At 33.3% G+C, this 1,153,433-nt stretch overlaps 1 protein-coding gene and 5 pseudogenes across 2 annotated transcripts; 3 read left to right on the top strand and 3 right to left on the bottom strand.

The window, feature by feature from the left end:
* Positions 1-22,171: 22,171 nt before the first annotated feature.
* LOC107521736 lies at positions 22,172-23,801 on the bottom strand (annotated as a pseudogene).
* Positions 23,802-357,089: 333,288 nt separating this feature from the next.
* Positions 357,090-357,208, top strand: LOC118608792 (annotated as a pseudogene).
* A 158,026-nt stretch (positions 357,209-515,234) lies between these two features.
* Positions 515,235-515,353, top strand: LOC118609282 (annotated as a pseudogene).
* Positions 515,354-574,071: 58,718 nt separating this feature from the next.
* Positions 574,072-574,190, bottom strand: LOC118609164 (annotated as a pseudogene).
* Positions 574,191-1,007,274: 433,084 nt separating this feature from the next.
* Positions 1,007,275-1,007,389, top strand: LOC118608740 (annotated as a pseudogene).
* A 126,963-nt stretch (positions 1,007,390-1,134,352) lies between these two features.
* Positions 1,134,353-1,135,528, bottom strand: PDHA2 (pyruvate dehydrogenase E1 subunit alpha 2). Of its 2 annotated transcripts, XM_016144309.2 has the most exons (2): positions 1,135,004-1,135,528; positions 1,134,353-1,134,922 (listed from the first exon to the last, which is right to left on the bottom strand). In XM_016144309.2, exons 1-2 carry the CDS (start codon positions 1,135,526-1,135,528, stop codon positions 1,134,353-1,134,355), a joined length of 1,095 nt encoding a protein of 364 aa, XP_015999795.1. The 2 variants fall into 2 exon arrangements, with proteins under 2 accessions (XP_015999795.1, XP_015999794.1); XM_016144308.2 differs by having other exon boundaries at positions 1,134,353-1,135,528.
* Between the last annotated feature and the right edge of the window lie 17,905 nt (positions 1,135,529-1,153,433).

The following is a 1,153,433-nucleotide window of genomic DNA, read 5'->3' on the forward strand; positions in this document are numbered from 1 at the left end:
TTCCTGTGTGGGGTCCTGGGGATGGGCCAGGTTTATTGTTTTCTCTGGGAACAGTGGCCTGGAGCTTTGGAGGTGGTGAAACTGTGAGTTGCAGGTTTCAATAGGGCCAGTTTAGTACACGCTGGCTTCCCCTTCTCCATGTTTAGAGCAAATTGAAAAGCAGACATCAGAGCTTGATAAGCACAGACTAAAACATCAGCTTTATCGTTAGTGGAAGTGCACCGGGAAAGACAGCTGGGGTTTGTGAGTGCACATGGACTTCCCGAGAGCTGTTGCCTGAATTCCGATCTTGGAGAACTCTTCTTAGGAATACAAAGTATGCAGGTTCTTTACACAGAACAGCTGCCAAGGGATATCAGTCTCCTAGCCAATGCGGCCTCATAGCAGGGACAGAAAGAGTGAGGCCCGAGGGCATGCACCCACTAACCGACTGGGGAACATGGATCTCGGTGTCAGATCCCCTTTATGTCACAAATCAAACCAGTGAATTCTTTTCCTGTCGGGAGGAGGGACTAAAGGAAGGACAAGGAGGCTGGAAGAAGAACCTCGCATAACATGAAGAAAATGGAATAGCATATCCCCTAACACTGTGTAGTGCTCTAAGGCAAAGCTGGGCACTAACTGGTTTCTTACCTTGAAAGGTTGCTCTAAGAAGATATCAAGCAGTGCCACTTTTTACAGGTGAAGAGTCTGAGAAGAGAGTGGGTCAGCCAGTGTGTAGCTCTGCTACTTGCATATAATAAAAATAAAATTTTACTGGTATATTGTGATGCTTACACTCTGTGAAATGGACTGCACCATGGGCTAGAAATTGTTAAAAACTACAATAAATCAAATGGCATCACAATCCAGCAATGGCAGCAACTCCCTGTTAGCACAGATCAATTTTTGTAGCTTCTTTTTGCAAGGTTACGGGCCTTGGTTAGTTGAAAGCTAGTGGTCACAGTTAACTGAAAACCTGAAGATAATATAATAATGTATGATATAGTGCTGTTAATGAGACTAATTTTCTTCTTGTATTATCTAAGTTGTAAATGGCTTAATGTGCCTCCCAAGAAGTTTTGGAAAATCACAAGAGTGCTAAAGAAGAACAAGTACAAAAGAAAAGTGAGATGGTTTGCAAACTATTTTCAGAATACCAGGTCTGATTCGGACAATGGAAACAAAACAATATTAAAGAGAAAATCGATTTTTCTTTACCCCTATTAAATACGTACTGGATGCAAAAATGTGTTAAACCAGTTTGAAAAAGTAACAAATAAAACCAGTCCAGCAAACTCTAATGTCCCACTCTGGTCTGCCTGTGTCCTATCAAGTTCTTAGTAAAGCAGTATTCTAGGTTTTTATTTATGGGACACTCCACTTAGCTACCTATCCACTGAAACAAACTCTTAATAATTAATTCTCTTTGCTCTTGCCCTCCAAAGAATATTGGTTAGTGTCTCTAGGCCCGAGTTATTTCCCAGGGAATGTTGAACCTCTCATCAAATTGGACTTCTCAACATTTCAAGTTTCCAAGTTCTTCCCAAAAGTGCCAGCAGCTTAGATTCAAAACAGCAATTTTCCTGTACTTCATTAATTACTCTTCTCTACTTCTCTTCAATAATAACTTGTAAATAGATGGTAGAAATAAAAGTGAGGGTTCCTAAGATTTTAACTAACTTCAGTTTTAAATCCTGGCTCTAGAAATGTTCTCTCTTGCCCTCTTTCTTTCTTCCTCGCCCTCTCTCCCCCTCAGAGGCCCAGCCTTTCCCCTGAGACAGCAGAGGACAGCAGCCCTGACTAGTAGTCACACTGTCCAGGCTTCTGCACGCTAAACACAACATCTTGACCTATGTTATGTTTCAGTTCCTGAGCCCTGAGGCGGAATGACCCCGTGGCTACTTTCCCGAACAAGACAGAGGAATGCTGCAAAAGACCTCAGAATTATCCTCAACACCTGAAGAAATGGTTCATCACCCTTCTCTCACCTCCAACAAATCAGCTTCCAGCCCAGCATGACCTCGAACCCCTTAGCCCACAGTGTCTTGTGATTTTGCCCTAATAATCTGTAACCTACATGCCACAAAAAGTCAGGTTTTTAAGAGCACAAGCTCTCCGTCTCTATATTGGTGAATTCAATATTTAACTATTTTTTTCTTTCTATTTTACAAATTCCTGCTTGCGCGTTTCTTTGGACCCCTGCACGCAGGCAGGCAGACTCAAGGACAAAATATTGGGGTCCTGATAATAAGAACAAAATTGAATTTAGTAGTTAGGAATAAAATGTGCTCACCCAACACTTTTTCTGTATTTGCTGTTGAAGGAGAAGTAAAGGTCTGTCATTTTGATTAGATCAATTTATCTCTCTCTGTAAACAAGTTGGGATTACCAAATGCTAAGAAATTGTCCTAATTTGCCTTACTTTCTTCTTGTGATGCCCAGCCCCGAGTGTTTTGTGAGGTAGGTACACAATCACAAGGGCTCCCCAAAGCTGAGGGTGGAATCTGAATAAAGATTTTTTTCTTGAGTAGAGGATCTCACACTTGAGATTTAAAATGCATTACATTGCAGGTGTTGACCCAACTCTAGCTAATGCAGAGGAAAGTGCACCCCCACGACAGGAAAGGGAGCTAAAAATGTTTCCTGCTGTGCTTATAGCTCTGTCATCACTGTCCATTATTCATTGTAGATGGTTTTATTGGCTGGTTTGCTCCATAACTCTTCTGCTAAGCAGTTCTTATCTCAAAAACAACTCAATCATCCACCTGTCCATCACCCATCATGAGTTCCATTGTGTCATGACTAGATGGAAAATTGCTGAATAAAATGCCTTACTTTAATATAAAACCAAAGCAAGATGATAAACACTGTGTTTTACTCTTTCTCTAAAACTAGCAGTGCTGATTCTAACCAGCCTCAGCAACATAGTGTGTAGCAGCTAAAGCTATATATACTAATGGCATAACTCTTTGAATTATACTTCCAATGCACACCTCTTCCCCAAATGCTGGGGGAATTATGACAAAAGGTTCATACATAGAGTGAATAGAATGTTTTGGCTTAGGGTTTCAGAGCTTTTGTTTATTTCTTGTCACCTAAACTCATGCCTTCAGAACACTGACAGGAGCCAGGATAGCATATGGAACTGGGTCAAGGGTCATTCTATAGTCACTCATGCTGTATCTTTTTGATTGAATAAATGTAAATTGGACATTTAGAGGAGATGGATGAAAAGTAGATTACCAGTCATACCAAAAAATTTTCCCTGTAAAAAGAACAATAGAAAACTTTTTTCTTATTTTTAATTAGATTACAAGTTAAATAATTATATTTATCTGTTATATACTCTTTTTTCCCGCAAATGTTTATTTTCTGAAAAGGATTCATATGAAGACTGCAATCATCAGAGTTTTAAAATTTGTGACAACAACCAGGCTGTCCATGACTACCCTCTGTAATTCTTATATTAAGTTTTAGTCACTGCTTTCCTATTTCAGTGGTACTACATACATAGAAACTTGCCAATATGCTAAATAATACAATTAGAGCACAACTCTGATTATCAGTCATGGCCCTATGAGATTATTTATTTATTTGCTCAAAAGAGTAATACTTTACTTAAAATATGTTTATAAATCGTTGACCACTGTGAATCTCATAAGTAATCACATTTTCTTTGTTGCCATTAGAAACCTAAGAATCCATATTTAGCATGTGAAGAATTCCTTGTAACGTGTGTTTTTAGCCTCACGTTGACATGGCTTTATTGATGTGTGTGTTCTTGTGTTTGCCCCACTTTGCAGTGTGTATATGTATATGCGCACTCTCACACGTATACACATACATGCACACGTGCACATGTATTTTGTATGTTTTGCATACAGAGTAGGTGTTTTGAGTTTAAACTGGATTACAATTTAAAAAGACTGTGAGGTGTTTGAATGGTTCAACTCATATCACCTGGAGCTTCCATTTGAGTTTCGTCTTTGTGCTGGTGCCATTGTTTGAAATCTCCTGATAGATGGTGCTAGTGCTTTATTTCAGTATGATAAAAATGGGTCAGATATTTCTTTCTTTTTTTTTTTTTTTCCAATCTCAGTGGTTTTGTTTTGTTTAATAGATTCTTTCAAAAAGGTGGGATCTTGCCCTTGGTTTCTAACGAAGCTTTTTGTTAAGTTCAAGCCCAGTAATCACAAACAATGTAGAAGGTAATGGTGCGTGATAGACATAGTTTGCTCTTCTAAGGATTTTAGTTACACTTCAGATTTTATATTCAGCAAATGAGGATGCCTTTAAAACTCTCATCTGTTTATAGAAGTGAGCAAAAAATAAGGGAAAAAAGGAAGTGAATAGAAGCTATGACCACAGAATTTATAATAAAAATATAGAGAGCAAGATGACATTCATTCAAGAAAGAAAAATGCAGCTTTAATATTTTTACAGGAAAAAAATCATTTAGATTACAACTTGCATCACATATGTTTAGTACAGATAATTGAAAAGGATAATAGCAGTGCCAGAGGTACAGGCAGCTCTGTCCAGGTGAGCACCTTGTGTCCCATCCCTCTCTCTGACCTAATACCCCCAGGCTCACTGCAGAGACCTAGATACCAGTGGGTCCCCTTAGTTATTAATCATGCACAGGGTTATAGTGGTGTGTTTGGATTTCAAAATTCATTAAATTTTGAAAATAACTGAGGCAAAAAGGATTTTGTCCAACTTAAATGATTTATAATTCTTTCCTATGAAAACCATAGAGAAATAAAGGAGGAAATGGACAAGGACAAAAGCTGTTAGTCCATTATTTAAAGTTAAAATTGGAGGTGAAACCTATCAACCCTTAAACTGGATGTGGTTACAAAGTGAGAGCACAGAAAGGTTAGCTTATTATTCTTCGCTTTAAGGTGCTCAACAGAGTGTCAATTGTATCTTCCCTGCTTTTTTTTTTTTTTTTTTTTTTTTTGAGGTCCTGGACTCATCTTTCTAGTCTCATGTTGAAGGGATCCAGAATACGTTACTGTGGCATAACAATTATTTTGAGCTGGAGACATTTGAGTTCCTGAAATCCCCTATAGGCCTAAAAGCAGACCTCCCACAAGAACTCATTTGTCAGAAATCCCCTCCCAAGAGCAACCAGGGAAGTTTGATTATCACTTGAGACCAACAATGAGAAGTCAGCAGTACACCTAAAAAACATTGTCACAAAACTATCCTATTTCCCATTTGTTCTCCTAAGAGACCATTTATCTTATTGTTTTCTCTTAAGTGGCTTTCTATACCTTCCGCTCTCTAAAAATATATTTGTTTTCCATAAGTGTTCTCCCCATCTTCTTTACCTATGCTCTAAATTTTAACCACCACTTTAAGTCACATTTCTTGGCGAAGTCCCTTATGTACATAGGTAATTAAGGTCTCTCTGTTTTTACCTTTGCTAATCTGTCTTGTTGGTTTAATTCACAGGCCCCTAAGAACTCAACCTAAGAGTGTAGAGGAAAAGTTTTTCCTCAGAGACAGGGGTTTATGCTTGTGCTAAATGATTTTAGCAAAAGTTCTCTTAGTCATTTTGTTTAAGGTGGCTTCTAGAGGTCACTGTATTATAGAATTTGATGCATATGTATTTATAAAGTTATAATATGTATACTCATATATATATATAAATTTATTCCTTATACTTTTCACATACTCCCATTTACATAGAACTATTATTTCTGAGGCACCCTTAAAACAAAAGGAATCATGAGAAAATGTTTTGTTTAGTAAAAACTATGAACTCTGTAAATGAGGATGTCTCCCAAATCCTTTCTTACGGCAGAATCCAGTGATTCAAAGAAAGTTGCATTATTTTTATAATGTATAGGAAAACTTTAAATTCAAGTTCATATTACCGAAGAATTATTGATTTGATACTTCCTTTCCCTTTTTTTTTAAGCTTACTGCCCAAGAGAAGGGTAGAAACCTGACCCTCTTTTTTATTCCTTTCTTGCCATTTGTTTGTTTTAGATCCTGGGTGGCTAATTTGTGGATGGTGATTAAAATTACAACATCCAAGCAACACCTAGCAAAGGTCATATGGGTATGGACATAAGAAAATCCGGACTTAAAATTTTAAAAAATTGACACTACACTGTCTGAAATATTTTTCACTCTGCAATAAGATGCTCTTTAGGAGTCTTTATTATTATTATTATTTTAGTAAAATGTCTAATCATGTCACTCCCCTATGTGATGATCGTAACGATATTGCCAAGACATTTAACATGGCATTCAAGCCTAATTATTTCTCTTTCTCTGTTCCTTTACAGCTCCATCATAGTACCTATAACATTCTATTAAGATTATCTGTTTATTTTTCTGTCTTCCCCACTAAATTAATATTTCATCAAGACAGAAGCATTAATGTCTCTATACCTCCAAACTAATGCAAATTATATCTGTATGCTACCACTGAACTCTTAAGTTTAGCACACAGCAGGTACCCAATATATGTGTATTGAATGAGCTTGTATCTGGAATGCTGCTTCTGATCTTTCTGCATGGTTAACTCTTATACTTCCATTAATATGAAGTTCAAAAAATCATCTTTGTAATGGCTAGCCTTAATCACATACTAATCTATGACTCCATGGCACTCTGGTTGTACTGCTGATATCACATTAAACATGTTTGTTGTATGTCTCCTTTCAGGCGAGAACTAAGCCTAATTAATTTTTACTGATTAGAATCTAACATTGTATCTAACAAAAAAGAATTGCTGAATAGTCTATGAAATAAATAAAAGAGCAACCACCCTGGCAGGAAATGTATAAGGTTTTGTTTCCCTAGTGCTATAGGTGGAATTATGTCCCCCCACTCCCACATAATATGTTGATGTTTTGGCTCCCAGTCCCTCAAATTGTGACCTTATTATGAAATAAGGTTGTTGCAAATGTAACTAGTTAAAGCGAGATTATGCTGGACTAAAGTGGGCCCTTAATCCAATATAACTAATGTCCTTATAAGAAGAGAAGAGACAGACACAGAAGGAAGGTGACCATGAAGACAGAGGCAAAGACTAGAGTTATGCTGCTGTAAGCCAAGGAAACTTGGGGCTACCATAAGATGTAGGAGAAGGAAAGATCCTTTTCTAGGAGCTGTGGTGAGATCAGAATCATCAACATTTTGATTTGAACTAGTAACCCCCAGAATTTTGAGAGAATAAATTTCTGTTGTTTATAAGCCACCCAGTTTATGATTTGTTAGGGCAGTGCTAGGAAACTAATACACCTAGTATGTTTAAATTGTCATATTTTTGTTACTCAGGGTTATCTCTAAAATGAAATTGGTTTAGGCAAGAGAATAAAAGTAAATGTGATATTTAAGTATTATTTCTGCTCTGTAAGGTGCCATGTGACATTGTTTCCTAACATGGCATCTACCTGAAATGCAAGCTCCTTGAAGTGAACAAACAAATAAATGCACATGTGTTTACGAGATACTCAGTAGTAGTAATTTATAGAATGCAATGCCCTTTGTTTCCAAGTATCTCAAAATTGGGAGCAAACTGCCTTTAGAATCATAAAAATAAGTGGTAATATATTTTTATTTGGAATCTATAGTGATTGGAGGAAATAAAAGAAAATAAATTCATCTACTCATTTATTTCAGGGTATAATGATGAAGAATACAGTGAAGTCCTCTTCTCCTGGAAATTACATTCTATTGAAGTAGAGCAGAAAAACAAAATATAGGACACATTGCTGAAGGGAAAAAATGAAATAGGAGAAGGAAATAGAGAATATTGGAGGTGGGTTGCTCTTTTAGTTGGGGTCCATCAAATGTTGTGTCTTTCATAATATAGCATTTAAATGGAATAAAGGAATGAGCTATATACATGGATCTATATGACTATATATGTGTACGTATATGTATACATTGAATGTATACATATTAACATATATGTGTATATATGTATACATATGTATAATCTGTGAGTAGAGTGATTAGTCAAAAGAAACACCTTGTAAGGTAGAAATGTATTTATTGTTGGAATAACAAAGGAGCCAACATTGCCTATCTGAGAGGGAGGAGAAATATGTGACATGAGATTAGAGCGGTGATTAGAGATTAGATCATGTAGGCTACGAAGGCCATTGTGAAAATTTTTCTTTTCTTCTGAGTAAGCCTGTGGATGGGTTGTAAGCCAAGAAATAATATGATATGATGTAGGATTTCAAGTATCCTTCTGGCTGCTGTGTGGGGAATTTACCATGGGATGAGCAAAGGTAGAAGTCAACACACTAGTTAGTTGGAGATTTGCAGTAATCTATTTAAAAGGTCGTAGTGACTTAAACTAGTGTCAGAAGTATTGGGAATCTGACTATGTTCTGAAAATGAAATACAAGATTAGCAGATGGAATATATAGCTAGACCTGAACTGAATTTTTTCAGACAAGTAAACATTGTGGTGAAGAGGAGAGGTGAAAGTGGGATTGAAAAGGACAGCATTCCATACTTGTAGAAGATGTGGAGGCTTAAGGAAAGAGTACATGCATGAGGAACTGGAAATCCTTTGGAGGAGGAGAAGAAAAGCAAACAGTAAAGATTTCTAAGCTCAGTGGGACCCGGCTTCTGCCAGATCTATTGCTGTGTTGTAAAGTTTGGAGTTTATCCCGAAGGCAGCGAGGAGTCATTGAGGGATTTTTGAGGAGTGAGGCAGTATCATATTCATGTTTTAGGAAGCTAAAGTTGACAGTAGAATTGAGAATGGGCTGGAGAGAAGACAAGGTCTGAGATTAGGGACCAGGTTGGAAATTTTACAATATCTCATCTGAGAGATAATAGTAGTGGTGACACTGGGAACAGAGAAGAATGAATAGATGAGAGATATTTAATAACTAGAAGTGGCAAGAAAGGAGGTGAGAGAGGGGAGAAAGCAAGGATAACTTCAAATTTTCTGATTTGGGTAACTGGTGGGCTGTGATTAGGCTTGTCCATAGTTAGCTCCTACGAGGCCATAAATGAAACACTCCTAGGACCTGATATCAGAGGCATAGATTAAGGAAGATAGGAAGATGGCTCATATTCTGGCCCAGCAGGAATGTCAAGGCCAGCAACCCTAGGTGGTTCAGTAGCCTTATATGTTAATGTTTCAGAGCCCTGAAAGTTCAGAGTTCTCTTTTCTCTAAACTGGCAGATGTCTCTTTCTCTGTGGGTAGTCAAAAAGACCAAATTCGAGCACAGAAGAGAGAAGAAAGAAGGCACTATGTCTATCATGTCTACCAAGTATCCTTTGTACTTCCTATGTGGCTTCATGAATAAACCAGATAAAAATACAAACTGACTCATGTCATCACTGTCTCTAAGCTTTCAATCACTACTAAACCAGCTCATGGGTGATGATGGTGCCATTAATCAGGCTTGTGGATAAAATATATATATATATTTTTAAATATTACTTATTTAAAAATATATAAAATATATAAAATATATAATATATAATGTGTAATATAATAATATATAATATAAAAATATATATATAATTATTTATAATATATAATGATTTTTTTCAGGAGTGAGCAGGAAGAACAGGAAGTCCCAGAAGAGTTTTTAGGTCTGTAATTCACATTTAAAACTTGTGTCTGGAGCTCCAACTGAAGCCTGTCTTCAACCATAGATATTAATGCCATTACAGAACTTAAGAGATACCAGGAAGAGGTCAAAATAAGGAGAGCAAAGAGTCAAGGATTGATTTTAAGAAACATCAGAATGCAAGTTATTAATGCAGAAAGAAGAGAAGACTAAGATGGAAGGGTCACTAATGCAGAAAAAAAGGAGAGAGTGGAACTCGGAACCAAGGGGAGAAGGGATAGTTACAGAGTTGCAGAGAGGCCAACTGAGGTAAAGAATGACAACTTCCCACAGGATTTAGTAACTGGGAGTCACAGATGGTGCTAGTTTTAATCACTGTGATAGTGAAGTACAGAAGTCAGATTTCAATGAGCTAATTAAATGGTAGGTGATGCATTTAAGACAGTGAATGTTTAACGCTCTGTCTTTTATAGGCTTTTAGAGGAAAGGGGGATCAGATGATGGCTAGAAGAAAATGTAAAATCAAAGGAGATTTGTTACACTAAAAGATAAACTGAGGCATATTAAAAATTTTAAGAGTTTATTTGCACAAAAATCGATTTGGGCAGCATTCAATCTAGGAGATAGGAAGAAGCTTCAAGGAGCTGTACAAAATGAAAGACTTTTATAATAAGTAGAAGGAAGTGGGAACAAAAAAGTTCTACTAGCAATAGAGTGGGTTGGTTTTGCAAGTTTACGTTTCTCCATCGGGCAGTTTTCTCCATTCTTCGATTAGTGCTGATCAGGTGATTCCTGATTGATCGCTTTAAGATTCCATTTCTAGGAGGGCCAAAACTGTAACTAAGGCTCGGTTTGGTGATATGGGGCTTAGCATAAGTGACTCCATATTGGGCCTGTTGTCATTATTTTTTAACAGTTTTAAGTGGCGGAGACTGCAGAATGTATGTTGAGAAGAGAAGCAAGTCTTGAGCAAGTTCTAAGAGGCTTAGTTTGAATATATTGCAAATCAAATAAGCTATAGAGCAAGGTAGTAGAGAAAGCAGATGTTTCCATTCTAATGTTTAGATTTCATCTAGTGAGTTTGCTGGAAGAATATTTGCACCCACTGTTAAAGTCATTTTTAGGAGAGTAGCTTTATGTAATGGTTTATGTAAACCACGTCTAAAGTACTAGGAATCGAAGCATGGAGGGGACCAACAAAAATTATCCCTTCTTCCTCACAAAAGTTGAGAAGTAAAAGTGAGAAAATGATAATGTGTCACACAGTGCATGCTCAATTAATCTTGTTCTCTTCTTTTCTGAAAATTCTGAAAAATATGTAAGAATATGAGACCTCCCAAATGTGTCAAAATTAGAGAGCTCTAAGAAAACTGATCTCAAAAAGGACACTGTAGAAACTAGGCAAAGAATTCTTAACAAAGGCCAATCAGTAATTCAAAGGTCTCTTCCTGCCCTTGATAAAGGAAGGGGCTTGAGGAAATCCATGGCACAATGGCACACGATTCAGACACCTTATCAAGAGTCTGTGAAAGTCTGTACTTTTTAGTTCTCTTCGAAGAGGTTCTATAAATGCTAGACTTGTAAAAGAAAAAGAAGTGCTAGAAATATAGTGATCTCTGAGACAAATAGAACAGGTCAACTCTCTAATTCTGTCTTGATTTTTAACAATTATAGGTTGTTCCTATTTCTTATTCCTATTTCAAGGCGAAAGCTACAAATACGGGCCCAATTCAGTCAACTATGAATTCCTATGATCATGTATATTTTTTTAAAATATGCCTTTTTTCGGTTATCTTTAGTTTCTGTGCTTTCATTTTTTCACTTTACACTTTTTCACAGAGCTTTGCAAAATGAGCCTTTGTTGAAAAGAATCTAGATTTCAAATAATATGTCTCTATTCTCCTTCAGTTCAGTATTACTTTCTTTTCTTCAGCTGTCCTCTCCCAGGCCCTTGCTTCATTTTAGTCAGTGAGCCTTGCCCTTTTCACCTTTCAGGCCATCATTAGTTATTTCAAAGATTTTACAGAAGAATGACAAAGGAAACTGTTATTTGTAGGACTTGGGGCTCTGTATTATTTTCTTGGCCTTGGCAAATACCCATTGGTAATGAAGACTTCAAAAGGCCTTCATTAGGGTCTCAGAAAGGAACAGAGGAAAGTTAATTACCTGGAGCCAAAAATCCTATTTCCCCTTTGATAAGCCAGGGCTGCACTTTAAAGGCAATCAAATGGAGTGCTGTTTGGCAAATAGTCAGACTTTCTTGCAGTGCTGTGTGTAATTAGATGCTCTCTTGTTTGTCATTAAAGAAGAATTGTTTGTAAATGGTTAACATTTGAGTACTGCACTGTCTTCAACCTTTATCATAATTATATTCCCGATATCGACTGAAATATTCTAAACTGAGAAATGGGAGCTTATTGCAAGGCTAATTGCTCAATAATGAATTATTGCTGCTCTTAAAAAAACTTGCACTATCTATTTATTTATTTATTTAGCCTTCATTTTCTTTCTGGTTTTGACATTTGCAATTCAAATATACCCAGAAGAAGTCTTCTGTGAAAAGAATCATCCATCCCTGATAGTGGCTAATTTTGTTCCTTATTGGGGCTGTGAACCATTCAAAGAAAAAAAGAAAGAAAAAAAAAAAAAAAAAAGAACCACTAACTAACTCTTAACCCTGTCCAAAATGCACTGCGTTGAAAGAAATCCAGATGTCATTAGTGTTGTCAGTGCTCCCTGGTGAGTAAAGGATTTTTGATGTGTAGAGGATGTTTTGAGACTGTGATGTCATCAGCGTTTCCAGTGCTTGATAGCAATTTACTTCATTATATTATTATCTATTTAATGCACTATTTATATTTAGTCACTAATCACTCTGCATAAGACTAGAAAGTCCAGAAAAATAGGACACAAGAATCAGGCTACTGTCCTAATGATGATGCCGATTTAGACTCTTCTGCATCTTTCAAAAGGTAAGTGTTCAAACTGCCACTTGTGCCTATTTCATGATGAGACATCACTGTGCCTATTATCTTCAGTACTATTTCAGTATTTTCATTTTCAGTGTTGAACACATGAAGAGAAGATTTTTGCTCAGAATTCTGAACAAAATAATATAGATATGTTCCTGGTTATAAAATTTAGAAGATGTTGTTTTTAAGTAGTAATTTTCATAGCTAAAACTAAGTATTTCAAGGGCAGATATCGAATCTATTACAGAGATATTAGCAGACCCCTTATGTTTATTTCTCCATTGTCTGTCTAATAAAACTTTTATTTAATAATTAATAATAAGCCATAAACAATAACTTAGACAGTTATTTAGAGGTTACTACATGCTAGAGACAGGGCTAGCTCTGTTTATGTATTTTCCATTTAATTTTCACAATAACCCCATGAAATAGATATTATTCTTCCCCTTATATACATAAAGAAACTGAGACTTGGAGAAATTATTTCCCTGGACCTATGCTAGTAAATGGCAGAGCCAGAAATCTGAATTATGTTTACTTCCAAAGTTACATTCTTTCAAGTAGACAATTATCTAATTCTCTAAACATTCTATGCTATTATTTTCAACTTTTTACAAAACGACATTATAAACACTATAGAAATACAATATTGGAGGCTCTCGATGAACTAAGAAATTAAGAAAAGTACAAGAAATTAAGTAAAGTACCTTCTTTGTTAACAAAATAAATATTAACTGTGTTATCTATATATAATATGTGGGTCCTGAAATTATAGAGAAAGTCTAGAGTTGGAGCCTGCAAATCATTGCCCGCTAGCTGATGTCCGTGTTTGTATATAAAGATTTGTTGAAACTAGCCATCCTCATCATTTATACATTGTCTATGACTGATTGCATGATAAAACTGCAGTGAGTTCCAGAATGTACCACTGTAGAGTAAGGATTACTTTATCCTGAAGACATTTGAGAGTCGAGAAATACAAGAAAAGCTTTATCTGAACTCCCCTTATCTGCTAAAGCAAAGGCTTCCAAAAGAATTTGACTGTAATAAATGCCATCCCCGGAATTTCTCAGCCAGGAAAGAGTATCAACAGTGATGAGAAGTCAGCACTGGGATAAGGAATCGCCTGAACATAAATTGTCACAAAACTATCATATCTCTCCTAAAGACCCATTTATCTTTCCTAAAAGGAAATAATTTTCCCATAAGTGTCCTTTCCCCTCCACCTAGTTCCCTATTAAGATGGTATATAAAACCTAAATTCTAACTCTCTTGGCCATGTTTTCTGTGAGCTGTCTTGTAAACATACATGAGTACGATTTGTCTTTTCTCTTGCTAATCTGTCTTTTGTCAGCTTAATTTACAGAGCAAAGAACCTAACAGAGTTGGGAGTTTTTCCTCCTCAACAAAAGCAATGTTGAATAGATGCAAAAGAGATCCTGTGGCCTACAAAGCCTAGGATATTGGCTATCTGGCATTTCAGAAAAAGTTTACTGATCACTTGAAAGGCTGAAAGATTATTCAGAAAGGGGATACAGATTTCACTACCTTTTAGCCCACTTCACATGACTATGAAGTTTACATGAAAGTGAACAACCACACTGTTTGTAAATTATCACATAGATGATGAAGAAAATATATCAGCTCGTTTATTGCCATTTTGGCCATGTGTTCCTCAGCAATGAGAACCTAGACAGCTTTTTCTTGTCTTAAAGAAAGTTACTGTAAGCAACACTGTTGTAAAATTTCTTTCTTGTTATATATGCCTAATTTAAGTTCCAATCAGATATATAGAGTGTAGTGTGTATGTGATACAATAAATATTATGGAAATAATCCGGAAAATCATCATTATTTAATTTCTACTTTTCAATGTTTGCAGTTTGATTTTTTAATAATTAGCTATGTATGCTTCCTCTTTTATGAATTGTCTGTTCAAATCTTACTGATCTCATAACTATTTATAAATACTGTCTATATAAGTATTTGCTTTTAAATGCTGTATGCTTCTTTTGTAGAAAGCAAAGATATTTCTGTTAGTAATATTTATCTGTATTTCTGTTTATGACTTTTTCAATCATTTACACTTCTAGAAATTCTTAACCCATCAACACGTAATTTTCTGTTAAAATATTTTCTTCTGATAGGCTATTGTTTAAATTTTTCCTATTAGTTCTTTATTAATATATATGGAATTTGTATAGAAAGTTATTGGTGTGAGTCAACACTAAAACACATACATATTTTGCTTCCTCCTTATGTCAACTACTACTACTACCACCACCACCATAATCAAATAGTTAAACAAATGCCATTAATAAAACATGATCCCACCTTCTACTTCTAGAATAAGGTGAATTGGCTAGAGACCTCAGAATCTGAGGAAGACCGTAGTGGTGACTGTCCTTGTTTTGTGTGTGTGTGTTTTTGTTTTTGTTTGTTTGTTTGTTTGTTTTTTGTCCCTGGTATCCCAGACATGGAGCAGAATATGTTGGCAATTTAGAAATAAACTTCATCAAAGTCTACAGAAAGGAATCATACAGAATGTGTTTTCTCAGCACAATGGAATCAAAACAGATATTAGAGACAGAAATATAATAGAAAAATCTCCAAACTTGGAACCTAAATATACTTGTAAATAATCCTTGATCAAAGAAGAAGACTCAAAAAATGCATAGAACTAAAGCAGTATAGCTCTATAACCAATTAAGAACTATGATTCATTTATTTTAAAATTTCCTAAATAGAATCCGTATGCCAAGATTGTTTCACTGGGGAATTCTATCAGAGTTTAAAGAGGTACTAATACCAATTTTGTGCAATCTTTCCCATAAAACAGAAAAGGAATCTATTCTATAAAATTAGTATTACCCTGACATCAGAGCCAAATAATGACAGTATAAAAAAGAAAAAAGAAAAAAGAAAGAAAACTATAGACCAACATCCCTCATGGAAATCAATGCAAAAATCCTTTAAAATATTTTCAAATAGAATCCAGCTATATGTAAAAAGAAATATACATCATGACTAAGTGAAGTTTCTTGTAGGCATGCAATGATGGTACAATATGCTAAAATGAATCAATATAATTCACCATACCAATAAGCTAAAGAAAACAATCATGCAATCATATTAATTAATGCAAAAAATAATTAGAAAAAAGTCAACACCCATTCATGATTTTCAAAACAAAAACAAAAACAAAAACCTCTCAGAAAAGTAAGCATATAGGGCAACTTCCTCAACTTGGTATTGAGCATCAGCAAAACAATCAAACAAAAAAACTCACTACAGCTAACCTTAATGGTCAAAGACAGTGCTTTTTGTCCTAAGATCAGCGCCAAGAAAAAAAGCAAGGATATTCACTCTCATCACCCTTATTTAACATAATGTTGGATGTTGTAGCCAGTGTAAGAAAGTAAAAAAGAAAATAAAAACAATATAGATTGGAATGTAATATAACTGTACTTGATGCCATGGTTGTCTACATAGAAAACTCCAAGGAATCAACAACATACTCCTAGAACTAATAAGGGTGTCACAGCAAACAAGATAACATCAGTTGTACTTCTGTATACTAGAAATAAGCACATGGATGCCAAAATTAATAGTATAATTCCATTAGCAATCATCTTGAATATTAAATTCTTTGGTATAAATCTACCTGAGGCTTTTGACCAAGGTCCTCTTCGACTTCTTATATCGAGATTTCATTTTGGGATGGAGAGAGCCTTGAAGCCACTTTCCCAACCCTGACTCAGTACCCAGTATTTTCCCACTCCTTTCCTCTTTGCTCTCCCCTGTCTACAGAGTTCAATACAAAAAATGTACAGGATTTGTAGGCTGAAAACTCTACAAAGCTGATGAAAGAAATCAAAGGAAATCTAAATAAGTGGGGAGACATACTGTGTTCATGGATTGGAAAATTCAAGATGGTAAATGTGTCAATTCTCTCCAAAAAAAGAGACAATCTCACTAAGATTTTGAAAGAAAGAAATTGCATACTAAAACAGTATGACCTCTCTGGAAAATAGTTTGAAATTTCTTAATAAACGAAACATACAACTACCATATGACCCAACAATTGTACTCCTGGATATTTATCCCAGAGAAATGAAAACTCATGCTCACATAAAACGTGTATGTGAATATCTATATCAGTTTTATTCATAATACCCAAACATGGAAACAATCCAGATATCTAGTAGACGAATGGCTAAAAACTGTGTGGTATGTCCTTGCTATAGAATTCTACTGAGCAGAAATTAAAAAAAAAAAAAATGCAACAACAATAAAAACCCAAAAAACTATTGACACATACAACAACCTTGATGTCTCACCTAAAAAAAATAAAATCAAATAAGAAGATCAGAAGGATATCCTTAAATAATTATAGAAATATTTTTATGTGATTAACCTGATTGGCTCATAGATGCTTCTGAGAAAATCTAGATTGTGCCGAAATTCTTGTTTGATGTTTTGTATTTGCTAATTTTCATTCATAGCAGTAAGTAACATATGCCTTGATGGCAATGTTACAATTCCCTTTCTAGTTCTTGGAGAAGGAATGTTGGTAGTCTCTTCTCGTTTACAATTTTCAAGGGAGATATAGTGTCCAAAAGCCATTTTAGTAGTTGTCGTGCAATCAGGTGTCGATGTGGTCAGTTAGGACAATGAACTAAAGTGAGAATAACAATAGAGCCTTTATTCACAACAATACAAGCAAAAGTCAGGAAGAGAGGATTCCTTGGTGTTCCATTCTTCCCCCTAGAACAACACGGGGGGAGGGTCAGCTGGATGCAGCTCAGATGTGGGGAATTATCTCACTGTGGAGGAGCCTCAGACAAAGGGTTCCTTGGGAGGAGGGTGGGAGAAGAGCTAGGAATAGAAAAATACTGAGTCAAAGTAGAAAAAATGTCTCAGCTGAGGCTTTCAGTATGGAGACCTCCAAATACAGAGGCTTGAGCTAGGAATGCAGGTATGTATGTGAGTGTATGAGTGTGTTTGGCCGTGGAGATAGTAGGGGGCTGAGTCATCCCTCCACACCCCCATCCTCATGAGGCCTGTCAGGGAAAGCCTTGTAATTAATTGCCTGTGCTTGGGCCTGAAGGATCAAAAGCACCCATAGGATCTGGCCCTGGAGCTAGACTCCTCAGTGTTTAAGTAGCATTTTGACTTTGGCAAAATCATTTTGGGTGTACCTTTGACACTTTAAAATGGAAACTTCTAATGTGGATAACACAATTACGGGTAATGTGCTGTACTTCGGTGTTTTCGTTTTCAAGAAAATGAATTTATAATACGAAGCTTGTATAAAATTTGTTCTAAAATATGTATGCACTTCTGTACCACCCACGGCCTAATAATTATGGCTAGTGCCAGATGTTTATTGGTAGGAACCAAGAAGTTATTTTAGAAATAAGAATCAGATGGCTGTCAAATGTGAGAATATATTTTTTTTTTTCCTGGTGTATACCAAGAAAAAACTAATGTATAATTTTCCAGTAAGTATGTATTGAATAAATGAATAAAACTTTTTTTCCACACAGGTGATCAAATCTTTGATATTGGAAGTGAAAGGCAGGCTTATCTTCTCTTCTACCTCCTACCAATCCTGGCTTACTTCGATTAATGTTTACTTTCTTTTCTAGGACAATGCATAACAAACTTAATCTCTCTTTCACATATAGCTTTTCATATAGTCTCAGACAGTTTTGATTTCCTCTGGAAGATACTTAGTTTCTTTATATGTAAGCTCTGTGTGAATTGTATTGAATTTCCAAGGCATGATGACCAGAATGTCTGGTATATGGTAGACGCTGAACAATTTGAAGGATGAATTTTAGAGACTCACTATATTTCTAGTATAATATGGTTTCAATATTTCAGATACTATATTTTTAAATCTCTATGCAAGTAATTTTTTTTTATGTTCATGTTTCTCTTAATGAGTGGTACACAGAATTCAAGGAATTGTTATTTTAATGAGTGTACTTCAATACATGCAGATCATATTAGCCCTTGGACAAACAGAGTATGTGAGATTAATTATAGCTTCTTATTTACAAGTTAGCTTCTGAATATCCAACATGTGCACAAATGGAGTGTCGAAAGGATATAAAATTATGTGATTTTGCCTTATTTATATTCCTGGGCTCTTTGAGCCAAGTGTACATTTGTGTGCCTTTAAATTTCTCGAATTTTCTGAGAATAAAAAGAAGATAAATAATTTTAATGTGGAAAATATTTTGGCTGCTGATACAAATCAAATCTCAAGTGCCACAAGAAACATTTGCTTTTGTCTGCATCCCATATTTGACCTGTGTACTCTAGTATTTATGATTTGTTTTTTTATTTTCTAAGAGCTGTTGAGTGTTTCAAATATAAAAGTAATTAAGTAATGTCATTTATTTTTTATTATACCTGGGGTCTAATAGAAACTGCATACATATAAATATAATGTATTTTATATATGAAAAAGGTATTAAATATATTTTATATATTCATACATCTTATATTTTTATTTATATTTATATATATATTTATATTATATAGTTATATATTTGATCTATTTATATATTTTTAATGTCTTTTATGTACGTGTGTATCTGTATATATATACATATGTGACAATGATTTAAAAGTACATATACGTCACAATGTTTTGCTCTTAAAAAACATGGTTTAAGAGAGCTTTAAAATTGAAAGAGTGATCCTTTGGCATATTTATGCTGCACAAACATTCTCCTTTTTAACTCTCGGTCTCCATGTCCAGTTCTGGGCATCTGTGGTGTCAACCTTCAAACTGGCTTCAGATCAGGCAGGACTCTGTGTGTCGACTAGCAGGAGATAAACCCATGGATGAGCACACATGAAGGAACATGGTGAAAGTCTAATCAATCACTGTTACTTGCATAGCCCTACCTTCCAAGTACATTACATTACAGAGACTAAGAGGAAATTAATGATAATGAAAGAAACCTAATACTATGAGGCATTTAATTTTTTTTGTATTTAGTTTTGTTTTGTTTTGTTTTGTATTTAGAATACATAGGTAATTAACAGAGGAGAGTATAAGGATCATAAGCAAAGATGATAAATAACATGGATTGTTCTGAATTCAAAGAATTTTTCTAAGGCAATAGATTGTAATGAGTGAAAGCAGTTTTCTGAGTTCCGAGTTTAATGTCTAGTAAAATTAATAATCAAAGTTCCTAATGTTGTCCTATAAATAGCTACAATTATCTCAGATTTATAAGTGGTTTTACCACATCATTTCTTCTTGAAATCAAAACATTTTAAGAGTAATCGGGTGAGCTGAGGGTATTTATGCCTGGGCAATAGGCATAAACACAGATCGTTCCAGGCTACATCCACCTATAGCCATGCCCTCTGCAGTGTTCTGTAACTAAAAGATAATCACTGAATTCAATCAGGTTTTAAGTCTTTGTTTGCTTTTGTGGTTTCCTTATCTTTTGTTCTTACCTTTCTTACTTCTTGGAATGTTTTTTCCTCAGATCTTTACATGAGTGACTTTTTATTTAAATTTTAACTGTAATATCTCCTTTTTAGAGAGCTTTTTCTTAAAGCATTTTATCTCTTGCCACTCACCCTACTGCCCACCCACACCAATATGTCATTTTGTTGTTTTCTTCTCTTTATCATCATAATCATGATCAGAAATTATCTCATTTATTTATTTACTTGCTAAGTGTCTGTCTCTCCCATTCAAATGTAAGCTCCATGAGAAAGGAATCTTCTGTCTCGTACATTGTCAAATCTTTAAAACTTGGAAGAATTTCTGGCTCAATAAAAATGTGTTGAGTTCATGAACAATCAACTAACAAATCAACGTTACTAGCTTATATTGGTGTTTATATCTGGAACTAGACAGAAAAAATAACTTAAATTTACTGTGTAGATTACTTGAAATTTTTATGTTATTATAATTTCATGGTTTTGGAAAATGTAAAGATTTGGTACTATGTTAACTAAATTAAGAAACTTAGGTAATTTGAATAAAAAACACAGATTGTGTTTTAGGGTGGGACAACCAAATGGTTTCCATTTTCAATCTGTTCAGATTATAATTTAGCTTAGATTCTTAGTTCACTTTATGGCAATTGAAAATGATTGCAGAAATAACATATAAGGTATTCCAACGATGAATGCCGTCGCCACGAAGGCTTTTACAATGAATGAAATAGCCAAGTACAATCTATACAAAGGGGGAGATTTAACTCCAAGCTTGTAAACCCCAGGATGTTACTAAGTCAGTTTTATCAGTATGTGATTACAACCCTGAAACTCATCTATCAACTACTGTAGTGGGAGACAGCTTGAAATTCTAACTGGCAGGTCCCTCTCCTTTTATCTTGAACACATAGAAACAAGAAACAACATGATAACAATTGCAAAACTATTAACCTGTGTAGTAAAATCTCTGTAGTGAGAGCTCACTAGAAGTAAACTAATTTAAATTAGCTAAATATATACTTTCTTCTTCTAAAATCACTCAGGGCAAAGAACAATGCTAGGGATCAAAAAAGATATACCAGAAACATATCAATTCGAAGAAAACTGTGATATTGTTTTTGAACTTAAGCAAAATAAAATCTAAAAAAAATATCTATTGGTCAAGGAATAGAATTTTTTTGCTTGAGACAGAGTAACTTTGTGAGGATAGAGTGTGGCAGGAGAGTGAAGACCAGAGATAGGTGAGTAAGGTGAGTGGAGAGAGTGTGGACGATAGGTAGTTGAGATTGTAAGAACAGAGACTTTCTCCTTTGAGGTGGGTCCCACATAGCCACACCCTAATAACTCACCAATTTTGTGCCGTATTTAGTTCTTCCCTTCAGTGACTAATAACCAGCCGATGTAGCTGATACACCTGGAGGAATATAAATCCACAAGAAAATAGTAGCTTATAAATGAAAAATGCATTAATTGAAATAAAAAAATAATTAAATGGTTCATGAGTGAATGAGTTTATCCAATAAATATTTATTTATTTTTATCATGTTAAAGCACAGCATCAAAAAAGTGAATAGTAAATTCACAGGATGGAAGAAAATTGTTGCAAAATGTGTATCTGATAATGAAATCATACATGTAATAGAATATGTAAAGAACTCTTAAAACAACAACCAAAGACAAATAACTCATTAAAAAATGGATAAAGGATCTAAATAGACATTCCTTCGAAGAAGGTATACAGATGAAGAAAGCTTAACATCATTAGACAACAAGAAAATGCAAATTAAAATTATAAGATACTAGTTCAAAATCACTATGATGGCTATAATAAGATAGATAATAATACGTGTTCATAAAGATGTGGAGAAATTGGAATCATTATGCTTAGTTGGTGGGAATGTAAATGGTGCAGTTACTTTGGAAAAAAAGTTTAGTACCTTATTTAAATGTGGAGTTTGCATATAATCCAGCAATTCTACTCCTAGGTATATGTGCAAGAAAAACAGAAACATGTGCCCATGCAAAACTTATACATGGATATTAAAAACATTATACAAAGTAAAAGGGGCCAGTCATGAAAGACCACATATTATATGATTCCATCGACACGAAATGACAGATTAGGCAAACCTATAGAGATAGAAAGTACATCCGTGGTTGCCAAGGGCCGAAAAAGTTGGAAGGAAATTGAGAGTGACTGCTAAGAGGCATGAAATTTTTTGGGGGGTGGGTGGTGATGAAAATATCTTAAAATTCAAAGAGAAATACCCTTGTCATGTTTTGTACCCCTCACCTGAGGTCGCATCAAAGTGACCCTGCTGTCGGCTCTAACTGGAGAACGCTAGTTGAAGGTTCTCCTCAGACCTCCCCACCTGAGCTGGGCCTTGGATAGGGGAGAGGTGCAAGGGAATCTGGCTTCTACATCAAACACCCCTTCAGAGCATCTTCCAGTATGGAACAGGAGGAGAAGTTTTATATCAAGCACCTGCCCTTACCCTGCACGGCCCCCTCTGGGGAAGACTCTGGTCATAGAGTAGGGACAGAGGCTGCTTCAGTCTTTATTGCCTCCCAGAGTAGGGCTTCTTGGGAGGAGCTTCCCTGAGCTGCAGGGGGTCAGCGTGGACACTGTGGGGGATTCCAGCTTCACTCTGACCAGGAGAGTCTTCGTGAGGGTAGCTGGGGAGATCTTTCCTTACTCAGCCATGCACTGACTGTAGCTCTCGTGTTTGGATGCAGGAGGCCTCGACTGCATTGATGAGCAGGGAGCCCCCACGCCCTAGGAAGTGCAGGGCGTGGATGGTGGTCCCTCCGGGGGAGCAGATATGTTCCTTGAGCTGGCCTGGATGCTGCTCTGAGTCCAGCACCAATTTGGCAGCCCCCGGTAAGGCGTGCCCCAAATCAGACAGCCAGGTGCCATGTCAGGCCCATCTTCACCCTGCCATCAGCCCGCGTGTCCAGAGCCATCAACACACAGGCAGGCCCACTGCCACTCATCCCTGTGGCGCATCAGTCAGGTCCTCCTCCACCTTAGTGCAGAGGCCTCATGAGCTGCTCCAGGAGCTACCCATCCTCCACCAGGGTGTGGGTCCTTGTGGCATACACCATGGCACCCTCTTGTACCAGCACAGGTGTGTAGGTCATGCAGTGAATCACCTTGTGCACCGGCCGGAATGCTGTCAGCTACTTTTCTACTGAACTGATGGTGACATCAGCTGTTCAAGGGACTCCAAAGTGCCTGGGCGGGACACCAGCACCTTTCTTGTCCAGGATGAAGGGGATGATGTGTGACTTCACGGCCAGGAACAGGACATGACTGTTCCTCACTATCTCCTTGTTGCTCCGGGTCAGGTTCATCCTTATCTTCCTGAGCACAGACACGGCAGGCAGTTCCAGTTTTGGAGAGCTGGCTGTCATCGTGTGAACTGACAGGACACCTGCGGCTGTGAAGCCCCGTGCCTGGGCCTAAGCCAGCTGCCCTGCACGGATGAAGCCCAGGCTCTAGTCCCAGGTTCGGCATCTATGGTAGGGCTCAATAAAATAATTTTTTTTTAAAGCACTAAGAAGGATGAATAAAGCCAAATAAAAGGTTAGTGACTTGGAAGGTTAAGTTGAGGAATTCTCACAAAGGCATTAGGACCATTTAGGAATAGATAAGGTGAGAATACATGGAGGATAGACTTGAAAGGGTCAAATCCAGGTGTAGGAGTCTAGAATAAGAGTAAAAATTCACAAAGTCGTATGTGGGCTTGGGGTAGGGGTTGGAGGAGGATGTGGATGGAAAAAGAAGGAGGTGAGAGTATGCAAAGATATTTATTTTGTGTGAGGAGGCAGCTCATCAAACTAAGGGGAGCATAAACGCAAATGTGAGTTATCAGTAGTAAGTTATCAATAACCATCACAAGACTGCAAATCAAATGCATAACTCAAACCGTCAGTAAAAAAAAAAAAAAAAGTGTTATCTCTAAAGGGAGGGAGGAAAGGAGAAAAATAAAAAGAAAAACTAAAGGTAATAGAAAAAAAGAAATAAGCTATCAAAAATAAATCCCAATAAAGCAGTAATTACAATAAACAAATGTAGATTAGAGTCAATAATCAAGAAGCAGAGACTCCCATTTTAGATGTTAAGTATGATCCAGCAATATGTTTATCAGGAGAAACAAATTTACAATAATAGGATGAAGAGAGGTTGAAAATGAAAGATGAAGTTAAGCTTTAGCTTCCACATATTTTTTCCAAAATCTGTTATTGACATTGGGTTTTGTGTCAGATTTTAAAAGTGCAAATAACTGACTGCTCACCTCAATATTGTTCTGGCAATATTATTCAGAACTTGTGCAAGATAATGATCATGTGATGGTATAAGTTACTTTTGTGTATATCCAGGAAACCAATTTGAGACATACCACAAAGTGTGTCACCTAAATCTATTATTAAATCTAATTATTTACTTTGAAACTCCGAATGTAACTTGGAGTGAAAATTCTATTATGACATAAAAGTGATTTTGGAACTGCCTTGATTTATATTTATATAAGATTTTCAAACAAGATGAAATATCTGGTTTTACATATCTAAAAGATTGCTTGAGGGAAATGCATTCGAGCTTGACAGAACTTATTAACAATAAATTGTTGCTTACATAAAAAGTAGTTTGTCAACATTTCTTGGCCTTGGTAGTCTCTTATTTCTTCATGATTCCAGCTGCACAGGTATTCTTGTCATATTATACTAGAGAAGATTCAGAAATAATTTTACTTTTTATCTCTTTATTACTTGATTGATCATCTATCTATATACCTACATTTTATATGCAACAATATTAAATATAGATTTTTAAATACTTAGAGATTTTATTCAAAAAAACCACAAAGCCTATGTTGTAGAATTGTATAAATTATATTACACTACTACTTTGTCTAAAGCTGGATTTGAAAATGTGATGAGTTTTTACTTTGGTAAAATAACTTGTTGATAATTTTACTATCAACAGTTGAAAAATTCTGCCATTGGACACTCTTGCTTCTCTACAGCCTCAGAGAAGCATCTATCTCAGTACTTCAAGAATGCAGTATTGTGATCGTAAGGGCAATCTAGCCACTAATAGTGCTGAGAAATTGTTTTGACATCTAACATTTCACTTTTCAAAGCTGACCATTAAATAATTGTAATATAATCATTTGGGGTATAAATATTAAATTATTACATTTATTATTTGGACATTTGACTTTTGCCTCAATCTTGGTCAAATATTAATTTTCACATTTGGCCATTCTCTGTTTAGTGAAATTGTATATTCAGTATATCTCTGTAAATAAATATGTGGAAAAAGATACTCTAGAAAAATATCATGAAAAAAGAAAATCTAGGGGAATAATTATAAATCAAACTAATAAAAACCCTTATACCGAATAAATATGTATTCGTGTCAAGCACATATGGCCTAGTCAAAAAAGTGACCATATTTAAGTTTGTAGGTAAAGTCTCAAACAATGACAAATAGTATATGATATTTTTTATCTATAATGCAATAAAACTGGAAATAAAAAAGTGATAACAGAAAAGATTGTGTATCTGAAAAATGAAAAAAAAAAACACTAACTTTGGGATTAAAGAAAATGGGAAATTTAAAATATTTAAATTAAATAATATTAAAAGCATTATATGCTAAATGTTATGAGACACAGCTAAAACAGTATGTAGAGAGAAATTTTTAGCTTTAGCTTCAGAAAGATCGAAAACAAAAGAACCAAATGCTTAACCCCAGAAATAAGAAAATAGTGACCAAATAGACTAAAAGGCAAGTAGAGGGGTGGGGGGAGGGGCGGGCAGGGAGAGAGGAATGTGGAACAGATAGAGAAAGGAAAGATGTAAATAAACAAAATGCAGAATTTTTTACAGAGAACTAACGAAATGAGGTTATAAGGAACATGCCAGACATAATAAGGTTCAAAGAAACATGAAAAAAGTAATGAGAACAGCAACAAATTTGAAAACTAGGTTAAATGAAAATATTTCTTCCAAAATGTATATCAAAGTTTGTATGAGAAGAAATGAACTTTTGAATATATCAAAACTATTGAAGAAGTTAAAATGGTAAGAATATTAAGGAGCAAACCTTGTAAGAGACACCATATGCAAAGACTCCGGATTCAGACAGTTTTATGCATAACATCTAACATGTATTATCAACCAAACTTTCCAACAAAAACTCATTTCTAACTTCTACAGTTTGTTCCACAAAAGAGAAGTGGGAAAGCTCTGAATTTATTTTATATTCCTAGTAAAACTTTGATTCTTAAGCTGGTTAAGGACAATGGATCAAATGAGAGAGTGTTTTGCTTTAAGTAACAGAAAAACAAACTTAGAACACTTTAAATAAATAGGGATTTGCTTTCCCTCATAACAAGACATCCGGAAGTATGATTTTCTTATAGTCACTCAGCTACTTAATAATGAAATGAGACAGGTCTTTTTTGTCTTTCCACTCTTGTCATCATAGCAGGTTGGTTTTCTTCCTTATCCTGGAGATTGCATGTTTGGAAGTGGGCTGGGCAGCTCCACATAACATGATCACCTTCGAGACCTTGAAAAGGGAGAAAGGAAAAGTTAGGCACGTTCCTCCGCTTGTTTTCATCAGGATAACCAGAGTCCTCCCAGAATCTTCTTTTAGTTGACTTTTGCTTAGGTTCTGTCAGCCAAACTCAGATTACAGGGGCACACCTAGCTCTATGTTATTTAGAAAAAAAGGATCATGACTGTTTTGATTTACTTTGATCAGCAGTTCTCCAAGTATGATCTAGGAACTCCCCTTTTTTTAGGGAATCTGAAAAGGCAACACTATTTTCATAATACTAAGATGTTATTTGCCTCTCTCATTATTTTTTTTATATATATTTTTCCACAAGTATAGTTTCCAGACTACATGATAATTATGTTAATAATCTGGTGGCTATGGAATGTATGCTCATGCATTTTTGTGTTCTAAATATTTCTCAATAGTCTTAATACACATAAATAAATGCTCTTTGAGGTCCTCAGTACTTTATACAAATGTAAAACGTCCTGAGAAAAAAGGCTAAAAAACTGCTGGCTTAGACTATTCGAGACCCTTGAACTGTTAGGAAATTTGCTTCGTTGAATACATTGGAGTTTTCTTAGCAAAGAAGATGTAGGGTTTGGTTTTGAATAGAAAGCTAATGAAGTCTGAGAACATATATAACAAAATTGTAGGATCACGCCACTTAAAAACAGACAATTCCTAGAGTGAATTATTAGAAAAATGACTACAATATTATTAAAAATCAATATATCCTGACCAATTAGAATTTATTTCTCGAATGCATAGATGTTTCATTATCAGAAAATGTATCAATGTAACCTAATGCATAAATGGTCTAAATTATTAAAATAATATAATTACTTCATATATATAATAAAGTTCAAAATCAATTTTATAATAAAACATCAGAAAATTATAAAAGTATTTACTAAAGCATTTAAGCAAACATTATGCTATCTACATTTTTTAAGATGAAGAGCAATATAACATACTATAGCACTGCAACTGGACAGTACAGATTTGGAGATCTTGGCTTAAATACACATGGACTGAAAAGTATTTCTTATTTTCAGATGATGTGATTATTTATATAGGAAGCCCAACAGAATCAGCAAGTTATTAAAGCTAAAAAGAGAGCTTTCTGAATAAAAAAAAATGTTACGAGCTTAATATTTTTCTGATTTAGTAGTAAGCAAATAGAAACTATAATAACAGAAACTGGCGCATGTATACTTAGGAACATTTGGTCTGTTGTTCTTGCTGTGGCTAAAGAGAATTAATATGTCATTTAATGAACATTTATTGATAAACAAATATAACAAAGCACCATCTTTGGTGATCAGCATAAAAATTGACAAAAAGACAAAATAGCCTTTTTTCAAGGGAACTACCTAGTAAATAAGAATGATCTGTACCAAAGGGAAACTTTGTATGTTTATATCTAATACAATAATAAAGCACATTTTTCTTAACATTATTGCTTTTGGAACTAAGTTTTTGACTCAAGATGCACAAAACGATATTATATTTATTTGCCCCTTGAGAATATTAGTTAACTTTTTAAAAATAATGTTATCAATTATCTGATATCGATTAAGCATTTATTGTAATCTTATAGCTAGTAGTAAGGTTACACAGGCCCTTTAGATAAGAATAGAAAATTGAAAATATAATTCCTGATTCTGAGGCCCTTAGAAGCTGTTGAGGAAATAAAACAGGCACATGAAATAACATGACAATTGCGAAACAATTATTAATCTGTGTAGTAAAACCTGTGTAGTGAGAGTTCACTAGAAATAAACTAATCTCAATTAGTTAAATATATGCTTTTTTCTTTCAAGTGTATAAAATAACTCCTATCAGACTAAATAATGCTTCAAAAATTAACATGCACTAAATAATTATGCATAAATACTTTCTAATGTACAAATATCTCCACTGTGAACAATTTCAAGCTACCAAAGTTTAATAGAATTTCTTAATATTTACAGAATTTCCTTAATATTCACAGACCAGTATGAGCTGGCTCCCACAAATCATAGTCTATATTTTAATAGCATACACTCTTCCACTATCTCTGAGTTACAACTTCCATTACCACTCTGATTACAGGAGGAAGATGTAGGGATGTTTTCTTTACAGATAATTCAACTCTAAAATTTCTCATATGCTTTGTTAGAAAAACAAAACTACTGACGTCATCTGAGATATTTGAATCTTTACAACCTATGAAACCATACCCTTTACCACTGTGTGTATTTAAAACACAGTTTGTGACAAGATAGATATATTGGTTTTATAACTGTTCATGATATGTTTTCTGTATTACATTGAGACTATTTTTCTCCATAGAGTAAGCCTTATCTGAGAGAAGATTTAACTTCTCAGTATTCTCCAAATTCGTTTTTTTAAAAAAAATGTTCTTTCCATATTTGCTTTAAATGCTCCTTTGGCTGTTTCATAAAAAACTTAGCACACACTTGTTGTAAAACATGTTGGACTTGGTTTAACTTGAGATAGAGCAATGTGGATTACTTGTAATAGAGAGTCAAGCTGGATACGATTCCTTTTGACAGTTGTTCTGTTGATGTTTATGCATCAGACTTTGGGGAAACTGTTCCTTGGGGCCCTTTAGAGTAACTGTGTTAGTGTTGCAATCAGGTACTAGTGTCTCTGGCTTTGAGCTTAGGTGTCTTGAAAGCAGGGAGAAATATAGACAGTTTGACTGAAATTCTATCTATCTGCTTCCTTTGTGTATGGAGAAATAAAGATTGACACCCAGATTATTTTAGTTTCCAGGAAACACTGTGTGAGATACACTCCTAAATTATAAAGGTGGTTTCACATCAAATTTTTTTTATTAAAGTCATTACCATTTAGTCTTAATACACCTCAATAGGACACTTAGATAAAGAGAATAAGGATATGACATGCAGTAATAGAATGTGGGCAGGGGTAGGGGAGGCCCTAGAGAGATAAAAAGGAGGAAGGAAATGTTTTGAAAATGTATGGAAAATGCATCACATCAAAAAGATTTATTTAAACTGTTAAATTTTAGTAAGGAAAGAAAAAAATAACTAATTTCTATCAAGGGCCATGAACGAGTATATGTAACATGTCTTGAAACCTCAGAGAATCAGTTCCCTGGAGGAAATTTCTTTATTTGATGCATTACAGTTTAAAATAAGGGAAGGTAATGAGGTAAAGGTATGATCTCACATGTATATATTTTAAAGAATATATAAGGATATTTGACATTCTTATACTTTTAAACATAAGAATTGATAGAAATGAAATAAGTAATGGTGAGATCACACTTTCAACTTAAATTGAACAATGATTCATTTATCACATAACATGAACATTATTCTGTAGGTTCTATAGTGACCACAGGTATGAATAAGCTACATGTCCTTAACCATGAAGAGCTGAGAAAATAAAATCACATATAATTAGATTTAAAATGTGGCAAGCCATGATAAGAGCATTATGGTGGTACAAATAGGCTATAAGAATATAAGGGGGGGGGACCCTAAATTCTGGGTGGAGGGGGTACCCAGGAAGATTTTGATAAACCTATAGCTTTGAGGCAGAATATTGAAAGACACCCAGGGGTTATATTAGGAGGTATGGGGGGAATAGGGACATTCAAAATACATTTTATTATTTACTTGTTAATCAAAATGTATAGATTGTCCTATTATATGCCAGAAACTGTGTTGGATGCTAGAAGGAAGAATGAATAAACCATGGTCTTTGCCCTAAAAGAAATAATAGTGACTGCACAGGTTGTGAAAGCAATTTATCTTTTTTTCTTTTCTCCTGTAGTATAAGTATATTGATATAAATTTATTTTAAATTGGGTTTAACTAGTCAGTTATGGTTATAAGTGGAGAAGATAATTTAGAGGCACTAGAGGTTGAAAATTAATAAATCAGGGTAAATAGCACATAACCATGATAGAATGGGGAAGAGCCAACAGAATTCTTCAACTTTAGTGCCAGCACTATGAGGTACCTAGCGTACTTGACATCTTTTAATATTCCTCTCTTCTCTGTGACAAAATAATTATGTAATATTTAATAATCATTATTTTGTTGATTTGTTCTTTATTAATAAAACAATTAACACTTTAAAAAGAACTATTTTACATTTTAAAGATATTAAAATTTATTAAAATATTTTATGTGAACTAAAATTATACTTAACAAATTATATTAGTTTCCAATAACTACTGTAACATATTACTACAGACTTAGTGACTTAAAAAACATAAATTTATCAACTTATAGTTTTGGATGTCAAAAATAGAAAATGTGTCTCATGGGGCTAAAATTAAGATGTTGGCAGGGCTGTATTTGTTTATTGTTTCTAGTAGTTCTTTGGGGATTTCTATACAAAGAATCATGCTGTCTGCAAAAAGTTACAATTTTACTTCTTCATTCCCAGTGAGATGTCGTTTACTTCTTTCTCTTGCCTGATTGCTCTGGCTAGGACTTTCCTTCTATACTTATTTTATTGAGTGTTTTAATCATAATTGGAAGTTGTATTTTGCGAAGTACTTTTTCCCTATCTATAGATATGCTCGTTTAATTTTTATCCTTTATTTTGTTAATGCGGTGTATTACACTGATTGATTTGCATATGTTGAACCATCCTTATACTCCTAGAATAAATCTCACTTGATTATGGTGTATTGTTTTTTTAATGTATTGTTGCATTCAATTTGCTAGTATTTTGTTTAGAATTTTGCATCTGTATTCAACAGAGATATTGGTCTGTAGTTTTATTTTTTGTGTTATTCTTGCAAGGTTTTAATGTCAGGGTCATGTTGGCATATGACCCAACAATCTCTTATCTGAATATGTACCTGAAACATTTGAAAATATTTATTTGTCAAGATATATGTACTGCTATGTTCATTGCAGCATTATTCACAGTGGCCTATACAAAGAAACAAAGGAATTATCCTTCAATAATTGATAGGATAAAGAAAATGTGATATATATATAATAATAGAATACTATAAGGCTATAAAAAAAGATGAAATAATGACATTTGTGAGAACATGTATGAATCTTGAGAATATCATGCTAAGTGAAATAAATTAGATGGGAAGTCAAGAACCATGTGATTTCACTCATATGTGGGATATAATAATTAAAATAAACAAGACAAACAAAGAAAAATTCATAGACACAGACAACGGTATAGTGATTATCAGAGGAAAAGGGGGGAAATAGAAAGGGGTCAAATTATATGGTGACAGAAGGAGATTTGATTTTGGTTCGTGAACACAGAACGCAACACACAGCTGATGTATTATAGAGTTGTACACTTGAAAATTATATAATTTTATTAACCAATGTCACTCCAATTAATTTTTAAAACTTCAAATGCTCACATAAATGGACAGAAATGAAGGAACTCAAGTTGTTTTGTCTTTACAATCATTGTGCTCTATTTATTTACTTCTAGCAAATTAAACACAAGAATATATTTATTTCTAATTAATTTATTAAACACAGGGGTTTTTCTGCAGGTAGTAAATAAATGAACTGAGCCACAAATAAGCTTGAAATATTTTGAACTGCAGTGAATTTATACTTAACATGAATTTGCATATAGTTGAGCCCACCTGTGTGGTGTCAATTTGTATAACTGGAACTTGCCTGGAATAACTTTAATGTAGAAAATAATATTTATTAAAGAATAAGCAACAAAAATGTGCTAGTGTTAAACTTAAATGTACAATAGTTGTATATATTTGTGAAACTCAACAGTAAAGGGAAAAATTGTTCAAAATTTAGACTATCAGAAGATCATTTTCATAGACGATTAACTTGCTCCTAAAGTTTAGGTTGCTGGGGCATGGTTTTAAGAAAAAGCAAACTGATATGCATGGCTTCATTGCCTGACTCAGGGAGACTGTTCCTGCTGCCTCACTTTGGTTTGCCACTGAATCAATTACATTCTTTCCAGATGTATTTTTTTAATGCTTGTTTATCAAAGTCTGATCGGGCTATTTCAAGTACAGTAAGTGGTACCATAATAAGACCTACATGTGTTCCGAAAAATCACTATACAAATTCATGTTGTTGTGACTTTGTTAAATTCCCATTTGTCAAGTAGAGCTCTGGAGTGTTGGATGGGGAGCCTGGTTCAATAAAAGACCACAAGGGAATTGAAATAGAGTTTATTACTCACAGGTCCTGGAAGAGTTTTCGCAGCATACCTTGAGAAGTCAGTGGAGCAGGTCAATGCGCAGGGTGCAGGCAGGGAGCACAGCAGGTCCTCTGAGGCACATGTCTTTATTAGAGTGGACTGTTTGGGTTTTAGGGCTAAGGCCAGCTTGGTCAATTCAAACCCAAAAGACTGAAGTTTAGTATACTTCAAGGGGGTCTTATATAAGGGACACACAAAAGGAAGGCCTTGGGAGATGGGGAGGACAGCACTTATCACAGGGAGGTTGGGAAGTTATATCAGTAAGTTATATTTGCTTATGACTCTATAAGGCTGTTTTCTAGGGCATATGCTTATTTGAAGGTCTAATGTTAGTTCTTGGGCCCCTGTAGGCTGCTTGGATACAGTAAACAAATGGTTCAGCAGGGTACAGTTTTCTAATGTCTCAAAAATTTTCTCACTGATTAATTTGCACATAAGCAAATATGAAATTCACATCATGCTCAGATTGTTTCTTAATATATCAATCTTATTGGAACAAATTTATGTTTTGAAAGCAGGCATTACAGCGGGACCCACCATAATGTCACTTCAGCTCTGAGGGGCAACATGAAGAAATACAAAAGCTTGTTTTCCAACTTGTAGATTAGAGAATGGACCTCATACTGGGAGACCATATGGTTTCATGTCAAATACACTGCACCTGTGGGAAAACTCTCTCCACCACTTTTTCAGATGTCGCTAACAGATCCCGGTCTCTTCCTATTTGGTTCTTAACTTGACCTCAGAATCTTTCTAAAGACAAATTTCCAGAGTGCACTGACAATTGGAATTGGCATCGAGAGATGAAAAATTGCTTTTCCATCTTTGATAGTTGAATCAAACACACAAAGATGGGTCCTGAAGTCATTTAGACTTGGGTTCAAATCTTGACTCTTAGCTCTTACTTGTAAATTATGAGTCTAGAAGAGTTACCTAAACTTCTCCTGGCCTTTGTTTTCTATATCATAAAACTGAGCTAATAATGCCCATTTCGACTGGTTATCATGAGAATAAAATAAGACCATACAGACAGAATACCTAATACAGTGTCTGTATCTGTTTGTCCTGAGTAGTTTCCTAAACCTCTTGGCCAAACAAAGAAGCAGAAAAATAAATCTAGTTTGAGCCTCAGTTGGAGTAGAGAGTAAGTTGGAGATGTATCAGGAAACTCATAAATCACCTTTCTTTAAGGGGTGTATGGTTTTCATGCCCTGTGCCTGAAGAAAGACATATTTGAGTGGAATGTTACAAATCACAAACACATGGCCCACGTTGCCTGGGTTCACATAGCAATCCTAGGCAAGATAGAGAGCCACCAAAATTTTACTTATCTCTTCTTGTCATCTGTCCTAGCCACCAGGCAATGCTCTATAGAACTGAGATTTGAGCAAAATGTTTTGGCTACTCCTTATGGTAGGCTGGTGTATGTGAGATGAATTTTAAAGCTAAACCTGAAGGCAAAGATGCCAAAGGAAAATGCTTCTTTCTTCTCTTGCTAAAAGTACTTAATTATTCTCTCTCTTGGTTCCTCTCTTGATTTATAAGATAAACTCTGGCATGCTGGACTGAAAGGGAAAAAAAAGCTTCAATTCACAATCATTTCTTCATGATATTACATAAAATTAAGCACAGAAAGCAAGGAAACTCTTGCTTATTTTATTCGATAAAATAGTTGGGCATAAAGTAATTTCAAAACATGCTATTGAAAAGCAATCTGCATATTTCTTTCAACTGTTGAAATAGAGACCACTTAAAAAGTGATTACAATCTGGCAAAAATGTGGGTACTATTGCTATAGGATGTAAATTGCCCAGCTACAATTTTTCCTATTAAAGACACCACATTCTAAAGCTTTAGTCCTCATTTCAGAGTCAGAAACCTACTTTTTTTGTATTTTAATCTTCAGACAAGAAGATTCATGCCCATAAACATGAACAACAATATAGCTACCCAGGGCAGATGAAATGGGAACTTGGCAGGGGATGGTGGTGTTTCTGCCATGTTTATGCCAGTTACATGATTCCTACTGGAAGTTGCTTGTTGGCTGAGACATTACTTTAATTCAGAGGAACGGAATACCAGAGAGGTCCATGTTCTGGTATAAAAATGGAAGTGCTGAGCTAAAGTCAAATAAAAGTCAAAGCTCCAGGAAAGTTGACAAGGAAATTATTTCTACTCCAAGCTCTTGCTAAAGATGTACAAATTCATTCCAAATTTAACCCGAGTTTAGACTGAAGAGAGTATCATATATTTTCATTTAGTAAGTTTATAATACAGATGAAGACATTTTATGTTATTAGTATTTTTATTATTTTGTTGCACAATTGCTTATTACAATAATTACAATTATTGTAAGCAACAATGATGCAGGGGATACAAGGAATATAGTATGACTATTTTTTCAGCCAGACAAAAAGTGTAGATTGTATGTCTAATGATATAGAGAAGATACATTCTAATCTAAACCAGTTCTTACAAAGCTGGACTGGAACCACACTCTTCTCTGTTTGAACAGTTGAAGGGCAGAAATTCACTTGAAAGTTGGCATATTTTTATAATAAGTCTCCAGGAGTGCTCTGTTTAAATATCCCAATGACTACCCAAGAGTCCCTATTTTCATGTGTCGACGGCAACAGGTCTGACAGACAGCAGCAGATAGCTAGCCTTGTGTTGTGTCAAGGTGGCACCACTGTCCAAGAAAATTGACTTCCTGCTGGAAGATGTCACTTAATATGGCATTATCTAGACTACCCACCTAAACCCAGTTGACTTGCCATCTGCTCCACAGTGAAACTGGCACAGTCTCTAAGAAGAGACATACTGTCATTCTATATAATGGCCTTTGGGATGGAAAGCCAATTGACCATGGTAAGTTACATTGATTAATTGTTGATGTTAAAATCAAGGTTGCAAGCCAAAAGAAGAAAATATCATAAGACACTAGTTCATCCTGAGTTTTTTTTTCAATCTGAAGTTTTCTGCTAAAAATACTTTCAGGTTTCTGCTAAGGAGCTATGTTTTTAGAACTCACATTTACAGTAAAATATCTATATTTGTAGATCTTTGATACTAAAATCAGTTTATAAAAATTATTAATTACATCCTGCCAACTCTTGAGATAGAATGCTATTTTTGTAGTCTTCAACACCAACACATAGATACACAGACACACACACATATTTGTGCTTGCACTTACCAAACTATGACTTATCTGAACATTCTAAGATACTGTCCTGATAAGCAGTTATTCCTCTGCTAAGAAAAAATGACTTCTGTAGCTATGTCCATTAACTTACATCAGGGTAGTCTTCTCAATACTGTTCCCTTTCAAAGAGATTGAACTATCATAGCACCAGGAACACAGAATGAGCTTAGTGATTTTCATTTCTATATATTATTGCATAAAATTATAATCATAAATGTCTAAGGCTGTAATTTAATGACACCTTGGATTCTGCAGCTGCCAAAGCTATAGCTTTTCTCATTGTGTGTCCCTTAACCATCTCTCCGTGATATGCTGCTACATCTAAGTCAATGCTTGTTTTATCATATGGTTTATAGTTATTCCCATATTATTGTTTACGTCTATTTCCAGATTATAGTTTAGGCCTATGCCAAGTTTAAAGTTCATATACAGAGATCAGATATTTTCGCCTATATTATGTTTAAAATTTGTCATATTTGTTTAAGAATTTCATAATGTATCTAAATCTAAATTATAGGTGACCTATGTTAGGGTGGGAGGCAGCTCTACTCTGTAAGAGCAGAGAAGAGACAGAAAACAAATTTGAATGGCCCTTGGTCAGACATGGGCAGGTGCACCAATCAACCCCACAGTGAGAAAGCTATAATGATGAGATATGTTACGGACTTGTTGGCTTCGACTCCATCAATCGTGGAAAACACTGAAAGCAATTAGATTTGACATTGATAGACCCTCATACTCAAAACTAAGGGGAGGGATCCCCTCTGCCAACCGCTTTCCAAACATGACCCTTAACTATTTATATAAAATGTCTGGCTCCTTAAAAAGTAAAATTATCCAAATTAAACCTAAGCAAGAGGGCCATGTTAATTCTGAATAATTAAAGAATTATTCTAGGCAAGAAAACAAACGAGGTTTGGAAAAGGATTGTAAGATGATTTTGAAAACCTTCCTGCACTTTCTCTCTCTAGAATTTCAGAAAGAAATTTGTAAAATTTAAGGGAGGTAAACTGTTTTGGCAATTTATCAAGTTGCTCTTCTGGTTTTATCAGTGTGTTCCTGCCATCCATGAATTGCAAATCTTTCATGCTTGTTTTATCTTTATAAGTATGCAGTTACTTTTTGTGTATAATTTTATTTTTTACGTGTACAATTACAGAAAATTTTGCAAGTACACATTTGGAAAATTTGCTTATGTATAACATAAATATATTATGGAATGAAGGCAGGAAAATATCTTCGGTAATTGCTGAAGTTAGGCATAGTATTTCAGTTTAGGAATTACTGTGAAGATAATGCAAAATATTTTATATATTGAAAATATGTTTTAATAATTTTGGCTCTTAAACTTTTAAGGGACATCTATTCCAAAGAGAAAATTTAAAAAATAAAATAATACTAAGAATTATTTCATTTTGTTGTTTGCTTATTAAGATTCCTTTTTAACATAAATCATATTATATAAATGGCTAAAAGATGATTTGTTTTTAAAATATGATTTCTCATTATTAATATTTTTAAAAGTTTGAATTGTCATTTTTAATTATCAAATTTTTGAGCATGTGAATTTTTTCCTATCTGCACCTATTTTTATATGTTCCTATTTTATTAAATAAAATTAAATTTGAAGGTATTTGTTGACTTTTTTTGAACATGTTTGAAACAAAGTATATAATGCTGAAAAAATTTTAAGACCACCTGATCTCTACTTCATAGCAAAGCTGATGTATGTGAAATTGGAATCTAGTTTACCACACAAAAACAACCCAAATCAATCCAACTTCTTGCAGCTTCAAGATCATATTAAGAAAAGATATCAAGACAAGAAATAATATTCTTGCTTAGCATAATTCTCTTCTTTGTTGTGAAATCCCTGAAAGCAGATATGGTCTCTTTCATATGCTCTCCAAAACAACAGTAGAAAAAAAAACTTCTCATTTGTGCCCTAGGCAGGAACCCCTCTCTACCTTTCCTATCTCTGCCTATTCTTATTATAATTGTTGGTGTAAACTTGGCTGCATATTTTTTAAAATAGCAGTGATATAAACAAGATAGGAGTTTACTGCTTTCTTATACAAAGGAACACTTCTTTGATTCTATCATTTAGCTCCTAAGATAATGTCAGCATGTTAGTATCATTGTATTTGAATTTTGGGCCCAAAGAGGGACAATTAAAAAGACAAAAAGGAACTCTCTTCTGGAAAAGTTCAGAGAACTACTTAGTTCACTGAGAATAATCCTTTGCCTAAAAATATGTTGCATACTATATTAACCTCTTTCACTAGAATAATTACGCAAATGTTTAATATATACTACGGTGATTTCCTAGAACTCAACAATCTATTTATTCTTTTTCTTATCCAGATTAATTAAAATTATTATTAAAAAATAAAATATGGAGCCCGTGAATGTACATAGTTGTTTTTTTCTGTATATATTTATGTTTTTGTGACATAAGATGAAAATCAGTTCATCTCAAAATAACAGATCAATCCTTCTTAAGTTTTTTTTTTTTTCCATTTTTCATGCAACATTAGGTTGGGGGAATCTCTTTATGTAACTGTAAGAAGAGTCACTGTGGACACAAGTTCACTACTCGGCAATCTGGACAAATTAAGCAAATAAATACCACACCTCAGTGTTATCCAAGGAAGTAAGACTCCTTTGAATTAGGTGCCCTCGCGCATGAAAGTATTCTCTCCATTTTTTCCTGTTTAATGCTGAAGCTTGAAGTAGAAACAGAATATACCTATTTGTAACTTCAAAGACCTAGAGAAAGTAAGATTCTCTGAGAACATATACAAATCTAGGAGTTTTCTGTAACAGAGTTGCCTTGAGAAATCTCTTGAGAATCTGAGTTTACATGGAGAAACTCCTGAAGGTAGGGTCAAAATCAATGTTCATTTCTTTCTTCCTATATCAGTTACAAGAACATCTGAGATGTGTTGATCTAGCTAGAATCTCTATGTTGTCTTTGACGACAGTACCCCTTCATTTTAGCCAAATGCGTCAGTTAAATAATGGCAACTATATCAGCAAATTTCTCTGTGACCGAATTTAGAGTTATTACATTGCACAAATAATTAATCTAGCTACCCACATAAGAACTATGCAAATTTTGTAAAAGAGCTATATTTATGCATATCTTTCAGTACAATTTATATGCTTAGGAATTGATATCTTTAGATATAAAGGAAATCCATAACTGTATAGTACATTAGAACACTGAAGTACACAACCTAGACCTCTGGTGTCCTCAGAATACCTAATTCCTGAGTTTTTACTGTGCAGCTGACTGTGAATACACTGTAAATACTGGCACTTGTCCATTGTATTAATTTTGTAAAGTCAGAAAATCTGTCTTATGTGGATTAGAGACAAGTGGACATAAGTCTATAATCTTTGCAGAAGTATCAATTTTATTGTATGCAACTGTGAAAGAAGGTTGGGTGCATTTAATTAAGTTATTTGCACTATGTTGTTGAACCAAATGGATGCTCATTTAACATTCAACTTTATTATTATTATTTTTAGATCTGCATAGATGTCTGGGCTGAATCAAATGTGTAACATAAAAAGAAGATCTTTATCCTTTGAAATGTAAACTTTTATTGCTTATGAAACATAAATCTGTTAATCTAGGAAGACATAAAGTTGATATTTATCATTTGCACTGAGATAAAATTTATACGTATTCCTTTAATGTATAAATTATGAAAAGTCAAAATGTTCATAAGGCACTACTGTGCTTGATTAGAGATATTTTATTATGTTTCTTTGCTTCTATGTTTCTTTTTTAAAGACATTCTAATGTGTGTGAATGAAGGAGCATATATAGAATTTTAGTTGCCTATCTAGTATCTAACTCTCACTTCTTTTTTTTCTGTTATAGTACTCCAATTTTGTTCATGTATCCAATTATTTCCCATGTGACTAAGGGGAAACTGATTTAGCCACCAGAATTTGATTTATCTGCACCAAAAATGCATGGCATTGCCCTGGTGACAATACTCAGCCAGAGGTGGACATGTGAACTACCTAATTATAGTTCATAATTGAGGAAGAGATTTCTCCATCTCTTTCACAAGATGTGAATAAAGGAGAATGATTCACTTAATGAGCCAACAATCTTAGGGCCATGAGGGCCCAAATCAAGGAAAGCTGACAGATAAAAGATAGCAGAGAAAATTTTAAAACTTGGGCTCTTGATGATATCACTGAGCTATCAAATCTACCAGCCAGGAAACTATACCTATTTCTTGCTATGTAAAATGATAAATGCCATCGTTTTCATTAGTTTGAATCATTTCATTTTATTTAAAAGTAACTCTTTTAAAAAATTATAATGCTAATAGATGCTTTTGATTATGTGAGAAAATAAGGAAAAAAATTTAAAAAAATAAAAGATGTATAACAGAGATACCTAAAGATGCCACTGTTAATTGAAGTTTTGTTGTTGTAGTTTTGCATATACAGGTAATATCTTTTGCAAATGTGATTTGAAAAGCTCTATTTTAATATATTTATCAGTTAATTTTACTGTTTCTTCTGTTTTTCCTTCATTTTTATGATGAGTAGTTTAATGTTTCTTTTTTTGAGTTGCAGGTATTTTAAATATGCTGAAATATATATTCGACTTTTTTTTTTAGCCAACAAAACCTTCCATTTATCGTATGTAAATAGAGATGCAAACATAATCTATTTGGTAATAAATACAGCTCTGTCTTATGTACTCTTTATCCCTCTCAGTGTCATCTGTGTGCTTTTTAACATAGTAGCTGCACAATAAATCCTAAATGAATTTAAGATGGAGGCGTAGTGAGAACTGACAGAAATTGGTGACTGATTGTACATTCATCATCTCTTTTGCTGTTTAGAAAAGCCATCACATTTTAAGGTAGATTTTCTAATGGTGTGAGAAATTATTCTTAAAAAACAGTAGTGAAAGAAAATTCCTTTAATGTCCATTTAGCTCAAATCTAAAGCAAACTTTCCCAGGCTGAACTTTTTTTTTTTAACACAAGCCACAAAAACCCATGTGTTTAAACAGTGAACTTGAGTGCTTTGACTTCTTATGCCAGACCTCTGGATAACCTTGGACAGCTGTTCTTCTGTTGTTATTTACTTATTCCTAAGTAAGTGTGTGAAGACGTGGTCAGTTAAATTAAGAAATGCTTTTGCTTTTTTGGTAATTGTTTTATAGGTTATTTCATGCTGGTTTTGAATAGCATGCAAGGCTATCTCAGACCCACGGAATAAATAAATCTTCAATGAAGATTTAAATATATATATATTTTAGTATCTTTAACGGTATTTTTTTTTCTGCTTTTGAACTAGGGACATTTTTTAAAAAACATTAATAATAATTTTTTATTTTTTTCAGTTATAGTTGGCATACAATACTATATTAGTTTCATGTGTACAACGTAGTGATTAGACATTTATATAACTCACAAACTAATCACCCCAATTAAATCTAGTGTACCTCTGGCACTGTACATAGTTATTACAATATTATTGGCTATATTGCTTATGCTGTGCTTTCTATCTCCATGACTATTTTGTAACTACCAATTTGTACTTAATCTCATCTCCCTTTCTCATGTGGTAACCAAAAATTGTTCTCTGTATCTATGAGTTTGTTTTTGTTTTTTCATTTATTTGTACATTTTGTTATTTAGATTCCACATATATGTGCAATCATATGACATTTGTCTTCTCTATTTAACTTACTCCACTCAGCAAACACTCTCTAGGTCCATCATGAAGTAACTTTTTTCATTCCATTACTTTTAGTCTGTGTGCATCTTTTAACCTAAAGTGAGGTTCTTGTAGGTAGCATACGTAGGGGTCTTGTTTTCTTATCTATCTAGCTCTATCTTTTGATCAGAACATTTAATTCTTTTTCATTTGATGTACTCGTTAACAGACATGTAGTTATTGCCATTCTTTATTTAGACTTTCGATACATATTTTTTCTTCTTAAAGAAGTCCTTTTCCTAAAATAGTGGCTTGGCGGTGACGAACTCCTTTAACTTATTCTTGTCTGGGAAGCTTTTTACCTGTCCTTTGATTCTAAATGATATCCTTCCTGGGTAAAGTAATCTTGGTTGTAGGTCCTGAGTTTTCATCACTTTGGATATTTTGTGCTAAGCCCTTCTGGTCTGTAAAGTTTCTGCTGAGAAATCAGCTAACAATCTTATGAGAGCCCCTTGTATGTAATGAATTGCTCTTCTTTTGCCACTTTTAATATTCTCTCTTTGATATTAACCTTTGGCATTTTAATTTTGATGTGTCTTGATGTGGAACTCTTTGGGTTCATCTTGTTTGGGACTCTGAATTTCCTGGGATCATATGTCTATTTCCTTCACCAGATTAGGGAAGTTTTCAGTCATTATTTCTTCACATTGGTTTTCAATTCCTTGCTCTCTCTCTTCTCCTGGTACCCCTATAATGCAAATATTATTATGGTTGATGTTGTCCCAGAGGCTTCTTAAACTATCTTCGTTTTTTTGGATTTTTTTTTCTTGTTGCTGCTCTTATTGGGTGTCCTCTGCCACCCCATCCTCTATGTTGCTAATTCGATCCTCTGTTTCAGCCTCTTTGTTAATTCCCTCTAACGTACATCTCATCTCAGATATTGTATTCTTCACTTCTGACTGGCTCCCTATTATGTTTTCCATCTCCATTTTTATGTTTTCTATCTTTTTGTTAAAGTTCTCACTGAGTTCTACTCTTTGCCTAAGTTCCTTAAGCATCCTTATAACCAGTGTTTTGAACTCTCCATCTGATATATTGCTTGTTTCCATTTAAGTGAACTCTTTTCTGGAGCTTTATTCTCTTTTTACATGTGTGACATGCTTCTTTATCTCCCCATTTTGGCTGCCTTCCTCGGTCTGTTTCTATATATTAGGTAGAGTTCCTATGTCTCATGGCCTTAGTAGAGTGGCCTTCTATAGTAGGTGTACTGTGGGCTCAGGGGCACAATCCTGAGATGCTCGACAAATATTTATTAATCATATATTATATGCTAGACATTTTTCTTGACCTGAGGGTACAAGAGTAAGTGAAAACAGGTAATATTCTTGAGTTCATAAAGCTTCATTGAGCTTAGAGTTCAGAGAAGATGCATATTCATAAAATAATCACAAAAATAAACATATTGTTACAAGCCAGTTATCATGAAGGAAAGACAGATGATGTTAAAAGTGATTCTAAGAAAATATGACCTACTGATAAGCAATGGAAAGTTTTGGCGAAGTAAACAGAGAGGTGTGATTTGAAAGGTGTGGATAGGCAAGAATTTCTTCAAATCTTAGTGGTTAGAAGGTGCGTGGTACTTCCGAGCAATTGAAACAAGGCCACTATAATTGTAGAAGGGAGAAAAAATTGTAGAAGGGCTTGGAAGAAAGCTTGTTTTCAGTTTTATAGTAAGAAGTAAGGCTGTCTTTCAAAAATATAATATTTATAGTTATTTGGTTTGCTTATATTAATAATAGATTTTTATATTATAAAGAGTATAAAAAGTAAATAATTATCAAAATTATTAACATGATCCTTCATCTAAAATATTACTGTTATGCTATTTCTTTCTAATCTATTTCTACTATATATAATATTTTTTAGATAATTAAATCCTGTAATATATTTGATGTTATTTTTACTTTATTTTTTGTTGTGAGTGATTTTCCATATGATTATTCTTTAAAATGTGATATGTATTAGTATTATATTCTAAGTAAGATTACAGTCTAAATTACTACTTTATGTAGCAAATGACATTATAAATGATATCTTATTGACATTTTGAGTAACAATATTTCTACTCTTTTTTTGAGTAGATTATCGGTTACTTGGCCTTAAAGAGTTTTATGTGCCCAGCATAAAATACTGATTTGTGTGTCTTAAAATATAGATTTTTTACTTTACTCATAAGAGATCTCGTAGTTATAAAGACATTCACTTAATATATAGTAGTTGGGCTAATGTAAAATTACCTATATTTTCTGAATTTAAATACTATAGAAAGTCAAAGTGTTATGTGGCTCTTGTCCTTAAGTTCAATATGTAATTTGACAGTGAATGTATTGATTATGACTTGTCACCATCTCTTTGTATGCTTACATGATCTCTCCTTGATGCATGTGCTTGGAGAGAAAGTGAGCTTTCTGAAATCTCTTCTTACAAAACTATAATCTTATCAGATCAGGGGCTGACCCTAATGACCTCATTACTTCTTTAGAGGGCCCATCTCCAAATGTAGCTCCATTGGGGGTTAGGGCTTCAAGATATTTGAGGGAGCGAGCACACATAATCAGTCCATAACATCAATCAAATGGTTTCTCTGTTGTATCTATACAGATATGCTGTATTACCACAAGGACACAGAAAACTAACAAGACTTCATTATCAATAAGATAGAAAACGACAAAAAAATGAATAAAAATAAAATAAACCAACAAAAGAAGCAAACTGTAATTGTCCTACTTCTTAAAAATTCCACTACTAACATATAGGTGTAATTTCTACAAGTCTTATCTTCTATGTATATGTATTTTAATTTTATTCCTTTCTTAAGTTAAAATTATATACTCTATATAGTGTTTTATATACAAATAAAATTTTACTTTAAATATGATGCTGGTTGTTGAGTTGCTTCAATTGTTTTTGATGATGTTAAGAACATATCCTTATATTTATAAAGGTGCATATTAAATTCATCCCTTCATTCAGCTAATATTTCTTGGACATCTAACATGTGCCAGACAGATTTTAGTGGGGCCTACAGATAAATAATACATAAACATAAAATATGATTTCCATTGATACATATGTTATAAAGAAAATAAAGCAGGGTTGGGAAGTATATTTAAATGAGAACTAAGAGAGAAAACCATTTCTCGTAGGGAAGTCAGGAAAGTTTCTCTAAGGGGTGTTACTTGAATAAAATTTGAATGAAGTGAGGGGGCAAAATTATATGAAAATATAATGGAGTTTTTAGATAGAACTTCAAGTACAAAGACCCTGATGTGGCTACAGGTTGGTTGGGTCTTAGAAGCAGTTAGAGAAGAATGGGATGGAAAGTGGTTGAGAGATGAAACCAGGGTGATAATTTGAAGCAAGATAATGCAAACATTTTTTGGACATGGCAAAGATTTTGAAATTTACTCTAAGTATGTCAAAAGCCAATTGGAGGATTTTGAGCAAAGGAATAATATGATAAGCTTTGTGTTTAAAGAGGATATATGGGGCTGCAGTGTAGATCAGAAATAAATGGTAAATATTTGAAAATTTCCTTTCTACTGCCTAAGACTGTTACTTTCTAAAAAATATAATGATGTGATTAATTGCACTGATATGTTTCCTGATATTAAACCATTTGTATTCTTGGAGTAGACTGCACTTAATTATATAGTGTATCACATAGATTTTGTTTCTTAAATTGTTTTTTACTTTGAGATATTTGAGTTTCCAATAATGAATCATATTTCTTTTCCAAGTTTTATCAGGCAATTGAGAGAAACTGAGGCAGGTAATGTTAAACTGAAATACAATTTGAGGATCTTATTGATATGTATTTTAGTGTCTTAATTTTTCAATTATTTGTGTCTGAAGCATAACTAATAAAATGATCAGAAAAGAGCTGGTGAACGTAAAAGTACATTTAGATTAGCAACATATATTTTTTAAAATGAATAGGTTGTAATCTGTATTATCCACCTTTAGCTGCTAGTTGGGAAGTGAGAAAACAATCTAGCATCTGAAATAATACAGAGGCTTGGCAAAAGAGTATTGTACTGATTTAGATGCTTCTCATTCTTTAAAAGAACAAAGAAATAATAAATACACGAATGGATGAATGGATAGATGAATAGATGAACAAATCACCATTTTCACAGTACTTTTTAGAATACAAAGCTCCTTTCACCAACATTATTTTATTATAAACTCAAAAAAATTTTGCAATACATGTTCTAAGAAGTGAGCTGTTCAAAGGTTTTAATAGAGGCAGTGAATTAAAGTGGTTAAGAACACCCAGAATACCAGAATACAAGCACTATTTGTGCCTCTTATTACATGTGTAACATCTGGTAAATAACCTTTTTGCTCTCCAGTTTTCTCATCTGTAAGATGAAGAGAATACTATTTCATGGTTTCATTGTGAACATTAAGTGAGTAAGCCATTTAGAACAATGCCTACAGAATAGTAGGTGTTCAATAAATATTTGCTTACAAAGATGGTGGGGATAGTGATAATTGTATGGAGTTGAACTAGCCTCAGACAGTTGTTTCAAAGCAGTGTTCTTTCCATCAAATAAAGCTCATAAAGATACAACAAAAAAGGCATGCTAAGGAATTTGCTCTATCAGCTCAATTTTCTCCTATAAAAGAGAGATAATGAATGCTTGGCATTTGGTACAGTAACTGGAACAAAAGTGTCATGATTGTTGTATGCACATTTAGCTAAGAGACCCAATTATTTTAAGGCTAAGTTATTTATATAAATACAGTATGTTGTTAGAGAGACAGTAGCAAGGTATACTACATGAGATTTGCTACATGTTTCTACTGGTTATAGACAGTTCTTTTCAAGGCATAGCTTCCTGTATCACCTTAAAAGCCATTCAATCCAGTTTTCCTTTATGTGTCCATATGGAAGATGGTATTTTGCAATGTTACTCATTTAATCAGGAAACAATGTCATTTTCAGAGATTGGAGATGACTATGTTATTTGGCCAGGGTTGTTTGTCACTCCCCTACATTCATCACTAAGCATGGCAACAGGGAATTCTGTGTTGAGTGGCACCTGTGTATTCAAAAGCTTTTACTCCCCTTCATTCTGAATTTGCTCAATTTGGAAGCACAGCCAAGCTCTAAATGTCATATACCAGCTGGGTGGGAGGAGCAGATAAAATTGGGCCAGAAAAACTCATCCCAGACTACCTGAAGATGTATTTCTAAATGTATCAACTTACTTGAAAAATCTTCTACATGAAATGAATGCACATATTACTTGACATAAATAAATGTATAATACCACAAAATTTTTTTCATAGTTTTTCATACTGTAATAAAATTAAATACAAGCATGTGAGTAGTTAGTCCTGTTTATGTTATCCTTTCAAATATTTGGTAGTGACAATTGTAGAACCTGACATTGGCAAGTTTTTGCCACAGTGGTCACAGTATTTTGTGTGTGAGAGTGTAGTCAAATAATAGAGCGTCATTTCAGCTGAACATGTAGTTTCTAGAAATTTGCCTTTTTATTTTTTTTGGTAAGTATTTCATGTTGAATTGTGTGTATGGGCATGTGTGTGTGCATGTGCATGTGTGTGCACGTCTACACACACTCGAATTATCTGCCTTTAACGGTCAGTGTTTTAAAAAGTGCTCTTGGAGAAAACATTAGTCTTATTACTATGCACCCTGTTAATAGTGAATGCATTTGTTTTATTTAAAATAATAAATTAGAAAAGATTGAAGGTTTGGAATTGCTTTCAGAAATATACAAGCTAACATTTCTTAGAAATCATATCTTTATAAAATGCCTTTGTAGTATCTTCCTATTACTCGCTTTTCTCTGTGGAGTAATAATTTATTCAATAAAACCTTATGCAAATATAAAGTCTGCCTCAACTACTTAGTAAGTTGTTTTTAAATTTAGTTATTCCTCATGCTCTTTTTAAAATGTCTTTTGTTAAAACAGTTTTAATCATGAGAAAATTGGGTGAACTCATGACTAAAACTCTTCAGAGAATAGTCTTGAAATTCTGGCATCATATTTCCCAAGCAGTCTTTCTGTCTCAGAAAATGATTTATTAACTAGAGTTCAGCTGCCTTTTGCTTTTGTTGTCGATGACAAAAGGCATGTTTAAGCATGTTAAATTGGCTTAACAGAATGGACAGAAATGATGGTTTACTGTAGCAGAATTTGCTGCCAATGCATATTTCTTCTTTGTGTTACATATAAGGAATAGTTAATCTGACCTCAAAGAAAAGAAACATATGCTCCTCTAGATAAGGTTCTAGAGATGAATGAGTCTGTCTGCTATATAGCATTTGTTGGTCACAGAGAAGGAGGAAAAAAAGGAGGATGGGAAATAAGCAGAAAATGAGACTCACTGAAAGCCTGATTCCAAAGGGAAAAAGTGAGGAAAAATAGAGAAATGATATCTAAAATAGAAGGAAAGTGGGGTGAATGGACGGGGAACAGGAAATAAGCCCAGGTATATTGGCAGTTGGCAGACTCTTTGAGGTCATATTTGTTATTTGCCCCTTAGCAAATGATTTTGGAATGTTAAACAGTCAGTGTGCCTGCTCTAATGAATTAGGCAGTCAAAAACAAATAAATAAGCTCAATTTGGGGACTAAGGTCTATCAATTATATAATTTTAACAGGCACAAGCATCATCCAAATTCTATTTTGGGCTATATCTTTACGTAATAAATGAATTAAGACTGCACAGTTCTTGGTCCAGTTTGGTGTGCTTCTGGTAGCTGGAAACTAAAAATGGTGGTTTCACCTCATTCCTATCATTAGGACAATTCAGGACGTCTGTATGCATGTTCCACAACCATCTCATTTTGTGTCTGCATCTCTTACTTGCTATCGTTTCTCTGTTCTCTTCTACTCTACCCCATTTCCTAAAATGATTATATTTTATTTTGTTAAAAACACTCATTATCCCAGGTAAATACTCCTTAACCTTCCAACATTACTTGAATTATTGAGCGCCACTTTATTCTTATAAATAATCCTCTTATTTTCAAGATACTTTACTTACTTGGTTCTCTACCTTTCTGCTCATTTCTTGTTTCTTTTCTCTCAAAATGTTTTTAAACCAATCATAGACAGAAAATTGCTTTTTTGTTAAATAAATTTGGAAAATACTAAAAATTAGAACATTTTCTTGATGATTCACCATGGCATATTAGATTCTTTTTCAAGTCCTAGAACAAAGAAACCTATTTGTGTTTAATCAACATCTAGCACAATTTTAAAATCTTTTTGGTTTCTTGTTTTTTGCTATGCTTTACAGCATCATGTGTCTGTAGATAACTCTGTATAATTGGCCCTAGTTTCCATCTCAAGCATTAATCCAATAGTTACAGCTACCTATTCAATATTTTTGTCTGAATATTATGCCATAATTCTGAATTCAATATTAAAAGACACACTATTTTTCCCCTTAATGAAAATATTTATCAGTTGGCTTCAATGAGTCAGGTACTCCATCTGTTAAGAATAGAATGATAAGCTAGACATTGTTTTACTGGTCAAGCCAAGTAAACAGAAAGTTGGATGGGGTTTGGATGCACGAGGACAATCAGAGAGACTGGAAAGCTAAACCAAGCTCAAATCATCAAAAGCATTGAATATCATATTATGGAGTTTTGAGTTTTTCTTGACAAAAAAGGCAGCCATTGGTGAATAAATAAATATGAACTTATTACTGTTTTAAAACATTTTGTAAAGCACATTTCTTCAAAGAACTGATAAGCAAAAAGAAATTTAAAAAGCAGTTAATGGGAATCAGGAGAAATGGATAATAAGTGATAAGTGAATCCGCTCATAAAGAAAAAAATAAAATTTGATGATAGCGATTGCTTATTTAGGAGACATATTAGTTCAAAGGCCTGGTCACTTAATACAAAGACTCTCATGTCTAAGTCACAAAACTCCAGTTTTTCTAGGACCATTTTGTTTTAAATATACTGTCGGTTAAGCAGCCATTGCTCAACCAGCCTTCTCTAGGATTGCTCCCCCCCCCCCCACAAGAGGGATGCTGCAGTCTACAGACCTGTGTTGGCCAGTGGAAGAGACATACCAGCCATGGGAACCTGCATACATTGCACGTGCTCATCTTGGTACATGTCTTTTCCTTCTGTGAATAAAGCTTATTTCAACAAGTGTCTTGTGTTTTGAGTCCTCTGGCTTCTCTGAACCCAGAGAAGGTGCAGTAGGCAGGTCTGCAGACCTGTCCTTCTGGGGGTTGGTGTGATGATCTCTCCTGTTCTCCTTACCGTGGGAATCTTCACTTGGGATTAGTAGCTGAATCTTCTTGCTTGACACAAACACTGCAAATTGTAAGAACTTGAACAGGGGGTAAAATCACTGAGTAGAACAGTGTGATTTGGTGACTGTTCAGTAACCATACATGAAGCGAAATTCAGTCCCGGGTGAAGGAAGGAGGTAAAAGGGAACCTTAAAAAGCTGATGGTTCCCTCTCACACCTGTAGACAGTGTGAGTTTGAAGGGATGCTTTGAACATCAACTGGCTATTTTGTTATTGAATGATAAGATTTAGGCTAAGAGTCTAGAACCATTACCCAGTTTCAGTAAAATTGGAGGAAATTTTTCAATGCTGTTAGCAAATATTAGGAAAATACAATGTAGTATCAATAGTTCATTGAGTATTCAGTATGTGCCAGGTCACATGTTATATGTATCATCTCCATCTACCTATTATTATCCCACTTCAGAGATAGGAAAATTGAGGCTCAAAGTTAAAAAAGTCAGTACTGGCAAAGTCCGGCTAACTTTAAAGTTTGTGCTTTTAAACCCTGTATGAGCTCAATTTTATTTCAAACAAGAGAAAATGATTCTTTTTCTCATGAGTTCAGGGGTGCCCGGAAACTCTTTTGGCCTTAGTTTAGATTAAAACGGCTAAAAATCATTTCCTTCAACTGTATTTCTTTAAAATTCTGCTATGCTAGTCAATATATTAATAAAACTGGGAACTATAAGCTACCATCAGAAAATACTTTTTCTGTTGGTTATATGTTCACCTGAATCAAAGACATTATCTTCTTAATACCAGGAGGAATGGCTCAGGTTTTCTTCCAAAAAGACTGGGTGCTCTGAAAATTCACATTCTATAGAAATGATTCACAAATTTCAGTGTTATCATTCAAAAAACAAAGGGTATTGTTATGAGACATATCACCAAAATAAATTAAAATTAGGGTACAAAAAGCTCCAAAGATGATAACAGCAAATAGCTAATATTCTTCCCCATGTCTAATAGATCTCTTTAAAATTCTTCTATTTTTAGCTTTTGAAATATTGTCTTGGCTTCTGGGTGCACTATTACAGAACTTGGTTTTGCATACTATGCTTAAAAGGAAACAACCATACCATTTTAAAGTGTCAGCAGAGATATATGTACAGACAGGAAGTAAATTACTCTGACAAAGAGCCTCACATTGAGTCATTAAGACCGACTTCATCAGTGCCCAGGAAAATGTTATATCATATCTACATGGGCAAGAAATAGCTATGTCATATTTTAAAGCCAAATCATTGATCTTGTATTTTTCTCAACCTTGAAACACATAATAAAATGCAGGGGGGAAAAAAGGAAACTGTTCTAATTATTTTTCCCAAGACAGAGGTTAGAAAGGCCCAGACCTAATAGGCAGGTTGTTTTGGAAAAGCTATGACTGTATCAATTTCAAGGTAGTAAGAATAGATGCTCAGCCTTGAATAGCTTGAACAAAACTCTGCAGAACTTCTAGATACTCAGAGAGCAGGTACAGAAGACAATGAACAAGGCCTTTCAATACAAGTAGCTCATACATTTTCTCTTAAGTTTTCTGCTGAAGTTGAAGGCCGAAATAAAATAGAAGTGAACAATTCTCATTTTAGTGACATTTACTGACAGCAAAAACGATATTATAAATAGAGTTCATTCTGCAAATTATCAGAAACCAAGCCTTTCACCCTTAACTGGGAAACATTTGTAGAGACAAAGGTTATGTTGAATTAATACATAAAGTAAGGACTAAATCCTCTTCTAATACAATCCAGGTCAGAACTGTCTTTTGTAGAGGTGTTCGCGGGGACTTTGTTCCTATGGGCCATAGAATTTTCCACCTTCACTCTATTCAGTAAAGCTTCATGTTCTTTATGATGGGGTACCCTAATTTTTGTTTCCACGGTTAGGGAAATGGGCTAAATATCTATGGAAACATAACATATAGGCTAAAACTCATTGATATTAGCCTAAAGGTGATCCCTTTTACTTTATCGATTGAGGGAGAGAAGTAAGAAAAGAAATACTCTCTTGGGGTTCAGATGTACATGGAAGAAGATGATAAGCAGGAGGAAAAACCATATGGAGAAAAAGTTCGACTATTTAATATGGGAGCAATATGTCCTACTCTAATGCTTGCAGAGGCATTTCACATGAGGAGGCATGCTTTGGTGCTGCATTAAGTGCTATTGGAACAGATGAGCCAAGGAAACAGCCAAAGTACAAACACATTTCTCCTGATGTTCACAGAGTCAGGCTTTCTTCTCAGAATGGAGAGATATTTTAATAATGCCTAGGTGGTAGGAATAAAGTCATGTCAGCATAATCTGTAGGCAGAGTTTTTTCCATGTTATCAGCAGCAAGTACTCCCTAAAAAAAGAGGGCCAATCCTGATAGTCAAGTGAGAACACTCGGCCCCCACCCTCATACACAGAATACAAGTTACTTCAAAGGCCACTGAGAAAAACTACTATTTCCCTTGTAACTCTCAAATAGAATTCACTGGAAAAACAATATTAGTGCTCTGTTTTAAGAAATTTACTAAGATCAGATTATTCAAATACATTGTGAGCTTTATTAACAATATGTAAGTCTAACAGTTTCTTTACTGTTTTAATATTAAAACAAAGTAACTTAAAATTTTTATTTTAAAAAAAGTCAGAAGAAAGTATATGTAGAGAGTTTTCCCAGAATCTTGTTATATTTAAAAGTGGATGCTGATTCTATTCTAATCATTTGCTTGGCTTAGATTAGGAAAAATGTTCTCTGTAATTCAAGTAAAGTGGTCTTAAAAAAAAAAAAAGTAAGGTTTTAACCTCTAAGTAGTCGTTTGATGAAGCTTGTTGCTCAGTAGGCTTCCCAGCTGGTACATCTGGCTCCATGACAGTGGGTGTCAGGTTCTATCCGTCATGATGCTCCACGTGATATCATGGATCAGAGAAGATTGCAGGCGATGAAAGGAGATGGTGTCACCTCGCAATATGAGGTCTCAGCTGGTGAAAGTCTCAGAAACCCTCTAACCCGTTATCGAAAAGAACACAAATTGGAGATGAAAAGTTTAGCTTGCTGGAAAACTTGAATTTTATTCGGTTCAAAATATTATCTCAGAAAAAGTGAAGAGCACGTGGGTATAAAAAAAGGTTCCAAAGTTAAGTTCAGAGATCTTATCTGGTTTGGAGATAGATATTAGAATACTACTACTAACTCAGCTCAGGTTTCACCTCATGGTACACTTACTAAATTATATCATTTATTTGAATATTATTTAAAAAACACTTTTAAGTTAGCTGGGAAATACTGTTGGTTTTCTAAGTGATGATACAATGTATTCTGATATTACTTAAATCTATGCAGGTACTTATTACCTTTCAGAAATGCTTTTTTTTTTATATTGTTTTTTTTGTTGTTGTTGTTGTTGGCACCCAATGACACCTATGACCTTTAGACAACAACTTTGCGTTTATATGATATCGTATCATATGGGAGAAACTGAGGCTGGTCTTGGTTAAGAAACAAATCTATATAGAAAAAGCACAGAGACCTACTTAGTAAAGTTAGGAATAAAACTACAGAATGTTAGACTTGGAAAGATTCTTAGAAATCATCTAACTAATCCCTAAAATATAAAGACATGGTTCAGAATCCTAACTATACTCTTTATTAATTGTGCATACCTGGTAAATCAGTTAATCTTAAATCTCAATTTCCTCATCTAGTAAATGATGGATAATATTACATACCTCCTAAGGTGGGAGCAAGGATGAAATGAGAAAATGACAAGTAAAGCTCCTAGCTCTGCAGGGCCTCACACATTGTTTATTTTCTTCAAATGGTACCTTAATTATCTACAAGATACACCTATGATGAAAACGTCAGGAGACCACAGTTGTGGGTTATGGATTATGAGATTACATAAAGTAATGATAAGAGATACACAATTTAGTACTCTACTATTTAAATTCAGAGTCTAACTTGCCAGTTCCTAATGGTATAAACTTAAGCAATTCACTCGACTTTTTAAAAAATCAATCAATTAATTAATTATTTTGGTGACATTGCTTAATGACATCCAGTTAGTTTCAGTGTACAATTATATAGTGCATTGTGTGCTCCCCACATGTACATGGACAATAGACTAGTGGTTACCAAAGGGTAGGGGGAGAGGGGAAGGAGGGAAGGTAGATGGGATAAAGGTGTCAAATACGTGGTGACAGAAGGGAATCTAATTATGGGAGAGAATTCACTTGACTTTTTGAGCCAGTTTTCCTATTTGTGAGCCATGGATTAAAATATTCCTCTTTATAAGGGTTGTTGAAGACAAGCAAACTATGGCAAATTTACCATTTATTGAGGACTTAATCATATCGAAGGCACAGTTCCTACGTAATAATTGTTTTACATATATTAAGTGAAAAACTGTTCATGAAAGCTGTACAAACTATAATGCTTTATGCAAATATTAGTTAATATTAACAGTTAATGCTGAGTAGCACCCCACAGTTTCTGAGTCATTAACTAAATAGCTGCATGGATTCACCGCCTAATAATTACACAGAGGAAGAAAAGAGGGTGTACTTAGTCCCCAAGTAATTTTGAACTCTTAAAGAGCATGCAGGGTTTTAAAATCAGTGCTAATATCAAATTTCAAATAATGCAAAAGTCCGGGTTCAATTTGCCCTGTGCTATGGGCAATCTCTCTTTTCTTAGCTCGAATTTTTGAGGTATCTGCCATTAAGCAAGTGTGGATATGAATTTAATAGGGCTATATAATCTTTTATGGATGGACTCAGTAGAAATTAAAGTACATATTATTATTCTGATTTATCATAAGAGGAAACTGAGGCTTACAGGCCCATTGACAGAAAGTTAGAGAGTCAGCACTCGAAGCTAACTTTTAAATTTCAAAGTCTAAACCACCTTCTACTGTGTCTGAGGTATAAAGAAGAAAAGCTAATTTGACCCATGATTTCTAGAGTTCAAGTTCTATCAGATCAATTTTATTAAAGGATTAATCTAATTTTCTTTGAAAAATGATTCCTGGGCATCTTATGCATTAAAAAATAAATTTCTTCCAAAAGTTTTATATCAGTTAATTATTTTTGTATTCCTAAGTGATTATGAAAAACTCTTGTGAAATGTGCAGAACACATATTTTTTGAGGACAAAAATTATAATTTTCATAGCCCCTCTATGGAAATAGAAAGCAAGCTAGATAATCTGTGTTCAACTCTGGTGCTATATTCATTTTTTATTTTTGTTTTTCCTCTAAATTTTACATATATGCTCATTTTTTTTCTCTAAATTGTGTGTGTGTGTGTGTGTGTGTGTGTGTGTGTGTATGACACAAGAAAAGTATTGGTTAGTTAGATATATAATTTCCTAATCAGTATCTGTTATTAGGGATAAAAACAAAAACAAATCTTTTTGGTATGAAAAATCTTTTGGGAAATGGCTTATCATCATATATTCTGTATTAAATATACATTTAATGAGAATTTTTCAAACATCTTTTTAGGCAAGGTGTTATGCAAGGCAGTAGGTGGCTTCCTGCCTTGAAAGAGGTTAATAATTTAGTGAGAGATATGGACAGAGACAGAATATTTAACTCATAGGGAACCTATTGGGCCAGAAAATGTAATGGGTCCTTTGCCTTGCCTAGATGTGCAAGTTAAGCTTCTCCTAGTGCTGTATCCATTCATTCAAGGCATATCATTATGAGTCTATCGGATACCAAGAATTTTACTATTCTCTAGTGATACCACCATAAAATTAACAGAAACCTATAAACCTTGTCCTCAAGGAGTTTTAATCTAATAGACAGTGACTATGCTATTACAATATAGGTTAATATCATGAGGTAGACAGTAGAAGAAGCTATTGGAATATATAAGTTGAATGCTGCCCATACTTGGGCACTCAGGAAAGGTTCTCTGAAAAAGTGACATCTGCAGAGATAATTGAAAGAAGAGAAAGAACTTACCCGGCAAAGTGGAGGGAGTGGAAATACCATTCTAGCCCAGACAAGAATACACAGGATGAGCAGTCTCAGCCTCATCCTGTAGAACAAATAGAATTGAGCCAGTTGAACAATATTTTTGAGAGAGGGCAAAGCACATGTGCAGTTATAGAGGATTTAAACCACATCATATATATGAGAATGCACTATTATTTTGGTAAAATCCTGGAAAACTCTGCAGTCAAGTTGACAGGTCATGAGTCCTGAGGAGGAAAGGAGGATCAAGATTAAAATGAACCTGGATGTTGTTAAGTAGTAAGGAATCATTGATAGGCATTGCACAGAGTAATTGCTTAGACTGACTTTCTGAGATTTGTAGATAATGAAATGGAGGTCTAGAGAGGTTCTATGACTTGCTCAAAGGCATGCAGTTAGTTAAAAAAAGAGCTAGAAATATAACATTGGTCTATGGAGACCTGCTTTACACGTCTCACCTTTGGGCTTCTGAATTATTTGGGAAGTTTGAAATAATGACAAATTGACTGTCTGTCAAGTAACTTTTAGAAGAGGCTCCTTCTCTCAGGAATACTCCTCAAGTATGTTCTTTCCGGAGTAAATCCTGAGATGATATCCAGATAAACGTGAATATAAGGCAATCCTTGTCTGAGCCGCAATATATTTTTTTGATTTTTTTCTTTTGTGTACACTCCCTTTACACCTCACTTATTTTTGATTATTCATTGTCTCTCACCCTGAATATGAGTTTCAGAAGGGTCACTGCCATCTTGTCACAGGCTGAGAGCTATTTCCTGGTGCTCCCCAGCACCTGCGGCAGAGTTAACACTGATTCCAATTAGCTCTGGGTCAGCTGTGCTGCGAGAGAGGGTTTCAACCACCCTGTAGTCCTGATTTCTTTCTTACAGTGAGTCTGAGGAAAACACATTCACAAGTCTCCTCTTCCCCTGGTTTTTCCTGCTCACTCCCTGCCCTCTCTACAGAGCAGGCCGCATTTTCTCCCTCAGCCTGCAAGCTTCTGTTTTCTGCCTGGCTGCGCTCACCGCCTTCCTATGGCCCCTCAGGGGATTGCCCTCTTATTACCACAATTACAATCTGTACACATTTCATTAAACTAATATCGCTTCGCACAGGCTTTCTCCACAGAACTGCACAGCTGGAGGCCCATTTCTTTTCCTCAGCTTAAACACTTTGACAGGTTAAGAAAGCTATTATGGCTGAATAACAGGTGTTGCAAAACAATGTGCATTTGATGTTTAAATGAGAGAGCTTCTTTATTGACTGCCTTTATTGCAGCTAAGTCTCTCCTTTTTCACAATGACTGGATTTTTATTGTTTTTACTGCTTTTTAAAGTGTATTCTGTTGTTTCGGAATAGGTCTGAAGTGACTGTGTGTGATTATTTGTTATTCTGCTGTCCTTTCTTTTTTATTATTATTTGTGCTTCTTGCTTTACTTTCCAGGTGAAGAATAGTTGCAGAAATAGAAGAGTTTTATTCATTTCTCTCTCTCTCTCTCTCTCTCTCTCTCTCTCTCTCTCTCTCTCTGTCTTTCTCTCTCTCTCTCCGTCCCCTTAGAAGCACACCCACATCATGAACAACTCTCTAAGGGCCTCTACTGGGATCCTTCTCCATTTTCTTACTTCTATTTATACTGCCTACCTACCTCAGTATGCTCACCTACCTTCTACTGACCCAATGAAGAAACAATAAAATACTAATGGAGGAGTGGTTTAGTGTTGTACTTCCTACCTGAACATAACTGTCACATTCTTTGTTCAGGACTTTGCTGCATAGAACATATGCACTGATATATAAGTTTTGGCATTTATCCTATATCTCTTGACATTATGCTTATTTTTCCTTATATTCATCAATGTTGAGGAAATCTTTATTCATTTTTTCTATTTCCTCACCCAATATCATGCTCAGCAGGATATAGTCTGTTTTATTATTTCAGTATAAGATGACTTATACTGAAATAATAATAATACCATTTTTCAAAGGCAAGTGGTCAGTGAAAGAGAACATATGTTTATAAAAGCATAGAAATGGATGGAAATAAAAGATAGCTTTTAAATATTTAGATTTGTATCTTTAAGTATCTAGTGTGGTGCTTTTAATATTGTAGGCATTCAAAAAATGCTTACTAACTCAATGATAAACTATAACATACTTTTAAAACCCAAATCTAGATTTTATGTTCACTTACATTTTATGGTAGCAAAAATCAGGAAGAAAAAAGAAAAGGAAGGAAAAAGTTCAGTGTTTCTGTTAGCAGAATGTTTTCAGTTTTTAGTGTATTCAAAATCATATTCATTATAATTATCTCCTTTGTGTTTTTGTGAGACCAAATGAAGTCATTTCTGTGATTAAGTGAGACACATGGTTTACCCGACATATGTATATTACCCACTACGGTTGGGGCAGCGGCTTCCTACATGTCCTCAGTACCTAGGGCATTTCTGAGGACAAATTAAGTGTTTAGTAAATTATTGCTGACTGAATTAACCTTAGTTCCTTTGGAGATGAGGAATTTTTCACCTGGATTTCACACTTCTTGAAATTCTAAGTATAATTTGTGTATATGCACAGGAACGAGGCAGTAAGAATTCTTGGTTTTCATTTGATTCAGGTCTGTGATTCCAAAAAGTTTATGAATCCTTCCTTTAGAGCAAAGTGCTTTGAATGGTAATTTAATAAAAATTTAGTAAGTAATTGTTTATTGAGCCAATAGCTTAAGTATGTTTTTTTCTATTATATACTTTTGCCTAGTTGAACATGGAATTTAGCAGACTGGGTAAGATTTACTTGATCTTATGAAAATATACTCTTAAATTGTTTGTCTCTCCTCAGAGCCAGAGACTATGATCCTCAACCTAAAATTGTGATGCTAATTAATATTCGTAATATCAACGCCCAAACTTGCAAGCTCTTTGCAGTTTAAAAAGTGCTTTTTTTATTTACAAGACAACAGAATTCCATCCTACTAGAGTACTGATTCACCAGTATCCCTGGGAACAGGTGAGACCTGTTCTATCTTCAGAGATTTCCAAGTACAGTATGTGTCTAAATCTCTGTGATGTCTAACTCAATTATTAAAAAAAAAAAATTAGTAACCCTATGTTTATGAGGTACATTTCTCCTGAGAACTTTAATGAATTTTGTAGAGCAGTACTATTATCTTCCTTACTTAACAGATAAGGCAACTAAAATGCAGATATTTGATTGTTGATTTTTCTCATGGCTATTTGGCCCATGCATGGAAATGCAAATCAAAATATTAACCCTGGATTTTTTATTGGTTACTTGTTTCTAAACTAATAAATACAGAAAAAAATTTAATAGTTATTTATAACTTTAGAAATATCTTTACAAAAATATTTTAGTATATATCTCTCTTTCTGGTTAGAACCGAGAAATAATTTTACCTTAGGAAACCGGTTTTAAAATTAAAGAAAAAACATTCTATATGTTTGAGCCAACAAATTTAAATAAAATGTTACAAACACAATATGTTAAGATGTAGTAAAATAGTACATGATATAATGGTGAATGGAAATCCATTCTGATTGTTTTTTAGAATCATCTGCTCTCTTCAGATAATTCCATAGCTGTGGGTAATGCATGAATTTTCAGGGAGAGATTTGGCTTGAAAGATGAATGAATGAAAGATGGCTATCAAATTGAGAGAATTTCGCTTTTCATTTTTCCTTTAAGTCTCAACTATATTAACTAAATTATTTACCATTACATGTATTCCATTTATTGTGTTTATACTTTGGGCCATTTTGAAACTTTGCATCTCTAGGTATTTATGTAAAAGAGTATGAAAAAAATGGAATTCAGTTTTGCCTTTATACATTTCTTCCTTTTGAAAATCATTACAAGATGTAACTATGTTTGAACAGGTTCTCTGATTTAGCCTATTGAAAATAATAGAATCAGTTGCCCAGAACAGTTCTGTCAATTAGATTGTATCTGTGCTGTCTTTCTCTTGTCCTAGAAATTCATCTTCTTAAAAGCATTTGTGTTACTGAAAGCAACAGAGCCTGGAAGGCTGGCCATTACCTTTACTTCATTTACATTTTTGTCCAATATTTTTCCTCAAGTTCCCTTGTCACCCGTGAAGTCCCCATCACTCCACTGAGTCGCATCAAGCACCCTCTCAGCCACACAGAGGTAGACTGCTGTGTGAAAATGAACTGTGTACAAACGGCAGGTGCCTATGGGTCTGGGGCTTCCTGAACTTTCCCTAAGGCCGTCAGCAACTGGGATGAACCCCACACAAAAAACTGTTTTTCTGTCTCTGGGTTTTCCAATTTCCAGGAATGACCATTGTTGCATTACCTCTAGGATTTGAAAACACAGCATGATGTCTGCGGGTGGTACAATTTCCTCTGCTGGAAGAATGAAGGCACAATGGGAAATTAAAGCCGCAAAGAGCAAGAGGGTGAGTGCAGCAAAGCAGAAGACATTAGAATGGTGTTCCATTGTGACAGCAAATATTCCTTCTTGAGCGTGTGGAAACAGTAAGAGGATTACACACTCATCTGCCTGGTTATGGACAACAGGCACCATGTATAAATGTAGTTTTTACATACAATAGGAAAACTGGAGAACTTATTCAGTTGTGGGATTAATTCTAAGCAGAAAAGGAAATGTCAGGAAGAAAAGAAGTCTGTAATTCATTTAATAAGATTAATTTTCTACCCAGTGAATGCTAAATAACATACAAAAAATTCCTGGGTCATAAAATAAAAATAAATTTTGAATTATTTTTTGGCTTCTGATGAAAAAAGTCTTTAGCATTTGTCAAGATCACTAAAATACTTTCTTTATCTAAACCAGCATTTCTTAAATTAGAGCATGTATTATAATTATCTGGGACTTGGTAAAAATACACAGGCTCTGGTCTTATTCTGCATCAATATGTTGGCCTTGAGATTCTCTGGCAGCTAGCTAGCTTGCTTGCTTGTTTGCTTTCTCTCTCTCTCTCTCTCTCTCTCTCTCTCTCTCTCTCTCTCTTTTTCTTCCTTTCCTTCTATAAGCAATCATCTGTTTTATTTTAAAACATGTCTATACTGCATTGAACATCAACACAGATGTGACCAAGAAACCCACAGTTCTGTCACCAGCAGGCAATGGGTCTAATATATGACTTGGGGTGGACCGTTATTTTTTACATTGAGAGAAAAAAAGGAAGACTAGGAAAGACAAAATAAACATTATTCTCAACTAGTGTTCAGGAATCTGAGTGATGAAATGGAAAGATAAGCTCACAAAACTCTTCTAAACCCCCTTCTCTCAATTGGCTGATGTTCAAATATGGAACCTGGGCTGGTAGACGAGCTGGTTTTGGGCAGCAGAAGGGCACTGTTTAAAATAACACCCACATATTACTGATATACACCCAAGTTTGAAAACTACTGATCTAAACCACAGGGGGAAGAACCAAAACACTGTACAAGGCTGTACATTTATTTATTTTGAAAATGTTTGTACCATTTTAAGTTATAAATATTAATGATTTCTTTGGAGCCATCTTTGACCCATATCCTACATCCAAGCCATCAGCAAACCCTATTGGCTCTATCTCTGAAACAGAGCCCAAAGCTGTCCATGTTTCACCACCTGCAGCACCACCATCCCATCCAAAGCCACTATAATGGCTTACTTAGGCTATCACAGTAGTAGAGTTTCCTCAGTTCCACCCTTGCCACCTCAACTTCAAGTCCTTCCTCCAAACGCCAGCCTGAGTGATCCTGCTAACACTTAAATAAGACCTTGTTCCTCTCCTTCTAAGAGTCCCTCACAGTGTGTAGTGTAATTTAGAGTAAAACCCTATTAGTTCTGCTCCCCATTACTTCTTCCTCTTCCTCTCACTGCCTTCTCTTAACCAAACTGCCCTCATTGCTGTTCTTTGCACCTACCACTCTTGCTTCTGTCTTGGATCACATATCCTGGTTTGTTGTTTTTGTCTGGATCTTAAAAAACGAGAAGAGGAAAAACAAATGAAGGCTAAAGTCAGCAGAAGGAAAGAAATAATCACAATTAGAGCAGAACTAAATGAAATTGAAAATAAACAAACAAAAAAAAATGCAAGAGCTAGTTTTTTGAAAAATTAATAAAATTGAAAAACCTCATATTAGACTCACTAAAGAAAAAAGAGAAAGGACAAAAATATAGACAATCAGGGATGAAAGAAATTATGACAGACACTGCAGAAATACAAAGGATCATAAAAGAATACTATGAAAAAAGTATATAACACCAAATTTAATAATCTGGAAGAAATGGATCAGTACTTAGAAAAATATAATCTTCCTAGACTGAATCAAGAACTGGAAAATCTAAATAGACCAATCAGCAGAATGGAAATTGAAACAATCATCATAAACCTACCAAAAAATAAAAGTCCAGGACCAGATGGTTTTACCAGTGAATTCTACCAAACATTTAAAGATTTAATACCTACTCTCCTCAATCTCTTCTAAAAAATCAAAGACAAGGCAATACTTCTCAACTCATTTTACAAGGCCAGTATTACTCTGATACCAAAGCCTGGTAAAGATAACACAAAAAAAGAAAACTACATACCAATATCTCTCATGAACACAGATGCAAAAATCCTAAATAAGATATTAGCGAACTGAATACAGCAACATATTAACACGATCAAGTAGGCTTCATTCCAGGGGCATAGGGATAGGTCGATATACGCAAATTGATTAATGTGATACAACATATTAAAACAAATTTAAAAATAAGAATCATATGATCATATCAATAGATGCAGAAAAAGCCCTCAACAAGATACAGCACCTATGATCAAAACACTTAACAAAATCGGTATCGAAGAAAAGTACCTAAATATAATAAAGGCCACATATGACAAGCCCTGAGCCAACATTATACTTAATGGTGAAAAACTAAAAACCTTTCCTCTAAGATCAGGAACAAGGCGAGCCTACCCACTATCACCACTTTTATTCAATATAACATTGGAGGTCTTAGCGAGTACAATCAGGCAAGAGAAAGATATAAAAGACATGCAAATAAAAAACAAAGAATTTACTGTCACTATTTGCTGATAACATGATTCTGTAAGTAGAAAACCCTAAAGACTCCACAAGAACACTACTAGAAACAATAAGTAAATACAGTAAAGTCTCTGGATACAAATCAACCTTCAAAAATCCATAGTGTTCCTATACTCTAATAATGAAGTGTCAGAAAAAGAAGTAGACAAAATAATTCCTTTTGTAATTGCAAAAAGAAAAAAAAGAAGAAAAACCTAGGAATAAATCTAATGAAACATGTGAAAGACCTGTATAATGAAAACTATGAGACCCTGTCAGTAGAAATTAAAGAAGATACAAAGAAATGGGAAGACATTTCATATTCTTGGTTTGGAAGAATCAACATAGTTAAAATGACCTTACCACCTAAAGCATTATACTGATTTAATGCAGTCTCCATCAAAATCCAATCAGCATTTTTAAAGAAATGGAGCAAAAGGATCATCAGATTTATATGGAAGCATGAAAGACCCCGAATTGCCAAAGGTGCCCTGAGAAAAAGAATGAGGCTGAAGACATCACTCTGACTGACTTCAAATTATACTACAAAGTGACAGTAATCAAAACAACATGGTATTGGCAGCAAAACAAACACATGGACCAGTGGAACAGAATCAAGAGTCTGGAAGTAAACCCATATTCATATGGGCAACTAATTTTTGACAAAAAAGCTAAAAACATGCAGTGGAGAAAGAAAAGTCTCTACAATAAATGGTGCTTGGAAAACTGGAAAGCCACCTGCAAAAGAATGAAACTAGACTGCTGTCTATCACCACATACCAAAATTAACTCAAAATGGATTAAGGACCTGAATTTAAGACCTGAAACTATCAAATGCATAGAAGAAAACATAGGAATGAAACTCAAGAACCGTGGACTTAAAGGGGAATTAAAAGGTAAAATAAATGAATGAGACTACATCAAACTAAAAAGCTTCTGCTCATCAAAAGAAACCATCAACAAGGTAAAGAGACAACCATCAGAAAGGGAAAATATATTTGCAAGCAATGCCTCTGATAAGGGTCTAATATCCAAAATATACCCAAAACTCACATGACTCAATAACAACAAAAACCAAATGATTCAATCAAAAAATGGGCAGAAGACCTGAACAGACACTTCTCCCTAGAGGACATACAAATGGCCAACAAATATATGAAAAGATGCTCAACATTGCTAGCTATTAGGGAAATGCAAATCAAAACCATAATGAGATACCATCTCATAACTGTTAGAATAGCTATAATCAACAAGAGAGGTAATAACAAATGCTGGAGAGGATGAGGGGAAAAAAGGAACCCTCATACACTGCTGGTGGGACTGCAAATTGGTACAGCCACTATGGAAAACAGTATGGAGGTTCCTCAAAAAACTAAGAATTGATCTACCTTATGATCCAGCATTCTCTCTACTGGATATTTACCCCAAGAACTTGAAAACCCATATCCAAAAAGATATTTGCACACCAATGTTCATAGCAACATTATTCACAGTGACCAGGACATGGAAGCAACCAAAATGTCCTGTGATAGATGATTGTCTAAAGAAGCAGTGGTACATATATACAATGAATATTACTCAGCCAGAAGATGAAATACTGCTATTTGCAATAACATGGATGGACTTTAAATAATCATATTAAGTGAAATAAGTCAGACAGAAAAAGTTGAAAACCACATGATATCACTTATATGTGGGATATGAACCTAAAAGCAACAAATGAACAATGATTCATGGGCATGGCCAATGGACTAGTGGTTACCAAAAGGTAGGTGGGAGGTAGATGGGGGAAAAAATTAAATAATTTCTTCAATTTAAAATAAATAAATAAATAGATAGATAGATAGATAGATTTAAAAAAAAAAAAAAAGGATTTTACCAGTGCCAGGGAGTACCACTTTTTCAGAGACAAATCATTTGGAAAAGAAAAGAACACATAGGTAGTTAATATGTGAAGTTTGTATTCTCAACAAGTGTAAGTGTCTTGTAGAGCAAATGACATCATCACAGGATGTATGAAGAAAGGTTCTGTGTCAGCACCATTGATTCAGGAATCTGAATTTTGATGGGGAGCACCATATTTAGGTAGAGGGATGGAGTTGCCATCTGCACATGTCCTATTAAATAAAAATAGTTAATCAGAAAAAATACATATAATCAGAAAAAATTTTTTCATGTGTATTGCTAATAAAGCTTCAGTGTAATTATATGTTGATATTTTCCTCACTTGCTAAGCAAAACGTGGCTTTGAAAATAAGTAAAAACTTATTTCCTCATTGAACTTGAAAAGTGTGTCTTGTAGAGTATCTCACAATCTGACCCAAGTTGTCTACTGTCTGATGTTTTTAACAGTCACTGTTTTATGCAGTAAATATTTCCATATTTTAGCAAAAACTTTTGTCATTATTCCTTGCTGTATGTTAGTCTAGCATTGGAGGCTCAATTTCCATGAACTTTTAGAACATCCTTCAGTGAATCTGATGATAGCAAACACTGTTAATTGAAAAATATCTTCTTCGCCTTCGTTCTTGAGTAATAGTTGTGGCAGAGTTGTTAATACCCTCCAAATAACCAAGTGCTCATTTCCACATCCAATTCACCAGTTAAATCTACCATTCCATTTGAAATATTTATCTCAAATTTGTCCCTTCTGCTTTACCAAATTCCACCCCCTAGTCTGAGTCCTTTTTCTTTATTGCCTGGACTACTACAGTACTCTTCCAACTATTTATCCATGCTAGCCTCTAATCCTTGAGAGTGATCTCTTTGTAAAAAAATGTGTATAAGACTTTGTTTAAAATTATTCAATAACTTAGAGGAAAATGCACTTAGGATGAAATCTAAATTCTTGACTGATTTATAAGGGTGTGAGTGGTTTGTTCACTGTTCACCACTTCCAACATACTGTTCTGAGCCTCAAAATGAAAACCGGTGTTTTAAATACCTTAAGAAAATACAGCTAGAAAAGTGAATATAAATTACTATTTAATACTTTTCAATCTGATATATGAATCTATATCTGATCTTTTCTTACATTTCTTTTTCGTTCAATCTTGGTTTTCAATATAGATAATTAAGAGTAGCGCTGTAAAAATTTAGGTCTTTGACTGAATATAGTTACATTTGAGCAGCAAAAATATTTCCCTTGTTGATGAGCCACTTATTAAGGTTTAAAGAATGTGGCTACTAAACTCATGATGAATATTAAAAAAGGATATAGTCCACATCTGGAAGATCTAACTTAATTACTTCAAACTTCATTTTAATTATTTTTGTCTTAAAGTATCATTCTATTCGAAGTGTACTGCAAAATTACCAGGAAACTAAATGCCTAATAATAGATAGTAAAGTTTGTATCAATTCTAATATATCTTTTTAAACTCATATAAACAAATAGGAAAAAGCATCCTTTAAATAGGCAGGCTTCCCAAAATTCCAGTTATACTAAGATTACCTGGAAATTTATCATTAAAGTGCTATTTGATTAGGTGACTATTGAATTTCTTTGGTTGGTTTGTTGTGTTCACTTTTCTTATATTACTTGGCCAATACAACCCTTAAAACTTTCACTGGTGGTGAACTAGGATGAGGACATCAGGGGTCCTCTTTTCTTTTTGAACTTGAAGACAGAAAAATTTGCAGACCAGAACTTAATCATAAGTATGGCAGCATTCCTAAGAAAGTTACATGCCAAAATTAGTCAAGTTGGCTGTCCAAAGGTCAGGGCCCAGAGTTATGCAAAAGGATATTTGCAATGAGGCACTCAAATATTGAATCCCTAAATATTCCTGAACTCTCAGCCTGGCAAAATGGCCCACCTCTCCTTATTAAAGGTAATATTTCTCCTGGCTTGGAGAAGGTGCAAAAGCTTCTACCTGCAAGAAAATATGATAGATATATTCCTAATCCCTCTGAATTAACCCTACCTCCACTTCTGGGCACTAAGACAATAATCAGGGCTAAGTTCCAACACACTCTGGCTAAAGAAGTATCGTGCCTGATAACAAAGAAAAAGAATTATACTTCCAAGGAGCTACAGAACCTAGGCAGCATACACAGTAGTAAATAGGAGATATTTGTGGGATTGAATTCTGAGGGTGGTATATCAATGGAGAATAAGAGCATAAATTTGGGTAAGTTATCAATAGGAGTCTACTGCCATGAGATATAGGATTTAGCACCCTAACAAAGTTCTCAGCAACACACTTCTAGAATGGCTCCCAGAAACTGAGAAAAATCAAGGACCAGTACAAAGTGAGGTAGAAATAACAAAATTGTCATAGTTGACAGAGAAGGGATTTAAAGTCTCAGCAAACAGGTCATGCTAGAATGATTATACTATGTAAGATCTGAAATACCACCAATATCTATGCTCCTTGGGGGCACTCATACTGTTTATTATTTACTAAAGCAATAAGAAATGTGTTGGTGACAAAAGAATCAGAATCACTGAGAAGTTTGGTTATGCCCCTTCTCCATTAAGTCAAGGTTGATGGTAGAACATGCCATTACAAAACTGCATTGTCTGAGAGCAGTGGGGCTTATAGGATGCCCAAATAGTAAGGGACAGATAGAGAGGCCTAACCAACAGAATCTAGGTGGATGCAATGATTGTAATTAATGGCAAGATCTTAGTGTGGAGGGAAGAAGACTGGGTGGCTTGACATATAAGAGAGTTATGGAGACATTACCAGAACCTGGTTTCCTTAGGAGCAAGACAGTTGTCAATAAGGGAATGGCTCAGTCTAAATAACCAAAAGCTACCAAAGATGATGATCAGTAGTTTAGGGCAGTTGTGGCAATAAAACTTCATGATGCTTTACCCAGTTTTGAGAACAAGAACCCATCAACTGGTCACATCATATACCACATCATCCAGGAGCTTCCAGTCTGATAGAATGATGGACTAGTTCGTTGAAGGCACAACTAAAACACAAGTTTATAGACAGTGCCTTGTGAATACGGGGTGTCATCATCCCAGATTCAGTGTATACTGAAAGGTGCCATGTCTCCAATAGGCAGAATATGTGGCTCCAAGAACCAAAGGCTGGAGTCAGGAGTGATGATGCTCCCATCACTTCCAGTAACTCAGGAAATTTATGTTTCTCATTCAAGCAACTCTGGGTTTTGTTCTAGTTTCCAGGTTGGGATGCCTCCACCTGGGCACATAATAGCAAGAGTTCCATTGAACTATAAATTATGACTTTGAGGACTTTGGGATCATTGTGCCAAGAGACTAAAGGACAGGAAGAGTAGTTACCATACTGGAAGGGTAATTGATCCAGATATAATCAGCCTCATGTTACACAGAGGGACAGAAAGAAAAATGTTGGCATCTGGTGATTCACTTTGGTACCTGTTGCTACCTCCTGGCTCAACTTTGACAGTAAAACCACTGCCTAGAAAGGATAAGCTCAGATCCCATCAGAGTCACAGCACCTAGACAAGCTGAAGTGCTAGTTGAGGATAGAAAATCTAGAATGTGTATAGTAGGCAGTCCATGAGTATCAGTTGTGGTCCTGAAACCAGCTCTACTAGTGGAGCTGTAATTTGTCCACTAACCATCCTCTTATAAGTTTTCTTAAGGGCAATAGGTACAGCAGATTCCTGGAGGATCTGCTCCAAGAACTTATACAAAGAACTGGATCCGAGAGGTACATGTTGTGGAATGGACTCACTGGAAATTGCCCTCAGCTGCAGAGATCCAGTTTGTCCAAGGTTTCACTCCTTCCTGGGGGAAGTCTGCATTGAATTACCAGGTCAGGATAAGATTATAAGATTCAGTCCCCTGGGGCAACTCACTTAGGTCGGTTGAGGCCTTTGTTGAGACAGCCATGACTCCCAATCTCTCCCTTTGCTTTCAAGCCTTCTTTCTCCTTCCTGTCACTGCTTGATCCTGAGAACACTTCCTAATGTACTCTAAATCTCTGTCTCCTTCCTGGGCGACCCAACTTTCAAATTCCCTTTGCTCTTCAACTAATCATTTTCCTCAAATAAAATCAATTTATTTTCTGTTTTTTTTTTTTTTTTTTTTTTTTTTTTTTTAAATGTGTCCTACTAACTTCCTAATTCAAAATCTTTGCTCAGGTAGTTTGGCTTCAAAGCTTTGTTTTTGGTGCTGATTCAAACTATACTCCATTTACAAAGCACAGTTAGGTTCTCAATACACATTGGTATTTCCATGCTCTATTCATCTATTGATGCTCCTCATTTCCACTATGCCATAGTTTATATTTTCATGTAAATGTGGCCTTTCTTTTTTGCTAGTAAGAGAATCATTCCTTAAAATTTGAGATTATGTTTTAAAGTCTTTGTGAATTCTCTATGGAATCCTGCGTAAAATTAGACATTATGGAAGAGCAACAGTATTTGTTAATTTATAGAGTACATAAATAAATGTAATCCACATGTTTACTTCTCTGCTGCTTCCTCTGTAAGCCACTACATTTGAGTCCTATCTTTAAGTATAGGTTTTCTTTTCAAAATACCCTCCCCACCACTCCGCCTTCAGCATTAGTTACTGGAAAGAAAACAAAAGCCTCAGCTATTGTTTCTCCATAAATGTTGGTATTTAAATGAGAGTCTGAATGAATAAATGATTAATCTGATTAAGTAAAATTCCTCCAGTTCTAAGATATTCTGACTGAGCATTAATTAATGGATCTTTACATAAATCTCTAAACCCACATGAACCCACCTCACCTCTCTACCAATGTTCCAATGTCCCAGTATCTTCTCTGTAGCCATCTGGGTATAAGATCTGGTGTATGGATGGGTAAGGATGCTGGTAAGGAGAATGGTAAGGTGAAAGCAGCCAATGCTCGTTCAGCCTCTGAGTTATAGCATTTCTTATCTTTATGTAACACTGGGGTCAGCTGTTCTCCATTCTAGTCTATCTGGTAATCAAGGGTAGTGGCTCTGTTCTAAACCTCATCCAGTACCCAAAGGACCGGGTACTTCACTAATTCCTGTCAACCCTCTCTCCGTAGATCTAAATGCTGCTTGGTTTACCTCTGGGTCAGATCAGAAGGTCCTTCTCTGTATGGACAAATTGCTTGACAACACCTTGCCTCATTTTATAATTGATTTATTACCTAATGCTCCTTTATTGCTATATCCCAGAATGCAGATTGAGATGCTTATCTAACATCAACCAAGCTTGTGCTCTTTGGGCACAAGGCTTCAAATGCAAACTTGCTCACTTGTGCTCTTACTTCTTGGGTAAATGTATGAGGTAGGAAAAACTTCTACAACTAACGTTACTTCCTCAGTTCCATTCTGGATGCATTAATTTCTAATGGATCTTGGCCTTACCTAGTATATTATTTTGCTAGGGATGTCACAGCAAAATATCACAGAATGAGTGGCTTAAACAACATAAATTTATTTTTTCATATCTCTGAAGTTTAGATGTCCAAGATCAAGGTGTTGGCAGGTTTGGTTTTTCTGAAGCCTGCCTTCTTGGCTTGCAGATGGCTGCCTTCTTGCTGTGTCCTCATATAGCCTTTCCTCTGCGTACTTTATCCTTGGAGTCTCTTTTTATGTCATAATCTCCTCTTCTCATAAGGGCACTGTCAGATTGTTTTAGGGTCCATGCTAAGAGCATCATTTTAACTTAATTACCTCTTTAAAGGCCCCATCTCCAAAAACAGTCACATTCTGTATTCTGAGGTGCCAGATGTTAGGACTTCAACATTTGAATTTTGGGAAGACAGAATTCTGCCCATAACATGTACATGCTCATTGCTCTGTGTCGCTGAGATCTGAGTAGTTCTCACATTCAAGCCATCCATTTATCAATTAATCTCTTCCACAGCAGCTCATCACTGTTGAAAAGCAAACAAAATAACTGTCCCAAATATTTTGAGGTCAGTGCTGCTATTAATCCAGTTTAGCTTTTCTAAATAAAATAGATTAATTTTCTGGCCTCCACTTTGCTTTGTCAAGTAACAAGTCATTAAGAATTAAAAAAAATAAAATAAAAAAATAAAAATAAAAACCTCTTGATCCCCTTGGAACCTACATTCAAAGGGAAAATGTATTTTGTTTAATTGGATAAAAATACATTTCAAAGACAGTAAATTCTAACTGTTTAAATTTGTAGCTTTGATCTCTATTAGCAATTTTCCACTTCAAAATATCTCCACTTATTTTCAATGTATTCTCTAGGAAATTATGTTTTTCTGTGTGAGTGAATAAAATCCTTATTTTTTTACATAGTCGAAATATGTATAAGAGATTTATAACAACATAATGAGAATTTGAGAGACCAGAGAGATCCAAAAGATTTGGAAATATTGGCCTAAGATGTTATATATTCATACATTTCTTCATAAGTTTATCAAATTCACGGCTGAATTTCATTTTTACAGTACTCTGATACACAGATATAGAAAAGGTTATAAGAATCCAGAGCCACAGTAATATCTATAAAGATTGTCTCTTAGTTGCAATGCTAAGGGAAGTACCAGAATTTATGCTGCTTTATCATTGCTCAGAGGCTGACTACTCCTGATGGCAAATTTCAGATGATAAATTTGTCAGGAAATTAAAATGCCCGGAAGTGGATTGCAAAAGGCTAACTGAAAGATCTCCGTTATTGACATCAGAGAAAAGAAAACTTGCAATGATATATAATTTTAATTGGACTCTCTCATGACAGGCTGAACACTTGCCAATATTTATCCTAAGAAAAAATAACATGAAGGGGAGTAAAATTTGCTCTCTGTCTTCTCTGGCAGCTTGGAACAGCTGTGACAGTTTTTAATTCATTTACAATGCCCTTTGTCCTGGACTTTCATTTTTAAATTTTGTTTGACAAAGAAGTAATGGAGGGACCCAGTGTGAAATTGTCTAATGAGAAACCTGTATACTAGATATTACATAGGCAATGGAAACTGTCTTTAGACTCTATACAATAAAAATTGTATGTTCTCTTATTTCACTTTTTAATATGTCGAATGGAAGAAATACTTTTAACTTCACCCCTCCCCCCCAAAAAAGAAATTGTCGTTTCAGGAGTGGAAACCAAGGATTAAACGCAATTAAATAATATACTAGATTTACTAACATTAATTTTATTGGGTCTTTGAAAGCTTTTGCCCTTGGTGAATCTAATTATTTGTTCCTCTGTTAGTTCTTAGGGAGCAGAGGTACAGTCTGGGACTATAAGATCAGTTTGATTTGGCTCTCAAGATGTTGGCCCTTGAAGCACTTAAAAAAATAAATTTTTAGTGAATTATTTTCAGATAAGGCCCATTTTCCTTGAAAGAGAAAACTGGAAGTTCTGATATCACTGTTTCCTCATTCCTGCATGGTAAAACATGATCTATAAGTTTATTTTTCTTATAAAACTAAAAAGAAAATGAGTTCTGCTTTTCTTTTCTAACTGTAATCTTTTTTAATTCTAAAAAGAGACTACTGATGATCAAATTTTGTTTTAATTTAGTTCATTCTTCTAGATAAAATTGTAGGTGAAAGGAAATAAAGTGTCTATTACCTTTGCCTTGAGATCCTCAAAAAGACATTCTATCTGAAATCATGCAAGAGTCCATTAATGTAGGTTTGAAGTGATTATAATTATGGGTTTGATCCTCACATTTTACACATTTTTCTTTTTGCTTCAACATCTATTATTGAACACCTGTACTGAGGTCAAAAACTGTTCCATGGGCATTGAGAGATGCTAAAAGGATATGTGACAGTATTTTTCAATGAGGATATTAAAAACATTTCGGAGAAATAAGTGCACAAAAATGGAATAGTGATAAAATAACATGAGGCCATGCATATTTAGAAACCAATGGACATTGCACAGATAATGTTATAATCTCAGAGAATGGAGGTATCATTCCAAACCAGAATGAATGATAAAGACTTCAAGAAGATATGTCTCATAAATTGGATGTATTAGACTCACAGGAAAGAATATTCCAAATAAAGGAAATGTAAATTCTCCAAGGTAGAAATGATCTTGACATATCTGCAAAGAGGCTAGTGTGATATGAATAGTTGAGGTTAATGAGAGGAAAGGATGAATACACAAAGTAATAAAAAAGCATGATAGAGTGCAGTAGTTACTTAAGGCAAAGAAAAAAGTATTATTTCCGTAGTCAATTTTATTTTTTATATTAGTTTTCATATTTAACATAACTCACTCATGTTAATAGCCATTATGTCATTGGAAAAGTCATTATAAAATAAAGCATCCTATTAAAACCCTAAAATTCATCTTATACAACTATAATTTCAGGTAACAGAGTGCAGGTGCATTAATACTCTACACTTTTTCTCTGTCACCTAGACCCCAGGAGTGATGAAGAGAAATCCTCTTCTCACAAACCATTCAGGCTAGATTATAATAATAAATTAGGACATATATGTGCCATTAACTGTGCACATATGTTCATTCAAACATAAAGGAGACATATCTTTCACAATTCTGTAGGAGAGACACATATACATATAACATATTAACATTTTCTGCATATGTAAAAGAAATATTCTATTTACAGGAATTGAACTATTTAAGAGACATGGTATGGTGTGAAGATACCACCCCTTCTGGGAGAGTTTACAAAATGCATTAATGTCAAATGTGATTCTTAATTAAGATTTAAACAGAAGAATAAAATTTAACGAGATACATTGAGATGCAAAGGATATTCCAGGGAATTTAAATGACATGGACAAAGACAGGGAGGCATGTAACACCTGTAATGTTAGGGAACCAACAGGTAGTTTGACATTATGGAAGCCCGCAGAAACCTGGAGGGTAGAGCTGAGAAGTTGTCAGAGACCAGATCATTGAGGAATTACAGCTTGATTCTATTGGATATGGAGAGCCACTGAAGTGTTTAAGCTGGGAAGAAACGTGATGAGATTTACACATTAGAAAGATCATTCTGCCTACAGTAAAGAAAATAGATTAAATGTCATCTAGTCTAGAGGCAGAAAATTCCATTTAGTGGCCTTTACAAGAATACAAGCACAAGATAATGAGGACTTGATCTAAGGCACAGCAGTGAGTATAGAGAGGAAAGTATGCATATTAGAGCTATTTAGGAAACATGATTTAGAGGACGTGATTAATTAGTAATAATAATTATAATGGTAATTATCATAATAATATCTAATGTTTTTTGAGGGCTTATTATAAACCAGGGTTTGTACTGAAAGCTTTAATTTTTATGTCACATTAAACCTATGAAGGAGGTACTTATAACTCCCTTAAAACTTGTTTACCCCTAATGTGTTCCAGCTCAGTAACTGAGTCTACCTTTCACCCAATAACTAGGCCTAACGCCTTTGATTAATCTTTTCCTTCCATTCTACATTACATCCAATTCATTAGTAAAGCTTAAAATCACTCCGCCACCTCCATGCCAACAGCCCTCGTCTAAGCCGTGATCATTGCTCTCCAGGATTACTTAAAACTGCTTCCTAATTGGTTTCCCTCTTCTTACATTCTTTTCCTACAGCCTATTCTTCCTACAGTAGTGAGAGTGACAATCTCCTTGCCTCAAAGGTTCCAGTTGATTCCCAATACACTTAGACCTAAACCTTTATGAAAAGCATCAAGGCCCTACCTGAGTGACCACCAGTTACCTCTCTGACCTGCTGCCTACCAATTTCCTCCACTGCTCGCATCCTGCTCCGGGCACACCCTTTCGCTCTTCCTCGAACACACACAGGAATGTTCCTGCTTCAGGGTTTTTGTAATTGTTCTTCCATTTGCCCAGAATTCTGCTCACAGAATTCCCTCCCACAAACAGATTTCTGTTTACATGTCATCTCCTTAAAGATGTCTTCCCTGACCATTTAACCTAAAATAGCACTTCTTCCCTGTTCTCCCATTGCTCTCTATTCTCCAATCAATTTTCTCTTTCTTCATTACAGGTTTTGCTACTAAAGAATATATCTTTTATTCATTAACCGACTATCTTCTAAATAAGTAGGGATTTTATTTGGCTTGTTCCATGTTATATCTGAGGGACTGGAGACAGTATCCTGCATATAGTAGGTATGTAATACTTCTTGAATAAATGTATAAATGAATGAATGAATGTTCTTTTTATAGATGAAGAAAGTGAGGCATAGAGAAACAAGTAAATTTCCCAAGTTCATACAGCTATAGATGGCAGAGAGCTGGGTTTCAAGCCTATGCAATATGACTAAGAACATGTATATTTAACTACCATAGTGTCTTTATGTGCCTGGCAACTCGTAGTGGAATCTCTAGTTCACAAAAAAAAAAAAAAAAGAAAAAAAAATGTTTTAGAAGAAGGATAATAAATTTCTCTTTTCTCTATTTACATATTTTAGTTGAAACCTTAGACCAGGTATGATTTCATAGGAAGAGTGTATTCAATTAAGCAAACATAGAAGAGGATTGAAGACAGTCATTATGATTATTAGGAAAATTGCTTTGAGTCAAAAATATTGCTTTCATTTTGATCTCTACCACATAGCCATTGTAGGTGAGCTTCCTTCCTCCAATATATAAAATGGCTAAAAATAATTCCTACTTCAAATACTGTGAGGATCAAATGAGATATTATATGTGAAATATTTTGAAAAATATTATAGCAACGCTGGTTTTCTTTATCGTTATAATGGGGAATGATCTTTTGTATGCAATGACTATGAGATAGAGCATATCATTTCTTCTGTTTTTAATGTGCTACATATTGTATTGTTGCACAGGTGTGTTATATGGCTAAACACCACTTGCTTAGATGCTTTTGGCTCTCACAGACTCAGCCAGTCTCCTGAGGAACCACATACATGCTGGGGAAATTTGGCTCAATTCTTGCTAACTAGCTGATGTAATTGACCTTCTGTCTTACATTACATAATTGCAATCCTTGTGTAGGGAATTGCTAACAGTGAGATCTGCAAAGAAGTCCAGAGACAAACCAACCCTTTGCACTTTTTTTTCCTATTAAATCCATTGCAAGTTGTTGTGTCTGAAAAATTTAAACAAGCTGAGGAGGAGAATGAGAATGTGTGTAAAAACATGGATAGCAAAATGGTGTCCCAAGAATTTTTCAATATTTATTCAAATCGGACATCTTGAAAGAATTTGTTTCAAGAGAAAAGTTTAAAAGCTCAGTCGTGGCAATTACAGGGAGCATGTTTTCTGTCTCTTCTTGTAGAAACGCATACATCTTATCCTTAGTGGCTGCCAGCCTTCTTGTCAGACCAATTACTTTAAAACAATTGTTTCATTTGGAATAGATGCTACAGCCCAAGTGACTGTCTCTTGTCAGTGACACATTCAATTAAAACAGCTCCGAATAGGAGTTCGGAGGGCCTACTGTGCCTTGTCCAATCTTATCAGTCAACAAAGAACAACCTTAGAGACTTTGATGCCGACTGGTTCCACTGTCAGGTGGTTTGAACATGTTGCACCTTTCCAGGGTTCCTCAGCGTCTATCATCCCAGTGCCTTTTACAGCCAATGACAAGCGTCATCTCAGCAGTGTCTGGGTCCACAATGCCAAGAAAGCTTATGGCAGTAAATAAGATGGCAGCTGTGACAGTCCTGACAGCTGGCTGGAGCTCAGGGTGGCAGGCTGAACCGGACTGTGAGCAGTTGGAGCAGCAGTGAGGTATGACCACCATTACTGGTTGGCAGATGTCAGTTTCCACACTACTAGTTACTACGTGATGTGATGGACACACTCGCATCATTATACAGCCAGGCAGAACTTTAAACAAACTCTGGGCGCCTAGCATGTCCTATACCTTCAAGTTCAAGAAAATTTAAATATTCTTATTAAAACAGATTCCTTGCATTTGCAGTACTTGTACAACTGGGAAGAATTTTACAAAGTAGGAATAGTAGAGAATTGGCTTTTCCATGTAAGAGCTAGAATAAATGAAAGTAAAACTGATTTAAAAAAAAGGTTTAGTGTGTTGACTGCCTTTAAAAGGGGCACTATGAGTTCTCCTATATCTCATGATTCCTTTGCGTAGAAATTCTATATATCCCCCAGACCTTTTGAATGTTCTCCCACACTTTTTCTTAGGCAACCCCCACCCCCATCCCTCTGTCTCTTCCCTATTTTCTGAAGGAGAGCTAATGATAAAAAATACCTATTATCAGAGAAGATGTGTGCTAAAAACATATATTGTCAAAACAGATAAAATGAAAGGAAACACATAAAATCATGTATACTATTGCGTGTTCATAGACAGGGCAAATGGATTTCTGTGGCCACATCAACTCTGCGTAGAATATAGACTTGTTACTTTGTCATAGGCTCAACCCAGGTGGGTAAGCAGCTCCAGATCTAGAAATTTGTCACAGATCTAAAGTTGAAAGCTGTCATATTAGATCTGTCAGCAGGTAGAAACAGAGCTGAAACTAGTCACAGAGAGAAGTCAGCAAAATGACACGGGCACAAACTGATGCCGCTGTTCTCACATCTCGACCCTTTACGAAGCGTGAGATCAGTTCATCTAAAACCAATTCTCAAAATGTCCACCCACCCCCAAACACCCATTAGTTTAATAATCATATTCCTAATAAAACTCTGTCATAGATGCAGCATTGCATATATAATAAGATGTCACTCCAAGCATTTTTTGAGATACCATGTTTTTTAAGCCTATTTTGTAACTCTTTCAACATTTAGTCTTAATTGGGTAAAATGCTTTGGAAACCCTCAAAAGTAGGCAAAATAGTCGCTATGAAAGTTTACAAAATGCCTCTGAGCTAAAACTATCTAGTATAGATGAAAAGTTGTATATTTGTAAATGAACATTATAGATGAATGCGTCATTAGACAAAGTGATTATTATGCCAACTGATTTAAAGTAAATTAGATTTAGGCAATTTGATATTCTCCCCCTAAAGGTGCCTTCCCATGCTCCGAAATTCTAGAATTTTTGTTGTGCACGACAAAGCCAATGCCCAAGATGTTTGTTAAGAAGAGCAGCAGCTCTTGCTTGGCTCTCTCTCTAAATAAGGTCAAGATTTCTAATATAAAGTGATAAACACAATACAAAAATAAATGGGTATTTGCTACTGTCCAGGTGCACCTATGCACTTTACTTTTTCTTATGCAGTAAACACTTATTGAGCATCTACTATATGCTGGGCCCAGTTCTCAACTAATTTATGTAATCTTCACACTGACCTTGTGGATTATCCCCAAATGTGGCTGGAGGTGTGGAGATAGGCATGGGAGCCACAGCAAAGAAAAGTAACTCCCTAATTAAGCAGTGAAAGTGGATTTTGAACCCAGGCAATCCGGGTCAGTGCTTTACTGCCTCAGCAGATAGGCTCTACTGATAAGTTATTAATTATGCAGCTCGAGGGGATTTTTCAAGCTGGGCAAAACACAGGAGCAGGTTGCGAGAATGTAGATGACATCCTCTCTATACTTAAAAAAGAAAGTATAAGGGCTATGACTTCTCAGTGATAGTACTACTGGAAGAAATGACACCTTGAAAGTGGTTCACTTTTTCTGAGTGTATCTAATAATCTCCAGGTCCTATACTGAGAAAAAAGTGAGCACCTATCAAAAGAAGTGAGCGATGAACATGAAATTCCAGACAAATCCTATTAAACACACACACACACACACACACACACACACACACACGGAATGACACGCTGATAATGTTCATATTCCTTCTCTCTGCTGTCTAGTTGTTTTTGGAGACCCAACCTCTGTTTCCTCACCTCCCTACCTGAACGCTTCTGTAATGGATGGAAGCTGAATGTTTGGAGGGTTACTTCAAGAAGGACTTTTTTGCTGACACTGTGAGCAAGTGCCACAAGCAAATTCTTGTGGTGGGGATCATGTTTGTGTTTTTTATCGGGTTGAACAAGTGAGGGACCAGAAATATCAGAAATCTACTACATGAATGCAGCATCCAGCATTTGGTGCTAAACATCAGACACCTTTCTAGACAATAGGAACTGTTACGTTCTACTACTACTATTGACAGTTCTACTACTACTACTACTACTACTACTACTACTACTACTACTACTACTACATATATATACTTGGAAATTTAGGAAACAACAATAAAAATAAAAGTAGAAAGCCTTAGATTGGATTTATTTAAAATAAGTTTTGCTTGGTGATTTGAGTTTTAATTTGAAAGGTGAAGAAAGAAACAAAAAGTACATCTTGGTACAGAAATATTTGCAAAAGGCAAAATGTACCTGCAGTGAAAACTGACCCACTGGGGACAATTTTTCCAGAAAAGTGAAATGCCTTTTTGAGCTCAGCTGGTGATCTGTTTATGCCCTGAAGCATGATTATAATGTTAACCTTGAAAGGTCCTAATGAAATGAGTTTGGTGGTCTCAGCCTATATATTTTTATATGCACTGGTGCATGCCTTGGAACATATCTTGATGGACTGTCTGCGGAATAGCACAGCATGTATCTGAGATTACAGTGTGACTCATAGTCTCCACATTATAATTCCTATTTTTTTCCCACATGATGCATCTCTCAAAATTCAGCCCAGAAGGAAGAAATGACTTCTTAATAACAATCTGTACATTATTGATGGAGCAATAGAGTGGTAAAGAGATAACCCTAGGTGTCTTGTTTGCCAGTTGATTAACCAGAGTGAGTACATTCCCTAGGCAAAACACGCTTTGCAGAAAACCAGTTATCCATTCAGTCTCTCACTTGTGACAATATTGCAAAATTTGAGACCCTTCCCTCAAAGCTTTGGTAGAGTCAGACTTTTTAAATTAGACTTTAAATTAAGATATGAGGTTAAAATTGAAATGCATATAAACCATTTGAGTCAATGGAGTACTATTAAGAACTTAGGTTGAAGTAAATTACTGAATTCTATTGTTTATATTCATAGTAATGATGACAGTTCTGGTTTATCTCTCTAAGGTTTAAGGCAAGAAATCTTTATATATCTGCAAAAGATATGAGATTTCTATGACTATAACACTTGATTCAAATAAAATACATAGAAGCGAAGTGATCACATGATAGATTAAAGCCTTAGTATTCGAGCTACTGTCTAGTGATGTTCTAATGTGACAGTGCCACTCTTTCATGAGAACAGGGGACATCAAGTGGTAGCTGTTCCATCTTCTATATAACTTTTGAACCAATTTGGCAATGTCAGCAGTTTATTCTCAGTGTCCTGGAGAAAAAGACATTTAACTTCTCTTGCATCCTCTGCTTCATGACATAAATGACTCAGAATGCTCTTCTCTTCTATTACATGGGACTTGAATGTTGGATACAATTCAGTAGCAAAACTTTTTCACAACTGAAAACTTTGCATGCCTCATTCCTTTCGATGTGAATGTCAGGTTGATAAATAGCTTGCATTCTTTATATTCAACTTCTCTGAATAGAATTCAAGACTTTTTTCTCTGAGGCCATTAGAAATTTATGAACCATTTTTCTTTTCTCTAGCCTTCAGAGAAGAATCTACTTGTACAAGGAAGACTCTAAGGTATTTGCCATTTTATGGAGTGAACCCATTAGCAGGTATTAAACAGGAAACTCAAATTTTAGTAGTTCTGAGGAACTGTAGAACTGGGCACATGTATTTAAAGAATATAGACCAAGCACAAACCTTTTATTCCTCCTCATTGAACATCGTTTCTTCTGTATCTTACATAAAACTCAAACTACAAAATTATTCACATGTTAGCCGTTTCTTTGAAAATTTCCATTAGTTATCATGTACTAGTAGTGGCATCTCCATGCACCACTGCCATTTTCTCATTACTCTTAACATACTTAAGGAATGTTAGGTTCAAAATCCCTTGTGACTTTTCCTGTCTAATGCAAGAAATTCAAGCAAGACTACAAAAATATATAGAGAGAGAGAGAAAGAGAGAGAGAGATGAATTATTTTGTCAGAAGAGAAGGCTAAGTGGGTTTGAGGATCATTAAGGAAATTTAATAATAGTCTTGTTCTAGTACAGAACAGAAAACATACGAAGACTGAAAGCTAACTATTCTTTATATTTACTGAGATTATAAAAGGAAATAAAGTAGGAGAGACTTAAGGTCACAATGAGAAAATTTTCCTGAAATTGAAGTTTGTTGGTTATGAATGTGTTCCGTTCATCATTCAATATTTATTAAGTTTCTTATATGAGGTCACAGTTTCCCAGGATGGGAATGTTTACTGAGGGGTCTTTTTAGAATATATTTACTTTTTGTCCAAAATAATTTATCTGGTCTTGTTTAGAGATAGAGAAATAGATCATTGGCTTTATGATTTTTGTGATTCCTTCTAAGACTTAGTAGAAAAAGTGAAATGCTGATACAAATGTTCATACTAATATAATATGGATTTCCCCAACACTCATCTTCAGAAGCATAGGAAAGAATTAAGTTTGAACACCCACCAATGGAATCTTTTGGGCTCCAATGTATTTAAAACAGGTCCAATGATGGCCAATTAATCTCTTTGAATTCCATGAACATTCTCCTTCAGGGCTGACCATGTGAAGCATCACTGCTTTGGTGATCTTGCTACCATTCTAGTGGCTCCCCCTGATGGATGAAATAATGACCACTGACTTGGACCAAGATATTTATCTTTGGTTTGCTACCAATCCACACTAACCCACTTGTTACTCAACTCCAATTTCTGCTTGATGGATATCACCCTTCTCTCCAAGACATTTATTCCTCTAACCCCAAATTTATATTCACTAAAGTTAAGAAAGGTCTTTTCCTCATTAGAAAAATCATGATTTATTAAGTTGCTTAGTAGTGAGGACTTGTTCTCTCAGTCAGGACAGCTTCTACATTTTGCTAAGTTTGAGGAGAATATGTGAGTTGTAATATTTTATATATACAGAGAACTAAAAATCCTAACTGATATTCAGCAATATGTAATAATTGACTTCCAACATTGAAAACATTTATTTGAATGAGTTCTCAACTTCCAAGTCACCCCTCCTTATGTGGGCTATCTTCTTTGGTTGCCTCCAATGTTAAGAATCTCAAGTCATGGATCCTGGGGTTGTCAATTACAAAGCCATCTTACTATTTTCCAGTGTAAACTAGGTAATCTTGTAAATATAGTCCTTGGTTACCAGTTTTTCAAATGAGCTTTTCCATAGTCTTATCTCTCTTATTTCATTTGTATAGGTAGATGCACTGAATTTTAAAATTCTTATTATAATTATAAAGACATGTATCTCATCACTCCTAGAACATTTGCTTTTGCACATGACCCTAGTAAATAATTTACAGCCAAAATATAAATAGCATACCCATGGGCTAGGCCAGAGATAAAAAAGGGATCAAAAATATCTTTTTAAAGATGACTCCAATTTATAAATACAATTGTAACATTAGTGAATGAAATCATACAGATTTATTTAGTCGGTGCTAAAATTAAACATCTTCAAAATCTAAATAGTTATTGAACAACATTTTCATGAATTGTAAGCATAATGTGGAAATGGAATTAGGTAGCCCTTAGAAACTAAGGAAGAATTGGTATAGACCATGTTGACAGAGAGATAAAGACAGAGAGACAGAGAGAGGTGGTAGAGAGCACCTTGATGTGGCACAGCCATCCTGAAAGAATTTTAAAATGGAATTAAAATTAAAAAAAACTAAGAAAGTGTGCTTTTTGATTTTGCATTAATATGTAAATTTAAATATGCTTGTTTTAGAATTTCTGGGGTGCTGTAAATGTGTTAAAGAGTTGCTCTCCTTATTGATTCTAGTCTGAGCAGCATGGATAATAAATCATATGGTTATATATTCACATTCATTCATCTGTTGTAGCAGTCAATTATTGCAGCTTGGAGGAAGCCCTAATCCCTCTTCAACCCTCCCCATCCTGTGACTTACTTGATGTCATCCAGGAAGCAGTAGTAGGACTGGAAGGTAGAAAAGCCTATCATAGTATGTGCACTAATCCTAAGTGGGTGGGATGGAGGATGAGGGTGTATATGATCTGGAGACTTTTCCAATTCTACTGGCCAGTTCAGGGGTGGGAGTGAGGGAAAGTTTAACTCACAGACAAGTCCCATACATAGGATCATCTCCTTATTTGGTTAATTTTTGAATGAGGTAAGTGACTTTTCTTTCACTCTCAGTAACTGCCTTACTGAGAGTGAAAAATGACAATTGCTGACCTTAAGTTTTGTGGTTTTGACTTCAGCATTGGGCAATTTCATTTTTAGATACATTGTCACCACTGACCTCCAGACTTCATCATTCACAACAGGTTATTTTAAATTTAAGAAGAACATTTTAACTTTAATTCTATCCGGGTAGATCTTTGTTGTTGTTTTTACAATAGCAGTCTGCTTTCACTGGTACATGTATTAAGTAATCACTTCTCTTTACAAAGCCATCTTACCATTTTCCAGTTGTAAACTATATTTCCTCTTTCTTTTTCACTTTTAAATACATGTCGGGTTGATGTACTCAAAAGAGGGTGAACCAACAGGATAGATTAACTGCAGCCAGGCAGAATGGATAGCGTTTTAACAAGCCCTAGAGGTGTTCTATTATACAGAAGTCCTGTGTTTTCCTTGACCAATATATCCATCCTCAATCTAACAACATTCCTTAAATGTTACCAATCCAAGGAATTCAGTACCTCCTCAGGCCTAATCCCTCCCACAAGACTTGTATCTGAAGGGTCTAAAAGACATCACTGGAAGACTTATAGGAACAATGCAGTTACATTATTTTTAGAGTTAATGAGGGAATTTAGGAGCTAAACTAACAAATGATCTGTTACTCCCGATAACTAGAGTTCATAAGATCTACTTGTTAGAATATCCATAATTTCTTCAGTGTGGGATGCGCCTCCTGGAGAGCCTTTCCCACTCCCACAGGTCTTCTTCTAGTTAGATTAAATACTTCCAGAACTATGGTTGGCTCACCTTTAAATGAAAGGGGTTCTAGATTTTATCCAAGCTATTTGTATTTCTATGACAACTTTGGAATTTATTGATGTATATACCTTAGTAAATGAAATGGTGTTCCTCAGGATGAACACCCTACATCATTTACCTGATATTCAGGCTAAAACAATAAAATTAGTACTTCTCTTTATTTGTATCATTTTTACTTTCTCTGAAATGTCACCACCACCCTATACATATGGAATCGACTTAACTGCCTGTTTTAACTTTTTTGTATCCAATAATTTCCCTTTGAAGTAATATTTCTTTTATTTAGCCCACTTACTGTCTCTTCTTCATTGTAAGCCATCATTCTGCTTCAGAATTCCATCATTTATTTTTGTCATCTTCTGTTATTCTCTCATTAAATTAGTAATATTGCAGACTAATGTACTCCCACTGCCCAGCAAAGTTTCTGGCATGTAATGTATATGAAACAAATATTTATTGTGTTGATAAATATGAAATATATAGCAAATAACCATTTTCAGATATCGTGTGAGAATTGTATATTATTCCAATCAAATTCTTCTAAGGTTTGTTGAAAAATTGATAATTCCTTGGCATCAAAGGTATAAACACTGATTTATTCTCTTTGATTTTTCTCACTACAGTTTACGACAATGTGTTATGCATGATGATTGCCACTGTTTTCTTATTCTTGTATCTGACTGATTTCTTAAAATAAGAAAATATTAACAAAGACTGTATATATATATATATTTTTCTTTTACTTTCTCTTTTAAATATGTCTACTATTTTCTCTTCATTTATTTTTATAGATAGTTTGTTTTTATTAATTTTTGTGTTAAAATAAACTTTGAAGCTACCTATACCAGAATTTGAGGGGTCAGCCAATAGTTTAGAAACCAGTAGTTAGTAAAAAGCTATAGGATCTGATAGTGTTCTGGGCCCAGTTTTGAGATGTCTTATTTGAAATTCTCTTACTGGATTAGGATTTAAAAGCAACATCTTTAAATTACAATGCCCATGATTTATTTTGAAACCTTGAGATTAATCACACCCATTTTTCGGATATATTCTTAGACCATATTCAGCTGCCTCTCTTTCTTCTATTCTTCATTGATAACTATATATTATTTGTGCACATTTATGCTTTTCCTTAAAAGTAAATTAAATAAATTACAGACCATTTTTGAAATGAATAAAATTAACATTGTATTATTTCTACTAAAATTTATTATGCTTCAGCATGCTGCCAAATGGCCAGTCTATTCTTCATTGATTTCCTGTCAATCATTAAATACATATTTTATTGTTCTATTTCACTTTATTGTTCAGAAATACCCATTCGGCCATAATTTATTACATCTCAAATGCTATTTAGGTCTGCTGCTGGTTCTAAATGACCACAATATCATTTTACAGATATAATTTACACTAGATGAAAGCTTAACACAATTTCTCAACATTTGATCACTTCATAATGTCATGTTTTTGGATTAATAGTATATTGTATCCTATTTCACTAAGTTAAAATGACAGTCTAATAAAAATTATAGTGTCTAGAAAGTATAATTTTAGTATTTAAAATAACTAAGAGAATATATAACTAGAAGTCACACTTTCCCTTTGTTGATCACTGTAAGAGCATTCTGATGGAGCTGTTGTTGAATGAATGTCACTGTCAAAGAGCCTAATTTCATAGGGTATCACATGGCTTATGGGGAGATATAAGGTGAAATTGGCTTTTCCAGAACCTTCCTGTCTTACCTTTCTCTTGCAAAGAGATGTAAAGTATCTAATTGTCCTTTATGATTTCATATAAACTTTATTCACTTGTGGTCAGATCAAATGAATCACACTTTTTTCCTATTTTGGGAGTTCAGAGTTTAACCAAGCTACCCCATGGTATTGATACCCTGGCATCCATTTTGTTTGGCCAAATACCTTACAGAGATCTTAAATCTATACTAGTCCCCTGATGCAAATGCATGCTCTAAGGGCCTACAGAGTCACGAGCAAATGTAAGTTTCCTGATATGACTTGCCCAACATCCCTGTGATCAACAGACTCCTCCACCTTCCAGGGCTTCCTCTTATGACTAGATATGACTCCCTTGAAACTTACCAAAACTTTGCTCTTTTAGTTTGAATTGATTAATCTGTCTTTAACCTAGAAAGCCCAAAGCACTCCACCCATGGACCCTAACAAAGGCACGTGCCCCAGATTCTATGGTTCTCTGTCTGCACTCTGCCTTAACCTCCTCATGTATCCCCTCAAACATGCCACGTACTTCCTCCAAGACTTGTAAGTAACAAACTTCTGTATTTCAGATTCTATTGGGTCTGTTGTTGAATGAGATTCACCATCTGGTACCCTGTGCTCCACTTAACAAATGTTAGCTTAACAAAGTCAGAACACAAGAAAATTCATTTGTTAAAGTACAATATAAATATCAAATTGAGCAAAATTCAACCAGATTCATTCTTCTTATGGAGAGAAGCACAACAGACATTAAACTCCTAAAAAGGAGAACTGTAACTCTAGTTAAAAAAAAAAAAATACACACACACACACACACACACATACATATATATGTATATATACTGGATTAAATGATTATGGAAAACAATATTGGAATACTTAAGCAAGAATAAAATGGTATGGAAAAAATTTAGCATGGATTGATAAAAAGAAATGATTGTTGGGCTTAACAAACCAATTAACTTTCATCAGGCAAGAGAGTCAATGAGTTCTTGACAGTGGTAAAGCAATAGACATATATTTGTTTACAGATTAAAGAGCCTCTTTGACATGCTACCACATCATAGACAAGAACACGAAATTAACAAGTTATTTATGGAGAAATGATGCGCTGAACGAAAAAAAGTATACAATGGTGAAGAACATTGACAGGCATTCTAGATTACATAGAAGGGAGAACTAAATGGAGAAGGGGGGCTGCAGCTGTGCCTGCCTACATGCTATTTCTGCTCAAGGCGACATCTGCTTAGGAAAACAGAATTGAAAGTTGGGAGGAAACTAGCACAGCCAGTCAATAGTATTGATTCAAACATATTAGAATCCCATTGGATCTATTATTAGAAATTTATTTTCTTGATTTTCCACTTTGAATTCTTTAGAAAATATGGAAAAGATTTTCACCAACAACAGCTATATCTTTCATGCCAAAATGGATTTCACACACTAATAGGTGATTAGAAAATTCTGTTCAGAGGACATATGCAATGGCAGGTCAGATCTTTACAGTATTCTTTCAGTCATATATTCAGATAAATTTTCTCCTCTTCATTTCACATTCCCCCACACCTATAAGCATAGCACAGCACAGCATATATCTTACATATTTTGGATACTTCGATGAAGTCATATTTTTCATATTTTTGTATCAGTACTGGATCAGATCTAAAAGTTTTATACTTCAAATATTTTAATAATTTCCCAAGGTAAGCCAAATTCTTAAGTAGCTAACTCTCACATTAGCTCTTTTTCATATTATTTCAGATTGGATTAATGACCTAATCTTCCAGGTTAATTCTGACATCTAATTTTCCTTCTCCTATCCAAAGGCTTCATTAATCTGTCTTCACTTCCTTATTCAATTCTCCAACACTTCTAACCTATATATTATTATAATCAGTAATAACAGCTTAAAATTATATGTTTATTCTTTAAGACGTGTACTAAATAGCATTAAAACATTAAAAAAATTTTTAAATAATTTTTTAAAAATAATTTTTATAATGCTATACCAAGCAAAAGATTACTATGTCATTTTTACAAAAGAGGTCAAGGAGACAGAAAGGCTAACAAACTTGCTGTAGGTCATACAATTAGTAAGAGGAGAATTCAGGATTCAACTGATTTCTAACATAACTTTTCTGCAATGTTTCTTAAAATTGTTTCCTACCTGTTGTCCTTGCTTTACCTAATAGATCCTTTATATTACTACCAAAACATTTTTAAAAGCGATTGTTTGACTGTAAATTTAAATCCCTCCAATGAAGCCATAATGCCTCTGGATAAAGTCTAAACTCTTTATCATGTCATATCAAGCTCTCCACAACCTGGCCTCTTAGGTTTCTCCTCACTCCCCACCTAAGAGCACCAGACATATTAAACTACTAACTTCCCTTATGGCAAGTTCTTCTCCAGACCTTCATGCTGTTATGGCTCTCTCTTAGAATCTTCTTCCTCATCATCCAATGGAGGATATATCATAATTTCATCTTCTCTGTCATATTCCATTGTTTCTCTGTAAGCTCCTTTCAAGGGAAGGCTATCATTTATTTCTGTTAAACCGATCCCTACCACAGTGACTTTCACATTAGAAATGCTCAATAAGAGACTGCTAAATTGATGTATGAATATATCCCAGTGATTTCCCTTTGTCTTATATGTATGAATTTTAAATAATTTAGCTTTTATTTATACTCTGAATTTTAAAAATTTTTATGTGTTCATGTTTAATTTCTGTCCTTATGTATACAAATTTTTATAGCCTGAATTTTTTTGACTTAGTCTCATTTATTTAAAATTTAAATATTTAGATAACATCATACATTTTTCAAATTTATGTTTGGGTAGATTCATAAGGTTACCTCTATTTGATATGTTTAACTATTTCTTTGTCGTTAAGTATTAAAGCAATTATAATTTTACCCGTTATGGATAAAATCACTAACCACTAGGGTGGAAATATATATTTTAAAATTATTCTTGTAAAAATATTCCTTAGGGTTCACGCCTAGCAATAGGGTTAGTTAATCAAGGCATGAACTTTTACATGGCTTTAGAGAAGGGGTCAATTAACTATAGCCTATGGGCTGTCTGTTTTTGTAAATAAAGTTTTATTGTAACACAGTCACATTCATTGATTTAGGTATTATCTATGGCTGCTTTCACATTTCAAGAGCAGAGTTGATTAGTTCAGCCCATAAAGCTGAAAATATCTACTATCTTGGCCTTTACGGAAAAATTGGCTAACCTCTGCCTAGATACATGTTACTCAACTTATTTCTGAAACGCAGTTTCCATTACCAGTAAAGTAAGAGTTGACCGATTTTGTCATACCTTCATCTGTAATGAGAATTATGATTATAGTAAAACATTTATGAATTGCCTTTTCTCCATGATAGTCTCACATTTTGTACTGAGAGAGAGATTGAAAGAGCTAGATTCTGTACCAAGGAGCCTGGCAGCTAAAAAAATTGCCCTGAAGCTTGGTTATATACGCTTCCAAAGATAGTCTACTACTTTTGGAGTCACCATTAACACGTCAGTGACTGCCAGGTGCTTCTTCCCTCTAGCTAATGAGTTCTATGGAGAGTAAGCGCTCAGCTAGTTTGTAATTCCAACAAACAAGTCCAAGAGGAATATAAGAGCTCCAACCTATCAGACTTTGTGATATTACCCACTTTAGCATACGAAACTGTTGCAGATGTTTTGCCTTCCAAGAGCACAGTTTAATATACACAAATGTGCCTTAAAGCAAAATTTAGTTTATTGCATAAAAGTTCGCTGACTTGCTTCACCATGTCATCATGCTGAGATTGCATGCCAGGTGCAAAGGAGTTATCATGTTTTATCATTTCTGTGTAGCAAAATCAGGTAACATTGGTATATTATAGGTCAAATTATCATCTTGTAATACTATGTGACCCAATTTGCCAAATAAAAATAGAATGTAAACAGAAGCTTGTAGAGACTCTTAAAATATCTTCTGAGTTATTATCTCTTTAATGAAAAGCAACACTGGACAACTTCAACCCAAATTGGAGTTTAACATCTCATTAACTGAATAATGGCTTACACACACCATGCATTTCTAAGCACCTAAAGTGTTATAAAAATGTTACAACCAAATGAGTCAAGAGTTCATTCTTCTATCCATTGTGATGGATATTTCTGTCCTTCATTATTTCACAATAATAATTTGATTCTTCTTTTGTCTTCTTTAGTTATTAAGCAGGCTAAAATAAGAATTCCAAGTAGCCTATTTGTTATATTTCCAGGTATATAAATAATTTTTCCCACTGTGGATTATGTGTAAGTTTGATTTTGATTTGCCATTTGACTGGCATGTTTCTTCCTTTAGGAGACTTAGAGGGTCTAAAAATAAAAGAGGAGTTGACTTTGTGTATGAAAGACCTCTGAGAACATAAATTACTACTGGGCATCTCCTAGTGCCAGTAAAACAAACCTTGCAACTTTTTAATTGATGCCTGCTGAGACCAGAATGCCCTATTTTTTAGTTCATTTAAAACATATTCCTCCAGAAGTAGTATTTTCCTTTTAGTAATCAAACAATTACTGGGCTGATTTCACTTCTTTTGCACAAACTTTGCCTTGCTGTTCATCAGTTTGGTTCTTTCGCCGTCATAAGCCCTGGGTACTGGGGCTGAAATAGCTGTTCCACACCAGGCTTGAATATCTGCGGGCATTTTCCTCCTGTTTCACACTGAGTTAGCAATCGATCCCATCTGTTCTTTATCATTAAGAATTCACAATGTGCTTAAAGCCATTCTTCAAGTAAGGTCTTAAACTTTTAAGGTAGCTTTCTAGATAGATACATACATACTATATATTATACACACACACACATATATGAATATATATTTATACACATACTCAGTTTTTTATATCCTATAATGCTCACATAAATTTTGGATAATAAGAATACATAAGCATCTGGAAATACTTGTGGTAAAACCTCATTTGTATATGCTGACTGAGTTATGATTATTTGTTTAACAGTATCAGATAAATAGTTGTTTGACATATCATATTTATATTATTACTAAAAGGCACGTTTTCCAAAAACACTCATATATCTAGGCCAGATAATCAACCCAGTGTTAACATTCCTTGATTTTTCTTTTAAGCAACTCTTCATTGACTTAGTTTCTCACATTTGATGTATTGTCAAAGTCAACTATCAGTACCAAATTCCTCATGGCTCATTTGTGTTAGGGTACTAATATTAAAATGCAGCAGTATATAAGGTAGGTAGTGTAACGTGTTTTTAAAAATACAAGAAAACACTACACAAAAATTCCTACAAAATAGTTCATAATATAATCAAAAATAAATAAACTCCACTTAATGTTTACTTTAAAATAAGGAAAAAGCTGAGCAATTATAAATCCAAAACCTTGCTTCACACAATGAAATATGACTATTTCTACAGGCTAACATAAATTTCAAGTAAGTACAATCATTTAATCTCTTTACTATATATCAAAGAATACTAAGTATTTGATTACCTTAAATCCATCTCAAAAGCCTCTAAAACTAAATGTCTTGATCAAAATACTAGCTATCTTTTCTTAAAAGATCTGATAATACTTTTGCAGACAATATCATTACTTATTTTTATTTTTTATTATTTTAGTAAAACTATAAAAGTTATCATACCATTTATTAGAGCATAGGAAGATGCCCAAAGATTTTTTTAAAACTATTTCAAAGAGTTCCACAAGCTGCTTGAAAACAGGAACACTGAAGTATGGAAAAATCCAAAAAGTACATATTTATACACATTATATTTTCTATTATAGTTGACCCTTGAACAACATGGGTTTGAACTGTGTGGGTCCACTATATAAGTATTTTTTCAATAAATTGCTGGACGAGACATACTGTGAATGTACTTTCTCTTTCTTATAACTATCTTAATAACATTTTCTTTAGCTTACTTAATTGTAAGAATTCAGAATATAATACATATAACATACAAAATATGGGTTAATTAACCATTAATGTTATGGGTAAGGCTTCTAGTCAACAGTAGACTATTACTAGTTAAGTTCTGGGGGATTCAAAGTTATATGCTATTTCTGACCTGGGGGTGGGGTGGGGTGAATGGATCAGTACCCTTAATCTCCTGTGTTGTTTAAGGGGCAACTATACTTATTAAGATACTCCTATAATAAGCACCCACTTTATATCAGGCTTTAATTGTAATTTTTGTGTAAAATAGAGAAATTTATTAACCAAACTTTTCCTAGAGCTGGCTAACATGGGACTCTCAACCCATTTGTAAAATTTTATTAAAGCATAATCATTGGAACCATTTAAAATCAATTAAACTAAATTTTAAAAGTTATAAAAGCATGAACAAATTAATTAAAATTTATAAAGTCTGCATTGGTAATTAAGCTCCAAGGGGGCAAAGAAGATTTTATAATATTTTCTTTGATATATCATCTCTGTCCATTGCATAATTCCTTGGCATTTTTTCTTCATTGATTGTTTAGATAATTTAAAATATTGAACTTGGGGAAAATGTGATTTGAACGTACTGTGTGATCTGTGACACAAATGTCTATTAGAGGCAGTTAGCACTTCACACTAACCCCAAAGTTCCATTAGGGAGGATAAAATAGACCAGAGAAAAATTGAAGGGAGTAATAGAAGGAGCATTATAGAAGGCTATAGGCTTGGTTTAGGCAACTGAAGATAGACTAAAATAAGACTGAATTGACATTCTTCTGGTTTTTTTTTTTTTTTTTGTCAAATTCTAATGAAGAGGAAGTCAACATATTGTAAATTATTTTTCTTCCTAGCTTGTGACATTTCGGTTAACTGTATTTACTGAAAATCCCTTCTTAATCCTGATTTGAGCTAGTCATCTAGTCTCCGAATTTTGAATGGTATGTGAATCATTCCAAATTTTCTTTTTAAGATCCAGTTAGTCATCGAATTTCATCAATTTTTATTTTAAGATATTTCTTATACAAGTTCTTTTCATTTTATGGTCATTATCAACATCCTAATCTACAGTTTCATCACCTCACACAGAGATGAGTCAAAGAGCTTTGAAGGTGTTCTAATTTCATTCTCTTCCATCTGCTCTATCCAATATACAACTGACATGTGAACCTTGTTTAAATTCCTTTTTTTAAAAAAAAAAAAAAAGTCACTATCCACTTACTCTTCATAATAAATTTCAACAGTAAATTTTGTAATATTTCTGTCTCTCCATTCAAATAAACATTTATTCTATGCTTTCTCAAATATACCTTTAGCCTAAGTTATATTAGCCCCTGCAAATCAAGGTTTTTGTATCTACTGGGACTTATTTGGATTTGGCCTTTGAATTGATTTTTAAAGACTGAGATATAATACCATCACTAAAAATTTTTTTCTAATTGTTCTAGGATTTTTTTCAAGTTGATATTCTATTTGAAATATGGAATATCCCTAAAACCATGATCTAGCTTTTGATTTAGAACTAATAATTTATCATTCGTCTATTTTTCACTAAATGTTTTTCTTGATATATGTATGTTTTAGTTTATATCGAAAGATACCAAATTAGAGATGGTTAAGTGGTTACAAATAGATCTACATAGATAATTGTTTCCCAATCATCCAAATGTTAGTTTTTTTTTTTAACTTTATAAGACAAGATTAAGTAGCTATTCCCTAGATCCTTGAATAGAGCAAATCTGGATGTTTAATTGAATTCATTTGAGTTTAAATTTTTCTAGTTAAATCCTAAGAATATTCTTCCTTAGGAATTTTAGAGGAGAAAAACTCAATTAATGAAATCAAAATATCGCTATGAATAATTAGTATTAATTTTTGTTGAAAATAAACCTTAGCATTTCAAATTATATTTCTGTTATAGGTCTAATTGTGTCCAGCAAAAAGATATATTAAAGTCCTAACTACCGTACTCGTGAATGCGACCTTATTTGAAAATAGGGTATTTGAAGATGCAGTCAAATTAATATGCGTTCATATTGGATTGACTGGTAATGTTATATGAAGAGGAGAATCTGGGCATAGAGTATACAGAAACACTTGGAAAAACTTCGTGTGACAACAGAGGTAGAAATTTGAGTGGTGCATCTAGAAGCCAAGGAATGCCAAAGATTGCTGGAAACCAGAAGAAGCTAGGAGATAGGCATAAAAGAACATTTCCCTCAGAGCCTTCCAGAAGAGACCAACCTTGTAAAAACCTTTATTTTGGACTTCTAGACTCCAGAACTGTGAGAGAATAATTTTCTGTTATTTTAAGCCACCCTGTTTGTGGTACTTTGTTACAGTGGCCCTAGGAAATGAAAAAAAAAAAATTGAATGTACAGTTAGCTATTAATACACTTATCTATCTATACCATCCACCTATCTTCTATAATCATCAACCAATCTATTCAAATTCCATTCACCCTTCCATCCTAATAAAAAGCACAAATATTCAACTCAGTCAAAGACAAATTGCAAGATCCTCAGCAACTTCTTAGTTTCTCAAAGCTTCATTTTTCTCATCTGAATCATGGATAGATTTTAGTATTAAATAAAATGAAATTTAGAACAGTGCCAGGAACATCAGTAAAGAATCAATAATTACATATATACAACATATATATATATATACTCACATATATATATACTTATATACATACATATATCACATACAACTTCATACAGCAATTTTTAGTTGTTTTCCTATCTCCATGTTGCCTTTACTCCTTAGCAATATCTATCTAGCTATGCATTTTTCTATATTACCATATATACGTATACGCAGTTCTGTACCAGAAACTGCTGGTTGTCCCCCAGTATTCACAATCTCCTCCTTGCTTCAGAGCTTTACCTAAGTACATATAAATCTGGAATAAAAACTAAATTTTCTAACTTCTCAAACTCACGAACTGTGACCATCAAACTATCTTCTAACTAGAATATATCTGGAATTGTGCATTAAAAGAAGAGTGCACCTTTCTTTTTCAGACCAGATCCTACTTGCTCACATTCTATCAATGTGATTAGAGGGAGTTCAAGTAGGCATTTTGACTATCAGGTGGAAAATGCATATTGAGAATGGTAGACCAAAAGATAGAATGAAGGTTAGTTGATTATAGTTTCTGTAGTAGTCAACTAGTTCTAAAAGATGTCTGTACAAATAACTTTATAATATTTAAATCTCAATACAAAAATTTTTATGTAAACAATGAAACATATAAATAGGTTGAACAGAGGAACATTCTATAAGTGCACTTTTACTTAACTTTCAGTTCTTTACACTTATAATTAAGTCCCTGATAAATGTGGAACCTTCAAAACAGCCCCGAACTGCGAGAATCTCAGACATTTTATAAGGAGAGAGAAATAAAGTTTTACTTATTTAAGTGACAGTTGTACCAATCTCCATAATTTCTAACTTAAATGTTCCCAAGTAATGCATATAAAAATGGACAATAGGCAGTTACTTCAAGAACCATCTATAAGTTTATTTGGTTAATCAGACAACAAACCCTCCACACCAGTAACTAGTACTGGCCCTTCAGTTGGCTGACTAGGGCAAGCTCTCAAGAATCCTGAAACTAGATTTATTTTTGCTTTGATTTGCCATGTGTTTTCCTGAAATTTATATATATTTTAGTCCCATTCTGCTTGTGAATCATTGGCATAAGCTTGTGACTTTGACTTCCTCTGTTTTGTCTGATTTTCTCTTTAGGAAATTGGGGATTGTCTATCATAAGTGCATAGAAATAGTTTTGACCTTTTCCTGGGTTTCTTTCCTATTTCTCTGTGCTCATCCTTCTCTCTTTCCTTCTCCTCTTCTCTCTTCTCCCTTTCCCTCCTCTCCTCTCTCTCTCTCTCTCTGCAAAAATATAATTTTTCATAAGTTATTTGGTAAAGCTGTAGTTTCTCCCTGGGAGACCCTTTCGTTGACCTCAGAAGTTTGATATAAGAGAAGAATAACCTGTGGAAAGAGGTCTTCTGGAACTATGTCTCAAAAATGCTTTCTGTATTGCGTTTCCTTATTTTTCTTATGACATACCCTTGTAGCAAATATAAAGTAAGATCAAAGGCTTTCTTTGCCCTTGGTGCCAAAGCATGGCCAGAATTCTCATCTACTGGTGTGTTTTCCTTTGTTCTTTTCATTCATACATGGCTTATGTTTAGTCACACACTAGGCTCTGTGTTAGGCGATGATATGACTAGTGTACATTGTTAAATGTAAATTCCAGCATTTTACCTTTGAACATCGACAACTATAAGAAGCAAATGAGCAAAAATTTTATCCCTGTGGCTGGATGATAATAAGCTGAATAAATAAATTTTACTTAAATAGAAAGAGAATGCATTAATTGACCATCAAATGCCTAATCAATAAATTGTGACTATCCATTGTTACTTTCCTGTGTTTTCTTCAAAGAAAAGAGAATCCACAGAACATTTCTTTGAATTGCCTTGATTTTAAAAAACAACCACCACCAAATAAACTCCATTTTGCTGAGATTATTTTCAACTCTAATTTCTACATATTAACGTTAGTCTAAAATGAATAATTTCTTTTATTCTGAAGCCTTAAGAATGTTAAGTGCTTTTATAGAAACATTTAACTAGGTATCACATATAAGATCACTTTAAAACTAGACAGTATTTTACAAATCTATTACTATATTAAACATCTTGATATGCATGTATTTAAGCAGCTACATGATTAACTTAATGATTAACATAAAATTGAAATAAATATTTTCTGATATTAAAAATATATCAAACATTGGTAATAATGGTGAGAAAACATGTGTTATAGTGAGAAATTTGACTTTGCTCCCAAGGCCAAATCTTCCACTGGTTCCTAAACTCTTCATAACACTTGTCTTTTCAGGGACTTTATTCTAGCAATTATGTTTCCCTTTTTTCTATATCATTATGTTTTTTCCTTTCTATTGATCATTTTGTGTTTGAAATTTTTCATTAAAAATAAACAAAAACTTCCTTGATCCTATGTTTCAGCCAAATTACTTTATATCTGTCCTCTCTCCTTTATGGTAAAACTTCATGAAAGTAATAGGGCCTGAAAAAAGATATGTATTACCAATGATACATCACCTTCTGTTCTCTCTGCTACTCACTGATATCTGACATTTCCCCTATTACTTCATAGAAAAGTCTCTTCTTATGAACACCAGTGATCTTCATTTTATCAAATCCTGTCTTCGATACTTTGTTCTTGTTTTATTTGACTTGTCAGATTTTTCAGCAAGGTTGAAATTCTTCTTTATATACTCTCTTCCTTTAGCTTTCATAACACAGTCATGGTTCCCCCTGTCTCGTTGCTGCTTGGCCTGTCTTCTTGGCTCACTCTCTTCCTGAGATGACTTCTGCACCTTGGAGGCCCCAGGATTTGACCATGGTTTCATTTACTTTTTGTCTATACATTGCACTCTTGGTCTAAATCCATCTCATGACTTCATGAGCACCTGATGGGCTTCAGATTCCCAATTGCACATTTCATTCTCATGGCAACTCTCATTATCCACCTGCCTACTAGATATCTCCACTTAGATATCTAATACATTTTTCAAACTTAGCATGTTCCACAGAGAATGTTTGATTTCTCTTTCTCTCACACCCCATTCCTGAACATTCTTTTTCTCTGCATCTCAGTAATTGCCATAGTCATTCCTCCAATCCCCATAATCTGTCCAGGTCCAAATTCTATAAGTCATTTTCATTCTTCTTCTTGTCTCTCCTCTCATTTGCAATTCATCAGCGAGTGTTGTTAACTCTACTGGCAAATATATTTTGAATTTAGCTATTTCTCATCATCTCCACTATTACTACCCAAATCCAAGTTTCTATTATCTATTTCCTAACATACCACAATTACTCCAAAGTCATCTTTATGCTTTCACTTTTGTAATCCAGCATGGTCTGTTATCTTCATAACTTGAATTTTCTTTTTCAAATAATGAATCAAATTACATATTTCTCCTGCTGGAAACTTTCCAATCACTTCCACTACACATACATCAAACTCCTTAAAATATATGATAAACTCTTGCTTAGTCTGACGTGGTTTTATTTTTTAATCATTTCATACAATATTCTCCCCCATGCCCTACATATACTTGCCTTATTTTTATTTCCATTTATCGAATATTTAAAGCTCATATCATGTTACTTTTCTAAAGAGGATTCCTTATCCAAAATTATATGCCCCTTCATATACACACTTAATCTCATTGTACCAGTAATCTCTATGTCAATATTATATTTTATATTTTGTATAAAATATACTTTTGTACCATTCAAAATTACCTTGGGTATGTATGTGTGTACATATATGTGTATATGCTTATTTTCTATCATACTTAACTAGAATATAAGCTTTATGAGAACAGAATCTTATCAATCTTATTTATCTCTATATCAAAGTTCTTGGAATGGTACCTGTTATAAAACAGACGCTCAATATTTTACAATTGAATGAATGAACTCAAAGCTAAGACTTACAAAAATACTTTAAATGGCTGCACATGGTTATACTGAACAAAAAAATTCAAGGACAACATCTGAGTAGCTGTCATTAAAATGATCTAAAGACATTTCAAATGGAATAAAAATTGTATTTTTTTGTATTGCCTTGAGATTTGGGATATATATTTTGATATAAAAGGCAAAACTCTGGAAAAATAAAATGGGCTGTTTTGGCAGTTTTTAGTAAATTCTGAATGACAATAGGGAGGGTCATTATAGAGAGAACTTTAGCTTATGATAAATAACTTAGCTGCAATATGTATGACATTCTGTTATACCCAGAAGTTCCCTTCTCTTTTGTTATCATAACCCAGTGTGACATTAAGGTATTTTAAAAGATGATTCAAGTAATCTAATTCAATAGATATTATTTTCTTCATCAAGCTAATGAGTTGCTCAAGATACTGGAAATACCATGTTTTAGGCATCTCAACAGTGTACCAAGATTTATATAGAGAACTAGAAATCTAAATCCTCAAAAAAAAAATTTTTTTTTTTTACACTCCGCTCCCACTTTTCTGTCCCCTTTCGACATATCATCACAATCACTCAATCATTTTTTGAGGAATGTAGAAGGCATGTTATTAGGAGAAACAGTGTAAATCATTTTGATTCTGGAACTGTTACCTTTCTCCCATGAAAATTCTTTCCAACTTTTTTCAGCATATGACCATACACAGCAGGGAAGAGAGGGTCTGATGGGTCTTGCGGTCCTTTGGTCTTACTCATAATCAGTATTAATTGTCCAGTACTCAGATAGCACACATAGCATAGACTCTGCATAATACATGAACTGAAGGAAAGGTGAAAAGCACTGGTAACCATGAGTATGGAGATTGTTCCTAAATAGCAGGTCTAAAGATAGAGTATAGGAAAATTCAAATGGGAGTATTCTAAAATGCTGTGTACAAAATAAAAATAAACATAAATTTTAGCTAGTTTCTCAATTATAAGAAACCATCTAATCTAGCTAGAGCAGTAAGTCAAGAGTTCAGGACCTGAGATTAACCTGACAGTCTGAATCTCTGTTTTACCATTTATCTAGCTGCAAGGCTTTGAGCAAGACACTTAACTTTTCTCATTTATTTCATTGTGCAAAATAGGCATAACAATGGCATGTATAATATGGTTTGGGGGAAGAACAAACAAGTTAATTCATGTAAAGTACTTATTGAAATAATCAATGAATCATAAATGGTCCTCAAATGTTAACACTCTAATAACTATTGTATGTCTTATATGCTTTACAGAGTATTTTCTAACCCTGCTACTTTTACTCTTCTTTGAGTCACTGTTTATTTTTTATTAGTTGGGAATAAAGATGAAAAGATAGAACTTAATGTCAAAAAATCAGGGTAGAAGAAGAGAGAAGAAGAAGAAAGAATAGAGGTTAGAGATTAAGGAAGTATGTCTTGTATCTATAAAGTAATGAGGTTGATGATTTTCTTCCACAGTAAATTCTGAAAGTAAATTTTTAAAAGGAGTTTATTTTAAGAATGCTCTGAGCAAAGGCAGTGAGTTTGAACAAATGTTGTCCCCCCAAGGGACTCCTTTGAAGTAGCACACTCTAGTTATGTATCCTGTGAAAAAAACAAAAAACAAAAAGCAAAAACCACTTGGTATAATAAAGTTCGTAAAGAAAGATTTGAGGTTTCCTTCAGGAAGTGTAATATGAGCTATGCCTTGAAAAACGGACAAAACTCTGGTAGCTGAAAAAAAGTGAGGGAAAGTACTCTGAAGCAGAGGATTTAAAAGATATGTTGCCATTGAAACCTTTGTAGTTTGATAATCTTAACTCTTTATCTCTAATGCCTTCAGGTGCTAATCCCAGTTTCTTGCCACTCTATTACAGAAAACCTACCCAATAAACAACTTCACTATTACTATAGGTTTGCTAGTGATTAGTGTTTTTTTTCAAATGGTTGAACAGACCATTGAATAGGTAGTCAGAGGCCATTATAAGAAGCAGACTTTCAGTTATAAAGAATCTCTGAACCTGATATGAACAGAAATATAAATAAAAGATACTGGCGAGAGTTCCTTTTAATACTCACTTCAGAGCCTGTATGCTGCGTCATCAATGACTGTACAGTGAAGCCAAAGAAAGGGATGCCAAGCAATTTCCTGATACTCTGCCAGCACAGTCCTAAACTTAGAACCAGTTCTGCTCCATGCATATGCTATTTCTGTTACGCAATAATTCATTCTAATTAAAAACAATAAAGGTCTTGTTATAAATGGCACATTTTTTCATTTTGTATTTTTTGCTTTAGATACACTATACAAATGAAAGCTCATAAGTCTGGGGCCATAAACTTGGAGCACGGGAATGATCAGAAGACGTAAAAGATCAATTGAAACTTTTGATAAGAAGGGAACAATTTGTCATTTGGATGAGCCTAATGAGAAAAATAGTGCAGTGGATGATGTGGCAATATTAAGCAACATAATAATGAATGGCTAAGAAATGACAAACTCAGGGAAAAAATGTCAGAAAAGAGAATTCGATAAACTCCTATAAGAAAGTAACCAATTCTTTTCACTCTGCCTTAGGTGAGTAATTTAAAATAAGGAGTTATCCTATTTTCAAAGAATTCTTTGTGAATTAAGTTAAAGTTTTACATAATTTCAATAATTAAAGATATTTAAAGAATTTTGGACTTTTAATGACCTAAACTTTATGAAAATTGGGTTATATTTGTGAGCACATTAAAAGTAGAAGAAAAGCTGGTGAGTATACTAATAAGTATAAATATTATAAAATACTTATTAAAATGACAACTTAATGAAACATATTTTTACATTAAATATAGTTAGAAATTTTTAGATCCTATGTTCTACAGAATTGATATGTTTTGTGTGATCTCAAATTCAGAGTGTTTTATAACCCTCTTTCCTCTTACTCCTTTTAAACAGAAAATTATGTATAATACTTCTTATTGCCATAGATCATAACAGTAGAGTATCATGGAAAGGATTTTGGCCTTAGGATAGTTGGTCATTAGGATTCGAATACTAAGCACTATTATTTTCTAATAGAATTAATGAAATGTCTAGGAAAGAAAGAAACAAATAGTAATTGTCACAGAACAAACATCTACAATATTAATTTCCTCTCACCCAACCACATAGTCCCAACAAAAATTAAAAATCCGACCTCATCCAAGATCCAATCAATAAGAATGAGAAAAGTCAGAGAAATTCGTTCCTTATGACTTCAAATGCAAAGTTAATTGCATACTCCTGGGCTTTACATGCTGAAGAAGACCAGATTTAGATGAAATTTGCCTAACACAAATAAGATAATATCTTTTCCTTGAGGATGTTAACATTTGGTAAATGTTAATGATAAAACAAGTGATAATGTGCTTAGTCATATGCTACAAATGCTTAATCTGGTATAATCTTTAAATAGACAACAGTTTAAATAGCAAATTCATATTTTGGGTTTCTATTTCTAACATGTAACAATGATTCATTTACTTCAGTAAAATTTCATGTCTTTTGAAATATATATGTATAAAGCTGTTGACTAAAAATAGATCGTTGAGAAAGATTTGAAGTTTAATGACTGTCTTAACTTATGCAAATATATGTAATGATAATAGAAATGTCATATTAATTAGTTAATTTTATTTTAAAAAATACAAACATTATCTAACTCTAGAGGCAATATTCATATGGCATGATAGGGGAAATATTTTTTCTGACTATGCCTGTGGAACTTCCTCAAAATGTAGGCTCCAAACTCATTTATTTTCTTATGGATATCTAATTTAATGACACCCTTTTAGAAAAAATAAAAATATTTTAACACATAAATAGTCATTTTGAATTAAAGCATAAACCTAACTATGAATATATTCAGCATTTTTAAAATAACAACAATAAAGTAACAAAGTTAGGAATGAAAAATGAAATAAACAAGGGATGAAGGTAAGTAAGGCTTCCAGGGTGGAATCAACCGAATAATCTGAGGTACCAGTTACCTGACTCCTGACCTAATCATTTTCCATATAATCAAAATTTAATTGTAGGCAGATAAAGTTTGCATGTATGTATGTATTTTGTATGGGAAAATCCTTCTAAACTCTATTACATACTTGGGTAAATTATTATCTGTATTAGTTATTCCTCTCTGGGTTGTAATAGGGTGAAGCATTTCAACCATGTTGGATAATTTTTTTTTTAAAGCATAAATGATCCCAATCTGTTCTTTTGTTCTCAGTGTTTAATCCTGCAGTATGATTTCTTTGTTTAATTCTTCAGTTTTTGGTTTTCTTTTGGTGTCAAGCTTTTAGAAGTCATGCTATGGTCAGTACACTGCCACAGTAGTCACTTATCCACTACTCACTCCCAAGAGAAACAGAGTGATATACTTAAAGTGAAAACAGAATGAGCCTCTGAGGCTGACAGACCTGAGCCGAATACCCTGGATCTCTCACAGTGAGCAAATTAACTAAAGGAGACTCACCATCCTCACCTGTGAAACGAGGCTAATAAGACCTACGTGTTGTTTGAACTAAATGAACAACATTTTTAAAAAAGTAACAGGATTCCTGGTGCATATAATGCACTCAGTAGATGTTTTTCCCCTTCTACATTCTCTCATGCTGTTGAAAGTATGCACTTTGTTGTGGCTGTTTTGGAGAGCACCAATCTAGCTAGATAAAATGTTGCTTAAAATAATGGTAAATTGTTTCTGATTGAATTCATGAGAGATTCTCCTATAAGTTTACATTTGTCTATTTCCGCTGCCTACATCTGGGTTTTTGGTTGTATTCCAAAAAAATGAGATTTTTTTTTCTTTTTGAATAAATAAACTGGTACCACAGTATTGCAAAATCCTAACATTATGCTCCTGTGTTAAAACAGCCCATATGCTAAATTGGGAACCTGACTTTTCCTACTCATATATGACATAAAGAAACCAAAGGAAATGTAAAATATATGTTAAGTGATTCATCATGTAGACTATAAAATTTCCAAGATTGGTTATTGTATTGAATATTTTACTTAAACAAATTTTAATTGAGCCAAACCGAGTTCATGTATCTTTTACTACATGCTTCAGATGGTACCAGTTTAACATTTCTAATTTATTTTTTATAGATTATGAAATTAAATTCTAAGTGATACCATTGTTGCTGAGTTCTATGTTTAAGAAATTCTCAAAAATAGAATCCCTACAGAACTGAATTCTAAATTTGTTTTACAGAATGAGAGCTCATGTTGGGGGCTTAACTATAATCTGGCAATTTTAATTATAATCTGTCACTTTATAACTATAATCAGGTACCTGATTATAGAAATATATAAACAACAATAATAAAAAAGTTTTATTTTGTCTTGTCAGATATAGATGCTTACACAGACTCCCTTTTTATTTGTTTGTTTTAGGGCAATAAATTCTTAGGATTCTCCTCTTGATAAAGAAAAAATTATTTTCTATTAACATAAATTTTACTTACTATTAATCTTTTTTCCATTATGATTTTGGTTATTCTGTTCAATAATAGAAAAATTCTATGCATGCTTAATCAATATTAAACTCTTTCAAATATTGCAAATTGTAAGCACAGAGAAATCAGTACATAAGTATAAAATGTAAAAAATAAAAAATAAAACTAAAGCTATCAAAGCAAAGCAGAAAAATGTTTTACTTGATGTTTTATGTACTTAGATTTTATGTTTTCTCATAATGATTGATCCAAGTGAGTGATTCTAAGGAAATCTGATTGACTAATTTTTTCACATACACAGTGTTTATTGAGATTTCATAAAGAAGATTATTTTAGTCAAGTCATTTCTCATTTCATAGCAATAGATGACAAGAGAGAAAATTGGAGAAATAAATATCAATGGATGCATTTTTAAACTGAAATTTCTACTGAGTTTTATAGATCTGAGACCAAGGCTTTTAATGAGGTTATTTTAATAACAGGGATGATGGGATTTTCCAAAAATAGCCATAACAATACCTTCAATGCCACATTCCCTTCAATGATTTAACATTTCTTCCATTAAGAAGTAAGGTCTACCTACATTCCCTCTCCTTGAATCTGGATGTGATTGTGTCTACAGCAGAAGTGAGACTACATGACCTCTGAGTGAGTCTATGTCATAAACACAGATAGAACTCCTGACTGATTTTCTTGAATACTTGCTCTTGGAATCCAGTCACCATGCTGTGAGGAAGCGCAAACAGCTAATGGAGAGGTTTACATGGAGAGGAACCAAAATCTCCTGGACTATAGCCCTGGTGAGTCCCCTGCTCACAGGCAGCACTAACTTACCAGTCATGTGAGTGAGCCATCTTGAAATTTGATGGATTCTCCAACTTATAATTAAGCCACCATTGTTGATGTTGCAGAGACCAATGATGAATCATTGCTTTGAAACTTGACATAATTGCAGATTCATGAGCAAATGAAATAATTGCTCTTATTTCAAGCTACTGAGTATTGGGTGGTTTGTTACATAGAAATAGATAACCAACGCACATAATTTCCTGAAAATGATGCCCAATTATTTTATTAATGTCGTATGAATTAAGAGTGATCATTTTCCACTCAAATAATTAGGCTTTGTCACATTTAATATCATATATTATTATGCCATTAAATGTGATATATATATCTTATCATTCAATTATGTCAATGCAGAAAGATTAGCTTTCATTCATACAAATATCTAAATAAAGTCCCATTTATACCTTCTTAAATAATTGTTTTACTTTAAGCCCTTAAGCTGATTATGGAGAAAGTTTTATAATAAAGATAATGTTTGCTTAAAATTAGAATAAATACGTGATAGCTATTTAATATTATATATACTAAATTGTTAATAGTGGTTGTCTCTAGGTAATAATTTGTTAACACTAGTTTACTAGTGTGTCCTGGTAGTGTCCACAATGGTATCTAGAGGAAAGTAGAGTTCGCAGAGACCATCTACAATAGAAATGGAATATAAAATGCTGAGAATACCCAGTGGCTCCCTGAGAATATTAAAGACTACATTAATTAATAGAATTGCACTTTTTAATTTAATTAATAAAGTTTGCAGCCATAAAATGTTTCTCTCTTTGTTATTACTCTGACATTTACCTGATTTATGTAGGTCAAAGAATATTTCAAATCACCTTAGGCTCAAGGTTATCCTCCTTATTTCATTGTTTCTTTCTTGTTCCTCCTCCTTCTTCAACTCTCTTTGAAAAACCCAACTGAGCTACAGTAAACAAAAAGAATAGAAAGTAATAGAGGTATAAATTACCTTCCTTGCCTTGGCAATGGCAAACTGGTGAACTTTTAAGAATCATGGCTGTGACGATGAGCAGAGGTAGACCATGCTGTTTTGGATCAGTTCTTTGCCTTTTTGCTTTCCAGTCACCTTTCCAAACCCCAGAAAGATTTAGAGGTTATAATTTAGAAAGCAGTACTTTGACCCTTACGGAAGCAGTTCAGAGGAATGACATGCCATGTGAATTCTGAGGTTCTTTCATTTGAGCTTTAGCCTGATGATGACTTCGGTTTAATTCATTAAGAATGTTAGGACCATTTGGCTGAACTAGCAACAATAAAACAAATGTTTACTGAGTTCTTGTATTAGGAATACAGCAATGAATATTATATCTTTATAGCTAGGACCATTTTCTTCAAGGACTATAAAACAAATAGAAGTCATAAGAGTATATTAATAATTATAAAGAAAATAAAATTTATAAACACATTATTAATATAAAGAAGGTATTATGGAGGTCTAGAGAAAGGGGAGATCATACATATCATTAGAAATCCAGAAATATCTCATTTAGTAGGTGACATTTGAGGTAACCTATTAGAGATAGTAGGATTTTTAAGAAGTAGAAATAAAGCAGAAGAAATAGGAGAAAACAATCCTAGAACTTAGGAACTAGCTTATTTTGTAAAGCTTTTCTGAGGAAAATGAAACATAAGATTGGAAAGATAAGGCTGAAGTAAAATTAATTTATTCAAATTACCTTGTCACTAAAAATAAAACATAATATTATTGATCTCTGTTGTAGAAATTGGCTTGCTACTTACCAAACTTGTTTCCTCTTCCTCCCCTGTATAGAGTAAACCTGAATTTACCAGTATCTCTTGAAATTAAGTGTGGCCACATGACTGAATTTTGACAATGAAGTAAGGTGGGTTAACTTTAAATCTGGCCCATAAAACACTGAATGCAACCTCCATGTTTTTTCCATTCAGAATCAGTTTTGAATGCTCATATTACCTGATTTTAAGTGTTGGGACAAAGCTACAATACTCAAAGCAATGTTGTTATTGGTTAAAGTATTGAATTATAAATCAACAGAACAAAGCAAATTGTCCAGAAAAAAAAAAATAAATTACAGATTTTTGACAAAGGTGAAAAGGCAATTGAATGGAAAAACGATAGTGTTTTCAATTAATGGTGCTGGAATAATTGGACATTCATATGCAAAAACAAGACTCAACACATCCCTCCCATCTGTCACAAAAGTTAAGTCAAAATGGATGTCAATACTAAATGTAAAATGTAAAACGATAAAATTTCTAGAAGAAATCATAGATGATTTGGTCATAGGTTAACCCAAGACCATAAATATTTTTTTATCTCTATAAAAAAAAGAGATAAATTAGACTTCATCAATAGTAAGACCTCTGTACTGCAAAAGAACTGCTGAGAGAATGAAGAGATCAACTACAGAGCTGGTGAAAATATTTGCAAATCGTATTTCTGACAAAGGACTTGTACCTAGAATACATAAAGATTTATAAAAATCAAACAATAAAAAAATCTGAGAGGCACCCTTCTAGATACTAGATGGAATGCTGCCTGATTCATGAGATTTATGAATCAGTTAATGAAGCCACTTAGATCTTTGAATAAAAAAAAAATCTTAAACTTAAGCAAAATTTCTAAATAGACACTTGTGCCAAGGAAGATATTTTGATGACACATAAACATGTAAAAAGATCCTCAACACATTTGGTAATTAGGAAAATGCAACTTAAAACACAAGTATGTATTATTAGCATAGCTTAAGAAAAACTTATAGTATCAAGTGCAATAAAAGGAATAAGATATTGTTACCTACACAAATACATTTTGCTAAATAAAAGAAATTAAACATGCAAAAATTACATGTTTCCATTTATATAACATTATAGATAATGCAAAACTAAAGAGATAAAAACATATCAGTGTTTTCTAGAGATTTGGGGTTGGGGAATAGGTTGACTATAAATGGGTCATGGAAGAGAAATTTGAGAGTAATGGAACTGATATATATATCATGACTATGGTGGTGGACATGTCTCTGTGTATTCATTAAATCCTATAGGATGTTATACTATAAACAATGACTTTTATTATATATAAATTTAAATTTAATAATTTATAAAAATTAAAATTAGAGCACAAAATCCTGCATCTTCAATTTTACTGGAACTATAAAACCTGGTATAGTTTTATAATACAGGTTCACAGATGCTGTTAATTAATTCCAAATAAAAATTTCAGCAACAAAATGAATTCTTAGGAATACACACTCTTATTTCCAAGCTAATGATGTCATTAGAGAAGAGGATATAGGAAATAGATACACCAAACATATCATCTTTAAGTAGAGAAAATCAGAGATAAGGAAAACTCCTGAAAAAAAGCAGAGGAAAAAATTTACATTATCTATACAGAAACAAATAAAAGCATTATATCTGACTTCTCAGAAACCATGTAAGTATGAAGAAAGTAGAATCAAATATTTAAGGTGTTGAGAGAAAAAAAAATCTCCATCGGTGTAGAATTTTGTATCCTGTGAAATTATCCTTCAAAAGTGAAGGCAAACTACTTTCTCAAACAAACAAAAAGTGAAGGAATTTTTTGCTAGTAGACTTGCCTTAAAAGAAATGTTAAAAGAAGTTCTTTATAGGAAAGGAAAATAATGAGTCAGAATCTTTGATCTATATAAAGAAAGGAAGATCACTGAAGAAGCGATATCTGAAAAACTTATCTTTCTATTCTTAATTGATCTAACATAAGTTTGTTTAAAATAGTAATAGCAACGATATATTAGATCATGTGTGCCTATGTATATATCTAATGTGTATATATATACACATTAGATATACTTATGTATGCTTGTATATGTATAATAAAGCAATGATACAAATAATTGGAGGAAGAAATTAGTATTATTTTATCATAAGGTGCTTACAGTATTCATGAAGTGGTGTGTTTCAAATACAGTGGTATATTTGAAAATGGACTTGGATTAGTTATAGTAAATGTAATTGCAAATTGTAGGGAAACTGCTAAAAAAGTTAAAAAATAAATAAGTATAATTGATATGCAAAGAAAAGAGAAAAAATGTATTCAAATAGAATGCTCATTTAAAACCACAAAAGACAGAAAAAGGGTGGAAGACAAAAACAGAAAAAAAGAACAGGGGCAACAAGTAGAAAACAGTAATTAATACGGTAGATATTAATCCAACTATATAAATAATTGCCTTAAATGTCAATTGTCTAAGTAAAAAGATAGATTTTATCTGACTGGGTCCAAAAACAAGACCCAACTACATGTTTCCCATAAGAAACACTTCTTATAAAAACATAGATTAAAAGTAAATGAATAGAGGAAAATACACCATGCTAATGCTAATCAAAAGAAAGCAGAAGAACCTATATTAATTTTGGACAGATCAGGCTTTAAAGTGAATAAAGTTAACAAGGATAAGGAAAGAAATTACATAAAGGAGTCGATTTTCCAGGAAGGCATAAAAATTCTTACAAAAGCATCAAACTACATAAGGCAGACACTGATAGAATGGCAAGAAGAAATAGATAAATTCCCTATTACAGTTGGAGACTTCAATACCTCTTTCATAAAAATGGACAGATCCAGGAGGCAGAAAATCAGTACAAACATAACCAAACTCAGCTACAACATCACTCAAATGGATACAATTAACATCTATAAACTATGTCATGCGACAATATCTGAGTATACCTTTTATCAGACTTTCGTGGAACATTTACCAAAATTCCATATTCTGGGCCATAAAACACACCTTCACAAATTAAAAAAAATAGAAATCATACTACATCTGCTCTCAGATCATAATGGAATGAAACTAAAAATCAATAATGGAAAGGTAACTGGAAAATCCCAAAATATGTGGAAATTAAACAACACACTTCTAAACATATGGATCAAGGAAGAAATCTCAAAAGGAATAGAAAAATATTCTGAACTAAATAAAAATGAAAACAAAGGTTATCAAAATTTGTGGGATGCCATGAAAGCAGTGCTTACAGGGGAATTTATAGCATTGAATGCATATATTTAAAAAGAAGAAAGATCTAAAATCAGTAATCTAAAATTTCACCTGAGAAAACTAGAAAAAGAAAAGTGAATTAAAACTAAGTAAGCAGAATAAAAGAATTAGAGCAGAAATCAATAAAATTGAAAGTAGAAAATCAATAGGAAAAAATCAATGAGACCAAAAGCTGGTTCTTTAAAAAGATCTTTAAAAAGATACAACTGATAAGCTTCTAGCTAAGCTAAGAGAAAATGAGAAAAGACACAAATTACTAATATCAGAAATGAGAGGGGACTATCACTATGGATCTCATAGAAATTAAAGGGCAATAAAACAATGTGAATATCTGTCTACAAATTTGAGAACCTAGATAAAATGGACCAATTCCTTGAACTATACAGCCTGCCAAAACTCACACAAGAAATAAGATGATCTGAACAAGCTTATATATATTAAAAATCAAATCAATCATTGGTAACCTTCCAAAACAGAAAGCACCAGACCCAAATGGATTCACTGATGAATTCTACCAAACTTTTAAGGAAGAAATTATACCAATTCTCTGCCATCTCTTCTAGAGGAAAGAAGCACAGGTAATACTTCCTAACTCATTGATTATATGAGGCAGGCATTACCCTAATGCCAAAGGCAGATAAAAACATTACAAGAAAACTATAGACCAATATCTCTCATGAACATGTCACAATCCTGATATATATATAACTATATATATATATATATATATATATATATATGTCAAACTACAGAAAGTATAGAAAAATTATACCCTTTCATCACATGGGTTTTATCCCAAATATGCAAAGGTGGTTCAACTTTTGAAAATTAATTGATGTGATCTATCATATTGACAGACTAAAAGAAAAAATATTAGATGATCATATCAGTAGATTTAGAAAAAGCATTTGACAAAAATCCAACAATGATTCATGATAAAACCTCTCAGTAAACTAGAAATAGAAGGGAACATACTCAATTCGATGAAGAGCATCCATCAACAACCTATAGCTAACATCAAACTTCGAAGCTTTCCTACTAAGATCAGATACACAGCAAGATGTCCACTCTTATCACTTTTTCAACAATGTACTGGACTTTCTAGTTAACTCGATAACACAGGAAAAATAAATAAAAGTTATACAAATTGGAAAGAAAGACGTAAACCTGACTATTCTTAGGAAACAAAGTTCTTGACTGGGAGTAGGAAGGTGTGGATTCAAAGCCTTAACCTGAAACTTAATCTCTACACGACCTTTAGCAAGATTCTCAAGCCTGTTTCTCTGCCTGTAAAATAGGGTAATACAATCCCTAGAGTTTTATTGAGGAGTAAATAAGTTAATATACACGCAGACATTTAGGAGAACGTAGGCATGTGAAGCTTATAAATCAATGTTAAGTGAACCTGAATCTGAGAGTGCTTGTGAATGATATTGTTCCATTCAGAGTGATATTGCCTGTAAGGGACCATTTTTTAAAAAATTAAAATAATAAAATTTATCTTTTCCAATAAAATATTTTTGCCTTTTCCCCTTATGACTTTCTCTGGCCTTTGACCACAAATGCCACCAGAAACAGTTCCAATTTGTGTCATAAAAAGAAAAAAACAAAACAGGAAATTTGGTATTAGCCAGTTCTGGATTCTAATTCTATACCCAGCAGCTGCCAACTCTGTTACTATTGATTCGAAGCTTCTTATCTGTTAGATGAACATAATATCTACATTAAAAATTTGCTATGAAAATTAAATGAGAAAATGATGAATAAAACAGTGTGGTTTAAATTAATTGAACAATAGGAGGAATTCTACTATTATAATAACTTTTTTATTAATAGTATTTTCATGTTCCCGAGATTATTTATGTGTCATTTTATTTTTTTCTATACCATACACGATAACGTTGGGAATGATTGTTTAAAAAATTGTTTATGTTTTTTTCCCTTTTATCCCTACTGAAAAGTGAATTTGTAAGTAGATAATAATTGGATGGGAAGGTAGTTTGTATGCATTTGGTGAGGGAATTAACTTTTTATTTGTGGACCAACCATAAAATTGCAAGTTTGAAATGTTGTATTCTTGGTAACAGCAGTACTCTTATTTGGCTTCATATATTTTTGCAGCTGGATATTAATACTAATACATTTGATTAAGCATTATGGCTGATTACATTTTTGGAACACTTTGGAGGTAATGAATCTTATATCAAACTTTAATATTCAAATGATACTCTGGTGACTTTCTAAATACTAACCTAAACAAAGAACTAACAAGAGCTAAAAGAATAGCCAAGCTTTGTTAGTAAAAATGCACTGTAGCATATATTTTTCTTACTTTTCCCAAAATGAATATCTATGCATTTTAAATCTATTTCCTGGAAAATATTTGTGTTATAATTTCATGCATAATTCAACAAGGTCCATTCTAACATTTAAAAGTTCTTACAGTAGCTGCTAAAGTAAGTTTTTAGGAAATAGTATTACCAGATTTAGGAAAAACACAGTCATCACTATTAGAAATTTTACATGTTCCACATTTTAACTGAGCACAAGATCCGCACAAATGAGCTGACAATCATCTATTTTGCAGTTTCTAGACCTACTATTCTTTTATATAGACTAATATTCATAGATTTTTTTCAATCTAGAAATACTGAAATAGAAAATATTAAAAAGTCCTCTTTTTAAACTTATAGTCCTGTACTACTCATCTGATTTAATAGAAAGAAAGAAGAGAGAGAGAGGAAAAGAGACAAGAGAAATAAAAGTTGAAAGGAGTTAGGGAGGTAGGAAGAAAAAAGAAACTAAAACTTTAACATTCAACTCTAAATTGAGTTTTGATTTAACCTAGTAATGTCTTGATTGAAACTAAAATGTCTATCACAAATATGAATGTCTTTTGTTCCCAACAATTTACAGCATTTTATGGTCTATCTCATTGCATCATAAATGCCACGATGACCAAATGTTCCATGAAATGTCATAAAATGACATGAATTACAGCTATCATCTAGATCTATGTCTGGAAACTGAGTTTCTGGCTCTTGCTCAGGTAATATTGTGCTTTTTGTATTTGAAATAACTATGACGCTGAGTTAATTAATTTTACTTTATCATCCAAATGTACTACAGTTCTCTTTCAAAAAGTAATTCATTAGTCTGGAGAGTACATACATAACTGAATTAAATAGCTCTCAGTTATAATGCTGTTATTTCTTTAAATATCAACTATTTAAAGATTCTTAAAATCTTATCTTAACAAAGCTCTCTGACATGACAATGCTTTACAACTGTTCCATTTTCAATATTAGGACATGCACTCCTCTGGGACTTACTAAGGCGTATGAGATTTTATCATACTGTTCAAGTTATTAATAAATGCCATGTTCTTTGGCCACCCTATTCTCCCACTATCCAGTGCAATGCCTGCCAGAATACAATTTGATAGTTTACTAAAAAGCAGTAAAGAAAAAGGGAAAAGATCATCATGATGTTATTCACAAAATCGTGCTGCCTATATTTATATTACTAAACTTATTTTCACAAATTAGTTTTACTGCTTAGTTTTGATACACCTGGACATCTAACTTGCTAGCAGTTTTTGAAATATTAATTTTCAACTTATATTAACATTTTTTTTAGCATGTTGCTTCTCTTTTTTTTTTTTAATCCAAACAAAGAAATGCTGCGACTCATAGATTGGATTTTGATACACCTATTCATTTATTTATATTTGTTTAGACCCTTCTGAATCTGGGCACTGTGGCTTGGAGGAAGAAATAAACATGGTAACTGTTGTTTCTGACTCCATGACACTTATCCAGTAGCCGAGAAAACAAATATGTCATCATTAAGTCCAGTTATAAGTATCTAGTTCTGGTAAGCTAGGACATTTTCTAAAAAAATACCTTTACTCCATATCCACAGAGGAATAAAAATTCAAATCCTTGAACAATTATTTTCAAGCCTGCAAGCTATTCCTTTTCCTTTCTACTTCTTAGTGAATTTTCTCTATACTTTACCACTGAATAAATTATAGGCAAACTAATTCAACCTGTCCTTCTCTGTAGTAGTGGACAGCCGATATAATTGTACAGTGAACACTTTGCTAATCTTGATTTTCCAGTTTCACTCAGTATAGTCCTGCTGAGAGGGGAGAATAACTGAATATCTTGAGTAATATACATCCTGGGTCTCTGCATCTATCCAATTCTCTCTCCTATTCCTACATTCCTCAACAAAACATTTGCCTCTTATTTCTTTCAACACCCAGTTAATATTCACCACTTTGTTTTCACCAATCTCTAGACTGACATGTAATAGTCATTCAATAAATTAACTGATACAACTTCCAAAAGAAGCTATAGAGAATTAAAAAAAAAAATTTACAGAAATATGTTTCATTTTATTTGGCGTGGAAATTTTGACTACGAGAATCGTGTTTTTCTGAAATAATTATTTATTTCTATGTAGAAAGAAGCTAACATGATTTTTTAAATTTTTTGTTAGGGTTAGACGAAGGAGCCATAAAATAATGGGGTCTGTCATACTGAAAGATTATGCAGTTGGACAATGAATTTTAAGACAAATATAGGTGCTTAGCTTATTATAATGCCCCAAGAGAAAATCCTAAAGCCCGACTCAGCAACAATAGTCAGAGTTTATATAAAGCAATTTATATATTCCAAGGGGAGAAATTACTACGATGCTTGGGGCACTTTATAATGTGGAAAAATACAGTGAGCAAGCTTGTCAGCCTAATGTTTAAATAATATTAAGTATATATGTGAATAATTCCCTTGACTTCAGTCTTTATGAAGTGGATCTTAACCACTAAAGAAAAGACTGAGGGGAAAAAGTCTCTACTTAAGGGTTTTGTAAAGTTCTGAATCTTTGCAACTGTGTTCATTTGCCTAAAATCTGCCTATCATATCAATGCAGTTATTTTTTTATCAAGAATTTTTTTTTTTTTTTAGGTTTAGCATATCATAAAATAATTCCTACACTTAGGAAAACCATGTAAACCTTCCTCTGATTTCTAATTAGTAGTTCCAACTGCAATAATTTCTCATACAAGAAAAAAAAAATCTGTGGAAACATTTAAGTGCTTGGAAGAAAGGTGTTGGATAATGACAAATGAGATGACCAAGCCAATGAGGAACATTTACATTATAGAGTAATTTATTACTTAAAGTGTATATAGTAAATCATGTTTCCTATGTGGTTTGTTAGGTTCCAGTATAACATTTAAACTTTCCATTTAATTTGATCTCTTAATGTCATTGTTTTACACTGATAACTTTTTGATAATTTTTACAAAGAAATTTTAAATATATTATAGAATGTACTTTGTGAATGACATTATGCTAGGCAAATTAAAGGATGTAAGGATAAAGGAAACATTGTTCTGTGAAAAGAGTAAGCAGCCTATTAAGGAAGAAGAGTTCAGTACTTTTCATGGAAGAAAAAAACATAGTAGATAGGGAGATGTTTTTTAATATTAAGTACATTTCTCATGTTTTTATTTTCGGGTGTATGCTAAAAATTGAATTGTTAATAATATAGAAAAAAAACAACATTAAGGGTTCATCTCCAAAACATAAGTAACAAAAATATGTGCATTTATTATAGTTTTCAGTTCCTTTGCTTTGGAAAGAGCAGGTAGAGATTTTCGGGTCTTTGAAAATATTTTACACCTTTTCATATTTGTAAATTTGGTTGCCTTCTCTAGATAATGTTTCCACTTGAAGTCCATCATTTCTTAAGAGACAAAATTAACATTTTAATGTTTACTATATGGTTTTACCCTTTTATATTCAAAATTTGTAAAAACTAAATGAAAGTCAAACTAAAGAGATGTTCAGGAAGCCACGGAACTTGAACTTTGAACAAAACGTTGCTGTTTAAATGGTATATGATTTCTTGTTAAAGCATTCGCATGAAATGCTAGTATGTGCTATGAAATCCAAAGGACTGTTTTTTTTTTTTTAAATAAGCAAATGACTGAATTTATATAACTAAGTGAAAGTTGGAGAATGGAAAACAAAAAGAATATACCCAAATCATTTTATATAATATTGAAGTGAGGAAGATGTCGATAGGGCATATTTGAACCACATCTTTAAGGGAAAAAAAGGGACAATGAGTTAGTTGATTCTCTGACCAGCCACAGGGCTTTTCAATACAGTGGTCTCCCCTTATCCACGGGAGGTACTTTCCAAGATCCCCAGTAGATGCCTGAAACTGTAGATAGTACCAAACCCTATATATGTCAGCCATATATACATGCCTATGTAAAGTTTAAATTATAAATTAGACACAGTATGAGAATAACAATAACAATAAAACAGAGCAACGGTTTGGGATGCAATAGCAAAACTAGCACAAATTTCTCTTTCCTTCTTCACAATTTCATTCTGTATGTTTGGGAGAGGTAAAAAAAATTAATACCTTTTCTCCCACTTTCTAAGTTCTTCTGGCTGGGCTAATAATCAAGTTAACAGAGACAGATTAACAGAGGAAAAAAATCAAAATTTTAATACAGGTACATGGGGAATTCACATGAACATAAACATTCCCAAGACACTGAGATAACATTGGGTATATAAGACTTTTTTAGACAAAGGAGAAGAGGGGCAGTATTAGATTTCAGAAGTGATAGTAGCAATTAACAAGTAGTTGAGGGAGAGCAGAACACACATGGCAGGAAAATTCTTGCTGTGTAGCTCAGAAACAATGGGATATGGTGTCTAGCTAATAGGCTTGGAGTCTTCCTGACTAATGCCACAGTGAAGGTTCTTAAGGTAATAGAGCCAGGGCTCCCTTCCTAAGACAGGTTTTTCTGTATGAATCTCTTGGTCAGGAAAGGTGGGATGGGGGAGGCTCAAAGGTTCTTTCTGAGTCTTATTTCTTAATAAATAGCTTAAAGTCAATATCCCAAAAGGCAGCTTCAGGGTGGCAAAATTTTGGTTCCTTTCAATTCTTACCATAGATTTTAACAACCTCAGCGTACGATGTATTTCTTTCCTTACTAGGTTGAAAACATCTACCTTTTCACTTAAAGGAAGCACTCTATAGCTTCTCTTTGGCATATTCAAATTGCCAGCCTCACCACTCTTGTGCTTGGGGGCCATTAATTAAAATGAGGGTTACTTGAACACAAGCACTGTGATACCCCAACAATTAATCTGATAACCAAGAAAGCTACTAAGTGACTAATGGGCAGAGAGCATCTACAGCCTGGATATGCTGGACAAAGAGATAATTCATGTCCTAGGTGGGATGGAGTGGGATAGCGCAATATTTCATCATGCCACTCAGAGTGCAAAATTTAAAACTTATGAATTGTTTATTTCTGGAATTTACCATTTAATATTTTTGGACCATGGCTGACTGTGGGAAACTGAAATTGCAGAAAGAAAACCCCAGAGGATGGAGGGACTACTGTATAAATTATCTTGGTATTATCCAAAGTAAATGTGAATAGGCTTGTGGAGAACATGTTGATATCCAAGCAGTCATTGAAAACTCCATAACAGTAACCTTATGTATGTATACTTGTAGCAAAGATTTGAGAACCTCATAACTAAATGGACTAATACCATCTCTCACAATGTTGCTAGAGTTAAAATGTATAGAGTAGCATGCTACAGCTAAATTTTGGTGGTATATTAACCATTCTTAGCTAAATTGCCAGGAAACAGTAAAACTCAATAGTAATTTGTTATTTTGAAGTAAATGTTAACTTAAATATAATGTGTTTCATCTTTCCTTTTAATTGAGTTGTGCAGGATTATCCTTATCAAACAAACAAACAAACAAAACAGAATAACGTTAAACAAGCAAAGATAAAGTCATAGTTGAAATCTGTGAAAAATTCAATGAAGGGAAAGAACAGGATGCATTGATAAAGATAACAACTTTTAGGGGAGGTGTTATAGAAGGTCTTGCTCAAAATAGCACTTAAGCTTCGGTCTGAAGGGTGAGTTATCTATTTGGAGAAAGAGTGTGCATTTCAAGCAGAATAAATAGTGCATTAATATCATCATCATCATCATCATCATCATCATCATCATAATCATAGGTGAAAAATTCCAGATTTCCTAGAGTATTTGAGCAATGGGGGCCGTGATATCAATTGCAGTTGGACCCAGATTATGAAGTGTTTATATTATTCTGAATATAATGAGAAGATTAAGGCTGTGATAACATTACAGCCATGGTAGACATTATTATTTTTTTCTTCTGGGGAATCAAGTAACTGGATAATAAATTGGGTATAAGGTTATCAAATTTTACCTCAAGCTAACAAATCCAAGAAATAGGGGAGGAATACATAGAGCTTAAGTGTGTGGCAGCCCACATGCCAGGACTGGAACCATAAAGTCTGTTATTATAATTAACAGAAACGCAACTAAAGTGATTTATAGATACATGTAACAGAAAAAAGCAGTGGTGGTTTAGCTTTAGACACAGCTGGATCCAGGTATCCAAACAATGAATGACTGCAAAAAGCTGTTTTACGTGTGTGATTTTATTTTTCATAGAGAGTAACAAAGATGGCTAACAGCATTTCTAAGGTCATATTCTACCAGCTAAGTGACTCCAATGAGAAAATGCTTCTTTCTCAATAATTCCCATAATAGAAGCCTCCTTTAAGTCCATGTCACCTACCCAGCCTTGAACCAATCACTATGGTCTGGAAAATGAAATACTTGCCTGACATGCCCAACCCTCAAGCAGGCATGGGGTCAGGCTTTTCTGAATCACATTGGCTTATTGTGACAGAGGTTGGAGAAGTTGTTCACTAAAAAAAAAAAAAAAAATCAGAATGATGTTACAGGAAGACGAAATGTATGCTAGGTGGGAGACAGATAAGTAAGTAGGAAATTACATTCAGGATACCGAGAATCAATGAAGAATCAGAAGAAATTGAGAAATAGGAAATGGATTCCAGTGGGATTTCCAAACACAAGGCCAAGGATAAAAGTACATATTCCCGAACTCTACCTAAGATCTAATACATCTGAACCATATACTCCAGGGGTGTGTCCTGTTGATGGCTCATTTTAAAATTAGAATACCATGATTCTTCAGCACTCTAAAGTTTGAGAATAACTGGATTAAAATTACAGTCATGGGAAGGCCTGTTTCTCCCAAGAATCTACTGTACATAGTTTTTCTGAGCTTTAAATTTATTTATTTTTGTTGTTGTTGCTTGTTATCTGGAGAAAAAAAAATACCTTGGGCACAAAATAGACTTCTACCACATAAAAATAAAAAAAAAAAAAACACACCAAAAAACAAACAAACAAACAAAAACTTAGTGCTTCTATGAATGCATTTGTATATAGAGAAATATCGGCCAAAACCTGTTTAAGATCAGTAAGTTGGTGATTTTGCTTCGACCTCCAAACTCCCCTATTTTCTTTCATAGTAACTTACAGCAGATATAGTGAGTTCTTGAAAACAGGTGTGAAAACTTAAAAATGAATATCCATGTATTTTTGAACATGAATAAATTATTAGGTTTTGCTTTGACTCTGAATTTCTTACTCTTCTTATATTGGAGTTAAGTATTTATCATTCTCTCAGTGTCAAGTGCATTTCAAAAACTGCTCATCTTTGGTTATTGCCAAGACTGTTGAGATTTAGCCACCAGGTGTCAGTAGGACTTGCAAAACTATAGGGTTTTGCAGACTCCAGTGATTTTGCTTATCAGTTTCTAGGAGCAAATTAATATAGTTTTTGGTTATATCTTTTTGTTATTGTTGTTCTAGAAAAGAGATGCAATCTACTAACAGATCCATTGAGCACGGGAAGAATTTAATTTTTTTCCCGCTGTCCATAACAAGGCCCTGCTTTACACTTTCAGCATACAAGCTGGTTTTTTAATTTTCAAGAATTGAATACCTCAAGATTCATAGTGAATGAGGTATTTTAGCTTACCCAGAAGAAAGAAGATACATCTGAGCCTGGTGATGAGGAGGCCGGGTACCTTGCCAATTATAGGTAAACTACTATGAAATGTCAATTAATAAGGAAGAAGTAGGAAAGGTGAATGCTCTTAGACTATTTATAACATTGCATAAAAAACAACATGCTGGAATAATTTTTAAAACTGATGATTCATATATTTATATTAGCATTTTCACTTATTGTTATTATTGTTATCTTCATCGTTATTTTTTCCCTCTGCTGTTGTTGCTTATAAGCCTTAAACAGAAACCCATTTAACCTTGTACCAAGCCACATGAATACCTTATTTATTTTTCCTATTTCATGTAAACCTTGAATTAAAACTTGAAATTAAAATGTTCACAGCATATCAATGATGCCATTACCAAGAGTTATTCTATTACTTCTTGTTCTATGTAGAGAAGAGAGTTTGTTAAATGTTCTCTTACCTTCTCGAGGATTATTCTAACGGTTACTGTGGTCTGGTAAATTGTTTGGTTTAATTCCTATTTCACTCTATGTTTCCTCAGAGAAAGATATTTCAAGAACTTGGGGTAGCCAGCCTATCTACTTAAAGTCTGAGCAAGGTCACAAAGTCTGTTGACTCATATGGCAATTCCTGTGTAGAACACAAAATTCTACATCATCTTTGAATCAAATCCAATAAAGCAAGATCCCAGCTGTCCTAGTAGCTGTTGAAAAAATAAGACTGACCTAGTTTAAATTGGTTCTCGGCATTAATTTGGAGAGCATTTAGTTTTTCAAGACTACCAGAATGATATAATTTTATTTTAGAAAATTTAAAAAATAAAGACAATATCAAGTTGAAAAAGAGACAGTAGCCATTAATATTTTGACCTGCAACTCTCAAGAATTTTTTTATATATTAATTGTTTTGTAGTTTACAATATTTAAAAAAGAAACAGCAATAGGAACTGCTAATACAGAATTTCTCTTCCCCAGATAATAAATGGTAAATTACAATGGCCAGGTCGTATTGTTCCTATACCTCAGCAAGGTGAAACCCCTGACAGCTATTATTAGGCATATAGCACTAATATATATCTTTTTCTTCTTTCAAATATAAAACATTCCTAGAAAATTAAGTAGGAAATAATTATTGTGTAAAGAGGGGTGTGGGGTAGGGAGAAGTGTTAATACAGTTTTGAATGTTCCATAAACTAGGTCCAACTTTACAAGAAAGTTAACTTATTTCCCTCTGGCCACAAAAAAAGGCTGGTCTGCAGTGCGTAGGGGGCTGAGCTGAGCAATTACAATACTGGTGAGTGAAAGGAAAAGTACTATGTTTTTTCTTTGTGTGTACCTGCTATTTGCTTCAGAGTTTCACTGGAAACTAACCCTGGTTAGTGGACATTTTATTGATATTTGCCAGATTAAAAAAAAAAAAATGGTCCAGTGATGTTAAATCTTTCCATGTTACCTTTTATTTTCTGTTGTGTCTCAGTGGGAATGTGAGAAGGGGTCAATCAGGCATCCCTAATGTTCTGCCATCTAACTCAGAAGCCCCTCATCATCATCACTATAGATGTCCTCATTCTGAGTCATTAGTGGGCACTTTTCCATTTAGGGCTTTTAGTGCAAGACAGCCAAATGTATTTTTAGTAGCTATCACAGTACCCGTTACAAAGTAGATACTGAAAAAATATGAAAAGAGTCAACAAATTAATTATTAGGAGCTAGCGATCTGTTACCAGGTATTAATGACACAAAATGAATCATATTTTTCATTTGTCATGTTTCATCAATTTAGTTGAGGCATCTGGTAGAAATAATCCAAGGCAGACGCTGTTAATATATATGAGTGGCAGGAGGCACAAACACATCTGAATAATAAACATTGGGAAGAATTGGAAGAAGATAATATTGAATACTTAGATGACACACAGCATATATACAGTTTATTTTGGGCAATGAATAATAAAAGAAGTAATGGAGTTCGATGTTCAGTATGAGTGGGTAAGTGGAACACCATTTAACAAAGAGCAATATTGTCAAGGAGGAAACTATACTTTGATAGTGTGTAGGAGAGAAATTGGATCACAAATTGAACTTTGGTTATACTCAAACTGTGAAGTTGGAACATGACCTGGGAATATCACTAGATTTATCACTTTTGATGGTTTTCAGATTGCTTAGGCAGCCAGGATGCCCTTTTAAACTCTCCATCTGACTGACTGTCTGCATCTTTTCCTACAGAGCACAGGCCTCTGCTATAGTGATCCCTACATTTATCATGTTCCAATGTGTCTATTTCAATGTGTTTTTCTCAAACAAGAGTGGAAAACCATGTGGAGATTGCAGCTGGTACTGAATGTAGTACCTTATCTCATGGTATAAGACAATCTTTAAGAGAACATCACTCAGACTCCCATATTCACAAAGAAAAACATCCTCTATGGAAGATTATCTAGCTCACTGCATGAATATCTAGTTAAAGAATTTTCCAAGTTGATATGTACTTCCTAAAAGCTTCACAAACATCCTAAATTTTACACATAGCACACAGGACACTTTCAAGAGAACTTGTAACTTCTTACAACATTTTGTTATTAAAGATACTTATATCTGAAATACTATTTAAAAAGAAATCAGTTTTTATATTAACCTCTTCCTCAACTGCAGACATAAGTCCTTTTAATTCTAACGTGTTTTGGTTCTAATATGCATCTATGACTTTGGCTTCATAGAATATAATTGCAACTTATTCTTTTTTACTTATTTAGAAAATATTTACTGAGCACCTCCACCTTTAAACAACTCTACTGTACTCCATGGAAGATGCAAAATGTTTAACACAAAAAAATAAATAGACCCTTCAGGAGCTTACAGGTCAAGGCAGAAAACAAGAAAATTACACAAATCTTTATAAGTTATAAATCAGTGGTTTCCTTGAGAAGGGTGTAAATTAGCCATTCTGATGAAGTTAGGCCAGAGAGGGTGGTGGAACTTTCTAAAGATTTTTTTTTTTTTTTTGTAAAATCACACAATGAGTTTTTTAAAATATGACGAACTTGAAATCAATTCAGGAATTAATCGAAGTTGAGTACCAGTAACATAGCTGTCCCAGGTAGTGAGGCATATGCATTTACATTAATTGGCAAAAGTTACCTGATTGCAAATCTGTCAAACATGATGTTGTGAATGGCTAACTCAATTACCTGAGTGACTAATGTGGCATTCAATGAAGAGTATTATTATTATAATAACTGGTAAAAAATCAACTGTAAATAAATCAATTAAGTGGCTGGGAATAGATTCTCAAATTTTATATAACAGGTAGGAATCTCTGTTTTATAAATTTATTTTCAATAATTCAATTAAATTTCTGCCAATATGGCAGAAACATAATTTCATTTAAGATATAACCAACCCATCACCTTTATCTAAGATAGCGCTAAGTTTTGGAAAATCTTACATAGAACAAGTCATCAGAGGGACTCACTGGGATCTCGGTGTCCTCTTTCTGTATGGGTGAGAGCCGCAGTTTTATCTGGACCCATTTACTATCCACATACATTGTCATGTAGGCGTCTCTTATTCCTCTGTTTCTTTACCCTCTATTTCTTGGACTTCCATAGGCACAGGAATCATACTACGATTTACATGCAAAGCTAAGGCATAGAAATCCCTGAAAGGCTGTCTAAGGGCTTTCCTTTTCTCATCACTTCCATGATGCTATCTAGGAAGTAAAATTCAGACTCTCTTTGGGGAGATATCATTCATTTCAGTATCTTGTCTCCATTATATTCCATCTCTCCCTCTTTTCCAATGGACATTTTTTCTATTTGGGTAAGAGCAGAGATTCCCCTCTTAAACTTACCCTTGTTTATTATTTATTGTATACATAGTATTTTTCCATTTTTTGAGGGAACTAGTCTCTTGGAAGACAATAGTCGAGACAAGTCTCTGTTTTGCCGTGATCCATCTCTCCCATGAGGTACTGAGTAGCAAAAGTTTTAGCTGTTTGATGTGGAGGATAAAGCAAAGCAAAAGGGAGACTATCTGAGAAAAAAATCATAGTGGATAACATTGCAAACATGTTTATCCCTACAATTAAGTATATTACATTCACCTCATGATTTCTTGGGAAGTCAAATAAAAATCAAATATATAATAAGACCATGTAAATGCAATAACGTAGAGCATGTATTTATTATTTTGTATTCGATTCTTGAATGGACATTTAAGTCACTGTTTCTAGTGGATCAAGATGAAAAACTAATAAACTTTTTTTCAGATGCTTATGATCTAGTTGGGGATGACAATGCAAAAATAAGTGCACAAAAATACTACAGATTATAAAAATATGTACAAAGTAGACTGTTGATAAAAGTATAGGAGTGGTCAAGTGGGGAAGGATTAGGCAAGTCTTCCTAGAAGTAACAAACCTTGAGTTGAATGTTGAAAAATAACCAGATGTCCTCTAGCTGGTCAGAGCAGCGAAGGTCTTCCAGGAAGAGCAAGCAAATAGAAAAGATAGAAGGCACAGCATAACCAAACAGGGTACATACTAGGATGAGGAAGCCTGACATAAAAGGAAAATGTATGCAGTTTGACAAAGCAATTGCTCAGTGTGGCCTAGGTTAGAAGAAAAATGGCTGAAGATGTAGAATTCTGAAGGCCCCTGTGGGTCATTCCTCTAGGCACCGTATGTCATTTTGAAAGATTGGGACTTTAATAGTAAGGTACTCAGTAACGTTGAATGGTTTTAGAGGAGGGGATTAACAAGAGGAGGGGAGTTATGGGATTGAACTTGGTTTTAGGGATATGTTGGTTTCAATCGTAGAGGACAGATATGAAGGAAGCAAAGAAGCATAGACACAATTTTGAAGGATATTTTAGAAGTGTAGGCAAGCCATATTTAAAAGCAATCTACATTTAGTTTGTTGCAAAGGGCAAGATTTCATTATTTTTTGTGATTGAATAATCCATTCTATACATATACCAAACTTTCTTTATCCAATTATGTGTCAACACTTAGGTTGGTTCCACATCTTGGCTATTGAATAATGCTGCAACGAACATGGGAGTGCATATATCTTTTTGAGATAGTGTTTCCATTTACTTCAGATAAATACCCACAAGTGGATTGCTGGAACATATGGTAGTTCTAATTTTAATATTTTAAGGAACCTCTGTACTTACATGTGGAATCTAAAAACAAACAAACAAACCAACAAAACAAAACAATGAAACAAAACAAAGCTCACAGATAAAGAGAAGAGATTGGTGGTTCTTAGAGGCAGGGCTGGGGGTGGACAAAATGGGTGAAGAATGTCACAAGGTACAAACTTCCAGTTATAAAATAAACCCCAGGATGTAATCTACAGCATGGCAACTGTAGTTAATGATACTGTATTTCATATTTGAAAGTTGCTAAGAGATTAAATCTTAAAAGTACTCACCACAAGAAAAACAATTCTATAACTACATATGGTGACAGGTGTTAATGAAATTTTTTTGTGATTATTTCACAATATATACAAATATAAAATCATTATGCTGTACACCTGAAACTAATATAATGTTGTATATTAATTATACCTCAATAAAAAAAAAAAGCAATCTATAGAAATGAGGGGAAGCAATAGCTTCAGTGTTATAAGTATGCTGAATCAATAAAACTTCAAGTGCATATAGTGGCTATATATGAAGTAAAGCCCTACAGTGACTCTAGATTTTGAGCATGGGTTTCTTATATACATATAGTAGTGCATTTCACAAAGATAAAAAAAAAAACTTTTTTAAAGAAGAAACAGATCTATTTTGGGGAGGAAGTTAATAGAGTGTATAAATGAAATCTAGATCAATAAAGTGAATTTGACCTTTTAATGTTGAGAATATTGACTTTTTTATATCCTTATATAAATGAAGGTTTTGAAATGCTAAGTTTAGCACACATAATACCAAACTGACCATATATACTTTTCTTAATGATCTGCTGTGGATAATTTCAGTTTTTTTTTATGTTAAAATTCTAGCTACTACTTAAAGATTATGTATCTAATCAGATCTCAACATTTAGAAGCATTATTCTCCCCTTAACATGTAGCATAGAACACTAATGAATATTTTGTATCAGTTGGAGGACAAGATTTCAGATTTAACACACTTTTTACTTTAAATATGTATTAGCTTTATAAAAGGCTTTATTTTAGCTGGGGAATTGGCCTGTGTCATGTTCTGAACTGTATTCTTCATCTAATCTCCCATTAATATTAAACTAAAGCCAACCACAATAGCAACAACAAAACCTTGCAAGAGAAGGCAGTCAAATCTATGGAGAATGCAATTATGTTTATGTATATGATAGTAGGCTACCCTCTATAATAATTTTAAATTAGTAGAATTTCATATTAGCCCACCAACTGAAAAGATGGTATTGACCAATGGGAATCTTTTAAGTGAATGGAATGATTTTTTAAATTGTGCATATACAAACTTGGCCATCACGTTTATGAAAAATATTCTGACTCTAGACATGTTAAAGGAAGGAGCAGAGGAGAGTAACATGTGGCATTAGAGTCAGTTCGCTTTAGCCATTACTTTAATGTTAGAGCCAATTTTATTTTCACATAAAAGAAAAAAACGTACTTTTTTTTTTTTTTTAATCTATTTGTCTCTAACCTTACCATTCTCTTCTGAGGTTTTCCTTTCTAATTCTTATCACTTTCTAGACATACCTACCATAAATGAAATCTGTCGAGTCTTTCAATTATTTTGCTCATTCAATAAGCATTCATTGAGACAGTGAGTAAAGGTGGGAAAGCAAACACAAATTAGTTTATAAAGTACAGACTCCGATGGGAGTAATAACCTCATATTGGCCGTTGCTACTTGACTACTAGATTGATTTGTTTTCTTATGCTATTTTTTTTTTTTTGTCTCACTAAGCAGAAAAATACAATTAAACCAGTAGGAATGTACTTCCATTTTTGATGAGTGACTGCTATTTTCCTGTTTATAAAATGGGAAAAAATAATGATGCTCCCCTCTTGGGGTTATTTTGAGGATTAAATGCCTTCAGACATTTAAGCAGTAGGGCAGACCACTAAATGTTTGTTATTTTATTTTTGTGGACAATACGTCAAGAACAGATTATTCATCACTCATTTAGACTTGAGATGACTCAAGGGTATGTCTGAGTTTGCAGAGAAACACAAATATCCAGATTCACTGCTTTACAGAGCAAAGCCACTTACAGGTCTGCCTCTGGCAGGTGTGGGCCTTGGCTTCCCTCATGGAGAAAAGGGTAAGGAGAGAATTACACCCATTCTGAGAGCTCTTAAGTCAAAATGAAGATGTAAAAAGGATTGAGTCACACATACTCTATTTCTTCTCTCAGGAAAAAAGATGAGTCCTCATATTTTGTTTCCCTCCTGAGAAACAGAAATTCTTGCCTTTCTGTGGAACCAAGAGAAACAAGAATAATGTGGTGTTCTCAACCCCCAACTCACTACTGATGATGATCTACATAAATGTGGCGCTATCCAATCTTCATCATCATATTGATACCTCCTTACCTCTCTCACTGTCCCCAGCAACTAACCTTCTTTCTGTTCCCCAAAGAAACCGGGAGCTTTCTTGCCTCACAGACCTTGCCATGCTCTTTCTTCTTACTGAACACTTTCCTCACATTTTTTCATACTCTCACTGCTTGTTCTTAACTTCCATGTTACCTCCTCAGGGAGGACTCTGTAGAGAGGTCTCAACCTGCCCACAAAGCTATCTAGCACTTAACTCTTTCTTCTCTAATTTCTTTATTTCACTTTCTCCCCTTATTAAAAGGTAAGTTACATGAGTGCCAAATTCTTTCCACCTAGTTTTCTGCAGTATTGGCTGCACCTAGTCTCTGGTAATAAATATCTATTAAATACATGAATAAAACTGATACAAAGTTATGATTGCTGAATTCAACTGCATTTTTATAAAGAAGTAGAAAAACTATTTTAGCCATTTTAAACTATAAAAATTTTTGAATAAAATACACTGAAAAATGGTCACATAAAGATAGAGTTGTTTTTTTCCCCTAACAATGATCTAATGTTATATCTTATTGTTTATATGAAAGATATTTGAATAAGTGATAAGTTAATTAATAATTTTATTCAGGAGTTTAGAAATGATGATTTATCAATTCATACCAGTTCATATATTAACTAGAAGAATTTAACGATTAGCTATTAATCATGTGCTGATTGGTTTTGAAATAACTAGTTGTTTGATTTAATCATTTTCATCTGGATATCTACTGGATTACTACATTCTGCATGCCCAGCATGGGAACATTCTCACAATATACCATTAAATACAAAGAATAATATATGAATTCTATATACTCTGTGAATTCAATCATTTTTAGAATAAAGATTCTTTAGAAATAGAGCCAACTATTAAAAATGGTTATTTCCAGGAGAGTGTTTGCATTGTGGGTGATTTCAATTTCATTAAATCTGTTTTTATGCTTTTTCACAATCTTTTTACATTAAATATGTTTTAATATGGGAATTTAATATGCAACTACAAAGTTTCTCTGTACTGTGGACATCTTAATAGTTGAAGATCAGTGAACAGTTGAGACAGTTGAGACCATTGTGGATTTAAGTATTAAAGTCTTTTTAAAATAAAAAAATATACGAACCAAGCTGCATTCATTAAACATTCAGATAGAGATAAATGGACTAACCATGGTTAAACAAAGTTTGGACAACAATCTCAAGGAAGTGTTCCAAGCAATGGGAGATACCTCTGTCAAAAAGACCCTGCCTCGAGGAGCAGGAGAACCATCTCCCACTGCCACTTCGGGGAAACAGAAAGCACACTTAAGGAGAAAGAACCGTGAGGACTATTATTATTTTCAGTACTGAAGTCAGGTGGGAAGCTGGCCAGGTCTCTGCTACATTTTAGGAGCTTGTAGTAGCTGCCTTTAGACGATGACACATTTTCTGGAGTGTGTACAGACCAAGTTCACAGAATTTGGTGGATTACATATATATATCTTTTTAAAGATGTGTCCATTCCAGAGATTTAGTCTCACAGAATTCCAAATTATTTATGAAACTTCATATTTGATAATTAATTTTGTAACACAAAGGAAGGAAAAAGCTCTTTTTTTAAAGCTCATTCATTTTTATATTCCTGTTTCTGCTCCACCCTTTCTCTGTTAACACAAAGACTCCTTCTATTTTATATAGCTGTAAAAACCAGTAGGCTCCTCTCTTAATCAGTGTTGTCTAGGTTCATTGCCTGAGGGCCTAGGTCATTAGTAATAAGGTCATTAGTATGTTTTCAACTTACAGAGACTGTCAAATGATCCCCTCATTTAATCTCCCCATGATTAGAAACAGGCCCAAGCTTGAAGTATTTAGTAATTTTATTTTCTTGTTGTGGGAGAGGTAAAAGGCTACCTCTTGGAAACAAAAGCTTTTAAAAACTAATAGGTGCTTCGCAGTAGACTTGAAGGAAAAACAGACTGTATAAAAGCACTCAAACCAAAACAAGGGAGAAAATGCAAGGAATTGGTAACTGTGCACCCCAGGTTTCTTCAAGGAGTAGAATTAAACGTGAAAGAAACAATCCTATCGAGCTGTAGGCAGCCCTAACTTGCCCGCCCATGTTACCTTACATCTTAGCACACTGTCTGATTTCCAGCATTCTAATTGAAAAGACACTTTGTAGTAAAAAGCTCTGTTTGAGTCACTTTGAAACCATGATCCTCGGGTTTTCTTTCTGGCAAATGTTTCTTAGAGATCACTGAGCTCTATTAAACAGTTCTGTGTTTCGAAGCTTCTAATGTTGGAACAGGCATAATCCAGATTCTTTGGTATAGGAAAAACAGCAGTCAATTCTTCATGAACTCTTTTGGATGGAGCGGTACCCTTGATCTGATCTTTGGAACCTCAATGCTGTGTATACAAAAAGTACCTGGTAAATATCTATGGTGGCCCATCAAAATTACATAATTATCACTAGTCATAGAATAGACTAATTTCTGTTCTTCATCTTATTTCCTCCATGAACCCAAAGGAAAAAAATGAATGTACAAAGTATTAGAAATATTGGAAAGGAGGAAAAAATAATTCTATTTGAGTGAAATTTAAATAATCTTTAGGGAGAGGAAGAATTTTATGAAGTCTGGACACTTAACAAAATTTTCACAATTCATTTTCAAATGTTGAAAATAAGATTAATGAATGTACTTATAAGTTTGTTTCTCTATTCTTCCAATACTTCCCTCAGCATTATATTATGCAATATAATAATTATACTAAGAATGTGATTTTTAATAAGAAGTCTTGGTTTTCATAGATATTTTTCAGTATAGAAAAATTGCCAGTTTTATTTTTTAAAGTTCCTTGAGACAGACAATACATGAGCCAGTTACAATGACAAACTTACAGGCTATAAAGTTCAACTTAAGAAAAAGCATACTTGGTTTCATCATAGGTGGCCACCTTTGAACAAATCTGATTATTTATCTCAGCCGAATTAGTTGCTCCTGGAAAACTGCTTCTACTTTGTATAGTCAGCATATCTGCCATCATTCAGGGCCTTATTAACTCAAAATGGAGGCAGAGAGTTCCAAAGTCACCTGTTTATTGATACACACCACTTTTTAATAAAGAAGATTAGTGAAAAAGGAAGCGAAGGGAAAATACTGTATTGAGCATCTGTGTGCCAGGTACGTTTCTAGCTTTATCTCTTTTAATCCTAAAAAGAATCTTACCTTGTGGGGTATCCATTATTATTTCCATTTTACAAGTAAAGACAGTGAGATTGGAGAAGCTGTGACTTCCCCAGGGTCATAAATCTGAATGGGATGGAAGACAGATCTCAAACCCACATTTGACTGACGCTAAAGATCAGGCTTTCTTCTGTTCCATACTGGTGAAAAGTACTTTTGAAAAGATATGTCTATTACACTTATTCTCTCCTCCTCCTGCCACATTCAGCAATTTATGCTGCCTATTTACCTTTTCAATTATTTATACATTATGTTCTTAATTTTAGTAATTAACTATATATTGATAAGTAAAAAGTTTTTCTTTGTTTTACTTTATTTTTTCCAATATTTTTCTTTTCTCTTTTTTCTTCTTTGTACTGCTTCTCCCTTTCCTCTCATATTTTTCTTTTACAAAAGCAGTTGGCAGAAAGGAGAAAAGAAAAAATGAAAACACTACCACCACAGTGGCCCAGGTGAAGAAGGTCACTTCGAAATCATGATCTTCTTTTGTTGTAGCCGCTAGCCCCACAAAGATACATGGACCACCAGAACTTAGTGAGTTATAGGAAACACTCTTTATTCAGCCAGCTAGGTTTGCCAGGGTTACGCAGACCCCAAATTAAGCAGCCCCAAAATGTAGAGGTACAGGGTTTTTAAGCCCAAAATCTCATTCTTCATTCTGTCTAAACATGAAGGGCTTTCTTCTATCCACTACCTGTGAACTCACAGGTCAGGTGCGTAAGCGGGGGCATAGAAGCAGAAAGCTTGTTTAGAATGTTATGTTCCAATGGGTGACAGCCTATGTTCTCATGGACATAGCCAAGCAATAATTTTCCAGCCAGCACACTATATGGGACTTGGGAGATAGTTCTGGGAGATTAACTAACAGTATGGTGCATGTATCCAGACCAATGACCATTCATAAATGTGATCATTCATTTAAATCAAGTATTGGGTTCCTAGTGTGTGCCTTCTATTGTGCTCGTCATAGGCCTTAACATCAAGAAACAAAGTTCCGTGTGTCACAATTTAAACACGAAGGTAATGAGAAAGACTGCTGAGGAGAGACAGTGGCAGAGCCCCTAAAAAAACTGGGTGCCGAAGGTGCTGGAAAAACGCTATCTCCATAAAGAACTGAAGATTCAAATGAGTCCCAGAGTTTTGAAAAATATATTTGAGTAAGGAGGATTTATCTTGCTCTGGCCTAAAATGTTGGCAGCAGCTAAAGATTGTGATTCGTGAAAATCAGGGTCCAGAGAAGAAAATATGCTTTGACCATAATATAACTGTGTAAATCTTCACTTCTTTAAAATAACCTTTTCTCTTCTCTTTCTCCTTGATTCAAACTGGCTTAGGTTCACTTGCTTCTTTAATTTCCTTATCCTTCTGCATACTGTATGACCACTCCCTTAATCATTAAGCCCTTAGGTCAGCATCAAACAATCTTAGGAAAGAGCCTCAGGTCTGTTGACCACAGCAACAGAGTTTCAGTCAAACTAAAGATAACATCTTGCAGCTCCAGACCCCTGAAGGTGAAAGATTCTACCAGTATCCCCTTGAAACCAGGCAGAATGAAGCCAGGACTGACATCAGGACCTGATGCAATGATCAACTGCCTCCTACCCTAGCCCTGACAAATCAGTGGAGCATACGACCCCAACTCTCTTAGCTACTAATGAGTTTTCCCCTATATAACCTATCCCCTAGAGGCCATCTTGGAGTCTAGCTCATCAGTGTCTTCAGACTTGGTACCTTTTCCTTAAATAAACCTCTATTTTCTTTGCTGTAAACTCCCGTCCATGTCTCTTTTGGCTTTGATGTGTGCAGGCAAAACAAATCCCCTGAGTCTGGTAACAATAACACTTTTTGGTTTTTGTATTCTTCACCAGAAGGGCAGGCTTGGAGTATTAAGGCTGAAATACATATAACTCTGCTAACTGCTTTAGTAGTCAAAGACAGAACAGAATAGCTCTATTCTTCTGCATTTACATAGTTTTTTATATTGACTCTTCACTTTTCTGGATAGCTTGCTAAGTGACTGAACAATGTAACAATTAATCATAGGGCAGTCAAATACGACTCTTCTATCTGACTGAAGGCTAGAAAACTATGAAAATATATAGCTTTATAAAAAAATCCTAATAAAAAATTATCTAATACACATTTAAAATTAGAAATTTTACTCTAAGAATTTATAACTGTAGAAGTTCTATTATGTATAGCATCATATTTAAAATTTGATAAATAAAAAATTTTAAAATGAAGTAAATCAAACGTAATTTTATCGTATGTCCGAGAATCACTGAAGTTTGGAAAGCGCCCATTAATTTAAAAATATATATTATGTCACTGTCACTATTCTTGAACTATGGTTTATGGGTCTACTGAAAATAATGAAGATGGAAGTGACCTTGGTGTAGGTTTTGTTCTTGAAGGTGATTTTGAAAATAAAGCATTACGACATGGCCTAACTTAAGACCTAGAATCAATAAAAACTGGCTACTGTGTTTATAAGAAAAAAATCACTGTTAATGCCAAATTCTCCTCTCTAATTCTGGTGGATACAAAAAATGTACATTCTATAAGCAGAACAGAAAATAATTCCTAGCATTCTGTATCATTTTTCTTCCTTTTTCTTTTTCCTTTTCTTTTCCTTCTTGTTGTCTCCTCCTCCTACTTCAATTTCAAACTAGATATCTGTCTGCTAGACATATTCTGATAGGTGTTCAAGGAAGTTTTGGTTAATCTATTCAGCCTCTCATCCTTCCACCTCAATTTAAATTTTTATTAGTCCATAAATCCTGCATACAGAATTTCTTATTTGAAATAAATTTACAACTTTATGGCAAAGTTGGCATTTTTACGTTACGAATCAGAGAAGTTCAAATTTACCTAAAAAAATAACCTTGTATAGATGAGACAGGCTGAGTGAAGTACCCAATGACTGTCACATTTGGTTCAGTCCCATCTTAGGACCACAGATGTCTCATCCTAAAGTCTTGTTTGGCTGAGTCAAGTACTGGTCTGAGGGGGTCAAGTCCTCAACAGAAGGAGGCCAATATGAGAGAATCCCAAAATTCTGTTTGAAGCAGCAACAGCAAGCTGGAGTGCCAGGGCAAGAGAGAATGAAGTAAAGAAACCCATCCGAAAATGTTTAATTCACATCAGGTGCTAAATGGCACTAATGTTGGGTGAGGAACAGGCCTCAAGAATTGCTGTCGGAAGTTACAGAATGTCTCTGCTTCGAACTTTATGCCTAATAGGGAAAGGGTAGTTCAGTCAGGCATACACTAATCAAAAGATTACTTTTTAATTATGAGGTCATTGTTTATCAGTATTTACATCTGATCTGCTTTTTAACTCTCATAATTTTAAATAGAAAAACAGACAAATGTTAAATCAAGACCTCTGAGTCTTTACGAGAACTATTTTTACAGAATAGTAGGCACCGTTTACAGAATAGAATTGGCGTGATGCTTCCGGAATTGTACAACATGGTAGCCTTCTTGAACATTTACAGATTTATAGATTTTCTTGAATATTTATAATAGCTTTTTGGTTTATACATATCAATCTCCAGTATGGAAATTCTAGATAAAAAGCTAACTTAAAAAATTCTATTTAATTACTAGACAATCAAGATGCTGATTATATGAAACTGATAACCAAATTACTGGTTATATTGAACTGTTTAAAATAACCAAGAATTCATATTAGCCTTTCCATAGATTTAGAAACAATGTTTGATATAACTTGACATCCATTATGGATGAAAACTCATTAATGTAGAAGTAGATGTAGTTTCTTAAATATACATATCTATATTTATGATGTCTAATATACATCTCAAAGGTAACATGTTAAACCTAAGCTCTTGATCATCTCCCTCAAATCTTGGTCTATTTTCAGTATTTTCCATCTGTGTTAAGGCAACTCCATCCTTTCAGTTTTTCAGACCAAAAAATTTGGAGTCATCTTTGACACACAGAACATCCTCTTAGTCTTTTTTTTTCAAACTACTTCAGAATCTGACCACTTCTTGCCATCTCTACTACTATAAGTTTGTTACCAGTCATCAAAAAGAATAAAGCAGCTCTATTGGTAATGTTATGAAAATATCAATATATTAAGTGATAAAGTGAAACCGCAAATTAATTTTTATTTTGTGCTATTTGTGTTTCATAACTCCTCAATAAATGTAGTAATTTATTATATTTATAATATGCATTTGTTTTGCTTATGTATATAATAGGTAAGAAAGAATATCTTCAGAAGACTGATGGAGAAACTGGTTGGGGTAAAGAATTGCTTGGGGAAAAAGTGAAAGGAAGAGTTTTCTTTTAATTGCATGACTTCTGGTACCTTCTAAATTTTATACAAAATGAATGTATCACCAACGTTTAAAAAAGAAATTTTAGAAAACTATAATTATCCAAGAAAACGTTCATTTTTCTCTTAAGGGTTACTTAACTATATGGTACTTTAGAAAAATAATTTTTCTCTTAAGGGTTACTTAACTATATGGTACTTTAGAAAAATAATTATCTTAAGATATAATTCCATTTTTCACAATAAACTAGATAAAAAATCAATTTAATGTTATGTGGTATAGATAAAATCATATTATGATCATTTTGTATCACTATCTTATGTAGAAAATGTATTTAGAAATTGGAGAAAAATTACAGACTATTATGAGGCCTCTTATCTAGTAAAAATTAGACAAAATTAAGAAAATAGAATATATGTTTTGTGTATAAAAGAAAAAAAACCATAAAATCCATTAAATTAATAATGAGTCAAATGATCTATCAGAGAGAATGACAGAAATCATGTATTTGGAGACAACTGTAACCAAAATGGACAAAGTACTCAAAATATCCTTAAGGGAATAATTGGCTATCAGCAGGGAAAATATGTGATTTCAGAGAATGGTTTCTTCTTCTTCAAGTTCCAGGGCTATGATTAGGAACAGTGATTCTAAAACAACAGAGAAGTTGGATGGAAAAACCAACCTGAAATATTGGATAATTAAAATGAATGAAACAGGAAGTGTGCAGTAGGAACACAAAATGGGCTACTTTAGCAGAGCTATTAACAATTGCATTAGAGCCCCTAAATCATACGTATTTCTTACCTTCACTGACTTAGGTCAAACTGGATCTTTCCACTAAAGGAGCCAAATGAGCTTAATGTCTCAGCTGGTTGATGCCAATGGCAAGGAGACCTTAGGATGCACTTTGAGAAAAGATGTATGCTCAAGGAGTAATATGCTTTCCTCCATTAGTGTGACAAGTCAAAATATCATTTATTTCTGAAAGTGTTTTTTATTATAACGGATACAGCTCATCATTTAACTCAGTTCACTAAACATCATACACTAGCATTTTATTATCATTTTAGTAAGAAAAAAAGGGAGGCCTTTCAGGGGTGATCTACTGACATTTCTGAAAGTAGTATCATTGCTTCATAATTCTTAAAATATTAAGCATAGGTTTGAATGTAGAACATATGTACTAAAATTAGGATTTTCTGTTGCTGTTTAACTGCATATTGTACATTAAATGCTTACAGAATCCACATAAAACATTTAAAAATTTCAAGGAGATAAAAGTATTATTGATGCTAACATTGAACACTAAAGGGAGGTATTAAAAATGAAGTAAAATGCCAGTTAAATACTGAAATAATACTACTAAGTACTCTATTACTATTTGAGCTATATATAAATTAGGACTATTTTATAATGCCACAGATTATCTGCATGAGAAAAATCAAGTATATAAATGTTATAATATCTAATCTCCTGTCTTTGTTTTATATAGAGGGAAAAAGTTATTATGAGTTTGAAAGTTGTCTTTATAATATTTTAATAACATACAGACACATATCGTTCTGGTAAGAAACAAGAAGTTTTGGGACAGAGATGAGGTAACTAACATAATTTAGAGTGAAATAAGGAAGATTGAATACTTATACTGTGAATCAAGAAGACAAAATAGACATTTATATAAAATAATATATAAAATGTTATAGTAACACATGAACGTGGTAATTATCAGATAACAACGAAGTATTTTGGGGATGCAGTTTACTGTAGAATAAGAGCATCTGGAATTAGATTCAGAAAATCATACTTAGGTGATTTTTTTCCTTTGGAAATTGAGCAATCATTAAACAACTCTGAACCACTATTTACTTATCAGGAAATTAGAAATAATATTAGAAATAATAATTCCTAAATCATAGGGATATTATGGATATTAAATTAAGTAACAGGCAGCACTTGGCATTAAATAAATGCTCAATAAATTATAGCCATTATTCTGTGCAAATTTTGCTATGTTAAGCATTTCTTGTAAATGTAATTGTTAATGCATTTTGTTTCTTTTGACAGTTAGTGACCTAACTATAACAATTAATCAGATGTTAGCTCATAATGCATATGTATGGGGTAGACTTGCTTTCAAGAGAGTGAATGGTCTTTAAGCTACATAAAGAAACAGATCTGGCTCTCACTTGACAGTGAGGGAGGTTGGCCTGCTTTTTCCTATTAAGATTTTCACAGGGTTTTGCAGTTCCTTCTCGCAGATGTACATCACCAGCCACCTGGAGCTTGTTAGGTGTTCTCTCTGGGCAGTGCTACACAATGGTTGGAGAAGGGAATCTGGTCAGAGTTCTGGTCTTATCTACTATGTTCTGTCTTTGAGCAAATGACTTTTTTGTAGCTTAGTTTCATTACTCTAAAATGAGGATAATAATAGCACCAAACTCAAAGTTTTATTTAAGGATTAAATTAATTGATAATGTAAAAATAACTTAGGGCCCATTACATAAAATGTTGTTTGTAATTGTTAGGTATCATTCTTAATGACTGATAGGCATTTGATTTTTCTCATTTATTTAAAAGAGAATTTAGGAATCTAGAAGAATCATGTTCTTTCCTGAAACCTATATTCAAGTTCTTATGAAGTCACATTTGTATGATTCAAGAATGAATTTGATTCTTAATAAAATTAAGCATGCCTCATTTCAAAATTTGTTAATAGCAGTATTACCTAAACTTGACTATAGTTAAACTTCACATCAGTTTAGCTTAGAGTTTTATAAAGCTTCTTTTCTACCAATTTATTTACCTTATTTTGCCCTCATTACTCTCTGTTTGCAAAATAGATGGTGAACTGAATTGAAATTTCTTCTTTTAAAATAAATTAAATATATAGATATACCCTTGCACTTTATTTATAGCAAAAGTTGACTGTTAATTTATAACAATCAAGAAATAACAATTAAGATATAACAGATACAATACCTTATATCTTAAGATACAAGATATTTAGTTCACATAGTTTTTTTGAATTGTAACTAAATCATTTTTAGCTATTTATAATTGCATTACATAATGAGTAAGTACTTTCTTAATTGGAGAAATGGATAATTATCCATTTATTCACACGTTAATCTATAGTACATTTTAAACTAATTTTCATTGCTTAATCGTTTTTTCTCTACACCTTTTTATATAATTGTATAATTATTATCTTCACTTTGTTCGTACATAAATAGTCCCAAAATTCTAGAGAAATTAAAATAAGTTTTCCCTTTCATTTTATATAAAATGTTAAGTACATACATTTAAAATCAAAGTAAAGTAAAGTGAATCAGTTTAAGAAAGGCAAAATGTTTAAATGCAAAAACTTTCGAGGGGAGGAAGGTCATTTCTAGGTTGAGTAGAAGAGTATACGTTTAGTAATCAGAAGTTTGCCATGCACTACAGATAGGTTATAAAAAGTATTCCTGGTGATAACTCTTATAATGGGTAAGGCCTCTATTTTTAATTCTTTAAGGGAGAGATAAAAGTTTCTAATGAGCCTACACAGCCTCAATTGCTTTCAGCTCAAAATAATTCACAAGCCAAAGTGGTACATCTTGGAGAGGTCTGTTTTGAGTCCCACAAGAGGAAGGAGCTTCAATCCTGGGAAACTGGCTGCGATAAGTAGCTCCTAGATTTGTCTAACATTCAGTTAAATGTATATTTTTTCTTACATTCAGTTAAATGTATATCCAACTTGTTACTTTTTAAGAATCTCACCCTGAGTCCGGTGGGTGCAAGACCCAGGAGGAAGAGTTGGATAAAGAGGATCCTAAAGTCAAAGACTTGAGTCTCCTAAGATCACAAAGGAATCAACCAAGTAAGAAATAAAAGAATTATATCTTGCTTTAATAGTTTTTGGTATTCATATCTGCAAGGACTCCCTCCCTCACCAGTGTGTCTGAGTATGGGGCATTCAAGCTGCTTCAAATTAAAAAATACTGTAATTTGTTGCAAACCTCCTTTGGAGAAGAGCCATTAGGAGCTAACATTTATGTAGTCTCAGAACCTATATTTTGTTTTGTTAAAGAACAAAATGTACCCAAATAAATTTGAAGATCTCATTGGCTTTTTAAAGCAACGCACGAATCAGGAAATATCCCATCTAGCAATAATGGGCCACTCCAAAAGGGTCTTACAAAATGGAAGATTTTTAAAAGAAGAAGGGTGGGTCAAGGGAGCTATTAAAAGAAAAGAAAGGATTACTTTAAGACCTGGATATCTTCATTGTGGTGGGTAAAGGAAAGGCAAAAGTTTTTATCATGCAGATTCCTCTTCTTTCTATAGGAAGTGGAGAGGCATCACATGACAGATTACCTCATTGGTATTGACTAGAAAACTCCAGACTGGCTGATTATGTTTCTGAGAGAGACTGAAATAGCAATTAAGTCGGGTATTAAATCTAGGGTTGGTATCATGGGCTTTAGCACAAGTGATACCATTTTAAGCCTGTGGTCTCTTAAATAGTTTCTACCTCAATTGCTAGTACACCTCTACCACCAAGCCATAATGCATCTTGTCCCTAAATTATATCTCATGTTCTAGCTGTAACTTAGCTTTTCAAGTTAGAAAATTTTATGATCTGTCCATATAAGCAATGTTCTAAGCCAACGACTTTCCCTGGTTCATTCTCTGTCTCCGGGTGTGTAACCACTACATTTGAAAAGCCTCCTTCTCCCAATAAATTCCAGGTACTAGACTTAAATCCCAGCTCCCAGTGTTAGGCAGATAGACATGAGTGACAGGGGAATGAAGGCCTACCTAACCTAGAGAACTCCTTTAGGACCTCCCTGAAACATCTATTTTACAGTTAAAAATTACCATTACATTAAGTAAAAACCACAAAAGTAACCGCTGGTTTAGCTGGGTCACAAGAGCCTGCTCAGTTAGTACATATACTTACCTTCCTTAACCTTAGCCTCATTACACTTTCATTATAATATAATACATATAGCCGGAAGCCCAGGAATTTAATTATAACAGGCTGAATTCTGGGTAACCGCATGCGCAATAGACAAAGGGTTATATAACAACCAAATGTCAATCAATTGACTTCACATGCCAATCATATAGCACTTCCCCTGTTAACTACTCATCAAGGGCCAATATAAGGCATGCTTCCCTAATTCTGCGGGGCTACAGCCATCTCTGGCGTAGCCTGTTTTGCTCTTGAAATGTACTTGCATAAATCTTACTTTTTCTAAATTTTGCTGGAGGAAAGAAGCAAACTTCTCAGCGCTCTCTAGTGATGACGCCCTTACAGCTGTGGTTACATTTGGATAATAAAAGCAGATATTTTCATACAGATAGAGTTATATATAAAATATATAATTAAATATAATATACTATGATATGATATATATAATTAATATATAGAAGAAAACAAAAGAAAACCCAGTTTTATAAAGGTTTATTAAAAGTTATATGTGGTCATCTCATTTTCTCACCCTATCATATTAAACTGTTACACTATTTCCTCAAATGTTTGTATACTACATTGTAAATGTAAGGCCAGTGCTCTCGGAAAAGGCCCCAAGTCCCCTCCCCTAGCTCCTGCCTGCTGGACACCTGATGCCCATGGACCAATCGGCGGGTGCCAGGACTACGCTGTGGCACCACACCGCTGCACCAATGAAAGAGCCCCGCGCTGTGCTTTTGCCTTTTTTGAATCTTCCCCTTCCTGGACACGACCCTTAAAACCCTGCCCTGGCCCTGCCCAGGTGGGATTTCTCTGGCCTCTTTCCTTGGGACCAGGGAACCTCGCCTGGGACCGCTTGCCTTTCGATAAAGGATGCCTGTTAATCATGAGTCAGACTGTCTGTTGAATGGCCAAGCCTTACAGTAAATACAGGCTTGATCACCCTTCATAAAGTAAACAAGGTACTACCTTCAGGCCAGTAGAAACCTGTGTAGGTTGCATGTAAGTAGCCATGTGTTTTTCCTCTTAACATTCTAAGTGGGAATTAATTTCTCTCCCTTCCTCTCTCTCTTTTAAAATAGAAAATGATGGTATTTAAATATATATATATATATATATATATATATATATATATATATATACTATTTATCTTAAAGATTCTCAAGTCACCTTAGCTATTTTTACACAGGTCAACATAGAGCTTACATTCTAGTTTAGGAAAAAAGGAAATACTTTTCTTTTTTTTTTTTCAGCCTCATATAATTTACTTTGAGTGAGAGTTGTCTTCAGCACATCTGGTTGTAAAACAGACAATGAGATGCTTATAACAAAATAATGTTACACAATGAAGAGTTTCAGGTATATGAAAAGTGAATCTCCAAAGAGATTAGAGCTATAATTTGTATTTGGTTCTGAAAATGAACACCTGTAACAGTCTTTTTTTCCCCCTATGGTAGCTATCTTTGTAAAATTAACCATGATTTCGATTTATAGTTGAGGTTAATCCGTATGAAATTTAAATGCTAAGACAATTTCAAATAAGTAGAAATGTTTTTCTCTGGGTAAAAACAAGTATTGTGATGGTATAAAATTTTACAAATGAAAGGCAAGGTTTAGAAAAGTAAAGATCTTCTTTTGCTGAAAGTTTCCCTTTAAGCATTCAAATGCTTATAAAGAAAGGAAACAAATGATGACTAATTATTTGTCATTAACATCTTATTGTGTCTGTTCCATCAAATGCTTTCTTATGAACACTTAACTAGGATCACTTGGAAGAACACTTGTGAAATATTTTTGTTGCATTTTTTTACAAAAATATTTCTCTCTTGAGTTGACACTCAATGTACATATAAGTCTCTCCCGATATTGAAGCATACATGACCTTTAATTGCTGTAAGAGATGACTGTCTATGCTATTCCTTAAATAGTAATTAGGTAACTAAAAATCAAAGTGGTATCTGCTATATTTGATAAATTAAAATAACTTAATAGAAGTAATTTATAATGCAGCCTGCATTTGACTGTACAACCCCATATTTGATCACCATCAAACAATATAGTATGGTGGTTAGAAACAGTGGCTCAATAGCCCATCTGCCTATGTTTAAATCCAGTCTCTTCCCATTACTGGGTTTGTTACCTGGGGCAGTTGCTTAACTTCTCTGAGTCTTGGTTTCTTCATTTTTGAAAGAGAGATGATGGTTCCCACTAAATAGGGCTGTGATTGGAATTCGATGCATTAGTACACTCTTCAGAACAATGAGCAACTCAAAATGTAGTGTGAGGGGTTATATAGCAGACCTGCCAAGCTCAGGGGGCTACATGGCAGTCCTAACCAGCTCAGTGACTGAAATTAACCACACAGGATGATCTGACCATCAGTTCCTACCCAGGCAGGTCATGATGGTAGTAGTATCTAAGGCCTATAGCTTCCTTAGCAAAAGGTTAATCTTTACATTCAGCAGCTCTGTCATTGTTTTTATGCATCTAAGATAACATACCTTTGAAATGCTGGAGTAATCTTTTCCAGACCCCTCAGACGCATAACTGCACAATGACCCTAACACTCCTCATTGTTATCTTCTTGCCTGCATACCATCTCTACTTATTGTAAAAGTTAAATGTTAATTATCTTGTACCTACCAATGTAAAAGGAGTATGTTTCTTTCTATTTTACTTTTATCCAATTCTAAAGGTTTCCCTGATTTGCTTTCTCCTATTCCTTAATCTACTACCAATGAGTGGATTTCATGTAATCTTAACATTTCCTCTTTGATTCTAAATGTATTTTAAAAAACTGTAAAACTGCCATTCTCTGGAGTATTTTCTCAATCAATTATTTTTGTTCAAATAAAATTATTCTATAGGTTTGGACTTTCTTTTGTCAATAGTAGTAGTTATCATGATTACCATCCCAGAGACAGTATTTAGAAAAAATATAGTGAGAAGTTATATTTTTATCATAACTAAATTAAGTTGCAGTTGAGGGCAATTAGGACTTAACTTTTATGGTTCTACAAGGTATTTAAAGTACTCATGTGTTATTGACTAAATGTGTGTGTCTCTCCAAATTCATATATTGAAATCCTAACTCCCAGTGCGATAATATTGAGATGTGCGGCTTTGAGGAGGCAAGGGTCATTACATTAGATAGTTAGGTAGACATGAGTGACAGGAGAGAAGGCCCAGCTCTGTAACCATAGCAATGACAACACTGATGACCCAATCCAAAAGGCTGCCCCTTGACCCTCTCAGAAAAAACTCACTTTTTAGATAATAATACCCCTATATCCTGGAGTGCAAGAAAATAAATTACCATAGTATAGCAACTAGTTTAGGCCAGCCACAAGCTCTTGTGCAGTAAAAAGTACCCTTTTTTTTCACCTCAGCATCATTATATCATCATTATAATGTCATGCATATGCCCAGAAGTTCATGAGTCTAATTATAGCAGACTGAATTCAAGGAAGGTACATGCACAGTTGACAGGTTATATAACAGCCAGCTGTCAATCAAAATGACCTCACATGTTAATCATCTAGGACCACCCTTGAAACCCTCATGGCCTAGGTATAAGACAGACCTCCCCACCTCTGTGGTGCTACAGTCCTCTCTGATCCAGCCTGTTTCTTGAAATGTAGTTCAATAAATCTTACTTTTCCTAATCTTCGATGATCTGTAATTCTTTACAGAGTCAGCAGAAATACCACTGGGGCAACAATAGACTTAGATCTCCCCCAACAGTGACAATTAGGTCATAAGAATGACACTCATAAAAAAGACCCGAGAGATATCTCTGGTTCCTTCCACCATGTGAGAACACAACAAGATCTCCAACTGAGAATGACAACGTATGCTCTCAGCAGACATGGAATTTGCTCAAGGCTTGATCTTGGACTTCCCAACACCCAAATTTGTGTTTCTGTTGTTAATAAACTGCCAAGTTCATAGTATTCTGTTATAGGAACTTGAGTAGTCTAAGATAACAGCTCTAGACTATGATCTAAGATTAAGAGCAAATATCTGCTTTGTAGTTTACAAACATTTTATAAGCATTATCTGTTCTAATTTTGTTAGCTGCTGAGTTATTTTTATAATGATCCACACAAAATGCTAGTGTACCCAAAAACCTGAATACCTGAAGTCAAGTCTGACATCTCAGACCTTGATCAAACTAAGGAAGTATTGCTGTGTCCAGCCTTCCACTAGCTTTCTTTAGGGTCCACCGACAAACAGATACCCAAAATCCTGAATATCTGTAGTGCAGTCTGACTCACTAGTGAAGCTATTCCAGATGGCTTGTGCCCAATTATTACAGAATTGAACCTTTTGTCCACCTGCCCTCCTGGGCGAGTCCACCTGGCATCCGGGGCTGAGGAACGTCTTTTGGTGGCCGTCTCCTGAATGGGGCAGGTCCTCGTCCAAGGTGGCCGGGGTCATGGGTCTTAGGAGATCTCCCCCTCTGGAGAAATTTCACTGGGGCCTCCAAATGTTGTGGTACAACCAAATCTAAGACCCATGAAACCAATTGAAATGAATTGTGAGCCTTTATTAGCCGGCCGGTGACCGACTCTCTGACTGACTCTCTACCATGTAGAGTTAGAGGATATCAGCCCTGAGCTCCCAAAAAAGGCAGTTTATAAAGCCTAGAACCACACCCTGGTTTACAGAAGCAGAAGTTGTCCATTAGCATATCTATGAGCAGATTACCACACCCTGGTTAATATCAAACAAGCAAGCAGAAGTTGGCTCACTTGAAAATTTTCCACCCTTAACAAAAAGAACTAAGAGGGTAAAGAAATTACCCCTCCTCCACAGGTGCAAGTTGACATATTTTCTTAACAGTTTTTTAGGTGATATTTATGCATATTAAACTTCGAAAAAAGGAAAATGTGGAGTACTTTGACTAAGTAATATAGATTTAACTGGTAAAGGGCAAAAAAAAGAATCACTTAATTTCTCCTAACCTTCTCAAAAAAATGATCTTCAAAGTAAAAGGATAAATAAAACCTGGTTAAGAAAAATATTGAAGGTGAGTTATTAGATATTAACTGTGTTGATGTAAGAAAATGTACAAATCTGTAGAGAATTTTTAAATAATTTATCTGAGCCAAACTGACATTGCCAGGAAGCAAGATCTCAAATGCTCCAGAGAATGACAGCTTTGCTGTTTCTTTCATTCATTTGGAATTAAGGAGGATCTGTAAACACGATTACATGACAGTAGTTGAAAGCAAGGTACAGGGAAATTAACAAGATTATGTGCTTCCTTTTGAGGATGGTTATACCTTCAAGGAATCTGGAAAAGAGGATTACTTCTTGTATTTCAAAAGTGTGTTAACTTAGATGCCCAAGAATATGGACAGGGCTGGCTTAAAGAACCTTTACTAAAGAAGTTATAGTCCTGGGGTGTGACTACCCACCATGACCTGCCCAGTTAAAATTTTATGATTAGATCATCTGTGTAGTTACTTTTCATCCCTGAACTTGTACATACCCCCCTTTTTGTTCACAACTAATTAATTAAAAAAATTCAGATTTCTTGCCCAGATAAATTACATTCCAAAATGTAGAAAAAAGTAAAATTTTTTATTCTAAATCCACTGTAGGTGATAACTGAAGAATTATGGATAATTTGAAAGTAGAAGAGTTTACTATATTTTTTCTCTCTCTTCGTTTCATTCTTTCTTTTCTTTCTCTTTTTCTCTTCCCTCCCCTCCCCTCCCTCTCATCTGCCCGCCCTTCCTTCCTTCCTTCCTTCCTTCCTTCCTTCCTTCCTTCCTTCCTTCCTTCCTTTCTTCCTTCCTTCCATGTAGAACTTGATCTCTAAAAATACAGACAATCTTGGCAACAACCTGAACAAAATTAAAAACAATTGCATTAGGACTTAGAAAAGAAACTATTTGCAGTTATAACCCTATTCCTGTAGAATAATTTTAAAAAATCTTTTATTTCTCATGACTTTTCTTCTATATTGATATAATTATTTACCTGGAAGAGTCAGTGATGGCCACAGACATCTGGATTTCAATAAGACTGCTGAAAATATTTCTCATATTTTTGTAAGAACTTGCTTAATTGATTTTTAAATAAGAATTAATGATTTTAATTGACTCTACTCTCATACTGAGACAATGATGAGATATGGTTGCAAACAGAGATAATATGACTTTTGGCCATATTAGTACAAATGCAATATCACAAGCAAGAAAGGTGAACGTTCATGGTGTGAGGAAATTTGGCTCTATCTTGATTTGTTTGTTACAGGGACACATTTTAATATGAATGTGAAAAAAAAGTAGTGTAATGCCAGTGAATTGGAAAGAGCTGGTGAGAGCTCTGTCATGAGGGGGAAAACAACAACAACAACAACAACAACAAAACAACAGGATTAGCTGGAGATACCGAGCTTAGAGGAAAAGAAATTGAAAATGTAGGTTTACTGGTTTTCAATGTGTAAATTCTAGTGTTATAGAAGAAAAATTTGACTGATTTTGTGTCATTCTAAAGGCTAAAGTGAAGGCAGTGGGTGGAAGCACATGGGGAGTATTCAGCTCAAACTAAGGAAACACTTTTTTAAGTAATGGCATATTTTAAAGAAATATAAAGAAAGAAATATTCTTAGGTTCTAAAGCTTACACTAAATTGGATGATGATCTGTTGAAAGTGATATAGAGGTGATTTCTTCATTGGGTGGTAAAACGGGCTAACTGATATCCTAATTTTGAATTTTCATGATGGTCTCTTTCTAGTTTATCTTGAAGATAAGTGGGCTTGAATCCCAAGTGATATTATCCTTTATGTAATCCTTGTGATTTGGGACTCATATAATTTCAGACACTGTGATGGATCCAAATTAACAGAGGAATAAGTCTTAAAAAGGGTTAAGGTGTGAAATTGACTTTTCTTGATTTGGGGATCATGGAATATTAGAAAGGGAATAAGTTTTCTCTCACTAATATTGGATAGCAACACACTTTTCTCTCACGGGACTGATAAGGGTTGGAAATATCAGCTTGGAAAGAAAACATTGTGCTTTGTGTTTCATTTGAGTTTTCCCTCCCTAAATTTAAAAGTATAATTTATTTTATAAAATATAAGCATTGATATAGTTTTGGTATTGTGTGTCATTTCCAGCTGTGTTGTAGAAATTGTATTGAGGTGAAATTTTAAATAATTGCTTGAAATATACTAGCTTTTTGAGGTGTAAAATGCTTTGAGACCATAATCTATATGAAAATGGTTATAAATAAATAAATAGCTGATATAACACAAACAACTGAGTAGCCTAGTGTTTATCCTATTAAACAAGTATTTCAGTTACACTATATGAATAAAGGGAGTAATTGCCAAACACAAAAACAAAACAAAACAAAACAAAACAACAACAACAAAACATTTCCTAGTACTGAGATCTTATAATAGTGGTTAGTTCACTGATAGCGTATTCTAATAACTACATAAAATTGAGCAATTTCCTAAATGGTTGTGGTTCCAGAGTATTTTAGATTAATCTACAGCTATCCTTTGGTTTTTTGATGACCTTGGATTTCACAAAAGAACTTACTATTTTGTCGTTTTCATCTGAGAACTCAACGTTTATATACCATGTTACATTTATCGAGTTGAAATAAATATAATCACTTTTCCTTACTTAATGAAAGATAACATAAGGATAAAATACCTTAACAGATGTCATATTGATTTCTAAAAGTCATTGAACTGGAACTTAATTATTTTCTCCATGATGCATAATTTTATTTTCAGATTTTTTAATGTCATTCTATCAGTCTCTTCAGAATCTGAATCATTATAATTTCCTCAAGAAGGTTTTAGCCTTCTACCTATGTCAACTTGGCTAAAAAGTTTTCAAAGTTTACCGAATTCCTCCTTTAAATTATTTCAATATGATATTGTCAAATAGATTAAACTTGCTTCAATTCACCGTTTTTAAAAAAACACATCCAGTAATACTTTTCTACCTATTATTAAGCCTATATTTGGCATTCTGTGAACCATACTATTCATAAGCATGCATAGGTAGGAATCAGTGCATTTCAGGGACTGTACTCAATCCAAACATGAAGCCATAAAGAAAATAATAATTAAATAGAACACCTGGTCACTTGTAAGCCATGATGCCAGAAGCCGGTAGTGACTACACAGTATCCTTGCTATCCATCCTCCCCTTCCTTCTTAGAATGGAACCCCCACCACTCCAACTGCCCCATTTTGTACAAGCGGCCTTATGGCACAACTAAGAAACTACATTTACAGCCTCCTGTAGTAATTGTGGCAATGTGCATAAGTTGTGGCTGATGAGATATAGATATAAGCTATTGATGGGGTTTCTGGGAGGGTTCCTTAAATGGAGCTAACTGAGCAGGGAGGAGCCCTTGCCCTTTGCCTTTTCCTTTTCCTTCCCCTTGCCCTTCTTTTTGCTGCAACATGTACATGGAATTCTCACTTTGTGGATAGACATAGAAGGATGTGCAGCAAAAATATCAAAGGAGCCTAAGTTGCTTAATGACATTACAAAGTCATCTTACTAATATGGCAGTACCTACTACTGTACTTTATTTTTGTGAGAAGAAAGACACTAATTGATTTCTAGTACTAGAAATTTTCAAAAGACACTAATTGATTTCTAGGAGTCTAGTACTAACTATGAGTACCAAACACAATTCCTAATCAATAGAGACATTCAGTGACATAACGAGTGGTTGGATGCAACTTTCATGTCTGTAGTGGTAGCAAAATAATTTATTTTGCAGAAGACTGATGCAGAAAATATTTTGGAGGAAGGTGTGTGTGTAATAAAATCACTTTTTATGTGATCTAATAGATTGATGAACATAGAAATATATTCAAATTTGTGATTTATTAACTATTTTCCTCAATAAAATATCCACCATACATCAAATTAAAAGCAACTTGGTCTAGAGTATTCATGAATAGGTTCTTAAATATTTCTGCCAAGAAAATCGTAGCAAGGAGAGACCACCTGTATAACACAGATGATATTGAATTACTACATAGAAACAAAGACCTATCATTGGAAAGTCGCCAATGATGCTTCTCAAAACTGTGTCCAACAGACACTAATGTCCCCAATGGATTCTCTGTTGCTTTTTGCCATGAGAATTGATTAAACTTGAACAGTAATAGAAAACATTAAAAAAAAGTGAGGTCATTGGAGAACAACTGTTTAATTCAATATTTGACATAGCAAAAACACCTTGTTGATGCTCAATTAAAGACTAAATGCTAGTAACTTACTGATTTTCATTACTATATGCAGTCTCATCTCCCAACCACCTTTTCCCCAAACAAGAGAAAGAAAATTGATTATAAACAAAACAGATTTATAAAAATCAACTATGTCGCATTTGTCCCTTTAAGCTGTAATTCTCAGATTTTAAATTTTGACCTTTGATATATATTTGAGCCTTTCCCCTTTATTATTTCTCCAGCTTCTGGGTGTTTAGATCATAAAGGAAATGAAGTCAGAGAAGGTCAAATCTGATGCCAATTACATCTGACAGAGATACCAGGAAGCTGAGTGGTGAACCACCGGGTTCCTCTTTCATCTCCACGGGTGAATGAAAATGGGGCCTTTTCTATGTTACCTGAACTGGCTCTACGATGTGGGCCTTCTCTTGGCTGCCATGTATGCTGTAGGACTTTGTGCAAAAGCTGGAAAAATTGAAAGGTGAAGAGAAGCAGACCATTCATTTAACTTTGGAAAGACTACAAAAAAACTCTCTCAGCAATATCATACAACTTAAGAGTTTAAAAAAAAACCATTTAGTTCTGTGGTTTAAAAAAAAACGGCAGCATAACTTCAAAAAAAAAAAAAAAGCATATTACAGAATTCCAGTATCTAAAACTGACAAAAGGCCAACAAAAATGGAGTTCCTCTGATTACAGATCTAAGGGAATAATAAAGCTCCACCATACTCAGTCTCCCCCACGTCCCCTCAAATAGCTCATCTGGCTCTCCCAGAAAGCTCTGGGTTCCACATGGCCCTCAGAATGAACAAAACACAGTTTGGCAGTTTCTTGCTTATTTCACATCCTTCCATATCCTTCTACCATTTTACAACTCAGGTACTGGATGAGAAATTGAGACTAGAAAGTTTCAGTAATTTCTCCATGGTTATACTATTAGAGGGAGTAGTGAATCTAAACTATCAGTCTATGGGTTTTTATTTTTATTTTTGTTTTTTATTTTTTTTTCACAATACAACACTGTCTGAAGACAAAGGGAGTAATTCTTAACACTATATCAAATTCTTTTTCAATAATTTCCCATCTGAATATACTAAACTGAAAAGAGAGTGGGATTTGTCTCATAATTTTGGATTGCTTCAGAAACTGAAGATAATCATGGCTAATCATTGAGGGAGTAATTCAGGGACATGGTCTTAGATTGCATGAAAATTCAAGGCAACTATGGAGAGTTCAATCAATCAGAATATTTTTATTTATCATCAGTTGTGGGCCTAGGATTATGTTAGATCTAAAAGAAGCATAAAACATGGTACCTGACCTTAAGGAAATATTTTGTTAGACATACTGTGTGTGTGTGCATGTATGTATGTTTAGAAGATAGGTATCAATTATAGTTAATAAAAGGTTGGAAAACAATCAGAGTATCTTATTTATCAATTAAAAAATGAAAGAGAAAGAGACAGATAGACACATTTAGGAATGTGATTTTTGGTCTCTGAAACTATCAGTGGGTTAAAGGATGTATATGGCTGTTCAAAGTCTTGGCCTATCAATTTCCTTGATGGCAGAAGCTAAACATTTTTCAGAGAAAGATGGATATCATTGGGTAAAAAGGATTTTATATGGAAAGAAAATGCAGAAGTATAACCAGGACTTTAGAATGTTCTAACTACTCTATTTCCTGAAGTTAGAGTCTGTACAGTTTTCTTCAAAACTTCAGACTTATGAGTCTTTCTCTAAGTTACGTGAAGGGTTTAAATTGTGTTCAAACTTTTCTAGAATAAATCAGAATAAACTGATATAAATCACCTACTAGAGTGTATAATACATAGAAAGCAAAACATGATATATGTCATTATGATGTTGATCATTATAATTTCTGGTACCCAGGATTCCACATGGTTAAAATTATAAAAACAAAAATGAAAGCTGCGACATTTTCCAATATGTTGTATAAAGGGAAAATCACTAAGTGAAATTTGGAAGCTAGGTCCCATTTCTTTCAAGCGTCCACTTGCCTTTGGGTAAAAATGATGTAAAGAAGCCTGAATTTTATTTTCTGTTGACAAGGAAGATGGTAAGTGATTTCAAAGGTGTCTTCTATCTTTAGGCTTATGTAAATCTGGGGTTGAATCAAAAGCCTGGTATAATCCATAGATATTTTCAATATTTGTCCTGTGAAATCTATGCATAAATAGATATGACTTCAAAATAAGGAAAAATAATTTTTCTATATTAGCTTTCCAGAGACTTCCAAATAATTATCACTGGTTAAGAGACAAGGGAATTTTAGTTTCTAAATCATATAATATATGGGAAGTGTATATTTGTGTTCTTTGACATTAATAAGATCTTAATTTCATCAGAAAAGCTGAGTTAACACAGGTTTAATATTGTATACGTGTTATTATTGAGAACGGATCTGCTTTCATATTTGATAGAAAATATTACTGTGTTCTGATGAAAGTGACATATAAAATTGGTTTCCCAGATCCAGTGTGCCTACTGAAACTTCACAGATGGAAGAGGAGAAACATGTCAGAATCCAAGTGTCAGAAAACACTTGGATTCGTTTCTGGTTTCTACACTTCTCTCCTGATACCTGCTTCTTGGTACTGCCTCTAGTGCTGCAAAAGGAAAACACGCTGCGAAACAATATATTAGAGCCTTGTGCAATATTTTAATGCATTTTAAAAAGGGAACAACTTTCTCTGCTCTCTTATTGTAGACCTCTCCAGCTCTGTATTCACCTCCTGCTTCCCTGGATTCCTCAGGACAGTGTAGTGTTTTCTTGGGGAACAAAAGCAAAAAACAAAACAACAAACAAAAACTCTTGGTGCTTTAACAGGCTTGGACTTTTCAACATGTCCCTTTCAATAGCAGTTCAAGAATTCACATCGCAAAGACTGACATTATGTACTTTTAGTGAAAACAACAAGAAAAAACAGGAACCTGAGGGCTCATTTAGATGTAACACTGTTTTTAAAAATTGCCCATCACTTGGTATCCACGTCTTTCTCTCTAAGGCAAAACTTTAGAGGTTTTTCTTCTGGTATAATCCTATGACAAGTGACTTCTATGTTGGAATTGTTATAACCTGTAAATCACATAACATAAAAGGAGAAAAATCTGAATTGGAAATTAAAGAATATTTAATCAGATAACTTTTGTTTGGAAGAAACAAACCCCAAATTAAATAAATGATTTAATCTGGCAAAATTATTGTTCATCTTAGATTCCTGTATAGCTCAGTAATGATTTCATGATTCTCTTCTTATTCCCCACTATGATGGTTTAATTTTATGTGTCATCTCTATTGGGCTAAGGGATCGCAAATCGGTGGTAAAATTTTGGGTGTGTACTATGATGGTGTTTTCGCAGGAGATGAACATTTGATTCGGTATACTGAGTAAAACAGATAGCCCTCCCCAATGTGGATGGGCCTCATCCCATCCCTGGAGGGCTAGTATAAAACAAAAAGGCACAGGAAGGGTGAATTCTCTGTCTCTTCTTGAGCTGAGAGCTCTGTATTTTCCTGCCTTATTTCTTAGGCCTTCAAACTCCAGAATTTGTATGAGCTACACCCCACCCACCACCCTAGAAACACACAAATGCGCACACACACACACACACACACACACACACCCCTCCACTTGCATTTCTCAGACTTTCGGATTGAGGCTGAATTACACCTCTGACTTTCTTGCTTCTCCAGCTTGCAGAGAGCAGATCATGAGACTTCTAGCCCTCCTTAGCCAGGTGAGTCAATTCCTATAACCTCTTCTTATATATACCCATATATGTGCTATTGATTCAGTTTCTCTAGAGAACCTGGCTAATAATACACTCGCCATTCTTCTCTTTTCTGGGTCTTGAATATAAAATCCACATGTATTTATCCATTTTCAACATTGTTTTTTAAAAAATTTAGGCTAGATTTCTGTGGGATATTAATCTCATTTAAATTTTATTAGAAAACACATGGGTCAAGACCAAAATTTCTTAGGCTATGTTATCTTTCTCTGCAGCAGAAAAATTATTAGTAATGTTCTAAGTCCAGTTTAGTAAAAATGCAAATACGCTCTTTCGGATGAGTTTTACAGCATCTTTATAATTGTGACAAGCAGCCTAAAACTACGTTGATATTAACCGTGGTTTCTAAATTAAATGCCTCAGGTGACAGAAATTAGAACGATATCATAGTGACACAATCCCTTAAAAGTAGTAACAGTCAACATGAGAAGACTCCGTTATGGCCACTGAGACTGAAGAAAAGTCACCACTATTATGACTGAAACAGGAGAAGATAAGAAGTTGAAAATTCAGTGAGTTTTTTTTTTTTCCTTATAGAACTAAACAACAAGTCAATCCAAATGACAAATTGAGTGGACTTTCTTTACAAATTGTGGGCTCCTCATTACTGAGAGTATTCAGACAATCCCTGGGCACTAATCTAGGGGAATCCTGCACTGGGCGGGAGATGCACCAGGTGAGCTGTAAGCCCCTTGTAATGCTGAGATTCTGTGGTTCTAGAAGCCATATGGTGAGGGCATTACAAACAGGACTGAGAAAGAAGAGACAACATTAATCCTTCAGTTTTATTCCTATTTTCCTCTACTTGCTGGCTCCCTGGAAAGGTGGCTTCTCTTAACAACAGAAATGCTAAATTTAACTTTAACTGGTATGCCAAACCTCATTTATAATCTCAGCCTATTTTCCAAGTTTGTTTCTATAATATTGTAGGCATCCTTAAAAACCATTTTTAATTGTGACCATTCACTATGTTTTCAAATGTTTTAAGATAGTCTTAGGGAGGAGGCCTGTGAGGTGGCTGCAGCCTCAAACAGAGAAGAATATGAATTGCACTGTTTGTGGCAGAAGGGAAGAGCATAGGAGATTATTCCCCAGTTCAGATTTTTACCTGGTGATTTACAAGGTATGTAAATTAGGAGACAACCACAGAAGGTACTTTTAATGACATCTTAATGCATCATGGAATTTATGACAAGGCATGAATAGCTTGTGCATTCAACCATTGGAAGCAGATGCTGCAATAATTTTACTTAATATTTAGAAGCAAAGTAAAGCATATTGTTTTTTGTACAAATGTTTATGAAACATTAATAAGAATAATATGCACCATTCAATGCTGAGCATATAATCTGAAATCCTTTCCTATAAATATTTATAAAGGAGACATTTTGGTTCTCAATGTAAATTGATTTTAAGCCCAGAGTCAGAGATGTTTCATGGTTTTCTTTTTCTGGGTGCATATTTAACTAGAGTAAGACTAACTGACTCATAGTGCAGCACCACTTTTTACTGTACCTACTTAGTGAGAGTCTAAATAGATTGTTTTGAATCAATTCATAAACTATAGTCTCCACTACAATAGCTCAGCTAGTGGCTTGGAAATGGTAACAGCTAGTAACTACTTACTGTATTGGGAAGAATTAATGAGCTTCATTAAGTTCAAGGAAGTACACGGTTTCTAAATTATGTGGTAATACTTGGTATTTATAATATAAATAATTAAAAAATGCCTTTTCCATCAATGCCTCAAATGTTTGCTTGGTTATTCATAATGACCAATTATGGGTATTAAATGAGCTAGATAGAATATATTTGAGAAAAAATCTCTACATTCCAATATTACAGTAAATTCGATTTACTGTTTAAAATGCTATAGTTCTTCGCTACTAAGTAGAGTTGTAAGTCTCTTAGTCACATCATTTTCTACCGGCAGTATCTTTTCCATTTGCAGTTGTATTATATTTCTTTTAATGACTTTTACTAGCCAATGTTAGGTATTTTTTTTTTCCTCCCTCTCCTTAATGGGGGAACCATTTTGGAGAAACAGGATACTCTAACAGTGATTTTCTTCCAGTTAAAACGATCCTAATTGCTAATTGCTCTTCAGCATTTCAGTACTGTCTATCCTTAGCTTCCTGAGTTTGGTGGAAAATGTCAAGATTATGAAATGAATCATTTTTATAACTTTATTTGTGTAAGTATTTAAATATGCAGTAAGTCTACACATATGGTAAATTTAGCTTTCTCAAATAATACAGTGAATTTATTGAAGAGCATCAGACAAAATGTGAGCCTTGGGAAAAGTGAAAAGGACTTTATGGTGTAAAAAATATCCCACAGCAACTAAGTGGAAAATAAACAGATTGAAGGTGGTTAGTTGCTATAATATACATTGGAGTTATTTATTTTTTTAAAAAAATGCTGAATTTGCTGCAATAAAACCATTTAAATATACCTAACTCATTTGAACACAATATGATTGGCCATTTACATCAGCACTGATACATTTGATCATAGCATAATGACATCTGTGCTCTCTAATCCACTGGTTCACATCATGTCATTTAAAAGTGCTGGGCTTTGTAAAATCTTCTCTGACCTTGCAGTTTATCTTGGATTTCCAAATACTGCTATATACACTAGATGTCCAAATCTAAAGAGATCTATATCAAGTATTAGAAAACGATGATATGTCTTAGGATATTTAAAAAGCTATTTTTAACCACTCTTATCCTACTAACTAGCAGAGATTGAGACATTGTAAAACAGAATTGGTGAAAAATTTCTTCTTTTTCTATTGTCATTTAGCTACTTTACATTATGAATTTATCTAACATATTAAAGCCTTTAACAAATTTTATCTTAGTTGTGTCTAGAATACTTCTGTAAAATAAATTTTAGCACCAAAGGAAATGTTTACAAGACTATAATAGTAAAGAGAATTGCTACTTAAGCAGACATTTGTTCTAATTGGAACAAATTAAAATCGATGAAATTTGTATTATAAAATACCAATGGTTATTTTAAAGTATCAATTGATATTATAAAATAAAGGCTTCAAAAATGTTTGAATATCTGTATCACAAACCTTGTCTTGCACTTGGAAAGAGAAAAAATGGTAAATAATGAATATATTCTACAATCCATTTAATAAAAATAGCTAGAGGCAGAGATGATGGTTTAAATAAGCTTTAGAGTGAGCCTAGGTTAACAGTGTTACTGAGCTTAATTGTGGTCTAGGTTTACCTAATGAAGTTCTAAATGTCTTTCTTTTAAGGCCTTTTCTTATAGTTCCCTCATCAGACTCTACATTAACAATATTACCAGGTCTGTTTTATTACCCAGTCTCGAATCTCATGCCAGCCCCTGCTATTTACACATACTGGCCCATGTGACTCCAGCAGTCACTAAAATACTATCCTCCTCTTCTCTACTACCTTCATCATCATTTGTGATCTGAGGTGAGAGAGCCTCCTGTCTGTCCTCTAGCTATTATCCCCAACCCTTCCTGAGATTGTCGTCTCTCTGCTGTTCTCATTTGGAAGCTAGAAGAGACCAGGATGGCAACAGTAGCGGTAGGAGGAAAACAAGCAATTGTATATATTCTAGTGCATTTAGAATTCACCACAACCCCATTTGGAGATATCAGAGGAAGAGCTTAGGAAGGTTAAGTACTCTGTCTAATGTCACATGACTATGAAGTGACACAGCTGGTGTTGGGGCCAGTTTCTGATTTCAAAGCCCCTTTTCACCTACTGGATCACAGTGGTGGCAGCATGAATGCCCAGTAAGCATTTGCTCTTACATGCAAAACTAATATTTCCCCAAGGATGTTTCTCTATCTGCCATGATTTCTGGTTCCATCTAGGATAGGTCAAAGATTATCAAGTCATTGTATTGCTTAATTTGTTAAGATATGATGAACTAAGCCTAACATCTTCAATTAGTTTGGGAAATTGACCATTTAAGGAAAAACGTAAATCTTTTTCAAAGATAGTTTTATTTTGAATGGATATTTTTGAAGTATGAAATCCAACAGTCAGAATTCTTTGGGCAAAATTTCTTAATCAGTTACTTCTCTAGAAGTCTATTTTCTCTGAAAACTTATCTTTATACTTGACATTGGCATGTGAACCAGAGTTTGAGAGAGAGAGAATAGCTCGGAGTAATAACGGAATAAATGATTCTAGGAAAAGGCTTGAGGAAATGTCAAACTGAAATTATAGATTGCTGGGACTGCTATTCTTGTAACTTATTTTCCTGGATATACTCTTTGACATGTTTTCATAATTTTTTTTTTTTTTTGTCTCAACAAATGAAGTTCAAACTCCAATAGCTTGGAGGGCAGATAAAATGCTTTATTACCATTATATCCCCAGTGTTCCATATTTCGCTGTTGTTTAAAGTGTTTATTGAATAAATGAATATGAATGAAACAGTAAACTTTAACTCTTGTATATTGTATGTTACACCACATTTGCTTGACTATGAACTGTCAATTATCTTTGAATCATGAGTATAAGGAAAAATAATAATATCTATAGAGCAAAGATACATTAATCACAACAAAGTCCTAAAAAATATGTTTGTAAGTTTACATGTATGTGTGCAAGAGTATGTTACAATATATGTGTATTTTAGTGTTTGTAATTATATCTCCTACATAATGAGTTTCCAAACATACTTTTTTTTTTTTTTTTTTTGTAACTCATTTGATTGAACACCATTCACATTATGCTTTTAGTATCAGCTGTAATGTACAGGTGATCTAAAACTAACTTTGATCCTTAGGAACTTGGGAAGAAACCCTTTGGATTCTATTTCATCATACCAATAGCTGATAAAGGTGACTAAGGTGCTATGGAGGTGTTAGAAACACTGGGCCCTGATATTGCTTATGAGGAACAGAGAAGAAAGGCCATTGTGCTTGGGCAGGGGTTAGAAGCCTCAAGTGCTGGATTTGTGCAGGATGCTTACATTTTATTTTTTACTTGTATTATAATTAAACAACTTTTGTTACTGAAATTCTAACCACTAATTACTGTGTTATATTGAAATAATGCCTTTACATTTTTTTTTGTTTTACAAATAATATTTGTTAGAAATGCATTATATCTAGATCAAAATGGAATAAATTTACCTCTTCTTATTACTCCTGATAAGAACTGCTGAAAACACTGGAGACTATATATAAAATACATAAGAAAACTCTGAAAGGTGTAGAGAAGAGGGCAAACCAACTGGGAACCTTGGGGCCCAAGGAATGACTCTATGAAAGTTCTCAGGGCTTTCCTTTTGGATCATAGATCCAGGACTGGGAACTAGAGAAGCCAGAAACTTGGAAATGACAAAAGGATCATACCCCAACCCCCCACAAAAAAAAATTAAAAAATATATGTGTATATATATATTTATAGCAAGATGATTTCTACTGGTTTATTGTTATATATATATATATAGTCAAATGACCAGGAAAGTTTCAAATTAACAGGAGAGAAAACTTTTTAACACTAACCTTCTTATCCAGGTCAAACACCACAGATAAAAGCCATGCCCTAACTCACCCCTGCTGGCAAAAGCTGAGTGGAAAGTGTAGACATACACCACTACTGTCTATAATGAGCACCGACTCTCACACCTCTCTCCCCCCTCCCATCCCCACCAGAGTGGGGTCAGAGAAGACTAAGTGGGAAGCTGGAACTTTCATCCCTACCTGGTGGTAATAAGCCTCCCAAAATCCCTGGTGTCAGTGTAGGTCTCATGGAAAAAGCTAGACTTCCACTCGCACGCCAGGCTGTTCCTCTCTTTCCCTGTTGGTATAGTTGGGATTCAGAGGAAGCTCACTAAAGCAAAAGATTTAAATAATATGTAGAGTTTAACAGTATAATACTCGGAACATATAGGAATAACTCACGAATTAGAAATTTTGAGAAGCAGCTACTACCTGAAAAGCTAGGGGGAACAGAATGAAAGAAGTATTAGAACCAGAACCCTGGAGCACAAAAGAAAAGCTCCCGTTTTTGGTGGCTGATGATCCAGAAGCAATGTGAGAATAAGAAAGAAAGCTAGAGAGAGTGTGAGAGAGTAAGGCGAGAGCAAGAGAGAGGAAGTTGACTATGTTTGTTCCTTTCCTGATTTGTCTGTCATCTCCCAATACTGTCTATTATTAATCGTACTCACAGAGTAGCCAATTGGAAAGGTGCCTTGGGATACAGAGTAGGCGGATCCCCAGTGTAGAGACTAGTAAGGAGATAAAAAGAAGGATTTAGACACAATAACAAAACATTGGTATAGACTGATTTTTTTGGAGTCATAATATTTATATTGGAATATGCTACCTTCCAACCAGAAACTATGCACTCTTACTTAAAACTTGAAACCTAAAGGCTGAATTTCTTCATTATACTTTGTAATTTCTAAGATTTTTAAAACTATGTAATATGTAATTTAGTCATTTTTGTTACTTTTCCCATCAGCCTACCAGAAATGCAAAGGTATGCAATTTTACTTTTATATTTAAGCAGTTGTATAAAAATCTTTAACATTAAGAAATAATTATAACCTTTGACATGACCCAAAGACAAAAACTGCTGACTTGCTTCATTTTCTTTTCATAGATCACTTGTTGGTATTAGAGGAGCTAATAAGGCCAAGATCTCAGGTATAGTTCTTTAATGGGCCAGTTAGCATCACTGCCCTCATGTCCACAGATGATTTTCCTAAACTTAGGCACATTAACAGTTGCTGTTATTTACCTAAAACATCCTGGGGCTTGATGGGTAATTGCAAAACTTGCTGATAGCACTGGTAGAAGCGGTTGGACTGGCAGATTAGTCAACATCTAAACACAAGGAAATAATTTCTTCTGTAATGTATTGACATTTAATAAGAAAGAAATAGCTAGTTGTCTTCTGGGGGAAAATGTTCTTTTTAAAAAGCTGTCTCAGAGATGTCACTGAGGTTGAGCTATGGGACTCTTATCCCATTTTTCCTATGTTTTGTTATCTTTTGGACCAACATTGACTGAATAAAAGTAAAATAGTTTTGTATTGTTAAGTTTCTTCTGTAAAAAACTAAATGTTGTCAGGATATACTTTGGATTCTGTAGATAATTCTATAGGAAAACGAATAAAGTATTATGGAGAAGGATGTGCTAGATTTTATACTTGGGAAATTTACCTTTAATATTCATATGAATCATTAAGAAGCAGAAATTAAATGGACAAAAGTAAAGTTGCATCTTCAGTGGCAGAAAGGAGAGAAAGAAGAATGAGAAATCCGTTTTAGCATCATAAGACTATCAGGTTTATCATTAATAGTGGTAAATGTATGATATGCAATAAGTGAAGATAATTTGATAGAAGAAAAATCTTTTCTCTGACTTTTGCTTTTTATTTTTTTACCTGCCAATATTTGTTATTGAGGTATAATTGACATATAATATTGCATTAGTTTTAGATGTACAACATAATTCGATATTTGAATATACTGTGAAATGATCACAAATCTAGTTAATATCTGTCACCATACATAGCTACACATTTTTTCTTGTGATGAGCACTTTTAAGATCAACTGTCTTAGCAACTTTCAAACATGCAATATAGTATTAACGATAGTCACCATGCTGTACATTATGTCTCCAGAGCTTATTTATCCTATAACTGGAAGTTTGTATCTTTTGACCCCTTTACCCCATTCCTCTCCCCTCCCACGCTCCCACCCCACCCCTGTCTCTGGCAACCAGCAGTCTTTTCTTTGTATCTATGAGCCCTTTTATTATTATTATTATTATTTTTATTTTTTAAGATTCCACATATAAATGAGATCATATGGCATTTGTCTTTCTCTTTCTGGCTTATTTTACTTAGCATAATGTCCTCTAGGTCCATCCATGTTGTTGCAAGTGGCAATATTTTCTTCTTTTTTCAATGGATGAATAATATTTAATTATATATTATATATATTTTATATATATATATCACATTTTCTTTATCCATTCATCCATAAATTGATACTTAGGCAGTTTTCATTCTGACTTTTGATTTTAAAACTATATTTTTCATGGTAGCTAGATTGACTGATCTTGTGAGAATTTGAGCAACATCTGGACAGCAACTTGTATGGTTTTCAAAATACAGTATCAATTAGTAGGTCATAAAATAAATGCAAATGATTTACTAGAGCTGGACCACCACTTTTTAAAATGAAATTGAATTAAACATGATAGAATAGAATAGAACAGAATATGATAGGGTAAGAAAATACAATAAGATAGGATGGAATTAAATAGAATGGAGTGGAATATAATAAAATATGATAGAATGGGGTAGAATAGGATAGAATGGAATGAAATGGAATGAAATAAAATCAGAATAGATCAGGAGGTAAAAAATATTTGGTAAAATGTTTACTTTGGTTATATATATTTGTTTGTGTGCATTGTTGTGTGTGTATGTGTGTGGTCTTAATACAAAATGTCCTTCTCATTTTGAACTGTGGTCAGAAGTGTTTGAATCTAAAAAATACAATAAAAGAGACCTAACTGAAATAACACTATACTTCCTTATTGCCTCTATACGTCAAACAACTCTGGGTAATTTTCTTCCTCTGTTAGATAAGGGGAAAATAACAGACTTGATGTTTTAAATGCTAATTCTTCATAAAATATCCATTTTGGCTCTGCCAATTCCTTTCATTCTCATTTTACTATAGAGAAAAGTAAGAATTTGAACCTGTTTCAAAACAAGTATTTTTTTTAATCACCCTGTTGTATTACTGCCACTCCAAATCATATAGATTCATCTCACATATTCAAAATTTCTTTTATGTTAATTTTCAGATTGTTTTTATATACTAATTGAATAGCCTATATGTTATTAGTTATTTAGGATGGGGTAGGGATGGAGGAGGGTAGGAGGCAGTTGTGATTGTTCCAATGCAGAAGACTGAGTAATACTGATATAGTCTGCAAGCTGTCAGGTTTTGTCTACTTGATTGTAGTAAGCAGGCTCCAAGATGACCCCCAAATATTTCCCACTTTCTAGCAGTCATAACCTTATGTAATCCCATCCCCTTTAGTAACTTGATTGTAATAGAATGTAACAACAAACAGTGAGGAATGTTACTTCTGTGATTATATTATAAAAGACTTTAACTTTTGCCTTGCTAGCAGATTCTTAATATTGCTGTCCCAGCTTTCACAATTTGATGAAGAAAGCTGCTGTGTGGATGTGGTCCACATGGAATGACCTCCAGCCAACACCAGCAGGGAAGCAAGGCCCTCCATTTTTCCAGGAAAAGCTCTACGGGAACTGAATGCTGCCATATCAAGTGGGCTCGGAAGCAGATAATTCTCTGGTTGAACTCTCAGATGACACCCTAATTCTTGCCAACAACTTGACTGCAGTCTTCTGAGAGGTTCTTAAAAAGAGGACCCACTTATGCCATATCTAAATTCTTGACTACAGAAATTCTGAGTTAACATATGTGTGTTGTCTTAAGCAGTTAATTTGGGTTTAGTTTGTTACACACAGCCACCAACTACTGCTTTGATATATACTCTTGTTCATAAACATGAAGCATTTGGTACTGTCTGAAAATGTTTTTGCTTTTCACAATTTGATCAGTACTACTAGAATCTAGTGGGTAGAGGTTGAAGATGCTACTAAACATTCTACAATGCACAGGACAACCTCCTAACCACAATGCTTTTCTGACTCCAAATGTCAATAGTGCTGAAGTTGGAAAACCCTGGTCTAGTGCAGATTGCAATACATCGAGGCTCTCATATTCCACATATTGTTTCTAATATCTATGAGCTAAAGGGAAATTACTCTTAAATATATTTCTGAAAATCCTTTTGTAAAATCAATGTCATTTTATTCATTTTTCTAAGGATCAAAATATCTTTTTCTTTAGAAATGTCCCAGAAAGAAAAGTAGGAAACATATCTCCATTAAAATACTTTAGATTTATTATTCCTAGAGGTTTGTTCATTCTTAAATATATAAATAGGCTAGACGTTGATAGTAAAATATCCAAATGAGCTAGAGAAACTTTACATATTAATCTCACTATGGTAATACCTGAACAGCCAAATTTATCTTTCTCTATTTTGGTAAGTTATGCTCCCCCTGAGGCTAAGACTCATTATGCCAACTTATATCTTACGCTGAAATGGTTGACATACAAATAAAGGAAATACTAAAATCCTAGTCGGTGTGTCTGTAATTTCCCACACTCAGACTAAAGTGCTTCATGAATAAATCAATAGAGTTGTCACAAAGAGAAGGCTTACATTTTTCCACAAATGGAACTGCAAGCAACCAGTGCACGTTGTGAATAACCAATATGTTTCATTTATGACCTGACGTGTCAGAGAAATAGCATAATTTGTATTGTACGGAATTGATATACTCCTGGTACATTAAAACAACTTGAATGGTAAAGAAATAAATACTGAAATGACTGTGCTTCTACCTTATTTAGATCAATAATTACCTTTTTTTTTTTTTTAAGGAAACGAGGGTGACAGCTGATATTACGTTACAGAAATAGCTTCTCACACTAAATTCACACTCAGAGTCACCATAGGCACACAGTCTCACATAGCCACATTCTAACCATCGTCATCAAATAAGCTCTGTAACTTCTTCATCTTGACTGCATGTGTAACACTTCATTTTTGCCCACACAGACCAGGGAACACTGGTTAAAAATATAGCTGCCAGGGTCTGTTACTTTTTAAGTATAATTCTGTCCTAAATTTATTATCTAGACTAAAGACAGCTAGCTGAAAGGCTGAGTCAAGTCTATACTGTGGTTTTATTTTGACCATGATCATAAGAAATTGTGATTGATCCTCATACATTTGAAAAGAGGTTAAGGTACGCAATATACAAAGTGAAAGGTTTGGCTCAACATCATCCCTTCTGTTCACTACTCAAACTCCAATGGCTCCAATTCTCTACAAAAATTTTTGTGTCTGTTCAGGTACTCTACCTATTTTTATTTTTAAAGAAATAACATTTATTTGACATTCAATATTGTTTTATATTAATTTTAGGTGTACAGCATAGTGGTTAGACGTTTACAATTTACAAAGTAATCCCCCACATAAATCTAGTACCCATCTGGCATCATACATAGTTATTACAATATTACTGACTATCTCCTCTATGCCATACTTTACATTCCCATGATTACTTTGTAACTACCAATTATAGTTCTTACTCCCTTTACCTTTTTCACTCAACCCCCATCCCATCTCCAATCTAACAACCATCAGTTTGTTCTCTGTATCCATGTGTCTGTTTCTGTTTTGTTTCTTCATTTATATTGTTCTTTAGATTCCACATGTAAGTGAAATCATATGGTATATGTCGTTCTCTGCCTGATTTATTTCTCTTGGCATAATACCCTCTAGGTCCATCTATGTTGTCACAAATGATACTCTGCCTATTTTTTTAATTGGAGTTTTTGGTTGTTGTTTAGTTTATGAGTTCTTTACATATTTTGAATATTAACCCCTTATCAGAGGTGATGTTTGTAAATATTTTCTCCCATTTGGTTGATTGCCTTTTTGTTTTGTTGATGGTTCCTTTACTTTGCAGAAGCTTTTTTAGTTTGATAGTACCATTCGATTTTTTTTTTTTTTTTTGCTTTTACTTCCCTTGCCTTTGAGGTTAAATTCATAAAATCCTCTCTAAGACCAAGGTCCATAAGTTCAGTTCCTATGTTTTCTTCTGTGTATTTTACTTTTTCAGGTTTTATATTTAGATTTTTGAGCCATTCTGAGTTAACTTTTATGTATGGTAATAAATGCCAGTCTAGTTTCATTTGTTTACATGCAGCTTTCCAACTTTCCCAGCACTGTTTATTGAAGAGGTTTTTCTTTCTCTGTTACACGTTTTTGGCTATTTTGTCAAAATTATTTGCCCATATATATGTGGGTTTATTTTTGGACTCTTAATTCCGTTCCATTGGTCTGTGTGTCTGTTCTTCTGCTAATACCATGTTGTTTTGATTATTGTGGGATACCTCCAGCTTTGTTCCTTTTTTCTCAGGATTGCTTTGGCTATCCAGGGTCTTTTGTGGTTCCACATAAATCTGATTTTTTTGTTCTATTCCTTTAAAAACTACCATTAGGATTTTGAAGAGGATTGTATTAAATTTGTATATTGCTTTGAGTAATATGAACATTTTAACTATGCTGATTTTTCTAATCCATGAACATGAATATCTTCCCACTTCTCTATGTCTAGTTTTTAATGTATAGGTCCTTTACGTCCTTTATTAAATTTATTCCTAGACATTTCATCCTTTCTATTGGAACCACAGAATTTTATTTTTCCACTTTTTTTTTCTGAAATTTTATTGTTAGTATATAGAAAAGCAATAAATGTTTGTAAATTGATTTTGTATCCTGCAACTTTACTGTATTTGTTTATTGTTTCAAATAGTTTTTTGGTGGAGTCTTCTCCCTAGAAGACATACAAATGGTCAACAGAAATATAAAAAAAGGATGCTGAACTTCTCTAGCTATTAAGGAAATGCAAATCAAAACTACAATGAGATACGACCTCACATCTGTTAAAATAACAGATGTTGGAGAGGTTGTGGAGAACAAGGAACCTTCATACACTACTGATGGGGATGTAAATTGATACAGCCATGCAACAAAAACAGTAAGAATAATTAAGAATAAAGAATATTTAAGAATAAATAATTTAAGGATAAAGTTCCCGTATTACCCAGCAATACCCCTTCTGGGTATCTCTGAAAAATTTAAAAACATTTATATGTAAGGATATATGTACCCTTATGTTCACTGTAATATTATTCATGGTGGCCAAGACATGGAAACAACTGGAGTGTCCTGTCATAGATGACTGGATAAAGAAGATACGGTACATATATACAATGAAACACTACTCAGCTATAAGAAAAGGTGAAATACTGCCATTTGCAACAACGTGGGTGGATCTTGAGAATATCATCCTAAGCAAAATAAATCAGATAGAAAAAGTCAAAAAACATGATTTCACGCAAATGTGAGATATAAAACTGAAAGCAACAAATAAACAAACAATACAACAAAAAAACAAATACAGACACAGACATCAGTTTGGTGGTTACCAGAGGGAAAGGTGGGGGGGGGGGAGGTAGGTGGGAAGTGATAGAAGGAAATTTGACCTCGGGTGGTGAACACACAATGCGGTATACAGATGATGTGTTATAGAACTTACACTTGAAACCTATATCATTTTATTAACCAATGTTACCCCAACAAATTTAATAAATTAAGAAAAAGAGGAAGATAAGAGATTACCATGAGTTAAATTAGTGGTTAGGTTTGATGACAAGGGGGTGAGTATTGATTGGGAGACAGCACAAGGGGGAGCTTCTGGGGTTTTGGCAATGTTCTATTTATTGACCAGGATAGTGGTTTCATAAATATTTGTGATAACTCAGAATAATTAATGTCTGCCTCGCACTTAATGGTTTTCCTCCAACTGCTTTAAAAAATATTTCTTAGTACTTCCTATTGTGAATTATTTACTTCAGTCAAATTCAATCAGATTCTTTTCTTTCCTTTATGTCTTTATCATAGCTCATGGGGTTCCCTCCATCTAAACTAACTTTTTCTCTTCCTGTACAAATTATAACCATCCTCCAAAGTCCAGTTAATATTTAACACCTTCAATGATGCCTTCAGAATTTTCTAAAATCACAAAATGTGGTTTATTTTATGTTTCAGTACCCATTTTTTATTGAATTACATGTCTAAATTACCTTTGCATTTTTCCAATGCACAATGTCAACTAGATTAAATGCACATGTGATTCACTGATCTAGACTCTAATGAAATGCAAAAACCTTACCTAAATTTTCAAATTCAGATCTTTGCTGTCCATTCATTGAATTTATATTTCCTGTTTTAGTGGTTTGACTTGACTCTTTCTAAGTGTATCACGTTTAATTTATAGAAAAATAATATAAAACGAACAGATAACAGCACTTACATAATAATTAACTAATTAATAGCGGTCTATAAACAGCTTCTTAATATCTTGTATCAACCGTTAGTCTAGCATTATCAAATAAACATACTAATCTTCCTCATTTCTCTCCTCAGGAATGAGAGATTATCTAACTCATGCCAAAGATGTCTGAAAGTCTAAACTGTTGTCTTGCCCCGAAATAAAGCTTTATTTCCTAGGACAGGAAAGGCAATGTGGTTAGTGTGCAATTGCTAAAATGTGGGGGGGAAAATAATTAAATTTAATTAAGCAGGCTTAATGACCAAATGTTAACACAGTTCTAGTTTACAATATCCGGCCTTAATGTGCATTTTCTCTGATAACTTCGTAGTGCCTCCAAACATTCATTTTGCTTGACTATGCCACCTGCCACAGAAGGAAGCTGAATGGTTCAGAAAGAGGAGTAAACAACTCTCCTTCTTGTATAACATGTATACTTATGGCATATTTGGGTTATAATAAAATAGAACAGTTAGGTAGACAAGTGTCTATCATGAAGAATAAGACACAAAGAAGTTAAAAATGAAAATGAAAGGAAGCGAATATAAACACAGATCAGCAAATTATATTTCCTCATTAACTCTCATTGCAATCTTGTAAATGAAACTAAACATCCTGGCATGTTTAAAAGACTAAATGCATTCCATTACCAGAATTTACCTGCTAATAAAATAAAATTGAAAAAAAAGTTCTGCTTTTTAGATTGAAATTTGGGTTAATTTTATTGTCTTAATATCAATTCCTAATAGCACCAGGAAATTAATACTTACTAAAGATATAAAAAGAATGAGTACTAAGTCATGAAACTTTATAAAGTGCAGTGCCAAGGATATTGTGTATATTTGTTTTGTTTTGTTAAATTCCCTTTTACAATGAGGACTTTAAATATATAATTATTTAAGGAGAATTTTATAATAAGTTTCCTTTTGTCTTCAGAAGAAATATCTAATAAAGATGTTAAAAATAATATATTTTAGTTTTTTCTTTTTGGAGAACAACAGTTTTTAAATGAGAAACTCTAATTTAAATAAAATATATTCCAGAACTCTTTCTCTTTTGAGAATTTAAGTATATGGTTGATATATGACTAGATAGAGGAGAAGCAGAGAGATAATTTTGTGCTTGCTTCACATAATATTATATGCAGTAAATGTACGTAATATTTAAAAAGAAGATTTGGTTCTTGGCGAACAGTTAGTTGATGATGTTGGGAAAGAAGCCTGGAAGAAAGGAGTCAGAGAAGTACTAACAAGGGAACATGACACAACACAGCACTTTCAAACAGTGGTCTCATACCACCTGCACTACAATTAACTGGAATATTGATAAATATGTAACTTCCTGGGCCTACTCAAACCACACTGGGTCAAAATCCTTCAGTGTTGGACAAAAGACATCTAAATTTTTAACAAATACCTTTGAGGATTCTGAGACACATTAAAATTTGAGTACCATTTGCTAATGGAAACAACGCATTTTAAATTTTTTATAAGTATAATAAAAATTGTTTTAAAAAGCGTCATGACACTCATCTTTCGTAATTTCTTTATCTCTTTCTTTATCACCTTTTAAATTTAGTATTTCTACTTCATGGTTCTCTGCAGACTGTCTTTGTCTGCTATATAGTCTACGAGGTAGAAGGTGATTACATCGAAAAGCCCATACATATCTTCACATGTCTGTTCAAGAAACCAGCCAAATTTGAGACTACATTCATTTGGCTTCAATTTGAAATTTCTAGGGAAGGGATTCTCACTGGCTCAGCTAGGACTAAGTTTCTACTCTCCGTCCAATAAGCTCTGGCCAGCAAGATAAGGCCGCGAAATAAAACATGGTTATATATTATGCTAAAAAACATACACAGATTATAAAATATTTGTAATATGACCCTACTGAAAAATACAAACACAAAAACAGGAAGGAATGGGGAGACATAGGAAAGTTGTACAGTGAATACCACTGGATTTGGGGTATTTATTCTTTTCTTCTTTAAACATTTCTAATTTTTACAAGAAATACATGTTTCTACTTTTAAATTGGCAGAAAATAAAAGAAAGAATAATATTATTGTGCAGTTTGCTGCTTATCAGTAAGTTTGAACATTAGATGTACTACTTTTAGGTCTGATAATAATCTAAAAGGCAGTACCATCTCAGCATTTACAGAGCTACAGTCATTCGGTTGCTAAATACATCTCTTATTGAAACCAAACATGGGCAGAGAACATAACCAACATTGCCTTCAAGGCACAGAATAACCATTAAGGCTGTCATAGAATAAACACTCCATATGATTCCATCTTTGAGATGGTGAATCCACATATGCCTTTTTCCTAAATCTACTTAGTATTTAGGTTGACATCAATATAAAAATTGCCTATTTCTAGGTGACTGCAAAAAATGTCAACTAGAGTATAATGATCATTTATGTCATTTGGCCATTTGTCATCTGCATATTTTCTTTATTTAAAAGAAATTTCAATATAGGTAGGAGGTATTATCCCACCTCCTACTACAAAAGTAAAACGGAATGAATATTTTCTCTCCTACAAGATAGCTATAAAGCAGATTTGAGGCCTTAGTATAAACACTTAGGTATTCCTACCTAGGATTTGACCTCTGTGATGAAACAAATATACGAAGACAATCAGGAATTTCCAGTTGCTGAATTGAATGGCTATAGATTTAAGTGGTGTTTGGAGTGTCTGATGGGGACAGCATAAACTGTTATAGTGGCCAGACCTTAGCTCTGCCTCTTTTCTTGATATGGTTTTTCTGAGGATTCTGTAAAATAGTTATAATGGTCAATTTTGTGTCACCTTCACAGGTCAGATTAATCATTATTTCTGAGTGTATCTGTGAATGTGTTTCTAGATGAGATCAGCATTTGAATAGGTGGACTCAGCAAAAGAGATCTAGATAGCCCTCCCCAATGCATGTAAGCATCATCCAACTCATTGAGGGCCTAAATAGAACAAAAGGTGGAGGAAAGAGGAATTTTTCCTGCCTCATTGAAATGTTTTAGGTTTTTATTTTAAAAAATCTTAAAATAAATATATGTGAACAACAAAGATAGAAAAGAAATAGGAGGAAAGGAGAGAGGGAATAAGGGAGGAAGGAAGGTAGGGAATAATATTTGGAGACTAAAAGCCTTGAGATTGAACTGAAACATACTGTGTGCTATGTCATTGCTTTTTTCTGAGCCTTAGTTTTCCTCACTAGAATAAAAAAAAATGATGTAATAATGTTTTTTTCAATTTGTTGGAAGAATTAGAAGAGATAATTTATGTAAAGCAGATAATATAAAGCCTTATACACTGTAAGAAATTGAGTAGATTTTACTTATTTCTCCTTTCCCTAACATGATCTCTGAGTAGATCTAATTCCTCTAGATGTGTCTATCAGGTGGAGAAGAAAGAATGAACTCTAAAACTAGTTCAAGGACTCGTTAACCTGGCTCACAGAGACATCTGGATAACTGAATTTCATTTTAGCTCTATAATAATAAATTCAGGGAGGAACTGGTCCAAGTTGTGCAAGCTTACGGACATTGAGAGTGAAGAATGAGAAGTCTGTTCAGCTTTATCTGTTCTCTGTATTATCCCTTAACAATCATACTGTGCATTGCATTATAGATGAGATGCACCTGGCCCAGGTACTGGACTCTCCAGCATGGATCTAGGCAAAATCACATCCTGCTTTTTTAGCTGTATTGAACCTGAAGGACAGGTAAGCTTCCAAGTTCTGACCTTATCCTTTTAACTTGATTATCCAAAAATGTTGGTTTAGAGTTCAGGCTTTTTCGAGGAGACTAAAATGCTTAAACCTTCATATGTCATTGTAGAATGTTGATAAACTATACTGTATACCCTATCTGGTGATGAAGGAAAATTGTTTTTCATTATTATTTTGTCTCTCTTGTCCTTCTCAGTGATGCTTAAGAATATAGGAGGCAATAGTGATGGTAATTAAATGAGGCCAGTGGCTCTAGCCTTTTTTCTATTGGATATCCCAACATCTCTGAACATACTATTTTTCCCTTGGTTACAATAATTAATTTAGAGATGGGGATATAACCTATAGACATTTTGAGATGTTAGTCAGACCTTAACTTTTACTCTGGACTTGACCCTGGAAGAATAAAGCTATGGCACTTATGGCAGCCATCTACTTACAAGAGGAGTTTGTAATTAAGCAAATACGGAGATGAGAAGAGCAACTGGCAACCGACCTAGTCTAAACACCCATTAGCCCTTCGTATCAAGCTACGGCTGACCAGACCTTTCTCTGGACTTTTTAGTTATTTAAGAAAATAAATTATTCTTTTCTAAAAAGTTAGGTTTAATAGAGTTTTCCACAATTTTGAAATGAAAATGGTGTCCGTGTCCTTCCTTATGGACTATAACAGCCAAAAGAGTTAGCCTGGTAGCTGCAGGTAAAAAAAGAGTGCCTGATGGGGTTTATAAATCCCTCCAGTAATACGAGATGATGTCCTCATTAATACCGATGTTCTCATTTAGGATTTAAATATGCATCCTGTCTTGGCTCATTCTATCCCTTGATCCTTCTCTAAGGCTATGCATTGTTTTCCATATCCTCAATCCCTGTAGAGTTAGAAGTGGAGGTTTGTTGAATACAGACAGATATTTTGTTTCTAAATCAACAGTCTATGTAGGATTCCTTAGTGCTGTGCTCTGCTTGACATATTGAACTTTTTATCTTTAATTGCCTGAAGCTTTCCTGAACTTCCATCATTCTGAGACCTTTGTTCTTTGGAGCATATGCTAATTATTTCCCAACAACTACTAGACTGGCCTGAGGAAATCTCTGGGCATGGCTGAGTTGTAAGATTGAAGGGTATGAATGCAGGAACAAGCAGATACTCCAGTGAAAAAGGTAGAGACTGAGAGCCAGCTATGCAGGAGGGCAAAACTGCATACCCTGAAATTTGCCTGAAAAAAAAAAAACAAAAAAAAAAACAAGAGTTAAGTAGTCATGGAAACAGTTGACTCTAGAAAGAGGAACCACAGAACAGAAACCGGTCAAAGGTAATAGGATATCTATAGAGATGAAAGGACCTAAGCAAATTTAGACAAATATTTGGCAAAATTATAATAAATAAAACAAGCAAACTCACTCATTGCTACTTCTGATAACTCTTTTCTAGCCTCTTCCTTGTGTGGAAATTTGATCTGCTTCACACGGATGTCCCAGCTTCTGAAGAAGGATGCTTTTCTATTTTGCAATCAGTATATGATTTTTTTTATCAAATACATTTCCTCAAAGCTGCTTTGTCCGCATTTAGAGTTCCTACTCCAGGTACTGCCTAGTGTACTTTGGTTTTAGGGAAGAATGAGACTAAACTTTTCTTGTCATTTTCTGGGTCTAGCACTGTCTTTTTCTAACAAGTTTTCCAACACTTGACTGGTTATCCAACAATTTAATTAACCTCTAACACTAACTACCCTGATCTTGCACAAATCCCATAAGTTAAGGACTCAGCCTTGCAAGACAATCAAAATGGAAGGAACTGCATAAATGGGGTCTTCGGATTATCCACACTTCTGCTCAGCCAGCTACAAATTAAGGATTCTCTTAACCTTCCCCTCAGGTTTGACAATTCATCTCAACAATTCACAGAACTCAGGAAATCACTATACTTAAAATTATAGTATTGTTATAAATGATATGACTCAGGAACAGCCAAAAAGAAGAGATGTGTAGGGCAAGGTATGCAGGGGTGTGGATGGAAGGTGAGGTAACCTGAAGTTTCCATGCTCTCTCTAGGAGCATCATCTTCTTAAGACATAATGTTTTCCCAACTCAGAAGCCCCTAGAAACCTCATCATTTAGAGTTTTAAATTAAGGTTTCATTACATAGTCATGATTGATTAAATTACCATTGGTGATTGAACTCAATCTCCAGCCCCTTTCCCAGGAGGTTAGGGTATGGGTTGAAAGTTCCAAATCAGTTCCAAATCTCTAAGCATGTGAGTGATTCTGTTGGTTCATCCTGAAGCTATCTAGAAGCCTAAAAAGAGTCAACTCATTAGCATAAACGCAGTCACCTTCCAAAGGGCCTCCTTATGAATGATATTCTCATCACTCGAGAAATTCCAAGGGTTTTAGGAGGTTTATGTCAGGAACCTGGAAAAAACAATGGGATATTTTTTTACTATACAATAGAATTTCTCCCTGAAATTCCAGAGGTGACATGAAGACCAATTAGAACTTCTATATCAGCCTCATAAACCCTTATTCTCTATGCTTGAATCTTCATTATCTTCTAGATAGATCAAAACAGTGCCTCCGAAAAAATAAATGTTTAAAATTCTATGGCTGATTAGTAATATTTGATGAAAATAGTTTATTAATACGTATATATCTATACATATACACACATACGCGTATATTGTACAAAATTGAAATGTAAAATTCTTCATGATCTTTATAGCATTTCTTTTTTGTTCTAACCATCATAGTCTGAAAGGCTGTAAATGATCCTAAATTTTGCACCAGTTATTTTGTCTCGGCTGTAGTTATTCATTCTTTACTATTCATATATTATATGCTTGTTAGAATTTAATTTTTTTTAAAATTTGTATTGCCATGATTGCTACTATATTGCATAATATCTTCAATTCTAAAAGTTGATTATTGACTTGAATTTTTCAAACTATGTCAGATAACAATAGGTAACCATAAAACTCAGTGGCTTAATAGAACCAAATGTTGTCTCTGACTCTTATTTCATGCCTAAATGACCAGCAGGGGGCTCTCCTCACTACGGTCATGTGGGTCCAAGACCTTCAGAGGCTTCATCTTGATTCCTGCCTCCTAGACTGCCATGGCAGAGGAAGGAGAACCTGGCAATACTTGTACTGTCTCTAAAAGCTCTGCCCAAAATGGATACGTCTCATCTGCTTGCATTTTACTGACTAATGCTCCATTAATCTCTCTCTTAACTTGCTAGCAGGTACCATGATACTATCAGGTTTTGATAGGAAATCCAAACATTTAATCTGTTTTCCTAGAGAGAGATTTTGAATAATTGAAAAAAAATTCCCACGTGTTGCCATAAACCATTTCGAGGTTTTAATAATGAGTTTAATGGCCATGACCTTGATTCGATGCTTGCCAAGAGTCTGAGTTTTAATCAGCGGTTTTAAAGCAAAGCATTTCTCCATTTTATTTTTTACTGTTTGGAGTTGAGAAGTAGTTCTGGTTCCAAACCAACGAGTCCCTCAAACTGTAGACTTTTACTATTTCTTTTAAAATCTGTTTTCTTGAGCTCATCTTTTTCTTCTGATACCTTGCCAAATATAAATAAAAACCACTATGTATCATTAACATTTTATTTTTCCATGACTTCTCCTAAGACTACGAATTCATGAGGTATATGAGCTATCTTCCTAGTAAAGGTGGAAATGTTACCAAATGTTTTGAACCTCCATCACATGGACCATCTTTTCAGTCTCCTTTATCAGTTTTCTCTTTACTTGTTAACTAGACCTTATATCAATCCTAAGTGTTTTGGCTTTGTTATTATAGCAGCTTCCAGTATTAACTTCTGTATCTATCAGGATAGGATATTTCCGTTTATCCCTCTAAATCTATACTTTCCACTTTTCTTCACTACTTTGTTCCCTGGGGTAGGAGTGGGATACTTGGATGTTATTATCTGCACTAATGGATTCTTTTGTCTTCCAGCTTCTAAGAGTGTTCATCAATGGAAGTCATTGGAGTTGACTGGAGGGTAAAAGGAAAGGAAAGCAGGTTCAGGGTAATTACTGCCCTTGATTCTCTCCCTTCAGTTCACTGCTAGTTGGCTGGATTATTCCACTGAATGCTATAGTTATTGTCAGGCCTTTCCACACAACTATTCAGATTCTCATAATTAACTGTCCTTCTTGCCCTTCTAGGTCGAGCAATCTTAGCTCTCCAATGTTATATGCCCTAGACTACTACATCATGCCTGCTTAGTTTCTCTAACCTCTGAAGACCACAACTTTGTAAATACACCCTTCAATTAAATCTTAAATATCTAGTTTGAGGGGCTTTTGTTTTATGGCTCCAATTGATTTGGTTATGATTTGGTTACACAGTTACTGAATCTTTGCAGTTTAACATAACAAAAGTGTATTTCTTACCTAGACTACCTCTCCTACACGTGTGAGCAGGGAACTCTGTTCACCATAGTCACTCAGCATCACAGGCTTCAGCTTGGCACAAGTGTCGGTGACCAATGGAGCCACAGGAAGAGTATACAGCTGCTCATCAGAGAGCCCTTGCACTTCTGTCCGGATATGACTTCTGACACTTTTATTTATATTTCTAACCTCAAAGGAGAAAAGTACTACCCAGCATGCAACCAAAAGAGTGAAAACAATCATTACTTTACAAATGGTTCAAAAGTGGTTTTCGAACCATAAAGTTATGATGAAATTAAAGCAGACATTAAAACTCACGTTAACTTCATACATTTACATAGTAAGAATGTGACAGTCCATATATAGAATATGATTGTTTGTCCTCAAGAAAATAAACCTGTTAGTGTAATGATGTTGTGCAATTACCAAAAAGAAAAGTGGAACTTACAGTTGAAACAAATAAACAAACAAAAAACTTAAAATTTAATTGTACCCATCCCAGTTTATGAGCCTTCCAGCTCTGCTTAGCTCTACTCCAACTCTGGGCCAAGGAATTGGCCATTTTCCCCACTTGCCACGTAGAGCACCCCAGTAATGGCTTTCATTCTTCCCATGGGCTCATAGCCAAGCTCTATTCACTACTGCATTTGCCTCATCTTCTAACATTGCAAATTATCTTACCATCCCAAGGGTGAGACCAGGGCTTCAGCAAGAACTCTGTTGCATCCTCATGGTATGAAATGAGCGGCTCCAGCTCTTTAGTCTGACCTAACTGGACTCACAGAAGTGCCAGGCTCTCTAGCAACTACCCAACAGGATCAATTAGAAAAATGCAGAAGATTGGGAGAGAAAATAACACATGAAACTGTCTTGGACCAGAAAAACAAAAGACTGGAACAAGCACATTGAAAGGTTGCTTTCCATTTTTCTCCTGACAATTTTGAGATAGTGGTATCATAAAGCCTCTCTGCCGATATTCCATAAGAGTAAGCAGCCGACTGTATTTCCTATGAAGCTGAGATAGTTCAGCAATTTATAACTTTGAACTTCTTCTTTACTGCATCACTTTCCCACTGCCTCTCTCAATACAGTGTTTACACATAAGCTTTGCCTCAGGAAATATTTGCTAAGAAACCTAGGCTTAGAAAACTAGTAACAATATGGTTATAAAGAGAAGACCTTAGAGGGAAAATCTGGAATTGGGTTTCCCACATACTTGAAAGCAATAAAGACCCAATTGTTTGGGGGCGGGGGCGGGGTGGGGATAAATAGGTAATAAAAATCCCTGGAATGCAATAGCAGTGTCATTATTAAAAATTTAGCAGTAATTAATAAGATTTAGGTATATTTGAGATTTTTGCTCATCATTGTCATTTCAACTTCCTCTTGGCCTTTATTATACTTTTGCCCTATTAGAGTTTCTTTTTTTCTCTGCCACTTACATTTTCATGTACAGATTGTTTTTTTTTTAATGACATAAATAGAATCTTTACTAAAGCTATAAGAAATGTTGGAACAACTACAGATAAAGCTCCATTTCATAATATTCTGTGAGAGTCAGTTAATAAACTCACTTCAAAAGAAAAAAAGAAAGAGAAAAAAAATCTATTGAATTTTATTTTAAATTAGTCATTATCCTTATACTGGTTTTTCAGCTGCCATTTGAAACTTCTGAGTCAAATCTAGCTGATGTACTTCATCTACAGACAGGTAACATAAGTCTACCATAGGCAGTTCTGGGTGTTGGTTTACCTATCCAGGCCCTTTATATCTCCCTGTTGTGTCATCCTTACCTATTGGCTTGAACCTATGTGTTTATTAGTATGCTAGCATGTCATAACAAAGGTCCAGACTGGGTGGTATAAACAACAAAAGTTTATTTTCTTACAGTTCTGGAGGCTAGAAGTCTGAGGTCAAGGTGTTAGCAGAGTTGGTTCATTTCGAGGCCTCTCTCTTTAGCTTGTAAATTATCTTCTTCTCCTTGTGTCTTTACATGATCTTCCTTCCGTGCATCTATATGTGTCTTATATCCTCTTCTTATAAGGATGCCAGTCATATTGGATGGGAGCCTACACCAATGAATTTATTTTAACTTCCTCCGTAAAGATTCTGACTCCAAATACAGTCACATTGGGAGGTACTGGAGGTTAGGACCCAAACATATGAATTTTAGAGAGGTGTGATTCAGTCCATAGCATCGTGGTTATCACATGTGGTCTTAAGATGCTTGCCACAGTTCTACAGTTCATTTTTTACTGTCAAAACCAAACTAAACCAAACCAAAACAAAACAAAACAAAAGAAGGGAATCAAACCTGTCTTATCCCCTGTAATTGAAATAAAAACAAAAGCTTCCGGTACCAACATCCCTTCTCACATAAATTTACTTATAGTTTATTGCCCAGAATTGTGTCACATGGTCACTCCTAGCTATAAGAGAGGCTGGACAAGTGACAGAGTTTTTAAGTATCTATATAAAAGGGGGAAAAGAAAAGGATGATTAAAAATGGGTCTTGGGTCACTACATTTACAGTTTGTTCCAGAGAATTTCATAGAATATTTAACAAATGTATTTTCATGGACCCATTACTGATGACAGCATTATGCCCAGCACTCAAGATGTATGAGTGAACATGACGCAGACCCTGTCTTCACAGACTTTACAGTATGGTGTGGAATATATACAATTAAATAGTCAATTACAGTGCTCCACGGCAACTAAAAGATAGAGAGCAGCACAGTGTACTATAGAAACACAGGAAAGGTGACAAACCTACAGAAAATCATGACGGTCTCTGCAAAAAATGCGGTATCTATGCTTTTTCCATCATTAATATGAAAGTAATTTAATATGTACATTGTAAAGGTATTTGATGCAGTAATAACAAGCATAGGGGCTTGGAGCAAAATAATAAAACAGGTGCACCTATTTATTGATATACATATATATATCAATAAACAGGTGCACCTATTTATTGATATACATATATATATATCAATAAATATATAAATATATATAAATAAACATGTACATATTTGTTTGTTTACTATGTCACAATGGCAACTCCTTTTGTACTTCTTAAAATACCTTAGACATTCTTTAAAGGGTTTCCTTTTATTTGGTTATTCCTCACAGTAATTAAAGGAGGTAGTTCCTATCATTGTCCTCATTCTACAGATGAAGAGATTGAGACACTGAAAAATTAAGTAATTTTCTCTAGGTCATATAACTATTGAAAAGCAAGGCTGAGATTTGAGTCTAGCCAGTTCAGCTCAAAAGATCATGCTCTTAACTACCCTGTCATCAGGACTCTCTTGATTACACTCTGCCTCCGATATTTATTTCATGTGTTAGGAATGTACTTGTACGAAGTACGGCAATAATTTTGCCTCAAGCCTGAGTTTCTATCTCGGGTCATCCATTTACCTGGTAGATAAGTAGTTTCTATCTACCTACTACTGCACTACTTACAAAAAAATGTAGATGCTCCCAAGTAAGACCATGAAGTAATTGTTTTCTACTGAATTGGCAAAAATGGGAAAGCTCTCTATAAATTTCATTAGTACACTGAATGTCTTAGTTTTCCTAAAGTTGGTCATTTTCTCCAACTCATGTTTCTCTTACTCTAAGATATGTTATAAACTAAATATTGTTAATTTGGCATGCAGGCCACATGGATACAAGATTTTAGAAATTATTTTTTATTATTTCTGGGCAATAAATTATAGAGGTTTTGTTTTTATATAGCAACTATCTCTTTCTTTGTTTTATTTTATATATAATTTATCCAAGCCGACATGGTTTCTATTTAGTCCTTTGTAATTGAAGAAAATATATTCACTGACTATAATATGGCTTTTACTTTAATTTTTCAATGACACACATTTCAGAGTTAGCGAAGCCACAATTTCACTTTACTTTCTTCTGGCTGAGAAAAGAGCTTGCCAAGGTGTCATGTGTAACAATGGGATTTGAAGAGTACACTGGAGAAAAATTTTAAAAAAAAATTTTGTTTGTACTTTTCATTGCTAGCATCAACTACTAAATGTCTACATACCACTGGCAGTTATTCATAATCAAATTCTATGCTGTAAGAAGTCAGCAAATCCACGATCCTGAAAATGCTGGTTATTTTTATGCAAATATGTATTGTGTATAAATACTTGTGACTCAAAAAAACCAGACTTTTCTTTGGAGCCAAAGATAATGTTAACAAGTTTTTAACTATAGATTTTAGAATTGGCTGCCTTCTACAGAGCTCTAACATGGGCATTTTGCAAAACTAAATTTATTTTTATTTCCAATTGATATAGAAAATTTTAATGACTCATTATTTATAATATTTGTAGTTATATGGAATCAATAAAACAAAAATTTTGTGTCAACAATTATCAAGGTTCTAAGGATGTGCTTTTATTTTGTTATGTGACTATTTCCATTTTACCTTGATACAGTAGCATGCAATTCTTACGTTGCCAGTGATGATTTCTATTATCATAAAGTATGATTTCTACTGAAATTGCAATTGATTCTGTATAATAACTAAATTTTAAAATAAACCTCCTCAGCTTTCTCTTGGCAGTGCTTATTATATTTAAGAGTCTGTATGGGCTTACCACTTGAAGCCAACTGAGTTTTATTACATTTTAATTTTCCCAATACTGTGATGACATAAATTAACTAACCTGTGATGTGTTTCAGCCTTGTCATTAAGATCGGATAAACAAAAAACTTCATTATGCTTATGATGGTTACATGATTCTGGCTCTGCTTATCTGCAGCAATCAACTCTGGGGGTCTCGTGCTCACTGTAAGCCGCAGCCTTCTCATCTTTAAAACAGTAATAGTTCTCGCTGCATGGCTCCTTCACTGGATGGCTGTGAGGGCTGAATGTCATAAGGTAAGACATGGTTTCTTTAAATGGAAAACAAGGATCCTTAAAAAGAAAAAGTGGTAATCGGGAGGCACAAAATTCTTAGACTAAAGATGGTGTGTCTTCAACAGCAAGGACTTCACTGAAAGATTCTGGGGAGAAAAATAATTTTATATTAAACAAAATACAAACATATTATGGCATAGAATTCGAAATCTAAATGAGTGTTTAAGAGAAAAATATTCAAAAGTAATTGTGAGAATGGGTGTCTCCTGGCACCAAAATTCCCTTTTGTCACTCTTCTCTTTGTCTCTACCGCCTATCTTCTTACCACGTTAGTATGTTTATTTTTCTCTGTTAAGGGGACTTGACATGAGAAATAAGCATATAAATGTGCTTAAACATACATAAAATGACATTAAAATATGACATATTAATATCCCCTTTGGTCTTTCTAAAATTGAATGCAGTATCATGAAAATCCATAATTCTGCAGTTTACCACTTAATTCAAGTTGCCATGATTACTCTTGTGGATCACTGAAACTGCCTTACAACTGACCTACTATATCCATTCTGGTCTCTCCCAATTTATTCTCCGTTTCTCACATGTTTTTGAAACTTGAATCCAATCATGATACCTTTCCTCTTAAAACCCAGCTGTGACTTCCCATTTTCCTTGGGAAAAAGTCTTTCACATGTCTTTGGGCCTTCCACAGGCAATCCCACACTCTTCCTTGCTCTCTCTGTTCCTATTATTCTCATCTCAGCCTCTACTCAGGTTCAAGCTCTGGATTGCCACAGGGCCTTTACACACACTTTCTTCTTGCTGAAATGGACTCCCTTCCTTTCTCCACCTAATGACTCTTCCTCTTGTTTGAGATCTTCTGTGAGGAAGCAAATTTCCCAGATAAAATTTTTCCTATTCACTCCATTGTAAGGCCCATAGCACTGATGTGTCTTGTTTGTAGCACTTCTTACAATTGCAACCAAACATTATTTGTGCAAGTATTTAAATAAAATTTTCTTTATTATTTTTTTTGCTTAAGCTTCATCAGTCTACTTTGTTCCTAAGTAGCACATAATAAATCCTAAATATGTTTGACTGAATGAATAAATGAATGAATGGAACTGTACTTGCGTAACAATTTTTACCACTGTAATTTTTCTAAATATTTTATAAAGTCCTGCAAAGTAGAGTTATAACATTTTCCTCCAATGGTAATATTACCATATTGCATGTCTCATTTATATAACATTTTATTGCTGGTATAGTGTTGGATATATAGAAGGATCAAAATGAATTTTTATTAAAATGGATTGAATGATACAATTTATAGGAAAATAAAGAGCAGCTACATTTTAGATTTTAAATTATTTATTGAGGAATTTTCTGATTGAGATAAAATTATATGCATCCCACTTAGAATATATTACACTATCATCTATCTTCTATACACTATCATGGAGAAAACAAGAAGGAGCCAAGATTGAATATACTAATAATAGGTGAAAATGTAGAAAAATTATTAACATTTAATATCAGGTATGTAAATTGCATTTTTTAAAGAAACCGAGATATAGACATTCAAAAGCTGAATTGTCAGTGATAACTTAATTAATTACGTATAATGCATAGGCAAGAAATAGTGATAGGTATTGTGAGGATATCGATTTGAGTAAGATGGTATCTCTGTCCTCAAGAAGGTTAAGATTCAACGAGAGAGAAAGTAAACCCAAAATGAGTTACAACATGTAATAAATGCCATGGTACATTGTTATGGGCTGAATTGCATCCTTTCTCATCCTACTGCCCCAATTTATATGCTGAGGTCCAAACCCATGGTACCTCAGAATGTGACTGTATTTGAACATAGGCCCTTAAAAAGAGGCAAATAAGGTATAATTAGGTTATTTGGTTGGATGCTGCTTCAATATGACAGGTGTCCTTGTAACAAGAGGATATTAGGGCACACATACATGCAAAGCAATAGCATGTAAAGGCACAGGGGGAGGATGGCCATTCACAAGCCAATCAGCAAGGTCCTCAGAAGACCACCCTGCCCATACCTAGATTTTGGACTTCAATTTCTGTTGTCTAAGTCACCAGTATGTGACACTTTGTTGTGGCATCTCTACCTAACTAATAAATAGAATGATAATCAAAATCTTATAGGAGCACAGAGAAGGAAAAAAAAAAAAACAAACAGTTTGTTATAAGTTATAGTAGAGGTAGCATCTCTGCTTCTTTACTGACATTTGTGTAAGGCTTTCACAGTAAGACCACATTCTTTTCTGTTTCCACAGATCACTCAGTAAACCTGTCAACTTCAAGTCTTATATTTCAACCCCAACTTTGGTCACCCAAATCTTAAATCTTGTCACCCAGAGTCCTCTGTATTAGTTTCCTATGGCTGCTCTCACAAGTTACCACAAACTCAGTGGCTTAAAACAACACAAACATATTTTCTTTCAGTTTTTAGAGTTAGAAATTCAAAATGAGTCTTACAGGACTAAAACTCCCTCTGACAGCTCCTGAGGAAATTTATTTTTTTCTCTCTCTTCCAGTTTCTAGAGGCTGCCTGCATTCCTTGGCTCATGGCCTTTTCCTCATATCACTCCGATCACTTGCTTCCTTTGGTACATCTACTACTACTGATCTACACCTTCATATTCCTCTTACAAAGGACTCTTGTGATGACATCAGTCCACCTGGATAATATTAGATTCTTAACATAATCATACTATTATCATGTAACATATACACGGATTCTGAGAATCATGATGTGGACATCTTTGGGGGCCTTTATTCTGCCTACCATATCCTACCTAAGAGACCTCTTATATATAGTCCAGTATGTATGCTGCTCTCTAAGCTCAGCCTTTTATCTTCCATTTGCTCATTCCTATTAAACCTGCTCATTAAATTCTATCCAATATCCATTAGTAGACCTTCTCGTTTTTTTCCATGGGCTTGCTCCTGTCATTATTCCATGTTTACTGTAATTTTAACATATGAACTACTCACTTCCCTTATCCCTCCTCAATCCCTTACTTATTGTCATACTGCTGCCCAGGCCTAGGCACACCAAGCTGCATCAGTCATCCTCCGTCCCTTCTGCTATACACCATTCCTATAGAGAAGACAACCACAAAAACGGTCTCAGTCTGTGATAGGAGGAAAATTTAATCATACTTGTCCCTTTCCAGTTTCAGTGTCTATTGAAACAAAACAACATAAAAACAAAAGAAAACTTTTTACCTTTAACTTCAAACACTCTTAATCCTTATCATTTCTCATTAGATGATCTAACTTCTTATTTCTATAAAATAATCAAGTCCATCAGTACTAAATATTTCAGTTTCTTGCTCTCCTATCCACAAAACCCTACAATTCTACAAAGGTGTCCAGCACCTATCTCCTTTCTTCCCCTTCCTTTAGTCTTTTTCTTTCCTTTCCTTTTTCCTTCCTTTCCTTTCTACCTTCCTTTCCCTTCCGGGCCGGCTCCTTCATGGAAGGACCGGGAAGGCCCGGGCCTTTCCTTCCTTCTTTCCTTTCTTTCCTTCCAGGGAAGGTAAGGGAAGGGAAGGGAAGGGGAAGGGAAGGGAGGGGAGAATTGAAAGGAAGGAAAGGAAAGGAAAAGGAAAGGGGAAAGGGGAAGGGAAAGGAAAAGAAAAGGAAAAAAAGCCCCTCCGGAAAGTCGCCCTCCCCTTCCTCCTTCCTTCCTTCCTTCCTTCCTTCCTTCCTTCCTTCCCACCCTCCTTCTCCCTTCTCCTCTCCCTCCCTCCCTCCCTCTCTCTTTCTTCTTTTTGGCTAGATATATAATTGTTGAACTACACTAACCTAAACTTTAGCAATGGGAGTTACAGATAAAGTTGTGGAAATAGTGACCGATCTCGAGTTTCTGGAGAAAATGCTGGATGGCATATAGATTTTATTGTGTCATAGTGCTGCTTAAAAATCTTTATCAGTCCCCAGTTATCTGCAGTGTCAATTCTAGCTTCTTAGCAAAGAAAAGTGTTCCAAATCTTCCACATAATGTACCATTTTGCACCTGCATCTCATATTCTACCCACACTACACCTCTCACTATTATCTAGATGTGCAACTCTATCATATTATACACACACGCCCAACTTTTTTTCCTCTGCTTGTAATGTTCTTACAGTATGTTCTAAGCTAGCTAATTTCTACTTCTTTTCAACAATCTAAATCATATTTTTCCTGGGAAGATTTCCTTAACTAGTCTAGGAAAAGTTAGTATATTTTCCTTTTAACTACTAACTTAAGTATTACTTAGTATACTGCTACCACTGTTAATATTACTAATACTATTATAAATAACGCAATGACTAGCTATCATTTATTGACTAAATTACTAAATCCCAGTTCATATATTATTTTTTTTGACACCCCCAGTCATCCTTGAGTTTAAGTACAATTATTATCCCTTTTATTGTTGTACATACTGAGTCTCGGAATAGTTAAGTGTTTGCCCTAAAGTCACAGAGATCCAGGATTTATGTTCAGGTCTGTGTGAGTCAAAGCTTTTACTAAACGTTACACCCTATTGGCTTCTTTACAAATTGATCACATTTAACCGCAAAGCTACATATGGTGTACTATAGACTATACACTCTGTGGAGGACAAGCAATTCCGTGGAACAATTTGTGTAATACTGATAATTCTTTTTATCCCTGCCTCACTGCCAAATTAATTATTACTGAGAAGGAATGTGGGGAAAGCAGTTGCTGTTACTTAAAATATATGCTTTCCTATGTAAATTGTTTAAAAACTCACAAAAGAGTGTATAATTTACTATCTCACTTATATATTTCAAATTCCTAGTGAGCCAAAAAATTCTTTCCATAAATGTTTACATCATATGCTTCCTTAGTGTAAATTATATACATTTGATTAGAAATAGCTAAGATTAGAAATTCTTTTCTAAAAATTATATTTTTCAATTAGAGTTGACATTCGACGTTATTTTATATTAGTTTCGGGTGTATAGCACCATGGCCAGACACCTATATAATTTACGAAGCAATCCCCCAATGAGTCTGGCACTCACCTGGCACCACACACGATCACCGAAATACCACTGACTACAGCCCCCCTTGCCGTACATCACATTCCATGACCACTCTGCAGCTATCAATTTGTACTTCCCAATCCCTTCACCTCTCTCATCCAGCCCCTTAACCCGCTTTCCAGCCGCAACCACCAGTTTGTTCTCTGCATGTATGAGTCCGTTTTCATTTTGTTTGTTCATTTATTTTGTTCTTTACATTCCACATATAAGTGAAATTGTATGGTATTTGTCTTCGTCTGACTTATTTCACTTAGCACATTACTCTCTATGTTCATCTATGATTTCTCTCTCTCTCTCTCTCTCTCTCTCTCTCTCTCTCTCTTTTATGACTGAGCAATATTCCCTTGTATATATGTGCCACAACTTCTTTATCCAATTGCCTATTGGTGGAAATTTAGGTAGCTTCCACATCTGGGCTATTGTAAATAGTACTGCAGTGAACATAGAGGAGCATATATCTTTTTGAATTACTGTTTTGGTTTTCTTTGTATAAATATCCAGAAGTGCAATTCCTGGTTCATAAGGTAATTCTCTTTTAAATATTTGGAAGAACCTCCATACTGTTTTCCCTACTGGCTGTTTCAATTTGCATTCCTACCAACAGTGCATAAAGTTTCCCTTTTCTCCACATCTTTGCCTACACTTGTTGTTTTTTGATTTATTAATGATAGCTCTTCTGAAAGGTGAGAGGTGATATCTCATTGTGGTTTTAATTTGCATTTCTCTGATGATTAACGATGCTGAGCATCTTTTCATGTATCTATTGGTCATCTGTATGTCCTCTTTGGAGAAATGCCTACTCAGTTTCCTCTGCCTATTTTTCAATTGGATTGTTTGTTTTTCTGGTGTCGAGTTATATGAGTTCTTTAGAAATTTTGAATATTAACCTCTTTGGATCTTAACCTTTTTGGATGTATCATAGGCAAATATAAGATTAGAAATTCTTAATTGGCTTCATTCTGATAAAAGGAACTTGGGATAATCACAGTACTTAAAGTCATAATTTTTTTCATCTTTTTTTTTTTTTTGTTATTTTTAACTTTTTTTAAATATCTACTATGTAATGTACAATGCACACCATTATTTCAGGAGGCTTTTGTGTATAGAAGATATTTCTAACCAGAATATCAGATTAAAGAATGATAAATTTCTTCTCTATGACAGCTTAGTTTGACTGATACTAATCTTGTAGGCTGCGTTACTGTACACTTAAGTTTTTTTTTTTTTTTAAAGCCATCACCTTGCAAATTATCTTTTCATTTACAGCCCAAAGATGGGGCAACAAGAGATGGACTGCCAGGTTTTGAAGGCTCCACAGAGGATGCAGTCTACCAATTACGTTCTAGCCCACAGCACTGCAAAACAGCAAATACAGAGCACTTCATCTTCTCAATAGATACCACCGCTCAGTGAATCCTGGTGCAACTGACTTTTTATGGATAACATTTCATTAGAGACCCAGAGTTAAAAATTTCCTAAAGCTAAGCCCATTGTGTATCTGTTTCAATAAATGACAGACTCAACTGAGGGTCTAACCAATAAAATCTAAAACAACTGGCATTATATTATGTCATATATCAGATCCATAGCTAACTATGCACATCTCATTCTGAAAATGAATGAATGAAAATACATTACTATAGGCTTGGCTAGCTAAATAAATACTAAGGGGTTTGAAACTATTACTGCTTTATTCATGCTTGTAATTAAATTTTGAGAGTCGATGTACCAGAAACCTCGAACAGCCTCCTCATGACCCTTAGAAACCAGGTCTTTTAAACTGAATGCGCTGATGTACCATGACTGGCCCCGAATCTGACCCATAGGTCTTCTTGGTTTACTCTGAAGGTGAAACTGATCAATTACTTATCCTGATTCCTGAAAGATTCTTCTTTGAAGTTCTGCACCGAATATAACATAGTTTATTTTCATTAGAGAAAAACATAGCGCTTCAGGAAGAACTTTCTACTGAGCTGCTGTAGGAAATGCATGTAGCACACACATTAGGGCATACATTGAGAGAACACACTTAGTACAAATATTCTTTGTTATAAATCAAGAGATTAGAGACTCTGAAGAGCTATATTAACTTTTTTACTTTTAGAAAACTAACTACTGTTTTGAATCCATTTATATGCATAACTAAAAGAAATGCGAAGTTAGGCAACAGTAATAATGTTACTTCTTTCATAAATTTAAACAAATTATCACCGTTAATTCCCAAAGGGCTTTGCATTTACTTTTAAATTATTTCCATTGTTATTCCCTAGATCATGAGGCATGACTGCATAAATGTTTCTAGCCATCTAATCCACTCTGGGCAGCTGGTTGGACTATTCTGAGGACTTTATAAGAACATTTAGAAAAGCATGAAAAATCCTGATTGCTAAGCATAAAAAGGAGAGTATGCATAAAATGGGAAAAGGTTATGAATTTTTATTACCCACTTTTCTGAGCTCCATTTTTTTCAGACATATATGGAGTCAGCATGGCTCAGCAGAAGAAATACTAGACCAGAAGCTGCAGATATTCTCCTACTGGCTTTTCCGAAAACCAGCTGTAGGCTCTTATACCAGCACTTAATACCTTAGAGTTTGAGCTAATGACCTTTCATACTCAGTTAAGATTTAACATTTATTATTTCATTTTGCATTTCTTTCACAGCATACCATCTATCTACCTGCCTATTTACCTATCTATGTATCTCATATTCAGTCTTTCAGAAAATATTTATTAAATAGTATTTTCTTTTTTTTTTAACTTAACAATACCAATTTCTAAAATCTACTGATGTGCTAGGTAATTTGGAAATATGTGGTTAAAAACGACTCTTGGCTGTGAGCAAAAATATTGCCAGAAATGTAATACACTATATGATGAGAAAAATATACCAAACTAAAACAATTATTTAAATGTCACAAATTGATACTTACCAAGTAGGACAACTGTTTATAAATTTACTGAAATTGTGATAGAGCAAAGAGAAAAAATTTACATCATATATACAGAGAGGTCAGAGACTGAACAGATAAGATATTATGTCACATTGACAAAAAAAAAAAATTAGCACTTAAGACTTATTGTGCTGTGACTTGTATACATTGATAGAATGAGAAGAATATTTTTTTATCTATAGTCTTTACTGCTAAATTAAATATTCTAATTCTCATAACTCTACCTACCAAGTTTTCAAAAAAAAAAGACACTAACAGAAAAAAAAATTTGTAGAATAATTAAGGAAACGACACATAGGCAACAGAAGGCAATTATTTGCCGTAACTTTTCTTCAGTTTCCCCATTTAATGGTTTTTTTTTTTTTTTGATCAGCATTCAAATAATTACCTTCAGATATCATGCTTTAAAAACAATATGTTAAAAATGTGGAGTAAAAGTGCTGAGGGAAACAGCCATTGGGGAAAATGCTAAGTCCCTGAATACAAGCAGAAAGGGAAATGATCATAACACTACTAATTGCTTGCCCTCTGCAGTGGGAGGCTGTCGAGACAATCATGTTATGAGCCCTGAGCTGAAGCAGCTGTTGCTCTTGTGCACAGAATGTTCTGTGTGCTCTTTTCCCTACAGATACACTTCTTATGTGGTCTTTTTAGGCGTGTCTGCTTTTACTTTCCCTGAATGCAATCATAGTTTTCACCTCCGAATTAAAATTCTTCTTCAGTAAACCACAGCCAAGAGAGATCATCCTCTCATCTGTCTTTGGAAAGGACATCCTAAAATAAAGTCATATTTAAATAAATAAATGGAAAGGACATTTACTACATTATTAGTATCAAACAAACACTTATTGAATGTTTACCATGAGGCAGACCCTATGTTAAGCTCTGGAGATATGTCATATTCACTAAAAGAATGATCATAATTTCTGGACATTCAACCACAGAAGTGAAACAGTATTTGTAGATATGCCATTAAACTCTGTGATTCTTTTCCTTTTGGAGTTCTTCATTGTTAATAGTAGTAATAAAATAGTAGTAATAGCTACAATAATGCCAAGATCTTCACATATGTTACTTCTTCAAAGTATATGTCAACAACTTCATTTTTAGGTAAGAAAATTAAGAATTCGTAGTCCTAAACCACTTAAGTTTACACTGTGGCTGACAGATTCTCAGGTGACTTCATATGATCAGGACCTCCTGGTGGGTGTTCACACCCTTGTGTAATCCCTTAACCTTGAATACAGCCAATGACTTTTCCTAACAGAATATGGCAAAAGGGTGAAATGTCACTTAAGTGCTTATATTTCATTATGTAAGACTATCTTGCTAGTGGATTTCTGCTAAAGATTCACCTAATGGGTGACCTGTAGGAACCATGTACAGTCTCTAGGAGCAGCCCCTGGGTAACTGTTAGCAAACAACTGAAGTGCTCAGCCCTACAGCCACAAGAAAATGATTTCTACCAACAAACTAAAGGAGTTTAAAAATGGATTGTTCCAGAGTTGAGCCTCTAGATGAGAACTCTGCTCTGGTTAACACCTTGATTCTAGCCTTGTAAACTGTAGTAGAGGACCCAGATGAGAAGGTCCCAGCTCCGGATGCACAGAATCTATGAATTAATAAGTGTGTATTTTTTTTAAATATGGTGAGTTGTAGTCATTTGTTACACTGTAAGATATAACTAATATAGTATATGAGATAGAGGTGGAAATGAAATACAGGTGTTCCTGACACCAGAAACAATTTTCTTTCTAAAACACCAGTGTTCTGAAAATTCGGGTTCCATGATCCCTTCCATAATAATTATCTGTAGGTCTTATAAAAAATATTGTTTTTTGGTGGTCTCACAGCTGTTCTATGGAAGTAGAATCTCTGACAAAAAGGCTGGAGATTTTCATTTTTCACAAAATCCTGAACTGATGCTCATAGTTGTTAATGTGGACAATGTTTCATTATACCTTGCTGCTTTTACAAGCTGGCATTATTCATTTCAATTACTTAGAACACATGTAAGTAAATGGTTTTATTCTCTATGAAAAGTTATTTTTGGAAGGCCGATCATTCCAAGGTTTTTACTCTAATACAACAAAATTGTCAACTGATAGTAGGGAGAGAATCATGTCTTTTCAACTTAGTTTGTATATTTTCAGTTGTATTACCATGCAAAAATAAATATGAAATGCATTTATTTCATGGCTAAAAATAAAATGGAAAAAGAATGGATGTGTGATACTCTTCATCGATTAAAAATTTGTGAGCAAATCTTGACAGCTTAAGAACTTTTCTTGCTTTAAACATTAGTAATTCTCTCTTTTAAACAGTTGTGAAGTACCTATTTAAAATTGTATTGTATCTATGGAGAGATCATAATAACAGCTAAGAATTATGGTAGCCATATAGCCAAGTTCTCAAGAAGTTACCTTGCTTTTCAGACATGATTATATAAATCTCAAGTACAGATGCAAAGCTGCAATGTCATTTTCTCCTGAAATTCAATTTAAAGTGTCTGATAGACAAGAAAATATCTGTAAGGTTAATCTTTGCTGTATGTAGCCAGTGATTGGTTAGTGCTTGATACACAGGGGTGCTCAATAACTATTTTTCAACAACTGACTAAAGTATAAAACAGGGAAACCTATTAGTCTTTAGCATTTTTCAAGACTTGGTCCTTTCAGACAAAATTTAAAAATACGAGTTACAGATATATGAATATAGAGACCCGCTCCATGCTCCTTAGCGTGGTCTAGGCTGGCTGCTGCACTCATTAGCACAGTCCATTTACTGTGCCTACTACTATTCACTATGTGTGCCACGACTTTAAATAGAGTTGGAGAGTTCTGCATTAGGGTTTAATGGCATAAAGGGTATATAACCCAACAAACGTTTACTAAAATTGTATTTTAATTTATAAGAAATATAGAATCTCACTGTTTTAACTTTGATTGTCTGTCTGATGCCTGCATGTAACAGGCAGGTTTCCCAGAAACACCTTTGCACAACTAAATAAAATCACCCCACTTCCTGTTACCTGCTGTGGACCAAATGTGAGTTTAAGTATTAAGGAATTCATATATAATATCACAATGTGATAGTCTATAAAAGAGCTCTTACTTCTTACCTTGTAAAAGACTAAACTTAGCTCAAGAGAGTGAAGAATCTTATCCAGGCCAAGATCCTGTTTTAAAAAATCCTCTTCCAATGTTCATTCTTTAACATTGATTTCAAGTTTTAAGCAGTACGAGCCTCATTGACTTTTGGAATTTAAAGAGAGATGTGGCAAAACTGTGTTAGGCACTGAGGAAACAAAGAAAAACAAGTTCCTCAGTACTAATAAATTTCCAAGATAGCTTTGAGAGACATACACATATATAAATGGACAACTATAAGCAAAGAGGCCTTAGACACATCAAATAGATCCTCTTTAAAATTTCTTGGGTGAATGCCAAATATAACTCTAATCTTTCTGTTTGTTTATCATGTATGTTGGGGCTCTGTCTTTCACTCTCTCTTTTTGTCATTTTACACACACAAACATACCACCTCTCTTGTAGTGGGACAATTACTATTCTTTTATTTTTAGGTACACAGGAAAACTGCACTTCTTGGTTCCTCTTGAACTTAGACATGAACAAGTGACTTTGTTTGGGGCAATAACATGAGAGCAGATATAATGTGTCCTTCCCAGGTGGAAGCATTTAATTGTCATAACTCAGATCACCAGCAGTCTCTTTCCAGCATCAATAATAATGGCACTAATTGATGTGAAAATGTTCTTACGTCGAAACCACCTGGAAAGCTGAGCCAGCACATGGAGAAAAGCTAACCTGAAGGTGCGCTCAGATGCAGAGAGTACTGAATAAGATCATGAAATATTTCCTTGTGTAGCTAAGGCACTGATCATTTGGGGGCTATTTGTTACTAGGACACAACCTAGTCTAGCCTGATTGTAACATCTCCTAAGAATAGGTATTAATCCTCAGACAGAACTAAATCTTAACTTAGAAGTACACAGAGAGATTGTCTTAAAATTTTTAATATTGATTTCATCTCCAAATGAGAAAGAATTGAATTTTATTTAGGGTAGTCCTGATACACACACACACACACACACACACACACACACATATACATATATACACATATATATGTGTGTGTGTATACATATATACATATATATATGTGTGTGTATATGTGTGTGTGTGTGTGTGTGTGTGTGTGTGTACACAAATTCCATTGATTCCATCCCCATTTGGCCACACACTCTCAATTATGTCTCCTTAGGTATATTTAGAATAAGATAATTGAATATTTTATTTTTTTTCCAGCTTTACCTAGGTATAATTGGCACATAACATTGCACTAATTTAAAGTGTATGTGATATATTAATTTGATACATTTATAAATTGCAAAATGATCACCACCATAGTAGTGGCTATCTCCATCCCATCACATGGTTACCATTTCTTTTTTGTGATGAGAACGTTGAGATTTACTATGTTAGTAATGTTAAAGTATATAATACAGTATTATTAGCTATAATCACCATACTGTATATTAGATCCTCAAACTTGTTAATCACATAACTGAAAGTCTGTACCCTTGGAGCAATATCTCTTTATTTCCCCCACTACCTCAACTTGATAATTAAACATTTTAATTTTAAATGGTTTTTTTAGCTATAAAAAATCAGCTTATATTTTGAAATTACTCTTTGCTTATAAGAGACAGTCGCTAACAGAATGCTGAATTTGTATTTTATGATGATATGAGGGAATGACAGTTTATTTTTTTTCCAATTAATTTGACAGAATTAGACAAATAATTACTGTAAGTTAAAATGTTCAAAGCTTTAATATAACTTAATGCAAAGTCATTAATTTTAACTCAATGGGGTAAGAAAAAATTTAAAGAGGTACCATTTAAATATGGCATTTAAAGCAAAGGTAGAAAAGGAGATTAATAGGTAAAAAATTATATATAGTGTTTGTGTACATATGTATGTGCGTGTAATATCAAATGTATATCATATATATACCCACACTCATATACACCTATTGATCTCTCTCTCTCTCTCTCTCTCTCTCTCTCTCTCTCTCTCTCTCTATATATATATATATATATATATATATATATATATATATATATTCTATCTACATACCATGAACCATGGAGAACACATAACAACAAACACAAGCACTGGACCACTTGTTTACTGAACAACCAGGATAGGTTTTTAAAGGTAATATTGAATGAAAAAAATAAGAAACAATATAATTTATACTGAAAACCATTATGAAAACCAAACAGACACATGTATACAAAACCATATGGAATTTACAAGAACACATATACTCAAAAAGGTACACAGCAAATGCATTGGAATTGTTATCTGCATTAGAGAAAGGAAGTAGCAAATGGACATTAAAAAGTAAAAATAAATTGGACAGGAATGAAGACTTCTAAAGACAAGAAGTAATGTGATAACATGAACGAAGATTTTGATTTACTCAACCTTCAACTTCTGGGTGCCCCACGCCTTCCAATGATGTGCAGGACACACAGTTTCAGTAAGGCTGTTCAGTCACATTTAGGAAAAAAAATTCAAAATTAGTTACAGAATGGGGTGGTTGAGATAGAATCTAGACGGGACTTGAAGAGTTAGGGAAGATCAAGAAACGCTTCCATTTCAGAACAAGAATAAAAAGAAACTAAGTCTACTGATAGGTTTTGTTGGCATGGTTTCCAACAAAGGGATGGAATGAAAAAAGCTAAATCAAGAAGTATACTATGGCTATGAGACTCATCTGTGTTAATCAATGTGTATACTTATGAAATTCTTGCTACACCCAAAGGCAATATTCGCCACCTCATTGTTAACAGTATGAAAACTTAAGGAAGAGACTTGATTGTGTGTGTGTGTGTGTATGTGTGTGTGTGTGTAAAGAAAATTAGATTCTTGGACAGATCAAGAAAAATTGTGAATCGTAAGGGGTAAGGAAAGATTTTCTCAGAGATAAAAATCTTTGAAACATGAGAAAAATTTAAAGGATAAATAAAAATGAAATAAGAAAATTAAATTGAATGCTGATATTTCTTTTGACTATTTAAATCTTGTAAAATAATAACGACATTTAATTAAATTATAATTTCATGTTTTAAACTTTAAAATGGAAACAGATGATATCATTACCTCACTGGAAATATGCATCAAATGCTTACATGCTTCAAGTTACCAATCCAATTTCTAATTATCTATTGAAATATTAACCCACAGTATTTGTTAATAGAGAATAACTTCAATATAGTATATTATATTAGCACTAGAACATAAATACTAAGTTTTGTTCTTTTTCTGATAAAAGTGATATAATTTTTATTATATTTAATTTTTTTATGGGCTTCTGGAAAAAATTAATCTTAAATTTATATTTTGCGAATGTCTCAAATTTTACCTTCAAGAAAAGAGAAAGCAAAATAAAAACAAAAATTTGACTTATTTTGCACCAAATCTAGGGAAATCTCCTTACTATTTTGAAGATTTGCATTTGAAAATAATACATTTCATGGGATTTTATTTGTTTATATTCATATTTTTTAACATAAATTATGTCTAAATTTTTACATAAGCTATAAGTGCACCTGAATTTGTTTATGTTGTATAGGATTAGAAATAAAAGAAAATTATCTATGTTAAGAGAAATATTCTACCTATTCTTTGAAATTTCACTTTGACAAAAAATGTATGATTTGCTTGCTCATAAATTTCAAGGTCTATATTGCTTGCATAATCATAATAAAGAAGTAATAGATAATATTTACTGAGCTCAAGCAGTTTGTACATTCTGAGACTTGTGGTCATGTGTACATATTTTTATATTCCTAAATAATCTTACAGTGTTTGATGACAGAACTTGTTTTTTTTTTTTAATTTTTAATCAGACTATCTAGTCTTATCTTTGAAAGCATATCTCTTGAATGAATATATTCATAACTGAACAGAGAAGTGATTTAAATGGAAAAAGAGATCAAAAGCAATGAAATGAATTAATCTTGGAGAACTAATTAAAGTGTTCACTGTTGGGTAGTACATTACAGCTTTTTCAGACTACTGGGACTATTTTAGAAAAAATTCTAAGTGATAGTTAAGAACTCATTTACTCATAGTGTGAATAATGTACTTTTTACATGATAATATTCTGAATCAAAGACATGTAAAAATAAGATACAACATCCTAATCCTTCATAAAAATTTATGAAAAATGTAAAATGTATAACTAACAAAGTATGATTTTTAGGTTTAGATAGCACATCTTGGTAGTACCTATGTTCCTCTTAAGTATATTCTGAATTACTTGACCATATAGAAGCTATATGGTTCCCTGCACACATAACACATTTCATAGTGCACAGCCACAGAAGGTAATTAATTAATATATTACTGCCAAGTGGAAAAAATACACAAGTGAGTGAGAAAATTAATAATTGATGAGGAAACTTTGAGAAATGACCAGAGCATATGTTTGTTTAAACTTTGACATTAGAAAAAAATTTTTTTTATGGTTAGAGTACAGAGAAAGTTTATAGTTACTTAAAGAATTTAAGTAACAGTTCATACAAACTATTATAGTTAATGGAAATCGAGACAAAATCTATGCCAAGAACAACACACTAAACAGGCAGGTTAATATATCAACTGGAACTTAGATTCAGGTTACCAGATTGTGGTTAAAAACCTAGCACTATGAACTTTGAAAAATAGATGAAACAGGTAGGAACCTCAAGAAATAGCTTCTGAGGTTTTATTTATGCATGTGTTTGTTCATTCAACTTTTTCTTCATTTATTCACCAAGTAGTATTTTTCTTAAAACCATGGAAAACTGTAAGCATTTAAAAACAGAGAACCAGACTAATTGTGTTCTAAATCTAGGTCAGGAACAGAGGAGTTAGAGGATATATCAGGGTTTAAATTCAGAATTTATGGTTTAAGAGCCAGATTAGTGGCCAGGAAACTGGAGCTAACAACCTGTAAAACCTTAATTTGTGCTCTGCTTTAAAATGGCTGACAAAGTCATTCATACTATAATAAAGGAAAGAGAAAGTGAATGAACTCTTAACTGTAAGAAAATGTGATGAGGACTACATGTGGACAAGAAATTTAAACAAACTTTTAGATGGTAGTAGATGAAAAGACTTCTGTTTGTGCTAATGTTGAAAAATAGAGTTATATTTTAATTTTTCCACTACAAACAACTAGTAACATATAAAAATATATACTAAAAATCTGAACTAGTAAGACAGAAAAGTATATTGAGATTTTTTTAAAAAATTAAAGGTGAATGTAAAAATCAAAAGAGATGATGAAGCACTTTAAAAGCTGAAGCTTAAAGGCATTTAGAAAATGCCTTTTAAGTTCCTGTTTGAAGTGAGAAGTTTATCAGAAAATTCTCCACAAACTTGGTATCCTTAATGAAAGCATTAGCTACAGCACTCTCCATAACCCTGAACTTAAAAAAAAAAAAAAATGTTTTCTTGAATATTACCTATGAATGGAAGGCTAAAATGTTCTTTCCTGAGGAAACATAACCAAAAGTTGATTCTTGTACAGATATATTCATGCTACCTGAGTGATTCAAAAAAATATCTCAAGCTAGAAATTCAGATTAAAATTTTTCCAGAATATGAATGCCTACAAGTATCAGAAGCTTAGACTTTAAAAAGTGGTATGTATTTTTGCATTCCTTCTTATGACTCTGCCATTGCTTGAGAAGAACATGCCCGAGGTAGTCTTTTGGTCCCAGAGTATGAGAGATACATAATTATGATCTGAATGGAATCTTCAGCTTAGAGCCAAGCCAATTCCAGCTAGCTGACCTGCTCAATAGAAATCCCAGCAGATATATTAATTAGAAATAAATGCTTAATGTTGGCACTGGTTTTTTATGTGTTTTTTCACACTGCATTGTTTAAGCAAAAGCTAACTGATCTCTTTGCAAGATGACTAAAATATAAATATTCAGATAAGCTGACATTCAAATTATGGGAAAAAATTACCACTATAATACTATAAAAGGAATGATGGTGCATTATTAGACAAATCGGAAGCATGATTAGTGTAAGAATGTCACTACATAATTTAAAATAAAAAGTTCAGGTTCAACTTAACTAAAGTGTCAAAATGTATAAAGCAAACATTTATATAAATACAATAACAAAAAGAACCTCCTACTTAAATTAGGCAATCTTAATTTATTTTAGGTGGTGCTTGAATGATTGCTAGGTCAGAACATGGAAAAATCAACTCAGCTAACAAGTTTAATCTAATGGACTCACATGGAGTACTTGAAATACTACTGCAGAGTTCACATACTCATCAGCTGTTCTCAGAACTTTTGTAAAGATAGACTGTTTAGCACATCCATAAAACAAGTCTCTGCATCAATAAAATTAAGTAGAAATTAGCAGAAAAGATGACTCCAAAAAATTCAATTGGTTTGGAATTACAGAATGTACTTCTATTCTTTCTACATATTGCAACACTTGATATATTTTGTGCTTTTCATTTTAGCCATTTTAACATGTAGTGGTATATTGTAGTTTTAATTAGCATTTCCTTATAATTAAACATGTTGAACAGTTTCTCATGTTTATTTCCATTCTATCCTTCCCCCCTTTTTTTTTGGTGAAATATTTCTTTAAGTTGTTAATAGAGACAATTGGCTTGTCTCCTTTTTTTTTATTAAATTGTAGGATGTCTTCTGATATTTTTGCTATACACCTTTATTTTCCTGACATATGAAAGGCAACTAACTTTATTTCTGTAGTGTATTCTTCACACTTAAACGTATCCTTGACGAACAAGTCTTAGTACTGTATCACTGATCATTTTTAAGAGGTAGGGCTTTTGTGTCCTGTGTGAGAAAGCTTTGCTTACAGTAATGTCATTAGTATTTTTTCCCATGCATTTTTTGCCATTGACATTTAGATGTGCAATTCACATGGAATTAATTTTTGTAAAGATGTGAGATTTTTGAGGGTAATGTTTTTTTTCCCTTATATAATTGATTCAGCATAATTTATTGGAAAGAGCATCCTTTCTATACCATACTTTTGATTTACATCTATCAAAAATCAGGACACTATATGTGTATGGATCTATCTCTGGACCATGTACATAATTCTATTGCACAACTGGTTAGATTTTAAATTGGTACAATCACTTTGGAAAGCTGTTTGGAAATGCCTGCTAAGTTTGAACATATGCATATACCTTATGATTCAGTAATTCTATTCCTCGGTGTACATTCAGAATAAATGTGTACATATGTTCACAAAGAGGCATGTCCCTGAATGCTCAGAGATAGATTATTTGTAATAACTAGACAATGAAAACTACTGTATTATTTATGAATATTGTAATGGATAATTATGATATACACTGACATATATAGAATAAAAATCAATCAACTATGATTATACATAATAACATGGATGAATTGCACAAAGTTGAGGAAAAGACACCAGAGAAAAAGGGGGCTAAATCTTATATAATAAAGTTTCAATATAGCTGAAGCTAGTCTATAGTGCTAGAAGTAAGAATATTGATAATCATTGGGTATAGTACTGTCTGAAGAGAGGGGGATCTTCTCAGCTGTTAGTAACACTCTATTTCTTGAACTAGATGTTAGTTACAATGGCATATTCAATTTGTAATTGTTCATTGAGTTGTATGCTTACACACACTTTTAAATGAGTGTTATGTTTTAATAAATAAATTAGAAAATTAAAAAAATTTTTAAATAATTTAAAGGTTTAAGAATAAATTATTATAAAACTTAGGTGCTATTTAGAAGAGAACCCAAACTTGTGGAATGAAGCTAAAGTTCTACTTATAGGGAATTTTGTAACAGTTTTAAATGCCTGTGTTAGGAAAAACCCTGAAATTTATTTAAATAAGCAGATAACTTAATATTGAGACTAAAGCAGCAGAATGAATGTAAAGAAAATTGAAGGAAGGAAATAGAGCTGAAACCACTAAAATAGAACACATAAACATAATACAATTAATTAAAAATCCAATAGTTGTGGGCTTTTTTCATGAATAGATAAATTTGTAAAGATAATTAATAGAGAAAAAGCAGCAACAAATAGAAATATTAGAGTGAAAAATAGTACATAAACACAGTAGGTATTAAAAAGATACTGAAAGAATATAAGACTCGATGATAAATTTGAAAAGTCAGGTTAAATAATCAAAGGTATAGAACAACGATTTTGCAAAACAGGATTCAATTCAAACAGGAACCAATCAATTATTCAGGAACAAAGGTATGTTCTGGCTTGAGATCAGAAGGTACAGAAAAAAGTAATGAGAAGTGAGCCTAAAAAGAACTAATTGAAAGTTTGTCAGATAAATATCTATACAAATTGGCTCCTTGTAATCCACTCTCTAATAACTTTTCCCCATTCTCATGCACTTGGCTTTTAATTGTGAGTAAAAACCAATCCACCAACTATACGGATAAAAAATAAAAACAGCAAAATCAACAATAAGTAAGAAACAGAATAAACTACTTGAAGAATATTTACATTATGGTTTCTCAGACCAGACCACTCACTTCTTAATCAGTCTACTAATAGTCAAGCCAGGTCAATTGACACAGAATTACCTGTCAACATTCCTATTTCTGGCTGAAAACAGATTATAAGTAGGAGTGACGTAAATTTACGTATGTAGGAGTTAAGAAAAACCACAACAACTACCTGAAAAAAAAAAAAAACATGAGAATCAGTAGCTTATAATACAGAGAAGTCAGATGAACATTAGAACTGACTCTGGAGAAAAAAAAACATGTATTAAAAAAACACAAGATATTAAACTACATGTGATGATATGTAAGATCCTGTATATTTTGACAGTGACTATTTTGTTTCAACTTTACCCCAAATGTTCTTCCACTCCTTTACTCATCTCTCATTAGACTGATGTCTCTGCTTGTTTTTGAAAATGAAAAGCATGATTTACACATTTAAAATCAATCTAAAGAAATAAAAACAAAACAAAACAAAAAACTGTGCAAGATTTAAGTAAGCTATGAAAAAACATGTAAAAGCTACTAACCCTGACCATGTAAAATTAAAGATTTAGTTGATAAAGATCAATGAGTATACACGAAAATATCTATTCTATTTGAACAAATGTTTTCATCCCTAACAGTATCATTTATAGGAGTAAACTACTATATTAAAAGAGGAAAATCTTTTTTTACACAAAATTATAAAGTCTGTTTATTTGCTGTTTTCCATATATACTTTGTTGGTATTTTTTTATTTTTAATGAAAATTAAATGTAATTTTAAAAAAAACTTAAAAACATGTACAATGCTACTTATGGTCACTTCTGAAGGAGGACATAAACATAGGTGATTTTATAAGGTTTTTGCTTATCCATATATCTTAAATCTCTTGGTCTAATGTTAAATTACTGACAATAATACAGTATACTTTATGATGAGTTATTGCTATAAAAAATTAAATCATACAACTCCTCCACCACTACCCACACACACACATACAAATCCATTCACAAAAACTCACATACAGAAAAACTCCAAACTTAGAGGTCATGATGACATTTACCCAGCAGGATTTGAGAGTATCCATGGACCACTGACTACTATGTACATTTTATTCTTTCTCTATGTGAGTGCCACTGGCTTTTACATTGAATCTCTCTCTGTAACTCTTTAAATTGCATGCATGGGTCAAATAATTTGTCTTTATAGTTCTCGGACCTTCCTCTCAAGAGCTAAATATCATACGAGTTGTATAGTAAGAGCTACATCAAAACCTGATATACATCACAAAATCCTGTAGTTTAATTTTACTGCCATAACTGGATGAGGATTTTGAGGCTTTTAAAATGGGATGGATGTAAACAATTTTGGTTAGGAAGTGAACTTTGGAATATCATTTACAAAAGTGCTACAATTAATATTTTTATATAACCACATCCTATTTGCTATATGACACTTCAGATTATAACAATGACATTGCTCTACTCCTTGTATTTGGGCTGTCTTTGTAATTTGAATTGACCAGTAGAGTGCAACAGAAATTATACAGTGAATTCTGAGATTTCTTTGCTTCTGTTCTCCCTCCTGTGGAACACTGACATGGCCAGGTGAACAAAAGCAGCTGATATACTGGATGATGAAAATCACGAGACTCAATTTTCCTAGTTCCACCACTGATAGGTAACCATTAGACTTGTGAGTGAGGCAATCAACCTCCCAAGTAACTTGAGAGCAATCCTCAGAAGTATGAGCAAGCCAAATAATTCGGAATAGTAGGACAGCCCAGCTGACTTGTAGACTTAGGAGTAATAACAAAATGTTGTTTTTATCCACTAAATCTAGGGGATGTGTGTTATATAATCATAGTTAACTAATATAATGATTTAAGAATAACTGCATCTGAAAAATTAACAGTGGAGAGTCTGAAAAAAATGGAATAAAGAAAAGAGTTGTATAGATGAATATGACTACTGAAAACAGAAGCAAAATTTTATCAGAAGAAGTAATAAACTAGAGTTGGATTCACTGGTCAAGTGGTGAATGATGCCCAGAAAACATGATTCAGAATTGTATAGTTTCTCACTTCTATTATTTTCCCTATGAAAAATAATTTCAATATATATAGCAGAATAATGAATTATTTGCACATATTATAAACACTGGATAAATGAAGCTATGAAAATTAATTAAGCAATGCTTTTTTGCTTTGCCTTTCGCACTTCTTATGCCCCTCCCTCTTACTGACCAACTTGGCTTTGGGGTAATAGTAAACCAAATGATGGCCACACTGACAAGTGTCATTATTATATAACTAGATATAAACTGGCTGACTACATGTACTAGTTTTACTGACTGGATAGAAATGTACTATGAGTGAAGGAAAAGGAAAGACATGTTTTGCAGAAATCTAAATAAACCATACAGAAATGAAGAAAAAAATAGAGCAAAATAGCCAAGAGATGTTTTGTACTCAGAATTGTATAATGCATAAATAGATCTCTTGGCATCATCATGGTCAAATTCTCTATAGTGAGTTAAAGGTTATGCAAACAAAAAATTATAGTGTTTCAAAAAGTATCAACAAAAGAGGAAAATGCTAGATTTGCATCACAAAGGACACACACACCTTGCCAGGTTTGAGTAGGACAGAAGAAATGCATTTACATGAAAAATTGAGACACTTTGTCAATATAGGTAAAGTGATGTGGAAAACTGGAAAAATTATTTGGATAATTGAGGCCAAAAATGCTAATGAGGTAAAAGAGTTCTTTACAATCTGATTTATCTAGGTTAGCTGTCTACATTTATTAAATTAACTGGACAATTATTCAAGTCTCCATTTTTCTTAGCTTGAATAGATTTTGGTATTGATTCCTTGTTTGCTAGCTAGAGCAGAAGAACCTCAGTACATTATTGGCATGTCCATACTGGTTACAGATGGTACTCATTTTTAATCTTACTATGCACTTAATTACAGTTTAAGAAATTGCTATATTACATTCATATGCTTATATCATTTTTAAAATAAGTCTGTTAAATATCAATTTTCAATTTAGTTATATTAAAACAATGTTCTAATATAGCAAACTGAGCTGCACTTAGATGACTACAAACCACAAGATAACTTAGTCTTATAAATGCTTGACAAATCATATAAGATATAGTTCTATTTCAAGTTACAATTTGACTCTCGTATTTTGATTCAATTAGTTAAAATAGCATCTATTCAATATGGATTTTATCTTTCTACACAATCCAAATATTATTTTTTTTTCTTTTGATAGTGGTTATTTAGGAGCAAATGGAATTTAATCATATACGGGTATGTGTAGGATAAGAATGAAGCAGAAAACAACAAGAGTATTAGGAAAGAATAAAAATGTTTCTATTTTAAGTACTTGTATCACAAGTAACCATGAGGAATATATTTTATCTAAAACATTTGTGCACTGAAATTGGAAGATGAAAGATATGTCTTAAACACAAGTTAACAAAGATGCTTAGAGTTGGAAAGTCCAATTAGACTACAGAAGGTTCCTTCTAAGCCTGTTCGGACAATTAAGAAAGAAACATCAATACTTTAAAAGATGTCATGGTTTGACAGATATTGCAAAACAAATGTATTCTTGAAGATTTCATCTTTAAAGATCTTTCATCTTAGATATGGTCCACATAACATTCCTAGAAGATGCACGAATCGGAAAAATTTATCCAATACTTGTGAAGGTGAATGAGCCCACAGTCTAGAGTTTTACAACCTTGGCGATATTGGTATTTTTGGCCAGGTAATTTTTTGGCACATCCTATGCATTGTAGGATATTTAGCAGTAGCATGTCTGGTCCCTCCTCACTAAATGCTAGTATCACTTTTATTCTCAATTGTGACAACTAAAAGTGTCTCCAAATATTGACAAATGTCCCTTAGGGAGCAAAACAGACCCTGGCTGGGGATCACTGACATACAGGGTACAGCTGGTATTCTCAGCACCACCATACCTGCACAAGTAGCTCAGTCTTTTTCAGATCAAGTAAAAGCATGTTGCCCTCAGATGCTGCAGCTTTTCAGCTTTGTCCCAGCTGGGGGATAGATCTAGAGACCAAAAAGAAAAATGCGGTTAACAGTGACTATGCTATAAAGAAACTAACATGAACACCCTACAGGCAAAACATACTGATTAGCCTTTAAATTGTTTTAAGCCCCCAAGAGACCTTCCAAGGAAAACAGATGAAACCAACCCCAGGCATGTGGATTTACAGCTATTGTGTGAAAGAACACCTCCTGCTGGCAGACCTCTGGCCAAATTGGGATGTTACATGTGCTAGCTGGGCTGTGCAAATAGAACGGTTTCTTACCTACTCTTGGATTTTCCCCTCAAGATCAAAAGCCTGGGTTCTGGAGTCCTTGAAAAGAAATCACCATAAACCTGTGCTAAATTGGAATAAAGTCATTAGGGATGTCTGATTTCCTTGAGTTTTTGTCAACCCTTCCTAGGGCTGTTGCTTTTTTCAATAATAAAAGTTTATGAAAAACATAAATGGTTTAAGCGTTGCTGTGATAACTGGATTGAAAGCCATCATTCATTTCCCTTTAACTAGTGAAATAAATGCTTTTTATTTGAAAGTACCTAGCAGTGAAGCAAGACTTTTATTTTTTAATTTTTGTAATCTATGCTTTTGCTATACTATGTTGGTTGAAAATGCCTAACATTTTAAAAACTATCTTTGTTTTTAAGTTTTCTATATCAAACAATAATAAAGAGATTTCTTCCCCCTTCTGGTAGATAAATGGAAAATATCTGACATTTAAAGGGAAAAAAATTCTAGCTCGAGGTTTCTCAACCTCAGCATTATTAACATTTTGGAGTGGATGACAGTTGTGGGGAAGGCTGTCCTGTGCACTGGAGAGTGTTTAGTGGTCTCCCTGACTCTATCCAAATGACATCAGTACCATTGCCCCCTATCCCCTACCCCCAACTCCAATTTGTCTTGTGACAGAAAAAAACGACTTAAGACATAGTCAAATGTCTCCTATGGGGACAAATTTCCCCAAGGTGAAAATCACTGATCTAGTAAAGTCATGCTTTGAAATGGCATAAGTATCACTCAGCAGATCTACAAAGCATTAAACATATACTTTGTCATAAAAAACTTTGGGCCACAAAGATTTTCTCACATATTTTTTAAATGTTTTATAATTTTGCATTTGTAGCTATGATCCATTTTAAATTAGTTTTTACATAGGGTGTGAGGTTGGAGTTCTTTTTTTTTTTTTTTTTTTTTTTGCATTTAGATATCCAACTATTCCATTTATTGAAAGACTACCTTGTCTTCACTTAACTACATTTATATGAGTGTTGTATCAATTGACCATATTTGTGTGGCATTATTACTGGATTCTCTGTTCTCTTCCACAGATCTATATGTTTATCTCTTTGCCAAGAGCACATTGCCAACGCTGAATATACAGTGAGTTTTAAAATTGGACAGTGAGATTCCTTCAGTTATATACTTTATTGAAATTGTTTTAACTACTTTTTCTTGTCTTTCATTCAGTTTTAGAGTTAGCTTGCATATATCCAAAAAAGTTAAATATGTAATATAACATGTACATTTTAATTATAAGTGACATATGTATCATATAAGTACTATGTAAATATTAAATAAATATATATGTGGGTATGCATACTTACATATGTAAGTGTGTGTGTGTGCATTTACTTGCAATAGCTCTAAGAAGTTAAATACTTAAATATAAATTTAAGAAAACACATAAAGAATCTTTACAGAGAAAACTACAAAAGAGCGATAAAAAAAATCAAAGAAGACATAAATAAACAGAAAGACATGCCATGCACATTGATTGGAGGATGATTCCATATAGTAGAGATGTCAATTATCCCCAAATTGAGCTATAATGCAATTCAATAAAAATCCAAGCATGTTATTTTTTTTTCTTTTTTGGATATATACAAGTTAATTCTAAAATCAAATCAAAAGGCAAAAGCAAAATGTTCAGAACACTTTTGAAAATGAAGAATAAACCCGAAGGAACAGCACTAACCAATTTTAAGACTTACTATAATAATATCACAGTGGCTCCAAATACATTTTCGTTACTAGCATTTAGAAATATTTACTATAAACAGCACTTTGCTTGAATACTATAAATTTTTATATGTTGCATTTTCAATTTTGTTTATTTAAAAATAATTTTTAATATACTCTAAGACTTCTGCTTTGATTCATAGATTGTTGAGTCATTTTTTAAAAAATCTAAAACTTTTTTTTTGTAGCAGTTATAGGTTGACAGAAAAAAAATGAATGAAAAGAGAATTCTCATATACTCTTCTCCCTTTTCCCTAATGTCCACTATTATTAATATCTTGTATTAGTAAGTATATATGTTATAATTAATTAGTCAATACTTATAATTACTAATATATAATAATAATAATAATCCATAAATCCAAAGTTTAGTTTTAACTGAAGTCCATAGTTTACATTAGGGTTCACTTTTGTGATATACAGTCTATGAGTTTTGACAAATGTATAATGACATGTACCCACCATTACAAAATATACAGAATAGTTTCACAGGTCTAAAAATCCCCTTTGCTCTATATATTCATTCTTCCCCCTCCCACAAACCCTGACAACCACTGATCTTTTAAGAGTCTCTATAGTTTTGCATTTTCCAAAATGTCACATACTTAGAATTAATAACGGTATGTAGACTTTTATGATTGGTTTCTTCCATTTATTAATATATATTTAAGGTTCTTCTATCCCTTTATGTAGTTTGATAACTCATTTATTTTTAACACAGAATACTCCTTTGTACAAATGCAACACAGTTTATTCACCTATTAAAGAACATCTTGGTTGCTTTCAAGTTTTAGCAATTATGAATAAAGCTGCTATACACATTCATATGTAGATTTTTTGTATGGATGAAATTTTTGAACTTATCTGTGTCAAAACCAAGGAGTGTGATTGTTGAATTGTTCCATAAAAGTATACTTAGTTTTGTAAGAGCCAATTGTCTTCCAAAGTGGCTGTATCAGTTTGCATTCTTACCAGTAATAAATAAAAGTGGCTGTTGCTTCACAACCCTGCCAGCACTCAGTGTTATCAGTGTTTTGGATTTTTACCATTCTAATCGTGGTTGTCTTATTGTCTTGATTTGCAATTCCTAATAACGTGTAATGTTGAACATCTTTTCATATACTTATTTGACATCTTGTGTATCGTTTGTGTGTGTATGTGAAGTCTGTTTAACTCTTTAACCCACGCTTCATGTTCTTTGTTTTCTTATTGTTGAGTTTTAAGAGCTTTAAAAGTATATTTGGATGCCAGTTATTTATCAAATATATTTTTTGCAAACATTTTCTTCTAGTCTATGGCTTATCATTCTATTCTTAACATTACTTTTTGCAGAGCAAGAATTTTTGTTTTATTGAAGTCAAAGTCTTTGTCCAATAATTTCAATATCCATGCCATCTCACTATTGGTAACTGTCTTTTCTCAGTTGAATTAAAATGTTCCCAGGTCTTCATATGTTGAATAATTTTGGATTGTGTTCTACATATTTTGATGTTAAGTTATAAGACTATGAATCCTGTTAAATGTCTATTAAATAGTATTTTTGTTTTGTTAAAATGAATAAAAAAGATAAACAAGAAAAGAGGTTTTTATTTTACAAACAATTGACCCAGTCGATTCAGGCTACAAGTTTCAACCAGCATTCTGAGTTGCGATTCTAATTCAGTTTAGTTTCCAAACTATTGCGGTGCTATTCTGATCTGTCCCACATATTCACCACCAAGTCTGGGACTTGAGTGATGTATCTTGTAGTCAGTTTTCAAATACTATGTGCACTGTTTAGAGGCAGATCCACTGATATTCAGCTCATAGATGAGTTCATAGACAACTGTAAGGAGTGAGTCTCCTGAATTCATCCCTCTCTATTACTGCTCCAGGTATATTTCGGTTCTCTGTACCTCTCCTTTCTTGTTCTTAAAACAAAAGTTGGAGCTCGATTTAATCCAATCTGCTGCATATTTACTGCAATGTTAACCACAGTTGAGACTAAGAAGTGGGAAGATAGAAAGAGAAAAAAGTAATCCCCATTCTCTAAGTACCCCACCTTCATGGACAGTGAAGAAGCCTCCTTTTCCAGAGATTTATGCTCTTACTTACCATTGTAACCCATGTTGTCACTGCTTCCATGGGATCACTTGACTCCTAGAGCACAAAAGAATAGACAAGAAAAGAGAAAAAAAATGACTTTTCCTACTCTCTTTGATTGAGCATTAGGACATCTCATTCTTACTCTTCAAGTTGCACTAGTACATATTTCCTGGAACACTCTCTTTGTACAGAGATTCCCTCTTCCAGATTTCAGGATGTATTGAATTCGGGGTGGGAGACACCAGTGGGAAAAATAATGGTAAACTCATTGATGGTTAACAGTACTTTGAATACTGCCCTTCTTCCTCAATCCTCCTATCATTATTTACTTTTCAAAGTCTTCAAATAGCTGTTCCATACATTCTTTCTAGGTTGTATAGGTACATTCAATGGGTTATAGACTGTAGATTGTGTTCACTCAATCCTAGAAACAGAATCCTTAGAGTCTTATTTTAAAGTATAGGTTGTTGCCTTCATGAATATTTTTTAAAATCATAGATTTTGATTTGAAAAAAGTTGAATGAACTGTCTATATCCCTTATCTTTATATTGGCAAATTGTTTATATTGGCAAGTGGTATTTTAGAAGAGGAAAACAGAGAAATGTACAACCTCTTTTAGTAGAAGCTAAATGATTTTACAAATTTCTGTACATTTTATGAACTAAAGTTTAGATATTTAAGAGGACTCCTCAATATATAATGAGGTGGGGGTTCAGTGTGACTCACATCTTTTGTCAAAATAATAGCTATATTGGCTATTTTCCTGAAAAACTGATGATTTTTTTAGAGTGCTAAAATGCTTGAGTGCTGGGGTAGACATTTTCATATATTATCACTCTCAATTAAATGTAATTGTGCAATGGGTTTTGAGCGCACTATTTTCATTTATACAAAAAAAAATTGAGAATTATGAAGATTAAGAATTCTGAAGTTACAGAGTTTGAAAATGGCAAAATTTGGGCTTTGTTTCAGATCTTTCTGACTCAAAGACTATAAACATGTGATAACGGTAAATATTATTTAATTATTTGAAAATTCCATTCAACATAGAAGGAGTTATGAAAACATGAATTAGAGAAAATACTATGATAAAAATAATCAGAAATAGTGAATTGGATTTTAATATTAAAGAAAAGACAAAAATAATAGGTAATAACTGCCTTAGTTATACTTTAGTGTCTGTCAAGAGTTATTTTGTATTTTCTAAATATTTCTTTGGAAAGCAGTTATAGTTTTACAACATTAGGATTTTAATCCTATACAAGGTTTGCAAATAATAATTACAGAAACAACTCATGTTTAGAAGTTTTTAACTTTAAAAATATATTTTAAAAATACACTTTAAAAATGTTGAAATTATAAACACTTATCACTTAGCATAGGTACATAAAAAGACAGATCATGGACTGATAGACAGATGGGTATACAAAGAGATAAACTGTTAGATAACCTAAACCTACTTGATGAAAATATATTTATTCAATACTTAGACGAATGTGATTGAAGGAAAGGAAAAATAATTATCTTGGGGTCTCTGATCGAGGCCTTGTAAATTAGACTAATAATGAAGGGTAATAATAGAACAAACTAGTTTGTTAATATGTACACCACACATACACATGAGAGCTCTTATGAGCAGTAATTCAAAGGAGTTACAGCTTGAGTTTATATAGCATTTTAACAGAAGAACAAGAGAACAAGACAAAAATAAATAAATAAATGTTGAGCTTCTAGGGGAAGCAAATTGTGGGAAGGCAAATATATGAGGAAACTAATGGTAGATAATGACTAGTTTTAGCAAGGCTTGTTACATGGTGCTTTCTCTGGGTTAATGGTTGAAAGTTGTCTCCAGTGGTTAACTTCTGTTTTTCTTGAAGGAGAGGAAGGAGGACACTTTCACAAATCTGTGTTCACCTTTTAAGCAATTAGGGCAAGGACAGAAAGTTTTTCTTCTATCTCTTTCTCAAACCCAGAGTAATCAGTGCCCCATGAGAAAAATAAAAAAATAGCCTGTGAGCTATTTAGAGGAGTAGCTTTGATTCCAAGAAGATTAAAGAGAATGCTACTCAGTATTTCATTCATTTATTTTTTATCGAATAATACTAAATGCCTACTATTCATTTAGGTATTGAGATACAGTAGTGGACAAGACAGAGAAGGCTCTTGTTTCACGGAGTGTACATTCTACTAGGCAAGGGAAGATAATAAGCATTAAAACCAAGACAGGATAATTTCAGGTAATGATGAATGCTACGAAAAGCTAACATGGGAATATCATAGCTAGCGAGATGGGTAGGAGCAGTGTTTTATGAGAGGGAGAGATCTTTAAATTGAGTAACACCAAATAAAAGGTATCTCTGAAGAGGTCATATTTAAATGATAAGAAAGAAACAACTTTGATTTGGTAGAAAAGAGAGGAAAGAGTATTATGGGCCAAAGGTGGGAAGATGCTTAGCTTTTTAAAAGGAAAAACAGGACCATCACAGATGAGGGAAAGGACAGTAGAAACTGGAGTCAGAGAAATAGGCTCGGGTCAGATCATCAAGTGCATAGGAACCATGGTGAGGTGTTTGGACTTCATTCTCAGTGCTGTTGTCCTTGCATGTTTTCATTTATGTATCTACACAGATATACATGTGTAAACGTGTCTCAATCACCAGTGCCACAGCCCCACCCACTTCTTTTTTTTGGTATTTGCTACATCTATCTACCTGATTACTTTGGCTCTCATTATGTCTCCTTAGAAAGGGTAAAAAATAGTGGAGCAATTTAGAACTCAGGCTTTAGAATTGGATATACCTTGTTGGAAGCAAGATAACTTGGGTTTTGGTCATAGGCCTTAACTCTTTTAAGTTAAGACTTCTTATCTGTCATTTGAAACAAGTAATATTTGTAGAATTTTTGCCAGAAACAAATGTGATATTTACAGAGTACTTAAAATATGTATATAATAAATGATATCTATTATTATTATAATTTCCTTCTTTCCATTGCATAATTCAAGGTTGTTCTCTATGATATAGTCTGCAGTTAAAATTAATCTCATCTATAATCTGTTTCCAATTTTTATTTTTATTCTTAATGACTAAGTTATATTATAAAATTATATGATATGAAGTTATTCATCCCATTAAGCTACTTGATTGTAACCACATATCATTTCATCATTAGAATCTCCATAACATATGCACTAAATACAGTGTGTACATTAAAGAAAGAGAGAGAGAGAAATATGAGAGGAGGAAGGAAAAGTTTATTAAACTTTAGTGAACAAAGAATATTTAGATATATAGTTATTATTTTTCTTCCATCAAAAGTTGCTTCCTATCACAGAAAAATCATAGGTGAATATGGCCTGTGTTTATTTACAAAGTTAACACTCATTTTTTTTAATAAATGCCTTTTTCTTAATAAATGCATTTACTATGTGATCTTGTGGGGCAGCAGTTCATCATGACATATAAACTTTTGTTATGATCACAAAAATCTCATTTATATATTATCTTTGCTTTAGCCAGAAATATCTACTTGTATATCAGCTTTCAGGTATACAGATAAAATAAGGTGTGTTGATGCAAGTGTCAGAATACAATGATACATTTATGAAACTATTTTTGTCTAGAAATGCCTGTGCATGTGGAAACCTTTGGAAACAGAATGCAAATGTCAACCTCCCTCTGAGGAGATAAAATAAATAATGAACGGTTTAGGTACTTAAGAAAGAAGCCAGCTTGGCAAGTATTAATGAGATGATGATAAAATCTATGTGATTAATTTATTTGTTTTTATTTAAGCTATTTTAAATGTCAAAAATTTATTCTAGGACATTATTTCAAAAGGCTACCAAACCAATCCTCTCTTTAAAAATAAAGATCCCTTCCAATGAGAGAAGATCAATAATAAGTCTTTATACAACTAAAAGCTTAGAATAATGAATAAGTTCTAGAAAACCTGGTAATTTTATTAAACCTCAGTTTACAAAATAAAAAGGTATATGTTATGTACTTCATAATTCAAAGAAACACTTTCAATTGCATGTCTTTATATCTCATATAGGTAAATGTCCACCAGAGATAGGATGGAATACAGCCTTAATGTAGAGATACAAATGATGAAAGAGGTGATAAGTTTATAGCTTCTTAATACGAAGGAAAAAGTTCTAGTTAATGTCAATCCTAATTACTAAAATAAAACTGTAAACCTAAAATGAACTAAGTAGACTACTGAGTGTATTTTCACTTACACTTAGTTTTTGCCTACTTTTACAAGTAAATACAAGAATTTCAACAGCAGATTGCTGAAGGTTAAATTTACTTGCACACAGAATGCAGAAGTCCTCTGTCTTTCTGGAATCTTTATATTCATGTCTTCTCTGTCAATTCATTCTCTCTGCAGACATTAGCATACTTATTATTAGTTTGTGTTGATGGAGGGGTACAATTTGAACTGGCTTTCTACTTGGAAATCTTGCTTAAAATAGTCATCTAGTTTGCCTCAACATGGCATTTCTGGACGTGCAGGAATATGAAATATGACCTCATGAGTGGTGGTACTTTTGGCCAAACCATATCCAATATATTTCAGGCTACAAAAGCAATTTGTCTCAACAAAACCAGATGAAACTTAGATAACTATGATTGAATAAGGCAGTCAGAAGGTATCTAAGATCTGGAATTAGGTGATCATTGTAGAGAAAAAGATTAAACTTTAGGTTGTAAAAGAAAAGCTATACCTAGAGGTATAGGTATGTTACCAAAAGGCTCTGTTTCAGACAAGCAGTGAGAGCCAGTGAACCTGACTTAGTCTAAAAGAGCAGTAGGTGGCTGTAGCATCCAAAGATGAAGATCTGGAAGAAGAGCATAGGAATCAGAAGAAACAATGCCCCAAGCCAATGTCTGTGTTCATTAATTCACTAGTTATACATTACTGAATATCTTGTATGTGCCAGACACTATGTTAATGACTCAGATAAGCATTGTGAATAGAGTTAACATGATATTTACCTTCACAGAGCCAATAGTTTAGTGACGGAGATAAAACAAATATTAATTATACTCATATAATTACATAAATATAATTGGTGTAAGAGTATTTTGAATAAGTGCCGTACTGTACTATGAGACCATATGGCAAGAAAATATTACCTAGTCAACAGAATTATGGAAGGCTTCCCTGAGGAAGTGCTATTTAAGCAGCCTCCAATCTGTAGGGAAATGGTTGCCAAGAATAAGACAGGAACAGTTCCATAGAGATCGTGACACTAGGTCATTGCTAAGACACAGATTCAGTAATGGGATAAGCAGAAGCTAAGTGTTTTTTAAAAATTGAAGCAGTCAGGCAAAGTTAGTATAGCTGTAAGAATAACTTGAAGCCAAACCAGAGAGCAATGTTAGTACAATTTAAATTCTTTTGTTTTTGCACTCTTGTGTTTCTACAATCACCCTACGGGTCCATCACCACAGTTTTAGCTGAGGATTGATCTTAGATACTGGAGGAATAAATTAATTAAATGTCTTTAGTTATAGGAAGAGGAGGAATTCAAGAATTTTGGATTTCTGAGATCTAAAGAGAATGAAAAAAAATGTTAAACGATATTATTCTCTACAACCCATAGGATGAAGAAAAAAAGATACTGAGAGTGTCTCGCTCTTCTAATTAATTTTTTTTAAAAAATCAATAAATGTTTATTGAATAGCTATTACATGTCTGACACTGTGCTATTCTTTGGAAATGCAACAGTGAACAAAATTAGTTTTTATACTGAGATGCTCATAGTCCAGTATGGGAAACAACAATTACAGTAGACTCTGACACATGATATTTTAAGCTTGAATTCTAAAAGATGACATAGAAGGGAAATCAATCTAGATTTAGAGACTTAAAAACAACTTTCTGGAGAAAGTAACTTTTAAACAGAGATGATTAGTGAATAAAAAATAGATGCGTATTGAAACTGTAGGATCATAGTTTCCTACTAAGGAGAACATACTAAAGAGAGTTAGCCTAATTGGAATGATGATGGCTTTTATGAAAAGGGTAGAGGCTGGAAAACCTAAAAAGGATTATCTGTAAATAAGAGAAAATTCACATACCCTATTACAGAATGCAAAAGAATAGAGTATTTCAAGAAGAAACTACAGACCATGTCAAAAGTAGCAATTCAAATGACTGTTTTAATGATATGTGTATTTTGTTTTAGCAACAAAGAGCTTGTTGGCCATCTTAGCTAAAGCAGTGGTAATGAAAGATGGAAGTCAGAAGCCAAACTACAGTATACTGAGGATTGTTTAGGAGGGAAGAATATAAAGGTAAAAACTGTAGACAAATAGACAAAGTTCCCTAGGTTCCTTTGGGTTGCAGAATATTTGTGGAAGACTCCTCTGGCTTTCATTCATCACTGGTCATAGTTGATGTGCTCAGTATCTAAAACAGCTTAGTCTTAATAATGCAAATACCAAGGTTAAGTGCTATTGACTTGCAAGGGTGGTGATGTTTGGTTTTGAGTGTCCAGCCTTCCTAAGGGCATCTTACAGCTGTTGTCCACTGAGATCCTGTCACTTCCAGGATGCATTACAATTCATAAAACTTCTTCACAGTTTTGGAAGAGAGTTTCCTCATTTAGTGATTTTCACTTTCTCCATTTTTTTCTCTTCTGAGATGATTTTATAGTATTCTGTAATTCTTAAAAACAAAACCCAGAACATTTACTTTCTTGTGCCTAGGAATAGCTCCCTTGGACCTGACTACTCTGTAGTCAAGTGAGGAAAACATAACATTGACCATATTCTTGGAATTAGAAAAGGAAAAAGTTTATAGTAATCCATGAGAAATCCAAGTCAATGTTTCGGTAAAACATTCTGCCACATTAAGCATCCTTTGTGCAAATTTCATCCGTTTTCTATAGTTTACACTGTTGATCTTTGTTTTGCTGTGGAATTTAGAGACAAATTATTATTTTTATTAAATTATATTAAAGATATATTAAAGATCGTTTGACCATTCAACCATAAATTTTCAAAGTCCAACCCCTTTAAGGTTTATATTTGTTTAGCAGTTTATGTTTTGTTACATAAAATATCTCTACATTTTTTTCTTTTAAAAATAGATATGCATCCTTCTTTTGCATTAAAAGCACTAACAAGTTTAAAGAATTAATGCATGAATTCAGCACAGTTTTATCTTCACCTAAATTAGTTAGCTATATAGACATTTTGAACAAAAGGAACTTAGAGACTTGATATTTTTAACTATAACGGAAGGAGCAGCTGCCACCACCATAGGAAATCCATTTAAATGCAATCTCTGAGGGAGTTAGATACACTCATTACCATACGGGAAGATTTTTCTTGTATGTACTGAAGTCTTTAAAGATCAGTCATCTTTCATGAATGTTCTAATCCTTTAGTTTATTTGCTTATGCTGCAGTTCTCACCAGTTGCTAAGCTTGTAGAAGAAGATGGTATTTCTGAGGTTAACAATTTGCCTTTTTCTCTTTGGGTTCCTGAATATGACTAGAGGTTATATAAGTTTATTGGGACTGTTCACCTGTAATATTCCTTCAATTTCTTCTGGTTTATAATAAAATAATAATAATGTAAATCTATTCTATGTAACTAATTTGCTACACAAGGTTCTGAACACTCCAGTAATCTGAAAAATAATTAATGTACAACAACTGGAAGGTGGTGGTCATATACTACTCACAGACATGTTTAGTTTGTTCTACATGATTACATATACATATGTTTATAATAAATGTATAATTTAAATAATTTTTTAGCATTAAATACTAAGAATATTTCAAATGAATAAAATCTAAAATTTAAAGTATAATTTAAAATGGTGTAATACAGCATTTCGGTAAATGCGGGCTTTGAGTAGGGCAAGAGTGAGCTGCAGCAACGTAGCTCCATGGAGACAGGGTACTTCTATTGTCTGGTTCAGAAAGTGATTGGCCTGGCTAATGTGGGCATTTGAAATTGCCACACTGATGTCTGGTAAAGAGATTTTTATTTACAAACTACTTTTAACAGCAGAATATGCCCTTAAAAAACTAAAACAACAAAAAGTTGTCACTTGGTCTAAAGTGGAGTTTGGGTACCTACAGTCTACCTTTTCATCTCTTCATAACCATCTTCACTAAACCTGTGTTTATTCCCTGTGGTATCCTTGTGTGTCAAAGGAGTACAATCTGAAGCCTCTTTATTGATGGATACGCAGAGAAAAATAAAATCACCAGTTTGTATTTCAAAAGTCATTTGGAAAAATATCTGAGAATCCTTAAGGCAAATTTTCATGCTGGGTTATATGCAAAGTACTATTCTCATAACATCCTATAGTCTTAGCAGAGTATTAGTGACTTTCTTTTATGACCTAGTAGGAAGTCAGAACCATTTTTACTCTTTCTTTATATGGTTTTGTAGTTCCACACTCTCAATTTTGACTTTTGTGTAAAATATTTAGCTAAGATATGTCTAACAAGAAATAAGATACCTTCTCGTTAACTCACTTTTTGTGTCATTGATTTCCTACTGTCCAAAAAACTGATTTGCTCTTTCAATGAGAACATAGTTTCATAATTCAAGATATCAGCTTGGTCTGGTGTGTTCAAGACAAACATATTCTCTCTAAACTCACTACAATGAATTCATATTGAAAATATGGATATATGAAAAATGGAAAGCAGCTTAATGAGTCTTTTAATGACTTCTATTTTTCTTCATTCTTTTCATAGTAATTTAAATTATATATCAGCATGGCAGTATCAGAACCAACAGATATATAACTTTCATATTTTTCTCCATTTTTGTCTTTTAAAATTCTTACTTATTTTTAATTGATATAATCTAGGAGAGACTTTTTTTTTTTCTATGTTTGTATTCTGAAACTTATGGTGAGAAGGAGTTATAAAGAATCTAATAATCACATAAGTATAACACATAAAAATGTTCAGTTATCAGGTTTTGGCCTTTTTGTAACCTTGCAATATCTAAAATCTCCTTTTCTCTCTGCCTTTGGCCAAGAGAGCAGATGGATAATTACACTTCTCAAAAGATAAATTAAAGAAAGAATTTGGACCAACTGGGCTATTGAAATATAGTGCTAATGGAGGGTTGTGCAGAAATAGCCAAATAAGAGTCTCGAATGACCTTATTTTCTTGCTGGTGACAGTGTTTTCCAGATTAAAAGCTGTTTTCTTTTATTGAAATAGAATAGTGCCAAACATTGAACCTGCTTTGTAAGACATACATCAAGAGAGAAAATATTTCACCACAATGACATGACCTGACATTTTAAAGCAGATAACAAATGACATCTTGTCAATGGCACCAATTTATTATTCCCTCTCTTGCACCTTGGTGCCACAGCAGGATACAAATTTCTTTTAATCATGGCATTGTGTTAAACAAATTTTTACCAGCAGAGACTATAAAATGCTCCTCATCGTTTCTGAGTATCCTGACCTCTTGGCTGTCCCCACTGTAGGATATAAAGACAAAGGCTGCTATGCTAAATTTTTCATCATTTTATTCTATTTCAGATCCAATTATGTGAGGGTCTTCCATCACTTACATGTGTGGATATGCTATAACAGGAAGTGCCACACATTAATCAGACTCTTTTTATCCAGCAGATACCAGGGCTAAATCACATTACTCCCAAAAAAAGAACATGAAATAGATGCAAATGTATAAGGAGAGTGTTACAATAGGAGGTGACTTGCATGGGTGGCCCCAGCAAGTCTCAGAGAGTCTCAGAGTATATTTTGTTTTTCATGCTTTCTACCACATTGCTCCCCAAAAGCACCCTCTTCTTCCGCTTGCTTTAAAGTCCCTCTGCCAGTTTATATCATAGAATCCACCACTTTGAACACTGCCCTGGGCAATGACTTTCTAGTTGAACTGTTGTAACTAATCAGACTGTAAGCTGAAAAATGACCAGCTTGACACTCCTTCAGCCCTCTCAGCAATGAAAAGTCTCTATTTCAACAATTTCTTACAAGCATCCAGGACAAAGACCTCAGATACTGAAAACTTCTGACTAATGACTTTAAAATTGTGGATCTCAGAGAAGCAGAAAGATTTATATTACTCAGTAATCTTAATGCTATTTGGATTTAGCATTTCCTTAATAATATTTTAAATTATATCTAGGTTGTAATTTCAGACACCATCATGAAAATTAGTTGCTTACGATTATGATTTCAGAACTCATATATGAAATTACATTATAAAAGTTCAATAAATTTTATTTGAAAAACTGATGAAGAAGATTGGAAAATTTCCTTTACACAATAGGGAGTAAGGTTTATAATATAACACAGACATAGTTTTAAATACCACTTTGACAGCTTTCTAATTAGGTGCATTTAGAAGAGTTGCATAACCTTTTAAAGTCTCGATTTGTTCCTTTATGAAATAGGGATATTATTATTACTTATTTCATAGAGCCGGGGCAGATTAAATGAGCTAATATCTGAAAAATATCAGGCACTGTGGCCGACAATGCTAATAACCACTCAATAAATACAAGTTTTCATTATCATCATCATGAAAATCTAAGACATGCCCAGAATAAAACAACAAAACAAAACGAAATGTAATTGTTCCTTTGACTTCTTCCAAGAACTGATTGAAAGGAATAACCTCAATTGCTTTAGATTCAAACTGTGTATTAGAAGATTTGTTGCAGAAAATAATCATAATTTTCCTTAAGAAAATCTTCCATAAGAAAGTCTTAATAGACAGCCCAAAACACATGTTAAAATCAAAGTTCTTAAAAATTTAACTACAACTTAGTGATTATATTAAGATAATTCCACGATGTCAATGAAGGACACAATCACACCACTTAAGAGGAAATATTGAAAATATTTGAGAATTCTAGGCATTTTTGCAAGTATTGGATCAATCTTCTAGCTTCCACTTTAAAAGCAAATAAAAATGAACAGATCACACTTCCCATTGATGTAGGTTTTAGGAGCTAGCAGACTAGATGGCTTCTTTCATTACAGATTAATGTAATGATTTGAAATCATTCTAATTTCTTGATTTTCAGTTAAAATATTTTGTTGACAATAAACAGATTTGGGGGGGGATATACATAAAAACAAAATAAGCCAGTATTTCAGGGACTGATGTGAAATCATCAGCTTCTAAATTAGCTTGATATATCCATTAATAGTCAAGGAAATGAAAGAGATGTTTCACATTATCCTTTTGTGAATGTAACATGTACTCTTAAACTTTTACCTCTAGTTTTCATAACAAAAGGGGGGAAAACCCCTTAAACCAAAAAACTGGGTGGCTGTGAACTAAACTGATTTTTTTTTTTTTGCTTTAAACTATTTAATTCAGAGTCAATTGGTCATATGTTGATTAAGTTTTTAAAAACGTTTATTCTCACTTTTTCTTAGGCTTCTATTAATACACTGGAAAATATTCTAAGTTAGCCATGGGCATTCTTCACATATTTTAGATGCAACTGATTCTTTCACTAGAAATCTTTACATGGCTAAAATATATACGAGAAATATTTTAGGGTATTGTTATTTGTTTGTATCAACTGTTGGCTTAAAATGGTGAGTATCAGTTATCATGGTTAATAACAGTTCATAAATAATTAGACAAGACAGACAAGGACTTAAGGAATAAAGGATATCATTAAATTTAAATTGAGCATAGGAAATGTAGTCAATAATATCATAATGACTATGTATGCTGCCAGGTAAGGTCACTCTGTCAGTTACATAAATGTCTAAACCTTATGCTATACAACTAAAACCAATATAATATTGCATGTCAACTGTAACTTAAAAAGTTTTAAATAACTACTTGTACTATATCTTGACTATAGAAAAAAATAATGTTTTCATTTTTTTTTCTATAATAAATTTTAATGTCCTTTATCTATTTCAGTGGTGTGGTCATTTTTTCTTGTTAATCGGACTAAGATTCATTCTTTTACTTATCCTTGTTTTTTATTTATTTAATGTAGCTGTTTTCCTTCTTTCCCTTTTATTCTTTCTCTTCTTTCCCATTCCCACTGAAACAGAAAGTTCAGTTATACAAAACCTCACATGTAGATTATTGCGATAACCCCTCTTAGCATGTTTCACCGACTTGCCTGGTTTTCTTTTCAGCCCAATGACTTATTCTGGCTTTCTCAGTTTTACTTTTTTTTTTTTTTTTTAAGCTAATCATCAATAGCTTTCTATTAAAGCTTCTATTTTGGACTTTGGTTCTAAGAAATATAAGTTTCAGGCCTACTTCATACTGTTAGATCATATTTAATAAAAAGACCCACATTAGTAATTGAGAGTAACTGGTTAATGCATTATATATTATTCTAATAGCTGCTTCCACAAGAAGAGATTGGGATGAGGAGGTACAAAGCAAACCTAGGAACTTTGAGAGTTCAAGTGAATTGATAGTACATTTGGGGAAGATAGTGAGCAAAGGGCATGAGAAAAGTAAGGGAGCAAATAAATAACATGGTGCAGCAGAAGCACAATGAGCTGACTTGACTGGCTTTGGCAACTGGAATGACTGGCAGCAAAGCAGGTACAACTTTGAATACTAAATTAAAGAGACCTGGACTTTACTGTACGGGCGATGGAAATGTTTTTGTTGGAAAAGTTACATATGCAGAGGCTTGATTGAATTTAAAGGAAGATAGACTGTGAAGAGGGAAAGACAAATGAGGAAAAAGAAGTAGCATTTGTGTAACATCTTCGGTAGTTTCATTCTGTCCATTATTGAGTTAGGCAATGATGGTACAAATATTAATGCCTGATGGTCCTTCCTCTCTAGGTAACCATAGCTTAAGAGAGCAGATGCATCATTTTAATGTACAGGCATTTCTGTTATAATGTTATATATACATTCCTGAAGAAATATTTGTATGATGTAGAGTATACACTAAAAGTAGCAGGGATTGTGTAAACCACTGAAACCCTATGTGACTTTGAAACCAGTGCATTAACAAAAGCAAAGGCAATCCTAATAAAAAGAGAAGCACAACTACATTCCCATTGACATTTGCATTCAGTAACAAAGTCAGTTGATCTTTTGCAAACTTTTTAACATTGCACTCATGTTTCTTTCTAAAGCCTTTGAGAACATTCACTTATAACAGACCAGATACAAAAAAATTAAAAAAAAAATCTTATCCAGTGTATGTAACACATGATAAATGTCTTCAGAATTATTTCATTGCACTTTCAAATTCCCTAAATTTAGTAATGTTGTGGAAAGTGTAACAATTTTTTGAAGCAACTAATTCCATGTCTAAAGTAAGGTAGTTTTTAGATTTTCAGGTTTTTTCCATAAAATTTTCATGTATTGCTAATATATTCTCTGTATTTGTGAGGAAGTCTGCTCTTGGTTTCTTCAAAATATTAACAAGCTTAGAAGAGTTATGAAGGAACCAACATTATTATATTAACTTCTACATTATTCTGACATCATTCCCCTGCTTAGCAATAACTAAGTTATTGGAGCTAATTTTCATTAAAGAAACACACATGGTAGCAGAACAGATTGAAATATGTTTTAAGATAGATACTACAAAGAATATCAAGAGATCAAGGGGTTTGGTTTAACTCAATGTCCCTGGGAAGAGATCCTCGAACAGGTGATATCTTAACTGAACCTTGAGGGATAAGTAATATTTGATCAGGTAAAGGTGCCACATTCTTCTTGATGGAGAGGTAACCGAAGTACAGGGAAGTAGTATAAATTGCCTAAGATCGTAAAGCTAGTAAGTTATTGGAGCTAGCACAGTCGTCCCCCATTATCCGCAGTTTAGCAAACCATTTGCTGTGGTTTATTACCATGACCCAAAAAATATTAAATAAAAAAATTCCAGAAATAAACAATTCATAAGTTTTAAATTATGCACCTTTATGAGAAGCATAATAAAATCTTGTGCTGTCCTACTCTATCCCAGCCAGGACATGAATCATCCCTTTGTCCAGCATATTCGTGCCATATATGTTTCCAGCCCATTAGTCACTTAGTAGTTAGCTCTGTTATCAGAGCAATTATCAGAGAGAGAGAGAGTGAGGCCACATCACATAACAGTATATTGTTATAACTGTTCTATTTTATTATTAGTTATTGCTCTTATTGTGATAAATTTATAAATTAAACTTTGTCATAAGTATATATGTATAGGAAAAATAGTACATTAAAAGGTTTGGTACTATCTATGGTTTCAGGCACCTACTGGGGTCTTGGAATGTAACCAAATAGGGGTCTATTGTATTAGAACACAAGCGATATAGTTCCAAGTGTACACTTTTTTGCCACTCTGCAGTAATATCTTTTGGCATGGTATCTTTTAGTAAGTTAGTTATACAAGTTCAGTCATTGATTTGATGTAGCAGTGTGAGAGTGCAAAACTAGTTTCTGACAAGGGCAACTCACTATTTTAATGATGATATCACTGACAAATTTGGAATAAAAGAGAAGAAAAGGGTTTTGAGGAAGATGCCAAATTCTCTTTTACACATGTTGAAATCGATAGATCTGTGGAAGGGTTAAATGAACTAGTGTAGCTGCATAATTGAGTCAAGAATTGTATATGTAGGGCTGGAGCTCAGAGGAGAGCTCAAGACTGAAAACATATACAATTGGTAATTATCTGCATACAAACAATTGTTCTAAGTATGAAAATACATTAGCACAGGTCAACAACTAAGCATCGACTAGAGGAGGCTGAGCTCCACAAGAAAGGCTACAAAAAGGATAGTTCTGGAAGTAAGAAAGACTAGCTTGTGGAAACCAAAGGAAAAGAGAATTCAAGAAAGAATGAGTGGTAAATGTAAGTTCAGTGTAGAGACCTTTTTTAAAGTTGACAGATGATTGACAACCTAAATTTCACCTAATTTAGAAGATGCGTAGAGAAGCAAGTCTGATACCAGCAGGCTACATAATACAGAATTGAGGAAGTGCGTACAGTCAATAAAGTATACCTTTTTAAGAAATTTGTCTGGAAGGGCAAAGGAGGATTAAGATGGTAGCTCAAATTTAGGTCTTAGGGACCAGGGAAGGACATTTTAGAATGAGAAGCTTCAAATGTGTTTAAAGAGTAAGTGGACATGACTATTGTCCATGGGCATTACTAATATAACAAAATGCTGAATAAAATAGTATGGGAAGTGATCAGAAAAAGAGGTAGAGGATTGAGGTTGAACAAAGGGAGTGATAACTCTGTTTCTAAAACTGGGAGCAAAGGCATAAGAGAATTAGTAATTAAAATTACTAATTCCTTACTAATTCTCAGCAGTTTGAGCTGAAAGTAAGGAGCAATTAGACGTTATTAGCGTGAAGATGGGAAGATGAGATAAAGTATTCGTGACAGCCTCAATTGTGTATGCAAGGTTGTAAGCAAAAATCAACTTGAGATTAAATGGAATGAAATGGTAAGATGGTTTAGGGAGAATGGCAAAGGTTTGGAACAATTCTGAAAGGAAAATGAGAAGAAGATACTTGTTAAAATAATAATCAGTTGTTAGTAGCCTAACCACTTTTTGTGATTCTGAATTTACAGAATTGTATGATTTTCCTTAGTAATTCTCAGCAGCCTGAGCTGAAAGTAAGGAACAATTGTGGGAATAAGTGAAATGATAGATTTTCCTAGGTGGGCTGGACTTGTGCTAGATCTTCAAATAAACAATTCTGGCTATCCTCACATCAAATCTGTAAGGATATATCTGTAATATAATAAAGTTGGTTCATTCATAACTTTTCTGAGCCTGTTAATATCCTGAAGAGATCAAAAACAGACTTTCTCACAATACAGATAATATTCTAGAAAATATGAAAACCTTATGGAAAAAACCTGAAAATCTAAGAAAGACCTTACTGTAGACGTGGAGTTAGTTGCTTCAAAAATTACTATACTTTCCACAACATTACTAAATTTAGCTATTTTTAATCTTCATTTTACAGACCATAAAACCACAAGTTTTAAATAACTTGCTGGAGGTCACACCAGGTACATTTGTACACCAAAATCTATGTTCTTAAGATAAACAGAGACTCATGGGCATGAACAACAGTTTAATGTTTACCAGTGTGAAGAGGTGGGGAAGGAGGAGGTAGATTAGGTAAAGGGAATTAAATATGTGGTGACAGAAGGAAATTTAACTTTGGGCGGGGAACACACAAAACAGTATACAGATGATGTATTATTAAATTGCACACTTGAAACCTATATAAATTTATTAACAAATGTCATCCTAATCAATTTAATAAAAAATAAATCTATGTTCTTTGCACCACAGCTAGTCATTGAAATGGAAGAACCAGAAGTCCCCTGGGGAAATGACAGTGGGACTGGAGTGGAAATATTTGGACATAAGGCTGACTTGACAGAAAGAAAATATATGGCTCATTTTATATGGTATTTGAGAGAGAAAAATAGATAATGTTTACATTTTTGTTCAACAGCTTGAGAGAATGGTGGTGACTTGACATTGATAAGAGGCATGGCGATGAAATCTGGCTGTAGGGAAAGTTGATAATTTTAGTTTTAATATGTTGTGTTTGAGCTGTAATAAGATATATAACTAGAAATATCCAGGTGGTATTTGGGTTTTGAACATGGGGATGAAGATTTGTATCTCATTTTGTCTGAGAGATAATTGAGAGAATAAGTGAAATTTCCATTGTGGGAAATGTAAAAGGAGAAAGAGAAAGGCCAGAATAGAATATACATTCAAAATTGAATGACATACATTCCAATTTATGACAGTAAATGTATAGGAAAAGAATATTCAAATTAGTAGTGGGAGAACTATGAAAGGACTGTGCCATATAAACCAAAACAATAAGTTTAGTGTTCAGGAACTGATCCTCAGAGCCTTAGAACAGAAAATGGGAATGAGAATTTAGATATGTCCACATTTCATTATGTGATTATTGATTTCAGAAGGAACAATTCCTTAAAAAAAAAAAAAAGGTAGGAAAAGAATTTAGATTATAGGGTTATGTGTACACTCATATGAATATTATTTATTTAACAGAAGTATTTTGATACATATTAGATATTACAAAAATGTAATTTTCAAATATCACCCTTTACTATTTCCTTACATCGAGGTACCACCCTTCTTGATGACAAATTAACCTAGGTTTTTTAAGGGTTTTCCTTTGTCAGCACCAGTATTTCTCATTCATTTTTCAGTTTAACCCAGTCTCACTTTAGTTCCCTGTTCTCAGGACCTTCTTGTCGCTTCTAACCCTGCTTCCATTTTTAAACTCCAGGGAACCTCACTGCTACCAGTAGAGTAGTTGGAGAGGAAGGATCCAGCCTCACTTTCACCTGAGGTCCGTAATAGTCACTTTCTCTGGATGTAGCTTGCCCCAGTATTGTTCTTAATGTTGATGCCTCTATGACCTTTGTTTTGATAGTTCTGTTGCAATAACCCCAGCCACACCATTGTTCCATGATCCTGAGTCTCTGTAGTTCTATCATGTCTTCCTGGGTCTGGTTGCCAAAGAACTGGCCTCTCACCCACACCTTTCTGAGGATTACAGGTACTCAGCTATCCATGGTTACTCTTACTGCTCTGTATGGGCCTCTTCACTCCTTCTGTGAGTGAGGCTACTGATTACCAGAGCTCCAGCCAGGACATGAAAGGTGCTAGAGCTGAGGCTGTAAGCAGAGACCTGGCCCCTACACTGCCTGTATATCTAGTTTCTTATTTTTTTCTCTTCAGCCTCACTTAACTCTGATAATTATGGGGTATTTTAACTGGAAGAAAAACTTTTCTATGTTTATTTTGCATACACACACACACACACACACATACATTCTTTTATATGCATATATTTTTATATGTGTATATATATGCTTTATATCCAATGAATCATTTTACAATTACAAGCTAAGAATAAAATCTTGTTTCTTTTTTTCTTCTTCTTTTTATTTTTTTTTGTTTGTTTGTTTCCCGGCTCATCTCAGTCAAAAAGGGGGATTGCGTGGTAAAACGGAAACAGTATGCTATTTATTATCTAACATTGTTAATCTTCTTTTTTTATCACTTCTAATTCCAGAAAAAAATTATGGCAGCTTTCATATATTTAGATAAATTCAAGTAAAAAAAAAATAAACGAATAATGGAGAATTTGAAGAAAACCGAAAGAAGGAAACATGAGATGAATTCAAGAGTGTCATACAGGTGCCTAAATTTGCTTCCCTCGGGCCACATGTCTGACTTGAGTTTTGAAGTAGAGAAGAAAATGTTAGAAGAAATATGTTGCCCAGTGCCCGCAGGAAGGAAGCTCACTTGTTGCTTAGAAGTAGCATGATTATTCTTGGCACCGAGTCCAAAAAAAAATTTCTCCATTGAGTCCTCATGAAAAGGATTCTGTGACATAGTGAACAGTGTCCTCAAGAAATTGTTGCAGTAATCACATCAGAAAGTTTTATGGTACTATTTGTTACAGAGTCCTTCAGTGCAGGCCCAGGGCACAATGCCAGGGTGAAAGCACAATTCACTAGAGGTATTTCCTGTTTACTTCGCTGTTCACCAGGCTTAATTCATGAGTTTGTTTTAATGGTTCCTCTTTGTGAACTGAATTATATTTTGGGAAATCTTCCATGGATATTATTCTCATAACTAAAGTTTTGATGGCTACTGCGTGACAGTGATTTGTAGTTGGACTCTCTAACAAGTGCTTAAAGTGCAACTACTTTGTGTTATTGATGAAAAGCAGAGTCACACACTTTATTGTTACGTGGCCTGGGAGTAAACCAGCATTTCTAAGGAAGAAGGGGTGGTGGTGCTTAGAAGGAATTGAGATAATAGCTACCCCATTTCTACTCAGAAAATGCCGATTGCGAAAAGTTGATCGAAAATTTCCTCATGAGGCCCTTTGGAATCTACTTTAACTCACAGATAAAAAGGCCTCTTGAACATGGCCATAGTCATTTCAGCCTGAAAAAGTATATTGCAAGTATTTAAATATTCCAAGCAATTGCAAAAGTCAGTATGGCCCTATAGACCATTTAACCTTGAGCATTGTAATTGCCAGGTACGGCCTGCAAAACAAACTGGTTGTAAATCATATAAAGTAAAAAATTGAATCAAAATGTGTCTAAAATTAAGTTGTCAGTTGAATAGTATTTCTTTGTATCTAATAAATTGGGGTTGATTAGTACTTCTTTTTTTTTTTTTTTTTTGGCAGTAACTAAGTATTAGACCTACTTGGAATTTTAGAATCATAAAAGCAAAACATAGTTTTAAATAATTGTTTCCTATTTCTAAATAAAATTCTTAAAAATGGAATTTAATATGTTGAAACATTTTTTGTTTAGCACGACAAAGAGCCAACATTGTAGAATCAGCTGTAGTAAAGAATGATGGCTCGCCAACATTGCGTACAGATTTTCTTAAATTAATAGCTAGACTATAAATTTTACCAAAGCAGAGGACACTTTCTTCTTGACTGTTTTATCCTTGGCTCCCAGTATATCGCCTGGCACATAGTAGGTATTAATAGCAGAAATAGCTTCTACGATTACATTGAACATTGATCTCTGGTATGACAAAAAAGATAAAAATCATGAAGATGTTATAATTTTTGTCTAAATATTATGCATTGAAAAGTACAAGATATACATTGTTTTTTTTTAAAGCATCTTTTTTTTAATTGGTGACTTTTAAATCTTTGTTTAATCAAAAAAAGTTATCACATTTTAATCAATGGTGTATTATAATATATGGAGGCATGATATAACCAATATCACATTTTTACAAGATATTTTTGATTGCTTCTTTGAAATCAGATGTCTCTAAATATATATTCTGAAAAAAATATATAGCCCAATTACAACCTAACTTAGATATTAAAAAAAAACAGAAAATTTTATTGTTGACATATTAGAAAGCTTAATATGATGAGATGAAAGCAGCTCTCAAAGTTTTAGGGATAATGGGTCTGCATTTTCAGGTCACTATGATAATTAAAATATGGTAAATGCCAGCTATTTTTTATGCTCTTAGGTTATCCGTTCATGTTGCTGTGATGCTTTCATGAAGTTGATTAAGTGCTAAGTATTAGACTAAGTGTCCTAGTGGGCTCAAAAGCCAAAATTAGAGCATTGACTTTAGGCCTGAATTAATCTAAGTTGTCATTTGCTTGCTGTTTGATAATAGCCTACCTGAAATGGTATGAAAAATAGAGAGTTTTATTTCTGAATGATATTCTTGCCAGACCACCAATTGCTGAATGTTAAAATGAGAATTGGTAGGTATGGAGATATTTAGTCACCTTCAAAAAGCAGTATATAGACACTCAAGCCAAACAGTTTATACACTAACAAAAGCAACATCCAAATCATCTGTCAATGGAGCAAACATGTCAGTCATCTTTCCATTTGATTGGCAGTGTGTCTAGAAATTAATGATTTAAAATATTATTTCTATCCTTAAAAAAAAAAGAGCTTTATTTATCTGGTAATTGAGCCGATTTGGGGCAAAATTATGAGGTTAAAAAATGTCTTCAGCTTCTTCCTATTTATCTTTCATTGTCTGCTCCCACATTACCATTTTATACTCTGCACAGTCTTTTTAGCACCTCTTATTAAATTTTGGCTGATGCTGTACAAAGCAGGGACCAGGATGAGTTACTGCTTGCATCTGATTTATCTCCTCTTAGCCTACACATGTTTTTTAGGACTCTGTTTATAGGTAATTATATGTAGTAATTAAATCAGGTGAATCAATTCTCGATAAGTAACTACCCAGCAAATTATAATTTCTAGGTTAAAAATGACTTATCTATATAAAATATGATTTTTCTCCCTCTAAAAGTCTTTAAAGAGTAAGCATAATTTTAAAATTGTTTATTTCTCTCTAGTCTGCTTGGGAAATGTTTGGAAAATTGTTTATTCAAGTGCCCCTGAAATTTCAAGTTTTAAGCAGCAGTGTAATATCTACTCACCTATTTGCTAACCTTTTTTGAAAAACTCTTTTGAGAAATAACTCTGCTAGAATTCGGCAGTGGTAGCAGAAATTTAGAGTCTCTGATGTTTGGTAAACTCTTCTAAGTTTCGACAAGACCTAATTCCTCACTCAGCAGACTGAAATTCTTATTTGTTCAATGATAAGCTAGACTGAATTTAAGTATAACAAAAACAAAAAATCAGTTGCTAGTCTGTATGTTTAAATTAGGGGCTAGTTGAATCAGACAGAAACAAAATAGGTGTTGATTGTACCATTTTACTTTTTAAAATTTTCTACTTTCATATAAGCTGATACAATTTATTTTTACTTTTTAAAGAAAAGAAATTAGGTATAAAGAATTCTGTAACATTTATCTTTTCTTTCAGGATAGAGTATCCAATTATATCTTTTGCAAAATCTTTAGTATTACAGGGAACACATTTTAAATTTATAGCTCAGAGGGATTTCAATCATCTTTGGCATTTAGCACTCAAAGCGTTTCAGATATTTATTCAGAGCAGTATAACAGAAAGCACACAACAGATTGTAATTTAAATACTGTACTTTTTGCAACATATATCTGCAGTAAAAGCTTGGAGAATATGTAGAAATAAGAATATATTATGAGTACTGCGCATTTTGACTACACACTTTGGTAAGGGAATTCTCACATATTTCCATTTAACAGACATTTTCTCAGCACAGCTTTATGCTGAGTGCATAGTAGGACACACACCAAATGTTTTTTCTTATGGCCATATGTGCTGTTTGTGTCCACTATAGGGTATGTGCACCTCTATGTGGAGAACATTTCTCTATGCAGTAGAGGGCAAACAGAAATATTTTAATATTGGATTTATTTTTTGGTATATAAACAAACAATAGTGAAGAGGATAGATTGGAGGGTCTGGTTCCAGGAAGTCACGTTAAGAAGTCATTGCAATAATCCATGAAGCCCGCAGGAGAATTCAACCAAGAAGAGAGTCAGAGATAGAGACAGAGACAGAGAAATAAGGAGTTAGTGTTTTCTAGGAAGATAAGGAAAATAATGGCAATGCAGGCTAAGAAATGAGGCACATTAGCAAATAAATGAGATTAAGGGAAGACATGCAGCATTAGATGAGAAGTTTTGCAAAATTTGTATTTAAAGAATTAACAAAAGCAGCAGGTATTCGGAGAAAGTTGTATCAAAGACAATTAATCCAGAAATGTTAGCCAAAGAATTTCAGGATGTTGAGGGTTGAGTACATCTTTGGATAGCACAAATGTTCAAAGTAAGTCAGCCTTGCTACTCAAGGTCATGGTGAAATAGAAGCCCTATGATGTCTGTGCGTGCAAAATAAGAGAAAAGACAAATTTATTTAACACAAATAAAAGCAAGATAATAAAAGAACATTAAAGAAAATAATTTGATGGTTGACAATAGAAACAAATTCTTTAGACATTATCAAAACATTTGGTAATAGTTCAATTGGATTTGGAAATTAGAATCTTTTGTGATAGTTGTGAGTGTAATTTTATTAGAATGGTAGAGATAGATATCGAATTGTCATTGACTTCTGTGATAGGAAATTGGGGAAATTGGGAAAGCAAGTGTGGATAACTTCTTTTAAATAATTTGGTGACTAAGAGAAGGAGGAAGACAGTCTCAACTTGAAGGATATGAGTTCATTTGTACATTTTTAAATATAAGTATGGAAGGAGTAGAACTGAGCATATTTCTATGGTGAAGGGTAAGACAGAGATAGAGCTAGAACATTTGGAAAAGACTTGAAAAAAAATGAATGGGGCAATTCAAGAGGGGGAAAAGTGTACGAGTAAAAGTGTGAAGTTTAGGAGGAGGGAACATGGGTGTTATTAGGCATAGACAAGAACTAGAGAAGGAGGTGGCTAAGCACTTTCCCCACTGATGACTTCTATCTGATTTATGAAGTAATAAGAGATATGTTGATAGTGAGATAAGTAGAAATCCTTTAAGGGACTTGAGGAGACAGAACACCAGAATCGTAATACCGGAAACTATGAATGCAGTAAGCACCGGCCTAAAGATAAACACTCCAGTCACTAAGGAATCTTTGAGAATGGTGGCAATTTTTAATATTGCTCTCACTTATGCTGATCACTATGCTCTTTATGAGTCTTGCAAATATTTATTAAGCTCAGCCTATGTGCCTGGAACTATATTAAGGTCTAGGAGATTTTACAGGACAAAGAAAAGAGATAGCTCTTCAAGGAGTTTGTGCTTCTATTCCATCAGGTAGCATTAAGCAAAGAAAAATAGATTATATCAGCTCATTGTCTTATATGGAATGGTATTTCACTGTTATATCCTTCCATCTGCTGTTCATATGTGACTGCTTCTTGATTTCCTTGCACTTCCCTGAGCATGCTATCCATATTTTGTGAATGAAGAAAAGATCCAAAACCACAGCATTTTGTTTCTCTGTATGCTTTCAAATAACGTTAGGCTGCTCGTTTATCAGTGCTATGTGCTGTAAACACCTCTGTCCAAATTTGGCATCACCAGTAATGACTATACTAAGGCGATCATCTCTGTGCAAGATCAGTAACTAGGGGACTAACCACAAAACTCATTCCAGTAACACATGGAGACAATATTCATTTTCTTTTAACGTTTCAAATAATCTTTGAACTGCTTTTCAGTCATACATCACCAAAACATTTTCTATATTTGTAATGTTTTCAACCTTCACTATTTTTTCACTCCGCTAATTTAAAATGTCTGCCTCCCTCAAATTTTATGAAATTAAACTGCAATCATTTAACTTTTGCCATTATGCTGATTTATTTATTTATTCACTTATTTATTTATGGCACATGAATACTTAATAAATAGTGGGAATATAGTTAGCAAGTTAAAAATAAAAAAAAAGTACTTAGCTAGAATAAAAACAGTTACCTGACAGAAAGTTTAAAAAATTTTTTTTTATTTATTCAGTCCATATTTACTAAAAATTGTAGCGGAAATTATTGGTTCCCTTTACTTTCCTGCAAAACATGTATTCCCTTCTTTTGCTACTAGGAAGGAGTTATTTAATTCCAGTGGACTGATTCTCCTTCTAACAGCAGGAAAGTAATTCTAGATGGCTTTAGCCATTCAGCATAACTCATGCTTTCCTACCTCAGTTACTGTCCAGGGTACTTGACAAAGTTGGTCCAACCGGAATGAAATGCAGGGATTTTTATTCTCTTGTCTGAGGATTTTTTTCATCCTTGATGGTATGATGCCCAGCCTGGCCGAGAGAAGAGGCGTGAGGGGGCTGCCAAGCAGAACAGCAGAGTCAACCCTCCCGCAGAATGAGCTGTGCCTGCCCCATTTCTAATCATTCTGAGCATGTGAGACAATAAAACTCCTTTACAGTTCGCATGACATCTTCCTAATTATTACAAAACTCTTGTTATAAAAAGTAGGGTAATAGAAACCCATTGAAGCTAGACACACTGATGAGTAGTTCCAGCTCAATGCAATACTGACACCTAAATATCTCTGAATCTGTTTTCTTCCGTAAAGGAGACTAATCATATCACATTGCAGAGTTATAAGAATTAAAATTATATATGTAGAGTAACTCCCACACAGTAAGTTTGTTGTCACGAGATTCTATTAGGAGTACAATGTCGAAGAAGAGAGTTTTGGACACAATCGCCTCATTAAAATACTCTTTAGGTTGATTTTGAGAGTCTCAGCTCAGTCAACTATGAAGCAAATCTGTGCAGACAAGCAGGAGACATACTGGCTGCACATCCATCAGCATTGGAACTCATTTTATAATATTTATATTCTAGGAATTTCTGTGCCTACTGAGTGAAAACCTTCCTGACTCCCATCACAATGCATTTTACTAGTTTCTCTGGACATTTGTATCAATATCCTCAGTGTATTTCAGATTTTCTGCTAAAAAAGTGAAGACTTCTCCGATCTAAAGTTTTGCTTGACATACTAATTCAACTCTCCCTAGTTACCAGGTGCTGGATCTGATACACTAATCTCTTAGCTAGAGCTGTGATTCTTCTACAGAGTGGACAGATAGCCTGTGACCAGTCTGCCACCTCTCCTGTATGAGTCCTGGAACTGTCTGGAGACCCTCGCAGAGCCTGGACCATTTTCCTCATCAGAGTCTGGGCAATGGCCTGGGCTAAACTTGAATTTGACATTCTCCTTTGTACACTGTAGTAGAACCTAAAGACCCCTTCCCCTTCTTATATATGCATGTTCTCATTGCAAAGAACGCATACCTTAAAGAATTGTGTTCTCATTTCATCTAGAGGTTAGACAACCTCGATACAGAATCTGACTAAATTAACAAATAAACAGTATTAATAAGAAAAAGTGCAGAAGTTTCTTATACTTCTCCTTATTGTTTAGGTGGTCAAAATCAGAAGAGGAATAAAAAGTAGTGACCTAAATATAAGATATATATCATTTCGACATTGTGAAAAATTTAGTAAGAGAAAGAAAGAAAAACTGAAGGAAAAACCTCACAGTTTTAAATATAACAGTTCATAAATTTCTCATACTGATTCTATTCCACTTTAACTTAGGAAATTAAACAAAATTACCTCATATTCTATAAACTAACTTGATAAAATTAAGCAGAATTTTTTTCCCTCTCGGATTGTAAGTCATAGAGTATTCTTCTTTTATCCAGTAATCAGCAAATTCCAGTTATAAGTATAAAATTAATGGTTGCCTTCTGATTTTCATATCATTTTTATATCTTCATTTTCCCTGAATGGCTCAAAGATTCTGTTTCTATAGTAAGTCACTTAGAATGATTCTGGTGATGCAATTAGATTTATGAGTTAGGGTTTTTCTTTCCAGTTATTTCAGGAATTCAACTGCAACAGTCTTCTCTGTGTATAATTCTTTCTTTTTCAGCCCTTGAATCTAGGTGATATTTAGGAATTTAGTGGAAAAAAAATTCCAATAAGAGTTACCTATGTACTAATGTAAACTTCATAAGATTTTGAGCTGAGAAAACCAAGAAAATTCCATTTCCTGACCTACGTACTCATGGGATATTCTGAAGATTAATGTATCTCTTTCTGGGTACTAAGGTACATTTAGAGCACTAAAGAAGTCATTTAGTAAATGGTGCCCTTGGGACTTGAAAGAGTTAATGTACCTCTCATAGGTGAGCAATGTACTCTCTCAAATGTATGCAAGGATCAGTACCAAAGGTTATAAAGAACTGTGAGAATGTTGGTTAAAAGCAGCTGCTAGTCCATAGCTTTATTATTTATCGCTATAATTTTTAGTTAATATATTTGCTGGTATTCAGTCAGGGCCTTATAAACAATGCAGACAAATGAGAATTTTAAAAGTGAAAACATAAGGTGCTATAAACATTGATCAAAATAAAAATATTTTAATGCATAAATGTTATCTAAGTGGCTTAGATTTTAAGAGTGAAGACAAATTATTGAAAACTAGATTTTAACTTCAAAAGTGTTTTTCTCCCCCTCAAATTAAAATAAGAATGATATTGAATCCTTTGCAGATTTTATTCTAAAAAAAAAAAAGGTATTATTTAAAGACAGACCTCCAGTTAAAGATGCTGGATTGAACTCATATGCTGGCTTTTATAACTTTCTCGAACCCCACACAAATGATAGAATATAGTATGATTTTTATCTTGTTGGCATAAACTCAAAAGGCCAAATAAAATTTTCAATACACACCTGGAGCTGGAAAATGATAACTGATAAGTAGAACTGAGAAAAGTAAATCCCATGTCAGTGAGATTTTGAGAAGTAAAATACACATAGAATCCCCCAAGGAGTGAGAATGAACAGCACCAGGTACTTCTGGAAGTCAGGGTCAAGATGAGGCTATAATCTAGTGAATTCGAAGAAAGTCTATTTAAGAAACAGTTAAGTGATTTTTTTTTTTTTTTTTTTTTTTTTTTATTGATCTCTTCCCCTCCTTGCAGCAATCGGTCCTCAAGGAACACTGGATGTTTGTATTAATTTGCTCCAAAACAGAAGGATGCACACAAAGTAATGTACTGGGCCTTTAAATAGATAACACATTTAAAAGTGGAAAAATAAATTGGTTCCCCTCACTCAATACAATGTTTAAAACTAAAGAGTTGGAAGCAACTAACCATTACATTATATGACAAATTTTGTTGTACAGCTATGAATTAAATGCAACTAATCTCTATAGTGTGGGGCACAGAAAGAGGATTTTTGAGTTTTAGCTTTAGAGGGTATCTATCTTTGCAGAATTTTTAAATAGGTATGCATAAATAATGTTTGCACTTATAATAAAGATACTGACAGATAGGAGAAACAAATAAATCCCTCTCCAAAAACACTTGTGCCTTACACATCAGGCACAGAAAACTCTGGAGCAGACATATTGTAATGATTTACTCATTCGGATATTCACTGACTTCACTCAATTCCTATAATAATAGTTTAGCCCAAACAACAAAGTTATTCTAGCCAAAGAAGAGTAAGGAGCCCCAGAAAGTGTTCTAATGGCTCAGGACAAATTCATGTTGATAATTAAAAATGGTACACATATACAGATTCCTGCCACATCTGAATCCTCAATATATCTGGAATTATTTTACTTATTATCAATCATTTCTACTTCATATCCCCATGGTAGATTTTTTCTGACATCTTTATGACCTCCTCTCAAATAGACTGTTAGCTTTCGAACATGAAAACCAGGAGTTGTTTATTTCTGTGCCCTCCTCACCCAGTAAAATACTTGAACATATGATGGATACCCCATAAATGACGCATGACTCATTTGACCCTAATTCCAATACCCCAATTTTTTTGCTCTTCCTGTGACCAAGGATCTCTTTTTGTTAATGAAAAGGACAACTGAATTCTTGTATGATGAATGCTGTGCTAGAGTTCCTGCTAAATATCACAGTTCTCTTAGTCTCAGATTCCTGTTTTGCTTTCGTCTGTCCTCTGGAAAACCAAAATAGAGATTTGGAATTCTAAATTCTCAAAATTGCTATGAAACATTTCCTCCAACACTTATACTATTGCATCCCTTTATTTACACAAGACTATAGTACTACATCCTTTTATTTATTTCTTGTGTTCTTGAGAATGCCAGTGAGGCACTGGCATTAGTTGAACACCCACTATGTGCTAGTCACTCAGGTACTATATTTGTTCATTGAGGCGGCCATAAAAAATACCACACATTGAGTGGCTTAAACAACAGAAATGTATTGTCTTGCAGTTCTGAAGGCTAGAAGTTCAAGATAAAGGTGTTGCAAGGTTGGTTCCTTCTGAGGGCTTTGTGCAATGGATCTCTTCTAGCTTCTGGTATTTTGCTAGTAATCTTTGGTTGTTCTTTGGCTTGTAGATATATCACCCCAATCTATGGCTTCATCTTCAAATGGCATTTTACTTGTGTCTCACATTGTCTTTCTTTGTGTATGTCCCTGTGCCTAAATTTCCTCTTTTTATAAGATCAGTCACATTGGATTAGAACCCAAACTAGTGGCCTCATTTCTTAACTTGATTACCTGTGTAAAGATCTTTTCTCCAAATAAGGTCATTTCCTGAGGTCCTGGGTGTTAGGATTTCAACATATTAATTTTTAGGGGACACAATTCAATCCATAACAATATTCATTATCTGAAGAGAATTATACTGGAAATCTTTGGTCTGTCGCATACCAACCAGGTACAGTTAAGAGTGGGATTATCATTCTGAAAATGTGGGAATAAAAGAAGTGTTATAAACTGTGTCTGTAACCCCTTACGCATTCATTCTCATCAGACTCCAGGAAATGCATGGTTACAGATAGGATTAGGCCTTCCTGGAATGAATTTAGAAATGCTTTCTTTAGAAAATAAGACTAGCTTGAGAGAAAATATCCTAATATCAGGGGTTCTCTCAAGGAAATGGCCCAAAGAATCACTGTGAATGCCCAGAGTTCACTAGCATGACCCAGTACCACATAGACAGAACTTCCAATCAGCACCTAGTTGTCAACTCTTAAATCTGAAGAAGGGCAAAGGTCACCACACTTTGCGGAATCCTTTACTATCAAAGGCAGAAGCTTAAACAAATAAACAGTAATACCAAACAAAAAATAAAACTTTGGAGGATAGAGTAAATATATGGAAAAAATGAAACTTTAGAAAATTGTTAGTGCAGGAGAACTACAAAAGTGCAACAAAAGGTAATTTGGGAGATAATGGCATCATTTTGTATTATGACTGTGGTGGTGAATACGTGACTTCATGCATTTGTTAAAACTCACACACTGTACACCATAAAGAGTAAAGCTTATTGTGTGTGAGTTTAAAAAAATCACCGGAATGTAAGTGGAACTTAAAATTGCGTATGAACTGTAATTAATGAATTTAACTGTATTACACATGAGTAATATCACCATACTATAAGAGTTGAATTGTGTCCTCTAAAAAAAATATGTTGAAATCTTAACCTCTAGTAACTGTGAATGTGACCTTATTTGAAATGGGGTCTTTACAGAGATAATCAAATTAAAGTGAGGTCATTAGGGTAGGGCATAATCCATGACTGGTGTTCTTATGAAAAGGGGAAATTTGGGCACAGTCATATAAATATGGAGGGAAGAAAATTTGAAGATATGCAGGGAGAAGATGGTTATACGACCAGAGTGATTCATCTACCAGCAAAGAAATGCCAAGAATTGCTGGCAAACATCATAGGCTAGAAGAGGCAAGGACAGATTCTCCCTGTGGAGCAATCAGAGAGAGCATGACCCCTTTCTTACACTGATTTCAGACTTCTATCCTCCAGAACTGTGAGACAATAAATTTCTGTTTTAAGCTATTTAGTTTTTGGATCATTGTTATGGATCCCTAGAACATTAATACGGTAAATTACTTTGGAAAATAACATTTTGACTGGATTCTATAAGGCTAAGAACAAAAAGAATAGTTCACAAATACTGCACTCTAGTTAATAAATTTGTTTCTCACAGGATTACTATTAGTTAGAATTTAGGAAGTATTTTACATGTATAGTAAAGTTGAAGAAATAAATCAATATATTGTAGATAATGTAGAGTGAGATTTCTCTATTTTGAATAAAGATATTACAGGTATGGAAACAAGAAAAGTTAGATGAACTCTGTGGTGTTGGATTAGAATTGGAACCATGAGCTATAAATATAAATTAATTTTTAAATACAAAACATATATGTATGTAGTTAAACAGATATGAGAATATAGATGAGTGTGTGTGTGCACACATGTACATGGCTTAGATTATATACAGCTGACTCTTGAACAACACAGGGAAGGGGTGCTGACCCTTCCTCCCTTCCTCTTCCACTGTTTAAAATCCGTATATAACTTTTAAGTCCTCGAAAATTGAACTACGGTCATCACTCAGTATCTATAGGAAATTGGTTCCACGAAACCCCATGGATACTGAATTTCATGAGGGCCTAAGCGCCTTATTAAAGATGGCATAGAACAGTGCAAACAGTCAGCCTTCCACATCTGTTGTTTTCAACCTACAGCTGGTTGATCCATGGATGTGAAATCAAGATCACAGAGGGCCAACTGTATATTCATTGAAAACAATCTACATGTAAGTGGACCTATACAGGTCAAGCCTATGTTGTTCAAGGGTCAACTATACATATATTTTCAAAGTCTGTCCATTGAGAGACCTTAGAAGCAATAGTAAACTGAGGGCCAAGATTTAGTTTCAAAATACCATTATTCAATTAATGCAACCAGGGCTCCTTGAATAAGTGGTTTGAGTCCAGGTTTGAGGTAATGTAAACATAAGATGATCCTGGAAGTTCTTATTGTGCTTTCTGTATACTCTGTGTACTTTTAGATATAAGGGAATACTCAAAAATCAGTGGATGTCTGTTGAAAGGTCACCCAAACCTATCTGAAACAACTGCCAAGGAAAAAAGCTAGAACACTTAGAAAGAAAATAATGATAGCACTGAATTAAATTAAAAGAAAATAAATATCCATGAGCCTATACTTACATAAATGAATAACTAGATAAATAAGAAGTAGAAGTGAAGATATAACTTTTCTATATAAAATAATTTCAATTGATAGATATAGAAGTTATGGAAAAAATAGAAATCACAATTAGACATCACAATAATAAATACTGTAAGCAATATCCACCAATGGCAATGGAAGATAAAATTAAGGTGCAAATGTTTGAGATGAAACATATTATAATCTCAAGATATCTATCCTAAAATATTTACTAACTACAAGGTAAAACAACAACAACAACAACAAAACTGAAACAGTACTTTTACAGTGGATTAAAAAGGCAGATACCTCCTTATCTAAGTGATCAAGGTAAACATCATCAGTAACAAGACATATCAACATCAGGTACCTCTGATATAACACTGAAAAAGGCATCTGACTTCGATAATTTTCTCCAAAATCCATAACTTAGTATAATCATGGGAAACCATTACACAAATTCATATTGAATGATATGTTATAACAATTGATCAATGATCTTTAAAAGTAAAGTAATGAAATGGGAAAGACTGAGAAGTTTTCATATACTACAAGAATTTCTTAGTTTGATCATTGTGTAATGGTTATGTAAAATGATAGCATTAGGGGAAAATGAATGTAGTTATGTGAGAATATTCTGCGCTATTTTTGTAATTGTAACTCTACAAAATAAAAACAGAAAAAAATGTTAATGATACCCTCAGGTGGACAGAAAAACATATTGATTCATAAAAAAGAGCATAATATTATAAGTATATCATTTATAGAAAAAATAATCCCTTGAAAATTAAAATGATGACTAGATAGACTCAATAAAAATGTTTATAAAGTTAGGGAACTCTCCTCGAATGTAGAAAACTAAACAAAGAGAAAATTGTGGTGAGAGGATAAGAAGAGGACTTCAAAAAATCTAGCATCTAGGAGAGAAGACAGTAAGAAATTATCAAATTATTAACGAAATAATTTAATAAAAATTCCTAATTAAAAATCTCATAGAATACCTATATTTGTTCATGTCAGTATAATTTCATAGATACTTATTTTATTTATTAAAATAATGCAATGCTATTGCATTGGATGAAAATAAATTTAAAAAGACACTTTCATGTGAAACTTCAGAACACTAGAGGCAAAGAAAGGTTTTGAGAGGGAAAGAGTAAAACATTATAAAGGTCAAACATATAAGAGCTTTTTATTCTTATTGGGTTTTTTAGTAGCAGCATTGGGAACTAAAAACAAAAACTTTTTAGTATAAAATAACTTCCAGTTTGGAATCTAAACAAGCTAAATTATCAGAGTCTTAACCCAGTCAGTCTCCAGAGCATAGATTAATAACACCAATGTCCCCAAATCTCTCACGTAAAATCTATCAGCAGGATATTGCAGTCATGTGGACAGATGCCTGGAGGTGGTGCAAGAACACCTGGGTCTATATTTTGACTTTATCATTTACCAACTATGAAACTTTGGACATGTCAATTAATTTCTATGGACTTCTGCTTTCTCATCTGTACTGAGAAAAACTTCTTCCAAGTGCTGATGTTAGAAAGAAATAAGGTGATGCAAAGTCAAGCATGGGGAGCAAACTGACATAAAGTCCACATAGGGAGTGGTGCATAGTAGGTACTCAATAAATATTAACTATATAAATTAAGTAGATTACTGAAATGGTTATGAAGTTTGATGTTATGTTAGTGCACCCGTAAGTCTAAATTCTACCTATAGCTCCTTCGGGGTGTCTAAGGAAAAGCCATTGTACTTTAAGGAAAGTCAAACCATGCACATCTTTTGATGACTGAGAGTAGATGGTCTAATTTCCTTACATTTATATTACTTTCCCCAGAACCAATTGAAGATAATTGTTAGTTAAGATGCCATGATATCTTTGACATTTTTTTTTCAAAATGCTCCTTCTCTAAAAATAGTTTGTTGTTTGAAATTAATTCATGCATCTGACTTAATTGCACTTGTTAAAATTATTCTCTCGGGCTGTTCTGCATAAATAATAAGTTCAGTCAATACTTTTACACTCTAGGGATGAAATTTTGACAACTTTAAAATGAATTTGACTCTAAATAATCAGAATCTACAAAACTTTATTGCACAAGAGCAGAATTTAAGTACTTGGGCTGTTAAGACATTCTCATTGTCTTTGAGCATTTCCCAAGTGTTCAGAAAAAGAATTATGCCTCAGGCTATTAATAATGGTTATAAAAAAAAGGTGTTCCATGATGATAAAATATTTGGAAAATGTTGAGTTAAAGTAAAATTGGTTTCTTTTCTGTGAGACTTTTAAGACTCTAATGTGGTAGCTAATGCTTGGATTTCTAATGGGGAATAAAATAAACACTGTTTCTCAAAATTAATTTGACTATAACATTTTTGTTTTGTTTCATTTTGGTTTCTGTCTGTTATTTTATTTGTTTCTAAAGCTTCCTTGAGAAACTATTTTTTTTCCCCCTCAGAAAACACATAAGAACAAAAGACCTAACTAATAGAAAGAGAGAGGGTTGATGCTGGTAGCTCAACTTTTAAAATTTTCTATTTTATTTTTAGTCCTTTCTTTCCTACTTCCTATTCCATAAAGTTGACATTTCTCTCTAGAAGTTAAATGAGCAAGTGGCTTTTCTCCTAATTACTTTTTACAACTTATCTTTCTTTCATAAGTATTTTATACCAGTAGAAAGAAAAAAATCAATGAATCCAGAAACCTAATGTGTAAATGAGTTGGCATATCATTATATCTAAAACTCAATTAATATGAAAGAGCAACTTTCACCAAGAAAATTATTCCTACTTTTTAAATTACAAATATAAACCAAGTTAGTGCTGAAAACTAATTCAAACACTAGGTACTAAAGTTTGGTTGGGTATCAGTTTTGCGCGCATAGTTTTCCAAGAGTTGGTTTTGCAAGTATCATAAGACAGAAATGGAAGTCATATTTTCTTATTTTGGTGGAGGAAGTTTTTATCTTTTTCTCTTAATAATATTTCATTTTCAGAGAATGAAATGAACACTAGTCATATAATTTGTTTCTAAAAAAGCAAATTTATTCGCAATTATTTATTTTGCATATTAAATAAAAAAGTTAAATATGAGAAACTTGATTAAGGAATTTGATACTGAGTTCCTAACTTCACATAATTTTGACTACTCACTTTCTAACTTCTGAAATATGAAAAACAAGAAAAATAATCAAGTTTCTGTTTTCTATTTAAACTCTAATAACAAATTATTATATTTAGAAATATGTATATGATTCTAAACCTACATACAAGTGGATAATCAAGTCAGTTATCTGGATCATTTGTGGTAAGAAAACTATTCTAAATGGCCTATCCAGATGATAGATTTTATATTATTTATAAAATTAACCTCAAACCTGCCCAAAACATCTGTCAATGTCAAGGACACCCTGAGAATAGCAAGATAAAGAACCACCGTGAGTGTCTAGACCATTCTACCCGTTCTCAGACTCCTCCTCAGCGCTGAAGGCTCATACTTGTCCTGGGTCGCAGTGCTTCCTTCGTTAGTGGCACTGTAACCTAATACCAAGGATGCTGTTACCTGCTGGGTGATGTGGAAATGCACCTGACCAGCAAAGTTTGCAAATAAGCTCATCCTTCTTATACTAGGAGTAGCCACAGATGTCTCCTCTTCTATGGTAAAGCTAGAACAGAAATCCCTACGGAAGGTGCTAGGTTTCAAGGATGGAGAACTCCTGCTGGTTGCCAAGCCTCTGTGATAAATGTAGCAATAACAAAATAACAACAATATGTCACCTTCACATTTTCTTCATATAGGTTTTCTCTGCAGCAAAAAAAAAAAAAAAAAAAAAAAAAAAAAAGAATGTTTTATGACCATTTGCTTGAATTCTTCCCAATGTCTGATATTTGTGGAAATAAACATTTCAATGGTTCTCTGATTTTGTTTAACCTCATATGTGTTAATGTCCTGACAATTTTTCCTCTGTACCCTTCAACAAGAGTAGTACACACATCTCACTTCTTCACAATAAAAGTTAAAACTAACAGCAAAAAGACACTAATGAATAGTTAATTTTATGTTAGCCTCTGGCTCCATGGGGATGCAGAACATAACTAGTTGGAAGTCATTAAATTATAAGTGCCTATACATGTGACACATAATCTATCTTTTAAATGTATTTTAACTACAGATCACCTTTTATAAACATCATTTCTCATCATTAAATAACTAATACAATTTAGCCTGCCTTTGTAGTTCTATTTAATGTAGTTTATCTATTTAATTAAATTAATTTAAAGTCTTTGGTTGGACTTCTTTCCATTTAGCTGGAAAATATAAAGATTAGTGTGTAGGTTCATAAATGTGAAATAATGAGCAACAGCCTTGGGATCTGTTTTAGCCTTGCATAAGCGGGAACAGGTGAGACTTGAATATGTCCGCCTTCTTTGAGGACACATACATAGAAAACATGAAAATTCAGTCCTACAACTGGGTATTATTCTGGATTGATACTTTATTGAATTAAACATTCTGTTCAATTGTGCAAAATGATGATAATATCTGATCATATATATCTGTGGTTGATTGCAAAAGATGACCACAGATAATCCCTACTATCTGGACACACGTTTCTTTGCTCTGTGACTAGTACTTTTTCCATCAAGAGGTAGAGTCTATTTCCATTCCTCTTTAAATCTCAGCTGGCTCTGAGATTCTTTTTCAACCACTAGTATGTAGTAGAATTGATGCTATGTTACTTCTGGGACCAGGTCTCAAGAATACTTGCAGATTCTGCTCTAATCCTCTAACCTGTAACCCTGTAAAGAAGTCTGAAATAGACTCTTGAAGGTGAGAAATCCCTGGAAAGAGAGAGAGACCCAATCGACAATGCGCCAAATGCCTAATATGTGGGTGAGGCTACTCTGGACCACTTAACCTTATGGAGCCACCAGACGACTGTTGCTGAATGCATGATTCAAGGGAGGCTAACAGAAGAACCATCAGATGAACCCAACCCAACTGCTAATTCAAAGAATTATGAACAAATAATTATATAAATCACTAAGTTTTAGAATGGTTCATTTTGTATCAATAGATTACTGAGACAATAGCATTTGAATAAGGATTTAATATATAGAATTTCTTATAATCACTTGAAGAAAAATATTACCTTCACTGTTCTTTAAATAATTTATAAACTACATATTTATAATGTTTTAATTTAGAATACATTAAAGATATTGAATCAGCTAATGTCATATGTCGAATATGATTTTAAAATAATTTTATGAATGACTCTCATCACTCTTTTTCTAATTTCCTTATTCACAGCAAAATTTCCTTCATATCGGATACGTTTAGTTTGATTTCCTTCTAGTTAAGTATCTTGTCCTAAATTCTGCTTTGTGAATTTCATTACACTGTTGTAGAATGCATTCCTAGGGTCATTTGGGTCACCCTTGTCTTCTTTGGATGTGCTACTCACACTCCTTAGTTCAGTGACACTGGCATTCCATCATCAAGCTCATTGATTAAAATGTGAAATCACATTGGGTACAGGAACAACCAGAGGAATACTTCTTGGTTCTCTCCATTTAGCAGACACAGTAGCACTCCTGACAAGAGTCCTTACCTGCCTCCTGCCTTGTCTGCATCAAGAATAACTTGTTCCTGTGGAGCACACTACCCAGACATTATTCAAAAGTATTGTCCTGTGCTCGTTATGCATAGGGCAAACAGAGCTCCCCATCAATATGCATATTTAGTGCAGACATTTTACCCAATCTTTTTTTGTACTCTTCAAATTATCTTGGATGGACCTCTTGATCTACAACATGCATACCTTTTTCTCTAATAAAAAAATCCAATGTCCTGGAAAACTCACCACTAAGCCAGGTCTAAGACCCTAGGTCTAAGACACTTCTTGGTTAGGGATATAGACCAGAATCAGATTTGATTATATATGACTCTAAAATTGGTGATTTATATTGTTCGATCTTTCTCAGAACTCTTTTGCACTATCCAGACAAAATTTGTATTTGTCCTTTCTTTGCAGGATGGCTATGCCAGCTAAAATAAATAATCACTCCCTGGAAAGAAGCTCTCTGATTTACTCTCAAAAATTGTGTATTAATTAGGATCCCAGAAAGAAAGAGTTTACATACTCAAAGAGATAATTGAAGGGAGTTTAATAAATGTAAGCTTTTCAGAGCTGGAAAGAAAATAAAGCCATTACTGTCTCTAGGTCTGAAGTGGCAAGTGGAGGCTGTTACCTTATGTAACTGGACGAGAGCTGCAGTCATAGAAACTGCCAAAATAGTAGTCCTGCATGAAGAAAGAATGGATTTGAATAAATATCTAAGGTACTCTTTCCTTAAGATTTGAATCTTCAACTTATTCCTCCCTTTTATTAAATCTGACCAGAAGCCAGAGGGCAAAGCAACCTTGGACTCTTGGGGCATAGAGGAGGGCAGGGAAGGATAGAATTCATATGGAGGAACAGAAAGTAACCATCACAAATGAGGTAGAATGGCAACAACGTTCTAGATTGAATTCAGGCTCTTTTCTCCTACTGTTAGCAGATCGGGTGCAGTCATGTACTTCTGGACACTAAGTATGGAGTGTTAGCAGGGAATTTAACGTTATTATATACATACAATAAGTACATTCAAATAAAACCCTGCTAGACTTTCCTTTTTTAACTGGAGAAAAATGTGGGGATTAAGCACAGGCTGAGAGTCAGACAAATTTGCTTTAAATCCTACATTTGCCACTTCTTAGCTGTATAGCCTTCAGTAAAAAATAAATTTTTGTTCTTTTGTTCCTTTACCTGTAAATTAGAGATATCTATACCAACTATATAGAATTACCATAAAAATTAAACCAAGATATAATTATAAACAATTTAATATGCTCAAAATTTAGTAAGCTCAAAATAAATCTGAGCTGTTGTTTTTGGTTAAAATTTATTAACTTAATAATAACTAGTAACCTGTATTATTGCTACTTTTCTCTTAAATAATGACCGGGGTTTTTCTGAATGCGTGGGTCTCTGGACTTCTGAATCTATTAATAACTTTCTTTCAAAAACTATGAATTTATCTTTTAAAAATCAATACATTATTTATAATACATTTCATAGCAATTAAGTAAAATGTTTTGACTTATTAATTTAATAATGTTAATATCAATAAGATTTTAATTATCTATTAATAATAAGAGACTATTAGGCACATTGATCTTCCATCTAAAATAAAACTTTTTGACTTAGGTCTAAGCCAATGTGGATTAAATTCTTCACCCATGAGAGTTATTCAGTATGTTTTAGTTAAAATCTTCTTGCCAAGTCCATTAGCTGAGGGAGTTGCAGCAATGAATATCTTAGTGAAAAGATATTTATGGTAGCTATAGATGTGTTAGAAACACTACCAAGAAACTGATTATGATATTTATTGTTTTGAAAGTTTTTACATTTGAAATTTTAATAAAATGAATTCACATCTGTTTGAACAGCATTTTTACAATCATAACTTCAATCAGATAGTGACTTCCCCCACTATTTTGAAGACTTTGGAATGAAATACAGTTTTGAAAATCTTTCCTATCACCATCACATGCTCTGCTTTATGTAAATTCTCCTCATGGGTGTTGCTTTATGAGAAATAAATGGTACAAAATACAAACCATTAGATGAGTCTGGGATTAGACAAAAGAAGTTTGGTCCAAAATGTTACACTTCAAAAAAAAAAAAAAAACACTAGAGTGTTAAGTAATGATTTTTAAATACAGCCAAACTTTCAACATATAAAAAATCTGGGTAACACTGATCAAAACCAATAAATAGGAATTTTTTCAGGGTGCTTTTCAAATGGTATTTCATCACTAGTTTTATTTCGATCTATTTTTTAAAACTTCAATTCTTCATGAAAACAAGTTGTATAGCTTATGGTATTACTCTAGCAAAATGATTTCCATAAATAAGGCAAGATGCAATGGAAAGGAACATATATAAAGATTAATGCATCAGACTTTTAGGCTTATGGTGACTAACTATAATTCCTGAGCCTGAAGTTATTAGAAAGAAAATCTTTCTTATGGAAACAGGCAACAAATCCCACACTATCTGGGCAACATAGCAATTTACTTTCCCTTGACTTAAAGAATTGTGGTTATATAGCCATTTTCCTCACATTTATTGATTTCATATGCAGTTTTGTACAATGACATAATGCATCTGGGCTTCACATACAGAGACAGAAAAAATAACTAACGTTTGTGTCATTTGTCAACCCAAAGTAATCAATGGAAACTAGTTTCTACTTAGATGTGCAAAGCAACAAGAAGCAAATTCTCTTCAATCAAAGTGCCTCAGGGACAAGAAAGGTAAGGATACTGCAAAAGGGAAGAAGCAAAAATAAGAGGGAAAAAAATCCTGATGTTAAGTGCTTGTTAGAAAAGAATACATATAGGATTTTCAGCATCTTTCATCAAATGTCACTTTAGTGGCATTGTAAAACCTTAGTCATTTGTGTGTGAATGTTCGTTTGCTCTATCCATTAAAAAAAAAAGTGTGGGTTCCTTAACCCTGCTATAGGTTATTAATGTGTGTGCTCAAATAACATGGATGCACTTTAACAGAACATAATCGGCAATGGAAATTTGCTACCACATCAAAGTCCTTTAGTACTTTATAAATTAAAAAAAAATACGAAGGTTTTAATATGATTTTATGTTTCATTTACCTATATCGCTGTACCCATTCATTATTGTCCAAAAAAATGAAATATTTAGTAGAAATTATTGTACTTAAAGGCAGACATGGTTAAAATTCTAAAGCTGGTGAAACTGTTCCTTCCTCTTAACCTTTCTTTCCCTCTCCTTTTCCTACACCATGTCCCGCATCCAGTGCTCTTAGATCACTCCACTGTTATCTATAACAACCCTCTCGTTATGGACTGAATGTGTGTGTCATCCCAAAATTCATGTGCAGAAATCCTAACCCCACTATGATGATATTAGCATGTGGGGCCTTTAGGAGTTGATTAGGTCATGAAAGTGGAGCCATCAGTGCCCTTATAAAAGAAACTCCAGAGAATTCCCTCACTGTTCCTACCATGTGAAGATAATGAAAAGACAAGCAGGAAGTTGGCTATTGCCAGACTCTAAATCTATAGTTACCTTGATCTTAGACTTCTCAGCCTCTAGAGCTATGAGAAATAAATGTTTGTTGCTTAAGCCAACCAGTCTATGGTATTTTTGTTATAGCAGCTCGAAGAGACTCCTCGCACAAGCTCATTTAGCAAAGTCTTTGTTCATTGTTAAAAACTGCCTATTCTACCTTAACCTCTTCTCAAAGAACCCAGCTCTCCCTGTAGCCACCAAGAATAGGAAGGGAACACCTTGATTCTAGTCACAGATAATTAAGTCACTGAGGAACCCTAATTTCAGCAGAACTAATGGATAGACTGACTGATAACTCATGATTTGTGTGGACTTCTTGATGATGAAGAGCACATTCAATCAGATTCATGTCTCAGAAATTTGAAGCAATAAGTGGAGAGGAGAAAGTTACTGTGCAAAGTGTATACTTGAGTTAAAACAAAAATAAAAGAGGAAAAGTTAGAGTTAAAACTGTAATGGCAAATATGAAGCATTGTGCATGAGAGGTTACAAGGGAGAAAAGCCTCAGAGGAAGACAGTTAAGATAAAGATAAGTGGGACCGACTCACAGAAAGCAGAGCACTAAGAAATCCTATGACCCCAGGAAAGTGAAAGAAGAACTTCAGTCCTTAAAGTTTACATTCCTAGTTCCTATTAAAATCAGTCCTGGCTCTGATTATCTCTTGACCTTTGAGATTCACGAACTTGTATTCAGAAAATGCCATTCCAGTTTTCTGAAGCTAATTTGATTGAGTCTTTGTTCCCTGTTACCAAACCATTCAATAAATCATTTACCAAATTAATTTGGAAAACAATATTCTTGCATTTGTAAAGCATTTTATAATTCATTAAGCACTTTTATAAGCACAACTCTGCTTTAGCCTTACAGTAAGAATATGAAGAAAGCAAAACAGTTATTGATATCTTAATTAAATTGGAGAAACGAGATCTTTTAAAACTGCAGTAATAACACAGTCTTCCAAGACGTAGTGGAATAAAAATGGGACCACAGCCTTGAATTTGCTGTCTTGGTTATGTCACTGACTTGTACCTGAAAACACACACACACACACACACACACACACACACACACACATATACACACACACGAACAGGATTTCTAGGTCATGTAATCTTTTATTCTTAAAAAACTCAGATTCCTCTCTGAAACCTCTGATAATCTCTATAAACCAGTCTTCTAGTCTTTGACATACCTCTGCTTCCTCTCTTCCTCTTCAAAGCCGCCTTGTGGACATACTCTGTTACCACTACTACTAGTGAAGGCAGCAACTGTGCTGACAATGGTCCCTGAAGGTGCCGCTGTGCTGCGGACACTCGCTACCTATGGTTGTACCAGCAATGCTTGTGCCCTGAGAGATGCCAAAGTCCACTATTCTTCTGTAGAAATCTTCATGGTAGCTGTTCATGCCTGAGTTGAAAGAAGCAAATATCTGCATATTAGGCATCAACTACCAATGGCAAAAGCGCTGAAGGTGTCACCACCAGTAGCCAATACCTTGAAGACTTTTTCACAGCAAGGCTGCTGGTTCCTCTTCAATGTCTTAAAGGAAATTTTACTGAAAGAACCTGTGAAGAACACATCACAGGTGAACTCCACCTCTGGAGAAAGAAAGCTCTGTCATTTAGGTGCAGTTCTAGCAAATCATACGTTATTGTCATTCATTCATTTACTCATTCATGTGGCAAGTACCTATTACATGATGCTCTTAACATGGTAAATTAAAAAACCAGACAGACCCACTCCTTGAATCTGCTGAGTTTAAATTCTAGAATAACAAATAAATTCTGATAGCTTACTACTCCTTTTGTCAGTACAGATATGTTTGTATTCAACATTATAAACCTATAACCTGGGGAAGCCAGCAACGCATAGAAACATCTAAACAGATTTGTAAGATCCTGAGGGCAGAGTGGCTTTTTCCTTTCCTTTTACATACTCTGGAAGGAAAATATGTCATAGATATTTCTCACACAAATTATATAAACAGTAAATTCAATGGTACAGCTTACTGGTCAGTTAGAGGGGCCTGAATTTCTCAAGCTCTCTTTGGAATAGACACAGCTCAGATGTCTCAGAGTCTAATAAGGTAGTTAGTGAATAGTCTGACTGGATGTCTTGACTAAATACTTTGCTACAGAAGAGGCATAATAAATTAAAGCTGGGGGCTATACGGTAGACGGCCTGGGTCAGATACACATGAGGATCAAAGATAGAGCTCAGATGGTCCACAGTGAGGGGATCATGGTCTAGGACCTGGTTAGCCTGTCCTACTGACAGGAACTAAAATCAGTCTCCGAGATATATATATCCTGGAGAGTCTACCAGCAAATCCTTGCAGAATGCCAAAGGGCAGAGCAGTGGTGCTTCAGCTGTCACCAGTTTGGTTTTCAGCACAGACCAGTGGTGGACACCAGTGAAGACCCTGAGAACATGTCTAGACTAAAGGGCTTCCAGAGACCTACCCTGCTCATTCCCATCACATATGGTACCACACATCCTACTTATTCAAAAATCATCTAGAAAGAAATGATAATAACATGAAGGCAGGAGAGTGGGAAAATTCTTAAAGTTTTATAGCTCATTCAAAAGAGGATGAGGTAAATTAAGATACTGTTTAAATTATGGGATAAGCGGTGTATATTATACTGTTTTGGTTTTGTTTTGCTCACATGTACTACCATAGTGTGTATGTGGGGTGGGGTGTTGTGAGAAAGACCAGATAACAGAAAAAAATAAGAAACCATTTATTTTGTACATAGTTTAATGCAGTGAAAACAAATTTGCAAACCTGTATGTTATCTTCAACTCATAAGAAAGGAAATATATTTGTGAAATATGGATCACCACTTTTCATCAAAGTTACAATGCGGACTTTTATTTCAAGTATGTTTTTTAAGTACCATTATTAGTTCATTAAAACAAAATTGAAGTCTAAAATATATTGGCAGATAAACTGCATAGTAATTAAAACTTCCAACAGAAACCATTTCAATATATTCTTGTTTATACACTGTTATTATTATACACTGTCTATAGTGTGTATTGGATTGCTTATGGTTCCAGGATATAGGAGATATAGATGGGATAATAAAATTTTGAAATGTTACTTCTAATTTTCCTTTTTGATTTCCAGCAGCCCCACCTGCAGCTCAGCTAGCAAGCTACTCTAATGGCTTGTCTCTGTTAACAGATGTCACAGCAGAATCTGAGATCAAGGAGAATAGGTCTTGGTGCTTTTATTTTCCAAATATAGGCTCTGAAGTTAAGGTTTTAAATTTGCAAAAGCTGTACTAGGTGAGGTTCAAATGTCTAAGGCCCAAGATCTCTACAGATGGATGAAGTTAATGCCACAAAAAGAGCAACAGTGCCAGAGTTCCTCTTCCCTCATGCTTGAAAGAAATAAAAATTCCAAGAACTAAGGGAATAAACAGAGTGGGGACTGTAATAAGGGATGGAGCTATGTGGGCTTCTGAAGGAGAAAGAAGAGGAATGGCCATGTGGACATGACTCAAGTCTGCAGTGAGGGACTGTCTGTTCTTTCATCCAGGTCACTACTATCCATTGCAGGCTTCCAGGGAGCCATGTGGGAAATAAGGAATGCCTGAGGCCACCACTGGAGCATCTATATCATGTCACCAGTGCTGAGGAAGGACATTAGTAGTTTTTTCAGCATTATTCAAAAAAGACTTCCCTTCCAAGTAATCAGACTATCCCTCATTGCTCACATAGTAGCACATTTGCCCGAGCCCTGAAACTTTGCTCAACCCTATCTGGACTGCCCCTCCAGAAACAGCCCTACCTCTTCAATGGCCAGGATCCTTTTCAACTCCAAAGATAGAATATGGACACCCACACTAGTGTGTGCTAGTTTAAATCACTTCAAACCTCCTCTGAGCCTGAAGTCACATATCATTACAAAATGAACAGCCTTTAAAAATAGAGCCTGACAGCTTGACAATGGTATTTAGTGAGCAACAAACATCATGCCTCTAATATACATAGTAAAGAAAGAAGTGTTAAAGAGAATTATCTCTTTAGGGAGAAGTTGTTACCCATTGAAATCGTAAGTAGATAATGGCATTGGGAATGAGAGCTTGTAACATTCTTTTATAGCTATTGCAGAGTACTCTCTCAATTTTTAAAAATATAATCTATCTAGACAGTTGTCTCCTTTGTACTGCTCTCCCGTGCTCTAGGGGTTTCCATATGCAATATAACTGACACTGCGGGTGTCCCTCTTGTACCCGTCAGCTCACCTCTAAAGTAGGATGCTGTTCTGGCAGACAGATTTTATTCATACCTAGAGCTTTCTGCTCCTCTTTTCATGGGACCAATTTTTGGCCCTGAGATGGTGCTTGGCAAGGAGTTAATGTCACCAGGAGTACCTCTCAACCACTGAATGGCAGCGGGTAGACAGCTCATGTTTCCCTTGCTTGGTGAAATGATTCTACGAAATCTCGGAGTCCAGAGCAGGACTGCGCTCCAGGCTCACAGCAGTAACACGCTCATTAACAAACTTTATTGGCTTCCCTCCCTCTTATTTCTCACATATTCACTTTTTCACTGTGTTCCTTAAGATCACCTCCCAAATATATTGTGTCCAAATAATTGCTTTAATATCTGTTTTTAAGGGCCTCCAACTAAGAAGTGTACATTGTAGAGTCAATATATCTATGCATCACAGCCCTAAACAATATAAATTATAATAAATGTAATGCGTTGATAAAAATTATCTTGAAAATAAAACTGTTTTTCTATCTTCATATTTACAGACTTGATTTTTGAAGGAAACTGCAGTGAATGTAAACTATAGGAGCTCTGGAAAATTCGAAACCTCAAAGACTGAGATTAAGTGCAAACTATTTGCCTGAGTATAACATTCTTTAATGTTTATATTGTCCATACTATTTCCCCTAAACACATCATTTTAGGTTCAAGTTTATCTCTAAGCTGGATGTCTGTCACTTTCTATAAATAACTATCTGAAATGTCCTTTAAATCCTTTCAGAGCACTCCAAAGTTATAAAGTTCTCATCAGGTTAAAGCACAAGGGAATAAGGGTTTGATTTTTTTGAGTTAGAGAGACCTGTCCTTGGGAAATGTTTGTTATGTTTAATTATGTATCCGTGTGTCTTCATGAAGCACTATCTCTGTTAAAGCAATATTGATCTACTTTCCTTTCTATCTAGACATTCTATTTCACAGAATCACTGTAGACATGTCAAGCATTCCAAGAACTGTTAAGTCTAGAGAAAAATATATAGGGCCAAAAGAAAAAAAGAGCACCAGTTCCTGTTCTTATGTTTTTGCATTAGTTTGTTGATAAAATAGGAAGGAGCAAGGGTGATATTTTACATTGTATACTCTATAGCTCTTAGAGCCTGTGAGGTGAAGTGAAAAAAAATAATCAAATGAAACTGGTGAGTGCATTTTTGGACCAATTTACCTAGCTCTGCACCTGGGGCCAGCTTGTCCTAGTTATGATGGACAGGTATCTGTTAGCTCCTTCTTGAATTCACCTTCACTTATGGAACTGAGAAGGCACTTGTCATTCCAACCACATCTAATGTCATTCAGAGACTATAACAGAGGAAAAAAAAAAAAAAAAACAAATACTGAAATAGGAAGGCAGCTGACATAATTCAAGGTGAATCTCACACTTGGGGATAGTCTGTCTTTATAAGAAGGTAGTGTAAACAGTAGCTGTAATTTGTGTCAGGGCACATTCTTGAGAGTTTTCAAATTGTCTGATGGTAAAATGAGAACACCGTTAATAAAAATGATTAAGGGGGAAAAAACTGAGGATAACTGGTTGGCTAAGACATTTAGTAATGGAATATGACACTGTTTGCTTCTAGGTCACTGGTTCCAATTCAGCCTAAATCAGAAGGGACCCGAAAGCTGTGATCACACAATGTGCATTTGGTGTTCTATTTGCAATAGTGTGATGGTCCCAGTTCAGGGCATACATATCTGTTGCAGCTATACATATATCACAATATCAATTATAACTGCTATAAAAAGGCCAGCTTTTTATTAGGACTAGATTCTATTCTTTCCTACCCAAACTTCAGCATTGTTGAAAAGGCCCCCTCCAAATCTGAATAACAATCTTTTCCTCCAGACACTTTGAAGACTGGTTACTTTGGTTTTGTTCTACATGGCAACTACTAGCTTCACAGAGTTTTTATGTTAAAGTAAAACAAAATAAAACAACAAAATGACACTCTGTCATTTTGAAGTCGATATATGAGAGGAACTTGCGTTAAGGGTCATCATTTCTTTTCTCCTTACAACTCTTTTTAAAGCTTTTTTAATTTTAGAAATGTGACCAACAATAACTTTCTAAAAGGTCATCTAGATTATTTTTATGCTTAGCTCAACATTCAATTTCTCCAGGGAAGTATCAGACTTGAATGTTACTAACTGGAAGCCGCATAAATGGGCAGTAAATACCATGGGAAGCATGGACCTTCGATGTAACCCAAGTGTGATGTGGTGTTTATCAAACCCTGGGGCAGCACCCATATTTTGGTAAAGAAAATAGTTATTTAATCCAGAACAACAAGAGAAGGTTAAACTTGAGACAGTAAAAAACTATGAAGATAATTATTTTTCAGCTATGAATGAAAGTCTTCGATAGTTAAATCCTAAATATACTCTCTATATATGACATCCCAGGTGAGACTTGCATTTTGAAGGTTTTGGCAGATCAGGTCATTGTGCAGAAATAAATCGAATAATAGATAAATCGAAGCCTGTGTTACTTTGGCTTCTACATAGCCTAGAATCTTGGCCCCATCATTTACCACTAGCAGCAGCTCTGTGGCAAAAGATTAAGCTCTCTAGCCTCCATCTCTAATTATTAATTTTTAATCTATAATCTACAAAATTTGCCATACAGTATCAAACTTATTTGGCTCTTGTGGTTATGTAGAGAAAATAGACATGATTAATATTAGCTTGCTTCCATTTAAAGTTTGAATTTAAATATATATGCATTTCAAATAGATTAGATAAAAAAACAAAATACTATATATATTTGCAAATTTTCTTTATTGTGTAAAATTTGATCTCAAGATACTAATCTCATTTGACCATTCTGAATGTTATACAGAAATTTATAGCTTAGCATAAATTGGATAAACAAATACTGCTTAAACAAATAAAAAAAAAGATAAACCAATAAAGAAAAATAAGACCTGGAAAGGATGGGACCATACCTGCTACCATGAGAATTAACAGTCATTTGTATTCAATGCACAAAGGTACATTTGTAATTTTCTCTGTGTGTTATGGTGTGAGTATGTGTTTAAGGTAAGTCTAGATAAACTGTTTCTATCTCATGAGTTCAATCTTCTCATTTAGTTTTGGTAGTAGCTGGAGGGCCTTATTTAACGCTCCTCTCCAGGATGAGACACAAGGTGCCAAAAGGTGCAAAGGGAGAGATACAAGGTGCCAAATAATTTCAATATCGGTTTTATGCTTGGTGGGCTGACAGCTGGCAGTAATGCTACATTGTAGAAGGTGGCTACAGCCTAAAAGCTAAAATGAAAGATGTTTCTTTCCTCTTCCTCAAATCTCCTTTTGGTATAGCTGGGGCTGCGATGTAATTTACAAGTGCCTGTACCAGCAGGATTCCCGGAGGATCAGGATGTTTCACAAAACAGGTCACTTGAATGGAGAAACCATCAAGCTCTAGAGAGAAAGGAGTCCCTGACACAGCTGTAGTTTCTGCTTTCACCCTCTCCTTGCTATGACAGTGTGTGAGAATCTCTTAACAGCTCTGTGCCTCAATTTTCTCCTCTATAAAATGGAAATGATTAAAGATGTACTTCATAGGGGCATTGAGAAAATTAAATGAATTAACATATGTAAAAGCTTTACGAGTCATTGCTTTACTTACTTGTGAGAAGTGTGAGGCTGGGGCATGTTGCTCTATTCTGTGGCTTCAGACACTACTGTAGCACTTGGACCTATACATATTAACAACCTTAGCTAAAATTTTAGTGTGTAAGAGAGTGAAGAGAGAAGCTACAAGTGTTCACTCCCTTACTGCCTTTTTCCTGGAGGTGTGGAACAAAAAAGGGGCCACGTACTAAACCTAACAAGCTCAGGGGTGGCTTGCATGGTGGGCCTTACAAACAGAGATCGAAAGAAACCCCATAGGATGGTCTGAGCATAAAAATTCCTAACTAAAAGTGGGTTATGGAGGGTAGTCATATCCTTGGCCTGTAGCTTTCTTGACAAAGGTCAATCTTTATCTTAAGTGAGCTTGTCTATTATCTTTTTGCATCTAAGACACATAACCTTGGCATGCCAGAGCTATCTTTTCCAGACCGCTCAGGGTACAACCTCCCACCAGAGGAAGAGACCACAGAAACCCTTACTGTTTTCTTGTTCCCCAAATACCATTTCTATGTGTTGTAAATGTTAATTGTCCCATACCCACCAAGGCAAAAAAAAAAAAGTATGTCCCTCTGTTTTACTTTTTATCTCAGAGATTTCCCCGCTTTGCTTTCTCTTGCTTCCCTAATCTACCACCAATGAATTTCATATAATCTTCCTTACGTTTCTTCCTTTGATTCTAATGTATAAAATAATCTGTGAAACTACCATTCTTCAGAGCATTTTCTCAGTCTGTTGAGATTTCTTAATCTGTCATCAGTTTGGCTCAAATAAACTCTTCCATGACTTTGTCTTAGTCTAGATGTTCTTTCATGGACAGAGTAAAGCAGAACCCCTGGCCTCTGCTGAAAGAGAAATGAGAGATGATGCTTCCCTCCTCCCTGCCTTAATAATCTCATTAGCTTTCCGAAGTTCCAAGGTGAAAGCATCTCTCTTCAGGTATTGTGAAACACAGACCCTTGAAATGTACATGTCATATCCATCTCCCTGTCTGGGAAGAACGGTTCAGTGTGTACTTCAGAGACAGGAGGACGGATGCTAAAAAGGAATGGATCTTGTTTGGCTGTTCACTCTTTGCTGAAAAATTCCCCCCAAAAGTACCTCATACCTATATGACCTCCTAGGTTGACAATGTCACTTACATCTCAGAATAATAAAAGTTTTTTTTTTAAACATTAAAATCCATGGGTTCAGTAAGTGACTCTGATAAGTGCTACATAGCTACATATTATTTTAACATGCATTCCTTTAGAATTCACATAAGATTAAATAGATTGATTAACAAGCATTAGAATCATTTCTTCTAGGGACAATGGAGAAAAATAAGAATCCTTTTGGTAGTGACATTTTAACAGCAAGGGCCAAGTTTTCATCCTTTTATAGGCATTGTCTTATCTGATCATTCCAACAGCATTGAGAGTTAGGACACTGTTAATGTTTTTGCTGTGTGCAAGAGAAAATATAGCTTCAGACACTTTGTTGTGATTGCTCCTTGTCACACAGCTAGAAGGTGGAAGAGGCAGGAATCAAACTACAGGCTCCACATCTCTTTCTGCCTCACCACATTGCCACTATGCAATTATAATTTTATTTTTTATTTTCTTGGGCATTGGGTTAGATATTTTCTTCTGTAAATATCTCTCAGAAATTATAAGGAAAACTAATAGAGGGTCATTCAATTCAACACATACTTATGCTATATACTTATTACACTATTTGACAATACACTTTCTTTTTATAGTTCTCAGGTACACGAAATGAGATCAGCTTACACTATATAGCACTTGTCTCTGTAAAGAGCTGTTTTAACATTTCGACCACTGCAGTTTTTATAGCAGACATCTAAGGCTAAATGTCTTCCAAATGGAAAACTGAACCTATAAGATTGTATACTAAAACAAACAACCTAGTGAGCCAAATAATAGATATCCTTAACACAGCTGCAGGTTATTCCAATAATATTCAATCCCTTTTGAGTTTAGAAAGAGATGTCATCATTTTAAAGGTATTTCTCTTTTGTACACAGATTTGCGAAATTAAATAGAGGACTCAAACCTTGAGGCCCTTAGTGCACATCTTATATAACTAGCATGATGTTGAAAGATGCCATACTGGAAAATCTATGGCTTATTGCATCCTACACTCCCCACAGTTATAAAATAGAAATAGTCCATCTTCTTAAACTTTATAATGAAGTTAGATAATAAATGAGCAAGATAACTATTTCTAAGACTATTAATAATGAAAATACAGAAGTGGGTATATCCATGTCTTCCTTTCTAAAAATCGTATTACTCATTAATCTTTCATCATCGTCTCTTACACACACTATTGCAGTAGCCTTCTAACAGACCAACCTCTTCCACATTTGTCTTTCTCCAGTCTGTTCTCATCACTGTCTGTCATCTTAATACACACACGCGCGCGCACACACACACACACACACACGCACACACACATACACGTATGTATGTGGGTATGTATGTATGCATGTTTATGTAGCAGCTCTTTTCTATTGTATAAATATTTTGTTGATTGCCCATCGTTGTAAGCATAAAACCCAAACTCCTTACACGGCTGCGAGGCTTTCCATTGTTCTAGCTTGGCATGCCAGTCTCACTGGCACACCACTCTCCATTTCTCACATTAAGCATCGGCCATGGTTTTTAGTCTGGCAAATCTATCAAGACTTCTCCCACCTCAGGGCCTTTGTATAGGCTGATTCTTCAGCCACCTTCATGTGGCTGGTTCATTAATTCCCTTTAGGTTTCATGTACAGTGGGGTAGCCTCTCCTTAGCTAGAGTGCATTGACAACCACTACCCACTCCCACAAAACTCCTCCCCTAATTACAACGAGAACGAAATAATTTTTTCTTTCAACTTTGCTTTGTTGTTGGTCCTAGCTTCTACAATCCCCACACATTACTTAAACAAAAGTTTTTATTTTTAAGAGATTGTAAAAAAATATTTAAATTTATTAGAGAAATATAGAGAAAAAACATTGTATTCAAATATTTGAAAAAAAAAAGTAAGGTTTTTATTAAAGTGTAAGATACATATTGACCCAAATCAGAAGCATACAAATTGAGGAAGTTTTACAAAATGAACATACCCTCATAACCAGTACTCAGAACAAGAAACAATGTGACACTCCCAGAAAGCCTACTAAATCCCTTCCCAAACACAATTTACTGCCAAATATAAAACTATTCCCATAAAACACTATTGATTAATTTTGCCTGATTTTGCAATTTTTTTATAAATAGAAATATGTATTCTTTTTTGCCTATCTTCTTTTCCTTAACATTATATCTATGTCATCCATATCTTTGCTTGTGGTTATTTGTTCATTTCTATTCTATACGGTATTGCATTGTGTAAATATTCTATTATATATTCATTATGGAGCATGGTTTTCAGCATTTGTCTATTACAAATGTTGCTATACTTTTTTACATATCTTTTAGTAATACACACACATACACACATACACACACTCTGTAAGAGCAGAATGTTAGATTATGAGGTATACATATGCTATGTTTAGTTGACACTATGTAAGATATATCTGGGCAGGTTCCATACATGATACCCCATGAGTAGGTGTTCTCAAACAGCAAGGTATAAGGGCCGCTCAGCCACCTGATGGAGATCAAGACAAAGAAAAGCTACTTTCCTTCTCTGTTATGCTGTGTTAATACAGTATAGTCATATGTAGGATTTTTGTTTACTGTAAATAAAGCAAATATAAGCATTCACTTACATATCTATATGAAAATATACTTGTATTCTTTTGGGCAAATTACTAGGAGTGCAATAGCTGTGGCATATGGCAGATGTATATCTAATATTTTAAGAAACTGCCAAAGTTTTACAAAGTGGTTATTCTACTTTTATGTTTCGAAAAGTAGTATATGAAATTTCTAGTTGCTTCATTTCCGTTCTAACACCCGGCATTGTCAATCTTATTTAGTCTAGTTACTCTAATGTGTATAGAGTGTTAATTCATTATGATTTATATTTTCCCTTTATTATTTATTTTTTCATTTTTTTAAAAAAATTATTTTATTAGTTTCAAGTATACAGTACATCGATTAGACATTTATATAGTTTATAAAACGATCTCCCTAATTGCTCCTTCTCTCCTCTGGCTCTCCACCTAGCCATTACATTAATGCTAACTGCATCCCCTGTGCTCCCCATCCCCGTGACCATGTATCAACTTTAATCCTTCACTCCATCCTTCCAGTCCCCCAATTCCCCCTCCCCTCTGGCCATCACCAGATTGTCCTCTATATTTGTAAATCTGTTTTTGATTAGTTTGTTGTTTTTGTTTCTTAGATTCTGCATTTAAGTGAAATCATATCGTATTTATCTTTCTCTGACTTATTTCACTTAGCATAATAATCTTTTTATGAATTTGTTATTTCATGAGTTTATAGGTCATCTAAATAGTTTTGTGAATTTTCTGTTCAAATTTTAATGCCCATTTTAATTGGCTTGTTTTTATTACTGAATTATAATTATCTTTATTATTCCTCATACCATATATTTATTCTAATTATATCATGTTTGGGGCACTATTGTAAATCATTTTCCACTTATTTGCTGCCATGTATAGCTATCCTCACATTATAAGGCTTGCCTTTTGGTGTCTTTTGAAGAGCTAAATGCCTTAATTTTCATGAAGTCAATGTTTCTTTTTTCTTTTGTGGTTTGCCTTTTGTATGCTAAGAAAATATTGCCTGAGCCAAATTTTCAAAGATTTTTCCTGCTATAAGTTTTATTTTTTTTACCACTTAAAATTTGGCATATGATGCATTTTGGATTAATTTTTGTGTATTTTGTATGTTAAGATTTAATGTTTGATTTTTCTACATGGATATCCAGTTCTCCAACATTATTTGGTAAAGACTTTCTTTCACCCACTGAATTGCTTTTGGATCCTTGAAAAACAGCAATTGACCATGTATGCATGGATTTTCTTCTAGATTCACTATTCTGTTCTATTGAACATGTGATTTGGCTACTCTTTCACCAGTGCCATGCTGTCTTGATTACTTTGGTTATTCTGAGTCGTTTACATATTCACATTAATTTTAGAATCAGTTTATTAATTTCTATGAAAAAGGCTGCTAGGATTTTGACTGAGATTGTATAGATCGATTTAAGGAAAATTAACATGTTAACAATGTTGGCTCTTCCAGTATATGAACATAGCAAATATCTCTATTTACTTAGGTCTTCTTTAATTTTTCTCAGTAATGTGCTACAGTTTTCAGTGTACAGCCTTGCTTACCTTTAATTGAGTACTACTTATTTTATATTATGACCCTGTTATAAATGGGATATTCTTTATTTTGTTTTCCATTTTTTTCTGTTATATAAACATGCAAAAGTTTTGTATATTAACCTTGCATCTTGCAACTTTATTAAATTAACTTGTGCTGGCTGGAAAATTCCTGCTTGGCTATCACCCATGGGAACATAGACTATTGCCTATGGGAACATAGGTTATCGCCCATGGAGACATAACATTCTAACAATAAGCTTTCTGCTTCTGTATCCCAGCTTGCACAACCAACCTGTGGGTTGACAGTTAGTAAATAGAAGAAAAATAGACTTTTGTGTTCAGACAGAATGAAGAATTTGGGGGCTGCTTAATTTGGGGTCTGCCTACCCCTGGCAGACCCAGCTGGCTGAATAAAGAGTATGTTTCCTATAACTCACTGATTTCTGGTGGTCTGTGTGTCTATTGGGGTCTGGCGGCTATAACAAATCTAATACTTTCAGCAGTTGTTTAGTGGAGTCTTTGGAGATTTTCTGTGTAAATAGTCATGTCTTATACAAATATAAATATTTTTACCTTTTTATTTCAATCATGCCTTTATTTATTTTATTATTTTTTAAAATTTCACCTCCCATAGATTGATTTCTTTCTGTCACCACATATTTGACCCCTTTAATCATGCCTTTTATTTTATTTATTTCCTTGGTACAATAGTTAAGGAGTCCAGTACAAGGCCGGATGGTAACAGTAAGGACATACATCCTTGTTTTATTCATAATCCCAGGGAGAAAGTATCAAATATATGAGGATAGCTCTAGATTACTCATAAAGTGATCCATATCAGATTGTGAAAGTTCTATTTGTATGCCACTAAAAGTTTTAAAAATAATTTGATGCTTAACTGTTAAATGTACTTCTGCATTTATTGAAAATGTCGTGCTTTTTCTTCTTTATGTCGCGAATATGGTGAATTGCATTGATTGCATTTTGAATCTTAAACCAAGCTTGCATTACTGAAGTAATTCAACCTGGTCATGATGTATTGACCTTTTTTTACATATTACTGGATTTGATTTGTTAATATTTCATTGAGGATTTTTGTGCACATATTCATGAAACATATTGGTCTAAGTGTTTAGTTTTTCGAATGTGCTTGTCTAGTTTGTGTAGTATTGTGACCTCTTCAAATGAGTTGGGAATTATTTCCTCCTTTTTCATTTCCAATAAGAATTTGTATAGAATTGCTATTTCTTTCCTTAAATGTTAGGGAGAATTCACCGGGGAAGCCATCTGGGACTGGACTTTTTTTTGATGGAATACTTTAAACTACTTTAATGTGTTCATAAAATTGATGAACTTACACTGTTCTTTCATGTTTATATATATATGTGTGTGTACATACGCACACACGCACATATATAAAATTAAAGAATAGTTTTATTTTAATTATGAACAATTTTCTCTTTTTTATGATTTAAATTCATTACAATATTTCCCACAGAGACATTTTCTACTTGAATATGCTTTTTTTTTTTTCTTTTAAGAACATAAAATACTCCCGAAGGCAGGGACAATGACATATTTATATTTGTACTCTAGTGTTTAACAGTGTCCTATAAAATAGCATTCAGTAAATGTTTATTTAAATGAGCAAATAAATGAATTAATGAAAAGGTCAGTGCTAAGACTCATACTTTAATCCATTTGTCCTCCCTAAGTCACATTTTTCTCATCCATAACATGAATAAATGCAAATAAATACCATTTAAGATCGAGTCAGTTTTGAAATCCCTTGAAATAGATTTGTTTTACTAGTCTGGATGTAAGGAAAAAAGAACTCAATTGCAAAGACTTTTTCATTCATACTCCAAAATCTCTCATCCACACAGATTTTAGTCTTTCTCTCTCTTTTTATTATCTTCAGGTAAGTTTTACGGTTAATATCTGTAAGCGTGTGCCTCTAAGACATTCTGCATCTGTAATATTTTCTGTATGTTTTAATCACAAAGTTTAGAGATAGAAGGGACTATGAAAGTAATCAAAACCTATCATTGTGCAAAACAATTGAGTTCAGAGAAAATAAGTGTTTTTCTACTTCTGTAAGTGACTTCTTGCTAAATGCATACAAAGATTACTTAGGTGACAACAAAACTAAAGTATTTGAAGTTTTTCTCTTCCTCCCTGATGCATTCTTATCTTCAAGAGCAAAAATATTAAGATTAGAAGAGATTTACAAAATAATCGTGTATGGGAGTGATGTAAAACCAATGTGAAACAGTTATGTCAAGCAAGGTAAAACCTTTAAAATCATGTATAGTTATACCACACCACTACCTAAGGGTGGTTTTTCTACAGTGTAAGATCAAAAAGTATTTTCTAATGGTTTCTTCTTTAAAATGTTATGTATTTCAGTGCCAATCTCAGGGCTTCAAAGAGCCCATATTTCTTACGACTAAGTCCTACAGTGAAGCTGAAATTATTTAATGTTGTAATTTGATATGTGTGCACGTATCTATATACTCACAAAAATGTGTAATACTTTTTCAATACAAAATTGTTTTATTTCCCTAGAAGAAACAATAACTTTTCTTCCTTAAGCCATAGATTTTATAGTTAATATATCTATCTTTGTTTCTCTCATTTCTATAAGAAAAGGCAAATAGATGAGTACACTTAACTAATGTGAGTATCCCTATACTTTTTAACATAAAGTGATTTTCTAAAATAAACAAATTTTACTTAAATCCCTCTGTTATTAACTGAACAATTTTGTTTAGGGTTTAACCTTATAAAGTAAACTAGAAAAAGGATCTGCCCCAGTTGCCCCATAACTATATGTTGCTATGAAAGGAGGTCTTGAGCTTCCACAAATAGGGAGGGAGAATGGTTAGGCAGCTGTCTCTGGTGAAGTAAAGAAGCACAACAAAGGTACACTGATGATATTGGTGTCAGATAATTAAATTGCCCAATTTGTGTCCATTTAGAATCTTGCCTATCTTTAATATTGTCTGACAGTACTTTTAGTTGTGTCACACGCTAATTGACAGTGCTTGATGAAAAATAAAACCTGACAAAACATCCTTTTAGTTTAATAGAGGTATTATATGTATGAGAGATGAAAACAGACAGAGAAAGTAAAGGAAAATGAGAGAGGATCCACTTGAGTTTTCATTTTGCATATGTATTTTTATATAATCCTAATATTTCTGATTTTTAACCTAGAAAGAAATAAAAACAATAAAATGAGCTTTTGGTTTTTGCAGTTGAGATATTTTTATTAATCTTTTAATTTAAAAGCTTATTGTATATCTTCATAGGACTTGAACTATTTTTAAGAAGTGTTCTAGGAGTATCAATTTTCCTTTTGTCCTAACTCTGTGCTCTGTGTCGAATTAAACATATGAGAGAGAAGAAAGAGGTGGAAGACAGGTAAATCATGAAGAACAAAAATAAGAGATTTAAATACATAAATTACTATGGACTCATATTAATAACCTAAAAATGGAAACTGTTTGAACATATTTTGAATTATTTAATTATCTTTATTATCTCAATTTCCCTTGGGCTTAAATTGGGCTCTTATTAATAAAATAGGTCCCTTTGGAAGTTACTTCAATGCTTTAAGTCAGTAATATATTAAGAGTAAGTATATTATAATAATGTTCCATATTGACAGAGGTGCCAACTTGAGCATAGGCAGGAAGATGGTGAGTGCAGCCCAGCTTTGTCTCAGGCAGTCTTTTTCTGAGTCTGCGCTCCTTGTCGGAACATTATGCTGCCTCTCGTATTGCAGAAATATTTAAAATTACAACTTTTTGCTTGCACTGCCATCAGTTCCTTTCACGAGGACTTATCTTGGGTTTACGTGCACTTCTGGTTCTAAAGTTGTCATCCCTGTATCTTAAGATATCTCTTTGGAAACTTAGAAGAAAGAAAAAAGATATAATTCAGATGCTCAGCCATCTTGTTGCTTCCTAATCATCTATAGTAGGAGAGAGGGGTGTTGCTGAACATTAATTATAATCAATTGATTCCATATTAATAATTACAAAATTTATAATCGTACCTTGAAAATAACATTCAAAATATATTTTCCATATTGAGTCGATTTATCCTCAATTTAGAAAATTACCCCTGAGTGAAATATGTATATGAAATTAATACTGAGTCAAAATTAATATATTTCTAAGACCATGGAAGCTTAGTGATAGTAGTTAATTAGGAAAATAATGCAATTGTTTTTAATGGCATTAAGGAGAACTTTAAAAATTATATTTCTATTCTTGTGAAAAAATACCTCCTGGAACTTTAATGATAAAGAGTAGATAAATTATATTTTAATATAATTTAGAAAAATTACCCCTTGAAAAATATATTCACTGATATTCTATGGCAAGAAAATTAACACATAAATTAATAGTAAAACAAGAGACAGAACACTAATCTCTAAAGAAATAATGCCAAGAGAATATATGTTTGCAATCTTTTTGGACGTGACAGAATTACCTCTTTGGAATTTCTGCAGAAATAATAATAATAAAAAAAATAATTAAAGAATGTTTTAGAAGGGTAAACAACATTGTATGGGAAGTTATTAATAAACAGCTTGATTTTTATGATTATTCATAGCTTCCCTATCTTTTTATACATGAGATGTGTAAAAAATGTGTTATATCTAATTGAGACTCAACTAAATTAGCTTTTTCAGTTGATTATAGCATCATTTTCAGAGCGCTCTACTATTTTTGTTTAAAATGACGTTTTTTCAAACATAGCTTATTTTGTCTCCTGCAAGTCAATTCATTCAAAGGTGCTCATTGGTTGGTTTATTCTTGCTAAAAAGGCAGAGACATATTATAATTTCATTATGAAAATAATATACTTTGCCAAATACACCAAAATATTAATTTTCTAAAAATTTTTGAAAGGAAATCATAAACAATTATTTGAATTATTTTGAAAAGTTATATAGTACTGTTAAAACGATTTTTATTATGATAAATTTAATACTAAATTATGACTTATATTGTTCTACTGTTCTATATAATCTCTAAATTTTCTTTAAAAAAATGTCAAGATCTAGGTCAAATTTATCGACTCCAGAAATAAATTCGCAGGAAAGTGAGTCTGAAGAGTAGCTTAATTTCAATCAGACAAGCTACAGAGGAAAAGATTCCTCCTCCTTCCTATCCACGTCAGCAATTGTGAAAGCGAAGCTCTTCTTTTTAGTTATGATTTATCCACTTGATGATTCGTATTATTGTAATTCGCTAGATCATTACTCATCTTCATTTGGTTTATTAGCACAAAGTCTGAGACCGTGCTGGGGGAGGGTGTGGTATTGTTTGCTGCTTACAAGCGGGAGGATTCCTGAGGTTGGTAGGGTTACTTTCTTACCTACTTTCTCTTTCTTTTTAAACAATGTATGTTAAATTATGAGCCTGCAGCATGAATTATTCGGTTTTAGGTCTTAGGATAATATTAGGTTGAAAAGAGATGATAGAAGTTCTGTTGGTTTGGCTTTGATTCAAATTACTGTCCCTGTATCCTTCAGTTTATGTCACATTTGTGAGCTGTCTGCCTACGTTTTCCCAGGATAGAGAAGAAAACTTATTTTGACTCAAAAGGAAAAATAAAAATAAAAATACTAAGCTTAGTAAATGCTATTTTTTCCAATAGGAATATATTCTTAGTAGAATTGCACTCTACATATATTGCAAGAAAATATCCTTTGCTGCTGCTCCCGTGAATTCTTTAAAGGGTAAGACTGTTAATTCTGGGTGCCATGACAATGAGGAAATGTCAAAAAAGCATAAGAAAAAGCCAAGATTTCGTTTTCAGGATGGGAACTGAAAATACTAGTACTGATTTTGCATCTCTTTCTGGAATTTAACAGATAGTACCTACCAGTAACTGGTAAACATTTTAGGTGATTAGTAAAGTGAATGACAAAGACCTTCATGGAACCCTCACACTCATTCCCAACCAGCTTTACCTTTTATTTCTTCACTGTACAGACTGGAGACACCAACTACTCACCTTCCCAATCTCTAGTTAGATCTAGTCACCATGATAACTTTCTGGTAAGTAAGGAATTAGCAAAGTCTGCTCAATGGTTTCTAGAAAAGCCTTTCTGATAAAAAAAAAAAAAAAGGAATAGATATCATTGCTTCTTGCCACCATTAATGCTTTGAATGTCATGTACTGTATAAAACGGTAGGAGCTATTTTCTGAACAGGAGAGAAAGGCTAAAAGGGTCACAGAAGACTTATGTTGATATACGTGGTGGATATGAGATATGCTGCCCACAGTCCTTTTTAGGGAAGGACTGGCTACTAGCTGTAGAGAATGGGATCAACAAACAGCCTCCAACCATCAGCTTTTCAGGGTTTAACACAGCTGCTGAGAGCTGCCGGACTTGAGGTCACACTCTTCCAGTGACAGAGTGAGATGATATTTATAACTTGAGACAGACCTAGCTGTTTCAGGCCAACATAGAACTTTCTGATAGTTGATATTCACTCTAAAGCTCCCTACCAGATTGGCTGAGTTTCTGTTGCATGTGCATCAGTTTTTATCTGCCCAATCTTGCTTCCTCCCACTTCTCCTCATAGTGTTGATCCCTACTAAACATCTTATGTCCAACATTCCATTTCAGCTTCTCTTCCAGAGAGCTAACCTTCAATAATGGAAAAAAATATATAGTTATCTTTCAGACATTTTGGTATGTGATAAAACAATTTATTAAAATCACAGTTACTTGTAAAGCTGACGAATCATTCTTAGCTTTACAGGGAGACAGTTTCAGAATTTTAACTACTTTTTTAAAATTCTTAAATGAAAGTAGTAGTTATATAATATTTTATAAATTATTATAAAGAAGAGGAACTTCAAATATCATTTGCTCCAAAGTCCTTTATCCATAAGAAACCTGTGGCCCAGAAATGTGGACTAGAATTGCAATAGATCTCAGACAAGAAGTCAAAAGAGAAGCCATACCAAACATTGTATTTAATGAATTATTTCTTTCTATTATAATACAACTCCTTCACTGCTTCTCCACATGTTACACCATGATCTAAAGCAGCTGTTCTCAAGTGTGGTCTATAAACTAGTAGTGTCAGCATCATCTGAAAACGCATTAGAAATTAAATGAAACTTCTGGGGTCCTATCATGGACATACTGAATCAGAAATTCTAGGAGGGAACAAATGAAGCCTAGTAATCTATGCTTTAACAAGAGTTCCAGACGATTCTGATACAGGCTAAGGTTTGGAGACCTATAACAGAGAAAGATCTACTACTGATTGGAAAAGTCAAAGGAATTTGCTTCTAGTCCCAGATGACCAGCAAAATAGTGGTGCGATCTCGACACTGCCACTTCCTGCACCTTAGTTTACTTACTGGAAAAAGGTGAAACTGTTCAAGATTTTTAACAATGGACTTTAGTAAGGGTACTCTAGAGAAACAGAATCTACATACACAAGAGATGTTTATTAATATTCCATTGTATTTACAGTTTAACACAGCAAACCAAAGTGAATTACCACTTGGCAGAAAGCATATCATTCTAAATTTATAATGTATCACTTTGTGCTAACACATTGTAAAAGCAAGAAGTACAGTATGTTAGAGATTACCTCAAAAATTCCAAGCTAGTTCTTTCTTTGCTCCCAGTACCTAATCCCCTCCTTATTCCCAGCCCCTGGCCTAATCATAAGAGAAAAGAAAAATAAAAAAAGGTGGGAATTCTAAACATACAGAATGTATGAAGAATTGCATTTTAGTAATTAAGCTGAAATTGTCCTTGTCTTTTTATACAGCGACAATAACTTTAGAATCCCTTAGGGATATAACATAGAATAAGACACTGCAAAATTTAGAATGTTAACTATAAAAATAATTAATGCTCATTATATACCAATTGTGTGTGTGTGTGTGTGTGTGTGTGTGTGTGTGTGTGTGTGTAGAGAAAGAGAGAGAAGTTCAAAGGGAGAGAAATTTATTTAAGGAACTAGCTCATATGATCATGGAGGCCAACAAGTCCAATTCGAAGAGCAGGCCTGCATACTGGAGACCCAGAGAAGAGTCTGAGGCAATCTGGAGACAACTCTTCCTCAGAAGCTTATTTTATTTTAAAGTTTTCAACTAAATGGATAAGACCCACCCACATTATTGAGAGTAATCTGCTGATTCAAATATTAATCTCACCTAAGAAAATACATTAACAGCAATATCCAGATTGGTGTTTGAACAAATATTTGGGTACCGAGACCTAGTCAAATTGACATACAAAGTTAACTGGTATAGGACTCTTTGTTCGAATAAATGAAACATTGCACAGAAGCCCATATGTCAAACCAAGAAAAGCTCAGTTGTTGAAGCAGGATGAGTCTCTGGAATTTTTTACAGTCAACACATTCTCATTTTCATACCACCACTTTCCATCACTAAGGGGCCTTGCAGAACCTACAAGGATTTATTGATGCATCACTTAAAAACCACATAAATACCGAAATAACGGGACTGCTTCCAGCTCTTAGATATCAATTGATGTAAAAAGATATTGTCAGGGAAGCTCCTGAAGGCATTCCTTCACTTTAAGTTTTAGAACTCTGTATTTTGTCACTTGCCTAAATATATGACAAATGCTTACCAAATGCTTTTCTCATCTAGGAATATATATATTTTTTAAATACAGCAATTATTCATCGACTACCTATTTTATGTACGGTTCTCTTCTGGGTTTTGCTCTACTGAATTATTAGAAAATTTACTTAAAAAATAGCAAAAGCAAATTTTCTCTCAATCCATGTATGGATTTTTATAGATTTCAAACAAATGGGGTAAGAATTAATGAAATTTTAATATAATAATATGATATGTCTTAACAATATGGAAAATTCCAAGGTTAGAAACCCTTAAATTAAATCAAGTGCCCCAAATTCAGGAATCGGTCACTATGAGATTAAATGATAATGGATCCTGAAAGAAAGCCCTCAGTTACTAGCATTTTTAAATTACTCTGCCTGTTTTATCTAAACGTATACAAAAGTAACAACAAAATATCTGACAGTGTTCATATATAAAAAGAAAATTCTTCTTTCCAGTCATGAGCTCTTACATGCTTCTTACATGAGAAATCAAGGCACTGTGGAGATTAATTAATCAGGAACCAAAATATAGGTCTGCATTAATTGTGTTCTTTCTGAAACATTTTAATGTAGTAATAATTTTTTTGTGCTTAGATGATTTTTTAAATTTAAGGGAAGTTTGAAGCTCATTAGATCATGAAGCTAATAATATTTTGCCACAAACTTTCTTGTTTTCCCCATTTTTGAGATAACCTGGATTCTCTGAGTGTTTAGATCCATATTTTATATCAACTATAATGACACATGGTGAGTATTCTTTCCCTTGTTACAGGTGGAGGAAAAGAAATTCAAAGAGTTCATATGATGTTAAGGTCAAATAACTAGTAAGTACAAAAGCTTGGATTTGAAAAAAACTGTTTATTTACAGAGTTTTTTGATCTGATTCTAACAAATGTCTGTGATATGACTGTACAAATCAATTACTTATACCTGGGGGACAGAGGAGGCCTAGAAAGAAAAGATGTACTCTTAAAAAGAGATGAAAGTGATTGAATCAAGATGAGAAATTGAGCATATTTGTCTACCTCACATCCCACCTCATATTTCCTGGAAATAACAGAAAATAAATTTAAAGAGTAAGTTTATAGGGGCTCCATTTCCAGGATAAAAGCCTAAAGAGCTCTGCAGACCCACTCCTCAATGAAATAAGCAAAGCTAATGAAAACTATGAAGCTAAAAAATAAATTAGTCTCTAGAAAAATGAATTTTTCTCAGGGCATATAGCAAATAAAAAAAACATTTATTCAAGGATAAAGTAAGACGTTCTTACTTTCTTCAGTAAGAACAATGAGAGTGCCATTCAAAGCATGACCTGCTGCTTCTCTCCATCCATCAAGTGCATCTATATTATAGGTAGATGTGTCTAAGAGGATGGTGTTCTCTCTTCCTTTAGCTTCTAATCAAGTTTTACCATATCTCACAAGGCAGCATATGTGATGAGTATTTTTCATCCACTCCAAATACAAATCAAAGAGGCTAAATTCATGGTAAGTACTAGCTAATAGTTGGGGGCTTCTTTTTCCACCCAGTCTCAACTCTTAGGACAGAGGCTCTATTCCATGTCCAACAAGCTGAGACTACTGCTCTTGCCCTAGCTCATTCTTAAATCAGATATTCCATTCTGGGAGAGTAAAACCAGAAAAAAAGGGAACTACTGCCCCACGCAGAGACCAGAGTATTGGTTTAGAGAGTTTTCCCAGAGGGAGAGGTAGTCCATAAGAAAAGAGCATTGAAGTGCTACCTAAAGTAACTGTCTTTATTTGAAATAGAGTTCAAGCTGTAGGATTCTCTCAAAAACAATAGTTCCCCTTAATTAAGACCAACATGGGCCACCTAATTTTTTACAAAGAATCAAAGAAAGAGACAGCTGAATAAAGCCCTTTTGGGGGACAGGAAAAACCTTAAAGACTGGCCTCGAAAACTATCAGTGTCCAAATTTAATTGGACTGGACTGCTGAGCAACTGATGCTTCAAGGTGTTTTGAAAACAATAGAGAAATCAGCCAATAATTGAGAAAGCCTAATGGGCAGGGTGTAATACCAAAGGAAACAGATAGCTTAACAGAGATCAGAGAAAGAGATAGTCAAAGGGATCCCTGGAAAAAACTCATCCAGAGGTGAATGTACACACTACAAGGCTACATCTTCTGAGGAGTGATGACAAAGGTTTCATACTGAAGGGGAAACAGACTTAAATAAGTAGCTTAGTGAAGTCACAAAACAAATAAGTACACAAAGAACAATGAAACAGTGCCAGGAAAAAGGAAACCCTTGCAGCACCTAAAGATGTTACAATATATTATGCAAAATGGATAATATTTAGCAAAATAAATTATGCAACATGCAACATATACAGGAAAAACTCAAAAACAGAAATTGCCTGTGAGAAAGACTAGATGTCAGATTTCACAAAGACTTGGAAGTACTCATTATAAATATGTTCAAAGAACTAAAGGAAAGCATACTTAAGGAGGTAAGGGGAGATATAAAGTATGAAGATACTGTCTCATCAAAAACAAATCAATAAAGATATAGAAGTTATTTAAAAAACTAGATAAAAATTCCGTATTTGTAAACAACTGAAGTAAAAAATTTTTATACAGCACTAGTAGAATAAAGAATTATGATCTTGAAGACAGACTGATAGAGATTATGCAATGCAAAGAACAGAGATAAAATAAAATGAAGAAAATGAACGGTGGGACACTTTCAAATGTACCAACACACATTTATTTGAAGTACCCAGAGGAGAAGAAGATAAAAGGAGAAGGAAAAAAAATATAAGATACAAGGCTTAATGCCTCACAAGTTTGCTGAAATACATTAACCTATATATCTAAGAAGCTCAATAAATTCTAACTAGAATAAAGAGCACACCAGACACATCTTAGTAAAACTGATGAAAACTAAAGACAAAAAATGACTGTTTTATACAAAGAGACCCTAAAAAGATTTAGTCAACCTCTCAACAGACATAATGGAGGCCACAGGCACTGTATGACATATTCAAAGTACTCCAAAAAAGATTTAAAAATACTTGTTAACCAAGACTCTTGTATCCAACAAAACTCTCTCTCAAAACTGAATGCAAAATAAAGATATCACCAGATAAACAAAAGCTGAAAGAATTTGTTGATAGAAGACTTTATAAGAAACTTTAAAATTAGAGTTCTTTAGGCTAAAACCATATAGAATTGGACTCCACAGAGAAAAACAAAGGGTACCAATAACGGTAACTATATAATTATAAAAGACAATACAAATATTTATTTTTCTTTTTCTTCTCTCAACCCAAAATTTAAAAGTATATGTATAAAACAATATGTGTTATTATTGGGCCAATAACATATAAAAACATAATGTATTAGACAATAAGAGTATAAAGGAGGTGAGTGGGAGTATAGTTGTATTGAAGTAAGGAAATGACACCAGATGATTACTCAAACCCACGGGAACAAATGACTACAACCAGAAATGACAAATAAGAAGGTAAATATAACACGCTCTAAAGTATATGCTTGCTTACTTTGTTTTCTCAGTTTTTTTAATAGACATAAAGTTATATAAAATAATAATTATAACTATGTATCATTGGGTCCATTACATACATGTTTTGTTTGCATGTATAATACCACAAAAATGGGGAGGAAAAAACAGAGTTATATAGAAATAAAGTGTCTATATAACACTGAACTTCAATTAGTAATATAAAAATTATAATAGATATGTAACAAAGGTCTCCAACCCCCGGGCCACAGACTGGTATTGGTTGGTGACTTGTTAGGAACTGGGCCACTGTATTTGCTGCCACTCCCCAGCACTAGCATCATTGCCTCAGCTCCACCTCAGGTCATCAGGCATTAGATTCTCATAGAAGCACTGATTCCTGGTACCAAAAAGGTTGGGGACTGCTGAATAAGCCCTAGGGCACCTACAGAGAAAATAGCTCAAATAGGGCAAAATTACTAAAGGAATTAAAATACTATATAGAATATAATTGTTTCATGAAAAAGAAAACAGCAAATGAGGAATACAGGAACAAAAAATACATGAAACAGAAACAAAATGTAAAATGGTAGATGTATATCCAACTTTATCAATAACAATATTAAATGTAAATGGATTAGCCAATTCGATCAAAGAGCAGAGATTGTTGGATTGGATTAAAAAATAACTATACACTTTCTACAAGAGGCAAACTTTAGATTCAATGATACAACTAGGTAAAAGGGAAAGAATGGAAGAAGATATATCATGCAAACAACAACCATAGAAAAAGCTGGAATGACCATTCTAATATCAGACAAATAGACTTTAAAATAAATTCAATTACTTTTTCTAAGGCTCAGGACTTTATTAAGGTAGGGTGAAGTTGAGGCAGGGTAACTGATAAGAATTCTTATCCTGCATATGTTACAAAGGAGTTACGAGAATCACAGTGCTAACGTTAAAAATAAACTATAAAGTAATGAAGCAATATATAAATAGTGTCGATAACGTATATTAATTAAAACCCTGAAATAAATAGAGACATGTGTGAATATAGCTCATTTCTATTCTCTAGCCTAATATGGAAAGCCTTAATTCCATTTCTTTTGTCTGAAGAAGTGCTTCAGATACATGCCACTATATATCATTTAAAAGTGATTTCAGAACATGTGGGGTTATGAATATGGTATTTATAAGTAAATTCTAGCCAAGTATTATTAGTTTAAAACTCAATAATACCAAAATCCCCTCAAGGTTTTGTGTTAGCATTGATATAGTTTTGTAGCTAAGCAGTTAACTTACAAACAAAGCAACATAATAGTTTTAAGTCTAAAGCAACAAAGAATATGGGAAGATAGTGCTAAATTAGTTTGAAACCTTGCTTTTGCATAACAAATCGTTTTTACTGTGAGGAAAAGCTTCTGGAAGACTCTCTCATACTTAATATTTATAGAAACTGCAGAATCCACCCCAATCTGTTTTTTCGGCACTGAGCTCCTCCCTCTTTCAAACTTCTCAGTGAATAAAAGTAGGGACAGAGTCAGTGATCTTGATTGATATTGTGCATTTCCACTCCTTCAAATCTGATCTATTTGGACCCTTCTGCTGCTTTCACTTATATTCAACACTTGGACTCACTCCTTCCATCAGGAAACAGAGTATTTTTGGGTTCCTTAGAGATTAAGGAATCTCTGGCCATTTATTTTTGCTTGTCCTTTCCATTGACCATCAACTGGAATCTCATTACCCTATCCACACTCCTATTTATAGCTTCTCTGTTCATTCTCTTTTTTGACAAGTTTTATATCAAAATTTTATGCTTTCATTCACATGTGCAATTTACAAGTTGGTCAGCTTATTTAAAAATGTTTATAAGCAAACAGCAGTGTAACCACCATTCATGTCAAAATTAGAACATTTCTAACACTCCTGAAGCCTCTGTGTACCCCTATAAACTACTCCCCTCCTCAACTCCAGAGGTAACCACTACCATAACAATTGTGGCAGTTAATTTATTATTTTTCTGTACTTATATACACTGAAATATACATATCTGAACAATATAATATATAGTTTAGTTTTTCCTGTCTTTAAAATTTATACGATTAAATTGTATTTTGTTTTGCTTCTCGCACTTAAAATTAAATTTGAAAAATTCATCCACAATGTTGCATATAGCTCTAGTTTATTGCTATTATTTTTTACTGGATTATATGCCAATTGTGTGAAAATATCAAATAACTCTAACATAAAATATAGTATATTCCATTGAATGAACAGAACATATCGAACTTAATTTTAACTTGCTGGGCAATGTTTTTCCAACTTTGGACTATTATAAGCAACGCTTCTAGGAATAGTCTTTGAATGATAATCTGGTACTCTTATGCACCAGGGTCTCTAGGCTAAATAACCACAACTCTTCAAGTTTAGTTAACTATTACAAACTGTTTTCCAAAGTGGATGTGACAATTTAAACTCCCACCAGCTGGCTATGGACGCTTCAGAAACCTACAGAGGAGTATGAAAGGGCACGAGACAGCAAGAAACCACACTTGTATCGTTAAATAAATAAAAAAAAATATATGTAATATATGTAAGTATATATATGAATATATATATTAATGTAATGTAAGCTATACACTCTGGCCACGGCGCAACAGAGGGCACGTACATATTATATGATATATCTAACACATATTATACAAATGTAAATACAAAAACATATAAATATATGTCCTTGCAGATTCTCTCCCCTGCTTGGCAGGCTCTCCGCCCAGCGCTTCCTGCGCGGCCATGGAGTGGCGGTGCGCACTTTGTCCGCCGATGCCTGGAGGCGAGGCAGGGCCTAAGGACTTCGGGCGCCATCGCAGCCTCTCTAGGACGATGTGCAGGATCGCAGGACCGGCAGTGTGGTGTGAAGGCTGGACGCAACTGTTGGCACCCACAGTGCTCTAGCTGCAATGTGACGGCTATCGGCTGCAGAAGTAGTTTGAGCGCTTGAGGCACCAGGCTCTGGGCTTGTTGAATTGGCTGCCTCCGCACCCTACACGCAGCACGCCGGGAACACCGAGACCCTGGCCAGCATCCGAGGTCCCAGACCACACGCTCTGTCCAGTTCGCCAACTACATCACCTTCTCGCCATTGGGTGTGGATCATGATGAAGCTTGGAGTTCATGACAAAGCCAGTAAGGAAATGAGAAAGACCTCAAATTCATATATCATCAAGAAAGGGGCCACTAGCCAGGGGCAGGTCCAAGTGGTGGCTACTTTGAGGCTGTCCAAATCTTCCAGTCATCAGAGCCCCTAAAGCCTCCTCTGGTAAGCTTCACTACCCAGTCCTGTCACTCAAGTTTCCAAGTTCTCTGGGGACGGGCTGCAGCTCTGTGTCCCACATGGAACAGCTGTCCTGGGGATAGGAGGACAAGAGAGGCCACCCAACCTGGATTCCCAGTCCAAAAGAGAACAATACTTCTCTCACATGATTTTTGTCCAGCTCTGCTATGTGGCAGTGACAACAGGTGGGAGCAATGATAACCCACTTTTGGTGACTGCCCAATGGCTCCTATTCGCGCAGCTGCAAGCCATGACTCAGGCCTGTTGCAGCCTTCGCCATCATATACGTAAACTTTAAGGCAGGCTTTGTGACTTTAACTATCTATCTATCTAGCATTTTATTTTTAGTTTCAAGTATATGGTACATGAACTGTAACTTCTTTATCCAATTGTCTGTTGATGGGCATTCAGGTTGCTTCCATATCTTGGCTGTTGTGAATAGTACTGCCATGAACTTAGAGATCTTTTTAATAGTATCTCTTCCTGGGGGTTACTATCTCATGCTTGCTTCCTTTCTCTCTGTCCCCCTTTATGCAAATGGTACTGCACAGTTACCAGTACAGTATGACAGTGGCCTTCTGCAGAGCTTCTCCTAGGAGCTTACAGTCCCCCACCCAAACGTGCATGTGTGCACACACAGACACACACACACACACAGACACACTCACTCCTCCAGAGAAGCATGCCTCTATGTCCTAGGTTCTATCAGAACTCTCGGAAATGTTTCTATTCTAAAGGTCTTTTTCCCTATTCCTGCAGGTTTGGGATGACAGGGTAAGGTGGGTAAGCCAGCACAAGTATTTAGACACTTATTTTCCCTTGCTCTCCCTACTTTTTGGACTGGAAGGGCATCTGTAGGCATTAGGCTTCCCCTTCCTGAGGTTCCTGCTCTCCAATCCCTCTGGCAGTAACATCACTTCCTAAGTGGAAGTGCATTTTTCCTATACTTAGGAAAATAAAATTATGATCTAAATCCTCCAGGCTAAAGGAATTTAAAATCCCCTGGCCTCCATCCCTGAACAAAGCCTGCTTTTCAAGTCTAACGTGCTACAAAATCAAATCTGACAGTGAAAGCTGAGATGTAACTATTTATTCTAGCATATATGTCTTTTCTCTGAAACATCAGAAGCCATTGCTTTTAATGGGTGAGTAATTCACATGGCTTCAAGATTTATAGAATATGTGGAATCAAGTGAAAATGCTTCAAAAATATTTTTCTCTTCCAGTTTTTTGATACTAGGGAGGAAGAAGGTAGAAATAGGAGAGACTGCTATACTTTATCTTCCCACTGGTGTACCTGTTTCTTTGTTGAGATCTCTATTTTTTTTTTTAATTGAGAGGTCCTGTCTAGATTAATTAATTGCTTTAGATGAACATTTCTTGTGAAAGCTATACAAATTACATATGATTTTTCAAAAACCTAATAAATTAGAATCAGAAATGAAAACTGAATTTACAACTATTTTACAATTTACATATAACCAATATATTTTGATGTAGAAGGGACAGCATTAGAATTAGGCATGTAGAATGAGGGTATCCTGTAGCGCCCAACATGAGACTTTGGGAATTGCTTTCAAAATGTCTCAGAAATATAGAGAATGTTAAATAAAACATTCTTTCAGAGATTTTTCTCTCTTGCAAATTGTGACAGAGCAACATTGATCAAATTTGTAAATTCCTGAAATGTTTACTGTATCTCAAACCAAATTTCACCATAAGCCACTGCTCTGGAGTTTGGACTAAATAGAGATGCAGATTGGTAGGAAAAAAAGTCCAGATGGATCTGAGATGCAAGTACCAACTTGAAGTGAAGGAGTTCAAGGTGAACAAAATGTCCTTGCTCATCAACCAAGCGGAGAGGAACACTTATCTAGTTTACATAAAAAAAAAAATAAAAAAAAAACAAAACCTGGGTTTTCTACTTTTCAGAATAGCAAGAATAAAATAGAATGTGTATATATGAGTGTGTGTATATATATAATATATATACATACACATATGTGCATAAATATACACATATACAAACAATAGCATGGGAAAAGAAAATTCAAGCTAATTAAAAAGATAATTAAATTGGAACATGCAATAACATTTGAGATCACAGGTTAGGAAATATTTATTGAAGACACGATAATTTAATAATTGATAAAATGGAGGAATTATAAAATGTGTGCAGCTTTGAAAAATAATCACTATTTGGCAATATTCTGCTCATATTTAACAATGTTGCTTTAATAAAATAACAAGAGTTGCCAACATGGAGCAATTAGGTCAGACAAACTAGGAATTAATTACTGTAGACAGGCCCATATGTCACAGAAACATTGCACATGTTCACCAAATCTTGCTTGGAAAGGGAAAGATTTATTCTGGGAAAGCTCTTGAGATAGTAAAAGGGACATTGCTGCTAAAATTTGAATTGAAAGTGACTTTGCAGAATTTAAATCATGAAGGTGCAAAGTTGGATTAAGTACAAACTAAGTGAATTTTCTTAAATTCAGTTGTTCAATTACTTAACATAAACTAAGTGATGCTTAAATGATGTGGCTTAAACTTCTTGAGGTGTGCCAGGAACCAAATTCCAGCAAGGCATTAATCACTGATTCTACCCATCCATACACACATATCAGTTTAAGCTAGTATAGAGAAAAGATTAGCAAGTCACGTTCTTTGGAGTACATATACATGGCCTAGATTCAATCTCTGACCCAAAATTTAGTTTTAGAATGAAAGATTGGAAATCAGTCTCTTTGTTTTGTTTCCTAAATATTCCCCAATGTTTTTAGTCCACAAAAATCACTGTTTTAGTCTTTAAAAATCACCGTTGATCTTTGCAATGATATTCTTTTCATCACTAAAACATATCATCAAGTGTGGAATATGCACTTTCACCAAGATAATCAATAACAATATTTTGCAATTTAAATGAAAACAAAACAAAACAAAACAAAACAAACCCGATAATTTTTTTTTTCTCTAAACTGACCTTTTTATAAATCAAGCTTGGTTATTCTTAGCTGGACTCTATCACAACCCTTATTTCTAACTTATTTTCTAGGAGTTATAGCCAAAGCCATTAATACTCATTTCTCATGTAAGGTCTTTTGAGATGTTTCATATTCCAAAAAGCCCACACGCGGAGGGCAACCTTTAAAGATGGACTTGCAAACTTACATATCTAAGAGGACACAGGCAAACAATGCAACCCCAACTGGGATTATGAAAAAAGTGCAACCACAGATATAAATGACAGACAACATGTAGGTTCATGGTAGAGATACAATAAGGATCAGTGGGGACTGTGGAACTCTGGATCCTACTTGCTAATAGTCCCAGAAAACCTGATATGTGATCCAGATCAGGATTTTATGTAAAATTTTACAACATTTTAAATATTGCAATTAATGCAAACATCAAAACACAAAGAATTATTATTAAAAACAAATACATTGAGCTAGACGAAAATATTTTAGAACCAAATTTAACATGCCACCAGACAGATGCCTGCACTAGACATTAATGCTTCCACATTATCTGCTCTATGGGCATAGAAGATACTATTTTTTTAAATACTACTATTATTTGTGCCCTAAAATTCTCAAATTTTAATTTGTATCAGAGTCACCTGGATAGGGTTGTTAGTTAAAATACAAGATAACTGGTTAAATTTGAATTTCAGATAAACAGTGTATTCTTTTTGGTATAAGTGTGTTCCAAATATTGCATAGCACTTACTGAAAAGTTATTCATTGTTTATCTACACTTCAATTTAACTGCGTAGACTACTTTTATTTGCTAAACTTGGCAAGTCTATATCTAGAGATCTTGTTAAAACACAATGCTGGCCCTACTCCACAAATTTTTGATTCAATAGATCTTGGGTAGGCCCTAAGAATTTATGTTTCTAACAGATTTCCTAGGGATATTATTACTGCTAGTTCCATGAACATACTTTGAGACTATTGCCCTAAAATAAATTAACATTGGGTTAAAAATTTTTTTTTATCACTTTAGATTATATCTTCTTTTTGAATTAAATGTTTACTTATTCTTTCAAATATATAGAGATTCTCTGGTTTTCCTAATGACTCAAGAGCAGTTCTAAATCTGTATTAAAGATTATATTTTACTTTAGACTCAAAAGGATCACCTACCCCCTCATGCTTACAGTGTTAACTGCCCAGTTATATACATTTGATTCTTCAGGCACTTTAATGCTTAACTATGAAGTTATAGTAGTTGAGTTTAACTAGAAAAGAGAATGAGTTTCTTGAGATAGTTGGGCATGACATCTGCTTTACCTGAACCATCATCTTTTTTTTCTTCTAAAATGAAATGAGAAATGTTAGCTGTGTTTAAAGGTGTGGCAATACCCTTACAATGAACCATGATTATATTAATTTGACTAAACAAGAATCAAAAACTTGTCAGAAACTTATCAAAATGCCATTATTAAAATTTAATTTGCAAACTATTGTATTACTCCTATCTTTCTAAGTATGTACATGTTTTGTCATAAACTGCCTTGATTCTGGCAACCTCACACCTCTTCTAACCAGATGTTTTTGCTGGCGTTCACTTTGCTGAGGCCATTTTTAGTCCTTGGAAGATGGGAAGGAACAATTTTAGATGATCGCGCCTGTATTGTCATCAGCATTGCAGTCATGTTGCTTGTTGCTCATTGTCTCCAACTTGTTGCCCCCACTCTTGCCTACCTAGATCCTGGCCTCTAGGGTGGATCTGTACTATATTCTGTACTCTTTTTGTCCCCACCTTTTGGGGGCTGAATCTTTGGCCCTGTTTCCTGATCCATATGATCGTCTCCCTGTTTTTTCATCTCTGCCAGTCCCTGTAGCTGGAGTGCTATTGTCGCCATCTGGATCTCAGGCTTTCATTACATGGCACAGAGCCAGAATACTGTCCCTGAACCTGCATCCTCACTACCTGTTGCCAAACCCCCTGCTCCATCTTAACTCGTGTGCAGAATCTCTGGACAGTGCAAGCTGCTCAATTGCTTTGTTATGCTATGTCAAAGTGCATGCTCCACTCCTACCAAGTATAGGCCCTGTGCAGCAAGAACCATCCTTCTTTCTGGGTAGCTGTTTAGTAACTACCACTCGATGCTCCTGATACTACCCTCTGCTGCCTTGCTTTTGTCTTATTCCCCAATAGCAGAAGGATGCGCTACATGATGTGGATTCTCCACATAAAGCATATTACTGAGCCTTTAAAGAGATAACATGTTTAGAAGTATGAGAGTAAATTGTTTCTTCTCACCATACACAGTGTTTAAAATAAAGAATTAGATAACCATAACATAATCTAAAAATTCTGTTACAAGTCTATTAATTGAATTTGATTAATCTGTGTGGTGGGGCTACAGGAAGATGATTTTTAAAAATAGTTTAGCCTTAAAGAGTATCTATCTTTGTATAATTTTTAAGAAAGGTAACTCGGAAGCAAAAATATTCAAAATTTTACTAAGCCTGCATAAATAATGTTTGCACTTACAATAAAGATGCTGGCAGATAGCAGGAACAAATAAGTCAGCCTCTGAAAATACTTGTGCCTTACATGTCAGGCACATAGAAAACTCTAGAGGAGACATATTGTAATGACTCACTCATTCAGACATTCATTGACCTCACTCAATTCCAATGATCATTTTAGCTCAAACAACAAAGCTATTCTATCTAAAGAAGACTAAAGAGCCCCAGAAAGTGTTCTAATGGCTCAAGATAACTTCATGTTATCCTGAGCCATTAGAAACGGTACATACATAGTTTCCTGCCACATCTGAACCTCAGTGTATCTTGAATTACCTTATTTATTGTCAATCATTTCTACATATCTGCATGGTAGATTTTTTATGACATTTTTATGACTTCCTCCCAAATAGACTGTTAGCTCTTGAACATGAAAGTCAGGCAATTTTTTTTTTCTTGAGCCCTCCTCATCTAGCAAAATACATGAACATTTGATGGATACTCTATAAACGATGCATGACTGATTTAACCTTAATTCTAATACCCCAATTTTTTGTTCTTCCTTGTGACTAAGGGTCTTGTCAGTCGGATGGACAACTGTACTCCTGTGTTATGTGTGCTGTGCTAGAGTCCCTGTTAAATATACTCGTTCTCCTGGTCTCAGATTCCTGACTTGCTTTCTTCTATCTTCTAGAAAATTAGAATAGAGATTTGGAATTCTAAGCCCTTAAATTACTGTGAAACATTTACCACAATACTTGATATACTACTGCATCCCTTTATTCACATGATAATATACTACTACATCTCTTTATTTACATGAATGTATTCACACAAGAATGTCATTGAGACACTGGCATCAGTTGAATCCCCACTATGTGCCAGTCACTCTTAGGTACTGTATTAATTTCCTAAGACTGCCATAACAAAACATTACAGAGTGGAAGGCTTAAACAACTCAAATATATTGTCTAGAGCCTAGAATTCCAAGATCAAGGTATTACATGGTTAATTCCTTCTGAGAAGTGTAAAGAAAAATCTTTACCATGCTTATCTCCTAGCTTCTGATAATTTTCTGGTAATCTTTAGTGTTTCTTGGCTTGTAGAAGTTGAAGGTACTTTCTGTCTTCATCTGCCCTTTTATAATGAAATCAGTCAGATTAGTAGTCTACCCTACTCTGGTATAGCCTCATCTTAATTTTAACTAATTACATCTACAACAATCTTATTACCAAATAAGATCACATTCTGAGATACTGGGGGTTAGGGCTCCAAAACAATTTTTTTTGGAGGGGACACAATTCAACCTTTAACATATACTGTATATACTTTTATCTTATTTAATTGTCACAATAACCCTATGAGGTAAGTATATTTAACTTCATTAGATAAGTATTATCTCAGTTCTATCTAGCTAATATTTTTGGATGACATTGTCATGTTTATATTTGGAAAGTGTATCTTCTCTAATTCACAGAACATCTTAAATCAGTTTCCTCAATAGAATTCTTCTCTACCTAGAAACCCCAACTGTGAACTCTTGTGGTTATATTTTTATTTGTTATTATTATTATTACTATTTATTATTAATAATAATAATATTATTTGGCTACACAATTGCTTTGTGAGTTTTTTCTGTGGGCAACTGGGTGACAAGATATCTGAAATACAATAATTCCTTCCTGGGAAATCATGCCAGCTGGCTTCTGCTTTTACTTTGAGTTTACTTTCTCTTGTTTTAAGGCCTATTTTATTTTTCGTAAAGCCACTTTCAAACTGTTCAGGTATTTTACAAGTAATAGAATTGTTTATCTTATAATTGAATAAAAAAGAGTATCACTAGGTTTATATTTTAATGCACATGTGTTATTGATTTTGAATATCTCTTTTCACAAAGTCAGATTTAATAGTGAATTTGTTCAAGTAGTGTTTGCTGGAAAGCATAGAAAACACTATATCATAGCTATGTTGTTGTTTTTTTTACTTAACTCTGTAATCTTTTGTAAACAGATCCTGCTTCAATTTTACTTTGCTTCTTTATTTAATATTAAAATATATGGAACCAATATACTGTAAGCAAAGACCTAGCGAGGCAGTTTTATTACAGAGCAAGAGATTTTATCTCTAGCTCAGGTTAATAACTGTAGTATGGAGACAAGAAACCTTTGGAAAAGGGCATTATATATTAAGAATGTTCTTCGTGAACTAGTCTAGAAGATGTTCTACTCACATATAGGAATAATTGAAATTCCCTCTAATGCATGAGAAGATTACTAGCATAGCATATTCACATATTATTAAGTCAGTCACGCTTGGAACCCTGAAGAGTTTCATCATTATAAATTGTATAACAGAAATTAAGTATAGAAACATAACATGGAAAAACAAATTTATGTGGCTAGGAAAGAAATTATCTATGGACAAAAAAAATAGAAAAAAAACTGCAAACAAATAGACTTTTATAATAATAAAAGGTGATCATTCCAACAGAGAGTGATAATAGGACTTCATAGGAGAGTTGTTTCAGCTTCCAGTAGCAGAACAGCATGTGGAAATAAGAGGGATAGAGATGAGGCCTGAGACACCACCTGACTTCTGTGGCTGAGGAAATAATAGTTATAGCCAAAACCATACTATCTCCCATTTTAGAGTATATGTTGTATTTAAAATAACTAATAGTTAATCATGTATTTTCCCCCCCAGAATGTGGTATTAGCTTTCTTTAGCTACACTTTTTGTTGTTTTCTCACAAATAGTCTAAGTCCAAACGAGAAGTGCTCCTTTATTGTTAAAAGAGAGGAATGTCAACCAGGCTGTAATCAATTCTCCTAATATTTCCCAGGTAAGCATAGCCTTCTCTGATTACTCCTTAAAGAATTATTTCCAAATTAAATTATTCTCGTTTAAATAATATCATCATTATTCTTCTTTTCTCATACTTGTTTCTTCTATAAACTCATACCTGTATTTCTACAATAGCCTTTTAGCTGGGCTCCTGGTTTCTTGCCTCTTTCTCCTTCATCTGTTTCATACAGTATAATGTGTGTTGTCTAAGTGGAGGAACAAGGAAATTACTGTAAGGGTAGATGTGAAATTACTGTAAGGGTAGCCCTAAAGCCCAAGTAGCAACACACATTTGGACATCATGAAAAATTTGAACAATGCCCTTTGTCTTTCATAATCCAAGAAAGATGAGGTTCTAACTACAATTTGCGTTGTCACCAGAAGCTGTGACCTGCATAGCTCCCTGTTTGCCACTGACACCCCCTGACCGACATGCCTTTATTTATTGACCCACCCACTCAGTTAATTGATACTTGTTGAGTATCTCCTGTATACCATGGCGACTAGTAGATATGGAACCCCTTCCCTGTAATTGTTTATTATAATCACCTTCTTCTTTTAAATTAACTTGTGTAGATTTTGTTTTCCTGAGTAGAACCCAACTGATTAAAAGGCCTTACATGCCACATTATGTTAAATAAGAGCTATTCTAGAAGCAGCAGTGAAAAAATATTTTAAGCGGGATGTGTGACTTAGTTATATGTTTACTCTTGCTGACTAAGATAAATGGTCATTAGCAAATTGAGGACAATATAACCACAAAGTGGAAAAGTCCTGCTCTCAGAATCACTGTGTGGAGAGCTTCCCACTGTCTAGAAATGCTCACTTTGGATCATTGCAGGGATGTGTTGTACATTTTTATTTTTTGAGATACATAGATTTAGTTCTATTTTTTTATATAAAACTGCAAGCCACATCAACTAATACACCACATTATTCATAAATTTCTTTTAAATTCTGTTTCATTCTGACCAGTTTTACCCTGTGTATCTTGCATCTAACATGTCTCAAGGGAGAGGATCCAATTGGCTTTGTAGATTACCATCTGATCAAGTATTCCACTTTGGTCTAGATTTTCCTGCCAATCACCTGGTCCCTCTTATGGTCACCTATAGGTGACTGCTTTAAGGTTAGCCACAGATTTTTGGAATTGATTCTGGCAATGATAATGGGGTCAAGTGGCACTACACATGAATTGTGTGTGTAAGGTACGCTTTCTACTTTTCTAAGAAAAATAATGACCATTTGCCCCAGTTTTTTGGGACATAAAGTCCCAACTTATGACCCTTATTCCAGTATAATCATTAAAATTGCTGTTTTTACTCTCAAAGTGTTCCAATTTAGTATATAAATTATATGATCTCCCTACTCAAAGGGGGCTTAGATTTTTACAAATATTTTCCAGTGCTAAATACATTACTGTATGTCAGCTTTGGTATGTACAGCACTGATGTTCAAATACCAGTATTTTTTTTAACTTGGCCTCCACATTTATCCACCCTCATTTTTCAAGCTGTCTAATAGATTCCCTCCTTGTCCTCTAGCCAGTCAGTTTACTCTCTTCTTTGGACATTGGGTGTTTACCTGTCTATCATCTATTTTTTTTTTTTTTTTTAATTCTAGTAATGGTTCTCCCACCTTCCTTGAGCAACCACTTATCAGTGTGCTTAGTCAGAAAGTAATGCCTCTACTTTCAGTTCCAGAGTTGAGAATGTGATCCAGGTGGTACAGATTGGAGCCTCATATTTCTCTGGCCAATCAGCTCTGGTGAAAGTTGGACCCATGTCCTAAACAATGTCAGTCATAAATATGTATAAGACGTGCAGTAGAATACAAGAGAGTTGTTTCCTATGAGAGAGAGAGAGAGAGAGAGAGAGAGAGAGAGAGAGAGCGAGAGAGAGAGAGAGCGAGAGAGAGCGAGAGAGAGAGAGAGAGAGAGAGAGAAAGAGAGAAAGAGAGAGAGATTAATTCCTGACAATCATATATAAATGTGAATCAAGGTCATCCTGATTCTAGACTACCCATCAAGCTTTTCAGCATTGAGCTAATAAATTTATTTATTTGGAATCTAAAAGAGTCTTAATATGTGTCTTTAACTTGCTCCTTGGTGCCTCCACTCATGCTATTTCCACAAACTGAAATTTTGTATTTCATTCTTTCACCAGTCCAGCTTCATTACTTTGGAATTCGCCAAAAGCATTCATCTATCTTTGGAGATTCTTTCCTTACTAACTTCATCCAACTATAATCACTCATTGACTCTGAAACCATCAACTTTTATATACACGTTCAAACTGCAAAGCAACAAATGCTTGTTATTCCAAAGTAACCAGTAGCACTGCTATTGGAGAGAGATTAGTAACATTCCATACACATATCATCCTTTCTAGTGAATTGCAGCAACTGAACTAATCAGTATACTACTGGTATATATCAGAACTCATTCATTTGAACTTGACAGAAACTCAACTTGCACCCTGTTGATTGTGGAAGCATCCATTGATTCATGTAACTGGGAAATGCTGGTAGAGATTTCAGTGAGGGCTGAAATCAGGGTTTCAGACCAGAGCTTGTTCTTTTTCCATCTCTCAACCATTTCCCCATCTTTATGATTGCTTAATGCTGCAAATAGATTCTTCATGTAGTAAGAATATGGCTGTAACCATCCTTTCAGTTTAGCAACTCCAGCCATTAAATGCAATATTTGAAGCTGTCATATAAAGTCCAGGGGAGAATTATAATTGACCAACTTTGAGCTTGAGTCCCTTCATGAAATAGTCACTGAGGCAGAGGGTATGGAGTTTTCTCATTGGCAGAGTCTCTGCTAGCCCATATGGCTCCATAGCCTTTGTACAAATGAGCAAATGATTTCCACACTAGGTAGAGGCAGCCCTGCAGGTGAACAGCTTGGCAAGCAGATGGAGCCTTTATGAGAATTAGCAAAAGGTGACCTTTCTCCGGGCATGTACACCCCATGCCAAAGTACACAGCTTGGGGAGAGAAGCATGGCTAGATTTCAGGCTTCACTCATTCCCCTGGCCAGACATCCTTAGGCACTACAGGCTGTATAAGATGGCCTCACTCACTGGCCACTGTGGATCATATGATCACCTTTTGTTGGAGCCCAGTGATGAGGGTGAGGGTGAGACGAGGATAGGGAAAGTCACTATGATGGTAGCACCCAGGTCCAGACATACATAGAGATAGAATGGTTCCTCAAAGGGGAAATATTACTAAGAAGAATATGCTCACTTCTTGATTTTTAAAATAAACATAAATACCACAGAAAATTATCATTCTAAAATAGCTACATGTTAGTTTCTTCAGAATACAGGTATATTACACTTTCTTTTTCAATTGGAATTGCAACTTTCTACCATACTTTGATCATTTAAAATATATATGTTTTTATCTTATTTCAGATCATGTTCTTCTTTCATGATTACACACCTCTGAAATGAGGGTAGATATATAACACAAGCTTGATAAATATTAAATAAATTATATATTAAAATCTTTTCAAGATTTGTTGCATGATCATAAAAAACATGTGAACTTCATTGCAAAACAATAGATCTGAGAGAGGCAACAATTCTTTTGCTGTTTAGAAAAAAACAACTAAAATAAAGATAGAAATAAAAAGTGTGGCAAAATAAACACAATTTTATATTCTCAATATGTTGCCTGTAAAAAAAGATGCTTTAGTTGCATTTCTATAAAGGTGATTTATCCAGTTCACACCTAATTATGTCCTATTGTGCAATTTGTTGTTGAGTGATAATGAAGTATGAGGACTTTAAATTTAAAGTTAGGTGGAATTTGAGAAGTCAACAGAACACCCAATTTTCTCAACCCAAAAAGGCCTTCTCCAAGACACATTGTATTAAAATGATCAAAAATCAATGACAATGATAGAATTATCAAGGCAACCAGGGAAATGAAGACAGTAACCTATAAAGGAAAACCCATTATATTATCGTTGGACTTCTCAGTGCAAACCTTACCAGCCAGAAAGGAATGAAATCAAATATTCAAACTATTAAATGAAAGGAACTGCCAGCCAAGAATAATGTATCTGGGTAAGCTCTCCTTTAGACATAAGGAAAACTAAAGACCTTTCTAGATATACAAAAATTGAGGGAATACACTATGAGGCCTGGACTAGAGGAAATACTGAAAGGTCAACTCACCTAAAACAAAATGACAAAAAAAGTAAGAAGTAAGGAGACTAGCAGGCTGATAAAAGCAGAAGAGTGCAACCTTTACTAAGAACAGGGCATTATAAACTTAAAATAAGAAGAGATTTGCTATAGCAAGATAGTAATGAACATTCAGCATACATAGGGACAAATTCAGATAACAATGACTGAAAAAGGGAAGACTCGAAGATCCAAATTCACAAAGGAGAATGGATATATGGCATGCGCAGAAGAAAATGGATAACTGTATATATAAAACAATCCTTTCCATATTCGTAATGGTAACCACACACCAAAGATTCAGAACCGAAGTATATAACATAAAAAAAGAAGAACCAGAGGGAAAACCCACAAAAGCCAACCAAAATAAAGAAACAGAAACACAAGGATAAGGAAGCAATGGAAACACCGAGCTACCAGAAGGCAAAGGATAAAATGGTTATAAGAAGACCTCAGATTTCAATAATCACCCTAAATATTAATGGACTCAACTCACCAATAAAAAGGCACAGAATTTCAGAATGCATCAAAAAACAAAACCCAACCATATGCTTCCTCCAGGAGACACAGCTCGATTCCAAAGACAAATATAGACTCGAAATGAAAGGGTGGAAAATAATATTTCAAGCAAATGACATTCAGAGAAAAGCAGGAGTAGTGGTAATATTGGACAAGATGGACTTCAAAATGAAAAAGATAAACTACTGATCAACAAGGTAAAGAGACAACCATCTGAATGGGAAAATATATTTGCAATCAATGCCTCCAATAAGGGCCTAATATCAAAAATATACAAAGAACTCATACAACTCAATAACAACAAAAAAACAAATTATCCAATCAAAATATGGGCAGAGGACTGGAACAGACACTTACTTCTCCCCAGAGGACATACAAATGGCCAACAAAAATATGAAAAGGTGTTCAACATCACTAGCAATTAGGGAAATGCAAATTGAAACCACAATGAGATACCATCTCACACCTGTCAGAATGGCTATAATCATAGGGACAAGTAATAACAAATGTTCGAGAGGATGTGGAGAAAAAGGAACCCTCATACACTGCTGGTGGGACTGCAAATTGGCACAGCCACTATAAAAAACAGTATGAAGTTTCCTCAATAAGCTAAGAATTGATCTACCATATGATCCAGCAATCCCTCTACTGGGCATTTACCCCAAAGACTTGAAAACTCATATCCATAAAGATATTTGCGCATTGATGTTCGTAGCAGCATTATTCACAGTGGCCAGGACATAGAAACAACTAAAGTGTCCTACTATAGATAATTGGCTAAAGAAGCAGTGGTACATATACACAGTGGAATATTACTCAGTCAGAAGAGATGACATTTGCAACAACATGGATAGACCTTGAAATAATCATACTAAGTAAAATAAGCCAGACAGAAAGATTGAGAGTCAGGCAATAGCAGTTATATGTGGGATATAAACCTAAAAGCAACAAATGAACAGGACAAACAAACAGAGACTCATGGACATGGACAATGGACTAGTGGTTACCAGAGGGGATCTGAGGGGGAAAAATAAGAAAAATAAAAAAAATAAATAAAATGTTAAAAATATAATAAAAAAGTATTAAATAGGGTTTTGACTTTTTTTTTGTAAGTCATTATATCAAAATAATCATCTTATGTAAGAAAATGATCATTTTCCTCACCTTATTTTTATAACAACTCTAATCTGTCATTTTTAGCTTGGATGAATTTTGATAAAGAATAATAAACACTGGTCTGTTGGGAATTATGCGTAGAACATTTTTTTTTTCCATTAGGTGTCTAGAGAATATGTTTCAATTAGACTAGAAATCGATGATACCATAATCAGAGGGACACAATATATTAAAAAATTCACATTGATAGTTCTGCCATTATTTCTTAAGGAATCTGTTTTCCAATGGCTGACTCTCTTTGGAAGACAGTTTTGGTAAACTACTGACATGAGTGTGTTCCTATTCACCATCTTCTTCCTTTGCTTCTCTGTGCTTTGATACAGTTTCATAATAGTCAGCTTGAGATACAGCTCAAAAATACACTGTTAAGAAAAATGGATTATTTTAAGGCTGCAGAAGGGACACAATATTACATAGGACTATTTTATTATTTCAGTGGGAAATCCGGGCTCAGAAAGCACCGATTCAATAGAATTTGAATGCAACTTAATGTTTCGTATCATTTTATTTTTTTAGATAAATCTATATAATTTTGGAAGCAGGTCCTATATCTAAATTGAGAAAACATCTGTTAACCAAACAAGAAGGCAGTAGAAAAGCAGTATTCTTAGAGTTAATATTTATTATATATTGAAAATATTTAAGATAATTATTTCATTTTATGATATGGTGGTAGGCCTTTTGAGATTATTATACTAAAAACTTAATTATACATATATTTAAATGTATATTCAATATATTAATAGCAGTTTGAGAAAATAAGGCTTTAAGTTCATAAAGTTCCCTGAAATTGTCTTTTAAATATACTAAAATTATTAGTTCAGAGGTCTAAATTAATCATCCTTAAAAATTTGCTTAAAAATGTGAGTCTTGCATTCTCAGTGACTCCTTTGTTCCTCTGGTTCTCATTTCTGAATGAGGATGGATTCGAACCACCATTATTCACACATGAAACAGGAAACATTTAGATTAGATTTTACTTTTTTTAAAGGAGAGAAATATGTTCTTTTAATTGTCCACACACAGTGGAAACAACTGCTGCTGTGTTTGCCATGTCCAACCATGGTGCCTCTGTCAATATGACATCTAAAATTTGCTGTAGCATTTATATCAAATATAGTCCCCCCGTCTCAGCCTTCCTCCTTTAAAATCATGCATTGTAAGCTCTTATCTATCCATTGGCATAATGTTAAGTCAAGTCTTTCCAGGCAATAGTCTTCCTACTGGGGACTGTTTCAATTCCAAGATTAAGAATTTCAGAAATGTGATTAAACAGACATTTTGTGCTTGTTAAGACTCCTCTGTGATGTGTTCTAGGCCTGAATTCCAGTCTATTATAACAATTATACAATATTATATTTGAGAATACAATTTATATAAAGTAGAGAAATACAATTTTTTCATTTAAAGAAATATGGTAGATAATTTTGTTGTTGTTGTTAAGAAATTAAATTTCATCTATGATATGGTATATATTCTAAGAATCTTACAAGAACTGAGGAGCGAAGACTTTAATGGCCCCAGAGGCCGACATGATATTAAGCTTATAGTGTAGTTTCTCCAATTGTCCTTCTCAGAAAATAACAGTAAATCCTTTGGATCTAAGAAAGAATGAGAAATTCTCTACTCGTTTTTTTGAGGGGAATCCAAAATTCCTTTTCCATGTAAAGTCCCAGAAAGCAACCCTTCTGTGAGAGGCAACTTCTGGTTTACAGCACAGTAAGCACAGCATGTATTTGAGGATAGGAACTCATGGTTAGCTTAAGAAAAACAGGGTAAATTAGTTGACTTATAATTTCCCACTTTCTAACTGCCTGGCATACACTATTCATGTTAAAGACTGAAATGTTTCATTAATTTATCAAATATTGACATTAGCAGTAACTACGTTTTTTTTTTTTTCTTAGATATGTGAATCAGTAGCTCTACTTAATTCAGTTAATATTTCACTATCCTGAAAAAATGCTATAAGTCTCAGGTCAGTCTCCCATCAAATTCAAAATAGTGCTTTATTTTCCTAGAATGTTTTTTCCTTTTATAATCACGGGATAACAAAATGACTAAACTGGTAAAGACTTATGAATCCAAGTCTCTTGTATATAAGTTAAGTTAGGCTTAGAGGGAGTACATCACTAGATACTAGAAATACATTGATTTTTCTTGAGTTTATTTTTTCAATTATGATGGCATAAGAATATAATTTTTCAGCATTGATTTAGCACCAGTACAGTGAATATTTTTGTAGAACATATATCTGCCATCTATCCATGGATTTTAATTCTCTATAATACAAAAAACACTCTACTTAAATTTTTCCAGAAATAAGGACACTTAGCTACTGACCTTATTTTAAATGAGTAATAAACAGTGCAATGACACATGTATTCTTTTACCAGCTCTGGCAGTGGCTCATTTTGTGACACTGGAAAAGCTTTCTGACTTCTGTGTACCTCAGATTTACTGAAACATGCTATCAACTAACTGTCATAATATTTAATATTTATTGGATGTTAAATGTGTGTCATGCACTTTTTTAGATGCATTACATACTCTATTATAGTCAAAACAGCATTGCAAATACGAATCCTAATCCTCATTTTACAGATGAAGAAGCTGAAGGTCAGGGAAGGTAAATAGCTTGCCAAGGTCACACAATAAATAAGGGTCAGGTTCAATTTGAACTCATGCCTCTCTGCTCCTAAATCCCAAGTTTTTCCACGTATTAAACTGCCTCCCAATTTAGACTAAATCTAGGCAACCATGATGATGAGTCATCATTGTAGAGTAGTAAAATCATGTTTTGTGCTTTATTATTTCTATTCATTGCTATGTAAGAATAATAATAGCAAATATAATTTACTTACTGTATGTCCAAGTGCTTTAAGTGTCATTTAGAACTTGGGTTAATGACAGAAGAAAAAGAAAAATAGGATTATAAAATAGCGTCTCCTTCAGGGAGCTTTATTTACTGGATTAAAAACAAGGAATTAGGATCTGTGTCCTATAAAGATTACATTAAGGCATTGTGGCTCATGAAACATGTACTGGGTGTGGATTCACAGTCCAAGTCCTCATCTTGGCTCCTCTCAGTCACCAGCAGAGTCATCTTCAGGGAGTTACTCAAGTCTTGGTGTCCCTATAGGATGATGCTTACCCAGCCCACTGCACAGGGTAATAATGAGGACCCAGGATTAGTGATATATGTGGAAGTATAACCTAAACAAAAAGTGAATGTGGATAATAAACAATTTAGAGTTTAAACTCTTAGTGACTCAGGAATATTGCTGATGGACATTAGTGTTATACTGTAAGGATTATGTAAACTGATGAATCCTTTACATTTACATATTATGAATGAGGATGATTTTTTTTTTTCACATAGCACATTAACTACCTAGATGTTTTTTCAAAGCTGAAAACAGCTTTGTTCTTAGCAGAAAACACTGTTAATAAAAATCCTTCTCATTCTCATGATGACACTGTGTCAAGATTATAGAATCTTGAATTCTTATCTAAGAGATATTGTACAGAACTGCAATACCTTGCAAATAAAGGGACTAGTCATTTCCTGGGTTGTATCCTGTGTAATAACGGATAAGCATTTGTAGCCAGCATTTTTTAAAGAACATGCTGAAGAAGAGAAAAATCTTCTTGAATTCTAGCACCGCACAGATCAGTTATTGAAGCTGGAGAGACTAAAGAATCCCAGAGGTTGATATTAAAAGTTCTGATGCTGCACTGAATACACGAAAGAGTTACTTTGGACAACATACTATTTAACAGTGAAAGATGGGGATATAAATGTAACCAGAAGAGAGATATATTCAGAGATTTCAGGCTAAAATGTCCTGCTAATTCAAGAAAGGAGAAACAGAAAATCAATATAAGTGCCAAATTAAATACTATTTAGTTTGTTGAATACATGTTTATGTTTGAGCTAGTGATTGTCTAGTAACAGTGTGTAATTTATTCCATAGTGTGGCTTCAGTTATAACTGACTATGAGGTTCTGGATTGAAATAAAATCAAAAATCATTAAAATAGTGGTGTATGTTGTGCGTGACCCAATAAATTTTAGTCGAGTCTGGTGCCCATATCAATAAGTAGTAAGTCTTCCATTATGAAATGGTAATTTAATTACTTATTCTATGTCTCATGTTAAGAAAGTTCTTTGAAAATTGTTAATATTGATCACATACAATTATAAAGCACTCAAGTTATCCTCATTTAATCCTTACAACATCTTATGTAGAGAGGGGGTTTCAATTATTCAAGCCATTTGCTGATAAGGAAGCTGAGACTTCGTATAATTTTGTCACTCACCCAAGTACATCTGACTAACAATAAGCACACAGGGAATTTGAAACAGGCATTTTGACTTCTGAATATGTGCTATTAATGCTACATGGTTGGATTTCTTTCTATTCCTCATCTTGCACATGGAAAAGAATAAGAGCAGATTTTCAGATGCACATAATGTTCTGGGCAGAATGCCAGGGCTTTATTTAGTTTGAAGCTTCATTTCTCCTATCTAGACAGCTTCTTTCTCTTCCTGCAAAGCTATTGATGAGAGAGACCATTGTCTTTGGTTTTATAGCTGGTGAACACTGAAGAAGATATTCTGATATAGACTTGTGCTTTATCAGTGAAAATGATTGCAGCCTCAGCAGTCAAGTACATGAACACTGTTTATGAGTTCTGCCAAATATCAAGCCAAATAGTACTTTTTCATTTTTTTAAAGGATTTCTATAAGACTAGCCCAGTAAATGCACAGTTTGACTGGTATCAGACAGAAACATTGAGAGAGAGAGAGAGAGTATTCATGTGCTTGCCTATGCCTGCATCTGTATGTTCATATATTACTTCCATAATTATGTACCTTTCCTGAAATTTAAAATATATTGAGATTTGTGTCAGGTCACACTTTTCATTAACTCTGCATCTTCCAGCACTGTTCAAGTCCTAAAGCAAAGACTGCCAAGAGAAAATGTAAAGTTATGTAATTTAGACATACTAATTATTTTCCTTAGAAGCATGTTGGTTTGTCCAGGGAACAGAAAACCTAGGTGCCTAACTTTTAAAATATTGATTCTCTTTTAGGAAGGAAGTGAATTCCATAAGGCCATTTATTCATCAAAAAATATAGTTAAAAGCCAAGGCCTCATTCTCATACCTTATCTGTTTTCCCTGCTCACCGTCTGTAAGGCACCTGCCATTTATTCTCAGTACAGTGGTCCTCCGCTATCCTTGGGGGATTATGTTCCAGGACCCCTAGTGGATGCCCGAAAGGGCAGATAGTACCATACCCTACAGATAGTATCTTTTTTGTCTATACATATATACCTGTGATAAAGTTTAATTTATAAATTAGTCACAGTAAAGATTAAGAACAATAACTACGAATAAAATAGAACAATTATAACAATATACTATAATAAAAGTTATGTGAATGTGCTCTCTCTATTTCCCTCTCTGATAATCAATCTGGTATCTGAGATGATTACCAAGTAAATAAGGAGCAGGTGGAGTCTGCAGCGTAGATACAGTGGACAAAAGGACAATGCACAACCAGGACAGGATGGAACAGGACAGTGTGAGATTTCGTCATGCTACATGGAATGATGTATGATCTAAAACTTATGAATTATTTATTTCCGTGGTTTTCTATTTAATATTTTTGGATTTGGTTAACTGTAAGTAACTGAAACTGTGGAAAGCAGAACTGGATAAGGGAGGACTATGGTTATTTTCTGATGTTATCTTTTCAGAAATTCTGCACTATGCCTGGCTGTAGATTGGGATACGTTCTCTTTTATCAATCCCTTTACTTCTCTCACGAGATACGCACCCTAACCTTTTGTGCTGCTCCCAAAATCCAGGAAAGAGACTTTTATTTTTGAGAGATTTTTCATTAACAGACACAGGTATAAGACATGAAATTAATAGAATGGACTAAGGTGTTGGTCACAGCAGGTGGAGAAAAGTCAACACATTAAAAGAATGACTTTTAGTTGGAGCTAAGAGCTCAAATACTAAGATTGTTATGCTAAGAGTTTTACAAAAATGCTGTCTTTAATCCTCACAAAGACCCTTCTCTCAAATATACTCATGCTTATTTTCTTGTCAACCTATTCTTAACTCAAAATTTGCTAAATTATTACCACTTTGACCACCTATCTCCTGATTATCCTGCCATATTTTCATTGTAGCTCATGTCACAATTTGAATATGCCTTGCCCATTTGTTTATTTTTTCATTATTTCTCTCTCTTCTGCAAAGTCACTAGACTAAGAGATCTTAATAAAAAAATCTTATACTACATAGCAACTGTGTGAATTTAGCAAGTTATCTAGCATGACTAAGCTTCTGTTTGCGCATCTGCAACACTGGACTACTGATAAGTTTTGGGGAAGATTAAAATTAATAAAGCTATGCACAAAGCTATGAGCACTGGCCAGCATCCATTAAGGATCATTTTTCACTTCTCTCCATTTTCATTATAGTCAGTGAATACAAACCACTGTAATCACTTTTCTAAACCTCTGAAACAGCCTCTTGTCCCTTTTCCCTGCACCCCTCTCCCATTTTCATAGAAGGTATATTTATAAACATAAAACATATTATGTCCCAGCTTATATATTTGTCTATCTTAGAATGAAATCCAAACTCCTTAAAATGGCCTAGATAACCCTGCATGTTCTGACTATTTGTTGCCTACCTTTTGGACTTCATTTTATACCATCCTCTCCCTCACACGCTATCTCATTTCTTTTTCTTAAATATAACAAGATATTCTCCCATATTGTTACATTATTTTATTACTGTATAATGAAATATAGAAATTGAATAGACAAAATGATAAAAATTGAAGCGTATACTCTAAAAATGAAATTAATTTCTATAAATAAATATTTAACAGACGAATTTAACAGAGTAGATGCCAAGAGGTAGGACAAGTGAATTTAAATAAAAAGCCGAGAAATACATCATGAAAAGGAAAAGAAATGAGAAATATTATAGAGTAGTTGAAGTATAGTACATAAAATGAGAAGCCTCCAAGTAGTTCTCAGAATGTTTGAAAAATAAGAGACTGGAGGTGCATCAATATATCAAGAGGCAGTGACACAGAGTTTTCCAAATTCGAGGAGCATGCAAAGCCCTGAACAGAATAAATTTTTACATGTTACAATAAAACTACAGAACTTGGAAGACAAAAATAATGAAGTCACCAGAGGAAATAAATGGGTTATTTTGAGAACCAATAGTTAGGCAGAAAACGGATATTTCACTTCCAACAGCAGATGCCAGAAGACAATGGAATGATCATCCCTGAGTGATACATACATACACAGGATTTTATTGAAAAAAAAAATAGTAAAGTATTTATTTCAGTTTGTTGAGAGCAAAGACCTGTTCCACTTCGATCACAGCCCTACTACGAGTATCTAGATTAGATAATAAGAACTCCTGTGCTATTTTCTGAATTAATGACTAAATGAACAAATGAATGAAAGGGCTCAAAATTGTTATTAGTATGAATAAAAATAGTGAGCAAATAGAAATCACAAAATTTACAATATTCTTATGGTACTTGCCCCATTTCCTTTCTGAGATGGTACATGACATAACTTTGCAGTTTCTTCTGAGAGAGGGGCTTACAGAAATTTTTTCTCTTTCTGGCCTAGCTTGAGTAAAGAACAGAGATTGCTTCTTCCCAGTGTGAGGATGTAGCAAGGCAGACAAACTTAGCCTCTGTAGAGAATAACTTGAATTTCTGAAAACCTTTCACTCAGCTTACTCCAGTTCGTCAGTTATGATATTGATTTTTTTATTAAGTCTATATATTGTATCTTCTAGTCATTCCATCAGTAATGAATAGAGTTCCTATTGCTGCACATTCTCACCAGCATTTGGAATTGTCAGTATTTTGGATTTAAGCCATTCTAATAGATATGTAGTGATATCTCATTATTGTTTTAATTTGCAGTTCCCTAATGACATATAATGTTGAACATCTTTTGTAATGTGTATTTTCCATCTGTGTATTTTCTTTGATGAGGTGTCTCTTCAGACCTTTTACTCACACTTTAATTGGGTTGTTTGTTATTGTTGATTTCTAAGATTTTTTTTTTTTTGTATATTCAGATACAGTTCCTCATCAGATATAAATTTTGCAGATTTTTCTTGAAGTCCATGGCTTGTTTTATTCTTTGAAGAATTAATTTTGCAAAGCAGAAGGTTTTAATTGTGGTGAAGTCCAACTTACCATTTTGTTCTTTCATGGATCATGCTTTTGGGGTTGTTTCTAGAATGTCATTACCAAATCAGAGGTTACCTAGGTTTTTCTCTGATATCATCTCCTAGAAGTTTTTAGTTTTATATTTGGGTCTTTGATTCATTTCGACTCAATTCTAAAAAGTTTAAGGTCAGTATCTATATTTATTTATTTGCATATAGATTTATTATTATTATTTTAACAAAACCTACTGTGTTATTGATTGGAGATTTCTTTATTCTTATTGGAGAGAGTTACATGGACTGAAATAGTTGTAAATTGTATAGGTTTCCATTGAAGCCTTTTTATAAATTAAATTTTGTATTAGTTTGCTCGGCTACTATAACAATGTATTATAGATCAGGTGATTTCAACAACAGAAATATACTTTTTCACAGTTTGGGGGATGGGAAGATCAAGATCAAGGTTCTAGCAGGGTTTGGTTTCTGGTTAGAATGCTCTTTACTAGCTTGCAGATGCCTGTTTTCTTGCTGTGTCCTCACATAGCAGAGAGAGAGATGGGGGCAGAGAGAGAGAGATAGAGAGAGAGAGAGGGAGAGAAACATCTTCTTATAAATCTACCATTCTATGGGACTATGGCCTCACTCTCATGACTTTATTTAACCTTATTTCCCTCCTAAAGACCCTCTCTCCACATAAAATCACATTGGGGGGTGATTAGGGGGTACGAATGAATGGGGGGGGTGGTACAATTCAATCAATAGCAAGCGTAAATACTATTTTCGTCAATATATTAAAGAATTCTAAATTTAGACCATGTTTATATGAAGACTTTATCAATTTTTAATTGAACTGAATGAGGGGGCTCTATATCCTCAAATAAAATGTTATCATCTTAAGAATCTCTATTTTTCAGGTCACTTAGAAAATCTATTTCTTTCACCGTGGACAATTGGAAGCTGTGTGTGTGTGCTGGGCAGCAGGGGTGGGGGTGGAGGTGACGGTGGGGGAGTTACTTGCTTTTATACCAGCTGTAAATTCTTAAAATAATCACTGATTAACCTAAACGGTATATATTTAAATATTCACCCAGAAAATTCTTACTACCAGTCAGATTTCAGTGACTGAGCTGTACAGAGACCAAAGTATCCTCAGTGGCGCTGATATTTAGCAAGTTTTCTTTTTATACTGGGTAGCATTATAACATGGGCAGGGAATATAGAAGCCTCCAGAAAAACTTCACTGCTGCAAACTATTTTGAATTGACCCCATGTTAAAAACTATCAATGTGCGACAATAAGAACTTAAAGTAAACAAAACCATAATAGCGAATCATAACGTCCCTTGGTATTTAGAATATTTTCTATATTCTTTTGTTAAAATTATTTTTTCAGAATGGTATATGAAACTGGTTATGAAAATGGTATATTTTCATACTGCTAAATCATAGGAAATACATATCCACATACAATGTCCCTGCCTGTTATTGAAAGATTATAAGCATTTAACTTGAGGTGATAAAGTATTGATTGATTTTTGGGATCTATAAGCTCTTAATGCTCTGTCTTATTCAGTGTCACCTTAGATATTCACTTGATCATTCTGGTGCTCAATTTGGGTTTAAAAAAAGGTAATCTAACTTAAAGTGTCTTCAGAACTAAAAATTGCTGTTTTTTTTTAAAGAAACATCTAAAAATATGCTAATTGCTATGTACTCTGTACTGTGAACATGATAGGTGAAGGGTAAGACACAGGACATATAAAACAAAAAGTTTTCTTTCAGGAAGTTTAAAATTACCAAACCACATTTAAAACATTCAAATTAGAAAAAGGCAGTAATCAGTGTATTGCAGAATAATTGAGAACACACACTACAATAGTTCAAGGCATAGTTTATAAAATGAAGGCTGGAATAGTTATGGGAAGTTTCATAGAGTAGATGACAGGCAGGGTCATACTCCTTACCCCCGAAGATGTCTTTCTAAATCCCAGGAACCTATGAATATGTTACCTTACATGGCTGTAATAGTTAATTTTATGGGTCAATTTAGCTAGGCCACGGTGCCCAAATATTTGATTAAGCATTAGTCTAGATGTTGTCGTGAAGGCATTTCTAAAAAATGTGATTAACATTTAAATCACTAGACTATGAGTAAAGTAGATTAACCTCCATGAGTGAGTGGGCCACATCCAATCAGTTGAAAATCTTAAGAGAAGAAAGATGGAGGTTCCCCAGGAAAGAAGAAATTCTGCCTTCAGGTTACCTTTGGATTCAAAGGACAACACCAACTCTTTCCTGGGTCTCCAGCCTGCTGACCTATCCTGCAGATTTCAGAATTGCCAGCTTCCACGACCCTGAGACACAATCCTTAAAATAAATCAATCTCAATCTCTCTCCTCGCCTCTTTCTCAAACATACCCTATTGCTTCCGTTTTTCTGAAGAACCCTGACTAACACAATGGCAAAAGGGATCTTGAAGATCTGACTAAGAACAGAGACCTTGAGACCTTGAGATGGGGAGATAATTTTTAATTCTCCAGGTGGACCCAATCTAATTGCATGGATCCTTAAAATAAAGAAACTTTCCTGGCTGTGGCTAGAGGGTAGTGTGACTATGGGAGAGGAGTCAGATTGCTATGGTGGGGCTGGCTTTGATGATGGAGGAGAGGACGTGAGCCAAGGAACGTGGATGGCCTCTAGGCAATGAAACAGATGGATCTCTTCTAGAGCTTTCATAGAGGAACATAGCCCTGTTGATGTCTTGATTTTAGTGCAGAGGTCAATGCAGGACTTCTTACCTGAGGAATTGTAGATAATATATAGCATTGTTTTAAACTACTAAGTTTGTGGTAATTTGTTATAGCAGCGACAGGGAACTAATACTGAAGAGGTGGGATTTATAGACTGGATAGATCTTGAATTAGTCTTATGAAGGGATTGAAATGCAGGCCTGATTGTAGAGTGTTTCTGTACTGAAGGATACTGGCCTGACTGGAGTGGAGGATTGGCTTCATTTAGGCATAATCTTTCATATTACTGCAGTGGACATCCACTGCCACTCTGAGAGGAAGTAGCACCATTGCTGAAGCTGCATGGGTATAGAAGGGCAGGTAAACGAAAACAGCAGTTTTGTCACTTAACTACGTTGGACCTCTGTTGTGTAAAATTGCATGTAAGTTTTTACACATATTCATAGATCATGGTATTTAAGGCTACAAAACATATGGAGATCACTTGACCCAGGCCTCTCTGTCTTCAAGCAGCCAGTACTGTCATCCTTATGAACAGAATACTGTAATGGAGACCCAAAGGAGAGCCATCGTTTGTCTGTGGTAGTCCTAATACTTATCAATAGAGTAGACTCTAAAATTCATGTCCAATAGCACATTTGTGCGAAAATCTTGAAAAATGGTGAGATTCACATTTACCGAATTATGCATTTAAAAGGTGATTTGGTATCTATTCCTCTACTATAAAACAGTTTGAAATTTTACTTTAATATTTAAATAGCTCATCATACATACTGATGATATTTTTCTTTGTAAGCTGAACCCCTAAATCCCAGAAAACGTGAAGAGCAGAAAAACTGCTTGAACTCCATGACTGACTTTTTATCTGAATTTTTTGACCAATGGATTGCCTGTGATTTTTTAATGATTTTACTGTTTGTTTATCCATCCATGGACATAATGGAGAATCATCTCTTGAATAAATGAGTTAAAGGGATTAATTCCATATATCAATGTTTGTCAATGTTATAAGAATGATCTTTAAAAGCAAAAGAATGAAAACAACCCTAGCCTTGTATATTGTGTTGAAAGAGGATTCCTAAAATAGTCTAAGGAAAGCTTGTAGTTGAACTATTATTTATAGCATAATGTTTTGATTTTAAATATGATTTTAAACATCATTATGTATTAGATGAAATTCATTTTGTTTTTCCCATCTGGTTTGAGGACCCATGAGATTATATATCAACTTAGCATGCAGCCAGTACAATATCTGAGCTAGTTGGAAAACTGAATACATTGCCCTAAGAGAGACTTACTGTTCTTAAGAATAAGAATATGATCATTCCAGAGTACCTCCTTCCTAGCTGTACAATGAGATTTTAGGAGTCCTCAAGTTCAGTTATAACACTTACATGTAGATAATGTAGAATGATGAGAGGATCCATTCACAGACATGGGTTTGAATTTATCTTAGTTCTTTCCTTCCTTCATTCTTTCTTCCTTTCTTCCTCCTTTCCTTCCACAAATATTTACAATGTTCCAAGATGTTATTAAGCTATAATTATTAAATAGTTATTATGATGTAATCTCTTAGTTCATAGAGCACGTAGTCTAGTCATGTAGCTAGCTGTGTGAGCTTATTTAAGTTGCTCTACTTCTCTGAGCACCTAGTACTGAGTCAGGCATTAATTAGAGGTAAATAAAGGGAAATGTCCTTCTCCTTGATCCCAAATTGTTTTGTAGGGTGTGCACATATAACTCTTACCTCTCTTTTTCCTACACTGATAATTTTGAATGATGGTGAGATAGACTGGGATGGATGAGCTTTCCTTCCTTGGTGAGGGAGCTCTTTTAGCATAACATTCTGAGATCTTCTCTGCTTCACCATCCATTTATCCAGTGAGGCTTACTTAATTGGTGAATTTAGAAGGAGAAGCCGGGGGTGAGGGGCTGACCTCTGGTCTCTCTCTCGTTCTCTCGGGAAGTATGTATTCTGTCTAGATCCCCCTTGCTATAAGTTATCAAAGGCTTCATTCTAGGATAGAAGTGTGTGGTGATCCCCTTTTGCCTTCATCATGGTAGGTAAGTCAGTTTTATGATGGTGTTCATTATAAGAAAGCCTACTCACCCTCCAATAAAAGCCACATTCTCCACGGTCAGTAACAAAGATACGCATCTGCCTTTCTCAATTGGTTCAGAACTCAGGTGAGGAAGAGCAGTGATATTTATTATGCCACTGTGAATCCCATTAAATGATAATTATTGTTTCCTTGGGACTCTTTTGCAGAAAATAATTTTTTAAAAATGCCACTTGAACCTAATGATTGCAGATGCTAGCATAATAGAAACAGTCTGGGGGTCACATGCCTCTCTATTTTTCTCTATGAGAGAGTAACTGTTGCATGATTCCTTTCTCCCCAAAGAGAGGTTATACCAGATCATGATGAGGCTGCTCCTTTGTGTTTCTCCTTTTCTTATTTAAAAATTAATGGCTTGGTTCCAAAGGAGTCATCTTAGTTTCCTACTATTTTTCTTAATTACCATTTTTAATGGTGCAATTGCATTTTGGATTTGTAATATTTTTTAATTTGTTATACTTTACTACACCCTTGTGAGGTAGGACATTCACATTCTGCAGATTAAGAAATTGCCAAGGAAAAGGAAGTGACTTGCCTAGTCTCACCCAACAAAACTGTGAATTTGTTGGTGAATATGGAATTGGGCATAATTAGAACTCATCAGTAAGCTTTCTCTTATAAAATTCACCTGGAGACCCATCATTAGGCACAACTGAAACTTTTTACAATGTAGAGCAGGAAAGTTGGTTCTCGTTCTGCTTATTATATTGAGACCTTTAACATAAAACTTGATATTTTCTTTGGAGTCAGCCCTGACTGGGAGTTACATCAATACTCCCAGAAAAGCCTGAAGATTTTTAAATGCATTTGCTCTGATTAAAAGTGCTAACCTATTATTAATTTTAAGTGTAACTTATATAAAGATTTGAAAATGTTTCTTTTGAGTCTCAATCATCATGTTACAACGCAGGCATACCTTAGAGATATTGTGAGTTTTGTTCCAGACCACTGCCATAAAAATGAATATCGCAATAAAAGTGAGTTATGATTTTTTTTTTTGCTGGCGGAGGGTCGTGATTTTGTTTTGCAAGATAATGCAAGATTGATGAAGTGCAGTAAGATGAGATATGCCTATAGTATGTTGGAATCAACTAATAATAGCTTGCAAGAGCCAACTAAAATTTTCAGGAGTATTCCAGCCATTTGTTAAACATAGCTATTATTGAAAATTACATTATATAAATATAAAATTTAAAAACCGTGTTGAAAACAAAACAAATATCGAAGTTTATCATTTTTTAGTTATTTTAGTATATTTTACTATTATGTATGCTCTTGATGTTATATACTCTATGGCATCCAAATGGAGGAAATACTGTGTAATTACGTGCTACTGAGTATCTCTTCCCAAGTCTACATTTAGTGATTTCATATTAGTAGTTTGAATTTGGTCAGGATGGGGATGTTTACAGCACAGGAATAAAAAATGCTACAAATCAGGACTTGATTTATTATTTTGCTGAATGTCTGGATGTAGAGAAACGATGGAAAAAATGTTAATGCAAGATTACCCTTCAAGGTATGTGCTATTTGTAGCTGTTACATTGTGACTAGCATAAAAATATTTGAGGAAGTATCCTTTCAGTATTAAAAAACTATTAATCAATTCAGAAAAAAATTTACTCACTGCATTGGTGAATGTGTATCATTCGACATTTGCCTTCATTATTTCGCTCTCATTTTACTTATTAATACAAACTGTCAATCAATATTCTTTTGCCAATTGAAACCATAGTTTGGCTATGGATACAAGAGTGCAGCAAAAATCAATGAAAGTATTCTGTGAGAATCAGTTAATATAGAGTTTATAAAAATATTGCACATTTTATTTTTATTTGTTAATTGTGACTATGCTTTATATTATATGGACAGTTAACCCAGGAACAATGCAGGGGTTAGGGGAACTCCCTTATGGCCAAAAATTTGACTATAACTCTTGACTCCTGAAAAACTGAACTACAGTCATTTCTCAGTTTCCCTAAGGGACTGGTTCCAGGGACCCCTGGTGGATACCAAAATCCGAGGATACTCATGTCCTTTATATAAAATGGTGTAGAACTGTGTATACAGTTGGCCCTTGAATGCATACATTCTAAACCTCAGATAAAAAATATTGTTTTCAATCTGTGGTTGGTTGAATCTACAGATTCAAAACCCAGGGATAAGGAGGGCCAACTGCATATTTATTGAAAAAAGTTTGCATGTAAGTGGTCTCACGTGATTAAAATCTGCTGTTCAAGAGTCAACTTTATAGTTGTTTCCTAAGAGAACTGGTATTATGTATTAGTTTGATATGATTTCAAATCTACTTGTTTATTACAAGTGAAGGCATTTTAATCCACTTGTTTATGAGAAAGAGAAAGAAAAGTTGTTTTAGAAGTAAGGTAGTTTTGATATATGTATGAAGTAAGTTGTGTCAGGAGGTCATAATCCTACACCTCTTTGTTGCCGGTTGATAAGCATTCCGTGGCTCAGGTGATGATGTACGTTACTGGGGGTTATCTATAAAAACATGTGGAGAAGCAGCTATGGCAGGGGACCTTTAGACTATAAATACACAGAGTTTATGAAGAGAATCTGAGAGTTTTCATTATGGGCAAGGTGGCACTTCTCTGACCTAAATAGCTCTCCGAAAACCCTTGGGGAACTAGCTCCTGTCTTGGTGGGGTGACTGCTCCTAGACAGTGGTGAAAGCCTCCTAGTGGCACTGTGAAGATCCTTGTGCCCACCAACACTGGCACTTTCATTCACTAGCAGTGTGCTCTAAGCTACAAGGGATTTCTGTTTTGCACTGGCAGCTGGAAGCCAACTTGAGGTTTGTTAAAGCCCCCTCTCCCGAGTGCCTACTCTTATAAAAGGTATACTTTATCTAAATTTAGACTTCATTTCTTTCACCTTTCCTTGCCTGAAACAGTAGTGTAATTAATATATAATTGGAGTACGTTATCCTGTATACTATTGGCTTGTGAAATTCCTGCAGTGAACCTGTGCTAAATAAATTGCTGGCAGACAAAATCAGTCTCTGGGTATAATTTTGTCACCCCAAACAAAACAAAAAAACGGCTGGTAGGTACTGGGTTGAATAGTAGTCTTCCCAAAAGATATGTCTTAATTCCCAGAATTTATGAGTATCACAAAATATGGCAAAAGAATGAATATTAGTTTTGCAAAGTCGTGATTAAGGACTTTGAGAAGAGGAGCTTATCCTAGGTAATCTGAGTGGGCCCTAAATGCATTCATATGTATCCTTAAAATAGACACACAGAAGAGAAAACACACAGGAGGCAAAGTGTTCAGGGATTGGGGTGATGTGGCCACAAGCAAAGGAATGCCTGCAGTCACCAAAAGCTGGATGAGACAAGAAACAGATTCGCCCATAAAGTTCCTGGAGGGAGTGTGGCCCTGCCATCATCTTAATGCTGTACTTCTGGACTCCAGAACTGTGAGAAAGAAATTTCTCTTGTTTGAAGTCACCAGTTCATAATACAGGCATACCTCAGAGATATTGCAGGTTCAGTTCCAGACCACAGCAATAATGCAAATATCTCAGTAAAGCGAGTCGTCATCTTTTTGGTGGTAGAGGGTCTTGCCCTCAGTTTGTAAAAAACACATCTACGATGCATAATAAAGCTAAGTGCAATAAAACAAGGTATGCCTGTAATGTATTATGACAGCCCTAGGAAACTAATACAAAAGTGATGAAATACCATTTTATGGGTATATTTGGCATTGGGTAGGAAGGTGGTGTTGAAATGTTCAGAATTCTGGTCGCCCAACTTCTGGCTACTTATATATTTCCTTTGTTTTTGCTTCTAGGCAATTCATTTTTAAATATGGCCCAAGGGTAAAAATAAAATTTATTTTAGAATCCTAATCTACTCTAACCCTCTGCTAATGTGCGTGTGTGCCCATCCTCAATATTTCTGAGAAATGAATGCCAGATTGAGTTATCCTTCACTGCCTTTACCTAATTTCTCAAACTCTTCAAGTGACAACTCTTTCAGTCCCCTTGTCGTCTTGGCAGCCTTTCGTCAGACCTCTACCTACACACTTTACTTTGATAGTTCTTGTCCTTTAACAATTTTGTTGCTATTTAGCAAGATTCCACAGCTCCTCGGCTTATTAGTTTTGACTATTACATTATTTTCTTGCTCTATATTATTATTCTGTACAGTGCAACACCTTGGAATTATGAAAGGAGACCAAATCTTTACATCATATTGATTTACTAATCTGGAGATTATTTACCTTCTCTATATTCTGTTGCTTTCTGTTTTGCTTCAACTCTGTATCTTGTTAGCCTCTGCCCTAATAAACCCCTCTATTATGTTTTGGTGATGCCTCTGTTATATTTGGTTTCTTTTATGTTATCCTATACTCACTTTTTAAATATCACTTAATGGGAGACCAAAAATATATTGCCAGGGAAAAGGGGTATTTATTTTTATTAAACAAATATTGCTCAATATAAGATCTCAATGCACTAAAAACTAGGCTCTGTTATGATTTCCAAACAAAACGAAACAAAAATTTTAAAAAAACATAGTTTAGTCAAGATTTGTTGAGTACCACCAGTATGCCTATACTTAGCATTGGTTAGAAACAAAACAAGGAGAAAACAAAAAAACCAACAACAAAAAACAAAACAATGAATAAGACCCCAGTCCCCTAGCTTCTGGCTTTAAGCACTTGCAAATACTTTATAAATTCATCTAGATATTTTATTTTTAGCAATTCCAGGGTATCTTCAATTTATTTCCTTAAGAATAATCCCTATTTTGTTGCACACAAATTAACTAATGGTCTAAGAAATTTCCCTCAATACTCAATATTTATAAGGCAGCTCACATTATGTTTGGAACTCTCTTTAGGACCTGTGAGTGCTTGCTAGTTATAGGTAGTTTTCTTAATAGGTTCAAGCATTTACTCTCTTTCCAACCACTTCCTCAGTTACTTCTAAATGACTGTGTTTTAAGTTTTCCCTGCAGTAGAAAATATGGTCTTTTCATAGTTTGGCAATCTTCACTCCAAAGACAGAGAAAAGCAACATTTAAGGAAACTTGCCATTTCCTGATTCTGCTTTTTAATTCATGGATCAATTTGTGGCCAGATTTAATATTTTACTCTTATATTCTGTGATGTTTTAACTCAGTAACATTCTAGGAACTACTATCCTGTTATTTAGTGTTTGTGGTTCTCTTCAAGAACATAAAATTGTCGCTTTTTAACTATCCTTTGACTTTCTGCAACATAATTTATTCTTCATCCTTTTCTATGATAAGTTTAAAGGGAACATGAGTTATACAACAGGATGCTTTCATAGAAAATTCTACAGGTTTATGTAAGCATTTCACAGAAGCTGGAAATATTTTTTTACAACAGTTGTGTTGAGGTATAATTGATTGGTAATAAGCTTCATATATTTAAACTGTAAAATATGTGTTATATGTGTGTGGGTATACAACCACAATCAAAATAACGAATAGATTCATCACTCCCAGAAATTTCCTCATGCTGCTCTTTGATTTCCTCTCCCAGCCCTTCTCACCCATCCATCATCTCCAAACAATCCTGGATCTCCTTTTTCTATATATAAATTAGCCTGTATTTTCTAGAATTAAAAAAAAAAAAAAACAACATAAAGTACTTTATGTGAAAATATGTTTTATTCTCTGGAAAACACCTAGGGATGGAGTGGCTGAGTCATATGGTAGATGTCTGTTTATCATTTTAATAAACTGTCAATATGTTTTCCAAAGCGGTTGTACTGTTTCCACCAGCAATGAGTTCCAGTTTCTCTATATTCTTTGTCATTACTTTGCATGTCGGTCTTTTGTAGTACATGCATTATGATAGGTATATAATGCTATCTCCTTTTGGCTTAGATTTTCATTTCCCCAATTATTACTAATGTTAAACATATATTCATGTACTAATTTGCAGTTCGTATATCTTCTGTCATGAAGTGTATTCAGATCTTTTGTACAATTTAATTGAGTTTTTTTATTATTGAGTTTTAAGAGTTCTTTGTATATTCTAGATATAAACTTTTTATCAGATATATGTTTTGCAAATATATATTTTTTAATTACTTATTTTTTAATAATGACATTGGTTAACAAAATCCAATAAGTTTCAGCTGTTCACTTTAACAGTAAGGCATATACATATTTACACTGTGTGTTCACCTCCCATAGATACATGTATTTCTGTCACCACATATTAGACCCTCTTTACCCCCATCATCCTCCCCGCTTTGGTAACCACTAGTCTATAGTCCATGTCCATGAGTCTCTGTTTGTTTGTCCTGTTCATTTGTTGCTTTTAGGTTTATATCCCACACATAAGTGATATCATGTGATTTTCAACTTTTTCTGTCTGGCTTATTTCTCTTAGCATGATTACCTCAAGGTATTTCCATGTTGTCACAAATGGCAGTATTTCATCTCTTCTTATGGCTGAGTAACATTCCATTGTATATATGTACCACAACTGCTTTAGACAATTAGCTATCATAGGACACTTCAGTTGCTTCCATGTCCTGGCCACTGTGAATAATACTGCTATGAACATCCGTGTGCAAATATCTTTTTGGATATGAGTTTTCATGTCTTTGGGGTAAATACCAGTAGAGGGATTGCTGGATCATATGGTAGATCAATTCTTACTTTATTGAGAAACCTCTATGCTGTTTTCCATAGTGGCTGTACCAATTTGCAGTCCCACCACCAGTATATGAGGGTTCCTTTTCTCTGCATCCTCTGTAGCATTTGTTATTACTTCTCCTGTTGATTATAGCTATTCTAACAGTTGTGAGATAGTATCTCATTGTGGTTTTCATTTGCATTTCCCTAATAGCTAGTGATGTTGAGCATCTTTTCATATATTTGTTGGCCATTTGTATGTTCTCTAGGGAGAAGTGTCTGTTCATGTCCTTTGCCCATTTTTTGATTAGATCGTTTGATCTTTGTTGTTATTGAGTTGTATGAGTTCTTTGTATATTTCGGATATTAGGCCCTTATCGGAGGCGTTGCTTGCAAATATATTTTCCCATTCAGATGGTTGTCTCTTTATCTTGTTGATGATTTTTTTTGGTGAGCAGAAGCTTTATAGTTTGATGTAATCCCATTCATTTATTTTAGCTTTTACTTCCCTGGCTTTTGAGGTCAAATTCATAAAACCTTCTTTAAGTCCAAGGTCCTTGAGTTTAATTCTTATTTTCTTCTATGAATTTAGTTCCTATTTTCTTCTATGCATATTCAGGTCCTTAACCCTTTTTGAGTTAATTTTGGTGTGTGGTGATAGACAGCAATCTAATTTCATTCTTTCACAGGTGGCTTTCCAGTTTTTCCCAGCACCATTTATTGACAAGACTTTCCTTTCTTCACTGTATGTTTTGGCTTTTTTGTTGAAAATTATTTTCTCATATAAATATGGGTTTACTTCTGGACTCTCGATTCTGTTCCACTGGTCCATGTGTCTGTTTTTCTGCCAGTACCATGCCATTTTGATTACTGTTGCTTTGTAGTATAATTTGAAGTCAGGCCGAATGATGCCTCCAGCCTCATTCTTTTTTCTCAGGATGACTTTGGCAGTTTGGGGTCTCTTGTGCTTCCATGAAAATCTGATGATTTTTTCTTCTCTTTCTTTTAAAAAATGGTGATGGGATTGCATTAAATCTGTATAATGCTTCAGGTAATATGGTCATTTTAACTATGTTGATTCTTCCAATCCAAGAACACAGAGTTTTGCAAATATTTTTTTTTCCTGGCTTGTGTCTTATCTTTTTGTTCTTCTAACAGTGTCTTTCACAGGCAGAAATTCTTACATTTATGAAGTCCAAGATATTAGTATTTTATTTTATAGATCTTGTTTTTGTTGCTATATTTAAGAAATCTTTTTCCTATCAATGAACATCAAGATTTTTATTTCATATTTATTTCTATAAGTTTTAGATTTTACACTAAGTTTATGAACTATTTCTAGTTCAAGGTGTGGATTGAAGTTCTTGTTTTATTGCTATCCAATTTTCAACACCATATGTTGTTGAAAAAGCATTTATCAAAAATCATTTGTTCAGATATTTTGGAATCTATTTCTGAACTATATTTTGTTGCATTGATCTCCTTATGTATCTTGATGCCAGTACTAACTACACTATCTGAATTACTGTAGCTTTATAATAATTTTAGAAGTCAGATAATCCTCTTTGTTCTTTTTTTTTCGATGTTTATTTTTTATTTTGGCTATTTTAGGTACTTTTTACTTCTGCATGCATTTTAGAAGGAACTTGTCAATTTATACAAAACCTATGTTGGGATTTTGTCGAGAGTACATTAAACCTGTAGATTAAATTAGGGAGAATAGGCATCTTAATAATAGTTTTCTACTACATTAATATCTATATCTCCAAATTTATGCAAGTCTTCTTAATTTCTCAGTAATGTTCCACAGTTTTCAGTGCACAGGTCTTGCACACCTTTTGTCAGTAAGCATTCATATTTTCTGATGCTATTGTAAATACTATTGTTTCATTTACCTTTAATTTCTAATTGTGTCTAGTATATAGAAAAATAGTTGTTTTTATATTGCGCTTATATCCTATAATCTTTTGAAACTCATTACTGTCCTATTTTGGTCTATTTTGTCAATTTACATTGATTATCATGATGTCTGTAAATAAAGACAGTTTTACTCTTTCCTCTCAAATCTGGATGGCAACCATTTATTTTCTTACTTTATTGTACTGGTTAGGATCTCCAGTAAAATACTAAATAAATATGGAAAGAGTGGTAATATTAGTTTGTGTTTGATAGTAGGGGTAAATAATTCAATGTTTAATCAGTAAGTATGACAGTAGCAATAGACTTTTACCAGGTCAATAAAATTCTATTTCACTCTTGGTTTTTTCGATTTCTTTTTTTAACAGGAATGGATGTTTGATTATTTTTTTACCTTTTTCTCCCTTATTAGATGTCATAGGTATATATGTAAATGTGATAACTTACACTGACTGATTGACTGATTTCAAAATATTTAACCAGTGTTCCATTCCTAGTTTAAATTACACTTATTCATTGTGTATTATCTTTTTATGTTGTTGCTTTTGGGGGAGGGGTGGGGCGGATAATTGCCTTGTTTGTTTAATCTCTTTTGTTGCCTTTACGAAACTTTTTGTTTTATTTAAACTTTTTAGTTTAAAATAAAGTATTTATTTTTAATTTATCTATGAATGCCCTCGAATGATGCTCTGCAACTTCACTTGTAATATTGTTGAATAAGAGATTTAAAATATTATCCCAGATTTTGTACTATTGTTACTATATACTGTTACTTCTATGTATGTTGTAAATCCCGCCATACATTGATATTATTTTTTTGCTTTAAACAATTGATTAAGGAAATTTAAATAATTTTTTAAAAATATAATTATTCATTTAGTTTGTATTATAAGTATTCTTCTTTACTTAACGGATTTTCATCTTGTAACCTTGTTCTTCTGCTGATAGGACTTTTAAAAAATCTTACCAGTAATTCATTCAGAAAGTGATAAATTTTTTAAGCTTTTGTGTGTCTGAAATAGTTTTTATTTTACTCTTCATTTTTAAAGTTATGTTCTCTGGGTAAAATTCTATGTTGACAGTATTTTTCTTTCAGTACTTTACATATGTTTTCCACTGTCTTCTATCTTACATTATTTATGATAGGAAAATTCTATCATCCTTATCTTGGTTCTTTTGTTAAAAGGGTCTTTTTTTTTTCCTCACTGCTTTTAAGATTTTTCTTTTTATTGTTAGTTTTAAGCAATTCAATGATGATATGCCTTGATGTAATTTTGTTTCCTGTGCTTGAGGTTTATATTATTCATCAAATTTGGAAACATTTTGACCATTATTTTTTCAAATATTTTTCTGTTCCCACAGTCTGTCCTCCTGTTTGTAAATGACGATTAAACATATATTTGGCTTCATAAAATTTTCCCAAGTCAACTCATGTTCTCTTAATTTTTTTAGATCAATTTTCTCTGTGTGTTTTGTTTCAGATAGTTTCTATTGCTATGTCTTCAAGTTCACCAATTGTCGCCCCCCCCCCACACACACACACACAAATTCCATCTGTCGATTCCTTTCAGTGTAATTTCCACCAAATTGTAATTTTAGTTTCCAGAAGTTCAATTTGGGGCTTTTTATTTAACATCATTCATGCCTACTTAATATTTTCAGTCTTTCCTCTAGTTTCTTGAGCATATAGACTACAGTTATATAATTAGTTTTATAACTTGACTGCTAATTCTATGATTTATGTCATTTCTGGGCCAATTTTGATTAATGGTTTTTCTTTTCTTCATATGTCATATATTTTTGTTTCTTTGAATGCCTGATATTTTTTTAAAATTCAGATATTATACATTTATCGTATTGTGTGCTGGATGTTTTATAGACCTAAAAATATCCTTGAGATTTGTGTTGCAGTATGGTTAAGGTACTTGGAAACAGGTTATAATTATTTTTGGGAGAGTACTTTATGTTTTGTTAGGTGAACACTGTATCCAGCATTTGATCTTAGGTACATTTCTCCCATTACTTACTGTTCTACTAGATGCCTTATGAATCATGAGAGTTTTTCCACTCAAGATGTTTGGGATAGACCCTATTCCAGCCCTTTGTGAGCCCCATAAACAAATTTCTTTATTACAGGGTTTTGTCACCCTTGGTGCTATTGGTATTTTACACTGGACAATTCATTATTGTGGTGAGCTCTCCTGTGCATTGTAGGATGTTTAGCAGCATCTCTGGCCTCCATCTACCTGATAATAGTAGCACCTTCCTCACAAGTTGTGACAACAAAAATATCTCAAGATATTACCAAATATATCATCAAGGGCAAAATTGTCCCCAGTTGAGAACTACTACTCTAATGTTTTGGGGTTGTCTTTCCCTAGGTTTTGCATAGCTTCCTTGCCTTCCTGTGCTGATCAGTATTTTTAATAATTGAGGGGGCTCTCTGAAAATGTCTAGAGTTCTCTCTCTGTGCAACTCTCTCTGTTTTGCTTTTTTGCTTTTTGAATTTTAGTCACATTTCTTTTTCTCAACTTAGTCTGTAAGGTTCTTTTCTGGGTTCCTTCTGTCTATGCTGCAGCCTGGAAACTTTCCCTGGCAGTAAGATGGACAATTGTAGGACTCAACTAGTTTGTTTTTCATTTTTTAGATCATTGTCCTTATAGAAGTCTCATTTTTTTACTATTTAAAACTTATATTAAAATTATATTTGTATGCATATATACACATACATACATTATATATATGTATGTTTATTTTTTGCTTACATGCTGTTCTAGCATGTTTGAAGGCCCTTAGTTTTGAAATATATTTTCTATTGGCTCTATTGTTAGAAGAGAAAGAGATGCTATCTCTATAAAAGTTGTTCTTATCAAATGCATGTCTGTCTATCATGTCAAAATTTTTATCCAAGAACTATAGACAAAAGTTTTCCCTTACTCTGAAATAAAATCCAGGAAGTGACTTGCCAGATCCTACTTGGGAAAATTAGCTATAACTTCTGACTTGAATTACTATATTCTTATCACTTAAAAGCTAAAATTAAATAAGAATTAAAGGCTAAGAGTGAATTTGTATTAACCTTCACTAACTAGAGTTAGAATATTTTAAAAATAATTAGGAGGACGTAAGTTACTATTAATTTGTTTTATTTCTTTCTATAATTAAGGGATAAGAAATGAATATAGGTAAGCACTTTTTTTTTTTCCTGAAGTGTTTTCCAATTGCAATAATTCAAACTTGATACAATTAAATATTCATCTTTGGGTCCTGCCCATTTCCTTTCCTTTTTGGCAGTTCCCAGACTTTCACCCTGCCCAGCTTGGCCATCTCTAGATAATTGTCCAAAGTTTACACATACTCCAGCTTTGTCTTCTTTAAACTTTGGATTTAGTTCTTCTAAGAAGAAACTATTGCTAACACAATAAAATAACATGTTGATTTGTAAATAGGAATTGTCTTTTACTTCTTACTCCAGGATGTGCATTTAAATTCAATATGATGCATTGATACCTAGTATGTTCCAGGCAAAATTTTGTATGCTGAACTGTAACTTTAGCTAATTTCTTTATGTCAAATGTAATAATAATGTTAAGTGCTTTAGAAAATCCTTTGGACACAAGAGGGGATTTTACACTCCTTTGGAGTCATCTCAGATAAGTTGTTTTCATTCTGCTTGCATAGAGCCAGTTAAAATTTAGGGAAACCCTCATTAAATGAGGCACATGCACATTATATTTATCTTCTTTTGTTCTGAATATGAAATTGTCTCTTTTAAAAAAAAAAAAAAGAAAATATTTCAGTCCGAAATTCTCTTGCTGTTCCTTGGGGATGATAGAGAGTAATTTTTGGAATGGACCAAACTATGCTAGAAATGGCAAAAATATAAACTTGTCCTTTATAAGAACAAATGGAGTACACATTGCACCTATGTACAATCTGTCACCCTGGCATAGCATCTCCTATAGAACAGGATGCACAGCTGTGTTTTCTTAATACAATGCAGTTTCATCATCTGACAAATGCTTGATGCTCTTCCAGAGGGTCCGTAATATCCCTGTAGATAAACAACTGGCAGTCTTTGACATTATTTCCTTTTTTTTCCCTGATATAATTATTTTTCTGTCTCATTACTTCCTTTATTACTAATTATTAGCATTTTAATCAAAATTACTAAATAAAATTTGTTTAAATTTTATGATAATGTTCTTAATATTCTTGAATTAAATTGATTTTTTAATTGGAAAGTTTAATTAGATCTGAGGTTAAATTTCTTTCATTTAAAATTTACAAAGAAAATTTGAGTTTGGCTTTTTCCAAATATTTCTGTTTCCATATGTAACCTAGTACAGACCATCATTCTCTCATGTAGGTACTATGATTGATTTCAATAATGGTCTTACATCCTCTGTCTGTTGCATTCTGGGTCAAACCAGTTTGGCCATTCACAATTATTATTATTATTATTATTGTTATTATTATTATTAATAGATAGCAGTAGCCTCCAATAGTTAGTTTGCTTTTTTACAGTGCTCCTTCTTGGTATTAAATATGATAAAATTAAGTTTCAGAGTACTGCTACACTTATTAGGAAACAGTGACAGTTTTATAACCTCTTCATAATAGTTCAGTGGAGTTCAAATGATCATTTTAGGCATTCTGATGAGAATTTTACATTAAAGGTTAATTCAAGCCATATATGACAGTTCTTTAAAAGTAGAATTCAACTGTCCTGGTTGGAATACAGTGACAGAATCCTTTGTTAAATGTCTAAACTAACTGTTGAATCAAAAAGTGTTGAGCCCAGGGTACTACTCTGAAAGGCATAATTGGCTGGGCAAATCAGGATACATTTTATAACACATATTATCAAAAAAATTATTTCTAATGTCTTTAATGTTAGTTAACAAACCCACAATGGAACTAAAGATAATTAAAGACATTATAGTCGATTCTGGCATTCGAGCTATAGCTAACTGACCAACAATCTTTGAAGTGGATATTCCTGATTAGGAACATTCAAATTAACCATCTTGTCTTAAATTGTAGATCAAAAATAATTTACACACACACACACACACATACACACACATACACACACACTCAACTGAAGCATTTTAGGATAAGTTTTAGCCATGTAACAGAGTCTACACGTATAAAATCCATGCTACAAAGATCTTCCAAATTAACCTCTTTAAAACAAAGCTTCGTATTTTTCACACTCACTTCTTGCTCAGAAGGTTCAGTTGTAATCCATTATCTATAGTTATCCAAAACCCTTAGCCTAGCAGTGATGAGCATCCAAGATCTGCTGCCATCTATCTTATCAATTTTAACTGGCACCACTTCTCTAAAGACCTCTTTCACATTTAATCTACATGGCTCTTCCCAGTTTTATTTTTCTTTAAGTCTCATCATTATTACTTTTCCATCTCCATAAGTAAGCTCTTTTATTCTTAATACATGCTAATGACTCCAATTTTTTTTCTCTTCTCTTCTATACATTTTCTTGTTGCTAACTATATGCTCATTGGACTTCAACAACCACCACGTGGTGCACTGAAAAGAAGAGATGAAGTAAGGAGACGAAACAGGGGAAATAGCAGGTGCTTTCAGAAGGAGGAAAGGTAAGATCAAGACGGGTTGGAATAGAGAGCTTCAAACTAAATTACAGTGATAGAATTCATAAGATTCTCAAGAATTAGAGGTTTAAATTATTGTACAGATAGCAATTTGGGGAAATACCACAGGCTAACCAAAAAGATAAAATCTAGGAAAAGAAAAGTTTTGGAGAGGTCTTCAAGTATTGATACAAAGTATTCATTTTGAATGACCATATAGATCACTGCTGGAAAACTTGAGAGCCCTCTCCAAATGTGTCTTGAAATTCCATGATCCTAATCACATAATGATTTTTCCTTTTCATGAGAATAGAGGATGCTAACATTAAACATTGCTCTTACGTAAGATATTTCAAAGTTAACTGCAACCTTTTCCTTAAGACATTTACATGTTTTCAGTGAGGGAGAATAAATAACATATGCAGATTCCATATTTAAAATTCATTTGTACAGAAACTCAAATGGCTTGCCCTTTTTACATATGTATTTCTCCCCACTAGATTAAAGAGAAAATAGTCACAAATGATGCAAAATGAAAATATGTATGGACATAACCCAGTGGATTGGGATGTAGGTAAAGGCCCAAACCCTCCTCCCTAGCAAATTATAACATTTAGATTACCACTTTCCCACTTTATGTACCTTTATTCAGTACCTTTTTGTTTTTTTCCTGATCATCATCACCAAGCAAGTATTTCTGAGAGCATGGGATATACTGACAAAACTGAAATCTCCAGTCTTCAGGCAGAGAACTGAAATCCATGCAGGTAATAGTAGGATGTTGTTTGAATTCGGACAGGGAATAAATAGTTATTTGTTACTCTATGATCAGTTTTGCCTGTTCATTGTGAATAGATGAATCAAAATACTATTTGTCCCAGAAAGTGTAATGACAAGATTTTGGAAGATTTAAAAAAAAAAAAAAAGGCTTTAAAAAGAAGTAGAAACCATAATAATTTAGAAGCAAACTTTGTTTTTCCAGTCTCCCCAAGTAGGAGAGAGTCCTACCAAGTGAAAACTTGGAGCAAACAACCAATCATCACTATCGACACATGTATACTTTGAATTCCCAAGGGAAGATTTCATACTTCAACTTATTTTCTAAAGAGGAGGACGATAATTCCCAGACTATTTTTTTTTAATTCTGTGTTTAGGGCTTTATTTCAGCCAGCCAGAAAATATTAAAATGCATATGATTCCATTTATATGCAATTCTTCAACAGTCAAAGATAATGTACAGTGACAAAAAAAATATAACAGTGGTTGCCTGGGGCCAGCAGTGGTGTGGTGATGGGAGGTTGATTGCTTAAGGGTTTAGGGAACTTTTTTATGGTGATGGAAATGTGCTATATCTTGATGGTGGTAGTAGTTATTGGAATATATTTGTCAAAACTTGTCAAGCTGTGCATTAAAAATAGGTATATTTTATTGAATATAAATTATACCTCAATAAGGTTGATTTAAATTTGTAAAAGTATATAAATAATAGCTATATAGATATTTCTGTTATATTGGAAATCTCCTAAATGATCTCATTAATAGCACTGTAGTTTCTGTGAGAAGCTTTTGTACTTTAGGTGAAGGTTCATGAAATCAATCTCATTTCAAGTATTTTGATTAAAAATTTTGTAGTGTTTTAAAATACTACCTCTATTTAAAAGTTTTCCTCTGATATTAAAATTGCTTAGCCTAATTTATTTCAGGTTAAATTATCCTTGGAGGTATGCCTAAACAATTTTATGGTTCTTATCACATGATCTTGAGTATTACCATCTGAAGTCAGTGGGCACATAATTCAGTAAGTAACGGAGACTTGAGTGACTGGTATAGTTAATATCACATTAGAAAATGTTTAACTACTAGTAAATGGTTTATCCAATTGAAATCTCTAATTGTTTATTGATTTGCTTTTGTTCCGACTTTGCAAATTCTAAAACTATTTTGGAAGTATTTACGTTTAAGACATTTTTTCTTTTAAGGCTGCAAAACAATAGTTCTTACAATTCACATATCTTTTGAAACTATACAAACTCGATTTTTGTACAAATTTCAAATTTAGCATTACACAATGTATTTTATCTTTACTACGTAACACCTTAAAAATGTAAGAAGTCCTTGAGACATATTTATGTTTTTCTTTGTCTACCACCCAAAAGAAGTTGCCTTTCTGATACGTGTTAAAGATAACTTAGTTTATGAGATATTACACATTTGTTGTGATATCTGTTAAAGCTTCTAATTAAAAACAAAGATGAAAAATATTTATATGCATATATAATAATTTGATTGTTTTCTTCCTCATTTTCATTCTTTGCCTATAAATAATTCTATTTATCACTCAAGCCAGAAATTGAATCTTTTGGGAACTGCAAATTGTTTTGGAAAGATGTGTGCCGAACTTGAATTGATAATGAGAAAAACTTTGTTATCTATTTTCTGGGAACACTGATATAGACTTTTCATTAGGCGTTCTCTCTGTAGTTACCAAGTCCATATCAAATTTCAGACTAATAATAACACGTTGATTTTAATGCCAGTGTGTTTTGGGAATGACTGTAGCACACACTGTTGGTTCCCTGTACTGGGCCCCTGTATCCCACCTCTCACTCATGTTGCCGCTGTGAGGAGCTCTTAACTGGCTTGCTGACCTTCCCCCAACTTTACCTCAGGTCTTTCTCTAAGCAGCAGAGACCAACACTCCTGGTCCACATGCAGGGATGGCATAAAGTAGCTGGTGGGAATGCTCACACAGCAAAAGGGAGTGCGGACTCTTAATAGTAAGAATCCAGAGCTAGTGCTTAAAAGCTCCAGCTTCCAATTCTTCAGGCAAAAGTTTTGAATACATGTAGTAAGATTTATCAGATGACTCCAAGTGGGGTTGAGTACCACTTGCCCTCACTGAGGACCAGCTCAGTAATTTCTCCTTTATTGTCTTTTTTGCCTTCCTTGTCTCATTCTCTCTCCCTCTTCCCTCTAGCTCCTTGGGAAACCTTCTGAATAAAATACTTGCACCCACATTCTTATCTCAGGCTCTACTTTCAAGTGAACTCAGACTAAAACGACTAAGATGACTTTTCCTCTGTAATTATTTTCTGAGGTGAAAGTAACCTTTCTTGACCACACGGAATTACATTTACATTAGTATTATAGTTCTTAGCTCTAAGACAGACATTTAATAATCACACATTGGGAATGAGGGCAGTGGTTTGAGTTCTTGCTCAGGTTCTTATTATGTGACTGAGCAAATCATTTTCTTTCTGTGAGTCACAAGTTTGCTTCTTGTGATATGTGATGATAAATCTTATATGATTATGTTATGGTTAAATTAGCTAATTTATAGTAAAATATTGTAAGCACAAATAACTGTATAAATACAAGGCATTTTAAATACTGTCTGACTCAGAAAACTTCTTAAAATATTGCTTTTTAAAATTTAATAGTTATTGATGTTAATCCTGTTTGTACTTAAGTACATATTTATTGCTCCCTCCCTCCCTCCTTCTCTCTTTCTCTCCTCAGTGAAGCAGGAAAATATATTTACATGTTTATTTATGACCTCTCTTCTTTTAGAGGGACCTGGCAATTTCACCAGGCATTGTCGCTGTTGTCGTTGCTGCTGCTGGGAAAAGTGATGACCTTGAATGTTTAAATTTATTAATGAATTGCCTCAAAGGGCAAATTTTTTTTGTCTAATGAAGGTATGAGGAATTCAGGAGAGGCAAATACAAGAAGTAAGCTTCAGTCAGCAAAACTGAGTGGAGACCGGAGACAAATTTTGAAGAATCTTAAAGAGGATATCAAGTTATTTATTGTGGTATTTATTGTGGTTTCTTTATGAAAATATTAAGTAATTCTACATTAGATGACCTCTTGGCAAATCTCAGGAGAGGTAATATTGTGCATCTAGAATGGTACAGGGACACAGAGACTAAAGAATTTGTAGACTCTGTATAGATTGAGAGAGAGAGAGAAAGACACTACATACATATTCCTACCGATAGTCGACACCTGATAAGCCAAGCTCTTTGTATCACTATTTAGCATTCTCTCCTAAAGACTGGATCATAATCCACTGTTCAGACACTCTATTCTGCTTAGGGGTCATTTAGGTTCATAGCGAAGACACTGGTGATTAATTGTTCCAGTTTATCCCATTGCTTTCTTTTTTCTACCAGTCACGAGAAGTGGAAAGTGGGGTGTGCTCTAAGCATTTATTGATTGTTATATATTCTAATAATATATATGGGCAGAAACAATGCTCTTTGTTACTTTACTATACTCTCTTCCTGGGCACACAGAAAGATTATATTTCCTTGTTGTTTGGTTGTATTATCGAAATTGAGTTTAGGCCTGTGGAATGTGGATAGCTATAATGTGTGCTACTTCTTGGCCTAGACTTTAGAAAAATCTGCATATATCACCAGGTCACACTTTCCCTGTCATGGTGACTCTGGAGGCCAGTATTATAGATGGTATAACTTCAAGATAGAGGAGCGTCGACTAAACTATGTTAGACTTTGCACATGTGAAATAGAAATTTTTAAGTTTCTGAAATTCCAGGATTTACCTGTTGCAACAGTGAGAATTGCTTACTCAAACAAATACATTATGCCTTTAGCCTAATCGCTGCATATTTGTGATAGAAAATAAATAAAATTATATTTGGTAATAATAAATAAAATTATATTTGGTAATAAGCTTCAGGATTTAATTATTGCTTTTATCAATTTGTCAATAAATGCCATTATGGAATCAAAAAGCATCCACTCCTCTCGGGAAAGTTGCTTAATTCCTTTACAATTTCTGTTCTCGTGTATGCTATTGTGACTTTATTCTTTTGTGTATACCCCTAGGCCTTAAAAGATATTGATCCATTTCTTTACTTATTGATAAATATTTTGCTACATCTTATTTCCATCATTCCCTTTCTGAGTTAATTTCTTTTACAGAATGAAACCGAGAGTCCTGATTTCTCTTTTAATCTTTCAAATGCATAGTAGCTACTCAAGCATTCCACTAACATAGACACTAGTTAAGAAATTGATCTTATAACCTTTTAGTTTCAGCAGTTTTATTTTGATTCAAATAAATGTTGAATCAGTCAAATAATCATCAAAGGTAATCTAATGTTAAAATATATTTTTATTAGTATTACTGTATTCTTTTTCACTGAATATAACCCATACTTCTTTATCTACTCGAGAGCTGTCATTGCTGTTAGCCCAGTTGCCTCAATCTCCTGAAAGAAATACTGGCACCTCTCAAATTTCTAATTTAAATTTCTCTCTTATATCTTGAGTTTTGTATTATTCTTACAGCTCTGCTTTCTTTTATTATACACTTCTCTTTTTCAATTATTCAGGATTCTGTATAATGCTTTCTTCATTTCTTATACAGTTTAGATTTTTTGCTTTTTTCCCCAGTATCAACTTTCCTTAGAATATCTTTTATCATCACAGTTTATTTTATTTACCTTTATAGAACTCTGTAAGTACATACAAATCAAGGTGATGTTTTATTTCTCATTTAGTTGGCTGCCATCTAATTATTTTGCCCTATATTCTTTCTATAAGAATCTTTATGGATTGCACATAGATTTAATATTGTCTCATATAAACTTTCCTAGAGGAAGTACTTTCTGGTATATTATCTTGTTCCAATATCCAAATGTTCTAAATATGTTAAGTGTTACCCCTCAACTTATATTGTAATAGTGTCTGGTGCAGATATCATGTTCATACTACTTTTCTGTTCTTCATTGGTTTAAGTAGAATGTGTAATTTCTGGTAAATTCTTAATTTTTTATTCAGTCAAACTGGATTAGAGTAAATTCACATTCATACAAGTGACTATAATAATCATAGCAATTGACAAAGATTTCAAAATGCACATTGCATTCTAGTAAAAGGAGCAACTGAATTGGAATGTCCTTAGTCAGTAGCACTTCCAAGTGCCGTGAATGTCATGGTTTCATGAAGAACAGTGTATGGTTGGTCTCTTAGCTCCTGGAGCCAGACCTTTTGGATGTTAAGCCTTTCTCCAGGCATATTGCTGTGAGATATTAAGCAAGGTAATTAAACTTTCTGTGACTCAGGCTTTCATTTGTTTGTTTTCATTTTTTTTTTTATCTGAAAATGGCAGCAGTTACTTCATAGGTTTTTATGAGAATTAAGTATGTTAATACATGTGGGACATAGTGAGCAGTGTATAACTGTTAACTATAATTTCAAATCTGTATTGGTTAGTTATCATGCAACTATCCATTCATGAGCATAAATATAAAACTAAATTTGCTCAGTTACCTATTTAGACTACTTAGGCTACTGTCTGTAAGAGCCCAGGGCAGTGAGTTCCAGGAGATTCAGGTTGATTTTGATTTAACAAAACCTAAAAGGAGTTTTTTGAAATTTGGGCTATAGAATGCCACTAAGAGAATTGTTTGGGGGTGAGTGGGTGGAGACAAAATTTGGTTAAATTATGTGAAATTTTGTACAACATTTAATTAGTCAAGTGTGGTGGGTGGTATTTAAAGGCAAAGTTTCCTATCTAGAGGTGGGTATCAGTCATGGGTGGTTAGAGAGCATTTTTGAACAACTTCTAGCCATTTTTTTCTTGCATTATTTTCTGTATTATCACACTATTTATTGTTTTTCTGAAAGCTCCTATGACGATAGTCTCAATAATAACAGAGACATTCATGGTAATCCTTACAGTCAAGCGTCTTAAGTACATAAGGTCCATATGACTGTCGCTATTATTCTAGTGGCCTCCCCTTTTAGCTGGGATGTTGGTCAACTGAGAGGGGTTGATGTATAGAATTTATCAACTTCTGTAGTGTAAATACTCCTCCCAAGCCAATTTAAAGCTACCAGTGGTTTAACAACTATCACATAAGATGACAGAATATTTAACAGTCAGCTTATGGGAACCTGTTAGAGCTGCCCTCCTCTCCCCAGTGCTGATATTTGTCTTTCTGTATACAGGCTCTTCAATTTCAGAAGTCCATAAATGTGAACAAGAGTAAAGTTCCCCCTAATATCAGATTCAACTTCTGTAATTCTTGAAGGACCAAGAAGGACTCGTGTAGTTTCTGATGTGATCAAAACAACTTATTGACAAAGTGATGTTAGAAGATTATTCTTTGGACTTTTTCATGGGTCCTTCCATAAAAATCCCACACCGTAACTACAAAACAAGCTCAAAGGGACAGCATATTCTTGAGGTTTTTGCAACCAAGAACTGGGGCATAAGGATGGGGGTGGTATCTACTCTTTCCTTCCCGTTTGAGCTACAGAAGCCACATGGGAAAATAATGAAGGTAGAGAAGCTTAGAATACTTTCATTCAAAATGCCTAGCAAAGCTTGGTTTTTCTTTCCAATATATCTACAATTCTCCCTTAAACTTTCTGATGAAAACTTTGAAATAATTAATGCATTGAACTACAATTTAGTGCATTGCAGCTGTCTTACTGGATTTGTTTATAACCCTCTTTTAATAACTCCTTTTATTTTTCTATCCCCTTTATCCATTTATATTTTAGCAGTCATTGCCTATAAACAGAATTCGAGTTGGTGATAACAATAACAAAGCACTAGTATTAGTTTCTATTCATAACAATACAAAACATTAGAGTCAAAGATTGTTCCATTATACTTATGTGATTACCCCACTTACAATTGGGGTTTGCAGTCTTTTCCAGGAAGACAAATGCCAAATTGGTTTAGCAAAATCTAGATGGATCTTGGGGCTATCATGCTAGGTGATATAAGGCAGATGGAAAAAGATAAGAACCATAAGATTTTACTCATATGTGGGGTATAAAACAGAAAGCAACAAATAAACAAATAAAGTTGGAAGGGGGATGGGGAAAGTAGAAGAAGGTAAAGGAGGTCAAATATATGGTGACAGAAAGAGAGGTGACTTTGGTTAAATGAACATACAATGCGATATACAGATGATGTATTATGGAATTGTACACTTGAAACATGTAATCTTATTATCCAATGTCACCCCAATAAATTTAATAAGATTTTAAAAAATCATGAACAAATTACATTTTATATGACATCTAGCAGTTGAAGAGGGGAGAAAGTAGTTCTAAACTTTGTAAGAAAAAAATACTATTATGAGATTTTCAGTAGCAGACTGATTCCTCATGTTATAAGTATCAGATATTACATAGTGATTACTGACTGTCAATTCACTTGTTCTTTTATCTGACTTCTACATTGACATTATGCTTACTTGATTCTGGGCACTGAAGTTGTAAAAGAAAAGAGCCACTTGAAGGACTGAGGGAATAATGCCAGGTAAATCAGGATGTTTCTTCTAAACACACAATATCTTTTTTTAAATAACATAGGAGACTTGAAACATATAACCTTGCTAATCTTTGTGATGTCTGATTGAATTAATTAGATAGATAGTACTTCATGAAAGGAGCTAGTGAGGTCTCAAGAGAGGTGATCATTTCTCAATTGCTTCCCAATGTTCTAGCAGAAACATGAATGATCTGTTTAGAATTCTCTTGTGAGGCTAAGACAGCCCTGACCAAAAAAAATAGGACAGGATTGGCAAGAAGTAAATGAGAAGCAAGTCATTGATAATGCTGCTGCTTTGAAACATATATTGAATGAGAAAATTAATATGTTAAAATACAAATTGTTTCATTCAGAGACCTAATTTTGGTGAAAATTATCTATTGATAATTTGTTGAGTAAGGCCAGAAAAGTCAGCATAAAAAAGTAAAATTATGTGGTGGGAAAAAAATAAATAAATAAAGCTCCACAACTTTCAGCATTTTGTATGTTATATAACTCACCAAGGAAGGTACTTCAGAAATTAAAAGTAGATTTTATGTTTTCATGTTTTTTCAACAGTGATCTCAGGCATTAAATGTTCAAACTAGGATGCCCATGATTACAAAGCAATGTATCAGCAAACATGTTGTTACAGTGGTTATCTAACTATGTACAGTTGGGCAATATCACTGAAGGACAACTCTCTGTTTTATTTCATATAGATAATCTCATATTTTTCCAATTACAGCATTAGTACTCTATCCTGTAGGATATAGCTAGCATTATCCTATAAATCAGTGATACATATTCCTTAGAAACATGAAAGTTCTTTTCCATTCTTAGCAATGCACAGATCAATTTTCTGGAGTCATTCTGACTGAGCAATTTGATTGCATCTTAAGAGGTTAAAACTCCTCTGGCAAGATATGCTGATTTATTGGTTTCAAAATGGAAATGAAAATTCTAAGTGCTGGATCAGCAAAAGGAAAGCACAGAAAGCTAGTGACCTTTAGGACTCTCTTGAGATTCAGTGTTCAGGTTGCCTGATCCCAAACTCAAAGAAGGAATTGGTTCCTTAGGCCTATATAGGCTTTGATGCTCTAAACTGCAAATCCTGTGGTTAAGCTTTAAGAGAATGTTTAAGGTACTGAACATTATGTGGTACTGCTGCTGAGTTGAACATATCCAGGAGGTAAAATATGAATGACATATTCACATTTGAGATTATGGAAATGGTTCTCCCTAGAACAAAATTTCAGTTTGACTTTTGTGCTGTATAACTGCAACATGGTAGCCCTCGTGGAACATACCTCACCGACATACTATCACACAATCACTGCCTAAACCCCACCCATTCTCAAAGCTATTTTCTAGCCATTATTTATCTCTCGCTTGCTTTTTCTCTCCCTCTTTCTCTCTCTCTCTCCTTTAAACATCTTGCACTATGTAATTTCAAATGCTATATTATGTCACTTTTTAAAATATGTTTTCTGTCTACACCACTAGATTGATTATTCTCTGTGAATGGAATCATTGCTTTATAATTTCAGATATTCAGACTTTGGCCCAGTGTTTTCTAAGGATTTTTAAAATAACTTTAAAGTAACACCTGCTTGCTTGACTGTTTATTAAGGAGTTAGAACTAACCCACATCCTCAAGAATTGCATGCTATTTTGGTGCCTTGGAGCGATCATGTATTCTTTTTCCTCTTATGGTAATAGGTTTCTTTGCTTCTTTGGAAAATTCCTACTTAGCTCAAAACACAGCTCAAATGTTACCTCCATTCCCTGAGGCAGTGCTCATCACTTCATTATACTCTTTGATTTAAATACTACCCTATAGCAATCCCTATTGCTTCATGCATTTACATGTTTCTCTTCCCCATCAAACTTTACAATTACTATGGAAAAGGGCTATATTTTATTAACTATTGCATTTAATACAATTAGCACAAAATCTGATGCTTAATAGGATCTTAAGAATAAATGTTGAATAAATGAGTGAATGGCATAGATGGAAATAATAAAAATGAAATATGAGAGAAAAATATGACATTGGTCCTAGCAATGCTGGATTTTATGATCTCTCTATTCTTGAGATTTTAGAATAACCACACAGAAATGGTTACTCCCAAATCTGAGAGATGATTAGGCATGAGCTGTATTTCTGTGCTCTGCAAGCTAACTTCCTCACGTAGGAAAATATTTTAAGTTAATATTTGCATACATACACATCATTTTGAAATCCCTTGATATTCATAACATTCTATTAATGTTAGGCAGAAACAAATTCAATGTTAGAATCCCACTTTTGAGGAGTTTTCTATCTAAATGGTTTTACAAATACATTTTTTAAAAGCTTAAGTAAATAGTATTAAGTCCTGGTTCACAGCTTCTTAACCTTTGATTTGTAGGCTAATTAAATGATCCAAAGCAATTTTCAAAAATGAGAAAACAATAATTCAATATGTTGACTAATAAATAGATTTCAGTCATTTTTCAGCTAAGACAGGCCTTGTTGATTTGCAAGCAGAGGGAGGATATTGGCAGTGGTTCACGTCAACTTCTGTTTGATGAATCTACAAACTTTGGAACTTTGGAACAGATTGCAAGGCTTTTAAAGGGCCTAGTCTGGTTTCAAATTGAGAATTCATAGGGACTCAGCCACATCTTTATTATGATTATCGTAAACTAGTAAACCTTGCTACTTCTCCCTCAATGTGGAAAAAACAAATCTGTGAGACTGTTAATTCATGCTAGAAAGCAACACAGCATATGTATAGCTTATATATATATACATATATATGTTACATATAAAATTATATGTTTTTACATATAACCTATATGTATAATTTCAATTTTATGTTATCAGCCACTGCATAGGGTGAAGGGCAGGTTGCTATTATGGTCACAGATCACCTAGTGATGAAGATTTGAATTTGATGCCAACAGGGCCAGTTTGCACCAATTTCTTTAATTCAGTTTTGCCATTAACAGGTGATGATAGAAAGTTATTTTTCTGCTTTTGTAATTTTTTTGTGTGTTTTCAATGAAATAATAAATCCTACATTTTAGTGATCATCTTTAATTTTGTATATAACTTTTTTGTTTATTTTTAAACATTTATCTGCTAAGCATCTATCTTTTGTGAGAGAATCTAAATAAAACCACAAATAAGTCATTTTTACATGGATGTCTCTGTTTTTCCTAAGAAGAATAAGACTTTGTTATTTTATGTCCAGGCCTGTGTTTTTATTCCTCTTTACTTTTAAGGAATGTGGTAAGTTGAACACAGTACTAAAGCATCTGCTCCATACAAAGCATCAAGGAACGAACCACGAACCACGTGTAGGTCACACAGAGCTCCCCACCTCTTTCACAGCCCAGCCTTGCAGTCACAAATGAAGAGAGAGCAACTTGAACTCAGAGATGACAGAGAATTTCTGTTATTGGGAATGTCTTCTTCTCAAATCTTTTTCACTCTCAGGAGCTCCTAGAATGCCTTCTTCTTTCTCTTGCCCACACAGTCTCTTTACTGCACCCTAATCCGCTCTCTGTTCCTAAGAGCTGCTCAGGTATACTATACCCTTCACATAAAACACTTTGTCCTATGTGTAGGCCCCAGGATATATATGCTTTTTTTCCATGAGACTTGAACACTCAGCTTTTAAGACTGTACATATGTAGAAGATAGTTCCTTCTGTTAACATTAAGATGTTTGCAGTCTAATATGAAACAAAGGATGCTCTAAGAGATTTAAAAAATTATGAAAGTGAAAGTTTAGGGAATTAGTAACAATAACAAAGATGTCACTGACTAGCTTAAATGGATCATAAAGTTTTTCTGTTGATATCTCTAAGGTTTTCCCTTTTATCTTGTCTTCCTAGTTTTTAGTTTCTTCTGCTTTCATCGATGTTTTGCTCTTTTTAAACATCACCACCAATTTTCCTGGATAGCTTTGATGAGTTTTCTAATTGCCAGAAATTGCATTTTACAGACATGCCCCATCTACCGGGAGTTACAGACAAGAGGGGAAGATAGTTATGAAATCAATACAAGAATAAATAGACGTATACTTCTAAATTATGATGAATGTTATGAAGAATGAGAAGAGGATTCTGTGAATAAAATGAGGACAACTAAGTGAGTTTATAGAAACAATATTATGTAGTAATTAAGAGCCTACCTTCTGAAGTTTACTTGGGTTCTGGTTTCTCCATTTTCAAACTTTGTGATAATGGGCTAATTTTCTAATTTTCTTATATATTACTTTCTCATCTATAAAATGGTAATAACATAGTATTGGCTTCAGAGTCATTTAAGGTTGAAAAAATTTAATATAAATGTATGTCAATTTTTTAAAGTAGTGAGTGAGAGGAAGGTTAATAAGTTCTCAGCAAATATCAGCTATTATAATTCAGATGATCGGGGTAGACCTCGATAACAAATCGATGTATATTTTATGTTCATGTTTCTAGAAATATTTTATATATTGACTTATGTTTATCCTTGTATAAGTCACATAAAGTGAAAAAAGGCTTAAAATGGTTGGTGCTCCTTTCTTAATGTTAGAGAAATATGCCACTTTCATACATGGGCTAGCCAATGAGTCACAGGAAGTTTCAATGGTAATTTTATTTTTGTTACAAGTTGATATAAATCTCACTGAGATACCCAGGGTTTAATTCTATCTTTGTGTGTGTGTGTGTGTGTGTGTGTGTGTGTGTGTGTGTGTGTATGCACGCACGCATGTGTGCGTGTATGTAAGAATCTTTTTTTGCATGTTTTTTTTGCATAAGAATCTTCTTATAAACCCTAGAACAGAACAAGTTTTATGATCCCATTCTCTATGATAGATACTAATAATTATTCTCCAAAGTTAATTGATCAAATCCTACTACATTTTCATTATGAAAAGTTGACTCATTAGGGCAATGTCTGTATTTGAAAGTGTGCAATAAATGCAAAAGGTTGAGAACCTCCCATCCAGAAAGTAATAATTAGGAGGCTTCGGATAGTCACTCATACAAGCTTTGAAATTCTCTTTTAGTAAGAATTTAATGTTAAAATGTTAGGCCACTAAGGAACATTTATTCTGGAACCCTGACTTTCACTCTGCTAAGAATCTTTGTATGCTGATGATCTCAAAGGAGTTTTTCTTAACATCTCCAGTTTCCTTCACTGGGTATAATTCAAGTAACCGTTTGTTGCCTAATATGCTTTCTTCTAGAACAATTCTCAATCTGCCAGATCCTCTCAGTGAGTGAGACAGAGAAGCACTGATTTCTAGACTGTCTGGCACATTTTATATCCAGCAGCTTCATTTTCTAAATGGGCTTTGGGTGGCCTGAGAGACTATCTCATATCAATGGCTCAACTTACTACTCCCTGGGAATAATTCATACATTCATCCACCTAGAGAACTGGTTTATGAAGTATTGATTTTCACTACACCCACAGCTTTTTCCTTCCAAGGAACTCAGACTTTGTTTAATTGGTTGCTTGTTTGGCTTTGGATTTTTGATTTTTATAAGCCCTAATCACCCATATCAACAATAATTTCTATAGGTCCCTGTGTAAAGGTAAATGTTGTAAATGTATTTGTGATATTTATTTAGCCAAAATTAATTGCAAAACAAATATAAATATAGTGAAGGGAATTTATACTTAGTAAATTCAGAGAAAAATGAAAGGAAGATTAAACATAAGAAATATAAGATCCATAAAAGCACCTACTTAGTGCCTATCACATTAAAGAATCTCAGTATGTACTACAAATCAGTTGAATTAACACTGTGGTCCCCAACTCACTCTTTTCAGACCACACAGGCCATTCCCTTTAATGGGTAACTAAACAAAGTGAAATTTATTTGTTTGTATTTTTAAAGACACAAGAAATAAAAACACAAAGGTTATAAATAGTAATTTGGTTTACTGTATTCTGTCCATTGAAACAAAAGAGAAAAATAAACAAACAACAAAAAAATGAAATTAACCATGGATCATTTTAGGCCCCTTCTTCCCTCCCTTCTTTCCTTTCATCCTTGCTGTTTTTGGTCTTTTTTTTCTTTCTATCTGAAAACTACATAATTAATTTCTTTACCTATGAAAGGAGTTCTTTTATGATAAGAAGAATAAGATTTGAGTTGTAGAGAAAAATGTTATCAGACATCAGAAGTCTTGATCAAGTTGAAATAATCATGCATTAGAAATCAACTCAAAACATTTTAAACCAAAATAAGGTAGAACATGGCTAGTCCTTGCATTCTCACTTTGGGTCGTATATGGCCACACCCTCAAGCACTCTTCTTTCCAAGTCTTTAATTAAAGGTCTAACCATACTCATTGCCAACCAATGAGAAGAGAGCTCTGAGTAAGGACTTACATCAGACGCTGAAGATCCACCCTCTTTCTGAGTACATTTATAGTGATCCTTTCATTAGTTAATCTACTCATTAAAAATATCTTAACTGACTACAGAATAGTGAATAAAACAAAGTCCTTGTGATTTTGAAGCTACTGGAAGAATAATAAAATATGCAAATAAATAAAAATGTTAGCTTGTGATATATGCTATGAAAAAATAAAGCAGGTTTGGGACATAGGCAATAAGGAGTTGACAGGGTCCCAGTATGGCCACTGTAATTATGCAAGGCTTCTGATTGTGATGGCTTTTTTGATGTATCACCTTTGATAAACTGCAGTGCTCAGTTATTCAGTCAAACAGTAATCTGGATACTCCTGTGAAGAAATTGTGCAGATATAATTAAAGTTTCTTCTCAGGTGACTTTAAGTAAAAGTAACTATGTTGGATGGGCTTGGCTTAATTATTTGGAAGTCCTTAAAATCAGAGTTGAGGCTTTCCTGAGAGACAGGAAATTTGCCTGTGGACAAATTTCATGCCTGTGGAGTTACAGTCTTCACTTCTTGGTGTCCTGACCTACAAACTTTGGACTTGCTAAGCTAGCACAAACCATGCATAAGCCATTTCATCTAATAAATTTCTCACTATATGTAGATACATAGATATAGAGTCTCTCTCTTCACACACACACACACACACACAGACACAGACACACATACACATTTCTCCTGCTTCATTGAACTCTAAATGATGATATGTATCTCTCTAACAAATTTCTCTATAGATATAGATTTTCTCTCTATATATATATCTTTGTATATATGTACACATACGTATACCTTATCGCTCTACATGTATATTTTCTGCTGCTTCTCTGATTGAACTCTAAATGATATGTTAACATTTAAGTAAAGTTCTTAATGAAGTGGGGAAATGATTCATTTTGGGATCTTCAGAGACATTATTTTATGCAGAGGAGTAAGACAGACCTTGAGCAGTAATGAGGGTTTGAGGAAGAGGAAAAAGCTTGTGTTTCTAATGTGAATCCATGGATGGGAAGGTTGTATATTGTTGTTGCAAAGAAAGGCAGGAACCAGATTTCCTAGGGCTTTCTAGGCAATGGAAAGAGATTAGGATTTAATGAGTATAAGAGGAAGATTTTGAGCAGTGAACGAATGTGCTCAGATATGCATTTTAAAAGATGACTTCTGCTGCTGTGTGAGAAATAAGCCGGGAGGGTCATGATCAGCATGAAGAAAACCTGGGAGGAGGCTGTCACAGTGAGGTCTTCACAGTGGGTGAAGGTGGCTACGCTAGAGCCATGGCAGAACTGGCAAAAATGGATGGTTTGGGGATATATTTTGGTAATAGAGCTCGCAGGGCTTATTGTTGGATTGGGTCTTAGGATAAGAAAATGTAAGGAATAAAGGACTAAAATGCATTTTGCCTGAGAAACTGGATAAACGGAGAACACAAAGACAGAGGAGGAGCAGAAGGTGAGACATACTGGATACAGCAAAGAAACAGAGTTGCTCATCTTCTGTGACAAGGAGAAACACTGAGTCTGTGATTCCAGATGCAAGTAGATTGGGAAGTGTGGCTTTGGGGGAAGTAAACCAGTTCTCTTCCCAATGCTTCTATGTTTCTATGAAATAATTTTTAAAAAAGGAGGGGCAAATCGTCTCTAATTGGAGTAGTGCCCATGATGTGGAAAAGAACTTCAGAAAGCAGCCACTAAAAAGAACATCAGGTAAGGGGGCTTGTTTTCTTAAGAAGATCATAGAAACAAGTTGATGCCACAAAGGTAGATGGGGGTATTGTATAAAAAGCTCCTGATGATCTGTCTGTTAAATCTTCAGATGGACAGTGTTACGGTTGGTACTGTACCTGAGAGAACTGTGAAAGGAAGAGCTTCCCACTCAATATCATAAAGGTTTCTGTCAGCATCTTCCTTGAGCACATATCATGCAGCAGATTGGCACTGCACATATATCAGCCATGGGCCAACCTCATTTAGGCCCTGTAGAGTCTCCCTCTGCAGTCAGAAAACTTTTATTTGCCCAGGTGCCTAAGCAAGAATCCTCCCTCTGCCTTATCCTCTGAAATCAATCAAAAAAATTGTAACAGTTCTTAAGACATTTGAGTTTGTCATATCCTCTGTCGTTGTATTCAAACCTCTCTCATCTGCCATTGGTATTATTACAACTTTGCAGCGGCATCCAAACGTTTTTTCTCTGCATTCACCCTTCAACCCTCTATCTTTTTTCACTATCTACATCCAGGGTCATTGTTCTGAAATGCATTGTTCTGATGCCATCACTCCCAACAAAACCCTTCACAGTTCTCAGATGCTCCCAGGGTAAAGTCTAGCCTATTACCACAGCTTCTAATACCCTAGCAATCTTCTCATACCTTATCTCACAGTCCTCACCTACACTTTTGCCTGACCTTGCACTCTCAGTTCGCTATACTGAACAATTGGTATATCTCCAATACACTAGGCTGTGCAAACCATTGTAAAGGCTTCACCCTCTGTCTGGACTTGTGACCTCATGCTGCTCATTCTGTAGATCTCAGCCTAGATGCCACCTCCTCTGAGAAGCCCATCCTGATAATGCATTGGGTGACCTTTCTCTACTCCTGTAGTCGTCTATGCTTAATCTTGATCATCATATTTATCAGGTATGCTTGCAATGGTCTGTTTTCATGTCAGTCTCCTCTACTAGACAAAATTCCTTGGAAGAAATCGCATTTCATTTTGATTTTGTTTTGTTTCCATCACCACTGGCTTCTGAGGGCCTGGAATAGTGTCTGGCATAGATTACGAGGCAGGGCAAAACAGCACCAGTGACTGGAAGATCTTTAGCCAAAGAAGATTATTTATGTATGAGAATGCTTTGCTCCTATCCACCCATATAGATATTTCTAGAAATATTTACAAATAGATAAGATTGTGGTTTTTTCTCTTTGCATGAAAAAGGGGCTCTATTCAATAGATCTGGGGGAAGTAGGGCAATTTAAGTGACATTATGTAAGGCCCACATACCTAAGGGCCCAGGAAACATTAATCTCACGGGCCATCTGACCATCTGGCTTACTCTAGTTTCACCACTGTTCTGTCTTAGTACCACTGTTCACATATGTATATCAGACCACAAGACAAATGTGTATGTATGTGAGCCCTGACTGAGGGCATAGTTTAACTTCTTTCCCAAGGGCTTCCTATGCCCCTGTGCTAATTGGGAGATAGAACTCAGCCTCTATTTATGTACAGTAGAACATTCTATTATATTCAAGAGGCTTTGTTTGCTCATTGAATATGGAAGACTTCTAGGAACACTGGGATTGGTCCAGCCAGGATATCCCTTTTATTAATTCAACAAATAGTTTTGGAGTTCCTATATATATGCCAGCCTCTGGGGATACAGTAGTGAATAATACAAGCCAGATAAATGTTCTGTCAGTTGCAAATGGGGAGAGAAGCAGGCACTAAACAAGTAAAAGGGTGATGTGTTCACTAAAGAAATATAATGAAACATCACACAAACATATGTAAGGGGTTGGGAAAGGCTTCTCTGAGGAAGTGGTGTGTAGGATGTGGCGAATGAAAGGATGTGCACTAATTAAGGGTTGAAGCATATTCAGAAGGCTCTGTTTAACCCTAAGTCTCATGAAGAAATCGTCATTCTTGCCCCTGGGGCTGGCTGCTGAGTTGCCTTCTCTTGCTAATCCTATAGTCATGGGCACCCATGACTATACCCTTGTGGTATTGTCAGAATGGTGAGAGCCGATGCTATGCAGCAGCCTGAAAGCTCCAGACTGTGCTGTGCTTCCATGAAACCTCAATGAAAGGCAACTGCTATCACAAAGATAGGGGCACCGAAACCCTAAATGCTACCACCTACACTTAAGCCAAGTCATCAGATCCTGTTGCCACTACTGTTGTCACTAGTGCCACTTAATTGTGTAGAGACACATAAGGCATGGCCCGTGCTAACCACTGCATTGAAGAGGAACAGTTTTTCATCTGACTGTGCCTATTTGTTTCATTGCCCTTGCCACAGAAATGTTATGTGGAATACTCTCCAAGTCATTCCATTTTTAATTAAAGACTTACTTCCTTGAGATGACTGAGTTGAGAGTACATAAGGATGCAAGGGGTGCTTAGAACAAGTCTGCATAAAGGATGCCATATTGTATTCAACATTACTCTTCATTCAAATGTAGAGTACTGTCACTGGACTGAGGTTTTGAGATTGACTTCTTTCACTTAGGATTTATAATGATATTTACATTAGAATCAAATGATACTGTACTCCTGTGAGTTGCACAAGAAGTGCTTGATGCCATAGTTGTCTTAGTATAAAAAACAAATAAACGAACAAAAACAATAACAAGTAAAGCCAATCAACAGAAGACAAGTTGTTATTCGGTAGAATTGTGCTACATAGACATCTTCATTTAAATGTAGATGAAAGACACCCTAGAAATACAGGGACTTTTAAAATAGGCAAGCAGCCAAGGCCATGCATTTCAAAAACATCTTTAGAAAATACTTTTCAAGTAAATATCTGCATTTATGCATCAAAGATTCAGCCTATGAAATGGTGAGGCATTTATGAATTATTTTAAAGAGATTTTGATATGCTTAATCAGCTAAATATATCTGATGTCAGTGTAATTATTATTGAGAAACATTCGCATCTGATTGGCTCATTGAAAATTTTGTCACACAAATCTGAAATGACAAATACACTACCTGAAACTATTCATTTCTAAATTTTAGCATATATTAATACCATTAATAGCACTTCCTCTCTGGAACAGTAAAGTGGCTAGTTAGTATTTTTGCTCTTCTTAAAAATTATCTCTCATTGGTATGCTTTGCAATCACTTTTTTACAGCCACTCCTGAGAAAGAACATTTTTTTCTGGGGAAGTCGAGATTTGCTTTTTCTCCACTTTTGTAATTAGACCATATTTCAGGGACAGAAGAGATTCTTTCTTATTCAAACCTCTGTTTTTGAGGAAGCCCTGGTCATTGTCAGGTGGACTAAATATACAGTTTCCTGATTAAACTGAAACAAATGGAAAAGCATAATTGCTCAGAGTATTGACTTTCTATCTCACAAGCCTATGCATCTCCAAAGCTGCCTCATAGTAACCCTGTACTTATTTGATCTGCTGCTGCTGAGGTCTTGCATTGCCCATAGTAAAGGTCCTTTCTGGATTGGTTGACATTGGATAAGATTGGATGAGATCCAGAAAATTCGATAAGAAATGTTTACCAATTTACCCCACATCTAACGCCTACTTCAAATGCTATCAAATTTAAATTCTAATCACTATATTTCTTTCCTTAATAAATATTCTATACTAATTATTTTGAACCATTTTCTGAGTCAGTGTGTTTCAGGCTACTTGCAGCTGTTCCACAATTTAATCAATTCTAGATTTTTCAGTTTGATTCGCGACCCTTTGTTCTTAAGATCTTAATTAAATCAACCAATAGAAACTAAAATCAACATTTTGGCATCATCTGAGATGTGTGTGTGTATGCGTGTGTGTTAGGTAATACATTCAATACTGTTAAGAAAAATAAAGTGATTCATGAAGTGACAGTAAATTAAAAGTAAAAGCATTGATTTTATCTTTTCAAAATGCTTAAGAATAGAAATATAAGGCAGCGAAGGATAAAAAAAGAATAGTCAATTTTATCAAAAGGAAAATGGTTGTCTATCTTAATCACAGCCACTCAAATTAGTTTGAAGGAGCAGAAAACAAATAAGTGGGAAGAGCATAAAAAGGAGGAAGAAATTTAGTATAAGATTATTGAGATATTTCATGGACTCTGAAGACATATTCAGACCTCCTCAGCAACTGATTCTGGTTATTATTGAGCCTATTTTTACTAAATGTAACTATTAATTGCAATTAAAGTTACTAATTTTTAGGATGGGGTTGAGCAGATATCACTAGACGTCTCTCCTATTAGAATAACATCAATTTTCAAGGTAAAATTACTAAAATGGTGTTAATGACCCTATGCTAATGATGGTTCTAATTGAGATCTCTGTTCAGAAAATGATTTGATCACAAGATAAGGATAGGAAACTTCCTCTTGTAGCTTTATCATGATTAATTATGGCCTGGATAACTCCCGTTTGTTTTATGATAAAATTTGGAGTATTCGGTAGTGGCTGTTGTATTAGTCAGAGGTCAGAAGAGAACTGATAAGAAATAGGATGGAGGGAGAGAGAGAGAGTTATTTTAGGAATTGTCTCATGCTACCGTCAGAGCTGGCAGGTGGCAAGTACAAAATCTGTAGGGCAAGCTGGCTGGTTGGAGATTCAGGCAAGAGTGTTGATGTTGCAATCCTGAGTGCAAAGCGTGTAATCTTTAGAAAGATTTCTATGTTGCAATCTGGAGGCAAGATTCCTTCTTCCGGAAACTGTCTTTTTTTCGTAAGGACTTCAATTTATTTACTGGGTCAGGCCCACACACATCATGGAGGGTAATCTCCTTTACTTAAAGTTAACTATTGTAAATGTTAATCACATTATCAGAGACAACTTTTACAGGAAAACCTAGGCTAGTATTTGACCAAACAGCTAAATATCACAGTCTAGCCATGTCGACACATAAAATTAACCTTTGCAGCTATCAAGACTCCTTATTTTTCTGTATTAATGCTGAGCTGCTAACTGCTCAAAGTTCTAGAGGAGCCTGTTTGTGTTATTTCTTTATCTTCTTGTGATTGTATATTCTCATTTTTGTATTATTCCATCTGTTTGTTTTCATATTGTTATTTAGTAATGACAAACCTGACGGAAATGCACTTGTGTATATATATTTTATAATTCAGGATTGCAATAAATTGAATAATTCCTTATTTCGCTGCTACAATTAGCTGAGTCAAAAATGGGGGAAAACATCTCAAACTGCATGGAGTATTGAGAATAAGTTCTCATACAAGTCCAATATTAATTAAAATGAGATTGTATGAGTAAACCGAGAGGTCATGAGAGATCTGGAATTATTAGAAAAAAAAATAAAACTACTGTAGAGAAACTAACTACGTCGACAAGCCAGCAAAGCAATATAATTTGAGAAATATAGGGAATTTAGAACAACTAGCATGAATTGAGGATTACAGATCCGTGTTGTTGAAGTCCATTAGGAAATTCAAAGGAAGAGCAGGAACTAGGTTTTACAAACTGGAATGTCAAATATAATCTTCATTGCATTGTTAACTTAACATGTAACAAATTATTTACTCTCAATTTAAGTCACCATTTTAAGATGATTTCTATTTGACAATGTTTGATGTGGTTCCAATAAAAAAAAAAAAAAAAGGTTGGCTTTTGGATCCTGAATTTAAATTTATTATCACAATTAATTAGATGAAATCAACCTTTCATCAAGTACATGAAATGTTTTTATCTGTAGAATAGAGTTCTATCTTTTAGATTTGTTAAAGGGGATAAGCAAAGTATTATAAAGTTCTCCAGCCCGGGTTACTTTATGTTGTTCAGAAGGACATGCTTCTTTTTGTTGTCAGCATTCTGAATGTATGCAGCCAATGAACGTAACTTCAAATTAGTTGAACTGTGTAACCCAGAATGAAGGCATTTGCACTCATGCTACATGTCAATAAGTTCTGAAACTGAGATTCCAAATGGCTCAAACTATTTATCACAGTATCCAAATTATTCATTTTCTCAAAATGCATATTTGTCAGTTTTTATTGGATTATATTCACATGAAAATTCTGGTAACTCTGATGATTCTCTCTATTCTCCAACATAAGGCTAAAAAAAGGAATTGAAAAAATGCATATTTATAAATTCTCTTATGTCTAGACCCCTGGGGATCAAGCTCTGTGGGCAAAAACACGTTGTACATAAACTATGAACACCGAGCACACATGAGTAGAGCTTGCTGTACTAATCAAATAAAAGACATAAAATGTTAATGAAACATTTAATGCTCTACATAATCATTATTGTACAGCATAGTAATTAGGTATAAAATTGTAAGCAACTCTCACAAAAGCCAATAATCATAATGCCTCGTTGTGATGGTCTGAGTTCATGCAGTGTCCCGACACCCTCCCTTTACTTTACATAGTGACATGACAAGAGACTACTCAAGTAAAGTGACATGACAAGAGACTACTCAAGCAGTGATGGACATTCCGGTCATTTATCTGATAAGACGATTAATGGTCCATACCATTTGAAGAAAAAGGAAGAACATTCAATTTTATCTCTCATGTAAAATAATCCCCTATACTCTGGAGTCTCCTCTATGTTTATTTCCCCATTAATGCTCCTCATAAAAGCATGGCGACAACATTTTCACAACTATCTAACTGTTTGCAGCTTTAAGGGAGGATCGATGGGCAGACTTGTACCACAGAAGCAGATTGAGAGCATGAGACATTAACATTTGAATAGAATCGGTTCGTTAAGAATGGAGGTATCATGTTGGGGGTTGAGGCAGAAGATGAAATTTTAGACAAGTGCCAAGGGTGAGACCTGAAAGGTAGAGCCCCCAAAATGCTCTAGGGTTAGATTTGAGCAGGACAAGAGCTGGAGGAAGAATCTGTGGTGGGTTTTCAAGCCACCACTCAAATAGCAAACAGATATTGAAACAATAAGATTAAAGATGCTCATGATGCCAGTATCTGGGTTCATCTGACTTTAAAGAAAATGATCTTGGGAAATAGCTCAGAGATTGGATGAGAATTGGGGAACACTGATTGCCCCTCACTGTGCCATTTCCTCAGCTTCCTGAAAACATGAAGGCAAGTTCCACTTGGGAACCATACACCTGCTCAGCTCAGGATCAGCGCATTGTTCTTGACCAGGAGAAATCAGATGACCCTTTTCTCAGCAGCCAAGTATTCTCACTGTTAACTTTTATTGTGAATGTGTAAAGAGCTAGAATGGCACAGATTCGCCTGTTCCAGTTTTTATTTCCACTGTTGTCAATCTGGTTTCACCTACATTCCCTTTGAGAAGTTGGGCAATTTCTCTTTCCCTCAGCTTTGGCTTGTTACTATCAGCATCTTTTACCCCAGAGCCATTGCTGTCTAAGTAGTGCATGCTCTGAACCCAGTTCATTTTTTCTTCCTTTTCTCAGATCTATATTTAAGAAAAGAAAGACACAAAGGTTCTAGACTCCCAACTAGGCTTATAATTCTGCTGATTTAGGCCATATCTTACAAAGTACTTGTTAATAAATATGATCTCAAACCAAATGTGATTCCTTTTGCACAGAGTTATAACTATATGCCAAGCAAGCATAGATGCTGGCTATTTGGTTATTTGGTTTTCTTTATGGGGGAGCCGTGGTCTTGAAAGTTGAGTGCTCCTTGATTTAAGGTCTCTTTCATCTTCGGTCTCTGCAAATGCCAATCTTAGTTTTATTTTTCTTTCATCTCAAAATCCTATCTCAATTTATCCTCTCCCCACCTACAGGTATCTACTTGTGTTTGCTGTATACTTCTGAGTATATATGTATCTCTGTAAATTGTATTATAGTACTGTTTAATATATGTAAGTAGTTTAAATTAACATAAATTAGATTGCACTAGAAATCTGATGTTTTTTTCTCCTCTTTTGTTTAAACTTAACGACATGTATATAAGATTTATCAAAATAGCTGTATCACATTTAGATGGTTCAGGGATTTTTCCATTACATTTTACTTTATTCAGTCCTACATTAAGTTTCTTATTTAGACACTTACTTTCAACCCCCTGCTGTCAGAAAATAACTACCCAGAAAATAACCACTGGCACTAAAACAAAACCCTTACATTGTATTTGTGTACTAGTTTCTCGGAGGTATGAAACTAAGAATGAATTCCTTGGTTATAGGGTCTCGCTAGTGCTATTTCATTAATTCCTCAAATGGCTGCACCGTTTACATCCTCATCAGTAATGCCTTAGCATATCTGGCTCCCAACACCCTCACCAATATTCGGTATTATCCAATTTTATAATTTTTGCTAAAATAATGTTTGCAAAAGGAATATTCACTATTTTTTAAATTTCATTTCTTACTTCATAATGAGATTGAATGCTTTTAGATTCCTCTTTGATTCTTCATTATTACTTCTTGTCTTTTTCATTCACCTAGGTTCTTTGCATATTCTATCTTTAAAGTTTTGTCTTTTATTTTTTTTAACTACAGAAATCTCCCAGTCTGTCAACTGTCTGTGGACTTTGCGCATAGTATCCCCCAAAACCATTCTTTTCTCCCCTTTACCTATTCAGATTCTTATTCTTGATTTAGGCCTAATTCAAATACATCTTGTCATTAAACATGCCTTTACTACTCAAATATCATGAACTTCTCTAAAGTTTATTATCTCTACTATCATGTGCCACTTAAATTCTTTCAGGTATTAGGGATATTTCTATAACACGAACTCAATATTACAGACTGTGTTGAATGTATTTACATCTTTTGTGATACCAATTATGCCTAACACAGTGTTTAGGAAATAGCTGTCTATTTATTGATCAGATATATTTTCTGAGGTCTTTAAAAAGGGGTTGCCATTACCTATTATGTGTTACATTTATCAGTACATTTTATTTAGTTATAAAGTCTCAACAAGGTTTTATTATAGTTTCACAATCAATGTAGCAATAGAATCTAATAGAAAGTACTAAGCAAATGTTCTTGTTAGTAAAGCTTACACAGGAGGTTAAACATATTGGAACGCTCTTACTCCTATTACATTAAAAATATTGATTTACCTTGAACTTTTTATTTTGCTTGCTTACTAGCTATTTAGCTCAAATTGTCTATAAACATCACTGTTAATTTTACAGAAAAATGTCTTGTAATATACATATACATTCAGTGGCATACAGTGGCATTCTGACTGGTTCCTATGGAGCTCATTCCCATGGTTACTATTGTGCTGATCTCCATTCTAGTAAAAGTCTCAATCAAATGATTATTGTTTTTAATATTTTAACATTGTCCTAATTGAACTACTAATTATTGAATAAAAACCTGTGCATGAAGAATGCAAACATAGAAATGGAACTGATTTACACACTCCCTGCCAACCTTTTGTTCTCCAACTCCAGACTCTGGACAGAGAAAGGATTGATTCCAAGATACTGACAATGAAGGTAGATGTGATATTAATAACCTTGTTTGAATCAAAGCATGACTATGGGTTGGGTTTCTTGATCTAAGGAGGCAGTCGTTGATAATAAACTGGACTCAAAAGATTGTCAACATAAGTAAATCCCCTTAGAAAATGCCCTTCTAGGCTCTTTGTTCAGATGAATAAGGCCAGCTTCAGACAATCTTCTTAAGACTGTTTAGAGCAGAAGTTGTTTAATCATTATTCATCTTGCTGAAGCTTTGCATTATTTGCCTTGTTGTTTATGACTAAGTTTAGTGATAGTTGGAAAATAAGACATCTTAAAGGTTATATCACAAGGCCTAGGATAACATTTCTTTAAATTTAATGGAAATTTTTGCACCAAATAATATTCAGTGTTTACATATAAATATATACAATACTATTCCCTTTTCAAAGCACCTACATACACATATTTTGCAGTGATTTTTCATTCACAAGTCAGTACATGCTTTCATTCATTACTTTCCAGAGTAGACAATGGCAATGAATACTTTCTCAATTTTCTATACAGCATTGATTAGGCATGATTTTTTATAAAGGAACATACATGCAGTGCTTTTATAAACATCAAAACCAAAGAGATGTTTTTCTGGAAAAATATTGAATGACAAAATTTATAGTCTTTATGCAAAGATAATACATTTAAAATTTCTTAACTTCTTTATTTCAATTTATAACTATAATCTTGCTCATTTTTTTAAGAAATACTTTTTTTTTTGCAAAGAACTAGCAATTTTAAATATGTATATTTATTTATATAGCTTCAACTTGAGGAGTTACAGAAAGACTATCTGAACTTCAGAGTGATTAGTTTAAAACTGAGCTGTGGAGCACAAATAAACTTCAAATTTTATCAGTGAAGAATTACCAGAGACATTTATTTATCTCAGTATCATGGATTCATCTCTCTACAGGGCACCAGCAAATTCTCCAGACATCCCTCAAAATGCACAGGTGTACTAGATGTCAAACCATCGAATTTTACTCAAAAAATGTTTTTGTTAAATCACTTTATCAGAGTCTACATTTGTTACAGATCTTATCAAAACTCTTTAACAATTTTTCTACTCGGTTGTTTCCTTTTTCTCCATTCTGCGTAAGTAAGAAATGATTAACTGATAAATAAGTCTTTAAACCAATCCAATTATAATAATAAAAGACTACCATTTAATTTACATGGCCTTTATAAAATCTGGAACTATAAATTGCTTGTCTAGTGGCTCTAAGACATGAATAAGTCTTGGGCTCACCAGTTTAAAATCAATTTTATTTATTGTACAATTTTTTAATAATAATGAAAACTCATTGAAAATTACAATCTCATAATTCAATTAATCTACTTCATTTTCATTTACTTCCAATTCCAAGCAATATGCCCATGGTGTACTCAAAGATATTTACATAACATATAATTTTGTCCTTTCTTCTTTTTTAGTTTAATATTTCTACATAAGACTGTTTTACCTTATGGCACACAACCTTCCAAAATATTTTTAATTTCCACAAAACATTCTATAGAGTTACTATAACTCAGTGAATGAATTCATCTTATTTTGGAACATTAGTTGTTTCAAGCTTTTGCTTATTTATGCCAATAAAGTTATTATTTCTTTCTTCCTTTCTTCTTTCTTTTCTTTCTTTCTTTCTTTCTTTCTTTCTTTCTTTCTTTCTTTCTTTCTTTCTTTCTTTCTTTCCTTCTTTCCTTCTTTCCTTCTTTCCTTCTTTCTTTCTTTCTTTTTTCTTTTTCTTATTTTATTTCTGTCTTATTTATTTATTTGGGTGACTGGTTGATAAAATTATATAGATTTCTAACATACAATTCAATAACACATTATCTGTATATTGCATCATTTGTTAAATACCCAAAATCAAATCTTCTGTCACTATATATTTCACCCCCTTTATCCTATCTACTTCCCCTTCTTCCCCTCTGGTAACCACTGAACTGTTGTCTGTGTCTATGAGTAATTTTCTTATGTCTACATGCTAAGATCAAGGTTATAAACTCTACTTTTTGTGTGTGTGAAAATTACTGTCATTTTGCTTTCTAAAATGAACATAACAAGCTATACTGCTTCCCCCAAAATATGCCTGTGCTCATGTGATAATATTTTTGCAACACTGGATATTATCAGAATATTTATTATTTTAGTATAAGATAAATAACCCAATATCTCATTTTTGGCTTGCTTGTGTTTTATTGATTTAATTATAGTACATAGTAAATAAGCCAATATCCACTGACTCATGTGGAAAGTATATGTTTATTTCTGATCATTAAATTAAGGAAAGAACTTTCTAAAATAATTTATGCTTAGAGGAAATATTCCAAGATACACTTGTTCTTGCAAATACCTCTAGAAAAATAGGCACAAATTTTATTTCATAACTAAGCCTGTCTGATAACTGACTATATTTTTTCTTTTCTTTGTATATATAAAAATGAAAAAAATATAATGCATGTGCTGTTGAAAGCAATGCATCAAATCTCAATACAGAGAGATAGGCTATGGAGATAAAGAAAACATTGTTTTGTGGCCAAAGCATCAGTCTCTATCCAAAGACTTTAATTACCAAAGAGTACCCATGGAAAAGATATTCCTCCAGCTTCACAAGCACAGTAATTGTGGTCAGAACTCAGTATCATTATTTTAACTTACTGTATTTTGATGTCTTACTAAGCATGGTGTCCTACTAAATCACATGCAGAGGCCTCCTTGAGAGGGAAAATATGGGTGTGAGTACTTTAGGCTAATGGTGAAAGGGATTCAGAAGAGACAAGAGAACCAGGGTGTAGTGAGAGTAGCATTCATGGGAAAACTCTACTCTCAAGTATCTATGCATATTTTTTCTGACTCATCAAAAAGAAACAACACCTACCTCACAATACTATAATAATGACAAATGAGCTAACCATGGAGAATGTGCTCTAAACAGTCTTTGCTACTCAGTACCTATTGGTTGGCTATTTAATTTTTAACATCTCTAAATCTTAAAAAATAAGGCATTTCCTTATACCCCAGCACATTTCTTATCTCCTTCACCTATCATGGTTACATGCCCTTGTTACTTGGGACAGTTCTAGCTTATACCTCCTAGTGTTAATATATTTCTTCCTTTTATGTTCAAAAGTATCCCATTTTGCACAGTCATTTATATGGTCACCATAGCCTGTTTATTTTCTTCCATAATACATATCATCATCTAATTTATTGTATATTTATTGCATATATATTTGCTGTCTGTTGGTACTAGATATAAACTACATAGTAAAGATTTTTTTTATTATTATTAATAGTCTAGTGTCTAGAAAAATATGTATGACAAGGCTAAAAAAATAGTTAAATGAATAAACCGTCTAGATCATGATGGAACTATAGTTGGGAGAGTTCCATGTTATTCTGGAATACCCTTGCTGCAGCAAGACTAATGCAAGATTTACCCAAGTCATTAGGAGGCCACAGTTGGAAAGGTGATGGGGAGGGTGTGATCACCTCTCACCTAGGAGAGAATTGCCACGATCTCTAAGCAATGAGAATGCAACTTCTGAAAATAGCTTTGGCATTATCTCTGTCTTTTTAAACTACTGCTGTTACTAATATTTACCTATTTTTTTTATTGTTAAATAGAGTTGCCCTGATTATTTTTACTTCAAAAAAAAAAAAAAAAAAAACTGGGCTTATTCCAGGAGGTTGGGGTGGAATCACATACGTAGTGTGGTTTGTACCAAGCTGCACTTACTCCCCCCAAGTTATCTCATAGACTATATGCCACCAGTCACAAAGACTATACTATAGAATATAACATAATGACTTAATGAGTCTTGAAAATAATGGCAAAGCAACTCACAAACTATATTTCACATTATTATCATAATCACAAAACAGTTATTGGAGTGTTGTTAGTGATGAATGTTGCTGAATTCCAGAAAGAGTTTGGGAAATAACTCCTCTTAATATTTGAAGTGCTTGAAAGAATTTAGCTAAAATAAAACAAACATAATATAACAACCTTTATTAAATGGCTACTATGTTCCAGATACTGAGGTAAGCTCAGAAGATATACTATCTGTTATTAAAGAGTATTCCTTCAATCAAGTGTGTGAGAGAGACAGGTAACTTTTGTTCAGTGTGGTTGGTGCTATGATAGAATTATGCAAAGAGTTATTAAAGGGGCAAATACAAATGTACAAGATATAGTGATTATTGTTTTAGGTTCCCATTGAGGAAGCTTTTAGTCAGTGTACTAAATGGAAGGAGTTAAGGTTAGGGCTGGTCTTCAAAACATCCTACTGTTAAATGTTGTAACTACTTTAATCACTACCACAGAGATTAAAGAATCATCTTCCCTAGGAACTTGTAAGGGGGGAGGGGGGACCCATAACCTACTTGTTCTTGTAGATAAGAATAAAAATTTAGTGGCATTTCATATTTTCTTTCAGTCTTTAAGTTCTGTGAAATGCATCACTTGTCTCTAGGGTACATACTTGTGAGACTGTTTATCTAATGTTCAGGAGTAAGAGAGAAGTGTCTGCATATTTCTGTGTGAAAAGCTTTACTGTTTTCATAGATTTTCCACTGCCTCAAAAGCAATGGCCTTTCCAAGAGAATTTAGAAATCATCTTACTTCTTTAGGTTTCCTATTAAACAGGATTACCTTTGCACTATATTAATACTAACATTTAGGCAGTAAAATGGCCTATGCATATTTCTGATGTGTCAGGGACAAGTCTAAGTTTTACTTTCTATGCAGTCTTTCTAAGAGAAAACATAGGATTTCAATTTATATTTCTAAACACCAAAATAAACCCATCTTACATAAATGAAAGTGTCATTGGCTGCAATTTACATCTCAATGTAAATGTCATTTCCCTGCTTACTGTTGAAGCTTTAAGTTCAGGCTTTGAAAAAAGCTCTATCCTTGTTATATTACAAGCTGCATTCCTGACAGCTCTCACATTAATGACACCAGATTGCTTGCTTTAGTGCCTTCCTCTTTGGAGCTTATTTTGTCCTCTTCCACCACTTCTTTGCCTGTTCTCAAACAGAATACATTCTAATGAGATTTAGAAAAGTTATGTTTCCACACCCAGAAGAGCACTGCCTTTTTTCTGATTTAGGTGACAACATCCCTAGAATTTACGTGGGAAAGTGAAGCCTAGACACCTTGGCTAGATTCCATCAAGGCAAGAAGGTGGATATGAAAATTACTCTTTTGCAGATATCGCATGTATTTTTAATATGTTTAAGAGTTAGGATAAGCTGTCACAAGGGTACTGGACTAAGGTAAGGGGACAGTTGATTTTATATTCCCTCTGGGGTATTAAAAAAAAAACTTAAATTATGCTTTTAAATTTAAGAAGCATATAGAAAAATATTTTATTATTCAATTTAATATAATCAGCTATCACAAGTAACTTATTTTATGTCATTTAGTGAATTTTACTGGATTATTTGGCTCAAAATAGATAATGGCAAAATAGAGAATGAAGAGAGCTGAAAGCTGATTCTCCAAAAGAGATTAGATTCTATGTAAGGATGTTAACAATATGGCGATGGTGATACAGGTCTGGGGACTGTTATAAAAGGCAAAAGATTATATTGGGAAACAACATGTATGAGAAGAAAAAAGAGATGAAAGCAAAATACTATGTCATTTTTGGTTATGACAGATAAGACAATTACCTAGTTTAGAAACAATGACAATAGGAATGCTATAGAAATGTTTTAAGGGGAAAAAATGGTGATCATAAAAACCTATACCACCATATCTTCGAGATGAGATAATATTCATGAAAGCTCTTTTAGTTATTTGGAAGAAAGTAGTAGATGGAGCCAGATCACTATACTTACTATTATTATTTGAACAAAATTCTACAATTTTATCTAAAATTAAATTGTTGTGATATATGAAACATGATGATGGTTGAGAATTCTAGAGATTTGGGGCTTTTTTTTTCTTTATTAAATATGACTTAAAAGGCTCTCCCCTATTGAAGGGACTTTACATGGCATAAGCAGAACCTCAGGGTATAAAGGGCTTCCGCCATGACTTGTGTAGAAGCTTGAGCTGCAAATGTTATGGGGAGAAAAAAGGAGAAAATTATATTACTCAAGGTTAAAATGGATAAAAAAGAGTTGACACAAAGCTTACATTACCATAGATTGTATCAGAGACATGATCAATCATGAGCAAAGCTTGAAGACATAGATTAAAAATCAGACAGTGTTTTTCACTTTTTATATTTTATTTTCACATTTGGTAAAGTAGCATGTTCTTATTAGCAATTTGTGTTCAGTTTATCACTGCCATCATTTTCTCCTAGTCCGATCTGTTCATTTGTTTTATGCCAGAGTACCACCTGTCTGAGGGTGACCCTGACAATTAACATAGGAAAACATTAGAGAAAAAAATGGAGCAATTAGAAGGGAGGTAGAAGGTTTTCTCTTTTTTTTCCCTGATATTTTTGTCAAAAAAACAAACATGAGGTTCATGAATCAGAATGTGTCATGGGACTTCTAAAAGTTGAAAATGCTATCACTAATGTAATTCTAATTCTGCAATAAAATTGATTCTGATGAGTAAGAGAAAGGTTACTTTCCCCAACAGAGCTGCCTGACTGTGCAAGTAGCTCTAAGATAAACTTGGATTTTAAAAGCTCAAGAAAACATGGCAATTACTGAAGACTGACATGATACAGTGAGAATGATGTTAGGAAGGACAGAGCCTCAAGTAAGCATTCCAGAACTCATCTCCTTTTGGAGACCTACAGATTGTTTGATATGGCATTCTTCTGTACTCTGTAGAGATGCATCATTGCCACTCATATGTCCACTAGCATCTCTGCCATTAGATTATGGTTTCCTCGAGGGAAGGAAATGTGTCTTTGTCTTCTGCACCTAACAGAGTGCTTATTATAAAGTAGAAAATTTAATAAATGTTTGATGAATATTGTGTGCATTTAGTGTGAAGGGCAGCCAAAAGAAAAGACTTTTAAAAGTCATATATGGTAAAACTAAGTCAAAGAAAGGATCACCTTATTTCTGGCAGTCAATGACAAAGAATACAGATCTTTGACATTTTGCATTTATGTTTTCTGTCAATAAAAACAGTCTTGAAACAAAAAGGATATACTAAACCTAAATAAGAGAGGGTTGCTACTCAATGGAAATGAAAATGGGAAGAGAACATCTACTTGCTCTGAATGAATTTATGTTTGGGTTGCCCCACCTAGTGAAATTGTATTTCATTTCAGAAAATAATTTATTCCCTATATAATTTTTATTATAAAAATTAAAAATATTATGATAGGCTATCTGAGAGATAGTGAGTTTAAAATTGAGAATTTTAAGCAAAAGCTGAATATCTACTTGATGAAGATAGGGTAGAGGAGACTCAACATTGGAGAATATCGAGCTAGAATGTATTAAGATTCTTTCTCTTAAACTCTAAAATTCTAAGCATATTAGAATCTCTTGAACTCATCTCAAGAATTTGGCTTAATTCTTACAGGTTTTCCAAAAAATATTCATTCTCTCCTCCTGTTCATCCCCTTTAAGATATAAAATTATTTATATAAGATATAAAATATAACTGAATTATCATTTTACTTTCTTAGGAGTAGTACTTTTATAAAAATAGTATGGATATTTTGAGTCATATCTGATATAAAGTAGTAATTATGAGCATAGAATTTGTTTCATATGTTTGATTTTATCTTTGTTTTGCTATTCTATAATTGTATAATTTTGAGTAAGTTAAATTCCTAAATTTCTAAATTTCAGTTACTCATCTATTAAATAAAGGTAACACTTTCCTCATAGGGCTGCTGTGAGGATTAAATGAAATAATACATGAAATAGTGGCTAGCACAGATAATTACATTAATAAATGTCGAAGTATAATAGTTAAGTATTTAATTTTTTCTGACCCTCAAAATTTTAACTGTGAAGAATGAAGTAAAGGAAAATCATCTCACCGAATTGTAGCCAAGATTTAATGAGATATGAAAAGCAAGTGACAGTGCCTGACTCATGGTAGTTCAACAAATACTAGTATTTTCTGTCCTCTCGAAGATCTTTAGGGCTGATCTAATCACACATTTAAATGTCAAACTAAATATCTCTTGGTTTAAGACAGTGTTTCTTAAAATTTTCTTGGGGCTTTTAACCCCTTTGAGAAGCTCTTGAAAGCAACAACTTTTCTATTAAGAAATATACACATAACGTCTAAACACAAACTTTGCACCTAATTCCAGCCATTTTATTGAACCCTGAAATCAATTCAAGGGCCCGTGGACTCCAAGTTAAACACCATGGGCTACAGCACATCTTGGTGGTACATAAAGACCCACAAATAATCAAAATGGAATAATCTGTTGCACATTGCTATCTGACTGTATGCACATCAGCTCTGTATTTATTTGAGTTAGTTATCTAGGTTAATTTAAATGCTTCCAGAAGGCTCATACAGGATTTTCACTTTAGAACATGACTAGTGGGCACCTTTCATAAATACTAAATGATGTTAAAATGAGATGAGGGAAATCTCACTTTGAGAAATGCTGTCTAGGGATTAAAGAAATGAAACCAAATATCAGGTTGTTTAAATAAGGAGCTATAGAAAGGGTCAAAGAGAAGTCAAGAACTTCAAATTAATACACATAGAAAATAGATATGTGCATACATATGTGTGTAATAGCTTACCTAATTCAAAGCAACAACATGCAATTTTCCACTTGCCTGGTTTAGTGGTTTTATTGAGCCACTCTTTAAACTTCTCCCTTCCTTAGTTGTCACTGATCTAATTGCACAAGCTAAGTTTTCAGAAGCTATTCTAAGGTTCGAAGAAAAGCATAACTGTGTGAGATGATTTTTCTGACTTCCTAAGTATTTTACCCATAGTAAAAAATAGTAACATTTTTAGATATTCAATACTTTTATCGCAAAAGCACAAATACTAAAGGTACTATGAAAAAAGATAAACCATCTATTGCCCAGACCAGGAAAATTCAACACATGTAGTAGAAACTATTCAAAGTAGCAGAGTTCTTCTATAATACCTCAATAAATAATTTCAGTGTGAATTCAAAGCTTCACTTTTCTCATAATATAATTATTCTGAATTTTGTATTAGGTTAACACCAACTCAGGGTTTCTGAGACTGGATGTTATCCATTATTTTTGATAGATGTCATGGAATTCTGCTGCTTTATTTTAGAACATACCCCAAAAATGTATTGAATTCAACATATTATCAATACTTTAGGTAGTTACAAAGAAATATGCTATCAACATAAGTTCAATAAAATAATATTTAATATACTGCAATTACTTTTGCCATTTTTAATGCCTTTGCAATATAGATGCTAAAGTTTATAGCAAAGGAAAATAAACATTATCCTGTAAGAGTTCTGGAGTCATTATTTTCTATTATTCCGGTCCCATTATTTACTGTTACTGAGACTTGACAAACCTGGGATTCTGATTCTGATCCTTAGACTCCTGCTAGGTAGGGCCCAGGTGGCAGAACTTGCTTCACTGGAAAAACATGATGTGTTACTCAGGAAGGGCATAAATGAACCTGTTCAATTCACTGTAACATTAAAGACACCAGTTAGCTTTTTAGAAATTGAAATTAAATAAGTAGCTAAAATTTAAAGTGAAAAATTTTTGTTTTGTTTACATTTCAGAAATCACTACTCCTATGCATTACCTATATATTTCTTCAGAATTTTATACTTCTATAACTAGTCTTCATGAGACTCATCTGGAATTTTTTTTAATTGCTCCTTAAAATTTGCTTCTCAGAATATGGTCTGGGAACCAACAGTATCCTCACACAAGAGCCTTCAGAAATACAGAATCATAGGCTTTCCTCAAGACTACTGTGTCTGAATCTATATCTTAAAGAAGTTACTAGAAGATTTATATAGATATTAAAATTTGAGAAGACTGTCTTGAAGTATGATGAACATTACATCTTCCTAGTACATATTACTTATAATTTTATTATTTTTATTTTTAAATTTGATTTTTTTTAAAAAATTCACATATATTAAGAAATCCAATGTGAAGTTCATGTGAATTTAAGAAATGAAACAGAAAACTTCAAAGAAATGCCATGCTTCTAAATGCCATGCCCAGAGAATCCAAAGAACACCTTTTTCTACTTTCAGGAGTACACCACAAGAAAATAATTAGAAGAATTATGTAATCAAATGCAATTTCAAAACACCATCCAGTCTCCACTGAAGAGTTTCAGATAAATTCTGAATTACTGTCAGAAAAAATTTTATCCATCATATCTGATAAAGAATTTTTAGTAGTAATTTACTAACTGCTTTTTAAAAATTAGAACACCACTATATGGTTTCCAGAATTCCTGAGAAAAAAAAATAAGTTTAGTTAATGATATAATTCGCTTTACATAGTCATTTAAATTTTTCTATCTCAAGTAAAGAAAATTTCTACTTGGATTGGTAAAAGCCCACCTAATCACTGAAAAATCCTCTGTCCAGTGTGGGAAACACCACATAAGTGATTCTCCATGGTGAATGATGTTTTAGCCTGAAACATTCTACCCGGTGTCATAACCGTTAAATAGAAGAAAAACACGACATTTTATCAACACAATGTAAGAATGAAACCGCAAGTATATGTATCAATCATAAAATTTGCTGCCAAAGAAAAAGAATGGCTGAGTTTGAGGCTTTTAATTAATGTACATTTGATACTCAACAATTTATTTTATCATTTTCAGGTTCTCTAGCAGGAAGGAAAGACTTAAGAAAAAAATGTACAAGAGAAAAGCTCAGGGTTGAGAAAAGGCTATAATTTCTTTCTCCTCCTGTGCATTGGGAAATGTATATCATTATTTGATTTTTGCACAGGGAAGAACTTGTTCCAAATTATATATTGCTCTTCAAGAGAGCAGCTGCTTTAAATATTTCTTGCTAGGTGCCATGTACCTTCAAACACATGCAGGAACCATTGTGATCTGGGTTTGTAGTTTTGAAACCCTTCATTCACTGAGGTTGAGGGTGAGAGAGATGTTCTGAAAAGGCAAGATAATCAATACTCATTTTTCTATGTTTATATAAGGAGATACTTATATTTTCATATATGCTTTATACTATATGAGGAATTTTTTATTATTCCATTTGACAATAATAATGGGCCCATTAGTCAGATGTTGCTATTCATACTTACGAATGGGTAAATTAAAGCTCAGTAAAGTCATATGACTCAACCAAGGTCACAACAGATATGAGAATTTGGATCTGGAATTGAAATTCAGGTCTTCTCATTGAAAATTATTCTACTAGACCTACTATAGTGGTTCTGAAAATGAAACAAAAGTCCTCAAATTAAATTATGTAATAATGATAATAATAATAATAATAATAATAATAATAGCCTTTGCTTCCTATGTGTCAGACACTGATTCAAAAGCTCTGATTAACTAGATTAATCTTTATAATAACCCTTTACATAGGATCCATATTACAGCTGTGCAAAATGAGACCCAAAAAGGTCGTAATTTCCCCTTAGTCACTCAGGTAAGAAGTAGCAGAGTCAAGATTTGAACTTAGGCTACCAACTCCCAAGTTTCTGCTTTTATACTTTCATAAATGCAGTGTTGTGTGTGCTACACTTAGCCCAGTGACTGACACACAGTCAGATTCCCAAGTAATTGCTGACAAGTGTTGTTATTAATATCTAAAATAGAATCCACTTTGTTAACAGAATATTTTTAAATAATAGCAGTTACACTGTGGAAAAAAAAGCATATTTAGATATTGAGGATTAAATATATAATTTATTAATACTTCATTTATAGTATATAACATACATCCATATGGCAGTGACTCTTTTTAGAATTAAACAAAGTCAAGAGAATAATATATTTCTTGAATACTATCAAAACCCACATACGACTATTTCTTTTTTTTTTTCTCAAAATAACAAAGTCGTGGACAATACGGAGTAGAATCTCCTTTTCTATTTGAAAGACAGATATGATCTCTGAGAGCACGAAATCTAAAAATATTCCTTGTTAATAAATTGGAGTCCATATTTATCACCTAAGAGGTATGTAGTTTTAACGACGAACATTTATATATCAAGAAACTGAGAATAAGAAAGTTAAACAGCTTATTACATCCCACAGTTAATGACAGAGCTCAGAATCTAGTCAGTCTGGTTCTAGAGACTGAACAGAAAGTTTTGTAACAAGTAGAGGTTAAAACCATGTCAGATGCTACTTTCTTGGAATGGTTGAAAGTGTAGGAAGTTCATCATGAGAAACCCTCGGTGCTATGAGGGACTATGGATGGTCTCAGTGCCATTCATCCAAGTTTATCTCCACAAAATAAGCCCTTATTTCTTTTATTATGTAAAGAAATGCAGTGATGTATACACATTTGCTTAATTTTCTCCATTAGTCTTCTGGAACTTCTATGCATTTGGAAAGTGATGTCAATTTTATAGAGTTATTAATTTTATCTTATAACAAATTTTCTAGTTTGTTGAGCAAAATATTATTCTCTTATTATTTCTATTTTGATTTGTGTGACAATGGTTATTGTTGAAATGCATGTTTCTACAAACTATATGCATTCATTTATCAGCTCTGATTTAAAGGCTTAGTTGAGGTATACAAATTTTATCTATTTTATTATACTTGTTTTGAGTACAGAACAATATTTTAAATATTACTACAACTAATAATATTATTTATTCCTATTTGTTTTGTAAGCATGAAGGCACAAACCCATAGAAGCTAACTCAGCCCTGTATTTGAAGCCTCTGTATACTCTTTTACTCATCTGAGATAAAATATTGGGATATTTTATGAACTTGTGGGGCAAAGTTTCAGGATTACTATAATTTTTTTCATAAAATAAAATAAAATACAAATGTAATAATTTCTTACCTGTGCAAAGCATAAAGCATTTTAAAAAATACCACCCCTTCCTTATGTATTTTCTCACTTGATCCTAATAACAAGCCAATCAAATCAATGAGAGATAAATTATTGCAGGATTGTTTATATTGTTTCTTCTTCTTTAAGAATTTTTACAGAAAGTGTAACTCGGATATTTTGTTTGACCCACAAATTTTGGCATGTATGGTGCTTTATTTGTTTTTTAATGCAGTTTTTTTTAAAACTTAAAAGTTGGGAAATATCACAAAATATTTACATAATATAAATGTTTTGTATTTCAGAACAGCTGTAATAAAATAGCCACATTTTATCCCATCTTTTAATCTTCAAATGAGAGTTGACGAGGAAATAAATGTTGTAATGTATCTAGAAATATATATTTTGAAAACATCATTTCTGTCAGAGTAGAAATAGAAATAAGAAACTAAATTTTTGATTGATAAATTTTATTTATAAAATTTTATTTCAGTCCACGGCCATGCCACCCTGAACAAGCCCGATCCTGTCTGATCTTGGAAGCTAAGCAGGGTTGGGCCTGGTTAGTACTTGGATGGGAGACCATCTAGGAAGACGAGGTGCTGTAGGCATAAAAAATTTTTAAAAAAACAAGGGATTGTAAGCTGTAAAGGTTCTTGCAATCTGTGAGGTCAACCAAGGGTTGCCTCGCCTAAAACAACAACAACACAATTAAAAATAAGATACAATTTTGTTTATCTCTTGAAAACTTTGAAGATATAATCACATTAGGCCTACAGTCCTCCTTGACAACCAGCTAAGAGCTGAACGTCAGTTTCCTCCCCTACAGAAGCATAGGCTATATATGCAGTTTACTATGCCCTTGGAACACCTCTGCATTCAAACCAAAAGGAAGTAGTTGCCATATGCAGATAATGCAATTAATAACCTTGTGAAACTTTATTTTTTTTCATACTGAAAAGTAGATATATCGATATCTTATAATGAACAGTACTCTGCTAAGCAATTTTAATGTGCTGTTTATTAACAATGAAAACTTTTCTAAGAATATATACTCATTGGTACTTTTTATTTACATAAATGTTGAAATTTTGGTAGGTGTTTCAAATCCTCCAACTGAAAAATACTGGGTCACAGTGACAAGTATACAGTTTTGCTTATAAGAAGAGCACAGTAAATGGGAGCGGGGGAGAAGGGATGGGAGGGGAAGCGCTCACAGAATGGCCACAGTTGGCTTGCTGCTTTCTCGGGTTTGCTCTCTTTGCTCTGTTGCTGAGAATGTTGAAGAAAACTGAGTAACCATTTTCCCTGCTCTCTGCTCTTCAAACCTGACTCTTTATCCTGTTCTTTTTCCAGAACTTGTTAGATGACTCATTTAGGTGGTTCTGCTAAAAAGTGAAGCTTGATTATCATGGAAATACATTTTCCATATGTTTGTCTAGTTATTTCTCTCTTTAGAGTCTCATTTCCCCTCAAATTCAGGCTTCGACCAAAACTTTTAGAATGTGATCTTGGTTTATACATAGGCTTTCTTTCTTTCTTTTTTTTTTTTTTTATTTTTCAATTTATCTTTAATTTTGAACTGATGTTAGAAATACAGAAAAAGTTGCAAAAAAATTGAATAATTTCCTTATATTCCTCACCCTCACATTCCCTAATATTAACATTTTACATAACCACAGTAGAATGTCAAGATCAGAAAAAATTAAGCATGGATATAATATTATTTACTATTACTGTATTGACCTTATTTGACTTTTATCATTTTTCCCACTGATGTCATTTTTTTTTTTCTACTCCCAGGATAATATCCAGGAATATAGTTGTGATTTATCCTTGGTCTGTTTTAGTCTGTAACAGTTCCTTAGTCTTGCCTTGCCTTTCATGACTTGACACTTACGAAGAAAACTGATCACGTATTATGTTTTCTTTGAAATGGTCTTTTTATCATTGTCTCAAAAACCTGTGTCTTTGTGATGATTTACATTAGATTCCTTCCTTCTCAATTTGTTGGAATAAGTGCATTTTGGAGGATATATCTGGATGTGAAGCTCCACAAAAAGAATTCAAGGTAGAATTAGCAATAGTTTAAGAAGGGAAGAAAGAACCAGATTCTATAGTAATTATGATAATTGGGTACAAGGCAAGAATGTTTAAAAATATCAGGTAGTCAGTCGGTGGATTAAGTTAAAATTTATTGGCACCCTACAATGTATTCTTTGAATGATGATGGAGATGAAGTCTCTTAAGAGTACATGTGGCCATTGCTCGTGAGAAATTGAGTATCTATTAAAGTGTGGGAGGCATCTGATAAAGAGGTTGGGATAAATTGCCCTTGCAGTCCTTTTGCTGCTCTGCCTGAAAGAATGGAATTTGTTAAAATAACAGCGTGCACTTTATTTCTGGCTTTTAAAGCCTCTGTCAAATAGCTCTTGTGCGTTCAATGTGATTAAAATGAGAAATGTTCTTCCACCTTATAGGGATCAGTGAGAAGGAGAAAAAGTGCACAATAATATATTGGTACATATACTTTCCATTCATTGAAAGGTGTGTTGCGTATGCCTCCCAAGTAGGAACAGACTTATCTGTTTGGTCATAGTGAGGAAGAAGTAAAATGTGGTATTATTAATACTTGGTCATAGAAAAGGGAGGGATATACAATGTAACATTTCCTTTTTAAAAATGTGCTCATACAGATGACTAATAGACATGACAGGATGCTCAACATCACTAATCATTAGATAAATGCAAATTAAAAACCCAATGAGATATCACCTCATACTTGTCATAATGGCTGTCATCAATAAATCAATAAACGAGTATTGTTGAGAATGTGGAGAAAAGGGAACCCTTGTATCTGGTGATGGGATTGTAGATTGGTGCAGCCACTATGGAAAACAGTACAGTGGTTTCTCAAAATATTATGACCTTATGAACTACCTTATGACCCAGCAATTCCACTTCTGATTATTTATCTGAAATTAAAAAAAAAAACTAATTTAAAAAGATGTATATATATATCCTTATTATGTTAATTGAAGCACTTTTTACAATGGCTAAGATCTAAAAGCAACCTAAGTGCTCATCAGTGAACAATTGGATAAGAAGATGTGATATTATATACATATAATGGAATATTACTCAGCCATAAAAAAGATTGAAATCTTGCCATTTGTGACAACATGGATAGATCTAGAGGGTGTTCAGCTAAGTGAAATAAGTAAGACAGAGAAAGACAAATTCCATATGAATTCACTTATATGTGCAATCTAAAGGAATAAAAAACAAACGAACGAACAAAACAGAAACAGACTCATAGATACAGAGAACGAACTGATGATTGTCAAATAGAAAGTGGGTTGGGAGTTTGGGTGAAAAAGGTGAGGGGAGTACAAAGTACAAATTGATAATTATGAGATAGTCACAAGGATGTAAAATACAGCATAGGGATTATAGTCAATAATATTGTAATAACTATGCAAGGTGCCATGGGTGTGTACAAGACTTGTTGGGGGCAGGGGAGGTCACTTCGTAAATTGTATGAATATTTAACTACTGTGCTGTATACTTGAAGCTAATATGAAATGATACTGAATGTCAATTCTAATTGAAAAATAAAAAATTATAACATCAAGCTTTATGCTCTATAAGTCGACCTCCATGTACATTTAATAAATATGTTTTGTTTTTAAAAATGGGTTCGTCTTAAAAAGGATTTTCTGTAACTCATCATGATTAAATACTGTTCTATGAGGCACCCTTATAGAACCTTACAAGTTCACGCTTCTGAACCTGTAGGAGAAAAGTGGAATTCCCCACAAACCCACTTTATTCTGTGACTTGAAAATGCCCTATACATAGTAGATACTCAGTATATGATGGTAATAGTGATGTTGAAGTAACAAAATAGCTAGGAATGAAGAAACTAAGAGTTCCGTGCTGACTTAAATTAAGTGAGAGGTTAACACAGTGCTCTAAAAGGCAAAGGAACAAAAGACTGGGGAGATGAAAAGAATGTGGAATGGCAATAACTTACCCCTTATTCAGAGATTCTGTGTGAAGGGAAATGCTCTAAAATCATACCACTACCCAAGTTTATAGAGACGTAAGTGTGTTTTATTGATTCAATGTATTGCGAGTAAGTGACAGAATGCATTTGCCTTCCCTTGTAGACAGAGACTCTAAGATACAAGATGTGTAGCTCTACCTCAGACAAAATTACATAACACACAGAAGGAAAGGCTGTCATTAGAACTAAGCCACCATAATTTGGTCTTGGAGACTTCAAAGAGCGTGACTTATAGTTGCAGTATTTTCTGGATGAGAAAACTCAGACTATGATGATGTAAAAATGTTCTTGTTAAACAAATAAAATACCACCAAATGAAAAATGATTTAGAAAATAAGGCTCCAATGTACCTAACTTAAGTCTGCTATGATCGTCAGTAGCTCCCAGTTTCCTACTTACTTTCCTTGTGCCATCTCTGTTTTCATGCTCTGCATTCATATATGTTCTTTCCCTCTATCCATAATAAGAGACAAAGAACAAACTATGATTGAACATTGAGTGAAATTAACCAATATTTCAAATGTACCTTGGGTACATAGCTTAACAATAAAACTAATAATTAAAACTATTGTAGTTGTGGCCAAATTCAAAGCAAGGCTTATAGTATTTTCTTACCTTTGAATTAACCAAAACTTTAAGTCCAATTTCACAATCATTAGCATAGTTACTTTCATTTAAATGCTTTCTTCATGAAATCCTATACAGAAAATATTTAAAACTCTCTCCACACCTTCATCAAGAGTCTAGAAACTTGCTTTTCTTTCTTAGAATGTAATCCAAAGCTCTAGGATCCAAGACTACATTGTTTGGAAGATGAGACAGATTCTAATTTAACCAAATTTCATTATTCCTTACTTTGTTAATTTTCCAGAAGAAGAAAAATCCATGCTAGTTAGGGACTGGCCAACTGTTAGAACTCTATGTTGATTATTAAGTAAATTTTTTCGAATAATGTATTTATAATTGATTTTCAAGCCAGACCTGGTTCTCTCATATTTTTAAAATATGCTTCATTAATATTGCTCAATATACTTCTGCTTTTAACTTTTACTGGTCTTTTCTCAATGTCTTGTGTTTTTACTTTTTAAATTAGAGATATTACAATAAACATAGAGTACAGTTATCAAATTTTATAACTTGATCTTATGTTTGTTCATTACATGTAAGTTTTAAGGATACTACTGATAATATTTAAGATCCATATGAAGATACTGAATAAAATTAGACATAAGCTCAAGAACTATCTTTCAAAAAAAAGGTAGAAAAAGGTGACTTTTCTATGAACTTTAGAGTGACACAAAATAGGTAGGGCATGTTTCTGTTGTTACAGAATGATGGTTTGTATTAAAATTTGAGCTGAAGTTATCTGGGTTTGAAATTAAGCAACTCAGAGCAATGATTAAAGAATTAGTATCATGTGTTCAGAGAAAGTACCTAATGGTATTCCACAAGTGCCCAATAAAAATAAATGATATTAATTGAACACATATGAAGAGGCAGAGACTGTACTAAGCTCTTTAGAAATTTACAGAAAACTCAGTATAGTCCTTCCCCAAGAAAACCTATATTTTTTTCTTATAGCCAGACATGACTAGGACTTATTCATGGGATTCTAGGCTTTTATATGTATTTATTGTACTTCTCTGATCTTTTCTGAGATCTAGTAGCTATTCCACATAATAGAAAATGAAATAATTCTCAAAGGTTAAACTGTATAGAGGTCACAACTTTATTTGGGTTTCTTTTTTTTTTTTTTAATGATATTGCTTCTGCTTCAACTTATGACCAATGTAAATCCCAGGAATACAGCAAAAGCTTCAGTTCAGTTCCAGGTCCAATCTAGGTGTTATGCTATAAACTAAGGTTAGGAATAAGAGAGATGAGAGTTTTCGTGGAGGGAAAGAGAGTATTCTGGGAGAGTTTAAAGATACAAGGGAAAGTTAAGGTCCTCCATTTCAAGGAAGTCATGGGCCAGTGGTAGTCCTAATGTACCAAAGACTTTTTAAATTTTTTTCTGGTTTTATTAATATGTAATAGACATATAACATTGTATTAGTCCAAAGTATATGAAATAGTCCTTTGATATATGTATATATTATGGATGATAAGTTTAGTTAACATCTTTTACTTCACACAGTTTCAATTTTTTTTTCTTGTGATGAGAACTTATAAGATACACTCTCCCAGCAACTTTCAAATATACAGTACAGTATTATTTACTGTAGTCATCTTGTTGTATATTATAACCTCGGGACTTATTTTTCTTATAACTGGAAGTTTGTACCTTTTGACCACCTTCATCCATTTTTCCCACCCCCTCACCCAGCCTCTGACAATAATCTGTTCTCTGTATCTATGAGGTTTTTTTTTTTTTTTTAGATTTTACATGTAAGTGAACTGCAAGTTTGCATGTCAGTGAATCAATTTATTTCACATAGCATGGTACCCTTTAGGTTCATGCATGTTGTCTCAAATGGCAAGATTTCCTTTGTTTTGATGGCCGAATGTTAGAAATATAGATAATAATGAACCTCACTGCCAAGAAAATTTAAGTAGGATCTAGGATAGAAATAAAAGACAGGCATTAGAAAATGGGTTTCATGTACCAAGTGTAGGAAGAATTAACAAGGTATATTTTTGAGAGGTTTAGTAGTAGCATTGTATTCATGGATGCAATTTATTTGTTTTTCTGGGAAAAATTAAGTTTAATTTCGCTTTCAAGAATTTTCTGTGTTGTGTCGATATAGTTAGACTGAGTATGCTAGGCAACTCAGCTATCGAATACACATTTTTATTATTTAATTTTAAAGTTATACTTAAAAAATTGATAGCAAATTAACATTAAAATACATTTTTGTGTCCTTCATAATATACAACTATTTAGACATCTGTTGCCTAGATGCATGCATAATACTTACGAAGTTATTCTAACACCACATATAGTATTTTTATTATTTTGTTTAATTATCTCATAACCATTTTTATATCTTAAATTTCTTTTTCAGGTATTATTGAGGAATTTCAATAAAAGCATGTCAGTTATATTTTATTTTAAAACCATAGGTTCTGTCTTCGTAATGGAATAAGTAGACATGGAAACAGAGAGACTAAGTATGTGGTTGTTGTTATTCAGGTAGGAAATATTGAGGGATGTTAGGAAAGCAGGCCAATAATGGGCAGTCTTGAGAAATCTTTAGAAGTAAATTATTGGCCAAGAAATATGAGTAAGGAGTGGGCAGAAAGGAGGTGAGTACTGAAGATACAGATCTAGGAGTGGTTATCCAAGATGACAGTTGAGATCACAGAGGGAGAACTCATGGTAGGAGAAATCCATGCTAATTGAAAGGTTACCTGTGAACATCAGATTCTGTAGGCATCAATCAGTTAGTGGTATTGTTTCTGGAATGGAAGCAGAGACACTGAGGAAAATGGGAACTGTGATTCAACATATTTGCTAATAAAAGGATAGGGAAAGAGAGAGTGATAATTTGAGGGATAAAGCAGTGAAAAGAAGGATATTTTGTTTAAATTTCTCCTTTGTTAATTTCATATTTTTAACATTGTACATTTTTGCAGACCTAGGGGAAGTTTTAGTGTAAAGAGAAGACGGTTATAAAGCAATGTCCAAAAATAAATCAGAGAAGAGGAAAAATAAAAAACCATGAGAGAGGTCACTGTGGATGTTAACTTATATTTACTAAAATTCTCTTCTAAAACATTGGAATTTAAAATGTGAGTTAAGTTGATTATTTGAAATAAATATATTTTTTATGCAAAGAGGAAATATTTCGTAAAGGAGAAACTTTTGTGTATAGTGAGTGACCCTTTAAGAAAACAGAATATGCAATAATAGCCTTTTTAATACTATTTTAAGGAAAAACAACAATTAATAGACATCTCAAGATTGTAGTTCGATAATTTAAAAATTACCGATAGAGTCAAAAAAATTGAGAAGCTTGTAAGGAAACCAAACCACGCTTATCAGTGAGTTTCACCTTCACTGCTCTACATGCTCCGATTGTCCCAAAGACTGGATTTTGTATGTCACAAATTGTGTGTACCTTGTGTGTGTGTCACCACCATAAATACAACCTGAGCTCAGTAGCCACTTTGCTCACAACATATATTTTGGCACGCTAAAAACAAATTAGCCAATTCCAGTTGTTGATTCCAGGAAACTGTTCTCCATTCTATAACTCTTCTCTGGCTTCTCAGTGCTCCTGCCAAATAAAAAAAAAGAGCTCCCCACAAAAATATGAAACTCATAAGTTGGTTTTTGAAATATCCAGTCACTTTTATGTTAGATCACTAGGAAATTTTTAGGAAGCATTTATAGTCATATCAGATAATTTTTAAGTTTCATGTAAGTATAAAGACATGCAATAAGTTAAATGAACACTGAATTTAGAAATATAAAACTTGTATTTGAGCATCCACTTTATCATTTACTTGTTGTATGATCCTGAGCAAACCTTTTAACCTCTTTGAGTTTCAGTTTCCTCATTTGAAAAATAGAGTTAATAATTCTTCTTTAACACATTTTTCAGAGGATTATGGCAAATGATCATGTGTAATAAGCCCTATGTAAACTATATGTCGCTTTTCACACGTGAGCCATTTTCCTCTTATTACCTATATTCCTGCCTAGAACAGAGATTAGGTAGATAAAAGCTCCATAGCACTCTCATTTGTCTCTGATCAAAAGGGATTAGGGTTAAACAATACAGAATTGTAGAATGGAAAATTCATGTTCAAGGGCTCTGAGTGCTAACGCGAGGGAAGTCAGCTCACGGCCCTCTGCACAAGTCTTCCCTTCCTGAAAACATCTGAGCACCAGAACTTGCTTGGGGCAGCCTGCCACTGAACCACAGCACATCTGTCTTCTCTACTTCCATGTCTTAGCAGGGTCATTTACACAGTCAGTTTCTAAAAGCTATGCTTAAATTACTGAGACAGTCTCGAAGTGAGCACGATTTTTCTAATAGAAACTGTCATCTATGTTGGCATATAGCACAAATTGAAATTATTTGTTAAAAGGATAAGTAATTGACATATATTTTCTGTCACCTTATTTAATAGTCCATATATACTTTTTTTAAAAATCATGAGATTCTACCTAGATGCTCCTTCTGAATTATGCCCATTCCATGCAGAATTCTATGGGTGATATCTGGATCAGTGCTTCACACATTCAAGGCCCGATTAACCAATGTTATCAACAAATGAATTATGTAGGAAAACTCCACAGTATGAAATCAGGAAATGAGGATCGTCTGTCTTGGAGAAGGTAGCTGTGGTAGGCTGTGATTGTAAATATCGCCCTGCTTGTGTAGGGAGAATAGGGCAGGAAAAAACAAAAAAAGAAAAGCTGCCAGCAATGGGGAGCTGCACGGGGCAGATGCCGAACTTTGCTTTACCACCTGCTGCCATTTGGCCCCTGCGATAGTTTTGCCTTCCCAGGTTCCTAGTCCTTCCATGTTTTGTTTTTTTGCTAGTTTACTTTGTTTTGTTTTTAGCCAGTTTTGTTGTTGTTGTTGTTGCTTGTTTGTTTGTTTTTGGTAACCATTGCTTGTGCAATGTAAAGAGAACACCACTAAAATATTTCCAAACAGAGACTTTTAGGCTTTCGAATTGGGGACCGAAATCATATTTAGGAGGAAACAATTTCAGGGAGAAAGGTCCAGCCTTTCCAATTAGGCTCTTGAACTGTGAGCATTTGCAGTGCACTATGGCTTTAGAAAGATAACTCCAAAGTCAGATTGTATATCTCTGTGGCGAGAATAAAATTGTGGACGCAATGTAATTATGTATAGGAAAGGGAATGGTACTCGTGGGCAGCTGGGAAAGCAGAACGTTTCTTCTCTGTCTCAACCTTAATGCTACTCTCATGCTACTTCACTCTTCTTTTCCTGTTTGCGTGACTAAAATACCCTGAATTCAGTTAAGGGTAATTGAGTTAAATCAGTTTCCTATCCAAATAATATTAAAGTAATGATGTATGGTTCAAAAAAAAAAAAATAGAACTGCTTTGTAAACCTTTATTTTAAGCCTGAGAAGCAGCCCGATGCAATTTATTTCTTTCTGCCCTTCCTCTGTGTTTGAGAAATGATGCAGTGTTTTTGCAGAGCAATGCATTCTTTTTCTTATGCTCATATCTATCTTCTTCATGTTGGCAAAAGACCATTGAATTCTGTATCCAAACATCTGAACTCTTACTCTTGCTGTGATGACTGCCAAGTCCTGCCACAGAGTCCAGGGAACTAGAAGAGGAAGCCCTGAGAAGCAGCCTGTTGAGCAAATGGCTAATTAATGTAATGCACTTTTTAAAGTATCCATAATTAAAACCTTTACTGGAGAGCAAGATGAAATCATTCACAGAAGTTTGGCTCCATGTCCCCCAGCAGGCATGGTTACTTAGTGCTTTAAACTAATCATTAATGGTCTGTAAAGTAAATGTTGAATTTCATAATGATATATTTTTTCTCTATTATCTTGAAAATCAGCAGCTTCTGAAGCTGAGAAGAATAGCCTTTGTTTGTTTGATGCTTTCATGTTTCCAAAATGAACTCATTGGAACTGTATTGAAGCATAAAGTGAAGTCCTAGTCAGGGCTGCCAGGCGTGGGTAAGCATGCTGGGAACTGCACAATGCCAGGAAGCAAGCATTATTTACATAGGCAACAACGTGACTGTGCCTCCTGGAGCTGTGCAATGCAGCAGCCCAGCTTAGAGTATTATTTAAATGGTCCATATATGGCTCATTCTTAACATCAGCCTTTGTGCATTAAGGCCTTTTCTCTATGGTGCATTTGGGAAGACATTGAGGTTCAGACTTAGGCTGTACTGATTTTTCATCTGAAAAGGACCAAAACAAAATCAATCAAGAAATCTCTTTCTCCACTAGTTTTTGGATTCTGGATTCCCTACTGGTAGAATTACTTTTGTCTTGTCATTTTTTAATACAAAAACAATGAATAGATAATGATAATCACCTCTTGAAGTAATTTATTCCTTGAGTTCAAAGAATGCTAGAGAGGTCGTATGTGAAATTGTGGGTCTTTTCACAGATGAGAAGTATGCCAAATTCTTTGAAGCACTGTAGGAGCTTTCAAACTTGAAAAATTAAGTTCAGTGGTTACATACCCAGAGTGTTACTTTTGCAAGGCATTTATAAAAGTTTTGAAATTTCACTGCTAAAAGATTAATATTGTTTGCATAAGTTTTGGATTTTTTTCTGATACTCCAGATAGGCTCGTTAATTAAAAAGAAAAACATTTGAGTTCATGCAATATATTTTTATATGACTTTTTAAATGAAAAGTGATCTCTATTTTAGAAGAAATTTTTACAATTTTAGAACAATATGTTTTACATTGTAAAATAATTTAAAACCATTATTTTCCCCAAGAATTCAGTTGGAAAATGTAGTTGATAAGATTTTCCTGGTGATAAGGCAATGATTATTTTTTTTTTGTAAATTCATTTTAAAGTGGCTTAAATGCAGAACTACTATTATGCAAAAGCTAGAAACAAATTGAATACCAAAACCAGTTAATATTGTGTGTGTATGTGTGTAATGTATGAATTTAATACAATTTATATATATATATACACACACACATATCTATCTATGCGTGTGTGTGTGTATATATATATACACATCCACAATTTCTCTCTCTTTCTACACACACAGATTCTCTCTCTCTCTCTCTTTCTCTCTCTCTCTCTCTCTCTCTCTCACTCGCTCACACACACACACACACACACCACACACACACACACACACAGAGTTTATATACAATTTATATATGCAGAATATACAGACCTTGGGATCAGAGGTCTACATTAAATGTTTTACTCTGTTCTCTTCTAGTTTAGTCTGTACTCTCTTAAAGTATTTATGTTGCCTTCCAATTGCTTATTCAATTTTGTGTTCTTCACAGGTTTGTAGGTGCTATGAGTGAATTTGTAAATTATGTGCATCTTGAGTGAGACTCCCTGAAATCAGATCTTGGCCTTGTTCTTTACAAGCTCTATGACCTAGTGAGCAGATTGTGTTTAATGTGACTGTGCCTCAGTTTCTGCATCAGTAAATCGACAGGAGGAGTGATGATAATGTCTATATTATGACTTACAGTGAGAATTAGATGAGCTTTTAAATGTAAAACCCAAAGAACACTACTTGACATATATTAAATGCTTACTATCTATTAACACTATATATTCACAGTGTGCTATGGTACATTATGTTCTTGTGGCAGAACTCAATAATCATTTGCTGAATGAACTATATTCATCATAAACAAATGTTTAAGACAGGTAGCATTAAAAATATATTAAATAAACAAAAAGCACATTATTACTATCCTTAATGAATTTGGAATGCCACTAAAGAAGAAAATCTACTCGTAAATTATTTTGCATAAAGATAAGGCAAGAGCTGATTAGTGGCCATGCTGATAGAAGACAGCACAGTTCAAAAGTTCATAAACAGGCTTGAATGGTCTATAAGAACGTTATTAGAAAAGTAGAACTTTTAAACTACGTCATGAAAGATAGTCGAAATGTGACTAAACACATGCAAAAAGGGGGTCATTCCACACAGCAGCCCGGTTGGAGCAACACTGTAGATGTGAGTCACTCTGTGGGCAAAGAATTTACCAGTGCAGCTAGTAGGCAGTCACCTTCGATAGCTACAACTTAAACATAGCTCTTTTTTTGCCCCCCTGGGATTTCAGTGAATGTTTTAAATTACTGACTAATATATTTTGTCCCCAATTTAAGAGATGTTTTGTTAGAGGGGAGGTAAGGATAAGGGAGAAAGCAAATGAATATGAGAGTTTATTAAAGTCTGTTTTGTTTGCTTTTCTTTTTGCTCTCCTAAGAAAATAGATTAATAGTGTTTTGTTTGTTTTGTTTTGTTTTGTTTTACCCTACTAGACAGCAACCTTTTCAAAAAGTTAACCATGACTTTTGTGCGTGTTTCTTTTTGGACATTTATCTTTATACTGAATAGAAACATGGGAATCACTGATGCCATTTTGTTTATTATATTCATCTCTTTCTTTAAAGGTTATGGTGTTCATAATAATTCTCACCCCAGAGTCTAGAGAAATATGTTGCTTGTCTTGAGGTTTCTATTCAACATCACATAAAATTAATGGGTTGGACTCCTCAGCTGAGAGAAAACAATGTGTTTTAAAAACTTAGAAAAACAATGGGATTAAAGCGTAGAGAGGAAAAGGTAGTGAGGTATGAAGAATTGAAAGCTGGCGGCATCATACCAGAAAGGATTATACAGGGCATGCCAATATATTTTTATTTTATTCTAACTGCAATAATAAGCCATCAGAGTTTTTATGCAAGGTCTAATTCAAGGGTTTTGTTTGTTTGTTTGTTTTTTAAATAATGCTGGCCACTATGTTCATGATTTGTTTAAGGGAAGTAAAAATAGAAATGCTAAGATCAGTTAGAGGAAGTTTTGTTAAGTGAGAGCTGAGAATAACTTGGATTATCATGATCTCAGTCAAGTTGGAGATATGTTGATGGGTTTGAGGTCTATTTAGGAGTATAGTCAGCATTGTTTGGTTAAGTATGGGGAGTAAAGAATAGAGGAATCAGAATGAGGTTCAGGTTTATGGCTTGAGAAGTCTGGTTAATTATAATGCCATTTAATAATTTGGAAAAGTCTTGGGGGAAGGACGAAAGTTTCAGAGAAAAAACTAGAGTCAAGAACAGAGTAAAGAGTTCCTTGAAGGGCATGTTATTTTTGAGATATCTAAATGGATTTTCAATAGGCTATGACAAGAAAATATTTGAATATATGAGCTTGCTGCTGAGGTAAGTTTGATTTTAAAATGCAAATTTGAGAAATATAAACATCTAGATTACATTTAATGCCATAAAATATTTGAGAAGGCTATAGAGACAGAGCAGAAAGAGCTACAGAATAAAACCCCTGATCAAGCTCGAAGTAACTTAAATATGTAGCACAGGCAGAGGTAGGAGGAAACTAGGATAGTACTCATCATGAAGGCAAGATAAGACTGTGTGTAAAGATGGAGAAAATGCTCAATAAGATTAAAAATAAATATGTTTTCTTTAGATTTTGTAACATTGTCAGTGGGAACTTGGGCAGGAGTTGTTTCAGTCAAGTAATCAAGGCAGAAAAAAAATAGAAGTTGAGCAAAAGCATATGGAGAAGAAATGTTCACTTCAATTTCAGTGTAAAATCCTACAATTTTTGAGATTGAGGCCCGATTTTATCTGCAGAGACCCTTGATTTCAATTTAATTCCTTTTTTTTTTTCTACCCGACACTCTGTCTACTAGATGCATTTTGAAACATTGCATCCCTTCCTCTTGGATACTTGATGGTACTGGATGAATATGTCTAGGTGACCCTAGAGTGCCAGGGAAAGGAAATGTAACCTCATGCATAATTCCTCAGTCACCTATTCAAAGTCTTATGTGCCTCTAAAAAGGATCTTAATTAAATTCTTCTCTCAAACTTCCTGTAATATTCACATTATAAAAACTACTTAAAATCTATTCTGGTCAGTCTCCATCATTTACTTTATACATAGACACACAAGAGTGGCTCCCTTTAAATAACCTTTAAAAAATTTTAAACTGTTAACACATTTGAATTTACTATTACTTAGAGCCACAATTCACTGTTTAATCACTGAAGGGGAAAAGCTATAATCCTTCCATAATAAAATACAGCATTCTTAGGTAGTCTGTTAAATTGCCTACTAACACAGAAAATTCTAACCATACCAGGACTAACTACCCATGTACAAGGAAAACTGGGGGGCTTAGAATTTATTTGTATTACATTTTAACTCTTTAAGCTGCTACTGTATTTTCAAGAGGTGCTTTTTATTTACATATTTTTTAAAAAATCTGTCTAAAGATGTCAAGCCGATAATCTCATTATTCAGAGATGGTGGGACTCTTCTTTACTATGGTCAGTAAAATGCTCAGTGGATGGAACTAAGCTAAGGGGTTGTATAGTGAGGCCAGGATCTCTTAGCACAAAATAGATTCACATACAGGGGAGGAATCATTGAAGTCAACTCGGATTTCAGTAGAGATTCAACAGCATGCCAAACACTTTAGCTGATTATCAGTTATTCACATCTTTTTTTATCATCTATAATTTTTACTTTTATCTTCATCATTTCTCCTTGTCTCTATGTTCCCTACTTTAATTTTCAAATGAGAAACCATTAAGTATTAACTTCAATTCAGCAAACGATTGTGTAAACTAGTTTTTAAATTACTTTAACCTTGAAAATATACTAAAAAAAATCACTTTCTAGGTCAGTTCCATCTGGAAGGTAAATTTTGCCTGTATTTTACCCAGTATTTCTTTGCTTACAGCTTTTAGTCTAGGAGACTCTCCATGTATGCGTAAACAACTAAGTGATGAAAATGGAGTTATATTTTTTTGCTTGGTCATGGCCCAAATCTTAATAGTTTTGCCCTCATGTTTTTCAGATCTTTGATATATTGACTAGAGTTTATCTTTATAATTTCATTACTTATTTTATAATTTATAAAATATCAAGTAGATCAGGAATTCCCTGTGTAAGTTGTGAAATGTACATCTATTATAAAGTAGAATAATCATTCCTTCTGAGGGGCTGATGCCTTCCCAAGAACTGCTAGTACAGGAACAGAGGTTCACACTTTATGCCAAAGGGAACTCTGACTTAATGTTCCCCATTAAAAATTGTTGTTCCAATGTGTAGGGTAGTTGGATGCATTAGAGATTATAGGAAATGGCATCTTTCACCCCAAAGTCACCAGTTGAAAATCTGAAACAAATTGAGAGTGACTAGAAGTAACTACCATGAGATAATGGTACATAAAATTTAGTGGAATATCATGAAGACTTCACTTTTCAGTAGTTCGGTTTGCTTACTAATTGCTTATTTTCTCCAGCTAATGTGTTCATATCATTTATATCATCAAAATTGGGACACTTTTGAGAGTGAAAATCAGTGCTTAAAAGAACTAACATTAGCTTGCCTTTGAATTACATACAAGTATATTTGTATATTGTTGCAACTCTAGCTTCTGTTAAGACATGGAAAATAATGCAGTTTGTTAAAATACAGTTAAATAATGAGCACCACAGCCAATATCAATGATATGTCAAAGTTTTTTTTTTGTCTAGTAAGAATATTGTTTTGTTTTAAGATGCTGTTTTATACCAAAATATACATTAATGTCATATAAGTTATTACTGCAAGAGCCAAATAACTATATCTTTATTGTTGATCATATTTCATAGTATAGGATTTACAGTAGCATTCTTACCATTGTCAGATGTTCAGTGTTTCTTAGGTTGGCTGTGACCCAATTCTTAATAGTCTTACCATAATTATTTTCAGGTTCGGCTATGGTTTATTTTCATAATGGCATTCTGAAATTTAAAAAGTTCAGTCAGTAAATAGGAAAATTACTGTCACACTCTCCCTGTGTCAAGTACTATTGAAGCAGCTGCAGATGTACTTGGTATCTGAGTAAATAAAGTTATGTTTGGGATGCATGTACTTTAGATTCAGTTGAATATATTTTTGATTTATATCATATTTCCTATAGAAAATATTATAAATTGAGGTGAACAAAGGCTATACAGTCAAAAAATGTAACAATATATAGTTGTTATTGCTATCCTTTCCAATGTAGGAATGGCTCCAGGAATATCCTATATCTGCCTTGTATCGTGACATGAAAATGCTAGCCCAAGAATTTTACCACATTGTGAATGTCTCTTATAGCAACAGGCACTAAAACTATGAGACTATGTAGAAGAAACAAAAGTTTAAAGTCATGAGCCAGAAGCAGGTATATAAAAATTGTTCCAATCATTAAATGTATAAAATAGGGAATTTTATTAGCATCGACACTTTATCAAAAGAGAGTTTTCTCCTACAATAATATACTTTATATTGCAGCTTTTACTATCATAAACATATCAGGCATATTTTTCATTTTTGATAAGAGTTACATGAAATAGAATTAATCTGAATTTCAGAAAAAAAACTATACCAGTATTAAAAGATTTTATACATTTTTTGCTTTAAGCTAAGTTGATCTTTTCATTATCTACAGAAAAAGTGTTTCCAAATTATTTTCATAGGTAGAAGATGAAATTAAAGAGCAATATGCTTTTTTAAAAAAAAAACTAGCAAGAGTATTTTATGAGATGTTAGGTGGGCAAATAATAAAAGTATTTTTCTGGATGTCACGATACTCATAATTGTCAGCTATTCTCAGATTAGAATTTCTTGTCATTTCTTGCTTTAAATACATATTTAGTTTTTCATTTTGATACTTTATTTGTATTTGTCCTTCCCTTTTTTCAAAGAAGATCCCTTGGATTTACCACTTCTTTAATACTCCTGCAAGGGCTATAGACTGTTTAAGAGTTTCCGGTGAACAGCATGGCAATATATAGCCATATTAAGTATAGGCCTATCCCATTATTCAGCATCTCTGATCCTGAGTGTATTTATCCTACACAAATTCACTCAGCCTCTGAGTCCTTTGAGGTAGTAAGTGGTCAAAAGGTGTCCATAATTGGGGAAATAGAAAGGAAAATATGATGAGGTGCATCTCAGTGTACTATTTGGCAGTTAGAAGTAATGAACTAGATATCCAAATGATGACATGGGTTTTTAAAACAGCATTGATAGATAAATCATTTCATTTCATTTAATTCAATCACTGTGCATTTTGCAAACTCTCCAAAGCTTCCCCCTCCCCCCAGCACAAACATAAACATTAAACCTGCTTGAATGGTTATCTATAGTAGGAATAATGAATGGAAATAAAGGTATAAAACAAAAGAGATGCCTTTTTTAGTAACGGATAACCAATATTTTTCCAGGAGCTAATAAGAATGATTGGCTTACACCTCTTCTCCTATTGTCAGAAAGAAAGAAATGATTGAGAATAAATATTTATAGTTTGCATATGTGTACTCTGTAGTGTGGTGCTAAGTATAATATAGAGATAATTATTGTCTATGGCTTCTGTTATACAAAATTACATAATCCATAATAGATAAAGATGAAATAAAATCAAAACAGACTAAAAAAGTGCGCAATTAAAGGAATACATATGATTCTTCTTCCTCTCTCTTTGCTTTAAATCTTCACATTTCCCAGGACCAATCTTTAATTTTTTCTCACCATTTTTTCTCACTTTTTGTTTGATTCTGTTCCTGCCAGATTACATTAACATGGGTAATTTAAATTCCTGATCTATGAACAAATAACTGCTTACTAGAAAATTCTATCAGCTCAGGCTCAACTAGTACAAATCTGAACTTCATGCATTATTGGAAAAAATTTCTCCTCAGCCTGGATATTGAGATTGACATAATTCGCTAAGAAATTCAAGAGCTACCTTAGAGTCCTACATCAGTCAAAAACCAAACCTTGTTTTCCCTATGCCTTCAGACATCTCATCTACTTCCACTTTCATCTTTTGATGAGTCTCTTGTCTTAGTTTTCTTTGTTTTACCCTTGTCTCCATCATTTCTATCCTATATAGTGACAAGTATCCTTTCAAAATAAAAAAATCTGGTTAGAAAAAGTATATAACTTCATTATATGGTCCTGGCCTTCATTTTCAACATAATCACTTACTCCTATAAATATACTTTAAAAAACAATATGCATTTAGAATTATTGTTTCCAACTCTGCCATATTTTTTCTCTCCTAAATTTATTTATGCATGCAGTTTCCTCTACCCTCTATCTGTTCAGGCTTCTAGATCAAAGACCTCTTGCTCCTTAGTTATTCTTTAATCTCATATCTTGAGCAGAATTAATTGTATTCTTTGCCTCAGTATACACTGCCTTGCGTATCACTTCCACTGGTTACATTTGTTCATCTTTATTACTGCTGTTGGAATGTAAGTCTCCTGAGGATATAAATTATGTCTTATTCATATTTTTTATCTTTGCACAGTGTCTGATGCTAAATTTGTACTCAACAAATATCAGTCATACACATTGATGAATAAGTAGAACAACCCCAAATTGTTTCAGTAGCAGAATGGATAAATTATTGTAATATCATACAAAGAAATGATATTCAGCAATGAAAATAATTATATAAATACAATTTTGAGCAAAAATCTCAGATACATAAAAGAACATGATATATAATTTCATTTATATTATTGGGGAGGAGAAACTTTATTCTCTTAGGTTCAGTTCCTGGGGGACTAGGAAATAAACTGACAAAATATGAATCAATAAAAGGAAGGTTTATTAATGTGCATATGGCAACTAATGAAAGAAGCAGCTAGTTTGCTGAAAGGTTGAAATTAGAGGTTTATATATCTAACTTAGTAAGAGAAAGGAAATAGGCAGAAAAGTCTTCAATGGGAAGAAAAAATCGGTTTCTTTTGGAAAGACAAATGGATTTTTAGGAGAACTAATGAGAGATAAAAAGTTTGTGATAATGTTTGCTTATGCAGGTGTGTGTGTTTTTTTAATCTTTTTTCATGACTGTGAAACTTCCCAGAAAATAAGATTTATAATAGTTTCATTTCTCAAAAGTTACTGCTTTTAGTCAGATAAGGGAAGCCCCAAGAAGAGTACTTTTTGCATGTTGAATCTTAAATTTCTTCAGCTTAAAATTACATTCACACCAATTCTGAGATTCCAAGTGAGTTTTCACAATATCGAGTTAAAAACAATAACAACTACAGGAAGAAAACAGGGAAATTTATATTTAGGAATTAGGATACTGGTTAATTTTATTGAAAAAAGAAAGTGATCATAATATACACACACACACATATACACACATAAATATGCGTGTATATATATGCGTGTCTATATATATGTATTACTAAAAAATTAATTAAAGAATTAAAGACTGAATGAGTTTTTCTTGATACATGAGACATTTTTGATATGTGGAATAGTAGGTAAAAGACGGTTCATAGAAAGTATGTATTTAGAACTAATATCACTATCTTTATAGTTAATTGAGGAAAGATTATGAATAGGAGATTTCTGAAACTGCTTGATTGAAAGGCTGGAAATATTTACCTCTCTCTTCTGAAATACATTTGAGGTTCAGATGTGTATGAGGGTCTACTTAGAACACTTGGATGTCACAGAGGACCTCAAAATTGTTTCCCAAAATGAACTTGTTATCTTTCCTTCCTGCCTGCCAGGCCAGTTGCACCACTTGTTACCTGATTTGGTAAATGGCACATCAACCATTCAGTTTCAAAAACAAGGACCCTGGGATCTAAATTTGACTCATTCAGTCAATCAATACATTCTGTTGATCATTTTTTGTATAAATCTCTCAAGTATGACCATTTCTGTCCATCCTACTGCCCTATTCAAGTCCAGAGCATCACATCTTTCACCTACGTCATTGCTGCAGCAACCATCTGACAATTTTTCTAGCTCTGGTCTTATCTTCACTGTCATAGTTTTCTACAATGGAGGCAGAATGTTCTTTCTAACTAGCTCTAGGAGCCACACGAGAGTGCTTTAAGAATACATCGCCACTGAGGTGAGTTCTGTGACAGCAAAGCAAATAGGGCTTCTAAAAAATTGGAAAGAGTAAGAACCAAATATCAAATATTCTATAAATTTAGGACAACACACTACACACACACACACACACACATATATGTATACATATATACATACACACATACATACATACATATAAACACACACACACACACATATATGCTTTGTATATCAAAGACTGAAAATTGCCATATATTTTTCTTAAACTGAATGTGCTAAATTTGTACCTCCAAGACTTTGATAGAAATATATTTAAAGAATAAATATAATACATAATAACATCCAGATATTTTTATTCTACAAATATTTAAATGTAAAACTTTATATAACATGAAAATCTATGAGAGAGGATATAATTTTTGAAACTCTTTTAGGTGGTTCATGAGCAAAAATGTTTGAAAACTTCTGTTTTAGTGATTAAATGAGACAAAGACAACTACCTAATGAAAGAAGATTTTATTATAAAGATTATCAGAGTAACATGATTTTGTCATAAATGCTAAAGGAAGGAAGACATACTGTTCTGATTGTTTTCCTCTAGGTAGTAAGCATTTTACATCCCAAGTACATATGGGGTTTTATCTTTTTGGCATTTCAGTGTGTTATACAACAGTCAGAAAATAATTTCAGATGATTATGACTATGAAATAGTGAGTCTGAAAATGTAATAGTTTTAATTTGCTCTATAAGGAAATCCATGTCAATAGCTATGACTATTGAAACTTTCCCTCAGTTTACACAAGCCAAATTCTTTCTGATAGTATGGGATTCCATCTGAGCAAAGGATAGAAAATTTAGTTCTAAAAATATAACATTCATACTGGTATAATGGATATTTGCAGGTAATATTGAAATGTTCTGCTGTTCTAAAAACTAAAGAATGCAAAATACAACTAAAAAAGTTAGTGGAATGTGATAGTATTTTAATGTCTTAAACTAGGCTTATTTTTCAACACGCATAATTTCTCAAATAAATTTTAATAGCATAGTGGTGGCAATCACTTCTATTCTACAAAGAACATGTGTTTAACTTAATTATTACACATTTAAAAATTTTTAGAAATAATTAACATCTTAATTACATATTTTCTTAAATTCACAAATTTATTCATATGTATAATATAAATATTTATGTACCAATTAAGACGTTAAAAATCTACCTAAATTATCATTAAAGAAAATACTATTTAAGTTTTGGTTTCTGATCAACTTACAAAATTATTTATTACCAATAATTCTTGACCATCTAATTTCTATTTTCAGCACTACATTTTTTGCAGTTCAAATCTAAATATAAAATCTCAAAACAGCAAATTATTTATTTCCATGGCAACATGTTGAACACCTCTACAATTATAAAACAAGGATTCTTTGTTATTTACTAAATAATAAGAAGCAATAACAGAAAGCAATTCCAAAATTTGCACAAATGTAACTCATGTTTTATTGTTTCCTCAAAAGGATTAGCAAATGGGCTTATTAAACCAAGAAACTTTACCATTCTTGTAGGTGACCAACAGAAAATGTACTCTTAAGTTCTGGCACAAAAATGTCATCTCATTAAGAATCATCAAGAACAAGCTGTACTAGGAAGAGAATCTACATCACTAAAATAGCAACAACAAATAAACACTTCAAGTAGAAGCTATCATAGTTGTGGATTCTTATAGGATATACCAGAATGAAAAGACTCAGTGGGATCAGTTACGCAGAATAGCCACTAGTAGAGATTGGAAATGATATAGCAATTGGTAGATAGAGCAGATATATCCAGGAATAAAGACAGGAAAAGAATACTACAGTCAATAAAAACAAAGTCATTTATTTCATTACATAGAAGATTAACAAGGTAAATCACAGATTAAGAGTAGATGATGCCCACCCACAAGCAACCAAGGCAGTCAGCTGAAGAATTTATTGCTGGCCCTCTGAAGCTGAGTGTTTTCATGAGTTCAATAAAAAACCATAAATGATAGGAAAGACAATAGAAAGACACAAGGTCGAGGACACCTAAGTTTATTTAAGATATCTCCATATCTTAAAATATTGTTTGTTTGGATTAGAAATTCTTGTAGATGATAGTCAACTTGCTATGCTAACAACCTAATTGCTACTATTTTATTCTTATGTTATATTCATTAACATAAGAATTTCTTCTCTGTAGCCCATATTTTCCAAAAGAATTGTTAAGGGAGGATGTACCATCTTTGCTGTATCCTGTCAGGTTAATTATCTGAGGACATTCAAGAAAATATACTTAGACTCCTAGGTGGGTGAGTTTCGGTTCCTCTTGTCAATATGATTAGCACAACTCATACCACTTCAGTATGGAATTAATGATTTGATCATTTTTTTGTCCCCAAGCACCTTAGGTACAAGCATCTAGCATAAATGAGAGCCAGTTTAAGAGGGAGGAATTTACCAGCAGTAATGAGGAAAGTTTTCCAGTTAATTCAATTCAGAACAACATTTGTTTCCTGTTATTCTGACAGCAATAATGCCTGGGGCTGTTATATGATAAATAAATCCAGTGACTAAATATTGATGAGATAGGACCAATAGAGCCATTATTTCTCTCCAGACATCTCAGATCCTCTGGATGATTTTTATGTACTCATAGGACTCCTGGAACTTTCACTACAAGGTGTTGACACCAAGATGCCCCTAAAGTTAGTCACCCCAGGAGGAAGGAGATAGCCCTCAAGGAGGACTCCACATGCTTTTCTGGGAGAATAGGGAGAGGAGCAAATCTGTATGTGCACTGAGTTGAGAAATGAAATTGAGACACAGAGTAATGCTGATTGCGGATTTGAATTTAGAGACCTAAACTACTTTCTAAATTAAATTCTGATAAAAGAGGAAATGAAAGAAGTTGCTAGAGGTGAAGTAAAAAAGACAAACGAGCCCCAATCTCATAAGGAGAAATCTGCAGAGACTTAAGTTATTTATTTAGAAAACGAAATTAAAAGAAAAAAATGACACTTGTTACAACTTTGTAAAACCTTAACTCATTTTTAAGTTTCCTATGTTTGTTTTTACTTTCATTTGTTTGTTTTATGGCAGTAATTTTCATCAGTACACTCGAAATTTTACTTAAACATTTAGGAAAGATGTATAGTATACTAAGCACTAGGGTAAAAGAGGAGATATAAATGTATTTTCCTTCATTAATATATCAAACAAAAATTCACTGAGTACTTACTGTGTGCCAGGCTCTGGTGATTCAGAGGTAAACAAAACAGATAAAGTTCTCCATCTCACCAAGCTGATATTTTTGTGAGGAAAACAGAAAATAAACAAGGAAACACATGTAATAAAAAATATGGTTAAATATTATAGTAAGCTATGAGAGAAACAAAGATATATGACAGGGTCTGTGTGCTTGTTTTCAGGACCAACCTAGATGGAGTGGGAATGATGGATTTGGAAAGATATAATGTATTCCACAGTGTGAATTGGGAGACTAACATCCCCAAAGCCAGAGTCAGTAGTTGTAGAGAAGGAGGGAAAGGGCAAATCTCTTAGACTTGATGATAATGAAGAAACTTGAAATGCAGCTTGGAAAGTTCCTGGATCAAGCATTAAAGAACCTAAGTATTTTCATGTTGTAACTGTGTTGGATGGTCATTACCAGGAGACTTATTTCTGGAGGGTTCAGGGGGTTTGGACACTGTGATGTAGGTGCCATCAGAAAGATGTCTAGGAACCTAGAGTACCAAGGTGAATTATTTGATACCATTTCAATTGAGCAAAATCGCTGTCTGATTTATTCACACATCACCTCCACCCCATACTAAGCTCAAATGCCATTTGTGAGTATGGAGTTGATGAGATGAGAGAAAAATGTAGTGATAAAAAACTGGAAAATGAAAAAAAAATGAATTTTCCTGGGTAAAAACCACCTTCATAATCTATAATTTTTAATTGGACTGTACTTTACATTTGAAAAAAAATAACTTGTTGATGAAGAGAAAATAAAGGTAGGTGACAGAAGTTTCATGGAACAGTATAAAAGCACAAAAATCTATAAGACCAGTAGCTCTTACTTAATCTTTTGCCCGAACAACATGAATAGAAATAGAAATGAGTATGATCCGTATATTTTGTGACACACATGTAAGGTCAGGCTTTCTCCTCCAACATTAGCACGGAATGTCATCCCTGTCTTTGACTTCCCCTTTTCTTGCTAAGTCTGGTCTTAGCTTTCCTACAGGACTAAGGTAAGACATATTTTTTTTACCTACCCTATGCTTTGTATTTCCATACCATTTTATACTCTAGAATCATTTTATGTTTTATAAATTCTGTCTGCCTTAAATGAAGCTGTGAGATATATGAAGGTCAGACCAGTATCTGTCTAACCAACACTGTGTTTTAAGTGCTAGCAAAGGGCCTTTCACACCCAATAGATAGTTATTCAGTGTCTGACCACAAGATCACTTAGACAAATGGTGTTTTTCTCTTATCTTTCTTTCTTTAAATAATTGACCAAAATTTACTGATCGATCAAAGTTATAAAATTTCATATCATTATTTTTTTTTGAAAGAATACTACCACTAAAAGGAAACAAACACACTCCTGAATTCAAATTACAAAGCATAGGGTACTTAACACTTTAGACAATGAGTTGTCCAACATTTCAATACGTCACTAAATTTTAATCCAAAGAATGCACAGATGACTTCCTTTTGCTCCATACTGTCAAGTTTCTTCTGCGATCTTTGTTTTTTGAGTTTCATTTTCCTTGTAATATAGGAAAAAGAAATGTTTCTATTTCCTCTTTTGTTTAATTCCAAGTAAATCCAATGATCCAGAATAAAGAACTTGCCTGCACTCAATGTTATCATCCTTTAGATGAACCATGGAAGAATCACTAAATATTGCATCTCCTGTAAACTGTTATTTTGTTCTTACTGGAAAGACATAGAGCCCTCTTCTGAAAGAGCAGAGGTTAGAGGAATATACATTATTACCTCTGAAGGAACTTGAAAAGGAGTGAACAATAATTTTCTTTGTAACATTTTCAACTCCTTTTGAAATTAAAACAATATATAGAAATAAGCCTTGTGAGACATCACATAACAAGCTATCCTCTCTTACGCTCTCTTTGAGATGAGGCAGTGGGAAGCTGTGAAATATAGGAAACCCAAATATTGAGAATCTCTAAGGTCTAGACCCTGAGAACAATTTCCAAGAGAAACATTTTCCAAACTGGTTCTGAAAGATGTTCTTCAGAGAAGAAAAAAAAAAAGTTTTATGGATAAAAATGTTTGGAAAAAATACTACATAATATCTCCTTTATTTAGATTAATGATGCACAAACATAAGTTAAATACTCTGAGAAGTACTACAGGAAAGAAATGTGTTTAATTTTGGTGACAGAATGATTTATTGAGGTTTTATTTCATTTTTAATTTTCTGTAGTGTCCTCTTCTCATTTAGGTAAATAACCAAAGTCCTTCTGATTTCTGGTTTCCTGGCCCAAAGCAGAAGATTCTTCAAATGATTAATTTCTCTTCTTGCTCCCTCTATGTGAAAGTCTAAGGTTATTAAAGAAAGGATGATAGTGTCCTAAAGAGGAAAGAGAGTTTTGAACAGAGACATAAGTGAGAAATTTCCCCACACTGGGAACAGGTCCTGAAAGTATCAGCTCTTGGGCATAACAGGGATGCAGCCTCACTCTATGACCTCATCAGTGACAGATGATAAAAACCAGGGAGTAATGGCTATATGGTAGGACCTAGATCCCAGGATTAAACTTTAAACATTAGAAAAATAAAAAGTTCTGTGGCCCAAGCTTGAGACGAAAACCATGGAGTAGCTTGCCACGGGGGAGTCACATGATCTGGAACATTGAGGATGTCCACATCCTCAATGGGGATGGGGATCATTGCTCATGATGGACTGAGCATGAGCAATGATCCCCATACCTTTCGCAAAACATCTTGTGTTCTTGTGCAGCCTGGGATTACAGGCAAGCAATAGAGAGACCCTGATAATGGCTAATGTCCATTTCCTACCAAGCTAACAAAACAGGTACTTCACAAATTGATTTTTAAAATAGGTAAATAAAATATTTCTTGTGCACTTTTGTTTATGAAATGACATTCAAACCACTACTTTTATTTTTATCTGAACCCTCGTCAGATAACAATGTAGTACTGGACATATTTTAAGGGATCCAAGTACATTGCATGGAAAGAATGTGAAACTGCTGTCCCTTGAAATATATTTGGGAATTACAGCTCAGTGTACCCCTTTGAAAGAATTTCCTATGTTAGAATTTCACGATACCATAGTGAAATAGTCCTCTCTACCACCACTAAGAGGACGGATACACATATTCTAATCAGATAGCCAAAGGGTGAGACAGAACACAGTGTCACTTCCATGGCACCACTTAATTTTCAAATACACCGTTGTCTGGGAAAGCTCAGTAAAGGAGGCTCAGTAAAGGAGGCCCTTTGCTTTGATGTGCCCTTAAAGCAGGGGAATTTTAGCAAGGAGAATTTGGCTAAGGTTTAACTATTCTGAGCTAAAAGATGTCCATTAAAATACTATTGGAATTTACAGTTAGCAACACTAACTCCAGAGCTCGAGACTTCTGGTTTAAAGGCTTAGCTTAGCTACTTAATTGGCGTAAGCAAGCTATTTCAATTTCTTCATCTGTTAAATGGGGATAATAATAATACCTACCTCATAGGATTGTTGTGAGGATTAATGAAGTTAAGATATTTAAAATGCTTGGACAACTACAAAGCACATATTAAACATTTTAGTTATGTGTTTAATCACCATGTGCAAATAAATTGCATCATTTCATAGCCTTATGTCTTCTTTCTATGTCTATATTTTTATGTCCGACTGCTCTAGGGTAAAAATGAAAACGCCTGAAGGTCTCTTCTGTTACAATTGTATAAACCAAATCTAAATCTAAATGTTTTTATTATCAATATATTGTGTACTCCAGATAAAAGCAGAAAGTCAAAAGAAATATCAATTTATAAATGCATATTCATAGATGGGTCTTTCTATGAGTAATATTTAAAATTAAATCAGTTGATATTAAATCAAAGTCTGGAAAGCTTCCTAAATACAGTGCAATATAGCATCAGTGGAAATCACTTTTCGAGTAAGGAACTAGAGATTCTGAAAGCTCTTTAACACTTTACAGTGCAATTGCACTGCATTATCACGAAAGAATTTGGTCCAGGTGTTGTAGTAATTGTGATACATGGGGAAAGTTCACAGCTCACTGGCCGTCAAATGTGAATTTCCATATGTGAAGTGATTTAAGTCTATTACACTATGCTCTAGACTGAACTTACATTTATTATTTACTGTCTGTATCCTTTTATAGCTTTTCAATTTTCCTTTAAAACTGCTTTTTTAGATAACAAAGTATTTAATGTTATAAAATCAGGACAGTTAGCTATGATATAATTAAAGAAAACAACTACGAAAATGAGTATTTAAGCATTTTGAAGATGGTTAGATTATTGTCCCAAATATTTCATATTAAATAAAGTAGATGATTGATACTTGGCAAATATCTCAATTTAATTGAAAAGTATTTTTGTTTTTAATAAAGTTTCCTTTTTGACATCTATATGTTTCCTGAGATTTAAATAGGAAAGAATAAATGGAAAAATTAAAGTAAAAATTTACTTTTTAAATTTTCTTTCTAGTGAGAGTTACCTCTATAAACAATTTCACAAGTTTTTTAAGAAATATCTCTAAAGTAGAAAATTGATTTTTCTAAAAAACTGAATTGTAAAACAGTTGAAATCTTACCCACTAAGATTTGCATTTTCACACTAATTCTATTTTCTTGCATTCATAAACAAAAACAAAAGCAAAAATATGTTAAAGGTCAATAGAGATTTTTCAAATTTTCAGTTATAAAGACTAGGGGAAAACAAAGCATAATGAACATGTTAGTGTAGTTTATCCTGTTTTTCTGACATCTGTTACATGTTCAAATTAAAAAAAAAATACTACATAGGTTTTATTTGCTTTATGGTGTATACCACCCTAAATTTGTTAACAAAAAAGATAATGAAATTAAAATTTGGATAATATCCTACATGGTGATTACATTATTACATTACACAGGGTTTAGTAATACCTAATGTAAGATAGTGTGGAGATGACCGAAAGATAGCAAGTCCCTCATATTAAGGATGTCTATGTAAGAAGGGCTCCTCTTGTATTTTATAGTAATTGCACAGTAATTCAAAAGGTTTTACACATATTTATTCTACTTATTTTTGCCAGATTTTCTCATTAAGTATTTGTTATTTTTTCATAACTTAGTATTAGACTAAAAATGAAATTGCAAATGACATATATATTGTTTCCATAAATACATATAATCCTCATTTTATTCTTGTTGGTCCTACTGTTTTTGTCTGTTTTCATTAGTCCATATTATTTGTCTTTTAGCCTTTAAATTTTCACAGCACTCAATTCAATTCAAAGAAAGGCAATATTCTTTTTTTAAAATTGTGACTAAATGTGTATAATGTAAAATTTACCATTTTAGCCATTTTAGCCATTCTGGCATTCACAACATCCACATTGTTGTGGAAAAATTCACCACCATCGATCTCTAGAATTTTCTCATCTTTTTTAACTGAAACTTTGTACTCTAAACACTAATTCAATATTTTCTCTTCCCATCAGCCCCTATCAGTCATGTCTCTACTTTCTGTCTCTATGGATTTGACTATGTTAGTTAATGTATAAATGGAATCATACAATATTTGTCCTTTTACAACTGGCTCATTTCACTTACTATAATGTCTTCAAGTTTTATTCATTTTGTAGTATGTGTCAGAATTTCCTTCCTTTCATTGGTCAATGGATACCTGGATGTTGAGAATAATTTTAGTATGAACATAGATGTGCAATACCTATTTGAGTTCTTGCTTTTAATTAAATTTTTTTTTTTTTTGGATATGGACGCAGAAATGGAATTGCTAGATCATATGGTCATTGTGTGTTTAATTTTTTGAAGGACCACCATATTGTTTTCCTCAATGGCTGAACCATTTTACATTCCTGTCAACAATACATAAAGGTCTCAAATTTCCACATCCTCTCTAACATTTATTTTCTGTTGTTGTTATTATTATGTATTTTATGAGCATTCCAATGAGTGTGAAGTGGCATCTCATTGTGGTTAGAAACAGTATTCTTCATGGTTAAGAATGTAGATTCTGGAGCTAGATTTCCTGGTTTGGAATATTAGCCCTTATTTGCACCTTTTCTGTTCCTCAATTTTTCCATGTATTAAATGAGGAAAGTGTCCTCTTTCTAGCGTTACTGAATATGTTAACATGCATAAACTACTCAGAACACTGGCACAGAATAAATATTGTATAAATATTAGCTTTCATTATTATCAGTATACTTTTTTCCTTTAAACTTTTTCCCTTTGTAATACTGACAGGTTTTTCACTGGTCTCACCTTTTGCTCTACGTTCATTCTTGTCATATTTCTCTATTTTAGAATTTCTCAAATTTAGGCCCTGCTGTTTTCTAGCTGTCTCAAACCATTATTATTTGTCATATACTATTCTTCCCCCTTATATCTCTCCCCAAAATTTTCAAACAAAAGTGTTTATCTCTAGAGCAGACCTCCCTTCATCAGGCATTTGTTTCTTATTTTCTAATATTTTTTTCCACTGCTACTTTTTTTCCCCTTATTTTCTGTACTATTACATAAAATAATCTTTTTTCTCCTCCATTTTTTATAGTTTTCTTACTAGCTTCTACCTCCCTTAATGCACACAGCTGCCAGCTGTACTACTTCTGCATTTGTGAGACCAGCTCTGGGACTTTTTGCATAGACTGAGCCAACACAAAGATGCCATGCATCTGTGCTGCCCCTCATCATACTTACCTGAAAACTCTTTCGTAACTTTTTATATTAAGCTTCCCAAGGTGTATCTATGGCATAGCCTGGAAAACGCTCACTCGGTGATGTGACCCAGAGGTAATTACCCTTTTGCCTTGTGGCCATGGTGTCTTTCGCGCAAAGCCCCTCTGCCAGCTTTCCTGGAGCTGATAACGAATCATAGTTCAATTTGAGCAGGGTCACAGTATCTCCTGTAGTCACACTTTTATTTCTGAAAAAAAGAAAATATCCCTCCTAGATCCAAATACCACTTTCTCTTCCACTTTTGAACACGTTAATTAAAAAAAAAAAAAAAAAAAAAAAAAACAGTTTCTAAAGCCATCCCAAATGATCACTTATTAAGTAGCACACAAGATTCACAGGAATTTCTCGAGAAGTAATCCTCCAGATGTCTTCTTTTCCCTTCAGAATAGCTGCCTAGGCATTTTTCCCACCTCTAACCTTAAATTTTCCTATTTATCTTTCAAACAGCTTCATCTAAACCTTGTTAAAGGGCTCTTGTGATTGTTTCTGCTAGGACTGCTCCTTCTGCACGTCTGCAAGGCTTGGAGTTGCCTGTCAGTGATGGGCTCACCTGCTCCCAAGCCTCTACTGCTTCTCCCCAAAGAAAGAACCACCCTCAGGGCACTACGTTCTGTCATATGTTGTACCTATTTAGGTGTATGTCGTAGTCTATGAGAGCTTCTATTTTGTGGTATAAGTGTTCCTTTTATTGTTGAAGCTCTTCTTATGCCTATATGAATTGATAACAAAAAAACACTAAAGAAACAGAAAATTATATGATAGATAGCAAGACATATCTAACATTCTTCCTGCTATACATATTGCCTTTCTTTTGACTTCAAGATGATAAAAAATTCAATTCTGTAGATAATTTATATATTTTAAATTTTAAGTGTACAGGGATAACTATGTTATAATAATAATTTTCTAATTACAGTGTACATAAGAACATTTTAATATTTGCATATCATATTAGAATCTATTACAAACAAAATAGATTTGTTCATAATGCACAACAGATGTGTGGCGTTCCTAATTTTAAATAAGCTCTAAAGCCTTTGGACTGTCTTGTGTTTGTTGGTTTAGTTATTTATTAGTAAGTAATGGTAGAATCCTAAACAATGTGTATATAGTTTATTTCTAGATCATATAAATGCAGGAAACCCAAGTTGGAATGGCTGCTCTGTGATCATCATGGACCTAAGCTCACTCTATTTTAGAAATCCATCATCTGGAACATGTGGCTTTCACCTCCTTGTCCAACATGGTTTTTCCCACCTGTCATGATGTCTGCATTCTAGTCAGCAGAAAAGAGGATAGGGTAATGGAAGGTTACAACTATCTCCTAAAGGACATTTAACATGCACACACTATTTCCATTTTCATCTCATTACTCAGAATCTATTTATATGACATACCTATCTGTGCAGGAGTTCTTCTGTCCAATCTCAAACTAGTCCTCTTATTACTAAAGAGAAAGAGAAAGAGGAGAAAGAAGGAGGAAGACTGTCCTTTTTCCCGGAGCATAATTCCTTAGAGATTCATTCAAGTTGTTGGGTATTTCAATAGTTCATTATTTTTTATTGCTGAGTAGTATTCCTTGTATGGCTATGACATCTTATGTTTAAATATTTGCCTATGGAAGAACATTTGGTCAATTCTGGCTTTTGGCTCTTAATAATACAGCTATTATGAACATTTGTGCATAGGTTTTGTGTAAACTTAATTTTCTATATTTCTGGATAAATGCTCAAGACTCAAACTGCTGCTCATAGAATACTTAGATGTTAGTTTTGTAAGAAAGAGCCAAACTATGTTACAGGGTAGCTGTACCATTTTACGCTCCCACCAATAATGTATAAGTGATCCAATTTCTTTGCAATTATGCTGGAATTTGTTGTTAGCCATTCTAATGAGTAGGCAGGGAAAAACTTCTTTTGAGCCAATCATTAAATATCTGGGAAAATGGAGAAAGGGAAATAAGTTCTGAGAAATTTTTCATCTTCCAGTCCTTTCTTATCCCTTTCCTTCCCTTCCCTTTCTTTCCCTTCCCTTCCCTTCCCTTTCTTTTTCTCTCCCTCTCCCACTCTTTCTTCTCCCCTCCTCCTCCCCTCCAAATCTTTCATTTGATCTTTAGCTCACTTATTCTCAAATATTTACTGAGAGGCTTCTGTGTAACAGGTATTGTGCCATTGTAGAGAATAATAGATATGGCACCTACCTTTGTATAGTTCTTAGATAGAACGCTGAATACATCAATAGAACTAGTAGTGTATTTTAAAGGGTAAATTGTACTATAGATGAGAATACTCTTTAACCCTTATTCCCAAAAGTTTTTTCTGTTATCGTGATTATTGTGAAGAGCATAACTTGAGTAGAAAGATGTTAATTGAGTTTTATATCTTTTTTACTTTTTAATATGAATTTTAAGAACATGTCTATTTCATGAAGTGATTTTATCTCATCTGTGGGTCTCATTCTACTTAAATATTATGCACAATATCCACAGATTTAATGAGAATTATCACCATAAGAAGGAATAGGTTTTTAAGTTGGGACATATCCTAGCCCAATAAACAAGCAAGCTTCACATTCAAGTAAAATCTAAGATAGGAGAATCTCAGATCTTTTAAATAATTAGTCTTGACGATTGTGAAACATGACAGAAAATCCAAATAGTCAAACAGGATTATATTTGTGGTTAAGAGATAATAAATATGCCAAATTTCAATAAATATTACAAGCTTTAGATTTGTAAAAGGGTGCCAGAATTGATTAGGTAGAAACATTGTTTTAAGACAGAATAATTTTTTTTAACATGACTCTACTACAATTGGTTATTATTTCTTTTTAAATGAAAACAATGTAGGAAACATCTCAACGAAAGAATATGTTATATTCAAATTTTAGGAACTCTCCCTAATTAAATGGCTGTGCTTGATAATCACTTATTTAACTCACTCACTCCCTCTGCTCCAGAAGATATTCTCTGAGATCTGGACACGATCAGGATTATTTACTGATTTTTTTTTTTTTAATTAAGTACTGGTTCAAAGAGTATCAGCGTAATGAGATTTTCATAATTGGAATTTAACAGCGTCATCATTTTACTTCACCATTTAGTAGAATTTGATGCTGCGGATCTCATCCCTCCATGTCCGGCTTCAGAGATGCTTGGATTTTCTTCTAGATCTCTGAGATCTAGACTAGATCTCAGTCTTCTTTAGTAGTTTTTCCTCTACCTCGAATGTTTGAATTAGTCAGAAGTCTGTTCCAGGTCCTCTTTCCTTTTCTTTGTACACTCCTAGATTGTTATTTATTCCAATGGAATATGTTGGATTTGTCAAATGCCTATCTGTAGCTACAAGCTCATATATGAAATTGTTAACTTGCATTTTTACCTGGTTGTTTCACACACATCTCAAACTGAATTTGTTCAAATTAGTACTATTGATTTTGCTACCCAGGTCCATTCTAATCCCCTTAGTTTTTCTATTTAATTAAATAGCATCATTACTCACTCACCTGATTACTCAAGTAAGAAATCCTGATACTTTTCACTCTCTTTTTACCTTACCCTACCTGAGCTTTATAAATTTTTATCACGCACACACGCGTGCGCACACGCACACGCACACACACGTGCACACACACACGCACGGCACTCCACTTATCTCCATTTTCAGTGTCACCACCCAAGCCCAAGCCACCCATTTCCATTGCTGACAAAACCAGAACAGCTTTCTAATTATCTCTTCATGTTTGTACTTGCCATTTCCAATCTATTTTTTAATCTTGCTTTTTATTTTATTTATGTATTTTAAAAATGTATTTATTTTTTTAATGGTGATGTTGGTTGATGAAATCCAATGTTTCAGCTGTACATTTTAACAGTAAGGCATATATACATTTACAATATGTATTCATCTCCCACAGTTAGATTTCTTTTTTTTTAATTTACTTATTAATATTTTATTTAAACGTTTTTTTGCAATTTAATAAACTATAAAAAACAACAGATTTTAGAATAAGGAAATAATCTGAATTTTCAGGTGGGTCAGGATAATCAAAGTCTTTTAAAAAATCTTTCAAGTTTATTGGGGTAACATTGGTTAATACAATTATATAATTTTCAGGTGTACATTATCATTTGACATCTGTATATTCTATTGTGTGTTTACTACCCAAAGTCCAGTTTCCTTCAGCTACCATATACTTGATCCCTGTTACCCACTTCACCCTCCCCCTAAACCCTATATTTGACCCCCTTTTACCCCTTCTTCCCCTTCCTTCCCCACCCCGCTACTAAACACTAGTCTATAGCCCTCTGGTAACCACTAGTCTATAGTCCATGTAGGTGAGTCCATGTAGGTGTGTCAGTATAGGCATCTGTATTGCTGAAAATGAACATAAAAGGTCTTATATAAAATATATAAAAATAAACAATTGACTTTAGAAGGAATAAGTAAAATTTGTGCTGGAAAATTTAGTCAGTATGACAGAGTGAAAGGTCTAGTAGGTCAGATGGGAGACCATAATGACCTCGGTTTGAATTTTAGAGGGGTCATTTATCCTCTCTGAGACTCAGTTACTCCATAAATGGGATTAATAATACCTCTCTTGCAAAATTATAAGGATTACAAATAATATGTATAAGACACCTATTAGGAAAATACCTTATTTGCTGCTCTCTGCATTATAGATTTTCCTGACGTTCCTGATCTCTGTCCACAAAAATGCCATAAAAATTTCTGCTAACTATTGTGACAAATAAAAATACTTACCCCAAAGAACATTCAAAAACATTTTCTAAGAAAAGACATTTATTAAAAATCACATCTCAGTTTCTTCTTTATCCTTCAACCTCTTCTATTTAAAGTCAAGTAATAGTCAAGAACATATGGATTCTGAGATATATCTCTAAAAGTAATGGAATAAGCCCAAAGAGAAAGGTAAACCAATAAGAAGTCTATGATATGCATTTGTTCAGCCACAAGCATCTTAACTGTCAATCACAAGGATTCTGGTTAGTTGAGGAATCTTATAGACTCACATATGTCCTTTTGACTCAAATAATTATCATTTTCAGCAGCCTGGGAGTGATCTAAGAAACCACATTGTGAGGCCCACAAAATACTTGTAGATTAAAAGAGTTCTGAGGGTGCTATTGACAAATCAGGTTCCTGTCCTGGGTACAAAGAGACTGGACTGGGACTTATTTACCCTTTATCACACAGTCAAAGCCCCCCATTCCAGTATTGACCTATGTTCCAACATTTTAGTAATTTCAATACAAGCGAACCCAAAATATTTTGATTTACTTAAAAATATTCAGCCAGAATGAGTATTAATTTCAAGTGAACACAAAAAGAGATGTCATGTAGACAAGACAAGGCAGATTATGGGTGTGAAGTATAAAGAATAATTCTTAACAACAAATTTTGTATGGAAAATAATTTTATTATCTAAACACCCACAAAATAAATAATTCTTCTTTGCCTATTTAAACCTTTCCAATGTTAACCTTAAAATAAAATAATAAGTTATTTTACCAGCAGAAATGGGTTCATTTGGGAACAGTGAAGGATTGTAATTCAGGACATGAAAACTATGGTGAAACTATAGGCAAGTCTGAAGAACGGAGGAGAGGAATTTTTTTATATATATAAAAGAAATGGAATATTGGGAGAAGCTGTTATAAACAAAGTTCTTTGGAGAAAACTGAGAGTTTAAAGCGTAGTGGCTTTTGATTGGCTTGGTTGTGATGGTCTTTCATTTCCTGAGCTGTTCCCTGGGCAAGGTGAAGATCTTTCTTCCTCCCATGTGGTAGTAGAGTAGAAAATACCTTCTAGTTGGAGATGCAAGATAGGTTTTCTCCTGCCTGGGGTAACTGACAATGAGTGGTAGGACATCAGAGTTTCCCCAATGGGTCTTTCCTACTCCAATTTTAGTTGAGGTTTCCTTTATTAATTTTTATACCAATATATGGAATATATCCTTAATGATTCACTTAACAAATATTTTTTTTTGTATTTTTTTTTGTGTGTGTGTTTTCCTGGAGGAAAACTAAATGTGGGCTATCTTAAAAGAACAGAAGAATGTTAAACAAATTTACTGAATATCTACATTCTTTATTATAACCTATGTCTTAAAGAAAGGTATATTGAAAAAAGGTGTGTATGTGTATCTGTGTGTGTGTATAAATAACCTGAGGAGAAAACCTGGTGAAAAGTGCCCCACAGCCTCACAGCAAAGAAATAAATAAAACATACTTAAATGTTCCAGGAAAAAGAAGTAATTCTAGATCCCAATTATCATTATCTTTTTTTTTCTTTTTTACAATTGAGAAGTTAAGAAGGTGGTTAACAGTATCTATTTCTTTTTGATTCTGTAACCGATGATGGAATAGAGCAGATGTATCAGCACACAAAAAACCTGACCCTAAATCTTTTAAGCTCAGTGGTTCATTGTTTCAAGGCACTCCACAGCAAGAGTCACTTTTAAGGCTTAAAAGTTAGCAACCCTAAATAATTTAATCTCAGTTGTTCAGTGTTTTGAACAATTTACTGCAAGAATCATTTTAAAGTTTTAGAAATAAGAGAGAGCTATTTTAATCCTGGAAAGTCTTCGAAAGAAAAAAAATTATTGAAAAAGATAACAGAAATGAAATTAGTAATTGTGATATTTTCTATTTATTAATGAGAACATGTTATTCCCTGACTGCCCCCACTCTCTCTGGCAATAAATCAACAGACTGTCTCTTGAAGTTCAGACCTCATTCAGACCTAGAGCCACCATGTGAAACAATCATTAAAAGTCACATCTACAACAACATGATTGGGTGTAGAATTAATCTTACTCTCTTAAGCTACCAGATTTCTTAAATAACTGGGGTTAGTCATCTATATGCCGTACAAATGACAGCTGCTCTTAAGAATCTGAAATGCTATCTCAGTGCTCATTTATGGCTTTCTATGGTAAGCAGAATATTGGTCCTTCAAGATGTCAATTTCCTAGACCCTGGGATTTGTGAATATGTTATGTTACATGATAAAGAGGAATTAAGGTTTAGATGAAATTAAGATTGCTAATCATCTGACCTTAAAATAAAGTACTTATTCTGGATTATCCAAATGGCCTAAAGTAACCAGAAAAATCCTTACATTGAAAAGAGGAAAGCAGAATAGTCAGAATAAAAGAGATTCTATCTTGATAAAGACTTGGCCTGCCATTGCTGGCTTTAAAGACCTAATACTTGGATGTTGTCCTAGTAGTATGGGCAATGTGGTCAAATCAGATATAAGACTGGGATGCAAAGCAAGCGAGATAACCAGAAATGGAGCTCAGTCATTGGAGATATGACCTGAGCTTAAATGGCCCACCTTACCTATGTGCATCCAGCCTTCATACTACACAAGAGAGTTTAATTAATTGAGACAAATTTTCATTGCCCAGTTGATGGCAGTCCTCACATTCATCTGGAACTATAGTTGCTGTTTGGTTAGACAAGTTATCTTGATGTAATTAATTGTGGTCATGGTAGTACAAGTGGATTCCACATTATACATATGGCTCAAACAACAATTTTATGCAGAAACAAGTAATTGGAAAGGGGATCTACGCTTTGGTCTTAAAGATACCTTGGGATATGTTGCTGGAAAGTATCTTAACAGATAATAGAAGCAGGGAAATGGGAATCTGATAATGTGGATCTGGTATCTCTCCTACCACTATTAGTATGAGAGCAGTCGGCTGGTGGCAATATAAAGTACTATACTCCAGAGCACTGCCACTGATTTGGAATGTTTCTGAGGCACTGAAACAAAACCTCCTGGGCAGCTACCCTGTGCTAGATCTGCTCCCTTAGTTCAATGAGTTGTTCCTGATCTTTTGGATCTCCTCTTTTTTCCTGGCTCACTCTCAAATTAGTCCTTTATTTAAAAAGAAAAAGGAAAGAAAAGAGAACAAATAGATTAAATCACACTAAAAATAGTTTCTGTTCTCTGTCTCTCTCATTCTCTGGTTAGAGAGGTCTTTTTATTAGAAACAAACTGTCTTATTTTCTAATTCCCAGACAAGAGGCGGGAATTCTGCACTCAATCCTGAGGAAAGGGTAGCAAGGGGTCATATTATGTTAATCGACTTCCTCTAATAAAGTAGACAAAAGACAGAAAAAACAAAGATGAAGTGTTTATGTCAAAAATAGATTATATATTCATATATCCCTACACCCTGCTGACATCAATCAACTTTAGATTCAGTCAACAGCATTTTACCTATTAGGAACAAAACGACGATATGCATTAAATAGTTATCTTTCTTGGAAATGGGGCTGGTAACAGTATGACTCAAGGACATAATGTAATCCAAATGCAACATTCTTCTCAGTCAATGCTTACCTTTCTGGATAATGAAATGCAATAAGTTGCTCAAGAATAGTCAATATATTATTATATGTTATTTAGGCCTTTGGCAAATAATTCAGTCATGAGTGGCAGACTTTGAAAAAAATTTTTAATAACATATTTTAATTTTTGTGTGTTTGTTTTATATTAGGTTCTTAGTATTACAGTATTCTAATAAAATAGTCTACTTATGTGATAACTACCTGATAAATAACAGTTTGTGCATTGGGCTAGGTTGTGGTAAAAAAAGAATGTGAGTAAAACTAAATTATGCCAATATTTGGATGTTTGTGAAAGCAATGCTTTATGTTTCACATAGAGTAATAACTATTTTGTCATCACCCTAAAAAAGCAAACAGTTTTTAAGAAATCTTCAAATTGGCATGACGCAGCAATAATATGTTTGCTAGCAGAAAAATCATGCTGAATGTTTATATCTTGCCGAGATTCACTTTTATGATATGGTACAATAAAATTGTCTTTTTAAAAACATAGCTGGAGACATTTGAATTAGCATATAATATTTTTTCTTATCTATCCCAGATGAAAATGGAACACTATTCTATTTCTGAGTAAACAAATAATGCTATCAGAATCATCGTCTTTTTAAGTCTGCTAAATTTTATCTAGAACTAAAGTTTCCATCTTAATATGTAAAGATTAGATCAATATCAATCAGAGTTAACCTAATAAAATTAGTTAAAAACCAAAATTAAATAAGCAGAAAAATGTAAAAAAAAAATGTAAAAACATTTTAAAAATTATATTTGGAAAGATTTATATTCTTTTTATATTTAAGTGGTTAAATAAATGTCTTTGCTATTTAAGTAAACATATCCCCCTACAGAGTAAAGTTTCAATGTTATTCTAAAGGAAAAAAGAGAAGAAAATTATTTCCCTGGCTTCATCCATGGCTACTGGGAGATTCTACTTATAATTAAATTAAACTAAACAAATATTGGATGAGTACTTATTTACAAAACACTGTATGCACTAAGGGCAACATGAAGTTAAATACGACAAAACCTTTCAAGTAGTAATAGAACACTCGTCTTTGTTGACTCAGTAATTAAAAAAAATACAATTAAGGCCCATAAGGTCCGGGATCATAAGACAGTTCGGTTCTTGAATGGTTTATTGAAACAGTCTTCACACCAGTTTGTCATAAACCAAACCTTTGCATGCTTTATGTCCCTATTCACTTTCTTCAATCTCTTCTCCCTATTTAATCTCCTTAAATTTCAGCAAGCTTTCTTCATGCAGGCTCGAAAGATGCAGGCTTTACATCTCTGCAGACCTGGTGGCAGGTCCACTCCCTGGCACTACCTAGAACTTTCTGCAGCTGCTCTTGGCAGTCCCGTGACCCAGTAGCACAGCCAGGTTTCTGAACCCATCTTTCAGATGTGGCTTGCAGGACACCTACTTTTCTACTTTATAAAAAAAAAAAAAAAAAAAAAAAAAAAAAAAAAAAAAGATAAAAAAAATTCCCTATTATTTTATTTTTAAAATAAAATATGATTTTTATTACAATCACATATGATTGTAATAAAATTCTTTAATTATAAAATAATTGATTGATTTTGTAGGCAAATAGCTGAGAGAGAGAACATAAAAGAAGCAATCCAAAAATTTAATTTTAGCCAAGAGTTTAATAAATCATTTTTCTTCCTCAATCCCAATATCTCTCCCTCTTTCTCTCACTCTCATTAGAACTGAAAGATTAGTAAGTAGTGGAAAGACAAAAAGTTAATGAAAGAAATAGATGAAACAAAAAAAGCTAAATTAATTTGCCCGTGAATTTTCTTTTCCCCTGATGGCAGAGATGACCATTTGGGTTTTGATTTTCAGATACAATCTACTGTTCTGAGATTCTGAGATTTGAAAATGGATGCCCTCCATTTTATTGAGGTCACTTAATTAACTAAAAAGGACAAAAAGAATGTGTAAATCATCTGAAGCTCTTTATTGTATTCTTTATTTCTCTTGTGTTGAAATGCTTTTCTTAAAGGAGGAGGAAGCTATTTCTCACTGTTTATACATCTACCTTAAAGTAGTTGGAAGATATTTAAATTCTGCATCTATTTTTTAACTGAGGTATCAGCCTGGATCAGTTTTCCTAAAAAAACATAGGAAGAGTTTTATTTGACAAATCACTGAAGGTTTTGTCCTTGCAAGCATCTTTTCATTATATTATTAATTATATTAATGAAGGAAAGATATTTCCTTTTTAGTGCCATAGGTTTTATCTTTGCAAGTGATTTTTTTTTATATTTTAATGTAAGCAAAATAATTTTCATACAGTTTTTAAATTCAGTTTTCCTCTCATAATTTTCTCCAATGTCATTATTAATTCTTTGAGAATTATTTTTTCTCTGGTATAAGAGGTTGAACTGAAGGAGAGAGAATGGTGTGTTTTCTCTTATTTTATTGGGAATTATATTTTAAGAGAAAAAATTAAGAGTTTAATGGGAAATAAAAAAAGTGTAGAATCTCATTATTTAACGTTCCACATTATGATCAGAAGAGCATTCAAAGAATACATTTAAATTGTAATTATTTTAGTCAGAGATTTAAATAATCAACAGAGGCAGATGGATAGCTAAGGATAATTCAAGTATGGATGTGCTGTGTGAGTGCCAAATAAAAGCAAGCAAACGGAATCCATAAACACTTATTGATCACTATCTACATGATAGGCACTGATGTAATCACTGAGATATTATCGGGACCAAGACAGAGACAATCATGTTCATATAAAGATTACAGTCTGGGAGAGACATATGCTACTAGCTGCTTAATCTCAGACTCTTGGTCTTCTGATCTCTCAATGCATTGTGATTCACAAAATCACATAGTGATTGACATAGAAGCATGAAATATCCAACATTTCTAGAGTATTTCCATTTATACTCTGAAAGACCAGATACAATAACAAAATTTAAAGAACAATATAAGCAAAAAAGATTTAGTCACAGAAGTAAGAGAAGTTGGTAGAATGATCAAAACATAGAGAAAAATGAAGTAAGAGGCCTATGAGCTAAAGATTTAAGTGCAAAAGAAATAAAACAGATGAAAATTACAAAGTTTAGTGAGGTAAGGCCAGATAAGAGTGTCTTACTGAGCTAAATCTGGATCATGATTTAACAAGATAGCCTATGAGCACTCTTCCATGGTAATAATTTCAAATCCTAATAAAAATTATAAATCAGTGGAAGGTGACTTGCTGTGTTTATCTCTAGGTCTATGAAAATGCTTTTCAGTAGGTCATTGACCAATTCTGAAGTGGAAAAAAAGGACAGTCTGAGCACTTATGGTGGACCATTCATAATGAAGAACAAATTAGCCAGCTATGAATGAGTAATACCTATGGGCAGTAACTCGGGAAGCAAGCAGTTAGATTAGAACATTTTAATAAGACTCCTTGGGAAAGGGAAATTCTAATTTCGAACTTAGAATTTGTGTCTGTGTTAATAAAACAATACATAATAACTTTAAAAAACAAATGACATATGATATAGTTGAAGAAGGAACAAGATTTCTTTTGGACAAAATATGTAGAATTGGAAAAAATGAATTTCCATTGAACAATCCAATTGTCTAGATTGTAGAGGAAATAGTAGAGAGGAATTAGGAAATAGTAAATTATATTGAATAATTCTACAATTCACATATGTGGGGAAACAAAACATTTGCACAGGACAGAAGCTAGGTCAACACTAAACATTATTTTGTTACACCATTTTATATATCCCATTGTTATATTTAATTTTAATTTAAGTAATTGACCTCATATTACATTGCTTCAAAAATTTTAGTTTTTGAGTAAGTCATTTAGTTATGCATTCTATACTTTAATAATGGGAGATGCTTTGAGAAGAAATAAACGGTGACTTTTTTCCCCCTCTGATATGGTGGTTTTCCACCTAACTGTGTTGCAGAGATTTCTGTGATCTATTAAACTAAAAAGTGTTAATCAAACCATTTGATAAGTATTAGTAAATGCTTGCGATCTTGGATTCTTTCTCTCATCTTTATTCATAATTTAAGGTAACCCACAAGTTATTCTCATTTGACAATTTAGTAAATGTTATAGGTGATAGGGTAATATTGAACCTAATATTTAAAATTAAGATGAAAAGACAATCTCATTCATTCCCTTCAAGCAAATATTTACTGAATGCCTACTACATATCAGGCAACATTTTGGATGAAGAGAATACAAAAGAAAACAAGAGCAGATAAAATCTATGCCTTTGAAGGACTCATATACGTTAGTCGCATTAGGGACATGTAATACATATCTAATAAATATGATGATAAGTAATGACTGAGAATGAAGCAGGACAAGGAGAATAAGAATGTGTGGAGGAATGTTATCATGTTAGGGATGTCAGGAAAGAAAGTAATATCTGTTCAGAGATCTGTTGTAAGTGAGGAAGCAAACCAGGAGGTTATGCAAAGACCCTGAAATGAAACATTCTGTGTTTCATTTGGAGTGGTGGAGGAATGGCCAGGAAGCCAGTGTGAGCAAAGGTAAAGCAGTATGAGGTCAAGTCAAAGAGGAAATGGAGGCCTGGATGGTGATAAGCCAAGGAAGGACATCAGCTTTTTCTCTGAATAAGTGGCTGAGTCTTTGGGGTCTTTTGATTGAAGAGTAAGGTATTTGCCCCACGTTTTTTTTTAAGCTACAAAAAGCCCTTAAAATTACCTCAATTTGTTTTGGAAATATTTCACTCTGGATTTTAAGTGAACTATATAGTGAAGAGTAATACGCATGCAGAAAATTTTTTGAATCAAAAATTCCAGCTTAAGTCGTTTCCCAAAGTCCACGTAGTCCTATCACCATCATTCAGATCAGGAGAGAAAACATTTAGGGAATGCAGAGCAACTCCCCCAATGCACCTTGGAGTTATTACCTCTTTCCTCCCCAAAGGTAGCCAGTATCTTGATTCATTCAGTGAAGATTAATGATGCCTCTTTTTGAATTTTATAGAAATAAAACCATATAGTATATACTTTTTCATATCTGGCATTTTACTCTGCATTATGATTATAAAATTTATCCATGCTTTTGTCTGTAATAATTATATGTTCTAATTGCTCTAAAACAATACATAGTAAGTAAAAAATACTGCAATTCATTTATCCTACTTACTGTCAATGGCCGTTTGGGTCATTACCATTTGGGAATATTAATACTGGTATTAATATTATTGTATATGTTCTTTGATGAGCATATTTGTACTCCCAGAGTGAAACAGTTCACAGAATGTTTCAGGTTTAGTAGATACCTCCAAAAGTTTTCAGAGTGGTTGTACCAACTTGTATTTTCTTCAGCTGAGTATAAGGCTATAGATTTTGCCACAACCTTGCCAACAGTTGGCATTGTCAATGTATTAGGGGCTACCATAACAAAATGCCACAAACTTGGTGGCTTACATAACAGAAATTTATTTTGTCACAGGTCTGCTGTTGGAAGTCTGAAATTAAGGCGTCCACAGGGTTGGTTTCTTCTCCTTGGCTTGTAGATGGCCATCTTCTCTCTGCATCCTCAGTTGGTCTCTCCTCTGTGAGTCTGTGTCCAAATACCTTCTTATAAAGACACCAGAGATGTTAGATTAGGGCTCACTCTAATCACCTCATTTTAACTTAATTACTTCTTTAAAGATCCTTTCTTCAGATAGTCATATTCTGAGATTCTGAGGGTTAGTACATATGAATTTTTGAAATTTTAGCAATCCTGCTGGAAATTTTCCACTGTGGTTCTAATTTACCTTTTCCTGATGACCAATGAGATAAAGTACATTTTTAAAGTTTAGCAGTTTAAGCAATCTGTTTTGTGAAGTGGAGAATTAATTATTTTGCCTGTTTTTCTATTTTTTTTAATTGATTTAAGGAGTTCTTTATAGTTTCTGGATGTGAATTGTCAGATATGACTTGCAAACATTTTTTTGAATTCTGTGGCTTACTTTTCATTTTCTGTATAGAATCATTCAACAAATGGAAGTTCTTAATTTTAATGTAGTACAGTACTATTTATTAAAAAGACATTTTTTCCTCACCACAGTAAAGTAATTATTTTGAAATTTTCAATCACTGTATATGTGTGGGTCTTTTTTTAATCTTTGCTGTTCCATCGGTCGATTTTTTTTTTTTTATGTATAGGCTAATGTCATTCTGTCTTAATTTCTATAACTTTAAAATTCTTTGAAAAAATTTGATTTTGCCTCAGAATTTCTTACTAGAAAAGTGAAGACATCTTTCAGATGGTTACATGCCATTTATGTTACTAGCTCAACAATGTTGCATAAAACTAGCACCATATTTTGCACATGACTGATGAATTTGAAAATATTATTATTTATGTTATGTAGAACTTTTTATTTTTGAAGTCATTTATCAGTAAGCACCTTGAGCTTCTTATTATAATATTTCCACAAGGTAATTGAGTATCATTTGTTCCATTTTATACCCAAGAAATCCAAAGTTAATTGCTTCACCTAATGTGAGATGAATCAACATTCAAAATTCAAATTCGCAGTCCCTGTCTTCTCATTCTGTTGTTTAATCAGTGAAGCAGGATGCCATTTTAAGCCCTTAGTCTTCCTTAAGAAAAAACAAAGCCATGTTCCTGGGATCAAATATTGTTTACAGATTCCTAGTAACTCTTAATTTACAGTTAAAACTTTGAATTTCCTTGATAACTGGCACGTGTTTGGATGAGTCATACCTCATGATACAACTTATTCAATTCTATCTCAGTAATTTAAGGTAATTGAGTCAAATAACAACATTGTCACAGGACCTGAATGTAGACTTCAGATTCTGCCTTTGCTGTCTCTTTTCAATTACTAGATCACACTAATCGCCATTATTGTCCAAATTGAGATCTGTATCTTTTAGAGTATTTATCTTACTCTAAGATTTAGTCCAGTGGCTCCATTTGCATTTTTATACATACCCCTGAAGTAGTCACATTTTCTGTTCATATCCCTCTGGATGTGAGATGTAGCCTTGCCCTATTCTAGCATCTGCATCGTTCCAAGTTGTTTTTCCTCAATACTAATCATATGCTTCCTGCATTTATTTGGTCTTTGGGTGTTTATCAAAGTTAATTAAATTACTACTTAGATATTCTAACCAGTGTATGTATGTATTAGATTTTATTAGGAGAGACAGATAATTAGGTCCAAGATATTATTTCCACTGGTGACTTTCTGCAAATTTAAAGCCTACAATCAAATATACTTGAGAAAGTTATGTATAAATCACATAAATTGTGGATCTTGAGTATATATGTACACACACACGTGCACATATATAACAATTCCCATGTTTAATGATTTGAGGCTCTTATTAATTGCTTCATTTATTATTCAATTATTTTCTTTCATTTATTCAATATATTTTTATTTAGCACTTACTTTTCTTCTAGCCTTAGCATTATTTTCCTTTTCTTGGATTTTTTTTTTTCTGATCAGAAAAATAAATCTTAGAATGCTGCTTTATATGGCTACCGGCTTTTATTTATTAATTGATTTTATGCTTCTTCATTGTCTGCATCTCCAATGTAGGACTGCTATAAAAATAGAAACACATCCAACATTTTAAAGAAAGACCAAAAGACTTTGAGATACTCTGTTAAAAAGAATTCAAAGTTCTATCAGAGTAAAATTGTAGCATTTCTTTTTTAATTTGGTCTTTAAAATTTTGAGCTTTCAAAATCCATTTTAATTGTGTTTAATGGTGTTGGACAGTTCATAACTTCTGATTCCAGTATATTCCTGGGGGAAAAGAAGATATCGATTAACTTATAATGAATTTTAAAAATCATATGTGTATAATCTCTGGCATGTTCTAATGGTCAATATAGTAACTAAAAATGGTATTATGAAGCTCATTGAGGTAAACAACTAGATATATTTTGACTGTAGGGTATACATTATCATTATTTAGAATATGATATTTCTATAGAGGAGAACATAAGATTGATTTCATGATGTTTTTCTAGCAGTTGGAGTCATACCAAACATACATACACATTCTTACACATCACTGGCTTAGAGATCTTCAATTCGGTTGTTTATAAGTAAATAAAAAGTGGCTTTAAAAATGTTGTAGTATTGTCTGTCCACCATGGTCTCAATCTCCTCTTTCCTACATGGAATCAAGCTTTTTATGATATTTCAATCTGAAACCATGACTTTTCAATAATTATTCTTTATTAGAAAAAAACCTTATTGCTACCTCCAAGACTTAGTAAAGTTATTCTAAATTTTCTACTTCATATTATATATAAACTTCCTAACTTACCCCGTGAGAATGATCTGCTATATTTTCTTTCTGCCTTTTCCCAGCAAATGCCACTAGTGTATAAACTTAGAAAAAATACAGAGGCACATTTCCTACTTACAAAACTGCCCAAGGAACAGTTGCTGTCCTTTCCCCAGTTTGTTATAACCACTTGTCAATCAAATTTGGTTTCTGGAAAGTAGAATTAGATGAATTTAGCTTACAGGATGTTTATCCATAAATGTTCTTGGGAAGGAAGCATAACTAGGCAGAAAGGGCAGTTGAGCTGTGATATAGGTCAAGGAACAGTTACTACACAACCTGTGGAGAGTTCTGGACCTAAAATGGACCAGAATTACAATTGTCTTGAACTGGGCCTTTACTGAATGGTCTTTGGATGCCAGTCCTGATCCTTGGTGAGGAAGCACGCTGCACCTGAAACAGTCCCTCAAAAGGCTGACAGCTGCAGGCTTTTTGCAAACAGCAATGCCCTGCAGCTATGGCAACGAGTTCTTCCTTGAAGTGAGAACTGAGTGATTACTCTCCATGCCCTCCGCGCTGCTATTGGAAATTATATGAAAAAGTGGCGATGACAGTGGCCTCATGATGGAGGGCTTCCTCCCAAACAGGCTCTCTAGATACTAGAGATCTTTTGAAAGATTTGACCACATTTTTCCAGATAACCTATGATCTACTTATAGCTAAAGGCCTCAGGTGACATTTCTTCAATGCTCATACTCTTGAATTCAAACCCTGGAGTTCCTTTAGAGCTTACCTGATAGGCACCTTTGGATTCCATTCTTCATGTTTCTTCGTATTAGAAATTTAAGTGGAGTGTGGGAATAATACTGACCTGCACCTCTACATCGTTTCATCTCAAGCTTTATGAGCAATTCCTGTGGGTTGTTGTTTTTTTCCTTTCATGAATGCTGCACTGTCTTTATTCTTTCTCCCTCTTGGTTCTCCTCTAATATTTATGAGGGTGTAGGATGGGAGAGGAATATTGGTTCTGATGAACTGGCAACCCTCAGTAAGCCTGAGAAAGGACATGTCTGGACCTCTCTGAACTTAAAATGTAGTGTATTAAAAAATAGTTTCTCTCAACATGGGTCTTAATAACAATTCTCACATCTTATAACCTACAATTTTGTTACAAATATTTATTTCCATGGCTGCCTCAACATGTAGGAGATTAATAGTCTGGAGATTAACAGTTCAAATTTAACAAAGCCACCTCTCTGTAGAGATGTTTTTAATTTGTTATTGAATTTAGCTATATCATATGAGGGTCTACAAACTTTTTTTACTCTTAGCAGTTCTGAGAATTCAAATGTATGAATTTTTTCTACACCAACAAAAATCAATTCTGCGACTCCCCAGACACCAACTGGGTGTCCTACAATTAAATTTAATTCAGACACTAACTATCTGGTATTAGCACAGACCCCACAGGTGAAGGGCTCTGTCCCACAAGACTGAGCCCTTACTTCAGATGCCAGTCGCAAGTCCCAGGTTGTCATCTGTACTTATTATTAACTGGCTGTAGACTGGGGGTTCCCACAGCCCCTTCCTTAAGGTCAATAATTTGCTATAATAATTTACAGAACTCAGAGAAATACTTTGCTTATGTTTACTAGTTTATTATAAAGAATATTATAAAAGATACAAATGAACAGCCAGATGAAGAGCTATATAGTGCAAGGTCCAGAGGAGTCCCAAGTACAGGAGTTCCTGATGCTGTGGAGTTTGAGGTCCACCACCCTCCTGGCATGTGAATGTGCTCACTAACCTGGAAGCTCCCCAAGCCCCTGAGGTGAAGTTTTTATTGAGGTTTCTTTAGGTAGGCATGATTGATTAAAGCATTGACTAGGGATGTTGAACTCAGTCTCCAGCTCTTTACCCCTCTCTAAGGGATGGGAGGGGTTGGCTCAAAAGCTCTGACCCTCTAATCCTGTTTTGACCTTTCTGGAGACCAGCCTAGAGGCATCGCTATCTCATTAGCATACAAAAAGACTGTTATCACTCCCTGTCTAGAGATTTTAGGGCTTTAGAAACTCTCATAGCAGGAAACTGGGACTAACACCAATTGTAATAAAGGAGGCTCCTATTACCTCTATCACTCAGGAAATTACAAGGATTTTGTAGCTTTGTGTTCAGATTCTCAAAAGTTTTTTACAGAGTTTTGTTTAGGTGTGATTTTCATTTTTTTTCCCCTTCCGGTAGGCATTAGTGAGGATTCCTCAGAGAAACACGACCTATGGGAGATATAACTATGTATATGTATATGAAGAGATTATTATAAGGGCCCGGCACACACAGCTATGGAGGCTGGGAAGTCCTGAGGTCTGTCCTCTGAATGCTGGAGGCTTAAGAAAGCTGGCGGTGCAGTTTGAAGGCCTTCACAATGGCATTCAGGAGTCATGCAACTCTATCTCAAACATTTGCTTAGTTTCTGCCTATGGGGAGTAGATTTAGATTTTCTTATCCTTTTTTTTTTTTTTTTTTTTTTTTTTTTGGTATCTTGATATTTTTGACAATTTTAACTTTTATGATTTTTTTTTTTTGCAAAACTTAGATTCTGAAACCAATTCCTCATGTCAAAAATAGCTATTCTAAAAAGATGCACAATTCCAAAGGCTGTACTGTTGTGTCATAAGAAGCACAGCACCTGCACAGAATAACTTTCTGAGTTATTAATTATTGTTTAACTACCAGATAGATGAATTGGATACTGGAAGTATCTCTTTATAATATGAGGTGATGCTATGAGATGATATTCAAGGTCCCTTCCAGCTCTAAGACTTTTTTACTTCTATAAAAATAGTACTATTATTTTTATCACGTGGAGTAAGTACTATGCTGGGAAGAAAGAAAGGTTATAAAAAGAGCAACGCTATTGAAAAATATAGAGGCAGTAAAAATGTTCTCTCTTAACACTACTAACAGGATTAAGTTATAGTAAGTACAAAGAATTTATAGCCAATATATCTTAGTTAATGTTCTGATTATACCTTTTGTTTTAACCACTTATAAATTGACATTCTTTGGTAATTTTCCCAATTTCTACTGCAAGACTTCCGATACTCTCAAAAGTCTCTCCATCTCAATTAATTCAAGGTGTTTCCTGGACATGTTTAGGATGTGAACAGAAATTATCTATCATTCAACTTTATCTTTAGTGCTCTGGCAACCTCTAGTAACAGCTGTTCCTCCCTTAAGTGCTATTTGAGGCCATTCTAGTGGGTTCTGTCCCTCCCGCTAAGCTATTTACTGTCAGGCATCACTGTCATTGCCTCCCCCTGGGTATCACCATTGCTACTGTCAGTTTGTGCTTTTTAAAGACTTTACTTGGATAGAGTCAATTTATGAACCTTACAGAAGCTTGCAGTTTCCCTCTCTCTCAGCTTGAGTGTTGTTTTTATCCTCAGGGCTAGTAAAAGCCTTAGTGCTTATACTGTAATATCATACAAAAACTTTTGTGAAGTAAGACTTTTGGCTTTTATTTGTAGCTACTGTCACCTTCACCCACCACAAATACACATACCATTTCCTCTTGTCTCTGAATCGTAGAAATGGTGAATAAAGAGCAAGCAACAATTATCATGCACATGATCAAGTGTTCATGAGTGTGTAATGTGTATATATTGCTGTGCTTAAAAAGTATATTGTTGTGCTATAATGTGCTGTACTTAAGGGACATGTCATGTCATACAAGAACTAAATCAAGAGGGAGTTATCTTAATGTGGTATGTATTCATCAGATGATTGGAGAATGTATAGGTATTTAATGTATTCATTATTCAATAACCATTTTTGACAATCTATTATATAGGAGCTAAAAACATCATATCAAAGTTATGTGTGATATAAAACTATATAGAGCTATAAAGTCAGTGGCTACTACTTTTACATCAAGAGAAGATGAAACATATTGGAGTTGTCAACGTCTGGGTTTTTAAACATACCAGCTCTAACAGATTGTGCTTGTACCCGTCAGTGTAATCTTGGACCAGTGCCTGAGTGTTTTGAAGGAATTATCTCATCCCCTATGAAGGAGTGGGTCTAAGTTTCAAACTCTATGCTAAATCCCCATTGGCCCTTGCCTCTGAGGACTAAAGTTTTATTACTCAATCAATGTGTCTAGTGTCTGCTTCAGTCTCTTCTCTTGGTTTAAGTGTATTCTTAAGAGACTTCTAAGTTCCTTACGCAAACAGACTTTGAGTCAACCTGACCCAATTTGGCAGATTTTTTGGTATGCCCAAATACCGGTATTGAATTTAGGTGAGCTACAAGTTTGGCTACACTCATCAATTGACACGCATCTAGATCATTCAGTCCAAGTCTCTGTGCCTCTCATCTCTCATTTGTAAAGTGAAAAGTAATGACCTATATTTTAAAACTTTAACCTACTTCATATCAAAAAACTGTTAAGTAAATTAAAGTAAATTACATGATAATTTAATGACAGTAGAAATAGAAAAGTTGAGAATAGGCAATGTAAATAGAAGTAAAATATTAAAACCAGATTTTTAAAAAACATAATCATCAAGATCTTAAATAGAGAGACAGTCAATTACAGAATTTACAATATCAAAAATATCCAGCTTTCTCATCACCATTTATCGAATAGACTGTCTTTATTCTACTGTATATTCTTACCTTCTGTGTCATAGATTAACTGACCACATAGGCGTGGGTTTATTTCTGGCTTCCTTATTCTGTTTCATTGATCTATGTGTCTGTTTTTATGCTAGTATCATGCTAAGTTGGTTACTATAGATTTGTAATATAGTTTGATATCAGGTTGTGTGATACCTCCAACTTTTTTCTTCTTTTGTAAGATTGCTGTAACTATTCAGGGTCTTTTGTGGTTCCATATAAATTTTAGGATTATTTATCCTAGTTCTGTGAAAAATGCCATTAGTATTTTAAAAGGGATTGCTTTGAATCTATACACCACTTTGAGTACTATGGGCATTTTAATGATGTTAATTTTTCCTGTTCATGAGCATGGTATGTGCTTCCATTTATTTGCATCTTCTTTAATTTCTTTCTTCAGTGTCTTATAATTTTTTGAGTATAGGTCTTTTATTACCTAGAAAGCCACAAGAGGAGGATGTTGCTCCCACAGCAAAAACAAAAACCATATAAATTACAAAATCATAACTTTTTTAACCCATTAGAGATTTTCTAAGGCTAAGGCTGTAAGGGAAGCCAGTGAATTGAATTCCAAAGAAGAATAAGCACCTTGAGGAGAAGAACATATTGAATGTTATGCTTGTGGCAGATCATGAAAAGAAGTGGTAGGCATGAACAGAGGTACATGAAGGCATGCAAGTGGTAGTTGGATGACGGTGGGGATTAATAATGTTCATGTGCTGGAATTTTCTCTCATTCAAAGCAAAAGCCATCTTCTCGAGGAAAAGTCTTTCACTTTATGGTTCTAGGCCAACATCTGCTACTACAAGGAGAAGGACAAAAGCAGAAGCCCTCTGACACTAATGGAAGAGCTAGACCTCCTCTCTCCTCATACCTCTGACCTAAGCAAAGCTAGGAAGCCACTGGTGAAGGGAACATCTTTCTTCCCCCATCAATCTTGTGCTGATATTAGAAAAGGATGAGAAAACTCACTAATGGTGAGGATCCTTTATTGATTCAAAGCAAAGATTATCTGCTGCTATGGTAGGAACAGGATACAGGCTCAAACTCAGGATTCTTCACCAATACAAGCAAGAGTTGTACTTCCATAGGGAAGAAAAGCAGAAGTTTGAGTTTCAGGTAAAGAAGATCTGGTTAAGAATGACCAGAGTAAAAGAAACAAGAACTCTTCTATCTCCTTAAGGGCTCTTGGTGGAAGAAGAGAATTACCAAACAGTGGTGCCATTTTACAGATACTCCTGAAATCTGAGAGAAGAGCAGGAATACTGAGAAAAGATCGAGCTCTACGCTCTTCATTAAACAGCATACTGAGCACATACCCTACCAATAATGTTCTTCAAAGTCTCTGGTGCACTAAGGTTACTATAGCAACACAGAACACAAACCCAACTGCTAATTAGATTGACAAACTCTTGTTGACAGACAGAAGAACAGATGTGTCCTCTTCTAGGCATAAATTATATTTCTCTAAGTGCCTACTATGTTTTTTAATACAAGTTTTGTCATTCAATCAAAAATCATAAGATAGAAAAATCAAGTAAAAAAAATTCATTATTAAGCAATAATGAATTTCTGTAGAATGAGACCAAAGATTGATGGTCTATATATTGGAACCATCAGACAAAGACTTTGAAATAATTATAGTTAGTGTTGAAGGATATAGTGGAAAAAGTTAAAACATAAATGAAAAGAATGAGGATTTAATGAGAGAAATGGAAAAGGTTTGAAAAATGAATCACATAAAAGTGCCTGAAATTAAGAGCAGCTAATCTTCAAAAGAATAAAGAAAGCAATGTGCCAGAGTTTGTGTAATCCATATCCTCTGAGGAGAAACACCAAGAAAGCAGTAGCCATGGATGAAATATATCAATAGGAATCCCTGTGAAAGACAATATAGTGTGAGTCAAAGGATGTTGGCCAAACCATCAGACCTCAAAGGAAGTGTGCTCCTAAATGAAGGAGGGAAGAAAGGAAAGAAGGAAGTGGATGAGAGCTTCTTCCTTCTACATATGGGTTATAAGGAAACTCTCCAAAGGTGCATAGTATAACTTATATAAGAATATTTACTATATTTTTGGTTGTTGCTGCAAAGAACTACAAGCAACTTAGATGCCCCTTGCAGTGGGGAAAAAAAAAAAAAGAGATAAATTAAATGTATAAACATGTAATGGAAGACTTAGCACAATAAGTAACACATATATTTTACAAAACACTATATATTTCCAAAGATGCATTTAGATTTAAATAAGGAAATCGGCAATGGAATAAATTGAATAGCCATGCACTTAATATACTAGAAATAAGAATGAAAGATGAGAGGAATGGTATTGGAGAAGGACAAAGAGAAATAAAATATAGTTAAAATAAATTAAAAGGGAGCTTTGGGTAAAACAGTGCTGATATTATGTCATAAACAATTCTGTATATGTCAGATTCTAAGAAAAATAAAAACCAAAAAATGGAAAAGAGATCTGTCTTCTTTCGTCAAATTAAACAGTATTTCCTGACCTCTCACTATGGTAGATGAGGATATTGGCACGTCTACCCTTCTGTCTACTTTCATCTTCAATAATCTGTACCTTTAATTTTATATTGTCAAGATTGATGACATTATGTTCTCTTCTAGCATATATATTTTAGTCTTGTATATTTTGTCTACAAGTTGATTCTAAAAATTCACAATTGATAGGGAGCTTTTGAATCATTGTGATTATGTAAGTAGTATTCATTGTTGAGCAAGTAGTATCCTGGTATTGCATCTTCTCTGATTACTAAATGTTAACAATAACCAAGCCACTAAAATGAGAATGTTCCTTAGATCCATGTCAAACAGATTGATATTTCCTACTTAGTATCAACTAGAAAATACCTGAAGCCATTTTTATTTGTGTATGTGGATGATTATTTCTTTTGGAGTAAGAGATTTCGAATTTTCTGTTTATAATTTTTTGAGAATAGAAACACGTTCTTTATTAATTGATTGATATCACTAACTTCTCAGTTACATTGTCTATTATATGGAATCTAGTCCAACATTTTTGACATTATTCTTCATACAGATATTTTTACAGCTTCACATAAAAAACTTTGATAGCAAAATACTCAAAAAAAAATAAACACTAAAAATAGAAATTAATCTATATTAATTTATTTATGAATTTGAATTTAGTAATTAAATCTGATTAGGGAATAACTTATTTTGATCCTATGAAATACCTTATTTTATAATTAATGATTAAGAAAAATGAACACACATATTGTGCATCTACTACACAATATGCTATGTGCTAAAAGTTTCACATATCTTATCTCGTTTATTTTTTACAACATTTTGATGTGAGATTTAATTATTATTCCCATCGAATAGATCGAATGAGACTTATAGAGTTTGTAATCTTTCTAAGGACACACAGTTTGAGAGGCAAACTGATTCTGGTTATCAGGGTCTGAGGCACTAAAAATGGAGAGGATATTGTTAATGTAAAGTTTTTCATCAGCTAGGATTTTAGGCAACTGTATATAATACTTTGCCAGGGCTACCATAACACAGTACTACAGAATGGGTGATTTAAATAACAGAAATTTATTTTCTCACAGTTCCGAAGGCTAGAACTCTAAGGTCAAGGTGTGAATAGGTTTGGTTTCTTCTGATGTCTCTATCCCTGTCTTACAGATGACGACCTTTTTTGCTATGTCTTGACATGGGCGTCCTTCAGTCTTTGTTGTCTGTGTCTTAATCTCTTTTTATAAGGACTCTAGTCATATTGGATTAGGGCCCACCCATAAAAACTAATTTTTCTTAATCTCCTAAAAGGTCTGCTCTAATCTCCAAATATAGTCCCATTCTGAGGTACTAGAGGGTTAAGACTTTAGAATTTGGGTAGGACACAGTTCAACCCATAACACTAAATATTCTTAATATATTGAGAGGTAGCTAGAGTATAGCAATTATGAAAACAGACTCTAAAACCATTCCACTTGGGCTCAAACTATTCTATGGGATTTCCCTGATCTATGCTGAATTTCTCTATTTATAAAATGGGAATAAAATATCTTATATCAAAGGTCTTTTAAAAAGATTTTCTTTAATGAGTGAATTTAGAACATAGCCTTGTGCATGGTAAGTAGTGAATAAAATTTAGCTTAAAAGAAACTTCAAAAAAGTAAATAATTTCCAAATAGGTAATACAGACATGGCAGAAAGCTAAGTTTGCCAACTTGTATTGAATGGACAATCACAGTGGAAAATTTATACCAAAAATCATCTACAATTAGGTCCCAGATGTTGCCAGAATTCAACTTCTTATGTTTTAAGAAGTTTATAAGATTCATGAGGTTAAAATTAAAATTCATGATAAGTTATATAATAATATATAACATAGTATTGTTGTAGCTGCCAGCCCCTGATAGACACATGGACCACCAGAAATCAGCAAGTTATAGGAAATACACTCTTTATTTAGCCAGCTGGGTCTGCCAGGGGTATGCAGACCCCAAATTAAGCAGCTCTGAAATGTAGAGGTACAGAATTTTTAAGCCCTAGACTCCTATTCTTTATCCTGTTTGAACACATAAGTCTATTTTTCTTCTTTTTACTAACTGTCAACCCATAGGTCGGTTGTACAAGCGGGGGGTATAGAAGCAGAAACCTTATTGTTAGAGCGTTATGTTCCCATGGGCAATAGCCAAGAAGTAATTTTTCAGCCAGCACATACCTCACTGACCTTAGCAGAAAATCAAATCCTTGATTCTTCATGTGGAATTTGCTCATAGCCTCTATTTTGTATTACTAAAAGTTTAATAGAATTAATTCTTTTCCTTATATATCTAAACAAGAAATTGAGGAAACATGGGCCAAAAGTTAACAAGAGGAAGAGAAAGATTAAAAGTCCAGCTACAGCAGATAGGAGAGTTGTTAGCCATGGCGACCAATTGAACATACTATGAAACCAGTTATCTGATTCTAGTCTTTGTTTTTCCCTGGCATCTAAATTTCTCTGTACTAGTAGAAAACTTTCTCTAATTATTCCAGAGTTATTGGCATAGAAGCAATAGGTTTTACCTAGAGCCATACATAATCCATCTCGTTCTAAGAATAATAAATCTAAACCTCTTCTATTTTGGAGGACAACTTCTGCTAGTGAATCGTCTTGAAGTTCTAGCCTGCTGATGGTGTCTTTTAAGGTCTTGATATCCTTATCTATCTGTATTACAATTTCACATAATTCATTTTCTCCCTTGATGAGAGCAGTAGTACCTACAGCTGCAGAGCCTGCTATTCTGAGTCCTACAAGAAGGGAGATCAAGACTGGTATGGCCTGTTTCTGTAGTCTGTCCTGGTGGAAGAAGTGGAGTCTGTCTTCCGGCCCATTGTAAAGGGACACTTGGGGGAGTACAAAGACTAGGATACAAATATTAGTCTCACTTGAGTTGAAAAGATCAGATGCAGCACAGTGAGTGAGCCCGCTATCACATGCTAACCAGGTATTATTTGGAGCCTTATAGTATTTACCCCCTGAGACAGGTACTTCAATAGTACGGTTACAGTTATCAAAATAGGGTAACTGAGTCAACGGCTTGGAATAGTTCTTTGAAATTAGGCAGGTTCCTTCTTGTATGTCTCCTAAGGTGAGTCGGGGAGTTTCTTATTCACAGCCTTGTGTGTTGCTGAGTTCAGTTAAATTTAGGGGAGTTCCTATCCTGACCTAGTAAGAGGGTTTTGGGTTTAGGCACAACCAGCAATCTTGTTCTATGTCTGAGGTGGTCTTAAATTTAAGACCTTGTATATTGTTATTAGCATAGTTACTAATGCTCCTTCTGGTTCTGTTTGTGGTTGGTTGAATGCCTGGGGCTTAATAGGTGTTAGGCTATTACTTGGAGGGGCTAGAGGTAGAGTTGGAGTTGCTCTGGAAACAGAAGTTTTCTTAGGTGTAAGACTTTGGGGTAGTCCCAGAACTAGAAGTGGTTTGTTGGGTCCTGTAGGGTTAGCCTTCCTGGAAGGGTCTGTAACCTGTATAGTAAAATATAATCCTGAATCATAGCCAGTTTTATATAATCTGATACCCCATGTCTGCCCTGTGAGCCAATAGTGTTGTCCCCCAGCGCTACCAGTTTTGATGGCAATTATGATAGGATTGCAAGACCCAAGAGAGTATGTGGAGGGGCTTGGTCCTCTTATTAATCTAATATGATCATCATTTTGTTTTTTATAATTAGCTATAGTGGAGATAGTCTCACACCCCAGTAAGCACAAGAAAATTGGCCTTGGCCCTCATATCCAAGTCTCATATGACCCATGCAACTAGATATCCCTGGGTAATGTCCTTGAGGACAAATATAGAATCCTATCTCTGAGGCTTTTCTCAGTTGATAATATGCCACAGCTGGGTCCCTCCTTGTAGCCTAAGTATGCTCTTCCACCTAGGAAGGATCCCAATCCAAGGTGGTGTCCGGCCATTGCAACGACGAGGGGATCTGGCAAGCTGGCACGAGTTTACTCAGATCTCTGGAGTATCGTGGCTGGTAATGTTCTGGGCAATGATTTCACCGGTCTCAGTTACTGTGAGCTCCTATACTTTAGCCTGGGCTGAAGAGGAAAAAAGGAAGAAACAGACGGTTACACTTGAGTCTTAATCTTAAGGGCCCATCTTCCTGAGCTGTCCACTCCTATGCTGCCTTCACATGGGAGTGATGAATCCATGATGGGATGCCGTCTACTTTAACTGCAGTGGGAGTCATCAGGTAGACAGTGAAGGGGTCTTTCCATTTGGGTTCTAGTCTTTTGGAAGTGAACTTCCTGATCCACACAGAGTCCCCAGGCTGAAACTGATGGGGAAGTTTGTCCCCCAGGGCTGAGTGGGCAGCACGAACCCAGGACCACATCTCTTTCTATACACTTTGAAGGGCCTATAAAGACTTAAGTAAGACAAGGTTACATAGTTCTGCCTTTTTCTCATCTTCTACTCTAGGTACTAAAGGTGGGAGTTTTCCAAAGAGAATTTCAAATGGGGTGAATCTATTAATATATGGAGTACACTTGGCTCAGAGAAGAGCAAAGGGGAGAAGTTCTACCCAGGTCCCATCAGTCTCTAATCTTAACTTGACTAATGTTTCTTTTAGGGTCCGATTTATTTGCTCTACTTGGTCCAAACTTTGGGGACGGTAGGCACAGTGAAGTTTCCATTGCAAATTTAGGTAGCTAGCCAATTGTTATGATACCTTTGCTATGAAGGCTGGCCTGTCATCGGACCCTAAAGTTCCGAGGAGACCAAATCGAGGGAGAATTTCTTGTAGTAGTTTCTTAGTAACTACTAAGGCAGTCTCTTTCCCTGTGGAGAAGGCCTCTATCCATCCTGAAAAGGTGTCTATAAAAACAAGTAAATATTTGTAGCCCCGTCCCCACACACACAGTCAGAGTTACCTCAGTGAAATCAACATCCCAGTGGTCCCCCAAATAAGTTTCTCTTTCCCTATGCCTAGGTTCTTCTATCTTCCCCTTTTTTGGATTAACTTGGGTACAAGCCAGGCATCATGAGGTAATCTCCTCTGCAGCTCTTCTCCCTTCTACAAGTGAAAGTAGGAGTCTAAAACTTGGAGCATCTTAGTTTGCCCTAGGTGTGTGGTCTGGTGTAGTTGGTGGAGGAGAGTCCTTCAAAGGGCCCATGAGAGCCCAATATTTCCATCCGGGGTCATCCATCACCCTGTTGGTTCCTAGTGGCTCCCTTATCTTGAAAATAAATGTTCTCTTTCACCGTATAGGTCAGAGACTGAGGCAGTTCTGGGTAAGGGGCAACAATCAGTAGATGTGGTGGGGGCCCCACTGGCCTTGTGGCTGCTGTTCTTGCCTCTGCTTCAGGACATCTGTTTCCCTCAGCCTCAGGACTATTCCTTTTTTGATGCCCTTTGCAATGAACAATAGCAAGAGCCTTAGGCATCCATATGGGTTCAAGTAAGACTAAGATCTCCCCCTTTTCTTGATGTCCTTCCTAGCCGAAGTCAGAAGCCCTCTTTCCTTGTAGATGGCTCTATGTACATGTGCAGTGGCAAAGACATATCGGCTGTCAGTGTATATTGTGACTGCCTAATCCTTTCCCCATCTTAGTACCCCAGTGAGGGCGATGAGTTCAGCCTTTTGAGCAGAAGGTCCATGGAGAAGATCTTGTGACCAGATGGTGCCAGTTAGAGTTACGACTGCTGCCCCAGCATACCTTCTTCCTTCCTGCATGAAGCTGCTCCTGATCGTGAACAGAACTTCATCAGCCTCAGAGAGAGGGTCTGGCCGCGAGGAACACACAACATCAGTGAAATCTATGTAGTCATGAATGAGGGTCTCAGTGTCTACGTCTGGCAACAGATTGGCTGGGTTGATGACAGTAGCTTTGGATTTTAGCCATATGTTTGTGGTTATCCAGTGCCTCCCTGTTGTTGAACACCTTCTGGGCTATCTCAACAAGTTGGGACAGGTTCATTCCTGCAAAACTTTCTAATTTTTGTAATTTACACCAGATATCAGGGGCCGGCTGAGTAGCAAAGGCTATATTAATTGCTTGCTGGTTCTCAGGGGCCTCAGGATCAATGGAGGTGTATACCCAGTATGCCTCCTGTAGTCATTCAAGAAATGCTCCAGGGGATTCCTGAGGTCCCTGTAAAACTTCAGTAACCTTAGAAAGGTTAGTTGGCTGACGAGCAGCCATCCTAATTCCCCTAATTAGAATATGGTGGTTCCGAGCTAATGCTGTTCTCCCTGCCTGAGAATTATGTCCCCAGTCTGGGTGGGTGGAGGGAAATTCCTCCTCAATCTGTTCCCCTGCTTCCTCAACTTTCCTCCCTTCCACAGCTATCTTTTGTGCTTCAGCCCAAATGTGTCTGCATTTTTCCATGGTGAAGAGGGTAACTGAAAGCTGTTAGCAATCATCCCAGGTGGGGCGGTGAGTCTGAAAGGCACTTTCTAAGAGTCCCATTGATACCTGGGATTTCTCAGAGAAAGTTGGATTCTGTGCCTTCTAGTTGTACAGGTCACTAGTCGAGAAAAGCACGTAAACTATAAAGGGCCTGTCTGTATGATGTCCCTGGGGTGGTGCTTTTCACAAGGGGAGGATGGCCGGGGTGGTGGTATCAGCTGGCGCCCCACCCGGAGTGGGAGCAGGAGGCACATAGGGGTTACCTGCCCATGTCTGAGAAGGTAAAGTGGTGCTATTTGGCCTCTGTTGTCCTGGATAATAGGATAGGGGAAGGTCACTGTCCTACGGTGGAGATTGGAGGACTTAGGGACTGGGCTGTCTTGAAGATTTAGTTGCTGCATGTTTCGGGGTGTCCACAACTAAGACTCACACTCCTAGAGAAAGGGCACACCGTCAGAGCCAAGGAGGGGAGTTCTAAGCAAGGTTTAACCATTGATCAATGTGGGGAAACTAATCAGGATATCCCAGGTTTCCCTTGACAATCTTCCAAACAACCCTCTGAAGGACAGTTTACACCACAAGACAGCCACTCAATTTCACACAATGTTCTTAGTCTGCCTGGAGAAAACTTTATGCCATAGTCAGCTCCCTTTACAAACCCTTCTTTGAAATGTTGGAGGAGACACCCAAGGGTGTCTTCTGTAAACTCAGGCCTCCGCCCATCGCTTGTGCAGAAAACACAAGACAGACACTCAGACAAGAACAATTACTGGGGTGTAGGTGGATCCGAAGAGGTCCGCCACCTACAACCCAGACGAGACCAAAGACAATAGACAGAACTCTATTACAAGGCGCAGGAGGTGGTGTCCCACGGCCTGGCCACAGTCAGGAAGATATGAATGCATCCAGTCTCTCCATGGACCCCCAACAACCTGTCAACAGAAAGGTTATCTTTTTATCCAGACACTGAGGCCTTAGAGATTCCTAGCGGGATTAGGAACAAAGAGTGTGTCCTAGAGGTTGCGTTCTTGATGATTGCATTGACCCCGTCATGGTGTTCAAGGGCCCTGGAAGGTCTCAGGGTGGCCACACCTTTGAATCTGTAAAAGGGACAGTGACCGGTTTGGAGGCTGGTCCAGTCTTAGATCTCAGGGCCACTCCCTGAGATCTCGCTGGGGCCTCCAAATGTTGTAGCTGCCAGCCCCCAATAGACACACAGACCACCAGAATTGAGTGAGTTATAGGAAACACAGTCTTTATTCGGCCTACTGGGTCTGCCAGGGGTATGCAGACCCCAAATTAAGTAGCCCCAGAATGTAGAGGTACAAGGTTTTTAAGCCCTAAACTCCTATTCTTTATCATGTTTTAATGCACAAGTCTATTTTTCTTCTTTTTACTGTCAACTCACAGGTTGGTTGTACAAGCAGGGGGTACAGAAGCAGAAAGCTTATTGTTAGAGTGCTATGTTCCCATGGGTGATAGCCAAGCAGTAATTTTTCAGCCAGCACAGTATATAACAGAATAATAAAATTATGACAAACAATAATAAATTATAATAGCAAGATCTAGTTTGAGGAGTTAATTTCTAACAGGTGTTCACAATAAGTATGACTATGCACATAACTATTTTGAGGATAGAGGGTAAAATTCTATTAAATTATTTTTAAGCACCAAACAGCCAATCACTGTTTAAACTTTTGTAAGTCAAAGATACTATTCAAAAGAAATTATTTATTTACATATACATTTTATTCTATTTTTTTCGCGCTAACAAATGAAAAAAATAAATTTACTAAATTCAGATATTTCATCTTTCTAAAAACTATTTTTATTTCATACTGACTGAAAAGGGGCCATATTTTAATTTAGGTAAATATAATTCACTATTAAAAAAGATACAGATAACAAAAGTACATAGAGTATTTTATATTCCAGGTAAGAGTCTTGGATCTCTAGCTTTATATCTAGACTATTTTTTTAATCTACTAAAAGTGTCTTAATCCACTTGAATAGCTGTCAACCAAGAATCTTTAGTGTTTACTTTATGTGTGTTTGTGTGTGTGTGTGTGTGTGTGTGTGTGTATATATATAATTTGTATTTCTTGACTTATTCTAATGAATTCCTATTTTTATATATCTATATATACATTTTGTTTTTTAGACTTCTATTTATTTCTAATTAGACTATGTTAAAGACAAAAATAACTGTACTTTATATAGTAATTCTCAGCAGTGAATAGATATTACTTATCTTAAAAAACCCACAGATCCACAGATTATAAAAGAGAAAAGTAGAAAATTAACATTTTTCAAGACTTCTATGTACCAAGTATTTAACAAGTATATTTCATTAATAGAGAAGTTAACTGGCTCATCCATGGTTAAATAACTAATAATGGTCAGAATTAGAATGACCACTACAAGTCCCATAAAGGTTTGGTGAATAGATTCATGTCTATTCATATCTTCTGCACATTTTTAAAATTGGATTATTATTTTGCTCCAGAGTTATATAAATTCTTAATATATTTTGGATATTAGCTCTTTGTCAGACATATTGCAAATGTTTTCTCTCATTCAGTATGTTGCTTTTTTATTTTGTTAATAGTTTGCTGTGCAGAAGCTTTTAAGTTTGATATAGTCCCACTTTATTTTTGCCTTTGGAATTAGATTTTTAAAAAATATCATCACTAAGACCTATGTCAAGAAAATTACCTCCTATGTCTTCTTACAGCATTGTTATGGTTTTAGGTCTAACATTCAAATCTTTAATCTATTTTGTGTTAATTTTTGATTATGGTATAGGACAGTGGTCCAGTTTCAGTCATTTGAATATGGCTGTTCAGTTTTACCAGTACTATTATTGAAGAGATCTTTCTTTCTCCATTGTATATTCATGGCTTCTTTGTTGTAAACGAATTGACCATATATATGTGGGTTTGTTTCTGGGCTCTCTATTCTGTTTTATTGATCTATGTGTCTGTTTTTAGACCAATGCCGTATTGTTTTAGTTACTATAGCTTTGGAACACAGTTTGAAAATAGGTAGTGTGATGCCTTCAGCTTTGTTCTTCTCAAGATTGCCTTAACTATTTTGTGTATTTTATGGTTTCATACAAATTTTAGGAATGTTTGTTCTATTTCTGTGAAAAATGCCACTGGAATTTAATAAGGATTTTATTGAATCTGTATATTCTTTTGGGGAGTATGGACATTTTAACAATATTAATTATTTCAATCCATAAGCATGGACTACCTTTCAATTTATTTGTGTCTTCTTCAATTTATTTTATTAATGTCTTGTAGTTTTCAGTATATAGGTCTTTTACCTCTGGGGTTAATTTTCCACCTAGGTATTTTATTCTTTCAATGCAGTTGTAAATGGGATTGTTTCCTCAATTTCTCTTTCTGACAGTTCATTATAGTGTATAAAAACAAGAAATTTTTGTGTATTGGTTTTGTGCCCTGTCACTTTATTGAATTAATTAATTCTAGCAGTTTTTCAAGGGAATCTTTTGGGTTTTCTACATATAGTATCATGTTATCTACAAATAGTGACATTTTTACTTCTCCCTTTCCAATTTGGATGCAATTTATTTTGTTTTCTTGCCTAATTGCTCTGATTTGGACTTCTAATCCTAAATAATACTGACTAAAAAATGACAAAGTAAGCTTCCTTGCTTTTTTTGTTTTGGTGTTAAAAGAAAAACTTTTTTCACCATTGAATATTATGTTAGCCATATTATGTTGATGTACATTCCCTCTATACCTGTTTTGTTGAGAGTTTTTATCATAAATTGATGGTGAATTGTGTCAAATGTTTTTTCTTCATCTACTGAGATGCTTAGATTATTTTTATCCTTCATTTTGTTAATGTGGTGTATCACGTGACTGATTTGCAGATGTTGAACAATCTTTGCATCTCTGGAATAAATTTCACTTGATCATGATGCATGAATCTTTTAATGTACAGTTGAATTAAATTTGCTAATATTTAATTGAGGAATTTTGCATCTTGTTCATCAGGGCCTATGGTTTTCATTTTTTGTGTCATCCTTTCTGGCTTTGTCATAAGGTTGATGCTGGACTTGTAAAATGAACTTGAAAGAGTTCCTCCTCTTGTAATTTTTTGGAAGAGTTTGAGAAATACTGATATTTTTTTCTTTGAATGTTTGGTGGAATTCATCAGTGAAGCCATCTGGTCTTTGAGTTTTGTTTTTTTGGAGAGGTTTTTGATTACCAGTTCAATTTTTTTACTAGTAGATGGTTTGCCCAGATTTTCTATTTTATTGTGAATCTTGATAGGTTGTATGTTTCTAGAAATTTATCCATTTCTTCTAGTTTGTTCAATTTGTTGATGCATACTATTCATAGTAGTCTCTTATAATTCTTTTTCTGTAATATCAGTTTTAACAGCACCTCTTTCATTTCTTATTTTATTTATTTATTAGAGCCTGTCTCTTTTTTTTTCTCGGTGAGTCTAGCTAAATGTTTGTTTAATTCTTAATAATTTTTTAAAAGAACTAGCTTTTAGTTTCATCGACTTTTTTTAATCGTCTTTTTAGTGTCTATTTCATTTATTTCTGCTCTAATTTTTATTTTATTCTTTTTACTACCTTTGTGCTTTGTTTGTTCTTTTTAGAGCTCCTTGAGGTATAAAGTCAGGTGTTTATTTGAGACATTTCTGGTTTCTTGAGGAGGCGTTTATTGCTATAAACTGCTCTTTAAACCCCTTTTTGCCTCCTCTTCCCATAAATTTGGTATATTCCATTTATGTTTCATTCACCTCAAGGAATTTTTTTATTTCTCTTTTGACTTTTTATTTGCTCCCTTGGTTGTTGAATACCCATTTGTTTAATCTCAACATATTTGTGAATTTTTCAGTTTTTTTTTTTCATGTAAATTTCTGGTTTCATACTACTGTGTTCTAAAAAGCTGCTTGGTATAATTTTAATCCTTTTAAATTTATTGACTTATTTCGTAACCCAATATGTGATCTGTTTTGGAATATATTTCATGTACCCTTGATAAGAATGTATATTATGTTGCTTTTGTGTGGAAAAATCTGTAAATACCTAAGTAATACTGCCTAATGTGTCATTTAAGGCCATTGTTTTCTTTTTGATTTTCTGTCTGGATGATCTATCTATTGATGTAAGCAGGATATTAAAGTTCTCTACTATTATTGTATACCTGTATATTTTTTCCTTTAGGTCTGCTAACATTTGCTTTATATTTTGAGGTGCTCTTATGCTGGATGCCTACATACTTGCAAATGTTATATCTTCTTGTTTGATTGACCTCTTTATCATTATGTAATTCTTTTCTTTGTGTCTTATTACAGTCTTTGATTTAAAGCTGATTTTGTCTGATGTGAGTATATGGTGTCACATTTTAAATCTTTTTATCTTGTGTAGTCTTAACTTAATATTCTGATCATACCTTTATTCCTACTTTTGTCTCTTAACCTTCATATTAGCTTTATAAGTGATTACCCCACTACCTTTACTATATATTTACCTTTCAGTGAGATTTATTCTTTCATATGTGATTGCTATTAATTAGAATCCTTTCTTTTCAGCTTAAATAAATCTCTTTAACATTTCTTATAAAGCTGATTTAGTGGTGATGAACTTCTTTAGCTTTTGCTTATTGGAAAATGATTTCTCCTTCACTTCTGAATGATAACTTTACAGGTCAGAGTATTCTCTGCTGGAAATATTTTTTCTTTCAGCACTTTAAATATGTCATGCCACACCTTTCTGTCCTGTGAAGTTTCTGCTGAAAAATCTGACAGTCTTTGGGGAGTTCCCTTGTATGTAACACATTGTTTTTCTCTTGCTACTTTTAATTCTCTCCTTGTCTTTAACTTTGACATTTGAATTATAAAGTGTTTTGTGAGGGTTTCTTTAGGTTTCTCTTTGTTACTATCTGGGCTTTCTTCACCTGCATGTCTATATACTTTCCCACATTAGGGAAATTTGGGGCTGTTATTTTTTCAAATAAGATGTCTGCCCCTTTTTTCATCTCCTTATTTTGGGAGCCCTATGATGTGAATGATTGTTTTATATTGTCCCATAAATCCCTTTAGCTATCTTCACTTTTTTTTTTTCAAATTTTTTAAAATCTTTTTTAGTGTTCTGTTTGGGTGAGTTCCACTACCTTGACTTTGAGTTGATTGATGATTTCTTCTGCTTTATCTAGTTTATTATTAAACCCTTCATATGTATATTTAGTTTAGTCATTATATTGTTCAATTCTGTAACTTGTATTTGGTACTTTCTTATATTTTCCATCTCTTGTCCAAGTTCTCACTTGTTTCATCTCTCCTTCTCCCCAGTCTGGTGAACATTTTTATCACCATTAACTTCAACCCATTATCAAGTAAATTACATATCTTAATTTCATTAAGATCCCCCTCCCCCCTCGAGGTTCTATGCTATTTTTTCATTTGGAACATATTTCCCTGTTTCTTCATTTTGCTTGACCCTCCATTTGTTTCCATATAGTACATGAAATAACCACCTCTCTCAGTCTTGAAGGTGTGGCCTCATATAAGAGATGAACTCTGTCATTTGACCCTGCCTCAGTTTTTGGTTGTCTCTCAAACCTTTGTACTTGTCCAAGCAGCCTATTATATTTTTAATAGCTCTCAGTAGTTGAGTATGTGCTAAGACCTGTTAGTGTCTGAAAGGGGAAGATCACGACACTTAGATTCAGGTTGGCTGGAAGCCAGACCCTCAGTCATAAGCTTTTAAATGTGTGCAAATATATAGAGTACTGTGGGACTGCGAGATTAAACCTTGCTGGCCACCAGAGCCAGGCAATCTGTAGGCGTCCCCTGGGCAGCAGTTGCCAAAACTGGGGCTTCAGGCAAATTTATAAGCTTTTTTTCTGGATGACATGGACAGGCTGGAGCAAGGCAGAGGGAGTACACCAAGATGGCATCCACAGCCTATGATGTTTCTTAAGAGCAGCTCTATAAGGCACTAAATGTGTGCTGAACCTGAAGCCTGCCCCTAATGCCAAAACTCCAGAATAAGCAAAGATGCCTCCTTCACAGAAGGACTTGGAGTGTGCCTCATTCTGCTTTCTGTGCAGTGCCATGGAGATGGTAGCCTGAGAAGAACTGTTTCTCTGATTTCTATACTCCTTTGGAACCCAGGAAGATAAACCCCTCTTGTTACAAGAGCCAGCCAATCAAGGGGTATCACTGGGCAGCAGCTGCAAAAACTGGGATACCACACATAAAAAACAGGACATCAAACACATGTTAAGCTCCTCTGCAGAAGATATGTATTTTGAGTGTGAATATAGCATCCACCTTTGTCGGGAGGCGTTAAGAGACACTGAAGAAGTCACATAGCTGATAGCCAGCCATGAAGCAGCTGCTGCTGGTGAGACTGCTTAAACAATGGTTCTAGGAAGCAGGGTGTGCAGTTAAATGTTACTGACCCTGGAGGGGAGGTTTGCCTCCTAAAGAAATCTTCTTAAGATAATGGAATGTTTTACAGCCCAGAAAAGAATAGGAACTTATGTAAATGTTAGCATTACTATGGAAATGTACATTGTGCTTTGCCATTGTACTCTGTACCTTACTATTGTTCCCTGTGCTTTACTATATTGTACCCTGTGCTTTGCTATTTGTATCCAAAAACTTATATAAAGGCTGTGCTAAATAAACTTGGGGCTGCAGCAGTGACTGAATGCCCTCCCGAAGCGCTTTCCTATCTTCTTCTTTTTTCTTAGGCTTCACCCCCCTCTTTCAGGTACTGATTGACTTTAGCCGGCTGGCTCCTGCACACCTTCCATGATCTCTGAAAGGGATTACAGTCAGCCCCTCCAAGCCTCTTTAATTAGAAACCTGACCTCAAGGTGCAATCATGATGATTAGCTAAAAGGCCTCCTGAATTCCTGGGTCTGTTGCCTCTTGCTGTGTCCAAGGGTCCCTAGGGTGATAGCTATTTAAGAATTCCATCCATTGGTTATAGTCCCATGGATTACAGGAGCCTAAACCCTATGGGCACAAGAGCCCGTTGACTTGAAGTATCCCCTGGAAGCTGTTGCAAAAATCATGGCCCCAGAAAGGGGCATGAGCTCCTTTCTGGGTGACATCAATTATTACAGTCTTATGGGACCAGGGGTGCAGGTTCTGCTGGCTTCCAGAGCTGGTTGATCAAGAGGCATTCCCTGGCCTACAGCAGCAAAAATTGAGACACTGGTGCTCTGGAGCACGAAAAAGGGGAGTAGTGCCCTTTAGTCTCTGCCCAGTAAAGTGTACCGGCTGGCTCCTAGATGTTTGTGTTAAATTAGATGCCTGCCCCTTAGGCAGATTCTTTAATATAATTAGTTGAGTCTCCTTCATTTCAAATCTGACCCAATTGACTGTCTCTGAGCTGGATCCTGGGGCAGTGAGTCCAAGCCTGTGAGACTGATAGGAAAGATTTCTCAGATCTCATGTCTTATGAGTCTTGGGATGAAAGCCTTGTTGATTTTCAATGTTAGGTGTTTTGGGGGCCTGTCTCTTAAGCGGGTATTTTAAAAGATGGTATGCTCAATGTAAGTTTTGAATACTTTGCTCCTAAGGGAGAAGCTCCAGGTTTTGAATCTCTTCCTACTTGTCTCTGCACTAGAGGTGGGGTTTATGGGAAGATTGTTTCCTGGCCTCTTCTACATACTTCAATATGCTTTTCTTCTCATTCTCTCAATATGTAGTGTCACTTTGCCAGCCTTTAGGTTTTTTTAAGCGTTGTTTTGTTTCATATGTAGCTATAGACTCAGTGTGTCCATGGGAGGAGGTGAGTTCAGGATTTTCCTATATTGCCATCTTGAATCAGGATCATCTAATTTATTACTTCTTAATATTACATGCATAGGGCATCACAGGAAAACAAAAATACATTCTTCAAAAGCAATGAGATTTTTAAGGTTATATACCATCTTAAGAGGGAAAAGGTAGGGAGAACATAAACAACTTAGGGGAAAGTGAATGATTTTGAGAAAGATGAATAGGCCCTTATGAGAACAGATCAGTATTCTATTGTGACAAAGTTTGTCTGAGTGTGATATGAACTTCTATTGTACTCTCTCGTGAGGAGAGTCAATCTTCCCTGGTTGATGAAATTCCCAGGTTGATAAAACACATTGAGTTATTTTGGGAGGATCTGTCTTCTGGCAGTTCAGAGGAGTTCGGAGAAAGCGTCTTCCTGTACTTGCTGTTTTTCAAACTGTTTTCGAGCTTAAAATAATCAATATACCAAAGTGGCATGTTTGGGGTGGCATGTCCTGAACTTCAGAACAGAGAGAATTGCCTTTTTCTTATCTAGCATGTTTATAGAATGAAATATTCTGATAATTCAAATTCATTTTTGAAGAGGTTTAACTTTTATGTGTATATGCACAAATATACTCAATAGTGTTTCTACAGAATTGATATATGCTGCTGATATAAATAAAATTCAACATGAAATTTTTAAAATTAAAGATTATTAAATATTTACCTGTTCATTAAAAAAAAATTTTGAAACTAACATAAAAAATTTCAAGTATTGTACAAAGAAACACCATGTATCCCTAACCCAGGTCCAGCAATTAGTAAAATTTGTTTAATTTTATTTTTCATTCTCTTTATATACATATTATTACTATTTTTCTGAACCATTTTTCTGAGAATAAGTTGTACATATTATGTACTTTTTCTATCACTTGATTCTTATATATTTATTATATTTGAACATGATAAAACTCTAATATATATGAATGATTTGGTGCTTTGTCATTTAATTTACTGATCTATTCATTACTTATTAAAAAATTTTGTTGAATACCCAATATGTGGCTACAGTGGTGAAAAAATTACGTAAAATCCTTGTTCTTGTAGGTTTTATAAAGTAAAAGAGTAAATACAATAAAAGTATGATGAGGGTTGTGGTAATGAAAATAAAATTGATGCAAATGCACAAAAAGCAAGAATATCTAATGTACTTTTATGTGTCTGAAAAATCTGGAGAAAGGTACATTTAAATAAGGGCTGAAGAATTGATAAGGGAAGAAGGAGAGGAGTCTTCATACAGATTGGACTGACTGTGTGCAAAGCTTCAGAGGTGAGACAATGTGCCCAGCCTCATGAATACTCATTTCCTCAGGCTCTGGTATAATTCTATGAGCTAGATAACATAAAATATACTGATTGATTAGGGCTATTTCTTTATGTACATAAATAAATCAAGGATAAGCTCTTTCACCAGTCATCTCAAGCAACAAAAGCAAGAATGCCTATATGTTCTTTTGTTTAGTAATGGCAAAATTGAGAAAGATGGAAGGTAATATAGCTTCCCTCATGTTGCTATTTAATCAAATAGAGGAACTTTAGATAGTATTTCCAGGAGAGCTTGAAAGAATGCCTTGCAGCAAGGCAGTTTGAGTCTTTTTCCAGAGGAGGAGAGATCCTCTTGACAAAGATAAGTTAATGTTCCAAATTAGCACTCTGGCCTGGAGAAGAGAATGCATGTCTACCAGCCAAGCAGGTAGCAATGCCCTGATCCACTGAGCCATCATTATGGAAGGTAGACAAGGAGAGAAGACATCAGTCAAGTGAATTGACCAAAGGCACTGCCTTTACACAACCAAGCACAACTAGAGACCCCTCAGGATAACTTCAGGCCAATCTTTTTATAGTATGACTTGAAACTGTAGAATAGTGTAAAATCACTCATTGCTAGGACATGTCTACTGCAACTGTGTGTCTTAGCATTCTGTGAGAGGGCTGGAGACAGGCATGTTATAGTCTCAATTCAAGTCTTCCCTGGACAAAAGTAAGTCTGGTGTTGTGTGCTGCAGGTACCTCTTTGTGAGATGGACTATCAAAACACATTTGAAGGAGTTGGAATGCATGCACTGAAATATAACATGTGTGAAATTCAGGCATATGTGTGAAAACTCAACCACTCTTAAAATTACATATGAATACTAATGTCTTTGGTGAAAAATATCATCAAGCAAATTTCCGATGAGTCTTAGAGCTATAAGTGCTCTACAATTATAAATGTATAAATATGTGCTTATTATTTCTGTTAACAGTCTTTAATACAGTGTTACAATTATTGGCTATTTTTCTGTCTCTTCAGTTTAAAGGTGAACCCCATATATTGTGTTCTTCTATACTTAGACTACTCAATAGAGCAAGGGGCACTAACTAGGGTGTGGATGAGTAAATTCATTCAGTTGCCCCAGAGTCATGTATTAATTGATATTGATTGAGCTGAATCATAGAAATTACTATACACAGTAATTATAACATGATTAATATTTAGACAAGAAATACTAGATTTTTTAATATTCCCAAGTATTTAAAGTAAGAGATTTATATTTTAACCACAACTGTTTCAATAAACTAAATTTATATCTAAAAAAACATTAATAGATTATGAATCTAATCCCTCTTACCTCTACTTGTCTTTTAGTTAGAGGAACATTTGGAGAAATCTTTCAGGAAGGGGATACAGTGAATTTAGATTTAGTTTCTGTAGACAGCATTTACTAAGGGTTAAATGAGCTTTTAACTGAAGAGCAATTGGCTCTTTCCTGAATCTCCCGGTCTGCTTCACAACTTTAAAGTGATAACAAAGGCAAAGTTTCATAGCGATGGGTCATATTTCAATTAACTATACAGAGTTCTCCAGTCAGATAGCTAATGAGATTTTACTTCCCAACTGTAATGAGAATAAAAAAGGAATAGTATGTTTTACCAATCTGGGTCATTCAATACCCTGACCATGCTGGAGTTGAAGCAGAGATGAAATGTTTAGCAAACCTTGACTCATTATTACTGCAAACCCAGGTCTAAAGGGTAAAGTTATTAGCGGCGACTTCTAAAAGCAGCTTAATGTATGCTTCATAGAAATGGTCAAAAAGATCTTTTTAGTGAAGGAAATGCCACATCATTTACTTTTAAAGTCTCGGTCACAAGAAGGCTAGAATAATAATATAGGGCAAATAATTGTTTTAGCCTGATGATTTTCAAGAAGTTGATTAGCATTGCTAGGAATTCTTTGTATTAAATCATTCTTTTATTATGTATAGATGAAAGTTTTTAAAGTCAGGTTTTTTTGTAGGAATATTTTAAGCTTGAATCTTTCCTTATTTTATTCTTTTCAAGAAAGGGTCATAAAGCTAACTTAGGGGAAGACTACTCATGTTTGTCCAGACAATATAAATTACCAGGAAGCTGTACGGAAGCAAGAACATTTACTGTTTTCATTGAGAAGTTTCTTATCTCTCAAGAAAGCACCACAGATTTATGAATACTACATCAGAGTGGCAAGCTGAGTCATATGTAAAGGTTTCAGGTCTTTATCCAAAGAAATCTGCTCTCCAAGCTGTCTATATGTTTGTGTGAGCAAAAGCAAAGGTGATATCAGTCAAAATATTTGATTTTTCTGGTGTGACTTTTTAGTAAGTATGATTAACCTACTTGGATATAAGGGAATGACAGACTATAGAAAGTGACTTGTGAAGGCATCATGGAATATATCATTTTAATTAGTGTTCTTTAACAGGCATTAGTTGCATGTAAAAATTTTGGAAAACATACATCTGTCTGATTTTAACCCTCCCCAAGCTTGTCTGTATTTCTTCCCAAGCTTGTCTTTATTTAAAAGTCATCAATAATGAAACTTATTTCTTTCATCTCTATGGGTACTTACAATGAAAAATGAGCAAACATGTTGAAGTGAATATAAATACTAGATGCCCAAATATACTGTTCACCATCACACGAAGGCTGGGCATTGTGTAGATATGGATACCTTCTGCAACATCTAACAGTGCCATTTCAGTTTCTCTCAAAATTATAAATAAGTCAAAAGGCTCAATCACAAACTAGTAACTGGATATAGCTCTCCATACAAAAATGTATTTGTCTATTCCCACATTAATGTTTCTTAAGAAAAAAAGAAAGAGAGAGAGAGAGAGAGAGAGAGAGAGAGAGAGAGAGAGAGAGAGAGAGAGAGAGAGAAGAAGAAAGAAAGAAGAAAGAAAGAAGAAAGAAAGAAGGAAAGAAAGAAAGAAAGAAAGAAAGAAAAGAAAGAAAGAAAGAAAGAAAGAAAGAAAAGAGAGGGAAAGAAAGAAAAGAGAGGGAAAGAAGGAGGGAGGGAGGGAGGAAAGAGGGAAGAAAGGAAGGATGGAAGGAAGGGAGGATGGAAGGAAGGAAGGGAAAAGGAATCATTTTTTTTTCTTTTTTTCCCCCTAGTAGCTTGTGATGAAAATTTTCTATTTTCTATAGGAGATGAAAATAAAATGTAAGCAAATTAATGTTTTTAAATGATTATCAACATACAATAGCACACGTTGATTGTTTCATTCTGACCTCTAAGAGCTATTTGCCTATTCACAAACCTACACTGGCTCTTCATGACTAGTGAATTGGGTACACAGTTCTCAGACTTGGCATTTGAAGTCCTCACAACATGAACCCCACCAGCCTCTCTGTAGGCATCTTCCCCTGCTCACCTACATTCTACCCAACACAAATATCTGAGCCATTCTAAGGAACTATCCTATTTGCTCTACTTCTGTTCCTCTGCAACATTATGTTTTACTATAAATGTGTCCTTACAGTACTCTACCTTTAATTTTTCATCTTTATTAAATCTTTCCTAATTCCCCCAAGCTCCATTAAGAGAGGGTTTTTTTTTGGTTTGTTTTACCTTGAGCAATATCTCAGACACAGTAGGAACTCAACCAATTAATGTTGAATGAATGAATTGCTCATTTATTTTGTAGCCCTTTCTATGCCTCCTAATTTGCGTATAGTAGACATCTGATAAATACTGAATTGTGATTTTCTTTTCTTTTTTCTTTTCTTTTCTTTTGAATGATAAAAGTACTAATGTTAGTTGAAGAGGTTTAGTTTTCAAGCCTAATTGGTATGTACCTCTTTGGAGCTATGAATGGTTTGGAAGCAGTTAGGAGCAGGCATTAGGATTTGAGCTCTCCTCAAGCAGAGGAGATTTCTTGAGGACCTTTTGCTTTATGATAGCCCATTCTGTAGGACTGACCCTTGTTTAAGAGTTTTATAATGGAAAAGAGCCTTTGCCACAATAGCCTGCTTTCTTCCTTTTCTGTCTGGTTGAATGAAAGTCATTTCTTTTGGGACCCAGATTCCTCTACTTTAGGGGTTTTCCATTTGTGCTCTGTGAGGCTATACGGTACTATAAAAATACATCAGTGGATATCATAGATGCTTGAATCCAATATCATAGATACATACAATCTCTAAAAATTTCCAGGAAGCTATAAAGTACTTAAATATTGTAGCAAATTTTGACATGTTGCAGAGTTCACATGAGTCAATGTATAGTTTCAGTTTAGCTAATTTTTTATACTACTCTTCTATCACAGCTATTTATTTATTTGGAATGTTTTGAAAAAGTATTATGGATAAAGATTTGAGTAACCCTAAACTGTTTGTTTTGCTTTGTATTGAAATTCAGTTTATATAGGTTTGTATGAATAAAAGCATATCAATACACAATACTTCAAGACATATGTGCATGAGCTATTAATAGCAATGCAAGTTTATATGCATCAATTCAGAGTGTGTTCTCATTATTTCATCTAATAAATATACAAAATAATAGTTCTTAAATGCTTACTACCTGATAATAGAGCTCTAGGCTCTGGAAATATAAAAGTTAACAAAATAGACTGTGTCTGCTTTCATAGAACTTGAATGTTAATGGCACATAGAACAGAAAGTAAACACATAGAAATTAATATATAATATATAATAAGAGTGTATGAAGCCTTCCCAACAGGATGATATTTGAACAGAATTAAATGTGAGAGGAGGACAAATGTCCTTATGATTTTTTAGAGTAGAGCGTTCTGGAAAGCACAAGTGTGAAAGCACTAAAATAGAGGACTGCTAATCAAGGAATAGCAGTGATCTATATGGCCAGTGCCAAGTAAGCAAGTAAAAAATTGAAAGGATATATGCTCACAGAGTTTGGCAGGGACACTAATATGAAATTTAAGGATATCTTGAGACTGTAGGAAGAGCTGTTAAAATGAAGTACCAGCCATTTCTCTGTGGCAATTGGAATATTAGTAGTATGATGTAACCAAAACAAAACTTGGTTCTAAGGTTAATAGGAGAGCATAATATACAGTAATAACTTTTAAAACCAAACTGTTGCTTTCCTTAACAGAATCAAGATTTTCACTGATTTACTTTCTATTTAAAACTGAAAGTGAATACATTGTGTCATATATCACTTTTATCACATTTTTTTTTGTGTGTTTCAGTGCCCAAAAATATTTTGCTAAAGTATTCAAATCCTTAAAAGGGTTTAAAATATATGTACTTTCCAGTCATTAATGTAGTCATTGGAACTTGGATAACTTAACAGGAAATATAGTGACTGTTCTGATGACAAACATTAAAACGGGGATTATATATATGTACCAGAGAGTAAATCATTAACACCACTTATTTTACTTCCCCGAATAATGTTTTCTTTTTGATTTTTCTTTAGTGTGATATAGGTAACCATAATAATGAAAGATAATAAAGTTAGTAAGATGTGGGAGCATGTAGTGAATGTTCCCTGCCCTGATTTACAAGTGAGATCAGTTGTTGCTTGTTTCATAATGCAGTAAAATATAATAAAGTCAATTTAATTAAACATCTCATGATTCTGTGAACTCTAGTATTTATATACTAGGCTGATAACAGATAAAATTTGGTTTAGATATTTTCTATGTACCAAATTAAGATACAATAGACTTTAGTTTTTCAAAAAATATTGACAAGTTTTTCAACAAAGTAGACCCAGCTCACAAAGAACATCTGGTGTTATAACTAACTATTCTTGAAAATATATTCGTGTCTGAATCTAGGTATTTTAATATAAATGAGGGAAACAAACAAAAGTGATTTGATATATAAATGATATGCTTAATTTATTTCGCTTATTTAGAGTAATAAAATAATGCAATAATAATACAATAATCTACTTATTTCATCAAGTAACAGTTTTAGAGAGTGTGTAATAGAGTGTGTGGATAATAATTTAAGATGAGTTTTTTGGAGTAGTTTAATATCTAAAACTGTACTTTAACTAAAGAAACATAATCATTGCCCTATATCGAATAATAAGCAATATTTAATAAAAAATATTGAAGAGTTAAGCACTCCTCTTTCATTAAAGCGTAGAAAATATAGTAAGAAAATCAATAATGATATAGAGGACCTGAATAACATAATCAATCAAATTGATCTAATTGACTCTCCACTCAACAATAATAGAATACACATTTTCTCAAGTGCATTTGGAACTTTCAACTATAAAGACTATTTTCTAGGCCATTAAACAAACCATGACAAACATCCACCAAAATATAATTATACAAAGTATTTTCTTGGCTCATGGTAGAATACAATTTAAAATTAATAACAGAAATATATCTATAAAAACTAAACATGAAAATTAAATAAAAGTTTTAAATTCCCCAAGGGTTAAATAGGAAGTCTTAAGGGAAATTACCAAACATTTTGAACTGAATGAAAATAAAAATACAACATATCAAAATTTATGAGATATAGCTAGTGAAGTTATTAGAAAAACATTTAAAGTATTGGTAGTTATATCAAAAGACAAGAATAGTCTCAAATAAGTAACCTAAACATCATCCTTAAACAACAAGTAAAATAAGAGCAATTAAACCCAGAGCAAAAGGTATTACATATAAAAAATGCATGTTATGTTCTCCTCATCACTCTCATTCAGCTATTTCTAGAAATCACAGCCAGTGCAATACGGTAAGAAAAAAAAGGAATAAATATTTTGGAAAAAAAGAAAGAAAACTATCTTTGTTTGCATATAATAGATTAAAAGCTTAATGAAGAAACAACTTAAATGTCTTCCAACTTCTGAATAGAAACAAACCGTGATACATTTTCAATGAGTGCTACTCATTGAAAAAAGAATTATCTATTTTTGATATGAGTAATAATATCCCAGATGCCTAATTCTGAGTGAAAGAAGCTGGTCTTAAAATATTATATAATGTATGATTCCAGATCAGTGGCAGGTGACTAGGGACTAGATGTGGAGAGGGGGTGATGTGTGGGAAATATTATAAATCCTGATTTTGGTGTTGATTACAGAGTTAAAACATATACACATACATACACACACAATGATAGCATGGAACTTATTAGAATAGTTAAAATCATATATATATATATATATATATATATATATATATATATATAGTCAATACCAAGTCCTTATGAGGACATGAGGCAATTCTCATACATTACTAATAAAAATGCGAAATGGTATAGCCATCGTGGAAAACAAACACTCATCATATGTTCCAGCAATCCCTCTACCAGGTGTAAAAACAAAAGAAATGAAAATTAATATTCAGATACAAAAATATTTAAAAGTTATTACAATAACTTCATGTAGAAGCATGCTGTCAGGACTGCACACTAGAGAAAATGCCTTCCAATGGATGCTAAAAATACCGAGTAAATGATCGAGGAGGAACAAGATACTTACACATTCTCAAAGTATCTCCTCCAAGATATTGGTTAATTACAAAGATAAAAACAATAACCTAACATTAGAGAAACTCTGAAAATATTACTTTAAATGATCAAGTTTTGTATTACTAGGACAAGACAAAATAGTATCATGTAACACCTGATTAATACACTGAGAAGGACAAAGTACTTCTGTAATACTCTAGCCTAAAATGCATAACTATAATCTAATCATGAGAATGCATTAGACAAACTCAAATGAAGGAGTATTCCACAAGATAACTGATCAGTGTGTTTCAAAAGTATTATAGTCATGCAAGACAAGGAAAGACTGGAAAAGACCATAGAAATATGACAACAAAATGCAATATGGCATCCTGGACTGGGTCCCATAACAGAAAAAATGTTTTAGTGGAAAAAAGTGCTGCAATCCCAATACAGTCTCTACTTTAGTTAATAGTATTGTACTAATGTTAATTTCTTAGTTTTGATCATTGTGCTATGGTTAGGGAAGATGCTAACATTAGGGAAATATGCGAAGGCAAACAGGAATGCTATTATTTTTTCAACTTTTCTATTAGCCCAAAATTATTTCAAAGCAAACAGTTAAAAAAGAATAATAATCACAGTAATGGATTATGTTATTTTGGATAAAAAATAATCCATGAGCCCATACAGATACTAAAATATCGATATTGAGGATAAAGAAAAATTCTTCTTAACAAAATGTGATAGCTATAAATGTAGATGATAAAAACAGAAAAATTTCATTTTACAACTTCCAGTGTAAATTTAAATCAGGCAAGTATTATTAATGGCTACTAAACCTAAATGGATGATATCACAACTGAAATTACTTATTAATTATAAAAAAAAAAAAAAAAAACAAAATTTTCCTGTATGTTGGAAGGATTTGATAGACACCAACATCACTTAATTCTGCATTTTTAGTAATGGGATAAACTGACATTACACAACCTTGCATCTGTATTCCTACCAAAAATACTTAAATTGTTTTTATGTGGAGACAATCAAAGAGATATTCTGTAAAATAACTGCTTTGGACTGTTCACAATATCAATGATATGAAAGATAAAAAGGTGGCTAGGGAACTATTCGTTAGGAAACTAACAAAGCAAAATAACAAAATGCCATGCATGATTTGTGATGGGATTATAGGTATAAGCAAATAAAAAACAACAGAAGGGTTATAAGAAACTTTATAAGGATAATTAGAAAATTTTAAATATTAACTTTATATTATATTGTCATTACAGTTGGTCATACAGTTGGTATTTCATTTATTGGGTGTGATTATGGTATTGGCTTTATATAGGAGCATGTTTTAGTTTATTAGGAGAATATGTCACAATATTTAGGAGTAAGTGTAATGATGTCTATAAACTAATTTTAAATGATTTAGAAACAAACAAACAAACACATATATGAAGAGCAGAGGGACAAAGAGAAAGTGAGAAAGAATACTGCACATGCTAATACTTTGTGATGCTAAAGTATTTACAGGTATTCATTTCACTACTTACTATTTCAACTTTTTAGCTTTGAAATTAAAAGTTTAGGGTAGAATTTAGAATAGGCTATTGGAGCATCCACAACTCTTGAATACTTAACTGATTAATCAAAAGCTATATCAACCAAAAATTTTAAAAAATAATAATAAAAACAATTTAAAAATAAGAATGCCTGTGCATGTCTTGTATTTGTAGAAATTAAATTGAGTCTACAAAAATGGTTTGCATTCTTACACATTTATATATCAAGAATTATTTCCACATAAGATCATTATTAACAGATTCTTCTGAAAAGCAACATTAGCATATGGATGAGTAGGTCCTAAAAAGACATTAGTCCAGGATCATTTGTGATAAATCTGGGAATATACTGGGTAATGTTTTATTATCTGTGAGATAAAACTTTTTAGTGGTTAAAATATAGAAGCCCTGTTTTTAGGTTTTTATAATACAACAGAATGTTTAAAAATGTTTATATATTATCTTTAAAACATGAGGAATGATCAGGGCTTTTGAAAACTAGACATAATATGTTATATACATATATTATATTACATAATTACATATATTTGATAATAAATATACAGTATATTTTATATATATGGATATATTTTAGCTAATTGCTATGTTAGATTTTTTATTTCCAGGGTTAACTAGAAACATTTTCCTTGAGATATTTCTACCAGAATGGAGTTGGGGTATAACATCAATGCAAAGCAAATTAGATTAAAACTATTCCACATTGTTTAGAGTGATAAATTTAAATAACTTTTTTTATTTGAAAAGTAAATATGTTTAATTCAAGTGAACAAAGTTAGTAAAATTGCAGTTACCATGAATATATTTTATTTCTACTTTAACAAGAAAGGAAACCTTTTAATTTTATTAAATATTTTCCTATCTTGTTATCTTTGATAGATGTCATTTTCCATTTTTATAGTTACCTATGTATATTTCTTAGCCATATTTTGCTAAATATTTCTGTGAAAGGAAAGAAAATTATTGGATATTTATATTCAATTAACAATATGGTTTCTATTTTACAACTTTAAAACAATGTATAGGTCCTAATTCTAATATAATTCCTTAATAAATAACTTTATTAGTGGTAAGTAGATACTATATTTTGGATTTTATACCATCCTTTATTTAGAAAATCAAAATATAATTTTAAGAGGAAACTTTGGCTAAAAGGGAAATACTTTATGAAAGTAAAATACTAATTTTGAAAGTAAAACACCTAGAGAAGAAAAAAGGTCATACAAAAAGGGTAATTAAACTTTTTAATTTGGGCTATTTTAGTACCAGGAAGCTAGATATGCAATTATTACTGATAACATTTATTAATAAAGATGTTTTATAGCTCTCTTTTTCCAACTGCAACACTTTGAAAAGTTCTGTGTCTAAAAGATTTTTGAAAATAATTTTTTTTAGTATATCAACTTGATTTTTAAAGTCCAATGAATATTTTTAAATTTCTTTAGATCTATGCCTATGTGGGGAGGAAGAAAATTTCCTTTACCCTGAAGGTTCTTTTGGCTGGTCTAACAATCAAATAAACATGAGATAGAATAACAAGAGAAAATGGCCGATTTTAATTACATACATATATGGAAATTTCACATACATGAGAGAGTCAGAGATCTCACATAAATGAGGTTCAAAGATGGAAAAGGAAAATGACATTGTGTGTGAAGGATCTCCTTAAGGCTTCAGAAGGAAGGAAGGTCATCGTGGGGCAATAAGAACAGATATTCAGTAATTAGAAGTTTGTCCTGCTATATAGATAGGTCAAAAAACGTATCTCTAATAATCTCTTATTATGAGGAAGACCCCTAATTCAAATTCTTTTAGATAGTTAAAGAAGAACAGGGGTTTCTCTTGGTTGTCTTTAGTGCAAAACAATCAGCTTACCGTAGAGGGCGCATCTTGAGGTGACTCATTCTGAATTCCTACACTTACATCTAAGTTTACATATCTATTATTATGAGTAGCAGGTTTTTATATTAGAGCATCATTTATTATTGCATTTTCCACTGGACAGGCACACTATTTTGCATAGGGCAGTCAGACAACATGCATTTATTTAAAGTAATAAACATCGACTCAAGTAATAGACTTTATTATATGAAAACATTTTAAAGGACTCAAATTGAGTAAAATAAACTTGTCAAATTGTGTATTTAATCAAAATCCTTATAGCTTCTTCTAAACATTCTTAGATAAAGTCACAATATTGATTTATAAATGGAGTGTGAAAATTAGGAAAGAAAGCTATTATATACATGTATATTTATGGACATGTTTGTACACTTAAGATAGGAACAGGAGAGGAAAGCATAGCAAAACTAGAAATCAGCAAATGGTGTAAGTATTTAGTTCAAGTATCAATGTGATTGTAAATGATACTGTCTTTTCTCAGATTTCAAATATGTTTTTCTCTTATTGAAAGACTATTGCCTATAGTCAGGCACTCATTCACTAGAGGAATTGAAAAGGACAGATATCTTATACTTCCGTGGTAATATCTTACCCAGTATAATGAAATAGTAAAGTTATTGTTTTATCTTATGTTTTGCAAGATGAATTACATAATTTAAAAAGAAATGATGAGAAATTAGGGATGTATACTGTTTTATGAGGTTGTTTAATTTATGTCATATAAATTTCACTAAAAATTTTGATAGAGATTTGAGTTTCTTGATAGAAAAAAAGGAACAGCAAAAATATTATTGTTTATTATGAAGGTAAATAAAAAAGTCAATTTTATTTCAAGAAAATATTAAGTAAATAGTAATTTAGGTGGTTTGCAAATAAGACAAAAACCATGTAAATGGTAAGCATATGATGAAATTTGTAAAATTTTAATTACAGAGTAATTTTTTTGTTTTCTACCAGTATATTTTTTTAGTTTTTAGTATTGAATATTGCTATTGTTTTGGTTTTATTTTCTGAATTTTACACTTATTTTCAGTGGAAGTTAGAATTATGCACAGAATCAGTTACCAAACATTTATTTTAAAACATAAATCACCACCCTATTAGGAAAAGGAACAGCTATTTTTAAAATTATAATAATTTTCTAAATTTGAACATGATAAACATGACAGACCCACTTTGATTTAAATTTTCTCTCTCAACACACAGGCAACCATAATATGAAACTGCACATAAGATTCTCTTCTGGCTCAAAAAATAAATCAGAAAAGTAGCAACTCACTTTCATCTGTATAGAAACAATGATGTATTCAAAGACAAAAAAAAAAAAACACAAATTTTTCAACTGCCCTTTACATTTTATGGATAGAACTGTTGAGTGCTTATGTCTATGTGGATGCAAAGTCAAATAAAAAAGGTGTGTTGAAATGTTTGGATCTAGTAAGAAGCTGTCAGTAAATACCTTCATTTACTTCCCACCGCTGTTTCAAACTTTTACTTCCCTGTCTCAGTTTTTGTGTGAGCAGATAGATCTCTGCACTTTGTCATTCATCTTGTATGTATATTAATTTATCACTTTATTTAAGTATCTTCTGACCTAAATATATATGTATGTATGTATGTATGTATGTGTGTGTATATATTCATACATGTGTATATATATTTTTTCTCACATCCAAATTAAAACTTGTCTATCTTCAGATAAGGCCTAACTCAAACTGTTTTATGTCATGGGAGAGGGAATTATCATTGGGTTATTTACCTCCTTATTTTACTTCTACCTGTGATTTTTAAAGAGCTCTTTTCAACTTCAATGTTAGATGGAACGAGAATGGGAAAAAAGGCAAAGTCTTTATTGACAAATGCTACTGTAAGTGATCATTAGGGCTCTTTGCTTGCATGTATTAAGAGTTCTTTCTTCTTTGTTCATTTGAGACCATCTTCTCTCTCCCACCTCTTACCACAACCCATACCGAGGCATGCATACATATCTTTAATTCTAAAGGTGGCAGTGCATTTGACATCTTCTGACTTCCCTATAGCTCCCATTTTGATGGTACTTTCATATAGTGTCTATTTGTTTTGGGGTTTCCTGGGACCCTCAGACAGCATCTTCTTTTCAACAGGGCTCATCTCTGCTGACACTGAAGTCTAATCTGGCACACAGAAAAAAACACTGCATCTTTAAAAGCCATAGACTAGCACAAAAGCTACTTCATGTGTTGCCCTCTCTTTAATCTGACACTACAATTTCCTCAATAGTCTAGACTCTCACTTCCAGAGCCAGGCACCAAATCCTGTGTCTGCCAGATCCCAGAAGCAAAGGTCAGTTCTCCCCACCAGCAGTTAGATAAAAATTGTACGATTAGAGGTAAATAGAGAAGTAGATGAACTATAGATGTTAGCCAAATATTAATAATCATTGAGTATTGAAATTGTAATTCTTTTTTCTTCTGTTTGCATAACTAAATATTTTTTAAAGTAAAAAATTTAATTGAACATTTATTTTAATTTTTAAATGAGTGATATCTAACTACTTTTTAAACAAATATTAAATTTACAGCAGAGGTGAGAAAAATTTTAATATTAAATTTAATATTAAAATTTAATATTAAACAATTATAATACTTGCCAATCATTTTCTCTTTATTTTTAATTAAAATCATTCTCATTTTGTTTTCCTCCCAATTATTATTATCCCCATGAAAAATTTTTAAAATCTAAAACTCGGTCCTATATAAAGTATAACTTCATTGATTTTTCTTGAGTTCTTTACATAAAACCCTTTTCATCTTAAAGCCATTTAGTCAAAGCGTAAGAGATTGCAGAAGAGTGACATCATCATGATGGCAACATAGATCATTCTGAACTTCGGTCCCCTCACAAGATGACCAACTATCAACTATCCATAGACACTCACAAAAATTTACTCAAAATGGATGAAAAACTTAAATGTAATATTCAAAACCATAAAACTCTTCAAAGAAAACATCTTGACATTGACTTTAGCAATGACTTTTTGGATATGACACAGAAAGTACAAACTTCAAAAGCAAAAATTAAACAAGTGTTATTGTATAAAACTAAAAAACCTCTGTATATAGATGGAAGAATCAATAAAATGAAAAAAGCAACCTAAGGACTGAGAGAAAATATTTTCAAATCATTTATCTGATCAGAGATTAATACCCAAAACATGTAAGAAACTGCTATAAAAACAAAACAAAACAAAACAAAAAAACAAATATTCTATTTAAAAAAAATGGGCAAAGAATCTGAATAGACTTTTTTTTTTCTAGTGAAAAAAATAGAGATACCCAACAGGTACAAGAAAAGATGCCCAATATCACCAATCTGGGAAATGCAAATCATACCACAATAAGATATCACCTTACACCTCTTAGAATGGCTATTATAAAAAAGACACTAATATCAAATGCTGTTGAGAATGTGAAGAAAAGAGAACCTTTATGTATTGTTGGTGAAAATATAAATTGGTACAGCCTCTATGAAAAACAGTATAGAGCTTCCTCAAAAATATTAAAAATAGAGCTATCATATTGTTCAAAAATCCCTCTTCTGGGTACATATCTGAATGGAATGAAATCACTGTCTTGAAGAGATATCGGCACCCCCATGTTCGTTATTTACAATATTTATTTATAATAGCCAAGACATGGAAATAAGTCAATTAAAGAAAATATGGTATGTATGTATATGCAGTGGAATATTATTCAGCCATAAAAAGAAGGGAATTCTCCATTTGCAACAATATGGATGAACTTGGAAGGCATTATGCTAACAAAAATAAATAAAGACAAATACCTTATGATCTCATTATGTATGAAATCTGAAAAAGCCGAGTTCATAGAAATAGAGTATATTAGTGGTTGTCAGGAGTAAGAATGTGAAAGAAATGAGTGAAGGTGATCAAACAATATAAAATTCAGTTATAAAATAACTAAGCTCTGGGATTTAATGTACGACATGATAATATTAACAATATGGTATTATACATTTACAAGTTGCTGAGAGAGTAGATTATAAAAGTTCTCACCACACACCAAAAATGGGTTAACTATGTAAAGTGATAGATAGATAGATAGATAGATAGATAGATAGATAGATAGAGGTGTTAACTAACCTTATTGTGGTAATCATTTCACAATATACATATGCATCAAATCATCACATTTGACATGTTAAACTCACACAGTTATATGTCAATTACATTGCAATAAAGCTAAAAAAATAAATACTATAAGATGGAACTTAGAAAAATTAGTAATTTAAATTCTTTTTAAAAAATAGATTGTTACTGAATGGTAGAAGACTGTAATATCCTGAATATGCCACTTGGCATAAATATTATTTTGAGCCGAAGGCACTTGAGAAACAGCAGATGCAGGAAAGGTTCTCTGACCCCCCTTTTCTCCCTAAAACAAGGTTATAAAGTTTCCCATGGGAATGATTCCCTCTCCGTACTAGGAAGAGAATGTTGTTGCTTGAGACTGAGTTGATGTCAAACAAATCTATACAAACAAACTTAATAAAACAATCCTCATCTTCTGTTAATTTTTCCCATATTTCCCAGTTACTGTCCTACAATTTACTGCCCTTAGCCCTTTATCTTGTCACATTCCCACAATTTATTTTTCTTTGACTAAAAGGTTATATAGGCTTTAGGCCTAACAGTTTTGAGGGGCCTTCATTTTTTTTTGGAAGACTCGTGTACACATGAAAATGTTAAATACAATTTGTAGTCTTTCTTCTGTTAAAATTCTTAGGCCCAGGCATGGAAACTAATAGGGTAGAAGAATGTTTTTATCTCCTACACTACTAGATGAGTATCAAAAAAAAAAAAAAAAAAAGGAATAAATACTATGTGTGGCATGTGCATAATCAGTGAATTGTCTGAGAAGGCATTTAATCATTTTGCATCTTGATATATCACAGGCAAGAATAAGCTAGTGCAAAGTTCCAAAATGTTTGCTACTTTTTCTTAAAGCCTTGAATTACACTTTTATCCTTTTATATACAAGTTAGTTTTAAGACAGTGACATTTTCCTAGGTACCAATATTATTATATCTAACACATGGTTTTCTAGATAATAAGAATTAAGTAATAATTTTCTAGAAAATAATAATAGAATGCCTGATGATTATATTATGCCCAAAGGTGTAAATCAGAATAATGCAGAAATCCTAAATACTCATTAGTCATGATTTATAATATTTTGCTTTTAGAAAGATAAAAGGTATTCTAATACAAAAACTAAGCAGAAATTTAAAATACATTTAATACATTACTTATTTTTAAAGATAAAGCTCACTTTTCCACTCACAAAGGACAGTTTTAACTTTTAGCTCTCTGAATTACTCTATTCAAAAAGAAAGAACTTCAATTTATGCCATTATTTAAATAGCATTCATATGCTCAAAGTCATTTTATCCATAAGAAGTATTTACTTCAGGACATAAGCTTTAAAATGACAATGGCAAAGTCAGTTATAAAAAAAATTTTTAGCATAAGTAATACTAATATCCTGTAATGTTTATATACTATGATTTTTTTTTTTTGCCTCCAGACCTAAAATTTACTATAGTACTGAATTCCAATCTAATAAGTTTCATTTATGTTTGACTTAGTCATTTAATAACATTATAAAATCCAAAGAAATCTTAGTGACTCTTCCAAACTTGAACTGTTTCATGAATGATTTTCTCCCATTGTCGAAAGGCTGTCCTTTTCCCATTGAATTACTGTCCTAAGTCAATTGCCCTTGTATATGTAAATTCATTTACTAACTCTCTAGTCTATTCCATTGATTGATATATCTGTCCTTATCTCCAAAACACTATCTTGACCATTGAATCTTTATACTATGTCTTAAAAACAGGAAGTGTGAGTCCTTTACCTTTGTTCTTTTTTTATTCAGTCAGTTTGGCTATTCTGGGTCATTCATTTTTTCATATAAATTTAAGAATCGGTTTGTCAATTTCTATTAAAAACTCATTGAAATTTTGGTTGGGAATCTGTAAAATCTATAAACCATTTTAGAGAAAATTGATATCTTAACAATATTGAATCTTCCTGATTATAAACAATATAATATATTGCTCAATTTTGAGGGTGTTCTTTAATTTCTTTCAGCAATTTTTGTTTTGTATATATATGTTGTTAATTTATCCCTAGTGTCTACTATTTTGATGATATTGTAAACATTTTGATTTGCCTTTAATTTCAAGTTCCAATTGTTTATTATATATAAAATTTGATTTTTTTATATTGTCCTTGAATACTATGACCTTGCTTAACTCATGAATTAATTATTGTATCTTCTTATAGATTTCATAGAATGCTTATGATATTTGAATATAAAGAGAACTGTATTTCTTTTCAAAATGTACACATTTTATTTTACTTTTTATCTTCAATGCACTGGCTACAACCTCAAATTCACTCATGATAGATGTGATGCAAGTTGGTATCTTGACTTGTTCTCAGTCTTTGGGGGAAAGAGTTCAGTCTTTCACTATTATATATAATCATTGTTTTAGGTTTTTTGTGTGTTTTACTGAATACTGTTCCTTATTTTTAAATGCATCCACTTATGCATTATTTATCATGGCTTTCACACTACAGTGGCAGAGCTGAAAGTAGCAACAGTAGATTACAAAGCTTAAATTATTTTCTATCTGGTTCTTAACAGAAAAATTTGCAAATTTTTGCTTTAAATCATTGATTAAAAAATTTGATTAATTTGCTTTTGATATAAAGAGCTTAATCTGTAAATTTCTCTTCAAATACTATTTAATCTACTCACAAGTTTTTAGATGCTGTGTTTTCACTTTTGTTTAATTCAAAATACTTTTCCATTTCTTTTTGATTTCTGCTTTGACCCATGAGATACTTAGAAATTCTTTGTTTAATTTACAAGTGTTTGGAAATTTTCTAGATATATTTCTGTTATTGGTTTCCAATTTATTTCATTGTGGTGAGAACATATTCTGTATGATTTCAGTTCTTTTAAATTTAATGAGATTTATTTTATGGCACATCATGTGGCCTGTTTTGTTAAATTATCCAATTGTGTATTCTAAAAATTATGTGTCTGCTACTGTAGGTTGCCGTATACTATAAATGTCAGGCTCATTTGGTTGATATTGTTAAATTATTTTTTTATTCATTATAGATTATGTTTTTTGTCTGTTTGTTTAACCAGTTACTGAAATAAGGGATGTGGGAAACTCCAACAGCAGTTCTGGTTTTGTCTGTTTCTCCCTTCATTGCTGTTACTATTTTTATTTTTTTATTTTTTATTTTTTTGCTATTTTGCATCACTTATTGGGTACATACACATAAAAGACTGTTATGCTTTTTTGATTAATTTACTTATTTGCCATTGTCTCTTGTAATATCATTTATTCTGTAGTAATTTTTTCTCTTTTTAATATAGACTTTCCAGCTTCCTTCTATTCAGTGATTGCTGGGTTTATATTTTCCTATTCTATCTCTTTATGTATATTTACAGTGTTTTTCTTCTATTCAATCTTACTCTGCCTTTTTATTGGGCACGTTTAGACCATTTATATGTAATATAAATATCAATGTGTTTGGGTTTGCAGCAATCACTTTATAATTTGTTTTATATTTTTTGCATCTGTTTCTTATCCCTTTTTTTTTCTTTCCTGTCTTTTTTTTATATTGAGTGTTTCTTTTAAAGGTCTCAATTATTTACTAAACTTTACAATGCATAGTTTTATTTTAGGTTTAAAAACTCAATTGTCTTTAAAAATAAATAGAAATATTTTATATTTAGCCACATATTTTAATTTCTTGTGGGTGCTTTTTATTCTTTTGGGAAGATCCAAAATTTCATGTGGCATATTTTTTCTCACTAAATAATTTCTTTTAACATTTCTTTTAGTTTTGGTCAGCTGATGATGAATTATCTTCTTTCTCTTTTCTGGAAAAGTTTCATTTTTATTTTTGCAAAAAAGTTTTGCTAGATATACAGTTTTATATTGCCAGGTTTTCTTTTTTCATTACTTTAAAGTGTTTTCTATTAACTTCTGAATTTCATTATTCATCATGAGAATCTCAGACATTCTTATCTCTCTTTCTTTGTACGTAATTTGTCTTTTTTTTCCATGCAGCTAGTTTTCAGAAATATAGTTACAATATGCCTTGATGTGGTTAATATGTGTTTCCTGTTTGTAGGTCACTGAGTTTTAGAATTGGTAGATTTATAGTTTTTATTTTTAATCAAATTTAAATAATCTTCATCCATTATTTCTTACAATACATTTCTCTATAGCCCTTTATTTTTGGACTATAATTGTATAACTGTACACTGCTTTGAATTACTTCATAGGTCCAGAGGCTCAATTTTTTTTCTTTTTTAGTTCTTCATTTTTCATAGATTGCATTAATATGCTTTCAAGTTTATCGAGTTCATTCATTCCTTTTTTCATTCTACAATGTCTAGTCTATTCTTAGTCCCATCTAATAAAAATTTTGTTTTTAGATAGTTTAGTTTCTATAGTTAGAAATTTCATTGGGTCTTTTTTAATGTTCCATTTCTATGTGTTATGTTTCTATTTTATTTTAAATATTTCTATATAACTATAATAGCTCTTTTAGCATTTTTATTACACAAATTCAACATCTCTATCATTTCAGGGTCCATTTTTGTTAAGTGAACTTTATCCTGATTATGTGTCAGTTTCTGGCTGTTTGGCTTGTGTAGTAATTTTAATTTAATATTGAGCACTGTGATTTTGTTGTTTTCCTTGGGTTTTTACATTTTTTTTGCTCTAAAATTGATTTTTTAAAATTAATTTAATCCCTGTTTGTTTTTAGGCTTTGCTAGGACAGGATTAGAAAGTGATTACTCCAGAGAAAGCTTGGCACATACTAAGACCTGGTTTCTCTTAGATCTCTACAGAACGCTGGACATTATTACTGAAGAGTCTCTTCTGTGGTGGGTTGGAGCTTGAGCATCTCCCTGCTTTGGGTGAGCCCCTGGAATTGTTACACTTGCAAATCTCTGATCTTATTTGCCCTGCCTTTTAGAGTTTTACTTTATGAACACATAACCTAGTACTCAGCAAAGACTCAAGAAACTCTGCAGTTTTCCAGAGTACTTTAACATAGCTCTCCCTCTCCAAGACTTTGGCATGCATTTCTAGTGATCTTCTGATGCAGATTCCCAAAAATATTTTCTCTATCTCCTTAATTTTGTCATGTCAAGATGCCAAGGCCATTTGGATTTTCCTTCTTACCTGAATGATTAGGAAATATTCTACAGATAATGAAATGGGGGAGTGTGTGTCTCACCTGACTTTTGTTCCATCTTTCAAGCATCGCAAATCTGCATGGTCTGTTACCAGTGTCTAGAAATACTTTTATGTATTTTGTGTGTTCTAGTCATTTATGGTGGAAGTCCTGTCCTTGTTCCCCCTTCAGGAATAGAAGCAGAAATTTATTATATAGAGTTGATATAGGAATCAATCTTAAAACTTAAATTAAAGACCTATATTAGTGTTAAAATCTATATGATCTTAGTCTATCAATGAAGATAAGCCTGGAGGTAATGGAGAAACATGGGCTGTATAGTCTCATATATCTGGATTTGAATGTTGGCTGAGTTACAAAGGGCAAGTTACTTAATCTTTTCACTTTGAATTTCCTAAGCTGTAAAATGTTATTATAAAACTTATTTCATACTGGTATTGTGAGGATTTTACAAGGTATTAGGTTTATATTTTAGCTTGTTCTTACCTCTAAATTTGATGTATGAAATCAAAGAAAATAAAAATTTAATCTAAAATGTTTATGCTTACATGTGTTTTAGTCACAATTTGAGCAATTAAATTTATTTAAATTATAAAAAAACTCAATCTCAAGTACAAATAAGAAAATGAATTGATGTTTGTCATAAGTCTAATTTTACTTATTATATCCTCTACAAGATTCAATAATAAATCAAGCACAAATCCCCAAGCAGATGGCTTGTCAGCTGCAAAGCAGAATGCTTTCATTTTATATTAAATACATGTGTATCTAAGCTCAATTTTCACATTACACATTGTCTAAGTAGAAAGCTATTTTTAATCTAATATGCTGTAATTTGCTTTCAAAGAGATTGACTTGTTTTTATAATCACAGTGATTTTTTGTTTCCTTTATCTGTTATAGGCTCTGTCCTTTCAGCCATATTTTGATAAAAATGATAAAGATAGTTAGTAAAAATACATAATTGGAAAAATAAGGTACAATTTAAAAATATCTCCCTTTAAATTAGTTGTAAAAGTTCCTGCTTTAACTCTGTTCTCCTTCCTCCCCATTTTGGGGAGAATAGTTGGAGGACATGACTGTTTCCAAGAGGCCGTAGTAAAATGTTTGTGATAAAAGAAAATCAGAGAACTTTGGTAGCTAAGGATAAACATTATTTAATCAATCCCTTTACTGCCTACCATGTGCCTGGTATGTTATAGTTTTGGGGGATACAGTAATGAAAAAAAAAAAAACCTTTGCCTTTATGAAGATTAATTATTAAACTAATGCCTAGGTAGTGTTTACTGTATTCTGAGTACTTTTTAAAAATTCACTCATTTAAACTTGAGAACAACCCTATGGGATGGATGGCCTTGCTCTTCCCATGGAAACTGAAGCATGGGGGTGATACTAGTTTGCCCCAACTCCCATAGTTAATGACAGGAAGAGCTGTAGGTAAAACTTAGCCCACCAGCCCCAAAAGCTCATGTCTTACGTGTCCTAATAGAGTGAGACATCATATTAAATATTAAGGATTAAAATATATAGTACACTAAATATTTATTCATATTAAGGAGCAAAATAGAACATGAAAGGAAAATAAGGAAATGTGTGTGTGGAGGACTGTTATTTTAAAGAGCATTAATTAACACAAAATACTTCACAAAGAAAGTGTCATTTGAGTAAACTTGTAGAAACTATATCTATCTATCTATCTATCTCTTTAAATATTTATATGTTTAAGGTGAATCTGTATATATTGTGTGCATTTACATATGTGTATATATGATATGTATATCAATTCTTTTTTGGTTGAATAGGTGAAAAAAGCTTAAATTTCTAAGAAAATACACAAATTATTATAGGACATTTGTTCACTTTGCAAATACCATGTTTAAATATAATCACACTGTCAATCAATATTAAAAGTATCCAAAATATTCAAATAAGTGCTAGTATTAGAAAATATTAGTGACTTAAAATGGGAGCTAACCACCCATTTTCTTAAGTTTCTGGACAATTACTAATTCATTCTTTTGTGATCAGTCTGTTCATAAAATTGACTGTGATTGATCACTATGAAGTGTGCCCTAATGATGATTAATTGTACTGATTAAACACAACTGCTAAACCTTGCAACTATTCAGCATGTCATTGCTGAGGAAAATTTCACTTTAAATGCAATAGGAAGCTAATGCAACTTACTTTACTTAAACATAACATTTTCTGGGTTTTAATTACTCTAAATATGCTTGCATAGATTCTTAAATAACTTACTAATATTAACTAATATTTAATATGACTTTTTATAAATATGTCTTAATAAAGGCCAAAAACATCATAATTTGGTTTGTAGTGAATAATGTATTTTGTAAGAAAAGAGTTAGCCATTATATTATAAGAAGCTTTATTCAGGCTTGTTTTCTATACCTACCATTTTATACAATAGAGTCATTTATGTTATTTTAGGTCAATTAGCTTAAAGAAATCTAAGCATGACTTTAAAGCACATGAAGAAAAATTAAAATGCTTTTGATAACATGCTCTTTCAAATGAAAACATCATCAATGCTGGAGAAGAAGGTCAGTGAGCAAATAGAATCATGGCAGTTTTTCAACCTCAGCACTTTTGACATTTTGAGATGGATGACTTTTCATCGTGTAGGACTATCCCAAGTATTATAAGATATTTAAAATCATTTCTGTCCTCTACCCACTAGATACCAGTGCAAATTCCTCACTCATGAACCTGGTTGCGACAATCAGATATCTTTCCAGAACTTGCCAAATGTTCTGTGAGGGACAAAAAAATTACCCCTGGTTAGGAACTGCTAGTATTAAAAATACCTTCTTATATTAATAGCTATATCAATAATAAATAGGTGAGCATAAATTTATTTATTGAGACACAAATTATATACAAGTGTTTTGATAAGTGCTGAAATATATCATCTCATTAATTTGTTTCATGTATCATAAAAGAAAGCACTCTAGTTATGCTCATTTTAGAGATAAAGAGAAATGAGCTCCAAGAGATTGAATTGCATATCTAAAGCCATGTAGCCAGTCAGTAAGTAGCAGACAAGTCATCTGAATTCGCAAGTCATAAATATCTGATTTCAGGAATTATACACTTGACTACTTTTCTGCGTTGCCTTCATTTCCTTAAAGTTTAAATGTGAAATGTCTTCAATGAATTTAAAAATCAAAATATAAAAAGATAAATTTATAAAAATATCAATGGTTTAGACTTTTTATAGAACCAGATAAATACTATGGGTGCATTCAAAATCTACAAAACACGCATTGTATAACATCACATCATTCATCAACTGGTACTGGGAAAATGGTTTCACTGCTGATTGAGTTGGGTGGGCAGATCCAGGGAGGAGGAGGGCATGGGCAGGAGTACCTCTCAAGAGGTTGTAAAGCTCTAAGGACTGGGACAAGTGCCAGAAGGAAAAGAAAAACTGAGCTGAGTGAAAAAAAGAAAGCCTCTCTACAGAGAGTGTGTTAAACCTGTCAAATCAACAGAATAAATAGAGACATCTGCCAGTTTCTCTGTTAACCAGGATATTCCATTGATGCATTGAAACAAAAATGAAATAAAAAGCCAATTATGATTATAATTTTTATAATAATGGACTTATAAAATATGATTATTAGACAAATGCAGATCTCATTAGTCAGTTGGAAGAACACTTGTACAGGTATATCTTATATTTGATGCTACCATCGAACATTTAACATGATAGCATTTTCTCATGGCAACCACTCCTTTGATTATAGGCAGTTGCCAATTAAAATTTCTTTTTATTAAAAAATTAACTTGTAACACAATTGCAAAATAACTTTTCTCACTGATATAATGCATACATATGCTAATGACTTTGTTATGTAAATCATCAAATAGCAGTTAATCAAGAATGAATACGAATTATACTAAAACCAAATCAAATTTAAACAAACAAAATATCTTATCACCATGATGATAACTGATCACTAATAATATTGAAAATGTTGATTACTGTATTAGTTTTTCACTGCAGCATAACAAATTACCACAAATTTAGCAGCTTAAAACATGTTTACTATCTCAGTCTCCATAGGTCAAGGTTAAATTTGCAATTTAGGGGTTAGCCAGGACTGTGTTCTCATTGGAGGCTTTAGTGGAGAAAGATTCACTTCCACATTCTCTCAGGTTGTTGGAAGCATTAGTCTCCTTACAGTTGTGGAACTCAGGTTCTCATTTTCTCTATGGCCTTTGACCAGGCACTGCTTTCAGCTCCCACAGGTTGCCTTCATTTCTTTGACAGGGCCCTCTCCATATGCCTTCTCACAAGATGACAGCTTATATCTTTAAAACCAGGAAGAGAGAAAGAAGGCTTTCCAACATACTTGCATATGAACACCTGCTTGCAAATTTCTACTGAGTCGTACATGCTTACATACATATATATGTGTGTGTATGTATATATCTATATAGGATAGATACAGATAACATACATATGTGTGTATACACACACAGATATAATTATGGGAGTGACATCTCAGCACCTTTGCCATATTGGGGATTACATAGTGTATAAACATATACTGTGTCATTCTACATTCTGCTCATCACAACTACTCTGAAAAGCATCAGTACAGAATAACCTGTGCCAGATATACAACTTTTATCTTCATGGGTTTAAAACTTTAAATGAAAAAGCAAACAAACGAAACACCAAAAACTATAAAGTTAGAAGAAAATATTTATTTTAAGTAAAAATATTTTACCTCTGCATAGGATAGAATTTCCTTAGTACTGTGCAATGTTAGCAACTCTTTGAGAACAAATCTTTTCTTCTCTGGGAATCAGACATTTCTGACAGCTCTGGAAAGTGATAATGCAATATTTCGTCTCTGCATGAGAGAGAAGAATCCTTGGAAAGATGTTTTGTAAAAACTTATCTCCAAGTCTTCAACCGATATAGCCTATATGGCAGTCACAAGTATGCCATCAAATCTAAGAATCAGTGATAAAATACATTGTTACTATTATTCTCTCTAAAAGGTAAAAAATGATAAACTTAACATACATTATTCCTAGATTTGTTAAATTTTTTACTTAATAGTAGAACTCTTTCAGACTTAGCTTAACTAAATTTTTATTACTCTTTGACTATTAAAAAAGAAACCATAAATAAAATATTGGTTAAATTGGCCATAATATTTATTCACTTTCAGAGTCACTTTTAAGCCACCTATTGACCCAAAGTTAATGATAACTGCTTTGACCAAACACTATAGTACTCTACAGTGTATCAGGAAAAATGGAATTGCAGCATTTATTGACAGATGTTTTATTCTTATCTCTAAACCAGTGATACTCATATCAAGTCAATTAATTATTTTTCATTTTAGGAAAATAAGAATCTGTGTTTTACATGTTAAATAAGGCTGTGTTGTTTTCCTCATGGTGCCATAACAAATTACCACTAATTTAGTGGATTACAGTGAAAATTTATCTCACCATTCTAGAAGATAAATATATGAAATCAAAATATAGGCAGGGGAGGCACCTTCTGAAGGATCTGATGAATAATCTGACTCATGACCCCCTCCTGGCTCTGATGGCTGCAGACAATCCTTGGTGTTTCTTGGTAATAGATGTATCCTCTTATCTCTGCCTCTGTCTTCAGATGGTTCTCTTCTATGCATCTCAAATATCCTTCTCCTTTTTCTCATAATGACATTAGTCATTGGATTTAAGGCCACCCTAAGTCCAAGAAGATTTCATCTCAAGATCCTTCATTATATCTGCAAATACCATATTTCTACACAAGGTCACACTCACAAGTACCAAGACTTAGGACTTGCTCATATCTCTTTGAGTGACACCATCCAACTCATAAGGACCCATTAATGTTGCTGTATGTAAATAAAAGCATAGTCTAAATATAAAGAGCAATAAGATATTCTTTTTTACATTTTAAAATCAGATATCTTTAAGATATTTACATTAACTACTGTTATTTGGTCATTCAGTCTCAATTCTCATACTGAATTTATATTTTGTTTAATCTACAAAATTTTATGTATGCAAATTAGAAATCAGAAGACCTGGAAATACATGCTATATTTTAAATGCAACTAACAGGAATAGCATTTGATTATGCATATTAGGAATATAAACATCAGCATTCTTAGAGATGTGAATGACAGATAACATTATGTTTTGAATTTGGCCACTCTTCCATCTCAATGAAAATATGTAAAAATTTGATGAATTGTATTGGTTACTGACAAACAAGAGCATTTAAAATGAAACTCCTTCATTTTACATTTGCATTTATTCCCTTGAACTTAGCCATATTTTTACTAAATACTTTATAATAAATATATATACATATTAAATTTCTGATGAGTTCAAAAAGTAATTTTAATGAAGACTCTCAGTTTTCAAAGGTATTCTAGTTTGACATGCAAAGATTTAGTCTACTAGTTTCTCTTCTTCAAAGACAACTGATTTTATATACTTAATTTTTAAGTCTTATAGTCAGAAAAAATCACACAATGGAAGTGGTAGCCACATTTTTAATATTGCTGAGGAAAACAGTCATCAATTAATTACTTTCTATAAATAAGATATTTCAGATACACACTTAATACTCATACAAATGTCTGTATTTGAAAGTTAACATAAACATGTTCAAGTATGTATATTTACACCTGCACAATTTTTGATCTTGAGGATATACATTTCCATTCATCTCAAGGTGTTGGACTTAGCAAGCCACGAGTTCAGGAAGCACTGTATTAAAGTGACCACCATCAATATTTTCATATAAAAATGTAATGTTTATATTAAACCAGGAAATTTATGGTTACCAACAGAAGGTGGATTTCTTCGTAAATAGTTTACTGTCTTGACAAGGCACCAGGCTATGTCAGGTTGTGATAGCAATAATTATATACATTGTATTGAATTCTTCACTAGACTGGGTGATCAAAGCAAAGATATGCTATTTAGAACTAATCCAGTTGGTTTTAAAAGTATAAAGGTATTTCTCAGTATAAAAATATCTCATTTCAATATCATTTGAAATCCTTTGTTTATTAAGATATTTTTAAAATAAGAAAAGTTTATTTAGTTATTTGGGAAATATTTATTAAGTGCTGACTACATTCTATGCGCTGAGTAGGAGGCAGCCTCTAACATGTCTTGAGACTTCATCTCCTATCTCTTGTGCCTGTGGGTACTCCTATACACTTGAGAGTGGGCTGGGTGTAGTGACTCACTTCAGATGAATAGAATAGGGCAAAAGCAATGTGATGTCACTCCTGAGATTAAGTTACAAAAACCTGTGACTTCTGTCTTGTTCACCTTCTCTTGCCCTCTCTCTTGCCTGCTAGATGGAAGCTACCTGCCATGTATGTATGAGACTCATATGACAAAAACTAATGAAGACCTCTAGTGAACAACTGATAAGGAACTGATGTCCTCAGTCCACCAACCTGTGAGGAACCAACTCCTGCCAGTAACAGGTAAGTGAGCTTGGGACTAGATCCTTCCCCAGATACCTTGATTGCCTCATTGTAAGAGGTCCTGAGTGGGAGTGCTCAGCTAAGCTGATGGATGGGAATTGCAAGATAATAAATGTGTGTTGTTTTGGGGAAAATTTTAATGCAATAGATACTGAACACACTACTTGTATATACTAGTAAGAAAATCAGAAATACAGGAAGCAGATAAAGTTCAATATCTCAATTTAATCCTTTAAAATTGGGGTGGTTGAGAATATTTTGATGTAAGCATGTGTGTTTATGTGTTTGCACACAACTATGCTTTTTACACTTGATGGAAAATATATGACTATTTTTCTGAAACATATGACATTTGTTTCATAACTTTATAGGCATAGAGAAGGGTAACGTTCTGAGTTCTTGTTCAATAAGAGATTCTAGCACATAATAAAATTCGTACAGCCTCTCTGACATAAAACGCTTAGTTCTTAATTTCAAATATACTCCAATATTTTGTCTTCTCTCCCTGCAATGTATTCTTTCAATTTTAAAATGAGATGACAATTACAAACTACAAATGAGGCAGAAGAATGATGATAGCTAGGTAAAAAATTTCAGAAACAACCTGCTGTGTAACTTATTTGGACTCTGACATTGATTTGAACAAAATCAATTATTTGGGAAAAATTATTTGATGTAAATTATTTCTCATGCCTTGTCTTATTTTTGCAAATAGAGATATAGCATTCATTTTGTCTATTCATCAAGCATATACCTATTTTAAAAATGTGAATCACTATTAATAAAGTACTACATTTGTTACATAAACTGACAGTTTAAAACATGTAGTTGGAATAAATTTAAAAGATGGGAAAGTAAAAATCAGGGTGATTTCCTTGCTCTAAAATCTTTTTAGAATCGCTCCAGCCAGAAAAACTAGCTTAGCCTTGTCTATTATTGAGAAGTGAATCTTGGGGGAAACCATCTCATTAGACTTTTTATCTGAGGCTGATAATATTTTCTTCTTTTAAAATCATATAAATGTTTGAATACATACACATCCATACATCTTTTATTTTTGTTTGGTGTGAAAAAACATACGTCTTACAACTAAGATACTTTTTTTTTTTCTAGATCAAATATGACTTCTTCTGAGAAACTGCTTCCAGCAGGTAGAGTTAGACATTTGTTTATATTTAGAACATGTATTGTAATATTTTTATTTTCTTCCTTCTCAAAAAATAGAGAATTGGAAATATTTGATTTTATGTCCAAAATACAAGACCCAGTCTCAGCAAAATGATAGTTAACTGCATTTTTCTGCAGCAAAAATTTTATCACAATGTTACTTTGTGCTTTGTAGTATATTAGTAGACAAACATTAAAGATTTGTTCCAATAATAGACCTTTAAAGAATAAATACCACAAGAATATGAAAAAATGTTCCATTTATTTTGTATTTTTGAGGTAAGGGATGCAAGAATGTATATACACTATCGAACGAATCTTCATTGTTCTGATCTAGAATCTGTGGCTAAGTTCAGAAAAGACAAATGAATAATAATTCTCTGACCACTTAACTTCATGTTTTATTGACTATTATATTGGAGAATTGCCCTCTCTCTCAAATAAAAGCCAACAAACTTATAACAACAGAAAAACAAGTTGATTTACCAGAAAGGTTCACATACTCTTACATTTTTTTAACAACTCAATGTAGCTCTTTAATTAAATTAAAGAAAATCTGTAGAGATGTTTAAAATGAATTTCTCTATGTTTTAAGGGTGACTGAATTTATTTTCTTTCTCTATATAGTTATGTCTTTCTCATGAGCACTGGCTAGATACTAAGTGCAAGAACAGGAAAATAAAAGAAAAAAAATATTTTATGCCCATTACCCATATATTTTGGGATCAATCTATATGTATGTCTTAATGCATGATGCTTCTTTTACTAAATTAATACAGAGATTATAAGACTTCCTAGTCTTTAAGTTGTTGCTCAGTGTATATATTCAGCTACAAGTACGCTCCATAAAAAACTGAATTCTAAATTGCTATCTCAATTAATATATATAGGTTTATCTTCAAAAATAAAATTAATTTAAAAATGGTAAACAGAACATTATTTGTGGTTTTCTTAATGATAATATATAATAAGCTATAAAAATAATTCTAAAAGAATTATATAGATATCCAAGTTGACTCTTTAAAAATAAATATTTGATCTATAAATTTGTGTATTTCTTAAAAATTGTTTACATTACTATGTATATGTCGTACCACTTTTAGTTTTTTGAGCTCATACTTAAATCCATTTAAAAAAGATATGATCTTAATTTTTGGCATAATTTCTAGTAGCCCTTTAGACGATGCTCTTTTAAATTGTATTTGAATACCACCATGATTGATTTAATTCTCACTGCCTTTAACTAAATTTAAGCTTCCAGATGGAAAAGTTTTTGTTGTTGAATAAACAAATTATTAGACAAGTTTTCTAATAATTAGTTTTTATCTTAAAAATTGTCATATAAAATTGTTATCTTAAAAATTACAAGAAAAACAGTGAGTGAAATTACATTAAGAAATGATACTTTGCCAATTGAGTAGATTAATGGCATTAGAATGTACATACTGAATATAGTGGGAAACTAGGCAGGTTAAAAACATTTAAATAACAAGCATTTATATAATTTTAACAATTGATATTCACTAATAATACTGATAAGAAAGACGACCCTTGCTACGCAGACTTTATTCTGTATATAAAGAAAAGATATAATTGATATTGATTAACACTGCTCATATGGATCGACTATAACTACACTGTGCATTCCAAACTAATCTCCTTGATTGATACTAATTTAAACAGTTAACGATAATGTGACATATAATTTAAAAAAAAAACAGCAATATAGTGACTGCTGATGGAATATAACATTCCTGGTAAATTCTCATTTATTCTTACTGAACTCTATTCTTTCATATAATAAATTATTATTATTATTATTTTTTGCTATTGCTATCAATTACTTTTATTTTTTTGGGAAGAGGAAACTTTGGTTTCCTTATAAACTAAATCCAATAAAAGAGGTGTTAGGTGGACTATTTGGGATTTACATGTTTTCAAGCACTGCTTCTCAGATGTTAATATGTATAAAAATCACACGAGGAACCTGTTAAAATGAAATTCTGATTCAACAACTTTGGGACAGGGTCTGTGATTCTGCATTTTTAAGAAGCTCTCAGTTATCGTGGTTGCTGCTTGTTGATAAGCAAAATTGTAAAGAATGAGCGTGAAAAAAAGTGAAAGGGATTAAGAAATAAAAAGGTAGTTATTAAAAAAGCCATGAAGGTGCAAAGTACAGCATAGAGAATATAGTCAATAATATTGTAATACTATGTATGGTGCCTCATGGATTCTAGACTTATTGGGGTGACCACTTTGTAAGGCATATAAATGTCTAATAATCATTTTGTCATACACTTGAAACTAATATAATATTCTATATTGATTGTAATTGAAAAATAAATTTCATAGAAAGAACACATATTCAGGTGAAGGCAGTGGGGAAAAGCAGTTGGTTCTGGAGGCGACACCTGCACAGTCCCTGTAACAGCCCTTTGAAGGAAACTTCAGGGCTGCCCCTTAGCGCAGAGCTCATAGTTGCCATGGAAGTCTTAAGGTGGATATGGACAGGCAACTTGGGAGAGAAAAGAGAAATCTTATTATGTTTTTCTTGGATAACAAACACATGCCTCTGTTCTCCAAATGTAAAATACAATATCCAGTATGATAGAGAACTCAGAAACCCATATATTCACATACTAGTTTGAAAATACTAGTGCAGAACAGAGCTTGGCAAACTTTAAAATAATGTAAAAACAAAACGAAAACATTTTCAGTTTGTAGGCAGTACAAAAATAGATAGAAGGGTAGAATTGGCCCATGGATGTCATTCGCTGGCCCTTGATGTAGACAATGTATTTCAAGGTTCAATATTTGAAAGACTGATGATCAATGTATATTGACAATAGTACTGGATTCCACAGGGTAGGTGAGTTTGGAAATGGAGAGGTTATGATGGAGGTATTATGTATAATACGAATAACTATACTTGGAAATACAGTGGAAAGGAGTTAGCCAAAAAATAAATTCGTGTTTGGTCAGGGAGGACATCAAGTTGTGGTTTTGAATATTATCTAGAAACCTTTCAGATTTGTTTTGGTCAAAGATAAGCCCCTGATGAGAACACCGGAGGAGGAGATCAATCTGACGGTGCTTTGTAGGATGAGATGGCTTTACTGAAGCTTGAAACCCTTATAGAAGACCAGTGCAATTATCCAAGCATGAGAAATTGATTTAAAAGAGTGGTAATAAAAATATAGAGGAGGAGATAATAAAGATGTTACCAGTATGAAAAAAATCGGTTCAGAGTATAACCTTGATGTTTTAAAGACAGGGAGAAGAAATTCAAACATATTTCTGAGAGTTTGAATTTGTGTACCCAGAAAAATGATGGTGCCATCGATGCTTATGGTGAAATCTGGAAGGATGAGCAATTTGAAAGGAAAGATTGTGATTTTAGTTAGACGTACTTTGGTTAATGAGCCTAGGACTTTTAAATGAAAATTCCCAACTGTCAGTTAAATATAACAAAGCCAATATTTATCAAGCATAAAGAAAATAAAAACTTCTTGGAGAAACTGAAGGAGTAATTAGACTTGTAGAAGTACTAACATATGTCAGTATCTTCAAGATTGGGGAGGGGTTTGATGGAGGCAGAGGTTGTCTATTGTGTCAAATTTATATCTTATAAAGCAATGTTTTTGGCCTCAGGCTTACAATTCCATTTTGAAGGTGCAAATAGCCGTATTCTCACCCTTTGGGAATGTTCAATTTCTATTCAAACAGAAGCAGTTGCTGTATGAGTGACTGCATCTCACTGTTTGCTAGTGTGAAGCTAAGTCACAACAGAAGGTTAACAAAAGATTTTTCTGGTAGGTGTATTTTTCTGCTAGATGAAATATAAGCTTCATAAACTGAACATTATAATCTCAAAAAGGATTTTGCTTCAGGCTCATCTCTTCTCCCATGGGCTGTGGAGATATGTGCATGAGCCAATTTGCACTCCTTCACAACACTTTCATTCATCTAAAATTACAATACCATTCTTATGTGATTTTTATGCACCCAGAGGAATTAAGCTCATCATTACTATTATGACAGTAAAGCTCTCTTAAGAAGTTGCTATGTCGGAAATTTTCCCAAATGATTCATTTGGATTTTCATGCCTTACCTCCAAGTATGTAATTTCCCATTTCCATTTTTAAGGTACTTAATGTATATTGTACTGATGTATTAAAAATATTTATATAAAAGAATTTCATAAGACATAGTTTATAGTAAACAGACTCTACTGTATTTCGGTTCCCATATTCTGTGTTCACAAATTATATATGTGAAGGCAGGAGTTTAGAATTACATAGTTAACCCCAAAGAGAATATTTTCAGGTTTTATTTCTTAATTAATGCAAGCTAGATGCCTACTGAATAGACTTAATCAGAACACATCTATCTCTGACATATTTCATCTTGAACACAGGTCATTGAAGTATCTACATTTAATTATTTAAAACAATTCAGAAAACAGAATTTTTAATGGATTTAGGAGTTATTTGTATACCACTTAGACATCTCTTTCTGGTTATTTAAATTGCCTTGTTTTTTGAGATATAATCATTAAAATTTCAGAGATCTTTTATTAATATGTTACTCAACCTCTTATAAGATAGAAATGCTGAGTAAAACAGATAATAAACTGTTTTTATTTGATAGTTGATTATCTCAATTACATTTGTCAGCTGGGAATGAATTATTCCTGTAACCATGTTTAGAAATAGTGGTGAAACTCTCTGTTTCCCAACCTAGAGGAAGGAGTAAACATAAAAATATAATAGACCAGAAAACATGACATGTACATGAAATGAATTTTATGTACATATAAAAGGTTTTCTCAAATGATTCATTCATTTTTTGGCACACACACACACACAACATACAAATGCTGAAAAATAAACAAGTACTTAATTGTTTTTCCTGAAACACTGAAGCAGTAACATTTTTATTCTACAAATTAAAATGAACAAAAAACTATGAGTTCCTTTTTATGAAAATACTCACCCTTACCTTGTAAACTTAGACCTCATTTTCGCTGTACCCAATTGATATCTGTGAGAAATACTATCATTAGAAAAAGACACAGTTTCTGAAAAGATGGGTAATCATAAAAGATCATATTATTAGTAATATACTTATCTATAAATACCATTTCCTTATACATTATATCATTTGCTCAATAAACAGACAAAATAGAAATTATTCCAATTTTACCACTTAGGCCAGAACAGAAACCTATGCATTTGTAAATAGTATGTCACTAGAGAGAAGGTGATAAAATAGTGATGTGTCCTGGCTCTTGTAAATGAGAAAGTCAAGGTTAATTCGAAGTCTAAGTAGAAAGGGTCTTTCCTAGCTACCCGACACCTCTGTATCTGAGCAGAAATATTCAGAGCAGGAAAATACTGATCACCATGGAAAGTTCAGACACATCAATCTAGCTCAGAGAAACAATGCAAAACATTGTCTAGCCTTACCCGGAGTGAAAAGAGAAGACCGAGAATTCTGTGATATGTCCAGAATTTAGCCAAGCTACCTCACGTATTCCTGCTTTGGCATCTATTTCATTTGACCAAGCAGGCTGTCTGCGGGGTAGAGGGGTAGGTGTCTTGATACAAGTGCATACCCTAAATAATAGCCCACAGAGTTACATGTTTGTAAGTTTCTGATGTGACTTCTCTAAAGCTATTGTGATAAACATGTCTCCCCTGATTTCCGGGTTCTTTAGGCTTGTATCCTCCTTAAATAAGATCCCTAAGGAGCTTACCAAACTGCTCCTTATTTGGGTTTGAACTGACCAATCTGGCCTTAGCCTGGGAAACCCAAAGCATTCAACTCGCAGGTCTTAATAAAGTCCAGGTGTCCAGGTCCTACCTTTTTCTCTACCTGTGCTCTGCCTTGAACTCTCTGTATGGCTTCTCAAGGTGTGTCCTGTAACTTCTCTGGAACCTATTAGTAATAAACTTCTCTATTTCATTTCCCTTGTGTTTTTTTTTTTTTCATGAATTTGGATCACTATTTTACACCCTCACCCTAGGGCTTTAATTAGCAAGTGTTAATTTAAAGCAAAGTTACAAAATAAAGACTGTGAGCAAGGAGGCACCCTATAGCAAATTTGGCTGGTTAAGGGTCATGTCAGTAGCCTTGGTAATAAAAAACCTGATAAAGAATATCCTCTCTATTTTATATTCTTTATTGTTCATTGTTTGTAAGTATAAACACAAGTAACAATATGGTTCTTATTCTCAAATATAGGTTCTGTTATTTAAAAACAAAAAACAAAAAACAAAAAACAAAAAAACAAGTCTGTTTTCTTTACAGTCTTTGATTAAATAAGCCTGATATATAATATATTTTGATCACTGGTCTGAATGGAACAATATTTGTTATCACATCCAAGAATGTCATTCATTTTTGATGGGAGTACAAACTATTATAAAGAGTATTATGCTACAGATACCATGTGATTCAGCAATTCTGCTTCTGGGTATTTATCTGAAGAAAATGAGAAAACAAATTCAAATAAATATACGTACCCCTAAGTTCATTGCAACCCTATATAAATAGGCAAGTTCTGGAAGCGACTTCAATGACCATTGAGAGATGTAGTATGTATACATATATACAAACACAAACACAATATGGAATATCATTCAGCCATAACAAAGAATGAAATCTTGCTATTTGTTACACCATGAATAGACCTAGAGAATATCATGCTAAATGAAATGTCAGTCAGAGAAAGACAAATACATATAATTTCATTTATATATGGAATCTAAAAAAATAAAGAAATGAACAAACAATACAAAACAGAAAAGACCCATAAATACAGGAAAAAAATCTGGTGGTTACCAGAGCAGGAAGAGTTTGGAAGGTGGGTGAAATAGGTGGAGGGGATTAAGAGGTACAAACTTCCAATTGTAAAATAAATAAGTCATGGGGATGTAATGTACAGCATAGGAAATATAGTCAATAATATGTTAATAACTTTTTATGATGGCAGATGGTAAATAGACTTATTGTGGTGATCCTTTCATAATGTATATAAACATCAAATCACTATTATGTACACCTGAAACTAATAGGATATTATCTGCCAATTATACTTCAGTTAAAAAATAACATTTTACCATTGATGTGTAAATAAAAAAGAGTCTGGAGAGAATGGACACAGAAATCACAGTGATTATCTTTGCTGAGTGAGGTTAAAATAATTTACTATTTTTCTTGTATACTTTAGTATAGTTTTCAACTTTTCTATTATGAGTGAAAGTAAGGTAGCTAAAAACTCATCTTTAGCTTGGACTGCCAAAACTCGTTTCCCAACTTTGCCATTTATTACCTGTGTGCTGAAGTTAATCTTTTTATGTTAAGAATCCTCACTTGAAATGGATTTATTGAGAGGCTAAGATTTAAACACACTCAAGCATGGAATGTTCAATAATATCACTATTAATTTATTATTAATTAATTATTTTAAAACTTATTTTGCAATGAAGGGGGAAAAAGAATTGTTTTTTAAGTTTTGAACACCCTGAGAACTAAGCAATATATTTCATAATTCTTTTTTTTAAGTGTAAAGTGTACAACATATTGATTTATTTTAATACACTTATATATTGCAAAATGTTTATCAGTATAGCATTAGTCAATATCTATATCACATCACATAATTACCATTTCTTTTTTTGTGGCCCGAATGTTTAAGATCTACTGTCTTTGTAACTTTCAAGTGTATAATGCAGTATTATTAAATATAACACCACACTGTACTTTAGATCCCCAGTACGTACTCTCTGACCAATATCTCTTGATTTTCCCACCCCCTCAGCTCCTAGTAACCACCATTCTACTCTCTATTTCTATGAGTTTGGCTTCAGTGTTTTATTAATTTGACTTATTTCACCAACTATTCCTAGATTTATTATAAAGCTGCAGTAATCAAAACAATGTAATAATGGCTCAAAGACAAACAAATAAATAAATGGAGTAGAATAAAGAATTCAGCAGTAGACTCACACATATTTGGATACTTGGCTTTGTCAAAGCCAAAAATACTTTGACAAAAGAGTTAATATTCTCGGATTGGTTTTAAAATTAAGATATATACCATTTAACTTATAAATAGGAATGGAAGGCTGCCTTTCCTAAACTTTAACCAAATACATGCATATGAGTGCTACTATCTGACAATGAACACCTGTGCTTGAGTATTACAGATCATCTATAATATTTACATATAGCAAGCCACAAATCATATGCTTTTAACTGCAAATGATTGATTAAAAAATAGCCTTACATAGAAAAAAATAATGTTAAGAAACAAAAGTATAGTGAAAGGCAAAGAGGATTACTTTATCTTCCATGTGACCATCAAGAGGTTATTAATCTTGCTGAATCTATAATTGTTTGTAAAATTGGCATATAAAAGGCTAACTATAGAGATCTGGTTCAGGTGATTTCAGAGTAGGTGATATCAAACTAACGTGCCCACAGATAATAATTATAAACTCTGGAAAAAATACACACACACACACACACACACATGTATGTGTGTGTACATATATGTGTGTATGTGTATGTATACATATATGTATATGTATAAATGCATATGGACACACTATTTCAAAGCACAGGAGAGGGACTAAAGCATTAAAAAATTAATAGAGATTTGACACAAAAACAGGCAAAAGCCAGCTGAGAGTATCTCGTTGTGAGGTCTACATTGATATAACTCTGTATTTATGATGGCTAGAACTCAGGCAGAAATCTATGATCTTTATCCACTTGAGGGGTCAGAGGATGTAGTTTAGGGCATACAGACCAGCTGAAAAATTAATCATGGAAAAATACCATAAAGGATAGAAAAACTCAAAATGTTCAGAAAAATTCTCTTTAAACCTTTGACTTAACCATAGAATTGTATAAGTGTTGGGGAGATGCCAGAGAAACAGATGAAATACTAAAAAACCTGATCAGAAATCTTAGCTTCTACTCATCTCATGAAAGACATAGTATTGAGTCCTGCCAAGGTGGAGCTACTTGTAAATACCTTGGTCAGTCCATTGAAAGCCCCAAAGAGACTTACATTAAGCATAAAGAATGCATTCCTTGACTAGGGGATTCACTCCAGGAATAAAGGAAAATCTAAAACAGGCCCACCTTAATAAAGCACAAAACCAAGTTCCCATTTGTACAGGGTAATAAACCAGTAGTAGTTTGAGTGACAAACAAAAATAAATACTCCTCAGATGAAGATAACAAAAGCCAAAGTCTCTACAATGTATTATGCATAATTATAGTATATCTTTGTATATGTGAAGAGACAGGAGAATCTACTCCATGATATTAGAATTAGCATTAAGTGGAATTGAAATCTGCTATCAAAGAATTAGAGCAGTAGTTCTGAGCTGGAGTGATTCTTGTCCCCCAAAATGAGCATTTGGAAATGTATGGTGGTATTTTTGATTATCTAAGCTAATGGGATTGTTGCTGGTGTCCAATGAGTAAAGGCTAAGTATACTGCTACACATCTTTTGATGCACAGGGCAGCTTCCCCAGACAAACAACTATCTGGTTCAAAATGGTAATTCTGCTTAGAAACTCCGACTTAGAGAGATATGATGTTATAATGAATAAACATCTAGGGATTCTCAATAAGGAGATAAAAAGTATAAAAGTAAAAAAGGTAGTCAATATTTATGTTATTCGGAAATGAATTTAAAACCACAATAAGATATCTTTTTACACTCACTGGAATGAGTATAATTCTAAAAAGGCAGAAAACTATGAGTCTGGTAAGGATTTGGAAGAATAATGACTCTCATATTTTGGGACTGGAATGTAAAATGGTATAGTCACATTTGAATATGATTTGTCAGTTTCTTAAACAGTAAACCTAAACCTACCACATGACACAGAAATATGATTCTTTTAACTCTATACAAGATAAGTGAAATATGTGTATGTACAAGTACTTTTACATTTAGTTCTGTAGTAATATCATTCATAAGAAGCAAAAACTTAGAGTATGCAAATGTTCATCAACTGGTGAATGGGAAAAATATGAAAAATGAAGAAAATGCTATATGTTGTAATATAGATAATCTTCATAAATATTATCTTCTAAGAATGAAACCAGGTGCAAAGTACTACATATTGGATGATGCCATTTACAAGAATGTATGTGAAAGGGAAATCTTTAAAGACAGGAAGCAGATTTGTTGATGTCTTGGTTTGGAAGTTGGAATGGGAATAAACTGGAAACTTTGAAATGATGGAAATATTCTAAAACTAGTTTTGTAATTCTATAAATTTATTTAAGAGTATTGAATTATATACCTACAACTGGTGATTTTATGCTATATGAATTATACTCAAATACAGTTGTTAAAAAAATAACAAAGAAAAGTAAAAAAATAGAAAATTACAGCACCTGAAATAAAAAAGAAAATAACAGGTGTGTTTAATAGCAAATTGGAGATGGCAGAAAAGAAGAGTCAGGTAAATCGAAGTCAGATCAATAGAAATAATCTAATCTGAAGAATAAAGAGAAAATTCAACAAAGCCTCAGGGCAGTTATGAAACTATATCAAACAATCTGATGTATGTGTAAATGGAATCCTAGACAGAAGGAGACTGAGGCTATATATATTTGAAGACATAATAGCTGGAAATCCTCTAATTTTGTAAAAGAAATGCACTTACAGATTGAAGAAGCTCTGGCAACTCCAAACAGAATAATTGCAAACAGGACCACATCTAGACATATCACATTCAAACTGATGAAAATTAAAGTTACAGAGAAAACTTGAAAGTAGCAGGGAAAAAAAAATACATAATGCAAATATCAATATGTTAGACTACTAATATCTCACTTGACTCGAAGGACAAAAGAATGGAAAACATCTCTAAAATGTTAAAAGAAAATATCAACACAAAATTGTAGAGCGAAAATGAAGATAAAGACATTTTCAACAATATGAGATGTGAGAATATTCATCACCACCAAATCTGCCTTACAGAAATGCTAAAGGAAGGTTTTTCAGGTTGAAGGGAATGAAGACAGATAGAAACTTGGATATAAACAAAGGAGGGGCACTGGAAATGGTATATATGGGGTTAAACATTATTTTTTAAAATTCTAGTAAAAAGAGCCATTTAAAGCAAAATTAAAAACTAGTAATGTATTTGTAAATATTTGTAAAATTTTCTGGCAAAGGACTTATATCCACTTTATATAAAGAACTCATTTAATTTACAGTTGGAAATATCAACTACCCAATTAAAAGACTTGAACAAACATTTTACAAAAGAAGATAAGCATGTGGAAGGAGCTCAACATTGTCCTTTACCAAGGAAGTACAATTAAAACAACAATAAACTATTACTACACTTTCTGTAGAATGACTGAATTTTAAAAATAAATTAAAAAATAAATGTTTTGAGAGTGTGGAGTAACTTGGAATTAATTTTAAAAATAAATTAAAAAATAAATGTTTTGAGAGTGTGGAGTAACTTGGAACTTTCTGGTGAAAGTATAAAATGAAAAATTGATTTTTTTAAATAAAAATAAGCATGCACCTGCCCTACAACCTGTCACTTCCACTTTCTGATGTATAATGAAAATAAATGAATGTATGCATATTCCTCCACTAACGACATATGAAGAAATTTTTGACATCTTTATATATAATAGCTCCGAACTGGGGTGGAGGTGAGGAAAATAAGTTACCTTTTCACAGAAAAATGGATAACCAAATTTGGTATATTTCTACAGTGGTATAAACTAAGCAAGAAAGGTGATTACTAATACACACAACAATGTAGATTAATATTACAATTATTATATTGTATCAAAATATCATATCAATACCCTATGATTCCATTTACATAAACTTCTAGAAGAGGCAAAAATAATCTATGGTTATAGAGATCAAAAGAATGGCTGTCTCTGTGGAAGACTGACTCAAAAAGACAAGAACACTTTCTGGGGTATAGAAATTCTGTTTTTAGTGTTGTACACTAAACACTGTACATAGGTGTATAGATTTGTCAAAAAGTATCAAATGAACACTTCAGGTCTTTGTATTTTGCTGAGTACATTAAATTTGAATAAAAAGTATTTAAAAATTCTATGTGTTAGATATGTTTACTTCTCATTGTTTCTGGAACAGAATCATAATTTTTGTCCATATGCTCAAGTAGTTTAGTCTCTTAAACTAATCTATAATAATCATATTTTAAAAAGATTCAGCTATAACCAGAATCACAAAATATTGACTTATAATGAGCAATAAAACTGTGATGTCCATGGTGACTAGCAAGGATATCCATTCTCTGTAGGAAGGTCTCTCTGGAGATGCCAGTTTCCAACCAGGATTTAGTTTGGTGAGTATAGAAGTAGTTCAAGGATAATTAGTTTTATAATTGCAATGGCTGTGTCATCAAGCTGGGATAGCCTTCGGCAGCCCTCTCCCTTTTGGGTCATGTGGACCTTTTCCCAGATTAAAAAGATGTGAAGCCACATGGTCAGAGTCCAGTCTTTTGGATGCACTTTCTCTGAGCTCCACTGAAACACTGTCTTTCTGTTAACACAGTCTTTCTCTAAAGAAGAGTGAAATCAATGACAATTCAGCTTTATTCAAAATCTCCTTCTCATCCTGCTCTCCTGAGACTTCCACTAGGTCATGTTGTTTAAATTTAGATATTTCTATATTTAGTTACTGATTTAGTTACAGTTACTGGTGCAGAAATCTCTATATGCATCTTTTAACCCACTTCCTGTTTAGAAAAAAGAAAAGTGCAGCTCGCTGCCTGCATTAATTTAATTTTATATAAATACACTCTTTGAGGCTATAGCAAATCTGACTGGTTTTCAATATGAAAATAAAATGTAAAAACTTTTCTTGGAGTTATTTTTAAACAGAACTTATCTCTAATCCTAATATAACAGAAATGTATACATAAATTGAACTCTCAAATAGATCTTCAGCTAACAACTTTAAGAACGATGTTAACATCATGTATAAGTAATGCTGTTTTCTAGGATTTGACATTTTAAATTATCGAGAATTACTTCATTTTGGAATGAAAACACCACTATTAAAAACAGAATGCTGTACATAGAATGATGCCATTTGTTTCCAAAGACTATCAATACTAGAGTGATGTGAAAATAATAAAAGTGAGATATCTCATGTCAAACTTTGGGGATAAGGTTAAGATTGTAATCCATGAGTTACATTGGTGTAAACGCTGCAGCCACATATGCTACTGGCAAGTATTCTAGGGGCAAACAGAAAATGGGTTACTATTTTAACACTTAGAGGATAAGTTCTTAGAGGAGGTCCCTCATAAATCTGGTTGTTTGTAATAAAACAAGATATGGGATATGGTTGATGGTACGAAATAATTATATTACAATGGCTTAAAGATAGTAACATTATAATATTTAAAGGGTCTTTTTATACAAAAATAAAAGTGTTCTACAGGCTTTCAGAGGTTTATCTCTGGACTTAACCCATCTGTAAATCTGAACTATAATATTTTGTTAGACTAATTCCTGAGCCTCAGCTTGTCCTGAACACATCTGATATAGCGATAAGGTAATATTCAGACACAGGGTGAAAATATATGCTTTTTTGGGGGGGCAATAAAAATAGCTAAAAGCTTAGTTTTCTTAATTTATCTCATTAAAGTTATCCCTAGTCAGAATAATCACATAAAACAATTAAGTGAAATGAATTATGATATCAAAATAGCTGGTGAAAATAGTGTTAGAAGAGTTCTTTCTAAATGCGATATATCCATTTATTATAAATTTCTTCTTTGGGGGGAGGGTGCATTGATGAATTAGCTAACTGAATAATTTATCAAGTCTCATGTTTTATAGGTGAAGGTGAGCTAATTGAAAAATCTTTTTGCTCTTTGATTACCAAAGTAGACTTACTAGTGTGTATACATCTCTTTCTTTACTCTTCCATTCATACCCTACCTGACACTGTGATTTGAGTCAACTGGAATGATTACCTAAAGTCATATATTTTTAATATGAGATTGGTATTACAGGCCTAATTTTCACGTTTGTTAGCAATTTATTTCCTTTCATTGGTAATAGCAAAATTCAGAAATACACAAAGGTCTTATTGCTATCATGTAATAGGTCCTCAGCAAATACTTTTGGGAAAGAATAAATGAGTGTTCATTTCCTCAAGGTTTCTATTTTCTTTGTTTGTTAGATATTATATTATGTTTGATTATTTTTAATACTGACAAAATAATTTTAACTGTCATTTTAAAGTATAAACTTATCCTTATAATTAGAATAATTATATCCTTTATGGGGAGACAAAAGAGAGGTCTATTCTGTGACACAACAAAGGATTGCTTATATGAAATCTAATGCACCTCTGAATTCCAGCGAGAGCATGGCAGCTACTTTTTAATAAAACATAGAAGAGTCAAGAAAGATGTGATCTGACACACCATGGAATAAGACCCCAGATGCTGGTGACTGAGAAAATCAGATCTGTAAGACATTCTTAAGTGAAAGCAGCAATTTCTGGTCATGATCCAGGAAAATGGCAAAAAATTATCCCCAAAAAGAATAAAATGAGGTAGTAATAATTTGCCTCAATGCATAGGCAGAGAACTATCCTATTTTAACAGAAAGATCTGGCCATGAATTTGTGTGACTATATGGAGGTGGTGTCAGAGCAAGGATAGTTTGTGGATCCAAAAAGTAGACAAGATCTAGATTCTAAGCGCAGACCCGGAGCAGAGAGAGGACCTTTTCATTACCTAAAGATTAAGAAAACTAGTTAGGCTGCTAGAACAGATTCTTGAGCAGGACTGTTGGGATGTGAATGAGAGGACCAAAGTGGAGGGAAGATCAGTAAATGTACTTTGAAAAAAAGTAATCGAACTATTAAAAGGCCATCTGATGCAAGTCTCTAGAAGCATCAGATTTTCTAGGTAATCATGGGATATAACAGCATAAACAGTGCAGAAACGACTGAAGTGTTAATCAATATAGCATATTTCACTTCATTTTATTCAACACTGAATTAATGTAAGTATTATAAGATATCCATTTTCACCAATGCAAGTAGAAAATGAAGTGAGGAGGTATGTACTTAAATAAACATCAGTGTGTATGCATACAATTAAATTCTAATTGATAAGCTTATTTTCTTTATTCCATGATTATTTGGAAGGATATTCTCACAACCTCTAATTATTTTATATTTTCACCAAAAATATTCACTTGTTCTCAAAACATGAAGAAAAGAGTTGTTTTCAGGTTTTGAGCCAGAACTGAAATAAATTAAAAACATTAAGACACTTCCAAAATTGAGACATACCATGTGATTAAAAATAGATAATATTCTCCATATCTGTGGTTGAATATGATCACAAAAATTCTCTTAAGTGAATTTTGAAATCAAAGGAAAAATAAATTATTTGATTATATAATTATTCAATAGATTTATTTTCAATTAAGGGAAAAATATGGTCATAAAACAAATGACTTGAAATTACATAGAATATTTGCGTTGTATTTGCTTCTAAAAATCAATAGCCTCATATGGCTACATTTATATACCTAATAAAGACCACTTTATGAAAATATTGTTTTAACTTTTATATTTCAGTTTAGACTGCAGTCAAATAATTCTATTACAATTTGCCTAAGTAAGTCTTTAGAAACAAAGCCCAAACATGATATCAGGAACATATGAATAATAAATTTGTGTTTTTAGTGTCATGTCTTATGTTTAAAATGTTTTATTGAGCTGATAAAAGACATATTTATAAATTAACCTAAAAGTTATACATTATACCTCCCAGAACATTGCTGTTCTTATTGAATAATACTTGTGTGAGTATAGCATAGTTTGTGTAAAGAATAAGTACACAAGATTTCTGCTGTTGGCTAAGGCAGATCAGGTCTTACCAGACCAACTCTCCCGCTGAGAAAAGCTAGAAAAATGGAAAAAATATTTTAAAAAATCAATTTAAAAACATCAGAAAACTATCAAGTCAGCCAAACTTTTAGAGGTCAATATCTTAGAGATAAGAGACAAAAAAGATGTGAGTTTGTTATTAGAAGTTGTTCACTTTGGAGTTATTTGCCTATTTATAAGTAGCAACCAGATCTTAAACTTCAATCAGCTCTACCCTTTATTATATCATGATGATCTGCCCCTAGGCTGAGAAGCAAAAGTCATGCTGAGAAGCTGAAAAAAGCATTTAGCAGTATCCTGGGATCTTGGGAAAGGTGGTAAACTTTGGAACAGACTAAAATTTCAGTTGGACTCCCTGAAGAAATGTGCCCAAAGAGAATGGGCCAGAAAGAACATAGAATTACTCTCATGAAGACTAAAACCTAGCCTCAAAACAATTAAGTCTCCAATAGGATTAAAATATTTTCCCCTTAATCTAACCGCTTTTTGCGAGCAAAGGAAGAAAAAAAAAATTTCCAGACCCACAAGTAACCAGTAAAAAATTTCATAAACAATATCTGGCATTAAAAATAATTAAATATTAATTAAAAAGCCAGACTATAGAAACATACATACAGAAAAAAATAGTAGAGAGAACAGTCATGGATTTTAAGTAACTAATTTATATATATGAGAACATACGGAAAAATGAGAATTTCATCAGGAAATTAGAATTGATAAAAATAGTTCAAAAATAACTCTAACATTAGAGAAACATGGTATCTAGAAGTAAGAATTTGATGAACTGGTGCAAGAGCATACTACACATAGTCTAATTAAGAATTATGACCGGAAATATAAATCAATAAAAATAAGCAAAATGAAGAACAGAGAGATTAGAAAGTGTGGAAAATACAGTAAAAAGGGGTAAGACACATATGAAGTATGGTAAAAAAAAAAAAAATTCTGAAATGTTTGTAATTAGAGTTATAAAGGGAGAAGAGAAAGATAGTGTAGCAGAAACAATATATGAAGAACAAAAAGTACAGAAATTTCCAAAAACTATTTAAGATATTAAGCAACAGATTTAAGATAGCACTGCAGACCTCAAGCTGGTATTATAACTACTTTGTTGAACTTTCTGGCATTGTCTACTAAGTATAAACATATGAGTATCCCCATACCTAAGCAATTTCATTCCTAAGTCTACAAACAAGAGAAATGTTTACATACCAGTAGACATGTTTAAAAATGTTCTTAGCTATGGTGTTTGAAATGACCCCAAATAGAAAACAACAAATTATTCAAAAGAAAATAGTGGATAAATAAACTGTAGTATTCCCACAACAACAAGGCTTGACATCATAATCATAATTTCAAAGTTAGACATAAAAGGATACTTGCTGGAAAAGTCCATTTGAGTAATGTTCAGAAACTATGTGATCCTCAGGAAAGTTACTTCTAAAGAGAAGGAGGGTTGTGACTGGGAGAGAAAGGTGGGTGGTGTCTTGTTCTTTGTTTTGGAATTTGTTCCTGGATGTGCAAACTTCATAAAAATTAATAGACATGTAAACTCATTGTTAGTTGTCACTTTTAAATGTAAATGATACTTTAATAAAAAGTTTTGTAAAGGAACTAATATAGTCTTTGGAGAAAGTTTATGAAATATGATGAATTTACCAAAAAACAAAAAGCTGAAGTGCAATCCTGTCACATTTTCAAATTTATGGGCTAGTTATAGAAAGTTTTTGTTGAAAAGAGGCAGAAAATTCTCACTTTTACTTCAAGGAAATCACTTCATTTTAGCCAAGAGAACTCTTAAAGAAGTCTCTTCCAGTTGGGATCTGTTTATATATATAGATGTGTGTGTATGCATGTGTGCTTGTGTCTGTGTGTGTTATGTGTGTGTGTATGTGTATCCTTCAATTAGAAAACCAGCACCAGCAGTTTCAAAGCATTTGTAGAAGTTAGGTTACAGACCGATCAACCAGAAAAATTTCCCTTTTCCTAACTATCTAGGTAAATGATTTATATCAAAAAATCCTTGTCACATCTTGCCAATTCATGAGATTTGCATTCCTGCCCTGTCGCGCAGTTTGACTGGGTGCCATTCACCTTACATTCTACATGAAAGGTGACCTCACAAGGTACACAAATGTGGTGGTGGTGTTAAAATCAAAATTATTTATCTGACTATAACATTGTATGTTGCCACATCGATAGCAGAACCTAATGCAGGTTTTATTTCAAGTGATTGACTCTGTTCAGTAATACTGCAGCAATAAAATCTAATTGTCAATGTGAAACAGTCACTTCATGTCCCATATATATTACCTAAATAAAAATAACTTCAACTTCTCTCTAAGTTATTCACTGAAAAGAAATGTACGATATATAAAGATAATTATCACAGGATTATTTACAAATATATGACAAGTATCTTAAATTTCACATGCACACATACTTACATCTTTATGTATTTTTCTCTGCTTATTATAGCATCAGCATGTGGGCAGTCCTAAATCAAGATTTCAAATATGTACTCCAAATCATGAAGTAGGGAAGACAGTATCTTCAAGTAACAGTCATTTATTTGAGATGGTACTTGTTTAACATATGAGTGTTTTTATTTGGCCATCTCTAGGGTGAATAGTAAAGAGATATATGATGATCAATGATTATTCAGAGCTATGCCATGCTAGAATGGTCATCTAAAGTAAGTAATTTATCTAATCTGTTAATTCTTCTCTTCTTCACCTTCCAACATCAGCTGTCTTTGCTGTTTAGGGTAAGCTGAGAAATTTTGGCCTGAAGTCTTTTGATTTGTGAACTTTGAAGTTTCCCAGCACTGTGAGCTTTTTTTACCGTGCTTAGTTTTGCCATGGGCCATTGCCCTTGTACAGCTGGCATGCCGTTCCCGCAAGTAAACTTTTCTGAGAGTCTGCAAAAAGAGAATCTAAGGAATTAGAGCCCTTCATCAAAAAATTTCCACCTGAGCACACATTCAATTTCTCAACTGTTCTGATAAGGTACAGCCTTTCTTTTCTCAAGTCCAAACTGCATAACGTTGTAATAATTGCAACCACATTTATAGAAATGCAAATCATATTCCGCTCCTTCAGCAGTACATTTTTCCAAATTTGAGGCACTTGGGATTTAGCCAATCCCTGGCCTTTCAGGAGGATGATCAATGATACCTCCATCCCCAAGTCTTGTGTCTAGGTGCTCATGTCTCTTGACCCATATTGGGCTTCTGTGGCCTCTCTTTTACATGATTCCTGCTTAATGTCTCAGAGTAAACCATTCACAATTCAGAAACTAGTGTAGGCAGTGAATCATACAGCAGCTCTGTACCCACATTGTCTCCTGTGCTGTTTTCATTGGCATTGTATATAATAGAAATATTCCGACCCCATCCCCTGTTTTTTAAAAGAGGGGGGGAAATGATTCCTTGGAAAAAAAAAGAGTTTTTCAAAACATTCTTTGGAAAGTCAAGACTCATATTTAAAAGTTAACAAAGCTTAAAGTTTAGTCCAGCATGTCCACACTAGGAAGTAGGAAAGAAACTTTATTCTGACTGTAATATGGCTTTCTAAATGTAAGTAAGTCAAAGAACTATTTTCTTTCTCAAAATGGGTTTAAATACCACTTTCAGTGTCCTATTAGCAATGTCCAATGTCCAACAGAGATAAAGTGTGTGTGTTCATGTGCACACATGTGTGTTGCAATAATTGAACAGATAGACCTGCAGCTCAGACTTTGACAGAAATAGAGAGAGATTTGTAGCAGCTTATTCAACAGCATCTGGCCAGCTTGAAGGGGTAGAGAATCAGCAGCAAGTATTTTGTCATCCTGGTAAGATTTCTTGAAGTGAAGTATAAAGTCTTCCAAGAGCTTTCCATCCTTCAATGTGCATAAGAGACCATCCTACATAAAATCAGACTCTGAATAATGTTTATGGAATAAATAATGATTGGGAATATCTTTGTTTCATGTATAGTATTTTCTGTTTTCAAAAGAAGCAATAGCCAACATTTAAGAAAGAAAGTTCTCCCACTGAAACATTTCTTCAGACTGTATCAAAATCATGAAAATAAAAATCCAAATCTGTAAAAACAGTAATAGGACACAAGGTGATAGTTTAGAACGTTGTGAGATTAATGTATATAATTACCATTTAAACTAAAAGTCATACAAGGTAAATTGCAAGTTGGATTGGAGGGTAGAAAATGGCATCCCTGTAAGAAAACATTGTGTGCTCGCTAATCTAACATTCAGAAACATATGATGTTTTATTTTCTCTGTAAACTAAGTTTACAGGGCCTTGTTTCATTCAACAAATTTTTGGGACATGAATTTAACCTAATTCTTTCCTTTATTTCATTCACTATCAGCAGTCAGTTTCTAACTTCTAAAGAAATAGGAGGATTCTGTAGCCTGTCCAATTATATGCATTAATGGAAAGGATAGGAAACCATTTTCTGAGATCCTTATTTGCTAAAAACAGAAATAGCTTTTAAGTTACCTAACACAGTAATATTGAATCAATATTTTATAATAGTTTATGAATATGAAAATTAGCATGACATTTTGAACTCTTTGGTGTTCTTTGTGCAAAATTAACTGAAATAAAGGAAACATAACAGACATTATGTCCCTCAGATTCACCATTATAAAGTTTTCTTGAATTTTTTCCAGTATATGAAGTTGCCTAAATGATATATTCATTTGACCAGTAAACATACTTACTTTTAACTCATCAGTGTAACTTGTAAATCCATTAGAGATTTATACCTAGACCTAGAATATTAAACCTAGAATATTTATACCTAGAGTATTTTACTTTAGTATTTAAATTTATTTCTCTTTTATGCTAAGAAATTATAAAGGAGCAATTTTCATAAAGGACAAAAACAAATTACTGAGTATGAGCCATAACTAAATGTACAATTTATTCAGAATGAAAATGGCATGTGGTTTATATGAAAACAAAAAATGGTGATGATGCATTATGTTTCTATAATTATGTTACATACACATTCATACATATACTCAGTGCTATGACTTTGAGCTGGAAGAAATGAAAACTATATAAAAGAAAATATTAATACTCTAAAATGTCAGCATGATAAGAAATAGAAGTAAAATAATTTGTATTTCAGATAACACTAGGTATAAAATATGATCTTAAACTAATAGAAATACGTATTTGTTCCAAGCACATGATGGTGAAGAGAGACTAGGTCTGCATTAGACTAGTTTAAAAAAGAAAAAAAAAAATCCTCTTATACCCACAGATGTCAGATACTCTCTTTCTTCCTTCTATCAAATTTCAGGTGAGAGGGAGAAACACTCGCTTCAGTATTTAGCTGATTTATACATTGTCCCCACAGTTTGGTCAAGACTAAAATAAGTAATTTTGATTGCTTTCTAGAAAAGCAGGCACAGAAAATAAACTATCCTTGAGAACTCATTAGGACAGAACTTTGGGACAGACAGATTTAAGTGCCTCACCAGCAAGCTGTAATACTCAAAAGTGCTCTAAATTCTCCAAGGGTCTAAAGAGTAATTTTAAGTTTCAAGACACTCCATAACAAATGCAGGTTCTTTGACCTTTCTCGATATCCCCAAAATGGGATTTGGTTCAGATCTGCATCTAGGAATAGATCACACAGTGCAAAGATCTCAACTTACTTTTGACTCCAGGTAATTCCTTGTTCGTCCTTGAGAAGTGGAGATTCTGGGGAGACTGAAAGGAGATAGCTGGCATGCAGCGTAACAGCATCTCTTCTTTCTTTTCAGCTGTGATTTTGATACCTTGGAATCACTGGAGGCATACAAAACACTTGTAACTGGATACGTTTATTTCTGGGAAATGTCATCTATTTATATCATTAGCTGCTATGTATGCAGTGTCCTTAGAGCTGTTTGATTTCCCATGCAGCACTCTGCAAACGATGTGAGTCTGGATTAATGTTACTAATAAATAATATGCACTGACCACTTACTCTGAGCCAGGCATGGCTCTAAGGTTCATATCACTGATTAATTATCACAAAAATACTATTTAGTCCCACTCTTCCAACTTTTCAAATATGAATGTTAAGCAAAGAGAAGTTACGTAACTAGAGAGATTGAATATCTACTCCACCTTGATCCATGCTACACTAATCTTCTAATAAAAAGACTTGATTTGGGCCCATTTAAATAATCAAACACCAAAGTCCTCATCATCGACGCTGCTACTACTTCTCAAATGTGACTACAGGTATACATGATGACTCCAGAGAAAACTGGTTCTGAAACATTCTAAGACATTTAATTTGAACTAATACAGTACTATATAGCACCGGACTCTTCAGAGACATCTCACTTTGAAGAATGTCCTTTTGAGGCTTGCTTTTTACATATAACATGAATTATTCTAGCCAGATACTTTGACTACTTGTTTGGATTGTTACTAAATATTCCTTTACTGATTAATTTCTAAAAAGACTAGGTACATCTGTCATCTCATTTTAAGAAGTGTAAAGGTGCTGGTCTAAACTTTATTTTAGCATAATTCGAACTTTTATATAACTCTAATAGCATGTTTTCTTGTGGACTGAGATGTATATCATTGAGAAAGATTTTATTAATGCTGTCGTGCTATCTCAGTTAAATCTTACAATGACTCTATAAAATAAGTTTAATCACTATTGTACAGATGAAAAATATATACACATACCAGAGAGTTGATAGTTTACCCAAGATCCCACGCAATCACCAACAAGAGCGTAATTAATACAGAACAAAGACCTGAAGGAAATGATGAAGTAACCTAAGGAGAAGTTTGAAAGATGAGCTTTCAAGACAGAAAGACCAGAAAAGCAAAGATGAGACCAACATTGGGCCTGATCTCGGAACAGCAGGAATCTAAAGTGGTAGTTATTTTATGAGCAAAGGAAAAAGTAAGGGATGATAAATTTAGAGAATTAGTAGTAAACTTTATCCTGTAGCCAACTGGAAGAAAACATAGTTTTTACATTTGAACAACATGGGATGCCATTGACAGTTTGGAGTAGAAGAGTAACATGATCTGCTTTGAATTAAAAAAGAATAATCCTGGCTATTCTGTTAACACATTGGTAATACAGCAAGTGTGGAGAGTTAAAGAGAAGTCAGATGAATCCAAGGTTCTTTTGCTTCAGCAATGATAAAATGAGTTTTCCATTTATCAAGTTTAGGAAACCTCATGAGGAACATATTTAGAGGAAGATCAGGAGTTTTTATTAAGTGTATTAAGTTTGGGATGTTTATCGTTTATTAAAATAGATGAGTAAAAAGTTGGTTATAATAATCTAGATTACAAGATAGATAGGCATGATGAAAATTTCAATTTCTGGATAATTAAGCATACAGATAATACTCAAAACTAAGAGATGGAATGAAATATCTGAGGATGGGTAGATGTAGACAGGAAAGATTTGAGGACTGAACAGTAAGACATTTAAATGAGTAGAAATCAGGGAACTGCAGATAAACCAACAAAGTCAGAATAAACCAGAAGAAGTGGTAGGATATATGGGCTAAAAAATCAGAAAAGAATGGTGTCTTGCAGTCCAGGAAGCAAGTATTCAAGGAGAAGAGACTGAGAAATCACGGCAAATGTCTTTCAGATCAACCAGCATGAGAACTGAGAATTGACCATTGTCTTTTAGAAACATAGGGACATTTTGGTGAAGCAGGGGAGGCAACTCCTGATCAATATGGATTCTCAAAAAAGAACAAGAAGGAAAAAAATTAGAGATTAATACAGACCTTTGAATCTTAACCAAGGTTTGCTCTTGGTTTTCAGTCTCCATTCTATTATTACAAATGGCTCTTTCATTTTATGGGTAAAATTTTTGAACTGTGATGTATAGATATTTCATTAAAATAAAATGGGTCAAGATTTTCTGAGCACTTTTCTAAATATTTTAAACATGGAGGTTTTCCAAATATTTTACTTTATTTGGATGATAGCACGTAGAACCATTGTACTTGTGATAGGACAAGTTTATGTCCTAGAAGACACTGGCCTTATAAATGAGAAGCTGTCTCAAACTTTTTTTAATATTGGGACTCAGACAGTTCAGAGATAAATTAATTGAACTGAGATTTTTATAACCTAAGATTAAAAGGAATGACTTATTTTCTTTTAACATTTTATTTAATTTTCTTTTGTTCAAATAATTGTCCATAAAAAAAATCTCATTGCTCATATTCTTTAGATTATATCTTTTAGCTTTCTGAATTAGATTACACACATTCACTTGTTACAAACCAAATAATGTAGTGGAGCTTGTCTTCAGATAGCTAACATTTTCACTGAACTTCTGAACCAACTTATTTAGAAAATATTTATACATGTTGTAGTCTCAAAAAGTATGAAAATCATCTTTATTTTAAAAAATTAAAGAATAAATATTTCCAAAATGAGGACGAATTGTAGATCACGTTTTAAAACGTATTAATTACTTAAAGGTATAAGAAAAATCAGTGTGACATTTGGACACACTTTGAAGTTCTCTCATAAACCAATACTTCATAACTTTTATCTTTTTTTTTTTGCATCAACTGCTTTTTAATTTGTATTTCTCTCTAAATAGCATTTTTGTTTAAAACCATTTTTTGTTTCCTACTTTATTTCCTCCCTCTTGTATTTTTCTTGGTTAGTTTTGCTTTTCACAAAGACCAAATATTCTGACAAAGGTAACAGACATAACACCATTCTAATAAATCCTTGCCCTTTGAAAAGAGTGATAGTAACTTTGATCACTGTATTAGTATAATTAAAGTGCAGGCCTTTGCTTTAAAAGAGTTCATCTCTTGCTTTGAATCTGGAAGAGCACGATGCATTTACGGAGATGAGCACTCTGTTGGAAAGTCCCTGGTCTCCTTTGGTGTGACATCTATCTATGTCCCCAGACTGCTCATCCAATGTTCCAATGACAATGATTAGCGGGACCCCCCACAAGTTGCAGATGGAATGAAGCAGAGCGATAAGGCAAGCTGCCTTTCAGATCAGCAGAGAAAAAGGACTTCTTCACAGGAAGCCCAAGAGGAGGCCGTTTAAACAAGCGTGCAGAAAATATTGGGGTAATTACCAAGCACCAGGAGGGGGTCTCAGCATTGAGAATGGATTCAAAAATTCATTCAGCAGATTAATTGATGTTTCCCCTGCAGCTTGTCTTTGGAAATAATTCCCATGGAAATTCACAACTGAGACTGGGGAAGTGTATTATAAAAAGATATTTTCATTACAGCATACATATTTACTAATGTTTGAACTACATGTATTTCTGCCAGAGAAGCTCTTATGCTTTTGATCACTCGGCTTTGCTGTTTTACTCTCTAAAGTAAGATTCTTACATTCGCAAAGGCCAGAAAACATTTATGTGCAGCTATATTATAAGAAGCTTCTTAAAGTACTCTCATTATTGGAAATACCTAAGCACGCTTTTTGTGACTTTAGTTATTTTTTTGACATAACAACCTCAATTGCCATTCTGATATCTAATTCATCTAGAAGAAATCTGTTGTGTGTTTATTTGAGCAGGAAATGCCCTAAAGGAGGAGGACTGGCATCCCTCAGTCCCACAAGGCTACTGTTTTGGAACATCAGTGATATGACAGATTTGTTTCTGGGGAAAAGCAAATCGACCTTTGCTTCCTTCTTTCCTAACCAGCTGGCAAATAAAGGACCTTGACAGCAAAAATACAGAGAATGCCACTTATCAAGTATACCAGCTTGAAAAAGATGTCAAAAAGCAAAAATATACGTGTGTGTTAGACACATACGTGTATGGCAAAGTGTTTATGGAATACAGAGCTAGCTTAAAAAGGAACACCTTTCTTTTGGAAATATTGATCTATCATTTTGAAAAGTGGGAAAGAAAAACTGTTAAAATTGTGCTTCTGCATTATTTTCATTGGCACTCCTGGGGAAATGTGTATTATGTCCAGTTTAATTGGAAATTGACTTGGAATAAATTAATCTGAGTTTCCTCACTGCAGATGTCCACTCATGCACATAATTATTTTAGAAGCACTTGGGAATTTCAGAGTGTGTATATCCACTTCTCTGAAACGGGATAGTTCACCTTTCCAATGAGAAACGCAGATTCTGTTCCCTTCAACTTGAACGCACTTCCTCTCTTCATGCACCTGGCATGTTACATAATGCAGCTAGGACTATATTATGACTTCCATAGGCCCTTCCATTTATAAAAAATTATTAAAATGTATGGTTCACAATAACACTGGTATAAAGATGTGTATATCATTACATATTCAAAAACATTTCCTTCTACCTAAATTTTTTTTCTTCTAATCTAAAGGAAATTATAATTTTTTTGTTGTTGTTCCCAAATATGTTGTGGGTCCTAGACAGTATACCTATAGTGCCTAATGGATTAATAAGTCCTGCATACATCAAATGCAAGGTAAAATGTTGACAATTCTTTGTAGGTTTCCTATGACAGACCTGCTGATGGCCTCACAACAACCATTTCTTTCCATTCCTGGTTAACAAATCCCAGATTTTGTTTAGAGTCCAGTCAGTAAAAGATCCAAAGAGCTGACTACTCCTCAGTACAAAGGAATAGACCATGCCTGGCCAGTGCCATCATGGACGTTCTGCTCTCTGAGTCAATGAGCAGTTTTAGATGTGAGCCATCTTTTTTCTTTCTTTCTTTCTTTTTTTTTTTTTTTATGGTAAAAGAGACACGATTGAGCAAGCCAATGGAAGGAATGGTCATGAGCCATATAAGAAGATTTCGGTCAGTGAAAGACTGCATTAAAATTATGGTGGTCTAATAAGAATAATATGGAGCTGAAAAATTCCAATTACCTAGTGACTTTGTAACTGCGATATCGTAGAGCATTATAAGCATGTTTGTTGTGATACTGGTGTAAACCAACCTTTTGCACTGCAGGTTATATAAAAGCATAGTGCACATGATCATGTACAGTATACATAATGCTTGATAATGATGATAAATGTCTATGTTACTGGTTTATGTATTCACAATACTATACTTGTTAATTATTTCAGAGTTACTCTTTCTACTTATACAAAGAGCTTGCTTTAAAACAGTGTGCTGTGTTACACAGGCAGCAGCCTCATACATCTGTTTACCGTGTCTCTTGATTATATCATCTGCTATTTTGTTTGATTTACTCTCATATCGCTTTGTACAATAATAACATGCTGTACGGGCTTGTGGCCGCGGTGTGTAGTAGGCTATATCAACTAGGTTTGTGTAAGTCACTTTATGATGTTTACACAATGACAAAATGCATCTAATGATACATTTCATAAAATACATCCCTACCATTAAGAGGTGCATGGCTGTACTTGATAACATTGTCAAACCAAATGGGATTCTTTTTAAGTTATGTGATAAATGTCCTTAGTGTTCATGCCACACTTATTTCAGTATTCTGTTACTGGCAGCTCAACCTCACTGTCTGCCTAATCAACGTTTGACATGGCAATGCCAAACTAGATAGCAAGCTCTATCTAGTTCCTCAGATAATCTCGCTCAATAAACGTACAAAGATTTCTTCAGTTAGTAAAGTTGAGGTTATTAATTTACACTTCTCTAAATGTGCTTTTTTCCCTTTTTAATTAAAGTCATGAAGCTTGTGTTTTGGTACTTTCTCATTCTCAAATTTTTAGCAAATCCCAGATTGTAATTTGCCTGCACCCAAAAACATTACAGTAGTTACTTCCTTCTTCATCTGCTCCTCAAATATTTAGGATTTGTTGTTGTCGTTGTTATTTTCTTCCCTGACTGATGACCACTATCATGGTTATAAAAATGTAAAGCATTGTATTTGGTAGTTATGTATTCTCTATGCCATTGGTTTTGTCATTTACTATATACTCAGTACCTAGCTAAATTCCTGGCAGATACTAGACAATTTGAAAATAAATTTTGGTTGAAAGAATTATAAACCTCTTATTATCATCTATCCTAAAAAATAGTTTTATCGAATTCTTGTTACCCCGGTTTCCAAATGACCAAGCTCTACACCTTTTCATTTTACTTGGCCTCAAGCTTTAACCTTTTGACAAACTCTTAGGAGAACAACACCATTCTGAAATTTAAAAGCTTTGTCTATATTTTCTTCTTATGCATTTTTAATAGGTTTTGCTCTAGTAATCTCAGGCAGGATTGGCTTGCCTCTGCTTGTGCTACTTAGAAGTATCAAGTGCTTTGGAAAAGGGGCTATATTTCTTACCCCTTTATAGAAAGGGCTAAATGCAGTTAAGTGCTATAGGTCTCACATTACTCTCCATTTTGTACACTTTTCTAAGGAAAATATGGTGTGGTCCACAGAAGGTTAGGGTCCACTGGGCTACACCAATCTATAGGGTATGTGCTAAAACATCCTAGATTTATGCAACTTTCTAACCCTAACATACTATTGGATTTGTACCAGACTGGCTCAGATTTTCCTGCTTTATTCATATTCATATTGCCCATCCATCGTCCAGAAATGCCATGCTTCCCAGTTCTTGCTGTTTGGGTGTTGAAACCTCAAATCTCCCCTCTCCATTCTCTTCTATTGCCTAGCATGACTCTTGCTGGTGACGGTCTCTGAGAAGCCTTCTTGTACAATTGACCCAACCAAAAGTACAACTCAAAGTTAGGTTGTCTGTCCTAGAAAATCCTCTTTATCTTATTTACTATTAATATGCCACAGTATCAAATACATAAATTTGATTTGCCATCTTTAGAGAGATTAGCTGCATTAATAGTTGTGGTTGCTATAGGAACAAATCTGGTAACAAAGTGAATAACTAGTTAAATCTAAGTATTAAGGTCAATAGTTGCATGTCTTATATAGGATAGACTCCTTGGAGAGTCTGGGGACAAATGGTGGTGGGGGCTTAGAGTGATTATTATTTCCTTGTAATGTTGCTAGATTGGGGTTTTAAGTCTCTAGCACAAAGTCTATTTGCACAACTAATCACTGAAAAAAATATTATTACAGCCAACATTTGTGGTCTATTGAGTAAGGAATCCCTGCTAATTTACAGTTCTTAAACAGTGTGCTATGTGTGACTTTACTCAATAATCAACTAACTGTTGACTAAAGTAAACAATTATTGCTTGCTTTGAAATAACAGTAAATTTTAGTTGTGATGGTGATATCAATGTTCAATATATTCTCTTGTTTCACATTTACATCTTTAAAAATTACCTTGAAAACAAGATTTAATAGAATTCAATATTATTCTGACTCATCAAGTTCTCTGTTTTTTTTTCCTCTCAGAATATCAATACCTAACACAACACTAATAGAAATGGATATTGGCAGATACTAATCTGTATAAAGCATGGAGTAAACACACAATGGACTAAAACAGCAGAAGTAAATGCAGTGAAAAACTTTTAAAATACTACCACAAATATACCTTAATTATTAATTCTAAGAAATAAAACATTTTTGGAATGTCTTTAAAGACATAAAAATGTCTCAAAATATTTAAAAGAGATTGACGAGATAAAAGAAAAAAACGAACCTATAAGAAAAAAATCAGAAAATACTGTAAATTTGATACATGTATATTAGAAATGCAAATATAAGTAAGTTCTAGATTTATTGATTAAATAATACTTAAAATTCTCAGCAATATGCTTCTAGGAAATGTGAATTTGGATCATTATCTTTTGAAAATTGGTTAGTTACTGAGGCAAATATTGGATGGAGCTTCTGAATATTTTAATTGTAAATGCCTGTAGGCTACTTGTATTTAATAATCTATACCTCCCTATCTGTAAGCAAGAGTTGGCTGCCCATTTTTGCCACTGTAACCTTCAGGGGTTATCTTTCCTCTTCCCATGATTTAATTTTTTAGCAATTTGGTTTAAACCCTAAATTACCCCAATTAAGGCTCATATAAATCTCTTTTTAAAGTGTCCCAAATATGTGAATCATAAGCCAGTTTGGTTTTTACTGATTTCTCTTTTTATTTTTCTTCTTTTGCAACATTTCAAATTATAGAAATTTAATTATGTAGTGCTTCTGTTGTAACCCTTTATTCATTTTCTCTTTGAGACACTTTGGCCGGAGTCTATTTCTTTGAAGTCTTTCACGTGATTTAATCCAAATTAGAGTACCAGGTACTTTTATAGAAGTAACAGTTACAAGTCCCAATTCATGTATCAATATTTCATGTTCAGATTTAGAGTTAGAAGAACCATTTTCTTTGTCATTCTCTTAACTTAGAGAATTAATTATTAATAAGTCTACCCAAAGATTTACGTGTTTTGAATAATTTGTGTAAATTTCCACATACCAATCTCAAATTTAAAAAAAGAAAATAAAATAATCAGTGTTGACATTTAAAAGCAACAGGTGATGGGTGAGAGCATACTTGTTTAAAATATAGAGAGATATTACAGAGACAATGGTGGGCAATGTTCTGGTTCAAGATCTGAACTTCTTAGAATTTTGTTGCATTCCCTGTCTCCATCCTGAGTAGAGGTTCATGTCAGCTAATATCAGTCTGATGCTATTAACTATAGAGTTCTCTAATTCTTTTTTTCTCACCAAGCAACAATCCTATTGTTATAATTTGTTTTTCCATAATTATGGGAAAAATAAATTGACTGGAGGATATATTCATTTGATTGTATTCTTCATAGTTCTCATCTAAACTAGCTAATTAGATTATATTCCTTAATCAATCTTGTAAATCTTTCCTTTTTTTGTTAACTTAAGTAGCCCTGGTGAGATGGATATAATCTTGGTGAGCTGACAATGGCAGTTTCTAAGTCTACAAAACTGAAGCACAAAGTCTGGACCAAAAGAAATGAAAGCAATGACATACTATTGGATTTCCTGGGATAGAGCCATCTGGTCTTAGGTGATAATTCCTTTCCATCAATGTGCGTCATGAGCTTTCTCTATTTGCAGCTTATACAAGTGGTTGCTATTTATTTATTTAGCATTAAATATCTGGGTCAAAATTACTTTTGGACACTGTGTAAATTGGCGATTTTAGGAAAGCATACCTGTTACTATATTAATGATCCACAGTACAGTCTTCCTGTTTTTCTCTCTGTCATTTAAATACTTCCTGCTTTTCATGGCTCTCTGGACCTTCCAGCCATATGATGCTATCTACTATCTCTTCTAACAAATATATTTGGTTAAGTCTTTGTGATATTGCTAATTAAGATCAGTTTGTTTATTGCCTGTTTCAGTTTATTCATTCCTTCATCTCCAGTATTCTTTAGTCTATTTATTCTCAGCATATGATCTCCACTCTGACTTATAGTACATCTGATCCAAGCTATGTTAGTTTCTTACAAAAATGATGTATTATTTAAATCCTAACTTCATTTATATATCTCTTTCTCAATTGGTTCAAAACATGAAAAAGTACCAGTAAGTAATCCCTTTCAAAACCTCTAACATTAAAAAAAAAAATCTTTCTAATTTTATTATATCATTATTGCAAACTTTGTATTAAAATGTATACTTATAAAAAATGTAATAAGAAATGTGTAAGTGATGAAGAATTAACTTTATTAACAGAAAACAACTCGCTAACTCACTGGTCAATTTGCAATTTCATTGATTAGACCATTTTGCAGAAAAAATAAGTAGATGATGTATATCTCATAAAATTTCCTGCTTCATTTATGTTGACAAGTTCCCCAAAGCTGAAAACATAAATATGTCCCTTTTGTTTCTGGCAAGGATCCACTCTAGTAGTAAATAATACTTAGAGATGTGGATTTTCTTGCAATTTGTAAGCACACTTACTTGTAGCCTCGACTTTGGTTTAAGGTACTGGCACCTAGGAGTTGCCCCCATACCCTTAAGAAAGAGGTGGCTGAGTCCTAGTCTGGAATGTTGGGGATAGTGGAAAGAACTTAACTTTTGGTCTTTTGGAGTCATATTGACTTGAAATGCAGTTCTTCTTATAATTCATACCAGGTTTGATATCTTCTCATTTGGAAAGTGGAAATAATAATAATAATATTAAAATTATCATAAGGATTATATTAGACTGACTCTCTCTCTCTCTCTCTCTCTCTCTCTCTCTCTCTCCTAACACAATGCATGGGTGCATAGTAGACAGACTCAATAAATAATAGACTTTAATTTTTTTCATTTTTGTATCAGTTTGAGTTAATGCCCTAGTTACCAAATAAGTCAAAATCCATTCTTCTAGCTAGATAAAAACTCAACGAAAACCATTAATTGAGCTGGAAATAGACCTTTTGACATTAAGTGATAAGTTTGCATATTGATTCCTTGTAGAAATGAGATAGGAATTTTCCTATATCTTAGAGCAAATCACAGGATTGTCTATTATTTATTACACAGAAAACACATCTTTACCTTTGCAAGGTAAAAAGGATTTGCCCTTTAAAAACTACATTAATTTTATCTATTGATTGCCAAGAATCAGTGGATTTAAATAAAAGAGATCACACCCTTCATTGGGAGTTAAAATGTGTTCAGTTTTAGCATATTACCAGTAAAACATGTTCAAAAAATGTTAAAGAAACCAATAAGAGTGAGGAAAAAAATCAAGAAGATACAACAGACCAGACAAAGGCTAGTAGAAAAAGGAGTAAAAAAAACTAAGCAGGTTCTTTAGGTGAAGAGTTTATGTAAATGAAATTTGGAAAGTAATTTCAAATATGTAGATTATCCCTACAATAGATAAGTACAACAATATTAAACATAATAACATTTAATTTCACATAACAAATTATTAGAGTATCTCTTTTTATTCTTATGATACTTATAAGATGTTATTTCTTTATATTCATGATACTTTTAAATACTTATTAGCCTGGTATTTGTCACCAACAGGCAGGACCACCCACAGTATATTGGGGGTTGAGAAAATAAAAGATATCACCAGAGAAATAAAATTCAGAGGAAATCAATATAGACAGGATTGATAGTGCATGCAAGTGACCTTCTGGCTGCCAACAATAAAGACTGTACATTTCTCTTGTAGCAGATCTGAGCCTATATGTGATAATCAACTTGCTTATTTCTCAGAGTCTGAGACCTGCAGAGACATAATATTCAAAAGGCTATAATAAAAATACTGTTAGAATTGCAGTGTCTTTAGAGACTTTATCAGTATTCTGGATGCTAGGCCAGGCCCTTACTTGGCCTCAGTATTCAAGAGCCTACATGGTTCTCTCCTCCAGACACATGCGCCTCTAAGTATGAATTCAAAATGAGAATTTCCACCTGGATTGTCTCCATTTTCATTCCCAATTATAAACTGATTCCTTATGCCATAACATATGGAAAGTGTGTTTTGCTGTAGGTAGCACTCCCACAAATACTTCCCCTGATGCATTTGAGAAAGGTAAAGTAGGAATAAACACTAACATCACTTACCGTGTTAGTAATTTAAATAGTCATATAAATTTTATTTTATTTTTAATGTGTGTGAATCAAGAAATAGGATATGAGAAAGTGCAAGGGTACCAAAATTTATAAATTACAAGATAACTTTTATTTAATTATACAGAAAAAAACGTAAAAGCATTTAGTTCACTTTTTTTGTATGTTATTAGAACAATCTTGTGACATCACTATGTGATAACCCTACAGTCACTTCAAATTAAAAAACCTGTCATCATTGGAATAAAAAATGTAAACAACTTGTTGAACTAGATGGTTCTCTAAAGTCCATTTCTGTCAGAATACCAAAAGTTTTGACCACACAAAATATACTCTGTGTCTCTTATTCAAGCATCTTAGTATTTTTTTGTTACTACCGTTTCTTCTTCTTTTTTTTTTTTTTTTTAATTTGATATCAGCAAGGCAGGGGGGACATCTCTGCATAATAAGTGTGATGTATTCAATTGTTCCGTATCAGAGACAACTTGTAAGGATTCAGAAGTGACCTTCACAGAGCTGATATCTTCCCTTACTAAAAGCCACCTTTCTGTCTTTAGATGCAAACACACATCCATTTGTTTCTTTGCTCTCTAAATTAACTATGGGCAGGGTCAGCAAAATAATGCTTTAGTTTTCTATGTTATATATCTATATCTATTGCAATTTTGATAGCAATTGATATGAATATTTCCACTTACAAAGGTCCACTGACAATAAAGTCCAGGAAAAGTTACTGCTATAACATACATCTAAGATAGAATTTGGCTAAAATTTCATTATCGTCTTTTTTCTTTTTCCTTAATGCTTGCTTTTAGATGCAATTTGGATTAAAACATCTAGGTACTACTCTTTGATCTAATTTAATAAATTACTAAAATATACCGGGTAGGATTCTCTCAGAAAGGGTTGAACCAGATTCCTAAATTTTCACAGAAATTTGATTAAAAGGTTTAAGTACATATTTGAGGAAAACCTTAAAAAATAATATATATCAATCACTTTAGCTATATCTTTCTTATTCTTCTATAGCAAATAATAAACAAACACTATTTATTGCCTAAAACATAAAAGTATCTCTGATTAACAACTAATGATTTTGCTGAATTCTCTCAAATTTAACCATACAAATCATTGAGAATAGTCTGGAATTTAAAATAATCTCTAATCCTTTACTATTTCTTCAAACTGAGAAGTGTTGCAAGGTTCTATAATATTTCAGTAAATGTCTGACTACCTATTTATAACTTATAAATGTGCCGGCCAGAACTAAAAAAATATGTGCAGAAAAATAGAGTGCATCATAAACTCTAATTCTGATCTGAAGCAGGTGTCACTTTTCCATTTCTTGTTAGTTCATTTTCTAGGATTCTTTTCAAGAATCCATCACAGAATTCTAAGTGTTGTGTCCACTGGGATTTACACCACTTGTTCACTCTGTTTATACTAAGTTAATTAAGTGATAATCCCAAAGTATCAGAGGACATATGAAGTAATAAATGCCTGCTTTTCTCTCAGATGTGCCGAGACCACATGGTGAGGAGTCACAGGATAAGAGACTGTTTTATTACCTAATATCATATTCTTCTGTATAGGGAATATTGCTATTAAACAATCTGTTCTCTTATTTTCAGAGATTTTATGCCTTTCATTGGATAAATATTCTTTTGACAACTGATACGATGCTTCCAAAGGAGACAAAGGCCAAAGCCATGTATACATGAAATGTTACAGTTTAAGTAAGAGATTGGCCTCTACTTAGCAAATTTGGTCAAATCCACTGGCAAAATAAATAAAAATTTATTTAGCTTAGTTTATCAGCTTAATTTTTTAGTTGTTAAATGATATCCTTTAATAGATAAAGAAAAATCTCCAAGGTGCCTTTACTTTGAACCCCACATTGATCCTACACGTGCATGCAAACACGTGCACACACACACACACACACACACACACACACACACAGAAATTATCCATTTTCTAGTTTAGTATACTTTGTTGTCTATTTAAATGTTTGTTAATCTTGTCTATTTTGTTCACTAAGCAAGAAGTTGGTAAAATTTATTGTTGAATTAGCACTAAAAACATTTGCGAAAGATAAGGAATATCTTCAGATATTTATGTCTTAGAAATCTTATGAATGATTTAAGCTATAAACTAGATATAAAATTATTTACAATACTTAAAAAGTTTTAAATATTGGCTTATCTAGAAAGCTAACTATTACCTTGGTAGACATATAGTCTTTTGATAAAAGAAATAATTAGGAAAAAGTCCATTCAAAGGTAACTATACAGTAATTCGTTTGAAGATGAAAGACTTCCTTTACACCAATTCAGAATGTTGATAATTCAGAATGTTGATAATAAAAAATGAAGGCACTTAAGTAATACTGACAAGCTGATAAATGTGTGAACTTGGGAAATTTGGGGATGATTCAAGTCCTATTTCAGCTGTGATGAATTAGATTCAAAATATTAAACATTTACCACATTGACCATAAGTTTTTCCCTCCGTTAAATGTGGGAGGGTTGAATTAGATTAGCTTTTAGATCTTTTTGTTCTAACATTATATTAGTTGAAGTTTGGAATTCTGAAAATAACATCAATATCTTGCCTATGATTATTTAAGTAAAACTTTAAAGAAGAGATAGTTATTAAAATGAAACTATGCAAAATAACTAAAAATACTCATTTAGGGTTTCCTTCAACGTAATTATTGATACTGGATTATTTGGTTTTAGATATTTAGTTGTGTCCTTTTTGATTTTATAAGCTGGCCAGAAGCCTCTGGAGCAACATTACATAATAAGAATTTTAGGAATAGTTTGTAAGTACAGTCATTGTGTTAACATGTGTCCCTGTTGTTATTATGAGTCTTAGATTGTAATCTTCAGTAAAACAAAGGCATTATTTTACCATAGATAATATAATGCTACCCTAAAATATTAACAAATAGATACATTTATTATTTGTAACATAATTATTATATGTTTCCTTGCATTAGGCAATATTGGGGATTTTCTGCATTATAGATTTTAATGTTACATCAATAAATTTATTTTATTTGTTACATGAAATGAAATCTGAGGAATGAAATAATATTTACAAGGTGAGCAATTAATATAAAATACATTGAGTATAGATGTACACTTTCTTTATTTCTAATGTGTGTTTGGGAATTTCCCCATCAGAATATAAGCTCTATGAAAGTAAATTTTTTGTTTTTATTGTTTCTGTTTTTTTCTACTCTGCTTTTGCTATGTTTCATGTATACCAAGTATGCTTAACAGAGTGTGTTGCATAGTAGATACCTATTTAATATTTAATAAATAAATGAATCTTTTAAAAAATATTGCTGTTAGTTTTCCCATGATTAAACATGTTAGAATATACAGTTAGGAAAAATGAAAAAAAGAAAGACCATTAAAAATGAAATTGATTCCCTGATTCAAAGAATATCATAGCCTTAAATAGTGTATGAAATGTATGAGTCCAAAGATTATGAAAATAATTTGTGTTGGTATTTTAATTAATGTAACTTATTTGATTCATTAGTTAATTATAGAATGTAATTCATTGTCTTACTATTATATAATGCTTTCACACACCATAACTAGTTTGACTTCATTCTCACCACATCACTGAACCAAGCTGTATATTTGCCTACATTTAACATGAAGCAACAGGATCAGCAATACCATGTAAATGGCTAGTAATTAAAGAACCAATTAGGATTAGAGTCTTGTGAATTACATTTTGTTATTATTAAATAAATGATATGAACATAGAATTGCAATCAATATTTTGATGCATTAATGAAATCACTCTTTCCTGTTTTTAACTCAAACTAATAGCTCCGGCATTGGGTTGTTAGACATTTTCTAAATAATAACATAATGGCAGTGTTGAGCCAAAAGAATGATGAATGAATTTCTGACTTCTAAATTTCAAAATAGATTTTTGAAATTTGTGGCCAGAACTGTTCCATGATAAAAAAAAAAAAAAAAAAAATTTGTTGTGTTCCAAGAACTCTGTCCAAAATAGATAACTGATCTAGAAACAGAAAAGATCAGAAGAATAGTTACTGGTGTCTATATTTGAAGATGTCACATATAAGTGTCTTTATAAGTAAATAAAAATAACATTATAAAACAACTTTTAGAGAATGACCGTATTTGCATTTTTAAAAATAAATGAATAGGGCTTCTATTATTTACTTTGGATGTAGAGAGAAGGGCTCTCCTCCCGGTCCCTCAATAAAAAAAAAAAAAAAACCCTGCATGTTGAAATTTGTATCATTATTCCAAGCTAATGCATAAGGAATATGAAAGTTTAGAGAGCCTGAGACTTGTTCAAGGTAGTCCACATGTCACATGGCAAATCATTTAACAAATTTTTTCCCCTCTTAATATAAATATCTTGGAAGCAAGAGACCAACATATGACTATAAGAAGGCAGAGCTTATAGCTTAGTGATTTTTGAAGAAAAAAAAAGAAACTCATTTTGTTTATGCCTCTCATTTTAGTAAAAAAGAAAACAGGACAAAAAAAACCATGAAAAAAGAAAATATGATTATTAAAGCTTTTAATAATCACCTGTTTAATCAGAACAAAAGACAGAAGGAACAAGGTGATAATACTTTTTTTTTGTTTATATTAAAGGGAAAAAATGTCCTGACAATAAATGGATTATTTCAGTATTGCAAGAATGATGCAGCATTAGAAAATCTGTCAGTAAAACTCATTACATAGGCAGTACAAAGGAGGAAATCTATGTGGTTATTCTAATTAATGTCAAGAACAAATTAGGAATAGTAGAAAACTTTCTTAACTTAGGAACGTTATTAGTTAATACAACACGTAATAGTGAAACCAAAAAAGGAGCTTCATTAAAATGAAAACTTAAGGAATGCCTACTGCCATCACTTTTCTCTTACATGATGGTGGAGGTTTTAGCCAACACAATAAAATGAGACAAAGTTTTGAGATATGAAAAAAATTGTGAATAATACGCAGAATTCATTATTGCAGAAAAACTAATCTATTTATAAATTCTAAAATCATGAATGAGACAGAACTAAAAAAAAAAAAGTCCAATAATTGTATCACACACATACACACTCACAAATATGCACACATTTTGTTAGTTGGTTACTAAGACCTAGAAGCAGAGACACTAGAGGGGAACGGGCACATGGTACTCATATGTTGGTGTATGGATACCACCCTCAACAGAGAAACTATGGCTCCTTGGAAAAATGGCTGCTGTTGCATTTGAGGTAGGAAAAATACAAGATGAGCCCGGAACATTTTATTGGGCCAGAATGTTAAAAAGTACTCAAAGAATAATGAGGACATGACGTAAAGACAGGAGCCAGCCTTAAGAGAAGTTCTCACAGGCCAAAACTGGGACAATTTTAGATTTAAATAAATATTGAAAATAACAAGTTAACATTCAATAAATAAAATAAAAATCTAAAAGTCCAGACTGACATAAATTAAAAAATATATAAACAAATATGGGAGAAAAGAAAGCTCTTCTTTAGAGTAAAATATGAAATAATGCATGTAGAAAGAATGACTGTAATAGAAATTAACCATTTGGCAACTCTCATGGTTTCTTAGTCAGGCAGAAGTCATAAATAGACACTAGAGCTGGTAGGTAGAGATTTTATGAGAAACAGGTATTTCCTTTGAAAAGGATAATAAAATTTTCTTAAGAATGTCTCCCCATATAGCATTTTTCAAAAGGCTGTGATACATAATATATGAAAGGAGTATTCTCTACAGTTTTCAAATTCACAAAGGATAAAGAAAGATTGAGGAACTGTAGCAGTATGAAGAAGACTAAAGAAATAGGACAACCTATCTTATCCAGGATCCTGGATCAGAAAAAAAAATAAAATAAATACATTCATTGGAACAGTTGGCACAATTTAGTGGTAATATATAAACTACATGGTAGTTTGAATGGTTGCATTGTGGTTGTGCTGTGGTTAAGTGGTAGAGTGTCCTCGTTTTATTTAAAAGCAAAGAGGAATGCTGGAGATTGTGTCCATGTCATGCTCCCAAGTAAAAAAGATAGGATGACGGAGCGAACATGGTAAAATGTTAACAACTGGAAAATCTGAGTGAATGAAAATATGGGGATATGTGAGTTTTTTTACACGATTCTTGCAACTTTTCTATATTGTGTGTGTGAAATAATTTTTTAAATATAAATAAATCGCATTTAAAAGAAAGTAAAACTGATTAAAAAGATAAGTTAGAATGAAATATGCAATGATTATTAAAGAGAGATGAGTGCCTTGATCAATATAATAAGCTGAATAATATTTACTGTGTGTTTATGATTATGGTAAGGCCTAAAGAGTAGTGCATGGTCTTCTGCACAAAAATCATCCATTCTAGTAAAGAAATAAAACTAGATTTGAGGTTAATTGCTGTATTTCTAAATACTATGATTTTCATTTATGCAGCTACTTTCTTATTCCTTGTCTTCTACTACAAATGTTGAAAGCAATTTAAACAATATATGTGATAAGATAAATGTAAATTAAATTATAAATTAAAATTAAAATAACAATATATAATTATATAACATATACATTATAAATTAAAAATAATAATCAGGAAATTAAAAACCAAGTAGTTTAAAACCATATGTAAATGAGATACAATTTTGGAGTTTCTCTTGAACATGACATTGAAGTTTATAAAAGCCTGAGATAAAGTCCTTGATTAAATATTAAAGGATTTAATTTTGACTTTTGAATTTCAATGTTTTACTATTTGAAATAATATCAGTTGAAGGAAATATCTGAGAAAAATTTGAGAGCTAATAGGAAATAAGTTTAGTAATGACCAGGTTGCAAGCACCTTGGCAATCAGGTTTTATCTAAAAGAAATACGATATCACAGTGATCCTGAGATATGAAAATACAAGTCAGATTCCTAAAGTGACTGCTATGGAAGCAAAGGATAGCGTTCATCCTTTCAGTCTTTTTAAGGTAGAAATGCCTTATGTTTTTCACCCGTGAGCTTCTAATTTTTTTTTTTTTTATTATGTCAGCGGAATTAGTTAATGACTATGTAGCAGGTGTGTTGTTCTGAAAATTGGACTGTTAACAAATAAATCTTTCCTCCATTTTTCTATCATTACAATGAATATAAAAGCATAAGTCTTACACTCGTTTCTTTGTTGTATGGGAATTTACTTCTGTGTCTATTCTTTTTGTTTCATTTGCACAAGGCAAAAGTAAAGAATACAGTGGACAGATTTTCCACATGTAAATGCTGGTTCAATTACGACTTGTGTTTAAATTTACTATGTGTAGAAACGGCATATCTGTTTGCTTCACTCAGTGCTCCTTTTAGATTCCTAAAAGATTAGAATTGCAGTTTACCTACTTCCCTGTCATTTACATCCCACTTTTATGTGTTGCTGCTTTTATGGAATGCTAAAGTGCTTAATTAAATTTTACTGGTTTATTCTGCTTGCTCATTCATCTCCTATATAATCTTGCCTACAACATTTTCTTCCTTAAAATGAACATATGAAACCTTATGATGTATTTTTGGAAGTGCATTTGGATTATGAAAGTGAATAAGTGATTTAACATGTGAGGTAATATTTGTGAAAATATAACTGAATACTTCTCAGGAGAATAAAAATCATAAACAATATTAGCATGTTGGGTTTAACAAAGCTTTTGGAGGAGCAAATATCAGATTAAATATTTGCTATTACAGGGGCTATTATGGTTTATTTCTAAGCTTTTGTTCTATCTTATACATTTGGAAAATTATTTCTGAAGCTAAGAATTATGCATAAAATAGTCCCTGTAACAAATTCTCTGTTTAGAATCCGAAAGAAGTAAAGCACTACTATTTTTCTTTATCAGAATCTCTCAGTAATTGAAGGTGGCTGATACATGATTAAAGATTTGAAATATTCCCACACCATTCATTTCAACATTACTTCCAAAAGTTTCCAATTCCTCTTGGCAATGTTTCTTCACTTTTTAGATCACCACATATCTTTGCATTAAAGGATGATGGCTATTTAAAATGAGTCCTTTCATTATTTCTCTTTCACATATTAAGGATTAACCCTAGCTTTATCCAAACTTATCTCCTTTACACTATCCCGTCGTCAATGATAATTTTTCATGGTACTGAAGCCTGCCTCAGCTTCTGGTGAATTAGCAATATAAATTCGCTTTTTTTCTCTATTTCTTATAAGTATGCCTAATATTTAATATTTTCATTATTTTTATTATTGATTATGCAAAAATCTCATTTATTTGAAGGAATATATAAATAAATAGGTTGGCCCCTTTCTTCTAGATGAGAATAGAGGCATTAAAATTACATGTAATGGTCATGACTCTTCCTATTATAAGAAATTGAAACTCAACTAATAGTAGTTGAAGCAGTAAAGTTATTATATTGACATAAATTACTAGACCCACAAAAAGAATGATGCTAGCCCTGATTATGGATGGATTTGGAGGTATGGTCAGGATTTTTAAAAAATCTATTTCTGCTTATATCCACTAGGCTTTATTTTCAGTAAAGATCATTTTATTTAGTTTTAAAAGACTGACCAGAAGTCGTACACTTACAGTTTATAAATTTAACAACTTTAATAATTTTTTTTTTTTCCAACAGTGCTAAAGTCTCTGAAATTCTGGCTTGGGTTTCTTGTTTTTGCCTGAAATATTGAAGCTGGAGAATGGGATTATGTCATTAGCTATAAGTGGCCCGGATATCCATTCCTTTTGTTGAAGGTGGAGAAAAGGAGGAGATATTGTCAGTCCAAGACAAAGTACATGACTAATTTCCCCTGGAAAGAAAGGGTTTCCTTTTCTTTGGGAAAAGAAAAGACTAGTATGTGTGTGGGGGGGGGGGCGGGGAGAGGAGTAGGGGGAGAGAGGAAACTTGGCTGACGGTATAAATATCTAGCTAATGTTACATAATGTTTCTATCTCACATATACAACATATACGTATACATATATATATATATAGTATATATACTATATGTTTCTCAAAGGGTTGTTGAGGATTTATGAGTTTATATATGATATATAGTTCATATAATGAGTTAATATACATATTAACTCAATAAATCTTCTTAACAACTGTATGAGAAACATATAATTCTATTTATTTTGGGATAATTTTACAGTTTTACATTTATATATCACATTTATAGAAAAATCACAAAGATAGCACACATAGTTTCAGTGCATCTCTCATCCTGTTTAACATCATATATTAAAATGGTACATTTGTCAAAACTAAGAAACTGCTATAGGTACACTACTATGAACTAAACTCTAGCATACATTAAAATTCACTCTGTAATGTGTGATTTGTGATTAATATGATCTGTGTTCTTTGACCCATACATAGAGTCACGTATCTGATACCCCAGTAATATACAGAACAGTTCCTTAATCCTAAAATGTTCCCTGCATGTTCTCTTGTAGTCAACTGTTCTTCCTTCCCCCAGACGCTGACAGCCCCTAACCTGTTTTCTGTCCTTACAATTTTGCCTTTTCCGGAATATCATATGAATGGAATTTTGCAATATGTAGATTTTGGGGTTTGTCTTCTTTTGGTTAGTCAAATGCATTTAATATTCACTGATATTGTTGCATGAATCCCTAGCTCATTTCTTTTATCCCAAAATAACATTTCATTGTATGTTTCTTTCACAGTTTACCAACTCTTCTATTCAGGTTTTGGGCTATTATGGATAAAGCTGCCCTCAACATTCTGACACAGGTTTTCTATTAATATAAGTTTCCAAATCTCTAGGATAAATTACTAATAGTATGATTGCCAGGTTGTATGGTAAATTTTTGTTTAATTTTATAAAAATCTGCCAAACTCTCTTATAAAGTAGCTCTGCCATTTCATAATCCAATCATTAATGAATGAGAGTTCCTATTGTTTCTCATTTTTACTAGCATTTATAATAGTCAGTTTTTAATTTTCATTTTAACCTTTCAAGTAAATAAGTCATTTTTCATATCTCATTGTGGTTTTATTGTATACTTCCCAATGATAAATGATTCTGAACATTTTTTCATGCTTTTATTTGCCATCTCTATTTCTTCTTGCTATCTGTACGTGTATCCTGTAAAATAGTTAGTAATTTTATTATTACTAACTTCATTTTATAAATGAGAAAATTGAGAATCGGAGCAATTAATTCCTTAATCTAAGGTCACATAGCTGGTAATAATAAATTTCTACTACTCCTTTTAAGTGACATTTCTACAAAAATTAATAACCCAATTACAGAAATAGCATCGGACTCTATATTACATATTATTATCCTCTCCTGACCTTCACCTCTTACTTCAAGAAACAACACCCAAAATCATAAATGAGAAAATCACTCCACAAAATGAGAAATAAATAAGATATAAAAACCCTATGAGATTAAATCTAAATAGTGAAGAACTCTTAGCAACAACATCAAAGCATTGTTAACATAGACAGTCACTGCTTTGCAAAAAGGTTATGCACTAGGCATTTTTAATTAAGTCTGTTATTCTCAGTGACTTTTGAGAAAACTATTAAAATAATGGTCTACATTATCCTAAGTGTCGTGCTTAAGGAGCACGATATTTACTCCCAGGCATTTTCTGACTTGATATTTGCAATCCCAAAACACTGCTTTCTCCTCTTTCTTGTTTCTTTTGTCCGGCCTTTTATTAAGTGTGAGATTTAGCTGAGGTACTTTGTCAAATTATGTCAGTAGTTGCTCCAGAATGAGATGTGATGATACTCCCACCTTTTTTTGTTTGAAATGAAGTGCACCTATACAACTATATATATACACAGGCTATTTTTTATTTTATGTAATTTAAACAAAGGCTTAGATTGAATTGATTATCTTCTCATTTATTTTAGTTTCTTTATATATTGAAATCATGGTCATCTATGTCTTTTATGTTGATTAGCATAAATAAAACAACAACAACAACAACAACAGCAGTCCTGATTGTAGTTTTATGCTATCTTTTGCATTGTAAATCTTAAAGTGAAATATAGGATATTTCCCTAATGTGCTATAAACTAGAATCATTATATTTACTTACAAAGCTAGAATTGTACAAACTCTGTTGCTTTGGATTATATACTCTTTTGCAAGAAAACAATATTTGATGACACTATTTACTCATGTTCTTAAAATAAAGCTTTAATGATTAACCATAAATGTTAAAACTTTTCATCATTTTTTGTTTAAACCTGAAATTTACTGGTCTAAAAAACTGTACTAAATTAGTTTTTTATACATGTACTTCACTGGTAATAAAGAACCACTTAAATATTTTATAATATATTCAAAATATATCTGAACATATTTTTACCAGTCCTATAAATTACAAACTGATTTTTCTTAAATGAAATGTATATTTTTTGGTCTATTTACTGAGGCAGATATATAATTATTAATAAATATTTAATAAGAAAGATTCTGAATATGAGTTGATCATAGAATCAGCCTCATTTTTTGGAAAAAAAGGTCAACTAACCATCTTATAAGATAAATAAGCCATGCAAATTTTAACTGGGACAGAATAATTATATTATTTTTTAGTGTTTTCCTTCTTCACATTATACTCTATTATTAGTTTTTGTTTGTTTGTTTTGATCAATGGGCTATTAGAATGAATAAATGCCAATGAGGAACTCTGACGTGTAATACCTTAAAAATTATATTAGATATTGCACTAATCCTATATGGACTTTCTATAAAATTTCTAATTTTTTTAACTAACACATAGCAACCTATGTTTTAGAATAGCAGCTTCCAAGTACTTTAAAATATATACATATATTATATATATTATATATATATCCACACACTTTTATTTATTTCCATGGAATATCACAATCTGTTATACCAAATGCTTAAACGACATAAAAAATTGATCTCTAAAAATATTTATTTGCAAATCCTTTCATTTTTATGATATATAAAGTACAATAAAATATGGTCAATGATTTGTTATTTTGGTCAATTATATTTACTCTCATGAGTTCAGAAAAGAATTAACTATCTTATTGCTGTATTAAATTAGTTTTTCTTTTTGTCTATGATTTCCCCTTAAAATATGTGTCTTGTTCTTATATAATAACTAATGACAAAACCCAGTAGATAGTGATAAATTTTAATTTTTTAAAAATCTAAATTAGTCTGCTAAGGTATACCAGAATATAATAAATGTTCAATAAAATATAGTTTAAAAGATTAGAGTAAATGGTATTTACTTTTATGTAACTCAAGTGGAAGATACAAAATACACAGGATTTGGGAAAAAGGTAATGTTGAACATCTGGTAATGAGCTCTAATCAAACCATTGTCAAATACCATTAAGTCAATTTTCAATGCCAATAAAAGTAAACAAATATCTTGATCTTGATATATTTTTTCCCCTTACCAAAAAAATTGGTATAATTGTTTCTTCTCTTCACTGAGCAAGAAGAACAACTTTAAAAATGTGAAAGACTAAGCAAATTTATTTTTAAATAACAGAGTCAGAAAATTTGAGTGAGAGGTATAAATATGGGGAAAGAATAAAAGACCTCTTAAAGAACAAGGTGACACAATGTCTGAAATCCTTGGAGCATAAAAAATTAATAGTATATGATTAACACAGACTTTCTGAAAATAAAATTGTTTTATTCATAAAGATTTTGAGTGAGTGCAGCTGTGTATGTAGGGGGGACAGAGATGGTAGGAAGTGGCAAGGTAGGACATGTTTTTATATTGTTCACATTTAGTAGTATTACTTCGAGAACAAATTTAAGAGTCACACAAGGTGTATGCTAGCCATATTATCTGGTCAAGAAATGAAGTCCTCAACCTTGTAATTCAGATAAAATTTACTACGAGAAATAATTATGAGATTAGTGATATCGAAGAGAGAAATCTAGAAATAAATCAGAAGGAAGAAGAGAGAAACTAAAGAATGAAAAATAATGAAAGAGAAATACAAAAACTAGCTCTTACTATCAGCAGAAGAAACATAAGAATAATGGGCATTATTGAAGGCAAGGGAAAAGGAGCAGGGACTAGAAAGCATTTTCAGAGAAAAAATACTGGACGAGAATTTCCTAACTCTAAGGAATGAACTGGAGCTTGGAATTCAAGAAGTCAACAGAACACCCAATTATCTCAACCCAAAAAAGCCTTCACTAAGACACATTGTATTAAAGTTATCAAAAATCAATGACAGAGAAAATTCTCAGGGCAGCCAGGTAGAAGAAAATGGTAACTTACAAAGGAAAACCCATTAGATTATCATTGGACTTTTAGCGCAGACCTTACAAGTCAGAAAGGAATGGAATCAAATATTTAAACTACTAAGTGAAAGGAACTACCAGCCTAGAATAATGTATATAGCTAAGCTCTCCTTTAGATATGGAGAAATTAAGATCTTTGCACATATACAAAATTTGAGGGAATTCTCCACTACAAGGCTTGCACTAACAGGGAATACTGAAAGCAGTCAGCTCACCTAAAACAAAACAACAACAACAACAAAATACATAATTAGGAGTAAAATGACTATCAAGCAAATAGAAGAAAAGTACAATCCTTACTAAGAATAGGGCATTATAAGCTTAAATAATAAGAAGAGAATTGCTATAGCAAGATAATAATGAATGTTCAGCACACATAGGGATAAATTGAGATAACGACGACTGAAAGGAGGAGGATGCAAAGATCCAAATTTACAAAGGGAAATGGAGGTAAGGCACAGCAGAAGAAAATGGAGGACTGCATATATATAACTATCCTTTTCATATCATAATGGTTATCACACACCAAGTATATAACATAAAACAGGGAACCAGAGGCAAAACTCACAAAAGCCAACCAAAACAAAGAAAACAGAAACACAAAGACAAGGAAGCAATGGATATACTGAGCTACCAGAAAGCAAAAGATCAAATTGCTATAAGAAGATCTCATGTTTCAATAATCGCCCTAAATGTTAATGGACTGAACTCACCAGCAAAAAGGCACAGAGTTGCGGAATGGATCAAAAAACAAAACCCAACCATCTCAGCTCCAAAGACAAATATAGACTCAAAATGAAAAAGTGGATAATGATATTTCAAGTAAATGACATTCAAAGAAAAGTGGGAGTAGAGGTACTAATATCAGATGAAATAGATTTCAAAATAAAATAAGATAAAGAAAGATACTGAGGGACACTTTATAATGATAAAGGGAATCGTGCACCAAGAAACATAACACTTATTAATATCTATGCTCCCAATCAGGAAGGCCTGAAATATGTAAAGAAATTACTAACAGAACTAAAGGGAGAAACAGATCCAAACACTATCGTAGTAGGGGACCTAAATACCCCACTGTCAGATATGGACAGATGATCCAAAGAGAAAATCAATAAGGAAATGATATCCTTAAATGACACATTAGATCGACTGGACATAATTGACAAATACAGAGCCTTCAATCCCCAAATAGCTGATTACACATTCTTCTCTAGTGCACACAGAACATTCTCAAGAATCGACCATATACTAGGACACAGAGATAGCCTCAACAAACATAAGAGGGTTGAAATCATATCAGGCATATTCCATGATCATAATGCTTTGAAACTAGAGATCAACTGCAAAAAGAAATCAGGAAGAATCAGAAATACATGGAGATTAAACAACATACTACTGAAGAATAACTGCGTCAAAGAAGAAATAAAAAGAGAGATCAAGAGATACATAGAAATGAATGATAATGATAGTACAACATATCAAAAATTTGAGACATGGCACAAGTGGTCATAAGAGGAAAGTTCATATCGTTACAGGCCTATCTCCAAAAACAAGAACAAGCCCAAATGAACAACCGAACACTTCATCTTAAAATACTGGAAAAGGAAAAGCAAATGAGGCCTAAAGTTAGCAGAAGGAAAGAAATAATCAAATTAGAGCAGAAATAAATAAAATTTTCAAAAAATAAAACAAAAAGCAATAGAAAAAATAAATACAACAAAGAGCTGTTTCTTTGATGAGGTTAATAAAATTGACCCTGGCCAGACTCACTAAAGAAAAAAGACAAAGGGCACAAATAAACAAAATTAGAAATGAAAGAGGAGAAATTACAACTGACATTGCAGAAATACAAAGGATCATGCAAGAATACTATGATAAAGTATATAATAACAAATTTAATAACCTAGAAGAAATGGACCAGTACTTAGAAAAATATAATCTTCTTAGACTGAATCAAGAAGATCTGGAAAATCTAAACAGGCTGAGCAGCATTATAGAAATTGAAAATATCATCAAAATCCTACCAAAAAGTAAAAATCCAGGACCAGATGACTTCATCAGTGAATTCTACCAAATATTCAAAGATTTAATACCTATTCTCCTCAAACTCTTCCAAAAAACTGAAGAGGAGACAATACTTCCCAACTCATTTTATGAGGCAAATATTACTCTGACACCAAAATCTGGTAAAAATAACACACAAAAAAGAAAACTACAGACTATTATCTCTTGTGAACACGAATGCAAAAATCCTAAATAAGATACTACTGAACTGAATACAGCAACATATTAAAAAGATTATACACTACGACCAAGTGGGGTCACAGGGATGGTTCAACATGTACAAATCGATGAATGTGATACACCACGTAAACAAATTAAAAAATAAGAATCATATGATCATATTAAAAGATGTAGAAAAAGCCTTCAACAAGATACAGGGGATCCATTTATGATTAAAAAACTTAAGAAAATCGGTATCGAAGGAAAGTACCTTCACATGATAAAGGCTATATATAACAAACCCTCAGCCAATGATATCCTGAATGGTGAAAAACTAAAAACCTTTTCTCTAAGATCGGGAACAAGGCAAGGCTGTCTACTATCACCACTGTTATTTAATACAACATTGGAGGTCTTAGCAAGTGCAATCAGGCAAGAGAAAAATATAAAAGGCATCCGAATAGGAATTAAGAAGTCAAATTGTCACTATTTGCAGATGACATGTTTCTTTATACAGAAACCCCTAAAGACTCCACCAGAATACTACTAGAAACAATAAGCAAATACAGTAAAGTCTCTGGATACAAAATCACTTTTAAAAATCCATAACATTCCTATACTCTAACAATGAAATGTCAGAAAAAGAAGTGAAAAAATATTTCCTTTTGCAATGGCAACAAAAAAGAATAAAATACCTAGGAATAAATTTAACGAAACATGTGAAGGACGTATATAATGAAAACTTTAAGACCTTATTAAAAAAAAAATAGAAGAAGATACAAAGAAGTGGAAAGATATTCTGTGTTCATGGAGTGGAAGAATTACCATAGCTAAAATGACCATATTACCTAAAACATTTTACGGATTTAATGCAATCCTCATTAAAATCCCTTTGGCATTTTTTAAAAAATAGAACAAAGAATCATCAGATTTCTATGGAAGCACAAAAAACCCCAAATTGCCAAAGCTATCCTGAGAAAAAAGAATGAGGCTGGAAACATCACTTGGCCTGACTTCAAATTATACTACAAAGCGACAGTAATCAAAACAGCATGGTACTGGCAGAAAAACAGACACAGTGAAACAGAATTGAGAGTCCAGAAGAAAACTCATATCTACACAGGCAAATTATAATCAACAAAAAAGCCAAAAGCATGCAGTAGAGAAAGGAAAGCCTCTTCAATAAATGGTGCTGGGAAAAATGGAAGGCCACCTGCAAAAGAAACTAGACTGTTGTCTATCATCACACACCAAAATTAACTCAAAATGGATTAAGGACCTGAATATAAGATCTGAACCAATAAAATGCATAGAAGAAAACATAGGAACTAAACTCAAGGACCTTGGATTTAAAGAGGATTTTATGAATTTGATCTCAAAGGCAAAAGAAGTAAAAGCAACAATAAATGAATGGGACTACATCAAACCAAAAAGCTTCTGCTCAACAAAAGAAATCATCAACAGGGTAGAGACAATCATTTGAATGGGAAAATATACTTGCAAGCAATACTTCCGATAAGGGCCTAATATCCAACATATACAAAGGACTCATATGACTCAATAACAACAAGAAAACAAACAATCCAATCAAAAAATGGGCAGAGGACCTAAACAGACACTTCTTAAAGGACATACAAATGGCCAACAAATATATGAAAAGATGCTCAACATCGCTAGCTATTAGGGAAATGCAAATCAAAACCACAATGAGATAACATCTCACATTTGTTAGAATAGCTATAATCAACAGGACAAGTAATAACAAATGTTGGAGAGGACATGGAGAAATAGGAACCCTCATACCTAATTGGTACAGCCACTATGGAAAACAATATGGAGGTTCCTCAGAAAGGAATTAATCTACCATACGATCCAGCAATCCCTCTGCTGGGTATTTACCCCAAAGACTTGAAAACTCATATCCGAAAACGTATTTGCACACCGATGTTCATAGCAGCATTATTCGCAGTGGCCAGGACATGGAAGCAACCGGTATCCTACAATAGATGTTTGGCTAAAGAAGCTGTGGTACATATATAAAATGGAATATTACTCTGCCATAAGAGAGATAAAATATTGCCATTTGCAACGACATGGATGGACCTGAGATAATCATGCTAAGCGAAATAAGCCAGACAGAAAAAGTTGAACATCACATGATATCACTTATATGTGGGATATAAACCTAAAAGCAACAAATGAACAGGACAAACAGAGACTCATAGACATGGACAGTGGACAAGTGGTTAACAGATGGTAGGGGGCAGGGGAGGAGGGGGGAGGTAGGCGGGGTATAGGGAGTCAAAATAGGGATATAGGGGGAGGGTGAAGTGGGTAAAGGGGATCATATATATGGTATCTGAAGAATCTCAATGTGCACACCTTTGACTACAGCTGCAGAAATGTCCCTTTAGTTGTGATCCAATTTACTTTGGATAAGGGCAGAAACGGTTCACATTCCATTATTTGTAAAGTTACCTGCTGTCTGCTTTCATTATTTTTCCTACACTCACTTTATTTGTATTTAAATGTTTTGGGAAACCTAAGCACAAATGTACAAGATACGGTAAAATGAATTGCTTAATATTCATTACTTCATGTATATCAAGCATAGCAGTAAAACAAAAAAACCATGCATTTAACTTTTTTTTAGGTTTTTTAGCTTTCATGATTTTTTTTTTTGATACTTGCTTAACATGCATGTGCTGTAAAAATCATTAACAGGGAAATAACTTGAGATGATGGCTAGCTTTGTTTAATGTCTTATGAAATTTTCATGAACAATCTAAGCATAATTGTTAAGAATACTTGTATTAAATTCATGTAAGTAGAATGAAAGTTTTATGAATGGACTTTTCAAAAAAGTCCATGGTAATCATATAATAGAATATATAGATATCAAATTATAAGGTACATCTGAAAATTACATAATTGTATTAACCAATGTTACCCCAATTAACTTAATTAAAAAGAAGTAATTTTGAGAATTAAATGGAATACAAATTATAAAATACCTAGAACACTGGGAAATACATTGTAGGTATTCAATAATTTTTTATTTCTCTTTTCTTCTTTTTCTTCCTTGCCTTTATTTTTCTTTGCAAGGAGATAGTGGTCAAATAAGTCAAAATATTAGGTTAAGATTTTTAATGGAATTATTTATACTCTAATTTATTTAAATAATAATTACTTCAGAGTACTGTTTGCCATGAGAAACATTATTTTACAAAGTTGAACAGAGGTCAAACAACATTTCAGAGATTACAGCTACATTATGTCAGAACTAAATTAAAACCCAATTTTCATCATTTTTTTATTCTTCACGTTTTGTCCTCAGATTTGTTGGATTAAGGTATTCATATGCTACCTAATGGCTTAAGCATTAATCTGCAAATATTTTCAATGTTAATATGTTTAATTAACTGTTTCTTTTAAAGTAGAATTACATCTTTATCTTTGTGGAAACCATGAAGAGAAATGACACTACCATGTTTCAAAGTCATTTTTCAACTTTATTTGAAATATTTTAGTTATAATAAACTATTAAGATTCATTAAAATTAAATCTGAAAGTTAAGTAATCTGATAGGCAGGTAAGGCTTCATATTAATATTGTACTATTATAGTAATGATCAGGATGTATAAAATTACCCTTTCCTCTACTTTTACTGTGGAATTCTTATTTCTTATTTTTGTACAAAATCTGTCAAAAATAACCATGAAAGTGAGTGATTATTTTTTGTGTTTTCTAACATGGCCTTTCGTCAGCAAGATATTTTTGAAGCAAAACATATTCAAAGGAGAAAAAGAATGGTAAGAAGGAAAAGGGGGGAAAAAAAGGAAAAGAGTAAACTGCATTCTGAAAGATAATGAGTTAAAGCAGCTGAAGTACCTTAAAATGTAGTTCCAAAATATTTCAGAACAAATAGGATGACAAGCCATTTATTATAAGTACCCAAATGTGCAAAAATAAAGCTAATTAAAAGATTATCTTCTATAGATAGGACAAAACAACAATGAAGGCAATGCAGTGTGGTCAAAATTTGGGGTCAGAATTGAATATATGAATAAGTGAAAGCTGATTTGTATATTAGGGGAAAAAGTGAAGAAGAATGATTCATGTTCCAAGAAAAAGGGAAAGCTTGAGAAGAGTTACAGACCTACTAGTAGTGGTATGGTTGGGTTGGATATTGTGATTTAATTCTTTGAGTCATTAGTCAACACAATGTATAGAATGTCCTGTGGCTCATGAAGGCTCGGAGAGTTGGCTTTCCTACATACAATTCATCAGAGTCCCTCTTAGCCACTCACGTAATGGAGCGATAATGCTTTGCAGATACTATGCGATAAATGAAGATATAATGCATGAATGAATTAATGGATAAACAAATAACAAAAATGCATATAAACTTAAGAGAAGTAATTTATTTCTCATATGTGAACAAATAATTCCTATCTTAGATAATAATTAATTAATAGTCCCCATTACATACAACATTATCAAGATTATTTATAGCAATATAGAGAATATTTCTCAATATAAATTAAAACCCAACAAAATAGTATATGTTAGAAATATAGTAGATACTTGTTAACATAAACTTCCTAGAAACATTCCCCAGATGCATACACTTGTCAATTTGTCTAAAGCATTTTTGTTTTTCTTTTAGCTCTTTTAATTCCAAAATGTCAGAAAGGAAGAAACTATGTTTTTATTTGGGAAGTATATAGCTAGAAACAGAACAAAATATGCAAGTAGTAATTATGTTAAAAATTTTAATCAATGTTAGAAAACTTGTTTTTGTTTGTTTATTTTTTTGTTTTGTTTTGTTTTTAGAATGAAATATGTAGTACTATCTGTAAGAAGATAATCTTTCCAGAATCTTCAAAATGAGGAAAATAATTTTCGGAGCATGCACTCTGGTCTCGTCAATAGTGATTTTGTTTTAAAATAAAGGATATCATTTTATAAATATTGGAAGATTCAATTCTAGAATTCTATTCTAAACTGTCTTTCAAAAAAAAAAAAAGGCTTTCTGTCTCTATAGTCAGGTAAATTTATATCAGAAAGGTCTTAAATAAGTGGAAAATCACATTTTGTCATTAGTACTTTTTCTTTCGTTTAGTTAAAGAAATATCCGATTAATATTTTTAGGGTAATAGTGAAGAAAATAGAGGCAAAAGAAATTGCTATACAGATACTTGATTTGTCTCAATAACGGGGATGATGTTATAAGCCTACAAAGTTCTTAATTATCTTTTAAAGATTTCGTGCTATATGACCAAAGAAGGAATCAGTGAATACATGTAGATCAGCCTTCTAATGAAGAGGTTATAAGTTCAGTACCATTCACTCTGCCAGGGGTGAAATGAAAATCAGAGGAAACTGAGGAAAATATTAAAGTTCTTTGTATAGCAAAAGAAAATGGGTGGTTTCAGAATTTTTGGACTGGGCCTCTAGAAGCCAAATTTAGCTTAAACTACAATTCTTTATACCTTTGGTATTCAGCCAACAAAACCACCTGACAATCACCGGATCCCTCCTGCTGTTTAAAATGTCCAAAGAAAAGAAACATGACATTGTATCTTCTTGCTTCATTTCAGTGAGTTTACTTTAAGGTCCTAAAAATAGGAGATAACATGATAAGAATTCCTAATAGCTTTAGATAGTATTTGTCTTTTTACTGCCTGCTTTTATTTTTTCTCACAAAATGTCTTTTTGTCATCTTTTAAACTGATTGCTTATTTTTAGTTGAAAAACTCATTTAAAACATGAAATTTCCTATCATATATATTATGAGAGGAATAAAACAAAATAACCCATTAGTGAGTGTTTTTTAATGAACCTATGAACATTTTGGATAGCCAGTATTAGATAATACACAGCAAGTTTTCAGTGTTCCTTGGATGGCATTCCCTTATGATAAATTATAATTTTCCAATTGTTGTTATTATATATATATGAAAAAATAAGGATTGTTTTGAATTGATAATAGAAAAAACAGTCTAGAAGCACATTGAATAATAAAGCAAAATTATTTGATTTTAAAAAGTAGAAATCACTGTTAAACTAGATGATCTATATGTATAGGACTTGGCCATGAGTAATAGCATGGGCCAATACCTTAACAAATGAGAATAAAACCAAACACTGAATCTAAAAGAGAAAACTTTAAACCTATAGACTATTCATTTAAATTCATAGTGTAATAAATAAATGTAAGTGGTTAACAAAAGGCAAACTTCTAGAATGTGTGTGTGTCTTTTAGTAACCATCTTTAGAACATGCACAAATAACAACAGTACAAGTAAATTCATGCTTTAGAAAATATGAATCAATAGCATTCTTATTAGATGAAGGACAATATATGAATGACTATTCCAAATACTTTCACTGCAAAAAGAGAAGGCATTTGGTCTACCCTGCTAGTTGTATGGTTCATGAGTCCTTTTGAAGAATGCCCAAAGGTTCAAAGTAATATTTTAAAGTCAGTATAGTGGAAAACACAGAAATGCCAGAAAATATACTTAACCTATAACTGTCTTAAATAGAAAATTGGTAAAATAAATTAGTCTTTATGTGAAATATATAGATGAAGAAATAAGTATTCTCAAATTCATTATTTTTTATCTAACAAAAAAAACCTGGCTTAAATAATTTTCTTTTTCCTTCCAATTATACTTTAAATCAATTTACTAAAACTAGATATATTTAATAATTTGAGTATTATTCTGGAACTTACAATAACTTCTTTTCCAGTAAGATGATGAGACCTTTTATAGCAATCTGAATTTCAGGAAGTATCATGAATTCATTGGATTTTACTAGTATTCGTTAATGTGGTTTATTATATATAAGCATGTCGGACATTATGATGTAGTACAGTGATTTTTAATGTATGTTTGGCAGAAGATTAAAATTTGTTACATATTACTACTGTGTTACCATAAAACATAGTCCATAGTCAATAACCTAGGAAAATACAGGATTAATCACTTCAAATGATTTCCTTCATTGCTGGATGTCAAAGAGCATTTAAAAATAAGCAACTTCATTGAAAATATTCAAAATTGGTATATCCTCTAAAGAGGTTACCAAACTTACTTGTTCAATAATCCTTTTTTAGGAGGCATCTTAATAGAATCAGCATTCAACAGAAGTCTCTTTAGGAAAACATATTCCTTTGAAAAAAATCCTAGCCTAGTAGCACATACTGTTGGATTTCACTATCTGGAATTAACTACTTTTGGGACCTAATGTAATCAATTAACTTGTTTCTGTTTTTGTAAAACCTTAAACCACCTTCATATATTACATTTTGAAAATAAAATAAAATTGTATGTGAATAAGCTTTAAGAAAAATGTGCCAAAATAAATGACATTGCCTTTTAAACTGAGGTAACGTATTCCTTGTCATGTGGCTGTTTTGGCACCTCAACATCCCAGACTTTAGCTGCACATTAGAATCACTCTGGGAACTTAAAAACAGTCAATGTCCAGACCCTTTCCTATATCAGTTAAATGAAGATCTTTGGTTTGAGGCCAGATATTGATGTTTTTAAAAGCTCTCAAGATGATTCTAATGTACACTGAGGGTTGTGAAATATCGTTGTAGACTATATCTGAAAGGAAAGAATTCATCCCTTTCAGCCCAATCAGAATTGTTGTAAGGGAATGTATTGTATCAGATAGTGAAACATGTCCCTTCTCTTATAATGTTATTTGATTCAACTTTATAGCCTATGCTAGTTACTGGGGTTCATGTGGCACAGATTCATGGTGATCTGGAACAGAATCTGGGAATAGGAGGTGAAAAGCGGATACAGTGGGCAGCAAGCAGAAGGTGATGTTTTAGGGATGGTTGAAAGAGGAAGAAACTTAGATGAGTGTTTCTCAGCCATAAAGGGGAATATGGAAAAACATTTTACAATCACCCAAGGAGAGCTTCAAAATATTCATGCCTGGCCAATCCTTTCTCCTCTTCACCCATACACATCTTGTCTGATCTAATTGTCTTGGAAATTTTAACTCTCATTTCTGCATTGAGAAGCACTAGTCCAGAAATTTCAGTGCAAATTCATGATCTTGGTGCTGGTGTGCATCATATATATTGGTTAAAATATAGTTAATTGTGGAAATACAAATACTATGAGAAAAAATAATACTGCAGTCTATTTTTTACCTTGGGATAAAAAATAAGACAATAAAGATTTTAGACATTTTGAAGGCCAGAGAAGGAATGAAAATGAATACCAAATGAACTTGGTGGTGAAGGAAAAACGAATATCTTTGGATATGTTTGAGGTATTGAAGGCATTTTTACTTATTTAATAACTTACCATCTACTTGAGTAGTATAAGAAATGTCAATGGTGGGCAGATATGTCCACATATAGAGCTATAGAGAGAATAAGAGGTGCAGAAAAGAGTTTAGGGCCTGAAAAGATATATCCTCTACTAATTTTATATGTCTATTGTCATTAAAACTCAAGGTCTAGTTATGTATGAGATCATATATTCTTGTTCAAAAGAATATTGCCAATGAAATTGTTACAACAATAGCTGAATTATTTTAGAAGCAGTAGTAAAGAGATCATTTTAACAGCATAGTTTCCCCCCTTTTCAAAACTAAACAAAGAGCCAAACTCGATTAAGTTTATACTTTTCCAAGTTCCTAGTATTCTGGTTTGGTGTGAGTTAAATGAATTTTTTCTCTTAACAGCTTTTTTCTTCAAACAATTTTATTGTTCAGAATTACATTATCTGGAAACCCTTGCTCTTTCAGCAAGCCCTCGTATTGTAGCAGCCATAAATCAATAGTTCATATTGAATTTAGAGAAATACTGACTAACCCTATTGCTACAAGGCAGGGTTTGCTTCTAACTAGCAATTAAATTGCCATGTAGGATAAAATCCATCTTTTAAAATCATCGCCACAATTTTAGCTTATTTGATTCCAGACCTTGAAAATGTACTTACTGTTCAAATATACAGTTACTAAAAAATAAAATTTACAAAACTAAATCCAGGCTTCCTCGTCTAGCTTCTATGAAGTCATGGCAGCCTGGGAAGACTTTCTTATTGCAATGAGAGAGCAGAGGTGAGTTCTGAGTAACAAATAAAACAGAGATTTACTGACTCTAGTCAGTGCTGTGATTCATAACCTCAGTCTGCCTTAAACCAAAGCTGTGCTGGTTGAGATATGGACGAAAGAGTATGGAAGGAAGTGTCTGAAAGCTCTGGACTAAGATGACTTAAAGAGTATCTAAGAATCATAGAAATAACAGCTAGCTAGCAGTCCTGATCAAACCTTGATGCGTGATACCCACTTTCTAAAAGTAGTGAATGATTTTTCAACATTTTTCCAGATTGTCCCAAAGTATTCTTGAGTTGCCAAAAAGAAAAAAAATTGCATCAGTAATCTCTTTATAAATGTTCATATATATGTTACTTAGACTAAAACTAATGCTAAAGTGTTCAAGAAGTAAAACATTTCAAGGGCACTTTGGTATTTGAGACAGTGTAAGGGATTGTGCGAAGGGAGGTAACAATTGGGTAGGTGGGCTTGAATCTTTCATGAAGTTTTCTCCATATGGAACAAGATAGTCTCAATAAAACTCATAAAACTGTAGAAATATTGGTCATTCAAAATTTACTTAAATATGTGTTATGCTTTAGAACCAATGTTCTAAAAATTTACTTTCCCTTTGAAGAGATTAGCACATAATGCAATTATTATTTGTGCTAAAAAAGAGTCTAGGAAATATTTAACTATTTTGTTTTCCTCTAACATTGAAGGATATCTAAAATTCATTGACTTTTTAAAGAGAGGTGAATGAAAATTATTGAAACTCTAAACACATAAGGATAAAAACATCTTCTACGGCCATACCACCCTGAACAAGCTGGATCCCATCTGATATCGGAAACTAAGCAGAGTCAGGCCTAGTTAGTACTTGGATGGGAGACCACCTAGGGAGACCAGATGCTGTAGGCATAAAAAAATAAAAAATAAGAGATTGTAAGTTGACATGGTCCTTGCAATCTGTGAAGTGAACCAAGGGTTGCCTCGCCTAAAAAAAAAAAAAAAAAAAAATCAGTAATCAGCATGATGAATACAATATTTGTTCAATAGATAGACATAAATAGATAAATATCATAAACAAATAAGTGAAAACATCCATAGGTGTAATAAACTTGTGGAAACAATGAAATTTCTAGCCCTGGCATCTATTAAATATACTCCAGGAAACATGTGAATCCCACTGCTTTCTGCTCTTCATTGTGTCTAATGCAAAATCATTTGCTAATTGTATTGTTATTTCTCTGCACATGTTGTTTTTCTCTCACTGTTTTGGGGATTTTCTTTGACTTTGTCTTTCAGCATTTTGACTTAGATATATCTAGGTTCCTATATATTTGTGTTTATCCAATGTGGGGTTTGTTGAGTTTCTTGGTCTATAAATTGACATTTTTTACAACAAATGTGAAAAATTTTTTATCCTTATTTCTTCAAATTTTTTTCTACCCCTTTATCTTTTTGTTATCTATCTGGCAGTCACATTGCATCCATATTTGTATGCTTGATATTTTCTTATATGTCTCTGAGCTTGTTTATTTTTTTTACATCTTTTTTCTCCCTGTTCTTGAGATTGAATAATTTCCATTGATCAGTCTTCAAGAATATTGATTTGTTTTTCTGTTTTCTCAGATATGCTATTGAGCTCATCTAGTAAATTTTCCATTTAATTTATTATATTTTCAGTTCTGAAATTTCTATTTTTTTAAAATATATTTCTATGTATTTACTCATATTCCCTATTTGTTGAATTACCATCATCATATTTTAATTCCTTAAACAATATTCTCTTTAATTCTTTATGCATAGTTATAATAGCTGGTTTGAAGTCTTTTTCTGTTCAATCCAAATTCTTACAGACAGTGTCTTTTTTCTGAGTATGAGTTACACTTTTCTATTCATGTATACATCTTGTGAGTTTTTGTTGAAATCAGTCATTTTAGGTAAAATATTACAGCAACTCTATATTCTGACTTTTCCCCTTGTCACATTTTTTATTGCTGTTACTTATTTTGTTTACTTATTTGTTTAGAAACTTGTCAGTACTAAATATGTCAAAGCAAAGGAATAAACTTAAATAGGCTCTTAGCAGCCAAATGAGGGATAATTTGAACATTAAAATATATAATATAATGAGAATAGTATATTATAACATGTTAATACAAAGGAATTGATGAGTATATGGAAGATGCAAAAGAGGGAAGGTTACTCATCTTCAGTAGAAGGCATTGACAGAATACCAAATAATTACAGAATTAAAATATTGTTGTTTTCCAACTACCAATTTAATAAATGATTTAGGTTAGAAAAAGATAGTCAAAGAATGACAAAAGCATTGCTCAATTAAAATAATCATATATCGGTACATCCTTGTTAGAATGACTAAAATGAAAAGAAATAACACTATGAATTGTTGGAAAAGATGTGGAAGAACAGGAAATCTCATCTATTGCTTGTGGGAATGCAAAATGGTATAGCTACCTTGGGGGATAATTTGGCAGTTTCTTATAAAACTAAACATACTCTTATGATATGATCCAGCAATTACACTTCTATTTATCCAATTGATTTGCAAACTTATACTTACCAAAATTTTACATGCAAATATTTTTAGCAATAATCATCAAAAAAATAGAAAAGTCAAAATGCCCTTCAAAAGATAAATGTATAAAAATAAAAAAACCTTGTCACACCTCTACACAATGTAACGACATTCAGTGATAAAGAAGAATGAATACAACATGAATGAACCTTAAATGCACATTGCTAAGTGAAAGAAGCCTGTATGAAAAGAATACATTTTATTTCATTTCATTTATATGATATTTTGGAAAAGAAAAAAACAGAAAAATAGAAAACATATCAGTGGTCACCTGGGGTTTTGGAAGGATTAAATAGGTGAGTCAAAGGGGATTTCATTTTAGGGATATGAAATTATTCTCTGTGACAATGTACTACTAGATACATGACACTATGACTTTGTCAAACCTGTTGAACTTTACAGCCAAAGAGTGAGACTTAATTACACAAATTAAAAGTAAGAGGTCATGGGATCCTATGATCAAATGCAAATTATGATTTTAAAAAAGTCTTGTATTAAAAATGTATGACATCACTGAAGGAATTAGGGAGAAAACATGTCGACCTAAGTGACTTTGGAAACAAGTGGAGATTTTAAGACTGAAGATTAAAGGAACTATATATAAGCACTGTATGCTAATTAGTGAAGTCGTTTCTCACAGGTCTATGAATTAGCAAACCTGAAAACACAAAACTTGTGTACTGGGACCGAATGAATACATAAATAAATTATGGATATTGGGAGCATGGATGGAGTGAGAGGTTATGACAAAGCAAGAGAGCAAGGCAAAATGAACCCTTTAATACTGGATTAGGTTGGAATTATGAGTATAAACTCGTGTTTGGCTTAACACTGATACAAATGGATAGGAATAGAAATAATTATAAATACGGGTTTATACACAGAATCTATATGTTATCTATATAATTATTAACATATTAAGAGATTATTACAATAATCTGTGTACACATAGATATAACATTTCTAAGCTTTGTATTCCAAGAAGCCTAGAAGAGGTGACACCACAGTAGCAATGAACGTATCCAGAACCCAGATTTTGGCTTCTAGGAGCAGGAATGAGGGCTCGTTGGGGACATGGATGAGTACAAATCTGAAATGAGAAATAATATAAGATGAACCTGGAACATCTTATAGTATCAGAAAGTAAGGAAATGTTGAAATAACAAACCACTGGAATATATCTAACACACCTAAACTAGCTCTTAGTCAATGAAAGCTGGAACAATTTGAGCAACAAAATAAATAATGTAGAACTGGACTATAACCCAAAGTAAAAACGAATATGTACGAGTCTATATTAATACAAATAAACAATTGAACAAACACGTAAAGCGGGGAGAATGAATAGAAAAATCTCCATACAGAAGAAATCAGAATAATTTATTAAATTATTCCTTGCTTCAGGAGGTGGAACATAACACTCCACCCCTTAAGTGTGGGCTGCACATAGTAATTTCTGACCAAAGAGTAGAATATGGAAAGAAAGAAAAGGAGTAATTTTACAGTGGTGAAACTTGACAAACACTACTCTAACACTACCCATCAAGGTTAATATCCACAGTGGTATTAAGTCATTCCTGATGCAATGTGGCACAGGTGGTACTTTACTTCTGTGGCTTTTCCTTCCCATAACTGATAACTCCAGTCTCATCATGAAATAACATCAGCTAAACCCAAAATGAAAGACAGTCTATAAGATACCTGATTAGTCCTCCTCAAAAACTGTCAAGGTCAACAAAATTAAAAGTCTGAGAAAATGCCACTGTCTAGAGAAGGTTAAGGAGATATGACTAAATGTAATGTGATATTCTGGATAGGACTCTGGCTCAGAAAAATAACATTAGATAAAAGTTAAATAACCCAACCAAATTATGGACTTTATTTAGTAATAGTACATTAATATTCATTCATTAGTTGTTAACAAGAGGGTAATATGGCTATGATAAATATAAAAACTCTGTACTATCTTTAATTTTTTTTTTTTATAAATCTAAAACAATTCTAGAATAAACATTTAATTAAAAAGAAAACATTGGAGATACTTTAGTTTGGAAAAAAGATGTTCATACAGTTCAAGGAATTGCCCCACAAATTGTTTTTCATTTCCTTTACATTGGAGAAATCAAGAATAACACTGTAACTAAAAGACTGAATTTTTCATTGCCTCAAATTTAACAATCATACATTGCATGCCTCCTGATAGTTGTACAGAAAAGAATAAAAACATCACTCTTTCTGACAAATATGCTTAACCTGAATCTTATCATGAGGGTGTCTTAGACAGATCCCCATTAAGTAATATTCTGCAAAATAACCAAAATTTCTTGGATAGCTAAAAGCTTTCTTAATTAGAAGTTTTCAGGTTAAAGTTTTCAGTTTTGTTGTTGTTGTTTGTTTTTTACTTTGTTTTACTTAACACTGTGTATTACTATGGCATGATTGGAAAGAGCCTTTTAGAGTGAGTGGAATTAGGGATGTAAATCTAAGAATGTCATAGATAGGATCACTGGAACTGAGTGATGGAACAGAATACATGTTATGATTAATGAATGTAAATTAAATTTAAAAAAAGACAAACTCTAAGAATTTAGATAAAACAAGTCAGAGTCGAACAGAGGAGTGCATAGTGTCAGTGACATAAAGATTTAGTGATGGAAGTTTACCTATTGTTGAAGTTTTGTGTTAACTCTATGACCAGAAGTTTTCTTCTACTTCATGATTTCAGATGTAAGCAATACTTAACTATTTTTCTGTAATCTTATCATAGGCAATATAACCACAAAGAAAGTAATCAAGTAATCTTGTAAACAATTTATAGAGCACAAGATTTATTTTAAAACAGATTATTCATCTTTTTAAAATGTACATTTGACATAATCACTTTTTAAATATAGGAAGTAGTTTTGAAACCATTTAACAGAAAGGTTAGTTATAAAAATTCTGGTTGACAAAAAATGAAAGCTATTCTAATATTATTTTGTCTGGCTATACAGAAGAGTTGACAGTTTTGTACTATGACCACTTTCACTATTTAATCATTCATTTCAGTATCATTGATTACATTATTACAAAGTTCTGCAAATGTACAAAGGTGTAATTAACTTCCGTAATGGGAAGACAAGGGTGTAAAGACACTTACATATCACTGGATTTATTTTTTGGCTTTTAGTATTGTAAGATTGTGGTAAGTCTCTTAGAAAAAAACCATATATGTTTCACACATGCTATAAATAATGCAGTCTGGAAAGTAACAGTTTACATCAAGCATTGCACTTGTATTGCTGTGCTTAAAGCCACTTTTTTTTTCTTTCCTTCAATTCTGTAGTCTCCTTCCTAACACTTTAGCAATGGAAATTTCTGGCAGAGCCTCTCTAGAATGGGTTGACAGTGTCATTTTACTTTACCCTAAGCTTTTCAGAGCCCATATGGCTGGTTATAAGAGGCAGTGGAAAAGGATAAAAATGCAGTTTGCCAGCTAGTATACTAAGGAGAGAATTAACACAGATGCTATGAGACTCATAGTAAATTAACCTTCCTTGCCTCTCAGCATTTTCATGACAAAACCACTAACTTCCACAAAGCTAATAATCAATTCAACAGATATTTACAGTGCTCCTACTGTGTGTGGAGCACTCTGCCAGAGCAAGGAGAAGAGGAGAAAAGGGAATTAAGTGACTGATGAAGAGAAGGGGGAAAAGTCTTAAAGTCTGAGCTTTATAATGAACTGGGTTTAATTTTTTAAAAACGTTTTCTTTTGTTAACCTGTGGACTTTGGCCAGTTGACTTCTGTAATTCCTTTTTTCTTATTTGGTGGATATCATTTTTTTGGACAGAAAACCCAGAAAGTATATAGTAATTGGTGTCAACTGGAGTGGATACCTGGTTCAGAATGATCCAACTACCCCTGAGTTTAGTCTCATTTCATCCATGTGAGCTTAAATGGGCAGTCAGGAATTCCCCTAGTGAAAGGATTCCCCACAATTTTGCGAACTGGAACTAGGGAGATGCAGTCAAGGCTTCAGAATTGGAAGTTTCAAGTATGAAAATCAGGAGCTGTTGACAGTCATCTTCCCTATCCAGCACTGGGAGTATGTTTTTATTGTACTTAACAAAACCAGCACCTATAAAGAAGCAGAGACGACAAGTATACAAATTCTTGACTATGGTTAGTTCAGTCTCACCCCAGTTTAATGCTAATAAATTCTTTTTTAGCTCGAATTAATTAAAATGGAATTTCCGTATTATCTAAAGAGTGTTGGCTGGTTGAATAGTAAAATATAATCAGCTAAACTTTACAAATATTAAGTGTGAGATATCAAAAACATCAGAGGATTTTGGAAATTCAGACCTGGAATTCACAAATGAATTCAGTACTGAAGTTTCATACTTTGGAATATAGAGGACATAGTGAAAGTATAAGGCCAGAAGATTGCTCAATCCATGTGTATGTATGGTAGAAATATTTTAAAATATGTATTTAAAATAATACTATAGAATATATACGCATGAAGAACAGCTGACTAAAGCCCGTAGAAGATAATTTCAAATAAAGAAGTCAGAGACATAAAGGTAAACAAGATTGTAGTGTCATAAAAAGTAAGGGAGTGCATAAGAATTTTGGGAACATGCATAGAGGCAAATGTGTCAGAGACGGACTATTGTGATCACTGTGACAAAACCACTGGGTTTGATATTTGAGAAGATAGTTGAGGAAACTTGAGAAAGCAATTTTATTTAATCATTAGAGGAAAGAGAGGGGATCAGATTATCAGGTTAAATTAGTATGTGCATTGATAAAGAAGAGACGGTAAAGTAGTAGTACTTGTAAAGTGGAAGGAAGAAGAAAAATGATAACTAAAGGTTCAGAATGGATGAGAAGGACCTTAAATAATAGTGTCTTCTTAGCACTACTAAGGGGAAGGGAGAAATTGAAAAGCAAAAGATGGAGCACAGATAGGAATGCCAACACAATAGAAGGAGTTAGCATTGGAAAAAGGTAGATGAAAGGCAAAAACATTCTCAGGTGAAAAAGTGGGAAATCTCTCTGTTTCAAAGATCACAACTGAGAGAAAATGGACCAGATCAAGAAACATGAAAATAATAACAAGGAGATAGGTCAGCCGAAGTAGCAAATAAGGCACAGAATTATCCAGAAATGAATAAGGATTACCATTTTTTTTCCTTTCCTAGAAGTCTAGCTTTTATTCTCAACTGGTTTTAAACATATAAAACACCTAAGGACTGTGGTATAAAAGGATAAGATTAAGGCTAGCAAATACTGTCATTTGCTTTGGGGTCCATATCTTGAAGAGTTAGATTGTGTATCCTACGCCACAAGGAAAGGCTTGATTTCCCATATGAGAACGAGTCTTTCTACTAGCAAGAGCAAAGGACTATTAATTTGCTGATGAAAGTCTTTCCATAAGAGACAATTGGTTTTAGAGGAAATTCATAGCTTCTACGGGCAGTCAACTTTGTGCTGCCCTATCCTTGTGATAATGAGTTCCCAGAAAGAACCATCATCCTCCATTAAAATGGAGACCTGTGATACCAGAAATACTCTTTGGAGGATTATAAATGAATATGCACATAGATGAATATCATCTATTTACTAGTTATGGATCACCTTCAAGTTTACTGCTGTTCTTTATTTGAACCCTGAATCAACAGGAAAGCACATTTGCTTTCCAGCCTATGGCTCCGATATATGGAGACGTTGTAATTGCTCCACGTTCCTGAGTAATCATTTTCTGATGGCTTTATTGCCACCTCTGCCTTATCAGGGCATGGCACTGTTATGGACCCTGGTGATAAATTACCCTTTAGAGAGGGATAAGACAGTGCCACTTTAACAAGTGCAATAAAGCACTTTTTATATTGGGAGAGTTCAGTGCATTTTCCATTCATCATACACCCTCAGTGATTTTACACAGATTTTACACTGTTGATTAGCTCATTAGTGGGGTTAATTGGATACATTAACTGGCAGAATTACAGCTTGACTATGAACCAGAGGCTGCAGCTTTATAAATGACAGACAAACCACAGACATGCATGGCCAGCCCGAAAGAAGTTCTTCTCTTTGATTAACTTTCATTAGATTTTAATTCTTTCCCTCTCCCTACTCCTGTGATTGACTCCACATGAATATTTACTATGGATTGGATAAGCGAATAGATTAAATTAATACATATTTTCAATACTCTCTTCTACTAATATGTTTTTTTGAAAAAAAATTAAAAAGAACAGTTTAAGAAAGTAATGTAAATAGTCTATAGGAAAACAAGAAATGACTGTCATAGAAACTCAATAAATTATTCTCTTTCAAAAGCCATATTCTTACTGACTGCTTGGTAAAACATAGTGTTAATTAATGGTACCATCATGGGCTGCACATCAGCATCACATGGAAAGCATTTAAAAATACAGATTTCTAGACTGTGCCCAAGATCTATTAAATACAAACTTCCAGGGGTAGATTCAGGAATTGTTATAATTAATAAATTCCCTCGCTGATTCTTACATGGTGAGTTTGCCCTGTGGTTAAAATAGCATGTTAGTTTGCATTGAATATCAGGAAATGTGAAATCACTTTTTAAAAAGGATTTATTTATTTATTTATTTATTTATTCATTTATTTATTTATTTTGAGTGTCTAGGTCAGTTTTTTTTTTTTAATTTTACTTTATTAGTTTCAAATGTAGAGTACATTGGTTAGACATTTATATAGTTTACAAAACGATCCTCCTAATTGCTCTTTCTCTCCTCTGGCACTCTACCTAGCCATTACATTAATGCTAACTGCATTCCTTAAAGGGTTGTGTTATCATGAAGAAAGGCCAAGGTCCTTTAAGAAATAAGACAAAACTGTTTCTCTAAATCAAATTCTCCACCAGATGCAGTTTCTAAAGAATTTGTTGAACTCTCTTTGAGTCTCTACACTCATATTTCTTTTAACTTTTATTTCTGCTTAGTTGCAATTATCTTTATGAAAATAATCTTTTGTATTATTTTTCCTAAGAAATCATATTTTCCTTAGTGGAAACTATAAGTGTAAAGGAGATGTAGAATTTATTTACGTTTTTGATTTGTTATAGGTTCAGATGAGATAGTGGTTGGCAGTGGAAAGAGTGCTAGACTATGAATTTGAATCTGGGCTTCGATGTTAGCCCTTTTATTCACTTTTTAGAAACCTTTTGGAAGTTCCAACTTCTATGGACTCTAAGTTATTCTTAAATTGGAAATCAAGAATATCTTATGTACAATACTAGTTGTAAAGATGAAATGACATCTTACCTGATTCTATGTGCATTTGTGAGAATGGTACAAGTTGGAAAGGATCATCTCCAAAATATGGGGAGAGTAGGAGTCTGACAATTAGCCAGTTAATTTACAAAGCAGAAAGTGTAGAAGGAGAAGAATATTTAATCTGGACAATATGTGCAAACCATGTGGCTAGAACAAGAAAGCTGAGATAAAAGAAAACCTGTTGATAACTTTAGCTAATTCACCTCTACCTGCTATTTTCAGACAGAAAGGGACAGGTGTGCATTTAAACTGTCAGCTGGGAAAGCAACCACTGAATGAGAAGACAAAAGATGAAGGATTGAATTGTAGTGGTAGGAAAAAAGCACAGGAAAAGAATGGCAAGAAAGAAGAAAGAAAAACAAAAAGCTTTTTCTGTGAGTTCTGGGAGAAAATAAAGCCGGGAAAGCCAGGAAGTAAGATAGAGAAAAAAAAAGAAAGAAAATTATATTGGCAGAGAGGAAGAGGAATAACTATGATTGGGAAGATCTACCTAAAAATGCATGGGAGCAATTATGAACAAGTTACTGTGTAGTAGGGACTTTGATAAATGATTTAACTGAACATCCCAGAGGATGAATTTAGAGTGATTCTAAGTTCTGGAATTTAGTGTTTGATTTGCATTACAGATTATGATAAAACTTTTATTTACTTGGAAAAATGTCTCAAGATGTTAGATAGTTAGGTAGACATGAGAGACCGGGAAATGAAGGCCCCTCCTAAAGACCTCCCTTAGAACCTTACTGGAACATGCATTTAATGGTTATAAATTACCCCTACATTCTGAAGCATAAAGGAGTGAGAAGCCATAAAGTAGTAGCTGGTTTTGTCTGGTCTCAAGCGCTTGCACAGTCGGTCCTACACTAACCTCCCCGTGAACTTAGCCTCATCATATCATCATTATAATATCATGCCTATGCCTGGAAGTTTATAAGTCTAATTATAATAAACTGAATTCTGGGTAACCACATATACAGTAGGCAAAGGATTGTATAACAGCCAATGTCAATCAAAATGATCTCACATGCCAATCATCTAGCACCACTCTTATAACCTCCCATCACAACCCTAATGTAACATAGACATTCCTATTTCCATTAAACCACAGCCTTTTTTGGCATGACTCATTTTTTTCTTGAAATGTATTTTCAATAAAGATCACTTTTCTTAAATCTCACTGATCTGTAATTCTTTACTGCATCAGCAGAAAGAACCTAGGACCCCCTCAGTGCTACCTGGGCAATGACAGATTTTAGATCACCCAACAGTAATGAAGAGATTAAAGACTGAAATTCTGCTCTGAAAGGTAAAGGCAAATGCTCTTAGTGGTTCTCAGTAGGAGTGAAGTAAGGCTTTTAAAATACATCTTGACTTTTTTAAAACAAGACACTGTGTTGTGTTTAGGTGGCCTAGAGTCCAAGAAACAGTAGATTAAAACTCCACATGTGTCAGTGAGTCATATGTTTTAGAATCTTTAGGTGTTTGGCATGTCATGACTTTTCAGAAAAATTATTACTTATTTTATTTTAGAGAGGGTGCCCCTGGGAACTTATTGTTTCTTCTTGGGTTATATAATTTATTGTTTTTAAATACATAATGAGCTTTCTGTTAATAGTGGCTGAAAATATGATAATGCTGTTTCTTAAAACTCAGGAACTAAAAATTTCCAAAACATATGCATTTAAAAAATATTCTTTGTGTTGTGAGAGCTGAAGAAAATGTAACCTATTAAATAAAGCTCTTCTATTTCAAGCAGGTCTCTTTCTTTTCTGAACTTGTGTAACATGCTGTGTGCGCACCTTATGAGGTACTTATCTTATTTTACCTTCTGTCATATTTATTTGCACATGAACTTTATCTTTCTTTGTAGATGATCTATTTCTGGAGGACAGAGATAATATTTAATAAAATATAAAATAGCCACACAGTTAATCATTGTAATTCTTATAATACACATAAAGATCCGTTGAGAACAGAGAGAACGAAGCAGAACACAGAATGAAACATTTCATTGATTTCAGCTTCCTTCAAAGTTCATACACTGAATCAACAGATCTCACAGCTTGGAGCAAAAGTTATGAATATACATAAATATTGGATTAACTAATTTTATATCTTAGTGGAGTCTAATTTGAAATAAGGGTCAATAAAATACATAGTTTAAGGGTATTAAAATGGGAAATAAAATATTTTGTTGAGTATATTGAAGGTTATTCTTAGTCATGCTGAGATATGAAAATAACTTGAAGAAAAATAGACTAGACACAAATTGAACAATGTATTGAAATGAAATCACAAAGTGAAAAATATATTATGTCTAAATATGCATAGTGTAGGTAGGAATATTGCTTTAATATTGTTCCAGAAAGCAATTGAGAACCAATGAAGAGTGCTTAAAAGCAGAAAAAGTTGAAAAAGTATTTAAAATATAGGTAAAGTATCTCACCTTTTTATTTCTCTAGTCACAAATTCTGAAAAGCCTTCCAATTCTGTTTTCTGTAATGGAGCACAGATTTTAAACCTCCTGACTTAGATGAAAGTAGTACCTGAACCATCACCTAGGGCAGAGAGAGCATTGGAAAAGGAATCCCACAAATAGATGGGAGCTGGAAATCATCCTGTTGCTCTGTGCCTGCCATAGAGCCTGGGTGGGCACTTTGGACACATAAAAGTCACAATTTTATTTATCTACTACATAGGTGTGACTTCCTTTAGTTTTTATGGTGGGTATTTATTACTCATCGATTCTAGGGCCAACACTTGAATCTCATGGTTGGAGCACCATCATTGTTAAAAGACATCATTAGTTCTCTCTTTCGAAGCCCAGAATCTATCTTGTACTTGGCTATGATGTATCTCCAAACAGGATAAGTCAGTAAGTATCACAATGACTTACTTACCCGCCTGACCTAATCTAGTCAAATCTTGAGATCCTCACTTCAATTGGACTCCATTGAAATCAGTTCCAAGATGGAGTTTAAGTTATCACACCTGTTTAAAGACTATAATTTGGAGGAAAGTCAATGACCAATTAGCTAAAATGATAAACATATCATCTTGAAATTCAACATGTTCATTAATGAATCTTCCATTCTATTTATTCATCTCAATGAACAAATTTCCTGTAAATTAATATAAAATAGCAATAAATAGAAATGTAACAGAGTTGTCATTGCCTGTTAATATTTATAACACTATAAGCATGGATACATACTTACAAAGACAGTAACAGATATCAAGCTGACTAGCTGCAATTTGAAATCTGCTTCTTGGTTCTCTTGACCTAACTTGCCTTTTGGACAACTCTGTTGCTTACCATAAGGTTTAATCCATGCTAGGCACTCTGGAAGCATTTGTTGCAAGGATAAGTGTGTCTCCACAGGCCAGAAAGTTTTAGCAAACAGAAATTAGAAATGGAAATAAAGCACACAACAGGTCCATATAATAAATGGTTACAGGTAAATCTGAATCCAAAATGTAGTGTTAGTTTCCAAAGGCACAATATACTAACAATGGAATACATATGGATTCTTTTGCCTGGTGTATTAATCAGGATTCTCCAGGGAAACAGAACCAATAGGACATAAAAGGAGATTAGTATGAGGAATTGGCTCATGCGATGTCAGAGGCTGAGGAGTCCCATGATGTGCTGTCTGCAAGCAGGACACCCAGGAAAGCCAGTGGCGTAATTCACTTCAAATCCTGAGACCTGAGAACCAGAGCAACCAATGGTGTAAACCTCGGTCCAAGAATAGGAAATGAGCAACAATGTCTCTGATCAACCAATTAGGCAGAAAAAGGGACAATTTTTTTTCCTCAGCTTTTTTGTTCTACTTAGGCCCTCAACAAACTTAAAGATGCCTGCCCACAATGGGGAGAGCAATCTACCTTTACTGATTTCACTGATTCAAATGCATATCTCATCTGGAAACGCCCTCACAACCACACTCAGAAATATTGATTAATTAATGAGATATTTAGAAATCCCTTGATTCAGTTAAGTTGATAGATAAAATTAGCTCTCACTCCTGGTTTAAATAATTTAGTTTGAGTATACTAACTTAATAGTTTAGTTAGAGTATAATTTAATTATAGTACATAGTCACAGTATCATATAAAATTTAGAGTATAGCTAGTTAAGAGTATAGAGTATATAAATGGATGTTGTGTGTGTTTGTGCATTTGTGTGTGTTTTCACTACATAATACATGCCTTTGAACCCAGGACAACAAATAGATTCTATGTTGCATACCAACCTGATTCATTGAGAGTGAATACGTTGGAGGATTTCACTGTAAAATTCTGGTCTGGAGTGTGGACTCAGTAGAAAAGTTTCAAGCTCAAGTTTTATTATCTGCTATGGTCTGAAGCTTTAGGGATTGTGGTGGTATGTGTACAGTGTGTTCTGATTGCTATACTTCACCAAAACTACATGTCGACTTTCTTTGGTAAAATGATAGATAATGGGTATAGTTTTATAATAAATCTCTACCTTTAAGCTGCTTGGAATTGTAAAACCAGCTTGGATATAAAAGGATCTTTAATATCAAAAGCACTTGTGATATTGCATATGCACAAAACTCAGGATAGGAATACAAAGTGGTCTCAAGGATTTATGATGTAGTTGATGCTCTTGGCCACAGATAGTGCCAACTTAAAAAGTATGGAGAGCTTAATGCAAACACTGTTAGTAAAAGCTGGCTTTTGACAGTATTATCTACATATATGTGAGTTAGCATGTATACCTGCTTGCAGTCCTCTGAGACACAGGATTTGCACATCTAGAATGGCTGGATAATATTTCAAACAATGTTGAGATCAAACAGCCATTTTATGTATTTTCCACACCAGTGTTTTCTTCCAAAGATCCAAATGCCTCTTTCTTTTATTGCTGGTTCTTTGCTGCCCCAGATCACAGTGCTTCTTAAAGGCTGCTAGTGAATGCACAATTTTGTTTCTATTCCCAGGATAACATCTGTAGGAAAACAACTCAGGCAGATATGTTCAGTTATGCAAGCAAAAAACTATTTGCTTTTTATCTGTAGAAAGTCATTTGAGGCATAATTATACAGCACCTGCTAAGATGTTATCAGGTGTTTTTTTCCCTGTTAGAAAGATGTGGTTCTGATGACCCTAATTGTATTGGAAAGAGAAAGGGTAGTGATTAGGTGGTTATTGTCTCCCATTGCAGGGCAGATTTCTGGTTGAGACATTTTAGTCTCAGTACACCTTGTTTATATAAATGAGGAGGATACCACACTCACAAAAATCCTTGAAATAAAATGGCACAGACAGCATTTCAATCTGAATTTTATCTTTCCCACAATAGATCATCTCTGCAAAATGTCAAGTCTTTCTAACCCTTCTACTATTGTTCTATTTTAATTAAATATCTTTTTAATAAAATTATCATATTTTGTTCTGCTAGATTTATATTTTATTCCATTGCCTCATTGTGAAAAATATTTTGTTTATTAAAAATATAACTGAATACTGAATATATTAAGCTTTGCCATATCATCTCTTTTACTACGATATGTGTGTTAACCATTTAATATCCTGTGAATTATTTAATTTCATCATCTGCATTAGTTGAGACTGCTGATCCCAGCTTTACATCTCTCTATGATTTCTTTTAATATCCAATTGCTGTCTTCTTTGAATTCTTCTCTAGACAGGTCATCCTCCTCACTTTGTTTCTATGCATTTAACTTGGTCTCCTCTTTCCTATATGAATCCTTTCTGGGTTGAATAATTTGCACTTGGCCCTAGAGAGTTTCGCCTTCTACAGTTTCCTTCTTTATCTTACTAGTTCACCACTATTTGACTAGGCTAGACTCCCTACCCTTATGTTTTATGGTTTCATCTGTCCAGTAGAAAATTCCAATGGTTGATTGTGAATATGCAACTAGAACTGCCATTGCATTTAAATTTCTGGCTCCTTATATTAGTCCGCAGGTGCCAATGGTTGTTTTTTGTTTGTTTGTTTGTTTGTTTATTTTTTACTGTGGGCCACAGCTCCCCTTGGTCAGTGCTTTCTCTAGCTGCAAGTCTTGCCATGTTCAATCCAAAGAGAAACAGAAGTCATCAGTGGTTGCCATTCCATAATATGCTTCACCTTCTTGGTCTCCCATAAATGTGTCCACACAACTGGAAACATTCTTTTAAAACTCTTTTCTCTGTGTGTGTGTGTGTGTGTGCGTGCGCGCGCGTGCGCGTGTGTTTGTTAGTTTCAAGTATATAGTACATTAGTTAGACATTTATATAATTTATAAACAATCCCCCTAATTGCTCCTTCTCTCCTCTGGTTTTCCACCTAGACAATATATTAATGCTAACTGCATTCTCTATGCCACGCTCCCCATCCTTGTGATCATCTATCAACTACCTTCACCCCATTCTCCCAACCTCCCAAACCCCCCCCTCTGTCCGTCACCAAATTGTCCTCTATATTTATGAGTTAGTTTTTTATTAGTTTGTTCTATTTGTTCCTTGGATTTCACATATAAGTGAAATATGATATTTATCTTTCTCTGTCAGACTTATTTCACTCAGCATAACAACCTCTAGGTAGATCCATGTCTCTGCGAATGGTAGGATTTCATTTTTTAATGGCTGAGTAATAGTCCATTGTATATATGAACCATAACTTCTTTATCGAATCATCTCTTGATGGGCATTTAGGTTGCTTCCATATCTTGGCTATTATAAATTGTGCTGCCATGAATATTGGGGTGCATAGATCTTTATGAATTATTGTTTTGATTTTCTTTGGATAAATACCCAGAGGTGCAATTTCTGGGTCAAAAGCTATGTCCATTTTTAATTTTTTGAGAAACCTCCAGACTGTTCTCCATAGAGGCTGTACCAAATTGCAATCCCACCAACAATATATGAGAGTTCCTTTTTCTCCACATCCTCACAAACACTTGTTCTTTGATTTATTGATAATAGTCATTCTGACAGGTGTCAGGTGATATCTCATTATGATTTTAATTTGCATTTCTCTGATTAGTGACCTTGAGCATCTTTTCATGTGTCTGTTGGCCAACTGTCTTTCCTCTTTGGAGAAGTATCTGTTCAGGTCTTCTGCCCATTTTTTTAATTGGATTGTTTGTTTTATTGTTGTTGAGTTGTATGAGTTCTTTATATATTTTGGATATTAACCCCTTATCAGATGAATCATTAGCAAATATCTTCTCCTAATCGGTAAGTTATCTTTTTGTTTTGTTCATGATTTCCTTTGCTATTCAAAAAATTTTGGTTTTATGTAGTCTCTTTTGTTTATTTTTTCTTTCGTTTCCCTTGCCCGAGGAGATATATCTGAAAAGAAATTACTGTTAGTAATATCAGTGAGTTTATTGACCATGTTTTCTTCCAGAAATTTTATGATTTTGATCTTACATTTACATCTTTAATCCACTTTGAATCTATTCTTGTATATGATGTAAGGAGGTGGTCTAGTTTCTTTTCTTGCATGTATCTGTCCTATTTTCCCAACACTATTTATTGAAGAGACTGTCTTTACCCCATTGTACATTCTTACCTCCTTTGTCATGTATTAAGTGAGAATATAGGTGTGTATTTATTTCTGGGCTCTCTATTCTGTTCCACTGATCAATACACCTGTTTTTATGCCAGTATCATGCTGTTTTGATTACTGTAGACTTGTAATATAGTTTGATATCAGGTAGTGTGATATCTCCAACTTCTTCTTCCTCAAGATTGCTATGGCTATTCAGGGTCTTTAGTGGTTCCATATACATTTTAAGATTATTTGTTCTATCTCTATGAAAAATGCCATTGATATTTTGACAGGAATTGCATTGAATCTATAGATTACTTTGGGTAGTATGGCCATTTTAATGTTGTTGATTCTTCCTATCCATGAGCATGGTATATGTTTCCATTAATTTGTATCTTCTTCAGTTTCTTTTTCAATGACATAATTTTCTGAGAACAGGTCTTTTACCGCCTTAGTTAATTTGATTACAAGGTATTTTATAGTTTTCAATGAAATTGTAAATGGGCTTGTTTTCTTAGTTTCCCTTTCCAAAAGTTCATCATTGGTGTATAAAAATGCCACTGACTTCTGAATATTTATTTTGTAACCTTCTACTTTACTGAATTCATCGATAAGTTCTAACATTTTTTTGGTGGAATTTTTAGGGTTCTCTATGTATAGTATCATGTCTTCAGCAAATAGTGAGAGTTTTACTTCTTCCTTTCCAATTTGGATGCCTTTTATTTCTCTTTCTTGTCTAATTGCTGTGGCTAATACTTCCAACACTGTTAAAGAGGAGAGGTGAAAGTGGAAATCCTTGTCTTGTTCTTGATCTTAAGGAAAACACTTTATCCTTTCCCATTGAGTATGATATTAGCTATAGGTTTGTCATATATGGCCTTTATTATGTTGAGGCATGTTCCTTCTATTCCTACTTTGCTGAGAGTTTTTATCATAAATGGATGCTGGATTTTGTCGAATGCTTTTTCTACATCTATTAATATGATCATATGATTTTTTAACTTTTGATTTGTTAATGTGGTATATCATATTAACTGATTTGTGGATATTGAACCAATCTTGCATCCCAGGAATAAATCCAACTTGATCATGGTGTATGATATTTTTAATGTATTGCTGAATTTGGTTTGCTAATATTTTATTGAGGATTTTTGCATCAATGTTCGTAGGAGATGTCAGACTACAAGTTCTTTTTCTTTCTTTTCTTTTTTTTTTAATGTCTTTGTCTGGTTTTGGAATCAATGTAATGGTGGCCTCATAAAAGGAGTTAGGGAGCCTTCCTTCTTTTTGAATTTTTTGGAATAGTTTGAGAAGAATAAGTGTTAATTCTTCTTTGAATGTTTGGTAAAATTTGCCTATGAAGTCATCTGGTCCAGGATTTTTGTTTTTTGAAGATTTTTGATTACTGATTTGGTTTCATTGGTGGTAATTGGTCAGTTCAAATTTTCTATTTCTTTTTGACTCAGTCTCGAGAGATTGCATGTTTCCTGGAATGTGTCCATTTTTTCCAGATCATCCAATATATTTGTTGGCATAGAATTACTTGTAGTATTTTCTTATGATCCTTTGTATTTCTGTGGAGTCCATTGTTATTTTTCCTCTTTCATTTCTGATTTTATTTGTATGAGTCTTCTCTTTTTTTAACTTGATGAATATAGCTAAGGGTCTGTCAGGTTTGTTTATCCTTCCAAAGACCAGCTCTTGGTTTTATTTATCTTTTTCTCTTGTTTTTCTAGACTATATTTTGTTTATTTCCACTCTGATCTTTATTATTTCCTTCCTTCTATTCATTTTGGGCTTTGTTTGCTGTTCTTTTTCTAGTTCTTTTAAGTGTAAGTTTAGATCATTTATTCGAGCTTTTTCTTGTTTCTTGAGGTAAGCCTGTATTGCTATTAATTTCCCTCTTAGGACTGCTTTCACTGTGTCCCAAGATTTTGAGTAGTCGTGTTTTCATTTTCATTTGTCTCTCGGTATCTTTTGATTTCTTCCTTGATCTCATTGATAACCCATTCATTGTTTATTGGCATGTTATTCAGTCTCCATGTGATTGTGTATTTTCCAATTTTTTTCTTGTAGTTGATTTCTAATTTCACACCATTGTAATCAAAGAAGATGGTTGTTATGATTTCAATTTTAAATTTATTGAGACTTGTTTTTGTGTCCTAACATGTGGTCTATTCTGGAAAAATGTTCCACGTGTACTTGAGAAGAATATATATTTTGCTTTGCTTTGGGGTAAGATGCTCTGAAAATATCTATTAAATCCATCTAGTCTATTATGTCTTTTAGGTCCATTGTTTTCTTGTTGATTCTTTGCCTGGAACATCTGCCAATTGGTGTCAATAGGATGTTCAAGTCTCCTACTATGAGTGTATTGCTGTTGATCTCTCCTTTTATGTCAGTCAAGAATTGCTTTATGTATGTAGGTGCTTCTATGTTGGGTTGCATATATATTCACTATGTTTATGACCTCTTGATTTATTGATCCTTCTATCATTATATAGTGCCCTTTTTTGTCTCTTCTTATAGCCTTTGTTTTAAGGTGAAATATTTTTTTCATCCCTTAACTTTCAGTCTGTGAGGGTTGTTTGATCTGAAGTGGGTCTCTTGTAGACAGTATATGCATGAGTCTTGTTTTCTTACCCATTTGGATACCCTATATCTTTTGATTAGAGTATTTAATCCATTTATATTTAAAATAATTGCTGATAGGTACATAGTTACCACCATTTTATTATTCGTATTTGTTCTTTCTATTTTCTTTTTTAGTTCTTTTTTACAGAAGTTCCTTTAATATTTCTTGTAATACTGGGTTGTTGGTCATGAATTCTTTAAGCTTTTTCCTGTCTGGGAAGCTCTTTATCTCACTTGCATTTTAATTGAAAGACTTGCTGGGTAGAGTATTCATGGTTGTAGATTTTTGTTTTCATAACTGAATATTTCTTGCCAGTCCCTTCTAGACTGCAAAGTTTTCGTTGAAAAATCAGCTGACATTCCTGTGGGGATACTCTTGTAAGTAATTAGCTGCCTTTCTTTTGCTGCTTTTAAGATTCTCTCTTCATTTTTGACCTTTGGCATTTAAATTATGTTATGTCTTGGTATGGGTTTGTTTGAATTCCTCTTGTTTGGGAGTCTTTGCGCTTCCTGAACCTATATGTCTAATTCCTTTGCCAGGTTAGGAAAGTTTTCTGTCATTAATTCTTCATATAGATTCTCAAGCCCTTGCTCTCTCTCTTCTCCTTCAGGTACTCCTATATTCTGGATATTTGTTTGCTTCATGTTGTCCCAGAGGTCTCTTAAACTATCCTCATTTGTAAAAGATGTTTTTCTTTTTGTTGTTCTGATTGGGTGTATTCTGCTACCTTGTCTTCCAGTTTGCTGATTCAATCTTTTGCTTCATCTAATCTACTGTTGAATCCTTCTACTGTATTCTTCCTTTCAGTTATTGTATTCTTCATTTCCGTCTGGTTCTTCTTTATGGTTTCTGTTTCCTTTTTTATGCTTACTATCTCTCTATTGATGTTCTTATTCTGTTCATCCATTCTCCCATAAGTTCATTGAGCATACTTATAATCATTATTTTGAACTCTGTCTCTGGTAGGTTGATTGCCTCTATTTCATTTAGCTTATTTTTTGGCGTTTTCTCCTGTTATTTCATTTGTGGCATCTTTCTTTGTTTTCTCATTTTATTAGCCTCTCTGTGTTCATTTCTATGTTTCAAGATTAGTTTTTTTATCTCTCAGCCTTGACCAGATGGTCTGAAGTGGAAGGTGTCCTGTGTGGCCCACTGGCACACTCTCCCTGATACCCTGTGCTGGAGTCTCTGCACGTGATCTTTGTGTGGGTCGTGTGTGATCATCTGTTGTTGCCAAGCCTTTATTATTAGTACATTAGTGGATGAGATTAATGCACAGGGTAACTAATTGTGGGAATTGGCTGCACCCTCAGAATAAGAGTTGTTGTGTGGGGACTGACCCCATTGAGTGGGATTTGCCTTAGCAGGCCTGTGTACTTGTTGCAACCACTCTGTGTATTTCACTGCTGAAACTAGTCAGAAGTTGCTCCATTGTGCTCTGGTGCCAGCCTCTAGATACATTGGTTTTGTGGCCCTTTGGGAGGGGCCAAGGTAAGCCACTGCTTTTGATTGCTCCAGGCTACCCGGTGAGCACTACAATGTGATCCACTGATGGTTGTTGCCTATGCTGGATTTATATGTAAGTGGAAAAGACAATGCTTTAGGCAGCTCTCAGTTATCCTCCGTCCCTGACCTATGGCAGTTTAGCAGAGGGACTAGTGCTCCTCAAGGCCTGATATTGCCTACCAGTTGCCTGTAAGTCTCTGAAATTGGAAGAGCCTCTGGGTGATATGCATGTTTGGTGGCGCAAGGACCCCAAGTGTCTCCTGTGTTTACTGAGTAAATTTGCCCCTGCCACTGTAGTGCCAGTTTACAGTCCAGTGCTGTCTTTGTGGCTCCCTATACAAGTTTCCAATCATAGCAAGGTCAGCTGTTGCTCACCCTGGGCCTAAACACGATACCCCAGGGCAAGGGTAGCTGCCTATCAACGTGTGGTGGGTACTTTGTGTATTGGATGGGGCAATACACAAATCAAGAGATATTGCAGCTCGTATAGGCAGCAGTGATCTGCCCACAACTGTTTTCCCTGAAATGTGTGCATTGTGCTAGCCAAGGTCTGTTGCCTGTGCAGACTGTGCAAACCCAGAGCCAAGTAGGGCAGGAGAGGCTGCCTCTCAATGGGTTGCATGGTCTCTGGGAGACAGAGGCCATCAGGCCAATACAGCCTCAGTTTTTCTGTAGCTTCTGTGCCTGGGCATTCCTGCTGTAGTCACAGATTACAGTGAGACTAGCTGCCACAGACCCCTGTGCTCCCCAGACACAATATTGCAACTCTTGCAGGCAGCAGAGGTCTGCCTGCAGTTGATTTCCATGCAATGCCCATCCCATGCTCACCAAAGTTTGTTGCCTGTGTGGATTGAGAGACCCAGGGGGAGGAGCAGATTGGTGGTGGTTCACTGACATTGGACCACCTGGGAAAATTAGTGGGTAGTGTGGGGTGGGGTCTAAGGGAGACAATAGCAATCAGATCAATACGGCCTCATTCTTGCTGCAACTTCAGTAACCATTTGCGTGTTCCCGCAGTAGTTCCAGATCCCAGTAATATCAGCTGCCGTCTGGGACTGGCCCACACATCCCGGAGATCCACCCAAATTTGTGTTGGCAGCAGTGATCTACCTGAAACAATCTTGGAAATACATGCTCATAGCTCTACCCACCAGCTGCAAATGTTTGGCCCTGAATCAGTGCAGGGCATTGCAGCTATCCAGCAATAAAAGCCCTGGGCGATGTGCAGGTTGTGTGAGGCAGCCTGATCTCCTCAGGCTAGCATTTCCTAATGCCACTGTGGGAGGGATCTGTACAGTCAAGCAGGTGTGGTCTGTAGATTGCCAGATAGGGGAGCCAGACTAAGGCACAGTGGTGGCTGTGCTTCTAGCCCTTGTTCTAGTGCCAGGTAATACAAAGTTTCTAGGTATGAATCCCGTGCAACCCTCTGACCCCGCTGGTGTTCCAGGTGAGTGACCTCAGGTCAGAGAGTCTATGCGTAGGCCCTTCAAAGGGATGTCTAGGGTTTCAGTCTCCTTCCGTCTCATCCAGGTAGCCAAAATCCCCTCTGGTTTTTATGGTCAGAGTTATTGGAATCTCCTCTTCCCTGGGCTGGGATGCTGGGCTGAGGAACCCCCAAATGAGGCCAGGACCCCATTGCCTTCAGGAGATCCTCTGCAGTCTTGCTCTCCCTCCTGGTGAACCTCCACCACCCTCGGGTGTGGGTCTAGTTGAATTTGCAACTTTTCCCCTCCTACTGGCTTCAGTGTGGCTCCTTTATATTATCAGACGTCTGTGTTATGATCAACTGGACTTTAGGTGATTCTCCACAACGATCATTTTATAATTTGATTGCAACTTCCATGTGGACCTGGGAGGAGAGGAACCCTACTTTAACTTAGTCCACCATCTTGTGCTGATTTATCATTAAACTCTTTTCAATCACCTTTTGTGAGTATGCCTTGCATCTTTCTTCTGGAACTCTGCTAAAAACACCATCTACCTAACCCTAATCAAAATTAGCAAAGATTGAGTGAAGAACAACCTGGAAAATAGAAGTCCCAGTAAAGAAATAGAAGCTATAGAGAAAACACAAATATAAATTTTGGAAATGAAAAACATAATAACCATTAGGAACACTGGATAAAGAATACATGCGATCTCTGTATTATTTCTTATAACTGCATGTGAACCTGCAATTATTTCAAAATGAAAGTGTAATTTAAAAAATATATATTTTAGAAGTAGAAAAAATGATTTTATTTAGAAAGTATCAGTATCCAGGATTTTTTAAAAGTTCCAAAATAATAGCGTCTTTCCTTCTCCCACTCCCCCACCGCTTCTTCCTCCTTTTAAACAACTTGGTTGGGGTATAGTTAATACACGAAAACCTGCACAAATTGACGATATACAATTTGATGAATTTGGACGTATGCATATATCCATGAAACTATCATGGCAATCGAGGTAATAAACATATCTGTCACTTCCCAAAGTTCCCTCACATTCCTTTATTGTCGTGTGTATATTTTATGTCATGCTCTTAATCACTAAATCACAGTATTGGCACTCTATTTCAAAAAATCCTTAAGAGTTCTCTTTCTTATACCTATAATCTAACTCTCTATATCTTTAGAGTTTATTCTTTTGATAAATTAACTTTCTCAAAAAGAAATAACTGCTTTTATCTCTTAATTATTAACCAATTAACAGGTATATTTGATGTATTAGAAATACTGATAGATAATCATGGACCAGACTAGGCAGGGCTTTATAGGACCTGGAGTGGATTTTCAATTTTGTTTATAAATGTGAGTCAGAATAAGATTGAGTATAGAGTAAAGTATGAGTGAGAATTAGCTTGTTATCTTTGTTTATGTCATCTTTTATCAAATAATATTTTTTTCATACTATGTAATTTATCCTATGAAAATTTTCACTCATGATTTGAACTTATCTAAATGATTTACATAGGTTTTATCTACCTCCAGATAATCTAAGCATTCTTATTCATTCTTCTAATGTACTAGTAGTTGTTTTAAACTTGCATTTATACCTTTAATCCTTCTCAAATTTATTTTGTTATAAGTTATAGAGTAAAAATTGGTATTTGTTTTCTTCTGTACAGAATATTAGGTATATTTGCACCATTTTTGAAAAACTCTGGTGCCCCTGTTGGGGCATATTATTATTATTATTATTATTATTATTATTATTAATTATTATTATTATTATATCATTTCTATATAACTACTTTGATCAATTTCTTGACTTTCTATTATTTTCACTAATGTCTTAGATGTCTATGGTAGAAATATCATGCTATTCTGATTAAAGAATAGCTTCCTAGCCAAAGGACAGGTGTCTTTTCACTACTCCTTTTGAATATTTGTTTAGCAATTTCATACTCATTCTTTCACATGCACTTCAGAAACATTTGCTATATAAAAAGTTATTTTGTAATTCTGGTTGAAATCAAATTAAGTACATTTAATATAACTAGATAACATTTATATAGTTAACTTTTAAAATGTTATGCTTTTGCTTTATTTTGCCTATTCATTTTTTCAGGCATCTATATTTAAAAGTGCATTTCATCTATTATTTGTGTGTGTGTATGCGCCCTCGTGCCTATGAGGTTTTTTAAATAAGGCACTAGGTGATAGGATCATGCCAACCTTATTAAATAAGCTAGGAAGTTTTTCATGTAATTCTTTTATGACATTTTTTAAAGTATGAAGAGTTCGTCTCTTGAATGTATGTTAAAATTCACAAGTGAAACTACCTGGGACGGGTGTCTTTTAAAATCACATACCTTTGAAAATCTTTTCTTCTAAAGTTTTGGGATATTGACTCTTTTATCTCTTCTTAAAACTGTCACATAATAATTTAAGTCCTTTTTGTGTCTGCAGTCTATCTACTTTCTCAGTCCTGAGGTTGTATGTATTAGTGCTTTTCTTTTTCTTTATGAGCTTGGTCTTTTTAAGGAAAGAGAAGTTGGTTCTGTATAGAATTTTATGTTAATTTATTTTCTACTTTAACTTAATCTAAGCTTTTATCATTATCTATTTTAACTCAATTTTTAGTTTATTTTGTTCTTTTTTTTATTTCATAAAATAAGTAGAACACATGTTTTCTTTCATTTATAAAAAAAGTATTTAAACAAAAGTAATTCATTTTTATAAGAAGCTTTGGTAAGATATGTTGTCTTTTAAAAATCTTTTTTTTTTTTTAATCTGGAAATACCTTTAATCCATCTAAATTTAGATTCATCCATTTTAAATTTCTGTTTATTTAATGTTAAGCTACTTTTGTTGTTGACTTCTAGATTTGTTACATTAAAGTCTGAGAACATGGCCTCTACAATCACTGTTTTTAACATTTGCTGAAGCTATCTTGTTATCCAAATATAAGATTTATTTTTGTAAGTGTTCCATAGACAAAGAGAAGAATGTGTTTTTCTGTTTCTTGATCCCTTTACCTTTGGGTTTACATTCAAGTTTTCAAATTACTTTTCCCTACATTTGAAGTGACAGTGATTGTAAGGATGAGGAAATACCTATATGGGCTGAGACAATAGAATTTACATCAGATGCTTCATGAAGTAATGTACTCTCCTTGCTGCTTTTTGTAGTCCTGCAACTGTTCTGCAATTTAGACTATCTAACATGATCTTAGCTGCCTTCTCTTTAGTTTGAATCGATGTTTCTTTCTATTTCAATTAGGTAACATTTTATTCACATTTAAAATATTATATTTCTCTTTTCTATTTCAGATCAAACCTTATTAAAATCCTGATTCCTACTCATTTTGTTTTCAGTTCCCTTAAGGTATACCCAACAGCCTCAGGGTTTTAGAGGGAGGAGGGGAACACAATTAGTTTACCAAGAGCTGACACCTTAAAGGCACACTGTTAAAAATATCTATAAATCAAAACTCATAAAACACATTAACATTTTTAAGCAGAACTGTCCCAAAGGCCACTTAGAGGAGGATGAATATAGGCTTTCTTTCTAAATGCCTCATATCATTTCTTTTAAAGTATTCTTCTCTTTGATATTTTGGCAAGGGACAACCATTATATGTATGCATTATAAAAGCCACTTAAAACAACTAATGTGAGAAAAATCAATCTGAACTTGCTATCTATTTTAAGTACTATTATATTAAAACATCCGTCTTCATATAACATAGGTGCCCATGTTTAAGATGCTTGAAGAAATGTACTACATCCATAAAAGATATAGTTGATGTAAAAATATTGATTTTTTAAAATATAAGAAGTAGGAAGTGAGTTATTGAGTGGATATAATTTTTAAAAATTACCTGAGTGAAAATTCAAGAATAAGAGTGCATTTGAGGGATACCATTTTTGTAATTCAATTCATACAAATAAGAAATGATTACCAAGTTACAATCTTCTCCAATATACCCAGGAGGAAGAAAACTAAGTCCACTTCAGACTTCTGAGCTTGAGGTGTCTACGATAGCTCCAGTTGATTAAAAATCCCAAACACAGTTGCCCACTGCTATTTTTATAATCCAGATGTTCTTTAAATTTCTATCATAAGACCTATAATATTTTACTTCACTTAGATTGATTTAAACTATTAAATTTTGAGCCCTTAAAAGCAAGGACTACTTTATCTGTTTTATCCTCAGAATCGTGTACATTGTTGGATACATGGAAAGTGTAAGGTTGTCTGTACGCTGTTTATGTTTCAGAATTTTTGTGAAAGCGAAAGGACCAAGGATAATGCATTAGTTTCCATGTACCTCACATTCTAAAGCAAGGTTTAGACACTTTTGTAAGACATTTTAAAAACTGTAATAAGATTTTGCTAAGAGAAACTTGTCTCTCTCTTTTGTTGTCGTTGTTGTAGATGGGTTGAGGTATTATATGAGGCGGGAAGCAAGAATTTTTTGAAATGAATCATTGTTGAAATGCTACAGCATTTGCTCTCCTCACTTGATGGAGGAGGAGAATAAAATGCTTCTCTATCATCTCAAATCAGGAGAGTGGGGCTTCAAGAAATAATTCAGAGAGCCTGATATGCATCTTCTTGGGGGATATCTGGGTATTAGATCTGACTCTTCCATGATAAGTTAAAAGATAAAACTTTGATTACATATGTCTAAAACATCAAAACAAAGCATGAGAGAGCTGTGATGGAGGAAGCTGCATTTCTCAGGAAGGCAGGGCAAATATACAAGTATTAAGATGCTGAGGAGACTTCCTGAGGTAGTTGGCCTAGAGTCATCTGAAAAGCCATAGCCCTAAAAGGGATAAGATGAGTACCTGCAGGCCAAGGGCTGAGGGGGATGATATAAAGGAAAGTAGATTCATGTCAAGGGAATTATAAGTGCAAGTTCCATCAGGAGGATCTCTGAGGAACTCGGAAAGCCAAAGATTATTCCTTTGTCACCCTGAGAGCACTGAAACCAAATTGTAAGTTTACAAAGCTAGTGAGGTCTTCGATTTCTTTTATCTCTCTGGTTCCCACTGTAACCCAATAAAAGCCAGCAAGTTGGGAAGGAATAAGTCTACGGCTGCTCCACCCTGAATGTGCCCATCTCGTCTGATCTTGGAAGCTAAGCAGTGTTGGGCCTGGTTAGTCCTTGGATGAGGGACTACCTTGGTATACCAGGTGCTGTAGGTGTTAAATACATACATACATACATACATACATACATACATAAATAAATAAATATAAAGAAAATTAAATAAAGTATGAAGAAAAGAAGAAAATGGGGGAAAAAAGGAATAAAGAAGTTGGGGAGCAGTGGCGATCTGATTTCCTAAATGTGGTCCAAGACTAACAGCAGCAACACCAAAAAACTTAGACATTAAATTCTCAAACCTCACTGGACCTACTGAACGGGAAACTCTCAGAGTGAGGCACAGTGACTTATCTAACAAGTTCTCCAGTTGATTCTGATTCATGCCAAAGTCTGATAACCACTGCCTTAGAGAAAGGAAGAGGAAAATGCCCTTCTTATTTGTTGCAGGCTTGAGCTGTAGAAGGGAAAAAAAAGCTCCCAAACACTTCAATAAGACTTTTCGATAGAATATGCCTTTTAAATAACTGAAATTGAGGCTTGCTCTTTCAATACAAAGGAACCAAAGAATTGATGAACCGTGCTTGAAAGGACAGAAAAGAATGAGATTGGAGAGTGTGTTTGATAAGGAAAGGGGGGAAATAGCATTACTTTCTTATCGTTTCTTACAGAGCTCAGCTCGTTCAATAAACTTGTCAGGGATATATCAAATAAATGTGTCTGTAAATTTGAGTAATTGTACAAGTCTGATGTTCAAATGAAAAGACAAGAAAAGGTAATGACTTTGCTGTGTATTGCATATGGATGCTAGTTAAAGCCATGAGAAATATGGAGAATTGTAGAAAGGTTAGGGTACCAAAGACAGGACTCCGAAATTCCCAATATTTGAATAAGAGCTGTTAGAAGAAGATCTCAAGATAAGTAGAAAAAGAATTGTTAGAGATGTCAAAGAAAAGCTGAGAACTTGGTAAAATATCCCGCAAAGTAGAAAAGTCAGTTGAAACTAGAAAGGGAATAGATTCAATGGTCTTAATTTTTCACAGAGATCCAATAGAATATGTGAAGTTTTTTTGTTTGTTTGTTTTTGTTTTTGTTTTTACTAAGAAACTCAACAAGCCACAGAAAAGAAATAGGCCACTAGCTGGGAGCTGGAAGTGAAAGGTGAAGGAAAGCCTTTAACATGCGACAGAATGCGTAAATATTTAAAAGTTGTAGGTTAAGAGCCATTAGATGCTGGGAACTGAGGAGTAAGTTGTAATGACAGAACATAATCTAGAAAGAGGAGAGGAAGGGAGGCATAATGGGCACAGGAAAACAATATTCATTATTGATTTATAGTTGCAATCAAAAGAATTTGCAACCAAAATAATTATTTAAAAACCCTGGTGAGTGCAAGGGTGTCTTTAAAGCCATACAGTTGAGCCAAGAATGCTGATTGATCTTATCCAAGAAAGACAATAACTTACCCCTCACAACATCCTCCCCCGATTGGAGGGCTCAAGATGCTATAGTACTACTAGGCATTGCCTGCCCCAGATCAAGAAAAACAAAGATAAAACAGGTCTCAAACAACTGGGTCGGGGTAATAGGGCACTTCACTGTTATGATCAATGTAACTGACTGCTTAGTGCAAAATATAGAGGGACTATTAGGAGTGGGTATAGATATTTTGGAAGATGGAGATGACCCTCAGATCATAACTGCCTCCTTTTGAGATTAGAAGGAAAAGTATAGGGTCCAATGGGGTGGCATGCTGGGGTCACTAGTAAGCCAACACATTGCCTTCCTATTTACACAATGAGTTTGCCTGCACAGAGGCATTGATTGTTGAATGTGGATGCAGTCTCACAAATTTCAGGTACTGATGGGACATTTCTGTTCATAACACAAGTCTTCCTTCCTTACCCAGCTAACATAACACTGGTCTGACCCACATAGGGCAGGAGAAAAATAGAAAAATGAGTTTTGGGTTTTTTAATTAAACATATTATATATATATATATATATATATATATATATATATATATATAATATGTTTATATATAATTAACATGTTTACATATATATATAAACCCACACATTATATATATACATATACGTGTGTGTGTGTGTGTGTGTGTGTGTGTGTGTGTGTGTGTGTGTAATTTATTTAGCAGTTAAAGCAATGTGAGTAATGACCAAGTTTAGGATATGGGCAAGGGTATGGGTGTCTCATGTCTCAGGTGATGATCTTTAAGAATGCCAGTCCAGGTACTGGAGATGTAGTGTGTTTTGTGAGATTTTTATATGGACACTTAATCACCCAGGATGATAGTAAGAACTTGAATCGAGAATATGATAGAAAGAGCTAGATAACAAAATTATCAGTGAAAGAGAGGATACGACAGGAATCATCAGCGAAAGCATGAGGAAGGGTAGCTGGTAGCATTACCAGCTATCATAAGCCTCAAAATGCACTGGACAGTTTTTTATATAAGTTACCAATAATAACTTGGGAAAGGCACTGGAGAACCAACAATATACTACTCTCAGGTGACATCTATATGGTAGTGCAGTGTCAGAGAATGATAATTTCTTCTAGGATGTTCTGCAGGGAAATACATATCTACAAGATCACAAGTTTAGAGGGAGAGGGTGAGACTATAGTGGAGTTTAACCATTGGATGAGAGTTTCAGAATTCACAGTGGAAATAAATATTTGGGAGCACGAATTGGAGAAAAGGAAGCATTCGAAGGGTATATTGGTAGAACATGAAGAATAACTTATGGAGTAAGCTTACATCTTGGATACTGGTCAGGTTTTCAAGGACATGAAGAATGATTGATAGTAACCTTTGTATAATAGGGTGCATTTGTTAAGATGTGTGCAAGGAGAATATTGTATAAAATTGGTTGTAAAGAAAGCTGTAAATATTGTTACATTGAAGTTGTGAAATCTCTGTTGTATCATCAGTTAAGCAACAGGTTCAAAAAATGTTGAGTTTTACATGCCTTTAATAAACTTATGACTCCACTAAATTTATGGAGAAACATAATTATAATACTATGAGACTTTCTACTTATGTGGAAATCATTGTAGTATTTTAGAGTTATTAATCACTACTGTCCTTTCACAGATAAAGGTTATTTTCCACTAGTTTAAGAAGTTATACTTTTGAGTAAGTGAATAGAATTCTAATTCTATAACCATTAAAATTTTACCTATATAATGCTTTTTCTCTAAGGCAACTATAAAAATGTGAATATTTAATTAATGTTAGGAATTTGCTATATGATTATCAATTTTGTACTGTCAAATCTTTTTATACATTATGATGTGTTCACTTTCTGACTTCCCAGAAATAATTTCAATAAAGAATATTTTAAAGTGTGGCAGTTCCATGCATATTTGCTGTTAAAATGTGGCTTGAAAACTTTTTAAATTCTTTATATACTTAGCTTTAATATATTTAAATTTTTCCAATTAAAATAAGAAAATTGTCAAGGTAAATAGAAAGGGCCGAATGCTCACCACATAGAAACAATTCACATTTTTTCCCAATACTTTTTCCCACATTACCATGGTAACAACCAGTGGGTTGGCTGTCCAAGTAACATCATTAATGGGTGATTATTTCCTATGTAGTCCAGTAAATAATTGTCAGGAATTCATTTTATGCATTGATTTATATGTCAGGTTAAGCCAGGGGCTCTGATTTTTGCAGAACTAGGGTCCATTTATAGTTTTGGGGGATAAGATGATTCACTCTGTCACCTTAGTATATTCTAAACCTCAGGAACTTCAAACTTCCAGGTAAATTAGTTCTGTGTATTTAAAGACAATTGGACTGTGCTCTATGCTGATTGAACTGATAATGGAGATTTTGAATGAATTTCTTCAAATTTCATTCCCAAAACTTCTGACTATCATATCACTTCAATTATATTGAATGAAGGTAGATATTTTAACTGGTTCTTAGGTATACATAGGGGGTTAAATTAATTATTAACCTTAATTTATGCTATGGTTAACATTAGATCCAGAAGATATGGCTATTTTTTCAATGCCCTTAATGCCTCATCATTATGAAGGAACAAATGAAACTATGGGTGTGACTTCTCTGACTCGTGTTATTGAACTTAGTATTTGTTCGATATTTAAGTACAGTTGAATATTCTATTATTTAAAACTCAAATTAATTAACACTGTCCTTACTCATAGCCAATTGTAATAAAATATTTATTCTATATATTTTAAATATGCAGAGTTTTATTTATATTCATGACAAAATATCTAAGTTGCTTTAACAAGAACCCTAATAAATTCTCTTTAGACTTAATTATTCCTACTAAGAACAAGAAAAGGATAATTATTGCAACTAATGAAATGGAGTTTAAAAAAGGCAACAACAAGCTTTAAAAAGATAGGAATCATATAATTCCAGCAACAGAAAAAAAAAATTCACATTCTCTTTAGAGAACTGCATTGTTTTAGTCATGACCAAAGACCATCCGTTCCTGAGCATGTCTGCTCTAGTTAAAGTTCTGAGAAAGGAATTGGCTTAGTCTGAGTCACATGTGTGCGGTTTACACAGGAGCCAGAATTCTGTGGTTGGTAGTTTTACCACAATCACATTGAATAGGAAAAGGTATCTCTGGAAAACAGAGCTTCAACTAATAACTCAAACAGAAGTTATTTTTATTATTTTTTGTGTTATTTTATGATACAACACACACATGTACCTTTTTCCCCCACATATATTTACTTCCAAAAATGTCCTCGTCTACAAAATTAACCTAACTCATAAGTAATTGCAAATAAATTCACTGACTTGTTTAAGAGAGACAATTTAAAAATATAGCTAGTTAAAGCTTATCAAGGCCAGTGTCATGAGTCTTCTTTTCTCCAAATCCAATGTCTTCAGGAAGTGTTATGGACTCCTGTTAAAACAAAAAATATTGGCCAAAATCATATATAGTAGAAATTCAAAGGACTGAAATTTTCATCCAATCCTCCAGTCTTAAGCCTTCTAAGAACCTAATTTTCTAGTCCATTAAGTCACAACTGATGAATTAGTGTAGATCCTGACACCAGGCCATCACGTCTTATAAGTAAAGTAGAAAAGAAAATGCAATGATTGAAGATTTTGCCTAATCAAAAGATTTTCCTTTTGTCCTTCAGGACTTCTTATTAATGAGGCTGTAATATTCCAGTTGCCCCTTCTTTGCTGTTGTCTGCGTATCTTCAGAGCCATCTGTAATTTGGACAAGAGGCTTTCCATTCTTTAGTTAGCTGATCTGAGGCACTCCCCAGATTTCAGTGGTTGATGGTGAGAAAGTGGTATATATGATAGGCACTCAAGAAATAGTAACTTGCCAATGTAGCTGATGTGTTCCTTCTGAGGCTACCCAGCCCTTCTTTACATGTGCTAAGTTTGCCTGATGCCACAGAGTGGCTACACATTCCCAACTTTACAGTCAGATGAGTGAGAGAAAACTAGGCCCATGAGATTGTAGATTCACCTGCTGGACCAAGGGTAAGTGTACTGTCTCCCAAAAAGCTGAGCGATAAAGCAGAATCTGTTCCTCAAACCAACTGCACATCTTTCTGGATGAAATGCTTTCTTTAACTTTTGTGATTCACTTTACCAGTTCCTTGTTTTCTTAATTTAAATTTATATTACCTTATACTTAATTATAATTATATTTAATTGTAATTATTTTTAAATGGTTATTTTCCTGAGCAATATCTGAGTTTTTTTAAGCGCAAGGGACATATCTAAATCACCTTGGGTATGCCCCATGCTTACTGCTGGGCATGGCTTATATTTGGCATTTAATAAATTTTTAATCTAGTAGATTAATAATTGGATTTCCAGAAACCAAAACGTGGCACCTATCAACCACAAAAGATTCTGAGACAGTTATAATGATTCTATATTACTTCTACACATTTTAAAATGTATAATAATAGTTTTTTCCTTCAAAAGACCTTAGAAAAATGGCCAAACTGCCCTTGCAGTTGCCTAATCATTCTCTAGATTTATTTTACTTGCATTAAGGAAATCTAAAGTTTTCCAGCCCAATGTAAAACTGACTTTGGTTCACAATCAGAAAATTAACAGTGGAGAGAACTGTTTTAAAACAGCTTGCTTGTTTTGAAATCTTGAAATTTTGTCTTACTTGTTAAGATAAAGGTGTTACATTAACTATTTTTGTAAAGAATATCTTCAGCTGATCAAGTATACTTTGATGTATCCTTAAACATTCATCTTACCAGAATGAAATGGAACTTCTAATCAAAAAGGCTCTCACTAAAGCTTGCCCTAGTGGGAGGTGGCATGTGTCCTGGTTTCTCAGGCAATTTGCACTCTGAGACCTATCCAGATATGCCAGAAATGAAAATCTTCAGATGTGATTTCAAAATGCTTCATTTCTTTTTCAAAAAATGTTTTACATGTTACGAATTTAAGAAATATTAACTTGATAACTCAGAAACCTAATAGAGATAAATAGCTAGTAAGTTTTTGATCTCTTTAATTTTCCTTGAAGGCAAGGATTGTAAGGCACAAAAGAAAGCGAAGCAAAACCCATGGTTGGGTCCTTGAGAAGGTTATGTTTCTGTTCTTTGTGTGAACTCAGCATTGTGCATGTTCAGGTGGGACATATTTTGGTACTAAATATTAGTAATTGTTTCAAGGACACCACCAGTATTATGTGAGGCATCTCTGTGGTATGCAGCATTGACTCCAGACATTGATTCTTTCAGCAAATATTGACAGACATTATTCTAGATTCTGAGGGTACCATGGTACAAACAAATCCTTTGCCCTCAAAAAAGCTTACCTTCTACTGAGGGAGAAATACAGGAAAAGTAAACAAATGAATTACAATATGCCAGGTAGTAAATGAATAGTACATATTTTCAGTTGATTAGGGCAAGGCTCTCTAAGCAGGTATTATTGTGATGCGATCAAATTCAAGACCCACAGAGCCAATTGAGATGAATTGTGAGCCTTTATTAGACAGTTGATGACTAACTCTCTACCATGCAGGGATAGAAGAGATCAGCCCCGAGCTCCCAGAAGAGGCAGTTTATCTAGCCACCAGCACATCCCTGAGCAGATCGCCACATCCTGGTTAACAGCTGGCCGTTAGCATCTCCTTGATCAGATGATCACACCCCAGTTAACAGAATCCTTGATCAGATTACCACAACCTGGTTAACAGAATCAGAAGTAAATATTTAATACTGGCTTACTGGAAAATTGTCCACCCATAACAGTATTATTACTTCCAAACAGGAATGTAGTAAGAGGGAAGGCCTTGTGAAAATCATGAGAAAGAGAGAGACACCATTTGAAAATGACCTGGAGTTAGGAAAAGCTTAGTGTATTCCAGTAACAGCAAGAAGGCAAGTGAGAGCAAAGTCTGTTAGTGGGAGATGAAATCAAGAAGTAGGGCAGAGTCAAGATCCTTTAAGATGTAGTAGGTTGTAGTAGGGTGTTTGCATTTATTTTACTTCAATAAGAAGCCAGTGGATAGCTTGAGCAGGAAAGTACTACACGATTTGGATTCATAAAATATTATTTTAGTCATTAAATTGTGGGGCCAAGAGTGGACATAAAGAGATGCGTTAGCAAATTCTCTCTGCCTTCAGGGGAGGGGTGGTTCAAGGGATTAGTTTGGTGCTGAGTGTGCTTAGAGTTGGGATATATTTTGAGGGTAGAGATGATAGGTTACGTTTGATGGGATAGGTGTTGTATTATCGTGCTAAAGATGCCATGACAAAGTACAAAAGACTAAGTGGCTTAAATAACAGAAATTTATTTCCTCACATTTCTGGAGTCTGAAAGTCTGAGATCAAGGTGTTGGCAAGGTTGATTCCTTCTGAAAGATATGAAAGAAGATTCTATTCCAGGCTCTCTTTGGCTTATACGTGGCAGTTCTCCCCCTGTCTGCTCATTCCTGTCCTTATATACCTGTCTATTCAGATTTTCTGTTTTTATATAGACATCAATCATATTGGATTGAGACTCGCTCTAATGACCTCATTTTATCTTAATTGCCTCCGTAAAGACCCTATCATCCAATATGGTCATATTCTGAGTTACTGGAGGTTATGACTTCAACATATGAAATCTTTAGAGGAATGCAGTTCAGCCTATAACAGATGCAGAGTTGTTTTGAAAGAGAGGAGTCTGGGATAATTTTTATGTATTTGCCTGAGAAACTGGATAAATGAAATTGACATTACTAAATGGTAAAAACATGTTTGGTGAAGATTGAGGGCAATCATAGAAAAACACAATTTCTGTTTTGAACAGCTATCCTGGAAATATTCATTAGATAGTTGGATATATGAGCCTAATACTCAGAACAGACAATTAGGGTTTGTGAAACACATTTGATAGACATCAGAAGAGGGGTGGTACTAAAAGCCAGGGGATGGGATGAGAACACCTAGAAAGTGAGTGTGGAGACAGAAGAGTTCTGAGGACTTAAGTCAACTGACACCATAAGAAATATAAGGGTCAGTAAACAAGGGAGCAATCAGAAAAGTATATTAAAAAGGAATAATTGTTAGTTCAGAAAAAAAAACTAGTAGGGTGTGGTTCCTTAAGATTTAAGGGAAAAGAGTGATTCAAGAGGAGGATGGTCAATGGTATCTAATGCTACCATGAGAGAAAGATATGAACTAACTGAAAATTTATATTGGGTATAGCAAGATAACTGTCCTTGGTGACCATGAAATAATTCTTTCAGAGTGATTGTGAGGAACAAAGATGGCAAGAATGGGCTGAAGACAGAGGGAAGATGAGGACAAAGAGACAGCAAGTGTAATGCATTTTGCTAAATTTGCTATAAAGATGAGCAGAAGAATGAAGCTGCAGTTAGGCAAGGTGGGATCAAGAGAAGGTTGTGGATTTTTTCTTTGGTTTGATTTTTAGTTGAGGAATATTGTAAGATGTGTCTGTAAAGTAAAGAAAAAACAATTCTGTAGCATAAGAAAATTTACAGATGAGAAAGAATAATTCCAAATAGCAAAATCCTTGCAAGGCAAATGAAATGCAATTCATTGGACAATATATTTTGATAGGAGAAAAGGCAGATTTTATGAAAACACATATGAGCGGGTTATTAGATTTGTTGGAGGGAAGATAAGGTAATTCTAATCTGATGACTTCTACTATTTTGGTTGTTCTTTTATAATGAGACTGCGAAATCTTTTCACGGTATACTTCTTAAAATATTTGTTTTAAAGCTTTGTAATGGCAGAAAGCATTCCCATTGCCGATTTTATATTGTGCCTATCATGATACTGGTGGGTTTTGTTCCTTGTATTTAAACATATGAGATTTTTTGCAAAGGAGAATAAAGGCTGAATATTTCAATAAGAGTTTGTAAAATAAAATTGAAAAAATATTTTTAGCAGAGTGTGTTTTTAAACATTTTTACTGTTTAAAGCAATTTGGTATGCATTAAATGAAAAAATAAAAACTAAGAAATTTAAAAATATGAGGCCAAAATCATTTATCTTTCATCCTTTATATCACTCTTTCCTTTTCTCAGTATATTTATCCATGATACTATTTACATGCCTTCTTTTGTTCTGTCAATCACCTTTGATCTGTAGATTACTCACATGGAGGTAATTCCAAAGATACATTACTAAGGATTTCTCATAATTACTTAGTGTGACTTGCCATCATCTGTCCATATTATTTTTCCAGACTTTAGTTTTGAAAAGTGAAAATCGAATTACCTATTCTAAATGGGGAAATAGAAAGGCACAACAGGAGATATTTCTTAGCTCCTCTTTTGAGAAATGACTTGTCTTTCTTAAACCATTATGAATATGGCATTATAAACCTAAACTATAGATGGGTCATAAAGATGAAGAGCCAAAAATTAAAAGTTAGAATACTAGTTACCATTGTGGGATAGAGGTGGATAGATTGGATGGGGCATGAGGAGGTTCTGGGGTGCTGGGAATGTTATGTTTCTTGGCTCCTGGTCCAATAGACTCCTCAAGTACAAATCAGCCTGCACCCTGTCTATACCCACTGTGCTACCCTCCATTACATGTACTCAAAGCAGTTCTGTCGGGTGCACACTCTGTCTCATGTTTGACTTGATATTTATTGTAGCCCCTTCTCTGAATTTAGAGATGATCTTGGAAGGAAGAGCAGAAGGGTTAAGATAATTAAAATCTCTGATACTGACACATTTCCTGTAACAAAGAAAAAAAAAAGAATCTTGAACTGTTTCCCCTTAAAGCAAGATTTTTCCCAGATTTTTCATCCGTCCTTTAGGCAACCATCTCCATGATAGGTACCTCGGGTATAGAGAGTTGAGACTTACAAAGGATTCTCTTTAACCCCATAGCACTTTCAAGTGCGTTGCTTTTATTATTTAATATAGGGTCACAAGATTACCTTTTGCCCTTCAAGCCAAGATGATATTCCTCAATGTCTTGTGATTTCCATCAATTAAAAATTACACATATGAATTCTGGGAAACTCCAGATAATTTGAACATTTCTTATAACTGCCCCTCTTCATTATCTTTTTTTTCTTCCCCTTCAGTAGCAAGTTATAGAATGCCAAACTCTAGAAATAAAGTTTGTGACACATGCCTTTATCTAAGGCGATATAAAGGTTAGAGGTATATAATAGGAATCACTTCATATACCTTGGTGGCAGATACATAAGACATGAAAAGAATATCATCTTATTTGAGGATAATCATATTTTTATCAATTTAATTAAATTAGCTTGAAACATATCTCTTAGTGGGAAAGGAATCGAGCCATTATTTTCTAATGTTTAAGAAGGCACTGCCTTTCAGAAACTATGGTGACATTGCAAAGTACACATGACAAATTTCAAACTGAAAATGTTATAAAAAATTTATCTTGTGGAATAATGCTAAGTTTTACCTGAAGGCTTATCTTCCATCGTGGCAATGATGATGACATTGCACCATTTTAAATGCATCTATATTGAGATGATAAAACATGGCAAAATATTGGTTCCACAGAGAATTTCAGTAATTGTTCTGACCCTAAAGGGTAAAACATTAGGAACACCAGGAGAGACATAAAGCGGTGGTAGTGCCTCCAAGCAGAAGCTACCCTTTTCAATAAAATGCTATAATTTCCTTCTATGCCCTTTGCTGTAATCATTGATGGCAGTGGTCTAATCTCGCTTTTATAGTTCTAAATAATGTAAATCATCACAAACCACACTTAACATGGAGAATGTAAAGTATAATTAGTCACCGATTTATTACTTTAGTGAATGTTTAAGTGAGGAGAATAACCTTGCAATTTTTATACTAAATAGGAATAATGCCATAGTTACTTGGATTGGGAATTTAAAAAGTGAAATGAAAGCCTAGACTTTATGTGGAGGATTCTTATTTTATTCCCATGATCTTTTTTTTTTTTTTTTGTCTGTTTGAGGATTATCTAGAGACTGGATTTGTGTTACTTCTTGACAGAAAATTACCAAATATTTTCAAATTTCGGTATCCAAAGGAACACACACAATTAGCAGATTGATTGTTTTATTTATCGGTGTACATTTTCCTCACAAGACTGTTTTTGCCTGCATAGCAGGAGTGCTTCACACTTTTAAAGAAATCAATTTATCAGCTTGATTTATCAGGATATTATTTTTATGCAATGTAACTATCCTGTATTACTTTAATCCAGAATACGGATTTAGAAATCGAGGGGATATTTTCTTCAATCCTAGCCAGTTTTGATGTTCTCTATTCTTCTCAGTGCTGGATTTATTCGTACCCCTTGTACACATCTGCACATGCACTTGTGTACTCATCATCTTCCCAGAATACCAAACACCCCTAATTCTAGTTAGAAGAGATTTAAGCAACTCTAACCTAACACTCTGGAGCTCAACATTTAGATTCCCTTGCTGTTTGTCTACTCAGACCTGTTTATCTCTGTTCAAAAACTCAACTTTGTTTCTTTCTTTAGTGACTACGTTTTTGGATCATTAACTAGGAGGCCAATTATTCCAGAAATTTCATTCTCTTTGCCAGGTTCTGCCCCAGATAGACAAACCTCCCTCCACCAATCTCCCCCTTACTCCCTACACTCCCAAAAGAGAATTGCTGACCCAAATATACCCCTGAAAAAACTGATTTCTCAGGCTGATGGAGCACGATCATATAGTTCTATGTTGAGATTAATTTGGTAAATTCTACATACTGTATGTGTGGTTTTCCACATATGTGGGACATTGCAATATGGTAGGAGTTTTAGCCATACCAAAAAACTTACTTTTTCCAAGTAACATGAATCAACAACTTTAGCTGGGGCCTTAATTGCATCGGGACAGAGTTTTCCTGAATATCAAAAAGCGCTGAGTGGGCTTCAGACGCTGCTGAGACACCTTGTAACATCTCGTTTCCCTCAATGACCTTATGGTAAATGTTTAATGTCACCTCTGTAGTTACAAAAATATAAATTGATAAGGCCAGAATAGCAGTGAGACCCCTGAATAACCATGTTATTTGAAACGATTCATGTTTATTCATCCCAAACTGCCCAGCCCAAGAAGCGATATATTGATTCATATGCTAATTAAATCTAACATGGCTTTTATTTTCTGTGGGTTAAGGAATTGGAGTCAGACCAGGTTTGAATACCAGGTGCCAACTATAATTAACCTGTCTGCTCCACAGTTTCCTTTCTTCATAAATTAAAAATTGTTTCAAATTCTTGAGCATTAAATAGATCGATATATATAATTCCCAATCTGGTGCCTGACACACCCTATATGGATTAGTTCCCTTTCTTCCTACCACTGAAAACTTTCTGATTACTGATCTGATCTTCAAAAAATCATTTATCTCTGGATTTCTTTTCACTATTCTCTACCTGCCTATTAGAACAATGCTATGTCCCATGTTGCAACTCTCCAATGCCAAATGGAATTATATTACTGTCTATGACCTATCCCTTCTGTACCATGTTTTGCTCACATGATTAGGCCTTCTACTGGCATCTGCTGCCATGCCTGTGTCCAGTGGGTGACCAACCCCGGGGCAGAATCCGCAGTCTGGCCCACCATCCTGTCATGGTTAATGTGCAATCCCTTTTCCTGTTCCAAGATCAGGCAGAAAATATTTACACAAGTGTATATGTATATTTAAGTATTCAGTAGTTTTGGATTTGCTCCCTGCCACATGGGAAACAAAGAAAGAAATGCAAACCTGTTTACCATTTTATATTTTCTTTAAAGAATGTGCATATACAGAAAGACTAATACTTCCCAGTGCTGCTGATGAATTTTGAAAAACTTCTTTATAAGTGGTAGAGATGGTAAAACCATTTGTGTAAATGTATCTCCTAATAACAGAAGACTTGTTTTCCAAAGGAATTTAATTAGCAGATTACATTAGTCTAAATTAAAAAAAAAAAAAAAGCATAGCCATACTAACAATAAATATTTCAATTTGAAAATTCCTGCTCCAGGTAGTTGGGTTTACTGGAGGAAAAAGAAAAACTGTAAACTAAAAAATTTAAGCAGATAAGAACACTGGTTTGCCAATTATTAAATATAACTCAGTGTTGTAAATTTTCTTGAGATTTTTTTTCTCTAGGAAATTTCCATTTGAAGCTTTTTGGTGCCTAGAATAAAACCTGTAGTACTCACAGTTTACTCATATGGGGTCTGCAGAGAAAAATTACCAGTATTTTAATGGTGCTAAAATATTTCGCTATCGTAGATAGAAGATATTTTCCTGTCTTTCATCCCTCATGTCCCGAGGAGTCCCTAAGGGGACAAAGCTCAATGGGAATCAGAGTATAGTCTGTGACTATTCGAGTCCACCCAGATCAACAGCAACACAAGGTTCGTTGACATAAGCTAACCTGGATTGTGTGAAATTGACTTGAACTCTAGTGCAGTCTTATACTTCCTCCTTGACTTTAAATCTTGGCACCAGCAAGTTAAGCCTGGCAGTGAGAAAAGAGAGAATACTTCCTGCCCTTCCAGCAGGTGCTGATTAACCTAACATTGGCAAAAGATAAGTGAAAACACCATGCCTAGCTGTGCCCCATAAGAGACGATACGACTCCATAGAGGGAGAGGGAAACTGAACTGCTTTTAGTGCATGGTCAATGTACCTCCTGGTGAAATGCACGGCACCATGAGACAGCACTGGATTCTGACCACATAAAAGAAAAGCAGAGTCCAAATACAGCTTCAGAGAGTGGAAGTGTTTATTCCTAATAGCTATGCTGTTAGAGAAGAGGGGGACTTGAGTCGCTATTTGATTATTAATAATAATATTTGATAATGGTAATAAGCAGATGATAATTTACTTGTTTATATATTTACTATACTATATTTTTTATTGTTATTTTAGAGTATACTCTTTCTATTTATAAAAACAAGTTTACTGTAAAACAGTATGCCATGTTACTCCAGCAGCAGCTTCATACATCTTGTGTTTATGGTGTCTCTTGAATGCATTACTTTCTTTTGTGCTTGATTTAATCTCATGTTGTTTTGTACACTAACATCTGTTCAGGCTTGTAGCAGAGGAGCAATAGGCTATATCACACAGCCTAGGTGTGTAGTAGGCTATACCATCTAGGTTTGTGTAAACACACTGTATGATGTTTGCACAAGGACAAAATTGCCTAAGGATGCATTCCTCAGAATGTATCTCCGTCATTAAGTGGTGTGCAACTGTGCTAAAGTATGTTATGTTTGTGTGCATGTTTCTCTCTATACAAAGTAGAAATTGTCATGTATCATCTCAATAGCATTTAGCTATTTAAAGAGTCCAGTAATCCTATAATATCCTATGTAGTCTTAAATTGAAACATTATTGATCCTTGTCCAGGAAAATTACTAATATAATGTTAATATATGTCTTATGAGTTTATACTGTGTTACAGTCACAATTGGAAACTATTCTTGAATCAAAAAAAAAATCATAGAAAGAAAGTTATTTTGTTTAAACTACTGAAGAATATCATATATAGAAATGAACAATAAGAAAATAGGCACATATGTACCCTATATCAAGGTTAAATAAATACCATATTTTTTTCTAAAATCTAATTAAAAATAAAACTAAAATGATGCAGATATAAGTAAAACTCCCTTGCTATTTCTCACACCTTTTCCTATCTCACAGGTAAGAAGACCCCAAGTTGACATATTCCATTTACAATAATACATTAGAACATATATTTATGTCATTATAATGTTAATATCATAAATGCATATTTTGAAACATTACATAGTTTCTTACATTATGCATTTTTACTCATTTGATCTTATAATTATAAAAATCTTCGTAATGGTGTATGTATCATTCATTTATTTGCACTACTTCATAGTTTTACATTATATGAATAAATCATTTTATCCATTTTTTGTACCAAGAAACAATTGAGTAATTTTCATAGTTTTCTATTTAAAATTGACTCTAATAATTCGAATTCTTTTTGCCTTCTTATTCACAGGAATATACACAAAAGTTTATTTTTACTGGGTCAAATGATATATGTATAATCGACTTTTCTTGATATTGCCACGTTAATTTCAAAATTGTTTGTAGCAATTTAATATTAATCAGAAAAGTTATAAAAGGTCTCATTTTCTCATACTTTTACCAAAACACTGAGTGTTATCAGACATTAATTTAGGTCAATATGACTATGAAATGGTATAAAAATGTTCTAAATTTTATTTCCCCCCATTTCTGGTAAGAATAAGTCTATTCATATCCTTTGCCTTTTTTCCATTGCTTCATCTTTTCTTTCTTATTAATTTGTTTTATTTGTACTCTGTCTAAAAAATATTTTTCTACACTGATGTAATAAAGATATTTTCTTTCTATGATTTTTTTTGTTTGTGTTGGGTAAAAAAATAATAATTTAATTATGAGTACTTAAGCACAAATATATTTTGCTATTTTGCTTAAATCTAGGGAAGCAACATAAGTTGATTTTAAAATTTTCTAGGATTATATTTTTCTTTTTGATCCATAATGGATTTCTGTATTTTAGATAATGAGTAAAAGCTTATGAAGTCCATTATTCTCTTATGCTTTCTTTTAAAACATTTTTTCACATTTATGTCTTTATTTCATATGAAATTTATTTTGGCATACCACGTAACATAGGGATCTTAATTATTTTTCTTTTTATTTATATTTAGTCTAGCCAGTCTTTCTTCACTGATTTGTACTGTTTTCTCTATCATATATAATCACATGTCTACACTAGTATCTTTTCGAGGCATTTTTGTTCAGTTTTGTATTTTTCCAACTTTATGCCAGTGCCACGCTTTCTTAATTATTATACATTTATATAGATTTTGCTAGCTGCTTCCATCACCAGTGATTAATGAGGAGTTCTGGTTGGCATCTGATAGTGATAAGAACATCGTTTGCTGGCCTCCATCCTGCCATCATCCCTTCATCATAGAACTCAGAAAGGTGGGTGCAGCCAACCTCCATCCAGCTGTCCTGCTTCCATCAGAGGGAGTGCAGCAGGAGCCCTGGAAGTATTCATACACAAGGCAGTTTCCTGTATTTATACTTCCACCATTACCTTCCTTAGAACCATCGTGAGTAGTTTCTTATGTCTTTTACTACTATTTTTTATACTGGCATACAAAACCAAAGAATTTTAGGTCGTCTTTCTTCACTATATGACTATAAGTGTATATCTTTTCTGAATATGTCTCTCCCCATTCCAAACTCCTAAACTATAGAAAGACACAAAGATTCATGCCACTCAATAATTCTAAAAATTGTTCAGCCAATATTTCTTCAAATATTACCAATTTCCAATGGCATTTCTTTTTGGAATGCCTGTAGGGGTTCTTATTTTTAAAGCTTCTCATTTTATTCACCATGTTTCTTAATTTATCTGTCATACTTTTAAACTCTAAAACTACATTTCAGATAATTTCTTTCAGTTTCATCTTGCCATTTATTTTCTTCATAATTTAACTAGTGTATTTTTGTGTATATTTTATTTCAATGATTGTAGTCTTTGCTTCTAAGAGTTTGGTAAAAGTTTTTTTAAAACATCTGATGTGTTTTTCATATTTTCTTATTTTATCTGATAGTGATATTCATTTTTATGTCTTTAATTAAAAAACAATTTCGTGCTCTTTAACGGATTTTTTTTTATTATGCAAATGTTTGAGGATTACTAATCCCTCTGATTCTCACTCCTGGTGTTGGTTTTCTTCATTAACTTCCACTATAAAGCTCTTCTTCAATGAGCTTTACTGACCACATCAAACAAAAAGTTCCTAAGGTACCCAGCATGGTTATGAATTCTATCTTTTTTTTCCCCCACCTGGATGCTATGAGACACAGATAAGTTTCCTTTTTCTGTTATTTGTACCATTGAACAGATAATCTTTTCTCAGTTTATTCATTTAGTAGTTTAATTAGATTTTTAATTTTCTCTATATTGTATTTCAAATAACTAAATTCCCTAGGTTAAGACCTTACTTCCTGAACTCACAGGACCAAGCTAATGGGTTAATGTGGTAGCCACCTTCGCCCATTCACCCTGATTGATTGATTGTTACCAAAGTTGAATAAAGAGTCCTTGCTTTTGTTTTCAATTCCTTCCCCATTTCCTGCACTTGGTGATGTTATTTTTCTCACTCCAATCTCAGGTTTAAATGTGTGAAATTGTGGTATATAGTTTCCTCAAATGTTAATGTTTGGAAAGTCTGTAATTTACCTAGTTAGCCGCATTTATTGGAACATGAAGTCAAATGACTTGTTACTTAACTAGCTTTATTGGACTATATTAACATATCAAAAGAGCTCTTATTCTGATAAACAAAAAGTGAAGGTTAAAAACACAAACTATTGCTTTGACAATTTATACAATGTAACAGTGATGTACTATCATCTCCTTAAAGGAGACAAAAGCCTTTAAGCAAACTCGATTATGACTTGCTTATGAGTGCAAAGAAAATATTACATCTAGAGTTCTCTCAACCAATAGTGTCAAACTTACTTAAAAAATAAGATTGTGAAATGTTCACTGTGTCTGTTTTGAACAACGAAGACCGAAAAGCAAAAAATTTCAGTGTATTATTTTATTAACCTTGGCAAAATTACTTAATTTCCCTGTGCCTTTAGTATTTTCATTTTTAAATTGAGCATGAGAATTGTATGTACCTCATAGGTATATTGTGAGGATTAAATAAAATACTTTAACCAACACAATTAGAACAATCTCTAATACATAGTAAGCACAAGAGAAATGTTTGCTATTATTGTTTCTATTATTATTTGTTTTGGTTATATGTTACTGCATGAGAAACAATCCTTAATTTATGTGATGGTTAATTTTGTGTCAACTTGATTGGATTATGGGGTGCCCAAATATTTGGTTACACATTATTTCTGTTGAGTCTGTGAAGATGTTTCTGAGTAAAATTAGCATTTGAATTGGCGAACTTAGTAAAGCAATTTGTCCTCCCATTTTGAGTGAGCACCATCCAATCTGTTGAGGGCCTGAAAATAACAAAATGTAGAAGGAAGAAAGAATTCAACCCTTCTTGCCAGATTGCTTGAGCTGGGACATTGATCTACCTGCTCTCTAGCTGTGGTTCTCCGGCCACGCTTAGACTGGAATCTACACTAATGGCTTCCCTGATTCTCTTCAAACTCTGAGTTACAGAACTGGCTCGCAGCCTCCATAATTACATGACCCAATTCATTCTAATAAATCTTATCCTATATATCTACATCTTATTGGTTCTGTTTCTCTGGAGAACCCTAATACAACTTAATGTTGAAAACAACTATTTATTATGCTCATGGGTTTTTGAAATTAAAAAAAATCATACAGGACATTGTAAATATGACTTCTTTCTACTCCCCTGCATCTGAGACCTCAGTTAGGAAGACTCAACATCTGGGATTGATTAGAAAGCTAGAGTCTAGAATTATCCAAGGATTTCTTCAATCACATGGCTGGCATCAGGGATAGGGAGATTTAAATCTGGGATAGATGGATCTGTTAATGAGAGCACGTGCACATGATCTTTTTTGTAGCTTGCAGCATGGTGGCTCAGTTCTGTAAGTAAGTGTCTTTAAAGAGAGCCTGTAGAGAGCAAGCGCTTCAAGATATCAAGGTGGAAGCTTCAAGGCTTTCTCTGACCTTGCCTTGGAAATTACTTAGTGTAATTTCTGTTTCACTCTATTGATCACTGCGTCATTCAGCTTCATAGGAAAAGAGCATGGATCCCACTTCTCAATGAGAGAAACATTGAGCATATTAAAAGAATATGCACCTATGTTTTAAAATTGCTATATCATTTATTTTTATTTTTATTATGGTAACATTGGTTAATGAAATCCATAAGTTTTAGGTGTACAATTCAACAGTAAGCCATATATATATTGCATTGCGTGTTCACTACTCATAGTTAGATTTCTTTCTAGCACCATATATTTGGCCCCTTTTACCCCATCTACCTTTCCCTTTCACCCCTACCCTCTGGTAACCACTAGTATCCCACATATAAGTGATATCATGTGGTTTTCCACTTTTTCTGTCTAGCTTGTTTTGCTTAGCATGATTATCTCAAGGTCCATCTGTGATGTCACAAATGACAGTATTTCATCTCTTCTTATGGCTGAGTAATATTTCATTGTATATATGTACCACAGCTTCTTTAGCCAATCTTCTATCGTAGGGCACTTCGGTTGCTTCTAGGTCCTGTACACCGTGAATAATGCTGCTATGAACATTGGTGTGCATATAGCTTTTTGGATATGAGTTTTCAAGTCTTTGGGGTAAATACCTAGTAAAGGGATGGTTGGATCATATAATAGACCAATTCCTAGTTTTTTGAGGAATCTCCATCATATTTTCCATAGTGGCTGTATCATTATCAATTGGAAGTCTCACCAAAAGTGTATGAGGTTATCTTTTTTAACTGATTTTCATTTAATCATATGCATAGAGGCAGACATTTGAAAATAAATTGTTTTACTTATAAAAGCTTATTTAATATACCTTTTTATATAATGTAAAACATTTACCCAAGAACAAATATGTTTTTTTCATGTATCATTTATTAAGGAATTACAAGTATACCCTTTATGTGTATCAGAAACTTAAATTTATGTGTCATTAGGATCCTATAAGTTTGTATAGATTTCCTTAGAACTTCTCACACATTGTTGTTGTTACCTTTATAAATTCAGTACAATCCAGGGTCTTGCCTTTGTTCTTTTATACCAAGAAATTATTGTTTTCGTGTTTTAGAATTTAGCTTACTTCTGGAGGAATACTCATTACAAAAAAAAAAAAAAAGAAAGAAAAAGAAAAAGATAAAAAGATTAAAAGTAATGATAATAAGTGAAAATTAATGTGCAAATCATATTCACAACATATTAACTTACAAAGAAATTCTGCAAAAAGAACGAAGAAAATATATTAGCATCCCAGTGCATTATCTCTTTGAAGAAGAATTTATAAGAAGTGTAATGATTTTCAGACAATGGCTTTGTGAGCATAGAATTTGAAATATGGATATTTTTTATATAATACTAATATCTAGTGACATCAAGCTGTAGTATCTGGGTACATCTATTCTACCGCAACTTTTGCCTGTCTCCAGGATAGATAGAGTGTATCAGAACCCCTCTTTCAAGGAAAATGCCAGAGAATCACTTTCAAGGATGATTTTCCTGACTTAGTGGTTGGCCATTCCCATTTCTCATGGCAAACATTCTGCTTTAAATAGTTTATTGAAACCAATTGAACTATGGTCAGTTGTCACCCTTTCCTTAGGCAGGCAAAGTCTTTCATCTCTCCTGTCTCTATTATTATGTGTTGATTTAGCAGTTTAACTCTTCGACTTATATAAAAGTTATAGTGTGGGCAGCAAGATCTTGCTACATACTCTTATGTTACCTATGTGTGTTGAAGTATACTAGACTTGTATAATAAAAATAAATATTTATAGTTTTATTTATTATTCATAACTCATATTTAGCATACAAAGTATTTACAATCTTTAAAAAGTTCATCTCAGGTTATATTAAGAAAATATTTTTGAAAGATTTCTTTTATATTTTGAAAAATAAAATTTTCACTTCTTCCAGAGTGTGATATCTAAAACAACTTGCTTCAATTGCTTGATAGAACTCATCAATACATTTTAACCAGAGCAAACAATAACCATAAAATATATTTTCTTCAGAAGAGAATTTTTGGCTATACGCCATCTTAAATCTCTCTTTTATTAGGCAAAATTGAATAGCTCATGATAACTTCCTAGAGCACATTGTTGAAACTCATTTTGTCTATAGGTTTTTATTTAACCTGTTAATGCAATCTTTGTAGAAGTTACATGTATTTGACATTTATTGAGCTCTTAATATGGGCCAAGCACAATACAACTGCAAATATAGAAAGGAAGGTGGTAAGACACTTACTAACAAAAGTAATTATATAATAAACTTTCTATTTTAAAATATCATTTAATGTATATAACAAACATCGCTCGAGTACTTGTAATTTGCTGATCATTGGGCTAGATCCTTACACTTTGCAAGAAGTTTTGCAGCTCATATAAGTAGTATAAATTTTTTTTCAGCTTAATTTTGATGCATTTTATTTACACTGTGATATGCTGAAAAATGCCTCCATCCCCAGTGATATGAGGTCCAAATCCCTGGAACCTGTAAATGTTAACTTATTTGGAAAAAAGTTCTTTGCAGATGTGATTCAGGATCTTGAGCTGGAAAAAAAAAGTGTCCAGTGTCCAGGCGGGCCTTAAATGTATCACATGTATCCTTATAACAGTGAGGAAGAGAGATGTTTGACTCACAGAGGAGAAGGTGACATAAAGATAAATCAGAGGGGGCCTGGTTGCGCTCAGAAGGGGCTGTGTGTGTGTGTGTGTGTGTGTGTGTGTGTGTGTGTGTGTATCTAGAGAAAGAGAGAGAAAGGGTACATGGTAAGAGAACAAATCTTAAAAGTCTTCATCACAAGAAACATGTAAAGTGATAAATATTAACTAGACTTATCATTGTGATCATTTCACAATGTATACAAATATCAAATCATTATGTTGTTCACCTAAAACTAATATAATATTATATGTCAATGAGAGAGAGGGAGAGAGAGAATGAGAGAGAGAGAGAGAGAGAGAGAGAGAGAGAGAGAGAGAGAGACACAGAGACAGAGACAGAGACAGAGACAGAGACAGAGACAGAGACAGACAGAGAGAGAAATCCTAACCAATTCTAAAAGTTCAAGGAAGGTTTCTCAGAGTAGTGACTACTCAGCTGACACTGGAAAGATCAAACAGTGCAGTAGGGCAGTGAAAAGAGCAGCATTTATGGAACTCATCTTTAAGCAGCAAGAGTGTGAATTGAATAGCAGTCTATCAATATTAAAGCAGAACTAAGCTACTTGTGTATACAGAAAGGAAGACAGCAGGGGTTTCTTTTTGGTGAGCCAGTTAAGTTAGCCACAGGTTTTTCAAAAGATATTTTTTGCAGGTTTGGGTTGCAGGCCAGAAGGAACTTGAGCAAAGGAATAAAAAATGGCCAGATCCTTTTAGATAAAAGCAGCAGAGAAGCTATGATGTGAGGAAAAACAAGCACAATTGAGATCTTCCATTAAACAGTAATTGCAATAGAAAGAATATTCTTTATAAGTGAGAAATTACTGTGACTCTTTTTTGAGAAACATGAAAAAGAATCCTAATACAAATGGTCCTATACACAAATGGAAATTATAATTACTCATGTAATTTTTAAAGATCACGTTTTCTTTTCGCACACAAAAAAATGCTGAATTCATAGAATACACTATGTCTGTGTACTGTAGAATATACTATGTGGTAAAAAAAGGTAATCCAACTTTTACTTGTCTGCCTGAAACCTGATCTTCAATAACATTGAGATATATCGTCCTGCTAACACTCATTTCATTTCAGCCAAATCATATTCAGTAAATATCCATCACTTTTTTTCTGTATTCTTGGTGATTCCTTTTTGTATTTTCGTGAAAATAAAGTGGAAAGAGAATGGTAAATTGTTTAAGAAGTTAAGTGAAATGCCTAAGATAGTGCATGTATCATCTTTTTAGATTGCAATAAATGGCATCCAAATTTATAATTTTTTAATCTATTTTAGAATAAAAACTCTTCCATGAGTCCTCTGCTTTTTGTGCTCATTTTCAAAAAGATATATCTCCTTATTCATTCCTTATCAGTATATCATTTTGGAGAGTGCTGCCATTGCAACACAGTCTATTTATATTAAAAGCAGCATCCTGTTTTCAAGCCTTTAAAATTTTATCATAAGATATTATAAAATAGCTCTCTTTTTAATTTTTAAATTTTGAAATTGTTGCAGAAATGTATGATCTTCCCCTCAGGTAAATCCGAGACCATCTGGATAGTCATAATTGAAGTCATAATTGAAGGCCCAGTTATGGATGAGGTGGCCTCAAGAGAGAACATATTGTGAGTAAAGAATGGGTTATCCTTGAACAACCTTCAGGGATTCCTATAATGAATGGCCCAATAGAAGAGGAGAAGCATAAAGGTATTTGGGAAGGACTAATTACAGGGATGGAAGGAAAGCGGGACAGTATTACATCATCTGTGCAAAGCGAAGACTATTCCACAAAGAAAGGAATATTCAACAGTGTGAACTGATAATGGGGGATCAAGTATGAGGAGTGGAAAATGTTACCAGTTTTTGAACAAAGCCATGAATATGGGACCAATAGCAAGAAAATCATACAATATTCTAAAAATTTTAGAACGTCTTTAATTCAAAAAATGATTAATATAATTATGAGCCACTGTCAAAGAATGCACATAGGCAATATAGAAGAGAATGTACATAAAATCTCAAGCATTTTGGCTATGTGTGAAAGGAGAGATAGAAGACTATAATTGAAGGAGGTAGTGAGGTCCAAGAAAGAAACACGACATGTTTAAGTGCTGATGGAAACACTCCAGAGAGAGGAAGGATTTACAAAATCAGAGTAAAGGAATAATTGGTGGTATAAGGGCCCTAAACAGGAATGAAGGGTGGTCCTATTGCACCCACAGAAATTGTCTTGAGGTACCATGAGCTTCTCCTTTCTTATTGCAGCAGGAAAGAGAAAAAGGATACTGGTAATTTTAGTAGTATTGAAGGGATCCTCTGTGTGTGTGTGTGTGTGTGTGTGTGTGTGTATGTGTGTATCTATATATCTCTATATCGCTATCATCTCTATATCTCTATATCTATCTATCTATCTATCTATCTATCTATCTATCTATCTATCTATCATCTATCTATCTATATATATGTCATTTGTAGGGCCTGTGAAAATTAGTGATTAATTAGTTAATGGTTGAACCAGTCTGCTCATTTTCCACCTATACCCAACAATCCTCAGCTGCTTGAGAGCAGGCCTGGCTAGAGTAGGTATTTGGTTCTATTTGGCGTTTGCCCAGGCAAGTGTTAAGAGAAAGAGAGAGTTAAGGTAATTTGAGGCATGGACAGGAGTGCTCTTGAAATGGTGCTCCTAGGAATCCACTCTAGCTGGGGTTAGAATTAAAGAAAAGGTCTGTCTCCTGGGAATTGGACTAAAATAATGGGATAAACAACCAAAAGTCTGCATAAAGGCGAATGAAGCCACAGGGTCAGCTTTGAGGTAGTAAGTGGAAGGAAGGAAGTTCTAGTCAGAGATCGTGATTCTTGAGTTGGTGACATTTATAAGTTCAACAATTTGGGGTGATGACAAGGTTTAAGATGAAGATATGAGTGTGTATTGTGTTAGAGATATTAATGATGAGAAAGGAATTAATAATAATAGTAATTATATCTTATATTTCTTGAGGGCTTATTATAACCCAGGTAGATTGGATCTACTGTATTTTTCTCTCAATAATCTTAAAATGAGTTACTGTATTATCTCATTTCACGGATAAGAAAGTTAAGGCATTAACAGTTTAGTAACTTGCTTTGGAATTGGAGCTATCTGCTTCAGAAAACATTTGGGTGGCCAGTCTGCACAGTCCACATTTTTGTCCCTAACCTATGTTGCATCTTTGAAATGCCTAGTATAAGGTGAGTTTTCTATGTGGATGCTAAAGTCACCTCAGATACCGGAGTTTGCACTAGAAGATAAGACTATAGTCAAAGTGCTAAATTTTTCAGTGAATGAAGGAAAGTGGTCCAAAGTTGGATGGGGATCTTCATGGTGGGGGATGGGAGGCCACTGAGTTGCATGGAATGAGCTGTATTTAGTTCAATCTAATGAAAAAGATGATTTGATGGGTCTGGAAGAGACTCTGTGTTCTAAGAGAAAACATCTTCAACACTTGGCCTTATGATAATGAGGGCGAGAATACACACATAACAAACATTTGTAATACTTCCAGTGGAGAAAATATTTTCAAAGAAGATCCACAACTCAGTTAAAGCAAAAAGGTAGAACGAACAAAAAGGAGGCTGAAGATTCAGGGGATATGTTTGTTAAAAAGACAGAGATACAAATAGGTCTGTGGAACAGTTTGAAAGGTAAGTGAAATAGTTTGGGTAAAATCCAGAAAGTATAATGCATTATAAAAGGATAGTGTGCAGGAAGATGAAAGTCTAAGGTTGCTTATACTTTGTATAGTAACCAATGAAGACGGACCCCAACATTCTCTTTGAAGACAGTGAGTATTGGACCTGACTTATATTATGGAGTGAATGCAGTTTTAGAAATAGCAGACTTCAGACTATCTCTTGGTAGAGATTGACTGAAGCACTTTGCTAATAAAGATTGTAGGGTCACATCTTAATTCAGCAGGAAGGAACAGTGTGACTGGGTAGATGGCTCCACCAGGGACACAGAAGAAATGTGGAGAACATGTAGTTGAGGTTGCTAACCCATATTCATAATTTAGCTGGCAATCACACCTTCTGTAGAAATAGCATTGTTGTGATAAAATATTTAATAAAGAAGCTACTTCTCATGTGCTTTTCTAAAGAAATGTCTCTTTATAAATTATTTCTCCAAGATATTGGGTTTAAAATAATGTTTAACAACCTAGGTCAGATCAGGGAATCTATAGGACACGCAAAATGTTAGATGAAGAATATTGAAAGAAAGGACCATTGACAGGAGTGATAAGAGACTTAATGGAATCAACACGAGACTTTGGTGCACCCAAAGACTTCAAACAGCGTAAAGTATTAATGCTCCTAGATTTGAAGGATCTAAGGAAAGAAATGTCAATGAAATCTAGAAAATTAGACTGCATGATTCTAGCTAGGGCAACAGAGAGAACAACAGAATGGCTAATAAAATAGGGACAGAAAGAAAGCTGGAAAAATTAGCACCTTGACGTTTCTTGACCATGATCCTTCAATCTCCTGCTAGAGACCTTCTCTGGAAGATAGGAAATATGGGACCCTGGAAGTGGCATTCATCAGCATCAGCCTTTTGGAGCAAAATCATAAGGCAGAGAATGACTGGAAGGGTTGCTATAAAATTCTCTCCAAGAAAGATGATGTCATCATTCTCAGGGTTGTCACAGGGGTTGTGCCTATTGTGAGCTGTATGACCCCATTAGAGACCATTCCCATAGACAACAGTATCGAGTACAGTTTACATAGCCATTCATTCCTTGCAGCCATAGCTGTGCTTTATCAATTCATAATCAGATTATGGGTTGTCTTTTTTTCATTATAGTTAAATTCATATGAGGACATATAGGGGAGAAAAAATCATTTTCCTTTTACCCTTCTGATTTTTAAGCTGAGACCCTTGTAATAAATGATAAATTAATAAGAAACACACAAACAAACAAACGAACCTCTAGTTTATTAACATGTATACCTCATGTGTACCTGGGAGATACCCAGGAAAAAATGAATAACTCCCCTAGGTGGATTTGAATTTAGACTTAAACACCATCTTAACAGGAAAAGGGGAGGGTATGTAGGCCTCTTAGGAGAGAGTACATGAATTTTAGGAAAGATAAAATGACTCTTAGAAGAATAGATGAGAGTTATGATAGTTTGTGACAAAGTTTGGGTATGGTATCAACTTCTAATTTTATCTTCTGTAATAAGAGTCAATCTTCTCTGATTAGTGAAACTCCCAAGGAGGAGATCTATGACAATTGAGTTCCTTTTGAAGGGTCTGTCTTTACACAGATAAGGGGAATCCAGAGAAAGCCTCTCCCTCCACCTGTTATATTTCAAGTACCTACAGTTCAAAATAGTCAATATAACTAAGGCAGAATATTTTGGAATGGCATGTCCTGAAGTCCTGTAGTGATATTTTGGAATGTCATATTCTGCTACACTCCAGAGGATCCCAGGCTATCATAACATAGAGTAACAATATCTGTCACAGATTGAGAATAAACAGATGATTCATGTCCATTAATTGGGACACAGCTGTTGTACAGTGCAGCCTTATACAGGTGCCTATCTACAGGTTACTAATATTTGTTTATATATTAGTAACACGTGATTTCATGTAACCCCCAACTGGAACTCTCATCACATCAACAAGTATTTTATTTTCTAGTAACGGTGTGAGAAATAGACCAAAAAATTCTCAAAGCAGTTCTAGCCCAGAGATGTTTAATTAAAGAAAGACTTCAGAGTGGAAAGGCTTTAGAGTATACTGAGTGGAAAACATAGGTGGTTTATAAAGAGCGTGTTGATATCTTTATCATTGTTATTATACTAGTCTTTTGCAAATGAATTTCAAGCATTTCTAATAAAATCATGATTACAAATAATGTGACACCTTTTTCTTTAGTAACGCAATCAGAAGTTTGGGGGAAATGAGAAACTAATTAAAAAATAAAGTGATATCCTTAGCTACTGATTCAAATTTAGAAATATAATTTGAATGTAAACTGAAGAAATTTTTAAAATTAACTTTAATGTTTATAAGCATTAGATTTTATGAATATCCAAATTCAGATAATACCTTTTGGCTTGTTTCAATTCCAGTATATAAACCTTATATTTACAAAGTATTGTAAAGTATGAGCTGGGTAGGAAGAAGTCAGAAATACTGTAAAATTGACTAAGGATGTATTTATCTATCTAGTCTTTTATATCTTATTCGATCATATCATGTTTCTGAAAGACATAGGACTGCTAGAAGATTATATTTTATTATATATTCACCTAAATATCTAGAGAAAGAAACCTTGTTAGAAGATAGAGTCAGTTTCATTATTAAAATTTATGGCAAAAAAAAAAAAAAAAAAAAAAAAGCAAAGCTAAACAGAACAAAATACTGCCTGGGGTTTACAGAGAAGCATTAGGGTTGGAAAGGAAAACCTAGTGTGCAGTGTTGGGCATCTTTACCAAAGCTTTTTGTTCATTCGATTCCATTGCACATTGTGTAAATATATGCTAAGGCACTTAAATACTGTTTGAACTACATAATACAATATTTTAAAAATTTACTTAATAAGAAAATTGTAGAAAGTCATTTTTATTACTTTTCATATTACAGAACATGATTTGACATAGTGTCTTCAAATAAAGAATATCTGTGACATGAATGCATAGAAATGATAAAGACAGAAAAGTGAGGGAAATTTTTAATGTATTCATATTTCCTCTCTATTTCCTTAGCAAGATTTTCAGTTCAAAGACTCAGATTTTTGTTCAAACTTCTAAAATAATGCATTCATGTTATACTGTCATTCCAAATTCCACCACGTCAGTTATGACTCAAAGTTCTATTAAAATGACAAGTATGACACACATGAATAGTTTTGGAGTAAAATGAATAATGAGGGAACTTATAAATGACATTTAATTATGATCTTATGGTAGAAACTATTCTAGAAAGGAAGGAATTGCAATAGAAAGCAAGATTTTATATTTTGGAATTTTCATCCCTACAGTCAGTTAACCACAAAAGCTGTAGCAGAGTTTGATTAAGTCTGCATGTTGTTCTTGACCTCATTAATGGAGTCAGCTGATGGATTTCCAGATCAATTTGTATGCAAATGGAGAGAAACAGGAATGAAGTTTCACAACTAATCTGCCCACTCTGACCACTTCTTTCTTTCTTTCTTTCTTTCTTTCTTTCTTTCTTTCTTTCTTTCTTTCTTTCTTTCTTTCTTTCTTTCTTTCTTTCTTTCTTTCTTTCTTTCTTTCTTTCTTTCTTTCTTTCTTTCTTTCTTTCTTTCTTTCTTTCTTTCTTCATTTATGCACTAAGTGATGTTTATTAGTGTCCTCATAAGTGTTTTGATAACTGATTTTATATATTAAATGAGAAAAGCCAGATGTAATTCTAGAAGTTTGTTTCATATAAGTGTGTTATTTAAATATAGCCTAATGATTTCTGAAAACTTTTACAGCTGTAATTTTCTTTACTCCTAAATTTGAACATACTGGCAAATGACTAGTTAATAAGTACGGATTCCAGCACATTTAGAACCCATCCACTTTTTGAGGTGAAGGGGTCATCTAGACAGCAAACAAAACGAGCAAAATAGAGACATTTATTGCTGGTATTGGAAAGTCTACAATTATATATTGCAAGTTTGTACACATTTTTAGAATAATGGATGCAGTATCAATCTAATATCTCAATAAATATATGGTTTACACTTGTTTGATAATTATATTTATTCAACTTCAAGTCAATGAATGTATAAATGGGTGAAGTATTTCTTTACAATATTATATTTTTACCAGGCATTATTAGAAATTGTTGGCAAAAGTTACCTTCAATATTTTTAATATTTAATTAAGATTATTCAAACCTGAACTAGATTAATAAGGTAAATAAAGCTAAAAAGAGGTAACTTAAGAGGCTTAAAGAAGGAAAAAAATCTGTAAGACTTATGCCTGGATATGTGGAAGCATGTGAAAAACAAGATGACTAGAGTCAACCCTAAGTGAAGTAGGTACTCCTCTGTGACACACAAGAGTGATGAATCACTAATACAGTGGACACATTAAGTAAATGGCTTAATGAAATGAACAAGCCTCTCTATAAAGACACTTGTATTTCTGATTCTATTTTAGTTAGATGGACTGAGATTATGTGATTTTTCCTCTTTCTCTCAAGACTTTATTAAAATGATAGTCAACAACAGTGAAAACGATAAAGGTGATTATGAACAAAGATGCTGTTATACATAGTCTTAAAATGCTAAATTCTCCCTTATGGCAGAAGTCCATAGATAATATCCACAGTTAATGAATTAATTTATAGTGCCATCAGTATACAATCTAGGATTGCGAAAGTAAGCAACTGAATAATAGGTACAGATAACTGTTTTAAAAAAATGTTGTGTGGATGAGGTAGGAGCAGTGGGGCAATAGAACTGTTGCTTTCCTTTATAAATCTTTGCATATCACCAGATTTATAAGGGGTGTGTGTGTGTGTGTGTGTGTGTGTGTGTGTGTGTGTTACTTTAAGGAAACATTACTAAGGGGAAAAATAACACTTTTATTACGCATTGAGAATTCTACACATTTCTAAATATTCTATTTAAGATGGAGATTACTAATTTACCATTCAAACGTCCTACTGTTGCTTATAATTTAATAATCAATACTGTTCTATCTTGTAGATATCAGTTGTTTAAAAAAATTTATAAAACTTCTGAAAAGTTAAATTATGTTAGAATATTTTACTTAAATTACATATACGGGTTGATATATAATGCTCATAAATCCTGAAAATCAGATATGCTCTTAATTGTTTTCAAATGTGGTATACTTTTATATACCACAGAATATAATATATAATATACCACAGAATATTATGTATGCAACATATATAAAATATAGAATATAGTACAGGATATAGTATATAGTATACTTTGATATACCACAAAATATATAAAATTGATGCTTTTCAGATCTGGCTGTAGTTTCAATTAACATGAAGATTTATAAAATCTCCATATTTTGGCATCATTATTCAGTAGCAGCAGATGATCAAAAATCTTTTCAATATTTTTTGAAAAATAATGTATTTGAAAAAATATTACTCACTGTTCTTCAAGTGTACTGAAGAATAATGGTTCTCATTGAAATCGGCTTTATATTAACCTACGAATCCCTGTAGAGTCAGAGAAAACCTCCACCAGGTATGAAATTGAAAAGCTGTTAGGAGAGCTCAACATCCACTAACCTTTTTATAAGACAAGATGCCTTTGTTAAAATGCTCTAATTTTTTAATAGCTTCATTGAAATATAATTTATTTGTTTTAATTATACAATTCAGTGATTTTTTGTTCTTGAATGGAGTTGTGCAAACATCACCAAAATCTGATTTTAAGCATTTTCAACATTCCAGAAAAGAAGTCTTGTGCCCATTTATAGTCATTCCTTATTCTCACCTCCAGAACTACATCATCACAGGTTTATTTTTTGTCTCCATAGGCTTTATGTTCAATTATTTTTATATTTTTTATTTTTTTTAGGCGAGGCAACCCGTAGTTGACCTCACAGATTGCAAGGACCTTGTCAGCCTACAATCCCTTATTTTTTATTTTTTATGCCTACAACACTTCATCTTCCTAGGTGGTCTCCCATCCGAATACTAACCAGGCCCAACCCTGCTTAGCTTCCTAGATCAGACAAGATTGGGCTTGTTCAGGGTGGCATGGCTGTAGACTTATGTTCAATTCTGTATGAATGATTTGTGATTAGATACTACATTTTTTAAATAACTAAAAGTTTGAATTCTGTTGTTCAATCAAAGTGTTAAAATTAAATAATTCTTAATGTCTTAATTTGCTTAGTACCTTTTCAAAAGACAGAGTGTGAAACATATGAGTGAGTACTTTTAAAAATTACAATTATATTGTTTGACTCTGAGGGTTTTTTTTTTTTTTTTTTTACCTATTGACATTTAATACATCGTTAATCAAAACTGGTGAACAACTGGCTAATTGTTATTACAGTTGTATAAATTAATAAGATAAGATGCATAAATAATAGCAGGGTCTGGAAAACACTGGCTACTTGTCAAATTTTCCTTACTTCATAAACTCAAATTCAGGATTAGATCTTTAACTATTTGCAGTAGTTAACCAAGGTGTATTCTGATTACAAATCCAATGATTTGCATATGTACTTTGAGCTACAATTATATTGATGTTTTCCCTGAGCTGAACTTATCCTAAATGTGACTAAGCATTTATAAACAGTAATGTGATTTTCTAGTATAGTATTAGTAATTTCTGCAAACTTTTAGCTAAAACTGTATTAATTTATTCAAATCCCATGAGAATAGTTTGGATCAAGACTAAAACACTATCATTTTGTAGATGAACATAAAACAATGTAGAAATATTTCTTTCAAAAATTATTTATTGGTTAAATGATGGCTTTGGCAGAATGAATCCAGTAGCATAGTATCTTTCTCCCCACAGCATGAGTAAGAGGAAAAGTTTGTCATTCTCAAAGTTGAAATCTTGTCAGCATTGCTGCAGATTTATGAGGCAGTGTTCTAATCCCTCATGGTTATCTGTCCTGTTCTCCATTACTCCTTCCTCAAGGAGGTTGTTTTTTGTGTACTCCTCATGTCATGCTCAGCTGAAGTATAATTGACTGGAAGACCACATACCCTTATGGTGTATTCACACACAAATGAATGGATGCTAGAAAAGTTGTACATCCATTAAGCAGGGCATTAGTTTTGATGTTATTCATTTATCTATCAAATATGCTTAGACATATGAGTTCTCTGAAGGCTTTTTTACTGAGAAATGATATTTTGCTTTTAGATAAGGGAAATGAAAGATATTGCTGCTGTCAATGATTCTAAAGGCTTTTATGCAAAAGTCTGAAAAATGAGAATTCATTTCATTCTTCCACTGTCTGTTCCATGGTGCTTTAAAGTGAAATATTTTAGCAGGGTATTTTCATGTTATGATCAGAGAGTAAACACACACATATGTGCACAGACACACACACACAGACTTACTTTGAGTTGTCTTATTCAATCTTTAAAGAGAAATGTACAGAAATTTAAGTCATTAGCTACTTAGATTTTTCTAGTTGCATGTAGTTTTTTAAAAAATAAAACAACTTAATGTGTAGATGATTAAAATTTTAAGTTTTCATTTTTAGTAAAAATGGGCTACTTTTTTTGTTATGTGGCATAATAAGGAAGTGAGGAAGGGGAAACCAATTGAAGTGATGATCAGGAGTATGATCAATTTTGTGAAGTTTAGGATATTATGTAAAAATATAGTAGGTACATTGATACTGGTCTGAAGAGTCTTGAAAGTTCTCTGAGGAAGTAGAAAATAAGCCTAACTTTAAAAGTTGAGCAACAATTAGAAGCAAAAAAAATATTCAGACCTTAGGAATAACAGGTGTGCATACTTTGAGATAGAAAAAAATAAAACACCTTTGAAGAAAGAGTTCAGTTATCACTGGAGCATAAAGAACTAGAAAATATGGTATGGGCTAGATCATGCAAGACCTTCCAGGCTTTGTTAATAGCTTTAGGCTTTATCTTAAGGACAATATTAAGGAAATTAAGCAGAATAGTGATAAAATAGGATGTGAATTCTTTTAAAGTACCATTTTTGAGAAGAAACTGAAGTAAAGAAAATGAGATTATGGTTATTGCAATGGTCTAGGCTAAGGAGAACTGGTTGGCATTATGGGGTTGCAAGGGAAATATAGAGAAATGGGGAAATAAATACATCTGAGAGATATTCAGGGGAGAAATACAAATACCACAAGTATTATGTTAGATGTTTTTCCACATATTATCTCATCGAAATCTAGAATTGTAAGACAGTCATCATCATATCATTTTTAAATGTGTAAAAATTGAAGCTTAGAGAAAACTGAAAAACCCAAGCTCAAGTATCAAAGATATGACAGACTCTGGACTACACCTGATCTTTATGAATTAAAAATCATCCATCTGCCAAATAATCGTCAACTTTTTTTGACTATTATTTAAATTTAACTCATAACATTTTAATAAACTATCTTTTAAGTTCTTTGTCAGTAGAAGTTTGCTTATTAGTTATATCATTTTGCAATACTCATTTTTTCCTAATTTCTTTTCAAAACTGACATTTTGCAATTTTGTATAACACAAATATTTTCTAGGTCATCTATATCTAGTCTATGATCATACTTTGCTCATACTATTTCTACTTTTCCTTTCAATTATATTTTTAACTTTTTAAATCTAGAATAAGATCTAGAATATAAGATGTCTGCATTCTCTAAAAATTTTGAGGTACATTATTTTAAAAGGTGGTCCTCTCTGACCTCTCACACAAGTGAAACTAGAGTTTTATCTCCAGTTAGTTTTTTTTCTGCTTCACTGAAATGAATTCAAGTGACTTTTAAACTTAGAAACACATGCACATTAAAGATCTTTCTTAAAAAAAAATGAGATAAATTATATTCCCACAGACAATTTTCAATACATTTACAACACTCCTTTTTTTCTTTTTCTTTTTTCTTTTTTTTTGTCTCTTATTCAGTAAGTTATGCATCTGCCCAGAGGCAGCTGTTGGGTTGTAATACAGTAATTTCTCAATTGACTAACCATCTGGTAACAAAACTTTAAGAAAATTACTCTGAGTTTCCAAGAAGTCGTCCAAAGGTTAAAAGTCTTTTGTGTGAGAGAATGACTATACAAACACACAGCAGTCACACCATCTATGACAATAAAACCCTCATCCCCCAACCTCTGTAGCATCAGCTCAGGACTTACTCAACGACCACCGGCTTCCCTATTTTTTTGCACCCATTTCCAATTCAGAACCAGCCAAGTGTTTTCCCAAACCAATCACATAAGATGACCTGCTTCCCCATGCCATAAAACCTCAGTTAGAGCATATCTAAAACCTTCCTTTTTTACTACAAGGCTTTCCCACTTCACTATTTGTTGTTTAAGTTTCTGCCAAGTTCGTGATGGTGGCTGACTCCTTCTTCATAGCAAGTTCTGAATAAGCAGTCTCTATTTGTTCTCATTTGATTTGTCTTTATTAATTTCCACAAGTGTTACAGTTTGGGAGCTGTGAGGAAGAGGCAGGATTGGAGGACAGGACTAATCAGGGGCTATGTTCTCAAAACCCATCACATGGAAATGAGACAGGACCAACTGAGCAGTGGCATTTTGCAGTACCAACAAGACTAGCCTATTGAGGATGAAACCAGGAGCAGGATCTCTCCTAAAGAGAGAGGGAAAGAATCTCACTAAAGTGTAGAAATAGAAGAATCGCTTAGTCTAGAACATGGTTCTGTCAAAAATCCACCTGTCTAATGTTAGCCAACCACCTTGCCTGATTAGTTCCAAAGCTTTCTAAACCTAATGACTGCCACTTCAACCTTTGTACTTTTATATATTTTGAATACAAGTTCTTTATCTTATGTAAATTTTTCAAATCTTTTTTCAGTCTATTCCTTGTTTTTTTTCATTTCTATAAGTATCTTTCACAGAGAAAATTTAAAAATTTGTCTTAAAGTCATATTTAACATTTTTCCCTTTCTATTTCCTGCTTTTTGTGTATCACTTTTTTTTTTAAATCTTTTTTTTTTTTTTTTTTTCTGGTACTCCAACAGCATTTATATTATTCCATCTGAAATGATCTCAAAGCTCACTGATGCTGTATTTCCTTCATTTGGTCATTTTTCCTTCTGTTTTATTTGGAATAATTTCTATTACTAGTTCTTCAAATTCACAAATTATCCTCAGTTAGATCATATCTGAAACCTTTCTTTAGCTAAATCTTTAGGCAATCTCTCACAGAACAGAATAATCTCCAGGATTCTGTCTCGCAAATCCTAGCCACTTTGTATTCTCTGGAAACTCTGGTTTGTCTTCTCAGAATACCTGGACTACTTGACTCTGGATCATTCCTCTCTGCACTGTGGCTTCACTCTGTAATGTGAAGTCATTTTAGTGTTCATCTAGTTTCTTTTTCTTTTCCCACACATTACCTTTGTGGGTTAGCACTAGCCTAATGGCTGACAACTCATTTCATGTATTTTGTCCAGTTTTCTAATTACTTAAGGCAGGAGGATAAATCAGATTCATATTACTACATCATGGTTGGAAGTGCCATTCCTCTTAATATGTCCAGATATTCTGCTAATTCTCTCCCTTTTCTCAGAAACTGATTTTTCTTTGACTTTTAAAATTATTTGAAGGTTTTCAGCTAGACATAAGCAAAACTCCACTAATCATATTTTATATGTTAATTCTTGTGTCAACAATGCACTAGTCATTTATTTTTCTTTTATTTTAATAAGTTAAAACCATTATTTGTTTAATAGTTTTATATTTTAACTATGTGTATTCTTTTTCTATCAGTTAATTTCAAAAATTCTTTTTTAGTAATACTTGAAAGTATTTTATTTGTATAATCATACTGTCATAAATATAATCAATTGTTATTCATGTTTTGTTATGTAACTGAGTATCTACTTAACAAAATTGAAAAATTTGGAAAATGTAAAACTATTATTTTTTGAAATTAATTTTTAATCTTTTTTTCTGATTGCAAATATATGTGTGATAATATAATTATTGCTCAAATCTCTACATATATGAAAGTGCTACAATGGCAGCAAATTTCCAGTGCTTACAGAATCATCAGAATCACAATAACATTTATTCCTTTGTACTTACAGGAACCTCAAGATTGCTTCCTGGTGACAAGTTATACATCCCATACATAACCTAGAAGCTATTCAAATCAAGAGTGGAAACTAAGTTAACTAGAAATCACTGACTAGGTTTATGCCAAGTGTTCCTTTAACTTACTATTCCTGGTATAGTGAGAAAAACATACAGATAATTTCAAAGTAAATATGAGAAGTTTTTAGTTTTTTCATATTTTATTTAGTTTCCTTTAGAAGTTCTTCCATCTATTCAGACTTTGCTTTGCAGTATATGGTAACATTCTCTACACTGTATTAAAATGTATCTATCTAAGGGCAATAAGGTAGATTTTACTATACTCATGAAACACAAAAGTTTTGTATTTTTTTTAAGAAAAATAAGCACTGTTATTGACATATTTATGAGTTGAGACTGTTGATTTAAAAACTCATATTTTTTGCATGAATTCACTCAATCGTTCAATATTTATTATGGACTTACTAAGTTAGATATTGTTGTAAGAGCTGCAGATACAGTAGCAAGCAAAAGAGAAGGAAGAAATATCTTTTCTTATGAAGCTTAAATTCTAGTACAAATAGTCAATAAACAAAACAAATAAGTAATATATTAAAATATAAGTTCTATTTATCACCTTCAATGTAAAAGACATTCTTCTGTTAGTTGATGATAAGTGTCAAATTAAACGGATATGGCTACAGCCCTAAGAGAGCTGAAATTCCTTTTACTCCAACTAGACAATTTTGCCCAGGCATGAGGACAGCCAGGGCTTTTTCTGTTTTGGCTATTTCTGTTTTGTCTGTAGAAGATTGTGTGCAGTTCTCTATTTATTGAATTGGGCTCGTTACGCTGTAAATTTGGCCTGTTCTCATCAGCAATGGGAGGTTTCATCCACCTATTCACCAGGATAGAACATAATATTTAATCACATTAAAATAGATTATTGTATATAATAGGATCTGCAGTCATTCTCTGGATATGGTCTACCATTCTGTGGTTACTTAATCCTGCAGCAGAAATCATGATGTCTATTATGATTTTAAACTTAATTTTTTTCCTCTTTTGATGTTTCCACACTTCAACATTCTCGTTTCTATTTATATCTCCTTATTTATGTTCAAGCCTTGCTTGTTACTTTCTATTTATACTCACTAGAGTTAGAATAACACAATATTATTTGTACATAATTTTGAAAAGAAGATAAAAAAAGAAAAATACCTATATAGTCATAATTACGCCATAGATTTTTTTCATTGGTTTGTTATATTTTATTTTTGTTGGCATATCTTACATTTAACTGTTCTTTATTTTTTTTATTAACAATTTCTTATATATACCTACTCAGTCTTTAAGAACAAAGATAAAATGATAAAAATAAATATTTGATTAGATACATAAATAATGTACTCACATTCAATGTCTAACAAATTCTGGCTGATCGTTACCTTAAACCACTTCAGAATTCTCTCTATGCAGTTATGCAAAATTGCCTCTATGAATGTTATCTACTATATGTCCTAAATTTCTGAGGACAAATTTAATTTCAAAGAGTTGGTCCTATTTTCAGAAGTATCAGACTCTTCTGTCCTGGTATTTATTCTGGAACAGAAGATTATCATTCCTATAAAATGAGATTAGTAAAAATGTATATTAGATTAAATCTGAGGTATAGACTCAATATGAGATGTAATAATTATCACATGTAAACTGGAGCATAGAAACAATAAACTGAACAGAATAGTTTAAGTATATTTGTCTGGGTTTTTTGAAATCCCACAATGTAGAAAATCGAACAGTTGAGGAAATTTATCTCAATTATTAAAACTCTTTCTAAATGAGACATAATTTTCTATATTCTTATATATCAAATATCTACTCTTTGTATTGTTTCAAAATAGCACAGGTAAGGATCAAATAATTATATTAAATCGAAAGAATAAATTATGACTTACTTCATAATTATTTTGATTTTATCATTTTGTATGTGAATATTAATGCTTTTAGTGTCATAGAAAAAATATATTTTTTATTTCAAAAACTTTTAAGCAAGCACAGAATATAATATTATCTAGTATATTGGTATTTAGAATTTATAAAGGGTGAAATAGGCACTTGAAATTGCATACTTTTATTATATTCCATAGCTAAAGTTTTGTTGTGTGCATGTGTGTCAACTTGGTTAGGCCATAATATCAGTAATTTAACCAAACTAATCTAGGTGTTGATGTGAACTACAGCTATTTTTGTAGATGTGACTAATATCTACAATCTGTTTACTTTAAGGAAAGATTTACCTTCTGTAATATGGTTAGGCCTCATTAAATCAGTTGAACGATTTAAAAGCAAAAAACTAACATTTCCTGAGAGAAGAGAAAAATTCTAACTTGGGCAAGCATCAGTTCTTGACTGAGTTTTCCAGTTGCTGGTCTTCATATGGCTTGGTGAATTGCCAACTCCCTCAATCGTATAAGCCAATTCCTTAAGATAAATCCATCTCCCTTCTGCCTCTCACTTTGTCTCCTTCCTTGTCCCCTGCTCCCTCTCTCTTTCATTCTATTCTTGTTCCTCTCCTTCTATTGGTTTCATTTTTCTACTGAATCCTAACTAACATGGCAGCTATTAGAATAGATATCATAAAGAACTAATAGAATAAAATTCTGTCTGTTGACACAAAGAGTATAGATTATTTGGCAGACATCTGCATTAAGTTAATAGGCTTAGAATTTTGTTTTTAATGACAATATATGAAAGTCTTAGGTAATTAGTCATACAGATAAGTTCATATTTTCAAATTATTTAGGGATTTTTTATAGCTGCATATAAGGTGAAAATACTTATTATTAACACTGTAAAAATAAATATAATTCACCTATACTATCCTAATGCAGAAATAAAAACTGGGGACAAGACGTCAGAGAAACAAATAATCATGTTTAGATGTCCTGACTTCCAACACTGGGAGAAATCTTAGTATTAATGCAAAATAGGCCATTAGAGGAAGGGAAAAACCCAAATACCTGTTTGTAATCATCCAAGAAGATTTTCAGGCATGGTGATCCATGTGAAAACAAGGCTGAGGAGTGATGGTTGTTAAACTAGCAAGTGTGAAATCTACAAGTTAATCAGCAGTGCTGCCTTTCTATGGCCAAGCTGTGGTCCCCAAGTTGTTAATGTCTGGGCAATAAGAAAACCGCGTCTTGCACTTATGACCTCTTTTGGCTGCATAAGTTCTTACTCTTCCTTGGAAAATGCAGAAGGTAGCTTAATAAAGTCAGCAGGTTTGCTATTATGGCCTAGGTGTCAAAGTAACCCCACTGTAAAGTTACAAAATGGTCAGACTGGGCTAGAGGTATGATAGTAGAAGCATCATTTAGAAGCTCTGTAATATCAGCAAAAGAAATAAATAAAATAAATAAAATAAAATAAAATAATAAAATAAAATGATAAAATAAAATAATAAAATAAAATAAAAAAGACAATTCTCCATAAAGACCAGTGGAAAAAGAGAGTAACACAAAAACTTTTACATACACCTAAGAAGTCAGCTACCCATAACCAACAAGGCACGCACGCCTCCCTTTCCCCATGTGTACAGATTATATCTCCATGAATAGCAACTGGATATTAGCATTTACTTGAAAAAACTGAGCTACCTGGAAGACATTTTAAACCAAAAGAGAAGGAAATATGTTAAAATAATAAGTCAAAATCTATACTCCACTTCTATTTCCAATGGCTTTAATTAGACAGATGAGGCCTGTTTTGAAAACAAAGAAGCTTTGTTTTCTTTGCGTATCAGACAACTAGAGTATTAAATTTAAACTCCATTAAAAAGTGTGCAATAAAAAGATTCACTGGATCACCATTAAAAAAAAAATCCCCTGCCATTTGACATATTTTAATTATTTAACAAGGAAAAAGGATTATAGTTAAGTTGCACATTCAGAATCCTTTAGAAATTCAAGTATGTCAACACACTTAACATTCTTATTCTAACTTTTAGAATGTAAAATGTAAGGGATCTTGATAAATTCACTCTTGTGATGACATCTAGAAAAAAGAAATATCTTTTCTATTTAGCAAAGGCATCCCCCTATTTTAAAATGACAAGGATTTTCATGAACTCTTGAGAAATTCAAGTTCTGTAAACTAGCTTAATAAGGAAAATTCTGAGATAGTTATACTTAATCCTTCAATTGCAAGGATAGTCTGCTGTTTATTCAGAAGTTGATTTTAACTGATTGTTTTAGAAGGCAGTGTGAATTTCTCATCACATGGGCTATACAAAAGTTGATGATAAACATTAAAATTTGGCCCTCAAAGTTCTACTCATGATTTTTTCCTATAGTGACTGCAATACTAAAAGGGTTTATTATTTTATTTTCTTATGAAGAACTAATGCTTAAAAACAACTAATTTCTTGAGCAGCTAACAGAATATCATTCAAAGAATCAAAATAAACGTCAAGTTGATTTACTATCAAGAAAGTGAGAATGAGAGGAACCAAGTATTATTACCAGCTTTTAAGTTTTAAAAAGAAATTTTAAATAGATTATTACATAAAACATATAAAACTGTAGTCTCAGTGAAAATACACATATGCACACATTATGGGCATTTAGTTATATAATAGTTAATTAAGGATGATGAGTATCTATTGAGAAATAAATTAATTGGAACTTTGTGGTGTGGGTGAGAGTTACCACTTTACAGCAACTTAAAATTCAGTATCTTTCTGGTTTTGAATTTGTTTAATAGTAGCAAACAAATCTTGATTAAAGAAAAATACTTGGAAACTCATATTTTTTAATTTAATAGTTTAATATTTTTAGACTAAAGAATTCCAGAAGCTTTAACAAATAGAAAATTATTAATACTAACAACCTATCCTTTTATTAAATTGAAGCTCAATTTGATAAGTAATCAATTTCATAAAACTAGGAAAAGAAAAAGAGTTATTCAAATATTTTATAGTTTGAGTATCTGGAAAATTGTATTTTCTAATTTATTGTAATGTTATGATAGTTTTAAGTTATATCGAAAAATACTTTTCTTAATACTAATATTTATGGATATTCCCTTAAATTACTTAGGAAATTTCATTCTTATGAAATTTCCTTACTGACATTTCATAGCTCATATAGATCTTTGCAACCTATAATTGTTAAGTGGACTATTTCAGTTTTTTTTTTTTAAATCAGCCCTGAGCACTGAAAATTATAAGCAAACAAGCCATTAGAATCCTGATTCAAGATTTTGGATTCAACACATGTAGAAAAAGGCTGAAAAAAAGAAAGAAAGAAAAAAGAAATAATAAAAATGGTAAACACAAGGTGCTGTGTTTAAACTTGTTATTAGGGGATAAAATTTGGAGAACATTCTTGAAAATTGGATTCAAAAGTTCAAGAATTTTGAGATGGAAAATAAATCAGAGAAAACTCGATTCTAACCACCAAAGCTGTCTAAGTTCCTTCTAAAGAAAGTTGAAACTAGCTTCAAATTCAAACTTTAAAAATGTACAGTATTAGAAAATGGCTTTAAGATAGTTATCTGGATATTGAAAGAACTGCAGTTTAAATACCTTGGCTAATCTCCTTTCACCTCCCCTGTATGTAGAATTGCTTTGCTGACAATGGCCTCCCTAAGACACTTTCGTGGGTTTAAGTTCCAAAGCACTACATTAAAGAAATATTTAAGCTTGAAGTATTTCCATGTTAAAATGCAAGAGTCAAAAAATGTAATAATAAAGGCAGACAGCTCAGCACAGATGTAACTTTTACAACATTAAACAATTTCAGAATAATGCTGTCTTAAAGCAACTGTGAGCCCCTAGTTTGCCTACCTGTTCGCTGTCTAGGCACCCTTTAGAGATGCCTACCTGTTGACGAATTCCTCTTATAGTGAGTTGGGAATTGTTTCATTAAAGGGAGTGATCATTTTGTGAGATATACTTTTACAATCATAGAGGCAATTCATACCACATACCTAATCAACCTAGTCTTTTATTCATTGATATGAGCTAATTATTATCAGAAACTTAAGAATAACTGTGAGCATGAAAGAGATAGATCAAAATCAGTACACAGAACAAATGACCCTGAAAGAAACATATAATTCAGGCATTAAAGGAGGACATTAAAAATTCAAATTAGGATCCCTTGAGAAATGCAAGAAGACATTGTATCTCTAAGAAAATAACCTTCTCATATTAAAGAGCAATCAGAGAATAAAGAATTCCTAATATATTTAGGACTGGAAAAATGTCTACTGGGTAGGTCGGTGGACCTCAGGGACACACTATCAAGTAGACTTGGGTTATAAATTCATTATTTTTAACTGCTGTATGCCCATATTCTAATGGGGAGCCAGGATGGTATTTTGTATCAGAATAATATCAGGTATTCTACCAAGATACTTTAAAAGGTCTGGATACTCCCTTTCCATTATAGGGTCACCTAAGTCCTTCTAGAAAAGAGTGGATAAATTAGTAATAGTGTGAGTATACATATATTATATATAGATAGATAGATACTAAGATGTTTAGTAATGTATATGTTTGTGTGTGTGTGTGTGTGTGTGTGTGTGTGTGTGTGTGTGTATTTTAGCTCTAGCCTTTAGAGAAGCTGATACTGAGCCTTCAATGTACTATTTCCCCTTACTAACATGCTTCTTATTGCTTTGGTAAATGGACTATCCTCTGGGCCTTCTCAAGGAATAAATACAGTTAGCTTTTTACTTTTCTTTTTTTTTTTTTTCAGCTTTATTGAAATATAATTGATGTATATCATTGTGCATATTTAAGGTGTACAATGTGATGACTTGATATGTGGATCAAGTCATCACATTGTACACCTAGGTATACACAATGTGAAATGATTACCACAATAAAGTTAGTTAATACATCTTTCACCTCACATAATTACCATTTTGTTGTTGTTACAGTGAGAATATTAAAACTTTATTCTTATAGCAACATTCAAGTATACAATACAGTATTGTTAACTATAGTCACCAGCCATACATTAGATCCCCGAAACTTACTCATCTTATAACTGAAAATTTGTACCGTTTGACCAGCATCTTTCATTTCTCCCACCCCTCAGCCCCTGGCAATCACTGTTCTACTCTCGGTTTCTGAGTTCAATGTTTTCAGATTCCACATACAGTCCAGCACCATTTAATTAGGGAGATAAGATCTGAGAAATGCATCCTTAAGCGATTTCATCATTGTACAAACATCATGTGCATTTACACAAACTTAAGTGGTATAGCTTACCTAAGCAATTGTATGTGCTATATTTTTACAGGATGGAAGCCCAGTAGATTTGTTCACACTAGCATCACCACAACCATGTGAGAAATTGTAGTGTAAACCCTGATAGTTGGCTTTTCTTTTTGTAATGCAAGTGCCTGACTTAAGCTTTGATTGCCCGATTTTGACTGACTGAAGCTTTGAGGAATCAGTTTCAAAGAGGCATCTATTTCAAAGATAGCTCTGCTTCAAGGAAAGCAATCTGCAATAAACCCATTGCTAGACATTGGACTAGACAAAGGGCCAGGCTGCTTCCCCCTTCTGAGGATCTTTTATTTTAGCAATCTGGTTGATTTTAATAACTGACTGTTTAAGCTTCTTTTTTTTTTTTTTCTTTCTTCGCTTTAAATTTTCATTCTTGTGTTTTAAATTTACCAATAAAGAGTAAGCCTGCAAAACCACAACCCTAGGCCTCTACCTTTGTCCCCAGTGAAAGCAGAACCCAGGGCCCCAACACTCCTGCTCTCTCTCTCTCCTCCTCCTCTCTTTACCCTCCATCTGACTTTGTGCCCTCTGGCATGTCTTGTACCTCCAAGGTCTGTTAACAATACACTTTTTTTTTTTTTTCTTCAAAGTTTCTTGATGGTTATCACTGAAGAACATTTCAAATTCTTAAGAAACACAAGGGTAAATTCGGTGGTAACATTGGTTTAGAAAGGAGAGATGTCTTTGGGAAACTCACCAGACCCAGCAGAGTTCCCCCTGGTGAAGCATTACCTTTGATAGACTGAGACCTATACATTATGGGCTACATTAGGATGGCTAAGAACTCACTAGGCAATAGGAATTTTTCGGCTCCATTGTAACCTTATGGGACTGCCATTGCATATATGGCTCATCATAGACTGAAACATTGTTATGTGGAGCATGATTGTATATCACACAGTATTATTTTCTTTTTCTTAGTTCACTTTATGTAATGCCCACAAGATCCATTCATGTTGTTGCAAAGGCAGGATTTTCTTTTTTATTATGGATGAATTTCATATTCATATTGATATATACATATATACAAGTATAAATATCACATTTTCTATATCTATCTATTGATGGACACTTAGGTTGTTTTATGTCCTGGCTAATGTGAATAATGCTACAGTGAGCATGGCATTGCAGATATATCTTTGATGCTCTGTTTTTATTTCCTTTGGATAACTATCCAGAAGTAGGATTGTTGGATGTATGGTGGTTCTATTTTTAATTTTCTGTATATTAGTTTCAGATGTACAGCATAGTAGTTAGACATTTGTATAATTTACAAAATGACCTCTCAATTACTCTAGTACCCACCTGACACTATACATAGCCATTACAATATTACTGACTGTATTTCTTATGCTGTACTTACACTTAGCATAATACTCTCTAGCTCCATCCATGTCATTGCACATGGAAAGATTGCATTTTTTATGGTTGGGTAATATTTCATTGTATATATGTACCATAAATTCTTTATTCAGTCATCTACTGATTGGCACTTAAATTGTTTCTGTATCTTGGCTAATGTAAATAGTGCTTCAGCGAACATAGGGGTGCATATATCTTTTCGAATTAATGTTTTGGTTTTCTTTATAATACCCATAAGTGCAATTGCTGAATCTTATGGTAGTTCTAGTTTTAATTTTTTGAGAAACCTCCAGACTGCTTGCCATAGTGGCTGCATCAATTTGCAACTTCACCAACAGTGCAAATTTTCACTGACACTTGTTTGTTGATTTATTGATGATGGACATTCTGACAGGTGTGAGGTGACACCTTATAGTGGTTTTAATTTGGATTTCTCTGATCATTAGTGACCTTGAGCATCTTTTCATAAGTCTATTGGCCATCTGTAAGTCCTTTTTGGAAAAATAACTATTAAGGTCTTCTGCCCATTTTTTAATTGGATTGTTTGTGTTTTGGGTATTGAGTTGTGTGTGTGTGTGTGTGTGTGTGTGTGTGTGTGTGTGTGTGTGAGTGTGTTTTAATTTTAGGTATGAACCCCTTGTCAGATGTATCATAGGCAAATATCTTCTCACATTCTGTAGGCTGTCTTTTCATTTTGTTGATGGTTTCCTTTGCTGTGCAAAAACTTTTGTTTGGTGTAGTTTCATTTGTTTATTTTTTCTTTTGTTCCCCTTGCCTGAGGAGATGTGTCAGAAAAAAATATTACCAAAGAACAATGTAAGAGAGTTTACTGCCTGTGTATTCTTATAGGAGTTTTATGATTTCAAGTCTTACATTTAAGTCTTTAATCTGTTTTGAGTTTATTCTTGCATTTGGTATAAGAAGATGATCCAGTTTCATTTTTTGACATGTATCTGTCCAGTTTTCCCAACACTATTTATTGAAGAGATTGTCTTAGCCCATTGTATATTCTTGCCTCTTTTGTTATAGATTAAATGAACTTGTAGGCATGGATTTATTCTTGGGCTCTTTATTCTGTTCCATTGATCTATGTGTTTGTTTTTTGATATCAGCTAGTGTGATATCTCTAACTTTGTTAATTTTTCTCAAGCTTGTCATGGTTATTTGGGATCTTTTATGGTTCCATATAAATTTTTGGAAAAAAGCATATTATGCTGCTTTAAAATGTTCTAAAAATATCAGTATCATCCATCTGGTCTAGTGTGTCATTTAAGGCTGCTGTTTCTTTATTGATATTCTATCTGGAAGATCTGTCCACTGGTGTCAATGGGGATTTTAAAGTCCCCTACTAAGACTATATTACTGTCAATCTCTCTCTTTATGTCAGTCAATATTTACTGTATATATGTAGGTGTTCCTATATTGGGTGCATAAATGTTTGTTATGGTTATATCCTCTTGTTGGATTGATCCCTTTATCATCATGTAATGTTTTTCTTTGTCATTTATTATAGCTTTTGCTTTAAAGCTATTTTTTTTCTAATATAAGTATTGCCACCCAAGCTTTCTTTTATTATTATTTCCATTTGCATGATATATCTTTCCATCCCTTTACTTTTAGTCTCTATGTGTCTTTCAGTCTGAAGTGCATCTCTTATAGACAGCATATGTGTATGGTCTTATTTTCTTATCCATTTAGCTACTCTGTGTCTTTTGATTGGAACATTTAATCCATTTACATTCAAAGTGATGATTGATAGGTACATACTATTGCCACTTTATTATTCATGTTTATGTTCTTTCCCCATTCTTCTTCTTTAAAAAGTCCCTTTAACATTTCTTGTAATACCGGCTTGTTGGGATAAATTCCTTTAACTTTTTCTGTTGGGAAAGTTCTTTATCTCATCTTCAATTTTAATCGCTCTCCTTGCTGGTTAAAGTAGTCTTGGTTGTAGGTTCTTGTTTTTCATTGAGTATTTCATGCCAATCCCTCTGGCCTACAAAGTTTTTTTTTTTTTTTTTATGGGAGTTCCCTTGTAAGTAATTAGCTGCCTTTCTTTTGCTGCTTTTAGGATTCTCTCTTTGTCTTTGACCTTTGGCATTTTAACTATGTTGTGTCTTGTTGCGGGCCTGTTTGGTTTCCTCTTATTTGGGACTCTTTGCACTTCCTGGACTTATATGTCTATTTTCTTTACCTGGTTATGAAAGTTTTCCATCATTATTTCTTTAATTAGGGTATCAATCCCTTTCTCTCTCTTTTTCTTCTGTTTCTCCATAGTGCAAATGTTAGTATGCTTGATGTTGTCCCAGAGGTTCCTTAAACTTTCCTTATATTTTTTTATTCTTTTTCCTTTTTGTTGTCCTGATTGGGTGTTTTCTGCTACTTTGTCTTTCAACTTGCCGATTTGATCCTCTGCTTCATTTAATCTACTGTTGATTCTTTCTGGTGTATTCCTCATTCCAGTTTTTGTATTCTTCATTTCTGATTGGTTCTTTTTTATGATTTCAATGTCCTCTTTTATGTTTACTATATCTGTACTTAAGTTCTCGCTGAGATAATCTATCTTTCTTTTAAATTTATTGAGCCTTCTTGTAACCAGTGTTTTGAACTCTTTATCTTTTAGGTTGCTTGTCTCCATTTCGTTTAGTTCTTTTTATGTTTCATTTGGGACATGTTTCTTTGTTTTCTCATTTTTGTTGTCTCTCTGTGTTCATTTCCTTGTATTAGATAGATTTGTTATGTCTCCCAATCTCGGCCAGGTGGCCTTATATATCAGATGTCCTGTGTGGCCCAGTGGAGTAGTCTACCTGATCACTTATACCAGGAGCTCCAGGAGTTTCCCTTGTATAATTTGGTGCCAATACAGATTTAAATTTGGTGCTAATGCTGAGCCTGTGGTCTCTTACAAAAGCCTCACATCCATCACACAAGGCTAGACACTGCATGCCTCTGACCTTCAGACACCCCAAATTTATTGATTGTTGCTAACAGAGCCTCTTGCCAAGAGGGCTGGGTGGGGATGGTTACCCAGCCACAAATATGCCTCAAGTAGTTTTAGAGTTGAGCAGGGTGGGGTCCCAAGGGATCACAGGGTGGAGCGAGCAGATCTCACCAGACCAATGTAGATTCAGAATTAGCCATATGGGGGAAGGGCTCAAGACAGGCAAGACGATGCCCACCTGCGGGCTGCACAGGAGGAGGGCCCAACAAAGGACTGCCATCCCTTCAGCCTTTACCCAAAGCCACACAGCTCAGTCCTGTCTCTGACACCTCCAGGGGTGCTGTTCCTCTGCCAGAGTCTGTTAGTCTGTTAGTGAGTCTGTGCAAAGGTCCTTTAAAGGAATGTCTGGATTTCTGAGTTCCTTTTGTTTCACCTGATGGTCAGAATCCCCACTGATTTTTATAGCCAGATTTTGTAAGTTCGATTTTTCCAGATCTGCATTCAACTAGTCCCAACCCTATTATCCTCATTCAGACCAGCTCAAATAAGATGGTACAAATATCCTATAAATATCGAACTTTTCCTAGCACTGGAAACTTAGACTGGGTCCCCATTGTGGGCTTGGTGCCCCTCGCTCCTTCAGGGGAAATTCAGCAGCCAATACAGGTCCCTCAATGCTCCACCACCACTCCTGGATGTGGGACCAGCTTGTTTCGTGTCTCCGCCCCTCCTACCAGCTTTGATGTGGCCTCTCTTAAATCTTTAGTTATAGGTGATACTTTCAGCTAGACTTTAGGTGCTTCTCCAAGTTTATTGTTCTAAATTTAGTTGTAATTTTAATGTGATCATGAGAGGAGGTGAAAATAGCATTTGCCTACTATGCTTGACCAGAATTCCCCACTTTTGTTTTTTGAGGAAACTTCATATCATTTTCCATAGTAGTTGCACCAATTTATATCCCCATCAACAGAGCACAAAGATTACATTCTCACTACAGCCTCACCGGAATTTATCTCTTGTCTTTTTGATAATAACCATTCTAAAAGGTATGAGATATATCCCCTTGTGGTTTTGAATTGCATGTCCCTGATGATTAGTACCATCTCTGGTCCTATATAGTAAACCCATTCTAGCATGCCATTATTTCTGCTCATTTTCATTTATTTATTAATATATTATCAAGGCATCTCTGGCATCTCTACCCTATTTAATGAAAACTAATGCTTTTTCTAAGCATTCAGATCATCCCCTGTGAAAGTGTTAAATTCTTTGCTACTGAGATTGAGATTGCCCTAATATAGACAAACTGTCTATTACCCAACTTTCTATTCTGTCCACCTGAGGCACCCTTATGATACCATCTAGGCCTGCTTCTCATTTCCTGATGGCACATATTAGCCAGAGCTTGAAGATAAAACCTCAAAAACCTCTTCATCCTGATTAGGTCTACCACCTTCTGGTTGACTTATACTGAGTTTTTAACCTAATTAAGAATCTGTTGCAAATAGTGTTTGATCTCACTGATTTGTAGAATCTAAAAAAGTTGAACTCAGAGAAACCAAGAATAGAATGGTTGTTGTCAGGTACTGGGGGAGTAGGGAGATATTAGTTAAAAGGTATAGCCTTCCACTTATAAGATGAATAAGTTATGAGGATCTAATATTTAGTATCATGAATACAGTATTAACAATATATTTCAAATATTCTGCTGGCACGTATTAGCTAGAGTTAATATACAAATATACTGTTGGCACATATAATACTAGAGTTAATACTGTATATTTGAAAGTTGCTAACATCAATTTTAGACATTTTCACAACACAAAATATAATTATGTGAATGATGTGTTAACTAACCTAATTCAGTAATCATTTTGCAATATTTATGCATATCAAATCATCACATCGTACGTTTTAAATTTACACAATGTTATATGTCAATTATATCTCAATAAAACTGAAAAATATAGTCTCTTGGCCAGGAGGGCAGTTTGAGGCACAGCTTAAAAAGGGTAATCATTGTCTTGTACATTCTTGCCTCATTTGAGGCTCTTATGTGGTTTTAAGCAAGCATCTAAGAAAGGGGGTCTATCTACCAAGAATTGGGAGTTGGCCTTGAGAGTTTAGCAGAATCTCAAGATTTAAGATTCTTAAAAGCACCAACACAGATACCCCTTTCAAAATATCTGTGTTTCATTACTTCCACACCAGGCCCAAGTCTGGCATAGAAGACTTGCTGAGGTTGAGAATTCATACTCTTCTAAGTTCTGCCATTCTTACCAGTTATATACTGATCTTGAACTTTAATGGCTCTGGCCTAGGACTTCAGGGGATGAGAGTCTCTTTAAATGATATCAAGAAAGGCTTCTAACTTTACTTTAGCTTTAATGTATTAATAGATGTGAGTCTGTATTTTTTTTTTTTTTTTTTTTTTTTTACATTTAGTATTTCAATAGTGTCTAGTGACAGGCATTTAGTTCTACAGTTCTCATATTTTATTTTCCCATAGCTCCTTTCAAATGCTGGAGACTTTGCACCAGCTAGTGCATCCTCATTCACCTATATCTCATCCCGGTTTATGACAGTTATAGCATGACAGGGTCCATCAATCCTTCACCTGCCATAGTGATGGGGCAATCAAGTTCATAAATCAGTAAATGATCCAAATCCAGATGTCATTCTTAGAGCCTGCTTCCTAGGACCAAGCCCATTTTTAGATAGGATATCCTGGATTAAGTGTTTTTTGTCCTGTTACTTATTAGGGGAGTGTATGTAAGATAAGGCGAGTGACAGCGCTGGGATAGGTCAGGGGAAAAGCTAACAAATGATGAAAACTTAGCTGGAACCAGCTTTATTTTGAAGCACAAATTACACTACAGTGTTATCCACACCTCTGATAATGGGTCTGGAGTTCAATCTTTGTCCAAGGTCTGCAGAGCAAGAAGGAAGAGCCAAAGACTCTCCTTTGAGTGGACGAAGAGAAATTCTCTAGAAAAGTAGGAAGCTCTAAATTTTTATTCATTCATGTTTCAAGAAGTCGGGGATTGAAGACAGCAGCCTGAAAAGGAAATTTTGACAGGACACCAAAGGTATCTCCTTCATGCCTTCTTAATGCTTGTTTCCTAAATTATCAGGCTGTGGTAAGAGCTTGAAACTAGTGGATGAGCCTGTGTCCTGCCTAGCATTTATTTAATACAAGTTAGCAGACACATGCTATACTGACTACCTAATCATGCCTTCAGTAGAAACCGTAACTTACTTAAATCAGATGTAAATAAAGAGGAATTCAGAGGGAAATCTCCCGATTCTAAACTTAAAGAAACAATTTTAAAAATGGAAATCTAGGACCTTTTAAACTTGTATGATCTTAATCTATTATTACATTCTATTTTCTTCTTTTTCAGAAGATACATAAATCTAACATTGTTCTTATTCTGTGTCTTCAAAGGTGACTTATGTTTACTTTTACCCTGCTCTCAGGAAAAAAAGTACAAATAGATGTAAAATAGATATTTTGTATGTGTCTTCTGTTTTGTTTGCTCAATTATTCATAATACAGAGGTATATGTTACTCATCCCTTTATCTCCTGGACCCCTCTAGAACAGAAATACTTGATCAGTCTGTAGATCAGCATTCATGATTAGAATCTACACTCTTCATTCATTTCTTCCATTATATAGTAAATAGATCCTATTCCTTTATACTCTATCACTTTATAATTTCTTCTCTCCCATCCTCCATGGGAGCCCTAATAAGCCTTAGTATATGTGACAGTGAATGTGCTCTCAATTCACAGATTTGGATAATTGCTCTACTACATCTCTGTATTGGAAATGGTCCAAGAACTGGGCCAAACCCTCTAGAGCACATCAAATATCAAATAGACAGTATTTTATGTCCCCATCTTATTTGACATTGCTGAGCAAATTTCCTGTGCCCTGAGGAACATCCGAATGACGTATTACAGACTGTGCATCCTTTCCACAGACCAGAGCCTAAAACATTTACAGATTAGAAAGTAAATAAGCGTATACTGTATGCTAATTCTTTCCTTATGAATAGTTATTTGTGTTTTTACTATTTAATGAAGTTATGGACTATAGCCTTTCTGTAAAAGTACATTAATTAGGAATCGGTTACACTTTGTATTAAAACATTGTTTACTCTTCTGCTGTAGGATAATTGGGAAATAACTATATGTCATTTTTTATGTACTTTGGCTACATTGAATCACAGCATTTCATTGGTGATGCACTGGCAAATTACATGTACATTTGTTCATATTAAGTCATGAAATGTAAAGACAATGTGAAAAGACTGCTCACTTAGAATGATCTCCAAAGATAATATGTAAGTACAAGTAGTTATGCAAAGATAGTCAGGGCTTCTCAATTAATTTCCATTCCCAATGTAATTAGTACCACTTTATAGAATGTGGTGCAGTATTAGAAAATGAATTTAAATGCTTTGCTAATGTGTGGTGTGTGTGTGTGTGTGTGTGTGTGTGTGTGTGTTTTAATTCGACTCCTAAAAGGAACTGAAAAATTCAGATTAAAGATTTTTTAAAGAATGTCTATAATAATATAAATGCTTTAAGAATAATGCATCAAAATAAGTAAGTGGAAATGCTAATAAGTTGGCATCCAATGCCCTAAAGAGGTTTTCAGTTGGAACTTTTAAAAGAGAAATAATTCTCTGCTTATTGTGTGATTGGAAAGCAAAACCTTGTGATATTGGAGAAATATAGTGTTTTGCTTGTTAGTCTGTATTTATATTTAGCACTGAAACTTCTAACCTAGTCTCACAGGAAAAACTAGTGGTGACAAATCTTGAGCCAAGAACTTAGTTGAAAATTCTAATATGAATATCATCAGTTATTCCACATTAAAGGTAAATATGTTGTTCACCTTCAAAAAACAAAGCAATGGACCTCTCAAGGGCTTTACATAAGCAACATCTGTATATAGAACCAACATTTATGATCCACAGTTTTAGATAACCTGTCTCAACTTTTGGTTAGTGAGCTGAATTTGGTGTGCAGATGTATTATTTTTTCTTCTCCCTTCAACCGTTTCCTCTTTTTCTTACATTAAAAAAAAATTAAAAATATCAGCTATTCAAAAAAATTGGAAATTTCATACTCATATCACAAGCAAATGACTTAAAAATGTAGCAGCAAAATTTTATTTGTGTGAAGTATAGGTATAGAAAGTTTACCTGAATGATTTTTCCATCTGCCAAAAGGTAACCCTATCTTCTACTGATGATAATTACCTGGCTTCCAATTATACATTTACAGGGCCACAGTTGAAAATTTAAGCCTCTAAAAATATCACTATCTTAACTGTTTCGTGAAAGTATTGTTCAGATATAAACAAAGTCCATTCTATGCTTTGAAATGTAGTGAGACTTTCCGCCAATGGTTGGGGGTGGAGTTATGCGTAGTAGAAAAAATTGTAGTCCTTAAAATAAATTGAAAGCATTGTTCCAGACCTGCATTCAACTAATCCCAACCCTATTATCCTCATTCAGACCAGCCCAACAAATGAGGCAGTACAAATACTCAATAAATATCAAACTGTTCTAAAAGCCTGCTACACTTGATCACTGATTACACAATTTCTTAAGAGGGGGGAATCTGAGAACAAAACAGAAGTAATTAAATACAGGAGGTTTTTTTTTTTTTAATTATAAGCAAACTAAATTAAGCAAAACAAAAAGTTATCACTGTGAATGGAAGAATATAACAGAAATTGTCTCTAATGTGACTCTCAAAAGCATTACTTAATAATCAACTGTCTTGCATCATTTAACAATACAAAATTAAGACAATGGTCACACAGTGTCTTTCACTTCTTGAGGTACAATTTAGTTCTCTTTCTTTCACTCATGTAATACTGAAATTAAATTTAACAAGGTAAGTAAAATTATTTTACATGTCTTTTACTAGTAAATTTTAGCAAGGAGTAAATAAACAATATTACATCTATTTGTACTATTTTTTTCCTGAGAGCAGGGTAAAAGTAAACATAAGTCACCTTTGAAGACACAGAATAAGAACAATGTTAGATTTATGTATCCTCTGAAAAAGAAGAAAATAGAATGTAATAATAGATTAAGATCATACAAGTTTAAAAGGTCCTAGATTTCCATTTTTAAAATTGTTTCTTTAAGTTTAGAATCGGGAGATTTCCCTCTGAATTCCTCTTTATTTACATCTGATTTAAGTAAGTTATGGTTTCTACTGAAGGCATGATTAGGAACAACTGAAATTTTAAATGAAAATATGTGCATCTGTTGCTATTTGAGTACTTCCAACCTGAAAATAGCAATTTCATAAGGTTTAACCTGAAGTATTAAACGGTATGTGTTTTCTGATGAGATTTCAACATAACGATATCACATGTAAGAGGGAAAAAGATTACTGATACAAATGATTTGTGACTTAGCCAGAACTCCGAAGAATTCTCATCAATATATTCCTTCTATTTTATTGTACAACCACCAAAGATTATCTTTTTTAGTCTTAAATCAACACATCTCCATTCCTAATGATTGACTTTAGGTGATTTTATAATCATAGATGGTATGCTGGGTTTTGAACACATATTCAATATCTAAATAATGCTTTAGAATGGAAGAAAAAGATAAGAAATGGTTGTCAGTAGGTCGGTCACACACGCCAGAGGGATGGTTGAGCTGCTTTTTTTTTTTTTTCTTCTTTTTTTGATGATCTGGAGAGTTATTTCAGCTCTTAGCAGAGCATGGTGAATCAGAACACCAGCCATCAGGTCTGTTCATTTCTGTAACTGAGTAATGGCACTGTTTATATATAATTAAGGAGAACATGAAAACAGCCAACTTTTGACCTTTTGGCGGCTATTAACTTGTAATACATTAGACCTCTCACCTGGAACCTCATACATATTCTTTACAATGCCCTTCAATTATGATTGAGATTAATTCTCTTATTTTATTAGATGTATTTTCTTTAGTGAAATACTGCTTTACTCTCACTGTGATTGATAACTCATTCTTTTCAAGGAATGTACATGATCAAACTTGAAGCAAAATCATGGGATCGGGCAAAAATATTATTTAAAATTGACATTATATAACAAAGACAAGATGTCAAAATAAACAATAAGAAATACCAACATAAAGCAAAGTATAAAAATGTCAGAGTATAAAAACAAAGACTAGAGTATGGGAGGACATTTTTGTAAAATAAGGGCACTATGCTTAGCTTCCCTTATCAAATTTTAAACATATAAAGCTGCGTAAGTTAAGAAACTGATGCAGAAACAAATCAGTGGAAATAAACAAAAAGACTTTCATATAATGATGTCTGTCAAAGCAAGCAAGAGAATATTAAAATGATAGTGTTTAAAAAAATTGATAGTCATTTAGAAAGTAATTTAGACTTTGGTATTACACCTTACATTATAGTATAATCTACTTATACTAAATATTTATAAAACGATACTATTTCTAGAAGAAAATATAGATCTATACATATATAATAGTGTGCTGAATAAGAATTGACCATGCTTGTGTCCATGGACATTATAAAGAAAGAATAATGTTAACAACTTTTGCATAATAAATATTAAGAAAAGTTCTTTATGGGAAAATATTTATGTATATGTGTTTAAATATGCATGCTCAGATGTCAAGTTTTGTTTGTTTTTGAGGTTTTTTGGGGGGAGGGGAGGATATATCAAATGACTTTTTGTATAGATTGTATTAAACACATCATTCCTAATATCTCTGCAGATGTATTATTGTATAGTTAGTATGGTAGAAATACAATGTCAAGAAAGGAAAGGAATGATAGTTGTTGGCTATTAAAGAAAGTTTTTTCATATTTTTAGTGTTCTGATCACCCCTTATTCACCCAGTTGCTGAGGGAAGGATCTCAGCTCTAAATAATGTGAAATGAGCAAACACACAGCACCCAGCATGGGAGAAATTAAATTGATAGCAATTTATTAGTAAGCTGCTATCAATTATTAGGCATAAACTCACAACGCAGTAGACATTACATGCCACACAGGGCCACACAGGGCTTGTGTTCTGAGCAGTGAACAAGAAGGGGCTGTGGGAGGCAGACTTCATAGTTATAGAATAAGGTCTGGGAGAGAAATGGAACCCATTAGGTTGAGGATTGGTGGATTGTAGTTGGTCTAACTGATAGGAAAGCTGTCTAGAAGGGGAGCCTTTCCCACAGGCAGGGTACCTATCTAGCAAGAGCAGAACTCACAATTAGAAGGTCCTGTGAAGCTCAAAGATGTCAAAGCAGCATATGAAATTTTAGGCCTTATATTACAATTAACCCCTTGATGCTTTCTCATGAAATATCTACTTTAGTGATGACTTACACTTTTAGGAAGTGGGAGAAGTTCCTCCCTAGGAAACCAAATAGACAGTTGACCAGAAGGTAGCTGTCAAGAATTTGAACTATAGAGGCGTCCCCTCTATGGCCAATAAAGGCAATCAAAGGACCTGTGTGGCAATGGAAATACATGTCCCCAAGGCACATGAATTTAGACTAATGCCTGTGACAATAGTGATACTTAGCAGAGGTCCAATTGCTATTTTATAATTTAAAGAGTACATTTTTTTGGAGACCATTGGTCCTCTTCATTAAACCAGGTCTGTGATGGGATAGTTTAGCACAATGGTGCTATCATTATGGGAAATTATAGAATTTCTTATAATTCAATAGTTACAGTGCAATAGTTAAGTGAGGCATATCTATTTGTGCTCTAATTTATATTTAGTAATTCCCCTAATACTATAGAGGGGATTATGCCTAAAGTTAGTGGGATACCTAGATATAACTGCATTTTGAGCCCCTACTATTGATTAAATACATAAAGCCTTGGCAATTGGCATATTACCACAGATTTTTAAAATATCTTTTTGTTTTTCAATTACAATTGACATACAATATTATATTAATTTCAGGTGTACAGCATAGTGATTGGACATTTATATAACTTATAAAGTGATCACCCCAATAAATCTAGTACTCATCTGATATTGTACATAACTACTTTGATATTATTGACTATATTCCTTATGCTATACTTTACAAACACATGAGTATTGTTAACTACTAGTTCATACTTCTTAATCCCTTGCCCTTTTCTATCCACTTCCAACCCCTCTCTCATCTGGCAATCATCAAAATGTTCTCCGTATCTATGAGTTTGTTTCTGTTTTGTTTATTTTGTTATTTAGATTTCATATGTAAGTGAAATCATATGGCATTTGTCTTTCTCTAACTTACTCCACTTAGCATAATAACCTCTAGGTTCATTCATGTTGTTGCAGATGGCAAGATTTCATTTTTTTATGACTGAGTAATATTCCATTGTATGTATATACCACCTCTTCTTTACCCATTCATCAATTGATGGACAGCCAGGTTGCCTCCATTTCTTGACTATTGTAAATAATGCTGCAATGAACATACAGATGTGCATGTCCCATGGAAGTAGTATTTTGCATTACTTTGTTTAACTTTAATTCTGAATTTATACTGTAGAGCTATAAAAGCCACTCAGTACCTTTTAATCTTTTCGTTGTATAAATTATCTTAGCAAATCTTGAATTTTAAAATGGATAAATTTGTGAGCATCTGTTTTAATTTTTTTTGTACCCATATTTTTTTCTTTACCCGCCCCCCGCTCCTGCACACACACTTTTTATTTTGCCACTGGATGTATTTGATATAAAGTGTTCCCTTTACTGTGTTCATGTTTATATTCTCTTCCAGAGGGCCTCAAATCAGTATCCTTAGGAATAGGGTCCCCCTCAATGCCAAGACTTATATGGTTTAAGGAAACTGGGCTTAGGTAAGATTTGAATTAACTCCCTTCACTGTCCCACAGATGCTTTTTTCTATAACTCTGTGGGTTAGATTCTTCATTCTAACAGAGGCATAAGTAGCAGAGGAGTGCAGTGGAAGACTTCTTATAGGCCTATAAGTCAGAGGTCAGTATATCAAAACTACCCCCTGCTACAGCTTGTGAAGGTTTGAGTTCCTAGCTGCGCTGATGTAGTTATTAGGGAAACTAGCCAGTTGAGGATCCTTTCCTGCTGGGTGGGGCATATGTGGTGAGAGCAGGGCAAATCAGAGCCTTATGAAGCTCAAAGATGTCAAAGGAATACATAAAATTTTAAACCTTATGAAACACAGAGTCATGTGGCATTCGGATATATTTTTAAAAGTATTGTAACAGTTTAAGAAAAAAAAATGCATTCTCTGCAATTACATAAAGTAAAAATTTAAGTCATTTTTTAAAATGTTTGAGTGGTTACACAAATTTAAAAAAATGTTTTTTGGAGATACCTGAGTAAAATGATTTGAAGGCCACTGCTCAGGGGAATAATCCCCTCTTCCTCTTCCATTCTCTGCCTTTGCTTTAGCTCTGCTCACTGTAGGAATATTGGACAGTTCTTTTATGTATGTCACACTTACATTTAAATACATTTCTATTCTACTTAAAGTCTTAGGAAATACATATTATTTCTCAGTGTCCGGTATTGTTTGAGCTTTGATTTACAGATTTGGGCCTGTACTCTACATAGCTTATGGCTTAAAATTTTCTTATTTTGCTGAGGATTTTATTTCTTCTATTTTTTTTTCATTTTATTTATTGAAGGAGTGAATTATGAGGGAGGGAAGTGAGGTCAGTAAAATATATATGATATTTTTCATGTCCAATTAAATAATAATTATAAATGAAATGTCTTCTGACATATAAATGTAATAACTTTCTGTTATTATTGCTTCTTAAGCAATATTTTTGAAACACCTACATTTAAAAAACTGTGTTAAGTTTACTAGATTATACAAAATCAGTAAGAACAAGTACCTGATCTCAAATAGTTGACAAACTATTATAGATCTATGAAAAGATATTGTTTGTCACTCTAATAATGCAAAATGCAATTAAAAAGAGAGAAAGTAACCTAATATATCAGAAGTACAATTGTTTCCTAATCTCTGAAGCTATAATTTGGTCAAGATACTTGGTTAACTAAAATAAAATTAAAGTGTTTTATCCTTTTAGATACAGTCGAGGTTCTCATGGGTTTCTCATGAATAGCATCTTTTCTCCTATTATTCAACATTCAAAGGTAGTCGACAGTGATTTTGTGCCCTTTTGATGACAAAATGTTATTGAACATAATGCTTTTTTTTCATTTCATTTTATATTTTGGTATTAATTCCCACATCTAATAATTTTATTATTAAGTTTTACAAACGTCTGGAGAAAACTATATACTTGATCTTCCTCATGGAATAATAAAGGAATTAGTTTTTTGCTTGTCTTAAAAAGATTAAAAAGTTATGCCTGTGGCATTTTATACATAGATGAAAAGGGATAGAATTTACATTTGATTAGTACCTACCTTATTCTATTCATTTGCAAACATTATTTTACTTCATAATAACCCAGAGAGCAATATCTTTAATTTACAGATGAATTAGAGAATCAGAGATATTAACTGACATGCTCTGAACCCAAGAATAACAAAATGGCTAAAGGAATCTGAGCTCAGGCTCTACACAAACTATGTACTCCTTTCATTCATGGTAAAATTGCCTTCATAGAGAAAGATAAGAAAACTCTTATATAGAATTCTCACCTTTCATGTGACATATCATTTAGGGTTAAATTGTTTGATACCTTTAGAGCCAACATTATTAATTGGTTCCATTTTGGATAGATTTGCGGAAGTTTTTCATTCAACGTATATTTATGGAGTGATTACTATGTGCCAGACACTGTTATAGGCACTGAGGACAGAACAAAACCAAACTTCTGCTATACAGGAGACAGGTGTTTATATGCCAGTGAGCAAGTCAAGTTTTATGTAAGCAAGTAAATATACAATAATACTGTTATACAAGGGCTGGAAAGGAAAATACAAGGAGAAAAATGGTAAATATAGGGACAATTCAAGGCTGGGGAGTTTTGCTTTAACTAGGTTATTCAGGGAAGGTCAAACTCTCAGTCTACAGGATTTACTGAAAATGCACAGTCTACAAATGGACTCAATGAAAATGCATACTAGCAAGGGGAACCAATATGGCTGGGAGAATACTTTGGTACTATTTAGTACAATTTTGTAAAGGATGAGCTTCTCAAATTAGGTGCATTATTTCTTGCAGCTGCAGATAATGTGGCTGCAAAGTTGGTGTATATAAGGAAGATGATTTCAAGTTATGGGTAAAGGATTACTCATGCATTTGGAATTATTTTGACATACAAACCTTCCATTTTACTCCCATATGTTGTTATGGCCCTTAATTAACATTACTCCTATAATAACAAATCAAAGAAAGCACAGTTGTCTTAGACTATAGTATACAAGACTCATTCCATTTAAGCAGTACATTTATGTTTCCTTTGAAGGCACAGCAGATCCATCATCATAAATTTTATATACACTTTATATAATGTGAATTTTTTTATGAGTACTTTATTGGCTTTAACATATATGAAATAGTAGCCATTTCAACTCTATATATTCAAACATATTGATTTTTCTCAGTCTCGTACCATTGCAACAACAGCATTCCATTTAAAAATTGTAGGCTAAAGCAGCTGTCTACTAACAGTTTCTATTGATCATGCACAAATATTTGAATTCATAGTATAGCAGAATACTATAAATTTCAGGGTATTTTTTTCCATTGGCTTTCATTTTTAACTACTAACAGTGTTTTCCCTACCACTGAGAATTATTTTTAAAGCAGTCAGCATTTGTAGAAGATAAAACATGGAAAAATATTTTCTTAAATAAGAATTAAAATCTTTCATTTGATGAAAATTAGCATTAAAACTAAATGAAAAAAGTTAAAAGATGTCCATCAATTAAAACAAATATATGTATCTTATTTGAATTTTTCATATCTACTACCAATCTATCTACATACCTATCTATCTACCTTTCTAGTATATATAGCCAAAAGAAAACAACTAAATTATGAAGGAACATGAACAAAAAGTTCACACTTGAAGAAAAAAATATATTAATATTATTGATAATCAAAAGAATGCAAACGAAAACAACAAAACAAGAAAATCCATAAATAAGAAAATATGTAAATAACAGTGTGTTGAGGCTTTAAAACTGCTGTAACTTTATTAAAATAGTTTATTCTCTATTACACAAAGTATTTGACTTTTCCGAAGTACACGACATAGCAAAAATAAAAGAAATTGTTTTGAGTAGGGCAAAGGTAATGTACGGATAGGAAAAAGAAACAAAGAAATATTTGCAGACAAAATTGCATTCTCTAGTTTTTTGTATATGAGTTAGCTAGAGGTGGCCAAAGTATTTGGCTCAAGTTTCCTTGTGGCCAAAACAAAAATAAAATTAAGTCGAGTTAAATTAATTTTAATATACAAGTAGGAGATCAAAACATTGATCAGGATAGTTTTCCTTGACACTAGACTGATGGGACGAGATATTCTCCAGTTTTCTCCTAAAGAATATACTGGAGTACTAAGGTATATCCTGAACAACATTTCTACAATAACTAGACTTCTGGTTCTCATAATACTGTGTGTGTGTGTGTGTGTGTGTGTGTGTGTGTTTACAGTATATATTAATGAAAACTTATAACATGAAGCCTACCATAAATCACTGAATTCTAAAGGTAGCCAAATTAAAGTTGTTCAATCTGCAAGTATTATATTGATCCTGAGAATAATTTTTAGAGCATCTAAATAAATACATACACTATAAGCATATTCCCTGTGTATAATGTTTCTAAAAGTTTAGGAGCAATCCACTTAAAATTGCCAAAGTAACAATTCTCTTATTTCTGCCAAATAATCCCACTAATATGCCAGCACGTGACTTTTTTTTTTTTCCTTTGGGCATTCAACAAGCTATATTCCAAAAGATAAACTTTAAATTTCATCTGGTATAAAAGAAAACCTTCATTGGCAAATATGAAGGGGCTTAACACAAAAGAGAACTGAAAGAATTTAAATGATTACTGGAGACAACCTAGATTTTTGTATATACAACATTCTGCTCATTCAAGGAGACAGGAGCATCTCAGGATATTTGTACCAAGATATTACTGATGGGAAGAAGCTTACATGTGAGTTGACCAGATAATATCATTGACAATCATTAAATAAAAAAGGATAAGAAAATTAAAGCAAAGAGTCAGAGTCTGTGCTGTCAGAGAAAAGCTTGGGGAATGTTTTGTAAGGATGTATAGTAAGCATTATATTAAGATGAATGACTCCTACTAATGAGAGTAGTTTTCTGATTAGTTAGACATGAGAGCAATAATTTTCCAAATGTTATTATCAGAAAAATTAATCGAAAAATACTAATAATGAATATTTTCAGATCCTAACCCCAGGAATTCAATTTGAGACTTCGAATGGTGTCTGGGAATCTCCGCTTTATTTAACAAACATCTGAAAGGACCCTGAGTCAGGTAGCCCTACGTAGCCAACCTGAAGAATGCCTTTTCTACAGGAGCAGCATAGTTTAATTGAGGAAAAACACAATGATTTTGAAAAATACAAATATGACCTAAGTTCTAAAGGTTGATTAAGTTTCCTTTATCAGTAGGTTTCCTCAGGAAGTATTTTTTTCCTACATGACAATTAAAATGAATGTCTGAAAATGTTCTAGGAACTTAATAATTTTGTCAAAATAATAAAAGTTATATTAACAAAGATAGTCATTAGAGTAACATATATGTATATAATGATTAAAATTAATAAGCTAAATGCCTAACCGTATAAGAATACTTATGTAAATTATATCAATTAAATTAAATAAATAATAACAAAATGATAATTATAAGTATTATACATATATTATCTGTAAAAACATATGAATAGATAGTGTTAATTGAGAAAACATATCAAAATAAAATGTGCATGATGATCACAATATATAAATTATGCATGTATGTAATAATATCCACAAGGAAACTTTGGAATAATTAAAATAGTTGTGCTTATAGTGGGAAAAGAGCATTTTTCTTTGTATAGTTTCATATTGGTTTATAACAATATACTCCAAAAGTATTCAAAAGTTAGTATTAAAATTATTTTAATTGGTTACATTAAGATTGTTATTATAGCTTGCTTTCTGAAAAGAGGAGATAGGTTAATACCTTTGGCTAAGACTATGTTGACTTTAAATATATGTATATGTCTTTACATTTAAAAATAAAGGGAGACATATATCACTTGGGGAAAATATGGTTGTTACCTCTTTAAAGAGTTTTTATTTTAATGTTTGATATGAGAAGCCAATAAAAATATTTATTTTTTTTACAAATTTCCTATTGCCTGTAATAGGAAATTTTGAAGAAAGAACTTCAGTGAAAACTTAATGATTAACTTCCATAGAAATAGGATAAGTAATTTTAATTATGTGTTGAAAAAAATAAGGACCGAACACTTGCTGTGGAAATGCAAGGACCATTGACTTTAAGTAGTTTTTCATTTTTTGAAAAAGGATATTATGCTCTTTGGAAATCATTTTGAGAGACAATATTTCATCACACTTCCAGCATATGCTTCTTAGATCAGTTAGGAAGACGGTCCAAGGACTTAAAGCTCATTTAAATCTATCACAAAGCGTGATTCACGAGTTAATATCATATGTAAAACATGAGATACTCCAGTGAGGGTCGTATTGAATCTTGAAACAGAAAGTAGATTCTCAATATAAAAAGCAAATATTCTTACTCTTATTTGCTCTTTCAATGTTCTCTCCCATTATCTTTTACTTAAGACTTGAAATTATTTTCTAACCAGTCTGTCCTTCCCAATCTGCTATTTACACTGTTGCTAAAATTTTTCTTCTCTATAGTCTGAGGGTTACAAAGAAAGTGAAATGACTTTATTTCTGTTGCATTCTCATTTGTGTTTAATGTGAAAAACATGTTTATATTTTAAACTAGCACTACTAAAATAATTTATCTAATACTAACTGTAGAAATACAGTCCCCAGAGAATTTTATCTCTATTCCTTAAGTATATTCTTATATTGCTTTGTAACGTCAAGAAAACAGTAGAATTTTTATGTATACCCAATTTGATTTTTTATGATGAAAAATATCTACCTTTTTATGAAATCAAATAACATGTTCAACAATATTTAGCAATATTATACTTAGATGATTTCGATAATCCCATTGCTATTGTTTTCTTATTGTAATATCGATAACATCTTCAGGTTGCATAAGAAAATGAATCACAATTTATACATGTGTAAAAAAAGTAAATTGTTATAAGATTATAAAATTAAACGTTTTTACCTGTTAATAACAAAATTCTATAGCCATGTTACTTCTGCTCTTTATCAAATTACATGTGTACCATCAAGGAACATTCGACACTCCTTTGGCTTATGTTTTCCAAATTGTCTGTCCCTAAAATATCGATGATTTAAAATCCTATGTCATTTTCCTTGTCTCATTTCCAGTGGCTCAAGTCTACACTTGTTAAATTTCAGAGTAACTTCTAATAATATTCTGAAATCAAGAATATTTATATTTCTTCTTTTCAGAATTGATTTTGAGGAGCTCACTACAATACATTGCTCTTTCCCAGGGAAGCTGTTCCAGGCACAAACAAGGCCTACTTCAAATAACTCCTGAGAAAGTAGAATTAGTTTTGAGTTTACTTTAAATACTTTCATCTAAATAAGCAAACAAAAGTATTCACTCATATTTATAAAATATATGTGGAGTTTCAGTGGAGTTACATTAATAATAATAATAATAATAATAATAATAATAAAGTTTTGGGAGCGCTTCTCTCCACCAAAAAGTTCCAGAAATCTGAGTAGGCTATTATAAAATATCTTCATCCAATTATTTTTGGCAATCCCAAGAGGGTGTCTCCTATTTGCCATCAGTATCTTCATTAAATCATGTTATGTGTAAATCATGTTATGTGCAAAACTTTCTGCTTTCTTGTTCTGCTGTAGGGATATACTTTCTGCTGAACCATATAGTGTGCAGGGAGACAATTAAACCAGCTACTACTTCTACTGCCTTTAGCCAAGGATACTAAAACTTCCCTACCACTCAGTTCCTAGTGACAATGGGCTCACTTCATTTATTTAAATACATTTAATAAGCTCTGTGAGGAACTGCACCAGACAGTGGGAATACAAGATGAGTAAGCCCTGGGTCCTGTCATGAAACGGCATACAGTCTATTTGGGAGAAGAGAACAGGAAGGTAATTTAGTATGGGGAAAAAAAAAAAAGCTATAGGTAAACAGAGTGGGTACACACACACAACACACACATAGAATGAGAATCTGTTTCTAGAGGTTAGGAAAGCCCACTGGTAAAAGATGATGTCTAAGCTAAATTTGAGTAGAAACTAACCACATAAAATGTGTGAGATATGTAGAGGGAGTACATAATTGTAACATTTATTAATATTTTGGGTGCTTTTACTAACTCATAACACTATTTTAAGACTTAAGATAATACATGTAAACTTTTAGAACAAGTATGACTTGCATAGTAAGTGTTCCAAAAGTGTCAGTATTATCATCATATACCACAGAAAGTGTCAATAATTCATTTGTCCTTTGTAATTAATATGATTTTATTAATAAAATGTGATAACCACTACTATTTCCATTGTTCCAATAGGAATAGGAGGTTTCAATAGAGTTAATTTCTTATGAAACGTAACATAGGTAATAAGGGATGTGAGCCATTACTAAACTCAGGTCTGCCTGATTCTATAGCCTAACTTTGTTATAACAAACTTCCTGAAAGGAACCTTTCTGCTAGGATGGACAATATATGCAAAATAGTCTAAAGGAACTGAGGCTAGAGAGTAGTAAATGCAGGGAATCATAAGTTATATTCCATAGGTTGGAGCTAGAGCTGAATGAGGAAAATATGAGAAGTATAAAAAAGGTTGTACTTTTAACTTTAAGAGTACTGAGATTCTGTCTGTTTCAATTTACATTTCAATATGTTTACTTTCTGGCTCCTGTGAGAATTGGAGTACTATAGGAAGGGATGCCAATTAACCAATTAAATAGACAATCACTCATTTGGTGGCAAATTGATAACACTGGACTCTTACTTTGAAAAGGAGTAACCAATTAGCGAGCCATGCCAAATTAATAACGCGGTCTGGGTTACTGTAGTGCTAGTGCCGTAGTGTAATACTATCTCCACTGAGGCTGACATCCGCGTCATAAGTTTCTGTGGATCCCCAACACCACGGTGCTGCTTCCGATGGCTGCAGAGGCCTTGTAACCTCCATGGTGATGGTCCAACAGGGCGATGCTGATGTGCTGGAACATTCTGTGTCCCAGAATTGCACTGTTTTATTGGTCCCCAGAGCAGCAATGTTTCACTGTGTTCTCCTCCAAAATGGAGGGAATGTTGTCAGTATTTTTGATTACACTTTACATTGTTGGGTACCTAAGTAATGTGACTTTTCATCTTAATGCTTTACAAAACTTTTAGCAATTTACACTTTAGGGTTTTATACTACAATTTCATTTTTCCTATATCTAAGACATTGTTGATCTCAAAATGATAATATATGTCATAGATTAATTTTTTCCAATTGGTCATCCCTTGCACCATCAATTTATCATCCCTTGTCTCCAGGTTTTATTACCACTACAGTTTTATAAGTTTAATAAAATATTGTGCATATGCATATTTTGTTGCAAATAATACATATAACTACATAAATTTGAGAAACTTTTATATTTTGACATAAAATTGTCTCAACTCCTAGCATCTGATTCTGTTCCAAATGATACCAAATAATTAGCATCCTCTTTGATAGTATTAAAAAAAAAAAAAGGACAAAAAAAACTCTTTTTTTCCTGTGCCATGGTGGAGACAAAATATATTGCACCATGGCCATGTGGCCAGAATTAGCAATTATATTCTAAGTTCAATCAGACCTACTAAATCATAAATCAGCTAGGCTCAACAAGGACCTGTTGTGAAATGGAAATGATACATCCAAGACTTGAAGCAGGTTTAAATGAGATAAAAGTCATATAATAGCTACTGCTTACTGAATGGTATGTATCATTCTAGTGTTTTACATGTATTTTTCATCATAGTTTCATTATAGCGCTATGAAGTAGACATTGTTATTTTTCCTGTTTTATAGATGTGAAACCTAAAGCACAAAGGTGTTAAATGATTTGCCAAGAGTTACATAACTTGCACAAGGTGAATCAGGCTTTCTTACTGTCATTGTCACATCTGGGGATGTGTTTCAGTGAGAATGATGGAGGGTATTCACTTTTTAGTCAAAATATTTCTATTTTTTAGAACTATTACAATAAGCATACATTCTTTTGAATGGAGTAAAAATATAGTCAGTTAAATCCTAAAAATAGATTAAAATAAGATAAGTTAAAACTAGTATAGTTAAGTAATAAATAATCAATTACAATGAAAAGTTCAGGAATGATGGGTAGGTGGGAAAGTAGAAAAACGAGACCTCCCACAATCATATTTCACTAGAGATGGAGTGCATTTATTATGTTGGAACGAAATATCCAGGACAGAGAGAAACTGGTGTTCTAGCCAGTTCATTGCCCACGGAAAGCGTGTAATCATTCCCTGGCTCCCCCTGGGGTACATTCCTACAAAGACCCCCAACTGTATGATAAAATTAACAGTGATAGACAGATCCTCCTAGCCATTCTTCTCTCCATCTAAGGTTCACAGAACATTTGCACTCCACATGAAAATAAAAAGGTGCTATTCATTTGGGACATTCATTAGTTATTAGACAGAACATTGGGAAAATCTTTTTGTACTCTAAGTCATATTATTATTAAATTATTGGTTCTAAGCAACACAGTTAAGAGAGGAATTATAAAAACCTCTAAAGTAAACTCAGCGAAGAAGTTGGAAAAAATTTAGATAGTATAATTCAGACAAGCAAACAAAATTGGTTTGGATTGGACATTGATAGCTATAGTTGACTTGACATAAAGCATCAAGTTACCTTTCCTGATGAGCACATTTCTAATAGCTCAAGCTTATACTTTAATAGACACTTCAATAGAAAAATATTGTGCAAAGTGATGTAAAATGATTTTATTATCACAAAGAAATAGAGCCTATAGAATTAGAAAAACACGTTCTATGAAGTTTCATGATGCCTCATTCTCAAATACCCCTTATTTATGTTGATGGGTTAAAGTACTCCAAGGATGGTATAGCTCTTCTAGGGAACATATATCAGATCCTTTGGGTTAGATTTGCTCTTATGATGTCTCATAGAACTGGCTTGTTTGGACTAAAGTCCTGATGTTGTAAAGAGTAAAATATATGGAGGGAAAGGATGTACACAGATATAAAACTGGCCAGGGTACACATCCCACCTTTACATCAGCCTAGTTCTATGCCTTGGGAAATTTTTTAAATTCCTCCGAGACTCTAACTTTCATGTGGCAATGATTATAAATTCATTGCTATTATTTTTCTATATCCCTCCTCAGATTGCATGGTTCAATCTGCTTACGAAAATTACAGTTTTCCAGGGTACTGAAAAAGCACAGGGAATGGAATTCTTAAGTAGATACAGAGGAAGGTAGAAGGCAGAGAGAAGAGATACAAGGAGAATGAAAGTCACTTCTTGATTTCTGAGTCTCAGATGACATCTTCTTTTCTTCAGACACAAAATGTTATGAGAATATAGGGAGGAATGGAGCTACCACTTGTGCTTGTGATTTTTATTTTCGGTGTGATCAAGCGCAGCCAAGAGGCAAGGCCTGGTGAAAGCAATCCCTGTAGTGGATGGTTTAGCCTGTTTCGATAAGCCAGGTACCTATTGAGTCAACTGAAATGAAACTGGATATGTTGATGCATTCAGCTTCAGAACAAGCCAAGGGCTAAGTGCAGGGAGATGCAAGCAGTTTGGTGAAGAGATACACAAAACACTTTCAACAAAGAGAAGTACTTTCAAGGTAGAATGCACCTTAACAGAGTAGCAAGAGTTTTTACATAGTTTAGGAATGCAATTGCTTCTGTTTCCAATGACATCTGGGGCTCAGTGACTTTAAAGACGCATTTTAATAACATTCATGATTTTCTTTCAAAATATAACCTTTGTCATTTTCAGTTTACTATTTTATTTAGAGAGAACAAAGAACTTTTCTGCCATGTAATAGTATAATAATATTACAAAATCATTTTATCTAATATTTATTCTATCCATTAAAATGCCAGACTCCTCATTAGATCCTAAGAATACAAAAGTGATTCTGACAAGATTGCTCCTCTCAGAGAAGTTCACAGTCTAGTGGGGGAAATAGATGTCTGAACACATAATTTCAATAATGTGAGAAAAGTGGCAGGACTCACATGCATAAAATAGCACACTTCCCTAAGAGGTTCAGCAAAGGCCTCATGAAGATAGAACTAAGTGCAGACTATAAGGATAAATGGGCATTTTCTAGACTGAGAAAGCAAAAAGGACATTGCAACGTTAAGGATGTTGCCTGTTTTAGCTCATTTAACGTATATCAGATACTAAGGAAATACTTTATGTGCATTAACACATTTGAGCCTCCAATTGCCCAGGTAAGTTTTGTTATTGCTCCTTGGTATATAAGTGGCTAAAGGGATCACATATAATGACTGACTTTGAATCTGGGAAATCTGACTTTACTCTCCTAAACACTTCACTGAAACATCCTTGGGTAAATGTATTACCATACTACTGTAGAAAAGCACAAAAGGAAAAAATCAGAGCACTAAGTAATTAACGAGCTCTTACTCTATGCCAAGCACTTGGCTGGGGTAAACTGTACAGAGAAAAGTTAAGAGGGTACTCTACTAACAAAACAGACTGAAGACACATGTACTGAGAGAGAAACTATGAGCAATAGTTGCCAGTAAATGAGGGGTAAGAGATGGAATAGACAAAGACAACTGGTTTTCACTTGAAAATGGAGAAAAGGTGATGTAATACAAAGCAGGTAAAACATTAGGAAAATCAACTTAGTTGGTGAAAACAGGGAATTTATTTGAAGCTTTGGTTTCCCTTATGAAAATTAAATTGTCATATTACCTGCTTAACTATCTCTCAGTTTGGTTAAGAACGCCAGATTATATAGTGATGCTTATATCTCTAAAATAGTATGCAAATTTTAAAATGAACTATTTTACTCCAAATGAATGAAAACCCACAATGATGTAAACTCATTTACTCCATAAGTGTGGAAAACTCTTTCATAGGGGTAAATGGCTATTCCAGTGATCTGACACAGAACACATAAGAACTATTTGTGGAATGAAATAATAAATTAATGAATAAGTGAATGTACAGATTTAAGTGAGATTATTTATCTTCTGTTTTTACTCATAGAGCACAAATGAGAGAAAATGGGCCTGAATTAATACAAAAGAGAGTTGAAATTGATAAATCATTAACTTTTTAAGCTTGTAGAGTTTACTCCTGGAGTTATTCCAGACAAGGAGAAACTGTCTTTGCTACTTTCTAACTTGCATAGTTCATAGCAGGCCAATAGTCCATCTATGCAGAAGTAGCAATAGGGGAGCATTGTTTTATCCTGGAGAACCAGCCCTGAAGATATAAGGATATAAGCCTATATCCTCACTAACTTTAGTTGATGTTAGCATCTGCTTATCCTTAGATATGTGGTTGGTCCTCATGATTTTATTAAAAATCTCATTTAATTCTATTTCAAAATGCTATTTTTCAAATCCAAACTAAGGTTTTCTACTTATTTTTTATAGAGATTAATGGTAACCTTATTATTTGGTCAAAATGACCACGATGATTTATAGTCATCAAATTGTTTCTTTTAAGTTGTATTTTTATTCTTACTCTCATGACCCTTCTCCCTCAAATGTCATTTCACTCTCAATCCTCTTTTAATATATTTACACTCATGATATTTGCATTTATTGTTCTCATTTGCACCTAGAACCGACAATTATTCTGTACATAAAGCTGTTTTTTACATTCTCTAATTGCTTATTTTTATCTATTTGTATTATGTAATTATTTTATTTTGTATATTTTTTTACTATCTAGATAATCATATTCACATATATTTTTTACATTGTCTCAAAAATAGTTTCATGTACTTATTTTAAGGGTATATTTTATCTTAAAACTTAAGAGTAAAATTATATAATTATATTATTTAATTTAGAATTAAAACATTTGACCCAACAGCAGCAGTTAAATTATAGTCATATATTAGATCATAAATATATATGCAATATGAAAACTTATCAACAAACACCAAATGCTTTGTCAGTGCTGGTCACCAAGCTAAGAATTGATGATATAATACTCATCAAGATAAGAATGGTTATTATTCCAAACATGCTCATAGATTAGAGAAAAATACAGACAAATTAATATTGGGATGTCACATAGTAAGGACTATAATAGCAAAGAGTCAGATCACTATGGGTTATAAATACACATATATGTTTGTGTATATATATGTGAATACATATATACACATGTGCATATATATTTGCAGAAATAAAATTATTCTCTTTATTACTTTATTTTCAAACTTTGAAGTTGACTTCAACATGATGTACATGTTTTCAAAATACAAATATCCACACAATCAATACAATGACAAACTTTTTAAAATTAGCACTGTATTTTTCAAAAATATTGAAAGGATTATAAGTGTTTGATGTTCAATAATATTTCACATTCATAATGCATAAGAAAGGGATGTCTTTTTGATTGACAAATAATATAGAAAAAACTCTTTCGAAGTGGTTATTCTAGTTGAAAACACACATTGTTAAGGTTATTGAAAAGGATATAAAAACCACATTAGTTTCTATAAAGCATACTTTAAAATATAACCTATATTTAAGAATTTTTCTACATTACAGCCTTTGAATTCTGATAAATGATAAATTTTATAATAACTTCACATTAAAATGGATTTTGAATAATTTTTGTTATAACTTATGAAATGTAGCAATAATAACACAAAAGATCTGCTAGTAAATTAAATATTTTTCAAGAAGTAACAACTGGAGGACAAAAATTATTGTTTTTTTCCCTATTGTTAAGAATGGTAGATACTAAATACTGATGGTTTCACTTGAAACCTGGTTTCAATGACCTTATGAATTAAATGTTCTCTAAGATCTTTTTCTTCTCTAAAATTGTGTTATTCTCTAATATTTTCCCTCATTAGAGAAATATAATGTACATAATGCTCTTTAAGTTAGAATGATCTTTTGAGCGATGAAACATACTCATGATTCATGATAGTGTTTAAGACAAAAATCTCAGATAAAATTTTCATCAAGAAGACTCATTCGCAGATTAGCAAGCAGAGAATGAGTTGAGGCAACCTCTGCTCTTTCATCTATTTACTTATTTTTAAATTTTAGTTGTAGTAGAACTACGGGTGAAATTATTTTTTGGCATCTTAATTTTATTTCTTACTAGAGCACATATTACATATCTCTTAATGATTAGAATTAAAAATAGTATAGTGGAAACCTTCAAAAAAATCACAAGTATGTACTGATTATTAAAACTGAACTATTTAAAGTTGCATAGTGTTGCATAGTAATACTTCCAAGAGGGTTCAGAAAATCATCTGTGTTTTTTATTATAAATTACATTTTTTAAAACTTGGTTTGGTCACGTAATTCCTGAATGATATTTTAAAAGGATGAATAAAACATAACTCATCGAGTTTGCAAGTTATTTGACAATGTAAAGGACTAAATAAATTTAAAAGTAAAGACATGCCAAAAGACACTATGTAATTCATTATCAAATAAATGACATGAACTGCTTTAAGATTTCATATTGAGGATGCATGTTAACTTTTCTGTAGTATAGATAATGTTTGGATGGGCAGAAAAAAAGTAGATGAAATGTATAAGTAGGATAAAAATCCTTAGAAAAAAATTTCAGAAGCAGGCAAATAAAAGCTACATTCAGTGAAAATTATGTCACTTTGTCTGACTCAGAGGTGCGAGCAGAGTAAAAGAGCAGGTTGTGGACAGGCTCAATGATTTTGAAACAGATAGCAATGAAAAATGGATTTTAGCTAGAAGCTGAATAAAGGCGTCTCTTGCTTGTGAAAATCCTCTCAGTCAAAAGTCACTTTGTTTTTCTCACAGACCAGAAAAGAAAGAAAAAAGAAAGAAGGAAGAAAGGAAGGAAAGAAGGAAGGAAAGAAGGAAGGAAGAAGGAAGGAAGGAAGGAAGGAAGGAAGGAAGGAAGGAAGGAAGGAAGGAAGGAAGGAAGGGAGGGAGGGAGGGAGGGAGGGAGGGAGGGAGGGGAGGGGAGGGGAGGGGAGGGGAGGGAGGGAGGGAGGGAGGAAGGAAGGAAGGAAGGAAGGAAAGAGGGGAGGGAGGGAGGGAGGGAGGGAGGAAGGAAAAAAAGATGGAGGATAAAGAGAGGCAGAGAGAAGAAGAGAAGGAACAAAGGGAGGAAGAAGAAGGAAGGAGGAGAGAGAGAAGCAGAGAAGGAAGGAGGGAGGAAGGAAGGAAGGAAAGAAGAGGAAGGAAGGAGAAGAAGGAAGGGAAGGAAAGAAAGAAAATACATCTTTAGATGATCACAGAAATGAATTATATTTATAGTTTGCCATGCAAAGCATGGAAATTCCACTCAATACTGTGAGTATAGATTTATACAAACTTTCTGAAGTATGATACATCCCCATTAGCTTTGTAAACATTGTCAGGAAGAAAATTCAAGAAAACTTTTTACTTTATATAAATATATACTTTTTTGCCTGGTTTTCTTAACATGTTTTGAAATGTAGATAGATGTAATAAGAACATTGGATGGCAGAAACTAAAAGTAAAAGCCTCACTCTGACAGGTCTATTATATCTGTTTTAAGAGTTCACAATTTCTAATCTATAGGTATAAATGTAATAATGGTACATAGTGGAAGTAGAAGAAAAAATATGTTTGATGCAAAAAAAGATCATGGATTTAGAAGTCAAATAGACCTACATGGTAAGAAGTCTGTCTTTCTGTGTGACTTTTGAACTTTATTTAAGCTTCTTCACTTTCAAATTTCTTATCTATATAACAAGGACAATTATTTCTATCTCATACTATTGATGTGTCTACTTTGATCCTTGGCACAGAGGCAGCACTCAAGAAATGTCAGCTCTCATCTCATGAATGTCATTATTGTATTCATGGCAGGTTTTCTGTTAGTCACAGAAAAGACAGTGTCAGAAATTTTGAAGTTCAATACAAGGTGATATTGTGGTTCTTTTAAAACATATTTTAATTAACATCTTTAATTCCATACATCTTTTATTCTGGGTTGGGATTACTGCAGTTGGTATTAAACATTCAATTGAGGTATGATTCAGAATTCAGTTGAAGAGTATCCACTCATATTTTAAATGAACAGAAAATGATTTGTTGTTGAGCATTATATACTTACAGAAGTCGGAAGGAGCTGAAAAACTCTCTAGCTTAATCTTTCAGAAACTATTATGAAATAATATGTTCCAGAATGATCTGTCAGGATCATTCTATGTTCTTTCTATGACTGGTCAAAAGGCATCAAGTCACTGCTATGGTGCCAAAATATCCACACTGTAATCTTCATTTGCAAAACCTTAAGCCTTGCCCTTTTCCACGTATAGGTTAGTTCTAAGTGCAAGTTTGACTGGTTTGTGGGATTGAGATCATATTTGAAATTCTAGGCCCAAGGAAGATTAGAAATTTATTTATTTATTTATTTATTTATTTATTTATTTATTTATTTATTTATTTATTTATTTTAGTGTTTGAGCCCCTTCAGTATAGGAATTTTTGAAGAATGCAGTTAGAATGGATTATTATCAAATTAATATTGTATATGCACTACAGTCCAACACTTGCTACTCAATAACCTGTTCCCATCCTTAAAATTCTAAACAACAATAATTAGTAACAACAGGTGCCTTTGTAATAAGTGTAAATATCCTTTATACAAATGAAATAGTAACCAAATTTTACCGAAAAGGCATATTCTGCATGATGTTTATTTCTCTTCTAGTGCAATTAAAATCCGATCATGATAGTCATTACATTTACCTCAGGAATAAAAGTAAAACTAATACCTACCATCTGAGATAGTTGGACAAAGGGAGAAAGAAACAAAAGAAATGTGCTTTGTTTAAAGGAATAAAGGGGAAATATATGGATAGCTTCTTTAGTTTATATCTGCACAAGGTAATAATTAAAATTTCAACTATTTTCTTCCACCACCCATTCTGTATTTTCTTTGTTCATAGTTACTACTCTCATTCTTCAGTGAGAGTAGTAACTATGAACAAAGCAGGGGCCTAAAGCAGGGGTCCCCAACCCTTGGACCATGGACCGGTGCCGGTCTGTGACATATTAGGAACCGGGCCGCACAGCAGGAGGTAGGTGAGTGGTGGGCCAGTGAGCAAAGCTTCATCTGTATTTGCAACTGCTCCCCAGCACTAGCATCACCGCCTCAGCACCACCTCCGATCATCAGGCATTTGATTCTCATAGAAGCACCAGTCCTTGCTGCCAAAAAGGATGGAGACCACATCTAACCTTTCATGCACCAGCATATGTATGGTTACTCCATTCTTCCATTAACTAATAACCCTCGCCATGGCAGTGCAGGAAATCCTCATCCTTAACCCTATTGTGTTAAAACAATTCCATTTGGCCAAAATAATCAGAATCAGTCATTCCAGATAACATTGTATTATTTTCCCTTTTTGTCTCATTGGTGTAGCAGCACAAGGAGCTCGAAATGACCAGGTTGTGATCGCAATGGTATCATTTTTTTTTTTCCTGGTAGAAGAATTTATTTCAGAACTTTAAACCAATAGATGCTATGTGATTCAAGGTAAAGGAGAAAAATTAGGTATCATATAAGGAATTCTGTTTCTAATTCACCCAGTGATTCTAGTTTCATGTGTTCTGATTATAGGAGAACTAGCTCAGCCTCATATATTGGTCACTGATTTGTAAAATATTCTATTTGCTTTAGGATGCCAGCTTCCAAAGTGCTCTTTCTAGCTAGCACAAGAACAGTCTTTTTTAAAAAAATTATTTTTCAATTATAGTTTACATACAGTATTATATTAATTTTAGGTGTACAAAATAGTGATTAGATATTTACATACCTTACGAAGTGGACTCCTGCTAAATTTAGTACCCATCTGGCATCATACATAGTTATTACAATATTATTGACTATATTCCTTTTGCTGTACTTTATATCCCTATGACTATTTTTATAACTGGCAATGTGTACTTATTAATCCCTGTCACCTTTTTTACTGTCCCCCAGCTCCCTCCCACCTGGCACCTATCAGTTGGTTCTCTTTATCTATGAGTTTGTTTCTGAAAAACAGTCTTGAAGAGCTTATTCAGCAGGACGTCAGCCCATTCTGATTAATAAACTGACCATCATGGGTGTTAGGTCTGTGCCTTCACTGCATGAGAGATTACAAGACTTTTAGGGCAGTCGTAGATATCCTCTGAGGCTGGGATGATGATTTAAGTAGGACTATGAAACTTAGGTTTGTCCTTTTGCTTCTTTATACTTTCAAGCACAGCTGAAGCAGTTCACTCACTCTGGAATCCATGCATTCTTCATTTTTGTCATAAGGGTATATTGTAGCAGCTAATCAGCTCACCAAGTACTTTCCTTCAATAAACTCTTTCTCCCGGGAAACTACAGAATTATTTAATTTACTGCTTTGATATAGCACACAATGGAATAACAGTGTTCTATACGCTGATGTGAGCAGTATCCTCACTGTCTTCAAACACAACCAGGGCAGTTACACAATAACATACCCATTTCTTTGAGGTTTATACCAGGCACAGATTGTTATATCAGTTAGGGTTTAGTAGAAAAGATAGAACCCACTCCAGCTATTATATGCAGAAAAATGTAGAATAATGAATTTAACGTCCTACTAAATTATTAGGAGGTAAGGGGAATAGACTCTTGAATCCTAAGAGCAACTTTAAAGTCAACAATAGAGCTGGGCTTCCAAGGGGACTGCTTTTCCTGCATGATCAGGAAACCACCTGCTGAATTGGGAATTCTCTATTATAGCTGCATGCTTCATAACCACACACACACACACATACACACACATGCACATAGACAAATGGGTGCCTTGTGCCCTGTTTCTCTGTTCACTTAACTCAATTTTGAATTCAAGTCTTATTCAATTTTAGGAATCTAAATCATAACCAGGAATCTTATATTGTTTTGTTTTAGCAATTCAGCATCTGCATTATGAGAGCATATTAAAAAGAGATTGGGGCAGATTTTGAACTTCTTGAGCCAATGCATCAGCCACAGTATACTTATATGGTAATGATTTACTGAGTAAGAGCCTGACTGTGGAAAAGCTTAGAGTTAGCACACACTTTGATTTTGAAGTGTCCCTCAAGCATTTACTCTATAGAATTGTTGCTAAACTATTAGTTCAATTCACAACTTTAAGTACATAGTTTGTGCTGAGTTCTGGGAATAAAAAGATGAATTATACCAGTTCCTCACCTGTAATTAGTTAACAGTCTATAATGTAGGATAGGCTAATCAATAGCTATAGTAATCCAGCTATTAACGCTATGTCAAGAGATCAACAACATATCATAGGATTAATTTAGCTTCGGGTTGGTATGGAATAGACATTTGGGTACTTCTACATGGAAACATTTAAATCATGCCTCAAATAATTTTCTGGTCCTAGATAGGAAGGGAACTATATTATTTGAAGAGACAAGACCATGAGTGAAGCATGAAAAATGAACATCCTTATTGAAGTAAATGGCTCCCGACCCATATTATATGTACAATAAATATTAATTGAAATAAATAAGAAAAAACTAGAATGCAAAGATTAAATAAAAGTGAACAAAAAGTAGGTCAGGAAAGTTAGGAGTTTTAGGTTGCTAAAGGCCTTTGAAGCCAGTTTTGACTAACAAGTTTTGAGTGAAAATCAAGAGGTATCACTTCCAGGCATTTCATTGCTGGTCTAATAATGCACAATGTTTTGTTGTTGTTGTCATTGTTGTTGTTGTTGTTATTGTTGCTATTGTTTTCTCTTTCTCTCTCTTGCAAAGCCAGCAATGTCCAGAAGGAGACTGCTCCAATCACAGAAAATCTAAGAAAACAGAATTCTTTTGTGCAAAGAGCTCCCATCATCATAACTTTACAATGGTAACTCTGAGTTTACTAAAGAGGATGGATTATAAGGCAGACAGCCGGAGTCCAACAGAGTCTGTGTCTACTGGAGCAGAAGCAGTAGTGGACATGAGGAAGCTCATCTCAGAATGAGAGGTCTTAGTTGGAGCAAAATACAGATGAAGAGGGATAGCAAGAAGTTCATCTTGGATTTCTGAGTGACGTCTTAGTTGGGACACAGACATTTAATGCTTGCTGGATATCTATGTGTGTTCCCATATTGTGCATGCTCCTTCCTGTAAAGTGAGAACATGTAATTATTTCTCATCAATGAGCTATGAGCAGAAATGATGTGTCCCTCCCAGGAAAAAAATAACTTATGATGGGCAACTCTCTGTATCTTTCTTTTCTGACCTTGATGACAGTGGAAATCTAGAGCTGAGTTGGCTGAGGTAATCACCTGATGGATACAAACAACCCTAGAATGTTATTCAGTTCTCACCACATGTTGAGCTAAGTGAGATTTGAACTTTTTCATGTGTAAATGGACTATGATTATGTCATTGCTTTTATGACAGCTTAGGCCACTTATCCGGACTGAAAGAGGGTGAATAGATGAAGAATAAAACACTTGTAGAGGTAAATGAAGATAAAATTTATTGAATATATCATATGCCAGTCACTGTTTTAAGCACATTCATTATATATAACGACCCATTTGCTTCTAGAACAACCCTATATGGAATAGTAGTTTTATCTTAATTTTAGAGATAAGGAAATTCAGGCATATAGAAATTAGGTAGTTTGATTTCATATAGCTAGTATGCTTTGGGCTTGAAATTCTGGACCACATTTTATACATGCTGAATTTGAGGCAAAAATATTCAGTGTGGGTATAAAGAGATATATTCTTCATGCTTAGGAGACTTAATTTTGTGATCCATTATCACAGAGTTGATATCTGATTACATAGAAATGCTGAATGTATTTGGAAGCATATTAATATAAAAAAGCAAAAGAGTGAGGTAGTGGGCATATAAGGGTATTCATTCATTCATTCATTCATTCATTCATTTTTTGAGATGTGAATGACAAGAGCACTCACAAAAATAGCAGTATTAAGACTGAAGCCTCTCTCCCCGGCCCAGAGGTTCCAGATCTTGGCAATTTTACCAGGCTGCTCAGTCATGCTTCTAAAGCCTGTGTTTGGTGGTTGGTAGAATTGGAGACCCCTGCATAGAGGTAAGTCTCCCAAAGGCCTGCCAGCAGTCTCTACAGCTCTTCACCATGAGGGAGAGTGAGATAATTGTCTGACTCTGTCATCAATTTGGTAGAGAGGAAAAAAAGAGGAACTCTCTACTCTGATACTTCCTCAATATAAATCTATACTCCCTAAGGCTTGGGGGCAACAATTGATATTTATCTGTTACTCTAAAACATCAAGTAAATAATAAAATATGAAGTTGTCCAGTAAATAATGCTTCTCATTATAGAAGAATTTGCAGTTTCCTAACTTTGATAATGTTTCCTTTTCTACTTTTTAAAATTATTATAATTTCTGAGTGTCGAACTCTTAATATTCCTTATTCTAAATAATCTTTCTTTTGCCCTTTTCATCATTATCTCCCAGGCCAGACATCTGCCTGACCTTGGTGGGGTGGGGGAGTGGGGGGCGTTGGGGGAGGGTGGGCAAGAGATCGGGACTAATATTTGAAACACACGATTTCAACTATATATACATATAAACATTCTCAAATATCTACTTATATCTTCATGACTAGCATGCATTTCTCATTTTTCTAAATGTTCTTATGCCCTGATGTCTACAACACATCTCTAATTAGTTGTTCAACCAAAACAGAAAAAAATAAGGTCATTTGATGGTTAACATTTTCTAATGTTCTTATTGCTATGAAATTGTTGCAAGATAAAATATGTTATCAGGGTGAAAACATGTTCCTGGAAAAAAAAAAAAAAAGAACCTTTGGAATCACAGAATTCTGTTTCAATCCTGTCTCTGTTATTTATTTATATGTGACAATATTCTCTAAGCTTCAAATTCTGAGCCTTGGTTTTCTCACTTGTAAATTGGTGATAACTGAGCCTACTTCACCTGTTGTGAGAACTAAATCAATTAATTCACAGAAAATTACTATATACCGAGTATATAGCAGACTTTCTACAAAGTGAGTTTCCTTCCAGCTAGTTTGTGTTTTCAGTTAGATTTTCACAACCAGGCAGCCAATTAAGTCCACCTAGTAGAATTTTGAAATCATCCTCTTTGAAAACTCGTTTAATTCCAAGTGTTTGATAGTTTGGATTTTAAGATGATTTAGAATATGAATTAAGACTAGTAATCTTTATTCAATACCAATATGTATACACTCATTTAATTGGATGGAATTATGAATATATGATTTTAAAATAATTTAACATTTTTTTAGCCTCTGTACCTTTCACATTGAGTACATTTTTTCATTGATAACAATATGAATATTTATACCTGCTTTATTATTCCACTCACCTCCTTTAAAAATGCAATTTAAAATCATTTTGTGATTATTTCATGAAATTCTCTTTGTAGATAAAAAGTAAATTTCATAGTCTGACTCAAATTAATTATCTATTCACTATATGATGGGGAACTCAAAACCATAGTTTGTAATAATCTATGTTTAAATCCTGAAACTGTCCCCACATTAGGTAAGCAACTGTGTGTGTGTGTGTGTGTGTGTGTGTGTGTGTGAAAGTAAAAACTTTGAAAGAAATGTTGGGAAAGTCTTTTAGGAATGTGATTTGAGCTACAATAGATATTTCTTAATGCTTTTTATGTGCAATGAATTTGATGAAATAATACAATTTATGAAGACATCTTGCTGTTATTTTTCTTGAGAATTTTCAGTCAGCTTCCAGTTTCCAATTCTGACTTTTTCTGATAAGCAAACAACTATTGAAGGACATCAGCAATTTTGTACATGGAGATTGAATAGAGAAAAATTATGTTTGCCTGAGTGGGAAGTATCCTGACATTTAATAATTGCCTTTCTGTATTTTACTGTAAACCAGTAATGGCCCAAAGAAGTGTTCATAGCAAAGGGGGTTATGATTAATTTGTCTGATAAGTGGATCAAAGGTTCTCCTTTTAGCTTCCATCTGTACAAGATAAAAGAGATATAGTTGTTGCTTTTTATTTTCCTTATAGTTTTCTCACTTTCATTTCAAAATGCCAATGAATAAAGTTTATGCCCTACCTTATTATTATAAGGGCAGTCGGTATTGCCAATACAGCTCATACTGCAAGGAATTACATTTCAGAGCAAATACAACCTGGGTAATAAACATCTGTTCAAAATTTAAAAAATATATATACTACAATCCATTTTCAATTTTGTTTAACTTTACAAATCATTTCTTACTTTATAGTGACTTTTATAGTGAATATAATTTGAAAAAGAGAACCTAATATTTCATATCTGGAGTGTGGTTTATACCTGAATGAGAAGTACATACAAAAATGCCATGAAGATGCGGCGAACACTGATCTGATGATCATGTTATCTGGAAGTAGGATATCAGCCAGGAACATTCATTCACTCATTCATTCACTCACTCATTCATTCATAGTTCACTATTTGACAAGCCCCGGATGCAAGGATGACAAACACAGACCACACCCCACTTTTATAGAAGCTACGGCCAATCCTGTGACACAGTTCAAGCATTTCTGTCCATACCACATATACAACTTTTACTTATAAGAGCTTTTAGCCACTAAGTCACATCTCTCAAGTGAGCTTAATAGGCTCGGTGATCAAGTACTCTGGCTCACAGCTGATTAAAATAAGTAAATCAAACCTGAGTAAGCCGGCTAAATGGCAAGGACATTAGCAAGAAATGAAAGCATTTTGACTGTGAGAGTAGATAGAAAAGTTTTCCTCCATTTTACAGTTCACTTAATTCAATTGCAAAATAGCTGTCCTTTTCAATTCTCATTCATTCATTTACATTTGTTGACTATCTATTATGTGACAGAAATTATACATGGCTCTGGACTTATAAAAAATAGAAGTAAAACATAGCCCCTAATTAAAAGGGACTCATAGTATTGTAAATATATGTGTATATTCATGTATGTCTTTGGCAGGGAAATGGAGATAGTTGGTTTAGGTTTTAAAACTCATCATAATCAATCATAGGGAATACAGTGTCAAGGGAAAAATTTTAACTAAAAGTTACTTAAGAGTGAGGGTCAAGCCTGAAATTTCTGGCAGATAACGTAATGAAACTACTACAAAGAATACATGATGGCAGTGGTATCTTTGAAAGGACAAAATGAGGATAGAACCTGAGTAAAGAGAAAGTCAGCTATCTCACTGTGATGGTTGAAAAATGGGTGAAGTTTGGAAACATGAGAAAAAGTGAAGCAGTGTGAATGTTTGCATTATTGCTCAGCGAACAGTCACTGCATTCTCTGTCCCACTATAGGCGGGGTACATTTTCATACCTCATTGGGTTTGGTCTTGGCCATATGACAAATGCTTTGGCCACTGGAAGCAGAACATGAGTTCCAAATGTGGGTCTTAGGAGGCATCAGAGTTTTCTCCTCATCTCTCTGGGAACTTTTGAACTCCTGCATTAAAACCATACCCTGCCTAGCTTCAGTCTCTCTAGCCTGAGTTACAAATAAGATAGGTGGAGCAGAATCCCCCAGACAACCTGAATACCTGTGACAATAAACAGTTGCTGAGAATAAATGAGAATTACTGTTGAGAATAGTTATTGCTGTATACCACTGAATTTGTTTTTTTTTGTTTTTTGTTTTTTTCTGTGACAGTAGTTGAGCAAGGGATGCCGAATTATCTAACAAGTGGTTCACATTAGCTCTGAGACTGTCTAACAGAGAACATGAAAACTCTTATCAGAGGCTAAATACTGAACTATGTATGCAATGACAAAAATATTTGATGAAACCTTCACCTGTGGTAACTTGGTAGATAGAGCAAAAATCTAATGAATTCATAGTATTGAGCAAGAAAGTTTTGAGTAGCATGAAATAGATATTACTAGTTGAAGTTGGTAAGATATCATATGGGGAAAAATTAGTCCAGAAATGAACTGGGCAGTTTGAAATCAGAACTTGGAATATAGAGAAACTGAACATCACAGGGTTAAAATCAAAGGTATAACCATTAGCTTCAGAAAAAAAGACAAAAATCCATACCCTAGATAAAAGTGTAATACCCTTTAATTAAGATTTCTAAGTGAATTAAAGAGACCTCTAGTACATTTTTTGAGCTGCAAAAAGAGAACTGGAAAGCTTAAGGGAACGGTCCTATAGAAGCCTGATAAGTAAAAATTGTAACTGTTTCTAAAGAGAAAGAGCGACATGCCTAAATAAATAACAAAAGCTCTCAAACAAGTGGTTCTGCCTTTTGGTCCTTGCAGCTCACAGGCATCGAATACATGGGAAATCCACAGCTTACAGAAAGCTATATTAAAATCTCCAGCTACTTGGAACAAATGAGATGGTCTATTTCAATGTAAAAATACCTGACAGCCACCAACTTTCTACAGACAAGAAGCAGCATGAGAAAGCTGCTTTGCCACCAGCTTAGCAATACAGCTTCAAAAGTAACTGAGGAGTAATATAGGTAAAGAAAGACTTCCAAGAGTAGCCAGATAGGTAGAGGTCAATGGAGAAGAACCAGTAGCCACTATCAGAGAGCAAACTAGTCAATCAAGGAACATAATCTACCCTCAGAGAGGGGCATTTGGCAAAATCTGCCCAGCAGGAATTTAGAATTCCCATGGACCGTTAACTTTTATCTCTTATCCTTGTCCTTATGGAATGAAAATATTTATTATAGATATCCTAGCTCCTTTGACTGTTGCAGGTTGGGTGTATAGTGTGTTATGAATTAGTAAAAGCACCAAAAATATTAATAATGGTTACGATTATGTACTCCCTCTACATATCCCACACATTTTATGTGGTTAGTTTCTACTTAAATTTTAGCTTAGACATCATCTTTTACCAGTGGCCTTTCCTTTCCAACTTCTTCACTGAGTTTACTTTAGAGGTTTTTATAATTCCTCTCTTAAATGTGTCGCTTAGAACCAATAATTTAATAATAATCTGACTTAGAATACAAATTTTATAATGTCAAAATATTTTCAAAAGAACAGAGACCCTCAAGATTTTGAACAGAGAACTACAATTTTTGCAAAAAGGTCTATTTTTTTAAAAAGTCATTACCATGGTAAAAGGAGTATCATTCATGAGCAAAGAGATTCATTGGTGCTTATCAACTACTTCTAAAAATGTTTCTTATTTTCTCAATTTCCCACCTAATTTCTACAATAAACCTACTATTACTGTAGGTAGCACTTATCTTAAATTACAGCCTATCAAGGGGAAGGATGATATTAAGTTCAGAAGTAAAAATCATCGATGCCACTTACATTTTCACTTCCTCATTCCTAAATAATCTTGGTGTTTTGCATGGTACTTCAATCACCTTAGTAGCAGTTGAAGATTCCTAAACTCTTTAATCACCAAAGTACCCATTTCCAGATTTCATTCATCTAGAAGTCTCTGTAGCATTCACATTATTCCCTCTTTCAAATATTCTTCATTGGTTTCCATGACCTTCTATTGTTCGAGTTTTACATTTTCTAATTCTTTATCATTTCTCCTCTTTTCTTGTACTCTTTATGCTCTCATTCCTTAATTAGCAAGTCCTATGTGTTTTTATTTTCCTCCTAATACACCTCTGTATATATACTTTACCATGGCAGTCTATATACTTGCATGGCTATGATGCCAAAACTATAATTATATTTTTGTTTTTTCCCTCCTTTCTGTACAGGTCTCTTCATATTTTCAACCATAGCTATTTATGATTTCATGAAATAATATTTCATTCATTGGTTTCTGCTTGTGTTGAGGTTTTATATCCTTTGAAAGGCTATATAAGTTTATTAAGGGTAAATAGGTATTCTTTATTTTCTATTTCCCTCTGAACCTACTGTAGTGTTTGGATATAAATGATCAGTAAATGTATTTATCTTCACTAGTGCTTACTATATATGTATTTTTTTTTTAATCCCAATGAGGGCCATTTAGGACCTGGACCACATCTTACTATCTTAATTCAAGACAAATAAACTAGTGCTTATAACGGTGTCTCTGATGAAGCAAGGAAATACTAAATATTAAGTGCACTCAGTCAAGGAAGTAAATATATAGAAAATAAAATTGTCTGAATTATTCAAACATGCTAAATTTTGACATTAAAGATATAAACTCATGATCTGAACATTTATTATTTTAGTTACTTTTCAAAATGACTCTATACAAATTGCTATACTAAAGTGTAATTCACCAAGTACCTTTCAGCCTGTACTGCATTCAGAGTTGTCAGTATTTCATTATCATAGAAGATCTTTCTTGACCATTGAACGATTTCACATTTCTCCTCTAGATAAAATGTAGAGGTCTAGTCCCAACAATGTGTCATCTATTCTAAAGGAAAGTCAAGTATCGAAGGATGCACGGTTTTTTTAACCAAAAGCCTCTTCCATAGCACTTGTTTATCTTGGACTCATAATCGAGAGTAAAATTAATATACTGAGGTAATACATCTTTTGGAGTTCTAATTTCATTTTTAAAGTGAATTATTTTTAAAAAATGTGAAAATACTAGCTGTTTTGAAGTTTTAATAAAAATAGTTAATGAATTTGAAAACAAACCTACATGCTGGTGAAACTAACTATATCCTAGAATGGTATGAAGCAACTTCATCACAATCTCCAAGTGACAGAATCATTTTCTGCTATGTATCATTACCAACAAAATCAAAACAAGGTAGTATACAGTGCTATACAGGACATTAGATTCAGCCTGAGTGCAATCTATTTCCCACTTAGGTTTCAGTGAATAATTGCCATTTATTGACAATATAAATTTTTTAACATGAATTAAGAGGAATACAAGTATTTTTGTAAATTTTAAAATGTATTCATTTGAATGTTTCTTAGTTTCCATATAATTACTATAATTATATTTTCTCTGTCTAAATTACAGAAGATTTTAACCTCTAATGAGAAATATTTGATAAATGTGTGCTATAATATTTAATTAAAGGAAAGGGGCATAAAATGATTATAATCAGTTATCAGGACTTTGACTCTTGTGATGTAAATGTGCAGCCTCATTTGTGTAACTTGTTCTGAGACATGACACAATTGTTCAATTGCCTTTTTTCTAATTTTCATACCTAATAAATTCCAATTAACTTTTCTCTTTGTTAAAGATCAGAAGTTAGGAAAACACTGCTTTTACTATGAAAAAAATATATAGCAAAAGTCTTTTTATTTTAATTTTTATTTTTTTACTATATTCATCTGTGGCAATAGATTTAAAAATGAAATGATGACATAAAAATGAAAAATGATTACATAAGATGAAATTGATCCTTTTTCATTTTTGACTCATTAGACTTCTAAAAAATTCAATGGGCTCTCATTTCTTACAGAGAAATTTTTGGTTTTCTAGGCCTTTCCTAGGGTCTGATATAAAAACATATTATTATTTAGGAAGACAAAACATGTGAATCCCAAAGTAATTATTTAAATCTGCCAGTTGTAATTTAGAGTTCTTTAAATCATTTTTAAAAGATTGTTGTTGTTGTTGTTGTTGTTGTTGTTGTTGTTGTTGTTGTTTTTATAAAACAATTATGTGGGACACAAAATGTTCCAACTGTGGTTCTCAATGATTGAATATAACAATGCTCTTTCTAAGGCATCTTCTCTACAGATATATTAGCATCGTTGGCCAAATAAAGACCCTTTGTTCAATAACAACATGCAGAAATTAACTTTCGAGGTCACTGTAGGAGTGGACATTATTCTTGTCCTCCTAAGTGACTTTAACCATGATAATGCTATTGTATTGACATCCCTACCAATATATTATATTGATATACTATATATTAGATTGACTTTTAATATTTGCTTAACTTTAGCTATCTCATATCAATTTTAAACTTCAAAATCACATTTTAATGAATAATATTTCCTTCTTAGTGTAATTCCAATTTATTTACCTTGTTATATTTAATTTCCATTTCTGTATAGATTGTGAGGCTCAGAGCACTGCTTTCTGTTGCTTAAAGTCTGGTAGCAATCGACTTCTAAAAAGTTGAAGTTTTATAAAAATTGCTTAGACTTATTTCTTTCTCAATGCTCAAATCTAAGGGCGCGAGTGACAGATAATTTTTTAAACCTAGTCTGAGGATGACAGTCTGTTTTATGATATATCGACATGGCAATAGTTACTTTGGACACTCAGCTTTTTTGTTTTCATTATTCAACCTTCTTTTGCCCTTTGATATGTAGCTTCCAGCTCATGCTGTGTTGCAGGAATTTCATACTGTACTTCTGAACTGTCCTGTTACCCATGGCCACATGTAAGTGTTGCTGCCAGCCCAGTAGTTATCTTCTTGTAACATGATTATTGATGTTTATAACCTTTGAACATGTCGACAGTATAACCCCAAATGTAAATCCAATAATGGTAATAGTTTATGGATATTATGATTTAATATCATAAATCCTTTTTATGAATGACAAGTATAACAGAATACTTGTGAGCTTACATATCTGTGGTGGGAAATGGACATTTCTTTCTATCATGACTAATTAATAGAGATGCTAACTTCAGAATTTTGTTTGTTTGTTTGAAGGTTTGTTTATTTGTTTGTTTAGGTAGTGCATTCCCAGTCTTTGGAATTCAGTTGTCACTCTAATGCTTACTAGATTGAAGTTGTCAGAAAAATTATTTAACCCATATTTATTTAGTTTTCTCAACTTTAAAATAATAATAAAGCTACCTATTTATAGGACATTTGAGGATTAAATGGGACATTACATAGGAATTACTCAGGGCATTGCCTATCACAGCACCATTAACAAATAGTAGCTATTACTATATAATAGTGTAATACTAGTACATAAGATTTTAATGGTGAGAATCAGTGTCTTAGTAACACCAGCCAGCATAATTTTTTTTTTTTTGTATTTCTTAAATAAGTAGAAAGTTGAATAGATTGACATATATTGTTAGAAACTATTTTTTAAAATTTCTTCTTATCAATGTAGAAAATTAAATCTTATTCTAGAACACCCAGATAGAGAAAATTAAATAACAATATTTAAGTTAATTAGTGCACTAGGTTATTATAACTAAGGCACTGTTCCTAGTTTTCTTGCTTATTGGCCATGCTTATTTGAAAAAATTGGAGCTCTGCCTACATTATGACTAACATCTAAACAAACTGATCTTCCTTCAGATAACAGCTATATATTCGGCAAAAATACAACTACCTGGAGGCTCTGAAAAGTAAATAAAACAAGGAGATTCTAGAGGGACTCTGAAACTTGGAAAAATGGTGAATGACTCAGTTAAGGTTAGTTCTTAATAATTGTTTATCATTATATTGATAACGGCGGTATCTTATTTCAATGTGGTTACCTTGAAACACTCTCAACCCCACCCAAATACCCAGGGATGCTGACAGTGAAGCCAGTTTGTAGCAGAATTATCTACATAACAGCAAAAGTATAAAAGACTACATCTAAGGCTCCATGCTGGGCTTCTGGGTACTGAAGTGCTCTGTATACACGTTAGTGGTTCTTTATAGGAGAAAGTATGTCCTGTCTCAGCCCTTATAGGTGGAGAATAGAAACCTGTGCCTGGCATCTCTGGTCCCCTTGCTGTAAGAATATATGGCTGCAATTCGTATCCTTATTTTAATATCATTGCTATATTGAATTTTTTCCTTCAAGTAACTGTAGATATGGAAACACTGGGATTTTAGGTCCTGTGAGAATTTCTTTACATTGAGCCCTTTTTATCTGCCAATATTAGTGAATGTGGTATGTTTAATGAGACATAGATATAAATATAATTTAATATAATTAAATTGCAATTATAGGAAAATAGTCCCTCTGAATTCAAATGTAGACAGAATAACTACATTTTTTCAATGTTTTTCTTTTTCCTTCTTTATTGTTCAGCTGTATTACTAGTCTTTGATTTAGTTGTTTTTATCAATAGGATATTAGAATGAATGGTTATAGATATGCAATATTTGCAAAATTTTACTAGATATCTCAATGATACTACACTGATTTTGTGTAAAATGCTCTCTTATTAATCAACATATAGCAACTTATATTTTAGAAAAGTAGTTATCAGTTTCCTTTTAAAAAACATTCATTGTGAATTAAAATGTTTTATATAAAATATTAAAAGAACATGGACAAATTGATCTCCAGTGCATTGGCAAAAGACTATTCATTTTGATAATATTAAACATGGTCAGTAATATATTTTGATCACTTTCATTTTCTGTTTCATGGTTATAGAATAAAATTAAGTAAAATAAAATTAGGTATCTGATTAGTTTTTCTGTGTGTGTGATTGTCCTGATAATATGTGCTATATTGGTATACTATAATATACTATAATATGTGTATCTGACCAACAGGGCATAAAAAACCCCAACTGAGACTCCATTTCGGATGCTGCTTCTGAGGGGCTTTGTGTACATGTTGGTGGATCTTGCTTTTACAGAAATTTTGTGTCCTTGCAGAGGGAGCATACTTGAAGCTCCCATTAACCTCTCCAGAGTTCAGACTCTTTGCCACTGAAGCAGCCTGTGGCTATGATGCATTTCCTTACTTTAATGGAGTCGCCTCGTCCTGAAACAAACTATAGGTTTGTCAGCACTGTTAACTTGGGTCTTGTGAGCTTTTTTAGACATCAAAGGCTATTTACCTTCAACCATTAGTGCAAAAGCCCACATTTCTTTTGGTCTGAAGAATTAGCACACAGTTTGACAGACCCACAGTCTCTTAAAATTGAGGGGGGGAATCCAATCCCTTGTATAAACTTTGCTTATATCCCTGCTGAGCCCTGAACCACATGTGTGAGGCAGACAGCAAAGAGTACACCTTATGGATTAAGGAATTGAACTGAAATTTGAGCTGCTGCACAAAGACTTTTCAGTTTGAAATCAACCAAGTTAAATATCGGCTGAAACAATAACAACCACAAAAATCAGTCCTATTCAGAGGGAAATAACAGAATTCTTATATGAGTCCTCACTGCATAAGGTCACAATAAACAGGACATAATGCACCACTGTATTTGGTTCTACGAGCAAAGAATAAGAACTATGTGACCTATTTTCAAAAGAAAAAATCAATATAAGACTACCTTACCTCCTGATGACCCAGATGTTGGAATTGGCAAACCAGAACTTTTAAACAACTAATAACAATGTTTATAAGGCAAAGACAAACATGCTTGCATGAATGAATGAATAAAAAGAAGTTTAAGCAAAAAAATAGAAATTACATTTTAAAAATCTAATGGAGATGACAACTAAAAATATAATATTTGAAATAATTTGAACATATTTATTTACCATTGAAGCTGTTTTTTTCTTTTATAAAATGAGCAACAATATAGTTTATCCATCTACTTCACAATCCTGCTGCTCATTATAAAGTCTTAATGACTTACACAAATATGTCATATGAACAAAATGGCACATTTTAGTTTATATTTTAATAATAGATATAACCATAAGTACATAATAAATACCGAGAAATCATTAGAATCATATTATTATTCTACCTTAATATATATCTACTTATTAGCTTGAAAATCCAAATCTTATTTGAAAACTATAATTTGGTTAAAAAAGTAATAATAACATACGTACTCTTATTTTTAGGTAAGGAACTAGGGAACAAACAAGATATAATAGGAATAATTTTATATCTATCTGTGTGATTCAAACACTAAATTACCTATTTACAATGACGACTGTAATAAGTTAAGAATATGCTAAGTGGAAACAAACAGTAGTTTTACTGGCGACTCCCAAGACTTTGCAATGTGATCGATATTTTTAATCAATTTATAACATAACTAATTGTATAACTGAATTAATAAACACAATGTGTTTGTGGATTATGTCCTCATATTACTAAAACGGATCCTCTTCTCTGTAGTACATTGATTTCACTTGTGTTAAATCAGTGCTTCCATTTGGACCAAAAGCCCACTTTGAGAATCCTGGAATAGCTCTACCACAGAAATCTACATATCCAGATGGACCATAACACATAATAAAACAATAAGAAAGTGCTGCTGATACTCCTATAAACTAAATGTTCATAACAATCAGATTATTTTTGTCATTTAAAAAATCCAATTGTCCTAATGTTTTCATCTTACAATATAATAATTGTATTGTCATAGACATTACCTTCACTAAAAGTCACAAGAAAGTTCAAAGATTCTTTCAATGTGTAAGCATTGTATTTTTACCAGTAGTTCTGGATGTCCGTTTGTAACATTTAACTGTGTGCAGTTACAATCCTGGTTTAACCTATCTCGATGTTATGAGTCAATTCAATCCCCATTTTTATAAGGCAAATATTTTAAATTTTGTAATCTAAAAAATAGGAAAATGGAATGTAAACTGTATAATCCTAAAATTTTTAAATGTTTTCAGATAAATATGTGGTTTTGCCAAATAGAACATTATTTCTAAACGCATATTGGTGTATATTTGTGTTAATTTAGCACAATATGCATAAAATCATTATAAACAGAATGTTTTTATTTAAACTGAAAAAATCATTTTGGACAAGTGAACATGTGTGTTTAAAGTTCAGGGCTGAAAACTCTTTTAAATGTGCTCTGAAAAGGTCAATTTGTTACAAGATATAACACATATTTAACACAGTAGCATATCACCTCATGATGAGCTGGGTCATTTGAAACAATAAAACCTAGAGTCTTGAGTTTTACTTTTCTTCACCAAAGAACAGCATGGAGTCATAAATTGGGGAATTCAAAATGATGTAGTTTAGCAAGACCTGTGGTGAAAATGACCATGTTTTCATTGGGTATTTTGCTGTTGTTTATTTTGGTTGCTATTACTAATTCCTTTCTTTTCCCACTTACTTGCTTTTAAAGGATTTCTTTTTCAACTAAATTGCCATGCAAGATTTTCTGCTCCAGTTAATCCAGTTTACCACTTGTATTTGTATGTGTTTTATCTTTTCAGGTACTCCTGAACTATTAAGGTTCATTCAGTCCCATGCCTATAGCCTTTCAACTGGTGGTGTGTGGTTGGTTTCTTTTATCTTGCAAAAGAGTGAATAGTCACTCTCAGCCTCTATATAAAATGCATTGTCATTGAAGTCAGTAAAGTGGCTTTTAGGCTCTATGCTTGTAAACTGTAGGGCACACAAGCCTATTTTTCAGGGAACTTATGTGACTTCCTGAAAAGTGATTTTTTTCCCTATTTGCTAAAAGTGTTAGTTAAAATCTTATTTATTTTATTTTATTTTATTCAGTAGAAATACCTTTTCATAAATTAAATGTCCATTGTTTTCAGCCATTATGCTGGTCTGCAAGATAAGATAATGTTATATGAAGTAATGCATTGTAAGGGAAAAGTAAAAAGCAAAACAAAAAAAACAAACAATAACAAAAAAAATCAAATAAAGGAGTTACTATCTTGACATTTTATACAAAATAATGAAATCGATAAAAATAAATGAATATCTAAGCTTCTAACAGTACAAATATCTGTTAAATATGTTTTGTGAAGCTAACTAAAACCTCCTCTCAAGGTTCTTCTTTATTTTGTTCATGTGTTATTTGATTTATGTTTTACAGCAGCTGTTTTATTATGCGTGATAGCAAAGTGAGAGTGTTAATAAAGTGGAGAGTATACATAAAAAGTCTAAATTTCATCTAAGAAATTAATGTTTTACCACACTTGAGAAAAAAACCCTCAGAAGTAACATTTCAGAAGTAATGCATTCAAGACTGACAGGACTTATTCTATTTCTGAAAACCATACCCCGTGGCAACATAATTGCTGAGTATTTGCAGAAAATAGTATTACCATTTCCATATATTAATTTTTCATGTATTAATGTGACTTGAACATGTGTTAATCTTGTAAATTTTGCTGTATATATATGCCATTTCCTAATATCAAATGACATCAAATATATCAAATATCAAATATATATTTAATATGAAAAAAAGAGAAAAGACACTCTCCTATTCATTATTGTTTAGTTTTATATTATTAATTTTGAAAAAAAAAAGGAATATTTCTAGTCTCATTTTTAAAACTAGTCGAGGTGTGGATGTTAGCATGATGGCAGACTAGGAGGCTTCAAAATCTCCTTCTCCCCACCAATCACCCATTTAACAGCTGTACCAGGATCAATTTCCTTTGTGAGAAATCCAAAAACTGGTTGACACACTCTAGCAAATCAGTCAAATAAGAAAAAACCCACATTAGCTACTAGGAAAGGCTGACTTATTCTTGCCATAAACCACACCCCCAGAACAGTGCCATACAATCAGTAGGAAAACCCCAGCTCCCAGTTTCTCCCTGAGGAGTGAAGAGTTTGGACCATATATCTAGCGCCCCAGCTTTTCCAGCTGTTACTCAATAGTTGGGCTTATAAGTCTCTTCTTTTGTGATGCTGCATTCACTAAACTAAATAAAGCGACAGTTTTGAATGTACGTGAAGGAACTTTCTGTGGCTCCCCCCAACTTTCCACCCCCAGCTCACTCCGGGAATAAAACCGAACCTTCATCTTCTCGAACTAACCTTCCTGCAGAGAAGAACTATTAGGTCTGGACTAAATATTTTTCAAAGCAACTACTTGAAAGCACAAGAGAGAAAAAAATTTATCAGGGCAAAACTAGAGAAGAGTTAATACTTGAAAGAAGAGAACTGTGCTGGCTGAAAATGATGTTTCTATAAGTTTTCCTTAGAGTTGCTCCCAGTTCATAGGATCTAGAGTTCTAAATAACTTGAGGAATCAGAGGATGAAGTACAGAATTGCAATGTCTGGAACGTGTGTGGGATAAGGAGGATCTTAGAGATAAGGGGCCACCAAAGAGAAAGCCTACAAAATCTCCATTTTAACTTTTCCTAAATTCTTGGCTGACCCTAAAACAGGACATGTGTGGTCAAGATGCCAAGAACCATTTCAAAAACAAGAGTGGGAGCCTGAAAGAACTACAGAGACACAAGTGTGGAGTTCGTGTCCTGTTACATTAGCCATCTGTTTGAAGAGAAATCAGTACTCTTCAGAGGAAGATAAATAAATCTAAATTCTCCATAACACATCAAATATAACATCAAGCTTACAAAAATAACATGGGAAAAATTGCAGAAAAACAAAGAATGAAAAACTTGGAAGCAGAGAGAAAAAAATAAAAAGCATATTAAATGTAAGAGGGATGATATATATGACGGTTGACTTCTCAACAGACGCAATAAAGGAAAGACAAATAAATTATATCTTTAAAGTACCTAAATAAACTTTTTTTAAAAAACCTATCAACCAAGCATTTGATATCTATACAATGTTGGTGCAAAGACCAAATTACAATAACTTCAGATAAATAAAAAATGGAGAGAATTAGTTTGAACAAGTCTTGCAATTCAAGATGTGCTGTAAGTCATCTTTATGCTGAGAGAAATGTCAACATATAGAAACTGATCTAGGGGAAGAAAGGAAGAGCACTAGAAATGGTAAATATGTGGATAAATATATGACTTTATACTTTGACATCTTTTAATTTTTAAAGAAATGATGGTTTAAAGCAAGATTCTGATGACATGTTTTTGATTTATAACATAGATAAATGCCCTATATATAACTTAAGGCAGAATTAAATAGAAATATAAGTTTGTAAGCTTCGTGCATTGTACATGAAATGGTAATTTAACAATTCTAAGTAGACTTATAAATTAAGGTTACATACTGTAATCCTCAGAGAAACCATTAAAATTTTACAAAGAGGTATGATGAAAACCTATTATGATTTAAAATTGAATTTTAATAAGAAATTGATAAACTCCCAAATAAAGGAAAGACTAAAAAATGAGCAAAAATCAGGTGTGGTAAATTGGAAATAAATAACAGAAGAAAGCTAGAGTTTCTATATTAAAAATAGACAAAATTAACTGCAAGACAGAGATATTACCAAAAATGACAAGTTTATTGAAGACAACAGTCAATAGAGAATGAAAGATATTTTCAAGGGATGGTTCTAGAACAACTATATATTGATATGGAAAAGAAAAACACATTTTTTTCTACCTCATAGTGTATACCAAATTAATCAATCAATCATAGACTTACATATAAAAGTTAAAACAATAAAACTTCTAGGAAGAAAAAAAAAACAGGAGAATATTTTCACAACTTGAGAGTAGCCAAAATATCTTGATACAGTAAATAATAACGCAAACAAACCCTAGTAAGTTAGATGAACAAAAAATTGTTGTTAGAAGATATCATTAAGAAAATAAATAGACTGAGAAAATATTTTACATGTATAATAGATATGCACATGTATATGACAAAGGATTATGTCTAGAGTACATGAGGAATCCCACAATTCAACATGTTTAAATCAAAAGACAGTAAAAATTGGACACAGTTATTGAATAAGCATGTCACAAAGAGGTGTATGAATGGAAAACCTGTCACAGAGCCCTTTCCTGCTCTGGCCTCATGCAAAGCCAGAAGGCTTTTATTTACAGCACCAGATATACGGGCCAGTGCAGTATCCCTGTGCAGGAATATCCTGCTCCCAGGAACTGAAGAGGACTGTCAGGCACCATGATTCCTACCTCATGGTAGCATGTGTAAGATGCAATAATTTATGTTTTACTTTGGAGGGTATGTCCTAACTTATCCTCAATGTCTTAGATCCTAAACAATGTACACATGTGATAGGCCCCTGTATCTTACTGAGTTTGACTTCTACCCTCTTGTGAGCAAAGGGTGTGTGTTTCTTAGCAATGACTTTTGTGCATCTAGTTCATTAAAATAATGTATATATGTGATGTTATGTGGGAAGTTAGAGGACAAGAGAATTAACAGCCCTGAGACAAACTTTCACATATATTGTCTATTTTACCTGAATATAAATGATTATGATGTTTTTTGTTTTTGTTTTTCTGACTGGGAAAAATGAGAACAAATTCTCCAAATTAATGGTTGTATGTTATGTACTTGAGGGTGTATTAACCTGCTCTAGCAGAAATATCATACCTGGCACAGCTCTGCAATTGAATCTCTGACTCAATTAAGCTTGTGGCTATATCTCTAAGTCATCATCCAGGAGCCATTCGGTGTCTCCATAGGGGCCTGAGATATGAAAGTGAGTTCCACCTCTTCTTCCTTTAGATTCATAGGAGGAACATTTGTTCCCCTCCCCTTCCCCATTCACCACCATGATATTATTTTTTACTTCCTCTCAAGGAGATAAGAGAGAGAAGTTTTAGAGTCATCATGTGTCCTGCCCTATTGTCATAATTCCTCACATATATATCAACATCCTAATTAATTGCTAAATGTGTCAAACTTCAATTAAACATTCAAGAATAGGGAAATGACCACTGGGTGGTTCACTGAATACAGGGGACATGCTGTAAGCTGGATCTTGTTCAATATTTGAGTTATTACCTGTTTTGTCCACTTTAGCGGGGGGGGGGGGGTCATGATGACTTTCCTTGTCCTTAATAGCAATATAAACTTTGCTCAAGTGTTTAAAGTCCCAAAATCATTTAAATACTTTCTCCAGTGCACAGAAAATTGAGAGACAGAAAAAATCATTTATATATGGCACTATATGCCATGGTGTTGCAGAGTTCTTTCTTTTAGGAAACAGTCTACCTTTCCTGTCAGCAGATTCTGGGTCTAAAACCTGGCTCAGATACAGAAACTGAGTTCATTACTTAAATTTTCTGTTAGAGCTACCACCTTTATCTTGGTATACATCCTCGATTATTTTTGATCATACAAAATAAGTAGTATCGTTATTGGCTGCCCATCAAGTTTTTGTTTAAAAGAGGCATCGTGTTCTGTTGTCTCCACAAATCCCTGCAGATGAAACTTCCTTGGTTATGACTCTAGGCTTGATGTTAACTTAGTGTTTGTGAACCTCTTGCTTCTGATAATTAAGAATGAGAACCTGGCCTCTATGGTTTCAAGATACCCTTTGCTGTGAGAGAGTCAAGTTCTGTAATAGATTCTTTCACTATCAGCTTCGGCCTAGAGAAGAGAGCTACCACTGCACATCTTAATGATGCTGGTGACCCCTTTTCCAGCACATGACTATGGCCTTGGTAAATAAAGCATGTTCTGGGGATTATGTGGGTTATAATCATCTGCTGGGTCTTCAGAAATTTCAGAGAAGTCTAAGGAGTCAAAATCTTCATGCCATTCACTCAGATGCCTTCATCTCATGTGTCAGGGGTCTAGGTTTTCTTGACATAACAGATTCACCTTAGTTGGGCAAATGGGTCTTTGGCCTTTGTCCATCAGCTAGAGAATTTCTTAGTATATAATCAAAGAGGATTTGGAGTTGAAAGAACTATCATGAACAAGGTGACATCTTTTTAAAGCACAAAGGATATGAACCAGGAGGTTAGCAAACTATCTTGATAAAACAGAATAGAAAAGTGCATAAGTTTCAAAGTATGAAATTTTAATTGTGAGGACAAATATGAAATTCTCTGAATGTAGCAGGGCACAAAGAAAACCATTAATCTTGGGAACTGAATGAAGCATGGACAAATGAGTAGCTTCCATCTTTGAGGGCTTCTAAGGAAATAGAAGAAGTATTAATCACAGAAGAGAGATATGTTTTTGTTTTTAAGCCAGAGGGTATAGTAGAAAGGATTAGAAGGGAAGGGAAAATTGGATTTTAGTATCAGCATAAGTATACTAGGGAAGATGGCAGCCCAAAGAGTCACCATTCTCTCTGGGGCTATATCTTGAGTGGTGACTAAATATAATAAGGCCATGAGACATGGTAGATACAATTGTCATCAAGGGTCCACCTCTTGGGTGGAGGGTTGCTGTCAGTGCCTGTAGGTTCAATGGATTAGGCAGTGGTTTCTACCAATTACAGTCTGCACTCAGTGAAACAGGAGCAGAGCCTTCCTTATTGCATGGTTGAGAGAATTCAGAAGAAGCCAGCAAAAGTTGGTGATAATGTCAGAGGATTTTTGAAGACTGCTTTGGGACTTCAGTGTTAGTCATAGCAGACCCATCTATTTGCCAAACTAAATAGAAAACACATGGAGACAATGTTATTACGATTGTATTGTATCACAGTCTACTAATTTAAGATCTAGAGAACATTTATTTTATCTAATAGCCCTGATTTATATTTTATGTGTCCAGAAAGAAATTATTTGTCATTCAAGGTAAGCTCGTGACTCAAACCTTAGATTCTTCTCTATAATACAAAACTTAAATAGATGATATTCCTTTAGCACTTTGATGACTTGTCATTCGTTCTTTACTACATCTCAGGAGTAGACAGTTTGCTGTATGGATATCACTAACTGACCTATGATTCAATGGTTGTGGTTTTTATTTTTTATTTTTTTTGATTCATTCTCTGTCTCCATCAATTGATTTCTCATGCTCTTTTATGCACGTGTTTCTTCGTACTGCTCTCCTTTCCTCTCCTCTCTTTCTTTCCTTGCTTCATTCCTTCTTCATTTTCCCTCTTTTCATTTTCTTGTGCTTTCTTTTCTCCTGTTTTATTTCATCACCTTTCTCCTTGTCAGATTATTTTTCAGTCTGTGTTTAATACCTATTCTTTTGGCAAAAGTGTTAAGTAGTCCATGTTTGGGGATTACATGCCTTTTATGAGATGACTCAGAAACTCATAAAATAAAGTGGGAAATAAAGTGGTCACTAAATTGGTGAGAACAATGCAGAAAGGTAATGTCAGAGAGAGAAAAAAAATAAAAGGAACGAATAATAGAGAGAAATAAAGCAGAAGCAGTCAACAAAATGTCATTGAGAATGAAGAGTTCATAATTACTGGGAATATACATTGAGTTCCTCCTATATGGATTGAGGAGAAAATAATGGTGACTAAAATAGAAAGTTTGCCTTAGAGAGATTCACAGTATAATCCAAAACATTAGGATATTTATTTAGTTATATCTCACTGTCCCATTAGCACATAATTTCATGAGTATTTTTTAATTCTAATTACCTGATTAACCATGGTTTTTATCTTGACCTGTGTTCTTTATACTCAAATCTCCTAAAGGTTTACTGTGTTTGGCAGAGCCACAATAGCCTACCAGGGGGAAAATGATTCTTTCAGCTGAAGTAGCAGGAACTAGAGAAAATATTACCTCTGGGACAAAAGAAATAAAGTTAAAGGGCTGTGGAGTGCGAGCTTACTATATACAATATACCAAGAGAAATAACTACTTTGAACCTGACAACAGTGAAAATGATTGGTGGTCAGTTTGTTGAAAGATGAATCATAGCTAGACAGGTAGATAGATAGAAACATAGATGATAGATAATAGATAGACAAATAGATAGATAGATAGATAGATAGATAGATAGATAGATAGATCAATCTATATCCAAGCTAACTGGAGTTATGAATTTGAAATTTTTTTGAACACATTTTTCTGTACGTTAGCTTTTAAATAAACATATTTACACATTCGGGAGTAGATATTAGTTTGAAATATATATCTTTATTTATCATTATAATTATTTGATATAAATGACATTTTTTTTCATTATAAATATAGAACTAACATACTTTGATATTTGAAGGAGTTGAATAAGAATGCTTTGTTCACAATATTCTAAAAATTCCAGTTACTAATTTCTGAATAATATCCAATTAAATGATAAATTTTTAAATTCAGAAACTTAATTGACCTTGTGGATTATTTATTTAATTGAAAGGAACTAAATATTTCTTTAATGTTCCACTTCCATAACATAGGCAGAATCCTCTGCCTATGTTTTCTTTTCTTTTCAGATAGTGGCAATATGAAATTTTTACTCCATAAGCTAAGATGTTTAGAATCTTCTATGACTCCTCATTGACTTACCTTTCATTTCAACAAATTATTCACATTCTACCTCCTACATGTCTTTCAAATTCATCTCAATTAAAAATCTAATGATGATTTTCTTTGGCTTATATATTAAAGTTCACATCCTTAGTAATACTCTCATTTTTTTTTTTTTTTTTACTACCTTCTTCTACCTTTCTAGTTTGTTACATATACTTTAATCCCACGACAAACAAGTAACCACTTGATGCTCTGGTCCCTAGAAGTAGCTGTCATTTGATGAATGTGCACTTTCAAAGTTTAGTGCCAATGTTCACGCTTGTGCCTTTCTCTGTAATATTCATTCCCCATTGTTTTGACAGTCAAAATCATATATATATATTTTTTTTTATGTATAAGTTTTCTTTAAAAAGCTTTCCAGAATTACAACTAATTATTACGCACACCTCCACACCCTGTGATTGGGACATTTGCCATGAAATAATAAAGCAATGAACATGATGAATTAAGGCTGGAAGGAACCAAAGGATAGGGATTATGTGAGTTAGGGAAAGGAGGAGAAACATAGAGAAAATATGTAGAAGAAACATTAGCTTCTGATGAAATATAGTTCCCTGGAAGCAATGAGTTTTATCTATCTCTAGAAATATTAAATTGAATTCTTGAATTCAAGGTTCATATAATTTTTTAAATTGAAATTTTGATTAAGATCATCAATGATCCATATGCAGTTGTAAGGAATAATACAGAGAGATCCAGTGTAACATTTACCCAGTTTCACCCAACAACAACTACAAAATACTAGTACAATTTCATGACAAGATTTTGACACCGATATATATTGTTGATTCAATTCATATTTCCCCAGTTTAACTTGTACTAATTTGTGCATATGTATGTGCACATGCGTGGTTTTAGTTATATCCAGCTTTATTACATGAGAAGATTTTTGTAGCCACTATTACAATCAAGATGCTGAAGTTTCATAATCGTGAAGATCTCTTGTGTTGCCCTTTATAACCAGGTCAACCTCCCTCCCAATCTACCTATGTCCACTATTCCTTAGTAACCACAAATCTGTTCTCCATTTCTAAAATTTCATAAATTCAAAATACTGTGAAAATGGAATTATAAAAGATGAAACTTTTTGGGTTTCAGTACTATTTACTCGATATTATTTTCTGGCTATTCATCTAAGTTGAATGTATCAGTAACTTGTTTCTTTTTATTGCTGAGTAGTATTCTATAGTACGTACTTACTGTAATTTAACCATTCACCTCTAAAGAATATCTGGACTGTTTTTTGTTTGTTTGTTTGTTTGTTTTTACAAAGAAAGCTACTATGAGCAGTAATGTACATGTTTTTGTGTCAACATGTTTTCATTTCACTGGGGTTAATGTTCAAAAGTGCAATAGCTGAGTCTATGGTATTTACATTCTAGTTTTATAGGAGCCACAGAACTGTTTTCTGTAGTACATTTTACATTTCCACCAGTAATGTATGAATGATCCAGTTTCTCTGCATCCTTGCCAGTATTTGGCATTGATGTCACTTTTTTAAAATGTAGCCATTTTGATAGATATATAGTGATATCTAACTGCAGTTTTAATTTGCATTTCCCTAATGGCTAATGTGTTGAACATCTGTTCATTTGCTTATTTCTTCTTCCATGAAATGTCGGTTCATGCATTTTGTCCAATTTCTGTTTAGAGTTTGTTTTTTTTTTTTTTATTTTTGGGGGGGGAAGATGAGAGTTCTTTTTATACTCTAGGTACTGCTCCTTTGTCAGACATGTTGTTTGCAAATATTTTCTCCCAGTCTTTGGGTTGTCATTTCATCTGCTTAGCAGTGTCCATCACAAAGAAAACATTTAATTTGGATGGAGTATAGATTTATTAATTTTCCTTTTGTCTATCATAATTAGAGGTCAAAAACTATATTTTATCTAATGTAAAATATTTTATCTAATGTTTATTTCTAATAGTTTTGTGTTTTTATATTTGATATTTAAATGTCATTTCATTTTGAATTCAGTTTTGTATAAATGTATAAAGTTTAGGTTAAGATTCATTTTTTTGCTTATAGATATCAAGTTGCTCCTGTACCATATGTTGAAATGGGTGTTCAATTGAATTGAATTGCTCCATTGAATTGCTTTTGCAGCATTGCCAATAATCATTGTGGCTCTAAATTCTAAGTTCACGATTCAGTTCCATTAAACTGTTTATTCTTCTCCAATATAATGCTGCCTTAACTACTATAGCCGTATAGTAAATATCAAGTAGAGTGATTTTTCTTAATATTTCTTTGCGAAAATTGCTTGAGCTCCTCTAAGGTCTGTGCTTTTCCATATCATTTAAAAAATAAGCTCATCTATGTTTATAAAAAGTCTTGCTAGGATTTGACAGGAATTACATTAAACCCATAGACCAACTTGGGAAAAAGTAATACTTTTGCTATGATGAGTGTACCAATGTGTGAGCACAATATATCTTTCAATTAGTTTAAGTTTTCCTCAATTTAATGAGTTTTATAATTTTTAGAATATAGGTGCTGTGTATGTTTTATTAAGTGTACACCTAAGTACTTTTTTTTTTTTTCGGAGTGATAGTAATTGGTATTTTGACATAAATTTCGGTTTCTGCATTTTCATTATTTATACATAGAAATAGGTGATTTTTGGGTGTTGATCATGTATTCTGAAACTTTACTAAACCCACTTTTAGTTTTAGGGGCTTTGTTGTTTGTTTGTTTGTTTGTTTGTTTGTTTTGTATTGGTATTTTTTTTCTGAATATATATATATATACACGCACACACATACATACATACATACATATATATATCTTTATTTATCACTATATATATGTATGTATGTATGTATACATACAATTTATTTATTTATTTATTTATTTATTTATTTATTTTGCATTGGCTAGAATTTTGCAGGGGCTACAGTTTTCTGTACTGTGTTGAATAAAGTGGTCAAAGCAGACATTTTACCTTGTTCCCTGTCCTAAAGGGTAAATATCAGTTTCTCCTTATCAAGTAAGATGTTAGCTGTAGTTTTTGTAGATGTTCTTTATTAAATAAAGATAATTCCCCCATGTCCCTAACTTGCAGTTTTTTTTTTTTTACCTTAATCAATTTCAGATATTGTCAAATGTTTTTTCTCCATCAATTGAAATGATCATGTGATTTTCTTCTTTATAGCCTGTTGATCTTGTGGGTTTATTGATTGATTTTTTTTAAAATGGTGAATCACATATACTTACCTGGAAAACATTCCATTTGGTTATGGTGTAAAATTGGTTTTTACATTGTTGAGTTTGATTTGCTTTTATTTTCTTGAAGGTTTTTGCCTCTAAGTTGTGAGAAATATTGGGCTACAGTTTCTGTGGGCTTCTTCCTTCCTTCCTTCCTTCCTTCCTTCCTTCCTTCCTTCCTTCCTTCCTTCCTTCCTTCCTTTTTTCCTTTCTTTATTCCTTTCTATTTTTTTTTTGTCTTTTTCTGATTTGTGTATCAGGATATTAAGTTGAAATATGTTCTCTTTTCTATTTTCTGGAAAGGGCTCTGTACAATTTTGTTAATTCTCATTAAATAGTTGATAGAATTCTGCTGTAAAATGATCTAGACCTGGAGATTTATTTCTCAGGAGATATTTAATTACAAACTTAATTCTTCAATGACTATAAGACTATTCACATTATGTATTTAATTTTGATTGATTTTAAGTAGTTTTGATTTTTGAAGACTTACTCTATTTCAAATAAATTGCCAAGTTTATTGATGTAAAGTTGCCCATAGTATTCCCTTATTAACCTCTTAATCACTGAAAGATTTGTAGTGTTATCCCTATTTTACTCTCAATGTAGTTGATTTACTTCTCTTTTTAAACTTGTCCACCTTGGTGAATATTTATCAGTTGTATTGATTGTTTTAAAGAACTAAGTTTTCGTTTTATTGTTATTTTATTTTTAACTTTATTCATTTATGATCTTATCTTTATTATTTCTTTTTTTTGTTTGCTTTGAGCTTATTTCTTTTTCTTTTTTTTATAGTTTCTTGAGATAGAAATTTAGATTATTTATTTGAGATATTGTCTCATTTCTAATGTAAGCTATTTAAAGTTATAAAGTTTCATCTCAACACTGTTTTTGCTACATACCATATATTTTAATATAATTATTTCCAGTTAATCTTATTCTTTGTATTTTAAAATAGTTTTGTTTCACAATTTCCTGTTGATCCATGGATTATTTAGAGGTATGTTATTGCAGTGACATGTGTGGAGAGATTTTGCTGTTGTCTTTCTGTTATTGATTTCCATTTTACTCCGTTTTTGTCTGTTGGTTAGTGGTCCATGGGCTCTTGAACATATGTGCATTTTGCTATTGTCAGGTGGAGTGTTTTAAATATCTGAATTTGATCCTATTAATTCTGTTGTTCAGATCTATAATCTTGCTGATTATCTGCTTGTTAACTTTATCAGTTGCTGAGAGAGACATGTTGAAGTCTTCACATTCATTGTAGATATATCTTTTTCTCTTTTCACTTCTATCAATTTTTGCTTTATGTATTTTGTATGACACATAAATATACAGGGTCATTTTGTCTTTTTGGTGCGTTGATTCTTTTATCATTGTGCACTGTTCTTTGTCTCTAGTAATCATCTTTGCTCTGAAATCTAATTTATTAGGTATTAATATATGTATTCCTATATTTTTTCTGATTAATGTTTGCATGTTATGTGTTTTTCAGTCCTTTTACTTTTCTTCTACTCATGTCATGAATTTGAAATGAATTGTTGTAAAGAAAATATAGTTTAGTCACTTTTAAAAAGTTCACTGCCAATCTCACTGTTGATTGTTATATTTAGACTGTTTACATTTAAGTTAATGATGGCTATGTTAGAGCTTAAAACTATTATATTATTATTGATTTTTTCCTTTGGTCTGTCATCGCTCTTCTGGTTCTCTTTTCCTGTCTTCCTGTGGGCAACTTGCACATCTTTTAAGAATTCTGTTGATTTATATGTAGTGCTTTTGAGCATATCTCTTTGTATAGTTTTTGTAATGGTTGCTCTGAGTATTTCAATATACATAAACAGTTTCTTACTTTCTACCGAAATCAGTATTTTTCCACTTTGAGTGAATTTTGGAAATTTTTCTTCATTTTTGTCCTTGTTCCTTCCTTCATTAAATAGTACTGTTTTGGGTATCAGATGGTGTTATATTTTTTGTCTCAATCATCAGATATTTTTATAAAACTCATCAGAATGGAGACAGTTTATCATATATAGTCACATATCTGTTTGTTCCACTGTTCTTTCTTCCTTCTGAATGCACTAATTTTATAATTTCCTTTCTGCTTGAAGAACTTTCTTTAAAAAGGCAATCTTTAAGGGTATGCCTGTTAGCAAAAACTTCTTTTATTTTTTCTTTATCTTAGAATGGCTTTATTTCCAATTTATTCTTGAAGGATAATTTTAATGACAATGGAATTTGTGATTGATAATTTTTTCCCCATCATCTGAAAATGTTACTCTACTTTTTCTGGCCTCCATGGTTTCAGATGGAAAATATAAATGAATGTTCCTCAAAAAGGAATTTTTATGATTTTATTTATTTTAAAATTCTTTCAACTTTACTCTCTTCTCTCCTTTTGAAATTCTGACTATATATGCATGTTGGATTTTTTTTTTAATGTCTCACAGGTCCCTGAGACTTAATTTTTTTTTCCATTATTTTTTCTCTGTTGGTTAGATTGAGTCAATTCTGTGTTCTGCCCTGAAGTTCATTTATTGTATCATCTGCACTATCATCTCTATCTTCTGTCATCTTCGCTCTACTGTTGAGTACATCCAGCAAGTTTTTTATTTGTTATTATGTCTTTTGGTTCTGTAATTTCCATCTGGCTCTTTTCAAAATTTTTATCTCTTTACTGAGATTTTTAAAAATTTATTTCAAGGGATTTTGTAATTGATTGTTGAAGCATTTTTATAATGTTGATTGTCTTTTCTTCAAGTTGTGATTTTTCTGGTTCTTAGTGTGTTAGCTGGTTTTTTGTTGTATCCTAGATATTTCATCTTTTATGTTAGGAGTCTCTGAGTCCTAGTTAAGTCTTTTATTTAAGTAGGTAGTCATCCTATTTATGGTTAGCACGTAGGTTCTAACCTACATTTTTGGGCAGTGATTCTAAATACAGCTTGTTTTCAGAGCCTTCATGGTGATATTTTGGTTTGCTCTATTTATCAGTTCTCTCTGGGGTTTGCAGTCCCAGCCATTGCTGCTTCCAACAGCCACTTCAACAAGTACATTGTACACACTTTTGTGGTGGGTCCTTCTTGTTGGGCTAGGGGCTTATTGTGTCAGGGTGCCCCTACTCAGTCCCCTCAACCACCTGGCCATACAGGCTGGGCGTATCTTAGTGAGGGCATTACTGGCAACCAAAAGAAAACTAAAGTGGCTTCTCAGACCATGGAGTAAATTGGATTCCAGGATTAGGCTATTTATTACAGTGTGGTGCCTCTTGCCAATCACACCTGGATGCCCTGGTATCTCTCAGTTGGAGAGGGTGGGTTCGGCACCTTTGGAGATAAAGAACACTTTTCCTGGCCACTTATTCTTGGCAAAACTCCCACCATTAACATCCTTTCCAGTAGTGATAGGTTCACTGAGATTGCGGGGACTTTGATTCAATCCGGAAGAAGAATTAGCCTACTTGGTTTTCCTTCCGTTGCTAGGTATAGGTTTTGGAAACTACTAACATCTTCCAACATCTTCCAACAACAGCTTCCAACAGCAACATCCACAACAGCTCCAATATCAGAGAAATGTTATTTCTCTAGTCATGGTCCTAAACCTGTGACCACCTTTCAGAGCTCTTCTCTTGGTTGCCTTTTGCATTATTTCTATGGTTTTAGTTGTATCTAGCCAGGAGGAGCAAGGAGAAATGATTCTACACAATCTTGTCAAGATCCCCATATCATTTTAAATCCACCAAAATGTCTGCACTTTTCCAGAATTTAATATATGTCAAATGGTCACAGTACATTTACAGGAATTCTACTCCAAAATATTGATGCCTCAGTCACATACATGGTGTATATATTTTAAAATGGCAAAATAAATACCAGCTCTGGTTTTTATTATTTTATAATCACCCCTATTAGCATTACAAACTGAACCTTAGAGAACGATGATTGGAGTATTGCATCTGTGGATGTCTACATGGCATTTAGTTCTGAATTTTGAAAATTGAGAAAAGATAGAATAGTACTTGGAGATTATTTGTAAACAGAGAGCTATAATAAAATGAAGTATAATTATAAAGATGTAGACGAAAGAAGTAGATAAGCTTGAATCAATTTTTAAATGTAAATAGTGAAATGACCCTTTTGATTCAATTTTAGTTAAAAAAAATTGGCTTGACTGATTTATTATAAAAATCATTGTGTGTTCATTGTTTGAGAAAGACAAGTCCTATAGTAATAATACAGAAGAAATAGCATGTGATCAGGATTTGAAAATTTAGTGTTTTCTGATAGATGCATATGTGGGAAGTATAGTTGAGAAAATTAAGATCTCTTTATTACCATGCATAGCTTTTGAGAACTGAAATCATCTGTACAACTCACTGCTCATATTATCATGATTTATTCTTAAATTGCTGTTATCAATATCACTTTACTATTGCCCCAGGAAGGTAAAAATTGTGAATACAGTTATTGTATATTCCAGAAACTTCCTGAAACACTCATGTACTTTTCAATAGTAAGTATCAAATTATAATTAATGCCCAATGAATCTTTGAAACCCTTATTTTATCTATCAATCCTTAAATTATTATATTATGATTTTTACTGTCACCCCCATTCATTGAATGACCTTCCTTGAACTAACTTAAATAACCTCTCTTGATATGACTAAGGATCAATTGCAGTGATGTTCTCCTTTTCTGCAATTGGCAGTAAACTCAGCTTTCTTTTTTCAACAAGTTTTATTGGTAATATTTGAGGAAGTAAACACTTGACAATACCTAAAAATGGCTATAAATAGCAACAGCCATCCAAAAGGATTAGTTTACCATATTTCTCATTTAGTGTTTTCTGAGCACAAAATATACCTTATAACCTGCCCTAGATTGTAGCAAAAGAATTTTTCAATGCTGACTGTTGTAGCAGTCATCACTCTAAATGCTTTATAGGTGTTATCTCAATTATCCAATCAGGTACTATTATTACCATCGTCATTTTTCAAATGTGTAAACTGAGACAGGGGCTGAACAACAAGCCCAAGTTCATCAGAGACAGGATTTGGTCTGAAGTCATCAGATTCCACAACCCATGCTTTCAACTTCTTTTGTACATACACTCTTCTATGCTCTGTTATACTATTAAATATTGGATTTAATTGAATCTTTACCACCATCTCCATTTTGCAGGTTAGGATAATTAAGTCTGGAGGGATTCAATTACATACCCAAGATGTAGTTTGAAAAAGAGAGGATTTAAAGTTTAAAAAAATTCACTTACTTTCCCAAGGTCACACAAATAACTAACACTTGAAAGTAGAAATTTGAATTCTAAAATCACTAATCTTTCATTAAATGAACTTGGTTTGTTAAGTTCTGAAACATCCTAAATGATTCTTAAACAGGTACGTGTATACTTCAAAAGTCTATGAGTCAAAGCAATATTTTTCTATTTGAACGTGTAAAGCTATGCTCTGCACAGACAGATATTCTTAAAATCATTATCATAAAAAAAAAAAAACTCCTAGGTCTTTTTAATTAATTCTTTTCTTGTTTTATATAGCCTTGTGTTAAAAAATAAATGCCTATCAAACACTGCTCTACCATTTCCTGATTTCTTAAACTTCAAAACAGAACATTCAATGCTATTTAGTCCCTCACAGAAGCGATGCCCCATTCATCAGCCTCTTGGGTGTAGCTAGTAATGCTAATAGCAGTGATTATAAAATAACAAAAGCCCAGAGCTGGTATTTTCCTTTCCATATAGAAAGGGCAAACTTAGTAAATACCTTGTATGCTCTATTTAGCAGACTGACCAGAGGACAGGAAAAGGTTTATTCAAGGGATTTCACACAGTAAGAATGGGAGTGTCTAATCTAAGAAATTTACAGTTGATTTTGTGTTTTATGTACTATACTATACTAGTTCTACTTATGCCATTTGAAATTATTTTAATAATTTACACATATAAAGACAGACAAGTTTTTTCCTATAGTTTTTTTAAAAACGAATTCTCTGCCATCAGATGCCTCTGATATGCTTTTTTTTGAATTTGTCATAAGTCTATAATCATCTTTTTCTTCAATTTGCTGCACTTAGAAAAATGGTGAAAATTAGTAAACTCTCAGCAATGATCTAAATTTAGACTAACATTCTAAAGTATCCCAGACAGATCTATTCTCTTTGTTCAGGCTCAAAGTAAATGTGCACAGGCTTTGCTCACTGCCTTTGGAAAACTTAAATATGTAAGACATAAACCTTACATAGTAAGGAGGGCTATGGAAAATCACTGTGGTTCTTAACTTTTTATTTGTCTTATTGACTTTTGTATAACTTGGCATTATTCAATTTTAAAGTACAGTTTTAATTTTGACAAGAAAAATCAGAGAAAGCCTAAATGTCTTTTTAAAAATACAAACTTCATATTTAATTATTGAGTTTAGCACACATAAAGTTACTTTGATAACTTACCATAGAAGTTTTTAAATGCTTACTCAATTTTTGTGCTTACTCTCTTGAGGTCTGATAAAAATCGACAGACCTCTTCCACTTGGGACAGTACTTTGAGTACCACTACTTGCTGTAGGGTGTTGCTAAAAACACGCTCATTTCCAAAGAGCTCCAGTCTTTGCTTATCAGGTCAATATTCCAAATTCTTGGAGGGAGAATTTGATTGACTCAGCCTGTGTCAGATGTCAATGGGGACAAATCAGTGTCTTGGAAATGGATGGGTTCACCTCAGAAAGTGGTGTCTTTTTTCCTTAGTAAAATAGACTATTAATTTTTGAAATGTGACAAAGATTCTCTCCTGGACCAAACTACTTAGGCTCCTCTGAATTCTTTTCCCAATTAAGCCCAAACTTTTGAGCTTTCCTGTTTGTCCCTGTGTTGTCCGATTTTAGCAAAAAGCCTCCTAAGTTAACTTAACCAGAATTTCTTGTTATCTGATCAGTAGGCCAAAATGTCCCCTTGCCCCTGAGGTTTCCTGTTAGTAATTTTTCATCCACTGTCTGCCATCCTGCTCCTTGGTTATAAATTTCCACTTTTCCTTGTTGTATTCAAAGTGGAACCCGGTCTCTCTCCCCACCTACAAAACCCAATTGTAGTGGTCCCTACACTTATTATGATACTCTTGAGTAAAGTCTATATTATTGCTCTTTAATAAATCTCATAAGTATTTTTTGAAACAAATGAGTTATAAACTCTTTGGGTGGTATAAAAAAATATGATCCACTGTGGATCATATTTTTTCCCCCAAAAGCATAAATTATATTAAAACAGGTGCACAAAAAGTAACCCATTTTTAAGTGAAAATGTGTGGCTCTTAGGAGTCTTGTGGTAAGTCTTCCAAGGGACACTAGCAATATACTGCTTAACATAATAGAAATTCATGTTTTAAATCTTCTTTAAAACAAAACAATAAGACCTCCAATGTCAACATATTTATCTGGTCCTATGTCTGTCTGAATTCAAAGCAGAAAAAAAGATTATGTTTCTGAAACAGAGCATGTGTTTGGTGAACTTATCTGCTTTCAGTAGCTGGAGATAAAGGATTATATAGGCTATGTACATCAGAATGAAGAACTGCAGTAAGAAGAAGCAAGAGTTTGAGGTTTGCAGTCAGAACACTTTAGATCAAATGTCCAGATCCTCACCTTTTTTTTAACAATAAAAGGTTTACTTCTGGAAAAAGTGGTTTAATAAAGTAATAACACTTACATCATGGCATTCCTATATTAGTGGAATGCGGTAATACATGTAAAAATACACAGAGCATGATAGCCATTCAAGAAAAGTCTTTTCTTTAAGTATCATGTACCTTATCATTATTAATCACTTAACTATAATGAAATTTTTATAAAATAGAAGTGTTTATGCAGATGAAACAATTGAGAGATTAAGTGAGCAGGCTTGTCTTAATAACAGTTTTAGCATATGAAAATGAAGAAATTAGGCTCTGTTCTTCCAACTCTCTCAAATAACATTGAAAGTTTTTATTTCAGTCAATTTAACATTTCAAAAATACTGCATAAATATTTCTTGGTTATACTTACCTTTTAAACATATATAAAAAATAAAAATAAAGGTGGATCCCTGTGTTCAGAGTTCTTCTTATATGATAGAGGAGGTAACAGAAAGATGGAATAAAATATGTTTGGCATATGTAATGATGTGCAAGACAACTGAGATGTTAATGTGCCAGCTGTGGAAGAGGTGACATCTGACAGCAAAAATAGCAGTTTGAGTTCCTGGACTAGCTGGAGACTCAGTGTTTAGACTCATAACGAGCAACTCAAATGGAAGCAAGGCAATCTATTTAGGTAGATAACAGAGAAGGACTGGATTTTGGAGAAGACAATACGTATTTTCTTTTCTAAGCATTTTGAGTCTCTTAACACATTCTCAGAAATAAATACTTCACTCAATAGATATTTGCTTTTTCTGCCCGGAGGAGAAATGAGAATTTGAGAGAATGATTTGGGCTTCTGTCACAAATATGATAGTCAAACTATGAAAATATAAGAAAAGTATTGGGAAAAAAAGGGCCAGTGAGTAAATACGGAGTTCACAGCACCAATGGCATGCCCAAAGCAAATGGTCAATAAACATTTGTTAATTGAATAAGTGAGTGACAGCACTACCAAATATTGCTGTTCCTGTTATTATTGCTATTGCAGCTACTAGTTTTGCTAACTCTATTGCTCCTGATGCTATTATCACTAATAGCATGTTCAGGTCAAATTTCAAGTATTAATTTAGTTTTTCTTAGTGTATGTTCTTTTTCCTCTTTTTCACATGCAAGTGGAGGGTTATTTCACCTCCCTAAATCTATATCTTTGTAAGAGAAAAAAAAAAAAAACCTATTTCAGGACAGACATAACTGGTAATATCATGATAATTCTCTAGATATGCCTGCTTACTTATTTTCCCCTCCCCAAAACTAGGTAGGACCAGGACTGGGGAAAAGGAATGAGACTACATAGCCCCAACTAAGCTCTAGTCACTGGCGACTAATACTACATGCAAAAAAGATTTGACATTTTCTGTACAACGAAGATGATTGTGGCAGTATGTAGGATAACTTGAATAACAGCGAGAGCACATTGAGAAACCTCTGCCCTTACTCAAGATAGAGTCGAGTCAAACCAAAAGACAAGGACATGACTTGCCATGGCTTCGGACTGTGGGCTATGGAACCAACTGCCTGGGTTTAAATGATGGTTTTGTTGGTTACAAGATTTGCGACCTAAGGCAAGTTATTCGACCTCTCTGTGTCTTAAAATTTTTATCTATAAAATTCAGATATGACTCATGAGTTTATTATAAAAATTAAATTCATTGGTTCACTTGGAAATGTGTTATTTAACATTCTTTACATGTGTCCCTATTTACTCTCAGAAGAACTCTATGAAGGTCTGATTTTTCTCATCAAGACATAGGCTTAGAGATGTGAGTTAACTTCATCATGCTCGTTCAGTTAATAAATAGGAAGCATTTGAAACTAGGGGCATATTTAAAGAGGAAATGTAGAAAAATAATACAAACAAATGGTGACTGCTGATCTCTCAAAAGTCCATGAAAAACAATTTGTTGATCAAACAAAGCTAAGTGTATTAAAATTGTGCAGTAAGGTAGAAACTCCACTTTGAATACTCTTAGTAGTACCTTAGGGAAAGATATTTATAGAATTTTAGAGCCATGGCGGGAAATTTTAAGGTGGATCTTAAGTAGGGAACCGACTGGGATTGGGAAGAATTTATAAGCTAATATCTTTGGGCTGGTGATTATAATTGAGGGAGTATCTTGAAACAAGTATTGATGAGCAAGTTGTTAGTCATGATAAGTGGGCTATTAGTTGGTTCACAGTCTTATCTTCTAAGAACAGGTATTCTCTTGGAGAAAGTGTTCAGGATATTTTTGTTTGGTCTTAGCATTCTGTAACACAGAGACAAGGAATTATGTTGGCTTCAGTTCTGAGATGGAAAAAGCAAAATAACAAGAAAAGATCAGCTAAAAGAGTGTCACTAAAGGTCGTCCAGGGAGAACTATCTTGATTTCTAAATGTTCAGCAAGAAAATACACAAGTTTGGACATAAAAATAAAGGCCTTGTAGTACATTTTATTTTGGATTGTAAGACATTTTCTAGAGGCACAGGATATAGAAATGATTTGAGTTTTGCTTTAATGTAAGAATCCAACTTGAACTGGAAGGTATAAAAATGAAAGACAGAAACCCTCAGTAGCAGAATCTGAAAGCCAATTTAATGTTAACTTCTAAACTACTAGTATATAAATTTCTCTTTTTAAACTTATGTTTGTAAAACTTTTTTTTATTTCTCATTGTTGTCACATACAATTAACATTATCAGGAGTAACGTTATTGAAGTTAATTTTACATTTAAAATGCTTATAAAACACCTATCAAAATTATTTCCTTTTTGAAAAACTTAGACAAATGAACTCACTTGGGTAATGAATAAGAAATGTCCACTAATCTCTCATTTCACTGAAGCACAATGACTTATCTCCATGAATGTATGAGTAGAAGAGACTTGCATTGAAATGGGCAAGGGATGGGGGTGAAGAGAATGAGATGAAAGAGGGGGGCACGTACTGGATTCACCTATGATGTAAAAAATTCTCCAGAGAAATCTGAAATTGATGGAAGGGACTCTCTAGATATAAAACAATCCAGTGGGTTTTTGAAAAATTTATATTGTGAGCTAATATGTATATGTATATTTGCGTGCATGTGTGTATTATGTTCAAAATATCATGTGTTAAATCCTGAGCTGAGAGGTAAGCAAAAATGAAGATCTGTAACAAATAACCCCTGCTTTCTAGGAACTTACTATCTAATGAGATACTTAAGAATGTGGACAAATAACATCTAGATAAGGAACTGTACAAAAAGCCCTGAATGAATTGCTCAAACAGGGAGCTCATTATGAGTCCCAAGGTAGAGAAACATCTTCCAATTATAGGTAATACTGGAAAGTTAGGGAATAGTAAGTAGGATTTCTGTAGATGATCCCTTCTTATGTTGCACCCCAGCATTCAGAATCTAACGCTGTATTTCCAACAATCTGTATATAGCAAATGTTATTTAAGCTATTACTGAAAGTCTTCAGGATATAATAGTGGAGTAAAATTCATAGATTTTACCATCTAGTGGAAAAATGAGAAATTAGTGAGTCAAATTATATAAATACAAAATTTTACTGTGAATGTTGCTACAAAAAAGAGATTCAAAATGCTGGGAATTGATGATTGCTAACCTCATTGGGGTAGTCCAGAAAAAACATTGGATAAGATTTTAAATAAAAATAGAAATTAACTTGGCATAAATGAGAGAGGGTAGAGAAGGAATGATAATTCCGGGAAGAGGAAGAGTATGGTGGGTTTTGTAGACATGGAAAGCTCAGTGTGCCCTTGTAGGAGAGAACAAGAATGAAATTTGGACAAGATCAGACAGGAAAAGTTATGGGTAAGATTGTTGGATGTAATTTTTGTCCTAAGAGAAAGTATTTTAAGTAGGGGATTATGTGATTAAATCGACATTTCACAAGATTACTGCGGCTGTAGTATCAGTCTAGGTGAGAGTAACTTGGACTGGCATGCCGGCAGTGCAGAAGGAGAAAAGTGGACTACTTCATGAGGTGTTTAGGATAGGTTAGTGCTGGTTTTGATACGCAGAGCATGTGGAAGAAAGGCATCTATGATGACTCCTAAATTCATGATTTGTCTAGCAAGATAGTAGTGTTAACTTCAGTAGAGGACCAGGTTTGGAGGGCACCAATAAATTTGATTTAAAAATATTGATTTCCAGTGGCATTAGATACATTAATTGGATGTTTAATATAGTCGCAGATGCCTTGCTTATCAAATTTGAAGATGGAAAAAGATCCTAAAAGGACATGGAAAGAAAATATTTTTAAAACTTATTTTTAAATTAAGAATAAATAATGGTATCAAATACAGCAAGGCTAGTTTTAAGAGATAGACAATGGTAATGGCATTTCCTTCCAAACTTATTTTTTAAAAAAACAAGTCAACAGAACTAGTGAGAGGCTCTGACATTGAATATAAAATAAGGCAAAATGTAAATGTGAAAATATGCAAATAACTATTGCATCAAAGAAAAGCCCATATAACTAATCGATTAAATTATTTGTTTAGTTTCAATTTTTAATCTGTTTGTGTTATTATTTAACTTTCAATTAAATGATTTACTGTGACATAGAAATCCTTATTTTAAAAATAAAAAATTGTGTTAAGAAAACCAGAATATTTAAAATATTTAAAAGTTAGGTATATAGTATTTAATATATTTTTTATTAATTTCTAAAAATCATATACCCTTTCTTGAATTATAAGTGAAAAGTCATTTTTACCTGTGAATATTGAGTCATGCTTGGCTCCTTAGCAGTGTTCAGCTAAAATTTTGTGATTCTCCATGAAGACCCCCAACATACTAGTGGCAGTCACTCTTATTATTGCTAGAGTAAAATGTGATATGAAAAAAACCTTATTAGAATTATCCACCATCTTTCCATGTTGGCTCTACATCTTTATAGGTAATGTATTTTTTTGAACTAATGTTATGCGTAGGTATGAGTAGGTATAACACTTTTTTTTTTCCTAATTGGAAATATCCCAATGAAACTGACACTTAAAAGTGACTATGGTTCAGATGAGAGCAAAGTTAATCTCACATGCAGATAGAATGGATATTTACCTACCTGATATTAGATGAGAGATTTAGAGATGGGATATATATATATATATATTCTAGAATGCATGCCGTAAGCATCCATAACCTATCACGTGTGTGTTTGGAATTCTACAATAAGCAATTTTATTATTTGAGCTAAAACTTAATAATGATACCCTCTTATTGAATAGTATACTTTCCTTTGTAATTTATTCAGATTTATTGAGCTGTTATCAGTCATCAACACTATAATGTAAATCAACATGCTGTAATTTGGGAGTTTAGGCTAGAATCAGTGCTCCAGAGTAGGCCTCCTCTAAGCAGGATGGCAACATGAAAGTTTAGAAAAGCCATGGAGCAAATGAAAGAACTGGGGGAGGAGGACCCTCAGAGAGGGGGAAGACCTCGTGTGACAATTGAAAGAGCCTTGAAAGGCAAATTGCTGATATCACAAATTTTCCTAAGCAGTGTTGGATTGCAGCATAGCAACAATGAAATCTGCTAATGGAAATATTTGGGGAGTTATATTTTGCATCAAAATTTGTGTATCTCCTTCTTAACCAATAATAATAATAATTAATAAATAATAATAATAGTGAGTTTTTTCTCCCTAATGTAAGAAAGTTTAAGCCTAATTGATCCAAAAAGGACTCCAAGTGTATAGTTGTATAGCAGTTTCACATCAATACACTCTGAATTTAAGAGATTCATACAATCTTTTTATTCCATTTTCTCACCAGGAGTACGAGTCATAAGTATTTGTGTTTTTTGGAAACTGGCAAAACCTCAGCTTTCTTTTTTTTAGAAAATGTTAAGATTTGCTGTTCTTGAGAAATAAATTTATGGATGTCAAATTCTCTTTATGATTTTGATGCCTGTGTTTGCATTAGTGTGTGAATCATATGCGATTATCTAAGAGCCAATATTTAACTTTTAATGTTTGGGTTATCACTTCTGTTTGGTCTTAGGTTAATAAAGCCAAATTTTCAAAAGAGACAGAAATTCCTCTACATCCACAGTTATACACAAATTATATTATCAGTTTTGAAGGTCAAAATTATATGCATAATAGAAATCCATTTTCATAAAAAGGACTTTGATTTCTGAAATTATTTAATAAATGGAAGCTTTCGCTTTATCTCACAAAAATGATAGGCAGTAAAATGCACTGCTTTGTGTCTAGTGCCATCAAGAAAATCACTATGGCCAATTAACATGTAAATTTGCACCAAGAGAAGATGAAATGTGGTCAAGACACACTATGAATGACAGTTTCACAGTTGTTGAACTAGATAACAGCAGTGGGATGTTTGAATTAGAATATAACATACCATAGTCAGAGGCGTTAGCTCAGTAATGGTTGATTAAGAAAATAAACTCTCTAGCCAGGCTTCTCTACTTGCTAGTTTGGCAAGTGATTTCACGTCTTCCTGCCTCAGTTTCCTCAGCAATAAATTGTGAAATATAACAATACATTCTTTATAGAATTGTTATGAATACTAAATGAGTTTAAAATGTAATATGCTAAAACAGTGTCTGGAACATAGCAAGCACTTAAGAAAGGTCAGACACCATTATTATTAGTTGTAGAACAGGCAAATTCAAAAGAACATACACCAGAACAGCTACCACTATATCCGTGTTGTGGGCATTAATTTAATTTCGGCAAAGTGACACCATCTGGAACATAGAATTAGTGTTGCTAATGTGAATGTTGGTTTAATAATTTTGTTTATTAATATTTAAAAACATTAAAGTTCTTGAATGGTGACTAATTTATACTAATAACTTTCTAAGATTTTATTAAGAAAATAAAAGTTCTGTTTATAAATTGGTTTAGTTTCTGAGGCAGACAGAAAACACAGAGTTTAAACTTAGTTTTTATAGTTACATATGTTTATTAAAAAAATAAGAAAATTTTGTTTTATTTGAGAATATGTTAAATTTTTCCCTGTTTAAACAACTATACATTAATAAAATGTTAGAAAGATGCTCAATACAGCTTATTGGAAGACAGATTTCAAAATAGGAGCACTGGACTAGGAATTGGGATGATGTTACTTTAAGGCCCAGATGAACAACTAATTAACTGTGTGACTTACATCAAATTCAGTGAGCCACTATACTCCATTTCCTCATCTACACATTTATATTTGAACTAAATAATCTTTGAAGCAGGGGCCCCCAAGCCGTGGTTCTTGACCAGCAGCCTTCATCAGCATAATCTGAGTTATTCAGTAGAAAAATCAAACTCCTTTTTTTTAACATTCCGAATTAGAATTACAGAAGATAAAGTACTGGAAATTGCATTTTTAAGTAGCTGCATCTTACCTGACTGATTTTTGAAACTTGCTGCTCTGAAAACTATTGCAGCTCCAATTTATATTTCTCACTTGGTAGTTTACCATCCAGACTCCAGTTCAAAGCTTTCAGTTAAGAGCAATTTACTACCTTAGGAGGTAACCATTGAAATTTGGAGATACAGCTAATTGTTCCATTTCTTGAGCCCCCCAAATTGTGTTTCTATAATTTATACCCACTCAAAACAATAATGGTGGCAAAGAGCATATTAACATCAGGACAGTCTGACATTTTGAGTTCGGAGTGTTTATTCTAGATAATAATGTTATATTATAATTTTGGAATGGACTTGTGTATGTGTGTGTATATAATAAAGCCACAAAAGCCATTAGATTATAAGAACAAAAACATGAACCGCTTTCTAAAAGTAAAGTGGAATTTAGGGTCATCCACATACTGTGAGAGGAAAGGAACTTGACTGTTTATAAAATGAGAATAGCTAATGTTTAGTAGATACTATTCAAATTCAGTTTAGTGATATAAATTTAGTATAGTATTTTTGACCTATACTAAATACTAAACATTTTTGAAGATTTATCCTAATAATTAAGAGTAATATTTGCCACTTGATGTCAGAGAGCTATTTCCTATATCTTAGAAGACTTCTGAAATATTCTCAAGGAAACATGTTTTAATTTATAGAATTTGAAACTAAGAAGGTCTATGAAGATTATTAACATATCAATAACATTTAAAATATCTTAGCAGAAAATTTTTATTTATATGTAGCTATATATAACATTACTGTCACTATTGGTACTTTATTTTTACATTTAAGTATATTTAAAATATTATATAGAATTAGGTTAACTTAAACCATAGAATAAACTTGTTTTAGGGAAAAATAAATTTTCAAGGCAATAATTACGTTTACATTATTAAATTATTATATTAATTTTCTATTTTGTTCATTTTATAAGTATCTTTTATGTCTCAAAAGAGTTATTAATAACTGCAAATATCTTTTATGTCTCAAAAGAGTTATTAATAACTGCAAATATATTTTATGTCTCAAAAGAGTTATTAATAACTGCTCCATTGCTGAACTTACATTATTGTTATTTATTTTTTCAAAATAAATTTATACCCCTTACCTTTCCCCCTACCCCTTACCCTCCACTTCTGGCAAATATAAATCTGTGCTTTGTACCTATGAGTTTGTTTTCATCCTCCTTTTTTGAGTTCAACGTATAAGAGTGATCATATAGTATTTGTCTTCTGTCTTTCTAATTTTCTTAGTCTAATGCCCTTGAGGTCCATCCATGCTGTCTTAAATGGCAAGATTTCATTCTTTTTTACAGCTGAATAATATTCCATTGTGTATGTGCATGTGTGTATCTATCGCACACTTTCTTTATCCATTCATCTATCAGTGGACACTTAGGATGTTTCCTTACCTTAGCCATTGTAAATAATGCTACATTGGACATGGGGGTGAATATTTCTTTTTGAGTTAGTATTTTATTTTTCTTTGCATAAATACCCAAAAGTGGAATTATTGGATCATATAGTAGTTCTACTTTTATTTTTTTGAGAAATTTCCATACTGTTTTCCATAGTGGCTGCACTAATTTACATTTCCACCATGAGAGTTTCCTTTTCTCTACATCTTCTCCAACACTTGTTATTTTTTTTTGTCTTTTTGATAATAGACATTCTGAGAAGTGTGAGGTGATATGTGATTTTGATTTGCATTTCCCTAAATATGAATCATGTTGAGCATCTTCACATACCTGCTGACCATTTTTGATATCAGCCTCTCATCAGATATGATTTGCAAATATTTTCTCCCATTCAGTTGGTTGCCTTTTCATTTGTTGATAATTTGCTGTGCAGAAGCTCTTCAGTATGATATAGTATGAAGTTTCTAGACTATTTTTGCTTTTATTGTTTTTTCTTTTGTGTCAGATTTTAAAAATCATCACCAAGACCTATGTTAAGAAGCTTACTGCCTATTTTCTTCTAGAAGTTTCATGGTTTCAGGTCTTATGCTCAAAGTCTTTAATGCATATTAAGTTAATTTTGGTGTATGGTAAAAGATAGTGGTTGAGATTCACTCTTTCCATGTGGCTCTCCAGATTTCACAACACCATATGTTGAACAGATAGTCTTTTCCCCATTATATATTCTTGGCTCCTTTGTCATAAATTAATTGATATATATATGTGGGTTTATTTCTGTGCTCTCTAGTCTGTTTCATTTGTCTAATTTATGCCAATACCGTACTGTTTTAATTACTATGGCTTTGTAATGTAGTTTGAAAACAGAGTACAATACCTCCAACTTTATTCTTCTTTTTTCAAGATTGTTTTGGCTTTGGGGGATTTTTTGTGGTTTCATACAAATTTTAGGATTATTCGTTCTATTCCTTTGAAAAATGCTATTAAAATTTTGATAGAGAATAAAGGGAATTTTGAATGGGATTAAAACCAATATTGTCACTGATATATGAGTTTATATTGTTCAATGCAAGTATTTGCAAAACTGAATGGTAATCAAATCAGGAAAAAGTGTTTATCAATAATAGCAATTTAGTGAGTTACCTATTCATGCATGACTCAGAATTATGTGCCCTTGCAGTGGAAACAATTTCGTAATATAAGTTCTTTCCTCCGTCCACCATGTAATTTCTCTCATTCCAAGGGAGAATAACTTAAAAGAATGATCTGCATTATTGAAATGTCAACCACTCTGAGAGCTGTGTGCTTCCCATCTTCTATAAACCAGGACTTTTGATCCATTGCAGTTGTTACAGGTCTCTGGACTATTTAGTAAATTCATATTTAAATGTTTATAAATAAGATAGGAGATAAAAATATTTTATGACAGATTCATCTTTGGAAATATAGTAGGATTAATCAATTAGTCTAAAAGAGAGTCTTGTGTTTTCATTTGTTCTTTCCTGAAAACACTATCTGGGCTATACTATTATGTACTGTTAGCTAATAACTCTTGTTTCTTACTATTGGAAATAAACCAAAAATAAAAAAATAGACATTATAAGTCAAATTCAAGGTTTTATTTATTCTTCTAAGTAAGAAAACCTATAATTTAGATCACATTTTAAATACTGGTATAAAAACAGACCTTGCCTTTCACTCTGAGTATATATGACTTGGTGGTATAATCATTGAAAAAGATGATTGCAAAAATTAATCACAGAAAAAATTAACATCAGGGTTTCCAAAGAATCTGGGCTTTTGAAAGTTTGTTATGGCCATTAAACTGGTAAGTACTAAAGCCTAGATTAAACTGAGTTTTAAAATTCCCTGCATAGAACTTTGTCAAATACATCAAACCTACTTCTTAATACTTTTTCCTCAACTATAATATACTAACCTTTTTGGATTATATGAGTACTACTTTCTTCACCTTCTAAAAATAATATCTTTATTTGAGATCTGAATTTAGCAATATTCTCTGAAAAAGTTGGCAGTAAATACTTCCAACAGGACCTGAGATAACATATCATAATCAAACATAATTACATTTCTTCAGCAAATTGTATAAAAAAATTAGACTAGGATTATATGTGGGATTAATATAGACTAAAAACAGCTCTTCCCGTCAGTTCACAGTTTATGTTTTGCCACCATATGAGTTCTCCACAATCTTATCGAAGAACTTTAAATTTCTAGGAATTTTTAAAATTCTTATACTATGAATAATGGATCATGGTTGTATTCTAACATTCTATGTCTTGATTGTCCCTGAATAATGAATTTACCTCCAGGGAGGAAATTTGACACTAAGGAGAGTCCAATGCTTCTTAGAATTCTATAAATAGTTGCACTTAATGAGTTGTACCAAAACACAAGTGAATTCTCTTTATGCAGTATCCTCCATATAATTTTATATGCACCCTGTCATGGTCCTAGGATTTTGATTTTTTTCTATCAAAGTAAAAAGTTATTTTTAACACAAGAAATATTTGATTTGCCCTTGTATCTCTAGTGACTGTAGCATAAAGAAAAAATGTTCATTATTACAGTAGAGAAGGAAAAGAAGCCTGGAAAGTTCAAGTAAGTTAGACATATTTCTATTGATTAAAATACTACTGAGAATAGAAAGGGATAGATAAAAGACAGAAAGTTAGAATAGTTTAAAATGATCTCTCCAAGGATTAAGCTCTTTTGGAGAAATCACTGGATAAATTATAAGTCATATTTTAATAACCATGAAGCACAAAACTATGAATGTACTGTATAAGTGTATGTATTTGTTTTCTAAAAGAAAATGTAATTGTAGTATTATTTATATACTTCTATTATTTAGGAATATTTAATAGATATTCTAAGAAAAATTCAAGAAATTCCTCACAGTTGCCATAGTAGCAGAGTCAGTATGTTTTGAATGCAGTGAACTGAATCTTTTTTTTTGAAAAATAAGAAAATATGTAAACTTGGTGTACCTGTGGAACAGCACTGTCCAGTAGAACTTCCTGTGATGATGCAGATATGGTAACCACTAACCACATGTTGATGTTGAAGACTTTAAATATGCCTCCTGTGACTGAAGAACTGAATTTTTAATTTAATCTGATTTTAATTAATTTAAATTTAAATGTGAATAGACTTGTGCAGCTAGTAATTACACTATTTGTCAGTGTAGATACAGAATTTAAAATTTGTTAAATGTGAGCTTTTACCTACAACGTTGAGGTAATAATCTATTTGAATAGACATGATTTTTTTAAAAAATTAACAATTCTCATTAATTATGTATGTTAGAGCAGATGGCTATATTGTTCTGGTGTACTATCATAGTATGTAATGTATGTCATACTAAGTAATAGGGCTGAGGTGATGATATTTCCCAGTGTAGATATAGATCTTACAAAAGTCTAAGTTACATCAGTGCTCTTTAAACTTGAGAGTACAAAAAAATTAGATGAAGAACTTGTTAAAATACAAAGATTCTTACTTGGTAGGAATGGGGTAGGACCCAAACATTTGCATTTCTAACAGGATCCAAGTGATGCTGCTAGTGGTAGTTCATGAATCACACACAGTTGGATTACCACACAACGATTACTTAGTACAGTGGTCCTCAAAGTGTAGATCCTGGACCAGCACCTTCACCATCGGAATTACCTGGGAACTTGTTAGAAGTGCAAATTCTCAGAATTTATCTAAGACATATCAAATCAGAAACTCTAGAGATGAGCATATTTTTTTAACAAGCCCTCCGCATGAATCTGATTCATGCTGAAGTTTGAAAATCACTGGCTCAGTGGATTGGGATGGGTTAAGAAGCCAAAAAACATGACTGATTATAAACAGTTGCAGTCAGGGCAGATATTATATTTATTAAATCAATCCATTGCCTTATATTTATTTAATAAACTATAATTTATGTTGGCCAATTGTAGAAATAGCCAGTCTTTATAAAAAATTATATTGTGATAAGACTTTGAATCTCATTAAATGGTTAAAATATGAAATATATAACTATAAATTATGAACTAATAAATTTTAATATGTAGAATTTTTGATGTGTTAACAAAAAGATGGTAGTCTTCTGGATGATTTTGAGAGGACTTCAAAAGAAACCACTCAGTTATCTCTTGTTCACTGTCAAAATTAAAACACTTGCATCTGGAGAATGCATAAATTGCAGAAAGATTTACTTTTGAGTGGAGACAGTATGATTCTGTCTTCCCAATATCCTGTTTTGGAAAAAATATGGGGAAGCATGTTCTTTTAGACAAAGCTCATGAATATAAATCAAAACACACAGTTTTGGGAGCAATTTGGCAGAATCTATTAAACTAAAAATGTACTAAAAAAATATATGTAAATATACATGAGGAAAAATATATTATATGTAATAGCAAAAAGTTGGAAATAACCACAATGCATATTCCAAAGATACTAGCTAAATAAATTATGGTTAAATCTGCTTGTGGAATATTATGCAGTAGTTAAAAAATAAGTAAGGCATATGTTAATTGTCATGGGAAGGTATCTAAGACATGCTATGTGTGTGAAAGTTGTAAGAATGGACAGTGTATCATGATTTATGTAAAAACCAAAACAATTACAAAACTAATAGATTGATATTTGTGTGGATATTTATAATATATAGAATAATTTCTGAAATACAATTGATAACACTGATTTTCTGTAAGGAATGAATTAAGATTAAAAACAATAATCAATAAAGAATTTATTTGCATGTTGAATTTTATAAAAGGGAATATATATTTTATGAAATCATAAAATTAATACTGTGGCTTAAAAAATAAAAATACACAAAGTCTATGCCGTGGTGTTATATAGAGATGCACATGTCTATAAAGATCAATCGCCAATATCTATTTTATTATTTTTAATTTCTGATACTATGCATTTATCTTTAATGGTTTACAAATCTAATTTTATGTATCAAGTTATAAGTAACTCCCACTGTTAATGTGCAGTGTAGCATCATGTTATATTAATATTGAATCTGAATTTTAGATAAGAAATTTCTATTTTTACTATTACATGTACTAATATCAAATCTCTGTGTATATATTCAGTAACTCAAGTACTATGATTACATTATTATTCAATTTTAATATATACATAAAATTTAAGTGAATAAAATTTAAAACTAGAGATCATCATAGCTGCCTCTTGCTAATCTCCTATATAAATGAAGCTCACTGTAAATATTTTGGTTACATTTTAAGGGTCATTAAAGTATAACCCTTAAGATGTAACCAAAGTATAGACATACAGAATTATAATAATCCCAGAAGCATTTATGTATCTGTAGTTTATAGATCAGTTTTTTGAAAAGTAAGAACATAGCACTAGATCAGGACTAAGATCTAGATAAACAGTTTAGGATAAAATTTTTTGCTTTATACCTTTACCTCCTTCCATAGAATTACTCTTTTACACTTTCTGCTCACTTTCCGGTCTACTTTCCCTCTATATGATAAGCCTGCTGTGAATTCAGCTTCTAATATCTGCTTTTTGAAAAAGTATATTTATATAATTTCAGTGAATTCCTTTCTAAGTTTTTTTTTTTTTTTTTTGCATTTTAAAGCAGAGGTACTTTAAGTTCTGTATTTAAAAATAAATTATAGGTAAAATTATCTGAGTAAGACAAGAATACTCCTGACAAATTTCATCTGGCACATTACCATTAAATTTACCTTTCTATTGTACCTAGGCTGAATTTCTTATTATCCTACCAGTTAGGTGCCCAGAGTCACTCAAGGCATCTATTCCAGTGCATCATACACTGAACATGTACATAGAGGTTTGTATAACACAGGAATAAGTAGTTGTATGAGGAATATTCTTTGGTTTTCAAAATTTCCTTTTTGATATTTTAGGTATAACAAAAAAAGTGTACTACACCTGGGGTTAATAGTGCTATTTTAGTATTAAAATTAATTTTAATATTGCCTAGATTAATGGTAATCAGTTTTACGTGTCACTTTGTCTAGTCTATAAGACCCAGTTATTCAAACAGACACTAATTGAAGTGTCTGTTACTAGCTAGCTATTTTATAGTTGTGATTAACATCTACAATCAATTAACTTCATGTAAAGCAGATTACTTTGATAATCTTCATGGGGTTGATCTGATCAGCAGAAAAGTCTTAAGAGCAGAAAGAAGTCCCACCTGTTGGTTGCAGTATTAACTTGTTCTGAAAGTTTCCGACCTGCTCTTCCTAAATAGGTGGACGTGGCTTGAACTTGGATAATGGTAAAGAATGGGAGAAATTTGGGACACATGATAGAAAAGTCTGGATAGCTTTGAACAGAATGTTAACAGACACATGGACATTAGTTTTTCTGCAAACCTCTCAGAAGTAACATAGTAGAGAAAGTTTCTGTTGTCTTAGAGAATATATATGTTGTTGTGAACAGAGTATTGATATGAATATAAATATTAAAGGACTTATTAAGTAATGAGAAACATGTTATTGAAACAAGAGAAAGGTGATCATTTTTATACAGTGGCAGAAAACTTGACTAAATTGTGGTCTAGAATTGTGTGGAAAGCAGAACTTGTAATCACTGAACTTAGATATATAACCGATTTCCAAGCAAAGAGTTTTACGTGTAACCTGGTTTCTTCTTGCTGTTTATAGTATCATACAAGAAAAGTGATAAATCGAGAAAAGAATTTGTGGTATAATAAAAAGGCAGTTGGTCTTTGTTCCAGTAACTGGCACAGAGCTCCTGAAAATCTTGGAATTTCCTGAGCAAAAAAAGTGCTAGGAATGTCTTTTGTTCTAAGAAAGTGACTTTTGGCAGGCCCTGGAAAGCTTCAGGATAAGGACTGGATGCCAGAAAGAACAAGCCTAGATTAGAGGCTTGGAACATTCAACCTCACTCCTTAACCTTCAGAAAGGGCATAGTGACTGCAGAATAAATTTATCATCAATGGCACAATCATGTCTACATAATGGACCTCTATTAAAAAAGCCTTAAACCATGGGGTTTGGGGATCTTCTAAGTTGGTGAACGCATCCACGTGCTGACAAGGTGGTATACCCCAACTCCACCGGGACAGAGACTCCTGCACTTAGGACCCTTCTCGACCATACCTTATAAACCTCTTCTGTAACTATTATTTGTATTTTTCATAATAAACTGTAGTAGTTAAGAATAGCATTTTCCTGAGTTCTATGAGTTATTCTAGTAAATTATTAAAATTGAGCTGTAGGTTCAATTTGGTAGCAAAATTGTGGGTTATTGAGGGCCTGATACTTGTGACTGGCATCTGAAGTGAAGGCAGTTTTGTGGGACTGAGCCATTAAATCTGTGGGGTATGAACCTAACTCCAGGTGGTTAGTATCAGAATTGAATTGGATGACAGGACACTCAGTTGGTGTGGAAGTATCAGAACTGACTGGTGTGAGGGGGGGAAAAATCTCAGAACTATTAAGTGAAAAGGAACTAGCACTTGATGATTTAGTATATTCTCAGCTTATTCAGATTGCAAAGAAAAAGAAAAAGAAAAATTATGGATAAGTAAATTAAGAATAATGGCTGAGTATTTGGGGGCAGCTGGGTTGGTGTTAATCATAATTTACATGAAATTTGGGTGACAGAGGGCAGATTGTAGTGGACTAGATAGTGGCTCTTCATAAGATATATCCACTTCCTAATCTCTGGAACCTATGGCTATTTGACCTTATTTGAAAAAAAGTGTTTTGCATATGCAATTAAGTTAAAGATCTTCAGAGGAAGGGTTTATCCTGGATTATACAGTTGGACCCTAAATGTAATCACATGTAACCTGTGATATAGAAGGAAATTAGACTAAGACACACAGAAGACAACATAGCAAAACAGAGGAGGTAGCATAACCACAGATGTAGAGATTATAGTGATGCGGCCACAAGAACACCTCGAGCTACCAGCCCTGCCCACACTTTGATTTCAGACTTCTCGCCTCCAGAACTGTGAGAGAAAAAGTTTCTGTTGTGTTAAATCACCCAGTTTGTGATGATTTGGTATTGCAGCCTCAGGAAATTAATAATTAAATCTAATTTTATCTCCAGAGAAAGTTGCCATTTTTAAGTACAGAAAATTAAGTGAAAAAGTCAAATAAAAGCTTTTCTTCTGTATGTATTAGGGCCACTTATATTCCATTTGCAGCTTATCAAGTGGTAATAGAAAGTAGAAGATGCTACAGAATTGTAAAGAATCTTGTGAGCATACCTATGTAATCCCTCCTAAACTGAGAACAATAGAAATAGTAATAATACACTAGGATTTGACTAACAGTTTCATCATGACTCTGAAAATTAAAACCTCTCACACTGGCAAAAATAACTGGCATGATGTTTAAAAGGCTAAAAAGAGAATTCTTTCAAATTTATTAACAATTTTTCAAGTTACATTCTTAACCACTTTTGGAAAGCCAATCTTAAATTATAAGTATGATCACTTACAAGGAGTTTCTAAATTTGAGTCTCTCAGCTGATATGGAGACAACTTAGCAGAAACAACAGTGCATATTTTATAAGTAGAGCACATAAAAAAGATGAAATTTGTAGAGCCACGGCAGTGATTATCAAATGAGTATAAAGTAGTGAAGGGAACAACAAATTTCCTTGGCCTTTTCAAACTGCTCATGAAGTCTGGGGATCTCAGAGATTCACAGAGATTCTCATTTAGGGAACATCCTTCACTGTCTCCAAGAAAAGTACGGCCACTGTGAGCTTTTTGCTAAACAGATTATGTAATTTTCCTCGAATATATTGCAATTAAAAAACAAGGATAAGCTAGGATTTAGTGTTCTCTTTATGTCATCGTTGTGAATGTAAAAATGTATACTAAAAATATTCAACTTTCTGTTTAATATATTTGCCATTGCACACACACACACACGCACACACACACACAAACACACACACACACACATATATATATATGAAATTTGTATAATATTTACCCTTTCTAGATTTTGCAAGATCAGCACTTAAAAGAATGGTTATTTTTTCCTGGGAAATTTATTTGCATTTTAGAAGACAATTGCATCAGTAGTATAGCACTCTTGCTTCATTATTTTGACAATTGAGTTGCTGTGGTTGACATATAAAATTCAGGGTTTTTCTACCACTACTTCACAGAATCCTGGGATTTCACAGATGTCACTAAGTGTTCTGAGAGAGATTATGGCTGAAAAGAAATAATGTTGAACTTTGTGTGATGTACAATGATAGAGTTCAGAGTGGTGGACAGTACCCTTAGCAATTCCATTAGCAGTCTTTCAGACCTGCATAACAGTGCACAGTAGGACACCATATTCATTTGGCTGAGTGTCTTGAGTGTATTCTCTGGCTTTGACATCATATTGGGGCAGGATTGGGGTTTAGGGAGCATTAAAAATTGATGATTGCTGAACTGAGAAAGAGGAGACAGTAGGCTGATAATGGCAGCTTCTCAGTACTGAATTACCTCCCTAAATCTTCTCTTAAACCTCACCTATTAAATTACAGGAGCTATTTTGCTATTATTGTAAATGTTGCAAAATGTAGTTAGTGTAAATTGGAAGAGTTGTGAAGTTATAATTTTTTTGTGATTTTATTTTTAAATTATTCATCATCATCTGTTTTATGTTTATTAATATTTCAGTTTACAAACATGCTTGAGGATCCAATATGGTGTTTTCTGAGCATGAGATGTGAGATGGAAGAGGACAATTCTGGGCTTACGTCTATAGATACTTCTAATAAGGTTGGTAATAAAAAATCACAATCTTCTAAGTCATTTCAGAGTTAAATTGAACCAGAGAAGCAAAGGAGAAAACAAATGTTACAAAAAAACAACAACCAAAAATACCTTTTATTTTTAACATGAAAGCTAATATCAATTAGTTTTTACATGAACTGATAATCCAAGTTGTCTAGTCTCATTGCATTTAGTTGCAAACAACCTCTAAGTGAAGCAACAATGTAAAAACAAAACAAAACAAAACAAAAAACCCACACAACTGCAAAAACTATATCACTCAACATGTGAAGGTGCTAGAAAAAGTTCTTGGAATCTTAAACTCAAAGATTTGTTAAAAATAGTTGAATTCAGTGAAATATTAATCCAAATTTTGTTAAATGTGAATATATTTAATATCTGTTTAAACCAATCTAATTTGCTGGCATTGTATCTTCATTTGAACTGGTCGAATAAGTCTGTGCCAGGCTCAGAAGTGACGAGATGCTTATACTTTATAAGGAAACTGAATCTTTGAAAAATCATGTTGGAAACAGAAATCTTAAACGTTTTTATTTTTGCTTGGGTTTAACTGTGAAGAAGGATATCAACAAATGTCATCTTAACGCCACATTAATTAAAGGTGATATTAATTGCCTTGCAGAAGAAAATCACTTCAAGAAAAACTTAGTATCCAGAACCTTTACTGATGTTAAAAGCCTCTTAGTAATATGGAGTCAGTTATATTGAGTAACAGAATAAAATAACTGACAACCTAGAGAAAAACATAGAAAATGAAAACAGACCATTGAGGTAATAGATAGTACTTTGAAAATAATGTTAATTTGTATGGGTAACAATACAAAAAAGATGGAGGATTTTAGCAATTTGAAATACACACACATACATACACACGAATCAGTACTCTAAAAAAAGAATACTCTAAAATTAAAAAAATAAAATAACTGAAATTATAATTCAATATTAAAATTATAACAGCACACTAGATAGAACATAAACCAGAATTAGTGAAGTAAAAAATAGTTGAGTAGAAGATATCACACTGAAGTCTGAAAAGAAAAAAACAATTGAAATTGCAGAAAAAGCCATAAGAGTTATAAGTAATGTCTAATATTAAGATAACTGGAGCCTAAAAATTATAAAAGAGTATAAGACAACTCATAAACAAAGAGGGAAACAAATTATTAAAAATTAAGAATTAAATTCAGGCATGTAAAAAGCATTGTGACAAAGGTGATTTATTCTGCAACTGTAAGATAGATTTATCATGTGAAAATTCATTTTCTACATTAACAAGGTATAGGAGGAAAATTATATGGCCATACTACTTAATAAAATTCACCAATTATCTATGAATTTTAAAAATAATTAAGAGATCAGAAATAGAAGGAAGCTTACTTAATACAATAGAGAATCTACCAAAAATCCTACAGTAAACATCCCACTTACTGGTGATATATTGTAAAATTTTACTGTGAAACCAGGAGTGAGGTAGAGAAGCTTTCTAATACCACTTCTATTCAATATTTCACTGGAAGGATTTCAGTGACAGAAGAAAAAAAAAGTTATATGGATTTTAAAGGAAGAAGTAACCCTGTCTTTATTCACAGATCATACAGTACATAGGCAATCAAAAGAATATTAGAAAAAACAATTAGAATTAATGTCACTTTAAAAAGCGACATATTAATATTGAATATTGACATACAAAAATCCATTGAAATATTTTACTTACAAATAGCAATTAAATGCAATTTGAAAAGATATTATTTATCAAAAAATAAAACAGAAACTTGTCCAAAACTTAAACACCAAGAAAAAAACATTAATGAGACAAATTAAGAAAGATCAATCAATAGAGGACTTTCTGTTGTAAACTTGTCACTTCTCCCTAAGTTAAACTATAGCTTTAATTCAATTTCAATCATAATTGCGACATGGAAGTTGATGAGTTGATTTCAACTCAGGTAGATATGAGATAATCAAGAATAGTGAAGATCATCTTTGGAGAAATAAACACTGTTGGAAGAAATAATTGTTATCAGATTTATAATAAAGTTATAGTATTTAAAATTGTTCTATATTTACTAAGGATTTATTTGTCTAAATAAATTTAAGACAAAGATGCCTCTGTAATATAAGGAAGGATGCTTGTTTCAATAAATGATGCTGGGTCAATTATATAGCTGTAAAGAAAATATGAACCTATCTACCTCACAGCGTAAACAAAATCAATTCCAGGAAGATTTAGACATATTTGAATGATAAAGCAAAAATATTTGTAGAATAAAACATAATATCTTTATGACTTTGGAGTAATCAAATAATTTTTAAACTTCAAGAAGCACTAAGCATAAAAAATATTGATAATTGAACTCCATTAAAATTAGAAAATTTAGCTCACCAAAAGAAATCATTAGGAAGGAGAAAAGGTGAGCCACAGAGTGATTTGTATCCAGAATAAATAAAGACTTCCTAAATATAAATAAAAATTAAATAAAGTTTAAACTTTTTCTTTGCAAAAGATGAGACTCAAATGACCAAATAGCCTATATAAAAAATTTTAACGTAACGGTCATGAGGGAAATAAAGAATACAGCTACAATTAAATGGCACAGTGCACCTACCATAACAATGGCAAAAACTATAAAAAATAAAATAAAAAACTTTAAAAAAAAAAGGTGCTCTCAAGAGTTGGTGAGGATATGGAGCAAATGAAAGGCTCGTTAACTTCTGATTGGAATGTACGTTGATACACTGCTTTGCAATATTTATTAAAACTGAGCTGATAATACTCTCTGATTCATTAAATGTAGAGCAAGAATGTTCATGTCAGTTTTTCACAAAACTTCAAACAACGCAAATGTTTACTCACAATAAACAGTAAACTATGGCTATAAGCAACAAGTGATAAACCTCACACACTTAATGGTGAGTGAAAGAAACTAGAGACAGCATTCACTGTTTGCTTTCATTTATGTAAAGCTAAACTACAAACAAACTAAAGTAGTGAATTACTTTAGGAGTTACAAATAACTGGGAAAGAATGAAATGAAGATTCTGGGATAATGGTGATATTCCTTATCTTCATCTGGATTATCTAACCTATCATTTTGTAAAGTATCTTTGAACTGTACAATTGGTAGTCCATGTACTTCTCTATATGTATGCTCTACTTTGAAGGACATTTGAAAGAAATTAATATTTAAAGAAATTACAAAAACTATTTTACCTACACACAAAATGGTGATAGCTATGTCGATCTTTGAATTCTGTATTTTCTGTTGATTTCTGAGACTATTCATGTACAAATGCTAAATTATTTTATTTTTAGAATAAGTTTAGAATTAGGAAGACTATTTCCAGTAAAGTGAAAAAAATTGACATTTTACTGTGATAATAGTTCAAATTAGACTTCATTGAATCAACATTGTTTTTCTAGCTAATGATAGAATATGTATTATCCTTTGTTTATCTTTTTTAAAAATGTTTCTCATTCATGTTTTAAAATATTCTTTGTAGAGTTTTTTTTTTTAATTTCTACTAACTTTGTTTCTCAATATTTTATTTTTTATTGCTTTAGTAAAAGTATCCTTTACTTAATTGACATTTCATAGTGTTTTTCTTCTTGGAATATGGGAATGGTACTTTAAAAAATTAATCTATGCACATTGTCTTAAAGTATGAAATCATTGTATAGTTTTTTTGTGTTTTTAAGTACCTAATTCTGTCATCTGAAAATAATAATAATTTTCAAATTGCTTGCAATTTCTTGTTTTTATCTTTTTTCTTATTGTATTTCCCACTCTGTATATAAAAATAATACATATTTTATGGAGCCTTGATTAGGAATTCAATGTGATTTGTTTAAAATAAGTCTGAAAGTAAGAAAGGAGACAACAGTGGCTGACTAAAGCTAACAAATGAGTTTCATTTTTCTGTGATTTTCTGACAAGGCATTATGTGATAAAGAAGAGGGAAGAGGAGAATTATAATTTTATAATAATTATTATATGCTCTTCCATAAGGAGTTGAAATGAATTGTTTAAAAATTGTCGGTTTTCTTTCTGGAACTAACTATTAGTGTTAAAGTAATCTATAACAGAATTTCTGAGTTAGAGAGACACTGTCTGTGGAAACAGACTTGAAAATAAAATTTGTTTCCCAAGATCTCAGGATTAATCACCGTAAATGTTAGATTTCCATATCTTAAACTGGCACCCAAATAAAAGTTTATTACAATGTAATTTAATAACTTAAGAACAATTAATTTAGCATAAATTAAATACAGACATTTTGATTAAAAAATGAGATTAACTGTTCTTAAAACAATGCTTTTCTTTTGAAATAATTTAAGTTAATATTTTTTCCAAAATAAAGTAGATTTTAGCATCCATTATGTACATAAAATGTCCAGATCAAAAGAAATATAGTAATAGAGATACAGAACTATTTTATTTCCTCTCTTCTTTGAATATCTATTGAAAATTTATTACTGGAAAGAATAAATTATTTTTATTTTACACCCTACTTTTGGACATCTGTTTTAAAGAAAAAACTAAGAATGCAAGTAAATGGGAAAATAGCTTTTCAGGATGCCTTATATTTAATTTTAGACAAAAGTCATTTTGATTATTGCAATTTTTGTTTTATTTTTCTTTAATCTCTACCAAATTCTGAAAAGAATCAGTTAACTCACTAAAATGAGTACTAGGCCATCAATAGTGAGGATTAACATGTCTGAATTTGTTTTTCAAAAATAAGAGAATTATAGGAGAAATATAGCATGTTTTATTAACAGCAAAAAGACATTTGCATTTTGACCACAAATTCTGTTAAGTAACATAAAGCAAAATTCAGTCAAATTATCATCATTATACATATTTGTCACTTTTAAAAACAAGCCAAGATTATTGTGATTAAAGTAGGGTTAATGACTAACCTTACTTATAGACATTCCATGATTGAAAACTGAATCACTTATATTCATAAGATACTCAAATTGTTGACATCCCCTTTTCCTAACCAAGAAGATAATTTCACTTTCTTCCTTTATCTTTTAATTTTTTTGACCTGGAAATTTACCATTAATTAAAAATAATGTACACACATTGACATTTGGTAAGCAATGGAACAGTGCTACTGTAAGATACATATATCATAATTAGGCTGTTTTCATTTACAGACGGTTTAGTCATTTTGATTAAAAAGCTCTACCTAATGGATGACTTAGTAGTCAAAATAGTGAATTAATATGTGCTTGTTTTAATTGCCTTGATGCTCAAAGCAGAGAGGTGAAATAAATGAAAGAAGATGAATGAAAGCAATAAATGATAAGGAGTAGTGGGGACTGTGGCCAATCAAAAACAAATAATTTGTATGAAGTGTCATTCCTGTTTGGGTACTGCAGATTGTCACCGTACAAGAATGTAAGCAAATTGTTGCTAATTTTCCTGTTTTAAGAGAAGCTGATAATAGAGATTTTTGTTTGGAACTAAAGTCTCTCGTCAGAAATAATAGGTGGTCAAATCAAGCATATCTATAAAACAGATCCAAACCCTAGGCATCTAATTAATCATCTCTCTTTCCAATAAATGAGAACAATATTCAAATATTTACTCCAATTCCATCAGTGTATATTTATAATTTTAAGTCACGTAAGAAATCTTTGTGAACTCATATAATGAGGTTGTGAATAGGCAAGGCTTATTGCAAAGAAAAACTGCATTTGGCTGATTTTGCAATAAAAACACAAGGATGGAGACCTAAATATAAGTATGCAGTTCTTGCTGGGCAAAGAAATCAGGATTGTCACCCAAGTCAGAACTAGTGGTGAAATAACTTCTTCTTACCTTATATTTATTTCATCAAGAGATCTTCTGGGATTTTCAAATACTTCCTTTTAAGAAGCCCTAAATCAGAGAGATCCTGACAAAAGGGAGATTTGGGCATGGAATCTTAAGGTATTCTCTGTGTATGTAAAACTTTATGTCTCATCTTTTCCTTTAAAAGAATTTTAGAAAATTTTTCCTCTTCTCCATGACATATTTGTATTTGTTTACATCTAAAAATAAGGAATATTAAAATTATTGTCTCAAGAAAACAAGCCAGTTTATTTTGTACTTCCAAGGAGAGGCCTATCATCTAAGAATCAATTAGCCTTTATGGTGGGTTGGAATATTCCAACATGTGACTCCCAAGCCTTGATTCAATGGAGTGACCTAAGCCAGTGCAAAGCATATAATGTCATTAATATTTTGTAGTTCATATCTACATTTCCATTTTTTTAAGCTCTGAAGAGAGCCAGGTGACTAATTATAAAAAATAATATTATTTTCAGGAAGTGGCTAAAAAAGACCAGCACTATTCTGCAACGTAATAAATGAAGCATGTTTTTATTTGCTGCGCTGTCACATTTGTTAGAGCCAGTGCTCGTATATATGCCAGAATTACCTCATATAAATAAATAAGAGGCTAAAAATTATATATTTTTTACAAGTTCTTGAACACTCAATAGGAAAAAGGAGAAATAAAAATGAGCAATATTGGTTTAGAAAAAAGGCAGGCTGTAGCAAGTATTTTAAAGGCTAGCAACCTTACTTTTTATTTATTTCAGTCCCCTTAGCTATTCTGAATTATTTAAATGATATGTATTTATACTGTGTAGAACCCGATTATGTGTTTATCCAGAGGCAAACCATAGGACAATGTATTTTGTGTAGAAGTCTATTTTTGATGTTTGCTTTTTCACACTAAAAATCTTAAAGCAGCATGAGTCGGTGGTCTTAAACTTGTGCCAGTCCTTTTTATTGAAGCATAACATTTGAAATCTTTCTCTGGAGTAGGCAGAAAGCGAATAATCTATTAGGGTATGCAGAAAGATGTTGCTTTTTCCTGTGATATTTATATTCCTGTTTTCTATACATACAGTTATTCTTAGAGTACTGACAAAATAACATCTGAGAGTATGCATGTGTGTATTGTATATGACATCACTTCTTAGATCGGGTGATATAAAATTGTATATAATAGTATATAAGGGAAATAGTTCTGATGTTGAAGTGGATAGTTTGAATCTCAGTACTCACTTTGAACACCTATTTCAGGGGATTTTAAAATCCTCTGTAATCTAAGAATCAATTAGCCTTTAAGGCTTTATGAATCTAAGCCTTACTGTCTTCACATATCACGTAAACATTTCTGTTCCATAGGGTTGTTACCAGAATTGAACCAGGTGATGGATGTGAAATACTATGAATTTGCTACTTGTTAACTCCTGTTATTAAAGTTAGCATTCAGTATAGATCTGAATATGGGCAATTAGGTTTATTAAACCATTTTATTATAATCTCATTGTCAACCCTTAGCTCTGAAATTTACTATTATTTTAGGCAAGTTACTTAACCTCTCTGAGCCTCAGCTACTCATCTGCAAAAGAGCGAAAATGGTATTAACCTATCTTCTTGGTGTCTTGAGGATAAATGGGGTGAAACCTGTCAAATGTTTAGACTGGATGGCACGTAAGTGCTCAATAAATGTTTATTAACATGATAATCATTTTCCTGCTTAATAGATTTTAATTGAATTAATTAAGATTCACTGTTTTCATTTAATCCCTCTTGTTCTTTTTTTATGTTCCTTTCTAGTTTCGAATAAATTTCTTACATAAATTTTAATTCTCTTTATACATATGCATCATTACTTTTTCCCTTAAAGCAATAACTAAATTTCCCTTGACACTAATAGGTAAAAACTGCATATTTTTCTTTGTTTTCTACCTCAAGGCGAAAGAAAAAAAAAAATCATTTTGTATCACATGATGATCGATGGCAGGATTGCTGCTCCCTCTCTAGTGTCCTCCACCAGAGCCATACTGGATAGTAGAGACATAGTAGTTGAAATTCAGAGATTATTGTTCTTAGTAAGAGCTAATAAAACATTATCGAAGGCCAACCATTTGACAGTTATTATGTTTGTCAAACCAAACAGGCTATTTATTACTTGAGTGGTACGACTTAATGGAAACCCTCGGAATTAAACTCCAGCACTCGTCCACCCCTGCTGGACTTGAACCCTCTCTAGTGGCAGCAGCTCCACTGCCCATACAAAGCCACTGACAACCAACACCCCAGAGGCTCCAAGGACAACCTGAGTGTGGCCACAAGGAAATGAAACAGGGTCTAGTGATGTACACACATCACTCTTAGTACACGACGAATCTATTCACACCTATTTATTTTAATATAAAACACATTTATTTCCAAGTGATAGTACCAAAGCCCATTTAGTAGGTGTAATTTTAATCTCCAAGTCTCAGCATTTTATTATTTATATATGGTCTCTCTTCACCATATCATTATATCTTTTCATGAATAAAAATATATATTTGTGACTCTTATGCAAATTAAATAGTTACAGTGATAGAGTGTTCATTGCCCTTTATGCCATATTCAAGGTCTTTGAACATAGCAAAATAATGCTTTCTTTTAACTTGGGTTGAGGAGGATGCTAAGGGAAACATATAATTTTGTGAACTTAAAACTAACTAACTTACGTTTTGCAACTTTTCTTTTTGTATTATTTCTCAAAAAGAGTCCTTTCCCAAATATGCAGTTTATTACTATTTGTTTCATCTTGTTATTGCACATTGCCCTAACAAATACTTTAAAAAAAATAACCATTTATACTTCATGTAATGTGCACTTGAATTCAAATTGACAAATATATTTGTGGAAATGAAGATCGTCAGCAGAATGTGCTTGACCATGATGGTGTAGGTGTAATTTCAGTGATTTTTTAGTCATAAGTATTCATGTAATTAAATATGATTATGCTATCATGTTATATATTTTTCAACAAAATTACATGGATAATTAGTATATACTCTGGAAAATGGGTTAATTTGGCAGAGTTTCTTTCTGTTTTCTTCTGTAATTTTTCCAGCTTTATTGAAATATAATAGACAGTTAGTTGCTTATATTTACATTGTACAATTCAATGAGGTTTTTTTTTTTCAATTATAATTGGCACGCAATTATATACTAGTTTCAGTTGTACAACCTAGTGATCAGGAATCCATGTACTCGCAAAGCAATCACCTTACTAAATCTAGTACTCCTCTTCCTCCTTACATATTTATTACAAAATTATTAACCATCTTCCCCATGCTACACTCTACATTTTCATGTCTATTCTGCAACTATTCATTTGTACCTCTGAATCCTTTTGCCTTTTTTTGTCTCCCTAACCCCCCTCCTATTTAGTAGCCCTCAAGATATTCTGTGTCTTTATGAGTTTATTACTGCTTTTGTTGTTGTTGTTGTTTATTTTGTTCTTTAGATTTCACATGTATGTGAAATTATGTGATATTTGTCTTTCTCTATCAAACTAATTTAATTCAATGCAATACCCTCTAGGTCCATCAGGGCAATGTCTTTTTCTATTCCTTTCCTTTTAGTCCGTGTATCTTTTAATCTGGAGTCTCTTGTAGGCAGTATATGTAGAGGTCTTGTTTTCTTATCTATTCAGCCATTCTTTCTTTTGTTTGGAACACTTAATTCTTTTCCATTTGAGGTACTTGTTGATAGCAATGTAGTTATCACCATTTTTTATTCTTGTTTTTGATACATGTTTTTTCTTCTTAAAGAAGTCCCTCCAACATTTCCTGTAATACTGACTTGGTGTTGATAAATTCCTTTACATTATTTTTGTCAGGGAAGTTCTTGATCTGTCCTTGGACTCTAAATGATAGCTTTGTTGGATAAAGTATTCTTGGTTATAGATTCTGAGTTTTCATCATATTGAATATTTTACACCAAACCCTTCTGTCCTGCATGGTTTCCTTTGAGAAATCAGCTTCTAGTCTTGCAAGTGCTGCCTTGTATGCAACTAACTGCTTTTCTCTTGCTGTTTTTAAGATTCCCTCTTTGCATTTGACCTTTGGCATTTTAATTATGGTGTATTTTGGTGTGGGCCTCTTTGAGTTCCTCTATCTTGGGACTCTCTGAGCTTCCTAGGGTTATATATCTATTTCCTTTATAAGGTTAGGGAAGTTTTCCATCATTATTTCTTCAAATACCTTTTCAATGTTTTGTTTTCCTTCAACTACTTCTATAACATGAATATTTTTACCCTTAATAGTGTCCCATAGGCTCCTTAAGTTATTATCATAGTATTGGGTTCTTTTTACTTGCCATTCTGATTGAGTGTCCTTGGCTTCCCCATCCTCTATATCGGTGGTTCAATCCTCTTTTTTTATCCACTCTGTTTTTTCCATCTAACATACTCTTCACCTCAGATAATGCGTTCTTCATTTCTGACTGATTCCCTTTTATAATACTCTTTCATTTTTATGTTTTTATCCCTTTGTTAAAGTTCTCACTGAGTTCAACTACTCTTCTCCTAAGTTCAATGAGCATCTTTATAACCAGTGTTTTGAACTCTGTATCTGTTAGATTACTTGACTCCATTATTCCTGGATCTCTGTCCTGTTCTCTCAAATGGTTTTCCCTTATTTGTCTTCCCATTTGGCTGTCTTTCTGTGTCTGCTTCTATGTACTAATCACAGCTCTTAAGTCTCCTGGTCTTATTAGTGTGGCTTTGTGTAGTAGGTGTCCAGTGGCACAGTCCTGAGAGGGGTTCAGCTGCAGGCCAACTTTAACCCCAGCCTGTGCCCCTCCTGGGCCACCTGTTAAGATTCAGCAAGGAAGCCACAGATACTGTGCTTATAGTTGGCTTTAGAAACCACACCAGAAACCACTAGTGTGAATCTTGGTGTTCCTCAGCAAGGAGCACCTGACTCTTCAAGGATAGCTTGGGTGGGGCCATGAGTTGAGGGAAGCGGAGTTTCAGGGAATCCTCTGAGCAGAGCAACCTGTTATCCAGTTTGATGACGTCTCAGCTATGGTGGTGCTGCATCAGCACACTGGGAGAGGGGTGGATTCAACAGAGGAACAATGGATACCGCCGACGCTTCTGTCAGGGAGAGATCCTTGCCTCCAGCCCTCACTCCAACAACTTAGTGATCCCCAGTAAATCCCTGGTGCCCCCAGCAGCCTTCGCAGTGCTGGTGCTCAGAGAGAGCAGGTCTGTTACTGAGAAAGCCTACTCCGGGACACGGTCCCTTTAAGAGATATCTGCAGCTGCTGGCTGCCACTGCCCCAGCTTCTGTCCCACTCAGTTGCTCCAGACCCAGCAGCCGTGTGTCCTCGCCCTGTCTTACCTTCTCCCATTGCAGGGTGATTTCTTATTTCTCTCTCTAGTTGTAGGGCTTGTTCATCTAGATCCCAGGTGACTTTCCTTGATGTTTGCTTCATGTTTCTGTCACAACTTTGATTTGGTCGTAAGAGGAATGAACAAAGCTTCTATCATCTATGCCATTTTCCTCCCTCCTGTAATTTTTTTTTAATATCATAAGCACTAACACACTACCTGTGAAAATATTGATGAAAAATATTTAGAAGCTATACATGTGTGAATTAATGAAAGAATCAAATTATTGTCACCTTATCAGTTACCCTTTAGTATCTCTGTTTCTTGACAGTGGCAAATGACATTCCTGCTCTCCCCACCCTCCACATTACACTGCCCCTCCTGAGAATAGGAAAGTAGAAAGTGTCTAAAGTTTCATCAGCTTTAGAAATTTAGGCAAATTTCTTGATATATAGAAGTCTCACTTTTTTCATTTGGATAAAAGTAATAATATTCCCTTCTTCTCAAGTTTGCCCTGAATCTAAAATAAGAGGATATATATAAAATACATAGCACAGAATAGACATATTTAATTCTCCTCCTTTCTCATTTTGTTGAACCTGGTAATTAACAGTCACAAGAGGATCTCTTAAGTATAATTTAATTTGAGATGCAATTACAAGGATATGTTGGCCTCTGAAAGAGAAATTGATGCTTGATGAAGGTGATTCTTACTGAAGTGAAAAGTACTGCAAGGAAAATTAGAGAATTCAAAACCACGAGTGTAATATCAGCACATAGGTTCTTGCAGAGACAAACTACATGGCATTTAGGGATTATAACACATAAAAAAATCATAAAGTAGTAGTAGATTTTAGAAATGCTTGAGAGCAAACTAATTACAGTTTTTAAATGATAGGTAAAAGAGAAAGAGAATATTGCTTTTTGGTTATAAATTTGATTAATTTAAAGCATAGAGCTTACAACAGCATTTGCAAAGTTAAGGATACTGATTTTCTCAAAAGTTACATTCGTTTTTAGAAAAGAAATCTATGAATCGACATCATTCAAGACAACAAAGGCTGGTATTAGTAAACTATAAGAATGAAACTAATATCTAAGCTGGGCACAGCTATGAAACACACTGTTCATAACCAAATTCAGTTAAACAGCCAGGCACCAGGGCAGCACAGAAACATCATCTGTGTTACAATAGAAAGCATAGTATTTAAAACTATTATATATAAAGAGAATAGAGAGAGAGGAAATAAAGTTGGATGACAGGGATGATTTTGAAAAAAAAAAATCACGAGGATTTAGAATACAGTAAAAAGTGTTGTTTTCTTTTATATGATCTCACTTAAATATGTATTCAGAAAAGTATATGTTATATTAAATGTGAGAGACTCTTACATGTGTGTAAATGTGTTTGAAGTAAAAATAGTAAAATCTGTTTGGAAAAGGGTGTCTTCCGAATTTGAAAAATGAATTGCTTTCTCAACATTACTGAGACACAAGATGGTGAGTACCCTTACCAGTGGCAAACTGGTGACATGTGGCTCCCACACACATACAAAAAAAAAAAAAAATTGCTCCAAAATGACAAAACAAGATTAATTCTTGATAAGGCAGAGAAGGAAGACTTTTCTGTTAGTTAATCATTTTGAGCTGACCTAAGTTGTCCTCGATGCTCCACTAATGCACAGATAAGGGTGCAGTTTCTTTTCATATTTATAATAGCAGGCCAAATTTGGAAATACTGTATGATTTGAGAAGAGGGTGAAGAGGTAGGGAAGGCAGTTATTTATTCACTGCATAAACGCTGCCTATTCAGCTGTAACAAGCCAACGAAGCTGGAGGTTGCAAATGAGAGAGGAGAATCACAGGGGTCCCTATTAAATTCAGCTCCTGCTCTTGATTCGGTTTTATCACTTGCTAAACAAAGCTTGATTTTAGTGTTTTAGAGTTCATCCATCTAGACCAAGTTGCTTCTACTCACTGAGCAGGGTCTGTTTGTGACCAATCTAACTTAAAATCCATAAATATGACTCATTTAATATGCCATGTGGATTGAGTCACTCAGGATTCTAAATCCCCATTTACTTTTCATCTGCAATGCTCTTCTGTGTCTAGCACCAGAGGAATCTGACTTACACACACTGGGAGGCTCTAGATGGTTTTGCCTCTAAGACATAATTTAGTGTATTTTGGTTCTTACATTTATCATTTCATTCTGTCCTTGATTGAAACTGGACTTGAACAGAACTCTCCTGAACTACCTCAGAGCTACAAAGCTTAACCTAGTCACAGTTTATTAATGAAGACAGTAATACATAATGAAATGCCATTAACTCACACGTCTAATATTGGTTTCTAATTTGAGGCATCACATCTAATTATCAGTAGATTAGTTACTCAGATTCATAGCCCAGTGACTATGAGGAAAATGTGCCTACTTCTACTACCTGAACTGTCAGAAAATAGAATGATGTCTATTTCTTATGAGGACAACTAGGAAATCTCTGAAGCCTTCATATTGTTATAGATTTATGGCTCAGTCCATAAAGAGAGCTCAGGAAAATCAGGTCTGCTGCTTGTTATTTCTCCACAGCTCTCATCCCAGACTGTGCTTGCAAAGAGCTTCATCTTAGAAAAAGCACTTTATTTCAGTGCAACAGTTAGAGGCCATTATTCTGCTGGATTTGGGAGTAAAGGGCATCAAAACATGGCAGCCATATTTCTAAAGTCCTAGCTTCTAAAAGTATAAAAGAGTTCAACATTTGATCAACCTTTTAGGGAGCATTCTTCTTATTCATGGCTTGAATTCCTAACCTCTGACTCTGTGTTTGCTTAGCTAACATGGAGCCTTTGCCCCACAGAGCAATCTTGCTTCTGCTTACATCTATTGTGTAAGGCTAGTTTCAGAAAGTGCTTTAGAATTCTGGGAAACTAAAGCCATGGCCATATTGAAGTTACAACTACATATTCACAAAGACTGATCTCTTTACAAGAGACTGTAAATGTTCATAGAAAACATCGTCTACCTTCGCTTCAAAGCACCCACAGCCAGTCAGCAGGGAAGTGTGAGGATGTCAGGTAAACATAATCAAGCCATTTGTGGAAAATGTGAAAGGGGGAAAAAGGGAGGGTAATGAAGCATAGATGCCGCCAGGCTGTTTTCCAATCTATTTAGCTACATTGACTTTTCCTAATTGTTTTTCTCCCTAGAGGTTAAAAAAGAAAAAAAAAAAAAAATGAGAGTAGAAAGAAAGAGGGGGAGGGGAAGAATTTCAGTATCATAAAACTAGGCTTTATTATTGCCACTTTCAATTATTTTCACTAATAAATATGTACAGTATTATAAAAGTACACCATAAAAAATCTGCAGTTAGGATTTGTGAGCAGTTTCATTATAGACCTTTATTTTCAAAGATTTCTATTTCAAAGGTAAAAAATTGGGGGTAAAATTGGCATAAATATTCCACATCTAGGAGCGTTTTCCTTTGTTCACTATTTTAAAAATGTATATCCTCAAAAAAGTGATTTAGTTCTTTTCTAAAGACTTTTATTTATATCTAACATGAATGTGAAGAACCTCAAATGGAAGTTTGATTTATTAGTTATTTAGGATATAATTAGAAAAAAAAGGTAATCTCAAACTTAAAATATTCTATCATAATCGATCTAGCTGATTGTCAGTCATCTATGAAATTGGAAAATAGGGACGGTGTGGGTAAAATAAGTATCTAATATATTCCTAAACTTCATGTAGATTAATAAGTTACCTCTTTCCTTTCAGTAGCCTTCACCAACTATCGATCAGACCAACACAAAACTTGACCAAAGATGATGCTATTTCTACCAACTTTCTATTAAGCAGGAAGGTAGTCATTATAAGCCATATTAAAAGAATGTTAATTCAACAATGATCTAAAACGAGGCCCATGGCACATGGGTGGACTTTGAGGAAATCCATGAATCCCCGACATCGATTGAACAGGTTCTGTGTGTGCATGTAAGTAAGGAAGTTGCCTCTTTTTCTTTCTGAGGAAAACTTGTCTGTTAGCCCTTAAAAGGTTAAGGGACACCTCAGAGGTATCAGGACACACTGGAAGGTCAGTAGTATGCTGTTGAATGACATTAGAGAGAAAAAAAAATACAATAACAGTGCATTAAGTAAAGTTGCATATCTTGGACAAGTTATATAAATAATTTATACACCTGTAAAATGGGGATAGTAACTATCTAAATCATATGTTGTTATGAGGGTAAAATATGATTCTAAAATAATTATGCAAGTATTAGGTGTTATCTTTAATTTATTCTTATAGTCTTGTTTTTGAAAGTTGTAAGAAAAATCAATTCATAAATGAGTACTAGTAGTGCTGAAAAATATTGAAAGCACAGACTTTGAAAATGTATACTGGGGGAGAACTTTAAAAAAATGATTTGCTTTTCTAGGAGCATCTTTGATTTAAGGGTAGTCTGCCTATTTCTCTTCCCTCCTCCCATTTTAGGAGTCTGCTTCAATTGGACATATTAGCTAATAAATATTTGTTCATGTAGCCATGCTTCAGATACTTTATATTACATAAACATTATAGAACAATAAAAATATGATTGAATTATTCTTTCTACCTGAGCAAAGTATAATCTTTATACTGACTTAAAACATTCTTTGTATTCTGTGTATTGAAATTTCTATATTCCTTAGTTTGTAATTTTATTCTTGTCTAGATCTGAATTTTAAGGACTTCTAACATTTGTAAAGGCACATAGGAGTGATTATTGACTGTGAAATCAATGATCTTAGCATTAGAAATTATTTCAACTTCACCTTCAAACCTTTTAATACTGATCTAAAGCTTTTAAAGCAAGAACCCTAAAAGTAATAAAAAAAATGTTATCCAATGTCAATTTTAACATTACACACACACACAAACATGCACATACAAACACCTCAAGCAGTTTAGATGTTTATGATTGCTTATACTTTATTATATTTATTTAATGCACTTAATCACTTGGCTGAAAATACACATAACGCTTTAGGGTTCTCATGGGGAGTAGTTCTTAGCATGACATCATTATTGTACTCCTTTGGTTAAGAAATTATCCTTTTCTTTCTGTTAAATTCAAAGAACACATGACTGTCACAATATTATATTTCATTTCTCTCACTTTTTTTGTGTGTGCATTTTTCCCTACAATCCATCTTTTTCTCCTTTAACTATTTTTCTAATAGGGCATACATAAATGTAATTATGTATATTATATAATGAAGTATATGTTATATATTATAAAGAAATATGTAAATTTATATCAATATATCAATTTTATCAATTTATCAAAATATATCAATTATATATCACATATATTTAAATTTAATGAAACATCAAGTAATGAAGGCCTATAATGACACTTTTGAATTTCTACTTTGAGAAATCAGTGAAAAGTTTTAAAAATGTAAATACAAACAACTTGAGTAATCAAGTGTGTTTTTATAACTATTAGGGGAGATTGAAAGCATACACAAGACTCAGCCTTTCAAGTGTTTTATAACATGATAGTTGTGGATATTATAATTTTAAATTGTTCTTGTTTCCTATATATTGTTTAATTGCACTCATGAGAACTAAAATATATTTAAAAATAAAAAGGCAGAAAATCTGAAAAGGATTGGTATTGAAATACAGAGTTAATAGAGACATAATAATTCTGCAACTAGATCTCATAAGTTGCATTTATCTGATCAAAATGTACAGAGACATTGATACTACTTTTAAAAACTTTTAAAAGAGAAAATAGAGTGATGATTATATTTAACTCATGGATTTTTATTTTTTTGAAGTAAAAGATATTGATAGAGACAATATATTTTTGCTGAAAATTTTGCTGAACATATTGAAGCACTCTGTTTTTTGTTTTTGTTTTTTTGACATTGAAAAGAATGAAACTGAAGGCCTATTTTACATGCTACACTAAAATAAACACAAGATGGATTAAAAACTTGAACCTAAGGCCTGAAAACATAAAGCTCCTATAAGAAAACATAGGGGATAAGTTCTTTGACCTTGGTTCTGGCAATGATATTTTGGAATTGACACCAAAAGCAAAGGCAACAAAAGCAAAAATAAATAAGTGAGACTACACCAAACTAAAAAACTTCTGCACAGCAAAGGAAACTATTAATAAATGAGAGAAAATATTTGCAAATTATATAACTATTAATAAATAGGAGACAATATTTGCAAATTATTAACCCAAATTAAATTTTGGGTTAATATCCAAAATTTATAAAGAACTCATGCAGCTCACTAGCAAAAAAAAAAAAAAAAAAAAAAAAAAAAACATCCAATTTAAAAATGTACAGGGAAAGTCAATAAACATTTTTCTAAAGAAGACATCCAAATGGCCAACAGGTACATGAAATTGTGCTCAGTATTACCAATCATAACGGAAATGCAAATCAAAACTACAAAGACATACATCTTATGCCAGTCAGAATGACTATTATCGAAAAAATAAGAGATTACCTCTTCTGGTGAGGATGTGGAAAAGGGAACCCTCCTCGGGCACTGTTCATGGGAATGTATATGTTTGCTGCTGCTATGGAAAGCAGTTTGGAGGTTCCTCAGAAAATTAAAAACAGAACTACCCTATGATCCAGCAGCCCCTATTCTGGGTATATATTCAAAGGAAATAAAAATAGGATATTAAAGAAATATCTGCTCTGTCATATTCTTTGCAACATTATTCACAATAGCCAAGGTGTGGAAACCACCTGAGTCTCCATCAACAGATAAATGGATATAGAAAATGTAATATACGCACACAGACATACACGCGGTATTCACCTATGAAAAAGAATGGAATTGCCATTTGCAACAACATGAATGGACCTTGAGAGCATTATGCTAAGTGAAATAAGCCAGATAGAGGAAGACAAATACTGCATTCTATCACTTATATGTGGAATCCCATAAATAAATAAATAAATAAATAAATAAATAAATAAATAAATAAATTCAAACTCAGAGAAACAGAGTATAGAAAAGTGGTTGCTAGAGATGGAGTTTAGAGGAATAGGGAGAGGTAGGTAAAAGGGTACACATTTTCAGCTAAAAGACACATAAGATCTGAGGATCTAATGTATAACATAGTGACTACAGTTGATAACACTGTATTGCATAGTTGAAATTTGCTAAGAGTAGAACTTAAATGTTCTCACACACGCAGACACACACACAAAAAGATAAATATGTGTAGTGATGGATGTGTCAATTAGCTAGATGGGGGGAATCCTTTAAAAATGTACAGGTAGATCAAATCACCACCATGTATGCTCTAAATATCTTACAGTTGTGCCTGTCGGTAAAGCTGAAATTTAAAAAATAAAAACGAAGCATACACACACATAATAACCTGAGGGATATTTAAAGTAAAATACACAAATTTCAAGAATCTAACTCAAAAGTACTTTTTCCTCCTTTTAATGTTTTAACACAAGTGAATATATTTATTATATATTTATTATATTTATATATAATATATTTATTGTATTTTGAATTAGTTTTGCTATGAACTATTTTAAACATAAAAACTAAACTTAATTAGATATAATGAATATTTGTATAACAACTGTCAAGTTATATGAAACATATATATTATTTGTATCACTTATTTTAATCAAGTAAGGCCATCTATGGAAAACTTTATAAAAACAGTTCTCACTCCCCTTTTAGAGAGGAACTTTCATAAATTGGCTATAATTACTTTCTTGTATGTGTTTCTACTACATACTTATGTATTTATGAATAATATACAACAATTTGTTATTTTTTTATTTATATAAATTATACCATTTTGGCACATATCTCTACCTCATTAATTTTAACCCCAGTATACTACATTGGTTTAATAACCCTCAATTTATTTATCTTTTGTCTTATTAATGAATATATAAAGTGTTCCAAATATTCCTAATTACAAATAGAACTAAAATCAATATTTACATATTTCTTTCCTTAAGCATATGACTGAGAGCCATTTATAATAAACCTACTGGTTGAATTGCTATGTATTGCAGTAAAGTGTTAAGTCGATTTTGTTTTTATCAATTATATGAGTTATCTGATTTCCACACTCTCCTCAGTAATATTAGTCTTTTAATACTTTAAGTATGATGTATATAATATATTACCTCATTTTAATTTTCATTTGCTTGATTCCGAGCTGCTATAATGAGTTCATCATCTTTTCATACTTTTATTGTTATTCAGGTTTTCCTTTCTGTGAGTGCTTATTCTCATTCTTTGGTATAATTTTTCCATTGGACTGTGTCTTATTTTATTGACTTAAACACATTCTTTTAAAATACTAGTCTTTTTTAAAACTATGTATATGTTATATATAAAAATATATAGAATTATGTATTTCCAATCTGTGACTTATTTAAATTTTTAATATTAATTTATTTAGACCTTTAAAATTATTGTGTAATTAAACTTATTTTTTATGGATATTATTTTTAATTTTTTAACTAAGAAATATTTTTCTATATTTAAATCATGATATTCTGATTTTCTTTTAAACATTTTAAGATGATATTCACATTAGATATTTATATCTGATTGATGGGTGTACATACAATACTGTATTGGTAATATTTATTGAGTTTATACATGTTTCAGGAACTATTTATAAGCTCTTTACACATATTAACATGTTAAATTCTTAAAATATTATATGATGTATGTGATAGTTTTATTCCCATAATCCAAATGAGGACGGACACTGAAGTGAAAATGTGAAGCAACTTGCCCCAGTATAGAAAGCCTGTGATAGAGATACATGGCTGACTGGGGTTTGAACCCAGGCATACGGTCTCTCTCTCTCTTTTTTTTTTTTAAATTAAATTTATTGAGGTGACATTGGTTAATAAAATTATATAGGTTTAAAGTGTACAATTTAATAACACAATGCAATATATTAAATAATAATTTAATATACTGCATTGTGTATTCACCACCCAAAGTCAAATCTCATTTCGTCATCATATATGTGACCCACTTTACCCTTATCTGCCTCCCCGCACCCTCTCTTCCTAGTCAAAACACATCTATATTTTTAGTATTAACTCATATCCCAAATCATTTCTGATACACAATTTCGAAGTTCACTTTTGATGATAAAGTTCTTTCTTGCATAAAGTTTTGATGATAAAGTTCTTTCTTTCTTTTAAACACTTTGTCCATCTATATATAATAAATAGTATCACACATAGCATAAAAATAAATTTTGTGTGACCATCTCAATACTATTATAATTAATTAACTATTTCATGTTATGAAAAATAACTGAATTATTTTAAAATTTCCTAAGGAGATTCCAAAATTAGATATTAAAATGAAAGGGTTTATGATTCAAAGTTTGAGAAATGGTTCCCTAAAATATTCTTAAAGAGAACAAACATCTGACTTTTCTTGTCTACTTACCCTATGACTTTTTCTGTCCTATCGAAAAAAATAATAATTGCTAAATTGCTATTTAAGTCTTAAGACTTTTCCCCATTTATAAACATTGGTGATCATATCATATTCACTTTTCTGTAGTTTCCAAATGTTCTCCTGTATTGAGATTTTATATTCTGTAATAACAAAATATTATAAATGAGAAAGTGCCATTCAAATTTTTTTGGTTTCTGTGACTTTCAGATGTCCCCTATCTAGATCCCTTCTCCGTGTGCTGTCGCATTTGCTCTACTCTGCATATCTGACATCTTCCCTGATTATGAATATTTTTAAGCCCATTTCTCATGATCTATTTTATATAGAGATAGACATGGCTTGAAGGGTTTAAAAGTACAGTTTTTTCCACAGGGTCAGAAATGAATATGCTTAGTATCAGGTGTCATTTTAATTATCATATCAATATTGAGAGACAGTAGGCCATTTTTATGATTTGAAAGCCAGAGTTGGGTTTACTATTAGTTTTATGGAACAATTGTATGATGATGTTACCAGTAAAGGAGCAGGCTGAATTCAGAGCTGCTATAAAATTGGCTTTAAAATTACAAATAAAGCAGAGTATATGCAATGGTTTTGAGTCCTAAGAAGATTTATAGTTAATATTTAAAATACTATCATTAACATCCTTCTTGTAAGATTGAAACATAAATCATGCATAGTAGAGTCAATATACTTACTGGAAAATGAAGGCTGTCCATAAGCCATTATGCCATCCTGCCTCTAACTTAAATAAGTAGTAATTTTAGTCATAGGCTAAATGTGTAAGGAAATATAAATCTTTAGGTATAATTTTTTTTCCCTAAAAACCAGCAGTTAAATTGGATGCTCTCACTAAAGTACCAAGGTATAAAAGACTAGCTGGTTAAACCTCAGTGCTAGAACAAGATATAACTTTACAATGAAAATATTACAAAATGGTTACGCGATTCTGAAAACTTACTACCAATGGGGGTATTTAGTGGTGAGGAATTGGAGAAAGAGAATTTCTCTAGAAATCCCGGGTTGGCCACTGAGTTCACCTCCCCATCCCCAGAAATAGGAATGCCTAAAGAGGAAGATTTCAGTGATATCTTTCAGAGTGTTTGACATCTACTCTCTGAAGCAAAGCAGGTGCAATGGACCTGGGATGAAGGTAAAAGCAATGGAGAGAAGACAATTTGGTTGGTAAGTTCTTCCAGGGTGTGTTGATATATATTTCTCATGGACTTAATTTGTGGAGAGAGAGAGAGAAGGGGAAAGAGAGAGAGACAGAAATTGTCTAAGACTTTGTTCAATAAGTAAGTTTGTCATTTGAAGTCTGAACAAGCCTCTGCAGAGACAAGATCAAGTTTTCCTGGGATTCCTATATGCATGGGAAGAAATTATCAGTTTTGTGGCAGCTCTACACTATCTTACCTTAGTTAAGTTGGATCTACATTTCCTAGAATGTTCTCTCCTATATGGTTTCAGGGTACATTGACCACTGGAGAAATTTACAAGGCATTTGAAGGGAGAAATAAAGCTTAACCATTAAACTCTGAAGGTAAGTGCTGGGGCCAGATAGTTTACACCCATAGTTGCTGCTTTACTGTATGATGCTTTACCTGCACCTATAACTTTTCTAGGTCATTCTAGACCTCTGTGAGCTACTTCAAGTCCTTGACCAAGTGTATGTGTGTGAAACTCCAGGACAAAGAGTGCCATTTTTTCCTGAAGGATTATTCATAGCAACAAAGTTGGAGGTAATGAGGCTGACTTGGTTTACAGGTTGTCTGGAGGGTTCCTGTTTGTTCTTGCAAGGTCCACTTTGCTCTTTTCTTTTTATCTGCCAGTCTAGCTGACTCATAGTAGCTATAGGATCGTCACCAAGTTCAGGACAACAAATTGCTCTACCAGCTTCGGCAATAGTACAATCCCTATAACATATCACTTATTCTGTGTCTCCCTCCCTTAGAAGTTTAGCTTCTCTGAACAAACTCAGGCCAATACAAGCAGTAGTAGAAAGAGGTGCATCACTCAAAATCGAGAGATCCTCAGTGAAGGGATTGAGGGGAATCACAAAAACAAAATAAAACAAAAAAGTACCTGTCCCCAGGAAGGAGTATGCTTTCAACCTCAGCTGAGCACAGAAAGCACGCAGATTGATGATGGTACTTGTGTGTGCGTGACTGCAGGCATGCAAGCTTTCCACCTAAGACAGAGCCTATTGGAAAAAGAATAGTAACTGTCATTTATTCTGAATTGGAAACTTCAACTTTTTAAATATAGGACTGCGCATTCACTGTACTGAAATAAGACTGCTTAATGATATTACAGTTGAAAATTAGTCCCACTGAGCAGTTAAATGGACAGATGGTAATATATTAAATGTGGTTTTGATTGCATCCCGCTAGTTTGATTATTTGTTCACTATATTCTTTGCATCACTAAGGTTGCTTTCTTTACTTCCCAGGTGTTTGTTTACTTCCCTTTATGTTTGTTCAACTTCTTCCTCTTTTCCAGTATTTTTCCTGACTTTTGTGTTTTCTGCTTGTACTAACATCATTACCTATTTGCAAATGTCTCCTTAAGCAATTCAATTTCTAAATTCCACATCTGTTTAATTTATACTGAGTGACAAAGAAGCAAAGTTGCAGCATCAAAGAAAAATTGCTAGTCAAAAGATCTGAGATTGTTTCTCCCTAGAATGAGGTAGAAATAACCATGATGCTTTTGGAAAGCATCAGGGTATGAGGATGCTTTGAAAAAGACACCTGTTTTCAATTTAGCCATTGCAGGTGTATGAAAACGTGTTTATATAATATTTTTCAGGACTTTTCAAGAATATAGTCTGTAGAGCATGAGAATTTATTTCCTAGTTAAGTTTAAATTGTAAGAGGGAAGAGCCTAAGAAAATGCCTAAAAGTGCAAGTGCTTTTTTTGTTGTTCACAATATACTGTGTCATTCAAAGCTTCAACTAAAACATTACAAATTAAATAATAGCAACAAACCTAGAATATGAAAAACTACTAAATGTTTGCAAAACAGCTTCATCTTTGGCCTGCCTATTTGATGTATATTAGTTAAATCCTTGGTAATTCCACTTCCAGCTTTAGTGATTGGTTTATGGTGGCTGTATTGGCTCTTCTTTTCAATGAATTTGAAATAGAAGTTTAATTATAGAAGAAGGCACAGAAAAATGTTAAGTGAAAGTGGAAAATAGCTTCGAAAGATTTGTGTTGGCTTTCCGTTCTACTCTCACTGCCCACTCTGGGCAGCCCAGTCCTGTCCTGTGCAGCAGTAGTAATGGCAGAGAAATCATCTAAGCCCAGGCTGCTGCAGATGTTCTATTGCAAAGCCAACTTGAAGAGTTACCAGTTAAACAAGGCTCTCTGACTCAGTTTACGTTTCATTGAGCTGCTAGTGCTACCATTTGGCAGAACGTTGAGTGCGCAGATATGAATAGAAGAGGAAATCTATTACATGAAGGGGGACACACTCATATTAAATTGTAGGTACAAAAAGAGTAAATTTAAGAGAAAATTGATAAAATAGTCACACTGGGGGAGAAAGAGAAAAAAAGGGAGAAATTAAAGAGAAAAATAGGCAGAAACTGTAAACTATTCACATAAAATTGAGTGGGTCTAATATTACAGTGGAAATTTACTCGAGGAGTTGTTTTTTGTAAAGATAGTAATATTCATTCTCCACTTTGGTTACTCAGGCAACATGAATCCTTTTTTTACAATAAGACCATTATAATAAGGAAAAAAGTGTACAAAAATGATATGAGAAGTGATTAGAGGGCAGGTCCCAATCCACCTTGGACACGCTTAGGGGAAAAATTTGAAAGTTATTAGTTCAAAAAGAAGTGAAATCATAAGAAAATTCACAGAATTAAACAAAGACAAGCAGGATGTATTACCTTCCAATGTTTTCCCTTTCCGTGTCCTACACAGTTCCAGCCTTGGACTGAAATGCTGCCTCTGTGGCCATGCACTTGAGAGACCCACACTGGTTTCCTTCCAGCTGCATTTGTCCCTGTGAGCTGAGGCATCCCTGGCCCTCTTTGAATGTGTGTGTTCAGAGCCCAAACATTGTCTTCCAGACCAGGGGACTGGTTTCTGTGTGCTGGAATGCTGTACCCAGATGGCTCTAAGTCTATGTTCATAGCCTGCCTCAGTCCTCTCTAGCATTGATTATACCACTGTTGTGGGTACTTCTAGGTTCAAGTGCTGACCAAGGGATGGTGTTTGTGGAGACTTTGGACAGATCTAGAAATCCAGGTTAAGGTGTTCGGCCCCATAATGTAGAATTGAGCCGGGGCTGGAGGAGCGGAGCACACTGTATAGCCACATTTAGTCACTAAATTCTGTCTTCCAGGTAATTTTGAGGCGTTCCTTTGTCAAAGTAAGAGATTATAATATATTTAACTATGTTATTTTGTATTTAATGTAACATTTAAATATTTAGGCATATGGATTTTGAACCCCCATTTCTATTCTTGATCTTGCAAATATTAAGGGTAGGCCTGATGCTGCATGTCATAGATAATTGCACTTAGATTTGTGTTGACAATTATTTTTCTGTAAGTGCTTTAAAAGCAAAGATGAACAGTAACCTACATGCATTATAAATACTCTTGGAATATGACTTAGAAAATCTGTGAATGCAGAATTAATTCATTATATATATATATAATATATATATATTATATATATATATGAAATTGCTTAGGGCTTTCTATGAATATTCTCATCAAGGACCAGAAAAATAAACAGACCAGGAACAAAGGGAGAAGGTATGTGTAAAGGTATGTATGTGTATCTTTTAAAAACTATGTTAAATAATGATGCTTATGAGTTAGCATTATAGCTACCACTCAGTCAAGGTACAAATTTTTAAAATATCATATTATTTTCACAATTGTTAATCCTAAAAAGCCTCTCAGGTATTGGTAACTTCCTTATTACTTTTTGTCTCAGTGACTACTCATATTTTTAAAATACTATCCCACCATTTGATCAGTAGAGTCAGTGGATGGAAAGCATTTTGAAACTATTATATAAATTGAAACACTTTTATGTGCTATATTAAATAAAACATTTAACATATATATTATATATTATATAGTAAAATTGTACTATATATAAAATATTAACCTGATTATAGTGAGCCTTTATGGCAATATCTTTGAGCTCAATGTTGCATCATCACCATTGATCTGAATAAATTCATTGACCATGTTAAGACATACCCAAGGCACATAAACTGGAAATCCAAATCTATTTTTCCTCAGATTTGATTTTCATATTAAAATCTTCCTTGCATAAGTTATTTATGCACTTACATAATACCTTCCTTTTAGAATCAAGTTCCAAAGCATGGTGCCATTCATCAAATATAATATTGCAAAGAACTAAGTGACACTTGTAGTGCAGGACTGTGGGGATACATGACGAGCAAACACAGAGGAGGTCTCTGTTCCAGTGAAGCTTTCAAACTAGATAAGGAAAAGTAATGAAGTAGTGTTAATAAATATGTACAATTTCACTTATTCAGATAAGTGCTTTGTGTTCAAAGAGAGTGGTCTATGAGAGCATCTCACAAAGCAGTGATTTTCAAAATTTAGCACACATCATAATCCTCTGGAAGTCTTATTAAAACAGGTTACTGGACCCTAAATACAGAGTTTGATTTTGCACACAAAGCTAATTTCCAGGTGCAGCTGAAGCTACAGGTCCTGAGACCAAACTTTGAGAAACTCTGTTAAAAGTGAACTTTGCCTAGATTGAAGATGATTGCTCTTAACATTTGTATCCAGCATACAAAATAACTTGAGCACAGCAAGTGTGCTAATTTCAGTTATGTGCTTTCTGTAACATGTGCCACTTATCAGGGATTTCATTCTTCTTATAACTATTTCTTCAGGCATGATCCTGAATTTATTATGATGAGTGCAATCAATTGGGCAGAAAATCACCAAATGGTAGTTTTGTGACTAGAAATAAAAACTCCATACCTTCTCTTTTCTTCTTTGTTTATTGTCACTTATAAACTAAATTTTAAGTAATAGGAAGTGGAGGATCTCTTCTAGGAGAGAATATGAAGAATGGTAATTACTATAATGGAAGCAATAAGTAATTATGGCAGAACAAAAGGTATACAATAATATAATAAAAATAAATTGAATAAAATGCTGTGCCAAGAATCCATTGGTGTACAACCTATTGTGTAGTTTAAACTAAATAAATTGTACAAAACAATCACTAGAAGTTACATGGATTTGAAATGTCAGGATGTCAAAATATTGCAAGCTACATTGAAGTAGTTAAATAATGAATAATTCATATTTGTAATATTTTATTCTAAGCTACCCTATTTTCATCATCTTTGAGTAAAGATAGCCCTAGTCACACTGAAAAATTAAATAATAAATAGTAAAATAAACTGAAAAATTGATCATTATACAAATATGATACTGTACTAAGACCTTTTGACTGGTCTTGCTATAACTATATAGATGGAAATATAGAATTAAAATTCAATGTGGTTATAATTTTATAACAATATTTACTTTATAGACATTTTCATATTAATAAAAAGAATGATTATAAGAAATAAATTTTAAAGATAAAGTTATATCAATAAATATTTAACTGTTTTTCTTCCAGGCTATACCTACATAATGCTATAACACTATAATTTTTAAGTAATGAAATCTGTATGCATTTAAAAGATGCTATTCCTAAATATTTCCTTCAGGCTATTAAGTTGAATAAAAATTCTTCAGTCTGATATTTTTTGAGTATTCTACTTGCTTCTATAAAAATCAAGTTTGTTTGTTTGTTTGTTTGTGTAATCCTAAAAAGCAACTGTTAAAAAGAGTGACCTAATGTTTCTCAAAGACAGTTTTGCTCAAAGGATTTTGGCTTTAAGAATAAATTGAAAGTATTAGATATGTGTTAGCTGGCAACTTATGATAGTTTGATTTATCATGATCACACATCTCACCAAAAATAATATATTTACTCAAATATAAGCATGCCAATATGGGATAGACCATAATTAATGCCATTCATATCTGTACACAATAACTCAATAAAACCCAAATTAGAAATAACATTATTTTTGTGATCCTGGTAAAATTTCTGTTTGTTGTTATGAAAATTTTCAGGAAAAACATGACTGAACTAATAATAACTGCAGACCTTCTAATTCTGATTTGATTAAATTGTCTTTCTGAATAACCATGGCCTGGGATAGTTAGGGTAAAATACCTTTAGAAATCATGAAAGTTAAATTATGGTTAATTTTAATGTAAGTAAATATCCTGAAAGAAGTAGTAGAACATATCAAAATTGTAAAATGGTGGTTACAAGACTCAGCTGCATCATCATCTCCAGGAAATTTTTTTTGACCCAAATTATTGGACTTAGAGTGGATTGCATGCTTCTTTTCTGTTCAATAGCAGCAGTGTTCAACTCTGCTGTGATCTAGCTCACTACATGTTATTGATAATATTCATTCACTTATCTGCCTGCCCATTTGAACTGTGAACCCCTTAGAGACATTGAATATCTTATGCATACTTTTATCCTCTTTTTTTTAAATGAAATTTTCTTTTAAGACTTTAGGATAAATCTACAATGACCTCATAATTATCAAAGTCCTTAGTTTACATTATGGTTCACTATTAGTGTGGTAAAATCTTTGAGTTTGGACAAATATCATTGCACATAACGTATTTTTTTTTTATTTTTTATTTTTTGTATCACAGAATATTTCATGGCACTAAAAATCCTCCATGCTCCACTAATTTACCTCCCCTATACCCATTCTCCAACCCAGTGGAAACCACTAACTTTTTTTTTTTTATTGTCTCTGTAGATTTGCCTTAACTAGAATGTCATACAGTTGGAATTATAGTGTGTAGACTTGTCTGAATGTACCACAGTTTACTTATTCATTCACATACTAAAGAACATCTTGGTTGCCTCTAAGTTTTGGCAATTATGAGTAAAGCTATTACAAATATCCATATGCAGTTTTTTGTATGGACATGTTTTCAGCTCCTTTAAGTACATATCAAGGAGTACAATTGCTGGATCATAATGGCAAGACTATGTTTGCTCACGGAAAACTAACAAAATGCCTTCCAGTGTATCTATACCATTTTGCATTCCCACAAGCAATGATTGAGTTCTGTTACATCACATCCTTAAAAGAACTTAGTGTTGTCAGTGTTTTGGATTTGAGGCCATTTGACTAGGTGTGCGGTGGTATCTCACTGTTGTTTTAATTTGCATTTCCTGAAAACATATAACTGGGGAGCATATTTTTTTATGTTTATTTTCCACTACATATCTTTGCAGAGATGTCAGTTAAGGTCTTTGGCCCATTTTTGTTTGTTTCCTTATTGTTGTTTTAAGTGTTCTTCGTATATGTTGAATAACAGACCTTTATAAGATATTTTTTGCAAACATTTTCTCCCAGTCTGTGGATGGTCTTATTCTCTTGACAGTGTCTTTTGTAGAGCATAAATTTATAATTTTAATGAAGTCGGGTTTATCAATTATTTTTTTCATTCATATCTTTGATAGTATATCTAAAAAGTCATTGCTTACACAAAGTTATCTAGGTTTTTTCCTCTGTTATTTTCTAGGATTTTTAAAATTCTGCATTTTACATTTAGGTATGTGATTCATGTTGAATTATTTTTTGTTAAGAGTGTATCGATTCATTTTTTTTTTGGCTTATAGATGTCCTGTTCTTCTAGCACTATTCATTGAAAAGATGATCTTTGCTCTTTGTATTGCCTTTGCTTTGTCAAAGATCAGCTGACTATATTTCTGTGGAATTCTGCTCATTTTGAAACTCAACACCAAGCAGAGTATCTGGTACAAGGTAAATTTTTATCATATTTTTGTTCAATGAATGAATAAGGAATCTTGGTTTGAATAAGTGTAGATTAAAGTGATTGGTTTGAAAGAAAAATGATTAGCATAACAGTAAGCAAATAAAATATAGAAAATTTTATAAACTATTAATTCTAGGTTAATATTTAGTTCTTAGCATCTTATTGACTACTTTAAAAAAGGGAAGGCTGCTACACTACATAACATTCAAAAAAGGCAAAGTTATGGAGACAGTATAATGATTAATGATTACCATTTGTTGGGGGTGGGTAGATTGAATAGGCAAAGCACAGAGGATTTTTAGAGCAGTGAAATACTCTATGAAAATATAATGATAGATAGATATTAGTATACATTTGTCTAAACCCATAGAATGTACAGCACCAAGAGTGAACTTGTAATGTTACCTATGGACTTTGGGTAATTTTGACATATTAGTGTAGGTTCATCAGTTGTAACACTCTGGAAGGGGATGTTGGTAATGAGGGAGGCTATGCATGTATGGGGTCAGGGGGTATATAAGAATTCTCTGCATATGGGAACTCTCTGTATATTCTCCACAATTTTGCAGTGAACATAAAACGGCTCTAAACAAATAAAGTCTTAATCTATTTTAAAATAAAGTAAACTAACAAGTTAATAAAAAAGGGAAGACTCTTGATAAGGATAAATTCTGTGGTAAATAACAAAAATGCTAATTTGAAGAGAAATTAAAATTAGTACCCAGATACAGAAACAGAAACTCTTAACATGCTATTAGTTCTAGGTAAAAATTGAGCTCTAAGATTCTCAGAAACTAAAGCAGAGAGAAATGCAATCTTAATATTTAAGCAATTATAAAATGAAAATAATTTTCTGATTTTTCAAAATTAAGAGTCCAGAGAATTTTCCCTGATGCCTATTGAAGGTAACACTGTGTGATTATAATGAATAATATCCTTTAAATATTCATATAATGACTATAAAGGAAAATTTCATGTAATGGCCACATTTCTCAATCCAAGCTGAAAACATGATGTCACAGAAAAGTCTAATATAAGCAATTGTGTAAGATGCCAAAGTTTTCAGGTTCTAATGCAGTTTTCAGAGAGTCTGGCTTGTTCTACAGCTACTGTTCTCAACATCAAGAGTGGCATATGATTTCGTATATCCTCCCAAATCACTCTTATTAATAGCAACCATGGAGTTTGTTCATTTTTTTTTTTCTTAATATTGAGAAACAAATCGAATGTGGTTATAGTCTGTGGAAATCTAGAGACCTGATAGTCATTCTGTCGAGCAAAAAAAGGCCCATGTGCTTTATAATCACCTAAGGATGGTTGATATCTGAAAAAAAAAAAAAATCAGATTTCAAAACGAAGGATTATGTCTGAATAAGTGGCCAATCATCTTTGCATGAGGGTAGCAGGAGAAAGTATTCCAGGCCTGATATTTTCTTGACAAATAATTTTGCATCTCCTCCAACATAAAACATATACAAATGATTTAGGCCTTAAAACTTATGCCACACTAAATAGCCTCAATAATTTTAGCCTGAACTATTTTCATAGCAAATATTATCAATCATTCGCCAGGGGCTATAAAACATTGTATTTTAAGTAATTTGACATCCCTGTGAACCACTAAAAGCTAAATTACTTGTAAAATAGACCCCAAGGTAACTAAACATATTAGCAAGCTGAATACAGTTGTTGGATTGAAGCCAATTGGTCTTTGGAGAACATGTGCCAGAAACTTATTTCAGTTTTAGAGTTGTCGATCCTGTCATTCCATCTGACATCAATTGCCAGCTATTAGCTCATGCTAATAAAGTCATATCATAAATATGTTGCAGAATACATATTTTTGGTTATCTATAGTAGTAGCGACCAATCATTCGGTTCATCTAAGAGCTATGTTAAATCATTAATCCAAAGTTAAAGAGAAGGAATGTTAAAAACTGATTTCGAGAAACTGGGCTTTAGTATATTTTTCAAAGTCATATCTCCAGCAGTTTCACGAATAATAGGATCATATATATATATACATCTCTATATATTATGTATTATACTCATCTGCATTATGTGCATTATATTAAATATATACAGTTTGAAATAGAAAGTTATAATGAAAAGTTATAATGGTATCAATCACTAGAAGTCTACAACTTCAAACAAAAATTTGCATAATTTATTTTTGCTATTTTTCAACCATCTACCATCTTAGTGGATATTTATATTTTGTCACATCTAAGCAGAAAACAAGAGCCAACATTTCCCTGTGATTGAATCTGAGAAGAAATACAAAAGACATTTATAAAATGTCTAAGTTGTATTTTATCACCATAAAGAAAAAAGTAATTTGTTCTTATAATTTATATTTTTATAAGACCATTTTTGCAGATAATACAATTACTTTAATGTGACTTCTATTGATAACTTAGAACACATGACACACACACACACAAAAAAAAAATCAAGAAAATCTAGACTAAGATCCTTTCCTGTAGTAAACTTAACAAATTATAACTACTTGCTGGATATTATTCCTCATAAAAGAGCATTTGGAGAGCTGAAGTAGTATTATACAGGCATAGATTACTCATCTCATGTTGATGATTTAGAAAATAATTGAGGTAGTTTATCATCTCCAATCCCTTACATATTAATCCTGGACATCTATTGATAGCCAATGAATTTAGTTTAAGGAGATTAGTTAGCATCAAAACAGTCTGTGTTGAATAATATCCTGACTGTATCACATTCCAGACTTAGTAGGATGAAGGGAAATAGGTAAATGGAAAGTAGCCCTTCCCTGTCTCCCAAATGAAACTGGTGTAACAGAGGTTTCCACAAGAATTATAACATCACAGAAGCATTTAAATATAATTGGATTGCTCTCAATATAATTGCCCCTGTAAATGTGCTTTGAATCTTCCTATGAGCTTCTGTATCTAATTGGCAAAATTTAGTAGGAGGATAGAAAAGCAATAAATACAGGATGTTCATTTCAGTATTTCAGCAGCATAATTGCTACTTATTAATAAGTTTTGTTCTCTATCATTTTGGGACCTCATTGTGAAGTTTCAGAAATAGTCATAATATCATAATGTTTATGCATTTATAATATGTGCTAATAATATGTATTCTAATTTATATCATTGAATAACAAATTGAGTTAATCAAAATTTAATAAGTATTTTTTATCATCTATCTCTGAAAATCTTGGTGTTTTCCATTAAATTGACACAGACATAATCTAAGATTCTGGTGTTAAGCTATTTAAAAGACCTAATAGCAATGAATAGTAAGAAATAAGTACATCAGTTAGGAGTTACAAGTGTATGTGTTCAATCTATTTTACTTATGTTCTCTATTTTATTAGAATAGTGTTGATGCCCATCCACATACCTTTTACATGATAATTCAGATTTGAAAGACTTAGTTGAATTATAATGTCAAATATTAGAAATTCAAGTGCAAATTCACTGAAGTAATTTCAGTCCCTCGAACTGTTATGCTAATTAATTGTTTTAGCAAAATTTATCACATTTTTAAAGATAAATTATGTAACTGTTGTATTTAGTTAAAATTACTCTAGAAAACCAATGAAAAATAATTATCCATGTAAAGTGTTTGGATATAGTTTTATTATTTGTTATACTTTTCTATATGGAAAAACTTTTTCCTTATAGATTCATATTCAGTCAGAACTATAACAATTTTTACTGTAAATTCATGCTAAAGCACAACATTCTTCCTCTGTCATATTGATGCTTCTGGTAACTTTCTTTAACTTTTGAAGTCATCTAATACTCAGTAATTCTCTTTATGAAGACTCTAGGTCTCTAATTCATCCCATTTCATTTTTATAGTTAGTGCTTTCAGTACTTACAAAGGCCCAGTACTCAGGCAAGAATGGATTTAATGCTATTACTGTCATTAAATTCATTGAATTCAGATACAGTCATAATGTGAATTGCAAACAAGGTTAGAAACAGAATATGGATAGAAAGCTGAGGATGAGTACATAAATTGCCATTTATTCTTTGTATAGTGTTCTACACATAAACTATAAGAGACTCTAGATTAAAGCTATCATGCTGAGCTATAGCTCCATTTCATTTCTGCTTATATGTTAAAACATCTATATGGTTTTCTGTTAATAGACTTTGAAACAGTGACCACTGAGCAATGTGATATCTTAGCTGACAAATGATTAGTATAGAGAATCCTAATGTGATATGAGTAGGATAATACTGCATATTGTATAACTTTATGGCAGTAACATTATGCATATACCATAAGATTCACTTGTGAAAAATAAAGATATAGTGATTTCTTAGTTATAGTAAAGCTGAAATTGCTGCAATGTATTGCAATATGCAAATTTGAATTTCACTTGAGTGAGCTTCCACTTAAAGTCAAGTTTTCTGCCAAGAACAAAAATATATTTGTAATATAATGGTTAACCAATGTTTTAAAGAATGGTCTGATAACTTTTTTACAAAATAAAGCATTTTTTTTTTTTTTTTTTGGTTAGGGCATAGCTAAGTTGAACTTCTTTGAATTTTGTCATCGACGGACTGTTATCTGCTGAATCAGTAACTTCTCTGAGCTTCACTTCTTCAACAAATGGCAGCAATAATAAAAGTAAAGTACTGTCATTATAAAAGCAATTAACATTAAGACTGAGTGTAGGAAATTCATGAAAATGTTTTTTAAAGATCAGTTTTTATCTCAAATCCCTCAAGAAGAAGAGAAGATACCACAAAACAAACCTATTTCAGAAAAAAACTACCTTAATAAAAAAAAGGAAGAAAGAGAGTAGAAAAAGTAGAGAGAAAAAATAATGGAAATTTTTATATACCACGTCAATGTGGCATTAGTATTGTATTACAATATAAAGTACAGAAATAATAGAATTTAGAAATTATATATTGTTATTAAATAATTTTAACAATTTATGTGGGTTATATGTTTTTTATTTTATAAACAAATGCTAAATGTTATGTATTATTTGATATTATAAACCATATTTCATACATCCAAAATAGTTATTTTATTAGTCTATAGGAAGTTATTTAAAAAACATAATACATTCAAAAACAGCATATTTTTAAGAAAGTTTCATTGTAAAGGCAAATATTTTCTTCTGAGAATCATGTATGCATCTGCTTTAACGATAGAGTTATATATCTATCAGGATAATCTAGGCTATGATGTGATAATGATTCAGACTCCTCAACAAAAGTTTATTTCTTCTCCACATTCTGTGCTTATCAGGGTTGACTGGGGCCCTGCTGCTTGTTGTCTTCAATCTTGGACTCATGCTAACAGAACATCACTTAGACTCCACAGAAATGTCATTGTGATAGAGAGAAAGAGAAGTATACTGACTCATAAGCTCTGTAGGCAAACAACACACAATGGAAAAAGTAAGTCACATGTCCACACCTAACTTTAAGACCACAGAGGGTTATGGTTTACTGAGTGCCAGGAAAGAGATTGGAAATACTTGGTTTACAGCATTAATGACTAATGTAGTATTGTAAGAGTATATTTGATCAGCAAAATCTACTTTTATATGTCTTATTAGAAGATGACAGGCTAAATTATATTACTATATATTGTGGGCTTAACTGAAAATAAACTAAAATTGATTGCTACTTGGATACTATTTATAAATTATCTTTAAAAAACAAGTAAAGCAGCATTTGAGAAGGATAACAGAATAAGTCAAGACAGGCTAGTTAACAATATAAAAATATCTTTGGCTTGAAAAACAAAGATTTACTTTTTACTCAGTTTTAAATGAGTGATTAAGGTGTTTTGTTCTTCATAGTAATTTAGGTACATAAACTGATTAAATCTCCATTACCTCCTTTTTAATATTTTTAAAATAAAAATTGCATATATTTAAGTTATACGGACTTGGATTGGATATACATTATACATAGTGAAATGATTAGTAGAGTTAAGCTAATTAATATATCATCTCCTCATATGTGACCATTTTATTGTGTGTACGATGAGGGTACCTGAAATCTACTCTTATTTAGCAAATTTCAAATATTCAATACTCTATTGTTAATTCATTGTCTATTATGTCTTATGTTTATCTCAATACAAGTCTTTATGGCTTACCTTTTGGAAGGAAGAGAACTTGGAAACTCGCTCACTGGCTCTTGGACATTTCTACCTCAGAGTGACAATTGTACACCCCAGGGTGTAAATGCCCAAGACTTGGTGAGCCTTGGTTACCTCCATTATGAACATAAGACAGTAATCATCACTAATAGAATGTATTCTTCAATAAATCTCAAATTCCAATTATTTTGCATGTGAATTTCTTACTTAACAACCCTGTGTGGTAGTAGTCAGTGGCTTAGTGTTTTAGTCTTTACATGAATTTTCTTATTAGAATGCCAACTTGTAAGAATCTTCAATAACTAAAGTATCTTATTTAATCAGTGATAGGAAAATACAATTAGTTACAAAACATTGTCTCTTGCATGATAAGAAAAAAATAGAGGAATATATTAATGGACTATTGGAGTGCTGCTGGCCTACAATTAGCCTTGATCTGCAATACCAAAACTATTGACAGGAGGAATGACCCTCAAAAAATGGAAGTAGCCATTGTTAAAATGTCTAGAATCTAAACATTTAAAAATGACAATAAAATCAACTTTTAAAATATCTAAATCAACTTAGGGCAATTAACTAACAGCTCAGTTTTGCAAATATTAGAAAAGTACATGATTAACAGAAATGGATTACTTTTTAGAAAATATAGACAGAATCAAGGAACATTTTAAGGAAAATGTTTTCCTTCATTATAGGTAGGTATATGGGACACTAAGATATCTTAAATTTTTATTTTTTTAATTGAAAAATGCTAATCGCTTGAAAGAGAATAGTTTTATCCTGTATGTGATATACTTCTCATGCTATATTTTCCATTTTCCCAAAGCTATCAATTGTATCTTTGTGTACATAAACTATCAACAAAAACTAATTACATTGGCCTAATATTTAGACAGACACTACCTTTTAGTCTTCACAAGTTTAATATGTTTCCAAGGTTAAAGTTAACAAATACTAATTCAATAATAGAGAATAGAGTCAACAACAATAAAGCCTAAGGAAGATGGAATAGTTCATCCTCCATCATGTCTTAATATGAAAGGATTCATGGATTACTTTAAATGCCATAAAAGTTAGAACTTGATCAAATAGGATATTTTTAAAAGTGTTTTAGAAAATAAATATGAATGTGAATGCATTTTGATCTTTTTAGGACCAAAAAAATTAAGTATATTTAGTGAATATGCTCTAAAGAATCTTTCTGAGAGTGGTCAATGAAAATTAAATTCTATATTTGTCAAAAGAGTCAACATACTTTTTAGTTTTTTAGATTTAATGGGTAGATAAATTAATTTTTCCTAAGTAAATAGTTCTAATGGCATTGCAATTTAACAAAATATTGTCTATAACCCTTGTTATTCTAAGATATAGAAAAAATACAAGTAGGAAAATATCATCATGCTCTGATGTACCATATTTTATCAATGTCTATTTAGAATATACTTAAGTACTTGTAGTCAGCATCCAAACTGGCTCCTCGTGATCCCCACCTTCTGGTATTTATACACTGGTAGTCCTCTAGTACTTTGTACCAGGAAAAGTCTGTATAGCAAATAGAATATTGCAGGAGTAATGGTAGACCATATCTGAGGTTAGGTTATAAAAGACTGCAGCTTCTGTCTTGGGCTCTCTAATTCTTAGATTACTTACTTGGGAAAAGCCATGTCATGCGCCCCTCTATGGATAGGCCCACTTGGTGAGTCACTAAGACTTACCACCAACGGCCAAGGGAATGAGCTTGAAAACAGATGATCCACTTCCAGTCAAGTCTTCTGAGACTCTATTTCTGATCATCAGCTGCAGTGTAACCTAATGGGAGACCTTGAACCAGGCAAATTGTAATTGGACTCCTAAACCTTGGAGACGGTGTGCAGTGTTAAATGATATTTAAACTGATCAATTTCAAGGTCATTAGGTAGTAATAAATAAATAATATTGTACCTTTTATGATAATCTAACATTAAAAAGAATAGGTAGAATAGATGTTATCATGTAGACTAATATATATATATATTTTTTTTATTGGATATTATGTTGTTATTTCTTTTGAAGAATAGAAAAGGAGAAAAAAGAAAAATATAATAACTATGGTTAGGTTCATTTTGGTATAATCATGAATTACAAATGGCTTTATTTTGATAAGTAAAGCAAAGCCAGAAAAAATGTTTTCATCATTTTAATAATTAAGAGGAAGTATTAAGAAAACGGATTGCCTGGAGCCAGATTGCCTGTCTTTAATTTCCATTTTTGCCATTTACCAGCTGAATAACTTCGGGCAAGTTACTTAAACAGTTTAGACCTTTGCTTCTTCATTTATAAACTGAACATTATAATATAACTCATGGAATTGTTAGAAGGATTAAATGAGTTAACATACAAAAGGCCCTTAGATGTGTATTTAGCATTCTGTAAAGATTCAATAAATATTAGTCAATTATGTTACGATCTTTTCTCTCACTTTTTTTAAAATAAAGCAGCTGAGCCAAAAACTATTTCAGATGATGCTCCTGTCCCTTGCCATCCTAGCATACCTCTAAGATGTTTGAGGAAGAAATAAGGCAATGAGACAGACTTCAAGTCTCTAATGCGCTAGGCCTGAGGCTAATGGAACAAGATGCGTCTGAAGAGAAGGTAGGGGTATGTGTGTGGGTCTGTTTGTGTGTGCATGTGTGTATGTATGTTTGTTGTCAGGGCTGGGGGTTTATAGCTCCTTAAAGTAGGGCATATCCCTAGTGGAATGGCACAGTGAGTACACACTGAATATTATTTTTCATATAATAATTAAAGTATAATTTGTTATCCCCATGCCCTGACTTCTCTCTGTAGCTTTTAGACAGGCACATAACAAAGAAAACACAAAGTAGGGGTGGAAGAGCATGAGAGTGGGTCAAAACATATATTGGAAACAGAGCTAGAAAAAAATCTGATTAATAAGCGATGGCATGTAATTTCTAGTTTTATTCACAAATTCTGCCCTCTTCTCAATATGTCTCTTTTCCTTTTATATGTAATCAGTTTTAAGTGTCCAAGTTGATAAAAATAAGTCGATTGTCAAGAGCTAATTTATATCAACTAATTTAAATATAATTTTGCAATAAGAAGTGTATAAAATTATTTCTTATAGGAAAACATATTTGTACCTTATTTTCAATTATATGAAACTTTAAAGATTTTTTGGCATTTTGTTGTATAATACATACCCAGAAATGTATATGCCAATGACATGTACCTGTGTACCTGTTTCACTATCACACAGGTTAAAAGTCACCATATTTTTAGTATCTAGAAGTAATCTTTACCCCTTAGTGATGCCAAAGCTTCTTCTTCCTCTGAGATAACCAATATATAAATATATCTAATATATATAAAAGTGAGATTACTTGTATATAATCAGATATATATTTCTTGCTTTTTGCTTTATTTTGTTTTCCGCTTATACAGGAATCTCTTAACATTATTTTTTAATGTTGCAAGTTTTGAATTTATATATATAGGTCAGACTGTATGCTTTTTGTGTCTTGTAATAACATAAATAGGCAAAATTTATTCTTGTAGTGCATACCTCCAGTTTGCTTTGCTTCATTGCAATGTAGTGTTCCCTAGTATGAATATATCATCATCTATTATTTATTCTATTATTGTGCACTTAAATAATATTTCTAAATACATTATCATATTAGTGATACATAACCAGTTGTATATATCGAACATATTTCTAGGGCTTGAATTGAATTGCTTGGTTATGTGTTACAGCTATGTCAAATGAACAAGATAATGCCTTTTGTTTTCTAAAATATTTGTATCTGTTTACAAGATAAATATGAAAACTCGTGGTGCTCTACATCCTTTTCAACACTATCAGACTTGATGATTCCAATTCAATGGGTATGTTTGGAAATCTCTTTGTTCTTTTAATTTATATTTTTATGATAACATGAAATAAAACAACATTTCCTATGTTTATTGGTCATTTTCATATCCTCTGTTATGAAATGGGCATTCAAATCTCTTGTTTATTAAAAACATATTGAATATCAGTGCTGATTATAGTTTTTTTTGTCTTTTAAAAAGTTCCAAAGAGAAAGATTTAAACACTTAAGTACTAAGTAAATTGTTTACTGTAAGAATTCTCTAGTATAAATTATCAAGTTTAGGAAGTTCTCCTATATTTCTACTTGATTATTTTATATAAGTATTATTGTAGATGCATTTTAAAATTTATTAAAAGCTTTTCTGTGAATCTACTGAGTAACTCATTAAAATGTTACTTTTTAGCATATTTTATTTTCTCTTTTAATAATTAGTATTATATAGTATGCAAATGTGATACTTAATAGGTTAAAAAACTCCATGAATATTTTTTATATATTGCTAATTTAATTCATTAACGTTGTATTGTAAAATAGCCATAACTATATTTATGAATGAGATTACCTTGCAATTTTCATTTTGTGTACTGTTCTTGTAAGATTTGGATATTGTTGTTCTTCCAGCTTCATAAAATTAGTTTGGAAAAGTTGAATTAGTTTGGAATTATGTCTTATTTATTTGTTTTATAAATCTTACCAGTTACTCTATCTGGACATAAACTTTTCAAAAGAGCTATTTCTTTACTAGCAGTGTAATTTTTAAATGTCTAAATGATTATTCAGATTCTCTATTATTAATTTGATTATGTTAATTTATGTTTTTTCTAGGTAATAATTCATTTCTCAGTAATTGTCGAATGTCTAGGCAAATGTTTTCATAATTACCTTATTTTTTGAAAGTTATATTCCATTTTCATTCTTGGTATATGATATTTATAACTTTTCTCTCTTTTCTGTCACTGTCATCTGACATTTTAAATTTAGATTAGTGTTTAAAATGAACCAACTTTAATCTTTCTTGAGATACTCAATTATGTGACTTTTTTTCTGTTTCATTACTTTTATTATTCTCTTTATTATTTCTTCAAACTATGTGTTCCTACTATTAAAAAGAGAATAGTGGCCTACACACATAGCCTACTATTAAAAAGAGGAAAATAAAATATGTGTAGGTTAGTAACTAGAAGAAATATATAGGGATAATTTATTGGTAGATTTTCAGATAATTATATAATTAGGAAAATTTTTCATGAAAGAAGTAGCACCCATTCTTTGATACAAACTCTATCCTTACATCTTATAGAATATAAAATCAATTTCAATGTCATGAGTCACTGATACTCCTGCTATTTTCCGTACCTGCATATATTAAAGATATATGTATCAGTTATCTTTTAAATATTTGCATATAATTATCATTGACTTACAATCAACTAATTCTTACATTTCAACCCAATTCCTGTAAAGATATTTTCGTATACCTCTAACTTCTAAGTTTCTTCCTGCCTATACACCTGTTTTATCAGTGTGTTTAAAATATGACAGGGTGTCTAGGTGCAATAAACAACAAATGTGATGTGAAGTGAACATTGTGAAATAGAATAGCCTGATTGCCTATAATTTTACTAGATTTCAGCTACTGTAATTTACTGTCCCATTAGCTTCCTTGGGAGCATTTTAACAATGCTTACTCCTGTCATAATTATACTTAAGTTAGAAATTCATGTCTTTTGTACATGAACCATTACTAAGTCATATATCTCAGATCCAGTTATATTTGTGTCTTAAATATAAGCCTTTATATGTATATATAGTCACCTGAACTTTGTTCATTTCAACTCATTTTTCCAAATGATTGAAAATTTTCTATATCTGTGTTCTGTCGTTTTATGTATGTATTACATATTCTTTATTATATATTCTGGTACTGATGTTCTATTGCCGCTGTAACACATTTCTATATATTTATGGCTTAAAATAAGAAGAAAATATTTTATCCTATGGTTCTGTAGGTCAGAAGTTGGCATGGTTCTAACTAAGGTAAAAATTGAGTTATTTACAGGACTGTGTTCTTTTCCAGAGACTCTAGAAGAAATTGCATGTTCTCGTATTTGCCACCTTTAGAAGTCACCACATTTTGTTCATGGCCCCTATTAAACAATTAAACAAGGAGGCCATTAGACTATGGTGGCTCTAATGCCTTGTTAGCCTACATAAGCAAATAAAATCACAAGCCAGAGTCAATGCACTGGAATTCAGGTACATAAAACGTATGATCAATCACAAACAGCCAACTAGGTGTTCTCAAACCAGGCAACTGCCTAAGCTAAAGCCAATCAGGTAACTTCCTTTATTTTCTTCTGCATCTTCTCTGTAGAAACCACTCCCCCTCCTCAGCTCCTGTCAGTGCAACATTTTTAACTGCTTTCTGGCACTGCACCATTCATGTCAATATATACTGAAATAAACTGTTGAAAATTTGAATGTGCCTCAGTTTATCTTTTAATACCTCCTACCATTTTGAAAACCAGAACATTATATCTCTCTGACTCTTTTTCTGTTGCCTTATTTCTTTGACTGTAGGTGGGAAATGGGTTTCTGTTGTTAAGGACTCGGGTGATTAGAATGCATTCAAAATAATATAAATAATCTACCCAACTTTAAGGTTGTTAAAGGCAATCCTTTTCTCATGTAACATAAGATATTTGGAGATTAATTATTCTGCTTAATACAGTTCTTTATTAAGTGATTTCTTATTTTATTCAGATAATAATCAATTGCTGAGCAGATATCTTACACCTATATAAGTACTAAATAAATTTCAAAAAATTATAGTAATCAATTAAAATCAACCCCTAGTTTAGACTTATAGTTAATATAGCTGCATCAGTAACTAAACTTGGCAATGGTGTAAGGATAGCATACGACAGATGTTTCTTGCTTGCAGTTTAATGAACAAAGCAGATGTAGTCTTTCCTCTTGGATTTTACTGTACACAAAAGAGATAAACATTAAACAAACAGACATATAAAAATAATAATTACAAATATTTAAATGCTATATGAAGAATACACAGAGGGCCATGAAACTGAATAACAAGAAGTTACCTGACTTCGTTTGGGTGGTTAGAAAAGGCTCCATGAGAAAACAGCTTTTAAACTGAGACCAAAGTATAAAGAATTTGTTGGGTAGGAGGTGATGGGGGCAGGGTACCAAGGAGTATTCCAGGTAAACAGAACAGACAGAGGTAGAGCAATGAACTGAGTATTGGCTCAGAATTTTGTGAAACTCAGAAAAGCCAGCTGGCTGGGTTGTGATGAATGAAGGGGGCAGATGAGAATGCATAAGCCTAAGAAGTCATTAAGGGGTTAGGGACCTTGGAGGTTAAGGTAATCACAGGTGCAATGGTAACTCAAAGGAGAAAGTGAGATTTTCTTTTTTTCTTTTGATGTTTAGTGAAAGCAAAGCTTATGAGGATGATCTTTCAGAAGGATTGACTCTGCAGTTGGATTGTGAATAATGAATAAGTATTTATCATACATACAAGGAAAAGAAATACATTCTAAGCAGATGAATAGCATGCACAGAGGCAAGGAGGCAAGAAACAGCAATTTTGTGCCATGTGAAAATTTTATGAGCATGCTTTCTCAGTTATAATTCATCTCTTCAATAAAAAAAGTAGAAGATCAAGAGTCTAGGGAAAGAGACTGTATTGTTTTACTAGAGAAGCCTGTCTACATTTACATTAATTTATTAATCTGCCCTTTTTTTGGTAAACTTATTGAACCGAGTCTACTCAACTGAGCAAGAAGTTTCAGAAAACAAGCCTGTGTTAGTATTCTTATTTAACCAAGAATATGTTATATATATTTAACGTTTCTGGAGCAATTTCCTCATATTAAATTTTATAATTGTGGGTAGTCTGATGTATTTCCTATGGTAGTAATTATATATGTTAAATATTACTGATATAAAGTCCATGTTTACCAACTTTGCTCTATTTCCTCTGTATTTACATAGTATTATATGTAAATCACTGTGAATTTGAAGATACAAAAATAATATTCAATTCTTAATTTTGTAGTATCCATAGCCATAGATATAAGATACTTATAAGATAGAAATTTCATAATTGGCATACCCATCTAGTTTTATTTGAGATAGCTTGAATAGATTATGGTGACGAGTGGCAAAAGCCTTGAATATAACAATAAAATTTAACTTTTTGGTATTTTCACCTTAAAAGTTTTTATTCATTTTCTTTCTGTTTTGAAAGTGTTATGGAATTATTATAAGATACAAAAGAATTCAAATGTATACAAAATTAATAATATTCATATGTGTATTCAAAAAGTAACTAAGGTTTTCAGATATTCAAAAGGTAATCATTCACAGATTTTTTTTCTTCAATATGCTTCATACTCAAAAAAAAACACTTGCTTTTCTCATTTAATAATAAATTATGGTATATCCTTTTAGATCAGCATATACATTTAATTTAATATGTTTAAAAGCAACATAATACTGGAAATAATGATTATGACACAATTTGTTCAAGATTTCTCCTATTGAGATTAATCAAAAGGAAACTAATAAATGAGAAGAAATTTAAAAATATACTAAAACTGGCTTTTTGAAGAGTATAATAAAAGACATAGCCTCTCAGCAGCCCTTATTAAGATCAGAAGGTAGAGTTAAAGTATAATGTGAGTAATACAAATGATAGAATCAAAGCTGAAAATGATTATAAAAATGATATTACAAGAAATTTTAAAAATCACAAGGAAGAGGAAATGAACAAAATGGTATAGATGACAGAAGTTTCACTGATCCCCTCGCTCACCCCCTCTTATGACCACATCTAAGTTGAAATGGAAACACAGAGCAAACAGCAAGCAGAGTTGCCTAGGAGATGAACAGAAGCACTATAAGGAGGAAGAGAAATAAGAAATCAGCCTGCAACAGTTGGAGGCAGAAGGGAGCTAAGATGCAGGACTACCCGGTCCCAAGCTGCTGAGTGGGTCAGAGGCTATAGCAGCTGCAGCTGGCAAATACAGATGCTTCTTAAAGGGGCCGTATCTTCAACTGGACCTTCGTGATGACAGACCTGTTTGCTCTGAGCACCAGCACGGAGTTGGCTGCTCAGGAGTCACCAGAGATTATAGGAGGACACTGAGTTGTTGGAGAGAGGATGGAGGCGAAGTTCTCTACCAGGCAGAAGTGCTGGAGGTATCCATTGTACCTCTGTTGAGCCCTCTCCACCCAGTGTGCTGATGCAGCGCCACCGTAGCTGAGACATTATCGAACTGGATAACAGAAGTCACTTTTCCAGGCGTATTCCCTGAAATTCCACCTTTCCCAACTTGAAGTCCCAACCAAGTCACATTCAGCTGTGTCCTCAGCAAGTCCTGTGCCACTTGCTGAGCAGTACCCAAACTCACACTTGTGGCAGATGATCTCAATTTCTACAGTGGCTTCTTAAGGCAACTATAAGCACAACATATGTGGATTGCTTGCTGAATCTTAACAGGTGGCCCAGGAGGGGCACAGGTTGGGGCTAAACTTGGCCTGCAGTTGAACTTCTCACAGGACTTGGCTGCTAGACACCTACTACAAAAAGCCACTCTAATAAGACCAGGAGACTTGGGAACTTTGATTACACATAGGAACAGACACAGAAAGGCAGCCAAATGGGAAGACAAGCAAAAATCATATGAAAGAACAGAACATAGATCAAGGAAAAATGAAGTCAAGCAATTTAACAGATGCAGAGTTCAAAACACTGGTTATAAAGATACTTGATGAAATTAAGGGAAATGTAGATGAACTTAGTGAGAACTTTAACAAGAGATAAAAAACATAAAAGTTGAAATGGAAATTATAAAAGGGAACCAGTCAGAAATTAAAACTACATTATCTGAGAAGAAGAGTATATTAGAGGAAGTCAATAGAGTAGGAGAAGAAGAGAATTGAACCACTGACAGAGAATGGAGAAGCTGAGGACACCCAATCAGAATGACAAGAAAAAAGTAACTAAGATTATAATAATAATTTAAGGAACCTATGAGACAAAATTAAGGGTAACGACATCTGTGTCATAGCAGTACCTGAAGAGGGAGAACAAGAAGTTGAAGAGCTATTTGAAGAAATAATGATGAAAAATTTCCCTTACTTGGTGAAGGAAATGGACATACAACCTCAGGAAGCTCAGAGATTCCCCCCAAAAATGAACCCAAAGAGGTGCACACATCATTAAAATGCCAAAAGTCAAACACAAAGTGAGAATCTTGAAAGCAGCAAGAGAAAAACAATTAGTTGCTGCAAGGGAACATCCATAACACTGGAAGCTGATTTCTCAAACTTTGCAGGACAGAAGGGTTTGGCAGAAAATATTCAGTGTTGAAAACCCAGGATCTACAACCGAGGATACTTTATCCAGCAAAGCTATCATTTACAGTCAAAGGACAGATAAAGAGCTTCCTAGACAAAGATAAGCTAAAGGAATTCATCAACACCAAGCCAGTATAATAGGAATTGTTAGAGGAACCTCTTTTTAAGAAAAAAAAAAAATATATATATATATATGTATCAAACTTATGAATAAAAAATGGTAATGACTACATATTTGTCAAAAAGTACCTCAACCCATAAAGGAGTAGAACACATAGAATACCAGAAAATGATCAGGAAACAAATATAAAGACTTATTCAAAACTGTAAGGATTTCAGGTGATTTTAGAGTTCAGCTCTAGCTAACCTTTAAAATATAGTAGTTCCACTGTTATACACAGTAATCTAGAATAAAAATATGATAATTAACAACACATTTTATGATGCTAATATAACCTAAATATTGTCACTTGATAAGCAGGAAAGACTACTGATAATTTATAGTAAATATAAAAATAATCTATGATTTTAATTATATGTAAAATCTAAGGAACGAAAAGAACAAACTAACCAAAAACAGACTCATAAATATAGTGGACGGTCTGGTGACAGACAGAGGGGAAAGAGGTTGGGAGGCTGGGAGAATGGGGTGAAGGGATAAAGAAGTATAAATTAGTAGTGGATAGCTGGGCACGGGGGGCATGGAAGAAGGAATGCAGTTAGCATTAATATAATAGCTAAGTGAAGGGCCAGGAGAGGGAGGGAGCAATTGGAGAGATCGTTTTATGAACATTATAGATGTCTGACCAAAGTACTGCATACTTGAAACTAATTTAAATAAATAAATTTATTTAAAAAAATAATCTGAGTAAACATTGGAATATATTTTATTAGCCTTCAATTTTTCTATCTTAAAGAAAAATACATTGGATGAAGTGTACCAATGTGAAAGTGTCTTCTCAGCTATAATATCTTCACAGAAACCGTAAATTTAGCACTCTAAGTTTCAAAGGTAACCCTATTTGCTTGATCTATGAAGTAAACATGCAGTATCAATTATTTCTGCACAAAGGGATCATTTCAAGTAACACGAAAAGTAAGAACTCATTTTTTTTCCTCCTAGTTGATGAAAACTTACTGTCTGATACAATTGCAAACCCAGGGACTTAGTATTTAATGTCAAATTCTATATAAAAATGTGCATAAATTTCTTTAGACAAGAAACATGACAGCTTAACCTGATAAAGAATGAGACTCAGACAAATATCAAAAATCAGCAAATTATAAAAAAATCTAAGGTGGCACGATGTGAAACTGCAAAAGGACCAGGATTTTATCAGATATTAAATTTTTCACTCTGTCCTATGAGAGAGGGACAGTTTTAAGACTAGAGCCACTTTACATATTATTTAATTGTGGTAATTGTTTTTACAAACAATTATGCATTAGATAACTGTTTAGTAGATTATAGTTTATTTCTTATTATCAATTATTTTTTAATTGGAAGCCTGAAGAACTCCATAATGTTAGTCTGAAATTGTATCAGAATACCTTATAGACCCTAACATCAGTTAAATATTCCAAAGTATAGGTTTAATAAAGCTAATGCTTTTGCTTTCTCTACCACAGCTTATCTAAAGTGTTATATCAGCCATTGTTTTGATTTTTTATGTTAACATTTTATGGTAGCATTTCTATATGTATTTTATTTTGTTTAATATATTTAATTGATATTATTGCTGAAAACTCCAGGAATTTTATTTGTTGTTTTGACACATTTTAATATTTAGAAGAGCTAAGGAGAAATTGCTTTCATTATTCACCATTCAATATTTTTGTTTGTAGTTTATTGGGATATGTAATAGAAAATTTTTAATTTATAAAATTAGTATTTATTATATCCCATATTCTATAGCATTTGCATAATATAACATGCCCAATAAATTGTGAAATGAAGTTAAGAATGATAACTTTAATATGGTTTAAATGACTAAAACAAACTCAGTTTTTACCTTATGATAAAATATATAATTCCTTCAGTAAATATAGTTTAAATGAAATTCATAATTTTGACTCTTCCAGAAGCATTGAATATTAAGGCTCTGGAGTCATATTGATTATATCTAATGAGTCTCTTAAATTAATGAGTCACCTGCTGGTTCAGGAGCTAGCATAGATCCCTAAGTGGGTAAAAATGAGTGGTTTTACATTGATTTATAACTCCTGAAATCAATGATGAAAACAATTATAGTAACAGAGCTTTCCACCAAATTATTTAACAAATATAATCTAATGTTCCAATTATGAATATTTTTACTATCACTAGGTTGCTACATCATCTAGTGTTTGATGCTTGGGTTCATTAAGAGCTACTTCTTTAAAATCCATAAAATCTTATTTTTTCTTATATTTTTGTTTCATTTTGTAATATATAAAACATCAGCATGGTGACATTTTAATATAAGGTAATGCAAGTGACTCAAAATTGTGTGCACAACTAATCTATTTGTAGATTTTTACTTTGTAAAATAATAACTCCAACATGAATAATAAAAACATTATTTATAAGATTATTCCTTTGGTTGAATCCTTACCTAGTGAGAGTCACTGTAGAAACAAATTGGATAATGATGAACCAGACAAACATGGTGAAGAGAAATATAATTCAACAAATACATAAACAAGATACTTTCAGATAGTCATAGGTGTTATAAAACATCCACTTTTATGGCTAGGAATAGTTTTCAAATTATTTTTATGTACTTTATTTTCAATGATATTCACAATAACCCTAACCGAGCAATATTATTATAAATTTATACTTCCACCATCCTCTTATCCCCAGGATCCAGAGACCAGGAGCTTTTGATATGGTGGAAAGACTTTGTAGCCAGACAGTTCAGGTTGAGAACGCATCTCTGTCACTTATATGACATTGTATTCTTGACATTATATTGGCTTCTCTTAGCCTCCATTTGCTCATCTGTAAAACTGAAATATAATCCAAAAAGGATACCATACAATTAAATAGGGAAAGAATAGTCTTTTCAACAGATGGTACTGGGAAAATGGGATATCAAGTCCAAAGAATTAAGTTGGACTCCCCCACCTCACACTATACATAAAAATAATTCGAAATGTACATATGTAAAAACTAAAACTATAAGACTCTTGGAAGAATTCATGAGTAAATCTTCTTCACTTTGAATTAGGCAATAGTTGCTCAGATACGACAGCAAAAGCATAAACAACAAAAGAAGAAATAGATAAATTGAACTTAATTAAAGTGAAAAATTTTGTGTTTCAAAGGATACCACCAATAAAGTGAAAATAAAATCCACAAATAGGGAGGAAATTTTTGCAAATCACGTAACTGGTAAGCAACTTGTATCTGAGATATACCAAGAACATGTACAACTCAAAAAGACAAATAAATCAATTTAAGTAATGGCCAAATAAGCTGAATAGACTTTCCTCCAGAGAAAATATGTAAATGACCAATAAGAACATGAAACAATGTTCATTTGTGAAATCAAACTCAAATGACAATGAGACACTTTTTTCACATTGACTAGGATGGCTACAAGCAAAAAAGACAGACCATAACCACTGTTGACAAAGTTATAGAGAAATTGCAACCTTCACGCATTACTAAAGGAAATATAAAAATGTGCTGTCAATGTGAAAAACAGTTTGGCGGTTCCTTAAAAACTAGAGTTGCCACATTATCCGGCCATTCTATTCTTAGATATACACCAAGAAAATTAAAAACATTATGTTCACACAAAAACTTAACCATAAATTTTCACATCAGCATTATTAATGACAGCCAAAAAGTGGAAACAATCCAAATCTCCATCATTGATAAATAGATAAACAAATCGTAGTGTATTAATACAATGGAGTTTTGTTCAGCCACAGAAAGGAATGAAGTACTAACACATGCTGCAACATGAACGAACTTTGAAGACATTATGTTAAGTGAAAGAATCCAGACACAAAAGAATACATATTGTATGATTCCATTTCTATAAAATTCCCTCGTAGGTAAATGCATAGAGACAAAAGTAGATTCATGGTTGCCAGGGGCTGGGAAAAGATGGGAATGATAAGTTACTACTAACAGGTTTGGAGCGTCTCTTGGGGACAATGATTATGTTCTAAAATTAGATAGTAACAGTCTTTGCAAAATTCAATATACTAAAAAACTGTAGAATTGTACACTGTAAAGGATGAATTTTATGATATGTGAATTACGTTTCAAAAACACTATAAGAAAACTGGAGTGTGATACTGAACTCTAGGGATGCTCTATACACATTAAAGAGCATATGTATGTAAAATGCCTATTACATCATGCATGATAGAAAGTACTCAGTATACGGCTGATACTCTTATACAATTACATTAATAATGTTCGAGTGTTCTAAATGTCTTGGCACTAATAATTCTGTTTTAGGAAAAGGTATACTTATTAGATGAAAGGAAAGTATGACACCTATTTTTATTTTCTTTGTAATTTAATTCTGGCCCAAATAAAAGAAAATTAAATAGATGCTTATTTGTATGCTGTACCACATTATGTAAAGTTTTGTTTTTTACCAATCATTCTAATTTTAGAGATTCATGAAACATAGTAACTAGAATTCAAAAAAGAATAACTATTTCAGATAGTACTGTTTTAAATTTAGTCTTTTGGGGAAAAGATTTCTCTTTGCAACCAATAAAAAAATACTAAAACGTGGTATATATCTGTTTGTTAATTATGTGAAATGTATACGTGGCTTGTATGAGAGTTCATTAGCAACTAGGACTAAAGTATTTTTTTAAAAATAATAACTTTGGAGTGAGATATGTGTTTTATTTTTTTACTGTTCCTGTGACATTAGATTTAATGTTCAGTCAAACCTCTGTTAATGAGTTTATTTATCCCAAATATGCTAATGTTAATTTAAGTACCTGGGTAGAAACTCTGTTCTGTCCACCTGGATTTTCTTTTCGTGTTTTGCTTATCAAAATCTCCTCTCATTGAAAGAAAAGTAATGAATTACAGTGGTAGTCATTGGTCCAATTTTTTTCCTTGATAAATGGTAGAGTTGTATATTCCCATATGGAAGTAAAAAGTGTCCTCACTACTTGCTTTTACAAATGAAATATGACTTCAAAGACCATGCGTAAATTCCAGGCAAAGCCCCTTCCCTCTGCCACGGTGACCAGGTATATTTCAATTAGAGGAAGTTTCTTTTGCCATGATCCTATTGTGAGGAAAACCTGAGACAAACTTATAGCCCTAATAAATAAACCTTTATTTTTTGTGTGTTTTGTTTAAACTACTGAGATGGATCATTGTTTGTTACAACAGGATAGCCTAGTCTTTCCTTGCTAACATAATGACTTCTAGTGTTTTGAAAAGCCTAAGATATTAATATTCAAATAAAACATTCAACACTAGCATATACACTCCCTACACATATCTTTATAATATATTTGTATAAATTAATACACGATTCAGAAAGTTTAGAGGTACTTTTAAGTTAAAGCTTTATCTTAAAGAAGCATATTGATCAGTTTTACAGTGTGAAATGATGTTCTCAAGCACCATGTGTTTATGGTGAATGTGTTACCCATTATGCAAACATATGCTCATTCCTTGTAATACAGATCTCTTCACACATTTGTTTCATCACACCTAAAGCGAGTTTACACAACGAAAAAAGTGGCTTTTTTAAATTAAAACTCACTATTAATACATGTTATTTTTTCTATTCATGAAGCAAACGACAGTAACTTTTCAATTTAAAATACAAGAACAGTTTCTTGATTTTTGTTTTCTTTACATGCACCATATTCGTCTTCTCCTCTCTAATCTCTAATTCTGCCGTCACCTGTGTAGTTCAAGTTCTAACCATCTTCCTCTGGGATTATTAAAAGAGTTGCTGAATTGGTCTATGTGTCTTTCCTATACCCTAATCTTTCCTTTACACATTTTCAGAACTTTCAACAAATGAAAATCTCCTCTTAAAGAATTTCAGTGGTTTCATTTTGTCCATAAAAAATAATTCAAACTCATTCGCAGTTTACAAGATCTTGCTACTACGACCACAGCAGGTGTGTTCTACCTGACTGTAGCCCTCCTCCTTTCTGTACTCTATATTCAACCATACTGAGATAGTTGCAGCTCTCATAAGAGGTCAGAATGTTTTAGTCTTCTAAAACTTTGGTCACAATATTTCCTGTGTTAATAGTATTACCTTCAAGAAAATGTGTTAATAAATACAGCAATGTTACCCAAAACTCTCTGCCATTATCTCTACCTCAATATGACTAAATTAACATCTCACTATCTACTGCTTTTTCTTGTTACTTGTCCCCAATTATTTTCCCTAAAATGGGACTTTCATTATTCTAGCCCCATCTCAGGTTCAACATAAATATCTGCTAACTACAAATCAGTTTAAACTCTTATATCTGTGTCATTCTGAGTTCCTCGGAGTCTTTATCTACTTTTCCAGGCATAGTTCCCTCTACTTCACTATGTGTCCCTTTTAGCCTGTCAGTCTGAGGTATTCACCATCTTCAAATATGGCTGACCTTTTCGAACCCTCACTTATACTCCTTTCTCTCCTTCATATCCATTTTCCTGAATGTCGTCAATTTGTTTTCATTATTTATATGGCATATTATCTATGTGGTTTTTAAAAATTATATAAACTAAAATTAATGTTTCTCATTTTTCCTTCTTCTAATCCATTTATCAAGAGACTAGCACAATTTACTGTATCTGGTCTAACTCTCTTGGTGATTATAACTAGTATAACATTTAAAATGGAATATCATATTTAATATATTCCTTCTACTATAGGCTTCAATGCAACTTAAACTCATCATTGTTTTTCATATTTTCTTTTGTGACATTTTTATCTATTTTTTCATTTCTTTTTAATTATTTCGATCAAAATAAAAGAAACATGTATTCTTATTTTAACGAGTGAAACAGTACGCAAATGGCGAAAAAAGTTAATGATCTCTTCTAACCTCCATTCTCACCCCTGTGATGTAATTGATCTTAGCAGATTGTTGTATTTTTTTGCCCATTTATCTTCAGTCATGCAACTCTATGAAACATGTGTGCACATCCATACAAGTGGCAGACAGACATTGTTAGTCACTCATCCAATATTCATTTTTCTCTTTTACCCTGCAAATAGAACCATTTAAAAATATTTACTATCATAACCTTTCTTTCAGATAAGAACACAATGTGACATACTCCTTTGCAGTGAAAAGGATGTAGATGTCAACTGGGTGGGCTTTATGAAAAGAATTAAGGGAGAGAGGCACAGCTGTCCCCTCTTAAGCTTGTTTTTTAGACTTTTCTGTTATGAGGTAGTGCTGACAGTTTCTGGTCCTTGGAGACAACTTGGTAAAACTTCTCTCAAGTGGATAGACTATTCAAATATTGAGAAAATATTTGGAAAATTGTTAATAGCTGGAAGACAAAGACATCACACATTCTATCTTTATGACAGGATTGATACCTGCCTATTACAGCAAAACAGAACATAGCATGATTTATTTGTTAAATTTATTGAATGTATCAACAAGCTCTATGAATCACAGATTATGAAATGGAATCTTGGATGATATTCATTTATGATTTATTGGATACAAAATTATAAAGCTAGGTGTCTTTAGCAATTTCTCATCTCATTTATCATTTATTTAATGAGCAAAATTATATCTTTACTTTGTGAAATTCAAAAAAGGATATTATTTTAGATGGAACATTTAATGTGGTTCTGTTGAATGCTAAGTATAGTAGCTAAGTTTGTAGTTTTCTTTATTCCAGTGACAAGTTTAATAAATAAATATCAGTTGTATTTAATAATTATAATTCATTAAATTAGCTCTATTCGTTTCTACTTGCCTCTAACTTCCCATCTCTTTTCCTGTAAATAGGCTTATGTTTTATATGTAAAGAAAAATATAAATTACACCTTTTTACCCAATAATTATTACATGTATGTTAGCATGCACATTTGCTATTTTATGTTCATTTAAGAAGTCTTTCTTGATATTAAGGTATAATTCAGTTCAAATTATATATTTTAATATAAAATAGTATAATTCAGTCTTTATAATTAGTTTTTTTATGGATTTTTTTTTTGTAGTGGTGAAAGAGAAATATGAGCTACCGATAGTCTCAGCCTTTGAAGTAAGGAAGGGAGCATTTCTTCATGTAATTTATAACCTTAAAAATGTGGTTTCCAGTGTTTATAATTCATAGCCAGCAAATTCCAAATTGATGCAATCTTGAAGTCAGCAATTTTTATTTTCAATTTAAGTAATACTTTTTTCTTTCTTTTCTTGATATTGTTTCTAGCATAGTTCTCTTTCCTACTTAACTAAGTTTTACTTCTTGACTTTTTGCTTCTACTCAGTTGCTACTTATAAACCATGTCATCATCTTTATTTCATACTCTTTCATAAATCTTTTTTATCAGATGCATGGGTATAAACTTTCAGAGTTCTAGCAAGACCCAAAAACACCTTTATTTTGTCTTCTGCATTTGACAAATTGAATCAGAATCAGAAATAACTGACCTAATGACCTGAGCCTACCAAAGAACTCATGGAGGCCACTAACTAGTCTTTCCAATTTGGGAATATCAAAAAAAATTATTAGGTCAAAGTCACAGGGCTTTAATTAACACTAAACTAAGTTGTGAAAATTACTATTTAGCTTATGAGCAAAAGTGTCTTATCAACTGAGATGACTAAAAAATTACTGAATTCTTGGATAAAATATCAGGATAAATATCAGGATAAATTAGAAAAATAATTACAATGTTATTTTGATATTGTCTATATAGTTGAGTATTATAGAATTTATTAGAGAGGTTATTTAGTAGCTACTATAACATAGATAACAGACTTTTCTGTTAAATGGTCACACTGTATAGCATAGAAAACACTGGAAATAAAGCTAATAAGGAAACCAACTACGAATAGCTACTCTATCAGAATTCATTTATTTAACTTAGACCATGTTTTATTTAAGATGACAAACCTATTATTTTTTAAAATATTTCCTTTAAAAGTCTGAAATAAAACTTTACACATTTCTTTAGATTCGCCCTAAGATTTTGTGTGTATGTGAAGCATGGAGAAGTGTTCGCTAATTTACTTTACCTAATGAAAATGTTTTTACTTCAAAATAATCGCTTTGATGAAAATGTCATAAATTAAATATGTTCATACAAGTTTGCTTATATAAATGTAAAACATAGTATTTTTGGAAAATATTTTGGTAACATTTATTTATCAAGTGATATAAACAAATCAACCCCTTTGAACTAGTTATTCCACAAACAGTAATCTATCCTAAAGAAACATCTAAAATTTCTTGAACTTTATTGCTAGTACTATTAATTTCTCTACTGTAACAAAAAAAAGTTTCAATCTACATCTCTAATTGTAAAGAAATTATTACTCTACCAGTCATTAATATGATTTTACAAATAGTTTATACTTAGTGGGTTTTTGACATCTGTAAATCTAGTTCTCTCGCATTCTGAGAAGTTCTCAGAAGTGGGTCCACAGCGTGCTGACTTTCCCTTCAACACTTCCTATTCCCATACCCTGCTTTGTCCTTGCCTGCAGAGCTACCTTCTCCTACAATAGAAAGCAAGATTTAATGATGGGGAACAATTCTAAATAATATAGTTATATAGTTAATTATTTTTGTGAGTAAGTGAATGTGTGTGTTTAGGCCCTGCAATTGAGAGAGTTTATTGACAACCTAAAAAAAAAAAAAAAAAAAGCTGCGGGTTTTGGGAGAAGACTTGTTTCTAAGTCAAAAATTTTATTCTCATCCCCATTAGTCCTGAGAAAAGGAATCATGGTAAAGCGGCAGATGGTGGCAGCTGAAAGGGAAGCACAAGAACAAATCCCTGGCATCAGAATGTGGAAGTAAGTAATGTGGCTTGGGTGTTAGCCTGGGAAATGCAAAGCATTCAACGTCATTCCATCAGAGGGAGTGAGTGTCTCAGAGAATGCAATTTCGTGCTTCATTCCCTAGTGACCAACTTTGCCTAATAGATCAAATGAATTCTTTTTTGTTGGAGTCTTCCTCAACCCTCCCCCCCAGCTCCAAGCCATAAAGTTCATGAGAAGTGGATTGAAAATGAGGGGATTACTGTTCCCTGGATGAGGAGAAAAGATAAGAGTTGTTCTGCCATTTCATGTCTGTTTCTCTTACGAAGTTGTTTAAGCAGTTGAGCACTCTAAGGAGATCCCAAAAATGATTAATTACTTCTAATAGGTTTCCATTTATTGCTCCTTGTTCAAGTCATACTGCACCTATAAAAATTACTATTTTCCTTGAAAGAATAATCACTTATATCTTCATATGAATTGCAAGTTGGAAATGTAACTTTTTAAATTTGTCTGTTACTATGAATCTCAAACTTTATAACTTTTTATGCTTTGTAACATACTTCATAATTTTTCAAAATAAAAATGTAAGCTGTATAAATATTTATTTTTAGAAATTTAAATTTATACAAAATATTGGAAGAAAGCCATTTGCAGTCATATCCAATATTTATAAGTCAGATATAAATTTTATATATAAGCATATTTCTCAAGCAAAAATAATTGTTGCTTTATTTAATCCAAATGCCAAATCACAAACACTTTGAACTCTAAGTATTAAAATACTATTCATCTAAAATTTGTCATTGAGGTAATGAACACTATACATACTAAACTGTTTCAGTAGAAGATGGGGACTTATTCCAGGTGCAAAAACTCTGTTTGTCAAGGAAAATTTAAAGACACAAAGCATAACTTAAACTGATTAATTTATTCTTTGAAAGATAAGAATGTTTTCTAAGTGAATTCATTGGTTTATTTATTTATTCAAGTATTTATTGAGTCTCACCTTGTATGAAAGGGTAAGCTCCACACACTTCTTTGTATTTAAAGAGAAATAAGATCTCTAGATATATCATATTTGATTCTTAATCTATTTATTAAACTTTTTTTTTTAATTGATAGCTGTGCAGGAAAATAAATGGCCAGTGATGCATTCTTGGTTAAGCATTTAAAGAATAGTTATTAATATTCATGTTACTTTGAGAAAAAAAAAGGAGACTTGTTTTTCTAGACCGTGATCTTGAAAGAGTCTTTACTAGACCACCATAAAAAAATCAGCACTTATAATTTGCATTTATTCTTTTATTTGTTTATTGTCCACAAAATCGAGAGGGCAGGGCCTTCTCAATCTTGTTAACCACTAAATACTTATGGCAATTAGTAGGTGCTCAAAAAAAAAAATAGAACAAATGAATTGAATAATTCATTGAATTTACACAATCTAACTTTTTGAATCTTGCACTACATGGCATGCTTTAATGTGGCCCATGTTCTCAATGAACTGCCACATACACCAGAAAATGCTTCTCTTTGGTTTGTGTACTTTGGATATGTACAGTTATGAGGCTGTTGTGAAGTTGAAACATCAGACAAGTGCAAGGATCTCAACTAAGCCAGCAAAACAAAATCTTTGTGAAAGGATTCTAGCTGAAATGTCTGGGTTTACAGTCAACCGGTTTTTATCTACACTGTGATGTGAGCAACAGGTGATTCAAAATATCAATTGTCCATTCATGCCCTGTGAAGATGGTGTGCAGTTGGCTGATTTCACAGAAAAGTACAGCAAGGATGGTGAGATGGTGCTGAAAGTACAGTGAGTTCATTGCCAGGATATCTTCTGTTTCCAATATAGTCTATAAAATATGGCATTTTAAAATATGCTAACATTTTAACTGCAAACTACTCTTTCCACTAAAATTTTCCTTAAAGACACTGAAAGAAACCTAAGTAATTTCATATGTCAAAGTGGAGTGCACATACTTTCTTATACAATTGTACAGCTAAGGAAAGTAATATATGCATTTCACAATTTGATTTTCCTTATACTTGCAGCCATGTAATTCTGTCTACTATTTACTATATTTTGTCAATATAATAAGCCCTGGATCTGAAGTACTAAAAAACACCATTGCTAAAATGGGCAAAACCTAAAAACCCAGGAAACAAAATTTTTAGGGAATATATTTTTTAATCATATGCAAAAATTATAAATAAGAACAGTACTATCATAGTTGTACTGCTATATAAACCTCTAAATACTTGCTAATAAAATATTATTTGCACACATTTATTGTAGTCTCACATGTTCAAAGTGCTTCAAAAGTAATATTTTTGTGTAAACTTACATATAAGTTTTTAATATAAATAAGTATATATACTTATACATTAAATTATATAACATTCTTTACCCTTTCAGGAAAAAGAATCATTTATTTCTAAATGTAATCACCATTATTAAGTTACATTTTTGTTTCATTGAATTTGATTACCTTTATGTATCAAAGCCCGTGGAAAAACAGAGATGTGAATTTTCTATGCAAATATGTAATAAATGGTAAGTAGTACTTAAAAAGGCAAATTTCAGGGTTAAAAAAGAGAAAATTTTCTCCAAAGTTAATTAAGCTGTCACACCAAAGCCCCTAAAATAGTCAAAATCCTCCCTAACTATTTCAAATAAATATTCTCCCAAGACTAAGTTAAAAATCAGGTTTAAAGTGTATTTTATTCATTGCTTAACTAGTATGCATTGCTGAGAGAGCAGCAATTATTCATAGGGTTTTTTCCATTAGCATATTTAGTAAGTAGTACAAAACCTGAAAGAAGTGAAGGAATAAACTGCATTGGATTTTGAAAGAAGATAGTTCACGCCCTGGTATCAAGCCTGATATGTTTGAGATACAGCCAGGAGACAGTTCAGCAGGGCCAATGAGCAGAAAGGACAAAATAATGCATAGAAGAAAGAACAATCGAATCACAGAGTTCGGTAGGCTGCACACTCTGAGTAAGATGGGGTGACAATGGAGAGTCTTGAGCAAATGAGAGACATGATCTGCTTCAGTGTTAAGAATAATCCAAAGCCAGTGGTAGAAGTAGAGAGATCAGTTAAGAGGTATTATTATAATCCAGTAAAAAGATTGATTTTTCAAATGGCAAGCCAATAGCATTTGTTTAAAATAAAATCCATATTTAATGCTTTCTTTCCTTCTACTACATAGAATTAATATAATAATTAAACAGTTTGATACATATATATAGAGAGAGAACTAGAAATAGATCTAAGGTTTATTAAGTATAAAAAATAAAGTCTGTTAAGATTTTGATTGTAATTATACTGAATTAAGGGATTACTGAAAATGGGCAGCTTTACAATATTGAAGCTTATCATCCGCGACAAATCATAATCATTGCTTATTTGCATGAAGAACCACAACAACAATAACTTTCGTTGAAGGCTTATTATATATTGCTATCATTTGGATCATTACATGCTTTAACTCATTTAACTTCCACTAAATAAGAGATAGTTACTATTACTATTATTCTCATTTTACAAATGAGAAACTAAGGCCCAGAGAAGTTAAGTGATTTGCCCAAGACCATGAAAAGAACAGGCAGATCAGAGCTATCTGCCTTTTATAAAGCATCTATTCAGTCTTATCTCCTGTAGTTTATCTGATATTTTGTTGATATTTTCTTATTTTCTCTTTTTTCTCTGTGCTATGTTATCTGTTGTCTCATAGAAGTTATAATCTGTTTTCATTCTGTTAGAAGTAATTTTTGTTTTTACTTTAAATCATAACTTAAACCTGCCTTTCTTACTCTAACTTCAGGAATAAAGCTTAGAATAATTCCCTGTTGTGGAAGGTGATAAAATTTGATGAATTAATGAACACTTTCTTCAACTTCTCTTCCCTCATTCTTAATGTAACTAAAACATAATGGGATGTTCATCATAATCACTAAAGGTAGCTGATAGTTCTTATTGTGTTTTATAGAACTTGTCTTTTTCAGAAAATAACTATATTATCCATTTCTCAATACAATCATTACAGTTATTTAGTTAAGCCTGTATTTTAATGAACATGCTTATCTCTATTAATCCTTTCACACCATATGACATCAGGTAGGATGTATGTCATATGAAAAGGTGGGTTTGACTCAAAAAAGGGAGGAATAAAAATGGGTGACAGAAATAGCAATAACTTAAGATATGCAGATGATGCCATCTAAGTGCCAGAAAGTAGTAATAATTTGAAATGACTTCTGATGAAAGTGAAAAAAGAAAGTGCCAAAGCAGGATAGCATTTGAACATCAAGAAGACAAAAATCATGACTGTAGAAAAAAATACACAGTCTTAACATAGACAATGATGATACTGAAAATGTTTAAGATTTTGCTTAACTTGATTCAGTCGTCAGTTCAAATGGAAAAACTGCCAAGAAATCAAGAGTTGCTGAAATTTAGAAGGGCAGTAATGGAAGAAGGGAAAAATCACCAAGAACAAAAATGTGTCTTTAGAAACCAAGGTTAAGATCATCCAAAATCTTGTATTCCCAAGTATTATACCCGGATGTGAAAGCTGGACAATGAAAAAAGCTGACAATGATGTTACTGAGAACCATTCCTACTTTTAACCTCAAACTGAGCAAGTAGCTGGAGAAATTCCAGAAATCACAGTCACATTCAAAGAAAATGAGATGAAGACAAGAAAAACATCTAAGTGAAGGTGTTTCTCATTCTTCCTTCTCCAGTAGGTATATAGAAACTTTGTCACATAACCATTAGCACACTTTCCCTCCCATGTTGCTGGAGTTCTCATTTCCACTTTTGAAATTTTACTGGGAGGAATACTGAAATGAGCACGTTTAGCTTAATTTATTATCTGGGTTTTCAAATATTAAGAATTCTATTGAAAGTCCCCTAAATACCGCCCTCTTCATAGGTGAGCTATTTCTTTTGAATTGTTTTGTGAATATCTAGAATATTAATGAAAAACTATATTTCTTGAATTTTTCAATACTAAATGTCTTTCCGATGTCTTAAGATATGACAAATGACTTCCTGTATATGCAATTCAGAATTCACAATATTTTTCTTCATACTCTATAAAGTTGTTTTTCTGACTTCTGTCACTAAATGCTACCCTTTGTATCTGTAGGATGTGCTACATTTTCATGCTTTCCATAGCACTGCGGTGTCCACTACTACTGATTTTTTTTGTAATTGTATATTTTCTATGCGATTTTTTTTTCTTTATCAAATGTTGTGCCAGTTCATTCTGTGCTTTTACTGGTCGATCTTTTATCTCGTTCTGCATGTTCTCTTTAATTGCCAAAATATAATAGATTATCACTTACTAAAAATTTTCTCTCAATATGTTTTATTTCAGTTTTATTTCAGAATAAATTGTTTTTCCTTTTTTTCAGACTCTGTATGTTGTACCTTTATTCTTTTTTTTTTTTTTTGACACCTCTGAGGCTATTGTAGAATTTTTGTAGAGCCTATATATTTTTTGCTGTTTATTTTACTTTGGATAATTCCACTTAGATCTTTTTTTGGGGGGGGGGCAAAATTGACTGTAAGCCTTCTCATTGATTCTCCTTCTTCTCCTCAAGGTATTGTCTTAATTACTACATATCAGCATTAATATGTGAACTAGAATTTAGTTATAATTTTTCTTTATCAACCCTTCAAATTACCGACAATTTTATGACTGAAAAAATTTGCTGCATTTTTTAATGTTGATTCTTAATTTCTATATCAAAAAGGTACTTCATCAAATTGTCAGAAAATGCCATCTGGGGTGTGGAGAGCTTTTCAGCTTTAGTAATTAAGTTTGAGGTGAACAAACACTTTGGCTGTACAAAACACAAATAATTAAATTTTCATGACCATTATTGCAGAAATTATCTATAAAAACATTCTTCTCCAAGGTATCTATATATTTTTGATAAACTTTGTATTTTAGAGCACTTTTAGGTGTACAACAAAATTGAACAGACAGCACAGAGAGGTCTCATATACTCCCTGCTCACACACATGTACGACTTCCCCCACTATCAACATCCCACTTCAGAGTGGTACATTTGTTACAGCTGACGAATCTACACTAGCCACTACCACATCATCACCCAGGTCTATAGTTTATATTAGGTTTCATTTGGTATTGTATATTCTATATATTTTGATAAATGTATAATGACAGGTATGTAACATTATAACGTAATTTGGAATACTTTTCACTGCTTAAAAATCCCAAAGTTATCTAGGTTTTTTCCTGTTATCCTCTGGGAGTTTTTAGTTTTGCATTTTACAGTTTTGTCTGTGATCCATTTTGAGTTGTTTTTGTAGAAGTTGTCAGATCTGTGGATAGACAGTTTTTTGACATGTGGGTGTCCAGTTATTCTACCATTATTTGTTGAAGAGATATCTTTACTCCCATTGTTTTGCCTTTGTTCCTTTGTTAAAGATCAGTTGACTGTATTTATGTGGGTCTATTTCTAGGATCTGAAGTATATTCTTTAAAGGCAGATTTTAGAGTGTGATTATAATCTGGATAAACTTAGAGTTTCTCCGATTGAAGGGAATGCGTGAAGCCCCACCTGCTGAATCCTCCTTTCCTTCACCCCAGTGGCTGCTCAAATAGAACAGTTAGTATTCCAAAAAAAAAAAAAAACTCTGTGATAAACTACTTGATTTAAGTCGAAATGCAGATACATGTCTCTCTCTCTCACACACACACACACACACACACACACACACACACACTCAATAGCCACAGAAGTTTCATGCCTGGTGGATTCTCAATCTGTCTCAATATTAATGTGAGAGGATTTAATCAACTATGTAAAATTTGCAAGCATTCATAATGTAATTTGCATAGTAGCTCTTATTTACCCTCAAAAGGTGGTACTCAGAGTAATGTTGTGATTATCTTTGAATGAATTTTTTTTTTCAAACTTTGGGGACTCTCTTCTTAAACACTCATTTTTAATATAACAATTCAATGAAAAGGGAGAGCATCCACTCATCTTCAGAAAGTATGAACACAGTTTTCATGCACCATTATCTTCACTATAACAGTTCTGCTAAATCTCAGAATATCATATTTAATTTAGATTAAATGAATATCAGAAATTTGCAATCTAATGTAAACTGGTGGCTCAATATAGATAAAATAAGAGAGGCAATTATTTTAAACAATTTACATCTTCTTCATATCATATTTGGAAAGACACAGATATGGAGTGCAGTGTTTAAGAGAGAGTCCCAGTGTCTAACTTAAATCACTATTGCATGATTGATTTTCCTGTGAATGGTTGAGAAACAGAAAACACCCTCAGTGGAAATATGTCAATATGTCAATTTTTCAGGATCCTAGGACGCATGTCAAAATGTTGTTGGATATAGGGTGAGGTAGGAGCAGGGTGAAGGTGTAGGGACTAAGCTGTATGTCTTCTGGAATTTGCTAAGCTATGGGAGTAAAGCTTTGGTAAAACAGAATCCCATGGTACTCCATATTTATGTCTTTCCAAATAAAATATGAAGAAGACTTAACAAATTGATTAAAACAATTGTCTCTCTTGTCTTACCTGGGCTTTCTTCTTTACTGTTTAATCTATATCTTGAATATTCTGTATCTTATAGAGCTAGCATTTAAGAAGTCTGCAGCAGTTGCTATTCTTATTCTAATTCTAGTCATGACCATTACAAGCAATGGTAACCGCTCTTAATATATATCACTATCTCTTATTTAAGAAGAAAAACAAAAACAAAAAACTCAGTTTTAGAAATTTCTTTTTTCCTTATGATTCCTGTGATTTCTCAGTCACTTCAGGTGACTGATTACAATGTACGAAAGCAAATCAATTCAGATTTCCTTTCTTTACCCTCTTCTTCATCTCAGGAGACCTCTAAGTTCCAAGGTTGGATAGCAACTATGGTATATCGTGGTACCTGAACATCTGGACTGTACTGGCATCTGGTGCTGCTCAATGTATCTACTCTAAATGTACTCCCCCCACCCTACCCCACAAATTCAGATGATGAATCCTAATTCCAAAGGTGATGGCATTAGAAGGTGGGGCCTTTGAGAGGCTCTTCCCTCAGGAATGGGATTAGTGCTCTTATAAAAGAAGCTCTACAGAAACCTGTCACCAGATATGGACCAGGAAGAGGGTTCTCACTGGAATGCAACTTTGCTGGTGCCTTGATCTTGAGCTTCCAGCCTAGAGAATTGTGAGAAATAAATTTTTGTTCTTTACAAGCCACCTAGCCCGTGGTATTTTGTTATAGCGGCCCAAATGTACTAAACACTAGTCTACAGCACAACCATTGTACATAGTTCCACAATATTCTAAAATAAACATTTACAGGCAGCTGTAGATGGTTATAACAGTAACACCTATCTATAGTGGTGGTGTGAGTATTAACATATAAAAATTACTTAAAATAATGCCTGTCATGTACAAAGTCATCTTGTTACAATCATTAACATCAACACTGTCATTATTATTTTTATTTCGACTCTTAAGTATAATGATTATTGTTCCTAAAATTTCTGTTTCATCCACTCTTCTCTGACAGAAATTCAGTATATCTATGTGTACTTGTGGGAGGAGCAAGAGGTAGCAGTTGGTGCAATAGACAAGAATGGAGAAGAAAGCAAAAAGCATACTTTAATCTATGTAGACAAGACTCATAGCTCCTAAATTTGCTTAAGAAACACATGCACACATCTGGAGAGGATTATCAAGAACTGTGAAGACTCTGACATTTTATCCTACTTGCAGGTTAACAAGTTAGCCTGTCACATACATGCCAGCAGACTCCCGAGTCAGAGATAAAGGACTTTATGTCTCATACTACAGTAGGCAACAGAAGCATCATGTTCTCATTGGTTCCCTCTTGCTCTCCAAGTCCTACAAGTGGATGAGGAGGTGGGGAGGTGGGGGGATGTTTTGGATATGGCACACATAGTAGGTTGTGTCACAGCTGAGGAAACCCAAGCTTAAGGGTATCACCAATCTTGTAAAAGGATTGCCAACTCTTTGTCTCATATGGGGACATTATTTTTATTATCCTAGCGAGCAAACCAATCTACCCTCTGCCCTGGAGAAAGATACTATCCCTATCTTCTAAAAGTGTATCTATTGACACAGTAAACAAAATCCAAAAAGATAGTTTCTAATAAGTGGGTAATTCTTCTTCAAGTAGTGGCATAAGAAAAAAATCTAGCTTATTCTATGTTGTGACTTTAATATCTTTAAGACAAGGCTTCCAGTTTTGCCACAGTCATAGTCTTCATTCCACCCATCTTAGAAACAATTTTAATGAATCATATGTAAAAGGAATTATGGGCAGAACTACAAGTGACACACATCCTCTCACTCATATTACATATGAGTGAGTCATATTATATGTCATATGGTCATATAATCATATGGTCACACATTGCTGCAAGGGAAGCTGGGGAATGTAGTCTAGTTCTGTGGTTAAGAAGAGAAATCGGTTTTGACAGGATCTCACACATTGAACTTAGAAAAATGAGTCCTAAATTTGGGCTTTTTAAAACATATGTAGAAAAAAATATTTAAAATATATAGTGAATTTTATTTTGAGTTTTGCTAAGTTTTGAGTAGATCCACTATGGTACAGAGTTAATTTCAAATTACTTTTCCACAATTTGAAAGTAATTTTGATGTGACACAAATATATTATTGGTTAATCCTCCACATCAGATCTAGAGATTTAGAGGAATAAAAAGATTGATTTAAAGCCAGCTCAGAAGAGTGTTTATGAATGCATAACTAAAGCACTCCGTAAAGCAGCAGAAAGAACCGGGGTATTGAAATGCTTGTATCTAAAAGAATTAAAATAATTTCAGGAGCAGGAATCTGCCTGAAGTGTTTTTGTTTTTGTTTTTGTTTTGTTTTGTTTTTATGTTTAGAGACTAATATGAGAACTAGGTTATAATAGGTCTGACTGAAATTACCCGCATATGCAGAGAAGAGTAAAATAATGCTTGATGATGTCAACCTCTGGGACCCCTAGGCACATGAAGAGAAATAAAGAGTAGAATGTGATTTAGTGGATAACTTAGATCTCTGAATAATTTTTACCAGAAATTCCTCTTACCTCGTGAGAAACCAGAACGCTTACCAGTATTGGGGGTGAAGGATAACAGTTGTTCCTGTACCTATAACTTTTACTTCAAATTAAATTTAATTTTCCTTTTAATCACTCCATTTTAATTTCTCATGTTTATAACCTCTCTCTGATAATTTCATTGTGTAAGTGTTCTTTGTGCATGATCTTTGCTTTCATCTTTTCCTATTTTTCAGCATTGTCTGGCCACCATTTCTCCTTGTTGCTATGTGCAGTTTCTATGGTATCCTTTGCCATTAATTTTGTTTCTCAAAATAACCTCCACTCTTTCTCTTTGAAAAGAAGCATCACAGAGTGAATAAACATCCCTAACCCAAGATATTATCAGGAGATTTTAGTCTTAAAAAAATAAACGGGTCTCATCATTCTTCTATTTTGCTAAATGGTGTTGGAGATAGCTTCTTTACATATTTAAGTAAATGTGTGACATGGAAATTTGGAAAAAGTTAAGGATTATATGCATAATCTTCAATTTTCTCTCCCTGTTCAAAGCCTGTTATAGCATACTGTTCCAACAACAACAAAAACAGCTACCCTTTATTTAGCAACTAGTGTTTAGAATTCAAGGCCGATCCCTCCTTTCTCTTTCACACCAGGATTCTGGATGAAGGGATATACACATGAGGATTTCTAGCCAAATGGGGATCAAGTAGCAATTTTATTAATTTTTTGCAAGCGACTCAAATGCTAAATGCAAGGCTCTCTTTTAAATGCTGGAGTTAAGAACGCGATAAGAGCTTAGATCAGAATCTGAAATGGCAACTTCTCTATCATAAGCTGACCCTCCCTGGGAATCTTCTTTACTCAGGTGTGCCTCAAGGAGAGCTGGGCCATAGGAGCCCAGGTGGCCACAAGGGAGAGAATTGCAAGATTGTCTAACATACAAACTAGACCCAACCCAGGTTTTCTTGTGATAGAGAGCAAGAATTCCAGGATGCTTTTACATATCTTTGATATAAGCAATAAAAAGAAAGAAGAAGTTTGAGATGGAGTAATTCACTTCCATATAACTTGCAGTCCAGTGACTGTCAAGCTCTACATAATCAGATTAGTACCTCTGCTGCATTGGGAATGAGCTAATAAATATGCTGCAGGAAAGTTATGAAAGCATCTTCCTCCTTTTCTGGCCAAGGCAGGAATATGAAAAAAGAAGAAGCATTTTCCCTAATCGTGTAATATGCTACATGTTGCACTAAGCAAATTACATTTTTGTAATGTCTTTATTAGGTGTCACGATTATTGATTTCTGCAGCTGTTATTACAGATGTTGAAATTATCAAATGTATTGTAGTAAGTGAATCCATAATTTGCTTGTTTTTTTCTCAGATCCATCCCTAACATTTCTCTACCCTTCTTTGTATCACAGAGAACTATCACAGACTACTTCCAAAACTTCCTCGAAGTGGGCAGTAGGAAGCCCTGGTGTGAAATAGGAGGACAAGAGGAGGGAAGAGCCCTGGTATTTCTCCTCCTGGCTCTGGGCTTCAAGTGGATTGTGGTGCACTGTTGGTGACAGCCTATTCTTCATGGTTCCATCTTTCTTGGGAAGCCCCTCTCTGTGGTCACAGCTTCTGATGAAAAGCTGCCTGGATAGCTCCATTTTTTCTCTGGGTGGACCCTTCTCTAAGTTTCCAACCAAGCAGGCTAAAATCCTCGAGGTATATCATCACCTCTTTCCATTATCCCATCAGTCCTAAGTGTAGAGGTGACTTTCTTTAGCTTGTAATTCAGGTTCTCCTTCATCTGTTTGCTACTTCAAGTCTTTTATTTAGATGACTAGCTTCAAACTGGTGTTGGCTCTAATTTCTGTGGAACTGTTTGGTGTAGGTTCTAATTTCCTTAAATGAAGATCAGAACGTTAAGTTTATATACCTAATACTCACTTGTGATTTTTTTTTTCCTAAGGCTAATTATATATTTTAGGCATTTATCAAATGATCTATTACATCAGGGTTTCTGATAGACTAGAGCATTACATTACTTTTGTTTTATTTGTTACAGAGTAAGTTTAAAACATTAAGAGTATTAGCCTAATGATAGGAAAGTAAACTTATTTATTTATTCAATCAATATTTTTGTGTCCTTTGATTAACACTTACAGGTCAGTTATCAAGTGAAAAGGACAAATATGGTCCCTGACTTCATAAGATTTGACAACTATGGGTTCCATCTTTGTTTCTGGCTCTTTGTAGTATTTGGGTAAGGAGTAGCAGGTTCCAAGTAGGTTTTTTCTACTAACATTAGATTATGAAAATTTTTAAATTATAGAGAAGTTGAAATATTTTTTTAGCAAAAAACTGTATACCCATCACCTAAATTCTAACTTACTTAACATTCATGATTTTTATTTTATTATATGTCTGTCCATATATCTCTGGCTCTATTGATACAAAGTATAATTATTTTTGTATATACTTTAAAGTAAATTAAAGACATCTATACACTTTTCCTAAACTTTAGGATATGAAATTTATAAATGTTTCTTAAACACTAGCTGAATTTTGACAACTGTATACACAGGCATACATACCTCAGCAATATTGCAGGTTTTGTTCCAGACCACTGTAATAAAGCTAGTCATAATCTTTTTGCCTGTGGACAGTTTTGTCTTCCATTTGTTAAAACAATTTTTTTAAAAAGCAATACCTGTGAAGCACAATAAAGTAGAGCACTATAAAAGGATGTATGCCTGTACTTCAAACTCTTATCATAATATAAAACATTTTAATCACTGCAGAACATCTCTTGATATCACATTACAGTCAATTTCAGCCTCCTCTCCCTTGAGGGTATCATTTTTCTGAATTTATCTACCATAGCTGAAATTTGCTCTTTTAAGAACTTTTTTCTAAATATAATTATACAAATATATAGTTTTTGTGTAAGTCTTCTTTCATTCAGTAAATGGATTTAACAGTCATTTATGTCATTGTGTGCTTCAGTAATTTGTTAATTTTTATTGCTCTGAAGTATTCCTTTGTTTGAATACTCTTCAGTTTACCCATGTACCTATTAAATGGCAACTGGAGTCTTTCCAGTTGTTGGCTATTATGAATAATGCTGCCATTCAAAGTACAAGTTATTAAATTTCAGAAAAAAGAACAATTGAAAAGAATGGATTATCATTCAACATTACAAATCTTCTTGTGGGATATATGCTTTATCCACTATTGAATACTAGTCATAGAGCACACACATATTTCATTTTATAAAAAAGTAGAGTCATTTTCTGAAAATATTATAGTGTTTACCCATCCATCAATGATATATGAAAGTTCTGGTTGTTCCACATCCCACCAAAGCTTGGTGTTATCACTCCTTTTAATTATTGCCTTTCTAATTAATGTCTACTGATATTTCATTGTGATTTAACATGCATTTCCCCAATGGTTAATAATGTGGAGCACTTTTTTATCCATATTAGCTATTTGTGTATCTTCTTTTGTGAACTGTCTTTAAATCTATTAGAAAAATTTTAATGAGGTTGTTTATCTTTTTTATTGTTAATTTGAGAAATTCTTTATATACCCTGGCAACTAAGATCTATGTTTTGTGAATATTTCTTTTAAACTGATAAAGCTTTTCCTTTTCCTTTTATTAACAGTACCTTTTGATGAGTGAATGGTTATATTTTCGAGACACTCTTTAAAAATTAAACTAAATTTATTAGATTTTAAAAACTATTTTAATTGTCACAATTTTTTTATTTAAGAAACTATATCTGTACCTGAAACATAAAGATATTCTCCATATGGTTTCCTCTAAAAGATGTGATGAAGATAGCTTTATTTTTAGGTGTGTGAATGATCTTGCGTAAATTTTTGTATATGGTGGGAGGTAAGGAATAACATTTTTTTCCATATGGATACCTTGTAATTCCAGCATAAGTTGTTGAAAAGACATCTCATTCTACCTTTAGAATTGCTTTAGTGTCTTATTAAAATCACCTGACCATGCTAGTAGAGTTCAATTTCTGGATTCTTTATGCTTTTCTATCATTCTATTTTTAAATCACATGGTCTTGGTTGCTATACTTTTGTAGTAAATAACATCATGTAGCATAAATTTTTTAACTCAGTTCTCTTTTTTTAAAGTTTGATTTAGAGAATCTAAGTCTTTTTATTATTATATAAGTTTAGAATGTCCATTTCTAAAAAAACCTCTATTAGTATTATAATTGTGATTACCCTGAAATTATAGATTAATTGTGGAGAAGTGACAATTTACAATCATATGTCTTTCAATTCATGAATATGGTACATATCTCTTCATTTATTCAGTTCTCCTTTAATTATTCTAAGCATAGAACTCATGCACACTGTTTAATTTATAAATATTTTACATTTAAAGTAATGGTAAATGAAATTTAAAAATTTTTATTTTAAAAGTTTGCTGCTAGTTGACATATTATAATGAACTTTTAGATGTTAACTTTATAATTGATGATATTGCTTTAAACTCAATTACCAGTCCTAATAGTTATTTACTGCATTTTTATTTTGTAAATGAACACAATCTTGTCATCTATAAATACAGATTATTTTACTTTTTTTCTCAAACTTTATGAGTTTTATTTTTTTCTTACATTATTGCAATTTCTAGCACCTGTAGTAAAGTACTGCAAAGAAGTGTTAAGGGTGAGCATCCTTATCTTGTTCCCAATTTTGAGGGACATATATTTAAAAATTTACTCTTAAGTATGATATTGTTTTTATAATTTTCATTGACGCTCTTATCACATTAAGAGGTTCCTTTCTATTTTTAGAGTTTTTTGAATGTTTTGTTTATTGTATTTTGTCTAAAGTTTATTGTGCTTCTATTGAAATGACCATAGAGTTTTTCTTCTTTATGCTGTTAGTATGGTGATTTGCATTGTTTGATGTGAATGTTTAGGCAACCTTGCATTTCTTATGTAAACCACTCTTGATCTTGACGCATTATCATTTGGATATAATGATGGATCAATTTTCTAATTTTCTGTATAAACTTGTGCTTCTGTGTTCATAAGTGATATTGTCTGTATTTCGTTTTCATGTTATGTTATGTTGGTTTCATAAAACCAGCTAGAAATTGTTTCCTCTTCTATTTTATGAAAGTGTTTTAGTAAAATCAATTTTTTAGTATAATTCACAATGAAATCTTCTGGGCATTGGGTATTCATTGTGAGGTGGTTTTTAAAGAATTAATTTCAATACTCATAGACCTATCCAGATTTTCTGTTTCATTTTTTTTTATCAATTTTGAGAAATTTTATAATTTCATTAAACATTTTAGTAGTGCAGTATGCTGGTGACTATTTCTCTTAATTAGTTTTATTTAAAAATATCTTTAGCCATTTTTCTTGAAGGATAATTTTAATAGACTAAGAATTCTAGGTTAATAATTTTTTCCTTCCTTTCGTTATTTAAAAATTTATCCAGCTTTCTTATGGCTTCTGTGGTTTCTGTGTGAACACAACTATTATTTAAATTTTGTTTTCCAGGATGTAGTGCATTATTTTTTTCTAGATACTTTCAAGATTTATATTTATTGCTGGTTTAAAATAGTTTTACTACAATGCGTTCATATTTGCTTCTTGATTTTCATTCCACTTGGGGTTTTCTGAACTTCTTATCTTCACTAATGTATAATTTTCCCCAAATTTTGAATTTTTTACTCATTATTTCTTCAAACCAATATTTATATGATCCGACCAATATTTAAGCTTATGTTCTTTATAATCCTGATATTTTTATTTTTTTAGTCTGCAAATCATATAATTTTAATTAATCTATTTCCAAGCTCACTGATTCTTTTCTTAATCAATTCAAAGTCCCATTTTTTTCAGATAATAAATTTTATACCTCTTTAATCTCTTCTTGGTTATTTTTTTGTAATTTTGTTAATGACCGAAATTTTTATTGTTTTTTTTTTCATTAAATTCACATGTTTTTACATCTTTTATCATAGTTTTATTAGCTGCTTTTAGGTCTTTTTTATTATTTTCAATATATTGAGATTAGAATCTGTTGATTGTCTTTTCTTCTCTAAATCATGGTTGAATTTTTCTCATTTTTTTATAAAGCAGGTAATTTTTATTTTGTACCAGATGTTATGAATGTTATGTTTTAGAAGATATAGATTCTGTTATATTCCTCTCAAAGACATTGATGTTTTAATTTTATCAGGCAACTAACTTGGCTGTACTTAAAGCAAAACTCCCCTAGTCAGCAACTCAAAACTCAGTTCAGACTTTTTTTTTCAGTCTGTAATATGGCTTCTTTCAGTCTGTAACATGCATGCATACTTTAGGCAGCTAGAGATCTGTATAGTTTATTCATAGAATATGAAGATGCTAGTTCTAGATCTCTCTTTTCTAGTACCCAAAAACCAATTTTCAGTGTCTGCGGTTGCCCCGTATTCTTTCAGTGGCTATTCAAGCCCAGAAGGTCATGATTTTCTATTTGAGTTTCAGCTGCCCAAAGTAACGCTGACCATGGCCTACTTTCAAGGCTAAAAGTCATAAATGTTGGAAACTCACTCAGCACTGTTCCAGTTATCCAAATTAAAATTCACTCCATAATATGCTTACTTTTTTCTGCCCCGTAGCAGAATTTATTGTCTAAAGTTTATAACTTCTGTTTGTGAAATGATTAGTCTGTTAAGTGCTTTGCTATTCCAGAGACAAAACTTCTATTGCAGAAATTACCTTTTCTATGGAGTTATGTATTACTTTTTATTTTGTATTATCTGGCAGTTATGATTACTATATTCAGTGAGACTCTAATTTGTGTCAAGCTATATCCTAGATATCAAATTCTCAGCACTGCATACTATATATGTAATGTTTTTGCCTTTAATAAAGATATATAAGAAATTAAAAAAACTGAAATTACAAACCATGGAAGGTGCTGTGCTCTATAGAAATAATATATTATGTTGAAATAGAAAATAAAGAATATTTAGGGGATAACAAATGATTATAGAACTTGGTTGAATATGCTAATATGGAACCCTTCCACTAATAATTCTAGTAAACAATAGTGAAAACTGTAACCAGGATATTAAACTCATGAGCTAATATTGTGATTGTCCAGAGAAGTAAAGTCTGGATACAGAATTTAACAGCAAGTTATTCATGATATTAATGCCCAAAGGGTGATAAGCAATGCAATTATGGGCTCAAGTGAGGCAGTGAATTGGAGGAAAGACTCTAGCATAAAGTTGGGACTCAATTAGGGGTGCCCCTTTCTCAAGAAGGGGACTGGAAAAAATATATCTATTGACTCAGGGAAGTAGCATTTCCTATGAAATATTCAGACTCTGAACTCAAGCTATAATTTTAAATGAAAAGCAAACGTATACTTTGTCATATACTGAAGTCAACCTGAAGAAGTAAATGCAAAGCTTCTCTATAGGATATTTCTACAACTAAGAGTACCCAAGACTCCCAGTGTGGAGCCCAAACTAGCTTCAACTCATAATAAATTCACAATCTAAAAGCTGGAAACAAAGCTTTAAAACAATTCAAAATGTGAGTAAGTCAGCAGACACCAAAAATGAGATTCTTATCCAAAGTAGTTTAAATAATAAAAAATTCGGAATGAATTGTAACATATGTAAATTGTTTTCCAAATTAAAAAAAAAAAAAACTAGAAATCATCATGAAAGGTGCGACTACCACAAACATAGATATTTAGGGAAATAATAGAAATTAAAAAATAAAAAATAGTAACTAATATTTTAAATTAATTGGAAACAATAGCAGTTTAGACATAACATGTGAATAAAGAAACTGAGAAAATTATCTAAAATGCTCATAGAGATAAGGAAATGGAAAGTATAATTTAGATGATAAGATAAAGTTTTCTTTTATGGTTGTAGTAGAAAATAATTACGGAAAAAATGGAAGAAGCAATATTTAACTATAATACATATCTCTGTGATTGTCCCAAAATTGGTGAAAATAAGGTCTATATGTTAGGAGATGACAAGGAGTATGATTAGAGACATTAATGAATGAAGGAAACCTACCTTCACAAAAGCTAGGGAAAGAGCTTCCTAGGCAAAGAGAACAGCAACTGCAAATGGATTAAAGAGAGAGTTTGATATTTTCTTGGAATAGCCCAAAGGCCAGTGTGGCTGAAACTTAATGAGCAAGTATGAGAATGGCATTAGATGAGATCGGAAAAATAGGTAGGGGAGAAATCAAGCAGATGCTCTCTAAATTCTGTTAAGGGAATTAAACTTAATTATAATAATGGGAATCTACTGAAGAATTTTTACCAGGGTGCAATTCATCTCTTGAAAAAATCTACATCTTTCAGTTTCTGAATCAGCCCTACTCAAACTCAAACTTGTTTGAAGTCTCATTGATGATATTTAAAATGCACATAAAATCAGCCTTCCACTCCAAAGCATATCTGTGTTGGCTCAAGTCAGTATATGAAGTGGAATAATGCTACCAGGGAAATGTTAACTTGTTAATAAAAATTATTGTAAAATATTTGGTTACAAAAAATAAATTTAAAGTTAAATTTTGTTCAAATTTAATCTTAAAATTATCTTTAAATGTCATTAAATCTCTTTACTTTATGAAAAAGCTTTTCTCTTGTACCCTGTCTCATCATATCTATGACTGTTTTTCTTGAGTTTCAAAATCTGCAACATGCATCAGAATATGCCACCCTAGCAGTATTTGCCATCCTCGTTCATATAGGATGTTTTTAGCTCTGTATTACTAGTAGAGATTTTGTGTCTCAATATATTGTCACACTGTTTTTAAGCACACAACACATGCACCGGAAATTAATATATTAATTATTTGTGAATTTCTAAACTTTTTCATATTTATGATAGAATGGTGACATTATTTTTGTAGTGGGGTCTCTTTGTAATCAGATTACCAACACATAGCAGACCAGTTTCTCAAATTCTATAAAACAATATTTTATTTTGGTTAATAGAATCATTCCATGCCTCAGAAATTCTGATTTACCTATCTCGGAAGGTGAACCGCAATTTTCTTAAGAATCCTCTTCACTAATAAAGAGTTTTATCAACCTTTCCTTTTTGTATTTTATATTTATAAAAACAGTTTTCATTCATTAAAATGCATTATGTGTATTGAATGATAAGTCAGAAACTGATATTTTCTTGGAATAGCTAACAGGTTATTCTGATTTTATGTCTACACTCTCTCTCTCTTCCCCCCTTCTTCCCTCCCTCCCCACTCCTTCCTCTCTCTCTCTCTCTCTCTCTCTCTCTCTCAAAGACATAAGAAGACATGAGATCCTTGGATCAGAGACAAAGAACATTTATGACTCACAGAAAAAAACAGCAGCTATAACATTATTTTAGCATTGATTACTCAACTCCAGTCTTCACAGGTGACACAATGGAGAACATATATTACCAGAACATACAATGGCCTAGATCATTAGCAAATTCCAAACTTACCAAGTCTGTTGTTGACCTAACTATTCTGCCTTCCAAGAAAAGAGAGAGAGAGAGAGAGAGAAATCTTATTTTTACTCTGGAATATAAACAAATGTCTCCAGGGAGCAGAAGAAGGACTTATTTTTTTACTCTGTAATATCTCTAAAGAGGGAGAAGTTATAAGTTTACTATCCTGAATCTTTCATTAAACAAGTGTTCTTACTTTGCTATAAATACTTTAGCTAAGAGGATCAGCAACATTAAGAAAAATGAGATATTCATGGAGAAATGTCTCCCAACTACAGTTTGTCTTTGTAACTAAGTGCCATCACTTGGTTCCTGCCATCTTGGCGTCCCATTATCTCCATGTATTTAGGTTTCTGTTTGGTGGTAGCACTCCCCACTGTAATTTCTGACCTACATATAGAAGAATGACCGTGGAACACCTCAAGGATGCTGGGGCTCCCCTCACAAATTTATTTGTCACATTTGTTATAAAAGGTACATCCTATTGGCCTTCCTGGGATAACTGAGCAGATCTTAACATAATAAATGTACTGTAACATTCCGATCTTTCTAAGCCTTTGTTCATCTTCCTCTATAGTATATCAAGACAGTTCTGAAATTTTAATTTCATTTAGCGTAAGCCACATTAGGGTCCACGTTTCTGACAATTGAGTAAAACAACTGTTAGACCCTTTGTAGCAACTTCACTAAAACACTGAATCCAGAATCTCTGCTTAGTGGCCCTAACCCAACTTTATGTTCTTCCCGCATTACCTTGTGCCCTTAAAATCCATTCCCATACATATTCTCCATATTTCTTTATGTACATATTGAAAAGAATCATGTAATTCTCTTTGGTGCAAAAGGTAGCTTTTCACCAGTCACATCTTGTATCTTACCCTTTGGGGCTGCTAAAAATTGAGTCTAGTTATAGGCCAAGTTTATACTAGTTCAGTAGAAGTATAGGTCTAAAAAGAGAGATGGCTGTGGTAAGTCCTGAGAAGCAACAATAGTGCTTTTCAAGGCAGCTACATCGAGAAGGCCATTACAAGTTCTACAGGCAAAGCAAGGCTTACTTTTTTAGGCAGGAGCAGCTTCTACTGGCAGAGAAGAATTCAGGAATTTGTCTTTTCCAGCTTCATCAGCATGTGCATATATGTTCTTATTTAAACTTTTAGTATTCCGTTCCTTCCTAATAGATGCTCTCACATTAATAGAAGATAACCTGGGAGGTAAGGAATTAAATTTGTACTATAATCCCCCCATTCACAAGCTAAGACTCTTTCCCTCCAGCTTTACTGAGATATAATTGACAAATAACAGTGTGTAAGTTTAAAGCATATAACATGCTGATTTTACACACTTAAATATTGCAAAATGATCACCACCTCATTAACTAACACCTCCATCACATCACATAATTTCCATTTCTTTTTTTGTAGTGAGAACATTTAAAACACTCCATTGGCAACATTCAAGTATATAAAACAGTATTATTATCTATATTCTCCATGTTGTATATTAGATCTCTAAAATTTCTCAATCTTATAACCAGAGGTTTTATCCTCTAACCGATATCTTTCTTACCACTTTATTACCCATGTCTCTGAGGCTCTGACTTGTTTTCAGAAATCTCAGCCCTGTGGCAACAGTAAATAGAGATTTCTTTCGAGGCAACTATAGAAGCTTTCAGGTCACATACTCAGCTTGAGCTGGGAATTTAAAGCCCTCAGATCATCCTTTTCTTTCTTCCACTTTCTCCAGCATAGTCAGGAGAAAAATTATCTTCTTTAGTTTAACTACAATATTCTAAACTATCAGTCATAGTCATGTAGAACATCCCCTTCTGTATGCATTTGATTAGGAATATCCAAAGGTGATATTTTGCCACATTAGCCATGCACCCTCTTTACCACTGAAAATAGTCATTCTCTCTATAAATCTTAGCAAATTAGAGAAGTAATTCAAAAAAACACAGATCCAATTGAGAACACTCAACTTTACTCCACTGTTCCTGTAGAAGTATGCCTGTTACTAAACCTGTATTAGTCAGGGTTCGACAATAGAAACAAGTTAGAGATGATGATAGATGATGATAAATAGATGATAGATGATAGATAGATAGATGATAGATGATGATAGATGATAGATAGATGATAGATGATGATAGATGATAGATGATGGATGGATGGATAGATAGATAGATAGATAGATAGATAGAAAGGTGATAAGTAGATATACACATGTATACACATATATATTAAAAGACTTATGGAAATGAACTGGCTTATATAATTGTGGGGCTTTTAAGGTTGGTTTATAACCAGTAGGGCTGGCTATCAGCTGGGCAGGCTGGAACTCTTGGGCATTAACTGAAGCTGCTATCCATAGGTAGACTTTCTTCAGGGAAGCCTCAAATCTATTTTTAGGACTGTTCAAGTAATTAATTTGTGCCCATCAGATTATCTAGGATGATCTCTTTTACTTAAAGTCACTGATTATGGACCATAATCACATCTACAAAACAGCTTCACAGCAATGACAAGATAAGTGCTTGCTTGAGTAACTGGAGACTATAACCCATTCAAATTAATGTGTAAACTATTCATTGGTTTATTGTTTTGAAAATTGGTAAATAGAGAAAAACCATAAGGCATTAACACTCCTAATTCCTTAAGAACTATACCACTAGATAGGCAAATAATAGATGAGGGAAAATGTGTCTTTATAAAAGTATATGAACCAATAAATGAAAAATAAATGATAGAATACAAGATTACCATTTGGCAGTCCCAGTGAATTAATGGATCTAGATACTGAATATGAACAAAAATGAGGGAAAGCCAAACATTATCTGTCCCAGATGAAAGAACATCCCACCATGTATTACCTTGCCAAAGAAGTAAACCTGAATGCAATCAGGTCTCATTATTTAGTTGCCAATACATTTAAACTACACAGAAAAAAAAAAAAGGCATATTTTGAACTCATTATCCATATAAATTCAGCCAAATCCAGACTGAGAAATTCTTCACATCAAGTAGTCCATGCTCATCAATATACAAATTGTAAAGAAATGCAAAGGATAAGAGGTTATATATTAAAATTAATCTTAAAAGTTGTATCATTTTTAATGACATAACTATAATATCTAGGTATGCACAATTGGGCGATAATCTAAAAATAGTTTACACCATAATTTGTTCTATAGTTATATTGAATATCAACTTCAACGTCCTACATTTTCATGACTTTCTTGGTAGAAACCAATTATTCTCCTATTTAGTAAATGAGATTCATGTTAATTAGGATTTTTTGCTACATGAATTGTTGATAATGAGAGGAAACACCAGCATATAAGTTATTATCAGGTGCTAGGAAATCTCAGTTTTGTTATCTATTGTTTGAGGATGTTCAATACCCATTCTTTCTCTCTTTCTTCTAAAAGCAGAATAATTCATGTTTGTGGAGCCTTGTTCCTTGTCTTCAAATGGAACTTACTCTACCACTGCCCACTCATCTCATTGGTTTGTGGCCATTACACAGGTGTGGCAAATCAGTGTTTATCAACCTTGGCTACAGTAACAAGTACAGGGATGGGAAGGGGACTCACTTACTCAACAAATACTTGTGAAAAATTAGACCAATCAGAGTTCTTCCAAGGACATTTTTTTTTTTCATTGCAGTAAAATGCCCCTTTCACTAGCACTAATAAGCCATTAGTATGTGTCTGGTTCTGCCAATTGGCTTTTCATCAAGTATGAACAGAGACTTTGAACATGACAGAAACATGGCCTTGATATCACTGATTTCATAAATCCAGCAGGACCTGAAGTCATAAACTATAGACTTCCCAGTTGTATAAACTCAGCAAGTTTTGTGGTATGTTTAAATGTGGCTTTCATTACTTCTACCTAAAATATTTTTCAATAATATATTTATGTTGAGAATACTTGAAGGTTTCTAGAACCCAGAACAATAAGAAAGTTTAAGATTATACCTTTGCCAAAAACTATGGGACATGGATTTTATGTGATGTGAGAGAATACAGTTGGAAGGAGATTCAAGAAAATATCTTCATATTATAGATTATATATGTGTGTTTGTAAAAATATGTTGTATTTTGCAGACTTTTGTCTAGTAAGATATTTACAGTCGATAAAATGTTTTAAGATTCTATTTGAAAACACTAAAGTGACCTACCCAAGGTTATACAATGGCAGGACCTTGCTATCCCTCACTAAATAAATTATATTAACTGTCAGACAGTAAAGACAATGAAATAAACTATTTTCAATATATAGTAGACTCTATCCAGAAAACTATCCACTGAAGCTTCAAATTAGTCTTCTCCTGTTCACATTAAAAATCACTTAGAATATATAGTTTTTGTTGTGAATTCTGCATTGGTATGCTATGTATTTAAATATTTCTGAAAATTTTATTGAAAAACTTAAAAAAGTCATCTTAAAAAATTACTAAATGGTAGGAACAAAGGTAAAATATTTTATAAAGTTATGCTGAAATTAGATCCCTTATTTTATTCATCAGTTTATTCACCAGTCTAATTCCACAGAGATAATGCATTTGGAATTTTAAATTTTAGCACTGTACATGATAATATGGGTCTTTAAAAGGAAAACAAAAATACTTATAAAAATATTTCTTAAAATCTACACTACTCTTTTTGCATTTCAAAATAACTATAACTCAGATAAAGTGATAAATAAATATTGATAAAGTACTTATTAATATATAAAACCATGAAAATTCCAGGAAGCCTGCTTTTACAGGCACTCTAATACATGGATAATTTCCAAGAAGTGTTTTGAAGTCTGATAATTAACATCCCAGATGCCGGATTGTGTCTGCATGGGATGAGCTGAATGTGCTGTCACATCCAACAGAGTTGCCAATCTTAAACCAACTGTGACTACTCTCTGTACTCTTAATTAGCTTTTGTTTCTAAGCAGGACTTTTTTTTTTCATGATGTTACTTCATTTTGCTAAAATTATTAGATTCGAATTGACCTTGACATTTCATTTCATCTATTATAGTAAGTGCATATATTTACACAATATTTAAATTCAAGTTGTTAACCTGAGATAAAATCAGAGGTTCATTAAAAACACAAATATCCCATGAATTTGTTATATGCAATTCAGAACCATGTTGAGATATGATTAATTTATCAAAAAGGCAAACTTATCTTGATGACCTGTTGATGATATAAAAATTTTAAAAATATACACAAATAGAAGAGAAGGTAGATATGATATTATGAAACCATATTGCTGTATAATTCTTACATAAATTCTATGCCCCCACAATGATTTTAAAAAGTTGAATTTAGAAAATGTTCTGCTTATTCTTGAGAAAATAAAAAAAAATTGCCATATTATAAATCCCAAAGTTCTTTGAGTTTGCAAGGGAGAAAATACTACAACCGTTTGAAATATTCAGGTATTGTTTAGAGACTGGTCTTTTTGAATAATTTAACCTAATGCATTTTTGTTCAGTGTCAATTTCAACTTACTTGAAATTTGTCACACAATAAATTTTGATCTAGGTATATATCTTCACTTAGAGTTCAGGATCAGTTACAATATGTCAGCAAAATCAGCTTCATATGAGAGTCACTTTTCGTTTACCCTTACAGATATTAATAGTGTGTTTAACAAGTAACAATACTCGTTCTCCTTTTAGCAGAGATGCTGCTTACTGATGACATCTCATTGCTTCACACGACAGGGGCTCTTATTCTATTTGGGCATAACGACTGAGTTAATATCAGTTTTAAGAATATATGTTATCATTATTCATTATGGTACTGATGCTTCTCTGGGAAGTAAGAAAGAACAAAATGTGTATTTGAAAGACCCTCATTTTCTCCCTAAATGCTTGAATTAAGCTGCAGTCTATGGTGTTCAGAAAATTGAGTTATGTCCTAAAGCAATGCTTCTCTTGGAGTACATCACGACTGGAGATACGGCTCTGATTAGCCTCTGAGTTTTCTAATACAGTCTATTGATTTCCTGCTACTGTAGCTGCCATTGGATTTTGTAAGCTGGCACAGGGGTCCTATCTTTTGCATGAGAGAATGATGAATGGTTGTCTGCAAGGCTCCAAGCACATACTTATTTCCTTTTCACTAAGGATAACCGTCAATATCATTTAAATAGAGAAAACCTGAGGAACCCTGCATGCTTATGGAACGATTTGGATTTTCTTCATATTCATTGAGTTTAACTACTAAACCATAAGCATTCTATTAAAAAGTTAGCAATCTTATTTAGTACACTTAAAAATCCCTTACTCTTAGGCTGCGGAAAGGATAAACTTAGTTTTAAAGGTAAAAATACATCTTTTGTGAAATATATGTTATGAAATCAAATTCTTTTTTACTTTTGATTAGCCATCTTATTGATTTTAAGGCAAACAGACAGGGAATAAGAAATAAACCAGTATTCTGAACCCGATTTTCAAAAAGTTCTTGTTATAAAAAAATGTACAAAATAATCTTCTGAAACTTCCTAAACTTTACACTAAAAAAAGGGTCATTTCCATGTCAACTGACATTGATTTTTTTCTTACATAATAAGAATACCAGATTGTCTTAGATCAAGTTCACTACAGGATTTGAGAAAATTCTTGTGCAAGTGATGTATTGAAGAAGTAGTCTGGAGTGACACCTTTAGGAAGTGAGAAAAGCAGTCTAAGTCAAAGAAAAACCAGGCACAGATGTAGATGGCAGTGAAATCTAGCCTCAGGCTCATTTCTTAAGGAGCCATATAGTGGGATTAATATCATTCAATTGTCCCGCCTTGAAGCAAGAGCCTAGTCTTTTTTTTCACTCTCGTCTATAAGTTATTGGTCACAGGCTGCTTGGGAGGTGGCCTGGTGTGTCAACTAGCACTCACAACAGCTGAGAGATGGGTGAATCGGCCCCCCCAAAAAGATATGAGCAGGGCAACTGCAGTGCCTGCTGTACAGGTCAAATTCTGATTCATCATTCTGGTCTCACTTGCTCCCACATAGATAGACAAAGATTGAACATAGTATCTACTGCATATAAAATGAGGATCTGTCAAACAGATAGATATTCACTTGGCTTACCAAAGCGAAGAGTGATTTGAAATTGTATTTTTGAATGGAAATTGACCAGGAAAAAAGAGAACATTTGTTTTTGCAACTTATGGTTGGAAATTAGACTGTAGTTTGGATTAATTGGATCCACATTTTTACATGTTTTTGTTTTTTTGTAATTTGAATATTCAGTAAACTAAAATATAAAATTATATGATCGTGAGTTCCTGTTCTTAATTTTTGCTTTTCAAAGCAAAACAAAAACAGAACAAAACAAAACAAAACAAAACAACTTGCACAAGATGCATTGTAGTGATTGTTGTACAAGAACAGAGAATACAAAGTGTTCCATTTTCCATTTTTCTCAATTTCATTTAGGAGATAAAAGACTAAACAAATAGTCAAATGTCTCAAAAAAAAGTAGTATGTATGCTAATAATCAAAATTTAGTTACACTTAAAAAAAAACTACCAAGTTATTTATGGAACAATGTGTTTCATGGCTTCTGAAAGTTGGAACTATCACTCTATAATATCGCAGCCCTTAAATAGTACATAAATCTAGGCTTCCACACACTCAGTATTATTCAGAATAAAACTGAGTTACATTCTAAGGCAGAGGTGGAAAACTTTTAAAACGAAATCCAGAAATAGTGTTTCAAATGCACATATATTTATTTCAAAGTTTATTTTTTTTTATTTTTTTATTTTTTTGCTTCATGGTTTTTTTTTTACTGAAAACCTAGCCCAATATCTATTTTTTTCAATAACTTGAGTGTTTAGTTTTGTACTTTTCATCTATAAAGATGTTTGATTTTTTTTTTTTTTTGCTCTACTCAAATTACTAGAGTAAGGTTTTTGCATATAATATTTTAAAATGCTATTGTGTCAAATACTATGACTTGCTGATAACAGGATATGAAATTACTGGCTATTATGAATGATAGATTCTAGAGTGATTTCAAGTCACAACAGGTTAGTGGATGAGCCTGTGCTTTTTGATCTTTCTCCAAGTAGATGATTTCAGTGTATAAATTAATATCAATCCAGTTTTGCCTTGGCACCTTGGTATTTATTCTACACAGGAATCTCTAATATTGATTACAAGTCATATGAAGTTAGACTGATATGCTTCCTTCCATATTCTTTCCAAAAATAAATTATGCCAGAAATTCAAGGTTAATGGAGGAAGCTCATTATAATACACCTCTTCTGGGCGTTCCTTTCACTTTAGTTAAGTGTTTGAGGAAATTAGACCTGTGAAAGCACACTATATGATGCATATATACACATCCGCAGGCTGAGTCAATATGAAATTATAAGAGCATAAAGGAAAAGTTCTAGTAAGGTCTCATATAATATAATTAATTATATAATCAATTAGGTTAAAAGAGTATATAAAATATTACTTTAGTTTTATTAAAATTTAAAATAAATGCATACAGATACACTAAACAATTCTGAGAGTATAAACAAAATGTTAGGATTGGATACCTGGGAATGTAGAAGTATAGGTAATTTTATCTTTACTATATTCTTCGGATGTTTTTAAAGAATTTTTTTTTTAAGAAAAGAGTGTCAATTTAAAGGTTTAAAAACTCCCACAAATTGTGTAAACATCAGTCTCTAGTCTACTAAGTACTAATGTAGTTACCCCTCTAAATAGTATATTTTTTATATAAATGATGCACACCCAGTAAAATTTGTACTACTTCTGTATGAGAGAAGTGCTTTCCACAGAAAGTCTTTTGTTTTTAAATGTAGTAAATGTAAAACTCTATAGAAGATATTTTCCACATTATTAGCTTAAGATAAAATGAGAAATTATTGACTGCTCGCACTTATGTCTTAAAGTAATAAAAATAACCCTCTTGCATTACATATAGCAATCTAGAAAAACAGAAACCTGAGAAAGCCTTTATCTGAGACTAATAAAACAACCCCATTATGGAGCCTACAGTGCTCAGTAAGATGGCCTTTTCTTGGCAGAATGAGCAACAATCTTTAAGAGTACTCAAACTACTTTTTAAAATTTATAGACATACATCTTTGATAATCAACTTCTGAATTTTTCATGTGTTCTTTGCAAAATTGTAAGAGAATATTGTTTAACAAGAAATACTTTTATTACCCATAGAAATTTTTTTCGATGTATCTATCTGTCAGAATTTAAGCACACTTACCTAACATTGCTAGAATACATTGAAAAGGCAATTAATACCTCATGAAGTCAAAAGAATACTTGGCACTAGTTGTTTATAGAGAAGAAAACTTGTAGCCTGTCTATGGTTAATGGCAGAGAACGTTACTAAAAGAGATGATTTCATCTTGAAACACATGAAAGAAGAAATCCATCTAGGAGAAAAGTAATAAAATTTCCCAGCATGCTATCTCAGAAAGAGCATTGCCACGATTAGCCCTTATCCAAAGCAAGAGTTATAGTAACCTCAGCTTCATCCACTATTTATGTATGTATGTATGTATGTATGTATGTATGTATGTATGTATGTATTTATTTATAGCAAACTATTGCCAAATGAGAAAAAAGAACAGCTCAATGATGGCTGGAATAAAAAAAAAAAAAACTTACAACACGTCATCAGAAGTTGCTTCCAAATCTTTGGAGAATAGATCTTGGAAGTAGAGAAAGACTACCTATTTTTACTTTTCTTAGAAATGAAATCAGATAAAACCAATAAAAGGGGAAAGGGTGGTGAAATTTAAAAAAAAAAAAACAATGTCTTCTAATTAATCAAAAACTTTTTTGATTGTTCTGAAGATACGAATATCAGGTAACTTCTTGAAGTTTAAAACTTTTCCTGCTCTTAGTTTCTTTTCCCCATCCGCATCCCAAATCCTGAATGTAGTTGGCTAACTGACAAATGTACACAATACTTTTAGATGCCAAATATCGAGAAGCACATGTCAGGCATGATTATCAACAGCCTGTGCTACATGCCGATTTATCCCACAGGAGCTCTGGGATATGTGCATGTTGTTAGTCAGCGGTATCAGCAAACCATGTGGAGCACCCAAATAGCAGGAGAGCCCTTCTCAGATCTAATCACACGTTACAGTACATGGCTTTGCTTTTTGTTTATATACTTTGTATTTCATAAATAGATTTATATTTACCCAAGAAAAAATTAAAAGATAAAGAGACTAGGTCTGATTATATATTATTTTGGGACTAATTCCAAGAAATTCTATACTAAAACTGAAAATCTATTCCCAAAACTATAGTTTCCAGGCAATCAAATGGGCAAAATATCAGTTTGTTATTTGTTCACTTAGTGAAAAATAGATCAGGAACATCCCTATCCATCTTTTAATGATTTAATGACTTAATGATCTAATATTTAATTGCACACTCAGCGCCTTCCTACCTAAACATAAGGTTTCTTTCACACAACTACGAAAATTTGAAAAACCCTTTTCTGGATTAATTGCTTCTTTTAATGGATAAATAATTCATGAACTACTACCCTCTTCGTGAAATTTTTAAAAAATTGAGTAACATTATGAATATTTTCCTATCACCACCTACTCTAGTTTTCAAAACTCATATTTCATGTTTTACTAAATTTGAAAATTATGTAAATATAATGAGTTTCACTTTATGGATTTACCTTTGTGACAGTTAAACCTCTGAGTTATCAATATATCTGGAAATCTTCACTTAATAGAATTTCTATTTTTATATGCAGAGTCTAAAACCAAGGTGATTGAAATGGAAATAAACTACTTGATTTCTTTGAAAATATTTACCACACATTTTTATTCATTTCACTTGAACATCTTACAACCTAATAAAGGATTGCTAAACTTAAAAGCATCAGAGGAAGTAGAGTAAATCAAAGCAAAAGATATCTACCAGTCGATTAGCAAACTATCTCTCTCTTACCTTATTTTTATTGCTCTTTTATTCTACCAATTTAAATTTCTCTGTTCACCTTCATGTAGCTGAACTTCAATTATTTACTTAACTTATATTAGCTTCAAATTCTTCATCTATTAAGTGGAATACGTGGTGGTGGTGTTGGAAGACTAAATTAGATAGGATATGTGAAGTAGCAAGCACATTGTAAACTTTAAGAAATGCTAGTCCACATTTTTTGTTTCTCCTCTTTATCGTATCAACCTCTCCATCCCTGAAACGTATAGCTCTAGATGTGGGGTTATAATGTGTATGTTTTTTTTTTTTAAATCTAGGTTTGTTTACTCGTCTGCAGAATCATTTTCCTGATTATTAGTAAATGGGGCTACTTTCACACTTAGTAAAGAAATTTTGTTTTAAAAGATTTGTATTTGTTAACTGATATAATTTAAAGTTGTTCTTGTATAGGTAATTCTGTATTCTGGTGGATTTTTGTTTGTTTGTTTGTTTTGTTTTTTGCTTGTTTTCTTGGTGTCCTACTTACCTTGTGACTAACTGCAAACAACCAGATAAGCTTTATCTGCATATAAACAATTCCAAATAATTCTCTCTCTATGGTTTGAAAGTTCTTAGCACCTGTGGGAAGTGGCATATTTAACAGCTAATAGATAAAGTTTTTACTCTTTATTTAGATGATGTTAAATGTGACTGTAAGGAATATTGAGCTGTCTAAACTGTTGTGCAACTATAAAAGACAACTCATAATTCAAAGACTAGAACTAGGCATTCTCTCCTTAAACAAAAGTCAAATCTAAATGAGGTCATATCAGTTGATTAAAAGAAAGACAATAATAATATAATTTAATGTCATATTTCCTTCAAGATAAAGGGAATGGAGGCATAAAAATGGGTTCATGAGTATTAGCCATGTGACTCTGGAAAATTTACTGAAACTTCTTGCCTTGAGTTTTTGATTCTGAAATTTGGGGTAAGAAAAAAATATCATGGTTGGTTTTATGATTATTAAATAAAATGACATTTAAGCACTTAGAAAATTATCAGTATGCAATAAATGTTAAAGTCATTAGGGGGAAAATACAAAATAACATGAAGAAAATAATCTGGTATCATAAAATTAAATATGTAGGTATATGATTATCTGACACTAAAAATTGTTTCAGGAAATGTCTGCTGAAATTTCCATCTGTTTGTCTATTTCTGGTTTTAAATTTTAAAAGAATAGCCAGAAATTTTAAAAAGCAATTTTCATTGAATATGGGCTGTATTTAATGTATACATAATATTGCATTGTTTTCTATGGAAGATGACAAAAATTTACCTGTTGAGATCCCAAGAAAAATGTTGTACTGAAATGCCAAGTACACTCTTCTCTGATTGTATAAATCTAAAATATTAATAATTATATGGATCTATGACAATTATAAAATGCATTAAATTTAACTTGCTGAATTATAATGATTCATTTTTCTATACAACCCTTTGTGTTCTGTTTACAATGTCCTGTTAATGATTGGAACCTAAAATAGAAAGACAATACCTTCAAGAATGACTAATTATTAGTAATGTGTCAAAAAGTCTTTATTTCTAAATATCAGCAGTTGCTTATCAGGTGGGTATGTGTTGCATTCTGAAAACTACAAATAGAAATAGTATTTTGAAAGCTAATAACTGAATAAAAATGTTAACGCTCAATGTGTTGGGAAAAAATTTCATCTCACAGTTGCAGATGCGAATTTCTTTGTTTTTAATTTGGTATGGAATAAAGCAAAAGAAAAATTAAGAAAAAAAATTTAAATGACATTCAACAACTTTATATTAACCTTTCTGAAATTATGAAAAGTTACTTTTTATCACTTTATTCAACCAGAGAGTGTTTATTTTGTCATATCACTACACCATAAAATTGCTAAAAGTATATATAAAAAACAGTGATTGTTTCTATAACTCATTTGGGATTTTTAGAGCATGATGATTACTGAAATATTTTAATATGTCATATTTCATCTTTCAGACTACAGTGAAACTATAAGCTTCTACAAGCCAGAAATAATAGATTATACTATTTATGTACCACTTATTCTCAACCACATCCCAGTTTCTAGCTTACTACTAAATCATCTTTGCTATGCCTTTCCTTTTTAAACTATCAGATGTTATATCAGTTAACTATACCTATTACTTCACATGGAATTTGACCAACTACATTATACTGATGACAAGAGACAAATTTAGTAATTTCGGAGACTCCATTCCTCCTCTTTTGATAATGAGCAAGAAGGCAAGAAGCCCCTCAGTAGGTCTAGGGCAGCTCACTGAAGAATTGGCTGATGAAAGATGCTGAGATCTGGAGGCTCAATCTTTTTATCAAGACATCTTCCTTGACAAGAGAGTTCTTGTTCTTCCACCTTTGTTCTGATGTTCTCTGCTGACTGTTTCCTTTAATAGGAGGTCTAAGTTTCCTCTGGCCTAAGAACCCATGGATATCATGTTCCCCAATATTTCTTTGCTCATAAGTTTTCCCTCAATAAATCCTATTTACATTTTCGCTAACTACATCAAGCTAGTTAACTACATCAGGCCACCTATTATCTACATATAGTAAATATATGCATCTGTGCCTTATTTTCATGACAAAAGATATAGAGGCTTATTACTATGAGTTTAATATGAAAGAACAGCTCACATCACTTAAATGGTAAGGGAAAAAGGGACAAAGTCTTAAATGTAAAATACTACATGTAAGTCTTTTTTTTTTTTTTTCCCCAAAGAGTTCAGGATAGGGAGGAATGGTAAGGTGGAATAAAGGACATCTTAAGAATTTTTTTCAAAATGTTACAATACCATTTTATTGAGAATGTATGAAAAGCTCTTTTGGAATCAATTGGATCAATGTTTTTAAATTAAAAGAGTAACACTGAAAATTTAAACAAAAGTAAATCCCCAAAATTCAAAGCATGTGTATATTTGTTCCTTTAGCAATCTTATGGTGCAGTTGTATGACAAAATAGATACTCTTTGGAAGAATAAAGTTATAAAAACTAACTATCCGTTATTTTAGGTTACATCACAGACTGTTTTGGCTGGGAATTTGAGAGACTATATGAGCTGTTTGCTGAATCTCTTTCAAAAGGAATGATTAAATCCAAATTCCTTAATAGGACATTCAAAGGCTTCTCAGAGATCATTCAAAAATATGATCCCACTGTCACTCCTATTACTGCTCTTCAGGAGAATTACATTAGATTACACAAAATATGCTCTATTATTCATTATTGCTATGCCTTTTCCCCCCAGGCTTTTCTTTCTTTCAGGAATGACCTGTTTCTTTTTCCTGCCTACTCCTTTCTCTGTCCATACATGGTCTGCCTGCCATCCAAGGCCCAGTGCAAAAGCTGATTCTTCTCTAAAGTTTCCATTGACTTCTTCTGAGCCATCACTGCACTTCACATGCCCGATAAAGAATTTCTCATATTCTATCTTCTACAATAGATGGTAAGACCTATGTTTTATTCCTCTTACTTGACTGAGGGTATTATGATGGCATATATCATGTTTCTCACAATACTGACCTCACTCCCTTAAATGTAGTGTTCCTCAAGCCTTGCTGATTCACTTGAATGTGCTTAATTATTAGATGGCAGAGACAGTCAAGTGATTTGTTATGGTTATTAAATTTTAAGTGAAATAGAAGTGATAAATTGGACAATTATAATTATATTCAATACCTGGGACTGACTTTATCTACTACTTTTATTTTGGTAGGGAATTTTTAAAAAGAAATGGAAACTGAAAAACATATTCTATTGGTTTATTAAAAACAACATCATTATTCTTTCTGTGGGTAATTAGAATATCACAAATAAATAAAATCAAAAAATTATCCTAGAATCTAATTCTAATCTATCCTAGAACTTTCATGAATTTGTATTTCTTTCACTTCAACTTTCCCAGTCTTGCCTAATGAAAAAATTCAAATAAACACAATCATTTTCACGAGAGTGGCAATTTCAGAGTCAATAAATTTGAATTGTATGGTGGACATTTAGTGTGGTAGGTAGGTATGAAAGATGGAGCAGAACAGGTCTGGCCCTGTCTCCTCTACCAACTTATTCTATAATCCTGGACAAGTTACTTATCTTGGCTCAACCTCAGTTTGCTCATTAATAAAATGTGGCAAAATTACCCTATAGGGTCATCATAAGGATGAAAAGAGAATGTAAGTGTTTGATATATGTGATCTTTTTATATTGTTTATTCTTGGTTCTTAATAGGCCTTTCTAGCTATAGATTACTCATCCAAAAAAATAGACATTGGCAGAGCCAAATTCTGACTTTCTCTACCTACAGTAAATCTTTTAACCCAGTCATGTTTCAGGCAGATGAGCATTTATTAGCTTTGCAACATTCTCTTCGATGGAAAATTTATTTATTAAATCAGAAAGTTTCCTTTTGGGAAACAAAATGAAAAACATTAGCATTAGTGCTTAAGGTATACTTTCTGCCAATATCCATTGATTCTTGTTCCACTTTCTGGGAATTAATTATTTTCAAACTGGTTAGGAAAGTGCACTAAAACACTGAGAAATGTATAGTCTAGTTCTATTATTTAAGTAAGAGTTCTCCTACAATGTATTCCAGAAATAAAATAATTAGGCATATTCTCATCTGTAATCTAGGGGGTAATGTATGTTATTTAGCATAGAGGTAATGGCAGTCTGAAGCTTTTTAATTATAACCAAAATGCTGATGTACAAATTCTGTTACTTCATACATATCATTAGATAGATCTGTGTTTGACTGAATTGCATGGAGGCTTCTTCATATATCTTGAGAAAATAATTAATGACACAATACACAATTTATTGAAGATTGTCTTGAGAACTAATAATCATTTTTATATGCATGTGTATTTGGTAAATTATGGTATAAATGAACTCAGACTAAAGCAATTATTGAACAGAAGAAATCATGACTGTTTTTTCTTAGTATTATGATATAATTTAAGTGATCTCCAATCGTCTGCTAGTATCAATTAAGTTTCATATACTGTCTCTCTGCCTATAGTATATAATTTAAAGGTTTTGTGTACTGAAAAAGTGTTTTCCAGGAGTATTTTATTCTTTAAGTAGCCTTATTAATTCAAGAATATTTGTTTTGTCCTGTATACTACAGAATAGACACATTTTTCTGCTATTTTTTCAATCATTTATGTAAATTTTAGAGCTAGTGAATAAACATCAAAGTTATCTTGAATCCAAGAGGAAAATTTTAAGGTTAAAGATAATCATGTTCTTCCATGTATGTGTTTTCTCTCTCTCTCTTTCTCTCTCTCTCTCACTCTTGTTTTCTCACTCTACTTTTTACTCTCTCCATATATCTCATTAGTGCCTCTAAATCATCAAAAGACTCTGAGACAAAGGAAAAGAGAGACTCTTTTAAGTTAGGGATAATATGATTGACTGGAAATAGGAATGAAAGGATATAATTTTCTGAACCTACAATCAGATTAATCAGGGCCTTTCTCTTAATAGATTGATCTAAGAAGCTTTATTACAACCAAGTTACAGAAATGAGACATCAAATCACAGACAAAGCAGTATTTCCTTCTAAAGAAACATAGCATTAACTCAGAGCCAAAGTTTTGAAGTCCTTTTTAAAAATTATTTTCTAAAGGAAAACTTCAATTGTTTGAAATATATATGTTTCAGAAAACTAATACTTTATAATTTTTCCCTTTAAAATATGATCATGTTTTACTTTGGCCAAAAAAATACAAAGATCAGCATTCCATGCGAGTATTGTCAGAGCGATGGAAAATGTAACTAAAATCTGCTCCATTGCTAACATTTGATCTAGAACAATAACTTACGATTTAATTCCAAACTCACTATAATAAATCATAGCACATTTTTGAAAAATACAAATCCTGAGGTTAAGATCTCATTATAAAATTTTTCATGCTGTGTTATTTAAAATATCAGATCATTTTTCCCTTTTTTCTTTTTCCTTTTCAATGACGATGAATTCTTTTTTCTAAATCGCTTAGATTAAAAGAATTTCTAGGTAGCTTATGAAATAATGCTCAGGCAACTCATAAATTTTAATAATCACCAAACTATTATATAGACAGTAGGTAGAATTGAATACGTTTATGCAATCATGCTTTTAATACATTTCTTCATTAAGAAGCAGCTTATATAGTTCCACAAATGTATAAATAATATATACTTTACTAATGTAAACTGTATTATTTCTAGAACAAAGCAGTGTAGATTAACATGTGTGTGTGTGTGTGTGTGTGTGTGTGTGTGTGTGTGTGTGTTCTGTCTTCCCTAGGAAAAAGAAAGCACTTGAAAAAAGGCATTTTTGAAAAAATGAGATTTTGGATAAAAGAGGTTTTTTCCAAGGATATATAAGACAAAAAGATAAACTTTTATATAATTTTATTCCAGGTAAATCTTTTGGTGAAACACATTTCTTATAGAATAGTTAGCTCATATTCTAGGAGAGGAAACAATACAGTGTGAATGGCTGCCTACTTTTAACACATTTTCCAAATATTCTAAGGATATATTCCCATTTCAAAAGTTGGGTGAGATTATAGCCTTTTAATCAGTAAACAGTTTTTATAAACATGACTTTTTGCAACCAATTAAAATGTCATGAAGAATTCCTATCCTCTTTTACTGGTATCCAGTTACTTATGTAAAATAGTAAAATGTCTCCCATAAAGTAGAAGAAGAAATCAGATAAGATCATTCCTACCACCATTTAGAAGCTTATCAATACTTTTAGCAAAGCTGTCATCATTGTTCTGTCTAAGAAATGGCATTCTTCAATCTATTTTGTAAATGAATCTTTGGAGAGTTATCCAATTTCTCTCAGATTAGAAACTTTTTTGTATTTAATAGATATATTGTCTTACCAGACTAACGGCTCTAACAAAGTATTTCCTTTTTTTTTTTTTTCCCTCTATGCATATAAAATGGTGATGCTCAACTAAGAAATATTTTACAAGTTCTGAGGGACTCTCCATGTTCTCTGACCAGCCAATTCTCAGGAATAGGACAGATTCTGGAAGACCCTCAAAACGGAGTTTTTGCAGAACAATCTTTTCTGAGAAGATCATTAATTTCTAAACTGGATAAAAGGAAAGACTAAATAGTATGTCTCAATCTATTGTTCAGAGGCTTACATGTGCCATTTCAAAATATACATGAAAACTCAAGGAAATCTCATAATTATCAAAGTATAAGTTTCGAAAATTTTAAAATTTGACTTTCATACAACTATAGTTTGAATATTAAAGATTTAAAAACTTGTATTAGTTTTCTCTTGTTGATTACAATGAATTTAGTGACTTAAAGCAAAGAAAATTAATGATTTTACAGTTCTATAGGACAGAAGTCCAGAATGAGTCTCACCGGAGTTGAGAAGCTAGCTGGGCTATGTCCTTTCTGAAGATTCTAGGAAAGAATCTTTTTCCTTCTCATTTGGGTTGTTGGCAGAATTGAGTTTCTTGTGGTTGCAGGACTGAGGTTTCTATTTTTTATTGTTGCTGCTGTTGTTGGCTGCCAGGTGGGGGCCACCCTCAGTACCAAGAGGTCTCTCTTTTTGACTTGCTCAAGTATCTTCATCTCAGAGCCAGAAATCTAGCATTGAGTACTTTCCACTGAAATGTTTCTCTATCACGTTTTGTTTCAAAACTCTCTCTGACCTTAACCAGGCACAATTCTCTGCTTTTAACGACTCCACCTAGATAATCCAGGATAGTCTCTCATCTCAAATTCTGTAACTTTAAACATATCCATAAAGTCTCTTTTGCCATGTAAATTAACATATTCACAAATTACAGGGATTAGAGTGTGAACATTATCTGGGGGCCCTATTTCTCCCTACTCACTTATTTGTACCTTTTGACCCCCTTCATCCATTTTACTCCCCCAACCCTTGCCTCTTGCAACTGCCAATTTGTTCTCTGTATCTATAAGCTTGTGTGTATGTACCACACTTTCTTTTCTTTTTGAACTTTGATGAGTTTATTTGAACAAATTGATGATAATTGTCGGGAAGCAAAATCTCAATAGATTAAGATAATACTCCCTATGTACCACATTTTCTTTAACCATTCATCTGTTCCTGGATGCTCAGGTTGCTCTCATATCTTGGCTCTTTAAATAATGCTGCAATGAACATGGGCGTGCATAAGTTAGTGTTTTTGTTTTATTCGGAGAAATACCAAAAGCAAAATTGCTGGATCATATGATAGTTCTATTTTTAACTTTTGAGAAACCTCCATACTGTTTTACATAGTGGATTCATCAATTTACATTTCCACTAACAGTGCACTCCAACTTGCCAACACTTCAATTTCTTGTCTCATTGATGATAGCCATTCTAACAATTATGAAGAGATACCTCATTGTGGTTTCAATTTGTCTTTCCCTGATGACTAGTGACTTTGAGCATCTTTTCACTTATTAATAGATTAAATAGCATAATTCAGAAGCAGATAGAGAAGACTTGTGAAATCTGTGAGAAAAAAAGAATGCTGGAACAAATGTGCACAAAACAGGTTGATGTATTATAGGTCAATAAAACCATAAGATTTGGATTTATCTTTTTTGGTATATAAAATTTATTTAAATCTTTAATAAATGGAAATTATGTGTTACTTGTCAATAGTTTATAAATTAATGCAAAACCTTGTATAATATAGGCATCATCGATAGTAAATAGGTGAAAGAAAACTATTTCTGAGAGTCAAACTTTATCATGCATATAGGATTTTTTGAAACTTATTTCCAAGTTTGTTTCTTTTCTCTTAACAAAATGAATCACATTAATAAATTATTACCAATTTCTTTGGAGTGGCTATAAAAATTAATATCTCATATTAAAGATAAGATGTAAAACAGGAAAATAATTGTTCGAATTAACTATAGCCTCTTCAATAAATTATCTAGACTAAAATAGATATGTATTATATGCACAACATTATATATGTTAATAATATGTATTTTATAATATGTATTTTAACATGTACATATATATATGTGTTGTAGGGATATTTGCTTATCTGTACATAGATGATAAATATATTTAGATCTTTTATACCTAAGGACTCTTCAAATAAAAAAGTAACACAATTTCTACATGTAATTCACAAGAAATGGCTTTCTAAATATTCTTTTAAAAATATTTTAATGTGATCATTCTAATTCTTTGAAATATCATTCTAACATATATTTGTTGAAATTCTAATATAAAATATGAATTATAGCAGAAACTATAGATATCAAAAAAAGAGTCACATATGGTCTTAGGGCTCAAATGACATGTAGTCCTTTGGTTGAGATGAATAAATAACCGGATAACACTGATATAATCTCAAAATTGCTCAATAGAGGGATATATGAAATGTTATGGGAATGCAAGTGCATAATTAAATAATCTTTCTTGGGAGAGAATTTTAGAAGATACTGAATATATGAAAATACACTTGATTTAAATTCTGAAAGATAGGTAGGGATGAGACCAATTAACAAGAAGTGTTGGCCATCCAGAAAGAGAGAAAGCGAGATTCTGGGACACCACTGGAGCGCCTGTGCTAGGTAGTGAGGCAGGAAAGGTAAGCCAGAGTCATCTACCTACCTTTGCAGCTGGGTAGATGGAACTAAACAAATATCAGCTGTTTCCTTATTTACTGTGTCTTTGGCAAGGTAGTTTTTAAATCTTGAATAAATTGCATAAAATTATCTGCCTCAGAGTATTTTCTCAGTACTGAGCCAATATAAATGTTAAGCTTTTTTCATTCCTCTTATACCATGACTAAAGTGGATATTTTTTTTTCTATAAGTATTCATCAGAAACTTTTAAAAGATCACGATTATAGCAGAGTAGAATATGGACTGCAGTGGTAAGAGATCGAATGCAAAAAGGCCATGCCAATTGTCCAAGTCACACGTGATGAGGCTGAAAATAAGACGATAGGAATGGAAAGGAGGAAGTTGTTGCCAGAGGAGCTTGAATGTACAGAGCTGGCTAGAATGGTAATATGGTTGCTGGTTGATAATAGGACCTAGGGGTGAAGGAGAAATCAAATAATCATAAGGTTTCTGGTCGTGTTAGTGATATTATTAAAGAGAATGGGTAGAATGAGGAGAAGCAAGCATATCAATAGGGAAAAAATGAATCAGGTTTTTAAATATTTGTTATGAAATAAATTACTTTCTCTACAATTATCATCTTAAGAAGTTTCATGTTCCCTTTTCTGATAAATAGAAATTGTTCAATGGCAAGCTAGAAAGTGACTTATTTATAAAATGTAATCTAACCCAAAGACATAGATTATATAGCTCCATGAAGTTGTGATGTTTTGCTGCATTTTCATTTTTTACTAACTTTTGCAGTTTTAAAAGCCTTGCCTTATAATCTCAGGTTTGCATTTTCTACCTCTGTTGGAAATACTCCTCAAAGACTGTCTGACATGGACCATCATAGCTGGAAGAGAGGGAATTTGCCTTCTATTTACTTTGAAATCTCCCTACAGTGCTTTATTGCTCGGGTCACAGTAAGTGTTCAACACATATTATCGAATAGAATCATCCCATAATCTTTAAATGCAAACATTTCTTAGACTTGGCTTGCTAATTAAGTTCATTAATTTCCAATTTGGTTGAGAAGAGCAAATTCAAGAGACTCTTAATGTTCTCAAGGACACTGAGAAATTCCATTTAAAGATTATAATCCAAAAAAAAAAAAAAAGTAAAAGATTATAATCAATTCTGTCTCCAACATAAAACACAAAATATGAAGCAGGAGGCCTGATTTAACCTTCCAGCTAATTTGAGTCAGTCGACTATAACTAATTAAGAGGGTGTGCTTTCAGGAGATCTGGACCCAGCTTGGACGTGGGGTGTAACCAACAGCCACCTGGTCCGAGGCAGCAGAGCTAGCAGACAGTGAAAAAACATTTTCTTCCCTGAGGTCTGACCAAGACATGCTGTGCTAATCACATTTTGCTTGTGCCCAGCTTACCCAGTCTTCTTCCTCTGTCATCATTCTTCCAATTATAGCGTCCTGGTAAGGTTTTTCACTGCGTACCCTGACTAGTCAGTTCATTCGCAGTGCCTGGCAAAGAGAAAGCAGGTAAACGGTTCTCATTATCATCAGCAGCAGATGTGTGTCTTATTGAAAATATTCATAGCACATTATTAGGAACACAAGGGAAAAGGAGAGAAAGGCTGAATACTAAAAGCCCCTAGGTAATCCATGAGAAAGGTAATAAAGAGAGAACAGTTTCTTACCTAAGGATCTGGTGCCAGGTCCCCATGCTGTAGAGTATTATAAGTGCTCTGAAATGCCTCCTACTAATTCTTAATCATTAGGCTCATTTTCTTTTCAGGAAGCTCTAAAGCAACTGGAAAACTAATTTCCATTTTATACAGATCTTTTTTATTTTTAAGTAAGTCATTTCAACAGGAATCAGTTATAAAAGAGTAACTTTTAAGTCAGGGTTGAGAAGCACCTAATAGTGGAGGGAAAGTCAAGAAGAACTCCTGGGCAAATGAATAAACCATTCGTAATGTTACCAAAAGGGCATTTGAAAAGTAGGTAGAACATAATGTATATATTAAAGAATAATATTATCTTGTCTGTAAGTTAAATTAGATCTTTCTCATCTAAAGTTAAGAAAAATAGTTTTACTCTTTGATATTGAACAATATAATTATCAGAACTAATAAAGCAAAAAAAGAAACTTTAAGATTATAATTAAATACATATTATTAAGTATTAATAAATATATAGTTAATAATGTTTTAATAAGTATTTATTTGTACTACAAAACATAACATTTAGAATTGTGCAAGCCAATGCCTCATTTAGTCTCCTAATGTAGCAAAATGTGAAGGGTTTGGCCGCATATGGGGCATGTAAGAATCAGGCTAAAATGGATATGACTTTTATTATTATTTCCCCATCACAATTTCTTCTTTCTGTTGCTCAGTGTGAAAAATCAACATATATAATAAAGCTCTAAGACAGTAACTTTAATATTTCCAAACTTCACCAAATGAAACTTATTTCATTAAAAAATAAAACTGGAATGGATATATTGAATAAAAAGGTTTCATATTTTTCATTCGGTTTAAACTTTCTTATATATTAAATGTTTCATTGCTTCTACAACTACACGAATTTAACTTATATTTTCAGCAATGTGAGTCAAGATCCAGAATTGATTTTTTTTTTTTTTTTTAGAAGGGGCCTTTAAAGCTAAGACCAGAGGTGAAGCAGAGCAGGAGAGCAGTTTCAATGATCACCAGTTACCCATACCTACCCTCCCTGGAAGAATTCTGCAAGTCAGATATCCCAGCATTTCGGAATCCATGCAGGTAAGCGTGGTAGATCAATGCAGTAATGTTCCAACTTGTTCAGGCATCCCTGTTCCCAGGCTCTTTGGAAGTGCTTCTTGTACCCTAGCCCTGGGCTTAGAGCTATGATTTCATTTTGTCCACGGGGACAGTAACAAAAAGGTTGCAAACAGACTCGAAAAGTGCTCGTTAACAGGAGCTTGCCCTGTTGCTGGCCTTGGAACCCTATCACCTTGTGAACAAGCTCCAGAGAATATCCTGAATGATGACAAGTCACCTGGAGAGAAGGCCCAGTTGTTCCTGTGGTCCCATCTGAGGCCATTACCTAGCCATTGCATACCTACCTGAACTATTAAAGCTGAGATTAGCCAAGCCAGTCCCAGACCAGACCAAACCGAAACAACCACACTGCTGAGATCAACCCAAATTTCTGACCTGCAGGTTTATAAGCTAAATAGATGTGTGTGTGAAGCCCGCTACTGTGATTTCCAAATGGCAATAGCTAACTGAGGTAGACAGGATGCCAAATTGGAGTTTCCCACATAAACCTGATTTTTTTCTTATAATAATGCTTATGATGGTAGTAACAAGAATGAAATAATAAAACACCCCATCACTTCAAGAATGAACTCCCATATCATACTTAGCATATCAAGTAAGATTCTCCATGTTCTAAACTCTGCTTAGTTTCTTTTATTAATTTTTGACAATCCCTCATTTTTGACCTAATTTTAAGAATAAAAATTAATATTTATTCATACAGAATTAAAAGTTTGTCTATAAATAACAGCATCAGACTTCTGTGTTTCACTAAATTCGGCAATAATGTACTATTGATATTTTCAGAAAAAAAAAGTTCTTGGTGAAAAACTCCAGTCAAATAAGTTGCCAATAAAGGCAAAAGATCTACCTATCATTCTTGAATATATCTCTCTAAAAAAAACTCCAGTCAACTGAAACATGAATTAAAAAATATAAGAATAGGAAGGCTTCAGTATAGAACAGATAATCAGGGAAATTAAAAGATTATGTATAATGTAAGAATTTGATGCTTAAGTCAGATAAATTCTATATGTATATCCACACACAAACACACACACAAACACACGCACATATGTATATGTACCACTAATCAAATAACTATTAACATTGTGGAGAGTAAGAAGTCAGAGAGGGAATGTGAACATTTTTCATAGATTTAGAAATTAGCTTTATTAACTTAAATATTTAGAGAAAATCAGCTAAATTATTTATTTTAAAAACCATTAAATGTAACTACAAGCAAAATTAAAAGCGGGGTAAAACTAAAATAGAAAGAAATAGGATTTTGAAAGAAGACAGAATTAATAAAAAGAAGAGAAAGAAATTTAGACTGACTGTGGGCTTTACAGAAAATACAAGTAAGCTAGATAAGAATGGCAAAATATGTTCAAATTGATGGTTCAAGAAAATTGTCAGGTAGAAATGGAACACCCAAAAATATTTCAAGTACAAGGGGTAAATAGAAACTTAAATAATGTGACTACATCAAACTAAAAAGTTTTGTACAACAAAGGAAATCATCAACAAAACAAACAAACAAAAAAACAACCGACTATTTGGAAGAAGATATTTGCTAATGATACATATGATAAAGGGTTAATATCCAAAAATATATAAAGAACTTATACAGCTCAACAACAAAAAAAACAAACAATCCAATTTAAAAATGGGCAGAAAACCTGAACAAGTACTTCTCCAAAGAAGAAATACAGATGGCTAAGACATATGAAAAGATGCTCAAGGTTGGTAACCATCAGAGAAATATAAATTAAAACCACAATGAGATATCACCTTACACCTGTAAGAATGGCTATCATCGATAAATCAAAAAACAAGTGTTGGTAAGGATGTGGAGAAAAGAAAACCCTTATACATTGTTGGTGGGATTGCAAATTGGTACAGCCACTATGGAAAACAGTATGGAGATTTCTCAAAAAATTAAAAATGGATATACCTTTGACTCAGCAATTGCACTTCTGAGTATTTATCCAAAGAAAACCATAACAATAATTTGTAAAGATCTATGCACTCCAATATTCATGGCAGCACAATTTAAGAGAGCCAAGATATGGAAGCAACCTAAATGCCCATCAACGCAGAATTGGATAAAGAAATTATGGTTCATATATACAATGGAATATTACTCAGTCATTTAAAAAAAATGAAATCCCACCATTTGCAACGACGTGGATGGACCTAGATGTTTTTATACTGAGAGAAATAAGTCAGAGAGAGAAAGATAAATATCATATGATTTTACTTATATGCAAATCCAAGGAACAAAAATAATAAACTAATCAAAAACAGACTCACAAATATAGTGGACAATTTGGTGATGTACAGGGCATTTGGGGGACTGGAAGAATGGGGTGAAGGGCTCAAGAAGTACAAATTAGTAGTCGATAGTTGCTCACGGGGATGGGGAACAAGGCAGAGGGGATGCAAGTAGCATTAATATGGTGATTAGGTGGAGGACCAGGGGAAGGAGGGAGCAATTGGAGAGATCATTCTATGAATTATATAGATGTGTAACTAATGTACTGTATAGTTGAAACTAATCTAAATAAATAAATTTTTTAAAAATTGAGATAATTTCTGTTTCCTAAAACACTTTTTAAAGGATGTACTTCAAGAAGTAAATGATCCGGCAGGTATATTGGAGGTTCAAAATGTCTGGTGAAGCCCAGAGAGTGGTAATGTGGGTGGAGGAAATGGTAGGGATGGATAGGAAGAGGATTGGGTCCAGAGAGGAATGCAGTGTGCTATGAGACTGGGAAGGGCCTATTGCTCAACTTCAGTGGTCGTTTCATAAGTCTGTTATTTTTTGTTATTGTGATTCAAAAATTACATATAATTTGTATATCATTCTCATGGCAAACACTAGGTCAATGTTTAAAGAAAAATGTAAATATAGCTGACTAGTTTGATCCATTTTGTTTTACAGGCAGCACACAACTCGACAATGAAAATAAGTGGAGGCAATTCATAAAATATTTTGAAATATCTTTATAATCGGTATGTTAAACATAGTTTTCTGAAGTGAATTTATAAATTTTAAAGTAATTCGAAGATATTACTTACCAAAATGATTTGATTCTATTTCATAACTTTCCCTCATCTTACTGTATAACACTATTCTTATGAATTTCTCATATAGAAATCTTCACATTCCCTTTCTCTGCAGCTTTATAGCCAGTTCATCTCAAACATTATTCAGATTCAACCTTACCACTTCAATTCTGTTCCAAGTGTCTAAGTCTTCCTCATCCCAATAAATCATTTTGATAATATTAAATTTTTTATCTGCTTCTGATAAATTTTAAAAACTATCAAGAAAAGAAACACCATAACCTTTTCATAAATTTCCCCAACCTGTAAAAACCCACATGAACTCTCCATCATGCACTTAGAATATAAAATCTGAACTTATATTAGCCTAAACTCTGGTTACATATTGAAATTTAGTGTTTTGTTTTGTTCTGTTTTTCTTTGAAGTGAGAGCTAAGAATTCGTTGGCTCACATAACTGAGGAGTCTGGGACATCTGACTTCAGATACCACTTTGGTCCACATGCTCAAATTATGACAGCAGGAAGCAGTGTTCTTTCACCTCTGGTTTCAGCTTTCTTCTGTTTCGATTTCTTTCTAAGGAATGATTTCACCATGAGGTGTCAAATATATTTAGAATTAATTCCCGCCTAACATTCTATGAGTTTAGCAACCCTTGAGAGAGGAACTCACTACTTTTGACAGTTTAAGGAAAAGCCTCAATACTGAGTCTGATTTATACAGCTTGGAACATGAAATCATCCTCCAAAAAATTCTGGGCCATGGAATATTCTCATTGACCAGGTACAGGCAACATGCCCTGTCCTTGAAGCAGAATGGGGAATATGGTCAACTTCACTCTAATCACACAGATGGAGAAAGAGAAGGAATAGATGCTGAGCACATAAAAAGAACATATATCTCTCTGGTACAAAACTCTTCCTTTCTAAATTTAGAGAAACATGAACAAGTACAACTTTGCACGAAACAATGCAACCTTGTTTCCTAGTTATTATTATGAATCTCATATGCCAGGAAGCAATCTCCTTAATGAACACTGCACATGTCACAGTATAGCCACCTACACCAGTCCAAATGGCAACTGACTCGGCTGAGATGACCTCTTCTATCTAAACTAGCCCTTTCCTAGTGTAACTTCACCTATTAGATGCAGTGCTATAAGTGAAAACACATGTCATAGTAAATACTCAGTAATTATTAATTTTCTCTTTTCCTTCCAATAATTCATCTTTTTATTTCCTTCCTCTTTTTGTTCTTTTTGTTTCATTTCAATTTTTTCTTATAAGATTTTGTAAAGTATAACATTTTAATGACTCCATAGTTACTAAACAACATACACTGATTGAACAAATGAACTTGTTTAAGTGTCTATTTTCTCCAACTCTTTTTTGCATGTGTTAAATGAGTCAAACAATTAACACTATAATTATACAAATCTAATTTCTATGTCTTTAGTATAACTCTAAACTAGTTAGGACCTTAAACTTAAGTAAACTATTTTCCTTTTACTTTATAAATTGTGTAAAAATTAGCACAGTTGTGGATGGCAATAAACTATAAAAGAGGGTGCTAGAATAGAAACAGAAAGCCTAAATTCTAGTTTTAATTCAATTATTTACAAACTGCGTAATCTTGAAGAAATTAATTTTGCTTTATAATACTATATTTTCTTATCTTCAAAATGGGGATGTAGAAAACTGCCCTGAGTACATCACACATTTACTTTATAGATCCAATGAGATAATGGACGAGGAAGCGTTATCAAGAGTGAAGAACTATTGTATGTCAACTGTAATTGAAAATTTTAAAAAAGGCAAATAACTATTGACCATTTGTTAAGATAGCTCTTCAAAGAATTAGAACAAAAGAAGGACACAGGTATGCAGAAAATTTCATATTGTCGCAATAGCCTACGTAAAGGAATCACAATTATGTCAAATATGCTGAAGGACATTGACAAGTTGGAGGACAGAGAATGTTTGGTTTGTTCCCCAGGTAAAAGAAGCATGTAAGTGAATAAGTTTGCTCACAATCAAGAGACCAAGAAATTGCCTAGAAATTTTACTCACAATATAGAAAAGTAGACAGAAATGTAAGCCCAATGGAAAACACTCTCCTGACCTTATTGTAACATATTCTGAGTCAAACAATAGGTATGAATTTTTGGTTATTGAGGGGGAAACAGAATGAGATATTAGGAATGTTTAAAATGTAGAACAGAAATATATGAAATGCTTTCTAAAAGAATTTATGTTCTATGGATCAGTTCTATTTTCTTTATGTTCTGTGAAAATATTACTCCTCCCCCCCCCCACCCACCCCTGACCTAATACCAAAGAAAATAAGTCAGGGCCTGTCCTGATTGGTATTTTATATACCCATGGCTATCAAGAAAGAGAAAGAGAGTCATTTGGGAAACATGTAGGAATCCTCTGTGATTTGTTAATTGTCCTTCCTGTGAAGTTGAACTGGCTAATCTTAAAGCTACTGAGCTAGAGTTATCCATCTTACACAAGTACTCTGCCCCGGAATAAAACAGGACAGTCGTCTAGGAAATGTGGCGAATACTTTTTACAAAATCATTATTATAGCATCAGAGCCTTTCTCAAAGAAAACACTCTTCATAGCTCCATCACTTTTAGTGTTGTTTTTTAACTTTGTAGCGAATTACTTATTCTGGCCCTCTTCTCAGGCTCTAGGCTAGGCGTGACGCTTTTTCTGATTTATGAGTAAGTAACTGACAAGGCTCTTCTACTTTTAGAAAATTTTGCTCCAACTTCAGCTACTGTGATGTACATATCTCTTATATAACCTGTTAAGCAACACCATATTTTTTGTGTATTGTTCTGCTATACCAGCTATAGCATATAAGAGTTAAGTCCCTATCTAGATGTGGCAGGTAAGTATGCACCTTACAAGAAAAGTACTTCTTTTCTGTACTTTTAAATCATGCTGACAAACCTTGACCAGCTGATTTGAGACCTTTTACTCTCTGACAAATCTCACTCACTGTCTTTTCATTTTACCATGCCAACTGCATATTCCTAAACCTTAGAATTCTCCTAAGGTGTTGGCATTGCAGGTATAAATCTGTGCTTTGTCTCCTCCCCATCATTCTGTTCCTCCTGCTGCAACCCACTTTGTAAATGAGCTTGTTTAGAGAACTGGAACATTAGCATAGCTTTTCACTGGGCAGGACCAGAAGAAGAGCCTGTGGTAGTCGAGGTCTGTGACAAGGTCAATGCAAAGTCACATGAGACTGCTCTATGGAAAGAGAAATTAATCCTAGAAAGTGATGTCAAAACATGATCTTCTTATGATAATCTTAATAAAATAATAGTATCTGCTTTATCATGACTACCATATATTGTTTGCCTATCATTTAACAGGCATTGTGTTAGTTTCATACATAATTTTTCAATTTTCACAACATTGTAGGTAAGCATTATTGCCTCGTTTTTTTTTTTTTTTTTTTTTTGTCAAGGCAGAAATAAACATCTAGGACTCAATAAATAAATGATGTATGTATGTGTGTATATATATATACATATATATGTGTATATATATGTATATATATATACATATATATGTGTATATATATGTATATATATATATATTCTTATCTACTTAGAAAGAGAGAGAGGGAGAGAATTGTCTTTATCTAAAGATGAAATTTTGATATTGGCTAGTAGATACAGCAAAATGCAGATGAGTGAGAGATTATAGGTTATTTCTTTTATAGGAATGTATTGACTTCTATTCAAATTATATTTAACCCAAGTATAAGAATTAATACACCCTGAGAATTAAGGAATATGTCCTTATGGTACATTTCTGTGTTTTGGCAATTGTTTTATATGCAGAAGTAGGACTGGAAGGCTCTTTAGGTAATGACTTTCAGGCCCAGAATTGCTCTTGTTAACATAGAGCCCTCAAATCAATGGGATTCAGTTACTTCAATATAATGCTGACACCTCTGTAGAACAACTTTACAGACATGCTGCTGATATGGTAGAAACATTTGGTTGAAAGTTTATTCAATTTTATTTTACAGTAGAAAAACACAATAGAACTATTCTGTTTTCAACTGCGGCAGGATGGAGTGAACAATGGCCTAGGAAAGTGAAAACCTGAGTTGAAGTCTGACTTGGAGCAAGCTAACTAAACTATCAGAGCCGCAGTGGTTTCTTTTATAAAATGACATAATACTTAATCCTCAATTTGATTGTGAGGATTAAATGTAATAATGTTTATGAAGTACCCTGTTGATATTCCTACAGTATTATTATGATTATGCCATTTAAACATAAAATGAAACAATATTGCATTGTAATTTTCCTATTGGTTCTATTTTACAGAAAAATTTCAAATATAGCTTCTTATTATGAATCATAATGAACAAAGTTGAGTAATTGCAAGTATAAATATGAATAATACATTTTTGAGAGAAATATTGGAAACATAGTTAAAAAGTCTGTGAAAACTCACTGATACTTTAATTACAAGAGATGTTTAACAAACATTGTTATTTCGCTTGCCGTATATATTATTATACCAAAGATTAAAATAGAAAATTCAATTGCACATAGAAGTCACTCCATAAATTATTCATTTCTGAATGGTTTAAGCTGATTTTAGAATGGTATGCTGGGCACCTCAATTGTGACTCCAGGCTAAGGATAGGTGCAGAGCAAGCACCAAAATAGGAATCTTTGCTACTTGTAATAAGTATCTGAAAGTTACTTTTGGAAAAGCAAATAAAATTATGCAAAAACTGGCAGAGCTGGCTTGATATCAGTTTTTACTCATTTGCATCTTCCAATGTGCCTGATTTTTAGCACACTAGCAAAAATTTAGGTGAAAAAAAGAGCTAATTAAGTAATTATTGATATTGAAACATGAGTTAATAGATACCCAAATCTTATTTATATTAGTCAAAGATGCATTCATATTTAGGATACATAGGAAGAACATCATTAAAAATAAACTGGGAGAGAACTTTATGAGAGGAGAATTTTCTATTGAATACAAACAAAGCATTAAAACTTGACTTAATAAATAAAGCTTCTCACATTAAATATGCATTATTTTATCTGTAAAGGAAATAAAAAAACAAAGTCCTTGCTCTTTAATTTGGATGTAAAAGACTTTTTATTTTAACCCTCATTGGTGCTTCATGCTATGATTTACTGTTTTTATCTGTAAACTTCAACAGTCAAGATTGACTACACTTGGATATTATAAACAGCTGCAAAACAACAAGACTATGTCATATAGAAAATTGTTTCAGGAATTTAACTCTTCAAAATAATCTTGGCAGGAATATATTGTATTAACTGTATAAAATGATGTCTTAGATTTGACCTCAATCATTCAGATAAAGTCTACATATTTTTAAATGACAGATGAAGTTTTTAAATTATATTGTTAACATATAAGCATTGTGAAAAAATTTTCAGTTGATATTCATTTGCAATTTGAATTTTTCTTATGAAAGATAAGCAGTACCAGTAATATTTTACTACATTTAAGCAATAGCTTTCTGTCATGTGGCTCAACGTGGATATTCACTTAAGACAAGTGAAAGAAAAACAAATATTCAGAGAAATGGACCTTTAATTTAAAATGAAACTAAAAATAATCTGAATATAATAACATTATTTTCTGCACTATTATCAAATTTGTCTCTTGAAACCTCAAATCTACTTGTGTGATGCCCATTGGTAATCGTTCAGTGTTATCTTATGGCAAATAGAATTAAGCCACACCTTGGATAATGCTTGATTTCTGTCTCAGTGATTCTTAAACTTCAGTCCGTGTCAAAATCCCCAGAGGGCTTGTTCAAACACAAACTGCTAGGACTCAGTCAGTAGGGGTGAGATATGGCCTAAGAATTTGCTTTTCTACCAATGTCTCGGGATGCTAATTGCGTAGGTCTAAAATCACATTTTAAAATTTGTTCTAGCTACTTGTAGTTACTTACAAGCTAAATAGTGTTTCTTGTCTCTCCAATCATTGCTTATGCCATTCTCTTTGTCCTTTTCTTCTTCCATATGCCTAATTCTTAATCGTTATTCAAATAGAACCCAGAAAAGACTTTTTTTTTTTTTAATTTAAATTTCGTAGTCCTTCAGACTGAGTTAGGGAACTTTCTTCTGAGCTTTCATAGAATGCTATGCACACCTCCACTAACTCATATAAAAATGTACTCAAATCATTTTTTTGTTGTTGTAAATCTTCTATCAGATTATGAGTTTCTTGTAGGCAGAAACTATGTATAGTTAATATTTACATCCCCAAAGTGACCATATTATGGGCACTCCAAAACATATGCATTGATTTAGAGTGCTCTTTTTTTGTTTCTATATACAAACTTTCAAAATGAAAGTTACTATACAGATAGTAAGAAAGAATTAAGAGTAAAGAATATGCCGGACGTAGGCCACAGAAAGAGAATGGTAGAGGTGGAGTGTCAAGTGCAAGCTCAAGTCATCTGACAGGTGCTACCTAGAGGAAGCTTAGTTTAAAAAAGAGCTAAAGCTTTACTGAAATTAGCCGATTATTGTTTTGTCTAGGACTTAATTTGTAGGTATGGTTCTTAAGATCAGCTTCCGAAATAAATTTTTTTTCCTTTGAGAATATAAACTTCTAACCAGAGTGTAATAAATTCAAATAGTTTTTAACTGAAAAATAATTTTGTTTTACTCTTCATTTTATTCAAGTGTTTGGATACTGTTGTAGTTTAATAATCTCTAAATTATATTTGAAACAGACAAAAGGTTCCTTTTTTCTAGATTGGTACTTCTTGTTTCATGTCTAGTTTAATATTGTGTTCCCAGATTTCAGAAAGGCTCAAGTTAACATAATTCCATTTCTGGAATAATGGAAAGATCACAATTCTACATTGTTGATATTTTAAAGTACAGTTTTATTATTCCACTTTGAAGTATGGGGGGGTGGTGTCAGGGAATACTGTAAACAGTTCTGCACGACATAGATTTCTGTAAGAAAAAAAAAATCGAAGGCAAAAGAAACAGGGAAAAGGGTCAGAAAAATTAAAACCTAGGGACTTATTAAGATTGGTCATGTTCAATTTATGAACATAAGTAGTAACAGCTGAACAAACAGAAGGTAGGAAAAGAAATATATCTATTAAGTGTCCTTGAAGTTTCAGATTAAAAAATACCACCCAATCTCTCTAGGGAGTTTGATTGCCAGATTGCACTTTTATCAGAGATAATTAGGGCTCAAAAGGAAGCAATGTGATGATCAATAAGACTTTATGGGTCATACTTACACTATAATGATATCCTGGGGAACCCTAAGGCAAAATAATGGTTCTTATCGCCAATAGGGTTTCATGGGCCTTAGGGTCTCTCTGCCGCCTTCTCTGCATTTATTTCTAATAGTTGTCTTCAGCTGTATGAAGGCACAATCCATATCACCCAGGACTTCTGCTGCTCATAGAAAATCAGGTCAGTAGTCAGTGAGACTGCTGCAGAAATGTGGCTATGAAGAATCAATGTACACTGAACACTTTATTCCTTGTGTCAGAGACTTAGAAATGTACTACTGGTTCTTGAGGCCTAAGGTAGTAAATGCACATGGAGAGGACGTGTTCTTTGCTGTGCTTCATATCCACTCACAGACACTACACAAAGGTGTTGTTGCTTTCAGGTACCTTTCAAGTTGAGAAAGAAAGTGGTAAGGATTATGCAATGGAAGAGAAAGAGAAAGAGAGAGAGAGAGAGAGATTTTTTCTGTGTGTGTGTGTATGTGTGTGTGCGCGCGTGCGTGTGTGTGTGTGTGTGTGTGTGTGTGTAGAGAGAGAGTTAGGTGGAAAATTAGAAAGAGTACACAAAGGAGAAGAGAAGCAAAACATCAGAGCAGAAAAAGATGAGGCTTTTTAGCTTCAATATGCCCCCAGATCAGATAGTCCTTTGTGCTGATTATCATTAAAATGATACCATATTAATATTTCAAAAAGATCATAATGTTATATTTTTTAGCTGTTCAGTTCTACTTTTATTGAAGAAATATACTATTTTAAAATCAGATGCTAATATATCTATTTAATATTCCATACTACTATGTGAAGTGAACCTCAATTCATTCAGCTAGAGTGAATCAAAGGAAAGAAAAAAATCGTTTAAAGGAGATTAAATTATAACCGAAAATGTCAAAGAGTAGACTGGGATATTTTAAATTTGTCACATTGAAAAAGTTGTTTTTAGTCATGTACATCATAATATTAATATGTGTGTATATATATGTATGTATATAGGGGTTTTTGTGTGTTTTTTGTTATTGTTTTTGTTTTATTTTGTTTTGTTTTGTTTTGTTTTAGCAGCCGGCTATTAGAAGGACTACTTTTAAAATATGGTATTTTATTTCTTTGGTAATGGAAACTGATATACTTTTTTGATTCAAACTACATAATGCTGGTTTAATGAGCAATGTAGGACAAAGAAGTAAGTGAGAAGTGAAAAAGGATTATATGTCCAAAAATAGTGAGAACATATCCATATAAAACTCAAAAAAAATTTTTTTGTTAAGTCTTAATTCTAGAAAGTTTCAAGTTTTACCATTCAGTTCAACTTTTGAAACAACGTCTGTCTTATTCATCATTTGTGCTGATTTTATCCCAAGGCTTTTGTTAGTAACAGACAGGTAGATTGATGGCATCCTCACTACTAACTTTAATTCAGGAACTGGTCTGAGAAACCCACTATACCATTAATGACAAAAAATCAGAGTCAAATTTTAAAAGCAAAAGCCATGACTCCATATTCTTTTGTTTTATTTCTTCCCCTAAGGTCAGAACACATAACTCCCTTCTATCACCACTTACTGCTTCTTCAAGCCAAAATTATATTTTATATTAATTGAGAAGAAATAATGATATAAGATAAATGGTCTATTTTAGTTTTCTCTTAAATTTTCTTTTTGATCTATCCTCATTTGCCCATCCCCTTCCAGCTTTTCCTTGTCTCACCTTTCTGCCATAATTTGTCTAAAATCCTCAATTTAGTTACTGCTTTTCATACTGTGCTCAAAAGATGATATGGCTTATTTCGAAAAAGCAGCAGTTACTGTGCAGAACGCAATTGTATAGCCTAGAGCAATTTCAGTAAAATCAAATCAAATAAAAATATTTATGAGCACACATAATAAGAAAGCTTCTGTGGTGGGTACATTTGAAAATACAAAGAAACATAAGCAATTCCAACCCTTAAAATGCTTAATATTTTGCATATCTATTTGAAAATTCAAGACATAAGCACAGAACTTAAAATCAGTAATAGATCGAAATGAGACTGAAGGTACCATTAGAGGAGGAAGCAACCAGAAGTAAGTGATTAATTGCTAAAAATATGGTGAGCACGTTAGTGATAGTGATTCAGAGACAGAAATATCACTTCATATTGGGATAAGAGAAGAACTCAGGACTTTAGTGGTCTGAAATCACATATTTTTGGGGGGTAGGTGGTGATGGTAAGCCATGGACAAGATGATGGCTAATGAGGGGGTTGGTTAGCAGGAATACTTGAAGGTAATTCAAGCAAGAAAATCTTCACAGAAAGCAAATCAATTCCAATGTTTTGTGAACAGTGAATGTTCAGTTTTGACAAGAGAGGAGATTACATACCAACATACTAAAAGCATGGGAATTATCTTCTAGTCAGTGGGGATTCCTTAATTCAGGGATATGGTATCTGAGCAAGAAAATGACATGACCCCAGCAGTGTTTTCTGAATATTAATAAGATATAACTACGTGTTAAACTGTTTGGATGATCATAAGGCTACTCCTGAATTACAAAATAAATTATGAAGGGAGAAGGCGGGTACTAGGGCTTATTGAAAGCACCTGACACACTTAGGAATCTCCTGAAGGACCCAGGGGTGAAAAGACGCTCCTTCCTACTTTGATATTCACTATTATAATAAGCTTCTGCAATGTAGGAGATAATCAAGTATGTAGAAGACAAAAATAGTTAAGAGCTACTAAGGTAAAGAGTGATGTTTTCATATTCCAATTCATTAACATTTAACTTCTAAAAGTGGAGACTAAAAGTTGGCACCACTGATAACCATCCCAAACATACATGCACGTACATATACCTATTTAAATACACATACACAAGATTGAAATTCTGGTTCCAGTTGGCAAGGAGAGGTGATGCTTTAACTCCCCTACACTAGAAATCTCTTATCATAGATTTAATTTGTATTTGTCAAATGACTAATGACACTGAACATATTTTCACCATCTTATTTACCATCCATATAAACTATTTAATGAAGTGCCTGTTCTATTCTTTTGCCTATTTTTAATGTATATATTTTTTTAATGTTGTTTTGAGAATTCATCATAAATTGAGGATGTAATCCATTGTAATAAATGTGATTTGCAAATATTTTCTCCCAATTTGTTGCCAGTTTTTTTTTATTTTTTGTAATAGTATTTTTAACAGAGCAAAAGTTTTAACTTTGATGAGGTCCAATTTTTTCCTTTTTTTTTCTTTTGTGAATAGTGTTTTTGATGTCATTTTATAAGAAATCTTTGTATAATTTCAGGCCACAACTTTCTCTCATGTGTTTTTCTAAAAGTTTTATATTTTCATAATTTACATTTAAATATATAATACATTTTGAGTTTGTTTTCATGTAAGGTGTGAGGTTTAGGTTGAGGTACAAATTTTTCTTTTCTTTTTTTGTAGATGGTAGTTCAGATGCAATTCATAGTATTGTTGAAAATATCCTTTCTCCATTAAATCATGAATAAAAGTACCAATAAGAACACAAAATATTTGTAACAGATTCAAATCACTTTTTTTTTTTGCCTTAAAATAGCAAGGCATATTTTGCAATACATAATTTTAGAATTAAATGAATTTTACAGTTAATATGTTTCAAAGGTCGAAACTTTATCTTCTTTTACTTTAAATCCTTTTTTAATGCATTGAATATACATAAAGGATATTTAGAGTATGAGTAATATACCAAGAATAAATGTAAAATGAGGTGAAAACTAGAAACATTCCAAATGATTCTTCACCTGGGAACCAGATAAACCAACAGTGGTGTATATATACATTGGAATACTATTTGGCAATTAAAAGGAGCAAAAGATTGATCTATGCAACAATATAAGTAAATTCAAAATTTTCTAAGAGAAAGATGTCAGAATAAAAAAGCTACATATGACTCCATTTGCAAATAATTCTACAAAAGACAAAATTCTAGGAATGGTTGCAATCAGCAGGTGTCAGGAGTCATGGCTGAGGGTGAGTTTTCTCCAAAGGCATAGCAGCACAAGGGAACTGGTAGAAGCGAGTAGGTAGCTTTGAACCGCACTGCGTATTATTGTGTTGTTGGTTACATAACTCTATGCATTTGTCAAAACACAATTGTACAGCAAAAGGAATAAATTTTACTACATATAAATTAAAATACATTTTAAATAAACTTATTTCTCCTATTTTTTTTTAAGTGTGCTTCTAGTTTATTAAAAGAATGTTATGGTATCCTCCATATCCTAAAGTTAAACACTATAGTGATGTTGAGATTATGAAAGCATGATTTTCTTAATTTTCCTTAGTGTTTCTCTATATATGAGCATATCCCTAAAAATATACAGTTTGGATTTGTATATATTTTAATTTATTTAAATGCAAACATGTATTTTATGTTCAAAAACATTTTTTCTTCAATATTTTTTGTGAATTTAATCTAGTTTTATGTGGATAGATGTAGTTCATTCATCTTTCACTGCTGTATATTATTCCACTTGATGAATGCAACACAGTTTATTTACCTATCCTCTTTTGCATAAACAAAGGTTTATTTGATCTTTTATCTAATTAAAGCATACTTCTGGAATAAATCTAATCTGTATCATCTGATAAACACCTGTAAGAATTTTTCCAGGTTATATACTAAAGAATTGCAATATTATAGAATTATAGGGTATCTATATGCTTTACTAGATAACCAATTTTCCAAAGTATTTTTAATGTATATATTTCCACTAGCAGTATATGAAACATGTAATTGTTCCTTCTGGATACCACTTTATCTTATAAGACTTAAACATTTTGCAAATATAGTATTTATGATAGACACTCACATAATTGGCAAAGAAATTGTCAGAAAAGATACACAGAAAACTGCTAAAAATTCTTCATACATTCAATAATTCTGTATAGTGTGACATTTTTATCAAATGAATTTGCACTGCTTTTTCTTTTTTTCTTGTACTTCTGACATTTTCAATTACAGTTGACATACAATATTATATTGTATATGTAGTTTTAGGTGTACAACATAGCGATTAGACATTTAGATAACTTATGAAGAGCTCTCCCCCATAAATCTAGTACCCATCAGACACCGTACATAGTTATTGAACTGTTTTTTAAATAACTACAAATGTAAATACAAATATATACATGAAAGATAGTAATAAAACTTAACTACTTTTCAAAACCAGTGCATCACATAATGAGCAAATATTATTTGCTTGACAAAATTGGAAATAAAGAATATACAGTAAAATCTTGTCCCTGTGTCAAAAGTGTGTATGTGTGTATGTATATATACATATATATACATATACATATACATATGTATATGTATACATATATATACACACATGTATATGTATATACATATACATATATGTTTTACACAAGGTAGCTCATGATGTGCAGTTTACCAGAGTCAATATTGATGTCCCATTATCATATGGCTCATCCCTACTAAGACCCAATAGCTTACTAAAAGTTATTTTTCAAATAACAATCTCTGCTACATGTGTCAGGACTTGCTCTAGGACATAAGAATCTGTATCTGAGTCTCTTATGGTGACTCATCAAGACTCAACACAAAAAGTTCTTTTTCACAGATACTCAAGAGCCATGGGATCTGCACAGTTTATGACCCAAGTAGTAGTTGCTACTCTCACTACTTCCTGGAAAGGTTTAAGTAATGGATATATGCAGTTGGAAATTGAGACTGTTTCCTGACCATTCTTAACACCTTATGCCACTTGACCAACAGGCATACACACAAAAAAAGAGTTCCTCACTAATTATAGTATTGTTTTCAATTATAAAAGGAAATTGTATTGCTGGTGTACAACAGAGGCAAAGAAAACTATCTGAAACCCAAGACATGCTCTGAGAGTGGGGGCTGTGCTTAGTACTTCACCACCAGCTGTGGTTTTGGCTGAGGGTGAGGGAGATATGTTATGGAGAGTAGAAGAAGGAAGCCGTAAATATTACAGAAAGAAGGACTTTAGTATGTTTGCATATTTTTTCTTTCCTTGTTACATGTATATGTCTAATATAGGTGTTTTTCTCTTTTCTTTTTTTTTTCCTTTTTATTTTATATACAAGTCATTAGAAAATAATTTTTACATTTAGTCTTTAAGTATTGGAATTTTTTCAGAGATTCTGTGATGACATGTAATGATTACAATGACTGTGCATCTTAGTTTTTGGGGAAATGGTAAAAATTTGACTCATCAGACAACTATATTTTGTTAGGTGGAAAGATAGAGTCGTTTCGTTGCCATACAGAAGTTCAAATGTGTGTACAGAAGTCAAATTGCCAAAGGAGTGACCTCTCGCACTTATGAACATATTCCTTTTCAGCTCCTAATCTACCTCCATTACTCTCACATTGCCAGTGATAGAAGAGCTTGTGCTTATATTCATTACTTTTTACTTCAAATAAAACTTTTAACTCTGATAGAAAGGGGCACTAGAGAAACATTGCAAGAAAAAAGAGTTTTTCTTCCTGGTTATGTCATTCTTGCTTTTACTTGTGTTTGTTCCTGTCGTCACAGCAGCATGGGAGAAGAACATCCAGCGCTGTTCTGTCCCAGCTGCACACCCAGAGTATGCAGTTTTTTTTTTTTTTTGGTGAGCTTGGGTCCTTAGCCTCTGTATATCAGTAACAAACCCACAGTGACCCATTCATACAGACAATCTATGACCCAGACCTTGTGTTAGTGTCCTGAATAAATTAATTTACTAGTCTCAGCCCCGCATCTGGAAAGTTGTTTCCTGATTGCCATTTCCAATTGCTGTTTCCTACACATCTGTACTCCTCATAGCTATGCTGATATGCCTTCTTGTACTCTTGACTGGCATTTCTACTCGTCAGTTTGGGCCATTGTTCCCTGCCTGCTATCTTTAGCCCATATGCCATAAAAGGTATTTCCGACTAGCCCAGTGACTCTGGACAAATGCAGTCTTGGAGCAACCCAGTGAAATTTTGTGCCATCCAGTGTGCTGCAACCACATCTCTCCAATCGGATCCAAACCATGGCCTTACGCTGAGGTTTCCCTTCCAAATTTGTTTTTCTTTGCTGTGCTCCTTCAGCCTTGGGGTCTTTTTTTTTTTTTTTTTTTTTTTTTTTTTCCTGCATTCTCTTTATCCTTTATATTTGCTCCCTAGTCATAGTAAATAATACTTTATATTAAACTCTCCCTGTTCCAATTGTGGTTTCTATCTCCTGATATATCTCTACTGTTACACAATCAACTGAATTTGAAAGTTATGAATTTTTAGTGTTCTCAATACAGTGAACTCTTACAATATACAATGACCTGGGAAGACAAAAAGTGTACAACATGGAGAAAGTAAGGCAGATGGGATGCAAGGTCGGGGTGTTAATAACAATGAAAGTTCTGGTGGAAAAATCGTTTCAGTGAAATACAGTAGAACTTAGCTTTTAGCATTTTCTTTCATATTCAATTTCCAGATAATTATAAAACCCTGTCAATTCTTTCCCCAAAATACTTCTGAATCCATTTTTCTTCTTTCCATCTTCACTGCTACCATCTTAATCCATGCAGTTATCGTCTTTCATTTATATGCAGGTTAAACCTTCTAACTAATCAACCACTTCCAGTTTTGCACTCTTCCAGACTGCTCTTTACATAAGAAATGATTTGGTTTTCATTACATATTTCAAACATTAAAATAATTTTCTTGACATTTTTACTTACTTGTATTTTGTTTTATTATTGTTATAGTTTGATTTTTGGTTTCTAAAAATACGTAAAGGGTTAAGATAGCCTTGTTCATTATTATATCTGTAGCTCTGAGTAGAATGTTGGCATATATAGTAAGGATCCAATACATACTTGATGAATAGTGAATGAATGGCAAAGAATTAGAAATCTATTTTTGATGAGTTCTTTAAATTGATATTTAAGTCTTCTGAATATTTTAATGTATTAAAAAATGAAAAGGCATTGTCCCTATCAAATTTTGCTTACAGACTAATAAGATTAGATGGTGCATATTAGAATAATTTCTGGACAAGGCAGAATTTAATGGATATTATTGCTTGGGAGAGTCAAATTGAATGACAGTTGAGAGGAAGAGGAATTGTTAGGGGAGTATCAAAAAAAAACTAGACATTTGAAATAGAAATTTTAAAAAACAAGTAAAATGACAGATGGTAAGTAATCCAGGCAGAAAGAATGGGATAAGCACAAAAATGGCATGCAAGAAACTCAGGGAATATATTCTAAATGATATGTCTAGACGAGCTGACTGTGGGTTACAGTAAGAATAAACAAATGGCTTTTAAAAATGAGGTAAGATCAGAGAGAAAATTAATAGTAACTTTAGTACACACCTGTCATTCTTCGTTTAACTTTGAAATCCTTTGTGCGTGTGGAGCTAATCCACCAACTTGTGACATGAAGCATACACTCAACTACTACTAGATAATTGCTCTCTACTTTTCTCTTGCATGTAAGTTTCAGGCCTGGGTGCAATCAGATATACACATATCAGTTTTTTAATCTGAAGTGAATGATCAACTATCCATGGTAGCAGTAGAGTCGGCTTCACTTACATTCTAAAGTGATCTATAGGTATAGTTCCACTGACAATATCCACTTTTTCAGAATTGGTGGTATCAGAGCAATATTACTGGTGTCTTTAATGAAATAGTCTAGTAGAATAATTTTGAGTCTTTTTTTCCCTCAAATGTATGACCTCTAGATATTGATTGTTTCTTAATATCCTTCTAATGAAATGAATTTCTGCTCAAATCATTTAGATTCTGGTTCCTTATGCTTGTATGTGAGAACTTTGGCTAAGAAGTTAAAATTTTATACAGTTGAAAATCAAAACTAATATAAATTATTTTAACTGGGAAATATTCTGGAGATGTGAATTTATAAGACAATCTAAAAACAATTTGTAATCATCATGGAAGCCAAGAGAGGTTTGAGACAATGAGATAAGAAAAAAAATATGTACAAGCATTTCACAGAAGAAGCAAGACAAATTACTTATAAGCATATGAATAGATGCACAATCTTATTTAAAAATAAGATGCAAATTAAAGCAACAATAAGAGAACAGATTGGCAAATATTAATGAATGATAACATGGATTAGGAGAGTGTAGAGAAATCACATCCTCATACATTGCTAATTAAAGAGTACATTGTTTCAGTTACTTTGGAGATATTTGCAAATGTATTTGCATGCATAGACAATAATTTTTTGGAATGATATACATAAAACTGTAGTATAGAGGGAATAGAACATTTGTGCTGGGAAAGAATTTTAAATTTCATTTTATTTTATTATTCGCTATGAATAAGAATTATTTTGATAACCTTCCCCCAGAAGAAGAATAAAAATAGAAAGAATAAAAGGGAAAAAAGGGAAGAGTTAAGGCCAGAAATAAAGAGAAAAACAGCTTGTATAGGGAGAAAGGGAATTGATAGAAAAGAATAAAATCAACATATAAATCAGATAGAAAATTGTTTTGGAAAATGATTACATATAGAAAGTAAAGAAAAGAGAGAAGTAAAATGTTATTTAGACATGTGAAGACTAGGCAACAGGAAAAACAATTACAAACTGAATAGATGAAATTGGAAAAAAAAATAATTGTTTTAATGACTAAAATATATTGCTTAAAACATGTGTTTGAAGAATGTATTAGAATGCTCATCTAGATATTACAATGGACTAGTATAGATTGTAGACTAGATCAGTAAAGAGACACAGTGGTTCAGATTTAAGAAGTAGTCACAAAAATGGGGTGGTTGTAATTATGGGACCGCCAAAGAAGAAAGACCCATGCAGATGAAAGGCAGCATGGTCTTGAATCTTGTGACACTACTACATTGAGCAGTAGAGAAAGAGCTTTGAAGTGTTAGTAAAGCATAAAGGAGGGAAGCAGGCTGTGTGTAAAGAGAAGTGGAATAGTACATGTTCATCGGATTCAAGAGATGAGACAGTCAGCTGTGTGGATAGTTATGGAGAGATCTGTAACAGTTCAGACTGAGAAAGGGTAACTGAATTTTGTGATTAGATTGTCATTTTCAAGGTAATTGGTAGTAGACATCTGATTATAAACAGCCCCAATGTACTGAACAGGGGTATTAGCAGGAAAAAACTACTTTTTTTGAGGTGTCAGTCGCAAAAGGAAAAGAAAAAAGAAAGGAAGGTAGCTCAAGGAATTAGAAAAGCTTTAAAACATTTCCTAACAGCTATATGTGGACATCTCTTGTGAAGATGTTAGATATATTGCTTCGTATTAAAATGTCAGTCTTTTCCAACAATAAAAAAGCCAATATTTGGAAAGCAGACTTTAATTGGTGGGGGATATCTTGTTTTCGTTGTTATTTAATAGGATTTCTGAGTTCTGAAATTCACAATCCAAGTGTGTTTGGGAGAAGTCTGTGGTGACACAGTTTAGGAGGCTTCCCCCACTTAAGGTAAGACCAGTAGTTGAGAGGTGGCAGGGAGTGAGGTGTTCTACTGGGAGTCCTAGGTAGAGAATTATTAAATCCCAAAAAATAAACTCTCTATTTTCATATCTCTCTTTTATAATATAAGAACTCTTACTAAAACTGTGCCTGTATCTTCTAGCCTGGTCACAGCTGTGCTGCAGGGAAGTAAGAGAATGTGTTTAAGTTCTGTGTTTTCCTTTGGTTAAATCATTAGAGGCACCAGAGGTTAACCCCTTGCCTCCAGTCACCTTGGCCAGCAGTTGGTATCTAAGACATTACTAAAGAGCGAAGGAATTGTGGGAACAATGATTGGGACCATGAAGCCTAGAGAGCTCTCCTATAGGAAGAGAAACCCTCCCTTCATTGCTTTGGAATACCTGGAGTTTATTTTATTTATATTTTGGCTGGTACATGACAGAATCATAGAAAATCTGAGAAAGTTTTTGAGCATAAGGAGATCTGTTTATTGACAACTAAAGATGATATTACAAAAAAAATTATACGGTATATATTGAATATAAGATAACAGCACGTTTCTTTTTTTAAGCAGAAAATATTTTTTTTCTGTAATTTTATCTCCAAATGAATAGGAGACTATCTTTATCCATTTTGAAGACATCAAGAGGTAGTCACCTTATGACCAGAGTTATAATATAAGAAGTTAGCCAGTAAAGAATTTCGTACTCAGATTTATTGAGAGGGCATTGATATTTTCTTAATTCAATAAGATGTCACATACAGAGTTGACAAATTTGGTCAACTTCATCAAAAACTGGGCAATTCCTTGAGGAAACAGTAATCTATCAGATAAGTTATTTGTAGTCCGTTCAATCAAAGAAATGGCCATTTGCTTGAAATTTGTAATTTTTAATGTTTCCTTTTGCCATTATGCAGGTATAACCACTTTTAATAGCATTTTATACTTATTCAAGTGAACACATAATTTAACAACTCTTTATGCTTCCTGATCTACTCCTTCCCCACAAAAACACAATAACAATCAAATCACATAAAAGGAAAGAACATTTCATTTTTTAAAGCATTTTATTTCTAACCAATAAGACGACTGTACAGGCAAGAGCTATTTAAAATGTCCTTTCTATGAATATTCAACTTAATTCAGATTAAACTTTCCCATTAGGGCAAGTAAAGCAGAATGCCGAATATGCCACGAAAACACTTTTAAATACTACTTTTTGAGGATGCCATATATAAAGAGTGAATATTAACAAGCATTTGGGCAACTAGTATTTTTTCCTGTCAAAGCAATACACTTTTTATATCTATATTATTCCTGTGTAGTCCTTAAAATAACTGTAGCAAGAAAGCTTTGAATGCTAATTTACCAGAGACAGGAATACACATTTATATCTACGGCACTTAAAAAGTACATTTTTCCCCTACAATGACACATTATAATGATGTCAAGGTCTTGAAAAAAGAGCATGACATTAACAAGATGGAAGGCTAACTTAATGGAAGTTCCATTGATAAAATGCCATCCTCAGAAAGCTAGTAATTGTTCTTTGGCTATTATACTCTTACCAAAGAAGCAATATATCAGAAATCTGTTCATCTAGGCATAACTCTAAAAGATTCTGAGACACTATAAGTTGTATATCACTAAACTGTGGAACATTAAAAGCAACTAACTTACTCATTAATTATTGTATCTTACTGACTAGAGTTGAGCATTATGACAGACAATTTAATCATTAAAAACCTCACGTACAGTTATTTGAAAGTGTTTTTTTTCTTTTAAAATTAAATACATTCTTAGAAAAAGTCAAAGATTCTATTTCTTCTGCACAACCTAATGACCATATAACATAAGATTGCAAAGTTCTTAGGACTAAAGTTATGTTTGTGTTTTATTATAATTTCCTAGATCCGTATATCAAGCTGATAATAAGAAGTATAAAAGTGATGGGGGGGGGGAGGGTCATGGTAATAGTAGATAAATTAGCTTCAATATGAATGTTTAAAGTTGAAATTAAAACTTTAACATTGAAAAGATGTTATTTCAATGTTTTTATTTGCATTATCTGTGTTACCATTATTCAAGTTCTTGTAAAGCATCTTTTTGCAACTCTCTTCCCCTTGATTGTTGATCTATTAAATTTAGTTTTTATGTTATCACCTATCCCAAGGGCTTTTCCTGTGACTATTACATTCAGTCACAGAGAACACTTACAACTGACTGTGCATTTGTAGAATTAATAGAAAAAAAAATTTCCTCAATATGGTAAAATTTCTCAATGTACCTTTTGCCCCTCCCCACACTGCTATTTAAAATTCACCAAATGTCAAGTAGTAAGTCATATAGTTTCTAAAAATTGACAGTCATATGCCATAACAAGTCACTCTTGAGAAAGGAAGAAAAGAAGCAATCATAAAATGATTAAATTTACTTAAATCCTCTGAACCGAAGATGTCTTTTTTATCCACTTTACTTACATTTCTAGTATTCATTTATTCCACAATTATTGATCAAACTGCTGGCTTAAACAGCACAATGTGAAAGGTAGATACAATTTGTGTTTGATTGTTTCTCTGATAAACTGACTTTGAGTCAAGGGTTTGAGGAAAAGAAAGTGGGGAAAACAGGACAGGGAAGGAAAGGAGTCAAGCAAAAATGTAATTTTAGGTCAAGTCCCAGACTTAGTTTGTCCCCAAGGATAGCGTCTCTGGAGTGGTCATTTCTCAAAAGGGACCTGATAGTTCCTCTCTCCCCTTCTCAGTGTTAACAGGAAGAACAGTCAGTCATTGTGTTCTGGCCTGGCCACATCAGCAAAAGTAAACTCCCAGGCACTTGCCACCCTCTGAGTGAACATGGCAACTTCAGGCACCCAAGCCATCTTCTGAAGGTCACAGCAACACACACACACTGACCCTGGGAGTGGGTGCACAGGTCAGGTGCCTAAAGGAGGGACCCAGGTTTCTGGGTGGGGCCACCATCATGTCAGCTATAATTCTAACAAGAAAAGCACTTACCCTAAAAAGATTTTTATAGTGATTTGAATTTCAGAAACAAGCTCAAAATAAAAAGTTCAATTTTTTTTTTTTTTCGTATTTGGAAGTATTGCTGATAAACAAGGACTCATACAAGTTGTTCACAGAAAAGGCAAGCCCGTACTCAATGGTTTACAAATGAATAATATCTGGCCTGTGGCAAATTCAGATTCATAGTTGCTAACAGTTGTCCTTAACATCACCCAAATATATTTTTCTTTTTAAAAAAATTTCTCCATAAATGTATATGGATAAGAGCCATTTTGGAACTATACATGAAAAACCCATATGGCAAAAGGCTGCTAAATGCCTGGAAGATTATCCTGAGAAGTTCTACAGTTAGTTTTATATTCACTGCTCTTGGTATTATTTTTGTAGTTGTAAAATTAAGGAAGAGTAAATGGAAAGCCATAAAAGGTATAATAACTACTCCTTAATTACTATGCTTTAAATGAATTTGAATCTTTGCAATTAGATACCAAGTTATTTCAGTTATTTCATGGGAAATAAATGACGAAAGAAAAATGTAAAAATGTTCTCCTATGTTCAGGCTTTTTTTTTTTTTTTCTTTTCAAAAGCTATTCAAATGGAAGCTTTAACAAACTGGCTAAGCACACATCTCCTGGGCAGGTAATAATTCTGATTATATGTAACCACGGTAGATTTCCATTGTAAGATATAAAATTATTTATTAGTCTATATGTGTTGGCATTTGTTCTGATTATTTTAAAAATACTAGAGTGTAAAAAACACCTTAATAACAATTCAGTGATATTTGTATTCATGCTGAATAATTATCTTAAGATAGTAAAGTTTTTAAAGAAACATATTTTGGGAATTTGTGTGGGAAAATTTACTTTTCCCTTTAAATATAGAAACAGAATTGGATAAGAGTGACCTTACCATATGAAAAAAAGCATTTATTTTTAGAATAATGAACCTAAATTATGGAGAAGAAATTTATCTTCTGAAATATTTGCATATGCTGAAATTCATTTACCCTATACAATTCTCTTTTACAGTTTTAGAGTACCACTTGACTTAAGGTTTAGTCGCTGTTAATGTACATGTTTATAACTATTAGAAAGCAAAAGTTTTCTTACAAGGATAAGCGACAAAACAGTTTGAGTAATCTGCGTGTAAAAAAGATGCATTAAACTGATCTCTCTGGCAAGTCTCATTATTAATACGGTAAATGATGGTGTCTGGGGAAAGCAACCTATAATGCTTATTTCATTTCAGAGCGAGTAAACTCAATTTCCACATTTAGCTCACCTAGACAGTATGACAGAAATCATAGTTTAACTAAAATTTAAACAGCTTCTTAAGATAAAATGTGTAGGCCTCCACCTCTCCCAATTTACTTAAATGTGTGAAAGCGGAGTGGGTAATAAAGAGAGCATTTTGATATACAGCCTGAACAATACCATTATGTTTATTGTAGGGTTATTTTGCCATGTTCCTCATTTACATAAAATAGACCTAAAAATAATATCACCAAGTAATGAGTGATTATATGCAAATTATTAAATAGGCAATAAGTGGGCTTACTTCATATTAGGATGTTACAGAAAGCCAGCAAGCTAAATCTGGAGGTGAGAATTCTCCAAGAAGCTCTTGAGTTTATGGAAAAGCAAATTAACTTACTCTCTTAAAGTTATAAATACTTAATTCTTTTATGCAGCACTTCTCTCTAAATGCACTTTGCAAAATACCACAGCAGGCAAATGACTGAGTTTCAAACATTTTACTACTTCAGAGGTATTCTAATTTGGGGGAACATCAAGGTGCTGTAAATTACCATTTCTTATGTTTATTGATTTATTCCTTTTACAACAATTTTTATGTGCTAATTATTCCAGGTAATTATCATCTCATTTGTAATTATGCATATCTTCTAAAACTTTGGCATCTTCACTGAGTAAAATAGCAGGTTGAAGCAGTATAAAAGGAATGATATTGATAAAGATTTTAAAATAAGTATAGGGACTATCATGTAATTTTCAACATATGTAATCAGCTATAATAATTTCTAATTAATATTTGTAGTGGATTCATTAAAAATCATAGATATTTATTTAAACATTTTTGACCTACAAAAGTGACAATTTCCTATGCATTGACATAAGCCTTATTTTCATACTCTAGTGATGAAGAAAAAACAAAACTTTCCAGATTTACTGTTCCTAAGTTTCTTAGTATTCTAGACTGTTTAAAATAAAACCTAATAATAGTAATTACCATTGTCATTATTGATAATAACAATGCTTTATGGGGTACCAAACTCTGCCAGATACTGCCTAAGAGCTTTAAATGAATTGTCTTAATTTTATTCATAAAATATCCATATTGAGAGACTAAATATACAGCTGGACGGTGATCAGACCATATGTGCAATAGAACTCGGACCCACAAACTCTGGAGCCAACAGCCCAGGGAGAGGAACAACAATTTCTGTAGCAATTGGCTAAGAAATGATAAGGACTTGGTCAAAGACTGCCAGCTTTCCTATTTTTTGTCTCACTTCAGGGCCAATTCAGGACCAATTAGAGAAAGTCAAAGAATGTCCCCAAACCAATCATATAAAGCGCCCTGCTTCTAGTTAGTCCGCCTTTAGCTTCCCCATGCCAAAACTTCCCATCAGAGCATCCCCGAAGCCTTATCTTTTTTTTTCCTGCTGTAAAGCTTTCCCAACTCCTGCTGTGATTTTCTACTCTCCCCAAAGCAAGTGAGGGTGGCCAACTCCGTTTCTGTAGCAAGCTCTGAATAGGTCTCTAAGCTCTCATTCGGGTGTTTTTCTTGAGAAGAAAGTAATAATTTACTCCAAAGGCAAATTAGCCATCCCTATAGTGTTTTGACTTCTAGACTACGGTTACCAGTGGAAGGGAAGGAGGTAGTGTGTCAGAAGCCATTGGCTGGTTTATAATCCCTCAGCTCTACCCTATTTGGGGCCTGAGTAGGAGCCATGAAGTGTTGCTCACCTGTGACCAAAACCTCCTCTGAAGCTTTGTGGTCTCTCTGCTCTGGTGTCCGCTGCTCTCCCTGCCTTTCTGCTGAGTGACTCACAGGTCACTCCCTGCACAGCAGTCAGTCGCCATCCTCTTCTTTCTTCAGCCAGCAGGAAAACACCGATGCTTCCTGTGTAGTGTTGACAGAAAATGCAGAACTCCAGTTAAACCTGAATTTCTGATAAACAATGAATTGTCTTTAGTATAGGTATATACCATGAAATATTTCAAACATACTAAAAAATAATTCACTGTTTGTCTGAAATTCAAATTTAACAAAGGAATCAGAGTATAAATATATACGTGTATATATACATATACTAAACATATGTGTATATATACATATATACCTATTGTTATATGATATATGTGTATACATAATACGTATATACCTATTGTTATATGTATTTATGTATGTTTAGTATAAGCATGCCCTATGCAATGTTATATGCTTGTGCTACCATAAGCATTAATTATCTGAAATTAAAATTTAACCTAGAGTCCTTGTTTGTTTTAGTTTTTGTCTTTTAGTTAAATGCACAACCTTATTCCTGTGTGTAGTTCTATGAAAGGCAGTGACCATAGCTGCCAGGTTTTTGCCAACCATCCTGTTTTTCCAGTGTGAACAGTCATCTCAGGAGAGGCGGGCAGATCACAGTGTGAAGGGTTATGAGGAGGGGTTACAAATATTCTCACAGTGAAATTCATATCTAGTCTCTTCCTGAACGCTCTGGCACGTCTTGTCAGACTCATGGCACTCCGACTCTGGCATACTGGTGTTCTTCCCTTTACTCCGGCTTCCATTATAGGTGCCCAGTTTTTCAGAGATATCTCTCTATGCCTGATTACCAACTGTAGGTCGTTTTCAACATCCTTTCCATTGAGCTCACAGGCAATATATTTCTATTCTTACTTTAAGTACGACTATGACATATGCAACAAAGAGAATCTCTATTGAAAAGTACTGTTTAACCCCACCAAATGGCTTTAATTTTAGTTCAGATCCAGCTGGAAAGACAAGACATAACAAAAAAGGAAAGGAATTGATGGTGGTCAATGTCAGTAGTCAAGGATTTCTTTGTTTCCAGGACAATAGATAACAGTGAAAATATAAATTTTATACAAAAGAGAAAATATTTGAGCATAGTTGTGTGTATGTGTTTGTGTGTGTGTGTGTGAGAGAGAGAGAGAGAGAGAGAGAGAGAGAGAGAGAGAGAGAGAGAGATGAGCTGGTGCAGAATTATGGATATCAGAGAATAAAATAAGTTATTCTAAGAATAGTAGTTTTTGTTGTAAAGTTTGAACAATAGCTTAACCACCTATATCATGGTAGGCACTGAGTACTATGATAGGAAAGTTTATACTTTATTTTGATTATAGGATGTTATTGTAGATTTGGGGTGGTGTTGGGAGAGAGAGCACCAAGTTAACTCTTTGGGCTTCATGTTCAGTTGCTACTGTATAGATTAAATTTAAGAAGGGAGGGACTTCCAGACAAGGAGATGACTGGGGAAGGTATAATAATATAGAAGGGAGATAATAAATGTCAAACATAATAGGGACTGATACAGAAAGAAGTAATGGTATATAAAGAGAAAGTAATAGTTGACACTCAGCTTGGAGTCTGGATCACTTGAAAAGTAATGACATTACTTACAAGATTTAGAAAGACAGAAAACGGAGTTACTTTTTCTGGAAAGATAATGACTTTTTAAACCTTTAAAGTTTCAAGAGTGAGTCATCTGAGTGTCCTATAGGCAGTAGGGGGCATGGAGAGAGTGGGAGAGAGATTAGAGTTAGAGCTAAAAATTGTAGGTGATTGTTCAATTTTTTTTTTTTTTTTTTTAGAATGACTGATTTCTGCCAAAGAGGAAAGAACTGAGGGTAAAAGACTGAATTCTTAGAAGTGCTCTTACAAATGGGGGACAAAAAAAAAAAAAGAATCAGTAATATCGATCGAATGACATAGAGCAATGCAGTCAGGTCTGTGGGGGGTGTGCGTGTATGTGTGATCTGTACAGTAATAAAGAACCCTACTCAAAGAAGGGGCTTGTGCTGATTTTAATTTTAATGCTGTCATATCTTAGTCTTGAAATTCTTAATATTTTTTATCTTTGAACTTGTGTTTTGTGAGTCAGGTCAAATAAGAAAACAGAGCATGTGCATGAACTGTAGAGATTTGTCCAACTGTAGCAGACACAAGGGCAGCTTCAGGTCCTGCAGACATCACGGGTGGATGAGTCCACTGAGATAAGGTCTGGCAGTCTGGGACTAACGTTCAAGGCCAAAGCTATAGACAAGGGATGTGGAGACAACAGCGACGGCAACCGTAGCAGCAACAAAAGCCAAACGAGAGATAGGAAGGGCCCTATGTGCTCCAGGAGGCAGGCTTGCCCTTGATATACGCACAACTATTAACTCTGGCCTGAGCACCAGGACAGGAACTAACTGCTGGTGCTCAGGCAGTGAACTTCGATATAAATTAATACAAAATACAAGTGTATGTATAGGCCTTGCATAAAAGCACATTCAAACTATTGAGAATCTCTGATTCTGAAAACTGTGACAACATTGCAAAGTAATCTCAGACTCAGAAATAGAAACTAAATTTAAAGATATGCCACAGTTAGTGAAAAAATATTTTCATATGAAGTTTCAAATGAACAAATTATTGAAAAGTCCAATAATTTTAAAATTAATTTTTCCTTATAATTGAAGATACAGTGAGAGAATAAATAGGGGTTTTGAATTATATAAAATTCTTGAAGCCACATTTGTTTATTTGGACAACTTCCACAAGACACGAGAAATAGCAGAAAAAAAAATCCATTGTATAAATTTTATTTAAAATTAAATTCATACTTAGATAAAACTAATTTAATTTTCTTTAGAAAAATTGTTCTGCTTGGATTATCAGGTCTAGATATACTACATTTATATTTTGGAATAATTTATCATAAATTATCCCAATGTTGTAACAGCCTGCAAAATAAACTTATTAGCTCCAGCAACAGTTATATCAATAGAAAAGATCTTTCTCAAAATTAAAAAGTATTAAACATTACTTATTACATTGAGATTTAACATTTAAACACCAAAATCTTGCATATGCCAAGATAAATTGACATCATTTTAAATTATATTAATTGAAAATGTTAAAAGTATACATTTTTGATGACCTAATAAGTGAATTTGCAATGACTCAGAATAATCTTATGATAAATCAAGATATCACATTAATTAGACATTGTTATTTATTGTAGTACAGTTATGAAACCAAAATATTATTTTTTAAATTTTTAATGCCTTTGATAAGTAATAAAATATTTTAAGAGAAAAAGCCTTATATTTCAGTGTCTCTCATGATATGTTTTTCCTCCTTTTTGAAAAAGGGCCCCCCCATTTTATTTTGCACTGGGCCCTTGTTAATTATGTAATCAATCCTGAATGCAGCTAAAAGAAAGTAATCCCAAAAAATCAGGTGACTGCACTGTCATAGAAGCAGAAATGAAGGTTTTATTATTACTTAGGTACAAAGAAACCAACAGATCAGGAGACAATTGCCATTAAAAAGGTAGAGTGGAACTCAATGTCAAGAGGAGGGAGCGCGTCACGCCTCTGGGGCCACAAGGGGGCACCAGGGGGTAGAGAGGCGGAGAAGTGAGGGGACCTGAGCAAGAAAAGCGCCTGCTGTGGTTTTCGTGGGAATGAACAGGTGAGGCAAAGTACACACGCAGGCTGAGGATTTGCTAGTTTTAAACAATTTCAGAGTCTCTGAGATTTTGCCAGTTTTAATAATTGTAGGGGCTATGAGGCTCTCACCTGCTCCTAGTTGTCTGATACTTGGCCCTGGGTTGATTAGGGCAAGGGAATAGTGGCCTGAAATGGCAGTTGATCTGAAAAACTAACCTAAAAAGGGCGGGGAGGGGAGCTGTTGGAGAATAGGGGCTCTGGATTGGTTAGTTTGCATATGAAAGGCACACTCTTCACAGGGGTGTCATTTGTTATATTTAGGAATTGGCTCTCTCTAGGAAGGACAGCCTCTCCCGCATCAGCAAGGCTAGAGATGTCAAAATATTAGAAACACATGATTAAAAAAAGGGTTTGGTGCATAATGACAAGCATTGGAGAATACTGAGGACATGCAGATCGCCAATGGATTTGGGATTCCTTTAAAAAGGACAATTATTATCCTTTAAAAAGGATAATTTCTACTGTCATTTAGCTGAGGAGAGAGGTGAAATTCAGGCTCTCAAAGCATGAACACATCAACTCGTTATTTAACCAAAATATTGTATACTGTGCAGATGTTACAAGGAAGTACAAATAATGAGGATCAGGAGGCAGGTGTACAACCTATAAGAAAAAGAATGAATTGAAAAAGAATATTACTATTCAAAGCTAGAGAGATGTAAAAACAAATTATAGATAATTCCGATATTAATGATACTAAATATATTTTAGGATGACAGGCTTGAAAAGGCAGTGTTATAAAGCAAAATACTGGCAGTAAGAAAAAGAATAAAAGTACTTTAAAGGAAAAAACTGCCTGAAAAAAAAATTACATAGTAGAATTAGCTTTTGAGGATGGATATGTAGAATAAACAGAAATTTGGCAAGTAAAGAAGACTGACTAGTCTAACATGGAGAACTAACAGAACAGATAGATAGCATTGTGTGATAGAACCACATCTATTTCTACAGTACTAGATTATAAATTGAAAGGTAAGGAGAGTCTAAAGATTAAAAGGATAGGAATGAGTAAAATCTTAAAATATATCCTGTGTTAAGGTAAGGGGTTTGGAATTTATCTTGTGGGCAATAGAAGTATATTGAACATTTTATTAATGGTGATACATTTTATTAATGGTAAAATACAATGTAAAGAATAATCAGATATATACTTTCAAAATATTATTCTTGAAAATGTATGTAAGATAAATTTTAGAAGGCAAACATCTGTTGGAGGCTACTGAAAACTAATAGATGGCACACATTTGAAAGGAAAAGGAAAGGAAAGGATATATTCATCAACTGAACAAATACTGATTGAGCAATGACCATATGACAGAAACAGTTTTTATAACATACATATGCTCAGACAAAGGCAAATATAAATCTATTCTTATAAGATTTACATCCTGTTAACAGCAGTATAAAACATAAGCAAATTCAATGTCAGGTTATTTCCTAGCTACAAAGAAAAATGAAGAGCTTCTGTTAAATATTCAGAGAAACCCTCCTCAGTACAGAATGACTTCAATTTTTAAAAATGTTTTAATGCATTTGTGCATTGGCATGACCTTTGGGATAATCCTTCGTGTCAGAAGTGCAAGCAGACCTACTAAGGAAGCAACAGAGCTCAAGGGATATGCACTGCTCTCAGGTGTTCTTGAGCCTGAATTTAAAAAGATCAAGGGCATTGGAGATGGAAGACAAGGATCACTTGCTGTAGAGAGTTTAGCAAGCTACTCCATGGTATTCTGCCTCAGCATCTATTTTTTTCATCCAAGTAGCCTGCATAGGGGCCTTAAACTGACACTAGCCCCGTCAAGCAAGCACAAGCCCTGGATAACAACCTGCAGAGTCACAAACAAATGTAAGTTCCTGATATGACTTCCCCAATAGCCCTTGTGATCAACAGTCTCCCCTGCCTCCTAGGGCCTTTCCCTTGTGTCCCCTTACATAAAACCCCTATAAAGTTTAACAAAACCCTGTTCTTTTTTGGTTTGAATTGATGAATTCTATTTTAGCCTAGGAACCCCAAAACACTATATCCGGTATTCAAACCAGTTGAGGCCCAGCATGGCCACCGAAGCCTCACCATTAAAATGGAAATGGTACCTTCAGGAAAGGATTAAACTTTATGTCAAGGGCCTTTTCAAATTACAGAAGAATGCGGGTTCCCTCATGTTTTGCCCCTTCTCCAGTTGCCATTGATGCAGCTAGTAGCACCTGCTCTGCTGGCTCCTCTAACAGTTTGGGGAACCCTTTGGGACCAACTGTCAGACTTGGAAAAGGAGTTCTTCACTGATGGCAGTGCCATCACTGTATGCAATGCAGCCCTCTGGAAAGCCACAGTATATCATCCCACTAGCAGCACATCCCTTGAGGAAGGCTCTCTTGGCTTGACTCAACAGGCAGAGCCAAGGGCAGTGTACCTGGCTCTACGACAGGCCATAAAAATGAGACTCCCAAGGGAACACATTTTTACAAATTCCTGATGATAGCCAATGGGCTTGCAGCCTGGTCTGGACGTTTACGGCAGGATGATTTCATGGTTAAGGAAAAGCCTCTCTGGAAATCTCCATTTGGAAAGAGATAGTCAACTCCCATATGCCAATCACGGTCATTCATGTCTCTGTACACACATACCAACAAACTCGAAAAGCACATTAAAATATTGTAGACTCCCTATCTAAATTACACACTTGTTCAAAGGCCCCTCATGAGCTCCCTTCAGAATACCAGACACAGCCCAGACACCAGTATTCCTCCAAAGATGCCATTCCCTATAGCAGGTCATAAGAGAATGACAACACCCTCTAATTTGGCATATAGATATGGCAACCCCCTCACCCCAGCTCTAACCAAAGTGGTAAATACCTGCCTCCTTTGCTCCCAAACAACACTCTGGAAGGCTTCCAGGTGGAGGTACATACCCTAGGGAGACAGATTCTACTGGCTTAGCAAATCAATTTTATTGGGCCACTGCTGCCCTCTGCTAGAACTATTAGGTAGGCAACCACCATCATAAACACCTTCTCTGGACCCCTGCTGTCGCTCCCTCCAGAAACGTTGCTTCCCATCATGTAATCTCCTTCTTAAGTTGTGTGTTCATCCCTGTTGGCCCACAAGACATTTAAGAGTCATATCAAGGTATTCATTTCACCTCCCAAATTGTTCAGTAATAAACTCTGGAATATGGAATTTTGTGGAATGTCCATCTAGTTTACTGGCACCAAGCATCTGGACTTATAGAGTACACAAAGACCTACTTAAAGACATGCCCCCTGAGCTTTTAAATAACAGGTAGTCCGTTAGATGAACAGAAAATTTATCTCAGGTTCCAATATTGCTTTATTCCAAGCTTTCAGGTCTTCAAACCCTCATACCAAATACTAGTCTTCTCCAAAGACACTCCTGTTAGTACTTACAGACATTGTGTGCTCTTTTGCAAGGCACACCCCTGATGATCTGTTGGCACTGAGATCCGCTCTACTGGTAATAGAGACCATACTCACAGTTCTGCCCTGAGCCAATCCTCTAGCATGTATATCAAACTTAACACCAGACAGCCACTCTTACCCTTCATATCTATGCACCTGGGAAGGCCACCTTCCCCTGGACTGGCCTCTACCAGCCCCAAATATACCAATGCCACAGACATTATTGCCCCAGAGCAATAGCGCTTGCTGTCGAAGATGATTAAGAGGCTCTGAAGGAAAGAGAAGATATAGCACATATTCAAATTGAATTTGGCATATAATATATTTTCAATAAATAGTTGTCAAGTACCTAAATAAAGGAAAGAAGTAATAACAACAATAATAATGACTCATATTTTGCTAGGATAAAAGACACAGATCCTCAGATTACAGAACCTAATTTATCCTAAGTGGAAGAGAAAATAAACTGAAAGAGCAAAATCATCAATAATTTTTAGGATCTCAGTAGAAATATATTTCTTAAGTATATTATAAAAATACACAGGGAAAATAGTAACAATTTTAATTATACTAAAAATAAACCCACATAACTGTTCTTCAAAAGACATTGAAAAGACTAACCTCCAAACTGGAAAATATCTGCACACATAAAATTGACAAAGTACTATCCATGATATATAAAGAATATTTAATTAATAATAGAAAGTATCTAATAAAAATATGGGCAAAACAGTGAACAGTATATTCTCAGAAGTAAATCAAACAAAAAAGATAACCAACTTATTAGAATTAAGAGATAAAAACTAAAACTAAATTAAAATATAACTTTATACTTATGAGATTGGTAAAATTATGAATTAGACAATATAAAGGATTACTTAGGATGAAATGCAATGAAAATGATTATACACTGCTGGTGAAACCACAGTCCGGCAACCGCTCTCTTACAAATATATCCTTGAAAACTCTTGCATACATGAACCAGCAGATATGTTTTCAGCAGATTATTTATAGTACAAAATTCTGAAAACCACTCAAACACCTAGCCTTTGTAGAATAAGTAAACTGTGTTACACTTACTTGTGGGGGACAAGTTTTTACAGGTCTTTTATATTTCTGCACATCTTGTGAGGGAGGCATTTACTACTCTTTGTTCTGGACTATCTTTTTAAGAATGTTTGTGTAGCCAGAAACTTTGGAATCTATAGCATTTTCCTCTGGAACAAAGGACAGATTTTCTTTCAGCTGTAAAAGAGAGACAGAGAGAGAACTTACATCCAGAGCAAAAGGCAGGCCTACTTACTGTCCAAAAAAATATCTCCCTGTGCATTTAAGAACAAGAACTCTAATTACATAAAATATTTGTGTTTCGTAATCTCAGGGCTTCTTTCCTTTAAGCCATCCACTGTGTATACAGGTGTCACCTGGCCCTCTTCTTGTCACCCTGCGGAAACTGGGACTGGTACTGGGAAAAAATACCGATGCCCCTATTGATTATTACGTGTGAGTAACAACCTTTGTCTTTGACTCAGAAGTTTCTCATCTTTTAGAGGCATGTATAAAACTGACAGGCTAACTGGTTAGCCTACAAGTAGGATAAAATCTCTGACCTTTCAGAATTCTTGATATTCATACAATAGATCAAGTAATCGAACTTAATTATGCATCAACATGGATGTCGTAAAATACTTTGTTGTGACAAAAACATAGGTTATATAAAAGTATGATTTTTTTTTTTATGGAATATGTGCTATATCGTTCACTTATACATACATATTGGGTAAACCTGAAAAAAAGGGCAAGGCACAAATATCAGAATAGCAGATACTCCTATTGAGTGTGGCAGGGTACTGGGTGTGGTATGGGTAGGTAAAATCTGTGAAGGGTACATAGCTGCTTCACAGATGTTGGTAAAATTTTGTCTCTTCTGTTGAGTTTTTATTTTATTTACTTCTTTAAATGCTATATAATTTTTACATTCTTTGATATGTTTGATATTGTCTACATTTAAAAATATAAAAAGAACAGAGGAAAATAAATAAGATAATGAGGGAAGAGAGTTATAGGGGTTAGATAGGATAACACAATCCTCCCTGATAAGGTGACATTACCCATATACCTTAAGAAATTTGAGAGAAATCCTTGTGGCTCTCTTGGGGGAGGCATATGCTAGGCAAAGAAAGAACAGCTGAAATTGTCCTAGTTGAAACATATTTGGTATATTCCAGGGACACCAAGTAAGTCAGGATGGCTGGAGTAGTGTGAGCAGTTGGGAGAGATGGCAAAGATGAGTTTGGAGGGATGGTAGGGTGCAGATCTTGGAGGGCCTGATGGGACACTAAAATTTATGATATAGAGGAGTGGCATAATAACACTGTATTCTAATCTCATGACTGTTGTGCAGAGAATAGACTGGAGTCAAGAACAGAAGGAGGGACACCATCTCAGGGATTACTGCAGTATTTCAAGTAAGAGAAAGTGGTAGATTAGGCTAAGGAAATTGAGGAGGGGATAATAAGAAAGGACACAGTTGGGACACATTCTGAAGGTAGAGCCAAGGGGATTTCCTGATGATTTCAATGATTTTTTGATGATTTTGATTTGGGAAGTTAATGAAAGAAGGGACTCAAAAATGCAAATTCAGAGGAAATCCACAGTCCAATTAGTTTTAAAGTTAGCATATTTAGAAAAGATGTTTCTTGTGTCTTCAAGACAATCACTTCTGTAAATTTGCCTTACTGCTACTTTTTAAACAATTTGAAATGATTAGATATTTGTAATATCTCCTCCTCAGCCTATAGTTTTTGTTGAGGTGATGGTAGTCCGTTTATTTGGGTTGTTCTTTCCTTTAAAGTAAATTCTTATAAATTGTATTTGATTATTATTGCATATGGTTACTTAGCTGGAACAATATAATTTAACCAACTTTTATCAAGAAATAAAAGAAACCAAATTATTTCTAGAAAGTATATGCGTTTAAGGAAAAATTAATGTATTTCTGATTCTGATAGATTTTCCAAATATAAATAAAGCTAATTCATCTTCCAAAGAAACTGGCAAGAACTCAGCAAGACAATCTAACCTTCTTCCTTTAGGATCCCTGGTTACCTAGAGTCGAGTGAACTAACCGATGACAAGATGGCTCTTCTACTTCCCTCCTGCACCCACTTTACCTAAACTTTTCGTTGTTTTCTTTTTCTCTTCCTTTTGTCCTTATTTCTGCCATCATACTTTAGCAATCAAATGATAGAGAGATTGAGAAGTGCCAGAATTTTGCACAAATGCAGTTAAGTACAGACACAAACTATGACTCTCTCTCAAATATATTTCTGAACTTCTTAGGTCAGAAATATATCTGAGACAAAAGTCTAAACTAGAAATGTGGATCAACAAATACCCAGTGAGTGTAGGTCAAACAAAATAGGTCAGGAAATGTAAGTGAGACAGATAACAGGTGAATAAACAGAAGTAAGACCCAGGCAGAGGTTATTCCTGAGTTGCTTCACCTTATAGCCATCACCCAACACAAGGTCAACACTCAAACAAAAATCCTTAGAACTCTTTTTGGTTTCCAATAACATTGTAAAATTTTATATAAGTATGAAGAAGTAATGATGATCATATTGTTAAAACTCCTGTAGCTGGCTTCCAGTTATTAGAGAGCACAGATTTAAAAGTCCATTACAGGAGTAATACACACAAAGTTTCCTACATCTATGTACTGAACTGTACCTCAAACCTTGACGTTGTATCTATCCTGGTGTTATTATCACTAGTGTCACAGATGTCCTCAAAGTGCTTTTACTCTGAGGAAGAAATTGTGCTCATATCCTATCAAAAAAAAAAAATAGTATTTATCTAAAAACTAAGAATATTACATTGAATATTTTTCTTACTTTTCTCTGACATTTTGAAAACTTAAAGCCATTTTTTGCCATTTAATAGCAAATGAGAGGCCCTAATGATATTAATTTGAATGTGTTTATCTTGCCTTTACTATTATATATATTATTCTTTGATTATTTACTTATAGCCTTATAATTATATGTTTTCAAGCCTCAATTTCTCTATATTCTTTCTAAAATAAGATCATTGTTTAAAAATTAAAGGTATATTTTACAGTTCTTCCAATAAGATTAAATCACATATATCTCTCATCCTTTTAGCATATAAGCACTAAGTGCTTTTTCCTTCAAAGACACAGGATATTCATTGGTATAAATAATTAAGGTAATATGTAATTGCCAACTATGAGTCTAGTTTATAAATTATCTCATCTTAAATAACCAAAAAAGTGCAGTAATAGCTCCAACACCAGTGCTCACTGTTCTCTCTGCATGCTTCGCTTTCTGCCCCATTCTGACTCTGCTCTCACCATAAATCTCATTTGTTAAGTTCCCAGATCCAGTGTCCTGGTGCCCAAGACTCAGATGACCTTATTTATCATAATCACATCACACAGTATCTCTGCTAATAAACACAGTTCTCTACAGTATTGTCTATGATGGAGAGTCATCATCTTCTTCAAACGTCTAGCAAGTGTCTTTTCTGTTTTAGCACAAACTGGGTTAAGATAATAATATTAAAAGAAGCATGTGAAAAGTTAAGAAGAAAAGAAAGATATTTAAGTTCTTATAATTGGTTGAAGTTTATGCAGGTGACATTGCAAGAATAGCGTGCCAGATTCTGGAAGAGTTGTAGGGAGTTAAAGTTAACTAATTTTATGCCTCAGAACTCTTAGTACAAAAAGAAAAGGAAGAGAAAGAGTGAGAGTAGAAAACATTTACTTTAGTAAGCTTGAATTAAATACTGCTCTCTGGACATCCTGTCCATTTCTGGAGGCTTGATGTGGTTAATAAATTCAGAAGTCAATTTTGACTGCTGGAAACCAAAGCACTACTCAAATGACTTAATCAAATCTTACAGATTTTTCTTTCCTTCAAAGACAGACTTTCAGTGAATTGAGGATTTGTGATATCGGAGAAGTACAGAAGAAACAGGAATTTGAGGAGAACTGAGAGATGTAGAGAGAGAAAAAAATCTGCAACCATCAAATAAAAATTTTAAATCTTCAACCACATTGGTGGAGTGATAATATTAATAATGGTATTCATACCTTGGCCTCACGTAATTAGCTTTAAAGATAGGGCTTTGATTTAATGGCATTAGTCATTTCCTTTCTTTTGAAGTGCGGGAATTGGCTACAAATTCAGGATTTAAAAAATGTATAGTAAAACGGTCATTTTTCTGAATATAGCATTTAATACTGTCCATTAAAGATATAACATTAACTATAAAGAAGTATTGTTGGCACAGGCAGTGAAAAGATATAGAAGAGTCTATTAACAGATTGCAATTATTTTAAACCTTTCCATGAAGATTTTACATGTTGACAAAGTAGTAATTAAAGCTATGTGTACAAGGTGAAGTGCCTATTGAGTGGGACCAGTTAGAAAGAAGTTCAGGTGCACACACTATCAGGCATTGAATTGTTGCATATCAGGCAGGTCATGTTGCAACATGAGATCAAACATGCATGTTTTCAAAGCACAGCTGCCCCTCATTTGGATGCTGAATGGGATGCCATCTGTCTCCTGGGTTACTTTGTACCTTACAATGTAACATTAATTCTATTCTTTTCTATATTAAATAGGATTTATATGAAGTCATAAATACAGAAGGGAATTTCTATGTTTTCTTTTATATAAACAAGATGCCCACTGGCTTCAATTACATTTCACCTTAAATTAATTCAACTGTTGAATTTTTGAAGTATAGAATAACATGAAGGCTAAAATGATTGCAAAGGAATCTACAAACATTCTAAACGTATTTTAACTGGGGTGTCCATTAAACTCTGACTTGTCCCTCGCTTCGCTTTTCTATCTCTACAAAGTCAGTAGAATGTAAAGCTTGAGATTTCAACCCTTGGAGAAAGATGGCTTGCCTTTAAATCTCAGCTCCAACACTTACCAGTTGAATAAACTGAGGTAAATTATGCCTCAGTTTCCTTTTCTGTAAAAAAGAGGATAAAAAGTGTACCTATAGTATACTTTTTATATTATTATAGGTATATTGTAAAGATTGAAAAATACTTGGAGAGATACCTGGCTAATACTCTAAACTACTTAAATGTTTCTATAATTATTGTTTTCTACTAAGATTCGTATATAATTGAAATGAAAATAATTAAGTGATCAGATCTCTCACAAACAATCTATAGAATCCATGTTTAAGAAAAAAACTACTCTGGTCTTCTGAATTAAAGGAAACACAACTGAAGTACACCAGAGAGAGAAGCTTTCATTTCTCTGAGAAAATCTCAGTAATGCAGTAAGTACATCAGTCTTTATGTAACTAAGTAGGTAAATCAGGTAATAAATATAGAAAATAAAAATATAGCATGCTAAAATAAATACGAAACTGTTATTTCCAATATAATAATACACCACTCATTATTTTAATTATATATGAGAGTTTAAAGAGTTTAAAATGACTTGAGTTCAGATTATATATTTAGTATTATTTTTCATAAAGAACGAGGTTATGGATACTGACTAGAGAATTAATTCATCTAAATATGATTTATTTTGTTTAACATGATTTTAATGATACAATACTGCATTTCTCATTTTCAGTTATTGTTTTACATATAATCTACAAAGTTATTTAGCTAACATTATGTTTTGAATTTATTAAGAAATCTCACACATGACTATAAAAATAGTCCATTAAATTAAATATATTTTACATAAATAGTTATCTGAGAATATTATTTCTTTATTGAGAGAGTATTCTAATTTTCTCATAATGTGTAATAAAGCATCCTAACTTAGCAGTATCAGATTCTGTGGGTCAGGAGTTCAGAAAAAGCTTTGTGGATTGGCTCAAATCCACATGTTTGAGAGTTTAGCTGCAGACTCAAACAACTGGGAGTATCTCAGATAACCGGTGACCAGGATTATCTGAAAGCTTCTTCACTCAATCTGATGCCTGTGTGGGGATAGCATGAAGATCAGCTCAGCTGTAATGCCAGTTATTATTCTGAGAGGAAGCCTCCCAACAGGGAATATCTGAAAAGATAGGATTCCAAGAGACTGACAGAAGCTTTAAGACTTCCTCTGACCTAGATTTGGAAGCATGCAGCATCATCTCTACCACAGCCCACTAAAAACAAATGAGTCAGGAAGACTATACCACATGCAAAGGGAAGGGATTTGAGTCCACTACTTGATAAGGAAATGGCAAATTCACATGACTGAAGAACCTGCATGATGGTTAACACTGGTGGAACCAGCCATCTTTGGACAATTATGAAACTGCCACAGGGAACATATGACACATAGAATTATTATATCAGTTTTTAATTAAATAATATACACAGAAATTTATGATAGGCACACAAAAATAACAAGTTTAGTAAAACAATTCACATTTTATCTATAAGTAGAAAATATTTTAAAAAGCTTCTCTTAAGAACTCAGTTATGTATCTTAAGATTCACTCATGACCTATTAATTTAAGTAAATAATATTGTTAAAACAAGCATCTGTAAAGATATATTAAGTATAGTTTCTGAAACTATGAATTGAGCTATATTTGATAAATAATTTTGATATGCAATAAATATTATCATATATAAACAATACAGAGCAATAAATATTTTAATTAGATGTGCTATCCAAAAACTTTGAGAAGAGGAAAATAAAATTTAGCAGACAACTGTAACAGAAATACATATATTAATAGCTGTAAAGGGCCATAGTAACTCAAAGTTTTTTTATTGACCTAAGTCAGTCATATATAAAATGTACATTTATATAGGATATGTACTATAGTTTAATACAGATGAATAAATGATATTGGGTGAAAATAGTAAGAATTTTTTCTCCTTTTTTTAAGAAAGACTAGTAATGAATAATAATTTTATATGAGATTTGAATCATTTGATATTGTAATAAAGAAAGCAAATTAAAAAATACAGTTTTGGGGTGTCTATTTACTAGTTGCAGAAGATATGAAGATGAATGATATTACTTATTTAAATAAGAGAAATTAGTGAAGTAATTTGCTATGTTTATCAGAGGTTGAAAACAGAACATGAATGTGAGTTGGTCCCAATTCCTTCGCCACTTTTGTTTCTCCAGGAAATAAAATAAATACGCATCAAAATTCATCTCTGTAGCTAACATCCAAAATTAAGATTTCCTAAAGAAAGAAAATAACTATTCATGATGAATATTTTTCTTTTTTGAGTTCATATTTTATGTTTCCGAAGTACACATATTTCTGAGATAATTTCCAAACAGCCATGTTCCGGATATCAACATTTGAGAAACAATATCTATAATCTCAGTCAAATGTTGATATCACCACTAGTGATTCATTTTTTTAAATGATGTAATCTATCAGTTGTTATTTTCCTATCTTATGGCACAATAAACATTTGTATTCAAGAAAGACTTCGGGCGGCGCGGGCGGGGGGCGGGGGGGGGGGGGGATACCTCATGCCAAAACTTGTTTTAAGTCTTCCTAATGGAGGTTCTCTAAGAGCAAAGACATATTTTTCTTAATTGTTTTTATGTAATACATTTATAATCATTAATCTGCTCTGGATGTATTTCACAGGATTTTTCTCTTAAAAGTAGCAAATGGATCTCAGTGTCTAATATGGGTGTTAATGATTGACTGATACAATGTAATCCTGGGAAGGACTCTCCCAGTGCTGTCTCATTAACCAGATGACCTCCAGACATTGTCAGTGCAACCCAGTCAAGGTGATTGATCACCAGAGAACAGAGGTTAGTAACTATCCCCCAGGTATTAATGTATAGAATCTTCACTTACCCCAGCTCTCAGGCTTTTCCAGTAAAAGATTGATTTATTATGCAGCTTCAATGGGGATTTGTCAAATTCTTAATCAAGGAATCCTATATTGCCACAAGTAAATCAATGACACTCTCTGGTAAAATGATTTTTATGGCACATGAAAACATTACTCTGTGTGCAGGTACTATTTTGTAACATCAAAACATGTTCAGATAACAGTGAAGCAGAGAGGAACCAATGAAAAGAAAAAAACACACCCATTCTTTAACAGATGTTATTGTAAAGTAAAATGCTTTGGGTTATTTCCTGGGAAGAATCAACACAATTCAAAGCTCTGGGATTTGGTAAAAGAAAACACAGAAGGCAGAGAAAGAAATATACTGTAAAGACTGAATGTTTAAGAGATATTAAAGAAAATGATGTGGAAAGAAACCTCAGAACCCGACTGTTTGATTACCTGTCCTGTTTAAATGCCAGTCCCCAGGGATGGAACAACTAACAAGTGCTTTGTCATTTTCATAACATATATTATGCTTGAAATTCAATAGTCAATGGTATATCTTAGGCTAATGACCAGAATTCTCATTATTTGAGAAACCATATACTAAATAATGTTGATTTAAAATAATGTAAATAGTGCAAACTAAAGACATCAAATTTTCATTACCAAACCAAACAACCCAAAAGTTCTTCTGTTGGCTTTTTACATATAGGAATATATTTCTCACTTCTCAAAACACATAGTTTTTTAAATAAGCAAACTGTCTGTATTCTTGTTAGGGTCGAATTGTACTTCACTAAAGAAGATATACTGAAATCCTAATCCCAATACTTCAAAATATGACTTTATTTGGAAATATAGTATTTGCAGATTTAAACAATTTAAGATGAAGTATTTAGGGTGGACCATAATCCAATGTGATTGGTGTTCTGGGGCGAGGTGGGGCGGGGGGAGGGAGGAGCATGGAGAGAGAGAGATTTAGTCACACAGAGAGAGAAGATGATGTGAAGATAGCCAGGCAATAACAGAGGCAGAGACTGGATTGATGCAGCTGCAAGCCAAGGAATGCCAAGGAGTGTTGGTTACCATCAACAGCTAGGAAAAGGCTAGGGAGAAGTCTATCTAGAATTTTAGAGGGAGCTTGGCCTACCAACACCTTGATTTTAGACTTCTAGCCTCCAAAACTGTAAAACATTAATTTTATGTTATTTTAAGTCACCTGGTTTGTGAAATTTTGTAATGGCAGTACTAGCAAACAAATATTTTCTCTGTGATATGTGTACAAGCCAGCCATTACCCTAGGGGAGACATTCGTCATCTAAACTGATTAGACATATGTAAGTATTATCTCCCAAGGTTGGAGAAATGGGAGCCACGGTGCCCTAAATTAGAAGTTTTGTGCCATGGAGAGGACTGTCTGTGTGTGGGAAATAAGTGGATGGAACAAAGCTCATAACTTCCTATAAGAAGAGAGTAGTCAAACCTCAATGATAATGGTCTTTTATGAGGAAGAATACAGATGACTTTTTTTTTATAGATAAAATAAACTTTTACACAGCATTAAAATCCAGTAATCATCTGAATGTTTATTTTTTAGAAAACAAAACTAAATTTGATGTGATTACTAAAAGAAACTGTTTCTGATATCCAGTGACATAGGCAATGTCGACAGTTTCTTCACAAAGCCAGGATTCAAAATAATTCAAAAACCTATGCAATTTGTAATCGCCAATGACTACACCAAGTTTCATGTGTGTAATATAACGCTCTTACCAACAATTTGTTTAAAGGAATCAAGTATGACAAGAAAGCAGGGGGAATGCTCAGTAATACCAGAAACCAGTCTTCTCACTGACCAACTTGTCATTATTTTGTAACTAAAACTTGTGCTTCAAGCTCAAAACACTACATATAAAGTAGAAAGTGCCATTTTCATTGCAAGAAACATTTTACTGTAATGTTCCTTTAAAGAGGTCTCATTATCTCAGAAGAATGACTTGACTTTAAGGAAATACAAGGATGTTTGAAAAAGACTTGAAGGTTTTCTTTCCTTAAATGTCTTATAAGTATATATGATGACCATATAAGTCCTCTTGATAAAATAGTATATGTTAATCAATCTCTCCTACATTTGAATATGGGCTTATATTTATAGAGTGATCAGTACTAGCATTTTATAGTTCCTAATGACTCTCTAACAACTGCTAAACTTTATATTTTCAAAATCATTTCATATCTAAATGATCATATACTTACAAATATATATCTTCATATCCAAAGAGTTTGGACAACTGACTTGTGTACCACTTGTGTCAATATTTAAAGAGTAATCAGAATCAGAAATCATAGATAATAGATTTTATCATAATACAAATTAAAAATATCAAGAGATATTTTCCTTGGAAACTATAGCCTAATATGAAGGGAAAAGCAACTCAGCATTTTATAATGACTTAGTTCAAACTCATTAAAAATGAACATTGCTCTTATCACAAATATAAACAATTTTTTGAAATCAATAGTCTTAAAAATGTTCCTACTTAAGTCAAAGTAAATTTCAGTGGATCTTATTAAAAGTAAGCAAACAATATCCTTAAATAATCCACCTCTATCATAGCTACCTAAAGAAAGCAATAATGTGGACTTAGAATTTGCACAAAATTTCAAGCAAAAAGCTTTTGGATTCATATGAGAGAATATTCTAGAAGAAACTCCCTATCAGACTTAGAACCCCCCAAATGAACTTATTGATTTGCCTTGGAACAATCTCCTTTCAACATAGAGTTTCCTTTCATTGAATGACTGTCCTTTGAAGTCAATTAAACTTGGGTCTGGCACTCCCAAGACTGCAAGCACTTTTATAGCTGAAGGCAACAACTATTTGACAGGGTGACATGGAAATCAGACTCATGATGTGGAACACTATTTTCTACCTTCACGTATGTAGGAAATATAAAGTAAGAATATTTATTTGATATTTAAAATTGAGCGTTTCAGAGGTTTGGAGAATAAATATACAAATTTAACTGAGGTTTTCTTAACTTTTTCTCAGTTCAGGCTTACAGAGTTTCACTCTATTTCCAGCTGCCAGTCCTCTCATAGATACTGTTAATGCCTAAATATGGATCAATGCATCTGTTTATCAAGATGAGAAACCAGTTATTTGAGAAAAATCTGTGGTAACAATTTTACAATTGTATAAATCTGGTGATGAGACTAAACTAGTAATTCATAATAGTTTTTTGTCACAGCATGGTCATTATTTCACTATATACTAATATAATCAACTTTATTCTAGGAAAGAGAGAATCTTCTTAAAGAATTCACCAAGATCCACAAAACAAAATTCACAATTAAATAACAAAAGTTGAAAAGAATAAATTGAGTTTATATGTATAAACTTCTTAATGACAATTAGTTGAATAAAAATATAAAGGTCTGAAGGCATATTTTAATATTTCCATTGCTCTAAATTTCATAAAAAAACAGAATACTTTTGCTTCCATTTATTTATTTATTCCTTTAACTATAGATACTATCTTTTAATTTCCCTCATGCAATTAAAAATATAGATAGCAAATTGCATATTCACTTTGACTATTGATGTAACTTTCCTCAAACTATGTTTCCTTTCTCTTAGATAATGTGATCTGACATTCAATACTAAAATTAGGTTTAAAATCAAGTTTTAAAAATAATTATCTGGGACTCAGAAATCCTAAGAATCTATTAGAAAATAATGCATTAACAAATTTACATATTGTTATGGGAATAGTTGGGTTTTCTCCCTGCTCATATAAAGAAAATATATTAAAATTCACATTAATCAAAATGTAAATATAAGTTTTCATTTTAACATTAAAATCACTTACAGGAAATAGTTCAGGGCTCAAAGATTTCAGCAAATTGTGATCCCATATTTATTTTTATTGCCCTTACTTTTTTCCCAACATTAAAAAATGTGACTGAGTCATCTAGCTAAAGCCATTTTAGCAGATTTTCTATGCATTGAAAGTGTATTTATTTCCACTTGCAAGTTGGAACAAAATTAGAATATTGGCAACTTAAGGTAAATACTGGAGAAAATTCAGATGTGATATCAGAAAACACCTTTATTTAATTAAATAAAAGGTTTATTTACATTGAAGCATCCTCCTGGTGGCTGCAAATGGTGTGACCAATTGTTCTTTTGATTGGCTCATCCTACTTCTGACATTTCCAAAACTATTTTCAAGTTTATCAGGAAATTTCAAAGTGCTCACCCAATATGTAAAATTCTCTAATGGTTCAACAGAGGAATGCTTTCTTTTTTTTCTCTCGCATTTTTCAAGATTGCTGAGTTAGTGGCATATAGTTTAAAATTCTCATTTAACTATTACTTTCTAGTGCCTTACTACTCAAAGTGTGTAACATCTGGACCATAGCAGCAGCATCACTTGGAATCCTGTTAGAAATGTAGCATTTCCAGCTACATTACAGACCAACCAAATCAGAATCTGCATTTTCACAAGACCCCTGGGTAATTTTCACACATTTGAGGTTGGAAAAGCTCTGTTTTTGGGCAGCAAGTCACCCTCCTTTTATACCCCTATTTTTTTTTTCCCATCTGGCAAAAGTAGAATAAAATTGGGTCTACTAAATTGTATACCAAGAAGGGAGGTAGAGAGGTCTGCTCTTCAATATATTTATACATTTATTTGTTGCCTTACTTCTCTGTCCTATCCTCCAGCATTTCATGGACTACCGTTTTGATATTCACTGTACCTCAGAAACATAGGTTTCCGTTCTTGTCATTTAATTCCCAAACTCTCTCCTGCCTTACGGTCTTAGCATTCTTTCCCTTGCTCTTTGTGTGACTGGCTCCTCTCACCACTTAGTTCTCAGTCCTAATATCACTTCCTCACCTTCCCTTGCTACCCAAATAAAGTACTTTAGTTACCCAATCTGCTCTTTTCGCTCTCTTAAATTAACTTATTACCTGGCATGTAAAACAAGAGCAGTGACTATTCTGTCTTCGGCATTTTCCCTCCGTCTCCTGAAAAAGCATATAAGAATATTAAGTGATCGATATGCATTTGGTACATGAATAAGACGAAAGACGAATAACCTGTCTATACAGAGTTTATTGTTTAGTAGACAAAGAACCCAAGGATAGGTCCAGATAAAGTGCTGTGTAAATCTGGGAAAAAGAGTAATTACATCTAGGGAAGACTGTACGAAGAACACATGCATTTAGAAACACTACTTCTAAACATGTGGTCCTAGGACTTTGAACTATTTACGTCAAGGTGATGTGCTACAGTGGAAAGCACCTGCATAAGAATCTGAGAAATTGGAATCTTTCCTATTCCACTACTTTGTAACTGTAGCAACTTGGATTACTCTTTTACTTGTTTGACCTCTGTATTCTTTGCTATAAACTGGGAGATTTATTCCAGCTTAATCAATCTAAGATACTATGAAGATTAATCTGAGATTATATATATATATATATATATATATATATATATATATATATATATGCATAGATAGATAGATGGTGTCTGGGCCCCAAAGGGAGAGGCTGTGATTTAAAAACTCCCCATATTTATTTCTGATTATAAAAGTAATATATATTTTTTGATAAAGAGGAAAGAAAAAGTAAATTATAGAAAAAGTTTGAAAAGTAAAATATATCAACAATAATTCTACTATTTAAAAAATATTATAATTAGGGTATAATTTATTTCTAGTCTTTTTTCTATATGTTCTTATATTTGAGATCATACAGTATAAGTAGTTTTGTATCATTTTTTTCACTTAAGATATGTCACGTAGATATTTCAGTAGCTGGTTTTTGGAAATAATATTAATGGTCAGTATCACTGGATTATCGGTCTTTAGGTATTTAAATACTTATGTGATAGCTATATCGCTAGGTAAATGATAAGAACACATTAAATCCATTCTCACAGCTCAGGAAATAAAGACTCAATCAATTTCCCAAAGAATAGCAACATATCACATCATCAGCTCACTGACATTTGAGAAAAGAAGTGCCTCTCCAGGCACTACATGGGCAGCAAATGTGCGGCGATGTGATTTGAGTCTAAAAGTATTCAACAAGCCCTACTATTTATAATATGGCATTGCTGGGCCAGGGCCTGAAAACAACCACCTCCTGATTTTAATGAACTATTTTAAATGTTACCTACTCGGGTAGTTTGGTCTTCTTTCAGCTTTGCATTAAGTATATCGTTCTAAGGTTGTCTTGAGGTTTGATGGAAAAAAAAAAAGTAAAAAAGTTCTATTGCCTAAATAGTATTGAATTTTTAACATATCTAAAAACATGCTGGAAAAAAAAAAACACAAGGTGAAAATTGTCATTTTTTTCTTGAATGATTTGATAGTATTTAAGCTGACAAAAGATCTTTAGCAAGCTCTATGAGAAGACATTTTGAAGTGATGGAGCTGTTATATGCAGATATCTGTTTCTACAAAGTAGAGGTGAAAATATTTTCAAAATTGCCCAGAGAGTAGATTCCAGCATTTGTTCCTAAAACATAATGAACATTTCACCATTACTATGCATCATCACTTCTTCCCTTCTGCTTTAATTTTTTTCTTTTTTACTGTGAAGAAACCTGATAGTGCCAACATATATTAAATGCTATCTGTTATCCTATTGTAAATTTATACTAGTGGTTCTGTTTATTTAAAACAAAGATGTATCTAAAATTTAAATAAAAATGTGTATACATTTTATGTAAAAGTATAAATATTAAAATTTATATATAAAATTTAAAAAGCAGTTATATTAAAATGTTAATATAAAATATATAACATATAATATGATATATTGATATTAAATATATTAAAATATAACTATTATATCTTACATGACACATTCAAAGCTTTATTATTTTATAAATTAATTTTAAAATTTCATTATATATAGCTTTACTGAAGCTACTGGGTAAAAGAGGTGAGAACAATTTTTTCAAAAGAATTTTTTTACCTTGAGTTGTGGCAGAGAAATTTTGAGATATAATAATAATGAAAATATAAAACTGTTAATTATAGCGGTTACATTTTAAAATTGAGATGACACCAAACAAGGATATACATATATATGAATATCCTTCAAATACATATATTTGAATATATAGTTGTTATTATTATTATAAAAAACCTATCTGATAAATTAAGAATAAGTAATATAAAAGGTTTTCTTTTTTTACCTTTACTTATTTTTTTCTCAATACTCTTCCTATCTTGGCGAACATTGAAATTTCATATATATATATTTTTTCCTTCTTTCTAAAACACTTCTTCTAACATTTCTTAAAGTTAGATCTACCAGCAACAAATTCCTTTAATTTTTTTGGTCTGAGTAAATCTTTATTTCTCTTTTATTTATGAAGGATAATTTTTCAGGATACAGAATTCTAGGCTGCCTGGTTTTTTGTTTTTTTGTTTTTTTTTGTTTTTTTTTCCTTTCAGCACTAAAAATATATTACTGTACTCATTTCTTGCTTGGATGATTTCTGAAAAGTTAGATATAATTGCTTTCATTCTTCTCTAGGAAAGGGATCTCTCCCTGAATTTTTCAGAATTAAAAAAAAAACCTTTGATTTTCTGAAGTTTGAAAATGATATGCATAGAATTTTGACATTTACCCTGGTTGGTGTTCTCTGAGAGTCTTGGATCTTTGGTTTGGTGTCTAACATTAATTTGGAGGAAATTCTCAGTCATTATTGTTCTTTTTCTTCCTCCTCTTCCTCCTCCTCCTCCTCCTCCTCCTCCTCCTCCTCCTCTTCCTCCTCTTCCTCCTCTTCCTCCTCTTCCTCCTCTTCCTCCTCTTCCTCCTCTTCCTCCTCCTCCTCCTCCTCCTCCTCCTCCCCTCCTCCTCCTCCTCCTCCTCCTCCTCCTCCTCCTCCTCCTCCTCCTCCTCCTCCTCCTCCTCTTCTTCTTCTTCTTCTTCTTCTTCTTCTTCTTCTTCTTCTTCTTCTTCTTCTTCTTTCCCTATGACTCTCTCTCTTTCTTCTTCTGGTGTTCCCATTATGTGTATGTTATATGTTTTATAGTTGTCCCACAGCCCTTGTATATATCCTCTTCTGTATTTTTCCCCCCAATCTTTGTTTTCTTTGCTTTTCAGTTTTGGAGGTTTCTATTGAGATATTCTCAAACTCAGAAATTCTTTTATCACCATGCCTCATCTACCGATAAGCCCATCTAATGGATTTCTGTTACAGCATATTTAGACTCTAACAATTCTTTCTGTTTTTTTTTTTTTCCTTAGGATTTCCATTTCTCTGCCTACATTTCCCATGTGTTCTTGATTGTTGTCTACCCATTAGAGCTTTTAGCATATTAATTATATTGTTTAAAATTCCTGGTCTGAAAATATCAATATCCCTTATTCTGATGCTTTTACTATCTCTACAAATTCTGTTTTTGGCTTTTTGATATGCTCTATACTTTTTCTTGATATTCAGATACAGTGCATTAGATAAAAGGAACTTTAGCAATGGACTTTTGTAATGTGACGGTAAGGCGTGAGGGGAAGGGAAGCATTTTATAGTCTTATGATCAGGTCTCAATCTTTCAGTGAGCTTATGCCTGTGGACTGTGAATTTCACAAGGTTGTCTAGGTCTTTTCTTTCTCATTAAGTGGGAGAAGAAAACTAGAGAGGGCAGGAGTTGGGTATTTCCCTTCTCCAACTTGGAAGGCTAGAGCTGAGTGGAGTTGGGCACTTTCCTTCTTCAGGTCAGTTGGGCTCTGAGAATACTCCACTAGGTTTGGCTCTAGTCAACTAATTTCTCCTGAGGGCAGACTTTCTCCTGAGGGTAAGGTTACTTTCCACTCCTCCTACTAGAAGCACTAGGCGATTTTTCTTTACTATCTGCTGTAAGAACGTGGTCATGCTCCTAAAGATAAATCTCACAAAATTGTGGGGGGTCCCCCATGATTGGATCCCCCTGGTATTTTTAACTCTCAGATGGTTCACACGGAGCCTCCAGCAATTTGTTAATTACAATTCAGGTTTTTCTACTCCAGCACTGATTCCCCAGGAGATTTTCACTCATGTGTCTCTGCTCAGATAAGCCATAGCTCTTTGTATTCATCTCTCTATCTCCCCATTTTTGGGAACACATTTTACCCTGTGACCTCACCTCTCTTAGGTATCCAGAAATAATTTTTATTTCAACTCTGTTTGTTATTAAGAAAAATTATGACTTTCAAACTTCTTACATGTGGATCCAGCAATTAGTCATCTCCACTTTTGAACTACAATTTCACCAGAAGAATACTAGACTAGTGGAGGTTTTTACTTTTTATTTATTTTTATTTCAATGCCTTTAAACATGTACTTCATTCTCTTCTTGCTTGCACATTTCCTGATGAAAAGTCTTCTGTTATTCTTTTCCTTATTTCTATATAGGCAAGGTTCTTCACCCACCCATATACTCCCCAGCTTCTTTCAAGAATTTCTATTCTTTGGTTTTCTGCACTTTGAACATGATGTATCTAGGTACAGTTTTTTGGTTCTTAGCCTGAGCTTTCTTCGTTTTGGATTTAGTGTAAGTCATTACTTTTGGAAACGTCTCATTGTTATATCATATCTTCTCTATTGTTTCTTTTTGTTCTTCTGGTCTTCGAATTAAGTATACGTTATAAATTTTCGAAATTGTCTTACACTTCTTGAATATTCAGGTTTGATTTTTAATTTCTTCTCATATTTGCATTTCAGTTTGCAAAGTTTCTATTGATTTACCTTCAGCTCAGTGATTTACATCTCAACTATATCCTGTCTACTGATAAGCCCCATCAAAGGTATTATTCATTTCTAGTACAGTGTTTTTGATTTCCAACTCTTTGCTTTCTAACTCTTTGCTTATATTACTCATGTGTTATGGTATGTTGTCTACTTTATCCATTAAAGCCTTTAACATATTAATCATAGTTGTTTTAAATTATCTATCTTTTATTTTCATCATCTGGGTCATGTCTGAGTCTTATTCCGATGATTGCTTTGTCTCTTCAGACTGTTTTATCTTGTTTTTCAATATGCTTTGTAATGTTTTTGTTGAAAGCTGAACATGTATTAACAAGAAATAAAATAAATTGGCCTTTATTGTGAGGATTTGTATTAATCTGCCTGAGAGTTGAGCTGTGCTTAACGTTTGCTGTACCTGTAGGTGCCAGATATTCGTATTCCTCTGGTGTTTTTATTTTTACATCCCCTCTTGACTTTGGGTTTCTCTCTGTACTTCTCAGGAAGAGTCTGTTTCTTGCAACTTTTTCTGCTATAATCCACTGCTATTATATTACAGCCTGATTGACATATTAGTAATGGATAGAGGGTAGAAAACATTCTAATTTCTTAAGGTTATAGCTCATTCTTTAAGTAGGAGGCCTGTGTGTCTGGTCTGTGACCTTTTTCTCCAGTAGTATAGCATTTTTCTTACCTTTTAGATAAGATAGGAAGGCTAGAGAAAACTAGGGTAAAGCTCTGACAATGTCTATTCTTCTGGAGAATAGAAATTTCTAATGGAAAACTCTGGGTATATTTCACAATGGCTAGTCTTTCCTTCCTAATGCCAGAGACATGAGGGGATCTTTCTTGGGTTATTCACCATGAGGACCTGACAGGATTTCTGGAGGTAAAACCCATGAAAGTTTTAAAGATCTTCTAAGACTTCAGCCTCACAAATTTCATACTCTTACAAATTTCATACGTTAGTCTATACTCAGCAAATTTGTCAGTAGCATATTATTGAATAGGTATATGTATTGATGATTTTTACTTTTCTCTACTTATCAAAAAGTAGTTGTCTTCTTTTGTTTAAATTTATAAATAAAAATTGAAATTTGAATAAAGGACAAGTATATTTATATTTGATTTTTTCCTATATACAGTTAGTGCACAGAGCATATTCTGCTTTACTATTTTAAACTGTGATTACCCATTCTTACTTAGCATATTTTTAATATAATATTGTGCTTTCAGGACTAGAGGAGACCAATAACATCATATTTTCTCTGTTGCTGTATTTCGTTCCTAAGATTACAAAATAGTATTGTCTATAAATATTGTAACTAGGCTCTGTTTATGAATAATATACCTGTATAGAAGAAGTAATATGGGAAAAAACTGTCTTTCTACTGCTTACACCAAGGGATTTGATAATCAACACTTGAATGTCTTTAGGGCTGATTTTGCGACTTCTTTCCTTAGCCAGTTCTACAACTAAATATTTACTAAATAAATTGGCTTCTATATTTTACCTATATTCAGTTCTACATTAAAAATGTTAATGATCTTAGTCAATCATGAAATTTAGTTCAGTTGATAAATGCTGTAAAGAGCAGACTTCTTTTTTTTTTCTGTATTTAATGGCATGATGGTTGTATGAAAATATGGAATCTTGTTGAAATACAAATAATTAAACAATTAAGTTAGATTTTTCGATGGATATATAAGTTCATTATATGGATCTTTTAACTTTTCTACTGAATTTTAAATTTTTTAAATAAAAAGGGGCTTGGAATGGGTGAATTAACCATGGGGCTAGGATGGCCCACTCTGGTCTACAGGCTCCTTCCTTTAAATGGTCAACAAATGAGACCCTTCACCTCCTCCACAGCAGGGTCTGGTGCCCCCTGTCTCTTGTTGATGACCCTAAGCTCTGATGTCCTGATTGCAGAGTTGGTAATCTAGATTCTTTGAGGCCTAGATTTGTCAATGATAATCATCTGAATGAAACATCAACTTCTTTTCTTGCTCTTCTCTCTCTCTCTCTGATATATATAATATATAAATATATATAATATATAAATATATATATTATATGTTATATATTATATATATTTTTTAACAGCGATATGGTGGTATAACTGGCAAAAACAGAGTATATTTGTAGTATATAACTTGATAAGGTCTGGCATTTGTATACACCTATAAAGTGATCAGCACGAGCAAGATAGCAAATATGCATCCCCACTCAGAAGTTTCCATGGACCCTTAATAATCGTTCATTCAGTCCTCTCCCTACTCTTTCACTGCCCAAGCAACCACTCATTTTCTTTCTGTCTCTAGAGGTTAGTTTTCATTTTATAGAATTTCACATAAATGCAATCATGCCGTATGTGTTTTTTGTCATTGTTGAGCTTCTTTTTCACTCAGCATCATGATTTGAAATTCATCCATGTTGTTAGATGCATTAGTAGTTTATTCTTTTTATTTGAATAAGAGTTCAATGTGTACATATATACAATTCGATTACTTAGATGGACATTTAGGTTCTTTTTAGTTTGGGGTATTACAAATAAAGCAGCTATAAATATTCATGTAAATTATGTTATGAAAATATGTTTTAATTTCTTTTTGTGAATAACTCAACAAGTGGTAGATTTATGTTTACCTTTTTAAGAATTTGCAAAACAATTTTTGAAATGGCATACATTACACACCAACAAGCAGTTTATGAAAGTTCCAGTCTTGTAATATTTGATATATTTAAGTCCTTTTAATTTTAGATATTTTAATATGTGTGGGCAGTATCCAATTGTGATTTCAGTTTACGTTTCCCTAATGACTAACGATGGAGAGGACTTTTTCTAATGTGCTTATTTGCTATCTATAGATCTACTTGAAGAAGTGTCCATTCAAATAAATTGATGAATTTTTCAGTGGGTTGTTGTTTTTTATTATTGACTTTTGAAAGTTCTTTATGTGTTCTGTATATATACAAGTCCTTTCTTTATCATATATATTACTCGTGGACATTTTCTATAGTCTTATCTTTTTATTCTCTTTTAGTATTAATATTTTAGCTATAATTTAATACCCAGAATTATATATATATATATATATATATATATATATAACTAGAAGCTCACAATAGCAACTTAACAATAAACTTATCAAATAGAAATGTTAACAGTCCTTCTCTCTGTTGTGATTTATATTATTTACCAGTATGTTAATGGTCCAAGTATCTAAATAATCCTAATGCCCTATAGGTAAATGTTTCTTCTAAAATAAACATATGAACTGTTATCTTTATGAAATACCCTTTAAAATACTTCAGATAAAAGTATTTATTGTATGTGTTCTCTCAAATTGATGCCGTGCATTCCTAGTGTGCTTTCTTGAATGATTCAAAGTGTTTCATTTCCAACCTACTACCAATATCAACAAAATATTGACAATTAAATTTAGGAAATAAATTATTTTCCCATTGTTTATAATCCAGCACACTCTTTAGATGTTTTTGATAGACAAGGAATGAATATTATTAATTATTAATTTCTAAGTGGTTAGTAAGCAATAATTATTAGTCCTACAGGAAAACATGAAAAGGCAACAGAATATATACATTTATATTTCTACTTATATTTATTCATTCTTATCCTTATAATGCTTAAGAATCATGTTGATTCTCCTTTATTTTGTGAGGAGAAGTGGATTTTCATAAAATTGCAAGATTTACTCAAGAAGTGTTCTTTCACTAAATATTTTAAACAAATACCTACTATGTGCCAAGAGATAACTTCATCTCCATAAAGCCTCTATTTCTAAAATAGTAAAAATTAAATAGAGGTGGTTCAGGTTCTGCCTCTTGGCTGAATGCATTGATGCTGAATAGTGGGGCTACAACTACTTGAAATGTTATTTCCTGGCCTTTTGAAATAAAAACAATGACATTTAGAATGCAGCCAAATAGCATTAATCTGACTTCTCTGCCTGCAAGTTATATTGGCAATTTATCTCTAGCAGGGTTTCATAGTTAAGGTGACATCACCCAAAATGTCACTCTGGAGAGAGAGCAAATGACCCTGTTCTTATAGGACAAAAACCCAAACAATGTAACAGGCTATATTTTAAAGTACAACATGATATATCCTAAAGGAGTCTAGAAACCAAAGTGTAAGATTTATAAGCAGATTTATAAGGGCTTTAAATGAGTTCCAAGATTCATTTAAATATAGCATTGTCATTAATTTTATATTCTTTTCATCAAAGAGCTATTGAGCATCTACTATGTTCCAAACACTGGTTTAATTAATTAACAGTAAAAATTCATTTTTTCCATGGACCTTAGTATCTATTAAGAGTGGTAGGCAATAAAAAAGTAAATGAGTAAATTACTATTAGTAAGTATAAAATAAGAAAAAAAAAAACAGGAAAGAGATTTGGATGATATTGGTGTTAGAGATGGTATGAAATTTTTAATAAAGGGTCAGGGAAAATCTCATTAAGAAAATAAAAATTTTTATTGTTTACAAGAAACACATAAAACAATATCTTTCAGGCTAAGTGCTTTTCAAATACTAACTCATTTAATACTGTTGACTTTAAAAATAAAACATTCGGTTATTTTACCAGCAAAAATGGGTTTATTTGTGAATAGCAAAGAATTGCAATTTGGGACAAGAAAGCTATAGCAAATGTTGTAGGCAAGTTACAATAAAGGAGAGGAACATTATTTTATAGAGAAAAAGCAGAAAGTAAGGAGGGGTTGTTTTGAACAAAAGTCCATTGGAGAAAAGCAAGAGTTCAGGGCAATGACAGTTTCTCATTGGATGAGTTGCTGGGGTTGTCGGTTTGTTATAGAAGATGCAGTGCACATCTTTTCCTGTTAAAGTCTATAATTGATGATTCTTTCCTCTTGATGTTTCTTTTGTTAGGGTCAGTAATTGAGAATTCTTCCCGTAATTGACCTCAGGTGGTGCTGTGTGAGAGCTCCCCCTTCTGGCTTCCTGACTTTATTTTAGTGAGGGGTCTCTTTATTTAACAATCTTCGCGACAACTCTATGAACTAGGGACTATTATTAGCTCAACATTACAGAAAATGAGACAGAAAGTTTAACAATTTTCCCAATATTCAAAAAGCTGGAAAGCAGCAAAGCCATCTCCTGAAGGCACACAGCCTGCCTCTCAGCTCCATGCTCTTCTTTGCTATTATGACTTTGCTTCTCTTCTCTGAATAAAGACATGAAGAAGATAAGGAGGGTGAGGGCAAACCATGTAGATACTGGAGGAAATGTATACTAGACGTGGAAAAGAGACAAGGGTTTAAATTGTTTGGAAAGCAGCCTAGAGTCCGGCAGACAAAGGAAGGGTTTTAGGAGATGAGGTCTGAGAGGTTGTAGGGCACTGGATCACATAAACGATTTTACTTTGAGGGAGGCAGGGAACCAGTAAAGAGATCTGAGCAGTAATAACACACTGTGTCTTATTTGAAGATCAGTGTGACTGCTGTGTTGAGAATACACCACAGACAGAAAAGCAGGACTGGGCATGGAGAATCTAGTCTGAAGATTTTGCAATAGTAGTGGTAAGAAAGTGTAGCTCCTTGGATCAGGTGAATATGTTGGAGGTATGAAAAGTGACCAAATTCTGATATATTTAGAGTCTGGCCAATATAATTTTTTGCTGTTTAGATATGAGGTATAAAAAAAGACAGAAAACTATGATGATGTCAAGAATATTGGCCTGGATAACCAGGATAAAGTTGCCATTGAAAGAGTGAGGCTATAGTAGATGGAGAATATGCGTGGAGACAGCTTTGTACATGTCAAACTTAATGCCTATTTGACATCTAAGTGGTAATGTTAATTTGTCAATTGGATTAATGAGCCTAGAATTCAGAGAAGAGATTCATGCTGGAGATACAAGTTTGGGACCATTAGTGTAGTTAGCATCTAAGGACATGAGACTAGATGTAATAACTAAAACAGTAACCATGGAGGAAAGAAAGTAAAAGGTTCCAGGACTAATCAAGGGTTGATAGTTGAGCACTTTTTCATTTGCTAGCTATTAAAAGTAATTTGTCCCACATGAAAAGTTATCACAATCAGTAAGGAAGAAGCTAAACATTTCTTTTTATAATCCTTTGATAGTAACACATGTATAAAATGCTGGCATATGTACATCTAAGTTACACAACACAGAAGATTTTAAAAATTTAAAATGCTTTTGAGTACAGGTATATATTTTCTCAGAATTCTAGAGTCTCAGAATTAATAACATTGAAATACTCCATGTCATGTAACTTCTATAAATGGCTCTCCTTTGAAGGTTTCTTGGATTAAGTTTCATTGACAAAAACTGGCTATATTGATATAAGTTACAAATGGGCCAATAAATAATGCTTGTATTTATCAATAAAATAAAGGATGGGAGAGAGAAAGGGAGGGAAGAAAGAAGGAACGATAGCAAAACGGATAGTTGAAAGCTGCCAAATTTGCTAGGTCTGTATTCAAAACTTGAATGGCAAGTTTTATTACAAGGAGCACCTGGATTCCTACCCGCTCATTCCCCAATCCTGTAATGACCACCAAGAAAGCACACTTTTGAAGCATCTGATATTGGGAAATAGCTAACAATCTTTCGTATTTAATTGATCCATGAAATTAAGTCTTTGTTAGGGTTGATTTTGCAAAGGAATTTGGCTTCTGAAGCCCATGACAAGCAGATGGATTCTGGGAAGGAATTAAGTGTCTGCTGGTAGGGGGGAGATGGGTTGTTTCATTAATAAAATGTGAACAGCAGGAGGATGTTAATGAATAGATGTTCCAGAAATTGCATACCAAATTTATTCCATGGGGGGGAAAAAAAAAACTTGAATATGTTAACAAGCAGAGATATTTTACAGAAGGAATTGCCAAATCAGTGAACAAATTTATTATTTAGAACCATACAATTTTTAAAAAAATCAGTTTATTCTACTTTCGATATACCATAATATTTTTTCAACTTATTTAAAGATAAATGAAAAATGTAACTAATTAGCATTCCATAGTTAAAACATTGATCTCAACATCAGGGAATTTTTGACACTGGTCTCTTTTATTTAGATCAATTTATTGGGTGACAAAATTAAATCTTTAAAAATTTAAAATAATTTTATGTGACAGTTTATTAATATTTTTAATAAAACTACAGATAAGTAAAAAAAGAACATTAAAAACTATCAGAATCCCACAATTCAAAGATTATCATTGTTAACTCACTCTCCTCCCAGATCTTTTTTTTTTTTTTTTTTTTTTTTGAGCAAACTACTGATTTATGCATATAGTCTAAAATTAATGTTAGGAGAGTGCTTCAAATATCTGGGGACACGAAAGTAAGTCACAACAAAACAGGACTAACAATCATTGTAGGGGTACAAATGCAGGGCCTTTTGCCCTTTCAAAGTCCTTTTTTTTTCTTTTTTTTTTTTTCAGTCCTGAGATTAAAACATATGCAGATAGCAAGAATACTGTAAAAGTAGCTCTTTTGGCATGTCTTACCATTTACCATCATAATTTTGCATTTACAGTTAGTGAGGTAAAGTGTCAGGAGTTTTCTGACTATTCTGTAGTTCTCTGGGGTCTCCAGCTGGTAGGCTGCTCTGCTCCTCTCCGTAAGAGAATCAGCCATGCAGAGCCACTCCTGTAATGTATGATGCAATGCCATATGTGGCCATCCGCCTCGTGATTGCCACGCGTCCCCTGACATCCTAATGCAGAAGTAGGATCTTCCCTGGATGAGTGACATTCAATTATCCAAGAAAGAAATTCTTAAAGGACCACATGATACAAAGATAAATCACCTTGGCTGACAGCTTCATTACAAAACTGACATATGGAGAAGAGAAGTAGCCCACTGGGCTAAAGGTATCCTCTCAGCCACTCCCTAAATATCCATGATGTCTGGGAAAGAAAGAGCCTTAGCCAGATGATTTGAGTAAGGCCCAGTAGTTACATCCATAAGAGGATTTGATTTTCCCCACCATATCAAGGACTGTGTTTCTGACATCAATTATTCACTAAATAACCCCTGAGAAATTCCTGACAAGTAAATGTAATAATAAAAATTATGATATAATCTCTGACTAGGCTATTCAAAGCTACTCCTTCCTAGCAACCCAACTCCCTGCCATTAATCTAGACTAGATCTCAGTCTTTCATGTGCTTTTTATACTTCACCTGGCGTAGTCCGTGTCTGTCTTACTATTTATGTGATCTCTATCAACTAGTACAATGCTGGTACTTGGAAAATATTAAATAAATATTGGTGAATGAATAAATACATGGAGGGATAAAAATATAGAAGACTTAGTGCCTTACTAGCTGAACAAAGACCACCTTCCTCATGCACTAACCCACAAGGCAAAACATTATAACCTGCTTCTCCTCCATAGTGACACAAGAGGGAAAAAGTCAGAGCTTTGGCTGTTACTATTTCTGCACCCTGACTTTTTCTACACTGTCCCCTAGCATTGTCAAAAGATAAGGCTAAGTAAGTTTTCTTTCTTTTTTTTTTTTTATATTTTTCTCAAAAGGGACACTAATAGTATTACAGTCATTGGATTATAATGAAATTTAAATAAGATAATGTGAGTAAAACACTAAACACTATGTCTGGCACATAATAAGAGCTCTGTTAACCATCACTATTGTCCCCTTGGCTAGAGTCCTATGGCTATGGCTGGGAGGAAAATGCCATTTGACTGGTAGTGGGAAAGGCAGAACTTTTTAGGGGGTCTTTGCTTTACACTCTTTGAGTTATGCATCTACTTTGGAAGGACAGGTCAAAAAGGAAAATCCTAAAATGCTACATGCTAGTTGTGCAACCATAGCTAAATTATGAAATATTCAAATTAAAAGAGGCTTTAATGATGATAAGTCTAGCCCCCCATTTTGTTTGAATTCTGCCTACAATATCCACAGCAAAGGATATTCAGCTACTATAGTCACTGGTGACAAGGCTGTCCCCAAATATACTCAGAAGAGAAGTCCATAGGGAAGAGTAGTGCAATGTTGCCTGTATTCTGTCTTGCTTTTGTAAACACTATAAATTCAACAATATGAAATTCTACACAGCATGTCTCAATGCACAGAATGCCATAGAGGGCTTCCTTTAAACTTCTAAAATCATCTTATTCTCATTTGATTCTAGTAATAGGAGATGTAATGAAAATGTCAAAAGAGGTTACTAAATGATTTAGGCACATTTTCAATTCCTGTGTTGCATTTTTAATAGTTACATTAAAAAGTGAATACTGTAGGGACTCCTCTCTCTCTCTCTCTCTCTCTCTCTCTCTCTCTCTCTCTCTCTCTCTTTCACACACACACACACACACACACACACACACACACACACACAGAGAGAGAGAAAATGAGGTGTTCTGGAAATATAGCTTTGATATAAGTAAAGGCTTTAAAGAGACAGCTATTTAATTATGCATTGATATGAATGCTGAATAGATGTTTCTTAATGAAGGGAGTCCCTATTACAAATTATACTCTACCCATCCTATTAATGTTTAGTTCCTATTACCGGTTATAGGGCTAGACAGACCAGAGAAAAGCCTAATTAAATCAGCCACTTTCTTGGGAGATGGAAGGTGAAAAGGAAATTGATGTCTGCATGGGAAAAACAGTCATTGAGATAAAATGAACTAGAGGTTCATAGTGAAGGATTGTGTTCCTTTATCATTCGGTATGTCAAAAACACTAGAGTAGAACTAACATTCACATTCATACACTATCACCTTATAGAAAAGGTGTTTGAAAATGCTAGTAGCATGGTATAAGTTAGTCCAATTAAAAGGAAAATAGACAAAAATCCCTGAAGACCGCCAAAAAACTCTAGTCAGAAGTGCAGGCTAATTTTTCTTTTATGAACTTCAAAACCTATAATAGATTTTTTATATGGCTGTTTTATGCTTTACACTCTAGAGTCTCATGGTGCAAGCTGTGTTGCATTTTAGTTTCCCACCATCATCATATTTGTAAAAATAAAATTTAGATAAAACATCTAAGTAGCCTTGAAAGTGAGAAATAACAAAGGGCAGGATTCTAAATAAGTGATACAAGCAAAGACTTGGCATATGTTCTTCACAGATGTTTTTTTCCTAGCTCAAGCAGGTGCTTCCCTAATTTAGAGATTACACCATTAAATGAAAATCAGAAGTTATTAAAGACAACAGATTTTTCCTTTCTCCCTACACTGTCTGAAGAGACTACCTGTAAAGACTACCTGAAGTACCTGTAAAGGGCCACACCTGTAAAGAACTTAATGAGGAGGAGTGAGAATCTTTCAGAAAAAAGTGTTAAAATTCCTGAGATTAAAAAGAAGTCAAAGAAAAGAGAATAATGTAAAATTTCTACCAATTTGATGAGATCATTGGAGGAGTCAATTTTACCTCTGATTTAAATTTGAAAAGATTTGAATACTTCTTGTACTTTTGAGTTGGTGGGGTGAGATTCACATCAGCTACAGATGTAGACGACCAATTCCTCCTCCAGGTGTACTTGCTAAGCTAGTTGGAAAGGCAAAACTTATGTGGTAAATTATAGCACCAAGATTTTATGGTTCAGGCTCTAAAGATTAAGTGTTAAATCCGAGTAAGCCTAATTTTACAATAAAATTGCTAAGTTTGTTCATTGTGTTTCCAATACCTTCATGACCTCTACATAACCACGTATGGCTCAATGAGTCCATATTTTTAGTTTCTGAACAGAAGCTGATATTTTTTTCAAACATGCTCTATGCTTAAGTCTCTTCATTGCTCTGTCACCATTAGGTTGTACTGATTATTTCAACTCAGGATGGTGAATAACCTGTCTATGACAGCATCTTTCTCACTTATTTATAACACCAGTACTCCAATCTCAAGCTATTGTGTTGCTCATAACTCCTTTCCACTAATTAGGTGATAAACTGAGTCAGATTCTCCCAGTAACCAATTCTAAATTAGATAACTTTGGAAGCTATATTAAAATTTTAACTCAAAACTTAAGCACCATTTTCAGAAATTGTTTAATTATTAAGCAAACACTGGGGAAATCAGTGTTTGCTTAACACTGATAATACATCCTAAATAATGAGTGCTATATATTAAGTGTTGGCTGAGGGTAACTTTAAAAGATAAATTATTGAATTATCATAAGTCAAGACAGAATTATCTTTCTTATTAACTGAGATGCCAGCTACCTTACTCCAAAAACAGAATCTACATATTCAGTCAAGGTAAACAAAGGTATGTGCACACATAGACTGAACTAAGCACGAGCTTGCATAGATAGTGACAGGCATTTAATAGTGATCTGATATTGAACGCCATGTAAGTATTTCTGAAGAATCATGAAACATTCAGTGTGTAAGAAAATCATTTACCTAGAAGAGCCAGTATAAATAGATCTTCAAGAAAAATAGAAGGATGTAACAAGTTGCATTTGACATGTCCATATAAAAGCTGTTGTTATATTTCTTAACTTTTTCATAATTTCTTTTTAATTAATGGTTCATTTTTCTAATGGTTCAAACTTTCTCAAAGTGCGGTTCAAGAATTCTTGAGGATTCCTGAGATAATTAAAAGTGTCTGCAAGGTCAAAACTATTTTTATAATAATGACAAAATGTTATTTGACTTTGCACTGTGTTGACATTTGCACTGCTGGTAAAAGGTGATGGTGGGTAAAACTGTTGGTTTCTTAGCTTGAATCAAAGCAGTAATGCCAAACTGTATTAGTTTAAACCATTATATTCTCTACCGCCATGAACTTACAGGGGAAAACATCCATTTTCATCTAATGTTGAAACAATAGAAATTAACAGTATTTTAATTTATTAATTGTATTGAATTTATAATCGAGTAATTTTTTGTGTTCCATGTATTTAATGTATGCATCACATTTTCAAAGAAAAAATAATTTTTAAGCTCATAATAAAGTGCTTTCATTCGTACTCTGTGGTCCTAATACAGGGGCCTTAAAAAAAATTGAAGAAGTCAAAATTTGATATGATGAGGGAATCTTCTAAAGCCCATTGGTTTCAGAACATGGAGAAAGTGAGTTTCTCAATTCCAAAGGTATCCTAGGACAGCTAGGCAATCACTTGGAGTGATGCTACAGACTCCATGAGTAAAGGAAATCACACACTATCTGAACTGACAACCTTTACAATCATTTCCACATTGAATTTCCTAGCAACTTGCTTTCCTCAAGATCTGAGAATTTGATCATACACTTAGTAAATACTATGATACTCAGAATTGATTGAAATTAGAGAGTATATTGGGTAGCTGGCTCAAAAATAAAATGAAAATAAAGAAATGAATAGAAAAGGGAAGGAGAATCAAAAAAAGAAAAGAGAAAAAAGAGTAAGAAAAGGTCATTTTCTCTAAGAATCTAATTTTTTTTATGCCAACATGAGGTCCACATTGTATTTGTGGTTAAACCCACCAAACTCACTAGCTTTTTCAAGGGACACATTGTGAGGGCTGTTCAGGATGTCATCCCTGAGCCTGACCATAAAGCAGATTTAGCTGAATGGGATCTCTAGCATCTACATTCTGATGGGAATAAAAGAACTAAACAAACCATTTTGTTTCATCTATTCATTATTCTCTAAATATTCAGCTGTGACCCATCCAATTTAGTTCATCATATGTGTAAACTTGGCCTTCAGCTTCTGCATTTCCCTCTCATTTCTAATCATCTTTGTTGTGTGTGTGTGTGTGTGTGTGTGTGTGTGTCTACTCACTCATTTTTTTCTTTTCTTCAATAGTTCTCAGACTAAGAGTATTCTTCATAGTTTATTATTCCTGTGCTGCAGCAAAGATAAACTGTAGTCATAGAGTTGTCTCTTATCACAATTTTCAGAGATCCATCCAGTATCTGGATTTTCTAAGGCTCTATATCTTTTCATATTCCAAACATCCCCATTTTCTAACATAAGGTAATCCAGTGTTCTACCCCCTTCCAATCAAATGCTTTCCCCCAGGGTCTTTACCTCAAAGAAACAGTACTCAGTTAGAAATTTTGTCCGTTTATACATCAGATACATGCTCCCAAATTACTTGACATACATTCTACAGATCGTAGATGGCTCACACTGCATAGTCTTCATCATGCTGCAGTAGTGTATACAAATGGCCATTTAATGGCAGGACTACAAGTTTCCTAGATTATTTGAAGGCTTTCACTTAGAATTTCTTCTGCCTCATCTGGATTCTGTCCAGCACTCAGCTAGAACCTATTTGGGCAAAAGTTACCCTTATTTTCTCTGCTGATAAGGCACACAATCCCTGTTCAGTCCTTGCCTAACTACAAGAACACTGGACAATATTGACCATTCTCATAAGAGTCCTACCATCCCTATGACCCCTTCTCCTTTGTCTCGTCCACAGGCTCCTCTCCCATGTTTAAATGACATGTTTTTTGCATTTTCTTCTAGCTCCTTTTCTCCTTCTACACCCTACCTTTCTTTGGTAGGTCCCTTTCACTCTCAGGGCTTGCAGTCACCAGATCTGCACATGGAGGACTGACCTCTTCCTGGTGTTCCTTATTCAAGTTTACACCAAATCTGTCGCCAAGATCTCTTATAAGCACATAAATTCTTATAACTAGGAAATGAACTTGATGGAGTTCAGGACACACTACTCCAACATATGGCATCTCGGCACATTGCATATTTGAAACTGAAGGAGTTTGAGAAGGTGACAGAAACAAGAATGCCATTCTGACCTTCTCTTCTACCTTCCCCTTGCTCCCTGCCTCGCTCTCCCTTCTTGCATGAAACAGGGCATAAACCCTCATATAACAGGTACCCTACCTATACCTGGAGGAAAAGAGCATCCTTATCTCTGAGACAAAGGAACACCAAGAAGAATCCTAACAAACAAGCCTTGCTAATTTTTCCTAGTTTACTATAATTACCTCATACTCCTTAAGCTATTATATTCTTCCACATAAGAACACTTTTCATTAAAGCTAACATAAAGTACATAGGTCTAACACTTTCTCTAGGTTTTTATTTCCTTATGGAAACTCCCATGTCTCGTGACTATTAATCTGTGAATTTCTGTTAATCTATCTTTTCAGTTAATTTTCAGACCCAGACAAGGACCTTAAGATGATTGAGGAAAACTTTTTTCTACCCTACAAACACATCACCTCTCCTCTGCCTCTAACCTTTCTAAACCTGCTCCTCTTACATTCCTGATCTCAGTGGCCCCACAGTCCACCCATGCGCCAAAGCCAGAAATGAAAGATTCATTCTTGACATAACACTCTCCACGTTCCATCGCTCAAATTCTGACATTTCAACTCCTGGATATCTCTCAAAGATGTTTTCTTCTCTTACTCTAGGCTATGATCATCTTCTGCTTAGAATGCAACAATGTCCAACTGGTCTTCCTAAGAAGAAGGTTTCCTTCCTGCCCAATACTCTCTGCATCCCAGCTAGTTGAATACTATCTTTTTAATATGCTGTGTGACAAAATGAGAAGTGCACATAAAGCACTACTATGTACCAAAATATGATGGTTGTCCTAAAGAAAAGCACATGTGCAATTGTTTGAGTTACAAACTATTCTGGTCACCTTTTCATGGAATATCATGCTTGTTTGAAAGAACTGATGAACCATGGTTATTTGAACTTGAATACTGAACAGGCAGATGTTGAAAATGAGCCTGTCACTTTAAGGCTTTAAGGTGTTTAAGAAAAACTCTTGACAGTTCTTTTTCTCCAATGATAAAATTTGAAATTTGGTGTAAAAATTATGATTTTGGAACATTTATATCCACTAATGAAAGTCTGACAGATTTCCAATTCTAAAGACTTTTCTGATCAGATCAGTGAGATAGTTACAAACATAATTTTTTTTTATTATATAATGGACTGTGTCAACATTTGGAAGATATATATAACTCAGTGAAATATTTGTTTCCCAAATGACCAAAGCATAGTTTTCCAAAATATGTTCAAAGTAAAGACAAATAATTGATTTTAACCAAACAGAGTATAAATCATTTTTTAAACATGGTTTCAGATTGCAAATTTCAGCTTACATTTAAGACACTACTACATGTTGAGTTTGGTATAGTAATAAAAACTACCTATTATTAATCTGAAAGAGTTATAAAGGTATTTTTCTTTTTTCAGCTGTATAATGTAAAAGACATGCTTTAACCAAAAAAAAAAAAATTCACAACAGATAGAATGAAGAAGCAGTTATTAAAATTCAGATGTCTTCTATTAAGTTAGACATTGAGGAGATATGGATGATTGTAAAGCCATTCTTAATGTTAATTATTTTTTTTGTTATGAAAAAGAGCATTTTACTTTAAAAATGCTCTTTATATTAACATGCAATGAGATTGTTAATGTTATTTTTAAATAAACTAATATATAAATAATTTAAAACTCGTCAATTGTCATTTTTAATAAGATAAATATTGACAGATATTGTCTACATTAAAAAAGCACTTTGGTAGCCTCAATAATTTTTAAGAATATAAAGAAGTCCTGGGAAAATCAGAAGTTTCAAAACTACTTTCTTATATGTAAAATGTATAATACAGTGCTGAATAAACACTTGCTACTTCTTGTTAATTGATTAATTGTTTGATTGTGATATCAATTTAATCTCTGATATTGAATTTCAAATAATAATTTAGTTATGTGGTTGAGTTTTTCTAAGTTTCATTTTCCAATCTGAAAGATAAAATAATTTTTTGAGAAACTTTTTCTACATTTTAGTTTTTAATTTTGAAAATATGCATCTTTAACCCACTAAGAATTTGCCTTAAGAGAATAATTGAACAAATACGTTAAAAATGTATATGGAAAGATGTTCACTATAATGTTTTTATGGTAACAAAATATGAAAATAAATGAATATTGATCTATATTGAATTACTTAAATAAAATACATCCATCTGAAAGTCTAGTACAGAGTCACCAAAAGAATAATATAATTGTAAGTGTATTAAAATAAGTATGTATTTATGACATTGCAACTGAAAAGCAGGTATCAAGACAATATCAAATCAGGATAGTATTGTAAGTATACTAGTTTTTCTTCCTTCACCTGACACTTCAAGGTTTAGCAATTATATGTAAACTGTAAAAACAGAAATTTTAAGACAATAACTGAACACAAAAAGATAGGAAATATTTTCACATACCAAAACATAAATATCAAATAGTGAGTAAACCTGAAGCTGTGGGTTTAATGGGATATACTTCATGCTCAGGTAAAGGGAATAAAGATGTCTCATGCTGGATAGGATGACCAAAGCCAGGCTTAATGTCTGAAACTAGGATTTGAGTGAGATTATCCCACTTATAAAAGGAATCTGGAAGGAAAATGAGAAAAATATCTTCCAACAGTTGCTAAGGGTTTCAGGTTAAATGAAGCTCAATGTCTGAGAAGACAGGAGGACAGAAACAATAAAGTTGAGAAATTTGAGCCAATTCTTTTACTAGGTGGCTAAATTCCCTGATACCATCTCTGAATAGAAATATAAAAACTGATTCTTGACTGACAATCCTGGAAGTGGAAATGGAGGTAACGGCAGAACTAAAAGCAGGGCTGAATCTAGAAAAATGAAAGACTAGAGAGAACAAGTGAGGAAGGGAAGACTAGAGGAGGGAAAAAGAAGGTGGTGGGGAGGGAGACAGAAGAGACAAAGAACACTCTCAATCAGAATGAGTTGCTTAATGAAAATAAATAAAAAATAAAGAAAGAAAGAAAGAAGGAAGAAAGATGAAAAAAGAAAATGATAACGCATGATCAATGTATGGTAAGAAATACCACTGTCCAGAGCAGGAGCTCTGTAATTACACAAGCTAGGTTTGAATTCTGGACAAGTCACTACCAATTGTATGACCTGAGGAATGCCTAAAGTTTAAATGCTGTTTTACCAAGTTTCTAAAAAGAGGTAAAGAAAGAAGGAATGTGGCAAGGTGCAGCGTTCAGTCAGGTCAGGGTTCTGCGTCCATACCTCTGAAACCTTCCCACCTGGCTACTGACGCTGGCAGCCAGGGCAGCCGCGGAGAAAGTACACCGGGCTCCAGGCATCGCAGAGAAGCTAGGGAGGTTCCCGGACGAGGTGGGCTACACCTGGGATAGATCTGGGTGACTCCAGCCTTGGCTTTGAGAAATCTCTGGCCTTGAGAACCTCGGGGAAGGAGGTGATGGGCCGGCGGAGCCATTGCCCAGGCCACAGTCCTTAAAAGTCCCCACATGGTGGCCTAACTGGTGCCAAACACCTGCAATCCGTTGTGGGTAGTCCCAGGCCCTAGGAAGTCCAGAAGGGTTGGCTGGCCATCGTGGCCATGACCTTTGCCCTTTGAAGCCATGTGTTCACGTGTTGGCTTTGTACACTCAACTTTCTCTGTGACGTTTGCCAAGGGGTCATCACAAACGCCTGCCAGAACCGCTCAGTTGAGTGCTAGACCTTGTTAGGAGTCGGAAGCTAAGGAGACGATCTCCTAGTTCTGTACTCTATTCTCAGGTTGATTTAAAGCACCGCTAGCTCTATATGGGCAATCTGATTTGTCGATTTTTCCTCTCATTCCACCACTGCCGCCGCCGCCGCTGCCACCGCGCTGGGCCTGTGCGCCGTCGCCCAGTGATTTTTTCCGTCCGTGGAGACGATGCCCCGCTTAGCCGGAACCATCCAGCGGCTCGCATACCTGCAGGTCCCACTCCTGCAGGACCCACACCTACAACTTCCACACCTGCCGCTCCCACACCTGCCGCTCGCATACCTGCTAACTGCCTTGGTTTCAACCGTAAGGGTCCTGTGCATTCACCAGCTAGCCTTTACGTGAGGCAGAGGAGGACTTATCCTATCTCCCAAGGTACGTGCTTCCCTCTGGGTGTCCTCCCTTTGGTGAACTGCAAGGACCCTCCAAAGAAGCCCGTGTTGACTGCTAATAATTCTCGACGCCCGAGAACAGTATATATCCCTCGTTTGAGGCACAAGTTGAATCTGTGTTCACTATCAGAGCAGGTAGACAATGCTACCAAGCCAGGACCATCCAGTACCATCCTACCTCCTTGCCTGAAAGAGATGGAGGTGAAGGTCCAACAAGAGGCCAGAAAAGAGATAACAAAGACCGAACAAGAAACCAACGGACAAGACAATGGGAACAACCTCCGTGATAATAGGGAGCTACCTCTAACATCTAGGCCCCTGAAGACAGAGGGAGTCCTCTCTCCCCTCAAATACAGTTCTGGGCCTCTGGACCTTCACCCCAAGCAACCACAAAACAGCCAGAGTGAAAATGCCCAGGAGGCCTCCTCTAGCTCCTCCTCTGAAGGCCAGGTCAAACAGCTCAGGAGCTCATCTAGCCCTGCTGGAGATGTCCTGCCTCCTCCCAAGCCTGACTCAGAAGCAGCAGTGCTCTCTGTCCAAACCCCATGCTGCTCCCTGCTGCCAGAGACATCCACAAAGGAAGTGCTCCCAAAAGACCATCCTCCCAGCTCCTCATGCTTGGTGATGTCGGGTAAGGAGATGCCTGGCAAAAAGCCTTTAAACATCCCGAGGAGCTCTCCTGCACTAGTATCTGCCAGCAGTAGGCCCTGCAAACGCAAGATTTCCATGCCACCGCTACCACCAGTGCAGTGGGGTCGAAGTGAGCTGCCTCCACCCTGTAAGCTTCCACATCTAGCAACTGGCGAAAACCCAGTCACCTTAAAGAACATCAAGTGTGAGGGGAAGAAAATGAATAAGACGAAGATCAAGAGACACTTCAGTGCCAGTCGGTCTGCTCCTTCATCCTCCCAACCTGGATTGGTGACTGCAGACTCCCTGCCCCTGACCACTTGGCAGGTCTGTGCTACTGCTGCCAGCTTGGCTGACCCATGTGCTGGGCCCCCGACCGTGTCTGTCTCTCCATCTTCTCTGACAACAAAAACAAGATACGCAGTTCCTCACATTCCTGTTTCTATTCATGCAGGCTTTCTTCCCACTGTTAGTTCTCATCAGACTGTGGAAATTCCACTTAATGCTTATGGAGGCCTTTCTTATTCAGTCATAATGGCGACAGCTGTTATTACTGACCGCACACCGCCGAGGCCCTCAAACTCTTCCTTTCAACCACCCTCCTGCGAAACAGAATCCCCAACACCAATGTGTGTAGATTCCCCCCCTCCTATACTCTCACTCGTCCCTCTTCCAGTCCCTTCTACCAGTCCCTTTACTGCCCAGGCCACCACCTCTATGGCTGTCCTTCCTGTTGCAACGCAGCCATCTGCAATTTTGACTTCACGAACTATTCCAGGGTCTGTCATTGATATGGACACCACACCTCCTACCAAGGCGGTCATTTTTGGATCTCTTCCAGACTTTACTATGATGTCTCAGCCAGCTAACCAAGTCCGCCATAAGTGGAGGAAGAGGACCTCTACAAAATTAGCCGTCTCTTCAACCAGCCTATCTGCATCAAAGGACTCCCATCTTATGCTGAACCACCACAGTGGACCCCAAACCACACCTCAGCCCACATCAAAGGCCCGTTATTTTCGGCTGAATAGATATCATCTTAACCTGGGTGTATCCCCCAGGAATTCTGCAGTCACCCCTACTATAGCAGGCAAAACCTCTGCAAATGTCAACCTTGCCAATGACGAAATAGAGCCTATGGATACCACACCTCCGTCCCAGGCTGTCATTTCGCATTCTGCCCCCATCTCCTCGCAGAACCACATCACATCACACAAGGCACTTCTCAGTGGCAGTACTCCCTCGGCTGGTGTCTCCACCCACTTACCTTCACATTTAGTTAGCAGAGGGACCAAAGTTTCCAACCCTCCAATTAATATACAATCCACCTCTCGGCGTACATCTGGGGCCACCAATATGCAGCAGCCTAAAATGTCTATACCTGTCAAAAAACAGATTCCCGGCACAAGCCCAGCAAGCCACATGCAGGATAATGCAATTGGATGGGTCAAGACTGCAATCTCCAGATTGCAACTTTAACACCATTGTCAACACCCAGATGGCTTTTGGTGGCAAGCTGAGAATTTTCCCCACTGACACATCCACCACTGCTCAGATTGGAGTTTCCACCATGATGCTCAACACTGGAAACAACAGCTCACTGTTTGCCAGAACATCTCAAGGCCCATTTGTGATTACGGGACATGCAGCTCCCAGGGATGGTGGGAGCCTTGGAGTCAGTATGTCCACCACCTCAGGCCTCACTCATTCACAGGCAAACGGAGCACTCATCGTTGGGGCAGGACTGAGTAAAGCACACAACACCACGTCTATATCTCAGCTTAGTCATACAACCTGGAATCTATCTGACTATAGCATGGCTGCTGCAGCAGGAAAGACAAGTACCACACCAGTGCCTGGATTCCCTAGTTCCATTTTACATCTGAGTGCCAGGAACCCAGCTGTCCATATCACACATGATGTGGTGATCGGAGGGGATGACTCCATTCCTATGATTGGAGGCTCTAGTGTTCACACTGTCCATCAGTGTACCTGCTGCCTACCTAGACATGGAAAACCTCCCACACTTAAAGGAACTGCCACCATGATGAAGAATCATGTGTCAGGAGGTATGTCTGTTTCCACCTCTCAAAGGACCATGTGGGGCTCGCCTGGCTATACCACATGCACTGTAGGTACATGTATCAGTATCAACCCTGTGTTTAGACACACATCTAGTTCTGCCTTACTTCAGAGCACCTTGAGCTCACCTATGCAGCATCCAAGTGATGCTATGAGAAGGGACAACAATATTCCCATCATTGGAGGACCTGTTATTTCCACTTTCCTTCAGCACAACTAGGGCCTACCCAGTCAAAACATGAGTGGTGCACTCAGAGGGAATACCACCTTATGTGCGATGGGAGGCCACTATGTGACCACTGGCCATCAGAATACTCAGAGACCAACTGTCCGTACCACATGTACGGCAACAAGGGACAGCACTGTACCTCCAACGACTGGAAATTCTCATGGTAACCCAGTCACACAGAGCACCTCGGGCACCCCTGACCAAAGCAACAGTGCTACGGGGGGTAGCACCATGAGTTTTAGAAACCTGTATTCAAAACACCTCCCTCCCCCCAAGTTAGGACCCCTTCTTCCTCTGACTTTGAAGGAACAAAGACTGTGTATGAAGGCACATGGTCAGAGCGACCTTGATTGTTCTCTGGAATTGGCAAGTGGTAAACCTTGCATTTGGGGCATGTTCCAGAGATCCACAAAAGCTATTAATCGATTCTTTCACGAGTCTCAACAAATTAGAAGATCTTCCTTGCAGACTGTGTTTGACCAGGAATGGCCTTTGCTCCTTGAAGTAAAAATTACCCTGCTCTCTTCCTATAGCAAGCCAGAGGACCACACCTCAGAGGGATGTGTTTGTGCGATGGGGGGATGTGTGTGTTGGAGGTTAAGGGACACATGAGCCAAGTTCAAATCTTCACTGGACTTGAGGCATTCTAATATCAAGAAGAGAAGAAAGCTATATGTATCAACTGTGCCTTCTCTGGCTAGACTGATAATTTGGCCGACCTGATTTCCAAGTTCAAGTCTTGGAACTGTCAGGATGCTCACTGCTACTTATAGGTGCTTCTTTCTCTTCTACCTGTTTGCCTCAATGGGCACTTATCTTTCTTAGATTGTGTGTATATATTCTTGTAAATATTAATAAAAACTTGTTAATCTGTCTTTGCTCCTGTGTCCTTTTACTCTCTAGCTCAGCTGTAGAGGAAGAACTGGCATACGAATGGCAGTGTGTTGAACTGGTCTTAACGATGCTAAATTTTCTTCATCTCAGTGACTGAGATGTGAAGTAGCCAAACTTTTTGAGTGCACATACTGACTCCTTAAATCTTGTTTTTAGTGTAAGAGATGACAATCCAGGAGGAAATAAGGTCTACAGGAGGGAGGGATGAGGTGACTCACCCTTGCCTCTTCCCTCTATTCCTCTTGCTTCTCTCCCACTACTCTGGCCTCGGTGGAGGCCAGACAATCTCTGATGTGTCATAAGAAAACACACTTCATCATTTTAATTTTTAAAAATATGTAAATGTTTTCTGTCTTCTTATTTAATTTAGGCTGAAGCCAGTCATCCTCACACATTCCCACTTCACCCAGAGAGGATAAATTTGGCATCTAGGTTCTTGAGTCTGGAGGAACAAAGTAAGGAAAAGCTCGTGCCTGCTCTGTAGTTATTGAAATTTCAAGTTTATTTAGAATTTATCATGCTGCTTAAAAATATCAGAAAAGATCGTCTTTAATAACTTGCCTGGTTCTAATCTTAACCACTAAAATATCAAATCACACAAGTTAACAAGTGCGCCAAGTCTGGCTGAACCTAGAGTTCTCTGAGGTCTCCTCTAGAATTAATAAAGGCAAAATTTCTGACTCTGTGGAGCCTACATCCTAGTTGGAGAGGAGAAAAGAAACAACAAACACATGGAAATTATCTGATAGGTTAGCCAGTAACCAATGCTATGGAGAATAAAGCTGTATATAAAGGATAGGGATTGTGAGGAGAAAGAATCAGGGTTTTCGGTTTAAATAGGGGGCAAGATAAACCTCACTGGGAAGGTGGGATGTGAACAGAGTAGAGGAAGGCAATTGAGTCAGATATCTGAGAGAAAAGTATTCCAGATAATGGGAATAATCACGGCAAGGTCCAGAGGAAAGGTGCCTGGTGTCTTCAGGGAGCAGGTAGTAAACTAATGTGGTAGTTAACAGAGTCAAAAAATGGGAAGGATAGGAGGACTGAGAAGATTTCCCTGCACCCCCATTTATTGGCTGTGTAATCATAGGTGACTCAACCTCCACATGACTCTGTGAAGTTGGTGTTTTTTCTATGGTCTATTTACTTTGCAAGATTTTTGAAAAAATAAAATAATGTAGGACCATGACTAATAAGTCATCTCATTATTGTTCTACACTTAAGGATAGATAAACAGATGAGTAATAGATAGATGGATGAATGGATAGAGAGAGAAATAGAGATATAGACTGAGTTTTTGTGACCTTCTTCCCCCCTCCCCAAATTCAGATGTAGAAATCATAACCCCCAATGTGATTGTATTTAGAGGAGGAGCCTTTGGATGGTAATTATGTTTAGAAGAGGTCATGAGGGTAGGGCTGCTGTGATGGGATTAGTGCTGTTATAAGAAGAGGAAGAGATATGAAAGAGTTTTCTCTCTCTGCCACAAGAATTCACAGCAAGGAGGTGGCCATCTGCAAGCCAGAAGGACAAACCTCACCAAAAAATAAACGGGTCTTCATCCGGGACTTCTCAGCCTCCAGAACTGTGAAAAATAAATATCTATTGTTTAAGCTCCACAGCCCATGACATTTTATTATAGCAATCTGAGCAGGCTAAAACAGGTAAGTAGGTAGGTAGGTAGGTACATAGGAAGAAAGATGGATGATAGATGATAGATAGATAGACAGACAGACAGACAGACAGACACAGATAGACAGACAAATACATAGATATATAGACGATGGGTGGAGACAGAACTGCTTAATAAATTCCTTAAGCAACAGTGTTTTGATTCCCTTCACTAGACAATTCACATAGGAGATCCTCATTTTACAGGGAGCGTAAAAGTGTTTGTTTTTACGAAGTAGACACATGGAAACATATGATAACTGAGCTTAAACATGCACAACACTGAGCCTTGTGCAACATTTATGAGATTAGTCCTGTAAAAATAAAGAACGCCATCACAGAGAGACTGCGGACTCCTCCAGGCACCCTGTTGCTAATTCATTCAGTCTAAGTTATTACAGTTCCAGAGGATCAAAGCTCCTGCTCTCTAGCTTCAGAGACTAGCCTGGCCTGCCCTTTGTAGTCAGAACTGCCTCCCGGAATCAGGGTTGAGATCCAGTTTGCTTCTAATAGTCTAGTACCATCTCTCTGCCACACCTGGCAATATTAATGGATACAAATTTTTAAAATTCATACTTTTTGGCTTTTTTTTAAAAGGCAATTTTAAAAATGGTAACTTCATGTAATTTTGCTAGCTTTATTGATAAGACAAACTGGGTCAGTTTTGAATTTGTCAGTGGACTGGCCCAGGCTGTTTATAGATTTGAAAACAGTGATGTTGTGAAATACTTAAGTTAGCCATACAGTCACTCAAAAATATTTTTCTGAATACAAATATTTCTCTGTTTCCACTGAAACAGAATTTCATTCATTTCACCAAACATAGATCTCAGAGTTATTACAGAAAGTTGAGTAAATTATGTTTGAAATTTATATTTATGATTATTAACAAATACATGTCATGCTTACATTATAACAAGTACTATTCTAAATGCTTAGTATATATTAGCTCACTTAATCATCATAATAACTCCATAGCTAGTTAATATTTGTAATAGCCACTCGCTATTTTTTTTTTTTGAAACTGAGGTCCAGAGAGGTTAAATAGCTTTCCCAATGTGACAAGGTGGTAAATACTCAGATTTAGAATCAAACCATCTAGACTTTTGTCACTTTGCTGTGTCACTTCATCTTAATCCATGTTTAGGGAAAGGACTAAATTGTCAAGAATCTGAACTATAGGCAGAAGGCAGAAGTGAGAAAATGAGTGAACTGCGGAGAATTTAAGTTCAGAAAATCTAGTGATTTGACCTAGAAGTAACAACAAGAACCTTGTTGAACTCTTAGATTGGGGTAGCATCTGAATCCATTAAGAAATGACTTTGTTTTCTTTAAAATTCAGAAAAACAAGTTGGATGAAAAAGAGTGATGAAAACAAAAGTCAAAAAAAAAAAAAAGAATAATATGACTGATGTGAAGAGAAATAACACTTTCCCTCTAAGAAATGAGGAAACAGGGCCTGTGTAAAGGAGTGAGCTGTTTCTGCCAGACGTCTTGGCATTCGTTACCAGGATTGACATGGGGAAAAAAAAAATGGCAAACATTGTACTGGTTATAATGATGCCTCAAAACCAAAGTTTCCTTTTCCAAGAATGGCATATGTGTACAGTGAATTTACTGTGTGTTAGACATGCTACTAAGTGTGTTCCCAGTCACACATTTTAATTAGAGCAACAGTTCCTATGAGGTATGTATTAGTCCTCTATAGCTGCTGTAATGAATCACCACAGACTTGGTGGCTTAAAACAAAACATACAATTCTAAAGGTCAGAAGTCCAAAACCAGTTTCACTGGGCTGAAATCAGGAGTTGGCGGGGTGGTGATCCCTTCACAGGCCCTAAGGGAGAATCCGTTTCCTTGCCTTTTCCAGCTTCCTGAGGCTGCTAGCATTCCTTGGTCTTTGACCGCATCAATCCAATCCCTGCTTCATCATCACAGTCTCTTTGTAGCAAAATCTCTCTCTGCCTCTGTCTCATAAGAACATGTGTGATTACATTTAGGACCCATTCACATACTCCAGGATAATCTCCCCATCTCAAAGCCCTTAACTAAGAATATTCACAGGTTCTGAGGATTAGGATGTGGACATTTTGGGGGCAAGGGTATTATTCAATCTATTACAAGATGGATACTATTATTGTTCTCAGATGTAGGGAATGAAGTTTAGGGACGTAATTTGTCCCAAATCTTACAATGTTTCAGAGTAGAGATTTAAATTCTTACGGCGTGATTTTAGGACACATCCTGAATCACAGTACACCTGTGTTCTTAACCACTGCATATCCTTGGTTCAGAGTCATACTTAAGTATCAAGACTCCATTGGCCAAAAGGCCATGTACTATGTCCTCTTTCACTTTGTTCACCTGGTGTGTTTATGAACCTTGCCCAGAGTAGAAAAGTTCAGAACACAATTATGCAGGCTTGCTAAGAAAAAGGAAACTTTTACTGTTTGGTTTACATGTGACAATGGGGAGTTTTTTAATAAAATATGCCACCAAGTAGTATTATCACCACTTCTTATATTTAAACAACAAAACGACAAGAAACTGTCATTGCAATGGTGTCAGGGACTTGTCTAAAGCCATTGCGGAGGGCAGAGAAAGGGCTGGTGCCAGATGCCAGATGTCTGGGCCTGAATCCACTTCTATCCAGTCCTGGTTAAGCACCTGTTCAGAGGGATCATGACTCATTGCCCAGCACCTGAGATCTCATACCCCAGCTTCAAGATGAAAATTAGCCGAGGGACCACAGATACTTGTACTCATCACTAATCCATAAGTTGCTATCCCCATCCTTTGTGGCAGAGAACCTGGCACTTTTATGATGCTTTTCTACTTGAGAAAGAGCAGAGCACCCTTTGCTCCTCTGTCTGTGACCTACTGTGCTTTGCAAAGGTGATTTGTCCAGTGCAATTGCAAACCCATCTCCAATATCACACACCTATGGAAAATTCCAGTCAGATTTTAGATTCAGTCACAGTGCATTTTTCTGAGGCTCGGTAATGATTTTCTGAGGATCAGTAATACTCTCCGTATGCTAGCTGACAAGGACATGATCTCTGTACTTATTATACTCCATTTGTCAGCATCTCTGTGACAGTTGTCCATGGGATTCCTTAGGAATATTTGAGGTATTTACGCACAATTTCAGGAGCTGCTCTTGTCTGGATCCTCTCATTTCCTAATCAACATGTCCTAGTCGAGACTCTAAATAATTCAACTTAGTGGGTTATCAGAGGCATAGTTCCCTAGTATGCTTCTTTTCAATCTCTATGTCCTTGAAGGGTCAGATACATAGCATCGAGTATCTCTCATCATCAGTATTTTCAGGAGTCAGGGCTATAAACATGATTGGCATGTTGATTACCCTTTCCATTTCTTTCTCTTTAGATTGCTTAAGAGTGATTTGCTAGGGACTTTGTGTTTCAATGTTTTACAAGGCTCACTGGTGCAGAGACAATATTGAAATTCTGCCTTAGAGAAACAGACATTCTGTTAATTTCTCTCCTCTTCTTATAGAACAGAAGAGAGATTCATCTATCACACAGTTACTCCAGGTTTCTGTATGTGTGTTGCTAAAGATCTGGATTACACTGGTAGTACTTCACCTTTTTCTGTTGGAAAGTGCTTTGCACTCCATAAAATGAAGTCTACGCCGTATGAAGAATTTAGTTTAATTTCTCATCTATCAATTCATGAGGTCGATTCACTGAGATTGTCCTCCATCTACTGTTGTGGAGGGGAGGGAACTGTTGGCCAAATTGTTGGTCAGGTGTTTACATTGCCATTTATCTTTTAATTCTGTTAAGATTTCCTTTTGCCATGTAAGCATAGCAAAAGACACGTCGAATTCACTGGTGTCTTTTTTTTTTTTTCATTATAATATCTCAGTTTCATGTTTTGCTTAGTTAGGGAAAGACTTCCTCATACCAAGAATGATTTCTTACCCTATTTTACATTCATCTACATATTTTTTTCTGACAATGAAATATCACCAAATATATGCTATACAGGCAATCATCCCTCTGTACAGTTTACCCATGCATGAATTTAAGTTATCATGATTTAGTTAAATAATCTCACAACCAAATAATACAATATTAACTGCAGGAAATTTCATAAAGTATAAACTTTGCAGAAAGTTCTTCAGTCTACAAATCAACACATAAATAAATAACAGATGTGCATCATGATCAGCAAACAACCAGGTCGCTCCTTTTGAAGTCTGTCAGTCCTTGGTCACTGTGCATGTTCTTCAGGTCGCATGCAAACAGCAAAACATGTCATTGTGCTGCCTCCTTATCTCCCAGTGAATATTCACATGACATTTCACAAAACTGGATAATCAAAACTGAAAAGAAGAAAAGAGAGGCAACAAAGATGAAAGTGCAGCTAAGGAAAAAAAGTGATTGTGCTGGAAGTGGAATTCTAACAGAATGTAAATTTAGTTGTAGAAGAAACAGCTGACTGTGGGAATGTTGAATTTGCAGACATAGAAACCAAAATGCAGCCATAGGAACTAGCAAAGGCAAAATCAATATAACTGAGGAAAGCGGTTAGAACAAAAGGATGAAGATGTCCCAGAGTAAGTGACATCAACAAAAACTTTACATGAAAGAAAATCAGACATATTTTGCAACACTGAAAGTTTGAAGGATGCAGTGTTGATCCTTGATACAAATAGTGTGGAGCCTGGGAATTGGCCAATATACAGAAAAGATTCTTGCCCCTTGTTGTAAGCTATGTCATAAGGGGAGGGTGAGCACTATGCAAAGTATTCTCGATTAGTTTTTCTTTTCCCCTTTCAGAAAGACTTTAGTTTTTAGAGCAATTTTAGGTTCACAGCAAAATTGAGCAGAAGGTACAGAACACTCCATATACTTCCTGTCCCTCCACATACACAAGACCAGACTCCCTATCAAATTCCAATACCAGACTGGCATATTTGTTACTAATGATGAACCGACATTAGTTATTATCACTCAGAGCCAATAGTTCATCTTAAGGTTCATTCTTGAGGTGGATATTCAATGGGTTTTAACAAATTGTATAATGACATGCATCTGGCACTACAGTATTACACAGAGTAGCTTCTCTGCCCTAAATTTCCTCTTTGCTCTGCCTGTTCACCCCTTCTTATCCCAAATCCCTGGCAAACATCGATGTTTTTACTCTCCCTACTTTTGCCTATTCCAGAATGTTGTGTAGTCTATTCAGATTGTTTTCTTTCACTTTGCAATATGCATTTAAGGTTCTTCCATGTCTTTTAAGGACTTGATAGCTCATTTCATCTTAACACTGAATAATACTCCAGTGTCCAGATGTATCACACTTCATTTATCGATTCATCTACTGAAAGATATCTCAGTTGCTAACAAGTTGGCAATTAAAGCTGCTATAAATGTTGTTGAGATTTTTATGTGGACAAAAATTTTCAACTCTTTTGAGTAAATACCAAGGAGTACATGGTCAGATCTTGTGGCAAGAGTATGTTCAGTTGTATAAGAAGCCACCAGACTCTCTTACAAAGTGGCTGTACCATTTCGCATTCATATCAGAGATGAATGAAAGTTTGAGCTGCTCCACATTCTCATCAACATCTGGTGTTGTCAGAGTTCTGGATTCTGGCCATTCTAATTGTGTGTAGCAACCTTGCTATAATGTATTAGTTCCAGGAGGTTTTGTTGTTGTTGTTGTTGTTGTTGTTGTTGTTGTTGTCGTTGTCGTTGTAGTTGTTGATTCTTTCAGATTTTCTACATAGACAATCATTTCATGAGCTAAGAAATATAATTTTATTTTTTCCGTTCCAATATGTACACCTTTCATTTTCTTTTCATGTCTGATTGCATTAACTAGAATTTCCAGGACAATATTGAAAGGGAGTATCGGGAGAAGACATCCTTGCCTTGTTCTTTATCTTAGCAGGAACAGTTCTAGCTTCTCAGCACTAAGCACAATGTTAGGGTAATGTTGGCCACATAGAATGAATTAAGAAGTATTCCCTCTGCTTCTATCCTCTGAAAGAGATTATAGAGAATTGCCGTACTCGCTTAAATGGTAGATTTCACCAGTGAACACATCTGGGCCTACCGCTTTGCGTTTTTAAAAGTTATTATTGATTCAATTTTTAAAATAGCTATAGGTTTATTCAGAATGTCTATATCTGTTTGTGTGTTTTCAAGAAATATAGGTCCTTTTTATCTAGGTTTTCAATTTGATGGACATAGTGTGGTTCACAGTTTTTCTTCATTATCTCTTAATGTCCATGGAATATGGAGTTAGATCCTCTTTTCCATTTCTAATATTAGTAAATTCTCTTCTTTCTGTCTCTCTGTCTCTCTGTCTCTCTCTCTGTCTCTCTGTCTGTCTCTCTCTCATTAGTTAGTTAGTCTGACTAGGCGTTTTATATTGTATTGATATTTTTGAAGAGTCAGCTTTTGGTTTTGTTGATTTTTTCTATTAATTTCCTATTTTGAATTTCTTTGATTTTTTCTCTAACTTTTACTATTTCATTTTTTGCTTACCTTGTATTGATTTCGATCTTCTTTTTCCAGTTTCCTAAGGTAGAAACTTAGACAGTCGATTTTAGATCTCTCTGCTTTTCCACTGCATGTATTCAATGCTATAAATGTCCTTCTAGTGCTGCTTTTGCTGCACCCCACAATTTTGACATGTTCTCATTCAAACCTAGTTCAAAATATTGTTAAATTTCTCTTGAGATTGTTTTCCCTTTGACCAATGTATTATTTAGAATATGCTGTTTAGTCTCCAACTCTTTGGGGATTTTCTGGATGTCTTTTTTGTTATTGATTTGTAGTTTAGTTCCATTGTGGTCTGAGAATCGACATTATATGATTTCTGTTGTTTTTTATTTGTGAACATGTGTTTTATGGTTCAGAGTGTAGTATGTCTTGATGTATATTCCATGTGAGCTTGAGACAATGTCTATTCTGCCGCTGCTGAATGAATGAGTCTGTAGACGTTCATGTCAGTTTAATTGATGATATTGCTGAATTTGGCTATGTCCTTACGATAGTGGATTCCTCTTTCCCCCCTTGATGTTCTATCAGTTTTTTGTTTCATGTATCTCAGTGCTTTGCTTTTAGGCATATACACATTAAGAACCATTATATCTTCCTGGAGAATTGACCCTTTTATCATTCTGTAATGTTCCTCTTTGTGCCAACAATTTCCCTTGCTCTGGATAGACTCTGTCTGAAATTAATATAGCTACTCAAACTTTCTGTTGAGTAATGCTAGCATAGAGTATCTTTCTTCATTCCTTTACTATGATCAATACGTGTCTTTATATTGAAAGTATTTTTCTTAAATTGGTTCTTGATTTTTGATACTCTCTGACAATCTCCAACTTAATTGTATTTGGACCATTGAAATTTAAAGTGCATTGATATAGTTGGATCAATATATACCATATTTTTTACTGTTTTGTATATGTTGCTATTGTTCTTTGTTTCTATTTTGCATTCTACTTTTTTTATGCCATTTGTGGTTTTAATTAAGCATTTTATGATTCCACCTTTTTCTCCCTCGAAAATTCAAACATGATGTACTAGGTGAGATTAACTGGAGCAAATAGGTCCTTAGTGATGTAGTGCTATGCTGTAGGGGAAGTGGAAGCATTCTTCTATAGTCCTTGATTAGGTCTCAACTTCGTAGTGAGCTTCAGAAGTGCCTGAGTGTATTCCTTCACCTTGGGTGGGACAGAATGGCTGGTAGATGCTGCAGTTGGGTGTTTCCCTTCCCCCAGGTCAGTTAAGCTATGACAAAATCCCAATAGGTTGGCCTGTGGTAAAACACTTTCTCTTGAGGGCAGGCCTTACCCCGCCACCCTGCTCCCTACCCACACCAGAACCCCAGGGGGATTTTCTGTGATCCTCACGTTGACGACCTAGTGCAGTGCCAAGAAATAAAATTCACAGAAGTATGGGTGCCCCTTGGAATTTTTATCTCACAGACTTTTACACACTGAGCATTAAGATTTTTATGCAATTCAGTCTGCCTGGTAATTTTCGCAGTTCCACAGTGAGGATAGCCTGTACTTTTCTAACTCTGTATTTTATTTCCCATGTATACAAGGGTTCCACTTCTGGATCAATAATATACTAATGTACTGCTACACCCTATTAGATTTTTGAAAGCTACCGAAACTTTGAAGTATATTTTAATATTGGATGTGGACATGTATCTGCTCATTCCAAGGGTTATTCTACTTTCAGAAATCTTTATGGTGATAAATCATACTTGATCATAACGACTTATTTTTTAATAAGTTGATGGAATCTATATGCTGATATTTATTAGAACTAATACCTTAAAAGAAATCTGCCTTTGGTTACTGTTTTTGGCATATTTTTCATATCTGACTTTTTTTTTTTGTGAGGGCTCTTCTAGTTTTTTTTTAATAAAATGGAAAGCACCTGATGTTTTTCCAAGGTATAGATCTTTGATTATATTTTCTAATTTCATGGGCAATTTATGTTTTCTACTCAAAATATGAGTTAATTTTGTCTCCTATCATTTATTAAATAATCATCTATTTTAACTAGACTTCCAAATTTGTTGATAAAAAGTCAGGATATTATTCTTTTGTAGTTTTAGAAAATCTCCATGCTTTATAGCTAATCAGAATTGAATTGTATTTGTCAATTATACTTATTTTACTGGTCTTTTTAAAGAATAAGCTTTTGGTTTTATTTGTCAAGTTTATTGTGTTTCTTCTTTATTTTGGCTTTGTTCTTTACTAATCTTGTTCTTCTATTCTTTTGGACTTACCTTGTTCTTTTTCTATGTCCACTGTCCAATTCCTGTAGCTTTTAGAGCCATTTTCAACAACTTGGCCAGCTCTGCCAGCTGTGTCATGGTCACTTCATCATATGCCATTCAAATTTAGTCTGGTTGAGATGGTGACCTGTCAAGACACTCTGAGATGGGAAGTTGTATGAAGCTTTATCTAGCAATGCTCTTGGAAAATTCACTTGTATGTTAAGGACAAGATCAAGCAGAAGGAAGAGCTGACCTACAATGGATTACAAAAGAGGTCTCTTCAGATTGCATGTGGAGCTCTGAAACTGGAATGGCCCTTCTGTTGGTACAAATTTAAATGAATGGCAGACCCTTTATATCCACCCCTGCAGCAGCTTATGATTGACCCTGAGTCCTGTAGAAAAGACAGAGCCTTAGGCAAGGCAGTGTCCTGATACTGAGGCAATCTGCGAAGAGGAAAAGAGCTGTGAGCTGGTAGCTGTTTATACTCTCAATAGCTACATAACGGCTACTAGAGTAACCCAGAGAAGAGCATAGAAATGGAGCATCATGTATTGGACCCATTTTAGAGGTAGCCATTTCAGGTATGCAGAAATCAAAGCATGTATGGATTGATTAATTTTTAATATGCATGCGCATTCTATATGTATTGGAGATGTTTGAAATAAAATTTGTACTCGTCGCATAGTATTTTCAAAAGATCAGACTCAATTTAGACAAGTAGCCAGCAGGAAAGATGAGAGCTAAATTATAATATATGGAGGAGATTTTTTCTGCCACTAAAAATTAAATTTAGATTTGAAATTTGTGGCTGCCCAGGTAAGAAGCAAACTGAAATCATATGGTTTCTTGTCATCTGAAAGAAGAATTAGCTTTTAAAGAAAGTAAACATTTTATATTTTTTAAACTTAGAAACAATTTATTACAGCTAGATATTGAATAACAATGTCTTTAATGTCTACCGAAAATATAAAGTGTCATCATTCAGATATTACATATATTGGTAAAACTGGAAAACTGATGAGAGGATCAATGGCAACAAATCATCGCAAAACAGTAAGCCTAAATGCACTAGTTTCTAGTGCACTAACTTGAACTTACGTAGAGAAGTGAATTGTTACCATGTCTTTTAGATCAATATTGATGAGAAGCAGTTGCCTCAACCATATTTTGCCTGGAGCTAAATAATAGCCATGTCAAGCCCGAGCTCCCTGGCACACGCATATCCATGGTGATGACTGAAAAGATACCAGATGGTCTGTAAGCAAGGTTACATTCCATTGAGGAAATTAAGGGGTTGAATTATAGTCTCGCCCACTTGGAGGATCATCCCCTGTCCACACTGAAGGTAAATAGTAGGGGACCTGTGAGTAGAATCAATTTTTAAAGAGCTTTTAATCTCCATCGACTAAAGACATTTCTCTATTTTATCTTAAAAGCCATCTCAGCTATACTAGTACTGGCTGCCCAGAAGTTTAACTTGAGAATTTTGAGGTAGTCTCAGTATTCTGTGGCAAAAAATGTCATGACTTATTAGCAAAATCTGCCATGGAAAAGGGAGTAAGTATGCTATTTATCTGCTAACCAGGATATACCCCTTGGAAATTTGCACCATACAGCTTGGGGAGGTTCTGGCTGAGATCATTTTTGGAAGAGGTGAAATCTCAACTGGCTTCTCTAGAGCATATGATTGTGAATAGCATGGCCTCGTTTTGAGGCCATGAGCTGCAAAATGTATTTGTAAGGGACTCTTGATAGAATAATTTACTGTGGTTCATGTAAAGTTAGACTATGCCAAATGCAAATTTAGTTTTAGCCTAGTTGCTACGTAGTTGATAGTCTCTGGGAGTTCTAGCCAATTTAACTGCTTAAGAAGCATTTGGATTTCAGATAGTGCAATGTCATTTGGAAAGATGAAAATGTCTGCCTTTCCTATTCCTAATGTCAGAAGGGTAAAATATATGGATGAAAATGTTAAATGAACGTATTTAGGTATATGTACATATGTACTAGGAGAGTTAAATTTATTCCCAATATATTCTATATTCCCATTTTATTCCACTGATTATAAGTATTTCATCTTCTCAGTGAGGACTTCTCTAAATACACCCTCCCTGTTTAAAATGGGAACTTTCTGTGATTACTTCTCTGGCTTCCATATCCAGCTTACCCACTTAATTTTTTCAAATAACACCAACCATAATTTTTAATACACTGTATAATTTACACACAAAGATTGTCCATCGATTTTACTTTCCCATGAGAATGTATGCTCCATAAAGGCATGGATTTCAGCCTGTTTTATTCACTTCTATACCTTGGAGTCTAGAACAGTGACATTACACACAGTAAGGAATCAATAAATAAATAGCTGTTGACTAAAATAATGAATACACTCACCAATAGATGGTGGCTGTCCAATCTGAGTCTATTATTATACTGATTTATATTGGTTTAAAGAACAAATAAGATTTGAATTCATGTAGGAATTACAAGGTTTGGCCCAGAATAGGCCCTATCAATATGAAATATAAGGAAGTAAATTATAGATCAATACACAATAGTATGAATGGGTTAAGTTGCTCTTAACTGCTTTTTCAAGATAGAGTATTTGAGGAGGTTACTCATTCTACAGACTATATTGCATGTTCATCTTCCTGAAGTTCAGTCCTGACAAATACTGCTGCACTCCTCAAAGATGATCAAAAACCACACTCTTGGCTTGGAACTCATTGCTTTCTTTCTTCCTGATATTTGCTCTGAACCAAATGTTACAGCCTCATTTCTACTGTTAACACATTTTACTCTATGTTCTATGATAATGTTCTACTAATATTATTTCTCCTCTGCATTTCAGTACAAATGAATTACGCTAAAATGAGAGTCCCTAATGATCACACAGTATTAAATCTTGAGCTGAAGACTGGCAGACTGTTGAGTTTATTCACGCCCTTTCCATTTCTGGAAGAATTCTAGATGGAGCCCTTTGAATAACCAGAAATAGAGAAAATAGTTTCATTAATTATCCTGAGTCAAGCTTAGATGATTTCACAGTAACTTGTATTGCATGGTACCACTGTATAATAATTGCTACATCCTACGAAAAAGGAAAAATACATAAGGTTTTCTGGTCAGATCACTTAATGAAACAAAGGGTGTGATGAGAAATTTATTTATTGCAAAGAAGTTGACTACTGACAAAAATATACTTTGTCGATTTTTTTTGTTTATCCTCCTAATTCTAGCACAATGAATTTTAAACTCTATGAGGGAAGAAACATGAACAGTTTTCTTTACTATTAGATACCCAGCATCTAGCACAGTGACCAGCTGAGGGCATTTATTAAATAACTGTGAATACAAGATTAAGGCAGAGAGTTTAGTTTATATTGTGATTACCAGTCATTTATTGTGCATTCTTCCAAGGAGTCTAATAAAGAGGTTTTAATGTCACATTCAGATTATTAAAATTCTCATTGATTTTCTTCTTAGTCCACAGCGTGATCCATGTGAGAAGCATGGGTGGAAATAAATTTTATATACTGGAGAGATCATGGTTTTTAGTTTCCAAATGTTCCCATATGAAATCGTGAAAAATCTCTAAAGGCAAAAGATACCTGAATTTGTTCTTAAGGCTGTCATTCTGGCTGCCATTTCCTTTCCTTTTCTTTCTTTCTTTTTTTTTTAAATAAAGGAAAGTTGGGATAGAGAGTAATATTAATATTTAAATCAGTGAGGTTTTAGAGACAGCCTGGGTCCTAACAGTAAAACCTGCCCTGGTCCTAGGATGATTCTAGGTATGTTTAATATGAGATAGCACTAGGAATGTCCCATTTTATACATACATTCTTATAGTCATTAAAGGTAAAATATAAAAATATACCTTTAGAGTCATTAGATAAAAGTACTGTACTTCTAAAATGAAAATCAAACAACTCTCAATAGTAAAATGAAAAGATAAGAGAAAAAAAGTCAGAAGACTACACATAGTACTGAAAAGCAGCTAGCGAATTGGCATCTGAGAAATCAGTGATAATAATAATTATAATTTAGAGCTTACCATGTGCTAGGCACTGTTCTAAACACTTCACACATATAATGTAATCTAATTCTACATCTTTCTAGCATAGATCGGGGTAGCATATTCATTTAGCTAAAGAAGAAACTGAAACAAATATAGGTTATAAAGTTTGAGAGCTTCTGTTTTAGTCAACACAAAGAACTTTCTTTTAGAGGAAAAGCATATATAGAGATATTAGAAATACTCTTCCACTTTACCTGTTTAGAGAATTACCAGACTCATTTGTCAAATATATACATTTATGTAGACAATTTTATTCTGAAAATATTTCTTTTATCCCTAAGATGTATAGCCCCAGATAGTGCTTTAATCACTCATTTATTAATTTATACAAAAAATATTAATAAAATGCTACTATGTTCCAGGCACTGCTCAAGGCAGTGACAACAACATTAGCAAGACGGGCAAGTCTTTGAGATAACTTTTGTTACATTTGTATACGATGCATGTAGATAGATGAGTTATTTGTAAAAACAAAAGAAATAAAGAAAGATTTTACTGTCCAAATGACTGTATAGGTTGTATATATTATTTTATAGGCATTATTCTATACAATAAAAGTAGCTTATTTCCTGAAGTTATGTTTCTTAATTAATTTTATTTTGTTTACATAGTGCTATTTCTCTATGATATCTTACAAGTCATATTTTCAAAAGCCACTTCAATCATTTTTGAAGTGAAACTTTATCTCAAGTGAAATACAGCTGCTGTTTTCACAGAAGCATCATAGCATAGAACATGAAACCAAAGAGACTTTCATTTCATATAAACACATAATACATTCACTGAAATGGGTGATGTGCTACATGGAGCATCCTTTTATGGCAACATTTGTCTCAATGCTGACAAATGCAAACAAGAAAGAACAATGATCTACAAAGGCCTGTAACAAGTAGCTTTGAAACTTCTTATGTCTATGCACTTAAAAGTTTTGACTAGATTTGGTATTGAAAATGTCTAAGCATTATCTATAGAATGAATCAAAACCTCCATAAAATATGTAGCAATGCATCTAAATAAATAAAGGAAAAAGAAAAAATAAAAAAAGATAAAATAAATGTAAAAGTCAACTTTATAACTACTTAAATATAAACTTTTATGGCATTGGATAGAAAACTTGTTCTTTCTTAGACTATCACAAATCAAGACTACTTCGAATGAATAATTTGTTAAATGTTTGGACAACAGTAGCATTTTTCATGTAATGCATATGCTTTCTGGATTCTCTGGCATTGGATTCTGCACACTTCCACTTGTTGGTAAATAATAAAGCCTACAATTCACATGTACAGTATAGATTTTTGACTTTGTATTTACTTACATACTGACTGGAAACACAGTTTATAAAATTTGATAGCTTCTAAAATCAGTGCACAGCATCCTTGAAATACTTTTTGTGGGTGGAAACGCATATAGCAAAAGCCAGTTGAAGATATTTAAATAACTTATGGATAAGTTTTATGGAACTATTTTTTTAATTTAAAACAATGAATGCATGTATTCATAGGTACATGACTATATGTAATCATTTATTCATTAATTCTTCCAAAAATTTCTGAGGCACTTAAAATATGAAAAAAAATATCATTTTTACTGATGCTTAAAATTGAAATAACTCTTTTTAAATGAGTAAACAGTTGACTTATCAAACTTTATAAATATTGCACCATTTTAAAAGAAATATTACTTATTACTATGTATGTCTACTATGGATGATGTCTTAATAATCACTTTCACATACATTGAACAACCAAAGTGACTCCATCTTAGGTATAAGACTCCATCTTAAGCACAGGCCTGTTCCTGGAAAGGCTGCAGATAGATCACCCCACACTAGGCTCAGCCAATCAGAGCAACTATGGAAAGTAACTCTCCAAATTTCCTGCCTTGTTCCTTGGCGCCATCACCCAGCCAATCCTGCTAAGCGACAAGCTCGTTGTACCAATCCTGTAATGCCAAGACATCGCTCCCCATGCTTACGATTTTTCCCTTCAAATACCCCTGAAGCCCCATGTTCGAGACCACCTTCTACTCACTGTTGCGTCGGTGTGCGGACTGCGGTCCGGACTCGAGTCTGAAATAAATTCCCTCTTGCTCTTGCATCGGTGTCAGCTTCTTGGTGGTTCGTGGAGATACGAGTCGGGGCATAACAACATCACCTCATTTGATTGTCACAATAATTCTGTCATATTCTTCCTATATTCATTTTATGTATTAAGAAACTAAGCCAAGAACAGAAAGTTTATACAGCTCATAAAGTGCTCCATATGTAAACACAAGACTGTATTCCAAGCAGTTAGATCTAGTCTAGAGGAAAGATAATAAGAAAAGTATAATGCACAAATTGTTGAAAAAGGAAATTAATTTTTTCCATATGATTTGATTATTATAATTAACACCAAATTACCAAATCCACCATTTAGCATTTCATAGGAGAGTGATAATATAGAGGTTATAGAGTTATATACTACCTGGCAAAATACACCAGAGAGATCTCCATTTTGTTGTTTGTCCCTATTAGTCGTCTAGCACTCAGGGATTAGGAAGGGAAACTGTCAGATCAAATGCAGTATTAAAAGAGAAAACGATATTTTCTACAGAGATCCTTTCAGACAATATGACTTAAAAATCCTTTCATACAATATGACTTCAGAGCAGGTATCACATTGAGGAGGACAACAAACCAATTTTAAGATAAATCATTTTAAAAGAACTGTATTTTCTAATTCTTTTCCAGAGAGAATCATTGACCAAATGAGTACAGAAAAATCTTAAACTTATTTGCAAAACATAAACCATTAAGAGTCATCTATCCATGTATTACCATTGTTCTCTTGATTAGATAATATGCCTTAATAATCCTCTTTTACAATAAAAATTTCAGCTTTTTATATCTTATAAACATTCCATAGTAGATTAAATTTATCATAGCTATTAAGTCCTTCAAAAGCATTATGCAAATTCTACTTCAACTATAATAGTATTTCACACAGCCAGAAGCAATGAAAGATGGGATTGTTTTATTTTAAGGAAAGAACAGGACATTATTATTATGATGATGTTTTTACTGATAGATAAAAGTAAAATGTGAATGCATTCTGTTTTGTAGTCAAGGTTAACAGTATTACAGTCATTAGCCACTCTATAGGGCTGTTTACTGGCATTATTAGAAACTAAAGACATGAGTGTCAACTAATACTAATTAATTATCTAAGTAACTCTACTATTGTAAAAAAAAAAAAAGAGCATATAAGTGAGTCTTTTGTTTCCAACCATTTCCTGACTTGCTTAATATAATAATATACACCATAAACCCTTTAGATTTTTCATCTGAAATGACCAGATATTCAATGAATATGTTTCACTATTTTTAGGACTGTAAAATGTGCTTTTCTTGCATCTGAAATGCCATTATAATATTATTTTTTCCTAATATTTATCTATAGGACATTTATCTTAAAATGGATCTTTGATCTTTAGATAATAATTCAGAGTACACACTATTTCTCTAAATGATATTGAAATATAAAATGGCTTCTGTGTAGAGCCACCCATTTGCACATTTTCTTTCTTTCATTCTTTTTTTATCTCTGACTCCTAACTTTTTTCCTGATAAGTTTATATCCAAAACTATATGCGTTAAACCTGGAATGTGCCATTTTATTTGTATTTTCTTTTAATCTATTCCAAAGTTGTCTGTTTGTTCCTGGGATCTCCATTCCAAGGACAATTCTCTGCACAGTACATCTGCTCTTATGATAAAGCCTAATTCAATTATTGCCTATGCTTTGCAATTAAAAAATTCCTCCTGGAAGTGGGGATCTTTCAGTTCCTCACTCACTTTCAAAACACTAGAAATAAATATGAATATTATATATATTTTTTTAATTTTACAAAGATAAATTCTACTTTACTTGGGAATATTTAAATAATTAATGAACACAAATATTAATTATTTTCATGCTATATCTGTTGGGAAAATGTAGAATCTTAAGAACTGTCTTCTCTGCTGAATATCTTTATACCAAGACCCAGTCTGTGTCTGGGATGTTGTTTTGATAAGAACAGATCATTTTAGAGTCCTTCCCAGATCCTATCAAAATGTGTATTCATTTCCTGTCATCTAAGATAAGTTCGAAGAAGGTATTTTATTAGTCTGCAATTAGGAGACAACTCTGTCTCAACTGATGTAAGCAACGAAGAATATTTTCTCTTATAATATGACAGGATTTTCCTCACTTTTCAAATTGCTCTTCTTACTTAGCTGGAGTTGAGGTTTGGAGGTAGGGTCTGGCACTCTCAGAGGGCTCAATAGTATTTTTGAGGACACAGCTCTTTCTGTATCTATGCCCTATAGCCCCCAGTCTTAGCCTTATCCTATCTAGGTGGCAAGATGGCTACAACAATTAGAGGTCCAGACACCCTGTGGTAGAACAGAAGTTGTTTCTTTCTTATGTCTTGCTTATCGGTGAGTAAAAATCTTACCAAAGACTAGGCCCAATGGACTTACCATATCCTATAAATCATACAGGGTCATAAATCCATATCTAATCCCTAAAAGGGGAAATGAGACCATCATGATTTGCTTCAAGCTATCAGTTTATATGAGGAGACAAAATCAGGGTTCTGCCAGCTTGACATGGAGGAAAAACTATTGAGTAGGCAGTCAACTCATGCTGCAGGCCAGTTTGTCTACCCAAGAAATATTCACACTTTTCATTATCACACACACATCTAAACATTCATCTAAATGAAGGCAAAGCTAAGAGGACAAAGGAGAGGAAAGACTCATAAGGCCTAGCAAGATAGCAAACTAGAAAGAAGGCACAGACTATCTTCCTTCCCAAGATGTTTTCAGCAACTGCAGCCTGTAGTTTGCCATACCCTGGGAAATGATTAATTGGCTATTTGATTCATTTTGGTACCATAGAAGAAATAATTTACCATTAACTCCCTGGTGCTCTGAAGGAGTTAATTTTCATCACATGAATGAACACTTTATTCCCAGAGAGTATCATACTCACTCTGCCTGATCCCAGGAAGAAACTCAATTCAAGGAAATATTGAACCATTTGGGAAGAACATTAGACTGAATTAAACACTCTCTGTGCTTATCCATGTGATGCAAATTAGTTCATTGCATTCTTTTAGTCTGTTTGCCAAGAAGCACTAGAAATAGAATATGTACTATTTATTTAATTACATAGTTAACAAGCAATATTTAAGTGCCTACTGTTTGCATGGAGCTATCCTTGGAATAGCGATAGTCACAAAGAAAATAACATTCATGTATAGACAAGTCAAATAAAAGTCCACCAAATTCTTACTTTCTCTGTCTATAAAATTAAAACTGGCAAAACACTACATGTACTTATCTCATAGCAGAACTGGTAGATAGGACATGCATACAGTAAAAAAAAAAGTAAGAAGCCACCTTGCCATCACTTCTAAGCCTTATTTAGTACATTTTAAAATGTATTTTTTAACACTTCTAGTATCCTGGCTTACCCCACACCAGTTTCCTCCTCCGAATGCTAAATAATATGCATTTTAAAATTTATAATTGATAATTATTTGCATATATAACATAACATGTTTATTTTTTTCACATAGTGATATAGAAATGTTGAGATTTATCAATAATATTGCAGTTCAGTTTTGTAAAAGAAGAAATAAGACAAAACATAAAAATTTTAATATGACAAGAAAAATACATTAATAGTTCTACTTTCTTTTAATATAAATAAATGCATTAGATACAATATTGTAGAAAACCATTTAGTATTTTAAGTAGAATAATATCAATTTCACCCACAATTTTATAAAAAATTAAACATATTTTATATACTATATGGAGTTTATATTATTTTCTTTGGTCTAGTCAACTATCTTTGACTCAAACATGAATACTATTCTGGCAACGAGAGGTGGTAAATTCAGTGTAAATAAAATTTTGTTTGTTTCTCGGTTTAAAAAAGAAAACTTCTTAGCATAGCATCTCCACTCCTCATCCTGTGTATTGCCAAATGTTCTACAGCAGCCATTGCCTGATGCCATTAGACTTTCCTAGGGATTGGCACAGGACACATTTGCATTCTACAGAGTAAAACACTGAGAAAGAATTTATGGAGATTGAAATGTGAGCTAAATTGAGAGCATAATTCCAAGCAGATGATTTCAGTTAATTAAAACTAGTAGTACAGGTTCTATATAAATGGGTGCTGGTAATTTCCAGAATATATGAGGACATCTACTGAACTATATATTTTATCACAGTCTAATAAGCTGTGATAAAATGCTTTAACTACTATGAGGATTTATGGAACCAACCGTGTTTATCAGACTGATATTCAGTCAACTCTGACATACTAACAGAGGGCCCATTTTGGGTTATCCATGCCCTTACTACAGTTTATCTTCCTTTCTACCTACCTCTAAGCTCATTATATCCTCCATCAGAGAGAGAACAGGAAATCATTCAATCACATCTAATGTTTTTGGTGAAACTTGCCCTGTGTGAATGAGAGATCCTGGCAAACATTATGTCTGAGACTTAGCTGAAGAATATGTTCATGTTTCATTTCTGGTCATACAAGAAGAAACTAATCATTAATTTCTAAAACTTAAGAGATAATGAGAGCAACACCAATCAGTGTTTAGTCATGTTCTTCTCTTTGTGTGTATCTTGTCCGGTGGGCCATATCAAAAGATGTCGTGTCTACAGTCATGCCCCCCTAATTAAGCCCGATCCCTTCTGATCTTGGAAACTAAGCAGGGTCGGGTTTGGTTAGTACTTGGATGGGAGACTACCTAGAAAGAATAGATGTTATAGGTATAAAAAATGAAAAATAAGAAATTGTAAGCTGACAAGTTCCTTGCAATCTGTGAAGTCAACCAAGGGTCGTCTCACCTAAAAAAAATAAAAAATAAAAAAAAGAGATGTCACTAATTTCAACCATTTTTTTAGGTCTCAATATCTGCTAGATAATAATTAAAAATTTTCAAATGAAACCATTTCTTTTATTTTCTAATATTAAGCTTATTAGAGCATCAACTAATAACATGAATATAATGCCATTGGTGATGAGCATCTTCTTTCATTCAACCCTGTTATTAAATGGGATCATAAAGCAGTCCTATTGATATTTAGCTTTGGTCACAAAAGACCTACCACATGGTGCCAAATAATATTCAGGATCTAAACAATTTGGGTTATAGAGGCTATGAGTAAAACTGCCAAGGCTTCACTAATACAGGCAATATGAGACCTCATATTTTATTTGAATATATGTTTTACATATTTTAGCATGATTTTGAGTATGTATAAAATTGCTTTTTGAAGAAAGGTTGACTTTGAAGAGGAAGGCCCCTCTTATGTCTCGTCTTTACGGAGAAACCCAATAATGAACATTCAGGTGATTTCTCAATATTAATTAAATGATGTCAGACTTCCTAGTAATATATATGGTAACCCAGGAAGAATCTTTATTTTCTAAAATCTTACTAAAATGTGCTTTTTTGCAAGGACTGTATGTAAGTTGATCATGAAGCAAACGCTTAATGAAAGTTTGCTATAATATTGTAATTATGACAATAACTAATGATAAATTTGATTATAATGTTATTATAATAATAAGTATCATTTATCAAGCTAAATACTATATATGAAATTTTATTTAATTATCATAATAATAAGGACTAATATTAACAAATAGTATGTATTATGTTCTTGCTCTCTGCCAGGATGTCAGAATCTGGGCTATTTTCTTTTTAATATTAATTTATCTAATTTTTAACAAGTTAACACTTAATATAAAGTAAGTATTCTTTACTTTCTCTTTATTAATCAAGAAATCAAACTTTACAAAGTTATGTGCATTGCATTGCTAGCTGCTCTATAGTTTGGAACATATTCACTCAGTGTTGACAATCCAAGGTAGCACAGACAATAGCCATATTCTTTAATAGTTGTCTATTTATGCAAACCCCTTCCCCTACCATCAATGATCAAAGAAGTAACATCGATTGCCCATTTCCCCTAGTATCTCACCTTGATCTCAAAGCAAAATGTCTCCAGTGTCTAGGTATAGTTGTCTATGGCAAACATGACTAACGCTGGACACATGGTTAGGAAATACTAATGGAGCATCACCTGACTACAGCTGGTTCCCTAATTTTAGGAACTTATTTAGTTGGAAAGCTAAGGAAGCAAAGCAGTATCCATCTGAATAAGCAGAATATTCATGCGAGTACCAGTAAGTGTTCAGGCTGACTCCTTTCACAATTTCCCTTCACTGCACCTCAATTCTTTTTGATAAGTATAGATCTATTCATGACTGAACCATCATCCCTAAGATTGATAAGATGTGTGGGGTACAGCACTTATCAGCATTAATGACTGTACTAATTTTATTGATGACACTAAGTTCAGTGGCTTTGGAAAAGAAATTAGAAAAGAAAAAGAATGCTTAATGAATTCTAGTTTTATTGCATACCTAAATACTACTTCCTCATGAGCATTCTTTTCACTTTTCAAAATTTCAAAGAATAAATTATTTCTATAAGAAATTGATTATGATTAGGTAGTTCTAAATATGAATTCTTAACTCAAAGATTTATTTATGAACTCTGGTTCCATTACTTACCTATGTGAACGTGGACAATTAACTTATTCCTGTCAGATTTTCATAACACAGAGGCAATAATGCTAGTTATCTCATAAAATTTCTGTGATGATTAAATGAGTTCAAACATGAAAGAATTTAAAGTTGTGCTTGGCACATACGAAATGCTTGCTAACTACCAGCTAAATAATAATGATGTCATTACCAACTCAGGTTGACTTTCTTATCAGATACTCATTAGCCAAAATTACAAAGCATGCCAGCAGGGAACTCAAGCCCTCGTTCCTACAGCCTCAAAAAACTGAATTCTTCAACAACCCAGGTTAGCTTCAAATGGATCTACACCCAGCTGAGTCTCAAATGAGACAGCGGGCCCTAGCAACCTCTTGACTACAACATCATAAGACCCTAAAAGTAAGTCCCAGTTTAGTCATACCCAACTCCCGACTGGAAGAAAATGTAAAATAAATATATCATCTTTTAGAGAACTACATTTGTTAAACAGCAATAGATAGCTATTTACAGGCAGTGGAGAGTACAAATAATTATGAGGTTTCTAGTTTAAGAGTCTACATGTATAACTATGTTAAGTTTGAGATATTATTTGCTACATGGAAGTCGAATGATTCAGGGACTAAATGAGGACCATTCAACTCAGCAGTAGTGCGGACTTCTTACTGTGTGGTTTGACAAGTTAGCAGGCCCTGAACCACATGCACTGGATCAAAGTAAACCAGAGATTCAGAACTGGTGACAGAAAAAAAAACATATATGTGGCTACTCCAAACAAATTTTTTCTTCACTGAATGAAAAAAAAAGAAATACATAGCTGACCTGAGGAAGAGGTTAAAGTTGAAGGTGCATTATTTTATGGTGAGGTAAGAAAAGGGAGTAGATAACTTCAGGAAAGTAAGAAAAGAGGAAAAGGACTTAACTGTTCTGTTTAATGGAAAGGAAGAAATCTATGTATAGCACAGAGTTAGTGTCCCGGCCCGCGGGACAGTCAACAGGGACCCTAAGACAGAACGGGGAGGGGAGGGACCCTAAGACAGAACAGGGAGGGGAGGGAGACAAGACGACGCAAAGAATGGAGACAAGACAGGCTTTCTGATCAAGTCTCGTTTATTAAGGCTCGCTGCAGGCTTATATAGGGCGTGATCGGGTGATGTTGCGTTAGCGGGGCTGATTGGCCAGAGGCAGTCAGGAGATACTGTGTAACACAAAGGGGCCAGGCGGAAAGACCCTTGGAAAGTCCCTTTGGCGGGAAGCGAGGCAGATACATCCGGGAGGCTTAGTGGCCTTGGTGGGAAACCCTGCTGAGCAGCCATTTTCGGCCTGGCAGCCGTCTTAGTCAAAACAGCCCCCGACAAGTTAGAACAAGGTAAAGAAGAAGCAAATAACCCTCCATATCTGAAAAACTGGGTAAAAGCAATACTTAAATCACATAGAGGTTTGAGAATTTAAATAAGATAAACAATATAAAGCTTTTAGTACAGTGTTTAATCTGTAGTAAACCATAAAAAAGTATCGAGTACTACTAATTTTGTTATCATTAGAGATACCAAGAGAGAATTGGTGGCATACAACTTGCAGACAACAAAAGAAGGGTACACGTACATAGAATAATAATCTTTTTTTTTTTTCATGAAAAGAGATACTAGATGAGTTAAGAACCGACAGTTGGGAGCCATTAGAGAGAATGTGGAATCTAGGAAAATTGAGGTAAGCTTGTCTGCAGGTAAAAGCTCTGATGAGTTCTCTGTGATGAAAGCATGGATTGGATGGGCTATACTGACAGTGAAGGCCATGTTCTATTCTATTTTCTCTTACTCTTCCAGTTGTTAATCAAGCTTCCTGTGCTGTACCTTAACACCTTACTTTACTTTCACGGAGGGAGAGGCATAAAAATGCCAGGTTTCTGATGAATTTGGTTTAGGATTAAGGTAAATTCTATTTGAACTATCTGAAAAATATTATTTTAAATTTAGATACAAGGTGCGTTATGCTTGTCATTTTCAGAAATTGTTTTTAAGCATGTAACTGAGTAATCGAAGCCTCCTTGTCTTAAATTTCGAATCTTCAGTTTGTGTTAGCAACCTCTCACACACGTCTAGGCAGAAGTGTTAATCTCGTACTGAACTCTGAGTTGGTTAATGTGCTTTTCTCATCATGTTACCTTCACACTCAGCTCCAATTTATAAATCTCACCAGTGTAGGCAATTTTGCTATCTTTTCACAAGATGACAGAATTCTTGGTTCAATGATGAAGTGTGAAAAACTTTCTACTAAAATAATAAATGTGATACATGATATTAGAGGCTTTATTTTCCAAATTACTAATGTAGTTTTCAAGTTGTTGGAAAGATTTTAAGGGAAATGAACAGTTTTGTGCAGTCTCTAAATTTTCAAACTACATAAAAAAAAAAAAAAAAAACAAGGACAAAACTGGATTGGACACATGTTTAATTTTTGATAGGCATCATATCATATTTTTCTTATTTAGTGTATGAGCATATTACAACTAGGAAAAATAAACATGGCAAACTAATGAATGTAGGATGGATATGCATTTAAATAATTAGAAATAATTAGAATGTTATGGTAATGGTATTGAATCTTTTAAGTATTTTTTTACTACATACCAAATATGAATTTTTTTCTGAAAAAAATGTATACAGCCATTAATGCTGGCATTCTGTGAGCTCTGACATTTTAAAATATAAACACACAAAGAGTCTGTTTTTTTTTTTTAATTGTCCATTCTCTCATTATATTGAAAGAGAGGAAAATCACTTTATTCTGAAAGGATATGGGTAAAATAAACAGAAGTCGATTTAGTATAAAGCTAAAGAAACTCAAGCTCCAAGGCCTCTCACTTCCCTGGGCCTCTGAGAGTTGGAATTTCTTGTGAGGTGTTCTAGGTTTCGAAGAGAAACAAAATTATTGTAACCAGGATTCTTTCTTATGAAACATTTCTAATAAATTTCCTAAAAATCCTTGGAAAAAAAAGAACCTGAATCTACAAGCCTCCAACAGTTTGATGTGATTTCTTTTCTCAATTTAAATAGACAGACACTCTGTACCTAATTGTGTATTTGCATTCTTTTTCTCTGGGGGGAGCATTGAACAATCTGTAAACTTCACACTCCATCAAAACCTAAATTACGTCTTTGAGCTAAGTCGATTAGTGTAAAGAACTGCACTGGTAGCACCTCTATGCTTTGGGACACATCAAGTCCTGGAAGTACACATTTAGATTGGTCGATTGCATTTTTAAAAAAAATTTTTCCATGAAAACAGTATACCTAGCAGTTAGTTTTTTAGCACAAACTGCTGAAGTGTATTGGACCAGTAAATAACTAGAACTATAATTCTGTGGGGTTAATATATGTGAGGAGGTAGTAGGCACAGAAAGAAGAGGAGAGAGAGGAGGGGAGAGGACAGATAAAAGGGAATTTAGAAGAGGTGGGATGGAGTTAGGAAGGTAGAAGAAGATTAAGAAAAGAAGAAAGGAGAGGAGTGGGGAAGGGAGAAGAAAGAAAGGAAATGGGGAGAAGGGATATACTCTCTCTTCTCCCTGTTCTAAGATATGTTTTAGGCAAAATTTTGAAATAGGAAAGAATTTTTTTTTTGAATCCCTTCCCTCTGAATTCCCCAAAGCTATGTAGGTTGCTAATATTTTCTCCATTCCAGAGTGTTTAATTTTCTAATAGCATCTGTATTACCTGTTGAGCTAAACTTCAGCCTAACGAGTATGACTTATCTTTGATGCGGAGTGCAGGCACCTGAATAAACACAATCCCTTATAGTAACTACAAGACCAAGAACTCCTTATTCCTTCCGAAGTATGTGTTCACTTTGAAAAGAGAATATTTAATTTTTCAGTTGGATTTCTTGTTAAGGAACAATCAGAGAGTGCACCGGTATGAAGTGGGAACCATCAGGCAGTGTGGTGGCAGTAATGGCAGTTAGTGGGGGACAACAGTGGAGACGCTTTGGGTAGAAGAAGCACTCAGGCACACCAGAATCGTTAGGTCAGCTTGTTTAAATTACTTCTCCTTTCCAGAGCTTCCTAGCTTCTTCCTCTTTTAAATATATAGATTACCAAATACTGCAAGTTTGGAAGTGACCACCATTTTTTAATAAAGATTGTTTGTAAGCAAGGCACTTTCGACACACATCTCATTGCAGTCCAAAGAAATCTGCTCATACATGGCTTCTTTCTCTGACCCCCAACCCACATTCAAGTAAGGTCCCTATACAATATCCATGGTTTTTCCCATTAGTTTTGTCCATGAGAGCAGAGTAAATGAAACAAAATTTAAGTTTCAGTTCAATTACTTCAGACAATAGCACGTACTGAAGAGAGCCAAGTCACTGTTTTTTTTCTAGCACTATTAGCTTTGAACAACTGTGGAGCAGTAAGAGATTCTATGCATTTTAAAGTTATTCTCACAAAGAAAGGGAACAGTAGCTGAATCTGCATGAATTTTTGGTTTCTATATCTTTTTCTGGTCTATACAACAATATCTTACCACTCTTTTCATAAACTTTTGGATTATTTTCTCTTATATTAAAATGAAGAGTGAAGAATTTATCTTTAACTATTGTCTCATTGCTTTGTCAATTAAAAACAAAATTTCTACCCATATATTGATAAACAACATTGAATCATTCAATCTCAGATACATTCCTCACCAGAACTGGAACCATCAATGTGAAAGAATATATATCCTGAAAACAAGAAGCAGCAAATGTGATTTTCTTTTGCTTATGAAGTTAAACTGAAGGTAACTAAATTTATTTTATTTTCCATTTTCTTATACAAGTTGCCATCAGATTAGAGATAAAGTGAAAATGCTTAGTTCATTTAATGAAATTAAACCTAATAGGAGCTTTGTTTAATTATCTAAGAGCAGAGTCAACCAGATCTTGGTGCTGAGAAAATGATGGATCCGGTGAAAGCACTTTAATCCAGGGCTAACCTACTAGCTGTAGCTTTCTTTGTGTGCATATTAATTGTAAAGGGGAACTTTTATGTATCATTTAAGTGGATCTTTTATAATTCAAGCCTTCTTTATGCGAAGTGCAAAATGTATGCTTAGTTTTTCCAGTAACACTTGGGGAAATGCCTTGTAAATGGGTATATAAATTTGCTTAATTAATCAAACAAAAGGAAAAGCTTTTAAAGAGGAAAATCATGACGGGAACTTAAAGGAAGGAAATTAAAAAGATAAAGCTTATTACGGCCTAGTAATTTCAATTCATGCTGTAAATAAAATAGGTTTAAAAGCAAAGCCAGTGCAAATATGCCTCTACAGCAGGTTCTCTGGGATAATTGGCTGTGGCCCAAGAATTACCAATGGGATTTGAGTCAATATTGTTTTTTGAGTGTCCTTGGACTATTGAATTTATTAAGTGGTTTATTTGTAGTAAAGACATTCTCCAAGTAACCTTGCCTATACTCCACATGTGATCTCTAAGTCACCAGCTAGGTACATGAGTTGAATCCTGATAAATAAGGGTTTTCAATGTTGATCTACAATGCTGCTCTACAGTGAAAAGTGATTTTTAAAATCATACTGATTTGAAAGTTTTGCAAATTACACTCACTTATAAACATTTCCAAGAAATTTGACCAAACTCTTAGTGAAATCAACTTTAATTAAAGTCCTCAGTCTATGGCGAATGGGCCATGGGAACATGCAGATCCAGTGGTTGATAATGATGCTCTACTTCTTTGTTTACAAAAGATGGCCTGTTGGGCAATGGCATGAATTATTGAGGGGCCCTTTTACAGTTGCAGAAGACTGAGCGCTATGCCTGAGCTATTGAATTAAAATTCACCTTTTATCAATATCCCAGGTTTGAGAATGACTGTTTTAGCTAATGTGGGTATGCCAGACAGTGAGAGCATCTTCTTGTTCCTTTGACTTGTATTTATACCTGACATTCTATTGATTCATAATTTGATGGTATTTTATATGCCACCATTTTTTATTTTTTACATTTTTAGAGATATATTGCTCTTTTTTTTTTTCTAATGGCCTGTAACAGTAATTTAAAATAGTTCAGAAGAGCCAAATGAGTTAAGAAGTTATTTAAGCCATGGAAATAAAAAAATTATAAATAGGTCTCAATTTGGGTAAACCATGAGCTTAAATATTATTCAAATTCTAAGATTAAGGTACAAATAAACCATGTATGTTTTCGAAAATTGTCCCTCCCATTAAACAAAAAAAAAGAAAAGATTTTCATCATTTTCAAGTTTCTCTGTGGGTTACAATTTATAAGCTACTTTGCTATAGAAAATGATTTTGTTCTTACTATGTACAATGATTTGATTCAGTGATTTAATTATTCGCTATTGTAATTCTAATTTAGGCATTTATCATAACAATTGTAAAAACAAAAAATATATATATGGGTTACAATATAAATAGCTAACATTTATTGAGAAATTTTCTATATGCCAGTAATTTTTCTAAATATATATATATATAGTTTATTCCACACAATAACTCTAAGAAATAAGTACAATTATTAAACCCATTTTACATTTGTAGAAACTGAAGCACAGAAATGTTAAGTAACTTTTCCAAAATTACACAGCAAGATTATAATGGAGTTGAAATAGAAATTTAAGTAGTCTATACTCTTTACTAAAATATTATGATACCCTAAACAATCTTAGTAATTGATAACAGGAAAGTGATTAGGTAAAGTTCATGTCAATGTCAAAATGCTAGGTAACCATTTTAAATGACATTTGGGCAACATGAGGTACATTCTCTGCTTAGAGTCTTACAAGGTTGAAATCTAGATGTTAGCCAACCTACATTTTCATCTTCAGGACTGGGAAAGGGAATTCATATGGATTATTAGCAGACTCTAGTCCCTTGTACCTGTAAGACTAAAGCCCTTGTGGGGTTTGTTTGTTTGTTTGTTTGTTTGTTTGTTTGTTTGTTTTCTGGCTGTGATCCAAACATTGCTCTTAGCTTCTAGAAGTAGATTCATATATCTCTCTATATAGCCCTTCATCTTCAAAGCCAGACACAGGAGTGGCATCCTTCTCATGCTCCTAAACTCTCTGATCTGTCCTTTTGCTTATAGCCAGAGAAAACTTTCTGCTTTTAAAGGGCTCATGTGATAATCATGGGAATTATATCACATCATACTCAAAGATTCTACCCACATTCAGAGGAGAAGTGATTCCACAAGAACCAGGGTGACTGAGAGGTCAACTGAAAATTTTACCCACCACGCCTTTCTTCCCTCATTTTTTTGTTGACCTAAATTTGTATAATGAGAAATATGTTTTCTAATCCAAAAATAATTTATAAAATTAGTTTGAATTCTTTTTAGAATAAATTATGTAATCAAGATAGAATTAAAATTTACATTATAAAATTAAAAATCCATGTTTCTCTTTATTTAAAAAGGAATTTAAATAAAGTTAGAATGACCCATGAGTTCTTTTGCTGTTGGTGCCTATTTCCTCTTGAAATAATCTATATAGTTTTGCATAATTATAACTAATGTCTTTAGGTCAATTTATTTCTCATAAACCAAGCCAAGTTGGTTTACTTAGTAATAAGAACCAAAGGTATACCCTGCTTACTGCCTCCAGCTCAAACACCCATTAATTCAAAGGCATTGCAGTGAACTGCTGTTAGGTTGACACACCAAATTATAAGAAAACAGGCTTACTTCTTTTATATGTAAGGAGTTTAAATGACATTTCTTGGGAGGGGGCTGTGGAACAGAAAGAGCTGCTATTTCTGTCAAGTTATTGAATGTTTCATCTGATTGCTAGAGTTGCAGGCAAAATAGCTGGAGGCTAGACAGGTATATTGCTCTTTTAAAAACAGATGGTGAAATTCTCAAGAGATTTGAGAGGGAGAGAAAACAGAAACCTCAATGGAGTCGCAGATTTCTATAAAACGAAAGATCTTCTATATAATAGGAGGTATAAAATTACTGCTGCAGTTTTTGATTCTCTTTTACCTCTCTAAAAGTTATATGGTATTTATTAATAAGATGTTTACCCTATGATCTTTTTTCCAATGTTTGTTTTTTAATATCAAATTTTAAAAATAATTTTTATATAACACTATCACTGTTATATTCTCACCTAAAAATGATAACATATAACTATTATTCTAGAGATATTTTACTTACTGCCTAAATTTATATCTCATAGTTGAGGTTATTAATTGCCTGGTAAATGCAAATATATTTATTAAATTAAATTATTGCCTTTATGTTGATGTGATATTTAGTTTTGTAGTAAAATACATTATTGGAAAGGCCAAGTTGGAGACTGCAGTCTTAATCCTATCTAGGAGGGTTTCTATTGCTATGTTGAAAGGAAATAGCATTATAATTTCTTCAGAATTTACCTGCAATAGATATTATAAAATGATGAGATTAGAGAGAAATATTAATGTAGCATATGCCCTTATCATAAGAATTACACATACTAGTGTGGGGGCTAAAAAAATTAATACTTTTCCTCCCATGTTCTTAGTTCTTATAACTGGGTAAATAATCAAATTAACAGAGACAGATTAATAGAAGAAAAACAATCTTTTAATATATGCACATGGGTAATTAAACTATGCATGAAAATTCAAAAGACATTAAGGCAACATTAGATATCCATGATATTTTGGGCAAGGAGAAAAGTGGAGGATCTAGTAAATCATCCAAGTGAGAATGGATGATTTGCCAGTAGTTGAGGAAGAGCTGAACACACAAGGCAGGCAAATTCTTGAGAAGCATCTCAGAAACAATGGGACACAGCGGTATCTACCTAACAGGCCCATGACTTAAGCCCTTTGTTTGACATACTTAATTAAAGTTAGGCTAAGGCAACATCCTACAATTCTTTTCCTGGAGTAGGCCTTTCCATCTGAATCTTTTAGGCAGGGAGAGGGGGAAGGTCAAATGTTCCTTCTGAGTCTTTTGTTTCCTAATAACCAGCTTAAAATCAATATCTCAAAAGGCAGCTTCAGACTGGCAAAACTTTAGTCCCCTTCAATAGCAACTAATCTACATGTATTTAACTTTACATCTCAGAAAATTGTTAAAGAATAATTAGTAGATGGCATTATTATGAAACGTGATGTGCAAAATATTTGAGAAGCAGTTTGCCATATTTCTAACTTTAGAGAGTAATATATTTAAATATTTGACATGAGAAGAAACAATATATAAAAATAACAACTCACTCTATTTACTGTGGCTAAGCAAAATAAGGTTAAAACTTAGTTCTACTGAGTGAATTAAACATGATCCTGAAATGTGACTGTAAAAATAAAAATACTATTTGGATTAGCGAGCATTTCCATAAAATTAGCTTATTTATTGCAATCTCATTTATTTATTGCTTATTTATTTATTGCTTTCCTCCAAGTATCAACATTTAGCAATAAATCTTATATAGGCTGTTTCTTTGTTTTTTTGTTTTGTTTTGTTTTGTTTTTGGTATAGGTATTATTCTTAGAAAAAAGGAAAGGGAAAGTCTTTCTAATTACAGCATAAATAAAACACATAAACTTGAAAATTTGAAAACAAAGTTAGGCAAAAGACCTAGAAGAAACAAGGTATTTAATCTCATTATGTTACAAAATATTATCTGAATACTAGGGAGGACTATCCATTTAATATTAGGAAGTAATATTAAAAGTTATTTTGATATATATGTATCATCTCTCCAAAAGATTACGTATATCCATATCTAATTGGTATCTCAAAAGTGATGTTAAGGGGAAATGAATTTAGTAATGTTCTTCTATGTATTTATATATTTTTTATTTTAAATAATAAATACTACCTGAGACTGACCAAAAAAAAAAAAAAAAAAAAAAGAGAGAGAGAGAGAGAAGAATCAGGGGAAAAAGAAACCTTGTTTACATGGTGACAAGACACAGTATAAAGATATTGTCATCAAATTTACAGGGTTTTGGCATAGGTAAAACAAAAGATGCTGACACAAAATGGGTAACCATCTAAAAGAATATAAAATTTAACCCCTATATTATACCACATATATTAGTTTCTTAATGGCAAGTAAAATATAATATTAATTTTGAACTATTTAGTACCATACACACATATACTATCTGCTTAAAAATACATATTAATTTGTTTAAATGATAAAAATTTAAAATAATATATCTATCAATAAGTTAATTTGTATAAAATCTTAAAAGTAGTAATAAAATAATAATTATAATGGTATATTAGCAACTAACACTTAGAGAAGTCTTCTTTTTACTAAGTAAAATGCAGAGAATTCTATAGGTATCACCTTATTTTTTCTCACAGTAACCCCATGAGTCAGATTCTGAGATTCTCTACATGTCATAGAGCAGGAATTTGAGGACTGGAGAGGTCAAGCAAAGTACCAGAGGTCACTCATAGGGGAAGAAGTAGAGCCAGGATTTGACAAACAGTCATCTCAAACTATAAAATGTGTGTTTATAAATATTCATATTCATTCTCTCACTTTTCATGACAATGCTACTGTTAGAAGTAATCTAAAATGTATATGCATGAAAAATTTATACAACAGATAATGATAAAATAACTTAATTCCAGTGAAGAAAGAAAAAAAAAGAGCAGCTGAAATTTCTGTAAGAATTTCTTGAGAATTATTTTATTATTGTTAATTTTACTTATTTTATTTGTTATTTTACTTATTATTTAAATGCCACTGAAATAACTTGCTTTGGCTGTAAAGAATAAGAAGATATTTTTATCAGTGAGGTATTTAAATATTACTACTAAATGTTCCTATTCAAAATTACTATTTCTTATAGAGACATGCTTTAAATTTTCAAAAAAATGCATTCTTTGCTCAAATTTTAAGAAAAAAGATCAACTATCAATAATGGCATATAACTGAAGCTTTCCCTGACATGTTTGGCAACAGCAAAATAATAATGAATGGGTATATTCTTCTCATAGCGTTGTTAAAAATATATATATAATAGTACAGAAGGAAGCAGGATTTGTTTTTTATAAAAATGAACCAAAAATATTAACTGTATTGGAATATAATTTACAGTTTTAACTGAAATTGAGATGAAAAATTTCTACACTCCTAGAAAAAGCTGCTGTTTCATAGCCATAGCAACAAATAGCCATCAGAACCAATTTAAAACCCATTCACTTGATTGACAACAACTTATAAACTGATTAATAAGCAAGTCATTCTTTTCTGAAATTCAGCTACTCAGGGACTAGACAATCTATTATGGCCATCCAGTCAATAATAGTCTTACCCAGATTTCAACATATTTTTGCTACTGAACTCCACCAATCCCTGAACTCCATGCTTCCGCCAAAACATTATACATGATTTGTAGTCACCTCTGCAAAAAGAGGCTCTCCCTTCCTGGTGTGCAAAATAAATGCAAGTTAGTTTTCTCAGTTGAGATGATTTGTTTCATGAACCTTTCATAGAATCCTCTAACTAAAGGTCTTATAAAATTATTTTTAAATAATTTATATTTTTATGGATATGAGGGCCTTAGTGAATATAATTGACACTGCCATCCTTTTAGATTTGTGTTTATAAAATAAACACAGCCGAGTGGAAACATCGCAGTGATGACGAGAGGAGACTCTAGCGTTAGACACATCTAAATTTTTTATTCTGGATCTATGATTTACGAGTTGGGTGATATCAATAGATTTTTAAAGTCTCAGTTTCTTGTATGTAGAATGGGGTTAATAATACAATAACCTAATAGAGATTTTGTAAAGAACAAATGAAGTAGTTTGTCTAAAACATGGAGATCATATGGGAGGTTAACACGCAAGTATAAATATGTATATATGACTTCCTGTTAAAGTGTACAGCTGAAATTTATTGGATTTCGTTAACCAGTGTCATTATAAAAATAATTAATTTAAAAATAATAAAAAATAAAACACAAAGATCAATCCCCAGCACACTGCAATTGTATTTCTAATTCAATATGTTTTCACGTTTAATCTAGATTAACCAATGGTAACTTTTGAATGTAGTTGATTATAGTAAATAAGTCTTAAGAAGAAATAAGTAGTTTTATGCCTTTTAAGTGCAAGAATTTGATAAATTTTGCCTTTATAAACTTTTTTTCAGTTTAAGAATGTGTTGCTAGAAAAAATTTTTAATGTTAGCAGTTGCATATAGCAGAAGTGTTGCTAAACGATCTCAAGATATTTAGAGACAATTATTCTTTCTCAGGAATCGATCATTATATTGTTGGTTAACAATCAAAAATCTTCAAAGATTAGCTTAAATTCTCAGTATGTTCTTTATATCTCAGAGTATTTGTGTGCGTGTGTGTGTGTGTTCTGCAGTTTCTGATTTTCCTATTATGATGCTGCTTTCTTCCAAAAAAGATTTCAAATACCTTGACCTTCTCTTTTCTTTACTCTAATTTTACATATATCTCCACAACTAATAAAAGCTAAACCATGTTGAATCTGAATGAAATAAATATGATGGGATTGTCAGAATGAAATAGTCTAGGTCAAAAATACATAACACAAAGAATTTCTGGAATTTGAGAGGAAGTTTAATGAGGGGAGTGGAGGGCATAAGGGCAGGGTACATATCACAAAGTGGGCATTCACTGAATAGCTGTTGAACGTATGAATACATAAATTATCATGAACTACCAAATCAAGAAAGCCTTAACTCCAAGAGCCCTTGTAGATTTTTTTGTTGTTTCATTGCAAAGTCTCCTTGATATAGACCTTTCTTCTGCAGAGGTATTTTTTTGAATCATTTCTTTCCATTACCTCTTCTCTCTATCCTTATTATTTTAAAACCCAGTGACACAGCATATCTACTTACACTGAATTTGATTTTATTAGCCTACGATCAAGAACACAGAGAAACTCTTCAGGTTCTATGAGCTCAAGTTGTTTTCTACAGATAAGAAAACTAGCTCACATTTTTCTTGCACTTTATGGATATTCAATAAGGGAGAGTGATATGTTTATTGAATTAATAACCACAGGTACATTAAATTATTTAAATTATTAGAAAGCTAATCTCATGCGCCAAGGACTTTTTGGTTGTAGAGTCAGATAACTCGTTTTTCCTATTAGATCTTGCAGTTAATTAGTTAACAGAATAACTCATTCAAATTTTTTGTCAAATTCAGTATCTATAACACTGCTTTATACTAGGAATATAGAAAATGATGGCCCAGTTGAGTACAGAAAGAAAATTAGCAAGTTTTTATGTTGTTTTATTAAAATTAAAAGAACTTAGAGCTGACAATAGTACATGAACAAAATATATGACTATATATACATGGGATAAGGGTGCAATAACATTTTTCACATTAGTGAAAACTCTCAGGTCTTGATCTAAATGACAACTAGGACAATTCCTTATAGGTCTTTCATTTTTAATTTTTTTATTTTATTCACATTAATGACATGAATATTATTTTAGTGTAAAATTATTTCATAAAAATTTCTCAAGCCTCATAGAAAATTTAGGTAAATAGATTACAATTTAACTTCAGAGTGAAAACCTTAAATGACAAAATTTTTGTTATAGTAATTTCACATAATTGTAGAATTTTGTAAAGACTGAATACTCTTTAAATATGATTTGAAGATTTACCAAATTTGCCAAAAGGTTCTTCATTGATAATCACATCACATGCAAACTCAAAAATATTTTTTTTTTTTTAGAGACCATAAAATAAACAGAGGAGATAAAGAGAAGTTTAAAGGTAAGGAAGTGTAAAGAAAAAGAATGAGGGGCAGAGGAAGGCAAGAATAGTGCATTAATTTCTTTTCATTGTTAATTTTAAAAGATTTTTACCAGTCGAGAGTTGACAACAGGTGGGTAGGATAGGTAACTGTCATTCCTTATAAATCTCTTTTTGGAAAATAGAATATTCTGAGACTTCTTTCACTTAAAAATAGTTCGATAACAACTTAACTTTTTTGTGTGTGGAAAGAGTTATTTCTACTCTTAATCTATGTCACTTGTAGTTATACATTAATTAAATGAACTATGGAATTTTTTCTTACATCAGAAATTACATTGGAATAAATGGAATGCTAAAAGGATGTTACCACATACTTTGTCGTTTTACATTTAGCTCCTAAAGAGATTAACTATGCTCCTTTAATTGCTCAGAAGTAGAAAGCACGTTCCAGTTAATACCTAAGACTGAGGACAAGTGAATAACTGTGATAATTCACCATGCTTAACAGAACAGAATGTAGAATAGTGATTTACACATCTAATGGAAAGAAGAAACATCAACAAATATATATATATATATTTCTACAAAAATCCCATGTCAGAGGACACCAGCTTAACACAGACACACACACACACACACACACGCACACACGCACACACGCACACACGCACACACGCACACACACTCTCTCAACAGGAAAGTCATGTCTCTTCCTCCTTCAGATATAGCTAAATATTCAGAGAGAAGTGATGTTTTTATATAAATATCATTTATATGCATATAGGAAGCCTAGGTTTTTTTTTGGAAAACACTCCTAAATATTAAATGTGAAATAAAGCAGAAGAAATTTCAAGTTACTTTTACCATGGATGTAATGATCAAGACAGGGAAAGCTCTACTCAATCCTTATGACTATAAATATACTCAAAAATTCCTTCATATATAACTTCAGCATCTGAAAAGGATATCACTAAATCAATCTAAGAAACATTACACCTTTGACCTCATAGAGGTGAATTTATGGGAATATTTCATTCTCCTGATTCTTGGATGAAGAATTGTTTTTTCTAGTTCTTGTAACATGGCTGAACTGGCTATTATCTGGCAAGACTCTGACTATTCCCTCAAAACAGTAATTAAAATACAGGAAAAGGGGTGTTAGCATCTGTGGATAATGCCTAGTACATTGAAGGCTGGATTCAAACCTAGGAAAATAGGAATTTCTTTTAAGTCAAGAAAGTCTTAGAGCCCTAGAATAAAATATGATGGGGATGCTATTCTTGGGCTTATCAATGTAGAATCTAACTAAATTAGATTCTCAACAAGTCAGACTGAGGATTTAGGTTAGTGTATTAAGTACACCACCAACGAATTTATATAAAATCAACAAAGTAAGCAAAATCTAGATTTTCTTCCAAAAAGTTAAAAATTCAACACTGGTCTTAGGAGAAGAATACAAGAAAAAGCATTTGCCTCTTTTATTTCTTAAATGCGATGCTGTGTTGAACATTTAAAATCAGATCACAGAATTCATGAAAACACAGACTATTAATACTTTGCTCACTGTTATATTTGGTCTGCTCTCAAAAAAGATTTAGATTTTGATGCAAAGCTCAATTCCTATGCAATTATAATATCTTTAGATTCTTAAGATTTTGTGCCTCTCTTGTACATGTGTGAAAGTGCATTATAGTCACATATACACATATACATATACACATTAATTAATATATATACATGTGTATGTATATAATTTCATTTGTATGATTTACAAAGGTAAATATAAAATATGTCCATACTATTTAAATACCAGAGTATATAATATAGCATTGAAAATCATTTAACTCTGTCCTCCTCAGCTTTACCACTTGCCTCACAGACTTAGCCATCATTGTCAGTTTAGTACAAATTATTTCATATGTCTTCCTCTTCTAATACAGGTATATATAAACATGTGTTGTTTTTTATTATTTTCTTACAATGAGATATTTTGTACCTTTTTTCACATATCTATTTTAGTCATGCACACCTCATTTCATTTTTTTTCCAGCTTCCCAGTATTCCATAATTTACATAAATCATTTTAACCATTTTTCTTTGGGTGGAAATGCACCTTCTACCCAATTTTTTTCCCCATAAATGGTGATGCAATAAACATCTTAGATGTTTATTTTGACTTAATACTATTTGTTTTTATTTAATACTATTCATTTTGACTTAACAATATTAATATTTAATAATATTTGACTTAATTTAGTGTCTGAAACATTCTCCAAAGTGAGTTTGCTTAGACACATAAGAGCTTTTAAAATTTGGGGGGGGGGAAAAAGCACTGTAGGTGTTCCACAGTCTCACCAGCATTATGGAGAGGACCACTTTCCTTACTTCTTCACTGTCACCGAATAATACCACTACATTTTTTGGCCAATCTGCTGATAAAAAACATGATATGTCATTGTTTTAAGTTCCTTATCCTTACTACTAGTGAGCAGAGCCAACTACATGATTTGCAGGCCCCAGTACAAAATGAAAATACAAGACGCTGGCCAGGATCCTGCAAAACATTGTTCCCTTCCCAAAGTCTAGCCCTGAAACTCATGGCCTATGGGTCACTTCAAGGATTGAAGCTTTTGCACACTTCGTATCTGGCTGCAGGTGGGCAAGAGAGCTGTGCCCAGCCAGAGCTGGGCTGCCCCTGCCTTCACCAGCCTGGGAAACCCGCCCCCCCCCCCCACCCGCCCCGTCAGCAGCTAGCCTACAGGGCAACAGCAAAATGGGGGCCTTTCCCAGCCACACAAGCTGATCTCTGTCTCTGTCAGGGAGGAAAAGAATGTATCCCACCCAGGGAGGTAGCAGGAGGCAGGAAGGTAGACAGAGCCTGAACCTCACATGAGCCAGGGTACATGCTCCAAATGTCTCCTCAGAGTTCACTTACAAAACCTGAATTCAAAATAAAATTATTGAGAATGCCAAGATGATGGCCATAGTGCTTTAAACCCCAAGTGAAGAGGCCTGCTCCATGCCAAAACCTGAGTCCATGGTGCTTGTCCATGAAACAGAACCTGCTAGTGAGAGTGTACACCTATTTATAAGTTTATTGAGGTTTTACATTTCTTCTCTTTTAATTTCTTGGGCATATCCTTTGCCCACTATGATGTTTGTTTATATTTTTCTTAGACATTTTAGAATTGTTTTTAGAGAGATGAGAACATTTTCTGTCTTTTATATTGTTAACATTTTCTCCTAATCTACTTTTGTTTTTTTATAGACTTCAAAATTTTTGTGCAATAAGGTAGTTTAACTTCTTTTTTTTCATGGACTATGGGAATAAGATCTTATCTACTCCAAAATTATGAAAATACTTTAATATTTTCATTTGATCCTTTTTATATAATTTATTAATGATTTAATTATTTTTACATTTTGAGCTTTAATTCAATGGAAATACATTTATATGTATGATGAGATGTTTGGATCTCATTTTATATTCTTCTAAATAGTCAGTTGCCAAACACCATTATTAAACAATTAAGCTCTTTTGCACTGGCAAATAATTTCATCAATATTGCATATAAAATTCTCATTTATACTTGGATAAATTTTGGTTGTTTTCTATTCTATTGAACCACTGTGTAATTATGATAAATATATGATTACAGTAGCTTGATACTGATATTAGCTGTCTGGTGTTGCAGATAATTTAAACGTTAGGACTAGGTAGTTAAATCTACTCATAATATACAGCTTAATTCTTATAGTACGTGAATGTGTTTATCCAAACATTTTCTGTTCTCTTAAGTAATGAAGTTTAGCATAATGGGTAGCATAGAAATTTGAGTCAAATCTTGTATTTAAATCCTATTCATAAGAGAACTAGTCAACAAGTAAATTGCCTATTTTTCCAATGCCTTATTTGTTCCACCTGTATAAAATGGTAATAGTCTTCTCACAAACAAATAAACTTTTGGGAACATTATAAATACTTAATAAATATTAATGCCCCTCAACATAATATCAGAGTATTTCACTGTAATTTATATCCTAGTATATGTTTGGCCATATCTTTATCTTATACCATTGTAACTTTCAAAGAAGTGTGATTTCTTCAGCAATCGAGGTAGAGTTGAAAATTTTTAATACCATTAAAGGGACTGTTTTTCAATAGAGAATTGTAGCTTATTAAAAGTGATTATAGTAATAAATACATTTGAGTTTTTTCCTCCTATCCCATTTGACTTTTATTATTCAATATCCTCTTTTTTATTTTTCTTTACTGGATTGAATAATTTGTTTGTTTTCAAATCTGTAATTTCAAGTTCCTGTGTATATACATATATTTTTTTTCATTTGTCTTCATCATTAATGATTATATTTAAGCATAGATTTATTACACTAAAACCAAACAATTTAGAAGCCCTTAGTCCCACTTACACAAAATTTTTAAGACATGTGTATTTCCTGAAATCTTCTTCCAACTCATATGAACTCTTAAGTATTAATAAATAAACTTTTGAATTTTAAGTCTATTTTTTCTTATAGAATATTTCTTATAGCAACAGTATTGTTCACAATCACATTATCATCATCAATTCAGATTAACTATGAATTCTACTGGATTCGTTTTTAACTGTGCTTTCTTAATTAATTTGTCTTGTATTTTGAGTTTTCCTGATATAATTGTTATTCAACTATAGTATTATCTGGAGTAATTTTCTCAGAATATATAAATCCCTTATAATTAACTTTGAGAGTGTACACTTTCTGTGTGTGTTGGTGTATGTGTGTGTGTACACATGCACACTGTACAGGCCACTTACCTGCTTTCTTTCCTTATTTTCTTTGTTTTTAATTTTTTTTTTAATACTTTGGTAAAGTAAAGAGTTCTTGATTCAGAGAACTGTGCTACTTTCTAGACTGTTGACACAAATGAAATCTGTGATACAAAATTAATTCTTTTACTCTCATGAAATGTATAGATCTTTTCAATTTATCCTTAGAAATGAGAAAATTTCACCAGGCTAGATCTGAGTGTGTATCTGCTTTACGTTAAATGCCCTTGGCACACCTGGTAAGTACAACTTAAAATCTCAACTAATAGATATGTTTCAAGGCAAACAACCTGTTTTAAAAGTACTCTATACTTATAAGATGTACTTCTTTATTAAAATTATTGTATGCTATTACTTCCGATGACAACACCAAAGATGCTCCATCTACAATTGCCTGAGTGCGTGCCGTTTAGCTAGCAATGTAAAGAGCGGTTGCCATGAATGATTTTCCTTTTCTCATAATGGCTGACATTTCTGATGTGTGACTCTGTTGCCCATGGCCTGAAACAAGGGCAAGATTAGACTTCACTGAGTATTAGAAAACTGATGCTCCCAAAAAATATAACATAAGAAATGTATGATAGATTTTAATGACAAGATAGGAGCTTTGAGATGCAGGGAGTACGCTTTGTTATGTTGTAGTACAATAGAAAAAAATAAGTGTCCCATATTTGAGATTTAAATAGAATACGTGTTATTATTTTTTTAAAAAAAAATCCTTATTTCTTGACTTTTTCTTTACTTTGACTGGAAAAAATTAATGACTCAGCTGTCAGTATAGCTTGTGATCTCAAAGTTGAAATGAGGTTAAAATCTGTGCTCGGCATTCTTAAAAAGCATTCTTAGTTTAACTATGGCTATAAGAGATCTCTCACATGTTATTTGATATTTTTGGTTTACCATTGATAAATTAGACAACCAGTAAGGAATTTGAGACTTTTTATGGCTACCAAACAATCTCACGCTCTTAAATTAAACATTTAAATGAACAACTAGAACCATAATTAAGAGTACCTATGGTTTTCAGTACGTCAAAGAATAAAGGTAGTGCTTAATCATCTTGTATTAAACCTTTTAAAAGCAACACATTTTAAAGAATGATAAGATTAACAGTGCGTTGCAGCCACAAGATTCTACCAAGCAAGGACTGAGATAGCAACCCAACAGCGTAAATACATGTCTCACAGTTCGATGTTATAAAAGCTTCTATTTTCATTTGACCAACACTCAAAGTATATAATGAGGATGAGAAAATGTCATGAAATAAAATGTATCAAAAACGTAATGGACAGTTGGTAAGAGACAAACTTAAAGAATAGTATAATTAATGTGAATCTCAGGCTGACATTCAGATTTCACACAAAAGGAGGAATTTTCTTCATAACAAAAAATATTGAGTGCTGAGAGGCTGATTTGATGCGAGTTCCAGGCCTGGCTGTGATCCAGACTTGCGGCTAGGAATAGGACCCCAGATTTAGAAGTTTACATTAATGTAGTAGTGCGCCTGTGCCTAACTCATGTAAGCATGATTCTCCTTATTTTACCACACGTGTATGGCAGAATGCCACTGTTGTACTCTGATATATGTGGAGCACGTGCGACCCCTTAAAGCAGAAGCAGAAGCTCACTCCCCGCAATAAAGTTGGTGCCCGTCGTTTCATTCTCAGGTAAGCCCTTTGTGAATTCTTCCAACTGGGTGTCTCACCACCAAAACCTTCCCTTTTCGATGAGCTTGGTGCTGACACCCGAGTACTACTTGAGGAAAGAAATTAAGAGAAGAGGAACCCCAGTCACTTTTTGGGACAATTGGTAGAGCAGAAATGACTAACAAATTTTGTTCTAGCTGTCTGACAGTATATAGAGTCCATTAGTTTACATTGACACTGACATAAATTAACTGTCATTTGTGGAGGTAGCATCACTGACACCTTTTATAAATACAATTTTATTATTGTGAAATGTGGCTTCAAAGAAAATACAAATTTTATCAATATACAAAACTATCCAGAAATTTGGAAGACAAAAACATTGCCCATTGCTAGTCCTTATATATATATTTTTCCACTTAGGTAAGTGTCTGAAAATTTTTAATCTTATCTCCTCTCCCTTTAGATTGGGAATACTGTTTTTTAATTCTGTACATAATCTGACAAAATACTTGGCCATAAAATAATCTGTTTTGGTTTTTGTTTTGCAGAATAAGTTATAACATTTATCTTACTATCACTGATATAATGTTATTCTTCTTCAATTTTTATCATAAATATTTCTACCTATATTCATAAAAAGTACCTTGGTATTGATTCATATTTTATCTCTTCTTGATACATATTTCTCCTTCTCTTAGACATTTTGTTGGAGATCATCTAAATTACAATTTCCGTAGACCATCGGTCCTCTAGATAATGTCTTCAAGATTGGAAAAACTTGCCATGTAATAATAAAGAGATCTGTTCTTAAGATGCTATATCATTGGTTCTTTTTCCTCTCTCCATCTTCTGAAGAAAACCCCATTAAAAGTCACTTAAGCATTCTAGGGCTTCCTTCACATTTACTTAACCTATAATAAAAGGAAGCATATTCAATGCTTCTTATAAGCCCCCACTCTCTTGCCCCTGACACCCACTCTAGATTTTTTACTAAACACTGATGTTTCTGTTGGTGCTGACTGTGAAACCTCAATGCATTATGTTTACTGACAATATCTAAAATAAAAAGTTTGATAGTTTTCTGTAAGTAAAAGAAGGAAGAAAAGGAAGAGAAAGTAAGGATACAAGAATTGAGAGGAACAAGCATAGAATTAGGACAATATATTGGAACCATTAAGTTTTGCAAAAAGGGGGAATAGGGTTCTCCAAAGCTAGAAAAAAGATATCTTTTTTCTCCAGTATATTGATTTGACAGAAATTTCTGAATGAATATAATGAATTCAACACACATACAAAAAAAATTCAGTAAGAAAGAGACAAAAGAATTTGATGCTCTTAATTAAATTTGAGAATCTTCTATGTGTATACAAGCTATCTAAATAACATGTAGAACTTGTTTGCAGCCAGTCTGCCTCACAGGTTAAAAAAGGGATACCTTCATGAAGTAATTATAGGAAGATTCCTTACCTCTGCCCATCAACATGGTTCTCACATCAAAACTAGAAATTCTGCTTTCTTTTCTGGCTTAAAATTTTGATTCTTGTTGAAAAAAGAAAATGTTCTCCTTTGTCTCCTCTCCTTATCCACATTCATATAGGAAGAGAAGTAGTAATTGAATGCAGTGGGATACACAAGATAAAGTTAGTTTCTAAAACCGTGTTTTCAGAGAATAATGTTATAAAATCATTTATCTCTTAGAACAGCCGAATACACAGTTATTGCTCTTATATCTGCATAAGTCCCACTACTAATTTTCTCAAAGCCAATTCATCCATCTTATTAAAATTTGTTGTTTTCTGCTTCATTGCCTTCCTCATTATAATTTGAACCCTTGAGTATGCATTGCCAATTTTTTGTCTGAACCAAGGAGTAGTTGCTCAATAAAATGGTTAAATGAATAAATGTCTTCAGATGCCTTTGACTCTGGATGTTATGATACTAGCAAATTATGAGTCATTCAGTACTGAAAATTATAAGCTAATGGTTATGAATACTAATTTTTTCACTTCGTGAGATGGAACTTTCTATTATTAAGGTAAGGTTAAGCTTCTATTATATATTAATATGTTTAACTGCAGGGCAATACTGCTTGCGCCTTTCAAATGATTTCTGGAATTAGATACGCTACCTGTCTATTGTTTTATTCAGAAGTGTGTTTGTGATGAGTATTCTGTTTATTATGTAAAACCCCATGTTAGAGATTTTTTTTTTTTTAATTTTACACTTCTAGGCACACCTAGTATTTTACTGGCTTCAACATAGTAGAAAATCTTGACAGTTTTTTTATGATGTGTCTCGATTTTCTTCACACCAGTATATCTTCTGGTATTATCACTTAGGTCAGAATAATTACAATGACATTTTAACTGGACTCCACGGATCTATCTTCTTTCTCCTTTATCAATCAGTTTTTATATTCTGCTCAAAAATTCCTAATAGATTCCTGTAATATAAGATATAAAGCTAGTTTTAATTGAGCTGGCATTTACCATCTTCCATAAGTGTCTCACAACCTTAACAGCATAATAACATTACTTCTGCTCAAATAGATCATTATACCTCTGTGTCTTTGCTAATTCTACTAAGCCTATCTATAACTTATTTCGATCACTCCTACAAATCATGAAATTCAAATATAATAAAGAAAAAAGTCCCTATGTTACATAAAAGATTCTTCCGTTTAGGTTTAGATTATGCAAAATTGATTATAAAAATGTTTTTCTAAGAGCAGATGCAGAGAATATAAAAGCTTTTTTAAAAAGCATGAAAGAGCTCTGTGTGAGAGTGGGGTGCAAACTGGACAAAGGGTGTGTTGAGGAAAAACTAAGATGGAGAAGAATAGAGAGGAGGCAGTGAGATAGCGTGAGCCTGGAAGTGGAAGGCTTATTCTCTAACCCACCCCTCCCCATAAATTGAATATTCTGTAAAGTCTACTAAATTAACATGTGTTTATGTCAATGTGTGCTTTTTATCTACCAGCAGAGAATGGGACTGAGTTTTACATGGAAGTTATTGCAAAGATCAAAGAGCATGATTCTAAGCAAGATGCGGGATTGCAGAATGAAAGTCCCTCCTGCTCCACAAGGATTCTTGGGATGGGTTTAGATTGCTGAGGACTGGGAAACAATCATGGTACCTGAGCTAAGCATGATGAAGGTAGAATTGCGACTCTCTCTTGCTCTCTCACTCACACTCTCATTCTCTCTATCATTTTATTGAAGACTTTTTTGACCACACTGTAGGGATAATGTCTCTAACTTTATCACAACTATAGAGTGGAACACATATGTTCTTCCATCATTTGTCATACACTTGTTTATGACAGTTCAGTAAATGTGTATTTATAATAATCTATATCATTTTTTCCACTTAATGATAAGATGGTATTAGTAAAGACCCATATTTTTCCTTCTTTAGGTTTGTTAAAATTTCTAGAGTATTAATAAACACCTTATTAATATTTGGTTATTATTTGTTGATAATAAAGCATACTCAAAAGGAAAACTCAACTGAAAATTTAGAAAATAGGGAAGAGAGGGATGACCCTACTTCTCCACAAGAACAACTTCCCAGAGCCCAGAGAGATGAAGTGCTGAACTTCCAGGGTCAACTAACTGATAGGACTGGTGATAGCTACATTTTTTCCATGTGCTCATTTACAACTATGCATATGGGCTGTTGGTTAATTAATTCAAAAGAACCTATACATTTATATGTTTATGTGTGTGTGCGTGTCTTCTATTCTACTACCAAGAATTAATATCTCAATTTACTAGAAATATAAATTAAACAAACAAGTTGAAATTTTCTCTTTGTTTAGATTCAGTAACATTTCAAGCGTTCAATCCAAATGAGAATGAAACCTAAGTCAGGTCAGGGGTTGTGGAAAATGCACTAACAAATGCTTGTACTTCCTACAATTTTTCATTTGAAAATTTGTACTGTTATGTAAAGCAGTAATCTTTCTTCTTGTTAATAAATGTGAAATACTGAGGATTTTATCTTGGCTTTTTACCTATCTGTCACATGCCTTGGGGAAGTTTCTTATTTCTGCTTCTGTTTCTTCATCTGTAAAATGGCAATAATAATGGTTGCTACCTCATAAAGTTTCTGAGAAGCATATTAATAATAAACGTGTCAAAAGTGTATAGAATAGTGAGTAAATGGTAAATAGTGAGTAAATTTACTAAATGATGTGTAAATGTTTGTTATTATTATTATCATTATTATATTAAGTTGCAATTTTAAGCAAAAAATGAAATCAGCAAAAACATAAAATGTCAGAAGAGACCTCATGGTTATTTAGAATGTATTAATCATAACTATTTTGATGGCTAATAGTAAAAACAGAAAAAATGTTTTTTAAAAGTAGTGTTGTTGGAAGAATATTCTAATTTATAAAAATGAGGCAATAATACATTTTATACTTAAGTGTGGACATTTGAGAGAAAGCCAGAATTCAGGGCTATATAAAAATACATAAAAGAAAATCTCACCCCAGTGATTTGTGCTTTCCTTTTTTTTAATTTAAAATATAATATATTACATTTTTTTTGATGGAAGAAGAGACTTTATCAGAGACCTTATAGGAGCCATATATGACAGTATTATGTTTAGAACTTATGTTCTATATTTAATTATAAAATTATATTAAAAATATTATTACTAGAAAGTACTGGCCACATGATATTCAGACCTCTTTTGTAATATTTTATTATTAATCCACATAAAATTATTCATAAGCTGGTCTTAGCAGCCACAAATTTCTGTCTACTTCTTCTACACAGTCTTCTTCCAGCCAATTTTCTCTTCTCTCCATTTATAAATTCTTGCACTCCAATTGTTACACAGTTTCCAGAATGGTTCACAGTTTTATATGTGATTTACTCTATCTGGGATAGATTCTTCCATCTTCACTGAGGTTACTTTTACCAATGGTTTGAAACCCAATTCAGATATCACTTATGTCTTCTATGATGCCTTAGTGAACTTCTTCAAGTAAAGTCGATTTCTCTGTTTAATCTTGCAAAACTCAGGCTAGTTCCTTCTCTCAAGAGAGAACAAGTATAGCTCCTCACATTGGCATGTGCATGTACGAGTGCAGGTGTGTGCGCTCTAGTACCTTGAGATAGTGACACAGCTCTGCAGATCTCTTGGCCTTCCCGCATCACGTGTGATAATGCTGAATCATTTAACCCTTCTTTAGCTCCTGCTCTGATTTATTCCAACTGGAGGTTTCTCTTTCCTCAGAAATATTGCTGTGACTGAGTTCTGCTTCTCATACAGGTTTTAGTTCATATATCACCTAAAAAGAGATAACTTTACTGACAACACAACTAAATTTTATTTCCTATGCTTTTCACCCTACATATTTCCCAGTCCTTCTCTATCACTCTGCACTTTTATTCCTTTCATATCATTCCATTCCTTTCCTTTTCTACTCAACATAGAGAAGATATTAAATACAGAAAAGGAAAAATATATTACTAGGAGTGGAACCGATCGATCCAAGAGTACACATATTAAAACTTTTAATACATTTTGCCAAGTTTCTATCCAGAGATACTTTATTGCTACTGCTGTCATTATACAGTATGTATTATTTTACTATAGATACATAATTACACCACTTTTTATAACTATCACTTGTGTTCTTACAATATGGCAATCACTGTGCTAAGTGAATCAAATACATTAAGTGTATCTATTACTTATTAACTATCACTTCCACTGGTGGTTTCAAAGTGTTATTTTAACATACTCTCATCATTATTTTTAAAGTTTTTGATCATTAAAAATTATATTTTACTCTCTATATTTGAATTACTTTAATGACAAATATGGTAAAATGTGTTCCAATTTTATTGGTCATTTAGATTGTGTTTTTTTGTAAACTCAGTGTCCAGTTTGCTAGGGCAGACACAGCAAAGTACCACAAATTGCATGGCTTAAACAACATACAATTCTGGAGGCTAGAAGTCCAAGATTGACGTGTCAACAGAGTCATACTCCCCCTGAAGACACTGACGAAGAATTGATCCCAGGTCTTGCCCCCAGCTTCTGGTAGCTCTTTGGTTTGCAGCAGCATAGCTCCAACCTGCACACGATGCTCATCCTTTGTTTTCACACTGTCTTCCCTCTGTACATGGGTCTCTGTGTCCAAATTTTTCCTTTTTGTAAGAACATTATTTATATTAGACTGGGGCCCATCCCAATGATTTCATCTTTACCTGATCATCTGCAAAGATCCTATTTTCAAATGAAGTCATATTCTGAGATGCTGGATATAAGGACTTCAATATTTGAATTTTGGAGGAGCACAATTCAACCCACAACATAGTTCATGATCTTTGCTAATTTTTCTTTTGGTATAATCATATATTCTTATGAGTTTAAAGAAAAGTAAAAATATAAGCCTAGACCATCTGTTTAACAATTATATTTACAGTTTGAGCTTATCTCTCAATTTAGTTTATGTGCTATTGACATACTAAATTTCATATTTGTGTATAGAAATGATTGTTTCTTTAGAATCACCTTTGCCCTGATAAAGACTCCTAACTTATATTACTTAAAATATCAACTTTTTATTTAATTATTTATTACAAGCCATATGTTTTAGCCTCCTAGAATCACCACTTTTCAAATTATTCTGCCAGAAGGATTTGTCTAACATATACTTCTGATTAACAAATCTCACTACCTAAAGTGCTTGAATGGCTTCTCATTCCTTGTGTTGTGCAAAACTTATTTGCAGAGATTGGCTTCCGGCTTCTTCAAATCTGGCCCTGCCTAATTTCCCAGCCACTTCTCTGGCCTGCTGATACACTTCTATACTTTCTTTCTTCTCATCAAGCTATCTAAAGTCTGGAAAATACACACATCCTGTCAGGCCTCAATGTCTTTGCAGACGCAGTCCCTAACAACACATGCATACACATCTCAGAAATAAATCCAAGAATTATATCATATAGATGGTTTTATTTCTGAATTCTGAGCATTATATACAATATCTACTCTATAAAAGATCAATGAAAATGAATGAAGTAATCATATGCCATTTTTAAAAAGTACTTCTCACACAGAGATGTGGTCATTCTGAGTGGAGTCATCATAAAACTCAGGGAATGGAATGCAGAAACCACTGAACAGATTGTGCAAAACTGATGGGATAATAAAACCAGAGGCCCAGAAACAAATCTGGGAGAATCACTTCCCTAGCCATTCTCTAATGGCAGATGAGTGATTCTGAAAATGTAGAAAATAATTCCACGGATATTTTTTTTTTTCATTTTGAGGTAATTTTATATTTGCAAACGAGTTATAAAGACTGTACAGAAAGTTCTCTTGTACCCTTCATCCACCTTTCTGTGCAGGTAACATCTTATGCAACCATGGTGTTTTATCAAAACTAAGAAATGAACATTGGGACAAAAATACTATTAAACTGTAGACTTCATTCAGATTCCATTCATTTTCCCACTTATGTTAAATTCCTGTTTCAGAATCCAATCCAGGATATCACGCTCTATTTACTTTTCATATCTCTTTAGTCTCTTTCATTCTCTGACAGTCTTTCAGTCATTCTTTTTTTATCATGACCTTGATACCTTTGAAGAAGACTAATCACATATTTTTTAGACTATCTCTCATGTGTATTTGTCTGATGTTTCTCATGATTAGACTGAGAGTAAAGATTTTGGAGAAGAATGCAACAGAGGTGGCATACCTTTGTTATTGTATCATATCAGGGAGTATATGATATCAGCATTATCACTGATGATTTAGCCTTAGTCACTGGTGATTGTAGTGCCTGCCAGGTTTCTCCCTCTTAAATTTATGATTTTCCCTTTCTACATTTTATTTGTAAGAAAGTCATGAAATCCAATTCACACTTGAAGGCAGGAGAATTAAGCTCTACTTTTTAGAAGAAGAAGTATCAAAGAAATTGTAGACATATGTTCAAACCACCACGGTAATTTTTTTTTTCAGGAGTTACTTTGTGGATATTTAAATTTTCAACCTGACCCTTTTTTATCCTCTAATTTTAGCGCTTATCGATGATTTTCTATTTACTTCATTTAATTTACATTTATTCTTTTGAATTCTTCTGAAAGGAATATTTGTCCCTTCTCTCTAATTTATTTATTTCTTCGTTCATTCTTTTATATCAGTATAGACTCCTGCATGTTTATGTTATTCTAGAGTTATGATTTATTGCTATCATTGTTTTCTTTCTCAAATCGTTCCAACTTTGTCTATTGGAAGCTCTTTCAGGTTGAATTCTGTGTCTTTTGATATGGTTTACCTAAAAAAAATTTTTTTCTTTAAATCTTTCTCACTTACTGGCACTGCAAGGGGGTTTGGGTTAATATCATATTTTCCCTATCCAGTCCATAGAATGGGCCATTTCTCCAGTGACCCCTGTTTTCTTTTCTTTTCTTTTTTTTTTTTAATTAAAGACTTTTACTTAAAGATATTTAGAAAACGAGATCTGAGCATTAAGTGTGCTATTTGCTATTTAGGGTTCACTGATGTTACCCTTTCAACAGAGAATTAGGAAATACATGTATGCATACTTCCCAAGTATATATACATATCTATATATATTTTTGCATTTAATCTATTAACATCTATATTGTAGTAAGCATGTGTATATACTGAAGTCTCCAACTCTAATTCAATGTGACAAAGTTTCCCTTAGCCTCCTCAATTTATTCATTGTAATTGAACTTCTGACAGTGAGAAACTAAGGTCTCATTATTTACAATTTATTTACATTAAACCTGGTAAACATATAAAATTGTTTCCAAATTGTTAACTCATAGAACTGTGAGAATAAATTTATCAATTAGAATACAGTGTTTATTTTGTACAGTTCTTTTTTATCTATAACCTTATACTGTACATTCAAAACCTTGTATTCCAAAGTTACTTATTTCAATTCCTTTCTCCTCATCTCTTTCAGTGAGATTATGCTATACATTTGCAGTTAGATGTATTGTTAGTGTCTGTCTTGCATCCTAGGACCCTCCTAAATCCTGAATGATTTTCTTAGAATATGAATACATTAAAGTTCTCATTTTGTGGTGTACAGTTCTGTGAGTTTTAACAAATGCATATAGTCTTGTGTCCACCACCATTTCTTAGAGCACAGTTCTATAATCTTAAAAATCACTTATGCTGACCATTTGTAGCCAGTCCCCCACACTAATCCTTGGCAATTGGTGAACTATTTTCTATTCATATAGTCTTATCTTTTCAGAGTGTCAAATAAATGGAATCATACAAAATGTAATTTTTTTGGATCTGGCATTTTCTCACTTATCAATTTCTCCCTGCTGTGTGAGTCACTTATTCATCCCTTTTATTGCTAAGTAGTACTCTTAGTAATTTTATTGTATAGATGTACCATTTATTTATTCACCATAAGTTGAAGACAGCTTGGATTTTTCTAGTTTTTGACAATTATATATGACACTGTTATAAACATTCTCACATAGGTTTTGGCATGAACATTTTTTTTTTTTTAATTAAAGTATAGCTGATAGACAATTGAATGTTACTTTCAGGTGTACAAAATAGTGATTCAACATCTGTATTTCTTACAATGTTTTCACAAAAAATCTAGTAACATCTTTCAATATACAAATTTATTATGATAATATTGACTATTTCTCTATACGTACATTGCAGCCCTATGAATTTTTTTAAATGTAACTGGAGGTTTATACCTCATTTTCCCCTTCATCCCCTTTTATTCATCCCCCCTTCACTCTGGCAACCTTCAGTTTGTTGTCTGTATCTATGAGTTTATTTCTGCTTTGTTTTATTTGCTCATTTGTTTCTCTGTTTGGTTTCCTTTAGATTCTATATATAAATTAAAGCATAGAATATTGGTGTTTCTCTGACTTATTTCACTTAACATGATATTCTCTAGGTCTATCCATGTTGTCACAAATGGCAAGATTTCGTTCTTTTTTTTTTTTTAATGGCTGAGTAATTTTAGGTACTATTCCATTACACACATACACACACACACACATGCACACATACACACACACAAAATCTTTATCTCAATGAACACAGGTTGCTTCCATATTTTGGCTGTTGAAAACAATGTTGCAATGAATGTAGAGATGAATATATTTTTTCAAATTAATGTTTTGGTTTCTTCAGATAGATACCCAGAAGTGAAATTGCTATATCTTACGGTGTTCTATTTTAAATTTTCTGAGGAAACTATATACTGTTTTTGGAATTATTATGCAAAATATATAAAGAACTTATACAGTTTAACATCAAAAAACAAACAATACAATTAAAAATGGAAAGGGGACTTAAAAAGATATTTCTTCAAAGAAGACATATAGTTGGCCACCAGACATATGAAAAGATGCTCAGCATCACTAGTCATTAGGTAAATGCAAATCAAAACCACAATATCACTTTATACCTATGAGTATCACTGTTACCTAGACTATAACAAATAACAAATGTCAGTGAGGATGTGTTGAAAAAGAAACAACAAAGTGTTTATTTTGGTATCAATATTATTTTCTTTAATATTTTAGTTTAAAATGTTGCCAACTAAGGTAAAACATTAAGAATGAAATTTTCATTAGCCTAGAAGGGTAGGGGGGCCAAAAAGGAAAAGAAAGAATTCTATGGAGCTGACATCAGCAAGAACAGTTGAAATGTGGTGGGGGATACAGTTCGGTTAATGGCAGGAGTTATAAAGAGTGATGAGACTCAGAAAAAAAAAAATTAGTGACTGACCATTTAACTCCTAGTGGTCTAAAGGCAAATTCTGGACTATGATTGTGAAAGAAAACACCTACACAACTAACACTGTTTTTTTAAGAAGAGTTACTACAGAGAAAGTAGTTTTGTTTGGATAGTAATTAGATTTTAAGGGAGAAAAGAACAGCACTGCTTTAGGTGTTATTAGGAGCAATAATATTTAATGATACATTTCAATTCTAATTTTACTTAAATTAAAAAACTGCAAGCCCCAGTGTTTCTTCACACAGCCCAAACCCCACCTTCCTCACTCTATCAGTGTTTTGTGAAGCATTTTCCTTAATTAACTAAATTGTTGTCTAGCCAGACATCTTGACTTTGAGAAAATGGATGTCAGGGGATTTGCTTGACAGAGAAGCTAACAGAGTCTTCACACAGAACAGAAACATGACACTGGTTCTGAAAGAAATTTATAGTCCTGCTGAACAGAGGTTCCGCTACCAGCAGAAGAAACTGCTTTAGAGGCGCAATGACTAATGTGTCACCACATCAGCAATTCCTTTATGGAAGCAGAGGAAGAACACCCAAATAAATCAGATTCGTCACAGGCCTAAATACCATTAGGCATGTCAGATGGGATCTGAATTTGACGTCCCAGATCAATGGGTGGAAAGTTCCAACTGCACTTTTCCAGAAGCCTCACCCACAGCAACCCAGCATACATTTTGATGGCGAATGGCTTGTATGTTAACCCTAATGATCTTCCCTAGATGTGGCTTCCAGATCATCACAGATATTTTATTCATTTTAAAAGGCAAACTAGGGACTGAATATAAAAAGACCAACATATGTTGCAGCAATTCTGTGTCCTTTTTGGGTTGTTCTAGCTTTATAATTCTACTCAACACATGCTACAGTAATAAACAGCCGTTATTTCTTGAAGTAGGTCAGGAAAATGCTATTTAAGTGATTCACGTACTCTTTCCTATAAAAGTATATTATTATAAAAATGATTTTCACATACACAGTAAGAGGGCCTATAAATTCTATATTTAAACAGTATTTATATTTAATTCATAGATATATAAATTAATTCTATTTAGTTTAGGTGTCTAGAAAATAAGTTGGTATCAAAAAACTATAAAACCCTTTCCCAAAAAAAAAGACCATTTTGAAGGTATAATACCAATGTTTTTCTTACTTCAGAATTTTTATGAAATATGTCTTAAAACATGAAAGGGTGGTACATTAGGCTGACAGAGGCTAGGAAAGATAACACATTTAGGTGAGTAACAAGGAGTAGAATGAGGCATTCTGTAACATGTTTAGGGAGATAGTTGGTAGTTCAGTACTGATGATCAGACATAAGAATAAGGAAAAATAATACTGAGACTAGAAAGGAAAAGAATAAAGTATGAGGTTTTTATCTTTGATCTCAAAACTTTTGAAGATTTCCTATAATAATCATTCAAGAAAATTTAAATGAATTAATTAATGAATTGATAATAATCTGTAAGTGCTGAATTACCTTAACAAAATATTATACAGATCTTAACCTGCCATACTTTCTCTCTACTGTGGTGGTAAAAAGAGTCAAGTCTAATTGACATATTCTTTAGTTTGGGTCTGCCAGAAAGCAAATGCCAAGAGGGGGTTAAATGTACAAAATATTTATTGAGAACTGAACAGGAGAAGGCAGAGAGACTTCATGCTGTAGTGCAGGTTTGATGCCTACGAAATGAGAGAGGGAAGGAAAAAGAATTAGGTAGGAGGAGTCTCAGACATGAGCACAATTGCAAGAAAGATTTGGTCAGGCCCACAGGGAGTTCTCAAGCCAGTGTCATCCGTTAGAGGAGTCTTGTGTCTCGTCTGATAAGTCTGCATGAGCATCGCTGCATGTTTAGTCATTGGTTGGGAGCTGACCATGGATGTAGGGCTTAGCAACAAATGCAATGTTGGATTCAGAAAGGCAACAGCTGAGGCCAACAGTCCATTATACTGTTAGCAGCAGGAAATCTCAGTGGCCCATTTTCATGGCTGCCACAACACATAAATCTAAATGGAATGTCCTCTGAAGACTGATTAAAAAAACAGAATAAAAAATTGTGTTGGGACCATGTTTCCAAAATATCAGAAAGAATCATCTGTCTCTTAATTGATCTTCTTCTTTGTGCAACTATAGTCCCCTGTGGTCTCATAACAGAGCAAGAAAGCAAAGCAATGCATTTCCCTGAAATTATGACTAGGGTGTTAAGAGAACAGGCTTGGTGGCCCTGTGACTAATTGTAGCTATACTTTTGAAAAAAAAAATGTTTTTGAATGCAATGAATGAAACCTATACCAACAATATTTTTATGGGATTAATGAGCTGAAGTTAAGTGTACAAAGAAAATTGAGGTATTTGATTATAAGCACTATTCAACCAATCATTTCATTTCTCATGTGCTCTTTATAATTTGAAACAAAAAACTATTTTTCTTGTAAAATATATATTTTCAAAAGTTTAGCTTTGGAGAATGGAAGACTTTTTATAGATATATAAGTATTATCCAAGGAACACTAGAGGAACTAAAGTTTATACAGCATTAAAAAAATAGAGACTTTACCAACTATGACATGAATAAAATTAGTCTCCTTTGCCCTAAAATGTTCTTCATGTATTCAATTCTTATAACAATATTATCTTTCAAGCACGGAAGGATGTGCTAAAAATTAAAAAAATAATTCAAAAAAGATAAGTATATAATATGGCCCCGGCCTTCGAGGGCCTCACAGACTAACAAAGGAATTTAAAACGGCAGTTACAATAGCATGAACAGTGCTTAAATGGTGATGTAAGAAGAAAGAGAAAGTATGTTGGTGGGTTCTAATCAAGTCTCTTAAAATAGCTACTTGGTATGAGTCAGGAAGCAGCATTAGGCCAAACGGGAAGGAAAGTGAATCCTAAACAGAGTAACGGTATATGCAAGCATGCGAAGTGGAAGTTTCAGTGAACCATATCTAATTTACCATGAGTAGAGAGCTGAAATATAGAGAAAGGAAGCAAGTCTGAGATTTTGTGTTCTATGTATACAATTTATATTTTCCTTCTTTTTATGGACAATAGAGAACCATGGAATAATTTTTATGAAAGAAGTGGAATGATCTGATCTATTGATCTGATATATTTGTCATCTATCTATCTATCTATCTATCTATCTATCTATCATCTATCTATCTATCTATCTATCTATCTATCATATACCTATCATCTATATATAAAGATATATCTACATATCTGATCTATCAATCTGATACATTTGTCATATATAGATGTATATCTATAAAGAGATATATTTGTCATATATCTATATCTATCTATCTCTCTATATATGTAGATATCTATCTATCTATATACATATATATGTGTATATATATGTGTGTGTGTGTGTGTGTATATATATATAGAGAGAGAGAGAGATACAAATATATGTGTATATATATATAGAGAGAGAGAGAAAGAGAGAGAGATACACACACATATATATCTCTCTCTATATATATAGAGAGAGACATATATATATATATGTAGAGAGAGATATATGTGTGTATATATATATACACACATATATATGTGTATATATATATGTGTGCATATATATGTGTGTATATATATGTGTGTGTATATATATATATATATAGAGAGAGAGAGAGAGACAGAGAGACAGAGAGACAGAGAGAGTATTGTAGATAGAATAATAGAATAGAGTAGAGGGAACATTAGAGAAATTATTATAAAATTCTGAATAAAATATGATCGGGATCTGAACTGAGGTCTATACAGACCTCAAGAAGGATCTGTATGAGAGATATTTAGGGTTCCCCATGAAAGAGAGAGAAAGTTTCAATGTCCCTTCCTGACTTGGGCACAGGCACTGGGATGGGACTACTCACAGAGAGAAGGAACCCAGGCAGAACCGTGTATTAGACAGACAAGGAGAAGTATCTGTTAAACAGATAAAACTATAAAAGAAAAAGAAAACTCATCTAGGTAGTATTTTTTAATGTACTCATTTATTCAGTATTTCACTCATTGATTCACTGAGTATTCAGTGGCTTCCATGTGCCAGGCACCATTCTAGTCTAAAAGGATATGGTAGTAAATAGAACTGGCAAAAGCATTTGCCTTTTACTAGCTAATATTCTAGTGGAGAAAATCAGAAAATAAGCAGCTAAAATATGAGATTTTTATGAGAGCTATAGAAAAAATAGAGTATCAAAGGACAAATAGAATTGCAGGTTTTATTTTAATATAGAGGATTTGAGAAACACTGAGAAGAGACATGAGTGGGAGAGTTGGTGACCTGTGGAGACATTGGAAAAAGAGGAGTATTATGGACTCAGGACACAGCTGGTATCAAGGTTCGAAGGTGCGAATATGTCTAGTGTGTTCAAGGACAACAGGAGGCTGGTGTGATTGGAGCAAAGTAAGAAGTAGGGACAGTAGTATTAGATATGGTGGAATACATAAGGGGAGGCCAAATTATGGGAGATTTAATTATTATTTGAAATATGAAAAGCTACAACATTATCTCCCCCTGAAATCTTAAAAAACCCTTTGTTTACATCTCAGATTTTCAATATATTTTTTAATGATGTACATTTTGGAATTTCTTAGGGAGTCTTTTATATATTTATTCAGGTTTGACTACATTAATTTAAATTAACATTTGAGGCTAAAAATTAGACATATGTGTATATCTAATAATGTTTTGCCTCAATGCTTTAGTTTTATTTGGAAAATTTTAATCATTGTAGTGCTAATTTTTATTTATAATTAATTTAAATTTTTATTCATAAATGTATTTTGATTTCTACTTTTTTTTTTTTTACTGTGAAAGCACATTGAAGAGACTAATGTGATAGCTTAAGCACTTCTGTATGGATAAAAAACAACACTGACAAAATCGAATATTGCAGGTTAGCAAGAAAATACCACAAAACACTATGAATTAAATATAAGAAAGTCAGTGTCAAAAGTACCAATATATTAAAAATATAAATGTGTCAGTTTCGTAAGCATAAATATAGAATGTTAGCAGATAGTTTATAACTAAAGTTTCCACAAATATTTATAGGTAATTGTTTAATTAAAAAGTTAGTTGGATTTCTTTAGCTCAGGAAAAAGTAGATCTTAATAGAAATGAATCTCCAGAAGAGATGTATATAATATGCAGTACATCTCAAAAATATTTCTCTACAGTACTTCATTTACAAGTATCTCTCACTAGGATGTTGGAAAATTACTTTTGACTGCCTCTGAATATGTGAATCTGGAACTCTGCAGAGACCCCTCCAGGAGATTCTGTTTTAGATGTCATTATATTATGCATCATTACCGTGTGTAACTGTTACTGCTACTACTGCTAATAATTAATGGACTCTTCTTATCCTAGTAACATCTCTGTGAGGTTAGTGTGCCATTACTATCTTCACTTAGAGATGAGGAACCAAAATGCAAAGAGGTGAAATTACTGGCAGAGATCATAGAGCCCTTAAAGTAGCTGGGCCTGGCAGACTGGCCTCAGAAATTATGCCATTAGGCTCTTGACGTACTGCCTCTCAAATAAATCATTGGGATATTCATTATTGAAATTAGCCATAGCCCTCTCTATTATAAGACAGAGGATCTTCTTTTTTATCAGAAATAGTATGTTCTATCTGCTTATCTCTGTTTTTATCTCATTCTCTGCTTATCTCTGTTTTAATCTCATTCTGTGCTCTATATTTCTGCTTCTGTCTCCCACTTAGGTCCTATGGCTGAGACACAAATTCTCAATGTCTGTAATTATTTGAAATTTATTCTTTTAAAATATAAACTTTTCTCCTAAGTATACAATCTTTATCAACTATATTAAAATTATTATAGCTAGTTTTGTTTCTAGAACTGCATTTGCACAAATGCTGAAGTTGTAATACTTCTCCTATATTAGAATCTTCTGCAATATTTCCTGTTTTCTTTGATGAAGTGGGAAGGCTTTTATAAATAGACTAATGCTTCCTCTCTCCTTACGTTTCTCTACAGTTTTGTTCATTTATTAATCATTAATGGATGTCTACCATGTGGAAACTACTGTTCTAGTCCTTGGACAACACTGATAAAAGATACTTGCTTTTGGTTGGCTTACATTCTAGAATTGAGTGACAAATATTAAACCACAAAAATCATTAGGAAGTAAATTATATACAATGAAATAAATGCTGTGAAGAAAAACCATCATAGAGCTAGAAAAAAAAAAGAGTTGTTGAGGTAATTATAATATTGAATAAGATATAAAAAGAAGTTTTATTGTGAAGGTAAACTACGGAGAAAATTTTAAAGGGATGGATGATTTAGCCCAATATTAAAAAGATATCTGACAGAAGAAAATTTCAGGCTGAAGGCTGAAGGAGAGACCCAAAGACAAGAGCTTGCCTGGCACATTCCTAGAACTGTGTACGGAGGCTAACGTGCTGGAATCAAGTAAAATAAGAGAGGGAGTAGGAGCTATAGTCAAGAAGGTTGTGGTGACCCGGACCTTACAGACCATCATGAGGAACTTAGCTTCTACACTGGGTGAAATGAGGGAGCCACTGTAGGGCTTTGAATGGAAAATACATCTAACTTATGTATTTAAAAGATTACTCTGGCTTCTTAGACTGGGCATAAAGAAGAGGGTCATTGGGTTAGGTTATAGGAGTCAAATCAAGGATACTTGTTAGAAATTTACTATATAATCCAGAAGAATGATGATATGCTTTGAATCAGGCTAAGAATAATAGAAGAAAGAAAATTGGCTATATGAATTCATATTTGAGGAGACAGCTGAGAGGCCAAAAATAACATTAAAAGGCAAATTGAGAGTCATCAACACATACATACTATTTAAAGATAACGAATTAGATGAGCTCATGGCGAATGAGCTGAATGTAGATGAAAAAAAGACAGAGGGCTAGGCCTGAGGCTTGGGACACCATAGCACTGAGAAGTCGGAAAGAGGAAGAACGGCAGTATTTGAACAGGAACGTCCAATGATAGAGAGGAAGGCTAAAAGTTTGAGATGCCCTGGCAGCCAAGGAGAAATTATGTATTAAGGAGGAGGAAACGCCCTTAAGAAGCAAGGTCCCATTCTGTTCCTGCCACCTAACCCCATAATGATTATGGAAACCTTGGCCTCTATCCATTGTGCAGGCTTCTTCCTGATCCAAATGATGGGGCTAGAAGAACTTAGTGGAGGCACGATCTTCCAGTTGGTTTATTACCTGTCCAAAGCTTCTGCCATTATTCAAAAATCCTTTCCTCTGTGAGCACTTCAAGCATCTTCCTTAGACACACCTTGTTCCTTTTGCCTAGGTTTTGCTCCTTAATTATTTTAAGCTCCTTAGAGTTGATCTATATCTGAATATAGGATAGGAAATGATCAGTAAAGACTTTCTGATTCACTGAAACTGAAGAAATAAAAATAAACATTTAGATATCAACCACGTATATGATTTTTTAAGCTTTCAAAATCTGTGATAAATTACCTGAAACTGATAGTTTGATGTCATTCTCTCTCTTTTAGAATTAATTTAAAATTTTGTTGATACAATAAAAATAATTACTAGGTTCACTTTACAGCATTATAGCATTATCACCTTATACTACCATGATCTTTTTTTCACAGGAAGAACTGTATGTAAAAGTGTAGGATGCTAAATGACTTAGAGATGATGCTGAAATACTGATGCCAGGGACTCCTATGTATAATTTTGTGTAATTGTAATGTATACGAAGCAAACATAAGACAATTAATTATATATCTTTTTTAATATTACACTCTAAAATCCAAAAAGGGCACATACTTTTTTATGTTCTTTTGTGTGTGGTAGCTTTGCATATTCCAGGCTAGAAAAAAGACATTCTTAAATACCAACATTTTAATTAGTTCAAAGATGAGCCTCTGCATCTTTCTTTTCTTAAGCTTAACCAGAGGGAATCTTCACCTTGTCTTTCCCCAGCATAATTACTGTTATTATCATTAGATGAGAAATAACCTAATTTTGATTAAAGTTCAATTAGTATCAGTGCTTCACATATAGATATAAAGTATGCAGACCATATAGAAACATTTTTGTGATTCAGTTGCTAACAACTGAAGAAAACGGAATATACCATTATAATTTTATTTTTAAAAGCCATGCTATAGATTTACTTAAGTAGTGATTTCAAAAGCCAAGAACGTTTTAATTAAACAATTATATTATGTATAGACAATTATTATTCTGTAATATTTTTTCATAAATGGCCAATTGAAGAGTATTTTCTAGATTTATATGAGCTTATCATTAAGCTAACTTGTCCAGAATAACCAGCTTTCATTGGAAAAGGTCGAGATTTGAGATTTCTCAGAATTTGGGACAGAACAGCACATTGGAAGAAATTTACTGTAAGTCTGATATTCAGTTAGTCATGTTTTCAGTAAAATTGTGAATTCTAAAATGACATTCTCAAAGGGAAATACTAACAATTATTTTGCAAAAAAAGCTTCATTTTTAACATCAAAAATTAGCAGAATAAACTTGTACTATAATTTCTTTGTCAAAGTAATCTTACTTCCTTTTTCACTTCAAAATTTCATTTTATATATTATAATAACTTTTATAGGAAAAGTTAGGAAAATTCAATCGAGAAGAGGCACACAGAGTCTGAGGTCAAGGTTGTATTTCTCTATCCCACTGTTTTACTTATCTATAGACCATTCATCCTTATTTTAAGTGACTTTTGTTCTTTTTCTAGCCTTAGTGATTTTACCACCATCTGCTCTCCAGGAGAGACAATGGCAAACAAATATTTTTAGTGATTAGATAGACTTGACGGTTATTATGGAAAGACTAGGGAGTATCACTAATTATATTTCATAAAAGAAAGAAACTAATACTTGGCACAGTAATAAATTTTACCATTATGTGAAAAATAATACTCCCTAAAATCTTCTGAATCTTCAGGGATTTTGATATTGCCCATAGTAAGTAAGTGGAGTTGATCACCCACTATAATTATACCCTCTTCGTTATACTTTTTTCTCCATGGGCTCAAATGATCCATATCAGAGTATACTTACTTTGTAGGCACTTATTACTGCCCATTGAGAACTAATTTTCTCACACAAGTAAATGCACCAAAACTCTGAGCTGCCAGGCTTCATCATAGAGAAATTACGTGTTATTCAAAGCAAACATTTTAATACATTTGTCAACCTCAGTCAATGAACTAGAGTCAGAAAAATGCCTTGAAATTCCAGCTTTGCCATTTACTAGTGAGGTTTTAGTAAATCATCATAATTGTCACTCTAAATCCTTTGTGGATTAAAACATGGTGCCAATAATAAAACAAATCAATTTACTTCATCTCTGCATATCAGTTTACTTTTACACAAATTGGACATAACGTATAGTTGTGTTGCAAAGATCAAATGAGATAATATATGTGAAAGTGTTTGGCAAACACTAAATCTCTCTACCAATAAGAGCTATTATTACTTATGACTTTCTTTTTTATCTTAGGTAATTTTCTACTGATCAGTATTTCTGTCATTCACTTTCAAAGAAATATTTTCTCTTATGAGCCATTCATTATTAAATTGTAGCTTTTTTTAGAGCCAGTAAATATCTCTTAGAACAGATGAAACTTATTCTTAAGTCATAAATAATTTTAACCACAGAGAGAACTAATTTTCAGTAAAATAAGTGAATTATATAGCATATCGTGAGTTAAATACTTGTCTAATGTAATAAAGAAATTGTATTCATAATAGATTCCATAGAAGATAAAAATATTTATAAGTTGTGAGATCATTTATTATGGTTGAGTGAGCCTTGTAAACATTGAGAAACGTGAGATCTCTTTCATTAGTGTCTTTCTCATTCTGAATTCAATTACTTTTGCATATTTAGGTCTGATTTAGATATAAACCAAGTTTGTTCACTTTTTTTATAAATATACAGAATACTTTCTAGTTTCTTTTTAAAATTAGAAAACAAAGAAGTATAGAGAAAATTTTTCAAAAGATAAAATATCAAAATGTTAACAAATCATAAAAATGAGTAGAGTGGGATCGGGGTTCATGTGAATAAAAGTGATTTTACCAACTTTGAAAGAATATATTAACTCATTTGATAACAAATTTGGACTTTTTTTGATAGAAGTATGTTTTTCCAAAAAATATTCATCCAAGTAAGAATGTCTCAATGATTGGGTACTGATGCCATTCTAGGATATTAAAGTAAATTAAAATGTGCCTTGCTTCTGGTATTCGATTGTATAAATAGCATGTATGTAGATAAAAATATAAAATAATTGTAAAGATTGATTGAAATGTTAAATGAACATAATTAGGAAGGTCTGCGGGAGTAGCGAGGGCTTACGGGAGCAGTTCTTGCACTTTATGTTTTCACACTCTTTCGTAACCTGTCCTTCTAATCTGTTCTGTTTATCTAAATTGTCTCTCTTTCTTCCAGCAACAGTCATTACTGTACTTTTATGTTTTGTTAGCTTCTTGGATCTGTGGGTTTATAGCTTTCATCAAATTTGAAAAATGTTCATCCACTATTTCTTCAAATACATTGCCTGCTCCTCCACCACTGTCTCCATCAAGGACTCCAACTATATATGTTTTGGTCATTTGATGTCACCCATAGCTCATAGCTGCTTTGCTTATTTTTCTTTTTCAATTTTATTTTTTCTTTGTGATTATATTTTGATGGATTCTATCGGTATGTCTTCGAGCTCACTAATTATTTTTTTCTGCTGTGTCTATTCTACTTTAAAGTGCATGTATTTTTCATGTAAGACATAATTGTTTACATTTTTTAAAGTTATTGGGATTTTTTTTTATTACTTCCATGTCTAAACTTTCTAAAAATATAGAATGTCATTATAATAGCTGTTGTAATATTTTTGCCAACTAATTCTACATCTCTATCAGTTCTGGAATAGTTTTTTGATTCTTTTCATTATGAATAGAATTTTCCTGCTCCTCTGCATGCTAAGTTACTCATGTTTGGGTGTCAAATATTGTAAATGTTACCTTTTTGACTGGATATTTTTGTATTTGTATAAATATACTTGAACTTTTCTCCCCATTGGATGCAGTTAATTTACTTGTTCAGAGTGTAATTCTTTTGGGTCTTGGTTTTAGGTTTTATAGGTGGAACAGAATAGCATGTAGTCTAGGGTTAATTATTCTGAGAACTCTCCTCAATTCTCCATGAACTGTGAAGTTATTCAGTTCAGCAAGCAGAAACAGGCATTATTGCTGGCTCTGTATGCCTGCTGGGCACTGTAATTGTACTCCTTTCAACAAGTTTTTGCCTGCCTAGGGAAGTTTCCTTATATACATGCATTACTCAGTATTTAACTGAATAATTAAGAGGTATCTTCTGTATATCTCCAGCATTCTCTTGTGGTGCATCTATCTCTTCTCTGGTACTCTATCTGAAGAATTTTAGTTGCTTGACTTGATCTTTCTAAACTCTCGGCTCTGTCATCAAATTGGGAGTCTGCCAGACTTTACATGGGTTCTGCTTCCCTTAGTAACATCCTGAAAACTTTCACAAGACAGTAAACTGGGGGCAATTATAGAGCTCACCTGGTTTGTTTCTTAGCTTTCTGAAATCTTTGTACTTTGTGGCCCAATGGAGTTGGATTGCAGTTTGTCAATATATGCTCTTTTTGGTTTCATATATTTTGTTTTATGTTGTTTCAGGTAAGAGAATATCTCTGGTTTTTTGTTATTACATCTGGGCGGGAATTGGAAGTTATATATATTTTTAAACAAAGTTGCAATAATGCAAAATATAAAAACAATAAATAAAAATAAAAACTTTATTTAAAAAATATTTTTTAAGTCATTAATATAAATGGAATATAAAGTTATATCTGAACAATGCCTGCAGACATTTCTGAACTTATGGTACTTCTCAAAATCACTTAAGACCTATTGTGCTAATATAAACGTGTATATCCACTACCACCTATTGTTTCCTTTAAACTGATCACTGATTTTCTACTGGGTATTCAAAGAATATGGTTGTAGTCACGTGACCATTGGAACAACTATGTTCATATCCAAATTGACTCAAAACTGAGAAAGAAAAAAATTGAGTAGTTAATCAATTTAATCTTAAAACGAAATTTATTGGGGAGGAGTTATTGAGAAGCTGAAAATAATACAGAAGTTAAGAAGAAAAAGCTTGTGTGATGCTGCTAAATGTTGCCATAAAGTAGTTAAATGAGCATTACTGAGTGTGATTGATCCAAGATATTAAGACATCACAAAACCAACAAACAAAAAACATTGTCTATATGGCAACAAACAACTCAACTTAATAATAATATATATACAGAAAAAAAATGTTTTTCAAAATATATGTTCCAAATTTATTTAAAAAATAATTGTAGATAACTTTATTAGAAATATATTAGAAAATGTTCTCTACATTTTTAGTAGATCTTTTAGGTTTGTTTAAATCTTTTGTGCATTTCACCAAAATACACGTTATTGATAAATTTGATGATATTTATGTATCTCATTCTGAAAGTGTTCACATTGCAAACTTTTAAAATATTTAAATGAATTTGTAAATCAAGAATTCTGAGAATTTAGAAGTTACAAAACAAGCTTTCAGAAATGTTTCCATTTCTAGGAAGTAGTAAGCAGTGACAAGTCTATTTGTATAAACATATTCTATGCCAGACAGCACCTGTAAAGAAAACATGCAAGAAACATTAATATCTGGAAATAGAAAAATTATTTTCACTGATGGGCAGTCAAAACGCACCAGGAAGGCAGAGAGATTAATGATTCCTCTGTATTTATTTTGACAAATCTATGACAGCACCATTCTGTTCCTTGATAGACAAACATAATCTTTGAAATGTTTGGAGATTCCTTGCACTTTAGCTTGTTTCCTTCAAGGATGTCTTTGACCATAAGCCAAAACCCACTGAATGAAATGCAATCTCTATTTTTCTTTGTATATCATAGCTAACCTAGCTAGTTTATCTTTCATTATTGGATTTTGATTTATATTTAAATGAACATTAGCAGAAACTTTGAACAGCCATTAAATAGCTTACTCATTCTGTCTTTAATATTACTGTTTATTATTACTACAATAATTATTGGTGGTTTTTTTTATTAAGAATAACAAGATGCCCTTATTTTACTAAATTTCAGTTCAACAATCAAAAATGTTCTGCAACAATCAAAAATGTTCTAAGCACAATCATGTTATATCCACAAACCCTAGTAACACATATTAAATAGGTCAAACTAATGTGCTTTTACAATTCTTCCTTATAATTTTAGTTATGTCGGTAAATAACAGAGTGCATGTTTTTGAGCAATTATTTGCACCATAAAAGGAATTATAAATGCACATCTAATAAAACTCATATATTAGAATTCTCGCCATTTCTATGGAGCAAAAGTACATAATTCATTCTAAATTTTTTATTCGGCAGAAAGAATATTACAAAATATAGGTTTAGGAATATAATTCATGAATGCTAGCAGTATTAATTCAAGATGGGAAAGTAATAGCATTTTCTAATCAGTATTAATACTTTTTACTTGTGTTCATATCTAACCAAAAGAATCAGAATGTACTACCACCATGTCTGTGAAAACCTGCTATCACTAAACATAGAGACTATACAAAGACTATAAAAATGTATATATGTATATGTATATAAAATGTGTATATGTATATAAAATATGTGTGTGTATATATTTGCAGCTACCAAACAAATTTATGAATTATAAATTTCCTCATTTTAAAAACTTTCTATAAATAAGAACCATGACCACACATAGGAAAAAATGCCTAAGGCCTTCACTCTCTTTATGACAATATAGTTTGTGATAAATTTGGGTTTCAGCTATGAAATAAAATGTAAGTTTAACCTAAGTGGCTGTCTAGACTTGGTAAGATGGAATTTTGACTAAATTTGTATGAAACATAATGTAATCAAATTTCTAAAAGTTAAGGGGTGCCATAGACCGAATTGTGTTCCCCTTCCCAATGCACATATTGAAGACATAACCTGCAATGTGCTATATCTGGATATAGGGTCTTTAGGAATTGATTAGGGTCAAATGAGGTCTTAAGAGTGGGACTCTAATTCAATAAGACTCAGGCCTTCTAAGAAGAGGAAGAGAGATTTCTCTTTCTCTCTCCACTGTGTGAAGACACAGTGAGAAAGGCCCTCTCTCAGCTGGAAAAGAGATCTCACCAGAACTGACCAGACTGGCTCCCTGATCTTAGACTTTCAATCTTCAGAACTCGTTTAAGCTGTTCCGTGTATTGTATTTTGTTATGGCAGCCATGAGATGACTGAGAAATGGGTCACACTAAATACAGAAAAGCTCCTTTTCCATTTGCTCCTCGGGGTTATTTGCTCCATTGGATATTTGAAAAATGCTCTGTCACTGACTAAAGATGTGATCAGGAACACATCATTTAAACACTTCATGTCTGTATTTCTCATGCTTAAATTAAGAATTGTCCAAACAGTTTATGGACCTCATGTCAAAATCTATCTCTTCGACAATGTTGGTTGTAATATTGCTTCTCAGCTCCATGTGACAACTAAAGACCACTATGTCAACCAAAGCCCATAGGATAAAAAATCCTGATGATTATTTCAGAAGTTTCTTTCTATGAGTAAAATTTAATTAGCATTGTTCTTTACTCCTAATATGATATATAATACAGAACTGAGGCATCTCAGTAGATTATATAAAGACTGCACTTTTTCTCCACTTGACTACTAGTCTAGTAATTTATTTGAATAAAAGCCATGTCAAATTATTTAACAAAGATCACTATGTATGATTGTAATTTCCTGGTACAGCACCTCTAAACTGCTCTTTTTTATAAACATGTTTGCTACTTCATTTTTTTCTACATTGAAATGAAGACTATAGATTCTATAAATATCATTTCTTAGAATCTCTTACCATCATTTTTCCCTATTGAAGTCAGATCATATTCACATTATGTATCAGCAAAAAATGTGAATGAATGGATGTTATCAGGTATGTTGGACATTATTAGGTAGTTTGGCTTTATTATGATTTCGGTTATGGCCAACTCAATGCAAATTTATCACAATACAAAGTAAAGATGCTTTAAAATTTAATCTTAACTCTGCCTTTCAAGACAGCTATAAGTAAGGATGTATTCTATTATATATAATTTTTATTATGTGCAGGTACAATTTTGTTCATTTGTTTTTTATTGTAGCTTTTTAGGACTGCAAGCATACCACTCTGCAGCATTCACAGAACCTTCCACAACTGAGGATTTAAATAGCAATTTCTGCTGCTGATGCTACTAGTAATAGTGACGATTGTATTTAAAGATAGTTTAGGCCATATATCTAACTGCAGAACTGGAGTATGAAAATTCTCTGAAATTTTACATTGAAGCAAAGGGTGAAACACAAATTGTGTAAGGTTTGACTTTGTCTACAATTTTCTTGGGGTAATCATCTGCTCTATGAAAAATCCATAAGGTCTTTCATGATAGAATGCCTTTATGACAACCTATTAATCTATCATTCCTGTCTTCCTGTTTTTCCAGATCATTTCTGAGTCATGACAAAAACAACATTTCAAGTTGTTTTGACGGGTTTCCAGAGGAAATCACACATGTGTTTCTGTGCACATACACACAGACACAAAGAGCACAATTTATGAAAGCAGAGTAGCCCTGCAAGTTCGGTGGCTCTGAGGAAAAATCAGATTCACTTATCAATTCACAGTTCATCATCTTCCACTAGCCATTGAAGTTTGAGGCTGAACACTGCATGGGCTACTTGTAATTTTGAACAAGAAAGAAATAAGAAATGATGTAAACCTATTTCCCTTGACAGGAGAGACACAGATGGAGATGATGTTTGGACCACACTGTCTGCTTCCAGGTCATCCCTGAAGCCATTAGCCATCATAATGATGAAAAAGGAGTTATTTATTTCCCCACAATTTTCTGATGTGGCAAAAGCAATATTACACTGGAGACCTGAGTTTTCCTATAAGAGGTTGTGTTGTCCTTGATAAGAAAGAACACATATGGCAGATTATTTTTAGCTTATAGAAGTAAATTTTACAAATTAAGGTAAAAATATATTATGCAAGATGAACAAATATTAAGGTTATTCTCATATAAGATTAGACTTTTCATACTACTCTTGATATAAAGTATACAAGCAATTCTTAGAGTTCTTGACTACTAACACTTATAGTTAATTAATTCATTGAAGACCATTACTTGACATTTCCTATTTATTTATTTTGTTGGTCAGAGTGTGAGAAAATGTTTAGAGAAAACCCAACATGTACCAGGGCTCATGATATGTCAGAAAACAAAAAAGACCAAAAAGAAGAAGAAAAAGTTCCCTGTACTGATAAAGTCTGGGTCCTGAAGGAGAGGCAGACAGCAAAATAATAAGCATAATTCATTATATAATTGTTGAAAGATGAAAAGTATTATGAAGGAAAAGAATTACCAGCAAGGGGAAGAAGAAGCAGCAAGGAATAGGGGAAGATGGAATTGCAATTTCACAAGGTAGTCAAGAGAAGTCTCTCTGAAAATGTGACATATGAAAAAACTCTTTAAGAAATTAACCACATGAATGCCTGAGAAAGAGCATTCTGAGAGGAAGAGTAATGCATGCAAAAGCCTAGAGGTAGGAGTGTGTTTGGCTTATTCCAGAAACAGAAGACCAGTGTGGCTGAAACAAAGTGAGTGAGGGGTAGTATAGCTGATAAGAGCACAGAAACAACAGAGCAAAATTTTAAAAAGTTTTTTTAGGTCATGATAAGGACTATGGCTTTTAGTCTTAAGGAGAGGAGGAGCCATTGAAAGGAGTTTGAACAGAAGAGAAACATGATCAAACTTCCTTTTTAACCAACTGAAGAAGGAACAAGGAAGTTTTGCAGTAATAGAGGCTGAAGAAGATAGGCATTTTATAAAATGATGAACAGAGTCCATGCCTTGAAGGCATTTTTAGTAGAAAATACAGGCACATGAAAATGTAATCATATTTATAGACGGCTACATTTAAGAGCAAACAAATCTTATAGCACTGATATTGGCACCAGGAAAGAATGATCAATGGAGGTTGGGTGGAAGATCAGTGTGACTGGGTTCCTCACAAAACAGGAAACAACATTTCTCCTCTTTAGGAAATATTTGCATTTTACAAACTAACTTTGACTTTTGTCAAAAGGTACATCAATTTTTTCAAATATCAAATCAAAATATGCCCTTAACTCCAGGGAAAGGGTGAGCATCGGAAACTTATATGACATTACAGATTGCATAATTTGGGAAATTTGCTAAATGTAATGTTTTTATTCTCTCTCTCTAATAGTTCATTTGGTTCCAAAGGCCTGTTACTATAAAGGCAGGATGACCTATTTTCTCTGTGTCTTTTTTACATATTTTCCCCTTTACTTGTCATTTAAGTATATCCCCTCCTGTTTCAGGCCTTTTTTTCCTCTTGAGCCACATCAAAATCTGTACCAATAGTTCAGACTTGCAAATATTTACAGAAGATTAAGCAGGCTGTAGAAGATGTCAACCAGCCCACGTTTTACAGGCGTGAAACAGTTCGTAAAGAATATAAACTTCATGAATTATTGCTTATTGTAAGTCACCGTTGGAAAGCCTCCATAATTCATTGGTTTCTTATTGAAACATACTCATTCAACTGCAAGAGATGTTAATGTGTTGAACTGCAAAAATAAAGAGCTGTTTTGTGGTCTTCAAAATTCAAAACTGAGAGAATTAAAGTCAGTTTTTATTTTTTAATTAATGGTGTTCATATTCAAAGTGTCTAACTCTATTGAAATACATAACATTACATTATAAATTGTATCACACCAATAAAATATATTTAGCATATATTATAAAGAACTACACTACCAGTAAGTTAAATGTTATCTTACAACTCTTATTTCCAAGCATGCATAGAAACATCCCTTACAATTCTAGCTCTAAAAGAAGACTAACCTTATAAGTTTGAACATACAACTTATAGGAATCATTTGTTCTAGAATTACAAAAAAAATGCAAAATCACAAAAAAATCTTCATACAAATTAATCATTTTCAGTAGTAAAGTTGTCTCACTTGTCATCAATTCCCTTGAAACAGACAATCACTTAGTGAACTAACACAAAACCATTCTCAGTTAATGAAGTTTAGAGTAGCTATAGTAGTCTTATAGATATTAAGCCCAAATTGGACACAGGAAAAATAAGTTCTTTTCATGAAAAGAAGCTTTGTTTCTGAAATTCCTTATCACATGTATCTGGCCTCAGGTAAATACATAGTTAACTTACCCTACTTGGGAAAATGGCTCTTCACAGTTTTCTTTTTTTGCTTTAATGCAATGTCCTTGTGCAATAGTGGATATGATTCAAGCATCATCATACATGTCATTCAACACAGCTAGGCAGAGTAAATATCTTTCTAAATCACATCTTGACTGGAGAAAGATTTATCTTTCCAATTAGAAAGTAATTTAAACATCCTTGTGATTCTACCTTGGTGTCCTCTTGAATGAGAATATCCACTTGCTACAATCTATCTTGTAAAGGCTATTGTTGAAAGGTCAGTTGAAAAAAAATAGATCTACTTGACAGGCAAAAGAATCGTGTTGAGTAAGACTGTCTAGGACTTCTTAACCATTGCAATGGTAATTACCAATAATGCAAAATTGTTGGCTAAATAGTAGAACCAACTTTCCTCTATTAAAACAAGTAACTTAATAAAATAATCCACAGAAAAAAAGTAAGATCGAGATAAAGCTTTATTGTTTCCATTCTAAAACTTGCTAAATGAAGAAGTCTACATGACTAATTTTTTTCTGATTTTCTTTTCATATAAACAACTTTCAAAACTCCCCATATTTATATTAGTATGTTTGATAGTTTGATAGTAAAAAAAAATGAAGTTTTTCATTTGATGAATGTAGTTTCTGTTTTGGATGATGAGAAATTTCTGGAAACTTATGCTGGTAGTAGTTGCATTGTGAATGTACTTAATGACAGTGAATTGTATATTTAATTGTTAAAATGACTTTAAAGAAAGAAAGAAAGAAAATGGTTATAACACACAAGTAAAGTAAGGCATATACAGGGATAAAATTGAAAACTGCATTCATTTTTCATAAAAAGATTTTTAATTTCCTCTATGAATTCCTGTTTAAAATTAAGAAACCAAAAAGTAGATAAGAAAGGTAGTTTATCTCAGTACACTGACATTCATTTATTAATTACAAAAGTGTAATTTTATTTGTAATACATGTTAGCTTTCCTAATATGAATTTAGAGGTGCTGACATCTGTTTTATATTAGTCCTGAATGGAGAAATATAGAAAGAAAACATATGGGAGGAAGGGAAGGAAGAAAAGAGGGAAGGAAGAAGGAAAATAGGAAAGGGAGAAAGAGAAAAATCGCTCCTGTCTTTCCCATCCTTGCTTGGTTGATGTTAAGATTCTGTTTGCAGGTCTGCTGGAATTAATAATAATTCTGCTTTGTACACAACGTTTGAAGCATTCTTTAGATATTGAAAGTACAGTTATGTTTTTCTTAAGGTAAGTACAAGAATCAGCAAGAGGACATTAACGCTTTAGTAACCTCTCATGGTTGCCATGAGAAGCTTTCATAGGTGTAATTTGACAATAATTTGGAATAAATAAGACAGGAAGAAGATATTAAGTTGCTCAAAAATAAAAAATAAAGAAACAAAGAAATTCTGGGTTTAATTACTTACAAGAGAAAAAGGAAGAATGAGAAGGCTATATCAAGATGACCTACAAAGTAAAGGTGAGTATGCTCCAAAACAATGTAGAAAAATATAAGAGTTTTTTTCTTAGTCCTAGAACTGCTTTGCAAGAGAAGAAAGAAGACAGGAGAAAGGGTAATAATCAGAGGGATCAATGATTTAAGAATTTATTGATGATTTCTCCACAAAATGAACAAAAACATAGCCCTTGACTAAAGGAACATGCCGTCTAGTTGGGTACCTAAAAAGTAAAAAAATTAAACAATTACAAAACTGAATAATAAATTTTGTGAAAGACAAGAATTGAAAAATTCTCATCATGAAGTCTCCAGGAGACCAATACATTCCTGCTTACCTCTTCCTCTTTCTGTCTTTTTGTCATTTGCTGATATATTTTATAGCATATATTGGGAAATTAATAATAAATTAACCAAAAAATTATAAAATATTTTGTGCCTGTAATTTTAAATATGTGAAACTAGGTGGGGCTAGATTATACGGGAGATAATTTGTATAACATTTCAGTAATGTCCAAAAATCAGTTTCCATGACTTAATAAATTAATGTAAAATAGTGTCTTAGATTATGCTTCTCCAGAAGCAGAAACTTTATACATGTAGTTTACCTGAGAGGGGATCTCAGGAAGTACCAGTAGAGGAGTGGATAAATAAAACAGGAAGTTAATACAGGGTGCATTAATAAACAGATTATCATTTTGTGCAACTGTGGCTCAATCAATCCCACAGGGAGCTTTTGGGAAAGTGCATACAAAAGTCTTCAGAGTTGCCTCACTCAGAGCTGAAAGTCTGGAGATTTATTCATGAACTCCTATAAGTCAGTGGTTGAGAGACACTCATAGGAACATTAACATCCTAGTACTTCTGATATACTTCACAGGGCCAAGAGCTTTCAAGTGGTCAGAGAAATTCTGCAAGCGCAGTGACACATGTTTGCAATAGAAATCTGTTAACACACACAGGAAACGTGAGTGCAAAAGAGAAATGAGTGGAGCACCAGTAACACCTGCTTATCTCCCCACCTTTACATAGGCCTGAGCAGAAGTGAAGACAGGCAAAGAGGGCTCTGGTTGCTCCTAAAAGAATTGTTCCTTTCTCTCACCAATGGTGCTCATAACCTCATAGAACAGTCTGCATGGAAATGGTTCATTTGAAACATTCCAGTCTGTATCCCTCTTTAGTACAGATATTATGCATCAATCAGTTCAGGCCACAATAACAAAATGCTATAGACTGGGTGGCTTGAACAATAAAAATAGTATTTCTTTGGAGGCTGGGAAGTCCATGATTAAGGTGCCAGCCAATTCAGTTTATTGTGAGGGCTCTCTTCCTGGCTCGCAGATGGTTGCCATCTTGCTATGTCCTCACTTGGGGGAGGGAGGGGGGAGAAAGAGAGAGAAAGGGAGAGGGAAAGCATTAGCTCTCCGGTATCTCTTTTTATAAGGACGCTAATTCTGATGAATCAGGTTCCACCCTTATGACCTCATGTAACCTTAATTACCTCCATAAAGGTCTTATTTCCATAGTCACATTGAGGTCTGGGGTTTCAACACATAAGTTTCGGGTGACGCGCATACACAGTCTGTAACACATCATGAAAAACCTCACATTTCTAGATCATTCCTTATCACCAGGACTCACGATCCTTAAGGATCTGTACATATTCTATTCAAAGTTTTAAAATCAGTCCAAAGTACTCTCTGAAATTTATAGTCAATCATTAAAAATGTCCTTCATCCTAAACCTTTCCTCTGATGTTTCTATTCATTTCTTTTTGTTCTAATAGAAATGTGCCTCTTGCTGATCATAAGGCCCAGCAATTCACCTACTTCTCCCGTTTATTCACGCTCTCACTGTTCTAGCTGTTTTATTCCTTCTCTCTCTTCAAATCTTTAACATGAGCTTGCCCTCTTTTCATTCCAGCTGTTAAAATAGCTTTAATTTCACTGAGAAAAAAAGAACAATCATAAGACAACTTCCACGTATTTCTGCCACCGCGCCTACCAGCCTGCCTCTTCTGTATACATCTGTTCTTCTTTCCCTCCTAATAACCTGGAAAAACTGACTTTACTCTTAGCCTAAGCTGACCCCTCCACTTATGCAGGATACCTGGTCCCCTGTCAACTACTCAAGATTATCACTCGAGCAGTTTTCCTCTCAAATACCAATTTCCCCACTTTATTTTCAGATTAGAGATATTCATTCAATATCTCTAATCTGAAAATATGTATACAGATATGTAAACATGCATATATAAAAATGTGTACATACAGTTGAGCATTGAATAATGCAGGGGTTAGTGGTGCCAACCCCCCTGAACAGTTAAAAATCTGCAGATAACTTTTGACTTGCCCATAACATAAATACTAATAGCCTACTGTTGAGCAGAAATAACATAAACAGTCAATTTACACATACTTTGTATGTTATGTATATTATATACTGAATTCTTATAATAAAGCAAGCTAGAGAAAAGAAAATGTTAAGAAAATTATATTTATAGTACTGTACATTTTTATTGAAAACAATCCATGTCTAAATGGACCCACATAGTTGAAACCCACATTATTAAAGGGTCAACAGTATACACATTAATATACATATTATATAAGCTTATTAATATGCATATATGTGTCTTAATCTGTTAAGTCTGCTGTAATAAAAATGCCATAGACTGAGTGAGTGTCTTAAATGACACATTCTTATTTCCCTCAGTTCTGGAGTCTGGTAGATTTATGATTAAGGCACTGGTAGATTAGGTGTCTAGTGAGATCCAGATTTCTGGTTCATAGAAGTTTTGCTGTGTCCTCATACGGTGGAAGGGACTAGAGAGCTCTCTGGGGCCTCTTTTACAAGGGGATTAATCCCAATCATAAGGGCTCTGCCCTCATGACCTAATGGCCTCCCAAAGGCCCCATTTCTCTGTACCATGACACTGCAGATTAGCTTTCAACATAAGAATGGGGGGGAGGGGTGTGGACACAAACATTCAGTTTATTTTAATATGTATATATTATACTTAAAAGTATACACATATATACCTGTATATACACTTTGTAAATTTATATTAATATATGTTATATTTATATTAATATGTTATATATTTATATATATGTGCATACACATATAAAAGTACATATAAAAATAATATAGTATCTGTCATGTTTATATAAATTTTTACTTAAAAAAATTCTTAACCTTACATCTCCTATGAGTTACTGCACTATTTTTTTCTCTTCTTAGCAAACTCCTTACGAGGTGTTTGCATATGTTATCAGAATTTCCTTTCCTGTCATTCTCTCTTAAACTTAATTTCATCAGACTTTTTGATACTGTTTGCTCATGTTTTCTACTTTCCTCTCTCAAGCTTAAACAGTAGCATTAAAAATGTTAGAGAGAGAAAACAGGTCACATTTTAGAGATGCTAAGTTGCATAAACTTAACAAAAGCAACTTCCTGCTCTTGAAACTTTTTTTTTTACCTTTTGCCCTTTTGCAGTATCAAGTCCACCTTTGTTCAGCCTGTAAATACTCCCGCTTTACTTCTAGAATAACTTTCATACTCATATCTTACCTGCTAAAGGCAATGGCCTTTTTTTTTTTTTCTTTTTTTTTTTTTTTGGCAAGGACGCTGCCTAAATCCTCTGCACCATATGCTTCTTTTAGCTCCTTCCTTCTCCTCTGTCCTCATTCCTTCTGTTTCTTATTCTTCTTCACTGGCTTATTTCTATCAGACACCTAAGGAGCAATCCTATCTTCCATGCTTCATGTTCATATTCTCTGCCTGCCCTCCTTTGTATTCACTAGGAAATTTCATTCGTTTCTATCCTTATCTGCTTCTTCCCCCCACTAACTCCCACATTATCTACCTTTCAAATCTGAACTTTTTGCTGAGCTACAGACTTACTCTTTTAGTTTTGTATTGAGTATTTTTTTAAATTTCTCTCATTCAACATTTTGAAACATGAACTCAGTCTCCCTCTTATACATAGACACCTTTTACTCTCTTCTTTGACTCAAGGACTCACCAATCCAGGGCCAATAATTAACCATCCAAATAGTACTCAAAGTAATTAAAAGTCATTATTTTAAATACCTCTAGAATCACGTCTCTTATTGCAACTCCTTCTATTTTTAGGTATATCCTCATTTCTCACAAGCATTATTATATTAATTTCCTAACTGGCTTTAACAGTGAAATGATATTTCCACACGGCAACCCAAGCTATCTTTTTAGACTAATGACCTAGTCAAGCAATCCCTTGTTTTAAACATTCCCAGCTCTCTGTTGATTCTGGAATTAGATGAAAATTCCTTGGCTTGGGAAATAATTTTTTTCCAACTCTTTCTCTGGCTCCTTTCTCTTGTCCAGCTTTGCCTCTTACCTCTCATTCTCTGTTCCCTATGTTCACACCAGCCCAAGGTCTGTTTTTTTCCACCTGTCCCCAGGCCCTTTGCATCTCTATAATTTCCCCCTCAGATCTGAGTACCCTTATGACTCCTTCCTCTCTCAAACTCTTTTTTAAGACCCAAATGACCATTAACTCTCTTATTAACTCTTATGCAAAAATGTGAAGAAATCTTTATTCTGGAAGAGAGTAAGAACATAGAATCAGTTCTACTATTTTTACCAATGGTAAACCGAAGAATAAATAGCAAATTTCTTAACTTTGCTTCTCCTGTTTCTCTTCTACCAAATGAAGATAATAATTATGGCTTTTTTATGAGTTATTTTGAGAATTACTTGGGAAATTATATGTTTCCAAAAACCACAGCACCTAGATTATGGTAGATAGCCTGCAAATGGTTTACTTTCTTCTTAGCTTCCCCCTTTTCATTTCTAGAACCAAGCACAGTGTCAGCACATGCAGAGTGTTAAATAAATGTATGCAATGTGAATCTAGCTATTTGTTATATTCACTGTACCCAAACCACCCAAAGCTTAATGGCTTAAAACAATGACACTTTTTAGTCCACTAATCTGTGATCTGGACTGGATTAGGTAAGGATAGTTTATTTGTGTTCTAGCTTTAACTAGAGTGACTCAAAGGTTGAAAGGCTGAAATTAGTTGAAGATTCTCTTACCTGCCTGGTATTTGAAGCTGACGGTTGGCTAGGACCTCTATTGGAGCTGGAGCCAGAACTCCCATACACAGGCATTCCACATGATTGCTTGGCTTCTTCACGGCATGGTAAATGGGTCCCAAGAACAAGTGTCCAAGAAAGAGCCTAGAAGAAGCTGTATTGTATTTTATAATCTAGCCCGGATATCATTCAGCAACATTTCTGCCACATTCTATTCGGCATAAGTGATTAATGAAAACCACCGATGTGCAAGTAGAGGGGAATTGGACTTCATGCTTTGATAGGAATAATATCAAAGAATTTACACACGTTTAAAATCATCATACATTCTTCCACCAATCAGTGTTAGCATCTATACTGAGCTCGTGTGTTAAATATATGGATAGGTCCAATTGAGAACATTGGGGGCCCAACATACAGATTAAGAATCTAGTTAGACGAAAGGAAAAACAAAACAAAAAACAAAAACAAATCTAGAACAGATTCCAAAGACCTAAGTACTAACTCTGGATGTGCTCAGCTGAAAATTAACTGGGCCTTAACTATGACCAAATCATGTAAACTTTGAGCCTCAGTTTTCCAGTCTCTAAAATGGGAATAATAATTATTATATAAGCAATTTCACAAAACTTTGAAAATCAGAAGAAGTAAATTATGTAAAGTATTATAAATGCTGTAATATTGGTAAAAAGCTCTGTTACTGGAGTGGGAGGAAATAAAACCATTCTCATTTGATATAACAATAGCAACTGCACTCCTATCTTTGTCAGATTTTCTTTTACCAGCTGGCAGTGCAGACTGTCCTTTGATTTTTCACCACATAAAAAAAATGAATTTTAATAAAGGCCACCACATTTATCTAAGTACCAGGAAAAATAATTAGCTCTTGATGCAAGATATTTTGCAAGTACCCATTGCAGCATTACACATATACCACCACAGAGATACACTATATTCAGTCTTGTATTTTAAGAAAGTAATAGCAAGTGACATTTCACAATCTAAGCTTGTTCTGTTAAAAAAAAAAAAAGATTCTAAATTTATAGAAAATGTCAAAAACATCAAAAAAACCCTGACATTTAAACAACCCAAAACTTTAATACCCAATATATAAAACAAAAAGGATATACTAATGTGTGCACTCTGAACTGTATATACATTTTTTATCCTTCTGTTTAACAATATCTTGTACTTATATAACTCGTTTTCTTAAAACCATTTAAATCCTCCTATCTTTCTTCATTAAAGTATATATTTTCTTTTTTTAGTCATTTTTTTCTATAGCATTCTTCATCATTCAATCTATAATGCATTTAATAGTTCTTTTTTCACTTTGTTGGAGCATTGAAGTGGAAAATGCCACTTCAACACAAGTCATGGTGAACATATATGAGATGTTACTATAAATAAATGATAAAAGAAAAAATAAACAAAAAATGAGTATATAATATAAACAAAAATTCACAGGAAAGAAAATCCAAATCATCAATAAACACACAAAAAAATGCTCCATATTACTGGAAGCAGAATGTAAAGCATTAGAGCAATAAAGAAATACCACTTATACCCACTAAATGATCCAAGTTTTAAACTCTGACAAAACTTATTAAAACCACGTTTCACTAGAACTACAAAAAGTTTGAGTCTCCCACACTGCTTTCTACTAGCTTGTGATATTACACAATAACAAGAAAGTATAAAAGTACACAATTAAAAATAAATATTTTGAAAAATAGCTCTTATTTGTAACTACATCTATTATAATCATGTGTTCAATCATGAAAGCTTTAAAGAGTACATTCTATATGACAGAGACCATAGTAGGTGACTTGGCTTTAGTAATGATTAAATGTGTATAGAGGAACCTTTCAAATGTGGAGCTCAATAAAAGTAAATTTAATATTTCTTGGGGGTTTTGAGCTACCAGTTACAAGAGTTCTATGCTGTTGTACACAAGCCAGTTTATGATCATTTATAAAAAATATATACAATACAATAAGTAAGTATAAATTCTGGAGATACACTGAGTTCTATTTCCAATCTTGTCCCATAAGATAATTTCTTTGAAAAAATGGAATTCTTGCAGCTTGAATATAATTTCCAATGACAGCTTGAAATATGGATTCACGGTGTGTTATATCTCAAACAACTTTTATAGAAATGAAGTGATATGCTCTGGAAAAGTAATCTAGCCAACTCAGAAAGCACTTCAAGTGAGCCAGATGCTATGAAGGCCACAGATACTGAATAGAGAGTTGTGGAATGGTCAAGTGAAATAAAGCAATAATTCTAAATTAATTAGTTATTTAATATAATATTACAGTATATAAATGTGTATCTAAATTAATAAAAATATACCTATTTCACCAAGAAAGGTAAAAAAGTAATTTAAAAAAATTGTGTTTATGTATTTTCCAACTGGATAAGTGGAAGATAATCTTATTTTAAGTGTTGACATATATTCAGACATGTAGTGTATGTCTTTCCTGCTTTAAAATTCTTTAGTGGCTCCTCACTACTCGCAAAGTTCAAGCCTCTATGTAAACATATAAGGCTTCTAGAATCTGGTTTTTGCCTAACTCTCCAGTTTTTATGTTTTACTTTCCCTTAAAGTTCAGCAATACAGAACTGTTGTGGTTCTCTTGAAAGATTAGAATCTTTCTGTCCTATTCTTTGCCCTGTTTCATCTTCTGGCCCACGACACTTCAAAACTTCAATTCCTGTCATTCTTTCTATTTGAAAAATTCCTCAAACAGAACCTCTCACTACCTCCTTCTTTTCCTGCAAAGCATATTGTCTAATATCTTTTACATAGCACCGTATTATAACTATTTTTTCTAAAACTCTGACTTCGTGAATAAGAGTACAGCCTTCAGAGTCAGAGAGGTGGGACTTAACATCCAAGTTCTGTCACTTAAAAGTTGTGTGACTTTCCTTAACTTCTATTCTTTTGTAAAATGGGGATAATAATACTTAATATATGATCGTAATAATGGTATATGGTGTTATGAGGCTTAAATAGGTAATAGAAAGAATGGAGACAGGTCATGACACAAAGTAGGTACCAATAAATAAATAGTAGATACTATTATCATGATTAGTGTAGTTATTATCATGTTTTCTTTCTTCCTCATACCATGTGACATCTTTGGCAAAACTATTTTTTTTTAATGTTTGCATCACCTAAATATGATGTTTTGACTAGAATACACTATATGCTTATTGCTGAGATGAAAAAATGAATGAATGAGTGGGAATGCTGAGAATGAGCAAAATACTCAATTTATAGTTTGTCTCACACATAGTAGAAAAGAAGGATCAGTTTTTTTCCCCCAGAAATTATATATTTACGTTACTGTGTAGTGTTGCTGAGCAAAATCTCCCATTACTTAAATATTAAAAGTTGTACAGGAATGATCTTAAATTTCATCCTCTGAATGCAATCGTTTCTTCAAATATAATCTGAAATACATTGAGCTGTTACTAGTGTGGTATACCTCACAATTTACCTCACTGGCTAGTGCTCTGTTTCTGTTCTGATACTTGTATACATACCCTGAGAAATCTAGAGTGAGAGAAATAAATGTGACAGTGCTAGAGGCTACAGGACACAGGACAGGTTAAAGAAGGGGGACTTTTGAAGAATGAGGCTTTAACCAACATACAGGAACAAAAGGACCAAATAGGTGCTGAGAAGGACTGATGACAATAAGAAAGAGAAAAGATTACAAACCCTTTGTTTTCAGTGCTTCTGTTTCTCAGCATTTATCTAAAATATTTCAACTATGCTCTTCCTGATGTTGACGCTGACTTACATTAATGGGTTAAAAATACTGTGAGACTGAAATTCCTCCTTCTTAGGTGGCCAAATTATTGAGCAGTTTTGTTTAATTCTGGTAAACATTTTCCCAGTAAGAATTGCTAATATTCCCACTGGACAAACTGGAGAAGCCACTGAAGGCCAGACAGATATCCAACTGTAAATAAATTGACACTACCGTTTATCACTAGTCCCTTGAGAGTTTAGTCAGCATTGAATCCACAGAGCTTATAAGCCTTGATAGAGCTCAGAAAAATTGAATTTCAGGATCTATAAGACTGAGTAGTCCCTGAAGTAGAAACATATAAAACAAAACTAGTGGTTCCTTTCCTAGCCAACTTTCCCTCCTCTTCCAACTAAAGGAAATCACACATCATCATCATCATTATCCTCATCACCCTGCTTTAATTAAAAACACACAACTTTCAATGCCAAGCTGTTTAACAAAATACCTGATTGACTTGATGAGCAATTAGAAGTGTGTCCGTGAGTGAGTGTTCAAGAGCAAACATAATGACAGAAATCTCTTTGGAGAAGTAAGGTGTAATGTTGAAGAAATGGCCAAAACTTTCACCACTTCTACTGGTATCCCTTGAAACCAAATGTAGCCCCCACTCCCAAATTCCTACAGTGAAAGGGAAAGCTACAGAAAGCTAGTAATTATTTTTCTGGTTTCTAACGTTGCAAGTTAATATGTCTCAAGCTCTCTTCAGGGAGTAAGACAATAAAAGCTGTTTTGTTTTCTATGGACCAAATCACTTTTAGAGTGCAGGCTAGGAGCTCTCCACCATCCCTGTTTCTGAAGTTCCATTCTGCTTTTTCTGTTGTTTTAATGATTCTTTTGGGTACTAAATGAGAGAATATATGCATGTTTTTTTCCCCTCTATTCACTTCTCTAAATCTCTTTTAATATCATCCATTATTGCCCAAAGGCTACTGCACCACCACAAGTAGTTTGGTAAAGATACAAAAAAAAAAGCACAATTTCTCAAAACATTTTGAAAAGCAATTCTATTTATTTTTTTATTTTAAAAATATTATTTTTTATTCTTTTAGGAAAAAAAAAAGAACTCCGCAGTGACATTTCAATTTTACTCAACAAGCAGAGTTCAAATGAAGTCGCTATCAAATCTACAAGCTATAGATGGCTTATCTTCTTTTTCGAAATTAGAAATTCAAACAGAATTTCTGTGAAAGTTAATATCACTAGAGCATATTGCTTGCTTTTAGCAATCACCCCTGAGAAGAGATTCTGACTGACCATCCCCAAACCATCTCACCCCCATAAGAGCGAACGAATAACCGGTGGGCCTCATTTCTTGGGTACGGAACTGATCTCTGTGTTGATATAGTCTTGACTGTCCTGACAACTCTCCTGGAGTGATATCCTGGAGAAACAAACTTGCCTACAATGCAGCTTCCTGTCAAATTAGCATATGGTAGAGCATATGGAGTGACAACTAGATAACTGATTTCTCAGACCTGAGAAGGTTCCAAAAAAAAAAAAAAAATTGAAGAAAAGACATATCTCTCATTGAAAAGGCAGCTGCCCAGCATACAATTGTCTCCCAGTGGACTGGTACTGGCAAAGAAAACTGTCTTGACTGAAAAGAATGCTGCCAAAAAACTGACCTTAGGAGGAATGGGAGAGCACAGAGCGTGATATTTACATTCTTTTGAAGTCTCTTTCAAGTTTTGAAAACCACTCCTAAAAATACACTCATCTATAACTAGAAATATATTTCCTGTTGCCTTAGAATGGCTTGAGATTGGCGATGCACTGAAAAAGGCACATTCACTCTTGTTCATTCTTATATTCTCTAATTTTTTGCGTAGTCTGCCTAAAATAAAGCAGTCCAACAGATTAGTAATATTAAATATGTGCATTTCATTTCCCTTTCTTGCCTCTTTCTCAATTTAGAAGCTTAGAGTCTTTTTGAAAACTATACTAAACCTACAATGTATTTTGCTATCCCACACATTCTGAAGAGAGAGTACTAATCCCCTGTGATTCTTCAATTTGCAACTATTGCTAAGTGTTTCTGCATTACACCACTTTACCACACAACTGTCAGTAAAGAACACTTTGAAGATATTTTATAACATTTTATGTGGGTGACAAGTTCTTTCATAGCTTTTTATTTAGATAAACTTGCAAAGTCCCACCAATCAGAAATCTCATTCTCTTTCAAAGAAATGAATTTTAATGTTTTAAATATTAATCATTATAGAAACTACCTTGTCAGAAGAACATATATACAAAACATCAAAATATGTAACATTTATAATTAAAAAAAAATTTTTTGAGGATCTTCCAGACTGTTTTCTATGCAGTCAGCAGTAATGTGATAGCTATGTGTAAAGACAGAGGCATGATACAGTAATCAGGGGGATCATTTCATAAAGTATATAAATGTCTAACCTATGTACTGTATACTTGAAACTAATAATAAAACAAAATTAAATGCTAAAAAATATATAGACATTTATGTAGTGAGATTATCAATGAACATTTCAGAAGTTCTAATCTCCATGAACCCTTGCTATAATTTCTGTCATAAGGGGTTACGACATTCCTCAAAAGACTTTTACTAAAACTCTATTTTACATAGACCTATTTTAGAGTATTTCTATCTTTTGTCATCAAATGATGACTCATTTCCACAGCATCTAAAATTTATGACTCTAATTGTCTTCATAGATGAGCTTATTTTTCAAGTATACCATGGTTACTTTGAACTTTATTGCCTAAACTGCATCTCATTAAAACTGACCTTTGTTTCATGATATTTTATAGTTCAATCACTATGCCTTAGACAGTGTCAATTTCCCGTAGAAAGACAATAGGAGTTCAATTTATATGTATTTATCTGTATTGAACGTAATTGTCTGGCCCTTTCCAATTTTGCATACTCTCCCCACCCCCCACCTACTCAGGATTTTAAGATAAAGTATTTCATCAAAATATTGAACCATATAAAAACCAAAAACCAATGTTGTTTTTAAGTCTCTATATTCTCCTTATCATTCCCTAGTTATGGTCATTCCTATTTTCTCTTCTTTTACTTTAAAGCTATAGAATAGTATCCAGGGATTTAAAAACACACACACACACACACACAAACAAACACACAAACAAAACACAGCTCTGTGATGACATCACATAACATGTTTTATATTCAGGGAGACTTGGGATCAAATCTCACCTCTGCTATTTGGTCTTTCTTAAGTTACTCAAGTTATCAGAGCCTCAGTTTCCTCATCTGTAAAATTAGAATATTATCTTCAGTTTTACAGTCTTTGTAGGACTCATGGAGTCACAATACCTAACATTTAACTTACTCAAAATTAAGTAATTTTATCTGAGAAAGGACAGATAATGTATGTAAATGGTATGGATGATCCAATCAGCCGTGCTAGCAAATAAGTCTCTGCCCTGGAGTAAGCATGGTGTGAGTGATATAAATCTGTTAACTTAGTTAAAGATAAATGTTTTTATGCAACACAGTTCTAAAATACAAGCTGCCAGTTTCAAACAGAAATAGCAATCTGTTTCAGTGCTGAAGGAAAACCTGGCTCTGTTAGATTTAAGGAAAAGCAGTCAATCTGTCCTGCCTTGGAAATTCTCAAAGAATGTATTTGAGTATATAAAATAATCACCTTACTGGCTAACTTTAGAACCTAACAATTGTGAATGATGCAATTTTATTTTACTCTACAACAGTGTTTGTTAATTGTCTTGCCTGGCACCTCTCACACATTAATGGCATTCAATCACATTAGGCAATTATTGTTCATTGCTTTATTACTGTAATAAAATAACTACTGCTACTAAATGCTTTAGTCTCTTGATGACTTACAGTGATTCATACAAATCTTTCCACTTTCCTCAAGTGCCCTATTCATTCTTCCCTCTTCATTTATAGCAGATATTCAATTTCTACTGTTACTCCTTTAATTAGGGTTATTCAGTGTGAATATCTTTTTTACATTTTTCCATGCTGAATTATTCCTTTATATTTAAACTCCGTCTTTTATTTTGGCCCATCTCAGAAGAAAAATAAACCTTCTCTAACTTAAAGCTAAGACTTCATATCTGTGTCCAAATCTCACCCACTTACATATCCTCAAAGATTTTGTTTTATTCATTTTCATAATTCCTAATTTGATCTTCGTTTTTCCTACTATTTGAATTTATTATCAGAACGTCTAAGTACGAACAACTCACTTTCTTCAATCGTGCTGTGAAAGAAGGAATAGCAGTTGGTCTATAACCTATTCTCTCTACTTTAGGCACAAATGGGGAGAGAATATGGACAGAAAAAGCTATGTCTTCAGCAAATACCTTGCAAACACACTAACAAGATTTCATGGTGGTATTTATTAAAATGTTTTTAGTGGGGTACATATATCTATCTATGCTGGAATTATCCCTCTTTGGTCTGCTGGAATTCATCTGTATTAGTTATATAATAATCTAAGTATAAAATTATTAAAGCATAAAATGAACATTTTTTTTGTGATCAAAATAGTCCCCTTTGTGGGAATGATGCCAGACATGCATAACTCAGATATCTTACATGTTAAAGCTGGGCTGGAGTGCATTTAGTGAAGGATATACAATCCTAGAGAGAGCATTAAGATTTTTCAGACTTTAATCTTTCTCTGCGGCTTTTGATTGCCTGTTTACATTAAATCAGGGATCTGCAAACAAAGCCAATAAACTACAGAGTTGTTAAAAAAATAATAAAAATGTGAGACACAGTTTGTGTGGCCCACAAAGTCTAAAATATCTGGCCATTAATAGAAAAAATTTGCCACCAACTTCTTTAAATTATTAATCACGTTTGGTCCTTGGATAAGAGCTCTGAATTTTGTGAGACGTACTTGACAATTGACCCTTCCTGCTGTCATGCCTACTGTCCTCATTAAATTAAAAAACTTCTTGAAAGAAGAAGCAAGAGCCAGTACCTTGGGTTCAGTGTACCCACGTGTATAATAAATATCTCACTCATCCAGAAATAAATCCACTTGTACATAGTCATCTTATTTTTAACAAACATGCCAAAACATCAAAAGAGCAAAGAAAAGTTTTTTCAGTGATGAGGTTGGAATAAACGGTGTGATGGTAATAAATAAATAAATAAATAAATAAATAAATAAATAAATAAATTGCATAACTGTTTATAACGGCTTTATTTATAATAGTCAAAATCCAGAAGACCCAGCTTTCTATCAATAGGATAATTGGTAACCAAGCTGTGATGTATTCATATAACAGCATAATATTCTGCATTAAAAAGAAATGAACTACTGAAAAAACCCAACAATGTAAATAAATCTCAAAATCATGATATTCAGTGAAAGAAGTCTTATGCAAAACAATATATCTTATATTCTTCCATTTATGTGAATTTCTAGAACAGATGAATCTAATTAATGGTGGAAAAGCATTGAAACAACGGACGTCAGAAGACAGGTTGGGGCAGAGATTAACTTGAAAAAGTCATCTCTCCATACGTGCACAAAGAACAGATCATGTGAGGAAGATGGTAAAGTTCAAAAGAGCTTTCACCAGAAACTGAATACTTCTAGACCTTGGTCTTGAACTTCCCAGTCTCTAGAATTTTGAGAAAATAAATTTCCATTCTTTAAATGATCCAGTCTATGATATTTTGTTATGGCAACTTGAGCAGATTAATAAAACAGGTTTTATAAAATTCTTTCTTCCAACTCCATTATATGTTTGAAATTTTTCATATGAAAAAGAATAAAAATAAACCCAAGAAATCATGGGGATAAAGATTAAGAGCATTACCTTTGAAACTATGAAGAACCGAGTTTTTACTTTAGCTCTACAAGTTGCTAATTGGGTGAAAATAAGTGCGCCACTTAATCTATGCTAGTCTCCGGTTCTCATCTAAAAAAAAAAAATTAGAGATAATAATAAAACATGTCTCTCTCAGTTTGATGTAAGCATGAAATAAAATACTATATATGCTAGCACCTACCAAATCATTAAGTGCTCAAATAACATTTGCTGCCAATAACATTTTTTTTTCTATTCAATTATCTTACAGATTTTTTAATTACCTGGCAGATTTTTACTACTACCTTGAAACAAATGAGAAACTATACATGAGCACTGATCTCAGCTTTCTGGCTTATACTAAGCACTAGGTTAATATGTATCCTTTCATTTCTCCCCTTTAATATTATTATATGTTCAATCCATATCAGTATATGTTATTATTATCTTGCTTTTTAAAATAACTTGTTTCATATGTAATTGTTTTTTCACATGTTTACATAGATTTCTATAAAATATATTCTTAATTTGGGCTAGTTTTGACATTTATAAACATAAGATTATACCATGTATATTAATGTGTATCTTTTATCTTTGAGCAAAAAAAAAATTAAGATTCTTGCGATACAGTAATAGCACAATTTTCATTTTTCACTATGCTATAAATTCCACTGCATAAATGTATGATGGTTTAATTATTCATTATCCTGTTGATAAACAGACTATTTTCAAATTTTGTGTTACTCAGCAGTGATACTCAGGTCATTTAAGGTCAATGTCTAGACAGAACGTGTCCATGTGGAATGGTGAGCAGCATTTGTTGATGTCCTGTCAATTAATATGAGACACTAGTAAATTACTGAATCAGTTATCTTTTATATTAAAATCCTTCTGTATTGGACTCCTATTTAGAAGGCTTTCTCTATACAAATCAGTATTTAAGAAAAACTTTTCACCACTTTGCAAAGAGTTATGGATTTTCAATTTGCTTTTTATTAAAACCAGTTTTATTTTTATAAAATGACTAACAAAGTCACAGTTAAAGTGTTATTATTGAGTTAGCCAGACACAAAGCATATTTTGAGTGTATTGAACAACTTTAACCTTCATGAAGGACCATATTTTAATCAACACTAGAGACGTTCAAATTCTCCTAAATGTTTGTCACCTCATGGCTAAATTTTAGATTAAAGGTCATTGCATCTAATAAATAAACCCATCAAGAACTTGTCAATAAAATAGAGAAATGGTTTATTTGTTTTACTAACAGCCTGTAAAGAAAAACTTTCGATATTTTTGACTAAACTAACGGGCTGGTATCTGATAAAGAGAGGACAAATGATTTAATTATTAACAGATGATTCTGAGTTTAGAGTTACAGATTTAAAACCATTTGGGACTTTACTTTTAGCCTTATCATTAGCATACATTGATCACTCTGATTGGCTAATCATTTAATCAGATAATAGATAACATTTGTTAAGAAACTGATTCAAGACAGTTCTCAAACTTTGAGAATCAGTAGTCCTAAATTGTGTAAATATGTCCTTGAAATCTGAAAATGAGCCTTAATAGTGCTTTTATGTGAAAGTTAATAAAATAATTAATTCCAATAGGAATATATGAGAAAATATATGTACATACATTTTGTTATTAATGAAAATAAAGCACCTTATCAAAAAACTTGAAAACAGAGAAATACTTTGGTTTATTGTTTATTTTATATTTTTCTGTCCGTTAAAATTCACCAGTATAACAAAAGTCTGTTTTTTAGAATTATTTAACAGGATAATGAATCCTATTGTTCAAATGTGGAAATGTTCTGAGGTACAATGATAAAGACCTTAAGTTACATTGGTTCACAGAACAATTAAACCATCATATGTATTCCCTAAAGAGCTTCCTCTATTACAAATAACACTGACACAAGAGGAGGGGTTGAACATTCTAGTTAAATGATAATAGATGGTACAAAATGTAATGCTATAAAGGTATGAATAAGACATAAGGAAATTGTTTCAAAGGCCCGCCCAATCCCTCTTTGATACAAACCCAGGGGCCTTTCCCTTTCCAATGAGCTCAATTAGGCCCTTTGCTCTATGACATCACAAAGTAACTGGTTTAAACTGTGCTTCAAGAGCCTTTTATACACAAGAATTAAATGAACCTGTTTCATATAATTTCAGTTAATGTAAGTGAGCTTCTGAAACTGAATTGCTCAGTTATAACACTGAGCTCGAAGCCAGACTGGCTGATTAATTCCTAGCTGTTTGAAGTACTTTCTTCTCTTATCTTGAGCTGTGCAGGCCTCAAGATAGCCTGAGGAGACCTGAGCCTAGTCTTGGGGAGATTTTTGTTTCCTCTCTACAGAGAGGAATGGAGACCAGATAAGCACTGTGGCATAAAACTGAAAACAAACCAGAAACTTGTTGCCAATTCTGAGAAAGACATGGGGCGTTGGGCTGATTAGAAAAATCAGAGTTCATAAATAGTGCCCTTGTATCTGACTTTCAATTCACTGGTACATTGTGCAATTTTAATTGAAAATTACTATCGCCTAGAAACTAACATTACCCTAAAGATGTCCTAGTTAGTTCCAGTTGAGATTTTTACATAAAATGAGCATTAGCAGCGATGAGAAAGGAAGGGAGAGGCTGAATATGGTGAGTCATTAGGGCAATGATTAGGACACTTTCCCAGATTTTATTGTATAACCTTTTGAAATCCTCAGATAATCTACTTTGCAATTCCCAAGAGAACTCTTTTATGATCTTCAAAGCAAAAATAAGCCTCAGCATGAACTTCCTAACAAACAAATGATGGCACATCTTCCAGTTTAAGATGAAAAAGCAATTATTTTTCATATGTAATTTAGTGACACCACCCGCCATGTTTTTCCATATACCCATATACACAGCCTGTTCCCCATCTCACACACACTTTGATATCAGTGCATTTTTGTTTTGATTAGATGTCAAGAGAAATGCAAGACATGTAACCCAAATCAGCCATGCGGTCTCTGTCAGCAGACAGCCTAGGTGCTGAAGACTCAAGCAGCAAACTAAATTATTTTAGAACTCACAGGAGCCAGTCAGAATGGCTTAAGCACCTGAGAGAGCAAAACTATTAAAACTAAGCTAGCTCAAAGACTGTTCCTCTCCATGTACTGTGCTGTTTGCTCAAATGAACCTATAAAAATAATAATAAGAAGAAGAAAACAAAACCCCTGAGACAATAAAACAAAAAGTAGAATCATTGTTTAAATGACTCTCCCCTCTTGGAGAGCTTGAGACTGCAATGAATCCAGAGATTCACCATTCAAAATCCTAAACATTTCAGTTTACTACAGGTATTTTTTTCATTGCCCGATCAATGATGTACTTCCTGGTTTGAAGAAATTTTCATAATTCTGAGAGGCTAGGTGATTTTTTTGTACTTCCTATGAAAGTACTTCTAGAGTAATGCTCACCATAGCAACTGAGCACTCCAATTGTGTTATCTGAATGCAGGTGATGTGGGGAAGAGAACATTTCTCTCGTCTTTATGTCAGGATTATGTAAGGTTATAATACTAATGGTTAAGATTATTATATTTGGAGATTCAGCATCAACTTATGAGAAAGAGTATATTTTATGTCATTCCCTAGTGGTATACCAAAGGCTTAAGAATTCATGTTTCTGGAAAGGAAATTCCTTAAGAATTACTGTCCAAGGAACATGTATAAATTCTCCATGAATTAAAAGGAAGAATAAATATCTAAATACTCTAAGACCAAATAATTTTAGAGTTTTAATATTATCATAACATGAAACTGTATCTATAACTAAGCATTCAAAATCATGACTTTTTTTTGTCATAAAAACAATTCATGAATGTGAATTGTTATAAATTAATGAGACCAATTTCTTTTATGGCCCATTAGTTAAGTCTAAACAATAACTCTAAAGTTATTCTTTAAAAACACAAAAGTGTTTTAAACATTGGAATATGTATGTAATAATTGGTTACGATTTCTTGGGTACCTACTATGGACAAGTACTTTACACAAATGGTTTAATTAATGATAGAACTGTTGAGAGGCAGCTATTCGACATTGGTGCTGATAAGTAATGCATCCAAAGTCACATAACAGGTTAGTGCCAAAGCCAGAAGTTCTCTCTACCAGCTCTTTTCTCTCTATCCTTCTTTATATCCAACCATTTTTTAACCTTGAGCTCTTTCAGCCTCATCTACCTCCTGATTTCCTTCTTCTTTCTGCTCTAGTTTCTTCTTAACATAATGCTGAAATTAAGAAATCTCCAAAAGCCCAGTACTACAGTTGATGCAATTTGCAGTAAATGGTAAACACCACTTCCCCAAAGCCATCAGACGTGTGTCACTTGTGATTTCTTCGGGATAAATTTCAGTATTAATCTGTACCTAAAGCCTAATACAAGTGCACGTGGTCCTTGGCTAACCTTCATCTCAGGCAGTTTTCCCTTCCAAGAACTCTTATAGACTATGATGATTACTATAGAAAATAAATAATGCTTTATTTTTGAAACAATATTAATATTTTATCTTCAAGGCATTAAAGACAATTTATTATTAATCACAAAATAAGGAATTGTGCTATATAGTTCCAAGATTCCTTGAAAAACAACAGGGGGGCCGTAATGCTCTATATGGCAGGTTAAGTATAATATTTACATAATGGAAAATTTCACTTGCCGTTGAATAATGTAACACTAATATGACTTTCATTTATATTGCTAAAAAAATCTATCACAGTGAGGATTTGTACTTTTGTGAATAAATTCTCATCTACTTAGCTACTTAAATAAAGCATGTTCTACAGCACTATAGAATTCAGGCCAATATTATCTCCTTCCATATTAAAGAGAATAATTTAATATGATATAAAATTCCTAGTATAAAATTACCTCAAGAAAAATAGAACAAAGACTGATTCTATAGATACTTCTTGAGCTTCTGACAGAGAACCAAGTAATATCTTGAATAAACCATGGGCTTCAATATTTTTTTCTGGAGAAACAATTCTCAAGTTATTAACCAAGCCAAAATGACTGGCTAATGTCTTCACGTGCTTTTTTGTTTTTGTTTTCCTTTTTCTGACCTATTCACAGGCTTCAGTAAATCTATATTCAATTAATGTGTACATCACAAGAAAAAAATAGGATTGGGATAGCATAATGAGTTTATTAACTTATTTAAATCAATTAGTCAAGAAACGTTTTTGTATTTAGCACTCTTTCTGACATTTAGAATTTCTCTTTATCTTTGGTCTTGTCGCTGTTGAGCCCAATCTGAATTCAGTGTCGCCCCAATGGTAGTGAGGACAGAGAGCGATACTGACTGCACAGACATGAAGTTAGCATTTTTCTTTGGTTTTTCCTCAAATAGCAGAGAAGAATCACAGGTCATTGCGATTTAATAGTTTTATTAAAAGTATATTTTAGAAAGACAAAGGATGCCTCCAGGAGGCAAATAGTTCCAGCACTGTAATCAACAGAAAGGCCACAAATAATAGAACCTAGGAGGGTAAAAGAGGAGACAAAAAGAAGAGGAGCCCAGAAGGAAGAAAGGGCTCAGAAGTTAGAGTGTCTGCCTTATATTTGGGCCTCGATGGGTGGTTCCAAAGGCATTCCTAGGTGATTGGCAAGTGAGGTCATTTTGATTGGCACCTGGCTCTTACGTAACTTTGCCTAGTGTGTATGTGTATACCCAGAAATCTACTACCATTGGGGTGTTCTTTGAGTAGTGTCTAGGCTGGGCGCCTATTCCTTTGTTCCCCTGTTGCTCATGTCTGACTAGCTACCTAACAATCTGACTTATTAATTTGAAATATCAGAAATCTTGTGCAATTTGATGTTTGAAATTAGGATTTGAAATTAAGTTATTTCTTGTCTCTTAACTTAAAATATATCTGTGTAATCTCATTAAGAATTCCTTGGAAAGCTTGTAAGAGTAATGCCTTATCTAACATTTAAGCTTCGAGTTAGAATAAAAGAGTTCACAAACTTCACACAGCATAAGATAGAGCATTAAGTTATTTTAAATGTATTATTTATTACTATTTATTTAAAGTCATTTAAAAATCATTTCTTTAATACCAAAGTTTTTCCAATGCTAAATCTTTTTTTTTTTTTTTTCCCGATAGTATTGAGTGGACAATAATGTATCTATGTAGGTTTTTTTTATTATTATTACTATTATTTTACATTTAAATTGTCACTACCTAATACAGTCATTGGAATCATATTCTCTTTATAAAAAGTCTAAAAGTATATGGGGACAGGTAGGGCTATGTTGGGAGTATATATAAATCAAGAGTGGCCAAGTGTTAATAATTTTTGACCTAGACATTGGATACGAGACAGCTTATTATACTATTCATTTCACTTTTACATATGTATTATTTTCTATAATAAAAATTTTTAAGCTACATTGCCATAATGATGCCATATACCATCTTCAATGTATATTTAATGATTTGAGCCTCCTAGAAGATGTTTAGTTAATTCTTATTACTTTTCATTTCAGTTGACCTTTATGGATGCATACATAGAAAAAAATATTTTCTCATCTATTTTGTCATGCCTTCTTTAAAAACCCTATATCATATTTAGTTAACCATTCCATTCCTATATTCTAAGCCATATTATTTCTATTTTTCTAACCATAGTGTGGTTCTTTCTGATTGTTTTCAAGACTTTACGCTGAGAATTCAGGTAATTCTCTTCTACGTTCTTCAGCAGTTTTTTAAAAATTTCATTTGGCTCTTATCTGTCTTATGAAGACATAAACTTTACTGGACAAATTTAAAATTGTTAAAGCAATGTCGCTGAAATGTATTCCCCTTGACATATCGTCTTGTTCTAATTGTGGGGCAATGACATGTTTAAGAAAAAAGAAATTCCTCGTTCAAGGCAGTTGTCCATTATGATTCATTATTTAAGACTAAACTTTGTCCCCTCAGTCAAAACACTCAAGTTAATTTTCCCGATGGAACATTATCGGCCTTCTGAAAACTTAAAATGTGTAATGATATTTCATACTGTTCATTTAATGTGGTCTTTCATAGCATTACCATATGCCAGTTATTAGTTCTGTTTCACTTCTCTTCAGGTTGGGGCAAGGCAAGTTAGCATATGTCACTGTGCTCAGAATTTCAAAAAGAAGAATCTTAGTTTGAAAAGCTTATCAAAATTATGCCCCCAAGCGAGAGTACCTAAAGTGAGTGAATTTCTCATAACATTGAGTATGTTCCCACGAATGGCACACAGGCCCCAACAAGCATGAGTAACAGCTGACGCTGCAGCAAAACCAGACTTAGGCTCTGCAGGAATCCAACACTGACAACCACAGTGGCTTAAAAGAGCCTCTGGTGGGAATTTTTAGACAAAAGACCCGAACAGCTTGTAATGTCCTCATTATCTTCAAAACAAAGCATGTTGTTAACTATGCCAGAGGACTTACTGCTTTCCAAAGATTCTGTGGTATAAAATGTCCCTCTCTCAATCATGCAGTTAGCATGAATCACCATCTTTAAAGAGAAAGAAACATAAAAGGGTATTACTCAAACATTTCTGGTAATGTAGTGAGTTCTTGAAACATCCAGTTTTCTAGATGATTCCATTATCCCAATTTTAAAATTTTTGTGGAGTGTTAGATGACGTAATTACAAGAGGATCTCCCTGAGAAACGTCTTAATATAATTTCCTAACTTGATTTTTTATGTTACGTTTATCACATGTCTTTAATTTTTAAAATAAATTTTCATCTCTACCAATTTTCATTTCAGAACTACACTGCAGATTTTAATGATGTTATTTGCATTTATAAAGACTTCCTTTAAGATGTAGAAGTCAAATGCTTCAGCCAATTCATTCTTAGAGAAATGAGTAGTTTCTAATACTAAGGTGTTCTGAGACACACATTTTAGGAGATATTTGGAGAAAAACAAGATTTTTCTGACAATTTTATGAAAAATTTTCTATTTGCCCAACACATAACTCACTAATTCTACAGTTCAAGAATTTGTCATCTTTATTTATAGTATACTTACCTAGAACAGACTATAGACTAAAGAATGAGTTTGCCAATATTACTTTCTATTTAAGGTTATTGAAATATTTTACTGCAAATTAAGCATTGAATTTGTATTTCAGTGTTTCTCGACTCACAAAATATATTAATTTAAATAACTTTAAAAGTCATATTGTAGAATGACGAGGAGTAAATATGACACCTAAATCACTGTTTAAAGTATACAGGTTATATTCAATTTATGTCAAACATCAATCCTTAAGGGCTTTAAAATTATTGACATAACCATCTGCTAATTTCTAGACATGAACATTAAAGAAAAATTGTGAATGTTATAACATTTTAATTTCTCCAATAATGTTTGTCATTCACCTCTATTTTCCTTGGATTTGATTTTATTTACTCAATTACTATATGTATTTGCTTAACTTGCATGATGGTTGCTTGATCTATAGAGAGTGAACATATAAAATTTATTTTGATAGAATATCATTTTATGAATATTATTTCACCCATTTACATAGTTTTATCCAAAGTCAAACAAGAAAAAAACTTAATTTACTTCACTATCTTATAAGTAAACTGTATTAGTGTCAAATTATAAACAGGATGCTTTGAAGAGAAGATTTTCTTTTTAGAAATAAATTTTACAAATTTGCATTGTTTTAAGAAAAAAAATATCTGTCATATTATTAGTTTCCTCAGGAAAGATACTGTTGCATGTGCTTTAGGATCATCATGACAATCTTCTAGTACAATTAATATTTTGCTTTTCAACAAGTACTTTTATCACTATATGTTAAATTGTTTTGTAGTTTAGAAACTATGTTTTCAGACAAGCTAAGCAAGAGGGATATGCAGTAATTTTTTTTATTTATTCACTTATTCAACCTATATCAGTAGCAGGCCACTATCTGCTGGACACTGTGCTAGACCCTCAGTATGTACTTCTAAGAAAATAGAAGATGAGATAAAGAGAAAACAACAAACAATACTAAGTCCAAGAAGGAGGGAAAAAAATCAAACAGATACGATAAAGAAAAAGAAGAGATAAAGAAATGGAGGAAAAGAGGTAAGCTAAACCTTCAATGAGGAGATGAAGCAACAAAGAGTCAGAAAAGAAAACATTTTTGGCTAAGTAAACAGCCTGTGCAAAACTCTAATTTGGAGGAAAAAGAAAAGCGAACAAATTAAAAAAAAAAAAAATGTTTACATATTTGAAGAACTGAAAAAAGGCCAGAATGGAGAAGTGTAATTGAGGAGGAAAGAAGCACACAATCAGGCTGGAGAAGGGAATGTGTTGGAAATCTTAAATTCAATAGTCATTTATTGTTGTTGTTGTTGTTGTATTGTATTTTTACTATCTGAGCAGCTACCTCCATCATCATTTTATAAGCGAAAAAAGAGAGAGAATTAGTGATAACATTGTTTCTCTTTCTAGGTTCTTATAGTATAAAATCAAGATTCAGAAAGACTTTGTGAGTAATTTGTTCTTCTCTGAAGAAAGACATGGATTCTTTTGATGGCTAGGCTCAGGAATCTATCATCTGTATCACCAAGTTGAGTGTCTTAAACTTGAAGAAATCAATACCTAGCTCTTTTCCTACAAAGCTTGTGTCTCTTTTAAAGCTTTCAATATAAGATCTGAGATAAATGTTTCTGTGGCAATTGCTTTCTCTTTCATTTTCTAATATTTTAACTGTTTTTATCATTACTGTTTTAATATTGAAAGATTACTGGTCTTTGTGTTTTTTGTTTTGTTTTGTTTTGTTTGTTTTGCTTGAACAACCCATACAAGAGTAATGAGGTGCTATTTTCCTTCTAGGAATTAACTGCAATGACTATCTGCAAGGTCAATTATTATTTTTTATATATCTTCTTCTAGAGGTTAGTTTGGTGGCTGACCCATATAATATAAAAGGAAACAGGTCTATCAGTTGTGGCACTGAGGAGACTGCAACTGTTTTTTTTGCTTCTGGCAACTCTACTTCTTTCCCATTTTACAGTATCTGTGCTCAGTTGATCATTCTGACCACTTAGCATACTAATGTCTGCCTTCTCTTTAGACATCTTAAAAGAATATATAGCATTTCATGATTTTATTCAAAACTACTTCCCGCAGCTTCAAATGTCACCAGCCCTTACGTACTGTATACCATTATAACATTGACTAGACAGTCTCATGGCATTTTGTAGGATGAACTGCAAAATTCCAGTCACTCAGAGACCCACCAAAGAGTCATGTTGTATGATTCCTAAGACTAGCCTCTTGTGAAAATTTCAAATTTTCAGAGGTTTGAATCTGAAATATTTGGATTCAATAGGTCTCATATTGGGTCCTGCAAAATGTTTTATCAACCATTAGCACAAATCTAATTCAGGTCTTCTGACCACACAAGATCCCTGGGTTCTAGAAATAGGCGAGCTGAATTATTCTATTCTCTTTTTTTCTTTACTAGATGTTCTATATGAGAACTGGGAGTGTTTTTATCTGGTTCAAAGCATCAGGTAAGGTGGATTTAGCAGCAGTTAGAGAAAACTCTGAATATTTAAAAATGCTAGTGCATTTTTCTTATATGTTACAGAACACTTTCACGTTGAGTAAGTTTACGACTGGTACAGTGACTTCACAGAGATTGCAGGGACCAAGACTCTTTTGATTTTGCTGCTTTGTCATTCTCAGTACACCCATACCATGTTTTATTTTGCTTCACTTTATTGCCCCTCTCAGATTTTGCATTTGCTACAAATTGAAGGTTTGGGAGAACCGTGCATCTAGCAAGTCTATTGGAGCCATTTTTCCAACATTTGTGCACTTCATGTCATTGTGTCAAATTTTGATAATTCAAATAAAATTGCAAACATTTTCTTTATAATTATATTTATTATGGGGATCTATAATTAGTGATCTTTGATGTTACTATTGTAATTACTTGGAGGTGTCACAAACCATACCCAAAAATGACAGTGAATTAATCAATAAATGTATGTGTTCTGATTGCTCCACTATTTAGACATTACTCTATTTCTCTCCCTTTCTTTGGGTTTCCCTATCCCCTGAGAAATGATAATATCGAAATTAAGATAATTAATTTACTTGATTACACTTAGAGTCCTACAGTAGACTCTAAGTGTTCAAGTGAAAGAAACAGTCGCAAGTCTTTCACTTTAATTCAAAAGCTAGAGACTATTAAGCTTAGTAAAGAAGGCCTGTTGAAAGCTGAGATAGGACAAAAGCTAGGCCTCTTGCACTAAAAACTTAGCCCAGTTGTAAATGTAATGGAAAAGTTTTTGAAGAAAATTAAAAGTGCTATTCCAGTAAGCACACAAGTGAAAAATAAGCAAAACAGCTTTATCGATGATATGGAGAAAATTTTAGTGGTCTGGATAGAGGATCAAACCAGTCACAACACTTCTTTGAGCCAAAATGTAATCCAGAACAAAAATCTAACTTTCTTCTATCTTCTTAAGGCTGAGAGAGATAAGGAAACTGCAGAAGAAAAGTTTGAAGCTAGAAGAGTTTGATTCATGAGACTTGAAGAAAGAAGCCATCTTCATAACACAAAGAGAACAAGGGAAAGCAGCAAGTGCTAACCTAGAAGCTGCAGCAAGAAGATCTAGCTGAGATAACTAATGAAGTGGCTACACTAAACAATCGATCAAACAGCTTTTATTGGACAAAAATGTCATGTAGGACTTTCATAGTTAGGGGGAAGTCAATGCCAGGCTTTAAAGTTTCAAAGGACAGGCTGATTCTCTTGTTATAGGCTAATGCAGCTGGTGATTTTAAGTTGAAGTCAATGCTTGTTTAGCATTCTGAAAATTCTAGAACCCTCAAAATTATGCTAAATCTTCTCTGCTTGTGCTCTATAAATGGAACAAAAAAAGCCCGGATGACAACACATCTTTTTACAACACAGTTTATTGTATGCTTTAAGCTCATTGTTCAGACCCACTACCCAGAAAAATGATTTTTTTTTCAAAATATTATTGTTCATTGACAATGCACCACTAACACAACATTAACTCTGAAGCCTATAGATCAAGGACTAATTTCATGTTTTAAGTCTTGTTATTTAAAAAATACATTTTGTAAGGCTATAGCTGCCATAGACAGTGATTTTTCTAATGGACCTGAGCAAAATAAATTGAAAACCTTCCGAAAAAGATTCACCATTCTAAATATCATTAAAAACAGTCATGATTCATTGGAGGAGGTTAAAACATCAACATTAGCAGAAGTTTGGAAGAAGCTGATTCCAGTTCTCATGGATGATTTTGAGATGTTCGAGATTTTAGTGGATAAAATAACCGCATATGTGGTAGAAATAGCAAGAGAACTAAAATTAGAAGTGGAGCCTGGAAATGTGACTGGATTATTGTAGTCTCATGATCAAACTTTAGCAGTTGAGGAGTTGCTTCTCATGGATAAGCAAGAGAGTGATTTGAGATAAAATCTACTGCTGATTTCTTGACATAAAATCTACTGCTAGAGAAGATGCTATGAAGATTGTTAAAATGGCAAAAAAAGATTTAGAGTATTACATTAACTTAGCTGATAAAGCAGCAGCAAGTTTTGAAAGGATGGACTGCAATTTTGAAAGAAGTTCTACTGTGGATAAAATATTATTAAACAGCACCACCTGCTACAGATAAATCTTTTGTTCAAGGTAGAGTCAGTCAATGAAGCCAAATTTATTGTTATCTTATTTTAAGAAATTGATGTAGCTTCCTCAGCTTTTAATCTCAATCACTTAGCAGTCATTCACATCAAGGAAAAGCCCTCCACCAGCAAAGAAATTACAACTTGCTAAAGGTCCAAAAGATGATAAGCATTTTTCAGTAATAAAGTATTTTTAAATTAAGATAAGTACTTTTTTAAAACACAACACTACCACATACTTAGTAGGCTATAGAATAGTATAAACATAACTTTTATATGTACTGGGAAACCCAACAATGTGTGTGACTCACTTTATTGTGCTGTTTGTTTTATTATAGTGGCCAGGAACCAAACCACAATATCTTCCAGTTATACCTGTGCATAAAATACAGTTAATGGTTCCACATGGCCACTTGAGCTTAAGCTGTAATGTCTACATTCCAGTAAGCAGAAATAGCAAGAGACAAAAAAGGCTATATTTTTCTCTGGAGTCTATAAGCCACACTAAAACTCAGGAATTACTTTACTAAAGAATAAAAAGAAACAGATATTCAATACTGTGTCTTATCATCTAGCATAGCATCTAGCAAATAAATACATCCATTTAGTTGCTATTTTGTGAATTAATGTCCCAGTTGCATCCTATTATGTTATCTCATTAAAACCTCACACTAATCTTCTAAACCATGCATTATTTCAACTGTTTTACGGCAGAGAACACAGAAGCCCAGAAAATGTAAGAGACTTGCCCATAATTATGCACTAAAGTAGGATTAGAGCCCTAGTCTTGAACTTTGAAGACATTTTGTGTGTCTCAAAGGTAATGATAGTCTTTTATAGCTTTCCATGGAAACTGCCTCTTTCTGTATCTGTTTCTGTTGCTCTTGGATGGAGACTGCTTCTGAGAAACCCATGTTTATCTTTTCTTGATTCTGCCCTTTTTGGTCATCTAATTTATCAACCTGGTGCTACCAACTACTTATGTATCTTTGCAGGTTTTCATTTTTTCCCCCAAACTAAATTGAAGATATGGAATCACACAGAGAGAGGCATTTAAATGATGTTGGTAAAGGTGCTGGGCCATTTACATGTAGATCTATGATTCATGCTTACTCTCTTCATTAAAATATAGATTGGATATGGTGTTTATCTCATATTTATTGAATAATACAATGATGTCACAAAGAAATTCCAAATTCACAAGCTTACATAACAGGAAACAATAAAACTTACTTAGATTATCTTCCCAGATCTGAGGTTATGTGGAGGAGAAGCAAATCAGGGAATTTGTGTCTCTGAAATTTCATTCTCTCACTTGTTTCATTGAGCCATATGGCTGCCTTAATATCCACACACTATTTGAAATGTATATATATAGAAATAAATATGAAATCGCAACTAAAGTAATATGAAAACTACAAATGCAAAAACAATACTGACAAATACTGACGAAAGTCTATGCTCTAAAATCAATTAATTACTCAGCATTAGCTTCAGATGTTATAATTCATAACCTCATTGAAAATGTATACATGTTTATGGATATAAAATTTTTGTAATAAGTTTATTAATTTCTAAGTCTCTTACCAGTGAACATACTACTTGTTTTTCCTAGATGAACATTTTACATTGTTTTTTCAGTAAATATTTCATTAAATAAAAAAAAAATGAAAGTCAATAAAATGACTTCCTATTCATACATGTCTAAGTATTTCAAAGGAGATTTTTGTCCTTCGGTGTAAAGACAATAGGAATAATCGTAATCTTTTTTTTTAGGGTTGAAATTCCAAATGACTCTGGTCAAGTTGAAATTTTTTTTTCTACTCTTAGAAACTAGATGAAAATATATATCACATTAGATAACTTCAGTTTCTACTAGGATGTTTTTGTAGGAGAGAGTTCTAAGTCCCTGTATGTGATCACTGGCAAACAACAAACAGTAAGAACATTCATAATGATAGTGATAATGATCATAATATCAGTCAAGACTGAACAATTTGTTGAATGACAGCACCAAGAAAACAGATATACACACATGTATGCAGATACACACACAGGTATACACATACTTTTGCGCTATTTTCACAACCATTTACTAATGTAGTACTTTTGAGTATTGTTAGTTGTCTACTTGTATAAAAGATTGTGTACTTAAATCTACCAGTCTTCCTTTTTACTAAAAAATTTTCTTATCTTGGTGAGTTAAAGGTGCTTGTGAATACTGCATGAAAGCTGAAGACATATTTGTGGCTGAATAATACTATATGCATATTTGTGGTAGGATAGTATAAAAAAAAAAGATTGAATAAGCGATGACTCCATCTCTGAAAATCATATGGTTCATTAAATAAATATAAACAAATGCATTAAAATAGAAAACGGTAAATGTATTTGGTAATTGTTTTCAGTTATCATGAAGGACCCTTAGTAACACTGATGGAGTGTTCATTAATTGCAGAGCACGCTAAGGGGCAACACTTTTTATGTAAAGAAATACCAGAGAAATAACATGAAACTAGCTACCGAATATATATATTTAGAAAAAAATACTAGTGCATCAGAACCTTAAAAGTTGTGTGTGAAGGATTCAACATGCTGGATTGAACAACATTAAAATGAATCCTTTATTGTAAGACTTCTCAGAGTTGCTAATATACTAATTTACATTATGTAACTATGAAGCAAGGATTTAGTTTGAAGTACTTTCTAACCCCCTGCTCTTTTTTTGTAGAAATGTTGGAGCTATTGTTTCACAGAATCCCAAGGGGCTCTGAACAGAGCTGTGATCTTTTACTTTCTAGAAAATGTTTCCAAAATGAATCTTTTAAATGTACCAGTATTTATTTTAAAAGACTTTATTAAATTTACTTTATTATTAAAATTTTATAATGATTGTTCTTTTATTTTTAAAGCTTATAGATGTTGACTGTCTATTTTTTCTTTTGAAATCAATTATCAGATCCCATAATTCTGAATGTGCAGATATGTCAAGTCCACGATAGCCCAAATAATATGAATTTAGAATACATTAATTATCTTTTGGGAAGAAACAATCAATTTTCCTCATAATAACTAGTAGAAAGAAAGATAAAAGCTGTGGATGGAGTAAAATTTTACATTCCGACCAGAGGAGTTCCATTGACAACTTAATTTTCTGAGTTTTTGTGGTATTCTTTCGGTTTACTTGGTTTATTCGGTTCCCCTGAGGCTCCTATTAGTCCCTCTATTGCTGCCCAAGAGGGCAGTAAGAGCTTGCCGAGGCCCTACCGCCTCTAAGTAAGGAAAGGGAATTCCCTTACATGGGAAAAAATAAGACTTTCCATGTTAGACCACTTTTCATGTCTGTATACCCCTTAATATTGCCATCCAGTTGCCTCGTGTCTTTACACAAAGGAGGGTTCTCTCAGGTCCATAGGAGTGAGGGACTTGCTAAGCTAAGAACTTATTGAAGTGGAATTCCCCTAGTTGATGCTGTCCAGCCACCTGATTTATTTCAGTGGGAAAAGGGAGGACCCATCCCAGTAAAGAAGGAGAGTTTCTCCCCTGACTGCTTGTTACCAGCAGGACTCTCAGGGGGTGTCCTTTGCCAGTGTTGCCATATCTGGTTTTTTTTTTGACAGTGCTCCCCATCGATCTGGGGCAAAACTGAACCTATCTTAATTATGTTCTGTTGTTAGACTGGAAGTCAGGAAAGGCCAGATTCTGTTGGGTTGGTAGAGCTCTGCTGTTCTGTTGTTTCTTGAGTTTGGGGTCCCCAATCATTTTCACCTTCTCCTTTATAAAATTCAGAAATTTCTATCAATTGCCTCTTACACATTTTTTTTTATAGTTGTACTTTATGGAAAAGGTCAGGAAAAATCATATCTTGTCTGGACTTGATATCTGGCACATTATTTGGAAACCACCATAGTACCTTCTTCATAATATACATCTAGCATACATTTATGGAATAAACACATAAAGAAAGACAAGCTACGATTTGTTGATGACGAGCCACAAATACTTCTTGAGAATTGCTAGACATCTTCAGTGATTGCTTTGTTAAAATTAGCATTGTGGCTGGAAAAAAATAGACTCTAGGTTACTTCCCTCTCCCCCCCACCCCACACACACATTTCTTAAGGGATTCTAACTCTTAGCCATTCATCATTGATATGCCCTGGTTAATTCATTGATCCACTTATTGTCCAGGTACCACCAGTCACACCATCAGAGTCCTCTAATGAGGGCTTGATCAAGACACAACATCCTGGAAACAACTAAGTTGAATGTGATACTTGCTCATGGCATTGTAAAATCTGAAATGTGGTCATGGTAGAATCCAAAGTTTACAACACAAGAAAAGTGGTAATAAGCAACAGGACACTGGGTAGATTAAGATCATAGGTGCAAGTATTACAATGTCAGAAGTTCAGAAGGTCAGGAACATGCTGGAGGACAGAATATGAGTTAATCCATCAGAAGAGTTTCATAGAGAAACTATTTCCCTGTTTCATTTTGACCAACTACCCAGGACAGCAATGTCACCTTATACATAGAACATTTATTATATCTATGACTTGGATGCATAGAGCAAAAACACATAATATTAATAAATGAAATTGAAGAAAAATTTATCTTTGCCCTTTTTGACTCCATTGTCCCATGTCCATTAGCCTAAAACATCAACTTTTTCAGTTTAGTATCATGTAAAATATATTGCTAAGTAGTTTGCATGCTTAATGTTTTTCATGCACTGTAAAATTACAAATCTTAAGTGCCCAGCTTATGTGCATTTTGTATGTATTTTCATTTAGCATTACTGATTAAATGATTTTCACAATTTATAACATAAAATAAAATTAAATTAAAATTATAAATAAGTTTAGACTCCCTATAAAGAAGATGTTAAACGATTTTAATAAACATTTTATCCTAGAATTAAAAAGCATGTTTTTGCCATAAAACTGGAGATATCTGTGGTAGATTACATTGCTTTCTTCTCTCGGAATTATAATTTCCATTCTAATTTATAGAAGTATAAGTAAAAAGATATGTGGCTATATACAATGTCTTGAAACTATCATATTGTTTGCTGATTTGTATGATAATCCTTAAATGTTACTTCATATTAAGTGTATTCATTTGATTACTAAAATTAATTATATCAATATGATACCTTTCACAGTGTGCAGAATTAAATGTTATTCAGTATTAAGTGCTTTAGCAAATCCATTAGATTTTAATTATACTTTAATTGTACTCAGTAGCAGGTAAAGTGTTTGGTTTTCATTCTTCCATAACAAGAACTACATTAAAATCTTGCTGAAAAGGCAGTCTCTTTGCATTTAACTCATGTTTCAATAAAAATGTTGACTAGGTATAACAAATAAATTGTCTAATGTGAGGAATCTTTTCTAACAGGATTAAAAGAGACTGAACATAGTAAGTACATATGTAATATAATGAAACATTGTACATGGTCTTTCTTATCTGATTTAATTGGTTCAAGCACTTACTACAGACTTATTTCTCAATTTGGGGAAAGTAATTCTGCTCTCATTACTAACATAATACCCACCCAATAAAAATTGTTCTATGTCTCTTTTATTGCTTTACAAATTTTGGGGGAAAGGAAAGTATCTTTAGAATTTCAGCCCTTCAAAAATTAATAACTCTTCTGAAAATTACTCCAGATGACAGAAAATTATTTCCATCTCCAGGGATCTGAATTTCCATCCACAAAAGCTTTCAAGATGCAAATCTGATAAATAACATTTTGTCTTTGAAACTGTGAGATTTATTTTGTCTTTGGAACCACTAGCAGATACACATGGACTAAAGAGTCCTTAATCAGAAATTATTCCACAAAAGATATTCCAGATACCACTCTGATTGCAATTATACAGACAGTTTGAAATTGTGCAGGTACTTTTTAATAATATGTGAAAGGTTTATCTTTATTATGCAATTTCAAAATAGGCTCACAGAATACATATTTCAAAATTAAAAAAAACAACAAAACTAAACAAAATCCAGTCTATTCAATAAACTGTATATAGTGTTGCTAAACAGTTAAACACATTTATATCAAATTATATATAATATCAATATACAACTATAGTATTGTCCTGATATTAACAACCAAATACACATCACTGAGAATAAAGGAAAATCTTACCTGTATATAACAATTCCTGACAGAGATTCTCCTTCCTCATTTTTGTTCATGTTTATTTTCTTAAATGTTCTCTGGTCACATCACTGTACCAGAGCTAATATACAAGCTGCAGAACTTTAATTTTGTTCTTGCCTCAATAGTCTAAACTCCAGAGTTTAGTTATACAGTGTGCCTCTTTGTAGCCAATTACAGTAGTAATGATAAATATACAATATTTTGTAACCATGTCCTCAGTACAATGACAAAACCTAAGGAAATTAACTTCTCTATCTCTGTACTTTATGTAATGCTTTCTGTAGTTGTTACTTGGGAATGGCTTTTCTAAAGTATTAGTTTAATGAGGCATACTAAGTGACTAGAGAAGGAGATAAGGGTGGTTGAATTCTATCTTGGTACTTGAAGAAGCAAGCTTATCTTGAACTATTATACCACTCTATGCAGAAGTCTGAAGTTATCTCTACTACTCACCCATTCTCTCCATAAACTCTTCAATCCCATAATTTATTTTCTTTTCTTCTCTATTATACTCTAACCACACTGGCTTCCAAGCTGTTTCTCTGCTTCAGGGCCTATGAGCTTAAATTATAAACAACTCTTTAAAACACCAGAACTTTTTGTCATCCTTCCTGGTTATATTTTATTCATATAATATAATAGTTTCCAATATGTTGTATAATTCACTAGCTACTTGTACATTTTCTGTCTACCTCCAAGAAACTCGAACTCCACAAAGGTAAAGATTTTGTCTGTTTTGTTTACCTTTATATCTCTGGTACTCAGAAAGGTATCTGGTACATAATAGATGCTCAATAAACATATCTGGAATAAAAGAATAAAGTGTGAAGATGAAAATGAGATTGAATATAAAATATAGTAAAAGATAAGGAAATATATTTAATAAAATATGTTATATGTAAAAATCCAAGAAAAGAAACTCTTCTTAAAACTTCAAAAGCTACCAAAGTACACTCAAAACTTAGAAATTTCAACAAAGTTAAAAAACTTTAGAACAAGTATGTTTAAATTTATTCCTATAATAAAGTAGAAATGTAGAAACAATAAATCTAATCATTTCAGATAAACATTAAAACAAATATTTTAATTTTTCACCTCAAACTGATAATTATAAGAACCACATTTCCAGCTAAGAGATGAATAATCAAAAGATTCGGCTGTTTAGAAAATTCCCAGCATCCATGGAAAAGTTTCATCTTTGTTCTTTACTATTATAATATGTTCTCTAATGTTGTAATAATATATGTTGATTTCATGCGGATTTTGATTTCGCTACATTTTTAGCCATTTATTAACATGTTATCTGTTTTTAATAGATCTATTGAATTATCAATAATTTTCTCATAATTCTTAGCAATGTTTCTCTATTGGGCTATATATAATGTTTATGGACTTATACTATAAATAATCATGAAATATCTATTATTGAGAAATTATATATAGAAAAATATCATAAAGGTAGTCATGTGGGTTAAATCACTCACCTTCAAAATTCATATGTTGAAGTCCTAATCCCCAGCATCTCACAATCTGACCTTTTTTGGAGAATGGGTCTTTTCAGGGGGGATCAACTTAAAATCAGTCAGTATAAAAAGAATATATTTGGAGACAGACTCTCATACAGTTAAAATACCCTGCGAACATATATATGGCTAACTATAAGCCTACAGAAGATGTCTGAAAGAGATTCATTCCTCGCAACACTCAGAAAAAATGAACTATAAGGACACCTTGATTTCAGACTCCTAGATTCCAGAAATGAATTGAATTGAAAAAGTAAATTTCTGTTGTTTAAGCCATTCAGTTTGTGGTACTTAGTAATGGCAGCAAGTAAAATATAAGCTATTTTACATTGGTATATAAAATAAATCTCATTTAAATAATATTTTAAATTTAGTTCAAGGTTAGTGTCTGAAAGAGATATTTCTGAACTGCTAGAAAATGCCAATAAAAAGATACTATTCTCTATTTTCTTGGGAAATCAGTAAGAGGATTCTTATGTTATATGTTAATATCCACACAAGACTATAACTTGAAAATTATCATTCAAGAAAAGTGGTAATGACTTCAACAGTAATCTTCTTCAGGAAGGTTTGTAAATTAGTTAATTTTATATATCTTTGAAACACTTGACTTCCCACAGGTTTCAAATGAGTTGCAATAACTGGCCTAACTAACAAATCATGTTCACCAACTCCATGGAATCATGCGCTCCATGAGCCTCTTGTACAACAATCTGAAAGACACTGAAACAAGAGATATATAGGCACCAATCGACCTGCCCCATGTGCCTTATGGAGTCACTGCTCCTCTGAGGACTATTCCTGTCCTTCATCTTCATGATGTAGGACAGTCTCCAATGCTCTTTCTTCTTCCTCACAGTCAACAGCTAAATCTGACAAAGAAGTATAAAAAGGAAGTTAAATATACAAAAAAGGATTGTTGTGATTTCTCCTTCTCTTTTTTCAACAACTGCTGGGTTTCTAAATAGGTTTAGTACTTAGAGCTCCCAAAGTTGTGAAACAATAACTTGCAATGGAAGGATTCTGATGTTCAAACACTGGGGATCATTTTCTTAAATTCTTTGAGTGAATCTAATGCATTTATTTGTAAATTGGTAACCAAAGAGATTTCCTTTTCTCACATTTGTGATGAAAATCACATGAGATCAAGTAAAAGTAATTTATAAGCTATAAGAAACTATGTAAATATTAGTTGTTAATAAATAGATTTAATTAAAATTCTATTTAATTATAATAATTTTAATTCTAATTATTAGCATATCATATTTAACCACAATTGAATTAATTTTATTTGGACTTTTTATTGAATTTGTTTCAATTATATTATTGAGAATAATCAGCACTGTTCTGATAGTCCAAAATGTAGGCCCACATGAAAACAATGGTTCTTACATCCACATTGAAGTAGTTGAGAGAAGGATCTGGAGCCAGACCTCTTGAGTTCAAACACCACCTCTTCTACCAAATACATGGGTGAGGTTTTAATTTTCTCATCAATAGAATGGAAATGTCATACGTATGAGTAAAGAATAAACAAGGTAAGAAATATAGTATTTTGGTAAATAATAAAAATGAAACTTATTGTTAGTTTATTGTGGTACCATTATTATTAATGTCTTACACTGCATTTTATACTAAAATAAAATATTTCTAACTAAATATTAGAATCACCTTTTCAATCAAGCCCTTAAAATAATAAAATCTGCCACTTTTTCTTTTTCAGGAGAAAAATCCAGGTAAGTTTTTATAAGTATTTGGAAGATGAACTTTTATGATAAGCTGGAAGGAGAGTTGGCCCAACATAAGGAAGACATAGAAGAAGTCCCCTAGGGATCACTTGTGGGAAGGTATTCTGAACAGAATGAAGAACAATGGACAAGAATAGAGAAGCACGAAGACTTTCACTGGAGTACTAAGCACAGTGAAGGAAGATGGTGCGTCTAAATCAACAGGGACCACACCGTAATCCAAAGGGGTTTGAGATGCAATAGAAATTAAGTGAAACTTTCTCCTGATGTTAAAGAAGAGGAAATTTTAAACAGAAGAATGTAATTATTATACCTAAATTAAAAAATAAAAACCGTCTGGGAGCAATGAAAATGTTGCATTTGAATACGGTTTTTAAGAGCAATGTGGTTGGCTGGCAAAGACCGAAATGAAAGAGGTTAATGGCACATGAAGAGCAATGAAGACACTATTTAAAAGATACAAATCAAGGATGGTGTAGTGGGTGAATGGTGCCCCCAAAGATATCAGGTCCTAGTAACCGGAACTTGTGGCTACACTGTTTATGGTAAAGTTTTACAGATTTGGTTATGTTAAATATTTTGAGATGAGAGGATTGTCCTGGATTATCTGGGTGGACCATAAATGCCATCAAAAGTGTTATTATGCTAGAGAGGCAAAGGAATTTGATACACACAGAAGAGGAGTCAGTGTGACCATGGTGACAGAGATTGGGCTGAGGTGGCCACAAGACAAGGAATGCGAGCAAGCACCAGAAACTGTAAGAGGTGAGGAATAAATTCTCCCTTATCTTCAGGAAAAAACAGAGCCCTGTTAACACCATAATTTTACCTCATCGAAACTGATGTCAAACTTCTGGACTCAGAACTATGAGAATAAATTTGTGTTGTTTAAATTACCAACTTTGTCAAAATTTGTTGCAATGGCCTTAGGAAACCAATAGAGGTGTCCAATAATTTCTATTATGGATGACAAATATTATTTGGTTTTGGCTCTTTTGTTTACTGGTTTGAGAAGGTTTTTGTGTCTTTACTACAAAAATTAATAAACTATGATTTTTTTATTATTAATTAAAAGTTTCGGCAAAATTTGAGAGTTGAATAAGGAGAGTTGAACATGGGATCCGTGTGTCAATTCCACTTACTAGTAATAATGTAAATTACTGTAATATTGGTTAAGAAAAAAATACTACCAGTCACTTTTTATCAATATTAAAGCCTTTTTCTGATTACTTTCTTGGGAAAGTAGAAAACATTGTTTAGTAAATGACTCATTCAATCCATACATATGAGAAACTGTTTCACAGCAGGAAGGTGTATTTATTATAGAGCCTGGTAGTAGTATTCATACCTTCTTAGTGATGACCCTTACAAAGCTGCATTATTTTTTTCTTTTGTTTTTAGTCATTATATATGGATGAGGATGAGGGCTCAGTGTTACCCTGCTTCACCATGATCTACCTAGATTTGCAAAGGATTTTCTTTCCAGTGTAAGAAGTACAATTTTAGGCTCATAACTATTCTGTGATCTAAACCTGATTATTCATCTTCTAAGGTATCTTCCAATATTGATTATTCTTTGTATATCCTGGATCTTCATCATACACATCTCCATAGAATTTGTCCAATCCACATTTAACCATGGTGGAATTGTCCCAACTTAAAGACAGAAATTTCTTTCATCCTGACTTACCTCTCTAGTTAAAATCACACTCTACAAAGAGATTTTATTGCCACTATCTCCACATCCTCTCCTGCACATACTGCTCAGTGAATTCCAATGTCTTTTTCTGCTGCCTTTTCTACCGCCACTGCACAAAATGCCTCTATTGAGGTAACAATGACTTTTCGGTCATTCTGCCTGATGAATATTTTTCATATCATATTCTACTTGACTCATAATTTCACTCAAAATTATTTACACACTCTTTCTAAGAACACTCTTCTTGGCTTCCTTGAAACTGCACCTCCCACCTTTTACTGTTTGTTTTTGCACTTCATGTCTCATTGCTACTTCTTAGTCTCTTCTACTGACCCACTCTCATCTACCCAATCTATGGCGGTAGAATTTCTGCAAGTTTGTTCTTTAGCCATGCTTAATCTTAACTCCATATTTGCCCATCTCTGCCCATAATTTCAGTTACAATGCATCCACAAATGACCCTAAATATACTTTTTCTGTCAAGACCTCTTTGAGGTCTGTTCTAATAACTGAGACTCTTGTAGGCCTCTAAATTTTTTAAAATAGATTTATTGGGTTATAATTCACATATCATACAATTTACCTATTTAAAGTGTACAAGTCAGTGGGTTTTAATATATTCACAGATATGAACAATCATTACTACAATCTAATTTTAGAATATTTTCCATCATCTCAAACACAAATCTCATAACGATCTTTTAACGATCACCTCCCTATTTCCCTATCTTCTCTTTCGGCTCTACAAAACCACTAATTCGCATTCTATAGATTTCACTGTTCTGGATATTTCATACAAAAAATAATATAACACATAGTCCTTTGTAACTAGTTTCTTCTAGTTAGCATAATACATTTGAGGTTCATCCATTTTGTAACATATCTGAGCTTCATTCCTTTCTATGGCTGAATAATATTCCAATGTGTACATATACTATTTTTGTTTAGTATTTGTCATTTGGATGATTGGTTTGTTTTGTTTCTATCTTTTGACTATTATGAATAATGCTGCTATAAACTTTCACACGGAAGTTTTTGTGTGGACATATGTTTTTATTTCTCTTGGGTATGTACCTAAGGATAGAATTACTGAGTTGTATGGTAACTCTATGTGAACTCATTTGAGGAACTGCCAGACAATTTTCATAATTGATTGCACCATTTACATTCTCATCAGAGTATCTGAAGGTTTTAATTTCATCACAGCCACATCACCACTTGTTATTATGTGAGATATATTTTTATGTTCTGGACATCCTAAATGGATGTAAAGAGGCCGCTCAAATTTAACATGCCTAAATCTAAACTGATCAACTCCTCTAACCACTTAAATCTGTCCTCCCTCCAGGGTTTCATATCTTAATGGGCAGAATTAGGTTTTTAAGCTAGAAAACTAATCATTGATTGTTCTCTCTCCTACCTCACTCATATTTTATCTATTATGGAATGTCTATTCTACTTAACTATCTAATGAATTCACTTTTCTGCTTCTTTATTATGTCTATTTAGTTCAAACAACCACCAAGGCTCACCTGGACCAATACAGACCCTCCTAACCAGTCTTCTCAGCTTTATTCTTGCCCTCTTTCAATCCATTTTCCACAGCAAAATTACATTAAAAAAATTATGAGTATCTCACTCTCATGCTTAAAAGTCTTAATTAATTCTCATTTTTTTAGATAATGAATAAGATCTTTAAATTAATCTACAAGTTTTAACATAATCTGGGCCAGCTAATCTTATCAGCTCTTATGCATCTCCTTATTAGCCATATGATCCTTGATTGATTCTCTTCATTATGCTGTATTCCTAATCATCTCAGGACTTTTTGATGGTCAATTTGCTGTTGTTTGCAGATTTTTACCCAGTCCTTTCTCTGTGGAATTAACTTTTATTTTTTAAAAAAAGTTCTTTTAAATTGTTATTTCCTGAAGAACAACACCCCATTATACACTTTTATAACAATATTTTCATATGTGTAGCTTTTATCAGAAGTGAAATCAAATTATCACTAAAATGTGAGTATCACGAAGGCCAGTGGGGGAAGGTGTGTCTTATCATCTGCTCTAAGTCCAGTGACTAATTATATATATACATTTCTCATTTAAAAACAAAAAAGATATTATTTGAGGAGCTGCAAACTTCACATGACTTTTTACACTTAAAACATTTGCCTTCAAAAAATAATCAAGTAGCTTATTGTGATGCCGAATTATAACTATGACTAATAATTACAAAGAGGTACAATCCTTTATTCCATCACAGTACTGAGAATTGTGATTGCACAATCTTAAATATATTTTTGTCAATGTTTTGAAGCCCAATTCATTCCAGAAGCAATAGTCTCTATTTCTTAATCACTAGAACAGCTGAAGAGGTTACTTCATTTATTTAACCTGAACACATTTTAGTTTTAGCTATTTTATTAGCCATTATTCATTTAAATTACATAGATACCATTTTAATTTTTTAAAAAGTGCAATATGTTATTCTTTCCCTCAAGGGTCATTATAATAAAACTTCCCAATTAATTCAGACTTGCATCTTGATTGAGCCATTCAGATCACTCTAATTTTCAATGTCAAAGCTTCTGGGTCAAAACAGAATATAGTTTGTGATTTTCGGCTTTGTATTAGAAATCATGCTGTGAGGGGTAAAGAGGCTGTCTTAGTTATATGAAAATGTAGGGCAACATTGTGCAAAGAGTCTCATAGGGAATCTGAAGGAGAGATAATAAACATTTAGAGTAGAAAAAAAATTTATATTATATACACAAACACGTACATGTATATGTATGCATATATAAGCCAACCAGTACACACACTGGTAGAACAGGTATTGATTTACATTTATTTTCTATTTTATTTATGCCATATTTCTATTATACTATTAATTGCATATGATTCCATGCATTCTATAGCTCCAGAGATGTTGAGCTATTAATAGCAACATTCTGAGTGCCTCTGATTGACTAAATAGACCAGATGCTGATCCACTTGACAGTAGTGGGGCCTTTAGCACACTTCCCATTTCTTAATTAATACTTCATACAAGACCAAATCAAACTCTTTCTAAAATCAAGGTAAATTGAATCTAATGCTTCTACCTGATTTACTATTTCATTATTTTCTCAATAGAAAGATATCTGAAACCACTGTGACAGAATTTTCTCTTTATAAAGCCCAGCCTGTTTCTCAGTACATCATTCTAGTTCAGGTGTTTGAATATGGGATTTTAGACCTTTTCCCCACCAGGTTTTGTTAAAGCTGTAATTTCAAGGGTGATAGCTTTTATTTTTAAAGACTTGACATCAACCCCAAGATATTCTCAAAGAAGTTAAAGACTGGAATTATACGAAACACTCTTTTAATGTCCTATACTTTTAGATTTTAACAGTTTAATTGAAAAATCTCAATACTTCTTTTTCCCTTATTTACACTGTTTTCTTTTTGTCCTCACATATTGTAGGTTATAGTTTTCATATAATAACTGACTTTTACTGTAAACATACAAAAAGTCCTAAAAGTTAGTTTTTAAGTAAGTGTGGCAATACTTTCCCCTGTGAAAAGAATGTTTCACTTTTCTCTTGTGGCTAATATTGGTTACAGAATGTCTCCTATAAATTGCATCATTCCTTATGTGTATTTTCATTCTTTTATGCATAAAATTATATTATTAAAAAAAAATCTTGACCTAGATGATTCTATTTCAGCCATGGTTTATTAAGCAAGTTGTAGTTTTTTCATGCCATTTGTTTTTGACAAATATTATTTTACTGCATTCATTTCAATTTTAACATCAGAAGATAATGAAGCAGCAAAGTTTTTGATAGAAAACACCGGAAAATGATCTATCAATTGAACCCATACACTGTTCATTTCTGCCTGACATTCATTTTCTCCATTTTTATTTATATGTGATTTATATTTGATATTTATATTTGTTATTTTTTTTTACTTTTTTCAAAGATGAACCAAGGTGACTTGAATAAGTACGTATATTAGCAAGTAGAATGAAAAACATTAAAAATGGGACAAAAGAAAAATAAAGTTTTGAGGTAAGCCTCAGATTTGAGTAGGAGCTTCTAGAAGCCAACCTAGATAAGACCAATAAATTATAAAATATAAAAATACATATTAAAATTTCAGGACAGTGTTATTATTGTTTAAACTAATATTCGACAGAAATTTTCAGTTTACAGTGTTAACCCCAGGGCCTGGCCCATAACAATTTCAAACAAAAATGTGAAATAAATGAATAGATAGATGAGCAAATTAGTAATTATAGTCATATTTACATAATCATAACATATGCAGCCATGAGTTTTAAAAACTTATTTCTCACAAAAAACTTCAACATTGCTTGATACCATCACCCCAAACTCTAACTGTTTAAGAGCAATTTCATATTAAGGCCACAGTGATTCATTCTGCATAGTGGCTTTCTAAGGGATAGATGCTAGAGCAGCTGAGGAAGGAAAGGTACAGCTTCATAACTACTGAGATGATGAGTTTAAGATTGCTTCTCACCTGCATTCAAGTGTGTGTCATGTGTTAACCACGTACTAGGAAAACTGACATGCTCTTGAAAAAAAAAATCAAGATATCTGACACAGACATGAATGGAAAGAAAGATCATCTTGCCCAAATAACCATGAATCACTGTGCCTAAATTTTCTCAGGTTGCCATAACTTAATATCATAGAATGGTTGGCATAAACAACAGATATTTATTTCTTACGATCTGGAAACTGGGAGATCAAGGTCAAGCTGTCACCCAATTTGTTTCCTGGTCAGAGTGCTCTTCCTGGCATGCAGAGTATACCTTCTAGCATAGACCTCACATGCCAGCTGGAGAGAGAGCTCCAGTGTCCTTCCTTCTAATTATAAAGAATAAACTCAACATGGGATCTCTATCCCCATAACCTCAATAAAGTGGAATTACTTCCCCAAAACCCTATACTGTCACATTAGGTATGAGAGCTTCTACATATGAAATAGGGCAGGGACACAAACATTCGATCCATAATACACAACAAATCTCTTTCTTTCTCAAGAGAATTTAACAAAATTGACTGAAAAACATTTCCTCCAAGTATCATTGGGTGACTATTTCTCTTCTTATTTCAACCTCCAAGTTATGGACCTTAATCTTGCTATCTCTTGTCAAAGAGGGTAGACATTCAATTGATATGCAGTTAAAATATTGAAACACTCAAATGTTATTGTTAAAAATACTAGTAGTTTATTATTGCTACTAATCTGACACTCTCTAGAAACTCTCCACACTTAGGCTGCCAGAAACCATTGCTTGATCTTCTACAATCCAGAACTAAACAAATTAAATCATGAGTGATTCAGAACTCTGATATAGAGTTTTTAATAAATAATGGTTATTATTATTATTATTATTATCATTAGTAATTAAGGGTTATACTAAAAATATTTCACAACCAATAAGGAACCAACAAATCCAACCTTACCCATGTGTTGTAAAATAATATTGACTCTCATTCATAAAGCCATCATCATTATCATTATTTTATTAAGTTCTTATTTTGAATGAAGTTTTATTCTAACCTGTTCAGGTTTCATTATCTAACCTAATCTTTACAAAATATCTATGTGAAATATATCCTATTTTGTCCATTTACAGATAAGTGTAAATAATGTTAACTATTCGTTAATAATATTAGAGATTGGATTAAATTTAGATATCCCTGACTCAAGAGACAGGACCTTTTACCAGTTATCTTAATTACAACTCAAATGAGTTGTAAATGCAAAAGGGACAATCTATTTCTCTCCTCCATGAACATCTTTGTGAAGCATAAGCAAAAATACTACAGAGGAGGGTTAGGAAGTCAATTTTATTCCCATGCAGACATATGGAAGCAATAGATGTAGAAAGCCTTTTATTGGAAGATTTTGGAGAAAATAGCGGTGTTATATAGGATATTTTCTATATAGTTCTAGGTTTCAACAAAGGTTAAGAGTTACTGTTAAACTTGTATTATATCTGGGTTTAACGAAATGATTCATGTACCAAGGCTATAAATCTGGCCCTCGTCAAGCACAATAATTTAGCTGAAAATATTTCAGCAAGGAAAAAATTGAGCTTGTAGTACTTTGATATTAAATGTAAAATCTTTATCTTAAAAGAGGACAAATTGAGACTCACAACTGAAAATACTTGTCTTGAAGATAGCCATAAATTTTTGAAAAAGCCCATAAGTTAAAATGTAGACCCAGTAATAGTATTGTGTGGTTCTCACATATTTTATGATAACAACTTTAACCTCGATAACAAGGTTTTTATTACCATTACAGATCTCTGACTTTCTGTTCACCTGGTTAAAGCTTTAATTTTGTCAATTGCCTATCTTTCATTCATAGAGAAAGATTTTATTTTTGAGTATGTCTGAGTGATAGACATATTGAATCAGATGTTGACACCAAGAAGAATGTTTCAGGAGCCTGTCTTGGAATTCAAAACAACTCATTCATTCATGCACCATGCAACAATATTTATCAAGCATCTAAAGCCTCAATTCTAATACTTATTCTTTTTTTTTTTTTAACAAAAAAAAGAAATTATTTGAGTATATAACTCACTTCTCTTTATATCATTTTTTGTTCACTCCCTCCTGTTTCGATTCTGTTCATAAACATTCATTGATTGGAAATTAAGCAAATCTTACTTTTCTATGACCCAACATATCCCTCCTCTTGTTTTTATCAGAAACTCTAACATACAAGAACTTCATTAAATTATCTTTATTTCCAAACAGGGAAGATGTGTTGATAAAATGGTTTTCCAAATTTCTAGAAGTTAAAGAGAGAGAAAGCAAATAGCCTAAATCAGGTATAAATTAGATAGCCATTTTCTGTTAATGTGTTTATTACCATCCTGTATATTCATAAAATATCTCTGGAATGATGTTTTAAAAATAGTCTAAAAATAATAATTGCTTCTGGGCAGGGTCAGTGAGGAACTTGGGTTAAGAAGTTGTAAGGAAACTTTTTTTGTGCTGTTTGAATTTTTTATCCTTGTCTTGATTGACTATCCTAAAAATACAAAACTATCTTTGTTATTTAATTATATTTTCTATCTAAATTAACTGACATATTCTCCAAAGTTTGCAATAAAAAAAAATCATTTTGCATGATCCAAATGCAAAATTATATAGATTTTAACAGTATATAATAAGAATAAGATAATGATAACCATAACACACATAAATAAAGACCTCTTAGAACGTCATATATAATATGAAGTAATTACTTATTTTAAACGTTCAAATATTAATTCTATATAGAAAATTTGACATTATTTTTTTTTTATAAAAAGTCTATCCTATTCTATATTCGTGCTAAATATACTGAACTTATTATAGACAAATCTGGTACTGCTTAACAACAAATAAAGCCGATGTTTCCATGTAAAAATTTGGAAGGTAATCTATATCTCTCAAAATTATCTTAATGTTTAATTTTACAGACGAATAATTTAAGGATAAAAGATAACATCCTTACTTTTTCTAAAAGATAAAATAAGTAAATCATTTAAAAGTTAAAATTTTTATTTAGAAATGAATTGGAAATAACACCTTCTATGTCATGTATAAATTATTAATAAAGTTGTATTGAAATACGGATGATTGCTGATGATTTGATCATTTCAGCTCTGGATCTCTAATTTGAGGAATGTATCAAGCATTCAAATGACAAAGTAGTTATTATTTCCAGTTTCTAAATTGTTTTATAAAGGAGCAACAAATTGTCATAGTGTTTCAAGTAATGGCAAGCTGATACCTACTATCATGATTTTTTGCTCAGATAACATAAGACCATTTGTAATTATTGTTAGTGTGTTTAGGCTGTAGTCACCAGATCACACCTGTCAATATATTTAGAACTTGAGCACATGAATATTTCTTATGGAAAGAAAAATAAAAGTCTTTCTCTCAAACATTTTTTTAACTAACAATGGATTCTATATTAAAAGGACAGTACTTCCTCTACCAACTTTTTATATTACTTTTCTTTAATAATAGATATTATACAGGATTAGTTTTATTGTAACCGGAATGTTGTGTTATGCTTCTCTTTTTCCCTCCAGGATTGCTTTAAAAATTCCTGGGGTCATGTTTTTTTTCAGTTACCGTAATTGAAAAGACACTCTGCCATTCACTGAACACAGGTGAGGACCCTAAATGTGTAAACTACTTAGGACAGGCCTATACAATGAAGGGTAATATTCAGGTAGTTCACCTTGATGTTATTGTATTCATTCTGATGATACTGAAATTCTCCCTTACAGGTGGATAAAGCCTTCTCTGAGGCTCCCAAGCACCTACCTCTACCAGCACCCCCTGGCCCACCAATGTTTAACCATCTACCTACTGAATGGTTAATATGTGGCTTAACAGGTGTCTTTTTAATCCACTTCTAGTATTTGGATAAAATAACTAGATTCAATTGTGATAGAATGACAAAGAATTTGAATATTCACCTATTGAATAAAGAATAGTTTCACCACCTGTAATGATTTTTAAATGTCCTGTCAGACATTTAGAGACCATATGTATGTATGCTTTATCTTTGGTTTCTATGATATAGTTTTAATATTGCAACCACATCATAATATAACATAATTTACAAATGATACTACACATATAAATACCACCCAGCACATTTGCATGAATATGATATTTTGTTTTTTCCTCAACTTTGATTAATGTATCTTGGCATTTGGATAAAATAACTAGATTCTATTTCAATTATAGTTTTATTCTTCTTTCTCATAAATGTAGTATGTTAGTACTTACAATGCTCTTTTTATTCCACTATCCTATGCTATTGCACTGTTCTTCTGTAATGTTTAATGAAAAAGGTTCTGATCTTCTTTTAATCCTAATTTAGTCATTGTAAGTGGATAAAAACCCCTGACTTCATTTTTGTCGTCTATTATACTCATGTTTGATTGTGTTTATATTGAAATTTGTGTTAATGTATTATGAATTACTTTTTTCATTTTGTTTATATTTTATTTAAGACATATTTTCTATAATCATGTTTATAGATTACATTATTTATATATTTTATTTTAAGTTAGTGAATAGGTCATTAGAAATTATTTTAAATGAGTGGGAGAAACACTGAACCACTGAGTTTAATAAGGTTAAAAACTAAGATAATTTAATTTTATTAAAAGCCAAAGAGCTTCCAAATTAGTATATGAAATAAAAGATTATCTTGGATGCACAAGAAGAATCTGATCTCCTGTCTTCTGAAGTCATTGTCGATAATAATAGCTAATGTTTATTACCTCATCCTTTACTATGTGCCAAGCACCACTGCAAGCATTTCACATATCCATCAACTTGTTCAATGCTCGCAACAATTTTATAAAACAACTATTCTAATTTAATTAGCCCCACTTAGTAGATACAGAACGGAGGCATATAGAAGTTCACAAAACTGTAAAGTGCTGAGCTAAAATATATATCTGAAGATAAAAAATGAAATAAAATCTAACGCATTGTTTAAAGTAGGTCATGGCAGGCAAACACTCTGAGAAAAACTAGAAAAAATATTACAAATTTAATTATAAGAGGCAACATAGGCTGTAAAAACAAGGACTAAAGGAAGTAAAATATCAGAGAGGTGAATTGAGGACTCTTAGCTTTCCCAGGGACATTTTCTTATTCTAGCTAAGGCTAGAGGTTGAGAACTGGCTCTAGGCAGACCAAGAGGGATCTAGAAAACAACAAAGCTTTTAGCAGAGCCACTCCACTGGAGTGACAGAACTAGAGAAATAAGGATACTCCAATGCATGAATGGATTCCCCATAAGACCACTGATAGAATCTGAAAGAGCATAGAGCAGGAGATTATAAAGCTAAGGGAAAACCTTAGATAAGCAGAATGAAATTTCCCAAAATACTTGAGAAACAAAGGTCATCCAGAAGAACTAGAGTCGAAAGCCCTCAGGAAGTGGTGAATTGTTACTGAAATTTTGCAATGGCTTTTCACCTGGGTGCATTTGCCAATCGGACCACTAGTTTCTCAGCTAGAAACTGAGAATTGAGACTTGACTCCTGGTAGACAGCCACTGCTGGGAAACGAGAACATTTTAAAATAAAGTTGTAATAAACCAATCTATGCCTTTGTTCCCTCATTGAATTATTGCCCTTCTGTTCATGCTTTCTCTCTACTTTGTGTTGCTTCTTTTCCATTTCATTCTCCATCTTTCCCTTTTCCATACACACTCTCTACAGTCAAAAAACTGGATTTTATTACTTTTGGATTAAAAAAAAACAGATTTATTGATTTTTTTTCTATTCTCTGGCGATTTTCTAAGTACTTTAAATACTGAAACTAAATTAACCTCAAAATGAAACTATAAGATAGGTGCAATTATTCTTTTCTTTTCATAGATGTGGAGGTTGAGACACAGAGAGAGGTGAAATAACTCATCTAAAGTCAAAATTAATAAATAGTAATACTGACATTCAAGCTAGGAAATCTTGCTCCATGATCCATGCTCATAACTAGTAACCATTACATTAAAATCCCACAAAAGTCTGAACAGAAATAAGTGGAAGGGGGCAATTTAAATATGTAGAGTAAATAAGGAAACAAATACGTAGTGACTAAATCAGGGCATTCATCTCATACAATTAAAATAAAGTTCACTCTGTGTGCTATAGATATGGTCCATTAACCAACGTTCATCATATCAATGTCCCTTTTAAGTCAGACTTTGTGCTGGATAATCAGTCAATAATGTTTTTAGTCAAATAGAGAGCCTTTTTTCTTTTTTTCTTTCTTTAAGGCATTCAAATCATACATACTCCATTTGGAATTCTCATTTTACTATGTATTTTTCCGAATGACTCTGGGCAACTTTATCTCTCTGAGCTTTAATTTTCTTACCTATAAAATGAAAAAAAATAACCGTCTTGCCTAATAAATTTGTTGTGAGGATTTGATGATGTAATACAAAGATCTATTTAATCCACTGCTTGTTATAAGTACTCAATATAGAACAGCTATTTTATTATATGTATGCAGGGAGGTATGTAGATAAGAAAAAGGTGATTTGTAAAAGGAAGAAATATCAATGAAACACTAAAATATCTTTTTAAATGCAATGTATTTTAATATGCTTTCTCTCTGGAGAAATAAAGAAAAATCTCTAGGTTTATGAGTTATAACAAGTCTCATATATATAGTAATGTTTAGAACTGTGACTTTTATATATCTTTATAATCATACTTTCCAAGAATGTGTGGGGATCCCTTTATGCTGTCTAATCAAACTGCAGCTTACAAATTAGTGAGTTTGAAAGAAGCAAAACGGCTAGCTAGAAATATGACTGTGAAAGCATAACTTCTTAAGTAATAAATTTAGTTCTCTCTCCTAAACATTTTTGTTTTCTTTTAACATAACTGTTTCTTTTTTTACCTCTTTATTTTTCCAAAGAAGCTGAAAAAATGCAATACAAGTTGTTACATGAATATTTTGAGAGAATGGCTATGACTAAAAATGAAATTTATTCCGTGTGTAATGTACTCCAATATTACTTTCATATTTTTATTATATTTGTTGTTTCAGATGGAGAGTCCAAGGTATACAGGTCTCCCTCTATGTAAAATTCAGTGCCAGAAAAGATAGAAGAAGCAAATTTGAATGAGCCATAACTTCAGTCTTCAAAGAGCTCTTATTTTAGCAAAGAAGAAACATACATGAGATGACTGCAAAACTGGATGGAAATGTGACTACAATGGAAGAGATTAGAGGATGAATCTTGGGCGTTCCAAACAAAAGACAGAGTCATCATAGAGGAATCAGAAAGACAAGCTAGAAGACAGGAAGACAAGTCTTTATTTTAAATATCCTGTGTCAAGAGATACTCAAAATCCTTTAAACCTGAGTATCTACACATTCAGTATTACTACTTTGAGAAATCACACTATAGGATTTAATTTCAGTGTTCTGGCTCAGAAGAGTGAGGTAAAAAAATATTTTGAGCTATTTAGTCTTTCTTGGTTCTAAAAAGGAGAAAAGATTTCAAGAAAATTACTAATGTACTTCTTTCCCTTGCCTGAAATGTTTTCTTTATTGTGTTCTATCCAATACATATGTTTGGTTACAATTCTAGGATCTGTGGTGTGTACAAAAATATAGTTCCTATTTGGGCATATCGTGTGCATTAGGGCCAATCCCTGCTCCCAAGCTGCTTATTTTCTAAGTAAAGAACTTACTTAAATATAGCAAATAAGATACAAAAACAATTTTATTTCTGTTGGAATGTCTTATTAAGTTTAATAATTAGGACAGAAATTTGCATATGATATGTCTCACAACATAAAAATTTAAAACTTCCACATTCCACCTAAAAGTATAAACAAAATAAAGCTGAAACTGACATATGTCCACTCTATAGTCCCCCACTTTACCAGCTGAGCTATAGAACAGTTTGGGGAAAAGGGAAGAGAAAGGATAAATAGGTAGAGAACAGGAAATTAGGATAGTAAAACTATTCTATATGATACTATAATAGTGGGTGATGCCATTACATATTTGGTAAATTTATAGAACCCTATTCCAAACTATAAACTTTAGTTAATAATAATGTATAAACATTGGTTCATCAATTATAGAAAAGGCACCTCATTAATGCAAAACGATAACTAGAAACTGTGGATGGGGGCAGGGAGGTGCAAATGAATTATCTGAATGTTCTACTCACTTTTTTTTCTGTAAATCTAAAGCCACTCTAAAAAATAAAGTCTGTTTTAAATGAAAATGACAAACTGGAGAAAATTTTTGCAAGAAATTGGTAACAAATGATTAATATCTTTAACAAATAGAGATCAAATAAATCGATGACTATAATAATTACAATTCCAAACATACTAAAAATGCAAACAGATAAATAAATCAATAATAAACAAAAATATTGACATCATTAATGATCAAAAATATAGAGAAATTTCACATTTTCACTTATTTAATAAACATTTTAATAATGCTATTGTTCATTGTAGTTTAAGATATAGGTTAATGGGTATTTTGAAATTTGTAAATAAGGTATAAATTGAACTTGAAAAAGTTTAGAAAGCGATTTGGTAATATAAAAGAACATTTTACTCATTCCTCTATGCATCCGTTCCTTCCTTCATTTACCAAATGTTCTTAAATACTAAGATTTTATAGGGCTAAAAATGTAGCAATGAATATGACAGTTATTTTTCCTTGACAACATGAAGCTTAAACTTTAGTGGATAAAACAGACATTTAAATTAAAAAAAGAAAAAAAAGATTGGTCTTATTAGAATTGCTATGAAGAAGGAATCTGTAAGGGCTTAATGTTGCCTGGATTATCAAAGAAGTGGAAATGAAATTCAAGCTGAAACTAAAAAAGTAGGCAGGAGTTAACTAAGTGACTCATTTCATCAAAATTAAGAACATAATTGAAATCCTATAGAATGGAAAGGCCCAGTGAGCTCAGGGGAATGAAAAAAGCCAGTGCAAAGAAAGCTGCAATGAGGAGCTGGGCAGAATAAAAACCTTTGACAGATCAGGGACTGATGCCACACAGGGCATGTGGAGATTTGAAGGCTCATGGCAATTGGGTCCAGAGCCTTGAGAGCGGAAATCGACAAGTTTGGTGATTCTTGGGTGTGTGAGTAATGCTTCATGGCATAAAAACATAAGGTATGCTTTCTAACCTGATCTCCATTATTTAGAAATTCAGTGTGTCTTAGTTAAAACTCTGGACAACTATGTGCCTACATCAGAAGAGAAATTAAGTGATGCTGTAACAAAAGGAGTTAGGCCATAGCCCCATAGAAAGTATATCTAAGACATTGAGATTAGAGCATACGAGGGAAAATTATAGAGAATAGTATTTATCATGAGCTGTTTGCAAAATATTATAAAAGGAGTGGTTTACTAGGTATTTGGGGCCTGGAAGCTTCTCAGAAGGATTAAGAGACTGGAGTGAATGGGGCTCTGTCTCAGAACATGTGCTGGTAAAGGAGTTTTTTCTTAATCTTATACTGGAGTCTGCATTTTGGTTTTTCAAATGATTTCATGGAAAAACTTTGTTCTAGAAGATGCTTGATACCTGCAATTAACAAACTAAGATTTAACCAGGTCAAGAGCTTCTAAAAATGGAAAATGAGAGAGGACAGTGAAATGTTTATGTCTCAACTCTTTCTATTTTAAAGTGTGAATATTGTATTTTCTCCTACTATTTTATTTTGTAAATGAAACATTCTGAATTACTTTGTTTATCCTTGCTCAAATAGTTCTTTTTTTGACATTTATCAGCTACAAGCAATATTCGATTTGCAAATGGTATATTTTTGCTCTATCTTGTAAGCATTTGTAGATAAACTCAGATCTAAATTTCCATTTATAACACACCTCAAATACCTTCTACTCCTACCCATGATGAAAGATTAGGGGTTCAAAAAAAGAATTTAGAGATTTCAGTTCCCAAGTTCTAAAGAGAGAGAAAAAAGGGAAAAGTCAAAGTAGCACAGAGAAGTTACATTTAAAGATAAGATATTAAGAAAATGTACAGAAATAACATTTTAAAATAGAACAATTTAACTATACATTCCATCATCACGTACCACTTGCCATTTCAAAAATATAGCTGCATGGCTGTCACAAAAGTCTTGTATCTTCTCTTTAGGAGTTTGTTTTCAGATCTTCTACCAGAAGAGTGGTTCATACATTTCTGAGTGCAGCTCAGTTTGCAACATAAGCAAATCCTGGGAGAACTTCTCTTTTCAAGGTCAGAAATGAAAGTTTGGATATTTTCTTATAACAGTTGCCCAATACACATGGTTTTGAATTTTGTGTTATTTTTTCTCTCTCAACATATATAAACATATTACACACAGACACACACACACATACACACACACACTATATATATATATATGTATATACACACACACACATATAAGCATGTATAAACATAAACACATATATTTATCATGTATTTTCTTTGTAATTACACATAGAAATCTAAAACTGTGGAAATCTAATGGTGAGGGAAATCCAATATTTATTCGATAGGTGAGTTCAATGTCAAATGACATAGAACAATTAATTCCCTCCTTCCATCCTTGACTACTTCTGTGTATAGTGGTGGGCCCCCACAGAGGAATGCCAAGATGGATGTAAAGTAATTATTCCTTTCAAGAAAAGTCAAACCCCCAGACCCTCCAGAACTGAACTCACAAATACATTTTAAATTTCCAGCCCAATCCCTATTGTTTCACTTAAAGGACACAGCTGAGTTCTCCCAATCCATTGTATTCAGGATTCCAGTTTACATTCAGACTGAGAAAGCCGGAGATATGGAGGGGTAAAAAAGGCATTCATTTAAATATAGCCCTGAAAGTAACATCTTCAACAAAATAGTCAGACATCCCTTAAGCAATTATTGAAAAGGCAAAACATTAGAGGTTTTAAGGTTAACAGTACCATCTAATAAGAGTTAGTACTGAATATGGGAGCTTTTACTTGAAAGGATTTGATAGCTCAGAAATATGATCTGCATGTGTGCTAAGTGACAACTTAAACAAAGAAAGCTGCTATGCTTAATTTGAACGGATTCCATGAATGTGTTGTGTTATTATGAACTTGTTTATAGTAATAACACTAATGCATCTGCTCCATCATTGTGCAGTTACCTAGACGACATTGTTTGACACCACCATTCTGCATTAACTTCCATCTGCTGGGCTGTGTCTGTCATTTCTTTCACTAAAACATAATGTGACAGAGGCTTCATTTACCTAAACTTATCTTGGCAAATTGTACTTCATTAAAGAGAATCCTGAAAGCATCAGTTAAAGCTTTCTTAGCTGGCCATGCATAGCCAAGCCTCATAAATCATTCTTTCACTTTCCATTTTGCAGCTTCTGGAAAGGTAACATTATTGAATTCAGATCACTAGAAAAGAGCAGTACTAAAATGTTTATTGACCATCTTTTAGCACTGAACTCTGCTTTGAATGCAGACAGTAATATTAACCAAAGCTTTTGAATCTAAAACTCAAGTCAGTAATATGGTTTATATTGTGTTATAAATAGCTCTTGATAGTAGCCACTTTAGCAAGTTGGCATTGACTTTGTGAAGAAAAAAATATTTTTGGTCCTTCGTACCCCATTTCTTATCACCTAACCTTCCTAACTTTATTTGTGCTAATTTAAGGTGATATGTATATCATTATTTACCTATCATCACCAACTCCGCACACCATAATGGATAGGTAATAAAAAGCACATACTAAGTCTGCTTGTGTTCATTTCTTGGTATACTTTGCAATACAAGAGTTTGCATATCTAGTTTGTTCAACTGACCATCAACAACAGCTCGAAGTTGTGAGCAACACATTCTGGGTCAAATTAGTTTTTTTGCTAGAAAGCACCAAGGAAAAATTCCTTATCCAATAGGCTTGCAAATGTATTTGTGGAAGCATTATGTTTATGCTTGCAAATTTATGGTCTTTCTTTGAGAGCGGTGAAGATTTGGCGTCACAGAATAAGAAAAGCACCTCAAAAACCAGAAATTACATGCAGTTTGTTCATGTACCAAAAATAATTATTTTAATGTATTTAATACATTACCGTGACCAAACAAGAAATACTTTATTACCTTCTTCACCCCTATCCTGGAGCTCTTGAAATCAAGTGTTTTAGATGAGTACATGGCAAGTTTCTATAGTTTATTTACGTTAGGAGATTTAGGTGATACTATTTTCTGCTATATGTATGTCAAGTCATCTGCAATTTATCTATATTTTTATTGACAAAATAAGTGAAAATATTATTTTTACTCAGTTCATTTTTTAATCAATTATATATAATTTTATAGGAAATTCCTAAAATGGTAACTTAGAACCAGTTAATGTTTTTTATCTAAGTAACATAATTTTAAAATCAAAAGACTTTAGAACTAGTTGACTCATTTTGCCTATATCTATTATGAAAGAGGCTTTTAGTTTTAGTGATTTTTCTCAAGCTTGTAGAGCAAGAAAAAGACAAAGATGGACCTAATAAAATTCTGTCAATTATAAAGTATTTAATTCAGCTCATTTTCAGATGCTAAGATATATATTAATATAAAGTATAATTTTCATATTTTAAAGTGAGCTTTTAATAAGGAGCATCAACTGTATACATGTATATTTATATTAGAAAGTTTATTTTTTTCCGATGAATTCTCAATGATCACAAAAAGTCAGAATTGCATGCAGAAAGTTACTCTTTATTCCCTATGCTATATCTATAGACATCTTATTTTTATAACAAAAAAGGTATGAGTTCTTACATTGCTTGACATAGTAAAAATAGAAAATAATAAATAAATATAGCAAAAGGTCTTCGTCGATTTCTATGTATGCTTTCTACTGACAGTGGAAACATAGCCCTTGGCTATATTGGACAAAAGTAAATTTAGAATAACATTGGAGGTTACCTAACCCAACACCTTCTACTTGCAGAAGAGAAAATAGTGGTCCAATTGACACACAATTATAGTATTCTCTCCATTATAACATACCATTCCTTTAGTCCATATAAAGGAGAGATATTTATCACTCTTTTATTAACCCACCAACTGTGAGCAACAATTGTGAATGGCAAGGAGATGCTCCTCAAGGAATTCACAATCCAGTTGGGAATATGAACATTTAAATGACAGGAATATGAACATTTAAATGCAACAATTTTCTAATAGGTACAAACTGCAAAGAGAACATAACAGGAGCAATGAATGATTCAAAGGATTCAAAGTAAATGTGGAGAAACAGAAAAGAAGAGTGAGAGTTTATCAGGCAGAGTGGTGGGGAAAGGCCTTCTAGATAAGGAACTCCACCAGCAGAGGCACTCACTGCGAAAGCCTGGGCGCTGTCACCACGTAACTGATGATCCCAGGAGGTGCTTCAGATGGCCGGGCCCTTCTCTTTAAAGCATCTCATTCCCAAGACTGAATAAATAAAACCACTATTTGCTAAGTTTCACCTTCCTCTGCTGTCTCTCATAATTTAAACTGGTAGTAATTTTTTTTTTTTTTTTAATGCGGTAGATTGGAGAAGAAATGGGGGATCAGTCAGACTTGAGGTTAAATCACCGCTTTACTAAATATTTGTACGGAGTTTGGTAATTACATTTTTACTTCCTCTAAAATTTAAAGTTGAACTAAATAGTCTTTAATCCCTAAGTTTATTTATGTTTAGTTTTTGGTACAATGCCTACCTAAGAAGAGGTTCTCAAGACATGTTAATTACAAACATTCACTTTAACGACACTTTCATTTACCATTTGCAGTTTGCAATTTTGAATATAGGGTGCAGCCACATACTAGAACATCTATCTACTCCTGAAATCAACGTTTGAGGATATGAAATAAGAAGAATGTCCAGATGCCTGAGAGAATCTTTATGTCTGTGCCCTACAGAATATTAAGCAATCAGCTAATATTAGCAAACACTTAGAATATCTCAGATGAAATCTACATAAGTTCTGAATACAATTTTATTTCATCTAATTATACTATCAAAACATTATTACTAGTGTTTCTAATTATAGCAGTCTGGAGTTATATTACTAAAATCATAATGTGGGCTATTTCCCATAGCCATTCAGCCTAAAGCAGGTATGTATGCATAAAGTGAATTTCCCTGAATAGAACTAGGTAAAATATCTAAAATTAATATGGACCCTAGGTGCAGAGCAATTCACAGAGAAATATCCTCACATTTCCTTATAAACATTCTTGAATTCTTAACAGTAACCTCAAGATATATTTTAGTACAGTCAGTGAAAACCAAAATCTTATTCATTCTGAGGCCAAGTCCGTTATAATCAAAAAATAGCAAATATTAGAGAATGTTCATTTTCTTATCACATTTCCTACAGGAAGATGGTCTTCACATTGCTTTTGAGACCAGACAATATTTGCCATATGAAATTACTCAAATAACATTTATTATATATAATGTTCCCATATTCTCATACTCATTCGATAGAAATGAACAAATCTTACTTCTTGCTTTGCTGATTCCAATAGTCTAGAAAACTATTTAACAAAATGGCCTTCCCATTAATCTGGTTTCTGACCCCCTGCACAAAGGGAATATATATTAATTTATCCTTTAAATTAGTATTTACTTCCTGAGTCAAATGGCCCTTTGTAGTAAACAATGAATTTTTCTTAAAAATGGAATTACTTCAATAAACAAAAAAAAAAAGTTTTTTTTTTTTTTTTCACGTGCTGAGGTTATTGAAAAAGAGAGAGAAAAAAATATAGCAACGAACTGGTAATTCGCCTATTGCTAGTTCATTTTGACTTTTTTAAATGCAGTGTTAAGAGGTTTGGTTGACTTTTCTAGAGTAAATGACCAATAACCTTTCTGTTTCTATTAAAGGACCTACTTTCTATGAAGTCAGAAAGAAGTAGCAGTTAGCTATTTTGCTTATGCTTGGAGTCCATTCAGTCTGCAAAAGGTTACCAAAAATCTGTTCAGCTTTACTTCTTGGGCACAGTGAGAGAAATTTGCCAGCTCCTCTGGCAGGTGTGGCTGAATGACTGCCTTTTGGCCAGTGGAATGTAAATAGAAAAGATGTCACTACGTCTAGCCTTGGGCCATAGAATCTTAGTGTGGTCCTCACTCATTCACTCAACCCAACACCTGAGTGAAATCTCTGAAATATGGTAGACCCAAGAAGCCTGTTTCTCCAAATGATTAAAAGAAACAGTTTACTTGAACACACACACACACACACATGATAATATAAGAATTTTCTGAGACAGAATATAAAATTCTGAGACAGAAGAGAAATCTTTAGCAGATGTCTTTAGGCCTGGATGTGACCTCTTATGCTATACCAATTCGAAGTTTATGAAGCTATTTATTTCTCCCTTGGCTGGGGTTTCTCTGCTCTGTTAATTTTCATCCTGTTCTTAATTTATTCAACTTTTTAGTCCTTAAAACTGCACTGGATTTTAAATATACCACAGAAAAGGAAATGCAATACTCTGTCCATTCAGAAAAGCCACCTCTATGGAATAATGGCATTCATATAAGAAAATAACGCTTAAACAAATTATGGTTTGACATAGGTTTGCAAAACCTATAAAACCTCTGGGAATCAAGATATATTGAAAAATCCATTCTGCCAGCTACATAAAAACACTTAAAAGCATCAACATTCCTTGTGCCAAAGTGGAGAAATTGCAAGGAAAGGTGAAAGGATATTACTATATACTAAGGCATTTGCCTTTAACAAGTTTTTCTTTATTTTTATTAAATGTCTATGGTTTCAGCATAGTGATTTCACTTTGTATAAAAGCTTAATGTGCCACAGAATACTATATTTTAAAAAAATCATTACTAGATTTTTAGACAGGATCCAATTTTGCTGCACATTTCCCTTCTCATCTAATGGTCACAAATAATTTAAAATAGATGATTGCATTAAAAATGTATATAAATAAGATCGGTGCCTAGAGTTACATGCAGTATATGATGGCACTTTAGGAGTTCAGAATACGTAATTGGGAAGTATTAACGATCATTTGTTTTAGGAGAAAAGAATATCAACACTTGTGGTATTGTGCACATTAGAATGCTATTATTTCATCACCAAAAATGCAAGTGTTTTGAGGAATCTAATTATTTAATGTCTGAGTGAATCTATAATACAAAAGCAAATATTTTTAGGTAAGAATTGCTAAACATGTGTGCAAACACATACATAGTTTTAAAATGCTAGGGGTATGAGAAAATCACCGTAGACTCATTTTAGGAGTGTTCCTTAGGAGAGTAATTCACCCTAACTAACAGTTCTAGGTGTGAAACCCATGGAGGTGAGGAGAACACTAAGTCTCAGATGAAGAGGTGAGAATGCTGAACTGGCTCCTGTGCTGTTGTCGCTATCTCAGTGTCACCATTCATGAAGAGAAAAAAAACCAAAAAACAGAAACAAAAACAAAAAACAACGCTGCTATTTTAACAATAGATTTTTTTTTTTTTAGTGCAGTTTTGGATGTATCCCATGTCCCCATAAAAGCATAGCCCCCCCCCCCCATTATCAATGCCCCACCAGAGTGGTAAATTTGTTACAGTTTATTAACCTACAATGAATGACACATTATTAACATCCAAAGTCCATAGTTTACCTTACAGTTCAGTCTTGGTGAATTTGGATAAATTTATGACAATATGTATCTATCATTATAGCAACATACAGAATAGTTCCACTGGCCTAAAAACCCTCTGTGCTCTGCCCATTTATTCCTCCCCTCCTATCCTCAACCCCCGGCAACCACTGATCTTTTTATTTTTTCCATAGTTTTGTCCTTTCTAGAATGTCATATAGTTAGAACTATATGGTATGTTACTTCTCAATTGGATTCCTTCACCTACTAATATACACTTAAATTTTCTACACAATCCTTCATGGCCTAATAGCTCATTTCTTTTAAGCACTGAACAATATTTCATGTCTGGTTGTACCACAGTTTATCCATTCACCTACTAAAAGACATCTTAGTTGCTTCCAAGTTTTGGCAATTTTGAATAAAGCTGCTATAAATATCCATGTGTAGATTTTTTTGTAGACTTAAGGTTTCACTCCTTTGGGTAAATACCAAGGAGCATGTTTATTGGATCAAATGGTAAAAGTATGTGTAGTTTTATAGGAAAATGCCAAACTGTCTTCCAAGGCGGCTATACCATTTTGCATTCCTACCAGCAATGAATGAAAGTTCCTGTTCCACATTCTTACCAGCATTGGGTGTTGTCAATGTTTTGGATTTTGACTGTTCTAATAAGTGTGTCATGGTATCTCATCGTTATTTTAATTTGCATTTCCCTTATGAAATGTGATGTTGAGCATCTTTTTATACACTTATTTAACCTTCTGTACATCTTCTTTGGTGGGGTGGCTGTTAAGGTCTTCAGCCCATTTTTTTCTTTATCAGGTTGTTTTTTTTTCTTATTGTAGAGTTTTAGGAGTATTTTGTATATTTTGGATAATAATCCTTAATCAAATCTGTCTTTTGTAAATATTTTCTCCCATTCTGTGGCTTGTCCTTTGATTCTCTTGATGAATCTTTTGAAGAGCAGAAATTTTTAATTTTAGTGAAGTACAGCTTATAAATTCTTTCATGGATTACACTTCCATAGATTTACATGGATTATATTTTGTATTTTACACTTAGATCTATGATCCATTTTAAGTAAAATTTTAAAAGATATAAGGTCCATGTCTAGATTCATTTTTTTTTTTTTGTAGCTGTCTAGTTGTTCCAACATCAGTTTTTCAAAAGACTATCTTTGCTCCATTGCACTTTAGTCAAAGATCAGTTGACTATATTTATGTAGGTGTGTTTCTGGTGGGGGGGGGGCAGGAAGCCTTTTGAGAGCCTAAGTGAAAGGTGACTATGCTCGGTGAGCTTGTGCCACAACAAGTAGCTACGCTAGAGACAAGCTAGAGACTCCAGTTTTCTCAGCATTTCACTGTGAAAGCCCAGATTACCTCCTTGTTAAACTATGTAAGGGCTTGCAGTACAGAAAAAGAGTTTCCTCAAGAAGAAAATAATAAACTTCCTATAAATAAGGAGTAAGGGTACTCGAGCAATTAAGTAGAAATGCAGAAAAGATGTGACTACATTTTTACTTTGAACTTGTAGTGCCCACTGCAGTTACACACAGCTCACGGATGTACATGGAAACATTTATTTCTCATCGTTGTTTTTTGCCCCCAAACCCAATCACCCACATATGAAGTAATAAATATTTCCAGTCTAAACAAGAATTAGAAACATCAACAATGTAATTAGCATCAGATGGTGATACCCAATGTAAAAGATTAAAGACTCCAGCATCAGCAGAATAGTCCTGCTTGCACTTTACTTGGAGAGACAGGTGGATGTTTTGAGCTCTGTTAAGCAGTAAAGTTTTTATGTGTCTCTCTGGAAATGAATTTGGACTGATGACTGGTCTGTCATCAGCTACTAGGAAATAGTGAACCATTTGGTAAATAATGTGGACAGATTCCCACCAAGCATTTCTTCTACATTGCTGTCTTTGCTCCTTATCTAATACAAATATTTGTTTCTAATTAAAGTAGAGTTTTGAAAGAAGACAGGTTGAGGGGAGAATATAAATTAATTTGATTATGGAAAGGAAATACTGGACAAATAGAAAAGCTTCCAATGTCAGGAGACAACAAAGAGAGCATGAGCAATAACAAAGAGGATTATTTTTGTTGTGCTATCAGTGAATCAGGCAGCAAAAGGGAAAGCTGTGTTCTATGGCTATTTCTAGAGCAAAGTGGAACACAGCCTGGTGTTTAAAAGGGGTTTCACTTACTTCTCTGCACAGGGCAATTTGGCCAACCCAGATGGGATCATTTGGGTCTGAACTGGCCAAATAGTTATAATTAATTCAAGAATTGCTTTTAGCAAAAAATCAGCATTTTGCAAGCTAAGGTGTTGGACCCACCAGAGTAATGTGCTGTCATTAATGTACTGACCTTGAAGTAGAGGACAAGCCTTGGTAAAAAGGGGCTTCCTCAGGTAACAAAATATATTAATACCAGTTAAGTGTGATTTGTTTTAGTGGACGCTAGCAGAAAGTAGAGGCTGAGAATTTTGCAGATGAAACTGTAGATAAATGTAACTTTTTCATTCTAACCAACAATCTGGGGATTTAATTTAAATATTAACAAAATTTCTTATACCTATGTATATTTATTTATAAAAATAATAAAGAGGTCAATAATTTTTGTCTAATTTAACTGTCAATTTTCCAGTAAGTTTTCTCAGAGAAAAACAAATGATCCTAGTCCAGTGCTATTTATTATCAGCATGTCAATTTTCCAATAATTATGGAAGATAATAGAGTGCCATTTTATAATATATTTTGTTCATAAAGCCCACAATAAACTATTTTGCATAGTTTGGACAAATAGTAACAGCAATTTTTTCTTAATTTCTATGTAAAATAATGTATCTGTATGTATTTTTTATTTAAATTCTTTCCTCTTAGTTGCATGGTACATTATCACTATAAACATACATGGAGGAGGAGCTATAGGTTATATCTAAATAGACATTTTATTGCTTTGGGAAAATTCTGAGACCTCCAGTGCTACGAGATCTTGAGATTTAAGAAAATGGGCCCCGACAGCAATAATACTTGAGCCAGCCGCCCCAGTATACCTGCAGGTCATCTTTGCCCTCCATGATCATCTTTATTCCCTACAAAGACAGATATGAAGAGCAGAGTTTGGATGCAGCAGGGAATATGGCAGTATTGGCTGGTCCACTGACTTCAGGAAGTTGGCCACTTCTCATGTTTTACTTTTGAAAATGAAGAAAAACTTCATTCTGAGGCAAAGTTCCCTTATTTAGCACATTGGCTTTCAATTTTTAAAAGCATAAACTTATTTTAATAACAAAAATTATAGATCCTCTTTATGGTAGTAGTTATTCTTTTAGAATCTACCATTTAAAACAATTCATAGCAATACAGTATTCTTTATAAAATCAGCATGCTTTTAAAGAATGTAGATTTTATTAATACCCATGTATCCATATCCATTATTCATGCTGCATATTTTATTAGAGCTAAATTAAGACCAGACTGACAGTGCTTTGTGTGCTTATGAACTGTCAAATGCTCTTTCTATGGACTTGTATCCTACTGATTGTGAACTCTTACTCTAGACCATTCACCTTACCATAAGATTTATTTTCCTTTAAAATTGCCCTTAGCCACTTACCCTGTTCTCTGCTTTCCATAGTCTATGCTCAAGTAAGGTAATTCCTAAAATGTAAGCCTGATCTTGGTGCCCTTCTCATAGTTCCCCAGTGCCTTCTGTATTACTCAGTATAGAAGCCATAATCCTTGTCATGGCCTATAAGACCTGTAGGATCCTATATTATCTCCATGGTAATAAAGAGGATTCTCTCTCTCTCTCTCTCTCTCTCTCTCTCTCTCTCTCTCTCTCTCTCACACACACACACACACACACACACATCCACACACACAGTTCACTTTTTGCTCTTCTCTGGATAACTGAATCCAACTGCTCCCATCGTGAGGCTGTCAGACTTAATATTACATTCATCTGGAATATGCTTTCACTAGGGCTCACTTTCGCGATCCTCAAGGGTTTTCTCATATTATTACATCAAAGAGAACTTCCCCACCACTTTATTTTAATTTGTCATTTCTGACACTATATACTCCCAATTTCCCTTACTTTTAAAAATTTGCCTCTATACCACTTATCACTATCTAATACAATATGAAGGTTATTTGTCTGTAGTTTATTGTCTGCATTTCTCCTTTTCAATTAAGGCTTCATGAGGCAAGTATGTATATATTTATGTGTTTTATTTGCTGCTCTCTCTTTCCTGGTTGGAACATTTTGACACATAGGAGGTGCTAAATAAATATTTGTAAATAAATAAACCAGTTTTTCTCAACGTTTAACTCAAAACATAATAAACCTAGAATCTTTTTTTGGCAAACCATATATTCTGGAACTCAATCCCATCCTATGATAAAATTGTTATTTTAAAATTCTTTCTGAGTGAATTTTGCCTTCCAAGAGTCACTAGCCCATTAAATTCAGGACCTTCTTTCTGTTCTCTAACTGCTTTTGACAGAGTGCTACACACTTAACAGATAAAAACAAAGAAACAACAATGACAAAAATAATATCTATTTTAAAATGAGTGGCTTTGAAAATGTTGGGGAAAAATAAATTTTTATGTCCCATTCTCACTGTGTCACTCCTTTGTTTTCCTGAAGCACAGATGAAAATGGGAGTAACTTGTGAATAATGATATTAATATAAAAATCTGACAGGAATGAGGGAAAGAAGGACAGGGACATATCTAAGTAAAAATACAGGACTGCATTTGAAGAATTAGTGCAAGTATGATAGTGAGGAAATTACCAGGGACAGCCCCTAAAACTTTGTCACAACTTCTCCTCCACCTTATTATTGAGAGCTTCCCTATTCTACAATACACACCAGTCAACCTGATTGGTGTGCACCAACACACGCCAATGGTCCATTTCTTATATCTATAATGGTCTTCCTTTTCTCCTCTTATTTCTCCTTATTTTCCTACTCATAGCTTCTCCAAAATCAAGTGCTATCTCCTCCATTAAAATTTTCTTTTTTTCTTCTATTATAAACCAATTTACCCTTCTTGGTAATTTTATGGCATCTAATATTTACATTTATTATACCGTTTAACAAATGTTACCTGCCATTATGATTATGTATCCTTTTTATCTGATGTTTCAGAATATAAGCTTTTTGAGGACAAAGCCTATGTTGATTTTTTAATATAATCTTCAGAAACAACTCACCAATTTCAGTACATATTTCTTGGAAGTGAATGGATGAATGAATGGATGGATGGATGGATAAATGAGTGGTTAATCATACAGATAAATGATTAATAGATGATTGATAGATAGATTGAATATGTGTGTGAATGTATGTATTTGACAATAGCAAAACCTGAAGTTAAAAAATACATAGTTTTATTATGAAGCACTGGAGTCTTCTTAGTTAATAACAGTTTAATAATGTGTTAAAAAGAAAATTAAAAGATTTCTTTTCTAAAAAAAAGTTTAATTAAAATGAACTGTTTAAGAGTGAGACCCTTATGGAGCATTAAATTTTCTTAGAAATTTCAAACTTTCTTTGAATGTTTATTGAGAATCTGAAACAACTGGGGACATAAAAAGGCATCTTTATAAAACTATTTCTTTTCTGCTATTTGTAACTGCAACTCTAAATTTGAAAATATTTACGAATATTTGTTTTCAAATATGAATACTGTGAAAATACAAAATATGGTTCTTCATTAAAAATGTAGTAATAATATATCTATAAGACTTATCGTGTGTCATGCATTGTTGGAAATTATTTTTATTAAGTTAATATTGTTTTTTTAATTCCAAGTCACTCTCAAATTTAATTCTAAAACAAAACCTGATGGGAAAAAATAATAACCTACCTATCAAATGTAGATCTTTTATGATCAGTTTGTTACACTGAAAATATCAATAATTAATATCTTTTAAATTTCATATTATGATAACATATAACACTATTTAAATGTATGTAAAATGTGTACATATTCCCATTGGAGTGACTATCCTATTTAATCTGATATTTACCTATAAATAGTGTTGCTTCCTAACTACTTCTAAATAGGTTAAATATTAAATCTTAACAGCTCTGCCATCTGTTAAGTCAAACAACAACAAAAATGCCTATGAAAAATAAGAATGCAGCATTGAATAAAATTAAAATGAAAATCGAGTGGTTTTTTTGTTTTTTTGTTTTTGTCTCAAGAGACCACACCGAAAAGTCAAATGAGCTAGAACTAAGATAAAACCTGAGAGAGCACTTAAGAAAGTGTTTTACAGAATGGTCAAATCCATCTGACTCAGAAAATCTTGAATAGTTCATTAACTATGAGGCTTTCTACCTTAATTACTGTAGGAAGGTATAGTTAAGATATGGGCAGAAAGGAATTCACTTATCTTCGCTAAGTCAGCAATAAGCAAATGGGCTTCTTAATACATGCAACTCACAGAATGGTTACAACCCAAAGTGGAAAGCATAATGTTTTAAAATTACACTCTACTCAGCCTTCAATAACTGTTGTTCCTTCTTCTATCCTAAGATATAATCATTTTGCCATTTTTTATGGTTTCAGTGTACTAACGTTTGCCTATCCTTATCTTGAGAATCACATAAATCACTTGTAAATTCTCTTTATTCCATTCATAAAACTTCTTTTATTGTAAAGATAGCAATATGAATAACACACTAAGTTATTCTTCCTAACTCGTAGTAGGAGAGGTTGTTGTAAGTGTTTATTTGTACTGGGTGATAAATGCAAGTAAAAAGGGTAGAAATACATTCTAGAATGAAGTAACAAACAATGCAAAGATATGACAGTAGAAAATGAACATAACATATAGAAAACTTGAAAAAACATCAGATTTGCCAAAGCATAAAACAAAGCACAAAGCATTAAGCCTTTGGAATACGATTTTGTGATCTAAATGTTAAATCCAAAAAAAAAAAAAGCTTCAGCTGTCATGATGGCAGGGATTGGTGTCTTCTCCAGCAATGAGATGGTAAAGACCAGACTTCAGTTTTAGAGGTCTCTTGGCAGTAGAATGAATTATAGATGATTTCTCAGTAAAGAAATGACAGTGATGATATAAAGTAACAGAAAGCAATAGAAATAGAGATTTGCAGAACAGTCAGCTGTGGAGTGGGAAGGATTCATATAAGATGGTTCTCATTTTTCTCGTTTGGAAACTAGAATGAATCTACATTATCTACCCAGAGAGTTAATACAGGGTAGAACAGTATCGGAAGGGAGAAGGCATTTCTTTATTTTTGCTATTTTGAATTTGTTGGACATCCATATGACAACCGTTTACATATCCAAATTGTTGTTTACAATTTGTATTTTAAAAACCTCTCATCTCAAGGGTTAAAAATGAAATTAAAGCTAAAGAGTTTTAAGTTTTCAAAGCAATGTTACCTTTTAAGTAGAAATCTTAAACATGAAAGATTGATCATTTTTTTCAGAATTATTATTATTTAATAATTATAAGTATATAGGTATAAAATGTAAGTTATCTTGTGCAAATTCATTTGGGACATCCAACTTTGCAATAGCTCCTTTTTCCTGTCACCTCTAGGACCATCACAAATAGCACAATTTCTTTCTGGTTCTTCATCTTTATAGTGATCCAAAAAACAAAGGCTCTCAACTCAGCTGAGTGTCAATACAAACACGTTTTTATTTTAAGGAGGAGAACAAGTTTCAAATTTCCTGACAAAAATAATAAGAAGAGAAGTCATCTGATGACTTCAGGCTACTTAATTTATCTATATGAATGGTTCTATAGGAGAAATGCTTGAATGGATCTGAAATCTGGAAGGGAAGAATGAATTTGGGATATAGATTAAGGTAAGATCAGATTCATAAACATTTTGCAGGCAGGAGACAGTGATGAATACTGAATTAGCTAAAGGCAAGTCAGTAAGAAAAAGCTGGGACATGATAAGAAAAACTCAGAATAATAAAATTCTGGTATTGTTACATTTTTCTTAAATACATTTCTTAAAATGACCAAAGAACAAAAGATTAAACCACCCACTGTGTGGCCTCTAAATTTTATAAATATCAATGTTGTTTTATGAATAAATTAAGAAAATTGCTTGCTTTTACTGAGCCCTTTTGACATAGTCTGCTATTTTTTTTTATTAGTTGGGGTTCCATTTTCTCTTGTATTTGAATATCCCTCTTCCCTGTGGATGCATGATTCTGAGTTTGATATGTGGGAGGAAGGATCACGTAGATGTCTAGAATTCTTATCTCTTCTCCCAGTAGATTTGTTTTTAATTCACTCTCCCATACTTGTACTTCTACCCTTGTTAATAAGAATGAAATCCCTTTTAATTCATTAGCATTTTAATAGAAAAAGGAGACTACAATAATAGTATATGCTATGTCCATATGCTATGTTAAATAGGACAGAGCATTCTGCAATTCCCAAAAGAAAAGTTTCATGCAGACTAAAGCATTTTGATTGTAACAGTACTAGATATGACGTTATTTTCTCTTCACACAGGAATTATGGTAAAAAGCACCTAAATGCCTAAAAATAACATTTGCTTATGATGTGAAAGTATATGGCTTTCCAAAACTCTTTTACCCATTATAAGGCACAACTGAAATAAATATATTTTAAATCTAACAAATCCTAAAGTAAAACAGCCATTTCGGTTCTCTGTCAGGCTATACAGGGCTGTGTCAGGTATCCCGAGGATACTCTAAGTTTATGACTTTGGAAATGTTTATATACTAACACTGTTTCAAAATCTGTCTTTCTCTCTGAAAAGTATATTTAGCAGAAGCTTCTTATCAAACATATTATAGTACATGATGGCAACCATGAGTCAAAGAAATTGCTTGTCTGGTATTCCCAAGTATACTCTAAGTTCCAGACTGTGACACGTATGCTCAGTGACTTGTGGATAGATGAATCCCCAGGAAAAAGTTATCTAAAGAACTAATGAATAACTTCTCATAGTGTATAAGCTTTATTAATATAAAAGAGATAAATAAATAGAAAAAGCAAAACTTAACGTCTACCAAACCATTTTTGATATTTTGTCTTATAGTTTCAAAGTTTGATTGGGGATTGCAATAGTTTTCAGTTAATTTGATAACTGCTTATAATAAATATTTGAAACATCCAGGCACGTATTCCCAATTTAGACTAGAGCTACTTCTCCATCTCTGAAATATTGGCATCTTATATTTTCAATGGGCCTCCACAGACCAGCTTTGAAAACGTGAAGGACAAATAACAGTATGCAAAGAGCAGGTTTCTCTTCACCTTAGACCTTCTTTCTTGTTTTCAAGGTTCCTTGATTTGGTTGTCTTATGGTTACCTATTAACAATAACAATAAAAACAATAATGAAAGTAACGATTACTTTCAGAAAGATCAGAGTGCTACATTTTTTTAGTTTATAAAAAGCCCCCATGTAAATTTTCTCATTTTGATATCTGGCAAGTAGATGGCACAAGTTTATTATAGATAATTAAACTGAGGCTCGACTATCTGTCTATAATCACTCAGCAATTTAATAGTGAAAGACATCCATGAATCCAAATTTGCAGATTCCCAATTAAGTTTTCTCCTCTCTGTATTTGTCAAATCTCTAATGTTACAGACACCTAGAATGAACCACTTGAAAGCTTACTAGTCTAATAGAGTTGATCTCCTTGGGGCAGAAGATTTCCATATTTTAAATGCTGATTAAGTGCTATCAGACTCTCCAGGTTATATTATGCGTTTTCTATATCCTTTTTGTATCTTTTTAAAAGAATGAAATGTTTCCATGTGCTATATAATATGTACATTTGTTAGGGTGTTAAATATTAGGAGGATACACCTGTACCCAAAATAACATCCAGGCATCAGAATCTGTAGAGGATGGATATTTAACACATATTTTGTGGTAAAGTGGATCACAATAGTTACCAAAACTTTGGCAAAGAAAGAAAGATCCCTAGAAAAAGCAAACTTCAGAAGGCTCCACTCATGCCTCTTCTGCTTTTGGTTTTAGCTTTTTCATTGGATGTGAATTATTTTGGTTACTATGATAATAAAGGAATTTGTGGAGAAGGATTAAGAAAGCTAAGGAGAGTTCTCTTATAAAAGCATGTAAAGATTTTTTGAATCGTGCTTGAAAAGTAACTAGCTTTGGGAGTCCAGACATCATGTGGTAAACACAATAACAAAACTTAAAAATGAAGGTTGTACAATTAGAGTCATTACTGTCTGCTGAATGTTACCACAGACCAGAGAATGTGGGGTAGGAGTTACACTAAGGCCTTTCCCAGAGCAGCCGAAATGAAAAATAGCCTTACAACAATAACCTTGACTTAACCATTGGACCTGATACAATAGCGAGGCAATGATAGAGAAATTCCCCAAAATAGGCATGTGCAGAAGAACAGCAGGTGTAACCTAGAATTCACCTCTGCTTCATTATACAATCATTATGATAAATTTACATTGCATTTTTGACCCTTCCTTATGGGCAAACTGAATGCATTATGGGTATATGCAGGCTTAGAAAAAAGGTTGTATAAGAAACCTATCTGTCCATCAAGGCTTGTAGGGAAAGGTCTACAGTGACAGGGAGAGGACCAAAGCCTTGCAGGCAGAATGAAAAAGCCCGAGGCAGGAGGCTTCCGGGCTGACCTCTCTTGGCAGCCCAGCCCACTCTCCCTTCTGAGAGTGTACTTTACCTTCGAGGTCGACTGCTCTTGGCACCTTACTCTTCTGTCTGTGAATGTACTTTTGCTTTCAATAACACTAGTTTGTTTACAAACTACTGGGCATCTGCCCTGAATTCATTGTTTTTGGATGCTAAGAACCAGGGACCAGGAAGGAGTTCCAGGACTCCCCAGAACCGGTAACAGTATAGTTTGGGAAAAGGAAAACGGAAAGGTTACAGATACCAGAAGAATATACTGATACATGTGTAGAAGCGCTGGCTGAGAGATTTATGATGCTTCAAATTTAGTCTTAAAGAGCACTAGGTCACCAGGAGTTAAAGAGTAAGGTCAAATTCTAGTCTTCACACTCTGTCAATTCTGCGCCTGGCATTGCAAGGCCCCAGCAGGCCCCCAGGGGCACATGTATCCTCATCCCACCCTGACTCCAAATCTTCCTTATGACCCATCGTTGTTCTGCCATGAAACCTGCCACTGAAACCTCTGGAACGGCTACCTCATCAAGATGCCTTCAACACCTTCCCACTCCCCACCATCCTAACTTCCTGCCATTCGAACTCCCTCATTCTTCCTACTTTTGTGCTCACTTTCTCCCTCTTTTTATATCTTTAAACTCTGTCCCTTTATTTACTTGCTTCCATCAGCACTGAAGATAACACATTTGAACTACAAATCCCTGCCCAGGTATTATTCTCTCCTATTCCCAGACACTCGTTGTGCTGTCTCCCCTCATCACTTAACTCTGTGTAGCTTGGCTTCTGTCCCCACAATCACTGGATTAATTCTTTCTAAGGACCTTGTTTTTATATGTGACGAACATTTTTAATCCTTTCTCTTTCCTTATTTTTCAATAGTGTTCAACATGTTGAAGACTCTTTTCCTTCTTGAAATAGTTTCTTTCCTGAGCAACCTGATCTTAACTGCTTTTAGTTTTTTTTCTGATCCTCTCTTGCCATCCTTTCTAAAAATCTTTTGTTGCCTTTACCATTCCCTGGATACTTTTTAGCAGCTGTGCTGAGATATAATTTACAATAAATAATATAATTTACAATAATATCGAAGCGTACTATTCGATAAGTTTTGACCTGTATGCATATCAGTAACACATCTCTACAATTAAGATAATGCACAAATTCGTTACCTTTAAAAGTTTCCTAATGCCCCCTTTGCAATCCTTCCCATTAGCCCTCTTTGCCTCCCTCTAATTTCTGGGCAACCATCAATTTGCATGCAGTCACTATAGCTTAGTTTGCCTCTTCTAAAATGTTATATAAAGAATAATGCAGTAATTCTCTTTGCCATATGGCTACATTCAAACAACATAATTATTTTGAAATTCATCCATATTGTTACATGTATCAACAATTTATTCTGCAATTTGTTTATGTTTTATCTTTTGAATGACATTTAAATTGTATTCAGTTTTTGGTTATTGCAAATAAAGCTGCTAAGAACATTTTCTTATAAATATCTATATGGATGTATACTTTCATTTCTCCTATGTAAATACCAGAGTTGAAATGGATGAGCCATTCATTAGTTGTATGTTAAAAAAAGAAAAAATGTTGTCAATCTTCTTTACAAAGTTTATACCATTTAAAATTCTACCAGGAGTATATCCATATTTCTTTGTTCCATATCCTTGCCAGTACTTGGTAGGGTCAGACTTTTAAATTTTAGACATACTAAAAAAGTGTATAGGACTATCTTAATGGGGTTTTAATTTACATTTCCTTAATAACTAATGATGTTAAACACTTTTTCATGTGCATACTTGTATCTGCATATTATCTTTTATGAAGTATCTGTTCAAATATGTACCTTATTTTTTATCAGGGTATTTCCTTATTAATGGTTTGTGAAAAATCTTCATATATTTAGGAAACAAGTCCTTTATCAGACATTTGGTTTGCAAACATTTTCTACCAACCAGTGCTTTGTCTTTCTATTCTCTAAACAGTGTCTTTCAAAGAGCAGAAATTCTCAATTTTGATGAAATCCAATATATCGGTCTTTGTCATGTGAATCATGCCTTTGGTGCTGTCTATGAGAAATTTATATCTGACACATGGTCACAAAATTTTCTCCTATATTTTGTTTTAGAAGTTATTTATTGCTAGGTTTTACATTTAGGACTATGATCTACTCTGAATTATTATTTTTATATGATTGATGATTGGTGGGAATTAAGGTGGTATTGTTTTACATATTTTTTTTATTGCTCCAGCAGCATTTCTTGAATAAATAATCTGTACATTTATCCGTGTCTTCTCTTGTTTCTCTCAATAGTGTTCTGTAGGTTTCAGTGTACAGTTCTTAAACATTTTGTCAGATATGTTGCTAACTACTTCACTTATTTTGATATTGTTTGAATAATATTATTTTTTAAAATTACATTCTCTAATTGTCCATTGCTAGCATGTATGCATAACATTGATTTTTGGTAAGTGATCTCATATTCTACAACTTTGTTAAACTTACTTGTTGTTTCTAGTAGTCATTTTTCAGATTCCATAGGATTTTTTACATAAATGATTATTCAATCTTCAAGACAGTGTTACTGCTTTCCAAACTCAATGTCTTCTATTTATTTATTTATTTTGCTTTATTGCACTGGCTAGAACTTTTAGTACAATGTTGAATAAGAGTAGTAAAAGCAAAGATACACTTCTTGCTTTGATAAAAGCATTCAGTATTCCAACATTAAATAGGACTTTCATAGAATGCACTGTGAGGTGAAAAAGTCTTTATTTACAGTTTGCTGACATCTTTTACTAGGAGTCGATTTTGCAGGATTCAAATTTTTTTTTTCTGTAATTATTGAGATAATAATGTTTTTCTTTTTCAGTTTGTTAGTATTATTGTAGCAATCTGGGACCAATCAGGAGATAGAAAACCACTTTAACAGAGAAATCCTGAAAGAAATCCCCTTGTTTATCACAGAGCATATACTGAAGAATTCACTAGGAGCTGAGAGACAATAAATTGATAACTAAACTGCCCACCCCTTTGGCTATTCAACTTATATAGGCACCTTATATATACGTTCTTCCATGCACTTTTTAACTTCCTTGCAACAGCCAAACAACCTAATGAAATATTCCCATTAACAAGATACATATATATTCTTCTCAGGTGAAGAAGTTCTTAGTCTTTCTCAAATTGATACCACACAGTCCCGACAGATTTTGTTTCCATTGCAGACAATATCATTTACTCCCAAAATATAGTTATGGTCTTCCTGAATATTCTGTTACATAAAGACTAAACTGTAAAGTTAAACTTTAATAACTGATGCATAAAATTCATTTTTTTAAATGGGAAGACCAAAATGACTAATATAGACACACGTCAAGATGCATATAACAAGCATAGAAAAAATATGCAAAGCAACTAGTCCCCATTTCTTGAGTTTGTCCCAGGAGCATAATTGATCTTCTGTGGCTTTCTTGTTTAACCACACATTTAATGTTTCCCTTGCCTTCAGCCAGAACATCATCTCTGCTTCTTTTAGCTAGTGGAGTGACCTAAATATTCATTTCCAAAAGGTGAAAATCCTAAGTGACTCTGACTTTTTTGGTTACTGTAGTTTTCTGTTAACCTTTACTGTTATACACGGCAGTGCTGAGAGGCACCCCAGAGAATCCCTTTGGTTCCAGACCTAATACTCTTTACCTCCATGTATAGTTGCAACCTTGATTTCTCCTTTGCAATTAGGATAAATCATTCCAGCCAGTAGATTATCTCATTTTTTACCCTTTTAGTTCAATGGCATCAGGATCCCCAAATGGCCAGATGAAAGCCCCAACTTCTGAGTCAACAAAACCATGGTTATTTTTCACAGTAGATGCATTCTTCAAGCCAGCAGAGCTCAATGAGTAAAAAGCAAAAATAGCAAGTGTAATTAGTTATAATAGTGAGAGCAGCCATTCCCATTTCCAAGCTTGATTTCTGGACTCATGTATTCTGTCTGGCCTTGGGGAAGTAACACCATTCTCTGAATCAAAGCATAAAATATATCCTATTAGAAAGAGCTCCATATTTCCAGTGTATTGTTTCCAAATTGAGCCATAACTGCATCTTTAATATAAGCATACCTCCTTTTATTGTGTTTCACTTTATTGCACTTCGGAGATATTATTTTTTTTTTTTACAAATTGAAGGTTTATAGCAACATTGCATTGAGTAAGGCTTTTCTCCTTCAGGTTCAAATGATGATTAGTGTTTTTAAGCAATAAAGTATTTTCTAATTAAGGTATGTAAATTTTTAGAAATAATGCTACTGCACACTTAATAGATGACAATATAGTATAAACATAGCTTTTATATGTACTTGGAAGAAATATTTTGTATAATTATTTATTGTGAAATCCACTTTGTTGTAGTAGTCTGGAACCAGACTTGCAATATTTCCAAGATATGGCATTCTACCATTCAGTAAGGACAGCTACTTCTATATGATAAGGAATATGGTAAGATAGTTGATTCATGGACATGAGCCCATTACAGCACTACCTTAGCCTGAAATTATTTTATTGATTTGACACAATGCTGTATGGGATGCCATGCTACTAAATGTCTTTTTTGACTGTATCAATAATGGTGCTTACAGAAACATTATGAGAAGGAAAGGCATATTCGTATCCTGATTATTTGTCTACTCTACTGAGGTCAAATCTTTGCCCTCTTCATTATAGAAAAAGTAAAATATAATTAATCCATCACCAGATGGTAGGCTTGTTCTTCCAAATTATGCCATATCATGGATTTAATGTTAGTTTTTTCTGTTGACAGGTTAGTTACTTGGCAGTAGCCTTGGTTGAGGGAAGTCCATGTTGTTGAACTTCCGTCTATGTCATTGTGACCACTTTGTCCATGGACCCTTTGAGCAAGAACTAGAGTGGCTGGGCAAAGAATCAGACTGACACTTATAGAGCTTGTCATTTTCTCTACCGATTATGATTTCATCCACTCTAATTAAATCAAAAGTTTCCTTCACGATGGAAGACCTTTGATGGGTACCCACACAAGACACAGATAATTTTACAGTCTGTGTCTATTCTAAAAGGTTTGCCCACATACTTCTTTCCTAAACTTACTTTTCGCCAATATTCCAATCTTGTTCCTTTCAAGTCCATGGCTAACAACTTAAACTATTATCAACTGCCCATAAATTATTATACATCTGTCCTTTTTCTTAATTCCTACTCGATACATAATGGACAACAAAATTTACTGCTCAAAGTTTTACTCATTAGGTAAATTTTCCTTTACCACTGATGTTCAGGGGCATCCTTCAATGAGTAAATAGCACTATATCATTCTATCTTGGTATAGTGGCAGCTTATCATTTAACTCCCAAAGAAGACTTGTTTTGATCTTCCTCAGTTGTTCCTCTAGAAGTCCAAAGGCTTGGACTGAGGAGAGGAGCAAGTGCGACAGGAGCTGGTGTCAAACGAGTCAGAATGACTTACCTATGCAACTTGCTTTTACCTTGCTCCTCAGGTTCAGTCAGCACAATGGTGTCAACATATTGGACCAGTACAATGGTTTATGGAATGTCCAGATGATGAAGATCTCACTAGACAATATTATAGTAGAAAACAGTGGAACTATTTAACTCTGGTGCAATACAGTTGAATAACTTGAGGAGTCAGAGTTGCTGACTCCTTCACAGGCAAAAATCCATATATCATTTTTGAATCCCCCAAAACTCAAGTTACCCCTCAGTATCCACAGGGGATTGGTTTCAGGACCCCACGGATATCCCAATTTGCAGATGTTCAAGCCACTTATACAAAATGGCACATTTAAAAATTCCTAACCATGGGTTGAAAATACTATTTTCAATCCGCAATTGGTTAAATCTATGGATGACAAACCCAGGAATACGGAGAGTCCATTGTGTGTGTGTGTGCACACACACACACACACACACGCATATATACATACATACATATATGTGTATGTGTGTGTATGTGTGTGTGTGTATATATATATATATATTTTTTTCCATCTGCATATAAGTGGACTCACGCTGTTCAAACCGATGCTATTCGAGGGTCAGGTTTACTGCGAAATTATAATGTTGGCCCTGGCAGATAAAAATAAAGTGCTTTTGGTCATGCCTAAAAATTGGTACAAAGGAAAAGGCATGAGGCAAGTCAATAAGGCTATATCAATTTATAAAGATACTACATCTGGTACAGCAGCTACAATTGAAGTAACCACTTGATTAAGTTTATAATAGTCCACAGTCATTCTCCATTTGATTGCTGCATAGGTAAAACTGGTAAATTAGATGGGGATGTGATAAATATTATCTTTCCTGCTTCTTTCAAGTCTTCATGTGACATCCATTTCTTCAATTCCACCTGGGATGTGAGGTTGCTTCTGGTTTACTATCCTCTCTTGGCAGGAAGTTCAAAGGGCTTCCTTACACTTAACAGTTCTCCCCATGATGGCCCTGATCACATGGGTTAAAGAGCTAATGTAGGTATTCTACCAGTTGTCAAGTTTGTTTATTCTAATTACATATTCGAGAACTGAAAAAATAACCACAGGGTGTTTTAAAACCTACAGGGACCTCTGTGATTCAGATTTGGGACTCCCTCTGACCAGTATTAATACCCTATTTTGACTGGCAGGCCACTGTGGGAATTCAAGTCACCAGGAATAAGCCTCAGTTCAGAGCCAGTGTCTCCTAATCCTGAAAGGTCTGGGGTTAGGAGACACTGGTTCCTAATATGAAGACACTCTGATAAATGTCTGAAAATCTCTTTGAGGAAGGCTTGCAGGAAGATTTACAGCATGTTCTCGGTACAATATCGCAGTGTCCTCCCTCAGGGGGACCAGAACTCCTACAGTCAAAGGCCTAAGATCTGTGAAGAGACTTGAAACTGGAAACTGGGTGAGAAGCTGTAATTCTCCACTTTGGCCACCCAAGTGAGGTTTCTTGTTACTAGACTGAAGAGGTTTTTAAAATTATTATTATGTAAATTAAGCAATATGCTAGTAGGCTGCCCATTCATTTCATTCCTAGAGACACTGTGATCAATTAGCCACCACTAAAGATTGTTGCGGGTCAATGCATTCTAATTACTGGTGCTTCCCTGTTTCCCTTTACAGTTGATGTGACCACCTTGCCTTTAATGATTTGGTGCAGCTGCTTGGCCTCTGCTATTCAGGGATTCTATCACTTGTTTTGAAATCGGGAAGCCCTTCTGAATGGTAACATCTCCTGTAGCATACCTGGCCTACAATGGAGGACAATCACAGAGCCTTTCAGAGATGTGCCTGTGATGACTGTAGTTATCAATACCTGAGGGAAGAGAGTATTTCTAAGCCTTTTCATGGAACATGGTTATGGGATGCGTGTGAATGTCACTTATTATAGCTCTAGTCCAACTTTTCTATCTCCCTGAGTCTTTGGATTCTCATTTCACGTCAGAGAAACTCTGGCATCTCAGTCCCATTAAATGGATGCTATATTTGAGTTAATATCTACTCAAACAACCACATAAGGGGTAGAGCCACAACCAGCTGCACAAGCTAATCATTAAATCTGGGATCCCTGTTAAGTGTACCCATATCAGTGAATCCAGCCCAGTCTTGTGTTGTTATACCCTCATTGGTTTAACACTCAAGATCTATTTGCACATGTGTTTTCAATATTTCTGCTGATATATATTAGCAAGGACTTGCAACCCTCGATGTATAAGCTATTTCTATTTCCTCCTGATGTGTGAAGGAAAAAAGGAGTAACTGTGCTATTGGAGTATGCTGATATTTAACCCTAGTTATGGGTAGAATAGCAACAGGACAGTTGTAATGTGTCTTGAAAAAAATAAGCATTTTTCAATGTAACCACAGAGTTTTCAATTTTAGGATGCCTAGTCTCCTTGGTCCTTTGTGGGTGGGTGGGGGGACTTCTATGTTTAAGGGGTTTTTTTTAGCATGAAGAGGTGATTCAAGACTGTCAGTTTCATCTAGCTCCAAAGAGATGTCCCCATTTCAAGTTTCAGAATTCAAAACTCATTCCTGATCAATGCCTTAATTTCATGTGAGAAACTGGGAGAGACTGAATTCAACTGTCATTGTAATAAAGCAACTCACATAATTAAAAATTATGTTTTATTTCCAGCAATATCATCCCTGTAGCTACTAGAAATACAAGATTCTTTTAGGGTTGTTGTGAAAGCTGTCTGGTTATCACAGTCAAAATTCAAGTGATGTTATACAACTTCAGGTATAACATAAGACTCTCCAAACAAGATAATTTTGATTTCTCCTTTCCTGGCCTTTGTGTTATTTTTGCCATACACTTTATTTTTATATGGATTATAAAGAAAATATTGGTTTTTACAACATGGTTATTATTTTTACTTTAAAAAATAATTTATCCTTTCAAGAGGTTTAAATAAAAAATAAATTTTTACATTTAAGCACATAGTTACTATTTCCAGTAATCATTATTTATTTATGTATATTCATATTTTCCTCTGACTTTCTTTTTCTTCTACTTCATTTGATATTTTTGATAGTGCTGGCTTGGTTGTTGATGAATTCTTTAGGCTTTTGTATGTCTGAAAATATCTTTATTCTCTTTTATATTTTGAAAATTATTTTCCCTAGGTTAGATTTATAGGTTGTCTTGTTATTTTTCTTTTATTTTCTTTTGTTTTTATTTTCTCCTAGCACAGAAGATTTCTGTTCAGAAACAATGCAATGCAATGTCTTTGACTTGTGTTATTTCTGATTTAAAATCTGTTGTAATTCTTTTCTTTGTCCCTAAGGATATAATCTGTTATTTTGTTCCAGATGCTTTTAAAAATCCTCTTTATCACTAGTTTTAAGCACTTTGATTATAATGTCCCTTCATAATTTTTGTTTTTGGGTTTTACTGAGACTCTTAATCTATGTAGATTAATAGTTTTCAACAAACTTAAAAAGTTTTCATCCATCGTTTCTTCTCCTCCTCCTTCTCCTCCTCCTCCTCCTCCTCCTCCTCCTCCTCCTCCTCCTTCTTCTTCTGCTTTTTTTAAATTTCATTGCTCTCTTTTCCTTAGAGGATTCCAATTAAATATATACTACGTTACTTGAATTTCTCTCACAGCTCACATATGCTCTATTCATTTTTTTTGTATTTGTGTTTTATTTGGGATATTTTCTATTGTTGTGTCTTCAAGTTCATTATTATTTTTCTTTAAGAATATCTTATCTGATTTTAATCTCATCTAAAAGTCCAACTTGAATTTTTTATATCCTCTTATGTCCCAAATTGCTCAGTATTTCCTCTAATTCTTCAACACCCACACATGACCATAACATAATTTACTCATCAAATTCATTGTAACCTCATCTTTAATTACTTTTCTCTTTGTTCATCTACTAATAATTGGGATATACTTATACTAAAACACTTATTTGTTGTCATTGTTTTTAATAGAAATTCAAATTTAACTGAGCATCCTGTATTTTATCTGGCATTTCTAATAACAAATCTCACCTTATGACATTTTCTAACTTCTTTACTGACATTATCTACTTAGCACTGTTCACCAATAGGCCTCCTGTGTACTTTATTTATTTTCTAATAATCTGTCTCCTTCCACCAGAAGGTAAGCTCCGTGAGGGTAAGTATTTGCATCTGTTTTTCCCACTGCTGTATTTCAGTGCTTATAACGATGCCAACACATTTGAGGATTTTCTAAATATTTGCTGAATGAATAAACAAATATTTAATTAATTAATTGATTGCCCAATTAACCTTGGAGAAAAGTTCTTCTTGAAAGATAAAATGGAGGATGAAAGGAGACAGGAGAAGGTAAAACAGAGGCTGTTGTATAAATCACAAGGCTTTCTTTTCATCATCTTCCACTTTCCTGATTACATTTCAGAAAATATAATTTAGAAGTAGACAGTGATATATTTTGTGGTTTTGCAAGCACTTAGTTTTAAGCTGAACGTCCTACTAGAAACAGCCACCTAATCAAATGCACCATTTGCTAGACATTCAGTTTATTTTTGTTCTCTAAGACACAGTTTTTTCTGTGATATATATATATATATATATATATATATCAGAACTTGACTCCTTCATCTTCTGATTCAGACTGAAGGGTAGATGGAAAGACAGCTCTCTACACAAAGGAAAGGATGATGTTTTAATTTTCTTTCCCTAGTTCCTGTGATAGCAAACTGTGTAAATCCGCTATCTATGTAATGAGACTTGTGAGCTTGGGTTACCCTTAAGGATTCCACAAAGATTATATTATATTACAGTCTCTTTCTCTAGTTTCTAAATGTTGGCATTGATATTACCAGGCAGTATAAAGATATCAATCATCAGAAAGCTTATTGACTGTTCAAAATAGTTCTATCAATATCTAATTTGCTGTCTGATCTAATACACAGTCAACCAGTACAATGCCAAGGTACTGGCTCTGTCTTTCAGGATATCTCATCTTCCCTTTATAGACAATGAAAAATGCCTTAATTTTATCCTTGGATCCTATACACGGAAGATTCTGTTTATGTAGAAGACAAAGTGTTAAAGAAAAATACCAACTTTTCTGTTTTTGTTTCTCTGTAAGCTACAGAGTTTAAAACCATGTACTTGTCACTAGTTTCACATTAAAAAAGCACCACAAATTCTTATAAAATTGTTAACATTAAATTCATGAATAGCAAACCCCTGCTCATCACTAATAATAAAATTTTACCCATTTGCAGCTATGTGTCTAATTCTCTCTGCAACTATGACTTTCAATTTGATATGGCTCCTTGAAGGGGCAATTAAACAAAGGTTGAAAGTAGCTTATACACGTCCCAGGATTCATATCTGATTCCAAGTCTTTTTCTTCTTGAATGAAAAGAGGGAACCTTACCCAAATTACATTAGAAAACCTCCATTTTGGTGAAAAATCTTTATCACACATAAATGGGTCATAGTACTTAAAGGACAATTCTGTTATTCACTAACTCCAATTCACCAAATGCTTATTGATCGCTGATATTTATTTGCAGGCCTGTGATAGCCACTATGGACAAAACAACCAAACAACATAGGTTTGTCTTCATGAAGTTTATGGTCTAGTTAAAAAGTAGCACAGAAGTTTAAAACCTTATTGGTAATCTGAGTTTGTCACATCTCTTATTATTTGCTGTTGCTGTATATAATTTGGTATGTGTTTAGTAATTTAAGAAGCTCAGTTTTAAAGTATTTTAAACCTTTCAAAACTATTGGATATATGAATACAGTAGAAAAATGTGTAAACATTGACTCGGTTTTCCCCAATCTACTAGCTCACTTTTCATTCTTTTCATCCCTCTCAAGTGAAAGAGCAGATTATCAACACTACAGATACACTATGAAATTTGAGGGTGAAGCTGTGACTTAGTGTCTTTATGTAAAATATCTTTAGTAGATTAAGAGCTGAGCAAAACATTGGAAGGAAGAGAAACTGATAGTTAATGGACTTTTCTTTCCTCTCCTGTTAAAAAGAAACATTGCAATTGTTTAACATGTTTCTCAATTCCTAGTGCTTACCTCAGTGATAGCCAAAACATTTGCTCCTCTGCTGGCACCAATTCATACAAGAAAGCTTATCAGCAAGAATATATATAACATAGGCAGACATCCAGGATATCAGCACAGAGGATTATAGTACAAATATGACATTTAAATACTGATTCTTAAAATAGCACACTTTCTGCCAAAACTCAGGATATATAGATCTAAGATCCTCAGGGTATGTTGGAGGGCAGTTATGTTTAATAAAAGCCTGACCTTTTTAATGTAGGAAAATGAGAAGACCCTGTGGACTGTCAGTTCAGAGGGAAGATTCTTGGTGAAAAGACAGCTTCAGCAGCTTCCGGATTTAGGCCTCCAAGTCAAAAGCATGGAGCAAGAATGTGGCTACGATGCTTTATCGCTCAAAAACAAAAGGTCTTAGATTGGAACTATATGAATTTGATACTTCTGTCTAACAAAGTACTCCAAAATTCAGTGGCTTAAAACAATAATCATGTATTTTTTTCTCACATGTTTGAAGATCAGTTGGGGTTGGCTTTTCTAGTTTGAGCTTGGCTGTTTACCTCTTATCCTTGTGATGTTTGTCCTCCTCTGGGGACCAGAAGGCTACCTGGGGCATACTTTTCTCACAGTGATGTCAGAGTACAAGGGAAACATCCATATATGAGGGGAACTTCTTACCTCTGGTCTAAATAAGCAGCCTCTCATTTCTGCAACATCGTATCGACTAAGCAAGTCATGTGGTAACTCCAAAGTCAAAGGTTAATCCAACATATTCTGCTTCTTTAGGGGAAGGAGATGCACTAAATAGAAGAAGGAGTGAGAAAGTGCCAATTAGTACTATCTTCCTAGGGGCTGATATAAATCCATGTGTTCTATTTCCTCTGCAGAGGCCTTTAAACTACTATAAACTGGTTTCTGATTTATAGCCAAACCATACAGAGGTGGTATTAGTTTTCTATTGCTGCTATGAAACATTATGACAAAGTTAGGGGCTTAAAACAACATAAGTTTATTATCTTACAGTTCTGCAGAATAAAAGTTCAACACAATTGCCATGGGCTAAAATCAAGATGCAGGCAACTTCACCTTCTCCACTTTCAAAGGCAGCAAATTCAAGCTGATTCTTCTTCATGCTGTCATCCATCTGGTTCTTGTAGACTTCCTTTTTTACCTTTTAAGGACGCTTGTAATAACACTAGCCTCCTACCTGGATAATCCAAGATAATATTCCTATTTTAAGGTTGGTTGATGTGTATCCTTGATCCCATCTGCAAATTTAACTTACCTTTGGCATGTAAACTAACATATTCACAGGTTCTGAGAATTAGTATGTGGACTTATTTTTTTAAGGAACATTAATCTGTCTATTGTGAAAGAAAATTTTATCACGACACTTGCTAAAGAACAATAAGAAATACTTTACTCAAAGGGGGCTATTACAATGAAATTTTATAGTATGGGAGAGAGAGATAAGGCTCAACTATGAATACAAGGAAAAGCAGGAACTTATAGCCAAGAAGTAGTGTGGGGAGCAGTGGATGGAAAGTTACGAAGGAGAAGCATTAGGGGTTAAAATGAGAGTGGGCCAAGCAAAGATGCTAAAAGGTCAGGGTCCAGTTGAGAAGAGTGTTCAGAGGAGACTGACAAGAATTGGATCAAGAAGAGAATCTTTGTCACTATCACTATTACTAATAACTTCTAAGCAACAAAAGTGCATGTGTTCTTGAAGGTCAATGAGGTGTTTCCTATACTTTCCTTGTGTCCTAGATTATTTTTTTAAATAACATTTATTATTATTCTGATCACACAAGTAAGATGAGAAATAATGAAAACTGGAGTCAAACATAATTTTACCAATTAGGTATCTACTTTTAATAATTTTGAGAACATACTTTATGCACAAAATATATCAAAATATATCTTTATATTCATGTTTTTATTTAAATATTATTCTCACTAGTGTATAATCAGTTAATTAACTTTTAGATGGCCTGACAGAATTGTTCCTGGTGTGATTAGGAGATGGATTAGAAAACAAGCAAACACAAGGACAAATGGGAATGTTGTATGTGGGAGTAGGGGTGGATGTCTTCAAAAATATAATCATCTGGAGAAAGCAGAAGTTGTCACTTATTACAACATATTCTCAACTTTAAACTCTTGCCTTTGTTTACCCCCTCCTACCTCCAACTGTGTTGGAGCAAAGGAAATTTCTAAGTGAATATAGATGTGCATGACGTGGCGTGGGGAGCGTTCTGTTGGACCCGCCATAACAGCATAATCTAATAAGAACTTTACTATTTAGTCATATTTTACAGGCCAATAATTTTCAGAGGATTTACAAAAGGTGCTTTACTTTTTTTTCTTATTTTTCTAATTGAGCAGTCTCTAACTTTGGTTTATACTTCCTCAGAGGAGTATAAATCAAATACAGAAATATATCAGTGTCATTGTTAGTTATACCAATTGTATCATTAATGTGGTGTGGAAGAAACAAAGTATATTTTCTATCAACTAGTTATTATCTCTGGAAGGTTTAGCCTATAATTCAAGGTAACAGAACACAAATGAAAATATCTTATTCAATTTTTTGGCTAGGTGGCTAAACATGATCACCAAAATGTGGCATAAATCATACCCCAGACATTAGAAAGCATAAAATTAGAAGCTGGAATTCAGTAATCATATAGTAGCGAAACTTTTACTTTTTTTAAGATGTATTTTTCAACTTATTGAGATAATTTTTTAAGTCTTTCTTTAAAAACATAACCAAATGTATCAATTTAAGTAAGATAATAAAGAGATGAGCAATGTACTCTGAAAGAAGAGGCAAAAGTAGTTAATTGTCCCTGAGGTGGCCTGATCAAAATGGTTTCATAAAACTGTTACTGTCCAACTGTGAATCCAGCCTAGGTCAAACAGCACCCGAGACGGGGAGCGAGGATTAAAGAAAACACAGAGACAAGAGATAGATTCTGGAGGACTCACAGTCAATACTGCAGCAGCCCCGAGTTTATTTTGCACAGCATATTTATACCCTACTGAGTGCATAAGAAGTAAAACACCTCTAAATAACAACCAAGCACAGAAACTCACATCTGTAACATTCCGTTTCCCACCACAACACCAGGTGCACTTCCTCCTGAGTCAGCAGTCTGCACAACTGGCCAACTTCGCAAAAACATCCTGCTTAACAAACAGTCTTGTTTTCCTCAAAATGGCTCCCGACAATGATGCTACCTGCTGCACAAGGAGAAGAAAAGTCCATTCCTCTGATCCAGAAGTCATGTGTCTCTGCCAATGTCTGAAATTAGGACAGACTAAATCACAAGCTGGCAAGTAAGACAAAAATCTGAAACCCTTCACAATTCTTGACAAACTATTGCACAGCAGAGAAACTTCCAGAGAGGAAAGATGACCTTTGCTTAAGGCTATCCATGTCTTGATAATGCTCCTTGTTTAAGACAATTTTTGTTGCTTGCTGAATGCACAAACCCTAAAAGCTCAATGTTTTGTATTAAAGAAATTAATTTCTTGCATATTGAATTTCAAAACAAATACCCTAATTTATGAGAAACTAAAGAATCATTCAATGATCCGGGCCAATTTCATCTAATGTCCCCAGGATGTTCTAGGGCTTATAGTCCTAGGCATTCGGTTGATGGAAACTGCAAGTCGCCTCATGGAATCAATTTTACATACTTCAAAGACATTCTTTACAAAAGGTACTTTCCTGGAGAAATTAAAGTCTTTAAGGAAGATTTGTGTGTGTGTGTGTGAAACGCATTTAAAAATAAATACAATAGGTTTCTGGAGTTGAATAGTAGAATTTTTGAATGTGAGACCAAGCCATAATGGGACTCATAATTTTTTTATAGTCACACTTGAGAGACTTCCAAATTAGAGACATATCAAAGGTACAAATTGTAGCTGCATCTCAGATTTAATAATCAACTCAATACTGAATTAGTGTATGTATTCACCATGACTGCCTAATTATTGAATTCATAGTATTAGGTACATACATTCTTCAGACATGAGTCTTTGTGGTTCTTAATATTTAACAAGATTCGAGAAATATCCTGGTACTAATGGTAAAAGGAGAAGTGCATTTTTACAGTAGAGTGTGCATGCTGAGACTGAAAAAACTGACTTATATGTTATTAAATATTCAATGTAAATTTTCAAATTGGAAAGTTATTTTTATCCAGGTTATTGTCTAGAGTCTCTTTTGGATGTAGAAAAGAGGTCACTTTCAGATCTGTTCATATTTGTTAATAGCTTCTGCCTAGACCGAATAGTTGGCCCCAGATGTCAAATGAATCTTGCTGAGGCTGTGGGACATAAATCAAGCAGGGTTCAGAATTACCATAGCAAAAATGACTAAGAGAAGCTGGAATAATTCCAAGAGGGTACTGTGGCAAGAAATAAAGAGACACGAAATCATTGTTAGAACATACCGCTTTAAAAGTCCAGAAATAGTGGTTTTAGCAGAGAACAAGTGCTAAAATCTTGGTGAGTCTAGCATAGAGTGAATCATGAATATCAAGCTATGAAGAACATTAGATCTTCACCTTCCAGATAGAGGGACAAGACATTCCTGAGGACTATAATTGTTAAGCACTATGCATTGTAGAGAAGAAAGAAACTATTATGAGTGTTTAGTACTAGTTATTCTAGTTATTCTAAGCAACCCTTTGAGGATATAGAACACCATACGAAGATTTGAAATTTCTATAACAAGTTCATATATTACTAATTCATCATCACAGGGAAGTTCACAATCAATAATCTATTCAAAATAGCAGAGAGAAAGCAAAAATTAACTATAAATTACAGTAATTATACTGGTGGTAGATTTCGTAAAAGCAAAATTAAAAATCAGGATTACATAAAATTTCTTTAAAATTACTAGAAAGTCTTTTCTAATTTCAACCTTTATACCCAGTGAAACTAGCTTTGAGGAATGAGAATGAAATAAAGATGGCTTAAGACAAAAAAGATTACAGAATTTACCATTAGTAGACAGACATTCACTGTAGGAAATCCCAAAAGATATGTTAGGAAAATAATCCTAAGAGGAAGGATGGTAAAGATCAGAATAAATCTTTAAAAAGTTGACTGAAAATGATAATGATGATAATAATAATAATAATAATAATAATAATATTTAATTTGTGAGGTTAAAAACAGAATCAAAATGCTAAAATATACCAGTGAAATGTTTCATATTGAAGTAATTATAGGAATTTAAATACTGTAAGTTTATTTTAAGTTTACGAGGATACTAAGATATTATTCAACTTTAGACTCTTTTATAATGGGCATGCATGTAAAATGTCTATGATAATCACTAAAAAGTAAAAAGGTTCTGTAACTTCCAAAACAATAGGGGGATAGCAGTATAAGGGGGAAAATCAACCAAATCAAAATAATTAAAGAAGGTAGAAAAATAGGGAAAAAAATGAGACAAAGAACATAAAATAAAAATATAAAGAGCCTATAGCATGCTACCTTGTACACACCTGATCCTGTCTCTCAGAAGATAAGCAGTGTCGGGCCTGGTTAGTACTTGGATGGGAGACCACCTAGGAAGATCAGGTGCTGTAGGCATAAAAAATATATAAATAAATAAGAGATCGTAAACTGACAAGGTCTTTGCAATCTGTGAGGTTAACCAAAGGTCGCCTAAAATATATATATATGAGATACAACATATGTGAGTTTTCTCAATTATCAGACAGACATTTTAGTTAGCAAAGTTTCAAGTTTATGTATCAAACTGTGTGCTATTAACACAAACACACTTAACATAACACTAAAAATTGAGAAAAAATAATGAAAATAAAAACAATATAGTCACACTATTAATCAAAAAAATTTTGTTACTATGCTAAAGGCAGACAAAAACATTCAAGAGAAATAAAACATTTCTAGTGTTTTTTTAAAATCGTTGTTTATTGGAAAAACATCTAATTCCTTTAGTTGCCAACAATTATTTCTGGAGCCTGGTACAGTTCCAGATATTGAACATATAATAATGAAAAACCAGATGCAAAAACCTTCCCTCATGGATAACTTTCTAGTGGAGAACTTCTATCTTATCAGGGTAAAAAATGTCAATTTGAAACATGTGTGCAATTAATAAATAGCTTGAAAAATATTAACAAAATCAAAGAAGAAATCGATATATTTGCTCAAGACAGAAAAGGTTAATACACTTATGTTTGTAATTGATATAACCAAATAAATCCAAATAGCTAAGGATATAAGGCTGTAATATATTTGAGCAACACATAACATGGATCCAAAAATATATCTCAACTCATATAGAACATAGATGTTAAATGACCATGCAATTGGTCACAGAGCAAGTGTCAACATATTTCAAAAAATTGGCTTTATACAGATCACATACCTGACTAAATGTAATAAAAAGAGGCTTTAATAATAATTAAGAACACAAACAGTATAAAATCCTATAAACCCCAATGGCTTATGTGTTAATGTAGTCAACATAACAAAAATTAGAAAACACTTGAAACAGAATGATAATAACAATTATATACCAAAATATGACATGCAACTGAGAAATTTTTGTGGACTTAATTGCTTATATTAGAAAAGGAAGCTACAAATTAATATAACAATGATACCATTTAAAATATATTTAAAAAAGCCAAAGCAAACATTAAACTGCAGAAATTATGGATAATTTTCAAAATAATAGCAAGAAAAAATATAGATTATAGGTATTTTTAAAAAAGAAATAAAAGAAAATGAGAAAGTATGAAATTGAAATATAAAATGTGAATACAAATAGTGCAAATTTAAAAAAATAAGAGAATAGCATGAATAATTTTATGCCAATGCAGTTTAAATTTAAAGAAGTGGAAAATTTATTGAAACATAAAATGTAATAAAACTGATTCGAAAAAACCTGAACCAACAAATGGTACTCCACTTATTAAATTAGTTTAAAATTGAAGGCGCTCTTTTTCATTGACCGCTGTGTTATCACTGTGACCTCAAATGGTGATAAAGGTGCTGGATCTTTCTGGGGTCCCTTTTATAAGAGCATTAATTCTATTCATGATCTAATCACCTTCCAAAGGCCCTATATCCAAATACTATCACACTGAAGATTAGGTTTCACCATATGAGTTTTTGGGGACACAAATTTTCAGTCTATTGCAATAACCAAGTAAAAACTATCTGTAAAAGTAAGTGTGTGGATCAATTTTGGTTGTGAATGTAAATGCTAAAATGTTACATAAAATATTAACAAATTGAATGCAGCAATGTTTGTTCTTTAAAAGATAATATGATGAAATTTGGTTTATCCAAGGAATACATTGATATTTATCGTGATAAAAATTAGCATTTTTTATGAGTAGGAGAAAAGGGTAAAAAGAGTTTAATGGTAGAAAAGAAAAAAATAGTTTAAAGGTAAAAAGAAAAAAATAATTAAAAACATTTAAAGATTAATTTTTAAAAACAGTTTTATACTTCACCATTAACAAATTCAAGGAAAAAAAGTGAACATTTAAAAGATGGGGTAAAGTACATTCTAACAAAAAATTCAGGTCCATTATTTATGTAAAAAAAACAATATTCCTAAATCATGTAAAAGTCTTTTCAATATATTAATGGGTAAGCTAATGAGGAGCACAGCAGTCAGGTTTTGATATCAGTACTATGACTTAAATTTGTATTTCTAATTGTTAAAAGATGTAATGTTACTTTTAATTATAGTTTCAACAATTTAACATATATGAAAATGACTTCAGGATATTTAATTGTTATAAATAGACATGTAAAAAGCTGTTAGTAATTATAAATATATATCCTTTCAGTAATTGTTTGGAAAGAAACAGTAGAGCCTATAATGTATCTTGATAGATTATTTAAAAGCAAATTGAGCCTCTCACATTTTTCTTCATGCTATCAACTGCTAATGTAAGACTTTAGTATGATCGAAGTTGCCTAAACAATCATTTTTACTCATTTGTTGCAAAATTACCTAGATATTCACAAGAAATATAATGTAACTTGTCCAAGGCATCACAGCATATCTGTGTTGGTGTGCATAGCACATATCACTTTAAATGAACAAGTATTTGAGGCCTATTTTTCTCTCCTAAATATCATATGTTCATGGCAGTCTTAACATGATTTATTTCGTTGGAAGGTTAGTGGAAATTTATTATTTAGAAAGAAAACTTTCCTTTTGCATTTCCATTTAAAGCTCATTTTATTCTATTTAGCTGTGGTGTGTATGTCTGTATAATATTTACTGTATCCTATTAAATAGGAATGTTGAAATATAAAATGAAAATAGACTATTTAGGCAGATGCATACGCTAAGAAAAGGACAAAAGGAACTGCTACATTAAAAATGTGGTTTCCATAAAGTGCTTTGCTAGGCAGTTTTAGATATTTTTTAACATACTATTTATACAGTGATCTGAACTATTCTTTCAATCTATACCTGAAAATTACATATTTAAGGTTTACATGGAAAGCAAACAAATAACCTGATTTAAAAATCAATGTAAATAGACATGAAAAGACATTTTTCAAAAGAAAAGGGAACTCTCACACACTGCTGGTGGGAAAATAAATTTGTACAGCCATGGAACACAGTGTGAAGAAGTTTCTCCAAAAAATTAAAAATAGAACCACTATATGATCCAACCATTTCACTATGAGTATATATCCAAAGGAAATGAAATCAGCATCTTGAAGAGCTATCTGCATCCGCATGTTCTTTCAGTAACATTCACAATAGCCAAGATATGGAAACAGCCTAAATGTTCTTCAACAGATAAACAGATCAAGAAAATGTGAGATACCACACACACTGAAATCTTATTCCTACCTTTTGCAGCAACATTCATGAACCTGGAGGACATTATGTTAAGTGAAATAAGCCAGATATAGACAAATAAGGCATTATTTCACTTCTATGTGGAATCTAAATAGTGAAACACATAAGCATAGAGTAGAAAGGTGGTTTTCAGAGTCTAGTGGAGAGGAAATGGGGAGATATTGGTCAAAGGTTCTAAAGTTTCAGTTATACAAGATGAATAAGTTCTATATATCTAAGATATAGGAATGTGATTTTAGTTAACAATACAAATTATATTCTTGAAATTTGCCTAGAGGGCAAATCTTAAGTGTTCTCACCACACAAAAAAAGAAAATGGTAACTATGTAAGGTGATGAATATGTTATAGGTATAAGCTGCTTTATTGTTAAGTCACTCAGCAATTAGTTAATTGGTCATTATTTATAATCGATCAAAGAGCATACATATATTTAAGTAGTTGATGTGTATTGCTTTTTAAAAAATGAGTCATAATCTAGCTTCAAAGTAAAAGTGACTATCACACACACTCACACTTTTATACCAGCCCTGATATTTACTTTTCTAAAATATTATTTGATTAGTAAAAATGCCTTATGAGTGTTTCAGTATTGTTCATTACAAGCTAGTCGTTGTATGCCTACCATAAGTTAATCATTTTTATGGCTTATTCTTACACTCCAGTAAGCAAGACAGATTAGGCCCCTGCTGTCATAGATGGTTTTACAGTGGGGAGAGATTGATTCTACTCTAATGAAACAATAAAAAAATAATAATAAGTTTTCGTTCAAATATAAAGAAGTAAAATCAACAGGAAAATTTGGTTGAAATTGAGGAATCATAGATTAGAGGTTGAAGATGTCCTCCCAGATGGTATTTTAACTTTAGAGCCAAAGTTTAGAAAAGTCATAGATTGAAGGTCTGGGCAAAAAGATTTCCAGGGAGAGGAAACAGCTAGCACACAACTCCTGAGAATGACCAGATCTTGTCATTTCTGAGAAACCATAATAACGGCACATGTCAAGAGTGAACAACGTGGCTACCAGCAAAGTGAAGACAGGCCAATGATAGAGTTGATTCACTGCAAAAAATAGTACTCAACCCTCACTGTGTGCATTAGGACAATGCCCTGAAGCAGAACATCATTTAGAAATTGAGCTAAGGCGAGGAACCGGAAAAACAAGACAGAGATAAAATAGCTAAGGAGGCTGGAAAAAGAACAAGGGATATAATCAATGAAGCCAGGGGAAAAAATGTTGAAGAAAAAAGAGAGGGTGAGTAGCTGTGTCAAATGCTTTTGAGATGTGAGATAAGAACTGAGAAGTGGAACCAGTGAGTTTCTAAAGATGGGATCTGATCTGAAAAAGAGGAATGCAAGAACGGAATGGTAAGTGGGGAGGTGTGGATGGAGAAATAATGGAAGAATGGTGGAACTAACAAATCAGAACTCCCAATGAAATTTTTAAAGATTAATATAATGAGTCCTGAGTCATAGCAACTACAGATAATGATTTTGAGAATATTGACTCTATAAGAAAGGATGGGAGGTAGAGGTAAAATGAGAGATCACTAAATTTTTATTGTCTGAGTTTAGTTTTTATTTTTTAAGGAAGAAGTTTATAGCATATTTGAACATACAAGATCAGCTACTACTGTGACTGCCCTCTTCTGCATGAAGCCTTGATGTATTATTTAACTACCTCTGTACAGTCAGGCTAATCAACAATTTGCCCTCAGTTTCTAGTTCCTATTTTGAATAATGCACCTTACCATAAAGCAACAGGTTGGGTTTTCCAAGCGACCACCAAAGAGATCGAATAACATAACCTGAATGAGTGTGTGTGCATGTTTGTTTGTGTGTTTGGGAAGGGGTGTACATGTAACTTCCTCTGAGTGAAAATTTAATGACTAGGAAATAGCGGTCCTGTGCTTTCTTCTTCCAATGGACAACAATGAAATGAATTCTGTGTATGGCTGTCCAGTGAGGTGAGACCAAGCAGATGAATCTGCCAAGTGATCAGCTTTGTGTTAGAGGTGATGGTGGAGTGTGGGCAGCACATTAATGCATCACCTTTCATGAATTCTCTTCCTTCCCTGACAGCTCCTTGCGTCATATACTCTCATCACTCTGACATTGCACCTCCTAAAGATTAATCCCAATCTTTACTTTAAGCTGTTTTCTTGGAAGTCAAGGCTTAGAAATTTTATATAAAAAAACAATATCCAAAGTTCATACTACTTATGGATTACATCAATGTTCTTTCTCTTTTACTGGTTATGGAAACTAAATCATTGTACTTTTATAATTATGTTTTAATATTCAATAGAATTATTGCATCTAAAATGTCAAAAAAAATTATTCCTATTTTCATTTGTATAGTCATATAAGTGACATTTAGAATTATATTGTCAAGCAGTGGGAAAAAGCATTATTTTGAATTATAATTAATAAAATATTCATTATTTGAATATTCTTATGTATCTCTCAGAAAAATTATGATGTTTTATCTGCCATATTTTTTACTTGTAAGTTGCTCCACATTCCATATATTTTGGATAGTTAGAGCTTGAAATTCAAAAGCTCTTGAATAGTTGATATAAGAGCTCCAGGTTAAAGCTGTCGTTGCCCAGGATGACAGCAGGAGTTCTCAAACTGAACAAAGACATAAATTCGAGCTCCTTCAAATACTTAAAGAAAAATTGGACATTTAATGTTTTAGATCATAATAGCATTGCTTACATGACACAACTGTCTCCTCTTAAAAAAAAAAAAAAGAGAGAGAGAGAGAAAGCATGATGACTACTTCTGAATGACAAAGTCTCAGTGTTTTCTTTGTTCTAATCAAAACAGTCTTCCTGAGGGAGTCAGCTATTTGAAGCAAGCATGATTTTATAAGTTACATGTATAATGTTTCTTCATGATTTAATCATTGTGAACTGATGATAGTTTAATTGTATCAGTTTTGACATCCATAAGGAATAAACAGTACAATTCGTGTGAAGTAACTCCACTTTAGAATTTCATGCTCACTCCTTTCACTATAGCTGTTAATCATGACTGAGTTTTAGAGAAAACAATGGAAAGTGATGTCTTCCTGATCCAGTCAGCATTTCTGAAAGTTTTAATCCCAACAGCTGAAGTGAAGATGATGAATCACATCATCATTCCTGACCAATCAAGCAGAGGAGAGGATCTGGACCGGAAGAAATACTTTAGACATTTTTATTTATCTTTTTTTTTTTTTTTTTCACATTGCATTTATTTAAAAAATCTCACAGGGCTTCTCAGGTCTGTACCTCTAAGAACAACTTGGTTTCTGGTTCCTTTGTCAAATTTATCTTGAAGCTGCTATAGGGAAAAACACATTCAAGTCATTAAAAAACAAAAACTGTCTTAATAATGCTGAAAATTTCTAAAGTTTGAGAGAAAAACAATGCTTTAGATGTCTCTTTCTTTTTATATAAAAAAAGCAATTTTACTAAAAAAATATCAATTAGAAGTTCACCATTTTATAATCACCAATAACAGAACTACTCTAAGTGAATTGATTTCAGGCAAAGGAATTTTCTGTTTAGTGGTGCTAGATGGGCTTATAAATATTATGTGCTCACTACTTTTATAATAGAGAAATCTTCCTGATTAAAAAATAAAAGTTTCTTTAGACAAGTTTCTAAATTTTAAGCACTTGATATTATTACAAATGATATTTAAGTAAAGTACTTCTTGATAAACATAAGTGAATTCCCCATGATGCAGATAATGGAGATGGGAGGGAGATCTGCTTCCTGGAGGAAGTAATTAGTATTTATTTGGTGGCAAGCTGGGCCTGAACAATGAAGGTTGCTCTCCAGCCTCTTTAGCTATAGGCTAAAGATGTCTCAGCAATAGGTACTCAAGGACACATCATAAGACAACCACAGAAACAGCCTGGTTTCAGAAAAGTCTTCCTGGAACAGAGTTTAGGTTCTCCTAGACAGCATCTGCCATCAAGAAAGACTGACAGTGGAGAGAAGGGCATCAGTAAAATGAATGGATGTCTCTGCCTGACTATATTTCTAAAAAGCAGGCTTTGTCTCTTCATTCCACATCTATTGAGTATCATGTTATAAGTAAGTAAGTAAGTAAGTAAGTAAGTAAGTAAGCAAGTAAATAAATAAATAAATAAAATAATAGTATGTAAGTTGCTATGGTTTCTGTTATTGGAGAATCCACAATGAATCACAGGAGAAGGCCATGACCATTTTCTCCATATAATTTTTGAATTAATTTTCCTACATTGAAAGTTTGAATATATCCTCTGTACTTGCCAGCCCCAAATCCAGACTAAAAGTTTTTTTGTCTGCCCCTCTTACCTACCAAAGTACTCATTTACATAATAATTAGGAGCCTCTACAATGTGTTCAAATGATTCCTTTCCCAACTATTCTGGACAAACGTTGAAACTGGATGTCTTGTTATTTTCTACGTTTTTAAAAACACTATTTTTTTTTTGTAGAATATCTTCCTCTGACTTCATTTCCTTCATTTTAATATCCTTCCCTCACATACTCCACCTAAAACATTTTATGAGCTTTTAATACTCTATAATAAAGTTAAATATATTCATTTTACTTCTGCTCCAAACTTCTCATTTTATTAAACCATAAGTTGCTAAGAAACAAGACCCGAATCTCTATGTACCCTTCTAAAACCCCTGGCAAACTGCCTTGCACATAAAATGTATTTCTATATCTGGTCACATGGTAGGGCATATGGAAACTAGGTAATAAATATGACTTACAATAAGATTTTACATAATTTAGAATTTTGAGAAGGTAAAGAAGAGAAAAAATAATCAGTTTAGGGGGAAAAAAACCTTGGTATTTAAAAGATCTGGTTGATATAACTTAACAGGTGAAAATATAAGCTAAGAAAGTGTTTATATATGTGAACTAGCTATGTTCAAAGTTTCATGAAAGAGAGAATATTTAGGAGTTAGTGGAAATATGAAAGAAAATACAGCATGAGACACACAAAGTAGAGAATCTATAAATTTTGTTTCAAAAAACAGATTAAGTTACTGAGGACAACATACCTCAATGTAAGTACCAGATAAAATTAACAAAGGTTTTCTCATGTTTTCCTCCTTCGGTAAAAGTAAAATAATGCATGAAGTTGAAATTCTGTGCATCCTCCTTTCTAGTCTCATATTCTTTGCACTTTTTCCCCAGAGGCAGGCAGCCACAACAATAAAGATGTTTATACTTCCTGTAAATAATTTTATAATTCATTGACTATATGTATCTATAAATAATATATAAAATTATGTGTTGATTTTTGAGTTTTTTCCCCTGAACTGTTCTTCAAATTTTTCTCATTTAGTATTTTATGATGGGACTGCATATAGATATTTCATTCATTTATATGGGCACACAATATTCCATTCATTATGTGAATGTGCTACAAGTCATTAATCCAATCTATCATTTACATCTAAGCTTCCTAAATTTTTCTATTCTTGTTTCCTGGTATACATGTTTATGAGCTTCTCTAGAATATGTACCCATAACTAAAATGTCTCATCATAGGAGAAGGATAGGGTGTTTACATTTTCAATTTCATCAGATATTACCAAATTGCCCTTCAAATGGTTGTTCTAATTAATAGTCCTACCAACAGGGTAAGGGAGCTCCCATTACACAACTTCATCAAATATAGAAATTTCACATGTTTAAAAAAACATATATTGACAACCACATGTTTCTTGATGAACAGTCACTTGGCAGTTTGGATTAGACAATTCTTTGTTACATGGATCTGTCCAGTGCATTGCAGAACATTTGTATCCCTGGCCCATTGGCACTAAATGCCAATAGCACATGATGATAAACAGTGACAAAAACTCCACAATTTCCAAATTTTTTGTACTACCCCTATTGAAGACTGAATAAGAATTAAATATTTCTTACTATTTTAATATGTGTCATCCTAGATTTGTGAATTGAATAATTACCTCATTGTTTTCCTGTTTCTTGTTTTCATGTTTATTAGTGAATCATCTAAAGCCATAAGTCTTCCTCTGAGTAACAATTCACTTGCATATCATGTATATTTATCTTAAAAATAAATTATAATTTTATAAAATTATCTTAAATATCCCTTAAGTTGCTCTGTAACTCACAAGTTTTTTTTTAAAGTGTTTTTTTCCCAACAATATGTGGCACTATCTTTAACTGCCTTATGCCCAGAGAACTTGTATTATATAACAACTTCATATATATTTGTGATTCATGGTGGTGTTGGTAGTGATTAATACACCTATATTCAGTCAATATTTGTAAATCATTTATTTGCAATTTAATGTGAATCAAAAAAATAGAAAATACACATTCTTAAAAATTAGTTTTTAAAAAATAAGTATTTATTATGGTTATTAATTTTTCAATGCTTCTTTTCAACTCTCAGTTCCTACTTTATATATTCTTAAGTTTTAATGTGAATACATGGAGTTTATTTTTGCTAAATCTCAATGGATTTTTTAAATCGTGATTTTGTAGTGATTTTTATCTCTATTAATGTTTCTGTATTAAATTGAATTTATTTTAATAATAATGTTTCTAAATCATCTCTCTTTGGTCATATATAGAATTAGTATTTTTTACTATGTTTTGTTTTCAAACTATCTTCTGTTTCTTGAATAGTGTCTTTAAATAGCATATAATTTGATTTGTTTGGTCACTGTTGTTTTATCTAATATGATAATTTGTCTTTTAAATAGATACATTTGTTTCATTTGTATTTATTGTGGTTATTGATGTATTCATCTTTATTCCTCTCTTTTATTTTACTTATTTTCCTTCATTTTGGATACTTTTGGATTGATCAATTTATAAATACTCCTGTTGTTTTGACCTCTAGTCATTTAGAATTTAAACATTTGATTTTTCTGCTTATGTTGATAACTCTTACACAGTTGAACCTTTATGTCTTTTTAACATGCAAGTCTAATATTGTAAAAAGTTACTCAATTACCTGTTTCCTAATTGTCATAAATCTTAGAATATTATAATTCTGCTTCTTGACCTCTCATCTTCAATGTTATTGGCCAATATTTTAAGTACACTATATTTTGTTTCCAGAAATTATATTACATTTAGTACTTATTTAGACTTTCCAGTATGGTTAATTTTCCTTTCTTTCCTTGTAATTTCAATTTCCTTGTTGCTGAAGGAAATGCTTTAGCATATCTTTTACTAAATATTTATGATTAGTAAACTTTCTTTTTCCATGGATGTTTCATAACAATATTTTAGCTAATAATAAAACTTTATATTATCATTCCTTATCATTCCTTAAACTATGATTTTCAATACTTAAAAATGTGATTCTATTGTATTTACTCTCTATTTTACCTGATTTCATAACTACTATGTATGCAATTTATTATTGCTTTGTTGGTAATCTTTTATGTCCAGTTGGATTAGGATTTATTTTTTACTTTGAAGTTTTATAGTTATCATGTTACATTAACTTTTCAAATGCATCTCTCTTATCTTGCTTGAGATTTAGCATCCTCTGTCAACATGAGTACTTTAATTCTATGTAGTTCTTTTCAAAGACTGCTATTGTTCCTCACTCTATGAATTTTAAGGAAAGTTATTCAGGATCTCTCTTTTTAATCCCTTTATCTCCCTGTTCCTCATTTTGAATAATTTCTTCACATGTATCTATATCAATAATTTACTCTTTAGGTATGTATGATATACTCCATAACCTCTCCACTTCATTTTCTTTAAAAATATGTCCATTATTTCAATACAGTATCTCTTTTTAAAATTTTTCTCCATCTTACTTTATAATATTGAGTGTTTTCAACAGACTTGTCAAAAGTGCCCTTCAGAGTTTCAGGTTTATTATAAAAGCTTTCCAGTTAGTTGAAAGAACTGACACTTGCTTTTTCTGACTACTGCTATTATGTGGGCATTAATATTTCTATGACATGTCCTTCATTGGTAGTTGTTTAAAAAGTATATCATCTATTACCTGGATTGTAGAACTGTTAGAAGATTGTGCCATGTGTTCCTATTAAGTATACATAAGCTTGTCATCTATCTATCTAGCTAGCTATTTATTTATTTATTTATTTATTTATTTATTTATTTATTCGTTTGTTTTTACCATTTTACCTTTTCTGTGTTTCATTTAAAATTTAGAAAACTCAGAACACCTGAAGTAGAATTCTGTAAGTCTGGGGCAAGTTTTTATCTTATTTTCTTAGGTTGAGGTCCCCGGGACCATTTAAGTGGGGCATATTTTGACCCAACATAAATGTATGGCATAAGTTTGCAGTTCTGTTTTCTTAAGACTAAACTATCCACTCATGGCTCTTAGAATACCTAAACTTTCTTATAGTGTCTTAGGAAATATGAAAGTTTCCCTAGTTCTATTTCATGGATGGTATAAGGTTTTATGATAGATAATTTTATTCAAGTATTTTAGTTGCTATACCTCATGGGTATAAAGGGATGAAATGTAGTTTTTTCTTTCTTTAACCAGCTGAAAAACTCCAATGACCACCTCTTAATGTCTATATTTTATGTACATATTCCCTTTGGACATTTCAGCTTCAAATCCTATTTATTTAGTTTTTTTATTTACACAATTTTGAGGTTTCTATGTTTTGGATTCGAGTTCAACTAGACAGAAAATGTTTGCTTTGTAGTTAATGTACCCAACCTTTCATTGTGCTGGAATAGAGGGTGGTTATTCCAGATTCCTAGAGTCCCTTCATGTTGGCTGAGTTCAGTATGTATCCTACATTGAGAGAACAACCTCATTATAATCACTCATTAGAGTTTGGATGAAACCTCCACTTAATATATTATTTGGATGTCTAGGCTGATAATCTCTCTCTCACACACACACACACACACACACACACACACACCAAGAAGGTATGAGAAAGGATTATTTCTTATAAAATGAAGCTTTTGAAGGGAGAGCAAGGCAATCTCCCAAGCAGGTTAAAAAATAAACAAAACAAAAACAAAAAAACAAAAAACAGCTTAAGAGAGCAGGGGAAGAAGGGAAGGAGGCAAGCATGAGATTTATGGTAGTTAAGGGTTGGGGTTAGGGGCCAGATCTCCTGGGTAAGGCAAGAATGACATGATTTGATCTTCTCACTAGCACCATGGGAGGATACATCTGGGATTTTTATTAGCTTTCCCAGGTATGGGGTAGAATGGAAGGGAAAATGGTGGGACTTAAAAGCTGTCAGTTGTCAAAACTGGAGTGAAACTATTACAAATATTTACCTACATTGGCTTCTTTATGTATTCGTTTTGTAAATTAAAGAGTAAATTAATCTCCCAAGGACACCAAGGCAAAATTAAGTTTGATAATGTAAGATCCATGGTTAAGAATAGTTATGAACTTTAACTGTTCAAATTTCTATTAAAAGTATCTATGACCTTTCTGAAGTTACTTCTGCATCTTCATTGTAGCTGAGTTTATGCAGCAATAACTAGAAATGTTGAGAAAGTATCTCCTAATATTCTCCAGTTCTATGGTTACCTAATTTAGTAAATATGTAACAGAGGCATATATAATGCATTTCAAAACAGAATATTATCATATTCTATCACCATCTTCTAAAGGACAAAATTATTATCAGTAATAGTCATGCAATAATCAGTAATAATCATTATTTTCTTTATTCAATTATCAGTTTAAAAATATTCAGGTTTAACAATATATTTTATGTATAAACTAAAATTTCATTTGCCTAACAAAAATGTTACACCTCGCAGTTTAACTCTTCTAAATTTTAAATGCAAATTAAAAATTTCAAGTAGTTACATTGAGCAATAGCATTGAAGTAACTCAAATTCAGTTCTTTAGTTTTTATAATCGCTGTGTTATCATTGCTTATTTTGAATATACTCTTTAAACTCAGGAATATATAATACCTAATACCACAATTGTGTATTCAGACTGTACCTGAAGTGATTTTGAAAATTTTCAAATTATTAAAAACCTACTCTTAAATTGAGCATCTGTGTCTGAGTCTTATGTCCCATGACCAACTTTACAATAAATACGTAAATATATATATATATTTAAATTAACTTCTATTTTGAATACGATATGTATTAGAAGATCAGAGCTAAATACTGTACTAGTATGGTTCGTTTTAAACATATAATTTGAGATCAATAGAGGAGTTAGGGAGAGATAATCAATAGTAATTCCGCAATTGTTTAGAACTGTGAAATACAAAAGATTTTGGGGGGTAGATGAATGTATTTTGTCATTGAAATTATTTAAAAACATTGGCACATTATGTAAATGAAATGCAGACCAATTTAATGAGTTTTAGAACTTCATTTTAATTCCCAACTAATAATACATCATTTTACTCTATGTGCTAGGGATGGACCATTCCACCTTCTCTACCCTTAATTTGGTCTCATTTGAGTGTAAAAATTACTTTATCTTTTGATACTTTGAAGATCTTTATTATATAATAAATATAATATCTCTCCTCCAATATCCTCATGAAGAAAGAGTTTAGCTAACATACGCTATCCATGTATACTAACATAACATTCTCTGAATAATAATTCAAGATGTTATGTATATGTAAGAAAAAAAGATGCAAATTGAAATTAAAAACACATTTTCTACTGCAAATTATAGAGTAAATAGTAAATAAGTTATTTTTTTTAACTCGAATTATCTAAAATAATTTGTGGTTACTTTTTTTTTTCCTGTGTAGATCACATAGATATGTTTTTATTTTTACAATCACTTTTGACAAAATATCTTTACAATTAATTTAGGTGAATGTGTTTAACATCACTGTAGAAATACAGAAAAATCTATACCTTGTTACCAGAAGTCATGTGTGGTTAACCAAGTCTGACCAAATAAATAAGGAAATTATCTCTGTATACATTGTTAAAAGGGAGTCTGAATTTTTTAACTACATCATAGACTGGCAAAGACTGAGCATAAAACCTTAGATTTAAAGTTGGAATAAATTAAAGGAAGGAATAAAAATTACATGTTACCTTAAAAATATGAATATCTCCTAAGTTGAAATTCACATCAATAATTACTTACTTCTGATATGTATAATAATTTTATTTTTAGCTAATAAACACCTTGGATTTATAAATATGCATTTTTTCAAATAAACATATAATTATATTTTCTGTTGATTATTGGCACATTATACTATATTTATTGATAATAATGATTCTAATTAAAATTTGTGGAACACTATGAAAGACTTTCAAGCAAAATAAATATTTTCAAATAAATGTATTGCCAGGTCTCTTAACAACTGCTTTTCTTTAAATCTAAATTTCTGCATATAGAGAAAATTTTTATGTTTAATATGACTGCTTTCCAGAGATGTTATTCAAACTGAAAATATTTTTAAAATATATAATTGAAAAATTTACAATCTGTTTTATTAGCATTCTCCTCCATTTTGAATTACTTCTGTCATTAATTCTAGAAAACTATTTTCAACACTTCGAAACGTTTTGAAGTGTTTTTTATATTTTCCCAATATTTACATGTATTAAAGTCTGATCTAAGTAGATTTTCTCTCTAAATTTATTTTTTATTAATTAAAACCTATAAAATGCATGCAAAACAGACTTTATAAGCTTTATAATAACAAAAGCTTAACTAGTAAAATTAATTCATAAAGAACAATTCCATTTTGTCGTTTTAAAGTTCACATATTACTTAAGATATTAAAAGAGATTTATTTCAAGATGAAAATTCAAATTTTCATTATATAGATTTGAAAAATAAGTATCTTCCCATATTAAGAAAATTGCTATATCAAAATTAGCACTTACGAATTAAAAAGAGAATTATTTCTATTTTGAAACAATTTATTCACTTACAAAACAAATTTCTTTCATTACTATATTTAATGAGTGATGTGTCAATCTATATAACATTAATTACTTAGAAATAATATAAGCTTATAGTGATAGAAAAAATGACTTTCGGAAACAGAAAATTTCTAATGATTGATTTGTTTTGCAAAGTTTAATTCATCTATAACTTTTCATAAACACAGAATATAAAATGACTTATACCCATTTTATAGGTAAAATAAAGTATGTTAACTATTTCAGTATAGTACTTAGGAATTATTATTTTTTGAAATTTTAACCATCTAAATTGTAAATTACCTAGTGTCTTACCCTAGGACCCCTTAAAAACAGCCAGTGACATAAACTTGGAGGCGGTCATTTTATTTGATGTGAGGAAATAAGGAAAGAGCGATGAGGAAAAGGAAAGCCAATGGGAAGAGGCTTTAGCAAGTGTACTGGAGTGAATGAGGCCAGAAGCACCCGGAAGCATGCAGAACACCCATATGAACTGTGCATCTAAAGGACAAGAGGCTCTTTCCATTGGTTCCTTTCCTCCTTTGAGAATTTCCATTAGAAAAGTAAATTCTTCCACATTTTAGACTGACGTTGAGCCTAGCTAGTTTCAGTGGATACAGCGCTAAAGAAGAGTCTGAGTGCAAAACAGAACAACCAGCAGTATAAACTTGAGATAGAACAAGGTCAGCACACAGTGAGTCTGAGCTCCTGCAGACTCAGGTCCACAGCAGTGATTAAAACCAGAGACAAGCCTACCTATTGTGATGCATCTTACAGTCAAATCAACTCCGAAATGGACTGGGAATACATTTCCTCCTTCCTTTATTTACTTGTACTAAGCAACTTACTTGTGCAGACATTGTGTTAATATTTATGTATTTCTTCTCTCAACTTTTTCTTTTGGGGCTATATTTATGTTTTGTGGTTGCCAAGATATATTTTATACACTATTCTAGTAATGTAGAAAATATCCAATAAAATTATGAGGTTAATTAACTTGCCCAGGTGCCAGCAAATTTCTTAGCTGTATGGTTCACTGTTTATTGAATTTCCAAGGACATACATACATTTTTCTTATTATTCAAAAATGATAGTACTAATGGGATTGTTCTCTCAGTGACTGAAAAGATGGATGTGTGACTAATGGTCCTTTCCATCCTACGTAAATGAAAACACTGTCCTTCAGCTATAACTTGCCCTGTCTGAGGCTATTTACAACTAAGTCTCTTATACTCACCATCTTCCCAACACCTTCACTGAAATAGAACACCCCATTTCCAGTTGCATTGTATAGGGCTAAATTGATGAGCATTAAAAGGTAAAAAATTCTCTGCTAAAGAAAGTACTCTATAGCTTCCATTTAATGCCTAAAAACATTCAACTCTATTCACAAAGCAAAGGATACAAAAAGTAGGTGGTGGTCGCTTTTTTCGTCGAATACATCAAAAGAGACCAATATTTTAAAATTGCAAATGCTTTATATATTACTTATAGTACTATTTATTTTGGTATGTGCTTTTCCATTAGACTTTATGCCCTTAGATTTTGTTGTTGTTGTTGTTGTTATTGTTGTTATTATTGTTGTTGTTGTTGTTTAAAAAAAAAAGCTACTGGAATAGGATTATTTTGAAAAAGATAACAGGTCGCCTACCCCTAGAGTTAGCTTCCTCTAGCCTGAACCATCACCACAGGCATCAGTCCTCTCTTTTATATCTTATCACTTGCCAAATATTTTGGGGTTTTCTTTTATCACAGATGTCTGGTTTCCATCCTGCCTTTTCCTCTCTCATTGCCACCACCTACCCAGATTGTCTTTCTGTATTTATTCAGTATACCCCAGAGTAGGCATTGTACTAGATGTAAGACACTCCTCATAACTGCAGCAAACCGTCAGTACCTCTTGCTGCCTTATTTAAACTGTTCTAGCTTGAAGTAAATAATTTAAACTAACTCCAAACTAATACAAAGATTACTTGCTAGGACAGAGTATTATCACAGATTACTCAAGGGCAGCAAGAGTTACCACACTGTAGAAGGGACCAGGACCAGGAACCAGAAATTTATCATAAACTCAGAAAATTATTACTTTTGTTTCATGATTGGCTCTCTTCTCTGCTTCTCTTTCTACGCTACTGGATTCTTTGAACTTCTTTGTATACAGTTGTCTCTATCCTTTAAGGATTCATGTTTAAACATAAATAACCAACCGCTCCCAAGTTTATGTGTTATAACTAAATGACTGCCACAGTAGATGATTAACACATAAATGTGAACTCCCTACACTCACGCTTACTCACTGAGACTTAGCAGTTCTGTATCTCAGCCATCTTGTGGTTTTTAAAATGGCAATTAGCTGAGAACATACATATTAGTACTGCCTCTTTCTCCACCCTCAGTTAATATATGTGGATTATAATAATAAATATTCTGAACATAAAAACCTAGAAGTCATTCGTCTAAGTCAAAGTATTGACTTAATCAGGAATATCACATTAAATCAAAAGGAAAATAACGTATAAGGTAAAGGCAAAAATGTTCTTGGAAAGGACAAGCCTCACAACGCCCTTTGAAATCATACTTTCTCAGCGTTAGCTCACATGCTATTTGGTTTGATAAGTGCTAATGAACAAGAGTTTAGCAAAAGGATTCATCTCAAGAGGATGGAGATGCCAAGACAGAATCTCATTGACTTAAAAGTGAAAAGCTTTTTAGAGAATTCTCTAGTATCTAGATATGGGGTATTTACACAAAATATTTTTTCCCATAGCATTTTAGGTGAATTTTTCTGCTGAAAGGGAGAGAGAGGAGGTTACCTGAGCTTACCCGGTGTTACTAGGCATGGGCCATATTAGACACAAAGATAGGAAGAGTGGTTAATGTACTCACTGTGTATCCCATCTAAGGTGGTCCTATGCAAATGATTTTACTCAAAAATTTCTGAGAACTTTCAAAGCGTTCTCCAACCCTGCCATAATAAGAATGCCTGAATCATCTCACTTTTTTAGGAAGGTACCTACCTGTGGTCTGTGATAGTACCTTAAGAATCCCAGTGGACATAGAATTAATATCATTCTGGGAACAGGTGGAAATTGGGAATAAAAATGTCTGTTATTTTAGCAAAAAGCTTCTGTCTTTGGATGACTGCAGGCAAAGAGGACTGCAGAGCTGCAGGCGCCTGGAAATTGGACCCAGTCAACCATGTTTTCCCAGAGAGCATTCTTTTCAGATCTGACAGTAGGTAGGTGTCGCTCCTAGAATGAAGAGGTTTGTGTATCTGTGCATGAATGGCTGTGTATTCTCAGCCTCTGATCTTCTTAGAAATCTCTTACTGTGTGAACTGCATTCTTTGAAGTATCAGGAGAACCCCAAATATTCAGTTGGAAATTCACACATTTAAGACAATCAGAAAACCCCATCCATGCCCTGCACTAAATAGTGTGGCTTGAAAAAACTGTTTTATTTGCCTACTTAAAATATCAGCTGTAATGAAAAGAACACAGTGGCTATAGTCATTAAAAAAAAAAATAACTAAATTTATATTTTATTGCTCAGAACCTAAAGTAACCAATTTATACAAAAGTTTCTAGCCATAGAAATAATTTGCTTAATTACATTTAACACTAAACTATGGCATGTAAGAACGTGCTAAAATAATTTTGTAGAAGAGTTTTCAAAGTGACATAGGATAGTTGCATATTCCTTATTCCATAATGCAAGCCCTTTATTAATCGCCTTTTCTAAAGAGCATTTCAGCATATTTTCTAAGCATAGTGATTTCTTATGTAAATAATATGGGCAAGCTTCATCAGTCTGCTCGTGAAATGAGGTCACTTTTATCAGTATTTTGTATGTCAGTAGTTAATTAACAAACAGAAGTTCTGTCTTTTCGAAGGTTGTTTTCCTTTGATGGTGACAAAGCTCCCTAGTGAGTATTTCTCACAGAATCTGTCCTTTTCACTACCTGTTGCTTCTCTCATGAGAACTCAGAGGTTCCTCTCAAGGTCAGACTCAGAACTCACGAGTTCCCCTAATTTGATTCACTCCTGCTCACCATAAAACCTCTTCTTTCTTGTTTCAACTGCCTCAAAACACTGCACTGAACTCTTATTGAAGGAGTCAGATGCAACTTAAGTCCCTACCACCTATTGAAACCGGAAATCCAACACCAGTTCTCTTGTAGCTACTGGAATGTCTCCAACTCCTTCCTGGGCTAGTGAGAAAATGTTCCACAAATTTGAGGAAGAACTATTTCCTCCCTTTATATTAATGCTTCGCACAGATATTCCATAAAAAATAAAATAAAATAATAAAATAAAATAAAATAAAAACCAGAGTGGGCTCCAAGTGTTACAGTTTTTAATTGTTTAGGTTTTCTAAACTGATAAATGTACTTGCGTTACTTCTATGTGCAAGCCTCACTGATTACAGGGTAAAAATGAATGCCTACCAATTGCACATTGTATCTATAAAAACAGGACCTTGGTATTCTATCCAGTAATCAGGTCTCAGTCAATTTTCCCCACCCCTCCCTACCACCCCCTGCCTTGCAAGCTGCACATTGTTTCTGAAAAGAAAGGAGCCCAGTTGTATCCAGCAATCCTGTTTCACGGAACTCTTCAAACACCTTATCGTCGTATCATTAAAACACGTTGGAGAAAGTGTTGAGGGTGGAGAGAGAGGAGACATATCTAAAATGGATGGGCACCACCCAAAATGTGCAGCAGTAAATATCAAATACTAACAAATATTTGGAAAAAGAAATAACAACAAGCTCTCCTAGTAACAGATTCTGAGCAATAAGCTACAGATCCAGCAAAATGTCCTGTTATACATGTTTTAACATGTTAATTTTTTCTAAATGTCTGTTCCCAAAGTATTAGAACTAAAATTCTATGGATAGTATGCTATTTCTATAATAAAAGAGCTCTTACATTATAAAATCAAATTAATTTTATTTATGTTACCTGGGTAGGTCATTATGTATCTATCTGAAGAATGTACAGATTAACATATTTTAATGTCTATTCTATAATTTTATGAACAAAACCTTTAATTTCTTCTAAGTGCAACAGTAATTAAATGGGCTTCCTATTGTACTCAATCTCTTTGTTCCTATATAATGTAGAATACACTTAAAATGCTTGTGTGCCCTTTTATTGAATACGGAGCTGTTCATAATGTAATTTCTTCATTTATCCTTCTGCTATGCCTGTTAAATGGTGGTGTATATCATGTGAGATTACTGAAGAGTCGAGAAAGAAAAGTGTAATTATTTCCGAAGTTCCATGAGAGTAACATATGCCCTTTAGCTCAGTGGTTCCCAAACCCGGATGATCAGCAGGATTTCCTGTGCAGATTTATTTTTTTACTTCAGTCATCTGGGCCCCCTTGAGACATTCTGATTTAGTGTATAGAAGATTTTTTTTTTTAACCAAGTTAATTCTCCTGTCCACAATCCCTGCTCTATCAGAGAGCAATCTCTGAGCCCTGTGAAGCCCCGAACAGACTCCCCTTCATAAACTGAGGATCTATTTCCCCAAACTGTTGTCAACACTGCCCCCTGAAGGAATTATTTAAACTGAAGTGGGCTGTTTTACCCAAGGTCATGCTGCATCTCAAGCACCAAGGCCCAGCTCCTTAACCCACCTGGTGGCAACTGTGAAGGGCCATTTTACCTTCAAACCTCCCCTTGTGGGGGCTGAGGCCTGCAGTGAATTTTTCTTTGCAGGTGAAGTCTCCTTGAGCCTGGCTACTTCCAGGCACTATGCAGAGGACACCCCTAATAAACCTACACACTATTCTTTCTCTCCGAGTCAGTTGCCTGTTCCCACTCTCCTCTCCACCCCCTATTTATTTCTCTATTAACTCTAATGTATTTCATTAGAGTTACTATGACAAAAGGGAGCCTTTCCTAACTATTCTAAGTAAATTTCTCCTCAATTGGAATATAAACCCAACCCCAAAAAGGAAATAATGTTTTATCCCCACCTACTCTCCCACACTCAAAAAAACCCAGCTGGTTTAGCTGCTTTCTTTTATCAATTATTTGTTCAGTTTCCTACCTATCACTGTGCATTCTTTCTTACAATGAAATACCTTTTTCTCTATTTCTCTAATCCTAACCCCCATTCTGTCATTGCTACTCGAGATTATGCTCTTCCATGAAGCTTTGCCACTTAATTTTCTCAGTGCTTACCTCTAAGTGTATATATGAATCTCTAATATAATTAGTTTTTCATATATTAGCTTCTAATCTACAGATAGATAATATGTTCCTGGAGAAAAGGAACCAAGTCTTCTATTTTGTTTCATGTTTTTGTTTTGGTTTGTTTTGACTAGTACGCATGTTGAGTGAATGGAAGACAATAATGACTCATGGTTAATATTCTAACATAAGACCTTATTCTCTCTAGCCATTGATTTTATCAAAATTTCTGAAAGATCTAGTAATGCACACATAGACACACATGAATGATGAAAAGTAACCCCTCTTCCAACTCTAATGGCTATTAAAATATTAAATTTTTATTATATTTATTAAAACAAATTTGATGCTCTTTTTAGAACTTGTTCCTCTCACTTCTACATGTTTAAACTGAAAAAGTTCATGTTTAATGTTTCAACTTTTTGTTTAGTAAATTAATTTTGATTTTTGTAATGTTTTAAATGTGTTTAGCAGTTCTTTTTACAATTTGAGTTATAGTTGCAGTCATGTTTTTCCAGTAATGTGCACTGTTATTGAGTCGTATTGTCCCTTGTTTGGAAGGATTAAGGAATACATACACACACACACACACACACACACACACACACACACACACACAGAGGCTCTAGCATTAGAATAAGAGGTTCTGACTCTGCTCATCATTTATAAGCTTTAGTACTTTGGACAGTTATTTGATTTCTCTGTGTTTCCATTTACATTACTGTAAAATAGGGATGAAAATAATGCTCGCCACTCAAGGTTGTTGAGAGGAATGAATACTTTGAATGCATGAGATCACTGGTTTTGAAGTTTTTCTTTTTTTCATTTTTCTCTTAAGTATTTTTTTTTTAATTCTGAATTAATCCTATTATTTATTGTAAGGTATTTAACTCATGAAATACAGTTACATACTTATTACCTAAAACACAACTGCCAAATAAAACAAACAAACAAATGAATGGGAAAGTTCATGGAGGTAAACTACCTGGTAACTGGCCCATGGTCAGCTCATGGCAAAGTTTAACTTTTCTTGTTGGCATTCAAAACTATCTCCACTCAGCACCCTTAATTACTGTTATGCTGTTTCAGTGTATAATGGAAAAGAAACCCAATGGTGGTGCATGTACTCTTAACTCTCAGAAGTGGAAGTAGCTTAGTTCAGGAGAGGACTATATCAAATACAGCAGATGGTTGGATATCATAGCCAATTTCTTCTTATTCTTGCAGAAAATCATACCTTGATAGTTCAGTAGTAAAGTCAAGTGTATAAACTAGTGGTTTTAAACCCTGGTGGTTCATCAGAATAACTTTTAGAGATTTTTAAAACATACTTTTGCATTTTACTTTGAGATTCTAATTTAGTTTGGAATAGCATGAGTCTCAGATATTTGTATTTTTAAATTTCCTATGGATAATTCTTATGTGTATCTAGGATTAACAAACTATGAAAAAATTAGCAGGTTAAAAATGACTGGCATTATTAAGCAGGTCATAGAGAAACAAGCTAAGTAATTTGGAATAGAATATCATCCTCTGAAAGTTAAACTATAAGTGGACATATACTATATTGAGGCCAAGAGGTGACTGTACTTCTAGAGAAGTACATATCTACTAGAAAAAGTGTTAATTATGGAAGAATAGAAAATGGAGAGTAATAGAAGAAAGTCATAGTATTCTTCTAACACTGATGCAGTAGAGAAGACAGAACCATCAATAGCTAGAAGATATCTTTTAGAAAAATGAATTTATAAGCTATAACTTTTAACAAAAGCCTCACCTCAAAATTTAATCTTAATCTGATATTATTGAAAATTTCCATTCTTTACCCTACAGTGTTCTGATACTATGATCACCCACTAATGCACTGACATTTGGCATGCTACAGAGGGAAAGTCCTCATGTCGAACTGATATGAGTAGTTTTCCTACTTGATAACATTCTCACTGTAAATGAAGACACAGACATTCACAATGCAGATAGTGGATCTCCCATGAACTTGGTAAATCTAAGAATCCCAGAGTTTAATCAAATTTAGGAAACAGACAAGGTGAGTTCTTAGGCCTGAAAAGCTGAGGCCCAGAACTCAGATGGTGGTAAATGTCACAGCACAGAATGAGCTTCTTTGTTTACCAAGAGACATCTCTCTGCCTTACAACCACAAGACTTGTGAGAAAGTCATCAGAATTCTCACGTAACTTTCTGAAACAGTAAAAATGAAAGACTCACCTCCTGTCTAATCCCTTAGGACTGGAAGTTTTGTAAAATAATTGTATATGTATAGTTTTCCCTCTATCTCTAAATTGATCTAAAATATAGTTGAACGTTCATTTTTTTAAACTTCAGTAATGTTATATTTGACAGTGATGTAAAGCAAAATCACTGACTTTGTCGCCAGTGAGGAACTAAAAAAGCTAGTTTGATTGACCAGAAAAGTATCAGTGATGACTATATCCCATTATCTGAAAAGCAAATCTGTAAAGTGATATCAGTGGAAAAAGTAAAGGAGTGTTAAGTGAGAGGAAAATAAGAGATTCAATAGCACCCACTTACGATACAAGTAACCAAAGACACGAAAAGTGAGAAAAGAATATTTAGCTACTTCTGAAATATTTGGAGATATGGTTTTTAAGCACATCTCTTGTAACAAATGTTTTGATAGTAATATAAGTGTTAGGTAGCTAATCAGACATGAGCAACAGGAGAACAAAGGAATAGAGGCCCAGCTCTGTAACCATAGAAACTTCCTTGAAGACTTTCCCGAAGGACCTCCCAGAAACATCTCCCTTTTAGGGTTATAAATTACCCCAAATCCTAGAGTACAAAGGCCATAAAAGCTGCTGTCCTAAACCAGCTACAAACACATGAGCAAAAAGTACTGCCCCTAACTTCAGCCTTATTATACCATCATTATAATCTCATGACTATGCCGGGAAGTTCATAAATCTATTTATAACAGCCTGAATTCCGGGTAAGCACATGCACACTAGGTAAAGTTATATAACAGCCAGGAGTCAATCAAGGTGACCTCATTTGCCAATCACCTAGGAATGCCTTTGAAACCACCCATCACGGCCCAAATACAAGGCAGACTTTCCCACTTCTGGGTCCTTTTTGCCCGTTGAGTCTCGCCTCCATTTTTTCTCTTCTGGTCTCTCCTCCCTTTTCAGTGGCCTTTTTGCCCTTTTGTTGCCATTTTTGTCCTTTTGTGTTGGTTACAGCACTGGAACCATGTGCCTCCTTGGGGCATACTTTGTCTTTCTTCATGTGTCTCTTTGGCATTTTTTGTCTTCCTAAAATATACTTTTAATGAAACTATTAAATCTGGATTATCTGTGATTTTCATTGCATCATTTGAGGAAAAACCAAGGAAACAGGTCTGTGCTACAGGTCTGTGCCATTCTATCGCTCACCATCCCTCCTTCCATTGGGGGGACAGCGAACTCTGATCAGCCCCAACGGCGACAGGAGTATGGACAAAATCAAATAAAAAATTCACAATTTAAAATATAACTGAGTAAATAAAAAGAGACATCTGAACTGAGGTTCAAAGATAACCTCATGTAAAGGAATAATATTACGAAAAGAAAAAAAAAAGGAACCTATTGAAAGACTAATAACAGCTAAACCCTGAAACCAACTATTGGGTTGGAAAGAAGATAAAGCTATTTTAATATGTAATTCACTCACTCACCTTTGTCATTTAACATCTACCTAAGAAAATGTGACAGAAATTTTTTTTTTAAATTATGGTTTTTATATAATTTTAAAGAAAATGAAAGACATATGGAAAATAAATATTATGTTGGTCTTTTCAGCTAGATTTTTTGGGGGTTATTATAATGAACATTTTAGTAAAGTTTCTTCCAATTTACACGCAGTGTTAAAGTTATATATGCACATACATATGCATATATATCTTTTTATATACAGACATATGTGTATATACATATTTTTGTTCAATTTAATAGCTCTTTGTATCCCACTGCACCCCAGTCCCTGTGTCTTTCCTCCCAGTAGTTTTAGTCAACAGACATCCACCTATGTTTGGGATTTTTTAAGAGTGTTAATATTTTTATTTTCAATGATACTTATGAAAATATAAATTATCTTGTGCTCATTGAGTTTATTTATAACTTTCTAACAAATTTTCCTAAATAGCATCACTTTATAAACAGAAGAAATCATTGTTTCTAAATCCAAGATCAATAATACTGTGAACATTTAGAACATTAATGAAAATGTAAAGTAGATCAGATAGGGGTTCTATGTTATTAATGTGTTAATGAAGTTCAAATTTATAAATTTATAAATACCAATGGCTATGATTCTCTATTTGAACTCTTTCACTCTGATATTAAGGATAATTTATCACTTGTGACTTTTAGGGATTCTCTCTAAAATAAAATTTTGTCACTGTTGGAACAAAAGATAACATAAAATAAGTATATATATTATTTTATAACTATGTTACATATTATATTAGTATATATTTTAATATATTTATTTTATATTTTTTTTCCCTTTTATAAGACAATTGTCTTGAGGCCAAGGTGTACCACGCAGCTCCTCACTTTTATGCCCTCAACTATTGGGAGTGTTAACAGCTAACATTTCTTAGCCCCTGTCTGAAGAGAGTCATTCTGCCCAAGTTTATGTCCCATTTCCAGAGACAGCCCAAACCAATGATTGATCAGCACAAAGGAATAAAGGCCTGACATCCTTGCACCAACTTGTGACATCTCTGCTGAGACACCCCGCTCCAGAGCTGCCTGCTGGCTGGGCTTGCTCAAGCCTTTGCTGTGACTGCACCACAGTTCGACACCTGCCTCTGCCCAAGTCAGCTTCCTCCACTCCCCTGACAGGTGCCAATCCTGACAGAACTCCTCAATTATTTTATGCCAGCTAATTTCTTTTTCAAAGTTGGCTTCCTAGGTGACCTGACCTAGAACAGCTTTTATCAGACAGATTGGAGCACTCCAAAGTGGTCTCTACCCTTTTAGGGAAAAGTTTTGTAATCTGATTACAAAGCTTGGAAGTGTGGCCTTGTTTAGGATTTTATCTTCCAGTTGCTGAATAGGCCTTTACTTTAAAGAGCAGCGTTAGCCTTCAGGGTTGCACAAAGTCCATATTCACTGATGGATCATTTTCTCATCTCTATTTGATAAAAATGTGGAACAGATATGCTGTAAAAATAGCACATTACAATAATCTTTTCTCACAATTTATTTTCTGAAGAAGGCTTTTAAAAGTCTGTGTGACCCCCCATTTCTAACACAAACAAAAGATGCAAATCACAAGGCTGTTTTTAGGTCATTATGAATATACAAATTAACCCTTACATTATTTACTACAAACATCTACTTAAAGGCAGCTGCTACAAGGAGAAAGCAATGCTGCTTCCCAACCCGAGACTACACATTATCTTCCTCATAGCTGATTCTTTAGTAAGAACTTTTGTATAATTCAATTAAACGTTAATTCTTAGAGGTAACTTTAGAGTTTTGCACCTACATTAAGAAGTCATAGTAGGTAAAAATGGAGGAAGTAAGGGAATACTTTTTGCAATAAGATTGTCTCTTAATCTTCTAAATTTTTTTTTCATCATATGATATATAAATGAGTCATAATCATCACCATAAAGTCTTTATTTTGTGGCAAATGTTAAGCACTGAACATTTAGTTGGATTTAAAAGCCCTGTTGAGTGTGTATAATGTACAAGGCACTATGTTACGTGATATAAAGGATTTAAAGAATCTGACAAAAGCATCTGGGAACATAAAATAAATGCTGGGAACATAAAAAAAGGTAGTGAAATAACTGTCCAAAGGTGCTTAGTGGAAGCAAAGACTGTCTTGTGGCAATGGCTCAAAGAATGCTCCATGATGATAATACCATAGAAGATAGGAAGAATGGATTAGACTAAGAGAGTGGAGAAAGTGGTCATTGAAAATGTCAAACCAGCAGAGTTTGTGAAAGGGCATGAAAGTAAGGGGGAGTGAAAAAGGTGTGTATGGAAGACAGAAAGCCATTATTATTACATTTCTACTGTCTACTTTCCAATGTAATAAGTCACTATTTTACTTATATCTCTTTAAACCCAAAATAAGGAGAAACCATATAGTAATATGAGAGCTAAGGTAATTAACTCTACTAGTGGCAATATTTTCAAAAGCAAGATATGAAATCATGTCATTAAATATTTCTAGGAAGAGCAACAGTGAGGTTAAAAAATCTGAACCAGAACTATTTTGTTGACAGTTGTAAGAGACTAACAAAAAGGAATTTCTGTCTATATCAAAAGAACATAAAACTGATTATGCTAATGTAAAATCTACCAATATCTGTTCCAACTACTTTTGCCGGGTACTCAATAATTATAGTTCCTATATTTTTTAACTACAATGAATTTTTTGTTGTTGTTCCAGGGGAAAGTAGAAACGATGTTATGGTATATATTTTGCATCTTTTTTAACCCTTGAACAAAAGTACATTAAGATCATTTTATTAATCATAGTGGAAAATAAATTATGTAAAGTACACTAGTATTATTTTCTCATTTAAAAATGAAAATTATTGTAGTAGATTGAAGCAGAACTATTTATAGTACACTCTTAGGGCCTACTGTAGTAGTCTACGGACAAAAGCAGTAAATTATAATTTTAGATTGGATTAAAATATTTAAGAAGCAAAACGCTATAATAGATTGTGGTATAATATTATTAATAATAAAATAATAGTAAATTTAAGGGAGATGAAAAGTGTTCAAACTGCAACACCTGCCATTCAACATCAAGGTGTGGCTAAAGTTTGGATGGCTTTTTGTAGCCTACTATCTGCCCGTTGGCTGCCCTTGTCCCTTTTATTCCTCAGTTACTCAGTCAGAATATTTCTATTTAAACAGGCCTCAAGCTAAGAGGAAGTTACAGTCCTACTTTAGATTGAATATTTGTAGATGGCCTCTCCAAATAACATGAGTTTAAGTTGAGATCTGAAAAATGAGAAGGGGTCAGTCATTTGAAAGTGAACTGAAGACCTTTAAACTCAGAGGCAATAGCTGTGGGTCTCGTGATGTAGGAAAAGCTTGGAAGTTTGCAGGCTATGAGAAAAGGATATTGCATGGGGAGCATAGAATGTGGAAGGGAGATTTGGAAACCAGCAGAGCCATATCATGTAGCAGTACAATGCCAGTCAATGTAAGGAGTTTATTCTATTTCTGTGGAAGCCATGCTAGAGTTTTAATGAAGGGGGTTACCCAATTTAATTAAATTTTAAAATATTTTTTCCACTTAATAAAAAAAAGAATGATTTTTTAAATAGCAAAGAAATTCAATAAGCATTTCTCTAATAGAAGATATGCAGAAGCCAATGAACACATGAAAAGGTGCTCAATGTCATTAATTACTAGGAAAATACAAATCGAAATCACAAAAAAATGAACTATTACTTCAAACCTATTAAGATGACTATTACAAAACAAAAAAGAGTGAGAGAAAAAAGTGTTGGCAAAGATGTGGAGATATGGGAGCTCTTGTGCAATCAATGCCGGTAGAAATGTAAAATGGTTTAGTTCCTGTGGAAACTAAAGTTTGGCATTTCCTCAGAAAAATCGTAGAATTACCATATTGCTAGATATTTAGGCAGAACTGAGCTCCAAGGAGCTAAGGCCCAGCCCAAAGACCTCCCAAGAACCTTCCCGAAGCACTTATTTTATGGTCATAAACTACCCCTACATCCTAAGGCACAAAGGTCATAAAAGCTGCTAGCTTAAACCAACCACAAATCCAGAAAGAACTCCTCTAACCTACCTGTAAACTCAGCTTCATTATATCATGATGGAAGTTCATGAATCTAATTATACCAGACTGAATTCTGGGTAAGTACATGCGCAGTAGGCAGAGGGTTAAATAACGGCCAACTGTCAATCAAAATGACTTCACATGCCAGTCATCTAGCACCAGCCCTGTAACCTCCCATCACAGCCCCAATATAAACAGACCTTCTCACTTCTGTGCTGTTACAGCTCTCTTCTCTGAAAGTTCCCCCTCCCTAGCAGTAAACTCTATCTTTTTGGGGTTTTTTACCTCCCAAATTCCACAGGGCTGCCACCTTTCTTGGCATGGCCAGTCTCCTTCTAAAAATGTGCTTTCGATAAATCCTACTTTTTCTACATCTTGTTGATCTGTAATTTTTTACTAAGTCAGTGGGGAAGAACTGAGAGCCCCCCAGTTTTACCAGGGGCAACGCAGGATTCCACATCACCCCCATATGGTAACAATATGATGCAGCAATTTTATTCCTGTGGATATGCTAAAAAGAAATATAGGGACTCAAACAGATGTTTGTATACCAATGTTCATAGTACATTATTCATAGCAGTCAAAAGAGAAAAACAACCCAAATGTCCACCAATATATGACTGGAGAAACAAAATATGTTTTATACATACAATGGAATATTTTTCACTTTTAAAAAGGACGGAAATTCTGAAACATGCTACAATATGGACGAATCTTAAAGACATTATGCCAAGTGAATTAAACCAGACACAAAAGAATAAATATTGTGTAATTCTACTTATATTAGAGACAAAAAATGGAATGGTGGCTGGTAGAAGCCCAGGAAAGGAGGAACTGGGAGTTATTGTTTAATGATTATAGAGTTTCAGTTTGGGAATATGAGAAAGTTCTGGATGTAGATATTGGTGATGGTTGGACAACAAAATGAGTGTACTTAATGTTACTAAACTGTACACTTAAAATGGTTAAAATGGTATTTTACCACAATAAAAAGAGAGAGAGATTACTCCCAGAGCAAGCTCCAAAATTCTTATGAGATCAAGAATATTAATAATATCATTCAAATTGTGTGTACCTTCATAGAATCCTTTTTTATAATTTTCTGATCAGTTGCTATGTTAAATACTATCTGTCAGTTTACTTAATATCTCTTTGTAGCATGTTAAAGATGTAGACAAATATATATACATATACGTATTTAATTTTGAATACTTCTAAATCATTCTTGCTTAATCAAGAGGTTTTATTTCATAACCTCTTTAGGAACTTAATTTATGCTTATTTTAACTATTTACTTTTTTGTTAATTTTCTACCTCCTTTTTGAAATGTTCATTTGAGAATTTATTTTGAATGAGAACTGGGGTTTAGTTTATTTAGAAATTCAGTTTCCTTTGCCCCATTCAAAGTCCAGATATTTTGTAGTTGCTTCAGTCTAAGATTTTTGGAACCTCGATTCTAAATAACATTTTATTTTGCCAATTTTGCTCTTTTGGGCATATAGAAAATCTCCTAGACAGTCCCACAGCTGACCTCTCTGTAGTGCCTCTTTTTCTGCTTTCAGATTTTTGTCCAGGCAAGGAGCTCTTCAAAGACCACAGCTCTGGGCAGTTATCTTAGCTCTTTTTAACCTCCACTGCTTGAGTAGCCCCACCCAAGACCTGTTTTTTGGATTTGTCTTCATAATAGATCTCTAACCCAGGTGGACCCTCAATTGGACAATGTGAGTCACTGGTTGCTACAAAAGTGAACTTCCAGAAAGCCAGTGGCCATTTTTGTCTCTGGATCCCAGAAACTCTGCTCACCTGTTTGTTTTGATTTATTTTCTGGTATATGAAAACACTTACATATATTTTTGTTGCTATCGTTGTCCTTGTTTTTCAAAAATGTCAGGCAATTATATTTAAACAAACAAACAAAACCTGTAAACTCGTCACATAGAAAACCTTGTTAACAGCGCTTATCTCCAGCTAAGTAACTATTCTCCCTCCATTTCCAGACCCTTCTGGGAAAGGAAGTAGAAAGATTACAGAACTATGTAGTTCCTGACTTGTATCGTCCAGTATGATAGGCATTATCAATTACAAGATTTTAAAAACTTTCTCCTTAGCCTTGGGTCATACCACCCTGAACATACCGGATCTCCTCTGATCTCTGAAGCTAAGCAGCATTGGGCCTGGTTAGTACTTGGATGGGAGGCCCCCTGGGAACTTTCTCTTCAGGACATTCACACTTCAACATCAGAGAGTTACCAGGACAAAAGGGGACCATCTGCCTTAGAGGGAGTCAAAAGAAAGATATATGCAGGTTTGCAGCAAAGAAAGTAAGGATTTATTTTAGGGAGTTGCAAGTCCCAGAGACACAAGGGAGCTAATGCTCTTAACAAATTGTCCTTCCACCTCCCCCCAAACCCTGCCCCCATGTCTCCTGAGTATAGATTATAGAGGGAAAAATGGATCATCATGGAAACCAAAGGAGCTGGGGGTGTGGGTACTACTGATTGGATGATTAGATGGGGCTGGATTAACTGGTCATTGTGTTAGGTTCTGGTAGCAGTCATGGTGCCATTCTGCCTGGTCCCATGGTTGGTGGGGTTGTTCTTTCTCCATGAGCCTGGGGCTGAAACACATCTAAGGCTAAGATGTTATCCTTAGTCTAAGGAACCTAATTGTTTCTATGACTATAGACCTAAGGCCTGATAAATTTTATGCCCTAAGGCTTAATGACTAAAGGAGCAAGCATATGGGGAGGGAGGGTGAAAAATCAAGTAAGTTACCATACCATTATCTGGGCGAAATCAGCTTTAATCAGAAAAATGCTATATTAAAGAAATAAAGTTTCTGTGCAAATGTAACAACTTCTCCAGCTGTTTCGGCAGTTTGTTCAAAATAAATCACGGACTTTTTACTCTCTGCTTCTTGTTACTTTTTTCCTCTCATTTTTAATTTAGCTCATTCTTATATTTTTTTTGGTTTATTATTTTTTTTTTTTGCTTTGTTTTAGTTTTTATGTAAGAAAGACTGGGGAAAATATAAATGAGTTTAGCCATAAGGTAGCCAGAGAAATAATTAAAGAAAGTCCAGCAAACAATAAGAAGTAGCGACCACAGAGCAAAATAAGATTTTTATTTCTTAGATACAGATTCTAAAGTTGGAATACAGACTGAAGAAACAGAGATCAGAGAAAAGAAAAGTCCTCACTATCCTAAGAGAAACCCAAATGGTGGGAGCCTCATGTCAGAACCAGAGTTAGTTTTACATAAAACATTCTGGCAGTTTGTAACCGGCCTGGGAGAACATGAAGGCAGATAAATTGTTAAAGCCAAGAGCTACCTACAATGTAGAAACACTAGAATTAGAGGTGGTTGATTGAATATTGTAAGACAAGAAATCAGCAAGAGACAAAAGGACCACTCCATATTTGGCAATATCTTGGAAGGGAATGAAATTTGGTAGTGATCGATACAGGAAGATATCAATGTAAGAGCATATGATATATATGTGAAAACTTTTCTCTGAATTAGACTTGAATGAAACCTTGCTTAAGTGCAGTAGGGTAAGAATTCTATGGTATATCAAGAAAAGTGTGTTCCTATTTACTATTGAAAATGGTTTTGAAAGTGAAAATAAGAGTGTCAGAGGACCTAAGCTGAAGAAAAACTACTAATTAAAAACTCCACATCTCACTTAAATTTTCTAAGCCTAGTTCTAAAAAAAAAGAGAAAAAATTACTTATTTTAGTGTTCTAACAATGTTTCTGTGAAATTAAATGAGGTAAAGAAATTTGTTTATAAAACCTTATAAACTCAGTACTCCATGATCTTAGTTATTACTGGCTTTGTTATTATTGTGCTCTCCCACATGCCATTCCTACTTTCCTTTTTCCTTTCATGTGATCTGTGGGGGGAAAAAAAGAAAAAAAGAAGAAAAAGAACATATGGGGAAAAGTTTATGGATATACGTATATTCCTTTATGAATGATAAATTTAGTATAGTAAAGAATAGTTTGCTTAAGCAGGGAGTGAAATGTCAGTGATTTTTTTTTAACTACAAGAAATTTGGGAAATAATATATTACTCTGATCAGAAAATTTAAAAAAATATTAAAAATCAACAAAGGATTAACTTGAAAAAATTCTTGACCACCAAAAATGTCTAACAGAAGGTTGATCGATATACATTATTTTGCTATCTGGATTGATCTCGTTTCCTTACTTGTAACTGTGAAATATTTTTAAGTACAATTCATGCATCAACTATATCGCATTCTAACCTGTTGTTTCCAGGAAAAACAAAAAACAAAAAAAAACAAAAAAAACAAAAAAGACGATTGACATTCATCCTGAGGTAAGCAGCTAAAACTGGAAATACCCAGTTCCTAGTTATGTTTTCCTTCCAAGACAGAGCTGGCAAGTAAATTTAGAATGACTTCAGAATCTTTGATAAATTTAAAATAGTCAGTTCTCTATGGTTTATCTGTCAGTTTTTTGCTTTAATAATGTCATGTAAAAACCACACAAAAACTCAGTATCTGACAACAAACAACAAGCATTTATTTATTCTCATTCATACATGTCTGTAGTTCAATAGTAATTTAATTCATGTAGACAAGGTAGGTTCGCTAGCTCTGGTTCAACCGCCAAAGATCAGCCACTGAAAAGAGGCAGTGGCTCCTCTTCTCTTCTCATGATAAGTCATCAGGAACAAAAAAGCAAGCTATACTAGACAAACACGTTTGAGACCAATGTCAATAATCCCATTGCCAAAGCAAGTCACATGGCCAAACCCAGCATCCACGGATCTGTGAAGAACATTCTACAGAAGGAGGAGAGTAGATTGAATATTTGCCAAACATAGTCCACACTATATGTCTTGGTTGCAAAAAAAAATGTTGCTTTTAAGGTGTGAAAATGATAACACTTGTAACTTTTTATCAGTCTGTAAATCATAAAATGGAATCTTGGTGTAACATAAATATAGTAGCAATGTAAGATCTACTTTGAAAGCTAAAGAAAGCTAGCTCTAGCCCATAGGTAGTAAAATGATCTTGCTATTAAAAGATGTTTCAGGAGAAAATGGTATTGTTTTATATTCCATCAAGACTGTATGTCATGAAAATACCTGAATAGTTCTAATAGTTTTTGTGTTTATTGTTCTCTAAAGCATGTGAAATTAATGTTATATTAATATAGAATAAATGAAAAAAATATTTCATTGCATGGTCCACAGTTAGCCTGTGGGGTTGATTGTCACAGGAGGTCACTGAATCAAAGACTATGGCTAGAATTTTGAAAGCTGTTGGAAAATTCTGTGATGACTAATAGTATTCATTATTATTCATGTCAAGCCCCAGGTAATGAGCTCCCCTATTTGAGGCTCTGGCTGATCACCTCAGGGGTCAATGAAATGGTCCTGTTTGTGTAGCTAAACACAATGAATAGACTATTGATTTTTAAACATCCATAAGTTTAAAACACAGAAAAAACATAATATGCCTCAACATTTTAATGTGGCGGAAACAAACCTATATCTCACTGTCAAAACTGATCTTGGTTATTATATATTTATCACAATTGGATTTGATCATGCTGAAGTGAAACAAAAGTGAAATTGAAGCTATTTCTCAATTGTATACAAACAGATACTTCATTTTTAATGCAGAATTCCAAACAAATTCTTAAACTCTCAAAGAAAAAGAAACATTTTTGTTTTTTTCTTAAATATTCTTATTTTAAGAGAGGGTTTTTACCCTAGAAGGTACAAAATGGGAAAGATTAAAGAGGCTGCTATGTAATTTTCTCACATTTTGATTTGTTCCCCAGTAAATTCTCCACTCCCCAAGGAAATGTAGGAAAAAAAATGTAAATGCTAATGTGAGTCTTCAGATTAAGAATATAACATCATTTCTCCATCTTCATTGTGCAATGAAAAGATAGAAATGATTTAAGCAAGATAGAGATATTTCCTGTTTCTTCCAAATTATTTTTATTTTTAAAGATTGTATATTAGCAGAACAGATATTTTTGTATTTAATATAAAGAGAAAACTTACAAAATGTACATGTTTTGGGAAATTGTTATTTTTAATTATGTAAGCAATTATTATTTACCTTAATCAAAGGCACAAACATCTTTAAATTAATTTTATTTTAGTAAAAGTATTTCCATGGGTAGAGCAACAACAATTACATCTTTTCTGTGTTTGTTTGTATACATATATACAATATTCTAAGTATTTTGAATAATTTTTCATTATCTATAATTTCACGAAGAGAGAAAAGATACATGAATAGTTGGAAGGATAAGGGTTTGTGGTTAGTTATGAATGAACCAGATGAACAAGAAAGATTGATGAGGTCTCAAGTCTTAGGTGAAATACAAAATACAAAATAGAGATAAAGTCAGGTAACAAAAACCAAAGCTGATACATAGTTGGAAATCTATATAAAGACTCACAAGTCTATCCTTAGAAAAATATAAATAATTATATGTATGTGATTATTTGCTGTTTTTTATTGTTCAGATGTAGTGCAAAAGCATTTACATTTTAAAATCTTGGTTGAAATTTATTTCTAGTTACATATTCCAAATTGTTCAGTTACTTTTATCCGATAATTTAAAAACCTATTAGGAATATTAGTTAAATGTATTATATTATAAAAGCGGAAACAAACATGGCACTCATAATTCAAATTTCTACTGGAATACAGTAGATGCTTGCCATCTCAACCAATCCATTTTATTATCCAACTGATGACAAAAGTCCATGGATTAAAGAAGCTTGCAATTTCCTGAGACATAAGCTTAATAAATGGGGTGTAGTGCCACTGTAAGGCGTATTACCAAGGTAGATAGATACAGGTAGCTGGTGTCTGTATGTCTGGGTTGCCATGACCAGGAGTGCCAAAGAAATTGAAGTTTGAGTCATAACAGTCCTTTGCTGCAGAAGAGCCACTTGACTGTAGCTGGAATATGAAAATAGTACCTTCTCTCCTCTTCACACCCTCAATCTATAGCCTATTTCCCCCTTTTCCTCCTATCTCCCAAACTAGAAATCAGCTGAGAAGAGAATCCAGGAAAAAGACTTTGTACAGACCCAGCCTCAGCATTACAAAAAGAACATAGAAAGTGGATTTGGATATAACAGGTAAATAATAGCCTCAAAGCTTTATTTGTTTCTGTGAAGAATAAAAGTCCATTACTAATATTATAGATAAAGGAGATAAACACACATGAACAAGTAATAGTATTAAAAAATGTGTGGATTTAATAATGTGTAAAAAGAAACAGCACATTAAGTTTTATTTTTTTAAATTAGTTTAAATAAAATTGAATATTCCATCATATTTCAGATCACTCTGAGTTTGTTGGAGAAGCATTCTTTGGAGCATTGAGACAACATAAAAATCAACTATTATTCCTTTGAATGATCAATATTGACTCTATCTTACATTTTTTTTAAACTACCATTATCTTATATAATAAGACAATTTCTATTTTTTTCATAATAGAAAACCTCACATCACAATTTTAGTAGATTGAAGTAACTTCTGATACATAATAGCTTACAGTTTTTTACATTTTTCTTCCATTATATTTTCTAGTTGGCTATTGCTGTTACTTGGGAAAATTATTGGGTTAGAAATATTTATATTCTATCTAGCCACTTAATTAAACTCATATTAACTTTCTTTATTCTCTAGGAATTCCAAGTAGAAAATCATATTGTCTATAATCGAAATTCTGTCTTTCTTAACAAAATTATACCAGTGCTTCTGCTTCGTTTGTATTTAATTAGACAGCATCCAGAAAGCATTGCTACTTTTTCTTAAGATAAAAATGACTCTTGGAACTTAACTTTTGGCCATTTCTACTTTTATCATTATTAAAGTTTTTAGATTAGTTGTCAGGCTCTGATTTGCTCACATGTACAAAAGTCATCTTTTGACATTTGGAAGTGAATTACATTTTCCTTATCACCTTTGTTGTTTCAGAACTTTATAATTAAAGTATTTTTGAAATATATATTTTGAAACACACTCACTGAGTAAGATTAAGCTATGAGTAGCTAAAGGGTGTCTAATATTTCTCTAGATGTTACAAAGAAAAATAAACCCACTAACACCAAAAAATTCGTTGCTTTCAAATAGCTTCCATTCCAGTTGGTTAGGCAATAAAGCTGTTACAAAGAAGTCTATAATCAAAACACTTAGCAATTATAATAATATTTATTGAGTGTTCACAATATGCTGGTCATTGAGTTTTGCATAGATTATTACTAAATCTTCACAAATATCCTTTGATGTAAAGTTTGGAATTACGTAGATGATAAATCTGAGGCCCTAAAGAGGTTGAAGGACTTGCCTAAATCACACTACCAATGATTAGGCCACCTTGGTTACTAGTGTAAGCTGTCTGACCTCAAATCTTCTTAAACATTGTGTTATATATTCCTCTGAGAACTTAGAAAGGAGTTTCAATTAGACGATAATGGGTCATGACAGTTTTATGGAATTTTTAAGAGTGATGTGATATTTTGAGAGTGGAGAACGTTCCAGACAGAATCCCTCTAATAGAAGACTGCCATGAAGAGGTCAGGGTTTCAGGAGAAACAGTGATTAGACCAGTCTGACTGAAATAGAGAGTGAATAAAAGAGAATCATGAACTTGGACAAAGGTTCAGGAAAATCATGAATTCTGACCGAGACGTTTTTATTTTTCACCTTCAAAGTGATGAGAACAATAGAGCAGATCGAACACTATGGAACAGAACTACATACATATAGCAGTCTTAGATTTCTTTCAGCAGTGATATTAAAACAGAGAAATTAAGATACTTTAAGGAATTATTGAAAGAAAGAAAGAAAGAAAGAAAGAAAGAAAGAAAGAAAGAAAGAAAGAAAGAAAGAGAAGAAAGAAAAGAAAGAGAAGAAAGAAAAGAAAAAGAAAGAAACTCCAAGAAATCACAAGCAGCAATAATTAAGGCTAAGAAAAATATGTGATATACACAAATGAGGTACTTTGGATGTGGCGAATACTTTTACTTTGAAACTATTGCAGCCCCAAAGGGGGCAGTCAGGGGGAACAAAGGCTCCGGTTCAAAAGTTCTGATGCAATTTCCATCTTCAGAATTCTGTCAAACCGAGCTGGAAATATTTTTATCCAAATCCTCCTAAGATTTTAGGTAGCCTCCAGCTATGCTGAACCGCTTTTCACACTGCTTCAAAACTTCCATTCTTTTTATGCCTGAAATATGAGTTTGCCTTATCTTAAAACACATGTGCATGCATGCATGCACAGACACTCCACAGGACAAAAAGTCTATGGAAAAGAAAAGTTACAAAAATCTTTAAGAGTATCAGAAAAGATTTCCTTCATGTCCTGATGTGGGGGTCTTATTCACACTTTATCTCACTAGCTTGTTCTTCCATAGAAATGACCTTAGAAACAGGGACATGCTATAAAGCTCTATGCTAAGCTACATTTTAATTGACTTTCTAAATTTAGGATGACTCTACTTTTAACCATTTTCAGTCTTGAAAGCCTGATGTATTTTTCATCAGTTGGCACTTCACAGTTAGAAAACCCATCCTTCCTTATTTAAATAGTCACATGTGTGATGACTGGTAATAAAACTATTTATAATTACAATTACAGCAAAAGGTTTTCTATTTGTACCAAAAATTTTTGCTACCATGTGAAAAAGGACATTTGCATGATCAAATCTGAGAATCACATTTTAGTCATTTTACAAATGTTCACCAAGAAAATTTAAATATATGTGTTAAGTGAGAAATATTTTTAGATGATGGTGTTGAAAATACAGTGAGTGACTGATGCCAGAAAAAAAGTGTAACTTTATGAAAATTCACATTTTCTATGTATTGTAATCTACTTTGAATTTATTTTCAAATATATTGGTTGAGATATTATTGAAAGCAAATAGAAGTTATCTTCTAAAGTATTGGTATCCAATCAAACTTTATACTTAATGAAAATGTTCTATATCTGTGCTATCTGATATACTCACCACAAATCACATATATTGATCATTTGAAATGTGGTATGTGTGGCTGAGAAACTAAATTTTAGATTTTATTTTATTTTAACAATTTAAAATTAAAGTTAAATAACTTCGTGAATTTAGCAGCTACTGTATTGGACAGTACAATCTGAAGTCTGCAAGTAGTTGAAACATGCTATCAATGTATATCAATCTTTTTGACAAGTAGGTGTTACTTGTATATTTTTGTGTTATCAATGAATCAATAAATATAAAACACAAATGAAAGCATAATAACAGTGATATATATTTGTTCATATATATTCATAAATATATATATAGGTATAGATATCTCTCTTTCTCTCTCTCTCTCTCTCTCTCACTCTCTCTCTCTCTCTCTCTCTCTCTCTCTCTCTCTCTGTATATATATATGTATATATATATGTTATTTCAAAGCTTAAAACAAATAATATAGTTAAAATTCATTGTTGTTGGATAAGGAGAATCTTAAGTGACTAGATGATCACATCTCACTTGTAAGTTTTTTTTCTCCAAAGATGGATCTCATTAAATGCTTGATTTGGGGAATCTGCACAAAAGGAAATCATTTAATACTTACTAATGTATCCACATATTTTCATACACACTATCAGCTTGGAGCTTTAGAATGAACCATTTTCTTCTTTTCTGGCTAATGTTATTAAAGTCTCAATATATTCTTTTTATTAGTTAAATATATGTTCTTCAAGCACCCTAGCTCTGTGTATCTTTTCAGTGTCTTAAAAATAACCCCAAAACCTATTTCATTTAGTAACTCTATTTAATGTCCAATTATAACTGTTACTGGTTGATATGTGGCCTCACACAACATAAACAAATGGTAGCTGTCACACAAAATTATTCATCCTCTAGCTTTCCAGGAAGACTTGCTTTCATTACTGCCTACATCCTTTCTTGGTTATTTTCCCCTTACTTCAGTTGATTTTCGATGTTTATGGTGTTTCCCCTCTCTAATTTATTACCTACTTTATTCGAATGTATAGGTGGTATGTTTTTAAGTGATTCAATAATAAAGTAGTTGAGACTACAATCCTCAATACCCTCTTCATGCTATTAGTATTAGACTCCCAAGGGCCAACTGTGCAGTGAACCGTGGTGATGAGGTTGATAGTTCATGAAGGAGCTGATGTGACAAATTACCAACCTGCTGCAGGGACGGCCTCCCTAACCCTCCCGAAGGCCAACATTATTCTAATTTTCATCCAGTTTTGTTCCAGTTCTCCATGTGTGTGTGCTAACACCATGTTTAAATGGTACGCTGCCCACCCCCACACCCCTTACAAAAGAGAGCACCTGGTGATATGTACATTTATAATCCCCTTTTCAAACTGACATGCTCTCAGGGTGAATTTAATCAGCATTTGTCATACATTTTAAGGTACAAATGGGTGTTTCATTTTTCATGCCTTATTTGGGAGGTATTTGTGAAAACGGATATTTTTATTTATTGCTGTTCTGAATCCATAAAAGCTTTTTAATTAATTAATTATTATTTTTAGGAACTTTTTAGATCTATTGTTTTCTCTTCTGATAGTCACATTAATTGACTTTTATTATATTCTCTCATATTCGAAGGAAACACCTTTTCGTCATCTTTTTATTCCCTTTCTTGGTAATCTAAAAGAGAAGGAAAAACTCGCAAATTATTGAAAGATAAATAATGCTCAAGTACTATTAAACCAGGTGAATATCTTTGTAGATTTTAAAAACAAATTCTTTACTTTCCTCCATCTTTTTACCTTATCTTACAGGTATTTTTTTTCTTTCACAAAGTTGTTATTGTTAGCAAGAGAATAGGAAGAATGAGTCATCTCTGACGTATAGGGAGAATTTTAGCCTGATTGCACCATCTGTATAGGTAGCATTTTATTAGACAATAATGAGCATTTTACATAAAGTTTACACTTAATGAGAACAGTTCCCAAACCACCCATGGCTTGTCCTGCAAAGAGGCGGCTGGAGGTCATGAATCCAATATACTATAGTGAAACTAAAGTGTTCTTAGAAGTAGAGGCACCAAAATAATTTTTCTTAGTACCTGATATGCTTCTAAAATTTCTATTTTGGATTGGTGCCCTCCTAAGCTTAATAGAAAATAATTAAATTTTATAAATTAAAACTTTACTTCAGCCCTTAGTTTCTGGCTTCTGTGAATCCTACAGAATAGAGCTCTGTTTCCCAGGCTTAAGGAGCCCAATTTTCTAATCACCACATAAATCAGACAACTCAGACCCATACATTTTGAACCTATTATTTTACCTTGCATTTAACTATGTAAAACACTGCAATTATTCTCCTGGCATTTCTTAGGTGCATGTTTGTCTTCTTACCTAAACTCCTTGAGGCTAAGGCAAATGTGATGCCTTTTGTCAGACCCTGGCTGCAAGATTTTCAGTCTGTGTTGGTTAATTGTGCCCTGTATGTTATCAGTTGCCCCTATTATTCACTCTGGGAATCTCATCATCTTGAAGGTTATTACCAGGAGAAATAACTTTTTACTTTACACCACTCAGAAGTTACAAATCTGCTGTCCACTAACTAGATTTAACCACTAGACTTGTTTTAATTGGTCGGCAAAATATATTAAAACATTAAAGTTTAAATGCTTTTAGGTAGGGCATTTCCAGTTCCACTCAACTCTTTCTTCTCTTTATTCTCTCACACTTCAATAATCTACTGTTCAGCCAGAGAATATATGTGCTATACATGTTATATATATGAGAATATATAACAGCTAGGAGCTGTTCCAGAAAAAGGTAAACAAACAGACACAAATAGCTCTCTTCATGGAGTTTATGTTCTGGAGAGCTGCATTCTGGGATCTGATAATTTCTAGATAAACCTTTGGGGAAAGATGAAAAAAGTAGATGTGTTTGTCCAGGTCCTCTGAGAAGCAGATACCAAGACGACATTAAACCTGCAAGAATTTTATCAAGAAAATGCCTATGTGGAAGGAAATAGGGCTTGCCCAAACTAGGACTTGGCTTGTCTGGTTAAACCCAATTCAAAGTAAGTGGTTCTAGATGCATGATAACTAGATGCCCTCTGGTAAAGAATTTTATTTGTACCAGGGAGAGGTGATAGAACTTTGTTTCTCGAAGAAAGTATAATCATCTCTCCCTGATGGTATGGTCTTGCTTCTGATTCCCAGGAAATTGCATCATGGTTTTCTCACTGGACCTTGCCACAAATTTCATACTGCACCATGTCCCGATACTGACACCTCCAACACCATAGGGTCTACTAGATGGAAGATCAGGCCTAAACAACAAGGCTTAGAATACCCATCCTGGATATACTGCTCTACCTTTTCCTGCTCCAGGCCAGACTCAAAGCTGCCAGCCCTCCATGTTACCTGGTATAGAGGTATACATGTGTGGAAAGGGTTTCCTCAAGAGCCCAAAGTGGTCTGCTGCACAACGTGCTGCTTTATCGTGGTAGATGGAAGATGCAGTCATTTGTTACCTTGAAGGAGATATTCAGGGTTGCCCCTGACCACTGGACCCTTGAAAACTTCCTATAGGTCAAGCCATTTTGGCTTCTCTTCATACCTGGTAATTGTGGGTCTTAGCTTCAGTTTTTAAGCACTGCCATTTGGCCTCTATGACTTTGTCACCATTGGGGCTGATCAAAGTTCAGTGTCATCCCAAAGGTAGGGGTAGGGAGAGGGATAATGATGGTACAGATGAGTAGTTAACATTTTTCCTTGGTTCTTCCTCAAATGATGACAGTGAAGAATCACAGGTCATTGAGATTTAATAGTTTTGTTAAAAATATATTTTATAATGACAAAGAATGCCCCAAGAAAGCACATGAAGAAAGACAAAGTGTGCCCCAAGGAGACACATGATCCCAGCGCTGTAACCAACATAAAGGGGCCAAAATTGTAACAAAAGGGTAAAAAGGCCACAAAAGGCCACCAGAAAGAGAGAACCCGGAAGGGCAAAAAAGGGCAAAAATGGGAGTTCAGAGGGCAAAAGGGAGGAGAGCCCAGAAGGGCAAAAAGGAACCAGAAGTGGGAATGTCTGCCTATATTTGGGCCATGATGAGTGGTCCTAAAGGCATTTCTAGGTGATTAGCAGGTGAGGCCATTTTGATTGACACCTAATTGACACTAGGCAATAACTTTTCCTGGTGTGCATGTGCGTTCCCTGAATTCTACCACCATTGGAGTGTTTTTTGGGCTGTCTCTAGGCTGGGTCTCAATTCCTTTGTTTCCTCTTGTTGTTCATGTCTGACTAGCTATCTAACAACTTCTTCAAAGCCCTTTACTTTCCAGATGTTCATGAGCTCAACTGTGTGAATGTCTCTCCTACTCTCCCATCTGGCCGGCAGAGAAAAGCCACCACTGAACTTCTTAATGATATCGGTGTCTATCTCATCACCACATTCCTAATGGACCCTCTCATGGAGCATACTTCTCTCCTGGATCTTTTGACCTCATCTAATATATCTGGCTGGACCTAATATATAAGCGTTACCATTTTCTACCCTCGGCCTTTATATTCCTTCCTTCATGCTCTGCTAGGGAAATTCAGGCATTTTTATTTTGCTAGAAGTTGGTCATTGTTTATTTCAGGTTTCTAAGAACCATCCATTAGTGAGTTTAATTCATGCTCTGGTGTCCTTGCTAGGGTGTTAAATCTCTTGTCAGAGAAGTGTCGCCGAGTCAAAGAGTTTTTGCTTTCCAGCCCAACATTCCAGTTCGTTGATCAAGCACTGTCAACAACCGGTCTCAGAATCCTTCCCTGGTTCCTGCTGGTACATGCCAGCTAGTAATTACAATCCTTTAGATGAGTAGTCTCTGCCAATATGTCACCAGTTCAGTTATACTGGAATTTAATTATATTTATTAACATGAGAAGAGGCGGGAAGTTTCTGAGGAGACCACTTGTGGCTTTGTAGGAGAGAGGCTTCTGCAGCACTCTCTCTGCTAGCTCTTATTAGAGAAAAGTAGGCCACCTCCACAGGCCTGGAGAGCCGGAGGGACTGCAGAGGCAACATCCTCAGGTGCATCCTTCCAGATGTCTCAGTTCCTGCCTATAGGATTCCAAGTTTTCCCTACCATGGCCCTCATGCTGACACAGCAAACCTGGCTTGGCTGAGAGGTCAAATAATAGGAGCTCTGCGACAATCACAATTAGATGTTCAAGCTGCCTTTCCATTATGTTTGCCCTGCTAGAACAGATGATGAGTGTTTCCTCATAAGCCACCACTTGGGCTTTCTCCTTTTTAAATTTATCAATTAATTGCTAGTTAACATCTCTCATTCCGTCATTATCCATACAGAGCATTAACAGAATTTAACAATTACTGACTAATTCTATTGTCTTGGTAAGTATGGTTTTTCCCTTATTTTCCCAAAGCTACGCCAGGTGCAGCATTTCCCTCCACCAGGATATTCTCGAAAACACAGGAGTGCTAAATACTTATGTACTAGTATTTTACCAAGAGTAAAATTTCTAGGTAAAAAGAAAGTTTAAATGATATAGACATTATTAAATTTCATTTGTGCTCTGTTTCTGTTGTAACCATTAATGTTTTCACCAGCAATCTAAAAGACTGTATATTACCCATTATATTCTTCAATACCGGATATCATTTTTTTTTCTACTCAACCAATATGGCACACGAAAAAAAAAATGTTCTTATTGTAGTTATAATTTGCATTTTCCCTACTGCCAATCAAGAAATATTTTTATTGCCCATCTGGCTTTCCTTTTTTCTGTTCATATCTTTTGCTCACTCTTCTATTTTATTTGTCTTTTACTTATCAGTTTGTAGAATCTATTGTATATGAGTGTTAGAAATAGTTTCTTTGCACTTTTGACTTCACATATTTTAATATAAAATTATTTAATGTATTTATAGATATATGTATATAATTTCCTTATAGCCTATGTGTTTCAGTCCTGCTGCTCTACATACCAGAAGACAATACAAATATTCTCAATTTTTTCTTCTAAATATACTTTTTAAATTTCTAAGATATTTAATCTAAATTTTAAAACTCCAATGCACTTGAAATTTGTGTTCGCTTGTGATATAAAGAAGGTGTCTGTATTTGTTTTCTTTCATCAAGCAAGACACTTATACCAGGACATTTATTAAATAATCTTTTTATTAACTATGTCCAAACATATCTAATCTTCTAAGATTTTCTTAATTCCAGTTCTAGTGGGGCATTTGGTCCCATGCTCTGTGCCCTGGAACTTCCAGCCACCTTTGCTGGCTTCTAACATGGAGCTAAAGATTCCTATAATTTTATCCCTATTTCTATACCATTTTCTTTTCGATTTCCAAAAGAGTTACTTATTTTTAGTTACTGGTTTTGAGCAAAACCATGTCTCCTTAGTTTTCCCAGATTATGTCTCATCTATTCTTCCTTTGTGTTTGTTGTGCACACAAAGTTTGACACTATTATAACCAGAAATCATTCACTCCCACCAAATTAAAATATTCTCTAAGTTCCAATGGTAGGTTAGAAGTTATTTTGTTCTACTACTGTTTATAAACATCTGTATAGTAAGTTATAATATTTTAAAAATCACTCCCACTATGTATTTTAAAATTATTTTTGGTTATTTCAGCAGCTTAGATGTTCAAATCTAAAATATACCATCAGGGTACTGACTGGAATTGTATTAACTATATATCGATTTATAAAGTTTTCACAACTTTAAGAAACAACCTTTAGAGATACATTATATCACTCTCTTTTGGAAGTTCTATTTATTTCCTGCTATGAGAATTTATCATGTTTATGCTTTTTTAGTTAACTTAATCCAAATACTTTTAAAAACTATTGTAAATGGATATCTCTTACTAAGTGATTAACAGTATATAGAATTTAGCTACTAATCTTTACATTTATATTTTTATAAAGGAAATATTACAGGTTTTATAATTCTGAAATATTTTATTATAGTCTCTTTGGTGGATCAAATGACAATTATGTAATTTAGAGCTAAAATCATATTGTCTATCCAATATTTATCCAGTTTATTTAATTTCATATTATTTTATTAAATAAACCTTCTTTACAATGCTGGATGATATTAGTCATAAGGGTGTTACTGTTTTATTCCAAATTTTAATAGAAGTAAGATTACCTTTTCACAATTTAATATATTAGCTCTTGATTTTTGTTAGAAAATCTTTAAGTAGTTTTCTTCTTTCCCTACTTTATATAGAGCTTTAATTAGAAATAAATGTTGAATTTTACCAGTGTCTTCTCAACTTCTATTGATACAATCATCTATATATTTTTTATTTTTTGGCAAATTGATGTCATGAGTTATTCTGATACTTTACAAAGCAGTGAATTAACTTTGTAGTTTTGTACTTTGTCACTGTTAGTTTTCTTAATATGCTTTCAGACTTGCTTTGCTTTTATTTTATAAAGAATAGTTGCTCTATCTCTACTGAGTTTTGTACAGTAGCTCTCAGACTTGGTATTAAGGTTATCTAAGGATTCTAGCATAAATTAAAGCATTTTCTATATTTTGCTATAATCTAGACTAGTTAAATGGCATATGGCATATTGTTTTTAAGATTTAAATAGAATTTAGCTTTAAAGTCCCGTTTCTCTTTATTTTTTTAGTCTTTTTTATGGTTATTATTCTCTCACAGTGTCTTCCTTTTTTGTACAGATTTCTCTTTATTTTACCAAGAAATAGTCATTTTATTCCAAATATGCTCCATAAATTTTCACAAAAATAATATCTTTTGATTTATAAATTTTTTCTTGGCAAATATAAACAAATTTTGTTAAGTGTTCTGAAAACAAAAGCAAGCCTTCTTTCTTAAGTACAAACATCTATGTATATCTATAAAAACAAAATTATTGATTACTTTATTTGTCTAGGTTTTTTTTAAATTTTGTCAACGTGAATTGTCAAATTGTGAAAGAGGCATTTTATTGCTATTACCCACTACAAATTAAAAAAATTTTTATGGTCTTCTTTGTGTTCTTAGGAGTTTATAGACTTGTCTGGTTTGTTGATTTGTGCATAAAGTTTTATAACTACAGCTTATTCTCAGCTTGAACCTTTTATTATTATATAATAAAAAGCTTTGTCCTGTTTAACAATTTTGTCCTTGAATTCTGTAATGTCTTATATTAGTAGTGTCATTTGTTTTTATTTTGTTTACATTTGTCTGGAATGTTTTTATCTGTACTCTTATTTTTAAACTTCCTTTCTTTTCCACAATCTCAATTTTAGTGGAAGCCCACAGTCTAAATGTTATACCTAATCTACCCTTTTTAGTTTATAAAGTCCTGTTGGATGAGTCATCATCTTTTACCTCCTGTTCAAACTGATTAAAATATAAAGATATAAAACCCCAAGAGAATTCAGGTGCATATAGATTACAAAAGCTAAATTTAAAGAGATAATATGGAAAGGCTGTGCTCCTTACACACGGGATAGGATAGACTTAGAGTCTCTCAAATATTGCTAAATTAGTGAGAAAATGGAGGCAACTGAACTAAAAAAAAAAAAAAAATACTCCTCAGAAGTATGAAAATGAAACTTATTTGTAGATAAAACTCTCTGCATATCATATGTTTAAGAATTATGTAATTTTTCTCAAGCTTCTTTATCGTTATTCTCTCACTTGTAAAACCCTAGTCTGAGAACCACATTCGTTCCTGTTAGGCCTTCCTCATTCTACTCTCAGATCTAAATTGGGTTTTCTAATCCTGGGAGAAGCATTTTTCAGCTTAGTGCAAGAACTAGCCTATATTTTTTAGAGTATCAGTTTTTATCTATTATGAGCTAGTCTTAGATTTATTTACTTACACATTTTTAATTTACTATTTTTTATAGTCAAAATGTATTAATAGAAAATTGTTCAACCTGGCAATTAAATGAGCATGTAATTCTGAGAAACTTTTAAGTTGTCCTTTAGCTCATTATCATGTTTTTTTGGAGGGGTGGAGGTCCGTGTTACATAATGCAGAAAGCAAATGTTCCTCTCCTCCTCCTATGTGTCTTTCTTGTGAAGGGAGCTCCATTATCATGGTAAAATGTCTGGTCAATTTTACTCCCTCACTCCTCCTCCTTTTGGGAAGGATTTGGGAGAGGGCATGGACTTTTTTGGTTTAGTCACTTCTGCCTCTGCCACTTAGAAATCAGAGAGTATATATTCTGCTTTTTTCCTTTATGCCTTATAGTTTAAAAGGTTAGCCCTGTCCCTGTAGGAAGCAGGCTATAAGGGTTGTAGAGGTAACTTCTGATCAGGAAAATGAAATGATCTGGTTCATTGGGTTTAAAAGTGAGATTTGGTAAGGAAGTGAAGTTTTGGAAGCACAATAATATGTATCTTCTAGTTGAAATTGGGTGGTTTTGAGCAGTTTAAATTGTTCCATGTAGATGGTTTTTAAAGTTGGCTGTTAACTGCTATCTAAGAAGATTTTAAGTGCTAGGTCTCCCATGAATTATTTTATTTAAAACCCTGACCTGGTCTACCAGATACTGTAGGTTAGTACTAACTTCTGTGTCCTAGAAATATCACTTTAAGACCTTGGCGTTCTGGGATTTTTTCATTGATAAAATTTTATCTTGGTCTACTAGCTAGTGGCTGGTTCAAGTGAGCTAGATAGCCTTATGCCAGCATGCTGGGCCTTAGCAAATTCCAAGAGGTCTTAGGGCATTGACAAGGTAAATTTAGCCATAGCAGGCCTCACTATCCTGACAAAGGAAGACCAGTCAAAATCAGCAAAAGCTCAAGCTTTAGATGATAAAGAGGAAGTTTTGGTAGCTTTTCCTTGACTTACAATGGCCCACCATTTCTAAGTAGGTATTGAATTAACGAAAGAGTCTTTTCTCATAAAGACCGCTTAGAAATTAGAAGACAAACAAATTTTCTTTTTTTTTCCCCCTGAGTTTTCAGCCTGATATTCAGGCTGGTCTTCAGACCAGCAACTAAGATTTATTTCTTCACAAAAAACTATATATATACTGTCCCCAGTCCTGAGGAGAAATCTGAGAAAGGGCTAAATTTTTTAACTCAGATGACTTTTTATAAGCTCTTAAAGGTTGTTTGCTCTAAATGTTCCAAGCTTGGCTTAGGATGACTAAATTACATATGCTCTAACTATAGGTTTTAGTTGAGTCAGTCATAGCAAGAGAGTAGATTTTATAAGTCAACAAAAAGTAGAGGGAGACTATGTTGAAAATGGAATACACCATCTTCTCTTCTTGGAGCAGAAAACCAACTCATTTAAAATATTGCAGATACGAAGACCAAGAAGCAGTTTAAAAGCCTGTTCTTGAAGCACTGAAGTCAAGGTTGCACATGAACTAAAAAAAAAATAGTGAATGGTATTTGAAAATGCAAAAAAAAAACAATAATGAAATACCATTATGCACCTATTGGAATGTCCCAAATCCTGAATACTGACACCACCAAATGCTATTGGTGATATGGAGCAACGGGGACATTCATTCATTGCAGGTGGTAAAGCAAAAAGGTTCAGCCACTTTGGAAGACAGTTTGACAATTTCTTATAAAACTACCTCACATACCCTTGCCTAAAAGCCACCTCTTAGGATTTACCTAAACGAGTTAAAAACATGTCCACAAAAACCTGCGCAAGAGTCTTTATAGCAATTTTGTTCACAATGGCCCAAAATTGAAAGCAACCAAGATGTCCTTCAGTAAGTGAACAAGTAAATAAACTGTGGCACATTCAGACAATGCAATATCATTCAGCGTTAAAAAGAAATGAGCTATCAAGGCATAAAAAGACATGGAGGAGCTTTAAATGTCTACTACTAAGTAAAAGAAGTCAATCTGAAAAGGTGACATGTCATATGATTCCAAATAAAAGACATTTCAGAAAAGGTGAAACTACAGAGATAAGTAAAAAGATCAGTGATTATCAGGGGTTGGGGAGAGGGAGAGTTAAATAGGCAGAGCATAGAGGATTTTTAGGGCAATGAAACTACTCATATGATACTATAAAGGTGTAAAAACATGTCATTATAAATTTGTCCAAACCTATAGAATAAAAAGCATCAAGAGCAAATCTCAATGTTAAAATCTGGACTCTAGGTGATAATAATGTGTCAGTGCAGGTCTACCAATTGTAACAAATGTACCTATTCTGGTGGAGGATGTTGATAATCTGGGAGGCTGTGATGTGTGGGAGCAGGGAGGGTATACACAAAGTCTTTGTTCTTTCTGTTCAATTTTGCTGTGAACTTGAAACTTGCATAAGAAATAAAGTGTAGTTTTTTAAAAGTGATGAAATACAGCTCAGTTTTGCTTTCAGACCAAAGCGGTAAAAGGATGAAAACTGATTTAAACAGACATTAACCTCAAGGTAGGAAGGGAACTTTCCTTAGAAGAAAGTTTCACTTATTATAATAAAAATTAGATAGGTATGAAGAAAAAAAGTACACCTTAAAGGCCAAGATAGACATATAGAAAAAGAAAGATATACTCAGTTCTAAGTTCTCTTAAAATAAGATATCTATAAGGGGAAGGAGTGTTCAGTTGTTATTACATCAGTAAAATTGATGGAAACCCAGAAAAATCCAATGGAAGAGAAGCCAAATCAGAAATAATTCCCCAGAGTTTGCCAAGATCTAAGAAAATATTCATAGGGAGCCTCAGACACAAGGAGAATTTAGAGTAAGAGCAATTGAGAAGCTACCCAATATAAGTTTGTCTTTACAAAGTGGTTGCAGAAAATCTGCAAGATTTTAAATGGGGAGGCCAGGAAGACCACTGGAGAAGAAAAACAGCAATGACAACAACGACAACGAAGTATTATTATTTGAGCTTCAAAGTAACACAGCTGTAGTAAAGTGAAGATTTACTGTAACTTAAAATTTTCTGGAATTAAGCCTTAAGGCATGGTCTAGGGAAATAAGAGGGCGAGAGAGGAAAATGACAGATTACCTCCAGTTCTAAGTTAAGTGTTTCATGATCTCCTGCATGGAATTATCCTATCCAAAAAAGAGCACAAGATTTGACTCAGCCACGGATGCTTTAATTAGACCCAAAACTTTTTGACACCTCTTTTTTCACTAAATGATAATATAAAACAAAATGTAGGGAACTGTATAAGACAAGCAAGATGTTAGAAAGTACTGAATCTCTTGAAAGTAATATAGAAATAGTAGTTAAATGGAAAACACTATCCTACCACTTCAGGAAAAAAAATAGCAGAAAGAAATGCTGACTTGTGTGTAGTCTGTTCAAAATGTGAGGAAAGCCAGTGTCTTCAGGAAGAGACACCAGTGGTGTGGATTTTTACTAGCTTCTGAGAACATTAACCTCAGCTGAGGAACCTGGAAAGGGTGATCCTCCAACTGAAACAGATGTGATGATGAGTGAAAATACTTCCTAAGCGGTAGATTTTATATGAGTAGGTCTCAATCCTGGCAGCACACAGGAATCACCTGGAGAGCTTTTAAAACCAGTGCTATCACAGACATCTATCCCAGAGGTGCTGATTTAATTAATCTTGGGTAGGACCTAGTCATCAATGCCATTTAAAAGCTCTCCAGGTAATTCTAATGTGCAGCGATAGTTAAGAACTTCTGTTTTATAGGCCTAGGCAAGCAATTCTCAGCCCTGGAGGTGCATTAGAATCCCATGGAAAGTTTTAAAAATATATCCATCCCTGTCCGTAAAGAAGGCGGGGTTTTAGCACAGCTTCCCTAGTGATTCTAAATAATTGTCTGACTTGAGAAACAAGAGCTTAAGCAACCACAACAAGAAGCATTGGTGGCAGTCACTGTTTATAGGCTACAAAGTACCTATTCACAAAATCTTGTGGGAGAGATTTGCCCATCCTTAGTTGAATACAGAGATTCCAGAAACATAGGGCTCAAATGTGAAATGGAAATTTAAAGGTTTTAAATATTCAAGAAGGATGCCTCAGTTAAAGACCTACGTGACTGAGGGTGCCAAGACTGTAAAGTTCTAAATCTAAACTTTAGAAAAATTCAGCAATATCCCAAATGACATCCTTTGAGAGATGAGACAGTTTATGAGCAGATTTCTACCTAAATAGAGTAAATCTTTGATGGCTAGTCTTTGATGATTACTATTTTGAATGGTATGTTTTTTATTTATTCTCTGAGTGTTTGTTGCTAATATAGGAAATATAATTTTTGTATAATGAACTTGAGTTCAGGGAGCATATTAAGTACATGTATTCAATTTAATGGTTGATTTTATATTTAAAAATTAAAAAATGACACTTTTAAAAATTATTTTTCTGTCCACATATTTATTTATGTTCCCTTATCATACTGACTAGGACCTCCAGAAAACTTGTTAATTAGAAGTGGTGATATTGGACAACTTTTGTTTAAGTCCTAGTGTCAAAGTCAAAACTATTTCACTGTAATTTTGATGTAGGCTGTAGGGATTTTTATTTTCTGATTTGAGGGGAGCACAGTTTATCACACTAGGTATATTTGTTTTCTATTGATACATAACAAATTATCAGAAATTTCCTGGCTCAAAACACCTTAGATTTTATTAGTCTCCCTGTTCTGTAAGTCGCAAGTCTACTTGTCTTCAGCTAGGTTCTCTGCTTAGAATCTCACAAGGTCAAAATCAAGGTATTTGTTGAGGGGACTCTTAATGGCTCTGAGGAAGAATCCACTTCCAGATTCAATCAGGTTGAAGAATTGAATTCACTGTGACCAAAGTCCCCTTTTCTTGCTCGATGCCCACCATAGCTCCTATCAAGGACACCTTTGATCCTTGCTGACTTCCTTTTCTTCTATCAGCTGAAGGAAACTGTTTTTAAAGGGCTCCTTGTGATTATATTAGGTTAGGCTCCACAATTTTGCCATATAATGTAGCATAATCACTAAAGTGACAAATTATCCAATTCACAGGTTCCACTCACATGCAAAAGAGAGTGTATTGTGTAAGGACAAGGGTTCTTTGATGGCCATTCTTAAAATTCTATGACTCAGGGAAAGTTTTCTTTTCTTTTCCCACTTTGTTTTCATTTTTATCATGAATACTTCCTACCAAATGCTTTTTCTAAACTTTTGCGATAAGCATACACATTTTTTTTACTTAATCTAGTATATTACATTGACTGCTTTTTTTTCAAATTTTAAGCTAGACTCACATTCCTGGAATTTGGTCAGATATCGTGTGTAAATATATGTAAATATAATGATGAATTTAGTTTGATTAGATATACAAATATTCATATTTTCCATCTGTTCTTGTATCATCTTTGATTATTTATGTTTTGTAGGAATTTTTCCATTCAATCTAAACTTTTAAACATATTACTTCTTATTATCCTCTTAATATTCTTTTAGTTTATGTAGAAACTGTATGTTTGTCCCCTTTTCCAACCCTTATATATTATCCCTTATGTAAGGCATTTGTGCTCACTCTCTCGCTCTCTCTCTCTCTTTCTGTCAATCTCTTTCTCTAAACAATATCAATGTGTTTATTCCATTAGAATTCTTTTCTTTCTACGTGTGCGTGTGTGTGTGTGTGTGTGTGTGTTAGGCTTGCTATTTTTTCCTTATTTTTTTAGATACATAATAAGATCATTGATTTTCAATCTTTATTCTTTTTAAATATAAGCATTTAATGCTGTAAATTTCCCTCTGTGCTTCAGTGAGGTTGTTTCACACACTTTAATACAGTTCAGATGGTCTTCTCACAGTTTTCATTCCTTCTTTGGATTCTCCATTCTACCTCTGCCCCTTAAATTATTGTTTTTTTTTTTTTATTTTTGCATACCTTAAGATTTTCTGTTTATGGCTGCAAGTTTATATGGGTTTTGACAAATGCATAATGTTATATAAACCATTACAGTATTTTACAGAGTATTTTCACTTCCCTAAAAAGCCCCCTGTGTTTTACCTATTAAAGACTCCCCCATCCCCCAGAACATTTTCAACCACTAATCTTTTTGATTCTAAAGTTTTGCCTTTCACAGAATATCATATAATTTGAGTCATAGAGTATGCAGCCTTTTTCAGACTGGCCTTATTCTCTTAACATGCATTTAAGGCATGTCATTTGTGGCTTGATAGCAATGTTTTTATTGCTAAATAATATTAAATTGCATGGATGTTCTATAGCTGGGGTCCGCAACATCTGGTCTGTGGCCTGTTAGGAACCAGACCACACAGTAGCGGGTGAGTGAGCGAAGCTTCGAAGCTTAGTCACTCCCCAGCGCTAGCATCACCGCCTCAGCTCCACCTCAGAGCATCAGACATTAGATTCTCATAGGAGCACCGGTGCCTGGTGCCAAAAAAGTTGGGGACTGCTGCTCTATAGTTTGTTTATCCATTTACCTATTGAAGGACATCTTGGTTGCTTCCAGTTTGGGGCAGTTCTAAAAAGAAGCCTCTATAAGCATTTACGTGCAAGTTTTCACAAGGACAAAGGTTTTCAAACTAATTGAGTAAATACCTAGAAAATCACAATTGCTGTACCTTATCTTAAGAATATGTTTAGCTTAATAAGAAACTGCCGGTCTTCCAAAGAGGTTGTGCCTTTCGTATTCATACCATTAATGAGTGAATGCTATTTTTTAATTTGCTATTCTCTAATAACACATGATGTTGAATCATTCCATAATTTTTTGCCATCTGTATATCTTTATATTGAAGTATCATCACAGGTATTTTGACTATATTTTAATTAGGTTGTTTTATTATTGTTGAGTTTTGAGAATTCTTTATATATTTTGAATATAAATCCTTATGTGCTTTACAAATAGTTTTCCAGTCTGCAGCTTGTCTTTTTTTAATCATAAAAGTGTCTTTCACACTTTTATGTTTTTCACACTTTTATGTCTTTCACACTTTTATGTCTTTCACACTTTGTTTTATTAAAAACAAATATTTTAAATATTAAAACAACAATTTTTTTTCTTTCATAAACTGTGGTTTTGATATTATATTTAAAAACTTACGTCTGAAGCCTAAGTTACCTAAACTTTTCCTTGCGTCGCATTCTAGAAGTTTTGCCCATTACATTTAGGGTTATGATCCAACATGGGCTAATTTTTTGTGAAAGTTTAAAAACTTGTGGTTTAAGTTCACTTTTTGCATATCAATGCCCAATTATCCCAGCATCATTTTTAAGAAATTATCCTATCTTCATTAAATTGCCTTTATTTTTTGTTAAAGATTGGTTGACTACACTTGTAGGACTCTATATCTGGGCTCTATATTCTGTTTCATTGATATATGTATCTATTTTTTTCCCCCAGTATCATGCTGCCAAGGTTATTATTGCTTTATAGTAAAGTTAAAGTAAGGTAGTGATACTCTTCCAACTTTGTTTTTCTTCAATATTCTGTATCTTTTGTCTTTTCATATAAACTTTAGCCCAGTTTGTCAATATCTACAAATCACCAAGAATTTTATAGGAATTGTGTTGACTATAAATCAAATTGGAAAGAATTGACATTTTAATTAGGTTGTTTTGACATTTTTAACTAGGTTAATATATTTATTTTAATTGACATTTTAATTAGGTTAATAAATATATTCTTTCAATCCTTGGACATGGAATATCTCTCTAATTATTTAGATTTTCTTTGATATCTTTGATAAAGTTTTATAGTTTTTCATGTATAGATACTATTCAAGCTTTCCAATAGGTTTATATCTTGATATTTCATCTTTGGTAGGGTACTAATATAAATGCTATTATTTTTTAAATTTCAAATTCCAGATGTTCATTGCTCTTATATGGAAGACAATTGACTTTTGTATGTTAACCTTGTATTCTGAAGCCTTACTATAATCACTTATTAATTCCAGAAGTTGTTTTTGTTTGGTTTTGGGGATTCTTTTTGTCAATTATTAGAGCTCTCTACATATACAATATTATCACCTGTGAACAAGTCAGTTTTATTTCTTCTTTCTCAACTCGTGTACTGTTTACCTTTTTTTCTCTCTTATTGCACTGGTAGGACTTCCAGTGCAATCTTGACTAAGAGAAGACAAAGGGGACATCCTCACTTTTTTCCTAACTTTGAGAGGAAAGCATTAATTTTTATTATTAAGCATTAAGTTAGCTGTAGGTTTTTTGGTACATAAATTTTAGGAAGTTCTCTTTATCTAGTTTACTGAGACAGTTTATCATGCATGAATATATAATTTTTATTGAGTGTGTCTCCATCAATTGATATGATCATATGTTTTTTCTTTTTTAGCCTGTTGTTAGGATGGATTACATTATTTGATTTTTGAATGTTGAACCAGCCTTGCACACCTGGAATAAATCTCACTTGGTCATAGTGTATGATTATTTTTATGCATTGATGGATTTGATTTGCTAGCATTATGTTAAGAATTTTTGTATCTATATGCATGAGAGATATTAGTCTGTAGTATACCTTTTATGTAATATATTTATCTTATTTTTGGTATGAAGATACTGCTGGTCACATTGAATGAGAAAGGAAGAGTTCTCTCTGCTTCTGTCTTTTGCAACAGATTGTGGAGAATTGTTATTTTATCCCTAAATGTTTGGTGAGATTCACCAGTGAAACCTGGACCTGACACTTTTGGGGGGAGGGGTGCAAGGGGGAGGTTATTATTTCTTTAATAGATATAGGCCTATTTGAATGATTTATTTCTTCTTGTTAGAGTTTTGTAGTTTGGGTCTTCCAAAGAATTGGCCCATTACATCTAAGTAATTCAATTAGTTCGCATAGAGTTATTTATAGTATGTCTTTATTATACTTTTAATGTCCATAGGATGGCCCTTCTTTTATTTCTGATATTGGTAATTATTTCTTCTTTTCTTTTTACTTTATTAAAGTTCCTAGAAGTTTATAATTTTTATCAATCTCTCCAAAGAAACAGCTTTTGATTTTGTTACTTATCTCTATTATTTTCCTGATTTCAATTACACTGATTTCCGCTCTATTTTTAATTATTAATTTTTCCTGCTTGCTTTATGTTTAAATTTCTCTATGTTTTCCAAATATAGAAGCTCAGATTATTGATTTTAGATATTTCTTCTCTTCTAAGGCATGGGTTATGGCTGCAAATTTCTGTCTACTATTGGTTGCTTCATTCTACAAATTTTGATAAATTGCATTTTCTTTTTTTTTTAGTTCAAAACACTTTTTAATTTCTCTTGAGACTTCTTTGACTAAGGTGTTATGTATACATGTGTTTAATCTAAAAATATTTGAGGATTTCACAGATATGTTTCTGCTATTGATTTCTAACGTAATTCCATTGTGCTCTGAGAACATACCTGAATGATTTCTATACTTCCAATTTACTGTGATGTTTTTTATGGACCAGAATGTGGTCTATCTTGTTGAATGTTCCATATGATCTTGAGGAGAATATGTATTCTTCTCTTGTTGTAATAGTCTATAAATGTCAATTAGATCAAGTTGATTGATAGTGCTGTTCAGGTAAACTATATCCTTAGTGATTTTCTGCCTGCTTGATCTAGAATTTACTGATACAGAAGTATTGAATTCTCTAGCTATAATATGGCTTGTCTATTTCTCGTAATTCTATCAGTTATTGCCTCACATATTTTGTACTGTTGTTAGGTATACACACATTAAAGATTTTTATGTCTTCTTAGGCGGTTGACTGCTATATCATTATCTGATGCCCCTATTTAACCTTTAATATTTTCTTTGTTTGAAATCTGCTTTATCTGAAATTAATATAAGTATTCTGGCTTTCTTTTGACTAGTATTGACACAGTATATCTTTTAACTTATTCAAAGTTTTATATTTAAAATACTTTATTTTTGATACCATATAGTTGGGTCTTTTTTTCCCCACTCTGACAATCTCTATCTTTTAACTGGTATTTTTAGATCATTTATATACAAAGTAGTTATTGATATAGTTGGATTAATATCAACAATATTTGTAACTGTTTTCTATTTCTTGCTCTTAATCTTTTTTTCCCTTTTTTTCTTTCCTTTCTGCCTTCTCTGGTTTTAAATAATCATTTTATATGATTAGTTTCTGTTTTCTCTTAACTATTTAATTACACTTGAAAAAATGTAGTAGTTGCCTTTGAATTTGCAATATTCATTTATAACTAATCCAGATCCTTTTTCAAATAGCACTGTACCGCTTCAGGCATAATGCAGGTACTTTAAAACCAAGTGTTGTGTGTTGAATTGTGTCCTCTAAAAAGATTTGTTAAAGTTGTAACCTCCTTCTCCTTTTTTAAAATTATATTCCTTTCCCTTTGTATTTCACTTTGGGATTTTCTACTGATATATTACCAATCTCTTTGATTCTTTCCTTAGCAGTGCCTACTCTACCTGATGAGGCAGCATGCTTCATTTCTGTTACAGTATTTTTTATTTCTAGCATTCATTGTGATTTTCTCCTAGAGTTTCCATCTCTCTGCTTATATTATTCATCTTCTCTTTCATGTCATATGCTTTTTCCTTAATATATATATATAACTTTAAGATATTTATTAAGGTTAATTCATAAACCTTAACATGTTAATTATAATTATTTTAAATTTCCTATCTAATAATTCCAAATTTTATGTTGTAAATTAAAATGAATTTTAGATTATAATAAAGAATCTAAACTATTTGTTTGAGTGAAAAGGAACTGTAGCCTGGAAGACATAGATTCAAACAGCAACCTAAATTGTGCTCCACTGAGTCAAAGGTAAGGCTATCTTTTATAGTGAATGGTCCTACTGAGGTTCCCAATTAGGTCCATTTTATGTAAATGAGGTTTCCAAACTATGCAAGTCTTATTGTTTGATATAAAAGCAAAGAAGGATACAATTCTGATTGGACAAAGCAGGTCTCAGTCTGTTGGTAGAAAGCTGAAACCAGAGTTTCACTACCAGCTGTTGACTCAGGCACGGTAAACAAGCAGGGCAGTGTGTGGGAAGCTGAGGCTTCTGCCTGAAGTTCTTCCCCAAATACAAAGTACTTGAGAAGCCCATGTCAGCAAATGGCTCAAGGCTTGTATTATTTATAAAATTTGGACTATATTTGGCTATCCCGTGTCCATCTGAGAAGATAAAATTTTCCTCAGGATTTACATCAAATGAATCTTCCCTCTCAGGGTTCACAGCATAATATCTGAGTCTGGTTCTGATACTCGTCTTCCTCTTCAGACTATTTTGTCTTATTTTTTGGAATGGCTTTTAATTTTCTGCTAAAATCTGTATACGATATATCAAGTCATATGACCATAGATGTAAATCCTTTAGTATGAGATTTTATGTTAATCTGGCTGAGTTTGTCTTTAATGTTTGCTCTAGCTGTTGGTGCCCAAGACTTTAAATTTTTTTCTGATGTCTCAGTGTCCTTGTTTTCCTCTCTCTTTTTGTCTTTGTATTTCCTTACTCTTTAAATACAGCTTGTACTTTGCAACTCTTTAAGCTATGATCCCCTGCTGTTATTCTGGGACTTTGCTGATGTCGTGTTAAGATGTCTGGGAGGGGAAGCATTTTCTATTTTTATATCTCAATCTTTTAATAGACCCATGCCCCTGAGCCTTGACAAGTGTTTCTTAGCTCCACCCTGCCATTTATGTGATATGAAAAGGCTAGAGAAGGCTACAATTTGATAAATGCCCTTTCATCTAGGTAAGGTACAATCCGATAAAGTCTTTTTCCCTGGATAGTAGGCCTTTATTATGGAAAGCACTATGGCTATATTTCAAAATGACTACTTTTCCCTTCTTCCTGTTAGATCCACTAGAAGATTTTTCTTGGATATTCACCAAAAGAAATTAGTGGGGTTCCTAGAGATAAAAACCTATGAAAGTACTGGGTAGCCCTACCCCTAAAATACCCCTTGGTAATTTCCCACGCTTCGGCTCTAGCAATGCATCAAAATTGCCATTTAAATATTCCTATCAGTTTATGTCTCCTCCAACTTCTCCAGATCTTACAAACAGATCTTGGCTGTGATTCTTTGTATCTTCCTGTTTCTTCAGATTTAAGGATGGCGGTTTGCCCTATAATCCCTTTGCATGATCTGAAACTGGAAGTCTAGATTTTACCTTTCAAAGAAAGGATTTATTTCTGCTTCAAAAATAGGAGCATATCACAAAATCCAATCAGAAAAACACATATTTAAAGACTAGACATCAGTCTACTCCAGTTCATACTAATTTCTAACATAGATCATTCTAAGAGGTTTCAAGAAAAAGTCTGAAATATTTGCAAGGTCACATCATCTTTGAATTTGAAATTAGAAGACTTTAAACTTTAATTTTTGCCAAACCATTCACATGAAGCTTTTGGAAGCTCTGCTCAACTTTTCACCCTACCACCTTATGTTTTATTTTATTGCCAATCTCTTTAACAGAAACATGGCACTAAATAGTAGGTCCACTTCTCTTGGCTTTTCTCCTCTTCTGTATCTTTGCTCAGCAGGTGTTTATTGCCTGACAATAGACTCTCTCCTTTACCAAACAGTAGACAAGTTCCTCTGAGCCTTCTTTTCAACTAGGTCTCTTTCTTCCTCAGCCTACCTAAACCAGTCTTAGCCAAGTATCTTCCAAGCCAATCCCCCAACCTTGATATTTGATCATTTTTGACATCTGAACAAGTTTTTCATCCCTCACCTCTAATGTACAAGACCTTGGCCTGCCTTTAGCAAGAATCCTGTGAGGCCAGTTCAGCAAAAATCCCCTTACCCTTGATGTCATCTCTTAGCAATTTTCCTTCCACAGATTGCCTCCCCTTAATCTGCTTCATCGATTATAAATCTGCACTTGTTTTTTGATTGAATGCAATCTCTCTTCCTTGTTGCAATGATCTTAACCCCCAATTTTTATAGTCCTGAATAAAATCTTCATTACTTTTTAAAACAAGTGTCAGAATATTTTTTCTTAAACTCTAATAGCATCCTAATACCTTTAAACAGATTTTTAAAATATATTATGCCTATGTTTTAAGTTGTTAAATTCAAAGATGGGTTCAAAACAATCTCTGAAGGCAAAAGAGAATATACCAAGCACTGAACTATGTTACATAAGGTATTTCCTTGTGTAATATGCCTTATAAGAATATCATACTTATTTTACAGAATTAAGAAGTGGAAGATTAGAATATATATGTAATTTTCTTATGACTTCACAAATGTTAAAGAATGGATGGCTAAATTTAATCTCAGATTCTTCTGGTTGCAAAGATAGCACTTATCAGCACTAATTTGCACAGCCTACCCAAGATCTTGACCTAATAAAATTATTGGTATGAGTTTATATATTACAGTTTACTTTAGATGTTTTTATCTTATCACACTTGTCCTAAAAGAGTTTGGTTCTGATGTCTATTTATTTATAGACATTTTTTTCTCAAAAAATTTTTTTATAAATCTATGTGACAACCACATATTAAAAACCTTAAAATATTATTTTCAATTCACAATCATGTGAGGTAGAGCCTATCAATATTTAAAGTCTACCTGTGAAAAAGAGAGATTAAAGAAGTAATATTTCAACAATCACTATTCTGTATGGAGGAGCCTGGATTCAAATCCCAGCCGTTTGACCTTGAAGTTCATGACCTTAACCTCACATTATGTTATTTTCTTTGATAAGTGGTTCTGTGAAAGTTTTATTTTGACCAATTAATGATATGAGCATGTTTTCCCCACTTATAAATTTAACCACTCATTTTGGGTTCTTTCCTCAGTGGCTATTAACATATAGCAGATTCTAAGTTCTTATAATCATGACTAATCTACTTATATAAATAAAAATTAATAAAATTTATTTTGCTATATTGTATACATTGTAATTCTCAGGATCAGCCAAGAAGTTCTATTTCTGTACCATTGACACCCTCCTCCCACCCATAGCTTTAATCATCATGCCCTTTTCTTGGGATGGCATCACTGATATGTGTTAGTTCCATTTGACAGCTGTCAGCACATCCTGGAAAATCCCAACATTTCCTTCAGTTACACTGCTTAAAACATGCAATAGTTCACATTTATATTATATTGCTTACAATTCTTTTTCAATCTGGGATAGTCACCCCTTTTAGAATAGAATGTATATTTTCATAAGGGAAAACATGTCTCCATGGGCTTAAAAAATCATAAAATGGAGTTATAGCACTTTAGGCGAATAAATATATATATGTTTGGCAATTAAAATATATGCCTATTAGTTTTCAGGCACATCTAGAAATATTTTTAAATAGTTATTCATTCATAAGCATAACAATTTTTAAATGTGTATTTAAAAGGTTGCATTTGTAAAGGATCAATTTTATAATACAAACTTCTAGCAAATAGAGATATTGCCTTTGGGAAAGTTAATTACTTGTTTTATCTTCATTTTTGACATCTTGTACAAATTTCTGAAATCTAAATACTAATAAGAGTTTCACTGAAAATTTTCAGGGGAGAATTCACTCTCGAAAGACATTGCTAATGACATATAAAAATGCTTACCTCTAAATGAATTGTCCTCTGCAGAAAGTTGATTATCATAGATTGAACATACAAACATATTACAAAGTCAGGCAGTCACCATAAATAGTTGAGATTGGCCCACACTAATTACTAAACACTAGAAAACTTACTAAGGAAAAACGTGCCCCTATTCTTGAAATATTTCAATTTTTGAGAAAATGGACATGAATTAAATAATTTTAGGAAGAGGTAACAGAGCAACAAATATATATATAGAGAGAGAGACATCTATTCATAATATCCACATGATTCTAAATAAAATTAAATAAAAAAGTTTAAATATATTCTAAAATACCATGATCACTGAAGGCAGATATTTATATTTTTAATTAATAAAAAAGAAGTGAGGAAACTTTTTCAATGCAAATATATTTCAAATAGAAATATATTCATATGTCGAAGAAGGAAAATAGAATAATATTGTTTATTGTAAAATTAGGTGAGATGTTATCAACAACACATTGCAGATAAAATTCGATTCCTTGAAACTAGTCCTCAAAAGCATAAAAACCAAAATATACTTATCACACTTCAAAATAAGGAAGAGATCATTTGGGATATAATAAAAAAATAAAGAAAATAAACATTTATTGAGCTAGATGTCCACCTCTGAATTTCACATTTTCACATATATAATTGTGTGATAACCTTGCAACAGCATGGACTTTGAAGCAAGAACTATACTTTTTAAAAATTTATATATCTAGTGCCCTTAAGCATTATTTCTCAGTAAATGTTGGTTAAATCAATTATTACATGAAATAAGTGAACTAATGAATGAATAAATGAACAGACAAATTCAATTATCTTTGAAAGGAAGAAGCCTTTGTAGTATGGAAACCCAAGTAATTCTTTGGAACAGGAAAGTTTTATTATTCCTCATTTAGTTTCTCTTTTTTTCAGATTACTTTCTACCATTTTTCTATCTGTACCTTTTATTTTAAGATTATTATATCTCATGTATATTCATGTCATTTATAATTTATTTCTTTTATATTTTCTACTGCAGTCTTGAAAAAAAAAAACTCCCTGTTCATCTAATTTTAAATGCTGTATATTAAATTCTAACCATTTTTTAAAATTCTGTTTCTCTCTTGAGATTTGTTCATTTCTAAAAATCATATTTTGAGGGTTTTTTTAATATTCAAGAACTATCTCCTTTACAGTTTTACATTTTTATTACAGCATCCTTTTCATTAATGTTCAAATCTCATTGAAATTGCTAATGAGACCTTAAAAAATTATTTTGGCATTTATTATTTTTCAACGGGATCCGTTTGCTCCGAGTGTTGATTTTCCTCGAATAGGTAGTGAGTTTCCCTTAATTGTTCATATTTACACATAAAGATGTATCATGATGTTCTGCCACAGTTTGTTAAGGACCTAAAGATTTCAACTCCCCCAAGTTCCTTTCCCTGCTGATGGCTTCATCCCTTTGCTCCTCTTCGCTCACAAGACTTCTTAAAGTAAAAATCCCTTTGACTATTCTGAGTGATTCATCTCTGCCTTTTGCTTAAACATGTCTCTCTCTCAGTAAAATAAATAAATAAATATCTTGGAAGTTGAGCTGAACAGTGGGCCCCCTTCCCAAAATAACTACTGTCCCAATCCTTCATTCACTCCATTACGCACAGGGCAGTTCTGAGTAAGAACAAGAAAGGTTCTGTTGCTAAAACAAGTTCGATAAACACTCAACTAACACTTGAGATTCTTCTGAAGAGAGCATCAGGTGAACTGCGTCCCTGGTGCTGGGGCCAGCACTGCATGGGGATAAAGAGTTGTCCTTGGGCTCTCACTGGCTTGCACTCCATCTTGCTGACACTGCTGCAGTTCTATAGAGAAGTGCTTCTGGGTCAGGCATGGAGCTGAACCCACAAGGTACAACCACCTGCACCTGAATCCTTTTCCCAGCAGAGATATTTTGTACAAGGGCTGAAAAACTAGGGATTTTGAAACATAAATTCAAAGAAAACAAACAGCACAACAAAACTCATAGAAATAAATACAACAATGGATAAGTGAAGACACTAAGAATGTGCCTTGAAGAACTCTCCAGCTCTGTTCGGTTCTGGAATTGGTCTCTCCATGCTACTGTTTTTGCCTGTGATTCTGGGTCTCACAAAGACTCCTCCTTCCATGTAGGCATTATGAACAGAGCTATAGCTGATCATGGCCTTCCTTCCTTCTACTTGAAACACCCAGGTGCCTACCCAAAATTCCTCCTGCCTGTGGCAGAGAATACTAAAACAAGATTTTGTTTTCATCATCATTTACACTGTTTTATTCCACAAAGACCACCTTCATTTATTTGAACCATGAACTTGTTAACATTTTCTTAAGGTAGGATAGGTGTAAAATCAGTATTTAACTAATAAATTTATCTGTACTCTTTTAAATCAATCAATCAATCAATCAATCAATCAATCAGAAATTAAGGACACTTGCATCATAAAGGCAAAGGATAAATTACTCAATTGGTACAGGCTATAAAACAGTAGCGTTTTCTCATTTCCAGCTCATAAAAGAATAGGATTGCATTATGAAGAGAGAAAAAAAAATACTACTGACATAGTTATTTATTTACTGAATTGAACAAGGTCTTTTAAGTAAAATAGATCAGAAAAGCTATTGTAAATATCCAAAAAAATTTTATTCTGGACCAGGGGAAGAAAAGTTTCATTAAGCAAAATTAAAAGGACAATAGAGAAAAATAAAGCAGTATACATCCTACTGTGTTTAGATCATTAAAAAAACGCATAGAAGTTGATTAATATAAATAGTCTCTTAAGGATATTGTGACTTGTTGTGGTGGTTTCTTTTTGTTTGTTTGTTTGTTCTGTTTTTTTTTTTTTTCCCATACTGGATAGCCTTATCTCTCACTGCTGATGCAAAGAGCCTCAAAAATCTACCCTCAAGGAAGCCTTCTCATTCATTCAGCATGTTCTGCGTGTGCTCCAAGTCAGAACTGAGAGGTAAAGCATGTAGCCCATGTAGGATAGCTTTTTAGCATTCCTTAAGACAAGCCTTTTCTGTTTTCCTCTCTAACAATCCTCCAGGATATCCTAAGATTGAAATTAATAATAATAATGAAGGCTTTACCTGGGTTAAAGTTTCATCTTCCCGTTCTACTATACTGTCTAAGCAGATGGCTATTTGGGACCATCTTCCAAGTTACCCTGTTCTGCTAAAGTCTTTCCTTTTAAGCCAATGGTTTTGATACGACCCTGGGACACAGGGTCACAAAGATTCTCTTGATGTGCTATAAGCTGATTAAAAAGTACACATCATTTTAGGAAGAGCAACTGCCACAGTTGTAGAGATGTTAAGTTCTACATATGACTAAAGGCTATTTGCTGTAATTATGGATAGACCAACATTAAATTTCAGCCTCAGTTTTGTCTAAAATCTTCTCTTAAGTTTTCAGATTAGTTTATGTCTTTTTTTATTAGCCTGTCATTTTTACTTTTATGCTGTTATATGTCTTGTTCATTTTTTCACATTAATTTTATAATCCATTGAAAGGTTCTTCATATTATCCCTGCATGGTTTTCATTGATTTTTCAAGCTATTTATTTTGTCCATGTTATACATAGAATGATTTCTCCATTCAAGTTTTTACCTTTTTTCTCTATATATGGAAACAATAGTTCCTTCAGAATATTCATTTTGTAAGAAGACACCATCTTGGATTTCATATTATATTATAGCTTCCAGTGATTTTCAATTTTCTTTGGACATAAAATTTACAGAAAAATATTTATAAGTATTAATATGTTTGTTTTATACTATTTTCTGTATTCATAATTTACATAATTCTTTCAATAGAGCCCTATGGGCCTCTTTATTATCACTACCATCTGCCCACTAATAAACATCAGATATCCATGGGGAAAACAGAATCAAATTTTGGGAATACTGAAATTGAAAGATTAAGAGGCATATTGAAGAGTTTCTCTAATTGCAAAATCTAATGTGGAATAAAGTGCAGGCTAAAGAAAAAAAACTAGAACAATGGAAAATTGCCTGGAGGAAAAAGAATAGAAACACGGTGTTCTGAAGACTTCTGGCACTGAGTTGAATGACCTATAAACCATGGTGTCACATGAAGAGTGAGGAAGAGTCATGGATTTTATGCCCAGTCTGAACGGATGTTCAACAAATCCTTATCTCATGAATGAGTGAATGTGTTTAGTGTGCAGGGAAAATATAGAGGGCATGAGAACTGTCTTCATAACTTTAGAAGCTTTCTTTGTGAAAGAAGCAGAACACTTCTTTGAATAACTCTAAGGGTTACTTTTAGATTGAAGAGAAAGAAATTAATATGAAGAAGAACTTTCTTTGTTTTTTGGGGGGAGAAGAAAAGCTTTCTTAAAATGCTGGTTCTCCAGTAATAAAAATCATTTGTTCACCAAATATACCTCTGCTAATGCAGGTAATGGGCCAGATCTAGGTTTTCAATGGTTGCCATTACTAATCTTGAATTTATAAAGATGGAGAAATAAGGAAGAAGGGAGGCAAATACTGAACAACTAATAACACTAGAATTTAACTCCAGTTCAAAGAATTATTATGAAGAAGAACTACATAATTGTTTAAATATTTTAACTGGATCACCTCACCTTGTCTCAGAAATTTAGGACTCCCTGAGGCAGTAACATTGGGATTGAGAGTTTAATGATGAGATGTTCCAGATAAAGGGAAGGTGGGGAGAAAATGATGGGTCACCAGGTAGTGAAAAGAGTATATATATAAAGGCTTCAGGCAAGAAAGAGAGTCAGTTTGGAGAGCAAAGAGAAAATTTGTACTGGGGAGCTGGGTAGACATTGACAGAGTGACCCCACGTCTAGAATGCCATCTTGATGACCTCCAAGGAAGAATTTTCTGTCCATTAACCTGACTGCGTGTGTGATTTAGATTGAAATCTTCAATGTCCCAAGACCTTGCATATCCATTCACTCACACTACTTGACACTTTTAGTGTTGACATTATTAAACCCTCCAGAATAGATAGTACATTACTCAGACCGCTTGAAGGATGAATCTGTTGTAAAGAAAACTCCTTGTAATTATGTAATCTGCACAAAACAAGGTTATTCTTTCTTATATTTTATATACTATTTCTTTTTCTTTTCTAGTTGCAATGTCTTATAGATCAAGTAGTTCCTGTATGATGTTAAATAATTGTGTTGATATAGGATAGTTTATATTTTTTCTGATTTTTGATGTGTCCACTCTTTCTTTGTTAAATATTATGCTGGCCTTTGTCTAAAAACATTTTTTTCAATTAAATTAAAATGCATTTATTGAATTATAGTTTATTAAAAGTTATATTTTAAAACAAAAATACATGTTAATTTTTAAACTAACTTTCCCACTGCATTATATAACTTCTCTAAATTGTGAGACACACTTTCAATTTCAAGAATAAAAAATTATCTGGTGGGGTAGAGGATGATAAAAATAATGTGATGCGATGGATAGAAACAGGGAGACTGTGGTACCTTTAATAAATATCTACACATATTTCTTTTCCAGTGTTATTATTGTTTGTCAAAGGATGGTTTTTAAATACATGTCAGAATTACTAAAACTCTTCTAGAGGTCAAGGCAAATTTGACTCTCTAAGATTTCTCAATATGGTGAGAATAGTCTAGAGCACAAGATATAGAGGTATGCCTATCAGGTGCACTGTGTTTCCTATAGGGAATCCCATGGTTCCTGCCCAGTCCTGTCTATGAGTCATACCACTCCAAGCTAATAGTTCTTATTTCTTCCTCTGTGTTGTGTTCTGGCTCCCCTAATGTACCAGGCTTCAAACTTGTCCCAGTGATAATGTGTTTGACCATGAAGAAAGAGACCTTATTATCTAGTGTAAGCCGAGAAAGTAAGAAACACTCTCTACTTATTTATTTTTTCCTCACTTGCCAGACCCAAAGACTAAGCTAAAAAATGGCATGTGACCAAAACCAGAGTTAGAGCTCTCTTTTTTAAAAAATCCTGCTATAAGACACATGACTTCTCAAAGTAAAGCCAGTGTCACTTGTTATAGTGCCTTTCTCTATATCTTTGCTACGGAGATGTGATAAATCTGTCCAAGGCAGAGTTACTCCTAGAATATAACTCCCTTAGCTGGAAATTACCAATATAGAACAATTTGAAAGAGAAGGAAAGTTATAAATTGTATACTATTGTAATTAAATATGAAATTGTCACTCATCAGGTGGCCATACTGTTTATAAAGACCTTCTCAGCTCATTGCACTAGAATTGTTAATTTGGTTCTTGTGAGGTAGTTAATTTTCTGTGTAATTGAAAGAATATCCATCGTTAATGATTTCTAGGAGCAAGTGAACATGATGGTGATTTGCTTAACTGTTCAGTGGGTTTTGAACTATTTTCATTTATTAATTTACTGTGATTTCTTTGTGTCTTCTGAATGTCTAACTTGATTCCAGAAAAGGTCATGCATTCAAAAGAGGCCTTGTAGTTGGCTGTAATCAGTCATCTTGCTGTCAGTTTTAAGGGGTGGTTGGGGAAAGTCTGGCAGATCAGGTGGACGAAGAGGAAAATTAACCCAACATAACCTTGGGTTTATGACACTGAAAAGCTAGTTAAGCGGGCTGCGGACTGTATATCGTAGTAAAACAACTCTGAGAATTGTAAAGTAGAATAAAAACTCTCCATGGAAATACTTCTATAGTGCCTAAAGCAAACTATTTAATATTTTCTCCTGTGGGAAAATGACTATGACTAAGTTTATAAGACACACAACTCTGCACAAAGAATAGTGTTTGATGACGTTGTCTGAGGTGAATGACAAAAATGATGATTCCCATTTAGACTTGGAGATTAATTATTTCAAAATTTTAATAAACATTTCAATCACCTGAGTTAGAGTGAAGTTTTCCAGCTCCTTAAATAATTACTTGACTCTTGATATAATGACTCCTTATATTGTTACCTTAAATTTGCATAGCTCCTCTCTAAGGAGCACTGAGTGATTTCTAGACCATATCTCATTAATTCTTCTAAAAGACTGCCAGGGGAGAAGGCCAAGATGAATTAGAAGACTGTTTCTACTTAAAAAAAAAAATCTTTTCCATGGTTAAAAAGAAAAAATCCTCCATCCATACATAGAGTTTCTGTACTCGTGACCATGCTGAGTATCCCAAGAAATTTTTGACGTTCTTTAAACTTGTTCAGTTTTTGTAACAATGTAAAAGAAAAAAAAAAAACTTTTTTCTGATGTATTCTTTGAAGTAACAAGAAATAGAAATTAGCCTTGCTTATGTTAAGTAAATTACAGAACATTTGATAGTCTTTAATAACTTGTCCAAACTGGTGTACGAGAGAACAAATGCCAGCAAAAGAAGACATAATATTTATTGTAAGTCTGGGTGTGGTGAAATTTCAGGTGAGTTTTCATTGTTGCACAAGTGAGGTTTCAGTTAGCTTATTAAGGGACAAGTGGAGTGGATGCAATGAAAGGCAGTGTTTCCCAACACATCGCAAAGGAATTAAATGCAAACTGGAGTTTTCAGTTTTTTAAGTGTCGAGACTTGTTTATTGTGAAGACATGGAGGCTTGAGGACAAACTTGATATTCTGCCAGGCATTTCTCATCAATTCTGTAAGCAATACAATAGAGGAACATTTGAACCTGTCTTGGAAACAATGCCAAGAGCCATCAAAGTGCTGAAACGGTTGTAGGATATTTGCTATCTTCAGTATGGACGTATGGAAGGATGCCTGGACTGAGGCATCCGGCACCTTATAGATCGAATAGCTGGTCCTCGTCAGAAGTACTGGGCATGGCTCTGGACCCCAGGAACACCACTGAGTTTGGCAGGATCAGGGGTGGAAATGAACAGGAAAAGATAAAGATCAATAAAATTGAAAGAACAGTGGATGCACAGAGATTTAGGGAGTAGTTGAGGTTAGAGGATTAGACAGTACTAAAGCAGTGTTAGCAAGTGGCTCAAAAAAGTCAAAACCAGGCAGGCAGAAGCAGCAGCAAGGTCCTCTAACAGAAAATTCCTGCTGTTTTTCTTCCCAGCAGGACGAGGAAGGTAAGGACTTCTAAGACCTCAGTCAACCTGGAGGTACAGAAAGGTAAACTTGTCCACAACGATGTGAATAGCTCTTGTCTGGAGTAATTAGTCCAGGAGAACCCCCTGGAGTAGCAGCTCTACTGGACACTGGGGGAGGCAGACAGCATGGCAATGAGAAAGGGAGTGGGAAGGGCAGGATCTGTAGAAGGGGTTTCAACAGGGAGAAACGTTCTTCATTGAAAAGACACCTGGGAACCTCCATCCCTAAGAGAAGCACAAGTCTTCCTACACTGGAACAGATACCCAGGTGTATGGGACTGGCACCCAGCTCAGCAGCTTCACCAAAACCAGAGAGAAATCAGTCAGAAAACAAATTCCCTCTGTCAGAATCACCCATAGGCCAGCGCCCTCAAGGAAACACAAATTAAAACAATAACTCAAATGTCACAGATGTGGAAAGAGCATAGAATTGAAAATTAGAAGACCTTTCTAAAAAAAAAAAACTCCAAGCTTTTCACATATATAAATTTCTTTATCTTCAACATCCTATGAAATGGATCAAAGGAAGTTTTACCGCCACTTTAGATGAAGAGAGCATCACAGAGAAATTAATTAAACTACAAAGGTCATTCAACCCCCTATTATAAATCCAGTCTCTGGGTATATGAATGAGGAGGAGGGAAATGTATTCTTTCTTTCTTTCTTTCTTTCTTTCTTTCTTTCTTCTTTCTTTCTTTCTTTCTTTCTTTCTTTCTTTCTTTCTTTCTTTCTTTCTTTCTTTCTTTCTTTCTTTCTTTCTTTCTTTCTTTTCTTTCTTTCTTTCTATTCCACACAGATCTTTTATCTCATTAATTTAAAAGATCAATGATATCATATAAGATTGGCTTCCTGTTTACCTATTATTTTCTAAGCATCTTAAACATTTCTGTAAACAGGTCCTATTCTTACATCACTACGGTTTGTAAATTATTGTAAAATTCTATATTCACATTTATTTTAGACTTCTAATTAATACTGCTGTGATTGAACTAATCTTAGCCTTATTCCTCTAACCTCAACTACTCCCTAAATCTCTGTGCATCCACTATGGACCATGCTGTGGATTAAGCTACAAAGATGAACAAAAGCAAGTCTTTTCCTTATGAATTTATTATCTTGGGGGGAAAAAAGAGATTGAAATTATAGTGGTGAAAAGTGCTAAAATACACCTAGATGTAATGTGTTGTAGAGAAGTGACCAATTTATTTCTGAATGTTTCAGAATGTTTATAGCTGTTTTATCATAATCTATAAAGTATTTTTAAAAATCATACTTTATATTCTCAGTTGTTAGACAAGTTCCATATGAAAAGTAAAATGAAGCTCAAAGATGTTAAATGATTTACTAACATGAGGAGCCAGGAGCAGACCCAGGATGCAGATCTCAGACTGCTGATGATGGGTCCTCAGCTCTTTCCACCATGATAACATCTGAGCCTGATGGGGGGATTGAAAGGGGGATGGGCAGGGTTTAAGGGAATGGTAGTGGCAAGAATATGTGATCACAACTTCTGTAAAATGGAGAAAGAGAAAAAGGAACAATCTTAATTTTTCCCTCACTGCAAACCTGAATGTAATTATGAGCATGTGGTGATTGGCGGAGTGCAGGGTGTTCAAATGGTATATAAAGCTGCTACTATTGCTGGGGTAGAAGATATAAGGCGGGGGCGGGGGGGTAAGTCTGGAAAATTAGACTGGCAAATACTGATTTCCTAATCAGTGTCGTGACGTTAATCTAACAACAGATCTTTGTTAATTTCCTGTGCCTGAAATGCCTCCGATTTTCGCATGATTCTTCTGTTGAAATCTGTGGTACTTTATCTGTCCTTCTCTTAGTAAATCAGTTATATCCCACCTATTTTTTTTTAATAGTTAAGCCTAATTTCTCAGCTTACTCTAATGGTGAGATTAGCAAAAACACTTTAATAATCGTTATCTATCTAAACAATGAATACAATGTTTAATTTAACAAATGGAAAATGCTTAAACATGTTCGTTTTTTTGTATCAAGTTTTACATGAAACATGCAATGTAAGACTTTCCAGGCCCATATTTATAGCCCTAGTGTCTATTTGCTGTACTCAATATAGATTTAAATGAATGAATGTGCAGTACCTATTCGTTGATGGATTAATGTGTTTGAAGTTCCTGAAAGTTATATTTGACAAGAAATACCTTATTTTGCATTCTGTTTTATGAGCTAATATTTGGAGAGTTTTAGCATACTTTATTTTTAAAAGAAAGCATTTTGTGTAAACTATATTTGTAGGTGAATGATCCCCTACATTTAATATATGTATAAGTTGTTTTTGAGTTGTCTGTTCTCAGTAAAGTGCAGTCAAGAAACAGTATTTTTACTCTGTTTCTTAGAAATCTCTTCGACATATTATACTGAATCTCCTTTTCTTGCTGCAGATACAAGTAAGGCTGATCTCATAGACTTAGTCATTTTTACCTCTTAGAAGAGTCTTTAAGCAGTTTCATTTCCAGGATGTTCAGAAGTTCAGTCTAACCTAAATAAAATTTTAATCTCACAACCAAATTAAAGACCTTTCATGCCCTGCACATATCTAAAATAAGTAGTGGCTCAAAGGCCTGTGGAAGGTGCTCTAGAAGTTTCTTCACAACTTCAGGGGTAAGGGAGGGGTCTCCTCATTATACAGTTAGCTCCCTGTGGCAGGGGATGCAATCTGATTACTTCCCAAGTTGCTGTCTCTTTCTGCTCAGTTGCCTTCATCCAGGTAGACAGGCCTCTTTTTTGAAGAGTTCCAGATGACTCACAACTTTTCCCCATTTTTCCCCATAGGCCCTCGCTCTCCCTTGTCCAGATTCTCCATTCATTGCTTTCTTTTTCAGGCTTTCCTTACTGACTATCTCAGTCACCCTTTATCACACGTCAAGTCCTTTCAAGGACTTTTTGGACATATCTTTCTGTTAACAGCGTAGTGCAGACCTAAAACTTCCTGCAGCTCAGTAAATATTAAAACTAATGTGAGTTGCTACTCTCCTCTTTTTACATGCCTCTCTCCATCCTCCAAGAGAGTTCATTGCACCTACCTACTCCCCACCCCGCCAAATTGTCTTGGTAGTTGAGATGGTAGAAAACATACTTACACACTTCTAGTAAAGAACCCTCCTCTCCAATAAACCCTCAATAAAATCTTCTACTACTTCGATATACCTAGGACCCCACTTCAGAATATGCATGCATTTATCCCCCATTTTCTCAGCTCTGTGGATTAACTCAGAAACAAAGAAGGTAATGAATGATGAACCAAAAATTTGAAGTCATTAGTTACAATAGATGATAGATAGATTATAGATAGAAACATAGATGATAGATTGTTGCCAAAAGAATACTTGCTTACTTTATATATTCTTAGTGATTTCGCTTCTGCACATGCACAAAGTAAAAGGATTAAGAATAAATGAAAAGATAGGGAGAGACTATAGTTTTCTCTAGAATATCATGAAATTTCATGCATTCTGAGGTTTTGACTGAGTATTCTAGTATTTTCATGGTTTGGAGAATTGATGACAGTTGACTTGCTACCAGATCATAACCTCACACTTGTTAACGTGGATATGGATATACTTATTCCCAGTATCATCATAAAGTGGAACTCTTCTGTCTGCTTACCGCTAATATTTTTAAAACACTGTATTTGACACTATCCTGTCATCCTGATAACATGAAATGAAGAAATATATCCTTGGGTGGACATTTCATTCCAAGTGAGATCATCTCTTTTTTTATTAGAAAAATAATGGACAGTTAATAATAATAATAATAATAATAACTTACTAGCTATATAATTGCCGAACTTCAAAGTTTACAAAATATAAAACAGTTCAAAGTGATATGACTGTATATATTTTCAGTCAATAAATGTGCCATATTTTTCTGCACTCTCTGTGTATTTTTACAGAATAGTAATATCTTTTTAAAGTATAATTATAATGACTTTCCATCATTCTATTATATAAATGTAGTATAATTTAAGAAGTCTTAAATTTGGGGGTATGTAGATTGTCTTTAATTGTTTATAATTATAAAAGCTGCTTTAATAAACATCTTTATAAAATTTTAACAAACCATAATCATTTTCTTAACATTCATTTTAGAAATAAAATTTATGGATAAATATGTGTAATTATTATAAGAGTATTGACACGTATCACACAATTACACTTTAGAAATGCACCAAATTAAAACTAATAAGTGTAAGAGAGTAGCATTTCCTCAAACTCTTTCCCTTTAATCCTTTTAAATCTTCAACTAATACATTAAAAATGATAGCACATTTCAATTATTTAAGGTAAAATGTGATTTTATTTTGATTATCATTTATATTTGAAAAAAACATGTTAATATGGTTTGCTCATTGGAATATTCTTGCTTTTTATTTATATTATGACATAAAATAGCATTATTTAATTTCTCATAAGCATTGTAGCTTTTGACACCTGAATTTGCTTTTGTTATACTTTGATATACCAATTTTTATGTAGCAAATTCTATCAAGCTCTCACTTCATGGTTTCTGCCTGTGCTAAGTATCAATAGTTCAAGGGCGAGGGAGAGTAGACAAGGACAATGCATTAGACGAGATGGGAAAGAAAGCAACATGTTAAATAAAACATATGTATAATTTTAAGAACAGAAATTAAAAGAATTAGATATTATTCTCCTCCTAAGAGCTTTCAAAATCTTCCTTACGGAAATCTCCTGTAGAAAAATCTTAAATGTTACAACACTTAAAAAAAAAAAAATTAAGCAGTATCCTAACTGGGGTTATGATTTCTCCCGAGATAGCCATATTAAATAAATCATTTAATAATGTTTTGTTTTAGTTGGTGATGAAAGTAGAGCTATTTCTTTGTCTCTTTATACTCTTAAGAGAGACCATCTTTAAAGGATAAGATGATATTTTATTTTCTTTATAAATTCATAGATGTGTTTATTTTTAAATAGGCATATATATATATACTTTTAATCAGAAAAATGAGATCTTTAATTTTAAATTAAAAATAAATAGTTTTTTTTTTCTTTTAAAAACTTTGTAATGTGCCAACAAACTTCATTATCAAGAAAAATGACAAGGTACTGGGGTATGTTGCTTGTTAAATTTTTGTTGAATTTAAGGTGCACAGGAATCACCTTGGAACTTGATGAAATACAGACTCTCATGAAATATATTTCAGGTGGACCCTAGGATTCTATATTTCTAACAAGCTTACAAGTGGTGCTTATGTTGTGGACCTTCAGACAGTCTGTATAGTAAGCAGACAGAGGTCATTACTAATTTTGGCAGCGGACAGAAATGTTTCTGTTGAAATTTGTTTTGTGTGAGAGTTTTGCTTTGCTTTGTTTATTGTTTTTTAATCTGCAAAATTCTGTGATGCTTAAATGAGATAGTGACTATAAAATTCTTAGCTGAATGCCTAAGAGTGGCAAGAATCCTGTAGCCTGTGGTGTTAAAATTAATTTGGACTGTCAAACAACAGAAAGTTTATTCCTCAACTATACAAGGCAGAAGAGCCAAATAACTCATTAAAAGGAGATGATTTAATTATCTACTAATTTACTAAATATGTGTCTGAAAACAAATGAAGGAAAAAATGAAAAAGCTTCCACAGTATTAGGATATTGATATTTTACCTTCCTTTATTTTAATGACCCACTGATTTGGCATGAGAGGTTTTAAAAAGTAGTAATGTTCTTAATGCAGTAAAAGTCTATTCTATTTTAGAACCACTAAGGATAGTAGAAATAGTAAAATATGCAGTAATAGAAAATTATAACTGCAAAACACAATTTTGGTAACCTTTTGTTCTTGAGTTGGAGGGAGGAGAAATGCAAGAACAAGCAAGAGGCCTTAAGTGAGCCCCACTGATCTTAAGAGATTGTCAACAGTTTCTGTAACAGACTATATTCCCTTGGGCTTGGCAAACCTTCAAATGAGCAGCTAAATGTTGAGATGGATATCTGAACTGAACCTCTGAACTTTTGGAGGTTCACCTGTCATCCCTGAATGTATAATCAGATCATCTCTTTCCTTCTCTGCCTTCCCTCTGGCAAAATCTCCAACATTAATTCCTGCCATTTTCTCATCTTTCAGCAGTTTTCCCTACTGTAGGCAAGGCAGCCACAATCCAATCAAGAGCTCATTTACATGGAGAGTTCAGGGACAGATGACACCCTACCTTATAAACTTAAAATCAAAATAGACTACCCATCACTCTCCCTCTAGAAATAAAACAATCCTGCTATTCTTCTTGTGGAAATTAACATTTCTAAAGGGTTGAGCTTGGCGGGCAAAGCTTCTTGGCCTAGCTCTTAACATATTATTATCTTCTCCCTGTAGAGTTGTCAGGCATCCTGTTATGATAGTACAAAACTGAGTCTCTTGTGTTAATGGCTCTCTGATTTTCTTTCCCTAATAAAAAAATGAAGTGAAGAACAAAGAGGTTTCTGTTTTTTTTGGTTTGTTTTTTTTTTTTTTTTTGCTATTTTATTTTTGCTTTTCTTTGTGTTTACCAGGATCTCAAAAGATATGTTAACTCAGCAGTTCTATCTTTGAATATATTGATAAAGTCTTCATAAGTTCAAAGCCTGCTGGCTTCCTTCTAGCTATTGGGCTTCATGGGCAGTTTCATTGAGAAAATGCATGCAAGCCTCCTTCCTCCTACTGCAGGCACATTCTTCAGCTACATGAAACTGGATAGCTTAATTTTTATCTGTGAATGTAGAAATCTTGGAGCTTCTTGTTAATTTTTGAACTAGTTGTGCAGTGTGAAAAAAATGGAGGAGAGGCGATGAATCTAATTATAGATTTTAATATGGTTTTATAATTTGATAAGCAAATTCATAACTTTTCCTACAGCAATATATATATGTGTATATATATACATATATATATATTTATATACACATATGCATGCAATGATCTTTGAATGCATTGTAGAAGTAGAAGGCTGGCATTGATACAGTGCCTGATATATGAACAATTAAAAATGCAGATATTCAGGGGCTATGCTATTTTAATTGCCTTGCAACATCCTTTACAAACATTTTGTGAGAGCTCCTCAAGGGCAGGGACTTTGCTCAACAATGAATCCCAGCAGTGGGCTTACTAAATATAATACCCACCCTCAGAATTCACTTTTTTCATGAAATGATGACATTGAGGAGCTATGAAGCCTTGATCACGGGTATAAGATTGTGGATACATGTTAAAGTAGAAAAAAGAGAGACAGCTATAAGAGTTCTTGATTGAAAGAACTAAACCAGTGGTATGAAATACCAGATTCTAAAAAGAAAAAGAAATCTAAGAAATCTCAGCTTCCTCATGGTGACAGCAGCTCTCAAACTCAAGAGTAACATGAGAGAGAACACTCTTCATCGGTCACTTTAGCAGAAGCCTTGTGATTCCAATGCAAGTTGGTTTTTATTGACATGCTTTGAGTCACATGTTCATTCTTCACCAAAGAGAAAGTAATGTCCTGACTATAGTTGAGCTTTAAATATATGCTCTACCATAGGAATGGTGGGGAAAGCCCCCCCGGATCACATGGGTATTAGATGGAGAGGACTAGTTTCTCTCCCCATAACGTTCTGAGCACTATTACAGAGATTCTAGACATACACGCACAGGTGCACACATACACACACATAGATACACTGACACTCATACAATAACACCCAGTGCAATTAGTTACTAGGGTCTGATAGATGTTTAACCTCATGTTTTTGTTTTTTGTTTTTTTTTTCCTACTCAAGTGAGAGACTGTGTCATGTGCCAAATAGAAGTTGGATCAAGAGAAAGAAAACCCCCGTGCCTGCCAACTCCTGTCTAGATTTTGGTTGCCCGACCTATGATATGAGGAGAATGTTTTATGTTTTATCTGCCTAAAATTAATGAGCTATATTTGATTTTAAGAAGAATTTGATACATCTAAGTTAGAAAATACTATACATCTATTTGAACTTAGATTCTCTGTGGCAGCATTCTCTGAGTTATATTAAAAATTAGTTTACTATTCCCAACCCTGTACTAATAATTTCGAATGAATCGTTTTATTTAATCCTTAGAGACACATCATAAGATTATTAGGATATTTAGCTTTGATTTATTTAAAAAAATATTACCTCAAACTGGCATAAATAATAAAGACATTTATTATCTGAAAGAGCATAAGTTAAGAAGATAGAGTGTCCTCAGGTATGGTCTAAACAGATGTTGGACTTTTCTTAACTTGTCTTTCTCAGGTTCAGCTTCTTCTTCAAGCTACCTATCCCCTTTTTGTTTCCTAAGGAGAAAGAAAACTTTCTCCCTTCTCCAACTATAAAATCTTCTTTTTCTTTTTCTTTTTAATATATATATATATATATATATATATATATATATATATATTTAAGTCAACTTACATTGTTTACCCACCATTGCATTTAAAGTGTCCCCAGGAGAATGACATGTGTGATTAGATAAAGCACAACAGGACTCCTTAAATCTATCACTGAGTTAGATATATCAGGACTAACTCCTGGATATGGAGGAGTCCCTGAGTCCTTTTGGCTGCTTGGGAAGATGGCAGGACCCGAACAAAATCAGTAAGAAGGACTTGAGAGCTGTGGCAACTGTGTCATTTGTCATCAAAACTGGGATACTGTTTTGTGACAAATGCCAAACCAGACAGAATGCCATTATTGTAGACAAACTAAATTATCTTTTGCAAATCAGGATATAAGATTACCCTATTTTGTGTATCAAATTAACAATAAACATTTTCCACTACAGGAAGTATTATTATTATAGCCATTTCAGTAATCAAGATTCAGAGCTTAGAATGGTCAATTACATGTTCAGAATTACTTAGTAAGGGGTGATCTGGGGTGAAAACTATCACAAGTATATCTACTCACTTTTGATCATTTGGTAGACCACAGACCACAAGTTTATCTACCTTTTATTCTCAGGACTGTGGATAAGTGGCACATTTCATGTTCAAACTTTTTCAAATGGATGTATTTTGTTATTCTATGCTAATGCTACTTTGTTAATACATAGTTACTTCTAACATTAATACTTTAATCCACATAGTGATATTTTCAAATCTAGAAAAGAAATGCAGTGGGATATTAACAAAAACAAATCAAGCTATAGGTTGGTAGCATCATAAAGAACACTATAAAGAGTGTCATAAAGAGCACTGCGATACTGTACTAGCCCTCTTCTACTTTGTGCCATATTGGCACAGTGGCCCTCCAAGAGTCGATCGAATATAAACTGACACGTGCCCTGAAATGACATACATAACAAGTGCCAATGAAGTATTTACCTTAGAAATCCAATTAGAAGTGAAATCACACTCTTTTCTTTAACTATTTGAAGGAAAATGGTTAGCCAAATTTTCTTTCCAATGGGATATAAGAAATTATTTTAAGATTTTCTACTAGAAACAGTATAAGTTTCTAGTTTAATAACCTGAACTGCTTTTTTAGTGGATGTTAGCAAACCAGATTTTGGAGTTTCTTTTCAAAAATTTACTCCCAAATTTGTACCTACAGAACAGCTATTTCCTGCCAGATACAAATAGCAAAGTCCCTATAGTTGAGGGAGATTTCTAAACATTTTAGTATATTTCCAATCCTTCCCTGAGCCTGAAAACTGTTATTTGAAACATTTTAGAATGTAACAAGTATTTCTCCAAATATCGTGGATGTTTCCCAGGTCAGTTCTTCAGTTCTTTTTTATAAGTCATTGAACACACAACAAATGCAAGACAGTTGATGAATTTTAAGTAATATACTGAAAAAAAAAAAAAACACCTCCCACTTGAAACTCCAAATAAACCCTAAAGCAGTATAAATAGGATGAAATAAATCTCTGACTATTTTCAAACATATTGTCTGCAACAGTTCTTACTGTTGCCAATCAGTATTACTACTCTATCTCTGGGGCCTTGTCTAGAATGACGTGAATTTTTGAGATACTTGTTTACAGTCACTATGACACAATTTATGTGTGGAAGGAAGGAAGGAAGGAAGAAAAGAATGGGAGGGGAGGGTGAGAAGGAGAATGAAAGAAGAGAGGGAAAAAAGGAGGGAAGGAGGCAGGACACAGAAAAGAAAAAAAAGAAAAAAAACATTGAAAATAATATATGTTGACAAGTGCAAGTCCTACTGCTCTTCATGCTGTTTGTAGACACCATTAATTTCTGGTGTCTACTCCATTAGCTGCTAACTGGTCTCTGGACTTCACTCTTGAGCCTCTGCTAATCATCCTTCCCATGCTACCACTTCTTTGCTAAGCATAAATCAGATCACAATTCTGACTTTCTTAAAGTTCATTAGTGCTCTGCTATTACACTTGTACTTCAATGTGTAGGTCACACTGTTGACGAAGTCCCTAGCTGACCTGTTTTATATCATTCCACCACTACTGCTCTCAACCCCATCCAACGACATTTCCCCCTCATATACCATGCTCTATGTATTTTGGTCTTCATTTTGTCCCTCAGTGATTACCATGTACATTCCCATTTTAAGTCTTTTGTATTTGCTTTATTCTGCCCCCCTTATCTGTTTCTGTTTCTAATGTTTAATCCCTAATCTTTATGATTATGCCACCCTCCTCATATTCAGTTTTCAACTTAAATATGAACCCTGCAGAGACACTGTTGACAGACAACATTACCCAAGTTATTCTTGAGAATATAATTCTATGTCATCTTCTTTGAAGCACTTCTCAGTTTCTGAAATTATCTTATTTATGCTTATATATTATTACCCCTACCCACAAAAAGTATCATCACCCTCATAGAAAGACCTCTTTCACAGTTATACCACATTCCAGAATATTACTTGGCACAAAATAAGTTTTCTGTAATACTTTTTGATTGACTATTGATCAACCACCCACTCCTTAGTCCCACTTAGTAATTAGGAAGAGTGTTTCAGAATATATCCTATCGGTTTCTTTTTTAGATATCTACATGCTTATTACAGATGGGTTTGAGACTTCACATTGAATAACATGGGATTATGTTACTCTATTTAACTGATACATGATCTGGACACACTGTACACTATTAACCATTCTCCTATTGTTGAACATTTAGGTAGTTTCCAATATACTGATACTTTAAGGAATTTATGCTATAAATAATATTGATAATCTACTTGGCTTTGGTTATTACTTTATCTATTGGAAACAATCAGTAAACAAACAAAAACATCTACCTTCATGTAACTTACAGTCTTATCAAGAGAAATATTTAATAAACATTAAATTTGATGAATATGTAAATTTTAGAATATATGAGAAGGTAATAAGTGCTATTAAAAAATAAGGTAAAGCAACAATAAGCCTTTGATTTCCACAATTAAAAAGTTTTATTTACTCTTTTTTTTTGCCTATAGATTAATGTATATTTACAATAAAAGTAATAATAAGTGGAAGAGACTCTAGTTTTTTGAAATCTTCATGGGAGAGACCATTGGAAATCTTTGGAACGGGTGCTTGAAATCTATTATTTTTTTGTTTTGTTGTATTTAACTCTAGTTGTTTTTAGGATATTCTTTTCCCAGGAGTTATAACATTTTATCAAGCTATTCCGGGTGTTTGTCTTTTTTAGTGTTCTTGCTTGGCTCTCAATTTGGAGACTATTTTGTTTAACGTTTTGTTTTTCAAGCTCTGAGGTTTTTTTTTTTTTATCATTCTTTATTTTATTACTTCTATTCCCTATATTTTGTCCATTTAGACAACTGTTGAAAATCTTAGACACACTTTGGAATTCTTGGCTATCCTCTCCATTTCTCCATGCTTCTCATCACTTTGTCCTTTTACTCCATGTTCATTGAAGAGACCCTCAGTTCCATCTTTCAAGTCACTTCTTTAATCTTCTGCCATATATCTCCTGCTATTTCACTCATATGTTGAGAGATTATTCTTCATGCAGCTGCTTATAACTCTCAAAACAAGATTGTTTAGTCATTTACTTCCTGTATGGCATTAGGAACAGTTTTACCATCTATAAAATGGGAATAAGAATTATACCTAGGTTATATAGCTCTTAGTTGAGAGTAACACAGCATTCAGTAAATGTTAGGTTTCTGTTAAAAAATTAAATTAAAAACTCTTTGTTCACCAAAAATATTAAATTCCCTTTTGATGTAAAACAAATCAGGCTGACTTCAAATTTCCCTAACGTAACAGAGAACAAAAGAGAACACATTGGAGCAATGTCTTTAAAATCATTAAAGAAAATATGACACAATGACTTTATTCCCAGTCATTTAAATATAAAGACAAAATTGTTTTGACCATACAATTCAGTGTCCACGAGTCTTCTGGAAGAAACTATTAAGGAATAATGTTCAGCCAACTAAAAGATTAATGGTAAAATAACCAAAAGCATGTAAAGCTGTAGGACTAAAAGAAATGTAAACATTATGGTTAACATTGACAATGTATCATTCCCATCATGAACAAAGTTCGAGAATTCAAAAGTGACAAGAATTTTTGCAGTAGCATAAGTATGCTAAGCTCTTCTCTTTTTATTTTTCAACAAAATTACTTTATTTCACAGAACTAAATATTTCACAGAACTTTAATATGTGAAAAGAATAAAATTGAAGTTATTGTGATTGAATAGAGACTGGGGAAAGTTGTAATATAATTTGGAAAATACTAATTGAGAATAGATACTGCAATTTGCAGATTATATACCTTAATGATAGAAACTTTTTAAAAAAATTTATTTTATGTTAGTTTCAGGTATACAGTACATTGGTTAGATATTTATATAGTTTGTGAAGTGATCTCCTCAATTACTCTAGTACCCATCTGGCTCTACACAGAGCCATTACAATAGTATTGACTACATTCCCTATGTTGTAGTCTATGTAACTACTAATTTGTACTTCATCCCTTCACCATTTTCATCCAACCCTCGACCCCTCTTCCCCCTCCCCTCTGGCAGTCACCAGATTGTCCTCTGTAGCTGTGAGTCTGTTTTTGTTTAGTTTGCTCCTTTTGGCCAAACTCTTTTTTTATAAGCCTACTTCAAAAGATATTTAAATATGGTAAATAAAATGATAAAATATATCATAATTATAGATAAACAATAAGCATATAAAGTAAAATATAAATAAAATTAATACAATCTAGTAAAATTGGAAAATGAAAGAAGGTAAATGAGGGGCAAAAAAAAAAAAAAACGCTGGTCAGAATTTACTCATGATTGGGAAACAATTCTTTCTCAAGATAGAGGGATTTAAATGTGATATACAGGATAGAAACACGAAAGCCATAGTTCCTTGAGCAACTAAAGTCCTGTGTACCTTATTTGGTTACAGCGAATTAGTTAAATATTGCTGCCTAACAAACATACAAAACACAATGGTTTAAAAAGAACCATAATCAAGTTTCTGCGGGGCAGTAATTTAGGAGCAGCTCAGCTGGGCAATTGTGGCTTGGGGTTTTTCAGGAGGCTTCAGTCAGATGTCATCTGCAGCTGCTGTCATCTTCAGGATGATTGAGTCTTGAGGATCTGTTTATTAAGATGCTCAGTCACATGGCTATCAAGCTGGCACTGACAAGTTGGTTTCTTTCCATGTTGAACTGTCCATGAGACTGCTTGAGTATTCTCATGACATACAGCTGGTTTACCCATATTAGTATTCCAAAAGTCCAAGCAGAAGTTATAACACCCATATGACCTAGTCTAGAAGGTCAGATACTGTCTCTTCTGCTGCATCCTGTTGAACACTCAGGCCTGCTCCATTTCAGCATGAGAGGGACTCCAAAGGGCTTTTAAAATAGTGTGAGGTGAAGGTCATTGCGATCCTCTTTAAAAGAGAAAAAGGAAGAAGCATGCAAGGCCTGTTAAGATCTATTCAGAACCAGCATACAATCAGTTCTGTTGAATTCAGTTAGCTGAACCAGATCATGAGGTCAGCCAAGATTTAAGTTGTAGGGAAATAGATGCCACATCTGAATAGAAAGACTTCTAAACTTATATTACAAACAATGTGGATATCAGAAAGGTAAATAGTTATGGCCATTTTTGCCAAAAATCTATTACAACTTTCTAGATAGTGTAAATTTAAATACATTTAAATTAAAACATGAAAATTCAGCTGATAAAGATTTTACAAGAAATAAAAGAGAAGAGAGACCCAGTGGTTAGTTTATACAATTGCCCTAGGTTTCTCTTGTGTGACTTGGATTGCATTTTTAATGCATTTTCATTTATCAGTTCAACAATTCTACAATAAATTGATGCTTTAATTTTCTTTCTCACAATGCTACAGTAAATCTCATTTTGCCTCTTTTTGAAACAAGTTCCTGATCATATATTTTTAAGGTCTTTCGCTAATTTGAAAATTGACAGTTCATTACTTCCTAGTGGCTACTTAATTGACATACTGTCATTTTAGTGCTTTGAAAGTCTCACATGCACACAAAAAGCAGTTTTGTAGCATCAATCCAATATGAATTCTACTTCTCCTCCTTGCTAATACACTTTACCAATTAATGTAAACACACACATATATCTTATTTTGTTTTCTATGAGTTTATCAATTTAAGTTTTTCATATTTTCATTGTTTTTTATTCCATTTCTGATTATTTGAGGAGTGTTGTTTTGTCTGAAATTCCCTAAAATGGATAAAAATTGATTTTGAATAAAGGTCTTTTAATAAAAATGATTAGGCTGCATGTCTTATAATTGATGACAAGATTGAAACATTGGGAAATGGACAAATTGCTAAAAATATGACTACCTACTGGGCTTAGCACTCTGTCTTTATTCAACAGACTATCACTTGAGACAATTCTTTTATTTAAATGGACCAGATTAATTTTTTTTCCTTTGGATTCATGGAAAAGAATTTCAGAATAGAAAACTTCAGTAATTTAAACATTTTATCATTATGTTCAGTAGGTAAACTAAAACTTTTTCTCTATCAAATTCTTCTTGAGTAATAAATACATATATCTGGAAAAGACCTTATTGGTCATCTAGTTCAGGATTGACAAACATTTTCTTAAAGATTTAGATAGTAAACATTTACACTTTCAGGCTATATGATCTGTCATAACTACTCAACTCTGATGACTTGGTGTGAAGCAGTCGTAGACTACATTTAAGTAAATGAGCATGAGCATGTTTCAATAAAACTTTATTTACCAAAACAGGTGGCTGATCCAAGGGCCTTAGTTTGCCAACCTATTATCTAGTCCAACTTTTTCACTTTCCAAATAATAAAAATGGGTCATACAATAGTGAAATGAATTGTCCAAGATCACACAGTACTTATAAAAGAACTAGAAAAAGAATGTATTTCTTTTGGACTCCTACCTAGTCCAACTGTCAAAATGAAATATCGAAATTTATAGATGAAAAAAATGTATATGGTATAGGTATATATGTGTGCCAGTGAGCATGTATGTGTGCACACATGGTGGCAGCAGCAGTACCAGCAGTAATTGTAGTAGAAGTATGAATAAGAGGTGACATCAAGCACAGACAGCCCTTAGAAGTATAATATAAAAGTAGGATAACTATGTGAGCTGAAAAAGCATTGTCCTTGAGTGGCAGCTCTTTTGTAGGAATATTGTAACCTGTCTCTTGAGATTAATATAGATACTAACTTTTTTATGTTGGCTTAATTGGTATTATTTTGGGAAGTAGTAATTTGTTCTGCACACTAAACTGAGAGTAGATGGCTCCTTAAGGGCTTCCATAGCTGCTAATTGACTAATCCTGAGCAGTTGGAAAAGTGAATTAGATTTTCTGAGAATAAATGTTCAGATTAAAACACTTTTAGCTCAAAAGATATAAAAGAAAAAAAAAGAAAATCTGTGTAATAGTAAACACATTAGAGTCAATGATAAAGAGATTTTGGATCAAATACCTATTGCTGGTAAATCAAAGATCAGAATAGTAATGATAATTTAAAATTGGTGAGTAAATATGTAGTATGATTGTTCCAGAGTCATATAATTTGATCAAATTTTGATATTGAGCAATTCAAATGTTTCAGCTATTTAGTGAATGTGGGTATGCACAGAAATATTTGTTATTAGTAGTTTCCACTCTTCTCCACAATATGCTAGGTAGAAACCATGCCATATAAATGTACTGATTTTCTATGAAGAATTTATAATTAGGTGTGGCCTTGGCATCAAATAAAATGTATGTATGTCCATCAATGTCATACAGAGTTACTAGATTTATAAAAGACAATAATCTACTCAGTAAAATTAGAAAGCAAATATTATAAAATGGACCAAAAGTTAAATGTGCTCCTGTTGGTCAATGAATGGTTCCCGATTTAAAGTGCAGATAACAGCTCATAAATACAAAACTTAACTGCATTGGATGGGTAACCCCAAACTATTGTGCTTCTTACAAATAACATTAAACATTTAATTAACAATTCTACTTCTCCTCATAGAACTTAGAAAAACTTTGTGGAAAGTTATTAGTTAATCTTTCCAAATAAAATTGTAATGTTCTATTCTCTCAATCTGTATCTAATTTTAAAAGACATTCACAATATTTTCAACAATATCAGGGCTTCTATCATTATTTTTGTTAAACATAATATTTTTACACCAAAATATATTTTTTAAATAAAGTAGCTAATCCAATTTATATCCTTTTTATCCTTTTCTATCTCTTCATTTATGCAAAGCTGCTCGATCTCATTCTAATAGAAGGTCCCAGTGAAAAATAAATTCCTCAAGGCTTTGGCTGCAGCTTTGAGCTATTAGAAAAGTTCACTTTTCAGCTACAAAAACAAAGATCAAATTATTAGCCAGGGATTTTGAAACTTGAAAATAAATCTTAGAGAATTGCTATACAGGAATAATGCTATATTGTCACAGGACTGTGGTACTGCTTTAAAATTTGGTATTAGAGAAAAAAATAAACAACTCAAATATTTGAGGGATAAATGTTAGGCATTAAGTATAGTCCTTGCATGGCTATTGAAACCAAATCACTGTGAAAATTAAATGCTATGGGGCTTCTGGTCCACATAAGAGTACATAGGCATACTTCTCCAAATTCTTCCTTGCTAAGCACAGCTGTAAATCCTAGAAATAATGTAACTTACAACCAATAGAGAAATCTGAAAAACAGTAAGATTGCAAACCAGTTTTAGACCTCAGAAGTGGAGGAAAAATACAGTAGCAGAGTGTATTATGTTCCCCTAACCCAACAGAAGAAGGCATCTCAGACTTAGCATTTGACAGTCCCAACCTAGCAATGGAAGACAGCCGGATAGTCTCATTTCTCATCTGAGATCAAGTGGCAATCCATCTGAGAATATTAGGCAAGCTTGACACCACAGAAAATGGGCTCAATAAGTAACTCAACTAACTAAAAGCTGCTGGGGAAAGTCTTCTCTTTTCTCACTGATTGAGACTCCTCCTCCTCCAAAAGACACAGGACGGTGAGCAGAATCTGCAGGATAAACTCAGTCATGAGCATTCTTACCTGGCAAGCCTCCTTGGTTCCGAGACACCACTTTTCTACCTAGCAACACTGGATGGGCAAGAGAAACCAGCAGAGCCAGCAAAAGGGACCAAATCAAATCATAGCAAACTCTTCTTAGGAAACCCTTTTTGATCTGACTGGCTGTCCCATCCTAAAGAAATTAGGTCAGGTGGGCAAAACAAGTAGGAAGGACTGTTAAGAACAGTGTTTGTGACTCATCCCAAATTTATATGTTGAATCTCTAAATCCCAGAGAGATGATATTTGGAAGTGGGGCCTTTTGAAGGTAATTGGGTTAAGTGAGATCATAAGGGTGGAGCCCCCATGATGCAATCAATGTCTTTATAAGGAGGTAAAGGGACCAGAGCTGTTTCTGTACTCTATGAAAATACAGCAAGAAGGCAGCCATATGTAAACTGGGATGAAGGTCTTCACCAAGAACCCAACCATGTTAGCACTGATTTTGAGACTTCCAGCCTCCAAAACTGTGAGAAATTTAATGTTTGTTGCTTAAGCCAGCAGGTTAGTGGTATTTTGTCACAGAAGCCATAGCTGAATAAGAAAAAAAAAAAATACAATCACAGTAATAAGCCAGGCCTGGAAAACAAACCCCTTACTTTCAGGCATTGTGGTTAGTGGGCAGAATCAGCAAGATGAACCCAACAACCCAACAACAATGAGCTGAAAGAAATAAACTCAACCACAAATTTTATAGATGACAAAATTATCCTTCAGAAATTAAAAAGAAAAGAGAGACATTCTCAGATAAATGAAAACTAAAAGAATTTATCACTAGCAAACCTTTCTTTAAAGGCTGACCAGAGGAAGTTCTTCCAGAAAAAAAGAAATGGCAAAAGAAAGAGTTTGGAACATCAAGAAGGAAGGAGGATCAACACAAACGACAGACGATGGGAATATACAATAGACGATCCTCTCTTCATGAGCTTTATAAATCATGTTTGATAATTGAAACAAAAAATTATAGTAAAATCTGATACTCAAGTTATTGGTATTTTAAAATGGGAAGAAAAAGACACTTATATGAAAGAGAGGCTTTACCCTTTACTAAAGGTGGTTAAACATTGATACCAGTAGATTATAGTAACTTATCTGTGTGTGTGTGCGTATTTGTGTGTATGTGTGTGTGTGTGTAGTGATGTTCAGAGTAATCACAATGAAAACAATACAAAGAGTTATGCTTAAAAACACTATACAAAATCAAGATAGAACTTTTAAAAATGTTCAAGTAACCAACAAAAAAGCAAAAAAGGAGAAACAGGAAGATGAATGAGAACCAAAGGAAACAAAAGAAAACAAGTCATAAAATAACAGACTTAAGTACCAACATATGAATAATTACCTCAAAAGTAAATGGTTAAAGTATACTAATCTAAACATAAAGATTGGCAGAGTGAATAAAGAAACACAATCCAACTATCTGTTGCTTACAAAACTTTTCAAATCCAACATAAGTAAATAGAAAATAACAGGATGAAGATGTGTGACGTAAACATTAATCAACAAAAGGCAGTAATGATTATATTAATATCAGTAAACTAAGCAAAAGGAAATAATTAGAGACATTTATGGAAATTACACAATAAAAAAAATCAATCTTCTGAAAAAAACATAGCGAGTCTAAATGTGTATGTATCGAACAGCAGAACCTGAAATGCATGAATAAAAACTGATAGAGCTAAAAGAAAAGAACAGATAGATCTACAGTTGTAGTTGAGGTCTTCCGCACCTCTCTCTCAGAAACATATAAGATTACTGAAGAGAAAATCAATAAGAAAATAGAAGAGCTGAATAACTTAACCAATCAGCAAGATTGCATTAACATTTATAGAACAATTCATCTAATAATAATACAATATTTTTTTAAACGTACCCTTGAAATACTCACTCAGATGGACCATATCCTAAACCATAAAACATACCTCAACAGGTTTAAAAGAATTGAAATCATACAGAGTTGACAATAGTGGAATAAAATTAGAAATCAGTAACAGAAAAAAAAATTAAAAAATCTCTAGACACATGGAAATTAAAGAACTTATTTCTAAATAAAACATTAGTCAAAGGGAAAATCTGAAGGGAAATTATAAATATATATAAGTAAGTAAAACCAAAAATACAACTTACCAAATATAGAAGATGTAGCTAAAGCAATGCTGAAAGAGAAATATATAGCATGAAATAATTACACAAGAAATTTTAAAAGATCCCAAATTAATAATCTATATTCCTACTTCAAGAACTAGAAAAAGAAAGAACAAAATAAACCCAAAGTAGAAAGAAGAAAACCAAAAAGAAGGTAAGAGCAGAAATCAGTAAAGTTGAAAATAAGAAAAAAGTTTAAAAAAAAGACATTTGAGGAAAAAAGGTTTAAATTAGTAAAACTAATAAATCTTTAACCATATAGACAAAAACAAAAAGACACGAATCAGGAAATATCACTAAAGATCCTATAGCTATTAAAGTGATAATAAGGTAATATTACAAATAATTTTTACTCATAATTTTGGCAACCTTAAAAGAAAGAAATAATCTCAATAGTTATATAAGTATTAATTAAACATAATTTAAAAGTTTCCAAAAGTAAATCTCTAAGACTACAATGATTGTATAGCAAAACTCTACCAAACATAAAAAAGAAATTAAAACCAATTGTACATAATCTCTTCAAGAAAATAGAATAGTAGAAAATGCTTTCCAAATCATTTTTAAGCTAGTATTATCCTTATAAAATCAGATAGTACAAATGAAGTAACTTACACAACAATATCTCAAGTGAACATAAGTACAAAAATTATCAACAAAGTATTAGCAAACTGAATTCAATAATGTACTGTAACTATAATGCACTGTAACCAAGTGGAGTTTATTTCACGGGTATAAGGCTGATCTAATTTTTAAAATCAATCAATGTAATGCACTATATCAATAAACTGAAGAAGAAAAACATATAATTATATTGACTGATGCAGAAAAACTTTTGACAAATCAAACAGTTATATATGAAAAACACTCTTAGCTGGTTTGGAATAGAGGAGCATTTTCTCAACTTGATAAAAAACACCTACAAAAAACTACAAATAGCATTAGAAACGATGGTGAAAGACTAATGCTTTCCTCCTAAGATAGCACACAAAGCAAAAATGTCTACTCTTACCACTCTTTTTCAAAGTATTATTGGAAGGTATAGTCACCGAAATAAGGTAAGATAAAGAAACGAAAGTTATACAGGTTGGAAACAATGAAATGAAACTGCGTTTTATAGAAGAATTGCTTATAAACATGGAAAATAACCAAAAATCTAAAAATATAGCCTTAAAACTAATAAGTGAGTTTGGCAATATCAACACATAAAAATTAATTGTGATACTATATTCTAACAATGAATATACAACTGAAATTAAAAACAATACAGTTTACAATTGCTCCACAGCAAAGGAAATACTTAGCTACACACTCATCGAAACATGTGCATTATATATATATGCTGAAAGTTAAAAAATTGTTATAAAATAAGTCAAAGAATACTTAAATTAATAGACAAACTATGCTCATGGATTGGATGACTCATCACAGTAAAACTGTCAATTCTCCCAATTTGATCTATGGGTCTAAAGCAATTCTCATCAAAAAAAAAAAAAAAAATGCACCAAAGTTTTTTGTTGTTATATACAAGGTTATTCTAAAACTTGTATTGAAAATCAAAGATTCTAGAACACCTAAAACAATCTTGACCAAGAAAATTAGAGTGAGAATAATTCAACCTGAAATCAAAGCTTACTATATAGGTACACTAATCAAGATAGTGTATGGTATGACTAAGAGAATAATAGATCAATGAAACAGAATATAGAATTCAGAAATATACCCAAATAGCTATGCCAACTGAATTTTGAAAAAGATGCAAAATGATTCATTAGAAAAAAAACATATTTTTTTAAACAAATGGTGCTGGAGTAATTGGACAGTCACAGGGAAAAATATGAACACTGGCTTAATCTCAGCCCTTTGGAAAAAATTAGCTCAAAATACATGATAAACTTAGATGTAAATTATAAAACTATAACACTCGTAGGAAAAAAATAGAAAATCTTTGGAATGTAGGTGTAGGCAGCATTCTCAGAATTGAAAAAAAAAAGGCACAATCTATAAAAAGAAAAAAAAGAAAGGTAACAGACAACATCAAAATTAAACACTTTTACTCTGTGAAAGACCCTATACTAAGTGAATGAAAAGACAAGCTACAGACTGGGAGAAAACATTTGGAAACTACATATTCAGCAAAGGACTGGTATCTAGAATACATAAAGAACCCTACAAATTGAACAGTAAAAATTCTACAATCTAATTAGAAAATAAGCAAAAGACAGGAACAGGCATTTCACTGAAGATGATATACACATGATAAATAGGCACATGAAAATATGTTAAATATAATTACCTATCAGGGAAATAAAAAATAACAATATCAAGGTTGTGAAGATATAGAGAAACCGAATCATTGATGGAATACTGGTGAGTATGTAAAATGACATGGGCGCTCTGGAATATAGTTTGGCTGTTTCTTATTAAAGTAAACATGCAATTACTATGTTACTTACTGAACCATGTCTTTTTAAAGTTCATATATTAAAGCACAAAAACCCCGATGGGAATATATTTGGAGATAGAGCCTTTAAAGAGGTGACTAAGGTTAAAGCTGTAAAGGTGGAGCTCTAATCCAATAAGACCGTTTTCCTTCAAAGAAGAGGAAAAGCTGCTGGGGAGATGAGTGTACGAAGCAAAAAACATGCGAGGTGCTATGGTCTGAATGTGTGTATTCCCTAAAAGTGATGCTAAAATCCTACTCCCTAAAATATAACGGTATTAGGAAGTGGGGCTTTTGAAAGATTCTTAGATTATGAGAGTGAAAACCTCATGAATGGGATTAGCATTCTTCTAACAGAGACCCCAGAGAACTCTCCTTCCACCACGTGAAGTTCAGTAGGAAAAAGGCACCAAGTATGAACAAGGAATAGGGTCCTTGCTAGAACTCCACCAGGCTGGCAACTTGATCTTGGCTTTCCTAGCATCCAGGAGATGTGAGAAATAAATTTCTGTTATTTATAAGCTAGCCAGTCTGTAATATTTTATTATAGCAGCCCAAAGGTACTAAGACATGAAGATACACAGCGAGAAAGTGGCTGTCTGCAAGCCAGGAAGAGAGACCTCAGAGAAATGCAACCCTGCCAGCACTGTGATCTTGGACTTCCAGGCTCCAAAGCTGTGAGAAAATCAATTTCTGTTGCTTAAGCACAGTCTTTGGTATTTTGTTATGCAGCTCTACAAAACTAATAGATGATATGACCAAGCAATTTCACTCTTGGTCATTTATCCCAGAGAAATAAAAACTTACATTCATGCAAAAACCTGTATATAAATGTTCAGAGCAGCTTTATTTGTAGAAGCCAAAAACAAGCAACAGCTAAAATGCTCTTAAAAAAGTGAATGGTTAAAAAATATATATATGTGAAACCTGTATATCATGTAATACTACTCAGCATTTTAAAGGAACAAACTTTTGATACACACAATTCGAATGACTCCTCAGGGAATTATGCTGAATAAAAAAGGCTATCAAAAGGTTACGTACTGCACAATTCCACTTATATAAAATTTTTGAAATAACAGGATTTTGAAGATTGAGGACAGATTATTGATGGTCATGAGTTAGGGATGGAGGGTGCAGGCAGCAAGAGGGCGATGAGTGTGGTTATAAAAGAATGCAGAAGATACTTATGCAGTTGTATCTGTACTATGGTAAGAGATAAACAAATCTGTACATCTAATAACATTGTGTAAAAGTAAATATACAAACACATTTAAACACGAATGAGTACAGTAAGTCCTCACTTAACATCGTCAATAAGTTCTTGAAAACTACTACTTTTTAGCCAAATAATCCACAATAAAACCATTTTTACCTCAGGCTAACTGATATAAATGAGTTAAATTCTTAGGGCATATTCGTGGTCACAAAAACATCATCAAACTTTAAAATAAAGACCCAAATACATTTAATATTGAACATTGAAATAAATGTGAGCTATATATACATATAACAAAGATGAATAAAAACTAGTAACACCATTATTTTCCAACCTTTTAATTCCAGTTTAGGGATACGGGTGGCTGACACCTCTTCCAGCAGTTCAGGACACAGTGTGGGACCTAATCTGGACAAGATACCCTTCCATTGCAGGACCACTCACACTCATGCACACACTCAGACTGGGACAATTTAGACCCATCAATTCACATTGTCGGGATATGGGAAGAAATTGGAGTCCCTGGAGAAAACCCACACAGGCACGGAGAGAAGGTGCAAGCTCCACACAGTGTCCTCAGCCAGGAATAATTTTTTTTTCCTTATCAACATTATAATAGAATTATGTTGCAAAAAAAAATGACATTATTCCAGGAACTGCTGTACAAATAAAACCATGGAAATCTGAATAAGATTGATGGATTGTATAAATATCATCATCCTGGTTGTGATATTGTAATTCAGTTTTATAAAATGTTACCAATGACTGAGTTCTCTGGATCTGTATTATTTCTTACAACTGCATGTGACTCAACAGTTTTCTCAATAAAAATTTCAATCAAAAAAAAAAAAAAGAAAGAAAGAAAAGACACAGGAGGGACTTATGGCTTCCAAGATAAAGGAGTAAAAGCTAATTTTCCATTAGCCAAAGGGTTAATGCTGGCTCTACTCTTAGCTTTGTCTCGCTTGGATATTTATTGCTAAGAGAAAAATGCAATTTGCAATCATGTTAAGAAATAAAGAGATAAGAATATTTTACAAATAAATTTGAAAAGAAAAATAGTCCCTCTACCTACAATTTTTATTTCTAGGTAGGGATAGAACAGAACAATAATTAAGTCACTATAAATAAGTAACCTTGAGTGCAAATTGGGAGCATTATAATTTTTTATTACCAATATCAATAGACTCCTCAAAGTCTTTCCACATTTTCTAATTTTATTATCTAGACCATTTTCCAGACAAGTATTTTAGATCTCATAATTCACAGAAAAAAACACCACTGAGAACAAGAAGAATCAGAAAACAATTCCTTTGCTTTCTCACTAACGAATATACAAACATTCTAGCACCTACCAACTCTTTCCTCCTGCTTGCTTGTGAGATGGAAGTGTTGTTCCAGCTCTTACTGAGACCGATGGCTTATGTTGTACTCTGAAGGCAGTCCTCTCTTCCTCCTTTATTAGTTGGTATCCTACTATAATGAAGGGCTTTCCCTTTATTCTCTCCTATTTATTTATTTGGGTTTATTATTAACTCTTATTCATTTACTAATTTATTTATTCTAGGATCGACTCATGGAATTTTATTTTATTCAATGCCCTAAAATCAATTTCTGTAGTTTTCTTAGATTTTGCCAGGAGGCGTTTCTCTCAAGTTGAGTACTGTGCCCTGTGTTTTACTTTTGTCTTCTTTAAGCACTTCCCTCCACAACAAAATATTCCCTCTTCACTTTGAAATTTTTCCTACCCCAATTTGAGAAGGAACCTTTCTCTAAGAAATCCTGGTTTTTGTTTGTTTGTTTGTTTGTTGGCAAAAAAAATGGTATTTAGAAACCAAGATCCATATACTATGTGTTCATTGCTTCTGCTTTGTCATTGTTTCTGAAACATCTCAGCAAAGCTAAGAAAACATAATGTGTGCGCGCGTGTGTGTGTGTGTGCATGTGTGTGCATATATATGTATAATATGTATACATATATATATAATGTCTGTGTATCTTTATATCTATACATGCCAACACCTACATTTACATTTATTCAAGCCTAAAATACACAGAAATCAGTTTCACGATTGCCAACTCTTATCACTGCAAAAAGCAAGCATATTGATTAGGATTCAACTATTTATTAAGAGTACACTTTAGGTAAAATTTACATAGAATGAATTGTACAAATCAAAAGTGTACAGTTTCATGAGTTTAATTGAATGCATCTACCAGTATGACTTATACTTTATCAAGATATAGAATTTTTCGTTAATCAGAAAATTGTCCCTCTTCCCAAGTATTCTCACTATCCCAAAGTCAACCATTTTCTGGCTTCTTTATTTCACCATAATGACTCTGAGATTCATGCATATTTCTGTGTGTATTAATAATTCCTTTTTGCTTTTCACTTTTATTATTTTACTAAATAGTATCCCACCATCTAAATATACCATTTTTATTTTAACCATTCATATCTAGATAGAAATTAGGTTGCTTTCAAATTTCAGCTAATATAAATAAAGTTGCTATGAACATTCTTTTACAACTCTTTTCATTTTGCTTAGGTAAATACAGAGAAGTAAAATTACTGGGCCAAAGGTTAGGTGCATGTTTGCAAGAAACTGCTTCTTTGTTCTATTCAGGCCTTGGATGGATGGGGCAATGTTCACCTGCACTGGTGAGGGGCATCTTCTTTCCTCAGTCTATTGATTTAAATGCTCATCTCTTCTGGAAACACCCCCATAGACATGCCCAGAATAATGTTTTAACAGCTATCTTGGTATCCTTTAACTCAGTCAAGTTGACACATAGTATTAACCATCACAAGGGGGAAATAATTACAGTTTTCATCTTATAAGTGCTCATTTGTTCAGGCCTAATTGTAAACATAATTTTTTCCCCTCATGGCCACTTAATAACAGTTACATTATTATTGCACCCCTTTTAGAGAAAAGAAGACCAAAAAAAAAAGATAATTAGTGGAACTTGGACACAAACCCAGCTTTGGTCAATTGCAAGTTCTACAGTCTTAACTGCCATGCTATAATTCACACTACTGTCCAATAGTCTCACAATGGCAAGTGAGGACAGCTGGCAAATATGCTAGAACCAACTAGGTAGAAAAAGTGATACTACTCCCTAACCAATGACATCCCCCCCCCACCAACTTATTTCTATTCTATGCATAATGCATGGCAAAGAGTCAAAGAGAAAGGATGAAATGGCAAGAATCCTACTGTATTTTTCACTCTATTGTTAACCATAATAAAAAATAATAATTTCTGCATATAGGTAGAACTAAGATTTTGCCACATTTTAGAAAAAAATAATATATACTTCTGTCCATTTTCAAATTTGTTTACCTTCTTGAGAGCTTGGTAATCATTCCACTGTTCTCAGCCCTACCATCAAAATTTACAATCACGTATAGTATATAGTAAGTATAGTGTATATGTATATAAAATATGAAAAAATCTATTGCATAATGCAGTTTCATTTAACTTTTCTGGTGACTGCTTTATAACAGTGACCTACATGATCTGAAAATATAATGTGACAAAAATAAATCTGCTTTCCATCTCAAGGACATTCTTAAAAATGAGTTGTAATATTTTAAGAATTTTATCCTTCTGAGTAAAATGCTAATAAATAGATAAATCTTTAACACTTGCCAAGTCATGGGCTTATATTCAGTATAGCTAAAAGAAGAATATGATGTCTTAGGGTGCAGGACTAGAATATAAAATTGTTTAATGTCACCACTATGAATTTAGCCTAATCTGGGAAGTTATTTTTGGTCAAGTGTTGAAGGACATCACAACTGGAATAAGTTATTAGTATGGATCCATGTAGAAAGAGTCAGACCAAATAAACCACTTATACCAATGATGCAATGTGAAATCCACAATGGAATTCTCTCTAGAATGACCTGGAGAAATAGGTGATTGGCTACAAGCCATTCTTCTCTTCACATACTTCTCATGCTACAGGACAGAGATTATCTATTAGGCTAAAGAAAATGTCTCAGAAGAGAGAGAAATGCTCATCCACGGGCTTATTAATAGATTATTTGAGAAAAATTATTTAAAAATATGATATGTTGGTTTTGAAAATAGTTTTGTTTAAAAAATTGACTTAGTATTTATATTTGTCTTCACTTATGATTTTAAATGTTTTCGTAGTATTTGAATTGCATTTGCTTGGTAATAATAACCATAAAATAGTAGATAATATTTATTTAGGCCTTGCTATGTATCCTAAGTAAGTTTCTTATTTTGAATCTTCTCAATAACCTCAGAGAAAGCTATTATTATCATAACCATAATAAGATCTTTACTTACATGAAACCCCCATAATAATCCCATGACACAATCCTATTTTTATAGCCAGTGTTTCAAGATAATGAAACTAGGTTAAGAATGATTAAATACCTTGCAGTAAGACTCGCAGTAAATAGTGAAGTAAGACCTCAACTCAGTATCGCCTGACTTCAAAACTTTTGCTCTTAACCATAGTGCTTTCCATCATTTCATCCTGTGCATTGGTAAAACTGATATTTTAAAGGAAAATACTGATCATGAGAAAACTAAGGGGCTATACTGCAGCCACTGCTTTAGTAAGACAAACCAGTGCTTATGTATTTCTTCTACATTGTTTGTAACAACTCACTATGCACCACACATAAATACATACCCATGCACATGCACACCACATGCTTTCTCTTTCAGAAGCGCCACCAACATATGGTTTAGTTATTTCTAGGATGATAGTCACAGATCAAACCAAAGTGAAATCCTTGTTTACTACAGTCATAATATTATGAATTAATGTTGCAAGACTGGAAACCCATTTTGAACCATTAAACATATTAACTGTCCATCCAAAATAAATGAGAGTAAAATAACACATGAATATCTGCTTTAAAAAAAACAATTTAAACACTTAATATAATCACTATGGCAAAATATGTCTACAGAAATTGGAGTGGTTCAGATTTTTTAAAATAGTAGTTCACTGAAGTTTGTTCTGATAACACAACCCTTGTGATAAATTTTATAGCAACTGTAAACCTCTATTGTTTCAAGAACTCGCAAACCTTGTTTAAAATCAGTATTATCACTTGCAAAATTTTTTGTTTCTCATTCAGTGAATGTTAATGTATATCTCTGAGAGTCTTTGAATAGTAAAAGTTAGGGTAGAAGTTATTTTTATGAAGACATTAAATAAATGATCTCTTCAGTGAAAGATAGCTGATTATACACTGACTTATGCCAGCTTCTTCTTGTCACCAGATAATTACTTCACTTCATATTCAATTATTTATTCTACAAATACTTATTGAGCATCTACTGGATGCCAGAAATAATTCTTATTCAAGAAATATAAGAAATGCAAGGTCCATCTTTCTTATGTTATATTGGTCATAGTCAGGAATTTGTAAATACAAGTTTTGGTATTTACTATGAGGACTTTTTAAGAGTTATTATTTCATGTCTTCCTTTCTATTCCTTTTTGCCCAAGGCTAATATTATTCTCACTCATTTATAGATGTTCACTTCTTAACAACTTTCCTATTTAAGGTAGTCAAAAGCTTTGAACAATGGTATATGAAATACAAAAAAAACAAATCTAGGGGTATGGGAATGAAGCAAACTTAAATCTAAAAAAAAAAAAAAAAACAAAACAAACAAAACAAAAAACCACTGTATTATATGCCTTTTTAAAGTTCCAACAGCTCAGAGACAATCTTATAATATCAAATTATTTAACTGTTTTAGACAATCCATAGTTTAGTAATCAGATATATTATCCTCATGTCATTGCAAAAGGGATCGAAACAAGTATATCCATCAGCACTAATTATTAGAGCAAAGATTAATTGCTAGCAATAATAATTAGTCAAGTTGATAATTAATAATTATAATATACCTACCATAGCATTAAAAGAAATTTATGTTACTCATTGCTACATCTCAATTATATCACCTAGAAAATTGCAATTGTAAATGATAATACATTTTGAGGGGTTAATTGCTGAATAATTAACTAAAGAAGTATTCTCAAGTGATAATTGACCCATTGATTTTTATAAAGAGGATCTAGTGTAAATAAAGAATATAATGTAAATTTATTGCAGTAAATTTGCTATAGTAAATTTGAATAATTTTATCTTAAGTTAGGGAATTTACATAACTGTACTTTGTAATGATACTTATATATTTCTCACACCTTCACAAACACATATTTTACCAGGAAGAGGGGGAGAAGTCTTAATAAACTTCAAAATAGAAAACTATGATAAATAAAATTTTATTTGAAATTGCAGATATCAAGAAGATAGGTAATAAACAGCAGAAGAGAAGCTAACAGAGATGAGAAAGTAAATCAAATTATGGTGTACTTTAATTAATATAATGTAATAAATATAATGTAATGTAACATAACATAACATAATACAATATAATAAATATAATATAAATAATAAATAATATAATATAATATAATATAATATAAATGTAATGTAGATTTCTGGAATAATAAAATGAGGACCTCTGTGAATTAGCTCTCCCACTGAAATTATGAAAATATGGGCAAATAACTAATATCAACCATTTCAGAACTCTGGACGTTAACCAAAGCCATAGAACAAAGTGAACAACTATCCAAGAAAAGCTGCTGAACCTCTATAAAAGGCATCATGATTTGTGATATTTTTTCACTTGGGGCTGGTTCCATCCTCTTTCTCTCCCCAGAGCAATGACGTGGCAGCAAAAAGCCTGCAGCTACCAGTGAGAGGTGAGGTTGGACCTCTTTTGCAACACCCTTAAAAACACCATCCCCAGAGCACAGTCAAAATTTTGTCAGAAATTGCAGCTCATGGAAAATCTCTATGCCCAGGGTGTTGTGGCAGTTTGATTATGGTTAGGACCAAGATCAGTGATTAAAAGGGGATCCCCAGAGCATTCCCAAAACAGTAGCAATGTGTTGGTAACCTCATAGCTTGTAGTTAAATTTCAGTTGGAGTAAATAAGAGCCTGGGTAGGGAGTGATTTAAAAAGAAATTCTGGAGAACCAGATGACCACAGGAAACTTTGAAATGCTCCAACATATTCATGAGACTCTCAAAGACTGTTCCCAAACCCTTATATATAAGAAAATATCCAAGAAAGAAGATTGGAGTCATTCGCATCTGACTAACCTTAAATAGACAGAAGAGGTGAAAGCTAAGGATGTCTTGTAAACTGCCTGATTTGGATGTGCTTTTTCACACACAGAGATCTATTTAGAAAAGGTAGAAAATATATAGGAATTGCATTTAAGGAAATTTTCTGATGGACCATTGTAACCACTTAAGTATACTGATCTATAGGTGGCCTCCTTGGAAGCCAAACTTAAAAATAAAAGCAAATATATATATTCTGAGTGCTCAGTGTTGCACACTGCTAGATACAGAATCTACAGAATTAGCTCATGAAGGTCTCTAAACAAGTAAGCTAAATAGATACAAGAAAAACAGCAATAACAATAAAAATCTAAACAACAACAACAAATCCTGGGTTTAGGGGGTCCGATATCAGAATGGCTACATGTCTAAATCATTGAATAAAAGACAATTATATTTCACCAAAATAAAAGTATGAAAAAGAAATATAAATTAATTAAAAAAAAATAAATCCTGAACTTGAAAGTCCAATAGCTGAAATGAAAATTTCACGTGTCTCAATAAGAGAGTCAAGTTGACAAAATAAAGAATCAACAAACTTGAAGAGAGGCCAATAGAGATTATCCAGTTTGAGGTGTAGAATGGAAAAAGAATGAGGTGAGCAGAGCTTCAGGGAATTGTGGGACACCATCAAGTGTACCCAAATAACCATAATGGAAGTTCCAGAAACAAGAAAAAAATGGCTGAAAACTTTTGAAATTTTATGACAAATATTAATATATATGTCCAAGAAAATCAATGAATTCAAACTGCAATAAACAAACTCAGAGAACTAACACTAGATAGAGCATAGTCAAATTAATGAAAATCAAAAAGGAAAAAATATCCTGAAAAAAGTGGGAGAAAAACAACTTTGTCCATTATAAGTGATCCTTAATAAGTATGATAAATGACTTTTCATCAGAAACCTTGCAGGTCGGAAGACAGTGGTATGATACCTCCACAATGTTGAAAGTTGAACAAGAGTTTATATATCCAGCTAAACTCTCCTTCAAAAATAAATGGGAAATTAGGACATTCCAAATTTTTTTTATAAAGGTTATGGTAGATAATTTGTTGCTAGTAGAACTTCCCTACACCTCCCCCCCCCCCCCCCAAAAAAAAACCCTTAAAAAAAAACTAAAAAGCTAAAGAGAGTCATTCAGGCTAAAATGAAAGGATGCTAGATCGTAACTTGAATCCACATGAATTAATAAAGATCACTGGTAAAGGTTACTACATAGGTAAAACACAGTAAAATATATGTCTGCTTATAACTATTTTCTTCTTTTTAAAAAGAAAAGTGTAGAAAGCAATAATTATAAAATTCTGTTGATAGGTTTATAATTTATAAATATGTAGCTTGTATGGTAGTCACAGTACAAAGAAGGGGAAGAAACAAAGGTATATTGAAAAAAAGATTTGTATACTTTTAAAATTAAGTTAGTGTTAGTTAAGTTAATGTTAATCCAAGCTAGATTGTTTTAAACTAAGATGTTAATTGCAATCCCTTCAGGGAAAACACTAAGAAAATAACTGATAATATATGGTTAATATAAGGTAAAAGAAACAGCAAAGAAATAAAAATGGTGTACTAGGAAATGTCTGCTTAACACAAAGAAGACAATATTGAGGAAAAGAGAGACCAAAAACAATATATAGACATACAGAATACAAATAGCAAAATGCCAAACATAAATCCTACCTTATTAATTATGCTAAGTATAAATTAGTTAAATACTCCCCTCAAAAGACACAGATTGGCAACATGAACAGAAAAATACATGATTCAAATAAAGTAGTCTACAAGAGACATACCTTAGATTCAGAAAAAAAATAGATTGAAATTAAAATAATAAAAAGATGTTATATATACAGTAACTGAACTAAAACTGGACTAAATATACTACTATATGAGATGTAAATAGACTTCGACATAAAAAATGGCTATCAGAGATAAAGAATTACATAATAATAAAAACATCAATTTATCAGGAAGATATAATAATAGTAAATATATATATGCACCTAACAATAGAGTCCCAAAGGACATGAAGCAAAAGCTGTCAAAATGAAAGGAGGAAATAGGTAATTAAACAACAGAACAGTTGAGTGTCACATAATGGAACTTTATTTAATGACAGGCCACATATATGATAGTGGCCCCACTATTTTAATGGAGCTGAATTTCTTACAAAAAAATGGATAGATGTGTGGTTCAGGATGAATTATTTTTTTCCCTGACAGGAACAATATCTGTGGAGCTTGACAATAGAGTCCCTCTCATTCACAGCACCTCAATTGTGATTGTACAGATCACATTCCAATCAGTCAGCCTGACATGTTTCAGTACAGGAGAGTGTGTCCACCCAGTGCTACATATTCAGAGGGTGCTACGGCCCTCCCAGATGATGGTGTTTAGAGTACATCATTGTTGTACATTCTTTGTTGAGGACCTAAGATCCTGTACAAGGACACAGGTCTGCAGAAACTACCTCAACAAGTATGAAATGCCATTACCACTTTAGGAAAAGCTTTAGGTAGTAGTATGTATTAAGCTCGTCTTTATACTTCAGAAATATTTTCAGGTTGTAATGATGTAAAGCATAGATTGTTTTATTTCTTCCATCAATTCAACACAATATTTTGTGTCAGATAGGGTCAATGGAACCAAAATTAATTTCCAAAGTCAGAATATTGAGTCTTCAGTTTTACACCTTCTCCATGTTAATCACCCTCTTTTTAAATGAATACCACAAAGTTCCTTAATCTAATCATCGCTTCAATATTCAATAGCAAAACTACATTGCTATGACAATCACCTGTGTTCTTCTGTCTTTCTATTTCTATCTTCTATTCTTATGGGTTCTCAGGCTACCTTTCACTCCTTCTTGACAGCCACGATTATATTTATCTATGCTTTAACCAGCGGATTTCTCCTCAATATTTGCAATAAATTCAGTTGATGGAGCTGGATTAACCACTTTGATGTTCTATTTCTGACCCTATTGGAAGGAAGCAAGTAAAAGGCTTGGGGATAGTGTTTATAACGTCTACGGTAGTGTACACTAATGTCCAAGGCTTTCATATTCACTCACCACTGACTCATCCAGAGAAACTTCCAGTCTTGCATGCTCCATTGTCAGTAAGTACCCTATATAGGTGTACCATTTTTATCTTTACACTGTAGTTTTACTGTAGCTTATATTTAAATATGTTTAGATACATAAATACTTATCATTGCATAACAATTAAGTACAAATTTGTAGCCTAGAAGCAATAGGCTACCATATATAGCCTAGGTATGTAGCAGGTTATATCACCGAAGTTTGTGTAAGTCTCGTCTATGAATTTACAACAAAGTCATCCAATGACACATTTTAAGAAAGTATCCGCATTATTCAGCAATGCAAGACTATAGCTGAGACTACAACAAATCACTTTCAATTATAGATAGTACAACTAGGAAGAAGATAAACAAGGAAATATAAGACTTGAACAACATTATAAACCAACCAAACCTAAAATATGTCTATAGAACACTCAATCCAACAATTTATAGTATACTTCTTTCTCAGGCTCACATGAAATATTCTCCAGATAGATGATATGCTAGGTCATAAAGCAAGTCTCAATAAATTTAAAAGATTAAAATCATAATGAACATATTTGCCAAACAAATTGGAATAAAATTAGAAAACTTTACCAATATGTGAAAATTAAATAATGTCCTTTAATATATATGTGTGTGTATATATATGTGTATGTGTGTGTGTGTATATATATATAAGCATGTGTGTGTGTATAGTGTATATCAGTGAGTAAAAAAAAAGATCACGAGAAAAATTATAAAATACTTCGTTATGACTATAGACAAAAACACTACTTACCAAAAAGTATAAATGTAATAAAGTAATACTTAGAGGGAAATCTATAGCTATAAATGCTGACAGTATAACAGAAAAAAAAGGTCTCAAATCAATATCTTAACCTTTCCCTTCAAGGATATAGAACATACAAGTAAACTAAGCCCAAAATGAGCATAGAGTTGGAGATAATAAAGATTAGAGCAGACATTAATAAAATAAAAAAATAAACATCAACATAGGAAATCAAATCAATAATAATTAATTATTTGAATTAATTATAATTAATTAATTAAATAATTAATTATTTGAAAAGATCAACAAAAAATTACAAACCGTTAGCTATATTGAACATGAAAAAGGACTAAAATTTCCATAATCAGAAGTGAAAATGGGACATTATTACAAGTCTTACAATAATAAAAAAGATTATAAGGAAATACTATGAATAATTACATATCAAAAAATTAGATAGCTTAGATGAAATGGACAAGATCCCAGGAAGACATAATCTAATGAAACTGACTCAAGAAGAAAGAGAATATTGGAATAGATGTGTAAAAAATATAGAGACAAGTTATAAATTTTTAAATCCACAAAGAAAGTCTCTGGCTCACAAGGCTTTCTTGATTAATTCTACCAATATTTAAAGAGGTAATTAAAATTCTTCACAAATTCTTTTCAAAAATAGAAAAAGAAACAATTCTTAAAACATTGTATGAGGTCTGTACTACCCTGATACAAGAAACAGGCAAAGACAATATAAGAAATAAACACATATATTCACATAAAAAACTAGTATATTAATGTCTCTAGCAGCGTTAATCATGATTGTAAAAAGTAGAAACAACATAAGTATCGATTGGTGAATGGATAGTGAGAGTAATAACTGGAGAAATTTTTTTTTGCATGAAAAGATGTCCTAAAATTAAATTGTATTGAGGATTACACAATTCTGTGAATATACTAAAAATCGAACTATATACCTTCAGCTGTTAATTTTATAGTATACAAATTTTATCTCAATAATGCTATTAAAGAAAAAACCCAAACAAGAAAAATGTTATGTAAAAACTCAGAGGAATAATTTTAATGAATGTTTAAAAAACTGAATATGTTTTTAAAATTGAATAAATAGGTAATGAATAGTTTGTCATAAACACTTTTTTATTATAAAACTTGTATGGTCATCCATTAATTGAATTAATCAAATTTGCAAGAACATATGGAAATTCAGAAAGTATATCATTAAGAAACAATGAAAGTAACAATTTGACTTAAGAAGAAAATCTATTTGGTTTTTGGTATTTGTTATTTTTAGAGTAGAATTTTATGCAAGAAAACTGATTGTTTTTGTGCATTGCATGTTGTTAAAATGCTGAGTGTTGAAGTTTTCATACCCATGGCTCTTTCTTTTTTGGAATAAATAGATTCAAATTCCCATTTCCATCATCCTTGTTATGGGAGGTAGCCCCCTGACAATTTGATTGAGTTCAGGACTGTAAAGGACAAAGGGAAGAAAATCTGAAAAATGAAAGTCTTTTTAGCTCCTGAGAATCATTTTCTATCTAAGTTCAGTATCGAGTCTCTAAGAAACAGTGATAAGCCACCAGTGATCCATTCAGAATGGGCAGGCATTGGCCTTAGTATGCATAGATGATTTCTAGTTCAATTTAGTTTCCAGGCTACATTAGAATACTGCATATCTAGCCTTATGATAAATCTCTTAAGCTTTTTTAGTGTTTCTGGAAGTTTTCAAAGAACAAAGAACAGCAAAGTCAAGTTGAAAGCAGCCTCACAGTGAGAAATACTTGCAGGACAAACAGGAGGGCATGCAGATATAACCTGAATTTGAAATCAGTTGATTTGTATCCCCTGTTTGTGTCATTTACTTTCTCTCATTCTTGCATCCACTTTGTAACTAGGTTCTGTAAATTCTTCCTCATACAAAAGGTTAAAATAATAGATTCATTCAATTTCCATTTTCCTAAATAACTTCAAATCCTTTTTTCAATCTCTTATTGTCAATATACACCTGGGATTTATTCATCATGTTACTTAACACATTATGAAAATAACTTGGTTACAGAAATCAATCTCACATGTAGATCATTTCTGTGGTGGTAACAAGCAAGACAAGACATGCTTCTAATCCACAGTGAAACAATACACAAGAAAGAAATGGTCACCAAAAGTGCCCTCACCTTCAGATAATGATGAAATAATAATAACTAATATTTATTGGGCACTTATTGTGTGTCATGCCTTATCATAATCTCTTTACTAGTATGAGTTAATCCTATAATAGCTTTGGAAACAGGTTGATATAGGAACCGAAGCATACAGAGCTTTGATAAATTGTTCAGGTTACTCAGTATGTTACAAAGCCAGGATTTCAGTTGGAGCAGTTGGGCTTGAGAGCCTGAATTCTTTACCACTATATCTAGTCCTGTATAATAACAACAGATGGTGTCCATTGCGATAGAATGTTAACCTATTTTTTTCTAAATATATCAGTTGCGAATAGCTAAAGGTCATTCTATGCTATTTGCATTTGCATGGAGTAGTTACAGAATGACATATATATTCATGAAGTAGTTACAGAGTGACATATATTTAAAGTTATTTGCAATTGAAAACAAATCAGATTTGGGTGATTTAGTTACTTAGTAGAAACAAATGAATAACCTTTTGTTGTTAAAACACTTAATGTAGAATAAAGAAATTAAACTTTAATTTGTACCTCTCTAAACTTCAGTTTCCTCACTTATAACGAGAGAGCAGGAAGATTTGACTTCAAATACTCCTAAGAGCGCTATTTCTATGATTTATTTCATTATCTTGTTTGTTTCTGTGGTTTGCTTTAATATCTTACAGTCATATTCTCTGCCTATTTTTCTAAAAGTTTGTTAATTTCTTTTTCTTATACATTTATAAAAGCACTTAAAATAGAATTTTGTGTTCTTTTGACATTTAGAATTTAAATAACACTATATATTCATGTGTATAATTTTTTTAAGTCTTCTGGTTTTTGATAGATATTTCAAACATAAAATATAAAAATGAGTAAAGCTGCTACTTTATGAGTTGATTTTTTCTTTATGTTGATCTTTTATCCATTAAGGGTTTTTAATACAAAATGTAAATCAATTATGGATCAACTTTTCTTTCAAATAGCGAGCCAGTTATCCCAACATTATTTATTTAAATTTCTACCTTTCTCTCAACCAATTACCGATTAAGGAAATTCAACCTTGATGTCAAATTACACTTTTAAGTGAATATAAGTCATTTTATAAACTCTTCATTCTGTCCAGTGGAAAGGGTCCATCTGCCCCTGTGCCAGCCTCATACTGACCGATAAATGTATGTAAGGATCCTGAACTTCATTTATAGCAAAAAGAAAACAAATTAAGATGACAATGAGCTCTTTTTAATCTATCAGATAGACAAACATTTATACTTTTTTTACTATATTGGTCAAAATGTCGAAACTAATAATGCCAAAAATTTTGGTGGAAATAAAAATTGTACAACCAGGCAGCATCCATAAATAGTTTAACTATGTATACCCTTTAACCTAATGCAGTGATTCCTTTTCCTTTCAGAAAATTTATAAGGCCAAAATGCGTTTCATCATAATACTAAGACATCGTTTGCCCTTTTTCACCATGTAAACATTTGCATTGATGGTTTAAAAGCAATGATGAGTAAAACCGCTGTCATGTTAGTTTGAATAAAGGCATTGACAACAAATTATAGCAATAGTCATTTTTCTCCATGGTGCACATGTAGTTACACACACACACACACACAGTTTCACTTGTAATATCCTGATAAAAGACTAAAAATAACTTTACTTGAATATATGTTTGTGATGTTTTGTATGATGAAATATGTGGTACACATTAAGTACTTCTGATGCCAACTGAAGTATGATAGCTGTCTTATGGGAAGAACTCTTATTTTAGTTGAACTAGCCTCTTATTTCATGGAGCATCATTTTTACTAGAAAAAATGACTGACAGGAAAACTATGGTTATTCAGACATGAATATTGGGGAGATGGTTTTTTAAAATGAACTAAGTGAATCTGTCATTTCAAAGAAAACAACCCATACTACTTGTTCCCAATGATAAAATCTGAGCTTTCAAGCAAAAATTAGAAGTTTGGAAAACTATATCCATTACCAAGAACTTGACAGCTTTCCAATATTTAAATGCTTTTCTATGATAATAATAACGAATGTGACTTTTTAAAAATATTCATATTATATAGCAGAATATGTCAATATTTGAAAAACCTTAAGGGAATCAATATTTTCAAATGATCCATGCATAGGTAAAAAAAAAAAAATTCAAAATGCGGATATAAAAAAAATGACGTAGATGATAGAGGCTCTCTTCATCTCTCTGGTGACCAAATCAAAGTTATGGTGAAAACGAGGAGCAGCAGCAAGGAAAAATCGTGTGGGATGAACAAGTCATACAACTAGGGAGAAATCTAAGAAATCACCCTGCAACAGCAGAAGGTAGGATGGGGCGAGGACGCAGGGCTGCCAGGTCTCCAGCAACTAAGTGAGATGGAGGCTGCAGCAGCAGCAGCAGCAGCAGCAGAAGCCTCTTAAAAGGGCCGTGTCCCCAAGTGGATTTTCACAGCGATGGACCTGCTTACTCTGAACACCAGTACCAATTTGGCTGCATGCAGGGGTTTCCAGAGACTTGCAAGGAGACATTATCAGAGTGAGGGCCAAGGCAAGACTCTGGGTACAGAAGTGCTGGCGGTATCTATTGTTCTCTATTGAGCCCTCCCTCACTACCAGTGCACCAGACAAAGCACCACCATAGCCCTGAGGTCATCAAACTGGATAACAGAGGTTACTCTGCCCACAAGATTCTCTGAAACACCGCCTCCCCCAACTCGCAGCCCCCATCCAAGCCACATCCAGGTGTATCCTCAATGAGTCAGGTGCTTCTTGCTAAGACTCACACTGGAGGCAGCAGGCCTCATTCCTGGTGTGACCTTTTGAGACAATTCTAAGCATAGCATCTAGAGATTGCTTGCTGAATCTTAACAGGTGGCCCCAGAGGGGAAGAGGCATGGGCTAAATTGGGTCTGTAGCAGAACCTCTCTCAGGATTGTGCCACTGGACACCAACTTTACAAATCCACGCTAATAAGACTGGGAGACTTAGGAGCTTTGCTTCATACACAGAAACAGACATGGAAAAGCAGCTGAAATGGGAAGACAAAAAAGCAGAAACCATATAAGAGAAGAGAACAGAGATTCGGATATAATGGAGTCAAGTAATCTAACAGATGCAGAGTTCAAAACACTGGTTATAAATATGCTTAATGAACTTTTGGGAAGTGAAGATAAATTCAGCAAGAACTTTAAAAAAGAAATAAAAAATTAAAAATGGAAATGGAAATTATAAAAGGGAACCAGTCTGAAATAGAGAACACATCTGAGATGAGAAGTATATTAAATGGAATAAACAAAGGAATAAACAAAATGATTAAGGAAAAGGATCAAATACATTATCTAAAGGACTGGAAAGCCAAGAACACACAATCAGACAGCAAGAGATAAGATGCCAAGACTATAAAAATAATTTAAGAAGAATATGGGACACTATCAAGGATTCATATATCAGTCTGATCAGCATAGCTGAGGAAAATCAAAATGTTGAACAGCTGTTTGAAGAAATAATGATGGAAAACTTCCCTAATTTGGTGAAGAAAATGGATATAAAACCCCAGAAAGCTCAGAGAATTCCAAAAATCAGAAATCCAAAGAGGCCCGCACCAATACATATCATAATTAATATGCCAAGGGTTAAATACAAAGAAAAAATATTAAAAGTAGCAAGAGAAAAACAGATAGTTACTTAGAAGGGAATACTCATAAGACTGGCAGCTTATTTCTCAAAAGAAACTATGTAGGACAGAAGGTCTTGGCAAAAAATATTCAACAAGATGAAGATGCAGGATCTACGACCAAGAATACTTTATCCAGCAAAGCTATTATTTAAAGTTGAAGGACAGAGAAAGAGCTTCACAGACAAAAACAAGCTAAAGGAATTTATCACCACCAAGCCAGTATTACAATGTTGGAGGGACTTCTTTAAGAAGAAAAAACATATATTAAAAACAGGAATAAAGAATGATAACAACTACCTTCCTATCAATAAATGCCTTAAATGGAAAATAACTAAGTACTCCAACCAAAAGATAGAGTGGCTGAAAGGATAAGAAAATAAAACCTCTACATATGAAAAGGAAGTGGATAGAAAAAAATATTACTCTGATAGACCTAGAAGGTTTTTAAGTCAAGCAGAGAAAAATGAACACTATATGATTTCACTTATACGTGGAATCTAAGGAATTAAAAAAAAACAAACTAATCAAAAACAGACTCACAAATATAGTGGACAATTTGGTGACAGACAGAGGGGAGGGAGTTTGAAGGGCTGGGAGAATAGGGTGAAGGGTTAAAGAAGTACAAATTAGTAGCTGACAAATGGTCATGGGATTGGGGAGCACAATATAGGGAATGCAGTTAGCATTAATATGTTGGCTAGGAAGAGAGGGAAGGGAAGGAGAAATTGGGGGAATCGTTTTATGAACTCTATAGATGTCTAACCAATGTACTGTATACTTGAAACTAATTAAAATTTAAAAACATTCAAGATGCAGAACACAAAATAAATTTTATTGTAACAGTATGAATAACTAATTTGGTTTCAGATTTCACACTGCAATTTTCAAAAACTTTATTTGTCAAGTTTTGCTATAACATCACAAAGAAATAGTCACAATTTTCTGTAAAGGCTACTAAACTATTTTGTCCAACTTCCTATCACAACTTTTTTGTGAAGCCAAATGATCCTGATCCGCTTCACCAACATTACAATGCACTGGTGCTGAAGCAGAGGTCAGAATTCAGCTATCTGTTATTAAGTCAGATATTCAAAATATTTGTGAATATTCAAAATGCTTTCACTCTTCTCGCTATTTTTTGTTTTGTAAAATATATTTTTTATAAAAATGTGTTAAGATGTATCAGATGTGATATTATTTTAAATAAATTAATCAATAAATATTTTGAAAATTTCTCAGCTTAAACTGTAAAGTGGGAAAAATTGATAGACACACTATAAAACTCTTTGCCCTTAATAACAAAAATATAAAGCGATCCTGAGACCAAAAAGTTGGAGAACTGCTGACTTTAAAATCTACTAATAAAAAATCACCTTGGGTAAGTACACACAAGTACTAAGGAAATAGTAAGCACCAGATAGTTCATATTCTTTCTTATCTGAAAGGAATTTTTTTTATTGAGGTCATTCTAATTCTACTCCTCAGTTCTGCATTGGTGCTGGGAAAAAAATATCTTGTCTTGGTTTATAGTTTACTATAATCAGAAGATATCTTGAGAGGTGAGTATGTTATATATGCAGGGACATTTTGCCAAAGTGTAGACAGGCTACCAGTTGTCTCCCAGGATATGTTCTTACTTTCTCAGTAATAGACCTCATAAATTTAAGCTAGGCAAATAGGCTTCCAAAAATATATCATTTGTTAGCTTATTTTGCAGCAATATATGACTGGTGAAATGTAAGCAAGATGGTAATATGACGTCTGTGAAGACTTTAATGTGGTTGTGATATTTAGAAGTGGAACAAATATCTTGCACAATAACTTAGAAGCCACATGTTAAAAGATGGTAGAGCACAGAAGCAGCTTGGGTCCCTACAGGTAATTGAGCCACCATATTAGTCATAGTCTGCCAATATTTTTGTAAGAACAGATTTCTATCTTAAATAAACTATAATTTGAGATTTTTCTGTTACTCATAATCGAACCTAATTTTAACTGAGAAGTGACTCAGCAGTACCGTCACAGAAAAAGGACTCTATTTTATCTGCTTATTTGTCCTCTTTTCCTAGTGTCGATGATTTTCCATTAGCATTACCAATGGAGTTTTTCAAGATAATAGGTTACTATTGAAAGTGAAGGTGGCATCTCGAATTTTCTTGAACTATTTGGTAATCTTATTTCTAATGCAAGTGTCCTTACAAAGCTACTGATGTTTTTTAACTGGCTGGATAATTTCAGAACTAATACACACTCTAATTCATACACACACGCGCGCGCGCGTGCGCGCGCGCGCACACACACACACACACACACACTACCTACTGTGCTTGATTCAATGAAGCAAAATACTTTTTATTTATGTTAATAATTACTCCAACAATAACTGAACTAAAATTCCTAGCACAGGGAATGAGTTAGTAGGTATCATCTCTCTGCCAAAGAACTATAAAATATTCGAATTAGAAGATATCTTAGTAAACATCTAATGTATCTCATTCCCTTTTACAGACGAAGATGCTTAGAGCCACAATGAAAACACAAGATCACAAGATTATTTTTAAGCAATGACACATAAAATCACCATTTACTATAACCAGTAAGATCCACTTTATCGGTTTGGGATACTAAATTAATAGAATATCCTTTCTTTTTTTCTTTCTTTAATTATTGAAGACTCTATTTTTTTTTATTAGCAGAAAGGTTATCAGCCTTACTTCCAAATTGCTGTAGAACCCCATGATCATACTTAGGTCAGAGTGGTAGTGAGATTAGAGAACCCACCAGTTGCATTGTTTCTCTCTTTTTCCTTTGAAACATAGATTCTTTCTTTGACATATAGCTTTTAAATTATGTCATAAGGGTTTCAGTGACATTAGTTTAATTAAAACACTGCAAAAATTAGTGACAAATCACATTTAAAATTCTGCTTAGTAAAATGTTAAGAATTTCATTTTTTTTAATTTGATACAAATATAGTTATTTGACTTCTTTTTAAAAATTAGATAAGAAATAATTAGGCATTGTTTTAAGGATGACTTTAGAAATCTTTGGAACCTTCTAGAATCTATCTTATCTAACTCTCCTAAGTGATGTCTTTCTAAAAGATTGCTTTACAAAAAACCTACTTATGCACACAATCCTTTCAGTAGATGGCAATTATACTTTAATTTAATTTGTCGTATCTCTGCCCACTGCATTGATCTTTTTGTCTGTTTCTGTGCAAGTTAACTTATTTTGATATTTTATGTCATGAATCATTATAGGAATTTAATTAAATTGATATATTAACTGTGCTGTAATTGCCACTGAAGTATTATAGATGTCAGGCCACTCCACTTTCATCCCAGATCATGACTGGAAATAAGATACTGCAACTCAGATTCTTATCTTAAAAAAGAAATGTATACAAAAATAAATAGCCCAGAGATAACCATTTTGACCCAGGATTTAGAATTAGAGTTTTGCCTTTAGATAAAAATGATACTTTTAAAGAATATTTGATTAATTACCAACAATTGTTTCAGATTTTTCTAATGTCATTTTTAATGTTTGAATGTGTTTATGATCTGATCATTGATAAATTGCTTGTCAATAATGTCACTTTTGAAGACTAATTTATTCAATTTTTTTACCATAAATTAATCTCATTTCAATTTTCACTGAGATTATTTTCAAAATCTCTCCTGATAATCTACTTTAAAAAGTTACATACTACTTATCAATATATAATTCTTATGAAATACTCAATTTAAGAAATTCATGATCAGAACACATAGGAACTAATGCACCTTAAGGTATTTATCAGTGTAGCATCTTAGCTACCATATAATAGAACTACTATATATTTAGGTAAAGGTTTTTTTCCTCCAGTTCATAGTCTATGCGATTCAGCCTAATTCTGCAAATAGCAAATGTGTTTAGTATCATTAATTGTTTTAGCTTTTTCTTTACCTGTTATTAAGAAGGCATTTTTCAGAAGACAGCGACACAAAGGCCATAGTACTACTAGTAAGAGACACATGTTTGAATCAACAGGAGTTCAAAGACAATCAAATAAAAGTGTTGTAATGATGTAGCAGAATTGGATGAAAACACTTCCGATCAGGATATTCATCTATAATAGGATTTTGTGAAGCAAATATAACATATAGTGAAATTTGATTTACAAATATTTTGCTCAAGTGAGATCTTTCTGAAATTCCATTCATTTTAATTTTTTCTCTGTTCTTTCAAAATGGGCTATGTACACTGTAGATTGATTTGTCTAGCACTTGATGATTAATTTTTGGACGGCGAAGTGCAGGCATTTGTTTATAACAATTTTGGATGAAGATTCTTGGAAGTGTAAGTTGACATTAATGACCGTATGTCACAGTATAGTTTCGTAAATATAGTTAAATAATAGGGAAATCAACATGATTTATTGTTGTTGACATTGAACTTGATCACCTGACTTAGGTAGTGTTTGTCAGGTTACATCACTGTCAAGTTATTATAATTCTCTATTTTTAATCTATCTTCTTTGGAATAAAGTCACTGTATACAGCCTACATTTAAGGAGTTGGAAGTTGCGCTCTACCTAGTTGAGAGTAGAATATGTACAGAAATTATTTGTAATTTTTTGACATGGAGATTTGCTTATTATTTTAGTTTTTTGTTTGTTTATTTGTAGGTTTATTTATATAAATATGAAGAAAAATCTAATTTAAATCAATAACATCTAGCACAAATGATAACTACTAAAATGGAGAGATAGTAAAAAAAATCTTTATATCTGAGAAGACAATACAATTTTCCATGTATGATTTACTAGCATATGGCTTTCCAAGTTGACTCTGGTATTATTACATACTAATGATAGTTAAAATAAAATAGTCTTAGGCACCCTTTCTTTGATTTTTTTATCTATAAGCAATATGCATCTTCACCAGTAGAGAAAGAAAAAAATCTATTCTCAGTTCCTCTTTGGAACTCTTTATGGAAAAGCCAGATGGAGAAATCCAGTTTTATTTAAGAGTAACTTTTTATCCTGTGTTTTTCTAACCTACATATTCAGGTTTTCTCCCTGTTTTAGTAAAACTATATATTTTCTTTATTTACTCTTTATTTATGGAATACTTACCATGTGTTCCATGCTGAGGATAATGAGCAAGTTTGCTATGTTTAGTTCTCACATAACTTTTATTATAATTAACTTTGGTTCATTGGTAGTTAAATTGAAGAAAGCAGAGATTAGATATAGTCAATCCCACTGCATTTTTTTTAACCATGTGTCCACTAGGAAGTATATCACGTTATTTCTTTTTACAATTATGTCAAATACTCTGGTACAAATATTACACATCTTCCAGGAGACCTTAAAGATTTTGAGTTAAATACCCTAGAAGCTAATGGGAATCAAAACCAACTTGTCACAGGACAGAAATCAAAACAATTTTCTTGGTGAAGCACAGATATTCTAATACCCCACAATTGTAATAGAGTCTTATCTACCCCAATTTCTATATTATTTTCACATATAAAATACTGACATATGTATTAAATGGAAAGGTAATACAACATTATGATTACCTTGCATTTTGTATATATCTGTCACCTTCAAGAAAAACAGAAATAAAAGTGATAGCATGTGTTTGTCACCAGAGACCCCATTTTTTAAGATAGCAATTCAAGTAAAATTTTCTATATGTTAGAAAACAATTACTTTTTTAAAAAAAAAATTAAGTGGCTTCTGAATCCTGACCAAAGAAACTGGTCTGAAATTAAGAACATATGTTCACTATTATTTAACTATATTTACAAAACTATGCTGTGACATACGGTCATTAATGTCAACTTACACTTCCAAGAATCTTCATCCAAAATTGTTATAAACAAATGCCTGCACTTCGCCGTCCAAAAATTAATCATCAAGTGCTAGACAAATCAATCTACAGTGTACATAGCCCATTTTGAAAGAACAGAGAAAAAATTAAAATGAATGGAATTTCAGAAAGATCTCACTTGAGCAAAATATTTGTAAATCAAATTTCACTATATGTTATATTTGCTTCACAAAATCCTATTATAGATGAATATCCTGATCGGAAGTGTTTTCATCCAATTCTGCTACATCATTACAACACTTTTATTTGATTGTCTTTGAACTCCTGTTGATTCAAACATGTGTCTCTTACTAGTAGTACTATGGCCTTTGTGTCGCTGTCTTCTGAAAAATGCCTTCTTAATAACAGGTAAAGAAAAAGCTAAAACAATTAATGATACTAAACACATTTGCTATTTGCAGAATTAGGCTGAATCGCATAGACTATGAACTGGAGGAAAAAAACCTTTACCTAAATATCCATGTTATCATGGAGATGCTCTTGTGACTGAATATAAAACCATGATTTCTAATTATTATTACCAAGCTCTGGTAACTAAATAATACTATACATCATTTAAGGTGCAATAAGTATGTGTTTAAAGATGTTATGTAAGTAATCAAGATAAAAATAATAGCTATTTACCTATTATTAAGATAGCTTATGTTTAAATAAAGATTTCCTAAATACATATACTGTTCTACAGGCATGCACATAGGTTAATTTATAAAATAAGAGGTGATCTTGAAACAGGACATGATTAACCAAAAAATATGACCATATATCTATTTATCATCCATCTATCTATCTATCATCTACCTAGATGCTGATAATTATTTCATCTTACAACTTTTGTATAGCATATTTCTAATCATAACTGCAAAGAGACAACAATTTACTCAGCAAAGACTATCATTCTATGAGACAAAAAAGAACCAGCAGGTTGACATCTATGAATTATGCAAATAGAGGAGTAGAAAACAACTCGGTCCTTATAAGCAACTTCTATTCAGATGGAAAAGGGGAGTGGGAGAAAGACTGTTCTCAGATAATTATTAAAGTTGGGAGGGCATTTATTCCCAGGGTGAATCTCAGGGAGGACTAGTTTGTTTTGGCTTGCCCCTTCAAGTGGAAATTTAAGTGTGAATTAAAAAATGACATGCTGAGTTTGAAGAATGGATTCTTCCCTCTTTGCCAAAGAGCAGTAATAGATAGAGGGCAACATGTCATTGATTTTGAAGCTCCAATGTGCATTTTATACCCTATGGTGAATAGTAAGTAGTTTAAAGCTGTTTATGATAGAAACTTTGTGAATAATATTAATAAATAGATTGTTTACATGGCTGCTCATTTAACTTGACAGAATGTTGCCACCAGCTCCTCAGTATTGATTAATACTAAGATAAAGTCCATATTAAGGAATAAAAAGAGCAAATTTATTCTAAAATAAAACATTTACAGATATGTAAAGCTTATTGTGCATATAACAATTTTTTTTTTCTAAATTAACTAATATACGTAAAGCTTATAGCATTTTAGGGATTTAAAAGGTATTATACTAATAAAATCATTATGACAAGTGTTATGTTTCATGCTAAATTTTGACAATAAAGAACACGATAAAGATATTAAAAAATGGGGCAGTTCAAAGTGAATAAGTAGTCTGGATAATAAGGATAAGCAGGCCACACTCTTAGCAACTCAGGTCTACAGTACATATGCAATAAATTAAATTTATAGACCAGGTGACATTTAAATTTTCCACTGATGACCTATATAATGCAATAAGACAATGCTTAGTGAGCTTCAGGAATCGCTGAATAAAAATCATGACTAAACTTTTAGAATGATGGATTCAAATCTAAATGACATTTGTGAAAGGAAAGAGACAAATGAGATGTTTCTCTGGAAAAATCTGTGAGAAAAACCAAGCCTTTAACATAAGAAAAGAGATGAAGAGGAGGAGAAGGGAAAATATAACTACAATTTGGAGGATCTAATATGTGCCAAGCGCTAAGGACTTAATGTATGTTGTTTCCAATTTTCACAACAGCACTACAAGGTAAGCATGATATCCTTTTTACAGAGTAGTAAATAGTGCCTAAAAAGAAGTTAAATCACCCAAGATCACACTGCCAGAAACACTAACAGTTAACTTCTGTTGGGTCTAACCTCAGGTGTATTTGAGTTTAATTGACTATGATCTAACAAAAACTCAATTCTTTCCCCTCAGCACGATTCAGTCAATAAGCAATGAATCATTCAATGTTCAGATAGTGAAACTGTGTTTCTAATATCTTCACATTGGTCAGAGTCTACTTTTGTATAATTAATTCTTGGTTCTAATCTCAACATTTCAGAAAAACATAGGAAAACATAAAGGGTTAAGAATGTTAAAAGACAATGAGAGAACTAATAAAGGATTTTGGATGATAAACTTAAATTACGAGAAATATGCCACCTCCTCAGGAACTGTGTTCATAATATGCTGTCATACCTGTAGCAAATTTTTGGTTCCAAAATATGTGTTATTCCACATGACTTCTATAGCTTTTAATCTAAAGGAAGCTGTAGAATTTTATGACACCAGTGAAGGAGAAAGCTCTTCAATTCTTGGGACCTAGATATACCTTAAGGAAGTGATGAGCTACTCAGTCTGCAACACTGTGGTCCATATGGATGATGATGAAGAAATTCTCTGGGTACTATTGGCAAGTTGTCTGAGTCTCTAATGGAAGCAAATTATATAGTACTTTCTGAAGTGACAGTATCACTTTAGCAATGTGCAGATAAAGTGTTTCAGTGAAATCTAATAGCTCAAACTCGCCAGAAACATTATTAAAATAATTGCTTCCTCCTACTTTTTTCTTCATTTTTTGGCAAAGTGCTACTTCATGTGGCAGGAAGTTTTTAAAAAGAAGGTAACATAAACTACAGTAAGACACAGAAACTACAAAGGCAGTGTTCTTTCTCCCTCTTTAATAATTCTAACGTATGACTGCTGAAATAACATTGCAGCCTGGAAAGCTGACTTCTAATAGAACATTTGTGGATAATTGAACTGCTGCTCATTGTTTAAAAGGTCACAAGGTTTGAGTGGGCTCTTTTTCTTTTGGTAAATTATTCAGCTTGAGTATTTATTAGCCTGTCAAAAGGAAAGTATTGTATGAACTGTCTTTGTTGCTCTTCAGTGTTTCCTAATTTGATTGTGTTCTTTTCTGTGCATAACCTCAGTAGAAAATTGCCATCTCTCCTTCTCAAATTCCAGTACAGAGATCTCTCATCATTGCTTTTTGCTATACAGATCAACTTCATGAATCAAACAGAAATGAAGTAAGTCAATGAGGAAGAATTATAATACTGATTGAATGGAGAGTTTTGATTGGATTTTGTTTCAAGTTTGATCGGATCATTGTTCTTATTAATATTGGGGAACATTCCTTAAAATAAATCTATAATAGGAAGATGGGGGTTAATCTTGTAGAAATTGTCAGAATTAGAATATCTATAGCCATCTTTACTGCAAAAGAATGGCAAAATCTGTACTTCCCCGCCCCAATTCTACCCAAGCCGTATCTGCATAATATCTACTTGCTTTACCATAGTTGAAAGATCAATAGAACCTATTTTGAGCAAAATTTGGATGCAAATGGTAATCCCATTGTTCCTACCTTGTCTTACTGTCCAGCTTTGCTGGCTCTTCACTACTAATTTTGGCATCTAAAGCTGAAGGAGAATTACTTAAGTCAAGAATGAGAGAATCATGAGAAAACAAAGGGATTAATTTGTGAAAATACATTCCACATGCAGTTCTCATTTTCTTCTGACCCCTGCAATCCTTGCATCTAGTTACCTAGATAAAATGGAAGAATTTTTTTTTTTAATTGTTGCTTTCTGATAAGGAAGAGTAGCGTCTTCAAAATATTGTCTTTTTCTTATGGAAGAGCTCTTTCTTTCTATGAACCAGAAAATTTCATTTGTTGATCACCTGTACATGGAACTAAACTGCGTATTACTTTACTTCTTCATTTAAATTTCACAATAGTCATATGTGTCAACCTTATTATAGGCCAAGCCGAGATACAGAGAATTAAGTCACTTTCTCAAGGTATCATTTCTCATAAATGACAGGACCATAACTTGAACCCAGTTTTAAATGAAACCAAAGTCCAGACTCTATATCTATATCACATAAACTGGGTTGCTTTAAGACCAATGATACTGGACAGGAAGCATTAGGATCTAAAGAGCCTGTCAATACATGAGATGTTACTGATTCAATTCATCAATAGGTATTGACTTCCATAAGACAAAAGTCATCAGTATGTCAACTTACTGCTTCTAGTTCCCTTGTCCTTATTTGTTGCATATTTCCACATCATTTTCCTGTTCTCTGGTTTAATCTTCTTCTCTCTCCTGTCTACACCCACTGAATTGGCTCAGTTCCTGACTTCATTCTAACTTTGCCTCTAAGATTCTGCTAATCCTAAGTTCTTGGCTGCCTGAATTCCTCCAGTTTTTGGGTAGACTGGTCAAGAATAGCTGTGAACTCCCAAAGACTTGCTCACAAACTGTTTTGACATTTCCAGTGCTGGCTTTGACTCAGCAAGGCCTAATAGTCACCAATCAGCAGAAGGCTTCCATCTGAACTGCCTCAGTCAGTGAAATCGCATATATACTCTGCAGTGTATTTCTTGACCTATGATTGATAACATTTTACTATGAAGTCCTGAAAACCTAACATTTTGGGTACTTTAGTTCATCTGAAAACCGGCCTCAGATGGTGGAAAAATATGTTGACCAGTTATAAATTCCTAGGCTTTCTTATTTTTATTGGAGACTCGTGTCTTCCCCTCTTGCAACTTCTAAACTGTGAACCTCTGCACTGATATATCATATGTGCTTTCTGTTTCTGAGTTGGTTTAGGAGGCTTCACCTGTTCTAACATTTCTGGCTTGGAGTAAGCAATGTAATTTTCATTTATGCTGAGTCTAACCTCACTTTCTATTATGGTTATCTATTGCTATATAATGAAGTATTTCAAAAATTAGACTCTTAAAATTTAGCAACCATTTTATTTTTCTTGTGATTTGTCCATCAAGGATCCAGGCAATTTGGTTGGTGATTTCACTGTTCCTCAAGACCTTGTAGTCATTTGTGTGTTTTCAGGAAAAAAAAAAAAAGGGCTATCTTCAGGGTCCAAGATCGCCTTTATTCACATACCTGTTGTCTTTGCAGGTTTAGCTGGAAGGCTGAACTCAGCTGGTTGGTGACCAGAGTCCTTTTCTATATATTCTCTAGCAGGGGTTCTGGATGTTTTTGAACTCCTTAAATGGAGACTCGCAACTCCCAGAGATAAGGTTCCAAGAGACATGAAGCAAACCTGCTTGTCCTTAAGTCTTGAGCCCTGAAACTGCACAGCACCACTTCTGTTGCTTTCTATTGGTCAGAGCAGACATAGTCTCACCAGATTCAAGGGCAAGGAACATATATCCCTCTTCTCAATGGGAGGAGTATCACAGAATGTGTGGCTATCTTTCATCTGCTTAATTCCTTATACTCTATGTCTGGTTCTCTCTTAATTTTAGTATTTGTGTTTCTACTCTAAGTCTGAAAAATCAGATCTCAGTTTATAGTAATTTATAAAATTCCTTGGTTTTAGTTTATTCATTTATTAACATATTTTTTCACTTACTACATGGCTGAATATTACAAGAGATAGTGATTAGAAAGTAGTACAAAAAACACTAATTTTCATAATGTGGACTTTGTTCCCTAGTTTTGAAATCTTGCCTCCACCATTTATAAATTGTGAAATCTTAAACTTACTTAATTCGAGCATCAGTTTTCTCTTTTGTAAGGTAAAGATTAAAATGTCCATATTATATGACTATTTCAAACATTATATGAAATAATATATGTTAAATACTAAGCATATCTTGTACTCTAAAGCAGTCTAGCAAAAAAAAAAGCAGTAGCTATGATTAATAGTTATCATTATAGTTCAATGTTCACACAATGTATGAGCTTGAATTAGCCATTTAATATGTCTAGGACTCCTATATATATATGTTCTGTATAATTAAGAAACTTGATTTTTTGTTATGCTTATGGTTATGGTTTATTGCAGTAATAGATATGGAGCAAAATCAGTAAAGGGAAAAGACACATGGAGAGAAATCCAAAAGAAGCCAGACATAAGCTTCCGGTTTTCTCTCCTCGGTAGAGTTACATGGGATATATTATTAAAATAAACTTATCCAGACAAACTAGTACAGCATGGCTCAAGGCATCAGGAATACAGAACATTCTTATCAGATGGAATATTCCTAGGGTTAAATTATCTCCCAGGAGTGTGAAGACAGGCCTTTTTTTTGGGATGCGCAGGGTTTGAGACGCCTAGGCCAGCTGGGATAATCCTTTCCTTCCCATATACTATTCTAAAGTGTCAATAATAAAGGAAAACGGGTGCAAGGCATATGGGAATTCTGTTCATTGTTTTCAATTTTTCTGTAAAACTAAAATTGTTCTAAAAATTAAAGTCTATTAAAAATCAAAATCGAATTGGAACCATAGGTCATATAAGCTGATAAATATTCTGGCTGAAAATATTTTAACACTTTCTTTTAAGTTATGTTATCTAATTGAGATTGTATCATAAGAAATTCTGTTGCATTATCTTGGCCTGGTACCTTTAAGTTTTCTTTATCTTTGTGTTTTAAGGAAATGTCTGAACTTTTTCTCATCAAAACTAGCTTTTATTATTCTAAATAGCCAAAAAGTGGGAAAAAAAATTAAATTTCCATCAACTGACAAGTGGATAAAATAGAATGTTATTCAATTATAAGAAGAATATAGTACTGACATATGTATGCAACAGCAAAACTTGAAAATGTTATAAGTGAAAGAGGACAGATGCAAACGAGCACACATTATATCTTTTACTTTAAATTTCCGAATAGGCAAATCCAGAGATAGAAATTAGATTGATACATTCCAGAGGATTAAAAGTTGGGGAAATGGGACTTGACTGATATAATAGGTTTGAGTTATTTCTTTCAGGTGATGGTAATGTTCGGGAACTAGGTAGTGAAAATGACTGCACAACTTTGTGAACACTAATATCTACAGAATCATTTTTTTAAAAGATGGATTTTATGGTACATGACCTATATTTTAATTTTTAAAACTAGCTTTTCTTTGTAAACAAATTATGGGGTTAAATTTCACTAATATCTGCTCTGATTTTTGTACACTGGATTGGCAGATGTATCAATTTTTAAAAATAAACATAATTCTAATGTATCCAAGTATTCCTTTTATAAAATGTTCTTAACTTCCTTTCTCATTTTATTACATAGATGTGCACACAATACTTTATCTTTATAAAGTATCACAAAGATTGAGATAATAGATACTGTTTCTTCTCTTAGTCTAGCATTTTTGCAAAAGTGAAATTCTTATTATGAACATCATGGCTTATTGGGTCTACTAACACGTGGATAAAATAGACTGAATAGTATAGACAGAAAATAGAATCTAAAAACTTCATTTCTACACCTCTCTGATATATATCTTCATAAATAAATTGCTATTATTAATTTATTGCTTTATCTAATTGAAAAGAATGAGAGTTTTTGTTTTGGCTCTTTCATTTTCTTTTACAAAAATAAATAATTGTGTGCAACCAGTGATATGATTATTATTACTGAATGTACACACAAAATCCTGGACATAATATAGTAAACATTGAAAACTCCTTATTTTAATGGAATTTTATAATGTGTATTGTGGCAAATGTACTTTATTTCTCTAATATAGTAAGGTTGGATTTTTTCCTGAAATATAGTATTTGTGTATCTTGATTTAGTAATGGCTTTATTTCTAATCAATTTACATCTTAAATATCACTGGTATTAAAAGAATTCATAGTATAAACAAACTTTTAATATAATTTCTGATTGTATACAGAATACAGCTTTGAGTAGCTTATCTTCTGCTTGTATGTTTATGAAAATATAAGTATGTAAAAACAAATAAAAAGTAGAATGCTTTGTCATTCAAAGAATGTGATTATTTTAACTCATTACTTTTTTTATTTTAATGAAAGCGATTCGATCAAGTTACCTCTTAACTGAAGCTGCATAATCAAAACATATTAAATAGTAATATGACTGACTTATAAACAAACCAATTGCTTATCTCTGCTTTCTGAATTTGGAATGTTAAAAGTTACTTTCTTTGTTTTGTGGAAGGTATAAGAGGAAGCCTGTTTATATGTATACATATGTTCATGCACTCACAGGCTTCTAAACTTTTGGTTTACTGTGGAAGTAAATGATATATAATAATAAAAAAAAATATTTTAACCTTTTTTTCAACTACATTTAATTGACATATAATGTAATATTAGTTTCAGGTGGATATAATGGTTTAACATATGTATATATTACAAAATGATCACTAAAATAAGTCTAGTGAATATCACCATGCACAGTTGTAATTTTTTTTCCAGTGATTAAAAACTGGTTCTTTTGGTGTTTTCTACAAATGATTGTTTAAATCACAGGTAAATCCTAATTGCTGGTTTTAATGCATCTATCTCAAAGGAATGAGATGCGCCCAACATCACGCTCCTAGGATTTTAGGTTATTAGTCAAATATAACCAAGTAAAAATGTTTTCACAAAGTCCTGCCTTGCTGTGGTATTGACATGGTATGGGACTGTAGAGAAAAGCAAACCTGTTTGATCCAAGTTAGATATTCCTTTGAAAAAAGTTATCTGTGACTGTTCAATTCTCGGCAGGGCAGATTTTACTTTCACTTTTTCTTAATATTACCTCCTCTGCTTAACTTCTTTGATGTTACTATATCTGTTCATTTTTCACTCTGAAACTTACCAAGACGGTTCTTTCTGCAACATGTAATAGTACAAATGGATTATAAGAGTAGCTTTAACCTGAAGGTTAAAGGAAAATGCATTTTCCCCTTAGATTTTACATTGTTTATATTTTTCCTTTAAAATGGTGTGCTAAAAGTATTTCAATAAAGTACAACAGGAAAAAATGTCCTTTGTCCTGTTACGTTTCATTGGAAAAATGATGATAACTGACTTCAGCATCAATACTGGCTATGTGTTCACGTGTGCGTGCATATGCACGCTATTATAGTAGGCTATGTTACTGGTTAATTCAAGTAAATTATTGTAAGTTGCATAGTAGTAAAAGGTCCTGATACCTTCGGTGTGATTTGAAATAACCTCTCTACCTCAGGGTAGTGACTTTACACACAAACTCCTGGCAGGGTGGGGCGGGAATCAACTATTTTTTTCTTTTGAATAAGAGTGTTCACTAAAATAATAGAAAGCTAAATCAAATAGATTATTGCAAATAACTTGGATTGTTAAATAATTCTCCTTTTTTCCTCTTTTAGGCTTGTAAAAATTTTAAATAATTCTTAAGATATTCACATTGTTCAATTAAGCAAGGTGGCTCTCAGACAAAGGTAGCTGTAATGCCTTGGTAGCCTGTATAAGCAAAACAAAACCTAAGCCAGAGTCAATGTGATCAAATCTGAGAAAATGAAACTCAAGAACAACAATCACAAACAGCCACCTAGGCTTTCCCAAATAAGGCAAACTATAGCTAATCAAATCATCTTTGCAATGCTTCTCTGTAAAAACAAAAACAAAAACAAAATCAAAATCAAAATCAAAAACCTCTTCCCTAGCTTCTGTTGGAGGATGACACCCGACTGCCTTTAGTTGGTCACTGCTTGATTTAATCAATGTATGCTCAAATAAGGTTGAACATTTTAATGTACTTCAGTTTATCTTTTAAGAATATTAAATGATTAGTATATTTTAATGCAATAATGTACATTTGAATACAATATTCCTTTAAATGGAGGGTACATCTTTCACTGATCTCTTTTATTTTAGTAGACTCTTACTGGTCTCAATTTCTTTAAATAAAAGCTTACAAGGCTTTTGTTTTCTAGGTTTTATTTATTCCTCTTTAACAAAATTGGACACACGTTTTCTTAAAGGTGAACGTAAATGTTTCTCAGAGGACTAACGATTAATTTATGTAGAGTCTCCCTTTAACTGATAGACTTAAACTTGATCCACTGATTCGCACCACGAACTTCAAAAGGTGGACTATCGCTGTATATGTGATGACCTATTTCTTCCAAAGGTGGTTCAGGATCAGTTGTAGCAAACTGGGCTGCATCTTCAATTTCTTTTCTCACTTCAACATCAATTTCCTTCAGTTCTTCAATACTGGCAAGCTTGTTGTTTACCATTTTATTTTTCAGAAGCATAATAGGATCACTTTTACTTCTTACATCATGAATTTCTTCTCGTGAACGATAACTGACTCCAGGATCACTCATGCTGTGTCCATGGTAACGGTAAGTCTGAAGCTCCATCAGAATGGGCCCCTTTCCAGATCTACAATAGTCAGTTGCAAACTTAGTTGCCTCCCGAACACACAGAACATCCATTCCGTCCACCCTTAGTCCAGGGATAACACTGCCTCTCTTGTAGTAATCCGTGCTGGCTGCTGCTCTCTCAACGGCTGTTCCCATTCCATAGCGGTTATTCTCACAGATGAAAACACACGGTAATTTCCACAAAGCTGCCATGTTGAAAGCTTCATGTATCTGACCCTGATTAGCAGCACCATCTCCGTACAGGGTCAAAGAGACCTCATTGTTTTCCTTGTATTTACAGGCCAGAGCAATGCCTGCTCCCAGGGGTCCCTGAGCGCCCACAATGCCATTGCCCCCGTAGAAGTTCTTGGAATACATATGCATCGATCCTCCTTTACCTTTAGCACAACCTCCTCGTCGTCCTGTCAGCTCTGCAAGAATTGATCGGGCAGACAGTCCACGAGTATAGCATAAGCCATGAGCCCGATAGGATGTGATGACATGATCGGTGGGATTTATCCCAGCCTCAATGCCCACGCAACAAGCTTCCTGACCATCACACAAGTGACAGAAACCACGAATGAATTTCTGTTTATACAGCTGATCTGCCTTCAATTCCATTCGGCGAACAGTCTGCATCATCTTGTAGTATTTCAGTCCATCCTCCCGGGTGAGCACTGTTGTGACAGGGGGACCTTCTTCCAACCTATAAAGATCACATTTCTTAATTTCAAATGTGGCATCGTTTGAAAAGTTACAGGAAGCCACCAGCACTCTGCTAGCAGGCTTCTGGGCGACATCCGACAACACGCGGGACACAGCGGCAACGAGCATCTTCCTCATGGAGGACGACCGTGGCTAACGGTGGCAACTTGCAACTGCCGGCGGTCCTTGCTGCGTCTCCTGTCACCTTCTGAGCCTCCTTCCTCATGCGGAACTCACGTGGCGCAACAATGGCTGTGCTGGTGACCGAGGCCACGTCATGCGTGCTAGGTCACTGGCCGTTAGCCTAGATTGTTAGATTTTTATAGGGACTTCCGGTTGTAAAATTAAGAATAAAAATTGCTTTTTATACTGGAAGACTTGGCTGAACCACATCACAATTCTAATTAATGGCATTTTTGCTGCTAAATTATAATAATCTGAGTCCCTTCTCTTTGCTAAAAACTATAGCAGTGCTTCTCAAATGTGTATCAATGGAAGAGAGGAAGAAACGCAATCCCCAAGGCACTCAGGAGCTCTGATAGGTTAAGCCAAAGATATTCTTATTTATTTAACGTCTTTTTTATTTTGCTTTAACATATGTATGAATATTTTATTCTACTCTATAATATATCATATTTATTTTAATATAAAAATAAAGATGTAAATTATTTGCAGTTTAAATAATTAATTTAAAAAACAAACACTTTTTAAAAACAGCTGATGCTCCAGAAGAATACATCACATTTATCTTTTTGGCTTCTAGCACCTTTATCACCTGAGGGGGAGGGAGGGGAGCAGATGATGGTACACAGACCCCAGCCTGAGAAAAACAATCTAAACCCAATAATAAGCTTTGCCTGGTGTTGCAAACTTTAAGGCAGGGTTGAGATGCCAACTGCCATAACAACTACCAAGTTTTGTATGGTACCTTATAATCCTGAATCCTGTTCAGCCAGTTTTATTCCTATTTTCTGACCAATTTAATTTTTTTTTGTCTTTTCCTATAATGTCTTCAACAGGTTTCCATAGAAAACGTTGAGATTTAGGTAGTTTTGTTTTTTGCTGTCATATCAATCTAAATAGAACCAGTTTTAGTCCGGGAAATTCAAAAGCTTGTATAATACCTCTTCATATAGTAAATATTAGAAAGTATAACTTCTTATAAAGTGACTCATTCAACAGCATACAGTTTGGACTGAAAGACAGCAATAGAGTTTGCTTAAGCAACTCATAACAGTTCAATCATAGGACAAAAGAAGTCTTGGGACTACTGTTATAAAGATCACGTATCATTTTTCTCTGTTGTGCATTTACTAAGAAGGTGGTTTTGTAACACTATAAGCTTACCATAACCAGGGATCTTGTTCTATTTAGATTATAAAATATATATGCATGTTAAAGATTTTTTTAAGTTGTTAAATAAATATTAAGCAATTTACCTTAATGCATGCTGTTTTATGTCCATCGCCTATTGGTAAGTAAACATACATATGAAAACAAAATCCCTGTTTGCAAATAAGTTCTTAACCAAATTTTCCTAGAACATGTTCAATGCAGCTGTGTTCTCTATATCTAGTTGCAAGTGTTATTTTGGATGCTCCTTTTGATTTTCAGGCAGCAAGGAGAAAATAGTTAAGAAATTGTAATCTCTCTTAAAACTTGATCTTCTCCCACCTTCCCAGCCCAGTCATCATAACAAGCCTCATTTTTTACTCAATTTAAAATTCTGCTATTAGAATTTGTGGTCTTGCTGTGTCGTTTGCTCCCTCTTTGATAGTTAGCCTGTCTTGGCTGTTCTCTTTCATTCCTGCAGGTATTTGAGATCTCCAGGGAGCATTATCTCCATGAGAATGAGAAAAATGACACTGCAGGATGGAACAGTAGTGTTAATGGGTCACTGAGTGACAGCTGAGCTTTCTCTCAGAGGTATCAGCCAAGCTAGAACTGCCAGGAAGACAAGAGCTATACAGCAAAGTGTGCCAATTTAATCTTGTCACATGTAGCCTGGGCTGCAAAGATAGAGCTCCTTTTAAAACCCCAGTGTGACAAAGCTAAACCCAACTCATGCCAGAGGAAAACATGCAAAGATGCTAATTGGGAAATACCTGTGCTACAGGTTGCTACAAAGATGGCCCCCTTTTATTTCAACAGACTCTGGTTAAGATAGACAATAAAATGTGAAACTTCTAGGGGCCTCTTGGACATCTGTTACCCTATATCTCCGAAATTTAACTTAAAGATAGATGAAATCATATTTGCAGAATATGATGTCAAAGTATCCTTGTTAAACTGATTAGTCCTGATTATAATTTTTGAACTTTTATTATGTTCCTAAACTCATTTACACTTTCAAAATGAAAGTGAAATTTACAGACATTAGTGTAAAAGTTTAAAATTCCTAAGGAGATTCTGAGCTGTTTAACCACTCCTTTTATCTACTCTCAGCTTGACAGGATTCAAGCTACACATGGACAATATAGTCAATGATGGTGTACTTTTCTTTAAATGATTTATTTTTTGTCTTGTCATTGTTCCATAACAGCTTTATTACCAAACAGGACTAAGAATTACCTACATGCGCACAACATGAATGTGGTTTGCAATTAAAATTCCCATAAATTCTAAGTTTTTAATTAACACCAAATCTCACTTTTAATCTATTTGAAATTAAAGGAAAACAGAAGAACATTTTTATAAGGCCAATGGTAGAACTTACATTTAATTAATAATAATAATAAAAAAACTAATAAAAGAGCCAGTGATGATAGTAGCAGTCATTTATGTCGGTGTGACAGAATTTCACATTTCATGTCTAACGGTTGATCCTACAAGAGCTTTTCTTAATTTATCTTAAAAGCATCACCCCCATGCTATTACATCAATAACATTTTTAAATAAGTGACAAGGAAATGTTAAAGAAAAAAAAAAGAACAGTGTGTTTGAAGGGTATTTAAATTCCTCCAGTAATAATTGCACTTTTTACCAAATGTTAAGTGAAAAAAGCTGTTAAAAACTGAATATGTTCTAGATAAATAATATTAGATCTCATATGATTAGCAGCAATGTATTTTTTTTCACAGCTCTAAGATTTGGCAATTAAGAGTGATGAGTAAGAACTTAGTGAAAAAAAATTGAATTATATGTAACTCAGAGAAGAATTTTCCCCATTTGGTCTATTACTTATCTCCCTTGGAGAAAGAGAAAATGTCAGGACCATATATTCTGCAAAATAATGACAATCAAGGAAAGTTCCTCTTCAATGTTATAATAAGCAAGGTTATTAGAGAACAGTTCAGAGCCCTGGGCAAACAATGTTTTTGCTTTTGTTTTTTTCTCCTCATCTGCATTATAATTCTGAAGTATAATTAAATAAAAATTTAGGACAAATTATAATGAAGAGATGATTTGACTGAAAACAAGAAGTGCAGTGAGAGTGTTCCTCATTTCATCCATATAATCATGGTGTAAGGAAAGAAAAGACATTATGGGTTAATTTTTAGTAACAACCGATGAAGTTGCCATCTTTCTTCTGCTGGTTGGTCTTGGTCATCTAAGTCATCAAGTTCATGATACCTAACCCCTTATAACTAGAGTCTGGAACAAGATCTAGCACATAATGTTAAAAGGGATCATAATACAAAACTATATATATATATATACATATATATATATATAGTTTTACATATATATATATGTAAAAGCTTTCCAAACATTTTAATAAGCTTCCTATAATTAGAGTTGTAATTGAATGTGGCCAGATGAAATAAGAAATAAAAATGTATGTATAATGTGGTTTCAAGATTTACCAATACCTACTGTTTCGACCAATGAAGGGCTTGTATGAGAGTCAGGAGTTGTGCATTGATTTCTACTCAGCACTTTGAGCCATTTTGTAAATGCATAAACTCACTGAAACTAAAAATCATCAATACATGTTTGTAATAAATCAAAGCAAAATCAAGAAATCTCAAGTCAGAGTTAGGCGTATTTGCATTTCCCCCCCAAATTATCATTTATGCTTCTTAGGTAAATGTTTTGTTCAGCAGATTTTAATTCTCACATACTTAAAAACCTATGTTTCAAATTTTTATTCTATAAATAAACATACCTTTATTGTGAGTAACCTTAATTTTAATAATAATAAAGTATATATGAAGTGTGACGGTAAAAATAAACTCTAAATATTCAATAATGAAATGAGAGCTTCGTGCCTCGGTAGTCTTTTGTAATATATTAGTTTCTCTCAATTGTATCATTTTATGATATTATCTTTATAAACGGCCTCCATTAACTCTTCCTTCTAACTATTTTGGGTAGACTGTTACCTTTTTCTAATATCAGTACGCAATGACATAATTAGGACTTTTTTTTCTTTGATTTGTTTCTTTGAAAAGACCTGAGTCACTGAACTAGTTTTGAAGAGACAGAGGAATGTTGGCAAAATTCCAAGGCACTGCTGCCCCCTGGAAGGAAGTTTGAGCAGTACATTTGACCATTAAAAAGTCTTGGGAAAAAGAGATTAAGGAAGGCAACCCTTGTGCTCCATTCTAAAAACATGCTGTTGACCATATCTCATCCATTCTCTTTGCCCTATTTTGTACCTAAGCTTGGGCACAGTCTTGGCTATTGCATCCTAAACTGAGATTCTAATAGCTCACATGGCTCTCTCAAGAAATCCCTGCAAATATATGCAGACAAACAAACAAAATTTTCTTGGCAAAATAATATTTTTTAAATAATGAGGATGAAATTTCAAGCTACTGTATACATTAATTGGACATTTAAGACATTGTTGTAAACATTGCCTAGGTATGTGATAGCCTTGTGTCTCCTCGCTGAAGATTTAAAGTTATCAAAGTTTATTCATTTGATCCTCACAGAGTCAGGTAGGACATTTTCTATCATTCCCAATTTCTACATGAGGAAACTGAGGCCAAGTGTTTAGGTAAAAGGCAAAACTTAAAAAGCTACTAAAATTTTTTTAAAAAGCATAATAATTATTCTTCACTTATTCTACACATATAATGAAGTGTCTTCTTTCTATACATCCTTGTTTGAACTAAGCAGTGAAAACACAATGATGAAATACAATTAAATTTTCCTCCATTTAATCCAGTTCATATGGAGGGTGTGAGCACTCCCAGATTTTCTGGCACTGCATGTGGAAAAGGACACATCATTATTGAATGACAGAGGAAGCAACACATGAGCAGCTGTTACAGAGGCAATAAAACTAATATATTGCATTCCAGGCAATGGTTACAATGACAGTTTGTCTTTATTAGGATCAATGATGAACAAATTAAAAATAGAGTACTGCCAAACTGCAACATGCAAAACTGAACATTCTAATTTTGTAAAGTTGTGTTGTCTCCTTTCATTTGGTAATACAGCAGAGCTGAAAAGGCACAATGGGAAATATGAAAATCAGGATCTCATAATTATGCAGTACATTATGAACATGAATGCATTTTCTCTGAGCAACCTAAGACAATGCTATAGATGTTTTATAGAGCTTTTTGTGCATGAGAATTTTTCTGTTCCCACGGACCCACTGTGCATCTAGATTCTGATATTTCCATAGTACCCAACATTGTAATCTAAAAGTCCACCTTGGGAGAAGCCTCAGAGAGGTTTTTGAGATAAGAAGACCAATAAACATCATCCACACTGGCAAATGAAGATAGTGTATAAAAAAAGTTTTAAGCTCACACATGTTAGGCACTCATAAATAGCATCATATTCAGAAAGCAAGATTGTTGGGTGATTGTCAGAGGAATTTAACAAGCTCCTGGCAGGGCCACCAGCTGACTAAGCTGCTTCTATTCTCTTAGGCCATGAGCATTACACTGAATTTATGATGAATTTCTCTGACAACTCTTTATTTATTTGCCCTCATCTAGTCCTCATCCCATGATAAAAAATAAATAAATAAAAAATAAAAAAAAAATTTAATTACAAGAGCGCATTGCGACTTTTAAAGGGATTTTCCAAACTTAATGAATTTTTACATATCATTTGGACTGTATTGTATCTTCACTGATTTAAGGAGAAACAGAACTGGTGTAGTTAATAAGCCCAATAAACATTGGGCATGTCCTCAGGTCGTACATCTAATTCTTGACAGTCAGCCTCATCTTCTGATCCAGTGCGCCTTGTCTGCATATACTACATTGCTCCTCCATTCCAGCTGCCTGTCTCCTGATGATTTTTAATGTCCACCAGAACTTCCTTCTCCCTAATCTCAGTGAAAGAGGAATTCTCTTCTTATCTGAAATCTAAACCCTCAGCCTTGCTATAGAACCTGCTATTCACTCACAATGAGACACTGGCCTCACTCATATAATCCCCACCCTCGCCGCCCACCAGAGAATCATCAATTTTGTCTTCTGCTTTGGGTCTTTCCTGCTCATATTTCCTCAACTCTGAAAGAAGACACCAGAGTCCTCATTGCCTCTTTAAGATCTCATCCTATATTATTCCTTTTATCTAGTCAAGCTCCACAAACATGCAGTGTGTACCCTCCGTCTCCATTTACTTTCCTTTAATTGCTTCCATATGTTTCTGCAATCTGTGTCATCAACAATAAACTGAAATTTCCCACATCAAGGACTTGACTAAATTTAATGACAACTACAATATTATCACTCTCTGGAACTGTCCACCACATGACGTGTTTCTTCATGGTTGTTCCTTTACCTTAACTTCAGGGAAAAAAATCATATTCTTATGCTGCTTATACCCCAAATTTTATTTCCTTGATATGTCAACCTTGACCCAAAAAGTAAATGTGGATCTAAAGTTTAATACTATGTGCTCTGTTCTTGCCAGGTTCAGTGATTACCCACAGAGTTTCATGTGATTTATTGGTTTAATTCTCACCAGTAGGGAGCTGCCAACTATATTTTCAGCATTAACTTCCCTTCACTCTCTCTAATCTGTCAGGAAAAAAAGTATTTCAAAGTCCAAAGTTAATTAAACCCTTTGAAATTCTCTAAAAAGAAAGATTTCCTATCATCTACCCATTTAAATAAAATTATCTTCTCTTTCCAATTTTCTTGTCATCATTAGAGACCTATATTACTGATTTATAAACTTAACATATACCTTGACTATAACGTCTTTTTAAAAATTTTATACTGTAAATGTAGAAAAGCACAAAGACAAAATATTTAAATCACCCAATAACTACTGCTAAATTTTTATTTATTTCCTTTATTTTTATAATTTCTGATGTAATTAGGATCATATTATGCAAGTTTAATCTCTTGAGTTTTTGTATTATATTATAATTATTTTCAAAATAATCAAAAGCCATTTAAAAGATAGTTTCAATGGTTGCAAAAAAAAAAAAAAAAAAAACTTCATTATATAGATGTGCCATAACTAACTAAAATGTTCCCTTAAGACTGAATACTTGTGTTATGACTGAGCACACATTGTATTCCAGGCACTATGCATTAATGATAGTATTGATCTTTAAAGTCTAGATCACAATGTTTTAACACAAAAATTTAATGTATTCAATGTATTAGTCTCTTCTGTTATGCGTCCACTCCTCTTTTGCACACAATTGTGTTAATATATTCTAAATAATTACTTGTTATCTTTAATGATTTTATTCTTTTGCATTCAGTCTTTGAGAGATCTGGAAGTTACTGGATAACAGAGAAATGATATTACAACTTAATTTTGTACATTTAATTATTCTACTGTTATGCATTGAATAATTTATATCTCTTATTTTGGGATGTTAACTTCATATCAATATCTATACATCTATATGTATATCAACATCTCCATAAGATAAAAATTTTGTTTCTTGGCTCTTTAGTTTTAGTATCTGTCAGTTGATTCTTACACAAACACTTCTCAGTTTTAATTATTAGAGCATTATATAATTACATATTTGATAAACCAAGCCCTTTATCATTTTCTTTTTCAAAATTTTAAAGACTTTATATCCTATATACTATTTTATAAGATCAGAATAATTGCATTAAATTAAAATATATTCTGAAATTTAGACTAGAAGTCCATTAAACATATGAAATAAATTAGAGAGAACTCTGTCTTTACAATATTTAGTTTTGTCATCCAAGAATATGCATCTCTCAACTTATTTACAATCTTAAACGCTGACACCATGTGGCTCTCCTAATGAATATTCTATTGATTGTTTTTAAAGTTTTTTCTCAACTTGGATCATAGTGGTTTTAGTAGACAATTGTTTAGCAACTTCTACTATGTTTCAGGCATGTTTCCAAATGTATTGCAAACAATATTTTACTTAACTGTCACAATAATCCTGACACAGATAAAATTGCCTTATTTATATTTACTAATAAAACTAAGACTTTAATAGTAAGTATTTCCAGGAACCAAAAGCCTGTTAGTGATAGAAACTGGACTCAAAACCAGATTTGTCTAATTCCAAAGCTTCCAATGTTTTATCAATAATTACAAATATGTTTCTATAAGATAGAAACATATTGTTAAGAAAATATTCTCACAAATTGTTAGTTATAAAATAGTCGTGGGGATAGAGTATAACATGGGAATAGAGACAGTTGTAATAAGTATGTGTGGTGTAAAATGGATACTGGATTTATCGGTATGATCACCTCATGAATTATATAAATGTCTAATTACTGTGTTGTACATCTAAAATTAATATAACATTGTATGCCAACTATAATTGAAAAGATAAAAATATAAAAATTAAAAAAAATTCTCAATTTAATTTTTATTATATTTTTAACAAATAAGTTAAAATTTTTCAAATATATTTTTCCTATTTGTTGAGATAGTCATATCACATCTTTTCAGTTGACTTATTAATACATTAGCATTGAAGGCATCCCTCATAGTGTGTGGATCCCCAGGCAAATATATCTTTGCTGAATTCCAGAATGCATTACAAAATTCATGGATCCATACAGAATATAGTCATTTATTGATGGTGATTTAGAATAATGGGTAGAAAAGAGGTGATTATATATTTAATATCCAATCAGTTTGTGAAGTTTTTTGATAGTGTTCAAAATAAAGTCTATTCTTATTTGTGTTTGAGAACCACTTCTTTCTGTTCTTTACTGCCAATTTCTACCTAATTTCATATCTGCTTCCTCAAAAAAAAGGAAGTTATTAATCATAAAGCAGTGGTCCTCCAGAATCTGTTTGTTTTGAAACAACATAGATCTTCCTGACTCTGTAATTCCCTAAAACGATTTATTTAATTCTGATTACATCATTACTCATATGCTGCAACATATATCCTGCCACTCATGAAGGCCACCTTCTCAAAGGTTGTTACTGTGCTTTATTGATGATGACCATAAATATAAGTCTTACCCAGAGTTTGCAGATAAAAGTAAATGATCATTTTATTTCTGGTCACAATCAACTTACCTTTAGTATATTTATGGCATAAATGTAGAACAACACATCTTCCAACCATTCGCTCTCTTGAACAGTTTAGGCTGTAATCACTGCATTTCTAGAATGTGATTTCTTTCCATGTGGATATGATTCTTGTCTTCCTTACAACATCACTAGCAAGAAGGGCCATCCATGGTAAGACTGAGATGGACAGTCCTACTATGCAATTAATGACTCTTCTGACTGTGACACAGCTTAGAACTGACCAAGGAAAGCATGATGTCACAACATCAGTTAGAGCCAAAATAGGAAATCTGTAAGAAGGCCCTTTGGCATGATGGAGTAACTGTTTAAAAATCTTGAGAAAAGATAGGTGTAGAGTGCTCATTATATGTTAGACTTGGTAACCACTTTTCTGTCTTCCTACCCCATTCCCTGGAACTTCAGTTTACTTATTTTTCTCTTATTTGTCACATAGTTTTATTGTTGTTGTTGTTGTTTGTTTGTTTAAAAAAATCTTAGGGTGTGATGCCACCACAGGGAAGGGAGAAAGGGATGTAGCTTCTCTCTGCTACATACAGTAGAGTGGATTGACCAATTAGTAGAAGAGCAAGTAGGTATCTGGTGTAAATTTAGCTGGAAGACATGGGTAGGACACTGGAGTCTTGAACATGTACCATTTGACTGTCACTGGACTCTGGCAGTAGTTGTCCCAAAGTGATTAGACACTGTGAACAGGTTGTAAAGAACATGGTTGCTATTTTCTAAAGTAAATTCTCTCAAGTCTGGACTCTCTTCATGGGAAATTCACATGGAAGTGATGCCCTGGCGTGTGTGTTTGGGATGACTTCATAAGCAGATGCCGTAGAGCTCCTCTTGGAATCTGGTCAACTTTGTATATAGAACAGAGAATCAGAGAATCCCATGAGAAGACATATAACTGTCTATATCTACATCTATCTATATCTGTATCTATATCAATGTCTAATCTATCTATATATAGAGAGAGATACATATATAAAATACCTTGTATAACTTATATAACCTAGATAAAACATTTTTAAGTAAGTATATTATATTTACAGAATTCTTAATGAATTACCTAATTCATTAAGAAATTTTGTGGACTGATTTTCACAAAAATTCTTTCCTTTTCTGGCTGTTATAGAAATTTATCACTTGGAAGATTATGTTTGTACTTGCACAAATCTGGATTCCAGAGTTGAAATTTCCTAACAATTAGTTCACTTTTGTTTTCAATAGATTACGTTTCAATAGATTACACCTCCCAGGTATCATAACGATAATCACCAAATTTATTGAGTGCTTAGCATGTAATATTCACTGTCTAAACTTTATCATAGGTTATCTGGTTTTTCTCTCACAGGCACACTTTTATGTGGGTACAACTATTATGTACACTTTCTCACAGTTAAAATGAGGTTTACTGAAGATGCTTATCTCATCTCACATGATAGAGCTTGTAAATAGTGCAGCCAGGTTGTGAAACCAAATTTAATCTGAATCCAGAGTCCTCACTTTCAACTGCTATATATTGGAGAGGAGCACTAAAAAAGAGAAAAGCTCTATTCTCAGGGACCTCAAGTTTCTGTGCAGGTTTTGAGAGGTCCAATCAAATTTCACTTCTTTCTTGTGTGGGTTCTAAATAAATTTGTGTGTAAGAGAAAAGACTCGCAAATGGAGACCAATATGTTATTATTATTTTGGTAAAGTTTTCACTGGAGGGTAGCTTAGTGTGAAAGTAAATTTAATCTCCTAACCCAGGATTAGCCAGACTAACCTTGGTCACAGACAATGCTGCATTGTAAGTTAGGGATGTCGAATGAGAAGAGCAGAGAGGAAGTTCCGTCATCTATGGGACTCTCAGTCTCAAGAGAAAAAGAGGGAGTTGAGTCTAGCATGTTAAATTTATATTTCCCAAGTTTACACTCTAGATAAGCAATTCCATCTCTTCCAGAATGGGTGACTGAAAGGATAGAGAAACCCTGTACATGCTCCATCTAAACCCCAATTCTGAGAATGTCCTCTCCTTTCTCTCTCATCCTCCCGTCCAATCGCTTCTGTTCCCTTCCCAGTGCTCCTTCCTGGCTAGCCTAATGTTGATTTATTTTCCACAACCTGGAAACTTTGCCCTTACTCTTCTGTTTCATTGTTTCCAGCCTTTGTTTTTTTTTTTCATTAATGGTTGACTCAGTTCTCTCAGTGTGAGCAGATAGCGTTAATGGTGAATTCTGTGAATTCTGTGAGTTTGGGAGTAGAAAAAGTACATTTATAGTTGGAAATATTATTCTTCCAAAATTTTATACCCAGAAAACATAGAGAATCAAATAATTTTTGCAAATATAATAAAATAAATCAAATGTTAGTCATGAAACGAACATAAAGAAGATAATAGCTTTTATATTATTTTCTTTATTAAAAAAGTAATCAGTCAAAAATATAAAGGAAGAAAGGATATATTTTATAATATTAACAAAATAAATAAAGCAGCTTGGAAAATTTTTAGTAACAAACATTCTAATATATAAAAAAAGTAAAACTCCAACGAAAGAACATAAAAATATGAAAAATAGAAATACACATCTGGTATGCAAAGAGACATTATTTTACCTATGTGGACTCTTCTAAAATTAATCAATGCTATCTAAAACAACATAACATGATTTTCTTGAAGATGAAGAAGGGAGATAAGAATAAGATAGGAATAAGCCTATCTGAAAATAACCAAAAGAGAATTTCCAGATGTATCCCAAAAATGACTAGTGAGGAATTGTCCCTAATCTGTATTTAAAATACTTTTAAAATGACAATTAATTAAAGAGTTCAGTATTTTACAGAGTGACAGACCAATGACTCAAAATAAAGTAAAAAAATATAGATGTTCACAAATATGGGGACCTTAGTACATGAAAGACAAATAATACCAAGTCAGTAAAGAAATATGGATCCTGGAACATGATGTTGGGGCAAATGACTAGATACTTAGGTAAATTTTTAAAAAATTAAAAAACGAGGTTGGTAGCTTAACTTATATCAACTTAACTATTATACTAACTTCAGAATGATCTAAATATTAATTAAAAAGAAATATAACATAAAAATTCTAGAGAAAATTATGAAAATTTTGATATAAAATTTGTTGTAAAACCTAGAAATGACTAAAAAGAAAAATAACTGATAAATTTGACCAAATTTATTTTTTTAATTGCAGGAAATTTATGGTAAAATTAAAAATTACGAGGTAAGAAAATATTCACAATACATGAAATTTCGAGCTAATTACCTATTATACAAAGTACAAATACAGAAAAAGAAATATAAAGAAAGGGGATGTAGCAAAGGAATTACATATAAGCAGTTCAGAGTTTAAAAAGTGCCAATGAACATTAAAAAATGGTATAATCTCTTTCATTACTAAAGACATGACAAAGATAACCATATGACAATTTAACTTTTAGGTTTTCCAAAAATCAAATTAAATATCTTTCTCGCCCATCAGAATAGAAAATCTAGTCCACAAACATAAGACACATTCTGTTCTGTTGTTCACTGCTACAGTTTGTAAGCCTAAAACAGTGCATAATAAACAGTAGACACTAAAACATTAATTGAAAAAAATAATTACATACCCTTGTCTGAGAATCACTAATTGATAAAGAAAAAATTTAAGATTTTGACAAAATGTTTCCAAGGAAGCACTAAAATATCATATAATATGTTGAAAACAAATGATCTGTCATAAGAATAAAAATTTATTTGTTAAAAATATTCTCAATTGAGTCAAAATAATTAAATCAAGATATTTAATAGCTCAAGAAAGAAAAGTGTTGAGAAACTCTTGTCTTATTTACCCTCTAAAATTGAACTTTCTAATGAAATAATAAAAATAATAATAAAATAATAAAAATTAGATAGTATTAGGAAGAAGCATATGTGAAATAATAATCATTTACTATTTAAAAGACAATAAACTTATAAATAAGTAATACTTTGATTTAAATTGAATGCCCTATAAACTCCATTCTTTCCCAATCCAGGACATTTACTACATATATTTGCTTTTGTTAAAAGTTATTAAAAGAGCACAAGTTAACATGTAGTCTGTTATGAATGAACATACATGACAAATTTTAAGGGGAATTATGTCTGTATTTGCTTTAGAAATTCAATCTTATTAATTTGTGTTTGAACCACAACACATGCACACCTTAAATCCTAAATAATGGAAGATCTGAGGCCCAAAATATGCAAATGTCTATGGCTTTCCACCATTAACAATAAAGTAAAACAACAGCTAGCAATAAATGAAAGTAAAGATGTTACTAAACCAAGATTAATTTGTAAATAAAAGCAAAGGATATCAACTATTGTATATCATGTTCACTTCAGACAATAGCAATATGCCAAATCAATAAGCTATGGGTTAATTTGGGATTATAAATATGAAAATATCCTTTAGTTACATGTAAAAATGGGTCTCAAACTTTATTCATTCTCTTGTAGAACAAAGTAAAAAATTTGCATCTTTGGATCAATTCCCAGTTCGTAGAGAGGACCCTTGTGGCTTATACATGGGTGATTAGATCATAATTTAAACATTCTGGCTAAAGGGCAGGGTCTTCACAAAAGAAACACTGTTCTACCATATGATCTACCTGGCTAGTGGGGCTGAAATATAAAATTATTCATTAAGAAGTGCATTTCTTTTTCTCTCAAACTAGTTGGGAAAGCAATTCATCAGGGGATAAAAATGAAAGAAATAAAAGAAGTCATAGATATGGAGAACATTCTGATGGTTGCCAGATGGAAGGGGAGTTTGGGGGATGAGTAAAAAAGGGAAGAGATTAATATGCAAAAATTGCCAGTTATAAAAACAGCTTCAGGGATGTTAAGTACAGCATAGGGAATATAGTCGATAATATTGTAATAGCTATGTATGGCGTTAGATGGGTGCTAATCGGGTGATCACTTTGTAAGGTATATAAATGTCTAACCACTATGTTGTACATCTGAAACTAATATAATATTGTATGTCAACTGTAGTTGAAACATCAAAAAAATAAGGAAATGAAAGAAAAGGTAAAGGAAAACAAAAGGAAAGGAAAAGGAGAGAAGAGAAGGGAAGAGAAGGGAAGAGAAGGGAAGGTGAGGGGAGGAAAGGGAGGGAAGAGGAGAGGAGAGACGAGATGAGGAGACGACACAAGATGAGACAAGAAAGAAAAGATCTATATTAGAAGAAACTACGAAAGTTACAAAACCTTTATCCTGAGCAGAACTCTCTATCATTTACCTCCCAGTTCCCACTGATTGCTGAAAGAATGAATGTTGAATGAAATGGAGCATTAATACAAGCAGTTATCTGTGTTACTTAGAGTGAGGGAAAGGGTATGACTAGTGAAAACTAAAAAGTGATGTATAAAATTACCATTCCACTTCACTTCTATTTATCAACATAATTCACTGGTTCCCAACCAGGGATAATTTTGCTTCCAGAGACATTTAACAATGTCCAGAAACTTAGGGATGCTAATGGAATCTACTGCATCTGGCCCAAAATATCAGTATTGCTGAAGTTGAGAAATCCTGGCATAGACCTTTGCACCTATTGCATTGAATGAACTCAACTCAGTAACATGCAGATGTGTATAACAACTTTATTTGCTTTTTTCCCAATGGACATAATCTTCGGACTAATCTTCCCTGCTCATGGATAACTTCTCAGACTATATTATCATTGTTTAGTAATTTTTATTTAAAAGACAGCTTCATTTCAAAAATTAAAATGTCCAATTCATTGTAATATCAAAACTCTTATCCAATTTAAGACTTTTCTCCATTGGGAAATCTGCGCAGATAACTTCTGTTTGACCTTCCAGTTACACACCACTTTTTTCTCTACTGTGCTCTGTTTATCCATCTGATGACATGCATGGTTTACATTGATGGATTACTGTACCTTCTGACCTCTGTTTATGCTTGGCTAATAAAGAGTATGGACAGGAGAATGCAGAGAGAGAGAAGAGTGATGTGGGGGTATTTACCTCCCCAGCTCCATCCTTCAGCGTGGCCATAGGCTGGCAGCTTCTCTTGCCTAAAGGTCATGGTTTCCATCTTGCTGTTCTCTCCACAAGGCTTTGTCATTGGCAGGTTCAAGTAACCAGAGCCTCCCTTCCCCCTTCAAGCTAGAGGTGGTAACTCTGCCCGTCGGTCATGGACCTGAAGGTACTATGCCTAGCCCAGAGTTTTCATTAATCTCTCCTCCTTCTACCCAATTTAGTGTGTTCTAAGGTCTCCAATACACCCGACTTAAAACTGTTTGGAGCCCAAGCACTTACAGATTGCAGAAGAGCACAGTTAGGTTCTTTTCTGTTTATCCTGCCAGCTCTCTAAAATTTTACTCCTGCTCTCAATTCTCAAAACCCTTGAGTCTAAATCAAATATTTGCTTCTGGAGAGACCCCCACCCTAAGTTCTGAACTAATTGAGTCTTCTCACCCTAAGTTCTGAACTAATTGAGAAAAAGAGGAAAAGAAGTGCCAAATGAAGACAAAAAAAATCACCTTTATTACTCTCTAAGTCTAATTTGGAGGATGGAAAAGTCAAATGGGTCAGGTAACTGAAGCCCAAATTAGGGAAATGTTCAGTTCAATCATAGGAGGAGCTACCCAGGGAAACTTTCTTCTTGGAAGAGCAGAAGAGAGCTCCATCTTCCCACAGGCAGCATACTCCCAAGGGAAAGGAGAGGAAAAAGGAGCTCAGCTAAGCAAGCTCAATTTACACTCCACTTTGGTGTCCATATGGAGTGCAAAGGGCAGAGGGTGGCTAGGAATGCTGGGCTAATTGATCACCAAATGGAAGGAAGTAGTAACAGGGGGAATAAGCATTCTCTATTAAGGTTTTTTTTTGTTTTTGTTGTTTTGTTTTGCTTTTTATTTTCCTTTTTAGTGCTTAACTCATTGGGCTTTACCATTAAATCAATCATCAACAAATCAACAGTTACAGACTCATAGATACAGAGAACAAACTGATGATTGTTAGATGGGAGCAGGCTTGGGGACTGGATGACAAAAGGGCAGGAATTAAGATGTACATATTTCCCGTTATAAAAACAGCCACAGGGATGTCAAATACAGCATAGGGAACATAGTCAATAATATTGTAATAACTATGTGTAGTGCCAGTTGAGGACTAGACTTTTTGGGAAGATCACTTCGTAAATTATATAAATGTCTAACCACTATGCTGTATACCTGAAACTAATATAAAATAATATTAAATGTCAAATGTAATTGTCAAAACAAAAACGATCAAACAAAATTCCTTAGGCACTCTTCCTTTTTAGAATCTTTTTTAGATTTTTCCTCAGGAGGCTCTGAAATGACTTAGAAATGTACGAGTTAGGGTTAAGTTTGCTACGCATTGTAGAAAATCCACATTGATGGTTGTTATGATGGCTAATTTTACATGTCAATCTGACTGGGCTAACCAATGCCTACATAGCTGGTAAAATGTTATTTCTGAGTGTGTCTAGGAAGGTGTATCTAGAAGACATTAGCATTTGAATCAGTAGACTAAAAAGATTGCTCTCACCATTGTGGGTGGGCATCATTCAGTCTTATTGAGAACGAGAACAGAACACGCACACACACACACACACACACTGGAAGAAGGTAAATTCTATTTCTTTGCTTAAGCTAAAACACCCATATTCTTCTATTCTCTGATATCAGTATTCCTTGTTCCCAGACTCAGGCCAGAACTTATTCAAATGGTACTGTGATTTCCAGGACTCTGAACTCAGACTGGATTATGTCATCAGTTTTCCTGGTTCTCCAGCTTGCAAGCAGCAGACTGTGGAACTTCTCAGCCTCCATAAATGCATGAGCTTATTCCTATAATAAATCTCCTCATACCTATGTCTATGCGTATGTGTTTGTCTGCATCTATGTGTATACCTATGCCTGTGTTTCCTTCTACATCTACATCTATATGTATATTTATAGCAATATTGTTTATCTTATTGGTTCTGTTTCTCTGGAGGTTCTGTTTCCCTGTCTAATACCCTTGTAAATAAAAAATTTCATTCTCTCAAGTAGAAGAAGTCACCATGAACCCAGCCTCCTTCCAGATCTCTCCTTTTATCCCTCACATGTAGCCCTTGTTTTCATATGTCAATGTGGATGCTTGATCTCCAGCTATCGTATCTGCTTTTCAGGAAGCAACATGGAAAGAGAACAAGAAAGGGCAAAAATAGGTGAAGGGTGCCATAAAACATCTTCTAAGAAATTTCTCTTGAAATTATATGTTTTGTATTTACATTTCACTGGCTATTAATTAGTGATAAGGTTAATGATAGGGAAGCTGGAAATTATTATCTTTACATTAGACAAATAAATGAAATAGGGCATTCGGTTATTAAAGAAGAAATGACTTCTGTTATAGTAACCTAGCCATTTGTCACAGAATAAATTAACATTAAAGGCTATTCTGTTATCAAGGCTAAAAATTCACTCATCCCAAGTTATATCCATTACTTTTCTAACATACCTGTGAATTTAAACTGAATTAGGAGAAATGTCTAGCTAGAGATGAATTGTGACATGTCAGGAGAGGGAGTTGCTAGGAGTCTCTTGTATCCACCA

Source organism: Rousettus aegyptiacus, unplaced genomic scaffold (assembly GCF_014176215.1).
Source record: "Rousettus aegyptiacus isolate mRouAeg1 unplaced genomic scaffold, mRouAeg1.p scaffold_m13_p_10, whole genome shotgun sequence".
Taxonomy (NCBI): domain Eukaryota; kingdom Metazoa; phylum Chordata; class Mammalia; order Chiroptera; family Pteropodidae; genus Rousettus; species Rousettus aegyptiacus.

Coding starts and splice junctions, on each gene's coding strand:
- PDHA2 (XM_016144308.2), bottom strand. CDS start 1,135,528: ATGAGGAAGATGCTCGTTGCCGCTGTGTCCCGCGTGTTGTCGGATGTC.